At 40.5% G+C, this 1,098,563-nt stretch overlaps 6 protein-coding genes, 1 long non-coding RNA gene and 1 pseudogene across 10 annotated transcripts; 4 read left to right on the top strand and 4 right to left on the bottom strand.

Moving 5' to 3' along the window:
* Positions 1 to 337: 337 nt before the first annotated feature.
* Positions 338 to 214,542, top strand: ITPRID1 (ITPR interacting domain containing 1). Its single transcript, XM_032592501.1, is given in 17 exon segments — positions 338 to 522; positions 133,321 to 133,502; positions 135,094 to 135,142; positions 135,472 to 135,515; positions 144,636 to 144,713; positions 147,567 to 147,593; positions 147,596 to 147,630; positions 147,632 to 147,654; positions 149,682 to 149,821; positions 149,824 to 149,883; positions 152,998 to 153,572; positions 159,503 to 159,560; positions 205,588 to 205,670; positions 206,474 to 207,781; positions 212,154 to 212,281; positions 213,560 to 213,671; positions 214,144 to 214,542. Coding segments are annotated over 17 exon segments (3,393 nt in total). The 3' UTR covers positions 214,450 to 214,542.
* Positions 214,543 to 262,420: 47,878 nt separating this feature from the next.
* Positions 262,421 to 273,989, top strand: PPP1R17 (protein phosphatase 1 regulatory subunit 17). 2 transcript variants are annotated; one of them, XM_030295265.1, is made up of 4 exons: positions 262,421 to 262,502; positions 265,906 to 266,058; positions 267,435 to 267,587; positions 273,791 to 273,989. In XM_030295265.1, the coding sequence occupies exons 1-4, from the start codon at positions 262,421 to 262,423 to the stop codon at positions 273,868 to 273,870; spliced, it is 468 nt and encodes a 155-aa protein (XP_030151125.1). In that variant the 3' UTR covers positions 273,871 to 273,989. The 2 variants fall into 2 exon arrangements, with proteins under 2 accessions (XP_030151125.1, XP_030151134.1); XM_030295274.1 differs by lacking the exon at positions 265,906 to 266,058.
* Positions 273,990 to 307,281: 33,292 nt separating this feature from the next.
* Positions 307,282 to 816,739, bottom strand: PDE1C (phosphodiesterase 1C). Its single transcript, XM_030308191.1, is given in 21 exon segments — positions 307,282 to 309,733; positions 327,441 to 327,509; positions 358,405 to 358,482; positions 365,067 to 365,111; positions 365,114 to 365,296; positions 375,132 to 375,307; positions 376,938 to 377,058; positions 380,400 to 380,478; positions 388,678 to 388,755; positions 388,757 to 388,799; positions 389,346 to 389,447; positions 391,455 to 391,583; positions 394,066 to 394,166; positions 405,355 to 405,495; positions 407,665 to 407,781; positions 413,590 to 413,656; positions 414,644 to 414,826; positions 416,699 to 416,812; positions 694,322 to 694,493; positions 723,408 to 723,458; positions 816,655 to 816,739. Coding segments are annotated over 21 exon segments (2,304 nt in total). The 3' UTR covers positions 307,282 to 309,563.
* Positions 816,740 to 909,432: 92,693 nt separating this feature from the next.
* On the bottom strand, positions 909,433 to 944,673 carry LOC115501761 (annotated as a pseudogene).
* Positions 944,674 to 953,791: 9,118 nt separating this feature from the next.
* Positions 953,792 to 956,914, bottom strand: LSM5 (LSM5 homolog, U6 small nuclear RNA and mRNA degradation associated). The gene is made up of 5 exons (XM_030308194.1): positions 956,812 to 956,914; positions 955,568 to 955,663; positions 955,251 to 955,278; positions 954,459 to 954,531; positions 953,792 to 954,057 (listed from the first exon to the last, which is right to left on the bottom strand). The coding sequence occupies exons 1-5, from the start codon at positions 956,855 to 956,857 to the stop codon at positions 954,025 to 954,027; spliced, it is 276 nt and encodes a 91-aa protein (XP_030164054.1). The 5' UTR covers positions 956,858 to 956,914; the 3' UTR covers positions 953,792 to 954,024.
* Positions 956,915 to 963,629: 6,715 nt separating this feature from the next.
* AVL9 (AVL9 cell migration associated) lies at positions 963,630 to 1,034,253 on the top strand. 3 transcript variants are annotated; one of them, XR_003967210.1, is made up of 17 exons: positions 963,630 to 963,927; positions 985,714 to 985,803; positions 987,568 to 987,653; positions 990,095 to 990,166; positions 1,000,725 to 1,000,814; positions 1,001,564 to 1,001,630; positions 1,003,497 to 1,003,537; positions 1,004,534 to 1,004,572; positions 1,009,010 to 1,009,079; positions 1,009,844 to 1,010,382; positions 1,018,515 to 1,018,649; positions 1,020,438 to 1,020,657; positions 1,023,113 to 1,023,230; positions 1,026,108 to 1,026,161; positions 1,026,641 to 1,026,729; positions 1,029,687 to 1,030,011; positions 1,030,831 to 1,034,253. XR_003967210.1 is itself a non-coding variant. In XM_030308192.1 (16 exons), exons 1-16 carry the CDS (start codon positions 963,630 to 963,632, stop codon positions 1,029,800 to 1,029,802), a joined length of 2,124 nt encoding a protein of 707 aa, XP_030164052.1. In that variant the 3' UTR covers positions 1,029,803 to 1,034,253. The 3 variants fall into 3 exon arrangements, 2 of the variants coding, with proteins under 2 accessions (XP_030164052.1, XP_030164053.1); XM_030308192.1 differs by having other exon boundaries at positions 1,029,687 to 1,034,253; XM_030308193.1 differs by having other exon boundaries at positions 963,758 to 963,927; positions 985,683 to 985,803; positions 1,029,687 to 1,034,253.
* Positions 1,034,254 to 1,041,971: 7,718 nt separating this feature from the next.
* On the top strand, positions 1,041,972 to 1,058,843 carry LOC115509053. The gene is made up of 3 exons (XR_004343302.1): positions 1,041,972 to 1,043,268; positions 1,051,750 to 1,051,812; positions 1,058,037 to 1,058,843. It is a non-coding gene; the product is annotated as an uncharacterized LOC115509053 (long non-coding RNA).
* Positions 1,055,956 to 1,080,286, bottom strand: KBTBD2 (kelch repeat and BTB domain containing 2). Its single transcript, XM_030308195.1, has 4 exons — positions 1,080,014 to 1,080,286; positions 1,068,329 to 1,068,839; positions 1,061,066 to 1,061,231; positions 1,055,956 to 1,058,678 (listed from the first exon to the last, which is right to left on the bottom strand). Exons 2-4 carry the CDS (start codon positions 1,068,496 to 1,068,498, stop codon positions 1,057,143 to 1,057,145), a joined length of 1,872 nt encoding a protein of 623 aa, XP_030164055.1. The 5' UTR covers positions 1,068,499 to 1,068,839; positions 1,080,014 to 1,080,286; the 3' UTR covers positions 1,055,956 to 1,057,142.
* Between the last annotated feature and the right edge of the window lie 18,277 nt (positions 1,080,287 to 1,098,563).

A 1,098,563-nucleotide genomic window follows, 5' to 3' on the forward strand; every position in this document is an offset into this window, starting at 1 on the left:
CTTACTCAGAAAGGTCTGTACAGAGGCCCTCCCAGGAAGGAATTTATACCAAAGGAGAAGAGATATTTGGGGTCCGTTTGAGGTCCTTGTGTAGCAATATGGGGGATTCTGGTGGTATCCATCATGCAGACTGTCCTGTAGCCCCAGTCTCATGACTTCTGCCTAATCTCAGGAGGAGCAGTGTAATAAAGATCAAGCACAGAGAGGAATGAGGGCTTTAAAAAGCTGTGAGCGGAAGTCAGCACCACCATATGGTAGCACAGGTATCAGGCGTGGCACGTGGAGAGGTAGGCACTGTCCACATACAAGCTCAGTGTTGGCTGGAGTTGTGGGCATGATGACAGGCTGCGGGAGACGAGGGACCGCATCCTTCAGGAGCTCTGGGTCCCATCCTCAGAAGGTGTACCACAGCAACCGGAGCAGGAGGAAACACGTAGGACAGATGCATTTGCTGGAAGGACCCATCCCAGAAACCACTGTCCAGGTGCTTGAGGCCATGCTCAAATTTCCACCAAGCACTAGGTGAAGGTTGAGCCAGAGAAAAATGTGCTCTCAGCAGGCTGGTCTGGCTACGTGAACCTGGGCTACCTTCACGTCCTGAGTGATACCTCGTGGATCTCTCCATTCCACATTTCAGAGGAATGTTCTAGTTCCTCTCCAGAGGGCTTGCCATCTGTTTTTCCCTCTTTACGTGTGCCTGGCTATCATTTCTGTCTTCCTTAGAATATGATTAACCGCATGTCATGTATTTGGATTTGTTATTAGCTGGGTTTCGCTCAACCTTGGTAGGGTGTAGAATATGGAAGAGAGCTTTCACATTTTCTCACTTTTTGGTCAGTATCTTTTCCTCACCCCCCTCTTCTGACCTGTGCCCTAAATCTATCCAAATATTCTTGGTTTTCTCTACAATGCTTGCTTTTTCCTTTAACTGTACTTAACCACCTGCTATTTGCTATCGTAGTTATGGCTCTGCCAATAGAACAGCGTCAGTGCGAGCAGACTTGGGTATCCACCATTCACTTCTGTACCCTGTGGATGGAGGCTTAAAAGTCATCCCAGTTCATATTTTCTTTTTCATCCTGTTTCCCAAAGTGCTTTTTAAAATTTTTACTTTAAATTAAAGTTTTCTAAGTTAAAATGTTGAATATATTTATTTTTTAGAAAGACATCCTTGGTGTTTTCTAATGCCAAATGATGACTTTAGCAATGTCTTTACCAGGACGGTGAAATTTGGTGTAACTATAATGACAGTCAAAAGGAACATTAAAAAAAAACAAAACAAAACTGGGAGTTCTTGTATTCAAATCCATAGTGAGATTAGGTACATATTATATTTCTAAATTAGCATCTTTTTATTCATTGAAAATTAATATAAGGGGCCCCTGGGTGGTTCAGTCAGTTAAGCATCCAACTTCGGCTCAGGTTATGATCTCATGGTCTGTGAGTTCGAGCCCCAAGTCAGGCTGTGAGCTGACAGTTCAGAGCCTGGAGCCTGCTTCGAATTCTGTGTTTCCCTCTCCCTCTCTCTCTCTTTCTCTCTCTCTCTCTCTCTCTCTCTCTCAAAAATAAATAAACATTGAAAAATTAAATAAAAATTAATATAATAACACATGAATGAAGAATGAGAGAAAGAAAGTAACAAGAGGAAGGAAGGAAGAAAGGGAGAGAGGGAGGGACTCTCACATGTAAATAAATGCCTTCATTACAACATTTGAAGTCACATCAATTTCACAGTCTTCCTCAGAAGACATGATGGATACAAGTCATAGTGTAATGATGGGATGGAAACATTCTAAAGGTCATGCGGCATCTTTTGGAATATCCATTATTTAGACATTGGGCAACCATTCTTTGAGCAGTTATAATGAGCCAGGGTACTGTGTTTCACTCCAGAAGGTGAAACATTTGACCTTTTAAGTGTTTTCAAATGTAACTCTTAAACAATGCTTATGTTCCGTTCTGTTAAAACAGGATTGCTTTTCAAACAAAGTAACAACTGACACTGACTCAAGAGTTTGTTTCTGGTTATTTTTCTACACCATGGGAGGTTCTGTCACGCTTTCCTCTATTGTGGTATCTCATACTGCCCTCAAAGGAGATGGTTTGGACAAGAGAGTTTGTTATAGGGGTGAGGGGTGGCTGTTGGCTGTGAAGCAGAATGGAAACAATAAAGCAGAACACAGCAATACTAAATCAGTCTGGCCTGTATACATAGTTTGAGCTCATAACCTCATTTATTTTCCTATGTTCCGAAAATTCATGAAAAGCTTCATGAATGATTTCAGACTGTGTCAATCCTGTTGGATCAGTGCCCTCTCTGCTCTGTAGCACAGTAACATGAGGAACGAAATTGTGGGGCAGAGGGATACACGAATATATGTTCAAAGTGCAGAAGATGGGATCATTTTTAGTGATCTGGGACCCCTCCTCCTTGGAGTAGAACTGAAGTAAGAGAGAGGCTAAGCAGGATATTGAGACTGTGGGCGATCCAGAGAGGTGAATAGAGGCCCCCAGCAACGGTGATGCTAAAATAGAGGCCAAGAGAAGAATGTCTCCATCATGACAGATCTGGGCACTTTTCTTTGTCTCTGGCAGGTGGTAGTGATGCAGAGGCGGCCATCTTGGTGGGCAGTCCATGAGCTGCCAAAGCTCTGCCCTCACCTGCCCCTTCAACGGACCTAAAAAGGGATGCAAGACAAGCAGTCCTTTGAAGAAGAGGAATGGTAGATATAAGGGGTGGGCAGAAGAACAGAACCATTTCTTCCTCCTACTCTTCCAGACCGTGCATCTCTTTTCTTCCAAATCATTTATACCTTCCGAACTTTTCAGTTCAGGAGCACATTTAGCTCTTAACCACATTTTTCCATTAATACTGACCTTCATTTTGAGGGTCATACTGATTTCATATTTGGAATATATAGATGCTCACCATCTGTCTAATGTAGGATCTTTATTTTCTTTTCACAAACACTTGGAATTCTCATGGAACACCAACATGCCAGCTCAGTGCCTTGACTTTTTTTTTTTTTTTTATTGCTTCAGGGGATCCAAGTGATAAATAATGAGTAAGATACTTATTACCTTCTCTTTTGCCTAAATGCCTTACTAAATGCATTCCAAAGCTGCATCCTCCTGCCTACTTCAGGTCATGGAATCCAGCAGTAAAATATATATGTATGTGTAATTCACCTTATAAATATATATATATATTTGTCTAAAAGCTATTTGCTGCCTATAAGCTGTATAAGATGATTGTCTTTATTATCTTACCCTAAAGGATTCTCTCTGTTTTTGAGTTTCCAACTATGGAAGAATTGAAAACCTTGTTATTGTTTTAGAGGAGAATTATAAAATTTAACAACTTTCAGGGGAGCCCAGGTGGTTCAGCCGGTTAAGCATCCGACTTCAGCTCAGGTCATGATCTTGTGGTCAGTGAATTCGAGCCCCACATCGGTCTCAGAGCCTGGAGCCTGCTTCAGATTCTGTCTCTCTCCCTGTTTCTCTCTCTGTGTCTCAAAAATAAATAAGCATTAAAAATTTTTAAAAAACCTTCCAAATAAGACTTCTGAGGAAAAGTTAAAGAAATTTAGAGAGTTAAAGGAATTTAAGATTGGGGTGAAATCGGGTAACAGCGTTCTCATATTTGAGGTTCCACAGGACATTAATGCTTCTGCTCTGACCCTGGCTCCCTCACACAATGGCTGTAAATAGAGGTGAGGCCTGAAAGAAGAATAGAATGGGGGTTCACCTCTTTATCCTGAGTCCTGTGTAGCCTCTGGTGCCCCCTTAGCCTTTAACTTTTCCTCATCTGTGAAAGGAAGAAGCTCATGGCTACGTTCTAGAGCTGTTTTGAGAATGAAATGAGATCACCCACTTAAAACGAGCTGCTTACATTTGTGGGTGAGGCACTATTCTAAACTCTGTGTGTATTACCTTATTCATAATGACTATGTGTGAGACCTGCTACATCCGTCACTTGGCAGATGAGAACCAGAAGACACAGGGCTGAATTTTGGTTCCCAAGTCTGCATTCTTAACCACTCTTTACATTTAGAGCATCGACTCCAACACAATAAAGTATCACTTGAAGTGAGCTAGAAATATTATTATTCCTTAGCTTTACTTTATTCCAAGTCTTCTCAAGGGTGTCTTTGGAAATTCTTACAGAAACAGAATGAGTGGTGTTAAAAATCACCTTGTGCATGCAGTGAGTGTAGGAATGCATTTGAAAGTAAGTTATATAATAATTACTAAATGTGACACATCCAAAATGATTGTGAAAATCCTGCCTTGTGATTATGATGTAGTAATTTAGAGGTACTGATGAGGGAAAGACATTTATTTCATTCCTTTCTTCCTGAAACACTAAGGATATTTATTTATCTATTTATTTACTCCTTTATAGGCAGGCGGGGCATTATTGTTCAAATTCATAATACTTAATTTAGGAGTTGAAAGGCTGATGCCACTCATACAATGATCACAGCCTTTAAAAGTAAATTTCCCGTTGTCAGACACCCAAATTAACTGGCATAAATGTATGACACATTGTGAAACAGTTGATTAAACCAGTTGCCAAACAGAACTCCATTCAGATAATAACCCAGTGTTCAACACATTTTAGCACAGACTACATGAAAAGTCTTTAGCAAAATCAGAGAGGAAGATTGTTCTCCCACTTTGATTTTCAGAAAGATGATGTGATTATAAAAATAATAATGTGATGACCTTTGGCATGAGCAGCTTCTGGATTCAGTTCACTAGAAAGTGCATTTATTTTTGCCAGTGAAGGATGTGATTACATAGTGGAAAACATGGTGGGTTATCGAGTTTTTTTGTAAAGATTCCTTACTTTGTAGGTCATGACCAGGAAACTCAGCTGATATTCTCAGTTCTATATAGCAAAGGCAGTGCCAGAATCCAGGACTCCTGCCTTGCTGGGCTCTTGTTCTTCTTGTAACAATAAACTGCCTCTTTATTTTTTGGGTTCCTCATGCTTCTTAAGTCAGCATTTCTTTGGAAATATACTCCAGTAGAGATACTTTGGGGCCAGACTGGTGCTGAAGTAGAGAAAGGATAGGGTAGGCTCCCTCTTTTGTGTGTTATCTGTGGCCTGCTCCCTGCTGCTATGTGGCTGATTCACCACTCAGGTTCATTTTCATGACCTCCCCCTGCCATATGAACTGTGGTAATGCCAGTCTTCACTTAACATGATCCTGATGTAACTTAAGCGAAGGGGCGTCATTAGAAATAATGGTTAACGTTTTCCCCTTCTTTCCAACAACTGTTATATTGTATTTGCTAGAACTTTCAGAAAAGGTTAAACAATTACATGAGAATGAACATTCTACCCTTATTCTTGATTTCATGGAATTCGTGAAATATGTGCTGCCTCTCTCCTCAGCCCTGACTGATATGGGAGAAACTGGTACTCAGTCTCAGAACTCTTTCTGCAGAACATGGAGGCCGTTAACACATCACACCTCTACCCAGACAGCCACCCCACAGCTACTGCCAACTGGTAGGAGTGAGCAAAGGCGGAGAAAAACATTTGCCATTCATACTCTAGAGACTTGCCATGCACAGCAAGTGCTCTCCTTTATCCCATTTATGTATGGATTTCTTTTATTGTTATATGTTTTTCATTTTTGAAACAGAATTGTACGTATACATATATATAGCATTTTCCAAAATGATTATAGCCCCCACCCCTTTTGGGGGGGGGGGTTGGCTAGTATTACCATGGATTACATTAATTTCAAAATATTAAATCATTCTTCAGTTTCTGGATGAACTATTTCTCGGCCATGGTGTATATACTCTTATATTTGTTGTTTTAAAAAATTTTTTTTTCAACGTTTATTTATTTTTGGGACAGAGAGAGACAGAGCATGAACGGGGGAGGGGCAGAGAGAGAGGGAGACACAGAATCGGAAACAGGCTCCAGGCTCTGAGCCATCAGCCCAGAGCCTGACGCGGGGCTCGAACTCCCGGACCGCGAGATCGTGACCTGGCTGAAGTCGGACGCTTAACCGACTGCGCCACCCAGGCGCCCCTGTTGTTTTAATTAGGTTTTTTGGTTTCCATATTAGCAAGTGACATTTACCATCAGTGCTGTGTAACTTATTTTAAAACTATGTTTTAGTATCAAGGCTTTGCTATTTTACTAATATCATTTGTGGAATATTCATCTCTTGGTATCTATACAATTTATCTGTTTTTTAATAGGATCTACAGTGCCCCATAAAATCATTAGGACTAAGTGATTCTTGGAATATATGTTCAATTTTGTTTGTGATTATCAATATATTCAGATTTTTTTCTTTGGTTACATTTCAGTAATTTACATTTTCCTGGAAATTATTAATTTTATCTACATTTTCAGATTTAGTTTCAATGAGTTATAGCTGATATTCACTTACAGTTGTTACATTCTCTTGTCTATACTCTCTATTCTAATTGTGAATATTGAATATCTGTGTTTTTTAAATACTTTTTACCCATGTTAGAATTACCTGTTTCATTGGTCTTAGCATAGAAACACTATTTGCATTAATTTATTAATTATATGAACCTTATTATTTGTTTTATTTAGATGGAGGTTTTTAAAAAAAAATGCTACTCCTATTAAGTTTCTATAAGATATGTTTCCATTGATTTCAATTGTTTTCCATATTTCAATAATCATTTAGATTTTACTTTTACTCATTGTTTTATTACTACTATTTGTAACGTTGGTTCTTTATCAGTACTAGGGGCCTGTGTTCAAACTTTTTCTTTCGTTGTATCATATTAACATAGGAAGATGTTCTCTCTTTTTTTTTTTTTTATGTTTATTTAGTGCTGAGACAGAGAGAGACAGAGCATGAGTCGGGGAGGAGCAGAGAGAGGGGGAGACACAGAATCAGAAGCAGGCTCCAGGCTCTGAGCTGTCTGCACGGAGCCCGACACGGGGCTCGAACTCACAAACCGTGAGATCGTGACCTGAGCCGAATCGGTGGCTCAACTGACTGAGCCACCCAGGTGCCCCGGAACATGTTCTCTTTGTGTTAATGCTATTGCTTGTTCTCACACAATCCATTAATTTAAATCTTTTACTGTCATTTTACTTTATGTATATTGTAAATATCAGAAAAGAAAGCTTTTACCATAAGTCAGAAATCAAAACTAATCATAGCTTAAACAAATAAGTATAGCGTTTTTTTCTCTTCTATTTTGTTTTGTTTTGCATTTTAAGACCTGTAAGGTCATAGGTTCTTTTCAAAATGCCATCCATTTTCAGCACATAATTTTGTTGCCTCATGGTTGCAAGATGGCTACTGAAGCTCTAGACATCACAACAATTTCCAAGCCAAGACAAAGGATAAGAATGGTACCAGCTATGTTGGTTCCTTTCACCTGAAAAGCTAAAACTTTCCCAGACACCCCATACTTCCATATCATTGACTAGAACTGTATCACGTGACCACCCCCAGCTGCAAGGGAGGCTGGAAAGTACTTATCTATTCTAAAATCTATAGCAGAAGATGAAGAGGAAGAATGAGTTGGAAATATCTGGTTAATTAACCAACTAACTCTTGTCTGCTGTAATATGTCTATTGGAAATAAAAATTATGATTTTTTTTACCCAATCTGAAATGTAACTTTTAGATTTATTATTATAATTGATTTTAATCCTCTCATTACACGTCTACCCTTTTTTATCTTTTAGTATTATACAGAAGATAATTTCTTTACTTTTTCCTCTTCTAAAATTTCTGCTAGCAGTTAATGTTTGTTGAAAAAGGTTTTTAACCTATGTTTTTCTTATAAGATTAAAAAATTGAATTATATCTTCAATATCCTATTATTTGAAAGAAGTAATTATTAATTCCTAACTTTCCCTTTTGTTAGACTTTATCACACTCGTACTACCTGACCTATATGAATATTTGAGATTTAGATCCAGAACATAGTATTCTGTACTATTCAGTTTACTGGTTTTTAGCATATTCACAGAGCCGTGCACGTATCACCACAATCTATTTTAGAAAATGTTCATGGCTTTAAAAGGAAATACACAAAAATGAATTACATTGTTAGTTCTTCCTTTATATTTTTTCTCTTTGGAGGATAATATTTGATATTATCATTTCTTAGCTAGATTTTTAAATGTTCTTTAGGCTTAATTTCTAACTTAACTGGTTGCAAATATTTAAACTCACTCTTTCATAACCTTTGTTGGGTAGAGATTGAACTCAACAGTATGTAACAGAAAACTTAAATAATGGTTGCTTAACCAAGATGGCTATTGGTGTTCCTTTGTGTAACAAAAAGTCTAACGGTAGAGAAACCAGAATTGGTATAGCAGCATCACCCTGCCACTGGCTACTCAGGTTTTTTTATGCCATCCTTGGGATGTGGTCTTTTTTTCTCTTGCTAACAAGACGACTGCATTAGGTGCAGCAGATATGAGGGAATTGCCATAGGAAGAAAGAAAGACTGTCCACATGTCAGGAGAGCAATACCTTCAAAGAAGAATAATACCTTCAAAGAAACACCCAGAACACTCTATACATCTCATTGACCAGACCTATGCCTGCCCAGCCACCTCCCATATACACCTCACTCCCAGGGAGACTTGTGGCTTTTAGATGGACACATTGCCAACTTGAACACAGTTGGGGTTCTGCTAGTAAATTAGAAAGGGGAAATCAATATTGCATAGGCAGCAGTCTTGCACATTCCCCTTTTTCGACCTCTTCCTGGTTTAGTTGAAATGTGTCATCAATTAATATTTTTTAAACAGTACATTTTAAAATCTCGTATGTATCTGAAGCTATAGTTCTATGTTTTCACATGTAAAAACCCAGCTTTGCCTTGAATCATTAACTTTCCCACTTTAAACCTTATATTTATTTTTAAAGCTTTATCGAGACATAGCTTACATAGCATAAAATTCATGCATTTAAAGTGTATAGTGTAGTGATTTTTAGCATATTCATGCAACTGTGCATCCGTTGCTACCAGCTATTTTATTTTTTTATTTTTTTTTAAATTTTTTTTTTTTCAACGTTTATTTATTTTTGGGACAGAGAGAGACAGAGCATGAACGGGGGAGGGGCAGAGAGAGAGGGAGACACAGAATCGGAAACAGGCTCCAGGCTCTGAGCCATCAGCCCAGAGCCCGACGCGGGGCTCGAACTCACGGACCGCGAGATCGTGACCTGGCTGAAGTCGGACGCTTAACCGACTGCGCCACCCAGGCGCCCCGCTACCAGCTATTTTAGAACATGTCCATGACCTCAGAGGAAATGCCATTCACGTTAGCATCAGTCTTCGTTCCTCCCCTCTTCCCAAAACCTGGAAACCACTAATCTACCTTCTGTCTCTATGGATTTTCTGATTCTAGAAATTTCACGAGAAGGGAATTATACAATACATGGCTTTTTGTGACTGACTTCTTTCACTTAGCACAATATTTTCAAGTTTCATCCATGTTGTACCATGTATAAGTATTTCATTTTGTTGCTGAATAGTATCCCATTGTCTGGGTGTATGACATTTTATTTATCTGTTCTCTACAATTACCATACCATCGGTGGATTATTTGACTTGTGTTCCACTTTGAGGCTATTATGAACCTTCATGTGCAAGCTTTGTGTGAATATGTTTTCACTTCTATTAGGAATATACATAGCTAGGAGTGGAGTTACTGGGTATTAGAATAACTCTATGTTTAACTTTTTGAGAAAGAATCACACTGTTTTGCAGAGTGGCTGCACCAATTTCACATTCTCACTAGCTGAAGAAGAGAGTTCCAATTCCTCCACACTGTTGTCAAAACTCTTGCTATTGTCGGTCTTTTTTATTATAACCATCTTGGCAAGTATGAAGTGGTATCTCATTGTGGTTTTACATTGCATTTCCCTGATGACTAGCAATGTTGAGTATCTCTTTGTGTGTTTATTGGACATTTATCTCTCTTCTTTGGAGAAATGTCTATTCAGAGACTATCCATTTTTGATTTGGTTATTTGTCTTTTCATTGTTGAGTTGTAAGAGTTCTATATGGTACATATATTCTGGATACAAGTATCTTGTCAGATATATAATCAAAGATATTTTATCCCATTCTATGGGGTGTTTTTTCAGTTTGTTGCTGGTGGCATTTGATGCACAAAAATTCCTAGTTTTGATGAAGCCCACTTTGTCTTTTTTGCTTTGTCACTTAAGCATTTGGTGTTGAAACTAAGAAACCATCGACTAACCTAACGTGCCAATGATGTACTTTTATGTTTTCTCCTAAGAGTTTTATAGTTTTAGCCCTTACATTGTGGTTTATGACCCATTTGTTTTTTTAATATGAAATTTATTATCAAATTGGTTCCCATACAACACCCAGGTGCCCTCCTCAATGCCCATCACCCACCCTCTCCCTCCCTCCCAATCCCCATCAACCCTCAGTTTATTCTCAGTTTGTAAGAGTCTCTTATGGTTTGGCTCCCTCCCTCTCTAACTTTTTTTTCCCCTTCCCCACCCCCATGGTCTTCTGTTAAGTTTCTCAGCATCCACATAAGAGTGAAAACATATGGTATCTAGTAGGACTTATTTCACTTAGCATAACACTCTCCAGTTCCATCCACATTGCTACAAAAGGCCAGATTTCATTCTTTCTCATTGCCAAGTAGTCTTCCATTGTGTATAAAAGCCACAATTTCTTTATCCCTTCATCAGTTGATGGACATTTAGGCTCTTTCCATAATTTGGCTATTGTTGAAATTGCTGCTGTAAACATGGGGGTGCAAGTGCCCCTAGGCATCAGCACTCCTGTATCCCTTGGGTAAATTCCTAGCAGTGCTATTGCTGGGTCATTAGGGTAGATCTATTTTTAATTTTTTGAGGAACCTCCACCTGTTTTCCAGAGGGGTTGCACTAGTCTGCATTCCCATCAACAGTGCAAGAGGGTTCCCATTTCTCCACATCCTCTCTAGCATCTATAGTCTCCTGATTTGTTCATTTTAGCCACTCTGACTGGCATGAGGTGGTATGGTTTATGACCCATTTGAGTTCATTTTTGTGTATGGTATGGGGAAGGGGTCCAAATTCATTCCCTTGCATGTGGATATCCAATTGTTCCTGCACCACTTGCTGAAAGGACTAATCTTTCCTCATTAAATTGTCTTGTACCTTTGTTGAAAATAATTGACCATAAATGTGAGGGTTCCTTTCTGGATTCTCAATTTTATTCCATTATTATGGAACATGTCTATTGTTATTACATTACCATTCTGTCTTGATTTCTAGAGTTCTGTAATAGATTTTAAAACCAGTGAGTTTCTCAACTTGTATCTCTTTTTTCAAAAGTGGTATTTCTGGATTTCTTCTTGCTTGTGTCTCTGGCTAAAGTGTTTTGTTCTGAGAGACGTCTCTCAGAATGCACTGTGCCACCATCAGCCTTCCTCCAGCTCCTTTTTCTGTCTTGGTGTTTTCTGGAATTTTCATCCCCTGTCTGGATGTGGGAAGGCTGAGATAGGGAAGAGATCATAGGGTCATCCTCCAGCCTCTTTTCAGAGTATTTCAACAGCTCAGAAGAGGAGTGGATGCCTCAGTCTTTCACAGATGCAGTATTCATATCACCAGGACAGGGGATAGATTTGGAGAGACATGTGAGCATCTTTCTCCTTCCTCTTTGCTCATGGTCTCATATGGTTTCATAAAGTCTCCTTCACGAAGCCTGGGTAGATTCCTTTCAACCCCATTCCACCTTCTGTATAACTGAGGCTGAGGTTTAGTCAGTACCTTCCACAATGCCTATTAGAGTTTGTTCATGACCAGCCTCTGTCATGGTTGGTTTATGCTCATGCCTGGATGATAAATATTTTGAATAATACCCTGCTCCTTGCACATGTCGATTTCCCCTAGATACCAAGATGTGATTACCTTTCAGGCTAAGCTTTGCTGCTATTATGAGCTTTCATCTAAGCTGTGCTTAGAACTGTAAACCAGGTGCCACTTTGCTCTTTGCTTTGGAGGTCTCTGTTGTATGGGATATGAAAATTGTGGTGTAGCTGCATTGAGTTTCTGACTACATTGAGTAATTTCATTTAATAATCATTTTGATTTTCCCTCTGTGTAAATTTTCCCTGAGAGGAGGTTAGGCTCATTGGGAGCTGAATTCATTCTCCCAAGTCATTAAGGTTCCAGTTAGTGCTCTGCAGCTATAATTAATTAAACTACACTCAACTTCCCTAAAAATGAAATTCTCTATATCCCCAGTGAATTCAAGATTCCCACTATATAGACTGAGACATGTACACACCAAACCCTGGGTTTTTCTTGAGGCTCATCTTACCTAATTTTTTTTTTTTTTTTTTTTTTTTTGCCTCCCAGTCTGCCTTGATGAAGGTATCTAAATTTAAGTAGGAGCATGATGAAGGTGATGTTTCATTTCTACTTTTGTACTTTGCAGATTTTTTTTTGCTAACCTAAGTGTCTTATAGGGTAATAATATCTAAGAAGAGGGTGGTAGACAGTAAAAAGGAGGAAGTATTCTTTATTTTAATTAAAATGCTAACATAAGGCATGATCATTGAGTGATTGCATTACAAAGCAGCTACTTGTTCTGCCATAGTTAAGTGTGATTTGATGCGTCCATTATGAGCCTCTATTCTCAGGGGTTTATATCTTGGCCAAAATAGTCCCTCCAGGCTGAAACTTGGCAGACAACTCAGCCTAATTACAGTCATTTTCCTTTTTGGATTAAGAAAATGGAATTATTACAGTGTTTTAAGCCCACCCACCCCCATATTTTCAAAGGTCTATATTTATACCCACACAAATTGTGAGCTCTTGATACTTTCAAGTAAGATGGCAACTTAGGAAGAACCAAAAGGCTTCTTTAGTACCTGTGAGCAACCTGACCCAGGGATTCCAGAGGGAAGGACTCATCCTTCCTCAAGCAATTGCAGCAAGGAGTCTAGGAAATCACTACATTAGTAACAAGGTGTGTGGGGATGTCAAGAAACCCAGTACTGTGGGTTTGGTTAACTTCAGGAAACAGGTAAAGTGTATCTTCTCCAGTCATGGGGCCACAGCCCCATCACATTCCTCCTTTGACTTTCAGCTGGCCTAGAATTGTCCTACCACACATCAGACCTCCATTTTCATCATTCATATTTACCCATCAATAAGGATGGACAAAAATTGAGAGGATTAGTGGTGATTAGTGGGCTCTTAGGCATAATCATAGAAATCCTGGGTCAGCAAATCTCTGCAGGTGTCACTTATCTTGTGATCTTGGAGACTTCAGAGTCCAGTGACTTTGCCAGTCTCCAAAGAGCAGGTATGTGATATGTTTTGCTTCCCTGAGTTATCATTGTATTACTTTTGCCACAGTTATTTGACAGATCACTATGGATAGTATTAAAATTTTCATCATTTCTTAGGTGCAATAAGTGAAATTTGACTTAAAATTCTACATCTTATCTTTTATATCCCACTCGACTTTGTTTTTCTTTTATAACTTGAGGCACGTCATATCCTCTCTCAAGTGAAAGTATTGTAGATAGTAGATGGAATGCTTTTGCAGCTTTAAGACAGCTTCCCTGACAAGAACCACAACCTACAATTTGTAAACTTTTGTGAAGAAATCAGTGTGGTTGCTGCAATTTACAGCTTGGATTTCCCTGGGTTCCTGCTTGTAAATCCATCTAGATATATGCCATGAATATGTAACATGCAGACTGATGCTGAATGTAGCACTGCAATATAAATAGGATACTTGGGCTTTTCAGAAAAGCAACAGGAGTTAAAAAAATTCAATTCAGATTTCTACACTATGCAGCCCACTAAGGAGACCATGGAATCAAAATGCTGAAGATGTTAGACAGAAAATGTTGCTGAATCAGTTCCTTCTACGAGGCTGGCAGGAACGAGTCACGTGGTACAGAGGGAGAAGGAGCTGAGAACACCTGTAGCTGTCAAAAAATTCATTTGCTTGGAAGGTTTGGTATTTGTGTGAGTGCAGTGAGCAAATAAGCTATGTCAATGATACATAAAAACGAAGTTACAGCAATTAAATTAAAAACTAAAAAGGTTTTGAATGTTAAAACTGAAAACATTTTAATTGAACATAATTCTATGGAAGACTATTAAATTACCACCTTGGAACAGAAGCACAAACAATGTGATAATGAGCTATGGAACCAAAATTTAGAACAGATAAACTGAAAAAATTACAGGTACCCTGGTGTAGGGAATGCACAGTGCTGATGATATGAAAATATGAATTATTTATACCTTCTTTAAATGTAGAATGTAAATTTGCTTGGAATTAATTTCTGTTGGGAAATCACTACACAGTAAACATGGCTGTCTCTTAAGGTAATATTTTTCCTCCTAAATGTTATTATTATTATTTTATTATTGTTGTTGTTGTACTGGGAAGAAGAGAAGACGAAAAAATGCTCAAGATTGAAACTGCCAAGTTATGGTTACACTGGAAAATTAAATCCTTTATTTCTGGGCAACATGGAATATAGAGAGCTACAAAGTAAATTATCCTACACTTTTCAACAAAGGACAGCCAAACTGAGTGTTACAGACTGAATTGTTTCCCCCTCAAATTCAGACTGACGCCCTAACCCACAATGTGATCATAATTAGAGATGGGTCTTTGGAAGGTAATTAAAGGTAAATGAGGACGTAAAGGCAGGGTCCTAACCCACTGGGATTGCTGCCTCTACAAAAGAGGAAGATCTCTGTGTGTTTATGGGTGTGTGTATGTGTGTGTATTTGCACACGTGTGTGTGTGTGTGTGTGTGTGTGTGTACAGAAGAAAGGTCATGTGAAGATGTAGCAAGAACCTGGCCAACTGCAAACTAGAAAGCAAGCCCTTTCAGGAAGGGAATTGGTCAGCACCTTGATCTTGGACCTCCAGCTTCCAGAACTGTGAGAAACAAATTTCCATTGTTTAAGCCACCCAGTCTATGGAGCTTTGTTATGAGACCATGGGCAGACTAAGTAAGACACTAGGTCAGTAGAATGCACATTTATATTTAATTTGACGTCATTTTTATATGCTCACCCACTGAAGACCATAAAGGCTTTTATGTTTTCAACCCTCTAAACTGTGTGCGCATGAATACCTGTGTATACCGCCCTTCAGTGACTTCTGTTTATTGATTCATTGAGTGTGTATTGTTGTTTCTTCAGAACTGGAAAGTCTGAAATTGTTAAGATACTTTACCTTCTTTTTTCTTATTAAATCTTTAAACTCTGGTGTGTATTGACATTTTCAGGCCATATTTATTTACTTATTTATTTATTTAATATGAAATTTATTGTCAAATTGGTTTCCACACCCAGTGCTCCTTCCAACAGGTGCCCTCTTCAATGCCCATCACCCCCACTTTTCCCTCCCTCCCATCCCCCATCAACCCTCAGTTTATTCTCAGTTTTTAAGAGTCTCTTATGGTTTGGCTCCCTCCCTCTCTAACTTTTTTTTTTCCCCTTCCCCTCCCCCATGGTCTTCTGTTAAGTTTCTCAGGATCCACGTAAGAGGCCATCTTAATTTAAACTAAGCACATTTCAAGTGCTCATAGATGCATGTGGCTAGTGGCTATCATATTGGACAGTACAAGTTTAGATTGGTTCATATTAGTTAGTCTCATGCAAAAGTAACATGGAATAAGTCTATCATATCCATAAGAGCATTTTCAAATAATCAGCCAATAAATTTTTGAGTCTTCTTAAGTATGTACATTGAATCATCTCAACTATGGTCTATGACTAAAGGGAGAAAGAAAATATATGATTTGTGATTATCTAAAGGGCATAGACATGGGGCCACTGGTTAGTGGCCTTGGACTTCTGTCTTGACTAACATCTTTCTCCTTGACTAAACTTCCACAAAACCTCAGTAGCCGCTCACTCCGATGTACTTCACAGGTGGGGAATCTGAATCCAGAAAAGGAAAGCAATTGGTTTGACCAAATTATACAGTTAATTAGTAGCAGAACTAAGACTAAGATTCAGGTCTTCCAGCTCTCTACCCATTAATCTTTAATAAATGATGGCATTTATGAATTGATGCCAAAATGCCTCTGTAACTCTTATGAAAATAACTATACTACATCCCATATATAAATCATATAAATCACATGTGGAGGTGGTGAGAGGGAGAGGAGGGAAGGGATCTACACGAATGAATTGTATTTATTAGCCTAAATATGTACTAATTTATCTCAGCTGCTCAGAGTATTTTTATGCTTCTTTACCATTCATTTCTCTCTTCTATTCTGGCTAAGTGAAGGCCATGTTCTGGAGTCCTTTAGGCCAGATGGACTAGCTATGAGGTCTGGGCTTATAACTTCTCTGTGACTTAGTTTCCTCAACCTATACAACAAGAAAAAAAGAGTACTTCTTCCATAGTTTGGCTGGAGGGATTTAATAAAAAAAAGACATTAAAAAACACTTACAGTAGAATCTGGTACATGTTAAGCATTTAATATATGTCAGTTGTTCTGGATGGATAAAATTGCCACATAACTGAGTTTCAAATAATGATGTTCATTACTTCTTATGCTCTTCTAGTAAGGGATTTCTTCTGGCTGGAATGTGTCTCCACCTTTCCTTTGAGAGTTTTGGTGGGAGGCAAATATAATAGGGGTCAAGTTCGAGAGGCCAAAAGGCAATAGATGCTTTCTCTCATATTCTCACTCAAGACACTGAAAGCCCAACACTCCCTAAGATCAAGAGGAGAGTATGTGGGGGCCCTTGTCATTCATGAGGGGTTTATTGGTTACCAGGAGCCAGTCAGACTTATATGGTGTCTGACCCAGTCTCTCAGAGTCTCTCTGCTGCCCATCTCCCCCTACCCCCTCTTAACCTTACCTGGACCTTCTTCCCATGAACACCTCTTGTTTCTTCCACACTGAGTATCTCAAAGTTCTCCCAACTCATCAACCCCTTATCCATGCTGTGTCTTTGCACCTAACTTTCCCTCTGCCTAGAACATTCTTACCACTCCCCACTCCTCCTGCCCAACACCTCTCTTCACCTATTCTTGGCAACATACAATCTCCAGTGCCAGCTCTGCCTTGAATTCTGAATGCTCCTGGGCTCCTCCGACATTGTTCTACTTGTCATGTTACCATAACATGTGCGTTGTGTCTCTCCCCTGCCAACAGAGGGTTCCTCCTGGGCGGAGACCTGCCTTACTTACTTCCACATCCCTAGCTCCTAGCACATGGTCTGGCACATGGTAAGTGCCCATGCAGCCCGGTTAGATAAATGAGTTAAGGACCCTGCCCACAGCTGACCACCATTCGTACCACTGTAGCCCCAGAACTCTTTCCCTTCTGTGTTCAGAGTCTGGAGCTCAATTAGGCTTCCAAATGTAAATTCTGTCTTTTAATTACAAACCGTAGAAAAATACGTGTGAATGTGGGTATATTTTTAACCTTGGATGCCTGCATTCTTTTTACCTTTGCCTGGTTTGGAAATCCTTGCCTTCCCTGTGATCACGCCTCTCTCTCAGTAAATGGACATGAAAGTGAAGACGTGAATATTTTTATCTGACATTATTTTGGAGCACCGCTTTCCTGTTTGCTGCTGTTTCCTTTTCATGGACCATTAGCAGCTTCCAAAGGCAATATCCTTTCCCTGTCACACTATGCCATGGGGGGCCATTTCAACAACTTCAGACTAGGGCATTAAGTGCAATTCTGGATGAGAGTCAGCACATAACCAAATAAAAATAATAAAGGGAAAGCTTGTAGGAGCCATTTGGAACGCTGTCCCGCGCTGAATTCATTTGCAGCCTCACAGAAACCTACCCATCACCGGTGATCAGCCCCGAGCCCGACCGTACCTTATTTAATTGTAAAGTATTTCATATCCTCAGAAACAGCCCTGCTCATTTGCTTTTCCTTTTTTGGAGATTGTCTTAGTGTAATGCTGAGATTCTAATCAGTGGGAGAAGAAGAAAATGCAGGTTTTGATTTTAGCAAGCAAAATAAAAAAGAAAAGAAAAGGAAGGGGGGGGGGGAGGTACATTTCTTATTGCTTCTCTCCCTTCCTTAAAATGAGCATTTAGGAGGCCTGTTTGGAAATTCTTCTAAACTAGGTGCTTAGCACAGGGGAGGAAGAGACAGAAAAGCAAGGTGAGCAAGCTCACGTGCCTAATTCAGCATGAGCCACTGCTACCCCTGGTCTCCACACAGATGGTGGTTTCAGAAATGAACTGGGGAAAACTAAGCATGGGAACTGATTTCCAGACCAGTGTCCCTCATGGTCCACCCATTTGAGAGTGTTCTGAGCCTGCATCCAAGAAAGCCTCAGGTCTAGCCAAGCCAGGGAAGGTTAGCCTACAATAGTGTATCCCTAACTTTCCCGACATCAGGGCCCCTTGGGGAGGCAGGCTGTTAAAGGTACTGATTCCCAGAGACTTTTCACCTTGAAATTCTTACTTAGTAGGCCTGGGGTAGGTAATGAGAATCAGTATTTTAAGTGCCTCTGAATGAACCTTATGATCAGGCAAGTTAGACAGCATTCCCTTAATTTATTTACCCATTCTCTAAACAAACTTCTCTGATAACCAGTTTTGTACAAAGTGCTGTCCTAGAAACTATGGGGACAGAGCAGAAATAGAGGTGGAGCCTCCCCTCTCGGAGTCTACCATCTAGAAGAAGATTGTGGCACTTCCAGAAAGCTGCCAGTCCATGCTTTTATCTTCAGCTTTTCTACAACTCAGCGGTTCAGGTGAATAAACATTGGTGGTATATTCACTAATCAGCCAGTGAAGAAATGCTGGTAGAGTGTCTTTGCAAGATACCATTCCTAAGACCTGAAAGGGTTACACCTCAGAGCTGATCCTTCAGTTCAGAATATCAGGACAGGCTACATTAGAAGACCAGGGATGACTCATAAGTCTGTCCAAGAAAATAATTCTATTCTAAAAATCATAGCTTTTATCTATCACATGCTTAGTATATGCTGAGCTCTATGCCAGGCATTTTCCTCTATGCTCTTTAACAAGAGCGAAGGACTGTTTGTTTTGTTCATTGCTATATCCCCAGCTCCCAGGACAGAGCCTGGCACATAGTAACTGCTCAAGAAATATTTGTTAAATAAATAAGTAAATATGTTATTGGCTGATCTAATCTTCAAGAGAGTTCTCTGAGCTAAATACTAAATACCCCCAGATATTCTAAAACTCTGGGATGAAGCCTAGAGAATCTATCTGTATTTTTATCAAGGTCTTTGAAAGATTCTTCAGATTGGCCAGATTTGGGAAATAGGCAATCTGGACCAACACCCTAACAGACACGTAAATTCCCTGGGCTACGTTCTCCTTCAGTGCTTTTTGGCTTCTACCTGAACATTTCAAAAGCGAGAAATTCACCACTGATTATGTTAGCCCATACTGTAGCCCTTACCAAAGTCTAATCACTTTAATTGTAGAAATGGTCTTCTTATGATTACCTGAATCTTACCTTTTCTTCACTTCTACCGTCCTTATTCCCTCTCCAGGGAAAGGATCATGCTCACAACATTTAGCTCTTGATCACTGTGTATAATGAAGAATTAAGATCATTCCATCATACCAGGATCTAAGAGGCAAGGGAGATGCTGAATCCATGGCCAATCCCAGCTGAGAAGCTTAGACCCTAGACTCTTTAAAAATCACATGGTACCCTGAGTTTAAGAAGAACATAGACCATAAACTTAGGTTTGAAACTTGACTCTCTAACATATTAATTATGTGACCTTGTACAAATTAATTGTGCTCTGTGAACTTCGGTTTTCCCATGTGTGATGTGGGGAAAATAAAATATCTTACCATTGTGCATATAAAATATAATAGCTAACAAGAACAAAAACAAAAGCCAGATGTAAAAATAAAATAATACCCACAGCTCACATTTTTCATGTGCTTATTAGGTGCTGAGCACTGTGTTAGTGAATATTCCCCTCAGCTCATTTGGCCTGTTTTTTTGTTTTGTCTTGTTTTGTTTTGCTCATGGTCGTATCCCCAGCACCTAGAACAGTATCTGATGCACAGTAGCTACTCAATAAGTATTTGTCGAATAAGTGAGTTAACCCATTAGCTTATCTGCAAAACAGGTCTGTGAACTAAATGCCACTGGTAACCCCATTTACCTGTGAGAAAACAGAGGCTGATTACTTGTTCAACCAGCAGGTGATGGAACAGGAGTTTAAACCCGACACATTCCCGTGTTATCTACGGACTAGTTATCACAGGCCTTTGCCATTCATTGCTAATGTCAATAAATGTAACTTTAGATTTGTACCCTTATGCACTGTGACATCTGTTGCTGGAGAGAGTGCATGAATTTTGTTGTGCTACCGGACCTCAACCTGTCGTTAATCTATCCGGTGGATGAATGTGCATGTTCAGAAGCCGGCAGCACCAGAATAGGGTCAGTGTTCTTTTTTGTCCTGGTGGTCTCGCTGCCTGCTTTGTGAGACATCATGCTTTACCCAGAGCCTTCGGTTGTCTTTTCCTCCCACTGAATAGCCACTGGGAAAAGCAAGGACTCTAAAACTGCGGGACTGAAAATGAAATATGTGATGGCTTCGGGCTATGTGTTCCCTTTGCTGGGAAGCACTGCCATGGTAATTGTTTCTACAAAAAGAAACTACAACTCTGGCAAAAAAAAAAAAAAAAAATCAAACCCTCTGTTTGCTTGAACCTATCATAAAGCATTGCTGGTAATTATAGAAGCTGATTGTGCGACAGTTTAGTTTAACTTAATTGGCAATTTTTTTTTTTTTTTTAAGCCGCAACACAATAAAAATAGTAAAGAACGAGTCAGGTTCTAGAGATGGAACATTTAGCTTTGGTGAAATGTCAAAGATCTGTGCACACTGCCAAAGGTGTGGGAATGTAACTCTCTGCTGTCAGCTCTGTTATTTAAACTCTTGCTACTTGTGTTTTAAATTCTGTTTCTTGAGTGCACAGAGTCTGATGTGGGCTTTTATCGTATCCTAGCTAAGCAGGTCTTTAAACGGTTGTGGGAAGAAATGTGCCCCATAAACTAATTTAGAAACATGAGAGTCCTGTGTCCGGGAGAGGTGGTTTGTACAAGATGAACTAGCTGTGTCCCATTACAAATTAAGTATAATTGCCTCTTTGGGGGGTTCATTTTATTTGATTTAAAAAATGGATTAAATTTTTGCCTCTTTTTCCATCACCAGGGGCAATCTCATCCTGTTCCCCTCCCTCGGTCTCTTCCCTTAATATCTTCATCATCGTGTTCATCGTCTTCATCCCCAGCCTCATGACCGGAATATCCTAGTAATAATAGTGATATTAGCTCGCCCACTCATTATGATCACTGCTATCTGATCATGGCCAAATGCAAGGCCAAGGACTTTGGAGAGTCTTCAGGACAAATTAGAAGCCATTCATTAGAAAGTGGCAAAGCTTAGACTCACTCCTGTCTAGCACCAGGGCATATGATTTTATCCACAATGTTATTCTATGACGTTTAGAGTTTTGTCTACAACTTTGCACCCATCTCTGGAACAAAGCTTAGTGCTATTTCATAGCCAAGGCAGAAAATAGAGCAAAAATCTCAGGTCCACCATTCGGTGAGGCTTGAAATTGGTCTTGCTACCTGTAGAGCTGGTATCTGCTATGGTAGGGATGACCCTTGGGGGTTGTGCCCCTTCCAGGTGGCAGTCTTCCAAGTGCAATAACCTTTCCCCATGGGTCCTCCTCCAGGTGGGAGTTGTGCCTCTTTTCTGGGCCCACGTTGCCAGGTCCCCAGTAGGCTTGGAGCTCTTCCCTGAATGCCAGCCCACTACCTGGGGCCAGGAGAGACTCTTCTCTGTTCTTATCAGTTCCTTCCCCCCAGGGCTTGGAGTCCCAATCCTGTACCTACAAGTGTGCAGTGAAGACTAGATATTCCTTTTAAATGAAAATTTCCGTGATGGTGATGATTGTAGTGATCCATTCAGTGCTATTTGCCAGCACTATTCTTAGTGATTTTACTTGTACTAAATGCCCTCACAATAAGCCTAGGAGGTTGGTCTGTTGTCCCCCCGCCACCCCATTTCCAAAGGAGGAAATGAGATAGAAAAGGGTTAAGTGACTTACCTGAGGTCACACAGCTAAAAAGTGGCAAAGCCAGATGCATACCCAAAGTTGGTAAGCTTAATCATAATACTATGCTGTAATGTCAAAATAGCATGGCAAATGATTTAGGGAAGCACACTTTAAAAATGCTTCAGATGAACGCAACAGCCTCCAGGTCAATTGATTTAAAAGAAAACACTTCTCCTTCAAATCTACCATGTAACCTTGAAATGGTTGGGGTTCATGTAAAATTCAGATTCCAGTCTCCTGATTCTTCAGTGGTATTTTTTCCATTCAAATTATATTTTAGGATACCTGTCCATTGCTGGATGTACAATACTATGTAATGATTGGATTATAATCATAATCATATACCATATTCTTACATGTACAGATTTTTTAAATCAAATTACAAACAACCACATTACTACCTGTATCTGTATGTGACTCATTAACATTCAACCACATCACTGAAATTTATATATCTTGTTGATACTGATTAACCAGTTAACAAGGATGGCAGGCTTTTATGTGCTTGGCACTTGATATATATTCAGCAATATCAAGATGAGTAAGAAAATTGTTTTGATAAGAAACACATACATGATTATATGTACAAAGTCTTATTCTTTTGTATAATGGTGGAGAGGGGGTTCTTACTAATTACACCCTAGAGGTTAGCTGTGGGAAGTCATCCAAGGGAATCTGAGACAGGGAGGGAGGTAAGTCACGACTAGGGCTGGCTCCCTTTGCAAATGAACTGTGAATAAGAGGCAATCATCAAAAAAGAAAAGGGAATTCAGTAGGTGGCTCAGCCAAGGTCATAAGCTCTGAGACAGAAGAAATGAGAAGTCTTCTAGTCACACACAGGCCCGGACTGAGTCTCCATGAGGATCCGTGGTGTCCACTTAGAGACCACTTGGCAGCTAGCTAATGCAATCGTGAAACTATGGTGGGTATGTCTTGGGAAAAATAAACAGGAAAGAAAGGAACAGATTAGAGAAAAATGACAAACACATCACTGGACAGAAGCCCCAGAAACCTCCGTTTCATCACAACTGCATTGATCTTGGGATAGCACCAGGGGCTAAGAAGGGGCATGCTTGCTTCCCTGATTCAAGGGACTGAATCTGAGGGGAGAACCATCTGCATCAGTGTTGAGTGATGGGGGCAAAGACCAGAGAATGTACTTTCTGAGCATGTCACCGGGCTGTCTGGGGGTCAGTCCAGTTCCTTCCCTTAAGGTTCCAAAGACACTATAGCTTCTAGGTGAGAAAGGCCAAAGGGAGTAGAATAACTAGAACGAGGGGCCCCTGGAAAGGCCCTGTGGAGCTCACCAACGGCTGGTGAAACGGACTCTGTGTCTCTGTCTCTGTGCTTCCATGCATTCTCATATTTAAAAGTTTCTGTCTTCATAGGTAATGACCGCTTTCAGCATTATTAAGCAAATATACCTCCTTCTAGTGTGGGAGAACATTTAGATTTCTCATTTAGCACACCGTAACCTCCTGGGATTTTTCCTGGAGGAGATGTCACCTCTTATGGGACACAGAAAGGAAGCAAGGTCTTGAGATAGGGCTTGGGACACTTAGGAGCAGAGGCTTCCATTGTGTTGGAGTTATCTGGATAGACATGAAAGGATGGAAAGAAGAAAGGACAGAGATATGGGCCCATACTAAGACAGACAGATGAGAATACCTCACCCCCTCCCAGGACACATCTAGGGATATGTGGGCCTATGCTGGGGACAGGCTGTGCCTGTCCATGTGGACTGGCTGAGCTGTGCTCAGGAGCAGGGGAAACTTGAGCTATGGGGTCTGGCACTTGTTCTTTCTCTGCACCTTGGGGCCCATCACCCTCTGCACACACACCACTGGTGATGGGGTGGTGGACATGGCTATGGCGGGGCAGGTGGACTCCTGTGCTGAAGTCCCGCCTCGGGCTCTGAAGAGAACCACACAGAGTTGGCGCAATGGCTTTTCAGTGATACCATGTGGGTACAACTTTGTCAGCTTCTACATGGAGCTTCTCTAGCAAGGGACACGTTTGCCTGCTTCCTCTCCATGGGGGTATGTTATTCACATGGTCTTGGAAAGGAGTAAATCTCCAAAGTTTTGTGACTTATCAGGAATATGAGGCCCATTGAAGAGAACTTAAAAAAAAACAAAAACAAAAACTAAGAACCATTTCAAATACACCAAAGTATAGAGAACAAAATAATAAATAATCATATATAACACCCAATTTTAACAACCATTGAGAGTGTGTCATATTTGCTTCAGATTAAAAACAAAAAAATTACTCATACAGCTAATGTCCATTTTGATTCCATTTTTGTTCCCCTTCCGTTCTCTTTTTTTCTCTTCTACAAGTTGTATGAAACTTCTCATTAGTGCTTTCCTGTTACTATACATGTGTGTGCCCGTAAATGATATAAAGTAGTGCTGTGTTTAAAATTTATGTAAATGTTATCATATTCTATATATATATCCTCCTTCAATTTCAGCCAACATTAATTTTTTAAAGTTATCCATTTGATGCAGAACTAGATCTAGTTTATTTGTATTAACTTCTTTCTTCCTCTCTCTACATCTGTTATCTACCTATTTGTCTATTATCTATCAGTCTATCAATCAATCTATCTATCATCTCTCTAAAAAGACAGTTTGATTTATTTCTAATTTCTCCCTTTCTCACACTTAATTTTTCGATTCAATTAGAATGTATTTTTGCATGTATGATATAGAATTTCCACATGTCACAATGTCACTTATGGAATAGAACATCATTTCCTCTACTGCTTTATAATTCTCCCTGTTTTCTTTTTTTTTTTAATTTTAAAAATATTTTTATTTTGAAAAAGAGAGAGAGTACACATGAGTCAGGGACAGGGGTGGAGGGAGAGAGAGACAGCGAGAGAGAGAGAATCTTAAGCAGCTCCACACTCAATGCGGAACCTGACACGGGGCTTGATCCCAAGACCCTGGGATCATGATATGAGCTGAAATCAAGAGTCAGACACTCAACAGACTGAGCTACCCAGGCACCCCATGCTCCCTGTTTTCTATTTCAAGTGCTGATATAGCTATGGGTCTGCTTTTGGCCACTCTAATAATCCATTAATCTATGTCTCTGTCTCTGAACCAATATAATATTCTTCTAATGGTTATAGATTTCAACAAGATCTGATACCTGATAGGCTAAGACCCACACCCTTATTCTTCAAAATGAGGAAGCTCTGATTTGGAGAGTAATATTGGGCTTTGATTGACTCTATTGGAATAAAACAAAGTGTGAAACTCTGAGCCCAAGGAAGTGAGACATATTATACTGTCTGCAATTAGTTATCAAAACAATCTTGTAGAATTGAAAGTATTATTCTCATCTTGGAGATGATGAGACTAAGAGCTGGTGATGTTAGGTAACTTGTCTTGTGAAGACATTTGGAAAGTGGCCTGTGCCCAATGTCGTTGACTTCACATTGGTGCTTATTAAAGATACTTTCCACCGGATCACTTAGTACCCTTTGTGAAGCCCCATGAAAAATACTTTCTTCTCCCTCAGGTAATATGAACTATATATTTTCCTCTTTGGAGTGTAGGAAATTTGGATTCAAATCGTGCTTAACAATTTCACTCACAAGCTCCTCATGATTTAATTTCCTGTGTTCTATTTTTTGCTCCTTTTCTTAGTATCCTCTTCTAGTACATATTTTTTCCTCTCTTGATTTTTAAATATTTATTTCTAATATACTGTGTTGATGCATGTCAGTTTTATAGCTAACTGTAAATAATTTACAAAAAATTGATGAATACATGTTATTTTTTTAATGTTTATTTATTTTTGCGAGAGAGAGACAGAGCAAGTCAGGGAGGGGCAGAGAGAGAGGGAGACACAGAATCTGAAGCAGGCTCCAGGCTCTGAGCTGTCAGCATAGAGCCCAACTCAGGGCTCAAACCCACGCACCGTGAATGAGATCATGACCTGAACTGAAGTCAGATGCTAAACTGACTGAGCCACCTGGGTGCCCCAAATACATATTATTTCTACTACAGCACTGTTTTCAAACTTTAACATACATCTGAATCACCTGGGGTCTTGTTGAAATGCAGGTTCTCGGGCAATAGGTCTGGGTGTGGCCTAAGACTCAGCATCTCAAAACCAGCTCCCAGGTGATACCAGTGCTGCCGTTGACCCAAGGACCACTCTTTGAGACACAAGGCTCTGCACCCCAGATGAGAAGATTACACAGTCACATCTCCAGGGTTCCCTAGAGGAGACATAGATGGCCACACGGGGCTGAGAGTTACTGATGACGATTCACAGATTTTCCATATTTTCAGGTACCCCTGGGAACTAAAGGTGTGTTTGGGTGTGATTTCCTGTCAGCTACCTTCCACAGCCAGGGCACAGGCCTTTCTGGCTGAGGAGAGCCACACAGGTAGTGAGGGTGTTCTTGCCTTCTGAGAGCAGGTCTCATTCTGGCTGTACATTAGAGTCACCCGGGACGCTTCTTAAGAAACCCTATAGCCAAGCCACCTTCCAGCCCAATTCAATCAGGATTTCTTGGCGACAGGGCCTCAAGAGTTTTTTCAAGTCTCCCAGGTGGTTCCAAAGTGCAGGCAAGGTTGCAAACCACTGCTTTGCAAGGAGGGAGAGAAATGGTCCCATTTGCTGGTTTTGTGGAGAATCCTGCCTTCTGCTGCTCTGCCCGGACTGCCCTTCTGGGGTGGGGGAGGCCCTGCCGTCAGGCCAGTATCAAGCCAGAACTGTCAGGATTAATTTCTCAAAACTCTTTCCACTCCTAGCCCCTTGAAAGTCTCCCTGTTGGGATCCCTTAGCAGACTGGGTTCTTTCAGAATTGTCCTATTTTAAGATCCAAATACAAATTAGAGAGTGAACATTTTAAATAACATAGAATTTCTTTTTCGTACCCATAAAAGATTAATTACAGACTGAATCCATTGCTCCTCCTTCCCTACATGCCCCAATTTGCATCTTCCTTTCTCTCTGTCCTTGGTTTTCAGATCCAAGTTCCCTGTGTCGGAAGGCAAGTTTCAATTTTCTCTTTATGTGTTTTATTTCTATGAAATGGAAAACAGGGAATTTGAAATCCACATGACCCTGGAGTTGCATCATATCTCCCCTAAATGTTCATTGTGTGTTGAAGAGCAAGGTTTTTCTTCGTGTAAAAAAGCCAGGATAATACTGACTTCACATGTTTGTTCAATGAGTCGAGTTAAATTAATTAAATGATAATATGTGACAGAATTTCTTCCATTTCACAAAAACTCAAATCTTCGTTTCCTTCCTTCTATCCTTCCATTTCCATTTAGAAACAAGTTGCAGTATATCCTTTTGTATAATTGATACCCCTCCTTCTCCTAAAAGAGATTTGGGGAGACTAAAAGGCACAACAGAAAGCCAGTATACAGACAAATATTTAATGGAAAGCGTGTGCCTGAGTGAGATCATTCTTTTGGAGACATAACTATCACATGCCACCATTAAGCAGTAATGTGCTCTTCATAATCTTAATTCAAATGAAGAAGTTTTGGACAGAAGAATTGCTGCTAAAATTCCTAATGAAACACAGCAATTACTTTCTCATTTTTTCTTTCCTAAATTTTTTCTTTTAAACTTTAGTCTTGGATTGCAAAGAAATTAAATACAAGTATCTTTATCACCTATTTTTTTTTAAATTTCGGTGCTTTTTCCGATTTTGAAAATACCACTTTATTTTTATTTTTTTAAATACCACTTTAAATATAGGTGAATATGTAGATTTATTGTTGTAAAAAGAAACTCACTCCTATTCCATTAGATTATTTAAAGTAGTAGAATTTCTTTTCTGCATAAGAGTAAATAGATTCACATTTCTTATATTCTTGGAATTCAGATTATGAGTATTTTTGGGTCTATAGTTGTGAAATGATGACAGAAGATCGCCTATTCTCAAAAGGCCTTGGTTCTGAGCTATCACAGGAATGATCTTGAGTATTATTATTTGATTTCATGATATCCTTTGAAAATGTGTTGAACAACATATTTAATATTTAAGCTAATGAAATGTTTTGTTTTGAGGAATATTATGGCTCCCTTTGTACTAACTGGAGACAGGGCTGAAAGTCAGCGTCTCATACACAGACAGTATCCAAATGGACACTGAGGTGATTTAAAAAAAATAAAAGGGGCGCCTGGGTGGCGCAGTCGGTTAAGCGTCTGACTTCAGCCAGGTCACGATCTCGCGGCCCGTGAGTTCGAGCCCCGCGTCAGGCTCTGGGCTGATGGCTCAGAGCCTGGAGCCTGTTTCCGATTCTGTGTCTCCCTCTCTCTCTGCCCCTCCCCCGTTCATGCTCTGTCTCTCTCTGTCCCAAAAAAAATAAATAAACGTTGAAAAAAAAAAAAAAACAAGTGAAATAGCACTGCATTTGCTTCAGAACACAGAGAAAGAGTTTTCGCTTCCACAAAAAAAGTGATCCAAGCTTAGGTTTCTTTAAACATGTGGTCTTTTGTTTACCACTTTTGATAGAGAAGTAGATACAGGGAAATATCTCTGTATTCAAAAGAAAAAACATGGTACAAGCATCGTGATAAATGGCATATGTCACGTGACCTTTAGGTCATGGAGACAGTAGGGAATGGTGAGGAGTGTGGCGAACCACAGACTATGTCCAATTGTTGCCACATGGGAATGGAGCCCAGAGTTGCCGGATCTTTTGAGTTTGCAAGGGAGACAAACAGCCTGGATTTTTATGTTGAAAGTGTCCTAAGTTTTAAAATACATCTTTTAAAAAACAATTTATAGACTAAATAAAACATGACTGCCAACTAAATTCAGCCAGAGAGCCACAAGTTCATGATTACTGCTTTAAAAATACCACAAAAGATTCAAGGGGAAGAAATTTCAGTGAGGTGTTTGGTAAGAAGACTAGCTCCTTTCTAGAATGAATTGTTAGTTGTTTAGGAGAAATGTGAGGTTCTGTGTGTGTGGTGTAGACAGAAGGCTATTGGAAAAGTATTTGGTTGAATGGGACATGATACGAAGTACATCACCTTTTTGTGATGGAATGTTGAGGATCGAAGGCATGCACTTCAAGCACAGGGAGAAAGAATTGGCATACAGCCACCACACCAGATGGGGAAGGCCACTATGGTCCTGTCACTGAGGACCAAGTGAGGCTCCCAGAGGAATTGCCAGGACATAAGAGAGAATGACAGTCCAGGTGAAGAAGACAAGTCGCGGTGAGACAGCGACCTGTCAAAGATGAGCTATTCTTGGAGGCAATTTTTAAAAATATCAACAAATGATAGGCAGGGCATTTCCATTCAGGGTACAGTTGTGGGTGAAAGGACTCAACGTTTCCTCAGGGTTTTTTGTCTTGCATCCTCTTCTTAGCAGTTAGAGATTGCTGTTCTCACCCTCCCTGTCTGTCACGCTCCCCACTTTCCTCTACTTCTTCTCTTTTTCCCTAGAGAAGTATAGAGAAGCCTCCTTAGGCTCACCATGGCCCCGCATTCTGGATCCAATCACCTTCTCATACTTGTAAACTGAAAAGGAGCAAGCATCCTGCGCACATATTTAGTGAATTCTGGATATGTACTACATGCATTTGTTGTGTGTTTGGATTTTTTTTTTTTCAACAGGGACTTTCCCCATGTGAGGGAAAGAAAGAGGAATTTGTATTCACACTGCTTTGTAGAGTTCTAAAATGTGTTTTGGGGGGATACAATTCAAACACTAAAATAATCCATTTCATGCATATTAATTGATTTTTACATGAAAACAATTCCCATTTGCATGAGAGCTTTGGCAAGTTTTGAGTCTGGGGAAGATGTTATAAACAGTAGTGGGGGAAAAAATGAAACCAAAGATTGCACTATGTTGGCGAGAGCTTAGAGAGCCAAGTGCCCTCAGACTAGTTTTTCTTGCTGCCAATGGCAGAAGTCCGCTGGTCATCCTGGCCCATTGCTGGCCACTCTTCCCCTGTTGTCCTCCATCCAGAGTCTCAAGTTTCTAAATCCTTGGGTTTGAATCCTGAGCTTCTTCTCTTTTCTAGCAATTGTCTCTCCTTAGGTGAGCTCATTCTGTCCTATGGATTCAAAAACTGTCTTTGTGTTACTGTCTCCCAAATGAAAGTCTCTAAGCCCAGAAAACTGCCCTGGTTTCCATCTCATGGATGCTCCACTTTGAGGTCTTATCAACCCACAAAAAACTCATCTCCTAATGATTTAAACAAAAGGACATTTATTGGCTCACACATCACATATAAAGAAAAGTAGGTAGGCTTCAGGGTTGGCTTAATCCAGAGGCTTTGGCTCCATTTGTCTGTGCTTTTCTGCTCTCTCTCCTTTCCGCATCATGTGCTGGCTTTGTCTTCCAGCTGGTAGTGAGATAGGTCCGACAGTGCCAGACCTTGGGCCTTCTGTCCATCGTGTCCAGAGGAAGACAGAAGGATGCTTCCTAAATCCCCTCTCATAAGAATGAGGAAGATTCTTTCCCAAAAATCCCCAGAAAAGCTTTCTTTGAGTTTACTTGGTTTGAATTGAGACATGCCCATTCTGACCCTTCCTTCCAGGGCAAGTCCCATGCGGAGATTGGTTTAGCCTTCCATCTCTAAATTACGCACGTGGCAAACATAGTGGGTGACCGTGAAAAATCTGGACTGATATTCTCAGCTTTAGAAGATTTTGCACCCCTGTTTTTAATACTGAATTTTTGTATTGTTCCTTCATTATGGTGAAATAAAATCCATACAGAATTAAATATACCTGCAAACTTATTGATATAATGTCCCAATTACAATAACAAAGAGAAATGAAAGGTGCTAATAGTAAAAAAAAAATATGTACCTCAAAATGCAAGTGATGGGGCACAGTTACCTTGGAACCTCACCACTCAGATGTGGTCCATGGACCAACAGCATCAGTACCAGCTGAGAGTTTGTTTGAAAAGCAAAATCTCAGGTCCTAGCCCAGACTTACTGAGTGTGAATCCATTTGTAACACCATCCCCAGGAAACTCATGAGTTTGAGACACACTGTGCTAGAAGACATACTGCAGTCAGATGTTGTTTCTATTTGCAGAATCACAATGAATATGATAGCCATCAATGTGACTGATATAGATGTGTTGTGTTGGCAAGTCAGACATCCACTGGTGTGGATTTTTGGAAATGATGAACAACACTTGATACAAGAGCAAAACAAAGTACAACGTGGCCTCAGTTTGCCTAATAGTTGGATTCCTGGAAAATACGGAACATAATAAGTGATGCAAAAGTATCTTGTGTTTCCATGTAAAATGGAGTTGGGTTTCTAGGGTGCTATAATACTAAACACATCTTATACCTGATTCAGGTGTTTACTTTTGATTTTGAATATCAAATAAGATATTTGAAAGCAGCGCAGGATCATGGAACAGCTCTGCAGATTTTTCCTTATTTGCTGTCAAATCTTTTGTCCCCCATGTGGGCTAAAACTAAGTTGAGTTTGAGGTAGAAAACTCAGCTTCTCTAAACTGTCAGAACTCAGTTTATGTTCAGGTCAGATTCAGAAAGGATCTTTTGGAAATTTCCAGGTATTTCATACAGAGGACAAGCCGGGCTATGAATCACAGAGGACAACCATTCACAGGTGTAAATAGGTAGAATGTATTTAGATGCCATCTGTTAAAATTAGTTATGTCACTTGTTAAGATGAATGTGTGCAAGTGTGTCTGCTATATCGATAATTACAATGAGTCTGGGAACCTTATCATTTTGTGCAGTACAATATTCCTATTTCTTAGCCCCATGATTCTCAAATTGAGCAGACATCAGAATGACCTGGAGGGTTTGTTGAAACAAAAGTTGCTGGGCCCACCTCCAGAATCTCTGATTCAATAGGCCCAGCATGATTCTGAGAATCTGTATTTCTACCAGACTCCCACAAGGTGCTTCTTAAATTCTCCAAAGTCCAAGGATCATTCCATGAGAATCACTGACCCAATAAATATATGTGAATGAAGGAATTATGTTCAATGAGTCAACAAATACTTCAAGTATGTACTAGTGTTGAGTGCAGTTCACAAGTCTGACACCATCCTGGCCCACAGGAAGAAACATTCAGGTTGAGGAGAATAATCACATAACTGTGTGGATAGGTGTGCCAGTAGAAAACTGTGTACTCAATGTGGGAGACTGAGGAAAGATTAAGAAAGAGTATTTACAGGGGCACCTGGGTGCTTCAGTCAGGTGGGCCTCCGACTCTTGATTTTGGCTCAGGACATGATCCCTGGAACGTGGAATCGATCCCCGTGTTTGCTTCGTGGTAAGTGTGGAGCATACTTAAGATTCCCCCCCCCCCCCCCCACCGACCCTCTCCCTTGCTCGCACTCTCTCTAAAATATAATAAAAATAAAAATAAAAATAAAATGTAAAATAAAAAGACGATTTACAGAGGTGTGGGCAGGGTTCGTGGAAGCACAGGAATGTGAGGTGCCCAGTGATTAGCAGGAACAGGAAGTGACCCTCCCTGCCCTGACAAAGCAGGACTAGGAGCTGTTACAGGAACAGGGAGCACTGTAGCCCTGGAAGGTGGGCTGCCTGACAGGTCCTGAGGCTTCAGTTAGAGGACCCTAGAAACAACTCCACTGATGGAGGGGTGGGAGATAGAATCCCACCTTTCTCTGTCCTGCCCTCCAGTCTCCTCACTGACTCCCTTGTAGGGCTGCCAGATAAAATATAGGGTGCCCAGTTGAATTTGAATTTCAAAACTTTTTTAAGGCTTTTTTATTTTTGAGAGAGAGAGAGAGACAGAGCATGAGCGGGGGAGGGGCAGAGAGAGAGGGAGACACAGAATCCGAAGCAGGCTCCAGGCTCCGAGCTGTCAGCACAGAGCCCAACATGGGACTCGAACTCATGAACCCTGAGATCATGACCTGAGCCAAAGCCAAATGCTCAATCGACTGAGCCACCCAGGCGCCCTTAAATTTGAATTTCAGATAAGCAGTGAATTTTTTTTTTTTAGTGTAAGTGCAATACTTGGATATACTTCTACTAAAAAAATATTTCTTGTTTACCTAAAATTCTCAGTGTCCTGTATTTTATTGTTGATGCTAAATCTGGCAACACTATCCCCATGGGCAAACTTAACCAGAAGCCAGAAAGCATGGGGTAGTAAACGTTTCAGTACATTAAACTTTTTAGGGCATGGAGCCGGTAGAGACAGGGGATCTGCAGTTAAAGGAAGGATTTTGGAAATCGGAAAATAATTTCATGTTTGCCTGATCTGGTAGAGAGAGAGAAAGAGAATTGACGATTCAGGAGTGATTAAAGACATGTGTGAGAAGCTTTGGAGAGGAGCATTGACATGTTGCCCTCAGTGACCAGTGTAAAGGCAGCACATAAAGACCAGAATCTTCGCAATTGCTCGCAAGCTCACCAGGATCCCCTCCACCCCTCCCACAGCCATTTTCTCCTCATCTCTCCCTCACTTCCCTCTACCTCTCTCCCCCGCTTCTTGATCCAAAACCACTGGCCTCCTTGCTGTTCTTTGATATGATTTGATAACTAGGAGTTCACAAATGGCCCTAGATGCTTATTTGGGGTTACCTGGACAATGAGTTAATTGGGACCACCTTGGTTCCGGCAGGAGGGACTGTCCCAAAATTTAGCTCCATGTGGGGATAATGGCTTCCTTCCTGTGGCAAGAAGGGCTACAAATCGTCATGGACCCTAAGGTCCCCAAATAACTTCCATAAACACCTGGCACCTTAAACTCCACCTGCCTGACTCCAAGCAGTGTTTATTATCCACTGAGAAGGTCATTCTCACAGGGAGTTAGGTCCTTCCATAGGGGCATAAACCCACTATGTGTCCAAACCGAGCATGCTTTGCCATGGGATGAAGAGAGGATGAGGGGGGTGGCATGCCTCATCTAATCCTGTGAATCCCTCACTTGTAAGATTCCCCAATAAAGCCTATTTGTTACACATTCTGTGGGATGTTGTCGAATTTATCCTCGGCCAGGATGAACAATCCCATATCAACACAAAGATATTTAACATGCATGGCTCTTGAACATTCCAAATGTGTTCCTGCCTTTGCCCTTGGTATATACTCTGCCTGTAATATCATTGCCCGAGATGTGTTTATGGCACTTTCTCTCATTGCCCTCTGGTCTCTGCTAAAATGTCTCATTAGAAAGACTTTCCTTGACTACCCAAGATGAAAGGGTAATTTAGTCCACTCCCCAACTTTCCTTTCAAATTCTACGTTTTATTTGTTTCTTGTCTGTACTACCCAATTTGGATGTAAATTGCCTGAAGTTGACACTTTATTTTGTGTCATGTTATACCCCCAGTGCCTAGAAGAGTACCCAGGATGTAGCAGATGCCCAAGGATATTTGTTGAAAGAATGCATAAGTACAAAAAGATGGCTATTAAGTGGATAATGGACTGCAAGCATAGCGAGATTGAAAATGGAGGCTTCATTTAGAAAGTTAGACCTGCAAGGAGGCAAAAGACCATAGCAATTGAGATTAGGCTAGAGAAACAGGATCAGAGGGAATCAGATTAGGAATGGTTTGGGGGAGAATGTTGGTAGGACCTGCTGGCAGATTTGATTTGGTGGGTGCAGGAGATGAAAGAGTCAATGAAAAGCCCCACCATGAGCAATGGAATAGTTAGGATTTCCAGTCACTGAGGTGGGAAAGGCTTGTGACGAGCAGGGTGGAGTGGCTTGCGAGGAAAATCAAACGTTTTGGTGTGTCAGGGCGCCTGGGTGGCTCACTCAGTTGGGTCTCTGACTTTGGTTCACGTCATGATCTCACCGTTCATGAGTTTGAGCCTGGCATCCGGCTCTGTGCTGACAGCTCAGAGCCTGGAGCCTGCTTCGGATTTTGTGTCTCCCTCTCTCTCTGCCCCTCCCCCCTCACACTCTGTCTAGTTCTCTCAAAAATAAGTAAACATTTTTTAAAAAAAGAATTTGGGTGTGTCAACTTCAAGTTATCTATTAGACATCCAAAGTGCAAGCCTTATGTAAGCAATTCAAGTTTCAGGAAAAGGTGATTGGTAGACACATAAATTTGGGAGTTATATATGGTTTTCAAAACCAAGGGGATTGTTTTAGTTAATGCAGGGAAAATGTATTATTAGTAAAGAAAACGGAGAGTCAGAGGGAGTCCTGTTACCCTTGAACAGTTAGAGGCCAAAAAGGTAAGAAAAGGCAAGTAAAATGGATTGAGAAGTAATAATTCGAGAAGGAAGAAAATAAAAACAGAAGCATGTAGAGTCTTGAATAGCAAGAGAAGAAAAGTGAGGATGCAGAGGTTAATTAGTATAAATTTTATGGAGAGAAAATGGCAATATGTATCAATGTCTTAAAGATAATCACACTTTTTATTAAGTAATTCAACTCCTAAAAATCTAGCTATAAAATTCTAAAAACTATGCAACAAGATTTACGCATAAGAGATTTTCACTGAAGCATTATTTTATAATAGCCAAAAATTATGTACAACATAAATGTCCAAAAATAGGGCATTAGTTAAATAAATTGTGATGCAGCCATACAATTGAATATTATGCAGCCATTAAATTATGTTTATGAAGAGCTTTTAATGAGCTGAAAAATGCTGATAAGATGATATAATGTTAAGTGAAAAAAGAGCATGCAAAATTTTATGTACAGTATGATCTCAATTATTTAATCATATGTACTCATTGAAAAATACCAGGAAGAAATATCCTAAAATATTAATATAATTTCTAGCTTGTGGGATTATGAAGTTATTATTTTTCTTTGTTTTTTTTTAAATTTTCTTCAACTCATCATGTATTTCCTCTACAATCAGAAAACATTGAAAAAAAATTCTTCCTTAAGTTGAGTGGAAATCTGTCTCACTGGGCTTTGTTGTCCTTTTATAGAAATAGAAACGTGAGTAAATCTTACCTCTTTTTTCTAGGCAGCCTTCAAATATTTGAGGAGAGCTGCCAGCCAAGAGCTTTAGTTTTACCTATGAATCCATGTCCCTCTGTCTTTCAAGCTGCTGAGGGAAGAAATCATCTGATCCCTTTCATATCTCCTAACAGAGAATCTTCTACATCATTTACCACTTGCTCTGTGATTAATCTAAACTTCAGTTTCCTCACATGCAGATTGGGAATAAATTGTTGAAGGAGACTACCTTTAGTGGGATATTGTGTATAAATGACTTCACAATCCAGGCACTGTACACATTTGAAGGAATGGATGCTCACAGGAGGATTGCCAGAGAGTGGGAAGAGGGAAGAAGGGATGGAACCTGAGCATGTCCAGCTCTGTCACTTACCACAGCAGTGGTGCAGACCAGTCACAAAGACTCTCCTCCATCAAAGGGATTATTACCAGCTTCTTGTGCTGTCTCCCAGGGTTGAGTTCAGAAAGAAATGAGGTGAGAAACACAAACACTGTGGAAAAGTCAAAAAGTACTGTGTGTGTGTGTGTGTGTGTGTGTGTGTGTAAACATTATTTCCACATTGGGACCTTCTCCCTCACCCTACATCCCCTATCCCCTCGTGTGACAGGGACTTGTGATGCTTCCACCAGTGGATGTCTTGGCAAGGCAGATATGACCCTTCTCCAGTAAGGTCCAGTCTTTCTTATTTCTCTAAAATTTCAAAGCTTACCCACTCTAAATGATACTCAGCCCATGAATATTCACTTGAACCTCCTTGAAGTATTTCTTCCTCCATTGCACACTTACAGAAATTACTATTCCTACCCTTTGGAACTCACTAAGTTCCTTCTTTGCACTTTATATTTGCATCAGTATTTATTTATTTATTTATTTATTTATTTATTCATTCATTCATTCATTCATTTTATGTTTTTAAAAATTTTTTTAAGTTTGTTTATATTTGAGAGACAGAGACACAGCATGAGCAGGGGAGGAGCAGAGAAAGAAGGAGACACAGAATCCAAAGCAAGCTCCAGGCTCTGAGCTGTCAGCACAGAGCCCAACATGGGACTCGAACTCATGAACCACGAGATCATGACCTGAGTGGAAGTTGGAAGCTCAACTGACTGAGACACTCATTCATTTTAGAGAGATATTCATTCATTTGAGAGAGAGAGAGAGAGAGAGAGAGAGAGAGAGAGAGAGAGAGAGTTCAAGCAGGAGAGAGGGGCAGAGGAAGAGAGAGAGAGAGAGAAAGAAAGAAAGAAAGAAAGAAAGAAAGAAAGAAAGAAAGAAAGAAAGAAAGAAAGGGAGAATCTTAAGGAGGTTCCACACTCAACATGGAACCCAATGCAGGGCTCCACCCATGATCCTGGGATCTTGACCAGAGCAGAAATCAAGAGTTAGACGCTCAACTGACTGAGCCACCCAGGCACCCCTGGAATTTCTTTTTACTGACTAAAATTGAAATCCTTAAGAGCAGGAGTGACCTATAGCATAATGGATCTGTAAGGTCTTGTAATCTGTTCATATATTTTCATTTTAAATATGAAGAAATGGAAGACTGAGAGATGGGACCTGGTTTTCCAGCATTTTGTGTTTAATTGGAGGCAGAACCAGGACAGGGACTGAATTTCTGACTACTTTTTCCATTGGTTCATACCAATAGAAGTAGATGAATCACTGCGATCTGTTTCTCCGCAAACTCCCTGCCCAGGGCTTGCCTTCATCAGAAGTCAGTGGTATAGCAGTTAGGGACTTGAAATATGTGAGTGTTGAGTAGATATTGCTGCTGAGTTGTGGAATCTTTCTTAAGCCATTTCATTATTATGAACTAGTAAACTATTGTTCCTCTTCCACCCTATCCCCTCCCTATCAGTCTTTTACCCCTACTTTAGGAATGATTCAGCCATTTGAGAAAGGAGGTATAATACAGGGGCAAGGATTATACTACACTCCCACCCCAGGACTCGAGGACAGGAAAATTCTCAGATTTGGTTAAGTGAACCTCCAACTACTTTTGGTGGGAATCTAGGCATTAACCAAAAGTCTTTTCTTGACTTGGGTTATTCTGTTTTTCTCTTGGTGGTCAACTGATGCGTTTCCATGATTCTCTTTTTCCATAAAAGGTATTTCCCCCAAATCTGAAGCTGAAATGTCTTCTATACAATACTGGTCTATCAAACATCTTATGATTATTTTCAGGATAGGGTTCAAGTACTACTGCAATTTTGTTTTCAATCCAAGGTTTCTGCCCTCCTTAGAAGGGTTCTCTAATTAATTGGCATGTAAATGAGGCTTAGGAGCTGGGTTTATCAAGGGCTTCACATAGTTCTCAAAGACTTTCTCATCTCATTTTCAAGGCAATTTGCATACTTTCACTCAGTTCTCCTTACACATTTCTTTGAAGAAACCCCTTATGCCCTTGGGTGTTCTCTGTATACAACTCCCTTGACCTAACACTTGTGCTTTACTTTCCCCTGAGCAATGACATTGCCTTAGGCAAAAGTGACACATTTCCATCACTGATGAGCCTCCTGAAAGATTCAGAGAGTGTCTTGGGTACTGGCTTGAATGTATCTAGAGCTGAGGTTGTATATCCTGTCATCTTTAGAAATTCCACGCACAAATTAAAGAGAAAATGCACTCCTCCATGTAGAAAGGAATAATAATCCTTCACAAATAAATTTCCTTTCTTTTTGCTATGCTAATTAAATTTAGATGAGTTTGGTGAAGGGGGGCGGTTATTTTATTTTTTCTTCTGGATTCATCCTTTTCAAATGGCATTAAACAATGATGTCTTCATGAAGGATGAGTTATTCTGCCTCCTGACCTACATTTTGGCCACATTCCATCGCTATGGAAGAAGGGAGACATTCGTCTTTTTCTGAAATTGAATTTGGAAAGGTCACTTCTAGGAAAGCATAAGACATGTCACTTTGAATGCTTACATGTTCATAGTGTCATTCATCCATTCCTTTATTCAGAAAACAAATGCTAATTGAATGGTAGCACATATCAGACACTCTCTTCTGAGTAGCAGATAGAGTTTGCCTCTAAATGCTTGGTGGCTTAGCACTCTGATATATGGTAGGGGATGGAAGAGGCCAAGAACTAGGAAAGGTGGATCATGATCCCAGATTAGTCATATTTTGTGATCCTGGACATGTCATAAGTGAGGAAACATGGTTCAAAACTATGATAAACTACTCTTATCCAATTGGAATTTTTCTTTGATATACTGAAATAGCTCTTTTAGACCTATTTAAGCACAGATTTCTAAAATTGCGTACTGTGTGTGTGTGTGTGTGTGTGTGCACGCGCGCATCAAAGGAAAATTCAAGCAAAATAAAATAAAGCTTCTTGCGAGTTGAAGTCTTCTTAGTGACTTTTCAGCTCAGTGTTGCTGATGCTCAGGCTTTTGCCCATAATATGAGGAGTGCTGGTAATGTGCATCTATCTGAAGGATCACGCCATTCTGGGTTCTGGTCTTTTCTAACCTATTGATATCCATCTTGGAAGTTTTGATACCGCAAGTTTCTTGGTCTTAACAGAATGTGTCAAATGGTGTTTTTCAGGCAACTACTGGAACTCACAGTCCTCAACAAATACTTAGTTGACTGAAAGGCCCAAGAATTGAAGCTGTTTGATTATTCCACCAGTAATAACATGTTTTCTCACACACAGGCGATCACAATTTCAAGTCTACCACCTGGCTTACAGTAATTGGATGACATGGTTTGCAGAGATGTTCAAATGTATGTGTGTGCATGTATGTGTGAGTTCATATCATCAACAGTGGCATAAGAAACAACCTAATGAGAGACTCTAACCTACTAGTGCTAATTGGAACAGCAGTCATAAATGTGTCCTGGCAAACCCAGACTTCTCCCAAGCTTCCATCCCCAGGGAACATGAAGAAGCGGATTGGGCACAAGGCTCTGTAATGTTATTTTAAAAAGTTTTTTTTTAACATTTATTCATTTTTGAAAGACAAGGAGAGACAGAGCATGAGCAGGGGAAGGGCAGAGAGAGAGGGGGACACAGGCTCCAGACTCTGAGCTGTCAGCACAGAACCCGACACGGGGCTCGAACTCACAGACGGAGATATCATGACCTGAGCTGAAGTTGGACGCTTAACCGACTGAGCCACCCAGGCTCCCCACAGTGCTCTGTATTATTAAATTACTGGAGACATATTAGTCCTGTGAGAGAGAACTCAGAATAGGAAGGATGTCTGAATCTTCTTAGCATAATAAGACCAAGATATTAGTTCTTAAGAAAGAATCAAAGCTATGTTAATAGGGAGGGATTTGGATTTCTTGTGTATACAAGAAAAGAAGGCAGTGCTAGTAGGGGGTTAATGCTAGTGGTGGCCAAAAACGTTTGATATTGAGTATGCTCAGCCTTGTTTCTCAGAGCATGGTGCAAAGACCAGTGGCACAGACATCACCGGGGAGACTGATAGAAATGCAGAATCTCAGGTCCACTCTAGATGCACAAAATCAAACTCTGCAATATTACAACATCTCCATTAAAGTCTGAGTAGCAATGCCTAGGGGAGAGTTTTCTCCCTCCAGGCAAACACATGCACATACCATCAGGGACACCAGAGCTCATCAACCCTTGAGAAGCAGATATTCGCCACCTAAGGCTATTAAATATGTAATCTACTTGAAGATTTTAATGATTGCTGAGTTTTAAATCAGTTTTGTGGGTAGGAATGGTGAGTTCTGGTTGAACAAAATTGGAGACAGAACTGGACTGTATATAGAGTGGAATTTAAAGGAGAAGGCTTTGGGATGCGGGACAGAAAGTTTGGCAGTGAGAAAAATCCCAGGGTGACACCCTCTGAAAGCCTGTGAGAGGACATTTGAGAACTGTCTGCCCCAAAGACCTAAGGGGAAGATCTACTTTTGTGCAGGGAACATAAGAACCAGAGCAGGATAATGCCTAATTCCCCAACCCCAGTCTACTCTGTAAGGTTGGTAACAATCCTTGAACTCTCAAAAGCATTACCTAAAGTAGTGGCTTTCAAACTTTTCAAACATTTTTGACTTGCAACTCACCATAAATACATTTTACATTAGATATACCTGAAATAAGTATTTTGTAAAATTTCACTTATCCTGCCTAATGCATTCTGATATTTTAATCTATCATATTCCATTAAAAAAAATACCAGTATGACCTGATAAATGATTTCATGACCTACCAATATGGTGGCATGGTCTGCTTTCACTCGGAGGAAAGGGGATGAATGATATAAGGACAGGTTGAGAAGGAGAATCCATTCTTCCCTGGTCTTCTATGAGATCAGGACTATCTGTCCTCAGTGTAGACACCTGAATGGCCTGTAGGCAAAACCCACAGATAATACAGTGGTGCTGCTCTCCTCTCTCTAAGGAACATGGGGACTTATTCCATGGGAAAAAAAGGAAGAGAAGGAGCAACAGCAAAATTCACAAATTCCACAGGTTACGTCACTGATTCGGTTTAAAAGCAAACTATTTGTTTGTACAACAATCATGACAAAGTATTTTTATAGGCAGGACAAAAAATTAAAAATATTTACCACATTTTCTTTCACATGAAGAGATTTTGAGGAGATTTAAGGAAGGACCAGATTGCTTTCTTTAACAAAAAAGATGGTCACTGTCTTAGTCCATTTGGGCTGCTATAACAAAATACCACAGACAGGGTGGCTTATAAACAACAGAAATTTGTTTCTCACAGCTCTGGAGGCTGGAAGTCCGGATCACGGTGCCAGCATGACTGGGTGAGGGCTCTCTTCTGGGTTGCAGACTTCCCACGGTGTCCTCCTATGGCAGAAGGAGCTAGGGAGCTCTATAGATCTTTTTTCTTTTTTTTTTTTTAATAAGAGCACTAATCTCATTCATGAGGGCTTCACCCTCATGACTCAAGCACGCCCAAAGGTCCAAGCCCCCAACACCATCCCATTGGATATTAAGATTCCAATATGTGACTTGTGTGGAGACATAAATATTCAGGCCGTAACAGGCAGAGAGGGAAATGAACAGAAAGGAGGCCAGAAGACCAACATGGGAAAGAACAGAGGAGGAAGAGTGAATAGAGGGTGTCTGTGAAAGGAGACTGGGAAACTTGCTGTGTAGTGCAGGTTTTTAGAAAATTTAGATATATCAAATCTAGTAGAATTCCTTCCTTGACATACTGCCCAATTCTAAGAAAACCTTTAGAAAAAAGTTATATTATTCTTTAAAGCTTTTGTAGAAGTGTATGTGTATTTCGTGTATGATAAAATGAGCCTTAAGGCCACCGCCAAAGAGTCAGTTTCATTTGGATTACAGAAGTAAAGTAACAGTTTTAACTAATAAATTGACTTTTTCCTGATTGAATTGAGGAGGGGCCCAATAGGAAGAATGAGTGAGTTACCAGTGGGTTACAAAGATCTGCTTTGCACTTGTAAGTATTTGCATGCAAGACTGCAAACGTTTCCTTATTAACATTTTCTTGGCAAGATCCAAGTGGGCCTGGTGAATCATATGGTTTTCATCCATATGATTAAATGCCTTGTAAGTTTCTGGAGGCAAATCAATATTGGCTTGTGAGATCTATCAGTAGACTGCAGGATCTGATCTCACCTAGGTGTAAGTCTCGAGAAACAGGATTTTCTTCCTCTCCACAAAATTGAAAGAGATCAATAAGAGTATGTATAAATAGGAGGAGACTCCCCTCTCTATGAAATTAACTTCTCACAGGACCTCAGTTAATTTAAAAAAACTTTAGTATAAGAAGGAGGGCTGTAGCAACATTTCAATGAGACTTTTTGGGGAAATCCAACACCATGAAGTTGCATGAGCCTTCGTTTCTCTAAGATCAGAGCAAGACAGACTCAATGTGTTGAGATTACTGAGAACTGTCACATCATTGAAGCTCAAATCATCAAAAGAAAAAATATTTATTGAGCTTTCCTCGAACCTGAGGACTTGATGAAGTTGATGAGACCTATAACCCCTGCAGGTCTAAGGAGCAGATAAAATGATACTGGATGGAGTGGTGTGTGTGATATCAGTGTTTCTAGGGCAGCCTCCTTACAAGTGAGGTTTTATGAGTCATGGTGAGGAAGTAAGCAGATGATCCCCCACTGCCTTAAAGACAATAGATGAGCTGTCACCTGCTCCTGGATATTCTGAAGCTCTCAATGGCATCTGAGAGGTAGTAGTTTCACAGCCTTCTCTTACAATGTGCAGGTAAAAACCCACAAGGATCATTTCCTTCTTTTTATCTATTGTAGGAATATGTCAACTTGAGTGTGCATGCACACTTAGAGCCTTGCCATCTGAAATAATTTGTACTGGTAGCTAAGGAAAACAGTCAACAGGCAAATCAGGACTTAGAATTTAAAAAATGCTGCCAAAATTATTCTTTTCTGGTTACTGACAATCATCGGGAATTATATTTCTTTTTTTTAATTTTATTTTTTATTTTTTAAAATTTACATCCAAATTAGTTAGCATATAGTGCAACAGTGATTTCAGGAGTAGATTCCTTAGTGCCCCTTACCCATTTAGCCCATCCCCCATCCCACAACCCCTCCAATAACTCTCTGTTTTGTTCTCCATATTTATGAGTCTCTTACGTTTTGTCCCCTCCCTGTTTTTATATTTTTGTTTCCCTTCCCTTATGTTCATCTGTTGTGTCTCTTAAAGTCCTCATGTGAGTGAAATCATATGATTTTTGCCTTTCTCTGACTGATTAATTTCACTTAGCATAATACCCTCCAGTTCCATCCACGTCATTGCAAATGGCAAGATTTCATTCTTTTTGACTGCCGAGTAATACTCCATTGTATATATATTTCCACATCTTCTTTATCCATTCATCTATCGAGGGACATTTGGGCTCTTTCCATAACTTTGGCTATTATTGATAGTGCTGCTATAAATATGGGGGTGCATGTGTCCCTTTGAAACAGCACACCTGTATCCCATGGGTAAATGCCTAGTAGTGCAATTGCTGGGTCGTAGGGTAGTTCTATTTTTAGTTTTTTGAGGAACCTCCATACTGTTTTCCAGAGTGGCTGCACCAGCTTGCATTCCCACCAACAACGCAAAAGAGATCCTCTTTCTCCACATCCTCGCCAACATCTGTTGTTGCCTGAGTTGTTCATGTTAGCCATTCTGACAGGTGTAAGGTGATATCTCATGGTGGTTTTGATTTGTATTTCCCTGATGATGAGTGATGTTGAGCATGTTTTCACGTGTCGGTTGGCCATCTGGATGTCTTCTTTGGAGAAGTGTCTATTCATGTCCTTTGCCCATTTCTTCACTGGATTATTTGTTTTTTGGTTGAGTTTGATAAGTTCATTGTAGATTTTGGATACAAACCCTTTATATGATATGTCACTTGCAAATATCTTCTCCCATTCTGTCAGTTGCCTTTTAGTTTTGTTGATTGTTTCCTTCGCTGTGCAGAAGCTTTTTATTTTGATGAGGTCCCAGTAGTTCATTTTTGCTTTTGTTTCCCTTGCCTCCAGAGACGTGTTGAGTAGGAAGTTGCTGTGGCCAAGATCAGAAAGGTTTTTGCCTGCTTTCTCCTAGAGAATTATATTTCTCTCCTTGTAGATGTCATAATTTCCTTCCTCTTCAAATGGAGTGTTTTTACAGTACCACACTCTGTCCCTGTATGTAATGGCTAAGCCCATGACATTCTGTTCTTCCACCTCCAAACAAACCATCCTGCTACTTTCAAGAGCTCACCTTGCTCTGTGTCTTATTGCCACTCTTGGCTTCGTCTTTGTAAAATGAAGGACTGAGCTCCAGAGTTTTAAGGGTTTTCCCAACTTTACTTCTCCTTTGATTTTCAAGTGTCCATCCCTGCCATCTTCCAGTGGTGTCTCCCAGCTGACCCCAGCTCCCAGCAGTCCCCATTGGCCGCTCTTCCCAACTTTGCTCAGAGACATCAGATCCATAGCTTACTTACAATCAGCCGTGGCGGGCGCAGTCCTAACACAGAGACTGGCAAGCACAATAGATCAGACTGCTTTTGTTGCTGGAGAGCCAGCGGTTAAACACTTACCAGCACACCACCATGCCTCTCTCATGTCTGATGCTAACGAGCCTGACAGACACTGCTCTTTGAATTTGGCATGGTCATCTCAGACTCCAGGGCAGAAACTAATACTTGGGTCTCATATTTGTTCCCTTCCCCTTCCCCACTCCTTGTCTCTTTTGAGAAAGGAATTACATATTTTTCAGTCAGCTTTGCACAAAATCTTGGTATCATCTTTGTTTTATCTCTCTGCACCCACGGAGAATATGCAGAGTTTTAATGGTTATTCCTTTGAAGTTTCTCTTAAAACCATCCTTTTTCCTCATTCTCCTTGCCAACCTTCATCATTTCACACCTGAGTGTATTCAAGAGACTCCCAACTTTCTTTTTTGTTTTTACTTCTGTCTCTCCAATCCTATACATGGCAACAAAATTTTCTTAGTTCCCATCTTTACCCAGTAAAAACTTTCACGGCTCCAGCAGCTCTCTGATCATATTTCATGTCTAACATCCCCTGCCTAGTTTATAAGGCTCCTGTCAATCTGGCTCTATGTTAGCCATCTCACAGGTTTTTCCTACTCTGTCCCATCCCTGTTACGATGACTCTTCCTGTCATCTCACATAAGCCTCAACTCCCAAGCTGTTCTCTCAAGGACTCAGAACACCATTGCTGCAGCTGCAGAAGAGAACGAAGCGGCTGTAGCAGCTGCTGATGCAGCGGCAGATTAACCTCCCAGGCTTAACCTTCTGTTGGACCGCTCTGCATTCGCCCATGTCTAGCTCCCATGGGCCCCTCTTTCTCCATCCAGCTCATCTCCACAACTAGGCATCGCCTTCTCATTTTGAGTCTTATGGAAATCCTGACCAGACTCTGAACTGTCTTCAGTGATTCTACTGCTCTTGCTGAGAACACAGCCCTAGAGGATGCTGGTCCTAGGCTGCATCCTGCTATGCTGATAACCCCAAACGCTGTAAGTTCTGGGTGCTAAACCATGTGCTTGAGAGAACAGACATGCTTATTTATTCCTGTTGCCTGTGCCCTTTCCTCTCTTTATTCATTTATATGAATAAAGTTTATTGAGCATATACTGTGTCAGGCACCAGGATGGGCAGTAGAGAAGCAAAGCTGAAAAGACATGATCTCAGCCTTCTGGGACGGGGGTTGGCAACTACAACCCACGGGCCAGATTCAGCTCACTAGCTGTTTTTGTACAGCTCATGAGCTAAGAATTTTTTTCACATATTTAAGTAGTTGGAAAAAGTCAAGAGAATATACGGAACTCAAATTTCAGTGTTGATAAATAACGTTGTCTTGCAGCTCAGGCGGGCCCATTTGCTAAGGTGGCATCTATGGTTGCTTTTCTACTCTAACACCAGAGACCTTATGGCCCACGAAGCCGAAAATATTTACTATCTTGGCCTTTACAGAAAAAGTTTGTTGACCCTATTCCAAGATTTCAACATTTAGTGAGTGAGATAGACATGCGAAACAATTACAATATCCTGGGATGACTAATTTGATGGCAGTAAAAACAAGAGACAGGAGTAGGAGAGAATAAAGCTCCTACTAGAAAAAGTGTCTGGAGGCTAACATTTGAATTGTACGGAAGGTGAAAAGATGTTCAACATTTGGATCAGAGAGTGGGGGGAGGGGAAGGCACACAAACATTATGCCAAAGGCACGAGGGCAGGGGAGAGACAGGCATGATTTGGGGAAGAGAACATTTCCACGTACCTGTAGAGTTGACTCCATAGCTTTCAAAAACATAACATATTGAAGTTGGAGAATAATACTGTCTTTGTAAAGTTTAATGCAGAATAATAAGATATATCTCACGTGTGAATGATAAATACTCAAATCAAGTTATGGTGACTACGTTTGAGAAGGATGGGGAGTCAGATTGAGGAGAGCATCCGAGAGATTTCATCTGTACTGCAATGCTTTATACCTTTTAAAACATTTATCAGGCAAACATGGCAAAACTATTTAATGTGACAATTGCTAAAGCTAATTACTGAGTTCACAGATGCACATTACTTATTTCTTATTTTTTCTATATGTTTGAAATATTTTATAAGGAAAAACAGTGATTTCACCCTGTGCTTTAAAGATGCTCACAGTCCACAGTTTAGAGGTGGACGTGACTTGGCCTGTGACAAATTTGCGTTTGGAACTTTTACAGTGACTAGAACAGAGAGTCCTCCAATCTAGCTTCGAAATGGGTACATTTATCATAAAGTCACACAAAGGACACCTCCTGAAATCGAAGGACAGAAACAAAAGTACAGCCAGGACTCCTGGGGACTGGAGCTGGGAACTGGAAAGTGGCCAGGAACCTGGGTAACCTTTCACAGAAACTGCAAGGTTGTGCTTGTCCTCTCTCTCTCTCTCTCTCTCTCTCTCTCTCTCTCTCTGTGTCTCTGTCTCTGTCTCTGTCTCTGATTTTCTCTGGGCATCTGCTTCACTCTGCTGTCTGCTTCCTTGTAACGCCTCTGATTCATCTGTAAGATGGGAAATGGAGTTGCCCTTCTACCACTGATGACTTCCATTTGGCTCTGTTCCAATTTATAATGAAAATATATAACTCATGTATATCATCATTTTGAAGAAGGCCACACAGGTTTATGCCCGTGCCAAGTCCATGTATAGACCAGTGCCACTGCCTGATCTCTTGTTTACTCCTAGTGGCCATCCCAATACCAATAGCACCCAGGGCTGTTTCCCTGAGCAGAGGCTGTAGGAGGTACCACTTACTATTACTCCTTTTTCTTCTCTTCTGCTCCTCCTCCCATCTGCCTCCCCCTCCTTCTCCTCCTTCTACTACAGCTACTACTACTAATAATAAACACTTTCTTTAGATGCCTACTGTGTTCCAAAGACTACACCACATACTTTACAGACATCATCATATTTGCTTCATACCACATCCCTATGAGATAATACTATCATCCCCATTTTACAGATGGGGGGAAATGAGGCAGGGAGAAAGCTAGGTGACTTACCCAAGGTCATAGTGTGAACGGTAAAGCCAGGATTCTCAGGCAATCTAAGCATCGCTAGTAAATCGACTGGCATTTCTTGCTCTTTAATTCAGGCTGAGATTGTTGTTATTACAGAGATGCAGAATGCAGGGGGGAGGAGAGAAAGTCATTTAAACAGGGTGCTAAGGGGTAAATAGGACTTCTTACAACAAAGAAGAAGAGTGGATTTAAGAAACGAAACAAATGAACATAGTGGGGGAAAAAAGAGAGAGAAAAACCATAAAACAGACTCTTAACCTTTAGAGAACAAACTGAGGGTTGCTGGAGGGGATGTGGGTGGGGGATGGGTTAAATGGGTGATGGGTATTAAGGAGGGCACTTGTTGTGTTGAACACTGGGGGTTATATGTAAGTGGTGATTCACTGAATTCTACTCCTGAAACTAATATTATACTGTATGTTAACTAATTAGAACTGAAATAAAAAACTGAAACAAACGAAAGAACAGTGGACACAAAGGCAGGAGAAGAGCCAGGAATGCTCAGTAACCCAGATGGAACCCTGGGTTTGAGATAAGTGGGAGAAAACAGGGAAAACACAACAGCAATACCCTTCACTTAATGACCTGTAGGTGGAATTGGCCTCTGCCCAGCAACTATACGATAAGCCATCTAAAGTATAAGCTGTCTGGCTCTTGTAAGTTTACCGGATGGGAAAATACAAGGGGATAGGAATTTTTATTTTCAAGGGCCTTGAAGAAATAGGGTATTACAGACATAAAAAGATGAATGCCATGGTATTTTCTGTAATAGCAAACATGGTGGATATTATTAATATTATGGCTAATATTCACCGGATGTTTACTATGTACCAGGACCAGCTAAACTCTTTATACACGTGAGCATATCCATATACATTAGATCATTTAATTTCACAGGAACCTTATAGATACCATTATCATCCTCATTTGACAAAATCAAAAACTAAGGCTTAGAGTGACTTGTTTAAAGTCCAAAGACTTGACTTGGCAGAACCCATGTCTCTCTGACTCAAAAGCCAATTATGTTAGTCACTGCGTTATAATGCACAAAGGTACAGCAGCAAATGTGTGTCTAGATTGGTTATGAAACGCGCACATTGTGGACTATCATGCAGGCATTACATGATTCTGTAGTTCTTTATTTTCATGATGCATTGTTAGATGAGAATAAAGTTGCAGCATAGCATGTATGGCATAAATATATATATATATATACACACATTTTATTTATTAGAAATATGTACATATATTAGAAATACACAAGTTATGAAATACATTTTTATTACACACAGAAAAATCTAGAAGCATATACACCAAAATATTAACATGGATCTCCTTGTATTGAGATATGGGATCTTTTATGTTTTGCATGGGTTATTTGCATAATTTCTAGTGACCCTGCTGTATTGGTATACTGCTGGAACAAAGAGGCTCCAAAGTGCAGTAACTCTCTCCTGTGACTTGGCCACTCTCGACTCGCAACCTCCAAAGCTGCCTCCGGCATCCACTTGTTCCCAGTCAGCTGGGGAGGAAAAGAGGGATCCAGGACAAGCAGTTTGTCTTCAAAGCAATGACCCAGAAGTGACATGATCTCTTGCATGCACACCTCAGTGGCCTAATACGAGCAGGAGTGGCAGGGAAATGCAGCTGCTAGCTGGACGGCCGTACATCCCCTTCCTATCACTAAAAGCAGGAAGGGGCTAGTCAGCACTAGGGGACCCTTGTATACAGTTGGCTACTTAGGAAGCAAGATTTTCAGGCATTCCAGAAGAGAAGACTGTTCTATCTCTTCCCCTATATCTCCACCCTCCAAATGATGCTAGAAACCTCCTTCTCCCATAATCCTTTTCAGGGCCATTGCACAGATCTGCCCCACACAACTAGAGAGGACAACATTTGCCAATGCTGGGAGCTGAATGGCGTGCCAGACCAGGCCCAGGAGTGGCCGAGCTTCCTTTCTCTTTCAGCCTGCGCTCCTACTCAAGTGAGCAATCCTTAGCAACTTGCATAGCAGTGTGTGTGTTTCTGACCTGTCCTTGGGAGACTAGGTCTGTATTGGCTGGCCTTTAAGCAAGGATGTCTCCCATCATTACAGTGGAAACCAAACTGCTCTCCCATTGCATGTCTCACTGCTTCCTGCACCACACCCTCTCAGCCACATCTTCCAGCCCTGCACTTCTCAATATATATCCCACCTTGCTGGGGTACCAGTCCAGAGCTGTTGGGAAGGACTTGTTGTTGCTGTGATTAAAGCACTGAATATGTATACATACTGTATAATTCCCTTCACTATATTTTTTTGACTTGATGTCATGACGCCATTTCTCTGGCTAGCTTCTCTAGTGATAAAACTTCTGAAACAGAATAATACTTAGAATTCATGAATTCAAAATATCTAATTTGTCTTAAAATAGGAATGCCTACGCAGAGCAGGAAAAATCCAAGCAGGTCAAAAGGATATCGGTTTCTCCTGACTTCTGTCCTCAGTCCTCTGTTTTTCTATTAGGCAACCACGTAGCCAGTTTCTTGCATATTCTTCCAATGGACAGAGAAACCATGGTAGTTAATTGGACACACCATAGCCATTGCATGTTTTATTTATGCCACAATCAGAGTTGGGGTCAGAACCTGCAGGGAGTGGACTGAAGGCATTTTCTGAACTCACATCCTGCTCTTCCTACTGCTGTTCCATCCTTTCTCTGTTTCTCCCCAACCATGAGCTCCTTCGTATGCATGCAGGTCAGATGTACCCAGCTCCGTGATGACCTCTATTCCCACCCGGTCCCGCGTGCTGCTTTGATTCTCCAAGAAAAACACGTTTTCCCCTTTTGGTGCTCCCCGAGCACTTTTCTCCAGTTCTCTAGAGTTTCTCCAGTAGTCATCATTGTTAGAATGTTCACCTTTCTCTTTCCTTGCTCCCTGTAAGTTCCTTGATTGCATAAACCCTTCATTACAGATCTCTGTGGCTTTACAAAGAAGAGTGCTTATCACATAGTAGGGGCTCCGTAAATTTTTGGCAAATAAAAGAAGACACAGACAAACCCTTCCCATTGGTGAGTGGAATCTAATTGAGATGTGATTGAATCCCAGGAGCAAACCCTGGCCGGGCTCCTTCTCAAGAAACTGTGAATTTCTCACTGCAGCTCTCCAGAGGGGCCTGCTTATCGGGGCTCAGTGTGTGGTCTAGAATCATGTGCACCGACATATTGCAACGCGGTATTTTAATGATGCCTTAGGTAGGAGGCAGCGCTGTCACATATAAAATGGCTAGAGAATGAGACGGCTCTTCCTCTCCCCATTTTGAAACTTATCAGATATTTTGGAGGAAGATGCAAATATCAGATCCCTTCAGACACACAGATATGGGCAGAGACACATACACGCACGGAAATGCTGTGTCTTCGCTAAATATAACCCTTTGTAGCGACAGTATCTCAATAATTTTCAAGTGAAAAGATAAGGAAGGGGAGCCAAGTCTTTCATAATGAATGCAAGCCTATAGCTTTTAAGCAGGGCTAACATATGGGCCACTGATGTGAATGTGAATGCAAATTAGATATTTTTGATTGCTTGAAATAAAGTCAGCAGAATCAAAGCCTCACACAGCAAATGGTGCAGATTTAACTACGTCAGTGCCAGGTTGGGAACAAGAGCTCTTAACACATCCTCAGGAAAAAAAGGCTTTCAGGCTGGCATTTTGGATTGAGGCCTTGCTAGGTAGGGCAAAGATGTGGCTTTATTGCCATTCTGGCTCTTCTTTTAGAGGAGAGTCTTGTACCCACATAGATTAAAGATCTGCTTTGACCTCTGACCTTTCTGACTTATTACGTTGTCAAAAACCTTAAGGTGGTAAGGAGCTTATGGAGATCATTTTATCCAGTCTCCTGCTTTCAAGAAGGTAAAATCATACTCACTGGGGTAGGCACCATCCTGGGTGCTGGAGGCCCAGAAGGGAATAAAACAGTCACTTTGTTCAAGGAGGTTGTTCGTGTTTGGAGTTGTGAGACACAAACTCTCACTGCGGTGTTGCATGATTCTTCCTCTGGCGGAAGTGAGCCTAAAATACCAGAGGAGCACAGGTGTAGGTGTAGTTGAGAGAGAGGCTCATACAGTGAGGCACACGGTCCCTTGTGAGGGAGAGCATGGGAGGGTAGCGGGCAGGCAGACTGTGTAAGCGGAGGGGCTCTTGCTCCCAGTGTGCCCAGCCATCTCATGTGATGCCCAAGAGCTGGAGGTACACAGAGATAAGATCAAGCCTTTCATAATGTGAGGCTTTTGCCCCCTCAAAAGAATGAAGTGCCTGCCAGCTAGGCTCCACCATGCAGAAGGCGCCTGCCTGGACTCAGACAGGGAAAACATGAGAAGCAGAGGTGGTCTAGTGGCCCCTTACCCTATATTCCCAGGCTTGAATCCCAGCCACCATAGCCTATCACTTGCAGGGACTTCTACTGTCACATCAGCCCAACACATCTGTCCCCTTCTAGTAAATGGCAATCTTCTCTCCACTGCTTCCCTACTCTCTAGCTTAGGGTTTCTAAACCTCACTACCACTGACATTTTGGACTGGATGCTTCTTTGCTGGAGATGGGGGCTCTTCTCTACATTGTAGGATGTCTATCAGCGATGAGTTGTAACAATCAAAACTGTCTCCAGACATTTCCAAATGTCCTCTGGGGGAGGAGGTGGGGACCGAATTGTCCCCACTTGAGAGCCCTGGTTGTAACCTAAACACGCTGATACTCTCTCCCGGGAAATTCTCATTTCCCTGCTCCAGTGTTACAATGTGACCTTGGTGGGGGCTTCTGGCTCTCTTGTAACAGCCCCTCCCCTTGGCCAAAGTCTTACTGAGCCTGGTATGCCTGGTTTGAGCTGCTGCAACCATCATTTCCTCGGTGCTCCCATTGGACCCGGGAGGCTCTTACTTACTTCTAGTAGCACATGTGGACATGATGAGCATGGAGACTGTTGGTGGTCATATAACCAGTCATAGCCTTAGCTTCCCTAAAAGAGGTGGAGATGACATGAGCAAAATTCTGGTGGTCTATGAGTACCTGGGACTATACGCCCTAAGACCTGTGGTTTGCCTCCATGAGCATTGTACTCTCCTTTATACTGAGTTCATGTAGGTTGAGTTTCAGTCACTTACAAGCAAAGCAGACCTAAGGAACACACTGTCCCATGGTGAGGAAAGTACAGTCTGAGGAGAGGCAAACAAGTCAACAAGATGAGGTGAGAGTGAGGTTGTGATTACGCCAATGTCTGGAGCACAGTCAGTCTGGGCTGCCGATCCCAGGCTGGCTTAGGGCAGAGCTGCTTGCTGGGGGTCATCCTACCTCCAGAGAGCAAAGCAATGACAGGGAGACAAATGACCAGGATTGGGTTCTTGTGTGGGATCAGACCTCTATCTCTTTTGCTTATCCCAGTGAAAGTTTCTATCCCCAGAAATGTGCCCTAATAAAATGCCCTGGCTCCTAGTTCTACCTCAGTCTTCTAGTGATGGGTTGGCAGGGGCCAGAATGGAGCTGAGAGGAGCTTGACCCTATATAGAAGACTACATTTCTCCTCTTCTTGTTCTTTTCTCCTTTTAAAGGCCAATGACCAAGTAGAGATGCAGCTGTCCTCCCAAGGAGAGGAAATCTACTGAGGATCCTTAAAAAAATCCACTTCCCCTTGTCTGAATCCCCACCTTCATTCCTGTATCACCTGGGGCTTATGGGGTAGATGGCTCAACTCCTAAAGCCTTTATAAATGCTTCTTAAATGCTGTTTCCAGCATTAAATTGGATTGGTACTGGATATTAATAAAATTTATAGAACTTTTTTTAATGTCTATTTATTTTTGAGAGAGAAAGAGCACAAGAGGGGCAGAGAGAAAGAGCACAAGAGAGGCACAGAATCCAAAGTAGGCTTCAGGCTGTCAGCACAGAGCCTGATGTGGAGTTCAAACTCATGAGCCATAAGATCATGACCTGAGCTGAAGTCAGACACTCAACCAGCTGAGTCCCCCAGGTGCCCCAAATATGCAGAACTTTTAAGGAGAATTTAAAATTAACCAAATCTGAGACGTCAACCACATTTTTTTCTGATTATGAGTTATAATCAGTTATATTTTTCAACCAAATTCAACAGAAAATATATTTTGCATCAAAGAACAATATGGCCACTGTGGCGCCTGGGTGGCTCAGTTGGTTAAGCATCCAACTCCAGCTCAGGTCATGATCTCAGAGTTCATGGGTTCAAGCCCCATGTTGGACTCTGTGCTGACAGCCCAGAGCCTGGAGCCTACTTTGGATTCTGTGTCTCTGAGAGCTCTCTGCCCCTCCCTGGATTGTGCTCTATTACTCTTTCTCTCAAAAATAAATAAACATTTAAAAAATTTCTTTAATAAAAAAAAAAGTAATATGGCCCCAAAATGCAATTCTGATACTATTGAACCTCACCGTCTCTGTCCATGGCACAGCCTCTAATTCTAATGAAAAAAAGAACACAGAAGAGGAACAATAGTAAAAACAATAGTACAAAAAATAGTACAAAATAGTACAATAATGGTACAAAAATAGTACAAGTCTTTTGTTATCTGCCCTGGCCCCAAACATCTTCTATGATGTATTTAAGTTTCCTTGCCTTGGACAACCCTACTAATGTAATCACGACAGAAACATCCATGTTGTCATAGTACAGCATCCTTTAGTCATAGGCCTTGACTGTATGTCTTTAAAGGAGCATATCAGCCTCTTGACCATGGCTGAGAGATAGGAGAAAGAAAAAATAGATTACCTTAGCAAGCACCAGGTCACCCACCATAGCTGAGTCCTTCAATCTGAACGGCCCAAAGCTGCATGTCAGAGCTCTACTGGTTAGGAGAAGCTTCCCTGATCCTACAAACAACCCCTACACTAGCTGTGTTTCTTGCTGTGGGAAATTATACACTGAGAACACAACCGTGTAGCTGCTCAAGGTTCCTGGTCAAGCTGTTCTCATCCAAAAAAATTCCTTTCCCTGCTAATACCAGATCCTACTAACTAAACCTGGGTCATTGCTCATCAGGCCTGGAGCAGTATTTTGTGTTTTAAGGATCCCTGGGATTTGTTTGAATCAAGTAGAATAAGACATGCAGACACAGAAATGACTGTCAAGAAGCTAAAAATTTTATACAGTTCCCTGGAAATAGGAAGCTTAATATGCCATGCAGGACCATACAGAGAAGCACTGGGGTCAGGCAGGAGGCAGAGGAAGCGGGGTCAGGTGGCTGGGGTGGAGGGGTAGGTGTACGGAAATGTAGGCAAGAGCTTTTCTTGTGGTTTCTGTGGGAAGGAAGAAGCAAGGCACCATGAGCAGCTTTAGGATTGGTTAGTTTGAATAATTTCAGCTTGCTCTGGGGCATAGGGGCTGTACCTGATGGTCTGGAACCTGGCCCCGGAGTGATTAGGGCAGGGGAATTACTAGCTTGACATGTGAGACCCTAATAAATACTTTACTTGGGAGTATTGGTTTGCATATGAAAGGCATGCTGGCTGAGTTGTTTACTATCTCTAGGAATTGACTAACCCTGGATGACACAGTCCATCCAGGGCCAGTGAGGCCCCAGATGTCAAAGCAACAGAATATAGGAAATAAAAAGATATGATTAATACAGTTTGTCATTAGGGATATAAATTAAGGTGGTTCTCAGACCTTGTATGTGTCATGCTACAGAATTTTTTTTTTTTTTTTTGAGAGAGAGAGAGAAATTGAGAGCATGAGCAGGGGAGAGGAGCAGAGGGAAAGAGAGAAAGAATCCTAAGCAGGCTGCACACTCAGTGCAGAGCCTAACGTGGGGCTCGATCCCATGGCCCTGGGATCATGACCTGAGCCAAAATCAAGAGTCAGATGCTTAACCAACTGAGCCACTCAGGAGCCCCACTACAGAATTCTTTATGCAAATAAAATGTCACTCAGATGACTAATACATAAAGTAGTTAAAGGATAGCTGCTCTGGTTGACATAAGGATCACCGGCCCAGAGACTTGAATACACAGCCTTCTGTCTTTTTCGTGGGTGGTTCTTGAGGCAATACTAGAGATATATGGATGATGGCTCAGAAACAGGGCACTGGAGGCCTCTCCTAATACCGGTTGTACCTGCCACAATGTGGGAGTCAGTTGCTCACATTCTAGCCCTGTGTATACTGCTTGAGTTGGTTGGAGGTTCAAAGAAGGTTCTGGGGACCCACCATCCACATTTGTTCTGCCAGAACACTGCTCCCATGTACACTTGTCTGAAGACAAGGCCAGGAACGGGGACACCTCAAAACAAGCTGGCACTTGTATGGGGGGCTACATCATAGAGCAACTTGTCTGGGGCCCAGAAGATACCTCTCCGAGGACTTGGACGGGACCATGCACAAGGTGCTGGCCTAGGGTAAAAGGACTTGAGCAACATCTTCTGCCCCCTTCCTCCTGAGACTTTGAATCTCAAGTCCTCAGTATCTTCCTACTTCAATAGCTTGAAAATGAAGATGGTTCATCTGAAGATGAACCAGACAGCCAACGAAGAATAAGGGCAAGACTTTGTCTCAAGGTCTAGTCCAGAATAATCATGATGACCTGCCCCAGACCCTCTTTCTTAGGCCCGTTACAGTTCACTACATGCAAGGAGGCAATGCAAAGAAGAGAGTAAATCAACATTTCACTATCATTGGCATCATCATCACCGATACTGTTAATTTTATTGCAATTATCATTTTTTTCATGATATCCCTTTCTTGCTTCGAGGCAATTGTTATTAATGTAAGTTTAAGGTGCTTCATTGCCCTGAAATGGCTGGGAGAAGCTATAGCTCTCTGTCTTGTTAACCTGAATTTTCTGTCTGTGTTCTCTCAAGTGACTACAGCAGTGCTGTTGCTGTTATTTCTTGGTTGACTTATTACATCAAGTGCCTATAAGTATGCTGACAGCATGGGCTGGAGAGTCAGTCTCCTATTCCTGGGCTCACTCCAAGACCTCAGGAGAACCTCGTCTCCTCCTGTTCCCTGCTGCTCAGAGAGGATGACCATTTCTTGCCCTTGACTGTACCTCTGTACCCTGTTCCTCCCCATGGTCTTTTCTTATGGGAAAGCATCCCCTGGAAAGAAAGAGTGACCTTCCTGTTTGGAATCTGCGTTTGAAAATGAACCCCAGTTGTTTTGCACTGTGGAAACTTGTAAGTAACGTCTCCTTGGAAACAGTGGCACCTGATGACCCACTTAATCACTTATTGCTCAGGATCAAGTAATGGAATTTTCAGTTTATTTCTTCTTGATTTTGAACTCAGGGCTGTGTTCTGGAGAGTTAAATGAACTGGCAGGAAATCTGTCCTCTGAAAAATTGAACAACATCCTATTTTTACTTAAGGCTGCACTTTGAATCTCAGCACCTGAGCACAAAGGAGAAGTGCCTAAGTTGAGAGATGAGTATATACTATGTGGAATTAGGTTCCCATTCACCCCATCAGAAACCTGATATGGGAGATTCAAGGTGATATATGAGAACACTTGGCTAATGCTTAGAAAACTCTTTGTAGTACAGTCATGCCTCTATGTATTGGATGCATGATTTTAAACTCCTCTTTTCCTTTTGTTCAAACTGACCTGAAAGTTGCATGTTCAAGTGAGATTATTTATGATACAACGTTTGAACTTTATATAGAGTATGATCCATATATAGGTTGTTTTTGTATGTAGTTATCTAAAATGAAAGTACGTGTAATTCTCCACTTACTTTCTTGGCTTCTTAGGTAATATAGAAAATTAAAAGTTAACTGTAACTCATATGGACAGGTCGGTGAAGTAGAAAACAAGCTCATGTGGAGATGGTAAAGAACTGTCCTTGAGCAAATGAATAATGATAGAGGGAAGCAGTTGGTGATGGCTTGTGCTGTTCCCAGGCCTTCCTGATTCTGGCACAGTCACCTTGTACATTTCCAAAAATGTAGGGGCAAACATATATATATATCAACAAAAAAAGCAGAGAGGCATTTGAGGAATATGATAGTATATCTCCAGTGTTAATTTAACAAATTTATCTTTTTAATTTTTGTAGGATCTGTTTACTTATGATCAGCATACTAAGCTTTTGAAATATACTCAGAAATGTCTAAAACTCATTGATGTGGAAACCAGGCCAAACATTGTTCAAATATGTAAAGTGGAGATTCTGAGATGTTCTGTAATTCTACAGTCGTTGCTGTTGTTATTTTCGTTTTTGTCATTTTGAATTACTAAACGATAGATCCACCAGTGACATAGGAGATGAACTAGTCCAATTATCTCATGATTCACATGATCATCCCGATTTCCAGGATGATCGCTGACCTTCTCAAGGTCACATTCAAAATCCATACTGCCTTATGTGGTAGACATTGGTCACACACAGCTGTTGAACACTTGAAATGTGGCTGGAGAAACTAAAAAACCGAATTTTAAATGTTATTTTAATTAATTTAAATTTAAGGGGTGCCTCAATCGGTTAAGCGCCAGACTTCGGCTAATGTCATGATCTCACGGTTCATGGGTTCAAGCCCCAGGTCAGGCTCTGCACTGACTGCTCAGAGCCTGGAGCCTGCTTCAGATTCTGTGTCTCCTTCGCTCTCTGCCCCTTCCCTGCTCACTCTCTGTCTCTGAAAAATGAATAAACGTTAGAAAAATTACATTTAAAAACTGATATTTGGTTCAGTTACTGGAAAATTTTAAGTACATCTAGAGTAACTTGGCTATGTTAATCTACTTTTTCAACTATAAAGTTTATGAAATCTAAATACAGATCAATTACTTCTGAGGAGTCTTTGGCATCCAAAGTTAGATGTGCTGTAAGAGTAAAATACACATTAAATTTCAAAGACTTAATATGAAGAAGATACAAATATTTCATTAATAAGTTTTCTGTTGATTGTATGTTGAAATAATATTTAGGATATATTGAATTAAATAAAATTCATTAAAATAATTTTACCTCTTTCTTTGTACTTTGCTTTAATGTGGCTGCTAAAAATTTAATTACACATGTGGCTCACATTATATTTCTATTGCTAGTGCTGCTGTAGAGGATAAAACAATTAAGACTGCAAATACAGGTTTTTGATTCTTGGTCTCTTGATCTCTCCACTGAACCATGCTGCTTCTTTAGAACATCTTCTTATCTCCTCCATTATCTTTGCAAAAGCTGGTATGTGACCTTTCATCAAAAGTTAAAATGAAATTAAAAGCAAAAAAAAAAAAAAAACTGTTAGAGAAAGCATTCTGGGAATACGGTGGAGAAGGAAGCACTAGGAATCTGTGTCCCACCTAGACAACTATTGTACTAGCAGAGTCTGTCAGATATAGCTCTTCTGGGACTCCTGAGTCTACTGAAGGTCTGTAACTTCCAGGGGGAGCTTTGAAAGGTAATTTGCAGGGTGCTTGGGTGGCTCAGTTAAGCATCTGACTCTTGGTTTCACCTCAGGTTCTCCGGGTTTGTGGGTTTGGGTCCCACATTGGGCTCTAAGCTGACAGTGTAGAGCCTGCTTGGGGTCCTCTTTCTCCCTCTCTCTCTGCCTCTCCTCCCCTCAAAATGAGTAAACATTAAAAAAAAAAAAAAAAAGAAAGAAAGAAAGGTAATTTGCAGTAAATTTCAGTCAACATCAGCTCTTAGAACAGTAGCAGCTACTCATCTCCCACCCTCACCTCCATGGTAGGCAGCTGGGCATGTGCTCCTGGAACAGTCTATGCACAGCTTTCAGGAGCCAACATGAGCAAAAAGGACCCTGTGCTCTGATTGCTGATTGCTGCTTCTGGTCATACAGGTACAGGAAAAGAGATAGGTGGCCTGTGTTGTTGCAGGAACATGGCTCTTTCCATTGAGGTGAACCTCTCTCCCTCTGGTTGAAATGACTTGCAGGAGATTTAAAGAGCCAGCACCCATTCCCTCTTCTTTCATTTTTCTCCTTGCCTCCTTTATAAGCCAGACATTAAAGACTAGGACATTCAGAAACAAAGAATACAGTGCTACAGTAATAGTTGAAGACTGCAATACCCATTTTCAATAATGGATAGTACAACCAGACAGAAGATAAGTAAGGAAACAGAGGACTTACACAACACAATTAACCAATGAGATCTAGCATACATATACAGAACAGCAACGTCATATACATTCTTCTTAAGCGATGAAGCATTTTTTAGCATAGAATATACGTTAGACTACAGACTAAATATCAGCAATTTAAAATGATATGTATTATACAAAATATCTTCTCCAAGAACAACCAGATGAAATGAGAAATTGGTAACAGAAATAAAACTGGAAAAGTCACAGATTTGTGGAAACTAAATAACACAGTCTTCAACAATCAATGGATCGAAGAAGAAATCACAAGGGAAATTAGAAACAACTTTGAGATGAATAAAAATGTAAAGACAACATACCATAACTAATGGAATACAGCAAAAGCAATGTGAATGGGGAAATTTATAGCTATACATGCCTACATTAGTAAACAAGAAAGAGGAGCACCTGGGTGGCTCAGTTGGTTAAGTGTCTGACTTTTCATATTGGCTCGGGTTATGATCTTATGGTCGTGAGATCAAGCCCTACGTTGGGCTCTGTGCTGATAGTGCAGAGCCTGCTTGGGATTTTCTCTCTCCCTCTCTCACCGCCCCTCCCACTCTTGCATGTGTGCACTCTCTCTCTCAAAACAAATAAATAAACATTAAAAAAGAAAACAGGAAAGATCTCAAATCAACAACCTAACTTTACAATTTAAAGAACTAAAAAAACCCAACTAAACCCAAAGCTAACAAAAAGAAGGTAATAGGGGCGCCTGGGTGGCGCAGTCGGTTAAGCGTCCGACTTCAGCCAGGTCACGATCTCGCGGTCTGTGAGTTCGAGCCCGGCGTCGGGCTCTGGGCTGATGGCTCAGAGCCTGGAGCCTGTTTCCGATTCTGTGTCTCCCTCTCTCTCTGCCCCTCCCCCGTTCATGCTCTGTCTCTCTCTGTCCCAAAATAAATAAACGTTGAAAAAAAAAAAATTTAAAAAAAAAAAAAAAAAAAAAGAAGGTAATAAAAAAGATTACAGTAGAGATAAATGAAATAGAATATAGAAAAATAATAGAGAAAATCAATGAAACCAAAAGTTTTTTCTTTGAAGAGAAATCAAGAAAACTGACAAAGCTTTAGCTAGGTGAATTATGTAAAAAGAAAAAACAAACAAAAACAGGACTTAAATTACTAAAATCAAAGGTTAAAGTAGGTATTACTCCAAATTCTACATAAACAAAATTTATTATAAGACAGTACTATGAACAATTTTATGCCAACAAATTGGATAACCTGTATGAAATGAACAGATTTCTTGAAACACAAAACCTATCAACATTTAATTATGAAGAAGTAGAAAATCTGAATAGACATAACTAGTAAGGAAGATGATTGCTGTGAGGCATGGGTCTCCCAGTTTGGGGACCTCACAGTGTTAAGGGGGAAGTGTGTCCATTCATGCTACTTTTGGAAAATAACTTAAACACAAACCCCATTCCTTGTGCACTGCTGGTAGGAATGTAAAATGGTGCAGATGCTGTGGAAAACAGCAAGGGATTTCCTCAGAAAATGAAAAGTAGAATTACCACGTGATCCAGCCATTCCACTTCTGGATATATATCCCAAATAACTGAAAGTGAGAACTCGAGGGATATTTGTGCACCCATGGTCATAGCAAGATTGTTCACAGTAGCTAAAGCATGGAAGTAACCCAAGTACCCATCGATTGAATTGATAAGCAAAATGTGGTACAGACCTTCCTCGACTGATGATGGGGTAACATCCTGATAAACCCATTACAAGTTGAAAATATCGTAAATCTGTAATGCATTTACTACACCTAACCTAGTGAACATCACAGCTTACCGTAGCCTACCTTAAATGTGCTCAGAACACTTACGTTAACCTATAGTTGGGCAAAATCATCTAACACAAAGCCTACCTTATAATAAAGAGTCGAATATCTCATATAATTTATCGACTACTCTACTGAAAGTGGAAAGCAGAATGGTTGTAAGGGTACAGAACGGTTTTAAGTCTATCATTTGTTTACTCTTGGGGTCACATGGCTGACTGGGAATGACTGTCATTGCCCAGCAAGAGAGGGAATCATAGTGCACCTTGCTAGCCCAGGGAAAGATACAAAAGATTAAAAATCTGAAGTTATAGAGGTTCAGTTTTACAAGGTGAAGAGTTATGGAGACGGATGGTGGTGCTGGGGGTACGGTATCATGGATGTGGAATACCACTGAATGGTACACCTCAAATGACTAAGATGATAACATTTATGTTATGTGTACTTTACCACCATTTGAAAATAGAAAAAAGGAAAAAAAAGAAAAAACCTTTCTGGCTGGCCTGGACTCTCTGCTTGGTTATATTACCTATTCCCCATTGCTGGCCTTTTATTTTAAATCTTGGTATTGCTCTCAGTGTGGGCCTGATAATTGTCTCTATTTCTTTATATTATTATTAACCACATTCACCACCCCTCCCTGAAGGAGAACTGTATCGTCATCTCTTAAACTCAGGTGTGGCTGCGAGAGTTGTTTTGACCAGTGAAGCCTGAGGAAGGATGGGGTCTGTCACGTGGGGTTGCAAGCTCTAGAGCCGTGTGGACTTGACATTCTTTCTTTCCTTTCTGCCATGATAATAGGCCGAGGCTATGATGTCCCAGGTGGAGACTGTCCCTCATCTGGGACCTGGAGTGAAGGTGACTGGAGCAAGCTGTAGCTGTGGTGACAGCTCAGTAGTGTGAGTGAGAACAGATCTCTTGGGGCTGGACGCCACCAAGATTCAGGGGTCATTTTTTCTTGCAGCTTAATCTAGTCTCTGGTGTTAATGAATTCTGGGGAAGGTAGGTGGGAGGAAAGGGGAAGAAGAGGAAGCTGGGTTGGCCAGCCTAGAGGCGATTTCCATTCTTTTCCTTATAGAGGTTTATGTGCGCTTGGCAAAAAATAGCCCGTCTAAATGATTTTCACAGAGGTAGAGGGAGAGTAAAGACTTATCAGTGCTAAAGAGGCCTATTTAAGACAACAGTGGTTGGGGGGCACCTGGGTGACTTAGTGGGTTAAGTGTCTGACTCTTGATCTCAGCTCAGGTCTTGATCTCTGTCCTGAGTTCAAGCCCTGCATTGGGCACGAAGCTTACTTAAAATGAAATGGAATTTTGGGGCACCTGGGTGGTTCAGTTGGTTAAGCATCCGATTCTTGATCTCAGCTCAGGTCTTTATCTCAGGGTCGTGAGTTTGGGCCCTGCACTGGGCTCCATGCTGAGCGTGGCGACTACCTTAAAAAAAAGGGCTACGATGGTTGAGTTTATTTTCATTTCAGAAATAAAAAGACTAGTTATAAGGTTTTCAAAGGCAGACAGTGTAGTAAGTACAGGTCGTGTGGCTATAATGCAAATTTGACCCTGGCTGTTAGAACACAGGCTATGCCAGGCCCTCCTGATTGGAGATGTCACTACTTTTTGGATTTCTGAATGATTAACTACTTCTTTCTGCCTTTTCCAAAATGATATTAGAGGTAAAAGTGGAAAGGGAAAACAGAGTTAGTGACTCAGAGTTGCTTTTAATTGAGTATTTTTAATTATAAAAGAAGTAAACATTCATTTTCAGTTTAAATCATTCAAGAAGAAACAGAGCAAATAGTAGAAGTCTGCTCCTTCTCTGCCTAAAGTGCCGAATTCTATTCCCCAGAAGCTGTTATAATTTCTTCTGTCTTCCAGATGTTTTTTTTTTTAAGTTTATTTATTTATTTTGAGAGTGAGCACGTGAGCAGGGGAGGGGAAGAGAGAGGAGAAGGAGGGGAGAGAAAATCCCAAGCAGACTCACACTATCAGCACAGAGCCTGATGTGAGGCTTAAACCCACAAAGTTGTGAGATCACGACCTGAGCTGAAATCAAGAATCGGACGCAAAACTTACTGAGCCACCCGGGCACCCTTGTCTTCCAGATACCGTCAATGTCCGTATCAGCACAGAGATAGCTCTGGATATGTTTGCTGGAATGGTTGAATATTCTTTTTTTCAAAGCACCAATATGGTACCGTGCTCCACAAGCTATTCTGTATTTGCTTTGATCACTTCGCAATGATACCTTGGGTATCATGTCAACAAAAAAATTTGTACCATTCTTCCTGTTAGCTATGTAATATTCCTCTGCTTGTATGAACTATAATTTATTTAACTAATGTCCTTTTGACCAGTATCGTTGTTTCTAGGGGTTTTTTTTCCTATTGTAAAATACTGTAATGGACATCTTTCTCTCTCTTCAATCCATGTAACATTCTATATAGGTCTTTATGCATGCGTGTTAATATATCTGTGTGAGAAATCAAAAGAAGAAAGCATAATTAGATAGTCCTTTAAAAATGAATAAATACTGTCAAATTGCATCCCAAAATGTGAATGTGAGCAAATCACCCTTGACTATCTTGGGAATGATAGTTTCTTTTAAATTTTTGCTAATATGGTTCAACAGTAGTGATATCTCATTTGACATAATTTGCTTTTTACTAGGAATGCACTTGAACTTTGTATCCTACATTTATTGACCATCAAAAAGCAGAATGTGGCAACACTTCTGTGATCTCATGAAGGGACTTTAGCTCAAAGGCTGGTACCTGAAATCCTTTGGAGAATGAGTCTGGGCCCCTGGGGGTAAGATCCATGACCTATTTATTTCTGTATCACCAGTGCTCCAACATATCTCCTGAGATATGAAAGACATTCCTTCAGTGTTTGTTGGATGAATGAATAAAAGTGGGTACAATAATGTAGGAAAAGGCTGAAGAAGGTATAGAATTTTCAGAAGAACTGGAGACATGATGTTTGGAGTACAAGGAATTGAAAGAAAACTCCATAAAAGTTACAGGCACACTCTGCTCATGGATGTGTAACCTGTGCCCCGTGCTTGGAAGGGTCCTGAACTTAATTTAATGCATAGCTGGCACCATTTTGAAATTCTTAATAGTTTTTAATAAGGGGTCCTGCATTCCCATTTTGCAATAGACCTCGCAAATTATGTAGCTGGTCCTGAGTACAGAAGGTGAAAGTAAATGGGAAGATAAATATTTAAAAAGTGTTTGGAAAGATGAAGTTGCACTTGAGGGTTACATCTGGATGAAATTGCAAAGTGGGGCCTCTGGAACCCTTTTATCACATGCTCCTACTTAAACTAAAATAGATCAGCCTATGTAGTCTTTTCGAATCCTCATTTTTAGATTAGGAAATTGATGGATAGCTGACCTGTGGCAACAGTAAAATTATAGGTATGATCCCATCAAAAAACATCAGAGTAAGCAGCTGTCCACTGAGTGGGGAAACAAGAAATAGAAAAAGAAAACTCAACCAATTGTCTGCAATGGCAGATTACAATTTAGGATGTAATTACAATAATTACTATGGAAAGAATTACAGTGGGTACTGAGTTAAATATTTTACTTGTGCAGAATTTCACACCAAGTCCATTGTTTTGTAATAAGTGATTTGTATTTACCTCAGTACACAAATGAAAATGGTCATTAAGACTCTGAAATGCAGCGGGGTTCCTGGGTGGCTCAGTCGGTTAGGCGTCCGACTTCGGCTCAGGTCATGATCTCGCGGTCCGTGAGTTCGAGCCCAGCGTCGGGCTCTGTGGTGACAGCTTGGAGCCTGGAGCCTGTTTCAAATTCTGTGTCTCCCTCTCTCTCTGACCCTCCCCCATTCATGCTCTGTCTCTCTCTGTCTCAAAAATAAATAAACGTTAAAAAAAATAAAAAAAAAGACTCTGAAATGCAGCAAGTGATAAAATGGGATTCATTTCTATATATTTGACAATTGGTATATTAGGCATGTATATGTCATATAATACATATTAACACAGAAGAGGGAGAATCATATGCCAAGCATCTTGCAAGGGAGAAGGAACATGGTGAATTTCGGGCACTCACTGACAAAGGAAACACCAGAAAAAGACCAAGTTCACGGTGGGAAGATCATAAGTTTGATTTCAGAAGCATATGAAATGTTGACTCCAAAGCACCTCTGAGATATCTCAAAGGAGATGTAATAAGTAATCTTTTGTATTTAGAGAGCAAAAGAAATGTCTAGTTTGGAGTTGCCTGTGTATTGCTGATGACTGAAGGCTTGACCATGGACTAAGCCAAGAAAAATAGGAGAGGGAAGAAACCAGGGGCCAATCCCTGTAGAATGGATAGGCCTGTGTATGGGACTGAGAAGGGGGCCCCAGAAGTGGGAGGAAAACCTACCCTGTGTTGAGAACAGACACCAAGGGAAGAGATTATTTTAGGAAGAAGCAGTGGTCAGTGGTGCCAAAAACTACTAGCAGGTGCAATAAAATGATTCTTTTATTCATTACATTAAGTAACATAGAGGCCGCCACTATCACTAGAAGAGCTGTTCAGGGGCCAGAAGCCAGACCAGGATGGGTCAAGAAGTGGATGGGATAAGAATAGTGAAAATACACATTTGCTGTCACCCTTTCGCTCACTCTCTCCCTCCTTCTCTTGTCCAAAGATATAAAGAATCAAGCCATCTGATTCTCCTTTCTACTCACTCGCTTTTCTGAGAAAGCCTGAATTGTAGTGGAGGTGTCCAGGAAGAGCCCATTCTCTCCAGGAGTCGAGGACAAAGGCAGGGCAGTAAAGGTGACTTTCCTGGACCTCTAGCCCTGCTCCAAGTCTTAGTCTGGGGGTGATGTTTGAAGTTGGGGAAATCAGTGAGCAAGAGGCTCCATTCCTCCTTTCAGAGGACAAAGAGATTCGGGGAGTGTTCATCGCCTTCCAGAGGAGGACTAACCCTATATGTAAGCTGACACTCCACCAACAGGAAGCGTGTAGCCAGAGTGCACCGTCCATGAGGCCATGTGCCTGGTGAGCACTGTGCCAACTCCTGGCCTTAGTGCAAAGTGTCATCTCGATTACTGCAAATGCCCAGGGTCTCACATTCGCAAACATCTGAAATTTAGAAGTATGTCTCTGGCTAGAACTGAGACCACACACAGTCTCAGAAGTACCGTAACAGGATTGGAAAGAAGACAGCAAAACCTGTGAATCTGCCTCTACGCCCTTTCACCCCAGGCAACTATTGAACGTCCTGGTGCCCCAATTTCTTGAAATTTCTTGAAATATGGATTACAGAGTCTACTTCATAAGGTTGTTGGGGAGAAAAAATTAAATGATGTAAGATTATGAAGGACACATTGAGCAATGCATAGCATATAGTAAGCATTCAATAAATGTAAGCCATTATTATTTTTATCACTACCAGATGTTCATGAACAACATGATCACATAACATTGTATTTCTGGTATGAAACATAGTTTGTTAAATGTAAATATTTTTGAAATAGCATCATTTTTGTGACCTTGTTTTGACATTTCTTTATATTTTTAATATCCCAGAGCCTTAAAATAATCTAAGGGTTTCAAGCTCTTCTCCACTCTGGATGGACTGACAGTGGTCACTTGGCAGGACTTGCATATGGAAATGGAATGTGGGAGAAAGTGTCAGTGACAGGGGTTGGAGGTGGAGCTCTACCTCTGTCTTCACAATTGCAAGACATCTCCTGAATGCTCAACCTCCAATGTTTTTTTAAAAATTTTTTAAAATGTTTATCTATTTTTGAGATAGAAAAAGAGACAGTGTGAGTGGGGGAAGGGCAGAGAGATTGAGAGACAGACAGACAGACAGACAGACAGAATCTGAAACAAGCTCCAGGCTCTGAGCTGTCAGCATAGAGACCAACACGGGGCTCGAACTCTGGAGGGGCGAGATCATGACCTAGGTCAAAGTCAGACACTTAAGTGACTGAGCCACCCAGGTACCCCTTAACCTCCAATGTTCTTTACTGATATGGTGATAAGATGACTGTTGCTGCCAATTCTGTGGTCAATGTTGTTATTCAAATGGCCAGTTCTCCTTGGAAAACCGTCTTCTGGCACTTGGCCACATAGGCAAGGCCAGCTCTTAGCACGTCTGCAGGCAAACGGCATTACTAAAGGTTGCTTCGTGAATTGTTATATCAAAAATTAGCTTACGGACTGTAGCTCACAAGGGATATTAATGTTTGAGGTGCTTATCAAATAGATTTAGAGCTTTCTAGAGACTGGAGTCTCTGGGGGAAAGAGGAAGGAAAAAATAGCTTGTCTGATCTAGCTTGATGGTCAGGCAGAAGATTCTTACTTTTCATAGAAAAAGACGAGTTGCTAACAGAAAAGATTGATTACTGGACACAGTTACTCAAACTAGACAAATTAATCTTTGGAAATTCAGAGTTCATGGAATATATACTTTATGAGCAACAACAGGTATGTTACTTTCTACTATTGTCAAGGAAAGAAAATATTCACATTAAGCGATGGTGTTTCTGAAAACCAATTAATTTCTTCAGAAAGGCATTCTGAGTAACTGAGCTATGGCTGTCTTGGCCCCCACCTTGGACTAGCAAGGGAACATATACAGTACTTAGCAAAGCTAAATCTTCAGGCTGGGAGGAGGAGAGACTAGTTCACAGTGAGTTCTATGGAAAGACATCTAGACCCAGGTGCATTTAGAGGCCATGAAGGAAGGCAAGAATGGCTCCCATTCCCAGGTTCTGTGCTAGGCAGCTCCATTTTGGCAGAGAGCATCTTCGTAGGAGTAGTAATTACATTAACCTGGTCATCAAGTTGAGAAGATATGGGTAGAAGAGAGCAAACAGTAGCTCTCTTCTTGGTGCTCAGTCTGCTAGCATTCATTTTATATCATTTTTATTTACCTAGAGGATGGGTGTTCCACCCACATTTAACAAATGAGGAAACCGAGGCTCAGAGAGTGTATGTGACTCATCCCAGGTCACACGGCTGGCAATTTGGCAGGAGTGGGTGGGTGCTGGGGTCAAGCCCACGTCATCGCTCATGACGCATGATCTTTTCTGCTCCATCCAAACTGCCTCATGGCACAGTTGGGTTCCCCCAGTTTGGATATCTCTTCTTGATGACACTTGGAGGTGTTTTCTAACCAGTGAATTACACAGATTACACGAAAATGGCTCAATATGCGTCATGAGATGAGAACTATCTGCGGTTTACTCTTCCATTAGCCTAAATGCAATCGTTATATTCCTGCTGACATTGCTTGCCATGCCTCCTTCATTGTGATGAGTTAGTTAATCGACTAATATCTACCTTGATTATGAAAGGGCTCAAACAGTGTAACAAATAAAAATATCATACAGGGAAGTAGAAGGAGCTAAAGAAAGAACTAAGAAAATGTTACAGAAAGGACAGTAGTTCTCATTAGTACTTGGCTAAGGATGTGACTTTGCACTGCTCACTGCTGTGCCCTCTTTTTTCATTTCCTGGATCCTACCTAGCCTCTATCCGGGTCTTGTGAGGTTAGTGGGTGGTACAGGGCTGGTTGCCTCCTGCCTCCTTACACTGGAGACCCATAATCAATGACAGAGAATGGCCAGTATCAGCTGATAAAATACATCAAAGTTCAAAATTGCCCCCAAATGCCAAAATATTGGTCTATTTCCTTCTAGCACCTTTTTGTTTTTCGCATGTATATGTAAAAACATTTTTGCAGCGTTGAAATTCTACCACACACATCATTTTGTATTCTCTCTTTTCACCCAGCATTGTATTGTTACAGCATATAAAATTCTATGAAAACAATTTGGGAAACAAATTTAATTAGCTTTTTTTTTTTTTTTTTTTTGAGCTGCGAAACACATGTATTCATATGGTAGACACCTGGCAGGGTATACAGGATTGTGGTCTCTCCCTACCCACACCCAGCCCTGGCACATGGGGCGGAAATGCCCGCCAGACCTCTTGCTAGGGCTCTGACTCTGGGGCCATCCCTGCGGCTGGTGTAGCAGAGCTGAGTTGCAGAAATTAGAAGGGGTGTTTGCATATGGATTCTCTGGATCCCTAGCCAGGCACCTTTCTTCCTTGATAGTTTTTGTCTAACTCTATGGAATATTCCCTTCTGCCCTGGCTGCCAAAGGTCATTTCTACTGCTTGACCGTTTATAATGACCATAATACTGTGCTCTTGGAAGATCTGGTTGTATCTGCCAGTTTGTTCTGCCCTCAGGCCTCTGGGCAGGAAGCTTGTGGGTTTGTTGGGAAGAGGGGAGCTGCATGTGACCCACGTCCATGGAGGCAGATAAAAGCAAATTCAAAGCAACAAGCTACCCTAGACTGTGCCTAAACCCTCTGACCAGCTGTCCTTGCTCCTGGACTCATGGCTTCAGTTTCTGAACTCTGTATCCAACTTGGATTGCTGCCTCTGGTATCCTTGGCAACTTTCCTGCCTCTTTTTACTACCTGGTCTTTGGCTGGTTCATGTCCGTGGCTTTTGGTGCTCTCTGTTACCACGTGGGTTTGCTCCACCATAACCTCTTGGCTGTATAGAGTTTCAGCTTTGGCCATGGTAAGCCTATTCTCCATTTCCTTCTGTTGAAATGGGGCAGGTTCCAACATTTTGCCTATGAATGTTGTCGAACTGCTCACTACCTTAGGCAAAACATGAAGTCCCCCCCCCCACCCCCTCAACCTCCAGTCACCCTCTCACTGCCCCTACCTGGAGAATTCAGTGTGACAGGAAGAAAAGACAGTCATTATCATTGTCCCAGAGAAAGATGAGGATATAATGGGGTTGACACTCAATTTACATGAGCCACTGCTTGTACTCACCACCACCACCACCTTGCCCGTATTTCTCTTCTTGAGTAATACAGGGGTAGTTCCAGTACTTTTCTAGGTTCCCAAGCCCAAGAGGGAAAGGCAGAGAGGAGGAACAGGCTGATATCCAGACTGCTCTTCTAACAAGGCAGAATCGATGGCCCCTCTCTGAAGGCATTCTGCAGCCACAATTCTCTGCCTCCGGAGAACGTAGGGTTGGTTGGATAATATACCACCCAATCTGGCCAGACTTGCAGAGGGCAAATTGTCAGAAGACTTTTCTTTAGGGAGGTCCCTCTTGCCCTTTCATTCACCGGTGATGTGAGTGAAATGGGCAATGTTTCCAGAAAGCAAAAAGAACTATAAACTGTATTTACATATCCTTTGTCCCAGACATACTATTTCTAGGAATTTACACTTTAGGAAATTACTGGACAAACGTAAGAAGGTGCAACCTGGTTACTGCAACAAGGTGATGACAAAGTTGGCCATAAAAGCCAAAGATACTTAAAGAGGGAGGGAAGAAGGGTAGGAAGAAGGAAAGAGAGAAAGACAGAGACAAAGATACAGAGAGAGAAGCAGAGAGAGGGAGAGAGAGAGAGAGAGGGAGAGAGGGAGAGAGAGAGAGAACTTTAATGCTCCACAATATGGAATTGGTTAAATAAACTGAGGTCCGTCTATAAATGAAATACTATAATACAATATAACATTAAAATGATTTATATGGGGTTACTAGCCTAGAAAATGTTATATTGTTAAGTTACAAAAAGCAAGTTACCAAACAGTCTCTTTTTAAGGATATGTACTACATGTTAACAGTGGTTATCTGTGGCTGGTGTGATTTCAGGTGACTTTTAAAACTTATTTTTGTTTATGTGTTATTTTAAATAATCTACAAACTCGTGCATTACTTTGGTAATTAAAAATAGTCAAGGGGGAAAGTATTTAGCAAAGTAATTAAAACCCCCCACCCCAGCCATTCTGAACCCCTTGCTTTGTGTGAGAAGTGACCAGCACCTTGGGGACCCAGATACAACTTCCAGTCTTTGAAGCAACGCTGTCTCCTCAACTCAGGATGAGCAGAGAAATCTGGATGAGAACCTCATACTTGCCATACATTGCCTCATATAAATCCCGGGTGCTGGCAATCCTTAGCCCACAGCAGAATCCCCACCTGCCTGGGGGCCAGCCTGAGGAATATTTTCAAGAGCCCAGAGGACCACCTTCTGTTTCCCAGAAGCTTCTGCACAGCACCACCTGTAGGACAGTCAAGGAAATCTAATGGTTCCTTAGCTCTTTGGACCCTTTTCTGATCTCAGGAAAAGGCTGCAGTTGTCTTTCAGCGCACTAATGCCTGTCCCCACCCACCCTGACCAAACCCAAACCCGGCAGGCCCAGCAGCAAATGCATTAAACGTGCCCTTTTCAGGGGTCCCATCCCTGATGGGATCAGGATCTCTACAGGCAGTACTCAGAATTCTGTGTTTTTAACAAACCATTCTGTACAACTAAACGCTGGAAGACAGGTTGCCCACACAGCCCTACGGTCTCTGTGCCATTAGAAACTCATGTCCTGCTGGACTAATTTGTTCTTTCTCTCTATAGCAAGGTGGCAGGTGTGTGGGAATTCAGACGAGCTGAACCCTACCAACGACTTAATGAATTCCTTCCTTCCTTCATTCCCACTGCTGGATGCTGGTGGTGAAAGAGTAAGCCACGGCCACCGCTCTCCAGAATCTTGCAAGCAGAGGGAGTGCCGGCTTGTAAACACATGGCTATTATGCGGTGTAGTGGGCCAAGTAGCAGAGGTCAGGAGTAGAGAACCAAGTGTGGCATCATCCCAGGCCATGAGGGGGTGGAGTATACAGAACTGGTAAGAAAGCCCATGTGCCTGGAGCACAGGCTGTATGGGAAACAAAGGGCTGAGGAATCAGTGTGAGACAGGTTGAGCCCATTCTACAGCCGAGAAAGAGAGGAATTTGGGGCTCTAGTAATTTGCCTGCAGTAATAAAGGGCACTAGGATCAGAAATAACTCTTTTTGTCTCTCCACCCATAGGACATTGGCTGGGATTCCTACCTCCCACCCAGATTGCTATGTTTGGCCGCACAACCCCAGGGAAAGGGATATATTACTGCATTAGCTCTTAATCATTTCCATGTCCTCGATCCCTTTGAGAAACTGGTGGAATGTGCCTATGCACACACACTTTTGAAAAAATCGCGAGAGGTTTATTGACCCCCCCTGAAGCACTTCTACCGTTCACGAGATAAAAACTCTTAACCCACAACAAAGGACAGAGAGTGGTGGGGAAGGGTAAGAACACAAGAAACTGAAATCTAAGAAAAAGATGTTCATCGTTAACTGGGAGAAAATGCCTTCTGAAGGGCAGGAGGAAAACAACAAAATGAGTAGGCTGTGTGATGCGTTGCCAGCAAAACATCCAAAGTGATGACAGCTGACGTGCTAGCAGTATTTTAGGATCTCTCCGCCACTTGCACATTTGTTCCTTAGATACACTGACAAAAGCCCACGTTGGAGATTATTGATTCTCTTTCCATTGAGCCCTTTCTATCGAGGACTACAATAAGAAAGCTCCAGGCCTGGAAAAAACATCGAGCCGTTGGTGTGATGAAAACTATGCAATGTGTATTAATGAAGTCACTTGGTGCCTTTTCCACAGGATTCCAGAACATTCTCGCTTGGGGACACAGCTTCCCCTGTAGTGCCTCTCTCCCAGAAATTACCTGGGGTGGCAACGACCATCAGTGTTGGCCCAGCCCGACCTCTGCTGTTTAGAGCCTTGTTTTGTTAAAATAAATATGCTAAACTCACTCTCAGTAAGTTTGACGATGGCTGTTCATGAGGTCGTGAGTGGCTCTGTTCAGGTGGGAGCTTACCGGTTTCAGTGTCTCAGTTAACAGAAATGAGGAATGTAAGAACACAAAGGGTGAAGAGAATTGGGGTCCATGGCCCTAAGATTGCATAGTTTATCTCCGAACATTGCCAACCTTGACATCTAGTCTGAGGTCACGTTAAAAAAGACATAGACCAGCACTAGGAATGTTTGCTCAGTGAAATTTGTCCTTTTCAAACCTCTCACAGACAGGACCTTAACTGACAAGTCCCCCCCCCCCACCCCTGTTTTTAGGAGCCCCAGAGGAGACCTTTGGGGAATCTCTTCATCCACTTCCATTTCAAACCTTGCAAGGTATAGATTATTATTGTTCCTGCTTAATAGATGATGAAAGTGGGTCATCTGTAGTGAAAAGAACATGGGTTCTGACCCCATGGAGCTCTGGATTTGGTGGATCTGAACCTCAACATTCTTATCTATAAAATGGATGTAAACCCTATGCAATCGCACATTATTGTAGCAATGAATCAGATGCCTTAACTAAAGTCAAGCAGACAGTAGGTGTTCAAAATACAGTTTCTTCCCTTCAATAACTGCCCGAAGTTACTCTTCTGGAAAATGGCAGAACCAGGTGTTGTAACGGCAAGTCCAGGAATCATTCCATGTATTCTGCCCTGCCCTGCCTACATCTTCTGTCTTCTCAAAGCCACCGTGGAAAGAGCTTCAAATTCCCATATGGAGCCTTGGAGATTCACCTTTCATGACAAAGATTCTTGCAGAATTAATTCACAGCATCGCTAAGGTGGGGTGCTGGTGGATGTGAGTAATTTTTTTTATAGCGTTACAATAATTTATCATCCTCTCTCCAGCAGCCGTACTCTCGCTGGCAGCTCTAAAACCCTACAGTCCACGAGAGAGCAGTGAACAGAAATATTTTCAAGAGCAGATGTGACGTACCTTCAAAACGCAGGATTGTCCCACTGAAACTGGGACATCTGGCAACCCTAAAAAAGCCCAAACTAGATGAAATAAAAATTATGAGATGGAGAAGCAGAAAAATATGTCTTTGCATTGATTAGCAGGGAATGTAATTAATCTCCTTCAACTCCCTTTTCAGTCCTGTGGTGTAAAACAAGGAGAAATTGCAGTCCTGCTGCATTCCCCTGTGACAGCTCTTACGTGATCATTTCAAAGTAGTACGAGTTTTAAAACTTCGTAGTAATGCCTCCCCTTCTCTTGCTCAGAACTGTTCGGGGAGTGATAAAATTCATGCCCGAACGTCCTCAACACAATGCCTTCCTTAGTAGCCTGGCCAACAGCGGGGCGAGAACGTTCAGCTGACTAGAATCAGGCCAACTTTTTATTAGGGAATTCTATAAACAACTCTTTCTTTGCCTGTGAGATGGTTTTATTCCAATTTCCCTTTTTGTGGATGGGCAGAAACGAGAGAGGAGGGCAGACCAGCCCCAAGAAAAGGAGGGAAGATCTCCAGATTCTTCTCATCTGCTCCTCCATCCTTCTCTTTCTGTTTTGGCTCTTAGCATCCTATGTTAGGTTGGTCATTTTCTTCTTATCAAACCTGTGTTGTATTTAGCCTTAATACCATTAGACAAGACACCAGTGTCACTGTGTAGCTGTGTACCTTGGTCTGTGTTCCCTGCTCCGCTCGGTCCAGCACAGTGCCTGAAACTGTAGGTACTTAGCAGTAAAATGTTTGTGGACTTGAACAAGCCAGGCCCCTCACACAGACCGACGAGCCTGCATTTGGTCTGGAAGAGTCAGTATCTGAGCTCAGTTTGTAATCTGCTAGTGGACAGGCCACAGAGATAAAGAACAAAGATAAAATGTAAGAAACTAGTCTTTTTAAGCCAAATATCCACTCTCTATAAAGGTATATTAAAAATATATAGAATATTAATATATAAATATATTAAATGATTATATATTATATGTGGTATAATATATAAATATATGTGCTATAATAATTATATATAACAATATATAATACAAATATATATGCTACATTAATTTTATACACACACACACACACACCTATTGAATTACATTTTATTCTCCCAAATATTCTATTATTCCTGCTTCCTGGATCAGAGAAGCATTATGGACTGATTTGTATCCTCCCCCAAAATCCATACATTGAAGCCCTACCCCCCAGTGTGATGATGGTATTTGGAGAAGGAAACTTCTGGAGGAGGTCAAGGGTTAGATGAGCTCCCAAGAAATGAGATTTATGCCCTTATTAGAAGAAGAAGAAAAAAAAACCCTCTCTCTCCTTGTGCATAGTCAGAGGAAGTGCCATGAGAAGACACAGCAAGATGGCAGCCATCTGCATGCCAGCCAGAAAGAGTTCTCGTCCAGTTGACCCCTTGATCTAGGGCTTCTAGCCTCCAGAACGATGAGAAATGAGTTTCTGTTGCTTAATCTGTCCAGTCTACGGTATTCTATTAAGGCACTCAGAGCTGACTAACACAAGAAGTGATGCCTGAAGTGGTTAAACACCATACCCATGAGCACTTGGCCATGGAATTTTCGTAAAGGTGAGAAAAAAAACCTGTGTCTCTGATTCCAAGCTCAGGACAGTCTCCACTACACCATACAGACAGCTCCAAGTCCATGACCCATCGTGCATGACTATGTAAACTTGCATGGATACAAGCAACTTTTTCATCCCAGGGGTTGTTCCCTGGAACAAACCCATTGAGGCTGTGCAGGGAAGCTGGAAGACTTGGGTCTGCATCACCCTGTGCCAAGCACAAGCTGTGAAAGCACACCACCTGCTGCTCCCAGCCTCAGTTTCCTTATGTGAATAAGGGGGACTTGTTAAGAGCACTAACTTGAGAGACCCTTGGGAGCTAAGTGCCTTAAAACAACAGACAGCACATCAATTTCAGTCAGAAAGCTCCTCAGAGATGAGGCAATTTCTCACTTTGCAAATAAGGAGATTGATCATAAACAATGATCTTTGAGAACTAGCCCTGCCAGAGTCACCTTAAATTCATCCCTCAGAGAGAACATCCAAGGGCCTTGTTGATTCACACAATTAAGAGAGAGGTCAGGGCCACCTTATTCGTTAGGCACAGACAGTATGGAGTCTAGGGCCCAAAAGACTTTTGGGGCCCATTTTTAGCTTCTTTTAACATCAGAAGAAAAAACATGAACTTTTAGGTCAGAAAATTATGTTATTTTCACACCAAGGCAGTTATAGAATATAATTTTTAATACTGTTTATGAAGGAGGGGCCCCACAAAGACAAAAGTGCCTTAGGCCCATAAAAGTCAGACTGCAGGCCTGAGGAAAGCAGCAAGTAATGAAAATACTTTTACTTCCAAGGGAAACATTTCATTCACTTGGATTAAATACTGCTCTGTAGTTCTGCGGCAGCCACGTTCGACTCCCTCGTGTTCTCCTAAAAGTGCAGCAATCTGGCCAAAGTCTTGTCTGCTCGCGCTGTTCCCACTGTCTACATCATCTCTTTGCTCTATACCATCTTCTCCACTAGGCAAATATTCTAATGTACACTCACCTTTGTGCCTTTGCTAAAACGCATCGCAGCCCTTGGTCTCTGGGTTTTGACTACTCGCATCACCCTCATCACCCTGTGCTTTGTGTTTTAATCATTCAGTCAGTGAGCCAGCCATATCCAAGTTTACAGAGTGCCCTGTGCGATGTGGTAAAGCTTAGCGGTAAAGACCGGATTCTGGTCCTAAGTTCGAAACGCAGTTTTGCCTAGTCAGTAAACATACTTTCTTTCTTCCTCTGTAAAATGGGAAAAATGATAGCATTTACCTCACCAGATTCTTATGAAGATTATTTGAGAATACACACATGTGTGCACACACATTTGCATACCCAGACTCACTGCCGGGAACATAGTAAGTACTATGTAATGATAGATATTATCATTATTTATTGTTAATTAATAGTAATAGTACTATTATTATCAATTTCTAGGCCCTAAGCATACGAGGAGCCCCTTACGAGGGTCACAATCCGGTGGGAAAAGAGGCATATAAAGAAAAAACATTAAGATATATCTTTCTAAGTATTTTGAGAACCCAGACTCTCTCTAGCTGGGGGAAGCTGGGAAGGCCTTTTAATGGAGACTGCATGCAGGTGGATCTTGGTAGAGGGTGGGTTCCTCAGGCTAATGAGGGGACAGGGCGTCTAGGAAGGTTTGCAGACTTGACTAGCTCAAATGGCAAGCTATGTTTGGAGACTGGTGAGAAGTTTGGTTGGGCCAGAGCATAGGCCACTCCAGGGAGAGGAGCCGGAAGGGCAATAGGAGGGGCACAGCTTAGACACTCTTAGGAGTTTGGCCTTTTGCCTATAAGCTTTTGGAAACTGGAGAGTAATATGCTTAAATGTGTACTCTGGGGAGACCACCGGGTACGGATGAAGGGAGGCCTGGAGGGAAGGGTCATCGCAGGGGTAGCAGTCACCAAATTATTGTCAGCATGATCTCAGATCTTGGGACTGGATCTAAGGCAGATGGGGTGTGGAGAGAGAGAAGAAGAGGCCGGAAGTGCAAGACTTGGCAGGGCATGGTGACAGATTGGTTGTAGGAAGACGGGGTGAGGGAAAGATGGAGGCTGACTGATTCTTGGTTCTTAGCCCAGGTGGCAAGATCGATGGTGCCTGGGTAAGTGAAGACTGAAAATGGTGAAGAAGGAGGCATTTGCAGTGCTTCTGGAACACACGTGGAGACATCTGGGAAGCAACTGAAGGCATGAGTCTGTGCTCAGAAGGGAGACCTAGGCTGTGATAAAGGTTTAGAGGATTCAGCAAGCCCATAGGTGATAGTCAAAGCCACAAGAGTAGCTGAGAATACCCCGGTGAGGGTGTCAGCCATGGTTGGATGAGAGACACAGATAGCCTGCAGGGATTCAAACCTGAACAGTTTTGGTGAAGTTGGAAGGAGTCAACGACAGTATATTTTGTTAATTGTTCATTGTCCTCCTTATCCACAGGAATGTCAGTTTCATGACAATAGCATCTTTGTGTTCTGCAACAAAGGCATTCAGAGCCACTGTTATCATGTGATATAAACTGGAGCATATTGGGGAAATATTACAAGCAGAGGGGAGTTGAGCATACATGATCCTCCAAGGTTCATTATCTCAGAGAAGGGTGTCAAGGTCAGGTGCACCATACAGAGAAAGCTTCCACTATTTTGAAGTTCTACTTATTTATAACAGTGGGGAGGGTGTGACCACATAACAGTAGAGGCTTCCTGGTAGAGGAGTGTCCTCATAGAAAATCTGCGTTGGTCCCTGTCCCAGTGAGCTAACCTTCCTCACTGAGCCATTAAAGGGAGGAAGTGAGCCTCCAGGCCCATTGGATCTGTATCTCCCCACTCAGGTATCCCAAACACCTACAACATTGCTCAGCATATAGAAGTGGCCAAAAATAGTCATGGAATCAATAATCAAGGACTGTCTGGTACAGTCCTTGGTACATAGTGAGTGCTCAAGGAGTGAACTTTCCTTATGTCTTCCAGACGCTTACAGGACACATTTCTAAAAATTCTAATTTATTTATCTTAGTCCTCTTCCCTGTCACACATCCTAGTGGGGACTGATACACTTTAGGGCTTCTAAATACCCTGGGGTTCTTTTTCTGTTTTTCTTCCAATCACATTTGTTGTGCCCTCTGTCCCATCCCTCTATCCCTCCCCTTCCTATTAGATAATAACACTTTAGAACAAGTAGGGACAGCTGCCATCAGTTGTCAGCTAAGGAAACTGAGACTCCCAGGGTTTAATGTCTTGCCCAAGACCATAGGGGTGGTAATTTGCAGCGTGGGATAGCCTAAGCCTTCGGACTCCAAGTCTATGGCTCTGCTGCTGCCTGCTATGGGAAGTACTTGGAGTATGGTTCACAGTGGTCCTTGAGCAGATCTTTGGGAGATGATGCTGCATTTCCAGAAAAGCTACATAACCCAGGCTGCTTAGGGTGGAATGGTGGAAAGAATACCATTAGTCAGGAGAGCTGGGTTCCTGGGTCAGCTCGGACACATAGCGTATGTGTGACCTTGGGCAAATCTCAGCAGTGCCCTGGGCCTCAGTTTTCACTTCTGCAAAATGAGAATAATAATTCCTGCCCATTTTACACTATAGAATTTTTGAATCAACAATTGAAAAGTCCATATGCCTAAGAAATGCAAATGTACAAATAAATACATAACTGAGTGAAAAAGTTTAGAGGATTATAAAGTTGTCCATAGTATCAGGGGCCTCTTCTTTTTTTTTTTTTTTCATTATAAAAATGGTCAATAATGAAAAGAGGACCATTTAGGGTCTCTAAAGATTGAGTCACAGTAGCCATTTATGTATTATGTATTAATTTAGATTCTAAATTAATTTTTCCTAAAAGGCATCAGGCATGTTTGAAGTGTGCTTTATAAACTTTTTTTTTTTTATCAGACAGATGAAATTTCTGATAGTTCACTCTGGCAGAAATAACTCATTGTCATTGTCATCACTTTGATAAACAAAGCTTTCAGGTCTTAAAACACCCTGGAAGATAGAACTGATATTTGTCAAGGGATCCTTTGGTCCATGAATCTCACCAACTTGTTCCTTGTGCAGTTAGTTACACGAATGAGAAAAAGAGCCTGGCTCTTGGATCTGGGACATCTGAACTGACTCCTGCCAAGTGGCAGGGACAATTTTAGTGCTGCTGAGAATCTGACTGCTGTTTCCGCCTACTCCCGCCTTCCTCCTTCCTCCTGTCCTTGAGCACGCAGATGCTGCCTGCCTTCTGCTCTCTCCTTTACCAGTTTCTTGTATTTCCATGTCTCCTTGCACCCGTTTTCCTCACTCCATATTCTCACTGTTTGCCTCCTCACCCCTCCCCACCCCCTATGCACAACTATGTATTGCTTGGCTTCTCCAGTAGACCTATGCTATCTTTCCTTAACCCTGTGAGTACAGTGGGGCACAGCCTGGGGGTAGCAGGGTGACTTCATTTTCTCTTGACCCTCAAAACGCCACTGATAAGAACCCTCTCCAAATGTGAACACATCTCCACTCTCGTCTTTGTTCTGGGTTGCCGCATCCTTCCGCTAACCAGGCGTCTGTCTCCAGCTCTGCCCTCTCCAGTCTGCAGAATCACCCCCTTACACTCAGAGTGAACTTTCTAAATATTAAATCTGACCAGGTCAACTTCTAGAATGCTTCAGTAAACTCCAGATAAGATCCATTCTCCTCAACTTCATATTCAACTTCTCACCCGGCCCCTGCTCACTGCTTCTAACTTACTCATCTCTAGCTACACATGTAGCACAGACTTAATGTTGACCTCTGATGGCATTGCTAGTGAATGGATGAGTGAGGGAGTGAGTGAGTGAATGAATGAATGAATGAATGGCAATAGTAGGGTACAATGGGAAGAGCATGGACTTTAGGGTAGACCTGTGTGCAGGTGGCTACCACTTATTCACCTACTGAACAATTAGCCTCCTTCAACCCAACTTTTCTGTTTAAGTAATAGTAAGTCTTCTGCCCTCCCTCAGGGCTGGGACTAGGGGGAGGTGAATAAAGGCTTCATCTTGGACAAAAAATTCAGGGGGTCACCAAAACCTCAGTATTCAAGAAAACATTATTTGCACATAATATTTTTTAAAAATCAAAATTAATGTAAAAGAGCCCCATGATGAGCACATTTCAAAACTTAATAAAGACCATTTCTGACCTTGCTCTTACGGCTTGCTCTTCGTTCTGCCCTTCTCACAGGGTTACCGTGAGAACTCAGTGCAGGATGTGAACCACCACCTGGCCTGTACCTGGCCTTTCACTTGTTCTTAAGTCCTCTAATGCAGTGATGCCTGAGTGTGGCTCACAGACCCATATCTATCCATAAACCATTGTGGATCTGCAAGGAGTTCAAAGTGTTTTTATATTTTTATAGTAATTGGACAGAGTGATGTTATGTCTGCTCACTCTATTTACAAGTTTGGGCTTCTATTTTGTATGTCTTCTGTTTCTTTCTTTTCCTTTTTTAGCGATTCATTTTGATTATAGCTTATAAACGTTTTGGGGCATAATCATTTGGAAATCATTTTACAAAACTAGTCCTTCCTCACAGATGATTTAAACACTGAGCTCAAGTTTGAAACAATTCAAAAGGTCTGTGGCTTTCTAGAGTGGATTCACTTGTTACTAACATGGAGTGGACCAAACTGTGGGAGGAGGTGGTCTAGGCAATACTAACTGTAGGAGAGCCCCCAATATCTGTGCAGTCTATGCAAATGGCGCCCCCTGGTGTTGTGAGCAAGGCAGCCCAGTGTGCATTCTGCACAGTCCACCAGGAGCCTGTCTGAACCCCCTGCTTATGGTTCAGGCTGCATTTCATTTCCCCCTTTTATTCCTCTGCTTGCTGCTGCATTCTGCTAGACAATGTATCCATTCTCATCACTCACCTATTCAAGCAACGAATACTCATGAGCCCTTACTATGGGTGGGGACATTCGCAGATGCTGGGAACATAGTGATGAGAACACCAGACACGGTACGTACCCTTACTGAGCTTACAGTCTATCGGACAGGCCAGATGAACAATTACACAAGCGAATAATTATATCGACTACAACCTGGTGAAGTAGCATAAAAACTAAACACAGTTTATAATGTGATACATTATAGAGCAAGCCTTACTTAACCAGGGTGTTCAGTGAACCTTTCTCTGAGGACGGGAGCCCCGAAGTGTGACAAGGTCTTAACCGTACAGGCAGCAAGCAAGAAGCTTTTATAGGCAGAAGGAATAAAATGCCTCAAATCACAGGAGGGAAAGGGCCTGCTGTGCTCCAGGACCTGGAAGGAGAGCAGTGTGATTCTATAGAGACAACACCAGGTGAGGTTGAGAGGTAACGTACCACCTCCCGCGGCATCCGGAGGCTGTAGTGAGCTATTTGCACGCCACCCTAAATGCAACGAGAAGCCTGCCCCCAACTTTCAACTGTGTGTCCTGTCTTTGAAACGTGTATTATTTGGGATAATCAGTGTAGCTAACACAAGCCAGCCTAATCTGTCAAGCCTGCGTTAGCTGCTGTGGTGGACGTTGTGTTCAGCCGTGCAGGGCCCTGCCTTCACTCGCTTCCTTGACTGCTCCTCCCCTCACCGCTACTTGTTTCTGCACAGACTCTGACCCTGGGGAACCAGGCTGGGCAGGGACGATCTGCTTGGATTCAGCGACCGGTCAAGGGAGGAAAGCGTGACCCAAGCTGAACTCCTCAGGTTACTTCTCTGAGGGTTAGTCTGACTGGAACCAATAGGAAAGCCTTTTGTGATTGGATGCCAACCATGAGCACATTCTCTGCCTTAAGGAGAAAACTTGTACACACGTGGAATCAAAAACAGGCGGAGGTAAAGGAGGGATCGATAGGAAGTCGGGACTGTATACAGTTACAGGCCCCGGGCCCTGACCCTTCTGCACTGCTCTGGTTCCTTTATCAAAGAAACCTAACAAGTCCTTTGTACCTATCATTTTGTCCAGCCTTATGGGAGTGGTTTCTGTGACCTGTAACTACAGACGTCCCACCTGCAGCCTCCCCGGCTGCCCACCACCTGTAGGGCCTGTCCTTTCCCACATTCCCACATTGCCCGAGACTTCATCTGCCTCAACATATTTTATTTATTTTTTATTAAAAAAATTTTTTTTTAAATGTTAATTCCAGTAGAGGTAACGTACGGTGTTAAATTAGATTCAGGTGTACCATATAGTGATTCAACAATTCTCTATTTTAAATACAGTGAAGGAAAGTCCATGTTTCCTGAAGGGTTTCTGTCAGGAACTTTCTACCACTGGGAGACTGAGTTTGACTGTTTCTCAATGTTTTGAGGTGTGCTTTATCATAGGGGAAGTTCGCAAATTTAAAGACCATAAGTCAGTATTCTTCACAGATTCTATGGGGCTCCTAAGAGAGGACATATACATATCATCTCTTCACAGATGCACAAGTGCTCACACACGTAGGTACATACACGTGCAAACTCACACATGCCAGAGTGTGTTCTTAATGGATGTTCAGGTTAGTTTCAGTTGTTGCTTTTATGACCAAGTAAAAGGAATACCGTTTTCTTCAATGTTCCATAAATAAAAGGCCTTTTCTTGGGCTCTGGGTCAATTTCAAGTTCTTCAAAACCATCTGGAGCATGATTTCCTTTCTTCTTAACAATTTCTTTGTGCTATTTTTCTTTAAGCTCAACTGTAGTAGAGGGGAAAAAAAAAAAAAAAAAAACCCTCTAGAAACCAAGCCAAAAATCGGTGTGAATCTTGACAGCAGGCTCCAAAATGCCAAATGGGAAAGAAAGAAATGGAAACACTGACTTTTTCCAAAGCCATATAACAATTCATCCATATAACAATGCACCCATCTCAATGCGTGTAAACTTTCAGAGGCTGGCCTGGGCCAGGAGGAGCAGTTTGTCTTGGTGGTTACGCATTGTCATATGCCCATCTATCCATCCACTTCTACTACTCTGAATCTGGTGACCTTTAGGATTCGCTGCAAAATCCAGATGTTCAATCTGGCTTGGAAACCCCCAGAGGACTAACTATGGGTGTATTGCAGAGGTACGTGTAGATATTTTAAGCTGCGAATGATAAGTTAATGAGGTAGGTGGCTTGTTGAAGTCTTGGAAGCAATGATCTACTGCCGGAAACTGGATTTTTCTGTGGTTTTAGTCACTTTTAAGAATAACTTCTGTTAGTCCTAGATTTATACTAAATTGCTCATAAAGGCTGCATTATAGCTATGATGATGTGCCATTGAGGAGAACCATTTATACAAAATTTTCAACTTCAAAACATATTAAGTATTCACTAGTTATTTTCATATCAAAATAATTCTGTTAATACATTTTCCTACTAAACAATTCTAGTAAATATCCAGCTTCTCTGGTTTCTTTAAAAAAGATTCTTTGTGGGCACTTTTATGTCATTGGGAGAAAAAAAATATTTTGAGTAAGGTGGGGAATCCATATATTCTGGAACAGAGGTATCAACTTGTAAGTTTTAATTATGTGGCTATTGCTATGAGAAGGTATGGTGACTGCCTTTGTTACTTTTGATCTTAGGAAAAAATTTTGGAGTTCTGAAGTTTAAAGTGACTCTATGACTGAAATAAAGATTGTGGCTGGCAATCAGTTAAGTGTGACAGATTCTATGATCTGCTCTCAAAGCTGGTAAGCTGGTCCTTGAGAAATACCCCTGGATTCTCTTGATTGTCTGCCTGGTAAGGGACAGGTGAAGGGGCAAGAAGCCTGAACTGGGAACCAGAAATCTGCATTGGAGATTAGGATCTAGTATTGACCATGCAAGTCATCCTTTGGCAAGTCATTTATTTCTCAAAGTTCCAGGTTCCCTGTTTGTAAAATGGGAATAATACCTGCCCAAATTTTCTATGTTGTCATGGGATTTAAATGAGATTACACATGTGAAAATGCTTCTAATCTATTTTAAAAATCACATGAAGATTACTATCATCCTCTTCATTTTGTCCATAAAATAATGGTGTTCTCTGTGCCTGGAATGTTCTGTCCCTGCATCCTCTCAAGGTATATAGGTTTAGATTCCAGCAAAAGGCAGATTTCACCCCCAATTTGTTAATACAAAGACTATACTGAAGGAATAAATGTGTGGATACGTTTAAGGGATCAGCCAGGAAAGGTGAGAAACCTAGGGAGTGGCAAAAGTGAGAAGCCATTGCTACCTCTAAGGCCAGGGTGACTGTGGCTCGGGTGGGAGGCTCCCGGTTACAGAGCTGGAGCCATGGTTGGGCCACCTCATGGGAGCCGCGGTTGTGGAGGGCTACAGTCTCCCCAGGGTGCAAAGGCTCAGGTGCTAAGCAAGGAAAAATCAGAAGAAATGCCTCAACTCTCCCTCCTCCTGCCCCCTGGTGTCTCCCTTGGCCAAATTCCATTGTGAGCCAGTTGAGAAGGGAGTTGGATAGGGAAGAGCCCGTGTGGATGGGGGCAGGTGGAGAATCACCAGCTCACTGGCTAATTCCTTCCTGTTACTCAGTTCTCATCTCTTAAGAATGCCTTTTCTTACCACCTGATCTAAAGGACTTTTTGCCAATCCTTTTCAACTCCGTCACCTTGTTGTACTTTTTTGTAACACCTATTATGACTTGAAATCACTTCACCATTCATTTGCTTGGTTATTTATTGTTTGCCTCCCCCTACAAGAAGGTCCATTCCATGAGGGAGGGTCCTGGTGGGTTTTGTTCACTGCTCTAACTCTAGAGCCTGGAACATTATAGATGTTTCCTATATCAATATTACTGAAAAATCATCAATGAATAATGATGGGAGAGTAATGGAGGAAGATGATCCATTGGTCAGAGATGCCATCAAATGAATACATGAGCTGTGACTATATCAACAAAAATCATCTTTGCTCCTAACCCTGAAAGGAACTGCCAAATTTTCTAGAGAATTCAGACTGCCCACTCTTGCCAGAGGCTAAGGGATGTTTTTGAATGACTTGCTACAAAGACTAGTTGTTCCCTGATTGTTCTTTGCATGCCGCAACAAAAATAGTGTTTTCGTGACAAAGTGTCAGGAAGAACCAAGACCACTCATTTTCTATTTGCATCTGGAGGTGGAGACTCTACCATTTCCTCTACATATCCCTTATCATTCTGGAAAAAGGGGAGCACATGTTGTACAGAAGCCCTTGCCCCCAAAGACCTGGATGCATCTTGGCAATGACAACAATACTAGTAATCCCTTATACTTGTATAAAGTGCTTTAGGAATCAAAAAGTACTGTTATAGAGGCTCCTGGGTGACTCAGTTGGTTAAGTGTCCAACTCTTGATATCAGCTCAGGTCATGATCTCACGGTTTGTGTGCTGACAGCACAGAGTCTGCTTGGGGTTCTCTCTCTCTCTCTCTCTCTCTCTCTCTCTCTCTCTCTTAAAGTAAATAAATATTTAAAAAATAAAGTCTTTTTAAAACAGGACCATTATAGCCATCATCCATTCATCCTGACACTACCTATGGGAGAAGTATTATTTTCTTGTTTCTTAGATAAGAAAGTGGAGGCTCAAAGATGTTAGGTAAGTTGCCCTGTAGGAAAAATGGAGTTTGGTCTTGAACTCAGTCCCCTTGGGAGCTGTTTCCTATATCATTATCACTGAAAAGAACATAGATCTCTACTGGCAAAACCTGCCACTGACCAGGAAAATCCATGAATGGAAGACCTGGAAGGGTCTTATCTAGCAACTGGCATGAATTCATTCGCATCTGTTAGTTGATCAGAGAGCTTGGTCAAGTAACAAAGAATGGATTTTGGACTCGACTTAAGATCTCACTTTGGAACACATTTGCTTTTTGATTTTTAGGTAAGTCATTTCTCTCTGAGTCATAGTTTTCTCTTCTCTAAGTGGGTTATCAACACATGTCTTCCAGAGTCATTTGGGAATTAACTTGCCCCAAGTTACACCATTAGCAAAGGGCAAAACCAGAATTTGAATACAGTCATGAAAACTAATAATAACATTGAAATAATAGCATTGAAAATGAGACTGGACATTCCCCAGTCCTCCAATGTCTTATTTGCCCTCTCAGCCAACCCAGTGATTTGCCTACCCCATTGTTAGAAAAATGAGGGGGAGGGAAAGAGGGAAAAGAGATTTGATGTAATGAGTCCTTGCCCTCCAAGTGGGAGCTGAGTCTGAGCATAAGGAAAGCAAAAGATAGGAGCAGAGGCAGAGCGTTCACCCACATTCATCCTGGTAGAAAATTTAGTTTGAATAATCCAAGACTTGAGACTGTCCCTCCCAAATATAAAAGAATATTCCAAGATCGTTTACATGCCTATCCCATCCCTTTGACCTTTGTTTTTCAGTGGCCTCTCTGGGGGGGGGGGGAGGGGGAAGGATAGAAATCCTGTGGCTCCTTTTGATGCAGGCCGTGGGGCCCAGATGAAGGTAAGAACAGGCAGCTCTCTTCCTGCTGTTCCTACTGGACAGCAGTAAACAGCCAACTGTCCCCAAGGGATGCAGACCTCACCGCTGACGTGAGCATAAACTGCTAAGGCTGCACCCCGTGATGACAATGGAAGGGAGTCCTTGCAGCTCAGGAGGGCAAGTGGACTTTGCAGTTAATCAAGCAGCCGAATAGACATCGTAGTTAATCATGTCAGATATTGTGGCATCAGCTCTATTTGAAACAAAAGGAGGGTGGAGGTCACCACTGGTACCAGGTAAGAGGAATGGCAGTTAAAGAGGAATGTTTTATCTATGAATTACTCTTTTAAAAAGACGGGAAAGTATGAGGGCTGTGATGTTAATAGGGTCAAGGTTATTTGAAATGTGCATAGGAGTTATTTTTGTGAAGCACAGCTGGCAGTGTCAGTACCTATATTCACCCTAAGAGAGGTGATTCCACCATTATAGCCTCTGAAATTGGGATCAGCTGTCTTGGAAAGTGGAGCGCTCTTTATCTTCATTCACGCGTCCAGCGGAGCTGGGGGACGGTTAGGGGAATAGGTGGAGTGGATTCAATCACTGGATGGAAGAACATATATTAGAGTGGCCTCCACGGCTTGGGTAACCTAAACTGCCTGGGCTTCTCAGTGAGCATATCCATATAAGGAGAACAAGAACTCTAACCCCAGTGCCAGGCACAGAGTAATTGCTCACTTAATGTCTAATAATAACAATACATACAGACTTTTTAAATTAAGTACTTATAAAGCAGTAGGTGTTTTGCTGAGATATTCATACATCATTCAGTCCTCTCCCCAACCAGTGAGCTGTAGAGCAGGGATTCAAAACCTGTTCCCCTAATGTTGGCCTTCACACACAGTATCTCTTGGTCACTGCTCTCCTTTGAGGCCTCGCTGGCTAGGTGGTGTTAATCTGGGAAGCTGACTCACACAGTAGTACTAAGTGCTCTCATGGCTTCACAAGGGTCTGTGCATTTTATGGTGTTCTCAATGCTTTGATACAAATGTCCAATATGTGAAATGTTTGGGCACTTTGGCAACTTCATGGAGGTTTAGGGAAGCATGGAGGATTTTCTTCAGTAACTAGCCACTCGTTGGAGATCTGTGCCTTTTGGGTAGGGCCAACCAAGTTCATTATCATTTTTGAAAATGTTTTCATGAATCTTCAGGAGAAAGAAGACAGCGTCTTGTTAGGCACTGGAGTGGACCTCTCATTTAATCCTTACAATGACATAGAGAAACACATTGTTATTTAAATTCTTGTAGCAAAGGAAACTAAAGCTCAGAATGGTTTATGAACTTAACAGAGGCCACATAGGGACTAGCAGAATCTGGTTTTAAATACAAGCGTTCATGAGTCCAAAGCCCCCAAATCTAGAAGGTTTGGGGAAAAGTGGGGAAGGTGTTTAGTCCACTGCTTTTAAACTTGCTCTGGGTTCAGTTAGATGGGGAACACATCTTACTTTACCTTGGTTTTAGAGATTCTCAGTGCACATCAGCTCAGGAATGATGCTCAGAATTCCTACTACAAGGACCATTTGTGTATGGCCAGCACTTCTCAAGGGTATCTGACCACCCAGCCTTTCCCACCACCATTCACTGTTGTTGTTGCTGTGCAGGGACTGGTCTTTATTTCCATGTAATATAGATGAACATTCCATGAACCTTGGACTATAAGTTGCAAAATTCTGCTTTATTCTGCTCTTGCCACAGTAGGGACAGCCAATAATTAATACTCTCTTTGTATATGTGATGTGTGTGTGTGTGTGTGTGTGTGTGTGTGTGTGATGTGTCTGTGTGCATAAGAGCCTGAGAGTCTGAGTGCTACCACTGTGTCTAATTGGGAATAGGAAGAAGATGAATACAGATAAACAAATGTTTTTCCTACAAGTGGGCTCAACGACTGCCCCAACTTTTCTTCTTACCCTTTATTACATCAATATTGCAAATGGGAATGTAATGGGAAATAATGTTATCAGGGATTGACATGTGTTGCTGGGACTGCTGGGAATTGGGATGACGGTTGTGGAGGAAGGTAGAAACAGGAATCCACTTCCTGGTATGAACAAATGATGCTAAAGTCTGGGATGTGACAGCTTCTTTTAGGAAAGCTGGCAAAGTGATTAGTACCCAGCTTCTCTGAGGCATTGAATATACACCTCTGACCTACAACTAGGGGTAGAGACAAAGGCTGATAAGAAAATTTTAGGATCTCCTCCAATGGAATTGCAGATTTTGGAGAGTCTGCTGGGGCATAAGTTCTTCTACCTCAGTTCCATATCTCAGATAGATGAGACTGGACTGGATGGTATTTAAGGTTTCTCACAGATTAATGCCTGATGACTTCATGATTTTAACCATCTTTACCAAAGGGTTACTAAAAATTGATCATTACGGAATTGTTCAGACTATTTCTTGGTAAGTAGCCCCCAGTATGGTCTCTCCCAGCTTCTTACTAAAATAATCATGAAGAAGCAGATTTAGAGAAAACCCAAAGCATTAGAAACTGAGATTTATATACAACTTGTTATCCGGATTTTGAATGCCTTGTTACTAAGTAAAATACAAATGGAATAATTTCGGAAAAACAATATCAATTTGTGTCATGACCTGGTTTAATGTAATGAAACAGTATGATTAAAGAAATAATAGATGTTTTCTTTCTTCCATATCATCCCTTGCAGATTTAAGAACTAGAACCTGTACTCACAAGACTATCAGTGTGCATACTCCCCCATCCTTCACTTTTTAAACTCTTATGCAAAGACTATGTGTCTTAGAACTCAAGCAGGAGATGCAGAGGGCAGGGCTTTGGCAGAGTGCATTCTGGAAAGTTTCATTATACAAAGAAAATAGTGAAGCCCAAGTCTGAGGAAGGAAACTTACAGAGCACAGCAAGCTTGGAATGATCGATTTTCACATATTGTTTGGGCTCGTAGCCATGAGAGAACAAAGGCAGGAGAATAGCAGGAAGATTACACACTAGTTAAAAGTTTGGTAGAGGCTGGTCAAGGATCTGGAAGATGTGCTCATTGACTTGCCCTTGCACTTTAGGTTGGAGAAGGGAAATCAATAGTGGAAAATACAGGGAATGTATTCCCTGTCTGAAAATACAGGGAATGATTAGATCTCACCTTTCTAACAGCTATCTTATAAACATTCATTTCTTGAAAGATGGACACTAACAGTAAGAGAGCAGTATGGTGAGCAGTATGGGAAAGAAAATAGCATCCAAATGACACATTTGGCATATCATTGGAGAAAATAAGGAAAGGAAGATACTTCTACGAATCATCCATTCATGATCTCAAGGAAAATTTTGGGTAACAGGTTATATTGAGCACAGAATGAAAAAGACATGGTCTATGTAAAATATGAGCAGAGGGCCACCAAGAGAGAACAGGTTGAGGTTAAAAGATTGGAGTGGAGAATTAAAATAGACTTAAATAAGATAATATAGATTTTTAAAGACTTTTAAAGGACAGTAACAGATTAAATTTTACATTGGAGAAAAGTAGAACTGATGTGTAAAAAAATGTTTCAGTGATATGAATGACAAATTTGTAAATTTTTTCCAGAATGCAGAGGCAACATACAAAAAAGGCAGTGGGGGGCAGTGGGAAGACTATAAACACTAAAGACAAATATAGATGGCCAATTTCAAATTATTATTTTTTTCTGAATGAAACTCTGGAAAAAGTAGAGAGGACATACAGTTATAATAAAAAAGCATTTTCTGCATATTCCATGTGAAGTCAAAGAAATAACATACATCTAGACATTTGGAAAAAGACAAACAACTAGGATAAAGATAAAAATCAATTATGATCCAAATAAGAAAAACAGGTTTTCTGCAAAGAAACAAACATTAATTTAGCTCAGTTTCTCATTTGTAACCTTAAATGCCAGTAGAACATAAAGCAGTGTTTTTTCTCTGTCAATGAACAGTTTTTAGACCCAAGAATTTTAGACTCAATTTTGAGAGGGCAGTAGAAATATATCTTCTGATAAAAAAGAAGCTCATAAAATATGCTAATGACATATCTACCCTACTTGATAAAATTATTTGCAGACCTATTCCAATTAAACAAGAAGGCAAGAAAAATTAGGAGCTCAAGAGCTCAAGAATGAAGAAGTCACAGCATAAAAAGAGTGAGTCTGCATATAGTCTGGCCTATTTAACAATTCTTTGTCAGCATAAATGCACAATATCGGGTATATGTGTAAAGTTATAAGCAAGATTATAGGGGATATGAACAATATGACTAATAAAGATAATGTTAAAAATATATACCACATTTACATCCTTACAAACTGAGAATCTAAGATCCTCTGCCCATAAAACACAAGCACAAATCAATGACACGTAAAGTCATATAGACAGTATCAAAACTTTCAAAGAATCAATAGTATAAGCCTCAGTGTCCTGACCTCTGGCCATGCCATGCTTCTAGAATTTAATAACAAAAAGTTAATTTATGAAAGCACCAGTAAATGAAAAGCAAATTTCCAAACAAACCAGGCTGAGTTTTTCAATCTTGTTTTTCAGCTTAAAGTCTTTGGAAGACGACGCCTCTTGTCTCAGAGATGGATTGGTGTTGGAAAGCATGTCGCACCGCCAGCTGAAGGAAAGGTCAGTTGTGAAACTTAGAGAAGACTGTGCGTTTTCACCTAACAGCTCTGATTACCAAGCAGCGCCTCACCCTTCAGCTAAAATTGCTTTCTTTTAAGTTTATTCATTTATTTATTTTGAGAGAGAGAGAGAGAGAGAGAGAGAGAGAGAGAGAGTGTAGCTGAGTCAGGGAGGGGCAGAGAGAGAAGGGAACAGAGAATCCCAGCCAGGCTCTGCACTGTCAGCACACAGAGCCTGACCCAGGGCTCGACCCCATGAACCCTGAGATCATGACCTGGGCTGGAAATCAAGAGTCAGTCTTAACCGACTGAGCCACCCAGGTGCCCGAGCTCAAATTGCTTTTGTAAGAGATGTATAATATTGTATAAACCTGAGACCAATTCAACTTCAGATAAGCCAGAAGTGTCCTATGGAGAATGAAAGTAACAGGAAACACTTACCAAATTGCCAGCTATCTTATAAACATTCATTTCCTGCCCCCAAAGGGTAAGCCTTGAGTAATAAGGGAAATATGTGTCACCTCCCCTTGGCCTGCCTTCAGCAAACTTATCTGAAGTAGGTATTGTTCTTTGTTTAAGTTGAAAACCCAGTCCCCTGAAGACTGTAAGATCTTCCCAGAGGTTCATGCCATAACTGTGGCTCTTTTCCAAGTCTTACATGGTGGAGATACCCGCAGTGTGGGTCCCAGGCCTGTGGGACCTGACATACCACTGGGGCCCCTTGGCTGTGCCAGGTGGTTTGGGGTAACTTTGCTTCTTGTCAGTTCAGGTGTCCATCAGCTTTCCTTGGTGGTCTTGATGTGCTGCTCCATAGCTTACAAGCTTAAAGGGCGTAATTCACAGTTTTCAAAGCAGAAAAGTGGTTTGATTGTTAGGCGGCTCTTGAGTACAGTGTTGAAACATCCCGGCCACTGAAACTTCTAGAGATATTGCTCTGTTGAATCATAATGTGTAGTGATTCGTAGAGTGAAAAAGAATATTTTAAGTTGGGCTTGAATTGCAGTGCAGTTCCTGTTTGCTGGTCCCCTTTGCTAGGATTTGGGTGTTGGAACTCCTGAAGCAGGAAGTGAAAACCACAATTTTTGCCTATGACTGGCTCTAATTGCTCATGTTTTAAAATCATCTCCTAACAGAGACTAAGGAATACAGTAGACATTTAATAGATATTTACTGAAAACAATGGAGCCTAAGAGGAAGGTGTGTGGTGACCATACTTATTAAATTTTTCCAGAACCTTCTTCATTTTAAACATTCTGCCTCATTATACAGAGAGGCATAATTTTGTCTTGATTATCAAGTGAAGAAGTATGGTTTCTTTGGTGTGGGTTTCAGATAGCTAAAGGAAGAGATGCTTTGGACATGCTATCAACCTGTGTGAGCAGCACACATAAAACACTAGCACAGTGACATCATGGAAAGCCTCTCATCTTTGGAATCAGAAATTCCTCGGTTTACACCCCAACTGTACTAGGTATTATTTGCATGACTGTGGGCAAAATCTTTATAATTGTAGTGGGCAGAACTGATGTTCCGATGGCCATGATCATGGAAGACATCTGGGGAGGGGGAAGGGAGAAATATTATAGAGTCATATTTCCTGGGACTGAAAGTCCAAAAGCCCTTGTTCCCCTAATACTGCACACATTGTCTTCATGGTCAGCTCTGTGCCTCCAGCTGTACCTCCATGAGAAAAGCCAGGATGCCTACAGTGGGCTTCCTAAAACAACCGGAAGAGAGAATGGACATCGGTAATGTCTCAGTGCCTTTTCCTGGAAAATGTTTACTGCTACTCCTGCTCTTTCAACAAACCCAGGAGGATATTTGCAGAGCAGTGTATGATTCTGAAGTTGTAAGGAAATGTTTCACTCAGCATCATGACTCTGTGTCAAGGCTGTAGGTTCATTCCAGTTTGAACGGAGCAGGAAAGGAGAGAAGGAACAGTTGTTGCATATGGGAAAAGCTTTCATAGGTAAATTCTATGATAATGAAAGCCCAGGGATAGCCCCTGTATTTAAATAAACCAACATTTTTTTTTTCTTTTTCTGGTGGAAATATAATGCATTCTGTCATCAGGGCTGCTCCCTGCCTCACCAAGATGGAATAACAGCATCATAGCTGAATTCCACCTGTACCATTCTCTCACCACAATGTTTGGCCAGTGGCCTAAAATACTTGGCTGCAGATGAGGGAAATTAGAGTGTGAGTAACTGGTGTGATTAACTCACCTCTAAACTTAGGGTAAATGAAACTCCCTTTGGCAGGGGGGAAGGAGAAGGGGTTGTAATAGTTATAGCATGTGTTTTCAGCCCTGAAGAAGAAATTAGCAAATGAACTTGAGCCCAGTGATCAGGGATTCATCAGGAATTAAAAAGTACCAGATTCAATGATGCAGTCTGACCATGTTCAGTATTTAGAGATACCCTCCACTGGTCCATAGTGCACCATGGGTCTCTGTTCCACAGTAAAATCCCCTAATGCAGGTGCCAAGCTATCAGTACAATGCATTTGGACTGTTTTCAAAGCAAGTGAATTATCTACTGATTCTTTTGTACCTCAAAACCACCCTCCGAGTCAGGCAGGCATGACATTATTATCCCGATTTGGCAGATAAAGAAACTGAGGATCAAAAAAGATAGACCACCTTGCCAATGTCACAGAGCTAGTAAGTGATTGGTTCAGTTCTTAAATCCAGAACAATTTGATACAATCCAAATTTATGGAATCCCTACTATGTTCCAACTTTTTGTCTCTTCTTGTCTCTGTCTTCTTGCTCTTCCTAGCAAACCACAAAGTCATATCCTCAGGTCCAACATCAGTGTCACTCTGGGTGCCCATTGGGCTCTCTGGTCACAGTCTTGGCCCTGCATTTCCTCAAGACAGATGCTCATGACTGTCAGTTGCATCTCTGCCAAATCTAGTAAGAGATGTTGGCAAATTCACAAAGATCTTGGAAACCCTTTCCTTTCTGAGGCTTCATGGACCCTCTCTGTTCCAAGTGGGTAAGTGTTCCTCAGCTGTGCACATTGGAATATTCAGTAGTTTGTGTCATGGACCACAGAGCAAGGCCTATGTGGAACACATCTTGTATTTTCTCATCCAGAATGGAGTCTCAAGTGTAGAAGAGGCTTATTAGGTGTTGATGAGACTATTTATTATTAGGTAAAATTAAAAGGTTATTATTAATGATGATAATCATCATCATCATCTAATAATGCTAGTAGTGGATACCGTTTACTGGTGTCACACTGTTTTCCAGATGCTTTTATACAATGAGTTCACTCAATCCTCATAAAATCACTACACAAGATGGAAAACTAACATGGCCTGGGGCCTCCTTTCTGAGACTGAGCCCTGGACCTACCCCCAATGATAAAGAAAGACAAGGACAGCCCCATCCAACCTACATGAAACACGAGACATTCATGGACAACAGAGGGACCAGCACCACGGATGAGTGACTCAGTAGGAAGGGAGTTTCACACGTGCTCTTTTTTTTTCTCCAGACTACTTACTTCCCACTCCACCAATTCTGAAAGGCGAAATCAGCAGGCAGCCCAGAGAAGTTAGGGGACACCTGGTCAGGGTAGGGCTAGAGGCAGGCCACAGGGCCAATAGCAACAGATACATGACAACTGGACCAATCAGCAACTGAGCTTTTCCTCTTTAATCACCATCCTCTCTGAGCCCAAGGTGTTGGTTAAATGGTGACAAGTAAATGAGAGAGCCACTGTCCATTTAAACTCCTATGGACATAACGAACAATCCAGGCTTTTACTCTTTCCCATAAGTTCATATCGCCAGCTGAGATGTCCACTATATCCAGAGGAATATGAGCTCAGAGGGAAAAATAGCAAGATAGCCAAAGAGCAAACAACATTAAAAGGAAGACGGCAACTTGAACAGCTTATACTGAATAAAGGAATATTAATAGACCAGAGGAAAAAAAAATAAATGACTCCCTATGTGGAAAGACACTACCTTAAAATCATGAAAGTTGGCATCACCAGTAATGGAACAAATTGACTTCATATGACTCTTGATATGGTGCACTGAGAGGAACACAGAACACAGAATCACTTTATTGGTATTTCTGCAAAAATGCATAACCTGAATCTAATCATGGGGAAACATTGGATAACCCAAACTGAGGGACATTCTGTAAGTTTATGCTTCAAAATGTTGCTCCCATTATATTTAAAAGACTTAGGGATGTTCCAGATTAAAGGAGGATAAAGAGACATAACAACTGAATGCAACTCATTATCTAAAATGTTCTTTTGTTACAAAGGACATTTTGGGAACAACTGGTGAATTCTGAATAATGTCTGTAGATTATATAACAGTATTTTACAGTACTTTATCAAGATTAATTACCTGATTTTGATCACTATATGGTGTAAGTGATTGTTCTTGTTTTTAGACATTTAACACTGAAGTCTAGGGATAAAGAGGTACCATGTCCATAATTTACTCTCCAATGATTTAGACCTATATATTTATAAATCTATCTGTAGATTGATAAGTAAATAGATAACTATATATAAAATCAGAGAGAGAGAGGACAGAAAATGTGGTAAAATATTAATATGAAATTGGGGTGAATGGCATATATACATTCTTCGTGTTATTTGTATAAGTTTTCTCCAAGAATTAAATTATGTTAAAATATAAAGTTTAAAAATATGACTCCCACACACATTTCCTATCCCTTTCCTTGCTTTATATATCTTTTCTGTGCTTTTAACACCTGACATATATTCATTTGACTATTTGTTTATCTGTCTCCCTCCAGTATAATATAATTTCAATGAGACATGTTTTGTCCTAGCCATATTTCCAGCATGGAAAATAGTACCTGGCATGTAATAAGTGTCAATATAACAAATAAATGTGTAATAGCTATTCAATGAATATTCTCAAAGGAGGATATAGAAGGATATTGGAAAAATGAGGCTAGAACAAGAATTCATAAAGAAGAATTTTAGGAGGTAATGGGTATAAAATATGTTAGTTATAATGTAGTGAAATTTAAAAACATGAAAGAAAAGTGCAAGTTCTGAAAGCTTCTGAACAAAAAAAGATCACCTACAGAAAAATAATAATCTAAGAGAGAGAGCAGATTTCTCAAGAGCAACAATAGATGCAAGTACACAATGGAATGAAATTTCAAAAGATTTAAGGAAAAGCACATTGAATCTAAAATTTTATATCCAGCTAAATTCTCACTTAAACTTGAACATTAAAAAAAGCTATTCTCAGGAATGTAATGTATTCTCAGGAATGTCAGGACTAGCAGATATTCAAAGACCTTGCAAAATAGAAATTCATGTTATTTATGATAATACGTGGAAAACTGACAAAAATTCAAGTACTATCCATCAGTTAATTTCAGATCATCAGCATCATAGAAACTAAAAAATTTATAACTACTTAAAAGAAAGTTTATCATTCTAAATGTATGATCAATAAACAAGATAGGCTCAAAACAAGTGATCTAATATATAATTCAAGAATATAGATATAAAGCAAGAAAGTAAACCCTTAGAATGAGGAAAGAAGAAATAATAAGAATTAGAGCAGAAACTAAAGCATTATAGAATAAAAAAAGAAATACAGAAGATGAACAAAACTGAAATTTTGGTCTTTTCAAAAATTTACAAACTTTAGGCATTTGGCAAGACTAATGAAGACAATTAAAAATGTTTATCAGCATATTAATTATATCTGAATTTTAAATATATAACGTAATTTAAAAAATTATCTGCAAAATATTTCAGAAAGTTGAGAAATAACTATGGGCAAAATGGAAAGTGTTTACAGCTTAAAAGAATATCACGGACAACTACAGGCAACAATTTGGAAAGCTTGAGCCAAATGCATAAATTTCAAGAAACATTAAATACCAAAATTGACACAAGAATAAATAGAAAATATGAATAAATCCTATTATCAAAGAAACAGTTAAACACTTCCATTTCCACCTGCTTTTACCAGCAGAAAACCCCAGGCCCAGATGACTTTTAAAAAGAATTATATCCATTTTTAAATTAAAAAGAAAATTAAAAGAAAGAAAGGTAATTAACTTATTTCATAAGGCTAGTATATTTGCAATTTCAAAGCCAGATAACAAGAAATGGAAATTACATGGACATTTTGCCTAAAAACGTAGACAAAAAGTTCAAATTAGATATTAGCTAATGGAATACTTAATGTATTTTAAGGTAATACATGATAATCAATGAGAGTTTATCTTAGGAAAGTAGTGCCTAAAAGGAAAATTTAACTCAGAAAAAATATTAGAAAAGTAGAATTAGAAGATAGTCTCTTTAGCTTGATAAAGTCTACATATTAAAGATACCTAGGAAACATATGCATATAGACTTGATCCTTTTATTGTAGGAAATTACACAAGGATATACCCACTGTCACTCTACTGTGTTGTTTAAAATGGTGTTAGAAGTGTTGGCCAATGCAATGAGACAAAAATAAATAATTAAGGAGGAAGATGAAAGAAAGTTATGAAGATAGAAAGGAAAAGGACAATATATATATTACTGTGAATTACATGATCATCTACACAGAAAGAGTAATAGAATTTTCAAAATATGGTAACAATAGAGTTCCATAAGGTTGTCAGATACAGACTTTGCTGTGTGAATATCAATATCAATATCAGATACAGATTATGTAACAATATCATTGTTCTATATTAGTGTATTGGTCAGGGTTCTTTAGAGAAACAGAACCAATAGGGTGTGTGTGTGTGTGTGTGTGTGTGTGTGTGTGTGTGTGTGTGTTTATGAAAATATACATCTTTCTCTCTGTCTCTCTCTCTCACTGCATAGAAATTTATAGAGTGGGGCCTGGGTGGCTCAGTTGGTTGAGCATCTGACTTCTGCTCAGGTTGAGCATCCGACTTCCGTTCAGGTCATGATCTTCAGTTTGTGAGTTGGAACCCCGTGTCTGTGCTGACAGCTCAGAGCCTGCTTCCGATTCTGTGTCTCCCTCTCTCTACCCCTTCCCCACTCATGCTCTGTCTCTCTCCGTCTCTCAAAGATAAATAAACGTTAAAAAAAATTAAAAAAAAATTTATTGAGACAGAGATATGAGATATGTACATATATCTCGATATATGTATTGAGATAAATGGTATCTATCTATATAGACAGAGAGAGACAAAGAGAGGCAGAAAGATAAAGACACAGAGAGAGATTTGATAAAGAAACATCTCCACAAACAGGAGTAAGAGGAAGTGGATTGACTAAAGATTGTTCAGTAGATGATATTCAGAAAATTGGCTCGCCATATGCAAAAAAAAAAAGTTTGGATCCACACTTTATACTGTATATTTGAGGGACTCCAGAGGTATAAAAGACCTATATATTAGAGGTAAAGCTATAAAATGAATGGGGGGGAGGGACATGATAATTTATTTAATCATTAAGTGGCGAAGTACTTCTTAAATAAGAACCCCAGGGGCGCCTGGGTGGCGCAGTCGGTTAAGCGTCCGACTTCAGCCAGGTCACGATCTCGCGGTCCGTGAGTTCGAGCCCCACGTCGGGCTCTGGGCTGATGGCTCGGAGCCTGGAGCCTGTTTCCGATTCTGTGTCTCCCTCTCTCTCTGCCCCTCGCCCGTTCATGCTCTGTCTCTCTCTGTCCCAAAAATAAATAAACGTTGAAAAAAAAATTAAAAAAAAAAATAAGAACCCCAAAGCACAGGGGGGCCTGGGTGGCGCAGTTGGTTAAGTGTCCGACTTCAGCCAGGTCACGATCTCACAGTCCGTGAGTTCGAGCCCCGCGTCGGGCTCTGGGCTGATGGCTCAGAGCCTGGAGCATGTTTCCGATTCTGTGTCTCCCTCTCTCCTGCCCCTCCCCCGTTCATGCTCTGTCTCTCTCTGTCCCAAAAATAAATAAACGTTGAAAAAAAAATTAAAAAAAAAAGAACCCCAAAGCACAAACCAGAAGGCAAAAATTGGATTGACAACATCAAAATTAAAGACCTCTGTTCAATGAACCGCTGTATGATTATGTTAACATATGGGTGGCAGATTAGGAGAACATATTTGCAACTTCAAAAACCAACAAGGGATTAATCTAGAAAATACAAAGGACTCTTATGAATCAACCAGAAACAAAAATGAACACAGTAGAAAAATAGGCAAAGGTTATGACTCTACAATTCAAAAGAAACTGAAAGCATGGAAGGATAAAAGCATATTGATGAAATTCTCAACCTTGTTAGTGAAAGGTGCATGAGAGAATGAAATTAAAGTAATGCAGACATACCCTTTATGCCCATCTTAATGAAAAATCAGACACCACCCAGAGTTAGCAAATGCTTGTGAAATGGGATCTCTCTGAACCACTGGTGTGAGGCATGGACAAACAACACCCTTCTGGAGATCAGTGTGGCACAACTGGGTGAGGTAAGGGATACATGAACCCTCTAGAACAGGCGACGGCTCGTACCATACAGAGATGAATAGGAGTAATGAGTCCATAAGGAAAAACCAGACAGAAGAGCAACCAGATCATTCCATTATTCTATATAGCATAAAGTTCCCTTTGTGGTAATAAGGTGGACCATGGACGTTGATGTTACCCACACCCACCATACATTCCTACTCAAAACAACAAAGAGGATAGCCCAAGGACGCTAGGCCTCTCAGCTATGGGTATGTCCTTTACTCTTCAAGGGTAGCTGAGACCTCTAAACTTTGGAGGTGACATCCTGAGTTAAAAGAGACCCCAGGTAGCTGTAGTTATTCAAAACCACCATGGATCCTTGATATTAAGTACATCATTTACAACAAAAACAAAGTAAAATGTAAGCTAGATATATCTGAGTCATCATTCTTCCTGACCTTGATTCTAGACCAGCCTTTGGACTTGCCTAACTGACTCTGATCCTGAAATCTGACTACAAGTTATATATCCCCAGACAAACTCATACACAAGGTCATGAAAGTCTGGTCATGAGAGATATGAACAAGAATGCTTATAATGTCATTGTTGGTGATTGAGTAGCACTGGAGCCCAAGTTGAGGCTCTATCAATGGTGGAATGGATAAGTAAAATAAATGGACTGAGTTTGAATCTTATTTGACAATTAGGACTCTACAAGCAAAGAAGTAAGAGGAGGTTTTTTCCTGAAAGAGGAAAGAAGCAACATCTGTATGGGTGTGATGTGTGACAAAAACAAAAACAAAAATGAAAAACAAAATTATCTTTAGGTTCTTCCAAACAAGTACAATGGTGAGTAAGTAAGTGACATGATCAGATCACCACTAGCTATGAGGATAGATTGGAATGACAGGAAGTCAGGAGGCTGGAAGACCAGCAAGGTAGCCAATATAACCCAGAATTGTCTAGTCTTAAACAGGTGGTAGTGGTGGAGACATAATGGAAAGGATAAATTTGAGAGGAGTTAAGGAAGAAGAATTGACAGGGCTTGGTTGTGAAGGGAATGAGGAAGAAGGGATCAATCTAAAATAATCCCCACATTTCTGACTTGAAATTTGAGTGAATGTTTATGTCATTAACTGAGGTCAGAAACACGGGGGAATATTTTCTGGGCTTAACAAGTATAAGTCTATGAACAAAAACAATTAAGTGGTTGGCTCTGCTGTCTGGAATCTTTGAGTTCAGTGGGTAAGAAAACCACATAGACAAGTGATATTGTAGCAAAATTGCAAGGAACAGTAATGGCATTGGGGAAGGGAGATTAGCTGCCTTGGGGGGCATATCAGCAGTAGATAAGAGTACAGACTCTGAAGCCAACCATTGGTGTTTGAATCCTAATTCTTCCTCTGAGAGGTTGTGTTCCTAACCTTTCCATATCTTAGGATCTCATCTGCAAAACGGGAATGACAGTAGCACCTATCCTGCAGGTCTGGTGTGAGGTTTTCATTAGGACCAGTGGTTGGGAACATAGTGCTTTAACTCGTGAGTTAGGCATGTCCTCGAAGCAGTATGATAATGTGAAAAAGGGATTCAGACGTGGAGGTAGAAGCATACACTTGTTGTTCAGGTCATGTGACCTTGGACAAAGCAAGCCATCTTTCGGACTCTTAGCTTCTCACATGTTACATATAGAAGGGAAAAATAAAACAAACAAACAAACAAAAAAGAAACAAAAAATATCTTTCCTGGCCTGGGCATCCAACAGGTCTTAGAACAAAGTAAAATAATGGATGCATTTAATGAAGCTGTAAAGCCAATACTAAATGGAGCAAATTATAATCACTAATGTGATTTCACCGGGGGAAGAAATGCTAACAACAGAAACGTACTTGCTGTTTCAAGGGTTGTCAGTCTGTGGGAACAAGGAAATATCAAGGAACAGAGATCTGACCTAGGGATAGAATTACCCATGCATTCCACCTTCCTTTCAGGGTTCTATGACAATAACTTGCCAGTTTCAACCACAAGACCATATGTTTACTAGATCCGTGGGGAAATGTGGTTTGTTCTGATTATTTGTTTGCATTAACATTAGTGCAGTGCTTTCATTTATTATGTGGCCCAAATTTAATCTGTCAGGAGGCTTCACAGCACATAAAGTGTAAAAATATTCAAAATGCATAGTGATTTAAAATAGGAGAACCCTAAGCTCACCTCCTCCTAGCAGACCCTTGTTGGCAATCACCTTGGACGTCACAGAGAGTGGTACTCATGCTGATTACAGTCCCGACCCTTTCTAAAGATTTGAAGATCCTTCTGAAGTGCCAAAGGAATATTCACATGTACTAAAGACAGCTTTAATATTTAATAAAATTTAATTATTCTAATTATTTGGAAGTTGGTATTCAGTGACCTAATTCAAGGTAGGTCATTTGACCAACCAGACCACCCACTTTCTGAGCACTCAGAGTAACTAAATATACATCAACTCCTCCCTTCAATGTTTTCTTACAATTACAAATGGTATGCTAAATTCATACAGTAACTTGTAGGATCATTATAGTACCCAAATTCACAATTGTTATTTTCTAAGTCATAAATCATACCCCAAGGTGAGGCTCCACATAGACATACAGATGACTTTATAGCCATACATATGACTTTGCAGTTCCCCAAATGTATCATCCTGTTCAATAATTTTCTACCTTTGTTTGATGTTCTACTTTCAACATCTTTCCCACTACCCCAAGTCTAGCTCAAACCTCATCCATCAGGAAAACTCCTATTCATGCTTCAAAACTCCTTTCAGACACTACTCCTTGGTGAAGCCTTCCCAAATTCCTGGTTGATAATATGTCCTCTATCACTCTGGGTCCTCAACATTTCTCCATGGAAGTTACTAGTTGTGGCCCCCAAAAGGCTGTGAGATCCTTGGGGAGAGGAAAGTGATTTGTTCTTCACATCTCCTTTCCCCAGCCCTGGGTCTGGCACAAGGTAGACCTCCAAAAATCTTGTGGTGCCCATGCATACAGGAAGTCTCCTCTAATTTGGCTCATTTGTCTGAAGGAGCCCCACTATCTCAGATCCCTGTTTTGAATGTTTCCTGATACAAAAAGATCAGGAAAACAGGTTTTTCCCTGGGACAAATGGGCGTGGATTATGAAAATGTTATGCAAGATTAGTCAAATGCTACACTGTTTCCTTCAGGAACTGTCCAGGTACACAACTGCCAGAGAGTTCAGGAGTGGAGTTTGTGTTGCAGGTGGATGAGGGCCGGTGGAGGCTGTTGTGATGACCAGCTTCTTGAGGGGGTGGGCTTTGCTTGTCCCCTGACTTCTACTCCAACGGGCCAAGGTAAGACTGTTCATCAGTTTTGCCTTAGCAACCTGAATGTTCTTCTTGATCACTAAAAGAAGGGGTATAGAAAGTCTGTACCCTCTTTCCCTCTTCCTATTTATAAGTACTTTTTATTTATAAGTATTTCCAAGTATCTTTTGACTGTGACCAAGCTAACACGCTTGGGTTGAATGCAGGGGATGTTGATGAGACTGCAGCTGTTAGAAACCAGTAGAATAATGTGAAATGTTGTCGATCATGCAGAGGCTGAGGAGTGAGGAGGAGACAGAGGAAGGGGATTAAGTCTGAGTCTCTGTGGGTGGGGGCAGATCACAGATGATAATAATCTAGAGCTGTAGCTAAGAAAGGACAAATACATGGTGTGGTCATGAGACCTAGCTGAATGCAGAGGAGGGGAGAAAGGCGGGGGGGGGGGGGGGGAGAGAAAGAGAGAGGAGAGGAGAGTCCAGGAGGTAAGAACTACTTATAAGCATCATGCTCCATTTCTGGTTTCCAGATGGTGATATTTTTGTGTGAGGATGTCATTCAGAACAATGTTCAGAATGCCCTAATCAGAATGATATTTTGGTACTTTGTAGCCATACAAAGTATGGCTTTAACAGATATAAGTTGCTGATTAATGAAACATGCTAAAACTGATGAAATTGACTGTTCCAATGGGATAATAGAGCAGATTTATACATATATATTTCTATATCAACATATAGAAATATAATTGCTTTTATTTGATATATGTGTGTCTGTCTCATTATATAATAAAAGTAACTGTACTATCAGTAGATACTTTTCTAAAGTCACTGCAAGGGTCCCTCTCACTTCTCCTGGTTCCAAAATCACCATCAGGGGGGTACCGTCTGGAGAGCAGGACGGTCTCTAGTAATTGTTTATTCATATTTGACGATATGTTGCTAAATAATAACTTTCCTTGGCCACTCCCCCAACCCTTCCAAAACAGGAGATCAAGAAGTGAGGGAGTTTGAGGGAAAGGATTTTTCTTTTTTAGAAAATAGCTGTAGGGCTGCTTTTTAATTCCTTTTTGTACTTCTCTGTTGAAAAATACATAGAGGGATAAATGCAATGAGACAAACAATCTGCTTTCTGCAACAACAGTAAAGGGAAGTCTAGAGAGAAACCAATCATGATATGTTCATACAATGGACAACAATATGGCCACTAATTTTGCATACATTGTCTTCTTTAAAATGTTTGTGATGAGCCAAAGTGATACGTTTCTTATGTAAAGAACAAGTAATTGAAGGAGGGGAGTGTGAATGAGAGAATGAGAAAAGACAACGAAGAAATCAGGGCACAAATCCCAAGAATGTGATCAAGGTGTACTCTTTTGCAGAAGGGACTAATGATTTTCTATTTCATGTTATAAGGGGCCAAAGACATTGTGTTAGGAAAAGACATAGTCTAAATATGTATTAAATAATCCTTAATAAGTTATGTTGCTAATAATATACTGGGCTCCTAGTTCAACATTGAACTTTTAACCAATTTAATATAATATTAATAAATGGGGGCACTCAGGAAGGAAGGGGAGTACTTTGGAAGCTTAGTTTAATTGTCTTTTAAACCATGGGGTGCACAAAACAACTTGAACAAGTTGTAGAGAATCCCAGAGACACAGGGTTGGGCAAAGGAGAGGGGCCAGAGATTAATAGTAAACCCCATTTTATAAACATCATATTTTATAATATGCACAGTATTTCATCACCTTAGTGTCTTATTGGAACTTTAGGTCATTTTGCAAAGGTTTTTTGGTACATATTTATAGGTTCTAGAAAATAAGTATTGAAAATATTTTCAGGGGCACCTGGGTGGCTCAGTTGGTTAAGCGACCAACTTCAATTCAGCTCAGGTCATGATCTCGCAGTTTGTGAGTTTGAGCCCCACGTTGGGCTCTGTGCTGACAGCTCAGAGCCTGGAACCTACTTGAGATTCTGTGTCTCCCTCTCTCTCTGCCCCTCCCCTGCTCATGCTCTATTCTCTCTGTCTCTCAATCATAAATAAATGTTAAAGACAAAATTTTTTTTTAATATTTTCAAAGAAGAGATTCAATAAATCAAACTTTAGACTTCATGTAAAAAGCCCACCCAAATTATACAATCTTGTTTGTTTTCTTATTTATTTCTATTAAGTCTATGAAGTCCAATTATGCCTTTTACCCTATAATTTTAGACACCCTGGCTATCCTTCAAATCTCAATAGAGAAAACTCAGGGATAGTGGGGATATAGTATATAAAGATGGCAGGAATTGTGGTTGAGTCAGAGATAGCAAAGCTCAGGAAAAAGTAAGTCACCCATTCTGAGTGACAGAGATAGTGGAGGGTGGAGCCCAGATTTACATCTAAGTCCAAAGCTATACTCTTAAGAAAAAGATAAATTTTGCCTGATACAAAAGTGTTATATGCTCACATAGCTATAATTAGAGCCTCACATACCCTTTTACACTTTCTAAAAGGGCAATCTTTATAGAATTGTTAAAGCAGTGACTTCTCTGGGAGAAGATGTGACTGGCACCAAATGTTCCTGACTCAGAGGTTGCTGTGAAAATAGTGTTCCACACAAGAGGTATCCACTGCATTGGATAGTAAAAGAAAAATGGATATATGCTAGACGGAATAATGGCTCCCATAGCAAAGATGCAATATATTTCCTTGAATATCAAAAAGGACTTCAGGGCACCTGGGTGGCTCAGTCGGTTAAGCTTCCAACTTCTGCTCAGGTCATGATGTCACAGTTCTTGAGTTCGAGTCTTGCATTGGCCTATCTGCTATGAGCACACAGCCTGCTTCAGACCCTCTGTCTCCTTCTCTCTCTGCCCCTCCCCTGCTCACACTCTCTCTGTCTTTCAAAAATAAATAGACATTTTTAAGGACTTCATAGAGATGATTAAGTTAAGAGTCTTGTGATAGGAAGATTATCCTGAATTATCTGGGTACACCCACGGTGAGCACAGGGGTCCTTGTTGGAGAAAGGCAGGGGAGTGACTGAGAGAGGAGATGTGTTAACACAGGTAGAGGGTCCATCAGAGAGATCTGAAGATGCCACCCTGCTGGCTTTGAAGCTGGAGGAAGCAGCCATGAGCCAAGCAATGCGGGCGGCCTCTAGAAACTGGGAAAGTCAAGGAAATGGGTTCTCCCCCAGAGTTCCCAGAATGGAATGCAGTCTTCCTAACACCTTGATCTGAGCTCGGTGACGCCTATTTTTGACCTCTGACCTCCAGAACTATAGGATAATAAACGTGTGTTGTCTTGAAGCTAAGTTTGTAGTAATTGGTTACAGCTCATTCGGAAACTAATACCACTGTGATAGGTTTTTCTAGGTGAACTTGTTGTTTCAAGCAATCAGTGTCACTGAGGGGCAGGAGTGAGATTGTGGAGAATATTGCTGATTAACACAGAGCAGAATCTTTGATGTTGGAAGAGCCTCAGAGTGTGACTTGTAGATGTGTAGACAGTGAAGGGTGCTTCTCCATCATTCTTCTTTAATCTCAGGCCCAAGGAGAAAGCAGCATAATTAGAGTGGCATACATATAGCAATATGTTCACTTTATCACACAGGATATTTTCTGCAGATTGTAGAAAATAAAAAAAAATTAACTAAGATCTTACAAAATAATTATCCTTGTATTCAACCCTTTCATATTTTAACCATTTGTTAAATAATTAATAAATTATTTAAAACTTCCAGAAAAAGACTTTCTGAACCAATTCCCACAGAGCATACATTTCCTGAATCTCAACCTTCCATCACCTTCCAGAAGATCCAAAAGAAGAATTTGGGCAAGCCATATAATCTCCCTAGAGTTCTTATTTTGTGAAATTATACCCAATTCATTTAGATGGGAAAAGAATCTTGAATCTTAGATCTGGAAGTAGCCCCAGAGGTGGCAATGACCCAAATTTTTCATTTTGCATGTGAGGAAACTAGAGCGGTTACTTGTCCAAGATTTCACACTGCATTGCCCTCTGCCTGTGTCCCCAAAGGCACAATATTCCAGGATCTGTACGAGGTAGTAGGAATGCAGAATATTTTTTTTTTCCTTCAGAATTTTGTAATTTGAGAAGAAGACAGACAAAACAAACAGCATAAATGTATAAAATGGTTTCTTGTATGGGGTGCCTGGATGGCTCAGTCAATTAAACATCTGACTCTTGATGTTGGCTCAGGTCATGACCTCATGTTTTTGTGAGTTCAAGCCCCACATTGGGCTCCATGCTAACAGTGTGGAGCCTGTCTGGGATTCTCTCTCTCCTCTCTCTTTTACCCTCCCCCACTCACACTATCTCTCCCTCTCTCCACATAAATAAACATTAAAATTAATTTTTAAATGGTTTCTTGTAAATACAATGACAGAGGTAAGCACAGGGCACTGGTTGAGCTTAGAGGAGGGGCACACAGCCCAAAAAAAGCATCAACCATGGATATCTATTGATTTTAAAAATAAAACTTCTATTCACTTCTTTTTAGTTTATAAAAATAATTATGCCCTTGGTAAATTGTTTTTAAAATACTGTCTCTCTGAATATATATATAATTTAATACATATATTCCTATCTGTCACTTAGCACACTATCACAAAAAAATCTTAATTTTAAAGTCACTGAATCTCAGAGTTGGAGAGGATGTACTAAATGCCATCTAGGCCAATTTCTACATGAATAAAACTTTTTATTTTTTAATAGTGTTAGATTTATAGAAAAATTGCAAAGATAGTACAGAGAGTTTCTCATGTCCATTTGTCCCTATTATTAACATCTTACATTAGTGTGGTACATTTATTGTAATTAATGAACCAATACTGATACATCATTATTAACCAAAGTCCACACTTCATTTAAATTTCCTTAGTTTTTACCAAATGTTCTTTTTTCTGTTCTACAATCCCATGCAGGACACCACATTACATTTTGTTGTCACTTCTTCTTAAGCCCCTCTTGACTGACACAGTTTCTTAGATTTTCCTTGTTTTTGATGGCTTTGACATTTAAAAAAACAAAAACAAAAAACACTGATCAGGTATTTTGTAGACTGCCCCTCAGTCGGAATTTGTCTGGTGTTTGTCTTCATGATTAGAGCGAAGTTCTGAGTGTGTAGGAGGAAGATCACAGAAGTAAAGCACCATTCTCATCATACTGGATGAAGGGTATATGACTATCAACATGACATCGCCATTGATGCTCACCTTGATCACTTGGTTCAGGGACTGTCAGGTTTCTCTACTGTAAAGTTACTCCCCACCCCCCACCTTATACTGCACTCTCTGGAAGGAAAGTAACTACGCATCGTCCACATCCACGGAGTGGGAAGTTAGAAGGTGGTGTATCTACCTACATTATTTGGAATTTTTCTGCATGGGAGATTTGTCTGTTTCCCACGATCATTGAGGACTCATGGATATTTATTTTAAACTTTTAGTTATGATCTCATACTGTTTTATTTATTATATGCTCATATTGTACCAGCTTTGGCCATTAGGAACTTTTTCAGCAGGATTTTGTATCTTTGACATACCACATCAGTGTACGTGTATGTGTGTGTGTGTGTATGTGTGTGTACATGTATGTGTGTGTCCTTACTTTCTGGTGTTGTCAGGACCTATGAGTTCCTGTTTTATATTTCCTGCCCTAGACCTATAATCAGCCATCTCTCAAGGAGCATTGGTTCCTTATATTGGAGAAAGGTATTAGAAACCAAGGCACGCTTATTAATGGTGGGGTGTTTTGCTTCTAGGCCCTCTCAGCTGACAGAAGAAATATATATATATATGTATATATATGTATATATATACATATATATACATACACATATTTTATTCATGCATATGTACATATATACATATATATGTATTTCTTCTGTCAGCTGAGAGAGCCTAGAAGCATATACATACATACATATATATATATATATATATATATTATATATATATATAATGCTGACCCATGTATACAGACATACCTATAAATATGTCCATATATAACCCTCTGTACCTACACTAAGTTAATCATGAGTTAGTACTGATGTCCCCAAGTCTAATCCATTACCACCTAGATCGCTGTAGCCTCTTCCCTTTGCTTATTTATAAATTTCCACTCCAACTGTGAGAAATCTGGCTCCCACATTACGTTTGTGTCTTTGCCCTTTTATTCTCAGTTAGCCTGGCCAGAGATTTATCCCTTCTATTAATCTTTTAGAAAAACTGGCTTTAGTTGCATTCATTTTTCTCTAGTGCTTTCCTGTTTCAACGTCATTGATTTTCGCTCTCATTTTTAGTATTTTTCTTTTCTTCTACTTGCTTTAGGCTTATGTTGCTCTTCTTTCTCTAGTTTCCTAAGGTGGAAGCTTAGTTGATCAATTTTAGACTTTATTTTTCTTTCTAAAATATGTGCTATAAATTCCTTTCTGAACACTGCTTTTGTAATTTTGTGTTTTCATTTTCATTGAGTTCAAAATATTTAAAAATTATCTTGAGATTTCTTAGCTCACATTGTGTTGTATAGAATTGTGTTGTTTAATGCCATTTGGAAATTTCCCATGTTTCTTTCCATTACTTATTTCTATTTTGATTCCACTGTACATGAGAACATATTAAATCTTCACATTTGTCCAGTCTTGTAAATGTATTTTTTAGCCCAGAATGTGGTCAGTCTTGTTGAATGTCCCATGTTAGCTTGAGAAGAATGCACATTCTTCAGCAGGTTGATGCAGTTTTCTATAAATGTAATTTGGATCAAGCCAGTTAATAGTGTTGTTCAGGCTTACTGATTTTCTGCCTACTTTGTGTATCAGTTACTAAAAGAGGAGTGTTGAAGTCTCCAACTATAATAGTAAATTTGTCTATTTCTCTTTTAAGGTCTACCCGTTTTTACGTCATCTTTTGGATGTTTTTTTGTTGGGTGCATATACAAGACTGTTATGTCTTCTTATGTAATTATATTATGCCCATCTCTATCCCTGATAATCTACCTTGCTCTGAGGTCAGCTTTGTTTAAAGTGTATATAGCTAATTCAGCTTTCTTTTGATCAGTGTGGTATATCTTTGTCCATCCCTTTTATTTATCTGAGTTCTTATATTTAAGTGCCTTTCTTATAGACAGCATAAAATTAGGGCTGGTTTTTTTTTTTTTTTATACCCTCCTACAGTATTTGGTTTTTGACTGCTGTGTTTAGACCATTCACATTTTAAGTGATTATTGATGTAACTGGATTAGTATCTACTATGTTCGTAACTGTTTTCTCTTGGTTGCACTTGTTCTTTGTTGACTTTTTCCCCTCCCTTTCTGCTTTTAATGAGCATTTTATGTGATTCTGTACTTCCTGGCTTAGTTTGTCAATTATATTAATTTAAAAACATTTTTAGTGATCTCCCTAGAGTTTACAATGCACATTTTAAACTATTCTAAATTCACTTTTAAATAACGCTATACCACTTCAGGTGTAGTACAGATACCTTAAAATGGATACCCAATTTCTCCTTCCCATCCCTTGTGATATTACTGTTACCCATTTCACTGATCCATATGCTATAATCACTCAATACATTGTTATTATTGTTACTTCAAACAGTTATATTTGAGATCAATTAGGAATAAGAAAAACAAAATGTTTTACTTCACCTGTATTTATTTATTCTTCCATGATACTCTTTTCTTTTATCGATCCAAATTTTTTACCTGCATCATTTTCCTTCCGCATAAAGAAATTCTCTTAACATTTGTTGGCAGACAATTCCACTGATGATGAATTTTCTCAATTTTTGTGTTTCTGAAATGGCTTTAGTTTTCTTCACATTTGAAAAATAATTTCACTGGATCAAAAATTCTAATTTGGTGGAATTTTTTCATTCAATGCTCGAAATATTTCACTTCACTCTCATTTTGCTTGCTTGGCTTCTGGTGAGAAGTCTGCTGTAATTCTTATATTTGTTCCTTTGGAGGTACATTTCCCCTCCTCTGGTTCCTTTCAGAATTTTCTCTTTGTTTTTAGTTTTCTATGGTTTGAAAATAATATAACTAGGTATGATTTTCTCATATGTATACTATCTGGTGCTTTCAAATTTCCTAAATCTGTGGTTTGTAGTTGCCGTTAATTTTGGAAAGTTTCTGGCTATTATTTAAATATGCTTTTCTGCTCTGCTCTCTTTCTTGTGTTTCTGATATTAAAATTATATATGCTGCATCTTAAAATTGTCCCACAGTTCTTGGGTGTTCTGTTTTAGACTTCATTCTTTTTCCTCATTGAATTTTAGTTTGGGAAGTTTCTACTGGCCTATCTTTAAGTTCATCGATTCTTCCCATGGCTGTGTGAGTCTCCTAATGATTTCATCAAAAGTGTTCTTTGTTTTGTTGCAGTATTTTTTCATTTCTAGACTTTCCTTTCAATTTTTTCTTAAAGTTTCCCTCTCTCTGCTTACATTACCCTTCTTTTTCTCTTACATGCTGTCTACTTTTTCCATTATACCCTTAACACATTAATCACAGTTATTTTACATCCCTTATCTGATCATTCCAACATCTGTGTCATATCTGAGTTTGGTTCTAACAATTGTTTTGTCTCTTCAGACTATGTTTTTCTTGCCTTTGATATGTATTGTAAATTTTTGTTGAAAGTCACACGTGTTGTATCAGGTAATAGGAACTGAGGTAAATAGCCTTTAGTGTGAGAATTTATGTTAATCTGACTAGGTATGGGGCTATGTTTAATGTTTGCTATAGCTCTAGGTACCAGAGTTTCAAATTCCTCTAGTGTCCCTGTTTATAGCTCCTATCTTGACTTTGGTTTTCTTTAAGTAACTCCTCCGAGAAAAAGTGACACAGACAGAGACTTATAGCTCTTTCAGCTATAATCCCCTTTTATTATATTGAAACCCCATTGGCATGTTAGTTAAATGTTGGGGAGAGGAAGCATTCTACAATCTTCTGATTAGATCTCACTCTTTAATGGCCTATATGTTAGGGTTGTGACTTTCACAGTTCTGTTGTGAAAAGACTGTTTGGTTAGTGGGATAGCCTTCTTCTTCCTGCCCACATTGCCCCACCTGGTAGCACCATTCCCCTCTATATCCTTAAAGCCCGACCCTCGTTGACTACATTTTGTTTTGTTTTCTCCGTAGGTGACATAGGCTAAAATGGTCTAGTATAGGAGAAAAGCTCTTCTACAATTGGAGTAAGGGTCTGTCAAAGTCTTTTTCCTTTGGAAAGCTCCAAAGACTATGGAGAAGGATCTGAGCATATTTCATAATACTTTCAATGCTTTTCCTCTCCCTTTCCCAGAGCCATGAAGGGATCTTTCCTTCATCTTCTCTGTGAGGACCTGGTAGGTTTCCTGGAGGTAAACCCCACAAAAATGTAAGAGATTGTCCTGGATTGTATCCATGAGGGGTCGTAGATGCTCTCAAACTGTGTCAAATTCAATGTGTTTGTGTTGTGAAATAGTAACTCACATATCACCCCTCATTAGAATTGTATCAGGTTTCAATCTAGATTTAGAAAATGCTATTCTACATTACAAATAATACTACATTTTTTATTATAGTCTGTTCTCAAACTGATAATTTTAAATTTTGTTAACATTTACTTATTTTTAAGAGACAGAGAGACAGTTATTTATTTTTAAGAGACAGAGTGTGAGCAGGAAAGGGACAGAGAGAGGAGACACAGAATTTAAAGCAGGCTCCAGGCTCTGAGCTGTCAACACGGAGCCCGACACAGGGCTCAAACCCACAAACCGTGAGATCATGACCTGAGCCAAGGTCAGGCACTTAACTGACTGAGCCACCCAGGCACCCCTCAAACTGACACTTTATTTTCCAGTTGTAGTTGACGTTATTGCCCTACCTGTCTCCTTTAAGTCTTGAAGGATTTTTTCTAGTTTCTAAATTATTGGAGAGCAATGAGTCAAATTTTCATATGGAAAAGAACCTAAACTTTAAGGAAGCTGATTTCCATGTTATTTCTAACAAAAACCAATCTGTGAATCCCTCAGTGCCATGAAAATTTTTTTGTACATCTTACTTGTGAATGTGTATTTGAATTCATATTTTCAATATCACAAGGAAAATGACATTGTAAATTTTTAATCTGTTTCCTTTGAAACTTAATGAGTTTTCATTGTGTCATAAAATAAAATGCTTAAAAAAAAAAAAAAAAAGAGGGGCGCCTGGGTGGCTCAGTCGGTTGAGTGTCTGACTTCAGCTCAGGTCATGATCTCGCGGTTGGTGAGTTCAAGCCCCGTGTTGGGCTCTGTGCTGACAGCTCGGAGCCTGGAGCCTGCTTCGGATTCTGTGTCTCCCTCTCTCTCTGCCCCTCCCTTGCTCATGCTCTGTCTCTCTCTCTGTCTCAAACATAAATTTAAAAAAACATTAAGAAAAAGAAAAGAAAAGAAACCTGGGCTTTTTTCTTACTATGTGAAGTTTGTTGACAAAAATGATAGTTGTAAGGGTGATGGTTCTTCTTGAACCACTGAAGAACCAGCTAGACTAAAATGGCTTAGAACCACTATATTGAACAATACTGAAAACACTCATGGAAAGGAATGTGACAAGGCACATTGTAGGAAGCATAATATATCACTAATATAACAACTTTCCGATGATCCTGATACTTTTCCGTACTCAAGACAATGTGTAGGGCAGATGAGTCCATGTACCATTTTTTATGAAATGTCTCTGAATAATTGACACACTCCCTTCTGACTAAACATGCAGTGGCTTTAATAGAGAAAGGAACAAAATCAGTGCCATTGGTTCAGTTTATCAGACATTTACCGAACAGTTATTTATTTCCTATGAGCACAGTAAATGGGAATATGATCCAGCTGCCTGGAGTGTCCTAGAAAACTTTCCCCAAATACCATCCATTTGCATCCTGAAAGCATTTTATACCTCAATTACAGTGATAAGCAATTTGCAGCATATGCAGCTGTTTTGAGTCCTGGCTAGTGGTCCCATTTCAGGAGTAAAGATTAGAGAGCTGCCTCCATTGTGTTACTTTTCTACATGGTCAGATTTAACACATTCATTGTTAAAAAGCAATTTCGGTCTTCTTACCGACTTCCATTATTCTGCAGAGTGGGTAATCTAAGTCATAAGAATGTACATTTTCCCCCATGGGGATCAGTTAAGTGAGACATTAAAGAAAGGGTTTTGTTGTTGTTGTTGCCAGTAATAATGCAGCCCATAAACTTTTAAAATATATCTTGAATTGCTCTGCTTCTAAAAAAAAACTTCATTCACCTATCCTCTGTTATCTCAGATTATTTCACATAGTGTTACAACTTTTTGTTTATTACTCTATTTCCATCCTAAAAAGAGGGCTCCTTAATTCAGCGAGACTATCTTATTTTTACATCTGTAGTACCTAGAAGAGAGTTAGCCCAGAGCTATTGTTCAATAAATACTTGTTGAGATGAAATTAATAAGATTCTATTGAGATTTGAACCTAGCCTCTTTCATTACTGAGCTCTAAACCTAACCTATGTATCCAAGCTGCCTGCACAATTATTATTATTGTCATCATACATACAAATCACAATGCATCTAAGATGACTGTAGTAAGTTTAAAGACCATTCTTCATACATTAGTGCAGTGATCCCTACAATAATTCTGTGAAGGGAGCATCTGTAAAATAAATGTTTGCATTTTACTGGTGAGAATACTGAGATTCAAGAATTGAGACCTGCCCAATGTCTCACATGTAGTACACACTGCAGCCAGCTCTGGGTCCTAAGTTCTAAGCAATTTATGCTTTTCTTTTGTGCAGTATGGGGTTTTTCTATCTCAACACTCTTTTGGTATTTGGAACGGAAAAGTTCTTTGCTGCTGGGAGACGGTGCCTGCTCTGTGCATTATAGCTTGTTTAACATTATCCTTGGCCCCTGTCCATTAGATTCTAGGAGCGTCCCCCACCCCACTGTGACAACAAAAATGTCTCCAGGCATGGCCAAAGGTCCCATTGGCAAAATCAGTTCCAGTTGAGAGCCAATGGTCTAACAGTAGGAACAATGTGGCACAAAGTACTCTGGGACCAGCATAAATAAAATGAGGGTAAAATGGTATTTGCGGGGGGGGGGGGGTCTCCTTCACAGTGGAAACAGCATTTAATTTGAATTTTTACTGTAGAAAGATTGAATTGACCTAGCAGGATTTATGGTGATGAGAATGAATAACAAATATTTGTTGAGCATTCATGATGTGCCAAATTTAACTCTAAGGGCTAAAATATAATAAGCATTGTTAAATGTCTTCTTAAAATGAAACACCATCTTAACATCCATCTAGTGGAACATAGAGCTATTTGGGGTCACTTAATCTCATGATATGCATTTAACATCTAGATTTATCATATTATCTGCTAAAGATTACTTAGGAGAGAATTGCCTCCAATTTATTTTTGTAGCTTACTAACATAAATCAGTCCCAATCATCATTTAATTGTACTGTACATGGAGATTGTATTTTCTAGTAAGTTTCTGGCTCATTGGGAATGTTCAAAACTATTGAATTAAAGTGTCTTTGCAAAATGTGGAAGGAAGGAAAGCCTACCTTTAGCTCTTGTCCCTGTTAAGCCAGGGTTCTTGGAACTGCATAGAAACTCTCTCAACAAACATGACAGATTGATGAGCCCAGGCCTAAATCTACTTCCCATCTATTCAGAACCACTGGAAAACTGAAAAAGACTCTGACATCTCTGAAAATATATGCTTTCTTTCCCTGAATTAATCATTTGGAATATGTATAGGAGCTGTTTGCATACTCTTTGTGTTGATCTCTAGAAATATATATAATTATTAAGATTATGGATTTGGGGGACAGATAGACCTAGACTTGCCTACCTCCTACCTCTATCCATATGAACTATATGACTGAGGACAAGTTGTTTTAATATCTGTGAATCTCCGTTTCCTCATCCACAAGATGAGGATAAGAATGATTTCCACCTAGGGCACCTGAGTGGCTCAGTCGGTTGAGCATCCAACTTTGGCTCAGGTCATGATCTCATGGTTTGTGGGTTCAAGCCCCACATGAGGCTATGTGCTGACAGCTCAGAGCCTGCAGCCTGCTTCGGATTCTGTGTCTTCTCTCTATCCGCCCCTCCCTCCCCCAGTCATGCTCTGTCTCTCAAAAATAAATAAATGTTAAAAAAAAATTTTTTTAAAGAATGACTTCCACCTAAGTTTCTTGGGGGGATCAATTAATAAAGTGTTGTCACACTTTTCATGTGGGACTTGGCACAAGCCAATAATAAGTGGTGGCCATCATTACCATCATCTTATCATCTAATTTTTGTCACAATTACTAAATACAGAATTCCTATATGGGAGGACTCCCTTGAAATGAGAGTGGGTTTACCTTTAAAGGTATGTTGACATAATCTTTTCCCTAAAATAGGAAACACTTCATTGGGTCTTAGTAAACAATGAGGGTCTGAAGAAGATTCTAGGGAGGCTGAAGCTTCCTCTCCCTACTACAGGCTCAGTCTCTGATCATTAATCCATCACTACCATCATCATTCACATCTTCTTTGTAAGATAGGTTTTCTGAGGGTCTGAGTGGGAATTGGAGCACTCTTCCATCCTAATCAATATGTCTTTTTAAATATTTGATAATAGGAGGTGAGTGTGTGCATAGAAGAACAATGACAAGAAGCAAAATTGACCAGAGTTCAATCAGGAGAGAGGATGCACTAACCAGAAACAATGATTCTGAAGTACTGAGATTTGTTGGGATTTACTCCATCAGAGTTGTCTTGGAAAACTTGAGGGAAAAAATGTAGATTTTCTCATCCCACCCCAGACCTATTGACTGACTAAAAACATGCTCATTCAGGTTTGAGAACCCTTTAACCAAAAGTCTCAACTGTCTGTTGTCTCTCCCTATGATAACTTACTCCCAGTAGATATTTCAACAATGCATCGAACTCTGTTCCAGAATCCAAGCAACCTGATGATTAAAATTTGGCTTTTCATGCAGGCCAAAGGTTTCAGTTCTTTAGAGCTCACAAGTGTGCTTTAGCTTTTGGCATTCTTAACCCTTTTCCTCATCTTGCCCTCCTTCTGGGTCTAGATTCTCCTCTCACTCCAGACTCTCTCCTGGAGTGAATTCATCTGTCACCCTGGCTTCAATTAGGAGTTATTTTGTGGCTGCACATGTATGTTAGTCCAGACTTCACTACTGAACTCTAGACTCACTATCCAAATTGCATTGTGATACTTCCCCTCAGTGTTTCCAGGGGAACTTCAAACTACATTTGCAAAGCAAAACACACTGGATCCCTCCATAAACTTACTCCTCCTTCTATAATCCCTGCCCAATAAAGGAAATGGTATTGTCCACTTGCCCAAGTTGGTAACCTGAGAAAAATCTTTGACCACTGTCTCCCTCCACATTGAGGACAGTCAGTAAAACCTACTGATTTTTTTCTCCCACGTAGTCCTAAATTACTCACATTTTTCTCTCTAATCTTGGGGCCCCGGTTGTAGCCACCATTATATCTCAACTGGTTTTCAGCATCCTGCCTTCAGTTTTTGTTCTTTCCACTCATTCCACTCTCCATATTGAAGCAAGAGGAACTTTTTAGAATATAAATTTCATCATGTCACTTCCTGCTACCCTCAGAATAAAATGTAAACCTCTTTTTTTTTTTTAATTTTTTTTTTCAATGTTTATTTATTTTTGGGACAGAGAGAGACAGAGCATGAACGGGGGAGGGGCAGAGAGAGAGGGAAACACAGAATCGGAAACAGGCTCCAGGCTCTGAGCCATCAGCCCAGAGCCTGACGCGGGGCTCGAACTCGCGGAGCGCGAGATCGTGACCTGGCTGAAGTCCGAGGCTTAACCGACTGCGCCACCCAGGCGCCCCAAATGTAAACCTCTTAATAGCATATGACATCTTTCATGATCTGGTTACTCCTTCTCTCTCTGGCTGTATCATTTGACACTGACTCTTCATAAGTCATGCAGTAGCCGTACCTAGATTCTTGCAATTCTTCAAGTGGACCATTCTTTCTCTTGCCTGAAGACCTTTACACATGCTGTTCCCTCTGCCTAGATCACCCTCCTTCCTCCCACCCATGTAGAGCATAGGGGGGTTACCTTTACTTACTGGCACCTTAAGAAGGCTATCCCAGACAAAGGAGATTACAAGTGAAATCACTTGATCAGGAAGACATTAAAACTGTGCTTCTTTTAGCCTGTTTCCCAGGATAACCCATTAATGGTTGAAGCATTACATAGGGGATTCCTTTAGTTCTAGTGCTGAATATACCAAAATTTCATTTTGTGACACTGTGAAATCACTTAGCTTTTCTGGGTCTCACTTTTCTTATCCTTAACATTCTATTACAAGATTTCTGTGTTAACCCAAAGAGATCAAGACTATGAGAATGGCATACTTATTGCAAATATTCATGGCATCACTTTTCTAGTCTCACTTTTGCTCTACCCTCACCTTCCTTCTAGTTGGACAACCCCTACCTTTTAGTTTATTTCTCTTCTCCTTCACCTCTTCAACTAACTAAAATATCAAGTTTAAATTTGATATTTTCCAGGATGTTTTTTCCAAACCCTCAAAGCTGGGCCGATAACTCGACTTATGAGATCCCATAAAACTTTCTCTTTTTCCCCAGAAAAAACTTAGCAACTCTACTTGTCATTTTGATCTAGTTTATTACCTCCTCCCTTGGACGGTGAACTAGGTCACTTTACTTTAAGTACCGATTTGTGGCTAAGGTGTGTTCTTCTGTAAGCTGAGGGGCAGACCTACAAGGAAGTGTTCTATTTGGGAGACTGTTCTTGGAATATCAGTGCACTGGCTATCAACTGCACGTTGTTTACCAGGCTTTGATATATATTGTATCTTCTTTAATTTTCATGCAGAAAGCTTTTTTTTTTTTTGTATTTAGTGATGTACACATTACTTTTCTGAATTAACTATGCCTCTGAAGAGGAATTGATTTTCCCAAGACCATTCTAGTAGGAGCTATGTTTAGATACGTTCGTGTTCTCCCAATTCCTAATGCATATTTCAATGAATGTGCACTGCAATCTCTCACTAAATGAGCTACATTAATAAATAGATATGTAATTAATAGTCAAAATGTGAGTATTTGAGGGTTTTTTTGTAGATGTGATTGTATGGTCATTTTTATTTAAAAAAAATCACTTTAAAAAATCATCTGAGATAAAAACTGTTAAAATAAAGGACTTCATTTTCTAAGTCTAGTTCTGGACATGATATTTCGAGTAAAGTTTATTTTATCAATTAACCTTTGTCCAAGACCATCATATCCTAATGGGTGGTGCAGAGATCCTGGTCTTCTCAAGGGTAAGTGGGCAACGGATGCCACAGGAGGAGAAGGATGTGGTGTTACCCCTAGCCTTGAGACACACTTGGACTCCTGAGAGTAGAGATTTCAGACATTGGTGGTGAAGAAGTGAGAGAAATCCTAAGAAACAAGAGACATCTCCAGGGATAGGTTCAGGGCCAGTTTATATAGGGCTATTGAAATCTTGCTCACAGACTCTAGGGGGTTTGCAGAGGAACTCCTTAGGGGGGTGTGTGTGTGTGTGTGTGTGTGTGTGTGTGTGAGAGAGAGAGAGAGAGAGAGAGAGAGAGAGAGAGAGAGAGAGAGAGTCTCTCTAGAGAGAGAGACTAAGGCTAAAACAACCTTAGTCCTTCCCTTTTGTATACTGGGGTTCCTGTTTTTTTGAAGTTAAATGTCATTTGAAATGCACATGGTCTTTTCTATAATTCTGAACTCTGATAATGCAGTTTATCAAAATGAAGACAATTGTTGGCATGCATGACTCAAGAATAGAATAATTGTTAGGTTGTGTTTTAGCATTGTATCCTTTGTAAGGATCCGTAGTAAATGTGACCATGAAATTTAATTTTTTTAAATGAGGATGATAATGTGCTTATTTACCTTTCTGAAATGGAACTGTCTGATCTTTCAATGAAAATACTTCATAGATACTAAAATCCCTTGGAAAGTAGAACTATTAGCCCTGACAATTTGGGCCCCTTCTTTATGGGTTTGGGAATATGTGTGTATATGTTTTGTTTCCTCTGAACTTTCTAATAGAACTTCCTGGGAATTGAATCTCTCCACCTGGAATATCAAGTTCTACTGTCCTCATTTCCAGTGATGGTTTGCAATGCAAATTGTTGGGTTGGTAACACATAGCACCATAACCATGGTAACCAAATGAAGACAAGTTTGCTGTACTTCCTCAGCAAAGTACTTTCCAGCCCTGCATTCAGACCTGATGCTACTGCCAACAGTCAAGGGCATTAAAGGAACAGCCAGAGGGTTCATAGAAATAAAAACACAACTGGACCCATTGTATTCATTTCCCACACTCCTCCCCTTAGTCCAGAATTTGTTACTAAAAACTTCTGCCATTTCTAACTACTTTCTAACTGCTTTCTTGGAGGCAAGGGTAGAGAGAATCACCATGTATCTTTATCCCCAATTTGACTATAGATTTTGGCAAGCAGACTATCCTGGCTTTCTGTGTCTAACTTCGAAATAGGAGCAGATAGAAACCTGGTCACAGTTCTGTGGTCACAAGGACTTTTTTAGTGTTAGCAGCTGTGATGCTCAAGGAGACAGGAAGGTGTCCAAATAAAACCACTTTCTGAGAACAACTACAGCAAGCTACAAGGGCCACTTCTCTGCCGAAATTCCTTTCCTCTGGTATAGTAATTCTTATAATTTGTTAGTTTGTTTCTCGCCTGTGGGGGAAGGGTATTGGTCCTCTGTTCTCATTTTCTCTCCGTTGGAATGGAAGGGCAGCTGTGGCATGTTCTGAATCTTCTTTACCTGCAGCTATGTGACCGGGTGCTTCCCAGGAAGAAAGACTATTAGCAGTAAGGTAAGCAATCTAATTGTCATGGATCCTGGCCTAGATGATTTCAGCACTCCCATGACTGCCTGGGTGGCCTCCATTAACATGGAAAGGTCAAAAACACAAGGGATGGGAATGCTCTAGACTCAAGATTCTTGGTTTATTTCCCCTAAGTTTGAATACCATTTCAAGTAATGTTCCTGAGATGAGGTGCAGAGATTATATTTTCCTTCCTTTTGTAGCTATTGGGACTTGTGTGTCATTTTCACTGATTGTTTATTGCTGCAGTGTGGCTCAGTAGATGATTTTCTAACTCTGCCATTCCTTCTATCATTATTTGTTGGCATTCTACTCTAAAGAATACTTCTTCATCTCCCACATGTCTGCAGATTTTAGACATTGGTACATATTACCTAACTTCTCTCCAGGAGGTTTGACTATTTAATATTTCCACAGTGATGAGTGTCAATTTCCCACCTTCTGGATGTTCTCACACTAATGAATTTCTGAGAATCTAACATGGTAACCTATTGTCTTTTTAGCCTTCACTTCCTTGTACGTTACATTTACATTTTTTAGCCATTTCTAGATTTCCTATTTTTTAATTGCCCTATTACATTGCTGCTACTTCTATGTATCTTTTTTTATTGATTTATAATTGCATGTCATATAGTAAGTACATAAAAACCTTTAATTTCACATATTCCACCAAAATTTTTAGTTTTTTTTAACATTTTGACATTTTTATTATCTTTGCAATAGGAAATTTTAAATTCTTAACTGGTTAAATCCATCATGATTTCCCTTCTTCGCCTTTGGTGTCATTTCTCCACAGGTGTTTACCACCTCAAGATTAGAAAAATGTTTACCAATATTTTATTCTAGGACTATTTTTTTTAAGTTTATTTATTTATTTTGAGAGGGAGAAAGAGAGAGAGAGGGAGAGAGGGAGAAAGAATCCCAAGCAGGCTCTGTGCCATCAGCACAGAGCCCAGTGCAGAGCTTGATCTCATGAACCATGAGATCATGACCTGAGCTGAAATCAAGAACCTGATGCTTAACCAACTAAGCCACCCAGGCACCTCTAGGACTATTTTTGTTTCATTTTTCTCATATTAAATCCTTAACACTATTGAAATTTATTTTGATGAATTATTTAGGGCTCTCTTTTGTTTTGCTTTGTGGTTTTTTTCATTAAATTTTAAATTTAGAAAATTTAAATTTAGAAACACACATACAGTTCTAAGAAATAATACAAAGTCTACCTGCCTTAATGCAAAAATCTTTTCAACAGTACATGGATAACCTATTTCTGCCTATGTAGATTTTTATCTGGGACAGCCATCGACAGGTATAAAGTTGTGACATCAGGATAGTTTCTTACAATCACTTATAAGGAATACTATCTGTTTCTTTCTCCACATTCCCTGAGATTTTATGGTTATGATCATAGTGAGAAAGGAAGGATGATGATATCTTTGATGTCAGAGGAGTAAAGTACATGCTAGAATTTGCCTTTGTGAATAATCCAGGTAGGAAAGGAGATTTAGACCCAGGAGCTGGCTTAAAATTTGATCTCTTCTCCTCACTACCAGCTATTTCTGTGTGTTTTAGATGCAACACTTTCTTATTGTAGTTAAGAACTTAACCATTATGATGGTTTCCTATTGGACTGAAATATGATGCAATTTGTATTGTATAACAGTATGTTTTTAAACCTGAGGTGTGTGCATCTGAAAATCTTAAAGAAAATGGCTTGACCAGTCACTTTTTAAAGATATTAGGAGAGGTATGTAGAAGGAAGGTGTGATAGAGCCCAATGAAAAGTATTGTTAAGAAAAATAGTCATCTGCATTGGTCAAGGTTCTCCAGAGACATGAGATTGTGTGTGTGTGTGTGTGTGTGTGTGTGTATACATATATATACATACACATACATACATACATACATATGTGTATATGTATACATATATGTGTATATGTATACATATGTGTATATGTATATATGTGTATATGCATATGTGTGTGTGTATATACATATGTGTGTATATGTATATGTGTGTATGTATATATACATATATGTGTATATATATAATTATATAATACATAATATAATTACATACATTTAATTATAGATAGAGAAATCTATATCTATCTACCTATCTCTCTCTCACACAATTATGGAATCTTAGAGGTTCCATGATCTGCCATCTGCAAGCTGGAGACCCAGGAAAGCTGATGGTGTAGATACAGGCTGAGTCTGAAGCTTGAGAGCTGGGAGCATTCACTCGTGTAAATCCGAGTTCTAGAGCACGAGGAGACTGATGTTCCAGCTCAACAATCAGCCAGAGAAAAGGGGAATTTTATTTACACACTTTTGTTCTATTTAGGCCCTCAGCAGATTAAATAATTCCCGTCCACACTGGGGAAAACAGTCTGCTTTGCTTCAGGCTACCAGTTCAAGTGTTAATCTATTCTGGAAACACCCTCATAGACATCCCCAGAAATTAGGATTAGCCAGATATCTGGGCACCCCATGGCTGAGTCATGTAGACACATAAAATTAATCATCACACCATCAGGTAAGATGAGTTGTGATTTCAGTAAGCTAACATTGAAAAGCATGTGTTTAATTGTCACAAATCCACTGCTGAATAGCCCTTTGGTGAAATTTATGCCATTATTGCTCACATGCATTTTAATCCCCCTGTCTGGAATGTTTGCCTATCCATTAACCTTCTTCAAGAGCCAGAGCCAATACCTCCCTTTCCAAGAAACCTTTGTTATGCCCCTAAATGATCATTTTCTTCCTTCAATATTTGAGAACAGTTGTTTTATACTTCTCTTAAAATGTGTTTTATGTTCTACTTCACAGTATATAGTTAATAAGTACTATATTTTGTAATCAACTGTAAGCTCCTCAAAGGTTCTTTGTACACAATAGACAGTAAAATATTTCATTGAACTGAATTAGTAGATGATATTATTGCATTTATTTACTTAATAGTCCATGCGTACGACATGCTTTTATGAGGAATGACTAGTGCACAGTACTATCCCTGATGTGACAGAAACTATAAAGATGAGTAAGTCACACTTCCCACCTCCTGAGAGCAAAGACAGAGTCCAGCATGAGAGTAATCATTCATTCAGTTAACAGTCATGGCTGATCACCTATTATCATCCATGGCCATGGATATAAAAATAAATAAGTCATGGTCCTTGCCAAGGGATTGCCAAGGAGTCCACTTAGTTGAGTGGGAAAGGCAAAAGTGCAAATAAACTACTTGAGCATGAAAAGTGCCACTATAAGGAGTTGCAAAGGTTTCTGTGAATGCCAGGAGCAGGCTAGGACGGGAGTGGAGGGCGATAAGGGGAGAAAGTGCTATAAAGTGAGTTCTCTTGAGCTCAGTAAAATGATATCCAGGAAAGAGAAAGGCAGCACTAGCAGAGGGATCTGTAGCCAGTAGCATCAGAGAGGAGGGCATGTTGAACACAAGTAGTTCTGTGTATCCGGAATACAATGTACATGCAGGCACCTGGATTGGGATGCGTGGGAATGGGAGACACCCACACATCCTCTCATTCTCCCTTCCCAGGACGAGGCAAGGCAAATGTTGAGAAGACAAGAGTAGAAATAATGAGGAAAGAGAGAATCATTGAGAAAGAAAAATCTCTTTAAAGTTGGAGAAGGACTGGAACAGGGCTAGGAGTAGATGAGTCAGTTGATTCAATTTACCAGCACTTCAAGTTTCTAAGAAGCTGTATATGTGGTTATTGACCATAATCTTAGTACTCTTTTGCTTATTTCACCAGCAAAAGATGAAAACCCCAAGTCTAAGAGAACTGACTTTGGGTTCCAACTTGGGCACTACTGCCTTGTCTTTAAATCCAGCTTGCTCCTAAATATCAGGAGAGAGCACCCTTCACATATTTCATGGTGGGAGGAAGCCACCCACAGAATAAGTCATCACAGACTGCTTGTTCCTCCTAGCAGAGTATTGACAGAACACTCTATTCTCTAAGATCTGCCTTTACTTCACTGAATCACTTGGAAATCTTTACATGTATTTGTGGGACTTTGATACTTGGACAGTGAGGAAGAGCAGAAGGGCATTCCTGGCTTGGCTTTGTTGTTTGAGTTTTTGAGTGGTCTTCCAAGTAATAGCAATGGTGTTTTATTCTCAGCCCTTTTATAGTCTTGATGGACATAACTTTAAAATATGTTTTAAATGTGAGCTCCACTCATCAACCAATAGGCTACACGGAGGCCAGAAATAGAATAACCATCTTATGGAATCATCTCATCACATCCAATTCTCTCATATTATGCAAGAGGAAATTACATTCCAAGACAACTTGAAACCACATGCCCAATGTCATACAACCAATGAACTATTTGTTGATTAATTAAAATAAATTACTTTTTGTTTCCCTGGTGATGAGTTAAGATCTTTCCTCTGCTAACGCTGTTGGAAGGCACATAACAGAAGGTAACAGAAGGCATTTACTCAGATAGCTTTGGTTGAAATAGTGGAAGTGGACAGACATCAAGTGACTAGCCAGAAAATTTCGCTTCAAAATGAAGGTAGAATATATATTTATATAGTTGAATATATATTAACATATATAACCTGATCACTTTTCTAATTCAAATTGCATTGTTCCCTGGTATCGTATACCTGTTCCTGGCAAGTTGCACCTTCTCATAAATTGTTTAATTGTTGAATACCACACTTTTCTTCATGGTTTAATAACCAAATTTGCACCAGTATTTCTCAATTCCTTTTTGGCATTCATTTAAACAGTAATTTATTCAGCAAACATATATCAAGTACCTTTTTCATACAATTATGATATGAGAACTAAGAGCTCTGTCCTGAAGAAAATCCCACAGTGGGATAAGCAGAAGGAGTGTTGAAAGTTGGCAGATTATTGAACTGAATGGTCAGGTGTTGATGGGTCATCTAGATTGACAATGAAATCTTCGGGGAGGATGACAAAAAAAAGTCCCACTTTCAATCAACACACACTTATAAAATGTGAAAATACTTTAGTAGTGATTTACATTAAATTATTGGATTACAGGGAACAATTAAAGCCACACTCACATAGGGAAAGCATGTAGATAAAAAAAAAAGATAAGAGGGAGTTGAGTACTGAGGTATAGAACACTAAAAACTTAGAAAAACCAGCAAAAGATCTTGAGAAAAAAGCCTTGAGTGAGATAGGAAGAAATCTGAGAGAGCATATTATTAAAAAGCATTGTTTCCAACAGATTGTTTCCATTAAGAGGAAGTGCCCAACTACTGAAAATTCTAAAATGATAAGAACTGACAGTTAGTTGAGCATTAGCATGCTAATTTGGGTGGGTTATAAAGAGAGTGAGAGGTGTGGTTGGTGCTGTACATGGGAGCTTTTTGCTATGATCCAAATGAGACTACAAGTTCTGATTCACATAATAAGGTTGACAAAAGCAGAGGAGGTCAGTGTGAGATATCTTTTAAGGGCCCCTCTCTCACTCTCTTTTAAGTAACCTGTTGTGAGGTGTAAAAGGAATAAAGGAATTAAGGAAGACTCATTAAGTTCTTGGCCAGAGCAACTGCCTAAATAGTGGCACCATTTATTAATATTGGGGACACTGGAATAAAGCCAGGGATATAGGGGGTCAAGTAGAAGTCAAGGAAAGAATAAAGAATTCAGTGTGGCACATAGTAACTTAGAAATGTCAGTATCCAAGTGAAGATATCAAGTAATTGGGAATAGCCCATTTGGAAACTCAGGGGCCCTATTCTAAGGATCTGGACTAGATTTGGAAATGTGAATTTGGGAATCATCATCTAGAAAACTAGAGTAGGAGTTGGAGAGAGATTGAAAGGTCATTCAATGACCAATGAGTGGAGGATCATTTTAAGATAAGAGACATTATAGCATGTTGTAAACTAAAGGGAACAATTCAGTATGGAGGGAAAACAGTGTCCAAGCAACGTCTATGAGTAGAATAGAGGTGACAAGGGATGTTTGAAATTGGGAGTTTAAATTTTTTTTTTCAACGTTTATTTATTTTTGGGACAGAGAGAGACAGAGCATGAACGGGGGGGGGGGGAGAGAGAGAGGGAGACACAGAATCGGAAACAGGCTCCAGGCTCCGAGCCATCAGCCCAGAGCCTGACGCGGGGCTCGAACTCACGGACCGCGAGACCGTGACCTGGCTGAAGTCGGACGCTTAACCGACTGCGCCACCCAGGCGCCCTGAAATTGGGAGTTTAGAGGATGTTCACTTACAGTGATGAAGTATGACCCTGGGAATTGAATAGAGAAAGGAGTGTTGAAAGTCAGCAGAAAACTGAACTGAATAGTCAGATGTTGATGGGTCATCTAGATTGACAATGAAATCTTTCAGGAGGATGACACAAATACCATCCCATTTTCAGTAAGTGAGGCCATATGTCCTGGGTGTTAATGACAACTTAGTTTGGTAGCCTTGAAAGGACAGAGGAAATAAGATCTGAAAGTAACAATGAGGAACATGGAGGAAATTGGTATCACCTCTAAGGTTAGGGTCCTGATTCAATGGGTGAAAAAGAAAAAACTCAGCTCAGAGAGTGACAAAGTAAGCTGTGTTCAGGTTTCAATTAGAAAAAGGAGATGAAGGGACATTCGATGAAGAGCTTAGGATAAAGGGGATCTGGTGGTTGACAGTCTGTGAATACCAGAGGGCACAGGTGTTGGGAGCACCTGAGAAGAGTGAGAGATTGGGCCAGATGAGGCAATGTCCGCTGTCACATGAGCAAGGCTCTAAGGCATGATAAAATTAGTCCTATGATCTCTTAGAGTATGATGTTTGAATCAGTTCTCTTAAAGTGGCAGCCTCCCAGGACTGGTTTCTTAGTCTGTAGAGGGAAGGGAGTTGTATCAAGGCTCATGATAATTATTTTCTTGAGAGCATGAGGGGCTGTGAAGGCTTCTTTTTTAAACTTCTGTGTATGAAGTCATAGTTGAGAGAGGGGCAGGTCTTCCTGGAGCATACGGTTCTACGTAGACTTCTCCTAAATTTTTCTACTGGGGAAGTCGTTGTATATGGAAGGTGGAGGGGAGCCAGGCAAGCCTGGATATCATTGAGATCTCACGAAAGGCTTGAACAGAGGCTGTGGTGATGAGGATCCATAGTAGAGACATAGAGATGGTAAGATTCCTGTAGACTCCGAATTCCTGTGGAATTTTTTTCCTGTGTGACGTTTTCTTCTTGACCACAGGGCTCCTTCAGAAGTGGAGCCAAGGCTAGAACTATAGTCTGCAATTATAACCTTGAAATTAAGATCATAGTTGAAGGAATTTCCAAGCTCTGATATGTGTCTCTGTTCTCAAATAAACATGCATTCTCATGGTCACAGAAATATTTTATTCTCGTACTCTCCAAATGTATCTTCTTAATTATTCAAACTAAGTAATCTCAAAATGACACAGGTTATAGGCAAACTATGAGTGTCAAATTTATCTCCTATGGAAAAACAACTGAACTGTTACACTGATTGGTGATTCTTTTTTACTGGACAGTTCTCGACATGAAAATGACCTAGAGAGGCAACATAGAGAAGGAAAATGAAACAAACCAAAAAAACAAAAAACAAAACAAAACAAAAAACCTGACCAATGTGGGTATTGATTGTTTTATACACATTTTTCATTAATTTTTTCCAACAGCCGTATGAAGTGGTTATTTCATACTCATTACAGAGATGAAGAAATAGATTATCAGAGATGTTTGAAAATTTCCCTAAGGAGATGTCAGAAAAGCAACAGAGCTGAGATTAAAATCTGGAGTTATCTGACCTGAAAGGACTTATTCTTTTAACCACATAAGAACCAAGAATACTGGCTAAACCAGCTGGTGTTCCTTTCCCAAATAACCAAGCAATCAACTTGCAGTCACAGATTCTTTACCCTGGGCAGAGTTCTATGCTGGGATCTGTAGGGAACACAGAGATAAATAAAGCACAGTCCCTATTCTCCAGTATGAATAACCTGTTTGGCAAGATAACCTGTTTGCACAGAGGTGCAAAAAGTTAAATAACCCCAGAGGGCAAGAACGTAACCATTGTCACTGCTTTAAGTATGAGTATCAAATTCTATGATTTCACTGTGGGCTGAAGGCCTCACAGTGAAAAGGAGCAGGTATGGTTGCATTTGCTCAAGGAAGAAAATGTCATGGAAAATTAATGTAACAACACCATTTTTTTTTCATTTTGGCCTTTTTAAAAATTTTGAAAGCTTGATAATATTTTAGTACATTACTCTTTGTCTTTTCAATATACTTTGTTGTTGTTTGTTTTGTTTTTACAAAATTGAGTTTCCGGTGTATATATTATTTTGCACCATCTTTTTAAAATCAAACATGAGAAATTTCCCACATTAATGGAAGTTCTTTATACACATAAGGATTAATACCATAGTAATTGGAATAGAAAGGATCTGAAGACAGGAAAGGGACCCTCCGGCACAGGAAACAACATAATCTAGGATGAAGATTCATTTTGGGCCAAGCCAGCATCAGCAAGAATTTGGATCCAAATGGTCCTTGGGATAAAGAGTTAACCAGAGGAATCAGCAGAGACCACATCCTACAACTTCTGCTCTGTCAGTCCCCTGGGCAATTCAGGGCTACCACCCGAATCTGGTCCTTTGCCAAGGACCTCGCCCCCACCCACCCCACCCCTCCCATCTGTTGCTGCCTCAGGGTCAGTCCGTGGATGCCAAAGGAGGGTCATTCAAACATCAGAGAATGCAAAGCAGATTTGTTTACTGATCAGAAAGGCATCCACGAAAAACGGCTAAACAAAAGAGTTGTTCTTTACAGCCAGTCCCTGACCCCAGCCTTTAGCAAGGGTTCCCACTTTCCTTGGCAAGCTTTTTACTGCTCTCAAGCCAACGACAGCTGAGCTGGAAGGCAGCATACCCTCACTGGTTGTGCAAGCCTGGTGGCTGAGGTCAAACATGCCATTTTAGAGAGGAAGTCTGAGACATACCAATAAAGCAGCACTTCTACTGAAAATTTTGATGATTTTTACAGGGTTGTATTTGGGAAAGTGGTAGCTAGGTTAAAATTTGACACTGGAGCACAGGAGCCACAATTTGAGGACTGTGAGCTGCTTGACAGGCCCTGCTCCTACTACAGACCAGAGTCCTTTGTGCTAAATAGGACCTCACTGTCAGCTGAGGTGGGTGGACGAGCAAGACTATTTTGGGGTATCTTATTTTCCCATAATACACTATTCTTTTCTTCAAACCCTGAGCACGTACTGAGTCTGATATTTCACGAATCTTGTTGAGCATGATTTGGGAGATTTTCCCTCCTTGTGAAATTCTGCATTGTCAGAGTTGATGCTCTGATAATAATTCGCATGCCCAAGATGTACAGCATTGCCAAAGAGAACTTTTTTAATTCAAAAGTACCAAAGCTTGTGTAAAATTAATAACTAGAAATTAAATTCAATTCCTACAGTTTGTCTTGTGTTATAAATTCTAGTATACCAGATAACCCTATAAAGTTTAGAAATATATATCAGGGCGCCTGGGTGGCTCAATCAGTTGAGTGTCCAACTTCAGCTCAGGTCATGATCTCGCTGTCCGTGAATTGGAGCCCTACATCACGCTGTGTGCTGACAGCTCAGAGCCTGAAGCCTGCTTTGGATTCTGTGTCTCCCTCTCTCTCTCTGCCCTCCCTGCTCACGCTCTGTCTCTCTCCGTCTCTCAAAAATAAAATAAAACATTTAAAAACATTTTTAAAAAGAATATAATCTTATCTGTATTATTTTTGACTTGTGTTAGCATCAAAAGTTTTATTAACATTTATTTGCTCCCAGAGGATATCCTAAAGGTTAACTTTCTGAGGTTGGCTGACTAAAAGGCTCCCCATAAATATAAATTTTAACTGTCCACTCCTTGCTATAATTTTTAAATAATTGAAATTTCTTAGTAATTGTTTTTTTATGCATAAAATTAATAGTCATCACAATTGTCATTAATTTTTACAGTAATTTACTATTGCAACAATAAATGTATATTTATACTTCAACTGGATTCTAGAATTTTAAAGTACAAAGCATGCAAGGAAACTCTTACTGCCAGTTGCACCAACAATGTTCACCTATGTACTTAAATGAAAATATTCAAATGTTTTCAGGAAATTTGAATGACTTTGCCTTGATAAAACACTGATTAGAAACAATGGTTTATAGCATATGGTTGGTGATTATGCATGAGTTTAAGGATGCAAGGGGTGCTGCTGAAAGAGAAATTTGACTATTTGGTCATTTCTCTAAACTTGGCTAATACACTGTGCAAATTCAAGTAGATGTCATGGAAAGAAGTTAGTCAGAAAGTGCTTTGGAATTCTAGCTTTGCCACTTTAGTTTTATATGTATTTATTTAGCACCTACTATGTGCTGGGAATATAGTCAAATACTGTAGACATATCAACAAGTAAGAGGCAGGCCCTTGTTCTTAATGTGCTGATGATCTGGGGGTTTTAACAACTCACTCAGCTGCTATAAGCCTCTGTGTCCACCTCTTACTCTGCAACTCTCATAATGATGTTAATAAAGGTTAAGTGAGATAACAAAGATGATCAGTATTTCTTGTGCCATATACATAATATACTTACTAATATTCTAATTGTCCCAATCATCCTAGAGGGTAGATGGTATGGTTTAATAATTATGGGAATATGCTTGGAGTCTGGTGCCCGGGTTTGAGTGTTGGTTGTTGTGTGGCTTTAGGTGTGCAACTTTAGATACACGACACCTTTCTCTGCTCTTCAATCTGCTATAAAATTGTGACAATTAGATTGCCTCCTTGGTTGGCAATTTAATTAAATAATAGATGTATGGAAGGCAGCATAGAATCTAGCACATGATAAGTACTCCACTGAAGTCAACAGTTATTATAACTCAGTAGAATTTACACCCAATTAAAAAATAAGAGAATGTAGAAAGATTACATAATTTACCCAAGTCCACCCAATAAGTTGCAGACATGAGACTCATCCAGGTTGATCTGTTGCCAAAGCCCTTGTTTTTTACATTTTGAGTCTCTAAAAATATTTTTATAGATGTAACTGTTGGATAACTTGGAAGGGTATTTATTATGTAATCAATACTTTTAAACTTCCTTCCTGGCTGATGTGCCCTCCAGTCCACAGTTTCTTTGCATCCACATCGCAGTCTATCTGATTGGATCCACCCTCTGGTGGCCTGGTGACAGGTGACAGGTGAAGTCACATTAGTCCCAGCCTCCTGTGGCCTCTCCACTTAAGAGGCAACCACTTCTCTGCATTGGGACAGGGAACTCAGCTCTGGTGGGTGAACCAGGCTCTGGAAGATTGTAAGTGTTGGTGGTATGAGCACTCTGGCTTCTCCTTCTCACTGAACCAAGCCTGAAAGCTGACTCATTGCATCTGATTTGTTTGTCTGCATGTTTTAGTTTGCCGAATTACTCCCTTACAATGGCAGAGAGGTCACATGGATCCAGCAACTCCCCGGGAGGCCAAGAAAAGAGCAGGAGAGAGATCCTGAGGTCCACCAAGAGGGCATGGGCTCGCCTAGATCAGCAGCTGCCACCTGGCTCTGAGGAGGAAAGCCAGGGTCTCACCATCCCCCTGCTGGGTGAGAACAGGCCCTCAGGGCTATATGAAAACATCCTGCTGTGGGTGGTAAGGGATGTGGGGACTTGGCTGGGGGCAAATGATTTGGAACAAGTGCTTGGCTTTGAAGATACCAGTGTTCCTGGTGGGACGCCAGAAGCATCTATGACACGGGCACTTCTGACTTTCCCCACAGACATTCAAAACACACACCTTCTTGATGGAAATAGGCCAACTGTTCCCTTTCTACTCCGAGGTCTTCTCATCCCAAGTCCCCCATGGACTTGGAGTCCATGCCAGAGACATGAGGCTTCCTTCAGAACACCAAACATTTTATTGAAAGGCTCTTATATGCCGGGTCTTGCACGAAGCATCCCTAATAATTTTAATAGTTTAAAGAGTAATAAGTAGGAAAACACTTCTCCCTCCACAGTGATGTTGCTGTTTGATGGCTTTTCTTCCTTGCCCACCACTTCATTCATTCTACGTCTCTGGAATCCCTAAATTTACAAATAAGCATCTTCCATGCCCACCTGACACCTTGTGAGTGGGTAAGTCAGGTACTTCACAGTTTGGTGGGACAAAGTCAAAGAAAATCAGCCCAGAGTAGCCTGTAGCCAACCAGAAAGGAAAGAAATATTTACCGAGAAATGCTGCTTCTCTACCCTCTCCTTTTTGCCTGTTAACTATTTGTTAAGCCAGTGACAAAGATCCACCTTAAAAGGCCCGTGGCTTTTTAACACAGGGTGCCTTTGGCAATCCTGAGACTGTAGTGCACTATATCCCTGGAATGAATGCAAATTTGGTTTAGAACCTGGCAGAGAACTCCTTGCAAATCAACATCACTAGCTAGCCTCGTCAGGTAAATGTGATTCAATAAGGAGAGGGTCCATGGTGATCTATATCTGACAGGAGAAAGACAAAAGTCTGGTATGGTTAATCACCCTTCATGTTCACACCAGGTAATTTAAAAATTATTCTAACTTGGGGCGCCTGGGTGGCGCAGTCGGTTAGGCGTCCGACTTCAGCCAGGTCACGATCTCGCGGTCCGTGAGTTCGAGCCCCGCGTCGGGCTCTGGGCTGATGGCTCAGAGCCTGGAGCCTGTTTCCGGTTCTGTGTCTCCCTCTCTCTCTGCCCCCCCGTTCATGCTCTGTCTCTCTCTGTCCCAAGAAAATAAACGTTGAAAAAAAAAAAAAAAAAAAAAAAAAAGTAAATAAAAATTATTCTAACATCTCTTGCACTTTGGTGATTTGTTTTTCTTCCTTTTCACTTTTCCTTTCCTTTTCCTTCCTTCCTTCCTTCCTTCCTTCCTTCCTTCCTTCCTTCTTCCTTCCTTTCCTTTCCTTCCTTTCCTTTCCTTTCCTTTCCTTTCCTTCCTTCCTTCCTTTCTCTTATTTCTTCAAATCAGTCATTTGGCAAGTTTATATACTTTGTTCTCAGGAAAGGCTGATTATGGAAAGCAGGAAGTTTTGCCTTGGGAAAATGAATGAATATGCTTATAGAAACTTGTGATTGAATATGTAGGAAATAGAGCTATGGGTGGTGGCTGGGTAACAGGTAGCATTATTTTACCTGGTGTGCTTTGATTGCTCTGTTCCTTTCTCTTCTGTAGAAGATACCAAACAAGCAAGTATTCAGCAGTGGCTGGACTCTGGATTCTTGTAAGTGTTTCTTCGTGCCCTTACACATTTCTCTTCCAAAGATCCTTGCAAACAATGTGGATAGCTCTGCTGGGGCAAGGTGTGACAGGTAGGGATTTTCATTTTAACTGGGTGCATGAAGGATGGCTCCATTGTTACAAAAGTTATATATCAATTTTAAAGTACACAATAGAATACTGTTCCAGTTCCTGGCTGTTGATTGGTTTTAAAAAGCCCTCCCATAATAAAGCCTAGCTCTGCATTTACTCTCATCTGTTTAATTAAATTGCAATTTAGTATAATTGAGTTGTACACATAGTTTGACTTGCAATATTTTTGTTTCTTTATAGGGTCTCTGTAAATGAAAACTTTCAGCAAGACATCGACCACACTGGTAAGACAAGAGAACCAGAAGCAGTTAAGCTTTGTGGACCTGAGTAGATTTATTAAAATGTCTGTGTGAATAAATCTTCTTAAAATGAGATTATTGGAGCTTACTAGAAATGGAACAGATCTCAAAAACCACCCAGCTCAATTGCTTTGTTTGATATATAAATCTGAGGCTCAGAAAGGATAGGGGGTTACCCAGCAGCAGCAGGTTGGGGGCTGCAAACCAGGACTCTTGCCACATCATTAGCTCAGACTCTACCAGAATACTCACTGGGTCCTATGAAGACATTTTGTAAGGATATAATTATGGAAATGCAATTGCTTTAACTTTTCCTCATGCTGTATTGTACTTCTATGTTTAAATCTAGTTTCTTTCTCTTCTTCAGTCTCAAAGTTATATCCTCTCTTTCTAATGATGCACTTGTTCTCAAAAAGAACAATATTGAATTCTACAGCAAACAGTGCAAGTATGTATTTCTGATGCAGAACATATATCACACCTGTTACATTGACATGTGATAAGAACATTATAAAAAGAAAACAAAATTAATTGCAGATCTCACAGTTTCCATATTCTCTAAATGAAATAATGTATTTCATAGAAATACAATCATAAAATGCACTCACCGACTGACTTAGTCTGTGGAGCATGCGATGCTTGATCTCAGGGTTGGGAGTTTGAACTCCATGTTGGGTGTGGAGATTACTTAAAAATAAAATCTTAAAAAAATAAATAAAAGGCACTCACATTTTAAGTGCTGCTCAGATAGGAATATAAAACAAGTCCTGGCAATTATAAATGAAAGGCAACACTGACTACAAGATACTTTCTGATTTCATAGATGTTAAAATGTGAAAAAAAAAAAGTGTGTTTTAAAATTGGCAAAATGCCATAAATAATGTATGTAAAAAATGACATAAATTAGGAGTTTAATGATTAGAGGGGAAAACTATTAGTTTAATGGTTACTTGACTGGTTTTCATTATTTCACTTCTTCCACTGACATCTTCAATTAAGATTGACCATTGGTTACAAACCAGTTTAAATTTGGGACTTTTTTACTTAATAAAAACAAAATAATACAGTAACAACAGCTAGGTATATCATTGAAATTTCCTCCTTTTCCAAGCTGCTTTGGACTTGGAAGTTCCATGATCCCCAAATCTCTGAAGATGTTTGCCAATAAACCGAATTTAAGTATCTGTTTACAATAGTGCAGAATCAAGAAAAGGCAAGAACTTAAGAACTATAGCCAGCGTGAGATGTCAGATATCACTGATGTTTCATCTTGCCCGGGTCATGGTGGGAGGCCTGGAACCCACTCTGGAGCTGCCAGTAACTGTTTTATTAAAAGCTTCACTGGGGAGCCTGGGTGGCTCAGTCGGTTGAGTGTCCGACTTCGGCTCAGGTCATGATCTCACAGTCTGTGAGTTCGAGCCCCGCATCGGGCTCTGTGCTGATGGCTCGGAGCCTGGAGCCTGCTTCCGGTTCTGTGTCTCCCTCTCTCTCTGCCCCTTCCCTGCTCATGCTCTGTCTCTCTCTGTCTCAAAAATAAATAAAAACATTAAGGAAAAAAAAATTTTTTAAAAAAAGCTTCACTTCCTAGAAATTAAAGACAACCATGGTCCTTCCACCTCTGAATCAAGTCAATGAACTGTAAAGGCACATACAGGAGGTGCAGAGCTGGAGGAAAGAAGGGATAGCGATCAGAAACACACAGTTCCCATTTGCCAAGTCCTTTATCTTCAGTGAGGTTTTTAATAATAGTGGAAGGGCTTATTACAAGTTTAATTGAGCCTTCATTTTTACAAAGCCCTTTATGATCTATCATATTTTAAACTCAGTCACCTGTGTGGAAACAAGGCTGGTGTTCATCTGAGCTTTGCAGGTGAAGAGTTTGGGCCACAAGGTGATCACAGCTGGTTACAAGAGGGCAAAGGAGCATTAAGTCCAGCATTCTATCAGCCCTCCATGGGCTGGTTTAGCCATGATGAGACCAATAAACGTGGAGTTTAGGGAAGCCAAGAGTCATACTGAAAAATGTGGAAACTTGAACGGTATCAGAATCTGGTCATGTGAAGGTCGTGGTGAAGGTGGCAGGGAGAAAATCTGTGGCAAGGTGAAAAGAAACTGAAAGGGGAGAAGAGTAATCCCTACTAGAGGCAAAAATCCCATAAAAACTCATGCAATCCTATGGCACCTGGGCGACTCGGTGGGTTAAGTGTCTGACTTCTGCTCAGGTCATGGTCTCCTGGTTCGTGAATACAAGTCTCGCATTGAACTCTCTGCTGTCAGCGCAGAGCCTGCCTTGGATCTTCTGTCTCCCTCTCTCTCTGCCTCTCCCCTGCGCGCTCTCTCTCTCTCTCTCAAAAATAGATAAACCATTAAAAATAAATAAATAAAAAATAAATAGGTAGATAGATAGATGATAGATAGGTAGATTATAGATAGATAGATAGATAGATAGATAGATAGATAAGAAGCCCTCATGCAATCCTAGTATGATGCAGAGTGGTGCGTTAGTTCCTGGGGCATCTCTAACAAATTACCACACACCTGGCAGCCTCAAACAGAAATTTATTGTCTCAAAGTTCTAAAGGCTGAAGTCTGAAATCAAGGTGTGTCAGCCAAGGTCATTCTCTTTCTAAAGGTTCAAGAGAGGAATCCTCCCTTGCCCCTTCCTAACTTTAGGTGACTCTCAGAAATCCTTGACATTTCTTGGCTTGTGATGACATCCTTTCCATTCTCTGCCTCCATATCCACATGGCCACTTTTCCCTGTGGGTCTTCTTTTCTCTTTTTTTAAGGACATTAGTCATTGCACTTAGGACCCACCCTAATCCAGTATGGCCTCATCTTTACTAATTGTATCTACAAAAACCCTATTTCCAAATAAAGAACACATTCTAAAATGAGATATCAGATACGGAAATTAAATTCAACTCACTACAAGTAGAATTTATTTTAAGGCTGTTTCCTTCATTGGTCACCCCTGAGGCTTTTATACTTTGAAGTAGGAATAAGATTCAAGTGTCTGCTCATCTTATAGGTGACCCAGTAACTCCCAGAGAAGTCAGGTGGGCCTCTAGGTCTCAAACTGAGCCCCAAATAAAATGGGACAGGGGATGGCATAAGGCTTCAGTGGACCTATTGCTGAATTCCTTCTGAATTTTGAGATGACCAAGGTGGGGTGCTGTCCTCTTATGGTGACTCTTGGGCTTTCCTGCTGCTCTGTGTCTACCCAAAGTCTCATTTTTATTAAACTGGAATCTGACTGGCCCATTTCACATCGTGTTGAACACCATTACGCCAGGTAAAGCCATGAGCCCTTGGCACTTCCGTCTCTTTATCAGTAGAACCGGGAGGGGAAAGAAATGAAAACACGTGAAGGCCACACAGCTAGGTACTTTACATAAGCTATCTCATTTTCCCCAACCATCTTCTGAGGTAAATATTACCATTACTAACTTTTGCAAGGAAGAAAATGAGACTCAGAAAGGTTAAGTAACTTGCCCAAAGTAGCCCAGTCAGTAGACAGGAGGGTCAAGATTTGAATTTGGATCTGTCTGACTCTGTAGCCATGTTGCCTCTCCAGAGGACTGGTTCGATTTACTGTTACTATATGTGCTATGTATGGAAACCCCTGGGAGGAAAGCCCTGCATCAATGTCCTTGCCAGAAAAATCAAAGTGTGAGCATCATGGCTAATGTCACCAACATTTGCTTCTCTCTCCAGGTCTTCTGGCTCTTGTGCATCAGCCTTCAGAGCCACAACACAGTCCTCCAGAATTTAAAAGTCTTAGAGTAAAACTAATTTTTGAAGTCAAGCGAGTATCTACGGAAATGTAAAATAACCATATCTGTATCTTAAAGTAAAAAAGACACATCAAATAATTCCTCTGGAAAGCCACATGAAGATAGGCTGGCTGCTTGCCTCCCAAGTCTCATTAAAGTACTTCATGAAGAATGCTCTCTCACTGTCTGCCCTGTCTTCTGACAAATATTTGGGCATTTTAGCTAAGGGGTCTGGCAGTCTTCTTTTTAAGTATCTCCAGAGCATTGTCTGCTCAAGGCACATGGATAACTTACAGGGAACACCCTTATGGAAATCCCTCAATTTTTTTTGTCTTTTTTCTGTCTGAGAACCTCCACCGATGGTGAAGATCAACCCCTCTTCGTGGCCACCAACTGCGCACACAAACACAAGTTTGATTCTCAGTTTGCCCTCAGTGAGGATCCATGGGCCTGCCTTCTTATAGCCACAAACCCAATAGGACATTCAGAACCTCTTTGGGGTCAGTTGGGGTGTTAAAGAAACATGGTTATGAGTGTCAAGGTCTCTCTTCTCAGGTTTCTGACTCATTCTTAATCCCAGATTCCATATTAAAACTTTGTATAAGAAAGCCTGGGGAGAGGAGCTAGTTTCTGGTAAACCCATTCCCACCACTGAAGAACAAATTAGACATCAGCACCGTCGCCCTGTTAGAGTGCATTGGCGTTATCCTACACCAATGCGTGTAGACACCTACACCGGTGTGTGTGCCACATTATATAATGTACACTTGTTTACCAACACAGCCAAGAATAACTGTTAGGGAAAAAGAAAAAAAGAAAAAAACCCAGAACCAACTCCTACAGCAAAGAAACAGTTTTTGTCAAAGATCTGCTTGGAACCATTGATTACTTGATGGGTGGTTAATTCATTTGTCTTTTTAATATTTAGATACTTCTCCAATCCCCAGAGAAATCTTTGAAGCATAAACTTATACCTTTCTGGAAGGAACTCATTAAATAAGAACTTACAGAATCAAATTCTAAACCCTGTGGTCTATAAGATGAGGTCAATGTAAATCCAGTTAAACATAATAGATACTCCCTAATGCTTATCAAACAAAAGCACTTACAACAAAGAACTGAGCTAGGGGAGAATGCAAAGATGTAGAATGCATGGCTCCTGCTCTTATCTTATATCACTCTGACTTACCAGGACCATTGCAATCTGAATACAACCTGGGCCAGCTTTTCACAAGACCCTCTTGTCTCAGCCCCTCTCATTGCCATCCTAATTCTTGATCTTTCTTCATCTAATTCCTCCTGTCCTAAAATCTTTCCTGTTCTGTTCTCCTCTTGCCCTTCTTTTGAGGCCTGATTCAGGTCCCGTATTCTCTATAAGGCCCTTCCTGACATCTGCACTCAAAGACTCAATTTTTTGTCTGAACACCGGTCACATCCATGAAGGGTTCTGCCCATATGGCACTTGGTGCTGCCTCAAATTATTTGGGAGAGGACTCACTGACAAAATTGTAAATCCCACTGAGGTAGGAATTATCTCTAACACATCTGATTTCCCCAAAGCTAGTCAACAAAAGATCTTAGTAAAACTGGTCCATAATGAAGCTGATGTGAGTCATATTGGGAAATTTTCAAGGAAGAGAGACTTGGGCTAGTCAAAGAGTAATACATTTTAGAAGAAAACAAAGAGGCAAAGGAAGACAATGCCACTTGGTTCAAGGAGCTTGAACAAAGGCACAGAATGAAAAGAAAACCAAATGTGTGCAGGAAAACATAGAAAAGGTGGTCAGATTAGAGAAATGGTTTCATGCTGGGGAGCAAAGGTGGAAATTTTTTCTGGTAAAAAAGGTGTTGTCAGGTTATAAATGCCTTAAAATCCAGAAAGAAGGAATCACACTTGATGTGTTAAGATCATCTCAGGTTCCAAAGGAGAGGTAGTTGTAATTGGGGTCTGTATTGAGTAGGATTTGGGGACCGTATCTTTGGTCATGAATAGTTAGTGATGGCTGCCACAGGTGCAGTGCTGGGGAATTGAAGTCCATGTGTGACAAACGTGCTATCTCTACACTAGTGAGTTATGCATGATTTCTGAGAAGAGAAATGACAAATTCCAGTGTTTATCCTGCCCACTTTGAGAAGACGCCGTTGTGAACTCATGAACTCGGGGTGTCATGAGGGTGTGGGCTGTGTGTCAGCAGTGGAATGGAGACGGGGAGTCAACTGCATCCAGAGAAGAAGCAGATACGTGGGTGAGGAAGAACAAAGCATTACAGTTGGCTTTAAGGTTTTTGAGCATGAATGTCAGGGAGAAAGAAGAACCTTTTATTTTGTAAGCATATAGACTGCGATTATTTGCAAACTGAGACAACTCAACCCCGCTGACTGCCTCTACCAAGTGTCTTGGGCATGCAGGAGTTAAATACACAGAAAGCTGCAGAATGCTATTATTTTAGAGCCCTGTGAAAATGTAATTTGATTAGTCTATTGGACGATATTCCAAAGAACCAAATGTCTTCCATGAATCAGTCAGAAATGCTTAGGAAAACCAAAATAAAAAATGCTTTCTAAGCCAATAAAGGTGCTAATTAGTGCCTTCTGCATATCTCACTACATCTTCTCCAGTAATACATTTTGCAGGGTTAAGTGCATGTCTGCTGCTTCAGATGGCAGAAGTCCACCTAACAGTAGGGAGGGTGGCTGGAGACTCAAGTATCTAAAAGGGAATCAGAACCGGCGTTTAACCCATGCAATGGGATGTATTGAGTAGAGCAGAGAACTCTTTTTCTTGCTTTAATTCTCTTCCAAATCAACCCTTATAAAACCTAGGGAGAGTAGGACCTTACTTTTTCTTTCTTTCTTCATCCACTGTTGATTTTAAAGAGTAGAGTCTGGTTTTTAAAAAAACCTAATAAGGGTATCCTAGAAGGAAAAATAAATTGGAGAAAATATCAAGACCAAGCAACTGGAGAAGAAAGAAGGACTTAAGGAGATCGTAGCCAGTAGGGATTTACGTGGTAGATACAGACACATCTATAAGTGTTTCGTTTTCTGCTGGGGCAGCCTCAAGCGTGGTGCCTACAGAAGCTTGAGGAAATGCAGGGTAACAGGAATTTGTCCCATTATGGCATTCCCTAGGTGTCAAATTCTTGATGTGGTCCGAGGTAGCTGACTCCAGTGCTTCCGGGAGCTGGGCAGGTAACTGCTAATGAACCAAGCAAGCAGGGCAGAGAGAGACTGCGGAGAATCGCAGAACACGTGGGCTCCAACAGATCGCTCCCTGAAGAGATCTGGGATTGATACTGCTGTATCTTCTGAGTTTTAAGGAAATCCTAGGAATCTCGGTGCAGGGGAGAACTGGGCTACCAGCTTGTGCCTCTCGGTTCAGGTTCCTTATTGAATATAGGCAAAGGGAACAAGAACCCTGACAAGCCCAGGAAGTTTATCTTGCAAATTAGCAAACTGGAAAACAACAGCAACAACTATACTTGAACTAAAACCAAAAAGACCCTCCAAAAGGCAAGGAATAATAGTTTCTTACTGTCCCATTAGTCTCTCAACTGCCTGGTTCCAAATGCTTGAGAGGTATGGATAGATTTATATTGTTCATCCCATATGACTTGTGTGGCTGAGTTACATTTGTTTTGTAGGGCAGACATTCATTGCAGCCATACTCTCACTACCTTTCAAAATTGTAGTTGTGTATTCTGAGCTTAGTTAAGAACTCACTGTTTACTCACACCTCAGTGATATGCCTTGAGTCCTTATCCTTCCAAGACTATATGTTCCTTTTCCATCCAGCAGGGTCACTGAGCCCTTGTAACAACAGATGAAAACTATAAGTGTTATTTCCATATATCAAATTTGGCATTCAGAGGCAAGTTCGTGGATACCTTGAGAACTGTTTCTAGTCTCCTCCCCAGACAAGAACTCTGGCTCCACACTGAAGAGCCGTTTATTATTTTCAGGCTCTTTTTTCATATGTTTCAAGCATATAGGTTTGTTGTTGTTGTTTGTAATTTCTCCCACATGCATTGTATTTCTTATGGTGAAAAACTTCACTTTCTTATGGAAGTGCTGAGTGGCAACATTTCCTGTGTGATACGTGTCACATGTTCGTACTCGGGAAAGCACCCGGGAGAGCCACCGTGAGAGGAAATGAGAAGGTTGGTAAACTTCTGGAAGCACCAGCCCGAGTTCTGAATGTTGCCCGGGCAGCCAGCAGCCACAGCATTACATCATCACTCCTGCTTACCATAACCACAACGCATCCTAAACGGGCCTCCGCCTCCCAATATCAGCTCTTCTATTCTGCCCTCAGCACCACTAACAAGGCAAATGGACCTTCCTCATCCTCTCTCTCCCATTAATTTGTTTGCTCAAAAATCTTCCCTGGTTTTCCAGGTAAACTCCTCTTTCTGCTTTTCAAATAAGTTACAGGACATTCTGCTGGCAGTGTGGTGTTTTGAAAAGCAACAATAGCAACAAATAAAAATAAGCTGTGACATCCTGCTGGCCACGGAAAATTTATTTAATCTCTCTGAGCCTCAATTTGGCTCTCTATTAAGGAGAGATTCATAATACCTATTTCCTTGATATGTTGTAAGAATTCAGAGAGGTGCTGCATGCAACATGCTTAGCACACTGCCTCATTAATTTATTATTTAATGTTAAATAGTAACTGTTATTGCTATAATCAATAATAAAGGTAATGATAAATTCCTGGATCTGCTACTTTTGAACGTGTGATCACGGGCTCATTACTCAACTTCTGTGAGTCTGTTTCCTTATCTGAAAAATAAGGATAGGTCCTAAATTTTAAGAGTGTTGTGAGGATTAAGAGATACAAATGCATGGAAGATGGTCAACAAATGCTGGGTCCTTCATGTATTTTTTTTGCCTGTCCCCACCCTTGCTCCTTGACCTTGTGGGCCATGAGAGAGTATTCCAAAATGGCCTATGATCCCTTCTGAATAGCCCTATCGCTGTGCTTTGCATTTGCTACAGACCCTCTTGGTGCATGGCAACACCTCTTTCCATCCATCAAATTTTACCCATTCTTAAAAATCCAAGATAGTATCTCCATGAAACCTTGGCCAACCACTCCATTTGCCACTGACTTCCCTCTCGACCAAGCAAGTACATTTCTTCAAGTGGTCATCACACAATTTAGCCATTCATTACATTCTGTCTCGTTCACTACAGAGATGCTTTGTACCTCATGCACATACAATCTCGGATATGGAAATCGATCCCATGTTAATTCGTCTGAGGACTAGAAAATCTCCTATGGGACAAAAGGAGATTAAGCTCATGTCCCCTTTTGTTTGTTGCAGTTTCTGTGCGTGAACAAGGGATGGTGTGCATGACCGTGACGGACTACATGAGGTAGGTGTCAGTGTCACTCTGCTCCAGTATCTGACAGCCACAGTTTTCATAAATGAAAGGGAAGTGAGGAGCTTTCTTAACAATGCCATGGATCTTGGGATTTTGTCACTGGTTTAGCCACAGCACCTGGAACACTTTCACTAGCCTTGAGAGAAATAGAGGTTCTTTAAATGTCATGAAGCAGTGAGCACAATAAACGAACAAATGCTGGCTTGGAGGGAGGATTTAATTAAAATATATGCATAAAACACATTTGACTGTAATACGAGTGTTCAAAAGGACCTGTTCATGAAATAGTTGCATCCGTATTCTCACACTGTCAATGTTAGTCATCATCATGCTATTTGCTGGGCAATAATACAGTTGACCTTTGAACAACGCGGCTTTGAACTGTGTGGATCCACCTATATGCAGACTTTTTTTTTTAATTCAAGTATAATTAGCATACAGTGCTGGTTTCAGGTGTACAACATAAGGATTCAACAATTCCATACATTTCTCAGTGCTTGTCATGATAAGTGTACTGTTAATTCTATTTCCCCCATCCCAGCACCCACCTCCACTTTGGCAACCACCAATTTGTTCCCTGTATTAAAGAGTGTGTTGAGTTTTTTTTTTTTAATTTGTCTTCATTAAATTAAATTAAATTTCTTTTAATTTTTAGAATTTTTCTTTGTTTATTTGTTTTGTTTCTTAAATTACACACATGAATGAAATCATGTGGTATTTGTCTTTCTTTGGCTGATTTCACCATGCAGATTTTTTTAAAGTACAATACAGTACTGTAAATGTTTTTGCTTTTGATTTTTTTCCTGTAGGCTACTTTATTGTAAGAACACATAATTATATATAACATATAAAATATGTAATTGACTATTATCAGTAAGGCTTTCAGTGAACAGTAGGCTATAAGTAATTCTGTTTTAAGGGAGTTAAAAGTTATATGTGGAGAGGCACCTGGGTGGCTGGGTCAGTTAAGTGTCCGACTCCTGATATCAGCTCAGGTCGTGATCTTATTGACATGAGATCAAACCTGAGTGTGCTGAGCATGGAGCCTGTTCTGGATTCTTTTTCTCCCCCTCTCTCTGCCCTCCCCTATTCTCTCTCTCTCTCTCTCTCTCTCAAAAAAACAAGCAAAACCAAACAAAAACCAACAAACACAAAAACACAACAGAGAAATAAACGTTAGAAAAACACAAAAAGTTTATTGTGGATTTTTGATTGTGTGGGGGGTCAGCACCCTTAACCTCACGTGGTCAGGGGGTTAACTGTACATAAAATTTCCAATGTTAAGTAGAAAGCAGTCAGATTCTCTTACTATGAGAATAGAGACTAGGTCTCAAAGCAGTGCTCAACAGTGGCAGCAGCATGACCTCAGAAACTTAATAGAATTGCAATTTTCAAGCCCCATCCCAGACAACTCTGAATCAGAAAATCTCAAGGTGGGGTTCAGAATCTGTTTTTTGCAAGCCCTTCAGGGGATTCTGAGAAATACCCTCGTGTAGGTATCCTATGCCAGTGGTATAGAAGGTGAGCTTTTTGACTCTGAGAACTCGCTTCATGACTCAGCCACCCTTGCGTGTTTCAAGATAATTCCCAACTAGTTGAAACCCAAATACGCAATACTGTATCCCTCTGACTCCTAACCAATTCACAACTTTTCTAGTTGGTCGTAGTTTTTCCTTCTTAGCAGATTATTTTTGCTGCTTATAGAGTCATAGAGCCACAAAGGACCCCAGAAATCTCTCAGACACACTTTCTCATTTTGTTGAAGAGGAAAATGAAAGCCAAGGTCAGTGACTCACTCCAACCCCCTGCTCTCATGGCTTGATCAGAACTGTGACTATACATGGATTCTCCTGGATCCAAGGCCAGGGCAGTTTCTGGGTGGCTTTGCTGAGCATTATAAAGGAAAGTAATGCTTACAGACCCCCGAATGAAACAGAAATATGGCAGGCTTAATACAAACTGAGGTGAGGCAATAAAGAAAGGATATCTTTTGCCTCTCTCCAGGGCTCCCAGCAAGTTCAACCATCTGTTAAAATCAGGGTCTTTATTATCAGAACATACACGTTCTCAGCCCTATTGCTTCTCTTGCTCTCTTCTCAGAGAAGCAATTGAACAAAGAGGCAAAGGACAAAATCTGGGCAAGGACTAAGGAAATTCAGGATAACTTGGTCTTCTAGGGAAAGTGAGATCTACATTGTTCTTTGATAAATTCCCATTTTGTGCCAATTGGCTGTTACAACTGAGGCTCAATGAATCAGTGGTACATTCAGAACAATATAAAAACTGAACTATATTATAACAGGGGGCTCATTCTGTTTGGAAGTGCTTTCAAATGACTTGCAACGCAGGCCCACTTAGCTAGAATGGCATTGGTTTTTGTGGTGGGGGAGGAGCCAGTTACTGTTGCATATGGGTGGCCACAGGAGACAGCATTTAGAGATTGTTAACCATGCACTATGGATCCGTCCCGTTATGGGAATTAATAGGGAGTCACTTCAGTAACCGTTCGCCGTACCTCTTCATCACTAATTTTAACTTCTTTGGAAAGTTGGTGCCTAGCTAGTCTGTGTTGCCTGATAGGTTCCCCAATGTTTGCCATCTGTCAAAAGTGAGACATTCTGTCACCTTTATAATGAGCACTAGCGGGCACCTAACACTTAAATTCTCACACCTTCTGTAACACAACGCTCTTGGAAACAGGGAGCACCTTCTCCACGCATGCTCTCTCTTCTCCAAGGTGCAGCCATTAACGGATTATTAGAAATGAGGAGGAAATGCAAATGTTTGCTCTGGAAGGGAAAGATTCACAGTGATCTCCCAGGGGACTATCTAAATCAACACATCTCATCATTGGTATTTCCCCACTGTAGACTCTCTGCATCCGTTTTCAGAAACTCCACCCTTTCTAGAGGGACCAGTTTCAACTCTTGCCATTTCTACTGCAAGTATACCACAAAGGTATGTGATTTCCAGGCACTTTTCATCCAGAGAAATCATTCTGTACAACTGTGGATTCAGAAATTATAAATAGGCATTTGAGAAATAACCTGGTGAATGAATGGATGAGAGAATGAATAAGGATTTCAAACCTCTGATTCACAAGCACGGTGTAAAAGAGTCAGGGAGATCAAGCTAAGTATCTGCCAATGGGGAAATGGTCCAACAAACTAACGGCCCACCCATTTTATAGATTCTATACAGTGAATAAAGGAATAGGCAGAAAGAACTATATATACTAACTTAGAACGATCTTCAAGTCATATTTTTGAGGGGAAAAAGTAAGATGCAGAAAGATATGCAGTAGGGTAATGCTACTATTTATAGATCAAACAAGTGAAAACTATAAAGCATATATGTAATATAGAACAATATATGGAAGTGTACAGATAATTTAGTAGGAGGGGAGTCAGGATTGGTGGGATAATGGCCAGGGGAAAGAAACCTTTATGTGTAATATAATGTTTTGACAATGTGAATATATTTTATGTATTTCTTACATAATTAATGTAAACAAGAAGAGTTATGATATTAAAAATGTTTAGTGACAAATCAATCAATCAATACATTCTGAGACATGAGATTGTGAGCCTTTAGAAGGCAGAACTATGTCTTTGTTCCTTTTTGCACCTTGGGTGCCTAGCAGAGGGCCTAGAACATGACAAATGTCAATAAATATTGTGTAAATGGGCAGGATAAATATTTGTACTATGAGGACATATGATAACAGACTAAATCTTTCATACACGAGTTAGATTTCTCCCAAGACTTTGTTTTTTCTCCCTCAAAACATTTTTATTGGGGGTGTCAAGTGATTGGTATCCCCAGTTCTTCAGTTCTTTCCAATGATTAAGATATCTGAGCTGAACCATTTAAGCCCCACAGTAAGAGTTTTTGGCTTATCTTTTCTTCCTTGATCGAATCAGGAGGCAAAGCCCCAGATCTCTATGTCACATAAGAAGTGTAAACGTGATGTTGAGTAATGTGTGGTAAGTGGCCTGCCCAGCGAGACTACAGGTGGCTGTTGTTAAATGTGTGATGGCTAATACATGAATTGTAATTAACCCAATTTAAATGATGAAGTCATGAAAGTAAAATCATCCAGGACTATCTCAAATAAGCTCCTTGGTGTTGCATGTAAAGCAGAGGCAAACAGAAACCTGAAACAAAAGAACCAGGCAAACCTAGGAAAACCTCCTCTCATCTGCTTCCGATGTATCCATGACTTTTTAAAAAAGGTCAATAGCACAGTTACCAAGGAGAAGGTCAGTGATTGGGGAAGTGGTTAGTATACATAAATTAATTTCCAGAGAACTGAAGTTTATAATTTTAAGTGCTAAAGCTGAGTAAAATGATTTGAAGAAAGCACTTCTTATTTCTCACCCAAGTCCCACACACACACACACACACACACACACACACACGCAACACACACACAAATACAGAATATATTTTAATCCGCCTTAGGGACTACAAATTATTATTTGTAAAGATCAGTCCTTGGAGTCCTGCATTTAATGACACCCTCAGCAGACTTGTGTAGCTGAGGATGCCCTCAGACTGATTCTCGTTAAAAACATTCTTTTTTGAGTTCTGCTGTTCACAGTTTTGTTTTGTTTTTGTTTTTTTCTGTTTCACATCGCCATGAACTACCATTTCTTTGTGGTTATCAGTGCATCGCTTCTGGTTTCTGTCCCACAGTCTTCCTGCTGTCTCTAACTTAACATTTGCTTACTATGAAGTAGACAGATAAATAAACTCATTGGTCTTGCATAGAAAGTACAGCCAAGCAGTCCCTGAATGGGGTTGATGGACAATCCTTTAAGTAAGTATATGTGAGTTCTCGTAAATGCACCATCTATTTGCCTATTTAGATTCCTCTTCCATTCAATTTCTAGAAGATTGGGTGTGTGAGGTGACTAGAAAAAAAAAATGGGTCTTGTTAAATGAACTGTTACTGGATAAAGATATTCATATTTTTACCACAGCATTCCTGAATGGCTGGAATTTTGGGAAAAAGATCCAGTGGAGATTCTCTTGGATCTGGGGTTTGGTGCAGATGAGCCAGACATCTGCACTCAAATCCCAGCCAGATTTCTGGATTGTGGCTCAGCAGCCAGAGGAATCACAACCAGGTTTTTCTTGAAGCTCAGAAGCAGCGAATGGACATTGAGAACCCGGACTTGTGCGGTAAGTGGGGACTGCGTGGTTTCTGAATCTCAGCACTGGGGGTGGTGGCCAGGGAGCCACAGTATAGGAGAGACCATATGGGATTATATGTGTAGTGACAGTCACCCCTGTGTGCAGTGGCTTAGAGCAGAAACGTTTACATGTTGATCACTCTACGCTACGCGTCTGCTGTGGCTTCATGTGCATGTTTGGGGGGAAGATCTGTTGCATATTGTCTTCATATGTAGTCTTGGCCCCATCACCTGGAAGTCACTGGTTGCAATGACAGAGAAAAGGTGGAAATGGAGAATCACACTTGACTCTTACCTCTTTCTGCTCGGAATTTACTCATTGATTTCATTGTCCAAATCAGTTACATGGCCACACTTAACTCCAAAGGGGTGAGAATGTGCAGTCCTACCATATGTCCAGAAGAAAAATGCCATACCAGTGGAAAGCACTAATATATTGCCATAGCCACTTACCGGGGAGGCAGAGAGAACCACGAAGCTTATCACAAGTCGCAAGGTGAAACCTAATTTCCTCATCTATAAGGGCTTAGAATGTTACTTATTCTACCATGAGCCGTGAGTGGTAGGTATTAAGCTGTCAGATCTCCAGATTTGAGGATTAACTATACCTAAACCTCTTAGTTATCATACATGCTGCTATTTTTTCCCCAGCTGGTGGTCAATGGAATTTTCTCTAGAATGTTACTAGGACGCTCTTGGAATGTGTGCTCAAATAATTTGGGGGAAAGATGCCTTGCAGTTAAACCGGTTTATTTACCTCAGGATTTGTTTAGTATGGTGAAGTGCACTCTCAGTCTCCCAGAGAGATGCAGTGCAGATTTTTCAAAATCATTTAAATATCAAACCCCTCTTGGAGGAGCGTTGAAGAACATCTCCTCCATGGGATAGAGTTTGCAGAATTCTAGACTGGAGAAAATGCCAAAATGCTGTTTCTGAAATAAGTTCTTTAAATAAATTCATGAAAGTCAAGTGAGATAAAGTGGTTTTCCTCAAACAATATCTTAGATTTTTCATTTTAGTCTCTGTTTCCCCCATTTTCATGTGGGTAAAATGGGTCTCAAAATTTCAGCAATGCAGTTTTTTAAAAAGAGGATGTATCCCCGAAGATGTTGTTAGGAGATGTTTCTTTACATTTTGGAAGAAATTAGTATCATTCTTTGCTGTCTCCTTCTCCAAGCCGCAGGGAGATGCAAGTTCTTTGATCAATTCTTTATTTGGACACAATAACTCTTATCGGTATTTGAGGAGTGTTTGACTTGAGCTGTAAAGTAAACATTTTATAGATGAAATTGACACACAGATTATAGAAGACCCGGAAGCTGGCCCCTGCTCCTGTGACTGTGCCCACTCTTATTTCCACCACTCAAAACTGTGCTAATAACACACTGTAGCCATTCTCACTCAACACTTACCACTTTTGATTCAAGAAAGCCGAGAAGGTTGAATGTAAAATAAGCAATAATAAAATTAGTTGGTTGGTCCAAAAACAGAAGGGAAAAGTATGTCTTATTCAACATCAATTAAAAAAAGGCTCAAACGTGAAGGGATGAGAATCAATTGGTTCATCGTTCAATCTACCAAAGGCAAAACAAACAAACAAACAAACCACAAAACACCCACTCATCCAACACCGTAAGACTTTGTTCTCTGAATTGACTTACCCAGTTAAGTGGATAGATTCCTAGTCTAAGTATAAAAATCTGCTGTAGGATGGATGGATGGCAATCATAAAAATAGAATTATGATTCAGTCATACCCTTGGGCTCACAAAGAAAGATTTTGTTTCAGTTAAAGCTGAATTTAGAGGAAAAATGTAATCAGAATGCTTCTGAAAATATCCAGAACCCAAGATTCCTTTAGATCTTGAAAGAATATCATAATCCTCTATGAAAAGCCCGTCACATTTTTTAAAGTAGAAGGATCAGTAGTCAATGTCTTTGCCTTTCAAGTAGAGGGAGCAGGTAGATGCAAGGATGTGCTCACGGAAGAGTCGGTAGTCCTGAGGGTGCAAGCAACAGAACAGAGGAGAGTATCCTTACTCACCAACATGGCCTTTGACCTTTGCTGAGCTATGCAACCCTGCATGTTATCACTGGGGTTGAGAAAAGGTTGTGTAATAAAAACAAAATGTTCTGTTTCCATCTTTTTGGTTTTATGATCTGGAGATACCAAAACTATTCTTCACCATTTTCTTTCAAAGTGACAATGTGTCCCCAAATTGCCCTATCCGCACTAGGTCTCTTCCATATGCTAATTAAGTCAATAATTGCACATTGCCCTACATGCACCACCCAGAAGGACTTACAAGTTGAGGAGCTGTTTCATTTGAAAAGACAAATGGATTTTCACATTAATGACTATCTTCCCTCGGACAACTGAGGACGATATATTGCCTTCCAGAGTCTTACATATTTATAACTCTAACTACTGTATAGCATTGTGCTTGCACAATAGATGTGGGAGATACAAAAGATGGGTATTATTACGCTCATTCTCCTGATGAAGAAACTGTTTACTATGTGCTTGGCATGGACTAAGCACCATATTTCTATTAATTCATCTACTCTGACATCGCACACCCAATGATTGGTTGAACTGGGATTTGGATCCAGGCCTTCTGAGTCCATATTCCATGATCTTTGCACACTGTAGGTGACAGGACAGGTGGAGATGATGGAGGTGATGATTATGGTATCTGCCACCTAAAGCTACGGAAGAATACTCGAGTTCACCTCACATGAAAGAGCTAGCTTCACTCTTTAACCTTTAGTTTAATATACAATATTAAGATTGATCCTTGCCTATAGTTTTTATGGATTTACACATAAAAACTACAGGCATATATGAGTGTATATAGCTATGCATATTTAACTAAATATAAAAGCTATTAGCTTTCCCCAAGACACAGTGGCATCTTCTTATGTTGAGGTATCACCACCATAATAACCAGTGGCACATAGTGAGAAAAACTTAAGTTTCAAGAGTTTAAGTCCTTCCCATCTTGAAAATCACATGTGTTACCAACCTGTTTAGTTTTTACTACATTCATGCAGCTTCATTGAAACACCCAGTCTAAAAATTGTGTGTTTCTTGTATCGTTCAGGTCGTTTCCGACAACTAGACATCCTGGACCATGTAGCCAATGCCTTCTCATCTTTGCTGAATGATGTTAACATCCTGCAGAATAAAGCTGAAGAGAAATATGGAGGGGGAAATGTGCAAGGAACCTCAGTGAGTGAGGCCCAAGAACATCGAAGAAGAATGGGTGGACTTTTTAGGAGAGCTTCAAAGCAGAGTATTGCAAAGGACTGCAGCTCAGAAGTGTCAGAGTCATTGAAGATAAGGGGCAAATTTTCCATTGCCTCTGCAAAATCAGGAGAATATGGAGCAGAATTAGCAGCTGTGACAAACAACCATGACCAAAGTCATTTGTGTCCTTCAGCAGAACACTCGTCTCTCCAAGCCTGTGATGACTTGGTACCTTGTCATTCTCCCCAAGCTCTTCTGGGCAAGCAATGGCCTCACCCATCCACGCTGGCCAAGAGGGCTCCTCCTTCCTATATGTCTGAGCGGTCAGTCAAGGACAGAACTCAGAAGGTGAACTCGATCCAAGCTAACAAGCTCAAGAACTTCTCTCGTCTTGCAGGCAAAGTACCAGACTCCTTTGAAATGGAAGAGGTCAGTGTTGTACCTACACACTCAACTTCTAAGGGAAGTAACCATTCCCAAGGCATCTTCTGCTTTCTACCCTCAGTTAACCCCTTCACCTTTCAACCCCTCAGCTTTATATCTTATTGTTCCAAATTCCTGTTTTTAGTCTAAAACATTTAAGGTCATTCTAGCATGCTTCCATCCACTCTAACTTTCCTTGTTTCACCAATGGTCTTTGAGAGCCAGTTCAGCTACTTCCCACTCAGTGAAACTTGCCCACACGTCCACTCTGTATTCTCACAGCCTTGTCAGGGAGAGCTTGTATGGCAGAGACTGTACATGTGTTTCAATGACATCTCCCCTGCTAGTCTGTCAGCTCCTTGACCACCAGGTTTTGTCCACAAGGAGATGTATCTTGGAAATATGTCCCCCGTGACGCCTAATGCAAGGCCTTGGACAAAGAAGTAGGGACCCGGGTTTGGTTTTGATTTTGCAGGACTAGTATTTTATTTGTTTGTTTGCTTTGGAGTTTATCGATATTCACATAACTTGACCTCCATTTCATACATATTTATTCACAACTCTGTCTACCAAGAACTTTTAGCACCAACCTCGTTCCTATGCCACTACACCTTTCTGGGGCTGGCCCCCCTTCTTCTGGTGACCACGCAGCTGTCAGCATCAGTCTCAGTCTATGCCACCATGAGTCAACTCAGGAAAAGTATGAATGCATTGATAGTTATCTCTCTGTTGGATTCTCCCGGGACTGCACCGCAGCACAGAGCCTCTTGGCATGGGTCCTGTGGCTTGGCTGAAGTTCACACATCAGTGCCTGCTTGCTTTCATCCTTTTCACCACATCTTATGCAGGCTGATCACCCTATATTTTGTTCTTAAAACACAGGAGTGAAACATGTGATGGGGAAAAGATTATACTTTTACAGACTCTTTCCTCAGTTGTTGCTTCTTCACACTGCGTATTTGGTTTCCTCCCCACATCATTTATTTCCCATCTATCCAGGGTCAGAGCCCGGTAACTCCTCAAACTTCTCTTTCTTGAGTGGGAGAAGGGCTAAGGAATGTCAGTAAACAAAAGATTTTTTGTCCTATATGTGCATGTATGTATATCTTCACATATTTCACAGTCTGCTCCTTTATCTTCCCCTTCACTCACTCATGCTAATTTTCACCCTCATTTAGATGATACCCTTACATGCACTTCTCAGTCTTTTAAAAAAATATATACACGTTTTCACACATTTCTCTATTCTTTAATATTATGACAAAGGAAGAGCAAATTTTTTTCCCTTTCATCATGTAAATCATTCAGAAGTGGGGCAGAATATTTATATGCAAATCCCAAGGGGGGACCACCTTTCTTAGAAGCCCTCTACAAGCCAGGCGCTCTGATAGTCTCTGGGGTGCAGAACCTGCCAGCAAGGGAACCTCAGTGCAACGGCAGGGGTGGGCACAGTAACACGCAGGGAGAGTGACAGCTCTACCGGTAAACTTTCCTATCACTCTAGACATGTTTGGGACATCTAGGGAGCAGAAAGATAGGTTTTTTTTTTTTTTTTTTTTTTTTTAGTGTTCATTTATTTTTGAGAGAGAGACAGAGTGCGAGCGGGGGAGGGGCAGAGAGAGAGAGAGAGACACAGAATCCAAAGCAGGCTCCAGGCTCCGAGCTCTCAGCACAGAGCCCGACGCAGGGCTCAAACTCACAAACTGTGAGGTCATGACCTGAGCTGAAGTCGGATGCTTAACTGACTAAGCCATCCAGGCGCCCCAAGAAGATAGGTTCTTAAACAGCCAACGGGCTGAGAGGATCAAGAAACTTGCAGGAGGTAAGACTTACTCATAACCTTAAAAGAAGAAGAGAATTAGGTGAATATGCCTATTGGTAGCCCTCCCTATCCCACAAAGATATGAAAATTTGCCTCAAAATACGTAGCTGTTGATGATCCTAATATCTATGTATATATGTTTATGTGTATACATGTCTTATGTCAAAAATTATTTCAAGAACCTTAAAATATTAAAAATAAGAACCTTAAAATATTAGTCTGAATGTAAACCAATAGCCTGCAGATAAATAAAAATTATAAATGGAGAGGGGCGCCTGGGTGGCTCAGTCGCTTAAACGTCCAACTTCGGCTCAGGTCATGATCTCACGGTTTGTGAGTCCAAGCCCGCATCAGGCTCTGTTACTGACAGCTCAGAGCCTGGAGCCTGCTTCTGATTCTGTGTCTCCCTCTCTCTCTGCCCCTCCCCTGCTCATGCTCTGTCTCTCTGTTTCTCAATAATAAATAAATGTTAAAAAAAATTTTTTTAATTATAAATGGAGGAAAAAAGGAGACCTTTGATCTAGTGCCCTGATTTGAAGATAAACTGAGGTAGCACTAAGAAAAATTTTCTTTTATTTCAATCTTGCAAAGATTACTTAATCACCAGACTACTACTTACAGTAATATAAAGAATATCAAGAAAATCTGCAGTCCATTTGTCAGTCTGCAATATTACTTAGGATCCAAACAAGAAATTTCACCATCCCCAGCCTGTTGGGATGCCTCACAGACTCTACTGTCCCTTTACGAAATTTTTTTATGCTTCAAGCTTGATTGACTTAGAGGAAAATAAGGTCCATTGGACACCATCTATATGTGAGAGGACAGGGAGAGATAATATTACATTCAGGATAAAAAAGATTCAGAACAGAGTGTCAGTTCTTACATGGTACACTTTCAAATATTCTTCAATAGCAGTTATTCAAGGCAAAGCTCTCTGGTGGTATGTATGGAGGTGGGAAGACACTTAGGCCCCAAAATAAAATAATACAAGTTCATATGTTTTGTGTGTTTGTTTGTTTTTATTTTTTTAATGTTTATCTTTGAGAGAGAGAGAGAGAGAAAGAGAAAGAGACAGAGCATGAGTGGGGAGGGGCAGAGAGAGACAGACACAGGATCCGAAGCAGGCTCCAGGCTCTGAGCTGTCAGCAAAGAGCCTGAGGTGGGGCTTGAACTCATGAACCACGAGATCATGACTTGAGCTGACGTCGTTCCCTTAACCAACTGGGCCACCCAGGCACCCCTGTTTCTTTGTTTTTTAAATAAATTCATTTTTGTTTTATTTTTTTAAGGATGTTTATTTATTTTGAGAGAGACAGAGAACAAGTGTAAGTGGGAGAGGGGCAGAGAGAGAAGTAAGACAGAATCCCAATCAGGCTCCTCACTGTGAGTGTGAAAGGCCAATCCCATGAACCATGAGATCATAATCTGAGCTGAAAGCAAGAGTCAGACACGCAACCAACTGAGCCACCCAGGTACCCCAAGCTCATATGTTTTTAGGCACATACTAGGGACTCAATAAATATTTGTGAATGATTAAATTAACATCAAAAATATTTGATAATATTAATTTAGTCTGGGTGGCATCCATAGAAAAACAGAATACTCTCTTGAACTTTATAACCAACTTTGTCCCTGGTCTTTCTTTAATATTTGCCCAGGTTTGTGTGTGTGACAGGCTATATGTGTATCCAAGGCATAGAGCCCCCAAAATGATATAAAGGAAATTCACTACTTGAATTTTGTTTTTCTAAAACGTATACCTAAAATATTATGTCCTCATCACAGTCTGGGAGAAAAATATTTGTTTCACTCAATACCAATGGATGAGTAAATGAAGCTTGGGTACGTTGCATCTTAAACAGGAACTAATGCCAGATTTAATAGTCATTTTTTAATGGCAAATTTAAGAATCCAATTATAAGAAATGAAAAATATGTGTAAAATTGGCAGATTTTCATGGCATTTAAAACATGAGCCAATATACTTAAATATCTAGCTATCATAATTTCAACTGTGATTGGCCAAAATTACCTCCTGATCAATCTATGATGCTCCCCTAAAGTCCTACTTACAGGCTGAATTTGACAATATTTGGCTCACTTTTCTAAACTATGATTCCAAGAAAATTGTGCATCGATTTTTTTAGTGCAGAAATCAACATATTTTTTGTTTAATTTTACCTAGTAAAACTGAGTCTGTTCCTTTCTTTTTAAATTCCCAAACGTATTAAGAGAATTTAATCCTAATGAAGCATCTGCAATTGTAAAGTCAAGGTAGGATGCTTCTTTATAGCCACTATAAAACATGTTTAATCTTCCTCTCGCTTCCATAGAGGGATCCTGCTCCTAGAACTAAATGTAAGAAACATTGACCCTACTATTTAACAATGCCAATTGGCATCCTGAGTAGGTGGAAAATGTTTCCAAAGTTTATAACTGTTCCTTTATTTTTAATTAAAAAAAATTATTAGTAAGTTTGGCTCAGGGGAAACAACCCAGGAATACACCTGGTTTCCGTTCTAAATTGTTGAGATTTTGTTGTCTGGGGTTGTTTTTCCCTAGATGACCATGTACTTTACATCACACAAAGTGGACTTTCCTCCATGATAATAATCTCAGCAGAAGAGTTTTCTTATTATACTTGAAAATGTCCACAGTACATGTATACAGTACACAGACAAGGTGCACGCTGGTTTGAGTTACAAAACCAATAAAAGTAATGTTAAGAGATATGTCTAATGAACCATAAGTATAAAACAACTTTAAAGAAAACAGATGAAGGATTAAAAAGAGGGAATAAATAGTTCTTCTTACATTGCTAAGCTGTAACCTCATGGTCTTCTCTTTATTCCTGAGTTTATGGCCCTTTCTGGCCACTTGTGCTGCAATGTTTAAATGCCCTTTGATTCAGTTTTCACTATTCAGATATGAACCTAAATGGATAATATGACATGTAGAAGAAGATTTATATATAAGGATATTCATCTCACCATTACTTTTATTTGCAAAATTTAGAAAACATTCCAACATTAGGAGAACCATTAAGTAAATTAATGTACCTTCAAAATATGGCCTATTGTAGTCATGAAAAATGGTGTTTTCAAAGGAATTTCACAACGTGGGGAAAGAAGCTCTCCTTCTAAGTTTTGAGTGAAAATTTTTGATTACATAACGATGTCCAAAAACATCATATTAAAAGGGAAACCTGCAAAAATGAACTCTAAAATATCAACAGGACCTGTTTTATTACTTTCTTTAACTTTTTTTATTCATCAAGTTTCTGTAGTACTCTATCTTATTACTTTTCAAAAAAAAATTTTTTTTTTTTTGAGAGAGAGAAAGCGCACAGGAGCAGGGGGGAGCAGAGGCAGAGGGAGAGAGAGAATTTCAAGCAGGCTCCATGCCAAGCATGGAGCCCAGTTCAGGTGTCATCTCATAAAACCCTGAGATCATGACCTGAGCTGAAATCAAGAGCCAGATGTTTAATGGACTGAGTCACCCAGGCACCCTTAAAAGAAATATTTATTATTTTGTTTTACCCATAATTTTATTCTCAGTAGAGTAGTATTTATTAATTTCTGAAAATAACTTTAACGATAAATTCTGCTCTATCAATTTGGAAAACAAATTTTCTTTGAGCTATCTAAGCTCTGTATAGCAACTGAGTTGTGAATTTTCTGAATTGCTTTCCATAAATTTACCAAGTCATAAATAAATCCCTCAGAGAAATAAAATTAAATGTAGGAAATAACTCTCATTCTCCAAGTATATTTAAAGCTCTTTAGGAGCAAAAAAAAAAAAAAATCTAGAATAATATTATTATTATTTCAGTCTCGCTCAAATGTCGCATCTTCCAGACAGGGTCTCTATTCCTCCCACCTAGAAGTGATTCCCCCATTTCCCTCTCCTGATCTTTAGTTCTTTGAGTCTTTATCCCGAGTGCTTGTACCATGCCACCTGCCTGCCCCCCAGTGTAAGCTCTTTGAGTTTAGAAATCATGGTTAATCCTCTTAGCGGTAGCCAGTAGGCACTCATTATATGTTGATTAAATAAATAAAGTGAATTCGTTATGAAAACATTTCTAATGAGACTGATGCATTTTGCTGTCTCAGGTCCAGAGCTTTGAGGAAGAGACGGGTAATCCTCTTGACATGACTTCAGGAATTGCAGGTAAGAATTTCTCCAGGTGTCCAATTTCATCGATGGTCTTTCAGAGAGAAACTGTAAATAACTAGCACTCAACTTTCTCAATATGTAGCCACCTGCACTGCCATTTACTCCCATCACTATTTCCACCTACTATTATTAAAGGCATACTAGCGATGCCAATGTGCATGCAAATTTCAAAAGACTTACTGCAGAAACGTTCAACGTCCCTGGGGCTAATGCAACATGTGGTTTGTCCAATATTAACTCAGTGTGATTTAATCAGGAGAGTGGAATGGATTCCACAAAGGACGGGACTCACTGAATGAGTCATTTCTTACTCCTACTGACAACTGCTTGATGTTAAAAGTCACATCATTTTACTGGGCCTCGGACAAGTGGAGGTAATTTTTAAGTTCTCTGAGAGCACTTACAATCTAAATTAAGTGATTGTAGGACCTTCATATTAAACTCTCCATGGAAACAAGTTGCCTAGATGTAACGTTCCAAATAATCTCTCAGAATCATGTTACATAATCCTAGACAGCAGAGAAGGAGGGCTTTCTCTACACCTCATCCTTCTGCTCCCATTCAGCCATCATTGTGATTCAGCATTTCCATGATCCTATAACAGAGCTAAAAGTAGACAGGGATTAGTGAAGCAAAATAAAGCAGATGAAGCTAGTGCATTTCCTGGAAGAAAATATGCAAATTTTTAATTTAATTTAGTTTGGTGTCAAACACATCTTTTTCATTACAAAGTGTATGTATGGGCCTCATTTTGCTAAATGCTGTTTAGAAATTATGCATTAGTAATTATAGGGTCCTGCTGATTACATAAATTGTTTTCCTGCTCTTCGAAGTAATTACCACATAACCTGCATTGAGGTTTATAAGACAAAAATAAGCATCTGTTTTTCATCTAATTGAATGCTTCTCAGTGAAGCTGGAGGTCCCCGTGCCAATAGGAACTGCCTTCCTTGACATTCAATTAAGAGGTCTACTGATATCATGTAAGTCACCCCAATCATTCCAAAAAATGATTTAGGATGTTAGGCAAAAGTACCAATCTCCATTTCATTTCAAATTCAGAAAGCAAAGTAAGATGGGTGAAGGTTAGCCTAATGAAGAAAATCTGAATTAAAGTAAAGCAAATGTAATTTATTACTTTCAAAAACATTGTCATAAACCCAGGAAAAAATAGAACTGAGAAAAAAATAAGTAAAACTAGTTGTATTTCTATTAATAGGCAAAGGGGAACATTATTACTTTTATTTATATATGAATGACTGAATGAATTCATTTATGTATGAATTATATATATGGATGAATTTATATTTCTATATATATGAATATAAATGAATGAATTTTGACTCAAAGTTAAAAAGATGACTTCATTCAAAAATGAAGGTGTGTGGACTATTTTGACCAATAGGATATGGCAGAAATGATGCTTTACTACTTGAAGAGTGTTGCCTTTAACCCACCTGGCTGCTTCCTGGCTCTTGAGATATTTGTTCTTGGAACATTCCCTATGAGAACCCATCCCTCATGTTCTGAAAATCCCAAGCCACATGGGAGTGTCCACTCTGGTGGACAGACTTGAATGAGCCTCCATGTGAATAAGGCATCCAAGATGTCCAATCCAGTCAAACTTTCAGATGACTTCAGCTCAGATGTCATCTGACTGCCACCACATGAGAGAATCCAAGCGACAACCACATAGCCGAGCTGAGTCACCCCTCAGAACCATGACGGATAATAATCAACTGTGGTTCTAAGTCACAAATATTTAAAGGTTTAGTAATACCAAGTGACAGTAAAAATGTGAAACAAACACTTACCCACTGTTGGTTGTAAGTTAAAATCATAATAATTACCTGAAGTATAATCTGTCAATGTCACACAATTTTAAATGTATGCAAATATTCCAGTTCTGGGATTTGACCCATCAGTAGACTCCAGTGTACACACAAGGTTTTTGATTGCAAAAATACATTTATAATAATAAACAGCTAGAGGCACCCTAAGTGCCCCAAAGTATAAATTAGCTTTAAATAATTATGGTACATTTTTACATTAAAATCTATTCAGACAGTATTTTGGAAAATGAAGCAGATATTTTTGTGTTGATATGAAAAGGTCTCTGAGATATACAGTTGTTAAATTAGAAAAAAAATATGTACAAAGGTTTTATATAGACACCTCTTTTTATTAAAAGAGTTATCTATTTCTATGAAGGGGAGAAAGTATGCACAGAATGCTTCTGGAAGAATATCTCAGGAACTGCTAATGGAAGTACCTTAACAGAAGGGAAACTAACATGTTTTAAATTAATTGGCATCTTTTAATTTTCTTTTGTTACCATGTGCATATGTTATTTTCATAACACTACTTAGCAAAAAATTCTGGCAATACTATAGGCAATTGACACAATAAAATGCGGAATTTTGTTGTTAATTCTCTGCTCCCCATGACAACCAGTCCAAAACTTTTGTACACTTTGTATTTTGTATCTTTTAATTTTTAAATCAAAATTATATGTTTGAAGTATGAAACATGATGTATATGCACATACACACTGAAATGATTACAGTAGTCAAACGACTTAGCATATCATCTCTTCACAGTTTCCATTTTATAAGTGTGATAAGTGCACCTGAAATCTACTCTCTTAGCAAATTTTCAATATTCAATATAATATGATTGACTATAGTCACCATGGTTCTTAGATCTCTAGACTTATCCTTACTTAACTGTAGCTTTGTACCCTTTGAACAACATCTCTTCCAAAATTGGGAAACATTTTAATATTCCTCTCAGTCTTTTACTGATCAAGCATGACATAATAGAAGATGGTAGAAAATACATTAATATTATAATTGATAATAGCATAATAGAAAAATATTGAAATAAGTATTCTTTATCAGTGTTCTTGATATACTTTGTTAGAAGGGCTAATAATTTGTAAATGCAAAGATTATTTCATTGATTTGCTACACGTGCACACATTATGTAAGAGCTAACTTGCCATGGATAAATGCAGTAATATGTGAATTCAATAATAAAAATATAAGCAATACTTCCTCCTCCCAACAAACAAAACAAAATACTAAATCTAGGACTTGTGGACTGAGTTCTCCATCTTTAAAAAAGTGCAGAAAATGCTCATGTAAAACTATAATTTCAGATCATTTAAGTAATAATGAAGAATATTTCATATAAAATTGAAGAATTGGAACAGAAGCAGTAATCTGAGGCAAATTCATAGCTTTAATTGCTTTCATTATCAAATAAGTAACAACTAAAATGAATTATTTGCCTCAAGAAGCCATCATAAAAAAAAGATATTTGGAAGTTAGAGATTATTGAACTAGAAATTAATAGTGGAGAAAGCAGAAACAAGTTATTTGATAAGTAAAATCAAAGCATTAGCTTTTTTGTGGGCAAAGCTGTCAAGCAATAAAAAGAGAGAAATGCATACAAACAAAACCAGATAATCAAAATAAAATTAGAGAAAAGACAGAACCACTGATATAGAAGTTATACCATCTGAAAAACTGATGCTAAAATTATAAAGGAACACAAATACAAGTGGTATAATTAAAAACAGGGATAATTAACATGGATATTTCAGAAAATATATGTATAGTAAAACCTTGGTTTGCCAGCATAATTCATTCCAGAAACATGCTTGCTATTCAAAACACTTGTATATCAAAGCAAACTTCAAGAACCATTGGCTCAGTTGTGATCACGTGACATTCGATGTCATGTACTACTCCTATTGCAAGATGTTGCTCATTTATCAAGGTAAAATTTATTTGAAATGTTTGCTTGTCTTGCAGAACACTTGCAGAACAAGTTACTTGTAATCCAAGGTTTTACTGTATTTATATTTCCACATTTTATATAATTTTATATTTATGTTGCCATATATATATATACATATCTATTGTAAACCTAAAATATTAACAAAATAACATAGCAGAACTCCTAAGTAAACTAATACCAGAGAGGGATAAACAAACAAAAATTAAGTTTATCAAAAGCAACCTGTAAGAACAGCAATGCACAACAGCAAAACCAAACCAAAAGTGTTACATGAGTAGACTCTTCCAGTTTTTCAAGAGACAATTGCTCTTCTGTATAAATTTTCCGGGTAATGTAAACATTGGTAAATCTTTCCAATTCCTCTTAGATTAAAAAAATACAACACTTGGTTTCAAAATTGACTAAATTGGCTCATAAAATTGATGAATTTTACTTAGGAATACAGATGTAACAATTTTCTTTTTTTTTTTTAATGTTTCATTTATTTTTGAGAGAGACAGAGTGAGAGTGGGGGAAGGGCAGAGGAAGAGGGAGACAAAGAATCCGAAGCAGGCTTCAGGCTCTGAGCTGTCTGAACAGACCCTGACACAGGGCTTAAACTCACCAACTGTGAGATCATGACCTGAGCCAAAGTCAGATGCTTAACCAACTGAGCCCCCCAGGCACTCCTAAACATTTTCAATAAAGTAATGATGATTTAAATGTAGTAAAGCACCAGAAATATTCTAATCCTTCAAAACTAACTTTTATTCCAAGATTTCAATGTTTCAACAATTGAAAAACTAAAATAATTTATCAACTACTATGATAAATTATGAAAGGAAATAAAGGATATGATCAACTTGATGGACTATGAAAAAGATGTGTATGCTTATAAAATATTTCACTCTTCACCAACAGAACTTTCAGATGAATGAAATTTCAGATGGATAATTAAATATAAAAAAATGGCACCTAAATTATAAAAGGGATAATAGTATAAATGTAGATGAATTTTATATAAATTTGGAACAGAAACCTATTTTTAAAGCTTGATTAAAGTGCAATAGCTAATTGAATTAATCAATTTTTCATGACTTTTTTCAAGTTGATTTATTTTGAGAGAAACAAAGACAGCACAAATGGGGGAGAGGCAGAGAGAGAGGGAGAGAGAGAATCCCAAGCAGTCTCTGTGCTGTCAGCACAGAGCCCAATGGACAGTTTGAACTCACAAAACCGTGAGATCATGACCTGAGCCAAAACCAAGAGACGGACACTTAACTGAGCCATGCAGGTGCCCCCAGTTTTTCACTAAACATTGAATATACCTATGTATGTATGAAAAACAATCATAAAAAATTGAAATGTAAATGACAAGCTGAGAGTATATATTGTCATCATAAACAATAAATGATTATGATTTTTGCTATACAAAGATTTCTTCCATTACAAACATTTAACAACTTAACAGTAGTGCTTTTCCATAAATTTGAGGGTGGATCAATGTTGGTAGAGTCACTTCAAGCATATTCTATCAACAGTTCAAAAAATTTAGGAATCTCAAAAGATGCAGAAAAAAGAAGACAGCAAAATGTAAACATGATTCATGATTAAAAATCAAAACAGAGAAAAATTATTTGCAAGTAGAAACAGAAGGATATTTTCTTAATCTGAGAGGCATCTATCAAATCTTCATGCCAAATATCAATCCTAACAAGGAAACCTTCAAGGAAATCCCATTCAACAAGGAACAGAACTTGCTACACTCCGTTTATTCAGCATTGAACTCAAGGTCAAAGCAGAATGACAACACCATAAAGTAAGATGTATATAAACTTAAAAACTATTCACATTCGCAGGCAAAATAACTGTCTGCATAGAAATCCCAAGAGAACTAATAGGCATATTAATAGAATAATAAGGTTTAGCAACTTTGGTGAATGTAACACAAAATGCAAAAATCAGTATTATCTCCAGGCATCAGCAATAACCAATTAGGAAGACATTAAAGAAAAAAAAAAGATTTCTCTCACAATTCCAACAACAATAAACCTATAAGAGTACCTTTGAATATACCTAAATGAAGACTCAGGATATTTATTGGGAAAACTAAAATATTACCATGTCTCTTAGTGAGACCTAAATAAAAGCAAGACTATGTCATGCTCAAGAATGGGAAAGCTCAATATTATAAAGAAACCAAATATCCACCAATAATAAAATGTACAATACAATTTCAATAAAATCCTGATAGGGCTGTTATTTGCTTTGTTTTGTTTTGTTTTTGTGTGGAACCTGCAAGATGGTCCTGAAATTCCTATGTCCTCGTAAAGGACCAAGGAGAGCTAAGATAATAATGAAGATCATGGAGGAGAAGTTTGTGTTCCTAGAAATCAATACTTATATCATAATTGTAATTAAGGTGTTATACCACTGTTATTTTTTTTTTCTTTAAAAAGATGATGGATCAGTGAAATAGGGGTCAGAAACAGACCCTTACATGTATAGAAATGCTAAGTCAGAGAAAGCATTTCAAAACCAGTGGAGAAAGGATTAACACAATTGATACAATGAATTGGTTATCCATATGAAAAAGATAGAAAATTACACCCTTAGCTTGTCCCATTAACAAAGATAAATCCAAGTACAGCTAAGGTCTAACTGTGAAAAGCAAACCATTGCTACTTACAGAAGAAAATAAAGAAGGGTATACTTATGACCTCAGAGTAAGACACAATTTCTTAAACAGGACACCCAAAAGCACATTATAAAAAGAAATATGGATAATATGACTTCATTATAATTGTTAATATTGGTTCAACAAAGACAGCATAAACAATGTTCAAAGACCAGTCACAGGTCAACTATATTACAATTGAAAAATAAACGAAGTCACAAAGTAATAGATATCTACAACCTATGCACAGCAAAATGTTTGTTTCCAGAATTAATATATAATTTCTAAAAGTGAGCAAAAAAAAAAAAAAAAAGGCAAATGACTAAACCAAAAATGCACAGTAAATTAGTATACAATTCACAGAAAAATTAACCAATGAAGAAGAGGGGCTCCTGGGTGGCTCAGTCAGTTAACAGAGCTTGAAGCCTGCTTCTAAGTCTGTGTCTCCGTCTCTCTCTGCCCCTCCCCTGCTGTCTCTCTCTCTTTCTCTCTCTCTCTCTCTCTCACTCAAAAATAAATGAACATTAAATTTTTTTTAAAAGAAGAAAATATGCTTTACCCTATTATAATCAGGAACAGATAAATTTAAATTATTAGATACCACTTTAGACTGACAAAAATGTTTAAATTTAATTCTACCAAGTATTGGTGACAAAGAAGAAATCTTACACAGCTGATGAGATTATAAATTGGTACAACCATTTTGCAAAGCAGTTTGGCAAAATCCAGTAAAGTTTAAGAAGCACAGACCCTTTGACTCAGCCATTCCATTCATAGGATATGGCCCAGAGAAATCATTACATATATGCAGATGTGAATGAACGTATAAAAACATTTTTTGCAACACTGAAATAGTGAAAAACTTAAAACAACCTAAGGGCAATCAAATCAATAAGAATAAGGTTAATGCTATCATAACATAGTCATAGAGTAGAATAATATACCACAACGATAATAAACAAACAAGTTAACTTATCCACATGGAAAAATACCATGAGTACAAGGTGGAAGTAAGTAAATCAGTTAGATGCATACACTATATAAAATAAATTTACTTTAGCAATAGTTGGTATGTATTAATAATGCATATACAAAGTAAAAGCACAAAAATATACAAGGGAAATATAAACACCAAATTCGGGATCCTGGTTAACTCTGGGAGGTTAGGAGGGAGGAAATGAGTTCAGGAAGGGATAAACCCAGGTAAATGAGACTACTGTGTCTGTAATGGTTCCTTTTTAAAACAAATCTGAAGTAACTATGAAAAAATGTTAAATTTTAATACCACTGTAGGTGGTTACAAGGAATAGATATACATTATGCTACTTTCTATACTTTGTACATGTTTGAAATTTCCCAATGCAAGAAAATTGAACAAAAAATAAAGGTGTCAGTAGGAATTTTATTAACCAAGCTAATGCAAATGAAGTGATTTTCAACCTCAGTAGTAATCTGAGAAATATGAATTAAACTACACTAAAACAGGCAAATGAGTTATTAAATCAATGGAGGTTTAAGAAATCATATAATCTAATGTTGGCCAGAATACATATTGCTTTCTGGAAGGCAATATATAACAATATGTATCAGAAACTTTGCAACTGTGTTTATCTTCCTACCTGGATATACCCTCTAGGAAGTTATCCTAAGGCAATTATAAAAGAGGTGTGAAAAACTAGCTTAAATGTCCAATATAGAGGATTATTTGGAATGGAATAAAATTAAATGGAATATCATTTGGTCATCAAAAATGACAACTGGTATTTCTTGCCACAGTGGTTAAAGACTTACAATTAAAAGATAAAAGGGGGATTCTGGGAAGATGGCGGCGTAGGAGGACGCTGGGCTCACCGCGCGTCCTGCTGATCACTTAGATTCCACCTACACCTGCCTAAATAACCCAGAAAACCGCCAGAGGATTAGCAGAACAGAGTCACTGGACCCAAGTGCAGACGAGAGGCCCACGGAAGAGGGTAGGAAGGGCGGCGAGGCGGTGCGCGCTCCACGGACTGGCGGGAGGGAGCCGGGGCGGAGGGGCGGCTCGCCGGCCAAGCAGAGCCCCCGAGTCCGGCTTGCAAAAGCGGAGGGGCCTGACGGACTGTGTTCAGACAGCAAGCGCGACTTAGCAAGCGCGACTTAGCGTCTGGGAGGTCATAAGTTAACAGCTCTGCTCGGAAAGCGGGAAGGCTGGAGGACAAAGGGAGGGTGAGCTGCGGAGCCCCCGGACGACAGAGCTCAGTTTGGCGGGGAACAAAGGCGCTAGCCAGCGCCATCTCCCCCGCCCATCCCCCAGCCAAAATCCCAAAGGGAACCGGCTCCGGCCAGGGAAATTGCTCGCTCCGCGCGAACACCCAACTCTGTGCTTCTGCGGAGCCAAACCTCCGGCAGCGATTTGACTCCCTCCGGCTGCCACAGGGCCCCTCCTGAAGTGGATCACCTAAGGAGAAGCGAGCTAAGCCTGCCCCCCCCTCCCGCCGTGCACCTTGCCTTCCCACCCCAGCTAATACGCCAGATCCCCAGCATCACAAGCCTGGCAGTGTGCAAGTAGCCCAGACGGGCCACGCCACCCCACAGTGAATCCCGCCCCTAGGAGAGGGGAAGAGAAGGCACACACCAGTCTGACTGTGGCCCCAGCGGTGGGCTGGGGGCAGACATCAGGTCGGACTGCGGCCCCGCCCACCAACTCCAGTTATACACCACAGCACAGGGGAAGTGCCCTGCAGGCCCTCACCACACCAGGGACTATCCAAAATGACCAAGCGGAAGAATTCCCCTCAGAAGAATCTCCAGGAAATAACAACAGCTAATGAGCTGATCAAAAAGGATTTAAATAATATAACAGAAAGTGAATTTAGAATAATAGTCATAAAATTAATCGCTGGGCTGGAAAACAGCATACAGGACAGCAGAGAATCTCTTGCTACAGACATCAGGGGACTAAGGAACAGTCACGAGGAGCTGAAAAACGCTTTAAAGGAAATGGAAAACAAAATGCAAACCACCACGGCTCGGATGGAAGAGGCAGAGGAGAGAATAGGTGAACTAGAAGATAAAGTTATGGAAAAAGAGGAAGCTGAGAAAAAGAGAGATAAAAAAATCCAGGAGTATGAGGGGAAAATTAGAGAACTAAGTGATACACTAAAAAGAAATAATATACGCATAATTGGTATCCCAGAGGAGGAAGAGAGAGGGAAAGGTGCTGAAGGGGTACTTGAAGAAATAATAGCTGAGAACTTCCCTGAACTGGGGAAGGAAAAAGGCATTGAAATCCAAGAGGCACAGAGAACTCCCTTCAGACGTAACTTGAATCGATCTTCTGCACGACATATCATAGTGAAACTGGCAAAATACAAGGATAAAGAGAAAATTCTGAAAGCAGCAAGGGGTAAACGTGCCCTCACATATAAAGGGAGACCTATAAGACTCGTGACTGATCTCTCTTTTGAAACTTGGCAGGCCAGAAAGAATTGGCACGAGATTTTCAGGGTGCTAGACAGCAAAAATATGCAGCCGAGAATCCTTTATCCAGCAAGTCTGTCATTTAGAATAGAAGGAGAGATAAAGGTCTTCCCAAACAAACAAAAACTGAAGGAATTTGTCACCACTAAACCAGCCCTACAAGAGATCCTAAGGGGGACCCTGTGAGACAAAGTACCAGAGACATCACTACAAGCATAAAACATACAGACATCACAATGACTCTAAACCCGTATCTTTCTATAATAACACTGAATGTAAACGGATTAAATGCGCCAACCAAAAGACATAGGGTATCAGAATGGATAAAAAAACAAGACCCATCTATTTGCTGTCTACAAGAGACTCATTTTAGACCTGAGGACACCTTTAGATTCAGAGTGAGGGGATGGAGAACTATTTATCATGCTACTGGAAGCCAGAAGAAAGCTGGAGTAGCCATACTTATATCAGACAAACTAGACTTTAAATTAAAGGCTGTAACAAGAGATGAAGAAGGACATTATATAATAGTTACAGGGTCTATCCATCAGGAAGAGCTAACAATTATAAATGTCTATGCGCCGAATACCGGAGCCCCCAAATATATAAAACAATTACTCATAAACAGAAGCAACCTTATTGATAAGAATGTGGTAATTGCTGGGGACTTTAACACCCCACTTACAGAAATGGATAGATCATCTAGACACACAGTCAATAAAGAAACAAGGGCCCTGAATGAGACACTGGATCAGATGGACTTGACAGATATATTTAGAACTCTGCATCCCAAAGCAACAGAATATACTTTCTTCTCGAGTGCACATGGAACATTCTCCAAGATAGATCATATACTGGGTCACAAAACAGCCCTTCATAAGTTTACAAGAATTGAAATTATACCATGCATACTTTCAGACCACAATGCTATGAAGCTTGAAATCAACCACAGGAAAAAGTCTGGAAAACCTCCAAAAGCATGGAGGTTAAAGAACACCCTACTAACGAATGAGTGGGTCAACCAGGCAATTAGAGAAGAAATCAAAAAATATATGGAAACAAACGAAAATGAAAATACAACAATCCAAACGCTTTGGGACGCAGCGAAGGCAGTCCTGAGAGGAAAATACATTGCAATCCAGGCCTATCTCAAGAAACAAGAAAAATCCCAAATACAAAATCTAACAGCACACCTAAAGGAAATAGAAGCAGAACAGCAAAGGCAGCCTAAACCCAGCAGAAGAAGAGAAATAATAAAGATCAGAGCAGAAATAAACAATATAGAATCTAAAAAAACTGTAGAGCAGATCAACGAAACCAAGAGTTGGTTTTTTGAAAAAATAAACAAAATTGACAAACCTCTAGCCAGGCTTCTCAAAAAGAAAAGGGAGATGACCCAAATAGATAAAATCATGAATGAAAATGGAATTATTACAACCAATCCCTCAGAGATACAAACAATTATCAGGGAATACTATGAAAAATTATATGCCAACAAATTGGACAACCTGGAAGAAATGGACAAATTCCTAAACACCCACACTCTTCCAAAACTCAATCAGGAGGAAATAGAAAGCTTGAACAGACCCATAACCAGCGAAGAAATTGAATCGGTTATCAAAAATCTCCCAACAAATAAGAGTCCAGGACCAGATGGCTTCCCAGGGGAGTTCTACCAGACGTTTAAAGCAGAGATAATACCTATCCTTCTCAAGCTATTCTAAGAAATAGAAAGGGAAGGAAAACTTCCAGACTCATTCTATGAAGCCAGTATTACTTTGATTCCTAAACCAGACAGAGACCCAGTCAAAAAAGAGAACTACAGGCCAATATCCCTGATGAATATGGATGCAAAAATTCTCAATAAGATACTAGCAAATCGAATTCAACAGCATATAAAAAGAATTATTCACCATGATCAAGTGGGATTCATTCCTGGGATGCAGGGCTGGTTCAACATTCGCAAATCAATCAACGTGATACATCACATTAACAAAAAAAAAGAGAAGAACCATATGATCCTGTCAATCGATGCAGAAAAGGCCTTTGACAAAATCCAGCACCCTTTCTTAATAAAAACCCTTGAGAAAGTCGGGATAGAAGGAACATACTTAAAGATCATAAAAGCCATTTATGAAAAGCCCACAGCTAACATCATCCTCAACGGGGAAAAACTGAGAGCTTTTTCCCTGAGATCAGGAACACGACAGGGATGCCCACTCTCACCGTTGTTGTTTAACATAGTGCTGGAAGTTCTAGCATCAGCAATCAGACAACAAAAGGAAATCAAAGGCATCAAAATTGGCAAAGATGAAGTCAAGCTTTCGCTTTTTGCAGATGACATGATATTATACATGGAAAATCCGATAGACTCCACCAAAAGTCTGCTAGAACTGATACATGAATTCAGCAAAGTTGCAGGATACAAAATCAATGTCCAGAAATCAGTTGCATTCTTATACACTAACAATGAAGCAACAGAAAGACAAATAAAGAAACTGATCTCATTTACAATTGCACCAAGAAGCATAAAATACCTAGGAATAAATCTAACCAAAGATGTAAAGGATCTGTATGCTGAAAACTATAGAAAGCTTATGAAGGCAATTGAAGAAGATTTAAAGAAATGGAAAGACATTCCCTGCTCATGGATTGGAAAAATAAATATTGTCAAAATGTCAATACTACCCAAAGCTATCTACACATTCAATGCAATCCCAATCAAAATTGCACCAGCATTCTTCTCGAAACTAGAACAAGCAATCCTAAAATTCATATGGAACCACAAAAGGCCCCGAATAGCCAAAGGAATTTTGAAGAAGAAGACCAAAGCAGGAGGCATCACAATCCCAGACTTTAGCCTCTACTACAAAGCTGTCATCATCAAGACAGCATGGTATTGGCACAAAAACAGACACACAGACCAATGGAATAGAATAGAAACCCCAGAACTAGACCCACAAACATATGGCCAACTCATCTTTGACAAAGCAGGAAAGAACATCCAATGGAAAAAAGACAGCCTCTTTAACAAATGGTGCTGGGAGAACTGGACAGCAACATGCAGAAGGTTGAAACTAGACCACTTTCTCACACCATTTACAAAAATAAACTCAAAATGGATAAAGGACCTAAATGTGAGACAGGAAACCATCAGAACCTTAGAGGAGAAAGCAGGAAAAGACCTCTCTGACCTCAGCCGTAGCAATCTCTTACTCGACACATCCCCAAAGGCAAGGGAATTAAAAGCAAAAGTGAATTACTGGGACCTTATGAAGATAAAAAGCTTCTGCACAGCAAAGGAAACAACCAACAAAACTAAAAGGCAACCAACGGAATGGGAAAAGATATTTGCAAATGACATATCGGACAAAGGGCTAGTATCTAAAATCTATAAAGAGCTCACCAAACTCCACACACGAAAAACAAATAACCCAGTGAAGAAATGGGCAGAAAACATGAATAGACACTTCTCTAAAGAAGACATCCAGATGGCCAACAGGCACATGAAAAGATGTTCAGCGTCGCTCCTTATCAGGGAAATACAAATCAAAACCACACTCAGGTATCACCTCACGCCAGTCAGAGTGGCCAAAATGAACAAATCAGGAGACTATAGATGCTGGAGAGGATGTGGAGAAACGGGAACCCTCTTGCACTGTTGGTGGGAATGCAAATTGGTGCAGCCGCTCTGGAAAGCAGTGTGGAGGTTCCTCAGAAAATTAAAAATAGACCTACCCTATGACCCAGCAATAGCACTGCTAGGAATCTACCCAAGGGATACAGGAGTACTGATGCATAGGGGCACTTGTACCCCAATGTTCATAGCAGCACTCTCAACAATAGCCAAATTATGGAAAGAGCCTAAATGTCCATCAACTGATGAATGGATAAAGAAATTGTGGTTTATATACACAATGGAATACTACGTGGCAATGAGAAAAAATGAAATATGGCCTTTTGTAGCAACGTGGATGGAACTGGAGAGTGTGATGCTAAGTGAAATAAGCCATACAGAGAAAGACAGATACCATATGGTTTCACTCTTATGTGGATCCTGAGAAACTTAACAGGAACCCATGGGGGAGGGGAAGGAAAAAAAAAAAAAAAAAAAAAAAGGACGTTAGAGTGGGAGAGAGCCAAAGCATAAGAGACTGTTAAAAACTGAGAACAAACTGAGGGTTGATGGGGGGTGGGAGGGAGGGGCGGGTGGGTGATGGGTATTGAGGAGGGCACCTTTTGGGATGAGCACTGGGTGTTGTATGGAAACCAATTTGTCAATAAACTTCATATAAAAAAAAAAAAGATAAAAGCAAGTCATAAAATAAAATGTGTTTCTCAATTCACTTATATAAAATTACATATATAATCTATATAATACACTTAAAAATTAGTTAAGCTACACTTAATAGTTTGGTGACCATCTCAGGGTGATGGGTTTCAGGTAATATTTTTCCTTTCTTTGTATTTTATACAGTTCAAGTTAAAAATTTTAATACAAGTTTCTAACCCTCAACCCTCTCACAAAAAACCAAAATAGAGAAAGCGTGAGTGTATATGGTGTAGACAATGGCAAGGTAGATAATAAATGACGTCTGGTTTTTCCTTCTTGTGCTTCTCTGTGTTTGCTCATTTGTCCACAACAGAATAAATAATCATTCATCCAAGATAATGCTAAATGTACCTTTTTACAAATTGAAGTGTATTTGGGGATTTAGTGAGAGCTAAATTATTAAGGTTTTACTGATAGGATTTTTGCTCCACAGCGGATTGGAAAAGGTAACTTTGAAGAGATACCTTTTATATCCTGTCTCCTGGTTGGTCTTTTGGTCTTCTTCCTGATCAGTTACCACTAAACTAAACTAGATTCTGTTTAGTCTCTTTCGATTTCACAATGTCTCTCTCTTCTCATCTCTCTGTTATTTCAAAGGGGCTGGTGTACTGATTAAGAACACCAAAGACAGCCCATTCTCTCTCTTTTTAAAATTTTATCTATTTAAATTCAAGTTAGTTAACATACAGTATAGTATTGGTTTCAGGAGTAGAACCCAGGGATTCATCACTTACATAGAACCCCCAGTGCTGGGGCGCCTGGGTGGCGCAGTCGGTTAAGCGTCCGACTTCAGCCAGGTCACGATGTCGCGGTCCGCGAGTTCGAGCCCCGCGTCAGGCTCTGGGCTGACGGCTCGGAGCCTGGAGCCTGTTTCCGATTCTGTGTCTCCCTCTCTCTCTGCCCCTCCCCCGTTCATGCTCTGTCTCTCTCTGTCCCAAAAATAAATAAACGTTGAAAAAAAAAAATTTAAAAAAAAAAAAGAACCCCCAGTGCTTGTCCCAACAAGTGCCCATCCCCCATTTAGCCCATCCCCCCACCCCATTCTCTTCTTAGGCAGACAAATTCCACAGTCCATGTATTCTTCCTCCTTTCTTTTCTCTACCTGTAAACTCTCCCTTTATGCTATTGGTAGCCTTGATCAATGACACCTCTACAGGACTCATGTGGAAAAACACTAACCATTTGTTATGTCTCTCTCCCTTATGCTAAATTATGTTCTGCTTGAGATTAGGAATCTTGTCTAATCTATCCACCATCCCCAGACCTAGCACAGTGCCTGACCCATTAGGGAACCCCGTATATGGCAACATCTAAGCTTCTCTTACCTTCGCCAGAAGAGTTTACATTCTCATTCAACAGTGGTGATTTAATGTTGCAACAGTTCTGTGGGCAGAGTATAATGACTGTCTTAAAATATAACGCATGGTATTTTTAATGATTTTATTGGCATGGACTTCAGTATTTGTAAATTAGGACTGCATCCAATAGGTGTATTCCTCTCAGATCAGCGGATTGGTGCTTTCTTTTTGCATGTTGCATTTAGTCCTAAGTAATGTAGACTTACTTTATTTTAGGTTTGCACACATTCCAGCAACATCTCTCAGAAAGTTGTTTTACCTGAATATACATGGAATCTGTTGCTTAACTCTATATTCCAGTCAATTATTATTAGGAAGCAATTCATTGGGTTTGGGGGAGGGGGGGTTATTGGTTGCTTTTAAAGTTTATTTATTTATTTTGAGAGAGAGAGAGAAAGAGAGAGCAGGGGAGGGGCAGAGAGAGAGAGAGAGAGAGAGAGAGAGAGAATCCCAAGCAGGCTCTGCACTGTCAGCACAAAGCCTGATGTGGGGCTCGAACTTAGGAACTGTGAGATCATGACCTGAGCCAAAATCAAGAATCAGATGCTTAACCACCTGAGCCACCCAAGTGCCCCAGGAAGCAATTCATTGTTAAATTAACAGTCAACATTTGACACCCAGACTCGCAGTGTCCTGAGCAGTTTCAATTACATTATTTAATGTAATCACCATACTATTCTTTCCTCTTTAGAGATAAGACATCAACAAATTAAGCAACTTGCCTGAGTTTACATAGCTGGCAAAAGAAGGACCAAATTCAAGTCAGGATCTTTTGAATTTAAATCTAGTCCTCCTCCCATACTGAATTCATTCATTCAGTGAATATTTAATGAGTGCTTATACAAATAAGAACCTGGTCTAGGTGCTGGAGACACAAACGAAAGTAAAACAGAACTTAGTCTCGTAGAGCTCGTGAATAACCAGGCAAACCAAGTAATTACTGAATTACTACTATGGTAAATGTTATGAAGGAAAAGCAAAAGATAAATGGAAAGCTACTAACATCCAGGAAAGAGCCAAGTACACACTTGAGTGCCTTGCTAAAGCATCCCTTTAAATTCTTGGCAACATTTATTAAGTGCCAACTCCATGACAGGTGCCATTCCAAGCACTTTTCATGTATTAATTCATTGAATCCTTACTTGGGGGGGGGGGGATTCTACCATTACTATTCCCATTGCACAGATGAGGAAACTGAGGTAGAGAAATTGTGCAACTGCCCCCAGCCACACACCTTGGAGCCCCTGACTGCCTTTTGTTTCTGGTTGGCTTCTGAACTGATTTTGAGAGAATGCACCTGGTCACAAGCTCTTAGCACTTGCCTTAACTTCTAGTGCAGAACAGCTATTAATTAAAACAACAAAATTGCTCAAAGATAAACTTAGATCACGAGAGCCAGAAGATACTGATTTCTGTGGTTATTTACACATGAATCTACTTTGCCATCTACAGTTTCATACTTGAATTATCACCGCTGGCCTCCCTGATGATGGGGATTGCTAACTTGGAGGTAAGAAATGAACCCCACTGGCACTGAGCAGAGGGGCTGGAGTGCCCATCTCTTTTGTTGTTGGTTTGGTTTGGGTAGTGTTATTTGTTTTCAGGGAATTAGCACACAGGGAAGAGAGATAGGCGAAGTAAAGGGAACTGATCACCGGCGACTGCCTGTTCACAAAACAGACTAGGAGCAGGACACTGGCGAAGCCCAAGCCTCAGTGGCCCTGTCCCTTGGCTCCGTCCCCTGGCCTCAATTTGAGTCCAATTGTTTAATTTTCTACACACCCCACGAAAGGCAATTCCCAGGCTGCTCTGTATCTTCTTTATATTTCCCCGTAATGCCGTCTCTGGCTGTTTAACTGCAGCAGGCTTTATGATAAGAGTTGTTGTTTGTTTTTTCTTCCTTGGCAGTAGGCAAAGACTTAATTTTAAAAGACACACTCAGACTCAAACAGCCCTGAACGACTTACACAGAAAGCAGGGTGTTTTCTAGGCTTGTTTTTGAAATATTGCAATTTTTTTATTAGGCAATTTTATCATTGTTATAAATAAGTAATTGTACTGGGGAGAAGGGATAATCCTTATTTAATTAAATTCATCTATACTCCCAGGTTGGCAGCGAGAAGACATATGTGAGACTAATACCCACAGCCTGCCTCTTTGCATGTGCAATTAAAAATTCACTCTACAGTAGCTCTGGCAGTTTAGTGTTGCTTTTGGCATTTACAAATTCTTTTATTTTGTGACTTTTTTTTTTTACCATACACATATGCTGGAGCAGATGTTGCTTATTTGTTGTTTATTCAAATCTGTAGGCTCTGGCAGCTAACTCCATTGTTCTGTAATGAAGCTTTATTCGCTGTCCTGTATTAGGACCCAGCGCCTGCACGAGAGACTGCGTTAGTTCCCAGTAGGACGCCACGGTTATTGCCCTTGTAGTTGGCTGTTTAGAGTTGGAAGCTTGCGCTGGGGGAGAAAACCACCACAACAAAGAGCTGGGTGGTTACAGTTGGGGGGAGTGGGAGGGAACAGGCAGGAAGGTCACCCTGCAGTGCTCTGCTCTGTGTTTCTGCCCGGTGGCCTCGGCCTGGCATCCGGACTCTGTTGCTGTGGGGTTCTGGTGTCCAAAGCTGGGAAGCCTTTCCTTCTTGCTCATTCTCTTCCTTGACTTTCTTTTTCTCTTTCTAGTTATTTGATTCGTTCACAAGCAGGGTGCCTACTGCACCTCCCCACCCAGCCCCAGCCCCTTCTTTCCAGGGCACCCGTGGATTCCTTAACAGCCACATTTAGCCAGAGGAACTCTGTCCGGGGCAAAGCTGTTTCTTCCACATATCACCCCCTCGTCACATCTTTCCTCGTCCACATACTGTTCTGGCTGCCCGTGTCTTGGGGGTAGCCACACTTCATAAAGTCGAGAATGTCAGGTCCACGTTGACCGAAATAAAGACCCGCTGATCCCTAGAGCTCCAATGCCAAATTTTGCCTTCTGGAAAACCCCTGTCTTGGCCAGGAGGCAATCAATCAGAGATGTAACCACCTCCATCTGGCACATTATGACATGGAACCTCACTATTAACACATTTGTGATTCATCTTGTCCCAAGGAGCGGTGCCAGGGATCAAACCACATCCTCCCTCCCCGTGGCAGCTGGGAGCACTCTAGCTTCCCAGCATGCAGAGTTCGCACATTGGCTCCCGTGACATCGCAAGTAACAATTCTTTTAATTATCACACCTTCCCTCCCCCTCCCCACCCACTCCACAGACATTTTGGCACCATGGGGATATTTTGCAGCCGGCAATCAGTACTTTTCTTAATTGACTGAGTGTGTTCCAATAACGTGAAGCCTGGTATTATCCACTATGGAATGAAAGGGGCAGTTGCTTGATGCTGAGTTCTGTAGTTACAACGCCCGGCACGTGTTTGGTAGCTTTTACCTCCATAAGCATGCTGTAGTGTTTATTCATAATTTTTAAAAATTATTTCTCTTCATTGTCTATACATGTGAATGTGAATCTCCCTAGGATTGAACTCGAGGACGGTCTGATTATGGCCCCAGTCCATCCTGGCAGTCTCGCTTCATCTCCCATAGCCTACCCTGCATATATTGGGGTGCTCAGTGTCCTCCATCATTCCCCACTTTTCCGTCTCTGTAGTACCTTGCTTCTTTTTCATGGAATCCACTTCTGATCTCCTTTTCCACATGCCAAATCTCACCCATCCTTCAGTGTCTCAGTTCAGTTACTACTCTTCTATCACTTTTTCCAAGAACCCTGTTCCCTGGGGATACACCTTCAGTGCTCCCATAAATTTTGACATATGCCTTTACTATAGGCCTTAACACAGTTTGCCTTGAATTATCATTAGCTGGTGTAAGACATATGTCCCTAACTAGATTGTTACTTCTTTTAAGGATTTGTTCCATGCATCTTCTTAGCTAAAGGTTGGCGTCACATCTACAGAGGGGTTAGCGTGGGGAATGGGTTTAAGGAACCAGAATCAATCTTCATTGAGCATTCTGTGTGCCAGGGACTATACAAAGCATTTTACATTCTTCATTTATCCTCAAAACAATGATCCAAACAATCCAAAAGTGGATTTTACTCCCATTTCCTAGATGAGAAAACTGAGGCTCAGAGAGGATAGTAATTTGTATCAAACTAACTCAGCTAGTGAGTGGCTGAGCTAGAATTCACAGAATTTTAGAATTCTAGAATTCTGACCCCAAGCTTTTATTCTTGCTGAAACACTCCCCTATTTTCCTAGTAAAATTTGAATATTGTTATGTTAGAATAGCCAAGTTACTACCATAATATAAAAATGTAGGTAAAACTACAGTCATCGTTCAACAGAGAAAACACTGCTATATTTCTAAGGAAATCAAAGTATATTAATTAAATCAAAGTATATTAATATAGCTGAAGTCATCCACACCAAAAAAAAACAGGGAACGGGGCACCTGGGTGGCGCAGTCGGTTAAGCGTCCGACTTCAGCCAGGTCACGATCTCGCGGTCCGTGAGTTCGAGCCCCGCGTCAGGCTCTGGGCTGATGGCTCAGAGCCTGGAGCCTGTTTCCGATTCTGTGTCTCCCTCTCTCTCTGCCCCTCCCCCGTTCATGCTCTGTCTCTCTCTGTCCCAAAAAAATAAATAAACGTTGAAAAAAAACAAAACAAAACAAAACAAAAAAAAAAAACCAGGGACCAAACAGAAGTTTATGACTTAACCAGGAGTTGAATTTATTTAAATTCAGACTTGATACATAATAATTATTTTATTATGATATTAATATTATATTATTATTCAAATCCCCACAGAACTATGCTAGACATGAAAATAAATAGGACCTACCCTGCCATGTCCTTATACAATCTTTTTGTTTAATAAGAAAGAGATATGTTTCAGAGTTTTTTCAGAAGATAGTTCGTGTCAGATATGAAACCAAGATCCTTCATTTCATTTTAGCCTGAGAGATTGTGGGTAGGGGAGTAGAAAGTCAATCTCTCACTGATCTTTTTGATCCTGGATTGGAGAGTATGAAAGGAAGGGAGGATGTGGCCAAGGTCGTTGATGGAAGCCACCAAAGAGGAAGGAAGGGCAGTAAAGTCAACACATTTCAGATGCTCTTTATCTTGTGTTTTATCCCCTGTTCTTGCCCCAGCTCAGCCCTCCCACTCCCCCCACCCCACTGGTTTCTATGACCCTTTAATAACTAGCCAAATGCTAGTATAAAACCTTTCAAGGTGAAACAAGACTATTAATTAACAAGGCCATTAATCAAGAAACTAGGCCATTAATTTAAAAGGGTTTTTTTTGCCAAAAATCCCACATAATGTGAAGTAGTATGAAGATCAGTGGCTTGAGAAAGCACAAGGGGGAAATCTTCGCTTCCCAGCTCCTTTTTCAGTATCTGTCAGAAGGAAGTTCCCGGTTCTTGTCTGGTGTAGCCAACATCATCCTGTTATGAGAAGCACGAGGCTCTAGAAAAGGTTGGGCAAACAAGGTATCCCAATGGGAGGAAAACGGGTGCTAGTAAGAGGCTTTGAATATTAGGGTTTTTCCTTTCCTAACTGGATCTCATTCTGGTTGCCCTCCTCACCTTGGGAAGAAAGTTGGTATTTCCCCCTCCCAGCCTCAGCCTTCCCTGGGCAGGTTGAAGCCAGAGGTAAGGCTCATTCTTCTTCTTGGGAAGAGAGGTTAGAGAGAGGCACAGAGCCAGAGCAGCTGAGATTTTGATTGGTTTCTCCCACTGCCAGCTCTCGTCGGCTTCTGGTGCCCACACAGACGTCAACGATCATATCTGACATGGTCTATTTCCTGCAGCATGTGCAATTTGCCCACCTGCATGGCAATCACACAGGTTTAACCTTGATCAGGGTCTGACGCATTAACCAATAGGCTTTAAAATGTATTTTATAAAATAACAACATGGTACGAACTTATAGATACTCTATTTTCATTAAGTGACTTTCTTTGAAAAATGGGTCGAGTTGGTCTATGGAGACTTTCAAAGTTTGTTTTTTATCATTATTGTTCCTATTATATTGATAGATAATATTGATAGTATAAATTCTTAGAAATAAGACTATTTCAGACACCAGTATTTGCTCTTTGTTAAAACTGGAAAGTTTGTGAGGACAAATTATTACGTCCTCACAGTCCAAAGCCCCTGACACGCACACCCTGGTTACCCAGTGTCTAGTGTAGGACCTGACATCTATTAGAAGCTCAAAACTGTTCAATGGGTGAATGAGATCAACAAAGATTTCTCAGGAGCTGTAGTTCCGCCTATGATTCACAGACAATCAAGCTCCTCCCTAAAAGTCTGCAACACAGACAGAAAGTCAAGATGGCCAATCCCCTGAGGCTTAAGTGAAATCAAGGTCACATAGATAAAACCTTGCAAAGATAATATAATCCAGTATCCTAGATTTCTGTTGAACTGACTTGATATGGAAAAAGAGCTTTGAATTTAAAGAGGAAAAAAAGATTTTTTTGTGTCCATCAGACTATCATTTTCAAATATTTATATCAAATACTGTATTCACTGACGTGTTCATCAGGGAAATTGAAGAAACTGAAGGTTTATATGGAGATGCTGAATAAAAGATATGGACCAAGGTATTTTGGAAAAGCATTTTTTCTTTCTGTTTATTTTCCTTTGTGCATATTGCCAACTCTTTCTACATTTTCTAATACCTTCTCAGTATATATATACATATAATAATTGGATTATAATTGGATTGAATCTTTGTTGGAGTCCCTATTTTTGGAGTACTTCTCTCCTCTGTCTCATGGATGCCTTCACTTTGATGGAGGAATATCTCTAGTAGCTTCCCAAGAAGTATGCTGTTCTTAAAACCAGGTGATTTCATCTCCTTCTAGTTCTGCCCTCATGCATTTTTATTTATTCTTCCATTTCTTTTTTATAATAACTTTATTGAGATACAATTTATATACTATAAAATTCACTTTTATAATGTGTACCAATTCAGGGATTTTTAGTATATTCGCAGTTGTGTAACTATTATCGCTAATTTTAGAAGATTTCCATCACCCTAAAAATAAGCCCCATGCCATTATCACTCACTTCTTCATGTCTGTTGCCCTCTCTCTCCCTATGAAAATTGATAATCTACTTTTTGTTTCAATGTCTATTCTGGCCATTTCATGTCAATGGAATTGTACAATTTGTGGTCTCTTGTGACTGGCTTCTTTCACTTAGCATGACATTTTTTAAAAAAAAATTTTTTTTTTTAACGTTTATTTATTTTTGAGACAGAGAGAGACAGAGCATGAACAGGGGAGGGGCAGAGAGAGAGGGAGACACAGAATCGGAAGCAGGCTCCAGGCTCTGAGCCATCAGCCCAGAGCCTGATGCGGGGCTTGAACTCACGGACCGTGAGATCGTGACCTGAGCCGAAGTTGGACGCTTAACCCACTGAGCCACCCAGGCGCCCCAGCATGACATTTTTGAGATTCATCTATATTGTGGCCTGTATCCATACTTTATTCCTTTTTCTATTGATGAATAATATTCTATTTTATGGATATGACATAAATTCATTTATCCATTCATGAGTTGATAGACGTTTGGGTAGTTTCCACATTTTGGCTGTTATGAATAATGCTTCTTTGAACATTTATGTGTAAGTTTTTGTGTAGACATACGGTTTTATTCCACTTGGGTATATACTTAGGAGTGTGATTGCTGGGTCATATGGTAGCTCTGTGTTTAACATTTTGAACAATTGTCGAATTGTTTTCCAAAGCAGCTATGCCATTTTACACTCCTACCAGGGAGCTGTCACACAGGTCACAGAGTGACAATTCTCCAGGAATGGGGCTTTTCTGGGACTTCCATATCCTTTCTGCTTCCTCCAATAACTGCCAGAGCTGTTGGCTTTCACAGCTACCATTGTTCCAAGGTGCTGGGGCGACGATACGGGATTCAGGAAAGGTTCACTGTTCTTGTTTATACCCAGCTACTTTTTTCCTTTTAATTTTTTTAACATTTATTTATTTTTGAGAGACAAAGTATGAGTGGGGGAGGGAAGAGAGAGAGGGAGACACAGAATCCAAAGCAGGCTCCAGGCTCTGAGCTGTCACCACAGAGTCCAGTTCAGGGCTTGAACTCAAGAACCACGAGATCATGACCTGAGCCGAAGTCGGACGCTCAACTGACTGAGCCGCCCAGGTGCCCCCAGCTACTTTTTTCTTGAATATATGTTCCTTAGATTGTTACAGGACTTTGGTTAGTTCTAGAGTTATGAAAGAGTTAATTTTGACAGTTCTTGCCAGTGTTCCTGTTGTTTTTATGGAGTAGGAGGGTTTGGAGGTTATTTTTCCACTATTCTAGAAGTACCTCTCTCCCTTTATGTCTTTGTAATAAAAGACATTTCTTTCCTGGAGCTGTAGTAGGATATTTGCAAGAAAAAAAATGTGTGTTCCTTCTAGCATTTTGGTCCAGACCCTACATTTATGTTATTATTCAGGAACAATGGATTTTAAATTTTCCGCTAGCAGAATATCAGGTAGTAAGACACACCAGAAGGAAAGATATTCTTGGTTAAGGCCACCTTTCTTTTAAATTCCCATATGATCAGCAGTCTGTTTTATTTCAGTCTGAAGCCAGATCCAGTGGTTATGTTTATATTTATGTTGTATACCCAATAACACTCTGGACATTCCTGAATTTGAGAAATGGCTCCTCAGAAATGCAGATATCATTTTGAACTCTTTATTGTTCTCTGTACAGCATAAGGACATTAGGTTGCATTTGTGGCGTTCTTGTCATTAATAAGAGCTTCAATATTTTCTAGCTCATGTGTTTTTTTCCTCACAGTCACCTGTGCAACAGCTCAAGCCGTCAGCTTATTACCTTTTTTAGATGCTGGACGTTGGCTCGGAGGAGTTAAGTAACTTGCCAGAGAACAACCAGTTAATATGCACCAAGGTTAGGAGTTGAATCCAGGTCACCTACATTAAAGGTTAGAGACCTCTTCACTATACCATCCAGTGGCCTGGATCCCAGGTTTTTGATTGTTGTTTAATACAAACCATCTGATGCTTAAAATACCTATACAACATCCAGGATTTTCTCAAGCATCTAAAATAAGGGGGCTGGGGAGGTGAGTCCATGAATGTTTCCAATAAATTATGCTTTACAAGGGAAGGCTGGAGCTAAATACCTTTGCTTTTGGAGGGGCGGAGGATGTAGACGGGACTATGAGGCTTAACTTGAGCTCATCAGCTTATCTGAAAAATAATTCTGCATGCAGGTCTGCAGATTTGTACTTTTTCTAGTAACTTAACAAATATTTACTAAGCATCCATTATGTGTCCAGAGCTATAAATAATACCGACAAATCCTCTACAAAAAGAAGAGGTGACATACAAAGTAAAAGGTATATATGCCTCTTGACTATCGTGATTTTCTGTTTCATTCAATACTGTATGCCCATATCCTTAGGACATATGCATATCCTGTTACATAATGGGTGTTCAATAAATATTTATGGCATTAATTAACTCACAAGAAATTTCAGATATTTTTAAAGGTTATAAAAAGAGAAAATGGGGTAATGTAGTATACAGTGTCTGGGCACAGGGAGCTATATTATACCGCATAATTAAGGAAGGATTTCTGAGGAGAGTATCAGACACTCTTGTCATCTGACCTGAGAGTAAGTTATGGCTTATATTTTGAAACCTACTTCAGAAGCAACCACAGAGAAAACTCCTGACTTAGCAGCTATGTTTATGCTTTCAGATCACAAGGACTCCTGAAATGTCCTTTCTTGTTCCCTAGAGTAGAATGGCAGGGGTGGATGCCAGACCACACTGGGGTCCATTGCTAATATTTTCCATCGGCCAAGGGACTCAATGGATATTTCCTTTTAGCTATAAGCTGTAGGCTTGAGAGTGTAACTTACTTCAGGTTAACTTTATACTAATTTTTTAAAGGAGGATAAGATGGCTTCAGGACATATATATTGATTAGCAAAGTGGTACAAGTTACCATAATCCAGAATTCACCCTTAGAAAACAAAGTGACAAAGGTTCATTAAACACACACTGCCAATATATTCTCATTTGTTCTTCAGGCATGGATATAGGACTAACTGGAGAAAAGCCAAAGATTTGATACATGTAGGTTAATGGAAAAAGGTCCGATCACATGTAGTATTCGTGTGAACTGCAGTAAGTTATTTGAGGCCCACAAACCTCAATGTTTCCATTTTCACAATGGGCATGATAACATTTACCCAACTTGGGTGATGGGCATTGAGGAGGGCACCTGTTGGGATGAGCACTGGGTGTTGTATGGAAATCAATTTGACAATAAATTATATTTAATATAAAAAAAATTCACCCAACTTGGAGCTGTAAGCATGAGGGACATGTACGGAACATCACAAGCAATAATGGCAAGCAGTAAGTGGTAGCTGTTAGCCCTATCGTTACCAAGAAGGATTCATCTCACAGATCCTTTGCAAATCCTCTTCTGTTATTTCTACGGACAAAGATATAAAGACATGAGTGATTATCAGTGTATTGTCCTTAGTACTCTTTTAAGGAAAATGAAACATTAACTTTTAAAAAATGGAAATCCTTTCTCTGATTCTTAGGAGTAAAGTATGTGTAACTACATACACTTTAATTTTCAGGTATGATCAAGACTGTTACTAGTAACATACTAGGAATCAAAGTAAGGACCAATGCAAGTAGTATGGTAGAGGTTACTGGGATTTCTAATTCAGTCTTCTGTTAAGGGGCCTGGCTGCTAGACAATGCTTTGAAAGCATGACAAGATGCCTACTATCCACACAAACACGTAAATTATTGGAATTCTTGCCATTTTCAAGAATTGTGGTTTGTTATCAGTATATTAGTAACATCATCTTTAATTGACCGTGGCTTTCTATTGTGGCTTTTCTTGATTTTTTAAAAGGTGCATCAATGTTCATTTATATTTCTTTATTTATCATACTTATGGTTAGCCCTTCAGGGCCTAGAGATGACTGTTTATATATCTGGGCTTTTTGCTTTCAATAGTTAGATTTTTTAACATGTAGGTTCCAGAGTTCAGTTATGAATCATCGCTACCATTTGTCTTTGGCACTGACCTTGGGGAAAGGTTTGTGTTAGAGTGATTTATTAGGAAGTATTCCTAGAAAAACAAACAAACTAACTAACATAGGGGGACTGAGGAGTGGGACCGTGAAGAGAAGGAGGTAATATACTTTTTAATGCACCCTTCCACAGAGCAACAAAGGTCTAATTTTTTCATCATCTCATTGGTTCCACAGGCACTATCTGTTATTTTAGCCTTGAAAAGAGCTAGTAACTTAAATCACACAGTACGTTCCCCAGGTAACTGGAAGAATAGTTTTCAATGGCTTTTTTCTGATTTCCTCTGTGCCCAAAGCAAGAAACAGCATGAGGATTATGCACAAGTGAATGAGACAAAACACGCAAGACCAAAAAGGTTTCTAAAATGCATATGCTGGCAGCATGAAAGCATTAGCTTGTCTTTCAAACAATCATCAGACTCCCAAACCTCTCCTGCCTTCCTTTTGCCTCTCCAAACCTGAGCACTCCATTGATCAATGGAGTGATTTTAATCTTGATGGCTGGCATATATGGTGTGATTGCCCTGGTCGTATTCCAATCTAGATAATTATATCTCCTCTTCCTCAAGCCTCCTGTTGCTGATATTCTGAGTGGCATTCTTTCCTTTTTAACCAACTGCTCCGGGGCATCACTGTGAGGTGGTAAACAGTTGGAGGGAGCTGCCCCAGAAATGGTTGCACATCAGTGGTAGGTGTGCTGTCCTGGTACAATTTGTCTATCAGCTTTGTTCAATATTCAAACCTTGTGGCATCTTTCAGGAAGAAAAGCCTAGAGAAAAAGCCTAGATCTTACGATCATTCCTAAACCCTTAGAAGATTTGAAGCATTGCTCTCCTGAGGATGGAGATAACACCAACAAATAAAAAGTGATAGACCTTTCCAGAGAGGGTGATTAATGTAAAGGGGTTTCTCAATATGAAGTATTCATTGATAACCTATCATAAAATTAGCCTTCTGTTCAGGTTACCCACAGGTATCATACCTCCGTGCAGTATTAGGTATTTCTAAGTTAAGCAAGAGGGGCATTAAAATAGCCCCCAAGGGGTACCTGGGTGGCTCAGTTGGGTGAGCGTCTGACTTCAGCTCAGGTCGTGATCTCGTGGTTCATGGATTCGAGCCCCGCATTGGGCTCCATGCTGACAGCTCAGAGCCTGGAGCCTACTTCTGATTCTGTGTCTCCCTCTCTCTCTGCCCTTCCCCCGCTTGCATTCTGTCTATCTGTCTCTCTCTCTCAAAAATAAAAGAAACATTAAAAAAAATTTTAAATAGCAACCAAATATACCCAACAATTTACTTAAAAGAAGATGCGTTATCAGCATAACATCAAAACCATCATGCTTTATGTGAAGAAAACTTCATTGTGACTAGAGATAACAGAGTTCAGACAACATTATTTCAGAGAAAACACATTCCAATTGGTCACCTCCATTAACAGATATTCTCCAGACAAGTTCCTTATCTTCTAAATAAGCCAATGTCTCATTTTCTTAAGAAAAAAAAAGTCACCATACTCTCTTGTCATTTTTCTGGTTCATGGTTGTGTCCCTCCCTCCAGCTCTTAGGGGAGGGACACTACTTTACCTAAAATAATCAGTTAATTTGGTTTAGGGAACAGAGATAAAATATTTGAATTTCAGAAAACAAAAATTTGAGTTCTTCAGAAGAAATGTGCTTGCATTTACTTCTAACCCTACAAATCACTTCAGGAAAAGAAAATATAGTCCCTTTTCTATTTTAGCAAGGGAAATGGTGGGAAAAGAATTTCAGAAGCACACTTATATCTATTGCTGTTAAAGAAATTCTACACGCTCTTCAGACATTTCCTGATAGTTGTGGCCTCCCCACAATCCTAAGGAAGCTTGGAGAAGGCAGAAGCCCATCTTCCTGATAGACTTTTAGGAATTGCCTTCCTTCTTGATTCTATTAGTGTTACAGAAGCAAGGGCTATGATGTCCATATCCAGATCAAAAGTATAAATATTTCTCCAAACTTAAGAACTTTTCTGCTTTATATCTTTCTAGTCACTACCCAATTTGTCCCTCCTTCCCCACAACATGACCAATAGCCCATAACCAATAATTAAGGCTGCTCATGGGAAAATGCAAAGAGGGCAAGTTTACAAATTCTTTGGGAGTTCATCTCATGTCCTTTTCTTCTGATATACAACACTGCTGGAGGCATCTGGGTACCCAAGCTTCACAAAACTTTTGGTCAAGAACGGGAAGGCACAAAATGTTTCTTTGCTGATCCATAGCTCACTCCTAAGACAAAATGCCTCCAGTAGGCTCTTCTCCTTAGAGAAGGTAGAGAAGACATTAAAGAAGGTTTTGAGTCAAGGGGCACCTGGGTGGCTCAGCCGGTTAAGCCACCACCTCTTGATTTCAGCTCAGGTCATGATCTCATGGTTGGTGAGTTCGAGGGTTCTCTCTTTGCCCCCATCCCCCCACATGTGCTCTCTCTTTCTCTCTCTCTCAATCTCTCTATCTCTCAAAAAATAAATAAACTTTAAAAGAAAAATAAAAAGGCTTTGAGTCAAGATAGCCAAAGGGAGGGGTGCCTGGGTGGCTCAGTCGGCTGAGCATCCAACTTCAGCTCAGGTCGTGATCTCTAGGTTAATGAGTTTGAGCCCCGCATCAGGCTCTGTGCTGACAGCTCAGAGCCTGGAGCCTGCTCTGGATTCTGCGTGTCCTTCTCTCTTTGCCCCTCCCCAACTCACACTCTGTCTCTCTCTTTGTCAAAATAAATAAACATTAAAAACGAGAGAAGAGAAAGAGAGAGAGAGCCAAAGGGAGCCAAAGAAGGCCAGAAGCAGACTTTCAGAAACTTGCTTCCTTAATTGGGTTACAATGTAGAACATCATAATTATAGTTGAGGATTAAGACTCACCTACAATTATTCCTATTTTGTGAATGAGGAAATCAATACTCGTAAAGGTTAAGTAATTTGCTCAAGTTCACCCAGCTGGCAAATGTTGGCATCAGGACAAAGCCCAGAACTCTCTGACTCCAAATGGCATACTCTGCCCAGATCCCGTGCTCTAAATAACTTTATTATAAAATGCGCTTTGCTGATGCAGACTGCTTTCTATCAGAAGCCAGATGGATAAGATGGTTTGTCCCACATATCACAGGGGGTGGGCGACACACAGCATTTCAGGATTCACTCTGTACAACCTGACGGCCCATCGCCTTATATATAGCATGTCTGAGAGAGGAAATCCCTCCACTCCCTGTCTCCGTCTTTACCTTTGTCTTCTTCCAATTTCTAAAGTTCACTCATGCTGTCTTTAATTTGTATGTAGTAACCATAATATTCTATTCGTTGTTAAAAATAGATTTAGCCCCCTCTCCTTTTCTTCACCTGTAAATACACGTGAGGTATTCTTTCTCCATCTCCAGAGGCTTTAGTTCACTAAAGCTCTAACATGAGCCAATATGTATACTCATGTTAGATATTTAGGGGTGGGATTGGGGTTATGGTTATTTTCAGGCAATCACATTTTTGTCATTATAAAATAAAGGCTTATGACCACATCTCTAGGCCAACCCTCATACTTTACATATGAGGAAAGAAAGTCCCCTGAGGTAATTTGCTCCAAGTGCCAGTGATAATTAGTGCCAAATCCAGACCCAAGATTCCATTTTTAATCTTCAATTCTGATGATTTTTTGATTAACCAATTCTCTGTGTAACATGTTCCTAATTTACTCTTTGTTTACACCATATGTGTAAAGCTGAGTTCAAGCAGGTAAATCCACTATACCACAGCATTCTGATGTCAGGAATAATGTCCGATTTCTCTTCAATCCCTAGAATTTCCCTTAGTGACTGGCACATGGGAAACACTCAAAAATATGTATGTTGAAGAAACAGATGACCAAATAGGTTTTTAAATAAAGCATGTTCTTAAAAACAGCTAAAAAATTAGAGTAAGCTTTTCTTGTGATGTCTTTGTTTCTTGATGAAACCCAGCGTATTTTATTGATTTTTAATTTATCTATTTATTTTTAATTGAAATTCAAGCTAGTTAACATACAGTGTTGTCTTGGCTTCAGGAGTAGAACCCAGTGATTCATCTATTACATGTGACCCCCAGTGTCATCCCAAAAGTGCCCTCCTTAATGCCCATCACCCATTTAACCCATCAGCCCACTCATCCCCCACCCCCCGCCACCGCCAGCAACCCTCAGTTTGTTCTTTGTATTTAAGAGTCTCTTATGGTTTGCCTCCCTCTCTGTTTTAATCTTATTTTTCCTTCCCTTCCCCTCTGTTCATGGGTTGAGTTTCTCAAATTCCAAATAAGAGTGAAATCATATGATATCTTTTAAAAAATCTTTTCCTTTATAAAGTTATGTTATAAATGCTTCATCAAAATAAAATGATCTCACCCAAAATTGCAACACTATATTGCAGATTCAGCTACGTTAAATGTTAATAAGAAGGTTCTTTATTTACAGGTATTTAATGATGATTAAAAAAAAACCTTCAGCAAACTTTGCTAAGACTTCTTTATCTACGTATGGCTCAATCTGTGATTTTTCCAGTGTTAAAAGGAACCCAAGTTGATTCTAAAATCAAAGAACAGACAGAAGTTCAAGTGGGTTGTAATCTTGGCAAAAACATGTTCTGCCAAGAAAAAAAAAAAAAAGAATTCAGCCTCCAAATCTGTTACTGTGCATGCATCTTCTGGTTTTCCTTTTGTATGAGCAAAGTCCAGGAAAGAGAATCATAGCAACACATAAAGCAATGGAGTATATTTTGTGTGACTAAAAACATAAAAATTGCTCGTTTGAAATTAGACCAACTGTATAACTCCTTTTGAAAAGTCAATTTGTAGTTGGCCACCCTATCACCACAGTTATACTTCAAGTTTGGGTATATAACCTTATGTTCCCAGAACTGCCATGAATAACATTGTATTGTATTGTATTGTATTGTATTGTATTGTATTGTATTGTATTGTAAGTTTATGTATTTTGAGAGAGAGAAGGACAGCACAAGCCAGGGAGGGGCTGAGAGAGGGGGAGAGAGAGAATCCCAAGTAGGCTCCACACTGTCAGCACAGAGCCCAATGTGTGGCTCAAACCCACCAACTGTGAGATCATGACCTGAGCCAAAACCAAGAGTTGGATGCTTAACCGACTGAACCACCCAGGTGCCCCTGTCATGAAAGCATTTTAAATCACTGTAATTAGCCTAATTGCCTAAATAGCACCTAATCTGATGCTACTAGGTAGAAATAAGTTTTTCTAATATGTTTTTGCTTGTATTTCACTATTTACAGATCTGCAGTTGTCCTTTTCCTTTGTTATCATGTTTCCCTTTGCTATCATGAACATCCCAAAGGTGGATACAACAGCTTAATTTGAGTTCCCCCCTGTAGTAGTTATTCAAAATTTCTGTTCTGAATAGCTTTTAGCATTTAAATCCAACAGTTTTCACATGTCCATGAAACCATGCTCTATCAGAGAAAACAGTGCTGTTGGGGCCTCAGGTTAAAGGGACTTAGTTTTAAATGTGCCCCCAAACTCTTGTTATAAGACCATTTATTCTTTGTAAGGGCCACTGGCATCCTCAAAGTTCATTCTCAGAACATTAGACTGTGAACTTCTGGAAAGGAGAGGGATGATCCTATTCACCATGTATCCCCTGAATCTAACACATTGTCTAGCACACAGTAAGCACTCAATAGATAAATGTTTGTGGAATGAATGAATAAATATAGCAAACTTCTTCTAGAAGGTAGCTAATCATCAATTTTAAGATTATTTTATTGTTTAGGAGGCATACCTTGTGAATTGTGTGTTTCAAAGAAAACATATGTTGGGAAAGATGTCCCGGGATATTTTTCATTGCTATCAAAATAAATAGAAAAGCATTCTTAGTATTTTTCTTTAGCATCTATGCTATCCTTAATGTATGGCTTGTCCAGTAGACAAGCTCTTCAAAGCCTGGGCTGCATCTTTCAATTCTCCTCATTGTCCATCCAGTGCCTGGCACAGAGTAGCCAATCAGTAAGTGGTTGTTGTTATATGAATGGGAATATATATAAAATAATTTTACCAACATTTAAAAAGGCTTGGTAGCAGAACATTAGTAATGCAAAGAAGAAAAGAAAAGAAAAAGCTGACATGGAAGATATTCTCTAGAGAATCATCAGCATAAACAGGACAAAGAGAAGTAAGTGAGTAAATATTACAGATATGGAGGACAATGCCCAATCCTCTGTTCATCTTTTCTCCAAGCTTGAGTGAGTTGAGGTCCCTAAAAATCCAAACCTCTTTTTTATTAAAAAGCAGATTAATCAGAATTAACATGAAAGAATATAATGCTATGAGAAAATTAATCATGGCAAGGCATTTTTAGTTGTCAGGTTGATTGTATAGGGTATATCACTCAAACAGGAAAGAGAAAGTATATCAAAGTGTTTGACTAAAAAGAGTTTGAAAAGAAATTATTTACTATGGTGGGCTGGATTGAAGGAACCAGTAAGAGATTGGGAAGTACCCCCAAGACTAGCAAGAGTACAAGGCCATGTCTGAAAAGACAGACAGAATCATGCAACTGGAGCCAGATCCAAGTGGAAGCCTTAGAAGAGAACACCTCACCAAGACTCTTACTAAAAAAGGAATGCAGCCATTTTCAAAAAGCACCTTGAAGGAAGTGGGTGAATAAATACTCCATATTATTTCCCCTGCCCTTCAACCTCCTACTTCTATTTAGCACCTTCCATCAGTGGAACACAAATGCAAGCTTGGAGCACAGATGGGGCAGAGAATGACCTGAGCGAGGCAGTGAAGGTAAGGAAGGGTGAATGGAAAGCACCAGCACACAGCTGGCTTCCCTGAGAGCCCCCTTTGTCTCGGATGCAGCCATGAGTCTCACATCTGCCCCCTAGAATGCAGCTAGATGAAAATCATAAGCCTGATTCTTGAAGAATCTCTTAGTTCTCTAGCTTGGTGAATCTAAATGTTTGGTTTTTTCTTTTTTCCTTTTTGAACCCTGGATTATTACTTTTGATGAAGTAGACTGCCACATAAAAGGGATACTTCCTCCTATCTGAGGATTTGACATAATCATCTGCCAATCAACTGGTTAACTCAAGCAGGAATAACGTTTGCTCCCAGACTGGAGCAAACAAAAAACAAAAAACATTTGGACTGGTTGTCTCTACAACTGTGGCAGTCGAATCAGTACAGAAATTAAAAGCTACAAAAAAATCAGCATTACAAAATCTGCAATCCACCCATTGCCTAAGATGGTGATGGGGACATTGTTCATTTTACCCTGGGAACTTCTAATTTTCTATTTTCAAATATAGGATAAGCACTGGATCTAAATTTAAATGTGTCATTACATTCTTCCAGGATAATGAATGCAGGTTTGCTATTAAAAATTGGATCTGTGCCCCTTCTTTTTTGTCTCAGGAATATCTAATAAATAAGAATCTATGTAGACAAAGAGGATATGTAATTGAAACAATACAATCTTTATAGATTCTTAAAAATGTTCTGTTTTAGAAATATGTAATTGAATTAGAATTCTAACCTGTTTCATTCCAAAATTCTGCATGACCAAACCCCTAATTACTTTATTCCACTTAGCTCCAGGCACACTGGCTTCTTTTCTCCTGTGGGTGGAAACATAGCTTGTGAGGGGGGAGGGAGCAGAGAGAAACATCACAAGTCACTCCCTGTGAATATATTACTCCGTAGTGTCCTTTTCAACAATTGTCAAGGTAATTTGTTGATATGATGATTTTTAAGAAAATGGTATTGAAGAGATGCCAGAGGAAGCAGTGAGAATAATGCATTTAAAAATACAATGGTCAGGGGTGCCTGGGTGGCTCAGTCAGTTAAGCGCCCGACTTCAGCTCAGGTCACGATCTCACGGTCCGTGAGTTCAAGCCCCGCGTCGGGCTCTGGGCTGATGGCTCAGAGCCTGAAGCCTGCTTCCGATTCTGTGTCTCCCTCTCTCTCTGCCCCTCCCCCGTTCATGCTCTGTCTCTCTCTGTCTCAAAAATAAATAAACATTAAAAAAAATTTTTTTAAATACAATGGTCAGACCATGGGACCAATAGAGAGGGGTTTTCGTGCTCACTTAACCTCTCAACAAACATCCTCTTAATAGATGCCGGAAGATAGTGGAGGCACATTTTAAATTGGAATTTGTTGCTGAAGAATTCTATACCCTTTCAAATTGTCGTATATTTAGTAAAGCATCATTTCAGATAAACAAAGTCTCAGGAATTATAAATTACATAGGCATAATGCAAATGCCATGAAAATTCTTAGAAGAAACATGACAAAATAATTCAACAACAATATCCTGGATCTAAAACCCAAATCATATCATAGAAAGCTGAATGTAGAAGAAAATAAAATTTTCAGCAAATACAGATTAATTAGGGAGTCAATATGTACTGCTAATTCTTAATGTTGCTAATTGTAGTTTGAAATGTTTGCATATTTTAAGTTAGCACCAATTTAATTTAAAAACACTCTACATGCTTTGTGAATTACCAGAGGGGAAACAGCAATCATGAAAATATAGTATACTTGGCAAAAGAATAAACATTAAAATTTAATTATATTAATAATACTACCAAATATTAAGGCCAGGAACCAGGATAAGTGTTTTATATTATTGCCTTTAATCCTCACTGAAGTCTCTGAGATAGCTATTTATGGTGCATTTCAAAATCAGGTCTACTTAAATGTGATGTTTGGGGGTTATTAATATAACAGTAGGATAGCAAATCCACATTATAACTTGTATCCCAGTTTTCACTGATTTGTATCAGCTATTGGTAATGTCGAACTGTTAAATATTCTAAGGCTGAATTCCAGCTCAGCAGAAGAGATTGTCGTGAACTATAAGTGATGCCTATTTTCAGATTTTCATCAAGTATATCACATATTTGCTGAATGAATTCCAGTTATAAAAATAGAAAACATAAAATTACAAACATTGAGACCAAATGCATATCTTATGAAAGTAGTTATAGATGGAATAGTGCATCTAACAAAGGAAAAGACTCAAAAGTCATTTAAAAATCTATCCACATTTAAAATAAGGAATCACAGAAAACCTAAAAGAAAAATGAATGGGCAAAAATATACCACAACGTATGCCAATGCAAAAAAGAAAAAGAAAACAGGAATGACAGCATTACTATTAGATACTATGGAATTTTTTAAAAAAAGAGGGACCATATAAAAACTTATGAAATAAGTCCAAAGCTATCTTAAGAGGCATAGACATAGTCTTTTCTCTTTTTAGAGACATTAGAATGAAAATAAATTATCTGACTAATGACATTAGAAAATAAATTTTAAAAAATAAGAATTGGGGCTCCTGAGTGGCTCAGTCGGTTAGATGTCTGACTTCAGCTCAGGTCATGATCTCACGGTTCATGAGTTCAAGGCCCGCATTGGGCTCTGTGCTGACAGCTCAGATTCTGTCAGATTCAGAATCTGCTTCGGATTCTGTGTCTCCCTCTCTCTCTCTCTCTCTGCCCAACCCCTACTTGTGCTCTGTCTCTCTCTGTCTCTCAAAAATGAATAAATGTTAAAAAAAATTTTTTAATAAAAAATAAAAATAGAAAAGTAAGAATCACTATCAATCCAAGAGGTAGAAATCCTGAAATATTAGTAACTATTGCCAAAATTAAAAATTTTCCAAAAATTGTATCTTTTAAAATGTGCCATAGTCAGTGGTTTTATGGCTGAGCTCTTTTAAAAGTTTAAGGAAATAATACAATATCAGCTCTCCAAGCTGCTTGAGGGCATAGAAACAGACAGAAACCTACCCAGTTATTTGCCACACAAGTGGCACAATTCTTATACCACAGTCTGAAAAAGAAATGCATGTGTTCACAACCACACACATGTGCACACACACATTATAAGGAATTTTTGGAAAGAAAAAAGCTCACATCTATTATGTGAAAAGAAGCAGATTATAAATTGTGTCTGTTATGATTTTAATTTCACAAAATACACACAAAGACAGGTGCACAAAGAAGCTGTGATGGATTTAAAGACCTATAGACATATTATAGTAATTTTCCTGCATGGTTAGAGTATAGGTGATTTTTATTTTCTTATTGACGTTTTTTTATTTTCATAATTTTCTTCACCAGCATGTACTACTTCTGCAATGCAAAAAACAACTAATGGTATTAAGCCAAAAGAAGCAGCTTAGAGAAGCAGCTTCTCTCTCTGCGTCTCTGTCTCTGTCTCTCTCTCTCTTTTTTTTTTTTTTTTTGGTAATGATAAAGAAAGTTCATTCTCACTAAAGAACAGAGGAAAGACTGCTAAGCCTAGAGCCATAAATGAACAGAGACAGAGAGAAGGAAGAAAGGGAAAGAGAGAAAGAGAGAAAAGACAAAAAAAGAAAAAGAAAGGAAGGAAGAATTCCCAGGTAACAAGAGGTTGAAACAAAAATGTCGAGAAGGCACTCATGGAAGTTATAAAAACCTTATGTAGAAATCTTGATAGGATAGAAACTCCTCCGTCTAAGCCTGCTGGCATAGAAGGAAGAATCAAATTGCTTCAGGAATATTTGCCACAATCACGAATGTTCTCAGCCATTCTTCAGTTCTAGGATCACAGTCAAGATAAATATAAGCTCTGTGAAGGCAGGTACCTTTGTTGATGTTGTGCAGGAGTTTCTAGAACAGTGTAGGATCCCGCAGGGGCCCAGTGAACGTTTGTGAAATGAAAGAACGAGGGTTTGCAGTAGAGCACCCCCCGGCTCTGTGTCGTGGCCTCTTCTCTTCAGAGTATTCTCAGTGGCTTGGCCCACAGCAAGAATGGGTTTCAAAGCGAAAGGTAACACCAACAGATTTTAGAATGAAGATCAAAATCATCTTGACAGGATTAGCCAGACCAAATTTCACAAGAAAACAAAATAGAGACTGATCTCAGTATAACTCAACTGGGAACCCAACATCTGACTAGACTAACCCTTGGGCTGTGTGGATAGGAGTGAAATATTCAGAAGTAGGCAAAGGGGAATCCTCCTGTACTCCATGTTGGTCAGACCACATCGCACCTACTGAATCTAGTTCTGAGTCCTGGATCGTATAGCAAACATTACTGGGTAATGCTTATTCAAAAGTACAAGACAATGGCTTGAAAACTCTGCCCTGTGAGGGCTGATTTAAAGGATCTGGGGATATTTAAGCTGAGGAGGAAAGGCCTGGAGAGTACAAGAGAGCTGTCTTGAGGAAAAGGGGTTAAACATGTTCGGTATTACTCCCTGGAGCAAACTATGACCAAGAAATGGAAAATGCTAAAGCAGATTCAGCTCAATATAAGAAGCATTTTATAAAAGGTATGATATGCTCTGACTCGATAGAAGTAGGTCCCTGTCACCACAAACGTGTAAGCACTAGCTAGATGGCCATCTGTAAGGAATGTTCTGGAAGGGATTCCTGCATTGGATGATAGGTGACACCATTCTATCTTCCAACCTGGAGAACTGACTTTTGTTTGCTCTATAAAACATGTAAAATTCATTTTTCAAATGCCTTTGGGGGAACACAGCCTCTGGAGTCCAGACACTTCACACTGTCCCTATTGTCTTGCATTCTAGCGGCTTCACAAGCTTATGCCATGCCCAGCTCCTGAGGCATTTAAGTTTGCATAGTCTGTAATGTCCAGTCCAGTTCCAAGATAATTGGCCTCTGTGACTCAACCTCACCACAGAGCTGTCACAGAATTTTCTCCCACTAGGAGGCAGAAGGGAGGGGAACATGGCAAAGAAATCGGTGAAGTATAATAGATCCATGTAGACAGTGAGCCCCAATTTAAGGCTGAACTATTCTGCTCTATACAACTCCAGCACATGGTACACCCCCTAAAGACTCCTTTTCTTTTCCTCCCTCCCTCATTTATGTTTCAATTCCATAGACTTCCTTTCTCCTGAGCCTCTAGGAACTCAGACTACATTGAGAGTAAAACTCTCTACTTAGGATTCAGAAGTTATTATCAGCTCAGCTCCGAAAAGCAACCCTTTGAGTTGACTTTTCTGACTGCTTTTAGCCATTCCAGAGACTCGGGGCGGGGCCCTGGCTCCTCTGTTCTGTGGTTGGTGTAATGCTGCCACCTGCTGATTATTCAGGCAAAGTGCCTGAGGCATCTGTCTCCTGGCGGGCAGAAATGTTTCAAACTTATTAGGCAGTGAAGCAGTCTTACCCAGGCAGGGTCCACCCACCTGGAACGGTAAAATCTAACTCTGTGAAGACAGTCCTGTGCTGAAAAAAGTAATTTCTAACAAATATTAATATTAATAATGGTACATATTAATGATATTTATTAATATTATTAAGTTATTAATATAATTTATTAATGATATTAATAGTGACAGAATTCTAATTGGTAATGTTACTCTGTCACAAAAATTTATACATATATATATGTATATATAATCTTTTACATGTACAGAAAGTCTTCAAGTATTCGTGTATCCAACATGTATTATTAAATATTACCCTCATCACAACCCACAAGTAATCTATCATTACCACATTTATTCTTTTTCCCATGATGAAACATTCGGAGAGCATAAATGGCGTGCCCTAGATCACACAGCTAATAAATGAGAGAGTCAGAATCTGAATCTAGTAGATCTGGTTCCAGATTTTCTAAATGACTCAGTTATGGGACCTGTATGCATCTCAGTAACATATGATGTAGAGAAGTTAGCCCCCTTGAGCTGTAGGATTGGCAGAGTGGGGGACACAGCAGTCTAAAAGGGGCATGACAAACCCATTAGATGGCTGATGGTGGTTTGGAACAGGATCCCTCCCGTAGTGGAGGGTTTGAATAATAAGATCTAGCTAGGAGAAAAAGACTGGTAGGTAGAGGTAAGGTGGGAAGTCAAGGCCCCAACCTAGTGAATTAAGGAGGAACTGTAGTTCTTGGGCATATTAAGAGTCTGTGGAAAATTCCATTGTAGGTGATGAGGCTTCTAAAGTTCTCCCAAACCTGGCCTAGATGGCTTCAGCAACTGAGCTGGGTTGGCCTGGGGGTGCTGGTAGTACTTCCATCACTCCCACCAGAGGCCATACTGTCTTCCCATAAGTCTTGCTCTCCATATCACTTATTAGGTGTGAGGACATAGGAGTAACAAACAAACACGTTTGAATTTGTCTGTTTGTTTCATCATCTATTGATCTATTGTAGCCACCCTGGGTGGGGAAGTTTCTCACCTTTTGTATCATTTAATTGCTACAACCTTAAGGGAATGTTTAGAATTTTGCAAACCCAATTTCAAGATGTTTATTGTCTAGTTGCTGAAAAGGTGGTTTATAGGCAAGAAAGATTTTTAGTTTTCTGAAGAAACTAAACCATCTGTAAACTGGCCCACATTTTGCTTGGTGACTCTAAATGATTCAGATGCATGTATTTGACTCCTAAAATACAAGATAAACAAGCCTCTATTCCTGGGAGAACTATGCCCAATTCCACCATTTGATCTCACCATCAAAGAAAAACTCTCAAAATCTGGTTGTTTCACAAATACACTTAAATGAGTTTCGGAGGTTATTTTTGTTGTTTTTGTTGTGCTTTAGACTAGTGTAATTAACTGAAGGTAACGGTTATAATTTTTAAACATCCATCTTAGAGGAAATTACTCTTTTTACCTTTTAGAGGCCCTTTATGTTAGTGGTTGTTTATTTCCATTTGGACCAGATTGATATGGACCAACCAGCATATGGAGGAATGAACTCCAACATAGAATTTTGTTCTAGTACTTGAATGCACAATTTCATCTTAGACTTGTAAGAAGAGGAATAGCAACCATTTTATATGAAGCTTATACTCAATAATAGTAATTGGTTAGGGATTATCTAGTAAGTTCAAAGACTAATGAGGTACCTGGAGTCCTTCACAGCTTGCAGTGCAAATCTTGCACCAAAACATATAGAAAGAGGAAGAGGTTCCAAAGCTGTTTTGTCCGTCCTTCAGCAAGGTTCAACCCAGCTATCGAATATCTCTGGGCCCTTTAACATTTACATGGTATGAGGACGGAGAGTGAGCGGTAAAAATCAGTCCCTTCTTGCTTTCTCCTGTCCCATGCTCTGTCTACTGCAAAGTGGTTCTGGGGGCTAAGTAGAATGTGGGTCCCAAAGCACGTAAACTGGAACAGGAGTCTTGTGTAGAAAACTTTTGACGATCAGCCATCCACTCTGGAGGGCTAGTCAGTGGAGAGGCCCCAGCCAAAGTGATCAGGGCCCTTGGGTGGTACCAAAAAAGTATTTGACATTCTGCATTGAGAGTTTGAAAGGTTTCTGCCCTAATTTATTTCATACCCATAGTTGATATAAGGAGAAAAATAGGTGATTTGAAAGACAAAACTAAGAGCCTAGAAGACTAAAAAACTAAAACTCTAGAAGAGTTTTAATATTGGTTAATTATAACAAGAGCAGTGAAGTCTTAAATATTATACCATATTCTGTAAATATTACACAAGTAAATTTCCTATAATAAATATACAGCAGGTATACACTATTTCCTTTGTCAACAAGTAAACAAGTATTCTGTTACCCAGGCTAAGGTCTCTGTAAAGATTGTACCTCATAGTTAAAGGGAAACTTCACAGGGAGTTCCATATAAACTACTCAGTTTTATAACAGGTGATTGTTGGTTCGTTTGTTTTACTCTCCTAGGTCTTTGTTATAAACCTCACACTACACTGTTAGTGTTTTTTGTTTAAATTTTTTTTTAACGTTTATTTATTTTTGAGACAGAGAGAGACAGAGCATGAACGGGGGAGGGGCAGAGAGAGAGGGAGACACAGAATCGGAAGCAGGCTCCAGGCTCTGAGCCAATAGCCCAGAGCCCGACGCGGGGCTCGAACTCACGGACCGTGAGATCGTGACCTGAGCTGAAGTCGGAGGCCCAACCAACTGAGCCATCCAGGCGCCCCTTGTTTAAAGAGTTAGTTGTTATTTTAAAAGATTTAGAGAATTGAAAAAAAAATCTTTAAAACTTACCTGCACCTTTTTTTCTTACAACACTGCAATGATGTCACTCCACTGTCTTCTCACTTAGATCATTTCCAGGGAGAAACTCTCTGCCTTCCTTAACTTTGTTTCCTTTGTGTATAATGTGTCTTTTTGTTTCTGGCTGATTTTAAGACTTTTCTCTTCATCATTTGTGTTGGAAAATTTCACTTTGATGTACCTTGGTACAGTTTTCTTCTTGGTATATATTTCTTGTGCTTGGGGTTTGTTGAACATCTTGAAAGAAACTTTTTTTTGAAACATTTCTTCCAGTGCACCCCCTCCTCTTTGGGATATTCCAATGACCTACGTGTTCCATTACTTGGCTTGTTCCATGGCTCACAGATGCTCTTTTGATTTAAAGAAATTTTTCTTTAATCTCTGTTTTTTACACTTGACCTTAGCCAAAAGGCTGAAAGCTATAATGTCTGTTTTGTATTAGGGATACTTTCTACTGCTATGTCTTCAATTTCATGAATTTTTTCTCCTGCAATTTCTAAAATGCTGTTAATTCCACCCAATATGTATTTTACCTGAGACATTGTAGTTTTCATTTTTGGAATTTCTATTTGGGTATTTTTTAATATCTAGCAGTCTCCTCCTTATCATATTTAATCTTTCTTCTAGCTTCTTAAACATATGGACCATAGTCAGACCATTATCCTGGTAGGTAATTCTAACATCTGTGTCAGTTTCAGTTTATTGGGTTGTTTTCCTCACTATGGGTCATACTTTTCTGCTTCTTTACATGCCTGATATTTTTTGTTAGATGCCAGATATTGTAGATTTTACTTTGTGGGTGCTAGATATTACTCTATTTCCATAAATATGCTTGAGCTTAGGTCTGGGACACAGCTGAGTTACTGGGAAACAGTTTGATCCTTTCAACTCTCACTTTTAGGATTTGTGATGTGGGGGGAAATGCTCATTCTAGGCTTAATTAGTCCTCACTCCTGAAGTAAGACCTTCTGAGTACTCTGCCTCATCAGTGCTCTGAGAATTGTGAGGCTTGGGAATCTGGCTGATGGAAGCATTGCACTATTCCAGGCCTGCATGAGTGGTAGGCACTGTGTCTTCTAATCCTTTCCAGTGATTGTTTCCCTAGTCTTTGGTGTTTCCTCAGGAGCTGATCAGCCCTCTGGTAAATACTAAGGGGGGTTTCTGTGAGTTATCTCTTTGTGAAGATCTCTCCTCTCTTCCACTCTTCCCTGCAAACTCCAACTGGCTCAGTCATTCCAGACTCTTAGTTTTATCTTTTCAACTTAGGGAGTCTGCCAGGTTCTGCCTGGGTCTGCCCTCCCTCCCTACACCACAGCCTGTAAACCGTCTCAAGGCAGGAAGCTGAGTGATCATAGGGCCCACATTATTTGTTCCTGCCTTTCAGGGACAGCTACAGCCATTTTTAATTATCTGATGCCAGTACTCTTGAAACCATTTTTTCACATACCTTGTCCAGTTTTTTAGTTGTTTCAGGGGAGGGAAATATAGTTCTTATTACTCCAGCTTGCCAGAAGCAGAAGTCTTCTTTAAGTCTATAACCAGAAACCATTTTCCATGTTTTACCATTAACCATAGAATAAGAGGTAACAGCAAGGTCAAAGACATTGTTTTCTCAAATTTTCTCCCATCGCTCTAGGTTTCAGCTATTAAAAACTTACAGTCTCATATTAAAGGGCTAGTATCCAAAATCTATAAAGAACTCCCCAAACTCCACACCCAAAAAAACAAATAATCCAGTGAAGAAATGGGCAGAAAACATGAATAGACACTTCTCTAAAGAAGACATCCACATGGCCAATAAGCACATGAAAAGATGCTCAACATCACTCCTCAGCAGGGAAATACAAATCAAAACCACACTGAGATACCACCTCACGCTGGTCAGAGTGGCTAAAATGAACAAATCAGGAGACTATAGATGCTGGAGAGGATGTGGAGAAATGGGAACCCTCTTGCACTATTGGTGGGAATGCAAACTGGTGCAGCCCCTCTGGAAAACAGTGTGGAGGTTCCTCAAAAAATTAAAAATAGATCTACCCTATGACCCAGCAATAGCACTGCTAGGAATTTACCCAAGGGATACAGGAGTACTGATGCATAGGGGCACTTGTACCCCAATGTTCATAGCAGCACTCTCAACAATAGCCAAATTATGGAAAGAGCCTAAATGTCCATCAACTGATGAATGGATAAAGAAATTGTGTTTGTATGCACAATGGAATACTACTTGGCAATGAGAAAGAATGAAATCTGGCCTTTTGTAGCAACGTGGATGGAACTGGAGAGTGTTATGCTAAGTGAAATAAGTCATACAGAGACAGATAGATACCATATGTTTTCACTCTTATGTGGGTCCTGAGAAACTTAACAGAAGACCTTGGGGGAGGGGAAGAAAAAAAAAAGTTAGAGAGGGAGGGAGGCAAGCCATAAGAGACTCTTAAAAACTGAGAATAAACTAAGGGTTGATGGGGGGTGGGAGGGAGGGGAGGGTGGGTAATGGGCATTGAGGAGGGCACCTGTTAGGCTGAGCACTGGGTGTTGTATGGAAACCAACTTGACAATAAATTTCATATTAAAAAAAAAAACTTACAGTCTCTGATTTTTAGATTTTCACTTTAATGGAGGCTGAATTAAAGAATATGGAGTTTATAAACTTAGATTCTACAAAGCTAAGCTTCTTTCTCTTTACTCTGACCCCAGGATGGGATAGTTGGAATTTGGGTTGGGGCGACCACCTCTGGAACCACATCTCCACCAATTATCTCTGTTCAGACAGATGGGCAGTTAAGACTGGTGGGAGAGAGTCCTACAAGGAGATGAGGTGCTGCTACCCTTATTAGCAGGGCTTCCCTTGAGGGCTGGATCCAGAACACTTAAGCAGAGGTTGGACTGCTTGTTTGTGTGCTTTTTGCTTTTAACTCCTCTGCAGCAGCTAGTTCTTCAAGCAAAGGTAAATTCCCTGTTTCTCACTTAGATACCAAATAGCCAAGCATGACATCCATCAACAACCCCACTCCCCAGACCCACACCCAACCTTTCTCCTAGGACAAATGAGGCTCCTCGTTCTGCTTCTTGTAGAAGAAGGGCTATTCTCCAAATGCCCTCTGCCCAGGTGACTTCCTCTTCTAACCCCATAAAGCATTTCTTATTAAAGAGCAGCAAAAAAATCTTACAATTTAATCTTTAGCAAGTTGATCCTCTAGTAGCCACCCATATCCCCCACCCCCGCTAAAGTAACATATCTATGCAAAAAGTTCAAATAGATTTAGAATTTCCAGACGCTTATGTTTACAAAGTTGTTATCTGCCCTCACTTAACACTGTTCTTTCTCTGCCCCTTCCAGCCTATTGCAATGACGAGAGAAGCAGTCTAAAACATGAGCACAGACTTGTAGTCATATAGAGTCCAGATGGAGCTAGCTAGGTTCTTATCTAACATTTCGTTAAAAAAAATAAATAAATAAATAAATAAATAAATAAATAAATAAATAAATAAATAAATAAAGAAGATATACATGTCTTAGTCAGTTAGGGCTGCTATAACAGAATACCACACATTGAGTGGCTTATAAACAACAGAAATGTATTTCTCCCAGTTCTGGAGGCTAGAAGTTCAAGATCAAGGTGCTGGGCCATTTCAGTGCCTGGTGAAGAGCCACTTCCTGGTCCACAGATGGTCACCTTCTCACTGTGTTCCTGCATGGTGGATGGGACAAGGGGGCTCTCCTCTTTGGGGTCTTTTTTATAAGGTACTAACTCTATTAATGAGACCTCGGCTCTCATTTCCTGATCACTTCCTGATCTTAATACCTCTTAATACCATCACCGTGGGGGTTAGGATTTCAACATATGACTTTTGGGGGCCATAATATTCAGTTCATTGCAAAATATATACACACAGATATATACATTTTGTTTGTTATTGTTTTATCAGCGTGGTATTTAAGATATTCGCATTTCCTGCTGGATTTTCTTCCTCTTAGTCAAGACGGATCACAATCATTTGTTATTTAGTTTTAAGAGATGGTAGTTCTTTTTACTTTATTTCATGTTTTTACTCCTTGTATCAGGAAACCAGTGGCACAATTTTCCATGGGCCCTCTGATAATCGATAAAGTAAATCCTTGTAATTCCCTCCTTCATCTACATTTCTGCATTGGGCATTTATGAGGATCTACGGCATGTCAGGCACAGAGGGGGTTTGATCTCAGTCCTGTTGACAGCCTATTTCCCTTCACTTACTCCAGGCCTCTTTATTTCTTTCCACAGGTGCCACAGTGAACAGAGAAAACAGCTGCCAGTCTGACAGCAGCGGGTTCCTGGATGAACCACCAGAACCACTGCCCCTGCAGGTAGAAAGTCCCTGGAGGGCTGGAATAGGAGTAAAAAGAAAGATAAGTAGATAACACGCTGCCACATTTGGAAAAGAGCAACCAGCCCTTAGAAGATATGCACCCTAGGCACCCAAGGGACAGGGGACGATGAAGTCACAATAAACAAGGTGCCATAGGGACACCTGGGGGGCTCAGCCAGTTGAGCTCAGGTCATGATCTAGCAGTCCTTGAGTTCGAGCCCTGCCTCGGGCTCCTTGCTGACAGCTCCAAGCCTGCTTCAGATTCTGTGTCTCCCTCTCTCTCTACCCCTCCCCCACTCAACACTCTGTCTCTCTCAAAAATAAATAAACATTAAAAAAAAAAAAAAGCAAGGTGCCATAAAGCTTAGCATTCCTTTCCTTTTTTTTTTTCTTTTGACTTTGCTAAATAAGGAAGGTGAGCCTCCTAGAGAGAAGGTCCCAGTTAAAGTAGTAAACTAACATAAAACTGAATTTGTAACCCTGATCTCCTGACTCCTAAGTCAATGGTAATGATAAAGAAACGACACACATTTTTTTTTTCCGAGAGACAGAGAGCGCGCGTGTGTGAGCTGAGGAGGGGCAGAGAGAGAGAGAGAGAGAAAATCTAAAGCAGGGTCTGCAGCGCAGAGTCAGAGGTGGGGCTCAAACCCATGAACCGTGAGATCATGACCTGAGCCAAGATGAAGAGTCAGACGCTTAACAGACTGAGCCACCCAGGTGCCCCAGACGCACCCACTTCTTAAACCGAGTGCCTCCACCACCCTCCCGACCCATTTGCCTTTATCCTGGTTTCTCACACAGATGCCTTCCTTGCCAAGCAGCCAGAGTCCTGCTGAGGATGGATATAGACAGCCGAGGGATCAGAGCCAGCATGCAGTCTCACCCCAGGGCTGCCAACCAGAGTCAGATGAGTCTGATTACAAGGGTATGGTGAGCACATCCTTTCCATATCAAGGCTGGAGTCTCTTGGAAGAAAAGGCCTCGATACAAATGGCGGAGAAAGAGTCTCAGTTTGAGGATATGGAGGAGCCACCACAGCCACTGACTCCGGACAGTGCCCTTCACAGGACCACCAGAGGGGGAGAGCCCTTGGGGAAAGAGAGCCACGTGAGGCAGCCCCCACCCATGCCCCCAACTGAATGTGAGACTGTGGTGGGCACAGTCACCTCCACACGTGATTGTCCTCTGGGGTTTATGGCGACAAAAATGAAGGATGGGTTTTTCATCACAAAAATGAAGGATGGGTTGCTGAAGCCTGAGGGGCCTGGGGAAACACATGTGCAAAGCCACTGCTGCGAGTTCCAAAGATCACCTGGAATGGAACCTGCCCACAACAAGTTCCTCCATGTTGACTCTGAGGCCCCAACCGAAGAAGAAGGCAGTAAAACTTATTCTGACACCAACAGTATCTTACCGATGGGAGAAAGTCCACCACAGCACGTCCCCAAGCCCAGTAACATCGTGCCCTATACAGTTGACCTCATTCAAATATCCGAAAAGTCCATTCCCCACCTAGGCAAACTGGCTGGAGATACTCCCCAAGCAAAGCCAACATTTAGTGCTTTGGGTCAAATACCACCTAGGGCAGAATCTGAGATGGAAGACCTTCCTCCAAATGCTGACTCAAACACTGTTAGCTCCAAGGCTGTGACGGTCCAGATGTCCTCCAATCTGGCATCGGCTGCTCAGAATGCTGTGGCTCTGGGGACTGATTCTAAAGGAACAACTTTAGAATGCACTCTGTGTGACCCTGTCCCCACAACAGAACCAGGACTGGAGACAGAATCAAGACAGTGCAGTGATGTTTCCATTCAGACCTATATACGTGAGCCTAGGCCCTGGCATTGCTGTTCGGCCCCAAGTCTCACCAAATCTGCCTCTCTAGACACAGGCTTCCCTCGTATCTACCCAGCGGGCATCAGCCATGCCGTACCCGCTCACTGCTGTGTCTGCTGTCATCACTGTTCCTACTGCCACTCAGAGAGGCAGAGCCCCAACCCTGCGCCCTCAGCCTGTAGGCACTGCCCATGCTTCCATAATCATCTGGAGGCCCAGTTCATGAAGACTTTGAACGTCTTTCAGGACACTACAGTGAGGGAGTTGTGTTCTGTAAGTATTCATCTCTGCAAAGACGGGAAGACAGATGGAGCGATACCACGTTGGGGATAATGTTCAGGCCTCCTGAATGCAGGCACTGAGGGCATGCCTTTCTATCTCAGATCATGAGTAGTATCTGTAAAGTGTTTTATAGCTTACCATATATGCCCTCAAATTTCTTCTTATCTGATGCGTCCAATCAATCACCTTCTGAAGTAAGGAGGCAAATTTCATTATTAATCCCCATTTACAGAGGGATCTAGAACAATAAAGTCATGTGTAAGGTTATAAACAGTAACACATCTGTACCTCATCTCCAATTCAGTCTGACTGAACAGTTCTCTGTCCTAAATTCACTTAGCTGAATAATCTAGCACAAGGTACGAACGCTCTCTGAGCCTGTTTTGTAAAATAGGGAGACTATTCATGCCACCAACACAGGCTTGTTTTAGGTTAAGTGAGAGATTGCTTGTGAAGCACTCAGCACACTCAGGCACTCAAAACAGTGCCCAGCACACAGAAAGCCCTAGAAAATGCTAATTGTATGGCTGCTTCTGAGACATAGCATGGGGGGAAGCTCAGAGCCAGGTACAGGATAAGGGCTGGCTCTGGAAGCCAGGCAGGAAGACACTGATTAGAACGAGGACCACCGATTAAGCCTGGGCCACCTCCAGGGGTGAGTGACCCTCCATGCAGACAGAGCCCTCCTCATTTCTCTAGCTGGTGTTAACAGATGACCTTGGGCCCACGTAGCCCCAGCTGTGCGGAGAGATCTGGCAAGTGGAAATAGACCTTTCTCTTCACTTGACACTATGAGACATCAGCACTTCTGCAGAAAATACAGGGGTTTTGCATCTCATTATGCACAATGACCATCTTTAGACTTGTGTGTGGCTTTCAAATGAGTAGGCGTTTAAATGAGAGTGTCCATACAACCAGCTCATGTCTTCTAAAACCTTGTCTCACATTACCTTAGCCTGCTCTCCTCCTAGAATTCACAATTATCCAAAAAAAAATGAGGGGGCGCCTGGGTGCCTCAGTCAGTTAAGAGTCCAACTTCAGCTCAGGTGATGATCTCACGGGTTCAAGCCCCATGTCGGGCTCTGTGCTGACAGCTGGGAGCCTGGAGCCTGCTTCAGATTCTGTGTCTCCTGCTCTCTCTGTCCCTCTCCCGCTCACACTCTGTCTCTTTCTCCTTCAAAAATAAACATTAAAAAAAATTTTTTGATGATATTTTTACCACAACTTGATCTGACATTATACATCCTGAAATGCATAGCATGTCAGGTTTTATTAGATGACAGTGCATTTCTCCATATTTAGATTCAAGGAACCACAAACATACATTCAAAGAAAATAATCAACACACACACTTGCATTATTATACTTACGTGCAGGTATACACACATGCACACACACACACACTTGCAGAAAAGCAAGTAAAAATGGGGGAATGCATTCACCCATGAGAGGAGGCTACTTAAACTGAAGAACAAACTCAAGAATGAAGAGAAAAGCCATGTATGGTCAGTGAGTCTGGGTTTGTAAGGCCTGAAAAATATTCTGGAGAAAAATGTCTCTAAATCAGATGCTAAGTGCTAACTAGGACTACAAAAATTATTTATAAAAAAAAAATTATCTGGAAAATGGATCTTGAACCACATGAAGATTATAGGCAGGGATAGGTACTATCTCTTACCTGTCAATGGAAGTTCCAACTGCGCATTGAAAGTAAGTGCAATTTTAGATAAAAGACTCAGAAAAAAATCCCCATCTCATCCCCTTACAGAGAAATATGTAACTGTGCAGAGACTCATTTGACTAATGGGCAGATTCCATTTTTGTTGTCCTGTGGGTCATCTAAAATAATGGTTTGTAGGTATGATTAATTCTTATATATGTGTGTGAATTTTTCATAATAATTTATTAATTTAAAAAAACTCTCCAGGAAAGAAAATGATATTATCTGAAAAAGATTTTTAGATATTAGAAAATGCTTCTATAATGTTTATTATTTAGATTTAAATAAAAAGGAAGCATACACAGAACATAGAAAGTAATCGGAGCCAACTCAAAAGTGAAGTTTCAATGTTTTCTGGTGCTGTTGCTCTTACTATTGAAGTTAAAGTCTGTTTTAATGGGCTTGGGTCAGCAAAGTAGACCTTCAATTAACCTTGGGTTACAACCCAACACTTATATTGGAAAAAAGAGTTCAAAACAACTTCTTTTTTGTTTTCCTTGCCGAAATTTTTCCTTTTTTCTGAAACTACTTCTATACCTGTTCTAGAGCTGAAATGTAGCTTTAGTATTTCCAAATGACCAGAAGATGGCAGTGTTTCAGAATCTTCCACATCACTCCCTTCTCAGGGACCAAATGGCCATCAGTTATTCCTAAATCCCAGCCCTGCATGCCTTCCAATCACAAAGGGTTACCCTAAAATAACTAGATGAAGCGTAATATTTAATGTCTCTAATGCTCAGCCTACTTGAGCGCCATATTTCCATGCCCCTGGCCTCACCATCCCTAGAACTAGTCAATTAGGACCATTCAAACAACTCACTGTTAAGAAACGAATAACTTCTCCCTGTGTCCAGCTACACTGTAGTTAATAATCCCTGCTATAACTCAGTTAGATCTTGAGAAGAGAATAAATGAATCAGGATACCTGGGCTTGAAATCTGCCCTTTTTTGACCTTGGACAAGTCAGTTTGCCATTCCGTTTCAGAACACTTCTCATAATAAGAGCCCTCCGTGGCCTCTAAGATTTTTCTGGTTTCAAGAGCCCTACTGAGGTCACCTTTCAAGCATGCTTGTCAACATCAATAACAGTTCAAACACTCCTCTACCTGGTTCGAAAATACTCACACTGAAGCCAAAGTAATTTGAGAGTTTTGCCATGTAAAGTATGTTTTTCATATAAAAATATTAAAGGATGGAATCAAAACTGAACTCTCAAAGCAAAATGATGAGGAGTTTTCAGTAGAAAAACATCACTTGAAGGAAAGTATATCCATTGTGACAATTTTAGTAAAAATAACCATGAGGCTGCCAGGATTTGACCATGGCGTTTTGGGGACAAGAGTAAGAAATCTGGGACTTCCTAAAAACAGGGCTAAGAGGAATTAACACAGTTGTAAGACCAGTCTCTGTGGAAGGAATAAGAGGAAGTTGAAAGAGGGCTGCCATGAAAATCAGTTTCTTTTAAAGAGCTTTCCAGGGGTGCCTGGGTGGCTGAGTCAGTTCAGCATCCGACTTCGGCTCAGGTCATGATCTCACCATTCCTGAGTTCAAGCCCCATATGGGCTCTATACTGACAGCTCAGAGCCTGAAGCTTGCTTCAGATTCTGTATCTCCTCTCTCTGCCTGCCCCCCATCCTCATGCTCTGTCTCTCTTGGTATCTCAAAAATAAATAAACATTAAAAAAAAATTAAAGAGCTTTCCAGAAGCTCTACCAGGCCTGGGAGAGAGAGCATTACAGTCTAAAAAGCATTAATGTCACTTAAAGTCAGATGGATGGAGATGCTGGGGTTCTGGATCATGCATCTATTCAAAGCATGATCCAACCTGGGCTGGAAAACTAGGCGGGTAACTAGTAAAAATTCAGCAAATCGTGAGGTTCCTGACAAATGGACTGGGTTTAGGGGCTGCAGGAAGATACATAAATTAGGAAACCAAGGCAGAAGCACAGTCATGCAGAGAAAGTACGATTTAAAGAACGGTTCACATCAGGAGCAATAAGGAGCAGGATAGGGAGAATAGACAGAGTTCAATTCTAGATTCACTTCATGAAGAGAGTAGGATGCCTCATCTATATCTGCCTTACTCCAGATGAGCTTGTTAGCTACATGGAGCTGATCCTGCAGATTTCACCACCAGGGATTGTGGTTAAGCAGGGCTAAGACTAATAACAAAATATTCTAAGCAGACTTTCTCTAATCAAACACATACCATCCAGACAGATGTGTTCAATGTTATTGAGATTCAGAGTGAGGAAGTATTCAGCACCCAAATTAAACAAGATTTAACAAGACTCAACTTTTCTAAGCACAAGCCCTCGCTCTGGGCGTTTGTCTACTGCTCTCCCTTATCTACATCCTCGCACCCCCACATCACTTAGTCCTCCAGACAGCCTTTCTGTCTCTGGGACATGATGCCACCAAGGGCCATCCTATAACAGCTGCTCTTCTGTCCCAGACCAGTATTGCCTCCACTAGCCTGGAGAAGCCAAAGGCTGGCCTTTCCCTCTTTTCTCCCCCACACATTAGCAATAGGGCTCCACTGCAGACCAGGGAGCCCAAGTGGGAAGGCAGGCTCTGCCATGGTGAGCTCTTGCAGTGAATCAGGAAGGACTCCCTTCTCAGCTCTTTTCTAATTGTTCTCAGTGCACAGTCAAGGAGATGGAAGCCATGAAGACGGTGTGCCAGTGTTTCCGGGAGCATTTAGAGGAAATTGAACGGCACCTTACAAGACAGCAGGCACTCTTTTACAGGGACATGTCAGAGGAGGAAAGGTAATTATTGAAGAGAGTCATAAAAGTAAGTAGCAGCCCACACACCTAGAGCAAGGAAAGGTAATCAGGGCAGGACAGATGAGCACCAGGGAGCAGGATTAATGAGAAATGAGTCCTTTTCCTTTGCTTTCCTGTTCTTGTCTTTGCTTTCTCAGTGGGAGTCAGTGAGAGCTATTTGCTAGATAGCAACACTTACTCTTTAAGGCCAAGGCTATTTGAGGTCAGAGGATGGGCAGTCAGCTGGGAAGAGGGGGGTGGCCAGCAGGATATCTTCAATTGATGTCAATGGGACTTATGCAAATGTAAATGTTGAAAATCTGCATTATTTTCACATAGATTAAAAGCATATATCCCAAAAGTAGATTAGCCATTGCCTGGTCCTGAAGGGTGGGAATAGGGTTCAACTGTTAAGGGGCACAGCTTTTATGGGGCAGATGGAAGCATTCCTAAACTGCCTGGTGGTGAGAGATACCACTTGGCAACTTTACTAAAAAATCATTGTAGTATACTGTTAAAATAGGTAAATCATTGTAGTATACTGTTAAAATAGGTAAAATTTGTGGGAGGCAAATTATTCTGCAATAGAGTTGTTTAAAAAAGAAAGGAAACCTGGGGCGCCTGGGTGGCTCAGTCGGTTGAGCATCCGACTTCAGCTCAGGTCATGATCCCATGGTTTGCGGGTTCGAGCCCCGCATTGGGCTCTGCGCTGACAGCTCAGAGCCTGGAGCCTGCTTCTGATTCTGTGTCTCTCTCTTTCTCTGCCCCTCCCCTGCTCAAGCTCTGTCTCTCAAAAATAAATAAGTTTAAAAAAAAAAAACATTTTAAAAGAAAGAAAACCTGCCCTGGTAATATACCTATGTCTGCAACTGATACAAATAAAGAAGGTGACATTCCCTTTTAAGAAATGCCAGAGGAGTGAGGCACCTGGGTGACTAGTCGGTTAAGCTTCGGACTCTCGGTTTCAACTCAGATCATGATCTCATGGTTTGTGGGTTTGAGACCTGCATTGGGCTCCACGCTGACCTTGCAGAGCCTGTTTGGGATTCTTCTCTCTCTCTGTCTCTCTCAAAATAAATAAACTGAAAAGAAAAGAAAAGAGAAAAGAAAAGAAAAGAAAAGAAAAGAAAAGAAAAGAAAAGAAAAGAGAAAAGAAGAGATGAAAAAAGAAGAGACGAGAAAAGAAATGTCAGAGGAGTGACCTCCATCTTGAGCGGGACGATGGAGGACTGCGCTTGGAGGTGATGTGAAATTTGGTGATTTTCTATTCTTTCCGTGCAGGGAAGAGGCAGAGCAACTGCAGACTCTACGCCAGGCCCTGCGGCAGCAGGTGGAGGAGCTGGAGTTTCAGTTAGGAGACCGGGCTCGGCAAATCAAAGACGAGATTCTATTGGTACGAGGCAGTGGGGTGTGAAGATTGATCACATCCTGCCCACCGTAGGAGGGATGCGTTAAATCAAAACCTGATTGCACATTCATTTCAGATGCTAGGGTTATGTGCCAATGCCTCTGTTTTAAATATAAAGAAACTGAAGCCCAGAAAAGTGCATCACTTGGCTCAAGGCCACGTGGCTGCCTAGCTGATGGCAGTGCAGGATTAGAACTCAGGTCATCTAATTCCTACGCCAATCTTTCCTCCTGCCTTGTAAATAAGAGATAAATATTATTAGCCATTTCCCCAAAGAGAATAAGAAACACAACTTTTGAGCTAGTATGGCTTAGTCACTTCCAGAAGCTCCTGCTAGCTCACAGAGCCCACTCTAGAGAATTCTCTGCCCATGAGTACCTTTCCCACAAGTCTGGCTTAGTTATTTGGCACAAATATGGTAAGTTGTCCTCTCTTTCTTTCCTTATTTTCCTTGTAGCAGTTTGAGCTTCTCACAGAGGAACAATGGAAACACTATACAAATCTGCATCACTGTAACTGGACAGAAGAAAACGATGGCGAGACTTCGTGTGCTAAAATCCACTCAGCCATGGCCTCCCGGGTTGCCTTTCTTCTGGACGAATACCAGCAGGTTCCCGGCTCAAGCGTGACCCATACGGCTACCTGTTTTCCACCCACCTGGAAGAGCAACACCAGGATGTCTCCTCTAGCTCAGGCTGAGTCAGGTCCAGTCCCTTTGTCAAATTGTCCTATTGGAGGAAAGGATACAAATGACTTCCTCTAGATCAGAGCCGTTTTGATGACCTTCCTGCAAAACATAAGAGCACATTCTCACCAGACAAGGAAATCTAAATTTCCCCCCAAAAGGTGTCTATCAATTCTTCTTCAGCTATTTTTGAAAACATTCTACTCTGGGGGGCAGCTGGGGGGCTCAGTCGGTTAAGTGTCTGACTTTGGCTCAGGTCATGATCTTGGGGTTCATGAGTTTTAGCCCAGCGTCGGTCTCTGTGCCGACAGCTCAGAGCCTGGAGCCTCCTTTGGATTCTGTCTGTCTGTCTGTCTCTCTCTCTCTCTGCCCCTCCCCTGCTCATTCTGTCTTTCTCTCAAAAATGAATGAACATTAAAAAAAATTTTTTTTAAATATTCTACTCTGGGGATGACTGGGTAGCTCAGTCAGTTAGTCCTCTGACTCTTGATCTCAGCTCAGGTCTTGATCTCAGGGTCATGAGTTCAAGCCCCGTATTGGGGCATGAAGCCTACTTAAATATACATATATTCTACTGTTGTTGAACCCAGGAGAAACTCAATATTTCAATATTCATTCAATACAGAATAAATGAGCACCTACTGTGTTCCTGGCACAGGGAATACATGGTAGCCAAGATATATGTATCTTTGTAGCCAAGATGTTAGACAAAGAGAGAAAATAACAACAAACGAGTAAGATAATTTCAATATTGACAAATGCCATCAGAGAGGATAGTGTGGGAACAATGTAGGGGGTGGTGTGGAAGAAAAGCATATGGCATTCCTGAGGGTGACAAGGAAGACCTTGCTGACAGGAGGCTATTTGACTAAGACCCAAAGAGTGAGGAAGAGGAAGCCATGTGAAACTCTGGGGAAAGAACCTTCAAAGCAGAAGGAATGGGAACCTTAACGGCCCTGAGACAAAAACAGCCGGAGCCGCTGAGCACATGAGTGATGGGAGCACGGAGGGAGACGAAATCCACGGGACCCGTTGTGCACCAGAGTCTGAGAGCAGATCCTTCTTCCATGTGGAAGCCATTATAGGCTTTAAACAGGATTGTCATATAGTCAGGGTTACATCTAAAAATCACGAGGACTGCCTGTGAAGAACACACCGCCGGGGACTTGCAGCTAGGCAGCACTTCCGGTCATGACACCATTGGTATAATCCCTGAGGTGAGAAAGTGTCAACCTGCTTCCGTGCAGCTGGAGAGGTGTGTGAGGCCGCCATCCCAGGGAAATGCAGGATGCATTGGCAGGCTTGAAGTACTGAAGGAATGCTAAGGAACAGGGAATAATCGAGGAATGGAATGGTCAGAAAAACCTCATGGAAAAAGTAACCCCTTGAGAGAAGTTATAATTTGTACAAGACGGGCAAGTGGAGGCCACTTCCTAGCACAGAAACTAGGAGGCTAATTCTTTTGAGACCCCCCACTCCCAGAATGGGTCGCCTAGCCCTTCTCATGCTTCATCCTCCTTGCTTTTCAGAAACCTTTGGCTTCAGTAGACCTCTCCTACCCTCTGGACCATCCCACAGTCTCTTCTTTCTCTCTCTCCACACCCACTTCCCCAATATACACACTCAGTCTGCAAACATCTTTAGCTCCAGTTCCTGCCCTCTCTGGAATTCCTATCCAGCACTTTCTACTCTCTGTCAGATAGTTTCACCCGGAAGACCTGCCTGTATGTCTCACTCAGCATCTAACACTTATCCTGTTATTTCCCGAATCAGTTCATCTTCCTGATACTCTCTGTTGATGGCATCACTGTTCTCCTTGACATGCAGGCTCAGAACCACAAATTCACGTTGTCGCCTCATCCTCCTTCACTCTCTTTCCCCAGAATCAATGAACACATCACTGCTGAGTTTACTGCCATAATGCCATTCCCACAAGCCCCTTCAGAACCTGTTACCCGGTGAAGACCCAACAGAGGGGCCTCCTAACTGCCTCTAGCTTCCTTCCCTCTGAGCTATACTGGCCTCTGCCAAATTGGTCTCCCTCATGCATCACTTGGGTCAAATTACACTGGCCCAGCAAGAACTTTTAGGATATCCTAGAGACTTAGAGAGAAGTCACAAGATCATACTTCCCAGAGCAGTCTTGCACCAAAAAAACTCTGTGTCTCGCCATTATTATGCCCCTCTCCGTATCTCCCGTTGCCTCATTTCCCTTTAGTACATCCCTGTTTTGGCTCCTACATGATGGTTCAGCTTCCAGCCCCAACTTGGCTCCTGTTATATTGCATATATATCCCCTGAATTGTCTTTTTCTAAAATTGTTAAGCTTTTTCCTCTTTGTCTGGGTCAGACTCCAGGCTCCCTGGTTTATCTTTATTTCTCCAATGTAGACTTTGGAAAGTTTGCCGTGGTTTCTGCCTGGATAATCAGCCAGATGACTTCAGATGTGATGGAGGAGGAAAAGGAGACCTGTTGCCTTCAGATGAAGGGTAGCATATGGAAACCCCAAGGATCGCTAAACATCTCATGGCATTTCCTTACTTAGTCTCCTAACTTTCCAACAAAGAGCACAAATAGAGAACCAGGATGCGGAGAGGCTGCCCATCTCTCCAGAACCATGACTGTCTTCAGCCCCCGATGACCTGATTGCCAATGCTATATCTTCCATAGCTCATGCCCTTCCTCTCATAGACATGAGACCTCTGGAAACCCAGGCCACCTGGGGATCTGTGGATTACTGCTGGTGTCCACAGTGGTTCTCCATCTTGAATACCCTTTAAACTCACTGGGGAGCTTTAAAAAATACTGACATTGAAGCCCCACTCCAGATCAATTAAATAAGAATTCCCAGGGATGGGATCCAGGTATTTACAAATTTTTAAGGTTCTTCAGATGATTCTGATTTGCAGTTAAAACTGAGAATTGTTGTTCTAGACAGAGAGGCTACCTTACAATTCAATCTTTTCCTGCTGTTTTCTAAGGACTCTTTGATTTCCCCTTTTCCTTTCTATGCCACCCCTCTCAGCTAAAGAAGTCTTCCACAATCCATTTGGTTGCGACAGTCACTAAATAACAAAATTGGGAGAGAAAAGAAAGAAAAAATGACATGTGGACTTTATTTCTGTTTTTACAGCATTGACTTCTACCTTGCTCATCAGTTTCATCTTTATTTATAGAGAAGCAGTAAACAGATGACTTTGTTCTGTTTTCCTTCCTTTCCCAAAAGTCCTATTCCAAATGTGATGAAACAGATTAAATATACATATTTTATTAGGTAGGTCAGGGTAAGGATTGTTTATTTCCTCCATCGAACACCTTCATTCTCTTGCAGGAAACGTCTGTATAAAGTAGCCAATTACAAAAATTATGGAAATTTCTTTTCAATGTATACAGTTGTTCCACTCAGAGGATACAACGCAAACATTCTAGGAAGGTGAGCAATTAGGCAATTTTCCTTTACAATGTAAACATTAAAAGTAAATGCAAGGCTGGGTGTTTGAATATTATTTATAGCACCCGAAGATACGAAGCAAGTCTCTCAAGGATAGAATCCACAACAAGCGCTCAGGTAACTCAAAAACTCTGACCTTATGATGTCACCTGCCTTTCGTTCTTCCACCTTCTCCATAAATAAACTTCGAAAATTCATGTGTATAAGTACCGTGCGCTAACTGAATGCACCACTGGAGTGCTGGCTGTTGTATGGAAACCAATTTGACAATAAATTTCGTATTTAAAAAAATAAATAAACGTTAAAAACAACAAACAAATTCATGTGCATATCATGGTATTTATAGCTGCTACAGTGCTTCACTCTGGTATCAATTTGCTCGACTTAATACATCATAAAACATTGTGGGTATGGACAGGATGTCAAAGTGTTTTCTGGAGTTACCCGGCAAAGAAAATGCCTTCCACCTCGAATCTTCGGGCATACCTTGCTGGCCTATGTCTTTATTTCAGTGTGATACACAATGTCCCATGCCAAGCACTTACATTACAATCTCTTGTTCTCAAAAGTGGGTTCACAGCAAAACTGCTCATTAGGCTTGGAAAACATTTTTTTTTTCCTGAGAACCTAGCTTAAAGCTAAATAAGATTCCACTTTGGAGTCCAGATGTATTTTGACAAATTTCAGACATGCTTTTGTCTTGAGTTGATTCCACAGAAAACAGATGGAAATTAAGATTTGGTGGTTATTAGCTGATACGATCAAAGCGGATAAAATGGACTGACCATGCAGGATGCCATTTGTTTATACAAAACTAGGAGTCTTTTGCGTGTGACAAACTTGATCTCGTTTGAGTCTCACAGTGCTGAGGGGAGTATTCCCCATTTGAACAGTGAGGGAGTGAAGCTATGGAGAGATGGACCTACACACTGAGTCTTCTGCTTTATCATTAGTAGACAATGGCATGCTGGAGTTAGGGACTCAAGCTCTGGAGTTACATCCAGGGTTTGAAGCTTAAATCCGACTCGACTACTTAGCTCTGTGTTGGGTAAACTACTGTAACCCCCTAAGCCGCAGTGTCACCATCTATAAATTACCAGAATTAATGCATACATTAATGCCCTTTAGAACAAGCCTGGAACATGGTTCAGTATGATTCCATACTGAGTCTGGCTCGGTATGATTAGGATCCTGTTGATAATAATGAGAACAGAAGCAACTTTTTAATATCTACTCCATGCAAGGTACTGGGCTAGATGTTGTGTGTGTATTTTCACTCATCTTTACAACAATCCTGAAAGAGGAGAATGAACACAAGCTCACACACACACACACACACACACATATACTCAAGAAGGTTGTAAATTGTCTAAGTTCCGGCAACTGGTAAGAGATTGAGTTGACTCTCTGATTCCCTGCTTTGCCAGTGATTCCCCTTTGTGGCTTTGCCAAGGCTTGGGCTTATGTGGAGCTCACTGATGGATGCAAATCAGCCAGAGAGTAGCCCTGCTTTTGACTACATTTCATATTGGGCTTTAATAGAGATTTTCCTTTAAAAAAAAAAATCTCGTTACTACAGAAAAGTTTGAAAAGTACTGTACTATGCTAATCACACATGACTCATACGGTCAGATACAGGTTCTGAGTTGCTTTCATACAAGGGAATGACTGCCACCACACAGGAACCCTCAAGAACCTACCATCCAAAAACTCTTAGCTTACTGCCACTTGCCCCACTGCCAGGAATAAGGGCAAGAGGTCCTTTGCAGTCTCTGAATGATTTTCTGGGGAGTCTTTTTGTTCTGTCATCAAGTCCCGAGATCCTGAATTCTCTTTCTCTGAATGTTGACTGTATTCAAGTTGACTATATTCAGGAAAACCCAGATCACATATTTAAAAAACAGAGGAGATCATTGCAAAAATATTTATAGGAAGTTAAAAACATAGCAAACTCTTGCAGCACCTGGGTGACTCAGTTGGCTAAGTGTCCGACTTCGGCTCAGGTCATGATCTCAAGGTTCGTGGGTTCAAGCCCCACGTCAGGCTCTGTGCTGACAGCTCAGAGCCTGGACTCTGCTTCGGATTCTGTGTCTCCCTCTCTCTCTGCCCCTCCCCTGCTCGCTCTCTCTCTCTTTCTCAGAAATAAATAAACATTAAGAAAAAAATTTTAAGAAACATAGCACGCTTTTTAATTTTGAAACCCAAGTCAGGGTTGGAGTCATTTCATTTCATTTCATTGGCAAAAAAGGAAAAGGTAAAACCATACTACCAGATTATTTTCAAATTTAGAAATTGGCAAGAAAACAATTTAACCTCTTCTATATCAAAGGACAGGAGTTTCTTCCCTGTATTAACTTCATTCTATCCAGATTCTATTTCTGTATTCAAGGCCAAAGCTTTGAATAGAGAAGACTGGCTTGAGAAACAATATTGGTAACTCAAGTCGCATATTTTCCTTGGTTTTGTTATGCATGAGTGAAGACCCAGGTTGCAAGGTGGAGACAAAAAAGATAAAACCTTGAAGATTGCTTCAAACCACAGCATATGCATAGGCTATGTAGTTTTGTCTAGGAAAGTACTTTTTTTTTGGTCCACAGATAAACATTTCCCACAAAAGTATCCCATTAGATTTCATTTAACAGATTTTCCCTTATATGTGGATTTTTGTCCACAGGACCAGAGTTATTTTGTCTTCAAAAGGAATAATTCTGTTGAGAAAAAAAGAAGATAGAAGACTTTCTCATTCTGTGAAAACCTGGTCTATTTTCTTTGGGTTTTTTCTTTGTTGAGAAAGTAATCAGTTTCTGTGGCATAACACTAGTCAAATAAAATGGGACATTTGTGCAGAGGTTAAAGATTAAAAGTAGCTTCCCTTTGAGAAGAAAAGCTTCAGAGTGTTTTCTTGTGGGTTGGTGGGTTGCATATCTAATTTCAAATTATAATTAAAATAACAACAGCCATACTTTGCAGGGATTGTGGGTTATTAAAAATGACGTCAAACTACCTTTTTTGAAAATTGAGAGAATATGAACAGAAGCCAAAATACAGATGGCATCTTTCTCTAACCAAACTCAGTCTCTAATAGTCTAATTTTAAAACATTAGTTGGGGGGCGCCTGGGTGGCGCAGTCGGTTAAGCGTCCGACTTCAGCCAGGTCACGATCTCGCGGTCCGTGAGTTCGAGCCCCGCGTCGGGCTCTGGGCTGCCGGCTCGGAGCCTGGAGCCTGTTTCCGATTCTGTGTCTCCCTCTCTCTCTGCCCCTCCCCCGTTCATGCTCTGTCTCTCTCTTTCCCAAAAATAAATAAACGTTGAAAAAAAAAAAAAAAACAAAACATTAGTTGGCCAGAGGCTTAGTATGGGATGTGCCCTCTCTGAATCTGCCCTCAGTTAAGTAAAGGAAGAGCACTCTGCATCGAAGGTGGTTTCTTATTTGAATCCTTTTGAGGACTTTTCCCTTTGGGGGTACTTTAAGAGCTCAGGAAAATGGAAGGGAAAGACAACAATTCCCAAATTACACCTACATTTTCTTTATTCCCATTATCCTTCAATAATTGCTTATTTGTTGATGACAATGTACATGAGTCACAGGACATCTGTATTTTTCTTTTTTAAAATGGAAAGTATTGGGGGCTATTTTACAAGTGTGTAATTTAGAAGAATTAAGAAACATAATAGGTATCCACATAATCGGTACCCCACATGGACTCCATCCTTATCCAAAGTCTACATGGCACTTAATTGTTCACATTCCCACCTTTCCCTGGACTTCAGAGTAAGTTTCTTTAAAAAAAAAATTTTTTTAATGTTTATTTATTTTTAAGAGAGACAGAGTGCAAGCAGAGGAGGGACAGAGAGAGGGAGAAACACAGAATCTGAAGTAGGCTCCAGGCTCCAAGCTGTCATCACAGAGTCCAATGACAGACTCACAAACCACAATGATCATGACCTAAGCCGAAGTCAGACGCTTAACTGACTGAGCCACCCGGGCCACCACCGCCCCGCCCAGAGTAAGTTTCTTGAAGAGGGGGATTGAGTCCTTATTTTGTGAAATTGTTTGTACAGAGCACTATACCTGGAACATGATAGGGGCATTTGGTGAAAAAAATCCTGAGTGATATTTTCAGAGGGCTTGGAAATCAGCACTGACGGTATTTTTCTTATGACACTTTAAAATGTTATTCCACTGTTTTTTTGTTTTTGCTTTGCCTCCATGGTTTCTGACAAGAGAGTTTCCCTCGTTTGAATCACTGATTCCTTGTGTGTAATGTGTTGTTTTTATCTGGCCTTTTTAAGATTTTTGGCTTTGTTTTCTCTGTTCTTTGATTATGATGAGCCAGAGAACGGCTTTCTTCAAATTTTTCCTATGTGAGGTTTGCTGAACTTCTTTCATCTGCAAATACATGTCCTTTTTCAAATCTGGAAGTTTTTCAGCCATTATGTCATCAAATATATTTCTGCAGCATTTCTTTCTCCTCACCTTCCAGGATTGCAACAACATCAAAATAAGAAGCTTTGAAACTGTGGTTTATATGCACAATAGAATACTACGTGGCAATGAGAAAGAATGAAATCTGGCCTTTTGTAGCAACATGGATGGAACTGGAGAGTGTTATGCTAAGTGAAATAAGTCATACAGAGAAAGACAGATACCATATGTTTTCACTCTTATGTGGATCCTGAGAAACTTAACAGAAGACCATGGGGGAGGGGAAGGGGGAAAAAAAAAGTTAGAGAGGGAGGGAGCCAAACCATAAGAGACTCTTAAAAACTGAGAATAAACTGAGGTTTGATGGGGATTGGGAGGGAGGGGGAGGGTGGGTGATGGGCATTGAGGAGGGCACCTGTTGGGATGAGCACTGGGTGTTATATGGAAACCAATTTGACAATAAATTTCATATAAAAAAAAAGAAGCTTTGATACTGTCCCACAGCTCTTTGAGGCTCTGTGCATATTTTATCAAACTTTTTTTTTCTTCTGTGTTTTTCAGATTGGATAATTTTTATTGATCTACCATAAAGTTTATGGATTCTTTTTTTTAAGTATTTTTTAAGCTTATTTATTTATTTTGAGAGAGAGACAGAGCAGGAAAGGGACAGAGAGAAAGAGAGAGACAGAATCTCAAGCAGGCTCTGCACTGTCAGAGCAGAGCCCAATGCAGGGCTCAAACTTATGACCCATGAGATCATGACCTGAGCCGAAATTAAGAGTCAGATGGTTAACCAACTGAGCCACTCGGGTGTTCCATTATTGATTCTTTTCTTACTCATCTCCATCCTGCTTTTGTGGTGCTACAGTGGACTTTCTACTTCTGTTATAGTATCTTTCAGTTCAAAATTCCCATTTGGTTCCTGATACACCTTCTGTGTTTTGGCTGAGAATTTCTGTCTTTCCAGGAGTGTTCACCCTTACTTCATGCACATCATTGTAAGAGGTTCTTAAAGTCTGTGTCCGATTATTACTACATCTGGGTCATCTTGGACTTTGTGTTTGTTGAATATGTTTTCTCTTGAAGGTTGCTAACATTTCCCTGATTCTTTGTATGTCAAGTAATTCCGGAATGTATCCCAGGCATTTTCATATTATGTCTATGAAACTCTGGGTTCTGGGCTTAACTCTGGGTTAAAATTTTTCTGGGGAGTGTTGTTTTTTGTTTGTTTGTTTGTTTGTTTGTTTGCAACCTAGTTAAGTTCAGACCACAGTCCTGACCCACCCGCATGCTGTGGCTCCAATATCAATTTAGTATTGACAAACTTTCTGTATTATCTGGCCTCCCCTGTGCATGCACCATCCAGGGCTCAGTCTGAAACCTGGATGGCGGTCTACACTGTAGGTCAGTTCTCGGAGTGTTTGCTGTGTTGCTTATGGTCAAGTTCTATACGTGCATGGCTCGTGATGAGCCCAAGACTTTGCAGACTTAAAGGATCCCTTTCTCCAGCTACTTCTTTTCTGTGAATCCCCCACATTCTCTGACTCCTAGGAGCCCTTTTTCATGGAGAGCCATAGTTTTAGCATCCATGCACTACAATGAACTTCCTGAAACTAGGTCTACCTCAGAGCAAAGTAGCGAGAGGAAAGAGCCTTCGAACCACCTGTTACTGTGGCTGCTACCCCTATGCCGTCTCCACTGTTGCTGCTATTGCCACTGCCACAGATATGCCACTACATTACTCAGGCACACCCGAAGTAGGGATTGAGGAGGGAAACCTCTCTCTTTCCCAGGGACTCCTTTCCCAGCCTTCTGGCCCAAGAGAGAATCTTTCATGCAGCATCTTCTGCTAGCACTGACTGCACAGCTTCAAGATTCAGGCTGCTGTGGAATCTATGCCAGCAAATATGGGAGGAAAGAGGAAGCAGAGACTCTTCTCAAAAGGTGTGTCCTTTGAGTTTTTTATTCTCCTCCCCTGTTGGCTTGCTATTCTGTATTTTTCAGAGTCTTCGGATAGTTGTTTCATGTATTCTGTTCAGGACTTTGGGTTGTAATCAGGGGAAACGATAGGGTGGCATGCAGTTCCTTCATCTTAACCAGAACCGAAATTTGCCAGTCTAATTGTTTCTAATACCCTTTTGTCATGGTAAACAATGCTAACACTTGCTTACTATGTGGTGAATACTGTCTTGAACCTTTTACATGTAGGAAAACAACAAACGTTTGTCGCAAGCATCATTATCCCAAGTTTATAGAGGAGGAAACGGAGACTTACGGGGTTAGGTGAATCGCTCAATGTCACACAACTGGAAAACCAAGTGCGATTCCTGGCCGGTCTGACCCCAGAGCCAAACTCTGAGTCAGTCTGCAGTGTAGCCATGGCCAGCCCTGTCACGCAGCCTGAATGGGGCCAGAGCTGCCGACACTCTGATTACATGTGAGGATCAGGCAGCAGTCTTCTCTGGGACCCGTGTTTTCATAGCTTTCAGCATTGATTAGGTCAAGCTGAAAGATGTACTTATGCACAAGGCAGGTGGAGATTCACTATTGCTTTGTGTTGGTTACTGGGCAGGTGTTTGTTTAAAAGAAGTGGAAACAGGTGTGTGGGCTCTGATTCAATTACATGATGGAGAGGAACACACTGATCCATGGCCATTTTCAAGGAGAGATGCTGATTGTGCTAATTAATCATTTGTCTGTCAGAACAAAATAGAACATAATAGAAAATGATGTTCCAGTTACCACAGGTATGGGACACGGACTCTAGTGTCTGTCACTCCAGCAACCAGATGCAACTGTTCATGATGACAGCAATTAAGATGCGGTAGCTGAGTCCTCCTGGACTACCATGTCTGGGATGGTTTGAAGGAAAGGTGTTTTACAGACTCTTGCCAACAGCATGGGACGTCATCCAACAGGAATTGCGTCTCAAAGGAACTTTTCCCTTCAAAGAGATTAACTGAGTCCTTTCGGATCATGATGGTATCCCAGAGATATGGCTGAATGGAATGTTCTTCCATTCTGTGCTCTTGGAACACTCAGTCTACCTCACGTAACCATGACGTTTATGCCTATAACAGTGTCATAATAATATTCAATTCTTTCTTGAAGCTATCCACTTGCCACCCAACAGCCAGAGTGGTCTCTTAAAAACAAATCGGGTACGTTGCTCCTCTGCACAGGAGTCCCCAGTGGCTTTTCACTACATGTATAATTAAATCCCAACTCCTCACCCAGATCTACAAGGCTCTGCACGACCCAGCCCTGCATACTCCTATGCCTTCATTTCATGCCACTCTCTCCCTTTCTCTCTATGATCCAACTTCATGGACCTTCTTGCCAATTGCTGAACAAATTGAGGCCATTCTCACTTCGGAGGGATTTCCTTTGCTGTTTCCTTTTTGTATTTGCTATTCCACTTTCCCCAGACATTCACACAGGTGGTACTTTCTCATTCGGTTCTCCGTTCAAATACCACTTTTTCACAAAGGCTTCCCTTCGCAGCCCTACCCAAAATAGGGCTTATTCCTGCACATACCTCCATATATTCTCTATACATTTAGCCTACTTTGTTTTCTTCGTGCATTTATTATCTGGATTTTTATTGCTTCATTTATTTGCTCAGTGGCTGTCTCCCTTACTAGAATATAAGCTTCCTGGGGAAGAGACTTGTCTGTTGCCTTTCCGTATTTTATCTGCAGGCCTAAAACACTGCCTGACACATAATACGTTCGTAAAAGAATTTGATGAGTACATGGACAAGAAGATTAATTAACTAATAAATATTGGATATACACAAATAAGGCACAGTCTAATCCATCAAGGAATTTCTCGTTTGGGGAAGAAAACACATACAGCTAATAATCTGTCCGTGTCACTTCCTTGTTTATACCTTTCAAAAATTCCCCATCAACAGTGAGGTTTCTGAGCCTGGGATCATCATTTTCACCAGATAGTGGAGAAGTTTAGAAAAAAATATTAGGACACACGTTAAGTCTTTAATAAAGTGAATGCAACCCAAATTACAGTGTTCTAACTTTTGCTTCAGGGTTACATCTTCTTGTAAGTTGGAGGACTTTCCTCTTGGTTGCAATGTAACAAACCTAACTGCATATTATAGGCTCTACCTCAGAGATTTCTCCTCTGCTCCCTTACTTCTCCAGCACATGGAACTTGCTATCTGAGTTCCCATCATTGTAGGGGCACCTGGGTGGCTGAGTCAGTTAAGCATCAGACTTCAGCTCAGGTCATGATCTCGTGGTCTGTGGGTTCAAGCCCTCCCTGCGTGGAGCTCTGTGCTGACAGCTCAGAGCTTGGAGTCTGCTTTGGATTCTGTGTCTCCCTATCTCTCTCTGCCCTTCCCCTGCTCACGTGCACTCTCTCTCTCAAAAATGAGTAAACATTTTAAAAAATGTTTTTGTATCTCCATTACTGTAAAAGCACTTTCTTCCAAGGCCCTTGGAAGACTATAGTAGGGACAGGTTTCCTTTATCTTTAGGCCCTTGGAAGACTATAGTAGGGACAGGTTTCCTTTATCTTTAGGACCTCATGTCTATGTCGGTTTTTCAGATTATGGTAAAACATCTAGCTGGTGATTCTTGAATATGACTGCCCATTATAAAAGCTACTGTTGCCTAGAAAAAAACACCCAGAAATTTTCATATAATAAAAATCTAGTACGGGACCCAGGCAATTCCTTCCAAGAACACATAACCCCAGCCCAGTCATGAGGAAAACATCAGAAAAATGCATTTAGAGAAATTCTACAAAATATCTGACCAGTGTTTCTCAAAACTGTCAAGGACATCAAAACAAAGAAAGTCTGAGAAACTGTCACAGCCAAGAGGAGCTTATGGAAAGACGGAGACTACGGTAAGACGGAGCTTACGGAAAGACGGAGCTTATGGAAAGACTATAATGTGGTATACTGAAGGGGATGCTGGAAAGGACAAGGGAACAACAGGTGAACACTAAGCAAAAAAATATAGAGACTTCTTTTTTTGTTAATGTTTATTTAATCCTGAAAGAGAGAGAGAGGGCAGTCAGCACAGAGTCCGACACGGGACTCGAACTTACAGACGACAAGATCATGACCTGAGTCAAAGTCAGGAGCTTAACTGACTGAGCCACCCAGGTGCCCCTAAAATACAGACTTCTGAATAAAGTCTGGAATAAAGTATAGATTTCAGTTGGTAATAATGTATCAACATTGGTTTTTTCATTGTAAGAAATGCACTGTGCTAATAATGTAAGCTGTTAATAATAGAGGAAACTGGGTTCAAACACATAGGAAGGAACCTTCTGTACCATCTTCACAATTTTTCTGTAAATCGAAATGTTCCTAGAAATGAAAGTTGATTTTTATTTTTTTTAATTTTTTTAACGTTTTTATTTATTTTTGAGACAGAGACAGAGCATGGACGGGGGAGGGGCAGAGAGAGAGGGAGACACAGAATCCGAAACAGGCTCCAGGCTCTGAGCTGTCAGCACAGAGCCTGACGTGGGGCTCGAACTCACGGACCGCGAGATCCTGACCTGAGCCAAAGTCGGACGCTTAACCGACTGAGCCACCCAGGCGCCCCTGAAAGTTGATTTTTAAAAAGAGAGAGAGAATAATACCAATGTACAACTAAACCAAATTGAAAAAATATAAATAAATAAATTTTAAAAAGAAGAAAGAAAATGAAAAGATAAGCTGTAGATGAGGAGAAAATACTTAGAAAATACATATCAAATAAAGAACTGGCATTCAGAATATATAAAGCACTGCCATGACTCAATGATAAGAAAAGAGCCCAAATGGGGAAAAAAAAAAAAAACCCACATAAGATTCAGACAAATACTTCAAGTAAATAACATATAGATGGCAAATAAGCACATGACAAGAGACACAAATTATTAGCCACTTAAAAAGGCAAATTAAAACCACAATTAAAAAAATAACAAAAAACACAACAACATACCAGAACATATCTGTTAGAATGATATTAGGGGCACCTGGGTGGCTCAGTTAGTTAAGCATCTGACTCTTTTTTTTTTTTTAAGTTTATTTTATTTACTTTGTGAGAGGGAGAGAGCAAGCAAGCAAGCAGGGGAGGGGCAGAGAGGGAGGCAGAGAGAGAATCCCAAGAAATGCAAGGCTTCATCCCAAGAATCGTGAGATCATGACCTGAGCCAAAATCAAGAGTCAGAAGCTTAACCCGACTGAGTCACCCAGGCTCCCTAGGGTCCAACTCCTGATTCTGGCCCAGGTCATGATCTCATGGTTCATGGGATCCAACACCATGTCAGACTCTGCGGGAACAGCACAGAGCCTGCTTGGGAGTCTCTCTCTCCTTCTCTCTCTCTGCCCCTCCCCTGCTCACATGCACACAGTCTCTCTCTCAAAATAAGTAAATAAGCTTTAAAAAAAAAAAAAAGAATCATGCTAATAACCATAAAAATGATACTGATTATAAATTGCCAAGACCCAATGCTAGCAAGGATGTGGAGCAACTGGAAGTCTCCTACATTCCTGGTGGGAATGCAAACTGCTACAGCTGCTTTGAAAACAGTGTAGCAGTTTTTTATAACATTAAACGTACATTTATGAAACAACCCTTGTGAAATTCCACAAATTATGTCAAAGGCGGACTCTGTCCTGTCTCAATGTATATTGAAGGAATATAAAAGGAAATTCTTCCAAACTTGCTTTGATAATTATATGTTGCTTTACTAATTTAGATAGTTGGTTTATTCAATAAATAGCTATTTGGTGCATATTATATACCAGGCACCATAGTAGAGTCTCAAACATACAAAACAAGACAGACAAGATCTTTTCTTTTCTGTGGCTTACATTCTAATGGGTAAAGGCAGAGATAAATAAACAAGAGTCAAGTCAACAAAAACAATAAAATTTCCAATAATGGTAAGTGCTTTTATGTAATCCATAAATACAACAACATGATGGTGACTGTAGAGGTTACATTGTACTGGTCACCAAGATGGACCAGCTCTGTCATTGGGGTACAGACCAGAATAATGGAATAAAACAAATCAGATAACAAATGTTGGCAAGGTTGCACAGAAACTGGAGCTCTCTTACATTGCTTGTGGAAATGTAAAATGGCACAGCCACAATGGAGAACGATTGCTCAAAATGCTAAACAAAGAATTACCACTTGACCCAGCAATTCTACTTCTGTGTACCCAAGGAAATGAAACTGTATGTCCACACAAAAGCTTGGGCATGAATGTTCATAGAAGCACTGTTCATAAGAGCCAAAAAGTAAAAACAGCACAAACTTCTATCGACTGATGAACGGATAGACAAAATGTGGTACGTCCATACAAGGGGATAACTCTTCAGCAACAAAAAAGAATGAAGTACTAATAATGCATGCTGCAACATAGGTGAACCTCGAAAACATACTAAGTGAGAGAAGCCAGCCACAAGAGACCATATACTTTATGAATCCATTTATGTAAAATGTCCAGAATAATCAAATCTGCAGAGGCAGAACTTAGATTATTAGTTTTCTAGGGCTGGAGAATGAGGCAGGTAATGGAAGTGACTGTCAATGGGTACAAGGTTTCTTTTGGAGGCCATGAAAGTATTCTGAAATTAGATCATGGGTGATGGTTGCACAATTCTGTAAATATAATAAGAGCCATTATATTGTTCACTTGAGTGTAAACTATGTCTCAATGAAGTGTTAAAAAATAATAAGGCAATTATGCAAACACCTGAGGCAGAGTGTTTCCAGGGAGGGAACAGCGAGCATGGCCATGAGAGCTGGGAATAAATTTGGTCTATTTAAGGAACAGAAAGTAAGGCTAGAGCTAGTTGGGGAACGAGAAGCAAATAGAGACCAGGTCAGATAGAGTCTATTAAGCCATAATGGGAACCTCGGATTTTATTCTGAGTATGATAAGAAGCCATCGGAGGGTTTGAAGTAGGATAGTGACAGGAGGGGATGCATATTAAGATTAGTCGGGCTACTTTGTGGGTAAGTGACTCAAGGAATATAAAAGAAAGCAGGGAGGCCAGCCAAGACCTATTATGGCAGTTTGCGCAACACCCAGAAATGTAATAGATTTCTTTTTTTCTTTCCTTTCCCTTTCTTTTCCTTATCTTTTCTTTCCTGTGCTTCTCTTCTTTTCATCATAAACAAAAAAACAAGGTCACTTTATATTTAGCAGGACAGTTCTCATGAGTGATCCCAGAAAAAGACACTAGCCAAAATATTTGACCCTCTGTTAACCTTTAGTACCTCAAACAGGTTGTACGTCACCGTTCACAAGAGAACAATCTATTAATAATGAAAAAATTTAGACTCCTTTTATATAATTAGTCCTTATATAAAAAAAAAGGTAACATTCCAATTTAGTATCAAAACCTGCTTTTCACTCCAAACAGCACTGTCACGGTAAAACATAGGCCACTTCATGTGGCTATGACAACTCTTCCCACACCGATTTCCTACCTCACCGCAGCCAAATGATTTCCCTACATCACAAACAAACTACAGTCTTCGGGGTTATGTTTGGAAAAGGAACAATAAGGCATCTGTAGAAAACAACATTTGCATGAGATTCCTCTTCTTGCCTAAGGGGTTATTTGCAGTGTACAAGCTCAAGTGGGTGGCAAAGACTAGGCGGGCTTTGTGAGACCATTACTCATGTAATGAGATTTGAGGTCCGCTATTCAACACAATTTTCAGTGGGCACTCTCCCCATGGTTAAATTGCTGCCTACAGACATTTTGATTATCAAATGTAATTTAAAAATGAAAGAACACAAAATATCCCTTCTTTTCTCCAGCCCCACCTCCGCCTTTCAAGTTTTTCCATTTATCTCCTAAAGGAGGTTTGCTTAGCAGGATACTATGCTCAACCTTGGAATGTCTGACTCTCACCTGGGACTCCTCCAGCCCTCCTCCCATCCCGTGACAGGTCCCAAGGCATCTCTCCAGTTGACCCAGATATTTCTATGTCAAGAGCCAATCAACCTTGAAATTATGAGTGATTTGACACCTTGCGTTTCAGCCAGCTCCAAACATCCATATACCACATGCCCATTTCTCCATAAAATTAAGCTACACCCATACACTGGTGATTATAACCATTTTAGAGCCTGTTTATGAGTTCTAAACCTGCCCCTGATTTCAGTGCAATTTTCCTCCAGTTTCTCTCCTTTATGATACTGCACATCTCCCTGTGAACTTTGTTTTACCCTAATCTCTCTGATAACTTTTGTCTTATTATTACTTGGATTCTAGAGAGATGAAGCAATGTTTTAAAGTAGACTCGTGAGAAACTTTAGAAGTTTGAGCTCAGGCCCTGTGTATCAACTGCTGTGAGACTAGCTTAGCACCTCGGCCACAAGCCCAATTATGTTCACTGGTCACTCGATGCTTTGTGCCATGATGATAGCCTCACAGGTCCACTGGCTCTGAACCTGCTCTACACCACTTCCCTACTCTACACCATCACCACCTCATCACCAAACTGGGGCACACAGGAATGTCTGACTGTCTTCAGCATCATGCCTAGATGGAGGGAAATCATGGGACCCTGTCTTAGACCCTCTGTCCATCTCAGACTACCGTGCTGACATTTCTGTGGTGCCCACTCAATATAGTCATAGGATATATAAAACTATGGTCGTGAGTCAACCAGAAGCTCAAATGGGAAGCAAGCTGTAAGTCCCCTGAGCTCTGAGATTCCAAAACCTCTATCAGGGAATCCCAGAGATCTAACAGGGATCTAACCAGAAGTGGGGCACAAAACCACACTAAAACTAAATTATTTTTCTCCTCTTATTTCTTTCCTAGCTTCTTCCACCCCTAACCCCACGAGGAATTTTGTACATGTGTGATAGGAGTGTTCTTTGTATCATAACTCCCACTATTTCATGCTCCAAGGATTGATTCAATTTGTGAAAATCTAGTCTGGGAATTTTCTAGAAAATTAATATTTTTCTCTTCTTTCCTAAAGCCCTGTTTTTATAATTTTTATCTTGATGGGGACTTTAAAATGTTCAAAGATGAGCTATTACTTTTTGTTCTAGGCATTATCAGTTCCCTCTACTGGGGCAAAAATTCTGATTCATGGCCAAAGATTAATGTAAAAAAATGCTGGGTGGAAAGGAGGAGGGAGATATATTTTAACAAGATGAGAAAGTACATTGTGTGATCTTTCAAAACACAATTGCAAACATGAACATTGCAATTACAAATCATTTTCCAATACCGCTTATAGAGAACAAGATGGAGTCACTCATGTCAAGAAGGGGCCCGTGTCAAGCAATGATGCGAGCAGTTAAGGGTACTATGGCTACCAGATATCACTGAGCCTAGCACTAGTTGACGACACCCCAGAACTGATAACAAGCAGAAGCAGGGGAGGTCTGCAGGAGCCCAAAGGGCCAAATCCCTTTTTAAAAAAGGAAGGATTTTTGCAGCAAACTGTCAGACTCTTCAGACATAGTCCCCTCTATGTCTGACCACTTCAAAAAGGCAGCTGCCTGATGGATCTCTGAACAGAACTGAGGTCCTTGCCTGCTTGAACTTAATAAACAGCAAGTGCTGAGAGCTGACCCCGACCAGACTGAGGCTTTATCTCAACTGTGTGCCCACAGACTGACTTCAAGTTTGGTTCGTTAACTTCCTACCTTCTGTGTTAATCTTGTTTGTTATGTGACTTGTCTTGTGTTCTGTTTTGTGCGCTGTGTAAGAAGCCAAGTTAATCACATGGTGAAATGTCATTGAGTTTGGGATCCTGAACCTGCTTTATAATTATGTTAACCTTGCTTTATGGCTGAGTAAAGCTGACATTGTAGAAAGACAGAACTCATGTGTTTGCCTTCGTAGTGTGCTCATGACACTGCTAATGCCTTCCATTGATATACAGCTAGCTTCTCATATTTCCTTCTTATTAACAATGAAATAGATATCTTTTTACACAGAACAGTTTTGGTAGGTTAAATTAATAAGAGTGGAATTTCAGGGCCAAAATATTAACATTTTTAAAGCTTTAGATACATGTGGCCAAAGTATCCCTTTCTCTACATAGACCCCCCAACAATTACTCTTCCTCCATACTCTTTTCATAATAAGTCACTATCATTTATTCAACTCTGTCAACCGGGTATGTGAGTTTGGTTTGCATTTATCTGAATATTATGGAAATCAAACAGATTTGCATATACTTTTGACTCTTTTTTTCCTTTTCTTCTTTTCTCTGTTTTTTTCTTGTTTGGTTTTTAATAGCCTATTCATATTCTTTGTACATGTTTGAGAGTGTGGAAATAAATGAAGAGCTTTCAAATGAGAGCAAGCAAAGACTATTCATTTCAGAGCCTCCTATAACAAGGCAGTCGGCCACCATCACTTGTGTTTGGTAGTGATTCAAGGGCAGACGGGGAAGGGGGAAAGCTTTATTGTGAAATAAAGGGAAGTCTTCAACTATGCTCTGGGTGGGAGTTGTTGGCATGGTGAAGCTGGAAATGAATTAAGTGCAAGTGAGCCATCCATATGATTGGTTTGGGGAACATATTTGACCCTGAGTTGGAGCTGGGCAAAAATTAGGGAAAGTGACAGTAATTACCAAGTCACGGCCATTTGGGGCTGATTACTGCAAAGGTTATGGGTCAGAGTTCTTTTTTCTTATGTGACCTAGCCATTGTCCATTTGTATACCCAGATTTTCAAGAGGGGAAAGATGTCTTTTTCTCTTTGATATGTAAGAACTCTTTATAGATAAGGAGACTCATTCCTGGACACATGTGTTGCAAATTGATTTTGAAGTCTGAACTTGTTGAAGAGTGTTTATGTTATACCAGTTTTTAAATATTATATAAACTATTAATTTTCATAGCCTCTGCTTTAGTTCGCTTGGAAAGATTTTTCACATTCAAGTATTATAAAGTATTTACCTGTATTGTCTTTAATACTTATACTCTTGTTTTAATATATTTAGAATTTATGTTAGTGTAAGATGTGTGGTAAAGGCTAGTTTTCCTTTTATCCAGACTGATAGGCTTTTGCCTCAACAACATTTGTTAACAAATCCATCCATTGCCCATCAATGGATTCCCACAATAGTTTTGGTTTGACGAGATTATAATATCTGCATGTGAATTTGTAATTGAAGTCTAAGCTTATGAAGTATCTCACAGAGCTTTTAAGAGTCCAATGTGGGGCAAGGCGTAAACTTCAAAGAAAACCTGGAACTAATTGCTGAGGTAGGAGTGTGTATGCCATTGGTAAGAGTTTACTATGTGTTTACAGTTTGTGTCCTTTAAACGTATCTGAAATGCACAAATCTTAAATACATCATTCAATGACTTTTGACAAAAAGTGCAACTCAAACTATTATCAAGAAAATGTGGGGCGCCTGGGTGGCTCAGTCAGTTAAGCGTCCAACTTCGGCTCAGGTCACGATCTCGCGGTCCGTGAGTTTGAGCCCCGCGTTGGGCTCTGTGCTGACAGCTCAGAGCCTGGAGCCTGTTTCGGATTCTGTGTCTCCCTCTCTCTCTGACCCTCCCCTGTTCATGCTTTGTCTCTCTCTGTCTCAAAAATAAATAAACGTTAAAAAAAAATTAAAAAAAAAAAAAAGAAAATGAACACCATAATAATCTCAGAAGTTTCCTCCTGTTCTTTCCCAGTGAGCCCTTCCCCCTCCTACAGAGACAATCATTACTCTTAATTTTTTTCCCATCATACATTAGTTTTGCCTGTTATTGTCTATAACATACTTTGAAATGCAACAAAAATAGTATGTATTGGGGCACCTGGGTGGCTCAGTCAATTGAGCATATGACTTCAGCTCAGGTCATGATCTCATTGTTCATGAGTTCAAGCCCCACAATCAGGCTCACTCCTGTCAGTGTGGAACTCATTTCAGATCCTCTGTCCTGCTCTCTCTCTCTCTGTCTCTCAAAAATAAATAAAACATTTAAAAAAATACTATGTGTTGATCGAAGGAGAGAGGAATAAACAGATGGATATTTATATGATAAAGCAAGTATAATAAAATGTTAATGATAAAATCTGGAAAATAGGTATATGTATATTCCCTATAAAATGCTTTCAACTTTGTTTTTGTTTGGAAATGCACATAATAAAATGCTAAAAAAGAGAAAAGAAAAAATCAAAGAAGAGCTAAAACAGTTCTGAAAAAGACCAAGATTAGGGAAATATCGCTACATATCAAAAAATATATAAAGATATATTAATCAATATAGTGTGGTGCTGGTACAGAGATAGAAAAACTGACCAATAGAATAGAATAGAGAAACCAAAAATAAGCCACATGTATGCAGAAACGTCATTTACGATGGAAATAGCATTGCAGATCTATAGACGAAGAATAACTTTTTCAAGAAACAGTACTTGGACAATTGCTTACCCACATGGAAAAATAAGATTCCTTTCTGACGGTGTAATATCAGATGAATTAAATGGACTTAAATGGGAAGGCAAGATCGTGCAAGTTTTTGAAAATGTAGTTTATTGATGTTCAGAATCTATTTCCACTTTCCTCTGATGTGTATCCTTGTACTACAGAAATCTTACCAAAAAAAAAAAAAAAAAATTCTCCACTTCCCACTAAGGAACAGGATACAATTAGGTCTAATCAATTAGGCACACTCACATGAGATTTAGAAAGTGGCAATGAGGCCAAGGCCACCTACCTGCTGCTTTAGGTTGCTTTTGGCTTTAGGCAAGCCCAAGGAGAATCCAGCAGGCAGCCTCACTGGCGAAGGACAGTTGTGATGGCCTCAGTGGCTGGATTCTGTTCCAGGCTTCAGTTACCGGCTTCAGAGCTGTCAAGACATGGCTGACACGGTGGTTGTGACAGCTTTGTGAGTATGGATTTTTTCTTCCGGATCGTAGATTTTATTTAGATGCGAGATCCAGATTTCATCAGCATTAACTCCCTCTTTTAAACCGCTCAGGTTGAAATACCTTGGTTATAGTTCCTGCATTCAATCCTGACTGACAGAGCATGCAAGATTAGAAAATACCCTTAGGGCCTTTAGGAAAGTATTTCTTAAACAGGACACATTAAAAAAGTCATAAATCAAAGTAATTCACATTTGACTTCTGTTCAAAAAAAGACAATATAAATAGATAAAACCTCACAAAATAGTTGGCGATACTTGCTACATATATCCTTGGTATAGATTAGAATCCTAACTAGATTTTTAAAAAAAAACTAATACGAATCAATAATAAAAAAGGGAGAGAAAGTTAAAACTTGGCAAAATACATGAACAAGAGAAAGTGCAAATATCCTATCAGCATGTGAAATTATACTTAGCTTCACTGGGAAGCAACAAAATGCAAAATAAATCCACAATACAAAATTCGAATTCATCCGATTGGTAAACATTTAAACAGTGGATCATCCAGTGATACTTGGATATGGAAAAACCATAATTCTAAAACACCACTAATAAGAATGTGTTCTGCTACAGCCACTTTGAAAAAGAGTCTATAATTACTTGGAAGAGTCCAACAAGAGTCCTACCACACAGATATTTCATTGCCAGGAGTATATGTTTGAGAAACTCTTACACATATGAATCAGGAGGTATGAGTAAGAATTATTCTGGGAGCTTTGCTTCTATGGAAAAAAATCTGAAATAATCCAAATGTTCATCAGTAGTAGCACAGATGAATGAACCATAGAATATTCGTTCAGTTACTATGCAACAGTGAATTATAGCTACTTGTTGCCTGTTTACTCTCAGATCTATTCCTCGCCCTACTGCAAACTACACTTTCTGGGGTCCTTTGCCAACTGACTTCTGGTTAGGTGGGTATCCTGGCCAATCAGATGTACAAGATGGAGGCTGGGGAGTTGGAGGGAGCAGAAATCTAGGATATTTCTCCCTCTTTTTTCCTCTGTTGTAGTGGGTTTCCTCCAGCATAGGCCACATCTCTGCCATTTCCCACCAGACAACTCTTTTCTCTATGGATCTAGCTCTTGCTATGGTTCTAGGTCTCACCAGATGGCCTGGTTCTAAGGTCAGGACCTCTTAAGTTCTTCCAGCCCCAGTGGTGGCAGGGTCTTTGTGCTGATGCCAATAGCTGGCTTCCCTCACCATTCTCTACTTCTCAGGTCTTTGAACCTCCATGGAAACAATGCCTGTATTGCATTTCTTTTGTTTCATACCTAGAGTGGTATTTTTTTTTTTCTGATCCTTAACTGATACACACAACTGCATATATCACAAGTGGATCTGAAAAAGCTTTTAAAAAAAAAAAGAAAAAAAAACAAATTGCAGAAGAATACCGACAGTATAATTATAATTACATAGGTTTCATAAGTATGCAAAAGTAATATATTGGTTATGGATATAAACATATGCTAAATCTATAACGACAAACTATGGGGAAATTTCAGCAGGGGAGGTGTAGTTTCTGAATCTTGTAAATTACCCATTAAAAAAAGATAAAACCAGGGGCACCTGGGTGGCTCAGTTGGTTAAGCGTCTGACTTTGGATCAGGTCAAGATTTCATGGTTCGTGAGTTTGAGCCCCACGTTGGACTCTGCACTGACAGCTCAGAGCCTGGAGCCTGCTTCAGATTCTGTGTCTCCCTCTCTCTGCCCTCGCCTGCTTGTTCTCTCTCTCTCTCTCAAAAATAAATAAATATTAAAAAAAAAAAAAGACAAGACAAGGCAACAGAATAGCAAAGCCAAAATCCACTGACATCTACAAGAAAGCAAGTGACCAGGTATCCATCTGAGGAACTACATAGAATGAATGTATCTCAGAATCTACTGCCTAAGACATGGAAGAGAATATTTCACCACTGTCTCCCATCTTCCAGAGTTGCCCCAGGAAATATTAGTGCCTTGTTAATACCACAATGCTTTCAGGTTTGCACATGTGCCAGAATGGCTGAGCAGGCTTCTGCAGATGCTCAGATGGTAGAAAAGCCCAGGGCAAAAAGCAAGAGATACGCCAGTGCAGCTGAGCCAAGAGCTGTTAACAACGGTCAGAGCAAAATGGTGGGCGAGCCGGAGTCAAAGCCACATCCAAAGCAAACTCTGAAACCTGACAGTAAAAGAATACATTTGCTTTTCAAATGCATATATAACATTCAGGAAAATTGGTCATAGTTTAGGTCACAAAGAAAACCTCAATAAACTCCCAAGTATGGATATGGTACAAAGAGCATTCTTTGACTCCAATGAAATAAAACTAGAAATTAATTGCAAATGATAGTAATTTAAGAAATATAAACACACACACACATGTACATACACACTATTAACTTCTAAGTCATGGGGGAGATACAAAACAAAATTGCAGAAGTTCTTTAAAATAACAAAAATGAAAACATTACACATCAGAAGCTATGACATACAGTCAAAGCACTAATGAGAGAGAAAATTACATACATATATTGTATATAAGAAAGTATATATATGCAAATGTGCATACATATATAAGTACAATATATATGAATTAACTACCAATTCCAAAATCTAGAAGAAAAAAAAATAGTAAACCAAAATAAAGCCACAGGAAGGAACAAATAAGACAAAAACAAAACTTCATGAGTTAAAAAACAGGAAAATACTAGAATTATTAGGTAAATACAAAGTTTTTCTTTGAATAAAATAAATGAAATAGAAAAACCACTAGCCAACTAATTAAAGAAAAAAAGGCAAGATGGGGAAATGATGAAGACATAACGTCAGTCAGGAATTTTCTTAACGAATCATAAGAAATGACTGCAGAGGGTGACCATTGGTCCCACCTTCCCTAGGACAGATTATGTCTGTTGTCCTAGCATTGCTTCCAGTGATCACACACTTTAGATCTCAATTGGAAAATGATTTTTATGGTCACCTCAATTCTGCACAACTCTCTCTATAAATTTGGAAACCCAAATTGAAATGAATAATTTTGTAAAAGATGCAGCAGCAAAACTAACAGCAGAGACAGAAAGTATAAATATGATAATTACCAAGGAAGACAAAGAGAAAATAATTATATGGATTCCCCCCAAATAAGCACCAGGACCAGAAAGTTTTACAAGGAAATTTTACCAAAATTTTAAAGGTCAAATAATAGTAATGTGACTTAAACTATTCCAGAACACAGTAAAAGAAGAAAAACTTCCAAACACAGTTGTGAAGAAAGCAGATTGACACCAAAAATTGAAAAAGATAATACCAAAACAAAAACTAAATCACTCTCAGTTATGAATGTCAATGAAAACATCTTAAACTATTAGCCACATTAGCCAGTAAAATAAAAATATATATCCTAAGTGATCTCCCCTCCCACAAATGGAAAGCTTGTTAAATATTAGAATGCCTTTTAAAATAATTCAGCATACCAATAAAGCTAAGGAGAAAAATTATATTTTTATCTCCATAGGTGCAGAAAAAATATTTTATGAAATAAGTCAGTCAGAGAAAGACAAATACCATACGATTTCTCTCATAATGTAGAATTTAAGAAACAAAACAAATGAACATAATAGGGGAAAAGAGGCAAACCAAGAAACAAACTGTTAACTATAGAGAACAAACTGATGGTTACTGGAGAAGAGGTGGGCAGAGGGGTGAGTGAATTAGGTGATGGGGATTAAGGAGTGCACATTTTGTGATGAGTACTGGGTGTTGTATCTAAGTGATGAATCCTTAAATTCTGCACCTAGAATTAGTATTACACTTATGTTAACTAACTGGAGTTTAAATTAAAACACGGGGGGAGAAAGTGTAATATAGAACACAATGTCATATGTATTTTCCCTTTGATCCAATCATGTCACTTCTATGAATCTTTTCCAAAATGAGAGATAGAATATTTACATCACTCCCAGAATGTGTCCTATGTTCAGTTACCAGCCTTCCTACCATAAGGAATTTCCTGATTTTTTTTTCAGCATAAATTAGGTTTGCCTGTTTTTGAATTTCATGTAAAATATAATCATACACTATGTATCTGAATTCTCTGCTCAACAAAATGTTTTGAGATAATTTATAATTTTGGGTGTAGTTGTTTACTCCTTTTCACTGTAACATAGCATTCCACTGTGTAAGGACGCCATAATTTATCTATCCATTTTCCTATTGATAGAATTTGGGTTTTGTTTGTATATTTGTTTGTTTAAGTAGGCTTCGTGCCCAGTGCAGAGCCCATTGTGGGGCTTAAACTCATGACCTTGAGATCAAGACCTGAGCTGATATCAAGAGTCCGGATGTTTAACCAATGGAGCCACCCAGGTGCTCCTCGTTTGGGTTGTTTCTACTTTGGGTTTTTTATGAATGATGTCATTGAAAATTTGTTGAAAATACTTGTCTTATTGAACTACTTTGGCAGCCTTGTCAAAAATCAACTGGTGATATAAATGTGGGTCTTTCTGGTCGGTTTCATTGATCAATTTATCTCTTTCCACTATCTCTATGTCAGTGGTTCTCAACCCGAGTGATTTTGCCCCACCCCTGGAAGGACAGAGGGAGGGAGTCATTTGACAATGTGTGGATAAGTTTATTTGTAACAATTCAGAGAGGGGGCTGCTACTGGCATCTAGTGAATATTGGCCAGAGATGGTGTTTAGCATCCTACAGTACATGGGACAATACCCACAACAAAGAATTATCTAGCCCAAAACATAAAACAGTGCCAAGGTTGAGAAACACCAGTCTACATGAATAGAACACTGTCTTGATCATGATAGCTTTATAGTAAGTCTTAAAATCTAGTAGTGTAAGTCTTCCAACTTTGTTCTTCTATTTCAAAATTGTTTTGGTTATTCAAACTCTAGAATTTTGAATGAGAATTGCATTGAATCTTTAGATAAACAAGGGAAAACGAGCTTCTTAATGATACTAAGCCATCCAATCCATGAACATGCTCTTAGCTGCAATATTGGTTGATAGGTTTTTTTTTTTTTTTCTTATCATGTGCTTGCCCAGTTTTTGTATGAAAATTATGCTGGCCCTATAGAATGTTTGGGGAAGTGTTCCCTTCTTTCTATGTTGTGAAAGATTTTATGTAAACTCAGTATTATTTCCATCTTAAATGTTGGTAAATTTAGTAGTGAAGCCATCTGGACTGGAAGTTTTCTTTGTGCAAGAGTTTAATTATGAATTAAATTTCCTTATAATGAAGGGCTATTCAGATTTTCTTTTTTTTTTTCTTACATCCATTTTGGTAATTTGTGTTCCCTAAACATTGCTTTAATGACACTCTACAAATTTTTGATATGTTATATTTTTATCAGTCAGTTGAAAGTAGTTGTCTTTGATTTTTATTTCTTGACTAATGGATAATTTTGAAGCTTGTGTCTTAATCATCAAATATTTGAGCATTTTCCAAACACTTTGGGTTCTTTATTTCTAATTTCATTCCACTGTGGCCAGAAAATGTACTGTTTTATTTCAATCCTTAGAAATCAAGGGTGTGTGTGTGTGTGTGTGTGTGTGTTTATGGCCCAGCATATATTCTATACTGGTAATGTTCTATATGCCCTCGAAAAGAATGTGTTGTTGAGTGGAATGTTTTAAAATGTCAAATAACTTAATTTGGCTGATACTGTTCTTTAAATCTTTTGTATTGCTATTGATTGTTTTTCCACATGCACTATCAATTACTGAGAGAGATTTAAATCTCTAATTATGTTGTTAAAATCGCTATTATTGTGGATTTCTCTATCTGTATAGAGAAAATCTGTATATTTGCTAAGTAGCCCCTCTGTTCTTTGTTTCACTTTCCCTCAATTCCTGCTTTCTTTTGAATTAATTATTTCTTGAGATTCCATTTTATCAGTGCTCTTGATTTATCAGACACACCAGTTTGGTTTTTTTTAAGCTGTTGCTCCATGGTTTATAACATACAACTTTAATGTATTACACTCTACTTTCAAGTGATATTATGTCATTTTACACATAATGTAAAAACCTTACAAGAGTATTCTTCCCTTTACCTCCCTTCCAACCTTTGTTGTCATACGATCATACATTTTACTTCTACGTGATATAATCTCAATAAGAAATTGCTATTCTTTGTGCTTTCAGTATCCAACTATCACTTTAAAGATTAAGAGATGAAAAAAATAAAGGTATTTTATCTTTATTCACATGTTTACTATTTCCACGGGTTGTATTTTCTTGCTTCTTTACATGTCTCAAATTTTTTATTGTATGACAGACATCATGGGCAAAAAACAACAACAAAAAAAGCCCAGTAGAGACTGAGGCAAATAATATTTGCCCTGAGCAAAAGGCACACTTATTCTTCTGTCATACACTAGCATGGGGGCCTGAATAAATCGAATCTGAGATTAAGCTGGGTTGGGGCTTTGTTACAGCTTTCATTAGCTTCAATTCACCACTGACTCCAGGTATTTTCAGGGTGGTATAAGGACCTTCTCTTCACTAGGACTTGGGCTCAATGCATTAATGATTTCAAGATTTCTTTAAGATTCACTGTCCAGGAGCACCTGGGTGGCTCAGTCGGTTAAGCGTCCGACTTCAGCTCAGGTCATGATCTCACACTCCGTGAGTTCGAGCCCCGTGCACAAGCTCTGTGCTGACAGCTCAGAGCCTGGAGCCTGCTTCGCATTCTGTGTCTCCTTCTCTCTCTGCCCTTCCCCTGCTCATGCTCTGTCTTTCTCTGTCTCAAAAATAAATAAAAATATTAAAAAATATATTTTAAAAAAAAGATTCACTGTCCAGGTGCTCCCCTTCAGCACCCTAGGATAGCTCTCTCTACTCGTCAGCTTTCAGCTTTTTGAGTCATTGGGGGCTTCTCTTTGCCCTTCAGTCCTTCTTGTTTTGTGCATTTCTGTAAGATTTCTCTCCATCCTGCTGCCCCGATTCTACCGGTTCACAGTCTCTAAAGTGTACTTGGCGATGGCCTGAAGTGCACTGGCATGATTTCCCCTGATTTTCCTGCTCTGCTCCTTGCATTCTATGGGTTCCTGCCTTGCACTAAGTGATGGCCTGGGTGCCTCAAGGAAAATTTCTTTGCTCTCTTGCCCTGCACACAGCTTTCAGTGGAGTGGACCACTACATTTAACTTGGAGAAGGTGCTGTGAGTCTCAAGGAGAATATCTTTGTTTTCCTCCAGCCCTCCTGCCTTGCCCCAGCCCTCAGCACACTACCTACTCCCTTGCACTTAAGGCAAACCCTTGGGAAAGTGAGAGCAAGTAAATATAGTTCTCTCTGGCCAGGGCTTTTCAGGGTTCTAATGAGCCCTGCAGCTCATACCCAGCCATTAAGATTTCTCTTCATCTACAGTGAATTCTTCTTTTGCCTCTCCCTTCCCCAGTGATAAAGGCAATCATTCCTCTATTTTCTCCTAAGAAAAATTCATCACTTTCTCTAATTTTTAGCTCATTTAGCTTTCTTTGCACCTTCGACAATCTGATAGGTTTAAAAAAACTATAATATTTGTGGTTTATCTTGTTTGCTCTCATTGTTAAGACTTTGCAATTTCATATATGCTAACTGACAGCAAAAGTCTCTCTCCACCTTTGATTTTAATGAATGGACTTTGAATAGTCATGGAAATATAACCTCTTATAACATATTCTCACATATGATTTTCAAAGTTCTACTGAGCCTCCAAATATAGCTTTTGTCTAAGTTGATCCAGGAGATTCCTATTTGACAAATTAAACTGGATTTTATTATTAATGGCAATGTGAGAATAAAAAATGAAGCAAAGGGAAGAGGATGAGTATTTATTAGGTGTCTGCTATAAGCCGCACACTGTATCAGATACGTTTGTGGTACTCTCTCTCTTACCACTGATCACAACCCTGTTAGGCAGATATTACTGCCTCCATTTTCCAGGTGGGAGACTGAGGTCTCAGAAACTAAACTACCCGTGTTCACCCAAGTGTGACTAGACAGGATAGAATCTAAGCCCAGTTTTCTAGATTTCATATCCTGTGCTTTCTTTCCCAGTATATTAAATGCTCGACACAAGAATGTAGGGGGTAGGGAATGAAGAGGAAATCACGTTGGCAGTAGGGGCTGACCAGGTTGGAGAGGTAAGATCGATCAATGAACCTCGATTCTAGTTGAAGATGTTTGAAGTTGACCTCAAAGGCCATTGGTATCATTTCAATTTCCTGGATTGTGGTGGTAAGGTAAGAAAAGGTTTTCTGGAAACACTGGCAGAGACAAGAGCTGGTTGACTTAGTTTCCATACTGTGTACAGTACCAATCCAAACCCAAATGAACACACAGTCTAGTGATAACCACATGCTTGTTTGCAAAAGTGGCTTAGAAGCCAAGCCTCCAACCTTCCCTCCCACCAGGGTGCACCCTGGGGCCTCTGCTCTGCAAGCATTCTTGAGCTGCCACTACAGAGCCAGGCAGACTGGACAGACAAGAGGAGGGGCCAGAGTCCTTGCCAGAAAGCAGGTCACTGACCTTCTCACTGGTAAAAGGCTGGAGAGTTTCCCACTGGGCTTTATGTGGACAGTAATATGAGGCATATAATTTCCTTGAAATTAAGTGCAGAAGTTATAGCTGTTATTTGAAATACATGCTGGGCTTAAAATTTGCTTTCACATTTTCCTAAATGGTGTGTCATTTTTCATGCAGTTGAAACTAAAGAAGCAAAGTCCTGAAACTTAAAAAAAAAAAAATTGTACATCGTAAAAACCTTAGTCAACACTTTTCTTCATGCTCACAGAGTTAATGAACTTATTAATATTTTTGTAGCACAATTCAAACATGATAACCCTTCATTTAACTACTTCTCCCTGAGCAACAGAAGCTTTAAACTACATTGCACATACCTTAAAACTCTACGTGCCCTTTGGGAAAATACATGTGCTTGCTCCCTCTGTGTTTAGAAGCCCCCATAAGCAGTGTGTCGTATCTGCCACTATTACCATCTGGTAGCTGACATCAATTCCCTCGCTGGTTTCCTCCAACAGGGCAGCCTTATATGAACACTTGCAGTAACATTTGACAAGCTTTGGTGATGCAGTGGGGATTAGGCTCAGTTCCTTTATTGTGCTGCCTCTCTTGGTGGAGGTTTCTCAGAATTCGGGCAAGTCTCAGATTTGGGGAACTCATAACAGCTTAGCTTGAAAGAAGCGAGCATGGAAATGGCGATGAATTCATTCTCTGCAGGCCTATCCATTCTCACGTGCTATGAGAGGTAACCAGTGACCAGAGAGCACTCGGGTTCCCTTAATGACTTAGAGCTGCATTAGTCAGCATATTTGCAGCATGTTTTTCATCTTTAGTACACTTATTTAATCGAGCATCAGAGAAGCCATGATAGAATTAATATTCAAGCAAAGCTTTGGATTAGTCACCGAATAAAAGCCACATGGCTCCCTTGCTGTTCTGCTGAGTGGTGATCACCATTTTATACAGTAGCCAGATGTCCAGTTTTGAGAACATGTTACTCAAAAGGAATAAAATCAGCTTGATTTTCAGGAGGGAACAAATGATGGGTCTGATTTGTCTGTTTCATTGATGCAGGAGAATAGAAGAGTACGAAACATGGAAAGACCACCAATGCAGCTAGGGGAAGTGTCACACTCATTTAATGAGTGTCACACTCATTAAAGGTAGAGGGAAGGGCACTGACTCTGTAGAGGAAAAGACTGGGTTCAAATCACTGCTTTGCCCTTGAGTAGCTATTCAGCATTGACAAGTGATCTAGGTCCTGAAAATCAGCTTTTAAATCTGTAACATAAAATAACATATACCTGATACAGATGTGATGACAGTTAACCAGAATATAGTTAGGAGATTGAAGTAAGAACTTAATAAAAAGCTAGCTAGGTCAGAGTGACTATGCTGTTTAGATCAGAATAATGCTCAAGATCAGTCAGTGTGATTATGTCCCATTGGGTCAAAATGCTGCTCAAGGTCAATGAGACTATGGCCCTTTGGGTCAGAATAAGGCTCAAGGACCTCATAACTCTAAATCTCTATTGGATATGACAAATCAATATAAGCCAGGACCTGGAGACTAGATAGAAATGCAACTAAGTGGGGCAAGTCTTGGAACTGAATCAGCTTCAGGAAATGAGAGAAAATTAAAGCAAAGATAAAAAAAGAGATCAAAGATGGTGTATGTGTGGAAAATGGGGATGCAGCTTAGGTCAAATACCCAGTCAAGCATCAGAAGACTTCAGTGTCATGTCCTGATAGATGAGCGGCACATCATCAGAGACATTCAGGCAGCCAAAAGACATCAGAAAGTAGCGACCAACCCACCCCATTTAAAGACAATTCACCCGTATTCATGGGAAGGTATTATCATCATAGCCAAAATATCAGAAAATCCAAAGTTTTAGTTAAAATTTGATGGTTCTTGAAACCATATAACACTGTCCCTATAGAAAGATTGGAACTTTTTATTCTTTCTCAGAAGGATAGGTAAATAACTGCTATATTCCGTCAACTTTCAAAATTTGGCTATCCTTGACCATCATCCTCTGCCATATTTCATGCAAAGAACTTTGAGATTGTAATGAGACTGTATTTTATTTGCCACTGTATCTGCAGTACCTAACACACTGCCTGCACATAATTCCTCAAAGTTCAGTTGGATGGGTGGATAGATGGATGGGTAGTTGGATGCATGGATGGATGGATGGATTGTTTCTCTGTCTGGATTGACTTTATCTGCCTTTCATTCAAAATCAATCCTCCATTTCTTCAAAGACCTCAAATCCTCTTCCAAGAAACAGATCCTTGCTTCTTTTCTGACGATCCCACAGCTCTTGGCTCATATCTGCTAGATCACACAGTGTATCCATCATTCTTTCTGTGTCTACCTCCTTTCATTTCTACCACATTATGAGCTCCTAAATGGTAGGGTCCATATCTTATACGCGTTGAATTCCCTCACCAGGGGTTAACTTCATACCAGTCATGACACCAAGTTATAATTTGAAAACTAAAGGCATAGGAAAAATATTGACAGCAGCCAGAGACAAATGACAAATCACACATGGGGGAACACCAATTTAAATGACAGTGAATTCCTCATCTGAAACCAAAGATGCCAGAAGAAGTAGCATAATATTCTTCAAGTGCTGAAAGTAAAAACAGAAAACAAAAAACAAAAAACTATCAACATCAAAATCTATATCTAGTGATATTATCCCTCAGGAATTAAAGGGAAATAAACACATTCTCAGTAAATGGAAAACTAAAAGAATATGTTGCTAGAAAATATACTCTTTAAAATTTAACCAAAGGAATTTCTTCTAACAGAAAAGAAATGATATAAGAAAGAATCTCAGAGCATCAGGAAAGAAGAAAGAACAGTTGGAAGACTAGAAATATGTGCACTTATAAGAGCCTAGCTTTTTGCTTATGAGTTTTTAAAATAATATTTCATGATGAAAACAAAAATTAGAATACCACTTGATATTCAAGACAATGTTTAAAAGTAGGAAAGGTAAGGGACCTAAATGGAATTCAGGTTTCCACACTGCATGTGAAACACTAAAGTGTTGATACCAATAGACTGTTATATTCTGAATGTTTTTGGATGTTTTTATGAGTGTTTATGGATGAGATTAACATTTTAGGCGGTGGACTTTGACTAACCCAGACTACCTTCTGTAATGTGGATGGGCCATATCCAATCAGTTGATGGCCCAAATAGAACAAAAATTAACCTTCCCCAAGTGAAAGGAGATTATGCTGGCAGATCACCTTCAGACTTGAACTGCCTGAGTTTCTAGCCTGACAGCCCACCCTGAAGATTTTGGACATGCCAATCTTCATAACCACATGAACCAACTCCTTAAAATAAACCTCTTTCTATATGTGTGCACTTCCTATTGGTTCTGTTTCTCTGGAGAACCCTGACTACCACAGAGATACACTCAAACAGTCTCTAAATGAATGAAGGTAGAATCTTAAAAAATGCTCAATTTACTTGAAGGAAGGCAAGAAAAAAGAAAGAGAGAAAAAAGAATCAGAAGAAACAAAAAGGAAACAAATAATAAAATATCAGATTTAAATGCTAATATATCAATAATTGTCTTAAATGTAAATGGTCTAAATATATCAAATAACAGAGATCTAAAGAATGGACAAAAACCACTACTCAACTATATGCTGCTTACAAGAAACTCACTTCCAATTCAACAATACAGATAAGTTGAAAGAAAAAGGATGAAAGAAGATATGCATTGCAAACAATTTTTAAGAAGCAGGAGTGTCCATATTAATATAAGGCAACATAGAATTCACAACAACAAACTTACTAGTAACAAAGAAGAACATTACAAATAATAACAGGATTAATATACCAGGAAGACATAATGGTCAAAACTGCCTAAGCACCAAGTGACAATTTCAGACACAAAAAGCAAAAACTAATAGAATTGAGGATGCAAGTTTGGTTCAATATCTGCAAAACAACGTGATTCATCACATCAATAAAAGAAAGGACAAGAACCATATGATCCTCTCAACAGATGCAGAGAAAGCATTTGACAAAATACAGCATCGTTTCTTGATAAAAACCCTCAAGAAAGTAGGGATAGAAGAAACATACCTCAAGATCATAAAAGCCATAAATGAAAGACCAAACACTAATATCATCCTCATTGGGGGAAAACTGAGAGCTCTCCCCCTAAGGTCAGGAAAAAGACAGGGATGTCCACTCTTGCCACTGTTATTTAACACAGTATTGGAAGTCTTAGCCTCAGCAATCAGACAACACAAATAAATAAAAGGCATCCAAATCGGCCAGGAGGAGGTCAAACTTTCACTCTTCGCAGATGACATGATACTCTATATGGAAAACCCAAAAGAGTCCACAAAAAAAACTGCTAGGATTGATTCACGAATTCAACAAAGTTGCAGGATATAAAATCAATGCACAGAAATCGGTTGCATTCCTATACACCAACAATGAAGCGACAGAAAGAGAAATCAAGGAATCGATCCATTTACAGTTGCACAAAAAAGCCATAAAATACCTGGGAATAAATCTCACCAAAGAGGTGAAAAATCTACACACTGAAAACTATAGAAAGCTTATGAAAGAAATTGAAGAAGACACAAAAAAATGGAAAAAAGATTCCATGCTCCTGGATAGGAAGAACAAATATTGCTAAAATGTCGATACTACAGAAATCAAACTACATATTCAATGCAATCCCTATCAAAATAACACCAGCATTCTTCACAGAGCTAGAACAAATAATCCTAAAATTTGTATGGAATCAGAAAAGACCCCAAATAGCCAAAGCAATCTTGAAAAAGAAAACCAAAGCTGGAGGCATCACAATCCCAGACTTCAAGCTGTATTACAAAGCTGTAATCATCAAGACAGTATGGTACTGGCACAAGAACAGACACTCAGATCAATGGAACAGAATAGAGAACCCAGAAATGGACCCACAAACGTATGGCCAACTAATCTTTGACAAAGCAGGAAAGAATATCCAATGGAATAAAGACAGTCTCTTCAGCAAGTGGTGCTGGGAAAACTGGACAGCGACATGTAGAAGAATGAACCTGGACTACTGTCTTACACCATACACAAAAATAAACTCAAAATGGATGAAAGACCTAAATATAAGACAGGAATCCATCAAAATCCTCGAGGAGAAAGCAGGCAAAAAAAAACCCTCTTTGATCTAGGCCACAGCAACTTCTTACTCAACACGTCTCCGGAGGGAAGGGAAACAAAAACAAAAATGAACTACTGGGACCTCATCAAAATAAAAACCTTCTGCACAGCAAAGGAAACAATCAGCAAAACTAAAAGGCAACCAACAGAAGGGGAGAAGATATTTGCAAATGACCTATCAGATAAAGAGTTAGTATCCAAAATCTATAAAGAACTTATCAAAGTCAGCATCCAAAAAACAAATAACCCAGTGAAGAAATGGGCAAAAGACACGCATAGACACTTCTCCAAAGAAGACATCCAGATGGCCAACCGACACATGAAAAAGTGCTCCACATCACTCATCATCAGGGAAATACAAATAAAAACTACAATGAGATACCACCTGACACCTGTCAGAATGGCTAACATGAACAACTCAGGCAACAACAGATGTTGGAGAGGATGCGGAGAAAGAGGATCCCTCTTTTTGGTGGGAATGCAAGCTGGTGCAGCCACTCTGGAAAACAGTATGGAGGGGGGCGCCTGGGTGGCGCAGTCGGTTAAGCGTCCGACTTCAGCCAGGTCACGATCTCGCGGTCCGTGAGTTCGAGCCCCGCGTCAGGCTCTGGGCTGGTGGCTCAGAGCCTGGAGCCTGTTTCTGATTCTGTGTCTCCCTCTCTCTCTGCCCCTCCCCCGTTCATGCTCTGTCTCTCTCTGTCCCCAAAAAAATAAATAAACGTTGAAAAAAAAAATTAAAAAAAAAAAAAAAAAGAAAACAGTATGGAGGTTCCTCAAAAAACTAAAAATAGAATACCCTGTGACCCAGCAATTGCACTACTAGGCATTTATCCATGGGATAAAGGTGTGCTGTTTCAAAGGGACACATGCACCCCCATGTTTATAGCAGCACTATCAACAATAGCCAAAGTATGGAAAGAGCCCAAGTGTCCATCAATGGATGAATGAATAAAGAAAATATATATATATACATATATATATATATATATATACACACACAATGGAGTATTACTCGACAATCAAAAAGAATGAAATCTTGCCATTTACAACTACGTCGATGGAATTGGAAGGTATAATGCTAAGTGAAATTAGTCAGAGAAAGACAAAAATCACATGATTTCACTCATATGAGGACTTTAAGAGACAAAACAGATGAACATAAGGCAAGGGAAACAAAACTAATAAAAAAAACAGGGAGGGGGACAAAACATGAGGCTCATAAATATGGAGAACAAACTGAGGGTTACTCGAGGGGGTGTGGGAGGGGGGATGGGCTAAATGGGTAAGGGGCACTAAGGAATCTACTCCTGAAATCATTGTTGCACTATATGCTAACTAATTTGGAAGTAAATTTTAAAAAATAAAAAAATAAAATTAAAAATAAATAAAAAATAAAAAAACTAATAGAATTGAAAGGAGAAATAGACAAATCTATAATTAAAGTTGGGGACTTCAACACCCCAATCTCTGCAAATAGACAAGAACTTATCAAAGAAATTGACGATCTGAACAATTCGATCAATATCTAATTGAAAAATATAGAACACTCCATACACATTTTTTTCAAGAAATCATAGAACAGACACCAAGATAAACTATACTGTGGGCCATAAAACAACCCTCAACAAATTTAAAAGAATTGAAATTATGCAAAGTATACTGTCAAACCATAATAGGATCAAACTAGAAATCAATAAAAGAAAGACAATAGAAAAATCTGTAAACATGTGGAAATTAGATAACACACTTTTAAACAACCTATGAGTCAAAAAGGAAGCTTCAAAAAATTTTAAGTACCTACAATTAAATAAAAATAAAACCTGGCTGCCTCAGTCAGTTAAGTGTCTGACTCTTGACTTTATAGCACAGGTGATGATCTTACAGTCATGAGATTGGAGCCCCACATCCAGCTCCACGCTGAGTTTCTCCCTCTCTCTCTCTCTCTCCCTCTGCCTCTCCACTGCTCACACTTGTGTGTGTGCATCTCTGTGTGCACTCTTTCTCATATATGTGTGTGTGTGTGTGTGTATAATAAAACTACAACATATCAAAACATGTGGAATGCAGTTAAAACAGCACTAAAGGGAAATTTATATCATTAGTGCTTACATTCAAATAGAAGAAAGGTCTCAAATCAGTAACCTAAGTTCCTACCTCATGAAACTAGTAAAAGAAGGACAAGATAAATCCAAAGCAAGCAGAAAAGGGGAAGTAATACACATAAGAGCAGAAATCAATGAAATTGAAAAAAGGAATACTATAGAGAAAATCAATGAATCAATAAAATTGATAAGCCTTTAACAAGACTGACAAATGCAGAAGACACGAATCACCAATATCAAGAAAGAAATGGGGGGTATGTCTACATATCCTGCAGCCATTGAAAAGATAACAAGGGAACAACTTTATGCTCATACATTACAAACTTAGAAGAAATGGACCAGTCCTAGAAAACCACTAACTACCAAAATTTAACGAAGATGAGATAGCCCTAGAATCAGTAAAGAAGTTGAATTTTTGAAGGCTTGAAAGGCTTGAAGGCTTGAAGGCTCCCAAAAGAAATGTCTCGACCCAATGGTTTCAACATCTGAATAGAACACTAGTTTATCATAGCTTCTTCCAGCAAATGAAAGAAAAAGGAATAATTCCCAAATAATTATACAAGGTCAGTACTAATTAGATAGTAAAACCAACAAATGACAGCACAAAAGACAATATAGAAGGGATCTACCTCTTTGTATTATTTCGTGTGTATCTACAATTATCTCAAATGACACCACCTTTTATTTCAATAAGCACTTATTGAGTATTTGACAGTTCATTTCTGAAATGTTAAATTGTTTTATATCTTAATTTTAATTAAATGAGAATAAATGACATCAGAATTTATTAGTGGTTAATTCAAATAGTCCTCTGTTATGAAGAACTAAAAGGTGTTCAGAGCTTCCCAAAGCAAAACATAGACACTTATTTACCAGAAAATATTGATCTGAAACAGTTATTTCTCCTCTTTAAGGGCTGAAAGAGACAACCAAAGAGACCCAGCAAGATGTCTGGGATAAAAGCAGCCTACAGATAGTCAGTGCATTTGCTTATGCTCTTTCTCTCTCTTTCTCTCTCCCTTGATTGTGAAAGCCCCATCACCCCTCAATACAGAAACTGCCTTAGATTGATTCTGGAAAGCAAATATTTCAAGTACACACTCGATAGGCTATTGACTAAAATAAATTGTCTAGAAATGCTCATCACTGTGATCATTCTCATTCATAAAGATTGAATATTTGTGATTAAAATGAAAATATATTCATTTAAAGCTAGTTACCATTAGGCATCCATCAGGAATGAAGCCAGAAGCCAATTGAGCCACACGTCAGAAGGCTCTTGGACCAACAAATCATGTCATGGGCACAATGGCTCCTTGCACTTACGCTGGGAGCACTGTAGGCCAAGGGTGTATGACTTCAACACTGCACATATGTGACTGTTATTTAGAGCTCTCTGAGGTATAGATTTACATTACCATCTGCCATCTCAGTTGCTGTTTACATCTGCCTTAAAAGGGGGGGTTGGGCATAATCAATTAAAGTGTGCATAGAAAGCCCTGCGGAAAAAAAACAAAACAACACCACCACAACAACAACCTGAACTTGGCATAAGTACACATGTCCATCCAAAGGGGAAATAAGGAATTCATACTCTCTTCTTTCTTTGAAATATTCCCTTTGAATTGGGGAAATTCAGTGACAGAAGAGTGTTTTAAAATTCCTAACACCGTTTAGCTTCCCTGAAGAGCTTCAGAAATATTCTCAACTATATATGTTTTAAAGTTAATTTATTGATAAATGAGACCTGATATAAATTTAAAACTTTTGCTCCATGAAAGACTCTGGTAGGAGTTAGAAAAGACAAAGACAAGCCATAAACTGGGAGAAAACATTTGCAAAACCGTATTTCTTATAGAGGACTAGTATCTAAAATAAAAAGGAGTTTTCAACAACACTCAACAGTTAAAAAAAAATCCAATTAAGAAATGGGCAAAAGATATGAAGAGACATTTCACCGAAGAAACATACAAATGGCAAGTAAGCGCATGAAAAGATGTTTAACATCATTAGTCCACAGAGAAACATATTAAAATCACAATGAGATACCGCTGCACACCTATAAGAATGACTTTTAAAAAATTGCAACAAGGGGGTGCCTGAGTGTCTCAGTCGGTTAAGCATCTGACTTTGGCTCAGGTCATTATCTTGAAGTTTGTGAGTTCGAGCCCCACATTGGGCTCTGTGCTGACAGCTCAGAGCCTGGAGCCTGCTTCGGATTCTGTGTCTCCCTCTCTCTCTCTGCTATTCCCCTGCTCGCGCTCTCTCTTTTTCTCAAAAATAAATAAACATTAAAAAAACTTTTTTTGACTGCAACAACACTGAATGCTGGCAACTATGAAGAGAAACTGGATCACTCATAATGGCTGGTGGAAATGTAAAATGGTAGAGCCATTTTGGAAAACAGTTTGGCCGTTACTTATAAAATTAAATATGCAACTGCCATACAAGCCAGCAATTGCACTCCTGGGCATTTATCCCGGAGAAATGAATACTTATGTTCACACAAAATCCTGTACATGAATTTTTAGAACAGCTTTATTTGTAATAGCCAAACACTAGGAACAATTCAAATGCCCTACAACACATGTAAGGTTAAATGTTGGCATATACCATGGAATACTAGGCAGTGATTAAAAAGGAACAGATTATTGATGCATGGAACAACTTGGATGAATCATTGGGAATAATGCTGAGTTAAAAAAGAAAAAAGCCAAATCCATAAAGTTTCATACTGTATGATTCCATTTATATAGCATTTTTAAAAAATTTTTTAATGTTTATTTTTGAGAGAGAGAGAGAGAGAGAGAGGAGAAGTGAGAGAGAGAGGAGAAGGAGACACAGAATTTGAAGCAGGCTCCAGGCTCTGAGATGTCAGCACAGAGCCTGATGTGGGGCTTGAACCCATGGACAGCGAGATCATGACCTGAGTCAAAGTCAGACGCTTAACCGAGTGAGCCACCCAGGCACCCATATATAGCATTTTTTAAAGATTTTATTATTTTTTTAAGTAATCCCTACACCCACTGTGGAGCTCGAATTTACAACCCCAAGATCAAGAGTCGTATGCTCCACTGACTAGGCCAGCCTGGCTCCCCTATATAGCATTTTAAAAATAGCAACATTATAGAAATGGAGAACAGATTAGTGGTTGGAGGGACTGTTAAGCAGTGAGTAGGAGCAGGGAGAATGAGGAAAGAAAAGGGAGGGGGGATGGGTGTGACTAAGGACAACATGAGAGATTCTTGTGATGGAGCTGTTCTGTATCTTGACTGTATCAACACCAAATACCAGCTGAGATACTGTCCTATGTAGTTTTGCAAGATGGCACCACTGGAAGAAATTGCTTAAATGGTACAGGAGACTTGTCTGCATTCTTTCTTTCTTTTTTTTTTTTAATTTTTTTAACGTTTATTTATTTTTGATACAGACAGAGACAGAGCATGAACGGGGGAGGGTCAGAAAGAGAGGCAGACACAGAATCTGAAACAGGCTCCAGGCTCTGAGCTGTCAGCACAGAGCCCGATGCGGGGCTCAAACTCATGGAGTGCGAGATCATGACCTGAGCTGAAGTCGGATGCTCAACCGACTGAGCCACCCAGGCACCCCACATTATTTCTTACAACTATATGTGAATCCAAATTATCTCAGAAAATGTTTAATTTTTTAAAAGAATTGAAGAATTTAGGAAGAAAGCATATTTTTTCCCCTCAAGTTTGGAAATGAAGATGCTGCTAACCCATTGGCCAAAAAGGCTGTTGATAAGAAGATAAAGCAGGCAGTTTGGAACAGAGAGATGCTTCTAGGGACTTTCTCTTAATATCCAGAGCCTCCCTTCCTAGCCAGGAGCATTACCTTGTGGCAGCCTCCATTTCTTTCCAGTAGATTCCAATAAGGACTAAGACAAACCGGATCTAACAAGGAAGGCTGCTCCCTGCTGATTTGTTACCATGGCCTCTGAATAAACTAACCCTAGGAGTCAGGATGAATTTATTATGGTTCCAGCCCTATTATTTGGGATACTGGCAAATGGAAAGGGGGAATCAGTCAACTCAGTACTGAAGACTAACAGGTAGTTGAGGCCAATGAGGGGCTTCGAGGGATGCACACTGCTTGCAGCCTCTGGAAGGAGAGGAAACAACATGTGTGGATTGTATTCATACCTCTTGGGTGTCATTGGTGGGTGGCCTCTTGGCTGCCCTCCAGAGGTCTCAAGCTGGTCTCTGCCTGAACCCCCAGACTAACCTCCCTGCTCTTCATGCCCAGACCAGCGACTAGATACTGCTCCTCTGGTCAACACAGGACTTCCTCCAGTGACCTTACCCCCAACACAGACCCTTCCTCTCCATATGACAGCACATCACACCCAGCCTCATTTCAACACCATTTGCTCCCCCTGCCCTTTCCTGTAGTGCATGTGAATTCCTAATATTAGAACATTTGGTTTAGTTCCTTTGGAGGAGCAAATATTTCCTGGCCCCCACACCCCAACCTAGCTAAGGAGGGCTGCTTTCTTCGCTACGTGCTGTCCTCTCGGAATGATGAGCAGTATTGCAAACCGGTTAAGAGCATGGATTCCACATTTGATTGCCCAGTTCAAGCTCTAGCCTTACCACTTACGAGCAGTGAGATCTTGGGCAGATGATTTATCAGCTCAGTGCCCCAGCAGCGAGAGGGGGATGATGACAGCAGTTTATCTGGCAAGGCTGTACTGAAGATAAAATGAGTCAATATGGGTAAAGAAGAGTGCCTATCACCTGGGAAGCCTTATGGAAATGTCAGCCATTGCTACTATTCTTTTCACCCGGGGCCCCGGTGGTGAGTGAAAGTGCCTCGTGGTATTTAAACTCAAGTAGATTTGAGAATTAAAATTAGCTGTAGCACCTTTCGGGCAAGTCACCTAACCTGACTGTGCCTCAGCTACCGTATTTGCAAAGTCAGGCCAAAAAACCCTACCGCATCGGGTTGTTTCAGGGATTGGAGGGTCTAGCTGGCTTGTCTGGATTTCTCCAGCCTTGCACACTGGGAACTCAAAGTACCACTCTGTATTGTGTTTTGTAATGGACAATTATTGCAGTCGGAGCAGTGGCAGCGAGATTATCGTCTTCCCCTCTCCATCCCCCTTGCCCTGGCGCCTGGGAAACGGAGCATCCCCATGGCAACAGCGGCAGCTGGTCCCTTGATAAGAGGAGCTGGAGCCCAGCAGCAGCCACTGCTGCAGAGAAGCCAGCCCAGCTTGGGGAGGAGGCTTGCCCTCCCCTTCTCTCGCCTTCTCATCCCAGAGCCTGCACTGATTGGTAAGTGCTTCAGATTTTTACTCCAAGAACTTTTGCAGCAAGGAAAGCAAATTTTCAATAAGTTACTGCTTCTTTATGGTCGCTGGGACAAAGGAGGCGGCAGCTGGTGGTGAAGGGGCAGGGAAGGGGGCGGGGTGGGGGGGTATGCGCTCTGGAGCAAGACTAAGCTGGGGCTAGATGGGGAGCTGGAAAAGTCATCATTTTCAAGACATTTTTTCTAAAGGAGGTGGAGTTCTGAATTCTGTAGAGTCAGAATTCTCGCAAACTAAATTGCTAAGTTTCGAGATGAACACTGATATGTCCACATATTCGCACATTGTGGGAAGGCTCATCTTCTAAGGCTGGGGAGGCTGTGCTTGCCAAAAACACCTTTCCATGCCCTACTTCAAGTAAGACTCACTCCTTGAGGAATACTGCAAATTTAGTCTTTTAATGAACAAACCTGATTTTAAAACGTAGTACTTTTTGACCTGAATTAAATCCTCAGGCTAAAAAGAGATTTGACAAAGGATACGGATTTTATATAATCAGATACCACATTGGGCTGTGGACATAACCTTCTAACTTTTTATTCCATCAAATCAATCCAGGGATGATTACTTTGGGGGAAATTCTTCAGAATTCTTTAGAATTTCCTCAGTTAAGCTGCATCCGCTCACTTCTGAGAATCAGTAGTACCATATTCCCAAGACTTGGAAAGGGGTGTCTGTGTTGGTTTGTACCTTGGATTGTTCTAATCTCATGATTAGCTTCAAAGAAGGCCAAAGATGGGACAAGGAGACGTTTCCAACGGTTCAATTTAATAAGGATGAAGAGAACAAACAAGGCAACGCACACTTTTTAAAGTGTCAGCGTCCACTGAGATCTGGGCTAGAAGCTTTAGACACGCTGTGTGAATACCCTCAACCCTGGAGAAAGAGCCACCATCAACCCATTTTACAGATGCGGAAACTAAGTTTCCAGGAGGACATACAATTTCCCCAAGTGGACCCAGCTAGAGACCAGTACAAGTAACCAAACATTTGCTTCTACCCCGTATTGCCTCACAGGGCCAAATGCTTGATGTCAGTGACCTTGAGTTAAACTACATATTCTAACATCCAACCAAGAAACTTACTTACTCGGTGTTGAGAGAAAAGGCAAAATGCCCAGACCTGCTTCTGACCTCAAACTGAACTGACCAATCTTTTTAACATGAGGAAATAGCACTACTGTCCCCAAAGTAGGAACCGGCTCTGGGCTGGTGGAGCCCCCCCCCCACACACACACACACACAGCGTCCTCAGCTTCAGCAGCCCACTCTGGCTTGGCTGTCCTCCTGCAATTTGGTGGGCTTCCTTCTCCCCAGGTCCCTGATCTTCCGGTTCCTGTTCTCAAAAGAGGTGACTTTTATCATTAAATGCACTGGTGCCCTTGTGCATTATGTGATGTCAGTTAATATATCTCTTCTCTAGGTGGTGTTTGCATTTACAAGTGTCTCTCTGTGGGGGAAAAAAAGGCTTTTCAGGTGAGGGTGGGCAGCTTGATATTATCCAAATCAACACTGTGTGTGAGTGTTAAAATTCAGAGACACTGAACGTGCAATCAACAGCAAGAAGAATGTGAGACGGTGACAAATCTTTGTACTAGAGAACAGTTTATGTAATACCCCCAAGGCATCTCATGAGGCCCTAGTCCCTTGGTTTGAATCTGAACACCCAAGGGGCCAAGTATTTAGGTATGAAAGAAAGAGCCAGCACTTAGAACATTCCCAAATTACAGTGAGCTGCTGAGGGAGATGATACAACCTTCCAGGGCAGCATGACATGCGCAGGGTCCCTTCACTGGTGCTTGGGATGGGGAGGCTGAATTAAAGAACAGAAAGCATGAGCAGGGGCAGAAATCATTTCTTAGCTCATTCATTAGACTGGCTCGTGTCTTACAGTGGCTCAATCACACAGAGCACTCCTTATTCACCGGGAGGGAAATGATGAGTGAGTAGGGAGAGGGGGTCATCTTATACTAACATTCAACAGACAGGTAAAATGACAGTTACCAAGAAGGTGATGCTAAACCAAACTTTTCTCTCCTCGAGTACTTGTTCCTTTCTTTGTGTGAAGGTTTTCTGCCAAAAAGATCTTAATGACATCATCCGTGATAGCAGTATCCTCTAATCCCCTGGGCAAAACTCAACCCTGCCCAGCACAGGCTATTGTTGTGACATAAAACCCCAAATCTGAAAACCATCTTTCAGCCCCATAGCAAACAGAAGCTTGCCGGCCCGGCCCAGCACTGCATGCTTGCAATCACACTGGTTTAAAACAGTGTTTCTGGGGTGCCTGGGTGACTCAGTCGCTCATGCTGGGCATGGAGCCTGCTTGGGATTCTCTCTCTCTTTCTCTCTCCCTCTCTTTCTCTTTCTGCCCCTCCCTGCTATCACTCTCTCTCTCTCTCTCTCTCTCTGTAAAAAAAAAAAAAAAAAAAAAGTTTAAAGTTTAAAGTAAGTAAAAAATAAATAAATGAATAATAGTGTTGCAAATAAATAAATGAATAGTGTTGCTTCCCCTACAGACACGAGGTACTATCTTGGGGAAGAAGCAGGTGCCCTCACCTTGTCCAGGGACTTCCAACACTTGGACAATTCACCTGCTAAGGGAAGGCTTCTCTCTCACACATCCAGTACTGTGAAAGCTGTTTTGTTCAGATAGATGAAGGCTAGCCCGCCCATGGTTCAGCATCTAGATGAAAATGAAAGGTTTGATAATTTTTTAGCTAAACAAGCTGGTCTTCATTAGCTAGTCATCCGGTATGGTAGAGATGTTACATAATAATGACTACCATTCACTCAGTACCTGCGATGTGCAAAGCAGGGAGCTATTCCATTTAACCTTTATAGTAACTCTATGAGGTAGATACTATTTCCTCTATTTTACAGGTAAGAAAAGTGCACCATCCCTCAGTGCACCATCCCTCAGCGCACCACAAAGAGGCTAGCCTTTGCTAATTCTATCATAGCAGCTGTAGCTTGTAGAAAAAAGGGGAAAAAATGATGACATGGTTACTTGGGCTCCATTTACCCTCACTATCTCATTAAGATTTAGCCACTGAATCAAAGTCATACCTCTTTTTGAAGAGCTGAGATTCAACCTAGATCCATTTGAACTTGAAAGCTCAGATTCGAGTTAAATAACCAGCTATTGAGCACACAGGAGCAGTCATATGATTCAAGTACAAAGAAAAGAAAGCTTACTCTGGCTGGAGAGAAGGAGAGGGGGACCATTGCCAGATAATACCTAGAACAGAGAGTAGGAGCCTATGGTCAAATGACGGCTCTGACTCTAAGTGTGTAACTAATGATAGGTCCCTTCAACCTCTTCAAGCCTCAGTTCTCCTTCTAAATGAACACTGGACTAGATCCTCAATGGGGTGATTTTCAGCATCAAGTCAATGACAGGGCCTGTGACTTTCTGCCCAGAGTGAAGTAAGATTGGATTGGTTAAGGCACACAGGCCGTATTTGAGGCTGTAACTTTCCCTCGAGACCTCAGCACTGAGCCCACTCATCCCGACTGATGGTCCAATAGCTTTCCTCTCCACTTGAGCAGGTGGGCGGTAACCACCCAAGTTAACAGCATACTTCCTTATGGTCCCAGGGAGTTGGCAGTCTTTATACAAACATTAAAACAATGGTCTGAATTGATTTCTGCTAAAGTCACTCAGTACAGTCAGTCTGCTCAGAATGACACTAAAAGCCGGGTTCAAGTAATCCGTTAATAGCTCCATCTGCTATGCAATGATCTCAGCTTGTAGGGGGAGAGGCCCTCCAGCCTTCCCGGAGAAAACTGGCTTATTCCTCAGAAGACAACTGAGTTGAACTAATTCTATGAGCTTGAAATGTTAACACAACTGGTCTCTGTGTTCGTCTGCATGCCAGTGATCCAGGAATCTCAAGAACAGAGGATCAGTTTGGGCCATTTTAATCTTTTTTGTCTGTAAGTATTCTTGTTATGATAGAACGTGAGAAATAAATTTTCAGAAAGAAATAGAATCAAGGCAGATTCTATAAATCTCAAGTAATGCATTTCTCATTCAGACTTGACATATGTCCATTCTGGATTTCCACTCCTGGAGAATGACTACAACTAATAGCTCTGAAAGTTCAATGGATTTGTGGTCTAAGAAATGGGGTAGGGGGGTGGGGAAACAGACTTGCTTTAATGTCAGAAATCTCTAGGGAGAAAATAATAAAGATCCATTTCAAGACCTAGATTTTTTTCTTACCACCTTATAATATGGGCAGGGAAAAAATCTTATTACCTTATAATTACTTTATACTATACATTTATACATTACATGCTATACTTTGTAGTATGTCATGATAGAAAACCAGAAGGCTGATTCAATTTGGGTTCAAAGGAATCACTGTTTTAAGAGTCTTGGGTATCTAATGGAAATCTTCAGGACTGGGTTTGGACCCAGGCTATTTAATAATTGGATCTTGGCTATTTAATAATTGCACAACTAAAGAAATTATGTTTTCTGATTCTTGCTTTCTTCATCTATGAAGTAGACATAATCCTACTTTGCAGAACTCAACAGAATATATAGACAAGATTTAATCAAGGTTTCTGTAACTCTCAGCTAACTCATTTCTAATTCAGAATTGACAAGTATTCATTCAGAAACTCCCACAGTGCTTCTGAAAGAGGAATAAATATTGAACGTTTGATGAATGGCAGTTATATCCATGTATGTGTGTGTTTCATTTATTTTGACTTAAATCTTTTTTCATGTTTATTTATTTTGAGAGAAAGAGAGAAAGAGCGTACATTCACGCACATGCATACAAGCAGGGAAGGGGCAGAGAGAGAGAGAGTCCCAAGCAGGCTCTGCACTGTCAGCATGGAGCCTGATACAGGGCTCGATATCCGATTGAGAGATCATGACCTGAGCCAAAATCAAGAGTTGGATGCTTAACTGACTGAGGCTCCCAGGAGCCCCTATTTTGCCTTAAATCTTAAGTTAGAGCTTCTAGTAGTTAAGCATAAGAAACAGACTTGAAAAAATGGGATTGAATTGAGAACATAGTAAGTGCTCAATAAATACACTTATTTAATAAGTGAGCAAATAAACAGAAGACACACTTATGGTCTTGTTTCTTATACTTCTGCAGTGCTGGAGAAGATATACCTCCTTCGATGATGTCCACTGAGCAAATGCAGCCACTGGAGCTCTCAGAAGACAGGCTGGACAAGCTAGACCCTCATCGTGAGCACTTAGGTAAATGCTGCAGCGTGCATGTCAGTAGTGAGAGTCAGAAAGGAGGTGTCTCTGCCATCCTCTCGCCATTTGGTTTGCAGGCAAGTCAGCGGGAGGCCCCCTGAAACCTGATCCTTCGTACCTTCTGGTGACAGCCAACACCAGCTGGAAAGGCAAATAGCCATGGCTCTGTGGGGTCTGCCATGTAAATATTAGCTGAAGCACTGGAAAGAAGTTCATTAGAGTTACAGAAAGAGAGAAAAGGCATTGTCCTCTTTTCTGGGTCTGACAGAGTCCCAGACAGAGCATTTCTGAGGCAATAAATGGAATGTGGCAGGAGACCCGCTTTCCAGTATTTGCCGGCACACTTACACCCCATGTGCAGTGCAATAAAATATTTCAAATATCTCTCTTTGCCTATCAAGACAGAATTTTAAATAGCCTTTTTCGGCTTTATTGTCAATCTGTTTCCTTTCCAGAACTGACTTTTTGCATAACCTTTGTAATGAAAATACCAGAAACATTTCTGCCTCTACCCATTTCTAAAAATGAGACACTCAGACTTTTGATGGATGGGCCTTTTGCATATTCATAGCCTTTGTTTATGTCTCGCCTGGTTATGAGTCCCCCCTCCTCTCCCCTCTCCCCATTTGCCATCAAGATAGTTTATGTTCAGGATTTCTCCAAAAGTAGGAAAAAGTGCAATGGAAGTAAAAGTCCAAATTGAAGCAAATGTCTTGCTCTCTGTACTGTGCACTGAGTCGTATCCTGGGGTTGAATGGTGACCCATGACTGGTCGACATCCAGCCTGTACTTCCAGAGGCCCTACCACTGGGCAGCACCCATTCCGACCAACATTCATTCATTCAACAAATGCCTATGGTATGTATGATATGGGGGGGGGGGAGTTAACTGTACTATGTGGCAGCAAATTTTTAAAACGGTAATTTCAGTCCTTATGAAACGTAGTCCCAAGAACCTCGGCTTACTCTTGGTGCCATAACATGCCAGGAATGTAACCTTTAGTTTTTCATCTGGCCTTCCCAACTTCAGTAACCTTTAGTTTTTCATCTGGCCTTCCCAACTTCAGTTTCCTCGTCTGCAAATTGGAGATAATAGCACGCCTTCCTTGTGGGCTTGGTGTAAGGACTACATGAGAGAATGTGTTTGGGATACGATATGAATATTTAACAACCGGCAAGACACAGGCATTGATTAGTCAGAGAAGGTGTTGGTCATTCCCACACACTAGAAGGATGTGGAATTATCTCGTACATAAGCAGTACTCAGGAAAGTTCCCCACTCACCTCTTTTTTTTTTGTATATGTAAACCTAAAAGCAAATAGTGCAATACCTTACATATAATATGATCTCAATAAATATTTATTAAATTGAAATGATTGGATGGAATTATTCAAATCCTTTAGGTGAAAGGAAACATGTATTACTATTAAATACGGCTGAAGGGAATGACGCTATTTGATTTTTTGGTTATATACTGTGATCTTTGGATGATGCAGGCATAATAATGTATGGTTACTAACTATTTCTCCCGGTAGGTTTCTCGTGCATATTGAATTTTCTAAAACAAAGGACCCCATCCAGACATAAAGCCCAATAGATCACAGCAACTTGAAAACAAGGACCATTTCTTACTTGTCTTTTTAGCCCTAGAATCTTGCTCAAGACCTGACATAGAGTAGGAACTTGATCAACGTTTGTTGAATAAATGCATGAATGAATGACACAGGTTATATCTAGACCCACAAAACTGAAGTGAACAGGTTTGACACATTTAACCCCCAGTGTTTTGAAGACATTGACCTGAATATTTTCATAAAAGAGAAACAGAGAGAAAAAGAAGGGAGGAAGGAAAGAAGGAAGGAAGGAAGGAGAATAAAAGGAGGAGAGAAAAGAGGAAGGGGCTGAAAATATCCAATTAATACCTGAATTTCCCCAAATTCATTCACAGCCGTAGATGTAACCAGACTGTATCCAGGTCAGAGTGAATTTCTTCACTGTCTATGGCTTCTTTGAACCCTAACAGACTATCTCCTTATATATAACATGTTTGAGTTCATTCATTCAAACATACATCCAACAAATATTAATTGCTGTAAGGAGATAAAAACACAAGACACCTGTCATCAAAGACGGCAGAGAAGATATATGCAGAAAAGGTGTTACATGAGCAAAACTCCTGCAGCTACCCAGAAGCTGAGAAAGGATATCCAAGACTGGGAAAGACTTACAGAGATGGGGTGGGGAGGTGGGCTTTCTTTGGATCTTATAGAAGGTGTCAGGGGGTGAGCAATGGCCAGAGTCAATTTTTTTTTGAGGATTTAAGATATATCAAATGTAACAACTGCTTTACCAACATTAACAAATGTAGTCTTCTCTCTCTGTCACACACACACACACACACACACACACACTGATTTAATATTATCCCCATTTAAAAATTTGAGACAATATCAAAGTTCCTAGAAAGTGAGGGCCAAATTCTCAGAAGTAACAGGGGACAGAGTCAGCAATTGAACTGCAATCAGTCCAACATCACTTATCCATTCAACATGCATTTATTGGAGGGAGAGGCAACTAAGAATAAAATTATTAAAAGGACATTATCTTTAATTTCCATGAAGCCTCTTTCTAGAGCAGGAGAGAAACCATTATAGAATAAACAGGTGCTAGAACAATGACAGAGAAGCTCAGAGGAGTGCACCATCAACAAAAACATTGAGGAGTCAGATGGAGCAAAGAAAATAATGGGCGATGGATTAATTGTGTACCCTGGCATCTGATGGATGTGATGCAGAGCCTCACAAGCTCCGGGCACTGAGAAAGGTAAAAAGCTGAGTAAGAGGGCAGGAGGACCTGGGGTTGAGATCGGCAACTGGGAGAATTGCAATGCCAGTGTGCGGTGAACCAAGACACCAATGCTGAAGGCAAGTGTGAATCATCCGGGTGACCACCTGGCCACAGAAATGGAGGTGGGTGAGGAATTTGCAGAGAACTTTACTACAAGACTGAAGAGCATGCCTGGCTCCATCCTGGCCCGTGGAGTCTTCAAGAGAGCAAGCCTTGAGGAAAAGACATTAAGAAAGAACATTTCGCACAGAGAACCTGTCCTCCCATCAGAAATTTAACTCACACCCACTCTGTGGCTTGCCTAATTATATTTTAAAGTTCTCTTTTGCTTTGATTATCCATCCCCTTTGGCGTTTTGTAGAATATTCCAGTTTTCTGTTTTACTGTGTATTTGTGCAAGGCTCCTAAAGTTTGATGTAGACTGGGCCAAAATATATAAATAATTTTCCTTTTCAGACCAAATGGCTCCTGCAAGTGATTGGAAACCAACCAGTTTGTGAGCAACCCTTATTCACATCACATTCTTTTTTATTTTGCATCCCCTCAATATCAGATGACCTTTCAGACCAGTTCATTAAGGACTGTGATCTCAAAAAGAAGCCAAGAAAGGGAAAAAATGTGCAGGTTGCCCTGAATGTTGAGTCAGACCAAAAGAAACCAAGAAGAAAAGATACACCGGCATTGCACATCCCACCTTTCATACCAGGTAACGGACAACGAGTTCAGTTCGCACATCTGTAAAAGGGAACCGCTGCCGTAGATCACATTGGTCTTACGACGTTTCCTTAAATACTTGGGTGTTTTTAAATCACTGGTACTTTCCCTACATCTGTCTTCATGACAATATGGTCAGCTGCTATAACAAATGAATTACAAAATGTTAATGGCACAAGTTTTGGGTTTTTTTTTTTCTCACTCATCAATAGTGCAAGTTGCAAAAGCAGGTTCTGCTCCAAACAGTAATTTGAGGATTCTGGCCGGTGGCAGTTTGCACATCACCAGCACATGGCTTTCAAAGTCACCGTGAGCCTCAGCATCCAGCAGGCACAGGGATGAAGTGGGGAGGGGCGCAGAACAGAGGGCGAGATTGGCAGGCCCAAAAGGGGCACAGCTCGCGTCCTTCAGTCCCAAACTTCACCGGACTGCAAGGGAGGCTGAGAAGTGTAGACTCCCTGTGTGCCCAGGAAAAAGCAAAATGGTTTGACGAACACGTTGTCTAACGTGTCTCTCTAACAACCTTGTGTGTGAGGTGTGATACTGTTTCCCAACAGTTTTGTTTGGTCTTCTTTCCTTTTCTCCTTCCCTCTGGGTCATGTATTTAGTGTTCTTTCCACTCATGACCCACTTGGAGGGCTACAAAACAAATAGAAGCCAGAGCTTCCTGGGAAGGAACTTTCAGTTTTACAAGACAAAACAGAAGCACCTAAATAGCTGAAATATGCAGGAAGAAATAACAACTTTATGTAAAAGTTGTTTACTTATGTAAAAGTAAAATAATTGCTTTATGTAAGTAATGAGGTCCTTACATAAAGACTCCAGGAGCTCAGCCTGGGCAAGGGGTTGTGGAAAGTTCCCTAGAAGAGGCCGCTTTCAGAGAGCCTTTAAATGATGGAGAGAAATTTCACATGTGGGAGAGGTGAGAAGGCAGGCAAGACACTGAAGAGTGAAGCATGTGGCCTGCAGAACAACAAATGATGCATTGCTCTAGCCAGGATGGCCCTGGGAGGCAGGCAAACCTGGGCTCAATTCCTGGCCCTGACCCCTGGGAGCTGGGCTGCGGTGGGTCTATTTCGGTGCCTCGTTTTCCCCAGATGTGTGACGGTGATCGTAATATTAAATTCCTCAGTGTTTTCTGAGGCTAACATAAAATCAGGCGCGTAAAACCGTTTACTTAGAGGATGTTCGCTAGTGTTGCCTCAATAGAGACTAATTCTTAATATTGAAACAATTGTTTAAAATAAGTTTGAAAAGATATATTGACTACCATCACTAGGTATGTGTGCAAATATGAAGGCATAGTCCTTACGTAGTAGGATATATGTGTTTGACCCTGTTTCCCCATTTGTTCCCCAAACCATGCAGGTGTGCTTTCAGAACATTTCATTCAAAGATACGATGTTCAAGAGAGACATCCAAAGGGCAAAATGAGTCCAGCTGTTCATAACACTGACCTGGAACAGAAAAAACCAAGGAGAAAAGACACACCTGCCCTGCACGTGTCCCCCTTTGCAGCAGGTAAAAGAGCTGGTGCAAGGCATTTGCAGGGGGTGATGGGAACAGGTCAAGAGCCTTACCATCTGGAACTGCCACGGGCATGGCCTTTGTCCTGGCCCAGCAGTCTGTGTCACACAGAAGTGCTCTGGGGAAGAGGAGTGTGTATGGCTGCCTTTCACGTTTACCTTCCCCGGCAGCTCCCCCAGGGCTGAGTTGGAGCCGGGGGAGGTTCAGAGCATTACTCGTGCTTCAGCAGGGCTGGTCAAGTTCACTGAGCCAATGAAATAGAAATGTCAGTGGGTCCTTGAAAAGAGTTGAAATATCCCCCTCCCTAGTCTTCCATGAATCATGCATCCTATGACTGATAGCTGATTCTCCCAAGACGCCTGGATATACTGACCAAATCTTTAAAACAAGAGAAAGAGAGAGGGAGAGGGAGAGAAAGGGAGATTCAGAAATAACGATAGCCACCTTCATATGTGTCAAATCAAACCAAAAAGTCTTGCTGCACTATGTACACCACCCCAGGGTATATAAGGCAGCTAATGTATGAAGTGTAGTCTTGTCCCTGAGAATGTTAAGTTGCAGGTTGGGGAAAAAGACATATACATTCACGATTAGGTTATAAGACTGAGCGAGTCTTATACATGTGACTGAGTGAGTCACATGTGTGAGTGTGTGTTTTACATAGATATTTGGAGGGGGTGGCAGAGAAGAAAATGTACTAATGTTTATTGAGACTCTATTAAATGTTAGGTACTGAGTTCGGTATGTTTGTGGATTTTGTTTAAATCAGCTGAGTAACACAAGAAAGGACCTATTAGGTCCCTTCACATAAAAAAGCTGAAAGACAATGTATGTAACTTAAAGTCTTCTGTGGATGACATTGATGGAGAGGTAGCTGCTTGGTTGATTGGTTGGATTGAGATGGGATGATTAGGAGGACAGATAAATGGATCAAATTATGCTCAAGATCCAATGCAGTGACGCAGCAGAGCTGGGGCTCTAATCCAGGTCTGCCTTACGTCGTACTGGGGTGGATAGTTGGGACTTTCAGCTCTATGGCAATCCAGAAGGGACACTTAGGGAGGAGATGAGATTTTGTTGCTATAGGACTATGTTTCCCCATTATTTTATTTAATAAAAAATTGAAAGACACCTCAGAAGAAGACATCATAAATAGGCAGTCAGGGATACAGACAAGGCCACTGATCTCTGTGGAGCAGAGCCAGGCAAGGACGCATGGAGCATCGAGGAGGCATCTCTCTGAAGAAATGGACCAAGGACCAAGTGACAGGTTCCGAACTGCCTCAAACGTGTTCTCATATGCCTGCAATGAACCTCCAACCCATCACACATTTCCCCCCAGCTCTGCCTCTGTCCCAGTTCTAGTCACCTTTCAAGACTCAACCAAAGTCTCTGCTAACAGACCCCTCCAAGTCCAAAATGAATCTTTTCTATCTGTAACTAACTCTGTAGTAGATGGGCATGCAAACTGAGACTGTCATCTTTCAGTATAGTTTTCATCGTTCTTGCTGCTATTTTTGTAGCTCTTCTTTAAATTGACTTAAATTTGATGAATTCATGAGAACTGGCCTGTGATTGCTCTATGTTGCTGGTATTGACCTTGCTGTCTAGCCAAGTCCCTTCTATACAGCAGTGCTCAATAAGGATCTGTTGATTTGATATTCTATTTGCCAGTCACAATTCTGCAGTTCCAAGTTCTCTGTTAGGAGATTTTATTTCTTTACCCATTCCTGTATTTGTTTTTATTGAAGTTCTTCTAGGGGAAGACTTGATTGAGGAACAAAATATTTATGGGCATAGAGTCACCTTAGCAGAGGCATTGAACATGGGCTTTGCGATCAGAAAGGACTAAGTTTGATCTCTGGTTCTGCTCATCCTAGCTTTGTGAGCCTGGGCAACCAGCACAAACAAAAGAGCCTCCTTCATTTCATGCATTTCTGAATGAAGGACCATAAAAATCTGTTTCCCAGGATTGTTAACAAAATTAAAGTATATAAAGCACTTAGCACAGATCCTGGATTGTTGAAAGTCCTCAATAAATGTGAGTTCCCCTCCATTCTCTTCAATCTTATATTCCTTAAGATTATTCAAACCATTTCTAAAAGTGAGAATTTTCCTAGCTGCAAGTGTTTTTACCTCTCCATATAAATCTACTGATTCAAAGGACTTCCTAAAATGTTAAGCCCTGTTTATTTAAGCAATGGATGCTGCCTACATCCCAATATCTACATCTTAGGAGAGCAGCTTCCAAGCTGAATTTTTAAAAAGTGTTTATCAAACAGGGCAAAGTACACAGAGCTGGAAAGAGAGGCTGTATATCCACGGACTCTACACACATTATGGAATTCCTAGGATCAGCAAATCTCTGTGTTGTATTTGCAATTATAGTGTTCTATGATTCTAGCTTTTATTAGCATATTAGCTGAAGCACTTTATTTTTGAAGAGCCTTTTAGTATCTAAAGATTTGGCAGTAATCGAAATGCTAGTTAAGCTGATAAGGATAGAGCCTTCGGCAGATGTTCAGAGAGACTCATATTGGTTCTAATAAGGGTGTTGAGAGGAACTCACAGACAAATGCACTCTGGAGACATCTCCTCTCATTAGCCCTTGGCAAGTGAAGACTGGACAAGGATTATCTCTCTCTTCTAAATCTCTTGCTAACTGCCTTCATTCCCCTAGGTTAATGAGCTTATTTGATGGGTTCCAACTGCCAGACAACTCCTTAGTGAGGAGTCATCTCTGACTTCCTTGCCAACCCAGGTCTGTTCCCAACTTGGCCCACATTTGCCAGAGCCCCCCATCTTGGTGACTGCATGGCAGGGTGCATAGGACTGTGATTAGTAAGATCTTAATAGCTGAGACCTGCTTAAAAGAAAAAGAAGTCTTTAGCTAAGGTTTGTGGCAAAAGGAACCAGGAAAGTAAAGAATAACGAGGCTGGAAGCATTGAAGAGAAGTCGCTTGGAAAATTGGCCCACGAGCTGTAAATATTTGGAGATCAAAGCTCACTAATGTGCTTGTAGAAAGGAGACTGATATGTCCTTTGAAAGTGACACCTCTTCTGTTTTTCTGGGAATAGTGTTCTCTCTGGTGTGGTTTGCCAGGACAGGTGGCATCTCAGCCCTGGCTTCCTTGAATTAGAGGCATACATCTATAATGCAGGTGACCAGCTCTGAGTGGAATCATGGCCTAAAACAGCTTGTTGCAAGGCTAATTGGTTGGCCCTTAGAGACCTTGGACTGACAGCTTTGGCCTTAAAAACATACGAGTTTCTAACAAACAGGCAAGTTCCTTAAACTCTCCTACACAGAGAATGGAAAGGTAGGAACTGATATTTTCTAAGTCTCTACTGTATCCCAAGTCCCCTGATAGATGCTAGGATATCCTTTAAGAACCTCACAGTTCTTGGCCAGGCAGGCTCAGTTGGTTAAGCGTCTGACTCGATTTCAGCTCAGGTCACGATCTCATGGTTTGTGAGTCTGAGCCCTTCATCAGGCTCTGTGCTGACAGTGCAGAGTCTGCTCAGGATTCTCTCTCTTTCCCTCTATCTCCACCCCTCTCCACCCTCTCAAAATAAATAAATTAAACTTAAAGAAAAAAAAAAAGAACCCGAGAGTTCAGTAGGGGGTAGGGGTGATGGATGTATTGTCCAATGATTCCTACAATGTGAAAAGTGCTTTAATGGAGGTTCACGTAAAAGTGTGCTTGAAGCATAAAAGAATGTTGGTCTAAATCTACCTGGCAGTGTCACCCCCTGAGGGAGACATGATTTATTTTTTTCTCCAGTTTTGCAAATGAATAAACTGAGGCTCAGACAGGTTAAATGACTTGCTCAAAGTTCAATGACCACCAGGACAAAGCTTTCTGGCTCTAGAGTACATTTCTTCAATAACATACCTCTGTTTCCCATGGGAGAACATAGGCTCAGGACTGGGTTAAATCACAGACCAGTGTTTATCAAACCTCATTCATTATCAAATGAACAAAGCTGACAATATGAAACATCAAGCAGAATGCAGTGATGACATAAATGTTACTGATTTAAGGCTCATCCTAAACAATGATAGCCATGAAATCAAGATTTGGATGAGCTTCAATATGTATTTTTCATTGTAAGACATTATTTTAAGGCTTAACTATATTAATATAAATGCTAGTTCACTTTCCACTTGAAATTATCTCCTGTGTCCCTGTGGAAAGCCTAGCCTAGTTTGGGAAGGGCTGACCTTGATGGTTAAACAGGCTCCTCCTTTCCCTGGAATCCCAAGACTTTTTTTTCCTGCCCAGATGCTTGTACAACTAGGTTTCAAGGATACCCCAAATAATCAGAAAGTTGACTGGGATCTGGGAATTTAGACGCTCTTGTCCACTTTGAATCAACTCAAATTTGGCTTGATGTGAAAAGATATCAAGGAAATTAAGATGGAAAGTTTGGGGGATTAGCATAGTTAACTGTATGTTCTCCTACCATGATAGCCTTAATTCCAAGTAAAAATCCAAACCTCTTTGCAGCGGGTATAAGAGAAAATATCTCCCACTGTGTTTCCTAAGTGATTTATGCAAAATCCTCATTTTCAACCAGACTTCTGAAATTGTTTTTCTCCTCCAATAAATATCAGCTAATTGGTAAAGAACCCATATGAACAAACTAGGAACTGAATCAAATGAATAGTCATTAAGATCAACACATAGTTTTCATTAATTTGCCGCTGTTGAATGGAGTCCAGTGTTGTAGAAAGGCCTCTTGTGGTGCACAGCTTTCTACCGTCATGTTTAGATCTTTATGAAATGCTTAATGAACCGAAAGGATTCTAATTATGAGAAGGTGGGAGTGGGGCAAGGTACTGTGGTTGGCTGGGATGAGATGACAGAAATCACGGAGGACTGGCCTTGAATCATACCCTCCTTTGTGTTTTTATTAAAATGACCCTACCTCACAATTCACAGGATGAGCAGACCCACCCAGATCTCCTTGGATGGTCCTAACTGGTCTGATCAGTCCAGAAAATTGTGCTTAGGCTTCTGAATTTCAACGATCAGTAAACTCTTGAAAAAGAAAATATATTGGAGCCCAACATAGGGATACCAACTTTGGATTCTGCCTAGTAAGATGCTAAAAAACTAACCACCTGACATGCCTAAAATTTCATAAAAGAAAGGATATTTTAATACCCAAAAGGAGAAAAAGAGTCACCTCAAAATAAAGAACAATTTTTTTAAATGGTAGTCACAGAACTTTACAAAAACTCACTGCCCGTTCTTGAGTTTCTCATTTTGCTCTGAACCACATAAAGTTTAGCGCCTACCAGCACTGACACACAGAAATGGCATGTTCAGAGCCTCTGCTCAATATTTCCCCTAGAGGTTAAAATGTAGTTGATTTTGACTTTATGCTGCTGACCAGTTCTTTGCAAAGAAGTGAACTAGCAAGTGTAAAAGGAAGGGATGGGGCGCCTGGGTGGCTCAGCCGGTTACGTATCTGACTGTTGGTTCCGGCCCAAGTCATGATCTCACGGTTTGTGAGTTCAAGCCCCGCATCGGGCTGTGTGCCGACAGTGCGGAGCCTGCTTGGGATTCTCTCTCTCCTATTCTCTCTGCCCCTCCCCTGCTCATGCTCTTTCTCCCTCTCAAAATAAATAAACTTTACAAATGAAACAAAAAGGTATAAAATAAAAGGAAGGGAGAAGCGGACTCAGCTGCTCACAGGCATGGTGCTGTGCTCAGCACTGGACGAGCTTCTTGTTCAATGGGCACAATAGCCCTTCACATCAGTAACAGTGTCCTCATTTTACACCCAAGAAAATTCAGGTGTGAAAGTGTTCACGGGCCCAACACAGATCGAGTGAGTGACAGAATGAGAGGTCCGAAGCAGTTGGACTCCAAAACCTGTTTGCTTTTCATCCAACTGTGCTGTGAGCTTAAATGCAGAACACAGACACGGGGGTAAAAGTTGCCTCTGACTCCCAGGTCCGCGTCTCCTGGTAACCAGAGTGGTGTCCTGCGTGAGTCACAGCTCCTCTGGGAAGGCCAAATAAGGTCACCCGGCTCCCTCTTTCTGTTGGCACCTTTAACACTTAGCTCTGCAGATGCTAAAGGGCTTTTGGGTTGTCATGCTCCTGTGTGCTGTGTCTACGCTGTAAGGTTGTCTAATATTTTAATTAGAGGCACTTAATTGCAGATTGGTGCTTTGTTTTGCAGGTATGACACTGCTCAGGGACGAGAGACCCAAAGTGATCATGGAAGATGACGAAAAGGATGGTGACAAAATAGCTATTTAAACAGAGCTCCCCTGAGACCCTTGTAAATAGGTTAGATTGGTTCCCTGTGGCGACCTAGAAAAAAAATAGACTTGCTTCTGCTCTCATTTTGTCATAATCTGCCTTTAAGATCCAGACACCTTTCCCCCAGGAGGCATACTATATCAGATTGCCAGTCACCTCTTTGACTCTCTCTTCTTTCTTGAATCTGGTTTCTATTCCCGCCTCTTGAATTTTCATTTTCTAATGCAACGGAAAGGAAACAGATCATTCCAAAGTGGGAGGTAACAGGGAAAACTCTAGTGTTAGCTTCTGCATCTTCTGGATCAATTCATGGAGCAAAGAATATGAATAGCATGGAAGTGCTTTATTTCTTGGTCTACACTGGTGACCAGGACTTGACTTGACATTATCCAAATAGCAGCTCAAGGGGGGACTGACTCCCTGTTGCCAGTTAAGGAGGCGGGAAGGCTTGGTTCAGACTCACTGATTACTTTGGAGAACATGGTCTTTTGTGTCCTTTATCTTTCCTCAAGAGTCCAAGTGTCTCTGGTGACCTTTCTATGATCCTTGTAACGGATACCCTAAAGGCGAATGAGTTGGGCAAGTCAACCCAATTGACCATGCTGGTCTACTGAGAAGCTTAGCAATATTTCTTATTTATTTTTATTTTTTAAAACATCTCTTAACCATGTTATCCTGAAATTTGTGAGCTGTGTCCCAAGTGAACCATGATAGGTAGAATATTGTTCATGATGAATTTTCTCTTTAAAAAATTAATTAAGGTCGGTGGAAGGCGTTTGTATATTTTTAGCATTCTGACTTATTTAGACCCCAATATGCTTTCTTGAATGGGAAGGAAAAATGTGGTGTTAGCTACTGAGCAGGGATCTACACATAACCCCAGCCCCAGCCTGCTGGCTATGGGTGCCGTGGGAAACCTTTGCGTGAAGGCCTCATCCACCAGGTGATGGATGTGAGGAGATGCAAAAACTGTTGTGCAAAAAGTAGAAAGGTGGATATTCAAACAGATCCCGCCTGAAAGGGCTAATGTGGAGGCTCTGTATACACCCTGGCTCCAAAAGGCTGTCTTTCTCACAAACGTGGACAAGATATAGGACACTGCTGGTAATAAAAACGCTTCTAACCACATGTTTATGGCCCGGTGCATTTCTTCTAAAAATTATTTACTTACAAATACCAAGAGAAGAGGTTGCAGGAGAGAATTACAGGACTGATTCTGTTTGTTTTTTGACCCATGTAAGTTTTAAAATATTTGAATTGGCCATTAATATTTCACATTCCAATCAGGAGAATTAGCCTAAAATTCTAGATGTGCAGATTCTCTTAGAAAAACACCTCAAGATCTGATAATCTCGGGCCTGATCAGAAGCATGGCAACTGTCAGCTGATGCTGGGCACCGGATGCCCTTTTACAAACACACATTGTCCAGCTCGCCCTCTGCCCCGCATGGAGTATGTCGTCTGCTGACTTTACCCTCCAGCCTTCACATTTGGGTTTGGAGTCACTGGTGAAGACCCACACTTCGTGTTCCTAATGATCTCTTGCCAACTTGATCCCAGGACTCCCTTTTCACTTCTGATGGCCTCAATCCCAGGGGTCAGGGAGGAGGGGAATAGATGTGGCCAGGCTGCTGGTTTAGGCATAAGTGGTGCAACAGGGCCACCATAAATTCTTTAAGAAACTGAAGGCAACTACTGTACATAATAGGATTATATCACTTCCAGCAGCAATTTTTACCAAGGGGTTCTCCCTACAAAAACACAGATGCCGTCTTCTGCTATCAGATTTGCTGATAAGCATGGTGTGTTCCTGCAGCCATGCTTTCAGGGTCTACTCAATAAACTCACAGGCTGCTCAGGAAAAGCCCAACCCATTTCTGACTTCTAGATGGTGTGGAGAGTAGACGGGCTATTGTAGAGACAAAGGCCTTGGGTTCCAATCACAACTGTGCGACCCTGAGCAAGTCCCTGAAACTCTCTGTTTCTTTCTCTTAAAAATGAAAATAAGAATCCCTATTTGGCCTTCTTAATAGTTTGAGAATGAAATGAGATCATGTATGACAAAGAGCTTTGTGAATGAAAAAAACCACATCGATATGTGTAACACAGGATAATTTTAAAGACATTTTCGGAGCAAGGACTCTACCTCTTCTATTGCCAAGTCTCCATTGCCTGGATATTAAATGGGTAGCGATCATTCGGAATTCAATGACAGCACCTGACAAAGGACTTCCAATAAGGAGATCCCATCACTTGCGCAGCCTTAACTGAAAGAGTAGCCCTCTTCCTTCTGGGAATGGCCTTCGTCACAGTCTCCGCTGAAAAAGGAGCGTTCACAGAACGCAGAGGGGCAAAGCCAGTCAAACGTCCAACCAACGCTGGACACCGCTGGGGTGATTTGGACTGAAATCTAATCTCCCTTACTTCCCTTGACCCACGTGGCCCTTTTCTGGGCAGCTTAAGTAGAGGCTTCATAATGAGGATACATTCTGATTAACATAAACAGCTCTTAGTACGTTGTGAACAACTTCCCTCCAGCCGCATAATAGAATTAAGAAAATAAAAGCATTATATGGTAGCCTATTCAGAAAGAAGGCCCAAAGTAAAGGCATCCCAACAGAACTGGCAAACCAGTTGGCCATTTGTCCCTTCTGAAGACATCTACCAACCCCAAGCTACCTGGATGAGGAGGCACCAGATGTGAGACACCCCCACACAGGACTGCTGCCTTTCTTTAGATCCAGACCCTCTTTAAAAGCTGTTGCCTGAGATCACACAGCCAACTTCTCATGTTTAATTATCACTTGGGGAGGCAGAACCGAGCAGGTGCTGAAGGATAGGGATAGAATCATAAAGGACTCAAGCCGTGTTTCCTTTTCAATTCAGTTGAGTGCACTTTCCTTCCCAAGCCTGTGTTGTCCAGGTTGTTTCTTAAAACAAGGATAGATTGAGATAGCATGCGGTTGTGAAAACAAGCTAGTCAGGCAATTATTTTTCCTAGCTGAGAATAAGAGGCTAGTTCCATAATGGATTTTGTGGAGCCTCTGTCATCTTGTGGAACTAAAGCTCCCTTTCCACGTGTAATTTGTAAGTGTGAAAAGGTTACTCAAAAACTCCCCAAGGCAGGGAATGACTGTACAGGAAACCCATGAGCTGAGAATACCCCCCTCCCGTTCTCCTGGACACAAGATTGCTTTGAACTGGCTTTGAAGTATCATCTGTACAGAGGGTTCAGAACCCTAGGATGGCCATAATTCCTGACCCACAAAATCAGGGCAGGAGACTGCTCATAGATAAATGTGCAGGGAAAATAATGCACTATTCGAAAGGAGCTCTTGCCTCAAGAGCCCCTGATATCAGCTTACCTTTTGCAAGAAGAAAAGGGTAGGAATTTCCTAACCTACGGTAGCAGGTCCTTCCAGAAAAATAAGAGTCCTCGCTTTTCAGGGGACTCCCAGAGAAGAAATAGAAAATGGAATACCACTGTGCTCATCCTAACCAATGTCACTCTGCCTCCTGATGACAAATGTGAACGTCAAGGTTGACTAAGATAGCAAACTACAGATCCTCTTGTCCTTATAATTATGTGAGAGCTTCAGAAGAACAATATATAGGGGTGCCTGGGTGGCTCAGTTGGTGAAGCATCCAACTTTGGCTCAGGTCATGATCTCACGGTCTGTGGGTTCAAGCCCCGCATCGGGCTCTGGGCTGACAGCTCAAAGCCTGGAGCCTGCTTCAGATTCTGTGTCTCCCTCTCTCTCTCTGCCCCTCCCTGACTCATGCTCTGTCTCTCTCTGCCTCTCAAAAGTAAATAAAAACATTAAAAAAATTTTTACAAAAAAGAGCAGTATATACTTCAATATTTATCAACCAAATCATTTATAAACTATATTTAAAATTTATTAAATGCTACTTAAATAATGCCCTTCATGAAAGGAACAGCGTGCTCTGAGCCCTTGTGTTTGTTCAATCTTTTTCCTATATCATCTCACTGGATCCTCAGAAGCCATTGTAGGAACGTGTACTAGCCAGGGATATTGACTTGAAGGAGTGGCCAAGACCGGAATTCAGGTCTCTGAACTCCTAGCCCAGCACTCTTTGTGTTTTACAAAACTGTCCTGAAAATCCCCCTAAAAGCCAGTTCTGGAGGACAGAGAAGCTTAAAGAGGGAGGTTTTTCAGTGATCCAGAAAGGAGTGCAATATGTAAACGGTTCCCTTTCGTGACTTTTCCCCACCCTCTCTAAGGAGACTCATGTTTGCCTAAGTACATAAACATTTTCACCTTTCTGACACCCAGAATCTGATGGTGAGTAGCAGACCCTATGCTTGAAGGAGGTGAGCGGATTATCTTCATCTTCTCATTCCACCCCAGCCCCCATATTATCCATTCTGTTGTACTTCACGGCCAGACTGATCTTTTCCAAAACCCAAATCTGACCATGTCTGACCTCGCCTTAGTGTCTTCTCCTGGCTTAGAATAAAGGCAAACATCTAGAGCCTGGGACTACTCCCTTCACCTTCCTCTGTGCTCCAAGGGTGTTGGCCTCCTGATAACTCCTATCGTGTGCAACATTCCCTCTACTACAGCATCCTGCCGCTTCCAGGGATGCTCCTCTCCCCTCCCTCCCACCCACTCCCCCAACCGGGGCCACAGGACACTCGGCGAAGTCCACTCAGCCTTTAGAGCTCAGCAAAATGACACCTCCCCAAGGAACCTCTTCCTAGCCACTTTTTGTTTTAAACTTATTTATTTATTTGGGGGGGGGAGCAGAAGAGGGGCAGAGAGAGAGGGAGAGAGAAAGAATCCTAAGAAGGCTCCTCACCGCAGAGTGTGTGGAGCCCAATAAAGGGCTCGAACTCACGAACTGTGAGATCATGACCCGAGCCGAAATCAAGAGTCACACACTTAAACAACTGAGCCACCCAGGTGCCCCTTCCTCACCTCTTTGACCAGGTCGGGCTTCTCCATTACTCACGTGTTCTCCAACCACCAAGTTCTCTTCCTTCATGGTCCTTGTCTTTCATGATCGTCCATTTGCAAAACTGGTTAACCTTTGTCTCCTCGCCCATGAATAGAGGTCGCACCTGGTTCTGCACCACTAACACCCTACATCTGGCATAGAATTTAGCATGACATAAACGCTCTAGAAATGTCAGCGAGTGAGTGGGCGAAGGAATGAACTTTGTGAGACACCGAACCTGATAGTGCAAGGCTGCCATGCCATCTGCCAAACTGGAGGAACACAAGGTTACTAACTCTTGCAGTAGACCGGAGAGTCACTATAGCCACAGCAAGCTGGTCTGTGTTCTGGACCCCAGGTCCTCCCGTTGGTACCAGAGAGTTCTCTCAATTAGCAGCCCACCTTCCGGTGAGCAGGGTTTTCTGTTAGCAAGTCCTCTCCCCTCAGAATCAATGGTGGAGTCAGAGGGAGGGGCAGTTGCCCAGTAACCTGAGGGTGTGAGTGTCATGGCTTAAGGGTGCCATGGCCGGCCAAGGTGAAGACCTCACAGACGCTGGAGTTGGGGGGTTTCCAGCACAGCAGAGTTGCTGTGCTCTGGCACCTAACACTTCTGCTTTTTAAGCTGCTGTATTATCACCATATGTGTTCACCCTAGTGGTTACGTAGTACGTGGAGAAAATACCAATCTATTGACATTTGAGACAAATGACAAGGGAAAATCTAAGATGTTGGTTTGACCATATAATTTGTGGAAACAGTTTTTTTTTTCAGATGTATTATTATTATTATTGCAAGAGCAATTGAGCTTCTTTGTTCTTTTTTCTAATCACAGAAGGCATTCTCTGTACCTCCAGTCCATTTTCCAGTCTGTTGGCTTCCCAGCACAGTTTAGGCTAGGAGCTCTGAAGTGTTAGACATACCTTCCATCAGCCTTGACCCCCGGCCTGCAGAGTTGTGGTCCATCCCATTGTCTATAGCCCAAGGTCCTGTGCGTCATACTCCTGAGAACGTGAGAATTCTAGTGCGCCCAATGCCTCCACAGGCTGAGGTAAACAGGAGGAGTTCTGAGACCCATCGAGGCCCAAATCATCCCTGCTGTTCCAGGTGACTTCTAGGTGAGTCAGCTTGTCGTGTGGATTCAAAGACCCTGAGACCCCATGCCCGCCTGTGCCTGAGTCTTGGAAGAAATCACATTTGCCATGAACTTTCCCAGGACCTACTGTTACAAAAAAAAGTCCTAATCTTTTGACTTTTTTTAATGTTTGTTTATTTTTTTTTATTTTTTTTAATGTTCATTTATTTTTGAGACAGAGAGAGAGAGAGAGACTGAGCATGAGCGGGGGGGGGGGGAAGGGGGGAAGAGAGAGGGAGACACAGAATCCAAAGCAGCCTCCAGCCTCAAGCTGCCAGCACAGAGCCCAAAGCGGGGCCCAAACCCACAAACCGTGAGATCGTGACCTGAGCTGAAATTGGATGCGTAGCCGACTGAGCCACCCAGGCACCCCTCTTTTGACAGTTTTGTACAGCTAAGGACCAACTGCCACCTTGTGCTACGATCCTGGCAGCTGGGTGTAGAGGAATGACTGCTGCATACAACCTTCTGCAGCTAAAAGCTGCTGCCAGGCACCCAGGGTAGCTCCTACGGGCTTGTCATGGGTCCTGGGATCACCCTAGGGGAAAATGTGTGAAACACCCTCTAAGGGTAGTATAGTCAAGTTCAGGGCCCTCCTGTAGTTCTAGAACCAGCCTGAACACCAAACTGACCCTTGGTTACCAGCAGGGGGCCACGAATAGCAGCAGTGATGCAGGCAAAAGCAGGTTGAGAGACAGGAGTTTGAAAGAAATGTGTGAAACTAGGAGGGTGTCGACATGGGGAGAGTGGATCCCTGGGGTAAATCCAAGTTCTGGAATCTTGAATATCAGGGTCTTCTGCGGCTTCTTTCACAATTTACCAGAAATGTTTCCAGATGGCAGCCTGGCTTTCCCTCCTCCCTGAACACTCTATGGCTCCCAGCTACCCCCAGCATTCAAGAAGGCCCTGCAAGTAAAGGGCCGCAAAGCTTAAACTTCATTCGCTACTTAATCAGTCTGCCCTCGGTGGACCCAAGAGACAAACGCTGGCTGTGCTAAGGACAGGGGAGCTGCTATGAGCCTAGGCAAGTGCGGGCACCTGTTTCTTTCACCCTTTTTTGCAGTGGTACTCAAATATCATATGTTCTCCACACTTTCGCTGACCAGATCTTGTAGCAGCACGATTGATGAAATTAAAAGGCGAAGATTATTAAGACAAGACTACCTGCTTCAGGAAAGTTTGATAAGGCATCTTCCCCAGTTCTTACAGTGCCGACCAGGTTGTCCTTTAATGCTAAGTGACTGATACAGCTCCTTTTCTAAATGTTTATGTATTTATTTTTGATATAGAGAGAAAGAGAGCATGCATGCACAAGCCAGGGAAGAGCAGAGAGAGGGGGACACAGAGAATCCCAAGTAGACTCCACGCTGTTAGCACAGAGCACGATGCAGGGCTCCGAGTCACGGACCGTGAAATCACGACCTGAGCCGAGTTCAAGAGCTGGACGCTCAATTAACTGAGCCACCCAGGTGCCCCATGACTGATTCAACTCTTTATTGCTCTGGCCAATGCTAGCACAATTTCCTGATGTCAAGTTCTCATGTGTTCTTGGAAACAGCTCTTTCCTTGACGTGATCCCTTCGTTCTTTCGCAGTCACACGTTGCCCCCCACCATCCCATTGCATAACCACGTGGCTCTATGTTCCTTCTGACAGTGGTTGCGACAAAAATAAATTCCACACATTTGCTGAAATGAGCCAACATCTATGTGAAGGGCTTGAGGCATCCTGGTCCACACCCATTGCTCTAAGGCTTCTGTTCAGAAAGAAAACAAGCACTATGGCCAATCCTGCTCTTCCTTAAACCCCTTAATCCCACAGGAAAGCTTCTTGCTTCCATTGTCAAGTGTTTGAGGGATCCTTTCGAAAGGAAATGATACTGGGAAGGCTGATATGTAGAACACATAGAAGCAGAGGTGTTAAGAGAGAGCGTGGTGGGAAGTGCCCTGTTTCCCCCGCCGTCCCTCCTCCCTTCATCTTCCTCTGGCCTTTATGGAAACCCTGAGGACTTTGCTGAGCAGAGTTAGGAAGCACAGGAACTAGGTAATTAGGGAGGCCAAGCATTCCTTCAGCCGCTTCCAACGTGAGAGTCCTCGATTCACACTCAGCCCCAAGCCTCCCATGTTGAGTGGGATGCAGGTTTTCATCGTGTGGGTAATGTATGGGTTTTAATATACATGTTTGCAAGCTCCGTCTTTGATATACCCCGCGCATTTCTGAATAGGAACAATGTCCCTGGTGATTCCTCAGTCTGAGCAGCCGCCAAATCTGCAGCCGGTCTCCTATAGAGCAAAGCAAAAGCCAGCAATAAAAAAACTAAATAGCAAATCGACAGGGTGTAGTTCTTGAACAAATGCACATTCATAATTTGTAACTGTGTAGTTATAAATCCCCTCCTAGAGCTTTGCTCTAACGACCCAAAACAGAGAGGAAGCTTTTATTTTTTTTCTCCATTTGGGTATTTGGTGAAGGAGCGATGTACATTTGCCAACAGTACAAATATTTATACTTTTTAGTACTTTAAAGCGTTACTTCCGATGTAGTGGAGTTACAGAAAATCAAGGCCTGGTTTTACCAAGCCCTGCCTCTGCAACAAAATTCCTATCAGCCGCAGATATTAATTTTAGAGAAGAAGAGAGTATTCTGGATTTGTCACGAGAGGTTTAAAGACAGGCTCCACGACAAAACCCTCAACTGCATGCTTGTATGTGTGTGTGTGTGTGTGTGTGTGTGTGTGTGAACATACGCATATAAATCTCACCCCAAATCTTCTCTCAAACCAATGTCAAGCACACAATGCTTGGCAAAAGACAGAACATCCTGTGGCCCGTTTCACTGCAAGCTCAACCTTAATCTGCAGTAGTAAGACAAGAGGTCAACAGAAGGCGAATTCTAGAGCAGAGTTTATGTTTGCCATTCAGAGATGATTGGCTCTCAACAATCAGGGCTCCTTTATCACGGAGCTTAAATGAGGAGATGAACATCCATTTATTCGGAACAACGCTGACCGGCAGAACTCCCTGCAATGATGGAAATGCTGTAGGTGTGCGATGTCCAATATGGTGGGCAGTTGCCACCTTATGCCTCCTGAGCACTTGAAATGTCACCGGGGAGACTTGGGACTTCAATATTTAATTTTATCTAATTTTCATTCCTTTAAATATTAATAGTCACATGTGGGTAGTGCCTATTGTATTGGGCAGCAAACGTTTGGAATGTGAACAGATCTGATTTGGGATGCTGTGGTTGGAAATAGAATCAACCATCCAAGCAGTTGGGTTGGGTGTAGAGAAGCAAGTGACTTTAAGTTGAAAGAGATGTTAACATCCTCGTGTGGCAGAGACAGTAGGGTTTGGAAACTCCAAGTTAAATGTTCGATGTTAAATAACCCCAATAATGGAATTTGTTAGATTTCTGGGAATGCTTGGGAAAACTCTAGACAGGAAGCTCCAATCCACAGACACACACTCAGATGCTTTTGCTCTTGAGAGAGCCAGGCTAGATGTCCAACCACAGCCGTGGTTGCACAAAGAAGGCTCGGTTGAAAGGGGAGAGTGTGGAGAGAGATGAGACGGTCAGATAACTGCCCTGAGCAGGATGCTATCCCCAGTGGATTCTCATTTCAACCTCACAACAATCCCATTCACGGGCACTAGGAAGGGGAAAGAGTCCCAGAAAAGTAAGAGCCCAAGGCTCACATAATAAGTATAACCCCTGGGATTGGAACCCTGTCATATTTGCGCCAGAATCCCTCAGAAGGTGCTGTGTCTCTTTGCTGATAAAGACTTCCTCTAGCGGACTCCTTTTGCACCTGCCCCCCACCGTTGGATTTCCCATCCCCTCCCAGCGTGCTTTGGCCTCGCCCTCCAGGAGCCGAGCTACCCTCGGTTCCCCACCAGCCCTCCTGCAAACGCCAGATCCCACACCCTCAACTGCTCTGCAGGCACGCCGCTCTTGCTTCACTCCAACCTGTCTGTCCTGAGCCCAAGGTCTGTCAACCTGACTGCTCTTCTGGGCTTTGACGCAACGTTCTGTGTTCTTCTTTTGGTGTGAAATTTAATAGCCACATTCACTCAATAAACGCTTATTGAACACAGGACTGGACATACACCAGACACGGTGATGGGAAGGTAAACAAGGACCTTGCTCACTGGAAGCCTACAGTCCACCAGCAGGATAGTTTCAAACAGAAATAATTCAATTAAGTATTTATATTGACTAAATCAGGGTTATGGGAACTTATAACAAAGGAGCCTGGCCTCGTCTTGGAGGCAGAGGGGCAGTCAGAAAAGTCTTCCCTGGAGGAACAGCGTTTGTTTGCACTGAGATCTGGAGGATATATGTGTGTTAACCAGGTTCAGGTCTCCCCAGAAATCTGGGAGAACCTGGCTCTGGGTCTGATGGTGTCATTTTGGAAGTTATGTTAGAGTTCTTGTGGTCAGTTTTCTATTTGGAAGTTCTGGAAGTTATATTAATTTATCCTCCCATTCCTTGGGTATTTATGGATCATCCACTGTTTTCTGAGTACTGACAGTTCAGAGATAGCGGGGCACCTGGGTGACTGAGTCGGTTAAGCATCCAACTCTTGGTTTCAGTGCAGGTCATGATCTCATGGTTCGTGAGTTTGAGCCCCGCATCAGGCTCCATGCTGACAATGTGGAGCCTGCTTGGGATTCTCTGTCTCTGTCTCTCTCTCTCTCTCTGCTTTTCCCCTGCTCTCTTTCTCTCTCTCTCTCTCAAAAATATAAATAAATAAACTTAAAAAAAAAAAAGACATCATCCCAGCCTTTTCTGAGTTCACACCACCGTAGAAGAAGCCATCAGCAAATGCTGATGACTTACTACGTGCAGTGCTAGATAAATGTCAGTTCTGGAACCTGGAAGAGTTGGGGTCAGAGGTGAGGCTAAGTACCGCCAGGGAGGTCGTAAAAGAATTAACAGAGGGGGTGAAGTCTGAGCTTGCTTAGAGAAAAAGAGAATGAAACGTGAGAATTTCAGTTCTAAGGACTGAAGTGAAAGCAAAGAGGGGTGGACGCCGAAGAACATAGTCCACATTCTCTGGTGATAAATCTTTCCCGTCTGGAGACTGGGTTTTGTACGTTGTAATCAGGTAGACCGGGCTCAGTTTCAGACTCCAAACCACTGGCCTGGGATTTGACTCTAGGCCTATGTCTTGACCTCTTTGGAGTCATGCTTCCTCATCATAAATAAACAAACAAACAAACAAATCGGACTTTGCTATGCTTTTGTAAAGATTAGATGAAAAAAAATGTGAAAATTTCTAGCACCTGGTGTGTCATAAAGGAGGCATAAAACAAACGATAGAAGCTTTTTGGTAAACGTCGATTTTCTTCGCTCATTCCACTGAATAAGGGTAATCTTCCACTTGGGCCTTCCTCAGATATGGCTGCCCCTGCCCAGAGACCGTGGTTGTTGGGCTTGGTCTGGGATTAACCCGGGATGAATGAATTTCATTTGCTCTTTACCAGAGGCTTTGCTCTGGCACGAATGACAAATTTCATAAAACCTCAACTCCTAATACACCACAGAGCAGCCATTTGGTGAGGAGGCAGTAAGACAAAAAAGAGGTTTTGCATTCTTTAACATTTTTACCTCTTGCATGACCCTTTTAATTTTTTTTTGATGCCTATTTATTTTTGAGAGAGAGACAGAGCCTGAGCAGGGGAGGGGCAGAAAAGGAGACGCAGAATCTGAAGCAGGCTCCAGGCTCTGAGCTGTCAGTACAAGCCCGACATGGGGCTCGAACCCACAAACCGCGGGATCGTGATCCTGAGCGTGATCCTGAGTGTGACCTGAGCGAAGACAGACGCTTAACCAACTGAGCCACCCAGGCGCCCCTTGCATGGCCCTTTTAAAGTTTAATAGTAGCAGTAAATTTAACCTCAGTAAAACCCTCCGAATCTGAATCCATTGTACCCTGTAGTTGACTCTCCATTTTACATCAAGGAAAAGCTTCTCACACAAGGGATCTTGGAGAAGGGCAGGGCTATACCCCGAAGGACTCCTGTCAAGGAGATGGACTGAAGGCCAGCTCCAGATCGCAAGCTCAGTCCAGTAAAAAGAACAGTATCAGGTGAGAGATGCTTGGGCATGGGGAAAAAATACCAGGAGATTTCTCCCTTTAATCCAGGATCATAATTGCTACAAAACAAGTTTTTCTGATTGATGCCAGGAGAGGAAATGAAACAATTTAAACTTCTGTCAGGACCATGCTGTATAAAAAACATGCAAACCTAATTTGAGAGCACAAATATTCATCCAGGGAGGACATGTACCACATGGGGAGCTTTGGAACTACACCTGTGGGGTTTGACCCAGTATGACTGGCGGCTCGGTCATTTACCAGCTATGCCTTCGGTGGTGGGTTCCTTAGCCTCCCTTCGCTTCAGTGTCCTCATGTGTAAAAACAGTTTGCTTATTATACCTTCCTTACCATGTTGATGGGACAAGTAATTGAGATCCTGCACTTAAAGCCTCTGGTTTCTTTGGTTAACTCAGTCTTAGTTCAGCTCTCTTCCCCGCTTTCTCCTGTTTGTGACCTCACCGACAGATACTGTGCTGCACAAACTCACACGTGCCTGTGCATGCACAAGAGTACATACTCAAAACACACACACACACACACACACACACACACACACACAGAGATGCTTTCATCTCTGCAGAAAATATTTCAGGATCACTTTCCTCCAGTCTCACTTCTTGCATTCAATTTCTGCTCCCTCCACTAGACTTCCTCCTCACCCCCTTCACCAGGCTTCCAGCTCCCCCCACCCCAGCATCCCCCAGTCCTCCCCAGGGCCACGTCAGCCCCTTTCCCCTCTTACCACCACCCAACCACCCCTCCGCCTCTCTGACCTCTGAGCTGTCAACTGTCTACACACGGTTCATCTCAGTCTGTGAGCCCTTCCAAACTGGAATTACCCCCCTGCAGTGTGGGAAAGAAAACCTGGGCTTCCAGGTCAACCCAGTTAAATAAGCATTTGCTAAGGACCTCATTTTCAGTTTTTCGACTGAAGCGTGTGTGCATCCTCTGTGGCAAGCACTTTATTAGTTGCCGCAGGCAGAGGTTGAATCATTTCTGTCCTCAGTGAGGAAGGGAAAACACACATATGAATAAATAGATACAATTCACTGCAATACATGCAGATACCCATTCGCGGGGCAGAGGTCACACCTAATAGTGGGTTTACTTTGCTTGGAAGGAAATGAGTGGCCCAGAAAAAGCTTAAGGGTGAGAGGACTGATGAAAGCGGATAGGAAGGGTGGACAAAAGAGGAACTGACACAGCGGGGGAAGGAAGCGACAAATAAGACAGACCTAACGTAGCCTGGTGGGTCTGAACACCTAAAGACTAGATCAGAAAATGCAAGGAGTTTCGGGGTAATGAACTGGAAAGGTACAGGTAGGCAGATCAGGGAGGGCCTTGCAGGGCAGCAGGGGAAATCAGAGCTTCATCGTCCCATCCCGTTGCTGGGAAGCCTCTAGGTGACCTTACAGGGAGGAATGACACTGAACGGTCTGTGTCGCTGCATGGTGGGGAGTGCCTGAGGGAGGCGGCAGGAGCATCAGGCACCACAGCTCCCTCAAGCTCACAGGAACCTACAAGACCCTAAGGATGAAAAGGGAGCCTGAAGATCAATGGGTGGGACTAGCTTAGCTCTTCCCAGAAGCTCCCACCAATCAGTGGCTACAAATCACCTCTTCATACAACTAAGGACCACATGTTTGGGGGGAAATGGCATTTTCCCAGTAAACGCTAAGGCAAAATAGTTCCGGGCACACCTTTTTTCGCAATGCTCCAGGCACGATGCCAAACTTCCACAAAGTTTACCTCTTACCAGGGTTGATCTGGCCCCTATTCCGGCCCAGAGAGGAGAGAGGTGGGCATGGAGGGCATTCCTTCGCTTTGTTTATTTTCCCACAGCTCCATTCAATTCTGAATCTGAAAAAGCAGGGTGTTATTCCGAGGGGACTCGCCCTGGCGGAGGAGGAAATGTCGATGTAAAGGGTACTTCAACCCAGAGATTGATTGCCTTGTGGTGATCACGCACATGCAGATGTTCCCACACCCACTCAGATGTTCCCATTCACTGTGTGGGGCCAGGAAGCCCAGACATGGGGCGTTGGAGGAGGAACTTCAGTATTTCATTTTCTTAAGACATTTACCTGGAAAAGTTCCTCCACCCTGAATGTTTTCTCCCTCTAGGTTTTGTTCATCTCAAAGTGGTAGCAACTGAATTATGATAAATAGCTGATTTTAGGCTGTTTTTGAGGGACTCAGTCATTTTTGGACACCAACAGTGATGCTGAATTTTGTCCACCTGGGTAGCCTCTGGTGGCCAACTGTGTGGTCAAATACCAGGATACATGTTGCTGAGAAAGTATGATTACCATGTGATTCCCATTTAAGTCGGTAGAGCACAATGTAGGCGGGCCTCATGCAATCATTTGAAGCCCTTAAGAACAAAAACTGAAGTTTCCCAAAGAAGAAATTTGACCTCAAGACTGCAGAGTGGGGCACTTGGGTGGCTCAGCCGGTTAAGCGACTGACTTTGGCTGATCTCGCGGTCCGTGGGTTCGAGCCCCGCGTCAGGCTCTGTGCTGATAGCTCAGAGCCTGGAACCTGCTTCAGATTCTGTGTCTCCCTCTCTCTCTCCTCTCTGCCCTTCCCCGACTCATTCCCTCTCTTTCTCGGTCTGCCTCAAAAAATTAAACAAACATAAAAAAAAAAAAAAAGACTGCAACGTAGAAACCCTGCCTGTGTTTCCAGCTTGCTGGACTGCCCTGCAGATTTCAAACTTGCAAACCCCCAATCACATGAGCCAATGCCTCAGATTTTTCTCTCTCTGTGTTATTGGTTCTGTTTCTCTAAAGAACTCCAACTTACACACCCACATACTTAGAGCTCTTCATTCCCGCAACTTGTGTTAACAATATGACTAAAATTAATAACGGTAAACTGCAAACCAAGGAAGACCTGGAGGATTCATTGGTGGATGTTCTTTAATCTGATCCTCAAAAGACAGGTTTGGTAGAGCCCTGACGCCTCCTTATGATTAGGCGAGAGGATTGCTGAGTTAGGTGAGGGGCAACAGTGATTCATCCTGATATTGACGTGAGGTCGTTTTAGGGATGTGTGTCAGGCTCTGAGCTTGGAACTTCCATTTGAAATGGAAAGTCAGGGGCGCCTGGGTGGCGCAGTCGGTTAAGCGTCCGACTTCAGCCAGGTCACGATCTCGCGGTCTGTGAGTTCGAGCCCCGCGTCAGGTTCTGGGCTGATGGCTCAGAGCCTGGAGCCTGTTTCCGATTCTGTGTCTCCCTCTCTCTCTGCCCCTCCCCCATTCATGCTCTGTCTCTCTCTGTCCCAAAAATAAATAAACGTTGAAAAAAAAATAAAAAAAATGAAATGGAAAGTCATTTTATAGGGTTTCCACACGAAAAAAGAATAAGAATGGCTGGCATTCTGCTGATCTGTGTTTGTTATTCATTAAATAAATTGGCTTACAATGCCTAATTTTTTACCTCTCAAACAGATAGAGATTGTCTCCTTGTCCACTCCCAATGGTTTCTTTCAATTACCTGGATTATACCTGAGCCCTAGCATTAAAATAGGGCAGGGAGCTCCCTCCCAGTTATGGCTTTTGGGAGCTATGTCGTTTGCTGAATGTAGCACACAGTCATGTCACCCCTCTGCACAGGGGTTGGTGAGGGGACCATGGATGCCTAAGATTCTCAACCCACAAAGTGGTCCGCACAGAGCTGGACATGGGGCTAGAATTCATGAGCCGCGAGATCATCACCTGAGCTGAAGTCGGATGCTTAACCGACTGAGCCACCCAGCCACTCCCAGACTTTAGTTTTGAGTCCTTGTTCATTGTTTATTAATATCCCTGCCCTTCCGGGATTCCATGACACAAATGGCTTCACTATGCATCCTTTTAAAATTACTTGTAAAACACTGGCCCCTGAAAAGTTTCTTTCACACCTAAAAATGCTCTGGATATTTCAAAAGTAATAAAATCTCCACCCACCCCATTCCACCAGAAATTAAGATGTTTTTTTAAAAAGGTGCTCATTGCACAGCTCTTTATTGAGCAACTCCTATGAAGACGGTGCTGTGAGATTTGATGATAAGCCACGGCCCCAGAGACGTGTGTACCGACCATTAAAATCATAGATACTTTATCTGAAGGATCTTAAAAGTTAGTTCATGTGGTCCCCGCTCTGGTCAGAAAATGACCCCAAGACCTTGGCAACTTGCTGAGGTCACAAAGTAACTTAAAGAGTCCCTTGGCTCCTGGTCCAAAGCCCTGGCCAGGCTCCTTACTGCTGTTCTCTGACACAAATCGGTGTCTTAAAGCCATGCTTCCCAAACCGTGCACCGAGGAACCCTGGAGCGTTATGGATACTTTAAATTTTGAGGGAAATACATCAATACTTGATATCTGTCAGATTCTGTGTTCACTACTGATTCCAGGTAGTTCATATTTCAACATGTCCTATCTTTTCAAAGCTGAGTTTTCGACTGCTGCTGTGCTAAAGAGCAAGTGTGTCACACACACACACACACACACCAATAAAGAACAGTGAATGAGGGGGGCGCCTGGGTGGCTCAGTCGGTTGAGCATCCGACTTCAGCTCAGGTCATGATCTCGCGGCTCATGAATTCTAGGCCCGCATCTGGCTCTGTGCTGACAGCTCAGAGCCTGGAGCCTGCTTCAGATTCTGGGTCTCCCTCTCTCTGTGCCCCGTCCCCGCTCATGCTCTGTCTCTCCCTCAAGAATAAATAAAACATTAAAAAAAAATTTTTTTAAAAAAAAGAACAGTGAATGAGGGTGTTGCTGTCCACAGTGATTCCAAGGTTTGAGAAACTGTGCAGGCCTCGGGTGTGCATATATCTCATTGGTAAGTAATTGTGGTTGTTTAAGAATAAAATTAAAGTATCATAGTTTTCTTTCAATTTATGCATATAATTCTTTTCAAATGGCTGCTAAGTTGTTAGAACATAATGCCTAATAAGTTGTGTGAAGCTAACAACGTAAAAATTGGAAAAGGAAGTTCTTTTGGCTTAGAGTCCTGAGACAAAGCTGCTGAGATGCAGAAAGTTCTGGAATGTCTGCAGCTTAAAGCCTTGCTACTCCAAGTGTGGCCCAGCACCTTCCCTGACACCTGGGAGCTCATTAGAATTGCAGAATCCTCTACCAAATCCAGATGGGAAGTGGATTTCTCACCAGGTGAAAGGGCCTCGGGTGATCCTCATACCCTCCCCTCACCCTTACGCTCTGCCTTAAGAGAAGCAAAGCCTAGGCCTGCGGGCTCCTTATCAGACAGAGTATCCCCTGGAGTCAGAATTCAGACCCCACCCCTGACGCTTACTAGCTCTGGATCTTGGGGAATATTGTGAACTTTGAGCCTCTGTTTCTTTACCTGTCAAGTGAGAATAATGGCCTATCCTGGCTCTTTGAGGTGGTAATAAAAAACGAGAGAATATAAAGTAGACCGCCTGGCCTAGAGTAGTCAATAAACAATTGTTTCTTTTTGCTTCCTGGGTCTGTGGCTAGAGCCATAGGCAGGGGATTTATCTTTTTTTTGTATCTTTGAAAGGTCACAACTGCTACAATTGGCAAGCAATTAAAAACACACTCTCTTCCCAGGTCTTGTTTGCAGGCTCCCTGCCTGGACATGTGTGTAGGTTTGCTTAGGAATTTTATTGTGTCTCTATAATGAGGGCAAACACTACAAGGGGGCCCAGGGGCAGAGGACTTGTTATGGAGGGGTGTGTGTGTGTGTGTGTGTGTGTGGTAAAATACACATAAGTACCATCTTAACCATTTTTAAACGTGCAGTTCAGTGCATTACCTTGTGCAATCATCAGTGGGGTCCAGAACTCTTTTCGTCTTCTAAAACTAGAACTCTGTACCCATGAAGCGAGAACTCCCCACTTCCCCTTCCCCCAGCCTCTGGCAACAACCCTTCTACTTTCTGTCTCTATGAATTTGACCACTCTGAAGTACTTCATATAAATGCAATCTTACAGTATTCGCCTGTTTATGACTGGCTTATGTCACTCAGCATAATGTCTTCAAGGTTTATTCCTTGTAGCACGTGGCAGAACTTCCTTTCTTTTCAAGGCTGAATAATCACCGTTTTTGCGGATACACGACATTTTGCTTATTTGTTCATCTATGGACGCTTGGTTGCTTCCTGCTTTTGGTTGTTCTAAGGATATACCCAGAAGTGGAACTGGATCAGATAGTTATCTTTAATTGTTTGAAGAGTTGCTGTACTGTGTTCCACATCCGCTGTACCATTTTACATTCCTACCAGCAGTCCACAAGGTGTGGGATTTGTTTTTAAGGTTTTTCTCTAAAAGCAGAAGGAATGACCCTGCCTGATAGACAAGGACACATTGTCCCCTATGACTGTGAGGTCCCCAAGCTGGGTGACACTGCCTCACTCCTACTGGATCCGCTGCACATTTAGGGCGGTGCCCGGAGACTAGAGCGGCTCAATACAGGATTGCAGACTCAAATGCAATGTTCCCAGTCAGCGTCTATTCTGGTCTATCCTGGAGACCCTGGTCTCAGAGTGCAGCTTTTCTTCCTACACACCACCGCCACCTGCTGGAAAAAATTCACATTGCAGCGCTAAGGTAGTGCCTTTAATACCCTGCAAACATTCATTTAGAACCTGCATATTCAGGTTTTTGTGATCCTTTAGACAGGTTGAGGCTTAGTTTTGCTTTGTAATTTCTTTTATCAGAAATAAAAATGTCATAGAGTTAAAATAATGGGTGCACAAAAAATGAGTGTGTGTGTGAGAGAGAGAGAGAGAACCAGGATGACTGAGAATAACTTGTATGGAGGGAAGCTCTGTAAAGAAATGGAACATGGCAAAGTGTGTTAATGGTATGAAAAGACACAAGAGGAACAGGAGAGGGCCAGCCTTGAGGCACTTTAAAAGTGGCCATTTAGGGGCACCTGGCTGGCTGGCTCAGTCGGTAGAGTATGAGATGCTTGATTACAGGGTTGTGAGTTCAAGCCCCATGTTGGGTGTAGAGTTTACTTAAAAAAAAAAAAGTGGCCACTTAATGAAGTTGATGTTCCAATTACAACTCATTGTAACAGCTCATTGTAACAACTCCTCTGATTCTGTCCTTAGCTGCAGGAAAAACAATTAATGAACACACCCGCCATTAACCAAGCTTGGTCTCTTTGTATTCATATACAATAGAACTATAACTTTTGAAACCTAGAATCAAGAATTACAGCTTTTCAATAGTTCAAACTGACCTTCCCCAAATAATATTCAGAATTCATTCTCTCACATATGAAATATCGCCACTCCAAAGATGTCATAGTACAGAGAAGCTAAAGCCTGAATTTGTATCTGTTTCTTCTACAATAACCATCCCAAAACACTCTGACTTTGGTCATCATTAATAAGAAGAGAAATGAGCAGGAGCTTTTAAGCCTCGCTTGCCTGAGTGGACTATTACATAGGTTGAATAAGAGAATATAAAGCCTGAAAACATAGTAGGTGCTCAACTAACATTTGTTTGTTTTCTCATTGGGCTCAAGTTTCCCTCCCAAGTTCCCATCTGTGCCCCACACCACCCCCCCGTCTGTATCACTGAGGTCCTACAGATGCCCTGAGTGATGGGATGGGTCCTAGGGGGTTATCAGTTCACACCTCTTAGCGTTCAGCCGGGTGAGCCAGGAAGAGGGATTATGTGAGTTGAGAAGAGGTAAGGAGAAGCAGGGATGAACGCAATCTCATTTCAAAACAGGTGTTGCCTAAAAAGAAACAGCTAGGGGAGGAGGGGTTTCGGAGAGGCCACCCTAAGGGGCCTAGTTTCTATAGTACCGAGCACTTTAAAAGGGGCCTTCAGAGGTGTCAGGAGGGCAGCGGACCCATCGGTCCATTGGGGAGGTAGTTAGCTGCTAAAGAAGGCAGGGCTTTGGACTCAGGCAGACTGGGGTTCAAACCCAAGCTTTCCCAGTCACCTGCTGTGTGGCCCCATGCAGGACACTGAATGCTCTTAGCCTCCATTTTCTCTTGTTAGAACGGGAACGATAATTCTTGTGATGTGGTAAGGATATAAAGATCTAACATATGAAAGCCTGTCCCAGAGAGACCTTCTCATAGGACATGCTCAAAATGTGCTTGCCCCCTTTGGAGAACACTAGCCGCCCTTCCTCATCTCACCCCCCTAACTCCTCATCCACACCCCTATACATGCCCCCCTGCCAGCCCCCATCCTCAAACCTTTGGCCTCCAAACTCAGTGACAACCTTGTGTGCATGATGTACAATCATCCACTGAGATCTCTTGGGATTCTCAAAGATTTCCTGTTCACTAAGACACTATTGACTGATGTGAGCAATAATTTAGACACACACCACACACATACACAAACCAGGCTTTCTAGAAGGAATTTTAATAGTGATAGCACCTTTAAATGAATAGCATGAAGCCTCACTCAGGCATCAGCCAGCTCAGGGGAAAATTATGAAGAGGATAGGGAGCAAAAAGGCCTTCCCAGAGCCCCTAGAAATCTATGTAATGGGTGAGAGGTAATGGTCTTATTTTAAGAAGGCTCCTGGAAGCACTCATAGTCTTGATGGGAATATAAATAACTATTTATTGAGTACTGACCATGTTCCAGGCACTATGCCATGAGCTTTACATGCATTTTATAATGTCATTCCAGCCACTATTATGTTCACTTAATCAATAAGGAAAGGGTTGTTTGAAAGGTCATATAGCTAATAAACCATGGGGCTGTGAAGTAAGTCTGATGATGGGGGTGTGCTAGGGTGCCCAGGCACTCACGGGAGTCCTCCAGAAGTAAACCTAAAAGCCCACTCACGGTGCAGCGTGGCTTCTGAGCCCTCTGACCACCCTGCCTCATCTCCCTCGTTTCAGTGTGCGGCGTTGCTCTTGGGTTGTGATCTTGACTTACAGTGACCACAAGCCTCTGCTGATGTTGTGAGATCCCAACTAGCTCCGCCCACCCAGGACCATGACCCAGAAGCTGCCCCTACCTGCTGGGTTCCTGCCCCACCTTATCCCCGGTCTTGGCTACTAGCTGACCCAAACCAAGCAGAGGGAACAAGGCATGCAAATGCCGTGAACCCCAGGACTGTTGTTATTTCCAGCTGCTCATGGAGCATGTGTGGGAGGGGCAAAGAATGAAGGCAAGGCAAGAGGCAGGCAGGCACAGATCTCAGAAGGCACCTAAGGTCTTCTTAGGCACTCAGTGTTCTGAAAGCAATGAGAAGCTGGAGTCCTTAGGCAGGAGAAGTGACTTGATCACCTTGGTAACGAAAAGTATCTCTCTGGTAGTTTTAATGGCTATGACTTTGAATTTTATCCATCAATCCATATATTTATTCCTTAACCCGGTAGACTGTTTCTAGGTGTCTAACACAATCTGTAATAAAATACAAATAACATTCATCTTGGGAACTGGAACTCAATTTGTGAGTTGATTTAAAAATAAAACATTCTCCTCTTTGTTAAGAGTTGTGGGTTCTCCATCTGGGTTGTCATAGAATGGAAAGTAATAAGTTTAACTATAAATAAAAGAACAAAGTTATCTGAAATTAGGGAATTTTATAAATGGGAACAAACAGTAGAGATATTTTAAGTCCATGGTTCCCTGCATTATTATTTAAAAAGTTCCACTTTCATATAAGAAAACTTAGACTTTTGGAAAGCATTGTTTGAAAAAAGTGCATAACAAAAAGTCACCATGAATTCTACGATATTAAAGGCATATTTTACTATTTGCAATACCACCCACAAAGATTAAGAAGAAATGTGTATCTTCATGTGAATATAGATATGTGTGTATATGTGAGTGATATGCCTTCCTCTTGTAAAGTCTTTGTATATAAATCAAGTTTTATCCAGTTAATGATAGGGAGTAAAATAAAATATTAAAAACCATAAAATAACTCTAGACGTATTTTAGAAAGAAGCAGAGTCAGTCATCTAAAGACCAGCAGACTTGCCCCTTCCCTCACCCCAAAATACAAACCCTGGGGCGCCTGGGTGGCGCAGTCGGCTAAGCGTCCGACTTTAGCCAGGTCACGATCTCGCGGTCCGTGAGTTCGAGCCCCGCGTCGGGCTCTGGGCTGATGGCTCGGAGCCTGGAGCCTGTTTCCGATTCTGTGTCTCCCTCTCTCTCTGCCCCTCCCCCGTTCATGCTCTGTCTCTCTCTGTCCCAAAAATAAATAAAAAACGTTGAAAAAAAAAATTTTTCAAAATACAAACCCTAAGGCGCAAAGACTCTGATAATACATTTGGATCAATTTATCACCAACCAGAATCCACAAGATATAAAAGGAAGTAAAACTTTGCACATTTTTGATCCCACCGTTGGCAGAAATTTGAAAGTAAACATTGTTTGTTGAGGGGGGTGCTAGCTTCTGAAATAGACAGCCCCAAGTCTCAGTGGGTTATTACAGGAAAGGATTGTTTCCTGTGAAGCCACAGTGCCGTGTGGGTTGCTGGGGGAGGAGATTCCTACCTCCACTCAGTCATTCAGGCCCCTTCCATCTCATGGTTCCACCAATCCCTAGGGCTTCAGGCCCCTCCACTGCACCCACCGCATGCAGCAGCTGGTGAGGCCACAGAGAAATTGTTGAGAATTGTACAGAAGGTCTGGGGAAAGAGTTGGAGAAACATACATCACTTTCCCTGCATTCTATTGGCCAGAAATTGGTCATGTGACCGACTTGATTGCAAAGGATTCTGAGAAAGGAAGTCTAAGCATCTGGCCAGCAGAAAAGGAAACCAGTTTGGCAAACTGTCTGCTCTGGCCCTCCTCAGCTCCCCCCACTAAATATGTAAAATCCTAGAATTGATATTCTCATCCAAACAGGACCAAGCAGGCTCCAGCCAAGAATTTCAAATAGCAGTCCTCAAGATGAGACATGCCAACCATGTGTATCGCAAAGACTTTCCAAGAGGCACATGGACGCAGGACACTTTAAATGACTCATCTTCCCAGCTTAACTCTACTCTGTCCCCTAAAACTGAGCTGAGAACTGGTCTGCGTATTTACCTGAATTTCCATTTTCCACCTTACTCTGCAAAGGGAAGGCCCGCCATAAAACATGAGTCAACCGTGGAAGCCTCATTTAAGTGTGCATCAAGGCCTTCTGTCTTGAACATTTTGCTGTGACAGGTCAGAACGAGGCATGTGAACTCCCTTTGTGTTGCTTTCTTGGAACTCCCTTTCTTTAGGAGATGCAGGCAACGAAGTCACCCACCACCCCTCTCTCTAATGTGTCCCAAGAAAAGGATGATATCGACAAAGGCATGCTGTAATTGTTGTTTCTATTTTTCCAAGTGGTGAATGGCCAACATGTAGACTCATCATTGATGAGTCTAGGTGAAACTTCTTGGTGTACCTGAAAAAATTGAGCCAGTGAGTGACTCTAATGCCTGGCTTAGAGATCCTGTTCAACCCACATCATTTCCACTTTTTCACTGACAACAAAGTTGAAATAGGTCCTATTTAAACTGTCAGAATAACTATTTTGGGGCTAGATTACCAGTGTATATTTTTGGCACATTACCCACACGAGGTTCAAAGATTTAAGGAACATAACTATAATAAAACTTTGTCTATTTCCATATCCTTATTTCTGTGGACCAGTTTTCCTCAAACACTTGTTTCAATGCCCAAAATGAGAGTATATCATTCCAGCAATAAATAACATCCATCAATGGATCCATAATCTAATGAGGAAAAAGACCTCAACTGTCTCATTAGGAAACACATTTCCATCAAAATTATACATTTGATGGCTAATAAAGTGTTTACCAAAATTTATAATATAATTATGTTGTTTTGATCTATTTTGTTGTAATCATAAGTTCACATAATCCTCATCATTAAGCATAGTCCCTATGAGAATTTGTGATTAAATATCTTTTAATCTCAGATTTTGTGCTGCTGTGACTTTTTACCTTTTGGGTTTTTCTTTCTTTGTATTTTGTCTTTCCTAGATATCACTTATGAGAAATTTGAAGAGTTTACATGATATGGTGGTGACTATATTAAATGGTTTTGTCTTAATTTTACATCTCTTATGAGTTCCATAATATCTCTTACCTGATCATTTTTCAGTCCCTTACCATATTTTCACCCTCTATTTTTTTTTAAGTTTTAGTCTTTCCTGCTCTAAACCTAAATTCATCCAATTTTCTCACTATTACCATTTTTCTCATTTTTTAAATTAATAAGATCTGTTAAGCTCTTGTTTTGTTTTCCCTTCAATTTTATTCTACTCTATTTTTAACTACTTCTTATCTTATTTTTAATCTTCAGCTTCAGGTTTATCTTCAGTTATTTTCATCAGTTATTCGTTTTCATCTTTAAGATTCTTCTAGCCGGTGACTGGCTTTACAGGAGGCCACAACCAGCAACAGTTTCTCTTCCTTCTTGGCAGTCGTGCCTATATCCCCCCAGATGTGGCTCGTCAGAGGGACCAAGAAGCAATGAGCTGAGCCAGGGATGATGAGGGATTTGTTAAGAATTTGGTAGGACTAGAGAAAGGGATCTGGGGTGGGAAATGGCTGCAAGGGATACTGGAAAGGAAGGCGGGGCGGGGGGGCAGGTTATATATATATATATATATATCCCAATTCTGTGCCTAAAGCATTCCCCAGAGCTAACAACTCTTTCTATTCTGGAAACACTTTATTCACAGCTGGAGCACAGCCCTCACTTATCATAGTGAGCCACATTGTTTGGTAGTTACTTGGTCATAAAGCTACGTTCCCCACCGAATGAGAGCTCCTTGGGGACCAAGGACTATGACTCTGCCAGAGTTGCAAATTCCCAGAACACAGCACAGTGAAGGTATTCAATCAATATTGTCCAATAAAACAATGAAAGAATGGTACTCAAAGCCAGGAACAAGAGGCATGAATAAAGAAAATGGAAGTGGCATGGCGTGTGTATGTACATTCCAGGACAATGAGAGCATGTCCCATACATTCCACTAAGAAATCAATAAAGAACAAACATGGCACAGGACTTCTGTTTACACAGGAAAACCCTAAGTCCCTCTGCTCTGCGGCTATCAATCGGTTGTTAACATCAACTAAGAAGCCAACATCTTCCTAAGGTCTTACTTGATGATGGCTCTCTAGACACTACAGTTTCTGATCTTTTAATAACTACAAATGTCTTATGAATCGGGACTTTAGAGATTATATTTCAACTGAATTCAAGACATGCTTCCCAGTCTTCCTTCACTGAAACACTGCATTTTTTCCCACATTCTTTGCTTTCCACATTCTTGAAGCTTAATTTCACAGAACTCACCTATACCACCAAAAGTAATGCTAAGCACCATTGGGGGTAAGGGCAAGTAGATCATGAACATTTCAAAATTATGTAATGTGATCCTCCGGGAATGTCTAGCTCTAAGGCAAACTTTCTTCTGAGCTCCTGACCAGCAAATCAAACTGTTAATTGTGTGTCTTATAAACCACATGTGCAAAATGGAACAACCAGTTTCCATTCTGTCCCCAGATGCTTCCTCTTCACCTCTCCCGTCCATCCTGCCCTTGAACTCTCCACCTCAGCAACCATTGCCTTCATTGCCCTCACTCATGCAGATAGCCCTCCCTCAACACCCCATCCCTGTTCTGTTGATTCTACTTTTCAAGTCAGAATTAACCCTACCTACCTTGCTGTTTCCAATGTCACTCCTAGTCTGGCCTCAGTTCCCATCTCTACGGTCTCCTTATTAGCTTTCTGGTTTTTTCTGTTTACCCCAACTCATTCTCCATCCTCCAGCCACAGCAATCTTTATCAGATGGGAACTTTATCCTGCTGGAAACTTGGTAAAAAAAATTTTAAACCCTCCCTCCTTCCTCCACATCCTCAATCTGCCTCTGTGACCACTACATGAGTCAGGCCTTTCCTATTCATAGAGGTTCATCTCATGCCAGCCTCTCGACTGGTCACAGTGCTCCTATAATATGGGCTTTTTTGCATTTCACCAAGTGTATGCTTTCTGTTTATGCACTTTCCATTCTACCCACTCTTAAGTCTCTTATTTTCTTCAAAATTTTTGATGTTTTTATTTATTTTTGAGACACAGAGAAAGGATGAGCAGGGGAGAGGGAGCGAGAGAGAGGGAGACAGGAGCCGAAGCAGGCTCCATGCTGGCAGCGGAGAGCCAGATGTGGGACTCGAACTCACGGAGCCGTGAGATCATGACCTGAGCCAAAGTCAGACGCTCAGCTGACTGAGCCACCCAGGTGCCCCCCAACCCTGCTTCAGTTTCTTAATTCCTATCTATCTGTCAGGTGCCTGCAACTGCCCTCCTACAGCAAGTAAGACGAAGGGGGCAACAAGAGTGTAAGCAGAAATGTTTTCTTGTGTTTTTAATGGCGACAACAACTGAAGTGAAAAGATCATATTGGCTCTGGACAACTGCCTAGAGAATGCAGTGTGCGCACACACACACACACACACACACCATTCTGTCCTGCAAAAAAGTAAAACGAATATTTAAGCACCTTGGTGAAACTTTCGGGGAAGCAGCGTCTTTAATTTAGCTAGGAATAGGCTTCAGAAATAGCAAGAGAAATAGTAACTTCACAGTAATTCAGAGAAATAGTTTATTTTTCTCACAAAACAGTTAAGTTTCAAGAAATCAGGCCAAGGATGGTGTAGTGGTTCAATGATATCATCAGGAACAAGAGCCCTTTCTATCTTTCTGATTCCTTAGGGTTAGCAGGTCGGATTTTATTTCCATGCTCACCGTTGCCTCGCGGACCCAAAATGGCTGCTGTACCTCCCAGCTAAAGTCAGTATTCCAGGAAAGAAGAACTGGAAGAAGCAGCTTTATATTTCATCAGCAAAAACCGTGTCACCTGACTGCGCTTAAATTAAAGAAAACTGGGCAACTGAATGTTAACTTTCACAGCTTCTGTAGCAAAGATAGAGGGGAAAGGGCTTGGAAACGAAGGTTGTGCCAGCATGCTAGCATACTAGGGATAATAAACAGAAATTAATAGTGCTGTCATTAAATGGCAATGCAATGAAATGGCGCTATAAATAATAAATTGTTATTTATTTTCATATATAAATGTCATGGATATTGTCAACTTAGAGTTCTGTCTTTATTATTTTAATATTTATTTATTTTGGGAAGACAGCAAGCAGGGGAGGGGCAGAGGATCCATAACAGGCTCTGCGCTGACAGGCTGACCGCAGTGAGCCCAAGGCAGGGCTCGAACTCACAAACTGTGAGCTCATGACGTGAGCTCAAGTCAGACGCTCAACCGACCAAGTTCCCCAAGCTCTGTCTCTATTATATTTATCAGGATTTCTACAATTTGTCTCCCAATATTTCCTCCAACTACATTTTCTTCATATTTAAGGCTTTATATATATATATATATATAAATTATATATAATATATATAGTTCTAACAATAAAGCTATTCAAGAACCTAAGCCTTGTGTTTGATAATATAAACATATACAGAAATGTAGCAGCACGATCAGAACAAGAATGGTATTTGCTTCAGTTTGACCTTTTGAATCTAAGAATTCATCCCGCTAAAAACCATCCCCATTAAAGATGCCCTGGAACTCAGCAAACAGCTCATGCCTCTAAAAGACACCAGGTGGCAGTGCAGCATAAGAAGTGAGTAGAATCTAGTCTGGTAACCTGATTCCACAAAATTAATCGGTATCATTTTTGAATGTGTGCCTTACCTGGCTGCTTGGACTACCAGTTCGTCATGGCTTCAACTTCCTTTCCAGAAATGAGCGAGGCAGGATGCGCTTTTAGTGATACGGGTTTCTTCTGGTTATTAACATGCAAATTCTTTTTCAGCTGGAAGACTGTTGACTGAAAATACAACTGTGTTGTCTGATACCACATCACCCCTGGCATTCTTAGCCTGTTTTAGGAAATGATGAGATCACACTCTGATATTTGTTTCCAAAATTCTGGATCACGTGGGACCTCCACGGGCAGAGATGTTTGTGGAACAGATGGCCTACGTGAACTACCTACTTTTGAGGGTGAGACTCTAAGGCCTAGAGCTATATTCCATTATTCTCTAGGAATTTTGAGTCTGCAGATGAAACAGAGACACATATGAACAGCCAAGTAGGGTTTTTTTCTTTTTTAGAAAAGTACAATGATACTTCAATCTTTAAACGTACATTTCTTTTTCTGCATCAACTGAGATTTTGACATCTGAGAAGATATTGAATCAGCAGAGAATTAGAGTAAAGGCAAAACTAGGTTATTTCTTCATCCAGGAATGATACACTGATTTTAAAAGAATAGAAATGCCAGCGGATTTCAACCAATTGCATGGAGCTCTGTGTTGGGAAGGCTTTTCAGGCTGGGTCTGGCCTTGGTGAGAAGAGGTGCACTGACTGACTAGTAATGTCTGTCGTAAGTGAAAAGAGGAGATGTGGTAACATATTTGTCACATACTGACACATTTTCTATCTCTGTATTACTCTGGTTTGGTGGCATCTTTAGCCATTACATTTTTGAGGATCTATTTTATATGAACCACTGTGTTGGTTGCCATAGCAAACACAAATATGAAAAAGTGTGTGTGGGGGGGTGGTCTTTACTCTCCCCAAAATGATCATATGGTAAGAAATAATTAAGATCTATGTAATTTGAGGCAGAATCACTGAAGTGTCACGAGGAAGCAAAAATAGATCATTCTGAGGGTTAACCAGGGCAAAAGACCAATTCTAGTCAAAGAGATCACAGCACATGACCCAGAGAAGATGACATTTTCTGTTGGGTCTTGAATAACGAAGATTTTCATAAGGACAATAGGTGTAGAAGGAGTTACATAAAAAGAATGATGTGAACATACAGGAGAATAGGCCTGGTTCAGTCAGGAAACAGTTCCATGTGAAGGTGAGTGTAGGTGACAGATGTCACTTCATGAGGAGCTTGTCTTCTGGAAAAGCACAATTAATATATTCTCCACATATTCATTCATTGAACAGAATCACCACCCAGTGATATCTTTATGCCTTTATGGCTTAGAATGCTTGAATTCAAATGCTTTGGCATTCATCTGACCTCTGATTATGGCCGGGGAGAAGGAGGGAAAGGGAGAGCTTGTACAGGATACTAGAACAGCCAAACGTCTCTGAAAACTTGCCAGCCGTCACGGACAGGCGCTGAATCTCAGCCTGTAAGGAGCCCACTGGATGAGACAACAGTCAATTAAACTCCAACAGGGGAGTATGCTCATGGCAGACTTGCTCTTCATGTTTGTCTTGATAAAGCCTCTACCACTGGCCATTAGAAGTCAGTTTTTCTGGAGCTAGGAGGTGTCTGACATGCGAGGGAATATCATTTCCTGCTACCAAAAGCCATAATTATTAAGGAAGAAATCTGGAACTGGCTAGCAGAATTCCAGAGAAGTGTCAGTGAGAAGAGTGTGAAAACTGATTTGGAGAAATAAAAAAGACAAATGACTTTGAGAACGGGTGACTAAAAAAAAATGGGGGTCGTAGCAGTAACAGAAATATAGACATCAGGAAGATCACAGTTGCAAAAGAATCCGGGAGTGAGGCTTAGGGTACCTTCAAGACATTCGGATGGAGAAGCCCATCTCAGAGTTGGGAATGCTTGTGTAGGCTTGAGAAAGTGATAGGGACAGATTTGTGGAGTTAGAAATCAAGCTGATGGAGTTGGTGCTTAAAATCCTAAGAAAAGATACAGTTTATTGGAAGAAATCTGAGGAGAAGAAGGCTGATGGCTTGATTTGGGGAAAAGTCCCGTGAGGAGGAGGAGTAGCCAACTAGTCAGGCAGTTAAGTAAAGAGATAAAAGACAAATCAGGAGAATCAGGGCTCATAGGCAAATGGAGGAGAGTTTCTAGATGAAATGGTGTGGGCAACAATGTGAAAGCCTTCAAAAAATTCAAAGGGAACAAGCCTGTGGAAATGTCGTTGTGCTTAGGCAGGTTGGATATCTATCTATTTATTTGATTGTTGAATTTCATCCCTGATTTTCTATGAAAATCAAATGTAAGCACGTTTTGGCAGGAGAAAAAGGATACAGTTCCATTGGTTTTAAAGAGGAAGAGAAATTATATCTTCCTTTGAGATATCAGGGACGGATAAGAGGATGGCATAGAGTCAGATACCCACAAAGATCAGAAGCAAAATAATTAAGGAATGCTTTTCCTCCATCGACTGTATTTTCTTAATGCTGCAGTAGAGAGGACGGGGAAAAGGAAGCAGGAAGTTGAGGAAAGAGCCACCCATTTGGATTAACTGATGAGAGGTCAGGAAGATGCATTCAATGAGCAACGGTCCTTGAAAGACTGATCTGCAGGTGTGTGAGTGGTCACGTTAGCTCAGTTGTAGGGCTTACCAATGCTTCATGACATAGTTTCAATAAAGGACACAACACTGGCCCAAGATGGAGAGGGACACAACCAGTCGGTGTTGGGAACAATCATGCTATCGTTGTTGGTCCTAGATTCTGTATTGGAACCACATGAGAGCATCGTTGAAGGACAGAGGATGCATAATGCTGGCGAGCAGGCTCAACAAAGAGGTACAGCAAGTCTGCAAGCAGCATGGCATGTGGAAACAATATATAGTCCTGTAATCAAAGGACCACAACTAAATCTCCTCTCTACACTTTTCCACTAGCTCTGCAAATGTTCTGTAACAATTTAACCCTTTGAATCTCAATTTATTGATTAGCAATAAGGACAGTAAGTCTTTCCACACAGGTTTATTAAGAGTTAAATATATTACTAGTACATGTTAAAGTGCTTTAGACCTAGTGGGTACTTAAAAAATACTAACCAAACTTTACAATCTACTGTACTAGAGCAGTATAATGTAATTTCAGGTTTTAGCAGCCATAACTGGACATATTTGTCTCTGTTGTTACATTTACTTAATATCCTTTTACCATTGGGTCTTAAAGTTTGGAATCTTCTTATACCCAGTGAGTCATAAAAGATGAATTGTTTCTATAATGGCTGGTTTCTAGGCAAGGTGCTTCTATAAGCACTGGTCAGCTGAACCTCTTACTCAGGTGCACAAAATAAAGTATGCCATAGAAAGTTCACAGAGAATCCAGAGAACATTAAAATACACACTTGAATACAGTATTCTGTAGCTATTATCACTTGTCATTCCCCAAAAGCAGTTTTTCATTTTCTTTAAATATAACAAAAGTATAATGAATGCTCATAAATCTCCTAAATTAGTCTTTAAACAATTCCACCAGGAAAGGCCTACTATCTACATCTATGATACAGCAGAATCTTCCCTGGCCCCAACTGGCCTCGCTGTGGCACCCGAGGCTATGCCAGGGTCAAGCCTGGGGCCAAGTAACTAATCTTTCACCCACCCCCAACTCCCAGTCCTAACACATCCTCACATTTAACTTAATTTGACAGACTCCCAATGAATCAAGATGTCGACCCAACAGTTTTTTTTTAAATTAAAAATGGATCAAAGAGAGTGTAATTGATGAAGTGAAGTTGGCAGTCAATGGGAAAATGAATTTAAACTTTGCAGATAAATAGGTGGCCTTCCATCTGTCTTAGGACATGGATCTTTATGGAAATCCCATACTTGAAAAATAGTTGTTATCAACCATCTCCACTTTTCCTCTCTACCTCACAGGGATTAGAAATCATAACAGTAAGAGTGCTGGAGTGTCTTCCCTATTTCAAAAGCTCAATGGATAAGATCATGGTAAGGCTTAAGTGGCTTGTGGTAAAAAGAGGTAGGAAGAGAAGGAAATTAGCATTCTCTCAACCCCTATTAGTGACAGTCACTGCCCCCTACCCGTGTGAGGTTAGTATTATAACTAGATGGAAAAACAAAAACAGAGCAGAATACCTAGGGACTTATTCTGGCCAGAAGTGGGGTGGGAAGAGGGACAGGCAGATTTATACTGCTCTTTTCTTACAGGGACTGGTCCTGCCTAAGAATTAGATTATATTACAAAGAAAAAAAATACCATTCTGAAGCTTCTGTCAGTTCTTTGTGCTTATAGAAGCAGGACCCAGAATAAATGCGCTTTGTTTGGCAGAGTGAGTTCATAAGCTTTAAAAGTGCCTTGAACTTGTGTGGTGTAGGGAGTGAGAGATGGATTGCTCTGTACATTCATAGGAATTTAAAGTTCAAGAGCGGGGGGGGGGGAGGTCTTGGTAGAAGGAGAAATCCAAGAAGATGCAGGCAAATCTGTGTCTAAGGAAGAAACAGCCATGAAGAATCATCCACAAAGGGAGACTAGCTGATACTGCTATTGGATTTTTAATTTATATATTTCCTTCTGCTGTGCCATCATCCTAAACTTTCTGGTAAAGTCCGTTCTACACAGTAGGCTTGTATTGGTGGAACTTGGAAAAAACAAAGGGATGGGGTGTGGGAAAAGAGATGGGATGAACAGGAAGAGACGAAAGACAGAACTGTAGGAGTAAGAGGCCAGGGGTGAACAAGGGTTCAGCGAAGTGCAAGATGAGAGCAAGAGGCAGCCACGACAGATAAAAGACGGAAGCCCAAGAACTCCAAGGGTGCAGGAGACACAGGTGAAGGGAGCATGGGATGAGGGTGGGCTGTCGGGTTTCCAACTGAATGTTGAAATGCATATTAAAGATTGAGATGCAAAAAAAAAAAAAAAATTAAAGATTGAGATGCAGGGTGAGGCAGAAACTGGTACCTGGGAGAACAGCCAGGTGAGTAAACATCACTAGTTAAGTCATTAACATCTTTTTACTGAAGGTGGAGAATATGAACAACCTATCTGGTGTCATAAAACTAGTAAGGGACATTGCTCTCAAACTCAAAAGCCTAACTTCTTTTTACTATACTCCACTCTTTCTCCAAGAAATAATAGAGAATATTTATTGATATCGTTACCATATGCTTAGCCCTGGTACTGTGATAGGTGTTTCTACCCCCAAAGTGCCTGTTCTGAACTGCTAACTGGAATAATATAAACCAAGTTGATAACACAGGTGTTTACCTACAGACTAGCTGGTATTACGGGTTACTCATATTAACAAATTAATCGATTGGGTTTGTGGTATGGGAAGAAGGGGGTTTAAAAAAAACCCTACCACCTATACAATCAGGAAGCCAATTGAAAAGTTTAAATTGTGCTATTCGTCTTGACAAGATATTCAGGACTAAATAGTGTCAAGGATAGGGAAAATCTAATGCTTTTCAAATGAATCCCAGAATTCTGAAGATGAAAAAGGTGACTCGTACAAGAAAGTCTTTGAAAAGCATCTTTTTATTTGCTGTAAGAATATAATCTGGCATTTGTATACAATCCATCACGCCAAAACAAAAACAAAAACAAAACACATGGTAGGTATCTAACAAGCAATGAGGAATCTCAGTATCTGAATTCAATCAAAATATTAGCCAAAGCTGAAAAATAGCATCTTGGGATAAAACAATACGGAAAATTCTGCCCTAGGATCATGGCTTCTAACGTCAAGAAGCACAGTCAAGGAAGCACAGCCACGTTGCTATCTCAATGCCTAGGACTGAAAGTATTGAAGGACAGATGAGAAACATCACTGACGATCCACTGGGAGCAAGGAGGCCAGTACCCCATGGGCAGTTTCACTGTTTGCTTAATGGCTCTGTGAAGCAGGCACTAAGGCACCTGTATACAAACAGGGAGGAAGTACCTGTTGAGCTAACCTTCTTCAGGCAGAATAGACGCTGTGAGCCTGCAGAAGGATCCCTTCACTCAGGGACCAAGCAGGGAGTTAAGAATTACAATTGCTTTCCTAACAAAAAGTCACAGTGATTTTTCTTTTTGTATAGTAATTAAATTTCCCTGAAACACCATCGTAAACCATGTTATAAATAAATTACTCACTAGCGTGATGGGCACTAAACTCTGGAGCTGGCTCAACTTGCATAACTGTGGTTTACTAGAAGTGAACTGTGGTGAAAGAGAGAAGAGAACACTAAACCGTTTGCAGTCAGACTCCAGAGGCTATGGCCATCAGTACACAGCTTCTTCTTTGCAGGGGTGCCTGGGAGTTTGTTTTTTTTTTTCTTTTTCTTTTTCTTTTTCTTTTCTTTCTTTTTTTTTTTTTTTTTTTTTTTTTGGATGTGGAATGCTCGTAATTACATCTGTTCTGTTCCTATTACTCACTGAGTTCAGCAATAACAATCCACACCTACATTACTCTCAATGTTCACCACAAAAGGCAAAGTGGGTATTATGAGTCCCACTTTCTAGTTAAGTAAACTGAGGCTTTTAAAGATTATGCCGTTAGACCAAGGGCATGCAACTAGTTATAGACGGGACAGGACTGGAGATCAGAACCGCCTGACAACAAACCTAAAGTTTTCCACTGCACCAGACCATTTCTAAAGGGACCAAAAGCTATTTCTGGCCTTGAAAGATTCCTTCCCACTTTGTGTGATTTGAGTCCCAAAGTAAAAACTCTAGGAGAGATTCAGAAGAGCTAAAAATGCCGCAATGAAGAGAGGTGAGTTACTGACTTCCATTCCTCCAAGAGCTGTAAGAGCAACTGAGATCCCAAAGGGCTCAGCTATATGGTCTGCTGGGAAGATTATCTGAAATTGAACTTAAAGGTATCTCCAACTTTATGGAGAAAAATCTGCAAATTAGGGATTTAAATTAGGTTCAGCAATTTACATCCTCCTGCCCCAGGACCACAAGACTTCTCCTGGGGTAGATCTCAAACCTGGAGTCTCTGAGGCATGGGCATCTCATTGATTTCTAGAATTGTCAACTGTAAGTGAAAGTAACAAATTAGAAGTACAGCCAAAATATATCTCCTGCAAACTCTCAAATTTCAAAAGGTACGAAATGAGGCGATTGTGTGAGCATGCAACGAAAACCAAAGCATGTGTCTTTATTTTTAACTTGTATCTTCTCTGTGAAGCCTCTGTTCAGAATTACCTATGAACTCTATTCATCGGTCTTCTTTTCTGCCTGTGATTGTTACGTTCAGAAACACAACTTTTATCTTTAATGCATTTCCTTTGGAAGTTACATATTCACCTACATTTTAAATATTATAATAATCACCATATTTAAGAAATGCATATGCAAAAACACCTTTTTCTACTGTATTTAAAATTGGAAAAGATGTTTTAAGACTTACATTTCTTAAATACAATGATTATTAAACCAATATTCTTATTGGGGCAAGTCAACTTCTAGGGGTGAAAGAAGTGTCAGTGGGAGGGATTCCATGTTTTCTAAAGAGGTGGCATTATTTTAATTTGGGTTCTATTTAGACTTCAAAAGATCTATACAAATATAAGCCACATGAGACTAACCTCTTACTCCTGGAGTCTCCACTGACTCCCAAATCCAGTAACGGTTGGGTCCATAACAGAACAAAGGGGAAAATCACATACAGGCTTCACTTTGCCTTGGTGGAGTCAACCACGAAAGCACCAGCCCCCAAGTCTTCCAACGGTCTTGGAAGCACATCCCACTGTGGCCGGTGAGTGCTGACAGGCAGGGGAGTGGGTCTCTCCTTCACTCCCTCTCTTCCCCTTGACCTATTTCCTGTTCCAGTTATGTGAGATATTCTGAATCTTTTTCATTTTGATCCTCTGATCCAGCATCTTGTACCTCGCAGGATGCTCGTCAGTTTTCTTTGGGACCGACGGTGCGTAGGAGCTAGACGCATAAGCAGGGCGTTTAAAATGACGTAGAGGAGGCTTGATGACTGGAGGCCATGCAAAGGAAGACAGACAACCATTAGCCTCGCCAATGACACGGCACAACCTAACTACTGTGGGCAACTTGCTCTCCCCTAGACCTGTCTGTTCTCTTTAAAACCAGGAAACAAACAAGTTGGATCCTCACTGGGAATCTTACTGCAGGTAGATGAATAAATAACATTATCACCCTTGTCATTTACTTAAAATAAATAAAGAGATAGACAATGGGAGCAAGGAGGCCAGAGATAGACAATGTACACAACCTAGAGACAGACAATGAGGATCCCAGAATACAAAGCTTCTCTGACAGCGAACGAATGGAGTTCAGGAAGTGAGTGGGAGCAGTGGTATCACTTTGGGGAACAGCAAACTAAACACAGGTGAGCAGAGTCGTACCATGATTCAGCATTTAGCACTGTGTGTAAGCTTCCAGGCTTGCAAAGTGGCAAACAATCTCGAAGCGCTAATAAAAAGTACATCATGGGGAAAATATTTGTCAAACACACACACAGAAAGGTCTAGTGTCCAAAATGTTTTTTGACAACTCTTAAAATCCAGCAAAAGGAGGGGCGCCTGGGTGGCGCAGTCCGTTAAGCGTCCGACTTCAGCCAGGTCACGATCTCGCGGTCCGTGAGTTCGAGCCCCGCGTCAGGCTCTGGGCTGATGGCTCAGAGCCTGGAGCCTGTTTCCGATTCTGTGTCTCCCTCTCTCTCTGCCCCTCCCCCGTTCATGCTCTGTCTCTCTCTGTCCCAAAAATAATAAATAAAACGTTGAAGAAAAAAAAATGTTAAAAAAAAAAATCCAGCAAAAGGAAATAAACAACCCACTTCACCTCAGAGCAAAAGATCTGAACTGACTCCTCACCGAGGAAAATATGCATATAGCAAAGAAGGCACAGGAAAAGAGGCTCAACAATTTATGCCATTAGGGAATTGCACATTACAAGAGCAATGATATACACCACACACCTATTAGGATGGGCAAAATCCAAAACAAAACTGATGACACTGCTGGCGAGGATGCAAAGTGTCAGAGCCACTTCGGAAGACAGTTTGACAGCTTCTTACGAAGCTAGACATAGTTTTACCGCACGATCCAGACATTCTGCTCCTGGGTATTTACCCCACTGATTTGAAAACCGGTGTCCACATAAAAACCTGCATATGAATTTTATAGAAGTTTATTCATCATTGCCACAGACTGTAAGCCAAGAACTCCTTCAACTGGCTGTCCATGTTGTAGACCATCTACACGACGGGATATTATTCAGTGATGAAAAGAAATGAGCAGTCAAGACACATAAAGACATAAAGTACTAAAGTGATTCCTCCTCCTCTGCTCCCCTGTGCTCTGCCCCCCACCACCCACCCCACCTCTTCCCTGTCTCAGTCCCACTGGAGAGCACTCTGTGATACCATGTAAAAGTGAATAAAGGTAAAACAAGGTTAAATGATAATCACAAACAGATGAGATAGAACACTCAGGTAAAAGGTATGAAGGACAGAGCAGGTGCTGAGCCATTTCCTCAAACACTAGTTCTCAGTGAGGCGATTGTACTAACATGTAAAAGGCCAGCAAAGAAAGGTAATACACAGTTGTGTCAGCGTGGAGGGCTAAGATTAGGAGACAGATCTATCAAACAAGAGGTTACCTTTGTGAAAACCAGTTTCACATATCTCTTCCAATATGATCAAGCAAAAGATCAGAACTTAAACATACAACTTAAATATACAATCATAGGGGTTAGTGAAGTTCTGGTACATTCTTAAAATATACTACTGTGATACTATGGAAAAGGGATATAGATGTCTATTAATAAAAATAGAGGTTCATGTAATACTGTTAAATCAAAAAAGCAGTAAACAGAATCTAATCTCATCACTATAAAAACATATCAATATGCGCATAGGAAAATCCCAAAGAACATACATGTAAATCATAGCAGTGATTACCCCCGAGTAGTATAAACATGGCTGTTGTTTTTTGGATGTGTACATTTTCTAATTTTTCTATGATGACCAGGTTTTAGTGACGTAACTTTTGAAAAATAAACATGCTATTAAAAATTCCTTCCATAGAATCATACATCAGAGTTATTCTACAAAATCATATGTAATAAAAAGCCAGAAAAACGGGGGTGACTCTGGGCTTTAATATTATAGACATCTCAGAGAGCTCATAGCTGAGTATACTTTTCACAGTCTATAGACTAATATTCATTCACTGATGTCTTAGAGCACTTATGTGTTGCTGATAAAACGGTGAACAAAACAGAAATCCCTGCCCTCATGGGACTTCCATTCTAGTGATTTCTGCTGAAATTTGTGACTTCACTTACAGAAGAAAAACATATTCAGGCATAATAAGGGATGCTATTACTACCATAACACCCACACCAACTTTTCTTAAGATGTTTAGCAAATGGTCCTGTAGTGACAGAATAATACATGTGCAGAAGAATCGAGAATTTTTTCAGACTTCACAGTGCTTAATTCTGTTTCTTAGGGTAAACAAGGGATTGCAGCACAAAACACTCTAGGAACAAGTGTAAAAACGACCCTGTTACCCTGGAGAATGGTGTAGAAACAAGAGAGGTTTCAGATTAAAAGCTGATTGTTGCAAGCGTCTGGGCTAGCTGATTTACTGCTCTTCAAGTCACAATCCCTCTCCATATTCATTCTATTTTCGCTGCTCAGCATGAACCCAGCCAAAGTATTATTGAATTTCCCACTTCTCAGCAGGAAGAAACATTTACCGTTTGCTGGAATTCTTTTTGTCTGAACAAAAACTCCCCTTGCCACTGGAGTCGCTGCAAATAGAGTTGAACCCGCTGATAGAAATCGGCTCCCCACCAAGACTGTGGAAATACTTATATGCCTGCTGTCACCTTTACTCAAAATGTTGGAAAAAAGAAAAATTCATATAGTGCTGTTTTGTATGTATTGATTGCCTCTCCACTCTGCAGGGAAACATGATTTGATGACAGAGCAAAACAGCAGAGCTAGGGATAAGGGCACCATCTTGAATGTAATGGAGACTTTTGTTCTGGGATGCTCGCCTGGCCTCCAGGGCTCTTTCATTCGTCTCCTGGCTATTCTGGAGATACTGGAAGAGGATCTGATCCTTCCACTTTCAATGACTGCACACATCCCACAGCTGAACCCAATCAGTAGTGTTAAAATCCACCTCTCCTTCCACCAGGGTAGAGAAGAACCAAACTGGGAACAGAATCCCCTCCCCTCCATATGCTTGATTATCAGCAAATTGGACCTTTTTTCTCTTGGGGACATATTTACAAAGTCGGCTCTCATCTCTTAGAGCAATTTACTTGGAGGAAATGATCTAATTAGCTAATGAAGATTTGACAAAGTCACATTTCTGCACTGAGCCTGAACTTGGGAAAGTCATTATCTATATTACTTTCAAAGGTGCTTAGGAAAAGAAAAGTGCATGACAAAAGTTGATCCATCACCATCCTTTATTTCACAATTATGCACAATATTTGTTTTTCATGAAAGCAATGCTCTTTGAGGGGTTTTAATCCTCATCTGTTTACATCTTATCTTTCTCATCAACACCAGGGTTCTCCCGTTGTCTATGATCTTCTCCCCTTCCTCAGCCACCACCAACCTCTCCGTTACACCCTCTCTGTCTCTGTCCCTGTCTCTATCAAGACCATTTTGCTTGGTGGCTACTTTTCTTGTGGTGTGGGAGAAGAGTCTATAGAACTAGTTTTCAGAAAATAGATTCAGACTTAGTCCTACGTCAAAATCATGCAGTTGTTAGTTGGATTCAGGCATTGCAATGTGAAAGAGGGCTTTTAAAGCTCTTTAAGATCACAGAGCCTGGAGCCTGCTTCAGAGTCTGTCTCCCTCTCTCTCTGCCCCTCCCCTGCTCATGGTCTGTCTCTCTCTGTCTCTCAAAAATAAATAAATGTTAAAAAAAATTTTAAAGCTCTTTAAGGTCATATTAGACTACTGTTTCTCAAAGTATCCTTCAAGAAAGTTGCAAATGTAATAGATATTGTTAGGGGATGGGGAAGTTCCTTGTCAAATTTAACTGGGTTAAAGGTAAACCACCATCTTCATGGTACCCCATCTTCTCAGACACCTAAATAATAGGGCTATGTATTAATGAATCCTTAAAAGCAGCCAATAGCATGTAGTTTTCCTCTGTTTCTTTTTAGGCTAAGGAACTCCCTTTATAGGGTCCTCTCACAGAGTGTTTAGCAGAAAACACTTTCAGAAAAACTGGGCTAATTCATTACCTTAGGGCATCATATCATATACTATGATGAATCCCTACCTCAGGACACGTTGTTGTTCTGCACTGAGAGCAGGTCAGAGAGAACTGTCACTAGTCCTCACCTGGTGTTGGTCCTGCCTAATCTCAAGCTAAATAACAATTTGTGTGAGAATCCGTCTCTGTTCTTCTGATCCACTATGACTTGATTGTGATCTTCTGGAACAACTAACACTGAATCTCTGCTGCAGAGCACTACCTGTGATGGCAGCAACTTGGTCTATTCTTAGCTTCTGAATGAATTCTAATTATTAGCACCTTTTTATTTTATTTTTTGATGTTTATTTGAAAGAGAGAGAGAGAGAGAGAGCATGAGTCAGGGAGCGGCAGAGAGAGAGGGAGAGAGAGAGAATCCCAAGCAGGCTCCATGCCGCCAGCACAGAGCCTGACTCGGAGCTCAATCCCAGGAACCACGAGATCATGATCTGAGCCAAGACTAAGAGTTGGACGCCCAACCAACTGAGCCACCCAGGCACCCTAACATTAGCACCTTTTAAAAATAAGAAGTGTTATACATGTATTTTCCGCTCTTTCAAAGAGAATGCCACGATAAGACCTTTGGAAAAAAATATTTCCATTATACACCTTTTCTATCTGCATTCACACACACACACACACACACACACACATCCCACATACACTAAACTAACAAGATAAAAAAATCACTTGCTGCCTCTGGAATATTGGTTTACGTGAAGAATAAAAATCCCACTTCCATACATTCCATTTCTAAAATCAGTGTCTACTTGTGGTATCTGCCTGAAAGCTGATGGAAAGTCCTTATGAAAATTACAAAAATCCTTCACAAGTTTTGAATTGCAAGGGATTAGAATGCTAACATCAGCTCCACTGAAGACGGAATGATAAAAGAACCTGAGCTTGTGATTTTCATTTCAGGCTTCACCACGGTAAAATAGTTATAATATCTGACATATATTGTGTACTAGGCACGATGCTAAGAATTTAACGAGAATTAGCCTTTCATCTACTCTACAACCCTATGAAGCAAGCACTGTTACCACCCTCTTTTTGGGTGAGAAAACTGGAGCTTAGAGAACTTAAGCAACTTGCCAAAGCCTACACAACATGGCATGCAGGGAGCCTGGATTCTGGATTCACCTTCAAGCAGCTCAGCTTCAGAGCCTTAGTCCAATATTTAAGATAACCTTGGGGCAAAGTTCAGAGTAAGTTTTAGTAACTACCATAATAAGTTGAAAGAGTCAAAATTGTATCTCATTTACACTATCAATATTTGAGCATATAATCTGTATAATATATGGGATTCTTGAATACCTTGTTAGCAGCTATAGTTACACTTCCCCAAAAGCAAAAGCCAATCATCCCCCCCTTAATATAATTTGTGGTGATAACTTGGGAAGGAATTATATAAAGGTCTTAGCTAACAGATCTCTTAAATAACTGCTTTTGTCTCTTCCTTCACTTATGCCAGGTTGGAACGTTAACAGGAATTCCAAAAGTCTCACCCCTATCGATGAGCAATCAAGCTAGGTTGAGCTCCAGGTTGTTCTCACCCTGGCTGCATATGAGAACCACCATGGGAGATTTAAAACATCCAAATGCTCAGCTCATACCCCAGATCAATTAAAGTAGAATCTATGGGGGGTTAGTCTGAGACTTCAAGAGTTTTTAAAGCTCTTCAGATAATTCCACTGTGCCAGAGTTTGAGAACTACTGTTTTGGTCTCTCCAAATGTCTCCTTCCTTATCTTCACAAAAGAAACAATAGTAATAATATTTTGCACACTGGAAGTGTTCTGTAAACTGTAGAGAGCTAGCCAATGTTGCTGCTATATTTTGATCATAACATCCTGCCTTGCTAGGGAGGAGTCTTTTGTGCATCTATTAAGGTTGCTTGTGGCCTTCAGAATTATGCTTTGTCTCTCTCTCTCTCTCTCTCTCTCTCTCTCCTGTCCACTACGTTTTGTTCTTCTGTTGGGTCTACCATGAAGACAGAAGCTCTGAGAAATGAAAAGGTATTTTTGTTGTTGTCGGAGAAAGCAACTTTGTGATGCTATCATTTGAGAACTCTAAGAAGACCCACACCAAGAAGAACTAACCCTGAGATTAGCCATTATTTTCTAAATAAATCTAACACTTGGAAAAGCAAAGAATAAGAGCAGACAAAGAGGACATTCCTGATGTCTGACTGAAGGATAAGATAAGAGTGAGAGCTTGCCAGGCAGAGATTAATTTTAAAGCCTGCCTCTACCACTCCTGTTTTTTTCTTGGGCAAGTCACTTTTCCTGTAAACTCCAAGTAAGTTCCACATTTCTCCTCTCCAGCCCAAGCATAACAGTTGCCTACTTCACAGGGCTTCTGGGAGGACTCAGCCAGACTGGGCATATAAAGGACTTACTATGGCGTCTGCAATAAAAAATGCCTTCGGTTCTTTATTGTTATCATTGTAGTGATAGTGATCACGTCCAAGGGTAACTCCTGGTGGATAAAGTGGGACTAAAACCCTGAACAGACAGAATGCCAAGAAGACTTCCAGGGTGGGCACTGCCATTCCCTGTAGGACTGATCTTGGGCTGATAGTTATAGTGTTGCTTAGTTTGAGATAATCTGCCTGGCATTAGTTTATGCCTCTGGATTTGTATTCTCTCTGGACACTTTCTATCTTCTTTTCGGGGCATCTTTTCAGGTTATCTGGAATTCCAAACCTGGTTTATGTCTGATTCTGATCAAGTCAGCCATATCAGCTACTTTGGCATGACTCGGTTGCATTTTGAAGGTGAGCTCAGGAGAGCTCAGGAGAAAACATAAAATCAGCCAAAAGACTCTTCTCTATGTTAGCATCGGCTCCACGAAGGGCTGAATCAAGCAGGATTCTTCCTATTCCCAAGGCAGAAACACACCCTTTAAAACTCTAGCAGTTCGGCTGGACTGGCTTTCAAAGGTGGTCTTAAAGGGCAAGTGGATGATATTAACTGGCTTCAGCAGTAAAACAGGCTTGGTTCTTGTTCATTATCTAGGCTTCCCATGAGACGTTTTAAAAAGTGAAAGCTAAATAAAACAACCTTTTACAAACTCAAGGCTTGGCTGCTTATGGAGACCCAGTAGCATGGTCTCCGTCTTCTGTACTATTCGGTGTTTGCACACCCATTATCGCAGCTGCCCTCATCCTTGGAAGGGGCCAGATTCAGTTCTGTCTCTACCGCGTATGACTCGGGCACATGGCTTCAGGGCCCCACATTAGATGTAGTGTTGTCTAAGGTGATGATCTACTCTAAAACTCCTCAAGGTGTGTTTTATACTAAAACTAAGATAATGAAACCCATTACCTACATTTTAAGACTCTGGCTCTCCAAGGACTTTACCTCAAGAAACTGAGAATGCTAAATAATCCACTGGTTCCCTGTTTTCACCTCACAGAGTAAAGATCCCAGAAACAGGAAGCCTGCCTCTAAGAAGCTATCCAGAAGGAGCTGAGGTGACACTGCATGAGCCAAACCACTACCTAGCATCGAATGATGACCCAACCAGCATTTTCAGGTCCCCAGAGGAACGTATGTCCATAGAGAAAAGATAACCCGCCTGGTTTTGTTGCCCTTCATCCAACTTGAAGTTGTTTGCTTCCACCTGTGGTTCTCCACCTTGGCTGCACATCAGATTTCCTGGAGAGCTTTAAAATTTACTGATGCCCAAGCTCTACTCTCCAAAGTCTCTGAAACGATCTATTATTTTAAGTTGGAGCCCAAACATCAGGATGTTTGTCACGTCCAGTGATTCTAACATGTAGCCAGGTGGAGAAACACTGGCTTAGGTGCCAAGTTTGTTTCGAGAATAAGTCAGTTTATACTTAGGTATTAAGGAATATCTGGGGCAGCTGGCAGGATCTGGTCATTGCATGCAGGAGTTTCCAACCCTTGGCCATCTGCTAAAATCTGTGACAAGAATTGAACACTTGAAAACCTACTTTGGAGGGAGGTGGTGTGGTATTACAAGAGAAGCATGGGTTTGGGACAGCACCTAACTGGGTTAAGCTATTACTAGCTGTAAGATTCTAAGGACATGAACCATTCTGGGACTCAGGTATTTTTTTTGTTTTGTTTTCTGCTTTTCTGTAAAATGGGAAGAATAGTAACTACCTTGCATGGTGCCATAAGGATTTTAACGGGGATGTAAATGAGAACGTATATACAGTACTTTGTAAGCTTGAAGACTCCCAGTATGTTGTATATATTTGATATGTGGCTACCATTATTATTACAGAGCATAGGGGATGAATGGTCATCACTGAGGGCCTTTTCACGGCGCCCTCCCTGATGGATTTCTTATGATAGTGTAGAAAAGTCATATAATTCCCCACACAACTAGATGCTACTACATCAAAGACCTTACCAAACAATGAAGAGATTAATTTATTTACGAACATTTGGCAGAGAACACACCATTCTGATTCAAAAAAGACTATCTAAAAAGTGCATATATATATATATATATACACACATATATATGGAAATCTATATCAGCTACCTGAGGGAACCACTTTGCTGAAACTAAGTGCCATTCTAACCAAGGCAAAAGCATCTAGCCCACATTCTAAACTACTTATACAATGTACAGATATGGATGTTTGTGCAATCACTTTGGGCAACACCTAACCATGAGTGTGAAGGGGTGCTGGAAATCCTGGCTGGGATGGGAAGTGTGGTTTAGACAAACAACCATGATGGAAGAAGTTTCAGTCACTGATTTCTAATCTTGATGTAATTAGGAAAATCACAAGGGCACTTTTGATTCTTAAGACTCTGCATTTATTATGCTGAGGCATAATAATTCTTCAAGTCACCTTCATTGGAAGCCATTCTTAAACCACTGATGCCCTGGTCTTTTAGATGCTTCTTTATGCTTTATCCTGCAGATCATTAATCCTGGCTACAAACCTCATGGGGACAGGGACAAGGTGTTATGCACACTTGCGTCCCCAGAACCTAATCACAGAACTGGTAACAGTTGGTGCTAAGAAATATTTAACAAATGAGTAAGCTACTCTGCATCACACTCAGTAACTTTCATAAATCTCCCATTTACTAAAGAATAAATGAATCATTTAGAAAACACATCAGCTGGCAAAGATGATTGGAATCTACAGACCCTGATAGGTCCTCCTTGCTTCAGCAACGTCTTGATGTCTAGATTTGCTGCCCATATTTGTTCCAAGAAGGGTGTCAGCAAGTTCCCTCGTCCTGAAGTCTCAAGTCTGAAGCCCGAACACGTTTGCTTTACACAAATGCTACAACCTCAGCTCATTTCTACACTAGAGTATGGAGAGGCACTGAGGCATGGTTTTCAAACCCCTCTCCCTCTAACAAAGAGCTAAAAGAGGAGGAGCAGTTAAGTAAGGCCTGAAGACAAGCTCTCTTCTTATTCAAACAATGGCTGGTTATTAAATGCACTGCAACCTGAGGATTAAATGATTAATGATTTCATTTAATAAAATTATTATTTCAATTAATAATAAAAAATAAGGAAGTCCTCCCTCAAGGAGGGATCACCTTCAATTTAGTTATTTGTTTTCATTTTGTTGGCCCCAGCAGGCCCGATGTATGTGAGCCATGCTGTTTTAAAGGAGAAAAATATTTTGGAGAAAAGCCAAGTATTTTTCCTGAGTTTTTTTTTTCCCATCAATGTGTATCGTTTTCCACATGCACATATGAAATGGGAAGTGTAAGGCTCAGTCAGTAACTCTGCCCTTTGTTCATACCAACAAGGACCTATGCCTGGAGAAGACTGCAAAGCTAAATTTCACCAGGGGTCTGGAGCTCTGAAGTACTAAGTCAAAATATAACACGTGAGCTTTGATCTACACCATTGTAAGAATGACAACTTCCATCCCTCAAACTCAACATAAAAGAATTACAAAAGAGCACTCACTGGAATCTTCACTCAAAACACAGGGCAGGGTCCCTCCACACTCATAGCTGGGTAATTGACCTAATCCCCAGACAGAGCACAAGTGTGCAAGAAAGGCGGTTACAGTGTGGACTATTTGACGTCTGTCTTTACCCACTAGCAATGAAACTCAAGCAAAAAGCATAGGCTTGTCTTGCCTCGCTAACTTTGAGCAAGCTACTTATCCAATTATGCCTCAGTTTCCTGATTTGTGAAATGGAGATAATATTACCAGGATCAAGTGAGGTAATACATGTTAAGAATCTAACATTGTCCCTGATATTTAATAGATGTGCAATACATACCAAAGTATTTATTGTTAAAAACCTGTGTTAGGGAGATCAGAAGTTATTTTTTGAAGTTCATCACTCAAGAACTTATAATACACATAATGTTTCGTCCTGGTTAAAAAAAAAAAAAAAAAGCATAAACTTCCTAAAATGTCTTCAGACCTCAGAGCTGGTCAGGTCTCTTCTGAGGAATCCTCCGGATGGACGTTTTATCCGTAGTCCCCTAGAATAGGACACAGACAATGTCACTGCAAGCCAGCTGGCATCTCAACACACACGCTCTTTCTACGTCAGACACAGAGATTAGAAGCTGAGCTGCGTCTATTGCCAACACTACTGTGCATGCCAGCAGCTGCACACACAAAGAAGCAATCAGCTGTCTGCATCAGCAAATGGTGACAGGACTGTACCTTTCCATCTAGGGACCACTTCAGGAAAGTGATGGGACTGAGGCGCCCTGGGGAATCTGCTCAGAAGTAAGTCACTGACTAATCTCCATCATCAGCAGTCATGACTGTAAGTAGAGGTGAAGCTCCGGGCCACTCCTTCAGTGAGAGCCAACATCTCCTCAGCTCTCCATCGTTTACAGCCCACCATGGAGCTTGACTGGGTTCACAAACCCCATGGGGCACAGTGGAAGTTGGCTCTAGAAAAAAATCGGCTGCAGGTGCTATTACTTTATGGCACGGGAGTCACTTTGCGATAGATGTGCCAAGAATCAAGGTGATGTCCCCAGAAGAGTTTCTCGGTGCTGGAGTTTTAGGAGGACTCCTTTGATAACTTTGGAAACCACACAAGCAGTTCCTTAATGAGTTGTTCTCTGGTGGCTTCTGGATTGACGCATGGTACCAGCAGAACTTTCTTCATACCTGAATCCTCGTATCTCCCCCAGTATGTCAGAAAGAGAAAACATCAAATTTCTCTGCAATATATCTAAAATCAAGTTTTACTTGGATGAAACCAAACAAAACAGTCTTGGAAGACAACCACAGATTTTTCACTTAAATTCTTTAATATGTAATACTTTGAGCAGACAGAAAAGTATAGATAAAGGTATCAAATTCCCATGTATTCTCAATACAATTTAATCAAATGTTAACATTTTGCATATCAGTTCAAAAATGTATTTACTTTTTAAAGTTTATTTATTTTGAGAGAGAGAGAGAGAGAGAGAGAGAGAGAGAGAGCGATGGGCAGAAAGAGGGGGAGAGATAGCGATGGGCAGAAAGAGGGGGAGAGATAGAATCCCAAGCAGGCTCTGTTCTGCCAACACAGAGTCCAATGTGGGGCTTGATCTACCGAATGATGAGATCATGACCTGTGCCGAAATCAAGAGTCAGACACTTAACAGACTGAGCCACCCAGGCGCCTCGGTTCAAAAATTTATTTAAAGAGATTAAATATCACAAATAGGGTTGAAGTACCTAGTACATTGTTCCATGATACTTCTCTCCCCCAACCCCCCGCCACATGCAAAAAGCATCATATAGAATTGGGTATTCATTAGCCCTCTGCATATGTTCACTCAATTATTGAATTTGTGTGCATCTATTAAATATCTAATATTTTAGCTTGTTTTAAAAGATAATATAAATTGTATTAGATGGTATATATCTTGTTGCAACTTGCTTTTCTTGTTCAATATTATGTTAAGCATTGTTTGTAACAGCAAAAAATGGAAAAAACCCATCAATAGGAGAATAATTAAATATCTTGTGGCTCATTTATATAATGGACTACTATATGAATATTAAAATGGATAACTTTCTTTTGTCATATGTTATCAAACTTTCTGTGGGTCTTTTTAAAGGTGTGCACTTAAAAGCAGGATAGAGCTGGATTTTGTTTTCCTTATCTAATCAGATAATCTCTTAATCCATTTGCAATTATTGTTATTACTGATATTTTTGGATTTGATTCTACTACCTAATTTTGGTTTTGTTTTGAATTTGATTCTACTATCTAATTTTGTAATCATTCTTTATTCCTTGCTTCCTTTTCTTCTGCTTCCTATTAAGTTGATACATTTTTATATTCCCCTTTTTTGTTATTGTTCAGTTCCCAATTTAGATGTTACAGGCTATATCTCCACTATTTTACTAATGATACTTTGTGTTGAAAAGTTACAAAATTACAAAGTTCTGCCCAAAGACAAAATAGGTATTAGCAGTCCTTAGCTTTCTACTGAACAAACCTCCTTTCATCCATAGATTCTGTTTCTCATTTTAATACAAAAATTGGACATTATTTTTAGGGTCACTAGTTACTCAAATTTACCAATATGTTTTATTTACCTGTGCATACACCATTCTTGTATGCATACATATTCTTGTATCTCACACCTACTTTGGGTTTGTTTTTCTTCTTATTGAAGTATACCCCTTAATCATTCTTTTAATAAAGACTGTGACTGATAAATCATGTCACTGTATATCTGAAAATTTTTTTACTTTGCCTTCACTCATAACTAATAGTTGAGCTTTTTCAGCTATAGTATATTGGTTTATTTTCCCACAACACACGGTAGATACATTTTCATTGTCCTCTGACATCTACTATTATGAATGCAAATTTTGCTGCTAGTTGGTTGTCATTTTATTACAGGCAAAATGCTTGCAGCCTCCTTGAATATAACCAGCTTTTCATGGCATTTAAGATTTTCTATTCTTGAGGCAATTTTGGGCAATCTCACACAATATTTTTAGATATGCATTTGGTTTTATTTAGGTATGGCAACTGAGGTGCATTTTCCACCTACGTTGAATCTCTCAAACCATTTAACTATCTTCCATGCTCTTTCGTTTTTTATTGAGATATAATTCATATACCATAAAATTCATCATTCAAAGTGTATAGTTCAGTTAGCATATTCACAAGGCTGTGCAGTCATCATCAGTAGCTAATTCCAAAACATTTCCATCACTACTAAAAGAAATCCCATATTCATGAGAATTCACTCCCCATTTTTCTCTCTCCCCAAGTTTCTAGCAATCCCTAATCTCCTTTCTCTTTCTACAGATAAGCCTATTCTGGATACTTCACACAAACAGAATCATATAATGTGTAGCCTTTTGTCTTCTGGCATCTACGAGCAATTTCACTTCTTTCTTTCACTTAGCAAAATGTTTCTAAGGTTCATCCATGTTGTAGAATGTATCAATACTTCAATACTTTAGTATGGCCCAATAATAATCTATTATATGGATATAGCACATTTGTTTTTTTTAATTTTTTTAATGTTTATTTATTCTTGAGGGCAAGCAGGGGAGGGGCAGAAAGAGAGGGAGACACAGGATCCGAAGCAGGCTCCAGGCTCTGAGATGTCAGCACAGAGCCTGACACGGGGCTCAGACCCACGAACTGTGAGATCATGACCTGAGCCAAAGTTGGACGCTTAATCAACTGAGCCACCCAGGCGGCCCAACATTTGTTTTATGTACTCATCACTTGATGAACAGTTAGTTTCTCTCCACTTTTAGCTATTATAAATAATAATGCTATGAATATTTGTGAACAAGTTTTTGTGTACACATAGCTTTTCAGTTCTCTTGGGAATACACCTAGGCGTGGAATTGCTGTGTCATACGGTCACTGTATATTGAACTTTTTGAGAAACTACCAAGCCGTTTTCCAAAGTGGCTGCACCATTTTACATTCCCACCAGTGATGTAGAAGGCTGGTAATTTCTCCACATCGTCACCAACGCTTGGTATTATTGTCGCAATTTTTGTCCATGTAGAGTCGGATCTCACTGTGGTTTTGATCTGCATTTCTCTAATGACTCATGCTGGTGAGCGTCTTTTCATGTTCATCTGTATATCTTTTTTGAAAAAATGCTTCTTTAAATCCTCTGTCCTCTGATTAATTGGGTTATTTATCTTCTTATTGTTGAGTTGTAAAAATTCTTCATATATTCTGGATACCGGACCCTTATCAGATATATGATTTTCAAATATGTTCTTCCATTCTATGGATTTTCCTTTCCACTTTCTTAATAGTGTCCCTTGAAGCACAAAAGTCTTTGGTTGGAATGAAGCTATATTATCTATTTTTTTCTTTGGGTTTTAGGTGTCATATGTAAGAAACCACTGCCTAATCCAAGGTCATAAGGGTTTATCCCTATATCTCCTTCTAAAAGTCTTACAGTTCATGTTCTTTCACTTTTGATATGGTTCCCTCTCTAAACTGTGTTTGGTATCCGGTCCTAAGGACTGACTTCCAACATTAATTCTCTTTTCATCTGTGTTGCACATTGAGTTTTTCTTTCTCTTTTTAAATTCCAGTGGCTATAAATTTGTTGGCTTTTTAAAATTTCAGATTCTGAATTGCTTCTTTTGCATATCTCTGTTCTTATTTTTTTTTTCTGCACAATTTTATTTTATTGTTTTCAAGGATTATTATCCCTCTGGCTTTTTGAGTATCCTTAAACATGGTATTTTATTTTATTTTACTTTACTTTATTAGAGAAAAATGGGGGAGGGGCAGAGGGTGAGAGAGAGAGAGAGAGAGAGAGAGAGAGAGAGAGAGAGAGAGAATCTTAAGCAGGCTCCACGCTCAGTGCACAGCCTAACACACGGGGCTCAATCCCAGGACCCTGGGATCATGACCTGAGCCAAAATCAAGAGTCAGATGCTCAACCAACTCAGCCACCCAAGCACCCTTAAACATAATACCTTAAATTGCTTGACACCAAGAGTTTATGGTAGAGGCATTTGAGTCAAGGGAGGCAACGTGGTATTCCTGAAGTAGGACAGTCGTGGGCTGGCCATCGTAATGAGTGAGGTGAAGGGTGTCTGCTGCACGTTGCATGGTTAATTATGTCAAATGTTTTGAGAACTCCAGTTCTGACCACTTGGAATTGCCAGAACTCAGAGCCCCCAACGCACAATTTAGGACAGTTCAAACTGCCAAACTGAGGCCAAAGACAAGGTGTCTGCAAAGACAAGGTGAGTCATAAGACTTGGAAAACTAGCAGGCTAGCAATAGGCCCCCAGCACAGCAGGTGGGAACCAGGTCAGCTCTGCATATTATTGTGGATGTCCAGGATGAGGTCAGAGGTGCCATGTGACCCAGGAATGATATAACCTTACAGAGAAAAGCAAACACTATCACAGCACACTGGAGTTGCTTGATTTGGAGTCATTTCCCCCCTAATGCCTATAGTCCTAACACCACCAAAACTACAAGCAGGAACGAGATGAAAGAGGCTTCCAGAGACAACAGAGAAAGAAAGTTAGTAGAGTTAGTGTAAATCCAAATTTGAAAATGAGTCTTTTTCTGAAGGCAGTTTCTTTCTCTGCAGTCATAAATGAAACTGGACAGTTCTCACTCACACACCCAGTCTTACAGACATTAATGAGCACCCAGTGTGTGCTTGTCACCTTGAAAGGCACCGGGATAGAAAAAAAGACAGTCCCCACTCTTGGAAAGGCCGCTATCAATGAGTGAAGGCGTTTACAAGCAAATCATTGTAAGTCAGTATTAATTCTACCTAGATGATTTGGAAGGACCACCAAGAGAAATCATCCAGGAGGAGAAAAGGGTAAAGAGTGTTCTAGGCAGACTGATGCTGGCAGGAAGGTTTCAGAGCTATTCAGTGGACGCTGAGTCCCGTTTTTGGACTGGGGTAGGGAAGCTACAGAAGTTGAGGTTGAAAAAGCACATATGTATAGATTATATTTCATCTACTCTAAGGTGCCACTAGTTGTAAAGTGAACTATTATTTCATGTACAATCAAGAAAAAATCCTGCTCACTAAATTATAACACAGCATTGATTGCAAAACATTCCTATTGTAGAGGGGCTAAAATGGAAGGCAATGTCCTGCTCAGAGTGGATGAAATTTGGCAATTCCCAAAAGAAGAAATATAAAAGATAAATTAACGTTGGAAAACAGATTAAAAAAATAAATAAAACAAATACAAAGTAAATGTGAAAATAATTTTGTCTAATCAAATTGGTAAAGCATTAATGTTAGCATTAGCAAGGGCATGGTAAAAGGCAAACTCACCACTAAAACTATAAAATAATATTACCTTTATGGAAATCATTTTGACAATAATATATCAAGAACCTAAATATGTACATATTCTTTGAGCTAGTAATCCTACTAAAGAATCTATTCTAAATCCACACTTACAGACTCAGAAGATTTGGATACAAGACTGTGAGATTATTTATAATAACAAAAATAACATAAAAGCAAAAGTTATCCATGAATAGATACATAAATTGTGGTATAATATGAAATATAAGTCAGTCACTGAAATATTATTTAATATTTAATAATGGGGGAAATATAACAGTAAATTTTAAAAGGGAAGAAACAAAATTCTCTGTAGAATATAATTCAAATCTAGGGGGAAAAAGCATCTAATATAGACTGGAAGGAATGGCAATCTTGGTCACCTCTAAGTGCTAGCATTATTAACATTTTCCTTCTTAAACGTTTTATTATTTTCCAAATTTTCCAATGTCCATATTTACCTTTTATGACCTCTCCTTCCTCCCAAACAAGTTTTGCCAGATTTTACTTATAAAACTTAAATTGTGGTAGAGAATGTAAGCCTATGCATGGAGACAGAATGACCAATAGGTGTTCCTCATATTACATAGCAATTACACAGGATCATTGTGAATGCTTAAAATTTTCTGGCAAACATTAGATGGTATCCAATACAGACCGTACAGGACTTTCATATCTCTCAATAGTGGAGATTAGCTATGAGTCAGTTCTATGCTAAATTCTCAAGCATTATTTCTAATCCTTACCATCATGCAGACAGATGAGAAACAGAGTTCCAAGAAGCTGAATAAGTGTAGTGAGCTTGCACAATTTGAACAAGGCAAGGCTGGGATTTGAACCCAAGCCTCTCACAAAGACTCACACTCCCTTCCCTGTACCATTTGGCTCTCAAAGAAGTTCTTCCATAGCCTGCCCCAATGGACATCAAGGAAGAACACGATTCTACTCTTTCCATCAGTGAGCAGGAAAGATTGTGAACCAAATATGTGTACATAATGTGCATTCCAAACGTTACAAATGTTGACAACAGAGGCAAAGCTCTCTGATAATGTGGGGTGGACTAGATAGATAAGGGACCAGATTCCCATTTTATCAACCGTCAAAATCAACTCCTGAGAAACCAGCCCTTTCTGTTCCCTGTGATTGCTAAGGTCATGGTGCTGTGCCATCTACCTACCTGGCAAGGTAAGGCGACTCACAGAGCTAGTGCTTGGGGCTGGCGAGCCGTGGGAGCGCTTCTTGGTGCCTAGGAAGAGGAAAAAAAGGGGTAAGGAAAAGCAGGATTGTGGACAGACTTGTAGGACAGGTAAATGCTCATCTGAAACATTATCAAATAATCCAGATATTTGGGTCTTAAAACAACGTTTGGGAGAAGGTTGGGTGAGGTTGTGGGAGCAGCACGTATTCCATGGTCCAAAAGAACCAGGAGCATAGCCTTTACCTCTGTGCGTGTGATGGTTCTCAGTTTCCTGTCCCCAACACATCACAGAGCAGAACCACACTTTAGAACCACCAAGGAAGTTTTCTAAATACACAGTTGCCTGAGCGCCACCCCCAGAGATTCTGTTCTCACTGTACTAGGGTGGAACTCTGGCATCAGTATGTTTAAGTCCCCCAGATGATTTTATGTGCATCCAGGGTGGAAGACTGCTGCTGTGGAAGGGAAAGTTCTAGATTTAGAACCAAGGAAACAGGGGTTTGTCCCCAGAGACTTTACAGGCTATTGAACCTCAAACAATTAACTTGATTTTTCTGAAGCTCAGGTCTTCTGAAAAATAAGGGAAATAACAATGACATCAAAGTGTTCTGGCGAGTATGAAAGGGACCATGGTGTGTGTGCATGTGCAGGAGACCATACTAATGCTCGGTTAGTGGGGTCCATGGGCTCCCTGCAGCTGGCATCAAAACTCCCACCAGGATGGGGCACCTGGGTGGCTCAGTTAAGCATGAGACTCTTGATTTCAACTCAGGTCATGATCTCATGGATTGTGGGTTTGGGCCCTGCATCGGCCCCGAGTTGATAGTGCAGAGCTTGCTTGGGAATCTCTCTCCCTCTCTCTCTGTCCCTCCCCTGCTCCTATGCTCTCTCTCTCAAAATAAATAAATAACAACAACAACAACAAAAACATCCCACTAGGAAAGGGATTATCTATCTTCGTTCATATGAACAGTTTCGTGGGCCACGAGGGAATGACAAGGCAGACCCCAGAGTGAGGATCAGGAAGGAGAGAGAAAACAAAGGGAGGGCTGAGTGGTTGTGCAAAAGAACATTCACATAAACATATAAATATGTATGTGTGTGTGTGAGTGTATACACACACAAGTATATGTATTTTTTATTATATTTATGCATATGCACACAGACATGCATGGGTATACACATTCACATATATTGTGTATACAAATGTTATTTATCCACTCATTCATCTCTTTCTTTATTTTGTCATCCAGAGTGGGGCAAAAGAGGCCTGGACATCAGAATCCAGCAACACGGCAGACGCCTGGAGTCTGAGCTGGCAGATGTGCGGAGAGAATTCTTAAACAGAAGATATACATGATCCACTGTCATTTCTGTTACAAGTCCCCTGAACCTACTCCAACTTTCTGTAACATCTACGTTACACGCAGAGGCCTGATGTGTACGGAGGTTGTGTTCATTGAGAAATCGCTGTCTGACAGTCAACACAGTTGACTTCTCATCAGAGGAAGCGGGAACTTGGGGCTGGAAGTGAGCGGGGAAACTCCCCCCCCCCCCCACCGCCCGAATCGGGGATGGTGTCTGAGAAGTTTCATTTTAGTCTTACAGGCTAGGGTACCACCCTGATATTCTGTGTTATTGTTATTATTATTGCTGGCAGTGGTCAGGGCAGTAGTGTTAACAGGAGAAGAAGCAACAGGAAAAATAGAAAACACAAACGAATCCAAATACCTCAGGGCCACAGAAACGGTTAATTTGCAGGAGGTGAGAGAAGCTACATCGGGCAGAACTTTACGTCCCTGTGGTTCAGGTCTCATATGTGCCCTGAATATCAGAGTTGGCAGGGAATGCAGAGGGCCCAATCCTGGCTCTGAGGGTGATTCAGAATTCCCTGAGGTGATTTCTATAAATGTGGCATCCAGGGCCCTTTCCTGAGCCTACTAAAGTGAAATACCCAAGGAATGGAGCTAGATGTCTGCAAGTCAACAAGTTGCCCAGGTGGGTCTAATGACCACTGGTAGCATGAGGTGTCACAGACACCCCGAGGTGAAAAGCCCAAAGTGAAACTCTGGGTCAGGACCAGGGCTGCCTCATTGCACAACTCCAGGGGGTGCCCTTCACAATGCATCCTACGCAAAGAATGGTGGGCCTGTGCGTAGCAAGTCAGCTCTGATCAGGGGTACTACCAGGATGCAAATCCATGCCTCTAACCTTCTTGTCCAGAGCCACTTCTGGTCCACCAGAAATGCCTCTGTGTCCCACTGATCTGCATCTACACCAGGGCGCCAATGACTCAAAGCATGTATCCCTCCACTCACAAAACACCTTACTTGTCTCACTGTCCCCTCTACCATAGGGCTTACAACAGCGGCGCAACACCCAGGCTGCAGGAGCGGGCTGTCCTGTGCCTAGTAGGAGGTTTAGCAGCATCCCTGGCCTCTACCACTAGGTGTCAGTAGCACCTCCCTATCGAGATCTTCAAAAATGGCCTCCTGACAATGACAAATGTTCCCTAGGAGCAAAATTGCCCTCAGGTGAGAACCATTGCTTTAGGATGGAGACTGGGTTCAGGTTTTTTATTCAGAGTGGTAATTCACAATTTGACCGCTTGGTCATTAATAATAGTCACTGTTGCACATCAAGTGGTTACTATGTTCTAGGTACCATATTAGCTATAAATAATTAAATGTACATTAGTTATCTTTCCTGATAGTAACTCTCTGATGATAAAATAATTCCCGTTTTATGGAATTATGGAATTTGGAGACGAAAGCTTTTGCACAAAGCTACTGAGTGGGGCAATACTTAAGCCAAGATCCTTCAGAGTTCAAACCTAGAGACACTTTTCCCTGTGACTCTTGCTGTTTTTTGACTAACTCAATATCCAGGCTCCCTTCAAGTGCAGTCATACTAAATTTGCCTCAGGATAAGAAAAACCTAAACAATTATTTTAACAAAAAGGAAAAACAAAACGAGATTTTCAGGCCCAACCAAGCACTGGTGAGCCAGCATTTCCAGAAGGGCTTGGAAGTTTCACAACTGCCCCAGGTGATTCTGATCATCACGCAGGCTTGGAAAACTTTCTGCAATAGAAATTTCCTTGTTGTTGTCTCACTACTGGAAAATACGGCACTCTGCTTTCCATGGCTACTCTTGTGAACTTGAGAGATCAAACATAACGTTGCCTATGCGAGCCCTTGAAAACCTGCAAGGCACTGAATGACAAGCCTTCAGTGTTATTACCTGTAGAAACATTCGCTAGTACTAGGTGATTTCATACAAATGCTTGGTGCAATTAAAAGAAAAATGACTCACTGTGATTTTTTTGAAACCCTGCAGTTTGGTGGCTTTTCCTTGGGACAGGTTTTTATCCCCTTGGTATGGTCTTTGCAGACACTGAGTGACATGGGGACCTCTGGGAGCCTTGGGTCAGTGGAAAAGTGGAACCGCAAGCCCTCTAGACATGGAGTTATTTTTTCTGTGTGCTGGATGAAATGCCCAATGTACCAGGAAAAGGGAGCAATCATCCACATCTCTCCTAATCACAAGTCACAAACAGGTAGCATGTGGAGACACATAAAATAAACCTGTTTGTGATTTCTCCCACCCTTTAGATGGCATCATGGACTATTGTGGGTGGTTAAGTTCTGAGTCAACCTCCTACTGGCTCCCCGTAAACTGGGGTTGTATTCCTGAAATCATTTTCCATCCCACAGCCACCAAACTTACCTATCACTTTACTCACAGTGCCATTTGTGGGAATAATACTCAACTCATGTAAGTTTCATTTTCTAAAACCCCACCCCTCCTTTGCTCCAGTTGCCAGAGAAAACACCAGAAACTGAGCTGGAAGATCTAGGTCCGGATCAGCTTCCAAATTGTGCCCTACTGTTCCATGCCAGCAGAACACCTTGGGACACATATAACTCTAGGATTTATCGTAGAAATCTACTTGGGAATGACGCTCTGTGAGTGATTCAGAATTCACTCTGTCAGAGCTTTTCCATCCTGGCTACACATTAGGATCACCTGGGGAGTTGTAAAGAAAATATGCTAAAACCCAGGCACTTCCCCCTGAAATACTGTTCAGTCGGCCTGGGGTGGAGCCCAGGCCTGGGCAATTTTCAAGTTCCCAGCTGAGCCCGCTCTACAGCCGGGAATGAGAAGCACACACTCAGTGAATACCTATAGAAGATATTTCTTTCAGCCCTCAGGCGAAGCGTTCTTTCTTCTGAACAACTGGTGTGCTTTTCCTCAAGGATGACGGGAATCTTGTAAATGCCTTCTTTTCATTTTTATTTAGGTTTCCAGGAAACTCAGATCCAATTTATGAAATAATGCTGGGAACTGGGGAGGCCTCTTCAGCCTGCATGATTGCTTACTAACATTTGTCCTGGTTTGCTCCATCTACACTAGCTACTTTTTGCCTCTGGTTTTAGTTTGCTTTCTTAATGTCTTAAAAACAAATTGATTAATGATTTTAGAATTCCAAAATATTTTATAAATGAAGTAGGTAAAATGAAAACACGAATAATCAACCACATCAGGGCTGACATCGCCAAGCTTTATGTTCCTCATCTCTAAAAAACTTAAAACCATTGATTTCAAGATATAATTGTGGGGATCGAGTAACGGTGCACATGAGGAAGTACTTAGCAAACTGTGCAGTGTGATATAGTGTTTATTATTAGTTTATGCTCGAAAGAAAGGGGTGTGTGCTTGAGTGTGTGTAAAGTAGCTAATATGTCATCTTTGGAAGATAAGCATTTTAAGGTCACAGATTACACTGTCCTTGACCCACGGCATGTGAATGTTCAAAGAGTAAACAACCCAATCAGTCAGCTCGGGGCAGAAATGTCATCACTGCAGCTTGTGTGACTGGAAGGATCTTTTGACAAACGAATAGCTTTCAGATATTTCAAATTAATGTCCTTCGTTGGTTCAGCTAAAGGGCAACGAATCCAATTCATCAAGAGTCTGGAGAAGAAGACACTGATGGAAGTGACACCCAACCTTGGGGCAGATACACACACCTAAGACTCAGGACAAGAGGTTAGCAGTAAACCCCAGTGATAGGCAGCTTGATGTTGAACAAACAATTCCCCTTCTGCAAAATAGGGTGAGCACCGCCAAGCCCGCCGGGAAGGGGTGTTTTAAGAGCCCTTGAGATCAAGTGTCATCATTAGTAATGGTGCAACAAGAGCAATGTTGTTACAACACAAGCAGATGGATCCCACAGGCGGAGGTGGGTGCTGAAAACGGAAGTAGGAAAAGTGTCTATCAACCTACAGGGCATTTTCAATCCCTTTCTTTTAGCATTTTACAATATCTGCCTTTGTGATACACACAACCTCTGATCTCTATTGCTAAGCACATCCACCAACACCTTCTCTGTGTTTCACCCGGGGTGTGGCAGAGGGCAGCAAGCCGTTGCCTGATGCCTCAGAATAGATCACCATTTTTGCCTCTTCCCATCCTTGACAAAAGCATCAAGAGAAGCCCACGTTCTGCTCAGGGCTGTGGCATCACTGAAGGAGGCTGCATTGCTTCCAACCCACCCATACCTCCCAAAGAGTTGTCTTCCAACAGCGTATAAATTAGGGCTGCACAGTCACAGTTAAATAACCCTCTTCCTCCCCCCTACAACCACCATCAGTACAATGCCTTCTTTGTAACTTGATCTCTGTTTATCACAAAGAACAATGCCCCAAAACACAAGAGCTACTCAGACACGCAACACTGTATGCTATTTAAATACGGCTGTTTTAATATCTGAATGTGCCTTGGAATTGGGCCTGCAAATGACGAGTCAAACAAATGTTCATAACCCTTGACCCAGTAACTATACATCTAGGAGTTCATCCAATGGAGATATTCAAAAATGCTATAAAGCCTAGGAACAAAGAACTCCATTGCCACGTTGTTTACAATTGCCAAAAAAATAAAATAAAATAAAATAAAAACAGGTAACTTAATTGTCCCACAGCAGAGAGTTGGTTAAGTAAACTGGACTAAGCCATGAAATGAAATATTCTGTTGCCATTGAAATCACATTAACAAAGAGCGTTTTTTAAATGGGACAATGCTGATAATCCAATGTTATGTGAACAAGCCATAATACAAAAGTAAACATACTGCACTCCATGGCCTCGATTGGGTAAAACACAATAGCAAAAACCAGAAGGCATTGAGGAAGGAAGTGACAGTGAATAATTTTTGGATAGGGCATTACAAGTGAATTTCATTTCATTATACTTTTCTATATTTTTTAAAATGAGTAAAGTCTGCGTTTGCTTTCAGAAAAAAAAAATTTAAAAATACGTTTCAATGCACAGCAAACACAGCCACTTTGGATGAACATCACAGCCTCCTTTGTTAAAGTAATAATCCAGTGGAGTTACTATGCAGGAACAATACACAGAGGTGGCCCAGATAAGAGGGCGGGGTCTGTGTAATATCCTCGCCACCAGGAAAGTCCCTCTTAGTGGCTGGTTTGAAGGAGGTAGGCTCAGTGCCATCCTGTATGTAAACCACTAGTGGTTTACATTACATTACAAACAGGGGTAATGACTATTCCCTAGTCAGGCTCCTGATGTTCATTGCTGCAGAAAAAGAAAATATTGCCAGGTAGGCCTTTCAAGAGAAAAGAAAAGGAAAAAAAAAACGTCTGGAATTTGAAAACTGGCGTCACAGGATTGGAAAACCATGCCATCATATCCAGAAGAAAACTGAACATATGGAAGCCAGCTTAATTCCATGAATGCTGACATTTCTTATGCCCTGAGGAGCTTCTGATAACCATCCACCTCACCTCTCAAAAAAGATTATGAGATGTGATGCACTGTGTATATCTTCCAATGGGCAGGCAAAGGCACTTGGTACCTAGGTGTTATGTGGTGTTCAGAAGGATACAAAAGAGACAGATGGTTGAGTGAGTTTGGACAACCCCATATCTGGGACAGAACACAGACAACAGCAAGAAAATATTAAAAGAAAGAAAAAACAGCATTTCAGTTTTCAAATTCCAACTGAGAGATGAACTCATTGTTTTTATTTGGTAATCGGAAGAACATACAAGTACTTATTCATTACTAGATGATGGGGGAAATTATACATTGACAGACTGTTGGCCTCATCCATGAAATAAAGATTTACAATAAACACATCTTTAATTTATTGAGAGCAGTTTAGCATTTCTGTTTTACATGAATCTTTACGAATTATTTTTGCATTTGGAGATGTGATGCTATGGCATTTGAATAGTTTGTTTTAGTACAAACCAGCATCATAGGGAACAAAACACTCTTCTTTAGAATGGATGACCATTCTCTTGCCCTACGATATACAAATGCAAATCACAACCAGCATTTTATCTGCTAGAAACATATTTTACATTATGGAAGTACATTCTATCACTGCCATAAAATAAAGACAAGTCCATGTTACCATCTTCCCTTTTGAAAGAGCATTCTCAGGACATATCCAGAAATCTCTTCCTCAACCCTCCAAAGAACTACTTATTTGGCATGATTTGGATGGAGGTTTGGGGTTTTGGTTCTGCGTGCCTCCCTCTTTTGAGTCTTTTTAGACATTCTTGGTATTAATCTAGACATCTCCCACAAATCCAGCTGAACAGCAGCAAAATCTAAAGCTAAGGAGATGAGCTGAGTTATGCATTCACATATGGCCAGTGCCCATATCAAGAGAGGATCTACCCACAGTGAGGGCATGGCATCCTAAGGAGAAAAACCCTGTGAGGGCAAAGTGTGCTCTACACTGAGGGAAGGTAACAGCATTACATCAGTCTCAAAGTGGTTCACCTTGCTTTGGGTAACTGGTTTCCCATGAGAATTTCCTTTTTCCTCCTTCCTTTCCCCAGTCTATTCCCTACTCCCCACCTACCTACCCCACCCTTGGCTCCCAACATTTCCTCATGTTAATTACATTGGAACAAGATGGGTTTATTCCCTCCCCCCCCCCAACACACACACCATTATTTTGTGTTTCCTTGTGCTTAAAGATACTACAAGCAGAATGGCTTGCCTGGACAGAGGCAAAATAAGGAATTTATGAAAGGTAGAAAAATGAGGGAAGAAAAGAAGGGAAAGGTAACAGAAAGGTATGAAAAAGGGAGAAGACACTTAAATTAGGTAGGGGGAGGAATCTGGCTGTACAGTGGGCACCAGAGCTGATAAAAACCTAACTGAGCTCTACAAATGAAAATAGCAAATATTTTTAAAAATTTTGTACAGCATATAAAATTGTATAAAAATATCATCAAAGCAAGAAAAAAGAAAAATGTATATTCTACAGTTCTATCTCTAGAATCAGTTACTAGACAATACTTATGGCTGTATATTTTTACTATATATCTAAGTATATCAGTGTGTGACTATATCTCTGTACTATCGCACATATAGCCATTCAAAGACAAGGACATTAGTATACAGATACCTACCCCAAGATAGATCATGACAGAGAAGCGAAGACTATACAACAATGTGCCTCCAGGGCAATCTTTTTAAAAGCCAATCCATAGCTACTGGGTTTTAATGGGTTTTATTTTAAATGAATTATCCTGCACCATAACCTGACAGAGAAATGTTTCTGCAGGTTCAGAAGCCAGCTCCTATGAAGATACATGGGTGAAGTTCAGGGATCATGGCTGAAGCTGACCAACGCTGAGGGCCTCCATGATGGTACTGAATGGCCTGCTCCAGACAGCATTTACCTCCCAAGGGAGGGTGAGTAAGTGTGCCTTGAGTGAGCTGAAAGGGCCCACACACCACCCCCTGCTTCTTCTGGCTCAGTGGAAAGCAATGTGGGCTGGCACCAAGTTCATTTAGTGAAGCCAGCCTTTGCCAGCGTTGAGTCACTTCCACTTGGGAACAGAAACCAGAATAAAGGTAAATTCATCTCAAATACATCTGAAATATTTCAATGGAAAATGGGTGAGATGGTGGTGGGGATTAGTTAAGATAACCAGGAACTAAGAATGTTTAAACTGACGTTCATGAATTTTCCAGTCCAGACCTTCCACCGTGTACCCACTCTTGTTTAGTGTAAAAACAAGGTGTTCTTTCAATGAAACAATTCTTGATTATGCAGACTTTCCTGGGAAAGGACCTAGTCTTTTACAAATGTCTAATGAGAATACCCAGAGGACTACTTCCCATTTTTCTAACCTCTCTGAAGCCAAATTAACTTAACTCTGTCAAATGTCCTAGGTGGCTCTGTTACCATTCTAATTCTAGTGTCACCTCAATGCTCAGTGTCTTGACAAGAGGAAATCTTAAACAACTGAAATCTGGTCTTGGCAGGTAATGTGTCCCTGGTTCTCAGAGGGATGTTTCGTAGAAATATTGTGTTGTTCATTACATTTTTTTTCATTAAGTTCATTTTCTAAGTGATAATGAGGCCTTTAACGATGGAGCACTGCTGATGAATCACAAGTATTACTTTCCATTTATTCATACATAAGATCCAATATAACATCGTTGTCGCACCATCATGTTCCTTAATGTCCAACTTTATGTGGTTCAATGCTGTACCAACCGTAATATCGGCAGAGCAAAACTGGGCAAAGATTCCCCACCCTGCACATATAGAATCTCCTGTTTGCTCCCAGAGAGTCTATTTTGGATTTTAAATATTTCAACTTGGATTATAAATATAAATCCACTGGTATTTCATATAGATTGGTGTCATCATCCCTTTTAAAAGAACAATTTCAGAGAAATCCTGTTTTGTTTTATTTTTCTTAAATCCTAGAGCCATAGAGAAGTTTTTATTTTTTATTTTTTCACAAATTTGGCTCTGACAATTTCCCCCAAACTACTTGCAATTTCCTATCCCTTATGATAGGCTATTTGTGTCTCTAGGTTATGTTTGCATATACTTAGAAATTAAGCCTTTAGTGATATGCTTGGTATATAAGAGCTGCTGAATAAATGTTCAGGTAAATCTGAGCTTTGTTTGCACTCACAGGTGGAGGGTGGAATGCAGCGGGACAGTTGTGTATGCACTTCTTGAAAGCTGACTGTGTGCCGGGGCCCTGTGGGGAACCCCCTGCTGCTGCAACTCCTGATGGGATATGTGGGAATCTCAGAATCAGAACAAAGTTTCCAACTGGAAAAAAACAACGTTGCCTGGATTCTTTAAATCCCCTTTATTTGGGACATAATACTGCACACATAGGCTTTAATCTCAGAATCTTCTCTATCTCATTATGAGAAAAAGATTAAGTGTTTTTTTTTTTTTCTTGTTTTCCCCCATACTCCACGGGGGACCTTATGAAATCATTTCTAACATATAAGTCTCTGCCCAATGGTTAAGAATAGAAGAAAATATATATTCTATCTATCTATCTATCTATCTATCTATCATCTAAACAAAAGTGATCCATAACAGAAGTGATACTAAAAGACCAGTATTCTTACTCCCAAACTATGGATTATAAAATTGGTCTCCATCTTTTGTCTACATTCTGTCTCACGTCCTGTAATAATGTTGCTCTTTACTTTTCGCTTTTCAAATTTACTAAAGGCGTGGTTCCAAGTGGAAAATATAATACAATGGCTTTAATTCAGCAAATGAAATAAACAGGTACACTCCATTGTTCTTTGGCTCTTAGGTGTTTAGATACTATTTTACTGTTTATGTATATCAGGTCCTCAATGGGATCCTGTCAGATGTTTTCAATAGTTTTTAAAAGCTCCAAGAATGAAATGGATAATGGAAGAAAATCCATTTGAATTTAATGGGTTAGAAATGAGTCTCTTGCCTGCTGCCATAAGTTATTAGGGCTCATAACCTAAGAAAGGTTGGAGTGAATGAAAGATGGAACAAAGATCTCCCTATGGATGGATCATTATGCCATCAAAACATACCACATCATCAAAACCTGGATGTAGACAATTTGGTGACACAGGGACCCAAACGTTAGGGCCACCTGCACTGGAAAGCGTTCCGCCCAGGGATATGTAGAAATTGTGTTTTGTCCATGGTGGAAATGTCCCTACTGCTTTCTCCACACACTGGTCAATTCAGGTGTGTAAGCCCTTGCTTTCTATGTGACAGCCTAACACTAAGATGCCGTACTCCATGCAATGGAAGAATGTGTGTCCCTTATCACTGTTCTTTTGGAAGTTGTTTCAAGAGAACAAAAACACCACAGAGAATGAGCTAGAGCTTTGGAAATACTGACTTGTTTTATCAATGTTTTATCTACTCCAGTATCAATTTATACCACAATAATACATATATTTTTATTTTTAAAAAGTAGAATAATTTTGCATTTTTACTCAATGTCCCTTCAAAATACTTTTTCTGGATTTAAAAATGAGTTACATGGAGCTTTGTTTTTCCACACAGCAAATTCCAAGCAGAGTTCTCTACTGAAAGCAATTCTCTTCCCATTCTTTTTTAGCTAATTAATGACTCAAGGCAAATGAAAAACATTTCCATCTTTATAGGTGCTAGAAAAAATGGCTATATTCCTGTTTCTTTCTCAGATATTGTTTATTCTTACTTGTTAAGAGTATAAAAAGGAAATTGTAAGCTTTCTATTTTGACTGGCTGCAAAGCTCTACATACAAAAATGCAGAATAGAAATGAGGTAAAAGGCTCCAAGATGAAAGATTGGACATGCACTGGTTGGTTGTATTTCAGTCCTATACAAAACCATATCACCTCAAAGAGCATAGTTTGCAAACTGATGTCCCATGGACTGAATGCAGGTCACAGGCATGCTTTTTTGGACCCACATAGTCTTTGGAAATTTCTGAACTCATTGCCAATATTTGAAAATTTGGAGAAAGTTTACATAAAATCCAAAGTATCTAGGATCCCCATTCCTACGCAACACTAATCCTGTAGCTGACTAATAATTGCCCCCTTTCGACAGCACACACCTCAACATACAAATGACTCCAATTCCTCACAGTCCCTCCTGTCCTTTCTGCCTCGCTACTGCCAACTGCCATTGATCGCAAGAACATATTATATGGCTTGATTTACTCAATTACTTGACCTGTCAGGCCTCTGCTTTGGATTTGTGACCACATTATTTACTGTGGTCACTGTTAGGAAAGCAGAGGGAACTACAGAAAAATATGTGTTATCACAATGCAAAATGTAAAGCTGACCAAAGAACTCTGTTTAAATGTCAGTACACAACTGTCATTCTATTCAGATCGTTCTGTTGGGTAATATTTCAGAGAGGCAAGAGGCCCTGTAGACTACATACAGGGTCTCCTTTCTGTCTGAAGAAATAGCAACATTTTGCCTTAGGAATAGATTTTTAAAATGTTTTGGTGTTTTTAATGTAGAAATTAAATCTGCAATGGGGAATATGCCTAAGCCTACCATCTAGCTCTTTCTCTTCCTATTACTAATCCCACTCTATCACCAGTATGTTCATGGAGTTTCCCCTTGGGAAGGACTCAAAGATTCCTTTGTGAACCATAACCATTTTTAAGCATCAGTTTTATCCAAATCAAAGCATTTAGACCCACAACATTACACTTCACTTATACTCCACTGGATTCCATTTCGACCTGGATTCAGGAAGTGTATCTTTATCCTTTTTCCATGCTATCTATGTCCATGATTCTTACTTTTGATTTGTGCTAAATTGTCTCTTGTGTGATATTTTTAAAGACTCACTAAAATGAGAAGAATTATCTGACATATTTCCCTTATACTAATTCCCTTAGCACTTCCCTGAATAGAAAGAAGAGTGATCAAGTGAAACCATAAATATGCAAAAGAAGAGGGCCAGCCAGTGGTAAAAATTTCAGTAAGCAGTTAGTTATGGATGGTAACCAATGAAAGCAATGTGTTTCCAACCTAAACAGTATGGTCATTAGCTGAAACATTCAGGTTTATATTAATGAATGCAAAGATAAATAAAGTACTTACAAATAAAGAGTCCTATAGTATAATCTCTTTTAAAAAAAGAATCTCATATATAAATGGAAAGACGAGCATAAGAACAATTTTTAAGTATGAAAGAAAGTTGGAGAAAAAGAATGTTCCTGACTCAGGAAAGGAACAACCAGAGACTGGAATCATCATCTTAGCTGTGATGGAGGGCCAGCACGGCTGTCTCCACCATCAGCAGCCAGTACAAAAATAACAATTTAAAGTAACAGCATCGACAGTAATAAAATGGCGATTACTGTGCATGTGACTTTTTCAGACCTCCCTCAGCATATCCAGGATGTCCATCCAGGCCAGACAGGTGCCTTGAAAGCCAGGGCATTGGCAAAGAATTCTGAGGAAGTCCCTTCATGTTTTGTTTCTGTTTGTGCAAAAATCTCGAGTTGTTTTATTTGCCTGGGGGAGGATTTCCCCAGAGTTCTTAGACCTCACACCAGCTCCCAGAGAGCCATCTCTTGGAAGATGGCATGAGGCAAGGCCAAGTGTGGGGGACTTGTTTCTGAAAGTTGTACACCTTCCCCAGATATGGGTCTTTGTGAAGGAGAAGGAGAATGAAGAAGCTCAGCTAAAATGATGCAAGACATGGCAGCCTCTTTAATTGTATGTGAGGTGTGTTTTACTCTTCTGAATCTGAAAAAAAGAAAAAGAAAAAGAAAAGTGTCAATGCTGCCTTTCCCCCCTCCCCCACCTTCTCCACCCTCCAGGTCTGAGGAGAAGAAAAATCTAAGGAACAACAACAACAACAAAAAAAAAAAAAAAAAAAAAAAGAGAGAGAGAGAGAAGTATCAATTAAACATTTCCATACTAGTCATTGCTGTCTCCTTTGTAGTACAGTTTGTTCTGTTCATAAAGGGAAACTCTCAGTGGAGAATTTTAAACACTGGTTACATTCAAAATCTTACCAGTTACTTTAAACTTGACTATCAAACATTTGGTTCCCTCAATATGGATCTAAGATACTTTATTTTTGACCAAGATGACAGGGACTGCCTTGTTTGGCTAATATGCTTCAGGGGTCAGTGGGACTGAAAGGAATCAGATTCACTGAATCCCAGCCATTTCCATACCAAAAGCAATGTTCCCCTCTCAGAATTTTTGCCCTACCCTTAGAACCTTCCCAGAAAAGATTCAAAACAAGACGGGTCCCAGCTGAAATCATTGTGCAGATGGGCAAATCAACTGACTTCTCTACTGGGCCCAGAGTCAGGTGGTGGAGGAAGAAGACAAAGATGGAAACAGGACTAAATTAATGGAAACAGACAATGCTGGACTTTTTTTTTTTTTTTTTTCATTTGGCATACCCTACCCCTATGCAACCTCACTGGGCTTGAAAGGAAACTCTAAAAAGCAAGCAGACAAACCAAAACCATTATGTTATTGCTTCCCCTAAGTGGTGCATGGTCTGCCAGCCACCATGCCTTGTAGTTAGACAGGGTTCTCTCCTGTGCAGGACTCCAGGTGGGAGAGGAGTACAGTGGCTTAGGCTTTATGGATAACACCACCACCTACAGAAATGTCAGGAGTCAACAGTGGGTAAGGAACATTTCCTATTCAACTTTAAAGACTGAGATACTCTCCTAAATAAGACTTAGTTGAAATTAGACAGCAAACTAGTCGAGAAATAGGAGAGTCCTATCTGATCTATTGTAATTACTATCAACTCTCCATTTTCCAGGGGCCGTTGATCTAGCACTGCTGTTATTCCTCTTTCTTCATTCTGGTCCATTGTATGTTTACCTTCCATTAGCACCTTCACTTATTTGGGAGAAATACTTCTGGCCAATCAGTTTACTCTGATACTAGCTAGCACTGTCAGTGAGGGAAGTTGCCAGTTGCCTCTCTGCAACCTGCCAGAGGAAAGGGGTGAAAAAAAAAGCTGAAATAAGGACTGAAAATTTCCCCCTTGATTCTAATTATCTATGCACAATTTGTTCTGTGTGGAAGTTGCAAGACAGGACCCCTCCTTAGGGCTCTGGCCCTGCCATTATCAGTTTGGGGGTCATATGTAATGAGCCTCCTTTTAGACAGTCATCATAGCACTAACCATCTTAGGAGATGTCCCCAGGTCCTTAAATACAAAACCAAATTTTATAATGATGATATAAGTTTGAGTTTTTAATGAATGATCAATTGGTTGGAAGAATGCTAGGGACAGACAGCTGGGGACTAGGACACCTGTTATACCCAGTGAGCCTTAATTAACCAACAGGGAAGTGATGCACATCTTATTTCATGCAGCCTGGGTTAGCAGTGGCCAGATGTCCAGTCTGCTGGGTTCCAGAGATGGAAAGAAGTCCATCTAGGGTCTAAGTGGAACCCACAGGACTTTGACAGAAGACCTTTCTCCTTTTCTATTCATTGCTTATGAATGAGATGAGAAGTGGCTGGCTGTAAATCTCCATCCTCCCCTCCACAGTCTTTATTTACCCCTCCCCTCCACAGGGATGGAGGGGAGGGGTAAATAAAGGAAATGTGGTTTTAAGCTGCACCTGTGTTCATTAAGTACAGCCAACAGTAAAAGAAAAAGAGACATATGCTCTTTTTGGGTCTGTGACCTGAATGACTGTCATGGCCTTCCTGAACACATGCTCTCTCTAAAGTAGTTTCTGTTTATGAATCTTTTAGGGCACTTACTGTAAGGTCCTTCATATCATAGCTATCTGCAAGAAGATGTTCTACCCAGACGATAGACTCCTTGATGGCAGAGAATACATCATTTATCTTTGTAACTCTTTTTGCATATAGTACAATGCCTGACATATAGCACATGCTCAACCAATTATTGTGGTTTTTTCTTTTTTAAGTTTATTTATTTTGAGAGAGAGCATGATCAGGGGAGGGGGGAGGAGAGAGAGAAAAAGAATCCCAAGCAGGCCTGCACTATCAGTGCAGAGCCCAATGTGAAGCTCGAACTCACGAACTGTGAGATCACGACCTGAGCTGAAATCAAGAGCTGGACACTTAACCGACTGAGCCACCCAGGAACCCCAACAAATTATCATTTTTTAATTGAAAGTGAATTAAATAAGCATCAGGTGGATGGAATAGATGCAGAAGCATAGTGATGAGTAAGATTTTCCACCTTTTTGGAAATCTGGACTTTCATAGCATGAAGTAAAAACTAAAAAGAAAATCATAAATCCGGTTATTTTATATTTTATTCAATAGCAAGGTGTGATATGTCAAAAATGTATATTTCCTGGGGTGCCTGAGTGGCTCTGTCAGTTAAGCATCTGACTCTTGATTTTGGCTCAAGTCACGATCTCACGGTTCATGAGATTGAGCTCCACTTTGGGCTCTGCACTGACAGTGTGCGGCCTGCTTGGGATTCTGTTTCCCTTTCTCTCTACTCCTCCCCTGCTCTCTCTCTCTCTCTCAAAATAATAAACATTTTTTAAATATTTTAAAAAATATTTTAAAAAATATTTCCTTTGAAGAAATTGCCTCATTATGTAGACTCATCTCCCAGAGAAGGGACACCTGCTGTGTGGGCAGCTTTGACATGGTCTGGAAATCAGGCTTGCGCCTCACTCACTCCACACTTCCTCCCCTGAAATTTGAGTGCCTTATATTTGCTTTGTTGTGGTTTGGTTTTGTGTCTTTGTTTTCAATTTAAACTAAAATTGGATAAGCATTTTAAGCTAAAATTGGGTAAGACTACAGAGTATTATGAAAATAAGGTCCTGGAGACAAGATGTAAGTGACCACTCTGTATTTAACTGAGATAAAGGATTATTTTTTGTTACAGGGTCTTTGAATTCCATTGATTACAAATCTATGTTGGCTTTTTAGAGGCCATGAAGAGCAGTTAAACCCACCCACCTTTTAATGATTGATAAACTGAAATGGAAAATATCTTCACCTAACTTGGGATGATTCAAGAAAATATCTAAGTAAGTGCATCCGTCCACCCACCCCTTAACCAAAGACTTTTCTTATGTCTCACAAGAGTAGCCATGGAGGCTCTGAATCCTGAAGACATGCTGTATGAACTCATAGAAACATACTTACTCTACAGAAATTAATAACAAAGAATGTTTCAGCAACTTCATTTGGAGAAAAAGGAGCTGGAAATGTAAAACAGTGTGGTCCTGTTTATTCCACCCTTCCCACGCTACTCCTCCTACAGGTAAGTGGAGATGCTGTATGAAGCCACTTGTTTTAAAGATAATTGTTTTAAGAAGAGGCTTAAATTTCGATGTAACATGGTTCGACTCTAAAAATATGTTTATCTGTCATAATGTTTATTCCTAGATCATCTATGAGGCAGCCCTCACAGGAATCTGGCACCAGGCTTGAAAAACAACTGTAAACAGTTTTCTTTTTCATTTTTCTTGGGTTTGATTTTTTACAGCCTGATTCAACTATCATCCAAGCTTAATGAAATAAGCTGAGTTGGCTGAGAAGAGAGTTGGGATTCAAACCACATTTTCAGGTTCCAGAAACTCTACCATAGCTGCCTCCCTATGGAGTCGACTTTCTACAAAAATGACAAAATGATACAGTAAGCAACAGAAAGAACAAGTGTGGTAAAACGTAACCCAATTTTAAATGTCTAGTAGAATTTCTGTGGGGCTTATAAGTGGGTCCTGGTTTTGTTTTGTTTTTTAATAATGAAGAAATGCTAAAAACCAACCAACCAACCAAACAAACAAACAAACAAACAAACAAACATTATTTTAAATACAGCTGTTAGAATTTATCCAGGCACAGATTTCACTGTTTTAGGTCATAAGTGTTATTTTAAATGGTTATCACTAAATATCCAAAAGTATATATTACCTGCTTTCTCCTTGCCCCAAATGATAAGTGATAGGATTATAGTATGATTGTTCTAAGTTACTTTCACTGCATATAATACTAATGCTATAGCCCTGCTAAGACAGATGGGTAGATGGATGGACGACGGATGGATGGATGGATGGATGGATGGATGGAGAGATAAACAGACAAGAGTAAGTGTGTAAGTAAATTTATAGGACTATAACTTCCTGAAACCCTGCCTATACCTACATGATGATCTGTCAAAATTTACTCATTTGATCTAAATACACAGAATACGTACAAAAGATGGTGGTTCTTAGCTCTAACACTTGCCCATTTTTTTTTCTTTCTTTTTGATCCATGGCATCTGTGCTATAAACTGAGAACAATGATGGTATTAAACTTTTATTCTGTAACTTTTCTGCCTTCTTTCCCACTTCATACAGCATGGTCTTTCTTTCCAAACTTAAAATTTGTGAATAACTCGCTCTCTTCTGTACCACACTGCCCAAGGTATTTTACTGCAGTTACTCTCTGTATTAAGAACTTAGTAGTTTAACATCTAAGGAAACAATGAAAACATTCAATTCTCCAACCGCTACAGAGCCTGGCCCACTCTGAAGAGGTAAGTAAACGTCGGGCACCAGCAGCCCCGACCACTCTTTAGTGCAGGTGAGGGTAGAGTTGCCTGTACACAAGAGTTTTGTTTCTGATCAGTCTTTGAATCTGCTATTTTTGAAGCCAAAAGAGACCAGAGACTGACCACAGAGACCAAGAAAGTCCTTCACAGAAAGTTAAATGAGGCTGGAATTTTATACCTGAAACATTATGACTGTTTTATGTTTTTCTCAATTTTATTAGTTTAGGAAAAAGAATATAAGTTTCAAAATAAGTGAAAGAAAAGTATTTTTTCTCAAGCTTTCACTATGGTTCCAGAATATAAGATAAAAATAGCATGTATTATAAAGGGCTAATTCTTACGAAGATACAGATGTCATCACTTGAAGATTGGTGCCCTTCTGTGGAGAATGTTAAGAATAAATACAAAGAGGAAGCTTCAATACTTGGTTGATATTGCTTTTTTAATGGTTCTCCTAGAATGTGTGCGTCTAGAAAAGAAGTGGCATTAACAATGTAGACACTTGCTAGCTCCTGGCATTATTTCAAAGGAAGCTGTTATTTAAAGAATTTTTATAATGTTAATAGAGTTTCTTTAGACAAATGCATTGTTACTTGTGTTTGTCTAATCTGTGTAGAATCTGACAGAATCTAATTTTTCTAGGGGGAAAACAGATAAATATTTATTTCATGAGTACTATGAAGTTATTTTTAAATCCTAAACATCAGTATTAAGGGAAAAGATTACATTTTCCACAGTTCCAAAATTATAATCCTTTCTGTCAAAATGGATTCCTTTAAAAATACAATGGTACATTAAGAGTGTAACGAAATGTCTAGAAGATAGAGTGAAACGATGAAAGCTTATATACCAGTAGTTCCAAGGGGAAAGTTGTTTAAAAAGATTAATTTTGTCATTACCAAAGAGTACATAATATACTTTCATTTGACATTTCTAGTATGTGGCTATTTGGTAAGAAACTGGAATCTAAATGGCTATGTAAAAAAAAAAAAAAAAAAGCATGAATTGACTTCAGAAGTTTTCTTTAGGGGCGCCTGGGTGGCGCAGTCGGTTAAGCGTCCGACTTCAGCCAGGTCACGATCTCGCGGTCCGTGAGTTCGAGCCCCACGTCAGGCTCTGGGCTGATGGCTCGGAGCCTGGAGCCTGTTTCCGATTCTGTGTCTCCCTCTCTCTCTGCCCCTCCCCCGTTCATGCTCTGTCTCTCTCTGTCCCAAAAATAAATAAACGTTGAAAAAAAAAAAAAATTTAAAAAAAAAAAATAAAAAAAAGAAGTTTTCTTTAGTATAACACAACTTATTTTAAACCCACCAATTTTACATCACAATATTTAGATAATATCGCATATATACACAACATACATATACTATATATACATATATTTACAAAAGTTTATGTATCTTATATGTATATACATATATATATTTCACTTGCTGTTTTGATACTACAAATGTGAATTTTAAAAACACAAAAATGTATAGGAGTAGTAGCATGTCACCTGTTCTTTTATAATCTACCATGAGGATATCTATTATACACTGCTCCTTAAAAAGCATAAAGATATTCACTAAACCCAAAAGTATATAAAAATACATTGGTTTGAAATAGATGTGTGTAACCAAAAGAGCTAACTGTTCTGATTCACTGTGATTCATTGATCCTAGGACCATGTGTAAGTAAAAGGCTTTGTATTTCCATGTTCTCAAGAGTGTAAGTCTATAGCGAAAAGGAGCAGATACATTTTTGAAGCCCACCCCATTTGGCCACTTCCTACCCACATATCCTGGATTGGTTAATAATTTTCACCAAAATCCATCCAAAAAACAATTATTTTGGGTTTCAGCATTGCTTAACTCACGGTAACTCTTGTTGGGTCAACCTACAGCACAGCTTCTGAAATTAACATGAAAATAACACTTAAGCATATCAACCAAAATGTTTAAACAACAAGGGGTGCCTGGGTGGCTTAGTGGGTTAAGCACTGGACTTCAGCTCAGGTCATCATCTCATGGTTCGTGAGTTCAAGCCCTATATTGGGTGAGCCCCACCTCTCTCTCTCCTCTCTCTTTTCTTCTCTGCCCCTCATGTGATTCTCTCACTCTTCCTCTTTGCCCGTCACTCACTTGTGCCCTCTCTCTCAAAAAAAAATGTCTAATCAACAAAACCCTTTAAATCTAACTAGTGAGATTTTATCCAGATGTGTGAGAATAACAGGCATCTAAAAAATAATATTGCAATTCTCTCCTCCATTTACCAACTTTCTGTAGTTTTCCTTTGACAGGGACATTGGAGTGCAGCGTCTAGACACTTGGGTTATCACACTACTTGAGAAAATAAGAATGTAAAATGTTTTGAAAAACAAATATTTCACGGCCCTTCTTGCTAAACCATACCACTTACTTATTATTCATGCTCCACATGTTAATACATACACGTAAATTTGTTACGTAAATGGGTCACAGGAGTTTTCATGGACAAATGGCTAAGGGAAATGGGATATTAATCAGAACATGTGTTGTTATGATGACTTATCTTGACTGGGACCCAGGGCACTCCAGATGTTTGGTCCCTGTACACTTATGGAAAATAACTCACAAGGATGCTGTATTTTCACATTGAAGGAAATTTCTTTATTAAAGAAACAGGCCTACTTTTTGTCAATACATAAAAGGCTACAGTGCAGTCTCTTCCCAGAACTAAGAAAAAAAAATGTTATCCTCTGAGAAGGAAAAAAGTAAAAAAAAAAAAAAAAAAAACCCAAAGGATGGGATTAACTATTTGTAGAAACTACCTTAAGGCAGCAGCAGTTGACCTCAGTGGCATGATCAATAGCAAGATGTACTGCAAATCATTCATTCCTAAAAGCAGTTAAATACTGCAGTTCTACAGGTTTTGTTTTTAAAGCAAATTAGAAAGGATTCAAGTTTATGGTTTTGGTAGCACTATCTTGAACGTGAGAGAAAAGGACAGGGTAAGGTAATAGCTAATGTTACCGGAACTGTTCACCATCTTGGCCTTTTTTTATCCACCACAGTTCATGGTCTGAGCATAACTCTGAATATGTGTAAAGTTTATGAAAATGTGGTAGGCTATTGTGGGGAATAATAAACCATGAGAAAGAAAAAGAGACATCTGCCTTAAAAACAAAGAAGTTTCCTCAATATTAGACGAATGGAGAAAGAAAATGTGGCATATATATATATATATATATATATATATATATATTTTACACATATCAAGAGGTATGCTCAGATCATGAAGTACTCCTGTGCTTCTTGTGTTAAGCATCTGACTCTAAATTTCAACTCAGGTCATGATCTTGCAGTTCGTAAGTTCAAGCCCTACAATGGGCTCCACACTAGCAGTGTGGAGCCTGCTTGGGATTCTCTCTTACTCTCTCTCTGCCCCACTGCAGCTGACTCTTCTTTTTCTCTGTCAGCGTTAAATAAGAACTTCAAAAAAAAAAAAAAAAAAGATAGCTCTTACATAGAGAACAAAATTAATGAAAATCCAGAAAGCAGATTTCACTTCAAGAATTCTATGTCAAGAATTTTCAAGATTCCATAGTCTCTTCTATTACTCAATTGTCTTATTTGTAGCTTCTGCAATACAAATTGGGATAGAGAAGTTGAATTAAGATGGCCATTAAGACCACTGCCCTCCAAGAGTTGTGAACCCATTAGAATTCTGAATAAAATTATATTAACAAGCTGCTTAGAAACAAACCAATCTGTCAAAAATTGAGGGAAATATTAAATGAATACAAATGCTTGTAAAGTCCCCCATGGCTAGCATATATGGGATTGATTCAAATATGAGTGTACTGAAGATAAGTAAATGTGTTCAATTGTTTCTAAAGCTCTGCATGGGCCAAGGCACAGCCAGCATCAGCTACAAGTGATAATAAGATGCCCTGTGAGAAGAAAAGCATAGATGGGAACAATGAGGCAATAAAATGAGGCACTGACCACAAGCTACAGTTTCTTTATTCTGGGTTATAAAGACAACCTAACAACCACTGTCCTGAGTAGTGTGGGAAAAAATATTTGAACAAAGAATGAAGTGAGCATGATTCCCTGAGATGAGAATACTGAGGTCCAGGTATCTATGCAGATTCTAAAACTGGCCTCAACAAATGCATGCCTCCTGAATAATGATATATGTGCCAGTGCGTTTTTGCTTCTCAAATTTCTTAATATGAACTTAAGTCAAAAACTATCCCTGTTGTAAAGACAGACATGTGTCTCAGTTCTCCATGCACCCTGCTGTTTGTCTGTTTCCTCCCTAGATTTACAGAGAAGGGCACACCTCCAGGCCTGTACAGGCCCCATCTATCTCTCACTACCAACTCCACTGCAAAGCACATCCCATCCTTAAGGCAACTAACAAAAAAATTCCAATTTTAGCTAAAAGATAAGAACATCAAGTACAACTCAAGTGTATAGGTTCAGAGTCTAGCCTTCCTCTGATTTATTAATAATTTGGTGCCTCTATTATAATAGAACAAAACACAACTAACAAAGTCAAAGTCATGCGTTCCATTTATTTACCCACTTCCGAACTACTTTGATAGGATCAGCTAGATAGAAAACAGGAAAAACACATGCATTTCTTCAGTTGACTCTTGTGAGCCCAGCAGCAAGTCAAGGTCATGAGACACCAGACTTGTGAAGAATCAAATCACAGGCAAATTGCTTTAATGTACACAACAAACTTTTTAATCACAAGTAGTAGTTCTACAAAAACAAACAGGAATATTGGCTCTATTGCCTTCTATATTTTCTGCACTGAGATCATAAAGAGAATATGAACAACCTAAGAAATATGCAAAGAATATGGCTATAAGGCAATGAGCTGACAAAGTTGTGTCCTGACCGGCAAAGTGAAGTAGAGAGCTAAGAAATTATTAGGTGAATATAATATACAAGTGTAAAACCATCTCCCGACATACAAGTTTTGTTTGTTTCCTATCAATATGGTTTTTAATTTGGTTTTTAATTTACATTTCCTACTGGTGTCTATGATCTCCTAATGTACTTATTTGTTAGATGTACATCTCTTCTTGTGAAATGTTTAGATCTCTTGCATGTTTTTCATTAAGTTATTTATTTTCTTATTATTGAACTTTGAAGTTTCTTTATATATTTTGGTACAACTCCCTTTAACACATATAGGCTTTGCAAATATTCTCCCTCCGTCTGTGGGCCATCTTTTCATTCTCTTAACGGAGGCTTCTGAAGAGCAGAAGTTTTTAATTTTGATAAAGTATAATTTATCAATTTGTTCTTTTATGGTTTGTACTTTTGTTGTCAAACCAGGAAATCTTCGCCTAACCTGAGATCACAAAGAGTTTCTCCTGTTTTTTTAACCATAAGTTTTACAGTTTTATATTTTAAATTTGGGTTTATGATCTATTTTAAATTAATGTTTGCATATGATGTGAAATATAGGAGATAATTACTTTGCATATGAATATATAATTGTTCCATCACCATTTGTTAATGACTACCTTTCTCCATGGAGAAATAATAAGTTGTCCATATACATGTGGATCTATTTCCGGACTCTCTAGTCTATTCTATTCACGCATTTGTCTATCTTGATGCTAATACTATGCTACCTTAATTACTATAGCTTTATTGTAAGTCTTGAAACAAGGTCTACCTTTTTAGTCCTTCAACGTTTCCCTTCTTTTTCCAAGTTGCTTTGTCTACTTTGGCTGTTTTGCATTTTCCATGTAAATTTTAGAATTGGCTTGTCAATTTCTACCAAACAAACAAACAAACAAACAAACAAAAACCTGCTAGGACTTTAATTGGGATTGCATTAATCTGTAAACAATTTGGAGAGGACTTACATTTCCACTATCTCTAGAAAACCCCCCAGTATTTGGAACTAAAGAGTACACATCTAAATAGCTCTTAAATAAATGTAGAAATCAGAATGGAAATTATAAAGTATTTAGAACTAAATGTGAATACAAATGCAACATGTAAAACTTTTTGGCATAATACTAAAGTGATACTTGAAGAGAAATTTATAGCACTTAATGCCTACGTTACAGAAAAAAAAAGATCTCAAATCAGTGACATTAATTTCCAACTTAAGAAACTAGAAAATAAGGCAAACAACCCAAAAGTAAGCAGAAGAAAAAAATAATAAAGATAAGAAATCAATGAAATAAAAACAGAATAACAATGGGGAATTTTAATGACAATAATTAGTAAAACTTATCCTCTAGCCAGACTGGTCTGGGAAAAAAGAGAAAAATAAACAAATTACCAATATAAAAAAAATAGATTATGTCATTACATATTCCACAAATATTAAAAAAGATAATAAAATAACATAAATACACCTATTTAATTTCACTATGACCTGTAAACATACTTTGCATGACTTGGATCCTTTTCAATTCATTCGGACTTGTTTTATAACTCACAATCTGGTCTATATTGATAAATATTCTGTGTTCACTTGAAAAGAATGTGTATTCTCTATTGTTTGGTGTTCTATGGATGCCAATTAGGTAAAGTTGGTCGGTAGTGTTGCTCAAATCTCCCTTTCCTTGCTGATTCTATATCTATTTATTCTATCAATAATTGAGAGAGGAATAGTAATGTCTCTAAATAAAATTATAGATTAAAATTTTTTTGCAGTTCATTTTATGTATTTTAGTGCATAAGTATAAAGGATTATAATATCCTCTTGATAAATGGACAACCCACATCGGGCTTGCTTCTGTCAACATATCAGTGCAGAGCCTGCTTCAGATCTTCTGCTCCCCTCTCTCTGACCCTCTCCTGCTTGCACTCTCTTAAAAATAAATTTTTTAGGGGGTGCCTGGGTGGCTCAGTCAGTTAAGCATCTGACTTCAGCTCAGGTCATGATCTTATGGTTCAGGAGTTCAAGCCCCATATTGGGCTCTGTGCTGACAGCTCAGAGCCCGGAGCCTGCTTCAGATTCTGTGCCTCCCTGTCTCTCTGCTCCTTCCGCACTCATGCCCTGTCTCTCTCAAAAATAAATAAACATTAAAATTTTTTTAAATAATTTTTTTTTAAAAATCTGTTTTGTAAGATATTAATGCAGCCATTCTTTTTTTTTTTTTTTTTTTTTTTTTTTTTTTTTTTTTTTTTTTTTAGTGTTAGCTTGGTATACCAATTTCCATCCTTTTACCTTTGGGATATTTTGTCTTTTTTATATAAAGACAGAATATAATTGGGTCTTAGAATCTGAAAATCTCTGCCTTTTTACTGGGGTGAATGTCCATTCACATTTAATGTCATACCTGATATCAGCTTAGTTTTAAGTCTATGATCTTGCTATTTGTTTTCTATTCATTTCATATGTTCTTTGTTCCCTTCTTACAGTTTTTTTTTTTTTACCTTCTCCTGGATTAAATATTTTTATGATTCCATTTTATCTCTTTTGTTGGCTTACTATCTATATGTCTTTGTTTTGTTATTTTAACTGCTTTACAGTTTATAGTATATCTTTTAATTATCTCAATCTACCTTCAAATGATATTACATCACTTTATGTATATTAGAACTTCACAATAGTATACTTCCATTTCTCCCTTCCCAGCTTTTTATGCTATTGTTGTCATACATTTCATTTGTATATGTTATATATCAAAGGTGTTATTATTATTTTGATTATTTTGTTCAAATAGTCAACGATCTTTAAGAGCTTGAAATGATATGAAAAAATCTTGTATATTTATCCGTCTAGTTACCATTTTTTGTGTGCCTCATTCTTTTGTTCAGGCTCATATTTGTAACTGACATAGTTATCCTACTGCCTCTCATTAACATTTCTTATAGTGTGGGTCTACTGGTGAATTCTTTCAGCTTTTATACATGAAAGGTATTTTTGCTGGTTTTAGAATTCTTAGTTGAATTCTTTGTTTCTGTCAGCATGTTAAAGACATTGCTCCACTGTCTTCTCACTTGCATTGTTTCTGATAAGAAATCTATAGTTATTCTTACCGTTGTTCAATTGTACATGAGTTTTTTATTCCGCTACCTGTTTTTTTTTTTTTTTAATTTTCTCTTCATTACTGCTTTTGAATAATTTGATTATGACATGTTTTGGTGTAATTTTCTTCATATTTTTTTTTGTGCTTGGGCTTTACCAAGCTTCTTGAGTCTGTGGATTTATAGTTTCATCATTTGGCAAAATTTTGGCCATTACTTCACCAAATATTTTTCTTCCCTCCTTTCTCTATTCTTTATGTTAGGGACTCCAGTTACACATATATTAGGCTGTTGAAGATGTCCTACAATTCACTGATGCTCTTTACAATTTTTTTACTGTCTCATTTTGTATAGTTTTTCACTAGTCTTTTCTTCTGCAATGTCTAATCTCATGCATTGTGTTTATTACTAATCTCATCCAATGTTATTTGGCCAATACCATCCAGTGTGTTTTCCACATCATGCATTGTAGTGTTCATCTCTAGAAGTTTGATTTTGCCTTCTTTATATCTCCCATGTCTCTAGTCAACTTCCATACATATGGGCTATAGTTATAAGAACAGCTTTAATGTTCTTGTCTTCTATTGTAACTTGTTTCAGTTCTGGGTTGGTTCCAATTGTTTCTGTCTCTCTCATATTTTCTTGCTTCTTTGCATGTCTAATAATTTTTTATTGGATATTGGACATTGTGGATTTTACCTTTTGGGTACTATATATTTTTATATTCCTATATATATCCATAAACTTTACTCTGGGATGCAGTAATTTGAAAACACTTTGATTCTTTTATGTCTTATTTTCAAGGCTTGTTAGGTGAGACCAAATCATCATTTAGCCTACAGCTAATTACTCCCCTACTAATAAAACAAGACAATTAGGAGTATTCTACTCAAATCCCTTTAAATTATGAGATATTCAAGGCTGGCTAGTGGGAATGGGCACTTTTCCTGCATTATATGAAGTATGAACATCAGGACCATTCCCTTTAATCCTTAAGTTGAATGGTTCTTTCTTGATCTCAGGTACCTTCCTATCTTTATTGGTTAATCAGTACCTTGATGTATACTGTTTAGATCTCTGGAGCTCTATATCTCTACAGCTCTCTCCTCTCTGGTACTTTATCTTGTTAACTTTAGCCACCATGGCTCTCCCTGGATCCTTTATTCAACTCTTCAACTCAAGGAATCCATCACATCTGCCAGGGTTCCCCCTCCTTATTCTGCCTGGAAACCCTCTCAGGAGAAAGTTGGAACAATCATAGGTTTATTTCATTTGTTTCCTATTTCTTGGAGATCACTGTTCTTCATTTCTTGATGTCCAGTGTCTTGAAAACATATTCTTCCACAGAAGTTGTCTTTTATTATTATTATTATTATTATTATTATTATTATTATTATTTCAGGTGAAAGGGTAAATCTAATTCTTATTAGTCCTCTTTGGCAGAAGCAGAGGTCCATAGATAGTCTTTGTCCACACTTCTCACTCTACACAACTGATTTTTAAATTTCATGAACACCTTTAAACATTCCAATTTCTAGAACATTTAATGAAGGAGAAATTCCTGCTGAACTCCTTTTCTGGAATTTGGCAAATAACCCTGTAGGGCCCAATTATAATCAATCTTTTGAGAGACACAAATGGTAGCTATCTCTTATATCTCTGTTAATGTAATCAGACAAAGTTAAGGGCAAGTTCATATTTCTGGGCAACTATAAAAAATTATGGCAGGCCCAAGAGGCTATGCCGTTTCAAACATGACTAAAAACACACTGAAAATCATTCATTCATTTGCATCCTACTCTTCTAGTGACCCTGTAAAGTTTAGGCCCTGAGAGAATCTTGGCTCAGAGGCCCAGATCTTTTTATGTTAGCACATTTCTCCCTTAGGGTAAACAAGGTATTTTCAAAGAACATTCATTCTTTGAAGTCAGTTTGAAAATTAGTGCTGCAGGATTCTAAATAGTACCTCAGCAGCCTGACAGAGATAATGTACAACTGCAATGTGTTCACTGTGCCAGGATGTAATTTACTCTTTCAGCACACACCCCTTCCTTCTGTGTGTGCCTCAGCTCAAAGCGTTTGGGATTAACCAACTGTGGTCCAGTTTTCATCAGGTTTCTTTCTGAATGCGTACAATGTTGAAACTTCAAACCACAGTGGGTTTGATCATACTGGGCACTGAATTGTGCTTGGATACTTCTTCTCAACAATTAGAGCTGTCACCACCGGTTCCCAGGGGTTATATGAGGGGTAGGGGCATTAAAAATAGTTAAATTGACTCCCTCTGGTCATCAAATGTAATAGGATCTATTAAAAAGAAATGTTCAAAATGTACGCTAGTTTTTAAAAGCCAATGTACCCACTGATCTACCTATCATTTAAAAAAAATCTAAAGTAGAGAGTTTTGATGAGCAAAGAGGAAGAGATAATGAGACCAATCAATTTCTTTTCCACTCATGCCACCAAGAAGAGCTTTAGTCCTGGTAAAGATTTTTGGCTAAGATAGCACAAGTAACTGAAACCCAATGATCTATGTTCTTATGATACCAAAGCAGTGATAATGACTGATGTCATGCTAGCACATCAATGAAATTAAAATACAAAGTTGTTCACGTCCAAGTTTGTATACACACCTGACTCCATGTGAAGCAGTGGAAAGTTAAGAGTTATAGAGGGAAAAAGGGGTAGATATCAGAAAATGTCTCTTCTCTACTTACTTCACCCTATTCACTGAATTAGGGCTATGGGCTCAAGAATTCCATCCATTAAAAAATCAAGTTTTACATTTATTTGTTCAATAGAACATAGTGTCTATTCACTCCTTCCCATACCCTCCTTTTTCAAAAAAATTTTTTTAATGTTTATTTATTTTTGACAGAGGGAGAGACAGAGCATGAGTGGGGGAGAGACAGAGAGGGAGACCCAGAATCCGAAGCAGGCTCCAGGCTCTGAGCTGTCAGCACAGAGCCCGACGCAGGGCTCGAACTCACAGACCACGAGATCATGACCTGAGCTGAGGTCGGATGCTCAACTGACTGAGCCACCCAGGTGCCTCCCCCCATACCCTCCTTTTAAAAAAGCTGTTTAATTATTTTAAATACTTGGGGACAATTCAGTTATAAAGGACACAGGTAAAACAGAAGGGCTTATTGCAGGTAATAAAATTTAATTCACAATGCCCGCATGACAACGTCATAGCAGATATTTTAGCACAATATAAAAATGCAACAAGACCTGATGTGAAAGATTTGGGACTTAGTTTATTCTTCAGTTTTACGCTATAGGAGTTCATATGGGCTAGTCACTGGATGCAGGATGGGCCTGGTGTCCAGGTGCTGGCTTAATATCTAACACCATTCTCCACTGCACACTTTCTGGCTTGTGTTACCTTGACTTGGGTTTAACGATATGTGGCAACAAACTTTACCCATAACAGAGTCTGACTAAGAGACAGTCATTTTGAATTCTGTTTTGTCTCCGTGTAATTCATGTCTTAGTCACAATCTTCAAGGAGGGTATTTTTATTAGGTACATGGTTTCCATTTGCATAAACAATCTGGTGAAAAACTGCACATGGGTGTTCCCTAGGTATTATGTGATAAGACACCTGGAGTGAATTATTGAATGAACTTAAAAGAAAAGACTTGAGAACTGATTTCACACATATGAGTAAAGAAAGCCTGTCACAGTGATTTAGAGACAAAAGCTAGAGGTTGCTTCCTTTTTAATAGATATGTGAGGAGTTGTGTTCAAATTTCTTCTTATTTCTCAGTCTCAATACCCGTATTTGTTCTTCAATGACATTAGAACCAAGGTAGCATTTGGTGCAGGCAAGTGTGAATCAAAGAGAGTCTGGGACTCTAACAAACCATGTACATGTACGAAGGAGCCACGAGGAATAAGCCCATGTCACAACTGAAATAGTAGATTTCTATATAAGGCAAGAACAGTTTTCTCAGTAGGACAATACAAAGTCTGAAGGATAATATAATGTGAACTTCCAGGTTTTGGAAAGAGTAGAATGCTCTTTGTGAAAAGTAAGAGCAGCATCCATGGAGCATATCACAAGGTAGCTTCATTCTAATCTGTTTGGTTGAGATTGCCAACCTAAGCTTGCCTTTAAGACTTATTCTCGCTGACCAAACTGCTTTCTACACTCTGTATGTTCTCCAATAGGTGGGTTTCCCAACATAGTGATAACGCTGAACAGGTATCTGTTTTTACTGAAACTAGTAATTCCTCATTAAAAGAAAAAATATGAACACTGAAAACATGGAACATTTCCCATTTAGGCTGCACAATTCGCAAAGACTTGTATTCCATTCTAATCATCAAGTCCACAGTCAACTTTAAAGTTAAAATGAAAAAAATGGCAAGTGATAAAGCGAGAGTAGAGAATGTATTTATGATGAAGAAAGAATGGTGGGGAGGAAGAGATAAAACAATCATCTGTAAATTATCGAAAAAGGGATAGACTACTCGTTAATGTAGTGAAGTGGTTTTTTTAGGGTATAATATAAGAATATATTAACAACCATGATTTCAATTTTAGGTGTAATTCTAACAAATTGCATTAAATTGCACACTTTATGGAAAAGTATAATGGAAATTATGTTCTTACCATCTGTTTTCTTTGAATCATTTCCGACATTGGATTGATCCTTCCTGTCGGTCTTATTTTTACCATCTTTCAAGTCACCTGAAAGTAATAAACACGACAAACAGTATATAGCTAAAAGGGAAGTTATAAATATCCTTAAACTTGTCAAGGTAAGTAGAGGAAAAAGAAGTGCATAAGTTTAGTCACGAGGGGGTACACGCCTGAATGTAAATATCTTTTATAGCCATATATCAGGCCTCAAAAATTAGATTACAAAACAGAAACTAAGACAAAGCTCCTGTTAAACAATGTTGCTTAATCCAAGAATGTTTATTTTCCAAGAAAGGCAGTTCAGCTTTATTATTAGGCTGTGGAGTGAAGAAAAACTTAAGTCAAATGTAAGTTATACCAGGTAATAGCTATTTAACTTCTATATGCTTCAGTTTCCTCATCTGCAAAATGGGGATAATGATAACTACTTTATAGACATAATATAAGGACAAATGTATTTAAGGTATTGAATAAATCATCTAGCCCATCACTCAATGACAATTGTTACTGTAAACAGAGCTATAAATAGTATTCTAAGTAATGAGCTTGTTGAAACATGATTCGTAAATGTTAAAAAACACTACGCAAACAATGTACAATAAACACGTGTCAAAAACTTACTTAATTCATTTATGAAGGAACCAGAGAGACAGCGAGGATGGTATTCAAGGGCATTTAAGGAAATGGGTATTTATAGGCATTTTATAAAACTGTTAAAATAAGACGGTTGTGTTGGAAATAAAACTGGTTATGTCGTACAATAAAATCAAAACCTTCGGGGGGTTATCTCCTCTAACAGTCAAAAATCTGTAAGTTAGCATATAACTTCATAGCACCTAGGCTTGAGTCAAATAGTAAATGACGAAGTTAGACATAGTCATGTTCTCCCACAGCCAGGGTCATCAAACGATAGCTCATGGGCCAATCTGGAAAGAAAGGTTTTTTTGGAAACAGTCATTTATATATTGTCTGTGGCTGCTTTCATGCTATAGTGGTAGGAGCTGTATGGTTGCAAGAGAGACACGCAAAACCAGGAATAGTTACTGGCTGGGTCTACGCAAAAAAAATCTGCTGACCCCTGTCTAAGATAATTAATCCCTGGGCATGTGTGTTCAACAGTATGCCAGTGTGACATTGAAAGGACATGGCACCCTTTCCCCCAGCCTTATTCTCAAGTTTCGGAATTTTTTCTTACAGTCTTACTGATGGCATCTTTCTGTTGTAGCCTGCATAAAACCCAGAACAGATGACAACTAAAATACTGGTACTATTGAAGGGAAAAGACCCTAAGAATAATTACAACCAGGAAGAAGTGAGCAGGGTCCTATCTCTTTTTGCTTTCTTTGTGCCAGGCAGTGTGCTAAATGCTTTGCATGCATCATTTCATTAAATTCTTGTAACAACCCCATTATGAAGGTACTACTATTGAAAGTAGATAAATTCATCAAAGATTAATTCACTAAAGGATCAATCTGCAGAATAACAAACTCATCAAATGCTTGAAGAGGTTTTCCAAGTCTGAGTTTTCTTCTAACTTCCCTGCAGCCACTCTGTTCATATACTGGTTGGTCCAGCTTTGTTGAACACAGTGCACTGTGTATGCCCATAACCTTGCATATGTGTCTCCTTCTGGCAGCACGACTGCTCCTGTTGGCTACCGTGGCTCTGGTTTAAGCCATTCGACTAATAGTTTTTGCATAAATGGCCAATTGATCTTTCTACAAAGTGATTTTGTTTAAACCGACTTGTGAAGAATTGACATGAAACTCATATTGTCATCTCCATTTTATGGCTCTGGAACCTAAGGCACGGATAAAGTAATTTACTACAGTATACATAGATGGGTCTGATTCTAGAGGCTCAGCTCTCAACTACTGTATCTTGCAACTTACCTATGAAGCTTAACTTTCTGATTTCGGGCTTCTGTCACTGTTGCCATTTCTAAATGCCTTTGGTCTACAGATTTATAAAGAAATGATTATATAAGGAAAACTCAAGACCATTTTGGGTTGTGATACATTAACAATGTATTTTCAATGAAATTCGACAAATCCTAAGTTAAGTTGGGAGTCAGTAATTCTCCAAGTTTCCTCTTAATTCTGAATGGGATGAATTGGCTGAAGGGATTGAGGAAAAAGGTCAACTCTAGCCACAGTGTAAGCAGGAGGAGTTCAAGTGAAGGAATGGTCACCACCCTTTACCACCATTAATGGCCAAAGAGAGGATTCCTTTGGAGGTCCCATGAAACAGTTCAAATACTGGCTTCTTCCTGTTTAAGGATGCCACAGATAGATTCAAGGATCTTAAGCCCTGTGGTCAAATGAATTCCCTGCAGAAAAATGATCTTCCTTTCCCAAATGAGCCTTCACACCCCTAATGCACAATGCTTTATGCCTTCAGGGTTTCCCTGGACTGGAGATTTAGGTACAGCTGCAGCAAAAGACCAGGATGTCTTCCAGAAGTCAGCAGCAGGGGTTCAATTTGCTGGATTCTAGCCAGCAGCTTGTGGCAGCCTGCCTTCTCCTCAGTCAGGGTTGGGGAGGCTGATAGAGAAAGTACCTTGATGGAGACCAGAGCTTAGGGGATCTCATAGTTGCTGAAGAGGACCACACCTCCAGAACCCCACTTAACCAAAATCCTTCAGTTCTACCCTGGAAGTATCTTGGGCGACCACAAAGAAGGGTGCTGGGAAAGTGACACATGTTTGTTTGATGATGTTCCTTGAACATAACCCTTAGGTAATTTCCCATGGGTTGTATATGGAGTAATGGCTGATGTGAGCTGTTATTCAATAAACAGGGAAACAAAGAGCCTTTCTGCGCAGTTATAAATCATTTTAATTAGGCTCCTGTAACACAGTCTCAAACCACCATTAGCCTTTCTTATTATTGCTCAAAATTGACTTATTTTCCCATCTCTTATTTAATACTTAATTTTTAAGGGAAATGGTAGACTGTTGATTACTTTGGGAAATAAACACAGTTGTGAAACCAACCCAGCCTAGCTGAAAAACTTGGGTTCCTGTTTGTTCCTTTAAAGCTCTCCCTCTTACAGTCTTCAAAATAAATTACTGCCACCTTTGCCCTCTCTGGGTATTTGTTTGTACCCATTTCATAAAATTCATAACCATTTCTATGACTGGCATGTTTATGTTCATTGGTTTCTCTCCCTGACCAGACCGGGATTGGTAAACTATGGCCCATGGGCCAAACATGGCCCCAGTACCTGGTCTTACATGGCTCACAAACTAAGAATAGTTTTTACATTATTAAATGGTTGAAAAAAGGGAAGAATATTTAATGATGTTTGAAAATTGTATAGGATTGAAACTTGAATTTTCATAAATAAAGTTTTATTGGAATATGGCCATGCCTATTTGTTTATATGTTAGCTGTAGCTGCTTGCACTAAAACAGGAGTGTTAAGCAGTTGTAACAGGGACTGCATAGCTCCCAAAGCCTACACTATTCACTATCTGGTCTTTTACAGAAAAAGTGTGCGCCAATCCTGGGAATAAACAGATCATAAGCTTCTTGTGGACCTCCACCGAGCCTCGACATTTTTCTGATTTCCTGTTCTCCCCAGTAGTGCCAAAACTTGCAAATAGTAGGGACATGCTGATTATGAAATATAAAATTTGGACTCGGACCTGAATTTGACTTGAAATCTCTACTTAGTGGTTTCTTGACCTTAAGAAAGTGATTTAACCTCTCTGAGTTTCAGTTTCCTCATCTGTAGCTGATTATGAAATATAAAATTTTGGACTCAGACCTGAATGTGACTTGAAATCTCTACTTAGTGGTTTCTTGACCTTAAGAAAGTGATTTAACCTCTCTGAGTTTCAGTTTCCTCATCTGTAAAATGGGAACGAGGTATGTACCTCCAGAGTTGTTAGCATTTTAAATGTAGATAAAATCTCATGCCAATGTCTGGCAGATGTAAGCATTCATTAAATGTTAGAGATATTACAATGACTATGTTTATTAAGGCAAAGCCATTTTTTTTACCCACTTTCCTAAAAGACAAACAAATAGGGAAGAATAGATCTTGTCTCTCTCAGGAGCCCTTACATATTCCTCCTTTGGGAAGGAGAGACTCATCTAGAAGGAGGAGTTTGAGAATGCAAAGCTCAGCCCAGCCACCCATTTCTCTGGTTCCCAACTCCCTTTGAGATGTTGTTTTCCACAAAACATACACCTTTTCAGCCACTCCAGAAGCAGCCTGCTGGGGTGCTAGGATGCTGGGGTGGTGGCGGGAGGCAGGGGTGGTGGTCCTAGTCCCACCTGCACTGCCAGTGTCTGGTTGGCTAAGCTCAGCTCAGGGCAGATGCGTGAAGTAGCCCATGTGCTCAGCAGACCAAGGTCACATTTTCCAATTCAATTCTAGTTGCAGTAGAGCTAATATTTTGATCATGGGCTTTTTGATTCTGGTATCTCTCTCTTAGTTGGTTCTGACCTCAGGAGTGGATGAGATGGGTCTTTCGCACTGCCCTCTAAAACTCCAACAGGTATATCATAAATTCTTATAAAGCTGAACATATTTTCTGGACCATGATGCACCTGAATACAAAACAAATGAGCTATGAGCAGTCTCTAGAACCAGGCTGCTGAGGGTCTGGACAAGTGGATAAAGGCCTTCTCTACCTCCTATGGTGATCATGAGGTTACCTGAGGGAATTTATGTAAAATTCTTGAAACATGATATGAGCTATCATCATTATCATAGGTATTAAAATACTGTTTTCTGATTCTACATGTTATATATGTTCATTATAAAAATAACTGGAGAGTGTCGTGCTAAGCACCTTCTATATATTTCTCATTTACTCAGGCTAGGTAGCATACATAATAGCTGTAGTATGGCCCTAACGAAGCAGGTAAGAGAATACATACATAAAGAGGAGGACTTAAACACAGCATCTGATGTAGGCGCACTGGGTGGCTTAGGTCGGTGAAGTGTCTGACTTTGGCTCAGGTCATAATTCCGTGGTTTGTGGGTTCAAGCCCCGTGTTGGGTTCTGTGCTGACAGCTCAGAGCCTGAGGCCTTGCTTCAGATTCTATGTCTCTCTTTCTCTGCACCTCCCCTTCTCATGCACATGCATACTCTCTGTCTCTCTCTTTCTCTCTCTCAAAAATAATAAACATTAAAAAAAAAACAGCATTTGGTGTTATAGTCAATAAATCCTAGTTTGTTCTATTGCTGTAATGGTTTTTTTGCTATCATTATCATTACTGGAAGCTCACAAGTGGTCCTTGCTGTGAGCAGATATTATTACACACATTTTACAGAGACAGGAGAAGGTTAAGTAACCTGGCCATGGCCACTTAGAAGTGAGAGGCACAGCTGTAACTTGAATCCAGGTCTGTCTGACTGCAAAACTACCTTGCCACAACCTGGCATTTGACAGCTCCAGAGACTCTGAACTTCCTGCTCTTCCCTGAAGAGGTAACCAACACCATGCCCTTGTGCCTTAGCTCATCTTGCTCCCTCTGTCTAAGAAGTCCCAGTCTCCCATCTGACCAGCAAACTTCAGCATTTAAAGCAAAGCTCAGGCATCACCACCTCCTGAAGTTTTCTGTGACATTTCTCCATTCCACAATCCCCAGATGCAACAAAGCTAATGTCTCTTTTTTGACATGATCCTTGGGCATTTTATCAGCCATGCTACTACTGTTACTAGCTCGGAATCACTTCGGAGGATGTTCATACCCCTATGAGATTGGGGACTTCCTATGTCTTTTCCATTTCTAAATTCTCAGTGCCAAGCACAGTGCTTCGCACATAGTTATTAACCAATAAATATCTGTTGCCTTAAATATTAAGAAATCATCAACAGTAAGTACAATCATCCAGATCATCCTGGTACTTTTCTGGTCTTAAAACCTAAAGTTCTGGGGCACCTGGGTGGCCCAGTCTGTTGAGCATCTGACTTCAGCTCAGGTCATGATCTTGTGGTTCTCGAGTTCGAGCCCCATGTCAGGCTCTGTGCTGACAGCTCAGAGCCTGGAGCCTGCTTTGGATTCTGTGTCTCCCTCTCTCTGCCCCTCCCTGATTCATGCTCGCTGTCTCTCTCTCTCTCTCTCTCTCTCTCAAAAATAAGCACTAAAAAAAATTTTAAACCTAAAGCTCTGCATGCAGGAAGCCCCTCAGTCCCAGGCAAGGTGGTCACCCTAATGTATATACTTATTCACCTACAGATGGCCAGACACATACTATAGGAACAGACCCTAGATAGACCAGGGCCCCAGCCCTGCCTACTAAAGGGATAGTACATATGGAAGACTGATTTTCCAGTCCACCCATCTGGGCAATAAGCCCTCAGGAACGTGCTGGGATTGTTAACAGGTATTTCCCCAGTGGATAGGCAGGCACTGGCCAGAGTCTCCAGAACAGCTGGGAAAGGCCTGGAAGGTATAAATCGCCCCAGAGAGAATGGCTCAAGCAGGCTCTGGCTGCTTTTGATGGGATCCTAATGGGGTCCACAGCCCAGTGAGGTGTGATCAGCAGCAGCTGGAAGACCACAGAAGCCCTGTCCTGAGAGCCGTCCTCACGGGTGTGGTTGTTGGCCAGTTTCCATTCATCACGTCGTCAGCAGCCCGAAAAGAGCCTTTCACCGGTGAAACTGTACTCACCATTCTGTTGTTTTTCTCCTGAGGACTTCTCAGCTTTGGAATTTTCCCACGAGGGTTGTCGCTTTTGTTTGTGCGAGTTCCATTGACTTGATTCTTAGCTTCCCCAGATGTCTTTTTCTCATCTTTGCCAGCCGCGCCTTCTTCAGCCTGGCTTTTGGCTTCCATTTCCTTTGCTTCTTCCTCCGCGGCCAGGCGAGCTTTTTCCTCGGCTTCCTTCTTGGCCTTCTCCTCTGTACCCAGGGCAAGTTAGGAAAGGCACAGAAAAGATAAAAAGAGGTCACACTATTAGGGAAATTGCCTCTTTGAACAAAGCCAAGCCTTTGCACTGAGTGTTTTGGGGTATATTTTTGGTTAATTCACATCAGATTAGTGTGTATATTCAGGAAACCAATAAAATTGGTTCATGGTGATGTCATTTGTGAAATCAGTGGATTATAAGGGAGGGCAGGGAGAAAATAATAATAATAAGGATAATGATAATAATCAAGATTATAATTGGCATTTTCAATATTATCATCAGTGACTTCTCTTGAGTGTGTCCTCTATGCCAGGTATTATGCTAAGTGCTTTTCAAGGAATACTTCCTTACATTCTCAAATACCTTTAAGCAGTAGCTATTATTACTAAAACCATATTTTATGGAAGTGAAGTCAAGTCTCAGGTACATTACAAAACTCTCCTGTGCCACTGTAAAAATTGGAGTTTCATGTAGATCTGTTTAGGATCTGGAGTTTAATCATAAACAACTGATTACAAACAGAAAGACAGGAAAAATAATTGCCACTAGAACAGTACAGTTTCAGGTCACCGTGAATTTAAAAGTAGGATGAGGATGGGGCGCCTCGGTGGTTCAGTCGGTTGAGCGTCCGACTTAAGCTCAGGTTATGATCTCACAGCTCGTGAGTTCAAGCCCCACACCAGGCTCTGTGCTGTCAGCTCAGAGCCCGGAGCCTGCTTCGGATTCTGTGTCTCCCTCTCTCTCTGCCCCTAACCTACCCGCATTCTGTCTCTGTCTCTCTCAAAAATAAATAAACATTTAAAAAAATTTTTTAAAGTATGAAGAGGATAATTAGGCCTTACAAAACACAGGTCTTCAAACTGTCCACAAGATTAGAGGTGGCCTTTGGTTGGCCAGGTATCCTGGTCTGTATCTTCCCCTTAGTGACAGGATGTCAGCTGTATTTCCAATTCTGCTTACTATGAAAGGATCTGGCTCTGTGTTTCATCAAAAACATGGCATAATTACATATGGTCAAGTATTCATGAAAAGATAGATTGGCTCATTCAACTGATAGTTTATTGAATAGCTATAGTGTCAAGCACCATTTTAGGTGCTGGGAATGTAGCAGCACGTAGAATTATGAAATAGAAAAGATCATAATTAAGTAAACAAGTCACTAAGATAATTTCAGGTGGTGAAAGGGTTTTACAAAATGGTTAAGCAAAATAATATGATGGAACACAATAAACATAAAGGAGGGAGGTGGCATTGCATCAGGAGGTAAAGAAAGTGCTATTTGACCAGATTCTTTGTCATGAATTGCTGGCTGGTGCATAATAGGGGAAATGGCATATAAGATAGAGGAATTTAAAAATGTCAAGGCCATGAGGTAGGAATGAGTATAGAATGTTCAAGGGATATTGAGTTAGTCAGTATGGCTAACACAAGTTTAGAAGAGGTTAGTGACAGATGATGTGGTCAAATGGCCAAGGACATGCAGAATTGAGATCATGCGGGGGCCTTGGAGGCAATAAAGTGGCACTAGGTTGCAGAAAGTGACACACACCTAACAGAGACCAATCATCCCTGAGGGTAGAGGCTCACCCCATTTAGGCATTCAACTGACTCAAAAGGCTTTCCAGATTATGCCATCCATTATAGAAAACATTATTTCATTTTTTAATCTAGATGTGTTAAAAATATCCTACACCTCATTATTATCAGGGGTCCTCTTGATTTCCCTTGGTTAGTGTTGGTCCTGAAAAAGCTAGCTTTCACAGACGACAAGTTTGTTTTTAATCTAATGGTCACCAGAGTGGTTGTTTCCCCTGTTTTACCTGGTTAAGAGCACAAAGCCCAAATCTGATCCAGGTTCACATGTCATTGAACTGTATTGTATTTTGTGGATGTCGATGATCTCTGGCTTCATTAGGCTTCTCCCGCCCCTAGATTTGCCTGGCTTCAATGTCCTCCTTAATATATTATGAAGTTTTTATTACTCTTTTCATTGATTCATCTATCCACCTATCCAACTCAATGCCTTGGTGTCACCCCAGACAAATTAAATCGTATTCTGGAGGGAGAGGGGCAAGAATAGGATATTTTAAATGCTCTCCAGATGATTCTAACATGCAATCAGGATTGTATGAGCACTCATTTAATTTTAAAATGTTTGCCATTCACTATTTCCTGACATTCTACTTCCCAAGAGGATGCATTTATACTTTACAATGAAAAGGCGAGGAAAGATTTCTTTACAAAATAACTTAATTATGCACATATAGAGTATGATATCTCTTCTGACTTCTACAGAAAAGTCAACTAAAGAGTAAGAAGATGCCCCTGCAGAAAATAGTGAAATGGCATTCTCAGTGGACTACAGGGTTCACAGGAGGCCCCCTGGAATGTTCGCCCAGACTTCCTCTCACCCTCGCATAGTGCCCGAGAGACAGAAGTCAAATGTCACCTCCATCACTGAATTCCAGCGCCTGACACATAGAAGACGCTCATGGAGTATTCGTTAACTAAGTGAAAATGCACACATGGGTATGATTTGCCCAATCTGCCAATAAACCTTGACTTGTACATATTCCATCTGTAATCTAGACCTGTGTAAAAATACAGAAAGCATACAAACTCTAAAGTCCTATCTTGAAAGAGTTAGCCATTTGACAAATGTTGGTTTCCTTAACCACTACATACAGGTGAGTAAAAAGATGACTGTACTTACTATATAGAGAGGAAAAGTGAGGGGGAGGGGAATTCACTCACATTCAGGTAGCAGGTTAAATAATTTATGGTCCCCTCACAGAACCCCCACTGATCTGTGGCAAACTTTCAACATTCAAAATATCCACAAGTCAAAAGCAAACTGATAAAACTGAAGGTGTTAAATTCTGGTTTGCTACAGAAGAGCATAAAATATGTGAGCAAGAAAAATTTATTTGACAACTGAGTCAGAACAATTTTCTATGGAAATCTAGCAAGGAAAAATAAAACTGGGAGAAGGTACATTTCAGAAACAAATCCATTTTTGCTCAGCTACAGCTGACAGCGGTCAATTAATGTTTGAATTAATGAATGGCAGCTCTTATGACATTACAATCAGATCCCAGGCAGCCTGCCCTACTATATGACTCCTGTCCCTGTGGCAACTGTGTTCCAGCACGTGGCTTTGCCATGTTCTCCACTTCACTACTCTACTCCCATCTCTCCATAATTCTGTGAGAATAACTGAAATGAGTGTGATCAGCTATCAGCACCCAGTGATACTACTCAAAATAAGTAGACAAAAACAAGCAAACATATAACTAAGAAAAAAATCAGCAGAAGGTATGTTTGTGCCACTGTAAACAGATTCTCATATATTTTCAGACAGACAAGATACATAAACCTTTCCTACAAAGAGGAAAAAAGTAGACTAGCGCACAATTAATTTGTGCTATAAGGTTCCAACGATAATATATAAGATTTAACTTGTCAGGTCTTAGATTTAGCATCCATGGCACTCGTAGCTTCTAGACTAGTAGGAAGCAAATGCCATAGTTCAATTGCATTTCCTTTTGCTTCCCATTTCAGGATATCTGTGGTGATTTGACTCATTATGAAATGGCCCAAACCAGCAGCTAATGAGTAAGGTAGAGCAAAGCAGAGCAGGACCTCATGAGCCACAAATCTTGCTTCTCCTTAGAGCTGGTCCTATCCCACGCTGCATGCTATGCATTCCTGGGAGAACTACATTGATTTCATTTCATCTCCCTTTCTGAATATGGTTTGTAGTCTCTTGGTTAAAAATGGTATTGCACTAGTTATCCCTTGGTAAAATTTTCTGAATTGCCTTCTTAAACTACCTACAGAGAGAGAGAGAGAGAAAAGGAAACTGAAAAACAACCAAAATACTATATGAATTTTGAATAGTTAACTCTTAGTTGTACACAAAAACAACAGAAAAATCTCCAGCTATCTAAGGACCCAGAAGTGTTCACACAGGATCTTTCTAAAAACTGAAGCCAAATGCTCTGGTTTCTCTTCAGATTGCATAAATCTTTCACCTTTTAAAAACTGAAGCCGGGGCGCCTGGGTGGCGCAGTCGGTTAAGCGTCCGACTTCAGCCAGGTCACGATCTCGCGGTCCGGGAGTTCGAGCCCCGCGTCAGGCTCTGGGCTGACGGCTCGGAGCCTGGAGCCTGTTTCCGATTCTGTGTCTCCCTCTCTCTCTGCCCCTCCCCCGTTCATGCTCTGTCTCTCTCTGTCCCAAAAATAAATAAACGTTGAAAAAAAAAATTAAAAAAAACAAAAAACAAAACTGAAGCCAAAAAGTGCTTCAACTGATAGAAAAATTCAACTAATATTAGAAACTTAAGAATAAGGAAATATATTAATGATGTGCAATAAAACTAGTAAATCTTAGTGTTCAATGGAAATAATTGTTTAATACATATAAAACTTGATGCAAATATTACAAATAATATTAAAGGTTAAGTTAATTACAAAATAATAATCTACTTATAATCACCTAGATTAAAAATCTCATAGTATTTCAACAAAAACAGTGATTATGTAGGAAATAAATAAAAATTCCGTAAATCAGCATTTGCAAAGGAGTGTCATTATATACAATTTCTTAATTTAATTTTTAAAATGTTTTATTAATTTCTGAGAGAGAGAGAGAGACAGAGTGCAAGCAGGGGAGGGCAGAGAAAGAGGGAGACCCAGAATCTGAAGCAGGCTCCAGGCTCTGAGCTGTCAGCACAGATTCCGATGAGGAGCTTGAACCCACGAACCGTGAGATCATGACCTGAGCCGAAGTTGGATGCTTTAACAGAGTGAGCCACCCAAGCTCAGCCATACCATTTCATATTTACATTGATACACATAGGTCAATAAAATGTAAAGGAAATCTCTGGTAAAATAAAAATAGGATATATTTTAAAAGACCATTTATAAAGTTAGCTGCGGGGTAGGGAGATGGATTAAATAGATAAAGGGGATTAAAAGATACAAACTTCCAGTTACAAATAAATAAGTCATGGAGATAAAAGCTAGAGCACAGGAAATATAGTCCTACTGAAAATATTGTAGTAATGTTATATGTTGAGAGATCGTGACTATACTTCCCAGGGAAAAAAAGAACATAAAATTAAAAGGCATAGGACAAACTAGTGCAGGGCAGAAGTTGCAAGATATTTTGCCAACTGATGAATTACCATCCTTAACATATAAAGAGTTAATATGAATCAACAGTAAAATATAAACATTTTAATGGAAAAATGAAGGGGGGATATAGGGAAATATTTCCCACTTCTATTGGGAGATAATATTAGTTGAAAAAAATTGCCAGAGAGAAATTTGATAATATATATCAAGAGCCTTACAGTTTTTCATCTACTTTGACAGAGGAAATTTCACACCTAGAAATTTATCTTAGATAAATAATCATACGTAGGCTCAAAGACTTTTGAACTTGCATGTTTTTAACACTCTGATATGCAATAATGAAGAATTGGAAACCAAAATGTGCAGAAATGGAGGAATGATTAAACTATGGTATCACATACAATGCAGACATTTAAGTCATACTTTCCAAGAATACTAGTATGAAGATAAAGTGCTCAAATAGAAATAGTAAAATGAGGGGCACCTGGGTAGCTCACTGAGGTAAGCATCCGGCTCTTGGTTTTGGCTTAGGTCATGATCTCGCAGTTCCATGAATTTGAGCCCCACGTCAGGCTCTGCACTGGTAGCGTGGAGCCTGCTTGGGATTTTTCTCTCTCCCTCTCTTTCTCCCGCTCCCCCACTCACACTATCTCTGTCTCTCCCAAAATAAATAATAAACTTAAAAAAATGTTTAAAAATGAAATAGTTAAATGAAATACAGGACAATATTATACTATGATCGCAATGCATGGGAAAATTTTTACTTATATATATGCATGATAAATAAAATTAAAAAGAATTACATCGGGGGCACCTGGATGGTTCAGTTGGTTGAGGGTCCGACTTCAGCCCAGGTCATGATCTCACGGTTCATGAGATCGAGCCCCACGTAGAGGGCTCTGTGCTGACAGCTCAGAACCTGGAGCCTGCTTCTGATTCTGTGTCTTGCTCTCTCTGCCCCTGCCCTGCTTGCACTCACTCGCTCTCCCTCTCTCCTCTCTCTCTCTCTCTCTCTCTCTCTCTCAAAAATAAGAATAAGCATTAAAAAATAAAAATAAACCAGCAATAGCACGGCTAGGAATTTACCCAAGGGATACAGGAGTGCTGATGCATAGGGGCACTTGTACCCCAATGTTTATAGTAGCACTTTCAACAATAGCCAAATTATGGAAAGAACCTAAATGTCCATCAACTGATGAATGGATAAAGAAGTTGTGGTTTATACATACAATGGAATACTACTTGGCAATGAGAAAGAATGAAATCTGGCCTTTTGTAGCAACGTGGATGGAACTGGAGAGTGTTATTCTAAGTGAAATAAGTCCTACAGAGAAAGACAGATACCATATGTTTTCACTCTTATGCGGATCCTGAGAAACTTAAAAGAAGACCATGGAGGAGGGGAAGGAAAAAAAAAGTTAGAGAGGGAAAGAGCCAAGCAATAAGAGACCCTTAAAACTGAGAATAAACTGAGGGTTGATGGGGGGGGGGGGGAAGGGAGGGGGGTGGGTGATGGGCACTGAGGAGGGCACCTGTTGGGATGAACACTGGGTGTTGTATGGAAACCAATTTGACAATAAATTTCATATTAAAAAAAGAGAAGAGAAGAAAAAGAAAAGAAAAAAGAATACATCAGAATTTCACTAATAGCTATGTCTGGTTGGAGAGGTTTGGAGTGATTTTTATTTTCTTCTTTATATATCTTACTCATATGTCAGCACTGTAACCTAAACACAAATTATTCTTACACCAGAAAAAAATGTTTAAAAAGTATTAAACTAAACAAAAATTGATCAATATTGAGCCTGGGTGGCTCAGTCGGTTAAGCATCGACTTCGGCTGAGGTCAGGATCTCATGGTTTGTGAGTTCAAGCCCTGCGTCAGGCTCTGTGCTGACAGCTCAGAGCCTGGAGTCTACTTCAGATTCTGTGTCTCCCTCTCTCTCTGCCCTCCCCCACTTGCCCTCTGTCTCTCTCTCAAAAACAAACATTAAAAATTTTTTTTTAATTGATCAATATCGATCAGACTTGCAAATTGTTATAGCTACACATCTTTGTTTGGGAACAATAATTTTCAGCCCTGAGAGCTGTTAAGAAATATTGGTTTAATCTTTTCTAACAACTATGGGTTCTGGTCTAGCTCGCTTTGTAAATCAGGTTGGTCAGTAAAACCAAGACTTTAGATCCCGTTCTAATCCATTTAATAACCACATAGGTTCAAGTGCTCCATACAGGTCAGGCTTTCTTGAAATCACGGTTTTCTGATAGAAAAGAATAGGCAAAACAGCCTGGGATAATCTGGTACAAACTAATCACTGAGGGAAAAGAGATGCAAACTGAATTTCTTAACACCAGGGAACTAGTCAACAGCATTACCGGGAGGCTGAAAATGTAATAAAGTATTAGATATAGGTTAGTATTTTTACCACCGCCTTCATAACTCTGCATTCAAACCTCTAACTTTCTTTTCCAATTTTTTAAAGTAACAGCTATGAGTTATCAGGCACTAACCACACACAGGCTCTGTTCTCAGTGCTTTTCATATATTATTTCTGTTCTTTGCATCAGCTCTGTGATGTGTATTATCATCCCCAGAAGGTAATTTTCTCAAGAAATCTACATGAATCTGCCAAAGAGCACAGTGCAAATAGGGATTCAATTCTCCATTTCCCCACTAACTGAAATTTGCTTTGATATTCAAACTATTCTCCCACAAAACATACATAATCCAGCTTTGTGCCTGTGTCCACTCCCTCCTTGTTCCCCATTTTTAATATAGCACCTCCTTCAGGACTCAACCTCAAGCATCCTTGAAGTCCTGGCTACAGGATGCCTTCCCAAATACCCAAATAAGCAGGTTTAGGGAAACGTCCCTTTATGCTTCCAAAATAGCTTAACCATATCTCCATCAGTGTACCTAATATTTTGTAATTATCCGCTTTTATTTATCTGTCATTCTTAAAGGGCCAGTTTTCTCCTGGAAAAGAAACTAACGCTCCCCCAGGTCATTAGTTTCAGAAGGTAACTTAAGGAAGCCAGATAACTGCAAACAAATTATTCTGAAGTACCTCTTTAGACTGTGTGCTGTCAGGAATTGGATTTTCAAACGTAATGAGTGTAATTGATTACAAGAGAGTGCTTCTTTTGAGATGAGGTAGTAGCTGCCACTGCTGTTTGCAATGCCTGCCAACAGGGAGAATTTAAATGTTTAAAGCATCTGAATACACTGTGAGAGGCTACACTTAAAGTACGGAAGAGGAGTTGGCTCCGTAGCTCAGGGTGCAACATCTGTCCTGAAATGATAAGGGCCCAATTATGCCTTAACAGCACCATAAACATAAATATAAATATAAGCCCTCTGCCCCACATGAAATGAGCAGCCACTTGGACAGGATTCTGTGGACAAGCCACAGTGGCTGGCATCTGATTAACTCCAGCAGTGAGGTCTCTTCTCTCCCACACCGGAAGCACCCCCTGAAGTATGAGAGGCCAACAGGGCCGGAACATGTTGCGCCCAGCCACTCCCGCACTTCTTCCAACGTGTTGTGCGGGCACTGGTGGATGAAAGTGTCAGTGTTGTGTTTGAGGATAGAACTCTCTTTCCTTGTTATGAGGATCTGGGGACAGGGGCCAGTGAGTGCTGGTGACAAGTGCAAATCCTTGAGTGAACTTCCATTCTTTCTTTGAAAGAAACTCTGTGGTAATGCCTCCTGCCCTCAAGAGACTGTGAGCTTTGAGGATGAGGATGTCTGTTATTCACCTCTGCACTCTTGGCACAGAACACAGAGCCTGACACATAGTAGGGATTCATTCAGTAGATGTTAACAAGCACTGACTATTATTGAAAGCTCATCTCCACAAATCCTACTGGGATCAGCCCCCTCACCGAGCTCCTCGCTGAGCTCCCAAGAGCCAGCTATGTTTTCGTGCCTCCCTGGAATCAGGCACCACAGCATCATGCCGCTTATCTCAGTATGTGTTCCTCCCTAGACTACAAGATGAGCATGTATTATGTATGGACCATGTAGTATGTGTTCAATAAACACAAATACATGTATGAGCAAATGGGTTTCAGCTTTCAAGAAGCGCACAGATTTCAGTCTTTTTTATTTACAGTACCAAGAGTCATGATGTTTCTGATATGAATTTTGACGTTGGCCTCAATGAATTTTACCTACAAGTTACCTTCATCTCAGAAGATCAGTCTGAGTTATGACTGAAAGGAAGTTGAGAACATGAAAAAAAAAATGTATGCAAGGATATTAAAGCTCTCTCTGTCCTAACGTAATGGCAGGAGTGGCTATTGGCCAGGCTTTAGTTAGAGGAAGGAAAATTAAGGCCTCACAAGTGTGTCACATGACACGAAATGAGAATGAAAGTAGTCTAGCAAAAACCAAGAAATAACAACACCCATCCTCTGTAGAATCTTTATACCAAAAAGAGGAAGTTAGTCATACAGCACGAAGGTCATGCTGAAATGGGGACTCGGTGGGCTGTCTCATTCTGTCATGTACTGAGCATTACGTACAATGAACAGCAAAAGACAGAAGAGCCTAACATTCCACCATTTGGATAAACAGCCTGAGATTGTGCTTCATTTGCAATACCTAGAAATCAGGGTTGGCAATGCCTTGTTTTTTTTAAGTGGATTTGGACAGATCTCCAGGAAGGTTCCCCAGTAGCATGTTACCTTTGGGCACCTTGGCCCTCCATCTCTCCCGATTGATGTGCACCACCTCAGTCCACGTGGCTTTAAAACTCTTATAGTCAACAGGGATGACAGAACTGTTGACGGGCGCACTTCCTTCTGAGCCAGTGCTCTTGACACCCGATCGCTTCGCATCTGCCGAACTGATGCTGTTCAAACTGGAGATCAAAAAGTCATACCCAAGAGGACGGTTAGTGTTTGAAAAACATATCCCAGTGAGCAAGCCCAAGAAAGGAGTGAGCAGCGCTCCTCAAGTTATTGGGGTGCAATTCCTCTTTCCATATGTGAGAGATGGGAAATTCTCAGCAGGAGAAAAAGATCAAGATTTCAGCCTCATGAGTATCCATATCCCCTGTATTTCTTCTCTGTTGATTGGTATCTTCTTATTCAATATGACTAGAGTTCCCTCATATGAATCTTCTGGCTTCAACTCTCTGAAGTTAACTAATTTGAAACCAGGCTCCTACTTAGTTCCACAGTGCACCCACCTGCTTCTACACTGACCACTTTTCCAAGTTACCCAGTCACTTGTTCCTCTTTCTCTCCAGGTCCACCTCCCCCTGTACTTGAGTGCCTCTGACCCCAGGATCCCCAAGGCCAGAGTAAGATGATTTCCTTGTATCCTCTGGGGAAGCTGAAAAGGCACAGACACCTTAGAGATTGTGGGAAATGAGACATGCAAAAGACATTTTTTAAAATGAATATTACTTCAAGCTTGAAACATGGGCATTTTTGCAAACATAGAAAGTGTAGCCTCCTGGGAAACTTTAAGGTATTATACACTTCCAGGTGGCTTGCGCAGTGACTGACACAAATGCGCACCCGCTGACAACCTTGGCTGACTAGACCAGCAGGATACGTTTCAGCCCAGTCCCGTGGGGCAGGGGACCAGGGAGAAGGCTTCCACCCTCCTTGTTAGCAGCCGTCACTGGGTTCATTCACCTTGAGTGTTTGGGATCCCACTGTCCTAATATTCCTCTTACCTTCTCTCCTTCTTGCTCTTTTCTTATTTTTCCAATTAATTCCATTTCCCCCCTTTCTCATTTATGACAAAGCCCCAGGTTTACATGGACAAGCGGGGGAGGGGCAGGAATACTAGCCATGGTGCAAGCATTTCCTCTGTGCTTGATCCTGTTATAAGGGCTTTATGTAGACTGAATAACTCACTTCGTCTTTCCTCCAACCTAGGAGTATTACAACCTACATGGGAAATCAAGAAAACTCGCCTGAGATGACACAGCTACAACGTAATGGGATTGGGATGTTTAACCTGGAATCTGACTCCAGAACCTGCCACTAATCTATGCTCAATATAATGAAACCGTGTCAGAGGGTGACTTAAAACTTGCAGGTTTTTTTCCTTCCTCCACTTCATTCCCTTCCTGAACCTAGAAATGAAAGTGAGTTTCATTTCTTGGGATGACTCTGATCAGTGGGACTGTCTTCTTGGAGTATGGGAAGCAAGGACTGTCTGGGCTCAGGCAATCAAAGTGCCAGGGTGGATGTTGTCACGAGCAAAAGCACCGAAAGAGAGAGAATGTGGTAGGAAACCTGTACTGGGAATGCTCCGGTCATGGTGTGGACCTTGGTCATTCCCTTCCCGGCTAGCCTGGAGAGTACAGACAGTACAGCTTCAACTCCTCTGAGAAAAAGAAAGAGGCAGACATCTCTCTTACAAGAGAGGGAGGGCAAACATCATTATGAAAAACCCCCATCTCTCCCAAAGGAGTGACTCTGTCCTTGTGGAGAGGCCGACCTGACCCTCACCCTTCAAGCTTCTGCACTGACCTTGAACGCCTCTGTCCTGTCCCGCCAGTTTGGGAGGTTTCATCAATTAAAGGACTCACGATCTTTTCGGTCATGTCCGTGAGCACAGTAAAGGTGGGTTCCACGATGAAATCAATAAAACCTGAAGAGAGACAGCAACGCTTCAGAGGAACTACACATAAACTGGTCCCTTCCATATTTCCCTATGGAAACTGATGAACCTTCTCTTTTTTTTAAACTTCATCTGCAGAGGAGCTCCAGATCAGATCAGGAGAGAGAAGGTTGGTCTTATTCATTTAACATATTCCTGGAGTTGAATATCATGAGTGAGTTCCATCTCTCCTATGTAACTTCCTATGACTTTTTAGTAGATGGTGCAATAAAGTGCTTAAGAAACTCATATCCAACCTCCACTGTGTCATAGATCTGTGGTTGGTGCTGCATAAAAGATGAAGATGTAGAACACAACCTGCCTACCCTCAAGGAGTTTACAGGAGAGATGACCTGAGCACAAAAATGACCCTGAGGGGATATGGAAAGGGCCCAAGGGGAAGCCCAAATAAGGCCTCTGGGAAGGTAAGGAAGGAAGGATATTTTCCCTCTCACGAGAGGTCTGTGAATAGCTTTAGGGGAGTTGTGTGTTTGAGCTGAGACCTAAGGCTCTTCACTTTAGGTGGAAGGAGTGGAATAAGCAAAGTGACAAGGATAGGAAAAAGGTAGGATGTGTCTGAGGAATGACTGAGGCTTAAAGACTTTTTTGGAGTTGGAAAGGGGAATTTGGGGAAGGCAGGTAGTCACCTGCTTAGGGCAGGAGGCTCCTGAGGGTGGAGCTAAGGAGCTGAGACTTAGATGGGTACTCAACACTCCTTGACGTGTTTGGGTACCATCACAGTTAAGATTTTTTTAAATGTTCTTTGGGAAAGTTAATTTGGCAAGAGGGATGGGAAGGGAGAGAGCAGGAGGGGCTGAGGCTGAGAAAATCATTTTAGAAGCTGTTGAGATAGCCCAAAGGAAGGTAAGGGAGGGGAGACCCAGTGTCATTCATCATAAGGCAGATGTGTGATGGAGGCACAGGTCCACGTGCTGCAGTAGTGGTGCTGTCTCCAAGGAGATCCCCACAGCAGAGCAGAGAACACAGGGATGATGGCGGGGGGACAAAACGTGGCTGGGGAAAAAAATGATGGGCTCAGACTTAGATGTGCTGACTAATAGGTGCAGGGGACACATCCAGATGGCAGAGGGCAAACAGAATTGGGAGAAACAGGGCTGGAAACTGGGAGAGGGGTCAGATCTGGAACTGTACCTTAGAGATATGGCCATGTTGGAGAGACAGTTGATGTTAGGCTGGAGGCACTGTGTCAATGGCTCAAAAATACCCGAGTGTTCTGTGACACGTTAGGAGAAACTATATGACCTAAAACTATTGGTCGTCGTTCCTTAACGCAGCCATGTGAAAGTTAGAAGGAAATGAAATACCAATCCAAGGAAATACAGTGTTTGGTACAAATGCTTATTTGGTTTTCATAATGACTGAAGTGCAGGTGATCTTGGCATTTAATGTCCAGCAATGAAGGATGCTGAAAACCGTATAATGTAATTGACCAAACAAGGATTGCCCCAAATGCCCATAGTATCCTGATAAGGAAACACTGATGGCCAAATTTGTGTTATAGTTAATTGAGGTATACTTTTACAATTTTAGCTTAAGCTGAAACTTAAGTGTTTCATGATACTATTTCACCTTTTTGCTTTCTTACAAGTTAAACTCAGTATGTCCAAACCAGAACTAACTCATCAGCTTTCCCTCCAACCCTCATAAATGGGACCATGGTCCAACCACTTAATCTGGATCGCTGCCTTTACCTTAGGTTTGCATCCAGCTGAATCCTTAATATGTTATATGCCACCTTTCTCCTGGAGAGTCTATGTGCTTCCTCAATTCTCACACTCATCATCTCTTCCCTGTAAGCCTGCAGAAGGCACCCAGCTGATTTCCTCACCTCTAGTCTTACTCAAAACCTTCCAAGCTACTGATAGAGAAATCTTGCTATAACAGTGGTTGACAAGCTTTTTCTGTAAAGGACCAAATAGTAAATATTTTAGGTTCTACGGGCCAAATCTAGGACAGCTACGTAACTCTCACACTGTAGTGCAAAGGTAGCCATAGACAACACTCAAATATCGCACTTAGCTGTCTTATAATGGAATTATTTACAGGACCAAGTGGTAGGCCATGTATGGCCCACAGGCTACAGTTTGCTGACTCTCATTCTAAAGCATCCATTTATACATTTTTAAATCTTACTTAAAACTCTTTGGATACGCCCTGATTTTCTCTCCATACACGGCCCTTACTTCATCATACACTCTGCCCACTACTCCAACCATATGGAATTATTTGTAATTCCCTGACCGTACCAGGCTGTTTTAAATTTCCCTGCTTTGTATATGCTAATCCCTTGTTTGGAATGCCCTTCCATGTATGTGCCCGTTACACACCTCTCACCTACACCATTTGCCTACACTGCCTACTTCTTTCTTAATCCCCAACTCAAACATTACCCTTCAACAAATCTTTCTGAGTCTAACGGTCCACAGACACTATTCTGTGCCTGAATGTACCACATAGAAAACTCCATCTGAGCACTGTAACACTCAAACAGACACTGTTTTCCTAAAGTCTTGCGTACCACCCAATACTGGCTCAACATCTTTGGGAGCAGATAGCATTTATAATTTGTATTTGTTTTTTATACCATCTAGTACAGTGCCCAGCAGTGCCCCATGCCTAATAGAAAACAATTATGAAAAATAGTATTCAAAACACAAGTAGAAAAAAATCAGTAAATCCTTGTTGAATTTATTTTTTGAATAATTCCAGACTCTTCCAAGGTGGAGATCACTGATAATATTTGATTAATGTGTGATACTGGGACCCTCATATCTAAGGATTTTTGTAATTCATACATATTATGGTTATTAGCAGTACAAAAATTATCTTTATTTTAAAAAAAGGTGCTAAAAAGTTTTTGAAAAGAAGGAAACATTTAAAATGAGCCATTCCTGGAATTAAGGTCATCCAGGAAATAGGACTGTCCTGGAAACAGGGCCAAAGGAAGAAGCATCACTGGGGAGAAATGACAGGGAGACTTCCAGTGTTGCATGCAGAATGGAGAGGCTGAAATACAATGGGCTTCCTGTCACTGATTTTTACCATGTTGGAAAGTTGAGGCCCTCTCTGCTCTTAGTGGGGAATGATAGACACAGCAGAGCACCACTGTCTAATCTTCCTACGAACCAGCGACATTCCAGGGACAAGGATGGGGAGAGGGGCTCTAACAACCCAATCAGCCAAAGCCATAAGCATGGCACAGCAGAATGGAGCCAGGTTCCCAGCCAAAGTATCACTGGAAGCATCTGCGCTTACTTCTAGGCAACCCCAGTCCGTTTTTTCTTTCCATCCAAAAGGCTGTCAACACGTACCCACTTGCGACTGAGCAACCATCGTTGACTTTCTGTCGCACAGAGGAGAAAAGGCAGCCCCAGCTCTGCTTCTGTCACCCTGGAAAAATAGGAGGTCACAGTAAATTAAGATCAGTAGGTGGAGTTGCCCAGATTTTATTTAGCAACTTCAACTGCCACAAAGGCCACTGGTCTTTATTATAATTATTACAATTACATTATGTAATAAGTCCTTCTGGGGCCTGATCCTGTGCATAAAAGACACCAAGAGGCTGAAACCCTCTGGGGTCCAATCATTCCATCCAACTGCAAAGGCACATGCTGTTGTACAGAAAGCCTCATCGGGCAGCAATTGGTGCCCGAGGAAAGAAAAGCCAACGAGTTCTGTGGCCTAGAGCTAAAACTGCAGCCAGAATTCCTGTGTGTTCTCAAGTTTTCGTCGATCTGTGTGGCCTTTCTTGAGCCAGTGAACCTCTTCCTCCCACCCCTGCCAAGACACAAATTCAAACCAGACTGATCGGATTTATTCTGCTAGTGTTGCTACCTAAAGCCACACACCTGAGGTAAGTGCTCTGGGGTCTTAAGCACAGGGGTCCATAATGAGCAGTGGACCAAAAAATGAAACAGAGTAAATACTTGCTTGTGTTTACCAAGTTAGAAATAATAATTTTCTGACCAATATATTCTCAATCTCACTAAAAAACCATCACTATAATAAGCGAGTACTATGAAAAGTCTAAATAATGAGGGAGATGATTTTTTAAAACCTGAACCAGGGGCGCCTGGGTGGCTCAGTTGGTTAAGCGTCCAATTTTGGCTCAGGTCATGATCTCACAGCTCGTGGGTTCTGGCCCTGCATCGGGCTCTGTGCTGATAGTTCAGAGCCTGGAGCCTGCTTCGAATTCCCTGTCTCTATCTCTCTCTGCCCCTCCCCTGCTCACTCGCTCTCTCTCTCTCTCTCTCTCTCTCTCTCTCAAAAGCAAATAAACAATAATAAAAAAAATTAAAACCTGTGTGACTTTAGTCACACACCTAGAGGAAAGGAAAAATATGACAGCTTTCTTATAGTAGTGAAGGTGTGCTGATTCATTTTACAAGGCTAGAATTTGCTCAGGTTAATGGCTACTGATTTGGGCTTGAATCTGGCCTTTCTCCCTCTAGCTGTGTGATCACAGGAAGTTGACTTTCCTTCTCTACATTTCAGTCTTATGTTCTATAAAGTATGGATAATAATACTTATCTCATCAGGTTATGATGAGGATTAAATAATGAGAAAATATATGTAAATAAATAAAAAAACTATTATCATTTTGTAATAGATATCTCTAATATTTAAGTCAAGATTTGAGGAACATTTAGTGAATTTATTATCTCAAATACACTCTGATTATAATAAATACTACCAATAAATTAATAGTAAGTGAAAAGTAACAACGTCATTCAAAAACTAGGCCAAGTTCAAAAACTAAATATGTTTTCTTTCTAAGGCATGTTATCGAAGAGAAAGGATGCTGGTTCGCACACACAAAAGGAAAGGAAAAGGAATGGGCGTCTGAGGAAGCTGAATGGTGGGGTCACAATAGGTGCTGGGGACATCCAAGGGTCTCAGGAACAGTCCTGAAGTGGCTCAGTTCCTTCTGCACCCTTTCCTGGATAGACACCCCATGGGACACAATAGCTCTTCTGTTTCTGAGTATTCCTTGGCATGATAAAAATAATTTACCCCTGAGCTATTTCTTCTTGGGCAGTATAAAAAGAAGGAAGAGGATTTATGACATAAACTGTTGTGGTGTAGATGGTTCTGTGGGATATCTCAGCTTAAACAAGTAAAACCCACTCTTATTCCCTATGAAGCAGGGACACAAGTTGGTTTTTTGGTACATTTTAATGGGGGTGGTTTAGAAGAAGCGGTGGGAAACACTAACCACTTGACTATTAAGACGTAAGCATTACTTTGGATTTTATTACTGAAAAAGTACAAGCTATAAAACAACTTCTTATCCCATGGACTTGTCTGTACCCACATCTATACATCACATACATCTTTTGGATTTAATTGGGCTGAGCAGGCTCACCTATTAAAACACTATTTTAAAATAGTGGTCATTGAATTCCCTTTGGATGACAGGTACATTTATGAATTGGAAAAAAAGTAATTTGCAGAAAGTAATGTGGAAAGGTGTACTTCTGGTGAATTCAATTTGATTGAAACAATATTATATGGTTCTATAACTACTGGCCCATGTGGAATTATTCAAACACTTTCCTTTTTACTGAAGACATCAATATTTTTTAAGAAGGGCAAAAGCCTCAGTACAAAGGATAGTTTTGTAACTAACGGAAAAGAAAAACAGACCATTGCATAAAGGAAGGTTGCATACGAAGCTGCACAAACAAGAGTTTTTCTCGATGGAAACACAGTAAGGGGCATAGTGGTCAGGAGTGTAAAAAGCAGGCCACACAAATACCCCTGATCAAAGAGTTAATGAAGGTTTAAAAGAAAAGTGATAGACATGGAAGAGAAACAAAAGAGAGACAACATATGAATAACTGCTTTCCCTAAAAAAGAGAAATAAATAAATGGAAAAGGAAAGCATTCAAAGATTTAATCAATGTAACCTGAATCTATAGAGGAAAAGAACAGACCAGGTCCCAAGAAAAGCTATTACAGAACAATCATTATTGAAATATATCCCAGTTCTGTCAGTGGGCTTCAAAGGTAAAGAAATGATCCTTTAGGGCACATAAGCAAAAAGATACATCACCTAGACATGAAAATAATTACAGCAGGGCCTCCAACCCCTCCATAGCAATATGCACAGGTAGAACATATTTGAGTGAAATCTAAAAAAGTCTTCAGGGAAAGAAAGCTTGATTCCACCCCTGGCCCCACCACCCACCAAAAAAAAAAAAAAAAAAAAAAAAAGCAAGCAAACTATGGCCCAAATATAATAGCAGTAGAAAAACTGGCAAGTATATAAAAATGTGTTGCATTCGTTCTTCTAAAAGAAACCACTTGAAGAACAACTTTGGCCAACCGATGGAACATCAACCAGAGCTAAAGTACCAGCAGTGAGTAGAACCAAGACAAAAACAAACTAGAAAATTATGCTTTTGCCAGATATGTTTTCCACCTTTCCAAGTCGTATTGTTTAAGGTTTATCTTTTGTAAACAGCATGCCGTACATGCCAGAGAATGCTCATTTAAAAACTCAGGACAGGGGCACCTGGGTGGCGCAGTCGGTTAAGCGTCCGACTTCAGCCAGGTCACGATCTCGCAGTCCATGAGTTTGAGCCCCGCGTCGGGCTCTGGGCTGATGGCTCGGAGCCTGGAGCCTGTTTCCGATTCTGTGTCTCCCTCTCTCTCTGCCCCTCCCCCGTTCACGCTGTGTGTCTCTCTCTGTCCCAAAAAAAATAAATAAATGTTGAAAAAAAAAAATTAAAAAAAAAAAACAAAAAAAAAACTCAGGACAATTTAGAAATATGATAGCCAACAAATAGCAATAAGGAGTTAATTATGTTATGAAAAAAAATGGGGAATGGTATTGGAAGGTAATGAATAAACACTGGCTTTCTTATCTGTTGTAGATGGGGGTAAGAATATATCATTTAAACTTGATACATAAAAAAACATAACTAAATTTAAATAATAAAAGACAGACTACAATAATTAAACCAGTTAATAAAGCCAGCTAAAAACAGGTGCTGGGGAAGAGGTGAGAGGAAAAGAAGTTTACTAATTTTTATAACAAGGAAGCAATAGATACTATCGAAATAAATAGAGAATGTAAAATTTTTTATTATCAAGTTAGCCACTGGAAAAACTGAAAATATAAAACTTCCAAGTCATCAGAAGAAGTAAATACACAACAAAGCAGACAGCATAGCCAATACAGTGAACTATTTAAGAAGAAACCATAAAAACAGAAAGCATAATGTAAAATGTCATGGCACCTAAGATCAAGTATTTCTGTCATTTCAATGGATGTTAATATAGCTGATTTCAAATAATAAAAGAAAAGAATCTTAGATCGCCTCATAAAAAAACCTCAACTATGTACAGTGTTTATTTATTTTTAATGTTTTTTTCAGAGAGACAGAGAGAGAGATGGAGTGTGAGTAGGAGAGAAGCAGAGGGAGAGACACAAAATTTGAAGCAGGCTCCAGGCTCTAAGCTGTCGAACCCACAAACTGCGAGATCATGACCTGAACCGAAGTCGGACACTTAACCAACTGAGCCAACCCAGAAGCCCCTATATACAGTGTTTAAAAGGCACACCCAAACCAAAGTGTTTCTGAAAGGTGGAACATAAAAATCTATGCATAGACAGGGGTCATATTCTTAAAATGAGTCAAATTTGAATTCTAGGTAAAAGCATTAGATGAGATACAGAGGCAGGCTTTATAATGACAAGGGGTACAGTAAATTATGATGGTCTAATAGTTATTAATATCCAAGAACCAAGTAACATAGAATCAACCTTCATACTACATAGAAAAAAAAATAGAAACACTTGTCATCCTACAAAAGATCAAAAAAATTTTAATGATATATAAAATACCTAAATGACATAATTGATAAGGTAGGTGTGTACAGTATTCTTTGAATTTTATATCCTGCAAGAAGAAAATAAATATTTTTCAAGAGCAGTGAATACTCAACACTGATTATACAGTAGGTGACAAATGATTCACAATAAAATCCAAACAATGAAAAATTTCTGTGATTTAATTTCAATAACCCACAAATAATTACAAAACTAGAAAGCAAAAGACCCTACCACTGGAAATTATATAAACAAACACTTCTATCAGAAGCAACTCTTGGGTAAAAGAAAAATCTACACCGAAATTCCAGAATATTTAGAAAGGAGTGATTGTAAACATACTGCATATATGAATCCGTAAGATTCATAAGAAAAAGACAAACTCCTAGTCTTAGTAATGTTAAACAGGCGAATGTAAATAAGTGAATTAAGCATCTATCTCAGGAAGTTAACAAAAGAACAAAGTAAACTCAAGCAGAAGAAACGAATTAGTACAAATGAAAACCTCAATTAAGGTATTATAAAATAAAAAAGAAACAATAAAATAATCAAATGATTAGCTAATTTCATAGAGAAGGGCACAAACACTAATATATGAAATGAAAATTAAAAATGAGGAAATAGGGGCACTTAGTGGCTCAGTCAGTTATGGATCCCATTCTAGATTTTGGCTCAGGTCACTATCTCACAGTTTGCAAGTTTGAGTTCGAGCCCTACATAGGGCTCTGCACTGACAATGCAGAGGATGCTTGGGATTCTCTGTCTCCCTCTCTCTCTGCTCCTCCCCCACTCACACATGTGCACTCTCTCTCTCTCTCTCCCCCTCTCTCTCCCTCTCTCTCTCTCTCTCTCTCTCTCAGTAAAATAAACTTTAAAAATTAAAAAAATTAAAATGGGGAAATATGGTGGCTCAGTCAGCTAAGCATCCAACTCTTGACTTTGGCTCAGGTCATGATCTCATACTTCATAGGATTGAGCCCCACATTGATGGAGCCTCGCTATCAGTGCAGAGCCTGCTTGAGATTCTCTCTCTCCATCTCTGCCCCTCTCCCACTCACACTTTTTCCCTCTCTCTCTCAAAATAAATAAATAAGCATTTAATAATAATAATAATAACAGGGAAATAACCACAGACACAGAAGATATTAAAAGAATTGTAGAGAACATTTGCAAAATATAAAAATAAACAACAATATAAATGAAATGAACCTCAAGACTTTTATAGCATGTATTTACCAAAAAGGCAAACTTATACTTCTTTAAAGTCAATATTTCATTGAGAAGCACCCTGAAGCAGTAGCTTAGATTTTTGTAAAATATGGTTATAATACTTAAGATATAACTTACTCTTTTAGCAAAGCATGGAAGGTCCTGGTCTTCAGTACTGAGGCTATGCCCTTATTTTGAATTATAACCAACCTTCCAATGTAATACTTTCAAAGACTCTACAGTCCCTTGAGATTTCCCATTGAGACTGTCTGATTTAAAATCTATAGTTTAAGAACTGAGGCAACATTTCTCCTACATGTTACTTACAATGGCTTATGGCATCTGGTAAAATATTAATCAATAAAATATGTACTGAATCATAATTACTAAAAAGTAGTTCCAGTCCAGTGAGCTAACATTCCATTCCCATGGGGCAGAAATTCAATAAGGGTTATTTCACATTGCCTCTAGCACGTTTTCATTCAATTCAAAACATTGTGTATGCAAACAAGGTTTCTTTTATGGGAAAATGTGCACATGTTTAAGTATTCTCATATCCACTCACAATTAAAAGAAGGAATCATTTCATATACCTCAAACTTACATGAGTTACTATCACCCGGACCTTTGGCTACAAATTAAATACTCCTAGCCCATTAGGGTGTTATTACACAAGCAATATTAAAGAAAGCATATGATAATGGAGAGGGGGTATTTACAGAAAATCCTCTCACTAATATTAGGAAAAAGAGCTTCTGGAAAAATGGTTCAAAATTAGCCCTTGATTAGGATGAATTTGCAGAGTCATTCTTATTACATAAGGCCACACCTATACAGCTCTAGTTCCTCACATACCACTAGGTTCTCCATAAGAACTAGTCTGAGAGACCAACCAATGCCTTTGCAAAGGGAAACAGTCCAAATGCAGAACAGGGTACCTGCTGGTGTATTCACATAACACTGAGGGGTGCATGTGTATATGGCATATCCTGATGTGAACTCCTAGACAGTATGAAGGAAGTGTAGAACATGTAATGCCAGAAGGGACCCTAAGAAAACATCTGGTACAACCTTCCCCTAAATCCACTCCCCACTACCACGTCCTAAAACACAAATCTCAGATAAGTCCATTAGGAAACTAGAAGAGTGATTTGATTAGTACCACGAACCAGGTGGAATAGAAAAAAACAACGAAGAGTCATCTGGACGTCGTTGAATATGCTGTTAACTCTAGTCCCACCATCATCACTTGGATACTGTGTACGTTTTCAGAAGAAAACACACACACATATAGTGCATTCTACAATTCTCCCTTCAAACCAGAATCCCCGAATTCTGAGAGTAATCACAGGAGTAATCACAGGAGTAATTTGCTTCCAAAAATTAAGTAACCATGAAAAGTCCCATCTCTTGTCGTTCATGGGACAAGTTGAGACTGGCCTTCAGAAATTTCTGTGCAGTGTCAGAAGTCTCTGAGTCCATGACATGAACCACCCTTCAGAAGTAACAAGAACTGAATTAACTGTACTGATGTGAACTGACTGTATTCAGGCCCCACAGTCTGCATATGGCATCTTGCCTTCAACCTCAGGACCCTCGTATCTCAAGCAGATGTTTAATGGCAACTCTTCTAGAGAAGACATCAGTTTTTGGTACTAGTGCACTTATTCCCCTATTTCTCTACGTCTGTGTACCTTTTTTAAATTAATATTATTTAAAAAAATTTTTTAACATTTATTCATTTATGAGAGAGAGAAAGAATGAGCACAAGCAGGGGTAGGGCAGAGAAAGAAGGAGACACAGAATTGAGCAGGCTCCAGGCTCTGAGCTGTCAGCACAGAGCCCGATGCAGGGCTCGAACTCACAATCTGTGAGATCAGACCTGAGCTGAAGTCGGACCTTAACTGACTGAGCCACCCAGCACCCTTTTTTAAATTTAATTTTAAAGTACTGCCTACTCACTAAAGACTCTGGCTACCCTTGTAGAAAACACAACCCTGTGTCTTAGGATGTAGTAAGTTTAAATATAATTGAAGCAGCAGCATCTAGTGATTTCCTGACCACAAATTGCCACACACTCACTTTGGAATTGACAACATGGCCTTATCTGCTCAAAGAAACAACCCAACCAATATAACAGCTAAATTATTATGAGTTAAAGATTAACATGTTAATCCTACAGGACATGCAAAGTAACTACCATTTGGTCAAACCCATAAAATAAAGAGTAAAAGGAAAGTAACCAGTTGACATTTTGACAAAAGACTGCCAAAAACAAGTGCTTGTTTTTTTTTTTTCCAAACAGAAATGTATAGGACAGAAACACCATAATGTTCTGAGAATCAAAATTTAGGTAAGAGTCAGACATCACATGACCAAGAAACAAAAAAAACAAAACAAAACAAACAAAACAAACAAAAAGCTATGAAACCTTACTCCCCAAAGAAAATTACTGCAGTTCCCATAGTCTTATTATAGCATTGCTGAAATAGAAAATTCAGAAATAGCTACTGAGGACAGCCCTGAGGAGTAGCACAAGGTACCTGTCTGAAGAACTCCTCCAGGAGTGACATTGTCCAGCGATGATGGAGCTCCCATGCTTTTGCTGGATGGCTAATGTCCTGCTGTGTGCAACATCAGGATAATGCTTTCCGGCTTTTCAATTCTGTCAACCCAAAGACCCAAACACGTGAGGATCAAACTTCAGAGTTTTAAAAATCATTGCTTTGTTTTAATCCTCTTCTATTCTCCCATCTCAAACCCCACTTCAGCTGAACTGGGGAAAGCATCATTTCATCCTGCAACTGAGCTGTCATCACTTAGTCCCATGTTTATTATTGAGCTGCACACCTCACTATAGACTCAAAAGTATCTCTGGAATGACCGCATCATTCAAAAAGACAAGACCCAAGAGTCACTCACTGCCTTTTGTGGTCTCTCCGCTGAAGTGAATCTTTGATGATTTAGTTTCCCACGAAGAATTATTTTAAATTCTAACTGGAGCAAATGTTACTGGTCCTATTATTTACTTCAAACCTGATGAAATCTATCTGTGATATGTACAATTCTCATGCTCTTTCCTCCAAACATCCCCACTTATGAGACTATTCAGTAACGTTCTCTGAAGAAGGTGCTCTTCAAAGATGCTACAACGTGGACAAGCACCTCTTTGGACACCCATAAAAACACATGAGGTCACAGGGGCACTCACGCTTCTGGCTGCTGCAGAGCAGTCTTCATTGCTTTGATTTGTTGGAAGTGACAGGACATATCCGTGGCCATCACCATCTCAATTACCAAGGTCCGAAACTCCCTTTCAGGGACACCCCGTGGAGAGAGAAGCATAGAAGTAAAAAAATGGAAACCAAAAATTTGTTTATACTTTCTGCCGCTTCTAGGCAAAACCAGTTAATTAGTTGTGACATTTCTAATCCACTTGAGCCTTTTAGGTGGGCTTTTTTTCTTTTTTTAATGGGGAATAGTGAAGGGTAAGGATTAAGGAAATCATTTATTAGGGATATGACACATGGAATATACATATCATTCAGCATGGCTTATTTCACTGAACCTTTGCATAATGGCTAGCACAAAAATATTCGATAAACAGCTGACTGTTTAATTAAAATATAAGTACTATTTGCATCACCGTAGATTCAGAACTCTGTAAGGATTCAAATAGTTTTGCCTCTGGTGGCACCTGGGTGGCTCAGTTGGTTAAACATAGGACTTTTGATTTCGGCTCAGGTCATGATCTCACAGTTCGTGGGTTTGAGCTCTGTGTCCAGCTCTGTGCTGACAGTGCAGAGCCTGCTTGGGATTCTCTCTCTCTCTCTCTCTCTGCTCCTCCCCATTTGCTCTCTCTCTCAAAATAAATAACTTTAAATAAAATAAATGGTTTTGCCTCTAATCTTTGAAACACCTGACCTACATTTACATGACTTGCAGGGTTGCCATATACATCACAAAGTGTGCTAAGCATTTTAAATGGGTTATATCCTTTGTCATAACATTAACCAAAGCAAGAGATAAATTTATTATCTATTTTCTAGAAAATAAATTTTACAACAGTGTGAAGGGGTTAAGTAACTTCCTAAATGTCATATAGCTAGTAGCCATGTCCATATTCAAACTCAGGTGTGCCTAAATTCATTCAAAGACACATAATGTCATTTAGGCACTAGAATTAGTTATCCACGATTTTTTTTGAGCGTCAAAATAATTTCTTAGGAAGTTCTGAAAGTTTTAAAAAAAGTTCAAATCAAATAGAAGGTGAAAAACATATTTTAAATACAAAACTCAGATTTTAAGAAGCTAAGATTTATTCCTAGATATCTTAATTAGTTTTGGTGCAATTGTAAATGGGATCAATTCCTTGATTTTTTGTTCTGCTGCTTCATTATTGATATACAGAAATGCAACTGATTTCTATATATTGATTTTATATCCTGTGACTTTACTGAATTTGCTGAATTGCACTGCTAGGTATTTACCCAAAGGGTACAAAAATATAGATTTGTAGGGGTACAGGTACCCCAATGTTTATAGCCTCATTATCAATAATAGCCAAACTATGGAAAGAGTCCAAATGTCCACTGATTGATGAATGGATAAAGATGTGGTGTGTGTGTGTGGGTGTGTGTGTGTGTGTGTGTGTGTGTACTGATATCAATGTAGATAGATAGATATAGATATTACTCAGCCATCAAAAGGAATGAAGTCTTGCCATTTGCAGTGACGTGGATAGAGCTAGAGTGTATTATGCTAAGTGAAATAAGTCAGAAAAAGACAAATACCACATGATTTCACTCATATGTGGAATTTAAGAAACATATAGGAAGGGGGAAAAAGAGAGAGAACAAACCATAAGAGACTCTTTACAACAGAGAACAAACTGAGGGTTGATGGAGGGAGGTGGGTGGGGGATGGGCTAAATGGGTGATGGGTATTAAGGAGGGTACTTGTGTTGAGCACTGGGTGTTATATGCAAGTGATGAATCACTGAATTCTACTCCCGGGGTGGGGAGGGGGGGCAGGGGCAGAAGATAAAGGCAACACAAGTTTCCTAAGGTAACAAACAGCAAGTATTTCCAAAGTGCCTATAATATATTTGAATATTTGTGTTAAGCAAAAGACAGATGGGGGGGGGGAACAGAGAGAAAGAGAAGAGAGAGCAAAGGGAGGGAGGTGAGCAGTGGGGGGAAGCAGAAGAAAGGGTGCCATAAACATTTCAAGTGGTATTATTTCTCCAAAAGCAGCATATTTCATCTCTCCTCACGGTTCCTTTCTTGGCCTCCAAATCTCTCTCCTGCCTCATCCTTACCTCCAGTCGTCCTTTGAGAGATTGATCAAAATATTCATTTCCTCATCCTCTTGCAGAAGGCGGTAAGCTGCACTTAAATGGTGATTTTCTAATACGGACCTATCGTTGTACAGAATAGCAGGGTCAGACCTGAGCAGAAAGCCAAGAAAATAATTTAGGATGTTAAACGGTTTGAGATTTTTCAGGTAACTCTCTCAAGCTAGAATGCATCGTCTTTTTCCAAATGTAATAATTATCTTTGCCCCATGCCATTTATATCAACCAAAAAGCTAAAACCAAACACTACAAATTATCAATAGATATATGTAGGGTATTTTAATGTCAATATGTGAATGTGAAATATGTGATATCCAACCTGAGAATTCTCTGAAAATTATTCTATAACCAGATCTCAATTATCTCTACTAGTAGCAAAGGTGATTTCATAAAACATGGGTCAACTCAAACTTCCTTGTATCTTCTGGAATAACGTTAATTTTTAAAAATGTTATTCAATGAAAGAATTTGTTTATTATCATTATAATTCTCCTAACACATACCACTTGATAGGTACAGTGTGCCAAGTTCCTCTGGTAGTGCCTTGATCTTAAAATTTGCCGTGTTAAAGTCATACGTGTAAAATTGAGAGTAAAGATGATAAGAATTATATGACAGTTTTTAGTCACTTTCTTACAGACCATTGCACCAAACACAGAGCTGTGTGTTTACTATTTCAATATCTTCAGTTTAATGAAATCTTAGATTATTACAGGTTATTTGTTGCTCATCAAGGAAGCCAAGTCTCAGTGATCTAAAGTGACTTCACAGAACCCCATAGTACCTAAGTGTCAGGGTTGGGATAAAGGCAAGGTCTTCTGAAAAGTCAGCCACTGCTCCCCACAATAACTGCTGACTGTCATTGGCCACACTTTGGGATATATCTAGCATCCCTTTAAAGTGTTAGGCTTAATATACCATCAAAGGACAAAGAACCAGGTCACAGATTTAGTTTTCTGTGCAGGGATCACACAGGCTGAGATGCTTTGAACAAAGTTCTATTAAAGAAGCCAATGTTTAAATTCTATTCTAAACGAAGCATACCTGAACCCACTGGAATATCCCCACTCCTATGGAGATAACACAAAACATACAAATGTCGTGGTGAAAGGTCTGGTCTTATATCTTTTAAGTCAGGCTCTAACTGACGTATATTTTGTGACATTAAGCTCATGTCCAGCTGCTGTAATTAAGCCATTTCCTCTGAGTTGGGATTGGTTTTGACATTGGTCTCCAGCAAAGACCCATGTACAGTCCACCCACCTCTCTTCCTTCAGCAAGTGCTATTCACCACAGCCTCTGTCCTCAGAGCAAAGGCTCCACTCATAGACATCCGCTAAGCAGAGCTGCTCTGAGGAATTCCCTATATTTAAAGACCTTGCAAGTAAACCACAAAAGGCTGCTTCCCAGTAGCTGAGGCTCCTCTATGTGAAGAAGCAGGAGGTAGACAATGAAGCTAATGGCTTAAGTCCCTTTGTCTGCTGCTATCTGTTGTAATTCCCCTTCTGAACAGAGATCAGACAGTACTGTCTTCTGTTGTGTACCCCATAATTAAGTGTTGGGTTCATTAAATACATGTCAATTGATTTAATGAACACAATCCTATCTAGAGTGTGCACCTGCTTTTTCAAGTGAAACAGCAAGTATTTAGTTGGTTTAAATTCTCATCTCTCCCTGCTACGTTCTTCCTCTTAGCCATGCCATCTTTCCCCAAATTCTAGCTTCTTTTGATTACTATGCCAAGGCCCTATTAACCCTACTGTCAGAGTTCCATATAATTGTCTTAAGAGAAGGTAAGCTCTTGGGCCAGGACAGGACTGATAAGGTTTCATCCTAAATGGAAAAGACAATTGACTGAGACTGCTTGCCTGGAATTCTGTGCTGAGAGCAATATTAAGGAAAAATGTGAAACTTCGTTTTAAAAAAACAAGTTAGCAATATCTGTTATAGTAAAGAGGTTCAGAGTGGAGCACTTGGACCCATATTTAATACTCCCCACAGAGGTTCATTACAGTGGGTACATAGGTTGTCTATAGTAAGGAGGTCTACATGAGACAACCTAGCTCCCCAGGCCTTATGTTAGGGAGCAAGGCAAGCACTCAACAGAGCAGGGATAAAATCAAGAAGGATAAGAAGAGCCTCCCCAGAATCCCGTAGATCATAGGGCAAGAAGGCTCAGGTATTGTTCATGTCAACAGAAACACCCCAAGCCTGGCCCATGCTCGCTGATTTAGTCTACTTGGCATCTTCACCTTTATGTGAACTGTTCTACCGCCTAGTAGAAATAGTATGCATAGTCCCTGTATAAGTAAACAAATAGCTAGCATCAGAATAGAGAAGAAAAGGATATCCATATTTGATGTGAATAAAATATGAGAATTGGGAGCAGATGGCTTCTCAAATTCTAAATCTTGGTCAAAGTTGACCAGGCTGATATCTTGTTGAAAAGTTGATTTTTTTCAGAAACGCCAAGGTAGAGCAACCATGCAAAAGAAAGGTGACTAACACCTTTCTGACTTCTCAATCTCGGTCCCTGCCCCCTCCTGCCTCTTCTCCAAATACTCAACATCCTCACCGGGTCTGAATGTGGAAATTGTTGGTGGTTCCGGTGTGCTCATAGTCATGGATGGCAGCTGAGAAGATTATAGCAAAGATCTCCAGCTCCGTCAGCCAGTTCTGAAAGGGAGATTACAGGGCAATCAGATAATCTGTCTCTTTCTCAGACAGAGTCTTCAGCTTGCTGACAACACACCCACATCGCTGTCTTTCCGCCCTGCAGCTGGCAAGCTGTTGCCAAACACACGTTTTCTGACAGACAGAATTTTTTTTTCCTGCGAGGAGACTGGGGACATGTGATTTGAGAGCAGCATGCCCTGCAAGGTTAAAAAAAAGCCAACGAGTAGTTTTATTATTTTTTTTCCAGGAAGCAAAAAACAACAAACATGAAGACTTTAAAAGCCCTCATTGTATTCTTCCCCAAATTCCACATAAAGTTTCTGGGTAGACACAGAAAAAAATGTATTAAAAATTTCAATGCAATACCAAGAACACACAGAGAACACACAGAAAACCTGATGTCTCTCCACTAGAAAGTGGGTAGGTAGACAGATGGAAAGGTAACACCTGGCCTTCTACCTTATGCGTGCTGATCTTTGAGAAGACCTCTCCCCATCCACGCCACCAAAACTGGCTGTAATCCAAGGTTCTCAGAGCGTGTTCCCTGGACCATCAGAGGTAGCATCACCTGTCAGCTTGTTACAAATACAAATCTTACCCCCATCACCCCAAACCAGAAACTCTGGATTTTACCACCAATCTGTGTTTTACCATGCAATCCGGACAATTCTGATGTATACTAGAATTTGATAGCCACTGCATATTTGAAGCTCTCTTAACTGACTTCCATTTCAATAACTTGCGATTCACTGATGCTTCCCATCCCTTCTGTAAACCATACTGCCCAATGCCCACATGACAGAACATCCATGACTGCTAGCCCAACCTTTGGGACCCTCAGCTCACTTTTGTTACTAGTTGAATCAATACAAGTTTCAGTGTGGTTTATTCCAAGCCCTGTTTTGACAAGTGTCACTTGTTATTATGATTACATAATTAAATATGATATAAAACCAATAAAATAGGAACACAAAAATGTAACTGTTTACCTATTGTACCTAAATTCAATGATTTAGACAGTGTGGCAAGTGTGAGACAGAAGGAAACAACTATAAAAATTTAGAGGGATTCTGCCCTGAGTTTGTTCCATGAGTATCTTTAAGTTCCCATTTCCCTTTGAAGAAATGAAACTAGAAATTTTAGATAGGAGCAGGGTTAAAGCAAGACAAATATGAGTACCCACATCAGCAGAATTCAGAAAAGAGCCAGGAGTCAGAATTAAAGATTAGTGAACACAATATATTTACTTGATTTAAGTTAGTACAAAGTGATTAAAAATTAATACATACATTTTCATAATTCCCACCTCAACTTTTTCTTCCCAATTAACTACTAATTTTGATATTCATCTTGAAAACTTCTTGAGAATTATTACCTTCTTTGTGGATAACTGAGGGTAAAATAAATAAACTACAGACAACCTATGGGGGAAAAAAGACCTTACAGTTTGTAAAAGAATAAGTATAGAGATACTCAGGGGGAAAAAAAAAACCACTACACTTTTGCAAATGATTTCTAGCAGAATTCAGCATGAAATGTCAGGAAACTTTCTGGCATCTTTGATAGATTACACTTCAAAAATACAAGCTAGAGTGCCTGGGTGGCTCAGTCCATTGAGTCCATCTGACTCTTGATTTAGGCTCAGGTCATGATCTCATGGTTCATGAGTTTGAGCCCCACACTACCAGAGTTGAGCCTTCTTCGGGTTCTCTCTCCCTCCCTGTCTCTCTGCCCTGACCCTCCCCCATTTATGCTCTTGTACTTTCTCTCTCAAAATAAATAAAGTTCAAAAAAAAAAAAAACTGACCTACAGGGAACAGAAAGACATAAACACAGACTAAGATGAAAAACCAAGAAAATGAAATTAACATTTAAGATAAGTAAGAACTTCAAGTGAACTGAAGTTGCAGTGCCCTCCCTGAAAGCAATGGGGGGCGTTTTCATCGGGCCTAGTGCCTACAGGGGCTCACTTTACATCAGGCAGCATTCTAGGTGCTTCACATACAGAAACTCATGCCATACACACAACTCCGTAAGGTAGGTACTGTTGTTGCCTCCATTTTCTAGATGAGAAAACTGAAGCTGGGAGATGTTCAATGACTTACCCAAGGTCACACAGCTAGCCATGTGAAGACCCACATACTAGGTCTCCAGAATTCCCACTGAATCTCTGTCACATTTCCTTTGGGTCATTGTTCCTGTGTTTACTCAGTTTTACATAAAATTATATAGGTATAATTTTATATTACACATGCTCTTGCTACTTTCCATATATATATATATGTGTATATATATATATATATATATATATATATATATATTTATTTTGGCAATGTCTTTCTTTTCTTCACCAACACCCTGTCCCCACTCGATGGCCTTCACTGTCTCTACCCATCTCATCCCCCAGTGTATCTCTTTCTCCAAACTCATACAAAGTTAACATTTTATTTTAATTAAGTTTGTTTATTTATTTTGAGAGAGAAAGAGAGCATGTGAGCAGCATAGGAGCAGAGAGAGAGGGAGAGAGAGAATTCCAAGCAGGCTCCATGCTGTCGGTGCAAAGCCCAACATGGGGTTTGATCCTAATCATGACCTGAGCCAATACCAAGAGTTGCATACTTAACCAACTGAGCCAGCCAGGTGCCCCCCAAAAGTTAACATTTTAAAATAAGATTATGAGGCTGTCTTGGAGCCTGTCAAGCCCTGCTTGGAACAGAGCTTCTAAAATGACAAGTATGTCTGGAACACTGTAGTCCAAGGCTATTCCTATTGGCTATAAGCAGGGTCCCTGGAAGCACACAGCTCTTCTTAAAACAGAAAATATTTACACTAGAGGTGAAACTGAATTCTCTCTAGGCAGGAGAGTGTTCGTGTGTACAAAGAAAAGGTGACCCCTGATGGCACACCCAACAAAACCAGAGTATCTGAGGAAAGGTAATTCATGCTCATGGAAACAGTGGCATGATTCATGCCAAATTCCAAAGCAACCTTCCTGGTAGGGCCATTGGACACAAACCCATGTGATGTTTTGCCCCTCAAGGATTTAAACTCATGGGAAAACAAATATAAGTGTAGGGTTTTTTTCCTATTGTTAAATAAATAAATCAGTAAGTCAATCAATAAAAAGATTATGACTGGGAGACAGTATACCATCTAAACAAATCTGAATCACAGAGCATCAGCCCAGACAGTAGGCGTCTAAATAACTACATAATTATGGTTCTATTACAAATATCAGTGTAACTTCTCCCCTTTGCCCAAATACACTAACAAGATCCTATCTTACTTCTAATAAACCAAAACCAGCAAATGATTTAAATAAGCAAACAACAACAAAAAAAATAAGACCATACCCTTTAAAAGTCATTTTAATACCCTTGCTTTTCAAAACACCCTGTGGATGCTTAGAAATCAGTTCTGTTTCTTGAGGCTAAGAAGGACAGATGGTATCTGGCACAAAAGGAAGGAAGGGAGGATACAGGAAGAAAGGAACAGAGGAAGGGAGAGAAAAGAGAAAAAAAAGGAAAAGAGCAAGGGAAGGGGAGGGAAGGAAAGAGAGAAGAGAGAAGAGAAGAGAAAAAAAGAAAAGAAGGGAAAAGAAAAGAAAAAAGAAAAGAAAAGAAAAAAGAGTGAGAAACAGCTTCACAGATGGACCTTGAAGATTGGACAGAACAAGAAATGGAAGAGGGCATTTTCAGAAGAATGAAGAAATGAGCCAGTCCCAGCATCAAAAGCTGATTCATCATGAGTAAGGAAATGATTCCCTTTAGAGGAGTGGGAGTTCGGACTACTTAGAGCCCTGGCACTAGAAGCCAGAGTGAGGAACACAAACCAGATTCAACAGGCAATGAAGTTTACATGCAAGAGGGTAATGCAGTCAGCATGCCAGTGAGGGGGAGAAATAAGAACAGTACTTCTGCATGGCAAAGTCCTTACAGGATGCAGAGATAGTATGAAGGTAGAATTCATTGCTAACTCATAGCAGTCAACTGACTGCAAGTGGGCAGAAGAGGTTGTATTCAAGGATAAGAGTGAATTAAAGATGGTCCTAATATTACTAGCCTAAGTGACAAAAATACAAAACAAAACAAAACAAAATAATGGGTAGTATTAGATAGCATCATTAATAGAGACAAAGAAGGTGGAAGAAGTTATTTTGAGGGAAATTAGGCTTCATATTTTTTTTATGTTCACTTATTTATTTTGAGAGACAGAAGAGAGTACGAACACACAAGTGGGGAAGGGATAGAGAGAGAGGGAGAGAGAATTCCAAGCAGGCTCCATGGTGTCAGTGCAGAGCCCAATGCAGGGCTCGATCCAACGAACCGTGAGATCATAACCTGAGCCAAAATCAAGAGTCAGATGCTTGGCTGACTGAGCCACCCAGGAGCCCCTGGCCTCCGTATTTTAATATGGTCCAGATCTTCTTGCCTTTTCCAAGTTAATTAGTGTGAACCCAGAAGTTTTTATGACAACCCAAAAGTAAGAAATTTAAGTCCCACATGAATTGTATTCCAGAGTTATCAAACTGTGACAAGGGACAAGCCACAGATCCTATCAGCATCTCCCTATCTATAAAATATGAGTGTCACAACTAATTCAATAACAGGGATGCTGTGACAACTGGTAGCAGTGGACTTCGAATTCTGTAGTGCATGACTCAGGAAGCAAGCGCCATATGTGTGGGCATGTGGGCAGGTGGAGGGCAGTGGACACCTCAAGGAAAACGACATGGGCAAAACTGCTAGAGGGGACATTATTAGCAAGTTATGGCTTTGATATGGGAATGACAGTTTCTCTGTAATGTTTCCACCCCTATATTAGTTTTCTATTGCTACCTTAAATTACCACAAACTTAAGGCTCAAAGAACACCTCCCAGTTATTGGTCAACAGTTCTTCTGTAGGTCAGAAGCAGCATAGTGTGGCTGGATTTTCCAGTGAGAATCTCAAATGGCTGAAATCAAGGTGTTGGCAGGGCTGTGTACTTTTCTGGAAGCTCTGTGGAAAACTCTGTTTCCAGGTACATTCAGGGCATTGGCAGAATTCGTTTCCTTCTTGTGCTTTCCACTCAGCCCCCTCCATCTTCAAGCTAGCAACGGCTTGTGGAGTCCTCACACTTCCTCTGCCACCTCTTGACTTTCAAGGACCCACATGTACATTGGGCCCTCCTGGAGAATCCGGGCTCATCTCCCTACTTCATGGAACCCTGATGGAACCTTCACTGTATTCGTGTTCTGGCATCCAAGGTGCCATTAGTGTTGCAGCAGAGGGCAAATCATGGGGGCAAAAATTCTGTTGACCACAAAGACTAATAAAATCATTTAGCACTCTTTAACCATTTATATGTGCTTAGTGTTTCCTTTATATGATGACAAAATATATGATCAAAAGTACAAGATATACAGCTTCTCCCTTCTAAAAAAAAAATAAGCAAAAGGAAAATTAATGGCACTTGTCTGACAAAAGCAATGAAAGGGGCCAAGGGATGGCTTTGCAGTTTGGAATCTTTTCTTAAATCAAACCTAAATCAAACTTTGGAGCTCGGAGTCTAATTCATATTTATTCAATCAACAACTCTTCAGTCTACTTCTGTTCAAGGATTTTTCTCTTAAAAGTAGGCAAAATAATTCTGAAAGGATTCAAGCATCTCCTCAGAATCTAAGTTAAGCAATAATGAGTAATATAAACAGATTACAGTGAGTAATACTGTTGATGTTGAAGCCCAGACATCACTTTATCAATAGGATGTTTTGATTCCCTACGTGTCTTACAGTTTATAAAACTGAAATGATTTAAAGCGTTTTCCCCCTCTTGGTTTGTAATGAAAGGTTACAGTAACAATATGCTCTCCATTCATCAGAATGCTCCCCACTGTTTTTGTAAGCTTGCAATGAAAGAAATTTGTTTTGAGCTGCATTTCCAAGAGAGTGTGGGCGGGAAGTAGTTTCTATATTTAAGAATGATTCTGAATATGGCCTGAATTGATAATGAAAATTCAATGGCAAACGAGCTCATTTAAGAACAGTATGCAGCACATCATGATCATTGGCTGCTAGGATATAACATTCATGTTAATGATAACTTGCATTAGCATAAATACTTGGAGTTTTTCTCGAGGGCTAAAAAAGCTATGTATGATTCACCTTTATATCTCCATTGTACACAGTACACAGAAAGTACTGACTAAATATATGTTGAATAGATGTGTCCAAAGTACGTTTTTACATCCATTTTGATCCTCACCACAATATTTTCAGGGATCACATGAGGACACTGAGGTGTAAGAATATCAGGGGCTTATTTTTTTATGTTTCTATTTTGGCCACAGATATTATAAAAGTATAGCTAAATACATAAATGCATGGTGTTAGAAGTCAATCCTGGGACCAAATCATGGCTCTACTACTCTATTTGTTTGCTTGGGCTGCCATAACAAAATGGCCACTGACTAGGCAGCTTAAACAAGAGAAATGTATTTTTTCAGTTCTAGAGGCTAGAAGTCCAAGATCAAGGCATTGGCAGGGTTGGTTTGTGGTGAGAGCCCTCTTCTCAGGTTGCAGATGGCCACTTTTATGTTGTGATCTCACATGGCCTTTCCTATGCACACATGCATGTCTACAATCTTAATCTCCTCTTTGTACAAGGACAACAGTCATATTGGTCCACCTATGTGACCTAAATTATGTCTTTAAAGATCTTGTCTCCAAATATAGTCACATTCTGAAGCACTGGAGATTAGGACTTTCAACAATATAAACTGGGGAGTGGAGGGTGGGGGGAGACCAAAGTCTGCCTATGACAGAGACTTTATAACAGGGCAATCGTAACTCTGTGAATAGGTTTCCTCCTACTTTCTACTGAATTTGTGTCTTTTCTTGTTGATTCCTTTCTATAACCTGGATCTTAATCCTTGCTCTCTGTATATTTTCCTTACATCATTATGATGATTCTTTTTACCCTACAGGTTTTAATTTTAATACACTCAGCTTAATCAATATTTTTATATAACTTTTGTGTTTAAGAAAGAATTTCCTTTTTCAAGTACATAAACATATTCTCATAGTTTCTTCTAATATGATCGGATTTTTATTTTTGTATTCACATCTTTAATTCATTTGTCTGATATTTGGCAAATGATTTAAAGTAGAACAATAACATTCTTTTCCCCCCAAATGAACAACAGTCCTCAAAACACTTGTTGAACTGAATCATTTTCCCTATAATGTTGTCATCTATATACACATCCTTACCTTCTCACTTGCAATCTTTCTTCATTATCCTCTACTCAGTGTTCCATCCTCACCAAAGCACTGAGACCACTCAAGCCAAGGACACAAATGACTTCCATGTGCCAAAGGCAGTGGTTACTTGTCTATCCTCATACTACTGGACATTTTGGGATGTGTCACACAGTTCACTATTCTCTTTTGAAGCACTTTCCTTCCTTGGCTTCCATGACACTGCAATCTTTTGGTTTTTATTCCATGTCACTGACCACTCCTTTTTAGTTACCATTAGTGGCTCTAATTCTTTACCTTCATTTTAAACTCTAGACTCCTCCAGGACTCACTGTAGAGCCCCTTCTACTTCTCTATTCACACCCCCTCCTTAGATAATCTCATCTAATTCCATGTCTTTTGCATAACATTGATATGCTGTAGATTTCCTAACCTACATGAGAATCCCTGACCTCTTTCCAGAGGTCTAGACTCCATTCATTCTCTTTCCGCTGGACATTTCCACACTGATGTCTAATAAGGATCTGAAACTCAACATATCTAAATCAAAACTGTTGACTCCCCCTCTCCCAAAGCCTGTTTTGCCACCAGGCTCTCTCATCAACCCCATTTATCAAACCAAAGGTGTAAGATGTACTCTTTTAAATTTCTAAATTCTACTTACCACCCAGTCCTTTTAACTCTACCTCAAAGACAGATGTTTTTGTCTCTGTATCCCAGGATTGTGCTTCCGTGTTCAAACTACTCTTATCTCTCTGGTAGACTTCTACAGTACCTCTTCCACCAGGCTGCCTCAAAATCTATCCTCCACAGTAACACTTTTCTAATCTTTATCAGAGCACATCACTCCCCTGTCTGAAATCCTTTAGAGGCCTCACTCTGCACCTAGAAACTATACTTAAACTCGTTACTCAGGCCTATAAAGCCAAACTTGGTTTGATTCCTACCTTCTCCAAATTTGTCTTGTACCACTGTTCCCCTCATGTACTTTTATATTCTGCTCCTTGAATGCTGCAAAGCTGTTCTCTCGTGACGGGATATGTGCTAGTTCCACCTTAACTCTACCGGCACACTCTTCTTCAGTCCTTGGCATGGCTCAAGCTAAAACTCATGACCATCTCAGATTAATATTACCTCCAGAGAGAGGCCTTTCCTAACTGTCTAATGAAATTCCCAGTTTTGTCTGTGTGGGTGCCCTATTTTAATTCTTTACAGAACACTACAATATATTCTTTGTTTATTTTTTCATTGGTCTTCTATTTATAACCTCCCACTAGAACAGAAGTTCTGTAAGAGCAGCAATGTATCCTCATCCTGTAAAAATGTACCTAGTACATAATAAGTGCTCAATAAATAAATTTGGGTTTTGTTTTTGAAACTTTACTCAATTTCATTCATCTATTTGTCTATTTTTACACAAATACCATCCTGTCTTTATTTTATTTTATTGTATTTTATTTTACTTTATTTATTTTATTTTTGAGAGAGAGAGAGGAGAAGAGGGGCAGAGAGAGAGAGAGAGAGAGAGAGAGAGAATCTCAAACAGGCTCCATGCTGTCAGCATGGAGCTCCATCTCACAAACAGTGAGATCATGACCTGAGCCAAAATCAAGAGTTGGACACTTAACTCAGTTACCCAGGTGCCCTGACCACCCTGTCTTTATTACTATAGTTTCAGCATCTATTTTAATACCTAGTAGAATAAGGACTACCGCATCACATACATTTTTTTCAAAACTGTTTTTTCCACAGTTGTGAAATATCTATTTCACATATATTTCATACTCAGTTTATCATGTTTCATTACTTTTCATTGGTATTGCTTTGAATTTATAGATTAGTTTGAGGAAAACTGACATCTATATAACACTGAAGATTTACATTAAAAAATATAATGTATTTCTTTTTTTATTTAAACATTGTTTCTCTGCCCTTTAGTTTTACAGTTTCCTTTTTATCACTTCTAAAGTTATTCATTAGCAATTTATTGATTTTTTTAAAAAAATTCTCAGGAATGTGTGTTTTTCTATTACACTTGTTAATGTCCAGTCAAGAGGATAGCTACTTTATCTAGATCTTATTGAGGACTTTAATTTGATGTAATAATTTTTGGTTGATTTTCTTGATTTTTTAAATGAGATGGTAAAATTATTTTCACACGATACTTCTTCAACTTTTTTAGATATGATACTGCATTGGCTGAGACCTCCAGAAAAATGCTCAATATCAACATTAATGCGGGCATCCCTGTTTTGTTCCATGCCTTCATGGAACCACCATTAACTAAGCCTGATCTATGTTTCTGGCAAAAATCTTTTATCACATTAAACAGGTCCCCTTTATGCATGGGTGGCTCAGTCAGTTAAGTATCCAACTTCAGCTCAGGCCATGATCTCGCAGTCAGGTCCATGGGTTCAAGCCCCACACTGGGCTCTGTGCTGACAGCTCAGAGCCTGCTTCGGACTCTGTGTCTCCCTCTCTCTCTGCTCCTCCCCAACTCATGCTCTGTCTCTCTCAAAAAATAAATAAACGTGGGGCAACTGGGTGGCTCAGTTGGTTGAGCGCCCAACTATGGCTCAGGTCATGATCTCATGGTTTGTGGGTTTGAGCCCTGCATCAGGCTCTGTACTGATGGCTCAGAGCCTGGAGCCTGCTTCGGATTCTATGTCTCACTCTCTCTCTGCCCCTCTCCCATTCATGCTCTGTGTCTCAAAAATAAATAAACATTTTTTTTATCTCAATCAATCAATCAATCAATCAATAAATAAATAAATATTAAAGTTTTTTAAAAAATCAGTTTTACAACAAAAAAGAACTGAACATTGATACGAGGTTTTTGGGGGCAGTCCAGCAAAGCTTTACTAACAATTCCTAACTGTTGAGCTTCCTTTATGACACAGATAGAGCACTTCATCTTTTTCATAGTTTACTCCTAACCATCACAGTATTTCTACAAGATGGAATATTTTTTCACCATTTTAAGAATGAGGAAATCTTGACTCAGAGATTTATGCAATTTATCATAGGTCACAAAAATCTAATAAGTAATTACTCAAGGATTTATGTGCCACTATATCTTGCTTCAAAGCCCACACTCTTCCCACTGTGTTCCATTTTTAATTCAGTGAGACATTAGACCAAGTCTTTCAACATGCCCTAGAGGAAAAAATAACAAATGTGTTGAGCTTATGGGCTAATTAATAACCATAGCTGAAGAATGTCTACCTTGATGTCAACTCTGAAGAAGATTTCAAAGGAAAAAGTCACAAGAGAACCAACATAGAGAACTAGCTGTTTGTCACTAATAGCTATATCTTGTCAAATTAATGGCTCCCATCAAAGCAAAATGGGAAAAGGCATAGATAAGCAAGTTAAACAGGTCAGTTCATACAATGGATTATAGAACAGAGATTCAAAAACATCTAAAGAGTTGAAATGTTGGGCCAAAACGAGCAAGAAAAGTTTCACATGGTTAGAAGTAACATTGACCCTTAGGTCAAACAAATCAAATACACGTACATAGGATGAGAATAACCATAGTCCTTGTGAAAAAGGTCTAGTGGTTTAAACCAAAAGCTAACCGTGTGTTATGTGGGTGCCAGGCACATTGGTACAATTCCAGTATACATGGATAGCACTGTCATTGGCCATAGCAAGAGGTTAATAGTACTACTCTCCATATCTGGAAATACAGATTTCGTTCTAGAAATTATATTTAATTTGGCCATAGCCTAATAAAGATGCAAGTCACTATCTCATATTCACTTCATCAAGTCCAGGATGGAGAAAATATCAGAGGCAATGAAGAACCCCAAGACCTTCAGTGACTGGTTAGGTAATTTGGGGGGAGCAGGAAGTCCACGCACCAGTGCACTTCTTGTGCCTCCAATAAAAAAAAAATCATCATCCCATTTTTTCGTGTCATCTAAGAATTCCTGTCCGTACTTACCGCTACTCCTGTCTTATAAAGGAGGTAATGCACAGTCTGTGTAACGTCAGCAGCATGCATTAAATTGTGGTAAGGATTTTTATGCTTGCTGTATCCTACTTCCAGGGCCTCCACAAATGAGACAAGAGCAGAAATGGGGATCTGAAAGAGAGCAGGAAGGTGGTTTAGCTAGTGATTTGGTAGCCTGAAGTGAGGGAGCAGAAATCTAAGGCACTCTAGCTGCCTCTTTCTGGAGGCATAACATACCACGTGAAGAAACGTGAACTTTTCAAAATTAGTAAAAATCACTGAACAAATTATCAGCTGATTTGAAAAATCTCCCAGGAAGTCCCTGGTTTAAGAACAGTCTTGCCTGCAAATTGCTTTTTGTGCTCAGTTTTGAGCTCCAGGGGGAACGAAACAGGATCATCTCAAAGACATTTAGGGCAGAAAGGTAGGTGTTCATTTATATCTCAAGCAAAGGGTCAAGTCTTTTATTTCTTGAGAAATAAATGAATACAAGCTGTGTAGCATATATCATTTATTTGGGGGGGAAACACAAAGTACATAGAGATCTCAAGTTGTAAAATCATTGCAAAATAAACTTAGGCTGCCACCTCCTGAAAACTGTGCCCTTTAGAAGGAGTGATTGTATGCCCTGGACACATGGAAAAAACACAACAAAATATGTTCTATTACTTGGCAATTTATTATTGTTGCATTGCAATTTGGATTAATATTTCCAAATAACCTAATTCTTTTTTTGTCTCAAATATGTATAATATACATACCTGCTTTTTTTGTGTGTGGCAGAAAATAAAGACTAGTGCAAAATACTTCTACCAAAAAAAAGGGGCCCCTGAAAACATTCACTGTATTTCTGTTCTGGATAAATTCCTTGGTTAAGAGTAAATTATCAAATATAACACTGGGGAAAAAAGAGAGAGTGTGTATTCCAGTATTCCAGGAGACTAACCATCACGTTAGAAAGGAAAAAAAAAAAAAGGAAAATGTTTTACTATTACGCTTTGTGAGCATCCATTACATGTTCTTCCTTGGGCACATCCTTCAATATTTACCATTTGTGGGTTTTTAAAAATGTAAATGTTGCCTCTCATCTGTCAGAGACTAAGTCATTATCATTTTTAAGATGAAGATTCAATAAACCTAGGTTCTTTGGACTGTTCATGAGAGATGCATGAGTCACTGAAGTGTTAGGTTACAAGATGTGCATATGTGCACAAGAACTGAGTATCCATCAGGTTTTCAAGCAGATTTTTGATACAAAAGTAATTGAGGACCACTGCATTTATGGCTATGTAAGAAATACACCTCCACCTGTGTTAGGAAAGTGATAAAGAACTGTGCTGTCTAGAGAAATCAAGGCATTATATTAAAAAAACAAAAAACAAAAACCCTGCGATTTCCAGAGGTTCATCCATATGATGAGAGAAGTGCAAGGAACATGGTACGATAAAGGTCACTGGACAAATGCACAGATTCCCTGAGGAACCTGGCCCCACCTCTAGAGCCCGTGGTATTAGAAAGCACAGGGGTTTGAACACTGAAAACAATTCATGCTCTTTACTTAAAGTTAAAGAATTAATTTGAAGCATGAATGGCTGGGAAATACCGATGATCTGTCACAGATGATAAGTGAGAGCGTTTGTCTGAATCTGAGCCAAGTGGTGGGAAAAGAAGTTTGCAGAGACAGCAGATGCACACTCTGTCTCCATTACTGTCTCCATGCCAGGAGTGCTCGACAATACATGAAATCAGGCTGAAATGAGATCCGCAGGCCGAGTTGTAGGGGAGTTCTGCTAGTCCACGCTTCCGGTTGTACTTCTAGGAAGACTGGGATCAAACTGTGTGGCTCCGGCCTCTTGCCTGCCGTGAGCCCCACTGGACAAGGGCTTAGGGAAAAGTTCCCACTGCAGAATTCAGGGAAGCGTCTGTCTGGATGATGCTTCCCAAGTCACCCACAGCAGTTTTCAGTCCATATTAAAAGGATTCTCTTAGTCTTAGCCCAAAAGTCATGCAAGGGTGGACAAAGCATGCATATTTTAAAAGTAGGCAGTGGGGCTCCTGAGTGGCCCCTCAGGTGGTTGGGCGTCCGACTTCGGCTCAGGTCATGACCTCACAGCCTGTGAGTTCGAGCCCCACGCTGGGCTCTGTGCTGACACCTCAGAGCCTGGAGCCTGCTTCAGAGTCTGTGTCTCCCTCTCTCTCTGCCCTTCCTCTGCTCAAGCTCGTCTCTCTCTCTCTCAAGAATAAATAAACACTAAAAAAATTTAAAATAAATTAAATAAATAAATAAAAGTAGGCACTGACCTTGAAACGGCTGATCAGATCATAGCGTGTGAGTAATTCATAGAAAATGAATTTCAGTGCATGATCCCCGCTGGCCTCATTGAGGGAAAAGACATCAAAGGACCACTTGTCCACATCCTGTATGGCAGGGCAGGAGAAAGAATGCCTTAGTCCATAGCCACTTGCACAGCTACCAGTCTCCCCACTTGGGAGTTACCCCATAACCCTCACCCAGGATTTTCACAGCCCAAAACTCTAACACCCTTTCCGTCCTCAAACTTTTTCCAATTTGGCACACATAAGTAGCATGTACTGATAAAATAATTTTAAGTAGTCTTACTATTTGTAACAACAGCTCTAATTTATGGAGTGCCTACCACATGCTAGGCATTGTGATGGGTGATAAATACATGATTTGTCCTGAAAACAACCCTAAGTGGTAGGCAGTATTGGTCACATCTTACAGATGAGAAAACTGAGAAGTGCATTTCCCTCAGACGCACCACAAATGAAGTGTTATAGACACAAGTGGGGGCGAGGACACAAAAACAGTCAACAGATGCCTCAGCTCAGGCTCTTTCCATTAAGCCTGTCCACTACACCGCTGAACTTCTTTATTCACTTCACAACATCTTTATTCACTTCACAACAACCTAGGGTGCTTCCCTCCTCCAAACTTCTCCCCAGTCCCTTACTATTACCTATGGACTTCCTCTTAGTCCACAGTTGAGAACATTAACCCACTTAAAATCTTCAGAAAAATGCCTGATACAGAATACAAGTAATATGTCACTTCAGTTCAAACTGCTGAGCTAAAACCGTGGAGAAAGATTTCATTTCACAAAACAGAAAAATGCTACCACTTTTGGAGTCACTGATCTGAGAACCTAGCCCTCAAATCTGTAAGTCACTTTACTAAAAAAAAGTAAAACTAAGACCTAAGCTGAAGGCGCTCCTCACACACCATTCTTGAAGTTCAAAGGCTTATATGTCTATAAAGATATAGACTCCAAGATATATGTAAACTTGTCTGATGTGTCTTTGACTTATAGTCAGCCACTTGTGGATGTAGTAAACAAAAGTGCGTTTAAGCAATAGTTAAAGCAACAGTTATTTGGTTTCTTGTGTCAAGAGTTTCACTTTCAGGGGTGCCTGGGTGGCTCAGTTAGTTAAAGCTTCCAACCTTGGCTCAGGTCATGATCTCGTGGTTTGTGAGTTTGAACTCCACATCAGGCTCGGCACTGGTGGTACAGAGCCTGCTTGGGATTCTCTCTCCTTCCCTTTTTCTCTCTGCCCCTTCCCCACTTGTGCATTCTCTCTCTCTCTCTCTCTCTCTCTCTTTCTCATAAATAAATAAACTTAAAAAGGGGAAGGTTAACTTTCGGTAAAGACAGTGTCCTGCCATAAGCATGACAATAAGGACCCATGTGAGACCATGTTGAGTCAAGGTAAAGTGTCAGATGCTTCCCTGGAAGAGACTCTGATGGTCTGGAACTGTTAACATAAGTGGCTCTCACCTCAGCCCTCAGTGCATTCCAACATCAGCCAGCTATTCCAATCCTGTCCCGTCTCAAACATCCCAACCACCAAAGATCATCCTAAGGCCACTAGAGTCTCTCTCTTGGATGCCAGGGCACAGGAAAACTGAATCATATATAGGGAAAACAAAACTTTTCCAAAAGGGTTTCAGTGGATTGCTTCAACTGACACTTACTGGTAACCTCACCTCAGCCTTCTATAATTTCTCCTCCATTATAACAACTAAAGAAATAGCTCTAAGTACTGAGCATATTTTCTGTGCCAGGCTCAGTGAGAGAAGTGTTAATGTACATTTGCTAGCCCTCACAACTCTAGAAATAGGTGTTACTTTCCCCACTTTTACAGATGGCAACCTCTGAAAGACAAGAGGAATTGGCTAATGCCATTTGGTAGCAGATCCAGGTAACAGTCCCACTGATATCACTGCCAACAGATGGCATTGTAAACTCAGTGAATATATGCTGTGACTGAGGTCTCATGCCCTAAATGCCCAACAGGGCCCAGGCCATAGACAGCGGGGCCATTTAAGATAACCCACGACCTAAAGCTTCACCTTAGCTACCATAATTGCCATTGTCATGCCATCCATCATCTGACCATTAGTCCTCAGGAAAAATCCACAGACAACTCAGTAGGTGGGAAAACATTTTGTGATTTTTTTAATCCTATTCTCTCAAATGAATAGAAAAGAGAAAGGCTGTCACTGAAAATTGAGAAATCATCACAGTAAGAAGTCATTATTTATTCTGAATATTAGGAGTTAGGGAAACAGGAGGAAGAGTGTGAATAGTGAGATGGATGTTCTCTCCTGCCACTCATTTTTATTTTTTTAAATAAAGAATATGTTTATTATTTTTTTAATATGAAATTTATTGTCAAATTGGTTTCCATACAACATCCAGTGTGCCTCCCAACAGGTGACCTCCTCAATGCCCATCACCCACTTTCCCCTCCCTCACACTCCTCATCAACCCTCATTTTTTTCTCAGTTTTTAAGAGTCTCTTATGGTTTGCCTCCCTCCCTCTCCTTTTTTCCCCCTTCCCCTCCCCCATGGTCTTCTGTTAAGTTTCTCAGGATCCACTTAAGAGTGAAAACATATGGTATTTGTCTTTCTCTGTAGGACTTATTTCACTTAGCATAACACTCTCCAGTTCCATCCACGTTGCTACAAAAGGCCATATTTCATTTTTTCTCATTGCCACGTAGTATTCCATTGTGTATATAAACCACAATTTCTTTATCCATTCATCAGTTGATGGACATGTAGGCTCTGTCCATAATTTGGCTATTGTTGAAAGTGCTGCTATAAACATTGGGGTACAAGTGCCCCTATGCATCAGCACTCCTGTTCCCTTGGGTAAATTCCTAGCAGTGCTATTGCTGGGTCATAGGGTAGATCTATTTTTAATTTTTTGAGGAACCTCCACACTGTTTTCCAGACTCTGCCACGCATTTTTAAAAGGGCCGTAGTTGTGATTCTCCAATTTTAATGTTCTTCAGAACCACCCAAGGTGCTCAGGAAAAAATGCTGATTCTTGGGTGAGGGACTTGCAGAATCCTGCTGCAGGACGTGGAGTCTCCATTTTTAACAAGCACCTACTTTAACTGTCTTAAGCCATTCTTCCTGTCTTACCAAACTTGGCCCAAGGCCCATTCCCGAAGAAAAATTTCATGAACTTCCTATCAGTCTAACATAGCCTGAAACTCCTCATTTCCTCCCACTTTAAACCTGGAGTCTGCCCAGGGTGTCTCTTTCTAAGTTACACAACAGCTGCCTTCTAAACAATAACAACACTTCTATAATTTCAATAACCCCACCTCAAAAGATTAGAGAGAAAACTCCCCAAATGAGAAGCTAGCATATATTGGACGGAAAAAATTAAAAGAACAAAAATTTCAAATTTAGAGATTGGTGGTGGTTAATTATTCTCTTATTTAAGTGTGATTTTATGCCATGTTCTTACATTAATCACAAAGGTTAACACGTCAGTGGCATGATGGTTATTTTACTGAATTGTATTTTCTAAGTCTTTCAGGAAATTTTCTATAATAGAAGGAAACAATAGTGGTTCCATATAAACTGCTGGCAATGAAGGAGAAATAACCTTTCCTAACAAGCACCACCTAAAACAAAATAAAAAAGAAAAAGGAAAGAAAAAAAAAAGAATATCTGTGTGATCTTGCCAACTCCCCTTCAATCCACTGCAGATAAAACCAAAGTCTTGTGGGGTGGGAGGTGGGGTAGAAATATTACATTGTAAAAAGATCTTGAACTTCCCCAGTAAACAGCGGACAGGATCAAGACAAAGGGAAGCTTTAGCCTTATGCACATTATCAGCAATACTTGTAGAGAAGGGTAGTACTTTGGAGAGTTAGTACTTATTCTTGGGCTGTATCATCTAGGTTCCTTTCCCCTCAGAAAGACAACATGTGCTCATCTGAGAATTACTTTTCCCTAAGCTAAAAAATAACAATTCATGGATATCCCAGGTTGCTCCACATTTTCTTCAGTTATTTTGCATAGAAAAGACGCTCCAATTTAGAAGAAATATTTTCATAAATTTCTTAGCACAGGTATAACTACCTGTATTGATGTTCACAATAAAAGAAGAAATTATAAGATAAAGGCTTCTTTTAATGTCCCTAAGCTTTCATTGAATGTTTCAGGTTCCGTTAAGAAAATCAATGCAGCTTCATAATGGGTGTTATGAAACATCAGATCTCGTGAAGCGATTTCACTGATTAAATGAGAAATGTCGCTACGAATTTCACCAATGTATTGGGCACTGGTGGGGGGATTGAAAAGGAGTGACAGGAAACGTGTCTTCCTGCTGTAACCTTCTTGAGTATCTTTCCTGTTCTTAGGATGAGCTAAGAGGCAGAAAATGGAGAACTGAGAATCTGAATACAGGGTCTCACAAATTCAATTAGTGAATGTTCTTGCAGCAACAGAAAGAGACTATGAAATATATAATCAAAATGGCCCCAAAAGGCTCACTCTTGACATTGAATTAAGCATTCCCATCCCTGATTCCATAAATAGGTAACTTAAGTTATCTTCCAAAAATATCATCAGGTAATACATGTTTCAGGTTTCAGAGAAAGACAACAATACATTCAACAATAGTAATGATGCTAGGATGTCCCTGAGCAAATGGATGATTCCATGTACAGACATCATGCAATGTCAAGGAGCCAAGTGATCTGGCCCTTAGCACATCCCCACCCTCAAATCCAGAAGCCAGATCCGCCTTAGTACAGCCAGGATAACCTCAAACCAGTGGACCTGAACGGATGCACATCTAGAGGAATACATCCACTTTGAGGCTTTTAGAGATATTTTATACAATTCCAAGAGCTTGCCTGACAAAATAATTCTCCAGGACTTAGCACACTTAGACTCAAATGTCTATGTAACTTCTCATGGAACTTTTGGGCTCAGTGGGAGTCTTGGGTAAACAGTAGGATACATGGGTTCTGGGGACACACATTCATGCAGTAAAACGTTACTGAGAGCTTCCAATGTGATTGGAACTCTGGTATCAAACTTTAGCTCTGGCTCTAATTAACTGTATCTTTTTAAAAATCTCACTAAGTCTCAGTTTCTTCATCTACAAAATGGGCTTAGAGTAGATAATCAGATAATACCACTTTGATCAGCAAAGATCCTTCTGATGGTGATGTAGAAAAATATGAAACCCACACTGTGTGATTTAAAAAATTATCAGGGTGCCTGGGTGGCTCAGTTGGTTAAATATCTGACTCTTGATTTCAGTTCAGGTCATGATTTCACGGTCATGATCTCGCCACCATGAGATTGAGCCCCGTGTCAGGATCTTGCTGAGCATGGAGCCTACTTGGGATTCTCTCTCTCTTTTCTCCCCTTCTCTCTCTGGTCCTTCCCTACTCATTCTCTCTCTCCCCCTGTCTCTCTCTCTCTCTCAAAATAAATAAATAAGCATTTATAAATAAATAAACAAACAACAGAAAGAAAGAAAAAAATTAGCAAGACAAACGCAAAAAGATTGTGATACTGTAAGAACAGATAAGTGAAAAATAAGAAGTCAAGAATGACTGGGAAACCTGTACATGAAAGCCTCTCATTTTCTAACAACAAATGTAACTGCACTTTTAATTTTTTTTTTTCAACGTTTATTTATTTTTGGGACAGAGAGAGACAGAGCATGAATGGGGGAGGGGCAGAGAGAGAGGGAGACACAGAATCGGAAACAGGCTCCAGGCTCTGAGCCATCAGCCCAGAGCCCGACGCGGGGCTCGAACTCACGGACCGCGAGATGGTGACCTGGCTGAAGTCAGACGCTTAACCGACTGCGCCACCCAGGCGCCCCTAACTGCACTTTTTATAGGATACCATGTACACTGTAAGATCTTTTCATTGGTATTACCTTTAGTGCTTCAATAACAGCTGGTGGGTAGCTCAGTCCAACCATGTTTGATGTCCGTCTATACATTCTGGCAAAGTCAGAGGGGAAAAATGCAATGTCATATCTTACAAACAGGAATTAGCAGGACACACACTTATACTAAGTGCTGACAAATAATGAGAAGTCATGTCGTTGGGTGAACCAAGAAACGTAATGGTGTTTTACAACCTTTTTCACAGACATTCAAGTCGCCTAAGAAAGAGTTAAATTCAAGAGAAATTAAAGCAATCCCAAATACGTGAACCATTGGAAAGAAACAAAAAAAATTAATCTCTGTGCCCCAAATTGGAAAGTCAATTATTAAAATGGGTCACTTCTTCTGCCAGAAGTGAATTATAGTACAGCATAGACAGTATGCAAAGTAGCACTTTAACCTGAATGAGGAACTCCTATGGGCAACCCATTTGGAAGAGCTTGTTCTTTAGAACTGTCAGAAACAAAAAGAAAAATGTCCCAGGTGAACTGTGAACTGAATGTGGCATTTCTAAAACCTGTAACTGTGTAATGAGGGTCATAGGAAGAATAAATTGATTTGTGCAGTAAGGATTATAGCAAGAAGAAATCAATTACTGCAATCTATTTCTGGGGAAGGGGGCAATTTAACTTAAAGAGCAAAATGGCCAACAAAATTGGAAAGTGTCATGGGGAACTCAAAGCCTTTCAACAAACTGGTCCCTCTGGGTCAACAACCTCAAGGCATCTTTGCCCTGTTCCAAATGCAGGCACTATCCACATATGTCAAAGGATGATGGATTAGATGACGGCCTTTTTTAAAACTCAAACCAGATCTTTTCTAGTTAACAGAAAGCATTCTGAGCAAAGGCAAACGCTTGTCCTAATGATGCTACAGAGATTAAATAGACATGTTTTGGCAATCTCTCATTCAAGACTATCTGTTTCCACCAGAATTTTCTGGTTTATAAAGACACCAAAATGAAATCAAAGAAAAGCTTTCAGTTGTTGGAAACTGGTGTTCCTTTTGCTGCTTTGGTCACTGAATGACAGCTATCTTTACCTCTCCACAAATATCCCGGCCTGCACTGCATGGACAATGCTCTTGAACCGTGGCTTCTCCTCGCTCCTTCTGAGCATCATCCCCATCTGCCTCGTGAAGGTGGAGGCCAGCCAGTCTCGGACCTCAGAAGGCACTGCATCTGACTGAATGTCACTGAGTTCATCCTCTGTATCCAGGAGTCGCCTGAACGGAGGAAATACAACCAGGACACTGAGATTAAATCTGAAGTTAGAGCTCTCTGTTCAAAACAGCTGCTCCTTCTTTCTACCCCACCTGCATACATAGGTACAACGAAACCAGATAAAAATGGCCACAAAAAATACAGCATGTTTTTAGTAAGGCTTATAAAACCTCACCATTTATGTTTCAGGATGGTTCTGTCTACCAGACTGGACAAAGAAACACAGAACTCAGAGGAAGTCAAATATACTCCATCTCAGGCTGTAGGTCTCAGACCCAATGCACTAAGGAGCACCCAGTATCTGTATTCCTAGGTTTGTGGAATTTGAATGGGATATAAATCCTCCACTTAAACATGCATTCACAGGGAGGTTTATTTTAGAGATGGACCATGTGGCATTATTTTGGGTTTAAAAAAAGAATATTTAAAGACTGCTATAGACAATAATACTGTATCACAAACTCTGAAGTTGCTAAGAGACTAGATCTTAATTGTTCCCACCACAAAAAAATAATGATGATTATGTGACCTGATAGAGGTGTTAGCTAACGCTATGGTGGTAACATTATAATATATAACATATAATAAATCAACCCACTGTACAACTGAAAGTTACCCAATGTTATACATCAATTATAAATAAATTTTTAATAAAAATAAGTTTAAAATAAAATAAAATAAATATTTTTTTAAAAATTTAATTTAAAAGAGAAAAAGAACTACTTTGTAAAATATTATCCAAATCACATCAACCCAGTCCTCTGAAATAATAAACATCTGAAATGATGTCAACTGATATTCTTTCTAGTTTGATAGCACATTATAGAAATTCAAATTCTAAATTCAAGAAAAATTTCCAAAATAATTCAGTTCTTTATTTGAGCTCAGTTACGTAAGTCAGATGTGCTTACCTGACTTTTCAAACTTGTTCATAGGTCAGACCACCAGAAGAGAACATAAATAGTAATGAGTTATAATAAAATTATATTTTATATTTATATTAAGCCCTGCTAAAAATAAGCAGTATAAACAGGTGTTCATAAAAAGGGTTTTTTAAAAAAGGTTCTTTGTTCCCCCCCCCTTTAGACACATCAATTGGGGGGCAGGGGAGAAAATGAAACATTTGGGAAAAACTAAGATATCAAATTTCCTTAAATTAGGAACCAAGCATGTCACCAAACACTAAGCCACATACATAATTCTTAGATCAGGGGGAAATCCTTTCAGATTGGAATCTGGTACAGGAAAGTAAGACTGACAGAGGAGCCTGTCTGAATTAGGAAAAAGAAGATAAGATTTTCATATTTACCATGTCAACATTTTTCAAAAGAAAAGCTGTTTTGCTATTTTCAAATGCATTTGGTGACTGGAAGTGCTTTCATACTTTTGGGTAATTCAAGTGGGATGAGTCTATTAAGAAAATCAGTAACATGTAAGATTGAAGGAGGAATTCTCGGTGCTTAAGGGGATAAATGCTTCACTACCACTTCAGGAGTTTCCGCTTAGAGACAGATGTGAATTAAAACACGAACATAATTTTTAGGCTGAGGCTGACAATGTGCAATAATTACAGTGGAACTCTACACTTGATAAGAAATCTTACCATATTTTTAAAAATCATTTCTTCTCCTCTTACATTATCTCACTTCATTGTCATAAAGGCCATGTGAGAGAAGTTCAAGTAGCTTCTTTTCTAGATGAGGGGGTACAGAGGATGTGTGAGGGTAAAAATCTACCTGATTCCTTTGTGGAAACTAAAGTGCCATGACCAGTCATTTGACTGCTACCCCATACAGGCCATGGGGGACATTTCAGAAAACCACATGACAGAAAACTTCCCATCAGTGCACTAACTTCTGTCATTTCTAGCTTACCTGGTTTCATCAATGTACACGGATTCAAGTACCGTGGCTGCATATTCCAAATTCTTCTTAAGATCTACCACTGAAGCCTCTCCTCTCTCTAATTGTTTGACCAAAGACCGTAGCCTAGGGGGAAAAAAAGACATGACTAAACTAGAATAGAGGAAACAAAGAACAATCTTACAATTATAGTGACACATTTTACAGCCATTGAATATTTTTATTTACCCCAATATACCTGAAAGGAAAACACAAATCTAGTGATGGAGTAGACCAGTATTTCTCAAAAGAGCAAGTTATAAAACAAACACATACGTTTTTGCCAATGTGAAGCAAAAACAAAAAATGTTCTCATCCACCAGGCACTGACCACCCCCGAGACTTCTAGCTATCTTTTATCTAAGAGTTCCCTAAATTACCAATGATTTTGCTGCTTCTCTGATTTCAATTTTTTTGGTTCTAATTGGACGTATTAAAGCATGAGCAGCACCATTATTCACCAAATGCCACTGGAGATTCCACTGTGTTGAAGACTATGTTATGTTTGTTCAGCAGTGACCAGCTTCATGAGCCTGCATGGGTAACCTCATGGCCAACGGGTATTCCAGGATAGGTAAGGAGAGTCAGACCACCAAAACACCCATAGAGGGCTACATAAGGAATACATGAAGAGAAACTATTTTCCTGGACAGGAGGAATTCCTTGCAGATTAATACCCCAGCTCTAAGCGGGGGGTGGGGGGGGTGGGGGGGGGGGGGAAAGAGGCTGGATAATAAACCAAGGTAATGAAGACAAGACCTTCCCCACTGCTGGTCAAGTATTCCAGACAATGTAAAAGAAATGATAAAATATGCTCTCTTATTTATATCAACATTATCCCCACAGAGAAGGAGTTAGCATATATGAGAGCAATAAAATGACAGCAGAAGATCAAAGTCCAGTAACTGAGAACACTGTAAATACCAGAGATATGGAGGTTGAACAAACTCCTTGGGCTGTTTGACACTAGGTAAAGAAAAGAGCAGAAACTTTGAGGACAACCTTGGGTCTGAGCCCCATATCCCAACATATTAGCTATGCTATACCAGGCCAGTTATTTAACTTCTCTGAGTGTCAGCTAAAAAAAAAAAAAAAAAAAAATGGGAGATTCAACCACCAAATGTTCTAAGTTGATATAAAGATTAAATCAAATTGATATTAATATGTTCACATCAATCATGTGGATTTTTTCTAGCTTCAATATAATTAACACATCACATTGTATAAATTTAAGGTGTGCAACACAGTGATTTGACACATGTATATACTGCAAAAATGATTACCAGAATAGGATTAGTTAACACATTCATCATCTCAAATATTTACAACCTGTTTGTGTGTGTGTGTGTGTGTGTGTGGCAAAGACATTTAAGATTTACTCTGTTGGCAACTTTCAAGTATACAATACTTGAAACTAATACTTGCTAACTATAATCACGGTGCTATAATCACCAAAACACATTAGATCCCCAAAACTTATTCATCTTATAACTAAAAGTCTCTATTCTTTGACCAACATCTCCTCATTTCCTCTTTGTTTTTCTGAAGGCAATTGTTACTATTATTGTTGCTGTTATTCAGTGACCTTGATCATCAGAGGCAGCCAGACAGGAAACATTCTAGCAATATACCTAAGAGTATTATGAAGTCTCCATTTCCCAAGGCTATGCCCACGTTCCTGACTTCAAAATATCCTCAGATTTGCCATCATAAGAAATAATAGGTCACTTCTTGGCCAGGTGTAGACTACTCCCCTCCAGATCTACATGAAAATGATCACCTGTAAATACTGAGGAAAAGTTCTGGATTAACCTTAAACAGTAGGTCAGCCACACAAAAGAAATTCCCAGGAATTTCAGTGATATAAAATACAGAAGAAATTAGATTGAGGATGGTCACTACTGGACTTGTGAATCTCCAGCATGTAATGGGAAAACAGGCAAAGGAAACCAGCAGAGGCCTCTGTGGGCTTAGAGGTAAGGATCAGCCCTGTGGCTCCCATTAGCAGCACTAGGAAGTGTTCTGGATTTCAGGGGCAGCAGGACAGGGAGTTGGCATGGAAGGGCTTACCAGTCACTCACACACAGTGGACAGCCAGCCTGCCAAAGAATGGGGAGATTGTTGTAGCTGTGAGCCCTGAGAGCTATTCCAAATAAGGAATGGAAGTTCTTTAGCAAAACACATTCCTGGCTAAGTGTGCCTCTAATTTTGACTCTCACCTCCAGGGGCCCAACTACCCCCAAGATGTCTGGAATCTCAACCAGCAAAGTCAAATGAGGGTAAATTTTTAAAAATTTTTTTTTAATTTTCTCCCTTCATTTGGGGTTTAAAGATTCCACCAGGAATTGACATGAATTTCTAATAGGACCCATGTCAAATCTCAAAACCTAAGAGGAATGAACCAAAAGTAAAAAAAAAAAAAAAAAAAAAAATGGCTAGGCAAAACGTAAGACTAATAGAAGTAAGGACCAGATGATTCTGTCTACCTGCAATAGGGCTTCCATAAGAAATAAACAAACAGAAGCAGCTTTAGTCAAATAAGTTTTCCTAGACTGAAGAAAGCCTTTTGTAAGAGGATGAAAAGGAATCAGATAAAACCAGGAAAAAATAAATAAAAACATCCAACATTTGCTGTTGTAATTTTTCATTTCAAGGAATAGAGAAAAGAACTTGAAAACGTTTGAGAAAATAAAATATATGACTTACAAAGTAAATAGAAATGTAGCTGGCCATAGAATTCTACCATGCCAAATACCAGAGAGCAATTTAAAAGTAATACCATTTTTTAAAGAATAATGTGGTATAATTCAAGAGATCTATGTCTATATCTATACAGTAGAATTGCCTACAAATATATTCTCAGGTGTGGATAAGTTCAAAAATCCATCATTAATATGATTTTCCAAAAAAACAAAACAAAACAAAAAAACAATAAACTTGAAGGCATACTCTAGGACAGTGATCTTTCAAGGGTGGGAGTACATTCATGGTTCTCCCATTAAATGGATTGTGAATTCATGACCTAGATTTAACTAAGCCAGTTTTTACAAAATAGACAAGTAGTTTCAAAGATTTTAACAAATGGCAGATGAAACACAATCCTAATTATATAAGGCCAAGGAAATATAAAAATGACTGACAGGTCTTCTCCCAAGACAAGCTCCTGTTCCTAGTAGAAGGGCTTCCTATGTCACTTTTATGAACCAAAAAGCAATTATAATTGTCAAAAACAACTGAAATTATTAAGAACATTATATGGAATACTGCTTTGAATCCACTATTCTTAAAGATCCCTACTCCCAGGAAAGCACAATATCGGGGCAATACAAGTCTAGAAGAGTTGGGTATCATCTTGTGATCTCGCACCAGGGCCACAGGCCAGAACAGGAGTGGGGCTCCCAGGGAAAGCATCACCTGGAATCCCACTCCACAGTTCAGATTAGAGCGCTGAAAATCATCTCCCCTGGAAAGTCCCAGGCTTGGTACCACAAGTAGCAGAAAATCAACAGTGTGGGGCTCCATCCTGATGTAGTCACCAGTCGTGCCAGTCAGACATTGGGCACAGCCACATTTATGTATCCGCTGTGAAGGTCTGACATGACAGAAAGTTGTAAACACAAGCAAACCCATAACTGAGTGACTTCAACAAACCCAGAGAAGAAATAATACAGAATAAAGTACCTTTAGGATGCGTAAGAAGTACTAAAAATTCTTATCTGTTCCCATTTCCCTGGCTTACGAGATGAGCAAAAGATTCTACCTACACCCTGGTGGACACAAAGGAAACCTAGGACATACTCAGTGTGTTTATGGAGAGCACCTAGTTGACAGTCACCTCTCTTTGTTCAAGAACAACTAAACAGAAATATATATATATATATATATACATTATTATATATTATATATTACATATCATATATATACTTATGTATATACTTACAATATATACTTATATAATATATTATTATACATATAATATATATATAACATATCAATGAAAAGATTCAGTATTAAAGAAAGAGAATACAGCACTCAAAATGAAGAGCAAGGACTCACTTTCAAAAATAAAATTCACTAATGGCAACAGAAGTAAGTTTCAGGGAACATCTGCTTTGTGTTCAATAAAATTCAAGAAAACATGGATCTGTGAAACAAAGGTGAGAGCGGAAATCATAATGTAATAAAAAGCAAACATATTGAGACAGGAAAAGAAATTTAAAAGAAACAAAACACGACAATAGAAAGACTATATAAACTTTTTTTTTTAGAAAAAAAGAAGTAAACGGTGACCAACTTTTTAGACGCCCAGCTCCTATTTGGACTGGCACCCATCAAACACAAGCCATAGCTGTCCCTGTCCACATAGCTGCCAGCTTTATGCTTTATGCAGCCACCACACAAACCCTAGAAAATTCCAAATGTCCTTATTTTCAAATATTGTTGAGCTCTAAGACAGCATTCAGGTGGGTGTTTCTCCACTGGCCCCCTCTACACCCTCTCCTCCTTATCCTTCTTGGAATATGACGCCCTGTCCTTCCCTACCTACCACATGAAACTGTAGCTTCGTGAATGGAAGAGTTTCAAATTAGCTCTTTCACCACTGCCACCAAATCCCTAGATTTGAATCCATCTTAAGAAGAGTTGTCTAAAAATAGCCAAGATCTCTCATACCCACTTACAAAGTATTTTTGTTAACTTTGGAGAAGACTAGCTAAAGGAGGAAGGCTCGGATGCCCTCCTTTGTTTTCCTAGTGAAATTTGTCTGGGTATTTTTCCATGTGGATTCTTTTCACCTAAAAGCCAAGGTCCCAAAGGACCAATCCCAGGTGAGCTCTACTCTATATAACTAGCTATTTAATACTATTCATAAGAAATTTTGGTCCCGGCACCTAAAGGAAGGGAGAGAGGGAGAAAGCTGAGGGAGGGAAAAGGGAAATATACAACAATACCAATAATAAAGTTTCTCTTCTGCGTGAATGTTCATAGTTTCCAGCACTACATTTATTTCTGTCACCATGGCTGCCAGATAATGGTTCCAATATAGAAGTGCAACACCATTTTAGGACTAGCTTATGCTTTCAAACTTTGGCAATATGCCTTTCTGTTATGAAGGGTATAATTTTATTGTGGATGAACCACGGCATCTTTACCCCAGTCCTCCACTTCTCTACAGAAGCTGCTTTCCACAGGCTTCCCAGCTACAAGGCATATGATGAAATGCTGTGTTACTTAGTTTCCCGTGCCCTCAAGCCCAGAGCAAGTGCTGGATGCTGAGTTACCTTGAGACCATGCCATTATTTGAAACGCATATAAGCATCAGAAGAGAGGAACTAAGTGAGGAAAGGCCGAACACCATATTTTTGAATTTGAAAGGCTGTTGGAATGGATAATTTTCTAGAACCAATGGGGTTGATTTTATTAGGAAACAACTTTTTGACTCAACTTCATAACCCAGAAAATTGCCCTACAGTGGACTAAGTGCTACTCCCCACCCAAGTGACGTCCTAAAAACCCTCCTATACTATGCTTTGAAAGCACATATATTCGTTGAGCTTTAGACACTACTACAATGAAATCATCAGAAAAGCCTACCAAGCAAAAATAAACTGGAATAAAAAGCCAGGAAATACGTTTTCTTATTATCGGTCCTTTCTGCCCCAGGTTATTCCCTTTGAGAATGGATAAGCAGCAACAAAAATGCCACCGGGGCCAAGGATGGCTGTTATCTCAGACAGGCTTTGTTTAATTTGAAAGAATGTAAAAGGGAACTGGATCTTTTAAAACACTTCCCGTGCAGGTTCCAGGGAATCATGAGTCCTAAAAACTCTTTTGAATAAAACACTCAGTGTTTCAGTTCATCACATCCGTGTATTTGTAAGGCAAAAACATCTCTGTGTACTTTTCACACACCTGTTTCCTCCATGTCACTCCCATCCCCTGCCACTTACCTAAATGCCACAGAAAGTAAATTAGAACAATTCCTCCTAAAACAGCCCTAAAGTGGGATACTCTAAGTGACCCTCAGATTTATGTTTTAATGTCATCTGCCAATGCCATCTCAGTATTTTTCTGGTTTGTTTTTATAATTAATTAGGGTGCCTGCACTTGTAACACTCATTCAGCATGTGCTGGGTGCTTTCTGTATGCAGACACCGTGACAGGCTCTAACAATCCAAAGGAGAAAATGCACAACTTTTCCTTAATTAGGGAAGATGGATAGCTAATAGGCACCTGCCATGAAGCATGGCAAGCATGATCCCTGAGGTGACAAAGGTGCTAAGAAAGCAAAAAGGAGGGGAATGTACAAATAACAAGGCACTCACTTGAGGAGATGACATCAGAGCCACTGGAGGCCAGATAGGCATCAGCCAGGCAAGCGAGATAAACAAAACAAAACAAAAAACTGGCAAACTTTAGACTAAGGGAGCAGCCAGAAGACTGTGATCCATTCAGGAAATTCCCACAGGTAGCTGGAACTTAGGGGTGTGTGAAGAGATAAAACTTTAGAAGAAGGCAGAAAGAAGCCAGACCCTGGCGGGACTATTGTGCCAAGCTAAAGAAATTTAATTTTCTCCTGGAGATAATGTGGATTCCCCTGGACAACTTTTAAATGGGGTAGGGAGCGGCATGATAAGATTTTCATTTTTTTTAAATTTAAGTTTATTTATTATTGAGAGAGAGAGAGAGAGCGTGAGCAGGGGAGGTGCGGAAAGAGAGGGAGAGAGAGATCCCAAGCGGGCTCCACACTGTCAGTGTGAAGTCGGATGCAGGGCTCAAACTCATGAACCCGTGAGACCATGACCCTAACCGACACTTAAACAACTGAGACACCCAGGCGTCCTAAAGAGTAGCGTTTTAAAAGATCTAGCAGCAGAGCAAAGGAGTGCAGTTACTTAGTAAGTGGGAAAATTCTATACATTTTTGTTGTAATTAGGCTTGTCTAATAGCCTGAACAGTGCAGTAGGAATATAATCTCTCATGTGAGAGCGCAGTGATAAATAAGGTGTTGCATGAGTTTGGTGGTAGTATGGAGTGCTGTTTTTAATAATTTCTGGGAAAGGACTTGTTTGGAGCATGTGATATCCTGATATAGTGACCCCCAAAAGCACGAACACCAACAAAAATGATGACTGGCAAGAATAGCCTAGTTATGTAACTTTTACCTTTTGTTAATGCCCTAAATAAAAGAGAATTTTGCTTCTATGGCTCCCAACATGCTTAGGCACAGGTTCAAATAGATTTAAATAGATTATTGGGCTCGAATTATTCTTTCACTTAAAAAAAACACAACTGGGTGCCTAGGTGCATTTCTGTATTTTTACATACGCTATTGACTAGTAAAAACATAATGTTATACAAGACTTTAAATATCATTAACAAAATTGACCTAATTGAACATGTACTGAATGAACACTACAGTCAGTTGCAGAGTACGTTCTCTTCAAATGCACATGTAACAGTTATCAAAATTGACTATATGCTAGGTCATAGCAAAAATATCAACAAATTTCAAATAATTGAAATCAGATAATATTCTCTAATAACAGTGGAACTCAGGTTGAAGTCAATAACAAAAAAAATGAATAGAAATATTCTAAATGTTTCAAAATTTAGGAATATACTTCTAAATAACCGTGGGTCAAAGATTAAATGAGAAAATCATTCTAATGTCAATAAAAATATGATACATCAAACGTGTGGCATTCAGGTAAAGCAGTGCTGAGAGGGAAATATATAGTCTTTTATTTTTTAATTTTTTAACATTTATTCATTTTTGAGAGACAGACAGAGAACATGAGTGGGGGAAGGGCAGAGAGAGAGGGACACATAGAATTTGAGGCAGGCTCCAGGCTCTGAGCTGTCAGCACAGAGCCTGATGTGGGGCTTGAACTAATGGACCGAGAGACCATGACCTAAGCCGAAGTCAGATGCCTAACCCACTGGGTCACCCAGGTGCCCCTGGAAATATATAGTCTTAACTAACTAGATCAGAAAGGAAGAACATCTGAAAATAAGTGATCTCATTATCTATCTCAAGAAATTAGAAAAAGTAAGTTAACCCATCTCAAGAAAACAGAAAAAGAACAAGTTAATCCAGAAGAAGTTAAAGATAGCAAAAAAATAAATAAACACAATAAACAAAACTTAATTAAGTAGAAAACAAACGTTTACTTAGGAAAAATAAAGCCAAAATAATAACAAAAAATAATCACCAAAACCAAAAGCTAGGTAAATCAATAAAGCTTAATAATTGAATTTAATAATTCAAATAATTGAAAAGCTTAATGAAATGGTTAAGCCAAACAAGACTGATCAAGACCAAAAAAAAGGCACAAGTAACCAAATATCAAGAATAAAAGAGTGAATATTACTACAGATCCCAGAGACATTTTAAAAAATACTAAAAAATAACATAAATACTTTTCTGCAGATACATTTAAAAATTGAGATAAAATTTTTAAATTTCAGACAACTTAATTTATCAAAAAATTTTATAAGAAAAAAGATAAAATATAAATACTTCTGTATCCACTGAAGAAACTGAATCCATAGTTTAATATTTTACCACAAAGAAAATGACAGTGCTAAATCATTTTATCAATGAATTCATCCAAAGAGGACATAACACAATCTTCCAGAGAAAAGCAAAAGAAGAAACATTTTCCAATTCATTTTGTGAAGCCAGCATACTCTTGCATCCAAAACTAAACAAGACAATTATAATAACAGAATTACAGATCAGCCTCTCATAAACATAGATACAAAAATCCTAAACAGAATTTTAGCAAACTAAATCCAGAGATAAATAAAATGGAAAGCAAACACCAAGCAAACTTGCAAAATGCAAGGTTGCTTTAATATTTTAAAGCAATGAATAAATGGTATTATTTTAACAGAAATGAAAGAAAAAATCATACACTCTTCATAATAGGTTTAGAAAAAGCATTTGAGAAAACATCTATTCATGATAAAGAAGGAGTCGAAGTGAATTTCCTAAATCTGACACTGGGTCTTTAAAACAAAATACTACAGCAAACATCATCATACATAATACTGAAATATGGTGAGTTTTCCTGTTGAACTAGCTAATATGGGGACATGTATTACCACTAATTCCCTTCAAGCCTATATGGGAAGTTCTCACCAGCTCAAGAAAGAAAGGAGAAGAAATAAAAGGCATAAATACTGGAAAGGAAAAATAAAACTGTACTACAGATGAAATCCTACATAGACAGGATATCTAAAAGAATTTACAAGTATTATAATTAAAAGGTGAATTTAGCAAGGTCACTGGGTAAACAGCAATAAATAATTACAAAAGCATCAAAAAGGAAAGTATCCAGAAATAAACTTTATAAAAGACAAAACAGAACTCTATAAAAAACTGTAAGATATTATTAAGAGAAGTCTAAATGGCCTAAAGAATAATCCATGTACATAAATTTAAAACTCAGTATTTAAGAAATATGAATTCTGCCTAAATTCATCTATAGAGTCCATGTAATCCCAAACAAATTGTCCACAGGTCATTTGGTGGAAATTGACAGGCTGGTGCTAAAATTTATTTGGAAATGCGACCAAATATACCAAATATGGTTTTTGAACAAAAAAGAACAAAGCTGAAGAAATTATACTCCTAAATACCAAGACTTATTACAAAGCATTTAATTCTGGCCCTGTGTCCCTTAACCACGTCGCTATTTTAGCCTTCTCCTCTCAATATCCAGCTGGCATGTGTAAGGATGTGCACCTGTACTTTTATATTAATTTAAACACAACATAAGTAGGCAAGGGAATCTGCTACAAGCATAACTAAAACAGCTAAATATAAATTGCTTTTAAATGATCCTGGTCTACATGCGATTGTTCTATTCTGTCAGCATGGGCCCATTCTTTGGATGCCCACTTGAGGGTATCACTACATACTCTCTAGGTTGCTGTGGATTCTCTGATGCCTCTTGTTTTCATGAAGCTACACCATGAACATACCTGAATATTCAGTCTTCTCTTACTTTCTGTTCTACAGAGTAAATCTCCTTTCAGGATGCATGTTTGTGGGTAGAGAGTGAGAGGATGTGAGTGCACATGCATGCAAACTCACTATCAACACCAGGCAGAAAGCACTGTTTAGACCAGAAGCCTTGTATTTTTATGGTATTCCAGGAGGTATTATGACCTAGGGTTAAAGTATCAATTCATTTTGAGTTGATAATATTGACTTTGTTCCTATGGAGTTCTTATGATCATATAATGTATTGATTTAGAAAGGGGGTTCCCTCTAGTCATTCTTGGTCTTCTAGAGAAATAATTCTTTAATACTAGTTTATCCCTAACTTGTTTTCAGTGTCACTCAACTCACACATTCTAGGTTTTGTTTTGTTTTTTAAGTTTATTCATTTACTTTGAGTGGGGGAAGGGGCAGAGAGAAAGGGAGAGAGAGAATCCCAGGACGGAGCCGGCCTTGGGGCTCAGGGTCACGAACCACGAGAACATGAGCCAAGATCCAAGAGTCGGATGTCTAACCCACTGAGCTACCCAGACACCCCTCACATATTCTGTTAAAAAGAGATAATGCAAAAAAAAAAATAAAAAATAAGTGCAAGACACACAATTATGCTAGGAAAATCTTTACTCCTGAAGGAAGACATTGTCTCTCTAAAGTATGACTCTAGGTGGGCAGAGCTTATTAGAATAGAGTGCTAATGTGAGAACCCACTTTATTGGCCAGCTTTCTTCAGGAAAAAGAAATAAAAAGAATGAAAAGGAAAACTCAGAGCATCATTCAGAATCTACCACAGGCCATGCTGGGGGCTGTGGAGGGAGATGGAGACGAAATCCTGCCAGCCTACGAAGAGGTAAGTTCCAGAAGCCATTTTTCATTTGCAGCTATTCATGTGCAAAGAATCACCATCACTTTTCTCTGCTAATAAACATGCCACTTCAAAAACATCTGTTGGGACAGACCAAAGAAATGAGAAGGACTAAAAATGTCTTTGAATGGTGGTAATGAGAAAAGGAAGATGAGCGGAAATAGGAGGGAAATCTGCAGGAAGATTTAGGCAGGTTGAAACCACACATGGACAAATTTCTCTACATCTTAAAAATCAGCCCAGCCCCATGGCTCCCTCACTTTCCTTCCTGAATTCAGTTCCTTATTCAACCTGAATTGCACTGTGTTGGAATGATTATCCAGAGAAGCTAAGTAAAGTTCACTCGCCCAGCAAAATCACAGAAATTCTACCATACTAGAAACATAGTATATTTTAATAAGATAAATCCACTTTTGGGTTTTTTTTCTTTTATAACAGATACAAATAAAATTAATTCGTGGATAAAAACCTGCAAAGAATGGCTAACAAGATGAAGAATTAGCATAGTTCCCTTCCTTAAGATTAATTCCAGAAGAATTGTAGAAATAAAAACCAAAAAAAAACAAAGAAAACTGTAAGAGACTCCCAACATGACTCAAGGGTGCTTTGCATGTGTGAGGACAGAGCAGTGCGTGGACCAGAACAGGCAGCAGACCCACCAGGTCCCGGGAGGAAATGGTAGGAGAGGAAGTGTTACAGTCAGTAACTGTTCCCTCCCTTCTTCCACTGCCTCCAAATCCACAGTGGCCGCCCCCACACCTCTGGTGACTCAGAACTCTAAAGGTCAAGAGATTCGGGAAAGTTCGATCAGGGTTGTTCGTCTCACCTTGTGGCTCCACTAAGTTTGACATAGGTTCCAAGACAGCCACAGAAGGAAAGAGAATGTGGAAGGACACATGTGGGAGGGTTTTATGAACCAGGCTGCAATTGGAACTCATCACTTCTGGTCACTCCCCCTTGTTCAGAACCCAGTTCATGGCCACACCTTTCCAAGAGAGAAGCTGGAGGATGTAGTCTGGCTGTATGCCCTGGAGGACGAGGGAGCTGGTTTGCTGGAGAGCCAGCCAACCTCTGCCACAGCTAGGAAATGGAATCCTGTCATCTATACTTGTTTTTCCTTTTAACCCTTTTGTTTCTACCCTGTTGAGAAGATCAAATGGGATACTAACTGTATATTAAGGGGGCTTGTTAACTTGATAATCTTTTTAAACTGAGAATCATAATCATGCTGATTATGGGATAACTTCCCAAACTTTCTGACAAATATGACATCATTCTCGAGGAGACTATCCTGAGTGAAAAAAGGCAATCCCAAAGTTACGTATTATATGATTCCATTTATATCACATTCTTACAACGACAGGATTGTGATACGAAGGACAGATTATTGGCTGCCAGGAGAGGAAGGGGGAGGAGAGTGGGACAAAGATGGGAGCATAAAAGGGAGCTTGGGATGGTGGCACTATCCTGGATCCTGACCATGGGAACAATGCACAAACCAACATGCCTAATAAAGTTGCACAGGACTAAACATATGTGCACACACATGCACACATGAGTACAATAAAACTGGGGGAATCTGAGAAAGATAAGTGGATTGTGCTCATGTCAATATCCTGGTTGCACTATAGTTTTACAAGATGCTTCCATTGTGGGAACTGGGTAAAGAGTACGTGGGACTCTCTCCATATTACTTCTAACAATAATCTGAATCCATCTCGAAAGAAAAATTTTAATTTAGAAAAAAGGACATAGCCCTACAGCTCAATGGAATATTGATAACAGGTGGGCTTACGTTGTCCTCACCCTGACTGGTTTTACAGGGGCCTCTCTGTTCATGTGGCCTGTTTAGTATCTACCTCCCAGATCCTTCTGCTTGGTTTCAGCAGGGGAAGGGAGAAATGTTTATGGGTGAGCTGTTAACTGTATGATGGCCTTGGAGAGGATCCAACAAGGGCTTACAATCAGTGATGTTTGGAGCATGGTAAGAACCAAAGACTCAAGGCTATTTCAGGCTGGAGAGTCTCAGGATCAGCTGAAGAAACTGAGATGCTAGCAAATGGTTGACTTGCTAAGTGACTTTCCTTTGGCTTGCCGGGTGACTTTCCTAAGGGGTCCCTGATCCCACCTTTCCTGGCCACGACACCTGCGGAGCTCTAAGATATGAGGCACCTTCCCTCCTTGCATTTGTGCTCTCCCTTTCCAGTTCATCCTCAGAAGTCCGTTTCATTTCACGGGTAATTTCCCTGAGGCAGGCTGGCCACGAAGGGTCTGTGAAGAAGGAAATCCAGAGCTAGGCATGAGGCTGATGGGGTGACGACAGGGAGGCAAGGGTGTGAAAGAACCTGTCACGGTGATTGTGTTGTATTGTACAGTCCTTACCAATGAAACAGGAAACCAATTTGCATATTATTAACATTTGAAGTTTGTTTTCAACCTAATTACCTTTCAATTTCCTGCCAACTGTAAATCATTCTGTTAGAGCTTTGGGGTGGGGGGCAGGTAGAGATCTGGACCCATGGTGCATTACCATTCATTGTCTGGCTGCTCTAGCACAATCTAATAGTGGAATGTGTCAAAAGCCAAAAGATCCTCCATTCTTCTGCTATATTAATAGGAAAAAAAAAGAGTCAAGGGGACTTTTTATTCAGGCATTATCACCTCACTCACCACTTCTCTTTGTACTTGAGGGTTGGGATTTATTCCACTTTCTCTTCTATTAAAATAGTACCCCCCCCCCCACGGTTAGAAACACAAGCTTGCTGTAGCTCAGGTCACTAAACAAGGTAAATGCTAATACAGGACCCAACTCTCATAACTATTTAGGAACACAACCCATCCCCTGTTAGCTATTTTCTACCAGAATTTATAAGGAGAGTTGATTTACAAAGGAATTAGCAGTAATCGTAGCACATATTGATGAATCAATATGGATAAAGCCCTCTGCTTATGCCAAGTAAATTATTCCTCAGTGTTCAGGATGGTAATTTTTACGATTTAAAAAATACTGTCTGGTGCTTTGGAGTTCTCCCCTCACGAGCAGCGTGAGCCTCCGTGGCACCAGGACTTCCTCATTCAGCATTTTGAAAACCTCCTAAAACTCAGCACACAATCTGTAAGTTTTTTTTAACGACATTTGAACCTCTGTGGTGTTGTAATATGTTCTGTTATTGAATGTGAAAAGAAGAATTTTTTTCTGAAGAGCCTTATTGAGCTTCAGACTCTGGCTCAGGACTAGAAAGAGGAGGGAACAATTCCATTCAATGATTCTCTGTCAAAGAAAACAGAGACCCCAACGGAATCACAAAACGTCCCACACTTGGATACTGACTTCGGAAGAGTACATGAGATCTGTCAAATCTTGAGAAACAGTGGTGCCTTCACACCTACGCTATTGAGGGTTTCTGGAGAGGAATTTTCCTTTCTCCCAAAGGGACTGCAAACCCGCAAAACTGGGGCTCAGTGATTGATGCCATGACCTGGTCAAGCAGGAGAGGGGACACCTGCTCTGTCCACAGGGCCAAAGGCCAACCAGACCTGATTATAGGTCTCCCTGCAGAACCTGAGAAGTGGCTGAGCTCGGTCCAGTGCCAGCGTGAACTAAGAACATCATGAGCATCTCTACTAGAGTTGGAGACTGACTGGTCTTTAAAATTGATAATCACACATATGGCTCAGTGAACAGCCACTTCTGAGTGTGCTTTGGCTCTGGGCCATTTACTATCGCTTGCTGAGGACCAGGTGTGGATTCCTGCTTCACTTTTTCTCACAGCCCTTGCACTCGCACATTTGTCTCCACAAAGATGCCATCAAATCAAAAGTGAAAAGCTAAAAACCTGTGGCCCAGGTTACCTACTGCTTTAGACTTCCCTCACCTAAAACCTTAGTTTGTCCTCATGCAGTGAATTCCACTACCCGAATTCGCTGGTATGGAACAAAAGAGACTATGCTGTGTTTTCATCCCCCCCCCACCAAGCCCCCCGGCCAATAAACTCCACTGCTGCCAACAGCCTTTCTGACCATGACAAATCTCCAGGAAGTGGCAGAAAGAAGAGTATGGACATGGGTAGTGTCCTAGTCCAAAGTCCTGAGGTGGGAGGTTGTTGAATGGGTCAGGGGAACACAGAGAATTGAGTAACTCAGCCTTTCGTGAACTCAGCAAGGAGGACTCCCAGGCCATTTTCACACCAACCCAGCACAGCGACATCACAATACAAGCTGCTACTGTATGATAGTTAGACAGAGGGAGGGACAGTTCCCATCACTCAAGTCTCCCTTGGCTCCCGGGTGGGAAGGAGGAAGGTGTCACAGGTGCCCTGTGCCCTGCAGAAGGACATGGGATAGCTGATAGAGCTGACTGGCAGGATTACCATGAATGCTGCCGTGACTGAGGGCCACAGGGACATATTCCCAACCCAGGAGCCAAGTGGGAGTTACAGACAGACCTCAATGAGGGGACAGTGCGACGGGAGCTGAGAAGGGCCAAAACAGTGGGGAGAAATACAGACCTTAGCTAAAGCTGTCACTAAGACTTTCAGTGACCAAGGGGACAAGAGGGATAAGAGGTGTCAGAGAACAATAATGCAAGGCCCCATGCTGTCTTGGAGAGTAACAGGGAGAGAAATACAGAAATCTGAAAGTCTACGTACTTAAATATTTTTGTTTATTTATTTTTAATTATTTTTAATTTATTTATTCACTTAGAGAACAAGTGGGGGAGGAACAGAAGAAAAGAGAGAGAGAGAGAGAGAGAGAGAGAGAGAGAGAGAGAGAGAGAAGCAGGTTCTGCACTGTCAGCACTCCAATTCACGAACTGTGAGATCATGACCTGAGCTGAAATCAAGAGTTGGATGCTTAACTGACTGAGCCACCCAGGTGCCCCACTTAAATATATTTAAACATGAATTACCTAAGAAGACCATTTAAATTATTAGATCGGGTGGGGGTGCCTGGGTGGCTCATTCGGTTGAGTATCTGACTTCGGCCCAGGTCATGATCTCATAATTTGTGGGTTCAAGCCCGTGTCGGGCTTTGCACTGACAGTGTGGAACCTGCTTTGGATTCTCCATCTCCCTCTCTCTCTCTGCCCCTCCTCCACTCGTGCATGCTCTCACTCTCTTTCTCTCTCAAAAATAAATAAACATTAAAAAAATAAATATTTAAATTATTAGATTAGGCGGAGTTTCAAAAATTGGATTATAATTAGTTTCTTTCCACTTTCACGAATCTCTCTCTCTCTCTCTCTCTCTCTCTCTCACACACACACACACACACACACACACACACAACACCCCATTACAGACACAAAACACCCCATTACAGACACAGACCCAGCAGAGTAAGGCTTAAGAAGATCAGATCATGCACAGGAAGTAAAGGAGCCACAGTTCCTTTGCACATCTTCAGTATGCTGTGAAGAAACGACTGCCTTTCTACATTCAAAGCACTGAGCAACTCCTCAGAGGCAGGCAGCACACAAGAGAAATAGATGGATTTGGTGCCAAGCCTGTTCCCATGGCACTCACACCTGGCAGAGGAGGTAAATGCAAAACAACCATTATTTTCTATGGCAAATCCTGTGACAGCTATAACCAAATATTGTTCGAGTACACAGAAAAGGGAAATTACTCCTGATAGAGGTAGGACAAGGCTCACAGGTGTAGATATGCAAGTGAGGTTCAACAGTTCCATTTAACAAACATTTCATGCATCCTTATAATATGCTTGCTACTGTGCTGGGCCCATGCATCTTGAGGGTACAGTCTGGTAGGGGAGGCAGACGCAAAGAGATAAACTCCACAAAAGACATTAAGTCTTAAAATAGACTGCCTTGGGCATTATGGAAAAAGGATAAAGTTTGAATGTGTCAACTTCAATTTCCAAAGAACACCAAGAAACCCAAAGTTGAAAGCAATCAGTGGCAAAGTTCACTGAACCCTCTATCTCCTGTTTAGGATAAAAGAGTATAGGGGCGCCTGGGTGGCGCAGTCGGTTAAGCGTCCGACTTCAGCCAGGTCACGATCTCGCGGTCCGTGAGTTCGAGCCCCACGTCAGGCTCTGGGCTGATGGTTCGGAGCCTAGAGCCTGTTTCCGATTCTGTGTCTCCCTCTCTCTCTGCCCCTCCCCCATTCATGCTCTGTCTCTCTCTGTCCCAAAAATAAATAAAAAACGTTGAAAAAAAAATTTAGGATAAAAGAGTACTTTATTTATTTTTAATTTTTTTTAATGTTTTACTTTTTTTTTTTTTTTTTTTTTTGAGAGAGAGACAGAGAGTGAGTGGGGAGGAACAGAGTGAGAGGGAGACACAGAATCAGAAGCAGGCTCCAGGCTCTGAGTCACCAGCACAGAGCCTGATGCGGGACCCAAACTCATGGACTGTGAGATTGTGACTTGAGCCAAAGTTGTCCGCTCAATTGGCTGAGCCACCCAGATGCCCCAAAATAGTACTTTAAAATAGATATTGGGGTGCCTGGGTGGCTCAGTCAGTTGGGTCCAACTCTTGATTTCGACTCAGGTCATGATCCCAGGGTCATGGAATAGAGCCCCACTTCGGGCTCCGTGCTCTGCATGGAGTCTCCTTGGGACTGACTCTCTCTCCCTCTGCCCCTCTTCCTGGCTTGTGCTCTCTCTCTAAAAATAAAAAAAATAAAATAAAATAAAATAAAATAAAATAAAATAAAATAAAATAAGGCATTATGAGAAGAGGTGGGGGAGGAAAAGGGGAGGGGAGACATATGAGATGATTTTCAAGTCATTTCCTGAATTTCTTCCCTTCATATTTGGGAATATAATACCTTTGGTCCCACTTGAAAAGGCAGGAACTATGAGTCCAGTATACTGCTTGTGTCTCCCTAGGGCGTAAACAGTGTATCTGCCAGCCAATAGCCCTGTTCCCCTTCCAGAGAAGGCTGAAGAACAATACACATAGACTGAGAGGAAGGGAGGAGGCCTGCAAGGAGTGTGCTGCCCACTTAGGATGACGTCCTATGGGCGGCAGTGGACACTGTCTCAAACAGATAAAAACACAGGGGAAGAAAAAGTTAGGAAGTTTTTTTTCCCCTTAAGTTTCTTCTCCAAAATGTGGACTGTAAGAGGGAAAGGGATTCCAAAAGGACCGAACACAAGTAAATATGCCAGCTCTTGTGATTTTCATTTTTCTGTCCCACCTGAATCTCAAGAGTAGAGGCAGAGGTGGGACAGAAGGACTATCCCTGCTTTGGAAAGCGACTCTCTGTTGGTCATTTCAAACAGGGTATGAATCTACATATCCCTGGGGCAAAGCTGGGGGTCATTTCACAGGGATGAGTGCAAAGGCAGAAAGACATTAAATGTCTCATAGGGATTCCTTCCAAAGGGCTGTTTGGGTCCAGCCGAGATGTCCAGACACTAGATGAGCAGGAGTCTGGGCATCACTGCTATACTGAGGTTTCTGCGGGGAGGCGGGAGATGTCTGCTCCTGGACCACAGGGAGGATGGTGGGTGGGGTGCAAGCAGGACCTGCCAAGAGCAGAGAACGGACACAAATGGGGAAGGCAGGATAAGATGGATTGATCGCCCACCTACTCAATTTAATTGACTACCAGAAAGTTTCCTTATTCTTAGAGGCTTCTTACTAGCTCTTGTGATCCACTTGGTAAGAATTTGTTGCTATCACTGTTGTCTAGAAATGAAAGCAGCTAACTGGACCTTGAACTGGACAGTTGAACATACTGTCCAGAATGCTTTCCTTCATGTTTTTGTGGTATATTTGCTTCCATGGCAGCTAGTCAACAGGCAGTGACAAAGAGATAAGCAGGGGAAAAAGAGTTTTGAAGAGGTAATAGCAATAGCATTATCACAGTAATAGTAATATTGGTAATTGTATTGGCATTATTCTAAATTGATTCTAGTGCAATGATTTTCAAAGCCAACACTGAATTCTAATTTCCTGTGGGCTTTTAAAAATATAGGAATCCAGCCCAGATTTTAGGCCAAAGTATGAAATGACAAAATCATGCTGATGATTCTGACCTTGCAGAGTGGTGGTAACACTTTCAGACAAATAATCTGAATAATTAAATCTTGTGAAGTCTGAATAATCTTGACCAGTGCTTTCTGAGCTGTATTCCACAGAACACTTGGCCCACAGGATGTTAAGAGGCATTACCAATGAAAAGCCTTTCTGGACGGAAATGTTGTGGAAATCCAGGTTAAACAAAGTTAAGCAAACTTAGATATTTGTCTTCTCAGATCTCTTCCTGTTGATGTGACACTCACTCAGACTCTCTGAGGTAAGACTGTTGTATACAGCATTTCCCCACTAGACTTGACAAAAAAGATTAGTGTGTTTCTTTTAAATCCCTCAATGTTCAAAGGTGATAGTGTATGGGATTTGGGGAACACTTCTCTGAAGCCCCCCAGCTCTGCCTCCTTAGATGGGCAGGTACAGTCATTCCAGGCAAGGGATCTGGCACACTTGAGATGAAATAATTACAAAATAAGACAGTTTCCCTCCTTTTCATGCACTTAACAATTTTCGATTATATATTGAGCTAAAAAGATACGGAACAAAACACATGCAAGACTATATATTCACAGAAGCAAAGTAGTAAACCACAACATGTGACTGTCCCTGCAACCAATTTTCTATTTTAAGGATATTTCTTCCATTGTTTTTCAGTATTATGATATTTTTACATGATTCATCAATGATTTCTTAAGTTAAACGAGGGGTGGTCTCAGATATTTTGATGAAGTTCGTGTTTACCTCTGCGATGGAAGAATATTTTTAAAAATTCTTTCCCTTTGTCTCTTACGACTTTTCTCTAGTATTTTTTCTTTCTCTCTCTGGACACTCTCTGACAATCGGTGAACATAATTTACAAGGACAAATGGACATATCGTTATGATTACCAATTCTCAAGTGGACTGTACTGTTTCACATTTGGAATACTGTCCCTAAATAAACAGAACCACCACAACCTACCCATTCTCCCATATTCAGAAGCTTCTGGTTAGAAGAACTTCTGATCAAAACTACAAATAATCTGATATGTATTAATTTTTTGCTTCTTTCTTTTCCAGTAGTCAGAAAACCAATAATTAGTTGCCTACCCACCACAGACTATTTTCAACACAATGAAATTTTTTTGCAAGTAATTTTTTTTCAGGTCGTATTTAAATTTTTCTTAACATTCTTCTAACTAACTCAGGGTTTGTTTTGTTTTGTTTTGTTTTGTTTTGGACATACTATAACACACATACACATATGGGATAAAAATAAAGTTTTCTTTAGTTTGTATTCTTTAAAAGATATCATAGGAGATTCCAAATGAAGTATTTCACAAATGATAAACACACTTGTCATTGGCATTTCTGTGTAGAGTACCCCACTAGATTTTCTTAAATTTTACAAATCTTTGTTTATTTGTATTTCAGAAAGAATACATGGTCATTGCAGAAAATTTATAAAATATCTATTAGAAAATAAGAGAAAATAGGGGCGCCTGGGTGGCGCAGTCAGTTAAGCGTCCGACTTCAGCCAGGTCACGATCTCGCGGTCCGTGAGTTCGAGCCCCGCGTCAGGCTCTGGGCTGATGGCTCAGAGCCTGGAGCCTGTTTCTGATTCTGTGTCTCCCTCTCTCTCTGCCCCTCCCCCGTTCATGCTCTGTCTCTCTCTGTCCCAAAAATAAATAAACGTTGAAAAAAAAAATTAAAAAAAAAAAAAAGAAAATAAGAGAAAATAAAGATCACACCAAATTGTTTTAGAGAACAATATTTCATCATGTATCCATAAATAGATTTTTCAAGTGATGATTTATTGGCCTTCCCTACACAAATTATTTGGTAGAATGCTTTTTATAGCCTAATACACTATAAATTTCTTCCCATGTTATAAAATGTTTTTCTCCAATCTAATTTTAACAACATAGTTTGCCACTAAATATACACCATATCTTATACAATCAGTCCATTAATGTTGGATATTCAGGTTGTTTCTAGTTTTTGCTATTATGATATATATTTAAACAAAATTTTTATAGCTATATTTTTGTGCACTTATTTTTATTAGGATAAAATTTAGAAGTCCAATATCAGGATTAAAGGAAATGAGTATTTCTAAACTTTTTGATGCCTGTTGCTAAATTCCCTACTAAAAACTGTTTTGCTTTTTCACCCGCAGAACATGAGAATGCCCACTTCTCCAGATCTTCATAAATACTGGTAAGACTGTTTGAAAGGCAATGGAAATACATTTGCATAGCTACATGTTTTGTCTCTTTTTTTTTATTCCTTGGATTTCAATGGAAATTTTAGAAAAGGGGAAAATAAAGGGCTTGATATAAGATGATCACCTTTAACTGGAATGGCTCCCCTCCATTCCAACCAGATTTTAACTGAAGGAAGTTATTTATGTTTCCAATATAAAACAGTAAAGAAGGCCGGCTTCTCTGCCTAGCAACTCTGAAGCTTTCCATCATTCATGCAGTCTAGCCTCCTGCTAGAGTGCCCTTAGCATAGCTCTTGTCTTTACCAAGAGCACAGGTGTCCCATTTATATCAATCAGTCCTGACTGTAGATAATAAAGCATCAAGAAGTGGCAACCAACATTGCAAGTCCCAGAAGATCTCTAAATGCCCAATTACCAGAAGTATTAAAAAAAAAAAAAAGCATTACAGATGTTATGTCTTATGTGAGAAAGGTGTTGGGACAAAGAGAAGAAAAAGAGGCTGAAAGGGGAAAGTGAGGAAAGAAAGAGGGGGGTGGGTGGGCAAAGAAAGACGGATGCAGGGGAGGAAGGAGTGATGACAAAAATGTGTCAACCCTTAGAAATGAGCATTCTTGTATTTCCCTCAACAAGTGAAAGGAAGCAGGTTAATATATTTCATTTTGCCTGAAGGCTTCCATTAGATTAAACTGAGTCTTGAATGTGTTCATCATAACTGTCTCATCCTCAGGCAGTGATTCGCAAGCAGGGGCGATTTTGTCCCCCACAGGAAATTTAGCAATGTCTGGTGACGTGTTGCTTATAACAAGAGAGTGTTACTGGCATCTCATGTATTAGAGGTCAGGGATGCTGCTAACCATATAATGCACAGGACAGCCCCCACAACAAACTGTAATCTGACTGGAAATGTCAATAATGTTGAGAAACCTTGCTCCAAAGAAAACAAAAGTTTAGTTATCTGTTCTTATGGAGAAAAGGAATTCCACTGTCTGTTTCTTCAGTTAAAAAAAAAAAATGCTACAAAAAATAACAAAAAATCTCTAGCAGATCCTAGAAAATGTCTACTTAATTAATTGGTTTTCTTGTTTATTTTATTTGTAACAGCTTTATTAATGTATAACTGATTTGCAAAGAACTACACATATTTAATGTGTATAATCTGATGAGTTCGGACAAATGCAAACACCCATGATACTCTCACCACACCAAGGTAACAGATAGATTCAATATCTCGCAGTTTCATTGTGTCCCTTTGCTTTGTTTCTTTTTGATTTGTTGTAAGTGGTAGAGAATTTAACATGAAATCTATCCTCTTAACAAATTCTAAAATACACAATACCATATTAACAATAGGCACTGTATTGTAGAGCAGATCTCTAGAATTTATTCTTTTAGCATAACTGAAAATTTCCACCCACTGAATAATTGTTTTATTACATAAACTATATATAACAATAAAAATACATATACTTCTAATTTAATTTCATTTTCTTTCTCATAACACTATTTTATTAAACATCTGTTGAATTAATCACATATATTCAGCAAATTCTCTAATCAAATGTTTTTTCTTTCTTATCTGAAGTATATTGTTCTTAAAGTTACACCTTCTGGAAATCAAGAAAAAGGATTAGGTACTATTCATTAGCTTTCTCTTCCTGTTTTCTCTTTTACTATAATATACAATATTTTAATGGAAGTTGTGAAAGTGCCAACAAAGTTTAAGTTATAGAGACAGTTCATCTTTTTTTTATTCATACTAGGGTAAAATTTACTATATAAACATGACAACTATAAATAATAAATATGCAAATAAAACATCTGTAAGGAAAGTGCTATTGTCTGTCCAACATTCTATGTTTTATGTGAAAAAGACAAAAGCACAGTAACATAATATATACCTAAATGTATGTCAATATATATAGTATCATATATATATATCATATATGTATTAATATATTGCAGATATATCACAACAAAATACAAGTGTTGTCTATAGCACCCTATTGACACCCTGAGGGTTTTAGAATTTCCTATTTCAGAGTCTGACTTGCAGTTTTAAAAATCTAAAAGTGAAACTTTTTCACGGACTCCATTGTTCAGTAAGTTCTTAAAATTTCCATTACCAAAGATGGCTCAATATTTTAAAACCTGTTAATATAATGTACCAAATTAATAAGTCAGGAGAGAAAATCTATATGATCTTTTGATCAATGCTAAAAGGAAATTCAATACAGCAACTAAAAATCTGTAATATCTAGAAATAAATATAAGAAGAAATATCCTGGCTCCATGTGAAGAAAACCACAAAAATTCAACTGAGGCATATCAAATAAATATTAAATTGAAATCTGTATCATGTTAATCCCATGTTGATGGGAAAGCATATATTTTAAAGATATAAATTTCTTCTCAAATTACAATATAAACTATTAATTTGTTATATGGTTTCAGAGTTTATTCCACAATTAATCTAGAGGGTTAATTTTTTTTAAATAGCCAGAAATCTTCAAACAAAATGGAATTCAAAAGAAAACCAATTTTATATTTTGCCCTACCAGATATCAAAATGTAAAGTTTGAAAATAAAAACAATATGGCACTCTTGTTAATGTAGAAAAAACAATTTGATTTTTATCTTAGTTTAGAATAAAATTTCCAGGAAAAAATAGTAAGTCCTATAATAACAATATATAACAAATTTATTTTATAACAGTAGAAGTTAGGATTATTGAACAAATAGTATATAACAAATTTGTTAAGCGACTGTAAAAATTAAGATAGATGGTACCTTATACCAAAATGTTTCCTAAATTGACTGAAGATTTAAATGTAGAAAATGAACCCATGCATACACTCAAAAACTATGTAAGATATATATTAGTATAATTTGGGAGTGGGAATAGGCTTTTCTAAACATATCAATGTTTGCAAGCATAAAAGTAACAAACCAATAGACCAAACAACTACAAAAACGTTAAAGTATTATGAAATGAGAAAGTCTATTTATAACATATTATAACAAAGAATTGTTTCTAAAAGATTTTTTGAAATCAATAAAAAAACACAAACATGCATTTTAGGGAGAATATGCAAAGGAAATGAGCAAAAATAATTTACAAAAGATGAAATATACATGTCCAATAAGCTTAGAAAAATTGATGAGCCTCAGAAATGCAATTAAAATTTTACTGAGATTCCATTTATTTATTAAATTGGGCAGAATCAAAAACAATAATAAAAGTGCAGAGAAGCATAGGGGAAATGGTTGCTCTCATAGGTCACTGATAGGTCTATATATTATATGATCTTCTCAGTGGGCAATTGGGCAATGTTTGTCAGAAATTTGAAAAATGTGGGTATCCTTTGATTTAACAATTTATCTTCCATTTATTCATCATAGTAAAATAAATAAGGATATTCTGAAATATTCATTTACAAAGATGCTCATCAGTATGCTCCTTTATAATGGCAAAGAAATACAAAGTTTCGACCAATAGGGAATTGATTAATTACATTAATATAGTGCCATTAATTGGGATATCTTCAATTTTTATTATTATGTATTATAGTTATAAAACAAAATTTTAAATTATATACAGCATAATTACTTATACTATTTATAATTACTTATAATGTTTATAATTATTTATAAATTTTTAATAAATTTATTCATATATTTATAATGTTCATCATATATTAAGTGAAATGGGTAAGTATACATAGTTATCAGTTTCCTTATAGAATCCATATAAGAAGAGACTTTTCTTAGTCTTCCCAGACTAAATACCAAAAAATACCAAACAAGTATGTCTTAATTGTAAAATCAAAGTGCTACATTTTGATTTGTTACATATCGGAATATTCCATATTTCATTTGAACACATAAACTTCATGAACTAAAGTGTAATAAGGCCAAAGCTATACAACTAACCTTAAGGAAGTAACCATTAGCAAGGAATTAAAGGACTAATAAGGAACAGTGCTTTTTATGAAACCATTCCATATCTAACAAAAACATTTGAATTTTTTCAAGAAAAAAATAACTTTTTGACAGGAAAATAAAATTTGTGCAAATACTGGCATCATGGGATGCCACAAAGAAATTGTTTTAAAATACTAAAATAAATCTTTCCATAGAGCACAGAAAAATATCTGAAGATATATGTGATGAACTGAAACTTAATAAATTGTATTTTATTTTCTATAGGCATCAGAGGTGTCCTCTTTTTATAAATATGCCATAAAATACAAAGAAAAAATTTAAATCTTATGTACAACACTGATAAATTAATTTAGTCGGTAAGGAATTTGAGCAAACCAATTTTTCATACATCGGTACTCCAGTGAATTGTAAATGGCACTCAAATACCACAAGGCCAGATTCTTATCAATTCCTGCATTAATATTCATTGTAAAACCTGTCAATCTTTGAGCTCTAAATACTCTAGTGAGTCTATACATTATGTAATAATAGTAAGAATTCAAATATCAAGAGAGTCCATTCTTTTGCCAAAGTTTTCAAAATGAGAGCATGGAATGGGAAGACTGTTTCCTTAGGGGAGATTTCTCCAAAAATAGCAGCGTGAGTCAAACAGGAAAACAATTGGTCAAACTCATTTATTATTACAATCTAATCATGTTTTACAGCTGCCCATGGGACATCTAGGAAATTACATTTACAACTTTAATCAAAGGGCCAGCATTAATGCTTATGTAATAATCAGTTCTTCTTTGCTTATCTCTATAATTTAGAAAAACAAGATTAAGACAAGATAGTAAGTGGTCATTTCCCTCTTAAACTTATTCTGACCCTCAGCCTTGGTTTCCCTATTAATACTTAAACATGTAAGTAGAGCAGTGAACTTACACTCAAAAGAAAATTCAGACAGTGAGAAGGTTCTGAATTTCACGGCAACCTTCTCAGTGTACAGGAACACAGAGGGCTCTATGTGTAGTCTTTTGAGGAAAACTTGTCCTTTCAGCTCCACAACAACCCAGGAGGGAAGCAGAATTCAGCCTTTAGTGATGCAGGACTGGGCAAAGTAAATAAACCATCTCATTTCTTGGTTTTATAAGCACCAAAGAGAAGCACAGGACAAAATGAAAAAGCAAAGAGAAACAACTTTAAATTTTAATGAACTTATACCTCCAAGGAAACCTTGATGAAATCATGCATAGATGGTTTCTAGTTCAAATTATTTAAAAGACATTTAAGAGCAAAAATGGATTCAAATAGATCTCAATGGGAGATTATTTAGCATTTTTCTCATTAGGGGTAACAATGAATCTGGATTCAGAGACATTGTTTTTACAATATGAAATTTGCAAGCAAAATCACTGAAAGTAAAAACATCTGTATACAATTAAAGAAATTTCTCTTGAATTTAAGGGTCTTAAATTTAGGCTCCTACCACAGTTGTTAATTTTTCAGATTCTTCAGATTCTCCTAAATGAAGATATCACATCTCCACTCACTTTTTAAAAATATCTAAATTCAGTTTGTCCAAACACATAAATATGAAAAAAGCAGGTTTTATGTATAATTATTCTCCTACTGAAAACTGCTAAGTACTGCTTCAACTTATTATAGGAATGGATAAGAATGAAAATTTTTTCCAACATTCACTGAATTTCCATCATTCTTTTAAGAAAGAACCAACTCAATAAAGACCTCTCATCTCAACTGCAGTGAGTAAAGTTAATCTTTTTACAGTACATTATGCATCCCATTCTATATGGTTCATGTCTATAATTCACTTTAAAGAACTTATGGAAATGGTTTGGATGCTCTGTTAACTGAACATATTTGTTGATGAGATGATTTTTACCATCATAAACTAGGAGCATCTTAACCAGAATTGGAATGTGTTACCTTAATTATTATTCAGCTGAAAAACCTGCTGGGGTGTCTGGGTGGCTCAGTGGGTTAAGCGTCCAACTTCAGCTCAGGTCATGATCTCACGGTTTGTGAGTTCGAGCCCCGCATCAGACTCTGTGCTGGCAGCTCAGAGCCTGGAGCCTGCTTCGGATTCTGTGTCTCCCTCTCTCTCTGCCTCTGCCCCATTCATGCTCTGTCTCTTCCTCTCAAAAATAACATTTTAAAGAAAAAGAAAAAAAGAAAAACCTGGTAAAAACTATGCTAAGACTTTTTTTTTAATTTCATTCTTTTTTTTTTTTTTAAGTTTAACTTATTTTGAGAGAGAGTGAGCAGAGGAGGGGCAGAGAGAGAGGGAGAGGGAGAATCCAAAGCAGGCTCCATGCTGTCAGCGCAGAGCCTGACTCGGGGCTCAGTGTCACAAACTGTGAGATCATAACCTGAGCTGAAACCAAGAGTTGGACGCTTAACCGACTGAACACTGAGGCGCCCCTCCTTCTCTTATATACTGGATGAACATACTTCCTCTAGACTAGATACTATGTTAGACGCTGTGGAGAACAACAGAGGAATCTGACATGGACCTTGGTCCCATATTGCTCATAGCCTAACAGTGCAAGTTCACTACAAGATACCAAATGATTGCTTGCACTTAATTCAGTAAACATCTGAAGACTGCCAATGTGCTACACGTTATTCTGGACCCAAGGAAATGAAAGCAAATAGGTCACAAATTGACAGCATTTTATTTGGTTTCAGACATACAAATAAAGAACATCTCTAATAGATTAACTAAATGTTATCACTATATTATATAATCAGATATCAGTAGACCTGGACTTTTGTTATCTTCACTTCCTGAAAAAAACAACTGAATTAAGATAAAATGTTATGCCATCTGGTTTTAGAAAATTTTTAGAGATGAAAATGTCTATTTGAAAAAAAAAATACGTCTTTTATTGCAAAATCACCTTGAAATAAATTCCTTCTACATTTTAGAACCAGGAAATAATCTGTCACTTCACTTGGACTGTGGGGACTATATATAATTCAATGTGTGCAAACTTTGGTCTTCTTTTAAAGTCCTTATGGTTGAAGTTTCATTCGTAGTGCTAGGATCATAATGGACATTAAGTAAAGGTGTTGGATGGAAAATGAATGGCAAGCCAAATATTTTTACTTAAGTACATTTTCTCTTATGTGTAAATTGAATGGATCATGATTATGTGTCTCCCCAAATCTTCATAGGTTTGAAGTCATTATCTTATCATAACTTCTCCTCTTTATGTTAAATATTCCCAAGTCATTGCCTCACAAACACATTTAACGCCTTTAATCATCTCACTCATCCTTACACAACTCTTTCTCAGTTTTTCAGGTTCTCTTTAAAGTGTCAGTATCATGAGATTCTAATTAGTTATTATCTCTTAAATGTCAACTTTTCTTAATAATTCCCAAGCATGTGTTAACTTTTTATAGTACAGCGTAAGCTAATACAAGGATGATAGATCATTCTTTGAATCCATCTTTGCTTTGTTGTAAATAAATTAGTGGTACAGTGAAATACACTTTCCTTGGTTTGGTCTTGATATAGGAAGAGGTGTAGATCAGAAACCCCCACGCCTTTGGCCAAATCCACTGTGGAGTCAATAGCATTTGTTGTTGTGGAGTACAGATGCTGTTTGGGCTATTGAGAGAAAAGTTGCAAGAAACTTCCAGTTCAGGTGGGGCACAGGCATTCATTTGTGCAAAAATAAGTGAACAGACAAGGGATCTCCCAGCAGTCTAGCATGTGGCCATTGGAGTATAAAGCCTTCTGTTCCAAAGCCTAGCTTTTTCATTTACTAGTTGTATGACCTTGTACAAGTTTTTCCATTTCTCCTTTGGTAAGATGGGGATGATAAGAGTATTTACTTCACAGGTTTGGTGACAATTATGTAAAATAATATATGTAGAATGATTTTTAAAAAATGCCAGAAATTAACCAAAAAAGTTTTAAAAATAAAAAATTAAATAAAATAATGGATGTAGAGAAATTAACACAGTGCTTTTAAACCCTCAGCAGCTGCCATGTGTATGTATGCACATATGTGTGTACTTTGTGCCAGGTATTCGGCTAGGTATATAAATAACAATGATGCAAAACAATATTTAAAAGAGAGTTAGGGGCACTGGGGTAGCTCAGTTGATTAAGTGTCTGACTCTTGATTTTGGCTCAGGTCACGATCTGAGTTTGAGCCCCATGTGGGGCTCTGCACTGACAGTGTGGAGCCTGCTTGGGATTCTCCCTCTTCTTCTCTCTCTGCCCCTCCCCTGCTCTCTCTCTCTCTCTCAAAAATAAATAAATAAACTTAAACAATAAAAAATAAAAATAAAAAAGAGTTAAACTGACAAGCAAGAATAGATCTTGAGAATGAGCCAGCAACCTCCTAATATGTCTTGAGAATGTGCATGCCTGTGTGTGCATGTGTGTGTACATCGAGAGTCAGAACTAACCTCAGGGTAGGAAGTTCTGAGCCTACAGGTAGCAGCAAGATAAATATCCTTGTCCAAGGGAAGCAAAGAGTAAGAAGAATGGCATCCAAGTCCTATTAAATGTGTATTCAGCCTCACCTGCATTCCTGTGCACCATTCCTTCCCTCCCAAAGCATACAGGCCTCCATAGATGAGATCGACTGTGACTCGTAACTCATTCTATACAGAGACTATCACCAAGAAAAATCAGCAAGCATAAAAGGTATTTAATAAATTAGAACCTGTAAAACTTTATGGGAAGCAGGTGTTTGAGTCTCATTTTCTGGAACAGGAGCCTAACAAAAGGATTATATGAAGTATTGTGAGGTTGTTCTGCCTGTGAACAATGATGGGAAATGTAATCACATGCCCCACAAACTAGACTATGATAAGTCTCCCGTTGTTAGGATAATGCCATTTATACATCTATTTATAACTTTATATTCCTTCCTTTCATTTCATTCTTCATTGAAAGTTAATGTATTGCAACTCATTGGCAGGCAATTTATTTTAGGGTGAAAAGTAATCTAATAAAGAACAATAAAATCTGTGAATATGAAAAAATATCCCAAAGATATAAGCAGATTTATTATACAAAGATGGAAAATATATCTCTTATATGAAGGCATTCATAAAGTGAGTTAAGTTCTCTGTGCAGAAGTTCTTCGGAAATACATTTGGCAGAGTCATTTACTTTCAATGTCAGCAATCACCTGGGAACAGGTAAAAATTACTCCTACAAGTCAGGAAGTAGTTATACACAGCCAAATAACTAGAGCAGAATAAAACCTTATGGGAGAAATAGATGAGTGTATTGAAAAAAAGGAGGGCGGGTAAAAGAGAAAGACCTAAAATTTAATTTACATCTAATTTAAAGACAAAGTTAAAATGGGCCCACTAACCACACAATGATTTAATTATAGGATGCTGGTAATCTTGATTTCATTTGACAACTCTCAGTAAGTAAATCTCTAAGAAATTCATATTAAAGCATTTGTAGTATTGCTCTAGAACCTAGAAATTATCTTTAGGATCTTTAAATTTACTTCTTGGGGTCATGGACCTGACTTTCCATGAAAAATTTCAATATAATTTTCTCTCTTTAATTTCTGCTTCTTGATGGAACAGTTCCTCTTTCATGGTGTCATTAATCTCAATGCCCAGTTTTGATGGTGGTGCTTAGGTTCACTGTGTGAGGAGTGGATGGCCAAAACACCCCTCTACAGTGAGAATATGCAGGTATTCTCACTCCAGTGTGCTTCCGTCATGCTCTGGACATCTACCATTAATGGGCACATCATTACAACACTGTGTGTTGTTAATGGTCAGTGCGTAGGCCTCTGTCAGTCAGTCCCTGTGCTGTGTGCCCAGACACACAGAGACTCAAAATCAGGTCTACAACTTCAAGAAGTAAACACTCTGACTTTGCAGGACAATCTCATTTAGTCCTCAAAACAAATCTATGAGGTAGTCAATATTATTATTCCTATTTCACAATGGAAAAAAAATGGCTCAGTGTATATAACTTTTCTAGGGTCACACACCTAGAAAGTGATGGCATTTGACCCCAGAGCTTCTCTCTCTCTCTCTCTCTTTTTTGAAACATTATTTATTTTTGAGAGACAGAGAGAGACAGAGCATGAGCAGGGGAGGGGCAGAGAGAGAGGGAGACACAGAATCTGAGGCAGACTCCAGGCTCCGAGCTGTCAGCACAGGGCCTGATGCAGGGCTCGAACTCATGAATCGCGATATCATGACCTAGGCCGAAGTTGGATGCTCAACTGACTGAGCCACCCAGGCGCCCCCAGAGCCTCTCTTTTTAACTACTATGTAATTCAACAAGTAACATCGATTGGATGTTTATTGGATGACTAAACAAATGAATAAGACATATTAAAACAGTGGCACCTGGGTGGCTCAGTCAGTTAAGCATCCAACTCTTGATTTTGGCTCAGGTCATGATACCCATAAGTTGAAGCTCCACATTAGGCTCCACGCTGACAGTGCTGAGCCTGCTTTGGATTCTCTCTCCACTCTCACTCTGTCCCTCCTCCTTCTCTTTCTCTCTTTCAAAATAAATAAATAAGCATTTTTTAAAAAAGACATATTAAAACAATTTAAATATGTGATCATACTCCTATTCAGTCTGTCAACTTTCTTAGAACATTCTTTTTTTAATTAATTTATTTTTTGAGATAGAGAACACATGTGCAATCAAGGGAGGGGCAGAAGAAGAGACAGACAGACAAACAGACAGACAGGGAATCCTAAGCAGGTTCCATGGCCCAGTGTGGAGTCCAACATGGGGCTTAATCCCAGGACTCTGGGATCATGACCTGAGCTGAAATCAAGAGTCCAACACTCAACTAACTGAGGCACCAGGCACCCTGAGATAGAATATTCTTAAATTTGGGATTGTGTATTTCCCAAATTAAAATTAGATCACAAAGACCATGCCCAGTACTATGGACACTGGCATTTGATGAATAAGCTAAAGCAATGAAAAGAAATATTAGTAGTCAGAGATTGTGTCCTCAAAGGACTAACACAACTAATTACACATTCTAAATCTTAGTTTATAAATTAACCAAATTGATGCAAAATGCCTCGATTTTTTTTTCATTTCATTGATTCTATCAACTAATTGTGATGTTTTATAAATACATCCCACATACTGTAATAATGTCAAAGTACTATTAGAAAATTAATAGTGGACTGAATTAATCTGGCCATTACTTATCCATTAAAATATACAGTTTAGTACCTGGGTGGCTCAGTCAGTTAAGCATCTGACTTCGGATCAAATCATGATCTCACAGTTCATGAGTTCGAGCCTTGCATCTGGCTCTGTGCTGACAGCTCAGAGCCTGGAGTCTGCTTAGGATTCTGTGTCTCCCTCTCTCTCTGCCCCTACCTCACTAGAGTTTCTCTCTCTCTCTCTCTCTCTCTCTCTCTCTCTTTCTCTCTCTGTCAAAAATAGATAAGCATTTCAAAATATTTTAATAAAAATAAAATATGAAGTTTAAAACAAATTTCTTTCAAACATTCCTGGGATGGTCTTTTTGATGTGTCAATTTAGCTAAGCTAGTCCCCAGTTATTCAACGAACACTGATCTAGGTGTTACTATGAAGGCAGATGTGATTCAAGTTCATAATTAGTAGACTTCAAATCAAGGAGATTATACTAGACATTTTGAGTGACCCGTCAAAAGCCCTTAGAAGCAGAACTGAGGCTTCTCGGAAGAAGAAATCCTGCCTGTGGACAGCAGCTGTACTCATGCCCAAGAGTTCCAGGCTGCCGTGCCTGATGGCCATGCCTGCAGGTGTGGGCTTTACCTGGCAGTGCTGAGAACTAAGTAAGCCCATTCCTAGCAATCACTCTCTTCATGTATCTCTTCCATGGGGTCCACTTTTCCAGTTGAAGCCTGACTGACAGAATTACTCTTGCATTCTTACATGGCAAATAGTTGGAGTGATTCTAGTCAGTTTATCAGCCTCTACTCAACAAACACACAGGGTTTGGAAGCAGGACAATAGCAATAGCTGGAAGTTCTTATCACCATTTTAATAAAAAATAAATTTTAAAGAAGAGCAAAACAGAAGCATATGAATTTTTAATAAACACCCTGAATTTTTATTCATAACTCCAGTGGCTATTACATAGTGGGTGCTCCACACGTCTTGTAAGTGAATAAATGAGTGAGTGAGTGAATGAATGAACTGATTTAGCTGACAGTTTTCCTGTGCTCTCTCAGTCTTTACTTGCAATGGGTGGGCTATAAAGGACGTAAGACCCTAGCACAAAAACTATAGATCCAGATAAATAATTGCTTTCATTGTTCAGAAGTCCCACATGAATTTCCCATTTTTAAGACAGTACTTTGCACCCACAAAAGGTAAAGTCTCTCACCAATAATTCCACTGACTTAACCACTGAAATATGGAAACATGCTTATCATCACCAAGAAATAGGAAAATGAGCCAAAGATAAAAACTTCTAAAAACTGGGCCCTGAGTCCTCTTAGTTGGTTACCCAGATGTCAGTTTCTAATCATAACTAAGTAAGTATATGGTTTTGGCCATTATAGCTATTTCTACACACTGATGATCAGCGATTTAATTAAATCATCATCATAGAATACACAGATCTTTGAATATCTAGTATCAAAACATGCCACTGGAACTCTCTAAATAAGGCCTCATATGCTCTATCATGTGAGGAATGAGTCTGGCCACCTTTCCTATCACTCCCCTGACCATAAACTGCCTGGACTCTTTGGGCTTCGCATTTGGCTCCCTCATTTTGCTCCACTTGGAGCTGATAACCAAAATCCAGAATGTGTTCAGTTACAGATAAGGCCTCAGGGGTACTGGCTCTTTCAGGTTCATTAACACCAATGAGGAAAAGAGAGGGAAGGAAAAGGAAACCTCCCTTATTCGTTCTCCATTGTTCCTAAAGCTCATAGAGTATCTACCGTCTATGAGCTAAGAAATAACACCATCCATTTAATCTTTCTAAAACTCTATATTTTTATTTTTAGCAGAAGAAAATCAAACGGAAGTTTAATAACATGTGCCCGTGCAAGAGACCCGAGGAAACAAAACGGTTCTGGGAGGCAATGGGGGGAAAGGCAGTCCTAAAACCCTATTAAACAGAACATCCCATATATTATCAATTCTAAGACACATTTATTTCCACATTTTAATATATCTTAAACAGACATACATTGTATAATCTATAGAATGACTTATTTGGCATTGATTTATCTTCCATAAAATGAAGGTGTACCTTACATTGACAGCATCTTATTTTTTTTTAAGTTTATTTATTTTAGAGAGAGAGTAAGAGCGAGCGTGAGTTGGGGAGGGGCAGAGAGAGAAGGAGAGAAAGAGAATTCCAAGCAGGCTCCACACTGTCACTCAGGGCTTGAACTCACGAGCTATGAGATCATGACCTGAGCCGAAACCAAGAGCCAGATGCTTAACTGACTGAACCACCCAGGCACCTCTGACAGCATCTTATTTTAAATGAAATAGGGTCTTCAGTTAATTTTGCTGATGAAGAAACTGATGCACAGAGGCTAAGTACCTTTCCCAAGGTCACAGAAATAGGAAGGGGCGGAGCCAGAACTTGAACCCTGGCAGTCTGGCTCTAGAATCGAGTTTCTCAAAATCGGCACTATTAACATTTTGGGCTAGTTCTTTGTTGTTAAGGGCTGCCTTGCGCACTGTAGGATACTTAATAGTATCCCTGGCCTCTACCCACTCGATGACAGTAGCACCCAGCGCCAAGTTGTGACAACCAAAAATGTCTCCTGACATTGTCAATGTTGCCTGGTGGGCAAAATCACTCCTGACTGAAAATCATTGCTCTAGAGTATGTTTAATCACTGTGCAATATATATTCTTTCCTAAAAATGAAGACATATCTAGGGTGACTTTCCCTACAACCAGAAAAAGGTTGAGTCCTCTCCAAAAATCAAAAACACTACTTAGCTTAACTTCTCTCCCATACAATGGTCCTTTCTCCTGATTTCTTTTATTTTTGCTCTGCTCTTACTGCCCTCCCCCATTTTAATTCTGCACAATCCTTCAAGCAGTATTCTTTCCATCCTCTTGCCACGTCTTATTTCTGTTCGCTTAAGTTCTGACTTTCAGTTTAGATGGTGAACTGCAGCTTGGAAGCACCTCTGGAGGTGCTGAAGGCACTTGCTCCCCGCCCCCATCCCTTCACCAGCCTTTTGCAGGTGGAGAGTTCCCTGCTGCCTTTTACTGGCTCCACCTCATACCCTAGGGATAGGTAATGGGAACCACTTGCTTGCTCCAGCCTTGGCCAAATGAGGAAATCTAGCAGAGGCTTTCCAAAGGTTGGTAGCATCGTGCAATCCAGGCAATTAAAGAACACAATTTGATTATAATACGTTCTGATGAGAAGACCATTCTATTCTCAAAATCCTGTAAGTTGAGAGACCATATACGTGGTGGGTGAGTGCATGGCTTCTATATAGCTTAATGGCCTAGGTTTCAATCCCAGCTCTGCTGCTCAAAAACTGTGTGAGTTTGGGCTACTCCATCTTCCCCTACTTCAGTGTCTTCCTCTGTTCAGAGGGAAAATAGAGCCCCTACCTCATACAATTGTTGTAAAACACTTGGAAGAGTACAACACCTGGTCTATGCAAACAACAGATAAGTGTTTGCGATCATTAGTAACCCAATACTAAAAACAGCTGAAGTATGTTTTCAGCTTAGCTTGATAGGTTGGTTTCCAGCCTAGTTTTTAAACAGAATACTCACATCCAAATACTAAATGTAAAGCCAGAAAAAATATATAAGCAAATTGCTTACTTATATTCAGAGCAGGATGATGGACTTAGACTATCATTTTAGATTTGGTATATATATATATATATATATATATATATGTGTGTGTGTGTGTGTATATATACATATACACACACACATGTGTATACACATACACGCACACACATATACACACATATATATACATACACATACATGTGTATACACATACACGCACACACATATACACATGTATGTGTGTGTGTGTGTGTGTGTGTATATATATATATATATATATACACACACATACATCAAATCTAAAATGATAGTCTAAGTCCATCTTCCTGCTCTGAATATAAGTAAGCAATTTGCTTATATATTTTTCACTATGATCAGAAGGAGAAAAATCAATAAAACCTATTTATTCTGAAACAGCAAATGAGAAGAAAGAAACCTATCTCAAATCTAGTTAATCTTATAGTCCTATAGCCAGACAGTTATTACCATAAATATTCAGAATATTTTGACTTCACATACAGATGTCTTTCCATTTGGGTAAACATGTATTTCTAAATGAAATTTACTTTGGGGGAGGAACCACTATTTTTATATCATGGTGTATTAAAACATAGATAATAAAATTATTTTGGCCTTTGAGACAGGGTGTTCCCTGCAAAACAGCAGGATATGTTCAATAAAGTTGTTTTTTAAAAAGACAACAGAGATAGCTGGCTAGAAATTACATGGAAAAAATTCATTTCACACAAACATGTTTAACAGGTAATCACTGAGGATGCTTGTGTTTCACAGATTAGTACTCAAATGTTTGCCTTCATAGTTGGACTTGATTTCTATCTTCTTCACCCCAAGTGGTTGGCTAGACCAAGCGTTTCATATTTCAACCTGTAGTTTTGGTGATCAAAAGACATTAGCGGTGAGCATCTGAGATGTCTTCCCAGCCCTGTTGATTTACCATATAACAATAAGGATGCAAACATATGGACCTCAGCTTCCTCCCCTGAAGAGGGGAGGTGGTAAGGGTTCATTGTCATCACAGGGCATGCACACCTTTGAGGCTATCCAATGTCTGACACTATCTACAATTCAGAAGTCCTATTTTCAACTTTCACATTAGCTTTCTACGTGGTACACAGCCATTCACATGAATTTTCAATAAAAATTTTCAATGAAATTTTGAAACTGCTCAAAAGAAAAGGAATCCCCAGGGTACAAGCCAATGCTATACAACAGTTGTGTCCAGCTCCATTTTATTAGGGAGTGAACTGGGCAAATAAAACACCATAAATAATAAGTTGTGGTCAATTTGGGTCACGTAGGAGGAGGGAGGCTAATGGAAACAATCAACCCTGGGCCAGAATGACAAAGCCAAAACCTGGAATCAGAAGAGCAGAAGTTACCCAGCAGGTGTCAACTCAGAGATGTGACTATGGATGAACATGGGAATAGCAGACAAGATGCCGGAATCTGAACAGGGCAACGAATGAGCTGATTTGAGGTATAACGGTAATCCAAGTGATCAAACCAAGTCTGGGGTTTGTGACCTGGGACCAAGACAAGAACAGTCTAAAATAATTTGAGGAGATGGCACTGGTACCTCTTTTGAAGAACCAAGCACAAACTAGTAGTCGCCCTTACACACAGTTCTCCAATCCTCGCCTCATAAATCCAGTTTGGCTGCAGCTACTGAGCAGCATTTGTGGGCTGGTTTGCCATTTCTGTTCATGAGCACAAAGAGCAAAGTTTTTCAAAAAGAACCTGCACAGTCCACTTCATTAATCACCCTTCGGCTTGCTACCTTTTGCCTACATCTCAGGGTTGTATGTCATGTCAGTTAAATCCACAGCAGTTGTATTTTTAAACCAGCAATTATCCTCATTCCTCTCACCGACACCCCATACAGTTAGTCTGGTTTAGGTCCAAGGAAAAAACAAAAAGAAAATTATATACTGGCTAAAATAAATTCATATAAACATACCTCAAACTGGCTCAAAATCACTCACATAGTTTTTAAGCAGCTCCAATCTGATTTACAAGTCAGATTCAAAGTTGGTTCTATACCAAGTATGAATTAATTACACAAATATTACCAAAACAACTATAAAAAAAAAAAAGTCCAAGGCTTTGGCTAAGAAGGCTAAAAGGCTAAGACCTTAGTTAAAATATCGTTTAGAGAATATAGAGATATCACTGGAAAACCTTACCACATCAAGATAAATATAATAGTTTGGATTATATGTGTAAAAATAAGCATAGGTGGGAAAGAAAAGCTTGATGACAAGGAGTTCAGGGAAGAATTTAGCAATTCTACATCCAACCTGATCCATCTACACCCAAATGTCAACATATAACTTGCTTTTCCTATTGTTATGTTAAATAGGGATGCTTACACTGGCCCTGATGATAAGAGGAATCTAGGGAAGGCAAAGAGTAGACCTAACATAATAATACCTCTTAAACTACAGTCAACTAACTCTAAATACATGTTTTCAAGGCAAGGACATGTGGATTAAACAAATTAATTCCTTTCTCCCCATTATCAAGCTGTCTTCTTCAATCATTACCAAGGTTGAATACCAAGCTACCAAATACATAAAAAGAATTGCCTCAAGAACAACTTTGGTAAAAAATGCTCATGCCACATAAACATGGTTATGTCAAGGTTTTTCTTCTATTTTAAATGTTGCCTTTTAGCATCTGTAATAACAAAAACTGTGGTCTAGTTGAAAAGAGTTCAGAAGACAACACCCCATTTTAATCATTAAAGATAGTCACTATTCCTCTGAAGCTATGAGAGGATTTGCTCAAGAATAAATCCATTATGGCAGAAAAAAACCACTTATGTAACACTGATATGTCTGTCTGCCACTAAGTATCTCCAATTCATTTAGCTCTATTTGCTTAGTCTCACCAATATGATGTTCGTTCATTCATTCATTCATTCATTCAAATACTCACTTTTTGAAAAATCCAATCCATTTGCAACCCAAGGTGAGATTTAAGGTCCCCCAAGAATCTAATCAAAAGTCAGTCCTCTTGCTGTGTAGACTGATCTGTGGGTTTGGAACCTGTGTCCTTTATTAAGACCCTGCCTTTCCCAAAGAGAATTGTCCTTTCAGGTGCCAATCTCTGTCATAACAGCCCAACCTAGATGCTCCCCAGGAGCCCGTGACCCAGGCTTGGCCTTGCACTCCAGCATTATCAGTATTCAAGGTTCAGCTGCCACGTTACAGCCCTTCCACCTAGGTCTTGGCTAGATATTGTTACATCTTCCTAAAACCTCCTGCTTGCTCACTAGGCCTGTTGTCTGCTGCCAAGTTACTTCATCATGAAAATCTGCCTCCAGTTTTGATATTGACAAAATTGGCCTAGACTGATGCTACTTATGGATTTGGGGATTAATGATAACCACGTATCCTTCACATCTCATTGAATCTACAGGATTTTTGCCTGGGCATGCTTAGCTTTAAATGTCTACACTAACTTCTCTGTGTTCTGATTTCCTTCTCGGTAAAAGGGGGATAATGTTAGCATCTACCACAAAGGATACTATAAAGATTAAATTATATATGTATCTTATAAGTATATGAAACATTTATATAAGTATATAAAACTCAGAAATTTACAAGTGTCTGGCAGATAAAACATACTCTGTAAATTATTATTAGTATTGCTATTACTATTATTGTTGACTTCTTCCAGTAAGCTGCAGGATCCCTGAAGATGGAGACTGTGTCTATTCTATTCTTAAAACCCCTCAGACCTAAAGGGCGATTTGCATATCTTAGGCAATAAGTGGTTGTCCAATAAAATTGAATTACCAACTGCTTACCAAAGATATCTAGAAATATTATGTCAATCATATAGCTGTAGAAAGTAAGACCATAGAAATCAAACTGCCTACTTAAAGACATAAAGTCACTAAAAGAGCCAGAAATGCAAGACAGTCAAAAGCCCATACTGCTGGTTCCATGCACGGTCTTCATACCATACTGTTTTCCTGATATAAGAACCAATGTATTTACTCAGACCTTATGATTTAGATTTACCTCTCCTTGGGAAAGGGCATGGCATAGAGTACCTTGGCATGCTCATTCATTCATTCATTCATAGATTTATTAAGCCACCTCATGCCAGACTGTTTCGGGTGTAAGGAGACTGCTGTACATTGGACATAAAGCATTGCCTCATGGAGCTTACGTTTGGCAGGGGGGAAGTGAAGAGGGTTTAGAAAATAAAAACATTATTTTATATTAAATTGTGATTAAGTATGAAGCATAATATTGAGGGACTGTTCCCTTAAATCACCTACAGTGACACGATCAGCTCCTGTTCCATTTATTCTTATCCCTTTCCAGAGCCACTGGACCAGCTTTCTCCAACACCTGGTCAGTGAAGGGAAATGTATTGATTTGATGCTGAGAGGGGTGTAACATTGTTATTTTGCTGCCAATCCTCATGCCAAAAGTCTATACTTCACAGCTGACCTGAGGAAGAACCCCATTACCAGTTACAGGCAGAAACTTAAACAGCCCTAGGGAAGTCCAGCAGCTCACAGTGAGGAAGCTCTCTGGGATGGGAAAGGCATCACTTCTATTCAGCCACATGAAAAGAAGCAAATGGCCGCAATCCTGATCTGGTTTCCACCTCAAACACAACCACAAGATAAACAGAAAATTCGTTTGGTAGGAACAATTCTCTTTTTACAAATAGAAGATATGCTATATCACACTATGTGCTCTAAAACCCCAGGGATTATTTTTTAAAGAAAGAAAAGTTTTATAGTCATCAATTTCATTTTAAGAGTTTTGAGGCACCTTCAAGATTTTATGACCTTTTACCGATGCAACAATCCACAGATGGGTATTGCTCTTTGAAGCAAATTAATGTCAACCTAAGTATAAGTGAGTCAGACCTATGAGTTTCTAAGCATTATGGTTAATTATACTGCCAAAACCAAGCCTTTGTAGAGTAGTTTTAATTCACTGGCTTTCTGAATAAGCCTGCTGAAGAAATATTTTACTTAATGACATTAATTGTCTTGATATTGGGTTTGGATAAGTTGCTTTTTCATATAGCAACTGAATGGGGAAAAAACTGTAACAAACACATAAAAAAACATAGAAATCAATCAATAAAGTTCTTTTTTCCCAAATTACTACATTAAACCCTGCATTCAGGACCTGTCAAGCTATTGATCTACTCTTCATAATTCTCTGTTTCTCCCAAATAGCTATGCTCTTCAATCATGTTTGATAATTAAACATCGAAGCCTTGCCAAAGGGCCTGTTAAAAATATCTATACCTCTGCTCTGGGAAAGCCTCTGGTAGAAATGATATATCGAATAGTTTAGATTCAAATCACTGCCCTGATTTAAACCAGGTGGAAATAATACTATAAGTAATATAAATAATTGAGTGCTACCCACAACACCATATATCAAAGACCATCAAAGATATTTAATGTTGAAGCCCTTCCCAATACTAAGCCCCAGGAGATTTATAAGAGGTCAAGATGATTGGACCTCCTTAATTAGAATATAAATACATTTATTGATTTATTATATCAAACAGATCCATAAGTGGCTACTGATTTTTTTACATGGTCATTTTCTATTTCAATGACAGCCATCAATTAAATATTAATCAGAATCCCCCACCTCACCTGTAGTTTTAGTGTCCTGGACTCAAGCAAGATGGGGCATTTTGTGTCATAATTCCATGCCATTCTAGCTTCAGACTTTTGGAAATAGAATACCCGACACTAAACAAAACTTGTGTGAAACTGCCAACTCTGAGGCAACATATTATTCATTTGTGTATGTGTATATATCATGCATGTATGCCCAGGCCAGCTCTGCAGACCCATGAAAACCAAAATGACTTCTTCATCCCAGAGTAAAGAGGGAGAGGAAAGGGAGGGGAAGGGAGAGAGGAAAAGGGGGACAGAGGGAAAGAGGGAGAGGGGGAGAGAAGGGGAAGGAGGGGGAAGGGAAAGGGGGGAGAGAGGGAGGGAAAGGGAGAGGAAGAGGGGAGGGGGAGGAGAAGAAGAGGGAGAGGGAGAAAGGGAGAGGGGAAGAAGGAGAGGGAGATGCTTAGTTGTGAATGTTGCAGAGGGGACCTGGGGGTCTGACTGTTCCTGTGAAGAATGTGAACTAGTCGTTCAGAGCTTCTTCTGGCCCCCAGTTCCTGCATACAGTCTTTTTGTTGTTCTGCAGCTAATACGAACTTGCCTCTCTGTGCCTTCCCTCTCTGAAAGCTTTTCAGTTTTCAGAAATGGCAGTTAATGCAATTTCCAGCTTTTCTGTTGACATCTCTTTTCTTTGCTCATTTCCTCTCCCCTTCTGTTCTTGTACATTTATGCCTTCTCCATTGCTTCGCTGTCATAAGGAAGAGTTTTATGAAGGAGCAGAGGTAAACACGTGTGTTTAGTCTGCCCTATTTGGCCAGAAGTCTCCTCTATACCCTGGCATACTACTATAATCTAAATCTTTTTGACCCAAAATGGCTGATTTCTAAGGTGGGACTAACATTAAAAACAGTAAATGGCATTCCTTCTCTTATTTCTTGCTCCTCTGGCTCCAAGGAATCGGCTATACACAACTAATAATCATCGGCAGCACTACGGCAAGTAAGGCACATATTATGGTGGGGTTTACAGATAAATCTCAAAGTTCAACCCTGAATACCTAGCCAATGATTTACTCTTGTTAACATATTAAAAATAGGGAGTAACACTTAGGAAAACAGAAATAATTGAGTCATAGTGTCAGGGCACAACCCATACAATCCTGAATAGACAAGACAGTCATATGTGGAGTAAAAAGAGTACAGTTGATGGAGTAAAGATCACACGGAGAAAAGAATATCATGTCCTTCCCACCACTTGCTCTAGCCTGCTATTGAACCTCTTTACTCAGATTTTCAATTCAATTATTGTACTCTTCATCTTTTTTATTTCCGGTGCTTTTGGGTTTTTTTTTTTTATAGCACTCTTTTATATTTTCTATCTCTGTCACATTCTTATCTTTGTTCATGCATTGTGTTCTTGACTTTGGTAAGCACGTTTGTTACCATTATTTTGAATTCTCTATTCTGTAAATCACTTAGGTCTGCTTCATTAGGGTTTCTGGAGATTTATCTTGCTCTTTTGTTTGGAACATATTCCCGTTTCTTCCTTTTCCTTGACTCTCTGTGTTGTAAATTAGATAAAACAGTCATCTCTCGCAGTCTTGACAGATTGTGATCTCCTGTAGGAAATGAATCTTGTCACTCAGCCCAGCCTGAGTTCCTATTTGGCTCTCAAACTTTTGTGATTGCTCAAGCCACCATCTTTTTTCCCAGTGGCTCCCAGTACTTGAGTATATGCCAAGATTTGTCAGTGTCCCAAAGGGAAAAATCAAAGTGAGCACCTAGATACTGACTGACCAGAAGCCAGACCCTCAGGCAGCAGCTGAAACTATACAGTGAAACCTCTTCCAGGAAGAAACTGGGAGAAGAACATCTTTGCCTTCTCCCTCTGCACTGAGCCTAGGTGCATAGCCACAGCGGGTGCTCCTGCACCCAATTAAAAGCTGCTTCTTTGTTTGCTATGGTCCTGTGGGATTTATAAATGCAAGTGCCATTGGTTATCAGAGGTGGGTGAGCGGGGGCCCATTCCTTGAGTGGCAGCCATAAAAGTTGGGGGAATCCAGATGTGTGGACAAGCTCCTTCCAGAAAGATGCTGGCAACTTTGTTTTATTGTTGGACCAAGTGTGAAGGGAAGTGGCCACCAACTCTTTTGGGCTTGAGGAAGGATCTCAGTCAGTACCATGCTAATTATAAGCCAGACACTCAGGCAGCAGCTTGTAAAGTGTGCAATCAAACCCCTTCCAGAGAAAGACTAGGACACGGGCATTTTTATCTGTTCCCTCTGTGCTAAGCCCTGGGGGGATAGCCCACTGTGAATGCTTGCTCCCTGTTAACTGCAGCTTCTTTGTTTGCCATAGGTCCTATGGGATTCATCAATGCAAGTCCTGTTAGCTTTCAGAGCTTTCTGATTTGGGAGCCTGTCCCTTTCCAGTAGTGACCTTAAAAGCTGAAGTGCTAGATGTGTGGTCCCCACCCTTCGTGCCTCAGGGAGGGGCTGGGGGCTGGATGTTTCCTCTCTGTTACTGTATATTCTGTGTCAGTAGTAGGATTTATGACAAGAGTGTGTTTCAGCTTTTACTACCCAATTTGATGTAAGTATTTTTTCGGGTGCCTGATGTATAGGAGTCACTCAACCAGTTTCTAGACTTCTTTCAGAGGCAACTGCTCCATGTTTAGCTACATATTTGGTGCATGCGTGGGAGGAGGGAACTTCAGAAGCCTCTTCTGTCTCCATCTTGGTCCAGAGTCTGAGTTTTATTTGTTCTTGATGAAAGGTTATTCTTCATTCCTCAGTGGAATCAGGAGAACCAATCTGCTTCTATTATGAATAATTTTATTATTTAGCTATTTAAATAATACTATTTATTGAGCATTTATTTTCTATCAGGGAGTATGCCAAATGTATGACACACATTAACTCATTTAATCTTCACAACTATATGAGATAAGTATTATCAATACCCAATGAGGAAGTGAAAAAACTGGCAGTAAGAGAGGTTAAAATAATTTGCCAAAGTCACACAGCTGACAAGTGACAGAGCTACAGTCTGAATCTGGTCAGCCTCCAAAGTTCACCTATTTACTTCTTTATTATATTACCTTAATATGCCTGCGAAATTCCATGGCATGAAGAATGAAAAGACAGTCTACATTAATAACACTTAACTTTTCTTTTTTTTTTAACTGCAATCTTTTAATTTTTTTTTAAATGCTTATTCACTTTTGAGAGAGCTAGAGCGCGAGCAGGGGAGGGGCAGAGAGAGGGAGACACGGAATCCAAAGCAGGCTCCAGGCTCTGAGCTGTCACCACAGAGCCCTACATGGGGCTGGAACTCACGGACCAGGAGATCATGACCTGAGCCAAAGGTGGATGCTTACCCGACTGAGCCACCCGGGCACCTCTATTTAACTTTTCTTTAAATACTTTGTGTGATGTCCATGACCCGTCTTACAAATACTTCAGATTATTTTGGGTATACACTATATAACAATCTTAGGCAAACTAGTTCTGGTGCTCTGGAAACACCAAAAACATTGAGCTTTTTAAAATATAAAATCTCATTGCCCTAGGCAAGAATGCTCTATGAAATTAGAGACAGATTTTGCTTATAATTTAATAGTCTTTTTTTCTCCATCATTTGCATAGCGATACAGCTTTTATAGAGTTTTAATTCTGAATTTACATTCCAAAAATGTCAGTCTGGAGGCTGGAATCCTAATAACTTTGCTGTATGCCTATTTTACTGAATACGTATAAATGTTTATTTTCTTTAAGCAGCATATTTTGGAGGTAAAATGTATTCCAAAGGCTTTAATCTAAGCAGAGGCTGTCATAAAACTTCCCTGGAATATCTTTCTCTTACAGTTAACCAAATTACATTGGGTATTTGAAGCAAATGAGGATATAACAAAGCGATGTGGGTGGACAAAATGTATGAACTGCATCCTGTTTATGGGACATTTTTACAATTGTATAGGCTGACAGCTATGCTTAGAGAAACAGTTGAAGAAAATAAAATCATTCACTCAATGGTTTATAAGCAAAAGAGAAAAAAAGGATGTTAATCTTCAAGATAAAAGTGTGGAGTCAAGAATGAGTTTTATGTAAAAAAAAATCATTACAAAGGTCCTTGAAAGAATGTAAAAGACAATACAATTTATAATGACTATTCGAAAGTGGGTCCACCGATCCAGAATTGGAAGCTTCTGTCCTTCTTTCTGTGTGTGTGTCTCTCTCTAAAGACGTTTCTGTCGGCTCGGGTGCATTTTCATCAGATTTGGAGTGTACATTTGGGAAGCCATGACTAAACATAGACCAATGACATATGCTGAATCGACTTGGGCAGAGAGATGTGGGAGGGGTACTCAGAGCAGCTGACGCTGAAGACACAGCAGGGAGGTCCCCTGCAATACGCACTGTGGTTCTCTAAACAGAGAAAGCCTACAGAGACTTTAAACCTAAGTCCCCAAATCAATAATTGCAGTGGCAAATGCTCTGAATTGCCCTTCTGGTTTTGGCTTGAGCTGCTTCTCACTTGAGCCACACAGTTTGATTCATGCACAGTGGCTGCACATTATCATTTGGAGGACTTTTAAAGACTATGGGTACCCAGTTCCCAGCCAGACCAGTTAATTTGGAATCTATGGAAGGGGTGGGAGTAGGGGGTAGACGTGTAGCCCCAAGGCACCAGCATTTTCAAAAGCTCCTCCAGGAATTCTAAGGAGCAGCCAGAGTTGAGAACCCCTAATTCAGGGTGAGTAGCTGTCAGAATTTATTAAATGATGGTTGATAATTCTCTCTCTCCTAAGTAACATGGAAGAGACCAGCTAGTAGTATGTAAAATTAAAATATTTTGCTTATAAATAACTGAAAATATTTTATGTCAACTATATATGTTTGTGCTGCACAGTATACTAGCAAGAAGCTTCGACACGGAAAAGTTAGTGCCTTGCAGATCAGAAGTGGACTTGGTCTCAAGAAAGCCAAGGCGAGGTCACCCAAGTCCAGTGCTTTCAAAGTATTCTCTCAGTAGCCAGTGTAATGCGATGGTCCCAAATTCCTAAAGTGAACTTTTTCTATTAGAAAAAGAATCCCATTGGTATGTAGCTCTTACTGTAAGTCCACAGTAAGTCCACAACAGAAACCTGAGTTTTAAAATACAAATGTGAAGGTTCCTTTCATCTTGGGTAGCACTATTTGTTTTAGGTACTTTCAGTAGGAGGGTAATATAGGGTCTCTCCAAAACAAGAGACCCCCTTCAATGTACAGCAAAGCTCAATAGAAGATACGCTCTGAGCTGACAAGCATTTCTCATTCTTCCCATGTGATCACCTTTGGATTCCAACCTAGGAAACAGAAGGGACTGGCTTGTTGCCTGCAGGCACATGACTGGCACTGATAAATCCCTGCCTTGCAGCATTTCAGACAGCTTTGATCAACGATTCAACGGGAGCCACAGACACCTGGTCTCTGTAAAGAGCCTCTTCATTTCCTCCACTGATCCAGCAGCTGCTCCTTCCTTTTGGGGACCCCCGCGTTTATATATAGGCAGGGTTCAGAAGGAGGACACTGTGACATTGGTTGCTCTAATGCCTTCCTTATTCAAGGAGATGGGCAGCGGTTCTGTTACTGGAAGCAACTGGAAAGTCCAAAGCACTGTGCTTTCCCCAGGGGGACATGCTGGTGCCTTGGAGACCAGGTAGTATTGTTATCAAAATAATTTTAGGACCCAAAAGAGTGAAGTTCAAGCACAGGGCCATCAGCAAAGAATGAGAAGAGTCTTACGTTCCTATAACTATTTTCTTTGTCAGTAGTACTCATTTTGAAGTATAATTTATTCAATTACATTTGCCAAGTCAGTTGATACACACTACCCCAAGTGCCAAACATATTAAAGATGGGAGACTAATGAGTGAAGGTCATCAATCACAGATCTAAGTATAAACCACACCTCATGAGATGCAAAAAGAAGATGGGACCTCACTGTCCAATTAACCCCAGCCAAACTATAGTAATCAAAGAGCTTTTACTTCCGAGCAGAAAAAACAGTCCTTAATTCAGACAACAACGTAAAATTTCCAAATATATGGCTCAGTCAGATTTATAGAAAATATCTGGTCGAAAATGTGTTCCATATGCCTGAAGCCACTCTATAAGAATAGACATTTCTCTCCCTCTCTCCCTCTCTCTCTCTCTCCCTCTCTCTCTCTCTCTCTCTCCCCCCCCCCCTCGGTGTGTGTGAACATCATTTTGAAAGATGTTTGTGTTGTAGCTAACTGTTCAAGTCGAATGCTGACTGCATTTCTTAACCATCACAAAACCCTAAATTTGTGTAATTGGAGCTTCCTTTTGTTATCTGGAAATGGTAGGAAAACTCAGCTTTCTATATTGTTTTCTAAAGTATATTAAGATAAAAAAAGAAACTATTGCTACTATAAGAAAAGAGAGAGAGAGAGAGAGAGAGAGAGAGAGATTTCAGAGCTGAAGAATTTCTTTAGACAGAGTCCCACCACTAAGTGGACTCCAAGAGATAAGGGTCTGTAATGCTGAGATGAACTTCATTATTAGTTTTTTTTTTTTAATGTTTATTTATTTTTGAGAGAGAGAGAGAGAGAGAGAGACAGAGCACAAGCGGGGTAGGAGCAGAGAGAGAGGGAGACACAGAGTCTGAAACAGGCTCCAGGCTCTGAGCTGTCAGCACAGAGCCCGACGTGGGGTTCAAACCCACAAACCGTGAGATCATGACCTGAGCCGAAGTGGAACGCTTAACCGACTGAGCCACCCTGGCGCCCCCATTATTAGTTTTTTCCCCCCTTGAATATGTCTGTTATCATTCAGCTGCCCCTCTTCATCAGTGGGAGGAACAATTAAATAAATTATTTAAGTTATTAAGTCACTAAATGTTTATCAAGTGTCTGTCATGTGTGAGGTACTAGTTAAGACCTAAGGTCATCCATACAATAAAATTCCACACAGTCCAAAAAGAATGAGGAAAATCTATACAGGATGCTAGGGGAAAACCCAAGTGAAAAAAAAAAAAGAAATACGAAAGTATTTTAAAGTATTCCTCATTTGCACTTTTAAAAATGATTTATATTTGTATTTTTATATGCACATAATTACATGGAAAACTTTTGATACAATGCACCAGGAACTACTGACAATCTCTGGGGACTGGGGCGCCTTTGAGGTAGAAGGGAAATTCAGTTTTCATCACAGCGTTTGCATGTTTTTCACCATGTACATCTATATTTCACATTTCATAATATAAAAATGTTTAAGTTACAAGAACTATTTTCTAGAGTAGACCTCACTGTCACTAAGTGAGAAATGATTTGAAATGAAAGATGAAAAAAGTGATTTCAAAGAAACACAAATTTTCATAATTTTACCTAGTGTTCAAATGTATTTGAAACCCTAGGACTCAATTTTCAAGTAAAATTAGTATTCAATAAATGCTTAGAGATTTGGCAAACATGGAAAATCATACATAACCATACACCTGCACCCCAACCCTAATTTCCATGCGTGCATATACGTACATACATATAGGCATTTACATGTCTTAAATCTGTCTCTTCCTGCCCACCCTGGTGTAAGGCCGCCATTCGTCTCAAATAGCTATAATGTAAGACACAGGATACCTGTTACCACACATGGCAGTTTATAAACAGAATTCTGTGTTGTATACTCACGATGGGTGAATAGAATACATCATATTTTCCCTACACACAGGCCTGTGGGGGGGGGCATCATACACACATACACAGCCTGACATTTGTGTATTTGGCAAGTGGAGCTCCTCACATGCTTCTTCTTTTGCAGTGCATCATTCAGTGGTCTAGGATATAAAATGTTTTCCAATTCAGAGATTTATAATGCTCATGTTCAAGCCTACATATGGTATTGTCATGAGAATTAGCTAAATGAAACATAGGAGAGTCCCTAACTCAGAATCTTAGAACAAATCAGCAACTCAGCAAATGTTCGTGGACTATATGTTGAATACCTATGTTGAAAGTGAATGCAAACCTATGGGTGTTTTAGAACATAGCCTCTAAAAGAGCTATGACAGAAAACTAAAAATATGATAGGTTACTAGATGCTTTGCTCTTTCATCAGATAAAATAGTAAACAAATCAATATATCAAGACGGCATTTCCAATGTATTAAAACAAAACATGAGCAAGGGTAAACATCCCAGTACTTATTTCTGGAAGTGATGCTATAGTAAATGTTGACATTAAAGAACAGCTTCTTTTTTTTTTTTTTTTTAGTGTTAATTTATTTATTTTTGAGAGAGAGTGAGCGCATGCACATGGCACGTGTGTGCGTGTGCGTGGGGGAGAGGGGGAGAGAGACAGAATCCCAAGCAGGCTCTGTGCTGTCAGTGCAGAGCCCCTTGCAGGGCTTGAACTCTGGAACTAGGAGACCATGACCTAAGCTAAAATCAAGTGCTGGGCATTTAACCAACTGAGCCACCCAGGCGCCCCTAAAGATAGTTTCTACTTCATTTTCCAGCATTGAAGAGCCTTTTCCTTTTCCACACCAGTTAGCATTTTAAAAGAAACTTTCTGCTTAAATAACAGGTTTTTATGCCAAGCACAGCCAGTAGGCTCATTACATTAAATAAGAGTATAACAATTTTAGGATGGCACTTTAAAAAACCATACCCAAAGAATGAATTTTACTTTCTCAAGGCACTTGAACATGCACTGTTCCATTTATGCTTTTCCACAGTATGGTATAGAAAGAAATACGGAGTTGTCTCAAAAAGTTTAAGTGCTGGGGCTCCTGGGTGGCTCAGTGGGTTAGGCATCTGATCTCTCCATTGGTGAGTTCAAGCCCTGCATCAGGTTCTCAGCTGTCTGCTGAGAAGAGTCTGCTTAGGATCCTCTGTCTCCCTCTCTCTCTGCTTCTCCCCTGTTTACCTGTGTGCTCCCTCTCCCTCCCTCCCTCCCTCTCTCTCTCTCCTCCCCGGAAAAAAAGGGGGGGGGCCCTAAGTGCTACCTCCCAGGTCTCTACCACCAGGAGACTCCATATCTCCTGGTTACCACAATGCTACCACACCATGAAATCGCAGGACACCCCTGACATAAGAAGAGCTTTCCACAGCATGAAAAAGGATGCTATATTTGATGTACATCTCTGCTGTGAGAATTACACCAATTTCAAAAATGATTTCAGTTTTTAAATGCATCTGCTAGAATCAAATAGTTATGGTATACATCTCTGAGACTATTAGTCTTAGCTCATTAATAACATTTTTATTGGTAAGTATAAATCAGAAAATAACATAATAATTAACATAATTCCTGTCATTTATTCCACTGGTGCCCTTCTGTGTGTAACATGTTTCACACTGACACTAGTTTATGTTCACAGCGTAACTTCTTTGAGGTAGAAAATTTATGACGTAAAAATCTCCGGCAAACTCAGCACAGCCAGTAAAAAAAAAAAAAAAAAAAAAAAAAATTATGCTAGTTTATGTGAGTTGATGTCAGGTTTACATGGTAAAACTCTTTTGCCTCACAATCTAAAAGTTAATAGTAAAAGTACTGAAAATTTATCTAATTTGTAGTACTGACAAGGAAGAGTAATTTTTTTCTTATGGCACCATTCTCTTTAAAGCCTGTTTGTGATGAGAACTTTTACCAAAAGTCACTGTGGCACTTGTCTCTCTCATGGTGACTGGTGGTCAGGGTCGCCTTTCATTGTTTGTAGGATTGATGAGGTTTTGGGGTGATAGTAGGGTTAGTGGGGTCCAGAGTCGACACCCAAGAAAGAATTCTTGAAGACGTCTTTGGTGCAAAAAGGTGATTTTATTGAAGCACAGGGACAGGACCCGTGGGCACAAAGAGCTGCCCCGGGACCATGAGGTTATATACTAGAGTTGGGGGAGGTAAAGTCCAGGGGAAATTTCTAGTGAGATTTTCATTCCAGGATAGTGGGAGCCTAGCTATTGTCAAGCTAAGGTTGTTTTCCCTCTACAAAGCATTAGCATTAAGACAGTAGGGAGCTCCTAGAGAAACATTCTACTCTGTCAGCCTCAAGTATTTGTCAATGGGCTGCAGGGTATGAGGAAATTTAGTTCTATCTGCCATTTCCTTCTGCCTTTGTTTCCCCACAACACTGTGGAGGGTTATGGAGACTTGGGTCCTGCAGGACAATGGTCTCTATCAGTTAGCCATTTGTTTTTCCCCTTTCCTTTGTTCCTGGGCAGCCAGGAGTGCCAGAGGAATATCACACACACCCCACCTGGGCAGGTGTGGGGGCAGGTTGTGGCCTGTCAGCTTGCCTTATGCTCCTTCAACAGGATTACCATGGGCCAGAAAACTAGGAAGGTCTAGCTCTGTAAGAAATAAAGTCCTGGGGTACCTGGGTGGCTCAGTCAGTTGAGCGTCTGGCTTCGGCTCAGGTCATGATCTCACGGTTTGTGAGTTCGAGCCCCGCGTTGGGCTCTGTGCTGAAAGCTCAGAGCCTGTTTTGGATTCTGTGTCTCCCTCTCTCTCTGCTCCCCCCCCCCCCCCGCTCGTGCTCTGTTTCTCTCTCAAAAATAAATAAACATTAAAAAAAATTTTAAAAAAAAGAAAGTCCTCAAACACTAAATTCCCTTTTCGATAATACAAATACTTGATTTCAGGGGTGGGGGACAAAAAAGGAAGAAAGTAAGTGGTTGTGTACAATTTCATATTCAAAATGCAAAGATAATACTGCATTTTTAAACTAAAAATCTCATTTCTGGAGCACACATGTGAAGATAAAAATGTCACATGAATGGGTTCATTTTACCATATAACCTTCCTTTATGACAAAGGCAACAAAAGCTCAAATGCTTTCTTTAATAAGAGCCAATGGATAAAGATATCATTTTTATGTGGGTCTATAAATTTTAAAATGTCAAGTTGTTGAAATAGTGAAGAAAAGGCATCCTGGGTAGATGGAAAGGAATAAAAAGTCCATATACTGACACGAAACTCCTTTGTTTAATTGAAATCAATACTTTAAAAAAAAATGGCTGTCAGCCCTGGGCCCTGGGCATTCTCTATTTCCTTAACAAATCAAGTTAGGTATTTCAGCTCTGCCCCTCGCTCCAGGCCCATACTTCTCTCTCTTACAGAAGTTCCCTCTTACTGATTTAAGGGCACAAGTTCATTCTCCTCTGGCTTTTGCTTTTCACACTGAAGTTTCTATCTCTGAAAGGAAAACCTATAAATCAGTTCTCAGTACAAATGAAAAGTCAGCAATGCCAAGGATGAGAGAAAGGTACCAATGATATGAGGGCAAATTCATTCTTTTATTTATTTATTCACAAGCAACCACTCTGTGTCAGGCCTAGTTCTAGGCCTTGGAGACAGATGTAATGACAAATATTATTCAGTTTCTTGGCTCAAGGTGCTTAATATCTGGTCAGGGTGAATAAAATGAATTAAAGTTCAAGCACATGTGCTAATAAGAGCAGTATAAATAAAATGAGATGGTAGTCCCAAGAACAGTGTTCTGGGCTCCTTTGCACCAAAGTTTCACTGGCTCTAGGGCCTCTTATTTACCAAGTCAAAGCACCACCAAGGGGCAAATGGTAGAGAAGAAAGACAATTCTAACAGTGATAGCAGCTTCTGCAATGCCCAGTACACTGAGCATGGGTTGTGGAGAGGCGAAGACAACAAGGTCTATTAACCCCACTTCTCACACTTGATTAGAGGGGGGAAGGGGACTTCACTCCACTTGGCAGAGGGGAACTGAGGAGAGAGTAGCTTCCATGGGATATAGGCAGCAACCTCTGTCCAGGTTTCAATCACTTCTCATTATATACTTCTACAGTGATCATATTCTGCAAACCAAAAATATGAGACATGTGGTCTGTCAAAGCATAAGTTTTTTTTTTCAAATTCAAACTAGATATATTTATATAAACACTTTTAAAGGCCAAAGACTGAACCACATATGCTTGACAAACAGCCTTGATGAAGTAGGGAATGGTCCGTAAAGCTCATTGCATGTGCTGGTATAGAGAGTTACAAGTTTCACCAAGTTTCAGCATACCCAAGTTACATGGATGCTGATGCTACAAACAAACAAACAAACAAACAAAAAACAAGTAGAAGGTTGTTTTTTGTTGTTTTGTTCTTTTGTTTTGCCAGTTGCTAACAAAAATTTAAATTCTCTTTCCTGAAGATTTTAAATAAAAGTCTACAGGAAGGGAACTCAACAATATGCTCTAAAAAAACTATACCAATGGCACTCTAGTTCCATTCCTTCCAAGAGAGAAAAGTTACACCTCATTCATCCCAAACTTAACAGGCATCAGAAACACATACATGAGCAAGTACACAAATAGGAAAGGCCAAGAAAATTCCCCAGTAGGTTCGGGTACTAAACTTCATGAAGGTGATGATAACAAGCAAGACATTTAGAGCTTCACAGGCCCCATGAACTCATATTTTGCATACAAGTATAAAAACTTTGCTTCTCTGGTTTAACAGCTCATAGCAGGTTAGAGAAAAGAATATAGAAAGATGGTAGAAAAACTACTTAAGTTACGCATATTAACAGTGCTGGTACTATAAATATTTGTTCTGTGAATGAATGAATAAATGAATGACTAAACAAGTCACATCTAGTAGCCTTGCAATAGGCAATGTATTAAAAGCTGATCAAAAACATCCAAGACCCATAATAAGAGAAACTATTTATAAATCATATATCTGATAAGGGATTAATAACATACATATATATATATGTATGTGTATATATATATATATATATATATATGGACTTTGCATTTCTCTAAAGAAAATATAGAAATGGTCAACAAGCATATTAAAAGATGTTCAACATCACTAATTATTAAAGAAATGCAAACCAAAACCACAATGAGATACCCCATCTATTAGGATGGCTATCTAAAACAAAAACAGAAACTAAAAATAAGTGCTGGTAAGGATATGGTGAAACTCTACCTTTGTGCACTGTTGTTGGGAATTTGCACACCTATGTTCATAGCAGCATTATTTACAATAGCCAAGAGGTAGAAGCAACCCAGAGGATGATTGAAAATGATAAACAAGGCATGGTATTTATATACCGTAGAATTATTACTCAGCCTCTAAAAGACCAACATGAAAAGATGCTCAACATCACTAATCATTATGGAAATAAAAATTTACACCACAGTAAGATATCATCTCATGCTCATTAGAATTGCCATTACCAAAGCAATCTACATATTCAATACAATCCCTATCAAAATAACACCAGCATTCTTCACAGAGTTAGAACAAACAATCCTATAATTTGTATGGAACCAGAAAAGACCCCGAATAGCCAAAGCAATCTTGAAAAAGAAAACCAAAGCTGGAGGCATCACAATCCCGGACTTCAAGCTATACTACAAAGCTATAGTCATCAAGACAGTATGGTACTGGCACAAGAACAGACACTCAGATCAATGGAACAGCATAGAGAACCTAGAAATGGACCCACAAACGTATGGCCAACTAATCTTTGACAAAGCAGGAAAGAATATCCAATGGAATAAAGACAGTCTCTTCAGCAAGTGGTGCTGGGAAAACTGGACAGTGACATGCAGAAGAATGAACCTGGACCACTTTCTTACACCATACACAAAAATAAACTGAAAATGGATGAAAGACCTCAATGTAAGACAGGAAGCCATCAAAATCCTTGAGGAGAAAGGAGGCAAAAATCTTTCTGACCTTGGCCACAGCAACTTCTTACTCAACACGTCTCTGGAGGCAAGGGAAACAAAAGCAAAAACGAACTATTGGGACCTCATCAAAATAAAAAGCTTCTGCACAGCGAAGGAATCAGAAAAACTAAAAGGCAACTGACAGAATGGGAGAAGATATTTGCAAACGACATGTCAGATAAAGGGTTAGTATCCAAAATCTCTAAAGAACTTATCAAAGTCAACACCCAAAAAACAAATAACCCAGTGAAGAAATAGGCAAAAGACATGAATAGACACTTCTCCAAAGAAGACATCCAGATGGCCAACCGGCACATGAAAAAGTGCTCCACATCACTCATCATCAGGGAAATACAAATCAAAACCACAATGAGATACCACCTCCCACCTGTCAGAATGGCTAACATTAACAACTCAGGCAACAACAGATGTGGGCAAGGATGCGGAGAAAGAGGATCTCTTTTGCGCTACTGGTGGGAATGCAAACTAGTGCAGCTGCTCTGGAAAACAGTATGGAGGTTCCTCAAAAAATTAAAAATAGAACTACCCTATGACCCAGCAATTGCACTACTAGGTATTTATCCAAGGGATATAGGTATGCTGTTTCGAAGGGACACATGCACCCCAATGTTTACAGCAGCACTATTAACAATAGCCAAAGTATGGAAAGAGCCCAAATGTCCATCAATGGATGAATGGATAAAGAAGATGTGGTATGTGTGCATACACACACACACACACACACACACACACACACACACACACACACTGGAGTATTACTCGGCAATCAAAAAGAATGAAATCTTGCCATTTGCAACTACGTGGATGGAACTAGAGGGTATTATGCTAAGTAAAATTAGTCAGAGAAAGACAAATATCCAGGACTTCACTCGTGTGAGGACGTTAAGACACAGAACAGATGAACACAAGGGAAGGGAAGCAGAAAGAATATAAAAACAGGGAGGGGGACAAAATATAAGAAACTCTTAAATATGGAGAACAAACAGAGAGTTACTGGAGGGGTTGTGGGGGGGGGGTGGGCTAAGTGGGTAAGGGGCATTAAGGAATCTACTCCCCAAAATCATTATTGCACTATATGCTAACTTGGATGTAAATTAAAAAAAAAAAAAATCCTGCCATTTGTGACTACATAGATGGACCCTGAGCGCATTAAGCTCAGTGAAATAAGACAGAGGAAGACAAATACTGTTTGTTCTCACTAATATGTGGAACCTTAAAAAAATAAAATTAAAAGAAAAAAACCACCAAACTCCTAGAAAGAGAAATCAGCCCTGTACTCACCAGAGGTAGAGGTTTGGGGGAGGAGGAAGGTGGTCAAAAGGCACAAACTTCCAGTTACAAGACAAATAAGTAATAGGGACATAATGAGATGACTGTAGCTAACACTGCTATGTGGTATATGGGAAAGTGGTTAAGTGAATAAATCCTAAAAGTCTCATCAAAAGGACAATTTTTTTTTCTTCTTTCTTTTAGCAAAAAGAAAAAAGAAAAAGTTGTATCTATGCGAGATGACGGATGTTAGTTAAGCCTATTGTAGTAATCATTTCACAATATATATAAATCAAACCATCATGCTGTATGACTTAAACTCGTACAGTGATGTATGTCAAGTATTTCTCAATGAAACTGGAAAAAAAGAGGGAAATTCTGTCCCAGGTTATGACATAGATGAACACTGAGGACATCATGCTAAGTGAAATAAGCCAGTCACAAAAAGACACATACTCTCTGATTCCACTCATATGAGGTATCTGACTAACGTAGTCAAATTTCATAGAAACAGGAAGTAGAGTGGTGGTTGCCAGGGGCTAGGGAGAGGGAAAAATGAGAAGTTGTTGTTTAATGGGTATAGTTTCAGTTTTGCAAGATTAAAAGGCCCAGAGACTGGGTGCACAACAATGTCAATATACTTAACATGACTAAACTATACACATAATAATGGTTAAGGTGGTAAAATTTGTTATGTTTTTATAATTAAAACTCTTTAATAAGACATCCAGAACCATTTATTGCATTAATAAATATTTATACACATCAGTTATGCTCACTACCAATTATCAATGCTAATGATATTGACCATTAAAAAAGAATGGACACAATTGGACACAACAGTAGACACAATTACATACTTTCAAGATTGTCCAATACAAAATAGTTTTTAAAAGTGGCATTTGCAGTAGCAAATTGCAGCTGTTATAAAATTCATTAATAAGTGGCACTCCATTCCCAGACAGTGTAAGATTAAGAATTTCTCTATTTTGCCTCAAAAAAAACCCACCCTAATTAATAAATGTATTTTGTATTCATTTAAAATAAACTCCTTTGTGATGAAGAAAAAGCCCTTTTTTATCATCCTGAATCATGCAGACTAGAGATCTATATTGACTGAGCTCTCTGGCTAATTAGTCACCACACATTTCTTACTGTGTAGATACAGTCTAACACCTATTACATGACTTACAAGCAATTTTGGAATTCTTGCAGGAATGTCATTTTGGAAGATGGATCTATTTTTGATTCAACAATGGTTATTAATCTAGTATCCTGAAAAAAATCAGTAGGCATCCAACACATTTAAAAGTGGTTTGTAGGGGTGCCTTGGGTGGCTGAGTAGATTAAGCATTCAACTCTTTATTTTGACTCAGATCCTGATCTCATGGTCGTGGGATCGAGCCCTATGAAGGGCTCTGCACTGGGCATGGAGCCAGCTTGGGATTCTTTCTCTCCCTCTCCCTCTGCCCCTCCCCACTACACACGCATGCAACTGCGCGCTCTCTCTCTCTCTCTCTTTTTCTCTCTCTCTCTGTCTCTCTCTCTCTCTCTCTCAAAATAAATAAACAAAATAATAAAATAAAATAAAACAAAATAAAAGTGGTTCATGGAGGTCTAGAATTTGCAGTTTCCAAACTACTCACAAATTTTGGTAATCCTAAATAATTTCTGTGTAACTTTTATCTTGTAAGATATCTCAAAAAGGAGCAAGCCAGCTGGATAAATTGAGGGTCAACAACCAAACAGCTTAAAGCCAGAATTAATTTTACTGGTGGAAATCCTTTTATATTCAATGCAATAGTTACTTTTAGAATACTTTCATTTTAATCATGTGTTCAGTGCTATAATTATCTATCTCTACCTCACGAATGTGAAAAACATTGACAAAAGTTTAATGTAAAACCTTATAAAGATCTACTTTGAATTATCTTCATACATCATAATTAACTCCTAGTGCATACAAGTACTCAATAATTTCATTTTTTTTGCTGAATGAGTAACTGAATAAGTGGTTTATGTCATATTTCTAACCTTAATTATGGTTACAGCATCATCAAGGCCCCAGTAACACCACTACCACCAGCATCAAAGCACTTTTAGCTCCTAGAGCATGTTCAGGTGTTGCAACGAAAAATTTGGGCACATAATCCAAATCCTTTAAGAGAGTCCAAATTAAACAAGCCCAAGCACCAGCAAAACTTTTAATTTAAAATTATTACTCCTGGGATGCTTGAGTGGCTCAGTCGGCTGAGCGTCCGATTTTGGCTCAGGTCATGATCTTGGGGTCTGTGAGTTCAAGCCCCATGTCGGGCTCTGTGCTGACAGCTCAGAGACTGGAGCCTGTTTCAGATTCTGTGTCTCCCTCTCTCTCTGACCCTCCCCTGTTCATGCTCTGTCTCTCTCTGTCTCAAAAATAAATAAATGTTAAAATCATTACTCTAACAATGTGGTGACTAAACTACTGAGGTAGCTAGACTACTTTTTATTTTTTCAAGTCACACACACAGTCACTTTCTTTGTAAAGAAAGTAGCCAACTCACGTACATGGTTATTAAGTTTTCTGTAACTGACTTGGGTGGACAATGAATAGACAATTTCACTGAAGTTTCAAGGTCAATATCCATAAAGCTGACAACGTTTAACAAGAGTTAAAAGGAAAACAACTGTTAACAGTGAACCCTTGCTCTGTTTTTAATATTTAGTGGTATGATCTTTAATACTTAGTGATATTACCATAATGCCAGAGAATAGAAGAGACACTGACAAGCGTTTGCTTTGAGACAAATAAGAAATAAATCTGACAGTTGAGAAAAACAAAGGATTTTTAATGGGAAAGAACTGATTGGAGGGAGGTGATAAGGAATGTGAATAAAGATTTCAGAGAGCAGCCTCAGAACATGCAATAACAGTTCTCACTAAGCTTGACTCATTAGGCCGTGTTTAGGACAGAAAATAGTAATTACCTCTTCTTTACCAAATGGACTAGTGAACTATGACAGGAACTGATCAAAGTCATAGAAAAGAAGGAAGAGGGAAGACACAAGACACTATGTGACAAAGGTCAAGGCAGAATGAAGTGACACAGAGGGAAAAAAGGTATTGGCAACTCCCAACCAGTCCACTCAGGACCAAGTGGAAATCGTAGAGAAGAAACATGCTCGACTGTCCACAACCATCATCACAAAGATGTGCGATATAGAAACTGAGTCTGGGAGATTCCCCCCAAACTAAAGGCTATGAATGTCAGACCAACAGTGTCCAGCTCTGACTGCATATTAGCATCACATGGGGAACTTTAAAAATCCTGATGCCCAGGGGCGCCTGGGTGGCTCAGTCGGTTGAGCGTCCGACTTCAGCTCAGGTCATGATCTCACGGTTCGTGAGTTCGAGCCCTGAGTCAGGCTCTGTGCTGATGGCTCAGAGCCTGGAGCCTGCTTCAGATTCTGTGTCTCCCTCTCTCTCTGCCCCTCCCCCACTCATATTCTGTCTCTCTCTCTCTCTCAAAAATAAAAAATAAACATTAAAAAAAAGTTAAAACAAATCCTGATGCCCAGGCCCCTCTTAGAAAGACTGATTCATTTGATTCATATTGAATTTGTGTGTAGAAAGTATTCAAAAGCTGTCCAGGTGATTCTAATCCATAGTCAGAGCTGAGAACCATGATTTCCATTAACCATTTAACAGAGAAGAAACTATAGCCGAAGGGGAATTGTAATTCATCTTCTCCAATGATTTTTTGACTTTTTTCTCTTAATGATATCCTTGGCATGACATTGTCTGTCATGGAACAGGCAACAAACTGGAAAACCAGAGCCCTCAGTCTGAGTCTTGATTCATCTGCATCACCTCAAGTAAGGCTTTTCATTCCATAAATGTAAAGCGAAGGACCAGACAGTTACACAAACTCCTCTGAGTGAAGAGAGGCCATTTTCTTGCCAAAGGAGCTTCCTCCAAAGTGGCTTCTCATCTTCTTCACTGTTGCTATCACTGTTGTCTTTTTATTTACCAGCAGATTCACACTACTGTCATTTCTGCCCCATCATCAACTCCTACCCACACTTCTCCCTGAAAAGAGTTTATTTATGGGATATGAAGGATGCCTGTCCTCCATTTCAGAAACTTAAAACCAAGTATTTATGAGAGGGCTTCCTCTAACATCTAACAATTCTCCATCAGAAGATAGTATTTTCAGATATGACACAGGGCCCTATCTTGTTTAAGCTCTCCAGTAATGTTTGACTTAGAAAACAATTCAAGACAAACAAAAAGATAAGTCACATTTTTAATATGACGTTGATATTGAAATTCTATACATGGAGTACCTGATATATCAACTTTCTCATAAAATTCTGATCTGTAGAAATATTTTATATCCTAAATAATACTCTAGACCCCAAATTGAACCAGCAAGGTTGAACTAGAGCAGGGGGTCAGCAAATTATGGATAAGTCAGATCTGTCCACTGGATTATTTTTGTAAATGAAGTTTTATTTGAACACAGTAAAACTGACTTATTTGTATACTGTCTATGGCTCCTTTCACACTACAACAGCAGAGATGAGTAGCTGTGACAGAGATTATATGGCTCTTAAATCCTAAGATATTTACTATTTGGCCCTTTACAGAAAAGTTTGCTGACCCCTGCACTAGAGGATGAGACTGGGGAAAGGTTGTCCTCAGACACTTATCCTGCTACCTCAGAGGACCCAGCCCCTACCACAGCCTACCACAAAAAAAGTTTGTACTGTTATACTCTGATAAGCCTCTGGCTCCAAGGAGATTTCTCACAGATGTTACACTACATGATGTAACCAATCAAAAAAAAATTTTTTAAGTCTATTTCTTCATGCATTAAAACAAAAAAATGGCATGGGTGGGGAGGAAAGGAAAGTGATGACTGACTGACCACATAAATATTCCCTATCTCCCACCTAAAATCCCATGAAATAACTAAAAATGTATTTTGAAATGTGTAAAACATCCTTGTAAACTAAGAAAAGGTTCCATGGTTGCAAACTGGTGCAGCCGCTCTGGAAAGCAGTGTGGAGGTTCCTCAGAAAATTAAAAATAGACCTACCCTATGACCCAGCAATAGCACTGCTAGGAATTTATCCAAGGGATACAGGAGTACTGATGCATAGGAGCACTTGTACCCCAATGTTCATAGCAGCACTCTCAACAATAGCCAAATTATGGAAAGAGCCTAAATGTCCATCAACTGATGAATGGATAAAGAAATTGTGGTATATATACACAATGGAATACTACGTGGCAATGAGAAAAAATGAAATATGGCCTTTTGTAGCAACGTGGATGGAACTGGAGAGTGTAATGCTAAGTGAAATAAGCCATACAGAGAAAGACAGATACCATATGGTTTCACTCTTATGTGGATCCTGAGAAACTTAACAGGAACCCATGGGGGAGGGGAAGGAAAAAAAAAAAAAAAAAAAAAGAGGTTAGAGTGGGAGAGAGCCAAAGCATAAGAGACTGTTAAAAACTGAGAACAAACTGAGGGTTGATGGGGGGTGGGAGGGAGGGGAGGGTGGGTGATGGGTATTGAGGAGGGCACCTTTTGGGATGAGCACTGGGTGTTGTATGGAAACCAATTTGTCAATAAATTTCATATAAAAAAAATAAATAAAAGTAACTTGGAGATATTTAATATCTCCCCAGATTAAAAAAAAAAAAAAAGAAAAAAAAAAAAGAAAAGGTTCCATGGTGAAATAGAAAGTTTAAGGAAATACCACAGAGAAGATCAATTCAATTCAGAAGCAAAACCAGAACAAAACCACATCCCAAAACTCACAGAGACAAGAATTGCTTACAAAGTAGAAACATTTGGGGAAAGTCAACTCAAGGGAAACTGAGGCAGGATACCAGGAGAAGCCCCTGAAGCATTCATCAGAGACTAGGTTTGGCATTCCTAGCCATTTAAGCCTTCACCACTGTTAATCTTGTGCTTAGAAACAGGCATCAGGGACAGTGTCCACTGGCTAAAACAGTGAGTGTGGGGCTAGAGTAGGAGAGACAGAGGGGATCCCTGACACCCAGAAGACAAGTTACTAGCATTTTCAGGAGAATGTCCTGGTCCTCTCCATATTAACTGGAAATATAGTATGGTAGGCAAAACAAGGAGGAAAACAGGGATTTTCAAGTACAAAGATAAAAAGATAAACAAGAATCACCAAATGATTTAGAAAACCCAACACCAAACTCAATGGAAATAACACCCAAGGAAATGGAGCAAAGAGAAGATAAATTTAGAATAAATACATTGATATTTTCAAGACATGGGATTTGATATTTATGGGATCCATAAATATATTAGAGATCTTGTAAATTAATTTTGATCATCGGACAAAAAAAAACTGAATAGAGGGGCTAAATAGTAAATTGTATTCAACTGAATATGAACTTGAGAAACTGAAATAACAAGTCAAGGAACTCTCACAGAATGCATAACAAAAATATACTGGGGGGGAGGGTGCGTGCACGCGTGTGCGCACTATTACTCAGCCATAAAAAAAGAGTGAGATCTTGTCATTTGCAACGACATGGATGGACCTAGGAGCCATTATGCTAAGTGAAATATGTCAGACAGAGAAAGACAAATATTAGATGATTTCACTTATATGTATAATCTAAAAAAACAAAGCAAACAACAACAACAACAACAAAAACCAGAAACAGACTCATAAATACAAAGAACAAACCGGGGGTTGCCAAACAGAAGAAGGGTGAGAGAAGGGGCAAATAGGTGAAGGGGATTAAAAGGTACAGTCTTCTAGTTATAAAATAAATAAGTTCACAGAGACAAAAAGTACAGCATAGGAAATGTAGTCAATAATATCATAACATTGTATAATGACAAATGGTGGCTACACTTGTGGTGAGCACTGAGTATTGTATAGAATTGTTGAATCACTATGTTGTACAGCTGAAACTAATACAGCACTGTATGTCAAATGTACTTCAATGTTAAATATAAAAAAAAACAGACTTCCAAAATATGAAAAAAAAGTTAAGAGACAAGGAGGATGGATCAAGATATTTCAATATATGTCTAACAGGTGTTTGGAAGGAGAAAAAAAAAAAAAGCACAGAGAGACAAAAGTAAGTAAAGAAATCTTAGGGGAAAAAAATCCCAGAGCTAAAAACACAAGTCTCAAATTGAAAAGGGCCCAAGTGCCAAGCAAGATGAATTAAATTATATTTGCTATACTGTGGTGAAATTTTAGAACATCAAAGTTAGTGAGGAGTAAAATAGTACAGGCTTAAAAAGAGAAATAACAGATTACCTACAACGGTACATATTGATATCAGATTTCTCATTGGCAACACTGGAGTGCTAGGAGAGAAAGGACCACACTCTTTGAGTATGGACAGGATATTATTTTGAATTGGTTCCCATCAGTCTAGCAAAAATATATACACATTTTTCAAACTTTCTAGCTTTTAGAGAACTTACCTCCACAGACCATCAATGAAATAATTCCCAGGTTAGTAAAAGAAATTAATCTGAGAAAGAGGAAATTACAACAAGCAGAGCAGAGGAAGGTAAAACCTTGGACAAGGGATACCACCTCTTTCAAGTAGGAAAGAAGGTCAGACCCCTGACACATAATGGTGGCCCCGTGGGTGGGAAGCCCAATTTTTCAAACCAATGTCTTTTCTCTTGGGAAACGCTCATCCCAGAATGCAACAGGAAGACCCACTGTGAAAGGGCAAGATATAGCTGCTCTGAGGGGCACCTCTGCCTGGGAAACTGGATACTGGGTTCTAGGAAGAGAGCTTAGAAGTAAGAGTCAGCAAACCACTGTCCCTCTCCCAGGTCTGTATTTGTTCTTTCTGGGTCTTGAGTTCCTTATTTGTCAAGTGGTGAAAAATGTGCTTACCCTTTCTTAAAACACTGATCCCTCGCCACTTCAAGCATATGTTTTGTAAACCAACACTCTCTCTCTAATGACAGGCCTTTAAAGATGAGTATTACATTTCATCTCTTGGCTATTCACTGGTAGCTCCAATGTCAACAAACATTTATTGAGTTCCTGATCTCTCCAACTTCTTTGCTCAAACCTAGAGAAGTACAGAGGACTGAAACAAGATCCAGTCCATGAAGGGCTCCTACAATGGTGGCTAGCAACCATTTCCTATTCCTCCAATTTCACTACAGTCTCAGTCTAGGTCTCCAATACTGTCTGGGATATCTCCAGCTGTTGGCTGGGGAAATCCCTAGTCTGCATTTTTAAGCCCCAGAAGCAAGTAGTTGCGTTATGCACTGTTTCTGTAAGGCCCACATCCCATGCTCTTTGGTGGATCACTCAGGGCACTGAGCATTCTGGGTGACTTGGCCTGTGGTTTCATAACCCCTCTATATCTGATCAGAGACTGGGATGTGGTTCTGATTCTCAGTTTCAAAGCATAAATGGGATCAAATAGATCCAAGAGTTTGAAAGAACTCAGGCTTACAGGAGGGTGAGAGGTTACTACTAATCATGATCATCCTAGATACTTATCAAATACCGTGTCAGGGATTTTACACACTGTCACAACCACCTTCCAGGGAAGAATTACCACATGCACTTCACAAGGAGCAGGATGGGAATCAAGGAGGTGGGGTTATTTGCCCAAGGCTCCTGCTAGTAAATAACAGACAGGATTTGAAGTCACATCTATCTTACTTCAAATACCATGACCTTTCTATTGTGCCAAGCTGCCTCCTTCTATCCCTGACCAACCATGCTGTGGGTTGGAGATGGAGTTGTCTACGCTATATTTTCTCTTCTGACATACTCTCAGGCAGATGCAGACTTGTCCAAGATGAAAGCAGTAATTGGGAGAAGAGATGGGAGAGGCCTGCATCAGGCTTTCCCACTGATGACTTTCTAGTTCTTCTGTGCACAGAGTTGTTGACTCATCCTCTTCCAGACTAGGAAAACACGTTTGCAAAGGCTTCTGCTTGAGACAAAGAATGGAACCCTAGAGAACATTCAAATAGTACAGCATTGCTGGCCTGGAAAGCCTGAGGAGAGGGGAGGAGAGGGAAGGAGATGAGGGGCTAGGAGAAATAGCAGGGGCAGAGAAGTCTAAGGACCTCACAGAACCCATTGGAGACAGATGACTTGAGGCACTGAATAGGAATTATGAGTCAGAACTTCTCTGGAGGACGACAAGGACTGTGTCCAGTAACCTGAGCAGGAACCTGCTCCATAACGCTTATTTGGTCCCTTGCTGGTCCTCATTTACTAAGCACTAATTCTGGTATGGAATTGGGGATGCAAGGTGAATGAAAACCAGTCACTGTCTGTGGACCACCAGGTCATTTCCATGCTTCCCTCCTTTCCAGGTAAAATTGCCCTGACTATTATCACCCCTTACAAGAACAGAGCATGCATACACCTTCCATATTACACATCCACACACAAATTCTGGGTCAATTGCAAATATAAAATTAATTCCAGCTAAAGCCCCATTTCTACAATATGACAAAGAATAAGCAAAATACCCAATCTTCTGAATGGAAACACAGATATTTCAAAAACACTAAGCAGCCATTTACCTAAACTGTCCACCCAAGCACAGAGTAGCCTCCCAAGACACAAGGTTATCAGGACATTCCATAGCAGAGCAAAGGTGATCTGAACTCTGGCTATCCTGAGCCTTTGGAAAGAAACCGAGTCCTAAGATGGTACTCTAAATTCACTTAGTAGAACCCTAAAAAGTAGAGGTAATGGGCAAGCAAAGAGGGAGCCTCCTCTAGTGGGGGACAAGAAACTCACTGACTCTGAGCTGAAGGACACAGAAGACCTGCTTACCACCTTATCTCCATTCTAGAGTCAAGTTCATTACCTCTAGAATAAGCTAATCATCCTGCAGAAGATATTAGTACAAATTCCAATGATCCTAAACCCATTGTGCTGTGCTAGATGATGACAGAAAATCTTTTGCCAAAGGCATAGAAGTTTCTATGGAGAGCCCAGAAAGGGAACCTCTCTTTCCCTTGGAACCTTCTGCATTTCCCGTTATCAGTCATGCCACACTTCTTGCTCCTAGAATTGAACCAGATCTTGACATATCCAGGGAGGAGGTATAAGACAATGTCTGTCCTCTAAATTAATATGTAAATAACAAGGATTCTGTTACCTTTCCAACATCCCCCTCCTCTTAGTCATTCCTAATGGAAGACTTTTTGACATTTTGGGAAAAGAACACTGGACTAAAGTAGTCAGGGGATCTGGCTTCTAATTTTGTCTCTACCACTCTTTTAACCAGTAACCTGGGCACATCCCTTACCTTTTTACATCAAGAGTTTGTCATCTGTGATTTTATGATGATAATGTGAGCCTCTCAGGGTTCCTAAGTAGCTCAAATAAGACTATTATATGAAAGTGCTTTAAAAACTATTAATCACAATATAGTGGTATTTTGAATGATTTTGTTTGATAAAACCATGCAGTAAATACTGTTGATACTTGAAATAAAAAAGGAAAGATGCACAAAACAAGAAATAATATTTCCAGTAACACTGAGAGTCAGATATCTATCTATCTGTGAAACAGATATCTCTACTCATGCTAATACATGGTCAGGTAGTTAAACTTTTTGGGTTTTCCTTTTACATTTTAGAGGTAAATGTAAAAAAATAGCTAAACATCTTTCTAAGAATGGAGAAAAGAACAGCCCATTTTTCCCTTCCTGAGCAGTCTGAGGAAACCACAGTAATAAGAGCTGGATGCCTCACATTGGCTCCAGCTGAAGAGTGTGAATACCTCATTTCAAAGTTCAGAAGGGAAATCATAAGCTGTATCAAGCATCGTGTTTTGTGTCAACCTGCATCATGAACCTCTCCAAACTTCTCCAGGAACAGTATTAGTTTCAGGGTTGCTAGCTCCCAATTTATGCCCTTCGAATAGCTATTTATCATAACCCAATTCCCTCATGCTGCCCATAGTTGCCCAAGAAAAGGGTGCATTTTTAAAGTTATGTCCCTCAGTAATTTATGAACCTGGCAGAATGACGTCAAAGCCATTTGAATTCCCAGAAGAAATACACACTACAAATGACGTGAATTGAAATTGATCCAAGGGGTTATTAAAATGGATGTGTGCTGCCGCTTGTCTCGTAGGTAATAAACGATGCTGTTCAAGCAAGCAGTAATGCAAAATATTAGAAGGATCTGAGATAGTAACTTGAGATCATTCTTCTTGGAAGGCACTCATTTTGAGAGGCAAGTGATAGTTATTGTCTAGAGGCAGTAATAAGAAAGCATGGTATTGCCTGGATTACATCTATGGTATGGTCGATTGCCATCCTCAGGACATGCACAAATGTGAAGAGTAAACACAATCTGTATTGTCCTCGTTTAAATTTCAGCCAGTAGAGCTGATCTCGCATGTGATAACAAAAGATTTCTTCAAATGCCTAGGAAATTTTTTTCTGCTGATAAGTCTCACAATCTTGTTCTTGTCGCTAAGATGGTTTTTTAAAACAACCATTCACAGTTATTGTAACTGTTCTTATTGATATACAAAAACTGCACATGTTTAATGTATATAATTTGGTGAGTTAGGACATGTGCATCAACCCATGAAACCATTATCTCAATAAAGCTGTTACAAAAAATAAAAAATAAAATAAAAGCACATGTATTTTTTTAAGTACCACGTGGGCTATTACAGGAGCAAGATGTTAATAATACTAAAAGAAAAAAAAAATACAATTGGCCACGACTGGTAGAGAATATATAGCTGTAGCCACTGAGACGGGCCAAGGCCAGGCCCCCCGTATAAAGGAAATTTCTCATGCCCGAAAGCATGAAAAATCCCTATGTTATGTGTGCCCCTTGGTTAGGCTATTTTAAAAAAGACCCTGTCCTTCAGCAGTTTGGAAAGGTTTGAGCTTTGGGGTACAGGATCCATGTGGAAGAGCTCTAAATGCAGAACAAATGTTGCCGATTAGTTCCATGTAAGGTAACAGTTAAGAGCCATATGTCTATGATCTAGCTCCCGACGTCAAAAGGAAATCTAAAGTCTAGCCTGGAGCGGCTCAGAACACATATTTGACCTCTGCCCTGCAGAATTTGCTCACTAAACATCTAGAGGTCAGAAAGGCTATGGGAGCCACTTCAGGGAATTGGTTCCAAAGGAAGTCTTGTTCAACAAAAAGCTATATTGATTTTTCAGCCATATTGTATTAAGTAACAGATAAGTACTGATTTGTGTTACCCAGAGTAATACACATGGGGATATGAGGCTCCTCATTTTCTGCCAACCTAAAATTGGTACTCACATCTTAAGGTGAAAGCAAGTCCACCAATAATAGCACATAAACATCAAGGACCAGGAATATAAGCCCCTAAATAAATAACTAATTCTTCTAACATACTTCATTCATTCTCTCCAGAAATTTCTGTATACACAGGTGATCTTCTTTCCAAAGGCATGTGCATGAGGGCTTTCTCTCAAGGAAAGATAAACTGTACATTTCTTTAGAATAGGATCACACTTGGGGCATGAGGATGGCTCAGTGGGTAAAGTGTCCGACTCTTGATTTCGGCTCAGGTCATGATCTCATGGTTCACAACTCTGAGCCCCACGTTGGCCTCTGTACTGACAGTGCGGAGCCTGCTTAGGATTCTCCGTCTCTGTCTCTCTGCCCTCCCCTGCTCGTGCTCTATTTCTCTCTGTCTCAAAAGCAAATAAATAAACATTTTTTAAAAAGAAAAGAAAAGAATAGGATCACACTTTCAAATATTGGGATCAAAACTGATTAGAAGACTTTGTTGACTCCCTACCAGTGAAAAACAGTACGTTCAGAAAAACTATAGTGGAATCTCTAAAATACTATTTCTTAAAGATACGGATAGCTAGATAAAAAACAAAGAATCTCACCAAGAAACATCAAGTAGGACAAAACTCATATCTGTTAAGTCTCTTCTAGTCTTCACCAGTGACCCCAACCACAATATCCTGTGGTCAAGCAGAAGTCTCTGGCAGAAGCTGCCCACATTGCCTGCCACCCCCCTCCCCCCACAGCTCACTGTTTCCTGTCCCAATGGCTTCCACTCAATTCCTTACTTTGTATTTAAACAAACTCCTTGCTTTGTTTGTATTTAAATGTCACTTAGATGAAACCATGCTTTTCAAATCACCAGAACAAGACCCATTAAAAGGCATCCTTTTCCACTTTCAAGGTTTTTTAAAACTTCCTCATCTTACTCTGCCCTTGCCAGTTTTCTCTTGCTATCACTGTTAGGCTCAAGCATTCACCTACATTAAGGTCAACAAGTATGTGGCACATGATTAACAACATGGCTAGGAGTTGGCAGAGTAACTCTCCCTCCCAAAGATGTCCACTTGCTAATCCCCCAAATCCTTGAATATAACAAAGAGAATTTGCAAAGACATTAAGATTAGGAACTTTAGAATGGAGTAGCCTGGATTTTCCAGGTGGATCAAATCTATTCAAAGGAGTCTTTGGAAGCTGGGAACCCTTCCCTGTTGCACTCAGAAGATGAGGTGGCAGACAAGGTAGGACAAATCTGAAGCATGAGAGGGATTCAGCCCACCACTGCTGGCTCTGAGGACAGAGAAAGGGGATGGCAAACTAAGGAACATGGGCAGCTTCTAGAAGCTGAGAATCACCACCCCTGGCCAGCAGCCAGCAAGAAAATGACTGTGTTGTTTTAAGCTGTTAAATTTGTGGTAATTTAACAATACAAAATTAATACAGTGGCATTTGTTTATAACAGCTGTAATAAATTGCTTTTCTTTAATATTTACTACAGGCTTTTGCCTGGCTCTTTGTGAATTGTTTTCATAAACACTAGAATTTGACTAGCTTATTATTTTACCATTTTATTGCTTTTCATGTTTCACTATTATTTGATATTTTTAAATTAAGATTTATAATGTCTTCTATAACTGGGTTTAGAAATCTATCTTATCAACCGATCAGAAGAAGTTCTAAAATTATAGTCCTACAGCCCCGAATTATTTAAATAGGTACATTCTTCAGCTGTATAAATATAATGCTAAGTTCTAGGAAGGCCAAAAAGATTTGGTTGCTTAAATAAGGAAGAATCAAATTTCAGGATATGGAAGTTTTAAATTCTTTCAAGTAGGATAGCCCTAGGGGCCATATCAGCAATGTCTAGAGAGACTTGGTGCTAAGGAAATATGATAAAGAGTTTCATTCAGTCGCTAAATCTGTGTCAACAACATACATTCACACTCACTCTCACAAATGGAATTTGCTTCAAAATAAAATCTCTCAAATTGGATGACTAATCTTACCATTTTCCAAGGCCCAGATTATCCATAAATAATAATGTAATTTTTCTTGAAACATTCTTTGTTTATCAAAGTTTTGCTACTTTGATTTCTCTTTTGAACCAGTTGTAATATCTTACTAGTTCTCTCATTAACAAATGAGTTAAACAATATATTTGACATGTGTATTAGTTAGGGCTCCAGAGAAACAGAACCAATAGTGGATGGATAGGTAGATAGATAGATGGATAGACAGATGATAGAATATATTTGTTTTTTTTAATTTTGATTATATATATATCTCTATATATACTATATGTATGATAGAATATCATATATATATATGAAGAACACTTGTAAATATTTTATATATACATATAATAAATCTATGTCTATATAGAGATAGAAATAGAGAGAGGTGGACATAGAGATAGAGGTGGGGATAGAGAAAAGAAGAGAGATTGAGATAGAGATAGTAGATAAAGATGGACATAGAGAGGCACTGGCTCATGTGACTGTGGACTCTAACAAGTCCAAAATCTGCAGGGTGGGCCAGCAGGTGGAAGACCCAGGGAAGAGTTAATGCTGTAGCTAAAGGTCAAAGGCAGTCTGCTGGCAGAACTCCCTCTTCCTCCAAAGAAGTCAGTCTTTTTTCTATTAAGGTCTTCAACTGATCGGATCAATCCAATGGATGAAACCTACCCACTGTATGAAGAGTAATATGCTGCCCTCAAAGTCTACTGATTTAAATGTTGATCTCATCTAAAAAAATACTTTAAAGGAAACATCTAGAATAATGTTTGATCAAATATCTGGGTCCTGTGATTTAACCAAGTTGACACATAAATTCAACCATCACAACATGGGTCGACATTATATTTGAATGAAAGCCAAGATTTACCTCTATAAAAAAAAATAATAACAACCTTTAACAACTGGCAGGCCTTTGAGGCCAAGTTATGCTGGGTCTCTTTCACTTCCAAAAGCATCACTGCACCCCTCCAAAGTCAGCCAGGTCTTCATAGTACCCATTACCATGGGGAAGCCCCCAATCATTTACCGCTGCAAAGCAAAGAACTCCAAGTATCATTTTAGTGAGTCGTGTCAGTGATCTTCATATATGTAGGGTCACCTATGATAAATATTCTCATAGTACCTGTACTGAAATAGCTTTTAAAAATTAAGTCAGCATTCACTCAAAATACTGATTGAACATTTACTGCAATCATGTCATTGTAGAAGATATAAAGAAGCAAATACCTCAAGGAGCTTAAAATACAGTTGAGACAATATACAACACATCTGTTCAACATACATTCTTAAGAAGAGGTCAAGTTCAGACACTAGGTATGTTCACCTGAGAAGGTCCACTCTAGCTATGCTACTATTCTAAAGAAAATGCAACAAGATGCACATATGATGCTGTTAAAATGTGACGGACAATGTTATCTCTATTTTCAGGATCAGGTTAAAGATTGAGAGGCTAAACCCAACACTAACTAGCTCAGCCATGAGGTCATGCCTGTCCACTTGTACAGCACCTAAAACATTACCAGTCCTCATCCACAACTTCTCTCTGGGACTTTTTAACAACCCAGCTCACCAGAAAACAATCTGTCATCTTTTCAAACACCCACATAAGGATACATTCCAATTTCTCTAGAGATATCAGTGTCAGTAACTCATTTGAGAGGTCCTCCCTTATCAATACAGTTATGTGTACTTTGGACCTGACTAATAGGAACACTCTTATTCAGTAAACATAGATATCTTAGCTGATTGGCAACCAGGAAAAGGTGTTGTAAATGATAAACTATACACAGGTATAGTTCAGTTTCCTTTTAATACAGTAATTTAGGTATTGGCTGAAGAACATATCTAAAGTTTAAAAACAGTTAATTATTTAAAGTGATGGTTAAATTCTATTTTATTAATATCATTTGGAAATGATTCATTCCTTTACATTCACTTAGCTCCATAAAAGTTGTGAATCAATCACCACTCTTGTCATTTTAAGCATAAAACAAAATAAAGTGGTATTCAAAATTACCAGTTCTTGACATCTTCTCTAGACCTTTTCTTGCTCCCAACTTTCCTTCCTTACTTGTCCCTGTCCTTGATGTTTCAGTATTACTTATCCTTTTTTGGAGAAGGAGGATAGTTGTCTGGTGGAGATGGGAGGGGTAGTTTTTGTTTTTGCGTTTTGAGGGGTTTTGTTTCTGTTGCGTGTGTGTGTGTGTGTGTGTGTGTGTGTGTTTGTTTTAATTATCATCCTAACACCTAGTACTCTTTCTTGTTTTTTAAAGGATGAGGAAGGTGTTTTTTAAAACCTATACACTGCAATTTGATAGCAAATCTGGCTACCAAGATCCAAGACAAGCTCCAAACTGGGGCGCAGCAAAGAAGGAGCCCCACACAGTCAATACATTCAAATTTGTACAGTTTGCTGGAAAGCCCCTAATTTTACAAATAGTCCTAACTTTATGTAACAAACTGGCTTACCACTCAGGAGCATATTAGAAATTGCAAATATTAAGGGGTGGGCAAGGGCAACAGGCTGACATGCTGTTTCCAGCGGAGGTTGTACTGGAAACAAGAAAACCTACAATGAGCAAACGAATTGCTCAAACAGTAAAGTCTGGGATCTTTTAAACTGATGAACTATATATATATTCAATAACCCTACACAATTTGGTCTAAAAAAGCACATTACTACCATTTGCCCTCAATTTTTAGATATATGTTTTCACTTTTTAATGTTTCAGAAATTGAAATCAATATTAGAAGTGATGTGTTCCTTTAACATAGTAGTGTTTCTTTCTTTTAGTGAAACTCAGTAATCCTACAATGTAGAATTTAAAAATTTTTTTTTAACGTTTATTTATTTTTGGGACAGAGAGAGACAGAGCATGAACGGGGAGGGGCAGAGAGAGAGGGAGACACAGAATCGGAAACAGGCTCCAGGCTCTGAGCCATCAGCCCAGAGCCTGACGTGGGGCTCGAACTCACGGACCGCGAGATCGTGACCTGGCTGAAGTCGGACGCTTAACCGACTGCGCCACCCAGGCGCCCCCTACAATGTAGAATTTAAAAAACGAGGTGATGAATATGCATTAAAAAGTTGAATTGGGTTCACTGTCCTCTGGATTGAGAGCTTTCAACATTTTATAGAGATTTTCATCCCAAATCTGGCATTTTTATCTCTTAATTTGACTTAAAGGGGTAATCCAGAAAATTAAGTTATGTAGAACACTACATTCTCCATAGATGCCTGATAAATAAATGATACAACCTAAGCATATGGAGCTCCCCAAAAATGCAGCCAAGGGCTATCACAAACCATTGCTAGTTTACTTTCTTAGTAAGTTTTGTTTTTTCCTGATTAATGCTGTTTGACTTTCCTGCCTTTTTAAAGACCTACCCCAGGGGTGTCTGGCTCAGTAAGTCGGAAGAGCATGCAACTCTCAATCTCAGGGTTGTGAGTTTGAGCCCCATGTTGGGTGCAGAGATTACCTAAATAAATAAAACTTTTAAAAAGTAAATAAAGACCCACTTGAATGAAGTTTAGAGGCTTCATATGATTCAAAGTATAATTTGTCAGCTTCCACATTAAAAAAATGTACATATCTTTTCATTCTCACTCAATAAAGAAAAGCTATATGCTTGAGCAGACAGTGTTTCTTGGCTATTTGTCTTGCTTTATTTGGGTAACAGTTAACTAACCTAGTCCTCAAGCTATCCCTCAACACACTAAAAAACTAAACTGCCATTTGAATATTTATAAATCTTTCTATCTGACTGGCACTGTGATCAATCAATGTTGCACACAAAGGTAAAGGAAATGCAAATTCTGCTCCCAAGGGGCTCAAGACGCTGTTGACATAAAAACTGAGGTCTTATTAAGAGCTGACCATTAATCAATAAATTTCATATGCAATATACTCCCATAGCCCATCCCAATTTTGACAAACCAAAAGACACTTCTATAGGTCACCCCAATTTCAATAAACTCAAGTACACTCTCAAAGCTCACTCCAATTTCCACAGCTTAAAAATATGCAGAGTAGCAGAGAACTAATAAATAGCTATTGTCATAACTGCTAACTGCATATCAGAAAAGGACTCACTTTGGCAGAGATTTTTAGTGCGCCTAAGTGTAATTTAAGCAATCACACCCATATATGTGTGTTCTTGCTGTCATTCCACTCTCTTTCTCTCTTACTCCTGAAAAGTATATTTGAAGGAAAGTAAGAGTTATAGGAATAGCATTGAGTCTGCTCATTAAGTGAATCATTCAAAAAAATTTATGGTTTTATTATTAATAACAAATTACTTGTGACACCTCACAAGATCCATCCACAGTAGGCACTGCCAGAGAATCCAACCTAGTATAATTCTACATATGAAATCAGAATGATAAGATTTAAACTTGAAAAAGAGTTAGAGAAGTTAAAATTTTCACCAAGGTACAGGGTACCCTGACTGCATGGTAATCTCCACGAGTGTAGCTATTGTTCCTACAAAAATTAGATGCATCTGACCCAGAAATTATCCATGAATACATGAAAAGAAGAATAGATCCCAAACCTATCAAACCATGTGTGCCAGTTCAGCCACTGGCCCTTCTTTCAGCCTTTCAGGGAAGCTGTCTTCCCTTCCCCAAGTTTCCTGTATTTCTCACTACTATTTGCCATGCAGGTACTGGTAGCCAATAGGTCTGAGCAAAGAAGAAATGGTGAAACCAACAGTTACTTCAGTCGCTACTGTACAATTCTCAGGTTTTCTTCCCAACTGTGGGCATCACTCAGCAGGCTGAGATTGGCCCCTCATAACTAACCACAATTTGGCAGGGCCTTCCTTTATCCAACACTCCCTCATGGGTCTTCTCTGTGGTAAATAGTTTTTGTTTTACTTGAACCAACACCTGATCCCAAGGCAGCTAAGCCTAAACCCTGTGTGCGGGAGAGCTGGACTGTCCCCAGCCACTGGACACAGAATCTTGGCCTCTCTGTCTCTGTGCCTTCCATGGAAAGGCTGATACACCTTTCAGAGGTTTCACCTCTTACCCTCCCTTTATTCTCCCACAAGAGATACCAATTTACAATTCTCCTTGCCTCACCACTGCTATGAAATACATAAACAATTTGGTATATTAAAATTAAAATAACACACTTTCCTAATTTCAAGCTACACTATAAAGCTATAGAAATCAAAACAGTTTGGTACTATCATAAAAACAGACAAATTGATCAATGGAACAGAATGGAGGGCCCAGAAATAAACCTAAGTATATACAGTAAATTAATATTTAACAAGGGAGCCAAGAATGCTCAATGGAGAAAAGATAGTCTCTTCAATAAACAGTGATGAGAGAACTGGAAATTCATATGCAAAAGAATGAAACTAGATCCCTATCTTATACCACTCACTAATGTGAACTCAAAATGCATTAAAGATCTGAAATAAAAAAACTCCTAGAAGAAAACAGGAAGAAAGCTCCTTGACACAGGTCTTGGCAATGATTTTTGGATAGGACACCCAAAGCACAAGCAACAGCATTGAAAAGAAACAAGTGTAAAAGCATCAAACCAAAAAGCTTCTACACAGAAAAAAAAAATCCACAAAGTGAAAAAACAACCTATGGAATGAAAAAAAACTCTTGCAAACCATATATCTGATAAGGGGCTAATATCCAAAATATATAAAGAACTCATACAGCAGCTCAATAACAAAAAAATCCAATTAGTAAATAGGCAAAAGAGGGACGCCTGGGTGGCTCAGTCAGTGGGGCGTCTGACTTCAGCTCATGTCATGATCTCACAGTTCGTGGGTTCGGGCCCTGCGTTGGGCTTTACACTGACAGTGCAGAGCCTGGAGCCTGCTGTGGATTCTGTGTCTCACTCTCTCTCTGCCACTGCCCCACTCATGCTCTGTCTCTCTCTCTCAAATATAAGTAAACATTAAAAAATTTTTAATAAAAAAGATAAAATAGGCAAAAGACTTGAACATTTTTTCAAAAATGATTTATGAATGGCCAACAGGTACCTGAAAAGATGTTAACATCACTATTAATTAGGGAAATGCATATCAAAACCACAAAAAGATACCACCTCACACCTGTTAAAATGACTGTCATCAAAAAGACAAGTCATATAACAAATGCTGGCAGAGTTATGGAGAAAAGAAAACACTTCTGCACTGTTGATGGGAACTTAAACTGGTGTAGCCAATATGGAATATAGTATGGAGGGTCCTCCAACAATTAAATATAGAACTACCACGAGATCCAGCAATTCCACTTCTAGGAATATAGCCAAAGGAAACGAAAACACTAACTCAAAAAGGTACTTGTACCCCCATATTCATAGCAGCATTATTTACAATAGCAATGACATAGCAGTGATCTAAGTGTCCATCAATGGATAAATGGATAAAGAAGTTGTGGTATACATATAGAATGCAATATTATTCATCCATGAAAAAAGGAAACCTGCCATTTGCAACCACACGGATGGAACTTGAGGGAATTATGCTAAGTGAAATAAGTCAGAGGAAGACAAATACTGTATGATCTCACTTATGCATGGAACTCAACAAAACCAAACAGAACAAAACAAAACAATACAACCCAACTCCTAGGGAAAGGATTTACGGTTATCCAAAGCAGGGTGTAGGAGGAAGAGGAATTGGAGGAAGGTGGTCAAAACGCACAAACTTCAGATATAAGATCAATAAGTACTATAGATATAATGTACACCGTGAAAACTATAGTAAAACTGCTGTGTGATATATAAGAAAGTCATTAAGAGAATAAATCAGAAGAGTTCTCATCACAAGTAAAAAAGAGGTTTTTTTTTCTTTTGCTTTCATTGTATCTATATGAGACGATGGATGCTAACTAAACCTATTGAGGTAATAATTTCACAAACTATGTAAGTCAAACTATTATGTTGTACACCTTAAACTTATACAGTGATGCATATCAGTTATATCTCAATAAAATAATAAGAACTAGTCAGTGAGTGCTTACTGTGTACTAGGAACTGTGCTAATTGTTTCCCTTATATTGTTTTATAAATCTCAACAAATCCATGTATTTACAGAAGGGAGAACTGAGACTCAGAGAAGTTAAGTAACTCCCATGGGATCATACAATTAGTAAATGGCAGGGTTAATATTCTAATCTATCTCCAACACTCAGGTTTTATTTACGATCTTTTCCTCCTTACTCAAGCGTAAATTCCCTACCCAACTTAGGTATAAGAAAGCACCTCTATGAGGGAGCTATTTCTTTTTCACAGAAGGTTATCATACAGGGAGGTAGAGAGGTGTCATTGAAAAAGCACTACTTTTAGTCCTGGATCTCACACACTGTGAATCTCTGGCAGGGCTATGCCTCTCTGGGCTTCCAGTTCCACACCAGGAAAATGGACCTGGTAATGCCTGCTCCTCAGACTGCGGAGCTGAACAATTAAACATGAGAGGCTGTATGTGAATGAGTTTTGACAAAAATTAAACAGGCACTACAACTGGTATTATTAAAATATTTACATGCATCTACCTAGAAATGTGGATGAGTCACAAGTACTCAGTTTTGGAGATTATGTTCATTATTGTTAATATTTCCAATAGTGTGCCCTACATGCTTTTCTATATGGTAGATATTCAAAAACTATCATGTTGTTGGAATGATAATAAATATGTGTATCAACCATCACAGCCAGAAAGCTGGTATTAACTGGCAGCCATTTAAAACAAGAAATTAAATTTATTTCAAAATTAACTAAATGTTTGCTAAATTCTATCTTTGACCAATCTGCCTGAATCTGTTTGGGCAAACAAGAACACAAGTTTGCAGGTATGCTGATTTAATTAGTAGCCACGGCAGGTTCCATCCATAACTCAGCATAATGGACTCCACCATTTAACATCTTATTTCCATACTCCATTCTAAAGGCAGAGGGGAAACCTTGAGAAAGAGAGAGGTTTTGATGCTTTAGTCCTCAAGTAAATGCAAAACAATTTGTCCCACTGTGTATGTTTGATATGGACAGATCCTCAGCAAAATTACTGAAAGTTTAGGAGTCAAAACTAGAAACCCAAAACATAGGCTCCATACAAGAACACCTTCACTAGGGAGACTTAACTGGCTGGATTTCTTTTCTTTCTTCTTTTTTTTTTAGCTTATTTATTTATTTTGAGAGAGAGAGAGAGAGAGGGAGAGAGGGAGGGGGGATAGAGAGAGAGAAAGAGAGAGAGAGAGGGAGAGAGAGAGAATCCCAAGTAGGCTCTTCACTGTAGTTCAGAGCCCAACACAGGGCTCAATCCCACAAATCATGACATAATGACCTGAGCTGAAATCAAGAGTCAGACATTTTCTTTTTTTTTTTTTTTTAATTCTTTTAAGTTTTTTTTTTTTTTTTTAATGTTTATTTATTTTTGAGACAGAGCATGAATGGGGGAGGGTCAGAGAGAGAGGGAGACACAGAATCTGAAACAGGCTCCAGGCTCTGAGCTGTCAGCACAGAGCCTGACGCGGGGCTCGAACTCACAGACCACGATATCATGACCTGAGCCGAAGTCGGACGCCCAACCGACTGAGCCACCCAGGCGCCCCCAAGAGTCAGACATTTAATGGACTAAGCCACCCAGGTGCCTCTGGATTTCTTTTCTAAGCTCAGATTTTGGTTTTGTTTCAAACCAGTGTCTCCAGAGAAAATACTGATTCATCCTATCAGGTACTTTCACATCGGAGCTCCATGCTAAGACAATGTATTTGACACATCAGAATAGCAGTAGAAACTATTTCAGATGACACCATTGAAGAGACTCTTCGCACTTTTTGAGGGCTACGACGCAGAAACCATTTCATGGTATCTCACATGAAAAAGAAAGGAAAAAATAACTCAATAAATACTGTTCTTATGAGTTTGTAAAATATTAAGCAAAAAAAAAAATACACACACACACACAGCAACAACAAAATAGGAGAAGTAAAACTACAGAAATAGGGTATCTTAGTACCTTGGTGCACAATATTTTTATGGTAACATTTTAAACCGTGATGATTTGAAACTTTACCATTTGAAATTAAGCACCTTTCCTTGTTCTTTTCCCAAATATATTCTCCACTTCAATCCTCTGTGATACATAAGCAAAACTCATTAATGTGAAGCCTAGAGGACTAAAGAAGGTCCTATTTGTGTAGCCAGTGGCTGAAGATCTCCCAAAGACTCATGCTCCCTCATCCATGGTATAGGGTTGTTTCTGGGAAGAGTTGCACCATCAGGGGCTACCTGTCCCAATCTCCTCACCCCTCACTGAGGTAAGGCCATGGGACTAGTTCTTGAGTGGGAGGCATGTGTGTCACTTGAGGACCAAGAATCTTAAGGAGCAATTATCCCTTCTTCACTCCTTTTCTCCATTCTCTGACTGAATGGAAAGGTTTCAGAGGCTGTGCTACAAAACAGAAAGAGTATGGGTGCCCAAGTCACCACTTGGCAGGTTGGCTACCCACGTGACTAGGAACATGTAAAGAAGTAAATTTCAGTAATGCTAAGTCACTGAGAGTTTGGTGCTTGTTACAGCAGCTAGCATTACCCTAACTAGTCCAATTTGCTGCTTCAGTTTTCTTTCTATTATACAGTTTTTCTCTTAATAGGTCTATTCCTTTCTAACTAAAAATTTGACTCTCTGAACTATTCCTGGCTTTTGGGTACTATAAAGAATCTGTCTCTCTGATTTACTGAAATAGTTACCTAGACTTTTCTCCATTTATCTGTAGCCGCTTGGCTTATCATATTTAAATACTACTATTTGATGGAAGTGATTAGAACAGAACAGAGTTGTAGTGTGGGGCATAGATGTAAGGTTGAATGTTGATTATGGGTAACCCTGGACACATTATTTATTTTCACCAAGCCTCAGTTTCTTCCTTTATAAAAGGACAATAACACATTTTACCTCTGATTTGACATTTCATTCTCTCATCTCAAAATGTAAAGAGATAAATTTTCATTCAGTCTCAAACAGCTTCATACATCTCTTTCTGCACATTTTAAATCACTGCCCCAATAGGCTTGGCAATAGTTCTGGTACTAAGGAATCTTATTTTATGTAACAGATAAGAAGCACATCTGGAAGCAGCCACAATGTGAAATGATACAGGACAGCCTATCTGGACAATCCTCCCTGCCCCCAATTTGAATTATGTTACATATAATTTTATGTGGCTGTTCATTTGTCACATATGATTTATCAAACTGAATCCACTCTGTCCATTTCATTAAATCCTTCTCACTGCAACAGAACACCAATGGATACCACTGTGTTTTCCTCCTCCTTATTCTGGCATTAAGGAAATAGGACTAAAGTTTTACTCTCACTGGTAAAGCTATTCACCCTCAAATCAAAACAAATGCTAAAACATCAGTTAAATATTAGCTAGTTTAACAACAAAGTCAAGAAGTTTGGCCTTCAGGAGGCAATTTCCATAGAGTACATTCAACGATTAATTTTCTTGTGCCCCAAATCAGGCAGGACAGTATGAAGTATACTAGGTAATTGCCTGAAAACTGAAAAACTCCCCACCCCCGATATGTAACTGCAGTAGTCTAGATTGGACTTTTAACCTATGGAAGTACATACTGGGGTACTCTAAGAATGTTATCAGGTCCAGATAGCACCCTGTCCAACTGTCTTATTTCAAAAGTAAGGAAACTCAGGCCCCAGGAGATTCAGTGAATTGTCCACGGTCAGTGAAGGAATATGTTAATTTACCATGGGACGCCCAGAAGATGTCTGCTTGCCTGCCTTCATGTCACACTGATATCAGAGGCTCACTGCAGAATCCCCTTCTGTGTGCACTGCTTTCCTCTGGAGACAATACAGTCTAAGCCAAGAGCTTTAGGGACACACACACACACACAGCCTGATATGAACTAAGTAACCTTGACCCAGTCACTTAACCTCTCTGAAGTTCAATTTCCTCTCTAGTAACATGGAATTAATAACAGCGCCCACATCAAGGGTGGTGATGGAGACCCACAGAGCCTTCAGTCCTGACACTGAATGTGGCCTCAACTTTTTTTTTTTTTTTGACTGGATATGATCACTATTAAGAGGATTCCGGTGTAAAAACAAACAAACAAACACAAAAAACATGCTGCAGCTCAGATAAATATAAGTGCCCATGTGCAAATAAGCAGAAGAGAGAAGGAAGGAGAAAACTCTTCTTCCTACTTCTAGATATGAATTTGATTGCTTAAAGAACTGTTCCCAAGTGAATGAGTTTGATATTGCCTGTCTTTGCTTGTTTTGCCACATCAACAGTGAAGAAGATCAATTTGACTTCAAGAGCAAGTCATAAAAGATGAAAGATTTTTACACTTTCTAATATTTATACTTTTAATGTTTTCATACATAAAACAGAAAATTTAATGTATGCTCAGAATGTACCCATTAACGGATTTACAAATAAAATAAACTTCCACAGGTTACAGGAACTCTCTTTTCCAGGAGAATGGGCTACCTAAATCTCTCAGTAGGTTGAAACAAGTGAAGTGGAAATTTGTTGACTGGGGTTTGAATTGAAGTGATTTGTAATTAATAAGTTTTTCTCGCTCTTAACACAGAGTCACCTGATAAATCACCTCAGCTCACCCTTTGGGGATCCCTGTTCTGAAATTTGTTTCTGTGTAACCTACCAATCACCTACAACCACCAAGGAACAACAAAATTCAGAATGCGTTAGTCAAGCAAAAATTCAAACTAAAATCTAACTCACTTTGTTTTGTAACAAAGACTCAACAACCAAACCAAAATTTCTAACTTTTATCACAACTATAAGAGTCTTTCAAAAATACACACACACACACACACACACAAACGAACAGCAATAAGTCAAAATCATGGGAAGATTAACAATGAAACCAATTTATGTTTGCACAGGTCTCTGCTTCCCCTCTATAAACTGGCATGTCCAACTATTAGAAGATATTTTTCTCCTGGAGTAAAATATCCTTCCTAATAAGCCTACCTAATTTTTCTGCAGAGAGATCATAATCTAAACATATGCCAGCACCCAAGGTAAAATTGGCTAATATGCACACTAAGGAATAAAAATGGGAAAATTCATTAATGATCTTTTTACAGAGACAAAAAAAATTGCCACATACTAAAACCATAGTGCTATTAACATAGTGTTAACAGAAGTTTTAAACACATATGATTTTTGCCAGTCATACATTTCACACTAGACAGGCAATTCGGTTAACTGCCCTGATATAGACACAAAGATACGTCTATGTAAATATGCAACTCAATGTCTGGCATTTCAAGCAAAAGGGTAACATGTCAGTTTTCCATTTGTTCTTCTACTGGAGACATTAGCTAACTTGTGGCGATCAGGCACAAATACCAACCTTTTCTTATAAACCTGGCATCACCCGATTCTGTCATTCAAAAATGTCTTTCTACGTGATCCTTGAAAACAGCTGTAGAAACACAGCTCCCCTGTATGGACAGAACAAACCACCTAACCCCCACTGAACTGATGCACAGTCAAGATGCAGGGCAAGAGGATAAAAGGAAAGTGACTCAGCATTTGGGAACTGTGACATCACTGGCAAATTTAGTTTGGTTTTCTGTAAGATCTAACAAGAGAATTCTTCATTAGCACTGTCATTTTGAAAATATGGGGAACACTGGCCACATAAGCACAGTTTTCACACAGTATTACATACTGGTGTTCCCTTCCTGAGTAGCTCAGCCAAGATGCATTTTCTCAGCAGTTCACCTCCCAGCTGTGGCTTTGGTTACTGCTGGCAGTGGTGGGGGTGATGGCAGAACAGGTAAAAACATCATCCCCATCAAGCCACTGAACAGCCACCAGGACCTGATGTGCTTTGTATTTTTTTAAAGAGTTGCTCTCCAAATGATAGATAACTCTGAAAGCCAACTAGGTGTTATGAAAAGCACTGTTTCCCGCCATGGCACCACAGTTTGGCCCACTTGCAATGCTGGATATGCCAGTGAGTTGCCTTTTCATTCACTGAGGTGTTCTAAACCTTGAATATACTGCGGTGATTAAACGAAATGTCTTTTTTGGTTTACAAATTGTTTTAAAGCTGATGTTATACAAACAATGTTTGCTTATCCAAGTATCTGCAGGGCAAATTACCTTGCATTCATGCTAGAGCCAAGCTATGTTACACAGACAAGAGGGCTTGATCTCAGTGTCCCCATTCAGGCTCATGCATTTTTCTGCATCTCATCAACTTATCGTAATAAGCCTCCAATCAACATTAGTAATTGCTTCTCTTAAAAATTACAGTGATATTTAGACATGTTTTATCTTTTGTAAACACTTGCTGCTTCAGGTGAATCTGACATACAGCTCAGAGCCTGGAGCCTGCTTCAGATTCTGTCTCCCTCTGTCTCTGCCCCTTCCCCACTCATGCTCTGTCTCTCTCTCTCTCTCTCTCTCTCGCTCTCGCTCTCTGAAAAGTAAACATTCAAAAAATTTTTTTAAAAATATTCTGAAAGAACTATCTATAAACCGATTTTTTTACTGAGAAATTTATTTATTTATTTATTTATTTATTTATTTATTTATTTATTTTAAATAAACTTTTTTTTTTAATGTTTTATTTTTGAGAGAGAGAGAGAGAGAGAGAGAGAGAGAGAGAGAGGGAGTGCAAGTGGAAGAGGAGCAGAGAGAGAGAGAGAGACACAGAATTCGAGGCAGGCTCCAGGCTCCAAGCTCTGAGCTGTCAGCACAGAGCCCAACACAGGGCTCAAACTCACAAACCATGAGATCATGACCTTAGCCAAAGTCAGAATCTTAACCAGCTGAGCCACCCATGCACCCCTAATTCAGAAATTTAATTCACGCAATAGAGAATACTCATTACTTACAGAAAGTCTATGACTAATTCTTTTGCAGAGTTCCCTTTTGCAATGTTAACATCCAGCCCTGATTTATCTGTTTTGTAACTCCCAATCTTCATATATCAAGCATATCCAAAAAGTGCCTAGGACAGCGCATGGCAAACAGTGTTCATTCAATAAATGTTCTGGCTTAACGCAGCTTCAGAAAATCCACAAAATGATCTACTATAAATCAAAGTGCGCCCAGACACATTTTCTAACACTATGTACAAGTTTCTGACCTTGGAATAATTTGGATAGAGTCATTCCGTTTTAGATATTAGATGACTCCATGGAATTTTTGAGTTTTAGAGAAATCTTTGGATTGGATCAACTAGCAGAGAACTAGTCACTTGGGAAATCAATTTCCAGATCTTCTACGTGTAGTTTTTCCTAGAACTAATCTTCCTGCAGCTGAGGCTTCCTGCCAGTTCTCTTTCATACCACTCCTTTCCCCTTGTAAAAACCCAAGGAGCAACAAACAAAAACACAAGACAAAATAGGAGTCCTCAACGCCTTGTTTAATCAAGTCACCATGACCACCTTGGTCTAAATTATTGAGATATATTGCTAGCTTTGCTATTTACATGTAGCAATTATTTATTTTAAAAATTATAATTCTGTCACATAGTTTTCACCATTTTATATCAAGAATAATTCTAAAGATAAGCCAATCCAGGGGTACCTGAGTGGCTCAGTCAGATAAGCAACCGACTCTTGATTTCGGTTCAGGTCATGATCTCACAGTTCATGGGATCGAACCAGGGGTCAGGCTCTGCACTGACAGCACAGAGCCTGCTTGGAATTCTCTCTCTTCCTCTCTCTCTGTTCCTCCCCCACCACTTGTGTTCATTCTCTCTCTCAAAAGAAATAAATAAACTTAAAAAAAAATAAACATAACCCAATCCAGAGGGGGAAAAATTAACACTTAAAGACTTATGGTCACAAGACATTAAAAATAAATGCAGTTTTATTAATATTCATGTTTTTTCAAGACACCATGATAGGGTGATCAATAAGAAATGTTTAACACAGGATAATATTCTCTAGGAGATGGGGAATGAAAATAGAGTTTTTAAGAGGTAAAAACCTTTTTCCCATTTTTTTTAAAGATGATATTAGGTATCAAATTAAATCATTCTCTTCTATATACTTTAAGAAGTGATGTTAGAGTTTCATTTTATTTTTTTTTAAATGTCTATTTATTTGCGGGGGGGGGGGGGTGCAGAGAGAGAGAGAGAAGAGAGAGAGAGAATCCCAAGCAGGCTCTGCAATGTCAGCACAGAGTCCAATGCAGGGCTTAATCATAACCTGAGAGTCACTTAACCAACTGAGCCACCCAGGTACCTCGAGTTTCATTTTAAACTATCAATATTTACAATACACAAGAAATAACATAGTTTTCAACTTACTAAATTAAATGATAACTACAATGGAGGAATCTGAAGGACAGTATCTTAACCGAGTGACCAAAGATAACAGACCAACAATGGGACAACAGGTGTCCTCTGACTCCTAATGTGTCACAGTGATAAGGACACAATACCACTTCTGGCAAATTCCTGCAATAGATGGATTACCTGAATCTAATCATGGGGAAATTCCTGACAAACCCAAACTAAGGGAGATTCTACGAAATAACTAGTCTTGACTCTTCAAAATGTCAAGGTCATGAAAGCAAAGAAAGATGGAGGAACTGTTTTAGATTCTCACAATAGGTGATCCTGGACTCGGTGTAAATGCTATGCATAAAGACAAGCAGTAAAACTTGAATACAAAACTGTAAGTGAGATCATAGTATTTTATCAATTAAACTTCTTGACTTGGGTAACTGTACTGTGATTATGTTGGAAATTTCATTGTTCTTTGGAAATATCCACTGAAGTATATAAGAATAAGAGAGTACTTAACCTCAAATGGATCAAAGGAAAAACTAGATAGATAGATAGGCAATAAATAGATAGATAATGAATAAAGAAGCAAATCTGGCAAAATGTCAACAATATTAACAGTGAATTTGGTGAAAGGCATCTAAGTGTTCTTTGTACTACTCTTTAAATTCTCCATGAGTCTGTAATTGTTTCAAAATAAAAAGTAAATGAAATAAAATCTACATGTCAAATTAAAATATGGGAGTGCCTGGGGTGCCTGGATGGCTCAGTCACTTAAGTATCCAACTTCGGCCAGGTCATGATCTCGTGGTTTGTGAGTTCAAGCCCCACATCGGGCTCTGTGCTGACAGCTCAGAGCCTGGAGCCCACTTCAGATTCTGTGTCTCCCTCTCCTTCTGCCCCTCCCCAGCTCACACTCTGTCTCTCTTTCTCAAAAATAAATAAACATCAAAAAAATTTTTTTAATATGGGAGTGCCTACATCATTTTCCAGAATCTTACCAGGTACTATTGATCAAAATATTGCAAATGCTGCAAATTCTGGATTGCTTCTTTCTTTCTCTCAATAGGATCTCTCAATATATAACCTTAACATACATATATCATTTCACCCAAACTCAAGCATAAACCAACACCAATAAAAATACCTCCAGAAATCAGTGTATTTCCTCTTGCTCTTCTCAACAAAAGGAGTTAATGAATATGGGCATAAAAGAAAGTGGATATTTGCAAAAACAAATCCTGCCTCAGGTTGCTGAGATGATCCTTAATCCAGAGACAGTTCAAATTTCAAGACTCAGAGACAAAACTTATAGCCAGCAATCCCTGTAAAAATCTAACGTAAATGTCAAAAGAAAATTCTTGATATACTATCTTTCTGTCATGCCTGGAGTTTCATAATTAGAAATCAAATGCTGCCTTCTAAATGTTCAAAAGCTTTCCAACACCTTTTGAACAAAACAGCACAAAATAAAGAGGCACTTTGTTCCTACCGACCTCTTGGGCCTTTTACTGAAAGCAAACCAATTCTAACTAGAGGAGCCTAGATAATATTTCAAAAGTGTCATACTCCTACAATCTCCTTCCCTTGTAAACGCCTAAGTGCAACCATCTTTCAAAGCCAGTGCACCTTAGCTGGTAAGTGCCAACAACCCTCAAGAGGCTACACACAAAAACTGAGTCCTTTGGTGCTATTTGTAATAGTTGAAAACCCAAGATTTCCAGTTTGTGGCAGTTTTGTGGAGACAGAAAATAAATCCTGCGATGGATAGGCTTATGGGCCACATTTTCCACTCAGAGAGAAATGACTCACTTCTGCTTCAACTGTATTCCATACGGGCTACAGAGGGAGTGGGGCTAGGCTGGAAGGGGTCAGAGAAGGATGGAGGAGGCACAAAATTAGAACTAAAATAATGGGGCCTTAAAATCCTCTGGTCAGAGAATAGAGAAAAGGCTTCAGCAGGAGACAAAAGAAAGAAGAGATAACACGGTTAATTTTGATGGGCCCTATAGGAGAAGGTGGCAACAAATGGGAGGCCAGCAAACCAACATGAGGGTTCCAGAACTGCAAAGTGTCGCCCTAGGATTGGTCTTAGCTAAATGATTCAGCACTGACATCAGTGTACCATCTAACACCTCTCCATCTTCACTCCAGTTAAGACCCACACATAAAGTCAGGAGCTGGGTACATACAAGGTCAGCAGGAATAACATGAGAATGAAGACAGGCCACAAGTTGAGCATGAGCTCATCCAAGATCTTCTGAAAAGACAGGTCCACTTGCCCTGTGACCAGCACCCTTAGCCAGGTCAATTCCACCATTAAGTTTGCCCCCTTTAAAGAATATATTGCTTTTGGTGTCTTTGGGTTCTCCTTTTTCCTTCTTATTAAAAGCAACTTCTGTTAACTTCTTACTACAAAAGCAATGCATTAGAAAAATTAGAAAATACGAATAAGAAAAAACAAGCCAGCTGCTCACCATAGAGATAAACATTATTAACCATTTAGGTATATAAGTAAGAATGAAAACTGAGTAATAAGAATAACTGCCTATATTTATTGATCAATTACTACATGCTAGACACCCAAATAAGCACTTTATACATATTACTTAATCTCACTTAATTTTTTTTAAAAACAAGGTAAGAAAAAAGTGTTAAACAAATTTTATCAATATTTAAGACCAAATGCCATGCTGAATCACTAGGTAATATTATTCAGCATATATGTGTTTATTTGTTGTGCATAGATGCATTTATTTAGCAATGAAATAATTTCCATATTAAAATCTGCAGTCTTCCCATTCAGAAACATGAATATTTCCCAAATTATTAAGAGTTTCAGACAGTAAAGAACTAAAGTGTTCTTCATATAGGCTCTGCCCATACCCTGTTGAGTTTATTGTTTAGTTTCGATGCAGTTATAACTGGGATTCTTTTCTCCCAATTATATTATTGTTTGCATATTTATTCAGGATTCCCTGTAATTTTGAGAGTAATCTGTCATATTTGAGAAAAAAACCAAAATATATTTTCTAATAAGGATTAAAAACCATGGGGAAATAGGGATGCCCGGGTGGCTCAGTCAGTTAAGGGTCTGACTTCAGCTCAGGTCATGATCTCACCGCTAGTGGATTCAAGCCCTGCACCAGGCTCTGTACTGACAGCTCAGAGCCTGGAGTCTGCTTCAGATTCTGTGTCTCCCTCTCAAAAACAAACAAACATTAAAAAAAAAAAATTTTAACATACGGAAATGGAAGGGGGTGGTAACTAGAAGTTAATTTGAATTGTTTACCTTGCAAAAGACAGAACTTAAGTGCTGATAGGGTAATCAATGAGCACCTATTTATTGACTTGTTCTGGTGGTGAATTACACAGTAGGGGGTTATAAAATAATTCTATAACCACTGACCTTGACATAAGAGTTAACAAAATGGGTGGAAGATTGAAAGTTCATGTATGAAAATCTGTTAGCACCTATACAGATAGTAAATACTAAATTGTGTATCATGACTTCACCTGTGCTAGGTGTTAAGAAAGTGTCTAGAAAGCTGAGATGGTAAAAGAAATCCCACCAAAATAAAAAAGCTTATATTATCATTGAGTCAGTGGGCAGTTGGCAAATAAAAAGTCAGTATAAATATAGAGAATAACATCTTTATGGTGAGCTCCAAATAGCCACTAAATTCTTTCACTGTAGCTCCTCAAACAGTGAAATCAATAATAATCCTGCTGAAAAATCTTGGGGATAAGGAAGAAGGGGACAACAAATCCATGAAATTGCTTCTCATTGTTGAATCATGTTGCTAAAATGTGGGTTAGTCAAAAAGCATAGGGCTGCCTTCTTCCTTGAGTCTTAATTTATTCAATTGTTTTAGACACAAATCTCTTTTCTTTGGCTAAGAATTTATTGTAGTTTCACCCTTCCTAAGAAATGAAAATTGCATTGTTGAATAAACAACTTGTAAAGCTATCTATTTTCACTGACATTTATTAAGTACTTTGCTCCCTGCATTGGATTTCTATTTAGTCACTTCTATTTAGTCACATCACTAGATCTCAACCGATGTCTTGATTAGAATCCTTGAAGGAAGAAGGGAGAAAGACTGTTTAAAGCACTCTACCTCCACTGGGAAAATAGGCATCCTAGACACATGGTGCTGCAGACCACACTTTCTTTTTGCCCATTTTTATCTAGAAAGAAGATGCCTAAGGGGTGGGGGGATGGGAAGGGAATGAGTCAGTATTCAGCATTTCCTATATGCCTGGGACTGTGCTCACAACGTTACAGGGTCCCCCTCCTCAAAATGACCTTTGCAGGTAGGTATATCATCTCTATTTTACAACTTGAAAACTGAGGCTTAGTGTAGTTACAGCATAACTGGGGTTTATACACACAGGCTTGGATACTTAAGGGAAGGGTTCAAATACCAGCTCCACTGCTTACCAGCTGTATGACCTTTTTTTTTTTTTTTAATTCTTATTTATTTTTTAATTTACATCCAAGCTAGTTAGCATTTAGTGCAACAATGATTTCAGGAGTAGATTCCTTAATGCCCCTTACCCATTTAGCCCATCCCCCGCCCATACCCCCTCCAGTAACCCTCTGTTTGTTCTCCATATTTAGAAGTCTCTGATGTTTTGTCCCCCTCCCTGTTTTTTATTATTTTTGCTTCCCTTCCCTTATGTTCATCTGTTTTGTATCCTAAAGTCCTCATATGGGTGAAGTCATATATTTGTCTCTGACTGACTAATTTCACTTAATATAATACCCTCCAGTTCCCTCCATGTAGATGCAAATGGCAAGATTTCATTCTTTTTGACTGCCAACTAATACTCCATTGTATATATATACCACATCTTCTTTATCCATTCATCCATTGATGGACATTTGGGCTCTTTCCATACTTCGCCTATTGTCGATAGTGCTGCTATAAACATTGGGGTGTATGTGTCCCTTCGAAACAGCACACCTGTGTCCCTTGGATAAATACCCAGTAGTGCAATTGCTGGGCTGCAGGGTAGTTCTATTTTTAATTTCTTGAGGAACCTCCATACTGTTTTCCAGAGCAGCTGCACTAGTTTGCATTCCCACCAGCAACGAGCTGTATGATCTTGAGTGAGCTATTTGATCACTCTGAGACTCAGTTTCCTCATCAATAAATGGGGAGAAAACTCTTTTTTTGCAAGCACAGAGCTGGTGTTTGAACCCCACTTTGCATTCCCAAGCCTGTGTATATGTGCCTCAGTTATAACTATTCTAAACCTCAAAGTCCCTGTGAGAATTATGTATAGAGAGAACTATGAGGATTAGGTTTTTAGAGCACTTAACACAGTGCTTGTCATATAGCAAGAACCCAATAGGTGGAAGCTATTATTAGTAATAAATAGCAGCCATGATTATTAAGATTGGTTCTGAAGACTAATTCTTCTGTTTATTTCCCCATTAATTCTGGACTATGCTCCTGCCTTCTCTGCCCTGCTTTATGACCCAAGACTGCCTCCCAAAGATGCATTACCAGAGTTCCCTCACTGGTAGGCTTCTGGTTGGATAAGACCAATGAGAGCACTAACAAGAAGTCAGAGGTCAGAAGGAGAGAAGTTCAGGTATTTCCACTCTCTTCTTCCTCGGAGTTACATTTTCTGGTAATGATGGTGTCCCTCCACGACTCCAGCTCCTGTTAGGAGATCCTTCTTCCATAGTTCCTGTTCTTACTGGCTTCCTGCAATGCTGATTCCTCCCCTTGTGCCTTCAGAACTAAAGGGAATAAGAACTTCCCACTGTTACTAGTCTCTGGGTACCCAAACACCCATAGGCGATCCCCTTACTCCTGGGCCCATATTAGTAAGTAGTTCCTCCATTAAAATCTTTTGAACCATCTGAGTTGGAGTCTGCTCCCTGCCAAACCCTAACTGATATCCAAACTCAGAAACCATATATTAGTAAATGAGGGAGCAGCCACCACTATGATCCATTGCCAGTGCTTTACACAGCACTCACTTGCCAATGGTGATTTAAACTAAAGCAGAAGTTTACCACCAAATATTATTAAGTAGCCATTCTTAGAAGGAAGAGGAGCATTGTTAATGTATATCTGGCAATTACCAAAAAATACATTTGGTGCTTATTTTGACAGTAATTAAAAATGTTCTCTATCTCATCAAAAGTTCCACCCTAATTACACAGGTTGGTCCAAACCCAATCCTGAACATAATACCAACTACAATTCAACTTGCTTCTGAGAAACGTCAGTCTAGCTTTATTCTGAGAAAAAGAAGACCAACACTCTTCACAGAAACTTAGAGAAATATGCCCAAACTGTTGCCAGCACAGTTTTTCTCAGTCCTTCTGAAAATGTTTATCACAAACCTCAAACTCTGGAAACCACCATTATCAAAATACCACCAGAGCCATTTTACAAACCATCATTTCAACCATGTTCATTTAGGACTCGACAGAAGCCACTTTAGCAGGTCTCATTTTTTCCCTAGCAATTCCAAGTGTAATTGCTAATCAATCCACGGGGCATGAATAAGCATGTAATTACTCAGTTAAAGAGTAATTATATGGGCATTTATTTGTACCCTCCAAGCTCAAGGGATATTGGATGCAATACCCAAAAGAGGCGTACTGTATGTTTTCAAAGATTCAAATTTGTGTTTGCTTCAGTGTTTCCTTTTTGCTGTTTCTGCGGATCTTTTTATAGCTTTTGTTTTGGTGCACAATTTGCTGTGTGAAGCTTCGGCGCTTTAGATGAAATGTTTAAAGTAATGCGCCACAGTGTTTCACATGACTGTAATCAGTTTTGATGATTTGAAGCAATTTTATAAGTGACCCCACATTATTAGTGAATCATTGCGAATTTCCCATTTTGGAATGGAGCAATAAAACAGTAGTCGTGACAATTGCTGGTTATCAACAAGCTCCAAACTGGCAAGGCAAGCACAGAGTATAAGCTCTGAGAACCTGGCGACTCGCCACTTTCAATAATTATATTCTGCCAATCTCAACTCCCAGCTGCAATGTCAGCTGGATACAGAATTTTTACCCATTTCCTGTCCTGTACACTGCACCACACCGCCACACTACTGCTGGGTCTTGCCCCAGATGCTAGGCCATTTCACTGAGGATTAAGTGACAGCTTATGAAAGTTCTTCCTATTAGAGAGAAGTGCCATAAGAATATTTTGGAGTCCAGTGAATCCAGGAAAAAAGAGGCAGCCTCAGGTATGCTTCCTTGGCATCTGTTCCACTTTGCATGACACTGTATACATCCAGGCCTAGTTATCCCTCTTGTCACAAGGCTCTATATTTATACTTCGCTTCCCTGTTGCCAACCCCTACTTAGCTCTTAGGTTATTGCCTAGGACATGGGCAAAAAATAAATACTTGATAAATGGGTGAGTAAATGAATGGATGAATGAATGAATTAGTCCACCTGGATGCCCCAAAATAGTTCATTTTGCCATCTAATTAGTAACCACACCAAATGTCATGAGCATCCTGCGCCCATCAGACCCTACCTGATTTTGCATACACTTGGAGAAACCAGCCTATGGCTACACTTGGTATCCCTGTTGCCTCAACCACAGCAACAAGCTTGGGTCCTGCTTTGCTCTTACCCAGCTGCAACATCAGTTTTCTATTGACTTATTCAAAAAGGCACACCATGAGACTCCACCCTGTCTTCACGGAGCTCCCCTTCCTGCCTACCTTTGCATTATCCATGTCTGACCCATTGCAATCAGCCACCACAGAGGAACCGTACCTGGCATATAGAGTCATTGCTCAATAAATGTCCACTATTGTCAGTAGGAGCAATTTAACAAATGCTATATCTTTATCTGAGTGCTGTATTAGTGATTTAAAATGCATTTGTCAACTTTTTCCACAGAAGTCATTTACATTTTAGAAAGAACAGCAGATAAAGTTAAGCAATAGTACCAAGCCAAAACACAAGGAGAAAAACTGAAAATTTAGCATAGAGATGTTAATAAAATCAAGGAATTGTTTCCATTTGGAATAAAAGTATAGGGAATGGAGTTCATTCAGCCCCTACCTTTCCAAAGCTAAGAGATATTCAGGCCCACAGAGGTCACTGACCTTTTTGTTCACTAGAAAAAGGTACAGAGCTAATCAACCATACAATGAGCTTCTGGCTCCCTAGACTGGAAAAGGGGTAGGGAAGAAAGAACAGAGGACGAGCAAGACCAAAGTGAAGTTAGGTTGAATCATTTCATGGCAAAAGGAAGAATTAGAAAGTAACAAAACTTTTAAAACCAATATTCCCTCCTACCAGTTCTTTCTGCACAGCACCTGTTCACTGATGAGCACAATGGTGTCTACTTAGTAGATTCAAATTTGTCAAGGTGTGCCTCCTTGCCCCCTGCCCCCATCATGGGATTGTGTCCCTTCAAAATTCATATGTTGAAATCTAAACCTCCAGTACCTCAGAATGTGACTGTCTGGGGGAGATAAGCTCTTTAAAGAGGTGATTAAGTTAAAACAAGGCAGTAAACATGGGCCCTAATCCAAACTTACTTGTGTCCTTATAAGGAGATTAGAACATACAGAGAAACACCAGGGCCATGAGCACAGAGGGAAGACAAGGAAAAGAAACAACAAGAGGGTAGCCATCCACAAGCCAAGGAGAGAGGCCTCAGGAAACCAGCACTGCTGGCATCTTGATCTTGAACTTCTAGACTCCATATCTGTGAGAAAATAACTTTCTGTATATGAGCCACCCAGTCTGTGTGGTATTTTTTTATGGCAGCCTGAGCAGACTAACATACCCTCAGATCTTCCAATTCAAAAAGCTCCTATACTACAGAACTATGGAAATGAAGAAGGGGGCACTCCAAATGAACCCACTGGGCCAGAACCAGATTACAGTCAAAATCCTAGTTCAGTCCCCAGCCCTGCTGCCTGCTTCTGTAGGCTGTGTGATTAAACAAAAGTCCCTTCCCCTTTCTGGGTCTTGAGTCATCCTCTATGATGGGGTGGAGGAGAGACATGGTACACAGCTCCAGGTTTTGCTACTTCACAAACCTGTTTTGGGGACCAAATGAAATGACAGTATCAGGAAAGTGCTATAAACATGTAAGGTATTTGAATAATTCTTATTCTTAGTGTCATGTGCAAAAGAAGACCAATTCAATCCTAAGTCTATACAAAGCAACTGCCTGCTACAATAGAATCCAGAATCTCCTAACATAATATCCACATGTCCAGGATACAATTTTAAAAACCACAGACCATACCAAGAATCAGGAAAATCACAACTTGAATGAGAAAAGACAACCAATCCAGGACAACAGTGAGATGAATCTGATGTTTGAATTCTAATAAGGATTTTAAAGCAGTCATCATAGAAATGCTTCAGTTTCTAATTTAATAAAGAGATTACAAATGCTTTTGAAACAAGTAAAAAAATAGAAAATCTGACACACACAAAAATAAAAGATATTAAAGAACCCAGTGGAAATTACAGAACTTAAAATGAAATAACTGAAGTTTTTTTTTTAATTTTTTTTAACGTTTATTTATTTTTGAGACAGAGAGAGACAGAGCATGAACAGGGAGGGGCAGAGAGAGAGGGAGACACAGAATCTGAAACAGGCTCCAGGCTCTGAGCTGTCAGCACAGAGCCCAATGCGAGGCTCAAACTCACGGACCGCGAGATCATGACCTGAGCCAAAGTTGGACGCTTAACCGACCGAGCCACGCAGGCGCCCCTGAAATAACTAAAGTTTAAAAACTCACTGGATGTGCTCAATAGCATAATTAATAAGACAGAGAAAAAATAGGTGACCTTGAAGACAGAACAATAGAAAGAGACATTGGTGAGACAACAGCAAAACATCTAATAGTCATATCATTAGAGTTCCAGAAGAAGAAGAGATAGGGCCTGAAAGCATATTCAAACAAATAATTACTGAACACTCCCCAAATCTGATGAAAGACGAACCTACAGATTCAAGAAACCAAGAGAATACCAAACAGGAAAAATTCAAAGAAGTCCACACTAAGACACAGCATAATTAAACTTCTGAAAACTAATGACAAAAAGACATAATAGGATTAACATCTAGAAAATCAAAGTTTGTTGACAGTATACACCAAGAAGTCTTTGCATACTGAAAATGCAAATAAATTTCTGCCAAAGGGGTATATAGATATAGATAGATATTGATATAAATGTAATACAACGTAGCATTTACAATGTATCATGTACTCATGAGCCCTTTGACAAATACTAACTCATTCAGTTATCAGAACAATCCTATTAGGCAAGTATTATTATCCTCATCAACTTGCCCAGGGTCACAAAGCTAGGGAATGGCAGAGCTGAGGATTCAAAGTCAGGCAGTTTGAGAGTTTGTATTCTTTATCAATGTGCACAGAATTAGTAGTATAATCAATAACCAAAAAGTACAAGGTCTTTAAAAACTAGACAATGAGACAAGAAATAATGCAGAACTTTATTCCAGGTATTTGCTTTAAACATTTTCTTTAAATGTTTAAAATATATATAAATATAATAATTATTATATATTAGGGCTGGACATCATGGCTTACATAGGCCCAAATATTAATAACTTCCATTGTTCAGAACTGAGTCTAACCTGAAGCTGTAGTTGGTGAAAACAGTATTTTTTCAGCCAGAATCATACAGTAAAAGACCTGTTATCTTTTAAATCATACCAGTGTGCTCAATGATTTTTATTAAGACATATACACTCTAAAATATGGAGAGCAGATCTCTTCACAATTCTATTAATTAAAACAGAAAACACATACACAAAGAAATTAGACAGCTAAACAAATACAGGCACACCAAGCAATGAAAATCTTTTGCAAATTTGAAAATAGTATAGGTCTCAGGATAAAACTGTCCTTTATAGGAGTTCCAGGCTAACATTATCTTTTTGTTCTAATATGTAACCATTTTTAGAAATGTGGTTTCCTGTAAACCAAAAGGAAACTAAAGTGTTTTTGTTACACTTAGCTACACTAATGCTCTCTGTAGGCAACAGCACTGTTTATAAGTGACATTTACCTTGGAACTGGAGGGGGCCATTAGGATATACTGGAACATACTAAGTGTTCAATAAATGTAAGCTTGATGGATAAAAGGGAGAAAGAAAGGGAAGGAGAGAGATCCAGACTCTGGGCTTATCCCCCTCAAATTCCCACCTTGCTCCTGGAATTCTTGAATTAAATGCCAAACTAATGCCTTCATAAATCTGCAGTGTGAGAACTGACTGTATATGGGCATGAAAGGGGGTGATTTCTAAAACTGTTGTGGTGATGGTAAGCACAGCTCTATAAATTAACTAAAAATGACCAAATTGTATACTTAGATGAATTTTATGATATGTAAATTACACCTCAATAAATCTGTTCCACAAAAAATCTTCTCACTGCCCTTGGAATAAAGCCCAATTTCCTGAAAGCATTCCTTGATAAGGCTCCTGCTTATCTCACCTCTTATCTTTTTCACCCCAAGTTCCCTAGCCCTGTGACCCACAACCTCACTTCTGTCTACTGCACAACCTGCAGTTTCCAGCAAATCCGAGGTGGTTTTACAACCCCATGTATCTGCTCACTTCGCTCATTTGCCTTCTGCCTTCTGCCTTCCAGTCTTCTTCACTGCAGCTGCCTGAAAAACACCAAATGGTGTCAAAGACACAACTCAACCAAATTCCTATTCTAGGAAGCTTTCTTGACCCTTTTGGTAGAACTGGCCATTTCTTCTTGTGTAACCCCAAGACACCCAGTAGTTCAATGTCTATAAATATTTTTTTTTTCCTTTCAGGTGACAAAGACATCTGCAATTCTATCAAAATGTTGGTTAGCACCAATCCTTTCCTTCTCAGACCTATAAAGATAATGGGCAGATACATTGAGGCTAACAAGACAGTGATCCACTGTGAAAAGGAGCCAAAAGAATAAAGATTGCTGTACACAAGCCAAAGAACTATGTTAGCAGCAATGAAAAGAATGTATTCTCACACACACACACACACACACACACACACACACACACTCACTCACTCACATATAAAACAGCCATATATAAAAGGAAAGAACATAGGCTTTGGAGCCAAAGACCTAAGTTCAACCAAAAAAGCATCACAACTGAGACTGATGAACATTCAGTCTCATGTCCCATAGCATCTCATCTGCTTTTAAAACATGTCTGTAGAGATTATTCCAATAAATGATGTTTGTTTCAGGCCACGAGATATCAAGAAAATGCTAACTTCTGCTTAGAACATTGCATAAGAAGGCAGGGAAGTATCTATGGACTACAGTCAAGTTTCCTACAAAGGAATATTAACATTTTAGCACACAAAGGATTAGCATAAAACCTGGGAAATTAAGTAATACATAACTGCATCCTCCCTCAATGGAAGAATTATTATGGGGATCTGTGTTTGCAATCCAGAGTAGGAAGAGAAACTTAACCATTCAACAACCATTCAAGCATTTGCTGAACAAATGATGTATGAAATAATGAAAGAAGCAGTCTAGAAGATGGTACCCTGTGCTCTGTGGATGGAATGTATGCTACAAAGGAGCACATGTGAAATGCTATTGGGCCTTTAATTTCAGAAAGTTAACAAAAGATTCAAGGTCAGTGATAATTAAGTTCATAAGTGTAGGAAATGTTCTAAGTAAACATCTCTTAGCAGATACAGAATTTCCATTAAGTATTCAATATTAGTTAAGTCATCTTAACCAGTACTTTTTCCCTGTAGCCTTAACCAGACTATCAGCAAGCATGGAAATACATCTGCGAAATGCATGTTAAATCTGTGTACTTCACTGCCACCAATCTGGCCCATGCCACTGCAGTCCTAAATATGGACAATTCTGGTAGCCTCCTAACTGGCCTCACTTCAGCAGTCAGAGTAAATCTTTGAGAACATCTATCAAGTTAAATTATTAAACCTCTTTGGGGGAAGGGACCAATTAGCTGATTATCCTAACTGTAAATTTATAAGATCTACGTCAAATGTTTGAAAAGAAATGGGTCCAGAATGGGCCCAAAAGACCCAGAAAGCCACCCAGGATATCTGAGTATGGAACTGAATGGTGATTGGCACCTACCCTAGAAAAAAAAGTGAAGGCTGCAATGTTCCTTAAGATCCCCGCTGTGTTCCTGGGTGGCTCAGTTGGTTAAGCAGCCGACTTCACCTCAGGTCATGCATGACCTCATGGTTTGTGAGTTCAAGCCCTGCATCAGGCTCTGTGCTGACAGCTCAGAGCTTGGAGCCTGCTTCCCATTCTGTGTCTCCCCCTCTCTCTGCCCCTCCCCTGCTTGTGCTCTGTCTCTCTCTCAAAAATAAAAAATAAATAAACATTAAAAAATAAAAAAAAAAAACAAAAGATCCCCGCTGTGTTGCACCAGTGGCCAACAGGCAAGTCCAGCAGCAAGACAGCAGAGAAGATAGGAAGTAATAATAACAATAAAAAGAATAATCTGGTGCAAATGGACCCCAAGTGCAGTAGTCATCTCCGTGTAACAATCACCTTCTATTGCAATTTACTGATGGGGCTTTGTTTCAATACAGCATATACAGGGGTAATCTACAGAGTGTACTATTTAAAGCTATGTATTTTGAAGCAGCACATATCACCCTCATAGGCACTGCTAGGGGAGCCAAATCAGACTGCTCAAAAGTGAAATTACCTATAAAAAAAAAAAAAGAAAAAAAAAGAAAAAAAAAAGAAAGAAAAGAAAAGAAAAAAGAAAAGAAAAGAATAGAAAAAAGAAAAGGAAAAAAGGAAACAGGGAACTGCGTTTCCTTAGCAAATTTTAAAGGCATTTAAAATTAATCCGAATTAAAACATCCTCTGAAGAGATAGCAACTTGTGGCTTTGTTAAAAGGAAAAGATAAAGAATATGATGCTTCCTGTTTGAAAATATAAACTGGGTCTCTGTTTCCTATTCTTTCTTTCTCCATCAACTATGTAAAAACCACATCTGACCCCAGCTACTCTCTTATCATATGTCACTGTTCCCATTTTAACACTTAGCCCGAACTGATTTTACTTTGTTTATTTGATGTGTGTGTTGATTTTGTGTCTGTACACTAAAATATGAGCTCCCTAAGAGATGCTTAAGAGAAAGGATCTTGTCTGTCTTATTAACCACTGGGGCCCAATGCGTTGCAGACAATAGTTACTCACTAGCTACAAAATAAATTAATGAATAAACCCTGCATAACCCATTTAACATAAGCTTAGAATAATAATAGTGATAAAGACTCAATACTGATTAATAACAACAAGTATCCAAATTGCCTGCTTATTATGAGCCAGTCCCCCGGTTAAATCTTTTCTGGCATCTTCTTCCTTAATTCTCCCTAGAGCTCAAGGAGGTACAAATATCATTATCCCCACTTTAGAGATAAAGACACTGAGATGTAGAGAACTTACGTAAACTGCCTGAGACTATAGAGCCAGTATTTGCTGAACCAGGGCTCAAACCCAGGCTAACCCTAAAGTGAACACTCTACCTTTGCAGAACCTGCCTCAGGGATGCGCGACTCCACCTCTCTTCCTGGCTGGCTTCCTCACTGCCGCAAGGCTCAGGTGTGTGAGGGCTCTATTCTGCCTCTGCTGAAAAAGGTATCTGGACAGATTTTCAACATGGATTTCAGCAGTCTCCCTGCAGGGACACCTCAGTGAAAAAAATAGTCTTCCTAAGTCAAATCTCCTACATATGGAAGCTGGGCAGAGAGGTAGTCAATTCTGTCATCTGAGCCTCAAGAATTTATAATGTTAAGTGATGGATACTTAGAGAATGTACATTTCAGAAGACTCAAATTGAGTACAGATGTTTAGAAGATTAGTGTCAAATTAGAAAGCATTAAGCAGACATTAAGGCAGACCAAACTGGTCTTTTTCAGAAGGTGGGTCAGGATGGAAGAAATGTGTGTTTACTAAGTAGGCCAGGTTACTCAGAGGTGGTCCTCTAACTCTGAAATCATTCAAGAAGCCCAGCTTTGCCAGAGAACAAGACAAAGTAGGAGGCCTGGACTCTGGGGCTGAAGCACTGAGCTAAAAGCTTTCAGATGAGGTAGAAAGGGAATGGATTCTCCTGCCAAGACTTTTCAGCAGCTTATAGATGCAGCACTGGAATGCAGGACAACAGAGTGTTTTCTTTCCTTTGTTTCTATTGTGGTTAAATTATGTATTACATTACGTTGTTAATATGTATATATTATATGTAAACATGAGATTTATGCTTTTAACAAACTTTCAAGTGTGCAATATATTATCATTAACCATAACCACAATGTTGCATGGCCCGTCTCTAGAATTTTTTATCTTGCATGGCTGAAATTGGAAACCTTGTACATTGTTGGTGGAAATGTAGAAAGGTGTAGCCACTTGGGAAAACAGGACGCCGGTTCCTCAAAAACTTAAAATTAGACTACCATGTATTCTAGCAATCCCACTTATAGGTATATATCAAAAAGAACTGAAATCTAGATCTTGAAGGATACAAGCACTCCCATGTTGAAGGCATCACTACTCACAATACCCAAGATGTAGAAGCAACCCAAGTGTCCATCAATAGATAAAGAAAATATGGTATGCAAATAGCCATAGTGATCTTGAGAAAGATGAATAAAGCTGGACATATCACAATCCCAGATTTCAAGATATACTACAAAGCTGTAGTAATCCAAATAGTACAGTATTGGCACACAAACAGACATAGATAAATGGAACAGAATACAGAGCCCAAAAATAAACCCATGCATATATGGTTAATTAATCTACCACAAAGGAGGCAAAAATATACAATGTAGAAAAGACAGTCTCTTCAACAAAAGGTGTTGGGAAAACTGCACAGCTACATACAACAGAATGAAACTAGACCACTTTCTTACACCACACATAAAAATAAACTCAAAATAGTCTAAAGACTTAAATGTGAGACCTGAAACCATAAAACTCCTAGACAAAAACATAGACAGTAATTTCGTTGACACTGGCCATAGCAACATTTTTCTAGACATGTCTCCTTAAGCAAGAAAAACAAAAGCAAAACTAAGCTACTGGGAAGACACCAAATGAAAAAGTTTTTGCACGGTGAAGGACAACATCAACAAAACAAAAAGGCAATCTACTGACTGGGAGAAGATATTTGCAAATGGCATATCCAATAAGGGGTTAATATCTAAAATATATAAAGAACTTATACAACTCAAAACCAAAAAAAAAAAAAAAAAAAAAAACAAATAATCCAACTTAAAAATGGACAGAATACCTGAATAAACATTTTTCTAAAGAAGACATACAGGGCACCTGGGTGACTCAGCAGGTTAAGTGTCCGACTTCGGCTCAGGTCATGATCTCACCATTTGTGGGTTTGAGCCCCACGTCAGGCTCTATGCTGACAGCTCAGAGCCTGGAGCCTGCTTTGGATTCTGTGTCCCTCTCTCTCTCTGCCCCTCCCCCACTTGTGTTCTCTCTCTTTCTCAAAAAAAAAAAAAAAAAAAAAAAGAAATCAAAAACAAAACAAACAAAAAACATTAAAACTATTGTTTAAAAAAACAAAAGAAGACATACAGATGGCCCACAGATACATGAAAAGATGCTCAACATCACCCATCATCAGAGAAATGTAAATCAAAACCACAATGAGATATCACTTCATACCTATCAGAATACCTAAATTAAAAAACACAAGAAACAACAAGTGTTAGCAAGGATGTGGAGAAAAAAAGGATCCTTGTGTATGGTTGGTGGGAATGCAAATTGGTGCAGCCACAGTAAAAGAGAGTATGGAGATTCCTCAAAAAATTAAAAATAAAATTTTATGATCCTGTAGCTCCATTATTGAGAATTTACCCAAAGAAAATGAAAACACTAATTAAAAAGATATGTATGCTTCTGTTTATTACAGCATTATTTACAACAGCCATGATATGGTGGTGACTCAAGTATCCATCCATAAAGGAATTGATAAAGTGTGTGTGTGTATTCCAGCGTATAATGGAATAATACTCAGCCATAATAAAGAATGAGATCTTGGGGCACCTGGGTGGCGCAGTCGGTTAAGCGTCCGACTTCAGCCAGGTCACGATCTCGAGGTCTGTGAGTTCGAGCCCCGCGTCAGGCTCTGGGCTGATGGCTCAGAGCCTGGAGCCTGTTTCCGATTCTGTGTCTCCCTCTCTCTCTGCTCCTCCCCCGTTCATGCTCTGTCTCTCTCTGTCCCAAAAATAAATAAACGTTGAAAAAAAAAAAAAAATTTAAAAAAAAAAAAAAAAAAAAAAGAATGAGATCTTGCCATTTGTAATAACATGGATGGATCTACAGGGTATAATGATAAGTGAAATAAGTAAGTCAGAGAAAGATAAATACCACTTTTTCACTCATATGTGGAATTTAAGAAGCAAAACAAATGAACAAGGAAGAAAAAGAGACAAATAAATAAGCAAAAGACCACTCAAACACAGAGAACAAACTGGTGGTTGCCAGAGGGAAGGTGAGTAAAAGAGGGACAGAATAAAGGGGATTAAGAGTACACTTATCTTGAGGAACACTGAGTTCCATTTATAGAACTGTTAAGTAATTATATTGTACACCTGAAACTAATATAACACTGCATGTTAATTATACTTCAATTTAAAAAAATGTAGTATGTACATAAAATGGAATATTGTTCTGCCTTAAAAAAGGAAGAAAATCTGGAATGTTTTCTTAACCAACAATCTGATGCTGGGGATACTGAGACTGAGTCTTAAAACTCCATTTTTTCAACAGAAAGCACTGGGAGAAATGAATGAGATCCTACTCCTGAAGGGACACGCTAATATCATCCATCTATGGGTTTCTAGAGGAGGCAATGTCTCTGAGGTTCCTTAAACAAAACTGTTCCTTTATTTTCATTTAGTGGTTCCACTGCATTCAGAAAGATTAGGCATATTTCCATATTGTGAAATCTCATTCCCCAAATTGCTTTTGGAGTATATGTGCTGGTCTCTAAATGATGCTACACACCCAGTCATATGTGCTTATATGATTGGGTGGGAATAATGAATCTTCAGCTAAAGATATTTAATATTGTAGAGGAGAATATGCTGATCATTCGCCTTCATGACTTGAGGAGTCATGGCAGATATCGTTAATAAATCACAGCCTTAGAATCCTTAATCCATCAATCACAATAGTACTCAAGAAATGATGGGCCTTCCCTATCATGAGTAATTTATGGAAATAAAGTAGAAGAGGCAGCATAGATGGGCACTTAAGAGCACCACTCTGAAGTTCAAAAAAGTTTCATATCTTGGCTTCTTTCACTTACTGTGCGCAGGTTTCCACCACTAAAATGGAATAAAAATAGTCCCTAACTCATTATATGAAGGTTGTAGGGATTAAACAATTCAAGTAAGCAGATAGTCATTATTTTTTTTATTTTTTGAAGTGCTAGATACTACTCTAAGTGCTTTTCACATATTAATTTATGTAATCCTCAAATAATCATCTGAGAAAGAAACTATCCTTATCCCCCTCTTGGCAAATAGGCACACAGAGAAGTAAAGTAACTTGCTCAAGGTCACACAGCCAGTAAGTGGCAGAGCCATAATTCAAACCTAGGCAGTCTGGCTCCAGAGTATACACATATACGCCACATGTACTAAGAAGATAATTCCATGCTGATTAGCTTCCCGCTAAGGTTTTGTGACAGTGAGAACAAAATATGTGCTGCTTTGCTTTGAAATCTCCATATGAAAGCTACTAGAAAAAGACAAAGAATTATTTTACCACTCCAAACATCAGCCAAGAAGAAATACGAGCAACAGAACTGACTACACCCAAGTACCATATAATTATTTTGCCACAGGTCAGCAACTATAGCAGATGTTGGTCTCCATCTTCCTGACAGGTGACAGGTAGTACCAACCCTCTTTAAATAATAAGACCTCAAAGTACTCATCCAGATGGTAGTGGAGAAATAACATATAAATCACCATGGGGATATGGAGACCTAAGTAAATGTTCCAGGAAAGAGCTCCTTTAACAAAAAGTAGCCTTTTTCACGCGTGCTCAGATTTCACGAAGGAAGTAGCCCATAGTTGTCAGCTCTCCTCTGCTCTGCAGATGATGAGCTTTCCAGCCAGCCAGATGCTGGCTTCTAGAAATGCAATCTAGCATCCTCCTGGTACCCCAGCACAAAGCTAGGCAGATCTACTTCATCACAAAGTTTCAGGTGAGTCACAGACAAAAAGTGAGTCCTTAATTATCAGGGATTAAGATTTCAGGAAGTAATTATTTTTTAGAAATAATATTTGATTTTTAGAAGTATGGAAATTAAAGCTTTATCCTGTGCAGAATGATTTAAATTCTGGCTTAATTTCCACCTACTAATATAATTATGATGATTAGTCTTGATAAAAGTACTTTGAATTTGCCTAACACCTCCTAGGTGATGAATTCCAAGCCTTCGGCAAGTCCTGGGTAACAAGATTATTAGTTTTTTCTGTATTTCATAAGACCTTTGGATTGCTACTCTATGAAATGAGCCATGAGCAGGTTTTCACCTTACTGGCCAAAAAATATTTATACCTATGACCAGCTTGTTTCCTGACTATATGAGTTTCTTATTGCTGCTATAACAAATTACCACAAACTTAGTGGCCTGAAATAACACAAATTGCTTATCTTGCAATTCTGGAGTTCAGAAGTCTAACACAGGTTTCACTGACCTAAACTCAAGACATCAGCAGGGTTATACTCCTTCTGGTGGCTCTAGTGGAGAATCCATTTCCTCATCTCTTCCATCTTCCAGAGACTGCCTGCATTCCATGACCTATGGCCCCTTCCTCCATTCTAAAGCCAGCCAGCCATGTGGCATCTTCAAATCTCGCTTGCTCTCTGACACTGTCTCCCTCTTATGAGTACACTTGTGACTACATTTAGCCCACCGGATAATCCAAGATAATCGTCCCATCCCTAGATCCTTAACTTAACCACGTTGGGCAATACATTCACAGATCTCAGGATTAGGATGTGGACAATTGGGAGAAGGGCATTATTCTACCTACCATACTGATCCTTAATACTGTCATAAAGTCTTTTCTTCTACTCTTTGAGGCCATTAAATGTCAAAAGTAACCGAGTTTTAAGTCATTTTTGCAGCTATGCACCACCTTGTACATATCTAATATTTCAATGTTATAATAAGTTATGTCAAACTATAGCCAAGAATGATGCCATTATAATATCATCTATATAAACAGGGGGACAAAAATTATAGCAAAAAATGTTAAGTCTTAAGTTCTGCTTTTCTGCATTTATATGCCTATGGATTTATGGATAATTGAGATTTGATAGATAAGGTTATAAGTAAATTTTAACAATATAATGTCACTTATCTTTAATTGGTCCATTTCATATCCTTTAACTATAAAACTCTTTGCTGACAAAAATTCAAATTAATTTGCTTCATATTCAAATGTTTCAATAATGATGAGTATAAAGCAAGTCTTCTCTCTGGATTTTAATCAGTAATACTTTTACTCAAGAATAAAGATTTTTACAAACTATGATCTACAGTTTACCCCACTACCTCAAGTGATGACATTTTATTGCTGCTTCAGTTTTAAAACTATATCTGCCTACAAGCACTTTTTCTAGATAGTCATGCCTACTTTCTTAGCTTGAGTAGATGACACACACACATTACTATATATAGTTGTATGTGTCAATACACATATATATAAAAAAAAGAGATAACAGAGAAAGTGTTAGCTGCATATATTTTATCTTTTGGTGATGTCAAAGCAATTTAGAAAGTTTTATATCTGAGAATTAAAAATGAAACAGAAAAAAAAGAAAGTTTCAAATCTTACAGATGAAATTCATGTCTTGGAAGATGAGAATAGAACATTTTCTGAGCACATTTCACATTGGAGACTTGTTCTAGGTGCTCTACTCAAACAACCATTCTCAAATACATCATATTTTTTGTCAGTGTCTTAAAAACAGCCTATTGTATTGCCTTACGTAACCCCCTTCTAAGCTGTACAACACAATTCATTCACTGTTTTGCCTAATTTTCCACCTGAAGAACAGAGCAGAATATTATTCTTTCTATTTGAAAATATCCAATCAGATTTATGTGGAAGTCAAGTGTCTCCTCCAAGGAACTAAAGCAGCCCTGGAAATGGCTCTCAACTTGACCCCTGACATGGCAGCCATTCAGGCACGGTGCCCTGGAAAAGTGGCACTTCCAACAGAGGTCACGCCGAGGTTCCTGCTTTTCAGAGGTCTCTCTCTTTGCCAATGGGCGCATCAGTATAAACTCAAAAGAATGAAAAACAGTTCAGTACAACATTCATCTAACTGCTTTGTCCTGGGAGAGGTTAGGGTAAGTTACAAACCAGGATTTTAATGTCAAAACCCTGTGTTCAGTGAGGCATAATAGTCAACTCCCAGTAGCCTATACAAAGGAAGATGAAAGGATAATGATAAATAAAATTCACGGAAAATAGTAATACTTCAGTGGAACCAAGAGCTGTAACAAATTCCTGACTTTGAAGATACTACATATAGATGGCTCCATGTTTTTTGTTTTTTTTTTTTTCCCTCCCATACATACAGGCAGAAATCAATGGGTCCTTCTTAGTTTGGATAATTCTGAACACAAGCCAGAACCAACAGACTTTGAAATGGGCCTGAGAATAACACACATACAAAAATTGCCTAATTGAAGTCAAGAACCAACTCCAGGCTCTGGACAATTGTTGAATCTAGGTGGTAGGTATAAGGGTGTTCATTACACTGATCGTTTAACTTTATGTTTAAAGAAAATTTCAAAATCAATAGTTGGAAACAAAAAAGTGAAATAAAAAAGTAATTCATACGATATTTTTAAAATATTTAGAATTTGACAAATTTGTATAAATTTGGGGCATATTCACACAAATCAGTTTCATATATATACAGCCCTACCCAAAAAACATTTATATAAAATCTACCACCTGAGAAAATGGAAATCCACATTGTTTCATACCTCTTCAGAATGAACAAAATGTGGCTGGTGTAGAGTTCAATTCTTTGGAGAAATTTCCTTTTACAGATCATGTCATATTGACCCATACTAAAATAGCAACTAAATATTCTAAACCCATCCCCCTCTTGGTTTAACTGTCCTTGTCACACTGTCTTTAAGTCACAGTACAAACTGCCCCAGAGCTAAGCAATGACAGAAAAATCTCCCAAGTGCTCCTAGTTACACAGACTCAAAGACTGGGGTACAATGAACATTCTAATGCCTACACACTCTTTGGTGAATTTAAATTTCCCAAAATTATGAATAGTCAAAAAGAGTCTTATGGAAGCTTCTACACAAGAAAAAGGAAATGAGATCCAGGGTGGAGAGTGTCCAAGAGGAGGGAGATAGAAACCAATTTATGGATGACTCCCTAACACACCACAGAAGATAGTACAAAAGCAAATACACTGAAACATGAATTCCATTTACCATCACATTTGACAACCCAAATATTTTGTTGTTACTAGAAAGTGAAACTAACGCTCCTGAAAAAAAAAAAATGAAATGAGAATCAAAAGTGGTCATGATCACAGAACTAATGTCCCACAACATAGTACAAATGCCTCCTAGTTTTTCCACTACACATGAGAGTTAATTTAAACATTAGAAAGCCCTCTGATCTATAATTTCAACACCTTATTTATTTTGTTTGTAAAACCAACTAAGGAAAAAAAAAAGCAACTCTGAGCAGAGGTGCAAAGAACTTCTCTGAATTACTATGCGTGCCAAACTTCCTTCTCCACACATCTCCCTCTTCCTTTTCTTTCTCTCTCATCCCACCTCTCAGAAACACTGCCTTCTCTTGTGGCTGCTTCAACAATCCCCTATTCCGGGATATTTTTTTCCATTTTCATCTTTCTATTTTGCCTGCTCCTTTCTGGCAACCTTCAGACCCCAGTACATGGCCATCCCAGCTGGCTATATAGTTGGTTCTAAAGAAATAATACTGGCAGGAATTCATGACCAAATCATACAGAAAGTTGTTTTAGAAATTAGTGACCAAACTACATAGAATTAGTAATGAAACTACACAGAGAGTTGTAAAGAAAGAATAAGAGGCCTGCTTACTCTTGGCAAACAAATCTTCAACAAGCAGATGTATCTTCAGTGAGTAGTTAACCCAACAAAGCTTAGTTGAAGAAGGCATTCAGTGCATATACAAGGCTTTAAAAACTAAATTACCTGAAACCCTCTATAAAAACATTAATTGGTTGGGGGAGGCGCCTGTGTGGCTCAGTCGGTGGAGCGTCCGACTTCGGCTCAGGTCATGATCTCACGGTTTGTGGGTTCGAGCCCTGTGTCAGGCTCTATGCTGACAGCTCAGAGCCTGGAGCCTGCTTCAGATTCTGTCTCTCCCCCTCTCTCTGCCCCTGCCCCACTTGCTCGCTCTCTCAAAAATAAACATTTTAAAAAATTTTTAAAAACATTAATTGGAGATTATCAACTTGTTAATAACAGTATCTGTCACAGAAAGACCAGCAACTTGGGAATAGACTGATCTGGGCCACCACCCAGCCAGGAAACCTTGGGCAAGATATTAAACCTTTCTGAGCTTTGTTGTTTTGCCTATAGTGAGATAACACCTATCTACCAGGGCAAGAAGAAATGTGCGAGCATACATAAGAAAGTGTACATTCAGTAAAAGAATAACATGCAAGTGAATTATTGAATAGCAGACATTGTGAAGTGATTTGTACATGATGACTCATTAAATCTTTACAATAATGTGATCAGATGAAGTTTTAGCCCCTTCCTCCCTGAAGAGATCAGAGTCATTGTCAATACCATCGGTTCCCAAATTTGACTTCATATTTGAATCACCTGGAAGGTTTTTTGTTTGTTTTAATTTTTTTTTAATGTTTATTTATTTTTGAGAGAGAGAGAGAAACAGACAGAGAATGAGCGGGGAAGGGCAGAGAGAGAGAAAGAGACACAGAATCTGAAGAAGGTTCCAGTCTCTCAACTGTCAGTACAGAGCCTGATGTGGGGCTCAAACCCACAAACCACGAGATCATGACCTGAGCCGAAGTCAGATGCCTAACCAACTGAGTCATCCAGGCACCCCTGAATTACCTGGAAGGTTTTTAAAAATTGTGATGCATGAGATTTTTTTTAAAGTTCATTCATTCATTCATTCATTCATTCATTTTTATGAGAGAGAGAGAGAGAGAGCTCATGCACACACGAGTGGGGGAGGGGCAGAGAATGAGAGGGAGAGAGAGAAAATCCCAAGCAGGCTCCCCACTGTCAGGGCAGAGCCTGATGTGAGGCTTGAACTAACAGATTATGAGATTATGACCTGACCCAAAGTCAGACGTTTCACCTACTGAGCCACCCAGGCACCCCTAAAAATTGTGATACATGAGATTCCTATCTAAGAGTTTTGGGGTATAACCTGAGCGCTGGGATCCCTAAAAGCTCCCTAAGTTTTCCCAGTGTGCAGCCAAGGTTGAGAATCACTGTTCTAGAAACACCTTTCCCCTCCACATCTTCTGCCTTGCTTTTCTTTTTCACATTCTGGGGTTCCTTATCAATGAATGAATTCATCAATCGCTCATTCATACATGCATGCACTATAAATTTGGGGAGAAACAAGATATAGTCACCATTATAGGAAAAAACTCAAAGTCTAGAGTGTAAATATATGAGTAAGCCAACAATAATAATCTGAAGTGTTCTATCATGCACACTCAGATATTTAATTGAGTGCCTACTATGTACCCAGCACAATGTTGCTAGGCACTGGAAATAGAGCAAAGAAACACATGGACACATAGCCTTATCTGATGAAGTTTCCCATCAATCGATAAGGACTATAACCAAGGTAAGTTCTGGCTGCTATGGAAGAAAGATTCTGTTTTCCGGAATCATCCTTCCAGCCTGGAGAGGCAGTAAGCCTTATAATAGACAAGCAGTTAGAATGCAATACAGTATGAGGGTGAGAGGGTGGCGAAGGGAAGTCTAGCTAAGCAGAGGCATAATTGAAAGTCAAAGTGCAAACACTGAATGATCTGCATGCAATGCCTTGAAAGCAGCTTGCTCTCTCACACTCAACCCAGGAACTCAGGAAAGGTCTCCATGAGTTGAGGAACTCTGCACCTACTCTTCAAAGAAGAGAAAGAGATACTCAGGTTGGGAGATGGTGTGAGGATCCTCAAGAAAGAGAAAGCAAGGGCAACAACTTTGAGGCAACATCGGGGGCAAACTGCACCCAGACAATCTAGCCTATTCCCTCTCCTTCTCTCCCATACCATCTGACAGTTACTCTTCCTTCTTGTCTTTTGACTGTCTTACCCCACCCTTTAATTACCCCCTCTTTTTTTGGCCTTATACTTTGCTTGTTCCTTCTAGGCAGCTTTCAGCATCTTTGACCTCCCCTATCTCAACTGTATCTTCCACTCTACCTTGTCCACTTTATCCCGGATGATCGTCCTGGAAGCAGGGCAAGATTCATTAGCCTGTACTCAGAAGGGCCCCTGCACTTGATTTACTGCTCTGATGTCACTGTCTTGAAATTCTTAATAATTTTTGAACATTGGGCCCCTGTGTTTTTTTTTTTGCACCGGATCCTGCCTATTAATGTAGCTGGTCCTGCCTACAAGATTTAGGGATTCACCAGTCTTAGAGAGTTCTGGAAAATAATTTCTAAAGAGGGTCACCTCTGGTGCAATGATCTTTTAAAAATTGGTTCAGTTTGTGGATTGTCTACAACCTTGGTTTATAAAAACACCAAGTGCTAAATCAAATGTTGACATAAGTGGATCTTGTCATGGAGGAATACAAACTTTCTCTCTGAGAAATTCCAGTAAATCAACAAATTACAATATGGAAGCCTCAGACAAGAAATCCAGAAAGTTAACAAGACATAGTCCTTCAGAGCAGTTGTTCATTCAACACTCTCCCTCCAGGCCATTCCTTGGTTCCTCTGAAAGAAATATGGCCCTCAGTACAAAATAGTAGAGCAGAAAGGTAAGGAAATGACCAAAAATCAATGCTTAAAGAAAAAATCCTGGGATGTGGCGCCTGGGTGGCTCAGTCGGTTAAGCGTCTGACTTCAGCCCGGGTCACGATCTCACGGTCCGTGAGTTCGAGCCCCGCGTCAGGCTCTAGGCTGATGGCTCAGAGCCTGGAGCCTGCTTCCGATTCTGTGTCTCCCTCTCTCTCTGCCCCTCCCCTGTTCATGCTCTGTCTTTCTCTGTCTCAAAAATAAATAAACGTTAAAAAAAAAAAAAAGAAAAAATCCTGGGAGACTGCTGTTGAGATACCCACAAGCCATGAGTGCATAATTTCTCTTCTGAGGAAAGATTTATCAGCCGGGGACAAGTGCCAAGAGGAAGCAGACTGGTCAATCAGTACTACAGCGATCATAAAATGCCACATCTTCACAAGGAAGGGATGAGTTTTCTCATGATTCTCTTTTGCTCCACTGAAACACAAAGGGTCCTAGGTCACATTTTTTAAATAGTAGGGCTGTTTATACACCTGGGTAAATTAAATTTAGGATTGACCCCAAAGGAATGGTTTCTCAGAAACCTTGATAATTCTTATCTTCAAGAGAAAAGAATTTTGAACTTCAATTTACAACATAAAGTCAAATCTAGTCCCTACTCTCGACCCTCCCTTAGTACGTTGCTCCCCATTTATATAACAGGTAGAACGACACTGGCCAACACCCCTCACCATGAGGTTGTCTTAAGGGCCAAACAAGAAGCTCTTTTATACAGAAATTCTTTCTAAGCTAGGTGAACTAATCACTAATAAATGTTGCTATTATTACATTGGACATTCTTCACTTTAATTCAAGACGTTCTAAGACCTCCTTTTTCTCACTCAGACTAAGTCTGTCAGTCCCTGTCCGTTCTTGCTTGTCCAGCTATAGATGCTCCCCAGGATCTCCCTCTTCACCAGCAAGATGGCTTTTGAATTAGGGTACCTGCACTAAAGCCCTGCACTAAAATACCTGCACTAAAGGGTGTGACCCCAGCCAAGTCCCCACCTGTCCTCTACCAGTGGCTCTCTCTGAATCCCTACACTTCATACACTGCTCTGGCTTCCTGGTTTCTTTGAGCAGGATTCATTCTTCAGATCTGTTTAGATATTGATTACAGTGCAACTTCTTCCAAGAGTCTTCCCTAACATGTGTGTGTACATGCACACACATACACACCAACACTCCTTTTGTGATAACATTCCTGCATTCTTCCATGCCTCCTTGCATTCTACCCTATTATAGCACTTGGTCCACAACACTGTAATAGTTTCCTTTCCTTCAGATGACTTTCTTCTCCTCACTAGATTGTGATCCCCTCGAAGGCAGGGACTGTGTTTATTTTACTTTTTCAGGCACTTCACTTGGCACAGTGCCTGGCAAGAGTAAGCATTCAGTAAATGTTTAAAAAATGTTTTAAAAATGGCAAAGAAGAGGGGTAGGGGGAAGGGTGGGAGATAGTGGACTGAACAATGCTCCTCAAAATTCATGTCTAACTGGAAACCCAGAATGAGACTATTCGTTTTCTAAGACCATCATAACAAATTACCACAAACTCTGGTTTTAAAGACCAGACATTTATTCTATCACAGTTATGTAGCCCAGAAATCCTAAATCAAGATGTTGGCAGGACCATCCTCTCTCTGCAGATTCTTGAGAAGAATCCTTCCTTGTCTTCTCCTAGATTCTAGTGGCTCCCAACAATCCTCATGCTCCTTGGTTTGGGACTGCACTACTCCACTCTCTCTCTCCTACTTCACACGACTTCTTCTCTCAGGGTACCATCCCCTTCTTATAAAGACACCAGTCAATGGATTTAGGGCCCACATTAATCTAGTATGACCCCATGTTAATTTAACTAATCACATCTGCAAAGACTCTTATTTCCAAATAATGTCAAATCCTGAGTTTCTAGGTAGACATGAATTTGTGGGGGGGGGGGGGCAGACTGATTTAACCCACTACAGTGACCTACTTGGAAATACGATCTTTGCAGACATAATTAGCTAGGGATCTAGGTGAGATCATACCAGATTTGGGTGTGCCCTTAATCCAATGACTAGTATCCTTATAACAAGTGGGAAAGACACAGAGCGAAGGCTGATACTGAATTGGTGCCCTGCAGTCCCAAACCAAGGAACATGTGGAGCCACTAGAAGCTGGAAGAGTCCAGGAAAGATTCTTCCCTAAAGCCACCCGAGGGAGCATGGCCCACCAACATCTTGATTCCGGATTTCTGGGCAACATAACTGTGAGAGAAAACATTCCTATTGTTTTAAACCAGCAGCTTGTGGTAATTTGCTGGAGAAGCCCAGGAACTAATGGGGGAGAGGGATGGTGAAGCATTGATGAAGATGAATGATTGCGACACTTCTATGAGCTTCTATTCCCCGTCCCCCCACCCCAAAAAAAATGTTAAAAAGAAACTAAGGAGAAATGCATGTGTTTCAAGACAAACTTCAAACCTATGTAATTTAATGTTAATGCTGATTAAATCAAAGGAATATGAGTCACAACAGTTTAAATTTTATTGAATCTGTGACTTAAACAGGTATGTGGAAGAAAACATTCTCAGATGGACTGAGATGACGCTACTAGATGTTTGTTTATTTATTTATTTATCCATCCACCCATTCATTCATTCTTGTTTATTTATTTAGTACAGTTTTTTAAAAAAGAGAGACGTTTAGGGGCGCCTGGGTGGCGCAGTCGGTTAAGCGTCCGACTTCAGCCAGGTCACGATCTTGCGGTGCGTGAGTTCGAGCCCCGCGTCGGGCTCTGGGCTGATGGCTCAGAGCCTGGAGCCTGTTTCCGATTCTGTGTCTCCCTCTCTCTCTGCCCCTCCCCCATTCATGCTCTGTCTCTCTCTGTCCCAAAAATAAATAAACGTTAAAAAAAAATTTAAAAAAAAAAAAAAAAAAAAAAAGAGAGACGTTTAAATTATTTTTCTGGAAATCCCTGCTAAAAAAACAGCCTGTCCTTGGTATTTCTTGAGGGGATAATAAAAAGTATACAGGGCAATGCAAATAGAGTGTGCGATTCAAAGCATTTATTCCCAGTGGCATTTAGGAACCAGAATAGGGTGGGCCCATCCAGCTGAGCTCATCTTACCTCCCCCTCAGTCCCTTTTCGGGAGCAGTGGAAGGAAGATATTACAGAGCTCTGAAACTTTTTAAATTGCCTAAAGAGAAAACCACACCCAGGCCTAAAGGGAAAAGAATCAGATTGGAAACTAAGAAAATATCTCCGGCTAGGATCTCCTAGAAGGTCTTTGTTCTCTCTCTGCAAATACTCGGATGAAGGGACAGGGTCCTCGATAACAAAATATCCCCTTCTTTAATAAAAACTTATTGAAGCATCATTATATTTTTTTTTTTTCTAGAGAACCTGGTTACAGCTTCATTAGCATACAAACTGGACTGAAAAGAGCTTATTTCTGGTAACTTCAGTAATAAAATGACATTGAATTGGAGCTATCTTTTGCTGAATTTTCCTCTCATGTGAACAGTTCTATAATGAACTTTCAGTACAAAACTGGAATGAGCAGATATATTGGTTATCTGCCAGCTTAGATCCATTCTCCACCCTTCTCTGTGTGCCTCCCCTGGGAGAGTCACTGTGGCCTTCTGCTCCCCACTGGGTTTCTGTTGGAGGCACCAGCAGAAGATCAGAGAGTAGAAAGAGAAGGAAGTTGGGGTGGATGGGGTGCTTAGGACATGACCCACTCCGAGGTCACTATTGTTTTGACTTTGACAGGTAAGGCAATTCCTTTCAGACTCTTCTGAGCTATCTCCAGCCCCCAGTCATTTCACCCCTCCCCTGCCCCATCAGCCCCAGTTAGTGACAGCTTCCTGCCATTGCCAGTCCCTGACTGTCTCATCATTCCTTCTGGTTCTGTTAACTGTGCCCATTTGTCTATAAAAAGAACCTTCATTAAGTGGCCCTGAGTTGAACTCTTGGTTCCAACCAGAGCCATGACTGATAATAATGCCAACTTCTGTTAAGTCAATTTAAAATATGGCCATGTAATCCATATAAGTAATGACAGCAACTCAAAAAGATGACTTCGCCTTACCTGCCTTTTCTCCATTCCACCTTTACCTGTTGAAATTCTTCCCACCCTTCAAGAATTATCTTGAACATATTTCTAACTTCATCCAGTTTATTCCACATTTAGGCCTTTTTTCTTTTTTTCTTTTTTTTTTTTTTTTTTTTTTTTTAGTTTTACTATTTTGGACTTTACGTACGGGATTTTTCTCATTCTTCTTCATTTTCATTTGTGTTCAGGTCATATCCTCCTTCTCTGGCTAATAACTCCTTAAGATCAATGACAGAATGGTACCAATTCTTATGTCTCCTCCCAACCCAGTAACTAGTTCACTGCCAGTACACACATTCACTGTGTGCTGCTCCTGTAAACTCTAGCCAGGCAGGTATTTACAATTATTTCCCTACCATAAAACCAAGAAAATTTTCATAAATATGCATACCAGATATACGTATGTATATCTGATTTTCAGCTCAGGTCATGATCTCACAGTTTGTGGGGTCGAGCCCTGTGTCGGGCTCCAGGAGCCTGCTTGAGATTCTCTCTCTCTCTCTCTCTCTCTCTCTCTCTCTGCCCCTCCTCCACTCATGTACATGCTTTCTCTCTCTCTCTCTCAAAATAAATAAACTTAAAAAAAATTTTAAATATATCTACATGCATACCCTACAATGAAATTTTCTTGATAAGCCAACTCTTCGTCTTTTATTTTGATAGATATATAGACACAGACACAGACAGACATAGGTATAGGCACAGGTACAGGCATAGGGTGTAGGTATAGGTATAGCGTATAGGGTATGGGAGTATAGGTATAGGCACAGGCATAGGCATAGCCATAGCCATAGGTATAGATATAAAACAAGTCTTCACCTTTGTCAAGTAGTTTTTGAAACACTTTACACATTCTTACACTTCAGTGTCTCTGCTAACCCAGAGAAAATTTACTTTCTCCCTTGTTCCTTTTCCCTTTAATGATGCTGCCCATTGCAGCCGTTGTTGGCCCCTGACAGGTGAACTGTCCTTTGCTCTCTCCAACTATGGTAACCAGAGACCAGCTCTGTCTTTGTCTTCAGCACTTCTCGTGCTGTCTCCATCACTTATTACTTACATAATCATATTCAATTCCTGTTTCCTCAACTAGAAAAAAATGGGAAAAATTTGGTCATTCACTGATTGGATCCTTCAGTAACAACTTACTGAGGACTGGGCACAGGGAGGCAGGTGAATCTGAAGCAGCCCCTCCCACAAGGAGTTTGCGGTCGGGTGTGGGGGTGCAGAGGAACAGCAAGGCAAATATGGTGCATGAAGGAAGACTTCCCAGAAGAAGGATCACTAAACCAAGCCCCTAAGTCTAAGCTGGAGTTGGATAAAGAAACACCCTCGATAATTTGGGTGATTTTAGAATTATGGAAATAGTAACAGTCACAGTTGCAACAGCAGAGAGATCCTTTTCACAACTGAAATTAATATAGATTTACTTGAATTTTACTGGGTTTAAAGAGAAACTATCTCCTTTGTGAGTCTGACTACTGAACTTAATTCAGCTTCAATATTACATTACCGTTCTGCTGGAGAGTCACTTAGAGCAGCAAGATGCAGGGGGGAAAGTAATTTAAATTAAAATCATACTTAAAAATTCAGTGCATTATCGTGATCTCACTAGGATATTTATTTCATGTTGAAACCACTATAGTTTTCTCCTTCAACCAAGGAGCCTCTTACATGTTTTTTACCAGCAACTCTGAGCTGCCTCCAGATAGTAAATGAGGCTCCCAGGTCCCGTAGGCCTCTCACTTGACCAAGAAAGATGGTTGTGGACACTGATGAAAACATTTTTATATTTTAATAGATTTAACTCTGTTTATGCTACGAATACCCAACTTATACATTTCCAAAGTTTTTATTACATCTACATATATGTATTTAAATATGTATTACATAGTCAAAGTTTATTTGTGAGCTATTTAATTGGAATGTGACATGCATTTCCCTATAGAAATGCTATCTAATAGTGCCTAGCTTCCCAGGCTAGCTAGGCTGAGAAGTCTAGCTAGCTAGACTTCAAAAGTCTATTACACTACAGCATCTGGTCACTACATCAAACAACGTCTCCATGGAGAAAGTATGGATAAGAGTCAAATTCAGAGGCCTATAGTTCTGATTCTGATTAAGTAAATAAGGTTAGGACCTCTGAGGCAAAGATTAGAAACAGGTACGGTGGGTACAGAGTTAAGTGGGGTCTCTGAGGCCCTTGTGCTGTACAAAGGAGAGAGCTAAGGCTTTGAACTCAAACAGACCAAAGTCAAAATCTCAGGTGGATCAGTTACTAACTTTGTGGCCATCAACAAATTACATTCTCTGTGTCTTCATGTCCTTATCTACGAAATGGGAATGGTTGTGAGAATTAACTAAGGTAGCACATGCAGTGTACCTCCCGATGCCTGGCACAAAGCAGGCACTCAGTGAATACCAGTTCTTTTCCATTCTTCCCTCTGCTTTCTGAACCTGTTACCTGTACTGAACTATGAAGAAACTGACTTCCACTGTAGGGTTGAAAAAAAAAAGAGCTAAATGAAATGCATGAATGTGTGTGTGTGTGTGTGTGTGTGTGTGTGTGTTATGTGTATACATATATGTGTGCATAAAATCAGTAAATACTAAGTACATGGCCCAGCGAATAGTAAAAACTCTAAATAATGGTTCATTTTTCCACCAGCTCTAGGCAATATACTGAACAGCCTGCTTCCTTTCCCACTGACACAGCCTATAAATTCTTGCTCACCATTCTGTCCCTGGGCCACTGCAGTGTGAATCACAGTGTTTCTTCTACCAGTCACAAAGTCATCGTCTTTGTGACTGGTAATATATTATAGGGTTTCCAGTTGGTTCCAGACCTCTGGGTTTATCTGGAAAAGCCATAGGGGTGAAGACTAGAAACATCTATTTCCATGAATTGATCTGCATGGGCTGAGAAAGTCCCTGAGGTCAGGAGTGAGTACAAAGACAGAAAGAATACCTTTCCCCCCACCCCCGAGGGGTCCCAAAGGGCTGTGTTCACAGGCTACAAGAGTATTTTCACAGGGATACTTCTGTCACTTGTGAGCAAGTGGAGAAGAGAAACCCTTCTCATGTATGCACAGAACACATGTGGCTTCAGCTCAGTGACGTCCAAGGAACCACAACACCCACTGGGACTATCAGAGGGTTTGCACTTTTAGGAGAATCGGGAATCTACACCAGTTCAGGGAAGCCATTTTCCTAAAAAGGATCCCAGTCACAGGGCAAAGACGAATGAAGGACTAGTACCCAGTGTCTTCAAGCACTGAAGACATCAGGGAAGGAAGGTCTTCAGAGAGACAAACCATGAGAGAACTGCTTCGTCACATATGAGAAACCCCTAGGAGCTCCCAGTCAACAGAGGAAAGACTTTGCTGGGGGGCAGGGAGGTAGTCCTGAGACTTCAGTGGCAATGTAAGCCAGAAACATGTGAATTCCCTTAATGGAATTCATTCTGCATCCACAGGCTGGGAAGGTCTGAAGAGGGCACAGAGAGAAGGGTGCATCTGAGGAGGACGTCCAGCACCCTGAAGTGAGGCGTGTCTGCAGCAGTCCTCACAGTCATGGGGGGGGACTGGAGGGCTTAACAGCAGAACAGAATAAATGGTTACATTATTACCTGTGTAAATAATACCGTTTCTAAATATTATGGCACACTGGGGTGACTGGGTTGCTCAGTCAGTTAAGCATCCAACTCTTGATTGTGGCTCAGGTCACGATCTCACAGTTCATGAGATCGAGCCGCACACTGGGCTCTATGTTCACAACAGGGAACTTGCTTGTATTCTCTCTCCCTCTCTCTCTGACCCTCCCCCACATGTGGGTGCTCGTGTGCACTCTCTCTCTCGAAAATAAACTTAATAAATGAATAGATAATATGGCACCAATATTAATAACTGTGCCTCTTTTAAGCAAATGTGCTAAACCGTTATGGCTTGTTGCCACAGAGATAACAGATAAAGATGTCTTGCTAGCACTTGTCAGGATCTTGGGAGGAAGATGCTGTATAAATATCAATTATGATCGGTGGAGGTTTTATTGTGTTCCATTCTACAACTCACGCAAGTTCTGATCGCTAATCTTCAGACCATAAAATCAGCGCCTACTCAGTGTACTGCCTACAATAGTTCAACTGTAATTAGTTTATGCCAGTTGCTCTGGGAGCATCTCTGAGAGAAGCTTTTCTTATCCAATAATTATGCTTTGGTTGTCTTTCAATACAAGTCAATATATACTTGTTAATATTTAAGTGGCCTCACACTGAGATGCTAAAAACAATGTTGTGACTATGTCTCAGCTATGTCTGAGATAGAGAATGGCTGTGGCCTTACTATCTGTTGGAACTCTAACATAATCATTACTGATCATCCAGTATGAATGTTTAACCCAACAGATAATCGCTGCTTTCCAGGCTAACACTCAAGTTGGCTGATATAAAAGTCATTCCGGGATATGCAAAGGATCATAGTCTGCGCTAGCCTTGGGGGAAGAGAGCACACAAGTGTCCGGAGGGCCGAGTTGGCAGGTATTGGTAACAGTGATTTAGGAAAACCAAGAAAGGGAGACATAGGGCCTCAGGCATAGACGTTCACATGTCCTAAGTGATCAATGGGTGGTTACCCTCTAAAGTCTAATTTTTTTTCTCTATTATACAACATAATAGTTTATAGATATAAAAGCTTTGGGTATGGGAAATTAAAGGAAGAAATTTTGAAATGAGGAGTCTCATAAAATCTTACAAAACAGTAGGAAACATTAAAATAATAAATAATTGGAATGCCAATATGTGCAAAAGATGTAAGAGAGTAAAAAGTGACTAGAACAGAGAATTAGAAGGCCTAAGTTTTGACCCTAAAGTTTACACTTACTTATTTGTGACCATGACAAGTCTTTTCATCTCCATCTCTTTCCTCATCAGTAAAAAGAAAATCATAGACAAACCTGATCTCTTAAAAACAAACAAAAACCCTCTTATAACCGGCCTGAGTTTTCCCTTTTTGGACAGTGTTTATGCTGAAAAGCATACAACCAATTTATCAGTATGTTTTCCCAACGGCCCTGTGTAGAAGACAGAATAAATCATTAACCCCCCCAAGGAAGAGAAACCAGAAAGTGGAAAGTCCTTGATGTTGCTGAATCACTGTTGGTGTCTGATACCCAAGTCCCCTTTACTGCATATCTTCAATATCACAAGCAGTAGCAAGAGCTCCAATTCAGAGGAAGCAGCATACAAGGCAAACAGTAATTACTTTGTGTGGTAGAAGGGCCACAATTCTTTTTTAAGTTTATTTATTTACTTTGAGAGAGACAGAGAGCAGGAGACGGGCAGAGAGAGAATCCCAAGCAGGCTCTAGGCTGTCAACACAGAGACAGATGTCACCCACTTAACAGACTAAGATACTCAGGTGCCCCATCTCTTGATGTTCTACCTCTGATTTCACTTTATGGCCTAGAGCAAGCCCTCAAATTTCTTTATGCCTTAGTTTTCTCACCTAGTTATGTGTTAATATTATCTAAACAGCCTTATAATTTTTTTAAAAAAAGGAATACTTTAGACCTATTCATAGTCAAAGCATTTCCGAACAGAACATACTAGCTTTGAGAGCTAAGGAGCTTAATGTGCACTGAACTTGGAAATTAAAAAACTGATCTTGATAGCCTCATTACAATCAGAAGGAACCATTTTTCCACTCTCTTTCAGCCATTAAGTTTTACAGGTCCAACAATTAGGGATCAAGAAACTTCAGGATCCGGGAAGGTAAAAGAACATCTACAAAAGAAATGAATTCAACCTAAGCTTTATGCAAATCTGGGAATAGTAACTGACAGTTGTGAGAGCTTGCTTAAATACCATTCTTAACTGGTTTGTAAAACAACAGGAAAACAACCGTGTAAAAGCCATGGTGTTGGGGGCGCCTGACTGACTCAGTCTGTAAGACGGTCAACTTTGGCTTAGGTCACAATCTCCTGGCTCATGGGTTGGAGCCCCGCATTGGCTCTGTGCTGATAGCTCAGATTCTGCTTCAGATTCTGTGTCTCCGTTTCTCTGCCCCTTCCCCGCTCACACTCTGTTTCTCTGTCTCTCAAAAGTGAACATAAAAAAAAAAAAAAAAACAACATTTAAAAGCAACAGCTTTAGCAAGTACTTGTTTACAAAGGGCTCCGTATTACAGCAAAATCCTTGGTCCCATCAAAATGTAGCAAAAGCCAATATGTAATGATTTGGGTTTTCAACCCTGAAACAAAAACCCGCATTGGCAGGACTCCCTGGACCATGATAAAGCATCTAGAAATGTTTTTCCATCCTGTATCCTAAAAAAATTCCCCTGAGTATCCCCTTTAAGTTACAGGTATAACTACTGCCCAAGGGTTTCCTAAAATTATAGCAGGAAGGTAAGGAGAAGAAAGAGAGCCAGTGAGGCCCCTTTGGGTTGGAAGTCTATTTTGTAGAATGCTTAGCAGACAAGTAAATCCATTTTGCAATTTTTAAGGAGCCAAAATACAAACTTACATATCTACCTTCTAGTGACTCATTCTCTACCACAACTTCAATGCCCAGAAGCCTTGTTCTACAGTAGAGAATATTTCCCCAACAGTTTTACATTTTTCCAACTCTGCATTTAAATCCATTTAAGAATAAGCCATTTTAAAATTCTGTCTACTGGACCCTGGGTGGCTCAGTCGGTTAAGCACCTGACTTTGGTTCAGGCCATCATCTCGTGGTTCATGAGTTCAAGCCCCATGTTCTGCTTCAGATCCCGACTCCCTCTCTCTGCCCCATGTGCTCTCTCTCTCAAAAATAAATAAACGTTTAAAATAAATAAATACTAAAATAAAATTATGTTTAAAATTGTAACAAAATTATGTTACGTTCCTAATTATGCACCAAAGATCTGTTTTGGGGTTTTTGTTTGTTTGTTTTTCATATCATCTGGGTTTTGGCACTGAAAAAAAATGACTGGATCACCAGTTTCTTACAAACAAGAATAGATTTTTTTTTACCCAACTTTGTAATTCCCCAAAGAACTTCCTGGAGTTTTATATCTATACAGGGTACTGCTTACAACTGATAGGCCAACTGGTTTCCTAACAAAAAGCACCAAATCTTAGGACCAAAACAAACAAACAAAAAGCATCAATACTTAATTGTCACCAGCGTCTAGGCGAAGCAAATACTTTTGTATCTGTTCATAGTTTCTGGTTGGCCCATGCCCCGCCCCTCCTCCCCACCCATCTACTTGAGGTACAGGTTGCCTATTCAAAGGGTGAAAGAACCCTTGGCAATGGGTGTGGGTGCCAAAAATCATAGGTTTATTGGACAGCCAGCATTACCCCAAGAGGGACATCTGTTCAGCAGGAAGCTCCCACTCTATGCCAGCCTTCAGAACCATCTGCCTCCTTATGCCTCAGGACACACACACACACTCGTCCATGCACTGACTGGGTATGAAACCCTAGTTGGAGAGTGAAGCTGGCAACATAAAACGTCTACCTCACAGCAGAGGCTAAAGGAGCATATAGCGAAGAACCGTCATGATCACTATCTGGACGTGCCTCTGCATGAGAGAAAAAGAGTTACCCGCCCTGTCCATGCCCCCACCAGCCCCAGCCCTCATGCTAGAATAGTCATTTACAGACTGAAAGACTTAATAAAGATCATCTACAATGATGTCCAAAACTAAATTTCAAGGTCACAGATCCACTGTAAGGTCTTCAAACACTCAGAGAATGCCTTTTTAACAACAACTTTCACATGGGGGAGTTGGAGGGAGTAAGAGGGGGAATGTCCCTTGGATGGTTGATCTTTCATTACACTGTGTGGTTGGTCAGATCAGGTGATTAAAGAATAGAGTCAGTGAGCCTAATGTCACACAAGACAGACACATGCAGGTCATGGGCAGGAGACTCGCAGGCCATGCCCTCCTGATATATGTGTGTGCCTGTGCTTGCATACACTTCTATACACATGTGTGTGGAAGGACAAGACACAAACTGTACTGCTTAAATGGACCTAGTATCTCCCAACTGCTGAACATTATCAAGCGAACGTCCAAGACGAGTAAACGGTTTAAATGTTTTGATGATTTTATAAACTACGGGTGACTTTAAGAAATATTTTGGAAGTTTACAAGGCAGTTAAAATAAGAGAACAGAAAGCAGTAAAATTCTAGATAGAAAGGGGGAGATAATAGTACCAGAAATCAGAGAGGAGGATTATTGCAATTGAGCACCCACTCTGGCTCTCTAGTTAAGCAAAAAGAAAATCATGAGAAGTAAAATAAGGCACATGATGTAATAAAAGGGAGCTTTTAGAAAGATAGGTCTTCCTGGTACTGAATTTAGGAGTAATTCACTGCATGAAAATGTAAAGATGGATGGATTGACAAATATTAATAAAACACAAAATAACAAATAGTGCTTCATGAAGCAAATCAGCATAGAAGTTTGGAGTGTGGATTTTTCAACAGACAAATCTGAGTTCAAATTAATAATGAGGACGTTGGTCAAGTTACTGAAGCACACAAAGCTTCTGATTCCTCATCCCTATAATGGAGGTGAGGGTACCTACCTTGTAAGGTCGTCACGAGGGTTAAATGAGATAACACAGGTAAAGGATCTTGCACAGTACCTGACCAGTAGGTGCACAAGAAATGTTGGTTGCATTTACTATTTCTCATCCCCACTCACAGTACTTGGATTCAGGTCTTCATGTGGGTGGAACAAAAGTCAGAGACCTAATGCTCTTGAAGGCATTCTACTGACAGTGTGGATACTATGATGGTCAAATCGCTAGCCACATGCAACAATAAAACTTGAAGAAACTGAAGGAACGGTGGCTGGCCTCTTAGATTGACAGTGGTCTCAACCACAATTAGGGAGTTGCCGTAGGACTCATTGCCAAACAGTGGGATTAACAACTTTTTGACCATCTCACCCAGATAGTGGGCCATCCCACCTCCATATTGAGGACTGGCTATAGGCATGATTATAGACAAAGCCAATTCTTTGTCTCAAAGAAAACACACATTGTGAACCTGTCAAATGCTTAGACAAAATGAATTAGGATTCCAGAATTCTGTATCATAGAGCTCTGGCACAATAATTTAAACTTGACATATATAAGAATAAATGTCACCTACTTTAAAAAAAAAAAACAAAAGATAAAATACTTTTATATGGCTGCTAAAAAACATTTTTAATAGAATTATCACCAGATGGAATGTGGATGTACACGTATTAGATGGATGACTAAATACTTAGCAATACTTTACCATATGTCTGACTCTGTGCTAGTCCTTGCATGTATATTATTTCAATTAATTCCAGCAGCAGGAGAACAAAGGTAATACATCGGATTATTATCATCAATTATGCTTATACACATCTAGGTACAAGTATAAGTTTGTATTAATGATCCATAAAAGAACTGTTAAACTGAAGAATGCTAAAGGATCATGTATGTGGCCCACAATACAATTAAAGAGACTAAAGCAGAAAATGACCATTAGTAGCAAAATTATGGTAATTTAGCCGCCATATACATTGCTTTGTGCATAATTAACAATTTGGCCAACATATGCAAATTGTAATACTAGAAGTTCTTTTAGCTAAAGGAAGGATTATCCGAAATTCATTTCCACAGCCAAATTCCAGCCCCTGGCAAGTTCTCTAATATCTGCACATTTTCTCAAATGATGAAAGCAGGTCAACAGCACTAAGCCAAAGCAACAGTTTAATTTTAGCAACTCTCTGTGCAAAAGCTACTGCAACCAAGAAGGTCACAGCCAAGGTTACTATGCCACTTCCTAACGGCTGTGCTGTCAGAAACACCACGAATCATTTCCAAGTACTGAAACATGAAGGAAATGTTGCAGTCCAGTAACAGAGGAACCAATACACTTGGAGGGTTTTCAGAAACTTTCCTACCCAGAACCTTCTTACTCCCTAAAGGCAAAGCCATTCATTCACTCAATATTTATGGTTGTTCACTGTGTGCCTGGTACTGTGCAGGGGACAGTTACATCAAAACAGGCATGGCAAGAACTTACATTCTCAGACCTAAGCACAAACTTCAGAGGCTACTCTTAAGGAAATAAAAGGCTCAGAATCAAAATGCAGGAATATTAATATGCAAATATGCTCTTCAATAAGGGTGTATCATCTATTCAACATGCACTTGGGTAATGAACCAGAGTAACAGACACACTCTGCCACAACTCCATCCAAATGCCCATTCAGGGACCACACAGCCCCGCACAGGTCTGGCCAGGGGATCTGCATAAACCATACTCAGCTGAGCACAGCAGAGCCTGGAAGAAGCACCAGGATCGTGCAGTTCCAAAGCTCTGGGACCCTGCAGCCACTTCCCATGTGACACTGATAAATTACTGGGGGAGGGCAATCTACTGAGTCTACCAATTCAAACACTCACCTCACCTAGAAACACCCTACCCTCACAGACAAACCCAGAAACAATGTTTAATCTCACACCCCATGGCAGGTGAAGTTATCATATTAAATTAATCATCACACTAGTAAAGTTGCCTGAGAGGCACATGTGCATGGATTCCAAACAGGAAGAGAGTAACCTGTAGGGGAAGAAAATACCCCAGCATGATCCACAGAGAGCACTTTCAGGAGAGTCCTGCCAACCAGCATGGAAGCAGGAGCCCAGCGGTCCTGGGCAGCTGCAGCTGACGATAGTCACTAGGTAAATATAGGTTCTGCCACATGACCTTGGACAAGTTACTGTGAGCCTCAGTTTCCCCATCTGCAAATGAGAATGATCTGGGGACCTACCACATAGAGATTAAATGACATAAAAGGTATTAAGTAATTAGAACAGTTTCTGACTTAAAAAGCACTCAATGAACATTGGTTGTGTTTCTACTATTATTAGAATAGCCAGAGCATAAACACCACCCCCCACACACACTCTTCTCCACCCCAATAATTACTTACTGCACACTATGGTATTTTGCACAGACTTCCATCACACTACTTATCACAGATACTAAAATTAGTTGTGTGCAGATCTGTCTCCTTCTAGACTGTTTTCTGAAATCAAAACAGTTTGTATCTTACTCAATTTATACCCTCAATGCTTAATACTTGGAAAGTGCTCACACGTGTTTGTTAAAATGTCAAAGTGGAATGAAAAATTTTGAATCATTTAGATTCACAGAGTGATAACTGCAAGCAATATTCTGAAATTGAAACTCAGTTTCTTTTCATTTTGTGGATGTCTTTTCAGATAGTTCACCATAAAAGCAGTATCTATAAATAAAGCTAACTTGCACTCTGAGGTCCATTAATGTGCTAAACCATCAGCCCTCCAGCTTCTCTTCATGTTCATTCAACTTCATTCTGCGAAGTTTAAGCCAACACATTTGACCAAATGAACACAATTCATCAAAGAGTTCAGGCTGCCACAGACCTACACAGAGATCCAAACACAGGTTGTCTATGCAATGGGGACAGGCAGATCCCCTTTAACAGTGCCATCTCTTGAATCAGTTCTCTTTCTCACAGCTTGATGGAGAGGGGAGGGCCATGTGTGGAGGGTACTGGCAAAGGAAACTCTAACTCTTTTCCAGGCACTATGGCAGATGTTCTGTAAGTTGGGTAACTACTTAGATATCTCTGCCAAGCAGATTGTAGGACTGTGAGCTCCAAGAATGCCCCAATAAAAAAAAAAAAAACCTTATTCCATTCCTATATAGTGAAATCACATTTGTCCTCAGATGCAATTGTGCGGTTCAAGATAAAACACTACATGCTACAATGTTTACTGTCATTAACTGTTAAGTCCCATCTATCATGGAGGCCAGATTCATCCCCTGACTAAAGCCAGTAATATGTCTTGGGATAAAGCACAAATTTGAGGAGTTTAATAACTTCATTGCATTACATGACCCATGCATTATAACAACATAGCTATGGCTGGACTCAGCTACTATAGTTACTCAAGCCAACTTATGTTTACAAAGGACAGTTTGTTTCTAGAGAGGCAGAAGACTAGTCTTGGAGCCGTTCATTATTCCCTAGTAACTTGTTGTTGAGTGCCTACTTTGGGCCACACACTGTTCCAGGTACTATGGCTACCAAAAAAAAATAAAACAGACACAATTTTTTGCTCTTATGGAGTAATGTTAGTGAGTTAAATGTTAGTGAGAAAAGGGGTGCCTGGGTGGCTCAGTTGGTAAGCATCTGACTCTTGATTTCAGCTCAGGTCATGATATTGGTTATGGTATTGATTGCCATGTCAGGCTCTGAGCTGACAGCACAGAGCTTGCTTGGGATTCTCTCTGCCCTCCCTCACTCTCGGCCCCTCTCACTCACACAGGCTCTCTCTTTCTCTCAAAACAAATAATAATATTTTTTAAAAAGTTAGTGAGAAAGAGACAGACAAAAAATTAAAAGCTCATTTCACGTAATGATGTATTGTTAAGAAGAATCCGGAAGGCCTTTTCGATGAGGTGAAATATGGATGATGGGAAGGGACATCCATGCAAACATTTCCCTTTGCACAGAACTTAATCTGGCCATTCTGTTCATACTTCTGTGGAGCTCTGTGGAAGGACCACATGTGCAGTTTTTCCAGAAAGTCACAGCTAAGATGGATCGTGAAAACTTGAACTCATCTCATGCACCAAAATCTCTAGATTCCCTAGATCCCTAGAGAGATCTTGTCAGACCTCTGAGTATAATCTAGACACTTGGGGCAAGCCTCTGTTGTTCCAATGGCCCCCAACACACCTTCAAACAAATAGGACCTCAAATAACAAAATAGTTTATTTTGAATGTCATTAGGCCATACCGGTAATATCCTTCTCTAAACTTAATTGAGGAGGAGTGAGTTACAAAGACCTGGAGAGGGCAACCAAGAGGTCTACAGATGGAATGAATACTTACTATAAATTGATCACCTGATGTCCATGCCCCCTTCTTTCTCATCCCTACGTCAGTTCTCCTGCGTGAGAGGACCCCACTGCCAGCTCCAGGAAGGAATGTCTTACCCAGACCTGGCCAGCATGCACACTGATCCACTCCTTCTCCATAGGACTTGCTATAGAATGGGCATGTGGCCCTAGCTTCTCTAGTCCAAGTAAGCCCTGAGATCTGTGCAAAAATTAGCAAATATAATAGTTATTTTCTGCCAGAATGAACCCAGAGGTATGTGAGGCACAGCTGCAACAGCTAAGCCTGGTAGAGAACAGAGCCTCTGTGGAGCAGGAATGTGGGAAGGTGAAGTAAGACACTGTGCCTAGATGCATTCATTGAACACTGATCAAGCCACACCTAGAGCCAACATACTCTCAGGTTCTTAATTCATTGGTTCATAAATTATTTCTTTTTTTCTTGTATTAGTTTAAGATAGGTTTTCTATTCACATCCTACAGAAAAAGTACAAATACATACCACAGGTAAGTTTTCCTTATACTAAATTATTGAGAACTTAACACACTTCCCAATATAGCCAAAGAGCCATTTGTAAAGAATTCTAGATTGCCTAAAAGAGAAAATGAGGTCTCTTATGATTTCCATTAATCAATAATTCTTCATTTGGCACATATTATGTTTTCACATTGGTGCCAGCTTCCATAGAGGATGAAAATGTATAAAACGTTGCTTCCCTGGCCTCAAAGTATGTATCCTATAATCTATCACTGTTATAATGCTTTACTAATCCAATAGAGCTTTCTAGGATATAGACCATTTTAAAACACTGAACTTCAGGTGCAAGGAGAAAGACTAGATTCATCCAAATCCTTAGTTTATGAAACTCTCATCACTGCCCCATACGTGGTCTTTTTTTTTATTGAGTGCTCCAACCAACCTTACATCATTTCACTGCATCTTCACAACGGAACAAGGAGGCTGAGATTCTGAGAAATATCCAAACCTCCTAATTAGTGACTGCCTCTCCCCTTCACTGGCCTGTTCATAAAGTATAAAAGAAGGAGGTCCTCCAATCACACTAGCAAGAAGCTGCACCATACTGGCTGGTGTATTTGAAAGGTGTAGTTCAGAACAGCGTCTTACATTTGCCACTAAGCACAGAGTCAGAATTTCTGGGATTGCTTTCAGTCAACTGCTGATTTGGCATCTCTGAGTGCAGTCATTTTAAAGAATTTTGCACCAATTCAGTCGGTACCCCACAGACACACTGAAATAGTCAAGCCAGACTCAAATCAGAATTTTTCAGGATAACAATAAGCAGTAGCTTACAGTATTTGTGAGAACTTTTCTTCAAAAGTCACTTCTTTAAAATGTTGTTACTGGCTTTCTTTAGTGGCATTTTCTTTCGGCAGATCAATGATAGGTCTATTGTCCCTTTTTTTGGTTCCACTGGTTCTGACTGAAGCCAATCAGGTAAAAAAAAAACAAAAACAAAAACAAAAAAAACGCACAGGGGTTTCATTTATTTAATCTAGAAATTAAATCACCTAAAAAAAGAATTAAAAAATTTTTACAGACAATTGATTTCTACTCTGTGCCTGAAGTGACTCACCTCTATTCTTCTGGCACATTAAATTGATGAAGCCGTTTCACTTTTGGGGTACAATGATCTCAGAAGAATTAACATTCTCTACATTAATTAACTTAGAAAAAATCATCTCCCATGCGGGTGCTTAGGCGGCACAGTCGATTAAGCATCTGACTCTTGATCTCAGCTCAAGTCATGATCCCACAGTTTGTGAGTTCAAGCCCCGCATTGGTTTCTGCACTGATGGTGTATGCAGCCTGCTTGGGATTCTGTCTCTCCTCCTCTCTGCCACTCCCCCGCTTGTGCTCTCCCTCTCTCTCAAAAAAAAAAAAAAAAAAAAAAAAAAAAAATCCTCTCCCATGCTACACAATTCAAGGGGGTAAAGGATGTAAGAGTAAAGAAATGCTTCCATAGTAGTGGATATTTATAGGGGAAATAAACCATGGCTGGGTCCCAGATCTTTCAGACATCACCAGTAGATGGGTGTCCTGGATCAGAAGCCTGGTGTTCAAGGAGGGCTTCACGGCTAGTCCTGTCACCTACAGCCTGGGGCTGGCAGTACAAGATAGATTGATGCCATTTTCCATAGAAGGATAAGAGCTCAATATTGGAATGTTCTCTTTCTTTCACGTACATAGCAGGAAACAAAATACGATGAAATTCCATAAATGGGTAAGTTGGGTTGGGAAAGAGAAATATGGTTGATGCTGGCAATAAAGTGCACATATGGCCAACACACATGAGAAAAAGAAAGACACTGTAGCCCTTGGGGCGACCATATGCAGTCCAGGGTGGGGGGTTGGGGGGAAGGGCCATCATGATACAAAGTGTTCTATCCATGGCGTCAGCCTGGACAGGCCTAAATCCCAGCTCTGCTACTCTCCTGCTTTATTGCCATATGGCAGGACAAGAATAGGAGGAGTCCAGTGTTTGGCACATCAACATTTCAGTGGTAGTGGTCTTCCTTTCTCTTGTCCCCACTCACTATCTATGATAATCCTTGGGGCAATCAAAGCCTTATAGCTTCCAAAGTTTACCTTATTTTTACATGCATCATGACTAAAAATAGTGAGTATAGAATTTGGAATCCCTTAAGCAACCCTATTTTCCATTAAATTTGCCTAATTAACTCTATTAGGATCCAGAGAGGTTTTAAAAATAGAACTTACCTATCTCAGAGTTAATTGCATGCTGTTGTCTGTTCAATACTTCCGTCTGTACATAGGACTTGTGTCCTAAGAAACAACTTTACCCTCACATATGCCCCAATTAACTCTTTCCCCCCAAAAGAGCCCCTCAGCACACCTACCATATTGGCTTCCTAAATGTACTTTGTTTTCTAACATAGCTTCAGTCCACTGGGTTTTACAATATTGTAAATCAGATCGCCGTATTACTAATTCTCCTGGCCGGCACCAGGAATATGGGGAAAAGAGGCCACTGTAAAATGTCTGTAATTATTATTTTTCATGTATCATGAAGATTTATCCTAAGATAAATAATAAAAATAGCTAGTATTATAAATAATGATCACCTTCTTCAGGTTTTTGCCTCTCCTGTCCTCACTATTTTTACTTGCACACCAACACCACCATTACCAGTCTCGACTAGCCTTATTTTTCTCCATAGCACTGCTGGTTCCATAGTACGTTACTTATGTACTTTATTTTATGCTTCACTGGAATGGAGGCTCAAAGAAATCATCACTTGTTTTCACTTCTATACCTCAATATCTAAAACACTACCTGGCACAGGGCAGAAAGTCAAAAATATTTGAATATCTAACATTCAGTTTGGATCTAATATTTCTTTTTTTTTTAATTTCTTTTTTTTAATATGTGAAATTTATTGTCAAATTGGTTTCCATACAACACCCAGTGCTCATCCCAAAAGATGCCCTCTTCAATACCCATCACCTACCCTCCCCTCCCTCCCACCCCCCAACAACCCTCAGTTTGTTCTCAGTTTTTAAAAGTCTCTTATGCTTTGGCTCCCTCCCTCTCTAACATTTTTTTTCCTTCCCCTCCCCCATGGGTTTCTGTAAGTTTCTCAGGATCCACATAAGAGTGAAAACATATGGTATCTGTCTTTCTCTGTATGGCTTATTTCACTTAGCATCACACTCTCCAGTTCCATCCACGTTGCTACAAAAGGCCAGATTTCATTCTTTCTCATTGCCACATAGTACTCCATTGTGTATATAAACCACAGTTTCTTATCCATTCATCAGTTGATGGACATTTAGGCTCTTTCCACAATTTGGCTATTGTGGATCTAATATTTCTTTAAGACTCTCTCTCCCTATAAAGAAGTTCATGAGAAGTAAAAGCTAATATAATATGACAGTACTAAATAATACGTTTCAGAGAAACTTCCAAGGTAAATGGTAGAAACATGTTCTTTACAAACTAAATATTCTGATAGCAAATCCACTATGGCTTAATATTGCTTCTCAGAATCCTTTCAATAAATACTTAGTAAAAATAGCTCCTTTCCAGATGTCTGTCAAAACTCTAGGGCTATTTAGGCCTGACCTATCCATGTACAACCTGTCAGACATAAAAAAATGGCAACTATGAATAGTCTAGTGCCATTTGGATCAATAGCCCAGGCCCCTGCTCTACTGGCTAGCTCCCAACCAGCTGCTCTTTTACTCCATGGCTGTAGATTCCTACAAGTTGGATAATGATAAACAGACTCTTCACAAAGATGCAGTACAAGGTAAGGCTATGAGAAAAATATATGAGGAATTATGCTTCCAAACCAAGTTGAGTGTCAGTGATCAGATTTACCCTCCTGCGAAAAACAACCTAAAATGGGCAAAATATATAATTTAGTGGTTTTCAAGACATTGGACATCAACAAAGACTAGACAATGAAGAGTGGTATCTGAGGACATGGAAAACAAACAAGGGGAGCTCTAGGATCACAGCTTACAGTCTTAAGAAGTTTTCCGGGATTCAGTGGCAGGGAATGGGAACCCAGGTGGAGTCTGGCAGACTCCCTGAGGTAGAAGAGAAAGCTGAAATTCCAAGAGACAAAGGCAGCTAGAATGTGCAGGACAGGACTACCTGAGAAAGAAGAACTGCACAAAGAAAAAACATCAGAGATCTGCAGAGAATCCTACCTGAGTATACATACATGTAAGTAATGTTAGTGATATGTGTGGGGAAGATATGGCTGGCTTTTGTACTGCAACAGCATAGTCGAGGCAGTTACAACAGCATCCATATGGCCCTCAATAGCCAAAAATTTACTATTTGGCTATTTACAGAAAAAAAACTGCAACTCCTTACTAACATCATACTCAGTGGTAAAAGACAGAATCCTTTCCTTCTAAGATCAAGAAAAGACATTACTTCTATTCCACACTATTCTGGAGATTGTATCCAATATATTAAAGCAAGAGAAGAAAAAGATATACAGATAGGAAGGGGAGAAGTAAAACTGCCTTTATTTATAGGCACCATGATCTTTATGTGAAAACCAGATGAATCTACCTAAAAGCTACTAGAAAAAAATCAGTCTAGCAAACTTGCAGGATACAAGATCATTACACAACAACAATTGTACCTCTATATACTATAAATGAACAATGAGAAGTTTGAAATTTAAAAATAATGCCACTTAATATGAAAGAACTTCGGGGCGCCTGGGTGGCTCAGTCGGTTAAGCGTCCGACTTCGGCTCAGGTCACGATCTCGCGGTCTGTGAGTTCAAGCCCCGCGTCAGGCTCTGGGCTGATGGCTCAGAGCCTGGAGCCTGCTTCCGATTCTGTGTCTCCCCTCTCTCTCTGTCCCTCCCCGTTCATGCTCTGTCTCTCTCTGTCTCAAAAATAATAAATGTTAAAAAAAATTTTTTTAATAAAAAATAAAAAAAAGAAAGAACTTCAAGTACCACCTTCTTCATTAAGATAGAAGTGTTACCCTTGTGCTTCACTCATTAAAACTACACTGTGTATAAACCATCATCAAAATAATTTCTTACATCAATACATGAGTGCACACTTAGGAAAAAAATTTTTAATAAAAATAATATCAATTATAATACAAATATGAAATAATAATAAATATGGTAAGAGATTGTTAAGATCCTGAATACTAAAAACTACAAAATGTTGTGGAAAGAAATTAAAGGAACCTAAAATAATAGTGAGATATACTGTGTTTATGGGTCAGAAAACTCGATATTGTTAAGATGTCAAATCTCCCCCAAATTTATCTATAGATTCACACAATCCAAATCAAAGTTACAGAGGCATTTTTTTGTAGAAACTGGACAAACTGATCCTAAAATTCAAATGGAAATGTGAAAGTCCTAAAGTAGCAAAGCAAATCTTTGAAAAAGATTTTCAAAACTTTGAAAGTGCAACCTGATTTCTCATCTTATTATAAAGACACTTTGGCATTAGTATCAAGATAGAGCAATAGAACAGACTAAGAGTCTTCAAATAGACATACAAATATATAGAAAACTGATTCTCAACAAAGATGTAATAGCAATTCACTAGAGGAAGGCTGGTCTTTTCAACAAATGGGGCTGCAACTACTGGACGTTCATACACAAAATCTCAGCTTCAGCCCATCCTTATCACCACATATAAAAATCAACCCACAATGGACCATAGGCCTAAATACAAATCCTAAAACTTCTAAAAGAAAATCCTCGTGACACTGTATTAGTTTGCTATGGCAAAATCAATGCCATGAATTGGGGTAGCTTAATAGAAATTTACTGTATCACAGTTTTGGAGACTAGAAGTCTCAAGATCAAGGTGTTAGCAGGTTGGTTTCTTCTGAGGGCTGAGATCTGTCCAAGACCTCTCTCTCTGGCTGGTAGATGGCCATGTTTACCCTGTATCTCTATATATCCTCTTCCCTATATGTATACCTGTCTCTGTATCCAATGTCCCCATTTTATAAGGATACTGCCAGTCATATTGGATTACGGTCCACCCTAATGACTTCATCTTAATTTGATTACCTCTGTTAAGAACCTACAGGAATAAATAAGGTGAAATTCTGAGGTACAAAGAGTTAGTACTCTGACATATCTTTTGGGGGAGAACATAATTCAACCTATAACAGACACCAAAATCACATTCCATAAAAACAACAAATGATAAATTGAACTCCATCAAAATTAAGACCATCTACTCTTCAAAAGACAATGTTAAGAAAATCAAAAGCAAGCCACAGACTGCAAGAAAATATTTTCAAATCACATGTCTGATAAAGAATTTGTGTCTAAAATATACAAAGATCTTCAAAATACAATAATAAATTAACAATTTTACTTTATTTTTTTAATGTTTATTTATTTTGAGGGGACAAGGGGAGCAGAGAGAGAGGGATAGAGAGAACCCCAGCCAAGCCCCACGCTCAGCACAGAGCCCAACGTGGGGCTGTATCTCACAAACCATGAGATCATGACCTGAGCCAAAATCAACAGCCAGACACTTAACCAACTGAGCCATCCAGGTGCCTCAAATTAACAGTTTAAAATGAGAAACAGATTCAAACAGATATTTACCAAAGAAGATACACAGGTGGCAAATAAGTATATTAAAAAAATGTTCAACATCATTAGATGATACAGAAATACAAACTGAAATCCAATGAGACAAAACCGCAATGCTCATCTATTAGAACAGCTAAATTAAAAAGACTGACTACACCAAGTGCTTCAAGGATATGGAGCAACTGGAATTCTCATATTCTTCTGGTGGGAACATAAAATGGCACACATTTGAAAACAGGTAGTTTCTTAAAACTTTAAACATGTAGCTATGTGATCTAGCCATTCCACTTTTAGGTACTTAGTCTACAAAGTGAAAGTGATGTTCACACAAAAACTTGCCTATGAATATTCTTAGCACTTTATTTGTAATAGCCCCAGCTGAAAACAACTCAAGTGCCCATCCACAGTGAATGAAGAAAAATATTATGGCACTTAATCCGTAGAGTAGAATAATATTCCACAGTATAGGGAATGAACTCCTGAACACATGCAGCAACATGGATGACTCCAAAATCAGCTACACTAAATGAAAGAAGCCAAGTTCAAAAACAGTACACACTGTATGGATCCACATGTAAAATCTAGAAAATCCAAAATAATCTACAGTGCTAGAAAGCAGATAATTGGAAATTTGGATAGAAAAGGCTAAGGGAGAGCTGGGGGAGGCATTAAAAAGGGTGATAAGCAGAGTTTTGGAGGTGATGGATGTGCTCTTTATCTTGAATGTGGTAATGGGTTCATGGGTTATATGCATATGTTAAAACTTATACACTTTAAATAAGGGCAATTTATTGTATGTGAATTATACTGAATAAAGCTGATGTTAAAATACTCATTTCATATACAGATGGCCTCTATTTCAAGTTCTGGCTCTATCTCTTTTTAGCTTTGTTATCTTAGGCACGTTATCTCTGAGGCTCACATTCTCTGAGTGCAAAATGGTAATTCATAACACTTATTTCCCAGGATTATATTGTAAATACCAACTGATAACTCAGTGTCTGAAAATAAGAAATACTCAATATTGTAGCTATTATTAATAACAATAATGAGTTACTCATTTCTACTTTTTAAAAGACAAGACATACAATCCATATTTCAGAACCTAGAAAGCCGAGTGTTCTCCATTTTCTTATTAGTGTTTCAGACAGTGCTAACATAAATGAGTTTTGCTAAATCAAAAGGGAATTGGCAGAAAGTCAAAATGTGTTTTTCTGATCCTTTAAAATCATTTTCAAATATGAGTTGTGACCTAGCCTGCAATTAACACAATGGGTTTAGTTATACAGCCTGAGCAAAATAATGCTTTTTTATACATATGTAATCCTTCCTTTACTGCAGTGTTGTCAAAACTACATTTCAAATTTTACACACACACACACACACACACACACACCTCAAAATTTTCAACTTAAAAGTCTTTTTATATGTGTGCAGTTTAGACCCTCAAGAAAGAAAGCATGAATAATTCTTGTCTCTTTGCAGAGACCACATGGGTGGCCTATAGGATTATGCAAAGAGAGGAGACAGGTCTGGGTAGCGTCCTTATAATGTGTGAGTGGAAGACCAAGCCTGGAAAGATATCCTTAGCACTGCAAAAATTAGTAAAAGGCAAGATACACAAGTACGTTGCTGAGACTTTGGGAAAACGAAATAAGTAAAATTCACACGCAAAAGGCATTAAACGTCAAGTCAGTAAGAAGATAGTTTGAAAACATTTAAAACCTATACAGTCAATGACACAAAAAACTTCTGGTATAATCTGACTCAAAAAAGATCACACCCTCACAGCAATGGTTTGTGAAAAAGTGACATTGTTTTAATGCCTACAGATCTGGTTTATTTAGGAGCAAACACCTTCAAGAGCTTTTTACTTTACTGTATCTTTAAGAAATATATTAGGGGCGCCTGGGGTGGCGCAAGTCGGTTAAGCGTCCGACTTCAGCCAGGTCACGATCTCGCGGTCCGTGAGTTCCAGCCCCGCGTCGGGCTCTGGGCTGATGGCTCAGAGACTGGAGCCTGTTTCCGGTTCGTGTCTCCCTCTCTCTCTGCCCCTCCCCCATTCATGCTCTGTCTCTCTCTGTCCCAAAAATAAACGTTGAAAAAAAAAAAATTAAAAAAAAAAAAAAGAAATATATTAAAGTTTTTTAAAACAATTAGAAAGTACTCATTTATTTCCTAGCACATATTTTCCAAGTTCACAGAAAGAGACAGGGTCTACAGTCAGGCATAGAAATCTCAATTCCATGTATGCTACTGAAGCCCCGGCTTTCAAGGTGTGTATATTTAGAATGTGCAAAAGACAAAACAGACATCACTGAACAAATGACCAAAAATGAGGAATCAAATTCTTAACTGACAGTATAAATGGTGACCCTCTAGTTTGTAGATGTTTACAAATGTAGTAACACGTATAATATATGGTTTCCAATATGTACAGGTGCTGTGGTTTATCTCTATATATGTAAGGTTTCAACTAAAAGTCAATAAAGTTCTCTAACTCCTTTTCTCTCCTGAGCAATGTATTCTAGCACAACCCTATAGTCTGAGACCTGGGTTTGAATCTGCAGAACTATTTCCTAGCTCTTTCTTTGATCTTGGATAGCTTACTTAATCTCACTCAGTCTCAGTTTCCTCTTATGTAAAATATGCACAAAAATAGCATATTTTATTGTGAGGATTAAATGAGTTAAAGCTTATAAAGTGTTCAGCACAGTGTTTTGCAAAGAAAGTACTTAGTATTAGCTTCTAATTAAGGCAAACACATTTCTAGTCCTCTGTCTAAACCCTTTGAACAGAATAAATCTGAAATGGAGCTGGAGTCAAAATTAGAAATGTATTTCATACATATGGAAAAACCACATTAAAAATGAGAAAAAAAAATCCATTTTCTAATCAATTGTGTGAAATCAGTCTGTTGCCATCGTCATCTCAACAAATCAGACTAGAAGGCCAGAAATTGTTCCACGGCTTCAGGAATAACCACTTTGCTCAGGAAGAAAATCCCAAATCTCCATGTTGTATTGAGAGGCACTTGAACGAAGTTCATGATTGGATAGTATGTTATTTTCTAACCAATGTTTCTATGAAAGTCCATACTATTTCATATAAATTAGTTGTTTGAGATTTAAGATATTGTGTCTAAATGCGAGGAGCAAATTTAAATAAGAACACTGAGGGTTGATGGGGGGGTGGGAGGGAGGGGAAAGTGGGTGATGGGCATTGAGGAGGGCACCTGTTGGAATGAGCACTGGGTGTTGTATGGAAACCAATTTGACAATAAATTTCATATAAAAAATTTTAAATCAGAACAAACCATGGAGAGGAAGGTATTGCTAAAAACCATACCATTCACAGGACAACCCAGTTCTCCAACCCAGCCTGTCTCACCACTAACATTTTTAATGCCAAATGGTTAAATTGATGCTTTATTTCTCTGTAAGCTAAAGAAATACAGATAACTGATGTTTAAGATAAAACAAGCCAGGGAAACATACAGGAAAATTACTGTTATTTTTTATATCCTCCCTCAACTTATGGAAGCCAGGTACTGGCAACAATATTTTGACCTTTATTTTTAAATACAAAGATGCCATAAAGGAAAAGGCTGATATATGTTTTGCTAATATATTTTGCTACTGAAAAATGTAGTGTTCTATGCATCAAAGAAGTCATGAGAAAAAAATTTAAAAAGCAATGATAAACTAGAGGGAAAGCAAAAAAAGACACAGGATTTATACTTTTAGTTTATAAACAGTTCTTAGATGGAAATATAGACAAAATGTGAATAGGTAATTCACAAAAGAAAAATTATAATCATTGTTGATACATGTTCAATCTGATAATCAAGATGCACAGAGTCATCTATCAGATATAAAATATAAAATATCAATGGTGAGCATATAGGAATTTCTTAGAGAATAATTTTTCAATATGTATTAAAAGCTTTATAGATTTTTCCTTACCTAGGGAAAAAAGTGGAGAAGTACATAAAAGAATACATGCATCAGAACAGTGTTTATAGGGGTGCCTGGATTGCGTAGTCAGTTAAGTGTCTGACTTCGGCTCAGGTCATGATCTCGAAGTTTGTGTCTCCCTCGCTCTCTGTGTCCTTCTCCAACTTACACTCTCTCTCTCTCTCTCTCAATAACGAATAAACACTAAAAAAAAAAAAAAAAAAAAAAAAAAAAGCAAAAAAAAAAAAAACGAACAATGTTTACAAAATGAAAAATCAAAACAACTTAAATGTCCAACAATAATGGGTTGGTTAAATCAATAGCGGTGCAGACATATGGTAGATATTATGCAGGCATTAAGAATAATTCTTAGATGCAGATTTATGGACAAGAAAGTCATTAATATACCAATAAAGTAGATAAAGCCATTTCAAGAATGTATAGTCTAATACCATTGTTATAACATTCTTTTGCACTGAACAAAGTTTGGAAGACTGTGTATATGAAAATGTTGACAGTTCTCTGGAAAGTAGAATTTTGGCTGTTTTAAATTTTGTGTTTCCTGTGAACAAGACACAGACATAAATAATTGTTAAGAATAGGCTGTAGAGTCAGTCTGAATTCGAAGCCCAGCTCCAACACTTATCAGCTGTGTGTCCTTTTTCAAATTATTTAGCCTTTCCAGGCTTCTGCTTCCCTTCTATAAAATGAGGATGATAACAGTGCCCTATCTATAAGATAGGGAGTTACTGTGAGTACTAAAAGGTAGATCTCCTAAAACAGTGCCAACTCCTAGTAAAGACCCAATAATGCTAATTATTATTATTATTATCATTTTCTACTTGTGCTACTTATATGATAAATAAAAATAATAATATTGAAAACTGGGCACCCAGGTGGCTCAGTTGGCTGAGCATCCAACTCTTGATTTTGGCTCAGGTCATGATCTCAGGGTTGTGGGGTCAAGCCCTGCATCAGGTTCCACAGTGTGCTTAAGATACTCTCTCTCCCTCTGCCCACTCACATGCTTTCTCTCTCTCTCTCTCTCTAAAATAATAATAATAATAATAATAATAATAATAATAATACTGAAAACAATTAGGACAAAAACACCTTGACACTGAGAAAGGTGCCAAGAAAATTCAATGAAAAAGTAATAGTCTTTTCAACAAATGGTTCTGGGGCGCCTGGGTGGTGCAGTCGGTTAAGCGTCCGACTTCAGCCAGGTCACGATCTCGCGGTCCGTGAGTTCGAGCCCCGCGTCAGGCTCTGGGCTGATGGCTCGGAGCCTGGAGCCTGTTTCGGATTCTGTGTCTCCCTCTCTCTCTGCCCCTCCCCCGTTCATGCTCTGTCTCTCTCTGTCCCAAAAATAAATAAAAAACGTTGAAAAAAAAAATTAAAAAAAAAAAAAAAAAAAAACAAATGGTTCTGAGGCAACTAGATATCTGTACACAAAGAATGAAGTAGGAATACTTCCTTACATCATACACAAAAATTAACTCAAAAGGAATCATAGACCTAACTGTACGAGCTAAAACTATAAAACTCTTAGAAAAAAATATAAAGGTAAATCTTGTAAAGTTGTATTGGACAATGTTTTCTTAAATATGACACCAAAAATATAAATGACAAAAGAAAACAATGATAAACACGACTACATGAAATGAAAGCCTTTCTGCTTCAGAGAATACCATCAAAGAAGCAAAAAAAAAAAAAAAAAAAGCAAACATACAGATGGGAGAAAATATTTCCAAATCATATATTTGATAACAGACTAGTATCTAAAACATATCAAGAACTCCTAAAACTTAATAATCAAAAAGACAAATAACCCAATTAAAAATGACCAAAAGATCTGAATAGACATTTCTCCAATATACAATGGCCATAAGCACATGAAAAGATGCTCAGTATTATTATCCATTAAGGAAATCAAAACCACAAATGAGATATTATTTCACATCCACTAAGATGGCAATAATCCAAAAGACAGTTAATAACAAGTGTTGCTGACAATGTTGAGAAATGGAAACCTTCATTCAGTCCTGGTGAAAATTTAATACGGTACAGCTGCTTTGGAAAATTATTTGGCAATCCTCAAAATGTTAAACAGTTACCACATGGCTCAGCAATTCCACACTTAGGTATATACTCAACAGAAATGAAAACATTAAACATATGTCCATACAAAAACTTACATAAGAATGTTCATTAGCGGCATAATTCATAATAGCAAAAATGTGGAAATAACCCAAAGGTCAATAAACTGAGGAATGGATAGAGTCTAGTATATTCATACAATGAAATACTATTTCACAATTAAAAGGTATAAATACTGATACATGCTACAACATGGATGAATCTCAAAAAAATCATGCTAAGTGAAAGAAGTCAAACACAAAAGACCACATATTATATGATTCCATTTATATAAAATGTATGGAATAGGCAACATATAGAGGCAGAAAGTAGATTAGTGATTGCCTAGAGCTGAGAGAGAATGGCAGGTAAGAATGAGGGATAAATACAAATGGATATGTTTCCCTTTCAACTGATAAAAATGCTGTAAACAAATTTTGGTAATTGTCACACAATTCTGAATACATGAAATACACTGATTGTACACTTTATTTTTTAATGTTTCTTTATTTGAGAGAGAGAGAGAGCAGGCAGGGGAGGCACCAAAAGAGAGGAGAGAATCCCAAGCACTGATAGTGCAGAGCCCAACACAGGGCTTGATCCCATGAACTGTGAGATCATGATCTGAGCCAAAATCAAGAGTCAGATTGAGCCACCCAAGCATCCTTGATTGTACACTTTAAATGGGTGAATATTTTTGGTATTGAATTACATCTCAATATAAGTTTAATTTTTTTTTCTAATTCTCTGACAACTCTGAGCTTGACTTCCTAAGAATGTCCTTGGAAGAACCAAAAGTTTACATATATATACTTCCTAATGTTTTTTTTTGTTTTGGGGGGTTTTTTGTTTTGTTTTAAGAGAGAGAGACAGAATGCAAGCAGGGAATGGGCAGAGAGAGAGGGAGACACAGAATCCAAAGCAGTCTCCAGTCTCTGAGCTGTCAACACAGAGCCTGACATGGGGCTTGAACTCACAAACCATGAGATCATAACCTAAGCCAAAGTTGGATGCTTAACCAAATGAGCCCCCCAGGTGCTCCTCTGGCAGTTTATAAGGGAAGCAAAAGAACACAGTTAAAAAAGATCTCCTACCGGGGCACCTGAGTGGCTCAGTCAGTTGAGCATCCAACTTTTGATTTCGGCTCAGGTCATGATCTCACAGATCGTGAGTTCGAGCCCCGCATTGGGCTCTGCTCTGACACTGCAGAGCCTGCTTGGGATTCTTTCGCCCTCTCTCTCTGCCCTCCCTGGCTTGCTTCCATCTCTCTCTCAAAAATAAATAAAAATAAACCTTAAAAAAAAAAAACAGATCTCCTACTGAACTGTTAGGGCTTCAGGCACTTCCTTTTCATATTCACCCATGACCAACTCCTCCCCCCGTGACTCACTCCTTAACTCCTTTTTGAGCACCTGTGCTAAGCCAGGCATAGCACTAGGTAATGGGAAACAAAGGTGATCAAACCCTAATCAAGTTTACAATTGAGTGGAGGGGCACCACAAGTGACATTAACACAAGATGGTCAAAGTATAGGGTACTTGGCAGCATGTGGCAGGCTGGCAAAAGGAAGCATCATGGAAGCAGTGATGTCAACATTGAAAACTGGCGGATGAATTAGAGTTGGCAAGCAAAAGTGCTGGAGAAAGAAGGAATCAATCAGGGCAGAAGGAACTTGTGCAAGGGACTGGAGGCTCCCGTGTTGTCTGGGGAAAGTGAGGTACATACAATATGGTCAGAGAAGACAGTGTGAACCATGGGGGTAAAAAGCAAGTAGGGTTCTTCATGAAAGGCCAGGTGTACCATGTTAAGGAGTTCAGATATGAATTTGAAAACAATGCAAAACCATTAAATAGGAAACGTACACAAGAATACTAGTGGTTGGAGGTTTAGAAAGATTACTCTGGCTTACATGATCCAAAGGGAATAAGACAAGAAGCAAATACCTGAATTTGGAAACTACCAGGTAAGGAATGGCAGCCCACACTGTGCTATTGATGGTGTGGGAGAAGAAAGACAGCTGGATCCAAGAGGTATTTCACAAATTGATGGGACACAACTTTGTATGTGGGACAGAGAAGAGGAAGGACAACCCCCAGCTGTGGCTTTGGCAACTGGATGAATGATGCCATTTGCCAAAATAAGGAACATTCAAGAGCAGCAAATTTGGAATGGAAGATATTAAACATATTTCATTTGGACTTCCTAAATTAAGGTGCCTATAAGACTTCTTAGTGAAGACAAAGGTTAGATATATAGGTCTGAAGGTCAAGAAAGAGAGCTGGCTGGGGGAGTTGGATTAGGGAATCATGAGTGTGAAGAGACTAGATGAAGTTCTGGAAGAAGCTGAGTTGTCAGGGAAGAGCATGAAGAAGGCCTGGGGCAGACCCCAGAGAACACTGATTCCAGGGCGATGGGAGCTCCAGTCCATGCTCCTTCAGCCTCCAAGGGCCTCTCTTCTGCCCTCAGTGGTTAGCCCAGTCAGCACAGGTACTTAGGGTCTGATCACTGAAGAACTTGGTCTTCTTTCCTTAGCCCCTAGGCATCCTAGGCCCTTTGTGCACCTTCAATGAGCTTTTATCCCAAAAATGTCAAGGGAAGTCTACGTGCCAAGCACTGTCGTGGGTGCTGAGGTATAAAAATGCCAACAAATCCCCTGCCCTAACAAAGCCTAGTTGGGCAGGGTTCAAAAAGAATGCAGGTGACATCAGGACCCTGTGGCAAATGGCTCTAGTAAGGCCACGCCCACGGGGAAGAGCACAAATCTACTCAGGAAGTATTGGCAGGCCCCAGCAGAGAGCGCTTCCAGAATGGGAGTGTTAAAAAAAAAAAAAGAGGAGAAATCAAAAACACAGAAGTGAAACAGGCCCAGGGACATCTGGGGATGCAAGTACTTCAGAATGGCTGTGGCTCAATGTGCAGATGAAGAAATCCTTTTACCCCAAGACAGGGGACATCCCTGAAGTATGTGCAGTTACAGGTGATTTGATGAGGTCCGTGTTTTTTAAAAGCAGGCAGTAAAAAGAAAATTCTAATCCATGAGTCAGATCCCAGGTCCCACTTACCAGGGTGCTTTTCACAAGTGCAATACAAGTGTTAGTTTGTAATCACTTTGCTACCTGCTTATATGCTCATAGCAAATACTGGTAATGGGAAGAGCAGTTCTGCCCGCCAATGGGACCAAGCTACCAGGTAGTTTGCCTATCAACACACTTACAATCTTGGAATTTCTTCATTACATCTGAAATTTTAAAGGAAGGTAATTTTTTTTTCCCCTGAGAAAAGGGTATGTATATGGAGACTTCCTTAATGGCAGCAGATTGATTTGGACCCACTTCACTCCCAGATTCCCTGATTCTATGAATGTAAGAAAAACCGTGTTCCCAAATTTTGTTGACAGAGGGTAGTTTAATCTTATAAATTCTAAATTTGTTTTTCTGAAACAGCAAACACATAAAGTGATACAAGGGCTTCCAAAATACCACAATTTTAATAGGTCCCTTGCCCAAAATTGGGCACTTAAGTCAAATCCCATAGATCTGAAGCAGAGAAATTTAGAGATACTTTAAAATCAAGACAGAAAAAAAAAAAAACCCACAGATTCTTGGTTTTACAGAGTAAAGACATTTAGTGTGAAATTGCAGTTATATTTTCTGAAAAGCACACTAGAGCCTCAAATCCTGGCAATTTGTACAAGGATAAACTGTATTCAAACACGGCCCAAAAGAGTTCAGTCTGTATCAGACAAATTTCACACAAACCTAAAATTTTGCTCTGGGGAGCAAATCAAAATCTTCCTGACAAAGTACAGATCATATAGTGTTTGTTTTCATCAAGAACGCCAGGAACATAAACTTCAAAGCCATGTTTTGTATTGCAGTAATTTCTATACCCTCAGTCTGGTTAAACCGTTACGGCCATGATGCAGGTGGGGCAGCCATATTTCTCTGCTGTCAAATGCTCTGCTCTGGATAGAAATGCACTATGCACAGGAGAAAAATGCAAAACTAACATCCGAGGAGGATATATAGGTGAATTTTAGAAATGAGTCCTCAATACATCCTTCCATATGCTTTCCAAATTTGCACTTGGATCAATTTACTGGGTACCATCACTATTGATTTTATCCCAAATGAAGCCCATTATTAAAGGTTGTCCTGACTCTGTACTTTCTCAGCCCGTGTCCTTGATGTTCCCACATTCATACTTCTGTGGGCCTTCCTCGCACTGCATTGAAAGGAATGCTTCTCAGAGATTCTTTTGCTTGGAAATGGACCTTTTTTTCAAGCTCCTTACATTTTTCACTTAAAATCCAAGGCGCTGACCTTCTGACAGCTTCATAGACTTTGCCCTACAAATCCTTACTGCGCTGACTACTCTCTAAACAAATTAGGCTCAGTAGAAGTTCACAGCTTTAGTGTGTTCTTTCCACAATAATTATTTTGAGAAGGGAGAAAGGTAGACAAGAGTTAGAGGATGGCATAAGGAAGACACATCCTACCTTGTATAGACACAATTTATTCATTAAGCACCTCAGCCATGGGACAAGATACAAAATGAGATCCTGCATAGGTAAGTGATAAGCAAACCAAATACTTTTTCTCCACTTTCGCATGTCTTTTTATATTTTCAGAGCTTCCAGAGGCTTGGCTGAAGTATTTTGTGCACCAATAAAAGTTATTTTAACACCTAATTTGAATTCTAGTCATGCCTTATTTGACATTTTCAGTTTATATCATCAGCTGACATTCACTTGATGCCTATCAACAAAACTCAGGAACATAATAATTTTTCTTGAATTCACAGAATCCCAGATTTAGGAGTGAAATGGGTCCTATTCAATCTACTGCCATTAAGGAAGATTGTATTTACACAACTCTTAGGAAAAAAAATAGCTCACCTTCTTTTAAAATTTCTGAAGAGGAATATTAAATACGTTCTCTCTTAGGATGTCTCTGTATCTCAATCTAATAATCAGATATATTTTTTAATTCCTAATGTTTAACTTAAATATATAATCAAGCTACCCCAGGGACCTGTGTTTTTATACTCTCTATCCAAAGCCCCTAATACAGTGTCTGACACATAGCAGGTGGTCAGCAAATATTTAATAAAATACCTACAGGAGAGAAAGAAAGAGAGAAAGAAAGAAAGAAAGAAAGAAAAGAAAGAAAGAAAGAAGAAAGAAAGAAAGAAGAAAGAAAGAAAGAAAGAAAGAAGAAAAAAAAGAACAGCAGGAGAGAGGGAAAAGAAGGTAAAAGAAAGAGCCAGAGGGAGGGAGGAAGGAAGGAAGAAAGGAAAACGGGAGGAGGAAAAACCAAATAAATACCAAGAAGGATCAAATATTAACTCAGCACTCAAGAAATTAACAACAGAGTAACAAAGATGAAACATGTACATAACAACCATAATACAAAGTAGAAAATATTAAAGGGCCACAGATGAAATGTTGAGGAAAGTCAGAAGAGAGTTATATAATTTCTAGCTAGGAAAAGCCAGGAGCAAGTCACAGAGGAGATATTTGAAGTGGGCCTTGAAGAACTGGTAGAATTTAGTCAAGTGATTATAAGGGGCAAATGTAATTCCAAGAAATCATGAATGTGAGAAATCACGGGTTGATGGCAAATGAAGTGGTTTAAGGGGGGCATGCAAATGGGATGGGGCCCCTTCAGTACCCAGGCATATCATTATACAGCAGAAGTATTAGTAATGACTTAGGAGATCATTTAAGTAAATACATAAATGAATAAATGAACAAATGAATTAGCTTAGGCCTGGCACTTTAAAGATAAAAGAACATGAATACGGCTTCTACTATCAATCTGCTGATGTCAATTGCAAGTTACACCCTTTATCTCTTTATAAAGGATCTGTGGGAAAGTCTTCTTCCATTAAATTGATTCCACTTGAACAAAAAAAACGAAGGACAGAATTTTAAGTGTTTCATAGCGCTTGCATATAATTTTATTTTAATCCCAAGGATATGGGAAATCAATATGAAATAGATTCTAATTTTCCTATTACCAATACTATAATCTAGTGTGAGTTTGCATTTCTTGCCTTTCTTTTTACTTCTGATATTTTTTTAACATTTAAAAGTGAACCAAAAAGTGTTCCTACTCTTCCTCTTGCCTGTTTATTCCTCATCATTTAATACAGATACACCTTAAAGATGGGCCAACCAATTTGTCAATAAAGTACTCTCCTGCTGGCTTTTATGGCTGAATTATTTCTGTTAAAAAAAAAAACTAAAAAAAAAAAAAAAAATAGGACATACTGCCACACAACTAGTCCTAGCAGAAATGTTAACTCTAGAATAAGATGGATAAAGCAAAATCAGTATAAAAGCCAGTGGGATTAGTGAAAGCTTCAACATACGGCTTGCAATGGCTGAAATCTCTTCTGACCCATGATGTTTGTTAAAGATTAGATTTGCTGAAAAACAACCTCAACCCCTATTAGTAAGTTCTAATTGAGTTTTCTCTCTATAGCTGTCAAACTTCCTATACAATATGATGAGTTTTTTTTCATGCTTAAGCTCCAATGAATTTTTAAATATACATCAGAAGAACTTAACCTCTTTTTCATGGAGGAACTTGTAAATACATGTTCAAAGCAGCTTGATGTATAAGAGCCCCAAATTAGAAACTACCCAAATATCTTTCAATAAGTTAATGGTCAAACTGTGGTATATCCATACCATGGATTACTACTCAGCAATAAAAACGAATGAAGTATTGATAAGCACAACTTTGATGAACCTTGAGGAAATTATGCTGAGTGAAGAAACAGCCAGTCTTAAAAGGATATAAACTGTATGATTCCCCCTACATAACACCCACGAAATAACAAAATTACAAAGATGAAGAACAGATCAGGAGTTTGCTAGGGATTAGGGATGGAGCAGAGGGGATGGGTATGACTATAAAAGAAAAACTTGAAAGTGTCCCATGGTAATGGCAGAGTCTTTTGATTGTGGGGCTCATTAGACAAAGCTACACATGTGAAAATTGCACAGAGCGTCACCCACATGTAAGTGAGTATATACATAACTGATGAAATCTGAATAAATTCTATGGATTGTACTAATGTTAACTTCTTGGTCTTGAGATCATACTGAACTCATGTAAGATGTTACCACTAGGAGAGACTGGATGATGGATACACAGGACTTCCTTGTACATTTCTCCATAACCTCCTATGAATCTGCCATTACTTAAACATTAAAAGTTCTTAAAATATATGCTCAATGCATCTCAGGATGTGTCATGAGATTTATCTCTACTGAGATATCAATACTGAGTGCAGAATAAGCTATAAAATACATGCTTTTTTGAAGAAAATACTGGTGAGAAAGAAAAGGGAGGAAGATGTGCAACCATCTCTAGTTAAATCTAAAATTGATAAAAACTTGATGCTGGGAACAAGTCACAAAGTTGTCTTAAGCTTTCAATACACTTTCATACAATGGGGACATTTATACCAACTTAATAAAGTAGTTGTACAAAATAAAGAAACATATATGGTATTTAGTAAAAGCCCGGGACTCAAGAAGTACACTCAACCCTTGAACAACACGGGTTTGAATTGCTCAGGTTCACTTATACACAGATTTCTTTTTATAGATGCAGTACAATTCTGTAAATGCATTTCCTCTCCTTTATGATTTTCTTAATAGCATTTTCCTTTCTCTAGCTTACTTTATTGTAAGAATACAGTATATAATACATATAATATATAAAATATGTATTAATTGACTGCTTATGTTATCAGTAAAGCTTCTGGTCAACAGTAGGCTATTAGTAGTTAAGTTTTGGGGGGAGTCAAAAGTTATATGCAGATTTTCATCTGCACGGGATGGGTCAGTGTCCCTAACGTCCATATTGCTCAAGGGTCAACTATATTTTTTTTCAACGAGCAAAAAAAGAAAAAGAAAAAAATCTCTATCATTTTATTCTTCTCTCCTTATTGGAGACCTTACTTATTGCATGACCTTACTTCTTGAAAAAATTATTTTTTCCTCCTCCAACAACAACCGTCAGATACAGCAAAGATTAAGCATAAAATCAGAGCTTATTTCATCTAGGCGCGTCTGTTTTAAGTAGGCCTAAGTTTAATCACTTCAGCACTGAGGCACAGCTCTGTAAGCTCTCAGAAGCACAGAATCCCATACGCAGTGCAGCCACAGGGCTGAAATGTAGCACTTTAACAAGATCCCTGCTCTGAACACTTAACACTCAACCCTTCTACTGTGGTCTCCATCCCAAGGTAATTGCAAGTCTACTTCTCTCAGTGAATATAATCCCCCCCTTTCGTTCCTGTTAGTGAAATGTAATGACCTGGACAGATGGCAAACAGGCCACTAGAAAAGTGATGTCTTCAAGTACCAGCCCAATGAGGGAATCCATCCAGGAGGTTTAAATGGAACAGATGAGCAGGCCAAAAACCAATAAAGCAGGAAACTGTCCCAAAATCAGCTATTAGAAGAGGCAAGTATCCCAGAATGCAATGGGTCTTCACTGACCCCAAGGGTCAAAGCAGACAAGGCAAAAAATGGACAGCATGCTAAAAGTCATCTTCATATAAAGTTACCATTTTTTCAGAAAGCTTTTTCTCATCTCTAAATGTACCTATATTTACATTCATTTGTATGCCAGACGCCAAAAAGATAGTATATCAGAGAGGTCAGGCACAAGGACAGCCTGAAAGCCAAGGCCAGGGTCCAGGTGGGGGTGGATAGGAGGTGGAGGTAGGAAACAATGGGGTGGGGGAATGAGAGTCATCAGAAACCAATGGGCAATGGGGCATGAAGATGGTAATTAGAAGCATGTATGTATTCACGGCTTGAAGACATCACTGAAACAGCTGCCTGCTACCACTCAGAACATGAGGAGCTGATCCCAGCAGGGCTGGCTGAGGCTTCCAAGACAGGACAGACAACCAGAAGGCAGAAGGGCAGTGCCAGGAAGAGTGGGAATAGCAGCTCTAGGTGAGCCAATTCTAACAGCGTCAGAAATAAGGCAGAGCCATGAGACAGATCTGCATGGGTGGGATTTCACTCCAACAGGCAGAGGACAGTTAAGGTCAATTATGGGCTGACGCAGATTGGCTTGTCCACAATTACGTATTCGGCATCCATGCTGTAGGTGCAGTTCCCAATCTGTACTTACAGCTAAAGGTCACATAGTCAGGATACAGGCCCCCACTCCACTGCCCTGTTCGTGAGGGAGCACATTCTCTTTTTGATCTTAAGGAAGAAGATCAGAACACCTACCTAGCTGTGGCTTTTCAGGCCAACCAAGATCTGGCAGCTTCTGTTTCCTTGTAATACCTTCCCAGGAATTTGCTCTGCTAATGAGTCCCCTCCATCTGACAGCTGGTTACACAAGCTGCTCTCAGAAAACAAAAGCTACATGTTGAGGTAACCAATATTCCCCCACATGCACGCAAGTGCACATGCATGCGTGCACGCGCGCACACACACACACACACACACACACACGCTCCCCCCAATATAATTCAGAAACTATGGTTAGAATGAATCCGGCACCAAATGGAACAAAGGCTGCCTCCAGCTCAGATTGAGCGTTGCCACTTTTTTCCTTGCCAAGTGCATAGCCTGTGCTATACTTCTGTTCACCCACAGAGCAGAGCTGACCACAGCTTGCAGTGTTAGATGAATGTTGGTGCCCCATCTGGTCTGCCATCTCCTCTTATCCTTCAATAGCCACCACAGAAGAGACTCGCTGACCATCTCAGAACATCAAGAACCTACCTCAGTCCTCTAAGAACAGCATTCTGCTGGGATAAGAGAATTCCAACTGAACTACTCACTGATCTGGGCATGTTAAAGCAATCACCATCATGACACATCTATCGGAACAGACAAAATCCAGAATACTGACAATACCAAATGCTGGCAAGGATGAGGAGCAACAGGAACTCTCATGCATTGCTAATGATAATGCAAGATGGTGCAGCCACTTTGGAAGACAGTTTAGAAGTTTCTTACAAAACTAAAGATACTCCTTACCTTATAATTCAACAACCATACTCCTGGGTATTTATCCAAATGAACTGAAACTTATGTCCGCAGAAAAGCCTGCACACAGATGTTTATAGAAGCTTTATGCATAATGACCAAAATTTGGAAGCAACAAGAGGTCTTTCAGTAGGTAAATGGATAAACTGTGGTACATCCAGAGGATGGAATATTATTCAGTGTTAAAAGAAGTGAGCTGTCAAGCCATGTAAAGACATGCAGGGATCTTAAGCGCATCTTACTAAGTGGAAGAAGTCCATTTGAGAAGGCTACATACTTTATGATTCCAACCATATGACACTATGGCAAAGACAATACTATGGAAACAGTAAAAAGATCAGTGGCTGCCAGAGGTTGGGGGGAGAGAGGGATGAAAAGATGGAGCACAGAGGGTTTTTAGGGAAAGAAAACCACTCCATACAATACCATAATGACAGATACCTGTTATTATGCATTTGTCCAACCCATAGAAAGTACAATGCCAAATGTGAAACCTACCGTAAGCTATGAACTCTGCACCCGAATATAAATATCACCTACTTATATGTCAGTGTAGGTTCATCAAGTTGACAGTGGGGAAGGCTGTAGGTATATAGGGGCAGGAGTACATGGGAATTCTCTGCACTTTCCATTCAGTTTTCCAGTGAAGGTAAAGCAAAAAAATGAGTTACTGATTAGAAAAAAAAAATCTTCAGAACATGACAAAAGCCAAACCAAATATACTGACATGCAAAATGAGTGGTAGTGTGCCTGTGTGTGTGTGTATGTGTGTGTATGTGTGTGTGTGTGTGTGTGTTGAATAGACACCAACTCAGAACATTCCCAAAAAATGCTGTCTTTACCAATATGGGAAAAGATAAGACTCCAAAGATGCCACAAATGATGGTAACTGCCTCAATTTTCTTTGCAAGACAAAGAAGCCTATCAAAAATGGTAAAGAGTCTAAAGTAAGGAATTTTTATCAATCAAAAATCACAACGCGAATCGCTATCAAGACGAGTCTCACTGCTATGAACTTCATTACAATCTACTGCATAAGAACTTCAAAAAGAAATTATTTTTATCTGTTAGGCTAATGTGGTGATTACCATTTCCTCAAATTCTTCACTTCATGTTTTCAGGGCAGCAAAATTCTGATATAATAAATCTTACACTGAAACCGTATTCAATCTTCAAAAACCAATCAGAAAAAAAAGTACAAGCAAGTCCTCTTGGGATTTTGATTTAATCACCTTTAGAGACTAAAAGTAGGATCAGAACTTAAGTATGTTCTTACCAAAGAGGGGAATGCAAAAGCAAAGCTGGCTAGGGAGAGCCTTCCTCTGGTTCCTAGCTAGAGCAGTGCTGTCCAACAGAAATGTACTGCAAATCACATGGGCATTTAAAACTTCCTAGTAGCTACATTTTTAAAAAATAAACAGGTCAAATTAATATTAACAGTGTATTTTATTTACCTATTTATTTAAGGTATCTAAATGTTTACCATTTCAACATGAGGCAGTAGTAGCCACATTTCAAGGGCTCAACAGCCGCCTGAGGCTTGTGACTAGTGGTTACCATACCAGACAGCATAGATTTTTGACTTTGTGTAAATTAAAAGGTCCCAAACTCCCCTCTTTTCAAATATTTATTTATTCATTCAAATGCACTTATTAAATCTCTAATAAAATTGTTAATAATTATTAAATATTTATTATCTCTAAAAAAATATATTATTATTCTTGCCATTAGAAGTTCAGCTGAGTAAGCAGGAAGAGCACTCAGGTCACCCCTTCAATCCATGCAAATCAATAAAAGATTAAGATCTATGATAATGTGAAAACCAACCAATCTCAGTTTTGTTGTTCTTGCTGCTAATTTTATTTCCAGTTCATATCCTTCCCTTCCTTTTTGGAAAAGCAAAGAGTTTCTCATCCCAAGGTTATCTTCATGATTCAAAGTAATGTTGCACACAGTTCTGTTTTAACAATAATCTACAGATTTTATAGAAGAATATATCAAGAAATAATATGTGCAATGCTATTTGGGGCCTGAAAAAAAAAAGCAGAGGAAGATGTGGTGAGGAGTGGGAGGAGAGGAAAGAAGGAATGGAGAAGAGAAGGTGGTGAGGGGGATATCACAGCATTTCATAAAAATAAACTCAAGGAATCAAGAGTTTAAGAGCAAGATTTTCACATTTAATGACTTTCACCCAAATAGGTAATGGGACCTAGGTTTAAAAAATTGTGTAAATGTTTTTAATAGGGATTTTCAAAGCTATGAATGTTAATTACATGCACCAATACCTCTGAAAGACCAAGAAACACAGAATTTAGCCACTGCAACTGTGCATTTTAAAGATTGTCGCTTAATAAACACTATAATGGGCCTTCTTATTTCATTGCAGCAAACTCATCACAGCAAAGAACTGGAAACAACCAAGTGCCCATCATTAGGCAAGCAGTTCAATTAATTATGACTTAAGTCATATTATTAATTTTTTAAACAGATACATTTTTAGGAGCTGACACGTAAAAATTGCCAATTTATGCTCGCATGAAAAAGTAAGTTGCAGAAAAACACATATTATGCAAAATACACATACCCTACACTGATAATAGTTACAATATCTCAAGAGGAACCTGGGATCAGGATGGTTGAAGGGACAGAGGGGGAGCCAAAGAAGACTGGACCCTTCAGTCTTCTCAGTAATATTTCAATTTTTTATAGGGCTAATATATTCATATTTTACTTATATTAAAAAAAAGAATTTTAAAATAAGACACAACCCCAAATGTGTTTATCCCAAATCCAATCTTAACGTATTGGAAGCCATCACATTCACACTTAGGTGTTTGTGCTCACCTAAAAATGAAGCTTCTCCCATCATATTTATGTAGATATTTGAATGTGGGGATGTGTCCCTGAATACAAAAAAGTAGTTCCTTGGAATTGCTTATTTTTAAAAATTCACATCTCTGCAAATCTTCTCATGTAAAACTGAATACTTCAGTATGTTACTACTTACTTGTGTATGAACTGAGGTCTTGGAGATACTGTGAAATAAAAATAAAATGAATGGGGCGTCTGGGTGGCTCAGTCATTTTAAGCATCCAACAGTTAATTTTAGCTCAGGTCATGATCTCACGGTTCATGAGATTGAGCCCCAAGTCAGGGCTGTGCTGACAGTGTAGAAATTGCTTGGGATTCTCTCTCTCCCTCTCTACCCCTCCCCTGCTAGTGTATTTGCGCTTGCTCGCTCTCTCTCTCTCTCTCTCTCAAAATAAATAAAATAAACATTTTAAAAAATAATGAAATAAAATAAAATGGAGAAATAAACTGGATGCTGAGCTTGATGCAAAACTATAGCTGTGATTCATAGTTCTTCTTTGTCTTTGACTGACTTTATCATAAACCTGATTAAGAATTTATAAAACAAACAAACTGCAGTGGATACTACTGTCATTTGCTAATATGGACCTCTTCTCCCCCTACGGGAGGACTAAACTTCTCCATCCCACTGATGTTGGACTTGGCCATGAGACTGTTCTGCCCAAAGTCATGATTTACACTACAATGAAGTAAAAGCTTTAAAGGTGACCGAGTGGCTTCTCTCTCTTGCTTCTGTCCTCACCATGAAACCCACAACCCTTCCTTTGGGCCATTTCACAACTGTGTAAATTGTAACTAACCGATAATCATACAAAATAATTCTTGTCTATAGACATGCAAATACATTCTGCCTGGTGTGAGGCAGTCAACTTCCCTCCTCCACTGTGGAAAAAGTTCTGCCCTCCCCATTGGCACATTTCTAATGAATACATGTGCCTGTTCTTTGGATGGCCATTTGAACTATTTGTAACATCTTACCAGTTCCCTCATTAATAATGAATTAAATAAAATCCTTAACACATATTCATTTTATGTGTGAATGAATTATAATTTTACCTTTTTTTTTTAAAAAAAGTATCCTGACAGTGCTTAATATGTGCTAGATAATTTTACTATACATTTAATCCAACAATCCCACCTTTACTAATGAGAAAATGGAGCCCGAGAGAGATTAAAGAATGTACTTAAAGCCACACACTGATTAATAGCAGAGCTGAAAATCTAACTCAGGTCTAGCTAATACCCTCTCTACAGTGTCTTAAGTGCAACATTCTGAGAAAGGAGTAATTGGTGTGGAATTGGAATGTCAAAAAATGACAGAATATTAAGGTCCAGTTCCTTTGTCATATGAGGGAACTGAGGCACAAAGGCATAAAGATTTTCCCCATGTTGCATAGCTTATTTTGGGCAAGAACTAGAACCCAGCGCTCCTGACATCCAGGGTAGTGATCTTGGGTTCAAGAAAGAAGTTGAATATGACCAAAGCCTTGATGGATAAGTAGAATCAACAGAGTTGGCAGGACACAGGGAACAGAGGCAAGGACACAGTGTGGATATTTGGCGTGAAGAACAGGAGAAGGGTTGTATTCTGACCATAAGGGTCCATGAGCACACCCATAGGAGGTAGGGGTGGGAGCAGAAGGAAGCGGGGCAAGGAGACTCTATATCCAGACATTGCCACAGGGCACTGGAGAGGAGAAATCATAGGTTTGTAATCCAGGAGCATCAATGGTTGGTAGAAAAATATCAAGAGGTTTTGAAATAAGTTTTCTACTTTGCTAGAAGTCAAGATTAGATGGAGGCTGTCCGACCTTGGGCACAACCCTTTACTATATGAGCTTGCAGCTTCGCCTGAGGCTGAACAAGGTGATATCTAAGATTCCTTCTAGGGCCAAAGCTACAGCAATGTCAAAAGAGCAGATATTCTCCCTCTTAAGCTGATCGTGGTAGTATACTGAGTTCTAATCACATGTGTAACAGAAATCCACAATGCCACAACTAGTTAGGAGTTTTCCCAAAGAGGAAAACAAAGCTACATTTATTGTCAGTCCACTGTCAGGCTGTGTCCCAGATCAGCGGGAACTTCACAACAAGCCCCAGCTGCTTTTTTTCTAGTTAAATGCGTCACTATCAAGAATCTCTCACACTCTAAAGTTTTCCCATTTCTTTGCCACCTGGGCATACCCTGGTCCTCGCAAGTCCAAAGCAACAATCAAGGTCTCCATTCTCCATTCACTGCTGAGGGTGTGTGGAGACAGCCCCTTACAGGAAACAGGACCTTTATTCCCAAAAGGCACATGTAAAATAGAAGATGAATGCACAGAGAAGAGAGGTCAGACTGGATGGTACAGACCAACTCAACCTAGAAGGAACGAATGATTCCTGATTCTCTTATTATAGGATAATGTCCACCACCCCATAGTCACACACTGGGTATTAAGAACACAATAAATATCCACACACACAGTGTCCTCTCAGCCACCTACATACACATCACTCTATGGAGCCCCACTATTCAAAGGGCCAGGGACTAAAGGCATCAGAATCACCCAATAGAAACACAGAGTCTCGGGCCCCACTCCAGACCTACTGGATCAGAATTTGCATTTTAACAGCAACATGTTTAAGGTGATCACAGTAAAGTTCCCAAACGCTGTTTGCAGATTTCCCAGGAGTAACGCAGCAGCAATGCATGTGTATACAAAGAACTAACAAGTCAGCAGAGAGATGCAGACGGGAAGAGGCCAGTCCCTGAACTGGAAAATACAAGCTCTATCACCAACACAATTAATTCAGAAGGTGACTTCTCAAAACTCATCTTCAACTGAGATCAACTGACAATGCTAACATCTTCCCAAGGTGAAATGAGGAGTGAATCCACAGGCAGGGAGAGAGGCACGAGAGGAGGGGTGAACGGTCACTTGACTGCATTCCTACAGAATCGAATGTCAGTTCCCAAAGCTGTCCTCGGATGCAGGATGCTCTGTGGTGAATTTGCTGTCTCTCTGTGACTCAACCACAGATGAATGAGCTTAAAGAAAGGGAGAAGCAAACCATGAAATATAGTAAATTACAGCTTAATCTTCCTCACCCTGGAATTCATTCAATAGTTTTAATGAACTTACAGTCTGGAAGGCAGGGTGAAGAACGCATACAGAATACGGAATACATTAGCAGAAAGGATTTCATGCTGCCCTGTGCATCAGAGAAGCCCAATTCCCTTTGTTATTAAAGGGATAAATATCCTTCCTCCAGTCAGTACTTTGGAAGGGAAAAAACCAAAAACCTGCTTTCCATTATTCCTGTATCTACTATCAATTCCCAAAGAATGCAGATTCTCAAGGGCTTATTAGAGCAAGAAGTGATTCCCAAGACCCAGTCAGCTCCCACTACTTTGTGCTTTTACCCCGCACCACGTTGGCAGGCAAAGGCCAAGGGCCCTGGGCCATCACGGTGAAACTCTACCACATTATTTCTCTATGGGTCACTTCCTTTGATTGGATCCACAGACTTGAGAGAGGTTCAAACAACTTGCTTCTAATTTAGGTTAGAGGAAAACCCAAAGACTCCTGGAGGGGTGTTAAATTATCCAAAGGGGAGAAAAAATACAGCACCTGGATTTATTAATGCATTTAGGCTGGACCTGGACACTCAAATATATCCACAAGAGGATATAGTTTATGCCCTTATTTTCAGCACCCATTGATCACCACCAGTAATTTTCAAATTATGGTCTGCTATCCATCAGTGGATAATAAAATCAGTTTACTATGTTAATAAAATAGCATAGACTATGAAATATCAGATTTAATTACTCGTAGTAAGATAAACTCTTATTTCAGTTGTGCGTGTGTGTGTGTGTGTTCACACACACACACAGTCACCATGTACAATCATTTCTTATTGTGGGTCACAGTAAGCGGGAAACCACTTGCTGATTTAGAGCACCTGGAAATCAGCCTTTTGCTACAAAGAGAAAGGAGGAATCATGGAAAGAGAACTGGAAAAACCAGTTTCTAAATGAGCTTCTAAAGCAGACAGAGGGAAAAATCAAGTCTTCTTGTGGACCCACCAATGGGACTGGAACTTCTAGACACTCCCTTTCCTTGCTCACTCCCCCCACACCCCAATTATGGCTCCATCGCAAGCCACATCTCATCAGGGATCTCACAAAAATGAAGAACTGATTTGTGCCAACACAGATTTGTGCCTGGGACAGAGATGCCAGTCTGGCATGTGGACTCCCCTTAGCAGCACAAGAAAAGGCTGAGCAATCTGGAGATCCTTTCCTTTGGCAGTTTTCCTTGAGGTCTTCATTCTCTACAAAGATTATCTTCCTTTTCTCCCTTAGGTATGTTCACAGTAGCCCCCAGTCACGCTCAGTCTCTAACACACAGGAAAACAAAACAGAGGGATTACGCAAATGCCCAAATCACCTGCATCAGAATGACTGTAATCAACACTGATGATGAATTTTAATGCAAACACAGTTATTACCCCACTTTGTCACCATAGCCCAATATCCCCAGAGTCAAAGAGAGAGTCAGGATAGCAGAGGACTTAAGAGCCAAACCGGCTCAAGTGAAACAAAGCCCTACTATTTTCTGACCTGGGAAAGTTGTTCATGTTCTCTAATACTGTTTTCCTCGCCCATAAAATAGGAACAACAAAAGTACCTACATCAGAGGTTATGGTAAAAATTAAATAAGATAAATGTGGAAAGCACTTAGCCCGGCACCAGGAACACAATGACTACCATGTATTATCATCTATTATCATAGCTATCATTATTATTATTACCATCACATTTTTACCATCACATTATTACTAGCTTATTTGTTTGTTTTGAGATCTATACCTCTGGTATGGACTTAAAAGTATGAGCATAAACTAATGATATTTTGTTATAATTGTTATTGTAAATGGCTTGCATAATGATGGGCCTCCAAACTCAATCCTCCAGGGACTTTCCCATTTGCCCTGGGGAAACAAACACCATAATGCTTCCCCCTTCAAACAAGTTGTCAAAAGCCAGAAAATCTATGCATGTGAGAGTTTATATTTCTGAAGACCCAGCAGCTCAAAACTCCAACGGGATCAGTCCCTACATGTTCTAGTATATGAGTATGTTAGCAGGGGGCAGTTCTCGCCTCTGACAGCCACATACATCAGCTGCTGCTATGGAAATGGGAAAAGCCACCCCACGTTTCAGCTATAATGTACCTGGTCAATTGTGAAATCGACTTGAAGGGAGAGAAATCTCATCTTGACCCCATTTGGTAATGAGCACAAAAGGCAGCCTGGCCACCAAAGAAAACGCCAGAGAAGGGGCAACTCAGAGAAAATTCAACCAACTTAGGCAGTGGAATAATGTTCTGTGAGTGCCAAGCTGGCCTTACTGCCACCTATTACAACAGTTTTTCAAATCAAGGACTTCTCCGTTCCCACATAGTTTGCTTCAAAAATGACTTCTCCTTCCATAAATGATGTTCCTCTGTCTGAGAACCACATATGTAAGAAACAAGGACAAAGGAGGAGGCATCTAAGCTACCAGGTCAACCATATTCACTCATCCACCTGCTCCGACACAGTCATCCTGGGTTTATTAGGGAAACAAAAATGAGTAAGGGGGTCTTTCCTAAGAAGGAGCTTATGGGATGGTTAGGGAGACAAACAAACAAGAATCCAGTGTAACAACTAAAACACTGTAGGTACCAACGAGACACCACAGAGATACAGAGGAGGGATTGTATAGCCTACAGGGAACTGTATAGGTTAAATGTTTATATTAAAAAGACAAAAGGTTTAAAATCAATACTCTAAGTTTCATCTTAAGAAGTTAGAAAATTAAACCCAAATTAAGTAGAAAAAAGGAAATGATAAAAATAAGAGCAGAAAGCAATGAAGTGTTAATCAACAGAAAAAGTTACAGAAAAAAAGGTAGGTTTTAAAAAACATTAATAAAAGTAATAAGCAAGTAGCAAGACTGATCAAAAATGATGAGAGAAAGCACAAATTACCAATATCAGGAATAAAAGAAGGGATATCACTGCAGATTTCACAGACATTTGAAAGATGGTAAGCAACATCATGTCAGTGAATATAACAGATGAAATGAACAAATTTTGTGACAAACACAAATTACCAAGAATGACACAAGAAGAAACAGAAAATCAGAATAGTCCTATACCTAGCAAGGCAATGGTTATCCAAGTGTGGTTCCCCAGTCTAATAGCATCAGCAACACCTGAAATGTAAATCCTTCACCTTTCTGAAATGTAAATCCTCAGGCTCTACTCCAGATTTATGGAATCTGAATTCTGGGGATGAGTCTCAGCAAGCTGTGTTTTAACAGACCTTCCTAGTGTTTCTGATATCATTGGAGAACTGTTTTAATACGTTCTTCCCACAAGAAATCCAGACCCAGACAGCTTCACTGATGAATTCTATCAAACATATAAGAAATATAAGAACATTGATAACTGTGGTTACCTTTTGGGTACTGAATGGGATTAACCAATGATTAAAAGAGACTTTGGCTTTATACACAATCTTTTTTTTTTTTTTTACAATGAGAATGTATTCACAAATTATTTGTATAATCAAAACAAATAAAAATATTCAAAACAGGAAAAAAAAAGACCAGCCTTATAAAAACTGAGAAAATAGAGGACAGAACACTTCCTCATCATTACTTTTCATCTCTATTGTCTTATGGAAAGTGTAGCAGATTCTTTTTACCTGCCCTTTTAGTTTTTATTTTGAAGTGGTTGTTTCTTTGGGATGAGCCACTCTGACAGACAAGTGGTCCACAGGGTCTGGGTGGCCACAGTACACGCCTTCAAATTAAGAAAAGTCTTTATTAATTGTCTCCTTTCCTTTGCTTGCAGCCCTTAGAGAAGTGATTACCTACTTCTCTACGCAGCAGCTCTCTGCTCATGGCGCACCCGCTAGGAGACCCACAGCACAGTGATCCTGCCCTCCCCTTACATACCAAAACCCACTCAAGCCAGAGAGACTGGGACTCAGATAACAAAAGTGATTAAAATCAAGTATCCACTCATGTTGCTCCTTCTAAATAAATACCCATAAAAACTTTCCACATCTGGCTATTTTCTCTTATTTAAGTCTCAGCTCAAGAGTCACCTCCAGCAAGATTTTCAGAGCCCCTAGACTAAGCAGAGCACTCCCTCTGCTATGCCTCTGCACCTCTATCAAAAATCTTATATTCAAATAAGCTGTCTGGGTCCCTATCTGTCTCCCATTGTGTCATTAGCTCTTTGAGAAACCACACCTTACTCTTTCTTTTCATTTTTTAATATCTCACAGTGCATGACCATCACATAGCTGATTCCCAGTAAATATGCAGTGAAGTGAAGAGTCTGGGAATGAAGTCAGACAAGCTGAAATCTACACCTATAAATAAAACATGCTAACTTCATTTTACTCAATACTTTTGGCAGAACTCATTTTTAAAACTAAATACTTTTAACTTGCTCTTTGTTCAATCTCTCAGTGGTGTTATTGTTAGTGCAAACTATGTGGACTGGCTTTCACTTTGCAGCCTGATCTCCCCTTTTAAATCCTGGGTGGGTACAGTAGGTCCCTGCCACTGACCTGTGCATTGCAGGACATCTTGAAAGATAAATATAGGGACCAAGAGAATAGCAGTGAACAGATAATACCTAAAATCTTTGGCTAAAACAGTCAGATTCCTTCTTTTAGGCTCTTTCTAGAGACCTGTACTTTATCTCCACAACTTTATGAATCAGCCTGAAGCACAAGGCAGATTCTCCCACCTCTGCCCATAATTTGTTGGCACTGGTCCAACTACTCCTCTGACAAATGAGATCCTGAAGAATTAATCTCCTACACAAGCAGAGTAAGTCCTTGTGGGAGGCCAAGTATCGCAGAGAGTTTGCAAGGTCTCATTCTTTATTATGATGAAAATGGCATTCTATAGCCATTAATTTTTACTGGGAAGGAGAGCATTATATTAACAGCTAATATTTATTAATCACTTACCATATACCTAGGAACAGAGTCATATACATTTATATACATATACATACACACATTGTCTCATAAATATATTGTCATATATACATATACATATGTCATATCGTCATATATACATATACATATACATATACATATACATATACATATACGTATACGTATACGTATACGTATACGTATACGTATACGTATACATACATTGTCTCATTTAAACCTTATCAACAACCTTAAGAATTAGGAACTTTTAGTAGCCCATACCCTGAAAATATGCACACTTAACAGGCTGAAATATCACAAAATTAAGAAGGGGTGGAGATGAGATTTACATTTAGGCCCCTCAGACCCCAAAATCTATGCCCTGAGTCTCAATATTACATTGTCTTGTTAATAGACTTCTGGTATAATTATGCGCCTACAATATCCCACACAAACCAAAGGCAGAAGTCACTGATAATCAAGGAAGGGGAATTATCCACCCCACCAATCTGAAGATCTAAAGTACCCTTTAAACATGATTCATTAATAAGCAACTAATTAAAATTTTTTTCTTTCTATTCAAAATAATGATGTTAAATGGGAAACTAATATTTAAGCCATGTGATGGCTTCATCAGAACCTCATCTGTTAAATCATGCTAACAGAACACATTTCTGAATACAGAGAAGTCAGCAGGGGAAAAAAAACAGATGTAAAGCAAACAGGTGGAAGTATGAAGTCAGTGTGATCTAATGAGCATAAACCACAGTCTTAATCAATAGCTATCTGCATGGGCCACCAGGAACACCATCACTGTCACCATCACAGTCACCACCATCACCATCATCAGTATTGTTATTATTCAGTACCTTCATCCACCCACTACCCTCCCCCCCCCCCGCCAGGCCCAGCAATATGATCCCTGAAGAAATGAGGCTTCTGTTTACCTATCAAACAGGCACTGTTTGCATTACCAAAAGGGTTAATTTTCTAACCTTTTTCTCTTGATAATGGGTCATGAGTGAACAGTGGCAACTAGTAAATATTTTACAATTGTTACTATTACTAACAACACAGTACATTCAAATTAGTAAAAATTACTGCAAAATCATGGCAAAATTGCTTGGAGAGCAATAGAGAATGATCGTGTAACTCACAGTCCATATTGCACACATCAGGCTCATTTCTTAAGCTATTTAATTGTTGCACACATCAGGCTCATTTCTTAAGCTATTTAATTGTTGCGCCAGCTCTAAGAGACTCCTGATTATGATCTAAATGATAAAACGCAACTTAAAGATTAAGGAACTGATTGTAGGAAAGTCATCCCATAAATCCTCCATTTGTATTTACCCCAGGAGGCATCAGGACCACCGGGACACCCCAGCTCTGCTGGCAAAGCCCTGTGACGCACAAACGCAGCTGCTGAGAGGGGCTAGCCCTGTGACTCTACACAGAGCCATGTTTTCAGACCTGCGCGACTGGCGGAAGACTTGTATCAGCCTCAAGGGACATTTTTGTTGTCTGGCGGATAAGTAGGAATCCATTGCAATTTATACTGGGGCTTACTTTGTAGCTACTAGTTTTCACTGAAATTACTGATAATTCATGAAACAGATGGGACTTCATTTCTCAGTAAATTTGTTTTGCTTTATTGCCTCCTGTGTAACAATACGCAACAGTATCAGAGTGTTTCTTTTAAAATCTGTGATTTTATGTTTCTCAGGGTTAATAGAATATAATAGCATGTAGAACTTATGATTTCTGATTTGTTTCAGCCTATACTATATTTACATAAACCAAACAATATTATCTTTTCAAAACAATTTCAAAATCTCTTTCAATGCCTGATTTAAAGTACTTTAAAATTTTTTTCTTATAAAATTTAAATGCATCTAATACACTATAAAATTTTCCATGTCAACTAAATAAACTATGAAACAGAATTCATAAATCTGCTACATAAAGAGTGAATCATAGGTCAAAATAGTAACATTAATAATAATAGCTAAAATACTCTTTACACTTACAAAAAGCTGGAAAGCACACTTAATGTTTTCAATCTTTATCTTATTTAATCCTTACAACAACCCTATAGGTGAGAACTATTATTATTCCCTTTGTACAGACAAAGAAAGTGAGGCTCAGAGCAAGGTTTCTCAACATCAACACTACTCACGTAATGAATCAGATAATTCTTTGTTAAGGTGGAGATGTTCTGGGCACTATAGGAAGTTTAACAGCATCCTTGGCCTCTATCTACTAGATGCCAGTAGTATACCCCCCTCTCAGATGTGACAGCCAAAAATATCTCCAGACATTGCCAAATGTCCTCGGTGGTAGGAAGGACACTCCCCCTCCACTCAGTAGTGTGGAGTCACTACCACTTGAGAATCACTAGCTTAGAGAAATTAAGCAATTTACTAACTGTCATATATAGGAAATGGTAAAGCAGGGAAGCCAGGGAGGCTGATTCTAGAAAGCATGCTACCAACCAATAAAATACAGTGCTATTTACTCTGTCATAGTTTAAAGAACATAACTTTCCCCTCAAAATTGAAAACTAAATATGAGGATGAACCATGGGTGCCTTCCTATGGAAAGATCTTCCCTGACCACACCAGATTGAGCCACTTCACACTTATATTTCCTAATTAAGGACCATATTCCAATGGCTATTGACTTGGCATAGCTTGCACGCCTGCCCCATCTACCCCAACCTTCTTTCTGTTCTGTTACATGTGCCCCATCACTTGTTAATGCTGATTCCATCCTTCAGTAAATAAGACACAGTCTCTACCCTTCGCAGAGCCCCTAAAAAGCAGGGCCTATCTTCTTCCTACTTCCCGCTTCCTCAGGTGAGCCTGCACTCAAAGTGCAAGCCCTTGGCAAAGTGGCCACAGAATTCTGATTTTCCGAGAGATCTCCCAAGCACTCAGTGACTGAGCACATCATGTGCCAAAGACTTCCTATGTGTTTCATATATACTATTTCATTCTCAGCTCACAAGAATCCTAGAGGAAGCAAGTATTATTATTTCCATGTGTTATTGACCAAGAGGAAACTGAGGTTTGAGTAAGTAGGGGAACCTACCCAAACATTACACAGGATTCCTGCCAGGACTCAGATTTCATGGATAAGCGAAGACTACAGACACATGTCTTCCAAAGAATGTTCTCTGCTTAGTCTATTGCCTCCAACTTGCTTAAAATGTTCCTTCAGGTCCCATCTCCCGATATCCCAAAGTCATGGGAATAAACAAAACAGAGCGGAGGGTGAGTCCACTCATGCAGAGACAAAGGGAAAAATTCAGGCAGTGACCTCATGAACTCCGAAAAGGAATTATCTTATTAAATCAGAGGATAGAAAAATACAGAACAAGTTTTCTTTTATCTGATTCTCTTTTTGTTATTTACTTTTTATGCATAAAAAGTTATGTATTCATGTATGACTGATTATATCACTTCAAAGTACTTTAAGCTGTTGTACTAAAATAAATGATTTTGAAAAAAAGAACCTGGTGGTAGAGGTGAATTTTTCCCCCTTCAATCACATTATTTAAATATAGCTTGTTAGGTTTCTTTTTTTAAGGCTTCATTAAACTTTCTTGAGAGCTTCAACTGTGGGTTGAAGCCAAATATGAAATTTTTCAAATGTAAAATGTCCCAATGAAAAAAAGAACAATTGGTGGAGAGGGGAAATGAACTCCAAAAGACATTTCTTTCTGACTCTGATTATATTCAGCTTTAAGCTGCTTCCTTTGGGAGGTTGGAGGTCGGGGTGTGGGAGTTCCTGAGCTGTAAAAAATTATGAAACCGCTTGAACAGAAAGAACCCAAGAAGGTTTTGGCATCTCAAAGTCTTGCCTTTAAACCCTAGCCCAACCACTTTTCTACTTTGTGACCTCAGTCAAGTTACTCATTTTCTCTGAGTTACTCATCTGTCAAACAGGATCACCATGAAGATTAAACTAGATAATGAGTGTGAAACACCTAGTACAGAGTAGATACACAATAAATTTAACCAACAGGGTGCCTTTTAGACATACCTGTATTTTTGCCAAATTCTGCTTTGGAAATTGTCTTTCCATGCCTTTATCATGGTCAGTTCACATTATTTAGGTGAAATCAGAAATATCTAAACCTAGGGTGATCTGGCTGGTGGCCAAAGAGCCATCGGTATGGGGCCAGTCTATGCTACCAGCTTAGTGACCTCCATTCTCAGCCTCAATGCTGCTCCTCTCCCATGATGCAGTTATAAGTCCTCAAGTGCTTGTCATCACTGCAAAGATTGTGGTGGCCTGGGCTTTCTAGTGGAAGGGCCTCAGTAAATAGAATATGAGAATAGTCATTTTTGAGCCAAATGGAACCAGAGAAAGCCGTATATTCAACCTCAATCTCTTTACAGATAAGGACACTAGGACCACTAGGAGTAATTTGGCAAAGCTAAGCCAGCGACAGGATCCAAATCTGATTCTTAATTTTTCATCTACACCAGTGGTTCTCAACTAGAGGTGATTCTGGCCACCTCACCCCCCACCCAGGAGACATTTTTGGTCATCACGACCAAGGGATGGGGATTGCTACTGGCATTTAGTGAGTAGAGCCCAGAGATATTACTAAACATCCTACGATGCACAGGATATCCTCACATTGGAAACAGCAATAGTGCCAAAGCTAAGAAAGTCTGATCTACACTGTTGGATCCAGTGTCTCCAGAGACTCCAAGAGCTGCCTCTTAAGCTGCTGTTGTTGGGCATTGGACTTGGCCTCAATTTGGAATCAATCAAGTCAATTCTGACTCTTTAGTATTGAGGGCCAGTAGGATTAGGAGGGAGTAGAGACTTGTCTACCCAGGCAATTTAAAGTCTGGGCTTAACTTGTGAAGCATAGTGATACGTCCAGCATGAGTGCTACTGAAGTCTTAAAGACACACTTAAGTCTTACTGGGCAATCTAAGAAAATGATGCTCAAAACCACTTTGGCAAACACCACAGAACAGCCAAATGATGTACACCATACAGTTATCAAATATTTAGAATAATGAACTGCAAACAAATACATTGCCCTAAACATCTCTAGAATTAATGGTTTGAATCAAGAAAAGATAAAAGATTGAAGCCCTGGTAATAGAGCAAAAATACTCTCAGAGTTTCTACCCAAAGCTTAAGTTCCACATTGAAAGAACTTAAATAGACGAGAAAAGCAGAGTCAATGATCCAAACAATTACACACTTTCTGGTTCTTGACCATCTGGCTTGCTGACCTCGTAGGACTCTACCCTGACCAGTGGGAGGACCAAATGAGATGTGGGAGTATGTGGTGATCGGCAAAGCCATTTGTAAGTATGAGTCATTTATCAATCTGAGCTTGTTTACCCACAGTTCCACTTGGTAATTCTGACTTTGGTTCTGACCCAGGGTAAAAAAATATACGGAGGATCCCAATCTGATTCACTCATACATTCAACCCACATTTAACAAATACCAATCACATCCAATGCACCATGCTTTTGAGGAGCATATTTCCTACTCAACAAAATCACATTGATGCATAGAAGAATGACATGCACCCAATTATTTCTTGCACATGGAATTAGAGCAGCATAACTGGATAAGCAAGATCTCTTTTACGTGGAAAGATCTAAGAAGGCTTCACGGAAAGAAGCAATATTTGAATTGGATCTTCAAGATAACATGGGCTTTCAACAGGTAAAAATGAAAACATTCAAAATACTAGAAAGATTATGAATGAGGAATGGATAACAGAAAACACAAGGTAAATATGGCAATCAGTGAGGAGGAGAGCTTGACTGGAACTTAGGATGAATGGAAGGGGGTAACAGAGACAAAGCAGGAAAGTGAGATGGATGCAGATGAGAAACCCTTAAAATCCTACACAAGAAGACAGCCTTTATTAGCCAAAAGGAAGCCAAAGGAGGTTTGTTGTTGTTATTGACATGGCACAGTCAGAGACACTGTGGGAAAAGTGATCAGACATAGGTATGCAGAATGAGATGAAGAAACCAGAGTAAAGAGAGGGGTTAAGAAAACTCATTGGATACTCTAAGAAATGGGTAATGAGACTGGACCAAGATCATGAGAATGAAAATAGTGAGAAGTAAAAGCCCACAACCTATTAGAAACCTGTCTACCATGGGCAAAGGGGGAGAACAAAAAGTTAAAGTTGAAGAAACACACACAACAGACGATCATATGAAGTGACTCAAAAGTGTTGTTGATCCTGGGTGAGTAGGAAAATGGTAGTAATTATAATTATCATATACAAAGATGGAAGAGAAATGAAGACCGAATTGTGCCTAGATGATCTTTTTGACTCAGAAAATGGCAACCCACTGACAAGGTCATTACTGCTACTAGTATCTACATATACTACTCAGATTCAGTGCCTGAGCTACTTACAGTATCTCAGCACCCTCTCTTACCACACTCAGTTCCTAACTCCTGCTACACCACCTCTCTGGCTCTAGATCTCTGCACCTGTGCTCCTCAGACTCCTGCTGCTATATTAGGAGGGCAACTGAATGAGAAAGGAATGAATGAGTGGTAGTTGCCTGATACTCTGACCTCTGACCAAACTATCTATGTAGACCCTCCATCACCTTCCTTTCTTCACCTGAAATTAACTGCCTTGGGCATTATCCTTTGTGCATCTCCGTGTCCATCTGTGATCTGTGCTCTAACCAAACCATTTTGCTGTTCTTTCTGGTGTACCTTAACCTGCTACCATTCACTGTAAAGTCACTTGATTCAGTTGGCAATCTTGGAATGTAAATTAGACATATTCTCACAGCTGATACAGATGTCCTTACTACTCTGAGAATGTATTAGTCATCACAAATATTGGAAAATATTTTTCAAAGGACTTTATCTCTTAGAAGATCCTCATGTCCCTGATGTCACCAATATTTAGACTCTAAATATCAATACTACTAAGTAGTGGTATCCAAAATTATCCGTAAGTATGTGAAACTATGCGCATTGATTTATCCAATATCCCCTTCAACTTTCTCCAAAAGTTACTTGATTGTCATTTTTCACAGCAAAAGTAAGAACAACAGTCCACTAATTCTGTCTGTGATACTGAAAGAGCTTCAGAATTCACCAATGAGCCTTTATATGTCCCAGAATGAGAAAGGGGGCACAGCTCAGCAGAAGATGCACTTGCTCACACAAGGATACAAGTGCTTAGAAAGTAGCCTTCCCAAAGGGTGATATCCACTCATCTTCCCACCCCCCACACATGACAATCTGTTATTAACAGCAAAGGTGGCAGTTCTGCTGATGACTCATTAAGCATGCTGATTCGTGACAGCATAGGCAGACCTGACTACGGGAATCATTTGCTGTATTTAATCAATTATTGGGCTCATCAAATGTGATTACTAAGCCACATAAAACTCCAAGTGAAAGAAGGCATAAGACAGTTGGAGGAAAAAAAATAGTTCCTTGTTTTGCCTTGCAACAGATAGGCTCTATTATCTACATGTGAGATAGCCACTCTACTGATTATCTCCACACGTTTTTATCCTGGGCTCTCTTCCTTCTAATGTCCAGAATATTTTTGAGACAATTGCTTTTTTGAGAGAAAGCCTAAAGGATCAGTAAAACATCCACTTTTAAGATAACTGAACACATGAAGAAAACAGAGAAAAAATTCTCAATTATCCTGTTGGACTTTAATATGCCCATACTTCCAAACACCGTGAATAAGAAGCAATATTATTTGTGATCTAGTGAGAGACGAGTGTAATGTATAATGGAAATATCTTCCCAAATGACCGACTTATTCCCAATGACCTTCAATACTAAAAGCACTTACCATATTCTAATGATTTTGTTCACATGTGCCTTAACTACAAGCCTGCGTACCTCTTAACAGAGGCGATTTCTTACACTGTTGACCTAGAAAAACACAGGTTTGAACTGTGCATGTCCATACACACAAGATTTTATATATATATACACACACACACACACACACACACACACACACACATATACAGTACAGCACTTTAAATGTATTTTCCCTTCCTTACGATTTTCTTAACATTTTCTTCTAAGTTTATTTTAAGAATACAGTATATTATACATACACATAACTGTTTATGTTATTGGTAAGGCTTACAGTCAACAGTAAACCATATTAGTGATTAAATTTGGGGGGAGTCAAAACTTATACACAGATTTTCAACTGCACAGAGATTGGTGTCCCTACCCCCCATGCTGTTCAAGGGTCAACTGTATATGTTTTTATTTCCAGTACTTATTTAAGTGTATGGCAATCGTATTAAGTAAATGTGTTAAATTGAAAGATTTTTGTGAAGTACTTTGCATGTGACTATCAATCTAATTTGATGACCAAAAAGATGAGAGCGACCACCTTTGGCTAAAGTTATTTGGTCATAGAAATGTCTAGATTTATAAAGTGAGTAAATCAGATATAGTCAGAACCAGAACTTCCTACATTATCTAAACAGAGCTAAGATTTGATAATCAAACAACCAACCAACCAGGCAACCAAGCTACAATTAATAACAAATCAACAAAAACCTTTTTGCTAATGAAGTTTTCCCTATCTGATGTGGCTTGAAATTCTAACTCCTCAGCAGTCTGACCAAATTATTTCCACAGTCCAGACATGAAAACTGGACATGTGTCTGCAGAGGTCCCTGAGGTCTGTGGATAAGTCCTCATTTGTACCTTTGCCTCTGATTCTGCGGACCAATCACAGCATTTCCAGGCACACTAAAATAGGGGTGTGAGTACGTGCACACATGTGGGTGCATGTGTGCGTTAGAAGGACTTCTAACATGAATTCAGCTTATAACACCATCTCTGGTAGCAATTCCTTTCTTTAGTAGCAACCGAGAAATATTAGATTATTTCTAGGTATTTGTGATGATTGTATACATGATCTGGCATACTTTCTCAAAGATATAAACTTCTCAGAGCCAGACCTGATAACTTGAATCTGCAGCTGTATTAAAAACAACCTGATGAGAATTTTCGGGGTAAGCAGGTCTCTTGAGTAATCACTCTAGCTGTCAAATTACCATGTCACCACTTCAACGAATCCCTTGGAACAACTGGCCCTCGTGGACAAGACTCATTCATTCACAAGGCGAAAGGATGGTTCCCCTTAATTGTGTTGATTGAAGGCCTAATCCAATAAGGGTTTCTGTGCAGGGAGAAGCTTACCTACTAGTTACTGGTGTACTTGCTAAGCCAGTAAAGAGTTCCTATAACATCATTCCTTCGGTTGAAATTCTGGTCTTGGAAGAGACGAGTATATTTTCCTTAATATTAAAGTGAAATTCAGTAAAACCACTATCATAACATTCTTTGGGGCTACTAAGATCTGCCTGGTCCTTGATAAAATATTTTTAAAAAGATACCTACTTCAGTTAAGTTGTAGTAGGATGATGATGACTTTGAAAGCCAGAGGATTTTTTTAAATTCTTTTTAATGTTTATTTATTTATGAGAGACAGAGACAGGGCATGAGCGGGGGAGGGGCAGGGAGAGAGGGAGACACAGAATCGGAAGCAGGCTCCAGGCTCTGAGCTGTCAGCCCAGAGCCCGACACGGGGCTCCAACCCACCAACCTGAGATCATGACCTAAGCCAAAGTCGATGCTTAAAGGACTGAGCCACCCAGGTGCCCCATGATTTCTTTTTCTTTAACATGGCTTTGAAAGATAAATAAATACATAAGTGAAATGAAATGAAGCCTAGGACTCTCGTCCTAGTTTAAACACAGGTAGATTATTTTTGTATCCTGGGCTCCTAATGTCCAAAACAAACCTATGAGATCTAAAGCTTTTTAATATAACATTTATGTCATTTAGTTTTCCTACGTGAAGCCATCAGCTTTATCTGACTAATTATTAGTTGAGGCCAAACAACTACACTTAGCATGCAACTAACCAGCTGAGTCCGCACTAGGATGCTTGTCGCTAACATGAAAAAGGAATCACAGCTACAAATGAATCATCAAATAGACAAGCATACATTCAAACAGACCAGCATCTGAAAGAGGTATCAAGACATATTTAAAAGTGTCTCTCATTTATCAAATGAGGTATTCACTTAATCCAAATTTACAGATCCCTGGAAAAGTCCTCAAACAAGATCATTCTGAAAAAAGTTATAGGTTTGGTGTATGAAGAAGGTCTCAAATTCTTTAACAGCTTTCCATCAAGAGATGTAATCTATGTGCCCTTCTCTTGAATCTGGGTGGGTTCTGTGATATCTTGACCAATAAAATACAGAAGTGACACTGTACCAGTTTCTGGACCCAGGCTGTATAATTAAGACCAGCATTCTCTGCTTCTTGTCTGTTGAAACACATGACCTAGGAAGCCAGCAAAGAGCGCAACTACCATGAGACCACCATGCAGTGAGAAGCCCAAGTTCTATGCTGGAAGGTGAAAGCCATGTGCAAAGAGAGAAAGAAACAAGGAGCACCAAGTCTTCCCACATGTTAGTAAAGAAACAATCTTGAAAGTGACCCCTCCATCTCCAGTAGCCCCAGCTCACTCCAGCTGGGTCAGGTGCAAACCACTCAGCCAAGTCCTTCCTGAATTCCTGATTCATAACACTGTGAGCAGAATAAAATGGTTGTTTTAAGCCATAAGTTTAGGGATGGTTTGTTATCAATGACAGATTAGTAGACATGGATCTATTTCACATGAAAATATGTATATGATTAAAAATAGAAGAGCTCAAACCAACCCTCTATTAATTTGCACTTTACATGACTTCAATGAAGCTGGCACAAGACAGTCTATTTTTTTTATTACATCGACATAATAAGAAATGCAACAGCATTCATGTAAGATATGCAAAAATATGCTTTCAAAAATAATCTACATAGTAATTTGAAACTTGACAGGTTTGAGCCACTCTCTTGTAAAACTCCCTCCAACCTATTTATCCCTTCTTAAAATAAAATCGAAGCAACTTTGAAATATCTCATGCCCCAGGTTAACCACAAGTAAAAATGATAAATTACCTTTTACTACTGAAGACTATTATGCCCTCTAATCTGAGTGATTAATTTATATCCTGCTCAGTGGTTCACATGCAATTACTACCATGAACCCGATGAACTTGAACAAGACAGAATTATTTTGCCATCTGTATAAGCTCACTATATTTAGAAAAGTATAGCAACCTCCAAGAAGCCCGAAGGTTTTGTTCATCTTCTCTCAACGATGTGTGCACCTCTAAATCACATATCAAATTGTAACACCACTACTTTAGATTATCGACTTTATTTGGAAACCATAGGACAGCACTCTCTACCATGAGATGATGCTCATTAGAAAAGGTAAGAGTAAAGTAGTCATCCGAAAGTACCATTGTTAAAACCTACTGCATTGGTGATTTTTTTTTTATCTGAATGTAATCTGTTTAATGTTATAACACCAAAATCAAATCTAATCGATGAAAAGTAGACACTAGCCTTTTCGACTGAACTGCGGGCTTCTAATGCTTGGCAAACAAAAGGTCTGAGCAATGCTATTTCTTTGGAATGTGCTTTCCAAACTCTTCTCAATAAAACAAAGTAAGGGAGGATGATAAAAGATGATCTTCTACTTTAAATTATCTTTTCCATGGTTAAACCAAAAAGACCAATAATGCCCTTGAAGGAATTTGTACCTATTTTGAGCTCAACAGCATTTTGTCAGAGAATCAGGCAAATAGGAATTGCAGGCAAAGGAAAATTCAAACGCTAAAAGTATACTTAAAGATGCTTTTATACTCCCATCCACAAACCTTCAGCACCTCCCAGGCCAGCCCCTCTCCGGTCAAAGTTTTAGTAAAGTCACTAGGTGGATCGGCAGTTAACAGGCCTTTTCATCCATCAGATCCATTCTCACAGGAAGGTATATACTCACAGTGCCACCCTAAATGTCTGCAATCAATTTTTAATTCCAGCAGCAGTAGTGATCCAAAGATTAAGCGGGGACCTCACTGAGAAGGAACCAAGAGACTGTTCATTACACTGAACGTCCACCATGAGCCAGACTTGTGATGAGTTGCACCATTAATGACTCAACCAACCAGCTCCCCTTTCTCAGAAAGACACTCTTACCTCTGGGATGTTTTCTTATATTTCCTCCTGTAGGAAAAGAAGCATAAACACACATCAGAAAAGGGTTTGTGGCAGGCAGTGAATTAGAAAAGGTAACTTCAGCAGGGATGGGTATGAAGGGGAACTTCAGCAGGGATGGGCATGGAAGGTTCTTTCTGTGAGGCTTGTGAGTTTCCAATACCAGCTAAAAGTTTCAGATTATTGTGTCATATTGTGGTCAGATGCATACAAGCAGTCTTAACAGTTACAAATAGCCTCCCAGGAGCTCAGAGGCTCTGCCCTCCTATGTTCTTCCCCTTCCCCTTTGAAGGCAGTGTAGTATCTGGGGTGAGGTCAGGCTTTAAAGACCACAAGACCCAGATTCAAATATCAGCCTTTCTATTTGTTAGGTTCATGGGGTTGTTGAGGAGTAAATGGGCAGGGTCTTGTAAAGCATTTCTTTTGTCTGGCACATTTTAAACACCCAATAACTATTAGCTATTTGTATTGTAACTATTATTACTATTGCCTACACCACATAGCACTGGAGTCCCTTTAAGAATGTGCCTTTTACAATGAAAATGAGTCTTTCCGCTAAACCATAAGATCAGACATAAGCTCTTCCCAGAAGGAAGAAGGGAGGAAAGGGACAATGAGAAAGTCTAGAAGCAAAGGGGTAAGAGCAGCAGTAGGAACTTGCTAATGGCTCAGCTGTGGGCTAGTCTTCTAGAAGAACACTTCCGCCGGAGCATAAATGGCTGGAGTTCTAGTGCACCTCTGCTATTTAGCCTTGGGCAAATCTACTGGGCATAGAGCTTCTTAATCTATCAAATGGAGATAATATCTGCCCTGGCTATCTCACCCAGGTCATGGTGGCATCCAAGGGGAAAGTAGCCATCAAGTTTACTATCCCAATATCTCAATGGTTTTTATGTTCATGTCAGTTTTTGCAGATTCTAAAGTCTCTCAAAAGAGTCTGAATAGGATCTTAACTGGAGGGGATTCAAGGAAAGAAAGTGGTGGGAGAGGAAAATGTGTCTTCCTTGCTGCATCTCCAAGAAGTGCAATGCTTCCCAGTTGTAAGGAACTAAGGAGTTCCACACCTACGCTCCCATTACAGTCACTGCATCCAGGAAACCAAGCCACTGATTTGCTCATAGAGCTGTACGTCACACATTTTTTTTAAAAAGGGCACAGATGTTTCAAATTCAGAATCACTATGACCTGTTACATCTCTGTTCAGATGAAAAAATGAATGACGGTGTTAGGTGTAAATGAAGAAAGCAGCATGCAACGCAGAACCTACAGGATGATCTTGCCTAATGTACCAAATATCTACCTGAAAGGAAACACCAGAATGAAAACCATGACCACAGGGTAGTGGATTAATCGATCACTGCCTTTATATTTACTATTTTTACGATTATTCTATACCTGTATATAGTCACATATACAGATATACAGATATATAGGACTATATGAATATATAAAGATATTTACATGTTTGAATTTTATCATATATAAAGAGAGGAGGTCAACTAACAGAGCGGGTTAAGGCTTGAACTTTAGAACAAACTGTTCTGATCCTGGCTCTGGCACTTAGCTCTACAATATGTGGCCAGTTCTTCAACTCCTCTGAGCCTCAGTTTCTTCATTTATAATGTGGGAATAACCAGAGAACCTCTCCCAAGACCTTGTGATAAGAAATAAATGAGATCGCCCACATGAATGTCAGTTTCACAAACGCAGATTCTTTGTGTGGTTCCCCACAGTAACCTAGTGCCTAAAACAGCGCCTTGCACCCCCTCTAAAAGCTGTTCCTGGACCCCATCAGCAGTGACAGATCACTCTTCAGGCAGTAGCCAAGGGCAGAGGTTCCATCTACAGGCACAGAGCACAATGAGTTGTGGTGTGGCCCATGCCCTTGGCCCTTGTTAGGACTGTTGTCTACTAAACTGTGTTAAGAAATCTCTGGCAAGATAATAATAATAATAATCATCCATTGAGAGTGTGCAAGAACGAAAGACAATTGGGCAGGCAGGCCAGATGGATGCTCCTGGCTTCTACCCAGAAGCCCAACTAATTCTATCAGCAGAGGGTATCTTCAAAGGTCAGAAGAAGACAACCTTTGTTATTGGCTTCCACAGAATTCTCCTAGCATTTGCCAAGAAACATGCAAAGCAAATGCTGGGAGCGCTGAGACAAACAAAGATGAACAAAAATTAGAAGAGCTTCCATTTCCAGCATCCACTAGTAACAAGCACTCAAAACACATGGCTAATCCTCACAATACCACTGTTAAAATCCACTCTCTGAAAGAAATCTGGATTCTAAAAACAGAAATGAAGACATGTACGTTAAGTGTTATTTTATGATAACAACCAATACAAGGGGGGTGGCTCAGAAAGCTTCGTGAAGGAGGTAGTTTTGACTGATGGCTGGGATTTCAGCAAGGACAAATACGAAAGTATGACACAAACAGGTAAGGAGAGCATGTCTAGCGACCTCAAACCAGCCCAGCCCAGCCTAGCCAGATATGGGAGGAGATAGGCTAAAAAAGTGCTGAGGACAAAGTTAAGAAAAGTATTATAATTTATACCCTGTTTTAAAAGATGATACCTGGGAGAAGGGGTCACCTTTTGCATTGCCTTGTCTCATCTCCAAGTATGTGGAAAGACAATAAGGCTCTGGAATGTGACAGACTCAAAACCCAACCACTACCCCCACTCCCAGCCGTGAGACCTCAGGTATGCTCTATGCTAAATCAAGCTTTAGTGTCCACATCTGTAAAATAGAAGGAATGATCTCAGAGGGCATAGCCAGGTACATGTATGCCATATAGACATTCTAAAAATTTTGCATCTCCTTGCCCCTATTTTGAGCTTCTTGAGGTCAAGGATCCTATTATGTAGATCTGTGTATCTACTCCAAGGGCTTGCACATCAACTAGCACATGGGTGGCACACAACATGCTTGTTGGCAAAATAAATGAATCATTTGCAGCTGCCACTCACACTTACCAAAATACTGGTTGTGCTTTTGATAGACCCAAAGAAACAGAGACCAAAAATCTGATTTTCAGTATAATCCACTCCTGACACTCACTCCTCACCCTCATAGATGCATCCTTGGTTTCACAGACCTGAAGTTCTCTCTTCCCATCTTGTCCCAGACAGTTTCAGAACCAAGACAGATCCAATCCAAATAGTGTCATCTTATACTGGAGTTTAAAGGTCGGCACTTAACACACTGGAGAAAATGTACTTCCATGGAAATTACCCCACTCAAGATCCACTCACAGATCATTTGGACTGGGCAAGATCAGTGAGGCCTGAATGAGCCCTACTTATCCTTCAGCTCTCAGCTGAGACATCACTTCCTCCTGAAAACCTTCTAGGGTCTCCCAAACTGGACAGTGCTCCTTTTGTATGTCCCACGGTGTCCAGAGTTCACCCACATCATTGCACTTGTCATTCCAGATAGTTAGGATCTGTTATGCTGATGGCAATGATAGCTTGTCTGCTACCTGCTGGTGTTTCTCTCTTTCTTAACACAGTGACTGTCAAATGGCAGCTACTCAATATATTGCTGGGGAGTGAAGAAGTGAATTTATCAAGAAACTGATCAAAAACTTCTTTCTTTCTACTCATTTCCTTCTGTTCAGCAATGACTTACTATGAGCAGTGAGGACACCTACAACAGCCATCGTTTTCTACACACACGAGGAATGTAGTAAGAGAAGGCTGGGGGCCTCACAGTTGTGGAGCATCTCCTCTGTCCCATGTCCATTACACAAAGTAACTCACTTTGACATCTACAGACCCTGGGAGGGCTACCTCACTTTTCACTTGATGGAAGGGAGGTTCAGAGAGGTTAAGTAACTTAGCTAAGGATACAAAACCTTCAACTGGTTGAGAAAGAAAGCAAACTCTGAAGGCTTCAAAGAAAATTATGCAAATAAATCAAAGGGTGCCAAGAGGGAACTTAGACACTAGACAAAAATAAACAAAACCAACAACGATAAAACAAACTGGGTCCTTTCCTTCCAAACGTAGGAAATGAACTGGAAAAGAACCCAGTTTATTTTTGGCCTTTTGTTTTTAAGAACTTCATCAGAATTTATCCCTGATTCATAACCTGAAAGACAAAAGGAATATTTTTAAATGTTCTGTTTTGTTTTTTCAAACTTACTTCCAATTTACAATTTTTTGAAACCTGAAACAATACGCTGCAAATCTCAAAATTCACATAGCTAGACTGAGTCGATATAAAAAGTAGAGAATGACCAGGAGCTGCTGTGCTCTGAAATCTGGCAACCCTGGCAGCATGGGAGATGGAGATGGCGTGGCTTCATGCTCAGACAGAAGGCCGGTCATCTCCACAAGGCCAGGCCAAGGGAACTGTATCCACGAAGGTCTAGAACAGCGCTTTGCAAACTGTGCCCCAGAATGGGCTCTGCCCTCCTCACTCTGTGGACAGGCAATACAGCATTATGCTGATCGCTTGCCTGGACTCAAAGCTTCCTCCAGCTTGGAGTGTCCAATAAGCTACGTGACCTTAAGCAACTTCTATCACGTTCCCAACCACCAGTCTCCTCATCTGTAAAAGCCGGTTAACAATAACACCCACTGCACAAGATGATGTGAGAGTCAAGTGTAAGAATAATGTAAAGCCTTTAGCACAGTGCTGGGTATTCAGTAAGGGTTTGAGAGTCAGCTACTATATTAATAACAGTACTGAATAAATAATAATGGGATTTTAATTCAATAGGTTTCCAAATTTTGTTTGAAAAAAAAAAGGTTTTCATTGATTAAAGAAGCAAAGAAAAAAGGCTGCAGATTGTTTTCTAAAAGTTAAAAAAAAAATTGAATACTTGCAATTCTCCTTATCTTATAACACTTGAACCACGAAGAAAGCAGGTGCTAACCTCAGTGTTGCTAAGAGGAGAAGGAGCCGAAACCGTGTCCAGCTTACCCCCAAGCCCGAAGGACCCTGCAGGCTATATACCGTGCCACACACTCTGGCTGTGGTCCCAGTAAACCTAGCAGAAGTACACACGTCCTTCTAATATTGAAGTAGGACCATTGTTGAGAAGGCAGGAGAAAAAAAGTAAAAGTGAGTATTTATGAACTAGATGCCATAATAATCCTTAGAAATATCTCAAGTTACTTTGTTTTGAGAGGCAGAGAGAAAAAGAGAGAGTGTAGGGGATGGGCAGAGAGAGAAGGAGACAGAATCTTAAGCAGGCTCTACACCCAGCATGGAGCCTAACACAGGGCCCGATCTTTATGACCCTGAGATCATGACCTGAGCGAAAATCAAGAGTCAGCTGCTTAACTGACTGAGCCACCCAGGCGCCCCTTTAAAGTTGTCTTTTGATAAAGATTCTTTTTATCAAGCACTCCCTAAAAACTGAAGCCCATTGAGTTGCTAACACAGAATCCCTAAGCACCCACCAGAAGTTGTAACTCAATGCAGAGACATGATGTACTATAACCAGCATTGACTGACCTGTATCCACTTACCTCTTAGGCAAATTAAAAGCCTCCTGGTCTTCACTGAAAACCAATTATCTGTTTCATCTGGAATGTTTCTATGGAATTGTGGATTGACCAAAAACTATCATCGGTGTGTTTATGTGTATGTGTATGTGTACATGCACGTGTATAGAACAGGAAGTGAGGAGCTGGAAAATTTCCCCTCAAAGGCTTCCATCCGTTTATACCCAGCTGATCACATTCTGCAAAGTGAATACTGAGATGAGAACATCACCAAAGAGCAAAGGGCACTGACCCCCAATATTTTAAAAAGTTACCGAAAGCTCTCCACAGCTGTGTCATCTAGCAGAGGCTTCTAGACACTGAACTTCATTTTACCTCTCCTGGCCCCAGCCAGGGAGAAAAAGGATGAAATTAAGCAAGCAAAAAAGGGGTGATTCTGTCCATAGTAAACCTGGACCTACTTGGGGACAGAGCCCAAACAGCAAGGGAACAGCAAGAAACAACAAGGCAGGGGCGCCTGGGTGGCGCAGTCGGTTAAGCGTCCGACTTCAGCCAGGTCACGATCTCGCCGTCCGTGAGTTCGAGCCCCGCGTCAGGCTCTGGGCTGATGGCTCAGAGCCTGGAGCCTGTTTCCGATTCTGTGTCTCCCTCTCTCTCTGCCCCTCCCCCGTTCATGCTCTGTCTCTCTCTGTCCCAAAAATAAATAAATTAAAAAAAGAAAAAAAAAAAAAAAACAAGGCAGGAGCAAGGATGCTTCTGAGGGGCTTTATTTGCTTTTTGGGTGGCTTGGAGTTCCCAAAGTACCAGGCATGCCCACAATCAAATAAATGTAAGTTTCACATACTCCAAAGTCAAACAGATGATTTGGGAATCATTCCTGATAGCCCAGATAAGTGAGGGTTGAATAAGCACTGATGTTAAATTACGAAGCGGCTGGCAGTCTTTCGTTTTTTTTTAAGTGAGTATCTTTGAGTAAGAGCCATATGGGTGCTACAATAATGAGGTTTATAAATAGGCTTAATATTCAAACAAGATGGCTTAAAAAAAAAAAAAAACAAAACTTGTGTTCAGTTTCAAAGTTGACAGCAAGATACCTCCCAGTGGGGCACAAGAGGGTTTTCCGGTGTGGGAAGTTGAATGTGCAACAACTACGCATGCACAGTGAGAACTCTAGCTCTCGGCCTTCAGTGTTTGCCGGCACTTCCAGGCAATGGTGACTCATTCTGCTCCAGATCCCATCTCCATCCTTCCCTACCAAGGTCACTACTGCTGCTGATGCATAGACAGCTTTGGAAATCTTGGTTCTCGGCCCTCAGTTTCCTAAAGGGAGAGGAGATTGGGGGGCAAACTCAGAAAAAGTGCACAGAGTTAACTGAGTGGAGTTAACTACATGTTCTCAGGAGTTGAGCTCCCTTGTGGGAAAGTGGACTACAATAAAATGTCCCAAATACCCATGAAATGAGCAAGGACCTGAATGATCATCTGATCCTCCAGTTTTGTTTTTCATTGGCATATGGGTTACAGGCTGAAGAGAACCGGATATCTCTGGAAACTTCCGAATATGTCTTAAATCATTTGTATGAACTACTCTACATGTTGCTGAGAATGGAAGGTCCTTGTACATTTCTTCTTAATCTACCAGTGATTTCATTTCCATGATGCATACATTAAAACCTAGATTTGCAAAGCTTTGTGTATATTGACTGCTTGATGGCACTTCTCATATTTGGAACAAGTAAATGCCATTAAGAAAATGTATATAAATTGCAGTCTCCTGGCACCTTCTGGCAGAGTATTGGGGAGCGGGAGAAGATATTAGAGAATGTGAGAGATTCTCTTCCGTTACTAGCTCAAATATTTCTTAACTGATGAGCTACAGAATGAAAATCCATATGGGCAATGATTCTATTTTCTTTCATGGCCAAAGATCCAAAGCAATATAAAAAATGAAAAATAGTAAAATGATATAAGCTCACTTTCACCTGGAAGAACCCAATAATTACTAAAGGGTTGTTTTTCTTTAAATTTTCTAGAGAATTTTTCTGCTAGTTCTTTCTTTTTTGGGGGGTGGGGATTGTCCCACAGACTCACACTCTTCATTTAGCCTTGTTAGAAAAGGAAGATCATATTCAGAGTCAGCGACTCCCAAGGCACAAACCTGCAATATGTACTCATCACCCAAAGTGATGAGATCAAATTCAAATGAAGAAGTGAGGTTTGGGGACGAGGATGGTGAACCCGAAGAATAAGAGAATGCTAATCTGAAGCAGAGCTGTAAATAAGACCATCGATTTTTAACTCACTCCTAGAAGCAAATATGTTTGTATCTAGTGCTGGCTGGGCACTGGAAAGAGGAGAAATCTTTAAGAATTAATCCAAACTAAACAACCCCACAGGAAGCCCCACCTGGAACAGCACCAATTCACTCAGCCAATCCACACGGTGCCCCACGCTCCCATATTCCCGAAGGCCTGTTTCTTCATTGTTCTCCCTCCCCAGCCCCCCTGTCTGCCTGCAGACAGCTGGCCAGACATAGAAATCCAAATCTCTTGTTCATGCCTGCTTCTCTCCTGGGCCTGAGTTAAAAATTCCAGCACTCGAATTACTGTCCAACAGGCCCCCAAATGGGACTCCCCCCCAAAGAAAGCTGAAATCTTCTTCTGGAAAGCAAGGCTTTTTGAACAGACCAAGCACTATTTCCCTCCTGCTTAAAGCTAGGCAGTGAGCTAATCACTGGCACCAACAACAGAATATGGAAAGGTTTTTAGAGAAAGAAAATAGAAAGTAAATGTCATGCTTGTAGAAGTTCAGGTAGTACTTTTTTGCATAAATTATTTATCCCTCTATTCACATATTTACAACCACTTGCTGTGTTATAAGCACAGCAAAACTGTGTGGGTGGGAATGGAAGAGATTTCTGTGACCTCCTTCTTAGGAGCCTGGCTCCTGTTTAGATAAACATCAATGAGAAAGGCTGAAAACAAAAATATTTCTTAATATCCGTGCAACACTGCCAAAGTGGAGATAAATCCAAAGGATTAAGACAAAATCTTACTCTCCACAGATGTATCCCTGTAATTAGGGGAGGAGTAGAATTTTTTAAATTGAATTATTCAAAGAGTTGCTCCAGGTCTCTACTTTGCTCTTCCCCATGTGTATTTAGCCGGAACAAAAACTGTATCTTCTGCCAAGTTTAACTTCAGCGACCAGTCTAATCTTTCTAAGCCTTTCCTATCTACTCTAGGAGTATTCCTTCCCTCGTTCCTCTCTTCCACCCTCCTCCCAACTCTTATCCAAACCTACTCATGGCAGAAAGCAGCTACTGGCCATTTACAACTCCAGGTGACTTTAAGTCAACACACAGTTCCTGGGGACCAGAGATCCTTCCTATTTCCTCCAAAACCTTCTCTAACAGTAACATCATCCACAGAAGACTCTTCTCTGGACACAGGCTCTGTAAATTTTAACAATTTAAATATGGCAAAAATAATGGGAATATCAAAAAAACAGAAAAAAAAAGAGGGAAAAAATTAACTAGCAGATACACTCATAGGGACCATTCTGAGCTCTACTATCAATGGAAATCAGTTGAACATTTGAACCAAATTCTGTTTACCTATAGTTACCTTCACTGAAACTATCCAAAGACTCCCAGAAATGGGTGTTTTGAACAATTCCTTTATTTTTTTTAACAATGACTAATTTCAGTCCATAGTTTTGTAGAAAGAATGACAATTCTAAACAATATTTATGGAGCTTCGATTTATGGTAATTAATCCTTTTGTGTCACAAATGAGCAACACAGGACTCTATTCATGAAAGTATTTGTGGTCCCTCATAGTTAGCAGACTCGATTTCCAAATACAACCTCCTGGAATAGTATACTAGATATAAAATAGGTAATTTAAAGGCATTATAAGACCCATCACAGTCATCCTTAGACAAGAGTCAGAGAGATAGAGGAAAAAATGGGTCAGATATTAGTCTGAATTTGAACTATTCCTAAAACACACATGGAAGTAGATTTCAGAAACTAATGCTTCAGGGGGCACCTGGGTGGCTCAGTCAGTTAAGCACTGGCAGTGCCTGCTTTAGATTCTCTCTTTCTCTCTCTCTGCCTCTCCCCAGCTCATGTTCTCACACTCTCTCAAAATAAATGATAAATTAACTTAAAAGAAAACTAATCTTTCACTACTAGATTTACTCAGAGCGTCTCTAGAGTGCAGGAAAAGTCTTGGTTATTTCAGCATTTTGGTTGTCTGGAATCTGGATAAACAAAACTTAATGTTCTTTGGATGTCCAATAGTGACTTTCGGCCAAAATATTCAACGCATTCTTATGTTGATTATTTAAGGTTTCACTCTTCTGGTGGCCTTAAGGGAAAGGAAAGCTGTTTCAGCAGAATATTGAATAGTGCATCGCTGCAATAGACCTCTGGAAGAGAATGAAAGTGGAAGGAGGGAGAGCACTTTGGGGAAGGCCTTAAAGAGTAGGAAAAGGGCCATGAATGAGGAAACATGGTGTGGAAGGTGAGAACTACACCAGGACCTGTGCAGTGCCCCAAGAGACAGAGGCCTGGTGTGTCCATCATAGGGCACCTCAGGAGCAGCAGTGACCCCACGGAGCACCACTGGGCAAGCCTAGACAAAGGACAACCTCCTGCAGAATCTAGAAAGTCTACCCAGCCAACCTTCAAGAGGCCCTGCTGTGGTGCTTGGGCTCCACGCTTTGGGTCTCACTGCCTGGCTCATGCTCTGTAGTTCCCAGAAGGTCCATGGTGAGGGCCCAACTTCATTTGGCTTCTTGGGTCATAGTCTCTTTCTTCCCTTGGAATACTGGGAATGATCCTGCCTTCCCCACCCCCTCAGGTTTTTGTCTCTGTTCCAAATCCATGTTATGGTGAGCATGGCACCAAGTAGTCAATATAAAGGTTCCAAGCAAAGCTATGTACACATTATGAGCTGGCCTTTCCCATATGTTGGATAAGAAAATGTCAATGAGAAAATATATATAAACTTACAGTCTTCTGGCACCTTCTGTCAGACTATTTAGGGTGTCACACTAAACTGCATTCTCTGTGTGTGTCTGTGTATATACATACATATAATTTATTTTTCTTCTTACTTTGTTGGACTATACATTATACCTCCAAACCAGGCTTTTCCATTTATCTCCAGACTCATTTATCCAACTGCTCATGGCTTCACCACATCTATTCAAGGACATCTTATAGGCCCCTCATATTCAATATGTCCAAAACTGAACTCATTATCTCTACTCCCCATTCATTGTGCTCCCATGCACAACTAAACCTACAACATTAACCCCCACCCCACCTCAGTGGGCCTGATCTAAGTAAATAGCATCTAGGAATGAAGCTAAAAACCTAGGAGTTTTCCTAGATTCCACACTCTTCCCCATTTCCCACATCCAAATCCTGTTGAGTCTGCCTCCTGAAAATCTCTCAAATCCATCCCTATAGACCTACAATGGCTTCGCATTGGTAAAACCCCTGGTCTAAAGAAGAAGCCTCTCAGCCTTAGTGCCATCATCTGGGAGCCCTCCGTGCCATGAGAGCCAAGCAAGGGAAGCAGTGAAAGTGCAGGCTAAAGTGTAAAACAAGAAAGCTGAGGCAGAGGTCCAAGTAAACTGCTAACTTCTGCACCCATGGAAACCACAGGAGCAGAAACAGGAAAGCCAGAGGTCAGGGATGCTAGTACCAATTTGTTGGTACATGTCTACTTTCTAAAGCTTGATTCAATGGCTCTAGAAATCCATCACCATCTCATCACAATGACCACCTTTGAGACCCACCTTGCTCATATCAAAACAGTCCCTTTTGGTCCTTTGCCCTGGACCTGTGACTTTCAGGACTAATTCTGTTTTCATTTGTAGCTGAATGTGGCACATGTACAATAAATCATCTCTTCTGCTGTCTTAGCTGAAGAAATAAATAAAATAAATAAAATAAAATAAAATAAAATAAAATAAAATAAAATAAAATAAAATAAAATAAAATAAGAAGCAAGATCCAATCCCTCTCTAGCCACGTCTTGAGACTCCTGTCTCTATACAATCTTGACTCTAGCCACGTGGCCTTCCTGTTTTTTCAGAGGTGCCATGATCCTTTGGCTTTTTTGCACATGCTGTTTTCCCAGTCCCTGAATACCTTAGAATACTCTTCCTCAACTCTTTACATAACGAATACCTACTTGTTCTTCATAGCTCATTTTAAATCTCACTTCCTCGGAGAAGCCTTCCCTGATTTTTGCACCAGGTTTGGGCCCTCTATTATATTTTTCCGCAGCACTCGTCAATATAAATAATTACTTGTGGAATTACATATTCAATATTTGCTTCTACCAGTAGACTGAATGTTCCCTAAAGGAGGGAGCCTTTATCTTGCTTCTCACTGCCTGGTGCCTGGTGCATGGTAAGTGCCGGAGAAATGTTTGCCTAGTGAATGAGTGATGGATTACTTTCCTACATATAGTTGTATGTGTAGTCGTCCAGATATATCAATAAAATTCATTACTTATAATCATAAATTATGTCTTCTCAATTGAATTATTCTCTAAAACTTTTCATTATTTCACAACCTAGAAACATCTAGGCTTTTCTTATACTCATGAAGACTCATTTATTTTATTTAATAAGAGCTGTCAAAAGGTCTTTAATAAAGAGTACAGTTCAATAAGTCTGAAGAATACCAAAGTTGACATGGATTCGGTATACTTTCTCCAGAAACAGAGTGTTCCATTTGTTGGGGAATCCACTTTTTATTGCTGATGAGAAGTTGTGATGCTCATTCTCCAAGCTGTTAAAGACTACTTTATGGGCCTCAGACTCAACAATTATTTTTCTTAGTCTCTAATCAAAAAGCCATGACTTGGGTCATGTAAGTGCTTTCCCTCCATATGGAAAAACTGGAACCAAGCAGTTTCTATGAGCCAAAGAAAACTAAAGACAGAAAATTGAGCTAGAAATGTAGAAATACCCTCTACTCAGGGCTGCATCCCAACCAATAGAGGCTGTAAAGCTTGGTCAAAATAATAAATACTTAGCTTGATAAATAGTGAGTTGTAATTAGCTAATAAGTCAGCACAACCAAATTATGTTAAGCAAGTGATGATGTACTAATATACTGCATTAGTATTCAAGTAAAGAAAATTTCATTCTAAATGTAAAAACCCATTTACCCTTTATATATTTACCTCTTTCTCCCTCTTAATATATATTAAGAACCTATTCAGGTGAGACTTTATTGATCTTTATTAGGAAAAGAAAGACTCAAAAATAATCCCTCATATACAAATGTCTTCCTTCTCTGAATCCTAGGACATTGTGTCAACATCACTTATTTAGCAATTAATTATTGCACATACTTTTATTGTTGTTTTTTAACTTTTCATATGTATAAAGATTTATACTGTCTCCCTAACTAGACTCTAAATTTCCTGAGAACAGGGTTTTTCTATATCTCCTCTGAAGCTCCTGGTACCTGGTATAGAATAGGAGACCAACAAAAATATGCCAAGCCATTCCAATTACGTGACAGATTGGAAGGGCCAATTAATACCCTAAAATACGTAATCTGGAGGAAATAAGTAATTTTTTTAGATTATTCTTTTGGCATTGCTTTATTAGTGAGATTCACGTGAAGCTCCTCTTTCTTAGGTCATCTGTTTGCGAGGCTTTTCCTCAGAACCATGACTCTCAGACCCACTGCTCCAAGCCAAAGGTCCCTCCATAGTTCCAGACTATCACCAACACCTACATGGATCTTCCATTCCATTTCAACATATCTAAACCCAAGTTTATCACTCTGCTTTATCCCAGCCTGCTCTCCTCTCCATGGCCCCTAATAAGGCAAATGGCACCAAACTAAGACACCCAAGCCAAAACAAACTTGGAAGACAACTTCCCTTTCTCTCTCTGCTCCAAAACTAACTGGCACTACACTAAATTCAAGAATCTTCTCCAAACAGTCGCCAGGCCTCAAATTCCATCACCAGTCTGTCCTCTACACTTCTTCCAGAGTAGCCATCCTAAAATTCAAATCTCAATTTGTTACTCTCCAGCTTAAAGCCTTTTAACACTTCCTTATAAGTAAGAGATAAGATGAAAACTCCTTAAAATTACCTGTACAAAATAAAAAATATTCTCTGTAGGATGAATGGAGAGTGGAACACATTTGTGTGTGTGTGTGTGTGTGTGTGTGTGTGTGTGTGTGTGTAATATAGCAAAATGTGTTCAAACATTTGCCTCCTTAAACTATGAGCATGTACAGTTTTGAATAAAACAAAAAGCAAATCTCCTAAAATTCCATGTATTACTACCTGGCGCATGCCTTCCTTTCCAACATTCTCTCTCACTCCTCCTCAACGGGCCAACATCTCCCATGCCTCTGTACCTCTGCACACTCTGTTACCTCCATTCATCAGCTTTCATCTATCCCTCAATATTGCACTTGATAAGCTGCAAGAGGATATCACACAGCTACCTTTCAAGGAAAGTAACTAAGGCTCTTGGGAATTAATTGATTTATAGGGAAAGGTAACCCTGTGAGGTCCCTAAGGGACCAGGGACCAATTTAGGGGCCAAGTGCTTTTGTTTTTAATGTTAATTTATTTTTGACAGAGGGAGAGAGAGACAGAGTGCGAGCAGGAGAGGGGCAGAGAGACAGGAGACACAGAATCTGAAGCAGGCTCCAGGCTCCAAGCTGTCAGCACAGAGCCCCACAGGAGGCTCAAACTCATGAACTGCGAGATCATGACCTGAGCCGAAGTCGGACGCTTAACCAACTGGGTTACCCAGGCGCCCAGGGGCCAAGTGCTTTTGAGGTGACCTGGGAGATTTCTGTCCAGTAGTTCAACATTGGATGATAGCAAATTGACCCAACCACACCCTCTCCTTTTGGAGATTATCAATGAGAAGTGAGCATAGAGAAGGGCACTAGGATTCAGGCTTTATCCCTAGTAAGTAGAAGAGTTTTCCCAGTTGCCCATAAAACCAGCTCATAATTCTGGGCTGATTTATTCTGGGCTGACTAGAGGACTCTTTGCTTCCTCAAATCTTTGCAAAACACTTCTTTGCATCTTTGCACAAGGCTGACATGAATGAAAAGGATCTGCGCAAGTCTCTTCCTTGTAACTCTAAGGACTCCGCTAGAATAAATCTGCAGCTGACTGCCAGTCCGCAACACCTTCTCTGGCCAACCCAGATAGAGGTGGCTCTCTGTGTATCCCTCTGTAACCATAGTCAACACTTCCGGCTTTTCCTTTCAGTCTCTCCTGCCAGCTTTGGAAGTGCTGAAGGGCAGGTATTTTATCTACTCTCGCACACCCAGAGCTTATGAAAGTGCCTGGCATATAATAGACACTCAGTAAATGTTAACTGAGTAAACTAATGTTGTCTGAACATTGATGGCACTATTAAAACTTTCAGATGAGTACAGAGAAAATACAGCAGCAGAGGGCTTCATTAAATAAGAAATATGAAACCAGATATCCAAGCTTCTCTGTCTATGGCTTTCCCTCACATCTTTGCTGTGTAGTTTGGAAGAGTCACTTAAGGTCTCGGTACTTCAGTGGGATATTAGTGAAGACCCTTTGAGAGAAGTCAAACTCAAAGCAACCTTAGCAGAAACAGCCTGGCTGGTGGTAGAGCTGGCACAGTACAGAAACTGGGGCTTCTGGGAGCAGATCGGGGATTTCCACTCCATATTCTCCCCTCTGCTTCTCCCTAAGTGGTGGCTTCACTGTGTCCTATCACAGAAAGGTCTTCCCCATGAAGTGGGAAGTTGAGCCAGTGGCAGCCACCAGGAAAACCCAGAAGAAGGGAAAGTGGCACTCTCCAGCGGCCAAGAGAGCAATGCCAACAAAGGACTCTACCACTCGGTTCCGTGCCACACCTGAGACCTACCTACCACTCTTGCCACGAAGGTCAAATTCTAAGATTTGCCAGTCCTGGGTCTTGAGCTTATCCCTAATCAGGAGGGAGGCAGGGTCTATTACCACATTGGGGAATGGGAAAGCCCACTGAATAGACAATAGTCCCAGTCTGTTACCTTAATGGCTATTTACCTCCCTTTATATCATGATGTCATTTTAGATAATGCAAAAGAACACATCATCTTCATAGAAAGTGTTATATAAGCATAAAATTTATTATACTGACTACCTCATAGTAAGGAAAAATAAACACATTATAGCTTAATTACAATTTTGACAACAGAATAAGTGAAACCTGTTCACTTGCTCTCAACTGAAAAAAAAAAAGGTATAGAAACACTTTTTTGTCATCATAGAACAGTCTGGCAATAGAAAAACCCTTGGTCAGGACCCAAGGTACAAGTCATGACTCAAACCTATGCAGCCGTGAGGCTCCCCCACATCACCAGAGGAATAAAGTACAGCCGTTGTCGTATTTTCCCTGATTGGAAGATTCCCTAACAAAACAGCCATCGGGAGGGGCCCTTAAGAATTCCACCCTCTTTGCAGAGGAAAGAAGTATGACAACAGCACTGAGGGGAAACCGAGGTTTACAGAAACGAAAATGGGTTTAAAAAAAAAAGAGGCTCATCCCAGAAATGTAAGCAGATAGCATCCCTTTGACAGACATAATTAAAAAGCTCAGGTGTGCAGTATTGTTCCCTCCCAGCACAGAGGAACATGAACATGGGTCTGAGAGCTGCAGAGTGAGGATGAGGAACACCACAACCTTCAAATCACAGTTGGTCTCTATACATTGGTATTCAGCACCTCACACAAGGAAAAAGAGTCGTCATTATGGTAAATATCAACACTTGCAGGGTTTTGCCATCTCAGCTGGGGTACATAGTGTTTAAAATTCACATTTCCAGTATTCGATGTGCTATGAGCATGGCGATGATGCTACAAGGCTAGATTAAGAGTTTTTCCCAATTTTTTCCCCAGAGAAATATGTGAATGAGCTCTAGGTTTCAAATACGTATCGATAATTTACTACACACCAGGTAGTACTGTAGGTGCTGGGGACACACCGGTGATCAAAACAAACTGGAAAAACTATGTCCTCATGAAGTTTATATTTTAGTTAGAGAAGACAGACAATAAACGTAATAAAAAAAATACCTAGCATTCAGGTGGTGAGATGTGTAAGAGAAAAAAATAAAGCATGGAAGGGGGATGGGTAGAGGTTGTAATGTATACAGGATCATTCCCTATATTCTCCTATGCTGTAGATTCTTGGCAGATAATAATAGCAGGAGCAACAATCCTCTTACTGCTGGTAAAGACCACTCCAGGCCAGTGCACAGAAGGGAAGAGGATATGGGGAGGGAAAAAGAGAACTTAGATAAACAAGAGTGGGATTCAGCCCTGGGTTGTGGCTTTGCCACATCTGTTCCTACCTCAGTTTAGATCTCTGTGCCCAATCTGGGTAATGATATTAACAAAACCTGCCTCCCACCTCGTTCATGGAATACTGTGTTGATACGTCATATGGCCTATAAGCTGATCCAAATATATTTGGATATATACATTCATGTTGAATATTATAAAGTTCATATTTGGGTCTTTATGTTTCTTTAATCACCTACTTACTGAACACCTACTACATGCCAGACCCTGCTCTGTACACTGGAGGTACAGCAGTAAGCAAGACACACAAAGTGTCTGTCCTCAAGGAACTTATGCTCTAATACAGGAGATGAAAAATTCAATAGTAAATTGAATAGAAAAGATACTGACAAGAAGAAGACGCCACTGAACAGTCCAGGCATGAGATGATCAAGTCCTGAACTTAGATGGTTCCCAAACAAGCTGAACTAAATTCGTAACTATCTGTGATCACCTATAAAGCCCTTTCTATAAGGGAGTCATGGTAATAAATTTACTTGAAAATCCAATAGGACTATTGGGTATTTATAAAATGATGAAAGGGCTGCTTCCTTTCTCTTACTGACAGTCTGTTGTGTGGACAAATAGAAACATACCCTTCCACCTCCTAACGGTTTCTAGTTTGTGAACTGCGAAAGTGTTATTCCAAGTGGTATAAATAAGCATGCCTTTGGTTTCCAGAGTCTTTAGCAACTTATCACAGCACTACTGTTTTGGTTTTTTAAGTGGCAGTAAGAACCATTAACAGTAGTAAAAAACTATGCCATAATTACGGTAGGAACATGTCCTTTTCGAAACAGAAAATGAAGCAACAGATCTCCTAGGATTGCTGTTAGGCAGAGCGTTTCAGTAGAAGGGTAAAGAGACGAATTCAAAAACACACACTTGGAAAAGAATCAACCCACACCTTTCATGTTCAAAGGCACCGGATGCTGAATAGATATGAGAGACTAGAGAACGAAAATGTGGTTATATCACACCCCAACACCTTGGGGAGAGAAGCCTACAAGATATGAAGCAGAAAGCTACAAGACAGCGTGTTGTAAGCACTAAACACTTTTTTACACACATTCTCAGCCTGGCTGATTTGCCCAAACACTCCTCTCTAGCCTGAGTAGCTCCATGGAGTGGGCTGTAATTGTAAAGCAGCCAGAGAGCAGTCCTGAGTGTGTGCAGATGAGTCCCTCCAGCTGAGATGGCAAGGAGACCAGCCTGACTGCACTTTTACATTGCATACCTTGGACCCAGACTGTAGAGGCCAACAACTCTCTGTGTGCACCACAATATGATCAGATTGAATGCTCATTACCTATGACATGAGTTTATTGTAAACACTGCTCTGAAAGAGGCGCTGCCTTGCACGCGTCTCAACTGTCAGGACAGTCTGCCAACCAAAACGACAAAATTTCCACACAAGTTTACCACCTCTGCTTGCTTACAGCAGCCAGACAACTCAAAAATCATAGTATTTGGCATGGTTTCCCCTTTAGATCAATGGCAATGAAACTCACTTAGATTATTAATGGAAGGGCTTTTATAAATTACACTTCAGGGGACCCCTTAAAGAAACATACACTTTCGTTATTGCTTCCCTTTAGAAACTTTGAATACCCTGGTCAGGATGTGGTCTCCTCTAAGATGAAGCGAACTTAGATCAGTGCCTTTTTTATTTTGTTTTGGGATGTGATGTGTGTGTGTGTGTGTGTGTGTGCGCGTGTGTGTGTACACACACGCACACACACACATGCTTTCAAAAACAATAACTACAGCAAAACAAACAAACTGCCAAGGAAGGAGCTGGTATTCCCATCTTTGTCCTTCATAAGGAACAGAATGTCTGGATAATATATTTGGAGAAAAAAATTGTTTTTTTAACTGCACTAGATATTTGATGCCAAATGTCTAATGAAATGAGTATCGGGAGTTATGAAAGATGTCTTTGGGATCTGCCTGGTCAACTGAGGAGCAAGATGTAAATATACAGGTATCACTTGAGCTTCCTGAATGGGGTAACCAGCTCTTCATTATCTATAAAATCTTTTCACAGAAAATACCATGTATTTTCAGGTCACCTCTCCTCAGTACCCAAAACCAGACAGAACCTAATGAAGTGAATGAAATTCAGAGATCTCTGTCCATCAGTCCAACTAGAATTCTGGCCACTATATTGAAAGCAAATGCACGATTTCACTATTCAAATACTGCTAGGAAACTCCACTGTTGGTTCTGACCCCCACTTTCTCCAAAAATAGCCCCTTCCTTCTGGTGACTATTTTAAGATAGAAAGAACCCTAAGAAAATATCAGAAGTTGAACTAGGCTGGGGAGAAGGAGAGGAAAATTTAGCAGCCAGAATGCATGTAGAATTTGAACGGAAGGTAAGTTCTTGGACCACCTGCCAAGATGTTTGCAAGCACTTTGCAGAGAATAAGTCTTCCTTCGATTAACAGTCCCCAGACTTTTCTCCCTGGGCAAAAGGACCAGAAACATCTCCATGGGTACTGAGCTACTACAACTGAAATCTAAGGACGTTTCCTCTTTCCCCCAAAGAAAGTATGCTTTGGAAATAGCAAGGCATTCTAAAACACTCAGAAAAGTCTCTTTTGAAAAAAAAAAGGGGGGGGGGGGGAGGGAAGGTAGCAGTGACTGTAATTAACAGAGAAGCAGTTGTGGAACTTCTAGGGCTGTACTTAAAGAGCCATGCGGGAACAGGGTGAGCAGTCATGGCTGTAGCTGTGTAGTAAAATACTGACTGCAGAGAGAAACGGGGCAAGAGAAGTAAATGGATTTACTTACAGCCCTCGGAGTCGAAGCCAGATTTTCTCGATCTGTTCGGGTTGCAGGTATTTCAGAGAGTTGCTCTCAAATTCTTCAATCTCCTTGGTCGGCGACTCCATAGCTGCAGGTTATCAGTGGGAGTGAGGCTGGGAGAGTTTGGACTGGCCCTCCCCGCCTCCTCGCCGGCCCGGCCCTCGAGCCCCAGCCGTGCGCGCCTTTGCCTGTCACTTTCTGTGCGCGCTCCTCCTTCTGGGCCCCCCAAACCCGGACTTACAGGGGGCTCGCAGCGCCGGCAACCCCCGGCCCAGGTGCCTCCTGGAGGCGGCTGCGGGGACCAGCCATGGTCCCGAGCTGCTCAAGGAGAAAGCACCTGGACCTAGTGGGATTTTTTTTTTTTTTAACAAAGCCACAGAAGCGAACCGTGAGGCAGCTGAAGGACTGGGGGGAGCGAGGGAGGACCGAGTGTGGAGGGGAGACAGTGAGAAGGGGAGAGAGGGGAGGGGATGCGCCGAGAGGGAGCTGGGGCGGGCGGGGTGCTCCGACCCCGAGGCTGCGCACGGGGCTCCGCCCGCGCCCCCAGCCCGGGGCGCCCCGCGGCCTCCCCCCTCCCGTCCCGCCCCCTCTCCCCCCCCCCCCACTGCCTCGCAGCCTTCGCGCCCCGTCTCTGTTTTCTTTCACTTACCAGCAGCTCCGCTGACAAGCGAGAAAAGTGACAACTGAGAAAAGTCGTCTGTCAGCGCGCCGGGGCTGGCGTCTGGTGTGACACCCGCGGGCGCGCAGGGAGGGGCGCGCCGGGCAGCGCGGTCCGCGGGGCACAGGCTCGCCAGGCTCTGGCCTCGGACCCGGGGCCCCGCGCGCCACGCACGGCTCCGGCGCACACAAGACCAGGCCCGCGGCGCCACGCGCGAGCCCAGGGACCCCGGGCTTGCGGGTCCCCCGGGGGACTGCGGGGCAAACAGCGCGGCGAGCTTCAGCGGAGTTTATGGGGGGAGCCCTCAGGTATGGCTCACCTACTCGTCCTCCCTTGAGCCGCTTCCATTTTGAAATATTAAAGCAATTGGTAAGGACTAAAGTAACCACACATCACACTTAGAAGGTCCTGCTACGTTCCTGCTCTTGAGAGTCTTCGTTTCCCCCCCCCCCCCCGCCCCCCACCCATGGTGCGGAGAAAAGGAAAATAGAAACCAACAGTGAGGAGGTAGGAGTTTCCACCGATTCCACATACTCAAGAGGTCCCCGCGGGGCGACGGCTGAGCAGACGTTGGGACTGGCAAAGAGTTTCAGCTCCACAGAGTGGCAACGCACCGTCTGTTTCCCCCTAGGTCATTCACAGTGTCAATAACACCCTGTGTGCTCTGGAAGAATGGGACCAGCTATGAAGTTGGGAAGCGCGGTGGGATTAAGAGAGAGACCACAGACAGAACACTAGAAGATCCTGGCTCCGGGTGATTGCAGCCCTGACTGACATCACAGAACTGGTGGTCAAACTCCCATCTAGAAGAAGCCACCAACACTTCCCTGGGCCATTTCAAAGCTGGCACTCAGGGCTCCTGAGATTCTGGGTGCAGCCTGCCCTGTAACCATAGTTCCCTCACAAGCAGTTAGATTCTTTCAGTCACATTCCCAGCGTCCTTTGGCTACCCATCAGTTACATACCTGCTTCTCAAAAATGAGAGACTTAAAGAACTCATGTTTCTTCATTGCTCAAGTAAAGTTACATTCATTATGACCTTGACAAAGAAATAAAATGATAGTGTCAAAATGCTAAACGTTCACCCATTCGATGGTTGGCATTTACTTTCCAGAAATTAGAGGTTTCCATCCATCCAGTGGTGGGGATGGCATGGCTAGCCCCAATCATTCCAGTGGAAGAAGGTATCTTCCACAAGGTGAGATAACAGACCTATTTGATTCAAAAGGACTTACACACTCACCTGCCACACAATCTGAAGTCACCTCATTAAAGTCAGTCCTTACGGATTTTCTGGAACCACATACATTATCACTGAGTTAACACATTACTACCAGGAAAAGGTAGTATTAAGCAGCTACCATGTTAACATGAAATTGATATATCTGAAAAGAACCAATTACCTACCCAATGTCACCCAGCAGGGAGCAGTGACCTGCTAGAACTGGATGCTTAAAAAAAAAAAAAAAAAAAAAAAGACATTGTTTTAACCACTTGTTTTGGGGATGCAAGATGGGAGGCAGCATGGTCCCCAGAGAGGTTTCCATCTCTGTGAACTCTGGGCAGCCTGCTGTCAGAATAGGGAAGTGTAGCAATGATAACAGCAGCAAACAGGTATCTCAAACTGTCTCTAGTCTGAGCACTGCTCTAAGGTTCTATGCTCACATAACACTGGCAACAACTCTAGGACGCAAATACTATTACGATCATCCCCATTTTACAACAAGAGAGCTAAAGCACAAAGAGGTTATCCAAACCCACTGGAAAATGAACTGACCTGGAAAAGCGTTTGAGTTATGGCTCATTACCCTATCCAGTACAAATCTGTTCCCCTCACAGGGTCCCATTTTCCACCTGGCTAATGTAAAGAATTTAGGCATAAAGATTTTTTACATCTGTTCCACCTTCATGATTCTATGAGGTCATCTGGAGAGAATTGGGGAAAGGAATTGCTAAAAAGGGACATGCATATGGCTGAAAACATATTTTAATTATGGCATGGTTTCTCCAAGGACTGGCCTGGGATGAAAGGATACAAGAGAATAATAAAGCATATTCATCTTCCTGCCCTCCACCATATGTATGACCTTTTCCTTGTCTGAGTAGGATTTGGGTTAAGTCAGAGAAAAGTGAATTTTAGAAGAAAAAAGAAAGGAATAATTGTTCACTACAATTAAGCCCATCAGAAAGGGAAGACAAAAAAAATCCTTTAAAAAGTTTCTAAAAAGTAATTTTGTTTCATTTTTAAAAACTTTTTAAAATTGTACATTAGAAAATTAGTAAAGATCTATCACTTTTTTTTTTATTTTAGAGCCATATAGTTTTTGGAGTGGGAGGGACCTTAAAAATAATCTGGTTTAGTAGAAGTTTACAGATTTTTTAAGCAACAGAACATTTTATGTAGAATAACATTTTATAAGGGACTCCAGTGCACACCTCATATTTAAAGATTATAGAAAGTGGTGCTCTGGTTGAATGGGGAAGGGGAGTGGGGAGTGCTTAGTTCTCAGAGACAGAGTCCACCTCTTCCTTCTCTATATCCCATCCCTGTGTGGCAAATAGTCCCACTTCACAGATGAGAAAACTGAGGCTAAAGTACCATAGACTATCTTAGGATTTCTTGCTCCTAATCCAGGGTTGTTTCTAAAGCACATTATGAAAGGTTGTCTTCTCTCTGCCAACAAAGTATTACTACTTTTAGATGCACCATGTTATTATGTCACTCAGACTTTATTCTCTTTATGTATCACAGGCAGGATATGCTTGATAGTTGCAATAGCATTACAAGCCACAATTTCCACTGGCATTCCACCCAGAGACAAGCAATAAGTAGATGCAAACTCACCCAAAAACAAAAAATCTAAGAAAATGCAAAGCCACTCAAAACTTTGCTTTGGAGGTTCATTTCCATTGTAACTTCCTAACCTAACTTTCAGTAAAACGTTTTAGGAAATCTTATATGGTGAAACATCACTAAATACACACACACACACACACACACACACACAACACACACACATATACACACAGAGACATGCATACATGTGTAAATATGTAATGTACATAAACACACATACTTATATACATAAATATAACTGCCAAATTAGAGTATTTCCCCAAATAGGAGCACCTGGGTGGCTCAGTCGGTAAAGTGTCCGGCTCTTGGTTTCGGCTCAGGTCATAATCTCATGGTTCATGAGTTCCAGCCCCGCATCAGGGTCTGTGCTGATGGTGCACAGTCTGCTTGAGATTCTCTCTCTCCCCTCTCTCTCTGCCCCTACCTCGTTTGCACTCTCTCTCTCAAAATAAACTTAAAAAATTATTTTAAAAAATAATAAAATAAAATATTTCCCCAAATAGACATAGAGTAACTTAGCCTAAGTACTAGCAAGCCCCTCTGCATCATAAGATCAGAGAGAAAGTGAGCTCCCTGTCTGTGGCAGAGTTCAAGGAGAAGCCGGATGACTATCAGACAAGGGAGGAGGCATCAAGCTTTGTAGGCATAAGAATTACCCCTCAGGTCCCTTTCATCTCTAAGATTTCATAACCCAACAATAATCACAATAACCACAACCACTACCCTTACGAGTTATTGAGCACTACTAAATGCCAAGTGCCATGCTAAGCACATCACAGGTTGTTTCCTCCTCAAGAAAACACTTCAAAAGAGTTCATCATGCCCATTTACAAGCAAAGACAGAAAAGGCTCCCAAAGGTCAGCTTACTTTTGCAAAGACATGCAGTCAATAAGTGTCAGAGCCAGGCTTTAACCCCAGACCAAGTGCAAAGCTCCTGTTCTTTTCCCTTTGTTATACCACCTCCTTGCAGACACATAAAAAGACAAGTAAAAGGGTATATAGTAAAAAGGGTAGGGCTTCAAGATCACAGGTGAAGGGTCACTGATACTGTGGGGGAATTAGGAAGGCTACATAGCAGAGGTGACATTCAAACTGGATCAGGAAAATGGATCTGAAGAAGCTGTTTACGTGGAAGATGGGTGGAGGCAGATGACTCTGGAAAGAGCACACTGCTTGAAAAGAAACACAGAAGCATGAGAAGGTGTAGAGTGTATAGTTCTTCACAAACACTTTTATGTGGCTTGACTATAAGGGCATGACTAAGACAGGCAGGAGAAAATGCTGAAAGGGTCTGCCAGACTCTGTGGTCACAGAAGTAACTCAGTCTCTCTCCAGATGATGGAGAGCTGGGGGTGGCTCAAGGCAGAGGAAGGCATGGTCACATGTCAAGGGTACTCGCTGCCCTGAATATGCAGCACACACGGAGGTCAGCTCTCCAGGAACCTACCACGGGCGTGTGCAACAACCATGGGGCAAATAATAACCAGGGCTCCGTAAGAAGAATCTGACTATCAAATACAAACAAGCTCCTCAGCCTACGGAGAACGAAGAGCTGCACAAAGAAAAAAGATACAATCAGAAAAAGCACAGCACTGTCTCCCATGAACACCCGTCTTCCAGCTACAAGATTAGGACCGCTTGCTTTGACCTTCATGAAGCAAACCAGAGCCCTTGTTACAGTTTTCATGACTCAGGAGTGGCATCATCCAGAGAGTCTCTCAGTAGGGAGATGGGGGAGAATTCTAGAGAAGCATTGAGGATATCGGAAGTAGCACCACCAGGCACATCGGCCCCTCCTTCCCACTCAAGCCAGAACATAACACAACGTCAACAGAGACATTGACGTATCGTCAATGGAGACAATAGAGAAGACACATTGTCTTCTCTCCCACTGGCTTCCCTTTCTGGCAAGGGGCCTCTTTGGTGACAGTTACACTGTCTTTTCCCTTTGAAGTCCTCTCATTGTGGTTTTATAATTTGGGTCAGACTCTGTCCCAGGAACCACCTCCACCTGAAAAAAGAAAGTGCAAGAAGAGGCAGTGAACTGCTAAGCACAGAGGACCCCCGTTCTCAGGCCCATCTGAAATGGGGCTCTGAGTAGCCAAATCTCAACCGTCCAGAGTTTGGCCCAGAGAGGGGGGGAGAGGAGACAGGAGAAGAAAGAGGATGGAGTCCCAGGCCAGGAGTGGTCTCATGTAACCTGCGTGTGGCCCAGTGTCTGCCCCTTTCTGTGGCAGGATCCTTCAGTTGCTCTGACAGGACACGCTCATGTGATGCTTCCACCGGAGGTGGTACAGGCAAACTGAAGGGCTCAGTGTAGCACTGAATCACATGTGACCTAGGACACGAAACTTCTCTTCTCTGGCCATGGCTGGGTTGGACTCAGTGACCTCTGGATCCCTTCTTAGCTCTCACATACCCCCATCTGAAACCCAAGCCTGGCCTGGGACAACCATGCTTTTTTGGCCCTCCAAAAAAAGCTACAGGAAAACTGGAGTGCTACCACTGGCTAGATTTGACTATAATAAACATCACTTAGTTTGGCCAATCAAGGCCATCCACCCTGTATCTCTGAACAAAGTGACCAGTCTAAGGGAGCCACATAACGAAAGCAGATCTAATATTGGTTCCTTATGAGAGATTTGATGTGGCCATTGGGAAAGAGAGAGAGAGAGAGGGTCTGTCTTTTCTTTGAGATAGCATTATAAAGCTTGAGGTTATCTTGGCCTGGGTACATCGTTACCATGTAGAGAAAATATACCAGAAAAATGACACCAACACAGAGGAAAACAGAGAGAAAAGCTAACGACAAGAAACAAATGTTACAGGATCTTTTTGAGCCACTTGATCCTGCTATGGCTGAAGCCAGAGCTACCCATGGACTTTTAAGTTATATGAACCAAACAAATATCCCCTCCCCCCATACTTTCTCACTTGAGCTAACTTGAATCAGAGTTCTGTCACTGGCAACCATAAAAATCCTAACTAATAGAACTCCCATAGAGGATTTTTGTAAGGAGCTTAAAAAAAAAAAAAAAAAAAAAAGCATGGCCAGTACCTTAAAGACTGAAAGCTCTCATAGTATAGCTCCTCCACCATCTCATCCATCCAACGGGACATGAAGGGAAGGAAACTGGAAATGGTACAGTACCTTGGAGTGGGCAGGGCACCCAAGGTAAATACAAGGAGACTTATCATCTCAACAAATAGATACCTCAATAATTTCATTTCAATAACAGTTTAGTAACAACCTATCAAAGCACTGCCATTATCATGTACATTAGTTCTTCAAAACAATCCTGAAGTTAGTGAAACACATTATTTTTATCTCAAGTTTTGACATGAGGTGGATGAGGTCCAAAAGATCTGTTGACTTCCCTACCCTGGTCTAGCGTCCAGCTAGTGGCCAGGTAGCATGACAATACACGGCTTCCTGACTCCTGGCCCTGGTGGCCACTCTGCCTCTCAGAACACACTGCCAACCCAGCAGAATTAACTTGGCTGTTCTAATGAAATTGAAAATTTTGCTCATGTAAAACTGCTGATGCTACAGTCAGCCAAATTCCGACCCAAATGCACATAAATCAGCGGGTTGTTCTTCCTATCACTGTAAAGCAAATTTGAATGTGGAAAACCTCAGCGCTGAAAAGGATCTTAGCAATCCTCTTAGCCAAGTTGCTAATTACATTGACAGGAACAAGCAGCCCAAGCAGGTTAGATAACTGTCCACCAGACCCGGTGCTTGGCAGTGGCACAGCTGAGACCAGAAGCCATGTCCCGGTGCTCCACTAGCCCTGAGTTTCCTTCCTGAATCTCAAGAATGGCTCCTGCTCCTATCCGAGGACTTGGTTCAACAGTTTGTTCACAGATAAGGAGAAGGAATGACCACTAAAAGCATAAGCCATTGGCAAAGGCTTCCTGAAGGAAAAAGCTAGAGAAGAGAGACTCCAGGAACATGAAATTGCATGTGGTGGCCCTGATAACACAAGGAATCTGGTGTGACCAGTATAGGGGGTGCCAAGAAAGGGACAACAGGCAAAGGCTGGATATGCAGATTGAGGTGGGCCAGGGCTCCCATATGAAAGCTTAGTCCTTGTATGCTCTTGCCAGTAGGGAATCATTAAAATCTGTTGAGAAGGTGTATGGTAGATGCAAAGCAGAATTGTGATTTAACAAGGACAATTTATAAAGAATGATAAATTTTTTTCCTGGGGCGTTGCGTTGGCTCAGTCACTGAGTGTCAGACTCTTGATTTTGGCTCAGGTCATAGTCTCATTTTTGTGAGACCAAACCCTGCATGGGGCTCTGCACTGTCAGCACAGAGCCTGCTTGGGCTTCTCTCTCTCTCCCTCTCTCTCTCTGCCCATACCTCTCTCTCTCTCTCTCTTTCAAAAACAAATAAATAAACTTAAAAAAAAAAAAACTTTTTCTCAAAAATTGTTCTTGAACTGTCACCAGAGAAAAAGATTTGCAGATTCTCGTCTCTGTAGCAGGGCAGGGGAGGGGTGATAACACAGACACAATTTCACAAACAAACGCTAGGACTTTTAAAGTTCATTCACTCACTGAGTGCTTACTATGTGGTAGGCACTATGTGATAGTAAGTATGCAGTGGTCAATAAAAAATCCAGTCCCTGCAAATAGGGAAACAGATAACACAACATCATCATAAGTTGTGAAAAGTGCTAAAAAGAAAATAGAGTCCAGTACAGAAAACAATAGGGGTGGGGCCTATTTATAAATAGGTTGGTATCAGCCAACTACTGCTATATAATATACCACCCTCTAGGATTTAGTGGTTTAGAACAACAGCAACCATTTTTTGCCCCCTCGTGATTTTGGGGGTTGACCAGGCAGTTCTTCCACGGGTCTTGTTTGGGGTCTCTCATGCAATTGGAGCTATAATATCCAATATGGTTTCACTCACTTGCTTGTCAGAGGGAGGAGGTGAAGAAGCTGCCAGCCCTCGCAAAGGCTGGGCCCAGAACTGGCACAGCATCACTTCCGCTGCATTTGGTTGCCTAAAGCAATCATAGTGCTAGCTCTGATTCAAGGGCAGGAGGAGAAATAAACTCTACCTTCCAAGGTGGAGGGAGAGGGAAGAAAGTGACACAGATTTTAGAGCCATCTTTAATCCACCTAGGTGGTCAAGGATGGCCTCTGTAAAGCAGGTAACATCTGAGCCAAGACCTGAAGGAAGAAAAGAAATCATCCAGCTAACAGAAAGGAGGAAAACATTTCTGACAAGAGAGAACAACATATGCAAGGATTCTGAGGCAGGAAGAAGCTTGATGCAGTTAAGTTGTGGCTGAAGGATGTGACAAAGGGCAGAGTAGCCTGGGGTGAGAGGCGGAGGCAGCCAGGTGGGGCCAAAGCAGAGCCTTGAGGGCAGATTTAAAGGCTGGTTTTCACTTGAAGTACAAGGAGAAATCACTCAGGGATACCAAGAGATACATGTTTGTCAAGGGTCACTCTGGTTGCTACATGAAGAATGGCTGGAAAGGAATAAGAATGTCCCCTGGCTTAATCAGAGATGCTAACTAATCTCAAAAAGTGACCTGAACTGGGTGGCTCAGTTGGTTGGGTGTCCGACTTCGGCTCACGTCATGATCTCGCTGTTTGTGGGTTCAAGCCCCGCATTGGGCTCTGTGCTGACGGCTCAGAGCCTGGAGCCTGCTTCGGATTCTGTGTCTCCCTCTCTCTGCTCCTCCCCTGTTCATGATCTGTCTCTCTCTGTCCCTCAAAAATAAATAAACGTTTAAAAAAATTTTTTTTGAAAAAGTGACCTGAACTGAGGGGAGACTGTAATGAGCTCCGACATCCAAAACCCACAGTGACAACACTGAACTAATTCAATCAGTGATGATGAACTAACTTCCCTGTTGGTAGCATTACTACAGGATTTACTAGACTAGCATCCCAGAAGACAGAGATCACAAGTATCCTGTCCATCACTGTCCCCAAGGGCATAACAGGCCAACTGGCCCATGACCAACTTGAGCTTCTCAGAGAAGGACTGTGAAATTTATTTCATTTATGGTCCAAGATGATTACTGCCATATGAACTATAGTCAATGAGCACATCTGAGACATGCAAACAACTAGACCAGAAGCTAATTTGGGGTTGTTTGGGGAAAGGCCAATAAGGCACTGCCCAGCTTGCATTTTGGTTCATAAAGGGTTAACTTTCAGTTATCAGCAGCTGTACTTCCAAATAAATGAAATGTTACCTTTTGTGTGATTAAGGATACAAGCGGAATGAGGGGAAATACTCCTGACAGTATCTTCAAAATTGTTCTCTGGGATATCTAAATGGCCCATTCTAGTACTTCTGATTCCCAGAAGTAAAAGGATTTTTAAGACCCAGGAGAATAAAAGAATAATGTCTCCATGAATGCCTTCCACCCATATGCTTTTGACAGATTTGTGCTAATAAAAAAGACCCCGAAGGCACCTTGATTTGGCCCATAGTCCTTCATATGTACAAACTGACAGACTCATCAGAAGTTGGCATACACTTACCTTGCTACTTCTGAGAGAGTTACAGACTCCTATACGCAGGGAGTAGGACCTGATTTATGGAGAGGAATGGAAACTTATGGGCACAAATTAAAATTAATTAGCATGGAAGGCAAATCTTAGCCAGAGACTCTAAAAGCTGTGTGCCACCAGTACCCCCGTGGAACTGGGTGGACTCCCACAGGTATAGATAGTTCTATGGTTTCTCCACTGCTTGGGCTAAATGTCAATGAAGAAATGACAATTATTCTCCTCAGTGGGATTTCAGAAGCACTTGAGAATTTAAAACCAAAGCATTGAAAAGAAAGGGTGCTGAGTCCTTGAAAATAGCTCCAGTGTAGTCAGTGAAGATGCTGTTAGCAGCCATTCTGCTTTCACTGTGGGCAAACCAAGCACAGCCTTCCACATCAGTCTCTAGGTAACAAAGATTTCATTTCATACTTCCTGTCTCCATCTCGAGCACAAAGAGCATTTGTGAAAATCAGTCCCCACCTCACCTGTCCATACAACATAGCAGAAGTAGCCTCTGCATCCTGTGCAGAAATCAGTCTCATTTGCCGTGAAGGTTCCAATTTTAATGATCAGAGTAATAATTTCCCATATGCTCCTATTCTATATATGACTCAATCTATCAGAAACCATTCTGCCAGATCGAATTCCAAGCAATGCCTAAACATGCTACTATAGCCTGGGACTTGGGACCACATTTCATATTCATTTATTGCAGGATTGATCTGTCTCTAACTATGTGCTAGAACCAGCCGGTCAGAGAGGAAATTTTAATGCATGACCTTTTCAAAACCCCTCCATCTCTCATAGCAAAGTCAAACTTGGTTAAGGGTTTATTGACAGAGGGCTGGCCATTTACTACTGGTCACCTCGTTAGCTTTATTTGATAACTATGGCTCTTAGAAACAACATTCTCATCAAATGAAAATGTGCTTGTGTCAGAATATTGGCAGGGAGACTTACATCATTCAATCTGATTATAAATTTGATTAAAATTGCAATGATAGCCTACCTCCCACGGTTACTATCCAGCCCCGGAAACCACGACTAATAAATGCATCATCATAAACCACTTAAAACATAAAGGAAAGGAGGTGGGGGGGAGGGAGGAAGGAAAGAAAACCACTCCTTAAAAAAGCTACGGAATTCAACGGTAAAAAAAAAAAAAAAAATCTGAAAATGTAGTGATGGGGCTTTTCTTTCTGTTTCTCTCTCTTTTTTAAACCCAATTAAGCAGGGGCTTACATTTGAGAGCTTATCAGAGTTTGCTCTCCAAAAGTACATGTGAACGCATTATTCTGGGCATTTTGGCAGCAGCCTGGCGCCGCGTCATTTCGTGCTATGGCTGAGCCCATCTCCCTGGCATTTGCAAACATTGGGGACACGCTTTTCTCGTCGGCCAGGTCCGCCAAGGCGGCCAGAACCCCGCAGCGGCGAGGAGGCTCCATTTGTCCCAGCTGCTGCTAACCATCGCGCCAAATCAATATCCCGTCAGAAGGCGCTTTCACCGCAGCAATTGATAGCGCCCCCGAGGCTCCGTGACGTCGCCCGGTGTTTGCTAAGCGAAGGAAAATCCCTCTTTGCACCCTGGGCTCTGACCTCACTCCCAGCGGAGCGCGCCTGCCTGTCCTTAATCACCCGTGAAATGGTGCAGGGGGGGAAACGGTGCGGAGGAGGGGCGGCGCGGAAATAACCCAGGGGACGACCAGATGTGACTCATGCTTTTCACCTTTGAAGGGAAGTCACATTTTGGAGCAGGATTCCACTCTGGCCTGCTTCCAAGGGACACAAGAGAGAGAATACCCTTCCTGTTCTCCGCTGACAAGGACCGTGCAATGCAGCTGGAAGAAAAGGGCCAACATCAATAATGCATCGGGACCATGGCTGACATAGTTTTCGGCTATCTGGGTAATTGAGCAGTTGTCAAAATATAGCTCTAAAAGGCCATGTGTGGACAGAGCCAGCACGGTTACTGAAAGGGCAGACTTAACCCTGCATAGTATCCAGAGGACATATCCAATCTCTCCTCCTCCCCAAAATAAATATTTGCTGCCAATGTGAGTCAGTAACAGTACTAGTAGCAGTATAGTAATAACAACAGCGACTGTTTATTGTATATAGTATGTACCACCCTCTTTGCAAGCATGATAACCCCTGAAACCCCCACAGGGAAACTTAACTTGCCCGACGTCATATCGTAAGTGGCAGAACTGGATTTGAGCTGAAGCCTGTCACTGGCCTACCCCACCACTATGGTGTCTCTCAGAAGTAGGTGTTTTTGCGTAAAGTGGAAGGCTGATTCCATGTGTCTGATCAACAAATAGTTCTCTGACCCAGAACCCTCTGATGATGGTACTATGGCTTTGCAATTGCAGAACACTGCAAGCCAACTTTAAGCAGCTTTATAGTCAAGAATGAGGAGAGTGGGGAAGTGACCACTAACCCAAGACCGCACTTGCAAACAGTGGCAATATGCTGAAATGAAAAGGACCCTGCAGTGAGAAATTTAGCAGCTAGTCTCTTAGCAAATGTCAAGTATACAAGACAGTATTATTAACTAGAGCCACCGTGCTGCACATTAGATCCCCAGAAAGCATTCATCCTGTGTACCCAAAACTGTGTACCCTTTGACCAACATCTCCCCATTTCCCTGCCCCCCACACCATCCCTGGCAGTCACAATTCTACTCTCCACTTTTATGAGTTCAGCTGCTAAGGGGGTAAATCTTAAGCGTTCTCACCACGACCACCAAAAAAAAGGTAACTATGTGAAGTGATAGGTATGTGAATTAGCTTTATTGTAGTAATAATCTCACAATATGTACGTGTGTGTGTGTGTGTGTGTGTGTAAAACCATCACATTGTGCACTTTAAATATATACAATTTTTATTTGTCAATTATACTGCAGTAAAGCTGGGGGGGGGGGGGGGGAGAGTCTACAATTGTCATCATGGGAGCTGTTTCACTCATTCATTTGAGGATCTACAAATAGACCCTTACCTTTAGAAAGCCACAGCACAGCCGTGCCATGTGCCAAACAGGTTTCTGGGAAAGCATGCTCTCTTCCCAAGGGTTTCCAATGACCAAAAGGGAACACACAGTTTGCGACTCCAGAAAGAAACCCCACATATCACATACCCAGGAAACCCTCTTATCACCCACTCCATTGTCTCGTTTTTGCCTCGGGAGCATTTTTCCTTCTCTCCAGAGGAGAGACCCCAGTAAAAATTTTGCTTGCTTGCTTCATTAAGGCAGGACAAAATACTTCCTTGGTACTATTTTCTTGCCTTTTAAGCCTCTCTCATTCCTTTCATCTAATTTTTCTGTTGCAAAAATGAAAAGAAAACGTCTTCCTGGAATGATACATGCAAATGAAGAGGCACTGGTGGGAGCTGAGATGAAATGCTACAGAGCTGAAAATAATGCACCGAGCTAAGCAAGCCAGCGGGCTCCTCATTGATAACACAAATAATAATGGTGGTAATCATAATAATAACAGCAATGTATTAATAATAACAGCAGCAACGCTTCTGCATTTATCTCCCTTTGGGACAGTCCTTTTCTTGCCTTTTCTCAGGTTTCCCAAATCCGAACACGGAATTAGGCGGAGGGCCTGAAGGGAGAGACTCTGCCCTCTGTGATCTGTACTCAGATTAATGAAGCATTCATAACACCTGTGCTTACACTTCTCACACTGTCATCTCAGCCATCTCGGGGCTGGTTTCATCTGCGTCTGAGCAAGCCTTTAAATTCCAGCAGCACCAGGGATTCAAAAGGCAATGACCTTGACACACACACACACACACACACACACACACACACACACACAGGCTTTCCTCTCACCACCCAGGAAGCTGGGGGCTCAGCACCAATACCAGACAAAAGCCACCTTCCACCCTGGAATTAATCATCATTTCAGAGTTTCCATTACAAATCTCTGTTTAGAGAGCCCAGAATAGCAGACCAATCATGGGGTTTTAGAGTGGTTTTAAACTTTTATGGATCAAGGACACTCTTTGAGAATCTGATAAAAGCTACAGATTTTCACTCTATTTAAATAAAATGTGTACACTACGATTTGCATATACAAGGAGACTCTTGGACTCTCCTGGAGCTCATCCAGCCTCCTTTCCCAAAAATCCTACTGTGGTTCAAAGATGTGTGTGCATGTGTGTGTGTGTGAATCTAGTTTGTTCTTCTTAGCACTAAAAGAAAATGCTATGAACTAAAAGGAGAAGATAACTAATAAAAAATATAATTCAAGTTCTTCAAAAAGGGAACTGTGTTTAATGAGCACGAAATACATGCCAAATTCTCTACCAGGTATATGATACGCGTATGTGCATTTAATCCTCTTTATAATCATGCAACAAGGGCTGTGTCTTTCATATTCACCTCTCCATCCCTAATGCCTTTCCCACTTCTGGTCCTCCTCAATTACTTGCTGGATGAATTAATTATTACTCTTTTGCAGATGAGGAAACTGAGCCCCTGAGAGGTTAAGTAACTTAAATCAGACAGGGAATAAATGCTAACAGAGGCAGGGCTGAACTCCTATCTGCCTGTCCCCTTTCTCTTGTGCCTTGATGAGCATTTGGTATAAGGGACTAAAGCAAAGACCCAGACATAGTATACAAATGATATGCTCTGTTGGTGGCAAGAGTTGTGGGAAAGAGGAAGAGCAGAGTAGGTGGGCTGGGAGTATGTGGAGGGGCTGGGGCAGGTCGCAATATGGATCAGGGTGCTCAGTGGTGGCCTCTGTGAAAGACGACATTTGAGCAGAGCCTGGGAGGAAATGAAAGGATGCGCCAAGTGGAGGAGTATGCCAGGGAGGGGAACGGCCTGGGCCGGTAGTATGCCTGGTAGCTCAAGGAACAAGTCAGGAGACCAGGGGGAGACTCATAGAAGGTGGGGTTGGAGAGGCGATGGGGGTGCTGTGGAAAGACCATGTGTCAGTCATTGCAAGGACTCTGGCTTTTACTCAAGGTGAATGGGAACTCACTGCAAGATCTGGAGTGGGGCAGAGGCATGATCTGACCTCATCTTACAAAGACCACTTTGGCTGTTGACGTGAAGACGGAGGGTGGTGGGGAAAAGGTAGGGGTGGGGAGACCAGGTATGAGGCCACATCCAGTTTTCAGGCAAAAGATGATGGTGGCTTGGCCAGGATGGCAGCAATGAAATAGAGAGAAGTATATCCTGGACATGTGAGAGAAGAGAGGAGGAGTTAAGATGACCCAAGAAACAAAACTGACATCTGTTCAGGCTCATCCCTGCCTTCTAGGTAGGCAAGCCTTGAAAGCCTGCTCTTATTTTCAAGGTCTCAAAACCAACCTGAGAGAAATAATATGTTTACAGTCTTCAAATAGGTTTCTTTTTTTTCCATGAAAGAGATATTCTTGCGTATAGCCTTGTGAGAAAAGAGGAAGGAAGGACTTCCTTAAAAATTGCATGTTTTTCACTTCCGAGTTCTCGAAAGCAAGCTTTGGAAAAGTGTTTCCTTTGTCTTACTCCCTACCTTCATATCTAAGGCTGCATGGCCTTCCCTCCTGCTCTGCTGCACACCAGGTCAGTACTGGAATGTGCTCCCACTGTCCACTAAACACCAGTGCTTCCAAAGAGCTTTCTGAAATGGGGAGCTCTAGGCAGATGCTGACTTCCAGGTGACCCGAATCTGACACCAGGAGTGAGAAGCCAGGGCTGTCCCCTCTGCTCCCATGAAAAACACAGACATTCCTGGCTAGCCTAGGCTGCCAGGCAAATGTTGAGCCATCAGCTCTGGACACAATCAAAAGTAAATGTGGAGCTCGCTTCCGGATCCCACTGCGCAGCCAAGAAGACAGTCCACGGGAGGTTAAAGCAAAAGTGCTGAAGGATTTGCAGAGGGTAAGTCTCCCACTTACTTCCATCGAGGGTTTGCTTTTGAAAAAATGCTATGGTGGAAAAGCCAGGATGATAAGAAAACCACATTTTTGTAAGGAAAAATGTATTACACATCTACTATGTACGTGCATGGCACTACCATCTTGCTGAATTCCACACAACATCCTGGGAAGCCAGCATCATTTTCTCCATTGTTCAGAGAAGGAAAGGTTAAAGAGGTTAAGCAACTGGCCCAAAGGGATCCAGCGAGTCAGTACAGATGTCTGACTACAAATAACAGCTTCCACCATAGCTGCCTGTAGGCTGACTGACTGTCCTCCGTGTGCCTGGGACCGAGAGGGCTCTCAGGATGCAGGATTTTCAGTTTGAAGTGCAGGAAAGCTCTCAGGCAAACCAGGACGAGAGAGTCACTCTAGCTGCCTCTTGAAATGAAAATATGCCCATATAAAATGCAACCATTTCATGAATATCTAGAAAATTCAGTAGAATAATTTAAGTCTTTAAAAAACGTCATTGAGAAAATTAAAAGTGCACACTCTTATTTAAGGTAAATATGGGCTCCAAAGGGGCTCACCTTTAAGAAAGGCAGGTTTCTTTTCTTTTCTTTTCTTAATAGCCAATCTTCTGCGATCACAAGAGTGAGTCCTTGGTGAGAATTTGCTGCAGAACATTAATCCCCAATTTCCCACACATTCAACTCCACACTAGAATCGGTCCTCCAGCTGACTCCCAAAGCACACTTGCCAGTTGTGAGTGTTCCCAAATCCAGTTGCCTTTTGCATCTGCTTGCTGCAAAATGTCAACCGCATCTCTTGCTCGGGTCATTATGATGTATACCCCTGACCAATTTACCCAAGGACTCTGGCCCGATGTCTTGCTAAGGGGACATCAGTGAACTCAGCTACCTGAGATAAGATTCAGCTGCTTAGAAAGCTGGTGTTATTTCTCCAGAGCCCAGGTTACCGCATTTGCTAGTACTGCTCCCTCACTCATTTCACAGACATTTATGCTAATTTTGTGCCAGGCTTAGTGCTGTCATCTTCCAGCAACTCATCAATTGGCAAAGGATTCCCTTTTCAAGGAGTCTCATTGGCATGGTGTCCTGACAGATGACACAGAAGACACTATCCTCTTTTTTATCATCCAGTGACTTGATCAAAGAAACTGAGGCATCAAAATAAGCCAGAATAGTTGAACTGTCACACTTGGCCCCGTGAGCTTTGAGCAGCCAGCCCGGAGGTGCCAGAAGCCCTCGACATGAGCTTGTGGGTTTCGGACACCACTAGCAGGGGGGACCCCCGGGGCAGAAGAGCCCTTCCTTACACCTTTCTCCACAGGCTGGGAGCACAGCAAGGCACAATCTCTGGCTCACCTCTGAATCTCAGGGCTAATGCCCAAAAGGCAAAGAAGGCTGAATGTGTCACTCTGACCCAGAAATAGATGGACAGGGACTCCTCCTTCTCTAGCAGGGGTCTCTTCTCCCTGCTTATCTCTGCTCTTGCTTATGCAGGTCTCCCCCATTGCAATGGTGTGCCCATATATGTTTAACCTGGTACAGGGGGAGCCCTTCTTTGTAGCATTTGCTGATTTCTGCAGCGTAAATACTCCCACCATGGCTGATGTCTGTGGTGTAAATACTCCCACCATGCCAATTTGAAGCTACCAACATGATGTCACTGAACACAGAGCTGGGAAGAAATGCTCACAGCCGCCTCCAGCACACCACCACTCAAATCCTCACACCAAGAACTCAACGCCTTATCTTCCTTCGGTTCCAGTCTTCCAATTCTTGAATGATGGGTGAAAGCAACTGTGCTGTTGTAACAAGGGCCAAAAACAGAGGCGGACGGGGGAAGTGCATGACACTTTGCTTGACTACAGTGGAGGGTGTGTGGATTTTTACGGCTTCAAGTAATTTCTTTCCCGAGTGCTAAACAACTTCACATGCTTTATTTCAGTGCAACTTAAAAAGCTGCCATCAAAGAGAGAAAGTAGTTCTCATTAAACAGATAAGGAGACCACCTCCAAGTGGGTAAGACCGTCAACCAAACAACTACATCTGAGTCCCAAGCCCTATTTATTATTTATTCTTCTGTTTGTATCTCCCCATAGAGGAGTCCAAGGGTTCTGTCTACAGTGTAGTATGATGATGGGGGTCCCCCATTTTAATTCTTTCAGTGGCTCCCTATCAATCACAGGATGAAGTCCCAGATATGTGTGTAGCATGGCATAGAGGCCATCTGGCTCTGATCCCACCTCTCCTCACTAGCCCTGCAACCTTGTCTAAACTCCAGCCATAATACTCGAGATTTCCGTAAAATGACCGGCTCTTTCCCAACTCTGGCCTCAAGTCGTACCTTCCACCTGTCCACTATTGGGGACACACCTCCTTTCCGGCCATCCACCATCTCCAGCTAACATCTGCATAACTTTCTACTAACTTATTGTCCTTATTTCTTTGAAAGACACTCTGCTCCCTCTAAACTAAATAAACTCTTTGAGAGCAAGGACTGGGCTAGTTCATCCTCCAGAACATATAGGCAATTTTTAATAAATGCCTGCTGAAATCATCTTGTTCTTTCATTAAGAAAACTAGTCCTGCTGCTCAAAAAGACTTCTGCATGCTCAGATTGCCTGAAGACTGACAATCTCCTTGGGAAAGAAAGCCGACAGTGGTGGCATTTCTGATGAGGCTGAAGTCAGACAACAATCAAAAACTGTGTTCCCAGGACACACAGATCTGGCATCCTGTGTGGGCGTACAACAAGTCCCACCTTCACTGACAGTTTCTTCCTTCTAGCCAGTGGCATCGGAGCTGTGTCACTCCCAGCAGGACAGGTGTGCCCTTTGCGGCTGTGTCACAGTGTGCACCTGCAGAGGTTATGTGGCTTGGCCAGAATCACACTGGGTGGGGGAATACCAAACAAGACACAAGCATTTATTATCATAGTTCTACAGCTACAAACGAGGCTATAAGTAAAGTGCCTACAGAATAGCACAACACAAGGTCCTTCACACCTGGCCCCTCTCCAGCCTCAACAGGTACCAAATGCAAACATCTATCCCATGCTTAGGCCAATATTTCCCATAATATTATGTTGCACGGAATTCTAAACTGACATCATAAAACCAGCCTTTGGTTAAATAAGTTATAGAAATGCTAGGTTACCAAATATGAAGAGGGTATCTTTACTGGAGGGCATCTGAGAACTTTAATATGCTAAGGTGTATCATGAACCTCCAAACTGAGGTATAGTATGTAGAGATCCCCAGACTTAATGGACCATGGAAACTCTCACTCACTTCCTTCTTTGGTGGATCACCTTTAGTCACTGATACTCTCCCAATGTAACTTTGAGAATCCAGTTCTAGCCTCATGAATTCATTCAATCACTGAGCAGGTGAGGCATTTCAATCAAAGCCAAGGAAAGAAGCATTAATGGTTTTGGAAGATTTTTTTTCAAGCCCCCATCAGAGGGAAATACAGGGTGAAGTCAGACAACAGAATGTTAAACAGAAAATGTTAAAATATCTCCAAAACAAAAATTTTTAATCCCAAGCCATAATGCCATACAGAGCATCAAATCCTGCCAAGAGAATAAACTATTTATTCCCCTTGACATCTTAGGATTCTCTTCATGGTAGAAAGAGCACAGACTTGGGAATTAGATCCACCTGCATGCAAATCTTGGCTCTGCTCCTATTCACTGGCTCTAGACTGCCTTGTAGAGCTGTGGTGAGAATTGCAGAAGACAATGAATACCCACACATAACAAAAAGCAATTAATTCACACCTTAACATTATTATTTTTCTATGATATGGAAAAGATCCCAATATGTCCTGTGCAAATAGCCTATGCTCTTTCTTTATAGAAGTGATGGTTCTATTCCAAGCTCTGCTTTATGGCCTGGCACAGGATGAATCTGTATTCATAAAGACTCTCCAGAGAAACAGAACCAATAGGATAAAGGATCATATATCTATGCATATACAGTTGGCCCTGAACAACACAGGTTTGAACTGCATGGGTCCACTTATACATGATCTTTTCAATACAGTACGGTACTGTAAATGTATTTTTCTCTTCCTTATGATTTTCTTAACATTTTATCTAGTTTGCTTTATTGTAACAATACAGCATACAACACATACAACATATAAAATGTGTGTTAATTGATTATGTTATTAGTAAGTCTCCCAGTCAATTAGCTATTAGTAGTTAAGTTTGGGGAGTCTAAAGTTATATGTAGATTTTCTATGATGCAAGGGGTCAGTGCCCCAAACCTCACATTCATTGTTCAAGGATCAACTGTATATGTATACACGTACAGATATGATTGTGTGTGTGTGTGTGTGTATATATATATATATATATATATACACACACTATGTATGTGTGTACTTATTTTTTTAATGTTTACTTATTTATTTTGAGAGAGAGACAGAGAGAGAATGCTGGGGAATGGGAGAGAGAGAGAGAGAGAAAGAGAGAGAGAGAGAGAGAGAGAGAGAGAGAGAGAGAGAGAGAGAGAGAGAATCCTAAGCAGGCTCCACTCTGTCAGCACAGAGCCAACACAGGGCTTGATCTCATGAACCATGAGATCATGACTTCAGCTGAAATCAAAAGTTGGACACTTAACCAACTGAGCCACCCAGGCACCCCTGTGTGTATTATAAGGCATTAGCTCACAAGATTATGGAGACTGAGAAATCCCTAGATATGTAGTTGTTAAGTTGGAGACCCAGTCTGAAAGCCAGCAGGCTTGAGAACCAAAAACAGATATTTCAACCCAAGTCCAAAGGCCAGAAAAGACCATGTCCCAGCTCCCAGGCACAGGAGGCATAAGAAGTTCCCTCTTACTCAGCCTTTTTGCTCTATTCAGGTCTTGAACTGATTGGATGAAGACCACCACATTATGGAGGGCAATCAACTTTCAGTCTACTGATTCAAATACTAATCTCATCCAGAAACAACTTCACAGGCAAACTCCGAATAATATTGGGCCAAATGTCTGGCCACCTCACAGTCCAATCAAGTTGAAACATAAAATTAACCATCACAACATCTAAATATAGCTACTGAATTAACTGAGTAAATGTGGGATTTGGGGCTGTCAGAGACCAATATGCCAAGAAGCAAACTGAAATGCCAAATGACAATCAAACTCTAGTGCCAAGATACCTAAATAACTGAAGGAATTATTTAATAATCTAGCTACAATGAGCTATTCAACAATCGTGTCTGCTGCCCACTGACTGACTCCCAAAGATTAGCTGATCGTGCCTCCAACTTCAATACCAACATTTGGGGTCATGTAAATGAAAGAGAAAATGCTCTTAGCCATCAAACAAAGCATCCCATGCCAACAGGAATGTTTTGTTGGTTTGTTTTTTAATCATATAACTCTACCCTGTTGGTGTATATTAAAAAAAAAAAAAAAAAGAAAAAACAATGAAGCACCCCAGCAAACTTCTGCCCACACTGAAAAAATGAACAATTAAAGAATACACTGAGACTTACACTGGGAAATATGTGGATAAATAGAAAAACAGTTGCCACAGGCACTAAATGCAACTAAAACCTCCATTCTGCTGGACTCTTCACACTCCATGTTTAACAGGAACATAAGTCGCAAAGTAACAAGGCATGAAAGGGGAGAGAGACTAACAACTGCTGAGCATTGTTGTGCCAGGCAGTGTGCCAAGCCCTTTAAAGACAATGACCCACAATCCTGATACAGATATGCATTTACTTTCCCATTTCATAGATGAGAGAACTGGAGTTCACACAAGCCAACTGACTTGACCTTGGAGAGTCTTTCTTCTCATGGACAATGAGAATTATATAGATGATTGTATTTGCCCCTTTGTTAAAGATGCCAGGAAACTCAAGTTCAAATGATCTTAACATAATCCTTGCTTACAGATTTTATTTAATGTCTGGTTTTTTTCTTGCACCCTTGTAAGCCACACCAAATCCTGTATGAATCAAAGAAGAAGAAGGATGGGTAGAAAGATGGACACACAGGACATCTGGAAGGATGATCCAGATTTCTCTGATTCCAAAGCTTTTACTCCTTTTACTTCATTAAGTTGGGAATATTTGGTTGAATTAGGTTTTTGTTCTGCTGTTTTGCTCTGTTTAAGCATCCTTCAGGATTTTCTAGGACGAGTCTAGATCTATATACCTTGGGCCTGTTATAAACCTTTGAGTAATTTCCTACAGGATCATTCCCATTTTATCTCCCCTATTGCATGGGCCCACAGTTCTTTTTCTAAATCACTAAACTATCTGAAGAAGTTGGTTCCTGGTACTGAAATTTAAAACTTCTACTTATGGCCATAAATGAATATTGAACTCTCTGTAAGAGATGCATGCCGCAGTATTTAGGGGGAAATATACGAATGTCTGCAACGTACTTTGAAATGCATCAAAAAAACATAGGGGAAGAATAATATGGACTGATGGATGATAGAAAAATAGACGGACAGATCTGTGGAAATGCAAATATAGCAATTGTTAGTTACAGCGTCAAAATGGTGCATATATGATGTTCTCTGTACAATTCTATCACCTTAACTATCTATTCAAAATTTTTCATTAAAAAATATTGGGGATTCATAGAGACAGTGTAATGCCAGGGGCTGGGAGAGGGGGACAGTTTCAGGGGTGCCTGGCTGGCTCAGATGGTTGAGCACCGACTCTTGATTTCAGCTCAGGTCATGATCCGAGGGTCATGGGATCAAGCCCCATGTCACGCTAAACGTGAAGCCTGCTTAGGATTCTCTCTCTCTCTCCCTCTGCCCCTCTCCCCAGCTCACACACTCTCTCTCTAAAAAGTAAAATAAAATAAAATGCCTTTTTAAAAAGATGATAAAAAAATCAGATCCAAATTAAAATCTATATGGAGAGGGTAGTAGTGGCAGTTCAACAACGATGTGAATGTAGTTAATACCACCAAATTTGACACTCTGAAAGAGTTAAAATGATAAAACTTATGTATGTTTTATACATAGAATTAGAGAGAGGGAGGAGAGAGAGAGAGAAGAAGGAAGGAAGGAAGGAAGGAAGGAAGGAAGGAAGGAAGGAAGGAAGGAAGGGAGGGAGGAAGGAAGGGGAGAAGGAAGGGAGGAAGATTGAATTATTCTGCTATATATTGCTATAGCAGCAATAATTGCTCTTGCAAATACACAGAAGGAACAGAACAAAAAAATAGATTCTCAAATATTTTTACATATATACAAAAAAAGTGAAGTAAAATATATTATATGCACCAGACCAAAAAAAAAAAAAAAGATTTAAGTCTTAAAAAAAAAAAAAAAGTTATACACAGATTCCTTGGTTTCAGTAGAAGAAAAGTACCTGAAGGGAGGAAATGTCATCTGTGGCCTTATAAAGAACCCTGGACTACATCTGACTTTGCTTCTAAAAATTTCCCCTAAATCACTGTGTGCAGTTCATACGTGTTTCACCTCCACTGTGTTAATGTTGTCATCTGGAAGAAAAATGTGGAAAAGTGATACCTTGGGTCCTTTTCAACTCTAACATTTTATAAATTGTGGATTCTTCTGCATGTTTTTTTTTTAAGTTTTTTTTTTTTTTTACCGTTTAGTTATTTTTGAGACAGAGAGAGACAGAGCATGAACGGGGGAGGGGCAGAGAGAGAGGGGGACACAGAATCTGAAACAGGCTCCAGGCTCTGAGCCATCAGCCCAGAGCCCGACGCGGGGCTCGAACTCACGGACGGTGAGATCGTGACCTGAGCCGAAGTCGGCCGCTTAACCGACGGAGCCACCCAGGCGCCCCTCTTCTGCATGTTTTATAGGAGTCCTTGTACATTATTATTAGATAGATAGATACTACATTGACTAATTAAAAAGACAAAAACCACAAAACCTCTTCTGGATCCCTCTTGTCGGCAAAATCCCGTCTAAGTCCTGAACACGCATACAAGGCCCTGCGAGCCTGCTGCTCCAGCCACCACCTCTTCCGTTTCTCCCACCTTTGACGGGCTACAGTCATCCCCCCCTTCTCAACTGTAGCGTCCACCGTGCCTCTGAGTACGTTCTCTCCCCTGGCCAGAGGTCCCTGCTCTGCCTCCCCTCCCCTCGCACCTATCTTCGACCTGGGGACACTCTCCCCTGGTTCACTCTGAGCCTTCCTTTGATCCAGCTCACTAGAACCCCCCCAGGGAGCCCCTCTTGGCACTTCACCTTCTTATGCCCACACCCTTCATCATCATCACCGCCAACATCAAAGCAGTTATGCTACTTCCTGCATCTTTCATTTTGTTTGTTTGTCTGGGGTTTTTTGTTGTTGTTGTTCCTTTCTTTCTTCATTTTGCTTTGTTTTATAATTGAGATAGAATTGACATATAACATTATATTTATTTTAGGTGTACAACACAGTGATTTGACATTTGTAGGTGGTATGAGAGAGGACCACTGTAAGTTTGGTTAACGGCATGCATCCCCACTCTCCACCTCCTACTACCAGTTGTACTCACAATGCACCTTTTTGAATATGCCTGTCTCCTTGGTGAATGAGTCTGTGCCAGCAGCCCCTCAGACTCCATTCCACTCCCAGGCACCTAGCACAGCAGGTGGTACATGGCCATTTCTCAGCTAATGTGGACAGAACAAAAGGAAAGAAGAAGGGGAAGGAGGGAGGAAGGGAGGAAAGCAACATTTCTGTATGTCTCATCAAACTTTAGGCTGGTTTAATATGGCATTCCTAAAGAAGAAATTCTTGTTTGAGGAAATAGGTGGTATAAATTCTGTTGTGCTTTGGTAGGAAAATAAATGCATAGTTCTGGCTGCTCCCATTAGTCATCCAATGCCATAAATTAAATTCCTGCCCGGTGGCATATTAATCTACTATGCCCTAAATTACACACTCATGCACAAATGCCAATATCTACTAAATTAAGGAAGAAGTAAAGATGATGTTTTATTTTAATTTTTCAGAAAGCCATGTAAATACTTCAGTCCTGGCTAAGGCAGTACATAATGCCTTACAGAGTCAGACATTGACCTTCCCTTTTAATCTAGATGGATCCATCCATGACCCACCTACTTGCCAGAATAAGAAAGGTGAGCCCAAAACACCAGAGTATCTAAGGTAATGCCCAACATGATCACACATGCATGCACGAATATGTGCATGCGCACGTGCACGTGCACACACACACGTTATCCTGATCCTGACCTCTTTGCTGAACAACTTAGTCCCAACCCACAACCCTTCCTGAGGACAGACCTCAGGTGTTCCTATGTTCTCTCCAATACTTGAATAAATGTTCTGGAGAAAAGGAAAAAATAAGACAAACTGATTCAAACCCTTCAGAACTGGTTGATATGATTCAACATCACCTTGCTCTAAGTAATATAACGCCCACATGGCACAATATAGAGGATCAACTGAATATCTTGATGTCACACTTGATGTTACTCCTCACACTGGAATCCCTGGCTAAACATGAAACCATAGTGCTATAAACTAAGAGATCCACATCCAAATTCTCTTGCCCCTGAACATAAGTTGTTTGTTCCTTGTTACTTTTTAAAATGTCTTTTCAAAAACTGTCACAAAAGGAGATCAACCAGCTTCTTAAGCATATGGATGTGATATCAACCAACAAAGTTATTCTTACAATGGATTCCCCACAGAGGGAATTACTGGAAAGTAATGATAAAACTTTGGTTTGGGTATTCTCAGGTACCCAAGATATATTTCCTGGTCAAAGACAACTGAAAGTTGGTTGGATATCTAAATTTCTGGATTCTTCTAAACGATGATCTATAATACCAGATATTCTTAAAGTTATTAAATAATTAGAAAAGGAGAACTCTTCCACTGCATTTGTTCACTCAGACTACATTTACTGAGCACATCCTGGGTGTGTACCTAACATAGAGCATGATTCCTTTGGGGTTTCCTGAAAACAGAGGCCCCCTTTGTCATCCTTTTCCACAGTAGTCTACTGATGCTCTACTAGTTTTTGAGCCTGACAAACTTGGGTTTGAATACCCATTCTGCCACTTAGCCACCATGGCCTTGGGCAAGCTATTTAACCTCCCTGAATCTCAGCTTCCTCCTCTACAAAATGAGGGTAATAATACTATTCTCAAAGGGTTGTTACAAGAATGAGGTTAGCAAGCCTATATAAAGCACCTGGCATGTTGCCTACCTCAATGTCAACTCCTTTCCCTCCTTCCTTTTCTATCTGGCAGGAGGCAACAATTCAGGAAAAACTGTATTCAGGCCTGAGAGGTCTATAGTGACAACTGCTCCCACAGCATGGCATGCTACCAAAAGGGAGACAGAGTGGCAAAGAGTGACTTTTGAGGTGACTGCTATTTAGCCATTATGTTTCTGGTGTGGTCTCCTGGAGACTGCTGCCAAAGGCAGGCCATGGAAAAGCTGGTTCATTATGGACATTTTTCACTTTGCACATGCATCCATGGAGACCTTTCAGCCCTCCCTTGGGTATGGTGGGATTGCTTCACATAGAGAAATCAGAACTGAAGGGTTTCCTCAGGTGACTGAGGAGCATGTGACAACCCACATAAAACCATATCCTATTCAATAAGGAGAGAAGTTCCTGCCTAGGCCTGTTGAAACTCAGTTGCCACTTACAAGTATAGAGAATTACTTAGGCTAAAAGTACAGGTCCAGGGGATGCTGGTTAAATATAGTCAATTATGTTCAGGGTTGTATCATCCTACCTCTCCCATGTAATACTCCACCCATAAGCACAAAAATGGACAAAAGGAATGTGGGGGAGACATGGTAAAAGATTCCAACAGATATCTAAAAGCAAGAAAGAACAAAGAGTACAGTCTGACTGTGCTACCAAAGGAGAGAATACTACAATCACTCCTCTACAAGAGGAATGAGTCAATTCATCCTGCAGAATCCCAAAACCCAAAACCTGAGGAGTCAAGGTCAATGGAAGGTACAGATGAATATGGAGCTGAGGACAGGGGTCTTAGCCTGCCTCTTATCCCCATAGTGCTGGCCACCAGACAGATATCTCCCACCCACTCCTGCCCAGCAGGAGGTTAGAAGATTCTTGAGAAACTGAAGAGCTCCAGAGAAAATATCACTAGATACCAACATGGGATTCCCCAAAGAGACCAGCCAAAAAGCTGCCCAATTACCCTGCAGTAAAGCCCAATAGATTAAAAAGCCCAATCACATAGAAAGGGCTTGCTATTAGGGGCGTCTGGGTGGCTCAATTGGCTGAGCGTCCAACTTCGGCTCAGGTCATGATCTCACAGTTCCTGGGTTCGAGCCCCGCTTCGGGCTCTGTGCTCACAGCTTGGAGCCTGGAGCCTGCTTCGGATTCTGTGTCTCCCTCTTTCTCTGCCCCATCCCCACTCATGCTCTGTCTCTCTCTGTCTTAAAAGTAATTAAAAACATTAAAAAGAAAGAAAGAAAGAAAGAAAGAAAGAAAGAAAGAAAGAAAGAGAAAGAAAGGGCTTGCTATTAGCTTTCAGTGGTCTTAAATATGAATGGACAATGGTTGCCATGTATTTAAGAAAATCTTTTAACATGGTAAGAGTCAAAAAATAAATATTAAATATAACATATATATATATATATATATATATATATTTGAAAAAATAAAAAGAATCAACCCAAAGGATTAGAAGATTGGAAAAATCTAATATAAAGTAAAAAAGAGAAAGAAATGGAAAAGCATAGACAAGATCCTTAAAAATAAGAGCACAATCTAGAATATCCAACATCTGACTGAGCAGACTTCCAGATAGAGGAAAGAGGAAAATGGAAAGACGACATTACCAGAGGAATAATAGAGTAACATTTCCCAGAACTGGACACAAGTTCCCAGATAGATTCAAAGGGTGCTCAAAGTGCCCAGCATAATGAGAAATAGGACATACAGCAAGGTATATCATCATAAAATTTCAGAACAGCAGGGCTAAAGAACATATATTAAAAACTTCAGGGAGGAGGATAAGCTCACAGTTCACATAAAAAGAACTGGAATCAAGGAGCATCATAGTTTTCAATTATAACCCAAGAACCTAAAGGCAATAAAACAATGACAACTGTTTTGGAAAAAAATATCTTCCTCAACCTAAAACTAAGCATAGCTAAAATTTCAAACAAGTATAAGAATAGAATAAAGACATTTTCAGACATGCGAGGTTTAAAAAAATGTATTCTTTTTCTCAGGCAGCTATACAGGATATGATACCCCCACGGCTCAACTTGACTTCTTTCCTAAGTTGGATTTCCTTTTCTTGGGTCCCATATCAAGATAAAATAAAGACGCTTAATACTAGTGATGGAGCCAAAAGAAACAGTACACTGACAGGAGGGAGGAAGGAAAAATGGGAATGTGGTCTAAGAAAACTGAGAAATTTTAACAATACTTTTATTTATTGCACATTATATTCAGTGAATATGACAGAATTTACATAACCATTTTTAAACATTAGGAGTTGAATTATTTCCAATATTTATTATTGCTGCTCAGTAACACACAATTATCTTTTTTTCTTTTTACCTTTTAAGCCTCTTCACCCATTTCTCCTACCCCCATCTCCTGCCTCTGGCAACCACCAATCTGTTTTCTGTATCTATGAGCTTGTTTGGTTTTTTGGGGGTTTTTTTTTTTTTTGCTTTTTTTTAGGATATAAGAGAGAACATATAGTATTTGTCTTTATCTGCCTTACTTATTTCACTTAACATAATGCCATTGAGGTCCATCTGTGTTGTCACAAATGATAAGATTTCATTCCTTTTTTATGGCTGAATAATACTCAATTGTATGTATCTATCACAATTTCTTTATTCATTCATCCATCAATGGACACTTCGGTTGTTTCCATATCTTGAACGTTGTAAACAATGCTACAATGAATATGGGGTTGGGGGTGGTGCATTTATCTTTTAATTTTCTTCAGATCCTCCACACTGTTTTCTATAGTGGCTGTACCAATTTATACTCTAAGAACATGCCAAAGTCCTCCCATTCAGATTGCTATTGAAAGCCCCACTGTTCCCAAGCTGGTGCAAATAAGAGTCACACTGCAAAGGAAGATCTAAGCATGACTGTTCAAAAGTCCCCATGATTGCCATGACCAATGAGATGACAGGAAATAGAGAAGGAAGGTATGCTTCTAGTTTAAGGTGATAGACAAAACATACACACTTATTCCCTCTCTCTCCCAAATTTCTACTAAAAGAGACATGAGGGTTTTTTAAGGTATGAGGATACAAAGATAAAGCAAATGAGAGAAAATAGAAGAGCAAAAATATTTTGAAAACTGGAGAGCAATAAGATGAGTAGTAACCACCTCAGGAGACCCAAGAAAGGCTTAGTAATTGGCAGTATTCCTCTGGTACAAAAAAGGAATAAAATAAGCTAATTGGTTGAAAAGCTGGTTAAGAATCACATCTCAAGATTTCCTGCTATGCTCCATATATAATACAATTCCTTCATCCCCAAAAGTCTGAAAGATTTAGTCTTTGGGGAGGGTAAATCAGAACATTTCTGGAGACAGAGAGGATACCCAGCCCTCTTCCTCTTTAGCTCATGGCATTTTGGCAGATGAGCATTTAACTTCTAGACAAGATATTGGAAGATTCTCTTCTGAGGAATCTGAACCGGCCAAAGAAGAAAAGAAAAGAAAAGAAGAGAAGAGAAGAGAAGAGAAGAGAAGAGAAGAGAAGAGAAGAGAAGAGAAGAGAAAAAAGAAAAAAGAAGAGAAGAAAAGAGAAGAGGAAAAGAACAAGATATTGATATCAGAGATCCCACCCCCAAACAATTCAACCAATCATGGTAAAGTCTACAATCTAGAAGCACCACCTCACCACTCAGTCCCCACCCAAATATCGACGTGGCATTTAGTGCCCTTTTCTTAAATATGAACAACCAATACAGGGTATCAGACATCTGAAGGACATCTCTAACATAAAAGATTGGGAATAACAGCAGAGAGACTGAGAGGAAAAAGAGAATTTGTAAGGAGATTAAAATTTAAAATAAAAATAAAAAAAACTATCACCCTTCACACATACCTTCCACCACATCAATAGGGTTCCTATATAATGAAAGGGGATTACAGCTAAAAGAACTGCAAGCCTCAGATTCCATTTAAGGAACCATCAGAACAACCCAAAGACAAGAGACAAAAACAAAGACACTAGAGGAAATGTTCACCTCTGACATGACAGCTATGGTAAACATGATCTACTTCCTAAAGAATTAGCTTTGGGGTGCGTGGGTGGCTCAGTCAGTTGAGCATCCTCGGCTCAGGTTATGATCTTACAATTCTTAGGGGTTCATGAGATGGAACCCCCCCACCGCTCTACTGGGCTCTGCGCTGACATTGGGGAGCCTGCTGGGAACTCTCTCTCCCTGTCTCTCTTCCCCTCCCCCTCCCCCATGCACGCACTTGCTCTCTCTCTCTCTCTCTCTCTCTCAAAATAAATAAATATTTTTTTAAAAAAAAAAGGAATTAGACTTATCTACCTCCATTCCCTTTACCTGATACATAATATGTGGCTTTTAACAAAATTTGTAAGTCATGCTAAAAGCAAAAAACATAGTCTGAAGAGACAAAATAAGCATTAGAACCAAATTCACATTTTGGAATTCTCAGGGAATTTAAAGAAACTATAATAAGGTGCCGGTTGGCTCAGTCAGTAGGGCCTGTGACTCTTGCTCTTGGGATGGTGAGTTCAAGCCCCATGTGTGGTATAGTGTTTACTTAAAATGACAAAAGTTAAAATAACTGTAATAAATATACTAAGGGCTCTAATGGAAAAAGTGGACAACATGCAAGAACAGATGGATAATGTAACCTTAGAGACAGAAACTCTAGCAAAGATGAAAAGAAAATGCCCCAAACTAAAATCACTGTAACATGAATAAAGAATGCCTTTAATGAGCTTATCAGTAAATTGTACATGGCTAGGAGGAAAATCAATGATCTTGAATATATGTCTGTCAAGAGATACTTCCAAAACTTAAATGCACACAGAAAAAAGAAAGAAAGACAACAGAATATCCAAGAGCTGTGGGACAAGTACAGAAAGTCTAATATATACATAATAGAAATATCAGAAAGAAGAAAAAGAGAAGGGCAAAAATGTTTTAAGTAATAATGCCTGAGAATTTCCCAAAAATAATGACAAACAGCAAACCACAGATCCAGGATGCTCAAAGAACACCAAGTAGTCTAAATACCCCAAATCCACATTTACACTTATCATATTCAAATTGAATAAAATCAGAGACAAAGGGGAAATTTTGAAAGAAACAAAGCAGGGGGTATCCCACCTACCTACACAGAAACAACTATAAGAATTACACTGGACTTCTCTTCAGAAACCATGCAACAAGTAGAAAGTAGAGTGAAATACCTAAGGGGCCAAATGGACAAACAAAAACTAAAATACCAACCTAGAATTCTGGGTCCAGCAACATTATCCTTCAAAAGTGAAGGCGAAACAGACTTTATGAGACAAGCAATAACTGAAAGAATTTGTCACCTAGACCTGCCTTGCAAGAAATGTTAAAAGACATTCTTTAGAGAGAAGAAAAATGACACAGGTCAGAAACCTGGATATACATAAAATCAAACACACACACACACACACACACACGAGGAGAAATAAATAGAAATAAAATAAAATCATTTTTCCTTTTTTCCTTTTCTTTTTAACTTTATTTTAGAGGGGTGGTGGGGGGAGGGGGGCAGATGGAGAGAGAATTCCAAGCAAGCTCCACGTGGAGCCCGATGTGGGGTCCAATCCCGTGACCCCAGGACCATGCCCTGAGCCAGAATCAAGAGTCAGATGCTCAACTGACTGAGCCACTCAGGTGCCCCTAAAGTCTTTTTTCTTGTTTTTAATTGATCTAACAATTTGTACAAAATAATAATAGTAATCATGTACTTGATAATTATAGCTTACGGGTAAGTAAAATAAATGATAGTGATGTCATAAAGAATGGGAGGGTAGAATTGGGAATTCTTTGTTACAAGGTGCCTGCACTACCTGTGATCTAGTATACAATTACTTAAAAGTGGACTTGAATTGATTATAAACGTATATTGCAAACTCTAGAGCAGCCACTAAGAAAATTTTTGAAAGAAATATAGTTGATATACAAAGACAAGAGAAAATGCAATCATATAAAATGCCCAGTTGAAACTGGATGAAGGTAGAAAAATTAGGAGACAATAAAAAGAAACTAAAAATAAGGACAATGAAGAGAAAACAGTAGTAAGTATAATAGATATTAATCCAACTAATACTAATTAGTATTAGTAATTAGTAATCCAGTAATTACTCTAAATGTGAATGGGTAAGTATACCAATTCAAAGACAGAGACTATCATAATGACTAAAAAAAAAAAACAAAAACAAAAACAAAAACCCAGCTATACACTGTCTACACAAAACTGAACTCTTATATTTACCTTCAGTGAGACAGGAAATAAGAAATAACTCTTAGAAATTAAAGATATGATAAAAAGCATTAAAAACTCAATGTGTCATAATATAGGTTCTAAAGGACTCTTCCACAGAGTAAAAAGGAAAATAAAAACACATAAAAATAGAAAAGATAAGAAAATTAGAGGATCAATCCAGGAGATAGTGAAGGCTCAAAGGGTTTGCTCAGGTCATGATTTCAGAATAAAATTATAGAGAGGCAAGATCCTCAGACTCAATCCTTCCCTAAGCATTTATTGTGCACTGATGATGTTCTAGTACCATGACAAACATCAACATTTGGCTCTACAACTGTATCAAATTGCTCCCTCCTTGTTCTAATAAGCATATAGGATGCATAGCATAAATGTTCGTAAGTTAGAAAATCTGGCCATGGTTTCTTGCTGTATCCCACAATGTCAGATATCAACCCAGGTCTCTTCTGGCCTGGGCCATGCCCACAGAACCAGGCTGGTGGGTTGGGCCAGAGCATGGAGATTTTTAAATGGAATGAGTCACTCATTCAGTACACTGGCTACCATATGCTTCTGTTCCAATGTTTGTGCCTTTTCAGTTCAGCCTTACCCCTGGCACACATATATTCTATCTGGTCCACATTCCAGGACTTGAGGTAAAATAAGGCTCCTTGGCCAAGAGAGCATGCAGGGAACTGGCCACAAATACTGTAGGAGCACAGGAGTGAGAGAGACACGGAAGTTCAGGCTTGGGGTACATTTATCAAGTGCCCTCCCTATCCTGGGCACAATGTGTCACTGGGGTATAAAAATTACCAAATGCATAAATACTGATGTACAAGAATTCTCTTCATACCGTTGTTTACAATCACAAAAGTAAAAACAAAAAAAATAGCAAATAACCTAAATATCTGAAAATAAGGAAGAGGTTTTAAAAATCCTAATACATCCATATGAAGGAAGGGATCACACAGGCTTCAATAACAACAGAAGTTTAAATACATGGATAGATGGATAGATGTTTGTTGCTCTGCCAGGGAAAATATTACAAAATAGTATATACCTGTGGTTCCATTTTTGTTTTTTAATAAAAGTAAGTTATAAAACAAATGAATAAACAAACAGAAAGCAAAATTGTACCTATAAATACAGAGAACAAATGGATGGTTGCCAGAGGGACGGGGGGTGGGGAATGGGCCAAATCAGTGAAGGGGAGTGAGAGATACAGGCTTCCAGTTATGGAATGCATAGTCATGGGAATAAAAGGCACAGCATAGGGAATATAGTCAATGGTATTGTAATAGTGTTGTATGCTGACAGATGGTAGCTATACTTGTGAGCCTAGCATAATGTACAGAGATGTTGAATCACTGTGTTGTACAGCTAAAACTAATGTTATATGTCAACTACATGGAAACTTTTTTTAAAACAGCATGTCTAATGGATCTAAATAAAGCTTTCTCAACCTCAGTACTATTGACATTTTGGACCAGATCACTGTTGTGGGGCTGGTCTGTGCATTGTAGAATGTTCAGCGGCATCTCTGGCTTCTACCCACTAGGTGCCAATAGCTACCCCCCACCTGTAACTACTCAAAATGTCTCCAGACATTGCCAATGTTCTAGGGGGTGGGGGTGATCAAAACTGTTCCCAGTTAAGAACCACTGCCCTGATGAAGAAGTCTGGAAGGGTACACAGTATAGATTTTGGTATTTACTATTCAATAAATCTTAACCATGGCTGTCTCCACTTGGTGACATAACAAGTGATTTCTTTTTTCTTCTTAGAAGGAAGGAGACTTCTGAGGTATCTTCCAATTTTTATAACATTAACATGTATTTCATAAGAAATTATTAATATTTTTAAAATACTGCATAGTCAAGTTGAAACAAAGAGCTCTCCCGGGTCAGTGGAGTTTGTTAATAACCCCAAAATGAAATGTACAATTTCTGTGCTCGGATCTTGAATGTCTATACTTAGATACACACATAATACAGATGATTTTTTAAATTTAGGCATTAACAATTCTAGAGATGAGAGGGACCTCTGGTGACCCTTTAGTCCAGGGATAAGCAAACTACAGCCATTGGCTAAAACCAGTCCATTACCTGTTTTTAGAATTAAAGTTTTTGGGGAACCCAACCACCGGTACTATTTATGACAGCTTTCACGCTACATTGGCAGAACTGAGTAGTTGCCACGGAGACCATATGGCCCACAAAGCCTAAAACATCTGACCCTTTACAGAAGGAGTTTACTAACCCCTCCTCCCATGCATGGGCATCTCCTCTAGGACAACCGGCCCCAGCTGGGACTCACCTAGGCACCAAGGCTTCACCAATGCAAGGGCAACGCATTTCTTCACTGGACAGCTTTGAGTGACAGTTTTGAGTTGTTGTTTCTTTAACTCTTGACCGAAACCAGCTCCTCTATGACATTCTTTGTCCCTACTTCTGCCTTCTAGAGCAACAGGCAACATTTCTACCTACCCTTCCCCACTTTGACATCCTCGCTTTCTCTCACTGCACATCCACAGATCTCTACCTTGAAAATATATCCAGAACTTGACCACATCTCCCACGTGTACTGCTTCTATTACACCATCTCTTACCCTGACTCTAGCTATAGTTCCTAACTAGTCTCCCTGCTTCTGCTTTCACCCCTCCTCAATCTCTTCTCAGGTGTCAAAGTGATCCTTTCAAAATACAAGTTGAATCATGTCCCTCCCCTGCTCAAAATTATCAAGTGGCCCCCATCTCTCACTGAGTAAAAGGCGAAATCTTACAAGGGCATACAAAGACCCCACATGACCTGACTCCATGGTCTATCCTCCCGCCCCTCCCCCATCCCGCCTTTCCCACTCTGCTCCGGCCCACCATCCTTTTTGACATTTCTTAACCAAGTTACTCCTCCAGGCCTTTGCACTTGACCTTCCCTTGGCCTGAAATTCCCTCTCACATGTCTGCAGGTCTCACTTCCTCACCTTTTCAGTACTCTGCCCAGAGTCGCCCTCTCAGAGAGGCCTTAATTGAAATTATAACCCCTCAACTCACTCCAGCACTCTACGCATTCCTTTTCCCTATGTGACTCTTCTATAGCTCATCTCCTAGTGACACGCTCTATGTGTAACTTATTTACTCCTTGCTATATATAGCACATGAGCTAAATATGAGCAAGGGACTTTTGTCTGTTTTGTTCGCTGCTATTTGCCTACCTAAAACAATGCCTGGCACATGTAACATTCTAAATAAATACCTGAATATCCAGCATGCAAATTCACCACCATGGGTACACATGTTCCTCTCAATATACGCATATATATGAATTGATTTTTTTTATTGTACTGAAATTTTTTTGAAGTATAGTTGACATGCAATGTTATAGTAGTTTCTGGTGTACAACACAGTGATTTGACAATTCTGTAAGTTTTGCAATGCTCACCACAATTCTTGAGGCAACTGACAGAGAGCCAGTTCTGACTGGGAAAGTATGCATGCATTCTCACTATCTCCATTAGGAAATTGAGATAGTTGTCAAAGCTGTCTTAACTCTCCCTGGCCATAGGCTGACCCTGCAGAGAAGAAGTGGCATTGCCCTCTACAAGGGTTTGCATTTCAAGATAGACATGTAGATGTGCACAGGATTAGGGGCAGCCAAACAGAGCCATTAAACCAAGGAGAGTAATATGTTTAGATCATGTGTAAAGAAGGGGAAGTATAATTTACAGGGGCATGAAAAGGCCATGTCCAGGGTTGAGATGAGGTATACCAAACCCATGTCAAGAGAAATCAATGAAGGATCATGAAAGAAAATTGTCATGAGGGGCATGTCATGGGCCATTATTATAGCAGGTTCTTTTACTGCCCTTCAGGGTCAGATTATATGTGAAGAAACTGAGGTTTAGAGAAGTCACTCACCCAGGACTACAACACACAAGTATAAATACAGGTGTGTGTCTTCAAAGCCCATGAACTTTCTACTATATGATATCTATTATCAAGAGCTTAGGACAATGCTTAGCACACAGAAAGATATTCATATCAGCACTGTTTTCATTACCAAATCCTACTGCCTTGCATGAAGAAACCATGACACCTGAGCAAGAGTGGGTCTTTCCCTTGACTAACCAAAAGAAGACTACAGCTACGCATTTGGCCCACAAGCCCCACTCTGCTGGCCCTTTTGGTCATCACCTCTTACCCTTCCCACCCTTTCCCTCTCTCTCTGCCCAATTTAAAGTGAGAGATGAACCTCAGTCTCTACACCACTGGAACGACGAAGCTGATGAATCATCGTCCCTCAAGATGGTGCTGCTTCCACCAACCCAGCAGCCTTTCAGAGACTGCCATCTGATTAAACCCCATAGATGGGTGGTATTTTCCAAACTACTGCATTTAAGATCTCAGAAACAGGTGTGGAAAACAACAACTGAGCTTATTAGAAGATGACTTTAACTGCCTGAGAGGAAACTAAAAATCTCTTCAAACTCCCCAGAGAAATTTCAAAAACTCCAGAGCGGCTTGAAGCACAACTACACATTTGCTAGAAATAAAACATCTCACGTCGAACGTACTCTCATTAAGCAAACAAAGCTGGAGGGTGCTGTTGGGAGGCAGTGGACTGACACAAATTACACTCGTAGTGAGGCCTTGCACACACACCACAGCGGGAAACAGGGTTTGTAACCAGATGGTAGAACAAGACTTCTGAGAGTAAGGGGTTCTTCTCATCCCTTCTCTGTCCCACAGCAAACTCAAGAGCACTCTGAATCAGACTCAAAAGGATGAAATATTTTAAAAGTCTCAAAAATGTAAGCAAATGAAACCAGAAAGTACTAAAATTACATATCATATCAAAGTCCTTAGATTTTTAAGCTTGGAGCAGAGGGGCAGGTGTGAAGTGACAATAAGGATGTTTCGGAGACACCAAAGATAATAAGTTTGATTATAGATCTTGAAATCTTCTAAAAACTATCAGCACCTTCATAGCATTTTAAAGACACAAAGTTGTGAGTGTAAGGTACTGATTATATTAAATTTGTCAGAACCTCACCCCCGTTGTACAAAACAGTGCAGGGAGCAGAGATGGAGTGAGGTGGCAAGAAAGGATGGCTTGGTCACAACCAATTAGCCTGAGATTATGGAACCATGGTTGGCAACTGGGTATTTCTGGAACCATAGAAGTGCTGGGAACCATGAGCTCATGAAGTCAAAGTCTGTTGGGGAAACTTATGTTCAGACCAGGAGACCTCTGGACTATATTCAGGCAGTAGCCAGAACTACAAGAAAAGGAGTGCAGAGCTAAGAAGACAAGATAAGAATAAGAACAGCTTGGGAATGGGGGAGGTGCACCCCCACTCTGTAGGGGCTGGTCAGCATAGAATGGCACAATGTCAGAAGAAAGGTAGACAAAACAAGATTCAGCAATAGACCCCTATAAGTTACTTGCCTGCCCACTTAACAGGAAAACCCCACAAAAAAATGAATAAAATTGGTTTTCCTTGATGTTCTCCCAACCTCATTTTGGTATCTTCACCCAGTACTGCTTGCACTCATTCATGGTTACAATATTATCTTTCAACCAAAAAAACCCCATAATTCTCTGTTGCCAAAAGATGACTCATCAGAACCTAAACTTTCTAAACACCTTGGGAATCATAAAGGAATCTCTGTATCCTCTCATAGGTTTTCCCCCAATTCTAGATACTAGAGCCCCCCACTCAGCGTTCCACCTCCAAAATGATGTTTTCTCCTACTTTCTTATATTATTTTCCTCCTCTTCCTCCTTCTCATGCTTCTTCAACTTCTCTCCTCTTCCTCTTCTTTTCACATATTCTCTTCCTTCTAAAGCTTATTGAATGAATGACAGAAGTGATCCAGCTTCATTCTTAACAAATGTTTCACCAGGGGTCCCAACTCATTTTGTTGAATCAGCCATCCTTTACCCACAAATTAAAAAGCCTTCTTTATTACGTATAAAACTTATATACTTGGGTCCATTTATGGACTTTTTACTCTATTTTCTTCATTTATGTTTACCTATGGTTGAATCTGTACACAGTGTTTTAATCATTATAGCTTCATAAATCCATTGTTCCAATAGTGAACACCCTCCCTTCTAAAAATAATTTGTTCTTCTATTTCTACTTTTGTAAGAGATTTACTCAGAAACGGACATTGCTAACATTACACTTAAAAATCCGCTAAGAAGGTAGCTCTCATGTTAAGTGTTCTTACACAATAAAATAAAATAACTTAGGAGGAGAAAAAGAAATAGATGTTGCCTTTTGAAATCAGTTTATCTGGCTTAGACTTTACTTGATCATGATATTGTAAGATGCAATTTGATAACGTTTGTAGACTTTTATGTCTATATTCAGAAAACAGACTGGCCACTAGTTGTCTTTGAAGTGTAATTTCTACCAAAAATCATAACCAAAATTTGCAAGGTTGAGCTCACTATATCTTCTAATTTCTAAACTCTGTGGAGCTAAATATTCCTAATAAGGAAAGATAATCCAAAAAAAAAAAAAAAAAAACTAGTCTAGGCAATGTGCCAAATGGTCAGTCAACAACAGTGTGATAATTTAATCATTACAGGATACACTTATAAATGTAGAATGAGTGAATGAATGAATGAATGAATGAAGAATAAAATGGAATTTCTCCAATTCCTTTGCCCCCTCAGATTCTTCCTTGTCCCCAGCTCTCTGAGGTGAAAAGATGAAAGTTGCATTGGCAACTTCTGAAGAGAATAGCCATCAGAGGAAAGAACTATACCTCCCAGAAGGCTTTGCATAGTGGAAAGATGTGACTTGTGAGAAGCTCATCTTGCAAAGCTGCACGTAACTATGGAACCAAATTGCAGGGACAAAACGGCATGGATGAGATAGGTCTGCTCAAGTAAAAGTGCAAGAAAATCCCAAGAGATTTGGAGCATTAAAATGAAAGAAGGAGGGATTTTTTAAAAGATTCTTAGCCCAAGCCCTTAAAGTTCCTAAAATATCAGAGGTGTGAGTCAAGAAAGTTTTGTCCTTAAATGTGACATTTCTCTGGGGAGTAACTGAAGGGTGTTTTGAAACTTGAGGCGATGTTTTGATAGCATTACTGTAGTCAATCCATTCCCCCTTTTATTGCTGTACCTAGGTTTACTATGGGGTGCTCATACACTACTCAGTTTGTAGATGATCTGATGTACTTCTCTTTCTCCTAGTACACAGCTATACCTACCACATTGCCAGAGGACACTCCTAATGTGCCCAGCAAACCCCGTAAGATAATACACCTGCTATTCTCAAGGGATGGGAGTAGAGTGTCCTTGCTGCTTCTGATTAAAGCTGATGCATCATAATAACCAAGACACAGGCAGAGTTTGTCAGATTTGTTCCAAGTAAACACCTTAATGACCTCCCCAAATGGCAGGGGGGCTGCTCATAATAGACACATACATATGTAAAACAGCAAAAGAGAAGGTGCCAGAGTTTTTCTGCCACCTGTACTTTCCTCTCCAGATCCCACCACCTGGGGTGAGAGTGATGATGAGCTGTGGGAAACACAGAAGGCGCAGTAACCTTGGAAAGCTGGGAGCTGAGGGAGCAGTGAGCTAGAGAATGAGAGGAAACCAGAACAAGAGAGGTTGGTCTGAAAGCCCTTTCAGTCCACAGTCCCCATGAGGTGATTTGTGTCCTCTTTTGCTATTGCTTTGGACTACAAAACTATAGAATTACAAAACTCATGCTCCTTACAACCCTATAGTTACTTCTTCCCAGAACTTCAGTCACATCTCTGGACAAGTTCATCAACAGCACCCTATCACCCATTCCATGGCAATAAGATAAGCATTTGAAGGGAGTGCTTAACACTCCTCATCTCACTGTGACTTCTTCAACCATATGGCAAAAAGCATTTTTATTTGCAAGTTATTACTCAACTATGCAAGTGAAAAGCTCTGCTTCTCTGCTCCTGGGATCACGCAGATGCAGGATATAGAAATCAAAACCCTTGCTCGGTATGCATCTGGAAGCCCCTCAGAGGGAAATCATCCTTGAAATTTCTACCTCTCTTGACATGATCATTCTTCTTCCTGTCCAACCCTTCAGACAGATTTTGTTCTAAAGGTCAAGAAAAAAATATTAATCTCAAGCAGTTTGGCTGGCTAGGCTTTCCAAACTATTTGACCAGAGCTATTTGACCCAACTTCGCTAATAATAATAATTATAGGAAAACTATCTCATGTGTAAATGGGACTTTATAACTTGTATGGGATTCTGTGTAGATGATCCCTTTGGGCCTTAGGGTCTAAGGTACAGGTTGATTTCCTCTTTTATAAACAATAAAGCTGAGACCCACTGCAGTTGAGAGATGTGCTCAAAATTATTACCAGAGCTGTAAGTAGAACCTAAGCCTTCGACTCCAGTATAATACTCCTTCACCTCTTAGTGTCTTCAAGTGTTTCAAACTTATAACAACTGGTCAGTTTACCACATATGTGGGTACATACATGGGCACATATACATATGTATGTTCCCAGATCCATAGTGATGTCCCCTCCTCCATTCCTTTATATTGCTCATTTGTCTTCTCTCTTATTTTCTTGATCAGTGTGGCAAGAGGTATATTTCTTATGGTAGGTTGTAGTCAAGTGTTCAAAATCCGCTGCTTACCTTTTTCTCCTAAATGACGATAGAAATTCTGGAATAGAATAAATTATTGAGAAATTAAATTGGTACCATGCTTTTAATTTGGGGGCAGGACGTTGGGAACTCAATAGCCAAAAGAATTAAGTCTTAAGGGGAGAATCCCCTTCCCCTCCCAAGAGGGAGCTGGTCTCTATGTCTTTGAAGGCTGGTTTCTGTTACTCTCAGGGAAGAGTGAAAAGGACAATACTTTAGGATAAATTTCCAAGGAGAGGACAGATGCAACAACAGGAAGAGAGACCTGCCCTTTCCCTAAGGGTTAGAGTTCTAGAACCTGGGAAGTCATGTGAGTATGTTTGGGTCATCACCATGGTCAAGCCTGCAAGGAGGGACCTTAGCGGCATCATCACAGACAAGCATAAAAGCAAAGTCCGACAGACATAAAGAACCAGGTCTGAACTGGAGCATCTAGGAACAAAAGGAAAGATACCAATGATGGTACCACAACAGAATTAAGGTCAGGTCCTTTCTTCATTTCCCAAGACGCACACAATTACTGATATCTTTGCAAGATTCCATAGAGAAGAGAACCCCCATAAAAATGAACATTAGAATTCTTTACCAACTATAGCTAGTATAGTTTAAAGCCAGGTTTGATTTCATTTAGAAAAATAAAAAAAAAAAAACCATGACATATCTTGTATCATTTTGTGGTTGCTGTATGCTATTTGTGATACTAGGATGATACGACTGACTTTGGATCCTACCCAGAACTGCTTCTAGAAGGACTCCTCCACGATGGAGAGTAGTACCAAATGCCAAGTCAGATAATATATGAGAGGGTATCCAGGGCATGGAGACCAGGGAGCTAAAAGGTGCCAGATTTAATGGCAAGCTGAAAACGAGTTTTTATTTTCTCCTCTGTCCCTCTCTCACTGAATCCCTGCTTTCCACACTGATTCATGGATATACTTGGACATACTCTGTTTATACCAAAATTCCAAGTCTATGAAAAGCTCAAGAGGTTCTCAGGGAACTGGAAGAAATAAAGGGAGACTGCAAACACTCAAGCTACTAAGCCAAAACTGTCATCTAGAAACATACAGAATGACAGTGAAAAACCCCAGGTTAAGCCAAAGTCTTAAACATACCTCCAGATTAAGGTTCCTACTGGGAGCTGCTAGAGGGGGTCTCAGAAAAGCAACAGTGTTAATGGGAAATGCTCCAGTTTCCATAACAGCCTAAAATTGACTGTCCCATGAGTAAGAGGGAATTCCTTCCGCCTGACTGGCTTCAGCTGGGACATCAGTTCTTCTCTGCCTTCATACTCAAACTGTTCTTTCTGGGTCTCAAGCCTGCTGGCATTTCAACTGGAACTACACCATCAACTCTCTGGGGTCACCAACTTGCCAACTACGGATCTTAGGACTTATCAGCCTCCATAATCACATGAGCCAATTCCTCATAAAAAATCTCTAACTCTTAAATACAAAGAACAAACTGAGGGTGGCTGGAGGGGTTGTGGGGGGCAGGGGGGATAGGCTAAATGGGCAAAGAGTTGCTTTAAGGAAGACACTTGCTGTTGGGATGAGCACTAGGTATTATATGTAGGGGATGAATCACTGGATTCTACTCCTGAAATCATTATTGCACTATATGCTAACTAACTTGGATGTGTATTTTTTAAAAATTTTAAAAAAAAACATTCTGATCACAAACTATCAAACTATATATTTATTATATCTATAATATATATATAATAAAAGAAGACCTTCTACCTTAAAAAAAAAATCTCTATCTATACATACATTCTATTTGTTCTGTATGTCCGGATAACCCTGATACAGGGATTAATGTGGAAAATCAACTTAAGAGCTCCTCAGCATGCAAAGAAAAACACTGAGGAAAGTGCTTTAATATAACAGGAGCTCCTAAAGAAAGAGCAGAACCAATGAAACAAGAGTAATAATCAAAGGCATAATAGAAGAAAAATTTTCTGGCTTGATCTGCAAATGCTATCTATGACTGTCTACCAGAAAAGCTCAAAAGAGAACAAATAAGAACTCAGAAAGAAAAGTAACAAAATACATTACAAAAACTAGTAATTTTCCTATACATCAAGAACAGTTAAGATAATACAATGCGGAAGGAAGGTAGGGGGTTTCTAACAACAACAATAAATATAAAATACCTAGAAATAAGCATAACAAAGAACCATATAAAAATTGATAGGGTGTCTGGGTGGCTCAGTCAGTTAAGTGCCTGTCTTCATCTCAGGTCATGATCTCCGGTTTGTGGGTTTGAGCCCCATGTCGGTCTCTGTGCTGACAGCTCAGAGCTTGGAGCCTGCTTCAGATTCTCTCCTTCTCTCTCTCTGCCCCTCCCCTACTCACGCTCTCTCTCTCTCTCTCAAAAACAAATAAACGTTTTAAAAATTTTTGATAAAATGTTCTTGAAGAATACAAAAGAGGACTAGAATAAGTAGAGAGTACTTCCTGAACTAAAAGATTCAATATTGTAAAGATGTAAATGATCCCTAAAGTAATCTATACATTTAATGCCATTTCAATAAGATTGGGGGATGCATGTCAGAGACTCTAAATTTTTCCTGAAAGATTAAATGTACACATTGATTAAGATGTTTCTGGGAAAAAGAACTGGTACTAAAAGGAAACTTACCCAACCAGATCCTAACAGATATTTTATAAAGCTACAGTAAATAGAACAATGTTAATGCTAAAGCAAAAAGAAAAAAAAAAGGGGGCAGATTATTGGATTCAAATTGGAAAGTTAAAAAAAAAACTGAAGTAGACTTCAGATGGCATTTAACACTGGTAGAAATAAAATTTTATTGGCGGGGGCGGGGGGAGTTTTGCATTGACCTTATTCATTTTGCTCTTTTTGTTGACACCTACCCCTCACAGCCCTCAGAATTGGTTAGTTCAGTGTAACACAAGAGCAATAGAAGGTTTGTGCAGGACTATGAGAGTAGTGGCTGCTGATCTGTTCCTATTTCTGCAGTTCTGTGTGATAGATTTGTCTGATCTGGGTCAATCGGGCTCCATAACCTGAGTGTTCAATACCTCCAGAGGCCGCCCTGCTGCTGCCGCAGATCCCCAACCTTTCTCAGGACCTGAAACCCCTTCTGCCAAAAGCATATTGTCCAGTCTCATTAGCTGGGCATCGGGAGGATCCTCCTTCTGCGCCCCTCTGACACTAAGACCTGTTTTCCCCTTGATCTCAACACAGGACACTGAAGAGTGCAGGTTCCATTCTGTGACTTGTCAGGGCATGTTTCTTTGCTTGTGCCACATCCAAGCTCTGGTTGGTGATGGTCATCATGTGATAGAGGATGTCACCCATGTCCTGCTTCCCGCCATTGCCATCCGCCCCTTTATGGCCATGTTGGGGAAGGTGACAAGGCAATGCCCCCCTGCACTGAGTGGACGGCTAGGTTCACCCTGGCCAGAGGCTGTAGCATCCTGCATCAATCGTCCATCCCATAGCATGTGAGAGCGTGAGCAGGGCTCTTTCTTTCTTTCTTTTTGAGAGGATACAATTTTAAGAGTTTGTATTCTGTTAGCTATATAGCAATTTAGGTAAAAAAAAAAAAAATTAATTTAGTGCCTATCTTATGCAAGACACCAAAATAAACATGAGTGTATTAAAGATACAAATTTTAAAAATGGAGCCACATGAATGCTAAATTACAGCCTAAAGAACTACTTATAAAATATGAAAATGGAAATTTTATTTAGAAAATTTATTTTTATAAGCATGAAAAATAAAGAAAAGATTCGAGAAATCTGACTTTATAAGAATCCCTATGTGTCAACACATGACATTAAATTAAACCTACACAACATATGAGGGAGAAACTATAACATGCATGAGATAAAAATAGAGTAATGTCATAATTCTTATTAATTCAATAAGATATACAGATATAGATATATAGATATAGATATAGATATCAAGAGACAGACACAAAGAGAAGGAATTCAAATGGTCTGTAGAAGATTACAAAAATCTTCAACTTCATTATTTTTTTAAAATGTAAATGAAACAATGATAATGTTTCTCTACCATCAAACTGACATTGATTTCTTTAAATGATCTTGGCCTAAATTGTAGAACATGGACAATCTCTTCAACTGTTATAACAGTAATACCAACGTGTATGACACTTCAGGGGAAAATACGGCAATGGCTTAAAGTCAATGTATAACTAGTGCAGGAAAAGCTCTTTAGTAAAGCCACTCTACATTTAGAAATTTATTGTTAGGAAATAATCAGATAAACATTTAAAAACTGTTTTTCACAATATTAAACATTGTGGTTAAAAATGAGCAACACGCTAAATGTCCAACAACTGGGGATTTGTTTTTAAAACACTAGAATTTACAAAATCATTAAAAGTAATGTTGTAGATTAGTATTTGGCACATGAATTTTTTTTATCTATAACTGACCATCTTTGCTCCCTCCTGTGCATCCTATTTTCTCACTCCTTAAAAAAAAAAAAAAGGTCAACACTGAATATCACTGTCAAGACTGTGCTTAATCACTCAATTGTGCTGGAGTTAAAAAAAAAAAAAATGGTTGAGACCAATGTACTGAAGATACACATTTACTGACATGGAAAGATGTTCCTGATAACAGTGTTCATGCAGGAAGCAAATTATAATTTGTTTTATAATTGTCACTTCAATTAAATAAATTTATAATTATAATTAATTTAATTATAGTTTAAATTATAATTTAAAATTATAAAATTGTTTTTGAGAAACACATACACCAACAGTAAAAAGATATAAAAGATATTGCAATGGTTATATCTGGGTATTGGAATTACATTTTTAAATTTTTCTTCTTTTTGATTATTTTTCCATTAATTTCAATATATTAATATATACTTATTTGCTTACCAAATTCAGTATATTATTTTTAAGTTTATTTCTTTTTTTTTTAATAATCTCTACATCCAACATGGGGCTTGAACTCATGACCCCAAGATCGAGTCATATGCTCTTTCAACTGAGCCAGCCAGGAGCCCCCAAATTCAGTATATTAATAAACGTTAATAAAACAGTATATTATATTAAGTATATATATTCAGTATATTAATAAACAAACATTAATAACACTTTTATAACAGGAAAAAAATTATTTTTACTTTGTTAAAATACAATTGAAAATTGCTCTCAAATTTCTCTTTATCAAGATGTTACATTGGTAGTGATTGATCAAAAGGAAAAAAAAAATGACACTAATGAATCACTCTTGCTTTTTCAATTGCCTTGCAGTTAATTAATTTTCCTCAGATTCAAAACTTTTTGCATTTACTCTCTTCAAGCCACTCCACATTAATGTGAAATAACACAAAAATAATCTTGTAATAGTATAACTTCTTTACTGCTTTCATTCAAAGACTATAAATTGTTTTAATGGGCTTATAGATTTCTTCTTCTGAGTTAAGACAGAAATAATCCTCCCAATGACTGTTATCTCAGTTCAGGATTAAAATAGAGCACACGTTGTTCCGGTATAATTAGGCCTGAAGTTCTTTTATATGGTACCTTACAAAGTTAGAGAATTATAAAATTGTGATTCCGAACTTCCAAGATTTTCCTCTTCTGTTACCTAGAAACAACATACCTCACGCAATAATAATGGAAGCATGGTTCCAATACAAAAGCCCAAAAATCAATCTAACTGCTTATTTATACTAATTTTTTTAATAGTATAGATTTTCTGGTTGTTGTTGTTGTTACAGAAAATAGTGCCAAATGTGCAAATAGGAAAGGCAAAGCCAACAAGAATGATGTCTCTTTCACATTTGAAACAACTGTCTTTCTGTCTTTCACTGCAGAAGCTATCTATCCACCTTTATAGGGAAAAACATTATAGATTTTTTCCTGGAAGAAATGGGAACTAATATTTCTCCATTACAAAATATAGAAAGTAAGTAAAGAAGACATTACAAAAATTCATTACAAATTTGGTCAAGATACGAATACCATGCAGGTACAGGAAATTATGAAGTACTTAAGGAGCATCACCATGTTCATTATATCAAGGAAAATGAGAGGAGCAAAGACCTTGACAAATTATAGCCTCTCTCGCCTTACTACCTTCCAAGTGAGCGAGCGATAACAAGAAGTACAAAAGCTTCTCCTGAGTTCATGCTCTGCCCAGTCGCCAGCAATGGGCAATGATGATTGAGTACATTACTATTGCTAACTTTTATTGGGCATTTTGTGTTCTAAGCCCTGTTTCAGGTTTAGTCTCTTGAAGTTGAGGAGGTCAAGATAAATCTATGTGGATCAAGGTTGCTGCATTACATCATAGGGTGCTGGAACTTTCCCACAGTTTATGAACCTCTAACTAATTTCCCCACATGGATCTGCACATAAGCCTTCCCCTTGGTGTCTGAAAGGCTTTCACCAGTCCTTCAACCATCACAACTCAAGCATCTCCTTTCAAAATGTTCCCTGAATCTTTTACACTCATTCTCAAAGTGAGAGCCCCAGCACATCCCTTATTAGAGTTTTATTGTGCTGAATGCCACTGACCGAATGTCTGACTCCACTAGTCTCACAACATAAGGTATATATGTAATCACCTCTGTATCTCTAGGGTCTGGCCCTCAACCCAATTCTCAGTAAGGATAATAATTTGTTCCTTGATTGATTGATTCATTGGATGGATGAAATGAAAATTTTAAATCCTTAATGTTTAGAAGTAAATGTTTGGTCACTTGTACATCAGAGATGACCCTTGAGCTCCCATTAATGTATTAGTGACCTAAATTTAGGTAGCCCTGGTAAAGCTATCTACTAGAGTCAATGAGTCCTATTAGTTCTAACTCATTCACTCTCTGCCTCAAGATAACTTACTTATATTTAATTTCAAAATGATCTGATAATATGATTCATGATAACGTACCCTCCTGGGTATGTCTTCTCTACCTCCTAATTGCCATTGCCCAAGTTTAGCTTCTCCTAGTCTCTAAACCACAGACATTACTTTCCAAATGACTGCACACTCTTTCTTTTATTCATTGAATAATTCTTTATTTAGTACTTTCAGGTACTATTGTAGACAGCGGAGACAGCAGTGAACAAGACAGACATGGACCCTAACTTCATAGAGTTTAGAGTAGGGTTAGACAAAGAAAATTCAGGGAATCTGAAGATAGATATCATAGAAATCAATGTAATGTAAAGAACAGAGAAAAAAAATATTGAAAAAAACTAAAAGAGCCTTAAGACTTGTAGGAAATTTCAAAAGGTCTCCCATAAAGGTAGTTGGGTCCCAGAAGGAAAAGAGAAAGAAATTTGGCCAGAAGAAAATAATAGAAAAAGTGGCCAAAATTCCCCAAATTTAGTAAAAGACAAAAAATTACAGATTAAGGAGCTGCCATGGCATAATCAGTTAGCACGCAGTACTTACACTATAGTGCAAGCAGAAAAATTTATAGATTCGGGAAGAACACATTCAAGAAAACTAGATCTAGGTACATCATAGTCTAAGTGTTAAAACAAAAGATAAAGACCTGGGACAGATAAAAACACTTAACGTAAGAACAAAGAAGAAGATGAAGACTAAGCCACAGGATTCTCTAAAACGGAGATGTCAAGTAGAGGGTGAAGAGCCAGTAGATGAGACTGAGAAAAAAATAGGGAATGTGGTGATCACATGACCCAGGAGAAAAGGTGTTTTGAGAAGGAAATGGTTAACTGTGCAGCATGCAGTAGCATGGGCTGAGTGAGATGAAGGCAAAGAAGTAGCAATTACATTTGGCAACACAAGAATCAGTGAAAACCTAGACAAGAGCAGTTCCAATGAAGAGGTTAGAGAAAAAAGTTCAGGAGCCTAAAGAGGTTAAGGAACGAAAGGAAGGCAAAGAAGAAAGGCAAGGACTTCATTCTTCACTCTGATGAGAGAGAACTTCTAAATTGCCAAATTCATTACGCCTTACTCCTAAGAAAAACTATTCTAATAGAGAAACCTAAAGTCCTGAAAAGAAGAAGAAGAAAAAGGAGAAGAAGGAAGAGGAGGAAGGGGGGTGGGTTGGAGAAGGAGAAAGGGGAGAAGGAGGAAGAGAAGGAGGAGTTCACAGCAAATTAAGGGGATTGAGTGTTGCTTCCCAACCTGCCAGTCTAGAAGGAACACGAAAACATCAAGGAAAATATAATGCAATGCAGAAAAATGTGTTCTCCAAACTCCTCTCATAGCCAGTCCTGTAGGTTGTTGGAAAGAAAACTTTGAAAAACTTTTTGGAGTCGTGGTGGTGAGAAGTGAGATATCTCATGGGAAGTTTTGAAGAAGGCACAACCCTCTATGGTCAACACCAATAACTTTAATTCATGCATCCATTTTTGCTTCCTCTGTTCCCAGAAGTGTCCAGCATATAGTAAATGCCCAAAAATATTTGTTGAAAGAGTGAATTGGTTCAAAATAACTCAATTTTACTTCTCCCTTGGATTTTATATCTCATCAGAAGGCTCTTTCTGATAAAAATGCATATTTGGTTACAAAGAGAGAGGGGCCAAAACAAGCACATAGCAATAACAGCAAGGTCAAAGTTGCTGAAATGTCGACCCAAGTTGAGATAGCCTTAGCTCTCAGTTCCTCGCACCCAGGATAAATCTATACTGTGTCACTCACAATATGCATATACAGGGGCGCCTGGGTGGCGCAGTCGGTTAAGCGTCCGACTTCAGCCAGGTCACGATCTCGCGGTCCGGGAGTTCGAGCCCCGCGTCAGGCTCTGGGCTGATGGCTCAGAGCCTGGAGCCTGTTTCCGATTCTGTGTCTCCCTCTCTCTGCCCCTCCCCCGTTCATGCTCTGTCTCTCTCTGTCCGAAAAATAAATAAACGTTGAAAAAAAAAAAAAAATTTACAATATGCATATACAAATATTTAGTCATTATTTTGTACACCTGAAACTAATGTAAAGTCTCTACTGAATCATATTTAAACAGAAGTGTCTGGGCCTAACAGAATCTAGTCTGTGCCTCTTTTTCCAAAAAGTTGCCTTTATATGAAAAAGACATGAAGATTTCACTTGTTTAATTGAAAGTAGTTTGGTGTTGTTTATTTAGCAGTCCTTAATAGAAAAGAAGGAAGCAATTACACCAAGAACACTTTCCTTTTAAACCCCGCATTTATAAAGCACTGTATTTTCTTAATGTAGTTCACCTTTACAGTGTCGTGTATTCATTCATTGATTGATTCATTCATTTATTTTATTCCTGTATATAGTAATCCAGGATGGGGCATAAGAATATCATGCTGTTTTTATAAATTAAGGGGTCTGGTTCAATAAAGACCCTACAAAACACTAAACATAGTATGTATTGTGAAGGGAAGTGTGCTTCCAGAAACCAGCTTTCATGCTGCAAGCAAAGATGCATAGCAAGCAATCCAAAGCAATCTAAAAATAGACCAGGGTCCACCTCCAGCCCCAGCACTTTCCATCTTCACTCTCCATCAAAAAAAAGTCAGCATCACCTGGTTCTTTAAGGGCTGTGCAATTGCAGCACCCTTTGAGCCCATGCTCCACTTTCTGGACAACACAATCAAATTAATTCCTGTCATATGCTTTGCTTGGGTGTCACCATTATTAAAAAGCAATGTGAAGACTGCCTGGAAAAAAGCTGATTAGCAGCCACAGTTAAATAAAGGCTCTAAAATTGAATAATCAACTAGATGAAGGATGGATTCATTGCCAGCTGTTGTATCTCCTCTGTCCCCTGGAGAAGAAGCAGATGAAGAGGCGACCAAGGCTGTTCATCATCAGATTAAATGATGAAAAGAGCCAATAATCATTTCTACTTCAATATTTGTTACTCAATTCACTCAACCTATTATTCAAGTTTTGTCTACATCAGTTGAAAGAGTGTTTCCTCTCTGGAAACAACATTAATAGGGAATACATTAGGGCAAAGTGTCTGTCCATTCAACTCACAATCTCCTACTCCGACTCTCCACTCTCTTTGACATCATCCCAACACTTACATGGCAATGGTTACTTACAGTAAATAAGAGGCATATATCAATCCATAAGTGTTTATATCTCTGATTGATCAAGGAAATTCCATTATAATTTATATAACTCTATATAATTATAATTTAGCACATCTTTCATGTTGAGATTCCCCAAGCTCTTCAGTGATTACTGAAGAATTGAGTCCATTTATTTTGTATATCACAACTTCCTATGAGAGTTTAGCATGGTCATTTGTTAAATATCTCTGACAAAGGGAAAAGATACTAAGATATAATAGAGAACAACAACAACAAAAAGGTAACTGAGGATAATACAAATAGCAATGAATTTTGAATCAGGAGTTCTGGGTTCAAACCCTAGTTTTAAAATCTTTTGAAATACACATTGTGGATGTTCAAGTGAGAGTTTTATTGAGCCAAATACTTATTTTATTAAAAAGTGTTAACCTTCAACTAATGTACCACACTACACAGTAGTAATCTATTGTCTAAATATGAGGATATTACAGTAACTTCTAGATTTGTCATGAAAATTAAATGGAATAACAAATATGAAAGGGATACTCCAATATAAGGTACTATTATTAATATCAGTATTTTTAGAAAAAATTTTTAATGTTTATTTAGTTTTGAGAGAGAGAGAGAAAGAGAGACAAAGCATGAGCGGAGGAGGGCAGCAAAACAGGGAGATACAGAATCCGAAGCAGGCTCCAGGCTCTGAGCTGTCCACATAGAGCCTGACGTGGGGCTCAAACCCATAAACCATGAGATCATGACCTGAGCCGAAGTCACATGCTTAACCAACTGAGCCACCCAGGTACCCCAATACCAGTATATAATTAAATCAACAGATGGTCCAAACTCATTTGGACCAATGTTCTCCCACCAAACCTTTACCCAAGACACAAGCTATAATCTTCCAATATTTGAATTTAATGCACTCTCCTTTTCCAAACTTCTGATTGATGAAGGTGTTAATTGCTAGGAAATGCAGAGTCCTGGGCAGACCAAGCCAAGAAAAAAATACTAAGGTTGGAGATTATCATTCCAGAATATCCAAGAGTTGAGGTTTGTGAGCATAAATGAATAGATAAAAGATACGTTAAGTACTAATTAATTAAAACTCATATTGACAATGTAGGCACATTGAGAATCATTAATTCCAGTTTATATAGATCAACTGACAACTTATGGTAAGAATTTCTAAATGTTGACCCATAAATCATTTTGATGTGTTCTATTCTTCAACCAATCAATTTACCCATCAAATTATGAAATCTATACATAGACATTAGTAGTCCTGAGTCTCTAACTAAGAATTTAAAACTGGAAAAATGTGGGGTGATGGGTATTGAGGAGGACACCTTTTGGGATGAGCACTGGGTGTTGTATGGAACCATTTTGACAATAAATTTCATATATTGAAAAAAAAAAAAGAAAATGAAAATCTTTAAAGAACCATTAAAAAAAATGGAAAAATGTGGAAAATAATCAAAGGCACTGGTATCCACTAGGACTTTCTACAGTGATGGCAATGTTATATAATTTGTGCTGTCCAATATAATACCTAGTAGCCACATGTGGCTATTAAACATTTATAATGTGCCTAGTGCAACTAAGGAGCTAAATTTGTAATTTTACTTAATTTCAATTAATTTTGGTATAAATAACCACTTTAATATATAACCTCAGGATTGGTCCTCCAGAAGCCATTCAGCCATGCTTCAGGGAGAGACTCAAGACTTCAAGAAGAGGGAATAACGATTCTTTAGGTGTATTTTTGAGAGATTTCTTTATTTTTTCTTTATTTTTATTTTTATTTAAATTCTGGTTATTTAACATACAATGCAATATTGGTTTCAGGAGTAGAATTCAGCAATTCATCACTTACATACAACACCCATTGCTCATCACAAGTGCCCTCCTTAGTACCCATCACCTATCTAGCCCATCCCCCACCCACCTCCCTCCATCAACCCTCAGTTTGTTCTCTATCATTAAGACTCTCTCATAGTTTATTTCCCTCTCTCTTTTTTTCTTTCCCCTTCCCATATGTTCATCTGTTTTGTTTCTTAAATTACACACATGAGTGAAATCATATGGTATTTGTCTTTCTCTAACTGACTTACTTCACTTAGCAGAATACACTCTAGCTGTACCCACATCATTGCAAATGGCAAGATTTCATCCTTTTTGATGGCTGAGTTATATTTCATTTGTTCATAAAAAATGAACAAAATGACCAATTTAAAGAGAAGGAAGAGATATCTACATTTTAATCAATCAGGCCAATGACCAGCCTCATGAAATATCTCAGTAACCTTGTTTGCTGAATCTGCAAAAGTTTTGATAGATTCATATGTTCCTCCTTCTCAACAGAATCCAGACCTTTTTTTTTTTTTCTTTTTTTTTCAGGTAATAAAAGTGTGGCTATTGATTTAGGCAGGCTGAACCAGCCTTTGCCTCAAGAGTGGATCCTAACTGGCCTAAACCAATTACACTGGCCCCAAAGTGAATTATGGCAACCCACAATTTAGACACAAATCTGTGATATAATTCTAATTAACCCAGTTGACAGGAAGAATAGTCAACTGGGAAAAGAAGGGTGGAAAGGGATGGGGTTGCTTTTGAAAATGGTTTCCTTGGGGCATCTGGGTGGCTTAGTTACTTAAGCAGTTGACTCTTGATTTTGGCTCAGGTCATGACCTCACAGTTTGTGAGTCCGAGTCCCGTGTCAGGCTCTGCACTAACAGTGCAGAACCTGCTTGGGATTCTCTCTCTCCCTCTCTCTGTGGCCCTCCCCTACTTGCACTTTCTCTTTCTCTCTCAAAATAAATAAACTTTTAAAAAGAAAGAGAAGAGGGCGCCTGGGTGGCGCAGTCGGTTAAGTGTCCGACTTCAGCCAGGTCACGATCTCGCCGTCCGTGAGTTCGAGCCCCGCGTCGGGCTCTGGGCTGATGGCTCAGAGCCTGGAGCCTGCTTCCGATTCTGTGTCTCCCTCTCTCTCTGCCCCTCCCCCGTTCCTGCTCTGTCTCTCTCTGTCCCAAAAATAAATAAAAACGTTAAAAAAAAAAAAAAAAGAAAGAGAAGAGAGAGAAGAGAAGAGGAGAGGAGAGGAGAGGAGAGGAGAGGAGAGGAGAGGAGAGGAGAGGAGAGGAGAGAAGGAAAGGAAAGGAAAGGAAAGGAAAGGAAAGGAAAGGAAAGGAAAGGAAAGGAAAGGAAATGGTTTCCTTGGCCTTGCCTTTCTCTTTCCACCATCTTGGAACCTGTGGAGGCCTGCTGGGAACAGGACTCATGAAACAACAAATATGTCTGAAAGGTTGTGGTCCAAAGTCATTTCTGCTGGCTATAAGCAGGGGTCTCCAGAAGCAGAAGGAACACACAGTTCTTCTTAAAATTGAAGGTGTTTATACTCGAGATGAAACTGAATTCTATTTAGGCAAGAGATGTGCTTATGTGTACAAAGCAAAGAACAACACAGTGATCCCTGGTGGCAAACCAAATAAAATCAGAGTAACTGGGGAAAAGTAACTCATGCTCATGGAAACAGCGGCATGGTTCGTGCCAAATTCCGAAGCCACCTTCCTGCTAAAGCCACTGGCCACAGGATCCGTGTGATGCTGTACCCCTCAAGGATTTAAACTAACTGAAAAGTAAATAAATAAAGGTGTAGATTTGAAGAAAGAAAGAAGAAAGAAAGAAAGAAAGAAAGAAAGAAAGAAAGAAAAAAGGAAAAAGAAAAGAAAAGGAAAGGAAAGGAAAGGAAAGGAAAGGAAAGGAAAGGAAAGGAAAGGAAAGAAAAGAAAAGAAAAGAAAAGAAAAGAAAAGAAAAGAAAAGAAAAGAAAAGAAAAGAAAAAATGTTTTCCTCACTCTTAAGAAAGATACTGGAAGAGGTACCTCATGTTCCCCTGAAGATTGTCATCTATTAATGTGATGCCTGGAACTTCAGCAGCAATATCATGACTGTGAGGGGAGCTACTCTGACTACTAACACATCCTGCTGAGCATGACAGAGCAGAAAGACGGAAAGAACCTGGACTTTTAATGACAATCCTGAGCATCTGAACCAACAAATCCTGAAGTAATCCTACTACTACTCTTCTATTTATGTGAAATATTTTTTGATTCTTTGACCACTTTGGGTTGGATTTTCTGTTACTTGCACCATTCTGAAGCAACCTCCATCTGTTAAGTACCAGGTAGGTATTTAACAGCCATTAATTATCTCATTTAATCCCTGCAACAACCATCCAAAGAAAATTTCACTAAGTCCATTTTGCAGCTGAGAAATGTGAGATTCAAACGAGATGACATTGAAAAGGTCACTTGACTAATAAATGGCAGTGTCCAGATCAAAGCTCAGGGGTGCCTGAGGCCAAAACCCACATTCTTCCCTACCAGCTCCTATCTCTCAAAACTGTATGTCTCAGTGAGGATGTGAGTTAGCAGGTAAGTCTTAACGAGGCCTTGCTCTTGCAACTGAGATGTATTACTTTTCACATCATCTGTAGATTCTCACATGTAGAATAAAGTGATCCACCTAAATGATCTCACCCAACTATGCTTATAAATGGAAAACAATTAGAGCAATGATTCATTTCAATTTTAATTTCAAAAGCATTCCCTTCGTACTTTTCCTGACAGCTGAGAAAGCAGGCTTTGAAGTGAGAAACTCAACCTCCCATCAGACATTCTGCAGGTTCCTCTCTAACATTCTTGATGCTGTTAGCTGCTTAGGTGGGGCATGACTGTGGCTGTTACAACAGCAAAATCCACCCTCTTGCCCTCTTCCCTGACCAACTAACAGAGTATCTCAACACCTTGGCCTGTCACAAAGGTTGGGATTAATTCTGAAACGCTGCCAAGGTGCCTCACCATTTTACCCAAGAGTGAGGATGTGCATTCATGAATAATGAAGGCAGTGAGTGAGTCAAGCAGCATTATTCAGTTATTAGCCAACTGTAAGGTGTGCTACTTCACAGAATGATTATATGCTAATAGGTTCATTTGCTTGCTTTGTTTTGATTCCTCAGGACGGACCTCACTCTTACCTGTGGAATAAAAATTTGCAAGGCTCTTCATTTAGTTTTCAAGGAGACAGCTTTTGGGGCCATGATTTATGTTTGCCATTGAGACTCAAATCTATTTAGGGACTTTGAAAGCATTTAAGTGAGGAAGCATAAGAATAGGATGCTCCAAATAATATTAAGTAGATACTCTCCCTTTCAGGAAGTGGAGCTTAGTCCCATCCCCCTTGAGTATGGGATGGACTTAGTGACTGGTATCCAATGAATAACAGTATGGAAAGGAGAAAATAGTATCTTGACAGTGAGGAAATCTGGCAAATACTACCTTAAACAAGTATTGGATTTATCATAATAAGTGATACCACGTATCCCCCGATATGATGTGAAGAGAGAAGTTCACCTCTGTGGTTTTTCCTCCAAAAACCCAGAATCCAGAGTAATCATAAGAAAAGCATCAAACAAACCCAAACTGAGAGACATTCTACATAATATCTGACCAATATTCTTCAAAACTGTCAAATCATCCAAAACAAAGAAAGACAAAAATTGCTACAGACCAGAAAAAACTTAAGGAACCATGAAAACCAACGCAATGTGGTGCCCTGGATGGGATTCTGGAACAGAAAAAGGACATTGGTAGAAAAATTGGCAAAATACAAATAAAGTTTGGAGTTCAGTTAAAAGAAATATACTTAGTTTCTTAGTTTTGACAAGAGTACCACAGAAATGTAAGATTAGGGGAAACCAAGTGAGTGGTATATGGAGATACTCCGTATCATATCTGTAACTTTTCTCTAAATTCAAAATTATTCCCATATAAAAAGTTTATGTAACACCTCTCCCACCCACCCCCCAAAAAGAGTAAAAGGAACTGGAATGGGCTCCTTCTTTGTCCACTGTCCCAGAAAATACATGATCCATCCCTGACTCTGTGTGCACATCAGCCTTTTGCACATGGCTTTTGAATGAGAATGAAAAGTTAAGAGAAGGCAAAGAAAACAGGAAAGATTTAGATAAGCAGGGAAAAATTAGAGAGAAGAAAAATGTATCAACTATACTTCCTTTGTTTTTCTTTAATAAGGAAGATAAGTAGAAGAGAAGGTGAAAAAAGGGAAGGCACTCAAGGTTTTGTCCCTGCTCAGGAGCAAGGAAGTAAATTACAACAGCAAAAGATAGTGCCAAACACACAGGTCCTCAGGATGTCAATTTCACCGATGCCTGATGTGTTTAGGATACTTTGTTCGGAAATGCCAGAGTGTTAATATGATGAGACAAACTTCTCCAGTAGGGAGGTGGCAGTGACCGGCCAGAGGCTCACCAATCTCATTTCTTCTTCCAGGGCCCACAGAGAAAAACTACATTTCCCAGCCATCCCTGCTTTTAGACAGGTGCCATATGACTCAGATCTGGTCAGTGATTCATACGTAGAACAACATGCACCACTTCCCAGTCTAGCCTCTAGAACAATTCACACGAGTCACCATACTCTCTCTTTCTCTCTTGCTCTCTAGACAGACAGGTGGAAACTAAAGCCTCTGAGGTGGTAAAGCTACATGATGGAAGATGCCCAGATTCCTGAGTCTCTGACTGGAGGTGGCCAGACAAAAGATGCTTAAACTCATAGGAGGTGGCAAGTGAGAAACAGAGTTTTATTGTGTTAAGTTGCTGAAATTTGAGGTCTGTTTGTTATATAGCAGCTAGACTATCCTAATACAGGGAAAAAAAAAATACACACACACACACACACACACACACACACACACACACACACCCCAAAACCTTATAGAGCAGTTCAGAATGTAGAAAGGGGAAGAGCTGGCATTGGTCTGTGGCCTCAAAGGATGGCTGCTTTTGGGGCTGCAGAGTTGGGAACTGAATATTCCAGGTGGAGAGATCTCCCTAAGAGAACTATCAAATCAGAAAATGACATGGGGCACCTGGGTGGCTCAGTTGGTTGAGTGTCCGACTTCAGCTCAGGTCATGATCGTGCAGTCTGTGAGTTTGAGCCCTGCGTCAGGCTCTGTGCTGACAGCCTGGAGCCTGCTTGGGATTCTGTGTCTCCCTCTCTCTCTGCCCCCTCCCCTGCTCATGCTCTGTCTCTCTCTCTCTCTGTCAAAAATAAATCAATATTTTAAAAAAAATTTTTTTAATTAAAAAAAAAAAACAAAACAACAGGGTATAGTCAACAGCAGACTGGCATACACTTCACTTTAGCTGAAACACTACAGGGAAGGATGGAAGAGCTAGGAAATGAGTCGGTGAAACAAAGTTCAGGCCATCCCATAGCAAGGCTCTAAGTGATGTTTTAAATTTTTTTTATTATTTTTTACTTTTTTTTTGAGAGACAGAGAGAGACAGAATACAAGTAGGGGAGAGGCAGTGAGAGAGGGAGACACAGAATCCAGAGCAGGCTCCAGGCTCCAGCTGTCAGCACAGAGCCCAGCGCGGGGCTCGAACCCACAAACCGCGAGATCATGACCTGAGCCGGAGTCGGACGCCTAACTGACTGAGCCACCCAGGCGCCCCCTCTAAGTGATGTTTTAAAGAGCTGTCTTAGGTACTTAAGGTTTTTAAGTGAGGCTGTGATAGGAGCAGATCTACAGGGTCACTCTGACCTAAAATACAGAATGAACTATGTGTGAAAACAGGGAGCCCTTGGAGAATGCTACTGGAGTAGCTGGTGAGGACAGCCTGAACTAGGGAACAGTGAGAAGGGAAGAGTCCTTAGAGACCTTCCAGGAGCTAGCATCCCATCAGCTGGTAGGACTTTGCAGCTGTGCAGGACACAGTATCACTGACCATGATTTTATGTAACTTAGAAAGAATCACTTCATCTCTCCTTGCCATCCTCTTGTGCTATGCTAAATCCCTCCCATCGAGGGCTACCATATATTTTGCAGCTGTCAACTATAAACAGTTCCCAGAAAGAGAGATTAAATAGCTTTAACTTGTTATTCAACAACTCGTTCCCATATTCCTTTACCCACAGTCCAAGTCCAAGACTTACATTGTAAAGGGGAAAATGCGCTTTTTTTTTCTCTCTCTTTCTTTATTTCTTCCTTTCAGTATTTCTCTTTTAATGCTAAATTCAAGTCAACAAATATTTGTAGTCTACTGAAAAAAAAGCTGAACAAAGTGCCAGGAATATAAATTTAGATAAGAAAATGTCTGAAAATAAGTATCTTACAGTAAGGGGTCAGAAATTCCAATGCACATGTGGCTAAGTGTAAGACAAAGTGCAATGACATGTGTGACCTTGAACTACAGGAACGCAAGGAGGAGACTCATCCTGCCCAGGTAGGATGGAAAGGCAGTGAGGATATCTGACTGGGGACTAGACATATACAAAGAATACTGCTGGGTTGAGAGATGGGGTTGGGGGGGGGGGGGCACTTCAGACCATGAACAAAAACACACCATGGTAAAGGGCTTGCCAAGTTTGGAATCGTTAAGGAGTCCAGTATATTGGTCAGGACTCGTGGTTTAAGGTGACAGAAACTGAATTCAAACTGATTTAATCAAGACAGACTGACAGACACTGTAGTGGCTCATAAAAGCAAGCTTTATCTAGCTTCAAGTGAATCCAGGGGCTCAAATGATACTACTAAGACTTTGTGTCTACCTATCTCTCAGTGCTCCTCTCTTCTGTATCAGCTTCATACCCTGGGGTAGGCTTTTCCCATGGAGACTACATGGCCCCTGGGAAGACCAGCACACATCCGACCAGCCTGGCACCAGCTTCCCAATAATCCCTGCAAAACCAAAGGTTCGTTCTGATTGACACGGCTAGAGGCACCTCCCCATCTCCAACCCTGTACTTCCACCAACCAGACCTGGGATACAAGACCCAACCTGGGACGTTGAAGGCGGGGTCAGCCCCACCCCAGCCATGTGGGCTCTAAGTAGAAAAACACAGTTTCCCCACCCTGCAAGAGGAAAGAATACATGCTGGGTAGGAAACAAATGTCACTACAACTGAAGTGGCTGGGGAACAGCACAGAGGGTAAGGAAGGCAGAAGTGGGTTAGGTGATGGGAGGGGAGAATCAAAACAAAATAAGGACCACATCATGGATTCCTTTTATGATATGCAAAGGAATGTGGATTTTATTCTTCAGACTACTGGTTCTCAACTATTTTCTCCCACAACATAAATGATGAATGACACCATCTGCAGGCATATCCGGGGGTTATTTGTGATTTTTTCCATGCATTAGCTCTAATTCTACCCTCATTCTCTCACACTAGACAGCAATGATACAGTGAACCTTGCTCTAATTGGTTTTTAAAGAGTAAAACAAAAAGAGAATAAATTATTCACAGACTTCTGCTCTCTAATTATTAGTAGTAACAAATTACTTTGATTCAACAATGACTCCCAGTGCCTCAGTTGAGCACAGATGTTGTAGGCAATGAGGAGCCACTGAAGGTTTTTAAGTATAGGATGGATTAGATAAGGAGATTCCAGTTGGGAGGCTATTATATGATAGAAAGGTGAGAGGTGCCAAGGACTTGAGCCAAACTGATAGCTGAAGAGAATGAAAAAGGAGAAACTAATTGCAGAGGTATTGCACAGGATGTCACTGCTTACTGAACAGAGAACAGCATGATGCTTCATGTTTGACTGACAGCTCCCAAATCATGCATTTTCATCCCCTCCTCCCATTAACTCTTTTATTCCTGGGCCTGCTAACATTTACACACTGAAGAAAGTACATGACTGGTGGGGGTCGCAGATGTCAGAACTCCCGTCTAAGCAAAGTTCTTACTCTCGGGTTTAAAGGAGCGTTTTTTTCGGGCACCTTGGTGGCTCAGTCAGTTGAGCATCCAACTTCAGCTCAGGTCATGATCTCGCGGTTTATGAGTCAAGCCCCATACTGGCTCCTGCTGTCAGCACAGAGCCCGCTTTGGATCCTCTGTCCCCCTCTCTCTCTGCCCACCCCTGCTCATGCTCCCTATCTCTATCTCTCTCAAGAAATAAATAAAAAACATGTCTTTTAAATTTTTTTTAACATTTATTTATTTTTGAGACAGAGAGAGACAGAGCATGAGTGGGGGGAGGTCAGAGAGAGAGAGGGAGACACAGAATCTGAAGCAGGCTCCAGGCTCCGAGCCGTCAGCACAGAGCGTGATGTGGGGCTCGAACTCATGGACCGTGAGATTATGACCTGAGCCGAAGTTGAACACTTAACCGACTGAGCCACCCAGGCGCCCCATAAAAAACATTTTCAATAAAGAGTGTTTTTTTCATAATTTCTTATTGATTGTAATTTAAAATATAATAAAATAATTCATAATAAAAATTGTTGGTGATTTTTAGGTGGTTATGAATGATTGTGTGGGCATTAATTATACCCATAACTGCAGTTGGTTTTTTGTTTGCTTGTTTGTTTGTTTGTTTGTTTGTTTTTAGAAAGAGAGCTTGTACAAGCAGGAGAGCAGCAGGGAGAGAATCTCATGCAGGCTCTTTGTTCAGCATGGAGCCTGACGTGGGGCTTGATCCCACAACCCTGGGATCATAACCTGAGCCAAAACCAAGTCAGGCACTCAACTGACTGAGCCACCCAGGCGCCCCGCAATTGTTAATTACCATAAAAATATTGTTACTAATAACTGTTCAAAATAGTGAACATTTTATAGTGCTATACCACTTTACAGATTTATTTACTCCATTTATTTTATTTTCACAATAGTTCTGAAACAGGTGTTGATCCCCTTTCACAATGCTATCAGACTTAGTGACATACCCCAAATCATACAACAAATAAATGGCAGAGGAAAGGTTAAAACTCCAGGTTTCTGACCTAGGACCATGATTTTTCCACTTCATTTTGGTACTCATTATTTTCAGTAAAAATGAATGAATAAAAACTGTATTCCCAATCTGAGACTGGATTATCATCTAGCTTTTAGATTTTTAGTTACTCAGCTGTTCTTAAGGAGAAAATTTAAGTAGAGAGAAATGAAAAGGTGTAAGTAGTTTGGAGGTAGTAGAAACAAAGCAATTCCCAAAAGCAATTCCATCGGTTATCTCAGGAGTTCTCAATGGCGTTGTTATGGGCATTTGGGGAGAAACAATTCCTCTTTGTGTTGGACTGCCTTTTGTATTTTAGGATCTTAAAATCTTCCCTTACCCCCACCTCCAGGCATTATGACAACCGAAATTCCTACATGTGTTTTCTATTGCCCTCTGGGGGATCAGGATGATACTGCAGGATACCTGGGCCTAGCCTGGGCACGAAAAGACTTTGAACCTCCTCTGAGGCTTCAGGTAAGGCAGAGCTAAAACTAATGGTCGTTAAAAAAAAAATAATAAAAAGTAAAAAAAATTAAACCATTTATTTCCTAATACCGTCCCTAAACTCTCTGACCACAATGCTTTTGTGAAAGCTACTTCCTCTCACTGGCACTTACTATCCCCTTACAGAAACTAACCAGAAACCTTATCTCTCCAGGCACCTGGGTGGCTCAGTGAGCTAAGTGTCTGACTCTTGGTTTCAGCTCAGGTCATGATCTCACGGTTCGAGAGTTCGAGCCCCACTGACAGTACAGAACCTACTTGAGATTCTCTCTCTCTCCCTCTTCTCTGCCCCTCCCCTGCTTGGGCTCTCTTTCCCTTAATTAATTAACTAATTAATTAATTTTAAAAATTTATCCATCATTTTCAACGTATTCAATGCTCAGTCAAACAAGATGGTTCCAAGAAGCGCTGCTGAACCCCATGCTGGTGGAATGATTCATTCTCTCCCAACACCAGAATTCCCAGAGCATTTGTCCCTCAGTTCAGTCTGCACTAAATTTCACGTTGTGATCATGTATCTCTATACTGACTTCAGCACTGTCAGTAGAAGTATGGTACAAGCTACATATCTAATTTTTCTAGTAGCCACATTTAAGAAGGTAAATTTAGCAAATTAATAATACATCTTAACCTAAAATATCCAAAATATTATTTTAACATGTAATCAATATTAAAATTGTTAATATTTTATTTTTTGTATCTAGAAACCAGTTGTAATTTACTCTTATAGCACATCTTAATATGGAAGCTAAATTTTCATTGGAAATATTTGCTAGTGTTTAGATTTCATTAAGTGTACAGTTGAGAGTATAGATTCACACACTCAAGTTGTTCCAGACATAACTCTCAATGGAAACTCTTAAGACATAACTCTTTTTTTTTTTTTTTATGTTTATTTTTGAGAGAGAGAGGGAGACAGAGCACGAGCAGGGGAGGGCAGAGACAGAGAGGGAGACACAGAATCCAAAGCAGGCTCCAGGCTCTGAGCCATCAGCACAGAGCCCAACACAGGGCTCAAACCCATGAACCGTGAGATCATGACCTGAGCCGAAGTTGGATGCTTAACTGACTGAGCCACTCAGGCGCCCCCAGACATAACTCTTAACAGTAGGTGTTTTCCAATAACTGAATTGTTCTCAGTGTTAAAGCTTATATTTAAATTCATTAAAAGTAAATAAAATTTGAAAATCTGTTGCTTGGTGGCACTAGTCACATGTAGCAAACAGCTACCATATTGGACAGCCCAACAGTCTACACTACTAGATTTAAAATTCTTCAAGGGCTTACAGGGCCTTATTTAGCCACTGTACGCCCAGCACCCAGGTCATTACCTTGTGCACAGTAGCGACTCAATAAATGTTTGTTGAACAAATAAATGAATAAGTGGCTCATCTTAGTGTTACCATAAGTATCCAACAGAACAGTTCGTATATATGGCAATAATTGTGCCCCTCATTTACATAACACTAAATAGTTTACTAAGCTCATCATCTATTCATCTTCACAAATACCCACTGAGAAAGATATTATTTCCACTTTTCAGGTGGAAAACAAAATGACAAGATTCAGAAAGCTGTGTGGAAGGTCATTAGTAAAGGACAGAGCCAGACTTTGAAGCTAGATTTTCTGAATCCCAGTTAAAGTTCCTTCAACTGACTCACAGCTGCTCTTCAGTGATCAACAAATGTATGTGGAATTGAATTAAACACTGCAGAGTACAACACAAAATATGCTGAGTACAACTTAGAAAGGATTCTCTGAAATGTCCTATATCAATATACAACATGAATATCAAAATTACATAGACCCTATGCATCAGTCAAAGGAAGAGTCCAGGCAAAACATTCTAAGACTAAAGAGATTACAATTAATACCTGTTTGATAAGAAAATACCAACTGAGGGAGGGTTGGAACAGTGTCCAAAGAAGGACAACAAAGTCACTATTAGCCAGAGCATCTCTGATCATAGACACACTGCTTATCTGGGGAGTTCCACAAATTCTGCCTGGGATACAAGAATCTAACCCAAGTAAATTATCCTAGATCTATAAAAATCTATTTACACAAAAATGTCTGCCACAGAGTTGCTTATATTACATTTGCAAAAACACTGGGAAAACTTCAGCATCCAAATATGAACAAAGGTTGAGTGAATTATGGTGTATCCACTAAGTGACATTTAAAGTTTTTTGATGCTCATGAAAGTTTAAATGTGAGGAAATTGTTGGGTGGGCTTATAATATTAAATTTTAGAATATGATACTGTGTGATTAAAGAGAAGCCAAGCATATCCATAGAGGAAATCGATCAAGTTTTAACAATAGGAAAAGAAAGAACAACGGGTGATATTTTTCCTCTTCCCTTTTCTATGAGCATGCATCACTTTTAAATAGAAATATATGCATTTAAAACTTCCTTGAAACAAGTAACAGGCAAACACAGCTCATGTCTCCCCTACCCACCCCCCACCATGGGTAATGAAGCCCAAGTAAGGGAAAAGCTTCTCTTACTTCCTGTCTAGAAAATGAGCTTCCACTCAGAATCAAGGAGATAATCCTTTTCTCTGAGTTGTTGATCTAAGCTACTGGGTGGGTCAAGAACTATCATCACCCTTTGGAAGGATATAGCAACTGCTCAGCAACAGTCTAGCTCAATGCCCAAGGTCACACAGCTTTGTAGAACTGAGTCCGGGCAACATAGTCAACTCAACTGTCACAGTAAAGCTGCTCATATTCTCTAAAGTGCCCTGGCTGCCTTCCAGTAGACCCACTTCACACTGGGCCCCATCAGCATGGGGTCACCTTACACACTTGGATAATTGCCACCCAGTTCTGGGAGATGTTGTTCACACTATTCTAAGAGTCAGCCACATTAAGTCCTCAGTGATAAAGAGCCTGGAATAGGAAATGTCCTTGCAGCAAGCCAGGGCCTGGCAAATATAGCTCCCGAACTCTCCCAGGCTCCCCTCCTGCCTTGCCCATGAAATCGACCACCTTTGTTCTAAAGTCAGTAGGATTTCCCAAGGATAAGCAAAGGCTAAAATACAGAAGGATGCTTACCTTCAAAAATCCTTTCCTAACAAAATCTCACACCTTACTGATGGGCATCCAGAGGGGCAGGTGGAACCATTCAAACTCAACTGGCTTCCACACTGAGATGCCATCTCACAGCAGTCAGAGTGGCTAAAATGAACAAATCAAGAAACTAGAGATGCTGGAGAGGATGTGGAGAAACGGGAACTGTCTTGCACTGTAGGTGGGAATGCAAATTGGTGCAACCACTCTGGAAAACAGTGTGGAGGTTCCTCACAAAATTAAAAATAGATCTACCCTACAACCCAGCAATAGCACTGCTAGGAATTCACCCAAGGGATACAGGAGTGCTGCTGCATAGGGGCACATGTACCACAATGTTTATAGCAGTGCTTTCAACAATAGCCAAATTATGGAAAGAGTCTAAATGTCCATCAACTGATGAATGGATAAAGAAGATGTGGTCTATATATATAATGGAATACTACTGGGCAATGAGAAAGAATGAAATCATGTCATTTGCAGCAACATGGTTGGAACTGAAAGGTATTATGCTAAGTGAAATAAGTCAGTCAGAGGAAGACAGATATCCTATGTTTTCACTCATATGTGGATCTTGAAAAACATAACAGAAGACCATAGGGGAAGGGAAGGGGAAAAAAAGAGTTACAGAGAGTGAGGGAGGCAAACCATAAGAGACTCTTAAATACAGAGAACAAACTGAGGGTTGATGGGGAGTTGACGGAAAAATGAGTGATGGGCACTGAGGAGGGCGCTTGTTGGGATGAGCACTGGGTGTTGTATGTAAGCCAATTTGACAATAAATTATATTAAAAAAAACAACTGGCTTCACAGATGTATACAAATGTCAAACTCATCCATTTGAATATTTAAACATGTGCAGTTTTTTTCTATACCAATTATATCTTAATAAAGCTGTTGGTAAAAATACAGTAACCATTGATTTACCTTTATATTTCTTCCACTAAACTCTAAGGTCCTTGAAGACAGGAACCTTCATGAGGTCTTTCCTGGGCATATGTTACCTCTTCTCCTTTGCCCCCAACTCCTTGCCCAAGAACAATTTATGACTCCGTTCTCTGTGCTCCTGCTTCTAGCTTGGGAGTCAAGTGACTGGAAGGCACAAACGCTCTGGGGCCAAAACATTACAGGTTTAACTCTTGGCTATGCTCTTTCTCAGCTGTGTGCCCATAGGCAAATCATTCACTTTTTCTGAACATTACTTTGCTAATATGTAAAAGAGGGATGATACCTACTAGGAGCAAAACAAAAAATGACTATATTACTCCCCTGAGCAGTATGCTAGCAAAAGACACAGAAACCGTCAGCATAGGCACCATATGGCTTTAATGAAAGGGCAGGCTACCTTGAAAATAATAATAATACTCAATTCCAAGTTGGGAGAAATAAGCACTGTCACACTCAATCTAAGGGGTTCAGTGCTGATTGGAATTGCTGGAAGAAGCCCCAGCGGAAGAGATTACTTAGGGCTCTTCTGTGATGTGGTTTTTTGAATCAAGATGCCCTTTGAATCAGTGTTTCCACTGCTAGTTATCTACCCTTAGGATACAGCTTAATATACAGCAATATCTAGATGCACAAAGATTTTTATCATAACATTCCTTTCATGAGTGAAAAATTGCGGGGGGGAGTGGGGGAGGGTGGAACCTGGACCACTCAGTTGGTTAAGCATCCAACTTCAGCACAGGTCATGACCTCAAGGTTCGAGGGTTCAAGCACTGCATCAAGCTCTCTGCTGTCAACATGGAGCCCACTTCGGATCCTCTGTCCCCCTCTCTCTCTGCCCCTCCTCCGCTCATTCTCTGTCTCTTTCTTTCTCCCTCTCTCTCCCTCCCTCCCTCCCTCCCTCTCTCAAAAATAAACATTTAAAAAAAAAAGTGAAAAACTGGGAACAACCTAAATGTCCAACACACATTCACATACACACATTATGTGGCAACACAGAAAAATGCTTAAGATAAAATGTTCAGTGGAAAAAAATATCAGGATACAAAATTGTATCCACACCATAACTGCAACTATAAGAATAAGGCATAGATAGACTTCAGGAAGGATGCCAAAATGATAGCACAAATTATATTCAGGAGGGGTTTTTTTTTTCTTCTTTTACCATTTATCAAATGTTCTACAAGGTAAGTACATTATTTTTATGACACAATTTCCTTTTGGAAAGATGAAGAAAGGAGGGCTGGTGACTAAGAAACTGAGGCAATGTCTCAAAGTCAGTTTATCCCGAAGGTGGTGAAAACATGTCAGCCACTGAAATAGTAAGTAAAAATAGTCAGTGCCTAGCAGGCTTCTGAAAACTTCCACGTATCACATTCCCAAAAGAAAACATGCACTTCGCCTGCATTCTGTTGAATTGGCTTTTGGAGAAAGACAACACAAGGAACATTTGGTGACACTTCAGTTATCGAAAATGGCATGGACATATGGCATCTCGAAGGGTGGGAGAGCTCATTCTGTGATCATTCCAAAACTCAAGACGCCCGTTCCAGATACATACTGTAAGAAAGGAGCAAAGTCTATCTGGTAGCTGTGGTCAGGAAAGGCCTTCATGGTCATTGGAAAAATGGTGCCCTGTGGAATATTTTAAAATACTAAGGTACTGTGACTGTGGGAGGACATAGAGGAGGAAGGGAAGACCAGGGAGCCTGTGGTGTAGGCAGAGCAGTGGTTCTCAGGCCTGCTGAACTCATCTTAACCAGAGAGGCTTTTAAAACCTACAGCTGCCAGGGCCCCACGCCAGGGATGCCGGTTTAATCACTTGTGAGTATACTGTGCAGCCTGGATTAAGACCCACTGAAATAGAAGGTAGATAATAAATCTGAAGAGAATAGAGACCGCTGAGTGTGGTAAAAGGCAAGGTTTTCAACTGGGAGAAGATGAAATTACATCACAGAGGGAATTCACTTGTGGTTACTGGTGACGCCATTGATTTTGTTCATTAAGTTAGAAAAGAGATAGAATCTTATAATTCATTTGCTCTACTTTCTCTTAGGTAGACTCTCTCTCTCTCTCTCTCTCTCTCACACACACACACACACACATACACACACACACACACACACACACACACACACACACACCTCAATAAGTTGAGTTAGTGCCAAATATCAGAATTCCTGGTGACATTTTGTAAGCTTTAAAACTACAATTAATAGGGTGCCTGGGTGGCTTAGTTGGTTAAGCATCTGACTTTGGCTCAGGTCATGATCTCACAGTCCGTGAGTTCGAGCCCCACCTTGGGCTCTGTGCTAACAGCTCAGAGCCTAGAGCCTGCTTCGGATTCTGTATCTCCCGCTCTCTCTCTGCCCCTACCCCATGTGCGCTCACTCTTCTCTCTCTCAAAAATAAAAAAACATTTGGGGCGCCTGGGTGGCGCAGTCGGTTAAGTGTCCGACTTCAGCCAGGTCACGATCTCGCGGTCCGTGAGTTCGAGCCCCGCGTCGGGCTCTGGGCTGATGGCTCAGAGCCTGGAGCCTGTTTCCGATTCTGTGTCTCCCTCTCTCTCTGCCCCTCCCCCGTTCATGCTCTGTCTCTCTCTGTCCCAAAAATAAATAAACGTTGAAAAAAAAAATAAATAAAAAAAATAATAAATAAAAATAAAAATAAAAAAACATTAAAAAAAATTTTTTAACTACAATTAATAGATATTAGGGACTACACTAAGTCTATTTAACCTGTTTAAAAAATGATTGCAGATACAAAACAAGTTGCAAAAATGGTACAGAGAATTCCTACGTACCAATCATCTAGTTTCCACAAATGACAACATCACACACAACAACAACACATGATCAAAACCAGGAGGTTGACATTGACACAGTACAATTCCCTGGACTCCAACCACACTCAGATTTCAGGAGTGTGTTTTTGTGCTAGCTGTTTTTACATATACTTTCTCATTCCACCCTTCCATCATTACTACTTCCATTTTGCAGAAAAGAAAACTGAGGCCAAGAGTAACTTTCCCGAGGTGGTGAGTGACATCGTTGGGACAGAAATAAGGCTTTGTCTGATTCCAAGCCCCAGTTCTACGTTACCTTCCTCTACCAGGTCTGTGAACTACACAGAGCACACCACCGTGGTTCACAGCCCCTAGAGAGAAAGGACTCTAGCAAGACCCCAGGGAGATGCTGGTGATAGCCCACGGGCCTCGCAAGTATGTAGGCTCGGGCCAGGAGAGCAGGAAGTCTTAAGAAGAGCTTTCTGGGTCTCCAGATGAGCAACTAAAGCTGCATTCACAGGCAGCTTTTGAATAAAGTAAGGCAGGAGGAAGGGGCAGGCAGGCACCCACGGCAGCAGGCCAGTTGGTGATGTGAGAGTCCACACTCAGCACCAAGAAATGGCAGGAAATGAAGTAAGCAGACTGATGTTGGCACCTAGCATTGGATCAGGGTGACAGGGAGGCAGGCAGCAGGAGCCTAACTAGAAAATAGGTCCACACTAGCAACAAAACCGGAAGACACAGACACAATACTCAGTGCTAGACTAAGAAAGCAATGTGGCCTAGTGACTAAAATGTGGGTTCTAAAGCCAGACTGTCTGGCTTTAAACCCCAGACCTACTGACTAGTGGTATGAGCTGGGATCAGTTAACTGCTTTATGCCTCCATTTCTCCATCTGTAGCTATTATTATTATTATGCACAATTTGACTACGCAGGGATTAAAATGAAAATGTTAGAAACAAAAGAGAGGCAGGGGGTACCTCAAAGATCCTAGATGTCAGAACAGCAACTCAGTGCTAAAGGACACGTGAACATGGCTACTAAAGTCAGATAAAGTTAATTCCTTTATACAACACAGGGCCTAGAGCAAAGTATACATATTCCAAGAGCATTAAACAGGATGTTAATGCTGAATCAAATTACCCACTCATTATCAAGCACCTGCTGATGCGAGACACTGTGCTCATTGCTCAACATGTATAACCTTCCTTGGCTCCCCATGGGTATCTCATGAGGAAAAGAATATATAATCCCATTAAAGAGATGAAAAAACTGAGCCTCAATTTAGACTGCATGTTCAAGGTCACACAGCAGGCAAGGAGTGAAGCTGAGTTAAAACCAGAGCTCAAACATTCTCACTATACCTCACTGATAAGATACAGGCAACTCTTTGGACCGGTGGTTGTCACGGTCATCAGACACCGGCCAGCAGGAGCAGGAAGCAGAGAGTAGTGTGTTATGGCAGGAAGAGATAAGGAGAAGAGAATTGGAGACCCTGCTTAAAGTCCAGATAATATGGAACTCCTTTCTCTGGCTAAGTAATACCTTTCCAACCTACTGCACATGACTCTCTCCACTCTGCAATTCCCCATAATTCTTGTGGCACCAACAGGTTCAGGTAAAGAAAGACATTGCCTGCCACCATATCATAGGACCCCAAAGAGGCTCTACTAATGGGGTAGGGGTTTAGACTCTGGATTTTCTGATACACATCTTCATATTCCAGGTGAAGCTAATTTCTGCCCATTAGAGTCAACGCATTTGAGACTGCAAGACCACTCATACCACCTCTCTGCTTAGCCTTTGTGGTTTTCCTCTCATAGTTAAATCCCGGACTCCAGGTGTGATGAAGACACAATGGCTTATAAAACATTGAGTGAAAGAAGAATCCAGAGTCTGTATTGATACTAAAATCTAGACAGAGATGGAGAAAGGGAAGGGAAGGGAAGGGAGAGCTCTTGTCCATAGTCAAAGGTCATTCCATCGGTGGAGCAGGGATGACAGAGTTGGAAATCACCATTAACTCAGGCAAGAATCACAAAGTGGCGCTAAAACCACTGCATAAATGTTTGTTAGCAAAAAGGCTACACTACATAGTCTCAAAGTATCTTCCCACAGATAACCTATTACTTACACAAAGGGAAAGGTAACTTTACAGTGGAGAAATGGGGGAACAACCTCAGCCAAATGCTCAAGATTAACATCACCAGTAACGGAAGCAATAGGCAATCTTTTCCCCTACTGCTGCCCTGAGAAGGACACAGTATCACTTATGTAGTATTCTTGTCAACGCGAATAAACTGAAGCAAACCACAAGGCAATGATCAGGCAATCCCTAACTGAGGAACATTCTACAAAACAAAACACATGACCTGTTTGCTTCAAAATGTTAATGTCATGAAAGACAAAGAAAGGCTGAGAAACTGCTTCAAATTAAAGGAGATAAGTGAGACATGACACAAACGTGTGCTTCAGGAATGGGTCCTGGGCCAGAAGGAAAGATTGCCATAAAAGACATTATGGGAACATTTGGCGAAATTAGAATATCGGCTGTATATAGTAGTATATAGTAATCATATTATATTAATATTAAGCTTCCTGAGTTTGAGAATTCTACTGTGGCCATGTAAGAAAAAGGTTTCTTCCAAAGAAACTCAAACTGAAACTGAAAGGTCATGATGTCCACAACTTAGGGTCAAGAAATTCAGAAAAAAAGATAGATTCTGATATGAAATGGGATGGGATGGGATGGGATGGGATGGGATGGGATGGGATGGCATGGGATGGCATGGGATGGCATGGGATGGCATGGGATGGCATGGGATGGCATGGGATGGCGTGGGATGGCGTGGGATGGCATGGGATGGGGTGGGATGAGATGAGATGAGATGAGATGAGATGAGATGAGATGAGATGAGATGAGATAAACATTTGATAGCAAGTAAGCAAATGTGACTCCAGGTAGAGGTTTGACAGTTGTTCATTTTACTAGTCTTACAAATTTCTTGGAAGTATAAAATTTGTCAAAATCACCTTTTTTAAAACAAATGCAAAGACATTTCTTAAATACAGGGACCTGTAAGTTGACTTAGAGTTAGACAAGATAAACTTGGTCAGTGCTACCCTTGGAAACTTAACCATGGAAACTCAACCCTGACATAGCCAGTCAGTCAAGGATAGAATAAGTGGCCCAACATTGAAGAAACACATAATTTAACAAGTATAATCCAACCCCCCTTCATACATCTTTCTCTAATTCTAAATCTGGACCATTTTCCAAGAATGAAAATGATGAACAGATCAAAGTTTGGGATCCATAATCCAAGACTGTTATTTGATTCACATCTTCCTGCTTTTGACTTTGCAGACAGGGTTCAAGTCATGCTCTTGGACAGTTTGCAATGTGCCTGCCTCCAAGTACTTGAGCCCCATCACCATAGCCAGAATTAGCACCTCTTCCAAATGAGGACAAGCGTGTCTGCAGCTCATGTTCAAATAACAATCCTTCCCCCAGCTAAGCTAACCCCCAGGGTCTGGAGGTAATTTATTGTAGCAAATTCACTTCTGGCTGCACTTAACACTAATCAATAAATGGGGAGCAGCTAGGTTATAGATATGGGGCTGTCTATTCAATAACCATTAGCTACTACTGCATTTAGAAGTAATAAATTAAAAAAAAAAAAAAAGGTCTCTGTTCCAAAGCATGTGGAAAAACATATTTTCACAGGTTTCTTCCCCAAATTGCCCATGTACCTCCTCCAGGCACCATAGGTGCTCAGACCCCATGCTACTCTCTATCTCCATTATTGCGCCTCTGCTGAAGGCCAGAAACCTTCGTTTTGATGCTCTGTGTATAGGGGACTGAGGCATGGAAATATAATTCCTAGTTTTGTAACTTAATGAAAAATGTAGTCTCTTTCTGCGTCTCCAGAGATTTTACAAGATCCAAAGATCTTTGCCTATGGAATAAAACTGAACCTTACTCCCTCAGTAACAAGGCCCTACCATATTTGGTCCCAGCTTTACCTTTCCAACACTGCCTCCCTTTCACAAGCCTCAGACACAAATCCAGCAGCTCCTCCAACACTAGCCATGTCTTCCTGCCTCCCGACCTTGGCTCGCACTGTTCTTTTTGCTTCCCTTTTATGTCCACCATAAATGGGTGGTCCAGGGTGGCCCATATCATGGTTACACCAAGCGCTATTCATCATATTCATCAATCCATGTGGATTCCAGGAGGGCGGAGCATGCACTGGTCTAGTTCACTCCATGTGACTCCAGTGCATGGCACAGGATGTGACTGAAGGGTGGGCACTTGAATGGGAAAAGACAGCATCCGGCATTACAGAGATTCTAATAAGAAAGAAACTGCCCTAATTAGCAAAGTCAAAAACCCTGCCCTAATGCTGGGAACAAAATGGGAACAAAATTTTCTATAGAGTAAAACACAGGGTCACAATTATCGTGAGGTTGATAACGTAACCAGGAACCCCGCACTGCAAAGGGCAGGGACCAATAACCAATCAAAGGATATCAGTTTGCATCATCACTGGACACAGTTTTAAAGGGCTTTTCTTTATTTTTCTTCAGGTACTTTAATCTGACTGTAAAAAAACAAATGCAGTAAAGTCATTCATCACTGAAAGTTTATAAGGAACAACATATGGTGCTTTTGAGAAATTTCCCAGTGCAGGGTCCCATATCAGTTAGCCAATCTATCTCTTTACCTCACCTACTATTAAGACTTAGCCCAAAGCCTGGAACTGGGGAGATGAAGGATATAATGCAGGAGAAGTGGAAAGCCAGGGTCCAGCTTTTCTGGCTCAGAGAATTATAGGGAGAAGGGAAACTGGGGCAGAAGAGGCACAGGGGTGAGATCTGTATGTCTTTTTCTCTCTCTAGAAGGACATCTACCCACAAACCAGAGGGTCCACATCCAAGTACACTCAGTGGCCAGTAATGCTAGGTAGTGGGAGGCTAGGTTTATCTTTCCCAAGTTGTCTATCAGGTTCTGAGAGGTTTGACCAGGCCCCAGATGCTCCCACGAGCTCCTGGGGCCAGACCTCAGAAATGACCTGAGACTGTGATGAAGAGTTGGCCAGTGAGGCCGACACGGAGACAAAGTAGCCAAGGGCGGAAGGCTGGACCAACTGATTCAGAACCATATTAAATTTTTTAAATATTTTTTAATGTTTATTTAATTTTAAGAGAGAGAGACAGACAGACAGACAGACAGACCACAAGCAGGGGAGGGGCAGAGAAAGAGGGAGACACAGAATCTGAAGCAGGCTCCAGGCTCTGAGCTGTTAGCACAGGGCCCAACGCGGGGCTCAAACTCACAAACCATTAGATCATGACCTGAGCCAAAGTCAGACACTTAACCAGTTGAGGCACCCAAGCGCCCCCAGAACCATAACAGAATCACAACCAGACCTCAATAGATCCAAAGCTCTGCCAGGGGAGGGGTGGGGGTGGGGAGGCCTTCCTTCACTTAAGATAAAACATCAGGGATTCCCTGCATACTTGAGGTCTCTGTGTGGCCTAGGGCAGAAGTTCCTGTTGCTAGTCAGGAGGCACAAAAGGTTGATCCACACATCACACTGGCAGGGAAATTTAGATAGAGGTTCCAAGAGTGTCCCAGCCCTCCTCCCCCACATGACAGTACTGAAGCTACTTGACCCTCCCTGTAGGGTTATTCTAGGATGAATCACTTACACTCTGCGTACAATGTTCTTCTGGGAGTTATTCTGAGGGATGTACACTGAGGTGCTGAGGATACCTCAGATAAGGTCCATTCCTGTGGCTGGAAAGATGGATTCTCCAAAAGCCCAGTAAGAACATGTCAGGTCTGAAGAAGGATGCACTCTCTAGGGAAACTCAGCCCTAGGGACAAGTCCACTGGCTGGAAACTGGAGTGTGTCCATAAGCAAATCATCTGTACAATGTTCAACATTTTTGAACAGCTGTATTTTGGATATGATTTAAAATTCTCCCCTCTTACATTGTAGTTTCTGTAGTGGATCCAAATGTTTCAGCAAAGTCTCTTATAGGCAATGAAAGTACAAGATACTAAAGGAAATTGTGGCCTGTCCCATATTTACCCCAGCGCTAGCGCCCACGGGGAAGGTACAACATCAACTACAAAATGTAAAATCAAATAGAGAGAGACTGGCCCAGGCTTTCTAGGCCAGTAGCCTTGGAGCTGTGCCCACAGCACAGAGCCAGCAGTGATCAGCCCGCAGAGGATCACAGTGAGATGGGAGACTGTGTTAGCCCAGGTCTTCTCTGAGAGGCAGTTACCAAGACATGCAAGAAATCTATCAGCGGGAACATCTGTAAGAGAAAATGGGGAAGAAACCAGAGAGGCTGGGAGAGTAGGGATACAGGTCTGACAACCAGTGAAGGAGAGAAGGAAGGAATATTGAGTGGAAGTATCTTAGACCACAGTGCAGTTCCAAAGAAAGTTCAGCAAAGCCATCATGGAGTCTTCAAGCCAATGTCAGCATTAGAGAAGTCCCATGTCTTCCAGGAATGGCCAGTCTTAGCATCTCTGATGCTCTCAGTCACTGGCTGAGAGAACACATGGTAAACACAGCATCAGCCATCACCAAAACAAATTTCTCACACAGAACATGGAGCCTTGGGTCAAGTATACTTCCTGTGGTTGGAGATGTGAAAGGTGCATGGCTGCCATAAGGATAAATCTCCTCTTCTCCAAAATACCAGGGAAGGACCAAGAATAATGCAAGAAAAATAGTGTCTGTATGATACATGCTTTGTCAATTTCTAACACTAAAAACTCTGTCCATAAAAACTTACTTACAAAAAGAAGCCTAAATATTTCCCTTATGGGAAGCCAACTTTGCAATACAAACTCCTCTGAGTTTTAAAAAAAAAAAAACAAAAAAAAAAAAAAAAAAAACTCAGAATTAATTCTTTCATTTTCCCCTTAGCAAACTTGAGGAAGACTCTACAATTTGGATTAGCAAAGACCAGAAGGGGAAAATGTCAACTCCAGGGAGGCAGCACTAAGTCAGGGAAGTAGGTGTCCCCAAAAGTCCCAGTGGGTGACCAACATACGGTGATAGAGAAAGATGTGTGACCAGACTTCTCACAAGCTAATTGGGAATTTTAACCCATGACTCATCCCGGGGTGGGGTCCGAAGCGGCAGGGGCCGCCACCCCACACCATGCCCTATCATCAGCCAGATTGCACATTTCCTGAAAGTAATCAAGTCAGAAACTGGCTTCTTGGCAGTAGCCCCTGGTGGAAAAATGACTGCCAAAAACAAAAATGAGGATGAGTTCAACGATTTAATTCTGCATGGAAAACACAATCCGTTAAATGGGATCTGACAAGGCCTTAATCTCATCCATAGCTGAGGGCGTTGGCTCAATGCAGTTCTGCTCTCTGCAACATATTCTTAGTAAGCTATGTATAGAATCATGAACACTTTTGCCAAAGCCCAAATAAGTCCATTCTAAGTGGGAAGAGAGGCGTATCAAGCCCCCAATGATTCTCTGGGGATTTAGCATGCTATTCTTCCAAATGCAAAATTATCAAAGCTTGGTAACTCAACCCATGTTGAAAGTCACACAGTTCAAGGTAAGTAACAAAAATGGCCAATGCACTGGATGGCTTCAGAATCTCTGCTAGTGTCTAAGGAGGTCAGGTCAGGACAGCCTTACTCATAAGGCACCCATGGGGCTCCTATTCCCACCCTGGGGTTCATTGCACAACCCAGTCACATAAGAAGGGGTCAAGGTGTGGAGGATCAATCCACTCCTAAACAGGTTTTTGGAAACTGGAAGAGAAGGAATTAAGGGCTGTCACATTCATTAGCTCTCTTAATCCTAGCAACAGTCCTATGTTGTTATTTTGGTTTCCATTTGTAAAATGAGGAAACTGAGATGCAAAACCATGACTCAAACCACATAGGTTAGAAGAGCATTTGCAAACTCATACCTGTAGTATTCCAAAGCCTATGGCTTTCTACTCAGAGGGTGGTCCTCAGACCATGACATCTCTTGAGAGTTTGTTTGAAATGCAGATTCCCAGGTTGCAACACAGACTTACTGAATCTGGATCTGAATTTAATAGGATCCCCAAAAGAATTCATTCATAAAGTATGAGAAACACTGCCTTTAAAGCGGTCCTATCCAAAAGCATGGGTGGATTAAAAACATAAATTTGAACGAGAAAAAGGATTTAGTACAAAAGAACAGGGTAGGTCTCACAGGAGAAGCATCAAACTATATATCCAAATTGCCACATCCAAATTAGCAGAGCCAATGATGCTATCTTATTCACCAACAACAAACCCAGAAGCCAAGGTGATGTGGCAGTAGTAGGACGTGGTGGAGAGGTCATAGCTTTGGAGTCAGGTGGACTGAGCTGAAATTTCTAGCTCTGCCACCTGCTGAGTGACTTTGGGTAAGCTGTTTGATCTCTCTGAACCTGTTTCCTGACCTGTACCACTGGGATTACAATACTCACTTGTAACCTTGGGAGATTAAATGAGCAAATGAATGTACAGTTCCTGGCCATAGCAGATGCTCAATAAACATCAGTTTCTTTGCCTCCCAGTGCAATCTGGACTGGGCCTCACCTTTGCAAATGTGCACACTAGAGGCTGGGGACAGAAAAGGCTCCCAGCAGCCAGTTCTTTCCTGTTCTCTGGGTCCTCAGGTGGCAGGTACTGAGTCCTATCACTAATCAGACTAGCTGGGCTTGTCCGTCTTCCTCAAGCGCCAGATTCAGCTTTCTCTCTCACCTCTTTTAAGAAAAACCTGAGCAGAACAGGCTCAAAGAGACAGGTCATGAAGAAGAAGGAAACCAGGCATCTCTGTATAATTCCCAGGAGTATCTATTTTCCAGACACTGAAGCTTTTTTTCCTTAGTTATGTTCCCACATTTTTCTTTTCAAAAGTCTCTGGTCTTGAAAGCAGAATTTTCATGCCAGAGGCTTAGCAAATTTTCAGAACCCACGGGGTCTGCACCTGGAGCCACAACACCCAACCTGATCCTATTTACTCTGTGTGTTTATGCTCAAATGCACGTAAGGTTTCCAGTGAGAGCTGAGTAGGAATAGGAGATTAGCACTTCCAGAGCACATTCTGGGTGCCAGATACTGGGCTTGTCTCTCTCATTTATATTAGCTCCTTTAAACCCTCCCTCCAACCCCAGGAAGTAGGCATCTTTATCCTTATTTCAAAGATGAAGAAACTGAGACCAGATTAGATAAATGACCTGCTCAAATTAACACAGCAAAATATTTCTGAGCTCCAGGGATTATTCAATATCATATGGTCCAGTGATTCTCTAACTGTGGTCCCTGGACCAGCAGCATTGGCACCACCTTGTTAGAAAGGTATATCCTAGGACCCCACCCAGACCTGGGGATGAGCCCAACAATCTGTTTCCATAACCCTCTAAGTAACTGTAATGCATACCCATGTTTGAGATCCACTGTTCTTGTCTACCCTCAGATGTGACAGTTAAGAGAACAGACACCCAAAGAGATGATGCAATTTGCCTTGGTAACAGAATCCAGACTAAAGCCCAGGACAGTCACTTTCAGAAGTCGAATTTTCCTAACTGGGTACCTTACAATGTCCTTTCCATGAGGAGTAAAGACTAAAGTCCATAGTAAAACAGCACAAAACTATGCTATCTTCCGGCGATATTGGCTGGAATTTGAAAGTGCACAAAAATGAGGAGACCCTTCCCTCCATGCACTGCTATCTTTCCCTCGAGACTCTGCTGAACCACATGCTCTGAGACATGGAACATCCCACGTCATCACCGCTGCCCAGCCAAGAGGAGGACTAGAGGGGAGAGTGTCATGGAACGTATTCAGGATGGAGACGGCATTTACACACACCTCAGCCATCAACTCATAAGCCTTGGAGGAAGGAGACCATGCCTCTCATTTTCTAGAATCCTTATTTCTAAATCTGTGTGCAAATTCTCACTTTCTGCTACACCCTCTCACATTATTGCTAACTGACATAAACAGACAGTGTTGACCACCAGTGGAAGTCATTTGGAAGGGGAGCTATTCTGAAGCCCCATTTGCATCACAGGCATGCTTTTTTATGTGCGTTTATACGTGATATATTTACTTGGGGTGGGATTCCAGGGGCTGATAAAGACTAGGTAGGATCTAAAGTCTACCCAAGCTACCCCTTGTTTCTGCCATTGGTGACCACCAATTGACAAGCAATTGTCCTTATGAGTTTGTATTTGAATTTAATCAGAACTATGGGCACTACCTCTCTGGGCCAGTTTCGCTATTTCTAAAATGGGCATCATCTTTGGGTGGTTAGGCCCATGCCTGGCAACATAATCCTATTGTTATTGTTGTTGTAACAGGGAGCCTAGGGGGAGTTTTAAACATACAAATTTCTGCAACTTTTTTGAAAAACACCTACCTTGGGGCGCCTGGGTGGCGCAGTCGGTTAAGCGTCCGACTTCAGCCAGGTCACGACCTCGCGGTCCGTGGGTTCGAGCCCCGCGTCGGGCTCTGGGCTGATGGCTCGGAGCCTGGAGCCTGCTTCCGATTCTGTGTCTCCCTCTCTCTCTGCCCCTCCCCCGTTCATGCTCTGTCTCTCTCTGTCCCAAAAATAAATAAACGTTGGAAAAAAAAAAAAAAGAAAAACACCTACCATTCATAAACGTATGAACACTTCCTACCTTATTTCTTTGGAAATAGAGACTGAAATTTACCTTTAGGGCAGACTGTCCCTTTAATCTAAAAGGAATTACGTGAATGGAAATATCATGCAAATACAAAACAAGCATACACTCTTTGTCCTGGGAGTGGCTTGTATGCAATCATCTCCACATACTTGCAAAGAACTAGAAACGATTTCTAGGGAAAGTGATATGAAGCATCTATCTGGTCCCTCCCTTTTGAGGATCCACATCATTAGAATAAGTCTGAGACATTGTGGTAGTGCTGAAGCCGGGTGTCAGGAAAGAACAAAAGAAGCCAGCCAGAGGAGGTATCACAAGAAAGAGGAGATCTGGACTGGACACCAACTTAGAACTTCACTGGGATCAAAGAGTCCACACTTAGTGTGAGACCCCATTGCCCTGGCAGGTGGCAGGAGGTAGAGCAGGCAAAGGGCTAAGTCTTTAAGCCTGTCCCTAAGCCTGGAGTCCCTGGGGACAGTCAGGGAACTGAGCCCCAAGACTAGACTTCCTAATAATTAGGCACATTGGGTTTACTGTCATTGCAGTATGGATCTTATTTGATAATAAAAGCTGATGACCATATTTCATGGCCCAGGATTCCTAATGCCCTCCAACTGTGAACAAGGAGAAAGAGAAGGGAGTAACCAAAATTGCCAAATCTTCCCAGATTTCCCAGAGTTACTAATACTGGGAAGTCAGCAATTCTCAGGGTTTTTCACTCTAGTGAAATGGCCGGTGAGGGGGAGAACACATAAGTGATATATTCCTATTGACATTATTTAAAATCCAGCTACAACTCATCTCTTTCTTTGCAATCCAAAAAGCATATAGAAAACAAGTGGCATTATTACAAGGGTAACCTTGATTCTGCTCTAATTTATATCTTGATAAATAAACTGTTTCCACATGTTAATACTTGGCTTGTGATCACTTGTGTACAAAGAATCTCACAATGATGTGACTACCACAGCTAAGAACAATTGCATTAGAGAATATTTACCCTCTAACATTCCCACTGAAATCACTTTTCTTCTTCAGAAGAAAGGATGGTGCCAGAATAACACACGGTTGTATTAAGGAGACAAATAAATGAATAACCAATGCCAATGGATTTCTAGCTTCAATTGCTGAAGGGTTGGCATATTTACACCTGCTGTGTTTTTCTTACTGCACCAAGTGTTACAAGGAACTAAAAATAAAGCCCGACCTTAACAAACATAATTGAATTTTTTTTCTGAAACCCAGACATTGATGCATAATACAACTAGCAGATCAAATGAAGTTCATGGTCATCAATACATTTTCTCTATTGAGGAGCATTGAATGCAAAGAGAAGAGATGACGGTAATAGAGTTGGCAAGCAAATGAGATGTTCTTTTCATGAGAGTGCCTCTTTAGCTGTTCCCTAAAGAGGACAATGAACCTGATCTCGGCTAGAAGGAGTAGCTACAAGAAGACTGCCTGTGAGGAGTGACTCCACCAGAGACGCTCCAAAATGAGAACACACAGCCCAAGAAAGCCATTTGCCCTCCCCTCCCCCACCAGTCATGTGCAGAGAATTGCAGGTTCATGGAAGTTATTTCTCTCTACCTGAGTGGGTTTTATTTTATGTAAAACCTCACAATGCAGTCACCAAACCCTTAGTAGGAATAAGAAAAGCATTTGCTTTGCAATTCTTGTCCCGCCACTGCATCAGTCACACTACATAAAGAAATCCAAACCCCTATTCATCACTGCTTTTCAGAGCTCATCTATAATTCAGTCGACACTAAGAACCTTCACACAATGAAACGGCTTTTACTGAGCGATTACACACATCACCTGGATGCAAAAAAGAGTACGTTTTTCATGGATGCCAAGAGTTGTCTAAGTGGTTTATGGGAGAAGAAAAGCAAGGTTTGTATGTCCTACTGGCCATGTGGAGAGCAGGAAAGCCTTATATAACGGAAAGAAAAGTGAAAGAAGTAAAATTAGGGTAACAGGGAGAAAGGAGGGGAGGAAGGCAGGATGGCAAAAAAAAAAAATTAAACCTTAATTTCTGAAAACAGCACTGCTGTATATTTCAAAAGTGAGTTTGAAAGACCCATTCGGGGGGAGGAAATCACTTTTATACACCATGTCCCGTACTCAGATTGATTTTTATGTGATACAGAGGAAAGGTAAGTGCTAGAGTCGTGACGAAGTGGAGCCCAAGACAAGAAGAAAACACGAGAGGCCTCTGCAGAAGACTCGAGACCAAATGATGAACAAGAACAGAGTCAGCAGCCACCTGGGAAAACACACAAGGAAGATCTTTGCTTCCTTTCAGGAGGCAGCAGCTCTCACATCTCTTATCACTTAGAAACCCTCCCCCAGCCAGAGACTCTAAAGACACGGGGCTGAATTCATTCCCACCACATGCTTTTTCTCTGTGCACTTATCTCCATGCGTCATCCTCTTTTGAAGCAAAAGACTCATTAATCCAATTCAAATTGCCAACATCAGTAAATCCTTTGCCTCAGCATTTAAATGCCAATACCAATTAAATACCAACAGCAACTTAACTACTGATGGGATCTGCGCTACATTCAGGAAATCCAGCCAGAAGTCCAGCTAGCATTAATTCCAACACTCCTTCATCAATTCTAATTTACTCAGTGCAAAAAAATGAGGTAATTTTCTGGCCACGCCGACGATGCATCCAACTGGATTGAAATAACTCGGCAGCAAATAAGAAGGAACAGATTGATTGCAATCCACCAAACCTGAAGGATGTCTTCACCAAGGCTTCTGGGCTGTCGAGCTGAGGCAATTCATCAGCTAAGATTTCTTCTGGTGGTCGGGGGTCATGGACGATGGTTGGCCGTGGCTTTTCCTTGGCATTCCCCGTGAGCCCGTCAATGAGGGAGTTCCACAGACAGTTCTGCGACTTAGACCCTGAGGTGTGAGGGGGAAAAAGTGTGCAGTCAATTACAAACCAACAGCGTGCCCTGCCTTACCCAACTCAGGATTTTCAGAAGCAAAGCAGGGAAACTTCCCTATTTCTCATGATCTCCTACATTCAGAGGGTTCCAAGAGATATTGGTCAGGCAACTTAGGGAGTAACCAGGACTTTTTAAATTTATATGCAGAAAATAGGCTAATACCCTGAATATTTTGACCCACAGCTAAATATTAAGGATATATATCTTGTCTCATTTCAGTGGTGATCAACTCCAACTCCTAATAGAGCTATAGGTATTTACTTATATATTTATTCAGCAATTGGAAGTATACAAAGGACTACCATTCTAGAGAAGAGTAGGATGTTAAGACACAAGTCTCCCTTATGAACTCAGCTTGCCTAAAGCCCAAGTTTCAAGACTCCATTCTGTGGAGACATCCACCCCACATAGGACCCCACCTTTAGAAACCAGAACTCTAGGCAGGTTGATCTTCTAGAAGATCAAGACCCAAGAAAAACTATACTGCATGTTTACTGATACTCTACCCAACAAACACTTCAGTCATATGAGATGAATGTTAAAGGCAAACATGAAGTGGAAAGAAGTGTCACAAAATAGGGCAACCAAGGTCAGTATCAACAGAGATAAATTACATTGATATTACGTACAATTGATATGATGTGATGAAAATGGCACTTTAACTCTGTGGTCTTCTTTCCCAAAACACATAGCCCCAGTGTATTAAGCATGTTTCTAGCTTCTATAAACTTGATGCTTTAACATCTGCCCTACATCCATACATTCTTTGTTCAGGACAACTCAGTAATGTATCTGAGTCACCTTGTCTTGGCTTCCTGCCTCCTCAGCTCCCACCTCCTCCCTCCTCTCAACTCTTCAGAAGGAGTCCTTCTTCCAGGGGCATGCTTTTCAAATACAAACCAAACAAATCAGAGCCCATACCCCCAACACCTCCCCCACTGAGCTTTTGCACTCTAGACCACTATTCACTTGCCCAACTCACCCCAGCCCAGGTACCAGAAAACTAGGGACAGCCCCTATGCCCCAGAGCCCACTGAAACTATTCAAACTAGCCAATCCTAGGCCTGCTTACCCTGCCTTGCCCATGACTCCCTACAGAAACCACAATAAAGACTCTTGCTCACATTTTCCTCCACCCTAGCTCTGCCTTATAACTGGCCCCAATGCTTCTCAGCATGGCCTCCATGGTGCGACATGGACCCCCTCTTCAGAGACCTGCAGGTATTAAAAAACTATCTTTTCAATGGCAATCATCATCAGATTTGCTGGCCCTACCATGCCTAAATAACAATAAAAACCTATCCAAGTACCCAGTCTAGTCATGGGGAAAACATCAGACAAATCCCAACTGAAGGACATTCTGCAAACACCTGACCAATACTCCTCTAAACTATCGAGGTTATCAAAGAACAATGAAAGTCTGAGAAATCATCACAGTCAGGAGGAGACTAAGAAGACATGATGACTAAACACAATGTGGTGTCCTGATGGGATCATGAAACTTAAAAGGACATTAGGTAAAAACTAAGGAAATCTGAATGAAGTATGTACTTTGGTCAATAATAATTCATCACTATTATTTCATTAATTGTGACAAATGTACAATATTAATGTGAGATTAATAATAGGAGAAGACTGGCATGGGGTATACAGGAACTCCTAGTACTATCTTTGCAAATTTTCTATAAACCTAAAGCTGTTCTAAAATAAAGTTATTATAAAAATACAAATAAAATACTATAAATAAATAGCTATTATAAAAGAAGTCTATGAGCAAAAATAATTTTTTAAGCGGAGCCCGATGGTATTACCATTACTATTACCCAATTACCACTGGCTTATGCCAGTTATGCTCTTCCCAAAGGAAAGAAAGTTTTTATCTTTGCACAAAGATACTACTGGGTTTCCAAGTCATGCACCCATAGAGCTGTGTCCATCCAGAAGGGGTTGGCTTTTTCTACCCAATCCATGCAGATGGAGTATCTTTATCTAATTCACACAAAGACTCTTTATGGGGCCTAAGGGGGTGTGCGTGGAGAGGTAAAAAGCACTGCCAGCTAATGCACATTCATGTGATAGGTGGGCAGAGAGTAAGTCTGTATGCACATGGGGATGTCTCCCCAAGACTCTAACCAGCTACCTGAAGCCCACAACAGAAGAAATCACCTGAAGGACAGCTTTGCCACTAAGACCAAAAGAACTTCACACAAAGGAGAGCATCTCAACAAAGATCCCTGAACCTTTACCAAGGACACAAATGGGTCAGCACAGAACTCTTCCAACAACCACAGCTATGACTGACCCCCTTAGGATGTCCCACATCCAAATTACTTTTGTATGAATCAAGAGAAAACTAAAGCACACTAGTGCCAAGAAACATATGCCTCCAACTCTCGAAATGCAGGACAGCTTTTCTGAAGTCCTAACCAAATACCTTAACAAGATCCAGTCCTATTAATGAAGGTCTGGTTCTATGTTAATAAAGGTCTGTTCTATGTTAACTAAGGTCTGGTTCTAAGAGGAAGAACAACAGCAACAGCCTGTTTTCTTAAATTTGATCTAAATGAAGGCTTTACAATAAACTCCTAGCCCATTTCCCTTCAATCTTTTATTTATTCATTCAGTATACACATGTTTAATTCCTCACTATGTCAGGTTCCATTCTGGGCCCTAGAAATAGAAAGATGAACCCAGAAGCAATCACAATAAATGGGCAATGCACCATAACTAAGGGCAGATGAGTACTCTAGGAGGCAGAGAAGGGCTCACCCACTCTGCTTCAGGGCCCTGGGGAAATCTACACAGAGAACATCACATCTGATATGGTTCTAAAGCAGGAACAGACCTTCAGCAGATGAGAAACAGAGAAAAGAACATTCAGGGCAAGCAGTATGTGCAGAGGTTCAGAAGATAACAAGGTAGCTTGTGAACGCTGGAGCAAAGTGAGAGGCGATAAGGTCAAAGGCTGGTTGGACAAGTTGTAAAGTGCCTTGAATAAAATGCTAGTCATTTAGAATGTCTTTTTTTTTAATTGCCTATAATTTTATTAGCCAAAGAAAATCACAGATGACATTTAATAGAATGTCTTCTTTAGACCAAAACACAAACAAAAAAACAAAAACAAAAACAAAAACAAAAACAAAAACAAACAAAAAAAAAAACTAAGGCCATATCTTTGTTTGAGAAAGGAGACCGGCACACTATGGAGTGGTGAACTTGTGAAGAATAGCATGGCCACGTGAAAAGGTCGGTGAATCCATATCATCCGTAGATGAAATAAAGTCTTACATGGACTTATGACTAATTCTTAAGTAGATAGAGATGAGATTAATAAATTACAAACTCATGTAAAGCACTAATGAATTCATAATAGGGTTTTCACCATTTTCTCAGTGAATGAATCAGAAGGGTCAGGTGACCTAAGCTCTCTCTCCATTAGGGGAGACTGTTATTGATCTCCGCTTTAATTCCACTGTGGTCTGAGAGCAGACATTGCATGATTTCTAGTCTTTTTAATTTTTGTTAAGATGTGTTTTATGGTCCAGAATGTAGTCTAATTTGGTGAATGCTCTGTGTGAGTTTGAGAAAAATGTGTATTCTGATATTGTTGGATGAAGCAATCTACAGATGTTGATTACATCCAGTTGATTGATGGTAAAGTCTTTTTTCCTTTTCAAATAAATTTTATTTCATTCATTAAAACAACATCTATATACATAAAGAGTATTATATGCATACAAGAGTTAGTATATGTTCAGGATACAGATCATTCCCAGGCCCCTTGCAATAACTTTATGGTGCATTCCCTCTCACTACCCAATCCCAGAGATGAGGAAATCCTTCTAAAGATTTATGATGATACTTTGGAAAAAATATTTCCAGATATTTTTCCACATTAGCACCTAAACAACTATCCATTCATAAGGATCATTACTATTAAAATTGATTTGTGATAAAAACTTTAGAGAGTAAAAAAAAAAACCTTATAGCAACTTTTTGATTAAAAAAACTTTGTGTTTATTTCTGAGGGGAGGTTTCAGATTTTTATTAGATCTTCACCGGGTCCATAATGCAATACAAAAAGATATATACCGGGGCACCTGGGTGGCTCACTCGGTTAAGCGGCCGACCTCAGCTCAGGTCATGATCTCGCAGTCTGTGAGTTCGAGCCCCACGTCAGGCTCTGTGCTGACAGCTCAGAGCCTGGAGCCTGTTTCAGATACTGTGTCTCCCTCTCTCTCTGACCCTCCCCCTGTTCATGGTCTGTCTCTCTCTGTCTCAAAAATAAATAAATGTTTAAAAAAAATTTTTTTAAACAAAAAGATATATACCTCTGATTCAGAGACAGATTTTCCATTCCACTAGATTGATGCTGTAGTGAATTCAACTATGTTCTTGCTGATTTTCTGCCTGCTAAATCCATCCATTTATGAGAAGGGTGTTAGAGTCTCAACCTGTGATAGTGAATTCATTCTATTTCTTTTTGAAGTTCTATTAGTTTTTGCCTCACATAGTTTGACACTCTGTCATGTTAGGCACATACACATTAAGGACTGTTAGGTCTTCTTGGAGAATTGACCCCTATTTCATTATGCAATTCCCTCTTATCCCTGATAATTTTCCTTGTTAGAAGTCTGCTCTGTTTGATGTTAATGTAACTATTCCTACCTGCTATGGATTAGTACTAGTATGGTGCATTCTTCTCCATCAATTTACTTTTAATCTATATGAGTTTTTATATTTAAAATGGGTTTCTTGTAGGCAATTATAGTTGGGTCTTGTTTTCTAATCCACTCTGACAATCTCTCCTTTAATTGGTGCATTTAGACCCTTGATATTCAAATGATTATTGACACAACTGGATTAATATCTACCACATTCATCACTGTTTTCTATTTTTGCTTTTGTTTTTTGTTCCTATATCTGTCTTCCCTTGTTTTTCTGCCTTGTGTCATTTGAACTGGGTATCTTACACGATTCTATTTTCTCTCTTTCTTAGCATATTGGTTTTAGTTCTTTTTTTTAATTTTTTAATAAAGTCACCCTAGAGTTCACAACATACATTTACAGCTAATTCAAGTCCACTTTCATATACCACTTCAAGTCCAGGGTGAGTACCTTATAATAACAAAATAATCCTAATTCCTCCCTCCTGTCCCTTGTATAATTGCTGTCAGAGATCTTCAGAGGAGCTGTGTGTGATACTCAGAATTATCCTCCTGAGGAATGGAAGAAGGGAATATTTATATGCAAGTTCTCATCCCGGGGACGAGAACCCCACAGGGTATTATAATTATAACCCCATAGGGTATTAATTCTCTAGGCTTTTTGGGTCCACTATGCATGACTGTGGGACATCATCAGAGAATCCCGACATAAATCCAGAGAATCAATTAGGCTAGAGCTTAGAAAGTGGGCCAAGAGGATGTGAAGCTGGGCTCAAGAGGTACTTAATACACAGAGTTCCCACACAGTTTTAGTATCCTAGAAAATACAGCCTGAATCCCCATCTGCTACTCATTCCTGCCTTAGAAGGGTCACAACGGCCCTTTACCATGGCTCTTCCCAAGGCAATGTGATATGGGCCTTTTGGAGTTGAACTCTGAGAGCAGGAAAGAACACTTCCTCTGATTCTCCACAAACGTGGGCAGAGCACTCTCCAGGGATACTGGAAGGGTCTGTTCTGACAAAATGAAAAATAAAAATTCCCCTGCTCTGATTTATTTTAAGCTGATTTTGAAAGCATGAAATGTTTCTGACTAAATACAGGCAAAAATATGGAAACAGATAGAGTCACACAGGTCTCTCTCAATAATATCAAAAACCCCATGAGGGAAATCAGAGATAAACTAAGCCTTCAGGATACCAAAAATAACGTGGCTCAGGTGCAGGAGATGAGCAACTCCACTCAGCCCACTCAGTGTCATCTGCTTCTGCCCACTCCCCTCCCCTCCCCACCCCTGCTTTCCTGTCTCCTTTGACTTGTTTCTGACTCTCATTTGAAGCTTATTACATTCTCCTTTTCTGTTATTTCCCCTCTGTCCCTGTGATAAATCCTCTCCCTTCTCCTCACAAAGACAACTTCTCACATACCCCATGAACCCTCCAGATTGATTATAAATCTTCCAGACTCATAAACTCTGGTAGCAGCATCTGTACCACTGAGTTTATCAAGACAACAAGTCCTCAGATTCAGATGTAACAAACATTTGTTCGGTGGTTGCTATGTGCTGGATGTTATTAAGATGTTATTAACCGTCAAATCAACCCTTCAAACTAAATACTATTAAAATACTATCGAATGCTCGGGCATTAAGACTCCAAGAGATCAAATAACCTAGATCACAGAGTTAGAAAACAACAGACTGCTTTGACCCAAAATTCTCACTCCCCTAATCCAGGCCTCCAGGTGATATATCACACTGTTTATATTTTATTTATGAGTAAATAAACATACACATAATGTAGCTCAAGCAGAATGCTCCACGCTTGTTATTATGAAACATTCTTTTACATAAGAAATAAGATACACCGTATCTGCAACTGGGGAGAGCCTTGATCTTGTTAAGTCTCTTGCAGGAAGCAGTTTGCAGCTTCCTTTAAAGAAGGAAGTTCAGGGGGTGCCTGGGTGGCTCAGTCAGTTCAGCATCCGACTTCGGCACAGGTCATGATCTCGCGGTTCATGGGTTGGGCTCTGTGCTGACAGCTCGGAGCCTAGAGCCTGGAGCCTGGAGCCTGCTTCGGATTCTGTGTCTCCCTCTCTCTCTGCCCCTCCCCTGCTCACGCTCTGTCTCTCTCTGTCTCTCAAAAATAAATAAATGTAAAAAAAAATTTTAAATTAAAAAAAAGAAGAAGAAAGTTCGGGCTGCATGGGGAGATGAATAATGCAAGGTAAGTGTAATGAGTTGAGAAAAGACTTCTTAAGAAAGAAAATGAGATGAGAAGGTTCTAAATCAGAAATAGCTACAGATTCATTCTTAAGTGTGTCTAATGGTGCCAGTCTGATAAACTGCTAGCAGGAAGAATCCAAGGTGATGTGGTGATCCTATTTAAATCTGACAAGTGACTTATCAACTGGGTTCCTGATAAAAAAAAAAAAAAATTGCACAAAGATTACACTGGCAAAAGGCTGAGAAATCAGAGTCTTGCAAAACCACAGAGGAAAGAGGAAATTTAAATCTCCAAAAAGGTAAAAAAAAAAAAAAATTCTTAGAAAACATCAATGATTCTCAAAATATCTGTGACATGGGTTTGTAGGTATCTCCCCCTTCTGGGGAAGATAAGGGTCCTGAAGTTCCTATAGGGTAGGAAAAATGCGGCTGCAGCACAGAGGTCAGAAATGAACCTAATAAAACCCAGATGAAAAGTTGTGTGCTCACTAAAAACAATAATGGTAACAATAATAATGGAAAAATAAGTATCAATGCTTTGAATATCTTTAAATCAGTCACATAGGCACTATTCTTTTACTTTGAATATACTAACCCTTGATTTTGGAAACTTTTCAGAAATTTTGTCTCCTGGCAATTTCAAAAAGATTTTAAAATTGAGGCACCTGGGTGGCTCAGTCAGTTGGGCATCCGACTTCAGTTCAGGTCATGATCTCACAGCTCATGAGTTTGAGCCCCGCATCGGGCTCTATGCTGACAGCTCAGAGCCTGGAGCCTGTTTCAGATTCTGTGTCTCCCTCTCTCTCTGCCCCTAACCCACTCGCATCCTGTCTCTGTCTCTCTCAAAAATGAATAAACACTAAAAAAAATTTTTTTAAAGATTTTAAAATTGAGCTCTATTTCTAATATCATACACATGAAGGTAAAAGGGTCTCCTCTATCAAAATGTAAGAATACAACTGGATTTGTAATAACATATTCTAAATTCTCAAAAATGTTAGGGCTTATTTCTGAGTTATCCCTTTAGTTTAACTTGGCTTTTTTAATGACTGTATCACATTATTTTACTTAGTATAACTTCATAGTATCTATTAATTATCTGACAGGGCAAGACCGCCTCTTTTCTCTTTTCGGCTATTCCTACTTGCTTCAGTCTCTAGGAAAACTTCAGTTAAATCTGTTTGTCAGGGCGCCTGGGTGGTTCAGCAGCCGACTCTTGATTTTGGCTCAGGCTGTGATCCCAGGGTCGTGGGATCAAGCGCTACATCAGGCTCCATGCTGATCACGGAGACTGCTTAGGATTCTCTGTCCCTCTCCCCTGCTCTCTGTCTCTCTCAAATAAAAAAAAATGTTTTTAAATCACTGTCAATTTCTAAAGAGAACTCTTCTTTTTGAATGTATATTGAGATGGTACTTGAGAAAACTATAACTAATTACCTAAGGAGAAGAATTATCATCTTAACAGTATATCATGTTCTCATCCAGGTAGATGACTGGTCCTTTCTGTATGGAACACTTGTTGTATTGACTTTCTCAAGCACCTTTTCCTCCCTAGTTATAACAGCACCTCTCACTTGATTTTGAGAACATCTCCTCTCATGTTACCCATTCCATGTGAATCTTATAGGCTCTCAGCTATGTTCTCTACTGCTCTGGCTTCAGCAATAAGTCAAGGTACTGGGTATACAACCCGAACTTGGATAATCACAGATCTTCCCTGGTATTTTCCATACCGAAACTAAAAGAAAGAGCCTTTTCTTTCTTAGTAGGTTGCTAGTGCAAGCTGCCATATCCCAATACCTGAATAAGCCTAAGAAAATGAAGCTGGTACCCTAAGGAAATCACACAAAACGAATCCTGAGAGTGGCATGTCCCTGGTCGTTAATCCCTCATATCCCCAGACCTACAGCTCTTCCATAGGTCTGTGAACTACTATGGTATCCTTGCAGCAAATCCCATTCTGAGCTTAAAATAGCTTGTACTGAGTTTCTGTCACCTGCCAACAAAAACGTCCTCCCATGTATTCAAGACTTTTATTTCCTTTAGTAAAGTTTAGTTTTCTTCGGTCCTGGCAATTCGTAGTAGGTTTTTTTCTGGGCAGTGTGTATGTTGGTCCACTCTTGTTCACAGAGTACATTTTTAGATTATATTTTCTAAATCATTTTTACTGGGATATAAAATAGATATTTAATGTATTTGCTTAACGGTCTGTCTCCTTACTAAACTCTTAACTCTTTTAAAGGATTTCCTTGTTTCTTTGTTTTAGTCTTTCTAAGCACATATGCCATCTACAATAATTTTCCCTTCTCATTTCTAATTGTTATGCCTCCTATTTCTGTTTGGTCTTACTGCATCAGCTAAAACTTTCAGAAGAATTTTAAACCATGCTGGCAATAGCAAGCAATTTTATCATTTTGCTAGCTTCACTTAATTTTCTATTTATGAAATGTCTATAAAATTTTCTGTTGTAGCCTTAATATAAATTTCCCTCTTATAACTGAGTTTGTGATTATCCCAAAAAACACACAATTCAGTAATAATGGCTTTATCATATATTGAGATGATCATGTATTGTTCCCCCCACCCTCTCTCTTTCTCTCTCTCTCCCTCTCCTTTTGACCTATTGACATGTTATATTAATAACAAAATGGAAAAGAAAAAAAACTTACTTTCCAGATAGAATCAAATTTCCTCAGAGGAACTTTGTTGGAAAAATACTTTCATAAAACAAGGGATGGGGGGGGGGGAGGTGAAAGCCCTAAAGGCATAGATTGAAAAAAGACAACAAAGAAAGAGTTACAGGGGTATCTGGGTGGCTCAGTCGATTAAGCATCTGACTTCAGCTCAGGTCATGATCTCGTGGTTCGTGGGTTCGAGCACCGCATCAGGCTCTGTGTGATGGCTCAGAGCCTGGAGTCTGCTTCAGATCTGTGTCCCCCTCTCTCTCTGTCCCTCCCCCATTCACACTCTGCCTCTCTCTCTCTCTCTCAAAAATAAACATTAAAATATTTTAAAAAAAAGAAAAAGTTATGCTATTCTGCACATAAAATGAAAATAATTTAGAGGTGGGCAAGAACAGAAAAGAGGGGAAAGAAGTGGGGGAGAGAGAGTCTTCAGGACAGCTGCAAGATGCAACCATAATTGACAGCAGTAACTGAAGAACTTTCCAAAAACATATAAACCTGATATCCATGTTTGTCACATGCCAGGTAGAACTGCAATGTAATCACCTCTCCAGAACAGTATGGTAGTTCTACTTTTTTTTATGTTTATTTTTGAGAGGGAGAGAGAGAGAGAGAGAGAGCAGAGAAGGGGCAGAGAGAGAGGGGACAGAGGATCCAAAGCAGGCTCTATGCTGGCAGCAGAGAGCCTGATGTGGGGCTTGAACTCACGAACTATGAAATCATGACCCGAGCCAAAGTCAGAGGCTTAACTGAAAAACCATCCAGGCGCCCCTGTGGTAGTTCTATTTTTAATTTTTGGAGGAACTTCCATGATGTTTTCAAAGAGGCTGCACCAATTTACATTTCCACAGTGTACAAGGGTTCTCTTTTCTCCATATCTTTGCCAACACTTGTTATTTCTTGTCTTTTTGATAGTGACAGGTGTGATGTGGTATCTCATTGTGGTTTTCATTTGCATTTCTCAGATAATTAGTGATGTTGACCATCTTTACATGTACCTGTTGACCATTTGCATGTCTTTTTTTTTTTAAGTAGGCTCCACACCGAGTGCAGAGCCCAACTTGGGGCTTGAACTCACAACCCTGAGATCAAGACCTGAGCTAAGATCAAAAGTTGGATACTCAACCAACTGAGCCACCTAGGCACCCCTTACATGTCTTCTTTTTGATTAATTTTAAATTGTTAAATAGACGAATGGCTACTATATTGGATAGCCTAGCTCTAGGAAGTAATCAGAAAAGAAAATAAACATTCAAAACTATTAATATATAGATGAAGATTAGAATAGACAATGCATAGAATGGTAATGAATTTGAATATCTCTATAAAAAGGCAATTTTTAGGGGAGTCTGGGTGGCTCAGTCAGTTAAGCGAATGACTTCAGCTCAGGTCATGATCTCACAGTTCATGGGTTTGAGCCCCACATCGGGTTCTGTGCTGACAGCTCAGAGCCTGGAGCCTGCTTCGGATCCTGTGTCTCCCTCTCTGCCCCTGGCTTCCTCATGCTCTCTCTCTCTCCCAAAAATAAATAAATAAAATTAAAAAATAATAATAATAAAATGGAAATTTTTAAAGGAAAATACAACAAAAGAGATACCTGTAATTCAGCAATAGCATATGATGACATCGAAACAATTGTGAAATAATTACTTTGCTAAAAATACTTTGGATCTCAAGAGTCTTATAGGCAATTATATTAAAATATCAGGGAATAGGTTATTCTTATGATGACAACTATATAGAAGAAGAAAGTAAAGGCTAATCTTTATGAATATAATTGCAAAAGCTTTTAATAGAATTCTAGCAAAGCAAATGTATAAATATACAACAATAACAATACAACATGACCAGATAGAATTTATTTCAGTAATTCAAGGTGACTTCACTATTATGAAGTGTTTTAATGGATACTCCAGATGTCATATGCACATGCCTTTTAAGGCCTGCATGAGACTGTCTCAAAGCTCCATCCCACACTATTTTTTTAAGTTTGTTTGTTTGTTTGTTTGTTTGTTTATTTATTTTGAGAGAGAGAGAGAGAGAGAGAGAGAGAAGCAGGGTAGGGGCAGAGAGAGAAAGAGGGAGAGAGAGAATCCCAAGCAGGCTCCTCAGTGTCAGCACAAAGCCCAACACAAGGCTCAATCCTACAAACTGCAAAAGCATGACCTGAGCCGAAACCAAGTCAGATGCTTAACTGACTGAGCCACCGAGGCATTCCCCACCTCCAAATTACTAAAATTACTTTTAATTACTAAAATTCGATCCTCTCTCTCTGTCCCTCTTGCATGCATGTTCTCTCTCTCTCAAAATAAGTAAATAAACTTAAGAAAAAGAAAATGAAAACAATAATTTGAAAAGATACATGCATCCCATGTTTTTTAAATCAATAAATCCAAAATATTATCATTTTAACATGTAATCAATATAAAAACGTTAATGAGATTTTGTATTCTTGTTTTTGAAAATCCAGCAAATAATTTACACTTACAACACATCTCAGCACTGGTCACATGTCAAGTGCTCAGGAGTCACGTTTTATGGGACAGTACAGTTCTACAAAATTTATTTTGATACATGTTTCAATTGGCTGAAGTATATATACCCTTGAATAATTCTTTCCAGGAATGACAAGGTTAATGAGTTACACATGAACAACAACTTCAGTAGAGATTTTTTACATTTACATTAAACTCAACATATTTCTTAATTCTCTTGTTATTTACATGCTATAGAAAAGAATTAGGAGCCAAGTCTGATAGGTTTTCTTTCTTTTGTAGGCAAACATTTTTCTTTATCTTTGTATTTCAAACATTTTGCTAGCATATATGTAATTGTGAGTTATTTTTGCTGATTCTTAAATTTATTTTTCTGGAACACCATGAGCCCTTTCAATGTGGAAGGAAACTCAAGCCCTACTTTCTTCCACTCAGGCAAACTGCCTTCAACTTTATCTTTTATTATTGCTTCTGTGCCAATTATTTTGTTTGGCTTTAGTCTCAGAACATCTATGATTCATTTACATGCGTTGGTTCTTTCTCTGACCTCCTATTATCTTTTCTCATCATTTTCAGTTTGTCTTCCAATCATTGATTATATTTTTCAGGGTCAATTCTATATTTCAACATGAATTTTCATTCCTATGTCCCATATTTACTTTCTTTTCATTGTTTCTCTATGCATCTTAGATCAAAATCAACCTGCTTCTTTTCTTATGGCTTCCTGGTCCTATCTTAGAAGCGCTGTATCTTCCTCCTTCTTATACAGAATGCAAAAGAGTATTTACATGTGTTCTTTTGGCTTCTACATTAAATCAGTTTTCAGAAGGCTACCGCTTCCCTATGTTTTTATTATGGCATTTCACTTCCTTAGTTTTTCCTATGTTGTTTAGAGTTTTATTTTGGACGTAACCATAGGTAAGTCATTCTGGAATGCAAAAAGATTCATACAGAGATTATTGTTTTCCAAAAGGCAAGGTATGTAGGTCACTGTAGGTTTCACTCATTGTCTACTTGGGCTGCCAGATAAATTCAGCAGAAAGAACCAAGAGTCAGATTGACATTTATATCCAAACAGTTACCATAATAAGCAATGCATAACCCAAGCCTAAAGAGTAAGCACAAAAACATGGTGCCCAACCTGCTTCAGATAAAGCCTTGCATCTGTCTTTACCCGATTGATGGGCACAGCTCCCACATAATTTTCAAAGTCTATTTAGAAATTCGTATGGTACAGTAGATCACTATATAGTGAGACCATCAATCCCAAGAGGAAAGGTCTCGATTACTCCTTGCCATACATCAGAAGAATGAGTCTGTTCAGCAGAGTAATGATGTAGACAAGATTAAAGGGAGGCTGTTTTCAAGAACTTTGACAGCATTCATTTAGTATACTAATTAAAAGAGAAGTTTATCTGTTGAGAATGAAATCTACTTGACAAACACTTTGTTAATGGTCAGTGTAAGTTGGGAACTTGAGAGTAAAAAGATAGCATTCTTTTAAGTTTTTCGTAATTTAGACTTTTCACTAATTCAGACACCACCACCCCCATAATTAAGTGAAAATTTTTCAATGCATAACTACCTTGAAATATGCTAATGTCTGCAAAGCATGCAAAAATCCAAGTTTTACCATCTGCTGAATGATTCATTTGTAAATCTGCCTAGTATTCCTTTGGGAAGTTCCAGCACGGATTTTTAACCTCATTATAAAAACTTGGTAGGAATGAATTCAGTATGTATGAAAGTGCTCTGAGCACTTGGAAGAATGTGCCACATTCATCCTAGACATGTTGAAATGGTATGTGTACTGTGATCAAAAATAAAAGTGTTTGAAATGAATTGCTTGGAGATTTGGTGTTTTAATCAAGAGTTCCAGAAAAACAGAGACTTTGAGGTAACGTATTAGTCACAGAGAAGAGCTCTTTCAAATTCTGGCCCAAACTAGCCGTTGCTGGTAATAGAATAAAAACGATGGACTGTTTGTTGGTAGTAAGCTCCTTTAGGAAAAGAACTGTGGCTTACTCATTTTTATATTCCTGCACCCAAAATGTCCTTTCAAAGTTATTCACATGTGTCGAAGATACCTGCTTCTGAGGCTGTAGAAATCACACTAAGGAACTTCAATAAACTTCTCAGTCTTTTCTTCCTTCCATGTGCTTCAATTGTATCATGCATGGGTTTTCTTCAGTTTCTTAGCAAATGGCTTCACACCTTGACCTCTCTTCCTATCTTGCCCTATTGGACTAGGGAACCTGGCTTCATAAAGTTTACTGACCTGGAAACGAGGCAATTCTTTCACAGGTTCCCAGAAGTGCAGCTCTGAACATGATAATTTCTCCCATGATTTCATAACTACAGGGGAGTTGTTCATAGTTTAATCTGCAGGCTGATGAACACTGAAGGTGCACATATTACAGCCTACAAAACCAGATGTGTCCAGCCTGGGTTTCAACCCAAGGCTCAGCCAAGACCTAATCCACACCATGGCAGGAACCACTACACCTCCTTAGTCTACCTGCCTGTCAGTTGGGGGAAGGCAGAGGGATGGAACGTAGTGTGTGGCACACAATAGGCACTCCATAAATATTTGTTGAAAAGAAGGTATCATGGGAAGTTGTGACTGGTAAGTCAGGGGAGTCTCCTAAGATAAAATACATCTGAATTCTTTCAAGCAAGTTAATTGAGTATGAATCTCTAAGAATTGTCCAAGTGGTAAGTGACTTTATCACCTTGTTTGGAATTGTTACAGATCTGAAACATTTCTATTCACTCTGCTTTCAGCCCAATTGAACAAACATTTACTGAACATTTACTATGCACTGACGAGCAAGGCACAGTTTCTGTTTTCAAGGAACTCAAAAATCTAGTAGGGAGATAGTCGTGAAAGAGATATTTATAATACAGTATGATGCAAGTAATAATACAACTATGTAGAAATATACTGATACCAAACAAAGGAAGTGATAATTTTGTCCCAGGGGTCAGGCTAGGCTTTACAGAAAAGGTGGCCTATGACCAGAGTTTTGAGAGATGAATGGGTTGGCTTGGTGATAAGAGGGATAGAACATTTCAGGCAGAACCACATGTACAAAGGCATGGAAGAGTAAAACAGCATGGGAGGGCAACTAATTTCATTTTTCTGAGGCTGAAATAATGAATTAGGTCATTAGAGGAGAAGTCATCTTAGGCCAGAATTTGAAGGGCCTTATGTCATATGCCAAGGATTCTGACTTATAGGCTATGGAAAATCATCTTCTGGTGTGTGGTTTTTTTTTTTAACATTTTACTCTGAGAAAATTATAAATTCACATGCACTTGTAAGAGATAATACAAAGATCCCATGTACCCAGTTTCCCCCAATAGTAACATTTTGTAACACTATAGTACAACATCATAACCAGGATGTGGACAGTGAGGCAGAACATTGCCATGGCAAAGGTCCTTCAGGTTATCCATCTATAGCCACACCACTTTCCTCCCAGCCCACTCCCTCCTAACTTCTGACAACCACTGATCTGTTCTCCATTTCTAGAATTTTTTCATTTAGATAATGTTGTGTACATGGAATCATACAGTATATGTATAACCTTTTGGGATTGGCTTTTTCATGCAGCATAATTCTGTGGAGATTCATGTGTGTTGTTGCATCAGTAGCTTGTTCTTTTTATTGCTGAGCAGTATTCCATGGTACGAACACCCTATAGTTTGTTTAACCACACACTGGATAAATAAATCTAGGTTGTTTCTAATCTGTGGCTATTATGAATTAAACTTCTATAACTATTCGCATCAGGTGTTTTTTTTTAATTGTAGTGAAATATACATAATATGAAATTTACCATCTTAACCATTTTTATGTGTAACTAAGTTCAGTGGCACTAAATACCTTCAAGTTTTTGTGCAACCGCCATCCCCCTTCATCCCCAAAACTCTTCTCATCTTGTATAACTGAGCTGTGTCCCCATGAAACTAACTGTCCCCTCCTCTCAGCCCCTGGTAAGCATGATGCTACTTTCTGTCTCTGTAAATTTGGCTACTCTTAAGTACCTCAAGTAAGTAGAATCATACAGTACTTATATTTTTGTGACTGGCTTATTGCACTTAGCATAATGGCTCAAGATGCATCCATGTTGTAGCTTGTGCCAGAATTTCCTTCCTTTTTAAGGCTGAATAACATTCTACTGTATGTACGTTTTCTTCTGTAGATATTTGGTTCATCCATTCATCCACCTGGGCTGATTCCACCTCTGCGGTACTGTGAATAACACCCCAGTTCTTTACCCAGTTCTTTGGGGTACACACCCAGAAGCAGAATTGCTGGATCAAACGGTAATTCTTTTTTTTTTTAATTTTTTTTTTCAACGTTTATTTATTTTTGGGACAGAGAGAGACAGAGCATGAACGGGGGAGGGGCAGAGAGAGAGGGAGACACAGAATCGGAAACAGGCTCCAGGCTCTGAGCGGTCAGCACAGAGCCCAACGCGGGGCTCGAACTCACAGACCGCGAGATTGTGACCTGGCTGAAGTCGGACGCTTAACCGACTGCGCCACCCAGGCGCCCCTCAAACGGTAATTCTATTTTTGAGTTTTTGAGGAACTACCAAACTGTTTTCCATAGCGGCTACACGACTTCACATTCCCACCGGGTTCCAATCTCTCCATATCCTTGCCAATATTTTTGGGTTTTCTTTTATTTTTTTTTCTTTTACACTAGCCATCCTAACAGGTGTGAGGTGTCACATGTACAGGTTTTTGTGTCTTTGTGTCTCTGGAATAAATGCCCAGAAGTGCAATTCCTGGGTCATGTGGTAGTTGCATTGTTTACTTTTTAAGAAAAAACAGCCAAACTTTTTAAAAGTGGCTTGCCACCAGCAATGTATGAATGATGCTGGTTCTCTGCATCCTTGCAGGATTTGATGTGGTCACTATTTTTTTATTCTGGTAGTTGTGTCTCACTGTGGTTTTAATTTGCATTTCCCTAATGGCCAATCAAGTTGCACATCTTTTCAAGTACTTACTTATCATCTATGTATCTGCTTTGGTAAAATGTCTCTTTCTGTCTTTTGGCCATACTCTGAATGGCTTGTTTTCTTTTTTACTTTTGAGTTTTGAGAATTCTTTATATAATACTAGAACTCTGTTAGATAGCATAATTATTTGCAAATATTTTCTCCCACTTTCTAGCCTGTCTTTTCAACATCTTAACAGGGTCTTTTGCAGAACAAAGGTTTCTAGTGTTAGTGAAGTCCAATTTATCAATGTTTTCCTTTTATGAATCATACTCTTAGTTCCAAGTCTTTCTTGCCAACCCTTATAATCCTGTGACTTTTTTCTGTTTCTTTTTTTTTTTCTAAAAGTTTCATAGCATAAGGTTTTATCTTTAAGTCCATAACCCACTTTGAGTGAATTTTTGTATAAAGTTTGAGACTTAGGTTGAGGTTTGTATTTTTGCCTATGAATGTCCAAATACACTGGCACCATTTGTTGAAAAGGCTATCTTAGCTCTATTAAATTGCTTTTATGCCTTTGTCAAAAATCAGTTGGGCATATTTGTGTGAATCTATTTCTGGCTTCTCTATTCTGTTCCATTGACCTATGAATCTATCCTTTTACCAGTACCACCTAGTCTTTAGTACTGTAAGTATACTTTAAGTTTGAAATTGAATAGACTGATTCCTTACACCTCATTCTTCTTTTCCAAAATTGTTTTAGCTACTCTAGTTCCTTTGAGATTTCCATATAAATTGTAAAACGAACTTGTCTATATCTACAGAAACTCTCCTTGGGATTTTCATAGGAATCGTGTTAAATTTGTATATCAATTTAGGGAGGATTGGCATCTTCACTATGTTGACTCTTCCAATCCATGAATACAGTCTATCTTTCCATTTATTTAGATTTTCTTTGACACTTCATCACCATTGTAGTTTTCCACGTGTAAGTCTCATATACATGTTTTGTTAGATTTATACCTATACATTTCACTTTTATTGAGCAATTGAAAATACTACTTTATTTTTAATTTTGATTATTTTATGTTTATCTCATATCTTATAAGCTTGCTGAATTCACTTATTAGTTCTAGAAGGCTTTTAATAGATTCTTGACAATTTTCTAGATAAACAATCATGCCTTCTGCAAACAGAGACAATTTGATTTCTTCTTTTCTAAACTGTATGCATTTTATTTCATTTTCTTCCCTTATTGCACTGGCTACAACTTTCAACGCAATGTTGATAAAAGGATGTGAGTAGATATCCTTATCTTGTTCCCAATTTTAGGGGGAAAGTATCAGTCTTAGAATAATGTTAGCTGTAGGTTTGTATTAGATGCTCTTTATCAAATTGAGGACATTCCCGTATATTCCTCTTTCCCTAAGAGCTTTTATCATGACTGTTTAACGTCATCAAATGCTTTTTTGACATCAATTGATATGATCATGTGATTTTTTTCTCTTTAGCCTGTTAGTATGGTGAATTACATTTATTTTCAATGATGAAAGAGAATCAACCCCACTAGGCATGATGTACAATTCTTTTTATATTGTTGAATCATTTTGTTAATATTTTGTTTAAACTTTTATATCTACATTCATAAGGATATTGATCTATAGTCTTTCTCTGGTTTTGGTATCAGAGTAATACTAACTTCATAAAATGAATTGGGAAATATTTCCTCCTCCCTATTTTCTGGAAGGGAATATGTAGAATTGCTGTTAATTTTTCTTTAAAAATTTGGTAGAACTTTCCAGTTAAACTAACTGGGTGTGGAGGTTTCTTTGGGGGAATTTTTAATTACTAATTCAATTTTCTTAATAGTTATAAAGCTGTTGGCTATTTCACAACTGGCGAATTGTAGTGGCTTGTGTTTCTCAAGGAAATGATCCATTTCATCTAAGTTTTAAGAGCCCAAGGTCAGGCAAAAGTCTCAGATCCAACTCCCCACTCTGCCCAAGGCATGAAATCCTTACCCCGTGTGGATGTCAACATATACACTACTAGATCCCATGGGCTTGGCAACATCACTGCCACACAGCATAGCTGCAGAATCAGCAGGCATGTATACAGCTTGCTGTACTAATATTAAATTCCTCCTTCATTTACACCTGCAGAGTTCCCTTTCTTTATTACAAGTTTAACTATGCACTTTAAAGTATTTTTAAAAATATTTTACTCAGCATCTCCACATGCTTATAAAAATGGAGGGGTTTCAGGCTACCCTAGTCCACCTTTCGCTGAAACCAGAAACTTCACCCTAACTTTATTCAAAGGAGCATACATTGAGAGCGGAAAGGAGGAGGTGCTTGGCATGCAATAGCCAACCCATGTCTTCCTTGCCCTCCCTGAGGTTGCATTGCACACAAAAAATTTCTAATAAGATTTTTAAATTGTGTAAACCTGTACACATGTAGTAAGAAGTAAATATTTGCTATTATCTCAATAAGCTGGATTACAATTCTCCCTAGGGAAAAAGAAATTAGTCTGCATGAAGGGAAAAAAAAAGTCAAAAGGAGTAGAGATGAAATGCTGAAGGCAAAAGTGTCAGCAGATACCAATGCAATTAATGTGATGATCAAGCTACTCTGTGTGAGAAACTGGGAGGAGGGCCTTTCAATTCCTAAGAGAGAAATGGAAATACGGGCAAAGAAAGGAGGAGGGTAGGGAGAAGGACTAAGGGGTGGAAGGCCAGGAGCTACATGGGCAAAGTGGTCTTTAAAAAAAATCATCGGTGGTGGAATGGATGAAAGGGCTGTTGAGAACAGGACTGTGAATTATAATTGTCTGCATGCAATGGCATATTGTAATCTCTCTCGTGGATCTCTCATCTTCAGTCAAGTTCTGCTTTGACCAACAGCCTTTGGTTACTCCAAAAGAAGAGAAGGGGCTTTGTTCCACATCTGAGTCTATGTCAGAGCAGATAAGACAGCCAGAGCATATAGAAGGAAACAATCAACAGAGGTAGGAAATCAGGTCAAGGAGAATAGTAGGTCATCCCAGGTATTCACAGAAACATGAAGGAGCACTCTGAACTTCCAAAGGGCACACAATAGCAATTTGGGCCTATTTACCTAGATCTCAATGGGCCAGGAGCCTCCAGCTGACATGTGGGCTACATATCATCCACAAGCTCCTGGAAGCTATTTATAGCATCATCAGAGAGTCCACTGGTGAACCAATGGCTAACATATTGGGGGCCAAGTGATACAGTGGATATATTCAAAGACCTAATCATACACATTCAAAAAGAGAAAATCAAAGTGAGTCTCAGTTCCCCAAACACAATTATACTCCAAGCCTTCACTATGACCATAACCATCAACCTTTCCAGGACAAGCTGAGTTTTCCCCATTAGACCAGTTCTTGCAGACAGCTCATGACACCCTGACAGGGATGCCATAAAGAAGATTTGGATTTTACATGAGGTGGTGAGGTGGACTAGATCATTTTTAAGTTCTAGTCTAACTTGAAATTGTTCAAATGTAAGATAATGGGTTGATATATCTGTTTACTGAACCAAACAGGTTTGCTTGGCTGATAATAACTATATCTGATTAAAGAGATGGAGAAAAGGAGTAAGATACAATCTGGAACCCCTTGTGGTCAGGCAGACGGATCTTGGGTGAACAAACATTGGGGAGTAACTGTCTATGGTTCTGAAACACAAATATGTCATGACAAAAACTGCAGTTTCAGGATGACGGTACACGTGACTGGGAGGTGCAAGCAAGAGGCCAGTGGACCAGCAAATAAAGGGCTTATGATGACCTTATTGTGAAGGGGGAAAGGACAGGAGTTGGCAGGAGATGGCTTTAGAAAGAGAAAGAGAATTTGATTCAAGAGATGATGCAGAGCAGTGCCAGTTGCAAGGGTTGAGTAGGGGTACCTTTAGACTCTCTTCCCCGTACTCACCTTCAGCCATTAAATTTTAATTTATTAAAATTTAATAAAATTTTATTAAAATTTTATTTTAATAAAAATAAAAGTATTTTTATTTTAAAATAACAACAGACTATTCTTTGAGAAGGGCAGTTAACATTTGCTCTGTTGTATGTATATCTAATTACAAGTGGCTATAGAGAAATACTAATAATAATACTAATAATACTAATTGTATGATTCCACCTCTACCTTCACCACCACCATCACAACTAAAGCAGTGGTTCTGAAAGTGGCATACATCAGAATCACCACTAGCATCTGCTGGGACCCACCCCAAGAGTTTCCAATTCAGCAAATCTGGTAAGGGGTCCAAGTATTTGTACTTCTAACAAGTTTCAGGGACCCCACTTTGAGGACCACTGAGCTAGATCACTACCCTTCATGTATAGAAATTTTAGAACTGGCATTGTTGAAGCTATAATTCCAGTTTCTGCTGAAACAAGTGGGAAATGAAGAGATTCAGTCCTTAAATACTGTTAAGGTGAGACCTAGAGCTCTATAGAAGATCTGAACTTTTTAGAAATAGACTTGTTTAAGACAAATCAGAAAATCTCCAGATCCAGGTCCTGCCCTGTCCTGGGCCCTTTATACGGCTCTAGCTCATCCACAGTACATGCTCCTGAAAACACTGAACACCCAGCCACCAGCCACAGCCCACTGCTCACGGCATCTCCCGGCCCTTCTTCCCACCCATTTTATCTCCTCCTTCTTCTCATTATTATAGTTCCATAACCCATCCAACTCCAACTCAAGCTCCTAATGCTTGCAACAGACCTCCCTGGCTGTGGCCAGCAATTTCAAAAAGTTCTCTGGCTGGACTCTAGCACTCTGTCAGACAGGATTTTCAGTGTGCCCTGGGGTTCCACAATGGGCACCACCATGTAATAGGTGCAAGCTCACCCTCTATCCCAACCCCAGACAGGACTCACCCTCACTGTACACCCCTATCTGCCCCTGCCCATTCTCTGCCCAAGGAAGGGGATCATTCACCCACCCACATTATATACCCAATACAAATATAGCAAGTGACCCTCCCTTTGCTTTAACATCCATCCACCCAAATTACTCCAGCTCTTCAATAGGATAATCTGTTTTCAACACTATCTGGATTTTTACCTCCAAAAGCAAAAGAGGTCAAATAAGACTCCATTTCCTTACTGCTTTTATCCCACTATTTTCTTTCCAACCATTGCTCATCTCAGGGGAGAAATTATTCTCTCCTCAATTAGAGAAGTAATAAAAACTCTAGAATGGAGTTTCCCGGCTACACAAGTTTTGGGGCCAACACCTCCCTCTGCACAGACTCTTCCAATGTCCTGGGTAGTCCACAAAAGTCCACTGCACTGAATGCCTGCCTCTTTTAAGTCTCCTAGAGTAGAGATGCACACCAAATTCTGGGCTTCTGCTGCCACACTGTGGCCATATCTGAACACTGCATGCAGCCCTGAAAAGTACTGGGTTTTTTTGTTGTTTTTTTAAGATATTGGGGCGCCTGGGTGGCGCAGTTGGTTAAGCGTCCGACTTCAGCCAGGTCGCTATCTCGCGGTCCGGGAGTTCGAGCCCCGCGTCAGGCTCTGGGCTGATGGCTCAGAGCCTGGAGCCTGTTTCCGATTCTGTGTCTCCCTCTCTCTCTGCCCCTCCCCCGTTCATGCTCTGTCTCTCTCTGTCCCAAAAATAAACGTTGAAAAAAAAATTAAAAAAAAAAAAAGATATAATTGACATATAACATCTTAGTTTCAGGTGAACAACATGATTTATTTGTATACATTGTGAACTTATCACCACAAAAAGTCTAATTAACATCTGTCACCATACATAGTTACAAATTTTTTTTCTTGTGATAAGAACTTTTAAGATCTATTCTCTTAGCAACTTTCAAATACACTATACAGTACTATTAACTATCATCACCACGCTATACATTACATCCCCAGGACTTATTTATAACTGGAAATTTGTACCTTTTGACCACCTTCTCCCATTTCACCCATCCCCACATCCCCTCCCCTATCGACCTCTGGCAACCACCAATCTGTTCTCTGTCTCCAAGTTCAGCTTTTTTGGTGGTGGGGCAGGGGTGGGTATTATTTTACATGTAAGTGAGACCATACGTATTTGTCTTTCTCTGTATGACTTGTTTCACTTAGTATAATGACCATGGATGGACCTTGTCTACCTGTTAACCTCCACCCACTCCCCAAACCTCAGCTAATGCTTATCTCCTCCAGGAGGACTCCCTTGAATCTACTCCCATCCCAGGTCAGATGAGTTCTCTCCATCTGGTTCATGAAGTTCCTTGTACAATCTCTAGCATTTCCTTCTACACACTACACTGGAGCCACTGACTTCTGCATTGTCTGATCAGATTGTGAGCTCTCTGAAAACAAACTTACTCTCGTGTGTGCCTCTAGGGCCCGGCACAGAAGTCTTCAATAAACATATGTGAAAAGAAGGAAGGAAGAAAGGAAGGAAGGAAGGAAGGAAGGAAGGAAGGAAGGAAGGAAGGGAGGGAGGGGGGAGGGAGGGAGGGAGGGGGGGAGGGAGGGAGGAGGAAGGAAGGAAGGAAGGAAGGAAGGAAGGAAGGAGAGAATGAAGGGGGGTGAGGAGGGAGAGAGAGCAAATGACCAATATTTGTTCTAACAGATCGGGGACCATGTCACATGTTTTTAAGTATTTTATCACTCACCCTGGCATGTGATCAACCACAACCACTCTGGAAATAAGTTATAATATCGTCCTGGAATCCAAATGCATAAAGTGTGACTTAGAGGGGTAAGTTTCCTGCCCAAATTCACACAATTCAGAATTCCGGGACAGAGAACCCAAGCCCAGGCCTAACACCAGAGCCTGAGCCCTTAATAGCTTCTGAACACCTTGACATTCGTGTTTGGGAGACCCTTGAGGACACGCTCTGGAGTGGTTTCAGGAGTGTGTGTACCGGCAGTGGGATAACATTCCCCTGCTTATGAGGTGAGGATGAGGAAGAGAAGTGGGGAACAGAGCTGGAGGGTCCTAGTTTACTTTGTCTTCACTCAACAAGCAGTTATTCCTACACCAGGCAAGGTTAGTACACAGCTCAACCAGGTGGGGCCCTTGGCCTCCAGGAGCCTACTGTCTACTGGAAAGGCTGACATACACATAAGACAGACATCTCCAGGGAAAAGCTCTCCAGGATGGCACTGGAGGGTAGCCATGCCAGCATCTCAGATGTCTGGGCCAGCAGGGGACCCAGCCCCACAACCAGCTGACTTCATCCCAGAAGTCCAGGAGCCCCAGCCTAAGGGGAGGCCCAGGAGCTCCTCACCCGAAGGTCCAGCTCTTCACAGCACAGCCATGGTCCCCAGAGGTCACCTCCATCTCCAACAGAAGGCTGAGTTGCCAGCCAAGTGTGAAAACCTTTCAAAGGCTTCCCCATAATCAGGGTCCACTCTTTAGGCTAGTACAAAGACCCCTCTTGGCTTGACCCCAGATTGCCTCTCTTTTGTTCCCTCTGTTTACACACTGAGAATATTTTTTCAGGTGTCTGGGGGAAAAAGTTAAAAAGTCTGATATCAATCATTTTCACCATAATAAGAATGAACCCTGTGTCCTCACTCTGGAGAGAATTTGCATTTCAAGTCTTCAAGTGATTCCCTTATTTGAGGGAATTCCTGATATCAGTGAGCTGGTGGAAGCGATGTTTGAGGAAAAGGTCTTCCCAACCCAGATGGAACGAACTGTAGTGACGGCCACTATAGTGTGGGTCTAGGATGCCTGTCCTGAGCTAAAGTTTGAGCATCTCCACTACCAAGATAGCAGACCCCCTAGTCTCTGAGCTACAGAGCTGGCAAACCCAGCCCTTAGACCAAGAAGTAATGTGCACTGGGAACAGCCAGGATTTGGAGTTAGGAGACCTAGAATTCCATCAGTGAGAAATTCTCAGTGTTTTCTCCCAACTTTGTCGTCCTCATTTGTAAAATGGAGACACTGGTTGTCAGAGAGTTTTGCATGCAGGACCAAGGTAAGGTGCTCTACAGGCTCATGCCCCCACCCCCACCCTGGCTCTGATGCATGGGAAGGAAGTCCCCACACACAGGACCCCCAGCCCCAGGACAGCTAGCCTCATAATGGGTGCCATTCTAAACCATCTGTTGGTCCAAAGCCAACATGCCTTGGACTCATACAGTACCTTACAGTCAGGGTCACTCTCAGTTCCTCATTCTCTTGGACACTGTCATTTTTCTGTAGGTTTTGGAGGGAAAGATAATATTCTCCACTGCTTTGGAATCTCATCCCCCTCCCCGTCTCCTTCCTTCTCCTTCCTCACCTCCATTCCTAGAAGAATGACTTTCTGGTTACTCTCCATGCCTGTGGCTGTTAGTCAAATGCTCTGATTAAGGTCAAAAGCCACTGTTAAGCATAAAATGATGGGGACGGGGTGATAAAGCGGCCATGATAGGATCCAGAGACTCACAGAGTCCACAACCACAGCACTGCTATTTCATGGCATATTAAGTGTCTCCAGTCTAAAGGTGACAGGAACTGAGCTTGACCCATGGGCTTTGGCATCAACTTCTTTGAGGAAGGTTCAGTGGTTCTGGGTGGTGGTGTCAGCCTCTAAGAGGCAGAGGTTCCAAGAAGAAAGCTGGGGATGGGTTGTATTGCAGAAGTGACCAGAATAAGGCCTGCAAGGCTGGCAAACCAACTGGTCAAGCATGATCAGAAACCAGCCCTTGGAAAAGCTAGATGTTTTCATGAGTTCTACACTCTACTTCCCTCTGCTTCTCTTTTGGGATCTCTTAATATAATCAACACAGTTCACCTCTGTTGCAATATGGGGAAGCCAAGAAAAGTATATTGATTCAAGCATGGGCAAAATCTCTGGAGAAATGAGCAGCATATTCCAGAAGAATAAGGAATCAGAATGTGAGACCCCACAAAGGGAATGAAACCCCTGGGATGACTTGGGAGGCCAGTGGACCCGCTCCCCTCCTTCCCACCCTGAGCTCTTTCTGCTGACCACCCCACCTCTTGAGTCCAGCTTTCAGAGCATCTCCAACCTATGTTCTCATTGCCCACTCCCATCTAGCCTAAATCCATGCTGGGTGGTGCACACTGTCAGGGCTTTCTGTGTGTCTCAGTGGGGGCAAAAATTAGAGTGTCACAGTATTTCATCTTCTGGCCTCCAAAGAAAAGTCTGTCAACCAAATCCTTCCACTCTTCCCAAAGTGAACATTCCATTCACACCATATCACACCTTCAAGGTCATTTTCAATTTGGTAAGTAAAGTCTCAATTAGACAATGCTACATTAAGAATTATCTTTTTCTTGGGGCACCTGGGTGGCTCAGTCGGTTAAGTGTCCAACTTCGGCTCAGGTCATGATCTTGCGGTTTGTGAGTTCAAGCCCCATGTCAGGCTCTGTGCTGACAGCTCAGAGCCTGGAGCCTGCTTCGGATTCTGTGTCTCCCTCTCTGTGCCCCTCCCCTGCTCATGCTCTGTGTCTCTCTGTCTCTCAATAATAAATGTTTAAAAAAAATTTTTTTTAAGAAATTTTTTCTTCATTATGCCCTGTTCAATCCCCAGAGCCTCCGCCAAAAACTATATATATGGGGTGCCTGGGTGGCTCAGGCAGTTAAGCACCCAACCCTTGATTTCAGCTCATGATTTCGCAGGTTTTGGGATCAAGCCCCATGTCACGCTCTGTGCTGACAACTTGGAGCCTGCTTGGGATTCTCTCTCTCCCTCTCTCTCTCTGCCCTTCCCCCACTCATGCTGTCTCTCTCTCTCTCTCTCTCTCTCTCTCTCTCTCTCTCTCAAAAATAAAGAAATAAACTTTAAAAATATTTTTTTCTTCCTAAAATCCACCTCATATTTTCCATCTAGTATTTGCTACAAAAAAATTTAGTAGCTAATGTGCCATCTAATTTTTTTTTTCCAGGACAATGCACTGGCAGGAAATTTTTTTCCTTTTTTTTTTTGGTTCAGAATCACAGAATCAGCCCAACTTAATTGGTTTGTCACTAATTACTTTTTTTCCTAAAAGGATATTTTTTCTTTCATCTCTTCACTTATCTCCTACGAATAAGCTTTCAAGTGACATATCCTCTTTTCAACCCAGACACACAACTCAGAAGTTGTGGAAGCCATTTACAAGTGAAGTCACCCTCTTCTATCTGGGAAGGGACCGGCTGCTCCAGGTTTCATTCTGGCTTCACGGTGAAAGGCCCCCATCCCGTCCCCTTCCTACATCTCCTGATGAGCATCAAAACTTCGGGGACTCCCGAGGAGATGCACGCAGCACAGTGTGCCCGGCGTGGTTGGGTTACCATTTCAGCTTATTAACTTGCCTGACTACTGCTTGGGAGATCAAGAAACAAAGGGACTAAAGGCATATTCATCATCCTCATTGAGCCGTGGGATGAAATGCTTATTTTGGGAAGTAATGGTTCCAGGTAGGAGGGAAGTGAGAAAGGAGTGTTTTATTACACACCTTCTAAAATGTGAGCACTTAATGCTCTCACATTATCATCTATTATTACAGTTCTATAAAAGCCATTTCTAGGAACCAATCCCAAAGTTTGAAGCCTTCCCAAAAGAACTGGAAGGCAGAATTTAGAAGAAGGCCCTCTAAATAGAAAAATTATACTTTTGATTCTACACATTAAGGCTTACTATGGCGGTATCCACACCCAAAACTCGATCCACCTTAGGAAATAAGGCCATGACAGGGAATTTGTGTGCCATGACTTCCAAAGAAGGTAACTTTTTTATAAAGGAGAGAAGATGGGTACGGATTCCCTATTTTTCAGAGGGAGAAAACTGAGGCCCAGAAAGTTTTAGTGAAATTACTCTAAGTGAAAGCGAGCAAGTCGTGCTGGTGCTGGAAAGAAAAATCCTCCTGTTTTGATTTCCTGCTCCACCATTTCTCCACTCCATGCCTGTCTGGTTCGGGGAGCATCTCCACCCAGCCCCGCTCAACCTCTGGTATTTCTGCTCCCTTGTTGCAATCTGGGTTTTCATTCCAGAGAGAGCATTCACTTGCCGCATAGTTTGCTGATCACCCTGGCACAGAAAACACTGAGAGGCTTTTGACTCCCGTTCTCCCACTAATGATCAAGACCTACAGACAAAAGAGCCAAGTGAAATTGATGGGGAGCTCCAAGGCCCTTACAGGGATCCCTGTGCCCAAGGAAAAGCATTCAACCTATCTTCACAATGTTCACACAAGCTTCAAAATGTCACCTAAGTGAGGTAAATTTCACACAAGCTTCAAAATGTCACCTAAGTGAGGTAAATTTCACACAAGCTTCGAAATGTCACCTAAATAAGGTAAAGCCAGTGGAGCTAGCCCAGAAATCCACTGTGGGTGGTGACGATGCTTTCACACATGTGTGGACCTTGGCAACTACAAGCATTTTACATACTCTTCCTCATGCTGTCGTCATAAAAAGCCCGCCCCTGAGTGCAGAACTCTCTGAGAGGACTCCCAGGGCAACAGTTCTCAAATTCAAATGTGCACAGAAATCACCTAGGGATTTGTTAAATTCAGATACTGATTCAGTGGGTCTGGGGCTCTGCATTTCTCAAAGTCCCCAGGCAATGCCAATCCTCCTGCTCCCAGGACCCCACTTTGAAGAGCAAAACCCTAAAGCACAGTTTGATAAACTACAGCTCTAAGGGTTGAAAGGGCAATAGCAATGAATAGCTCACCCACGATGGGGCTCAAATGAAATATTAACCCATTAAAGACACTTCCTATATTACTCTATTATCGACAGTGTTTTACTGACAGCTGGCAGGATTACAAGTGTGGACTGCGCAGGCAATAAAGCCTCTGAAGGAGCCCAGGAAAGGAGTGAAACAAGATCTACTCACGAGAGAAGCGGGCAAGTGGTCTGGCAGGCTTGTCCCCAGCTTCATTTGCGACTGAAAAAGAAAAGCAGACAATGCAATAAAAGCAAGGCACATATGTCCACAGAATATGCCCAACCTACAGCTAATCCTCTGGGGGATTTCACATTAAACTATGTTTGAGGATCTTTGTAAGAAAATAAAAGCAACTTCACTCTGTCTATATTCACTCTGCCTATATTCTCTGTCTATATTTCCATTGCTGCTCTCAATGTCTAAATGAGGACAGATGTCTTCATCATTTTGATTAAGTGCATTTGAATAAAGCTGGAGAGGACCTAAGCAATTTGTAATTTCCTATGCCTCAAGGTGGAAAGTGGCTTGCACCCACACATTAAGAGGCATGAATGTCTGACTTCCAAACCTGTGTACGTCCTTCTGGTTCAAGCTTCCACTTATCAGGCTGTCTTAAAACACATAAATGCACCCCAACCACTTAACATAAAACCACTATGCTCAGATGGATAGGGCCAACGCCAAGACAGGATTTCAGAAGGTAACAACAGGGTTAGTTTTTATTAAGAAAGATATTTAACTTTAGACACTAACAAACAAGGGAGTTCAAAAGAGGGGATCAAGAAAATTCTTCAGAGAACTGCTCTAGAAAACCCTACCCTTAAAGCTTCTCAGCAGGGCACTTTACCCTCCTCTGATAAGCGTCTAAATAATTTGTCATGTGGACAGAGTCATAATTAATATCCCCTATATTTATGAACACCACCTTTGTGAAGAAAAATGAGATCAATCATTAAGTGGAAACACAAGTTTCATTCACTTTAAATATCACTTTTAATGCCCATAAGGATTATAGCTTGCTTGTTTTATATATTCATAGTAAACAGGCACGATAGTTGTGGTCAACTTGAACAGAACATCCAAAGCAATCAACTGGAAAAACCTGTTCATTTCAGCTTAGAAAAAAACACTCACTAGACAGGCAGAATAAAAGGGGTGCTAAAGTAATCATTAATGTATGCAAAGTTGCAGCAGCGGGACAAAAGAAATAACTACTTCATAAACATTACATCAATTTTGCAAAGCATGGAAGGAGTGAAAAAATTCTTTTCACCCTCTCACAAAGGTAAAGATTTCACAATTCACTACATGTGGACAGATTTTTAAAGTTCATGGATCCAAACTCAGTCTACTTTCCTGTCATTTGCATGGCCCATTGTCTTCACTCTCTTTGTGGATGACAAACAAGATGTTATTAAAAAAACAACGGGGGTAGGGGCGCCTGGGTGGCGCAGTCGGTTAAGCGTCCGACTTCAGCTAGGTCACGATCTCGCGGTCCATGAGTTCGAGCCCCGCGTCGGGCTCTGGGCTGATGGCTCAGAGCCTGGAGCCTGTTTCCGATTCTGTGTCTCCCTCTCTCTCTGCCCCTCCCCCGTTCATGCTCTGTCTCTCTCTGTCCCAAAAATAAATAAACGTTGAAAAAAAAAAAAAAAAAAAAAAAAACAACGGGGGAAGGGGGGTGTGACATTACCTGCCTCCGTTACCTCCCACACCCCAGCATTTCCAAAAGGAAGAGGGTAAGAGAGGCAGAGAGGAGCAAGCCCTCCTTAGGTACTGACATGAGTTTCCCTGGCCTTGAGTTCAAACTGTTTCCTCTCCAGAGATCCTTCTTTAAAGAAACAGAGCAAGGGTTTCTTCCCCAAAAATATTTGCTGCAGAAACTGAAGGGCTACTTTTTTTTTTTTTAATTTTTTTTTTCAACGTTTATTTATTTTTGGGACAGAGAGAGACAGAGTATGAACGGGGGAGGGGCAGAGAGAGAGGGAGACACAGAATCAGAAACAGGCTCTGAGCCATCAGCCCAGAGCCCGACGCGGGGCTCGAACTCACGGAGTGCGAGATCGTGACCTGGCTGAAGTCGGACGCTTAACCGACTGCGCCACCCAGGCGCCCCTGATGGGCTACTTTTAAAGTAGAAAAACAAAAACCACTTCCATTGCTGTGAACACCAGCAGCCACGAAATTGTTCAGCTTGGAGAGTGAGCATCTTCCCTGTGGGAAGGAAGAGGAGCAGTGACAATACTGTCACCATTTTACACTGCAGCGATGGCTGTTTCCTCACTCCAGGGCTTTTACCTCCTCTCCCCACCACCCTTTCCAAGGATGGGAATTGCTGACCCAGATCCAAGTCAGACCAGGAGAGGCAGGAATCGAGATCTAGGCCAGTGGAGTACCAAGAGACTTGTTTCTACCCAGAAGGAATCTGAACCATGCCAGCAGGATTATTTTCCTAAACATAGACCCAGTACCACCCTCCCCTACTTAAAGGTCTCCAGCGATGTCCCAACACTTACAAGACACAATCCAGCTAACCTGACCTGGTCATCGAACACCTGGCCTCACCTATTCTTCTCAGCTCACTCTATTTGCCAGAGCATCCTTCAGTCACATACTCTGAAAATTCCTAAACACGCCCTACACACACCCTCCCTCCCCAGGACACCCCTCCCCACTGCCTCACCTGCCAAGTCACACTCATCCTGCAAGATTCAGGTGGAGACATTCATTTCTGAAAAGCTTCCCTGACGCTCATCACAGCTTCTCCATCCCATTGATCTCTGCATACACCCAACTCCCTTCCCAGACAGTAGTTAGCAAACTTTAGCAGGCATCAGAACAAGCAGGAAGGTTGGTTAGAATAGACTGCAGGGTTTGTTAAAATAAAAATTCTGACTCAGTGAGAATCTGCATTTCTAACAAGTTCCCAGGTGATACTGAGGAGCTGGCCTGGGGACCAAATTTTGAGAAAAGCTCCTCTCAACTACAACCTACCCCACCCAAGACAAGGATCATAACTTAGCACCTTTGTATTTTCAGTCTTCTGAACACAGAGTGAGCGCCACACAGAATAACACATAGGGTCAGTGTTTTCAGAACTAAATCAAGTAGGGGCACCTGGGTGGCTCAGTCAGTTAAGTGTCAGACTTCAGCTCAGGTCATGATCTCATCATTTGTGAATTCGAGCCCCACGTCAGGCTCTGCACTGACAGCTCAGAGCCTGGAGCCTGCTTCAGATTCTGTTGTGTCCTTCTCTCTCTGCCCCTCCCCTGCTCACACACACACACTCTCTCTCTCTCTGTCTCTCTCTCTCAAAAATAAATAAACATTAAAAAAAAAAAAAACTAAATCAAGTAGACCGAATCCATACCACTGCCGCAGATGGCTTAGTAGACCAGAAACCTAAGACTGGCTTCCAGAGGATAATAAAAAGGCCCAGGTGTGTTGTTTGGCCCCACAATGTTTTAAATTTTTAAACAATCATCTACATTTAAAAATCAAGAGATTTCAAATACAAAATTTAGATTGTAGGCTTCTCTGACTAACTGAGCGGCTGTCCAGTCCACCGGCCAGTAATGGCTCACCACTGGGACGCCCGCTATGGGTGGTTCTGTCTCCTGCATGCTCAAGAGGCAGCTCTTTGCTGGTCTGCATTGGGCTTTCTATATTCTCTGCATGGTCCACAAGGCAAATGAAAATAAAAGTTGTTTTGAATGAAACTAAAACTCAACAGAGACCAGCACTACAAAAAGTGGTTGTGGCCAAGCTCACTGAGCCCTTTGTCCCCAGCCCACAAACTTCCCAGGCAGCCTCCACAGACTGTTGGGACACACCTGGGCTTCTTGGCCAGTGGAAGAGTCCTCTGCTGTTTGCCTTTTATTTTTTAAAAAATATACAGCAAGCTTTAACAACAGAGTAGATGTTCCATTTATCAGATGCAATTAGAGCTTGAATTTGGCAAAATCTCATAAAAATAATTATGTAGATTTAAGGAAACTTATCCATATCATACTGTTGGGCAAAACATACAGACCAGTACATATGATGTTGACTTGTATATCTAGGCTACGTGTCTATATGGGTACAGAGAAAGGAGTGGAAAGATGTGCGCTAGATATATTAACAGTTATTTCTTCTGCATCCTAGCATTTGGGATGACTTTTAATCTATTTTATACTTTTCTGCATAAACCTAACAGTTTATGATAATCATGGACCATGTTTATAATCAGGAAAACTGTTCTTATTAAAGGGGTAGGAAAAAGTTGTCTATTATTTGATACACATTAAAATTTTAGATATTGTGTGTGTATGTCTATTTATCTATTTATATAAATTACATTTTTAGATTCAGATTCCAGAGGAGTTTGGGATCACAGAATCCAGGGGACTTTCCATCTCTAGTCCCAGACGATTCCCTATAAAGAGTCCAGAAACGAATCTCCCATCTGCTCTCCAAGGAGTTCCACACTTTCTAAATCAGGGATTTGCAACCCTTGTCGCACATTAGAATTGCCCAGGGAATTTGGGGGTGGGGGGAGGGCACCTGAGTGGCTCAGTCAGTTAGGCATCTGGCTCTTGGTTTTGGCTCAGATCGTGATTTCACAGTTTCAGGGTTCGAGTCCCACTTTGAGCTCCACACTGGCAGCACAGAGCCTGCTTGGGATTCTCTCTCTCCTTCTCTCTCTCTCTATACCACCCCGCCATGCTGTCTCTGTCTCTGTCAAAATAAATAAGCTAAAAAATGAAAATTAAAAAAAAGAACTACCTAGGGAACTTTTAAAAATCCTGATGTCTAGGCCATACCCCAGACCAATTAAACAGAGCCTTGGGGATGGGACCCAAGCATGGATACCTGTTAAGCTCCCAGATGATTCCACTGAGCAACTGAGAAGTACTAATAAATGGTGTAACTTCATACACCTTTACCAAAGCAACCTTTAGGGAGGAAGATGTGTCTCAAATTCCTTCAAAAAGTAATTACTGCTTTTCAGTTCTTCTTTTCAGGATGCTTTTGTTTTGTCATTAAAATCCTCAACAGAGACATACCTCTGCTTTAAGAAAAAAAGCAACTGTTAAGATTGCAAACATAACTATGGGGACCAATTAGTGAGCAACTCTTCGCATTGCGAAGGTTTCTTATAGAAGGATTGCCTCCAACCTTCAACACATGCATACTGTGCACCAACCGTGAGCTTGGCCCTGGGCTAGAGTCTGAGTGGACTGTAACAAGAGATTTCACTCTCAGCCTTCACATACAAATAAATTAGGGAAGCAAACTATGCCTTTCAATCTGGGTTTATCCCAGCCTGATGAGCTAAGGAATGGACTTTAAAATCGTGATGATAATGATGACGACGATGATCCAGATTCCTTAGCCCCATCCCAGAAACACTGAATCAGAACCCCTGCAAGTGGGAACAGGAGTATGGATTTTAATCAATTGCCTCAAAAGCTATGTCTGTGGTATGTCTGTTGTGTGTCTGTTGTATATCCCCCTGCCTCCCTGCAAAAAATGGCCAGAAGCAAATCTTAAAGGAAGGGTTTGCCACGGAGACAAGAGAGAGGGAGGCAAGTGAGACAGGAAGTTAACTCAGGACAATGAGTACCCCAACCCCAGGCAGTGAAGGTGGCACTGATGTCCCAGCTAAGCTACAAACAATCCAGCCCATGAGAACAGGAAGGGAGGGTGGTCCAAGCAGTTGTGGTGGTGGCCTGGGCAGGTGCACACTGCTTTGTAACCAAAACTAGCACCAAAAATACTACCACCCTTGTTTTGAAAGCTCTGGCACCTGGGGGTGTATAAACGCAGCTGGGGTGCTGGGTACCCGGGTGAAAACACAGTGAGCAAACAAGCCGGGAACAGAGCCTGGCTTCCTGAAAGGAAACCTGCCCGATGCATTGGCTATCTGCTGTTTTGCCACAATCTCTGAGGCCGGTCCATGGACCCTCTCAAGGTGAATTCCTTTGGGAAGCCTAGGGGCTAGAAAGCCAGGCACAAGGAACTCCCAGAAAAGAGAGGCTTGGAATGAGGTTCTCAAGTTACTGTAAAAGGTGAAGCTCAGAACTGCTCACAGATGTTTGCTCACCTCACATTGCCGTCAACTCGCAAAGACCCAAGCAACAGCAAAGGAAACTGGATGGAATGCTGGGGAGAAAGACTTGGTCCAAGATCACCATTATCACCTTCTAAGTAAGACCCTCCATGACTACATTACCAAGGCCACACCTCCTGACTCCCCGCTCTTCCTCTGCCCCCATTCCCCTTCCCTGCTCTGGTCCTCCCCACAGCACTGTCACCTTCTCATATGCTCTGCACTTTACTCACTGGGCTTATTGCCTTTCTCCTTCCACTACAAGGGATTCTCTGAACAAGCACCAGGAAAGAAGGTCATGATCATGATCACATGATCATGGTGACATGACCCAAACTCAGAGCATGATTCTCTGCCGGTGGAAGAACTACTACATCCCCCGTGCCTAAACACCTGGCACACAATTTTTATCGTATGAATCAATGACTAACCTTCTAACAACCTACCACGCAGAGTGCAATGGGGCCAAGAACTGGAAGGAGAAGTGGAGGGGGAAGGCACAAGGACATTAGCACACAGTAAGCCCTGTAAGTATCAATTCAGCACGTAGAAATCTTTATCAAGCACTGACTAAACTGTAGATATCAGGTAGTAAAGCTGTGAACAACCAGACATGGCCCCTGCCCTTCATACTGAGTAAGACTGACATTCCCATTTGATAAATATTCAGGCCACTGGAATTCAGAACTGTCAGGTAACTTTTCTAAGACCACACCATTGTGTGGCAGAACTCCCATCCAAATCTAGGTGTCCCTGGCTCTGAAGCCCATGTTCATTCCATCTTTCCCATTTCCTCTTTGCCTTCCAAGAAGGGTAGAAAGATAGAAGCCATGCTCCAGAGAAGGCTACACCTAGAAAGTAAGTCTTACTAAGGCCTGCCCCTCTCCCTCATGCCTCTAGCCCTGGTGAGAGCCACACACTGGCCTGCAGAGAGTGGAAGAAGTCACCTGCCTGGGACCTCATACCTGACACAAGCCCAGGAGATTCTCAGTAGAGAGGAATCCTTTTGTGAGTGGGTGCGGGAGTGAGGACTCACAGCAATGGCCTCCAGAAGGGGGAGACACTAGGTACAAAGGAAGGAGCTTCATGCCATGTTCCTGCCAGAGCCCCAGCTACCAGCCCACTCCCTAGCCCTCTTAAACCCTCTCTAGGTAGAAAGTAGTAACAAGGGAATAGAAACAATCGAATTCATGTTAGCATGAGAAGCACTACAACTTAGAAAAACAGCCTCAGGAGACACGACCTATTCTCTTCAACAGGTAAGGAAACTGATACTCCGAGAGATCAAGCAACTTGTCCAAAATCAGTCCAAAGCCAAGTAACAGAGTCAGAAACATCATCTGTTTCTCCAGCTCCAAGCCCAGCATTCTCAGAAAAAGGGATGAAGTCAATCTCTTCAACTCTCACACAGTGATGGGTCCTGAGTGAAGTAAAGAGTCTGGCTTCTTTTTCCCCCACTGGGTTTGATAAATATCAATGCCTGACAACTCCAGGATCCATTTTAAGCATAAAAATGTTTAACTCTAATTGAGGATGGCTGACTCAAGTGCTTGTTGAGAAGGCTTCTGGTGTCTGACGTATCCTCAAAGCCTGTCACGGGGGTGGGGGCGGAGGAGGCTGGGGGAGGAGGGATGGGGATGGGTAGATGGGTAAATGGGAAAATCCCTACCAGATTAGATGACACATAAAAGAATAGGGCCACAAAATGTATAATTCACAAATAGAGTTAATTACTTACATAAAATACATAATTACAGTTGCTAAAAATGAGAAATGCTAGCTATATAATACCGTATAATTCCGCATAAATACCGAATTTTATCTTCACAGCAACTCTCTTAGGATAGTGCTATCATTTTCCCATTTTCCAGATGTGGAAACTGAGTGTTTGAGAACTTAAGTAAATTGCCTGAGATGAAACGACTAGCGAGCGGCAGGTCTGGAAATTGAATCCAGTGCTGCCTTACTCCAGAGCCAGCGCTTTTAACCCCTGTGCTACCCATCACACTTCCCCAAATGTTAATACTATTTCCTGAGCCCTACTACCAAGAAACCCAGACCCGGCGGGAGAGCCCCTTGTCTCCCCCCTACGTAGCCTCAAGTTAAAAGCTCACAAAGGAAGGCACCCTGCTCTCCTGTTCCTTAGGTGGAACAGAGCTCTGTAATCCAGGTGGAATTTGTGCCCCAATGACATAAAAGATATCACCACACCGCAGCCTGGTTCCTGTCTCCCCTTCTGTATTCAGAGATGCTCAGCATTGCCTCATTATACCTTCCAGGCCAATTTGGCTGTCAAATCAACTCTGAATCAAGCTCTTGCACAAAAGAAAATAAAACCAATTTGTAGTGATGACTCATCAGGGCTGATAACTTGAAAGTGGCAGGGATAGCACACCTTCCAGACCCTCCTTTCCTAGGGTAATGGGCAAACCCTTACAGAGGGCAAGGCTTGCCTGCCAGAGGGCAGAATGGCTCACCCGCTCACTCAGACCAGGGCGCAAAAAAACACAGAGAGAAAAATCAAAGAAACCTTTGCCAACCTGAGAAGATTGCTTGGAAAACATATTGTCTTTATTATTATTTTTTTTAATTTGAAGGAACTTGGGTCATATGGGAAGACTCATGAAATGTATTTCTTTCTTCTCTGGTCCTGATTTTATACATTTGTTTATTTATCTATATCCTCCCTCATCCCACAAATTATATATTGCTTTCTATTTTGCTATATGCACCAATCCTTTATGGAAAAGAGTGGGATATTAATAAAAAAGTGAAATTTACTTATTTCAATCACTTCCTTGCTTCCTTTCCCTGATCCCTCTTTCCAAGTTGTCAGGTTTCAAACTGACTTTCCATAGCTTCCCGTGACGTAGATCAAACAATTTATTAACCTCTATTGAGTCCCCCTTGAGCGCCCTCTTCCCCATTGCTGTGGATGCAGGGATGGACATTACTGGCCCTTGGGTGGCTAGGAGTCCAGCTGAGACCCAGTGGTCAGGCACTGAGCTTTCTGACACAGATTATTGGAGTTGTTGCAATAAGGATGTATCATGGTGCGTGGTATTTCTGCGGAAACCACCTGGCCAGGGTACCAGGCCCTGACCTCACAGAGCCTGAGGCCAAGTTGGGGAAACATAATATTAATATGTGACATGATCCAAACTCTGTTGAATGCTAAATGAAAGTCCTTGCTCACAGAAGAACAAGAATCAGAACTTTATGAGATTAAAATCCAATATCAAGCTGGCTGCTCAAACTGTTAACTAATTACAGTCCACCCCAGACAGGGCAAAGAAAAGTATACAGAAGAAGAGGAGGGACACAAAAATGCATTACACCCGTATGTCACGTTAGGCCCTGATGGGAACTTTACATCCATAATTGTCATTTAATTTTCACACCATCCCACAAGGCAAGTATTATCATCCCTATCTTCAGATGAGGGAACTGAGGCTTTAGAAAAGTGAAGTAACTTGCCCAAATCAGGGCCAGTAAATGGGAAAGCTGGGCTCGAAACTCAGTTATATGAGTCCTTCTCTCTTCTGCGGTTCACACGGCTGGAACGCGCATTAAAAGATGTCTGATCCTTGGGGCACCTGGGTGGCTCCATTGGCTAAGCATTCGAATTGAGCTCAGGTTATGATCTCACGGTTCATGAGTTCTTGCCCCATGTTGGGCTCTCTGCTGTCAGTGCAGAGCCCATTTCGGATCCTCTGTCCCTGTCTCTCTCCCTGCCCCTCCCCTGTTCGTGCTCTTTCTCTCTCAAAAATAAAATTTTAAAAATTTAAAAAAAAATAATAATTTTTTTTAAAAAAGAGGTCTGATCCAACCCCATATGCCCTGCTTGGATCCCCTGCAACACCCCAACTGCCCCTCTGGAGACGGGCCCCTTCACCTTTAACCTGTTCCACAACCTTAGAAGGTTCTTCTTCATGATGATGAAATCTGAGGGCTCATTCAACATTTGATGACAACTGTCATACCCTTGAGCCCCCTCGACCCCGACTGACACTCCCTGTTCCCTCCTCCTTTGACAAAAATAACCAGAGGTCTTCACTCACAAAAGTCAAGTCATTTAAATCACTGCCAAAAGAAGAGAATACATGTGTCATTTTAAATAAGCCTCAGCAACCCACTGCTTAACAACATTCACCTCCACGATGATCTCCAGGCTAAGCCAAATCCCCACCTTCCCAGGAGACAAAGGGCACCTGGGAACCATTTTCTGTACTGTATAATCAGGAATCATCCAAACGGACTGAGTGTTTTCCAGAAGACTGCTGTCTGAAGTACCACACCTCAGACTTTTCTGTGCATAAAAATCACTTGAGGATCTTGTTCCAGTGCAGGAGTGGGGCCTGAAACTTTGCATTTCAGACAAGCTCCCAGGTGATGTCGTTGGTGCTGGCCCACAAACCCCACTCTGAATAAAGAAGTGTTAAAGGACATAACCCACTTTGAAAAGAAATAGCCAAGCACACTTTCTGAGAGCCCCTTGGAAAGCCCCAGTGTGGTTTTGAAAATGTACACGATGGAATTTAACGTCCAATTCCCTGGTTGTTTTTTTTCCCCCCAGCAATTTTGTGAGAAAGAACTGTTCACAGCAGGACCTTGAAACGTACTTAAGGACAGATTCTGAGAGTGTGTGCATGTGAGAAGGAGGGTCCAAGCAGAGAGGGAGAGGGAAACTCATCTGCCTCAGTGGGCGTGAAAAAGAACAGAGCTGAACTAGAAAATCACTCCCCACCCGGAGCGTGCCACCAGCAGGGTGCAAAGACCAAAATGAGCAAAGAGCTGCTCAGATCCGAGGTAAGAAGTGAACCTCCCAGCCAGGACGAACTAGAGTCACTCCGTCTTCACGCACGCTCTTTGCAGGACCTTGAGCTCAAGACAGCTAGTGCGCATGCCTGGCTCCTCCCAAACGTGGCTCAGGTGTGCGCCGCAGGCACTATGCTGTCCAGCAACGTAGATCATCACGTCTTTACTGACCGGCTGCAGGCTGAGCAGATCAAATGCATCAAACAAATAAAACTAGACACAGAAAAAACTGTACCCTTGGGCAAGGAACTCACATGCCCACTGGACTCAGCTCCCCACAGCAGAGCCGACATCTTCCCGTGGGATTTCCCTCCGGCCTGCATACTCGGCTGCTGAGTGAAGGACTGGAGAAGGAGTGGAGGCAGCCAGGTCCAGTCGTGAAGCCACAGAGGGCCTGGGACAGAGACCCCCCTGCCGCTAGGAGCCGTCCCCTGCAGGAGCCAAAGATCCCTGCTACCAACCAGTTAAAGGCGTGCTCTCAGCTTGGCAATCGATCTTCTCAGCTGGATGGAAGTTTGGGAACCATTTGGGGGGGGGTCACAAATTGGAGGCAGGTGTATTGAGCTTGGCGAGCACAGTGTTTAAATGATCCGAATCCCCTTGGGAACAGTTCACAGTTGCACAGATCCCTGCTGCTCACACCAGACGGCCCTGGTCCCAGGTGCCTACCTGAGACACATGCATTAGGACTCTCAAGCCGTACAAGCAGAATTGTGTTTCTGCCAGAAATCTGCTCTCCCCCAGGCTTGCCCATCTCAGCAAATGCTATCACCCTTCCCTACCCTCCCTTCTGCACCACAGTAGATCAGGACACAATAGTAATGTATAAACCCTATAGGCCTTACCTCTAAAACATACCCTAACTCCCACCACTCCTTCTAGCTCCTCTCACCTAAAACTCCGGCCCAAGCATCCAGGGCCCTCTGTTTAGATGACCCCAACATCATCCCAGAGTCTCCCACTCCACTCGTGCCCCTTCTCCGTGCACCACCAGCCCATCAGACTGCATGACTTCCCCACTTAAAACCCACCAGCACTTCTCGTGGTGTTCAAATCGCTGCCGACACATCCCTCCCTGATCTGACCTCACCTTCTCTTCGCATCTGCTAATTGGCTAAGATCTAGCTACACCAGCCTCCGTCCTCCCTCCCAAAGGGTATTCCCATGTCACTTGCTTCCCCTGCTTGGAATGCTGTGCTACAACTGGTAACAAGGATTCCAACAGCAGTGGCTCCCCTTCCAGGCCCTTCCATGTCCAGGTGCCAGTCTAAACATTTTACATGTGATAACTCATGCAGTCCTCTTAATGACCCTAACGGGTAGTGCTATTGTTATCCCCACTTCATAGATAAGGTATCTGAGGCACAGAGAGGTTAGGTGACATTCCCAAGGCCACACAGCTGGCAAATGGCAGAGCCAGAGTCCTCACTGGGCAGTCTAGTTCCAGCGTCTTGCCCTGAACCACCACATACCCTGCCTCTTACAGATCTCATCCCTGGAACAGCAGCCCCCTCACCTGTCAGGTCTCAACCCAAATGGCATGGCCCCAGAGTCTACCCTGACCATCATCCTCTCTCAAGCACCTGTCACTATCTGGAGTTGACACACTTCTCCATCACAAACACAGACACAAGAGGGTATAAGCTCCCTGAAGGCAGCTTCCAGCAGCCTTATTCTCAGAAGGCTAGAGAACTCAGAATAGTGCCTGGCACAAAGCACCCTCAGCAAGTACGAACCAGCCTACGGCCTGGTTTATGCTACTGCCTGGCCTCTGAAGGCGTCTGAGTTTTCAGTCTTCCATCTTGTCCTATCTTGTAGTCTTATCTGTAGTCTCCCCATGGCCTGCTCCACAGCACAGAGTCTATGCCCAGATGCCAGGGCCCTGCACAATGTGGCCCCAGCCACCCTTCTGGCCTTTGACTCCCACCCATCCCCCACAGCCCTGCATACCAAGCATCCTGAACTCTCTACCTGTGGGTCCCACTCTGGACACTTTCCCACCCCAAGCCTTTATTCACGCCCTCCTTTGACCTTCATGGCCTTCTCCACTTTTCCCAACCAATGAATGCTCATTCACACATCAGGGACCAAACGTACCTACCCCCAAAGAACAAGTCCCTCTGTGATCCTACTCCTGTCCTCTTGACACCAGTTTTCTGTCATGGCAGGCGGAAAGAGCACAGGCTTTCGAGTCAGACAGACCTCATCTGGAGTCCTGGCTCCTCTGCTGTGTTACCAAACCTTTCCAAGTCATTTTCGTCACGTGCACATTTAAGTCACAATACTTACCTCTCAAGGGTGTCAGGGCGGGTGATGAAATGTGGGAAATACTCAGCACCATCTTAGCACACAGCCATGATGAGATGCTCGACAAAAGGTAGATGATGGTGTTAGTGTTATTTCTTTAGGGTCTACTTTCCCATCAATATGTGTGTTCCATGAGAGTAGGGAGACCCTCTTAATCCCCTTTTTGTCTTAACTGCTCCGTGCATGCATGACACATGAATGTCAGTAACCATCTACTGCAGAAATGCATGAATGGCATCTTTGGATTCTGCTTCCAGAAAACCCTGGGATCACAGGAGGTCAAAGCCTTGCTCTTGCTCTGGTCCTTTTCATCTTACTACTCATAAGGGGGAAACTGAGAGACAGACAAAAACTGTGCATTCAGGACTTTTGATCTTAAGTTAAGAAAAGCTGACTTAGAAAAGGGGGCAAGGAAGACCCAGCTGTGGTTTCGGGGAGGAGGTGGAAGAGGACAACCTGGAGAAAAAGAACACTCCCAGAGGGCTGGCCATGGGTGGCCAGCTTTGTTAAGTAGGAAAAAAACTAGGGGCGCCTGGGTGGCTCAGTCGGTTAAGCGTCTGACTTTGGCTCAGGTCATGACCTCGCAGTTCATGAGTTCAAGCCCCACGTCAGGCTCTGTGCTGATCGCTCAGAGCCTGGAGCCTGCTTCCAATTCTGTGTCTCCCTGTGTCTCTGCCCTCCTCTGCTCGTACTCTCTTTCTCTCTCTCAAAACTAAACATTTAAAAATTGTTTTAGGGGCACCTGGGTGGCTCAGTCAGTTAAGCATCCGATTTCAGCTCAGGTCATGATCTCACACTTCGTGAGTTCGAGCCCCACATCAGGCTCTGTGCTGACAGCCCGGAGCCTGGAGCCTGCTTCAGATTCTGTGTCTCCCCCTCTCTCTGCCCCTCCCCTGCTCATGCTCTGTCTATCTGTGTCTCAAAAATAAATAAAAACATTAAAAAAATTTTTTTAATTGTTTTAAAAACCAGTAAAATATACCAGAGTCTACTGGGGAACCAGCAAGAAAGGAAGCAGTAGGGACCAAGTGATCATTATCCATTCTCAGAGAGGGTGATCGCTCATCACGTCCCGGCCACCTGGCTGGATGAGTTACACTCCTACAGCAGCCCCACAAAGAGGACATCATGCAGCTCAGTCGTGTTAAGGGGAGGAAAGGCAGCCTCCATGCTTCTGGAATGCGCATCCTAAACCTTCATGGGACACGCCTGCCACGTGTTCCTCTGTATTTCCCTTTGCAGTTTCTACACAAGCCCTTCTCTTTCTCCCAAGCGCACACACGACCTCACATCCCCCCACTGCCTGCAGGACGATGGCAGTTTTCGTTTTCTCTCTCTGAAGGTTTTTCTGCTAATGAGCTTAGGGTCTAACAGCTAAGGATTGCAATGATTGCTACAACAGAACAAGTCCAGGGTGCTCTCAGAAAGAGGAAGGTGGTAAGGGGGGGGTGCATATTTTAGATCGGGGAGCAGAGTAGGCCCCTCTGAGGAAATTAAACTTAGGCTCATGGTGAGATTTGAAAACCTACACTGCCTTTGCGTCTCCACCATTCCCTCAGGACACCTCTGCGCAGCCCTGCAAAAGGGAACTTGAAAGAAAGGCAAAAGACAAACATCCGATGGGAACAGTTGTTTCTACTCACTTTGGGCAGGGTGTTAACAAAGCTGGGTTAGGAGAGGTATTTTCACGTGATTGCAGACCTTGATGTCCACTGAAGTCTGTCACTTATAATGCAACACAGGGGCACCTGGGTGGCTCAGTCAGTTAAGCCTCTGACTCTCGATTTCAGCTCAGGTCATGATCTCACGGTTTGTGGGTTTGAGCCCCATATCGGGCTCTGCACTGATAGCACGGAGCCTGCTTAGAATTCTATGTCTCCCTCTCTCTCTGTTTCTCTCTCTCAAAAATAAATAAATGAACTTAACACACACACACACACACACACACACACACACACACAGGGTTTAGGATTCCAGGGCTTGCTGTAAATGACAGCCTCTCTGCCTGGCCCTGACTCCCTCATTCAGCCTCTCCGGGCCTGAGCTGCTTCTAGAAAACAGCATTAAAGGCAGGGGGCGCCTGGGTGGCGCAGGGTGCCTGGGTGGCACAGTCGGTTAAGCGTCTGACTTCAGCCAGGTCACGATCTCGCGGTCCGTGAGTTCGAGCCCCGCGTCAGGCTCTGGGCTGATGGCTTGGAGCCTGGAGCCTGTTTCCGATTCTGTGTCTCCCTCTCTCTCTGCCCCTCCCCCGTTCATGCTTTGTCTCTCTCTGTCCCAAAAATAAATAAACGTTGAAAAAAAATTTTTTTTTAAAAAAGGCAGGATACCTGTCCTGTCTTCCTCACAGTGTTGTTCTAAGGAAGGGCTAAATGAGCTACCTCATAAGCACTCTGTAAATTATAAGGAGATAAGGGTTATCAACAGCACTTCTGCTCACACGGTGCAATTTTATATCTCAACGAATACAGAGAATTTTTATGTTTTACTCCTCTGGACAAACACGGCGATCCCTTTATTCATCTCTTGGAGCCATGAACTGAATGTTTGTGTCTCCCCAAAATTCATACATTGAAGCCCTAATGTGGTGGTACTTGGAGGTGGGGCTTTCGGGAGGTGACTGGGTCATGGGAGTGGAGCCCCCATGATAGGATTAGAGCCCTTATAAGAAGAGGAAGACACATAGCCCCCTCTCTTTCTCGGCCACGTGAGGATACAAGAAGGCAACAGCCTACTAGCCAGGAACTGGGCCCTCACCAAGAGGGTGGTGCCTTGCTCTTGAACTTCCCAGCCTCCAGAACTGTGAGAAATAAGTGTTTGTTGTTTAAACACCCCGGTCTATGGTATTTTTGTTATAGAAACTGGAGGTAAGATACCAGAGCTCATATTTAAAACAACATAAGAGTAGATACGATCAGTACAATAAAGATTAGAATTAGAAGGGCAACCAAGTGAGAAGACGAAAAGGGCCTGGGGTGCACCTTGAGACAGGATGGTCAGGTAGGACTTCTGATGAGATCTGAGCAGGCCCCCACAGGAAGTGGAGATGTCCAGAGAGGCAGGCTGGGGGGGGGGGGGGGGGGCAGCAAATGCAAAGGCCCTGAGGTGGAACATGATGGTGAGAATGCACATTACCGTGCCCAGCACATAATAAGCACACAATAAGCAGGAGCTACGTGATAATGACTGTCATTCTCACTGCTGCCAAAACAGCTAGTTTCTACTGGTGGATGGGCCGAAGCCAAGGAAACCCAACGCACTGCAACAGTTAGGGCCCTGTCAGAATTCAGCTCTGGGGGCTCTTTTCATGCCGCTACAGAAAACAGCCACATGGGGGCAGAGGCCGTTAAGAAGTAGTACTTACACAGGAGGGTGGCAAATTCACTCTGTTTTATCCTCCGCTGGATCCTACGTCTTCCACATTTGCCCTCCTCGTCTCCCCCAAACCCAGCCTCTGAGGGGAAGAGGTCTCTGCAGGCACATCATGCAGTCACTCAGCTCACATGTGCTGGGCCCCTCGTGTGCGCTCAGCTCTGGGCCAGGCACTGGGGACACGGAGCTGCATCAAGGTGAGATCTTTGCTCCTGAGGAGCTCACTATTGGGTGAGGAGTTAGGAGTGGAGAAAAAACTGGTCAAAATAACAATAGCCCAGATGAAGAAGCAGCAGGGTGGACCTCAGTAACAAGTGCCCTGGAGGCAGAGCGGAGAGAACATTCTCAGGGAAACCCACCTTCCATCCCCAACCCAGACCACATGAAGTCCCTCATCGTAAGTTCACATTGAACCTCCTCCCTTCATGAAGTTTTCCATTTATGAAAACTGTAATGGAATAACAATTTGGGGATTAATATCTATCTCTTCTGCTAGACTGTGGGCCTCATGAGGCAGGGACTCTGTCTGTCTTGTTCACACCCACATTCCCAGCACCTAACACACGGCTGGCATGTGGCAGGGGTACAGAAAGACGCCGTAAATAAATAAATGCTGCTTAACACCAGAACACTTAATTCTGTTGTGGAAACGTGATATCAGCCTCCAAGACGGCTCCCATGAGCCTTGCCTCCTAGGGCTCACACCCTTGTGTGCTCCCTTCCCACAATAAGTCAGGACTGACTACACGATGAACAGATCACTGTAAATGGCTGGTACGACTTTCAAGTCCTGCTCATAAAGCATTGCTACTCACACCTTGCTTTCTTGTGGATCCCTTGCTCTGGGGGAACCAGGAAGTCAAGCTGTGCAGATTCTCAAGTGGCCCTATGGAGAGGTTCAGATGGCGAAGAACTGAGGCCTTCTGCCAAAAGCGAACATCAACTGGCCAGTCAGTCATGTAAGCCACACTGAAGCTGGTCCCCCAGCCACAGTCAAGGCTTCAGATGACTATAGGCCCGGCTGACGTCTTGAATGTGACCTCATAAGAGACGGTGGCCCAAAACCCACCTAGCTAAGCTGCTCTCTTCCTCTTCTTATAGGGACACTAACCCAATCATGAGGGCTACACCCCCATGACCTGATTACCTCCCACCTCCAAATACCATCACATTAGGGCCTGTGCGTAGGAATTTGGGGGGAACAAAAGCGGCAGTCCCAAAATTCAAGTGCAGGAGGAATTAACACCAGAGCTGTTAGAAGAGCTCCATGACTCCTCAACCAGGGATCGCAGCAGCCTCCATCCCAGCTCCCCTGACTCAGTGGGTGACCCAGTGCTTCTGCTCTGCCTGCCAGGTAGAATAGGGCTAGGCACAAACAGTCTGTGTCCCTCTCTCTCCAGGACCACCTTCTGCCAGGAAAAATTCCTCACATTCTATGCCACTCTTCCTTTCTGGCCTTGGCTCCCTTGAGCCTCCCCACTGCCTTGCAACGGTGACGCTACTCTGTGCCCCAGGTGATCACCCTGCCACTGGGGGCTCCCCCTTCCCTCCTGCAGGGCAAACAGAGGCAGCATCCCAAGGCATCTTGGAATGATTTCCCAAGACAGCAGCAGAATCTGAGGCAAACTGACAGAATGTGATCCCAAGCTCAAAACCCACCTTGGAAACACTAGGTCACCACGATGCTGCTCTTTGGAAGGGGGAGGTGCCTTAGGCCCTGAAGACCACATCTCAAGAAGACTGGAAAATTAAAGGAAAATTTATATTTCCAGGGAAACTACTCTGTACAAGCTCTGGGTTTTTTACACACATCTCTGTCCTCACTGTTACCCTGTGAGATAGGCATCACTATCCTCTTTTTCTAGATAAGTAAACAGAGGCCAAACAGGTTGAATCAATTACCCAAGGATACAGACAACAGTTGTGTATAGCTGGGCAGGTTGTGCACTGCACAATTCTAGGGAGCAGAAAAAAGTGATTTCAGAAGGGGTATGGTTTTCTAATTTGTACAAAGTCACATATGGTTCTACTGGATAACCACCAACCTGCTGGTCAGTAGCAGTTTGATCAAAAAAAGATGAGGTCTGACTCCCAAGCCCTTGCTCTTTCCACCAGACCTCTACACCTTCCCTGGGATAGCTTCAAGCATTTCCATATCAAGTTCTTCACAGTTCAACTGGCAAAGATGGAGCCACAGACCTCTAGAACATTCCAGCTGGAAAAGATGTTGGCAATCAATAATCTACCTCAAAACCTTCCCTCTGTATTAGAAGAATACAAGGCCCAGAGAGGGGAAGTGAGCTGCCCAAGATACACAGCTGGGTAGGGCACAGCTAGGACTTGCATCCTGTGCAGATGAAGGTAGGTCTGGCTCTGAGACGGTCAGAGCTACATTATCTAAGCTAGTAGTCTCAACTCTTTTTTGCATCAAAACCAGATATAAGTGGAGGCAGTGAGGGAAGGGTCTCAAGGAAGTGTCCCTCACCAGACAACTTTCTGAAATCTAAGCTTCAAAGAAGGTTGGAAGGAAGGAGGAGCTAAAAAGGCCATAGCTCAGAAGTTTCTCCAGAATAGGCAAGAAGTGCATTCCTCTGCAGGCCTGTCAGGTCCTGGGAGGGAAACTGTTGCTAAGTGAAGCTTCTAGGCCGTCCCAGGTGGCCTTCCTGGCAGTTGGCATCCACCTTGAAGGGAGAACTCAGATTCTGTACAGGCCTCCCTGGGAGCCCCTGAACACCATGGTGATGGCCCCCAGGCAGCCGTTCAGTTCTGCCTGGGCTCCAGCCAGGGTGACGAGAGCCCAGGGAGAAAGAACACAGGGAGGAAATCCGAGCACTCAATTTACCGTTCTGTGGAAGATGCCAATTAAAATGTTTCACCCTTCTGAGGCTGCTGTTCAGCCTTGTTCCTGTTGGGCTGCCTCATCAACAGCCCTTCCTGACCGCCCCACACTCCAAGGCCCACCCAGCAATAGAGCACAACAGACTCAAAGCTATGATGGCCTTTAAGGACCTCTAGAGCCACAGAGACCCCCACCTTGACACTGAAGTGCAGGGAGACAGGGTGACTGCCCAAAATCACTTGGCTGGTCCATCCTGGCCCAAAAGCATTCATGAGATGACATTTTAAATATCACTGAGAATCACTGAAAATATCACCTGGTCCACCCTTTTTTTCTGCATGAGTCCTTGCCACTGCCAATGCACACAGCTGGTTAGGACCCATGCAGGAAGAAGATCCAAGACTCCAGACTCCCAGGTTCCAAACACTGCATGGCCCAGGAAAAAACACACCACAGAATTACCTGCAAACCGGTGCTGGAAGAAGCTGTCACACAACATCTGGAAAAGGGATCTGGCGACCACTATCAGATCTCTGTGCACAGCTATCTTCTGGTTTAGCCTCTTCCATCATACTTAGAGCCCAATTTTTATAAAGTAAAGACTAACTTACAACTTCACAGGAGCTAAGCAAATCTCTTTTTTTTTAATCTTTTATTTATTTTTGAGAGAGAGAGAGAGAAGTAGAGAGAGCAGGGAAAGATCAGAGAGAGAGGGAGACACCCAGAATCCGAAGCAGGCTCCAGGCTCTAAGCTGTCAGCACAGAGCCCGACGCAGGGCTCAAACCCACGAACCATGAGATCATGACCTGAGCCAAAGTTGGATGCTTAACAGACTGAGCCATCCAGGCGCCCCTGGAGCTAAGTAAATCTTACTTACTTACTCCACATGTAGGAGTGGGAATAATTATGTGGGAATAACTATTTAAAAGAGAAAGAGAGTATGGGAAAATTACATACTTATACAATGTCACTAACATGAACATGAACACAGGTGAAATAATAGTAAATTAAACACCAGACCCAACACCAGTTAGCAAACTGAAAGTAAAAAGGTATTTTTGATTATAAAGCTTAAACAAATTATGCTTATAACAGAAGTGTAAGAATAATATTAGAGAATCTATTAATCTCATAATATAATTTAGAATACTAAGAGATTATATAAGAAAATAAAAATATCATTTCAATAGAGGTAGGAAATGCCTTTGAAAAAAACTCAAGGCTTATTTGTGGTTAAAAGAAAACAAATGAAAACAAAACAAAAAGGATGAGATCTCTTTCCAGATGAGACAGAATCAGCACACTCCACCTTATGTCTCCCACTGAACGCAGCTACAAAACCTGGATAGAATGCGTGGAGCACCTACTGGAGGTTGCTGAAAGTAAACAGTAGCAGGTAGATTAAAAGAAAAGACAAGAATTCAAAGTACCACCAAACCAGTAGTAAGTTTTCTGGTTTTTCTTCAACTGTCCTCTGTCTTTGCCTCAAGGCAGTCGAAGATAGCAGCATGAATAAAGAGCAGACATCACCATGAAAAAAGAGAGCTCCAGGTGAATACTTCCAGGTCTGGAACAAGAGTGGGAAAGGAGTCTTCTAATAGTTTGAGTAGGGGATATCCATGTATTTTTTTTTCCTCATTTTGTGTATTCTCTTGTGTGTCAGTCCCTAGACACCCACAAGCCCTTATGACTAAAGGAGGAGTATCTTCTTCTCTATGGTCCCAAGAGAGTGGAGTGAACCTCCACTGCATTCTTTTTCTCTCTCCATCTTCCTGCCCCTTGGCCTGGGATTCAGGTACAATCATGGGAAGTAAATACGAGAGAAACTTAAATAAAGTCCCAGCTTTCTAGCCAGAGACCTAAAAGGGGAGCATTAGAGAACCATAAAGTATGAGGGGGATTGTGGAGAAGAAAGGTTCAGGAACACAAACCTCTAAAAGGTATATGATCTTCTAGGCTCACTTCTGAGCAGTACATGTGTGACTTTGACTCTAAACAGAATAGCATAGACCTTAAAAGCTGAACTAAAAAGTAAATTAGTATGGGGGTTCCTCAAAAAGCTAAAAACAGACTACCCTACCACCCAGCAATTGCACTACTCTTTACCCAAAGGATATAAAAATACAGATTCAGAGGGGTACATGCACCCTGATGTTTATAGCAATATTATCAACAATAGCCAAACTACGGAGAGAACCCAAATGTCCATTGACTAACGAATAGATAAGGAAGATGTGGCATATATATGCATATGATGTAGGACAGATAGATAGATAGATAGATAGACAAACAGATATTATTACTCAGCCATGAAAAAAAGTGAAATATTGCCATTTACGACATACATGGATAGAGCTAGAGTATACTATGCTAAGCAAAATAAGTCAGTCAGAGAAAGACAAATACCATATCATTTCACTCACATGTGGAATTTAAGAAACAAAACAGATGAACCCCAGGGGGAGAGGAAAAAAAAGGGAGAGAGAGGAAGGCATACTGTAAGTGACACTTAACTATAGACAACAAACTGAGGGTTGCTGGAGTGGAGGTGGGGGGATGGGCTAGATGGGAGATGGGTATTCAGGAGGGCACTTGTTATGATGAGCACCGGGTGTTACATGTAAGTGATGAATCACTAAATTCTACTCTTGAAACCAATATTACACTATATGTTAAATAACCAGAATTTAAATAAAAAATTGAAGAAAAAAATTATTAAAACAATAAATCTTATGGCATATAAACTTTACCACAATTTTAAAAACTCGATATTAAGAAAAGGAACAACACAATAAAAAACTGGGCAAAAGACTTGGACATTTCACAAAAAAAAGATATATAGCAAGCTTACAAAGCACACACAAAAAAAAGACGGTCGACATCATTAGGCATTAGGCAAATGCGAATTAAAACTACTATGAAAAATACCACCACACCCCTCTTAGGATGAGGGGGATGACTAAAATAAAAAATTTTGACAATACCAAATGCTAGTGAGGACACGGAACACTGAAACTCTCAAACATTGCTGGTGAGAATGCAAAACGGGACAGCTACTCTGGAGAACATTTTGGCAGTTTCTTACAAAGTTACGCATATGCTTACTACAGGAATTTATCCTAAAGGAATAAAAATTTACATCACACAAAAACCTGTACACAAATGCTTATGGCAACTCTATTCATAATCACCCAGAACCAGAAACCACCCAAATGCCCCTCAGTGAGTAAAGGGATAAGCAGACTGTAATGACTGTACCACAGAACTGCTCAGCCATCCAAGGCAGCAAGCTTCTGATACATGCAACTTGGATGCATCTCACAGACATTATGGGGAGTGAAAAAAGCCAGGCTCGAGAGGCTATATACTATATGCTTCCATTCATGTAGCATTCTCAGAAAGACTTAAATTATGTGACAGAGAAGAGATCAGTGGTGCCAGTGGAAGTCCAAGAGAATTCACACACACATAATTAGAACTAGTAAGAGAGATAAGCAACTTTCTGGATTTAAAGTTAACAATAAAAATCTATACTGGATCCCTTTACACCAATATTGTACAATTAAGAAGTGTAATTTTTCAGGGGCGCCTGGGTGGCTCAGTCGGTTAAGTGTCTGACTTCAGCTCAGGTCACGATCTTGCGGTCCGTAAGTTCAAGCTCCGCATCAGGCTCTGGGCTGATGGCTCAGAGCCTGGAGCCTGCTTCCAATTCTGTGTCTCCCTCTCTCTCTGCCCCTCCCCCATTCATGCTCTGTCTCTTTCTGTCTCAAAAATAAATAAACGTTAAAAAAATTAAAAAAAAAAAAAAAAGAAGTGTAGTTTTTCAAATGATCTCTTCTACAACAGCACTGAAAATTTGCAAGGTGCCAAGGACTAAATCTAGCTGAAACATCAAGACCATTATAAAGAAGATTATAAAACTGTATTAAAAGATATTTAAGAAGGCCAGATTTGATATGTTCATGAATGGGAAAACTCAACAGCATAAACTCTCTCCAAATAAAAGCATACATTTTAACTGAGTATTTGCAAAGCATTTAGAACAGTGCCTGGCACATAGGTGATACATAATTGTTGTTGAACACATAAATCAAAATTCCAACAAGGTTTTTCATAAAACTTGACAAGCTTGTTCTAAAATTTTTAAAACAGAACAAAGGTCCAAAAATAGCCAAAGCAATCTTGAAGAACAGAAGTGGGAGGAAAGATAATTTTCATTCCACCAGATATTAGCACTTAATTATGAAACCATTAAGAATGTTTTATTGGCCCAGAATGAGACACAAAGGATAGAATAGAAAAAACAGTCCTGAAATATTCGCTGTATGGACACTTAATACATGACAGAAAAGGTATTATCAATCAGTGGATGCTGGAACTGTTTATGACCCACACTGGAGAAAAATAAAGTCTTAATTCACACCATCTACAACTCTCAACTCCAAGTAAAATAAGGCCCTAAACATGAAAAGCAAAACTTTCAAAAGAAAATGTTTGTTCCTCAGAGCAAGAAAGGATTTCTCAACCAAAAAGCAAAAAGTACAAACCATAAAAAAAAAAAAGATTTTTAAAAAACAATTTTTAACTTCTGTATGTTAAAGATTCTATAAACAAAGTGCAATACAAACCATCAAGCAAAAGAATATAATTCATATAACCAACAAAGAGCTAGTATCCAACCTAGACAAAGAACTCCAATAAATCAATACAAAAGCAACAAGTAATGTAATAATTTTTCAAATTAAAAAAATCATGTAAACAGGTAACTCACAAAAGAGGAAACCAAAATGGTTAATAAACACAAAAAGATGCTCAATCTCATAATAATCAGAGAAATCAAAATTAACACCACAATGAAATCTCACCAAATTAAGTAATGTTTTCTAGAGACAGGGAAAGAAATGGGACCAGGAAGTGGTTCACAAAGAGCTTTAACCAAATATGTAACTGTGAAGGTCACTAGACCTACTCACAAATATTTCAGCTCCCCTCTCCTAATGCATTCCCTGCACCTCCAGCCTCCTTGCCTCCTCCTGGCTTTAAGCTAGGCAAGTATGTGTGATTTGCTTTTGTCAAGCAAATGCATGTAGAAGTGTCACTTGTGGGTGGAAACCTTTGAATAAATATGCAATTCGTCATCTTTCTTTCCCTTTGCCTGCAGCCTGGATCCTGGAGTGGGCCTCTGCCACCCATGTATGGACATAAAGCATGAGTTGAGAGGTAAAACCGTTTGTTTCTTTGTTTGTTTCTTTGTTTCTTTGTTTTACACCACTTAGATTTGAGATGTGTTTGTTACAGAAGCATAAACTAGCCCATCCTGAGACAGTAGCATCTTATTCCTTTAATTGGGTGGATGCTCATTATACACTATATCTTATGGACCTAAAATATTTCATAATTTTTACAGCATACTTTATGGTAATGAATCATTATCTAAGTATAGAATATGTATGCATTCATTCTATAAATATTAATTGAGGGCTTACTATATACCAGATACTATTCTAGGTGCTCAGGATTCAATAGTGTACAAAAAAAGTCAAAGTTTTTGTGGAGCTTAAGAGAGGGGAAGCAGAAAACAAACTAATACATATTTAATAAATCAAATGTCATTATTTACTATAATGAAAAATAAAGCAGAGTTAAAGTGATAGAGAGTAATACAGTACTATTTTAAATAGCATGATCAGGAAAGTCTCTAATAAAGAGATCTCTCAGCAGAGACCAGAATACAGAGACTTGCAGAAGGTGGGTACAGGGATGGAAGAGAGGGGAAAGGAGAGGGGGGAAAACAGCAAGAAAGTCCTGTGTCTGGAGCCGAATGAGAGATCTGGGAACAAGACTACATTGGGCCCTCTAGACCATGGATGGCCATCAGACAGCCTTGAGTAAAAGAAGGTTATGATCTGAGATATACCTCAAAAGGATTATCTCGCTGCTGTGTGAAGAACCTTTAAGAGTTTGTTAGGTGGAAGCAGGGAGACCAGTTAGGGAGCTACTGCAATGGTTCAGTCAAGAAGAAATGGTAACATGGGGCACCTGGGTGGCTCAGTCGGTTAAGCATCTGAGTTTGGCTCAGGTCATGATCTCACAGTTCGTGAGTTCAAGCCCCGCGTCAGGCTCTGTGCTGACAGCTCAGAGCCTGGAGCCTGCTTCACATTCTGTGTCTTTCTCTCTGCCCCTTCCCTGTTCATGCTGTGTCTCTCTCTGTCTCAAAAGTAAATAAACATTAAAAAAAAAGTTTTTTTTAAAAAAGAAGAAATGGTAACCTGGTCAAAGGGAAGAGACGGAGGTAGGGAGAAATAAATTCAGGATTAGAGGTAGATACGACAGCATTTGCTGATGGGATGGATATGTAATATAAGGGAGGCAGGTAAAGGATGACTAGAAAGCATTTGGCCCAAGCAACTGCAAGGAATGGAGATGCCATAAACTGAGTAGAAAAGACTAGAGGAAGATCAGACTAAGGGATGAAGACCAGATCAGAAGTTTGGTTTGGGCCATGTTCTGCCTGTTAAAAATCCAAGTGGTTGTATCAAACAGGCAATTAGATATATGAGTCTGGAATTCAGGGGGAGAAGCTCAGACTACAGTAAGCAATACATCACTGGTATTGAAAGCCATGGACTGATATGCTCATCCACAAAGTAAATGTAGATAGAGAAGAGACCTAAAGACTAAACCCTGAGGCAGCACAGCAAACACAGAAGAAGGCTCCACTGAAGAACAGAGGTTCGTATCTCAAAGCCAAGTGAAAGAAAGTTTTAAGAAAGAGGGAGTGGGCAACTGTGTCAAATGCTGCTAAGGATTAAATATAATGGCTGCTGGATTTGGCCAATGTGGAGGTCAATGTGGAAGTGTTGATCTTGACAAAAGCAATGCCACCGTAGTTGTGGCAGCGTGTGGGTTTGACACAGATTGAAGAGAAAAAACTAAGCCCTCATGTGTAAAAATTATGTTGAGAAATTTTCCTACCAAGGAAATCCAAGAAATGGGGCAATCACTGGAGGAGAATGTTGTGTCCATACAGAATTGTTTTTTTAGAGATAGAAGCTATTAGAGCATGGTTGCATGCTAGTGTAAATAATCCAAAAGAAAAATTGATGGTGTAGTAGAGGAGGGATAATTGCAAGCAAAGTTCTTAAGAAGGTGAGAGAATATAGGGTCCATTGCACTGTAGAGATGTTGGCCTCAGACACAGTCTATCTACTGTACCAGGACAGAAGATGTAGGGAGAAACAGCAAGTGTAAAGTATGAATGCAGGGTATGTGAGTACAGATGCAGGAAAGGTAGAAGATGTGGCAATGGGACCACATGGACGTTCTCTTCTGATTGCCTCTATTTTCTCAGGGAAATAAGAAACAAGGTCATCCACAGAGAATGAGGAGGTGTAAGATTTGTAAAAATTCTGAAGAGACAAGAGAGGATATAAAATAGTTGTCTCTCAAAGGGAAGGAAGGTACTGATTAAGATTTGCCAGGTAGTACAAGGGTCTAGTATGAAATTCATGGTTATGAATTTTTAAATAAGATAGTCAGCATGTCTATACGTTTTTCTCAGCCACATTCAGCTGCCAGGGAGTAGACAGAGTTGGTGGTTTTCCAGGCTATGTGCTGTTGCCAAACAAGTAGAATGGAGGGTGAGTACAAAAAGTATTCAAAGGAGTGATTATAATGGTGGCCCATGGAAACAAGATGAGTAAGGAGGGAACAGAGGACTTGAGGGGGTGCTGGCCAGTGAAAAGAAGGTAGGGTCAACAGGTTGGAGTTCCCAAGGGGTTGAATAATTGTTGAAGGTAAGCTTGCTCCTAGGAGTGGTCTGGAAAGAAAGAAAGGATTAGTCAGGAAGTAGAATATTATTAACGGGGATTTGGTGAGAGGGGTGATATACAGTGATTAGCAATGACAAAGCCTAGGGTATCCTCATGAGTGTGAGTGGCCAAGAGAGGACAAGGTCATTGAAGATGAGGAAATAAATTAATAAAAAGAGCAAGATATTAGGAGGATCATCCACTTGTACATCAAAGCCACCAAAAATTGTGACAAGAGTAGTAGACCAGATACAAAAGTCTTCAAGAAAATTTAAAAAATAAATTTATATTTTAAAAAAAGAAAATAGTAATAGAGAATTTGTAGATCCAACACTCATAGAAGATTATTCTTTAATTTTTTTAACATTTTATTTTATTTTTTGAGAGACAGAGCACAAGCAGGAGAGGAGCAGGCAGAGAGAGAGGGGGATACAGAATCCAAAGCAGGCTCCAGGCTCTGAGCTGTCAGCACAGAGCCTGATGCAGAGCTCGAACCCATGAACACGAACAAGATCATGACCTGAGCTGAAGTGAGATGCTCAACTGACTGAGCCACCCAGGCGCCCCTCACAGAAGAATAGTCTTGCGTTATATTTGTAAAAAAAAAAAAAAAAAAAAAAAAAAAAAAAATGAAGACATTTTGGGATTGTGTTGGAATTGGGGTTAACAAATAGCTTGTCAGATTATCAGAAATAACATGATGCCATGTGAATAAACAGTAACTGAAGTAATGACATGGCAATTAAGGCAGATATAACCTTTGATGTTTAAAAATCTCTTCCTTGATAAGATTTTCTAAATTAGTTCATATACCTTTCCCCACTCCCCCTCTATCCCAGCTTTCATCCACAATGAACCCAACAGAAGTGCAGAAGGAAGAGAAGCAAGTATTTATTTCAAGGACTCTGGGTTTCACTTACATTTAGTAGTGAGGGAACATGGATAAATAGAAAGATCAGGCATTCAACCCATAGGAAGATCCCCCTGGTTCTCATAAGGCCTACTCGCTCTTCAAATAGAAGACTTGAATTCAAAGTTCCATTATTTGACTTACCATTTCTGTAACCTGATACATTTTCTCTCAGTATCTTTGTTTTTAAATCAGTAAAGTAGGGGTGTCCCCACCTACATGGCTCTGATGAAGATTGAGACATGCTATGAAGGTTTTATTAGCTATGAAATGCAAAATAAATGAATATTCAACTATTCCCTTAAAAAAAAGTCTTCAAAGAAAGACTGGAGATGGTTTCCACATGGTTATAACAAGGAGTCGCAGGTAGTACAGATTGAGGCCAGAGCTTCCAAAGACCAAGGGACTTCTCAGAAGGAGGCAAGAACAGTGGCCTGAAGCAGCGATGAGAAAGAAAAAGTTGATATACGCACCTCTGGGCCTGGTGGGACAAGGGAGAAGAAAACATCCAGTGGAAGTAGTGTTCACCAAAGATAGCCCAGTTCTAGATGGAGCAAAAGGGAAAAGTGGCCACTAGGAGAAAAAAGTGAGGACACAGGGGTTTTACAAATAGGAGAATGAGGGTTCCATTGGGCCCTGTGGATGGTTTAAGGAACCGGGCAGAAGAGAGGCCCTGAGTACAATTTAAGGATAAAAGAGCTATACGGAGATGAGTATCTAGAAGACGGTGACGGATGACTCAGGGTCTTGGCTTCCCGGAATACCTGACACAAATGAGTTACTCTTGGTGGATCACTGTGGAGAGACCACCTTTTAGGCAATTGAGGTGGGAAGGAGGAATGTTAGGAGGAGGAAGAATGAGGTTTACCTGGATCACACAAGCATTACACACTTGCACAATGAACATATGCATGATGTATTTCTTTTTTTTATCTATTTAAGTTTATTTATTTTTGAGAGAGAGACAGAGAATGAGCAGGGGAGGGGCAGAGAGAGTGGGAGAGAGAGAATCCCAAGCAGGCTCCGCATTGGCAGCACAGAGCCAGATGTGAGGGTCAAACTCGCAAACCACAAGATCGTGACCTGAGCTGAAACCACGAGTTGGACACACTTAACCGGCTGAGCCACCCAAGTACCCTTTCGTGATGTATTTCTTAGGGAAATGGCTCTGAGACAAAGAGATTTCTACAAACGAACACTGTTAAGAGGTGGCTCCACACACTGGCAGTACCTGCCTTCCTAGGCTGATATGCACACACTGTTTACACGGCAGGAAGCATGGGGAATACCCAGATTAGTCCTTTGAGCTCTCCTAGTTCAGCAGTTTGGGGTGACGTTTTTGAGCAGGGGGCAGCCGGTGACACGAGTTTAAAATGGGATACGGAGGGGCGCCTGGGTGGTGCAGTCGGTTAAGCGTCCGACTTCAGCCAGGTCACGATCTCGCGGTCTGTGAGTTCGAGCCCCGCGTCGGGGTCTGGGCTGATGGCTCAGGGCCTGGAGCCTGTTTCTGATTCTGTGTCTCCCTCTCTCTGCCCCTCCCCCATTCATGCTCTGTCTCTCTCTGTCCCAAAAATAAATAAACGTTGAAAAAAAAAAATTTTTTTAATGGGATATGGAAATTATCTGTGGTTGTTAATGATCTACACCTTCACGGTCCCACATGTCATGAGAAATGGCTCTGGTGGACTTAAAATGGTTTAAACTGCACACCAGAAATACCAAAATAGAGTCCTTCACCCATCACACAGATCTGAAGGGAAGTTAGGTCTTTCAGAACATCGTGGTTGGGGTAGGTGATAGTGGGGCCTGGAAGAGTCCTTCTAATGGATCAAACAGTTGGAGGTGAGATGCGGCAGGTTCAAATCCTGACTCTTTCCTGGGGGGTAGTCATCTATCCAATTTTAGTTCTTCTGCATGTAAATGTAGGGGATAATGATGCCAGCATCTGAGAGCAGTTGTAAAGAACAAAGTCCATGGAGCTTTTAGTACTAAATCAGTGCTAGTTTTCTTTCTCACCTCTTTTGCAGAAAGAAGCCATGAATTCTGGGATATACAGATTTGAATAAGAAGACAAGAAAGTACTGGTATTCCTGGTCTGGAAGAATACTTAAAGATACAAGAGTTTCTTTCTGAAGTGGCTATAGAATGAAGCATGTCTCAAAAGCCTTTCAAGATGAGGATTTATGTGTCAGTGTGTTTCCAAGGAGACTGATTTCACAAAACCTACTATGATACACACTCCCTTTACAAAAACAAGATAACATCACGCTCCTACTCTCAGCGAGTTCCTTCTGCCTTCTGACAAATGATGGCAAGGTGGGAGGAAGGGCCTAAAAGCAGGATAGGAAGGCAGAACCCCCACACTCAATTTGTGGAATGAATGAATGTTGTGTTTTTCCTTCATGCAGCGATGAGGAAAGAGAAAGGACAATGACATAAAAAGTGGCCACATGGGGACCCAGGAGGGAGCACAGAGACAGTTGGGGACCCAACCACTGGGCCTGGGACAAGTAGTAGAGCTAGATAACAAGAAACAAGGCAGGAGGCCAGGCTGGTTCTTAAACCCAAAGGCCATGCAGCCAAACTCACACATGAAAACTGGCCTCCAGAGCGCTCTCAGTATTCCAGAACCAACTGTCCTGACCTGGCTGGTCTTGCACTGAAGCAGCATTTGGAGAACAGATGTTCGTGAGTCCTGATATTGAATGTGGAAAATGGAATCCACTTTAGTTCCTTTTTCCTTTGTGGGTATTTGGTATTTTCACCTAATCACCAGCTCCCTCAGGCTGAGGCATTGTTTTCCAAAGAGTGTTCTATGAAATACCAGCAAGATATCCCATACAGGAAAGTGCTTTGTCAGAAAATGCTGGCCTAAGCCTCCAAACAACCTCCCCATCCTACAGACACGCAGGGCACATTGGCATATTAAAGGCTCACGATATTCTGCTGTAAAGAAACCCGATTTTAAGATGTATATGACTAGAAAACTCTTTTCCCATCTATACATGAAACACACACCCAGAAGTTGTGTCCTCCTGGGGATCCTCAAAGATGGGGCTCACATGGTTTCATTGCCCAGTCACCCACTACACAGACCTAAGTTAAAGACCTGGACGCTTCAAAAGTAAAGAGTTGCATCCTTTCATTCCACAAATACACATGGAGAATGTAATAATTGTTTAAAGATGTTGGCATCATGAAAGAGGTACAAACAAGATGCTGTAGGACTTCAGAAGAGAGGAAGCTTGGCAATATTGCTAAACTGAGAATTTTAGAAGATATCATGAATATCACCTCAATTTTAAGGTTCCTCTCTGATTGTCACATAATCGTCTAAAACTATTAACCAACTTCTGGAGGCTATTTTAGACCTCACTGTGAGTATAAGTATTTTATACCTAGTTCCTCCAAAGCTAACATGTGTTTCTATAAATCCATAGATTAAGAAACATCACATCAATAAGAAGACTGTGGATTGAAATGGAAATGGAAATGGGCAAATATTTCTCAGTGTATCGTCATCCCACCTCCTGCAATGGAATCACCCAAGAAGCTTACACATTCACAGATATACCCAGACCTTCTGATGGAATTTGTGGGGAGTGGGGTCCCAAGAATCTGCATTTTAAATGGGGCCCCCTGAGTGTCTGGGTGGCTCAGTCAGTTAAGCATCCAACTTCGGTTCATATCATGATCTCATGGTTCGTGGGTTCGAGCCCCATGTCAGGCTCTGTGCTGACAGCTAACAGCCTGGAATCTGCTTCAGATCTGTGTCTCCTTCTCTTTCTGCCCCTTTTCTGTTCATGTTCTCTCTCTTTCTCTCTCTCTCTCTCTCTCTAATAAATACTTAAATTTTTTTTAATTTAAGTGGCCCCACCCCAATATGATTCTGATCCATGCTTAATGCCTAAAAACCACTGAATCCAAGATTTTCAAAGTTATTAAGAGTTCACATAGGATTTTTGGGAAAGATATTACTTGAAGAAACCAAGAATTGAAATTGATGGCACTGAGCTCACGGTGACTATCAAAAAAGAAAGCCCAGGAAAAGGAACATGTCCATTAAATGGTAGTAACGCAGACTTCCGGGGAAGCGTAACAGCAGGAATAGAGAATAAGAAATGGATTTCACAGGAATTTCCTAAGTTGTATTGATTCAATTCAATAACTGAATATATTATGTGGGCACAGGCTGTTAGTTTAAGTAAGATATGTTGCCACTCAGAACAGGCTTGGTTGGCCCAAGTGAGGGTGTGAAAGGTAGTTAGTTAATACTGTGCATGTTGTGTTTGAGGCTCCTATGGGGTGTATAAACAGAGAGAGATCCACTTGGCAAAGGGACATATGAGACTGGAGTTTGATAGAGACAGTGAAGGACTCCATACAGAAACTACTACTCAGAAACTAATGGCTGAGGTCCACAAGGGAGAGAATTTGGTATTGAAGGGAAGACCAAATCCTCTTCAAATCAGTATCATAGTCATTGAACACCAAGGATGTGAAAAATCACTGGACTAGAAAACTTAAAATGCACAAGCCAGAGTCCTGACCTTAAATGAGCTTAAAACGTAGCAGAAGAGTTGAGAAATAAACATATGGAGAATGAAAACATGTAAAATTGAAACAACAGCTTGGTTCAGCCCCAGAAAGGATTTTTCAGAACCTGGAAGAAAGTGTATCCAGTGAATTACATAGATAAAAAGCCTAAGGACACAATAGACTGACAGAAGACCTCCTGAGAAGGTAAGCTCTACCGAGACCTAGAAGGACAGGTAAGATTTACAAGAGGAAAAATACAACCCTTGCAAACAGCCTGTACTAGCCTCTCATCAAACAGATGAACCAGGACCGTCTGCTGCAGCAAACACTCTCTGACCCAGATGTTGCACCATAATTAACTTCTAATGACACTGATGGGCAGAACGGCACCAACATTTGGAAAACAGAATGTTTGGAGAGAAAAGTCTTTGTGAACAGCTTCCCTTTGTTTTTTGTGCATTGTACATAAATGCTACTGCATATGTGAAGAACAGGCATGAGACATGTTAGGTGAGAGTATCAGCAAAGTTGTTTCTGGTAAGGAAGAAGGGCGTCCATAGTCTTCAAATATATGCAGCTGTCATACAGAAGAGGGATTGTATATATGTTCTAAGGTGCTAATGGATGAAAGGTCTTGGGAGTCAAATATTTTGTAAAACACTATAAAAAAAAAAAAGGGCGTCCAATATTCAAAGATATCCAGAAGGAAGTGGTTGCCATGGGGGATAACAAGTTCCCCTTCATCCCTGGAATTGTCTAAGCGGGGTCTAGACAAACTCCTCACAGGGATGCTATGGAACAGGTCAAATATGGTATAGAAAACCCTAGTTTCTTAGAGTTGCTCTTAAAGGGCCATGCCACCACATTGGTGACTACTTTTATCAATTTTCCTTTGGACTAATTTAAAGCTTTTTCTTTTTAAGAACTAAGTGCCTTTCACAACTGCTTTCTCATGTATCCACTCAACAATCCGTGAGATGATTTCCATTTTGCATATAAAAAGATTCAAAGGCACAAAGATAAGTCAATCACTGTGTCTTAAGTATAGTGGAGTGAGGTTCTAACGTTAGCTCAGAAAGCAAAATTTACACGTGCTCAAGGATTACCTTTGAAAATCCCTTATGTCAGCTGTAAAGTATAGTCAGTCTCTGTGGTCGCCTGTATACAATCCTAAACAGTACACGAGATAAGTGCATGCAGTAAGACAGAGCGTTGAATAAAGAACACATATGCAAAATATAAACTTGGAGAGTTTTAAATTCTATAAAAGGGAGAAAAGTGAGGGTGCACAGGTAAGTTTTTGAGGGTCAAATGAACATTTGCTACCACTCCATACACACAGCTTATTCGACTCTGTAGCACTGAATTAGGACAGATGAACTGCTAGCCTGGCAGAAAATGAATAATGACACAACAGCTCCCATTTACTGGCACTTACCTGCCAAGTTCTGTGTTCAGCACTTCTTTGAATCCTTTCAACCTCCTATCTATGGGATAGACACTGCTACTATCCCCATTTTATAGAGGAAGGCTATAAAAGTGGTACCCCTGGGTCACATACACAGCCACTATGTAGCAGAGCGGAAGCCAGGGTTTCTCTGACTCAAAAACATGGGCTTTTTGGAGTGATTCTCCAATTACCCATGTGTCACAATCACCTGGGGAGAAAGCCTGTTAAAAATAGAGTTTCTTGGGATGCCTCGGTGGCTCAGTTGGTTAAGTGTCCAACTTCAGCTCAAGTCATGATCTCACAGCTCGCGAGCTTGAACCCTGCATGGGGCTCTGTGCTGATGGCTCAGAGCCTGCAGCCTGCTTCAGATTCTATGTCTCGCTCTCTCTCTGCCCCTCCTCTACTCTCTGTCTCTCTCTGCCCCTCCTCTACTGTCTCTCTCTGTCTCTCTCAAAAATAGATAAACATTAAAAAATTTTTTTTCTTAAGTAGAGTTTCCTAGGTCCATCTCAGACCAACTGACTCAGAGTCCCAGCTCCCTTCCCAGTGGATCCTGATGCAGATGGTCCACAGACCACAGTTGGAGAAACCCTGCTATAGGCTCTAACTCCCCTGCTTCATGCACTTTCCACTAAACCATGTGAGTGCTCCCTGTCCAGTGCCGTGAGGGCTATTAACAAAATGCTCGACGAGGATGAATATGACTGATAATGCTATAGCCACATCCGCTTACCATTCATCTCTGAAGCAACATGCCCCAAGTCCCTCCATAAGCACACCTGGCTGCCTGGGGTTTGTTTCAATGATTCACGCAGACTAAAGCCCCTGAAACTGTGGGACCTTTTCCTGATGAAATCTCTTTCGTGGTTAATCCAAATAAGCTTTTTACTTAAAAAAATACCTCAAAGGCTGATTACAAGTTCTTGGCTATAATGCACCATGGAGGCATCCAGTCATGGACTTGCACTTCTGAATAGAATCATTCCGCTCCTTTTGATTGAAAAGGCACATGATCTAGTGCCAGATGGTGACATTTGTACAAGTCAAGCTGGATTAAGTCAAGTGCTTTAGTGAAGCATGATGCAGATAAAGAAAATGACGGATTATCAGCACACACACACGCACACAAACACACACGGCTAATGCTAAATTCTTTAAATTGTGGTAGCAGATTCCCCACCAGCCCACTTCTGTTCCCCGGCCTCTGCAGTTCCTAGCCTCAAACAGCTAGATGTACTTGGCATTCACCCACCTACAGCTGGCATGTCACAGTCCAGGCAGACCTAGGGCTAAGTCAGGCAGCACAGGACTAAGCTCCTTAGGCCCTCTTCCAGCCCACCTTTGCCTTCACATTTGAATCTGGGTTGGCCCCATCTAAACATAACAAAAGCAGCCTGAAGCTTCAGCTCAGGGAAAGGTGGACTCATCTAGCCAGTTTTCCAGACAGGGCACCTGGGCATTCATCATCCTTCCTTCCTTTTCCCTCTCCTTCCACATCAAATCCATCGCCAACTGCTGTCAGTTCTACCTCTCATCTGCCTGCCTCTTTCCAGCCCACCACTGCCAGGATGCTCCTGGTTTCCTGTTCTGGCACAATGCTTCCTCTTGGGATCACTGTAGCAGGTTCCTAACTGCTCTCTAGCCTCAAGACTCTTACACTCAATGGATTGCTCTCTTCTCAGCACCTGCACAGAGGAGTTGCCTGGCTCAGAGGAGGGTAGTATACACACTAAACCATCAACCCATGAATAATAAAGGCATAATTAAAATATTTATAACCTCTTGCCCTTTCTCCATGCTCCATTCTCTACCACACACCCCTTAAAATTTTGCAGCTCCCCCTTGCTATTAAAATAAAGTCCAAACTCCTTGTGACTGTTTACAAAGGTTGGCCATAGTCATCTCTCCAGGTATGTCATCTGCTACTTCCCTCATCCTTCTCTGCACTCAGGTCAAGATGAAGTTCTTTTAGTTGCGAATTCATCTGATTGACTGTATCAATCGGATCTCAGCCCCAGGGTTGAAGAGATAACCCAACTGATGGCTAATATCTACAGGGAGGATTCCATTTTGTATTTCCCTATAAAGTGAATACTTAGGGATCATGAATCTTTTAGGCAAATGCCAATTATACAGGGCATCTAATAATGTGTTATACAGGAGGTCCCCTCCTCTCTGACTTGCCTACTCTTAGGCAACCGCTCTCTTGTTTTAAAATTATAGCTAATACAAACACATAAACAATGTACCAAGCACATTTTCCAATTGATTCTTCATTCATTCAGTAACTGTTTACTGCGTGTCTACTCTATGCCTAGCACCGTGCAATGTCTCACACTAAAAGGGCACAAATCACAAAGCAGGCACAGCCCCTTCCCTCATAGAGCATATTCCAGTGGAAAAATAGACTTTAGACAACAAATTACACCATCAATTATTTGATGATGGTCTTATAAAGTACTAAGAAGAACCAGGAAAAAGAATGCATATACCCAGTTAGTCTGGAGGGAAAAAGAAAAAAGACTTCTTTGGGAAATGGATGTGTGAGCTGAGCTCTGAAGGACAAGCAGAAATTAAATCCATAGTGAGGACAGGCAGGGAAGAGGCATTTCAGGCAGCAGGAACAGCATTCGCAAAGCTGCACTGGAAGGAAAATGAATGTGGGAAGGCCAAAGCAGGATGTGAGATGACCAAAAACCAAATCTAGAGAGACAGGCAGGGCCAGAGGCTTCAGGTCTTAGAGGCCAGTGCTGCTCGAACTATTTATTTCCAACGTGTCATGGACGGATACTTTTGCAAAATACAATAAAAATGTATTGCTAGAAAATTAAAAATAAAGGACATACAAAACACAAGCCCCATTTTTTTTCACTACTACACAAACATAAAATTATTCTGCCAGTTAGTATAAAATTTTTAAATGCTTGCTCTCAATTTGTGTCCTTTGTCATGGCTTATTGGTAACAAACGGGCACCTATCCACAGACTACATTTCTAGTGATGAAGCCATCAAAGGACTTTAAGAATGGGTAAAGCAGGGGCGCCTGTGGGGCTCAGTCAGTTAAGCATCCAACTTTGGCTCAGGTCATGATCTCATGGTTTGTCGGCCTATGCTGACAGCTCAGAGCCTGGAGCCTGCGTCAGATTGTGTGTGTGTGTGTGTGTGTGTGTGTGTGTGTGTGTGTGTGTGTGTCTGCCTCTCTCTCTCTGTCTCTCTCTCTCTCTCTCAATTTTAAAAAAAGTTAAAAAAAAGAATGGGTAAGGTAAATTCAAAATAGAGTTTTTCAAAGATCACTCTGGCTATTGTATGGGGAACAGGTTTGGGGTGGGAAGGGCAACTGGGACCACTGCAGGCATCTTTGTGAGAAACAATATACCTTAAAGGGAATGATATTTAACATTTGCAACAACCTATGAACAGGTTGTTAAGTGAGATTTAAGGTCATCTCCGGAAGTAGAACACACATTTCCAAAAACCTAGTAAATCCAGACTCTATAAAATCTTATTTAAATACAATCCTTAGGGCCATCTTACTGGTGACTTTTTAACCTTTTACTCTTTCTGTAAATAGCCTTTCTATGCCATCCACAGCCAAAGTGGGCTTTACTGAAACCCCATGATGACCCATCAGCATTACCCAGCCCTCCAGAGAACACAGCCGCCATTCTTCATGCAAATGCCCTGCAAAGAATGAAACCCCAGATGTAGAATGAGAATCTGCTCATAATGGGCTGTTCTTTTTACTATTTTCCCATGGATGTTCTTTTTACTATTTTCTCATCTCTCTTAAACTGATGGATTTCCAATGAGTCCTGATGACTTTTAAAAGACAACTGAGTTTATGCAGCTGGGGGAGGAAAGGGTTCAGGGAAGGCCAGGAGGCAGCACAGCTCAGCAGCAAGAGCAGAGCCCTTTGCTGGCAGGCAGAAAGTGCCTGTGACACCCCTCTATCACACACGCATTGGGCTCTAAGACCCAGTGTTTATTGTGCAGTCTCTCTAAACCTTAGTTTCCACATCTACAAAATGGAGCCAATAATTTCTGCTCTGGCTCACTTGCAGGACTGAGGTAAAGGTGGTGTCCGTGTCATTCAAACATTTCTGGCATAAGCAATGTGCCAGGCATTGAACTGGACACTGAGGTCACAGACCTGGGAGATGAAGTGTAAGGAATTAAAGGCAATGCTGCACAGTAAACACAATGCTGCACAGACACATACACAGGAGCACCCAGAAGAGGCAGTGTCCACTCTCAGGGAAGGGGGTCAGCGGGTCAGGGAAGGACTCCTGGATGAGGTGGTGGCTGATCTTTTAAAGCAGACAAAAAAATTTCCCCAAGCATATAAGCCTAAGAACACCATCCAAGGGAGAGGGATCAGCACGATGCATTTGGAAACCACAGGTAGCTCACTGCTTAGAAAATACATGGGAATAAGGGAAAGGGTATAAGGCAGGACAGGGAACCACAGAGGGCCTTGTGCACCAGTGAAACAAGGAAATGAGATCATAGAGAGCATATCTGAGGTTCTGGGCTGGACTAGACTCGTGGGTCACTATTGTCATTACCACTGTGGAAAGAAAATAAAAAAGTGGTTGTGTGCATCTGACCTTCTTTCGAGGATACCTCCAGAAACAACAGTAAGACACTGAGGAGGCTAGAAGTCCTATGCTATGCAGGTGGGGACAAAAGTCAGTCACATTTGCTACTGTGACCTCACTTGTACTGACAGGTTCAGGAAATGAGTCCTCTGCATGTTCACAAGAAGACACAAACCTTTGGGTGTTGGTCCAAGATGCAAAATAACAACTGTTCTCTACCAGACCTCTTGAGAGACCAGGGAAAAACTCCACTCCCTTCCTGCCAACTTTAAAATAAAACCAGAAAGCCAATGGCTTCCTTCACTAGTGTCGCCATATTCTAAAAGCAGTAAATAAATGCTATTTTCTAGGCAGATGACAAAGAGAGAAAAATCCTGACTTTTGCTCTACTATTCATCAGAGACAGCACCAACTTAGGGCAATCCATGCAGAACGGGTGAATGTGGTGTGTGAGTATGTTGCATGCATGTCTGCGTGTGTGCACATGTGAACATGCATGTATATGCACATGTGTGTATGCATATGCACAGGTAGGTGAGAAGAAGGCAGAAGAGACCTCAGAGATCTCTGCTAGAAGGAGCTGTCTACTTCCAAGAAGGGCTGCCCTAGAGAGGGCCTTAGGACCCTACAATCAACTCTATGCTTCCAACAAGGCCTTTCCTGCTAAGGAAATTCTCTCAGGAGATAATGGCTTCCCTAGAAAGTCAAAGACACAGCCCGAAATCTGGCTAGGAAGAAATGCCAAAAAAAAAAAAACAACTTCCAGGGGCGCCTGGGTGGCGCAGTCGGTTAAGCGTCCGACTTCAGCCAGGTCACGATCTCGCGGTCCGGGAGTTCGAGCCCCGCGTCAGGCTCTGGGCTGATGGCTCAGAGCCTGGAGCCTGTTTCCGATTCTGTGTCTCCCTCTCTCTCTGCCCCTCCCCCGTTCATGCTCTGTCTCTCTCTGTCCCAAAAATAAATAAACGTTGAAAAAAAAATTTAAAAAAAAAAACAAAAAACAACTTCCATTTCTTTTCAGGAGTCTATTGAAAGCAGCCAGTCTAAAGTGGCTGATACACTGAATCTTCCCCATTGCCAACTGATTCCCAGAAGAGCTATGAATCCCAAGACTCTCTGCTTTGGAAATCATCCACATTGATAACAAGAGGTCCCAAAGGCTGGCAAGAGCCCAGAGCATGACCCCAAGGTGGCTGACATCACCTTGCAAAGCTGTTAAGAGCATTAATGAGTTCATGGAACTCAAGGCCACTCAGATGGAAGACACCAAAATAACTGCCCAGATTTATTTCTGTGCCCAGGTATCTTGCCCCACATCCTTCCCTCTTCTCACTAAGGAAAGAGGAGAATGAGCGTGAGCCTTGGAGATGCATGGAGCTCAGTTTGAGAACACCATACTCAAAGTTCTTAAACTTGAGCGTGCATCATAACCACCTGGAGAGCTTATTAAAACACGTCCAGAGTTTCCGATTCAGTGAGGCTGATGCAGACCTGATAAATCTGCATTTTGCCTAAGCTACCAGGGGAGGCCAATGAAGCCAGCCTATAACTATATTTTGGGCAGCCCAGAGCTACCCCATACTACCTCCGTGACCTTTGCCAAGTTACCTAACTTCCCTGGGCCTCAGTTGCCTCATCTTTTCAATGAGCATAGCAAAACCTGTCTCCTAGAGTCACCTAGAGTCACCCTGGGCAGTGTGCTTGAGAGAACCTGTTTTACAGCCTGGCATAAGAAGCATTTGATAAATGGCATCTGGAGTTTTGCACTAAAAGAGCCACGAGCTCCCAAGACAGTAATACAAGTAGAATCTTGGGGGCCCAAAACCCAAATTTCAGAAACATTTGCACGTGCACACACACATACCCATACCATTTCCTACTCAAAATATTATCAGTTCTCTGGGTTCCTGGAGGTTCAGTTGCTCTTGAGAAGAAGGAAAGAGAATGTGGCTAAGGGGAATGCCCTGTCACAGCTGGCTTCACTACCATCAGTCATGAACGTTCAGCAGATGGAGCCACAGTTTGTGCTGGCTGGAGACTGAGCTGAACGGGCCCCCTCTCCTGCCCCTGAAAAAATCGGGGGAGCCAGACACAAACAAATGGCTAAAATGCATTGTTTTACCTATAACATTGGAGATACTGTGAATGCTATGGGAACGTAAGAGGAAAGGATATTTGCCCTGCCTGTAAGGAAGGGTTTGAAAAGCTTCAACAATGGTGCATTTGCAGTGAGCCCTGAAGGATACAGTAGAAGAGGACAAAGAACACCTCAGCAGAAAAAAGAGCACGGACACAGGACAATGGACGGCAAGCTGGGGAGTGAAGCAGCCTGCACTGCTGTGGGCTTGGAGTTAAGTATGCGTGGACAGGAGAGGCAGAGGCCAGATCACATGCACGAGGGGCCCAGCAGACTATGCTGAGCAGTCCCCCATGAGGGAAATAAGGACACATAAAATGTTGAGGCAGAGACACGACACAACCATCCCTGTGCTTTGGATAGAGCACTGTGGCAGTTGTGGAGGAGGACTGGAGGATCAAGCTTAGAAGAAGGGAAACCAGGGGCGCCTGGGTGGCTCGGTCAGTTGAGCTTCTGATTCTTTATTTTGGCTCAGGTCAGGATCCCAGGAACTCCGTGCTGAGCATGGAGCCTACTTAGGATTCTCTCTCTCCCTCTCTCTCTGCCTCTCCACTACTCAATCTCTCTCTCTCAAAGAAAAGAAAAGAAAAGAAAAGAAAAGAAAAGAAAAGAAAAGAAAAGAAAAGAAAAGAAAAGAAAAAAGAAAAAAGGAGCAGGAAGAAGGAGGAGGAGGCAGAAGGAAGGAGAAGGAGGAGAAGGAGAAGGAGAAAAGCCATTCAGGAGGCAAAAAGTGGCAAAAGTCTCACCCAGAGTGATTCACAGGGAAGAAGATGAGGGAAAGAAATCAAAAGACTTTTCACAAGAATTGCCCAAGTGAGTTCCAATGTGTTTTGCCACTGCATGTAAGGTAGGGTTCACATCAAGAATCCAGCTCAGAGACCTGAGTATCTGAACTTGAACAGACAGTCTCAGTTTTCAGTCAAGTGGTTATAAGGTATAAGCAGCTTATTTAACAGAGTTTTCCAAAAGCTTGGTGTAGACATCCTGTTTGGAGTTACAGAGAAGGGGCTCCCACTGTAGGCTTGGTTGAATGACTGTCATGCCAGGTGACTGGAGTGGAAGATCCCAGGAGGGACTGCAGAGCCAGTTTTCTGGAGGCAAAACTCTGGGCCTCCACCTCCTAGCTTCCCTTTCTCCAGTGTGTGAGCACCAGGGCCTAATGGCATCCAAGTCATCAGGGGCTGTATTTCTCCCACAAGCAGCCAGTTCCCTCTGCTAATATCTCTTCCAGCCTAACCAAGGAATTCCTGTCACCCACTCAGGCTCAGCTGGCCCCAGGGGCTGCTTAGCCACTCACCGGGCTCCCCTGCCCTCCTCTGGGTCAGTCCCATGGAGTATTGGAAGGACCACTGAACACACAGTGATGTTACCATGGGCAAGTCACTTCACCTCCCGGCCTCAGTTTCCTCATCTGTAAAATGGAAGTAATAGCATCTGCTCTACCTCTAACATGTGCTATTGGGAGGATTAAATATATAAATGTGTATAAAAATGATTTATGAACTGCAAGTCAGTAAGTGCTGCCATTCTTTCTACTTCCAACCCAGTCTCTAGCTTCAGTTTCTTGCTTTTCTCTACATTCTTTTAGGCAGTCCCCATCCCCTTGCTCACCCAGGGAAGGTCATTTTGAAGTTTATCACTGGGTAGCAGGGCTGAAATTTAACAGTCCACCTGTCCATCCATCCATCTTTCCATTCTACAAACACATATTGAGCATATTTTTTATACATATTTATTTATTTTTGAGAGAGCGCAAGCGAGGGAGGGGCAGAGAGAAGGGGATAGAGGATCCGAAGTAGGCTCTGTGCTGACAGGAGCAAACCCGATGTGGGGCTCCAACTCACAAACTGTGAGATCATGACCTGAGCTGAAGTCGGACACTCAACCAATGGAGCCACCCAGGTGCCCCACATGTCAACCATATTTTATGCATCAGGCTTTGTGCAGCTGCTGGGATTATCGGGCACACAGTTCCTGACTTCCAGGAGCTCACAGATAAGCTACCCAACCAAAGTTTGACAGCCAGCTACCATGTGCCATTGCAGAAGTGAGGAAAGAGTGAGGATGAAGAAAAAGTACATGTAAGAATTTAGAGAAGTTAGAGAAAAGACAGGCCAAGGAGGAAAACAAATGAGGAAGAGGAACGGCAACTTTTTTGGGCGTCAGCACTATCACCACCTGTTTTGGCTGTCTGTTTCCACTTCACCTCTATTCCAGGCCTGGACAGGTGCCTGAGAGAGAGTAGGGGCTCAATGAAGACTTATGCACACCTGAGTCAGGTGCCAGAAACCAACTCCCTAAACTCAAATCCCAGCTCTCTCATTTACTGTGTGATCACAGGCAAATTATGCAACTTCTCTGTGCCTTGGTACTCTCATCTATAAAAAAAAAATCCTGATTGCACCTGCTTTAGAGTGTTGTTGTAAAGATTAAAATGAGTTAATATTTGTAAAACGCTTAGAACAATGCTGGCACCCTGTAATCATTCTATGAGTGCTATTATTATTATTATTATCATTGCTGATTAATATTATTACTACTGTTATTATCAATTTGTAAATACTCATGAAACAGAAGAGGTGGTGGCTCTCTCCTGGGCACCAGGACAGACAACACTACACAAGTTCACATGCCACTCAATTGCCCAAGCCCAGGATACGCTCCTGATGAGGCTGGGGCCCCAGTGCAGCGGCTGCTCTCAAGCAACCAGACACCAGCAAAGCTTGGCATGGCCACATTCTGTGTCTGGGAACAGAACAAAATATCCTCACTGCATCCTGGCAATGCCTCTGTGAGAGGCAGGCAGACGCCAGTTCTCACAGGGGGCTGTTCCGCAGCCGTGAGGATGGATACAGAAGGTTACAGGCTGCCCATTCCATCTACCTGCTCGGGCAGGTGGACAATCTCCAAGGAGCCATACGGGCAAATTCAAAGACTTCAGGCCCCTGAGCAGAGTTTCCAGACAGAGCAGATGAACTTACAAGTGCACCAAAGGTACAGGACAAATGCCTTTCAATTCAAATTTGCTCTCTGCCACCCACCAGCTGGGGGACTTCAGGAAAGTTCCTGAACCACTTAAATCTATGTGTCCTCATCTATAAAGGGAATAATAAAACCTACTTCTCAGAATTAACTCATATGCCAGCACAAAGGCCAGCCCACCATAGGTGTTCCAAACTGTGAAGGGAAATGGAGCCTCTATTGAATCGGGTATCAATATCAGCCCTTGTCTGGTAACCTGCCCCTTCCAAACACAAAGCCTGACAATGTTTCTCATAGCAATACATTTTCCATGTGCTTCCCTTCTCACCCATGAGAGCTGGGCCCCTGCATATGGCCTGACCTGGAGATGGCTGGTGTGCAGACAGACAAGGGCAAGGGCACGTCCCTGGTGCATTCTCAATTAACAAGCTGTACGCATGCCCAGTCAAGGTAATCCAAGACTCTGGGGTCCCTGAGGAACCATCATGTTAAAAAACAAAAAGAAAAGAAAAGAAAAAAAAAGTAGCCAGGCCAACAAGTGTAAGTGCCTCAATCTTGGGACTGGCTCATAAAGCTCCAGGAAACCCAGTGGGCAAGGCAGTCAACTTCCTGAAACTTTCTTTTGGACAAGTTCACAACCCTCTGTGTTTTGTTTTTTTTTACTCAAGCCAAAGAACAGCTGTCCTCATACTCTCAAGAATCCTTCAAAAGGTTCAGCTCCTTCCAAAAAGCAGCTCTTGCTCTTACTTTTTGAAAAGCCTACTAAGTTCAAGTCAGTTCCCTGCTCTGAGCCCCAGTCTACTCATCTGTGAATTGGAAACCACAGGATCTACCTCTTGGCACCACTCTGAGGACTAGAGGTAACACCTGCCACACCACCAGCACAGGGCAGTTTCTCTGCAGGTTCCCCATCTCACTCCACAGTTTGGACCTCAGTGGATCACTGCCCATGGTAGGCAGTCAGTAAGAGTTTATTGAAAGGAAAATACTTCCAAAGTCTGATTTTTTAATATTTCATATGGTGTGTGTTTCCCAACTCCCCAGACCCAGAGTTGCTATCAGCATTTTTCTACCAAACGGAAGTTTTGATAAACTGCTTTCCCATACTCTAAGTGGGGAGAAAGGGAGGGCCAAGGCTGGCAAGGAGCAGCACTGAGACCCTGACTCACTTCTTTCATCAGTGTTTCATCAAATTCTACCTGAGTGCTAGCATACGTGGGCATGGCTGGACAACTGTCCAGAAGGCACAGGACCAATGTCTCATGTGCTTGGGGCCTAGGACAAGTCTCTGCTCTAGACAGGACACTGCCTTGGAGTCAGGACAAGTGGATTCAACTTGAACTCTGCCTCTCAACAGCTGGGGAACCTTGGGCAAGCTCCCAAACCTCTATGTGTCCTCATAGGGATGATGAGGCATTCCTGGACTCAAATCTGGATCTGACTTAAAGTCTCATGGTTTTCTACTACACTGGGATGAAATTCTAAAAAGCAAAACAAACAAACAAGCAAAACACTGCTCTTAAGGAAGAATTTTATTTGTTCTCTCATCCACCCCAAGGGAAATTCCTTAAGCAAACATCACCACATTTCCACCCTATGATCTTGCTACAGTAGCCGAAGTGGACCAAATTAATCTAGAGAAAGAGAACACTGTTAACAGAGGGCACTTGTCACCCCAACAGGCTCCTCCAGCCTCCATGAAGAGGATGAGTCGGTTTATTCTGCATGCTCACTTTTCAACAACTTTCATTACACACATCTGTCAGTGTCACTGCATAAACACACAACACAGACCCACAGCACAGCCTATCTTTCACCCAGCCAGAAATTCTTTGTTCCACCTAAACACTGGGCTATTCCCCAAAAAAGTGTCATCAGACCCTGAGGACTGGGCCTAACCAGTCTTCAGAGAGCTACTATGTGGCTCTTTCTGTTTCCAGGCCCACTGAGGAGGGCTGTCTCACCAGAAAAGACTTCAGTGGTTAGGACTTTGGTTTCAAGTCTGACTCAAAGCCGGAAGCCTGTGAAAATCAGAGTCAAGGTCAGGGAGGGAGGCAATGAAGAGAAGAGTGACCGAACAAAGCAATCAGCAGTAGGAAGGACAGAAGGCCTGGCTCCACCCCTCACTGGCTACATAATCTTGGGCAAGTTATGTAGTTTTTCTGGACCTCAGTTTTCCCATTTGCAAAATGAAGATGGATGATTAACTATGCTTTTCTTTTTTTTTTTTTTTTAACATTTATTTATTTTTGAGACAGAGAGAGACAGAGCATGAGCAGGGGAGGGTCAGAGAGAGAGGGATACACAGAATCTGAAACAGGCTCCAGGCTCTGAGCTGTCAGCCCAGAGCCCGACGCGGGGCTTGAACCCACAGACCGCGAGATCATGACCTGAGCCGAAGTCGGACGCTCAACCGACTGAGCCACCCAGGCGCCCCTAACTATGCTTTTCAAGACCACCGCAAGCATTATGGGATGATATGCGGACAAAACAACTGGTGCAGAAAAGGTCCCAATGAAACAAGTCACTTTTTCCTCAGTTCTTTGTTTTGTGAACAGAGTGGTCAGTCCACAGAGGCAGCCTACTGTGGGTCTTCTCTGTCAAGAGATCTCATCTTGTTCAGCCCTGAGAGGCTGAGAGAAGGCAGAGAGAGTTCCCACCCTGCTGTATGAATTCACTGTTGGCTTCCTGACTCAACAGCCAAGAATTCGTCAATTAATTGATTGATTTTCACAGTGAACCTGCCCATAAGTGTCTACTAATGTAACAGCTAAACCATCAGAATCAGAAAAGCTCAACAGACATTTTAGTGGGTGTAAGTCATTCACTATTTTGAAATCGTGTATTCCCTCAGCATCAGATCAACATCTCCACCTTGCAGACTTTTCTTTTAGCATGCTACCAGTTTTAAAGTAATGTTCATAAGCAGAAAAAAACACAGGTGGACAAAATTATCCTGAGCCTTCCATTCTGAACACCAAAATATATTTTTTTGATTGTGTGCTGAGCCTGAGATAGGCGGCTCACACCTGGGGCCACTCTGGGAGTTTTAGATGTGACATCTAATGATTTTGGGTGTGAGAAAACAGCTGCCAACGACCAGCTAGAACTTCCCCTGGTTTGCCTATATTGATGAGGATATTTTTTAATTTTTTAAGTTCTAAATTGGACTATACATAGGAGATAAAAAGTTATGTCAGGATAATTTTTGACATTCATTTATAAATTTGTATGTTAATTTGTATTTTCTATGGTCCCCACCTCCACCTCACATCCAATTCCAAATAAGCAACCAGGAAACTAAGTCTGTGGCCCCTTCTTATCTTTGCAAAATCCTAAATTCACTGGAAAAAAGTTATGCTGGTGGGGCGGGGTGGGGGGGGGGGAGGCAGATGGTCTGGGAGGATGGCACATAGGCTAAGTGACTTTGAAGGTCCTAAAGAAGGCAAAGGAGAGACAGTCCCCCAGATAGGAGATCAGACTGTGGATGGGATCCCACGAGTGGCAGTGGTTCACACCCCACTATGTGGCACTGCACCAGGGTGGTAGTGATTATAAGAGGTCCCCAGCATGGCAGCTCCCCTGGCACACAGGTTTCCAAACTGACCAAAGACCTCCTGTGTACTGAACAGGGTGGAGAATCAGCAAAGCCACCAACCAGACCTGCAGCAAACCAGGCTGGGACTAGGCAGCTCTGTGGTCCCCGGTGGTGACTGGTGATGCTCTTACTCCTAAAATCTGGAGAGGGAGAGCCCCAGTAATGACTCTGAACTTCCTGCCTATCAGTTGGAACGGAAGCTTGAAATAAAGTTTAAATAGATTTTAAGAAAGATAATATGTCTTGCACAACTAGGTGTGTGTGTGTGTGTGTGTGTGTGTGTGTGTGTGTGACAGAGAGAGAGAGAGAGAGAGAGAAAATTTCCACATAAAGGCTTTCCTTGACCCATTAGGTCTTAGGTCTCTCTTGCCCTCCTGGATCCTTTAGTCCTTAGTCACAAATATCATTTCATTCAAGACTCTGCAAAATGATGATTCTTGGTTTTACCCCCTTTGAGTTGTAATTAAAGAATTAAGATGTCAAATATGATTCCTACCACAGAATCCAGCTACCTCCTTTCAATAAGGCATTGTTGGGAAAGTATCAGAATCACCTTGAAAATTTTTTCACTACACATCTATTCATTACTACCACTACAACATCCCTAGTAACCCAGATCTTCGGGGGCAGGGAAGGTGAGAAGGGTATGATGTACTGTTTTTAACATTTTATGAACAACTTCAAGTTTATAAAAAGTTGCAAAAATGGTACAAAAACACCCATAAATACTTTACCCAGATTCATCTACTATTAACACTTTACCCCATTGGCTTTATTCTCTCCTCTCTCTCTTCCTCCTCCCTCCCCACTCCATGTGTGTGTGTTCACGTATACATACTATCAGTTTGGTGGGGGTATAGCTGTGAATGTTATGTATAGACTTGTTTTTCTGAACCATTTGGAGAAAGTTACATACATTATGGCATCTTACCCTAAATACTTAAGGGTGTATTTCCTAATATGGATAATCACAATATAGTTATCAACTTTATAAATTTACACTGACAGCACTTTTATGTATTCCACCGTCCATATTCAAATTTTGTCAGTTGATCTCATAACACCCTTTATGTCATTTTGCCCTTCCAGAACAGGACAGAACAAGATCCATTTGGGGGTCAGGCATTGCATTTAATTGTAATGCCTTGTTAACCTTCTTTAATCTGGTACATTCCCAATAGCCTTTCCTTATCGTTTATGATGTTGGCATTTTTGAAGAATACAGCCCTGTGCTTCCCACACTTTTTCTTAATGTATGAGGGAATGTTTCTCATTTTTTGTGTATGTCTGATGTTTCCTGTGATTAGATTGAGGGTTTGTATTCTCAGCCAGACCACTGCATAGATGATGTTTCTTTTTTTTTTTAATATATGAAATTTATTGTCAAATTGGTTTCCATACAACACCCAGTGCTCATCCCAACATGATGTTTCTTTCTCACAGTCTCACATGTGCAGGCACACAATGTCCATCTGTCTCTCACAAGTCATTTTATTTTTGGTCACCTGATCAAAGGTTATGTCATATTTTTCTCAATATCCCTACTGTTTTATTTCTTCCCTTGCAAGATGCTTTAGGACCATGCAAATACCTTGCTCTTCCTCAAAATTCGGCCCACTCTCTTGATTTAGTATCCACCGATAATTCTTGCCTGATCCAAACTTTACTGTTTGTAAAGTGATGATTGCAATTGTTCCACAGATTGTTAGCGTACCTCTGTACTCCAAACAGTTGAGAACCACTAGATAGAGAACCCCCAAAACACTGGCAGGTGTTGAAGATCTAATGTGCAAAGAACAAGGGTCATAAAAGATGTTGTTCACGTTTATCAAGGAAGGAAAAGAAGCCAACATTTATCAAGCTCTATCTTCAAGCACTTTACATACATGATCTCAATGAGCCTTCATGACCACCCTTTGAATTAGGTATTTTTATTCTTTCACAGATTAATACACTAAGCCTCCAAGGATTTAGTTAACACACCCAGAGTCAAACAGTTACTAAATGACTACACTGAGTTGAATGTAGGTCCATCTGACTCAAAAGCCCATGCCTTTTATACCCTGCCACTTTCATAGCTAGTTTCTGATTCCCTCCAAAATGGATCCAAGCCTTTAGGTTTCTCATCACACTGACCCACTGGGGAGGGAGATCTCATTCAGAAAATACCCCACGCCATCCAGGACTTTGGTTGGGTGTAATCCACTGTAGTGTTCAAGGAATGGCTGATGAAGGCCACCAGTAATTATTCAAATACATCCACTGGATTCAGTGCCTATAATGATCCTATCCTTCTTCCAGCTGTCCTCAGGTTGATAAAGCAGAGTTGCCCAAGCTCCCATTCTCTGGGCCTATCATGGAACTAGAAAAAAAAAAAAAAAAACCCACCACCATACAGCACTAACAAAAGTTCTGCCTAGAGGCCTTTTGCACTTCTCCCTTCCTTTTCAAGTAGGCTTTTCCAAAATGCCCAAACAGATGCTTTCTTGTTCTGCCAGTTCACACTACAATATCCCCTATTGTTTTTTAATCCACATTACATTTTCCTTTGGAATCTGGGTTGATTTTGCCAAGAAGCAAGGGCAATAGTCCAGTCCGTGATGAATTCATTCAGATATACAAAATTAAGAGTAGTATGGATGTTGTACACCCAAAACTAATATAATGTTATGTCAATTATATCTCAATAAAAAAAATAATTTAAAAAAATTTTAAGAGTAATAATGGATTTAAGCAGTTAACAAAACAGAATAGATGAACATTCCAGAGAAGGCAAGATTAGCAAGGAAGAAACAAGTGAGAAGGGAATTCATTTCATGAGCACCTTTGTTCTGTCTCACTGTCCGTTAGCCCAGATAATTACATTGCTGCTAATGGTTAATGAACAAGTCACCAAACTCGTCTCTGTTGCGGAAGTTTGAATGAAGTTGGCCTCATACTTCAGCTTGAGCGGTGGAGATATGATTTAAGGCTGGCCAACCAGGGCATCCAAATGTCTCCAGACATAGTGATTCATTCAGAGATGGGAACATGACCCAATCCAGGCCAAGAAGACTTATGCTGGAATAAGAGGGAAAGAGAAGAATGTTCTTTCTCTCTTGTTTTAAGGATAACACACCTGAAAGCCACCATCAGGGCAGAGTTAGTCTGAGGGTAAAGCCAACACACAGAAAAGTAAAGTCAAGACATAAAAAGAGACAGAGACAGAGACCAAGCCTGAGGACATAATTTGAGCCACTGAATCCAACTATGCCTAAATCTAGGTTACTCTTTGGTATTTTCTGTTTTGTGAGTCAATATGTAAAGTGTTTCACTCAAGTCAGTTTAACGTTGACACTTTACAACCCAAGAAATCCTGACTAATAGAGATAAATATATCCAAATAACTGAAAAATAGGTCAGAATGGTACTGTCAGAAATAAAGAACAGAAATTAAGAACGGTATTATATGTGTTCACAGAAAAAAGGCATCGCTTCTCATGGAACAATCAGGAGAGGCTGCATGAAAGAGGTGGTATTTGAGCAAGCTCCTAATGGATACATAGGAACACCTGAAGAACCTCCCCTCCAAAGGGAGGAGGGAAATGGCAAGAGAGAAGGGAAACATTACCCAGCCAGAAGAAGAAAGAGAAACAAAGGCATGCATTATTTTGAAGAAAATTGCAGACATCCTTTCACCAATAAAATCTTCAAAACCTATATGTAACAGAAAAGAACTTTTTTTAAACATGACTACCACAGCATTGTTACACACAACAAAATTAACAATTCCTTAATAATATCTAACACCCGGACTGTGTGCTCAATTTCTCAGTTACATCCAAAGTGTCTTTTTTTTTTACCTGGAAAGAATCAGCATTTATTGTATAAAAACTAAATAAATATATTAAGAAGTACGAAGTTCCGGGGCGCCTGGGTGGTGCAGTCAGTTAAGCGTCCGACTTCAGCCAGGTCACGATCTCGCGGTCTGTGAGTTTGAGCCCCGCGTCAGGCTCTGGGCTGATGGCTCAGAGCCTGGAGCCTGTTTCCGATTCTGTGTCTCCCTCTCTCTCTGCCCCTCCCCCGTTCATGCTCTGTCTCTCTCTGTCCCAAAAATAAATAAACGTTGAAAAAAAAAATTTTTTTTAATTTAAAAAAATTAAAAAAATTAAAAAAAAAAAAAAGAAGTACAAAGTTCCAGTTGTAAAATAAGTCACAGGTACGAAAAGCACAGCATCAGGAATACAGCTGATAACGTTGCAATAAGTTTGCATGATGACAGACAGCAAGCACACCCGTTACAGCAAGCATTGCACAACATGCAAAACTCTCAAATCACTATGTTGCACACCTGACACCAATACAACACTGTATGTCAACTACACCCAAACAAAAAAACCTAAATAAATACAAAATGAAGGGTTGTAAATGAAAACAGCTCAACCATTGAGTGCACTATCGTTTTTTCAATATCCAAATGTTGCATGTAGGTAAAAATTTTATATACTTTTATATACGTGGCCCCAAATGTCTAAGACAATACCATGCACACTGTGGCAATCAAAACATTGCTATAGCTGATAACTGCGTTTTATGAACTTGACATAAAATAAGGCATTAAGAGAGATAATTTATTAAGGAGAATGTACTATATTTTTCAACAAAACTTAGAAACAACCCCAACGTGTCTTTTTACATTTGTTTTTGTTCAAATCAATATCCAATCCAGCCACCAGAGGGTTTGAAGGTGGTATTTACATTTTCAAAGGATCACTCTCAAAAGTGTGTAAGAGACAGATCTGTCAATGCAGACAAGTAAAGGAGGCTACAGCCATGATCCTGGTGAGAAACACAGACTGAAAAGGGCTGTAGAAATGGAGATGGATGGATTGGAAAATATGAAAGACAGAAAATCTCCAGAAGAGGAATCAAGTTTCTGATAAGGTGAAGAGTAGGATGAGCAAGTGACACCATCAGCAGAAGCAGAAAAGACATGGAGAACAAATCAAGAAATCATTTTTGAGAACCTGCCATATGCCAAGGCACTGTTCCCTGCACTGGAACAAGAGAGACAAAACCCCTGTCCTTTTTACAGCTTACATTCTAATTGATGGCTGAGAGAAAGCGGTAAGCAACAAAATACAAGTATAACAAATACAAAGAATTCTGACGGCTATGGAGGAATTAAAATCTGTGAAGTGACAGATAAGTTCCGGGGCCATGGATGATCAGCGGACTTCTTTGGACAGAATGGTCAGGGCAGGCTCCTCTGGGGATACAGCATTTGAGCAGAGTCCTGAATGACGACATGGGGCTGGCCTTGAGGATGAACATTCAAGGCAGAGGGTACTACAAGGGCAAAGACCCTGAGGAGAGAATGAGCTCGAAAAAGTGTGTTAGCCTGGGTCCTCAGTGCAAGAAATTAAATGGACAAGAATGTCACAAGTTGGGATGCTTGTGAGTAAATGGGGTAGAGTGCTGGAAAAACTGAAAGAGCCATCTGACCACAACCCTAGTGGAGGAGGGAGGAAGAGAAGGCGGGGTGAAAGCACCCTGGAGCACCAAGGAATCTAAAGGAGATGTGGCAGGGCAGTACTGAGCCTAAGACAGCAGCCAGAGGAGCCCCAGGTCTCCAGCCCTGCCCTGGGAGGCGCAGCTGAGCAGTCCTGGTCAATTACCCTCTGTAGTTACAGATCCAAGGGCTTTCCCACCAAAATCGTGTGAGCGAGGCCCAGTGAGGAGATGAGGTCAGAAAGGGATGCATAGGCCAGATCACAGGCTGCAGTTCATTCATCTAAGGACAAAGGGGGGAATTGAGGGTCCATTCAGTTTGGGGCAAACTCAGCTGGAAACGTCTAGGGGACACTAGGATGGAGATGTCAAGTGGGCAGTGGAGAGCACTGCTTTGGAGGGCTCTCAAGAGTGATCTCAGGGCTCAGGAGAAAACTCTGGGAATGTCTGGCACGCAGGTAGCAGCAAACACTTTGGAGTGGACAGAACACTCAGAGCAAGTACAGTGAAAAGAGAGGGCTGGCTGACATCCAAACCTGGGGGCATTTCCACGTAAGAATAGGTGGAGAAAAGAGTCAGGTAGAAGGGGGGTGGGAAGGATCCATCAAGCACTGGAGTCAGGGATGGCTTGGGGGAGAAGGGGGGGAAACCAAAGGGCCTTTTCCCCTCAAACTGCAGAAAAATACCCCTGCTCTCCCTCTCTATTTCTCTCTCACTCTCTAACATTCCTGCCAATGACCCCCAACCACCTGAAGTGGGGTCTCATCTCACACCCCTAAAGAGGGATATAATGTCACAGTGGGAGGAAATTCCTTCCAACATTGCTTCTTTTTCTCCTGATCACAGCTTCATTTCTCTACCCTACAGGGGCTGTCCACAAACAGCAATTATGATGCCTCCAATTTATGGAACTCTCAGGCACTTTACATTCATCCCTAGGAATTAAAGATTATTCTCCCCATTTTACAGAAATGGAAGCAGAGGCTCAGAAAGGCTTAGTGAGGACAACTGTCCTAAAGGCAAGCCAGTGTGCCTGTCGGTAAAAGAAGTCAAGCTAGCACGCTCTCAGGACAAGCACACCAGACATGGTGGCCCAGGGAGATTGGAAAAGGAGCACACTCTCCCAGGGCTGCCAGCCTGGGTGTGCAGGCCTCCCCAGGTCAGGAGCCCAAGCTGTGCAGACCCACTCCTAGACCCAGCACTGAGGTACTTAAGGTAAGACCTGATGCAGAGAATTTTAAGTTCAGCCCAGTCTTGATGTCTCCAAACGGTTCATCCCTACATTTTTCCCAAAGGCTTAGAAGGGTACCTTGCTCAGTATGGCCTGGTGATGGAGTAAGAAGTGGAATTTGGATAGACCTGGGTTTAAGCCCTGGCCCCACCACATGCTGACCCCATGGCTATGGGCAAATCACCTACCTCTCCATCTCAGTTCCTTTACTGGAAAATGAGACTAATGATACCTCTCTTTCTGGAGTGATAAAAGGATTGAATAACATATATAAAGCACAGCATATAAAAGGTACAAAAATATACTACCGTGAAATTTTTTTTAAAGGTAGGGGCTTTACATTTCTTTATTTCTTTCTACCTTGACTTGTTCCAAAAGACAGTTAAGGCAGCTGGTACACAATAAATATTTGTTGACTGGGTACATGTAAAATAAATACTAATGAGCTTGATCTCCCACAGAGAGGCTGGAGAAAAAAACTGAGAAAAACTTGCCTACAGTGTAATTTATTAGATTGTTTTTAATATTAACGATTTGAATTCCAGCCTTTCACTGCAAGGGAGAAAAATGAATCTAGTATTTAAATGCGCTTAGGATAATAGGTAATATTTCAAATAACGCAGCCTTTCACTAATTAATAGCATTGAACTAGACCTCTCCCCCCTCCTTCTCCTCCTCCCCCTCCCCCTCCTCCTCCGTATCCTCAACACATGCATATGAAGGGATCCCTGAGTGATGGTCAGGGAAGGAGCAAGAGAGGCAGCAGTACCAGCTAGCACCCCTGATAACAAACTGTTAGTAATTCTGACTTGAAGAGAACCTCTCATGTCTTGTGAATTCTTCCCCATGAACTCTGAAAGAGGCAATGAACTATAAAACACTAATAACCCAACCTGGCTGGACTCAGGTTGTCACCACAGCTGTGACAGTAGCAATATATAAAGACCTCCTTAAAAGTGCCTGTTAAATGTTCATCGTGTTGTTGTTTATAGTTAAAATGTTGAAAGCAACCTAAATGCATAACAGTGATGACTTTGTTAAACCAGCACTTCACATGGTTTAATGTGAGCTTTAATGTGACTCAAATCCCTGGGGGGGGGGGGGGGGTTAAACTGCAGATTCTGAGCCAGGAGGTTTGGCTAGGGGCAAAATTCTGCATTACTAACAAGCCTCCTGATGTGGCCCACAAACCACACTTTGAGTAGCTAGGCCTTGGTTAAGCTATAATAAATGCATATTAGAATAATGTGCACTTGTTAAAAATGATGTGGATCTATACACACTCATACGGAAGGGAGTTTAGGATATACTGTTAAGCAATAAAAGCAGGCTATCCAATTAAAAAGATTAAAAATCAGAGCACAAAACTATATATATAACAATTCTATTTTAGATGCAAATTTTGCATGTAAAAAAGTCTAAAATAATACACTACAAAATCTAAAAGTACTTATCTCCAGGTGGTGAGATTTAGAGTGATTTTAATTAATTTTTCTTTTTGTGCAACTGTATTTTCTAATTTTTTTTCTTTTTACAGTAATCAAGTAGCATTTGAGCAATAAAAAAAAAGAAAGAAAGAAAGGAAAAATCTGCAAGAGGTTGTGAGGCCCAGGAAAATGCTTTCTCACAAGCATATTAAGCAAGAATATATATAAAGTCATGCTAATTTCAAATGTGACAATGCTACCCATCAAGGTGCCCCAAAGACCTTTAGAAAAGGAGATTGGTTTCCGATGGCTTGACCTAAGGAAAAAATGTTATGAAATGACAAGCTGAAATTCCATATATAAGGAGCTGGTTAGGAATAGTGACCAAGATGCCATCTGGCTTTAAGACTTGAGGTGCCCCCAGGCTGGATGCCACGATCCTAGAAATCCTGTTCAACAATCTTATGGTACTTGGGGATGGATACACAGTGCAGAGGGCACAGGCTTTGGAGTGGATGAAATCAAGATTTAAATTCCAGCTTTTCCATTTAGCAGGAGGCCCTTAACTTCTCTGTATCAGTTTCCTCCCATGCAACATAGAGGTGCAAACAGGACTTGGATGAATTGGTAAAGGAGATGAACTCTGAGAAGTCCCTTCCACAGTGCCAGCCTACCAAGTGGTAAGCCTGATGGACAATCTAATCAACTTGTCAGGGCTAGTGCCTAGGGAAGGAATTTTTTGTTTTTAACCTTAGTACATATTGTCGTGCTAAACTGGGTACACATTCCTTCCTCTGAGTGAGTTTGTATGAGGATAGAATGCTATGATATTCCAGAAGAGATCAATAATAAGAGGTACCAGTTTTTGAAGAAACATTTATGAAAGAAAAAGTTGAAAAATATTTTATCTAGGAACAGAATCATTTCTCAAATAGGAATGGTGCTGCAAAATAGGTAATTCCCATCAGAAGGAAACCCATTATAGTGGAGGAAGTTATAGTATCAGATTAGTTGAACTTAAATAAATTACTTGTGATGATTTTTAAAAATTAACAATCCCACAGAACCTTGCTGACAAACAGGCAAAACAGAAAGAAGTTGGCACACCTGTCGTAGGTTTTACACCATCCTTCCCTGACTTAGCAATAGGCCTCCACCTGTAGGATAACAGTAAATGGAATAATGCTTACAAATGAAATGAACACCAGAGGTACAGCCTCTTGTAGTCTTTCTAGCTCCACCTTGAAGAACAACGGGGAAAGCACCTAGGGTGACTTTCTGTTGCAAATAAAGGACAGTGCAATGAAGGGAAGAATTAGACAGTGTAAACCAGGCCTTCTTGCTGGAGAACGTCTGGATGCTGAGGACCTGTCGTTTCTTCCACTGGTTTAGCTGCAACAAGTGCCAATAAACTGCCTTACCTATTCACCCTGGCTGCATCTCAGCCTGGGAGGGACCTTGCCTGAGAAATGAAGACGCTCACTTGCTTGGGTAAGCAGATTGGGGAATGGAACAATGCACACTGACACTTGGATAGCTCTCTTTGCCCCTTGTGATTAGCCAGGAGAATGGAGGCGAGCCAGACAGGTTAGAAAGAACAGCAGGACCAGCCGTGAATAAGAGGCACATCTAAGCCCCAGAATCTTTGGGAGACCTCATAACCCAGCTTAACTGACCTGCGCTGGGGATGCGGCTGGATCAGGAAATGATTACATTCTCACACATTCAGGACAAACATTCCAAACATTCCACCAGACCAGATCATATACATAGACAGCTACCTGTTTCACAAGGAAAGTTCATAAGTTACTTCACATTTAACTAATGAAGATGAAATTCTCCCATTTAAGTAAATTCTGAAAATTCTAAACACTTATTTGCACAAATTAAGAGTCTCTAAACCCAAAGTTCATGGCCTTCAGTAAGATTTATTACACAGGAAAATATCTTAACTTTCAATTAGCAAAATATTCAGTTAGGTTGCCTGTGTGGGACACTTTTGACTCTCTAACCAACAGCCATTCTCCCTTCAAAGCCTAGCAAAGAGAATCCTGATTATGTTTGGGTGCTTTGGACTCAGTCCAAGGACTGACTCATGACTGGTCTAAGTCAATAATGACAATGCCCTTCTAAGAAGCCAATGATTGGTCTATGAGTATGCATGTGACCCAGTTCTAGCCAATGATATTTTAGGAAGTAACTAACTGCTGATGCACCCATATGGCCACATTAAGTAATGAGCTGGAGAACAAAAACAGAAATGCAAAGCTATTTTCATTGGGCATACATGTCAAATGTGACAGCATAAAAGAATACACTGGGCAAAAGTGGGCAGCTCCATGATATAATTTCAACAAGTATTTATTAAGCATCTACCATATGCTTAGCTAACCCTATATTATTAGGTATGGAATACTTCATCAGTAACCTCTGTAGCATCTGCTTCAAGATGGAGGTTTGGTTGGGGTATTTTAGGTTATTAAACAGGAACTGCCCTAACACCTGGCAATGACGAAATCTACCTTAGCTTGGAGCATACCCGGGAAGTGACTCTTCCAGCACAGCACTCAAATAACATTAGTTGCAAAAAAGAACAATAGCTGCAGTAGCAGCAATAATAGACATGGGGCAAAGGGTGCCCACTCCGAGGTTGATGGTGCACAGCCTGTCACAGAGAGTCCCATAAACCAGGGAAGTCAGCAATCAGCATTTTGCAAAACATATTAAAGGCAAGTAAAACTGTCCATAAAAATTAATTGATAAAGTCTTGGTCCTGTGCTTTTAGCCAATGTATAAACATAAACCAAGAACTTCCTGTAATTATAGTACTTCTGAAAGTATGTTAGGGTGATACCAGAGGTCATCCTACAACAATTTCCTTAGCCACAGTAGACACAGAGTTATCAGAGTGAGAACTGGAACTTGATTTCAGAACCCAGTAGAGCTCTTTTGCAGGTCATTGTGTTTGTTTATTACTAAGATGGAATTCACCTCAAGGCTCAGTCAGCAGAACAGATGGGCATGGTGATTGATAGAGAAGGATATCCTTGAGAGCCAGGGGATTCAAACGTTGCCTTCGAAGACAAGTACAACCAATTTGTGGGGGCACTGAAGCTATAGCCATGTCTCTAGTCAGCATGAAGCCAATCAACTCATTAACAAAATCAGCTGCTTCAACACTGTAATTGTGGTGGCAGCCTAGATCACAGAAGTCATATGTGAAAGTGTCCCAAATCTAAAGACACTGATTCCTAGTATCACTGCTTTGTTGAGTTCTTGAGGAGAATAATATACTTAGAATATCAACTCATGCTACTGTTTTCTTTTCTAGATATCTCAAAACATGGTCTGAGTACTATTCTCATTACAGAAGAGGGTTATGGAGGATTGTGTACTTAAGGAACACACACCAAAGGACAACAGCAAGGCTTATAGTAAAGTTAAATCTTAAGAGGGTTTTGGAATAGGACACTTAGAAACATCTAGTACAATGTCTCAAACATTTTTAGCAGTAAACCTTTTATTCAAATGGAATTTCATACAGAACCCCAATATGGATATAAAGGTATTTAATTATCATAATTTTATTTAAAAGGGAAAACTCTTGTATTTATTATAAAGTGGGTCAAGATCAATTAGACACTGTTTTGCTGGATGTGAAAATTTCAAATTGGGGATTAAGAATGATTGTAGATTATTATCACCTTCAGCATCTAGTATATTTCTCTGTCATATACTGTTTTAGTTACACAAGATTAAAAAAAATCAGACTGGTACTTATAAGCAGGGACAAACTTCTTTTCTCCTCACCCTGTAATCTCAGGATAATTTTCAAATAAATTGAAATAACAGAAGAAGCTTTATTCCAAGTTCCACTAGAAAAGTAGCTAATCTTACAACATAAATGAACATGTTTACAATTGCTGATGTGTTCAAGAAAATTGGTATATTTGATAGAACGTATGTAAAGTGAACATATGTAAATTTTTTTTAAGTTAAAAATGTATTTTACAACTGATACTTAAATCAAACATTTGCTTGATTCCTACAGCACCTTTCCTAGGCCCCAGGATTCTACCAAACTGCTTGAAAACTACTGATCAAATTAAATTCCTTGATTTCATAGATGAAGAATTTAAGGCCAGGTTGGGAAGATTGTTGCTCAAAGTCATGCAGTTAGAAGAGCATCTCTAGGACTAAAATCCAGAATGTTCTACCCCAAGTTCCAACACGCTTCCACTAAGCATGCTATAGTTCTAAGAAAAGTTGTTCCTCTTCCACATCAGATACACTTTTTACTTCTAGCAAAGAAAGCAAGCTCGCATATTTCATCAGATAGGACCTTGAACACCTCGACATGTATTTCAGAGTTTAAAATGAGAAGAAAAAAAAAAAACACTTGTAAATAAAAACTTCTCTGCAGGATGCCCACGCCCAGCTTCCAGTGACGTCAGTGGGGTTCACGCAAGTTCCTCTTATAGGTACATAATCTGCACGCTCATACTGAGCCTCTTTCTCCATGGCTCAGACTTTGTGCTTCCTCCATGAATCTCGCTGAACCAAAGGTGAGAAAGCCAGTAAACTTGAAAATATGTTTCAGGGTAAGAGTTTAGCATCAAACAAATACCAGCAGCAGGCAAACAGCTGGATTTGACAATAGCCATCTCTCATATGAGAATTCCCCAAACCCCCTCTCTGTATCCTGGCCTCTAGCCTAAGACATCCCCACTGCAAGTTGGCAGGAATTTCAGGGAAAATAAAACAAAAGCCACAAGCCTTCCTGGATTGCCCCTGAAAACAGCTCCTGGAATGGACAATGCAATTAAGTGCAGAGCTCCCTTTGTGGTTCACTTACACACCCATTCTCAAACCTCACGACCACAGAGAGCTAGTAAATCATTTGTTCATGAGTGTTGCTGAAAGTCTAAGACAAGAAGTCATTTGCCATGAGTGAAAGCATCCAGCAAATTCACTGACATAATGACATGATTCCTAACCATGGTCATTTAATAAGTCCCTATCACCATCGATGACTGCTCACTGAGTTAGCAAAACCTTATTCATAAATGGCAAGATGGCCAATTTGTGAAAATGCAAACATATTTTCATTTACTTGGAATATAAACGGTCATGATGAAAACAGAAAATTTTATTGCAGTAAGACTAATAATGTCAACAATAGCTAAATTTGTTTGTCACTTATCATGTACCAAGCACTTGTATAAGTACTCTACATTCATGAACTCTTTCATTTTCACTGTAACCCTAAGAAATAGGTACTATTATCAGCCCCGCTTTATAGAAAGTAAACTGAGGCAGAGACAAGAAAGAAGTTATCAGAATGGACAGAACAAGAACAAACAGGACTTAAATAAGCATTTGTCTTTTCCTATCTAGATATTAATTGGTATCTAAACATGACTCATAAAACAAGTAAGAGAAAAAGCTTAGACATCCCAAACATCATCTTCAGGTCTTCTGTTAACACAGATGAGAGGCATTTTAACACAAGAGCAAGCAGACATTAAATCCCAGAGTTACGGGTTAAATGGAACCTTGGGATCTAGGAGGAGGTGGGTAACTACATGAAACACAGCTATTTTGAGAGATAGTATTTTGAGAGATAGTATTTTGATGTGACAGTTACGAATTGGGGCTCCACAGCAAGACAGGCTACATTCCAACTCTAGCTCCGCCCCTTGTTAGTTCTAGGATCTTAAGCAAATCACTTAACCTTTCTGCGGAAATAATAATAATATCTCACAGTGTTGTTGTGAAGATTAAATGAGCTACTACACATGAAGCCTTAAGATAGAACCTGGTCCACAAGAACCACTTAACAAACATCAGTTACTTTTTTTTTTTTTTTAATTTTTTTTTTCAACGTTTATTTATTTTTGGGACAGAGAGAGACAGAGCATAAACGGGGGAGGGGCAGAGAGAGAGGGAAACACAGAATCGGAAACAGGCTCCAGGCTCTGAGCCATCAGCCCAGAGCCCGACGCGGGGCTCGAACTCACGGACCGCGAGATCGTGACCTGGCTGAAGTCGGACGCTTAACCGACTGCGCCACCCAGGCGCCCCAAACATCAGTTACTTTTATTGTAACCACTGCTACCACCACTGGAGACAGTAAAAACTGGGAAGTGAAACTTTGATTAGCATAGAAAGAACAAAATCCTGGCTTTTATAAAACAGTTTGTTCACTATTCTGCTCCTGGAACTCATTCTTAAAGGAAATAAAAAGTCCCTAGACCCCACACTGCTTACAAACTGCATACATGCCCAGTTTTCCCACAAATAGCAACATATGAGACTACTCAAAAATGAATAGTTGCCCTCAATATTTCAAAAAAAAATGAATAGTTATCTTTTTAATCCTCTGTAAACCTCACTTTTATAAAATCTTCACAAATTGCCAATAGGCATTTAAAATGTTTTGCAGAGTCTTAGAAAATTAGCTATGCTAATACTAATGCTTCTGGCCCCAAATGGTAGAAAGTCACAATCCAAATACTCCTGAGTTCTCATTAATAGCAAAGAAGAGGGGCGCCTGGGTGGCTCAGTCAGTTAAGCGTCTTAGTTTCAGCTCAGGTCATGATCTCACGGTTCATGAGATTGAGCCCCAATCGGGCGCCGTGCTCACAGTGTGGAGCCTGCTTGGAATTCTCTCTCTGCCCCTCCCCAGCTCTCTTTCTCTCTCTCTCTCTCTCAAAAAATAAACTTAGAAAAAAAATTTTTAGGGACACCTGGGTGACTCAGTCAGTTAAGCGTCCAACTGCAGTTCAGGTCATGAACTCCTGGTTCATGGGTTCGAGCCCAGCATCAGGCTCTGGGCTGACAGGCTGGAGCCTGGAGCCTGCTTCAGATTCTGCGTCTCCCTCTCTCTCTGCCCTCTCCCCAGCTTGCACTCTGTCTCTCTGTCTCTCTCTCTCTCTCTTTCAAAAATAAATAAAAATTTTTAAAAATTAAAAAAAATTTTAATAGCAAAGAAGACACAGAAAAAGATTTAAAAAGTCATAACAAAACTAAAACTGACCACAGCCCAATACCAGAACCTGGGAGCAACGGAAGAGGATTATAAAATAGATGGCACTGGATTAAAACAACAGCTGCCGAGGCTCTTGACACAGCCTGGCTTTGATGAATGAAACAGACCACAAGACCAAAGACAGAGAGAGATTGACAGAAATACAGATGCTTCAAACTTCCCCTTTCATCTCTCAGCCTTAGGTTCTGTTCCCTCATCATCATCCCCACCTCCACCCATTCCTTACCTCTTAAATCTAACCAGAAACCACAAATTCTAGAAAATACAACACTGATGCAGGTGGGAAGCCACCTGGTAGCGGCACAGTATTCTCCTCTTAGATACAGGCAATACACCATCAGGATGAGCCCTGATGACAATGCACACCGATAGCTGTGGCTGTTCGCATTCAGAGTGCCAGAGAATCAGGCAATGGGAGGAGACGGAAAAATGCCACTTCACTGGAGCAGGACTCATCAAGTCTAACGGAAATAAACTGGGCTGGGAGTGATGACACTAACATGATAAGGGGTTTGGACTACGTGGCAAAAAAAAAAAAAAAAAGTATAAACATGGGCAGATGGAAATTAAAATGCGATTAAAGTTGCAAAGAAAACAAATGCAGAAGAGAAAGAAGGATTCCGAGAAAATAAAAATGTGATTCTTGTTGTGGAAAACAGAGAATGGAAGTCAGTATAGGGATAATGGGTGTTCCTGAAAGAAACTTCAGAACAAATGGAAAAGAATAATCAAAGACAGAATAAATCATTCCTAACCTGAAGAAAAACTGCACAAGCATATAAAATGGCCCTTTGACTCTAAAGTCAATTAAGAGAGACCCACATCTACCCCTCTGCTTACAAAACTATTTAGCTACAAGGATAAATTTAAAAACAAACAAACAAACAAACAGAACTACAAGCACCCAGGAAGATTAACCAGGTTGCCTATAAAATATGAAAACTCAGTCAGGCTTCAGATTTCTCCAATGCTAGGCTAAATCCAAAGAGATACTGAATCAATGCCTATAGAATTTTGAAGAAGAAAATAGTTACCACCAGCAATTTTGTGCCACCAATTTATCTGCCATGTTAGAAAAGTATTTTGAGATACATGAGCTCTTAAGATACACAGGAGCTTCTAGAAAGTTTCCTGAATTTGCAGCAATAATCTGAAGATTAAGACAAGACTTTCAGAAAAGCACACAAGTGGCTTGCAGGGAGAAATAAAATTAGTTGGGGTGCCTGCCTGAGTGGCTCAGTTGGTTAAGCATCTGACTCACGCTTGGCTCAGGCCATGATCTCAAGGTTTGGGAGTCCAAGCCCCCACATCGGTTCTGTGATGACAGCGCAGAGCCTGCTTGGGATTTTGTCTCCCTCTCTCTCTGCCCCTCCTCTGCTTTCTCTCTCTCTCAGAAATAAATAAACATTTTTTTTTAAAAAGACAAAGTTTGGGGCACCTGGGTGGCTCAGTCGGTTGAGCATCCGACTTTAGCTCAGGTCATAATCTCACGGTCCGTGAGTTCAAGCCCCGCGTTGGGCTCTGTGCTGACAGCTCAGAGTCTAGAGCCTGTTTCAGATTCTGTGTCTCCCTCTCTCTGACCTTCCCCCGTACATGCTCTGTCTCTCTCTGTCTCAAAAATAAATAAACGTTGTTAAAAAAAAAGAAAAAAAAAGAAAAAGTTAAAAGAGAAAAACAAGTGGCCGAAAACTGGCTATAAACTGGATTCAGGGACTGTCAAAGGATATAAGGGTTCTTTCTGGGGTAATGGAAATGTTCAAAAATTGCATGGTGATGACAGTGGCACAATTCTGTAAAAATGATTTTATTGTTTACTTAAGCAGGTTATTGTATGGTATATTACATCTCAATAAAACTGTTTGTATTAGTTAGAGTTCTCCAGAGATTCAGAACCAACCAGATATATAGAGAGACACATGTAAGAGGAGATTTCTTATAGGAATAGGCCAGCACAACAAAGGAGGTGAGAAGTTCTCTTATCTGCAACAAATTAGATGATGCCCACCAGCCCTAGGGAGGGCGATCTATGCTCCGCCTGAATTCAAATGCTAATCTCTTATAAACACCCTCACAGACACACCCAGAAATAATGTTTACCAGCTATCTGAGCATCTTCAGCCTAGTCAAGTTGACATATAAAATTAACCATCACATTCTTTAAAAAAATAAAATCAAATATAAAACTTACCCAAAGAGAAAAATCTATAATGCTAAAAAGAATCATGTAGGGGGCGCCTGGGTGGCTCAGTTGGTTAGGCGTCCGACTTCGGCTCAGGTCATGATCTCACAGTTTGTGAGTTCGAGCCCCGTGTCGGGCTTTGTGCTGACAGCTCAGAGCCTGGAGCCTGTTTTGGATTCTCTGTCTCCTTCTCTCTCTGCCCCTCCCCCACTTGTGCTCCGTCTCTCTCTCTCTCTCTCTGTGTCTCTCAAAAATAAATAAATGTAAAAAAAATTTTTTTTTAATCATGTAAAAACTATCTGGATTTTTAAGCCCAAGGTTATATCAACATAGCCTAAGAAGTGGGCAAAATGAGTAAAAGTGTGATAAATACCTTATCACCAAAGGCGCCATGCCACACCTAACTCCAACAACCTGAAAAAATTGATTAAAGAAGCTTCTGAAAAATGAAAACTCCAACAATCTGAGTTGATTAAAAAAGCTTCTGAAAAATTATTAAAGAAGTCTTCTGAAAAGAAGACTAACACAACATATGTCTTCCAAACACCAGAAATAACAAAAGGTAAAGAAAATACAGTCCATATGCCAAAAAAGAAACATGGCATTTTTTTAAGTAGAAAACATTGTTAATATGTCAGAAAGAGCAAATATAGCAATTATAATGATAATTATATTAATCTCCCCAATCTAAAAAGTTAAAACTAATTGGAAAAAAAAACCCAAAATATTGTGCACAGTAAAACAAACAGGATAAGGACAAAAAAATGAGAAGCCTAATTTCTTGATTGATGAAAAATACAGACATTTCAAACCAAGAAGAACTTCACTTAAAAATGGTTATTTTGGGGTTCCTGGGTGGCTCAGTTGGTTAAACGCTGACTTCGGCTCAGGTCATGATCTCAGGTTCATGAGTTCAAGCCCCATGCTGGGCTCTGTGCTGAGAGCTCAGAGCCTGGAGCCTGCTTCCACTCTCTGCCCCTTCCTCTCTCTCTCTCTCTCTCTCTCTCTCTCTCTCTCTCTCTCTCTCTCTCAAAAATGAAATAAACATTTTTTAAAAATGTTTAATGGTTATTTTTTATGTTTATTGCAACCAAGGAAAACGTATTTTTTAGTGGGAAAAAAATGTAGTTTACAACCAGCAAGTACAGAATGATCACATGGCACATTATGAATATGTGTGTTCATGTGCACCAATAGAGTAAAGGGTGTTCACCAAGATGTTAGATGTAGGTTTAGGGAGAATTTAATGCTTTTGGAAAGCAAATGGGAGAGGCCTGGATAACTTGAGTTTTTAATGGTGAGAATATAATAGTCACATACACACATACATACAAAAGATATTGTAAATTTGAAGAAAGAAAATGGTAAAACCACTTAGTGGTATATATCCAGAGAATCATTATACTGAAAAAGAGAAAAACTGACAGTGAATATGTAATTCTCATTAATCTACAAAACAAATTACAGTGTACCTAAATATATACAAAGCTAAAAACAAAGAGAAATTTATAAGAACAAGATATAATAACGAGAAGGCTTTACTAAACAAGTAGTCTTCATCAGATCAAGCTGCCAAAAAAATAGATAAAGATCTGAATAATGGTCCTAATATAATTACTAACCTGGATAATTAGTCGGGATTATACAATTATAATTAAATTAATTTATTAAATATATTTAGTGATATACATGAAAACAGAAAATATCCTCTGTTTCTCAATGCCCATGGAATATTTTTTAAAGTTTATTCAGAATTAGACCACTTAGGGGGGCGCCTGGGTGGCTCAGTTGGTTAAGCGTCTGACTTCGGCTCAGGTCATGATCTTGCAATCCGTGGGTTCAAGCCCTGCATCGGGCTCTGTGCTGACAGCTCAGAGTCTGGAGCCTGCTTCAGATTCTGTGTCTCCCTCTTTCTCTGGCCCTTCCCCTCTCGAGCTCTGTCTCTCTCTCTCTCTCTCTCTCTCTCTCTGTCTCTCTCTCTCAAAAATAAACATTACAAAAAAAAATTAAAAAGAATTAGACCACCTAGGAAGTTGTTAAGTCATGCTCTTACCTACCTATTAAAAATCTTGAGGACTTTTAAATGGACTTATAAACTAAACATTTAAAGTTCATCAAGAAGAAAAATGAGCAAGAATAGCAAAGAACATTTTGAAAAAGATGAATGAGTGTAGCTTTGTCATATTGGATATTAAGATACATCACAGAATTAAAAATAATAATCACAATAATTAAAAAACATCACACTAGTACAGGAAAAGACTAAAAGAAGAACGAAACAGAAATTCCAAAAGGAGACTCAAATGTGTGTAACTATGTATGTGTTAAATAATTATATTACGAAATTAATGTTTTAAATCAGTGCAGAAAAAATTGATAATTTTTTATGGAGGGGAAACAAAATTAAATGTCTGCCTTATTACAAAATAAGTTTTAGATGAATTCAGAGATTTCAACTAAAGATTTTATAAAAATAAAACTATATAGTCTTCGAAGAAATAAGGAATGCAAATTTTCATAATCTCTTTATTGTAGAAGGTTTTTCTAAACATAAACTATAAATGAAGAAATTGTTTCATTTTAAAATGTAGTGTCTGCACATCAAAGTTAAAAGGCATATGTACAAGTGGTGAAAATTACTTATAGCAAATATCACCAAAGTTTAATAGCCTTAATATAAAAAAAACTTTATTTTAGAACACACGCCAAAAGAAAAATGAATATGCTATTTATAAATGAAATATAGATGCTATTTATAAAAGAAATAACATGAGAAAGAAAGGCTCAAACCCACAAATAATCAAATAAATTAACAGAAGAGTTATATGCCATTCTTTGACGTATCAAAGTATACCTTTTTTTAAAGGTTGAGATCCAACCTTTAAGTAAAGGTCAACAGGCAAACTCATACTTTATGTGTGGATTTGTAAACTGGTTCAACATTGGGGGAGGGAGTTAGACTATATATTTCAAAAGCTTCAAACATAGTTCTACTCAACAGCTTTACTTTGAAGAATGTATCCTAAGGCAGAATAGATTTACAAAGATGCAAAAATGATGATAGTCACTGAATGGTATTTGTGGCAGCAAGAAAGCAGAAAGCACATAATATCCAACAGCAGAGACCAGCTAAATAAACCATGGTACCTTAGAAATTCTGTTGAAGAAGACTTTGATATGAAATGATATTAATTATACACTGTCAGGTGGGGGGGAAGTAAACAACAATACAGTAATGGTCTCGTATTTAAAAAATAACAATGAATGTCCATCTGTGTTAAAACTCAAGCAGAGGGGCACCTGGGCGGCTCAGTTGGTTAAGTATATGACTCTTGATGTTGGCTCAGGTCATGATCTTACAGTTTATGGGATGGGAGCCTCCAACAGGCTCTGTGCTGTGCTTGGGATTCTCTCACTCCCTCTCTCTCTGCCTCTCTCCCACTCATTCTTTCTTTCTTTCTCTCTCTCTCTCTCCCTCCCTCCCTCTCTCAAAATAAGTAAATATTTTTTTTTAAAAAACTGAAACAGGGCACCTGGGTGGCATAGTCGGTAAAGCGTCTTGATCTCAGCTCAGGTCATGATCTCACAGTTTGTGAGTTCAAGCCCCGCATTGTGCTCTGCATTGACGTTGGAGAGCCTGCTTGGGATTCTGTCTCTACTTCTCTCTGACCCTCCCCCGCTTGTGCTCTCTCTCTCTCTCAAAATAAATCAACTTTAAAAAAAATTTTAAAAAGCTCAAACGGAAAAAAAAAAATATTTACCAAAATGTAAACAGTGATTGTCTGCAAACATTGCTATTATAAGTAGGATTTTGTGTTCTCTTGGCCAATCTTTATTTTATAAATCTCTCTACAATCAACATGTACAACTTGAATAATAATTGTTAAAATAATAACAATAGCAGGTAAATCATGCTGAAAATTGTTAAGCTTTTTCTCCTTTCGAAAAGCATGAACATACTAGTTCTTTTTCTCCTGAGCATGGAAGAAAGCACCATGAATTCCCATTAATGGGAAAAGATGTGGTTTGCCCTCACCCTGAGGGACACTTTCAGTGGGATGATTACAGCTGCTATGACAACAAGGAGAGGATGTGATGTCACATAATGATCCAGTGACTGTGATGTTCCTGTCCCAATGCGGCGCTCTCACTGCCAGCTGGAAATCCAGCAGAGACCTCATTAAGGGCATCTGTTCAGTAATTACTACAAGTTTCCCCTCGTCATGCCTCCAACTCTGCAAACAGCCCTACCACAGAACTCCAACTCCTGATTCACAAAGGGCCCTAATCTCCCACTTCTGCAGAGCTCAGACCGACAGCCACCAGAGATCCAGGGTCAAGTGTCGGCCCAGTCAGTAAATGTAACTTCCATCAACAGGGACCAGGAGGGAAGAAGCAGCCAGAGGACTTGCAGCAAAGCAGATATAAACTGAAGCTTCAAGGCATTTTACTAAGAGATCAATTGCATCTCCCTAAAATGTTTATTGCCATTCCCCTCAGAGAAAACCTAATACACCTCCAACCTACAGAAAAGAAGAGCAAATAGCTGTGGTTGCACAGCAAGCCAGAGAATCAATTGCAATATCAGAATACAAAATGAATTCTCCTACAATGAGTATGAAATCCCAAGACACTGTTCGCACAGTGCTCTGCAAAGAGTAGGGGCAAAGTGCTATCATGGAAAGAGCCAGACCAACCTGGTTTCAAGTGCCAGCTCTATTCCCTACTTAATCTCCTGGGCCTGAGTTTCTTCACCTGTAAACTGAGAATGACAATGAGTAAAAAAGGGTTGTTGAAAATTAAACATAAAGCTCTGAGCCTAGTACCTATACCTGTGAAAGGAAGGAAGGAAGGAAGGAAGGAAGGAAGGAAGGAAGGAAGGAAGGAAGGAAGGAAGGAAGGAAGGAAGGAAGGAAGGAAGAAAAGAAAAGAAAGAAGCGAGGGAGGATGGACGGACCTCCCCTAAATTTTTTTTTTTTTCACATCAAACTAGATGGATAGGTCAATGAATTAATTGGTCCCTCCCCTTAGGTCTTGACTGGACCAATGCAACAGTCTCCTAACTGACCTCTCTCTCTCTGGCCACTCCTACTGCTAACCATTAAATGACTTATTATGATGGTTTTTTGCATGCCATTTTTTTCTGCCTAGAAAGTTCCCTAAATCTCTCCCTTGCCCATCCCATCCTCAACTCCATCCAATTCAATGATTCCCAAACAAAATTACACATCAGAGTTACTCAGAAAGCTTTCTAAAATGCACATGCCTGGGCCCCTCTACATAACTATAGAATCAGAATCTCCAAATCCTGGGTACCAGAAATCTTTAACAAGCTCCCCATTTGGTTCTTATGCAGCCAGCCCTTCCCCTGCAGTATTTGAAAAACACTGATCTGGCTAATTCCTACTCCTTTAAAACTCAGTTTAAGGACTCGAATATTGCTGGTAGGATTGTAAAATGGTACAGCCACTTTGGAAAACAGTCTTTAAAAGTTAAACATTAATTTACCATACAACCCAGCAATTCCACTTCTAGGAATCTACCCAAGAGAATGAAAACATATGTCCACACAAAGATCTGTATATGAATGTTTATAGCAACATTATTCATAATGGCCAAAAAACAGAAATAACCTGTGTCCATCAACTGAAGAATAGATACACAAATGTATATATCAATATAATGAGCACTATTCAAAATAAAACAATGGAGTAGTTATACATGGGAATGACTGCACAACTCTGTAAATTTACTAAAACTCGTGAATTGTACTTTTAAATTGGGTAAATTTTATGGTATGTAAATTACACCTCAATAAAACTGAATGAAGGACGGGAAGAAAAGATAAGACGAGACAGTGACTGGGTGGCTCAGTCAGTTTAACATCTAACTCTTGATTTTGGCTCAGGTCCTGATCTCAGTTTGTGGGTTCAAGCCCCACATTAGTGGGGCCTGGTTGGGATTCTCTCTCTCACTCTCTCTCTCTGCCCCTCCCCAGCTCATGTGCATGCACACATGCTCTTTCTCTCTCTCTCTCTCAAAAATAAACATTAAAAAAAAGATAAGACAAGATAAGGAAAAACTGAGTCGAACCCTTTGCTGACTCGTGCAAGCAACGAGACCTTCCTACCCCTGTGTTACCTCCATTCTTTCTAAATCCCTCAAATAATACTTGGTCCAGAAATGTTATTTTTTAATATCAGTCTATAAGCCCATGTACTTTTCAAGAATGAGAAAACTGTCTAATGTCTCCTTATGTGTTGCAGTCAATGGACACCTAGCAAATGTTTGTAAAAGAATCAATGAAGGAATGAGTGACCCAATGAGCTTTCCGTTGAAATAAACTATTAAGAAACATTCTGGTCCTAAGCTTAATACCCAGTTTACCTTCCTCATACAAGGTCATAAACCCTCTCATTGGGATAAGAAGAAAGTTGGATGTCCCAAAATTGCTTTGAATTTTTACCAAAGGTATGTCCCACAAGAGTAGGAAGAGCCCCTTCCTCTGACATCCCCCACACATAGTCAGGCTCACACATAACCACTGTAGCTTCAAATACCCTGGACTCAAGTCCTGGTCTCTCCACTTCCCCAGGCAAATGCCTTGGCTTCCTTTCCTCATCAGAAAATGGGGAATGAAATGAGCCGATACTTTCAAGGCCCTTAGAATCATGCCTAGCAAACAGCAAATGCTCAATTATATACAGAGAGAATAAATATACATGGAGTGTGTGTGTGTGTGTGTGTGTGTGTGTGTGTGTGTGTGAATAGTGAAACATTACTACCCAAATAGGTCATGCTGTGAAATGCTCAGGTAAGTCTCACCTGGCTTGTGGGGTACCACAAAGTGGGGGATTAGGGAAACTGAGATAAGCACAAAACCGGGCATAGGTACTAAGAGAGAGTAAGTTGAGTAATTTTAAATGTCCTTACATACAATTAGGTCTTAAAAAACAAGTAATAGAACAACATGTATGATCCCATTTAAATATAGAACTACAATAGAGTATTAAGTGAACATAGGGTAAAGAAAAATATGGAGAGGCACCTGGGTGGCTCTATGGGTTAAGTGTCTGACTTCAGCTCAGGTCATGATCTCTTGCAGTTCACAGATTTGAGCCCCTCATCAAAGTCCATGCTGACAGTGTGGAGCTTGTTTGGATTCTCTCTATCTCTATCTCTCTCTACCCTCCCCCACTTGCACTCTTTCTCTCTCAAAATAAATAAACTTTTTTAAAAAAGAGAGAAATATGGAAGCAGATTCACCTAAATATTATCAAAGGTCATCTCTGGATAATAAGATTTTCTTTCCGGGGTGCCTGGGCAGCTAAATCAGTTAAGCATCTGATTTTGGCTCAGGTCATGATCTCACAGTTTAAGCCCCAGTCAGGCTCTGAGCTGAGCCTGCTTCGGATTCTGTCTCCCTCTCTCTCTCTGCTCCTCTCCTGCGCTCTCTTGCTCTCTCTCTCTCTCTCTCTCTCTCTCTCTCTCTCAAAAATAAACTTTAAAAAAAAAAAAAATAAGGCTTTCTTTCCTGAGTTCCTAAAATGAATCTTAACTATTTTTACAGGGAAATAAAATTAATAATCCTATCTTCATTTTGTTAAAAGCTAAATTAAGTAATTAGGAAAATAAAGACAGCCTCCAGCCCCCATGGACCACCTGCCTCTCTGGCAGCCTAAAAGTTTACCTGTTTTGTTCTGAAGAGAGAATGAATACTCAGAAGGAGACAGGAAGGCCCAGATACAGAGGAGGAAGAATGCCCACACACGGTATTAACTAGGAACAACAAAATAGCAGGACCAGTCAACACTCAACAAACAGATTCACCACACTAGAGGCAGTGTGTTTTTGAGAACACAAATCTGATCATGTCATTTCTGCTTAAAGCCACCAGTTGCCCCCTAATGCTCTTGAGGAAAAAGACCAAAATCCAAGAACCTCTGCCCACCTTTCCAGCCTCTTCTCAGCCATGTTCCTCCTCTACCCACCCCCCAGCCACAGGGCCTCTGCACTGGCCATCCGCTCCACTTGGATGCTCTCCCATCGCCACCTGACCTTCATCAGGGAAGCCCACACCAATATCCCAGACTAGGTTCTATCCCACTGATGGGCAGTCATAGCTCCCTGGCCATTTCATCAGAAGATGGAGCCCAGTTATACCACCAACATCTATGGGCCCTACCAGGCTGTTGGTTTTACTCACATTATACCCCTAGTGCCTAACACAATAGCTGTTGTGTGGTGGGCACTCCATAAAGAAAGCCTAAGTGAATGATTACAATCCATGGCCAGGTGGGGACACTGCAAAATATGAGCCTAAACAAAAGCAAAGATTAGATCGTGGAAGGTCTATGAGTCCTCTTGGGAATGTGGGCTTGATCCTGCAAGCAATGAGAAGCTACTGACAGTTTTTTTTTTTAACTCCTTTACTCATTTTATTTATTTGTTTTTATTTAAATTCCAGTATAGTTAACACACAGGGTCATATTAGTTTCATGTGTACAATACAGTGATTCAACAATTCTATACATTACTCAGTGCTCATCACATCACGATAACTGTACTCTTAATCGCCTTTACCTGTTTCACCCATCCCCCCCACCCACCTCCCCTCTGGTAACCATCAGTTTGTTCTCTATAGTTAAGGGTCTGTTTTTGTTTGTTTCTTTTTTTCCTTGTTTATTTGTTTTGTTTCTTAAATTTCACATATGAGTGAAATCACATGGTATTTGTCTTTCTCTGACTGACTTATTTCACTTAGCATTATACTCTCTAGATCCATCCATGTTGTTAAAATGGCAAGAGTCCATTCTTTTTTATGACTAAGTAATATTACATTATATATGTGAGAGATATATATATATATATGTATATATATATATATATATATATATATATATATATCCCACATCCTCTTTATCCATTCATCAATCAATGGACACTTGGCCTGCTTCCATAATTTGACTATTATAAATAATGCTGAAATAAACATAGAGGTGTATATATCTTTTTGAATTAGTGTTTTTGTATTCTTTGGGTAAGCAACCAGTAGTGGAAGAATTACTGAATCATATGGTAATTCTATTTTTAATTTTTTGAAGAACCTCTACACTGCACAAGTTTGCATTCCCACCAACAGTGCGCAAGGATTTCTTTCTCTCCACATCCTCGCCAACATTTGTTGTTTCCTATGTGTTTGATTTTAGCCATTCTGACAGATGTGAGGTAATATCTCATTGTGGTTTTGATTTGTATTTCCCTGATGATTAGTGATGTTGAGCATCTTTTCATGTATTTGTTGGCCAGCTATTTGTCTTCTGTGGAGAAATATCTGTTCATGTCTTCTACCTGTTTTTAATTGGATTATTTGGGGGGTGGGGGATGGTGTTGACTTGTATAGGTTCTTTATATAGCATGAATATTAACCCTTTGTTGTATATGTCATTTGCAAATATCTTCTCCCTTTCAATAGGTTGTCTTTTAGTTTTCTTGATATTTCCTTTGCTGTGCAGAAGCTTTTTATTTTGATGTAGTCCCTACAGTTTATTTTTGCTTTTGTTTCCCTAGCCTCAAGAGACATATCTAGAAAAATTTGCTGCAGCTTATCTCAGAGAAATTATTTCCTGTGCTCTCTTCTAGGATTTTTACGATTTCAAATTGCACATTTAGGTCCTTAATCCATTCTTAGTCTATTTTTGTGTATGGTGTAAGAAAGGGGTCCAATATCATTCTTTTGCATGTAGCTGTTCAGTTTTTTATTGAAGAGACTGTCTTTTTCCCATTGCATATTCTTGTCTCCTTTGTGGAAGATTAATTGATCATATAACCATGGGTTTATTTCTGGGTTCTCTATTCTGTTCTATTGATCCATGTGTCTATTTTTGTGCCAGTACCATACTGTTTTGATTACCACAGCTTTGTAGCATATCTTGAAATCTGTGATTGTGATGTCTCCAGTTTTGTTCTTCTTTTTCAGGAGTGTTTTGGATAGTCAGGGTCTTTTGTAGTTCCATATAAATTTTAGGATTGTTTGTTCTACTTTTGTGAAAAATGTTATTGGTATTTTGATAGGATTACATTAAATCTGCAGATTGCTTTGGGTAGTATGAACATTTTAATAATATTTGTTCTTTCCATCCATAAGCATGGAATATCTTTCCATTTGTGTCACCTTCAATTTCTTTCATCAGTGTTTTATAGTTTTCAGAGTATGGGTCTTTCACCTCTTTGGTTAAATTTATTCCTAGGTATTTTATTAATTTAGGTACAATTGTAAATGGGATTGTTTTCTTAATTTCTTGTTCTGCTTCTTCACTATTAGTGTATAGAAATGCAATGGATTCCTGCATATGGACTGTGTATCCTATGACCTTACTGAATTCATTTATCAGTTCTGGGAGGTTTTGGTGGAGTCTTTAGGGTCTTTTACATATAATGTCATGTCACCCGCAATTGTGAAAGTTTTACTTTTTCCTTACCAATGTGGATGCTTTTATATATTTTTTCTTATCTGATTGCTGTGGCTAGGACCTCCAGTACTATGTTAACTAATGGTCATGAGAGTGGACATCCTTATCTTGTTCCTGATCTTATACGAAAAGCTCTCAGTTTTTCACCATTCAGTATGATGCTACCTATGGGTTTTTCACATATGGCCTTTATAATGTTGAGGTATGACCGACCCCTCTAAACTTACTTTGTTGAGGGCTTTCATCATGAATGGATGTTGTACTTAGCCAAATGCTTTTTCCACACCTACTGAAATGATCCTATGTTTTTAACCTTTCTCTTATTGCTGTGATGTAGCACCTTGATGGATTTGCAAATACTGAACCACCCTTGCATGTCAGGAATAAATCTCAAGTGATCATGGTGAATGATTTTTTTTATGTATTGTTGGATTCAGTTTACAAATACTTTGTTGGGAATTTTTTTGCATCTATGTACATCAGACATATTGCCCTGTGGGTCTCTCTCTCTCTCTCTCTCTCTCTTTTTTTTTTTTTTTTTTTTTTTTTGGTAGTGTCTTTATCTCATTTTGGTATGAGGGCAATTATGGCTTCATAGAATAAATTTGGAAGCTCTCCTTCCTCTTCTATTTTTTTGAAATAGTTTGAAAAGAATAGGTACTAACTCTTCTTTAAATGTTTGGTAGAATTCACCTGTGAAGCTATCTGGTCCTGGGCTTTTGTTTGTTGGGAATTTTTGATTACTGATCCATTTCATTGATGATAATCAGTCTGTTTAATTTTTTTTATTTCTTTCTGATTCAGCTTTGGAGGGTTATGTTTCTAGGAGTTTATCTATTTCTTCTAGGTTGTCCAATTTGTTGGCATATAATTTTTCATAACATTCTCTTATAATCTTTTGTATTTCTGTGGTGTCATTCATTTCTGATTTTGTTTGAGTTATCTCTCTCTCTGTCTCTGTTTATCAATTTTATTTATCTTTTCAAAGAACCAGCTCCTGGTTTCATTGATCTATTCTATTAGTTTTGTCTTAGTTTCTAGTTCATTTATTTCTGCTCTAACTTTATTATTTCCTTCCTTCTGCTGGTTTGGAGTTTTGCTGGTTCTTCTTTTTCTAGCTCCTTTAAGTGTAAGGTTAGATTGCTTATTTGAGGGGTTTTTTTGTTTGTTTTGTTTTGTTTTTTGCTTCTTGAGGTAGACCTGTATCACTATAAATTTCCCTCTTAGAACAGCTTTTGCTGCATCCCAAAGATTTTTTTACTGTTGTATTTTCATTTTCATTTGTCTCCATGTACTTTTTATTTCCTCTTTGATTTCTTGATTGACACATTCATTGTTTAGTAGCGTGTTATTTAACGTCCACATATTTGTGTTCTTTCCATATTTTTTCTTGTGATTGATTTCTAGTTTCATAGTGTCATCAGAATATGCATGGTATGAATTCAATCTTTTTAAATTTGTTGAGACTTGTTTTGTGGCCTAACATGTAATCTAATCTGGAGAATGTTCCATGTGCACTTGAAAAGACTGTGTATTCTGCAGTTTCAGGATCAAATGTTCTGAATATATCTGTTAGATCCATTTGGTCCAATGTGTCATTCAAAGCCACTGTTTTCTTGTTGGTTTTCTGTTTGGATCACCTATCCATTGATAGATGGAGCTGTAAAGTCTCCTATTATTATTGTATTGCTATCTGTTACTTCCTTGATGTTCGTTAACAGCTGCATTATGTATTTGGGTGCTCCCATAGTTCAGTGCATAAATATCTACAATTGTTACATCTCCTTGTCAGATTGTTCCTTTTATGAATATATAGGGCCCTTCTTAATCTCTTGTTTCAGTTTTTATCTTGAATTCTATTTTGCCTGATATAAATATTGCTACCCTGGCTTTTTTTTTCACTTCCATTTGCATGAATAAATGCTTTACTACCCCTTCACTTTCAATCTGCATGTGCCTTTAGGTCTGAAATGACTCTCTAGTAGGCAGCATATAATTGGGTCTTGTTTTTTGGGTTTTTTTTTTTTCTCCATCCCCTCACTCTATGTCCGTTTCTTTTTTTTAATGAACTTTTGTTAATTTAAATTTTAGTTAGTTAATCTCAGCTGGAGCAACTTCTTACTAAACACATTGCCAAAGGCAAGGGAAACAAAAGCAAACATGAACTATTGGGACTTCATCAAGATAAAAAGCTTCTGTACAGCAAAGGAAACAGTCCACAAATCGATGTCTTTTGATTGGACCATTTAGTCCATTTACATTCAAAGTAATTATTGATAGGTATGTTTTTATTGCCATTTTGTTACCTGTTTTATGGTGGATTTTGTAGTTCTCTGTTACTTCCTTCTCTTGCTCTATCTCTCATGGTTTGTTGGCTTTCTTCAGTGATACACTTAGCTTCTTTTCTTTTTTTATTTTTGCCTATCTATTACTAGTTTTTGATTTGCAATTACCATTCAGTTTATTTATAACATCTTATGATTTTAGCAGTCTATATTAAGTTGATGGCCTGCTTAAATTTGAACACATTCTTCGTTTTAATGTTCATTTATTAATTTTTGAGAGAGAGAGAGCAGGGGAGGTGCACAGAGAGAGGGAGACAGAGAATCCCAAGCAGGTTCTGACAGCAAAGAGCCTGATATGGGGCTTGAACTCACAAACTGTGAGATCATAGCCTGAGCCAAAATCAAGAGTCAGACACTTAACCAACTGACCTACCCAAGCACCCTTGAACCCATTCTTTTATTTTTAAAAAAAAGTTGATTTACTTATTTTGAGAGAGACAGAGACAACATGAGTAGGGGACAGGCAGAGAGAGAGGGAGAGACAGAGAATCCCAAGAAGGCTCCACACTGCCAGCTCAGAGACCAAAGCAGGATTCAAACCCACAAAGCCGTGAGATCATGACCTGAGCTGAAACCAAGAGCTGGATCCTTAACCAACTGAGCCACCCAGGCATCCCTCTGAACCCATTCTTTCTCTTCTTCTCCCCCTGCCCAGTTTTAAATATATGGTGTCATACTTTATATCCTTGTATTTTGTGAATCCCTGGACTGATATTTATAGATATACTTGATTTTACTGCTTTTGAGCTTCCTACTTTTCTTACTCCTACTTATGGTCTTTACACTCAAAAAGTCCTTTTTAACATTTCTTATAGGGTTGGTTTAGTGGTCATAAGTCCCTTTAACTTTTGTTTGTCTAGGAAAGTCTTTATCTCTCATTCTATTCTGAATGATAGCCTTGCTGGATAGAGTATTCTTGGCTGCAGGTTTTTTCTTTCAGCATTTTAAATATATCATGCTGCTCCCTTCTGGTGTGCAGTGTTTCTACTGAAAAATCCCCTGATAGCCTTATGAGGTTTCCCTTGTAAGTAACTATTGTCTTTTCTCTTTCTGCTTTTAAATTTTTCTGTCACTACTTTTTGTCTTGGTGTGAACCTCCTTGGGTTGATTTTGCTGGGGGCTCTCTGTGCCTCCTGGATCTGGATTTCTGGTTTTTCCCCCAGACTCAGGAAGTTTTCAGCTATTATTTATTCAAATATATTTTCTGCCCCCTTTTCTCTTTCTTCTCCTTCTAGGATACCCATAATGTGAATCTTATTACACTTGATGGTGTCACTAAGTTCCTTAAGTCTATTTTAAGTTTTTATTATTATTTTCTCTCTCTCCTGTTCAGCTTGATTGTTTTTCCATTATTCTGTCCTCCAGGTCCCTGTTCCATTCTTCTGCTTCCTCTACTCTACTGCTTATTCCATGTGGTGTATTTTTAATTTCAGTTATTGAGTTCTTCATCTCGGGTTCTTTTTTATGTTTTCTATCTCTTGTCAAGGGTCTCACTGAAGCCCCCTACTCTTCTCAAGTCCGATGAGTATCTTTATGACCATTACTTTAAATTCACTATCAGGCATGTTACTTATCTCCATTCCGTTTAGCTCTCTTGCTGTGATTGTGTCCTGTTCTTTCCTTTGGGACACATTCCTCTGTCTCTTCATTTTGTTTAACTCTCTGTGTCTGTTTCTGTTAGGAAAGTTAGCTACCTCTCCTGCTCTTAAAGTAGTGGCCTTATGAAAAAGAGGTTTTGTAGTGCCTTGCAGTGTAACATCCCCTGTTCACCAGAACCTGGTGCTTCAGGGATGTCTCTTACGTGTATTGTGTGCTCCCTACTGCTGTGGCTGAGTTGCATTTGCTTTTAGTCCAGTTGATTGCAATGGCCTTCTGCCTATTGTGGACAGGGTTTGGTCCCTGTGTTGCTAATGGGCCAGTCTGGGGCTGCCTTGGGCTTGACTTGAGGCAGACCAGGCATTTGTCAGTAGCACTGAACTACAAGACATGTAGTTTTCCATGTAGGCTTTCCATGTTATCTCTTGAGAAGTCTTCATTTTGGGGTGGTGCCTGCAATCAGATCAGATGTCTTCCTCCAGCCCACTGATAAGGCTGAAATTGAGCTGGTGTGTGTGGTTACCTCCTCAGGGCAGGAGTCACTTTGGAGTGGTACCAGGCCCTGTCAGAACTGCTTACACACTGCTAGGCTTGTGGCACCACTTTGGATGGGCTCCAGTCAAGAGCATATTGGAGGGGGAAGGACAGCAGGAGAACACAGGGGCAGGGCACACAGTGTTAGTTAGGTCTGCACAGGTCTATTGTTGGAGGAGACCTGGAGCTGTTTCAGAAAACTCCTGCCACAGGGCTGAAGGGAATCAGTCCTCAGGAGAGGATGGAGGCAAGGTGCACGTGCCAGAAAGGCCCAGAAGGTAGGCAGTTGGAGGAGGTAGATCCACGGAAGCACACAGGGGCACAGCAAGCAGTATTAGCAAGTTAGGTAGTGAGTTTTGGCATCATGCTGGTTCCCACAGGTGTCTATGTGTCTATGCTGGAGGGCAAAAAAGCAAAACGGTGCCCACCAGGTGCTTTGTTCCTGGAGGAGTCTCCAAATTATCCCTGTCCCTCCAACACATGCTCTGAGATTAGGAAACAAATCACCCTCCCATATACCCCAGGTGCTTTTCAACCTGGGGCTTCTATGATGTATCTCCACAGGACTGTTGTGCTGTCTCTTTAAGGGCAGGGACTCAGTTGTCCATCCCCCTCCCAGCTCTCCAAGAGCCAAGCCCACTGATTTTTAAAGTTCTAGGTTTTAAGCCCAGTTGATTATAGGAATTCACAAAATTTGGCCCTTCTGGTTTTCAAAGTTAAATGTGATGAAGAGATTCATCTTCCCCATGCTAGTTCCCCATGTCCAGGGTGCCTGATGTGAGGGTCTGTTTCCCTCCTCTCTTTGCATCTACAGCACCTCTCCCTCCTATGGACGCTCTCCATGGGTCCATTCACCTCCTAACTGGGTACGCTTTGATGTGGCTTTTCTCTACATTTAGCTGTGGAGAGTCTTCTCTGTCAGTCTTTGGGTCATTTTCTGGCTTATTTACATTGATGTGGGTGTTTTCTAATTGTATCCATGGGACAAGTGAGGTTGGGATCTTCCTACTCTGTCATCCTCCCCAGAAGTCCTGCCATCTTCCCCAGAAGTCTGCTACTGGACAGTTTTAAACTAGAGGGCAGAGAGATCAGTTGTATGTTCCAAAAGAATATTCTATTTGCTGTATTGAGAAGAGTGTGGAGGGAGGCCAGTTGGGAGGCAGGGAGACCACTTGGAAATATTGCAATGACTCATTGAGAGAAGAAGAGGGTATGAACTACTGCAGGGGAGGTGGGGGTGGGGAAAATGAATAGGAAAATTTTAGAGAAGAAAATCAACAGGAGTTGATGGCTACTTAGATGAGATGGAGAATGGGGACACAGGAAAAGTGGTTCTCAAATTACTGCTTCAGGTGCCTGAGCTTTCTGAAATGAAGAAACTGGATTTGAATCACTTGTTCTGAAACAAGTCATTCTGACTTCTTGAAGCCCCAGTTTCTCCACCTGCAAAATGGAGCTGCTCATAGTTTTCCTGCAGGGTTACTGGTAAATCAAATGAGTTGATACTTGGGAAAGTATTTCACAAATAGTAAAACCTTGTTTTTATCATCATCAACACAGGGGCAATAACTTGCACAATAACTGTATAATCACCCCCCAAAAAACAGCCTCCTTGAAATCATCACTAAGACTAGGCTGAGAGTCTTACAAAACTGGCCTAAATTCTACATCTTTTAAACTTTTTTTCACTGTCTTAAATAGTTGGCCTCATGAATGACCCAGATGAGAAAGGAAGAAAAGGCATCTTGGAAGGTTGGGTTTCCCTGGGGCCCAGCAAATGTTGGGGACCTGCTTCAGCACAAAGTCCTGCTGGCTCCCTCTTTAAGAGATGTTGGATTCCCCTTCAATGCTTACTAACTTATCAAAATTTGAAAATGTAAAGTAACTTCCAACTGTTTAAGAAAGATGAGTCCCTAGACACAATGCGCCATACTTTATGACTATAGGGTCAGCATCTAAGTCAGCCAAAATACCTTCAGGTTTGGCATGAACTAAGGAAGAAGAAAAGGGAAGGCAAAGTAACTAAGATTTATAAACACTTGGGATGGTATCATTACTGGGCCAACATTTTATAAATGTCATATTTATACACAGATATTATTATTCTTACTTTACAAGGTTCAGAAAGGTAAAGAGAGTAGTCAGACACCTCATAAATAGTGAATGAACATCAGAGCTCATCAATTCAACTTCTGATTTGTCCAAAAGAAGGGATATTCTTCCTACCTTATACACTACAATGAGTCTTTGAGATTATCATCTCCAATAGTCAAAATGTCTGATGAATAAAATATATAATTCAGCAGGTCCAACATAGCATTCCAACCCAAAAAATAACAAAACAGGAAAAAAGCGCTGGACCTGGACTCTGAAGACCTGCACTGAAACCCTCACTCATCAGGAACTGCTCCTTTTGCAACCCCACTTATAAAAGCCAGATGAGACCACCTTAAAGGTCCTTTATTAAATGCTAGACAAATGGTGGTAGTTACTAGTGACACAAGTCTAGGATAGCTGATCCTTCTCTTGTTTTCTTCTCGAAGCTCATGGAATCACACCTGAGATACTCTATGCCATCACCAAGAAGAGAGAAAGCACGCTGTCTGAAGAAGCAGAAAGATAAAGCAAATCAATTAATATGACTTCCTCCCAGAGAAACAAACCTCCGCAGGAGCCAGTAAGGATTGATACTCCTAGATGGAATTTTGAGTGGTTTGGACCTTTGTCCAGCAGATACTGCGCTCCCATAAATATAAACCAACTTCCAGTAACTCTGCTTCCAAGCCCCCCTTTCCCAGGGCTCCTTGGGGAAGGCCTGGTTCTCAGGCCAAGCTCCCACCACACTCCAGAGCCTGCCTGCCAAACAGCACAGGAAGTGCCAACCAGCTCTCCCCAGAGCAGCTGGCACCAATTACCCAGACCCTGCTGGAAGAACTCGGCTGGGGTAAGGCAGGCACTCCAGATACCGGCCTGGTTGGAAATCCTATACTAAAACAAAGACAGCCTTGCAGCCCTGCCAGCACTCAACATAAGTGGCTGGTGGGGGTCTGTGGGAGGCAGCCAGGGGGCAGGCTGGTGAGCCCCATCCAGGGAAGCAGCTGTGGGCCTGGGAGACTTGCCCACTCCCTGATTGCAGGGCCTCTCCATCATCACAACCAACAGCTACCAATTATTGGGCACCTAGAGTGAGCTAGTTTCTTACATTCCTCATCCTATTGAACTCTCCCAACACAACAAAGAAGAAATTGTTATCCCATGTACAAATAAGGAACATGAGGTTCAAACAGATTCTTTTCCACAGTCACAGGGACAGGACAGGCTGGCACTGGGCCTAGTGCCCACGTCTCCTGCATCACTTTCCTTTCCACCTACCATCCTGGCCTGGGAGAGCTAACCACCTAAAAAGGGCCTGGACATTAGGGACTCACTTTGCAAAGCCATCATAAGTGACACATTAAATCCTAAAGATGATAGACTAGTTGAAAAGATGGGAACATTTGTAGGTCCTCCATGGATTCATCGCAAATAACTCTACAGCATCAGGACACCAATGCCCAAGGACACAAAAGTGAATGTCTTTTGCAGGAAATGCCAATTTTGAACAACAGAAAGTGGAAGACTAAGGTCATAATTACAGCTTTTCAAAGAACAGTATATACAAGTATTTGATCAAGCAGGACTCAGAGTTGCTTATTACTATTATCTTCATGATAACAATGTTATTTTAGAAATATGTCACCATTATGGATATATTATGGATATATATATATATATATATATATATATGGATATATATAATAATAACACAAAAATACTATTATAACAAACATTCACACAGAACTTACTATGTACCACATGCTGTTCAGAGTGCTTGATGTACATTAACTCTTTTAATCCTCCAACAACCCAAGAGACAGGTAATATGATGATCTCCATTTAACAGATGAGCCCATTGAGATACAGAAAGGATAGTAACTTGTCCAAGATCACACAGCTAATAAACTGTGAAGTCAAAATTCAAACCAAGGTAGTCAAGTTCCAGAATCTATGTTCTTAACCTCTATATAGACTGCCTCTCAAATTCAGCAAGCATTTATTAGGCAGAACCCATGCGAGGTGCCCCCATAAATATTATCTATTACACATTTATTGTTCATAACAAGCAAATCTAGGAACATGAATTGAAACCATAAAGACTTCCTATACCACCAGAATGGACCCAACCCTGCTGACAAACACCTGGAAATCTCCACCCATGTCCCACTAGGATTTGATCTCATAAAGGAGAAATGGCTGGAAGGTCCAGTCAGCTACACAGCCACTTGCCTTTGGTTCCTTCCTTCCTTGAGTCTAGCTCAGTGATTATCAAACTCACTATGAGTGAGAATTATCATATACAATTATATACACACAATCCAGGCTACTTACTCCAAGAATAGTTTCAACTCTTCACTAGTCCTACATCCAACTTACCTCTGCTTTGCTCTGAACTCTGCAAGGCATCCTTCACCAGAAATCCCAGCGCATCTCATTTAGCCATTCCCCTGTGCCTTCCCACTCTGCGAAAGCTATGGTGGCCTTTAGGACTCAAAGCTCACCTCCTTCCCAAGAGGCAGGAACTACAGAGATATCCTTAACCAACCAGTTCATTTGCAAATGGAGAAACTGTGATGTCTATGTTAAGTGACTTGATGAGCATTAAAGAGCAAGTTAGTAAGAAATGAACCCCAACCCTCAATTCTGAGTCCACTATGTGTTTTCCAACATACTGTGCATTTCTCCCCCTGCCCACCATGGTTCCCCTGCCTTTCCACAGTGCCTAGTTCAGAGCTATAGTCAGCAAATGTTTATTAACTTCCAATGATTGTGGTGCTATAGACTAAATGTTTGTCTCCCCAAAATTCATACGTTGAGCCCTAATCCCCAATGTGATGATATTAGGAGGTGGGGCCTTTGGGAGGTAACTAGGCCATGAGGATGGAGCCCTCATAAATAGGATTAGCACCGTTTTAAAAGAGACCCTAGAGAGGTCCCTCAATATTTCTGCCACACGAGGAAACAGTGAGAAAATGGCCATCTATGAAGCAGGAAGCAGGCCCTCACCAGACACCAAATCTGCTAGAGCCTTCCCAGCCTTCAGAACCGTGAAAAATAAGTTCCTCTTGTTTAAGCCACCTGGTCTGTGGTATTCTGTTACAGCACCCCGAACGGACTGAGGCAATGCCTAGGAACTCCACTTGCATCTTATCTCATTTAACTTCCCAACTCAGCAAGGTAGATACTACTTATTATGTCCACTTATAGCTTAGCCATGTGATGTCACCTCTCCAAAATTACAACAAAAGGAAGATGGGGTTTGGAAAATGAACCCCAAGTGTCTCACTCCAGAGCTTGTTATATTCTAAACTCTACTGAGTCCAATTTAACCATCCCGATCCCCTTTTTCTCCCTATGTCCCAGGACGGACTCGTAAGCCTGGCTCAGAAGGTCATTCCTGTAATTCTGGAACTACTCCAACTTCTCCATAGCCCCACGTGGATTCTGCCAGGTCAGTGGAGGTTGGGTAGACATTCCAAGTACACTGTGTGGCCCAGGGAGGGACATCAGTCCATAGATGGCAGAAGAGTGCCCAGTGCACACTTTGCTCTTGTTCCTATCTGGTGTCAGGGGCCAGCACAGTTGTACAGGGCTTCCTGGGGGCCACCACCCCACACCGGCACAGGCCAACAGTGATCCACCTCTGAGCCTGCTCCAGAGCATACCCACAAACCCTCAGGATCACGCCACCAACCCTCACCCACTCCCAGCCACAGCCAGCTCTAGTCACGGCATGATTTCAGGTGAAGGGAAGGCACTCCGAGCAAAAGAGGCACAGTGTGACAGCCAGGTGCTATGCGTGGCACTTCACTCCTCAGGCTGTGGCTTACCCACAAGGAAGGTGGTATTACCCCCTTTGTCCTGAGAAGGAAATCGAAGCTCAGAGAGGCTAGCCGACTTGCCTGGCCAGCACAATAAGCCCTTGCGTGACTCCAAAGCCCAGGGTTTCTTACCACAAATGCAATCTCTTTGCTGACACATATCCCTAAAACTGTGCTCCAGTAGCCGGCTGACAATCAGAACCCCACTGGGAGAGCCTCATTCCTCAAGCTAAAGATACAGCTTCCCTTTGTTGAAGTGCAAGTGCTGTGAAGAGGGGGCATAAGTTTTAACCAGTATGAAGTCTTCCCTAATAATAAGAAGCATTTTAACGGCATTTTAGAGTTAAAGCAATTTTTTCATGCATAACTTCACCTGATCCTCACCACAGCTGCATAAATAAGACTCATACTCCCCATTTCACATATGAGGAAACTGAGGCTCAGAAAGTGATTTTCCCAAAATGCAGAATGGGGTCGGGGAGATGGGTACCGGAGCAGAGATAGCAAGCCCTGGGTGGCGTGACCCCCTCGTTCCACACACTGCTTCACCTCACTCTGTCCAGTCTTCTCAGAGATGGGAGGAGGAGGGAATTAGGTCCATGGGTACTGGGAGGTGGCTGCAGAATATTTTGCCTTGGGTCCTTATTCAGTTCTTTGCTCCCTAACATCACTCCCAACCAAGTAGGCAATGTCCAAAGGTCTTGCCTTCACCCAGACAGACAAGCAGGCTGACAGAAGGCAGACAGGACACTCAGCCAAGAGAGCACTGAGGCCAGACTGGACTGAGAAAGTTCTGAGCCATATGCACCAAGGGGCTTCTATACCTGGGCTGGAGAGTGGACCCCACCCCCGGTGCCTGCAGCCAAGTTATCCTGGCCTAGTTTACCACTGAGCCCTGCTCTGTGACAGGAGCATCCACCAGCAGACCTCCTCTACTTAGCTTGGGTTCCCAGCTCCTGCAATCCAAGGGTATGGCAGGGAACCCTCACTCCCAGCCCCCTGGGCCTCTACTGTCTAGGGGCCCCTTGCGTTTCCTCCTCTGGGACAACCCCGCAGAGAGAAACATAGGGTGAAGGAGATAGTGGCAGTTGCTACAGGAAACGCATCCCTCTGTTAGCAACACCGCTTCTGTACAGGCCTAGAATTTTCCACACTACCACTTTCATTTTTGAAGGAAGCAGCTTCTTTGCCATGCACCCCACCATTTCACATCCTCCCAGTCCATGGCTTCACCCATTTCCTTCTGACACCCTAGAGGTCATCACTGAAGGGAGAAAGGAAGTGAGAGCCCTCCTGGAGCCCCATTTTCTCATCTGTAGAATGAGTAGTGAGGAGTACCAAAAGAGATCAAGTGAGGCCCACTCAGGTGGTTTGAAAAAAAAAAAAGGTGTTTTTCTTTTTTGCAAACATATTTCATTTGGGGGGTAAGGTTGTGTATTTATATTTCAGGCAGCCTTGTGGAGAAAGTAAAAATCTGTGAATGCACTTAATACAAACCCAAATAGATATCCAAGCCCCAGAAGACAAGGAAAGTTCTGGAAAACAAGAATACTGCAACTCCCTCCAAATCTATTTGTTCCATATTCAAATGCTAGTTCACAAGTACCTGACCAGAGTCCAATTACACTTGAACTTCAACATATGGCCTTCAGTTAATACTAATCATTATAATGACCTGCTACAACTGAAAATTCAATGGTTTCCTAGGGATGGAACACTCAAATCACAAATGCTGGATGACAGTCAGTGCTTTCTGATAGGGCACATGTTCACCTTCATCGTCTTATTTCCAAGACCTCTTGACCACATACCTGACTTCATGACCTGAGAAAATTATGTAAAGAGGACACAAAATCATTTGCCTTGGGATATGGAGAATGATCAGACTGATGAGGCAGCCCTGGTGGGAAGCAGACTAACGGACCTTGTTTCTTCAAACCTGATATTCCTCCCAGGAGCAGTCCAGTCTCACCTGTGACAATGCTCCAACGCTTTGTGGTTCTGCCCCAGCCTGTGCTGGCCCAACAGACCTGGCAAACTCCCTGGCCTCTCTTCATCGGGATGACGATGGGTTCTCAGGCTCAGGCAGAAATAAAGTACACAGTGGGAGGCAGCATGGTGTGAGGCAAACCCTGGGCTTACGGGTCAGAGCAGATGTGGTTTGAACCCCACTCTACTATTTCCTGGCTTGTGACTTCCAGCAAATCATTCCCTTTCAGAGTCTTAGGAGTTTCTTCTCCTAAAGTCGGGGTCATAACAGATAACTTTCAGAATTGGAAAGGTGATCAAATGAGCTGAGTAAAGCACCTAGTTCAGAGCCCAGTCCAAACCGCACAGCTACACGTGACATGTGGCGGCACTGGTTCTCAGTCAGCCTTCACCATCCATATCCCAAAGTCCCTGAAGCCAGGGCATAGGCTCCTTTAGGAGCCTCAGGCTTCCATGGAAGAGGGAACCCTCACAGTTTTTCTCCATAGGGATGTTACTGGTGTTTAGGAAAATTCCTCATTGTGCAGGACTGTACCTTACTTACTCTGCAGAAAATTTAATTCTTCTGGGCTTTGCTCACTGTCTTAGAACCTGTCCACAGCCCCCTACCATGCAACTACCAAAAGTGCACCATGTATGTCCAAACAGCCTCTGGGGTGTATCACCCCTGTGGAAAAGCATTGCTGAAGCCTTCTCCCTGCCAATCTGAACCAGAAGTGGATGTCTCTCCTTAGTTCAGAAATGTCCATTCAACAGAGAGTTTTTTCAGGAGCCCTCCAAACAAACTTTATTCTTGACCTTGACGCAGGGTGGGTCACATATCCCCTCCTGCAGAACTCCCAAGACCAAGACCTCCATGACCTCATCCACTTCCCCTATTAAGAATGTCTTCGGGTGCCTGGGTGGGTCAGTCAGTTAAGCGTCTGACTCTTGATTTCAGCTCAGGTCATGATCTCAAGGCCATGAGTATGAGCGTCAGGCTCCATAGTGAGCATGGAGCCTGCTTGGGATTCTCTCAATCTCCCTCTCTCTCTGCCCCACCCCTGCTCACACACGCTTTCTCTCTCTCTCTCTCTCTCTCTCTCTCTCTCTCTCTCTCAAAAATAAATATTAAAAAAAATCTCTTGAATCACCAGTACCATAACATGAATTCCTTTAGTAAAGTCCTTTGACCTAGAAATTTTGCATTTGTTAATCTAGACTACAACAGGAGGTAGTTCCTATTGACAATGTCAGTCACTTGAGAAAAGGAGCAATCTGGGAGGGACCAGGATCTCATGAGGATTCTTCTCTCACATGGTAAGAGAGGGACTGTCTACCTACTCTGCCCTGCAGAAACCATGTAAGTAGCTGGTGTAGGGGTTAAGGGCACGTTGCCCCAAAATGTGTTACTTTGGCATGCAGATTATTTTGAGCTGAAAACAATCAAGGCCCAAAGACTTAGAAACTTTGACCTTCCCCCTAACTGCCTAAAAGTTAGAGGACCTGCTCCAGGAAGAGAGCCATCAACAGAGATAACTACACTATGATATGAACTAGGGGTGGTAGACAGAAGCCTAACAAAGTCTGTTTGTTAAAATTGCTCTCTATGCTTCATTGATTCTGAATGGCCCAGCAAACATTTGTTTACTAAACATTTACTCTTTTTCATCTTCCTGTCAATTGCTTTCCTTCCCTTTGAAGGAAAGGACCCCTATGTCCTTCTCCTTAGTTCAGGATGGCATATATACCTCGTTTTGTCTGTCTGTCTTTGGAATCTCATGTCTGTGTGGATTCCCAGTATGTACATAATTAAGTTTAATTTTCTCCTCATCTGTCTCATGTCAGTTTCATTCTTAGTTCAATTAGAAGAGCCTTCAAAGATAGAGAAAATTTTTTCTCCCTAACATTGGTAACAATGGGTGAGGACTACAAGATGTCTCTATGTTTCAAAGTAAGTCTTAACCGCCACATACTGATGTTGTAGGAAAATGAGTCCTCCTACTTGGAAGAAATATTGTTAATATACATGACAGTCAGCACTTGCAAACTACATATATATATAGAGAGAGAGAGAGACAGAAGGACAGAGAGAGAGAGACAGAAAGACAGCAAGAGAGAGGTGCCCTTGAATATATGGGGGTTAGGGGCACCTAGGCCTCACACAACTGAAAATCCACATATAACTTAGATTCCCTAAAAACTTAACTACTAATAGCCTGCTGTTGACTGGAAGCTATATTGATAATATAAATGTTGATTAACACATATTTTGTATGTTATATGTGCAATATACTATATTCTTACAATAAAGTAAGCTAGAGAAAAGAAATGTTATTAGGAAAATCATAAAAAAAGGAAAAATGCATTTAACAGTATTGTACTGTATTTACTGGAAAAAATCTGCATATAAGTGGACCAATGCAGTTCAAACCTGCATTGTTCAAGGTCACCTGGATATGTATATAGCTGTATATATAAACACACACAGGACATATATGTTCATGTGCATATATAATATATATTACCAATATATATTAATTATATAATTATGTGATTAATATCAAGTAATTGTAAGTTACATAATTAACATACTGTGTTACAATCATATATTATTTATAATTAATATATTAATTTATGTATATTAATAATATTATTATGTATAATAATATTATGTAATTAATAATAATATAATTAATATATTAGTTATATGTATAATTAACATGTATTATATACTGTACCTTAAGAGTAACTGCAAATTAAAATAATAAAATCACCCAGAGAAAAAACATATAGGCCAAGGACATAAAAAGACAATTTTACAAAAGAAGTAAAATAACACGTGGAATTGAGATACTTCTGTCCACTTCTCAAACCAACAACTTTTTTTAAAATTACAGTGTCTGGATTCATGGGAGAATACGAGCAGCTTGACCAACTGCTGGTGGGAACATAAGCTGGTATTTCCAGAGGTGAGTTGAACAATCAGTGTGTTTTAAAATCTTTAGAAATATATATAGAATTGGACCAAGCAGCTATACTTCTAGAAATGTATCTTCACAAGTATTTATGGATGTCCTCAGGGGCTCCTGGGTGGCTCAGTCGGTTAAGCATCCAACTCTTGGTTTCAGCTCAGATCATGATCTCATGACTTTGTAGCCTGAGCCTCACATGGGCTCTGCACTGACAGTGCAGAGACTGCTTGGGATTCTCTCTCTCTCCCCATCCCTGCCCCTCCCTCGCTCATGCTGTCTCTGTCTCTCTCAAAATAAATAAGCTTTAAAAATTATATTTAAAAAATTTTAAGTCTTTATGGATATTCTCAAAGATTGTCTTTCTTCATTATTGTGGCAAAAATTAAAAGACACTAAATAGCCAACAATTACAAGTGATTCTCTTCCTTTTTGATTATCTGTATTTTCTAAAATGTCTATATTGGCCTAAAATGCCTAAAATGTCTCTTAAGGTACTAACTAGTTTCCACTTAGTACATATATGTCACATATATGGACATATGACATCACCTTAAGAATACAAATTCCTTGAATACCAGATTCTAAGTCTGATTTATCTTCATACACTACCCTGTGATATTAGCGTAGGGCCTTGAAAAATTACAACAATTGTCATTTATTGAATGTGCACCATATGGCAGGCATTGTGTTAAATTGTCTCTTTTAATGTAGTAAAATTCAATAAGCAGTTGTTGAAGGAAGGAGGGAAGAAGAAGGACAGATGGAAAGGAATGACTGAATAAATGTCCAGAGATCTGAAATAAGCTAGCAGCTCTCTCACCAGCTCACTTTTGAGGTCCCTCCTAACTAGCAGACCATAGTGCCAAATCATTTCTTCCTGTGAGAACAGGAGCAAAAGGACAGAAGGAGTTAGGTGGGGCAGGACGACACTATAAACCTGGGTTTTAGAAGCCACACTTTTTAGAAGGTCTCACAGAGGACTACCAGGTAAAACTTTAAAAATCACTTTTAGACGTATTCTTACCAGATTCAAGAAAACTAATATTAACATGACAATGGTCTTTTAATGAATCACTTTTGACCTCAGCAGCATTTAATTCATTTCTACAAAAACTCCCAAACAGCCACCACCACCATTAGAGGGTGAAAGATATATCAATTAGACATAGTTTCATAGGTCCAAAATGAGTGATTCAGGGCAGGGTGTGAGCTCTCACAAAGGACTAGGAGGCTAAGGGAGTGCAGAGGGAGAACTTCTTTCTGATGGGGAAGGAGAGCACAGGAGGTGGCAAGTGAGAGGCAGGAGAGACAAGATTTCTCAATGCAGATTTAGGGAAACAGCATTCCTGCCTGAGGAAATAGCCAGAGCAAAGGCTCAGAGGGCTGGGGCATGGGCAAGGGCAAACAATAAGCATGTAGGAGATACAGATTTGAAGTGACAGTTGGACAGTAAAGGAGAGCCTTGGGAAGCAGGCTAAGGAGTTGAGACTTAATTCTGGAAGCAACGTGTTCAGTCCATGCCCCAGAAATCTTGGGCTACTTCATTAGAAGGAACAAAAGTGGTCTAAAGATGAATTCCTCTCCACTGGTTTCTTGCCCCAGGCAACTTCCTGCTCCTGGGGCAAGCCGGTGCAGCCCAACAAAAAGCAAATTAACACATCCCTCGTATTCAAAGGTTTGGGGGTTAAGTTCAGATTTAAAGCCACAGTGACCTGAGCATACACAGAAATAGAGCACCTTGGCACCTGGCTTTGCCCCGTTGTTTTCCAAACTCTGACCTTCCAGAAAGGAAGCCTCCCTGGCTTTGCCCACCTCCTGGGAAGATTAAGAGGCAATCTCTGACCAATTGTTTCAAAACAGTGCACTGTACGGAACCAGTAGTGAGAGCATCAAGAACTGATCTCTTCAAATGCAGCTTCCAAAGGGTTAGCCCTGTGGTCCTGCTACCTCTAATAATCCCTCTGGTACCCCACTTGGTAAAAGGTTTGAGGGGGAAAGGAAACAGGAGGTCCGGAGGACGGGGGACAGCTTTTTTTCAAACATTTCAGTAACATGATACATTTCTCCCTGTCTGCATTCCATGCCTGGCAGTCTCTAGGTTTCTTGGATTGACACTCTCGCTCTCTCGCTCGCTCTCTCTCTCTCTCCATCTCCCTACTTCCCTCACCTGCCTTTCTCTCTGTGTCCCTTTCTCCTTGTTTCGACTTTTGTAAAAACTATCGTTCAATCTGCCTCTGACTCTATCTCTGTGTCTGTCTCTCTCAACTTCGGCATCTCGTTTCTGTCACTATCTCCACCACTCTGTCATTCTCTCTGTTAGTCTCTGTCTTGGCACCTCTGTCTCTGTGTTTCTGACCTGATGTCTAGGTGTTTCCAATGAATGTCTCTGTGTATCTCTCTCAGTTCTCCCATGTCTCTTTCTGACTTCCCTCTCTCAGCATTTCCAGCTCCACCTCTCCATCTCTTTGCCTCCATCCCCGTCTCTATCCCTCCTCTCCAGTTTGCGTTACTAAAATCTCAGCGAGGAAATAGCAGTTCAGAAAGGTGTAACCCTGAAAGCCGCTTTCAGCGGGCTGCCGGGTCAGAGCGGCGGGAGGGGTGCCGCGGGGACAGCCCCGCGTTGGGCCACTGTCACCGCTCCCCCCCCCTCCCCCGGGCTCCCCTCGCGAGCGCCCCGCGGCCCAGCCCCGACCCCTGACCGCCTCCCACCCCCGGTTAGAAAGGACCCTCCCCGCCACCGGCCAGGGTGTCGGGGTCGGACGGAGGACAGAAAGTTCTCACCGATGGTGAAGCTGTAGCCATCGATGCTGAAAGTGGCGCTCCGGCATTTTTTGAAGCCCTCTTTCCTGTTGCTGGCGTCCGTCATGGCTCGGCCGGCGGCGTCCCGGGGTTCCCCGCGGCGGAGCGCGCAGCCCCGCGCTCGGCCCCGTCCCCTCCCCCAGCCGCGCGGCGCGCTCTCCCGCAGCCCCGCCGCCTGCCCGCCGCGAGCCCGGTGCGCCCCGTGCGCCGGCTGCGGGTTCGGGGGGCCGCCAGGCAGCCGAGGCGCTAGGCGCGCGGCGCGGTCAGTGCGCGGCGCCACTGCCCCATCCCCGGTGCCAAGTTCCAGGTAGGACGCGAGGAGCGCTCCGACAGGGAGGCGACGCGCGCCCGCCCGGGCGTGTATACCCGTGTATACCGGAGCTCAGGGGGATGCCGAAATCCCTATCCCTTCCACCCTACTCTCCTCGAGCGCTGAAGCCAGCGCGCACGCCTGGTTTCTAGCTCAACTTCGCCTTCCCCCCTCTGGGGGCTGGTGGGGTTTGGGGACTCAAGGGAATGGCTAAGATCTGGCGTCGTGCTTCTTCTAGATGTTTTCTCTGGCAGGCAGGAGAGCTCCCAAAAAGCACATCAACAGATGGAAGCAAACATGTAAGCCGGTCAGATGCTGCCAAAGTTTACTCCAAACAAGGAAGTCGGGGGAAATCGCCACGCCCACTTCCTCCCAGCAGCTGTCCCCTCGACTAGCCTGGATCCCTGAGAAGGTTACTTCTCAACAGTCCCTCGCCAGAGATAATTATCAAAGCAACCCACGCGTGTGATTTCACACAGAGGTTGGAAGGTGTGCAACTCCCAACCACGTTCTAGCCCATTCCTAATGGCTGGTCCCAGCTCTCTCCAACATGGTTTTGCCAAACGTTAGACTCCTGGAGTTTGAGGAGGTAAGAGAGATCTTACCAATCCGACAGCCAACCCTCTTGTTATAGATGAGGAAACTGAGGCCGACAGAGGCTTAAATAAGAGATAGATGGAAAGCAGCAGCGTTTAGACATAGTAATTTCACTTCATGACACCAACTCAATCATTGGTTCTTCCATTACCTAAAATGACTGGTGGGCAAAATTTACACGGGGAGAAATCATTCCCTCCGACCAGCTAGCAGTTGCTGAGGATTTACAGTTGCATTGTTCTGTGTCAGGGACTCCGGAGAATGTGAATAGACCAAAGCTGAGTCCCTTGGTGGAGTCTACCCAGTGCCACATGTGGAATGACAGTGCTATGCTCAGGCTATTAGTGGGCTGCCATTAACTTAACCTCATCTGAAACAATTAATATACACTTGTCAGAGAGTCAATCAAGTGTATTTAGAGAATCAATCAGGTATATTCCTAATTGGTTCCAGTTGAGTTTAGGGGGTTTAAGGAGAGTGACAGGTCTTCAGAACCTAATTAAAATTAGAGACCCTCTCCAAAAAAAGGCACATACACACATGTACAGTATTCTACATACAACTCAGAGGACCCGTAACACCCTCAAGCTCCCTGGGATGCAGGTTAATGGATGTCTCAGGATTGAGTCTCTTTCAAATCACCATATATTTTTAGAGACATGGGTATTTCTTTTTTTTATGTCAGATGTAGTTGGAACTTCAGTTATAAATTCCCTCAGGAAAGACCTAGAATCACACTCATGTTGATAGCATGCTTAGGTCAATAGCAAGATTAATTGATCCACTGGGCAATAGGTGACAAGGGCCTCATGTCACACAGAATGGTATGTCTCAGCTTGGAAGCCTGGGGATGCTTCAGACCCTGAGGTACTCCTTGAGACTGAAAATGGTTACAACGGGAAAGCGTAAAAAGTGCTCTGTCGACAGACGTGGGTCTGAAATCTGGTTCCACAACTTACCAGCTATGTGACCTTGAGCAAGATGCTAGAATTCCCTGAGTCTTGCTTTCCTCATCTTACAATAAGGGTCAAGTGAGACAAAATGGAGCAAACCTAGGCATACAGTGGGCATTCACTGATTGCAATCACCAGGTGGTTCCCAATTTTCATTATGTAGACACTGGAAAATTCTTCTCCATGACAACAATATATTTTAGTTATTGTTATCGCCACTAATTCTATAAATAATGAAAATTTTAGGGGCACCTGGTGGCTCAGTCAGCTAAGCGTCTGACTCTTGATTTCAGCTCAGGTCATGATCTCACAGTTTGTGAGATCGAGACCCACGTCAGGCTCTAGCGCAGAGCCTGCTTGGGATTCTCTCTCTCCCTCTGTCTCTCTGCCCCTCCCCTACTCGTATATGCTCTCTCTCCCTCTCAAAATAAATAAACATTTTTTAAAAAGAAAATGTTATATGTAAAATTTTTATGTATATATTTTTAAATATAGTAACAAACAAAAGTTTCCAATAATTCCCATTCCCCTGTATGTCTCCCACTTTCCTAAACCTTTAGCAGACACACATACCTTCTTTTGTGTCACAGTAAATCCTGGAATGAGGAGCCTGAAAGCCCTGAGTGATAGTCTCCTATAGTAAATTATCAAGAAACAAATATCCTGATGCAATGGAAATTTTTCCTTGAGCGAGTGAAATTAAAACTTGGTACTTAATCACTCTTAGCAGAAAAGCTTTCTGAAATACAATCTATAAAAATAATAACAATGTGATCATTTATCTGTCCCCTAAAGACTGGTAAAAATAACTTGGCTGAACAATTAGAACTGTTTTTAAACTGCTTCTCCCCAGAATCATTACCTCTCTCCCTGGTTTTAGAGTTTGCACACCTACAGAACCACTAACTGCATTGCTTCAAGTGCAGAGTCTTAAAGCAGCCTTCTCAGTGTGGAGCTCTCACACCAAACCAAGTGAGGCTGAATGCTAACATTACATAAGCCAAGAAGGAATGAGCTCAAGACTAAGATCAAAAGAAGCATTGCTTTTGCTTGCTCTTTCAGAAATGCCCGGTCAAGAATGCCTGTGAAGTAAGAAAACTAAAGCAAAACGGCTAAGCAGATCTTGGTGTCAGAGCAAGGGTCAACAAACCAATGCCTGCAGGCCACATCCAACCTGTCACCTGTTTTTGTAGTTTTCACACCTAGAATGGCTTTCACTTTTTAAGTGATTGAAAAAAATTCAAAAGAAGACCATGTCTTATGACATGTTAAAAATATACAGAATTCAAATTTCAGTATCTGCAAATATTGGAACATAGACACACTCATTTATGTACGTATCGTCTATGGCTACTTTTAAATCAGAAGGCAGAGCTGAGCGCTTATGCCCAAGACCGTATGACCGGCAAAACCAAAAATATTTACTATCTGATCTTTACAGAAAATATTTGCTCCTCGATTAGAGTAAAAACCTTACACCTGTCTGGACTTGGGTAGCTTTTAGTTTTATTATATTTTAAAATAAGTTTGGGAAGGAATCATTCTTCTTTTCACTGTTAGAGTAGTTTCTAACAAGGAATATACAGCAACAAATGTTTGATAAAGGAAGGAAGAAACAATATACATATTAATAGTTTGATCCAGTCATTAGCCAATATTAATTAAGGATCAGGGGCGCCTGGGTGGCTCAGTCGGCTAAGTGTCCAACTTTGGCTCAGGTCATGATCTTGCAGTCTGTGAGTTCGAGCCCCGCATCAGGCTCTGTGCTGACAGCTCGGAGCCTGGAGCCTGCTTCAGATTCTGTGTCTCCCTCTCTCTCTGCCCCTCCCTTACTCATGCTCTCGCTCTCTCGCTCTCTCTCTCTCTCTCTCTCTCTGTCTCAAAAATAAACACGTAAATTTTTTTTAAAAAAAAAAGATTAATTTCTTCCAAGAGTTAATACATGACCCTACTTCATTCTAAGGAAGTAGAGTAGGAACTGAACTCGGTACCTAAATCAGTTCATAGCTCATGGATGAAATAATGCCCTTCAAAATATAACAACTACATATGAAAAAGTAAAAATCTGGCAAGATACTCCCCTGACTCAGATGCTACTGCCATATCCTTTGATATTCCCTGTGAAGGGGGTGATACCCATTTCTATATAAGAGAAAGAGTGTCAATGGCATCTATCTATTTCTCACTGGTTTTTAAACTTCTAGAAAAAGATGAGACACTATATGTAGTATATGTTATCAAAAAGTCAGCTTTCTAAGAAAATAACTTTTTATTTGACGTACCAAAGAAAAATAGCTCTTCAGCATTTCATTAATGCATTTCAACCATTCTCAGGTAGGAAGCTGTCTACCATTTTGGAATTCTCCCAATAGCCAACAATCTAAGAATTGTAAACCCAAGTTGCCCCAATGAGAGCATTGTTCATACCCCTCATGGACACCCTCTGGGCTCTGACAACCACTTCAAATTCTGGGAAGGGCCCCCTCACAGTCACATGATCAGAGAAATGACTGCAGGCAATGAAGTTTCTGAACTGCAACCCCGATCTTCTGGCTGCAATTGGTAAGGTCTAGATGGGGCCAATGAGTATCTTTGCTGAGAACAGGTATTATGAGCGGTGAAAAGAAAATTCCAGTACGTTCCAGACCCGTTCCAGCCAGTATCTGAAAATTGGATCCTCCTAAATTCCATAAGATGCCCTTGTGCCTTATACAATATTCACTCTTTGTGAATGACCCAGCATAAGGGAGGTTCTCTTGCTTTGCAACCAGGAGTCCTAACTAGTCCACCAAAGATATTCCCTTCAAGGGGGGACACAGGAAGAAAAAATGAACAGAGAAAGGGAGGAATCAAACTAACATTACTGAATGCCAACTAAGTGTTAGGCGTTGTGCTAACCATGAAACAGTCCCTGCTTTTGAAGACTTTACATGAAGAGTAAGTCCCAGACAATCTCTGGAATAGAGCATTCAGATGAGAGAGCAGTCTTAGAGAGTCTGTACTTCAGGAGGCGACTCCTCTTCAGCTGTCACTAACACCCCTCTCTGTTTCATTTTGCTTCTACGTTATTGCTTCCCTAGAGCCCATTCTTTACTTCTCATATTAATTAGGCCCAGGGATGATACAGACCATGTAAATAAACAGGGAGAATAAAACCAAAGTGCCTACACCCTTGAGGGTCCAAGAGAGATACCAGAAAGATGCCTACAAGGACCTGATGGAGATTACAGAATTCTATTTGCACAGTGAGGCAATTTTTCTTTGTGATAGGGATGGCCTCCCATCTACTCAACTTTTTTCTAAGCTGACATGTTAATAGTGCATTTGTGAAAGTGACTATTTTTCAGTACCTACCTTCAATATCTCAAAAAATTCTTCTTCAGTGTCTCCTTTTCCAAAGAAGACATCCAGATGGCTAACAGACACATGAAAAGATGCTCAACATCACTCATCATCAGGGAAACACAAATCTAAACCACATTGAGAGACTACCTCACACCGCTCAGAGTGGCTAAAATTAACAGCTCAGGAAACAACAGATGTTGGTGAGGATGTGGAGAAAGGACAACCCTCTTGCACTGTTGGTGGGAATGCAATCTGGTGCAGCCACTCTGGAAAACAGTGTGAAGGTTCCTCAAAAAATTAAAAATAGAACTACCCAGGATATAGGAGTGCTGATTCAAAAGGGCACATGCACCCCAATGTTTATAGCAGCGCTTTCAACAATAGCCAAATTATGGAAAGAGCCCAAATGTCCATCAACTGATGAAAGGATAAAGAAGATGTGATACATGATAGATAGATAGATAGATAGATAGATAGATAGATAGATAGATACACAATGGAATACTACCCAACGATGAAAAAGAATGAAATCTTGCCATTTGCAACAACATGGATAGAACTGGAGGGTATTATGCTAAGTGAAATAAGTCAGTCAGATAAAGACAGTATCATATGTTTTCACTCATATGTCGAATTTGAGAAACTTAACAGAAGGCCACAGGGGAAGGCAAGGAAAAATAAGTTACAAACAGAGAGGGAGGCAAACCATAAGAGCCTCTTAAATACAAAGAACAAACTGAGGGTTGATGGGGGTGGGGGGTCGGGGGGCAGGGAAATGGGTGATAGGCATTGAGGAGGGCACTTGTTGGGATGAGCACTGGGTGTTGTATATAAGTAACGAATCACAGGAATCTACTCCTGAAGCCAAGACTCTACACTGCATACAGTGTATGTTAGCTAACTTGATAATAAATCATTAAGAAATAATTCTTCAGGGTCTCAAAAAATATTACCTGAGCGATTCCCAGACCAATGCTTTCCCCATAACATGAAGTAGCAAATTAGAGTAAGTTAAATTTCTGTTTTTTTGCACTGAGAATTTGGGGAAACTTTCCCAATAGCCTTTGGAGTGAGGAGATTTTGAGAACTGGACACACTCTGCAGTAGAGACAAGATGACTATCTTGAATTTATTTACATAATCCAGAATACAAGCCTCGCATATTCTTCCCCCTTAGGCCACCTGGTTTGCCTAGAGACCTCCTCCTCAACCTTCAAGTCTCCACTGATGTCCCAGGTCTTCCAGAAAGCATTTCCTGCCTGACCTTCCTAGAGGGAGGAAGCCACTCCACTAAGCCCCTTCTGCATCTCCATCCTAGAACCATCATGTGCACTCATTCTGCTTGTTTGCACACTGGTCACCCCATGACGATATGAGCAGCTGGCAGCAGGGATGGGTCTTCCATCCCAGCCCCAGCACGGTGCCTGGCACAGAGCAGGCCCTCACTGCAACATCTAATGAACTGAAGAGTGAACACAGATGTAACATGCAATGCTGCATGCCAAGAGGTGACGTGATGGGAGCAAGACAGTCATTCTCAGGCATCCCTCCCTCCCTTCATCCTCCATCTTCCCCTATGATGAGCTGTGTACCCAGTTCAAAGCACAGATCCATAGTAAACAGGTTAACCGCATTTAAAATTAATAAAATAAAACAAAAAGCCCCTCTACTTGCTAGCTGTGTGACCTTGAGCAAGCTGTGTGGCCTCTCTGAGTCTGTGTTTTCTTCTGTAAAATGGAGATGTGATATCTATCTCATAGGGACTAGGTGAGTTACAATGCGATAATTCATGTTAAAGACTTACCCTGAACCTGACCCATGGTAAACTTTCAATAAAACTTTTTTAACATCATCATCACTAGAACACTAGGTCCATTTTGTGCTTGTTTTCTACATACAGTGCTTGAGATAATCCATACTCAGAGGTAAGAGGAGCAAGGCTTAGGGCTCACTCACCCATGGGTCCAAACCCCAGAGTATCAATCACCCCATGAGCAATGGAGCCAGAGATTCTAGGCCTCCATCACTCAGGTGAGCTGTGGACACTCACAGGCTTCCACAGAGCTAGAGTCCAGACTTTGGACAGGCTGTGGCTCAGACAGCACCCTCAGGAATTGCTCAGTTACTCTCCTCCCTCCACCAGCATCCAGTGCCCTCCCCATTCCACGATATTTCTGTCATCTGGGCATCACCACATTAGGCAGACATGTCGTAGCTCCCATCTTCTAGATTTAACTCTGAGGACTATGGCTGCATCACTTAGGATGCCTTTTTGCTCCTGGGCATCCAGGACACAGCTTGCTCCTGGTTTGCCTCCTAGCTTTCTTGCTAATTCCTTTACTGTCGTGTAACCAGGGAATCTCTCATCCTGGAAGTTCTTATCTTCTCACTCCATCCCCTCTCCAAAGACCAATCCTCTTCATTCTTGATAACTCCATTAATGACTCTCCAGTATCTATTTCCAGTTCAGATCACTTTCCTGAGCAATAGGGTATCTCTCTGGCAGGCCAACCTTCTGAAGAAAAAGAAGAAAAAGGAGATACCCTACAACCTCAACTCGTCCAAGTCTGAACTCCTCATCTTCCTGCTTTGCCCCCAGAGTTGCCTTGCGGTGTTACAAGCAAAAATGCATTCAAAAAGATCTTTGAAGGTAGAGACCATGTCTTACGCACTTGTTTGGCAACTTACATGATGCCTGGCATGTAAATCCCCATTAGGAGTTGTTGAATGAATGAAATGAATGACTAGTATACAACGTTCACAGTACCAAGTGGACTTCCAACGGTACAAAGTGTTTTCCAAAGAAGAAAAGTCAAATGAGAGTTGGCGATTCCTCTGCCTATAGCACAGCCTTTCAACCTTCCTCACTAGACTAATACTCTTGACAATTTTAATAAGGTGGCACTAAATTCAATAAGGTTTCCCAAAATTATAGCAGGTATCTAAGTTCAGTTTAAATCTGACTTCCATCCAACTTGCCCACACCCTTAAAAGCATAATATTTATTAGCAGTCACTATAATTATGCCCCATTGTCCACAGTGGCTACTAACTCCCTGCTGTTTTGTCTCTACACAAAGCCAGCCTCACAGACATGAAGCTCCATCCTTTCCCAAGAGAGCATGAACATGGCTCATGACAGCTACGGAAGGGCAATAAAAGTCAGGTCCCCTGACCACAGCACCCAGATCCAACAGGACTCAAAGGCACCATGGTAATCCCATGGGCTGACCTTCTATATCTCTGCAGGAAAAACAGTCACAGATGTCTTGGGCAACGGTGTGTTGGAGCCCTAGTTTCTTCTGGCTGCAACTATTTCTGACCTTCATTTAGTGTGCCACAAGACTACTCAGTACCTGTGGGCCACCCAAGTATGCTTGGGTACCCACTACGCAGTAAAGGCAAGGCACAGATGCTTCACCACTTAACCACAGTGGTTCTCAACACCAACAGCACACTGAAATCACCTACAGAACTAGTAAATCATATAGACACTAGGGCTCACCAAAACAGATTCTGATTCTGTTCAGATTCACTGGGCTTGACTGGGAATGGGGGGGTCTAAGCACGGCTATTTTTTTTTAAAGGTCACCAAATGATTCTAGTGAGACACCAGGAATGAGAACCACTAATGGTTTGCAGTATTCATTCCAAACACTCCTGGTCTATTTCCAACCTGTTTCCATCATGATGTTTCCATCTGGCTCCTGACTGAAGCCATGTCTTCTGTCGCAAACCCCACCATGTGCCAATGGCAATGTATTTGACTTCCCTCTTGATTCCTGACTTTCTCTCAAAGGCTTCACTTAGATACACCCTATCAACTCTTCTCATTTCAGACTTCCTTGAGAGGGTTCTGACATTCTGTGCTTCCTTGGAGCCAACAGAAAGTGTGTGTGTGTGTGTGTGTGTGTGTGTGTGTGTGTGTGTGTGTGTGTAGCTATGATGTGCTAAATCCTGAATTAGTTTGCATAGGTAACATCTATAACAAATATCTAAAGTCTTGGTGCCCTGACATCACAATAAAGATTAATTTCTTGCTCATTACAAAGCCCAGTAGGGGGTGGGGAAATGAGTGACTGGGGAGTTATTCAGAGACCCAGACCCTTGCACCTGGTCACTCCACTGACCCCTAGTTGCCTAGAGTCCTCCACTGGATACTCTACATCTAGCTGGAAGATGAAGGAAGAAAAAAAAAAGGTTAAAGAACCATGAAGAAAAATTTTAGGGACTAGGCCTGGAAGAAACACATATCCCTTCTTCCCGCATTCCATTAGCCAGAAATTAGTAATATGGCCCCACCAAACTGTAAGAGGGGGCCTGGGAAATGAAATTAAGAAAGAAAGAGGTTTGGTAAACATAAATCCTTTGAAACCCTATCCTTACCACTGTTTTGACCAAATCTGACATCTAATTCACCAGGTGTAGACATAGCTTACACCTGTGTGCTAGGGCTGAGGAAAAAATCTGCCCTCAAATCAGACTTATAACCTTTCGGTCTTAAATCCAGGCTCACTTGATCAAAGCACCAAGCCCACCACCATGGTATAAATTAAAGCTTTGCCCCACAAATAACACCTCTTTTTCATGTGGTCTGTTGTTGGTGTTATCTCTTACAGAAGATTTAAGAGTATAAATAATTTTAATATTACATTATAGCTCTGACTTTAGAAAGTAAGCCAAAAGTATAATTCATTTAGGAGTTGAAAACTGCATCACTCTTCTGACAGATGACTTTTTTTTTCTTTCTGTAACTAGAAAACATAAATATATAGAAATACAAAAATGCCAGTATGTTAAGAGGCAAAAGGAATAGCAGAGAGAAGTTTGGTGAACGATCTTTAGTAGGCCAGAAAATTTGCCACATCATAGATGCTTGATGAGGCTCTGGGGAATAGGGGATTAGAATAAATACAAAGCATCCAAGGTAACAACTTGCATAGCAATAGGTCCCAAATGGACAACCCTTTAGAGGGAGAATTAGCTCACACCTGCACGTGGATGTAGGTAAGGGAGCATTGTTTCTTAGGGGTCTAACATGGGTCAGGCCACCATATGGCAGGTTCTGTTCTAAGTATATCACACATACATTTCATTTCAAGCCTTCCAATAACAAGAATACATTATGGAGCTAGAGTTTCTCACTGCGGTTCTAAAGTCCCTGGAGAAGGTAACTCCTCTCAGGGGCAACCTTGACAACAGAATTATCAAGAGCACCAAGAATGCTGGAACCAAAGAAAACAGACAGGCAGCCCAAAAAAGGATTTCTGACACCAAAGTGGATCCACCTATTCGAATCCAAAATGACTTGTAACGCATTCTCCTCCATCTGTTGTTCACTGGCAGCTAAATTCATCTCATACTTTCTTCCAGCTTAGTGATTCACCTCAAATCAGATAGCAAACATGTTCCTTGTCACCAGCAAACACACACCCACACAGATACACACAGCTAGCTACACACACACACACACACACACACACACACACAATGCATACACACACACTCCACTTTTGTGTCCTGGATGTGGCCTCCGCTGGTGATGATAATGGTAACAATGCTGAGGTTTTGGAGAAAATATGACAAAATAACACAGTGAGGGTAAAGATAAACTACATTTAAGAAAAAAGAGCAAACTACAAAGTAGGATTGGGTACAATGGCAATCATGTGAAAACACACCTTAGAAAGACAGGAAGGAGGGGCACCTGGGTGGCTCAGCTAGTTGAGCAGCTGACTTCAGCTCAGGTTGCGATCTGACAGTTCATGAGTTCGAGTCCTGCATCAGGATGGAGCCACTTCCAAGCCTGTGTCCTCCTCTCTCTCTGCCCCTGCCCCACTCATGCTTGCTCGCTCTCTCTCTCTCAAAAACTAAATAAAACATTAAGAAAGAAAGAAAGACAGACAGACAGCAAGGAAACACACCAAAATGGTAATGGTGATTATATTCCGGTGCTGGGGTTATAAGTAACTTGGTTTCCCCCAGCCAGCGAGTTCAGGCTTGTCCTGGTTCATATGGACATAGGCTAGCTGCATCTCTGGTGGCCTCCTACCCAGGAATGTGAGTGAAATTTAGTTTCTTATTTTGTGTGCCCTCCAAATTTTTTACTATGCCCATAATTACAAAAGAAGGAAAAATAAACATTTTAGAAGTCATGTCAATACAGACATGGATACCTATGTTAATTCCTATATTTTCATGTTTCAAACATTTTATAATTTAAAATGTCTATTAAACTAAATTATCCTGGGCCAGATCAATGACCCATCCCTAGACTGTAAGCTTCACGTGGGCAATGTCTGTTTCGTTCACTACTGTATTCTAAACACCCAGAACAACACTTAGCACCTAGCAAGCAGTTAAGACTTGCTGAATGAACACATGAATATTCAGGTTCTGACAATAGCTTCAAGAAGAAATATGGAAATTGACATGTCAGCCTTTTAAGTCAGAGATGTGCTCTCCCCATCCTCCATGAATCAGGATAAGATGGCCCACATTTACCACAGATTGAATAAACAAGAATTCCTGCTCATTGCCCCAAAATCCCTGGCTCCTCTTCTTAGAAGGGATTTCATTCTTCCATCATTGCAGGACCTAATGGTAAAATCCTGCTACCACGTCATCAGGAATACCACACCTTATATAGTGGTACTTTATAAAATATTAGGCATGTTCACTACAGAAGGCAAGCTGATGCCAAAAGAAATAGATCACACACTTGGGTGGCTGAAATTCCAAATCATGATCATGAAGTTAAAATAAATCTTCATGGGTCAGAAAAGCACAAAGTCTCAACGTTGACAAGCTGACTGAAATCTCAGAATCACAAGCGAATTTTTCCAGCTGTTGATTACATTGCTGCCCCCAAAACTCTACCAGAGAGTCAGTCTATATTATCATGATAAAAGAGAACAGTTATAGTTGGCAGCAGGTGGGAGTATTAATGATTTAATGCGGAGATGCTTTTGTCAGCTATTTAAGTTACCAAAAGGTATTTTTTTTCATTGTGATAAATTCTTGCACATATATTTGGCAATCAGATTTTTAACAAAATGCCTCTCTAGACAGCCAAGGGCATTTGAAAGAATGGAGGTGATTTGGTTTCCTCTTTTCACATGACTTGCCTCTTGGCTTGATTAATTCTCTCTCTGATTTTGAAGATATCCTGCAAACCACAAAGCATCGCCATTGACACGTAGCCTACACTCAGCACATGGCTGTGGGGTCCACTAAAAATGGGTGGCGACTGAAGAACATCACAAGGAAAAACAGAGAGTGCTAGAAATTCAAGACCACATGTTGGAAACACTAAGCAGTGGGAAAGGGTAAAAATAACATGTTAAAATTCAGTGATTGAACTGAAAGGAGTAAGAGAAAAGTCAATGGGTCCTTCTAGAACTTGTCTTCATTTCAACTCATGTTTATGGAAGCCACTGCACTAGACCCTTTCACAGACAGAATTGGATTTAGCCCTTACAATATTTCCTATTTCATACATGAAGAAACTGAGGCCAGCGACAGCAAGGTGGATGAGAGATCTAAATCGGGACCAATGTGACTCCTCTCCAAGCCTCCATCCATCATGCTGGGTCACCTCTCTTCATGTTCTGAGAAGTGTAAGGTGCTAGACACTCCCATCTGATGGCCCCTGTACTCACTGTTACTTTTTCAACCTCCTCCTTTTTAAAGAAAGTCTAAAGAAATAACTAAGCAGGGAAGAGACTGGTGCCAGTTAGAGCCTTATTCCTTTCCCATCCCCATGCCTGGAATATAGAACTGTGCCCCCAAGATTCACTGCCCTTGAACTGCCCTTGAGGTTTCTGTTCCTGGGGGAGGGAGACTTTAGCCACCTCTCAAGCCTCTCCCTACCCCCCCAATTCCAAGTATCTTAGGTGGGCTTGGTTCCCATCCACAACACTGGCACGGACACCCAGCACTGAGTACCTGCAGCTTCCTGCTACACCAAAAGAAAGGAGAAAACTCCAGATGCAGTGAAGATGACTTGCCTTGAAACCAGAAACCCCCCTCAAAGGACTACAGACCTGCTTTCCTGATACCCAGATGGACCCTTGAAACCTCTCAACAGAGACTCTTCTGGGGAGATGGGAAGGACATCCAGCTATCTCAAGGAGTGGGAAGGAAGAGGGAAAGTGTAGAAAATTTACAAGAGTGCCCAGAGGCCCAGTGTCGACCTGCCTTGGTCCCTGCCTTCAGGCAGCTCACAGTTTAGTTGGGCTGACCCTTGAGTGAATTGAAGATGCTAAGACAGGGAATATGGGGGAGGGGGTGCAGCATACAGACTATTAGCCCAGCCCAGGAATTTCTGAAGGAGATAACATTAACACCAGTCCCTTTTTTTGAAATAAGAGTGATTAAAAGGCAGGAGCAGGGGCGCCTGGGTGGCTCAGTCGGTTAAGCGTCCGACTTCGGCTCAGGTCACGATCTCGCGGTCTGTGAGTTCGAGCCCCGCATCAGGCTCTGGGCTGATGGCTCAGAGCCTGGAGCCTGCTTCTGATTCTGTGTCTCCCTCTCTCTCTGCCCCTCCCCCATTCATGCTCTGTCTCTCTCTGTCCCCAAAATAAATAAACATTAAAAAAATTTTTTTAAATAAAATAAAATTTAAAAAAAAAGGCAGGAGCAAAAGTGATAGGGTTTTTTTAGATTATTAGTGTCACTTTCACCCTAACCATTTTCACATGCGTCCTACCCACACGCACAGTAATTCAGAAAACCATCACAGAGAACAGCACAAGCTTTACAGCCAGAGTGAAACCCTGGAGCTGCTCTCATTGGCTATATGACCCTGGGTTCTGCCTCAGTTTCCTCATGGCTGATCACAGCACCTCCTGTGGCTGTGGTGAGAGTTACATGACTTAATACACGAGCAGGGCTCAGAGCAGTGTCTGGAATGTAGTAACACTCAATAAATAGGAGCTGCTGCTACTGCTGTCATTGCGTCTTTGTTTTCAAGCCTTATGCATTTCACTGCACTTTTGCCCAACGTCTCTTTGACACAGGAAGCTGTGAAGAGTGGGAAGTCACAGGTAAAGGGACAGGGTCAGAGAGGGGCATAGACTGCCCAAACAACTAATTAGTGTGGTTCTCACGCCAGGACTTGCGATTGCCCACGTTATTCCCAACACTTCACGCTTCATAAGTTGTTCACAAACCCTGAACTCTTGAAGAAATTTCCTTTAAAAGCTTTAATGACTCCAGCGCCTCTTTCACATAAACAAAGAGGGAAATGGCACTAGGAGACCACGTGACTGGCAACGTTACCACCTCGGAGGACCTCGCATCTGCAGTTTACTTGGGGATTTTTGGAATCTGAGCTGAGTCTCCTAATTCTGATGAGATCCCTCCACACTCCAAGGTTTCACAGGGTTCCTGTGTTCAACACTCCCCAAACCACCACCACCCGCAGCATCAGGAAACACAGGTTCCTGGCTTTAGAAAACACAGGTTCTTAGGAATGCAAGCTGGTGCAGCCACTCTGGAAAATGGTAGGGAGGTTCCTCATAAAACTAAAAATAGAACTACCCTACGACACAGCAATTGCACTACTAGGCATTTACCCACGGGATACAGGGGTGCTGTTTCGAAGGAACACATGCACCCCCATGTTTATAGTAGCACTATCAACAATAGCCAAAGTATGGAAAGAGCCCAAATGTCCCTCGACGGATGAATGGATAAAGAAGATGTGGTATCTGGGGCGCCTGGGTGGCGCAGTCGGTTAAGCGTCCGACTTCAGCCAGGTCACGATCTCGCGGTCCGGGAGTTCGAGCCCCGCGTCGGGCTCTGGGCTGATGGCTCGGAGCCTGGAGCCTGTTTCCGATTCTGTGTCTCCCTCTCTCTCTGCCCCTCGCCCATTCATGCTCTGTCTCTCTCTGTCCCAAAAATAAATAAACGTTGAAAAAAAAAAAATTTAAAAAAAAAAAAAAAAAAAAAAAAAAGAAGATGTGGTATGTATATACAATGGAGTATTACTTGGCAATCAAAAAGAATGAAATCTTGCATTTGCAACTACGTGGATGGAACTGGAGGGTATTATGCTAAGTGAAATTAGAGAAAGACAAATATCATATGACTTCACTCATATGAGGACTTTAAAAGACAAGACAGACAAACATAAGGTAAGGGAAACAAAAATAATATAAAAAAGGGAGGGGAACAAAACAGAAGAGACTCATAAATATGGAGGACAAACTGAGGGTTACTGGAGGGGTTGTGGGAGGGGGGATGTGCTAAATGGGTAAGGGGCACTAAGGAATCTACTACTGAAATCATTGTTGCACTATATGCTAACTAATTTGGATATAAATTTTAAAAAATTAAAAATAAAATTTAAAAAAAAAGAAACTCCAACTCTACAAGCAGCATAATGGCAATAAATTCATATCTTTCAGTACTCACTCTAAATTTCAAAGGACTAGATGCTCCCATCAAAAGACTTAGGGTAATGGATAAGAAAACAAAATCCATCAATATGCTCTTTACAAGAGACCCATTTTAGACCTAAAGACACGTTCAGATTGAAAATAAGGGGATGGAGGGGCGCCTGGGTGGCGCAGTCGGTTAAGCGTCCGACTTCAGCCAGGTCACGATCTCGCAGTCCGTGAGTTCGAGCCCCGCGTCAGGCTCTGGGCTGATGGCTCAGAGCCTGGAGCCTGTTTCCGATTCTGTGTCTCCCTCTCTCTCTGCCCCTCCCCCGTTCATGCTCTGTCTCTCTCTGTCCCACAAATAAATAAACGTTGAAAAAAAAAATTTTCAAAGAAAATAAGGGGATGGAGATCCATCTATCATGCTAATGGTCACCAAAAGAAAGCTGGGGTAGCCATACTTATATCAGACAATATACATTTTAAAATAAAGACTGTAACAAGAGATAAAGAACAGTATTCTATCATAATTAAGGGGCTATCCACCAAGAAGATCTCACAATTGTAAACATTTATGCTCTAAACGTGAGAGCACCCAAATATATAAATCAATTAATCACAAATATAAAGAAACTCATTGATAATAGTACCATAATAGTAGGGGTCTTCAACACCCCACTTATAGGAGTGGACAGATTATCTGAACAGAAGATCAACAAGTGAACAATGGCTTTGAATGACACACTGGACCAGATGGACTTAACGGAAAAAGAAAAAAGAAAACACAGGTTCTTCCTTCCCATGCCCACGCACCCCCCGCACCCTCCCCCCACCGCCAGGGCACTAGCCACACAAGCGTGTTTGCCGCTATCACCGCTGGGGGGCGTCTGAGTGTTGGCAAGACTCCACCCCGCACGACTCAGGACCCTCGTCACTTAACAGAAAGGCAGCAGGAACAGAAAGTGGGGGAAAGCCAAGGACCCAGAACACGTGAAACGATGTGAAAGCATTGGTCTTCCCTTTTCTCCAAGGTGAACGTACCTTCTTAGGCTGCCCAGGGGTCTCTTCTCACCTGGACAGAAGGACCCCCCCTCCCCCACTTACCTGGCAGAGATGACCACGTTGAAGGGCAGAAGTAAAGGTGAGAAACCAATAAACGACTGACTATGAGAACGTTAAAATGGACCACATTTGCCTGGATATTTTCCCACAAAAAGAGCACAGGGTCCTGCAGGCAGGTCTTCAGTGTGGCCGAGATACCTGCCAGAAGTGCTGCCTTGCTCCTTGGGAACGCTTAGGAGGCTCCAGAAGGACATGCCTGTGCGGTCAAAATGCTCAGGACTAAGGTACAGAACACCTAGATTCAAATCCCAGCTCCACCATGGCTAAAAAAGGCATTCGCATCTGAGTCTCGGTTTACCCATCATTTCAATGGAACTGATAGTACTTTTCGTGCTCCCTCAAGCTGTTTCTAGAGCAGAAGAAGAGGGTCTGGAGGATTTGGGATGAAGCTGTGCACAGTGGGGCTTACCTTGCTCTCCTGAGTCCTTGAGTTTGTCCACGGTTTCCTTCGGGCCATGGCACTCCCCTGCAGCCGCTGCCCTCCTGGCTTCTGTCAGCACAGAAAAGAAACAGGCCCTGTCAGGCACCTGAACCAGAGGACCACATCCTGGGTGCTCTGTCCGGGGTGCCTGATGCTGTTGACTAGTTTCTCTGCCTGGCCTTTGACTTTGGTTTTTCCTGCACTGCCATCCCTGTTCCCTCCTAGCTGGCCCTCTAACCTCTCTCTGCCCCTCAAACATTGGTGCTCCCAAGGGTTACTCTCCGTCCCCTTGGGTGCTGTTGACTTCTATCTCTTCAGCCAGCACATGAAGGGACTGAACCATCTGGACAGTGGGCAAGCCATCACTGGAAAAGAGACCAGCTGGGAAAGAGATGGGAGCTTCCTCCAGACCCCTGGAGTGGGAAATATTCCTGCATCCTGAGAGCACTGGTCCAGAGGAGGCAGAAACAGAAAAGCAGGCCAAACTCTGCTGTAGAATGTCATTTGCCACAACCTTGTGAGTAGTTCTAATGACTCCCATTTTTCAAATGGAAAAACAAACCCAGAGTGGTTAAATAAAAGGCCCAAGGTCGCAGAGCTCATAAGTGACAAGGTCAGGATTTGAACACAAGTCTTCAACAGGTCTGGTGTACTTTCTTCCTCCCCTACAGCCATCCCTGTGGGTTCAAAGTCTGAAAAGGCAAGAAGTCAATTCTAAAGTGAAAATATTCCTACAGAAATGTTTCTTTTTTTTTTTTAATTTTTTTTTCCAACGTTTATTTATTTTTGGGACAGAGAGAGACAGAGCATGAACGGGGGAGGGGCAGAGAGAGAGGGAGACACAGAATCGGAAACAGGCTCCAGGCTCCGAGCCATCAGCCCAGAGCCTGACGCGGGGCTCGAACTCACGGACCGCGAGATCGTGACCTGGCTGAAGTCGGACGCTTAACCGACTGCGCCACCCAGGCGCCCCAAACTACAGAAATGTTTCTTGAGGTGGTGTTTCATTGCACATATTTTAAGGTGCCTCGTTAGTGCAGTAGGTAGGGCGTCAGTCTCATAATCGCACATATTTTGCAATGACTAAAAGTGTTTTCTCTCAGTTTTGTATAGTTTTTATACCTCCTGAGCATAGATAAATAAAACACAATTATACATCTTATTAGCCCCAAATCCAAAATGAACAGGGTACATAAAAGACCCCCCAGAATGCCATAGCCTGAGACACAGAGCAAAGCTTCTCTGCATACAACCCAGCCAAGTCGGGGTGGAGGGGAGCAGGCAAGGTGATTTAAGGTCAATTCAGTGAATGCCAATTTGCCAAACAGAACCTTCAACCTACTAACTGATGGATTATTGACTCACTACACCTTGTTTGTAGTAACACTTTTTTTATGTTTATTTATTCTGAGAGAGAGAGAGAGAGAGAGAGAGAGAGCACTCCCATGTGACTGGCAAAGGGCAGAGAGAGAGGGAGTGCGAGAGAATCTCAAGGAGGCTCCACGTTGCGAGGGCAGAGCCTGACACGCAGGGCTCCATCGCTTGAATCGTGAGATCATAACCTGGGCCGAAATCAAGAGTTGGATGCTTAACCAACTGAGGCACCGCCCCTCTGTGTCAATTTAAATATGTTCACATAACACACTTTCTGGGAGAAAGAGATTATTAAAAAAATAAATAAAGTAGTAAATTAACTTTAAAAAAAAATAAGAAAGATGGGAATGCAAGCTCCACTCTGGAAACCAGCATGGAGGTTCCTCAAAAAAGTAAAAATAGAACTACCCTACGACACAGCAATTGCACTACTAGGCATTTACCCATGGGATACAGGGGTGCTGTTTCGAAGGGACACATGCACCCCCATGTTTATAGCAGCACTATCGACAGTAGCCAAAGTATGGAAAGAGCCCAAATGTCCATCGATGGATGAATGGATAAAGAAGATGTGGGGGCGCCTGGGTGGCTCAGTCGGTTAAGCGTCCAACTTCAGCTCAGGTCATGATCTCGCGGTCCGTGGGTTCGAGCCCTGTGTCAGGCTCTGTGCTGACAGCTCAGAGCCTGGAGCCTGTGTCTCCCTCTTTCTCTGACCCTCCCCTGCTCATGATCTCTCTCTGTCTCAAAAATAAATAAATGTTAAAAAAATTTAAAAAAAAAAAGAAGATGTGGTCTATATATACAATAAAGTATTACTCGGCAATCAAAAGGAATGAAATCTTGCATTTGCAACTACGTGGATGGAACTGGGGGGTATTATGCTAAGTGAAATTAGTCAGTCAGAGAAAGACAAATATCATATGACTCCACACACATGAGCACTTTAAGAGACAAAACAGATGCACATAAGGGAAGGGAAACAAAAATAATATAAAAAAAGGGAGGGGGACAAAACAGAAGAGACTCATAAATATGGAGAACAAACTGAAGGTTACTGGAGGGGTTGTGGGAGGGGGGATGGGCTAAATGGGTAAGGGGCATTAAGGAATCTACTCCTGAAATCATTGTTCCACTATATGCTAACTAATTTGGAAGTAAATTTTTAAAAAATAAAAAATAAAATTTAAAAAAAAAGAAGAAGAAAGAAAGAAAAGTGAGAGCAAGGAAGGAAGCATTTCTTAAGCACCTACCGTGTGCCTCCTGGGCTCTGCCTCATACTGTCACCACAGTGCCCAGTCTCACTGAAACCCACACCCGCTACTAGGTAGGTGTCATAATCCCGGTCTACAGAAGAGGAAAGTGAGGCTCAAAGTCAAAGGTGCACCACTACCAAGTGACAGACTCCTGATTCAAACTCAATTCCGTCTTGCCCCAGAGTGGGGAGCACGAAGGGTAAATTTTACAACAGTCCTGATCCCTTTTATAGGCGGTCCTCATCTACTCTTAGCTGAAGAAACAATTGCTCAATGACAAAAGGATAAGAACCTCAAAGAGAATTACGTCAACCACAATCGGTACCCACATCCTAAAAAAGACAAGTTAATATCTCTTCTTTTGTGTAGCAGCCTTTCTTTTAACACAATCACAGAGCAGAACCACGCATTGTTAGCTTGGCTTTGGTTCGCCAGGAGACAGCATAGGTGAGTTCCAGAAGGAAAAACAATTCACAAAAGGCAAAGTGACAATGGATGTGGGAGAAGGAAAGCAATCTCTAAATCACCGTAAAATTACTTTTGGGTGGCTGTGGAAACTTTACCATATTATGTTAATTTCTCCAGCATGCGTAAAGTAAATGCCCCAGAGTTACAGAATGTTCCTGACTTCTTTCTGCTTTCTCAAGTGCATCATTCAATAATTAAAATCTATTATATTCCTAGAGCAAAACACTTAGTAACACCTCAGCAGACACTGGGGAGGAGAGAAATGGAATTTTGATAGCAGGTCTGCTAACTTGAGATGAAATCAACTTAATGCTAATTATTTTTCACATTCAGTTTCTATATTTACCAAATGGCCTAACTGTGGGAGAACAGGGTTCTTTCTATGAATGCCTGCTGAATTAATTAACCTTCCCTATCTATGCACATTACCGACACTTCAGGCCCCATTTCAAACTCCATCGGTTGTTCAAATCCCTTTACCCCAGCTCACAGGGATTATTCTCTTCTCTACCTCCATTTGCACTTTTGCTCATATAATTAGCACTTCACATACATATTAAATGTATCAACGATGTACTGTATATGACATGTGCCAGACATCTGATGGGATTTGAAGACAACATGATTACTAACAACAGCTGATTTCACTGAATCCTTACTAAGAGCAGATGTTATTCTAGGTGCTTTCGTGTATATTAAATTATTGAGTCCTTGCTGTCTATGAAGAATGTCCTACTGTTACCCCAATTCTATAGATAAAGTCAACTGAGTTACTTAGTAACTTGCTTAGCATTACTCGGATCATCAATGATGGAACCAGAATTTGGACCCAGACAGCCTGGCTCTAGGACCCTGGCAATTAGTCACTACACTATAGCTGCTTCTCCAAGCCCACATTCCAGAAGCTCATAAAATAAAATAAATGAATAAAAGACAGATATGGAATCAGAAGAGGACACAAAAGTGTGATATGACTGAGCACACTGAGGGAGGGTGACCAACAGACTAGGAGAGGCTAGTAGGAGTTTGTCAGGAACCGCATCCCAAAATCTGGACTTCTTTCAGCAATTACAGATTCATTTTATCTATTTTAAAATGTATGTAAATGGAATCGTACAGTGTAGCTTCTTTGGCATCCGGTTTCTTCCACTCAAAATTCTATTCGTGAGATTCATTCATGTTGTTTGCATGTAGAGATAGTTCATTCTTTCTCTTTGCTGAATTGTATACCTTTGGAAGAATACACCACAAATTATTTACCCATTCTACTGCTAATGAATATTTAGATTGTTTCCAACTTGAGGCTATTAGAAATAGTGTGCCATGAACATTTCTTTCACATCTCTTGGTGCACATATGCAGGCATTTACATTCAGCACATCCTCAGGAAGTGGAATTGTGGGGTCATAAGTGATGTGCACGTTCAGCTTCAGTAGACACTGCCAAAGAGCTTTCCAAGATGGTGCTATCACTCTACACTCTCATCACAGTAAAGAAGAGTTCCCTTGCTCACATCCTTGCCGACTCTTGATATTGTGCTCTTTTTGCCATTTTAGCCATTCTAGTGGCATGTGGTGCCACCTCATTGAGGTTCCTGTTAAATAGCCTTTTAATCTCCCTGCTTCCTCTTTTGCCTCCCTCTGATCCACTCTCCAAATAAAACCCAGAGAAATCCTTTCCAAACACAAATCGGAACGCACCATTCCCCTTCCTAAAACATCCCAGTGGCTCCCTCTGCACTCAGAATGAACCCAAAATCGTAAGCACTGCCTGCAAGTCCCTGCGTGATTTGGCTTCTGTCCACCTGTCCAGCTTCATCTCATGCCAACCACACTCCCTGTCTTCCATGGGGCTCCCGGCACTCCAGCTTCCTTTCTCTCCCGTGAACCAGCCAAGCCCTCTCCCACTTGAGGATCTCTGTGTCGTTCTCTCTGCTGGAACGCAGCCCTCGTCCCTATCCTCCACCCCAACTGCCTACATGCCAAACTGAGATTAATTCTTCAGGTCTCAACTTACAAATCACCTCCTTAGATGAGAACTCTTGTCAGACTTCCCTATCAACAGTTCATTTCCTCTGCAGCACCTACACACCTCCACATCTTACTTCTTTATTTACCTGTTCACATCCTATTTTCTCCACTAGTGTATGAGGTCCACGAGGGCAAAAACATGACTCTTTTGGTCACTACAGCACACCCACCACCTGGCACATAATAGGAGCTCAATAAATTTTTATCAGCTGATGGATTTAATAAATGTATCCTGCTTGGGAGGATCTAAGCCCTTCCTTGCTGAGGAAAATAGATGAAGCAAAATGTTCTGAGATGTTCAGAAGAGAAGCATCATTCATCAGCCTAGCCCTTATTTACTGAGCACCTACTATGAATATGATAAGCCCCATGTATTTTGCAACAAAAACCACATCAGCACTCCCTCTCAATTGTCAACAAACTTTTAATCCAGTATGGATGACCCTAAGGTGCCCTGAGCACCTGCTTCCTACTTCTGACCACTTTATGTAGATTCACCCATACTTCAGAGGTGCAGTAACATTTAAATTTAAATTTAAATTACTTTACCCAGTGTTTTAATTCAGAAAATTTATGTGTAAGGAGGGAGGGGTTCAAATAGTAATGCTAATAAATTATCACCTACAAAATGTGGGCAATTGATAAGAGAAAAATAATAACCATCTATCCTCCTACTACCCAGGAAAAAAATTAGCAAATCTCCTCCAAGTCTTTGCTCTTTCTTTTTTCCTTTACTGTCAGTGTTGTTCAAAAGGCTCAGGTAAGAATATGTCTGGAACTGCTGTATAAAGTAGCGCATTTGGGGGATTCTAATTATTCAGGCTTGCACTATGGGTAGGAGGGAATTAAAGCCCTCTATGCCCACACTGGCAGAAATGAATTGGGAATAAACTGGAGATAGATTATTAAAAGCCAGTGTGGACCTGTTTCCAGCTCACTTGCTGAAATCACCTTCCAAACCTTGCCTTTGTCTCCCCATCAGGGATGCTGGAGAGCCTCGTAGTCCCAACAGCAATTCAGCAAACACTTTTCTGGAATCAAGAGTAAATATAGTATCTCCTATATAGATATATGAACCTAATAGATTCAGAAGCCATATTTGGCCATCATTCCTAGAAGATGGAAGATTGGGAAAAGAACCACCCTGTTACAGGACACCTATTCTTGCTATCTACAATGTTGGACACCTTCTGTAACTTACTTAATCTTCACAATGGCCCTAGAGATAAGCATTATCTCCATTTTGGATGAGGATGTTGAGGCACCATGAAATAAGTGACTTGTCCAGGGCCCCACTTAATAAGTGGCTGGATTTAGCTTGAACCCAGATCTCTCTGGCTCCAAGACCGTATTCAATGACACTGAGAGCTTGCACCTTGGACTTAAACTGTGGGAATACAAGGAGGAAGAACAGAAGAGGACTTTTCCTGTGCTGGATTTCAAATTGCTCGTGAACCCACAGTGCTGAGTGCAGACTATCTAAAGGGGACTGGGGAAAACATCAAATTAATTGAGATCATCACAGAGTTAGATTACTACTTAATAGACTAGCTAAACACTGGGGACGCGGCCTCAATACAGTCAGAATTGCTAACTGCAGTCTTGTCTGTTTCCAGTGATGCATTTGGATATCTAGCTCCCTGCCAGCACCTTTGATGAGAGTGTGTTAAATACATACTTGGGTAAGGAGCTGAGCCACTGGGAGATGGGTGAAGCCCATTCCAGAGCCCCAGACCACGATGTATTCCACTCTAGACCTCAGTCCCACAGCAAGAGGTCAGAGGCAGGGCATGGGAACAGGATCGACCCCCAAGCTTATTTTGTCCCCAGAGCAGAAGTGCACCAAGTTCCCTAGAAACGCTATGGGTGGGAGGGAAGTTAGGGCCAAAGAGCCAGGAATTGCATCTGCTAACAGAGGGGAATTTTCCAACTAAAACAATTAAGCATGGACATTGGTGCCTTGGGAAGATTTATCCTGTTTTCAATCTTGCTGAGACCTGGGCCTTCCTTCAACTTACACACGTTGCCTCCTCTCTGAATGCTGAAGTTGGGTGTATTGCTTTGCTTTCAAGTATAGGATAGGTGGCCTCAGGAGTAGTGAGAGCTCCATCCCTTGAAGGGGCCAGAAGAGGCTAGATGACCACTTGAAGGGAACACGGGGGGCCTGATTCAAATTTGACATGAGACATTAATTCAATCACTCATGTTCAAATTCAACAACTATTTACTGATATACAAAGTAGGCCTCATCCCTTAATGGAATTGGCAGGTCAGTGGAAAAGACATGAAAACAAAGGCAGAAGGAAACATGTAATTGCCAATCATGGTAAGTATATGAAGGAAAGAGAGGCATTGTGAGGAATAATAACAGGGAGAATAAGAACTAGTAAGTAGAGGGACAAACTATGTTTTCAAACAACTCGCTGTAGCAGTTGGAAGTCCATTTGGAAGCCATCTCGTTGGCCTAGGAGAGAAATGATGTGCCTTGAGCCAGGTGCCTTGAGCCAGGGGTAGAAGTAGGGCGAAGTGATCCAGTCGGATGCGTATTTTGGACATACAATCAACAGGACGTGGTGGGACTGGAGAGATGAGGGCTTGGAGGAGAGGTGAGGAAAAGGAGATGACTCCCAAGTTTGGGACTGGACAAGATCATCTGAAATTGTGAGTTTATAGTACCAAATAGATTCCAGAATATGAGACTTCAAAACCCAGATTCATAGGCCAAGAGGTAAGCCAGCCTACCTCTCAGTTAAGCACAGGGCCACCAGAGGCACTAAAGGAATTGCTACCTAAAATACCTTTCTCCTGTAGGGGCTGAAAGGAAAAGAAAGTGAGGTTTTATTCTGGTGCCACAACCTCCCTCTCTGTTCTTCCCCTCCGGCCCCCATACCACACCTTTTGGAAACCCAGGACTCCCATGCTGCGTCCAGCCACTACATTATCTGGGGCATGTATTAATAAAGAATTCCTATAATCATAAGAAAAGCATAGACAGTACTATACACATAGGTGATATAGTAGATAATATTGTAATAATTTTGTATGGTGACAGATGGTAACTAGACCTATCATGGTGCTGATTTTGTAATGTTATAGAAATATCAAATCACTATGTTGTACACCTGAAACTAATATAATATTAGTTTGGATTTTCATGAAATGGGGACCTGCCTGTGTAGCTGGCACCCAGATTAAGAAACAGGAGGGGCACCTGGGTGGTTCAGTTGGTTAACACACAATATTGTATGTCAATTATGATTCAATAAATAGATAAATAACAAAACATAAATAACCCAATAGAAAATGAGCAAAAGATCTGAAAAGACATTTCACAAAAAAGGATATCCAAATTGCCAATAAACACATGAAAAGGTGCGCGACCTCATTAGTCATTAGAGAAACACAAAAGAAAGCCATATTGAGACGCCACGGCATGCCCACCCAATGGCTAAAATGAAAAAGAGTAACAATACCAAGTGGTGGCAGATTCAGAGCAACTAAATTACTCACATATTATTTGTAGGAATTTAAATTGGTATGACTTTGGGGCAAACCACCCCTAGGCACTAATCCAGCAGAAATATGGACATATTTGTGCCAGAAAACATGTATGAGAATATTTTCAGGGGCACTATTCATCACAATCAAACAACGGGGAAAACTCAAATGTCTATCCATAAGAGAATGGATAAAATAAATTGTGACATATTCATATGAATGAATGCTATCTAGAAATGAAAGTGAGGAAACTGGATTTCACGAACATCATGTTGAAAAATGAAACCAAATGCAAAATAGTATTCTCTATGACTCAGTTTATGTGACTTTCAAAAACAGGCAAAACTAATCTCTGGTGATAAAAAGTCAGGACAGTGGAAACCATTGGGGGCAGGGCAATCGAGACTAAAACTGGGTGTAAGGTTTCTCTGATGTTAGTGACATCTGTTTTGTTTTTTTAATGTTTATTTATTGTTGAAAGAGCGAGAGAGAGAGAGAGAGAGAGAGAGCAGGGGGAGGGCAGAGAGAGACACACACACAGAATCCTAAGCAGTGTCCAGGCTCTGAGCTGTCAGCACAGAGCCCAATGTGGGACTCCAACCCACAAACTGTGAGATCATGACCCGAGCCAAAGTCAGACACTTAACCAACGGAGCCACCCAGGTGCCCCTCCTGTTTCTTAATCTGGGTGCCAGCTACACAGGCAGGTCCCCATTTCATGAAAATCCCTCAGCCTGTACCTTGTGATTTGTCTACATTTAAATATATTTGTTTTATACGTCAACAAAAATGTACTTTAAAAACATCTGGCAGTCAAAGATGATACGGCTACAACAAATAACCAAATGCATAGTCAAGGTAAACCAAGGTCACAGCCAGTCAGTGCCATGCACCAAGTCCAAAGAGAATGGATAAAAAAATAATAATAAATAGCAAAATCACTGTAGCCTCAAATATTAATTTCCTGAGCATTTTTAAGGCCTTGATATATTATTATTATAGCATTTGGCTGCCAACTTTTGTTCTGGCTATAGGATTTGGCTGTGTTTTAAAGGTTTGCAAAGGCATCACTGTATCCCTTTCAGGGTAGTCTTTTGTACGTGCATAAATGCTATACATGCACATACCCATCTACTCACAAGGATATGTATGCACACAATAGACATGTGTGACTACAAAACAATGAGAACGATTCCCATAACCACCCACAAAATGAGCCTGAGTATATTATCATCACAACTGGTCTGGGTGTGCATGCTTCTTGCCACCGAATGCTCATTAAAGAAGTCCAAAAACTATTTGAGGAGCTGTTCTGGTCACCAAAACAATTTGTGCTGTATAATGGAAAAAAATACATGCTTTGGAGCCCACCACTTAGCATCTATGTGTCCCCGGACGAGTGATTCAACCTCTTTGACTCAGTTTTCTGCCCAGAGAAAATGGAGGATATACGGCCTAAATTGTCGGACCACGGGGAGCAGTGAACAAAATCATTGACAGGAAAATGCCTGTCATGTACGAAGTCAGCGCTTAACAGATACTAGACAGTTGTAGCAATGCAGCAGACTTTTTTATCTTGCGATTCTATTCATTTTAAAGTAAACACATTAACTTTCTCTATTTCCTCCATAATTTAATGAGAACAAAAGGTCAGGCCTTTTGAACTTGCTTCATAGACTGGACATTTTCAAAAAAAAATGTTTAAAAATATGACAGGCGCTGTCATTTCAGAAAGAAAAGCAAAGATAAGGAAGGGAGGGCATTGGAACCTTACATTTGAATTCATGGAACAGACACCTTTTCAGGTACACACATTAAAAGTAAAAATAAAATGAACCACCAATAAATGAATCAATGAAAAAAAAACGTAAAAACATTAAAAGTCATAAAATGCATTTCATTTCACTTCATATTTTAATCAAATTTCTTTCAGTAAAACTAAATGACCTCCAGTGACAACACATAATTACTGAGAAAGAATAACTTCAGTTGCAATCGTCTAAATAAAGATCCTTAATTTCTGGGTAACTGAACATGTAATATGTCTTTTAAAAAATGTTTTTTCAACATAATCCCACTAACATTTTGTCCACAGTTCATATTAGAAAATGAACCTAGGGATGCCTAGGTGGTTCAGTCGGCTAAGCATCCAACTTTGGCTCAGGTCATGATCTCATGGCTTGTGGGTTTGAGCCCCATGTCAGGCTCTGAGCTGACAGCTCAGGTCCTGGAGCCTGCTTCGAATGCTGGGTCTCCCTCTTTCTCTATCCCTCCCCCACTTATGCTCTCTCTCTCTCTCTCTCTCAAAAATAAACATTAAAAAAAAAGAAAAGAAAATTAACTCATTTTATCTGAATATTCATAGATTAAATAAAGCATGGCACTTTTATATAATGGATATTAAAATGTAAGCATAAAATCAGTATTTTCAAAGAATATTTGATGATTTGGGAAAATGTTCATGAAATATTTCCAAATGGCAAAAAGAGGGGCTATGAAATAGTATTAAGTACAGTGTATAACATCACTTTTTTTGATATATACATATGTTTACACAGCCTTAGAACTTGATTTTGAAAAGACAGCTACTCAAATGTTCAGAAGAAGTATCTTTGAATGGCAGGATTGCAGGAGATACATGTTTATTTCTTTAAACTTTTGCCTTTCAAATTTTACACCATAAATATCTATTACTTTTATAATGAGACAAGAAAATAATCTTCTCTTTAAAAATGATCTGTAACTGACTTTTACTTTTTTGATGTTTTTTACATCTTGGCAGAAATCCAAGGGTAGATTTATAAATGCTTCCTTCCCCTATCACTGCTTCTCCCTTATACCTTCTTTCATTTTGACCATTTTGGGGAAACATTTATGAACATTATCATGTAATGTAAAAAAATAATAATAAGCACCTGTTCATAAGTGGTTGCACAGACATATTCAAGATTTTAAGCCTTGAATAGTCTATCTTCAAATATACCAAAAAATGGATATGTCCAAATCTCTTATGGAGACTATGTGTTGAACAGTGAACTCAAGTCTACAGTCTGGCCTACACTTGGGTGTGTGACCCTGGACAAGTCATCCAGCTGCTCACAACCTCTGTCCCTCACTTGAGCCCTCCAGGGACTGCCTTTCCACTTCTCCTGTTCTCCTTGCAAGAAACCCTGTAACACTCAGAGAGTGGCCAAGAAGCCCCAGCAAGGCTGGTGGCATTTGGTCAAAGAGTTCTGTGTTCATTTGTGAGGGCCACCATAACAACGTACCACAGACTGGGTGGCTTAAACAACAGAAATTTATTTTCAAACCATTCCGGAGGCTAGAAGTCCTAGGTCAAGGTGTTGGCAGGGATGGTTTCTTCTGGGGCCCCTCTCCTTGGCTTGTAGATGGCGGTCTCCTCTCTGTCTCCATGCAGACCTCCCTTTGTGCAAGTCTGTGTCCTCATCTCCTGTTCTTATAAGTCATATTGGATTGGGGTCCATCCATATGACCATATTTTCCCTTAATTACTTCTTTAAAGGCCATATCTCCAAATACAGTCACATTCTGAGGCAGTAGGGGTTAGGATTTCAACACATGAATTTGCGGCGGATGGGGACACAGTTCAGTTCCCAACAAGGAATGGGTCTGGTAGAGGCAAGAGTCCAATTAAAGATACGGTATGGAACTACCTACAGATTTCCCAAAAGATAGGTAGAGTTCTAGTTTCTTCACACCCTTTTGCAGCAGGGCACTGCTTAGCAAAGTTGCCCTCCAAGTGGGGAATCTTTTGTATATTATCCAACAAGCAACCCCGTTCAAGCTGTCATGCCAGCTGCCAGCTCATAGTTCAATTTTAGCAGCACCCCCACTTGTATCCATTAAAGAGAGATTGTTTATGCACTTATTTGAATATTTTACTGCATTTTGCCCTTATTATGTCAAATAAATGTGTAGAAAGTGGGAAAATGACAGGCTGGAACTAGTGATTAGAAACAGAAGTCTCATCACTTACTACAGTTGACGCAAAAATGGGAATTATAGTGTGGGCTTGAATCAGGGACTCTCTCAACTGGGAGTTCACTGAGCTTAAGCTGCTACATATACATCTGTGAAGGAAAAAGAAGAAAAGCTAAAGAACATAGATTAAGTTCCAAAACCAAATGATCAAAGACTGGACCTAAAAGATGAAACGTAACTTGGGATTGGAAAGTGCATTTTAGCTCTCAGAGAATGGAGCTGCCCTTGCAACATCTAAATATCTTGTGCAACCTTCATACATTTGACGTTTGTACCCTTTTCCAGGAACTTCCTATACGAAACTTTCCACAGAAATGAAGACAATTCTGTAGTGGAACTCAGGAACAAACAATTCAGTGAGCATGATTTAAAAGTCCCTAAGAGAGCCAAAGCATAAGAGACTCTTAAAAACTGAGAACAAACTGAGGGTTGATGGGGGGTGGGAGGGAGGGAAGGGTGGGTAATGGGTATTGAGGAGGGCACCTTTTGGGATGAGCACTGGGTGTTGCATGGAAACCAATTTGACAACAGACTTCATTAAATAAATAAATAAATAAATATCCCTAGACACACCATGGAAGCCTACTTTCTGTACAAGTCCTGAGTCATAGTCCCTCCTAACCCCATCCCCAGACATTCATATTCCATAGATTCAGTTTTCATGTTTCTTAAATATATTTCTTCCTTTCCACCCCTACTTTCCTAGCTCTTCCTTAGCGAGCTCCTGAATGGGCTCCCTGACTCTAGTCTTCTAACCTTTATACCCCCATTCTCCACCATCAAATAATTCATTTGTTCAATTAATATGTATTTTTTGAGTCCCTATTGCACTCGAGATTCAACCTCAAACAAAGCAGGCACACACCCCGGAGGTAATAGTTTAGTTGCACAGATAGCCAATTGCTAGAAACAAATAACTACAATAAACTAGCACTATGAGTGCTTGATAGTAAAGAACATGTGCTATAAGAGCAGGCAGCTGGGTGACCCAAACTAGTGCAAGGAAAATGGGAAAAAAATGGTATTAAAAAACATTTACTGCATACATATTCTTTCTTGGGGGAGGACCAGTGAAGAAGAAGGGGGTAAAACATAGGAATGAGCAGATTCTATGAGGTAATGAATAGATGTGAGGCTAAGATGTCTATTAGACATCTGAATAAAGATATCAAAAAAGCATGTGGATGTGTTAGTCCAGAGTCCAGGATCTAGGATGGAGATAAAGAATATGGTGGGGGGGGGGGGGTTCACTATTTAAAGTCATGGTATTAGATGAGATCACCTAAGGAGGGGAGAGGTGAGCAGAGGGAAAAGACAAGTACTAAGCCTATGTATATCAATTTTTTAGAGGTCACAAAGAAGAGGAACAGCAAAATGGATGAAGAAGAAACAGTCAATGAGTTAAGAAACAGAGCAAGCGTAGGAGAAATCACAGAGCAGTGGAAAAGAGGAGACTTCAAAAATGAGGGAGTGAATGAAGCCTTTTCAACAAACAGTGCCGGGAAAACTGAATATCCATGCACAAAAAACATGAGCTCAATATCCACACACAAAAAACAATTAAGTCAAAGTGCATCAAAGACATAACAGCTAAAACTACAAAAACTCTCAGAAGAAAACATAGGGGAAAAGCTTCATGACATTGGACTTGGCAATGATGTCTTGGATACGACACCAAAAGCACAGGCAACAAAAGCAAAAATAGAAAAATTGGACTATATCAACATTTTTTAATGTTTTCTTTTTTGTTGCCAGATTTCCTCTAGTTTTATTTATTTTTTCATTATTTTATGTTTATTTATTTTTGGAGAGAGAGAGCAAGCCAGGGAACGGCAGAGAGAGAGAGAGGGGAGGAGAAAGAATCCCAAGCAGGCTCTATGCTGTCAGCACAGAGCCTGAACCAGGCTTGAACCCATGAACTGTGAGATCATGACCTGAGCTGAAACCAAGAGTCAGACACTTAACCAACTGAGCCACCAGGAGCCCCTGCACTATATCAACATGTTAAACTTCTGTGCATCAAAGGACACAATGAATTGAGTGAAAAGGCAACCTAAAGAATGTAAAAAAATATTTGCAAATCACACATCTGATAAGAAGTTAATGTCCATAATATATAGAAGGGGCAAAATAAATCCAGAATATATAAAGAAGTCATACAACTCAACAACAACGGGTACAGAGTTTCAGTTTTGCAAAATGAAAAGGTTTCTGGAGATGGGTTGCACAATGTGAATGTACTTAACACTACTGAGCTGTGCATTTTTAAATGGTTAAGGGATGCCTGGGTGGCTCATTCGATTAAGTGCCCAACTCTTGATTTTGGGGACTGGGCCCCATGTCAGTCTCAGCGCTGAGCATAGAACCTGCTTGAGATTCATTCTCTCTCTCTCCCCATTCCCCCTCCCCCCGCATGTGGACTCTCTCTCTAAAATAAAAAAAGATGATAAATTGTGTATTATGTGTATTTCAACAAAACCTTAAACACTTTTGAGAAATAAAAAAGTTAAAAATATTTTTCTAATTTTTATTTTTTTTAAACATTTATTTATTTTTGAGACAGAGAGAGAGCATTAACGGGGGAGGGTCAGAGAGAGGGAGACACAGAATCTGAAACAGGCTCCAGGCTCTGAGCTGTCAGCACAGAGCCCGACACAGGGCTCGAACTCACGGACCACGAGATCATGACTTGAGCCGAAGTCGGCCGCCCAACCGACTGAGCCACCCAGGCGCCCCTTAATTTTTTTTTAAGTAGTACATTTTGCTGACAGGTTAAATAACTGTGTGTAATAAGATATGGCACTGGAGACTTGTTAAAGCCATTTCAGTAGAATGAGCTATACACGCCTGATGGAAATGAAGGTAGGAGAGAGACTGGGAGTGAGGAAATAGCACCAGTGAAGATACATAACGTTTTCAAACTTTTTAGCTTTGAACAAGAGCATAGAGATGAGGCCACAGGTGGGGGAGGATGTGGGGTCAAGGTTGGCAGGGTTAAGATGAGCAATGTTAAAGAATGTTCGCAGGGAATCATGGGACTGTCTAGGGGTGTAGGGTAGCCATTTGGGATCTGCCGTCTTTTAGGTGAAATGAGCCCCACTGGCATGGTGGTGGCCCTTACTCCAGCAGCAATACAGCCGCTTGGGAGGCAGGTGCAGAGTTAGTGACTTTAACCTAGCTTTAACCGGGTTGTGGGGTTTTTCTAGGCAATTTTGCTAGAACATAAAACTACTTGAAAAACTAAAGTCTTTTTTTTTTTTTTTTTTTAATCACTCTGAAATGCTGTGTGGAGCATGAATGGGACAGGGGCAACCCTGGAGAAAGAAAGTCCAGTCAAGAGCCCGCTGTTGCCACTTGCCGAGACACAGAGCACAGAACAGGAGGGAATTTGGGGATTTGGAGAAGTCCACAGCGAGTTCAGTTTGGGGGTGGGAGGTCGGGGCAGGGGGGAGGATGCGAAGTCTGAGTTTCCCGAGCTGAAGGGAGTCCATGCCCAATACTTTTTCCGTAAGAGACTAAGCACAGAAAAAGCCCCCTCAGTGTGAACCCCTATAGCTCTGTAAACACACTCATCATGGCCAAGGCCAGCACAAGCCTGTTTGCATGAGCCATGTAGCATGATGGTTGAGTTCACGGACTCCAGAGCCAAACTTTCTAGTTTGAGTCTTAGCTCTGCTACTTATCAGCTGGAACAAGTTATTTAACCTTTCTGCTTCACTTTCTTTATCTGTAAAATGATGAGTACAATAGTACCTACCTCACAGGTTGCTACAGATAAGGCAAGTCACTATATATAAGGTAGTTAGGAAAGTAATAAATCATAAACACTATAGGACTACTTGCTATCAATATTATGAATAACTCACGACCTTGAAGAAAATTTAGCAGATATATTTATTCATCCACTCCGTTGTTCATTCATTCAATAAATGTTGAGATTCTCCAGTACTAGCAGTCAGAGATAAATCATACCCTAATTCTGCTCTCAAGAAGCTTAAACTAACACAGATTAAGACGTGCAGAATTTTACATTTTCAACCCCAATCTGAAGAGCAACTTCAATTAACTGATAACAAATATTACTGGGATATATGCATCACCAGAAAAAAAAAACATTCAAATACTTTTCTTCTAAAGTCAAAGTCATGCGTTTATCTTGCTTCATATATATAATTCTTCCTTTTATATGTCTATCTTTAGGTGATATATTTTACTTCAATGTTTTATATATGAGTGTACATACATATATATGTATATACACAAATACATCATCTTGTTTTGCTTTCGAAAAGCAAAACACCCAGGTGCCTGAGTGGCTCAGTCAGTTAAGCACCTGACTCTTGATTTTCGCTCAGGTCATGATCTCATGGTTCATGAGTTCAAGCCCCGCATCGGGCTCTCTGCTGTCAGCACAGAGCCCGCTTCAGATCCTCTGTCTCCCTCGCTCTCTGCCCCTCCCCACTCTCTCTCTGTCTCTCAAAAATAAGTAATAAACATTTTTTTAAATAAAAATAAAAAGCAAAAGTATTTGAAGAGCAATGGTCAATTCTAGAGAACGAGGCATCACATAAAACCAGTTGTATGCTCGGCCACAAAAGCAATGGTGTGGGGAGGTGTGGTGGTTCGGAGCACAGAGTCTGGAACAGACTTCCTGAGTTTAAATCCCAGCTCTCCTATTCACTAGTTGTGGGACCTTATGCAAATGAGTCCTCTTTGTGCCTCAGCTTCTCTTTTGTAAAATGGGAATATAATAGTACCTTATAGAGTTGTGTGGCTTAAATGAGTTAATAAACATGAAGCACTTGGAATAGTTAGAAGCTGTAGTGTTAGCTATTATTATCATAGAGAAATGTTCCACCAAAATTTTTGTACTTACTTATTTTGCGCTTATTTATTTTTAAGCCCAATTTAGCATTCAAGTGATTTTACAAACTCTGTAATATGCACCCTCAGCAAAGGACAATCTAGATTTTACATGAGATAAGTTTCTCATTAAATAAGGGCTGTTAGGAATTGTTAATTCGGTCACTAGTCTGAAGCTTGAACCTGCCACCAGAGGGCGCCAACAATGCGTTTCTGACAAAGCTGTGCAAAGGTGACCGTCAGGCAATACAGAAACAGATCAATATCCACCAGAATTACTTCTGGGTCTACTCCAGCCGGGCTAAAACAAGATTTTCTTTACATTTAATCATTCATTCATTCATTCATTCATTCATTTTTGAGAGAGAGAGAGACAGAGTGCAAGCAGGGAAGGGGCAGAGAGGGAGACAGAATCTGAAGCAGGCGGCAGGTTCTGAGCTATCAGCACAAAGCCCCACCCAGGGGGCGGGGCTCGAACCCATGAACCATGAGATCATGACCTGAGCAGAAGTGGGATCCTTAACCAATTGAGCCACTCAGGTGCCCCATGTTTTTTTTCTTTACATTTAAAGATCCAATTTTGGCAATTTAGGAACCCCTGGTTTAAAGAACTTTCTGATTTAAATGATTGGTAATATTTGAGTTTTAAGCCACATACCCCACACCAAGCTTGTTCCAAGTCTCTTTTCCTTCCTCATAGACGGTGAGCTGGGTTCACAAGCCACCAAGAGTGGGCCCTACCAACTCTGTAAGGAAAGTTAGTGCGTTCATGCTGTACCTCTTTTCCCCCAGTGCACGAGAGGATATTGTGTTTGAATTACCATCCACATCACTCCATATTACTCAGGTATATGTAAAAATATCTTCAAGTGTACATTTTACTTGTACCTAATAATTGCATACTCTGCTGAGTTGCTCTTTAAATCTGTCTCCACTGTAACACTGTGGTTCCCCATTTACAGCCTGCTTTGCAATACATTATCTTTTGTAATTTCCCAAAGTCTCTGGCTTTTTTTTTTTAATGTTTTATTTATTTTGGGGAGAGAGAGTGAGCAGGGGAGGGGCAGAGACAGAGGGGGACAGAGGATCCTAAGTGGGCTCTGAGCTGACAACAGTAGCCTGATGTGGGGCTTCAACTCACGAACCATGAGATCATGACCTGAGCTGGAAATGGGACACAAGGGACTGAGCCACCCAGGTGCCCCCAAAGTCTCTGGTTTTAATTAATCCACTTAAAACCCATTTCAAAGAAAATCGATGCATTTTTGTCTTTAAATTTTATTCATTTGTACATAGGCCAGTATTTTCATCTTTTTGGCAACTCTGTAATAACATTTTATTTATTTTTTTAAATATTTTTAACGTTTATTTACTTTTGAGACAGAGAGAGACAGAGCATGAACGGGGGAGGGTCAGAGGGAGAGAGGGAGACACAGAATCTGAAACAGGCTCCAGGCTCTGAGCTGTCAGCACAGAGCCCAACGCGGGGCTCGAACTCACGAACCACGAGATCATGACCTGAGCCGAAGTCAGACACTTAGCCAACTGAGCCACCCAGGCGCCCCTGTAATAACATTTTAGATCCACGTTGTATGTCATTATCCACACAGTATCATTTGGCCTTTTAAAAAGTCAACTATTCCTCAATGATATTGAATTTTTTTGTATTGTTCGGGAAATCATTTGAAGAAAATGTAACTATTATACACCTGGATGGAATAGAAATTTAGATACTATAGTTGCACAAAATTTGTTCTAGTTCACTCTCTGTCAGAGCTCAAGTCTTAACAGTGTATGAGACCTACACATCTGGCTCCGTTTCCTCTCTGGCTTGTCTCCTGCTTCACTGTCCCCTGTCTTCTTGGCTCATTCTATTCTGACCTCCGCACCAGCCCTTGAACATGCCAGGCACACCACCGTCTTGAGGCTTCTACAGTGCCTGGTCTCTTCCTTTTTTGCTCTTTCCCCCAGACATCACTTCCTACCTCAAATACTACCCCTTCAGTGTGTTCTTCCCCGACCACCCTGTATGAAATCAAATACCTCCAGCATCCGTGATTCTCCATCCCCTGCTATCTTTTCCCACAACATTTATCACCTCGACCACATTGTGTCACTTTCTTTACTTTTTATGTATTGTCTGTCTCCCCCTCCTGGAATATAAGCTCCACAAGAGCAAAGACTTTTGCCTGCTTTGTCCTATTAGGCATCCATGGGACCTAGAACAGTGCCTGGTCTGTATGATGTTCAATAAGTGTTTCTTAAACTAACAGAAAGGTATTCAAAATATTAAAATGTCCCGAGTCACATCTCTCCATCATTTAAAATTGTGAGGATTGCAGGTGCCTGGGTGGCTCAGTCGGTTAAGCTTCCAACTTAGCTCAGGTCATCATCTCACGGTTCATGAGTTCGAGCCCTGCATCAGGCTGTGTGCTGGCAGCTCGGAGCCAGGAGCCTGTTTTGGATTCTGTGTCTCCGCCCGCCCCCCCTCTCTGCCTCTCCCTGGCTCTCACTGTCTCTCTCTCAAAAATAAATAAACATTAAAAAGAAAATTTTAAAAACAAATAAAATTGTGAGGATTGCATCTATTGCCCATTTGCATTTTTAGCTACAACAGAGGTTGCGCTTAGTCATCAGCCTTAAATGGTGCTTAGTTTTGTTTATTTATTCATTTTGAGAGGGAGAGAGAACACACACAAGCTGGGGAGGGGCAGAGAGAGAATCCCAAGCAGGATCTGCACTGCCCATGGGCCTCAATCTGACGAACGCCATGAAATCATGACCTGGAGCAGAAAACCAAGAGTCGAATCCACTGAGCCACCCAGGTTTCCCAAATGGTGCTTAGATTTTGAAACAGAGAATAACTAGAGCTTCAGCCTCATATCATTCCCCTTCTAACATGATCATACAGCCATATCTTCTGGAAAAAAATCCCTCACCCAGAGCCTGAGGATCCCCCGATCCCTGAAATTCCCACATAATGTTTTCCCTTCTCATGTATAGAGTGGATCTGTGACTCTTCTCCAACGTCCCTAAGCCTGCCACTGAGCCTCTCCCAAGATAACATGCATGTCCACAATGAAAAGGAGGAGTGGAGAGGCCACAAAGCCCCTATGAATCTAAAAACCACTTTCATTTTTCTCTATGTGTTTCTATAATACACTCAAGAGAAATCTGTCTCTTAATGCCCCAAATGAAGTAAAAGAGTTGTGACTGTCTGTCACCATGGCCCCCAATTTTTTCCCCGAGGAGAGTAATAAAAAATAACCAGATGACATCGAAAACACCAACCATAAAAGAAAAAGCTGACAACTTAGACTTCACTAAAATTAAAAACTTTTGCTCTTCAAAAGATACCATTAAGTAAATAAAGACAAGTCACAGACCAGGAGAAAATATTTGCAAATCATAAAACTGAAATGATTTGTATCCAGAGTATATATTTTTTAAAGTCTTACAACTCAGTGAGATGACAAACAACCCCATTTAAAAACAAATGGGCAGGGCACCTGGGTGGCTCACGGCTGAGCATACAGCTCAGGTTGTATGATCTCACAGTTGGTGAGTTCAAGCCTCACATCAGGCTCACTGCTGTCAGCAGGGAGCCCACTTCTGATCCTCTGTCCCCCTCTCTCTGCACCTCCCCCGGTCATGCTCTCACTTTCTCTCTCTCTCTCAAAAATAAACATTTTAAAAAATAATAAAATTAAAAAATTAAAACAAGTGGGCAAAGATGTAAATAGATATTTCACCAAAGAAAATATATGGATAGCAAATAAACACATGAAAAGATATTCAGTGTCACTGGTCATTAAGAAAATGCAAATCAAAACCATAACGAGATACCACCACACCCCCTAGCATAAAGGCTATAATTTAAAAAAGGTAGATAGTATATGTTGGTGAGGATGTGAAGAAATGGAAATGTAAAACGGTACAGCCACTTTGGAAAACAATTTGACAGTTTCTCAAAAAGTTAAACACGTACTTAGCAAATGACCCAGCAATTACACTCCCAGGTATCCACCCAAAAGAAAGGAAAACATATGTCCACACAAAGACTCTCATAAGCAAAATGTTGATAAAACCAAAAACTAGAAACTTAAATGTCCATCAGCTGGCAAATGGATAAGCAAAACGATACATCACAGAGTGGAATCAGGGCCAGCTTCATGAGAATGTAGCCTCCTGCCAAGCTAATACCTGGGTAGCACATGGTATTAAATTTTTTTGAGCAATTGAAGAAGAGTGGAACTCTATAGGCCAGTCTCTGTCTTAATGGATCTGGCAGTTTTTGTGATATTGGAATAAGAAAGAATCAAGAACAATTTCATTGTGGTAGGCAGAATTCTAAGATGGCCCTCAGGAATCCCTGCTCCTTCATGGTCATGCCCTATATAATCTCCTTCCCTTGAGTGTAAGTAGGATCCGTGACTTTCTTCTAGCCAACAGAATATGACAAGGATGAAGATATTTTACAGATGTAATTAGCATTCCATATCAATTTGTTTTGAGCTAATTAATCAAAAGGGAGGTTATTAGGGGTGGGTCTGACTTAATCAGGTGACACCCCTCCCTGAGGTCAAGGATCCTCCTTGCTGGCTTGATTAAGTAAGCTGCCATGTTGAGGAAATCTACATATCAAAGAACTGTGAGTGGCCTCTAAGACCTGAGGGCAGCCTTTGGCTGAAAGGCAGCAAAATGCTAGAGTCCTCAGAAAGCTGGAAGAAAATTAATTTTGCCAGTAACATAGATGAGCTTAGAAGCAGACACTTCAGGTGAGAATGCAGTCCAGCCAACATCTTGACCGCAGCCTCGTGAGATCCTCAGCAGAGGATGCAGCTAAGCTGTGCCAACCTCCCGACTCACTGAAACTGGGAAATACTAAATGTGTGCTGTTTATGGTGATTCATTACACAAGAGAAAACTATACTCTGGACTATACACTTGAACACTATACACTTTGTGTGATGCCACACAACAGAGGCATCCCTAACTTTGTCCAGAGCTAAGATAGATTATTACATCTAATAAAACCACCTGAGCTGCTGTGCTCCTGGTGTAGACTGTAAGTGTGGCAACTGTGTTTACTGAGCTAAAAATCAGCATCCATAATCTGATGACTGCACATGACTTTACAGGAAAATGGGACTGGGTCTGAGCTCAGTTTTATCACATGAAGAACAGAATCGGTGGTTAAACAGAGTGGCTAAGATTAACAACTCAGGACGGGGCGCCTGGGTGGCGCAGTCGGTTAAGCGTCCGACTTCAGCCAGGTCACGATCTCGCGGTCCGTGAGTTCGAGCCCCGCGTCGGGCTCTGGGCTGATGGCTCAGAGCCTGGAGCCTGCTTCCGATTCTGTGTCTCCCTCTCTCTCTGCCCCTCCCCCGTTCATGCTCTGTCTCTCTCTGTCCCAAAAATAAATAAACGTTGAAAAAAAAAAAAAAATTTAAAAAAAAAAAAAAAAAGATTAACAACTCAGGAAACAACATGCTGGCGAGGACGTGGAGAACGGGGAACCCTCTTGCACTGTTGGTGGGGATGCAAACTGGTGCAACCTCTCTGGAAAACAGTATGGAGGTTCCTCAAAATGTTAAAAATAGAACTAACCTACAACCCAGGAATAGCAATACTAGGAATTTATCCAAAGGATACAGGAGTGCTGATTCACAGGGGCACATGTACTCCAATGTTTATAGTAGCACTTTGAACAATAGCCAAATTATGGAAAAGCCCAAAGGTCTATCAACTGATGAACAGATAAGGAATATGTGGTTTATATATACAATGGAATATTACTTGCCAATGAGAAAGAATGAAATCCTGCCTTTGCAACAACACGGATGGAACTGGAGGGTATTATGCTAAGCAAAATAAGTCAGTCAGAGAAAGACAGATATCATGTTTTCACTCAAATGTGGACCTTGAGAAATTTAACAGAAGACCATAGGGGAAGGGAAGGGGGAAAAATAGTTGCAAACAGAGAGGGAGGCAAACCATAAGAGATTCTTAAATACAGAGAACAAACTGAGGGTTGGAGTGGCAGGGAGAGGGGGAAATGGGTGATGGGCATTGAGGAGGGCACTTGTTGGGATGAGCACTGAGTGTTATATGTAGTGATGAATCATGGGAATCTACCCCCAAAACCAAGAGCATACTGTATACACTATATGTTAGCCAACTTGACAATAAATTATATTTTTTAAAAAAAGGATAGGCATTAATAAAGGGACACAAATACAGCAAAGAAAAAGGAGGAGGAGGAGGGGAGGGGGAGATGGTGGTGGCTAAAGATGAGATCTGTGAAAGGGCCTTGAACAGTATCTGGCACACAATAGGTGCTCAACAAATGTTACTTTATTCTCTACCCATATGAAGACTCCTCCTCTGCCTAATCCAAAATGTGAGTATGCATTTTAGCACTGGCATTCCACAGACAATAGATCCATTTTCATTTTCATATCTGGGGTAGGAGGGCTCCCTAGGAGGCCAGGTACCATAAGCCGGTGACTCCCTGAAGCTCTTATTACACCACCAAATGGGCCCTGTCATATGCAGGTGGGCTCATTTGTACTGTCCACTCCTATATTAAACAGCAATAAGTGACCAAGAGCTACCAGTTGCAGCTCAAACTTATGACAAAGAATTCTAAATCCTTTTCTCCCACACAACCAAAGCTTGTAAGACATCTCCTTGTAGAAGCTATTCTAACAGAACCACCAGGGGGCGTCATGAGATCAAAGAAACAACCAGTAAACCCTCTCCTCAGAGGGGATTACTTGAAATTTATTTTCAAGTGTCAAGGACAGTTCCCAAGACCCTCAACAAAGGTAGCCCTTAAGGTGACCTGTGGCCTCCTGGGGGAATCTCTAGATACGGCAGAAAGTTCAGGGACTGAACCAAAAAAATTGCACTTGCAGTTAATAAGGCAAGCTCTGAACTTTTGACTAAATAGAGTCTAGGGAAGGCAAGATGGCTGGGGTCTTCTCAGTCTTGCAACAAGCTAAGCCTCTCTTACTCCTCACCACAGATTCACAGTAACTGCAGCACCTCAAAAGGTGAAAAGATTTCTGCTGAAAACAAAGAGAAGGCATCTCAGCATTCAGTATCACAATACTGTTCTCTTTCCTACTCTGCCTTCCCAACCCCTGTCCCAATTCTCTTCCTCTGTTCCTGCTTCTTCACCAGATCTGGTCAGCGCCTCCCCACATGTCAAGATCCAGCAAGTTCCAGCATAAATAGCACTACTTCTCTTAGCCTTCCCAGACTCTCCACACCTGGATGAATGAATGCTCCTTCATCAGAATTTCCTTCCCTCTTTGTTCCTCTAAGACATCTCCTAATGTGCTGTATTACAGTTATTTGTTTATTCATCTACGTTCCAAGCAGATGCAAGGGGAGGGACCATGATTTATCTATCTTAGCAGCCTCCTGGTTGATCCCAGGGTCTGGCAAAAACAAACATCACCTGAATGAAAACGAAACTTAATTACACCCATTCTCATCACTGCAAATTTATGAAATAAATACTTCCTAAAGGAGCTTCAAGGTTTTACAAATAGTAGAGCTGGTTTTTCTCAAAGGTCCAATCTAAGCTAAGATGCAAATTTATTTCCGAAGTCCCCCCATGATACTCTTGAGTGTAAAGTATAATCTACTGTATATGGCCATTTTTTATTTCACAGGGATGCGTTCCTCATTGAGAGGAATTTCATCAATAATATCTTGAAAGATGATTGTATGACAAGATCTGTAACCCATGCACAGAATGGACAAAGGGGGGAACCAAGATCAGATGGGGAAAAAATGATGTGTTCCATCACAGAGTGGATGGATGGTCTGTCAGGGACATTGTGGAGGACAGGGATGGGACACTGGAGCAGATGATCACCAAGGCTTCACCCAACCCTCAGACTTTAGAACTCCAGGAAATCAGGAGTATTCTCATCCAAGACACTGGTGAGCTGCCAAAGACCCCAGAATGTCTCCCTGGGAAACTTTGTGTTTCCCATGCACTGGGAGAGCAAAGAATAAAAATGTTCTGTCCCTTGTTAATTACAACGATCTTGCCTTGATGACATTAAGAGATAAGTGGTGCTTAATGAAATAAAACCTTGCTAACTAGGGAGCTGTTAAAAGTGGACACAAGCCAGAGGACATGGGCCCTGGGGGAAATGAAGTCATTTGTGCTTAAGTGTTTTAAATTATCCAGAATCTTGTTTGGATGAGCACAATCTAGGAGTATACTCACAAAGCATCATGGAAATTGTAAAAATGTAAAAGAAATCCACAACGGACGTACCATGTACACTTTGTTGAGAATCCTCACCCTGTGAATTAGCTAATGGCTTGTTAATTACTTTATTTAATGTGCCATGGTTCCCTAATCATCTACTTCTGCTATTCTAGCCTTGCTTTTCCAGATTTATATTGAATTCATTACACCTGCTACTTCACATAAAAAACGTATTGACTTTACAAACAAATGATGAATAAGTGTATTCTAGGCTCATTTTTTTATGATGAGGATTTTTCCTTAATTTTTTTAACTCACATGTGCAGATTAAAACGGTGCTTTATTGATTTTGACAATGAAAATAGTAAGAGCAAATCTTGAGGAGCACTTATTGTGTGTTTATATAGGTTACCTTATTTAATAGTCTCAACAAGCATACAAGGTAGGTAAAGTTATTATCCCTATTTTATAGATGAGGAGACTGAGGCAGAGAAAGAGAATTTTGAGAGACTTTAATAAACTGCTTGATAAACCATCAGATAGGTTGGGACCAGAATCATTAACACAGCTTCGCCTTCTACCTGTCTGACCTTTGATGAATATTAGCCAAGACACTAGATGTGCTGTAAGCCCTGCATTTCTGTAGTCTCAGTATAGCTGTGCCAATCAGCTGTCTCCTGTTCTATGGGGAGAATACTGGCAAAAGCCCTGAGAACTTGTTTGACCAAATATCTAGGCTCCTTTTCATACCTAATCCTCCCTGGATTAGACAAGGGAGAGTACAGGACTCACAGAATGGAGAGTCCTAGAGGGGACATGCTCTCCTTTCTACACACACCTTAATCTGAAAATCTACACACACACCTTAATCTGAAAAAGGCCTGTCTCCACTTTTGAGCATATCATTTGTGTAGAAAAACCTTAGGAGACTGTGATGTAGTTTAACAGTATATAATCCAGAGAAAATGTAAAATAAAACATATGCTTGAATTTAAATTTGAGCCATCTTTTAAAATATGCATTATCATCTTTCTGTTGTTGACTCTGGAGACTGGCTTCAGTATAGAAACATTTCAAGAGAAAACAACATAGTGGACTCTGGGGAATTAAAGTGTGGGGAAACGCTTGAACAGAAAGGGCGTGTTCTAACAGAATTAGGTGGACCATCCTGGGTGCCCAGCTTAGGGGGGGGAAGTTCTGAGATCTGCAGATACTTGCTTCAAATTCACTTTAACCAGCTCCTACTTCCCTTTTGCTTGCCCGGACGGAACGTCAAGGCTCTAACACCAGTATTTCTTTATCTATAGTGCCATCTGGGGATTACATGCCTTCGCTGTCATAATATAGATCACCGGAGTCTGGACTTCCACTGCTCCTCTCCATGCAATGTGCGATTGATGTGATGTTGGCATTTGTCTGCAGAGGCTCTTCATCCTGCTCGTGGGAGAAGATACACATCTAGAGCCCAAGCTGTCAGAGGTGTCCAGCTCCCTCTGGGACCTCCAGTGATTATGGGTTTGTTCTCTACCTCTAATTAGCAATTCTAAAGTTTTCAAATTTGTGCCAAAGCACTTATATGGAACAGGCGGTGGCCCCAGGAGGAGTCAGCTGGCTTTATGCCCTTGACCAGAGCCCTCCTGCATCCCTAGGAGAAGCTGCCTGACACAACTCCCGTCTTATTTTATGTCCAACTATGTTCTGTTTTCTTTCTTCCTCCTTCACATCCCACTCAGTGTCTGTCCACCACCAAAGTACGTGTCTTTCAGATGTCCCCAAACCAAATCAAGGGACTGCCAACACCCTCCAGAACAAGCTAACCAAATACAGCAGCATCTTTTCTTCTACGTTCCCAGCAGGCATTTCTGTCTTTTGAAATTTAATGTTGACTTCCAAGGCCAGAGAAAGTGGACATTGGAAAGGAACAATTCTGGCATGCTGAGTAGCAGCCCAATGTCATCACATGATAGAACTGGCTGCAAATCGTAGCCCCTATCGCTGACCAGCTAGTGCTCTAGCGCGTGCTTACTCTTCAGGTTGCAGTGCCTTCATTAGCTAGGGGAGCTAATAGTACAGACTACTCTTCCTTCACAGGGGGGTGGGGAGGATCAAATCAGGAAGTGCTGGGGCGCCTGGGTGGCTCAGTCGGTTGAGCGTCCGACTTCGGCTCAGGTCATGATCTCGTGGTCCGTGAGTTTGAGCCCCGCATCGGGCTCTGTGCTGACAGCTCAGAGCCTGGAGCCTGTTTCAGATTCTGTGTCTCCCTCTCTCTGACCCTCCCCCGTTCATGCTCTGTCTCTGTCTCAAAAATAAATAAACGTTAAAAAAAATTAAAAAAAAATTTAAAAAAAAAATCAGGAAGTGCTAGGCTCTGTAAAAAGACTAGACTTGGGGATTCCATGGGGACAGAGACTGGCTTGGGTCCTTGTAGACGACCTCTGCACCCTCAGAGCCGAAGAAGAGAGCTAGACACATAGCACAGTCAACATTCATAGAGCATTAGCAGGTGCAGGGCTCTGTGCTAACACATTAACTCATGTAATCTTCACCACAGTATGAGCAAGAACTATTACTACTCCCATTTTACAGGTGATGAAACTGAGTATTGGAAAGTTAAGTAATTTGCTCAAGATCATGCAGTTGGTAAGTAGCAAAGGAGGGATTTAGATTCAGCACACTAGATCCCTCTCTCTTGCTTTACTTTTCTCCATAGCATATGTCATCATCCAATATTACACGTAGGTTTGTGCACAAGTGTATGCATACATGTATGTATATTATATATATTACATACCTATTTATTTACCATCTATCTCTCTCACTAGGATTTAAATTCCATAAAGACAGGAACTTTCGCCTGTTTTGTTGCATTTTTATTTCCAATGCCTATAACAGGAAGCATGTAATAAATAAGTGCTCAGGTAATAGTTAATGAATTAATGAAAGAATCTAGCCCGAAGCTTACACTCTTAACCACTGTTATACTACCTCTCTATGAATAGCTGTTCTTTCTATGCTATTTAAATGTAAACTCTGCGAATGTAAGGGATTGTTATTAAATGTTTTTTGACCCAAACCATTGTGTTCCATTCTGTTCCACTCAGTTCCATTTCCTCACTGTCCCCAGTAAAACCGTGTCTTTCCCATTGCAGAGCCTTTGCTCATGGCCAATGCCTTCTTGAAATGCCTTCTTTCCTGCCTGGCACCCAGCCAAATCCTACAATCCTACCCACCCAGACTTCAAAGTCAATTCAAACCCCATGTGCACCAGTAAGTCTTCTCCAATCCTCCAGCCCACACATGTCCATCTCTCCTCTGAATTGTCCTATAATTACAGATGAACTTAATTTGGTATTTTATATATATATATATATATATATATATATATATATATATTTTTTTTTTTTTTTTTTTTTTTTTTTTTTTTTGAGAAGGAGAGAGCATGAGCAGGGTAGGGGCATAGAGAGAGAGGGACAGAGGATCCACAGAGGATTCCGCACTGACAGCAGCAAGCCCTATGTGGGGCTCGAATTCACAAACTGCGAGATCATGACCTGAGCCAAAATTGAACACTCAACCAACTGAGCCACCCAGGTGCCCCTAATTAGGTATTTAATTTCTTTAATCAAGTAGAGTCTCCTTACTTGATGGCAGATTCTTGGTGGGGACAAGGACAATGTCTTTCCTGACTCTGAACCCCCACACAGAACGTAGCAAGGACCAGGCACACGCTAGGTGTTCGGTGACCATCACTTACAGGGAAAAGACCAACTGCTCAGCTCACCTTCCTGGCCTGGCAGTGCTAGAACGTGGGGACTGACCTATCTGGAATGAAGAGAAGCAATTAATGGGCCCTCTATGTTTTCCACTAAATGTGAATTTTATTTGTGATCTATAAGGTGTCTGGGCACAGAATATGATCAGTAAGATGAGAGGCCCAAAACAAACTGTCCACCCCTATTTGTTGCTATGGTGTTACCAAAGGCAGTAACAACACATATCCAATGGATTCTGAGAGGACGAAACACAACACTGAACTCACTGAACTCAATAGCAGTTTCCCCCCCTCTTCCTCAAACATGCAGTTCTCATTTTGAAAACCAGCGTAATCTGACTTGACTTCAACAGGAAGCAGCGGGAGAAAATTCAGCACTATTCTGACTCTTGTGCATTCAAATGCGATGAAGTTAAGAGCTTTGTAGAAGGAGAAACCCAGGGCCAGCTTCCTGGGTGTGCAGCATGTGCAATCACACAGGGCTCTGCCCTCAGAAGGGGACGCACTTCAATTAATGCTGTACTGTCCTCCTCTTGATATGCTTACTAATTTTCAAACAAAGGACCCTGCATTTTCATTTTGCATTGGGTTCTGTAGCTTATGAAGCCGGTCCTGAGGAAACCCCTGGGGACATAGAGAGAAAGGCACATTGGCTTCTGTTCTCTGAAGGTATAAAATCCCATTTCTGAGGGGCGCCTGGGTGGTTCAATCAGCTAAGCACCCGACTTCAGCTCAGATCATGATCTCACAGTTCGTGGGTTCAAGCCCCACGTCGGGCTCTGTGCTGACAGCTCAGAGCCTGGAGTCTGCTTCAGATTCAGTGTCTCCTTCTCTCTCTGCCCCTCCCCTGCTTGTGTTCTATCTCTCGTTCAAAAATAGATAACACTTAAAAAATTTTTAATCCTGTTTCTGAACTCAGAGCTCAGGAGTGGAAAATGTGAAGACAGAAGGCAATAGGAAACCCACAAAGTGATCTATAATAACAGCAGCAGCAACAAACACTATCAGAGCTTTATGAGTATTAACTCAAATAAGTGTATTTGAGGCTTTTCTTCCAACAAATGGATCAACATGATGCATAAATGGCCTATCAATTTTATTTAAGTGAACACTTCTAAAGTGCTTAAAATGTTGGGGCAGGGCAAAAAATAAAAATAAAAAATAAAGTGCTTAAAAATGTTTCATTAAGGAACTAAAACATCGTGCAAACACACACTTGTATGTTCACTGTTGGCTAATGCTGTTCACACCTAGCTGCTGCCTAAAAGTTGCTAAAACAAGATCAGCATTTCCCTGCTAAAAACCTATTTCTCTTAAAATTAACAGTCCCTGCAATAACAGACACCACGTACTGAGTCCTTACTGTGTCCCAGGATTTGCTCTATGTGTTTTACATGTACTAACCCAGTTATTCCTCATAACAACCCTACTGGCTCCATGCTAGTATCATTCCCATTTTTATAAATAAGGAAACTGAGGCATGGACAAGGTTAGCAACTTGCTCAAGGTTGTACAGCTTATAAGTGACATCTGGGACTTGGCGTCCGAACTCTTAAACCTATGCTCGCTTTAACTTGGCTCCCGAGGCATCGTGAGGCACTGCCCGCCACTCGTCTCACATCACACACACTGCCCCCAATTTCTACATTCCACCCACGTGGACTTTACATCACATCACACTCACTCTGCTCCTTGAAGTCTCTCATTCTTTATTTACACTGCTTCCTCTATCTTGAACACTAACCTCTACCCTATCTCCCTCCTCCCAAAAATATCCCTTGCTTTTGTCTACCCAAATCCTGTGCCTCCCTCCAAACTCCACTCGAATATCACTTCCTCTGGGAAGTCTTCCCAGATACCCCCAAGCCAGCTTGAACCTCCCTCTTATACATCCTGAAAGAAACCAAGAGTTTCCTTCATAGCACTTCTCAGTTGGTGAATAACCATGATTTAAGTCACTATTTGACTAATGTCTGTTCTCCCCCCTGGTTTGTATATCCAGGAAGTCAGGTACTGTGCCTGTTTCTGCTGCCCTTTGTATTCCCAGTACTTGGTGGAGTATCTGACTATGGTACACACACAGCCAACACTCACTGAACAAATGGCATGGATGGATGCTGCTATGGATGAAGCTCTGTGTCCCCCCAAAATTTGTATGTTGAAAGTCTAACTCTCCATGTGATAGTAGCAGGAGATGGGGCCTTTGGGAAGCGATCAAGCATGAAGGCAGAACCCCCATGAATGGGATTAATGCTTTTATGAAAGAGACCCCAGAGCGTTCCCTTGTTCCTTTTGTCCTATGAGGACACAGCAAGAAACTGGCCATCTATGAACCAGAAAGCAGACCCTCACCGGCACCAAATGGATAAATAAAATGAAGTCTATCCATACAACGGAATGTTATTCAGCCATAAAAAGGAATGAAGCACTGATACGTGCTACAGCATAGAAGAGCCCTGAAAACATTGTGCTATGAAAGAAGTCAGTCACAGAGGGCCACATATATGATTCCATTTACATGAGATGCCCAAACCAGACAACTCTATAAAGACAGAAAGTAAATTAGTGGCTCTTTAGGGCAAGGAGAGAGAGGACTGGGATGAAATGGGGAGTGACTGCTAATGGATAAGGGATTTCTTTTTGAGGTAATGAAAACAGTCTAACGTTGACTGTGGTGGTGACTGCACAACTCCTGAATACACTAAAACCCCCTGAATTGAACATTTTAAGCGAGTGAATTATTCAGTGTGTGAATTGTATCTCAGATAATGGCCACAAAACTCTTTGACACTCCTTGTGCGGAAAAGAAGAATGTTCTCTCCTTTTGAATTTGGGTGGACTTGTGATTCCTTTGGCTAATAGGGTGTGACAGGAGTGACATTATGTGACTTCCAGTGCAAGATAGTTTGCGGGAGCACACTTGGTGTCCTGAGTCACTGTGTAAGAGCTCAGCCGCATTGAGGCTACCATGCTGGAGCCCAAACCATGTGGAGAGGCCGTCTGTCTTCCAGTCATTCCAGGCATCAGACCTGTGAGTGAATGAGCCTCAAGAAGACTCCAGCCCCGGCCAAGAGTCACCCTGCCTTCATGTGTTCCCTGCTGAGGCAGCCCTTGGACACCATGGGACAGAGACAGACTATGCCCACTGTGTCTGCCCTAATTCCTGATCCACTGAATCATAAAATGGCTGTCATTTTAAACTCCTAAGTTTGTGGGGCACCTGGGTGGCTCAGTCGGTTAAGCGTCCGACTTCAGCTCAGGTCATGATCTCAGGGTCCGTGGGTTCAAGCCCTGCGTCGGGCTCTGTGCTGACAGCTCAGAGCCTGGAGCCTGCTTCGGATTCTGTGTCTCCCTCTCTCTCTGACCCTCCCCCGTTCATGCTCTGTCTCTCTTTGTCTCAAAAATAAATAAGCATTAAAAAAAAAATTTTTTTTAAATAATAAACTACTAAGTTTGGGAGTGCTTTGTTATGCAGCAATTAGTCCCCAGAACAGATGCCAAAAGGTAAACTTTATTGATCTAAGGTTTTGAGCAAAATAGAAAACATCCTGAATCCCTGACATCCCGTGAATTCAATTTTTTTTTGTAAACCAAGTCTTTGTTTTTTATCTTATTTTCATTTTAATTCCAGTATAGTTAATGTACAGTGTTATATTAGTTTCAGGTATACAATATAGTGATTCAACAATTCTATACGTTACTCAGTGCTCATCATGATAACTATACTCTTAATCCCCTTTACCCATTTCACCCATCTCCCTACCCATTTCCTCTCTGGTAACCATCAGTTTGTTCTGTACAGTTTAGAGTCTGTTTTTTGGTTTGTCTTTTTTCTTTGTTCATTTGTTTTGCTTCTTAAATTTCACAGATGACTGAAATCAGATGGTATTTCTCTTTCACTGACTGATTTACCTCAGCATTATGCCCTCCTAGATCCATCCATGTTGTTGCAAATAGCCTGATTTTATTCTTTTTTATGGCTAATATCGCAGTGTGTGTGTGTGTGTGTGTATGTGTGTGTGTGTATATATGTATGTATGTATACACACACACACACACACACACACACACACACACATACTCACATCTTCACATCAACTCAGTTTTACCCTAGCTCTCAGCTGATTTCACGTCCGTGGTGCCACTCAGGCCAAGGCAAAACTGTGAGTCATACATCATCCTTGATACTAGACAAGCATCACTGAGTTCCCAGGAACTAGGTTACCAGATTCCTTGTGTCTCCTGAGTCTCGTCAGGAAATAGATAATAAAAAGGATAATTTGAGGAGGGCTCAAAGGGAATGGAGGGGGCGGTGGAAGGTGGGGAGAGAGTCTGTGTTCTACAAGCATCTAGTGGATACAAGCCAGAAATGCTGCTAAACATCCTGTAATGCCCAGGACAGATCCCACATCAAAGAATCCAGCCCAAAACATCAAGAGTGCCCAAGCTGAGGACCCTTGCTATAGGATGTCCTCAGAAAAGCCCTGGCATTGGGGTCATGCAACCTGACTTCCAGCCCCTGCTGTGCTGCCAGAAGTTTTGTGTCTTGGACCAGTGACACAACCTCCCTGAGCCTCTTTCACATCTGTCAGATTAGGATCTTGATAACATAGGACCGTGCTTGTTTGTGCAAAGGACGTGTTCTTGAAGACTTGATATAATTTAAACCTTGAATAATTCAAAACCAATCCTTACAAACAGTGGCAGACAGTTCTGTTTACCAGCTGAACCCATGCAGCCATGGGGCATTAGCATAAACACCACTGGTAATTTCATCTGCCAGCCAGCTTCGAAATTACGTGACTCCTGATAGATTTTTACACTTGAGAGAATCACATTAATTTCATGAATAAAGTAAGATTTTGTTAATATTTTATATCATGCTTTTCACATTCTCATCAAATACAATGCCTCTGCATCTACTCTCCCCTGCCCGCTGAGGCTGTTGGGAGGGTCAGGCGAGCCCCGTACCCATAGAAGGGTTGCTGCTCTCGGTAGACCCCCCATGCCAGGGAATTCTCTGCCCTTTCTCTCTCCCTAATTTTCAAGCCATCTCTTTCCATGGGGCATCCCCCATGGCAGTTAATCTAATGAACTAAATCAGCATTTGCTTGAGCTTCCTGAGCCCATGCCTCTTTGTATGAACATAAAAATATGACGACTTCCCCTTTCCAAAGATCCTATAAGCATTTGTCTAGTTTGGGCACCCCTTCATGGGCCCAGATACAAATTACTGGGCTCTTTGATGCAGCCATCTCTCCCCCTACCTTTCCACTTCCCAATCTAGAGAATGAAATGGAAAGGATTAGATAATGACCCCAGGACATTCAATAGCTGAGTAAAATAGGAGCTGCCCAGAGGTGGGCCATCTAGTCACAAGTGTGCAAGGCCGATCACCAGAAAGGAGTGTGGGAGCCTGATTAACCTCCTTCCCTGCTCCCATCCCTCCCACCAAAGCACATTGTTCCTACCACCATTATAAGCACAGTGCACTGCAATATCATGGTTAGCTGGTGATACTTGCCTTAGACTAATGTGCACTTTCTATTAGCTATTTTTAAATAGTCTGTGGGTGGGCAGGGGGCGGTTTGCCTGGGTGGCTCAGTCGGCTAAGTGTCGGACTTCAGCTAAGGTCATGATCTCATAGTTCATGCTGACAGCTCAGAACCTGGAGCCTGCTACGGATTCTGTATCTCTCTCTCTCTCTCTGTCCCTCCCTCTCTCTCTGTCCCTCCCCTGCTTGCACTCTGTCTCTCTCTCTCAAAAATAAATATTAAAAAAATAAATAATAAATAATAAATAATAAATAATAAAATAGTCTTTGGGCCCTGCCATTACCTCTTTGGTACCCCAGTTGGGAAGGACAATTTTAGAGGGTCTCTTTATAGTAGTTTTGACATTGAGGAGCATTTCATGCTTGCCCTCCCATCCTCAAATGTTCCAAGTCACCACTAACAATAGCTAAGAGATATTAAATCCTACCTTGCCAAGCTCTATTCTATTTTACAGGTACTATTTCATTTACTCTTCACAGTAACATCATAAAATAGGTTGCTATTATTATCTTTTTTTTAGAGATGGGGAAACTGAAGCATAGGGAGGTTAAGTAACTGACCCAGAATCACTAATCGCTACCCAGGTAGTCTAGGTACAAAATTTATGCTCTCCAATGCTATAATCTACTGCCACTTACCAAGGAAAACAGCATGTGGGTTTCATCTTCCGATCCGTCTCAACGGCCCACAAAAGGGGCTGTGATTTCCGGTGCACAAGAGTCCACCAGATAATCCCTTCCCCCAATCTCTACGAAGAGAATATTTCTGGGAGGAAGAAGCAGCATTTAAAGTCATACCACTACTCAGCCCATATGTTTGGGAGAGTAAGGGGTTTGTATGGGGGCTGAAATGAATCAGATTTGTGCAAGTTACCTCAGGGGCATCGTGTTCTAAAGCCGAGGTGGGGATCCTGCCAGTTGAGTGTAATTACATTCTTTGATGTCAGCCCCCACATCCCCTCTGCTACCTCCCTGGTTCAGGCAGAGGCAAGGATGAACAAAGGCTGCTCACCAGTCTTCCTGCTCCATCCAGTCCATAGCCCTGGAGGCAGCAAAAGCCAGAGAGATTCTTGCATGCAAATCTCAGATACAAATCTGACATGTCACTTGCCTTCTTAAAACTTAAAACTTAAAACTGAGGGCTCTCTACTGCCCTCAGCGAGAGGTCCAGACTTTGGCCTGACTACCTCCCCAGCTTCAGCTCCATCACTCTTCAGCCCCAGCCCCACCACAGGACTTGCAGATTCCTGAAAAGGATCTTGCCCTCTGACTCCTCCCTGTGGCTGGTCTCCCCGCTGTCCTGTGAGCCCCCTGAGGGAATGTCCCAGTCATCTTTGGGTCCCTCTGTCAAGCAGTGTAGAGTCTCAATACAGATGTGAGGCTGGTCCAGACAGTCAGGTGGATCTCCTCAGGGTGCAGGTAGGGCTTGGAGCACCATCCCGTTGCCAATCAGATCATAGGACTTGCAGCCAGAAACTCAGCAGCCATACTGAGAAACAGTGAGCCAAGGACAGACAGAGGCCCAAGTCCAGAGGATAGGACACAGCTGAGAACATGACAGGTAGAGATCCCTTGAGTCAAGGACCCAAGGATCAGAGGCACCAACCAAGGCAATCCCTTGGGCTGCGAGCCAAAAGGACAAAGAGGGAAGATTGGGCTTTCAATGAGAAAGAAAAAACAATGTCAGAAACATAGAGAAACTCTCACCCACAGCAAAATCTCCAAACATCCTGTTTGAAGGCAATACCACAAGCAATCTCAGCTGGACTGAGAGGTTACAAACCATAATTAGGGCTGGCAAACAGAGACTTCCTACAACTCAAGATTCCTGAAAAAAAATAAATAAATAAACTGCCTTCAAATAAAAAGTAGGATCTTTGTCCATGAGCTTCAGGAAGTTGTCTGTTATTTGAAGGGCCACCCTCTCAGACTGTCAGTTCCCAGGAACGATGAAATAAAGCAGCCTGAGATTCCACCCCTACAAGAGTTGCCTAGAATAACTAAAACTCAGCCCCGTGGTGGACTTTCATCTCATTCATTTTCGTGAGGGTTTCTCCCTCTTTTTAATGCTAACACAGTTGACAAACCACTGCTTCCTGTGAGCATTAATTGAGCTGTTGATGGACAACTGCATAATTTGAGAGCCAAGAATTTTCTGCAGCTGCTATTAGTGGCTGCCTTGTCTGGTTTCTGGTAATAAGTTCATCAAATTCACTGTATGTCTAAAACCAGAAATCTGAAGCTATAAAAAGAATTTAGCGTTGGAATGAGTCTTTCAACGTTCTCTGCAGGACTCACTGTGCCACGGCTGTCTCTCCTGGCCCAGGAAACACCCAGCCAGCGCCAGGGACTCCGCTGGGGGCATGAGCTGGTGTCCACCCCCAGCGCCTCCCCAGGGCACGCAGGCCCACCCCTGTTGCCTACTCAAGGACTTGGCCCCTGCCAATTGCCCTCTCTCTCCTGCATTATCGGCATCCCCTTTCCTGGATCATTCTTATCAGCACACAAATTTGTTATTTGTTCCATCATAAAAGAAAACATTCTCTTGATTGATTGCATACTCTTCCCGATATTACTCCAATTATCTGCTCCCTTTCATAATAAAACCCCTTGAAAGATGAATCTATAATTATTGCCTCCTCTCCTCTCCTCCCATCCTCCCTTGAACCTGCCCCGATTGGGCTCTCATCCCCCCTGCTCCACTGGCACTGCCCTTATCAAGTTCAACAATGACTCTGTTCCCAAATCAATGGCCAACCTCAGTCCTCATTTCACTGAGCCTCCGGCAGCCTATGACACATTCGATCACTACCCCCTTCTGGAAACATGCACTCCACTGCCTTCCAGACACCATGCCCCTGCTTTTCCTCTCTGTCCATTCCTTCCCAGCCTCCTTTGAGGATTGTCCTCATCTTTCTGACCTCCCACTTTTGGGTGCCCCTGGGCTGAGTCCCTGGAAATCTCTTCTCTCTCTATTCTCTCTGCCCAGGTGACCTTGCCCACATACATGTTGACATGCCCTGTTTTACATCTCCAGTTCCAGACTCTTTCCTAAATGAGCTTCCTGGAAAAACTCAATTAGATGTCTCATAGGCATCTCAAACATAGCACATTCGAAGCAGAAGGACTGCTTTCCCCTCAACACCTTCTGTTGCCCCTGCTCCATCTTCTTCAAATCCAAGGGGATATGGCAACTCCATTTTTCTTTTCGCTCAGACCATAGGTGTTGGAGTCATCCTTGACTCCGTTCTCTTTCTCCACATCCACTCTACCTTCAAAATACACGTAGAATATGATTACTGCTCACCACCAACCACTCTTTTCTCATCCAAGCCACCACTCTTTCTGCCTGTTCTGTTGCAATAGCATCAAAGGTTGCCCCACTTCCCCACCCCACCAGTCTCCTGTCCACTCAGCACCAGAGAGATGGCTTATCAATGCACCCCGCATGAAATTGCACTGCTCTGCTCAACTGCCTGCCCTCCCATGGCATTCCATCTCCCTTATAATAAGTCCAATATCCTCAATGGGGCTCACCCTGAGTCTATGCACACTCGCCCCAACTACTTCTCCAACCTCACTCCCCGCCATCTTGCTGGCTCCTTCCACTCCTGCTACACTAGCCTCCTTACAGTTATCTGGATGCCTAAGCATGCTCCCAACTCAGGGCTGCCCTGGTTACTCTTTCTTCAGCCTGGTTACTCTTTCTTCAGAATATTAGTGTTATAACACTAATATTCATGTGATTCTCTCCATCATCAATGCCTCTTTTCAAATCTTCTAGCCAGAGAGGCTTTTCCTGACCACTTTATCCAAAATATCTCCCCTCTTCAACCCTTTTGCCTTGCCTACCCACCCTGCAGATTATCCCTTAACAGCATAAATTTACTTGTGTATTTATTATCTGTCTGACCCCTCCTACCACCACCACCACCACTGGAAGAAGAGACTTGGTTTGGTTCCTGGAGGCTGGAACAGTGCCTGGCACACAGGAGACCCTCTAAATCTTTACTGAGCACTGCCATATGCCAAGCACTGATTTGAGTGCTTTACATAAATGAACTCATTTAATCCTCCAAAGAGACCACAAGATAAGTAATATGACTATCACTCCCATTTCACAGAAGAAAGTGAAGTACAGAGAAGTGGCATATCTTGCCCAAAATCACACAGCTAGTAGAAGGCAGAACCAGGATTTGAATGAAGGCAGTCTGGCCCCAGCACCTGCTTTCTAACACCACAATGCACCTCCCTTAAAGAGCTCAGAGTCCAATCTGGAGGAACTTTTTTTTTTTTAACATTTATTTATTTTTGAGAGAGAGAGACAGAGCACGAATAGGGGAGGGGCAGAGAGAGGGAGACACAGAATCCGAAGCAGCCTCTAGGCTCTGAGCTGTCAGCACAGAGCCCAATGTGGGGCTCGAACCCAAGAACCATGGGATCATGACCTGAGGTGAAGTTGGATGCTTAACTGACTGAGCTATCCAGACACCCCTAATCTGGAGGAATTTTTAAGGCTTCATCCTGCCTGGACTTACCATTCAGCACCTTACCTCTGACCTTGGCCCCAGTTCTGCTTACAGAGCTCTGCTCTGCTGAGAGCTGGGCCTTAATCCTGGTTCATCTCTGCTTCATCTCTGTTTTACTCTTTGGTAAGGGTCCTAAGTCTCTGACTTGGCCTGCCTGTCCACAATCCTTTTCCCCAGAAGTGGGTCCTGCCAGACCCCTCCCCAGAGACAAGTAGGCTTATAGGTGTCACAGATGGAGAAGCCTTCAGGAGCTCTCTAGACTATCTGGACAGAGCCCAGCCCAGGCGTGTCAGGAACATGGCTGGCAGTCCAATAACTGCCTCTAAAACTGCTTTGGGAAGAAGCCTGTCTGCAAGCCCCTACCAGGTAACCTTACTAGTTACTAGTACACCGTTCATTAACCATTCCTAAGTCACTTAGAATTTGCCAGACCCTGTGTATAGCACTTCCCACACATTACCTTATATAATCCTGTGAGATAGGTATTCTAAGACCCACTTTACAAATTTTAAAAGTTTAGAGATTTGCCCAAGGTCAGGGTAGGATCATGATCCAGCCCATCTGACACCAGTGCCTGTGTTCTCCCTACTCTTCCTCGTTATTACCAGGCGGACCTTTCCCAGTCTGCAGACATGTCTGCTCGTTCCTCATACATCTCAAAGACAACAGGGGGTAGAGAATTCTGAAACACATTCCCCTGGCTGTCTAATTGTTACATTCAAACACACACACACACACACACACACACACACACACACACGCACGGAGTCATGAGGCAAGGCCTCAGCCAGCTGATGTCTCCACTCAAAATTAATAGACAGCTGCATTGGGGCATCTCAGGACTAACCACATTTATATTTAATAATAACTATCAAGTTATTATCTTTGACATTAATGGCAGGAATTTGAACAGATAATTACAGCTCAAGACATGAACTTCTCTTTTGCTTACTAAAAATCATAGGGGACTTGCCTATGACTGAGGCCTGAGTCATTACATACACTGCAAGAGCTGCCAGCAGTGAGCAACAATCACAAGACTATCAAGCATTGTGACACAAACATTTTTTTGATACCTACTGCACACCAAGTAGCAAAGTCCAGTGGCTAGAGCTCTGAATTGACTACTCAAAGGTCCGGGTTTGAACCCCAGTTCTGCTACCTATCTGCTGTGTGATCTTGGGTAAGTTACTCTGTGTCTCTGAGCCTTGGTGAAAAGAGAGAATGGAACCAACTGGACTTTCTAGAGGTCTCCTCTAGATTTGGCATTCTACGGAGAGACAAAGAGGCTTCAGATCCCACACAGTAGGGGCCAAAAGAAAGTCTCTTAGGGGAGTCGGCTGTCCATGGGAAAGACCAGGAAGGACACTTCTATGTTAGAAATGGTTGGCCTTTGAATGTAAAATACCTGATTTAGTGAAAATAATTATCAGAATGATGAATGCCTGCGTGCATGCATTTATTCATTCATTCATTCATTCATTCATTCAGGACAGAAATGCCCAACCCAACCTTTACTCAAGTCCTGACTCTGTAAAGAGTCACAAGCTTTGGAGTCAGCCACTCTTGGGTTGGAGTCCCAGCTCCAACTCTTACAACCATTGGCAGGTTGTTTAACCTCCCGAACCTCAGTTTCTGCATCTTTAAAATGAGATAATAGTTTTTACTACCTCTATTTCCCCCGTTTGCCAAAGACTAAGAACACACCCACTTGACCACACTCAGATCAAAGGAAGCTTGTACACATCTGAGATGCTTGTACAGATGTACACATCTGAGAAGCTTGTACACCCACAGGACTGCTAGAAAGTCAAAATTAGCTTCTTAACTCACAAAATAGGTCTTTCATATCCCATACTCATCATCAGTATAGTTGGAGCTCCCCATTCATTTAACAAGCTTCTATGGAGCTTCCTGTTGTGTTAGGTCTAAGTATTCACAAGTGAATAAACATGGTTTCCATCCATACCAAGCCCAAAGTCTAGAGGGGAAGAAGTACATAAAAACAGCATCTACAATTCAAGGTATTCTCAGCAGTTCGCATCCCAGCACAATGCAGACAGGCGCTGTACAAATATTATTTGAAAAGAAAAAAAATTAATAGCAAGATAAGGGAAATCCAGAGTACCACAGGACCACATAATAGGGAAACCAAATTAGACATGGAAGGTTACAAGAGCTTCCTTGAGGAAGAAATATTTCAGAGAAGGAATATTCCAAAGGAAAAATCACATGCAAATCTAGAGGGAAAGCACAAATTTCAGTCTATCAGAGAACTGAGAGCAGTTCAGTGACTATTGCTCAGAGGTCATAAGCAGTGAGAGACAAATCTGCACAGGTACACGTGGAGTAACTCTTAAAGGGCATTGTAAGATCATGTAAGGAGGCATGATTTTCCAGAGAGCAGTAGGGGGCCTTTAAGGGCTTTTAAAAGGCAGACACATCATTAGATATTTATTTTAGAGCTATGGTTCTTAAATCTTAATGTACTTAGGTATTACCTCAGGGTTTTGTTAAATGCAGATTCTGATTCAGTAGATCTGGGGTGGGACCTAGGATTTTAGGAGTCTAGAATCATGCATTTCTAATGAATTCCCAGATGATGTCATTGCACGTGATGTCCATGGACCACGATTTGAGCACCAAGATGTTAGAGTGGTCACTCTGACCAGTTTTGGAAAACAGATGAGGATATAGCAGGACCAAGGAGGCAGATACACCAATTAAATGAGCAATAGTGAGGAAGTGGGCTGAGGAAGTGGCAAAGGGAACAGAAATAGGTGAGCAGAGATGGAATATTACAGGATTTGTTGGGGGAGAAGGCAAGGTTGGTGCTCTGGTCCATGGCTTAGGCATCTGAGTGAATCAAGGTGGCATTCACCAACACTGGAACCCAGAAGGAGAAACCAAATTTGGGTAAGAAGATGAATTCATCTTTTTTTTTTAAGTTTGTTTGTTTGTTTGTTTGTTTGTTTATGAGAGAGAGAGAGAGCGCGCACAAGCAGGGAAGGGGCAGAGAGAGAGGGAGAGAGAGAATCCCAAGCAGGCTTTGAGTTGTTAGCAAAATACAAAGACCAAGTGAGTAGTTCTATACAGACCTGTAGTTCAGAAGACAATTCTAGACTGAAGACATATATCTGGGAGCCATCAGTAGGTAGATTTTTAGTTTTGCTTCTCTATAATGCCAAAGAAGCTAGGGCTACAATTTCCTTTCTTCTTTTTCTTTTTTAATATTTTTTTTTAATTTTTTTTTTCAACGTTTATTTATTTTTGGGACAGAGAGAGACAGAGCATGAACAGGCGAGGGGCAGAGAGAGAGGGAGACACAGAATCGGAAACAGGCTCCAGGCTCTGAGCCATCAGCCCAGAGCCCGACGCGGGGCTCGAACTCAGGGACCGCGAGATCGTGACCTGGCTGAAGTCGGACGCTTAACCGACTGCGCCACCCAGGCGCCCCTTTTTTTAATATTTTTTAACATTTATTTATTGTTGAGAGACAGAGCACAAGCAGGGGAGGGGCAGAAAGAGAGGGAGACCCAGAATCTGAAGCAGACTCCAGGCTCCGAGCTGTCAGCACAGTACCCGATGCAGGGCTTGAATTCACACACCATGAGATCATGACCTGAGCTGAAGTCAGACACTCAACTGACTGAGCCACCCAGGGGCCCCATACAATTTCCTTTCTTCTGACAGCCTTTGAAGTACTTCCAATGCAAGGGGCAGGGAGCAGGAAGCAGGCAGCTCCATGGCACTCCCCTTCTTGAGCCTATCCATTGCTCTCCCACAATCCCCCACAAGCAAACATGAATGGGGTGTGCAGGAAGAAGAGTGCTCCCTCACAGAGTCCTGGTGGGAAGCTCATCTTGGGACTCTGCTTCTCCCCACTGAAATCCAAACTCAATCTCCCTCACAGAGTATTTGAGAAAATGAAATGAAAGATTACAAAGGATATCTGGCACAATGCCTGGAAGAGAGTGGAAAGAGGGAACTAGGTTATAGTCACATGCAGTATCATGCCCGGGGGCCAGCACGAACTTGGCAGGACTTAAATCCCAGTAGGTCTGATAAGCTCCAGACAGGAACAAGCATGGGAAACAAGAAATACAGGAGGAACTCCTGCATCTATGGTCAAATAACATTTGGCAAAAGAGCCAAAAATATTCAATAAGGAAAGAATAGTCTCTTCAACAAACGGTGTTTCAAATACTGGATAACCACATGCAGAAAAATGAAGTTGGGCCCTTATCTTACATGACTCACAAAAATTAATGTGAAATGGATTAAAGACTTAAACATTAGATCTGATCATAAAAATTCCTAAAAGAAAACATAGGGAAGAAGCTCCTTGACATTGGTCTTGGCAATGATTTTTTTAATAAAACACCTAAAGCACAGCAACAAAAGCAAAAATCAACAAATAGGACTATATCAAACTAAAAAGCTTCTGCACAGCAAAAGAAACGATCAACAAAATGAAAAGGCAGCCTACCGAATGGGGGAAAATTCCTGTAAACCATATATCAGATAAGGAGTTAATATCAATATATATAAAGAACTTCTACAACTCAAAACAACAGTAAGCAGAAAAACTCAATCTGTTTAAAAAATGGGTAGGGGAATTAAATAGACATTTTTCCAAAGAAGACATCCAAATGGCCAACAGGTACATGAAAAGATGCTCAACATTACTAATCACTAGCAAAATACAAATCAAAAGCACAACGACACATCACCTTACACCAGTTAGAATGCTATCATCAAGGAGACAAGAGATAACAAGTGTTGGCAAGGATGTGGAGAAAAGGGAACCCTTGTGCACTACTGGTAGCAATGTAAATTGGTTCAACCACTATGGAAAACAGTATGGAGTTTTCTGAAAAACTTAAAAATAGAACTACCATATGATTCAGCAATCCCACTTCTGGCTATATAGCCAAAGGAAATGAAAACAGGGTATCAAAAAGATATCAACACTCCCATGTTTATTGCAGCATTATTCACAATAGCCAAGTGTCCATCAAAGGATGAATGGATAAAGAAGATGTGGTTATACAATGTAATATCATTCAGCCACGACAAAGAAGGAAATCCTGCCATTTGCACAACATGGATGGACTTTGAGGGTATTATGCTAAGAAAGGTAAGTCAGACAGATAAAGACAAGTACTGTATGATATCACCTATATGTGGAATCTTATAAAACTAAACTTGTAAAAACAGTGAGTAGAACGGTGGTTACCAGGGGCTGGGTAATAAGGAAATTGGGGAGAGGTTGCTTAAGGGTGCAGACAGAGAACTAGCAGATAAATAAGTCAAGAATATCTAGTGATTATAGTAAACAATACTGTATAATGAACTTCAAAGTAGTTAGGAGGCTAGATCTTAACTGTTCTCATCACACACACATACACAAAATTATATGGCATACCGGAGGCGTTAGCTAATGCTACAATGGTAATCATTTGCAATATAATCAAATCAATACCTTACATACCTTAAACTTACACAACGTTATATGTCAATTATAGCTAATTTTTTTAAATAAAATAATATAAAAAATATTCCCAGTTCCCAGGAGATAACTGGCCTTGTGCATCAGACTAATTATGGAAATCATAGCACAAAGTTGTGGAACCAGGTGTGAGGTTGCTGCTTTGTTGACACACCAAGCTACTGGCCTGGAGCCCCTTAACACCCCAAAATCAGGCCTGAGACCTGTTCCAGAGACTAGAATGGCCAAGTAGCTCTGGTTCTGGAATTGTAAAGATGCTATTTCACACATCCATACCTTTACTGACACAGCTCCCTCCATTCTTTCCTTTGTCTCTCTACCCTTTCCTTACAAAATCTAGCTCAGGTCAGCTTTTGCCAGAAGGCGCCCCTGGACCCTCCACTCCTGCCTTGGTGTCCCCATTTACTCGATATAGAAGACCATCATATCCTCGACATCAATTTATTGTGTATATATACTGTGCCTCCTTCAATGGATTGTGAGCTCCAGATGGCTACTGCACTGGAATGATAGCAAGGTAACATCTAAATGTAATGGCCGGAGTCTGCTGAATGAATAGACTGACTTTCATTTTCATCACTATGACTGACTTGGTTCTCAAGGAAAAAACACTCCTGGCACAGCACACCTAAATGCTGGTAAAACATTTTTTAATCCACCTACATGGCTGAACTGGCAGAAAAGTAAAAGACATGCTCAGAAGTTAGAAACAATGAGAAACCATAAATCCAGAGAGATAAGCAAGTACTAAAACTGACATTCTCCCTGGAGGCATCTGCCCATCCCCAGTGGTTAGGGACTGATTTTAATGGGCCTCATGAGCATAAGAGGACAGGAAATAAAGCATGGAATCAGAATGAGGTAGAAGGCTGAAATAGAGATCTCACCAAAAACTAGGATCTCCAAAAAAAAAAGCGCCATCCTCAACTATATGAACTAGATCTTTAAAAAAAACCTTCCCTATGGGGCACCTGGGTGGCTCAGTCGGTTAAGCATCTCACTTTGGCTCAGGTCATGATCTCACAGTTTGTGAGTTCAAGCCCCACATCAGGCTCTGTGCTGACAGCTCAAAGTCTGGAGCCTGCTTTGGATTCTGTATCTCCCTCTCTCTCTGCCCCTCCCTAGTTCACACTCTGTCTCTCTGTCTCTCAAAAGTAAATAAACATTAAAAAAAATTTTTTTAATAAAAAAATTTTAAAAACTTTCCCCATGGCATGGGCAAACAGCAGAGATATTAAATGTTTTGACCTTGACTCTGAGTAGAATATGAAAAAAATGGGGAGGGTGGGGAAAAATGGGGAGGGTGGGGGGGGAGGGAATCTCCCTAGAGAATTCTTTTTTTTTTTTTTACACTTATTTATTATTGAGAGGAAGAGACAGATAGAGCATGAGCATGGGATGGGCAGAGAGAGGGGGAGACACAGAATCCAAAGCACGCTCCAGGCTCTGAGCTGTCAGCACAGAGCCCGATGCAGGGTTCGAACTCACAAACCATGAGATCATGACCTGAGTGGAAGTCAGATGCTTTACTGACTGAGCCCCCCAGAGAATTCTTAATCACAAGGCTTCACTCACATGGATTCAGAACTGGAATCTATACTACATGTAGGGACAGAAAAACCCAAAGTCAAAAATCTAGTTTAAAGTGGTTCCAGGTTGACCAGTAAATCCTATGCAGAGTGAACAAAAGGAAAATCATACCAAATGCATGGTATTCAAACTGTAAAACACTAAAAGAGAAAAAAATCTTGAAAAGTAAATTTAATTCTTAGTACAGCCAGAAGAACCTCAGATGGAATAAAATTTCTTCCTCCCCTTCAACACAAATAAGTTGAAAGTAAGAAAAAAAAAACAAAAAAGGAAAAGGAATTACCTTGCAAACAGTAGTCATAAAAAAAGCTGAGGACTCCTGGGTGGCTCAGTTGGCTAAGCTTCCAACTCTTGATTTCAGCTCAGTCTTGATCTCACAGTTTGTAGGATTGAGCCCCACATCAGGCTCTGCCCGGACAACATGCGGCCTGCTTAGGATTCTCTCTCTCCCTCTCTCTCTCTGCCCTTCCATGCTCATGCTCTCTGTCTCCCTCTCTCTCAAAAATAAACATTTATAGGGGCGCCTGGGTGGCTCAGTCGGTTAAGCGGCCGACTTTGGCTCAGGTCATGATCTCGCGGTCCGTGAGTTCAAGCCCCACGTCGGGCTCTGTGCTGACAGCTCAGAGTCTGGAGCCTGTTTCAGATTCTGTGTCGCCCTCTCTCTGACCCTCCTCTGTTCATGCTCTGTCTCTCCCTGTCTCAAAAATAAATAACACGTTAAAAAAAATAAAAAATAAATAAATAAATAAATAAACATATATATATATATAAATAATATAAATATATAAATAATATAAAATAAATATATGGTATAATATATAAATATAAATATATATTTATATATGTTATTTCTATATAAATACAAAATATAAATATATATAAATATAAATATATAATATATAATTTATAAATAATATAAATATATAAATAATATAAAATAAACATTTAAATATATATATTAACGTAGCCAAAAAAGAATATTTTATAATGATAAAAAGATCAATTCATCAAGAAGATATCTTCATTATAAACATATACACACCATACACACCTAAGAACAAAGCCTTAAAATACATGAAGCAAAAATTGACAGAACTGAAGGAGGAAACCAACAATTCAACAATAGTAGAAGAATTCAATACCACTCTCAATAATGGTTAGAACATCTAGACATAAAATCTAAAAACATAACCTTATGCTACTTGAATTATTTGAAGACCTCTTCAGATTCCCTGCCAATTTTGCCTGAATCTGTGCCAACACTCGAATCATTTATTTTGTCTTACTGTTGCCAGGAGATCATGAACACTCACCCCATTTTATGTCTTCCCTTAACCAATGTTTTATGAGATATTTTCTCAATGCCACAAACAATTCAATATTTATGGGAAATGTATAACTTATGATTTGCTTAATAATAATAAAAGGAAAAATGCAGGTTACTAATGACTCAGAAATGACGCGGTGTAGAGCTGTCGTTATACAAGGCTATTTGTGGAAATTTTAATTGTTGAGAAATAAGTACACAAAAAGCTTCGTTGGAACCCCTGGGTTTTGGTAATTAAGGTGTATTGTCTGCTAGTGATGCAAAGGTTGTGGAAAACTATGAAATGTCTCTCTGGTTAATGCTTTTTTCAAACAGTAAGAGATTATCCAGAAAGTACATCAGAGGAGAAACTGTTAGGAAAAAAAAAAGCTACGAAAAAGAGGCTGAAGGAGAGGCAGGATAGAGGTTTCCAACTATATGAAGGGCAGCTATATGGAAAAGGTGATAAACCTGGCCTATAACTACTCAGTTATTCAACAAACATTTGAGTATATAATTTGTGCCAGGAATTGTATTAGATGCTAGTAATACAAGAACAGGGAGAAACCAGCATCAAGGAGGAAAAGACATGTACAGCATATCACCTCACAATGTAATAAGTGCAGCAATCGAAACAGGTACAGGGAAGAGTGTGCTGTAAGAGTAAATACACTATGGGAAGTCAGGGTAGCCTTCTTAGAGGAGGTGGCTGTTCAGCTGAGAAAGAAATCAAAGTTTACCAGAAAGATGAAGAGGAAAAAGACTACAGAAAGAGGCATGAGCAAGAGGTACAAAGGCATGAAAAGGGATGGGATGTATGAGGAAATAAGTGATTCCATATTGAGGGTACAGAGTAAGGGTAGGAGGCAGTCAAACAGGAGGTGAACAGGTGCACAGAGGCCAATTAGGATGGGCTTAAACTCTTATTGGCAAGCAGAGAAGGGAAATTATAGTTCTTATATGCTATTTCAGTGGAGCTAAAGTAAAACCTGGGGTGAAGTTACAAATTATAGGGAAAAAATATTGGGTCAATATAAGAAAAAACATTTTAATTAGCTAGAACTGCAAAACCAGGAAGTTGTTTTGCAGAATACTGATCAACACCAGTAGCAGCCAGAGATGTGTGTTACAGAGACAATAAAATTTGTTAGAGAGATAATAAAAAGGATTCCCAGGAAAATCTATATGAGGAAAACTTTAAAACACTCCTAACTTGAACAACTGGAAAAGCACCCTTTGTCCTCGGATAAAACAACACAACATCATTTAACAGTGCCCTCTCCCCAGACATTTAGTTTGTATCCAATTCTTGACTATTATAAACAGTGAACACCTTTGTTCAGTGGCATGCTGGCAAATGTTTAACAACTGGGGGAGGAGGCCTTGATTTCTAGTGTTTTCCCTGGTATAAATACTCTGTCATGGGTGCTTTCAAGCTACTTTCATAAAGCCACTGAATGGGGGATTGGGATTTTAGTTTTCACAAGCCAACAAGCCGTCCCCAACACACCGCTGCTTCTCCTTAAAGCCTTGTCTCCATATTGCATTATATTCTTAAACTCATTGGTGTGGAATGATTGGAATACTAAACACAAGTACTTTGGTGGAATCCTTATACATACTGAACAAGATACTCTTTTTTAAAGTCCTGGAAAAGTCTGATATCATACATAGAGCTCTAAACCTGGAGAGTTCGCTGTTCCCGTCTCTGAGGAACACAGCATGCTGTGTATGTCTCTAAACTGACACCGTTTTATAATTGTCTTTCCAACAAGAGTATGAGACCTCAAGAGAAAAGGACTCTGCCTTACTCGCATTCATACCACGGTAACTGACATGGAAGTATCTATCACAGAAAATGGTTTTTGGATTGCATGAATGAACAAATGAAGAAACCTGAGTTCTAACCCCAAATCTGCCTCTCACTCAAGGCTTGACCTTTGCCAAAGCAGTCTCCTTCTCTAAATCTGAATGTCCTCCTTCATTTTTCCCCAATATGTCCCACAGACATGCTCTATACAGAAAAGGCGGGGGGGGGGGGTCGTGATTAAGACAGTTGGAAAATATTGAAAAAATCAGGTTGGACTCTGCTCTTAGAGTCACAGAGCACATTTCTAGAACAAAGCGTCTGAGAAGCCCAGCAGTGAGTAAAGCAGTTTAACTTTGTCTTACCACATGCATTTGTCCATGGAAACCTTCCTGTTCTCAGTATTGGATACTGAGCTAGAAAGGTGTTCAAGGCTCTTTCGTGCTCTGATGTTTTATGATTTGGTCACAGAATAGCTCCAACTGAATTTGAAACTCAAGCTAGACGTTGAAAATTAAATCACAGGGGCGCCTGGGTGGCTCAGTCGGTTAAGCGTCCGACTTCGGCTCAGGTCACGATCTCGCGGTCCGTGAGTTCAAGCCCCGCGACAGGCTCTGTGCTGACTGCTCAGAGCCCGGAGCCTATTTCAGATTCTGCGTCTCCCTCTCTCTCTGACCCTCCCCCATTCATGCTCTGTCTCTCCCTGTCTCAAAAATAAATAAACGTTAAAAAAAATTCTTTAAAAAAAAAGAAAGAAAATTAAATCACAAATGTTAAGAGAGTGAGGTCATGAATGTGCTATTAGTTGGCATTTGTATTTGTAGTGTCATAATACAGAAGGTCCCCTTCCCCCTTACACATCCCTGACAGGGTCACTCCTGAGCAAGTTCCCACCCTAACATGTACCTTGCAAGCCAGAGTCACCTAGATGTCCTGTGCTCTTCACTGTGATTCAGAACCCACCTTCACTTTGCCTGAGTGGTTCCTGGGTAAAATGTATCACTTTTTCCATCTGAGGTCCCAGTATACACAGACTTCCCATTTTCTCACCTTTTGTAAATTGCCATAGACTTGACCTAATTGATGGTCATAACCTTGCTTGCACCATTATCTAAACTAGTAGCCTCCAAAGTGTTTTGATTGTACATATCAACCTGGGAAAATATTTTGGTGTGCACTCCCAATTTATCGTATTCATTTATTTGTAAATTATGGGCATGCTCTGTTGTCCTGATATAATATGGCTTTTATTAATTTTTTTATGTTTATTTATTTTTGAAGGAAAGAGAGGCAGAGCATGAGTGGGGGAAGTGCAGAGAGAGGGAGACACAGAATCTGAAGCAGGCTTCAGGCCCTGAGCTGTCAGCACAGAGCCCGACGTGGGGCTCAAACCCACGAACTGTGAGATCATGACCCGAGCCAAAGCCGGATGCTTAACCGACTGAGCCACCCAGGCGCCCCTCTAATATGACTTTTATTAAACTCAGAAGAATATAAACATAAATCAAGTGAGGAAACAAAATAAACAGAAGTAGAAGTTCTAATGTTTTCGTACAACCCCCAGCAGGTTAACTTGGGCTCCCCCGGTGTGCATGTCCCTTGCTTTGGAGACCAGCCCTTAGGTTACAAGGAAAAGTAGAGGTTACATCAGGCTCCCAAGCTGAGCGGACGAGCTCTACTAACATGACCATTCCTGCTTCCAAGAGGGGTGACTAGCCTTCGTTGGAGAACCTGTAGCAGTTAAGCATTTCAACAGAGTGGACTTTAACTTGAAGTGGACCTCGTTTCAAATTCTGGTTTTATCAGCTTGCTGGTATGTGACTTTGAGCACATACTATTTAGTACTAATAGTATCTCTCTTTTTTTTTAGGGACTTACTAGGTGTCAGGCAGTCTGCTAAGTATTTTGATACACAGAACCTATTTATCCTTATATCTGTCATGCAATGAAGATATTATTATCCCCACTTAATAACTTGGGAAAATAAGACCCTAAAACGCTATGGAATTTGCCTAAAATGAAACCTCTATCTGTCTCACTCCAAATTCCTGACTCCTGAGCACCACACCCTACTGCCTCCCATGCTCACCCTCTCTGAGCCTCTGGTGTTTTATCTACGAAGAGGAGATAAATAGTATTTATATAATGTGAGCACAGCACCTAGGCTCAACAAATGTTAGCAGTAATTGTTAGACTCCCACCCCCCCCCCCCAGGTAAGTCCCCAAAAAGGTGCCAAAGGTAAGTCATCAGAATAAGAATATGTAGAAAGTTAATCACATTGAGCCCTGACAAAAGAAGGTGCTAGGAGAAGGGAGCCACAGGTAGCCCAGTAGAGGGCCAGAATGTGTGGGTATGTGCCCTGCCCTGCCTATTCCTGTGGCCTTGAAGGCAGGGGTTTCAGAGCTGCCTGCCAGACCCACCTGAAGTGCAGGTGGGAGCCTAGGACCTTCCCAGCTACCTGATTCCAGATTAACATCATCAGCTACTTCTTCTCTGACTCCATGGTCATACGCAAATTTCTGAAAGCATTTCAGCTCTCCATGGAGGAGAGAATTCACTGACCATTAATGTTCTATAACAGGGCAACTAAATTAATAAATTGACACTTTTGAAACTCCAAGACATGGAAGAAAGATCACAAGCCTAAGGACCTGGCTCCCACGCTGCCTGGACAGCTGTGTGATTTCAAGGCATCATCTATTTCCCTATTTCTCTACCATAGACTTCCACTTCCCCAAATTGCTAAGGTCCCTTTTTCCTCTTCTAAGTTCTAAAGCTGAGGCACTTAAATCCCGTTCCACAGCTTTCCCTCTTATGAAACAATCAACGTTGCTCCCCAGCAGTGAGAGCCAGCAGGGTTTATTTTAAGGCTTGAAGATACTCAGGAGGAAGAAGCCGTATCATAAATATAAACTAGCACTAAAATCACTCATTACTTTAATCATTAAAAGCATCCTGAGGTATGGAAACATAAAGGTTGCAACAATCACACTCTTTATTTTTAAGTTTATTTATTTAGAGAGAGTGGGGGGGAGGGGCAGAAAGAGAGGGAGGGAGAGAGAATCCCAGGCAGGCTCCACACTGTCAGCACAGAGGCCCACTTGGGGCTTGATCTCAAGAACCATGAGATCATGAGCTGAGCCAAAATCAAGAGGCTGGTGCTTAACCAACTGAGCCACCCAGGCACCCCCAAACCCCTGTCCTCTCTAAATTTGTAGGATTATTGGGTTGGTTTGCCCTTCACTGTTTGCTGTTGATTTGATTTGCAGTCAACAGGAAACCACTCCATGATTCAGTTTGATTCCATTCAATAAACACTTCTTCTACTCCTCCGCTTTGGCAGGGAGCTCCCTAAATCACATTTTACATCGACAGGTTCAACAATGCTCGCAGTACTCTTACTCAGTACCAGTCACAGCGTTGGGGACTGGGGATGGGGAGAGGGCTGTAAAAGATGACAGATGCCCTTTTTCCATTTCTTTTTTTTTTTATTTTTTATTTTTAAGGGTAGCAAGGTTAAGAAAAATTAAATTACAACAATAATTCAAAACCTACCCACATTACCATTACCACCCTCAACATAAAAATTGTCACTATTGCATCCATCCCTCCGTGTGCATCCTTAATTATTAGCCCAGTGACCAAGCACCTGCACTGAGGAGTGAACTGTGGGGGGGGGCTGAATCCCGACCCCACCCCCTGCCAGTCAGGGAGGTGGGCCAGAGACCTCGGACAAGTTCTCTGGACTCTGTGCACTTCTCTTTTCTTGTGGATCAAATGGGAACAAGGGTGGTCCTTATGTTATGAGGGCTGAAGGAATTATACATGTAAAGGATTTAGAAAGTGCCTACCACATAGCAAGCGGCCAATAAACGGGTGCTGTTAATTACGGCATCCACACTAGTGTTTAACTTCATTTCCAATAGCTGTTATTTATTTGTTCGCTGGCATTGATGACTCTACATACTCATCGTGCCCATTTGCTCCATATGCGAGGGGCTAGGGGTGCTCCTTGGAGTTGTCTCATTTTTCTTGGCTGTGACAAGGAAGTAGGGAGACCCTCCAGTCAAAACCCTGCATAGTGCGGTATGACTTGAGCGAAAGAAAGAAGCAAAGAGCCGGGATTGGGCAGACCTCTTTTCCATCTTTGCTTGCCGCTTGCCCCTCTTCCCGTTATATACCCCCTCCAGATCACCCTTGCTGACAACTGATATGTATCCTTTACTTTGTTAATGTCCATCTAACCATATGTAAACTTGCAGGGAGTGGGTGTATGTGAGTGTACACTTGACAAGAGTGTTTGCTTTCTTAAAAATGGGATCATGTGATAATATATTTCTATCCATCTTGCTTTTCTCACTTGAAGTATCTCAGCTGAAGATGGGTTTCTTCATAAGCATGGACTTACAATTTTAAATGGAGCATTTACTTCAGCAAGACTTTATCTATGGGAGCCCTGTGGGGCCTGGGTTGAGGATAGCTCTCTCCAGCAAGCGTTTACATTTCCTTTGCCTGGAACCCAGGGCAACTACCAACCTAAGTCAACTTTATTTTGTACACTATTGTATATTAGAAAAATGTGCCTATTTATATATTATGTTGACTACCATAAGCTCACTTTATAGTGTCCCAGAGCAGACGGTAATGTGAACTGGGAACTCAAACACCAGCAATACCAGACCTTCAGAAATAAAGGCTTAAAACACATTTCTGTTTTTCTCTGCCCGAACCCAGGACAAAACCAGTAACATTTTGTTTTGTTTTTTCTCCTTGCTGGTAGACAAAATTTCCTTTGGCACATTCATTCACAAAGGTCCTGGCTTTGTGCAGGGGTTTCAGTTCCAATTCCCTAGTTAACCCAAGTCTGAGGCCTGGTCTCCTGCCACCTCCCCCCGCCACAGTGTTTAAAACCCAGTTACTGAGGGGCGCCTGGGTGGCTCAGTTGGTTGAGCATCCTACTTCGGCTCAGTTCATGATCTCTCCATTCACGAGTTCAAGCCCCATGTCGGGCTCTGTGCTGACATGACAGCTCAGAGCCTGGAGCCTGCTTTGGATTCTGTGTCTCCCTCTCTCTCTGCCCCTCCCCAACTCGTACTTTGTCTCTGCCTCTGTCTGTCTCTCTCTCTCTCTCAAAAATAAATGAAACATTAAAAAAATATGTAAAAATAAATAAATAAGTAAAACCTGGTTACTGAGATCAGCAGCCCCACTGCACTTCTTCGGCCCCCTAAGAGGTTCTCTTAATTTCCTGCAATAACAGCTCTGCATTTAAAGAGCTGTTTGCTGTGCTTTATCAATTATTCTAGGAATTTATAAGATGAGTTTTTCAGGATACCTACTCCACCCCTGGAGATCAGACGGAAGTCAGAAGCCTATTAGCATAGTTGTGTCCATTTGATGCACATCCATCTTCCATGCATTGGATGATTAAGTCATCATGCTTATGCAGCTCGGGATACTTTCCAAAGTGCCTTTCAGGTCCATTATATTCTTCGGTAAACTCAACAAGTCCATAAGGTAGATACTACAATATCATTATTTTCATTTTATAGAAAAGGAATAGATGCTGAGAGAAGCTAAGTGTCTTACCTTACAGGAGCCAAAAAGCAAAGTGGAGGCAAACTGGGAGTAGCATCCTGGCTTCACCCACTGCCTTTCCCCTGCACCACCAGCCTGCTATCACAGCCACAGACTGATCCCCTGGCCTCTCATGAATTCTTCCACCCCACTTCTTGAGCTCCTACTGTGAGCCAGACCCAGAGTCAGGCACTGGGATCGAAAAACTGAAGAAAAGAAAGCCCTTCTTAGGGGCTCCTAGGTTGGCAGGGGAAAATAAAGTAAAACCCTCAAGTACAACACACTCAGGTACAAACTGTAGAGAGAACAATAATGAGAGCACAAATTTGCCCAGATGCCATCGATGACTTCTATTTCTAGTATACGAAGGCGAAAAAAAAAAAAAAAATGCTATTCGAAGCTGGTGCAGACTTCCTCTTGTTCAGCAAAACATATTGATGTTTGCAGTAAAACCCCTCCATAATGCAAAAAATGAAATCCAGAAAATTCAATTGCATGGAATGCTGAAGTTGCATTATTGCAAGGTTAATGAAAAGCAATACTTTTCAGAAGAATTTCCAGTTACTGTACAAGGCGCATGCATGCGGGACTGTGGAAGCACTCTTCAGAGCTGTTTGGTTTTCTTGACTGAGACAGGGAGGCCTGGAAACACACCCTCCAGTCAAAGCTCTGTGTAGGATGCCTGTGAGCTGATTGGGAAGAGATGGAAGGGCCAGACTCTAACTGACCAACTAGTGTAGCCAGGGTCGTGGCGTGGCCTCCTTCCTCTGGAAGACAGGCAGTGTCCTGATGGGAGTCAGGAATGCTTTAAACTGATCACAGGGGCGCCTGGGTGGCGCAGTCGGTTAAGCGTCCGACTTCAGCCAGGTCACGATCTCGCGGTCCGTGAGTTCGAGCCCCGCGTCGGGCTCTGGGCTGATGGCTCAGAGCCTGGAGCCTGTTTCCGATTCTGTGTCTCCCTCTCTCTCTGCCCCTCCCCCGTTCATGCTCTGTCTCTCTCTGTCCCAAAAATAAATAAACGTTGAAAAAAAAATAAATAAATAAATAAATAAATAAATAAACTGATCACAAAGGAGTCACTCCCTCACTCCATCACATTCCTCCACCACATTCCCCCCACCCCCACAAGTGATAGGATTTAAAAACCAGCTGGGCAGGTGTGCCAGGGTGGCTTAGTCAGTTAAGTGTCCCAGCTTGGCTCAGATCACAATCTCATGCTTTGTGAGTTCAAGCCCCATGTCGGGCTCTGTGCTGACAGCTCAGAGCCTGGAACCTGCTTTAGATTCTGTGTCTCCCTCTCTCTGTTCCTCTCCTGCTTGCTCTCTCTCTCTCAAAGATAAATAAACATTAAAAAAAAATTTTTTTAAATAAAATCCAGCTGGGCAGAGGGAGGGAAAAATGGTCACTTTGTGCTGCATCTGAATTTCATCATCCCAGGGCACCATTATCACCAGGTTCTATTGTATTTAACTGTGAAAAGGTAAGCTGCAGCACATCAGCGGGAGGGGAAGTGGGACTGAGGGAACTAGAAACTTTCCATAAAAAGTAAGAAAACTTTTGAGGGGCAGGGAAGGTGATACTAGGTCAGAAAGAGAAAAGAGCAAAGCAACAAGAGGTAGGCCAAGAGACAATGTGAAGAAAACAACCGAGGAGTTTAATGTACGATTTTCAGTTGTTTGCTGTGCTGAGCTCAATGTTGCCCACCTCCTCTGCCCATAAACTGCTTCACCCACAATCTTGGGTCAGTGGTACTCTGGGAAACCATGGAATCAGAGCTGTGTTCAGTGGGGATGCCGTGGGGTGATGTGCAGGCAACAGCAGGCAGAGGGAAGAAACGGAGAGACAGCACCACAGAATCTGGACACTGGAAACTTGGGGTGGTGGGGAGGACTGTGCATGGCCCACTAGTTAACCTGGTAGGGGGACTCGAGCCCATCCTGCTTAAGCGTTCAGTAAAATTCAGAGAGACATAAGAGAACACTCAAGCCTAAATAAATACATTATAAAATCTGAATGAAAGAGAGAATTTACTAGGAAGATATAATTTGCCTAAAGATTCCTCAGAAGAAACCAAAAATCTTGAGCGGTATCCAGTTTCTAGAGAAGAAAGAGAACAAGTTGTCAAAAATTTGCCCCCCTACACACCTCAAAAACAGCAGGCCCAAGGTTTCAAAGGGCAGGTAATTTCAATGGTATTTAAACTGGTCTAGAGTATAGAAAGAAAATCTTCTTTTTGTAAAGAAAGTATTACATTGGTATCAAAACCTGGTAAATGTTTCACACATGGTAAAAACTAAAGACAAATCTCACTTCCTATCTATGCAAAAATCCTAAATAAAATATTAACCAACAGAAAGCAACAGCACATCAAAACAATAATATGTCTTATCTAAGTAAAGTTGATTCTAGGAAGGCAGAGATGGTTTCATATTAGGAAATCTATTGATTATTCATATTTATTGATCTAAGGAGAAAAGTCATAATGACTCCTTAGAGGATGCAATGGCATCTGATAAGCTTCTACCCCTAGTCTTGATTAAAAAAAAAAAAAAAGGCCAAATACCCTACGAGCCAGCAGTTGCATTACTAGGTATTTACTCAAAGAAAACAAAAATACTGATTCAAAGAGACACACACACCCTAATGTTTACAGCAGCAGCATCAACAATAGTCAAATTATGGAAAGAGCCCAAATGTCCACTGACTGATAAATGGATAAAGAAGATGTGGTTATATATAAATATATACAAACACACATACAATGGAATATTATTCAACCATCAAAATGAATGAAATCTTGCCATTTGCAATGACACAGATGAAGCTATAGAGTACTATGCCAAGTGAAATAAGTTAGAGAAAGAAAAATACCATATGATTTCACTCATATGTGGGATTTAAGAAACAAAACAAATGAACATAGGGAGAAAAAAGAAGCAAAAGAGATTCTTAACGAGAGTGAACAAACTGATGGTTACTAGAGGGGAGGTGGGCAGAAGGATGGCTTAAATGGGTGATGGGTATTAAGGAGGGCACTTGTGATGAACACTGGGTATTGTATGTAAGTAATGAGTCACTGAATTCTACACCAGAAACCAATATTACACTGCATGTTAACTAGGTTGGATTTAAATTAAAATTCGGAGAAAAAAACATAAATAGATGACAGCCAAATAACATAGGTAGCTTTGACTAATTCTGTGGGTATGTGTACATATATGTATATAGGTAACATATATACATACATATACACATATACATATATCCTTGATATATATTCCTTAATATGTTATTTCTCATATGTATGTATATATCATATACATATATATGATATGTACACATACATACACTTATTCTGAAGACAGCAATCTAATAAAGTCAGAAACAAGAGGCTCACTCTATTACAACTTAACCTGGTCCCAGGAGTAATATGAATATAATTATAAACCTAACTACACAAGAGAAAGAAATGAGAAGTATAAAAACTGGAAATAGCAACATAAAACTACTACTGTGATGTGATATATCTGGAAACCATAAGAGAATCGACAAAAAAAAAAAAAAACTGCTATGAGCAACAGGAAAATTCAGTAAGACACATGATTGATAACAAAGAAAACTGGAAGGAGCCCCAAAATCCATCAGTAGGAGAGTGAGAGGTAAATTACAGTATGTACACAGAAGAACACCCATTAAAAATAATGATGCATAACTATATTGATATAAAAAATGCTCACAAAATATTGAGTGGAAAAAATTACATTAAAAAATAGTAGGTGTAATATAGTCCCATTTATATAATATGTATATATGTTTGCATGTGTGTGTTTTTGTGTGTGTGTATGCCTAAAGAGATATTTGGAAGGATGTGTACCAAAATGTAAACAGTAGTTATCTTTGGCTAGTAGTTTGTTGATGATTTAGTCTTTGTATTGTTCTACATTATTTGACATTTTTGCCAAAAGATTGCATTATTTTTATAAAAATAATAAAGCCATTTTCAAATCATACTGAGACGTTAGAAGAAATTAATAGCCACTATCAGACGATGTTTTTGGTCCCTTGCAGCTATAGAGACTCATTAATGCTGTGTATGCCCTTATATCACACAAGGGTTTTGTTTGGGTGTTTGTGTATGTACAAAATTAGCCCTCAAAAAAGACAGACTTACTTACACTTGAATTCTCCAATCTCTCCTTTCCAGTGGATTAGAACTCAGACTTCACAAGAAGAGGAGGAGAGACAAATCTGAATGGCTAAAACCTAAACCTCAGTCAATGCCTTCCTTGTAAAATTTCCAGTGGCCGCACTATTCACAGTTTCAAAGAGTTCTGTTGTACAAACTTAGACATGAGGAAGATAATGTGCTGTGGAAAATGTCAGATGACCCCAAAATGGCTTTAGTGAAGACAATGATACTAGTGATAAAAATGCATGTAAAAAGATTAAATAAAATTGTTTTATGAGGGGTGCCTGGATAGCTCAGTAGTTAAGCCTCCAACTCTTGATTTCCGCTCAGGTCATGAGTGCAGGGTTGGTGAGATCAAACCCCTGGTTGGGCTCTGTGCTGACAGCAGGGAGCCTGCCTGGGATTCTCTCTCCCTCTCCCTCTTTCTCTGCCCCTCCTCCCCTCTCAAAATAAATAAATGAACATTAAAAATTTGCTTTAGGAAATGTAAGAGTGTAAAATGTAATATTCTAAATTAATGATTTTCTGCTACTTGAGATTTTTTAAGGCTTTTTTTTTTTTTGGTTGTGGGTTTGGTTTTTTGTTTTGGTTTGGTTTGTTTGTTTGTTTTGAGAGAGAGAGAGAGAGAACACAAGCAGGGGAGGAGCAGAGAAAGAGAGAATCCCAAGCAGGCTCTGCACTATCAGAGCAGAGCCCCACACAGCTGGAACTCAGGAACCATGAGATCATGACCTGAGTCAGATGCTTAAGGGACTGAGCTACCCAGGTGCCCCAACTTGGTATTTAATAGGTGTAACAAAAGTAACAAAAAATATGTATTAAAAGTAGACATGTGGCTTTTTTTTCCTACTCCCTTGAAAGTGTGTGTGTTCAAAGGAGGCCACTTAAAAAAAGATCTTTTTTCACATTTTCTCCAAAAAAAGAGTACTCGCCTTGTCATTTCATTACAGGACAGCTTGAGAAGCAGTATGGGGTCTGCAGGCAGAGGTCTAGAGCTCCTACTTAACTGGTACTCCTACCTTCTTTTTCCGGGCCCAGTGAAGCCCGAATCCAAGGACTGATGATAACAAAGCGAAAGGCTGGAGGCCGGGGCAGGGCAGGGGAACCGAGGACGCGCCTCCTTTCCTTTTCCCCCGGGGAACCCACAATTAGTGTGGCTGTGGAAAAAGTGACAGAGCGGAAAAGCAAAAAGTCTTGGTGGCTGATTTACAGGCTAGTCATCTCCAAGGCCACGTGGTGGGTGAAAACCCACCGCAGAGCAGCATTCCCCTGAGTTGGGCAGGGGCTGCCCTTAAGGAAGCGACTGGAGACTTAGATGGTGGTGGGGAGAAGGGGGCGGGGGGCCAGAGAGCGGAGCTGGCCCCACCCATCCCCGCCCCACCCACGGCAGCGCCCAGGGCCCGGATGCGGCGTCTGCCCGCCCACTCCACTCCAGGAGCCTTGTGAGGCGACCTGCCTTGCCAGTGATTGAGGCCTGGAGTCCTTCAGGGCGCGTGCAGATACTCACACTGACGGACGATGACATGTACAAGGAGCCCTGGGCAGTGATGGCAAGACACACTGAGCATCTTTGGTCTGAGATCAGAAGATCCTCCCAGAACCCTCCTCCCTTCCAGCTGTCCTTTCTCCCTCCTTCTCCAATGCAGAGAGGCTCAGGGTGTGCTTGGGAGTGACTTGGACATTCCTATTCCGGGGTAGCGGTGAGAAGAGCCTCTGAGCACTCCCTAGAAGTAGAGAGAGATGGTCTGGAAGGGAGAGAGATATGGAGACATCCTTGCCCTGCTCCTCCAGGAAACTCAAAATGTAACCAGAAAAGGGATATGGCCAAGTGGTTACTGCCTGCTAAGAAACCAGCTGACACTTTGCTGGACATTTTGATGCGGCTATATTGATGTGGCCCGGTGTTTTTGGAAACTTGGGGTTACTAAGAAATATGAACAATTTAATCAGCTAGCCTCATCCCTTGCCCGAACCCCACCCCATTCCTGACCCTCACTCAGCCTGTATTTTCTTCTAAGTGTAAGGGAAAGTGGGCATGGGATGACAGGCTGAAGCTCAGGGAGGCAGCCAGGGATGAGCAAGCATCAGGATCAAGGTGAGAGATGGGGTGAGGCTCAGGCTTGGGGTGGGGGTCTGCGCGCATTCTTTGGTAAAACTGGTTTTGGGTGACAGGCTCAGAACTCCTCTAAATCATAACAGGTTTAGTGGGGGGTAAGTGAGAAAGAACTGCCAACAATGAGGAGCTGTGCTGAGAGTGACCCGGGGAGGGGGAGGGGAAACCACTGGCTTTGTGTGAGTCTACAGAGACCCAGAGAAGAACCACAGAGGGGAGCTAGCCTGAAACACCCACCCCATCCGTGCCTTCCGCTCCCACTCCCAGCTGACAGACTTTGCCCCAGGTCAGGAGGACAAGGACGTTTGAAGATGTTGCTGCCCCCGCCTCAGGGCAGACTTGGCCTGAAAGCTGCAAAAGACCTAGCCTCTAAAGAGCAGCAAGCACTTTAGGAGTAAAGCCTGACACCCACCCATCAGGGCCTTTTATTGCTCCACTCAGTCTCAAAGCTTTCTGGGTGAGCTGAGTGGCTCCCAACCGGAATAACCACTTCTGTGGCACAGGCACCAACAGCAAGAAGAGAAGCTCGGAGGCACCCAGCAAAGCTGGTACAGAGCAGGAGTTAATCCTACTTCTGACTGGTTTCCTTTAGAAAATGATACTTTTTTAAGCACTGACAACTGCTTAGTACTGGTTGTAAGGAAGTCATACTAGGGGTGCCTGGGTGGCTCAGTCGATCAACTTCAGCTCAGGTTAAGATCTCACAGTCCGTGGGTTCAAGTCCCACGTTGGGCTCTGTGCTGACAGCTCAGAGCCTGGAACTGCTTCGGATTCTGTGTCTCCCTCTCTCTCTGCCCCTCCCCTGCTCATGCTCTGTCTGTCTGTGTCTCTCAAAAATAAATAAAACGTTTAAAAAAATTTTTTTTAATAAATAAACACTAAAAAAAAAGAAGGCTTAAAAAAAAAGGAAGTTATACTAAAAATGCATTACTTAGTAGTAATTTTATTAGTAGTCCAATAAAATCACACCCTGACGAAGACCCTCTCCTTCACCAAACTTTGGTTAGGCTCCTCTCAGTCTCTCAACTAGGCCTCAACTTTGGCCTTGCCCGTTCCTCTTGTCCTTGCCAGACACAGCCCAGTTGTAGCAAGAATCCTCCCACCCTGAATATCTGATCTCTCTTGATATCTGATCAAGTTCTTCTTGATATCTAGGTCCTTCTCCTGCCTTCAGCAAGAATCCTGTTAGGTCACTTTAACAAAACTCCTCTTACCCTTTTAGTAATTTAGTAAAATTTACTCATTTCTAGTCATTGATCCCCTGACTCTGCTAGTTAGTTATAAATCCCCATTTATCTTTGCTGTATTCAGAACTGAGCCTGAACTCTCTCCCCTATTGTGATATTCCTTTTTTTTTTTTTTATGTTTGTTTATTTTTGGAAAGACAGAGCACAAGCTGGGGAGGGGCAGAGAGAGGGGGAGACACAGAATCTGAAGCAGGCTCCGAGCTGTCAGCACAGAGCTCAATGCGGGGCTCAAACCCACTACCTGTGAGATCATGAACCGAGCCGAAGTCGGACTCAACCAACTGAGCCACCCAGGCGCCCACCCCCGATTGTAATATTCCTATTGCAGTAGTCCTGAGTAAAGTCTCCCTTACTATTTTAGTAAGTATCAGAATAATTTTTAACAACATGTAATAATAAAAATAATAGCTAATGCCTACTGAGCACAGACTCTCTGCCTGACACCGTGCTAGGAGCTTTGCTTTAAGTCCTTACACCCACAAAACAACCCAGTAAAGCCAGTTGTTTGCATCCCCATTTTACAGATGAGGAGTCTGAGTTTCAAAGAGTTTAAGTAACTTGCCCAAGACTACACAGTTAATAATGGGTGGGACCAGGATTTTAACTCCATCTGTCTCACCCCAGGGCCTGGGCTTTTAGCTACTAAATAACATTGACTCTCAGAGAAAAATTTTTAAAATACTATAATCCCAACTGGGTAAAAATTATATTATGCACATAAACAAAAAAAAATGGGAAGGTATACACAGATGCCAAAACAGCTGTTTCATTAAGGAGATGATATTTTAGGAGTCTTGTTGTTTTATCTCAACTTTTTCTAGATATTGTAATTTTATTATACTGCAACCAAAAATATATATCTATAAGATATATAGATATATATTCCTATTTCAACTTTAACCAGAGATAATCTGATTCAGAAATAATAATTCTATAGTCAACTTCTCAATATATTTACCATTATATTTCAACCACAACTTGACAATAATGAAAGATAATGATAAATGTTCTTCTGAAAACTTTTACGGCATTATTGCCTTCCTCACATACTATTTGTCCCCACAAATAGTTGCTGTTGTTGGGCAGCAACAAATTGCCCAAATTTTTTCATCAGCGTCAAACTGCTGGTGCCATGGGCAGTTTAGCACAGTGCTTAAGACCTTGGTTCAAATCCCATCCCCAGCACTGACTACATGTATGAACTCACCAGATGTATGAACTCATTAAATACGCGACCTTGGGGGGCGCCTGGGTGGCGCAGTCGGTTAAGCGTCCGACTTCAGCCAGGTCACGATCTCGCGGTCCGTGAGTTCGAGCCCCGCGTCAGGCTCTGGGCTGATGACTCAGAGCCTGGAGCCTGTTTCCGATTCTGTGTCTCCCTCTCTCTCTGCCCCTCCCCCGTTCATGCTCTGTCTCTCTCTGTCCCAAAAAAAATAAATAAACGTTGAAAAAAAAATTTAAAAAAAATAATAAATACGCGACCTTGGATAATTCTCCTAGCCTCAGTGCGTCATCTGTAAAAAAGGAGATAACACAGTACTTACCTCGTGGTATAATGCTGGTACACAAAGAATGCATGGAATAGTTACTTAGCACACAGTAAATGATCAATAAATGTTAGTTCTATTGTTCCTATATAATATAATGATTTAATTTTATCTCCACACTTTTATGATCACTAACAACAACAACAACAACAACAACCAGCTCACTGCTTACTTTCCGAGCAGCACCATTACATAACAAGATTCAGACATGGGAAGATACAGCAACATATACATTTTAAGACTGTGCTTCAGGGAGTTTCTCGGTGGCTCAGTCGATTGAGCGTCTGACTTTGGCTCAGGTCATGATCTCGTGGTTACTGGGCTCAAGCCACAAATTGGGCTCTGTGCTGACAGCTCAGAGCCTGGAGCCTGTTTGGGATTCTGTGTCTCCCTCTCTCTGCCCCTCCCCTGCTCACACTGTGTCTCTCTCTTTCTCTCAAAAGTAAGTAAACATTTAAAAAATTTTTAATTAAAGACTATGCTTCAGTTTTTCCTTCAGAATAGAGGCTTTATTCTGGAAGGGGCACTCTCAGATTAGTAACATTTCTTCCCTCCGGGACTGAAAGAAAATGCTCATTGTTAGGGTGTCAAAGTCCAAAAGTCCAGAAACTAATTCAACATAAATAGCCAGACAGGGCTTGAGAAGTAAAAAAAAAAAAAAAAACCTTTTCCAAACAGCCCTGCCACGTAATCTTCAAACAGCATGGAAATGAGGTCCACCCAACTCTTGGAGCATTTGAGCTATTGGCAAATCTCACCGTTATACAAAGAAGGTTAAGTGAATACGTTGGGCACATACTGATTTAATGGTTCCTTTCTTCCCATCGTGTCTTAGTTTTATTGAGGTCTGTTAGGAAGATGTGATATCAGTAACGAGCCCAGCACTCTAACTGGCAGGGAAAAAATGGCAACATGATGGAATCCTCCTGAAATCTATAAGCTAGGGAGTGGAGAGTGCTGGGGAGCAGAACTTGGAGGAAAGAGTCTGTCACTGAATTTGGATTTCTAATTTAATTCATATATAGTTCAAATTAACAATTTTCTAGTATCCTCCAAATGTTTAGTAAGATATATCTTGTTAAAAGGATACTCAAAAAATAGTAGATATGGAGAGAAAACATGACAGAGAGCAAGTGAGCAAAAGACCAGCCCCTTTAAGGGTTCCCTTCCTACTCAGGAACGATCTTCTGGAGGTTAGCTTCCATTCCTTCAGAGGTACAATCTTGATTAAAAACAAAACAAAACAGGGTGTTTGGATGGTTCAGTTAGCTGAGCATCTGACTTTGGCTCAGGTCATGATCTCATCGTTTGTGGGTTTGAGGTTTGAGCCCTGCATCTGGCCAGGCACTGACAGTGTGAAGCCTGCTTGGGATTCGCTCTCTTCCTCTCTCTCTGCCCCTCCTTAACTTGTGCTTTCTCTCTCTCTCTCAAAAGAAACAAATAAACTTAAAAAAAAAAAAACCTTTATAAACTAAAACCGCTAACTGGTTAAGGATGATTTTATTTCTTTTATTCAGGTTCAGGGATTTTGAAGTGGACGTGACATCAGAGAAGGGCAAGTCTGAACAAAGCACACATCAGTTTCCTGTGATATTTGCTCATTAGATCCAATTGCTGCCAATTGTGGCCCAAAATGCACATCCATTTTCCCAGTCTCAGCCATTCCATGAAAATCAAATCAAAGTCTGACATATGCATATTCTGTCATAAGCCCTTGAACAGCCAAGATCTCATTGGGTCCCAGTTAGGCCCCCCTCTATCTATGAGCAAGTCACCTAGACTCCCAAAAGAATGCCAAGAACACCACAGGGAAGCAATTTTCAAAGTTAGTATAAGTAAGATCCTCCAGGTATGTGTGTAAAAATGCAGACTTCTGGGCCCCACTGTCAGATTCTGATTCAGTAGGCCTAGGAAGGGGCCCAGGAGAATGCATTTTAACAAGAAACCCAAGTAATTCTGAGTCAGGAGTTTTCCAAATGTACTTCCAAATGGTATGCTATGTTGCATACCATGTAATTTAATCAGCTAGAATCGATTTTGCACTGTTCACCTTTTGTTTATTTTTTTAACATTTATTTATTTTTGAGAGACAGAGAGAGGCAGGGGAGGGGGAGCATGAGCAGGGGAGGGGGAGAGAGAGAGAGAGATACAGAATCTGAAGCAGGCTCCAGGCTCTGAGCTGTTAGCACAGAGCCGGACGCGGGGCTCAAACTCACGAACTGTGAGACCATGACCTGAGCTGAAGTCAGATGCTCAACCGACTGAGCCACCCAGGCGCCCCTGTTCACCTTTGTTTAAACTAGATTTATCAGGGGCGCCTGGGTGGCGCAGTCGGTTAAGCGTCCGACTTCAGCCAGGTCACGATCTCGCGGTCCGTGAGTTCCAGCCCCGCGTCAGGCTCCGGGCTGATGGCTCGGAGCCTGGAGCCTGTTTCCGATTCTGTGTCTCCCTCTCTCTCTGCCCCTCCCCCGTTCATGCTCTGTCTCTCTCTGTCCCAAAAATAAATAAACATTGAAAAAAAAAAATTTAAACTAGATTTATCATCTCTGCAACTCAATTTCAAGTTTAAATCCTAACTTTGCTATTGACTAGCTCTGAGATCTTCGGCAAGTCATTTGACCTTCATGAGCCTGTTTCCTCAGCTGTAAAACAAAGGAAATCAACTCTAAATGTGCTAATGTTGCTAGTGCTCACAATATTTCCAGTTCTGCTCCTCTTCCTAGACATGCAGAAAACTACATATCCAGCCCCTTGCACATAGATGGAGCCATCTATCAGGAGGACCAGATAGCAATCCAAGCAGGAACAAACCCCAAATCTTCCGCTAAGAGGTGAAGTACAGAACCAAATCAGAAATCTAGGAGTAGGGTGCTACTTGAGCTGGTATACATCTCTGGACTCTCCAGGTTCATATGCCTCCTTCATGAGAGGGCAGAAGTGCCTGACAATATTTCTTACCAATGAATATTTTTTGACCAGTGAGAAATTATTTCTAATTACCTTTATGTTGTTTAAAATCCTTAATGCAACTAGATACAACATAGTTGGAGCAGTTAGAGGAATCATTGAAGAATGTAGGAATATACTTCTTATTGAGTATTTCTGATCAGGGTGCTAATGTTAACTGCTCACCCCTAGAAGGCAGATTAAAACTCTCTCTCTCTGGGGCGCCTGGGTGGCGCAGTCGGTTAAGCGTCCGACTTCAGCCAGGTCACGATCTCGCGGTCCGTGAGTTCGAGCCCCGTGTCAGGCTCTGGGCTGATGGCTCAGAGCCTGGAGCCTGTTTCCGATTCTGTGTCTCCCTCTCTCTCTGCCCCCCCCCCCCCGTTCATGCTCTGTCTCTCTCTGTCCCAAAAATAAATAAACGTTGAAAAAAAAATTAAAAAAAAAAAAAAACTCTCTCTCTCTCTCACACACACACACACACACACACCACTATCTTAGGTTGAACAGTGAGTAAATTACAGACCATATAACACCAAGGATAACATAAATATATGTGATCTATGTCCTTATCCCAGAAATGAGTGAGCTAGGGCTCCAATCCTCTAACATCGAATGAATTGCTTTGTGTTTTCTTGCTTGCTTCCCCTCTGCCTTCAATCCTTCTCTGGTTCTACACCCTTCTCTTCCCTACCTTCCTCACTACACTTAATTGTTTTATTTCCACAGAAGAATCAACATGGCACTGTGGAAAGAGAACTGGACTCGAAATTAAAAGGTCTCTACACTAGCTCTGCCAGTCCATTGACTTTGGGACTCCAGGAAAGATACCTACATCTCTGATCTGTTTATAAAGATAACCAATATTTACTAAATGATTATCATGTCCCAAGGCATGTGCTAAGTGCCTTACATAAATTACCTTATAGAGATGTGGTTAATACCATTTCTATTTCCATTTCTACATAAGGAAGTGGGCTCTGAGAATGTTCAGTTCAGGTAGCCAGAAAGTACGAGAGTCAAGGATTAAGATTCCAGAGGCTCTTTCCCTGGCACCATGCTTCCTGGACAAAATAATGGACTACCTAAAAATCTAACTAACTGCAAGTGATCTAGGATAAAGCATATCATCAGTAATAAATTAAAAAGTTGATTCATTTCAATTCCCTTTCTTTATTATAGGGGAACAATAAGGCCATCTGTTCCATCTATCTCAAAAAACTGTCCTGAAGACCAAATGATAAAGACACTCTCTCAGGGTTTTCTAAGTTGTAAAGTGCTGTACAGACATAAGGCATCCTTCCCCAAGTCTTCTACCCAGCAAGAGCAAATACTGGTGGCTCAGGGATAAAGAGGTCTCAATTCTGCCCTAAGGTGAGACCATCTTTGGAAGCAATGCCTCTTGTAACTATCAGTAAAGAAAATGAAAGGAAAGTGGTTTGGAGACTTCTCAGCCTTGATACAATACTGGGACTCCAGTTTGCCTCTCTAAGAGAAAGACAGTTTGGCACAAAAGGAGAGTTCCTGGAGGTAATGCCAAATCCACAGTGGCCCAGTACTTGCCCAGCGCACCGCCATTCCCTGTCTTTAACCTAAGCTTTTAAAAGGCTGCTTGTGTCTGTTTAAATTAATTTGGAACAGGGACATATCCTAAGAGATGCTGTGAGTGTTGAAGATTAAGACACTAATGGCATCACCACTTCATCCATTCACCCTCTGATCTTTAAGATGATGAGAGTTTTGTTTTGTTTTTGGATTAATCAGTATGTAGGGGAGCAAAATTTGACACCCCCAAAATGTGTGTTTTTGGCATGAGGATTAATTTAGGCCTATTAGTTTTTAGAAACAGAAGACTCAAGACGTTTTTCTTTTTTGCCTCCCTGCTACTTTCTAAAAGAATTTAGACAGAGGACCTGCTCCAGGAATGGAGCCATCACCATTCCTATGTCCCATTGTTTCTAGATGGCCCAGTAAACATTTGTTTATACCAAACATTTACTCTTTTCATTTTTCCTGTGAATTGCCTTCCTTTCCTTTGTAGCCCCAAATCCTTACCCCTTTCTCTCCTTAGTCATATATATATATATATATATATATATATATATACACACACACACACACACACACACATATACATATACATAAACATATACATATACATATACATAAATATATATACATATATATATACCACATTTTGCCCCACTGTCTTTGGAAACTTTCATGTTGATGTGGCTTCCCTGTACATACATAATTAAATTTGATTTTCTCCTGTTAATCTGTCTCATGTCAATCTAATTTTCAGACTAGCCAGAAGAATCTTGAAGGTAAAGGAAAAAATTTAATTCAGTCCTTTTAATTCAGCTAAAATTTTCAAAAAAAAAAAATCCCAAATTAGAAGCATCACTGTTGGGGTGCCTGGGTGGCTCAGTCGGTTAAGTGTCCAACTTCAGCTCAGGTCATGATCTCATGGTTTGTGGGTTCAAGCCCCTCATCCAGCTCTATGCTGACAGCTCAGAGACTGGAGCCTGCTTTGGATTCTGTGTCTCCCTCTCTTTTTTGTCCCTCCCCAACTTGCACTCTGTCTTTCTCTCTCAAAAATAAATAAACATTAAAAATTTGGGGGGAAAAAAAGCATCACTGTTAAAGAATTATAATTATCTTGATACTTTAGAAATTGACTGTAAGAAAGTGGCCCTACGGAGTTAAGCAGATGAAGCAGAAAGATTAGGTAAATAAAAGCTACCTTGCATCCAGAGTCTCTCTCCTCTATAGCATCTGCCAAGATCTAAAATCAAGAACTCAATAATGGCTAATAAAATACACCTAAGAATAGTGTCCTTTCTAGGTGGCTTCTATGCATTGACCAGTGGTTTTCAAAGTATGATCCCTTGACCAGCAGCATTAGCAGCATCTGGGAACTTGCTAGAAACGGAAATTCTCATACTGTTTGCCAGACTGATTCGCTAATCAGAAACTCTGGAGATGGAACCCAGGATTCTTTTTTTTTTTTTTTTAATATTTTTAACTTATTTTTGAGAGAGAGAGAGAAAGAGAGAGTGTGTATGTGCAAGTGGGGGAAGGGCAGAGAGAAGGAAAAGGAGGATCTGAAGCAGGCTCTGTGCTGCTGACGTGGGGCTCAAACTCACGAACCATGAGATCATGACCTGAGTCAAAGTCAGACGCTTAACCTGATCCACCCAGGCACCTCCGGCACAGGATTCTGTGTTTTACAAGCCTCCAGGTGAGTGTGATACACGTTTTGGTGGTAACAGAATCACCTGGGAAATTTGGCTAAAGAAAGTACTAAGACCCCTGGCCTTATCCCATACCCATGAACCTGGGCTTCTGGAATTTGCTCTCCAGGTGATTATGATAAACACCAAAATTTGAAAATCACTGGTGCTAACATATAAGAGGACTGAGTCATAGGCAAATAATACTGAAGAGATTATTAGCCCACCAAAGTTATACAAAATTTGCTTTAAACTAAAAATATCTGATTGGCAGCAATAGAAAGAAACATTACCTAAACTTAAGCAAAGCCTCCCAAAAGTTCAGCTGCAGATGACCCTGCTCCTTTGAGGGAGTTTCCAGAGTGAGAAAAGACTGATCCTAGCACTGGGAATTGTGAAAATTCAGCTGCCTATTAGCACCCAGAAAGCACAATAGAACCTTCTATACTTGGCCACTGCAGCCCTGAACTACCCCTCTTTGTTGTTGTTGTTGTTGTTGTTGTTGTTGTTGTTGTTAAGTTGGTGTATAAACCTTTACCTCTGGCTATTCAACAAGTTACTCATTACTAAATATTCCCTTATGCAAATGTAAATAAACCTTTTCTTTTCTCCTTAATCTATTGTCAGTTAATTTGCTGGACCCTTATCTTGAATCTAAGTGGGTAGAGGAAAAATTTTCCTCCCAAAAGTGATATCCTTATCAAGAATCACAGAGGACTTAGATGGAAACCAAGAACAATGAAATTCAGGAAGACAATGTTCCAAGACCACCATCTGACAAATATTGGTTGCACTTTGAAACTAGCTCTTGCAGGACACACATTTTCCAAATGTTAAAACAGCAAGACAAAAGAAAAAAAGGACAGTATCTGAAAATTGAAAGAGCCCCAATAATTTTAATACACAGATCATTAACCAAAAAAATCACTTTACTCAATGATATCAAAGTTTCTCCCCATCCAGAGGAATTTCTATTTGTTTATTTATTTATTTATTTATTTATTGAGAGAGAGAGAGAGAGAGAGAGAGAGAGTGTGTGTGTGTGTGTGTGTGTGTGTGTGTGTGTGTGTGTGTGAGTGGGGAGGGGCAGAGAGAAAGGGAGAGAAAGAATCCTAGGCAGGTCAGAGGCTGATGCGTGGCTCGATCTTACGAACAGGAGATCATGACCTGAACTGAAACCAAGAGTCAATGCTTAACCGACGGAGCCACTCAGGCACCCAAGAGGAATTTCTAACAAAAGCTAGAAGCTTCAGATAATCTACTGCAGATTATTACACAATAGACAGATTGCTGTGGAAGGTTTTTTGTTTATTTGATTATTCATTTATTCTAGGTACCCTTTTACTGAAAATGGACCAAGCTGTTCCTTCCTTTCTAGCAATGAGTGGGTTCCCAAAACTTTGAAAAGAAACAAACATACAAAATATCCATTCATAGGGGCACCTGGGTGGCTCAGTGGGTTAAGCCTCTGACTTTGGTTCAGGTCTTGATCTCATGGTCTGTGAGTTTGAGCCCCACGTTGGGCTCCGTGCTGACAGCCCAGAGCCTGGAGCCTGCTTTGGATCCTGTGTCTCCCTATCTCTCTGCCCGTCCCCTGCTTGCTTTCTCTCTCTCTCTCTCTCTCTCTCTCTCTCTCTCTCTCTCAACAATAAACAAATTTTTTTTTAAATTTTTAAAAATACCCATGCATAACATATGCCAGGTCTCCACTTGGGTTTTGACACCATATCTCATTTAATCCTCACAACGGTATGATGAGAGTAGTAGGGAACCATCAACATCTATAAGAAAACAAGTCTCAGAGGCCTAAAGCATTTAATATTGGATGAGGAGAAACAGCTGGCCTTACTGCTCTAACTCTACACCCTGAATCTCATTTTCCCCATAAAGTTCTCTGACTTTAACTACAATATTCAAGATGACTATTTCTTCCTTAATACTCTGACACCTTTCACCCAGGACTAGTGCAATTTCTCTTGGTTCCACTGACCATAGTTGGGACAAAATAAAACTTTCAAAGGACATTACTAAATAATAAACTAAGGACTAACAAATGGGAAATAAACATACAGCACTTAGAACAAGTAGCATAGAGAAGTGGATAAGAACATAGTTCTAGAGCTAAACTACCTGGCTTTAAATTCTGGCTGTCATTTACTAGCTGTGTGACTAGTTTCTTAATCCCTCTGTGTCTTAATATCTTCATCTGTAAAACAATAATAAAAGTATCCATCTACCATCTTATAAAATAGCATCTGGCACATAGCACTTATTTATACACACACACACACACACACACACAATCAGTTTGGCTTGTAAAGTTCAAGTTTTAGTGTGCATCACAGTTACTTTGCTCGCAGATTCACCAGTTTTGTTCTGTTCTACCCAATATTTGGAGAAATCCAATCGAATCCAACAAAGAGCCACCCAGCTTCACAGGTAAAGGAAACTAACCTCATTTTTAAAGATGATAAAACTGAGACCGATCTGCAATTCCACGTATCTAAACTCATCAGACTTTAAAGGTTTAAGCTCAAATACCACTTTTTTAAAGAGCAAAATATAGAAATCAAATAACTTTGCATATGTATCCTAGGTGATATAAAACTCAGAATGTCGTTTTCAGTTGGTGATTTTCTTTATGAAATAAAATGGAAGGAATGGAAAAATGAATTCTTATACATTCAAAAAGTTAAAGTTAATAGTATTTAGAAGAGTGTCCATCAAATCCAGAACAGAAATTAACTGAATGCAAATTCCTAGGAATTGGTCTCCAGGCATTGTATATGTGTGAATTAATCACAACATCCAAATCTTCTGCCCACATCATCAAAAGTGTGAGAAAAAAAATATGGTAATATTCTTTCATGGAGATAGATACCTACATACATACATAGGTAGATATATAGATTTCTATTTCAACTAATATCACACACATACATACACACACACAAATTAATATTAAAGAGTTTCGCAAAGGAAGTCCACATTCCATCCACTGTAACTATGATAGATCATAAGATTATATAAAAACTAAATTTGTATCCTATACATTAGAAAATATTAAGCTTCCAGATACTTTGATAATACCTTACCCTTGTAGAGTACTTACAGTTTACAAATCACTTTTATCACCATAACTTCCTTTGAGTTTCATGGAATAGGAGATGTTACAACTCTATTTGGACTCATTTTTAAAAAGCAAATAGTACAGGCTTAGAAAATATAGGTCTTCTGCCCTAGGATGTAGAGCTTAGCAGAACCCAGGTTCCCTGACTCCAAATCTCATTCTCTTTCCATTAATACCCCAAAGACAGGTCCTACGAATGGAAAAAAAAACTAATATATTTTACAGTGATAAATCCCCTCTTGCAAGAGCAATGTATATGTATCTTCTTTTAATTTTTGTTTAGGAAGGTTGTTTGGATAACACAAGAACAAATAAAAGCTAACGGATAAACTCACAATATTTTTTAGAAAAAAATTCTCCAGGGAATAGGAATACATGTATAATTACCTCTCATGAGTCAAAGTGTAAGCCAATCTCCCTCTCCACTAACCTCGTCCTTTTCTGTTTAGGGGAACCAACATTGTGCACTGGATCCAGCGAGTCCTTTTTGAAAACTCAACAGACAATAGCAGTGACCATCACAACCTTGCCTGGGATAAAGTGGGGATTCATGTGAAACCAAAAGGCCAGCTGATGTATTTAGTAACTTCTAGTGTGAGAGATTTTTCTTCTAATTACATGTACCAACTGAAGGACTTTTCTTCCCATTTACACAAAGTAGGACCTGCCCTATGAAATGGAGCCTTTGAATATTTCAAACTAAAAATTGAAAAGTTTCACTATTCCCTTCAGTTTTAGCTGAAGAGGTTCAGAGATCAGGTTCAGGCATAATACTGAATATCTGCACAGCACTTTAGAGTTTCAAAGCTCCATGCTCCATATGCTCAAAGCTCCATATGCACCGTGTCTGGTTAGATTTTTCCAGCTACCTAGTGAGATTCAAGTTATTATCATCCCTATGTCACAGATTGATAAAATTGAGGCACAAAGACAGCATCCTGCCCAAAATCACAATGAAAACAGCAGGTGGAGACTTAGGTCCACCTAAGTCCTGAATCCTGTGTGCTCTTTTCACTTCTCCCTTGCTGCCTCCCTTAACAATGTCTTCTCCCAAACACACACCCCAAGCCCCTTCAGAAGAGACTAGTTCAAATACTGGTTTCCTTCTTCACACATGGAACTAAGGTCTTAGACAAGCAGGAATCTCCTGCCCTTTTCCCATTTCCCCTGGGAGGAGATAGGAAGATGCACCTCATTTATCCTTATCCTTCCAAGCCAACAAGGGAGACCTCGCTGCCTGGTGCCAGCGCCAGTACAAAGCTGGGGGAAAGGATCCGTATGGCGGAAACTGCGTTGCTTGCTACTGTTTAAACCCCTGTGAAAGACGGTCCTTCTGAAATAACTCTCTATTGACAGAAATGAATCTTAACTTGTAAAAGTTATGGGCAAGAAAACAAGGAAATTGAAATCCTGTTGAGAAACAGAGCCTTCATTTCTTCCCCTGCTGGTAAGAAGCCCCCCACAGGTCTCCAGGCAGCAGCTCCCTGCGATTCCTACATCCCTGTGCGAGATAAGACTCACCCGTGGCGCTACCGCTCCGGGGCAAGTAGGGCTGGGACGTACTCTCTGCACGCTTCAGCACCGCGGACAGCTCCAGACTCTCTAACTTCCCGCGCTCTTCCGGGCTCGCCGCGGCGGACTGAGCCTCCCAGGCTGCCGACGGGTCTGGCGTCTCCGCCCGCTCGGGTCCTAGTCTCCGGGACTTGGGGAAGGCGAACGGGTCTCTTCGAGCAGCGGGAGCAGCCGGTGGCTCCTCGAGCTGCGGTGAAGACGAGCCCAACTGCACCACAGCGCTGCGGGACCGCGCCAGCGCGGAGGAGAAGGAGCCCATCTCAGCGGGCCGAGCTGGGCTCAGGTGAGCGGCCACGTCTCCCCGGGAGACCCACACTCCTTGCCTGCCAAACACTTACTCCCTCTTCTCGCCGGAGCGCCCCCAGCCTCTGCTCCGCCTCTGACCCCGCGGGTTGCAGCCCCTCCTGGTGGAGGAAGAGGAGGAAGCTGAAGAGAGGGCTGCGCGCCCACCTCAAGTGGACCAACGACAACCCGGGCCGTCTCCGCGCCTGTCCGACAGTCCTGGGTGGATGGAGACACTTGGAGGGAGGGGGACGTACAGAGGTTGTTTGGCGACTACTGGAGAGTTGGGGGAAGGAAGACGTGTGGCATTAAGTTAGGGATACTTTTTTTCTCTACTTTCTGCCCTTGGTTCGCCTGGGGCCAAGAGTCTGGCACGTACTTCCTCCTCCTCTCCACACTCCTAGTTCTCCTTTGTCCCGCGAGAGAATGGAGGATTTAGCGAGGGCGGAAGAGAAGCCTACATTTGTTTCCTTCTCAATTACTCTTCTTAGAGCCAATATCACTACCCTTTTAGGTTGTGTTTTCCCTAGGAGTAGGGCTCGAAGCTGTCCCTGAAGAAGACTTGTAAATCCCCCTCCCCAGCGTGCCTCCGCCCTTGCCCCGCACCCAGGGCGCCTCCCCCTATGGGAGCCACTACCGCCCACCCTTCCTGTGGGGGTGGGGAGGAGGGTTAGGCCTTAGGTGGCGGTGGAGGTGCAAGGGGAGACCACTCTGCTAATTCCCTGCAGGGATGCTCGGAGGCAGGCGCCAGCGGGCTCTGGAGGCTCTCCTGACGGGAAGCCAGAGCAGCCAGGGGCCCTATTAATAGGCCTACCCTGCCGGCCCCATCCTTTCTCTGACTGCAAAGCGAGGGTGGTGAGGACTAATACGTCGCTGGAAGCAGGAAGGGCAGCCTGGTATTATGTTTCAGCTAAAATTCTGTTGCCCAGATAGGTTTTAGGCCTTGCCCAAGGTTACACAGCCAGTTAAGTGGTCGGTTTGGGTCTTGTGTGGGGGGCTCTTTTTTCTGGATGCAGCCTCCTACCACACTGCTCCCCATTGCAAAGGTTTTCAGGCAGTGAATTGTGAAGTGAAAACAACTGTGTGATACACAGCATATCTAAGGTTGGAGTTTGTGAAGAAAGAGTGACTTTATCAGTGATTCCTCAGCTGTCCTGGGACCCAAACTACCTTCCTCCTCATTCAATGCCCTTTCTATGACAGCATGACACTGGACATTGTCATCTGTAAAGGGGCATACAAATAAGTATATGTAAAGTAGTATTATCATGGAAGTGGCTTCCAGATCAACAAGCCCCAAGATGAAAAGAGAAAAAAAAAAAAAAAGTTCTTAAAATCCTCAAAGGGTAATTAGAGAAGACAAGTCAGAATTAACTTGGGTGGGACAGCTGCAGGTCCAACACATCCCTCTGTCCTTGGCATTATTTCCTGTGAGGCGGGCAGAAGCAGAAATCATAGGTCCTGAGCTAACATTACACCGCCCTCTGCCATTTAAGGGAACACACACCACACACACTTGTGATCCACTTACCATATAAGGATGATGCCGTGTCCTCTCACCTCAGCCAACATCTCTGAGAGAGAGCCCATCCTCTCAGAGCAGGCAAAAGGAATGCAACAGGGTCCACCTATCCAGGTATCTGTATGGCTATATTAATTGCTTAATAATTTTAATCACTTTGGGGCGCCTGGGTGGCTCAGTGGGTTGAGCATCCAACTTCGGCCCAGGTCATGATCTCACGGTCCGTGAGTTCGAGCCCCGCGTCGGGCTCTGTGCTGCCAGCTCGGAGCTTGGAGCCTGCTTCGGATTCTGTGTCTCCCTCTCTCTCTGCCCCTAACCCACTCTCATTCAAAATATATAAATAATTATATATTTATAATATATAAATATTAAAATAAATAAACAAACATAAAATAAATAAACATTTATAAAATGTTTATTCAAAAATAAATAAACATTAAAAAAATTTTTTTAATAAATAAATAATTTTAATCACTTTTCATTATTTCCTTGCTCACCTGATGAATTAATAGAGCCTGGTATAAATGCTCACTCTGGGCAAAGGACTTTTTAGAAAGGGAGCTCCCCAGGTAGACATTTCCTATTCTTGCACCTTGACTTGATTTCTTTGCAAACCTGACATAGTCATCATTAGGAATAATATAAAGATGGGCACAGAAAGAGGTAAGATGTTCTGGACTTAGACTGTGTGACATATTCCACTTGGCTCTACCTATTGTGAAAGTACATAAACATAATATTTCTGAATGGGATGATAAAGAGCTGCTACCCTAAGCCCCCAGAGTCCCCTGTTCCATACTAGCCAATCCAGGCCTTGCCCCAGGACACACACACACACACACGCACACACACACATGCACATGCAAACCCTTTTCTTGGAGCGTGTTGAGATCAACTGGGCTTGGTTGTTGACATTTCTGCTGATAGCCAGAATCTCCCAGTTCTCTTGTCAGTGGGAAGAAATGAGCTTGGAAAACTGAAATAATCCTCACTTTTCCACTTGCATTTCAAAAAATGCGGCTGTGTACGGTCAGCTAGAGTTTAGAGGAAAATGTTAGAGAATGTGCTAGCTATTGGTGACATTCTCATGGCCCTTGCCTTTCTTCTTCCAGGCCTCTGACCTCATCCATCAAGGACAGGAGAGCTCCCTCCAGATTTCCACCAGTGGGTGCTCAGCAAAGTGTTCACTGAGGGGCATTGGAAAGACCTTCTGACTTACCCGTCAACATCCTGCAAAGATGTCACCAACTGGGTGCCTTTGGATCCTGAAGGTTTTACCACTGACAACGTTGAATATTACCTGAGCCCTGTACTCCTGGAAAGTCGTGAAGGTTGAGAAGTCCCCTGCCCTATGATGTTCTGGAAAACAGCTTACTACAAAAACCACCCTTCATCAAATGACTTAGGTAAGACTCAAGGATGCTCCTTTGTTTATCTATGACAAAGCTAGGACACTGACCCTCCCTCCAAACTTCCATTCTTTGCCTCATAAATGATTAGCTGAACTATTTCATCCCCATTGATCAACTGGATATAATGATTGTTAACCAAACTTTAGTTAAGCTTATCTCCTTCCTCCAGGCCCCTGAACTTTGGCCAACCTCAGCCTGAGCCAGCACAAAGCCCCCCTGAGAACAGGATGGCCTCAGGGTAAAATATTCCCTGATCTGCTATCTGATCCTGTAACCCCTTCATCCCACTTCATCACATGCAGTTTTTTTTGGCTTTGTTTACTCCTTTCTATGAAAGGAGACCCCTTTTTGCCTAACTCTTTAGACACTTGCAGATCTCATGGTCAGGGCATTCTCCCAATTAAAATAGTCTCTCCCCCTTGCAACAATCCTTCAAATAAAGCCTCTCCTTACTAAGTTCAGATTTGTTTTCGTTGACACCATCTTTAAGAATCCCTTGTAGAATAGAAGTATCCCAGGGCGCCTGGGTGGCGCAGTCGGTTAAGCGTCCGACTTCAGCCAGGTCACGATCTCGCCGTCCGGGAGTTTGAGCCCCGCGTCGGGCTCTGGGCTGATGGCTCAGAGCCTGGAGCCTGTTTCCGATTCTGTGTCTCCCTCTCTCTCTGCCCCTTGCCCGTTCATGCTCTGTCTCTCTCTCTGTCCCAAAAATAAATAAACATTGAAAAAAAAATTAAAAAAAAAAAAAAAAAGAATAGAAGTATCCCTATTAGAGAGTACTCCAAGCCTTAGTTAGCTAAAGGGTTTTTTTGAGATTCATTTACCCCTGTTTGAGTAAAGGAAGAGGACAGGCAAGAATATTTTGAGAACCCACAGGGCACTAGACACAGCCCTAGATAATATATATGGTTTGTCTCATTTAATCTTTTTTTTTTTAATTTTTTTAAATGTTTTATTTATTTTTGAGACAGAGAGAGACAGAGCACGAGCAGGGGAGGGTCAGAGAGAGGGAGACACAGAATCCGAAGCAGGCTCCAGATTCCGAGCTGTCAGCACAGAGCCTGGCGTGGGGCTTGAACTCACGAACTGTGAGATCATGACCTGAGCTGAAGTCAGGCGCTTAATCAACTGAGCTACCCAGGTGCCTGTCTCATTTAATCTTTACCACAATCTTACAAGTATTATTATCCTCATCTTACAGATGAGAACACTGAGGCTCAGAAATGTAAAATGATTTCCTGAATACCCTGCAGAGGCCAGACTGGAACCTAGATCATTAAATTGGAATTAGCAGCTCTACACAGACAACAGCCCCCAAGGAACCTTAAAGATCCCCGAGTCTAGCCTCCTTCTTGGTCATGTTGGGGAAACTAGAGCTGGCGGCTTGTTAGTGGCAGCAGAGCCCAAATCTTCCACCCCAACCACTGTCTCATCCCAACACAACGCAGTTAACATTTTCACCAGCTTCACAGAAGTCTTGTCGTCTACCTTATTTTAACTGCTCTCTGCTGAAGAGGTCTAAACAATTCTCAAGGAACTTCAGAGGGCTCCAGAAAAGACCCCAACTCATGAGACTGAATGATTTCAGGTCAAGTCAGAATACACAGGAGCAAAGAAGCGATTCAGTCAGGCTCCTTTAACATCGATTGGGTACCAACAGCTTGTTATGGTCAGCCAAACAGGATTAAACATGGCTTCTGCCCAGGGCTGGGGACTATGGGAATATAATACAATGCTGGAAACCTGAGCTGTACCACAGGCATTGGCAAGTAAAAGGAAAAACTCCTATAACTCAACCTTGAAAACACAGAGGATGACCTGCTCCAGGGAAATCTGAGAGCCAGAGAAGGGTTGGGATGTGGAGCCCTGGCGCTGTGACGGCATTGCTAAGCCTCTGGGTACAACACAGGAATAAACATGGCAAGTATTGTTCTTAAAAACAATGACACACAGGATGTTTTCCCACTAATTCCACTGTTTCATTTGCCTTTGTCGTATCCTGGGAAATTAGAAAGGTTAAATATATTATCCACCCTATTCTATATCCAAACAAAATAAAAATTTAAAAGCTGAAATGGATGGCCCAAACCTAAGTGGGGGTAAGAATAGACACAAGTCCAGTTCTGGGTTTCATGTCTTCTGACTCCAACAAATGTTCTGTCTACTGTAAAAATCAAAAAGAAAATTTAAGTTGGATCTTTGGGCCATCTATCTTTTCCAACTTACCATCCAGTGTAGGAGTTCCTTCCATAGGGCTCTGCAAAAAAAAAAAAAAAAGTAAAAGTAAAACTTATGGCACCTAATTAATATCTCAGTAATAGAGAGTTCATTTCTTTTTATAATATATTCTTTCAGTGATTATTAAAATGATACATTTTCATGGGATAAAATTTGGAAACTACAAAAAAGCATAAAAAATAAAATTTAAACCACTCATAACCCCACCACACTTTATCTTCCTTTTGGTATTAAAACACAAGTGAAGTTTATGTTGATTATTTTAGTGGTATTACATAGGATGATACCTAAGACATAATCTATATTATTTTTGGAATAGTGTCTCCCAATCATAAAAACCCATCTAATCATAAATACCCAGTCCATTATATCCATGTTTTACAAAATTAGGATCATATATTATATACTACCCTGGGACCAGATTTTCTCCCTTAATACATCATCGTCTTATTTAATTTACAGTTGTCATAAAATGTGACTTGGGGCGCCTGGGTGGCGCAGTCGGTTAAGCGTCCGACTTCAGCCAGGTCACGATCTCGCGGTCCGTGAGTTCGAGCCCCGCGTCAGGCTCTGGGCTGATGGCTCGGAGCCTGGAGTCTGTTTCCGATTCTGTGTCTCCCTCTCTCTCTGCCCCTCCCCCGTTCATGCTCTGTCTCTCTCTGTCCCAAAAATAAATAAAAACGTTGAAAAAAAAAATTAAAAAAAATAAAATAAAATAAAATGTGACTTGAAATGTCTGCAATATATTTGTTCATTCCTTGACATCACTATAACTTATTTAGCCTCTACTCTAATGTTGGTCATTTACATTGTTTCCATTTTTCACTTTCATAAAAATAACATGGAATAAGTATTAATCTACTAGCCTGCTCATGTAAATAGTTTATTCACTGCAACTTTGTAGTAAGTTTTAATAACACTTTCTAAAATCTCCTTGGATTTTCTTATACAAATTTTTTTCTAGATTTACCTTTTCAGCATCTCCTATAAAGATGAGATGTTGTTTGAAATACAGTCAATGTTACAGATTAGCCAAAGGAGAATTGATAAATTTGCTCTTATTATTGCTTTCTGAGACAGTCTACTTACCAATTAAGCAGCACAAATGTTTTAAAAAGCTGTTCTTCCTGGGGTGTCTGGGCAGCTCAGTCAGTTAAGCCTCCGACTCTTGGTTTCGGCTCAGGTCCTGATCTCACGGTTTCATGAGTTCAAGCCCCGCACTGGGCTCCTCACTGAAAGTATAGAGCTTGCTTGGGATTCTCCGTCTCCCTCTCTCTGCCCCTCCTCCACTCACACTGTCTCTGTCTCTCGCAAAGTAAACCTTAAAAAAGGTAAATAAACCTTAAAAAAAAAAAGTTGTTCTTATCAATATTTCTAGGCAATAATCTTTAATGGCCCCTAATATCACAAGAAAGACAAGACCAACAAATAGTCAATGCCTCCTGGTGTAAGTTCACAGCACCACCTAGAAGTTGTCTTGCCAAAAAATCAAACCTGAATCTGACCAGATCTCTAGATCTACTACCAATTTATTGGAAATACAAGGGATAGAGGATCATGGTAAATGACAACATAGAATTACAATCAGCAAAGTCCAGACTCTGAAATTTTACAGGACAAACAACTAATTTCTTCAACCAGTACATTGGAAGTAGAGGTGGAGGAGAATCTTATACATAAAAGCTATTTGAAAAGCATATCAAACAATTGTAATGTATGAACTTTATTTGGATCTTGATTCAAGCAAACTGTTACCAAAAAACTTCATGTGACAACCAGGAAAATATGAAAACTATCTGGATATTTGATGGTGTTTAGGAACTACTATCAGTTTAAAAAATTTTTTGTTTTATGTTTATTTATTTTTGAGAGACAGAAAGAGCACAAGTAGGGGAGGAGCAGAGAGTGAATGAGACAGAATCCCAAGCAGGCTCCAGGCTCTGAGCTCTCAGCACAGATCCTGATGCGGGGCTCAAATTCACAAACCGTGAGATCATGACCTGAGCCAAAGTCGGACGCTTAACCAACTGACCCACCCAGATGCCCCTATTAGTTTTTTAGATTAAATAAATTTTATGCTTAAGTTTTTATGAGCAGTCCTTCTCTTTTAAGGACACCTTCTGAAATATTCACAGATGAAACGATAGGTCTGGGATTTGCTTCAGAACAACCCAGGTGAAGGCATGGAGGGAATAGAGATGAAACAAAACTGGCCATGAGTGAGTAATTATTGAAGCATGGTAATAGGTCCATGGGAGTTATTTATCCCATTCTCTCTATTTTTTATGTTTTAAATTTTCTATAACAAAAAGGTTTTTTTTTAAGCTGGTCTTAACACTTTGCTGAAATCAGTCTCACTTCATTTTGTGCTTAATTCTGTTGTCTAGAGCAGAACTGTTCAAGCTGTGGTTGTAATCCTCCACTGGGTCATGAAATGAATTCATATGGAATGGAATGGAATGGAATGGAATAGAATAGAATAGAATAGAATAGAATAGAATAGAATTAGAGGGCATCACAATAAGTAAAGTCAAGAACTGTTTCATGAATCTTTTCATTCATTCTGTGTGTATGAATGGTATTTGTCCATTTCCCAGATCACGACATAAGTTATATTTCATACTCCAGATTATAGTGCAAATTTTTTGGAAAACATTTCTCTAGAGCAGAGGTCTGCAAACTTTTCTATAAGGAGCCAAATAGTAAATATTTTTGGCTTTGTAAGCCATAGAGTTGCTGTCACACTATTCAGCTCTGCAGTTGGATCATAAAAGCAACCATACACAAGACAGAAGTGTATATGCACGACTATGTCCCAACAAAACCTTATTTATGGATACTAGAATTTGAGTTTCATATAATTTTCACTTGTCACAAAATATTCTTCTTCTGATTTTTTTCCCCTAACCATTGAAAAATGTAAAAATCATTCTTAGCTCTAGGACTATACAAAAGCAGGGGGCAGGCTAGATATGGCCTGTCCTTTGCTCTAGATTTTCTAATGGAAAGGTTTATTGTGGGAAGGAGGAAGGTCACCCTGCTGAGGTTTTAGGAGTCTGTGTGATCGGTAAAAACACATTAAAATTTACCATTGCTTAGATTTGTTTGGGGACTAGATATTCAATTTATTTTGAATAGCATTTCAGTTCAGGTTGTGATCCCGTAGCCGGTAGTGAGACTGGGTCCCTTGTTGGGCTCTGGGCTGAGCATTGAGTCTGCTTGGGATTCTCTCTCTCCCTCTTTCTCTGCCTCTCCCCCCGTTCTCTCTCTCTCTCTCTCTCTCAATAAATAAACATTAAAAACAAAAACAAATAAAACTAACAGAAAATAACAAGTACTGATAAAGATGTGAAAAAATTGGAACCCTGTACGCTGTTGGTAGGAAGTAAAATGGTATAGCTGCTCTAAAAAACAGTATGGCAGCTCCTCAGACAGTTAAACATAGGATTACATTTGATCCAGCAATCCCACTTCTGAGTATATGCGCAAAAAAAATTGAAAGCAGGGACTCAAAGAGATATTTGTACACCCGTGTTCATAGCATTAATCACAAGAGCCAAAAGGTGGAAGCAACCTAACCATTAACAGATGAATAGATTAAAACATATGTGGTATGTATAGGCAATGGAATATTACTTAGCCTTGAAAAAGAAGGAAATTCTTACATTTGCTATAACATGGGTGAACCTTGAGGACACTATGCTAAAGGAAACAAGTCAGTTACAAAAAAACAAATACTGTATAAGTTCACTTGTATGAGGAACCTAGAATAGTCAGACTCATAGAACAGAAAGTAGAATGGTAGTTGCCAAGGCCCGGGAGGAAGGAGACATGGGGAGTTGTTTCAGTTTGGCCAGATAAAAAAGTTCTGGAGATTGGGTGCACAACCACGTGAATGTATTTAATACCATTGAATTGTATACTTCTAATGGACTAAGATGGTAAATTTGATGCATATTTTACCACAGTTTTTATTAAATTCAGTTATTGAGAAGAAAGAAACAAAGACTTTCAGAGCAATACCAAATCTGTGCCTTCTTCTAGGTGATAAAATTGTAAATATAGAAGACAGCCATTGTGCTCCATCAGACTTCTCTTACTCAAGCCAACTGTTTTCCACTTCACCAGCTCTTCCCCATATGACAGGCTGTTCAGGCCCTTTGCTTTCCTCCATTGTGCTCCTTCTAATACCTTCTAGTTGTTGTGGGGTTTATTTTGTTTAATGTTTTTCTTAAAATTGAATTCCCAGGCTGAAGACCATGATCCAGATGTGGTCTCCTCGAGATAGAACACTTTGGAATTGTCCCTTCCTATGATGTGGCAGACCCTGGACCTTCCACAACGTGCTCTGAGAATGTTATGTCTCGTACCTCAGGCCTGTTTTGTGGAATCTGCTTCCCCCACTTGGTACATGGGCCTTTGAACCTAAATGCAGAATGTTTAATCTACTCCTATTTAATTTCATGTTTTGCCCCAGTTGTGTTAAATTAAATTGAAAGGAACTACTTCCAAGAATTTAAAAAAAAAAAAAAAAAAAAAAAAAAAAAACCTACAGGGGCACCTGGGTGGTTTAGTCAATTAAGTGTCCAACTTGGGCTCAGGTCATGATCTCATGGTTTGTGAGTGTGAGCCCCGCATCAGTCTCTGTGCTCACAGCTCAGAGCCTAGAGCCTGCTTCTGACTCTGTGTCTCCCTCTCTCTCTGCCCCTTCCCTGCTTGTGCTGTGTGTGTGTGTGTGTGTCTCTCTCTCAAAAGTAAATAATAAAACATTAAAAAAAAAAAAAACCTACAAAACACAAACAAAAGAACACACTAGATTTCATGATCTGAATATAAAAGACCAAATCTGTAAAGTGACAAGAGTCTTCCTTCCCAGCTTCTTCCTTCCCAGCGTCTTCCCCTATTCTTCACACGATAAACTGTAACAACTGAGCTTTTGTTAGATCAAGATTGAGACAAAAATAGGGGCGCCTGGGTGGCTCAGTCGGCTAAGTGTCCGACTTCAGCTCAGGTCATGCTCTTGTGGTTCACGGGTCCTAGCCCTGTGTGGGGCTCTGTGCTGACAGCTCAGAGCCTGGAGCCTGCTTCGGATTCTGTGTGTGTCTCTCTCTCTGCCCCTCCCCTGCTCAAGCTCTATCTTTCTCTCTCTCTCAAAAATAAGTAATCATTAAAAAAAAAATTTAAGATTGAGACAAAAATAAAGCAGACACGGCAAAACAGTTTCATTTAGTATGCCTGCATTTGACTGATGGTGGCTGCCTGCAGCACTGTGTTTAGCAGGAATATGGAGCCATATCCATGCGGAGCAAGAAAGAGTGCAGTAAAAGATTAAAGGTGTCTGTCAAAGACAGAGGTAAAGAGAGAGAGGCTAGGAATGCAAGCTGGTGCAGCCACTCTGGAAAACAGTATGGAGGTTCTTCAAAAAACTAAAAATAGAACTACCCTACGATTCAGCAATTGCACTCCTAGGTATTTATCCAAGGGATACAGGGATGCTGTTTCGAAGGGGCACGTGCACCCCAATGTTTATAGCAACACTAACAACAATAGCCAAAGTATGGAAAAAGCCTAAATGTCCATCCATGGATGAATGGATAAAAAAGATGTGGTATACACACACACACACACACACACACACAATGGAGTATTACTCGGCAATCAAAAAGAATGAAATCTTGTCATTTGCAACGACGTGGATGGAACTGGAGGGTATTATGCTAAGTGAAATTAGTCAGTCAGAGAAGACAAAAATCATATGACTTCACTCATATGAGGACTTTAAGAGACAAGGCAGACGAACATAAGAGAAGGGAAACAAAAATAATATAAAAACAAGGAGGGGGACAAAATAGAAGAGACTCATAAATATGGAGAACAAACTGAGGGTTACTGGAGGGGTTGTGGGAGGGGGGATGGGCTAAATGGGTAAGGGGCACTAAGGAATCTACTCCTGAAATCATTGTGGCACTATATGCGAATTTGGATGTAAATTTTAAAAAAGAAAAAAAAATTTAAAAAAAAATTAAGAAAGTGAGCTCTTAAAAAACATTAAAAGAGAGAGAGAGAGAGAAAGAGGCAAGTATGCCACCAATTTGAAAAAAAAAAAAAAAAAAAAAAACCCATGGGTTTTTCTGTGGTTGCATTTTTGCCAAAGGCCATATAACCAAAATCTAAAGGCTATTAGCAAGAGTGTTTCAATTGCTCTTATTTGTCGCTACCCTATAGTAGGAAATAAAGCTAGAAAAGGAAACCTAATGTCTGTAATTCCCTCAGACTTCAAAGGACATCTGCATGTGCTGGGCTGATAATTCTGTTTTATCCCCACCCAACTTTGAGCCAGAGTCTAAATAAGAAACAGGAAACACAATTCTAAAGGAAACCAAAGGATAGAGGAAAACATTATGATGATATTTTTAATTATACTTAATATTACATGAAACATATGTATGTGAAAATAATTTTTAATTTTATATGAAATGTGTGTATGTATATAAATCAATCCATACTAAGAGAGACAGATACCTTATAACATATACCATATATAAAGACATATAAAATCATAGTAGGAATACATGGGGAAATGAATGATTAATCTTAATATCTTCTGTATCCTATTAAGTTAAAAGAAATTCAGTGTATCTTTATGATATAAGGCAAATGATGGCCCAGACCCAAATCTGGCCTGTCATCTGTTTTTATGTGGCCTGTGAGCTAAGAATGTTTTTTATATTTTTTAAATGGTTGGGAAAAAATTAAAAGAAGAAGGATATTTCAGTCAGTTAAGTGTCCAACTTCAGCTAAGGTCATGATCTCAGTTTGTGAGATCAAGCCCCACATTGGGCTCTGTGCTGACAATGCAGAGCCTGCTAGGGATTCTCTCTCTCCTTCTCTCTCTGCCCCTCCCCTGCTCGCTCTGTCTCTCAAAATAAATAAATGAATTTTAAAAATAAAAATATGAGGGGCACCTAAATGGCTCAGTCCATTAGATATCCAACTTCGGCTCAGATCACAATCTTGCGGTTTGTTGAGTTCAAGCCCCGCATTGGGCCCTGTGCTCACAGCTCAGAGCCTGGAGCCTGCTTCAGATTCTGTGTCTCCCTCTCTCTCTCTGCCCCTCTTCCCCTCACACTCTGTCTCTCTCTCTCTTCCTCAAAAATAAATATTGAAAAAAATAAAATTAAAAAATATAAAAAGTACATGAAATTCAAATTTCAGAGTCCACAAATAAAGTTTTATCAGAATAGAACAATACTCATTTACATATTATCTATATTTGCTTTTGCATTCAACAGCAGAGTTGAGTCTTTTGACAGAGACTATATGGCCCACAAAGCCAAAAATATTCACTATCTAGCCATTTATGGAAAAAGTTTACTAAAGGGTAGTGGTCATCATGTCCAGGATATAGTTTCTTTCACAGATTTAGCATTGCAACTTGTATTTTGGACCCAAAAGCAAGTAAGATTTCAAGTGATTTGGGGTTTGTTCCTACCCATGTATTTCTATTATAGTAGATCTTAATATAAAATAACTTAATACACCTTTTGGGATGAGCACTGGGTGTTGTATGGAAACCAATTTGTCAATAAATTTCATATATATATATATAAAAAAAATAAAAATGAAAATAAAAATGGCATAAAAAAATAAAATAAAATAAAATAACTTAATAAATGATAAATCAGTCTAAATTTTTCACAAAGTCACAAAAAAACATTGATTATTGTACTAAAATTGTTAACTATTTCTTAACTTTTAATTATGATTTTTAATTTTCTAAATTTTAGAAATTATTAAATAAAAATTATTATAATAACCATTTTCTTTTTACATAGGAAACACCTAGCACCTGGCATATACTAGGCATGCAATAAATTTTTGTTGCATTTAGCTAAAATAGTTTAACTCTTCCTATTTCAATTCATTAAATGAAGCAGTTGCTCCAAATGTGTGAAAATAAACGAAGAGCACCCAAATGAGAAAAAACAAAGGCAATTAATTCAGGGCTTGCTATAGCAAAGGCATCTCTACCATGACTTCCACTTGGAGAGACGAAAGGCAGGCAGAGGAGTGGTAAAGCTTTATAGTGGAAAAAGGGGAAGGTTGTGGCCGTGCCTTGACTGGAGGCTGTTGGCATGCACAAGCTGTAAGCAGACTAACAAGAAACGGGGTATCCCACGTGATTGGCTAGGGCAGCATATTTGGCTTTCTCCAGTTGGTCCCAAGTTAGAAGTGGGGACAAAAAGTAAGGAAGCTGTCAGCTATTAATCAAGTCCGGGTAATTTGGGGCCAATTGCTACAAGAGTTATCGTTTGGCTTCCTGGACTGGTTGCTGCAGACAACTGGTCCAAGTTGTATTTTTATATATGGTCTCATCGTTGTTTGTATATTAGTCTCTCAAATGCAAAAGGCTAAAGTTCTCTTCAATGCCACAAACATTGCACAACCACGAGCTATATGCCAGGAACCACATCAGATGCCAGGAATAAAAGATAAAGATGACATTGTCACTGCCCTACATTGTGGGAAAGGAGGCACATACAAAATCTATAAGGAAGGCAGTCTATCCCTTATGTCTTGTAGAGATGGAATTAAAACTTGTCTACAAAGAGCTGTTGACACATAACCTTCCCAAAGAGACTCCACCACCTTCAAAGGCAGTGCCAGGCTCTTAGATTTAGGAAATTGTTTTTAGATATGTCCTGCTGACATTTAAGACAATGTTCTCAAAGCCTACCCAGCAAAAAGATAAATTCATGGAATTTCTTAATGTGTTTTAAAATTTTTTTTTACATTTATTTATTTTCGAGAGACAGAGAGAGACAGAGTACAGGTGGAGGAGGGGCAGAGCGAGAAGGAGACACAGAATCCAAAGCAGGCTCCAGGCTCGGAGCTGTCAGCACAGAGCCCGATGCGGGGCTCAAACTCACATACCATAAGATCATGACCTGAGCCAAAGTCGGACACCTAACCAACTAAGCCACCCAGGCCCCCCTGTTAATGTGTTTTTAAATTTAAATCCTCACAATAGGATTTCTTTGATTCACTGTTACTTATACTCTTACAAACCAGAAGAATGAAAACTCTATAAAAAATAGATTAAACTAAGATGCAACATCTTCCCACAACCAGTTTGTTGATTTTTTTAGAAACATATTCTTGAATATTGAATGGCACCAGTCAAGTAGCAATTATTATACCCCAATTATTATATCCCTCTTTCCCAATCCGATTAGGCAGAACTCCCAATTTTCCACCTGTAGCCTGGTTCTCCCTCCCTGTTGTACTTCAGGTTCCTCCACTCATCTGTCTTTCTTGGATCTTACAAGTCCTGCTGTGCTCACAGAGTTTTATCAATGGTATCCATCACTTCTGACTCATTCTATTGGCCAGAGCAAGTCAGATGGCCAAATCCAAGTCAAGAAGGCAGGGAAGTAGGCCCCCAGCACAGGGAGGAGAAAGAATCAGGGCCAATGATATAGTGTACCTCACAGCACCTGTCTCTGCCTCTGCATACTCGTGTAAAAGCATAAACAATAAAGTTCATGTAACTCGTCCCACAGCTCCAGCTTGTGAGTCTCCTCAAGCTCATTAATAAAGCACAGCATAGTAGTAAGCTGAGCTTTGGAATAGACAGATGTTGGTTTGTTCCCTAGTTCTCATCGTGTACACCAATGAAACCCTGGGAAAATTACATAACGTTTCTCTGACCTTCATTATTTTCATCTGCAAAATAGAGATAATAACATTACATGTCTTTCATCAGTTGGGGTAAAGCAGGAAGCAGATGGCACTCTCAAACTGGACAACGTAACAAGAGTTAAATAAAAGGTCTCATCTATAAAGGTGTCAATAATCCTATTGTACCCTTTTCCTCTCCTCAATGTAGGTTCTGGGCTTCTCAGGCCAGCCCTTATGTCTCTCAGTACCAACTAATGAAAAATACCAGGCACGGCTGTGAAAACCAAATGCCCTCCCAGCAGCTGATGAAAGAAATCTCCACGAGATAGGCCACCCCTCCAGCTTCAGAAAAGCAACGAAGAGCCTATGTCACAAAATTGCCCTTGCAAATGGCTTTTCTGACAAAGGAGTCTTCTAAGACAGCTAGACTGTGAAAGTAAGCTTTCACTTCTTGAAGTCTATAATTTCACTTGGTCTTTCCTAATAATGTATTGCCTTGGTGATGATACCTAAATTGATAGCTTTGTTTTCTGGGAAGTATAAATATTTGTAAATTTTCTTTAAGCCAGGAGAAAAAGTTAATGGCACTTTCATTTTCTTCCACATGCACAAGCTATTTAAAACCTATGACTCTAGCTAGATTTTTTTAATTTTAAACAAAGAGTTTGAAGATCTATATTAAGATTAGAATTAATAATAGTATCTATCTCATTGTGCAAATTAAATGGGCTACTGCCTGGGAAGTAGTTAACAATTACACGTAATAAACTCGCTTATTAGAGACTGGCTCTCAAAACTGCAAACTAAGATTCATGCACATGTGCATTAGAACAGAAACTCAAAAGTGGGACAAACGAAACCAGGTGGGGTGTTACATGCAGCCCGTAGGAGCCAGGCCCTGTGACCAGCCCTGGGAGAGAGCAGCCAGGGAGAGGAGCCCATCACCCAGGGCCTGTCTAGAAGCCTCCATCATGGGCATGAGTGGGGCCCGGCAGGAAGGCAAAAACAGTGACACGGTGACACGGTAATAGGGAGACTATGAAAAAGTGGTATACACAACAACAAGCAGGCAGGCCACATCTGACCATAGGAGGTGGGACTCTCCCCAATATGTCTAAAATAATTTACAGATGATTACAAATTACATTTTTTAATTTTTTTGTGTTTATTTGTTTTTGAGAGAAAGAGAGAGAGAGAGCACAAGCAGGGAAGGGGCAGAGAGAGAAGGGGACGCAGAACCCAAGGCAGGCTCCAGTCTCTGAGCTGTCAACACAGAGCCCGACGCGCTGCTTGAACTCACAGCCACCGTGAGATCATGACCTGAGCCGAAGTCATCCAGATGCTTAACCGTCTGAGCCACCCAGGCGCCCCACAAATTACATTTTAAACTAAAACTAAGGTTTAACACTTAGTTTTAACACTCTTCAGTGCTCTTGCAGCTTGCATTATTCTTACTTTTACCAACTTTGGAGCATTTTAAGGAATTTTAAACAAATTCATCTAATGATACTTCAGACTTAATATGCATTTATAAACAATAATAATCAAAGGTATTCTTTCTTCAGCTCTTCCTATGTGCTGGGTGATGTTGATGAGGCACTTCACTTACGGTTTACAGCAGAACCTCTGGTGACAGAGATCTTAGGTTCAAAGCCCAGTGCCGTGATTCACCGGCTGAACGATGCTGGGGGATTATCTCACCTATACTACGCTTTAAGTTCTTCATTTGTACGATGCTGGCTGTGCATAAAGTGCGTGCCCACAGCAAATATTAACACATTAGCACACGTCATCTCACGTCATCACTACGACACAGCAAGGTCAGCATAGTATTAATCCCATTTTATGGTCAAGGAACAAGTTCAGCGAGGTTCAGCTACCTGTCCAAGTTTATGCAAGTTCAAATCTAGGTCTTTCTGACTCAGACCCACGCATGTTCTTACCCACTGTGCTATGCCAAACTCCCACCATTTATCAAATCTGCAGCATTTTGAAAATGACAGAATTGTTTTGGATCTGTGTGCATTTATTCTATTTTTTAACTTTTAGAGAACTTTTTTGCCAGTTTATCTAAAGAGCCATTCATTCAGAATAGAACTAGGATCTCAACAAACTATCCAGCCATGGCCTGAAAAACAGGGGATGAGTCACAGGTCAGGGGTATGAGGAGGGGGCTGGGTCCCAGCAGGGAGTCCAGTGGCAACCTAACCTGTACAGGGGGTCAAAATAGGAGAAGCAGCAATGCCCGGCTGAGAACAGGACATTTCCACCTCCCCTGGTCTCCACAATAACAATTAAATATAGGTATAATTATCTGGCAATGTGGAAACTGCGACATAAATAGGTTAAATGACTTCCCCTTTAAGTAAGGCTGTAGCTAGAACTTGTACTGGAGCTTAAGTACCGTCATGGAGTGGAAGAAGGGGCCAGATGACACAACAATGGAACATTCCTCTGAAGTGACCCAAGGCAGTTGCCTGTGGTGTACCGCATCTATGCCCATGAGCTACGGGGACATTGTGGGGCCTTGTCTAGGTTGAAAGGATCCCAGACACAAAGTGGGACACACCCAAGTCTCACCGGAGCATGAGCTGCTTCAGGGTTCTCTCTCTAGGCTAGGAGCTGCTGCCCCCACAGGCAGATGCAGTTCTTACAGAAAGAAAGGAAGGGTGTAGATGAAGGTAAAGGAAGCCCAGAGAGAGAGAGAAGAAGCAAGCAAGTGCCAAAGTGAACATTGGCACCAGCTCTGTAGAGACCTGACCCCAGTATGCTGCCTAGCAAGGAGAGCAAACCCTTCCCAACCCCAGGGCACTACCTCAATTCCGCAGCTGCCTCTGGTTGCAACTTGGAAGCTCCAAGATGAGGACACCAAAGCATCCAATTTCATCTAGTCCATGACAAAAGTCGGGGGGAATACTTGGGTTCTGTATCCAATGCACATAATGGAAAACTTGATCAACAGTAGCTTAACCACAAGCATATTTATTCATCTTACCTAACAAAATGTCTGGAGATTGGTGGTTCCAAGGTTTCTCAGCCTCTCTGCCATTGTATTGACCTTCTTCTTGGCGTCACAAGATGGCTGCCAAAACTCCAAGTATTGCAACCTCACACGATAGCAATCCAAGCAGAAAGGAAGAGGACCAGTGGGAAAGGGCCCTCTCTGTACAGATCTCTCTTTTATTAGGGAGGAAAACTGTACCCTAGAACTCAGCCCCCTTTACATCTCACTGGCCAGAACCAGGTCCTATGCCCAGTTCTCTAAACTGCATCACTAGCAAAAAAGAGAGAGAGAGAGAGAGATTCCATGATTAGCTTAAACCAAACTTGGGGCTTCTGGTTGCCTCCAAAAAGTCAGCTTTCTTTTAAAGATTACACAAGCAACATGGGGCGCCTGGGTGGCTCAGTCAGTTGGGTGTCTGACTTTGGCTCAGGTCATGATCTCCCCAGTTCATGGGTTCGAACCCTGCATCAGGCTCTGTGCTGACATCTCAGAGCCTGGAGCCTGCTTCGGGTTCTGTGTCTTCCTCTCTCTGCCCCTCCCCTGCTCGTGCTCTGTCTCTCAAAAATAAATGTTAAAAAAATTTTTTTAAATAAAGATTACACAAGCAACAGTGGCTCCATCTCCTATTCCCAACCTACCCATTATCCCTCCCTCTCCCATTATTCTCCACTCTCCAAGAACCTGGTCCTTGATGAATCCAATCCCTTCGGCCTGCTCACAGAAGAAGAGAGGAGCGCTGTGGAGGCACACTGTGTGAGCACCAATTTCTACTAATTATACCGCTGGAGTTCTTACCACAAACGTTACCCGTGGCACCCAGATAATGTGGATCTCCCAGGGCAGTTTCTGCTATACCCTACACTCAGGGCCTCAGCACTTTGGAACACTCCAAAACAGGCTGATTTCATGACAAATTTGCTAGTCATGGGTATTTTAGTGAAGATTCCATGGAAATGGAAACAGAGGAGTGGAGAGGCTCAGCACAGAGTCATCACCCCAACAAGTCTCCCTTGAATAACACTTTCAGACCTACTTTGGAAGCTCCTCACTTTCCCTCTTTGCCCTTACTTCACACATCCTCTACAAAAACTGCCCTAAGTAGTCTGCTCTTGCCTCAGCCTGCTTTTTCCACTCGGCCAAAGGCTCAACGGCCGTTCATGGATCTGCAACCAAATATTATTCTTCAAGCAAAGCGACTAAAATTATCACTCACTATTATAGATGTTGATAAGTAGAGTGAGTAGGAGAGCAAGGAATAAAGCATAGGAATGAAAGTGAGTAATTTCTAATAGGGAATGTTGGAAGCAGGGTGTTGATTGTTTTATCTTGGGACAGGTATTCACATTTTAGGTCACCCAAGAGTGGCTAGCTTACAATTCAAATTCCTGTCTCTGTGAGATGAAATACATACCCAAAGCAAGAACAAGACAAATGACTTTAAGCTGCCATACCTCATTCTCATTAGTTCTAATTTTATGTTCAAACTGTGTGTGCATGTGAGAGAGAGAGAGAGAGAGAAAGAAAGATCAAGAATAATTAGCCAAATGGACTCAATTCCCCAAACCCCTTGAGAGCTTGCTGTGGTGAAACCAACTTTACAGGCGTCTGTCTGACATAGACAGCCAATTATTGGGATCCCTCTAGAATCCGCTGGACCTAAGGGCTTGCCATGTTACCTTTCCCTCCAGTGAGATGTAGGCCAAACAGACTGGGGATCAAGTAAGTGAGGTGTTCAAAGACCCACTGACCTTAACCAGCTGAGAACTGAAGCTGAAATAGCTCACAAAGGGGGTACACTTGTTACCTTACTGGAGATAGGAACAGTGGTTAAACAGAATCACTGAGACCACTGATTGAGACTTTTTCAAACAGTAAACTTCACTCAGAAGTACTCTTTCTGGTTGCACTCCAGGCAAACTTCTCTCACCCTGTTTCAGTTTTCTATTGCTGGATGAAACACACACACACACACACACACACACACACACACACACCAAAACACAGTGAGTTAAAACTATAACAATGTATCATTTCTCCTAAGCCTGTGGGAGACTAGTTGGGGTCACTCCTGCAGCTTTTAGCGGGAAGCTCAGTTAGGGATCCTGTTTCTCCTTCGTATGGTCTTTCTTTCTATGTGACATCTCCAACTCTAGCATCTCCCCTTGTGGCTTGCCTCTAACAGGGTAGTCCTGACTTTATCACAGCATGGTATTTGGGTTGCAAGGATGGTCCAGAGGACAAGCCCCAGTGTACAACTGTGTATCTAGCCTCTGCCTATCTTAAGCTCACTAATGTCACATTGGCAAAAAAAAAAAAAACCCACAGGGCCAATGTGGGAGGAGACTCCACAAGTGGCTCACTGGGTTCACTGTCTACCACAGCCTCAAAGTGCCAGTTTCTCTATTTACCCCTCTGGGGAACATAATACTCTTCAGGGAGGACAACTGTGAGACCCTATGGGCTGAAGACTCTAAGTCACCAGAAACAATTCAATAACAGTGAATATAGAATTGAGTTAAAGAGGATTTCAGAATATGTCTTAGGAAGATTTGTTATTTGGTGTTACCTTAAAAAAATCATATTAGAAAGGGTCGGTGAAAACATAAACCCCCCAAATTTAATCAGATGGTTTAAATTATTGAGTCTGGAAGGTAATGAGTGTGCCTAATTGAAATTTGTCTTCAGATATGCTTCCCTGATCTGCCTCTTTTCTAAAGTTAGTACTTAATTCATCCATTTCTTTATTCCTTCAGTAGGTGTTCATGAAGTATCAGGCATGACTCTACACGCTAGGAATTTGTGCTCAGCCCTAGTCCATCTCTCACTGTCTCTACCTGGATTCTAGCAATGGCCCAATACCTGGTCTCTCCATCCCAACTCCATGTGCTCCCAAGTCCAAAAACACAAAACTAAACCCATTTTGTTTCAGCTTCAAAAGCTTCTGGCAGTGTATAAAATCTAAACCTTCCAGAGTGGCTTTCAAGACCCCTCAGAACCTAACGCCCATCTACTTTCTGCTAAAAAGTACTTTTTTATGAAGAGTAAAATCATGACTCTCATACAGATATGAAGTGAACACCTGTCTCATACAGATATGAAGTGAACATTTTATTTGGCCCACTGATTAGTAAGGACCTGGTAAGGTGTTATTAAGATCAAGTTCAAAGGAGTATCTTCTACAGAGCAGACACGTGTACAGACACTCAGGAATACTGAAATGAATTTATTTTTTTAATGTTTATTTATTTATTTTGAGAGGGGGGCAGAGAAAGAGAGGGAGAAAGGATCCCAAGCAGGCTCTGTGCTGTCAGCATGAAGCCTGACTCAGGGCTCAATCTCACAAACTGCTGGATCATGTCCTGAGCTGAGACTAACAGTCGGATGCTTAACCAACTGAGCCACCCATGTGCCCCTGAAATTAATTTCTTAACAGAAGCAAAACAGAATGCTTCCTTCCACCTGTATGGCTTGGGGTTGGTGGAGGTGGGGAATCAACTATACCTCCACCTGACAAAATTGATTTTCGTTTCTCTAGACAAGAATCACTTGCCTTACTCTTAGAGTTGTATAACTTACAGGGTTGTAAATAACTCAGACAGTGAGAGGCACAGATCACTATAGAACCACATAATATGGAAGAGTGCACTGGACAATGCCCAGCATTCTGTAAGATACCCAGTAATCTTTTCTTTTTCCTTTTTTTCCATTTCAAAGTCTGATCATTTTTTTATACCTTCCAGCCTCATCATCAACTGTTTCCTCAGCCCTTCACCCTATGTTATTGCCACACTATGCTCCTCATAGCTGCCTAGGAAAGCCCCATGTGCTTCTGTTCACAATTCTTGTGCACTTTCTGTACCCTCTGCATGGAATGGACCCACTCTCTATTTGGAAATATACCCATCTTTCTATTTATTCAGCATATACTTCCTTCTACATCAATAATAGGCCAAGAAGTAATGATTCAGAGGTGAAGAAGAAAGGCAAGGTCTCAGCCTAGCCTGGGAGTTATACTATACGTGTGCTATCTACCTTGAATCATCGAGACTTTAGAAAATGCACAGATGTCCAGCCATTGTGTAACTATGAGTGTCAGTGGGACTTCCCTTGGAGTGCCAGGACATTTCCACTGGTGATCATTCTGAATGAAAGAGGAGCCCTCAAAGGAGACTGAGAAGGAACATTCGGCAGAGGCAAAAGGACCAGAAGAGACCAAGACAAGACAATCAGAGCAGGAGGAAGGACTGGCCACCAATGCAACCACCATGGAGAGGTCCAGCAAGAATATGAATTAAATACGCCCGTATGTTTTGGAAACCACATTTTGCAGAGTGTTTCCATGGAAAGACAGAAGCAGAAGTTATTTTACTCTGGGCTATAAAATGACATAAGGGGTAGAGAATTGTAGAGACTGGATGTGGTTTTTTTCTTTTCAAAGAGTAGAAATTCAATTTAGAACTAGAAAGGGGAGAAGGATGGAAAGAGAAAGTGTAAGTATATCTGCTAAGTCATTTCCCAAAGCAAAGCCAGCTATATTATCATGCAGAAAGAGCACTGGATTTGGACTACAAGCAAAACAAAACAAACAAAAAACACACAAACCTTGCATTCAGATCCTCCTTACGAGATTTGGGGTTTGCTATGCAATCTCTTTGGGCTTTAGTTTTCTTTTTTTAAAAAATTTTTTTTCCAACGTTTATTTATTTTTAAGACAGAGAGAGACAGAGCATGAACGGGGGAGGGGCAGAGAGAGAGGGAGACACAGAATCGGAAACAGGCTCCAGGCTCTGAGCCATCAGCCCAGAGCCTGACGCGGGGCTCGAACTCCCGGACCGCGAGATCGTGACCTGGCTGAAGTCGGATGCTTAACCGACTGCGCCACCCAGGCGCCCCTGGGCTTTAGTTTTCTTATCTGTACGGTGGGTATGGTAATGCCTCAAAATATCATTCAATGACATAATCTTTATAAAAGAACATAATATAAAGTCTAGGACACATCATTTGTTCAATATGTATTATTTTAAGCCTCAGAGAGACATTCACTGAGGTTTGGTTTGTTTTTTACATCCCATCTGGCTGGGGTTCCAGAAGTGAAGAGTAAAAGTACCCACTGTCCAAGGGCTTTGAATTCTTGGTAGTAAGAATTTGCATTTCAGGATCCGTTCCTAAGTAAGAACCTGGGAGATGATCTTGCTTTGCTTTGCTTTACTGAAGGGCAAGGCCCCCAAAGGTGATCGCAGAACAGACCCGAGAAACCAGGTCTCTTGAGAATGGTACCCTGCCTTTTCCTCCTTACTAATTAGACCCCAGAAAGACTCTAAGATGGAACAAGTGGGAAATGTGAACAGCTCCTTTTTATCGCTGAGGAGACTGAAGCAGCTCAAAGTAGAACTGATGCAAACCCTAGGCCTCCTATGACTAATCTACCACCAATCACCCTCAAGCCCCCAAACCTTCCACTCCCACCCCCGAGGAAGAATTAACTACTTGAACAGATGACTTTAGGTTTCCCTTCTGTCTTCAAGAGGGGAAAACTTCACTTTCTTTTCTCTAGACAGCATCCTAATTTGTTTCCACTTAGCCACATAGCTCAGGACAAGAGCTTTTAAAATTAATGATGCTTTTCTAAGAGCAACTGCTTCTGCTCTAATCACATGCTATTTCTTGCTACCCACGGAGCCCAACATTAAGACTGCCTAAAGAAATCATCAAATTGCCCAAAATGCACTGCTCTCAAGCCTCCAGGTTGCTTAATAAATGATGATGAGTCACCCTTAGCTAGGTAGTCACCTCACATCCCTTACAATGTGAGCTTTCATGTCAATATGCTCCCTAGGAGGCAAATGTGGGCTGGGAAAGGTCAAGGCTCAGGGTTTTCGAAAACCTTCCCAGCCGTGTTTGTTTGGTTTTTTTTTATTTTTTTTTTTATTGAGGTAAATCACATAACATACAATTAGCTATTTTATTTTTTTATCTATTTTTTAAAATTTATTTATTTTGAAAGAGAGAAGAGATCAGGGGAGGAGCAGAGAGAGAGAGGGAGAGAGAATCCCAAGGAGGCTCTGCGCTTTCAGCAGCTAGATGCTTACTGACGGAGACACCCAGATTTAGCTATTTTAAAGTGGACAATCAGTTGTATTCAGTATTTCCACACAGTTTTGTGCAACCATGAGCTCTCTATGGTTTCAAAACTTGCTCATCACCCCATTAAAACGCCTTGCACCCATTTAAGAAGTCATTCTTCACTCGCCCTTACCCACATCCCCTGGTACCACTAATCTGCTTTCTGTCTCAGTGGATTTGCACATTCTGGATACATCATATGAAAGGAATCATACGTGACCTTTTGTGCCTGGATTCTTTCACCTAGTGTAATGTTTTCAAGGTTTATCCATGTTGTAGCATGTATCAGCACTTCATTCCTTTTTATGGCTGAATAGTATTCCGTTGTGTGTATATACCACAATTTGTCTATCCACTCATCTGTTGGTGGACACCTGGCTTGTTTTCACTTTTGGATTATGATGAGTAATGCTGCTATGAACATTCTTGTACAGATTTCTGTGTGGATCCCAGTGTGTTTGATATGCCTCTTCACTCCTTCAGCTCATGAAGAACGCTTGACTGGAACAACTTCCATGAAACCTTCAGCAAGAAGGAACAAGATATTCTTAAGGACAAAGGGATGTTCTTTTTTGTCATTTTTAGTTCACTGCATGATTTTATTGAAAATGTTTAGCATAGTATTGAGAAACATCGTGTTCCCTACAGACGCCAGAGTGTCACTATTCCTGGATATTGCCATCATACAGTATGGTCTAATATGAATGTCTGTAAATGTTTTTATATAATTTAAGTTTGGGATTCAATGACTTTTGCATGTTCTTATTTCCCTGACTCCTTTATTTGACGACATAGAGGCTGAGCCTCTCCTGATTCAACAGAGTTAGACATGATCAGAAAATGTGGTTGGTGTTTAGGACCAATGAGGAGCAAGAGCTGGGGAAGGCCTGGGATCAACTGATTACAGAGGATCTTTATCAACTTGGTTGGGTAGCAATCTGAAAATCTTAAAATTTGGCCCCTGAATATGGCCAAATTCATACCAATTAAGTCACAAATGTATATAAAATACTTTAAAATACAGAAGTGATGTTAAGTAATGGTAGAACAATACACTCTCAAGCCAGGGATAGACAGTGCAAACTTCTAACTCATGTTTTCTTTCTGAGGATCATGATTGTAAAACTAGTTCAATATATTCTTAGACTCCAAATATCTCAAAGTCAAATGTTTATCTCGAAATCAACTGGTTTTAGCCATGTCAACATGTCTGTATTGAGAACAAACTGAGGGTGGATAGGGGCGTGGGGGAGAGGGGAAAATGAGTGATGGACATTGAGAGGGCACTTGTTGGGATGAGCACTGGGTGTTGTATGTAAGTCAATTTGACAATAATTTTTTTTAATTTTTTTTTTAATTTTTTTTTTCAACGTTTTAATTTATTTTTGGGACAGAGAGAGACAGAGCATGAACGGGGGAGGGGCAGAGAGAGAGGGAGACACAGAATCGGAAACAGGCTCTAGGCTCTGAGCCATCAGCCCAGAGCCCAACGCGGGGCTCGAACTCACGGACTGCGAGATCGTGACCTGGCTGAAGTCGGACGCTTAACCGACTGCGCCACCCAGGCGCCCCTTAATTTTTTTTTTAAATTTATATCCAAGTTAGTTAGCATATAGTGCAACAATGATTTCAGGAGTAGATTCCTCAATTCCCCTCACCCATTTAGCCCATCCCCCCTCCCACAACCCCTCCAGTAGCCCTCTGTTTGATCTCCATATTTAAGAGTCTCTTATGTTTTGTCCCCCTCCCTGCTTTTGTATTATTTTTGCTTCCCTTCCCTTATGTTCATCTTTTCTGTATCTTAAAGTCCTCATATGAGTGAAGTCATATGATATTTGTCTTTCTCTGACTAATTTCGCTTAGCATAATACCCTCCAGTTCTATCCACGTAGTTGCAAATGACAAGATTTCATTCTTTTTGATTGCTGAGTAATACTTCATTGTATATATATACCACTTCTTTATCCATTCATCCATCGATGGACATTTGGGCTCTTTCCATACTTTGGCTATTGTTGATAGTGCTGCTATAAACATTGGGGTGCATGTGCCCCTTCGAAACAGCATCCCTGTATCCCTTGGATCAATACCTAGTAGTGCAATTGTTGGGTCATAGGGTAGTTCTATTTTCAATTTTTTTAGGAACCTCCATACCGTTTTCCAGAGTGGCTGCACCAGCTTGCATTCCCACCAGCAATGCAAAAGAGATCCTCTTTCTCCACATCCTCGCCAACATCTGTTGTTTCCTGAGTTATTAATGTTAGCCATTCTGACAGGGGTGAGGTGGTATCTCATTGTGGTTTTGATTTGTATTTCCCTGATGATGAGTGATGTTGAGCATCACTTACTCAAGTGATGTCGCTTGGCCATCTGGATGTCTTCTTTGGAGAAGTGTCTATTCATGTCTTTTGCCCATTTCTTCACTGGATTATTTGTTTTTTGGGTGTTGAGTTGGATAAGTTCTTTATAGATTTTGGATACTAACACTTTATCTGATATGTCATTTGCAAACATCTTCTCCCATTCTGCCAGTTGCCTTTTATTTTGCTGATTGTTTCCTTCGCTGTACAGAAGTTTTTATTTTGATGAGGACCCAGTTGTTCATTTTGCTTTTATTTCCCTTGCCTCTGGAGACGTGTTGAGTAAGAAGTTACTGCGGCCAAGATCAAAGAGGTTTTTGCCTGCTTTTTTCTCGAGGATTTGATGGCTTCCTGTCTTACATTGAGGTCTTTCACCCATTTTGAGTTTATTTTTGTGTATGGTGTAAGAAAGTGGTCCAGGTTCATTCTTCTGCATGTCTCTGTACAGTTTTCCCAGCACCACTTGCTGAAGAGACTGTCTTTATTCCATTGGATATTCTTTCCTTCTTTGTCAAAGATGAGTTGGCCATATGTTTGTGGGTCCAATTCTGGGTTCTCTATTCTATTCCACTGATCTGAGTGTCTGTTCTTGTGCCAGTACCATACTGTCTTCATGATTACAGCTTTGTAGTATAGCTTGAAGTCTGGGATTGTGATGCCTCCTGCTTTGGTTTTCTTTTTCAAGATTGCTTTGGCTATTCGGGGTCTTTTCTGGTTCCATACAAATTGTAGGATTATTTGTTCTAACTCAGTAAAGAATGCTGGTGTTCCTTTGATAGGGATCGCGTTGAATACGTAGATTGCTTTGGGTAGTATCAACATTTTAACAATATTTGTTCTTCCTATCCAGGAGCATGGAATCTTTTTCCATTTCTTTGTGTCTTCTTCAATTTCTTTCATCAGCTTTCTACAGTTTTCAGTGTATAGATTTTTCACCTCTTTGGTTAGATTTATTCCTAGGTATTTTATGGGTTTTGGTGCAACTGTAAATGGGATCAATTCCTTGATTTCTCTTTCTGTCGCTTCATTGTTGGTGCATAGGAATGCAACCGATTTCCGTGCATTGATTTTATATCCTGCAACTTTGCTGAATTCATGAATCAGTTCTAGCAGGTTTTTTTTGGTGGAATCTTTTGGGTTTTCCATATAGAGTATCATGTCAGCTGCGAAGAGTGAAAGTTTGACCTCCTCCTGGCCGATTTGGATGCCTTTTATTTCTTTGTGTTGTCTGATTGCAGAGGCTAGGACTTGTAATACTATGTTGAATAACAGTGGTGAGATTGGACATCCCTGTCTTGTTCCTGACCTTAGGGGGAAAACTCTCAGTTTTTCCCATTGAGGATGATGTTAGCATTGGGTCCTTCATATATGGATTTTATGATCTTGAGGTATGCTCCTTCTATCCCTACTTTCTTGAGGGTTTTTACCAAGAAAGGATGTTGTATTTTGTCAGATGCTTTCTCTGCATCTACTGAGAGGATCATATGGTTCTTGTCCTTTCTTTTATTGATGTGATGAATCACATTGATTGTTTTATGGATATTGAACCAGCCCTGAGTCCCAGGTATAAATCCAACTTGGTCGTGGTGAATAATTTTTTTAATATATTGTTGGATCCTGTCGACTAATATCTTGTGGAGGATTTTTGCATCCATGTTCATCAGGGAAATTGGTCTGTAGTTCTCCTTTTTAGTGGGGTCTTTGTCTGGTTTTGGAATCAAGGTAATGCTGGCTTCATAGAGTTTGGAAGTTTTCCTTCCATTTCTATTTTTTGGAACAGCTTCAAGAGAATAGGTGTTGCCACTTCCTTAAATGTTTGGTATAATTCCCCTGGAAAACCATCTGGCTCTGGACTCTTGTTTGGGGGGAGATTTTTGATTGCTAATTTGATTTCTTTACTAGTTATGGGTCTGTTCAAATTTTCTATTTCTTCCTGTTTCAGTTTTAGTCATGTATATGTGTCTAGGGATTTGTCCATTTCTTCCAGATTGCCCATTTTATTGGCATATAATTGCACATAATATTCTCTTCTTATTGTTTTTATTTCTGCTGTGTTGGTTGTGATCTCTCCTCTTTCATTCTTGATTTTATTTATTTGGGTCCTTTCCTTTTTCTTTTTGATCAAACTGGCTAGTGGTTTATCAATTTTGTTAATTCCTTCAAAGAACCAGCTTCTGTTTTCATTGATCTGTTCTACTGTTTTTTGGTTTCGATAGCATTAATTTCTGCTCTAATCTTTATTATTTCCTGTCTTTTGCTGGTTTTGGGTTTAATTTGCTGTTCTTTTTCCAGCTCTTTAAGGTGTAAGTTTAGGTTGGGCATCTGAGATCTTTCTTCCTTCTTTAGGAAGGCCTGGATTGCTATATACTTTCCTCTTATGACCGCCTTTCCTGCATCCCAGAGGTTTTAGGTTGTGGTGTTATCATTTTCATTGGCTTCTATGAACTTTTTAATTTCCTCTTTAACTTGTTGGTTAGCCCATTCATTCTTTAGGAGGATGTTCTTTAGTCTCCAAGTATTTGTTACCTTTCCAAATTTTTTCTTGTGGTTGATTTCGAGTTTCATAGTGTTGTGATCTGAAAATATGCACAATATGATCTCGATCTTTTTTGTACTTGTTGAGGGCTGATTTGTGTTCTAGCATGTGGTCCATTCTTGAGAACATTCCATGTGCACTGAAGAAGAATGTATATTCTGCTGCTTTAGGATGAAATATTCTGAATATATCTGTTAAGTCCATCTGGTCCAGTGTGTCATTCGAAGCCATTGTTTCCTTGTTGATTTTTTAATTAGATGATCTGTCCATTGCTGTGACTGGGGTGTTGAAATCCCCTACTATTATGGTATTACTATCAATGAGTTTCTTTATGTTTGTGATTGATTTATATATTTGGGTGCTTTCACATTTAGTGCATAAATGTTTACAATTGTTAGGTCTTCTTGGTGGATAGACACCTTAATTATGATATAATGTCCTTCTTCATCTCTTGATACAGTCTTTATTTTAGAGTCTAGATCGTCTGATATAAGTATGTTTACTCCAGCTTTCTTTTGTTGACCATTAGCATGATAGATGGTTCTCCATCCTCTTACTTTCAATCTGAAGGTGTCTTTAGGTCTAAAGTGAGTCTCTTGTAAACAGCATATAGATGGATCTTGTTTTCTTATCCATTCAGTTACCCTATGTCTTTTGATTGGAGCATTTAGTCCATTGACATATAGAGTGAGTACTGAAAGATATAAATTTATTGCCATTATGTTGCTTGTAGAGTTGGAGTTTCTGCTGGTGTTCTCTGGTCATTTCTAGTCTTTGTTGTTGCTTTGGGTCTTTATTTATTTGTTGTTGTTGTTTTTTTTTTTTCATCTTTTCTCCCCTCAGAGAGTTCCCCTTAAAATTTCTTGCAGGGCTGGTCTAGTGGTCACAAACTGCTTTCATTTTTGTTTGTCTGGAAAACTTTTTATCTCTCCTTCTATTTTGAATGACAGCCTTGCTGTGTAAAGAACTCTTAGCTGCATAATTTTCTGATTCAGCACATTGAATATATCCTGCCACTCCTTTCTGGCCTGCCAGGTTTCTGTGGATAGATCTGCTGCAAACCTGATCTGTCTTCCCTTGTAGGTTAAGGATTTTTTTTCCCTTGCTGCTTTCATGATTCTCTCCTTGCCTCAGTATTTTGTGAATTTGACTATGATATGCCTTGTTGATGGTCCGTTTTTGTTGACTCTAATGGGAGTCCTCTCTGCTTCCTGGATTTTGATGTCTGTGTCTTTCCCCAGGTTAGGAAAGTTTTCTGCTATGATTTGCTCACATAAACCTTCTACCCCTATTTCTCTCTCTTCCTCTTCTGGAACCTCTATGATTCTGATGTTCCTTTTTAATGAGTCACTGATTTCTCTAATTCTTAAATTGTGCTCTTTTGCCTTAATCTCCCTCTTTTTTTCTGCTTCATTATTCTCCATAAGTTTGTCCTCTATATCACTGATTCTCTGTTCTGCCTCATCCATCCTTGCCGCCGTGGCCTCCATTTGAGATTGCAGCTCAGTTATAGCATTTTTTATTTCATCCTGACTAGCTTTTACTTCTTTTATCCCTACAGAAAGGGATTCTAATCTATTTCCAACTCCATCTAGTATTCTTATCATCATGATTCTAAATTCTGGTTCAGACATCTTGCTTGTATCTGTGTTGGTTAAGTCCTGGCTGTTGTTTCTTCCTGCTCTTTCTTTTGGGGTGAATTCCTTCATTTCACCATTTTGAAGGGAGAAATGGAATTAATGAGGTAAAAAATTAAAATTAAAAAAAATAAAATTTAAAAATATTAAAATTTAAAAAATATTAAAATTAAAAAATTAAAAACAAACACATACACACAAAATCGAATAAATGATGCTAGATCCTAGGTGTGTTTTGGTCTGGGTGTTGAAAGGGGCTTGATAGACTAGAAAAAAAAAGAGGAAAGAAAAAAGAAATAATGAGAAATAAATCATTTGAAAATTTGAAAAAATGAATACACTGAAGTAGACTAAAATGAAATGATGGAAGTAAAATAGAATTTGAAAAAATTTACACAAAAGTAAAAAATATAGTAGAAAAAAATTAAAGAAAAATATTTTTAATAAAAATTGAAAATAAAAATTAATTTTTTCTCTTTCCATATTCAAGAAAAAAGAAAATAAATGAAAAGGAAAAAAGAAAAAAGAAATAAAATTGAAAAGATGGACCAGCGAACAGACTGAAATATGACTGAAATTACTTCATTTTCCCCTAGAAGTCAGACTATGAAGTATTATATAGTCTATAAACAAAGGAGGCAGGAGAGACTTGGGGTCCTGAAAAGTGAGGTTGGCCCACTTGGGTGGGGCTTAGTGTAACAGCTCTGTTCTCCACTAGATGGCGCTGCTTAGCTTACTGGGGCGGCTTGTTGTGATGCTTGTAGGTGCGTATACGCATGCGCGTGAGCGGTGAAAATGGCATCACCCAGCAACCCAGTCTCTAGTGTTGGAACTCTGTTCTCACCGATCCGCAATCACGCACCCATCCTTTGTCTCTGGCTTCATCCGCTCCCCGCTTTTACACAGTCTGTGACAAAGTCCCAGGCAGCACCTCCCTCCTGCGTTTTGTCTCCAATGTGACTGTTTTTCCCGACCCCTTACTTCTGAGGGACTATGGCTTTGACCTGTTATGCTCCTCTACAGAGGGTCTCACCGAGCAATGGCCGGGTGCCGGGTGCACCCAGAAACGTTTGCAGGTCCGTGCTGTTACCGATGTCCAGAGACTGTGGCCAGGTGCCAGCCCGCCCCAGAAAAAGTTTGCGAGACAGTGTAGCAGCAGCGTTTCGGGGATTATGGAAAATCACAACACACATTTGGCATCAGGCTTCACCCACAACGACCTTGTTCCAGCACCAGCGAATGTGGCTGTTCTCCTGGGTCCATTGGGGCCTTGCCTTTGGGGGACCCACACAGCCGCTACCAGGTGTCCTCCCAGCAGGGGAACTGCCTCTCCCCGTGTGGCCTGAAGAACCCCGGACCCCACTCTGCTCCTGGGGATTCGCCCTTCCCACCAGAGCACCGCCAGGTATGGAGCTGCGGCGTTTCAGACTCTGCCCTCCCCTGTTTACAGTCTTAATGGAATTTAAACCCTCTCCTTTCTCCTTTCTCCCTTTTTAGTTCAGTCCCTGCGGCTGTTTCCACTTTTCCACTTTCTCTCCAGCTGCTTTTTTGGCGGCATGCTTTTCCTGTATCCCCCCCACCCCCATCTCCGTCCCCTCTCCGCACACAAAATTGGCTCCCTGCCCTCTGTGGCTTCTCTCTCCCTCAGTTTACCTCTCTGCGCCTTGTATGTGCTGAATTCTGTGGTTCAGGTTGTGTAGACTGTTGTGTGAATCCTCAGATCAGTTTTCTAGGTGTGCAGGATGGTTTAGTGTTGGTCTGGCTGTATTTCATGCACACAAAAAACTTCCATGCTGTTCTGCCATCTTGACTCCTCCTTGACAATAAATCATATTTTTTAAAAAACATGCCTGTATTGGCATGTCAGATGTCTTCATAAACAGGTCAAAAACTACATTTCCATTTCTCCAAGGAAAGATATTCAAATGCAGAATTCATGTATTTCTCAAAAATAATAAATACTACATGGCTTCAAAACATGGCCCTTTCATCATGCTAAACCAATTCTTTCCAGATATACATTGTTACATTGTAATGCTTGTCAGATTTAAATAAAGTTCTCACTTGAAAGCTCCACACCTTGTCTTCCATAACAACTAAATGCTCCTTGCTAGCTTTAATTTTGACCTCTTACTATATCAGAGTTTAAAACTGCAAATGGTGGGGCGCCTGGGTGGCTCAGTTGGTTGAGCATTCAACTTCAGCTCGGGTCATGATCTCACGGTTCATGACTTCGAGCCCCGTGTCGGGCTCGGTGATGAAAGCTCAGAGCCTAGAGCCTGCTTCGGATTCTGTGTCTCCTTCTCTCTCTGCCCCTCCCTCCACTTGCACTCTGTTTCTCTGTCTCTCAAAAATAAATAAACATTGAAAATAAAAATAAATAAATAAATCTGCAAATGGTATTCAAATCTCCTTGCTAACTAGCTTGGATTTTCAATTCAGAACTTAGATCAGAGATATACTGTCTCCCTTATGAAATTAGAGCAGAAGGGAGGTTCCCAGGCTTTGTCTAGCCAGGCAAATCCCCACCTTTCTTTTTGATCTGAATTATTCAGGTTGCATATTCCAGCCAATATTTATCTAAAGTTCAACTTTTCTCTGTGGCAGTAGAGCATCTCACTTAGGGAACTGTTGTATATTATCAGCCTGTGGGTCACATAATCCTCAGTGAGATTTTCTCCATCCTCTCTTTTGGCAATTTTTGAACATTATCCCAATGGAACAATTAAGGTTTACTTATTAACACTTTTTCTTCACTTTCTCTTACCTATATCTTTCAGACAAAATCTGCAGTTAAAATCATTTGCTTAATAGACTTGCTGCTTCAGAATACAAAAAAGCAAATAGGTATTTAATATGAATGAAATAAATACAGAAAGGGGATAGTGTTTAAATATGCCTTTAGAAGCACTCATAACAAATTTATCTACTTCTTATATCAAAAACCAAAATAAAAGATCAGACTGAATAAGTGTTAATGGATTTAAGGTAGTCTTTATTTTGAGGAAAATCCACAACATAAAACGATTGAGGAAAAAATGATGCATATATTAGAGCACACCTCAAAAAACTAAGAAATACTGGACAGCTTCCAGCTTCAATTTGCAACCCACTAAGGCAGTCAGAAATTGCTCATCAATTTGATGATAAGTTTGAAGAGAGTAGCTCTATTGCTGGACAGAACTTTGGGATTTTAAGACTTAGAAGTTGAAGTAAGTGTGGGTACTTACCACGTGTTTTTAGAAGTGGTAGTTTTAAAAATTGTGGTGATGTCCCGGTTGGATTAGAGGTAATTCATAAAACTGCATTTATTTATGATTACATTGCCTGATTTGTTTAACTCCTATGAGAAAATAAATGATTCACTGGCATTTTTAGCTAAATGAAATTTGGTTTAAATTAAGCAAAATAGCTAACTGGCTTATTTGAACCCTGAAAGTTAACATTCGGGGTATTTCATGATTTTCTAATGTACACTTGAAAGGAGAGAGCTAATTTGGGCTTTACTTGAATGTTCATAATATATTATTACATGTAAACTAGTACACAAAATGTTTTCATAGGAAGCTATCTTTGACAACCTCAGAAGTATGTAAAATATGAATTTCCTCAAGGGGATTATATTGTATAAGAAAATTGTGCAATTATATGATTGTGGTCTAAGACTATCATAAGAACAAAGGTAAAAGTTCCCCGTCACAACAAGACAAAATGGCACCAACACTTCTTTTTTTGTTGTTTTAATGTTTATTTTTTTATTTTGTGAAAGAGAGCATGCATGCAAGGGACGGGCAGAGAGAGAGAGAGAGAGTCCCAAGCAGGCTCCGCTCAATCAGTGCTCAGCCCAATGTGGGGCTCAATCTCACGACTGTGAGATCATGACCTAAGCTGAAATCAAGAGTTGGATGTTTAACCAACTGAGCCACTCAGGCGCTCTGACACTGACATTTCTCATTCAAGTTCAGTTAAAAACCAAACGAGCATTCCTGTATCCCTAGCCACTGTTTCCTAAAACCACAAAGATACGTTCCAAGGCTTAAAACAGAGATCTGATGCTTTAATAGTCATCATTCTATATTTTACTGAATTCTGAAGTGAAAAAAAATTTAATTCAAGATATCACGTGTGAAATCATAATATCGTGGAGATATGAAGGGCCATGGCTAAACAAGTGGGAGACACGCACCATTGTCTGCCCTTCTGATTGCCTCAGCCAAAATCATTGAAACACCCGTAACTTGCATCTTAGAGCAATGTTTTGTTTTGTCCTCTTGTAGAATGGTCTCTGTGATGTTGATAGCTACAGAGGCAGCATTATTAATTCTGGAAATAGCTGGCCCAGAGAAGATCCCATGAGTAAAGATGGCATAAACTTTAGTGGCTTTGGTGTAGCGTGGCTTGACTGCAGTATATAGCATATGTTGTCCACAAGGATGGCTACCTGATCTTTAATTAAGCACCAGTCCGAATCATGCTACCCACCTCCATGGCTCTCCTTCTTTCTCTGTGTGCCAAGGCCAACACCACATGCAGTCTGTCCGTGAATGATGCAGCCTCCTGCTTTGGGAGAAATGACAACACACATCCTCTGGTCGGCAATATTCTCTTGTTTCTCCATGTGAGTCACTCACAGAGATGGCAAAGAAGTCCTGGATGAGCAGCATGTAGGCCCACGGTAGTGATGTGATCTGCCCCAGCTACTGGAAGCACAGAATTATTTGGGAACATAGTACTTCTGGAGGTCATCCCAGGAAGCAAGTGGGGGAGCAGAGAAGTATGTGATGGGATGTGTTAATGCTGCTATGACAGCTAGGGCTCCACCCCATTGAGATCCCTCCAGGAGACTGAGTAGAACACACCTGAGAATTACCCCTACCTAGAAGCAAGAGAGCTGGAATTTTTATCCATCAACTCCTGTCCCCGTTAGTCAAGAGTCACTCTTGGGGGCAGTAAATTCCAGGCATAGCATGCGCATGAGGCCAGAGAAAACCTTCAAACAGAATCATGTGCTTGAGTAGGTAATTGATGTGACACAGAAGCTGACCACCCAAGTTAAAAGTGACCTCCATGGTGGTCCAAGGGGCTATTGCAGGGGGCACTGACAGCATCTTTTACAGTTCCCAGAACCCACTCTACAGGCCGACCCCTCAACTTCCACAACTCAACCACAATCTCCTCTCTCAGATGTTCTTGTTGTCTATTTTAACTAGATTTTATCTGGATTGAAACAGTGATGGGGTGGGGAGTGGTTTCCCTGTAGTGTGCATTGGGCTAGCCCCCAACTGTAGTTCAGGAAAGGACAAGACCTAACATGTGTTAAATACCCACTATAGGCCAGATTCTATACATACAAAGACTCAGGGTGATGCTCAAAACAGCCCTATGACATACATAATATCCTCCCAATTCTATATATGTATACATATCCATACACATACACATATACATATGAAAACTGAGACCTGGAGAGACAAGTAACTTACTCCATCTCGAATGGCTAGAAAGTGACAATGCCAACAAGCAAACCAAGTGTGCTTAACTCCAAAACCTCCTGCCTTTTCCTCCTAACACATAAAGAGAAACCAGAGTCTCTTCACCTCTCAGGAAAAACATTTCCCCTAGATCAAGAGACCCCGCTTAAATAATTCCTGAAAACTTCAGAAAGTTCCAGTTCTCCCAGAGCTTAGCGTGAAATAAACCTGATTGCCCAGCAAAATATCTTTTACTAATACTGAAATTGTACCTGACCCCTGAACTACATAAACCACTCCTTAATACACATCCACTCAACACAAAGACCTTTACATATCAGGCTATTTTTGCTGCTTTGAGTTTATATGAGGAGGAACTGCTGTGGAACAGGCCACAGGACAGAAACCTACATGACCTTCCTCTAGGGGGAACATTTCCAAGAAATTCAGCACCTATTAAGTGGAAAGAATCTGGGTGACGTGTGTGTGGCAGTATTTTCACGGGTCCATCATGCAACTTTTAAAACACTATGCCCAACACCTTGGTGGCATTTTAGAAAGCTTCAGGGCCTTGGCATAGTCTGTCCCCACTACCTGGAATGCTTTTCCCCTTCCTGGGCAAACAACCACTGAAACTCAGCTCAATGATTACCTTTTCTGGAAAGCCTTTCCTGACCCCCTCCTAATGGAGGTGATCACTCTCCCCTTCTCTTTGTGCACCTACAGTCCCCTCTTTCCATTCCACCTCTAGCTGTCCATAGGGGCTCATTTGTGGTCCCCATCGCTATGGAAAATCCCTTAAGATTCTGCAATCTCCACCTGTAGTAATGTGAGCACCCAATCTGGATCTAGAAGAAAACCTGGGCCAAACTGTCCCACTGAGCATATCACTTCTTTCCTGTCCTTTTCTCACCCCTTTGCTGGCACAGGTTGCCTCTTGCCTGACTTAATTTTCTCCACTAATTAAATGTCACACTTCCAGCAGCAATCACCAAGAGATGCTCTCCAGGCAATTCAGTAGGGGCAAAAATAAGGTCCTTCCCATTTCTTACTACCCTCTTGAGATGTTGATGGTGAGGCTGACTATAACTAATGACAAATAATAGGGTTGCCATGAGGAAGTATTAATGTGGCCCATGGCTTAAGGAGCAGTAATTAGGAGAAAAAATGCCTTCCTTGCTTCCCACTCCCACCCCCACCCCCCCCCACCGTCCACATGTTCCAAAAGCTAATGTATTCATCACACTGTATCACACTTAGGAGATCCCTCCTATCTTTCTGGCCAAGCAGGGAGCTTCTGAAAGGCAGACACAAAGTAAGTGCTCGACAAATGTTAGCTTTATTAATGAATTAATGATAACTATGAACAAAATTTGAAATCTCCCTGCTTCTTTCATTCCAAACTTAAAACGAATTGCTTTGTAAGTTCAGCCATTTTCTGATTAATAAAGGCCACTTTCTCAGTCTCATCCTAAAAATAAAAAAGATTCCTACTCTGTTGTCACCACTTAATTCAACAAATATCTTTCGAGTCCCTTTGCCCAAGCACTGTGCTTTGTGATAGAAAATTCAAAGATAATAAGAGCTCAATTCTCAGAGGAAATGTTGTGGACTAAGTGGCAGGTAGCTTAAATTGTTGAAATGGAATTGCTGTGATGGAAAAATGATAAAAAAAATAAGTTGATCCAGAGTCTCTTTAAATAGTAGTGGTAACTACTGCCATTTATTGAGCACTTACTATATGATTGAAACTATACTGGATGCTTTACATATATTATCTTTGTTAATTTTTACAATTCTAAGAGGTGGTTATTCTTCCCAAATTACAAATGAGCGAATTGAGGCCAAAGACAGTAAGTAGCCACATAAATTCACACAACTAATAAAGGATTGATTGGGATTAGAGCCCAGGTAAATCTGATTCTGGAGCCCTTGTTTTTATCTACATTGTACTTAAGTTTTTTACAGTAAAAAAAGGGCACCTCAAGTAGAAAATGTGAATGAAAACAGATTCCTCTTTGTCAAAAATCAGTGTAAAATAATAACAATTCAACCCTTTACCTACCCTTGTGGTGTGATTCAACAGTAAGTACAGCAGAGTGGAAGCCTAGAAACCTCACTTTGAAGCTGGATTTGGGAAAAACACAAAAGCCTGGACTTTAGCAACAAACTGCCTGTTCCACAATGCACTCTGGTGGCCAGTTGGTGTCATTCATGGTTATTTTTAAATTTAAGAATGAGATTGTCAACCAAAGATTCAGTCAGGTTCAACCTTGGATAAAGTAGATTAAATCTGGGGTGCCTGGGTGTCTCAGTAGGTTAAGCATCTGACTTTGGCTCAGGTCATGATCTCATGGTCCGTGAGTTTGAGCCCCGCGTTGGGCTCTGTGCTGACAGTTCAGAGCCTGGAGCCTGCTTCAGATTCTGTGTCTCCCTCTCTCTGTTCCTCCTCCACTCGCACTCTGTCTCTCTCTCTCTCAAAAATAAATAAAGATTTAAAAAAAAAAAGTAGATTAAATCTGTCAAAATGTTTCAATATTTAGCCCTTATTCTGTTTTTGATACTTGGAAACAACCACCTTCAAATAGTTTCCTCTGTCTTATTCCCATTAGTCTGACTGCCAGTCTAACACAGGACTTACTTATTAAGTAGTAATCAATTACTAGTTAATTAATTTCAGTAAGAAACATTGAGGAATACAAAAACTTGTGGGTTAAAGTGGAAGGATGAACAGGATATTTGCAACAGGTCTTGGATAGTCACCACATAAAATATTTAGTAAAAACGGAGGAAAATGTAACTTTACAACGGAAAAAGCTGGCAAATATCAAAGCTCAAGATTAACAACATTAGAAATGGAACTAGTCTGGGGCACCTGGGTGGCTCAGTCGGTTAAGCGGCCGACTTTGTCTCAGGTCATGATCTCGCGGTCTGTGGGTTCGAGCCCCGCGTCGGGCTCTGTGCTGACAGTTCAGAGCCTGGAGCCTGTTTCAGATTCTGTGTCTCCCTCTCTCTGACCCTCCCCCATTCATGCTCTGTCTCTCCCTGTCTCAAAAATAAATAAAACATTAAAAAAAAAAAGAAATGGAACTAGTCGACGTAATGTGCAATGAGATGCACTCGGAAGGATAGGATTCCTCCTGTGACACACTTCAGAAATGCACACCCTGAGCTTACTCATGAGGAGACAACAAACAAATCCAATTTGAGGAATCTTTTACAATGGCTAGTCTGCAACCTTCAGAAATGTCGGAGTCATAAAAGTTAAGGAAAGACTGAAGAACTGTTAAATTGAAGGAGATTGGAGAAACCTGGCAACTGAATACAGCACATGATCCAGGCCTAGATCCTTTTGCCATGAACACTGTTACGGCAACTGATGAAAGCTGAGTCGGGTCTGAGTGTTTCTGATTCCTGCAACTTTTCTTCAGTGAGTCTGAATATATATATTTTATAAAATACGATTTTATTTTACAAAATACAGTTTTGTAAAGTGTATATTTACAATATATATTTTACAAAATATAATTTGAAAAATAAAAAGCCCCCTGCATAGGCATCCCTCTTTTGACTTATAATAATTTCACTAACATTCTTCTCACGTTCAATCCTAGAAGATCTCATATTTCCTTTACAATAAGGGCCCCCCTTTTTTTCAACTGATAGAAATCTACCACACCTCTGTGGGTGAAGCTGCAGTTTTGTACCCTGAAATCTAAAGATATGATTAGAACTTGTGTAATCAACACATCAACGCTCAAGAATGAAATTGAGACCACCTGGATGGGAAGTGACCCCCAAACCTATGGACAAATTCCTCCTTGGTCCAAAGTCCAACATTTGAGGCAGCAGATGAATCATTGCCTACCAAGGCTTGGCACTAACAATGTAAACTAGAACTCCACCAGTACTCCATAGCACACAGGGAACTTAGCTGCCTTGCAGTTTAAATGCAGCAAAAACTGTTCTCTCCACTAACACAACCACTAACATATACAGATTCTCTATCATCAGATCCTTGCTTTAGTCACACCTGCTTTAAAAGCTGTCTCTGCACCAATCTACACTCTAAGGTGTGGGGATAAGCTTAGGAACCCCCCAGGTTTACACCAATGGGTTGACAAGGCATAAAGAAATACAAATTCATGAAACGCTCACACCTGAGTTTGGGTAAACCAGATTGGCACCCCAAGGATAGGCGGTGCAAAGGCACCCCAAAATAGTGAGGGGGTGCAGAGCCCCCAGAATTGAGAGAGGCAAAGACCTAAAATAGGAACAGGCGCAAAGGTGCCCAATACATAGGTGTATGAAATAAACAAGATTAGATGTTCAGGGTGGAAGCACCCCCAATTTAGTACTGTAGCAGAAAAGCTGTTTTCACAGGATAGGGCCAGGTTAGGTAAATTGGTGAATTGGACTATGTACCGCTGTGCTGCAGGCAAAGCAGCCCAGAGCAGAGATGGTTAACCAAAGAAAAGGTGCCTTATTCACCCTGAGGTTATTTCCCCTGTCTCATCCCCCTAGGCTAGCTAAGATAAACAGAGGTGCTGCCTCATATCTGCTGTAAACAACCTTCAACCCAACTGCCCGGTGCCTGGATTTTGTTTTGTATTAACCCAAACCCCTAACCCCAAATATCTTCAAGACCCCCTTTCCCTCACGTTCACAAGTTAATGTTCACAGATTCATTGTCTCTTTGTGCACGTCCATCGCCATATTTGTAAGCCTTCTGATCCTAATAAAAATGGGGGAAGGACCCTTATTCAGGGCTCTTGTCTGTTCCCAGACATTAGCCATCTCTCGCTTTTCATCTTGCATTTTGCTCTCTTGCTAGACAAGAGAGAACTTTAGAGTCTACGACACTAAGGCTGTGGGTCTCAAGCTTTGATGAGGATTAGAATTAGCTGGGGAATTGGGGAACTCCATAAAAATACACAGGCCCAAGGCCCTATCCCACTTCAATAAGCCTGGACCTCTGTGTTCTTTACTGGCTCTCCAAGTGATTCTGATAGCAGTTTTCAAACCAAAATTGGAGAAAAACTTACACAAGTCACCAATGCCAGCATAGCCTCTGCCTTTGCTGCCCTCATTTTTGCTGAGGCCTCACCATCACTTTAGGGCCCAGCACATGCAGCCCTGCCTCCAGAGAGGAAACAACACCTGTGTAAAAACAGCCACTCACCAGCAACCTGCCAAAGTGAAAATCCTATATGGCCAACACCTAACACGAGAACATTTCAGCTTCAAACTAACCATTCTACTCTACTGGAATACTCACAGTATTTTCTTCCCCAATTTTATTGTCTAGACACAGTGCTCCTCACCCATGCATCAAACATGAGGGAATTTTAAAGGGCCCAGTAAATAGTATCTCTATTGTAGAACAGTGGTTCTTAACTATGGGTGATTATTTTGCTCTCAGATGACAATTGGCACCATCTGGAGCCATTTTTGTCACAACTGGGGAAAGGGAAGAAGAGGAAGGATGCTACTGGGATCTAGTGAATAGAGCCAGGGATGCTGCTAAAGATCCTACAATACACAGGACAGCCCCTACAACTAAGAGTTACCCAAAAATGTCGAGACCCTTATTTAGGGTAGTACCCATTCTAAACGAATTGCAGCATTAAGACAAAAACAGCAGCAGATGGGAGGCCTACCATCATCTTTATTACTGTTAAGACTAGATTAAGAGGTATCATTTACCCGTAGGCTAGTGAACTTCCTGTCACTGAACCCCAGAAATAGACTCATCTACCTTGCCGACTAAGTAATTGTATGCCTCTCTAAGTGAGGTCAGGCTTCTCTAAAACTCCTAGCATGTTGGAACTAAGAACATGTGCTCCTTGAAGGCTAATTCTTAGGGGGGGAAAAATGAAGAGTATGACCACCCATTTCCCATAGGATAGTGAATAAAAGGGTGAAAAGGGGGCACTAATACATTTGACCTCCCTCCAAAGAGAAAAAATAACAGGAGAAAAGCATTCCCCAACAAGGGTCAGAAGTGGCGAGGTGGGGCAACAGACTCCTAGTAGCTCCTGAGAACCAACTGCTAAATCAAGTTTGCAAGCTTGTGGTTAAACCCTTGGCAGCTTGAAATCAGCCACAGTAGGAGTACTTATACCGGATGAGGGTGGGGGAAGCACAAAGCAGTGCTTTGTTTTGGAAAATAAATTTGGATTGAAAAATAAAGAGGGGCACCTGCCTGGTTCAGTCAGTGGAGAATGCAACTCTTGATCTCGAGGTTGTGAGTTCGAGCCCCACTTTGGGTGTAAGGATTACTTAAAAATAAAATGTTAAAAAGAAATTTTTTAAGAAAAAAGAAAGGTGGATCCTTTTTTGTTGTGGAATCACTAAAATTGAAGATGGGATGCAAGATTCAAATGAAACAAAAATAACAAAACTATATCTAATCATAGCAAAGAGGGTCTTTCTAATCCATGTGTACCGATGATAAAAATCATAAAGGATGAGATCAACACATGACTACCTAAAAACACATTTACGCCAAAAAAAAAAAAAGTACCAAAAATAGACAAATTATAAACCGGGGAAATTACCTGCAAAATACATGACTAAGAGTAAACTCTTGGGGCGCCTGGGTGGCGCAGTTGGTTAAGCGTCCGACTTCAGCCAGGTCACGATCTCGCGGTCCGTGAGTTCAAGCCCCGCGTCGGGCTCTGTGCTGACTGCTCAGAGCCTGGAGCCTGTTTCCGATTCTGTGTCTCCCTCTCTCTCTGCCCCTCCCCCGTTCATGCTCTGTCTCTCTCTGTCCCAAAAAAATAATAAACGTTGAAAAAAAAATTTAAGAGTAAACTCTTTAACAATTCTTACAAATTAGTAAGAAAAAGACAAGCATCCCAATGGCAAAAGCCTCAGAAGTAATTCACAAAATACAAAGGAGTTCAAAATAATGAAAACTTTAAACATACTAGGTTTTGCCTATCACAGTGGCAAAGCGAGATGGTAGAGCATAGCCAACATCGGTAAGTATGTAGAGTACTATGGAAAAAAATACCATGAAAAACTGCTGGCAAAGTGTAGGATGGTACAAACTTTTTGTTGGCAACACTATAACCTTTGACATCACATTATGAATTTCTTCTAAGAAAAATAAAAATGTAGGGGCACCTGGGTGGCTCAGTCAGTTGAGCCTCCGACTTCGGCTCGGGTCATGATCTCAAAGCTCATGATTTTGAGCCCTGCTTCAGGCTCTATGCTGACGGCTTGGAGCCTGGAGCCTGCTGTGTCTCCCTCTCTCTCTGCCCCTCCCCCACTCACTGTCTCTCTCTCTCTCTCTCTCTCTCTCTCTCTCTCTCTCTCAAAAACAAACACTGAAATTTTTTTTAAAAAAATAGAAAAGAAAAATATATATAGACTACTATGGCCAATAATAAAAATCAGCTAAATTATGGTAAATCATTTAATGAAATACAATGCAAACATTAATGTTACTGAAACGACATGGAAAGATGTGCACCACTTAAATTTTTTTAAAAAGTCTTAAATGGGGCTACAGAATGGTGTATTCAGGATGAGCACGTTTTTGTAAAAATAATGTGTATGAGAGTGTACTGAGAAAGTCTAAGAAGGTATACAGCAAAGTGTAATGAATATTTTCCTTTTTACTTATCTCCATTTCTACAATGTGCATGTTACCTGTATATTTTGTTTTTTATTATTGAAGTATAGTTGACACACAATAGTTATACTAGTTTCAGGTGTACAACATAACGGTTCAACAATTCTAAACATTACACTATGCTCACCACTATAAGTGACTACACCATCTGTCATCATGTTATTATAATATTATTGACAATATTCCCCATGCTGTTACTTTCCACCTCCGTAACTTACTTATTTTATAACTAGAAGTTTGCTTGTTTTTGGGGGGTGTGGGGGGTTGTTTTTTGTTTTTTTGAGAGTGAGCGCATGCATGAAGGGCAGAGAGAGGGAGCAAGAGAGAGAATCCCAAACAGGCTCCACCCTATCAGAGCAGAGCCCAACGCAGGGCTCAAACTCAGGAACTATGAGATCATGACTTGAGCTGAAATCAAGAGTCAGACCCTTAACCGACTGAGCCACCCAGGTGCCTGCCCCAGTTTGCTTGTTTTTAACAGGAGTTAATGGAACTTAAGTTCGATAGAACAATCATTTCAAAGCATCAAGAGTTTAAATGGAATTCTGTAAGTAATCATTTCAGGTTTTTCAAACACAACTGTTCAAAATCAAAGTGTGTCATTTTGTTCGGAACAATTTTTGAGAATCAAATGGTCATGTACCTAAGAAAATGGACATAAAATGACAGGAAAGCAAGTGACAAAATAACTACAATACTTGTTACACTGGCTATTGCAGCACAAAAAATAAAATGACAATTAACCAAAAACATTTTTATTTTTGTCTTCAAAGAACAAACTGTTATTCTTTTTCCAAGATAATAATGATTAACTTACAAAAATGGGCATTTACAATGCATCTTCAAAACATTTCCCTTCAACGGGAAACTTAGATTTACAGAATCTAAACATTAAAAGGTTAAAAAAAAAAAATTCTATTTTGTTGTCATTATAAAACTAAACAGAGTTAAGTCAAGGAAATCCATTCATACTTCAGGTCCTTCTCCTCCAGGAACCAGCTGCATAGAAGGAAAAAGAGTTTATTAATAACACCACCACCCACACCATCTAAAAACCCTTCCTCATCAATCCAAGCCACTTGCGCCTCTCTGCACCTCCCTCACATTCCCATTTTCTCCGGGTCATCACTTCTGTTTACAGTTCCCAACATCATCAATTAATACTCAGAGTCTAAACAATGATTCTTGGCAAACTAAAAGATTAAATAGCCCAAGCAAACTAACTTTTAAGCCTAAAGTCATCTCCAGCAGCTCAGCTTTAGAGCCTTGATCACGAGAGCATCTCCTTCCCAACTTAAGCGCCACTGAGACATGAACATCTCATCAAGCAAGGTAATCTGTAATCCTTGCCCCACAAAAATGCGCTAACATCTAAATAAAACAGCTTTACTGTGTCTTACCATTGTTATATTATTTCCATTTAACAAAATCTGATCTAATTTAGTGATCCTTCTTCCTTCTGGTGTGATTTCACTAAATGAAGAGATAAAATAGAGTCAGGATAAACAATGATAATCAAAGCCAACATTTTGACCCCTAAAAAGGTTTTTCCTGTATATAAATGAATGTGAGGTCAAGCAATTACATCAGTAGTTTTAAGAGGCAATGGTTATTGACTGAATGATGTACATTCTTCCCCAAAGGCAACCCAGTGAACTGACTGGCTTAAGATCCACACTCACTGGGACTGACCTTCATAAAAGCTGAAACTTGCCAAAGAGATCAAATATGAAATGAAATATTTACTAGCCTCCCTTTTTTACTATTACTTACCACTAATCCCTATCTGTTAAACAAATCTTTAATCAATTCCATTTTGAAAGCAGTTACTAGTCATGATCTTTGTAACTAATATAATGGAACAAGCATTTACATTTTATGCTATACATAGCTAAATGCTCTTATTATCAGTACCTTGATTTGCTTCAGCCCAAAGATCCCTGGCAGTTTTGAATATTTTTTACTTTAAAGCTCTGTCTCCATTAACTTCTTAACAATTCATTAATAATTACATCATGGTTATAACTGTGTTCCAATTTTACTAGCATCCAATTTTATCAGTAGATAAAATTTCTACCTTCAAGGTATTTCTAACAGGCAATGTTTTCCCACAAATCATTTTCAACTCATTAACACTAAAATTACTTTAAAGAAAGATTTCCCCCAATTCTTTAATTTTTAACACTACTCACAACTCAGTGACATCCTCCAGTACCATATCTGAAATTTGGTGTTAAGAAAATAAATAGACCAGGTTGAATTTACTCTGGCTTCTGCCTTTATTCAGTTTTAGTTACAATGTTTAACATAATAGCTCAAATGCAAAATACATGTCAGTGGTAGGAACTTTATCTTCTTTCAGTATATGCACCTCTTAAAACACTATCACAAGTTCCCTGAGAATAAATTTTTATTATAATAATCAGTAAGAATTGACTGTTGATATTCTTACTTCTGTCCTTAAATACTGAAGAAAAACCCACACCACCACCACCTTTTAAAAGGATACTGACAAAGTCATCAAATCCCAAAAGTGTGCCAACAATCTCTTTATCACTCTTCATCACAATGTGAATTCTTGATCCTATACATTTGTCCACAAGTTCTATATTAAAAAAAAGAAAGAAAGAAAGAAAGAAAGAAAGAAAGAAGAAAGAAAAAAAGAGGGGGTAGAGAAAAAAAGATTATTTTACCATTACTTCAACAAATATTTAACTGTCTACTGGCACTTGTTCCTTGCATGCGGTGAAAGATAAACCGGGAAAAGTATTCATTCAAAAATTGTACATCTTATACTACATAGCTCTGTTGCATAATCAACAGAAAAATTTTCTGTATTCACTACTTACCTCTCCTTTGTTGAAATTTATCACAGTCGTGGTTTTATGTTATTGTAGGTTGTTTGATTAACCTATGAACCTCCTCCCCCTCAGAGCCTAAACCCCGTTTTGGCATGTCTATTTCCCCAATGGGCAATGCCTGACATATACTAAGTATTCAAAAAGAGTCTGTCGAATGAAGAAATGAAAACTTTTAAATCATGGACACCTCCGATAACTCAAATGAACCCTTTAGCTACAAAATACTGGAAGAGAGAGGCACAACCGTCTTTACCAGAGATTTCTTCCTGTCATTATTTCTGTGCTCTGAACGCAGTTGAGTTTAGCTGACTTAGCATTACTTGGCATGATGTTTATTTATTTGTCCAGTGTTCTATCTCTTCCAATGCTATGTGCTATCTGAAACCAATGGATGTGATTTAAATTTGCCGAATAGTGCCCAGCCATTGCGTCTAGTGCACACAGGCTCAGTGACAAAACTAGTTTCCAGATCTCCCTTTTAGGCTCATTCCAGACGCCAGTGCTTCTCTCAAGAACTAGCCAGACTAACTGCAGGGTCTAATCCGGAGCCTAAATACCAAGTTGAGGAGTGGGTAGGATACCCATGACTGTAGAGGCGAGCCCACAACAAAGAAGGCCGAGGACACATTCACTAACTGTGGACCTTTTTGGGTGACGGTTTGGTTGGGGAGTCACAAGTTCCCGCCTCAAGAACTCCTACCACGCTTAAAAGGCATGAGCAGTTGGGGAAAGCAGAGACTTGGGAGCTTAGAAACCAGCCCCGGAAAAGTAAAGCAGTTGTTCCGACACAATTCCCTAACACTCGGCTAAGGGCTACTTCGGCTGCAGACCCTCGGCCCCCAATGCTTAGCTTGAGCTCTCCGGGTCCCCCTCCATACAGGACAACGATTACCTAGAGGAAGCAGCTGCGACGGGTTAGTAGTAGCGTTCGCCGCCATGGCTACGCCGGAAGTGGCCTGCGTGCATCGACGTTAGGACGGCGAGTTTGAAAGAGCGCGCTTCCGCTCTCACCCCCAACCCGCGCAGTCCGGGTAGGCTCTACCAATCTGAGGCCGAACATGCGATCCAGCCAGTCCACGCGAGTCGAGCCCAGTCAGTTCTTTCCGCGGTCCTGAGAGCTCGGGAAGTATTTCTGTCCAAGGGAAGTGGTGCGGCCTCAGCAGATATCTGCATTCCCCAGGCAGTTTCCGACAGACTTTAAAGGTACTGCCTTGTGAATAAATTCTTCCTGAACCTGAAAGGTTTTGCAAATTAGGAAAACCTTTGAGTCGTCTTATTTTATCCTATAAAGTTGCATCTCATCTCAAGTCAGGATCTTTTGTCGGACCAAATCAATTCGTTTTTCCCGCCACCAATTCACTGTTACAATTTTTGTAAAAACTGTTTTCTAAAGAATCAACCGCTTTTAAAAGTCCAGTGAATTGAAAACCCACAACCAGCATTTATTTTTAACTTTTCTAGGGTGGAAATTTAAAATACCTTTTCTTTTTCTTTCTGCTACTTTATTTAATTTATAGGAGTCTAATTTATTTTAGACTTTGTATTCACTTTCAACAGATACTTACTGTTTTGTCTAACAAGCAACCACCAGATGTCACTCTTTGTTAAGGCCATCACACCTAGAAAACCTTAATGCTTTTTAACTTGTTTTGAAAGAAAATTTTTTTTACATTTATTTATTTTTGAGAGAGCGCAAGCGGAGGAGGGGCAGAGAGAGAAGGAGACAAAGAGTCTAAAGCAGGCTACAGGCTCTGAGCAAGCATTCAGCACAGAGCGGGATGCGGGGCTCGAACTCACTAATGGTGAGATCATGACCTGAACCTAAGTCAGACACTTAACCCCCTAAGTCACCCAGGCACCCCTGCACTTGTTTTGAAAAGAATAGAAAGCAGACAAATTCTCTGCCTTAAGTCTGTTTTGTTTGTGTCCCAGGAACTTAAAGCCGAGGAGTCTAAACAGGAGAGAGCAGAAAGAACATCACTCATTCATACAACAGATAGTTGTGATGCAGCCATCATTAATAGTGTGCATTAGTTACACACTAGTTGGCATTTCGCTGAGTATAAAATTTACAAAACAGAATTACAAGGTCTTCCCTTGTAGGAGCTTAAGGATGAATGGGGGAGGAAGATTACTAACAAACATTATGTACAAGAAACAAGAAATTTAATACAAATTAAATTATAGCAATATAATATAAAAAATATATAAAGCAAATCCTAGAGAACTAGAGATCGTTGGTATGGTTTAAGGCAAATATCAACAAGAAGGCTTCAGAAGTAGATGGGTCCTTCAGTTCAAAGCTTCCTAGGGTTCAGCCTTCTAAATAACAAGCCAGTTCTGGCTTTTTTGCATTTCATAAATACTGAGCACTTACTATGTGCCAGAAAACTTTCAAATACACTTAATCCTAATTTTTATGACTATCCTGTAAGACAAGTGTTCAAATGGAGTTCCTCATACTCACAGAGGTTAAATAACTTGCCCACTGGTCACATAGTTTGGGAAGTTTCACAAAGGAATTGACAGAAGGTTAGTCTTAGGAGATAAGTAAGAATTGGGTAGGCAGAAAAGGGGTAGAAGCAGCATTCCAAACAGAGGGAACACTGTGTGCAATTGGCATATGTCCACCACCAAAACTCTTGCTTCACTTTTATGTAAATCTTAACATACTTCCTCTAAGTTTGAGGTAAAACTCTTACCTTCCCAAATGTTTTCCCTATTACTTCATTTTATTTTATTGGACTTAACGATGTTCTGCTACCAAATTATGGTAAAATGCTGCTCATCCTTCAAAACCCCGCTCAAAGGTACCTGGGTGGTTCAGTCGGTTAAGCATCTGACTCTTCATTTCAGTTCAGGTCATGATCTCATGGTTCATGATTTTGAGCCCCGTGTTGGGCTCTGTGCTGACAGCATGGAGCCTGCTTGGGATTCTCCCCGCCCCCTTCTCTGCCCTTCCCCAGCTCATGCTCTCTCTCTCTCAAAATAAATAAACATTAAAAAAAAAAAAAAAAAAGACCCTGCTCAAATGTGACCGCCTCTGTGAAGCTTTTCTGACTTGCAGACTTGATAGGCTCTTTCATTGTCCCATGACAACTTCAATAGTTCTCAGAAGGCTCTCAACATATTCTCCTATAATTATCTTTGCAGAGGGTTACCTCCCTCCCCAAAGACTCTGGAGTTCCTCTATGTCAAGAATTTTGGGAAGCTATAGAGTACAGTAATTAAATTCATTGGTTCTGAGGGGTGCCTGGGTGGCAAGGTTCATTGAGTGTCTGACTCCTGATTTTGGCTCAGGTCATAATTTCAGAGTCATGGGATGTAGACCCAAGTTGGGTTCCTTGTGGAGCCTGCTTGGGATTCTCTCTCTCTCTCTTTCTCTCTTTCCCTCTGCCTCACTCCCCTGCTCTCTCTCTGTCTCTCAAATAAATAAAATGCAAAAAAATGTATATATATTTTTAATTCATTGGTTCTGAAATTACATGACTGTGGTTCAAATCCTTTCCCTACCACAATTCCTTCTAGTTAATTTGACCTTCAGCAAGTTATTTAACATAAGTGTCAATTTACCCACTGGAAACAAATGAGGATGATAGTATCTACTTTAGGATTGTTGTGAAGATTAAATGAAATGATCCATGAAAAGTGACCAGCTGAGGACACAGTGCTTATTCATTAAATGTGAGCTATTATTGCTTATCTTTATTTCCTAATACTTATTAACATGATGGGTGGCTTCGAGTGAGTGCTACAAACGCTAGCATTGCTGGCTGGCTTCACATATATCTTGTTTTTATAACCAGACATAGACAATGGGGGGGGGGGGGGCAGAGGAAGAGGGATAGAGAATCTCAAGCAGGCTCTATGCTGTCAGCACAGCCGCACTTGGGGCTCGATCCCACAAACCATGAGATCATGACCCGAGCTGAAATCTAGAGTTCAACACTTAACGGACAAACCACCCAGGTGCCCCTTAAATTTCTTTTTAAATTTCTTTTGATGCACTGTGCCTATCACAGTTCCAGGTACACTGTAGGGTCTAATGAATGTTCTTTAAATTGATTCCATTTATTCATCCCCATCAATATCCTCCTTAACCTTCATAGGATTCTAAAGACAAAGTAATGCCAAATTTGTTTGTGACACCCTTTCCTTCCCTGGTTTTCTTTTCTATTTCTATCCTTGTTTTGTTTTCACGATACCATAATGAGAATAGGGACCAAATTCAAGACATTGTCCCTATGTGATAAAGTTTACAATTCAGGAAAAATTTGCTTTGAGAAAGTCAATACTTTAAGTTTTCCATTAGCAATTTTCAATACTATTGATAAAGAATAAAGAAAGTCTCTTTATACTCTGAAAAAGGAAATATGGTTCATTTACACAGTAGAGTTAACGGGGATTGCTTTAGAGTGGTTTTATTTTATCATGTTCTCTCTTGAGGCAAGAGGCAAAAACAAACAACAGTCCAATTCCAGATGGAGAGTTCATTTTTAATGAACTTAAAAACATGTCATAGCTCTGTGTCTCCAGGGTTTTTCCCCCCTTAGCCCTTACTTACAGAGCTAACATAAAATAGAATCTATAATTCATCATAAAATATATATAACCAAAAGAGGCTCTTCAACTTACTACGTGTTCAGAAAAACTTTTCTAATTTTTCTCCTCTAGATAAATGTTATCATAAAAATACAAACAAAAGTTTCCTTTCAGAATAATGTTCAGAAAGTATTGTTATCTCAAATTACTCACAATCTTGATAATATTCTTCCAAAATTTTAAAATAAGAGAAATTTCTGGGTTTTTTTTCTCAATAGATATTTGTCCTTAAAAACAGTATCTTGTTAGTGAATTCATTCTATATTAATACAACTTATTCAAAAACCAATATAAGGGGCCCCTGGGTGGCTCAGTTGGTTAAGCATTCGACTCTTGATTTCAGCTCAGGACATGATCTTAAGGTCATGATCTCATGGTTGTGAGACCAAGCCCCACATCTGGCTCTGTGATGGAAGTGGAACCTGCTTAAGATTCTCTCACTCCCTCTCCTTCTGCCCCTCCCCTGTTTGTGTGAGCTACTGCTCTCTCATTCTTAAAAAAAAAAAAAAAACAAAACAAAAAAAAAAAAAAAAACCCACACACAATGTAAAAGCTATTCTAAAATTTTTTGATGTTTTTGTTTTGTTTTGTTGGGGAGAGAGACAGTGCAAGCAGGGGAGGGGCAAAGAGAGAGGGAGATACAGAATCCGAAGCAGGCTCCAGGCTCGGAGCTATCAACACAGAACCTGATGTGGGGCTCAAACTCTGGAACTGTGAAATCATGACCTGATCCGAAGTTGACGCTCAACTAACTGAGCACCTAGGCACCCCTAAAAATTATTATTCTAGATGGACCAGTCTGTATATTTAGAGTTGGAAAAAAATTCTGCAAATTCCCTTGCTCATTTTCTCTCCCGAATTTCCCAGTAACATACTTTTTAAACATTTAAGCAACCAAATAGTTCTGAATAAATGATGTAGTCTTAGTTGGATTGTCTAGGATGCAAAGTGATATTTATAAAGCTGTTACTGGGTCTCCTGCACAATGAATTAAACAATTGGTGTTCACTGCAGGTGTAAAGTTTTTTTGTTTTGTTTTTAAATATTTATTTATTTTTGAGACAGAGAGAGACAGAGCATGAACAGGGGAGGGGCAGAGAGAGAGACACACAGAACCGGAAGCAGGCTCCAGGCTCTGAGCTGTCAGCACAGAGCCCAACGCAGGGCTCGAACTCACAGACAGTGAGATCATGACTGAGCTGAAGTCGGATGCTTAACTGAGCCACCAAGGCGCCCCAGGTGTAAAGTTTTAAGATGCCCTGCCCTTAAATCTTTTTAAAAAGTTTGTTCAATTGGGGACACCTGGGTGGTTCAGTCGGTTAAGTGTCTGACTTGGGCTAAGGTCATGATCTCAAAGTTGGCTACAGCTCAGAGCCTGGGGCCTGCTTTAGATTGTTTCTCTCTCTCTCTCTCTCTCTCTCTCTCTCTCTCTCTCTCTCTCTCTCTCTCTCTCTCTCTCTCTCTCTCTCTCTCTCTCTTACCCTGCCCCTCCCCCACTCATGCTCTGTCTCTCTCAAAAATAAATAAATGTTTAAAAAAAATAAAAAAGATTGTTCTAGTTTAATTTTGGCTATGCCAATTGTGGAAAATATTGAGACAGATGAAAGAAAACAGTAATATATTCTGCATACAAGGAATAATATAGTTTTACACATAGTTCTGAACCAACACCAAGAATATTGCAATATAATAAAGAAATGAAAACTTTCTATGGTATTTTTTTTAAATGTTTATTTATTTATTTCTGAGAGACAGAGACTGAGCACCAACAGGGGAGGAGCAGAGAGAGAGGAAGACGCAGAATCCGAAACAGGCTCCAGGCTCCGAGCTGTCAGCACAGAGCCCGATGCGGCCCGAACCCACAGACCGTGAGATCATGACCTGAGCCGAAGCCGGACGCTCAACAGACTGAGCCACCCAGGCGCCCCTCTATAGTATTTTTATTAGCATTAAAACACTCGTACTGAGGGGCGCCTGGGTGGCTCAGTCGGTTAAGCGGCCGACTTCGGCTCAGGTCAAGATCTCGCGGTCCGTGAGTTCGAGCCCCGCGTCAGGCTCTGGGCTGATGGCTCAGAGCCTGGAGCCTGCTTCCGGTTCTGCGTCTCCCTCTCTCTCTGCCCCTCCCCCGTTCATGCTCTGTCTCTCTCTGTCTCAAAAATAAATAAAAAACATTAAAAAATTTTTTTAAAAATAAAACACTTGTACTGAATCATAGAAAAATAACTTAATTACAGGAAGCCTACTGTTTTTCTCAGTTTTACTTCAATTAGAATGCAAGTTCTTAAATTACAAGGCCAGGAGTGTAAAATATCAACTGCCAACGTCTAAACTAAGGGATATGCACGAATAATGATAAACTTCACAGCCAATTATTGCAGTAATCTCAAATTCTATTTGAAGTAGTCCCCTACCTATCCTTTAGTTTTTAAAAATAAAATTGAAGTAGTACAATACAGTCAGTAAGGAAATTAAGAATCCTGGTGACGATAGATGATATGTATTTTGTACTGACCAGAGTACTAAACCCAGAAAAAGAATGAAAATAATATGTATTTTTTAAAAGATCGGTACTGGAATAATCATTTACAGGTCTCCCTATAAACTTCCTTTATTGTCGAGGATCTCTTACTTCAGGCTTTAAAAGGCTTCCAAACTCCCATACATAATAAAGAGGAAAAAAATATATAACGAAACAAAAGAAAAACCCTGGGTGAGCAAGTAATTTAAAGGTAAAATGCACAGGTATAGAGTCCCACTAATATGCCTCCCTGTTATCCCAGAGAGGGGAAGGAAATGAACGAAGGAATTGGATAATGGAAAGAAAACAAAAAAAGATAGTAAAAAAGGAGGAAAGCCAAGGAAAGAGGGAAAGGGCGGAGACTTTAAGGAGAAGAAGAGAGGGCAAAGGAGGAGAAAGTGCGTTAAGATCAAACGCAAGCAGTAGGGGATAGAAGAGCCGGATAACCCCGCAAGCCCCGCCCCCAACCTCGGGCCCCCCCCACCCCGCACCAGGCCCCTCCCCGTCAGGTTCCCTCAGGGTCCTGCCCCGCCCTGCCTCGCCGGCGGCGGCGGCCGCGTCAGGTGACAGCCCGGAAGCAGCGGAAGCGGATGAGGGAAGCGCGGCCCCGGCCCTGGGGGCGGCGCGCAGCTGCAGGAGCTTCGGCCTCCTCCGGGCCACTGTGCGGCCCTCATGCGGCGCCCCTGCTGACACCTGAAGTCCGCCGCTCGCCGTCCTCCTCGGGACCGCGGGGTCGCCTGGCCCGCCGCCCTTGGCGGTTGAAGTCGTCGTCTTGCGGGCCCGCGGCGGCCGCCCATGGAGAAGTCCGGGCGGGGAGGCGATGGCGCCCCCCGGGGGCCTGTACTGCACATCGTGGTGGTTGGCTTTCATCACAAGAAAGGCTGCCAGGTGAGGAAGGGGCCTGAATCCGCTGAATCCCTGAATCCCTGAATCCCCCCCTGCGGTTCGTGCGGTCGCGCTCAGCCGGCGCCCACTTCCCTCAGCCCGCCTCCGTGCTGCCTTAAGCGCCCTCGGCCCATCTGATCTTGATACCATTCCTGCTCTAGCACTTGTCCCACGTGAAGCCCATCCCCCACAGTCCCTATTTCTCCTGCCCTGAAAATTGTGTTTTGAGCAGTCGAGGAGCTACGTGTTGGTATGTTGGGGTGGTAGGTGTTTAGGTTCTTTGGTGGAGTGGGAGGAAGGAATCGAAGGTCAACCCCACTCAGTTCCTCATTCATTTCTGCCTCCATTGACTTTCTGGATGTACACCCATTATGGGAGGCTTTAGAAAAATTCAGCACTTGGACTGCGTCTTCAAGGTAATGAACTCGGTGGGCTTCCACGCAAATGCCTCGGGTTGTTTGAAGCAGGCGGCGGCGTGGGAAAATCCACTTCTTTGTTTATCTGTGGAAGCCCTAGAATCCGTCGTGTTTGGGTGGTGTATTGACTCCTCCCCCGCTTCCCATTGGGCCTTGCTTTTGCTATTTGATCTTGTCCAAATCTTGCCTTTTGGTGAGAGATTGACGTTCAGTTGCAGTAAGAGAAAGTGTATTTATCTAGCAAAGAAATGTGCAAATATAAAATTATTTTTAGCTTCTTCACTGAAATAGTGAATAGGAACAATGGAACGTTTGCAGTATATGCTTTGGAGTCAAGGGAACAAAATAGAAGCAGAATTATTTAATGAGCCCAAATACTGGAAGGCAATGATGTCATAATGTGCTAGTGAACAGGAAATTGAAATGCTTGAAGTATTAAACCTACTGACTGCTACGCCTAGGTAATGTAGCATTTCGTTTCTTGGGTTTCACAGAAAATGTAACATTTTGAAAGACTTACTGGCAAAATTTAAATTTGTTAGAGGATGATGAAATTGGAGTGAAAAATGGTTGTGTTTGTATGTGTTCTAACGACTGCTTGACTTTAAGGTATTCTTTATCTCTCAGGGAAAAGCATAGAAAGATACCAACGAGGATGTGGCCTTATTTAGTGTGGTGTTAAAAAAATTCCAGGCAGCAGCAGAAATTTGTTGTTTTTTTTTTTTTTAATGTGGCTGTGTATTTACAAGTAAATGGATGGATATTTGAGATTGTGCCATGGCATGCAAACAGTGTTCATTGGACTTTTAATGCTTTTTCAAATTTTAATTCCAGTTTGACATAGTGTTATATTAGTTTCAGATGTACAATACAATGATTCAACAATTCTCTACTCAGTGCTCATCACTATAGGTATAATCTTAATCCCCTTCACCTGTTTCACCCGTCCCCTCCCACCTACCTCTGGTAACCACCAGTTCCCTATAGTTAAGAGAGTGTTTTTTTTAAAAGGTTTGTGTCTTTTATACCTTGCTCATTTGTTTCTTAAAGATTTTTTTATTTTTATTTATTTAAAAAAATTGTTTTTAACGTTTATTATTGAGAGACAGGGCATGAGCATGGGAGGGGCAGAGAGAGGTGGCGACACAGAATCCAAAGCAGGTTCCAGGCTCTGAGCTGTCAGCACAGAGCCCGATGCGGGGCTCAAACTCACAAACTGTGAGATCATGACCTGAGCTCAAGTTGGATGCTTAACCGACTGAGGCACCCAGGCACCCCAAGCCAGACTGAATGGGACTTTTAAAAATTAAAAGGAAATATTGGTAGGAGAAAGAATAGAATCTTTTAATTTTTTGCTGTCCTATAAATTCAAGATTAATTATGTTTTATACCAGTTTTATTGTCAAAAGTAATATCAGTTGTACTCCCAGAAAGGAAAAATGATTTATTTTAGGAAACAAATGTAATGCTGTTTAGAAATTGAAGGAAACTGGACAACAGATTATGACATGAAGGAGGCACTTTGGGCTGAAGTGGCACACTAGGTGCCTTGGCATTTCACTGGATTCGTTAGGCTTTTGGTTGTAGCATTAAGGTAGTGGCAGCTGGTTTTGTTAAATGAACACTGTGCTGGAAATCAGGAGACCTGGATGACATCCTGGCCTCACAGCTTCATGACCTCCAGCAATTCCAAATCACTTAATTTTTCTGTAACATTTTTTCCTCTACCAGATTTCTTCATGAGAATTTTAGACCTGGCAAGGGTCCCTGGAGATCATTCTACTCCCATCTCCCTTAAGTTTACTGAAACCTGGAAAGGTTAAGCAACTTAAGAATACTTAGCAGGGCACCTGGGTGGTTCAGTTTGTTAAGCATCGGGCTTCAGCTCAGGTCATGATTTCACGGTTTATGAGTTTGAGCCCCGAGTTAGTCTGGCTCTCTCTCGTTAGCACAGAGCCTGCTTGGGATCCTCTGTCCCCCTCTCTCTCTCTGCCCCTCCCCACTCATGTGCTGGCGTGTTCGTTTTCTCTCTCTCTCTCTCTCAAAAATAAACACTTAAAAAAAATTTAGTATGATATCAGAAAACCCAGAGCTGGACAATAGTTAATGCAATAAAAACATTCAGAAAAACTATTGCAATAGAGGAAAACAGACCTCGGTATAGAACTGGACTCAAGTCTGAATACATCAAGGAAAAGCAGACGTTTATAGCCAGGGAGCAGAGTGGGGGCGGGGGAGTCAATGGATGGAAAATTACTACATCAAGAGTAAAGGGGGGGGGGGGTTTCTGGCTTAACCCAGCTGACAGGATTCTTGCTAAAATTAGACAATGCAGAGAAGAACAAGGAAGCCCAAAAGTCAGGCCCTAGTTGAAAAGAGAGTTCTGAGGAGACTAACGAAATTTTGATTGAGAGACTGTTAGCACTAACATTGAAACCCAGATGTCCCTAGTCTTTGTTATCAACCATATATTTTTTTTAATGTTTATTTTATTTTTTAATTTTTTTAAAATCTTTTTATTTATTTTTGAAGGAGAGAGAGACCGAGCATGATCAGGGGAGGAGCAGAGAGAGAGAGGGAGACACAGAATTTGAAGCAGGCTCCAGGCTCTGAGCTGTGAGCAGAGAACCCGATGTGGGGCTCGAACCCACGAACCATGAGATCATGACCTGAGCCGAAGTCGGACGCTTAACCGACTGAGCCACCCAGCGCCCCATTTTAATGTTTATTTTTGAGAGAGAGTGTGTGCAAGCTGGGGAGGGGCAGAGAGAGAGGGAGAGAGAGTCCAGAGCAGGCTCTGAACTGTTGGTGTGGAGCCCAACTTGGGGCCCCAACCAAAGAATGGTAAAATCATGACCCAAGCTTACCAACTCAGCCACCCAGCAGCCCCAGTCATATCTCTTTTTTAAGAGCACTTTTAGGTTGTCGGCTCTTAGTAGCAAGGGAAACTACACACCTTGTTTTTAATTTATTTTTTAATCTACATGATGTTTCACAGAGACCAGGGCAATTTTTTTTCTTTTCTTTTTTTTTTTTTTTTTTTTTTTTTTTTTTAAGAGAAAAAGTGCGAGCTGGGGAGGGGAACAGAGGGGAGAGTGAGAATCCCAAGCAGGCAAGCTCCGCACTGTCAGCGCAGAGCCCAGTTTGGGGCTTGACCCACAAATTACTAGATCATGACCTGAGCTGAAGTCCCACGCTTAACCAACTGAGCCACCCAGGTGCCCCAGACTAGGGCAATTATTTTCAAATAAATGTACTTGTTTAGTAGTGTCTGTTGTCTGGGTTGCTGATAGAATGGAAGAAAATGCAAAGGATTCTGCCACAGTGCATTCAAAGATGAGAAAACTAGTATAGGTTCTTTTCTATTTTTTCTTAAGTTTTTTATTTTAATTCCAATGTAATTAACATACAATACAATATTCAATACAGTCAAATATAGCACGATATAGTGAAATCCCATCACCTATTTCACCCCCCCCCATCCACCTCTGCTCTAGTAAGCATCAGTTCCCTATAGTTAAGAGTCTGTTTCTTGGTTTGTCTCTTTTTTCCCTTTTGTTTTGATTCTTAAATTCCATATGAGTGAAATCATATGGTATTTGTCTTTCTCAATCTGACTTATTTCTCCTAGCATTATACTCTCTAGCTCCATCTATGTTTGCAAATGGCAAGATTTCGTTCGTTTTTATGGCTGAATAATAACTATATACATACCACATATTCTTTATTCATTCATCTATCCATGCTACTTACATAATTTGACTATTGTAAATAATGTTGCAGTAAACATAGGTGTGCATATATCCTTTCAAATTAGTGTTTTTGTATTTTTGGAGTAAATACCCAGTAATGTGATTACTGGATTGTGTGGTAGTTCTATTTTTAATTTTTTGAGGAAGTTCCATACTGTTTTCCCCATAGTGTTTTCCACAGTGGCTGAACCAGTTTGCATTCCCAATGGATTATTTTCTTACTGCCGACTAAAAGCAGCTTTTAAAAATTACACTTACCTCTCATAGCAGAAAATGAAGACCTTGTTTGGTTTTGCAAATCAAACAAGAATTTGCTATTTTTAAAGGTGCCTCCGTTGCTTAAGTGTTGACTCTTGATTTCAGCTCAGGTCATGATCTCACTGTTGGTGAGTTTGAGCCCTACATTGGGCTCTCCACTGTGAGTGCAGAGGGATGCTTTCTCTCTCTCAAAATAAACAAACGTTTTTTTTTTAAAAAAATGCTATATTTAGTCAAAATCAAAATGCACAGTGAGCAAAATGATTTTTAGATTTATGTAGAGTATTTTCTAACTCTTGCAAGAGTCAAACATTTAATTTTAGTAGTAGAACTTTTACTATTTCTCAGAAAAATTTTGGCTTACTGTTAATCTTTTGTTAATTTTCTGTTATTTTTCTGATGAAGGTTGGTTGGATAGATGACACTATGATTTCTGGACTCGAGAGAGTTATGGTTAGATAAGTGGATAATCCCAAAAACCTTCATTGGAAACCCTCTGTGGTGTTAGCCAGGTTGGATGTAGGGCATGCTAACACAGCCAGTGCACTCACACAACAGCACAAATGAATGAAAAATTTTCTCCCACTAAGTTGGTTGATAAAATTGACAGGTTAATTCTGTCAAAAACAATGAAACTTGTCAGAGATGTAATTTGCCTAATGGATGTGTAATAGTATTGGAAAAGATAGGAAAATAGTTTGTTCAACTATATTTTTTTTTTCATTTTTGGCTGCCCTATTTTTTTTGTCTTAGTTTTTATAAAATTTCAAGAAGAATGTTGGTTTTGCCAAATTCTTGAGAGGAATATTATAAAAAAGTGTACTAAAATTTCCAATATGTTATATTAGTTCTTAAGGGTGTTTCTCACTTCCACAAATCAGTGTCTTTTTATTTATTTTTTTTATCTTTTTTACATGTCCAATTCTTTTTTTATTTTGTTTTTTAAGTTTATTTTTTTTGGTAATCTCTACACCCAATGTGGGGCTCAAACTCACGAACCTGGGATCAAGAGTCGCATGCTCTTCTGACTAAGTCAGCCAGGTGCTTCTCAGTGTCTTTTTAGATGTCTTACAACTCTGCTTTCTTAAGCAGAGTTTAAAAATCCAATTGTTTTGGAAAGTGAGTTTGTTACATGCATTGATTCTTAAGAATGTTTTAGAGACTGCTGTTTCTTTAATCAGCATATTGAGTGTTTCAGAGACTGTAATTATGTAAGATTTCCCCCAGGATGGATTAATCAGCCACTGTATTCCAGGTGTAAAGGATTAAAAGTGCATGGCTCATTGAATTGTGATTCTGACTTCAGATTATTTTAGGCTGTGTGAGGGTATTTTGTTAAACTGCTCTTCCAAGTATTCAAAATTCTGCTGGTCTTGTTGATTACTTCTTTCTGTTATGCATAGTGAAAATTCCCATGTTTGGTTGTCCTTTGTAATTTGTATTTTACTTATTTATTTTTTAAGTTTATTTATTTTGAAGAGAGAGAGAGAGAGCGCGCGCGCGCGAGAGAGAGCAGGCTCTGCACCTCCAGCACGGAGTCCAACTCCGGGCTTGAACTCAGGAACCTCGAGGTTATAACCTGAGGACTTAATCAACTAATCCACCCAGGCGCCCCATGTAGTTTGTAATTTTTAGATTGCAGTGAGTTAAAGTAAAACTTTGTGTAAAAGTAACGCCTTTCAGCAGTCATCTGGGTTAATTAGCATGATGACTTTACGTGGGAGGATATACTAAATCTTTGTAAACTCTTCTGTTACAAAGGTGTTCTGTAGTGCTATGATAGAGGAATCAGGTAGTTTCACATGAACCACCAGGTTAAAGCCATCTTTTATTTTTTTAATTTCTTTTATTTTTTTTAATTTACATCCAAGTTAGTTAGCATATAGTGCCACAATGATTTCAGGAGTAGATTCCTTAATGCCCCTTACCCATTTAGCCCATCCCTCCCTCCCACAACCCCTCCAGTAGCCCTCTGTTCTCCATATTTAAGAGTCTCTTAGGTTTTGCCTCCCTCCCTGTTTTTATATCATTTTTGCTTCCCTTCCTTGTGTTCATCTGTTCTGTCTTAAAGTCCTCATATGAATGCAGTCATATGATATTTAGTCTTTCTCTGACTAACTCCGCTTAGCATAATACCCTCTAGTTCTATCCATGTAGTTGCAAATGGCAAGGTTTCATTCTTTATGATTGCCGAGTAATACCCGTGTGTGTGTGTGTGTGTGTGTGTGTGTATGTGTGTATGCATACCACATCTTCTTTATTCATCCATCGATGCACATTTGGGCTTTTTCCATACTTTGGCTATTGTTGATAGGGCTACTATAAACATTGGGGTGCATGTGTCCCTTCGAAACAGCATACCTGTATCCTTTGGATAAATACCTAATAGTGCAGTTGCTGGATCATAGGGTAGTTCTATTTTTAATTTTTTGAGGAACCTCCATACAGTTCTCCAGAGTGGCTGCACCAGCTTGCATGCCCGCCAGCAGTGCAAAAGAGATCCTCTTTCTCTGCAAACTCGCCAACATCTGTTGTTGCCTGAGTTGTTAATGTTAGTCATTCTGACAGGGGTGAGGTGGTATCTCATTGTGGTTTTGATTTGTATTTCCCTGGTGATGTTGAGCATTTTTTCATGTGTCGGTTGGCCCTCTGGATGTCGTCTTTGGAGAAGTGCCTATTCATGTCTCTTGCGCATTTCTTCACTGGATTATTTGTTTTTGGGGTATTGAGTTTAATAAGTTCTTTATAGATTTTGGATACTAACACTTTATCTGATATGTCATTTGCAAACATCTCCCATCCTGTCGGTTGCCTTTTAGTTTTGCTGATTGTTTCCTTCGCTGTGCAGAAGCTTTTTATTTTGATGAGGTCTCAATAGTTCATTTTTGCTTTTGTTTCCCTTGCCTCTGGAGACGTGTTGAGTAAGAAGTTACTGCGGCCAAGATCAAAGAGGTTTTTGCCTGCTTTCTTCTCGAGGGTTTTGATGGCTTCCTGTCTTACATTTATGTCTTTCATCCATTTTGAGTTTATTTTTGCATATGGTGTAAGAAAGTAGTCCAGATTCATTCTTCTGCATGTCGCTGCCCAGTTTTCCCAGCACCACTTGCTGAAGAGACTGTTTTTATTCCATTGAATATTCTTTCCTGCTTTGTCAAAGATGAGTTGGCCATATGTTTGTGGGTCCATTTCTGGGTTCTCTATTCTGTTCCATTGATCTGAGTGTCTGTTTTTGTGCCATAAAGCCATCTTCTAACACAGCTGTGTTGAGGATCCGCAAACTAGACATAGAAGATGGTCATTCATCTTGTTTCCTACATTTTTGCACCTTTGAAGCCTTCAGATGTATCTTAAATGAAAAACTCCTTCATTTAAATTAAAATGAAACTTTAATTTTATCACTTGATCATTTTTTTCACTTTGATTTGTGTAATGAATTCTGTAGGTTAACAGGTTAGTTTCTAGTGATGGATTATTCTAGTTTATTGATATAGTTAACATTTAGGTCACATTAAGTGAAAGTACTACCATGACATTTAAAGTAGTTTTGAAATATTTATCCATGTCAACTCTTTTCCTGAAAAATTTTTTAAAGTTTATTTATTTATTTTGAGGCAGACAGTGAGAGTGTGAGCACCCTGCCAGAGGGCAGAGAGAGGGAGAGAAAGAGAGAAAATCCCAAGCAGGCTCTGCAGCACTGTCAGCTCGAGGCCTGAATTCACCAACCATGAGATCATGACCTGAGCCGAAATCAAGAGTTGGACACCTAACTGACTGAGCCATCCAGGTGCACCCTGAAATTTTTTTAAATTTCGCATTTAGCAAAAGACTCTTCTTCCTTAAAACCTCACGTGCAATACCTGGGGGAAATTATAAGAGGACAAAAACTCTTTGTGATGTAATTTATGGACACCTGGTTTACTTATTATAGATTATGTGTTCTCTAGACTTTTGTCCTTATTTGTGGCTGTAAATACGTAAACTGTCAGATAAGCATGGTTTTTAGTGAAACAAGTGAATATCAAACTTTTTGGTTCTTTCATAAATAGACTAGACTTTTTTTTTTAACACTGAAAGTAATAAAGAATCATTATTTTCCAAGGTGACCTCATAAAAAGCTGCAATTATTACTTGATTTTTTACTACTGCTTTAATAGAATTTATAGTTTTGTATACATAGCTAACAGTTTTAAGTTCTTGAATAAACTGGTTTCACCAGGCTATACTACTTTAAAAAGTAGAATTATGAAAGAACTAGAACCCATGTTTACACTAGTTCCAAGGTAAATAAAGTAAATGAAGCACTGAATAGAAAAAGGATATTTTCCTCTTGATCCATGTGGGCTGATCATGGGGAAATCTCCAGTAGTAGCAGAATGTTGCATTGCAAAATCAGGGCTGGGCTGAGGAAATAGGTGAGGTTGGTTTATGTTAGGGTGGTAGTGTTAAGCCCTGACCCATTCAGGTTTTGGTGACAGACACATGGCTGCCTGACAAGCATGTAGTTTTGGCACCTGCTATTGATGCGATCATGTGGTGACTATGGAGTATTGTTTGTGATTCTTGTCGGAATAGAAGTCTTTTGGAACAGAAAGAACAATGTTTTGGGGAGTTAGAGGTTAGGGAAGAATAATGTCTAAAGATTCTTTTTAGCTACTCAGAGAAACTGTCCTGAAACAAGATTATATTTTCTAGCCCTCTACTGGCACTTTCATTTGGTGGAGGTTTTTTCCTAATGTTAGCCATGCTTTTTATATACTGAAATGATGAAAATCTCTGGCTGTGTAAGGCTGGAACCTTAACAGAGCAGTGGGATAGTTTTCTTTTAGGCCTTGGCATCACAGCCAAGCAAGATGGGTGTCAACCTGTATAAGGGAAGTTTAGAAATAACTAGAAGATTCTTTTGTCCTCCTATAATTCCCCCCAGGTACCTAATTGTGCCTATTTCTTTGGCTTAAGTCTTTGATTCCCTAGTAAAATGCTTATGTTTCGTAACCTTCTCCTTCATGATATAATATAATTCAGATCCTTTGCAGATCATGGATTTTTCTAGATAAGGGAAAACTGCAGAAGAACTCTGGTCTACTGGGGATGGGCACTACAAGAAGAAGATAAACACATAGAGGGAGAGGAGTTTTTACCTACTTAATAATTTTGAGAAAGACTGACCCTATTATATTCTTTTTTTTTTTTTTTTTGAGAGAGAGAGAGAGAGAGAGAGAGAGAGAGACAGACAGACAGACAGAATATCCCAAGGAGGCTCTGTGCTGTCAGAACTGTGAGATCATGACCTGAGCCAAAATCAAGAGTCGGATGTTTAAGTGTCTGAGCCCAGCACCCCTGGCCCTGTTATATTCTTTGGTTGAGATGCCATCAGATTAAAACCTTAGTTTGTGTCTAGGATATTTTTAGAGGATGTTATTTAAATTGGTACTTAGGGCAATTTTTAAATCATTCCAGTTGTTTTATTTTTTAATTTTATTAAGTTTATTTTTTGAGAAAGAAGGAGAGTGTGAGTGGGAGAGGGGCAGAGAGAGAGAGAGAGAATCCGAAGCAGGCTCTTTCCCAGAGCCTGACACAGGGCTGGATCTCACAAACCGTGAGATCATGACCTGAGCCAAAATCAAGAGCCAGATGCTCAATGGACTGAGCCACCCAGACACTCCCTAGTTGTTTTAAAAAATAACATTTCTTAATGATCAGGATAATATGTATTCACTAGTAAAAAGCAGAAAATACAGAAAAAAACTATCACTTAAAATCCTATATCCTAAAGAAATCTGCTCTTAAGACCTTGATGAATATCTCTCCAGTTCTCCAGTTACTTTTTTTTTTTTTTTTTACAAATATGGATACCTTTTCCCAAAAACATATTATACTGTAATCAAGTTTTATGGCCTACCTTTTTGTCTATGCCATTAATATCTTTCCACATTAATAAATATTGAATTATAACATTTTAAAATGGCTGAACAGTAGTTTGTGGAAATATTTAACTCTGCTTTTTAAAAATGTTGGTACTCCCAATTTTTTGCTATTTTGAATAGTGATACAGATAACATCCTTGCAGTGAAATCTTTGCACCTCTTTGCCTATGTATGGAGACTTCATTTAAGCCATCTTTTTTCTTCACAGAGGTCTTGTTAAAATGGATTTTGAAGCAGAATGTGCTGAACACAATTTAAGTTAGCCTGGATGATTCTGCCTTCATAGGAACTGTCACTTGTACAGTGGCATTCTCAATTTATTTTAACATAGATTATTTCTCACATACCTTTCTGACAGTTGTTGGGCTTTTGATAGCCAGTCGGAAAGAGAGATGACAGAGCAATTAGCAGGTACTTCTTGGTGTTGACCCAAACACAGCATTGTAGTTTTTGGCTTCTCCTCCCTGCTTTCTTACTTACTTTTTCTTCCATAGACTGGGAGACCACATCTTATAAATATATTAGAACTGTGTTTGAAATAAAATGACTTAGAGGTTTTAAAAGAAAACCTAAAGCCTTCTCCTTGGAATATTATCAGGGGCTTTATGACAGGTGGCTAGGCTGAAAGATGCTTTTCTTGCTTATTTCTGGTTTTTGGCAGTGGTCTAGGTAATTGTCAGAAGTCTGATCTCTGAATAAACTATGTTTGGGTTCGATTTCATATATGACCTCTGCACTTAATTTTCTTCACCCAGCTGATGCTCATTGTCACAGTGTGTATTGAGTATATGAAGAAATGACAAACAGGGCTGTTAATGAAATCTGTTCCTGCCCCCATGGCTTTCACTGGTGATGTTAGCAACTTGTTAGACTCTGATGGAGATAGTGCATTACCAGAAATTGGAATCTTTTTTAAAATATTAAAAATCAAAAAATAAAAATGTTAAAAACAAATTTAAATATAAAAGATTGCTAAGGTAGAGTTCATTAAAATAGATTTCAATCTTTTGCTAGGAAATAATTAATTAATTTTTTTCCTGCAAGAAAATAGTTTTTGAAATTTTGATATCATCTTTGTATATATTTTCAATAACCTAGAGATAAACAGTGTTCTAATTGTACCATTTCATCCAAAAGACCAGTCTCCGTCATTCTACCATGTTTTATACAAATTCTTGTCCTATCTCTTCCATTGTAGAGGAACTTTGTATACAATATTCCTAATATTCCTTTGTACTTGGAGCTCTGATAGATTCTCTTTTACCACTGTCTGCTTGAATAATAGCAAAGGGTATCTGGTAATCAAGATATCTGAGTTTTAGCTTGACCCTAATGGTTATTAGATGTGTAACCTGGGGCAAATTGCCTAATGTTTATGAACTTCGGTTTCTTCGTCTGTAAAATGAGGGTTTTAAAATAGGTGATTACTAAGATCACCCTTCACTTGCATGATTATAAGATGAAATCAACACACATTTGCTAAATACCCATCCTCAGAGCCAACATTCAGATACATACCCTTTAATTCAACAGGCAGAACATAGTGTTTGTTGTAGCAGTCTGAACAGAGAAACTTTCTAGGATGATGATAATTCTGTCTTAATAGAATGGTTGCCCACAGCTGTATATAAATCATTAAAACCTATGAACTCTGTACATTTAAGATCTTTGCATTTCATACCTTGTAATAACACCCCAAGTCTAAATAATTTAAAAGTGCTTTTTTAGGGGCACCTGGCTGGCTTCAGTCTGTAGAGCATGCAACTCTTGATCTTGAGGTTTTGCGTTGGAATCCCATGTTGGGTATAGAGATTACTCAAAAATAAAAAAATCTCAGGGCACCTGGGTGGCTTAGTTGGTTAAGTGCCCAGTTTCAGCTCAGGTCATGATCTCATGGTTTGCGACTTCAAGCCCACATCAGGCTTCCTGCTGATGGTACGGAGCCTGCTTGGGATTCTCTCTCTCCCTCTCTCTCATTTTCAAACTAACTAACTAAATAAATAAATAAAATCCTAGGGTTTTTTTTTAAACCTTTCTCCTTGTAACAAATCACAAAATTCTTTATCCTTCAATACTTTTGAAAGGGCTGTTTCAAAAACTATTATTCATATGATTTTCTTTGTTTAAACTCCTGCTTGTGCATAGCTAGGGCTTAGCAACAGTTCTCCATCTGTATTCTTTAAATTTTGAGCCTTAGAAGGATTTAATTGACAAAAGTAACTCAAAGAAACAATGGCTCATTTTTTATGTTTTGTCTTTATGTGTTGTATTAAATAAGCATGGTATCTTTGGAGACATAGAAGCTATAGTTTAATACAAGAACCCAGGCATCTCTTGGATGCTAATATAACTTATGTGCTGAAAGCATAAATTTCCATTAAGTACAGTGATTTGTCTCTACACTTTGTAAACAAGTTACAGCAAATATTCTAAACTCCATGAAGTATGCCCTAAATATTTATATTCATATAATTTATATTTATGTGGTACTAATATAAGGTTTAGTTACCATGCAATTTATCATTGCTATTCTATGAAGATATTATTAGCATTAATAGTAGTTGCCCTTTATTAAATGTTTTCTATATACTGAGCACTGTTAGATGTGTGTTTATCTCATTCCTATGAACATGCTGAGGTTTTATTAGCCCTCTTTTTTTTTTTTTTTTTTAATTTTTTTTTTTCAACATTTATTTTATTTTTGGGACAGAGAGAGACAGAGCATGAACGGGGGAGGGGCAGAGAGAGAGGGAGACACAGAATCGGAAACAGGCTCCAGGCTCTGAGCCATCAGCCCAGAGCCTGACACGGGGCTCGAACTCAGGGACCGCGAGATCGTGACCTGGCTGAAGTCGGACGCTTAACCGACTGCGCCACCCAGGCGCCCCTAGCCCTCTTTTATAGATAAGGAAATTGAGGTGTAGAAGTATTTTATTAAGTTAAGGTATAATTTATCACCAATAAAGTACACACAACTTAAGGGAGAGACTTAATTTTTACGTACACATACATCCCTGTAACCACCATCCTGATACAGAATTATCAGGAGATCCATGCAGGCGCCCCTCCTGGTCATTACTTGCCTGAAGGTTACCACTGTTCCGACCTACGCCACCATATATTTGTGTCTCTTGTGTCTGACTTGTTTCACTCAGTGTTATGTCTGAGATTGATCCATGTTGTTGATTATATTATAGTTTCTGTATTATAATTGTATGCCATCATTGACCCATTCTTCTGGTAAGAGACATATGAGTAGTTCCTAGTTTTGGGTTATTACAAATATAACAAAAAGCATTTTACTTTGAAATTTAAGTGGTTTTTTAAAATTAAGTTTATGAAAGTTGGATTTTCCCCCATGTACTTATACATATTTGTGCTATGTGACCAAAGTGTTTATTTTACTTGGGACCTAAAATAATATAGGAGTTTTAGTTTTTTTAATATTAAAGATCCTAGAAAGTCCAATACATTTAAGATCCTTCAAAACTATTTTTTGCTTTTAAGTAACGCTCGTAATTAATAAATGCATTTGAAATTATCTTTTCCCAGCTTTACATAAAGTAGTGCTACAAAACAAATCTGATATTACTGGAAATAAATGGCATTTTCTTATTTATATGAAACACAAATCAAACTGCATTGACTCCATAGCTGATGGCATTTCTGATTTGTGAGCTGTAGATCTGCAAATACTGTCTTAATGAATGCCAAATCCTTATAGGACTATTTATTCTCAGATATCTTTGAGATGTATAGAGATGACTACTTGTAGAGTTTCTCAATTTCACTATTCGTATGTAGTAATAAAGATTTATCCTTCTTGGAAGAAACAATTTTAAAAAGAGCATGGCTTGGGGCGCCTGGGTGGCGCAGTCGGTTAAGCGTCCGACTTCAGCCAGGTCACGATCTCGCGGTCTGTGAGTTCGAGCCCCGCGTCAGGCTCTGGGCTGATGGCTCGGAGCCTGGAGCCTGTTTCCGATTCTGTGTCTCCCTCTCTCTCTGCCCCTCCCCCGTTCATGCTCTGTCTCTCTCTGTCCCAAAAATAAATAAATGTTGAAAAAAAAAAAATTAAAAAAATAAAAAGAGCATGGCTCTATAAAATCTCTTATAGACTTTTAATTAGCTGTGTGTATACAGTTGCGTGTTAATGAACATGTATGTTTATGCAGAATTTCGGTGGTTTTAAAGTAGAAAAACATGGGGCACCTGGATGGCTAAGTCAGTTAAGTGTCCGACTTCGGCTCAGGTCATGATCTTACAGCTTGTGAGTTTGAGCCCTGTGTTGGGCTCTGTGCTGACAGCTCAGACCCTGGAGCCTGCTTTGGATTCTCTGTCTTCCTCTCTCCGTGTCTCTCCCTTGCTTGCACTCTGTCTCTCTCTCCCTCTCTCTCAAAAATAAGATTAAAAACAAAAAAATTAAAGTAGAAAAACAGGATAATGAAGTTTTTTTTTTAATTTTTTAAAGTTTATTTATTTTGAGAGAGAGAGCTAGTGTGGAGGAAGGGCAGAGAGGGGGGGAAAGAGAGAATGCCAAGCAGGCTCTGTGCTGTCAGCGCAAGCCTGACCAAGGGACTCAAACTCACAAACCATGAGATGATGCATGACCTGAGCTGATTTAATTTTTTAAAATTCAACCCAGCATGGGTTTCACCACCCTGAGATCAAGAGTTGCATATTTTTCTGAATGAGCCAGCCAGGAATCCCTAAAAATTCTGTATTTAAATTAAAATATACGTCATCTGTTTTGTTGTTCATAATGTGAGTACCTCATCTGTTTTTTGTTTTGTTTACAGTCTTGAGGTCTTTTTTTTTTTTTTTTTTTTTTTACACTTACCGTGCTATGAATTCATAGAGAATGGGTTCCAGCAGTTTCAGGTTCCTTTCCATTGGTTCTCACAAAATGTGCCCGAGTGGAACAGGCTGACACTTCAGAAAGTACCTTTCTCGTTGGCTTTCTTCTTTTTCTGATCATTTTCCTTCACACGCTTTAGCAAGCTATTTTGACTCTTGGAGTGCTTAATATGCTCAATACTTAAATGAACTGTCTTGCAAGAATCTTGCCCTTAACTTATTTGTTTACAACAATGCCAACAGCATCCTGGGTAACACTGTAGACTCTTCCAGTTTTGCCATGGGACCACATTTGGGCATTCTGTTCTGAACAATGCCCATTCCTTTGATGGCCTGCAATATCACCTTTCTTGTAGATTTGCATGTATGTGGCCAAAGGACAAACTCCATGTTTTCTAAGAGGTCTAGAGAATATAGGGGGTGCCTCTTCTCTTTTCCTTTGTGTTGATCATTTTGATGAATTACTGGAAGATGGTGGTTCCAGCCAAAAGGCCCAGTACCTCATCTTAAATAAAAGGAATGTGGAATAGTAAAATGGTTATTTAATTCTAGAAAAAAAAGAACTGGCGGTCTTTATTCAATTAAATATATAAAAGCACATGTTTTAAACTAAGATACTACTTTTGTTTAATTTTTGTTTTCTTTGTTTGCATTTATTAAAAACAGTAAAACTTGGTTTTAACTGGTAAGTCTCAATAGTACCATTGCACCTTTACAGTACACACTTTATTTTTCTGGGCATCCAGTGCACTCATGAAACTATAAAATAATGTATGGTGCTGAGATAGAGGAGAACTGGGGCGCCTGGGTGGCGCAGTCGGTTAAGCGTCCGATTTCAGCCAGGTCACGATCTCGCGGTCCGTGAGTTCGAGCCCCGCGTCGGGCTCTGGGCTGATGGCTCAGAGCCTGGAGCCTGTTTCCGATTCTGTGTGTCTCTCTCTCTCTGCCCCTCCCCCGTTCATGCTCTGTCTCTCTCTGTCCCAAAAATAAATAAACGTTGAGATAGAGGAGAATTAAGCACGATCTATTACAGAAATAAACAGCTGATGAATATAGTCATTTGTTGCCAACTTTTTAAGAGACTAAAGAGAGTGTCAGTACTCTTGTAGTGTTGACTAGAGATTTGGCCGAGTAAACATAACTTTGAGAAGACCTGTCTTCTATATCCAGGGTTTTCTTCAAAGAGAAAAACATCATGACAGAGCCTTGACTTTGGTCCCTAAAATGCTTTGACTATTAAGAAAACAAGCACCCATGCTTCTGAGTGAAGGGTCAGGGGAATCCCTGAGGGGCCTAGAAAGGGAGCAGAGAGAGTAGCTGACTCACCTTCTCTAGGAGGCATACCTCTTATGCCATCAGTGTCTGTGAGCACTGTGTTAGTGTTTAATTTATGTGCTGTTTGGCATGGTGGCTTTTATTGTTCTCTGACAGTGGAATGGATGTTTCATTGTTAGAAAGTGAACAAAGGCTACTTTTGAACAGCACTCAGAGTTTACACCAGGGTACTGTGTTATTATTTTGTGTTTTTTCAACTTTTTGTTTCTGAGGACCACGTAAATGCAGTCTGACTGGGGGGGACACTTTTGTTTTTGTTTTGTTTTGTTTTAGAAAGTAGGCTCCAGGCTCAATGTGGGGCTCGAACTAATGACATAGAAATTAAGAGTCACATGCTCTGGGGACTGAACCAGCCAGGCACCTCTAGAGGGCGCCTATAGAGCACATCTTTGCAATTTGATTTATAAACTCTGAAAATGAGTGGTAATTTTTACCATTCGTGGTGAACAAACATATGTCACCATTTCATACATAGTTCACTTAGCCTTTAGAAAAGTTGCCTTTTATTTCCTTATAATTAGACCATCTTTATTCTTTCACATTTTAGAAATCAGCCATTGTTTTTCCCTCTGCGTCTGTTGTAATCATTTAAGTATGTATGGGGCACCTGAGTGGCTCATTTGGTTGAGCACTTGACACTTGATTTAGCCTCAGGTCTCAATCCCAAGGTCGTGAATCGAGCCCCCACATGAGACTCTGCGCTGAGTGTGGAGCCTGCTTGGGATGCGCTCTCTCTCCCTCTGCCCCTTTCCCCTGCTTGCATGTTCTCTCTCTCTCTCAAATAAAAATTAAAAAATAAGTATGTAAATTACTACTACTAATTGGGATCAAGATAGATTCAGTCGCATGAATATGAGTTGACAAAAAAATTTGAAATCTGCAGGATTTAATAATATTACCCTTTGGGGAGACATTTGGTATATCTGTTGTACATTGTATGTACTGATGTCCTACCAGACACTTTATTTGATCCCCAAATTTAAGTTAGAGTTTGGGCTGTGAACTTCCATTATTTTATTTCTTTTTTTTTTTCTTTCTTTCTTTGTTTTTATTTATTTATTTTTTAACGTTTATTTATTTTTGAGAGAGAGACAGAGTACGAGCTGGGGAGGGACAGAGAGAGAGGGAGACCCAGAATCCAAAGCAGGCTGAGCTGTCAGCACAGAACCTAACGCAGGGCTCGAACCCACAAACTGTGAGATCATGACCTGAGCTGAAGTTGGTCGCTTAACTGACTGAGCCACCCAGGTGCCCGTAGGAACTTTCATTCTTTAGTAGTAACCCTACTGGATGATAATCATTCTAAGTGTTTCTTTTCTTTTTAGTCTTTGGAGATTGACTTTGGTTTTTGCCTATGATTTTTCACATATACTTAGGGTTGCCATGTACAGCTCTACAGACTTTGCACAGTGTAGCTGCAGGAAGAGCCCTTCATGTAAACTGCAGTGATGGTGGTTCTGCTGGAGTTGTGCAGTGGGGCAGCCAGCTGTCCCTACCTTTACTTTCTGTGGTACTGCTTAGTTTAATTGGCATTCTTGTCCAAATTGCCTTTTGATTCAATTGAGTAGTATTTGAGAAACTCTGGTAACTTCCATGAGAATTCCTTTTAAGCCTCTGTACCATGGAATTGTGTCTGTCTGGATTGTTTTGGACTTATCCTAAGGGGAGTATATAGAGTAGTCAGTATTCAAAATTTGAAGAATATACGACTTAAGGTTTTAAAATCCCATTGATTGGGAAATAACACAGTCTTGTTAGTTTTGTTTTGTTTTTGTTTTTTTTTTTGTCCCAGACACCAACCTGGGTATCCTGTATGTCAATCCTATTCTGCACTAACTACCCAAAGTTAGTGTCAAACTCCACACGTTTAAGGGCTTGGTCCCACAAGACACCTTCACTGTAGATGCCAGTACTGGGTCCCCAGGCTACCTGCACTTCTGTCCAATTTAGCCACAAATTTGGGGGTTCTCACACCCCTGTCTCAGGTTCTGTAATTTGCTAGAATGACTAGAACTCTGGAAAATGAAAGAGATGCGTAGGACCAGATGTGGTGAAGGGGCACAGAGCTTCCATGTCCTCAGTGGACATGCTGCCCTCCTGGCACCTCATTGTCTTCAGTAACCTAGAATTACCCTGAACCCTATCATTTAGGGGATTTCATGGAACTTTCATTACATGGGCATGATGGATTAAGTCATTAGTTATTGGTGATTACACTCAATCTCCAGTCCCTCTCCCTTCCTGGGAGGTCAACCTTTCTGGTGACCAGGCCCCATCCAAACGCTATTTAGTAGCCCCACCACTACCAAGTCCCCTTGTTAAATAAACTCAGGTACAGTTGAAATTGTCTTATAAATAACAAAAGGTACTCCCCTCACTCAGGAATTTCCAGGGCTTTAGGAGCTCTAGGCCAGGACCAAGAACAAAGACCAAATATATTTTTTATTATACCATACTTGAATAGTACTGAATAGTTTGTAAAGATGTTAGAAAAAAAAAAAGCGCTCAACAATAGAAGATTGATTAAATAATGAAACAATACCAAATCACTGTTAAAACTGTTGTGTGTATGTAGACACAGAAAGGAATTTGTGTAAACTGTTTTGAACTTGGTTAACATCTTCAGTTTCCAAATGCAAGAATTTGTTGGTAGCAAATAACACCAACATAAAAAAGAATTCTAGAGAGCTGCCAACATAGCACAGGCAGTGTATAATTTATGAAAAAGTTGTGTTCCAAAAGTTAGCTGCTTGAAATTTTGAATATATTCTCCCTGTTAAGGAACAAAAATTCAACTGAATAAATGTGAAGGTCTAATTGGCTTTATTAAGTGATTTGTTGAATCAGGTGGCATCCCATCTAGCAAGTAGTGGGGAGCTCTGAGGAGTTGTACAAAAATTTGGAAGGGTTTTATAGGAAGAGGGTGGGGCGAGGAAGTTATTAGCAAAAGAAAAGGAAGGATTGTTCCAGGCACTGTCCCTTTTTCTCCTTTTTCTTCCGTGATGAGAAGGGCAAGGGGGTTCATGGGTTACCTCATCTTCCTTTGTGGGATGGAGAGGGCCATATGACAGATTACCTCATCTGGTGCCAATCAGAAAGTTCCTGACTGACCAGTTAAGAGTTATTTCCTAGGGGGGTTGAAACTCTGGTTAGGTTAGGTATTAAGCCCTGTTTGGTGACTTAGCTTAAGTGGCTCCATTTTGGGCCTGTGGGTTTCCTTATAACACCTCAAAGAAACAATATTGTAAGTACTCTGGGCCCTGCTCAGCCTAAAGCCAACTTAATTTTATCCTTGGAATTCTTGGATTATATGCAGCATCTACACTTAAAACAATTTTATGAATTGACTTCATTTTAAGTTCCAACTAGAGTCCAAAACAGATCTTCATTCAGTAGAATGAGGAGTTGGGAGAATAGATTGAACATAGCAAAGCATCAGATATTAAAGTCTGACTATTGGTAATTTGTTAACTAAATCTTCAGAGAAGGAGATAGATTTCTACATCTCTCTTTGTGTCCAAGAGGATAGAATGGAAATAAGATTTCCTTCGAAAGCCAGTCACTATTCGTGGTTATCTTTTGCCCCCCTCCATTTTTTACTCTAAAAGTAATGCATATCCATTTAGAAATACCCATTTACTTAAAAGTCAACGATAATCTCAGTTTATTGTCAAGTAATGCAGAAAAAGTGCGTGCTAATATACATGCAATACAGATAAAGCACATGGGACCAAAATATTAGTAGTTTGTGAATATAGATGGTTATAAGGTTATGTTCTTTCAACTTTTCTGTAAGTTTAATTTTTTCCCAAAAGAAGATGGGGATAAAAAAAACTTAACAGGAATATTCCTTTATCTCCAGTCCCCAGCCCTATTCACCTCTACAGAGGTAAACTGTTAGCTTGTATCTTTTCAAGCAATGAATTAAAAAATTAATTTACAAAGGTATAGAAGTACAATTTTTTGCATAAATGTAATCATAGTATAAGTAGAATTATACTACATTTACTGATATTCTGCTTGTTTCTTATATTTAACAGGATGTATTACTTTTCTACTGCATCATAAATTACCACAAACTTAATGATTTAATACATAGAAAGTCCCGGAGGTCAGAAATGGGTTTCACTGGGCTAAAATCAAGGAGTGCTGTGTTTCTTCAGGACACTTAGGGAAAATCGATTTTCTGGCATTCTGCAGCTTTTAGAGGTCACCTGCAGTCTTTGCCTCTTGGCCTGTTCCTCAACCTTCAAAGCATGTTGAACCTTAGCATCTTCAGATATCTTTGACTCTCTCTCTCTCTCTTTTTTCTTTTCTTTCTTTTTTTTTTTTTTTTTGAGGGAGAGAGAGGGTGCAAATGAATGAGGGGAGGGACAGAGTGAGAGAGAGAGAGAGAAGCGGGACTCACCCATAGCACGGCTCGTGTTTTACCTGAAGTGGGGCTCCAGCTCACCTGATGTGAGACTTGAACTCACAAACTGTGAGATCATGACCTGAACCAAAGTCCAATATTTAACCAACTGAGCCACCCAAGTGCCCCCCAGGTCTCATGCATTTAATTCTTCCTTCTTCTCCACAAGTCTCGTTGAAATAACAAAAAGAAATAGAGAAAATGCTGATAAACTTGGAGAATACCAGAAACCGAGGGTGTTTACTAGAAACTTTTTACTAGAAACTTTACTAGAAACTTTCACTGACCAATTCTCAGTCTTAAAAGAAAATAACCTGAAATGTTGATTAATGCCCACTCCTCCTCCTACCAACCCCGCAGCAAAAACAAAGCTCAAAGCTACACATAATTGTGAGCAAGGGAGTCAGTTGAATGGAAGCAAGCCTAGATCTTGGCTTATACTTCTCGGCTTCTTTGTTGGACCTCTTCTGCTCAATTCAGTAGGATGTTGGTTTTTCTCAGGGCTTCATGGCTTTAGTTACCATCTCCTGATGACAGTTTCCAAATGTAAATCCAGTTACCACCACTACTATCTCCTATCCTCCTATGCACATTAAAATCCAAAAACCTTTAAGTCAGAAAGGGGAAAGGTCTTAAAAATCTTTCCTCCTTTTACTCCTTTTTTCTTTTTCCTCTTGTGTACCATAAGTTTGCTGATAATGCCAAATGGCATCAACAAGTATGTAGAGTTTAAAACTATTTTTGGCTATCAGGATAAAATGCTCCCTTTGATTAACAACCTTTTGGCTACCATTGCTTACTATTTTAGGTTGAATTCTCTTACCCACCCCTGATTCCAGGAGATGGACATGACAGCCACACTTTACCTGAAGAATGGAAGTATTTGCCCTTCCTTGCCTTACCAGATGGCGCACACAACTACCAGGAAGGTATGTAAACAATGGAGCAATTACTAGGTGCCCCCCCTTTTTTTTCTTTTTAATTTACCAAGACATCTTAGATTCTAAATATTTTGGTAAATGAAAGGCCTTTGGCTTCTTGTAACTATTTATAAAACACGTAAGTGTTTGTTTGGAGATGACTAGTCAGGCACTGGAAGATTTCCAGAGGAGTGCTGGGCTTTATGTTGGTAATGTTGTTGAACATTGGCCACTCTTTTGCCAGGAGCACTGGCTAAATTAAGTATTTGGCCAGATTAGGACATCTGTTACTGGTAGCACTTTTCTGCATTTATTCTTGAGACTCCTCTTGGAGGGAAGCTACAGGGCTTACCTATACTAGCTACTGTTTGGGGCTCTAGCTGCAAACTTAACTAGCTTAGTACACCTGTGCCCACCTGGGATTGCTTCTCCACCCCTAGAGCCACTGCTATTGCAGTGCTCTGCTTAAAGTTGCGTGTAAGGGGCGCCTGTCTGGCTCATTTGGTAGAGCTTGCGACTCAATCTTGGGGTTGTAAATCTGAGCCCCATGTCGGGTGTAGAGATTACCTAAAAGTAAAATCTTAAAAAAATATAAAAGTTTATGTGTCAGAGAAGCATGTTAACATCCTCAGAGAAAGCAACACTGTGAGGTTAGTACTGAGTCTCCTACCTATAAATGCATGTTTTGACTGGCTTAACAAAGGACTAAGTTTTATCATGGCATTAGGGGCTCTACCAAAACACCAGATTAAACTTGGTTTAATTACTTATTTTGCTAATATTTAATAATTTTCATATGAAATGAAACAAAATGTTACTATGCAGTTTAACATAAAATCTAAATACATTATTTTTAATCTTACAAATATTTTGGTGTATTTTTTATCATGAAAGTTTTTAAATAGAAAAAAAGTTTGAAAAAATAGTATAGCAAATATTCCACAAGTTTTCTTTATGTGTGTGTACAGTTTTGCCCTACTATCTGAAAGTCTAACACCATGTTGCAGACATCACGACACTTTACTTCTAAATACTTCAGTATGCACTCCTAAGAATAAGATCATTCCTCAGGATAACTTCCAGTACCATTATCATAGCTAAGAGATTTAACAGTAATTTGAGAATATCATCTAAGATCTAATCCATGTTCAAATTTCCCCAGTTATTCCAAGAATTTCTTGGATCCATCCAAGATTCATGAGTGGCCTTTCATTTTTATGATTCTCTACTTTCTTTTTTTTATTTTTTTTATTTTTTTTTTTTAATTTTTTTTTTCAACGTTTATTTATTTTTGGGACAGAGAGAGACAGAGCATGAACGGGGGAGGGTCAGAGAGAGAGGGAGACACAGAATCGGAAACAGGCTCCAGGCTCTGAGCCATCAGCCCAGAGCCCAACGCGGGGCTCGAACTCACGGACCGCGAGATCGTGACCTGGCTGAAGTCGGACGCTTAACCGACTGCGCCACCCAGGCGCCCCAGCTTTCTTTTAATCTGGAATAAAGTATTTTCTGGGATAAGTGACTGTAGTTTCAACTTAATCTATTATTCAGCCTCCTGGTCCTTTGAGAATGCCTGAATGAATGTACACAGTAAGGCAGTGAGAGGGATGCTAAGAAACCAGTGGTTGCAATGCTAGGTGTTAAGTATGACATGGGTTCCTTGTTACATCATCATTTTTGTTTTAATTACCTGCATATAGTAACTTCAATTTACATTATTTATTAATAAGGGTAATTCACTTTGGTATTTACATTTTTCTGTGTGTCTCTTAGATACTGTATTTTTTCACTTGCCACCCAGAAATGGAAATGGAGCTACAGTATATGGTATCTCCTGCTATCGGCAAATTGAAGCCAAGGTATGGTAGTACAGTGAACAACAACAAAAACACTGAGAGTGTTTTTAAAATTTTTATAAACAATTTGAAGTTGTTTTCCCAGTAGTACCAGTTTATTCACATGAATGTTTTTGTAAGTTGACATGGTAAGTATAATTGCCATAAAATAGTTTGTCCATTTTTTTTTTTAATGTTTATTTTTGAGAGAGAGCGCATGAGCGGAGGAGGAGCAGAGAGAGAGAGAGAGGGACAGAGGATCCATAGTGGGCTCTGTGCTCACAGTGGAGAGCCCAATGCAGGGCTGGAACTCACAAACCATGAGACCATGATCTGAGCCCAAGTCAGGTGCTTAACCGACTGAGCCACCCAGGCATCCATTGTCTCTAGATAGTTGTACCTAAATTATCCATGTCTTCAGAATGCTGTATTTAAATTTTACAGTGTCCTTGAATTTTCTTTTACTAACGTTTGGTATGTAATTTAGAAAAATTAAGTGATAATGTGTGTTGTATTTTAAGCAGCTGTTTAGAATTAGTGGAAAGTACTTGTAGTAGCTTTGAAATACTTGCATGTTATCTTAATTATGTACAACTCAGATTTTGTTAATTCTTAAATTACCTGCCAGCTTAATGTCTGAATTACTATAATAGCTCTAATTAATACAAATAAGCCAAGATGGGTAGCTTCCCCTTTCATGGTTTGATTCTGAGCAGCACTTTTTTGTGTCTCACCAGTTTTTTGTGGTGAGGACACTCTGTGAGTAAAAATCTCTTGCCTTTCGTTAGATCATTAATACTCTAGTGTTTCTCAACTTTGGCTGCACATTGGAGTCACCTGGGGACCTCTAAATACTAGAGATGACTGGGTCCCAACCCCAGAGATTCTGGTTTAATGTTCTGGTTATCAGGTGATTGCAAACCACCGCAGTGTTTTTTAACTGGAGTTACCTGGAGACTCTTTTTTTTTTTTTTTTTTTTTAAATACACAGCTGGCCTTTCCTTCTACTAAATTAGAATCTCTGAGAATAAGCCTAGGTAACTCTAAGTTTTAAAAGGCTTCCTCAGGGAATAATTAAGTTAGTAAATCTTCTAAAATTTTCTTTAGCTTTTTATAATGACCATTTCAAAGATGCAGATAAACGAAAAGAATTGTACAATGAACACCTGTATACCCACCATCTAGAGTCAACAGTAGTCAGCATTCTACCACATTTGCTTAGTGTGTGTCTGCTTTTTTCCCTGAACCATTTAGAAATAAATTGCAGGTGTAAATTCCACCATACCCAAAGTTGTTAACTACTATGAAATAGTCCTTCATGTACAGGGCCTGAAATATAGGACACACCCAGTAAATACCTATGGAATGAATAACTGAATTTAAAGGTAAACCTGAGGGTAAGAGTTAGCTTGGTAGTTTTGTGCATTTGATTGCCTCATATACTATTACCCTTAATCTATGTTTACATGAGATGAACTGAATTGCTCCCCTTTCTTGGAGACTGTTCCTTTTACTCTAGTCCCCTATAGATTGCGCAGACACAAGTAAGATTATTTCCTCAAACTGTCGACATTAACAACAGTTCTCATGCTTCACATAGCCTTTAAATGGCATTTCATACCATCCGTCTCCCTTACCCATTGGGTCTGATCCACTCCACAGTATATTGGCATTGCCCACTTCTCTTAATATTTCTATCCTCACCTGATAACAGATAGCAGAAGGACCTAGAGCCTAGGAGAAAAACTGATTCCCTTTGACTGAGGGTGAGACCTGAAAGATGAATCCAGTCAAGGCAGAGAGGTAGAAAACAGATTGAGGGAAGACTGTATTCTCTACTTAATGACTAGTCGTCAGTCATGAGTCACTTGAAGACACTGAGGCCCATTGGTCCTCAGGACAGGTGCCAGGAGATGTTAGGCTATATACCACAAAGGGGAAGAGTAGTTCTTAGTTCACTCACAGAGTTACCTAGAGTTACCTGATGATTAAATCAAGGCTTGTTCTTTACTAGCAGAGAATGTAGACCTCTTACGTGGTTGTTCTCACAGTGATCAAGGCATGAGTTATGGCTCAGGGCTGGGTTATAATACCAGTTTTCCAGTATAATCTAGGCCCTTCTCACCAGAAACAGTAGTCTCAGAGTGCCCATTTTCAAACCAGAACCAAGGACATTTGATTTGAATTATGGGTGTGGCAACTTACACAAAAAGTATTCTCAGACGGTAAGTTCCTTGAGGGTAGGGATTGTCTCTCACTGTTACATTCTCAGTGCCTACCAGATTCTGGCACATAGTTTCCTGGCTGACTCATTCAATAGATATTTTCAGAGATTCTCAATACATTTGGAATTTAACTAAATGTTAGAATTTTTTTCTATCTCACTGCTATTTTTACATTGAAAGAGAATGATTTTTAAATATTTCTATGAAATATTATTAATAATGACTCTTTGTTTATAATAGGCGTTGAAAGTGCGGCAAGCAGATATCACCAGAGAGACGGTTCAGAAAAGTGTCTGTGTTCTAAGCAAGTTGGTAAGAGACCAAATAACTCGTTAATGTGTTCGTTAACCATGGCAGATTTTTAGTTGAGAATAAGGCATTATTAGAATAAGGAGAGATTTATGGACAGTAATAGATTAAAATTCATGAGGGGCCCATTTTTTATTCTTGTGCATCAGCTTTTTCTCTTTGCCTTTCAGCAGTTTTACTCTCATTTGCACCATTACCCACAACTAGATAAGTGGAAGGAAATCTTCTAGATAGGTTTTTGGGAAAGAGGTTGACACTTGCCCAAAATGAAGTAGCTGATATATTTCATTTATCCTTTTTTATTTTGTTTTTAAGACTTTGGATAATATTTTACTAAAACTTAGAATATCATAATCATTCAGATTGTACTGATATAAAAGTATATGACTCTTGCTATGAAAAATTGTAGCCTTAACTTGCTTTTTAAATTTTTTTTTTTTTTTAACGTTTATTTATTTTTGAGAGACAGAGCATGAACAGGGGAGGGGCAGAGATAGGGGGAGACATAGAATCTGAAACAGGCTCCAGGCTCTGAGCTGTCAGCACAGAGCCCGACGCGGGGCTCGAACTCACGGACTGTGAGATCATGACCTGAGCCGAAGTCGGAGGCTCAACCGACTGAGCCACCCAGGCGCCCCTTAACTTGCTCTTTAAAACTTAAGATTTTTGAGGAATGGAAATGACATAATTGTACAATAGCAATGCTTTACAGTTGTTTCATCCATGTACAAGTTGATCAGATGCAGGTGTATAATTATTTTAACTTTTTATTTTTAGTAGGAAATGTGTAACATTTCTTATTTTCCATAGTTCCCTATTAAATCGTTTGTAATATTCCATTTTTATTACTAATAGGATATTAACACCTTTACTGGTAACATCAAACGACTAATTCTACATATAAAATATTATCCCCCAAGTCCCTTTTGTGGGGAGAAATTCAGATCTCTATCATGTTAATTATCTTACAGCTATGTGATTATTGAATACAATCATTTCTGCATTTAACCTCAATCAAAATGGAGAATATTTCATTTGCCTAGTCACCAAATGTATGTAGGTTTTGTTTCATTATGTCTTCTACATTGTCCAGTTTCTTACATCCACCAACAATTTGAATGTAGTTTGCTTAATATAAGTTGAGATTTGTAAAATAGGATTTATTTTGACTTTTTAGTACTAAGCTTTAAAAAAAAATCCTGGATAATAATAATAATATACTGTGAGCCTTAATAATAAGATTTTGAGGATCAGCTATTTCTTCCAAGATCTTAGTTTTAAATAGAGGGCAAGAATAGACTCCTTAAAAAAAAAAAAAAAAAAAAAAGGAATGGATGTAAAAGACCCTGATGTCAGAAAATTAATAGATTGGAGACAGTTTCTAAAATGGTAGCCTGCTGGGGCGCCTGGGTGGCGCAGTCGGTTAAGCGTCCGACTTCAGCCAGGTCACGATCTCACGGTCCGTGAGTTCGAGCCCCGCGTCGGGCTCTGGGCTGATGGCTCAGAGCCTGGAGCCTGTTTCCGATTCTGTGTCTCCCTCTCTCTCTGACCCTCCCCCGTTCATGCTCTGTCTCTCTCTGTCCCAAAAATAAATAAACGTTGAAAAAAAAAAATTTATAAAATGGTAGCCTGAAAAATAGAATTCAATGAATTACTTTTTTTTTTTTTAATCGATGAATTACTCTTATACTGGGCCAGATAACCAAAGCATAGGAGTACCAGATGTTAAAGCAAACACATGTTGAAAGGCTTCCTGAGTAATCTTTCTTCAAAGAACAATTATAATAACAATAAATGTCATTTATCAGATGACTATATGTCAGGTATTCAATACCAGACACTTTTTAGATATAATTGTGATTTGAATCCTTATGTAAAAACAGATCTAAGTATTTGTTGCTTTCATTTTACAAAGAAACATGTAGAATAGGGAAAAAAATGTCTAACTCTCATAGACCATGTAACTACTAAGTGATAAAATTGGGGTGAAGATCCGGGTTTTATCTGTCTTTAAATAAGCATAGGGAATAGGGAGAGCTAGCTTATGCAGAAAGGTTTGATGGTTCATAGTGCATTGTAATCTCTATATAAAAATATAATGACTCTATACTTAGATATTCTGGATGGTAATAATGATATAGTAACAGGGATATTGGTGGTGGGAGGGGACTCTTCCAGTGTTACTTGTATTAACTAATTGTATAATAATTATATACAGCATTGGTCTCTGCATTCTTTTTTTTTTTTTTTTTTTTCCAACGTTTATTTATTTTTGGGACAGAGAGAGACAGAGCATGAACGGGGGAGGGGCAGAGAGAGAGGGAGACACAGAATCGGAAACAGGCTCCAGGCTCTGAGCCATCAGCCCAGAGCCTGATGCGGGGCTCGAACTCACGGACCGCGAGATCGTGACCTGGCTGAAGTCGGATGCTTAACCGACTGCGCCACCCAGGCGCCCCTGGTCTCTGCATTCTAAGAAGGACATAGAAATCAGAAAACATCTAGAAAATAACATTGAAAATAAAAAGGATGGAAATGGTATAAGAGGGTCTTAAATAGAAGTAAGAATTAAGGAATAATTTTGTTGAAGCATACAAAGGAATATTTTGATAAAGGACACAGACCAGTTGTTCTAAGCCTCCAAAGAAGACAAAAAAGGGAAATGAACTTAAATTTAATCATGAATGTTCAATTAGATATAAGAACCGGCTATTATAAGGATGATTAAATGTCACCACAAACCAGTGTAACTGTAGAATTAAAATGTCAGAAATTTTATAATGACTATTTGCAACAACATGGATGGAACTCTATAGAGTATATTATGCTAAGCTAAATTAGAGAAAGACAAATATATGACTTCACTCCTGCAGAATTTAAGATGCAAAACAGATGAACATAAGGGAAGGGAAGCAAAAATAACGTAAAAAGAGGGAGACAAACCATAAGAGACTTAAATACAGAGAACAAACTGAGGGTTGCTGGTGGAGTCTTGGGGGATAGGCTAAATGGGCAAGGGGCATTAAGGAAGACACTTGTTGGGATGAAGACTGGTTATATGTGGGGGAGAGTCACTGCCCTTGAAATTATTATTGCACTATATGCTAACTTGGATATAAAATTAAAAAAATAAATAAAAATAAAAGGGAAATTTTTATAATGACTAATGTTTAAGTGCCTTTCTTTTTAAGATTTTTTTTAATGTTTATTGATTTTTTTAATATAATTTATTGTCAGATTGGTTAACATACAGTGTGTAAAGTGTGCTCTTAGTTTTGAGGGTAGGTTCCTGTGGTTCATCGCTTACATACAACACCCAGTGCTCATCCCAACAAGTGCCCTCCTCAATGCCCATCACCCATTTTCTCCTCTCCCCCACTCCCCCCATCAGCCCTCAGTTTGTTCTCTGTGTTTAAGAGTCTCTTATGGTTTGCCTCCCTCCCTCTCTGTAACTATTTTTTTCCCCTTCCCTTCCCTCATGGTCTTCTGTTAAGTTTTTCCAAGATCCACATATGAGTGAAAACATGCTGTCTTTCTCTGACTTATTTCATTTAGCATAATACCTTCCAGTCCATCCATATTGCTGCAAATGGCATGATTTCATTCTTTATCATTGCCAAGTAGTATTTCATTGTATATATAAACCACATCTTTATCCATTCGTCAGTTGACGCACATTTAGGCTCTTTCCATAACTTGGCTTTTGTCAAAAGTGCTGGTATAAACATTGGAGTACGTGTGCCCCTATGAATCAGCACTCCAGTATCCTTTGGGTAAATTCCTAGTATTGCTATTTCTGGGTCATGGGGTAGTTCTATTTTTAATTTTTGAGGAACCTCCACTCTGTTTTCCAGAGCAGCTGTACCAGTTTGTATTCCCACCAACAGTGCAAGAGGGTTCCCATTTCTCCACATCCTCACCAGCATCTGTTGTTTCCTAAGTTGTTAATTTTAGCCACTGTGACCCATGTGAGGTGGTATCTCACTGTAGTTTTGATTTGTATTTTCCTGATGATGAGTGATGTTGAGCATTGTTTCATGTGTCTGTTAGCCATCTGGATGTCTTCTTTGGAAAAGTGTCTATTCATGTCTTTTGCCCATTTCTTCACTGGATTATTTGTTTTTTGTGTGTTGAGTTTGGTAAGTTCTTTATAGATTTTGGATACTAATCCTTTATCCGATATGTCATTTGCAAATATCTTTTCCCATTCCGTCGGTTGCCTTTTAGTTTTGTTGATTGTTTCCTTTGCAGTCCAGAAGCTTTTTATCTTGATGAGGTCCCAATGGTTCATTTTTGCTTTTAATTCCCTTGCCTTTAGAGATGTGTCAAGCAAGAAATTGCTGCGGCTGAGGTCAGAGAGGTTTTTTCCTGCTTTCTCCTGTAGGGTTTCGATGGCTGTCTCACATTTAGGTCTTTCATCCATTTTGAGTTTATTTTTGTGAATGGTATAAGAAAGTGGTCTAGTTTCATTCTTCTGCATGTTGCTATCTAGTTGTCCCAGCACCATTTGCTAAATAGACTGTCTTTTTTCCATTGGATATTCTTTCCTGCTTTGTTAAACATTAGTTGGCCATACTTTTGTGGGTCCAATTCTGGGTTCTCTATTCCATTGGTCTGTGTGTCTGTTTTTGTGCCAATACCATACTGTCTTGATGATTACACCTTTGTAGCAGAAGCTAAAGTCTGGGATTGTGATGCTTCCCTCTTTGGTTTTCTTTTTCAATATTACTTTGGCTATTTGGGGTCTTCTGTGGTTCCATACAAATTTTAGGATTGTTTGTTCCAGCTTTGAGAAGAATGCTGGTGCAATTTTGATTGAGATTGCTTTGGGTAGTATTGACATTTTAACAATATTTATTCTTCCAGTCCATGAGCATGGAATGTTTTTCCATTTGTTTGTGTCTTCTTCAATTTTCTTCATAAGTTTTCTGTAGTTTTCAGCATATAGATCTTTTACATCTTTGGTTAGGTTTATTCCTAGGTATTTTATGGGTCTTGGTGCAATTGTGAATGGGATCAATTTCTTGAATTCTCTTTCTGTTGCTTCATTATTGGTGTATAGAAATGCAACTGATTTCTGTACATTGATTTTATACCCTGCGACTTCGCTGAATTTATGTATCAGTTCTAGCAGCCTTTTGGTGGCGTCTTTTGGGTTTTCCATGTAGAGTATCATGTCATCTGCAAAAAGTGAAAGTTTGACTTCTTCTTTGCCAATTTTGATACCTTTTATTTCATTTTGTTGTCTGCTCATACTAGGACTTCCAACACTATGTTAAACAATAGTGGTGAAAGTGGATATCCCTGTCGTGTTCCTTATCTCATGGGGAAGGCTCTCAGTTTTTTCCCCACTGAGGATATTAGCTTTGGGCTTTTCGTATATGGTTTTTATGATGTTTAGGTATGTTCCTTCTGTTCTGACTTTCTTGAGGGTTTTTATTAACAGAGGGTGCTGTATTTTGTCAAGTGCTTTTTCTGCATCTATTGACAGGATTATATGGTTCTTATCCTTTCTTCTATTAATGTGATGTATTTGCGAATACATTGATTGATTTGAGAATATTGAACCAGCCCTGCAGCCCAGGAATGAATCCCACTTGATCATGGTGAATAATTCTTTTTATATGCTGTTGAATTCGATTTGCTAGTATCTTGTTGAGAATTTTTGCATCCATGTTCGTCAGGGATATTGGCCTGTAATTCTCCTTCTTTGTGGGGTCTCTGGTTTGAGAATCAAGGTAACGCTGGCTTCATAGAATGAGTCCAGAAACTTTCCTTCCATTTCTGTTTTTTGGAACAGCTTGAGAAGGATAGGTATTAACTCTTCTTTAAATGTCTGGTAGAATTCCCCTGGGAAGCCATCTGGCGCAGGACTCTTCTTGGGAGATTTTTGATAACTGATTCAGTTTCTTCACTAGTTAAGGATCTGTTTAAATTTTTTATTTCTTCCCGTTTGAGTTTTGGTATTGTGTGGGTACCTAGGAATTTGTCCATTTCTTCCAGGTTGTCCGATTTGTTGGCATGTGATTTTTCATAATATTCTCTGATAATTGTGTTTCTGAGGGATTGGTTTTGATAAGTCCATTTTCATTCATGATCTTATCAGTTTGAGTCCTCTCTTTTTTTGAGAAGTCTGGCTAGGGGTTTATTAATTTTATTTTTTCAAAAAACCAGCTTAGTTTCATTGATCTGTTCTGGGTTTTGTTTTGTTTTGTTTTTATTCTGTATTGTTGATTTCTGCTCTGATCTTTATTATTTCTCTTCTTCTGCTGGCCTTGGGGTTTCTTTGCTGTTCTGCTTCTAGTTCCTTTAGGAGTGCTCTTAGATTTTGCATTTGGGATTTGTTTCTTGAGATAGGCCTGGATTGCAATGTCCTCTCCTCTTAGGACTGCGTTTGCTGCATCCCAAAAGGGTTTGGACTGTTGTGTTTTCATTTTCATTTCTTTGCATATTTTTTTAAATTTCTTCTTTAATTGCCTGGTTGACCCATTCTTTCTTTAGTAGGATGTTCTTTAACCTCCATGCATTTGGAGATTTTCCTACCTTTTTCCTGTGGTTGATTTCAAGTTTCATAGCATGGTGATCTGAAAATGTGCATGATATAATCTCAGTTCTTTTATATTTATTGAGGGCTGTTTCATGATCCACTGTGTGATCTGTCTTGGAGAATGTTCCATGTGCACTCAATATAAGGTGTATTCTGCTTTAGGATGAAAAGTTCTGAATATATCTGTCAAGTCCATCTGGTCCAGTGTATGATTCAGGGCCATTGTTTCTGTATTGATGTTCTGCATAGATGATGTGTCCATTGTTGTAAGTGGTATATTAAAGTCCCCTGCAATTACCACATTCTTCCCAGTAAGATTGTTTATATTTGTGATTGTTTTATATATTTGGATGCTACTGAATTGGATGCATAAACGTTTATAATTGTTAACACTTCTTGATGGATAGACCCCATAATTGTGGTATAATGCCCTTTTTCATCTCTTGTTACAGCCTTTAAACTCCAGTTTGTCTGATAGCATGATAAGTGGTTCTCCATCCCCTCACTTTCAGTCTGAAGGTGTCCTCAGGTCTAAAATGGGTCTCTTGTAGACAGCAAATAGATGGGTCTTGGGTTTGTTTTGTTTTTTTGTGTTGTTGGTTTTTTTTTAATCCATTCTGATACCCTATGTCTTTTGATTGGAGCATTTAGTCCATTTACATTCAGTGTTATTGAAAGATATGGATTTAGAGTCATTGTGTTATCTGTAGGTTTCATGCTTGTAGCGATGTCTCTGGTCCTTTGTGGTCTTTGCAACATTCCATTCAGAGTCCCCCTTAGGAGCTCTTGTAGGGCTGGTTTAGTGGCGATGAACTCCTTCAGTTTTTGTTTGTCTTGGAAAACCTTTATCCCTCCTATTCTGAATGACAAGCTTGCTGGATAAAGGATTCTTGGCTGCATATTTTTCCTATTCAGTACACTGGAGTTTTTCCTGCCACTCCCTTCTGGCCTGCCAAGCTTCAGTAGATAGGTCTGCTATTACCCTTATGTGTCTGCCCTTGTAGAGGCTCATCTGTCCCTAGCTGCTTTCAGAATTCTCTCTTCATCTTTGTATTTTGCCAGTTTCACTATGTTATGTCAATGCAGAAGATCAATTCCTATTACGTCTGAAGGGAATTCTCTGGATTTCAGTGTCTGTTTCCTTCTCCAGATTGGGGAAGTTCTCAGCTATGATTTGTTCAAGGACACTTTTCACCCCTTTCTCTCTGTTCTTTCTCTTTTCTATCAACACCTGTGATACAGATATTAATATGTTTCATTGAATCACTTAGTTCTCTAATTCTCCCCTCGTGGTCTAGAATTTTTTTTATCTCTCTTTTTCTCAGCTTCATCTTTTTCCATAATTTTATCTTCTATTTCACTTATTCTCCCCTCTGCCTCTTCAGTCCTCGCTATCACAGCCCCTCGTTTATTTTTACCTCATTTACAGTATTTTTTTAATTCATCATGACTATTTTTTAGTTCCTTGATCTCTGCAGCAATAGATTCTCTGCTGCCTTCTATGCTTTTTTCAAGCCTAGCGATTAATATTATGACTATTATTCTAAATTCTTGTTCGGGGGCACCTGGGTGGCTCAGTTGGTTAAGCGTCCGACTTAGGCTCAGGAGTTAGTCTCACAGCTCGTGAGTTTGAGCCCTGCATCGGACTCTGCTCGGAGCCTGAAGCCTGCTTCAGATTCTGTGTCTCCCTCTCTGCCCCTAACCCACTTGCATATTCTCTCTCTCTCTCTCTCTCTCTCTCTCTCTCTCTCTCTCTCTCAAAAATAAACACCTTAAAAAATTTAATTCTTGTTCAGTTGTATTATTTATATATGTTTTGATCAATTCTTTAGCTATCATTTCTTCCTGGAATTTCTTTAGACTTTCTTCTGTTTCATCATTTTGGCTAGTTTTCTGTCCCTTATGTGTTTTAAAAAGCTTGTTGTGTGTCCTGTACCTGCGAGCACTACTGTATTACAGAGGGGTCATACACTGCCCAGTGCCTGGCCTTCAGGAGGTGTTTTTTGGAGTGTATTACTTGCTCTCTGTTGCGACTGGTTGCTTCATCTCCCTGTTCATAATGATGTTTTGGACCCTCCACCAGGTGTGCTTTGATTTTTTTCATTGAAGTAGCCCTGGAAGAGAAAACAAACAAAAAACAAAGACCAAAAAAACAAAACAAAAATAAACACCAGCAACAGCAAAACATCGGGGTGGGGGCAGTGTTGATGTGAGAGGCCTTATCCCATACAAAGAAAGAAAGAAATGACAGGGGCGGGGGAAAAATAAAATAAAATAGACCAGCCAGAGAAACTATACAGCTTAATCCAGAGAGAGAAAGAGGAAAATAAAGGAGATACAGAACAGGTATAAAGAGAATAGATTAGATATGTCTGCTTAAACAAACCAACAACCAAAATAATCAGACTAGAGGAGAGAAGAAATAAAAAGCAGAAAAGGAAGAAAAAATATATATATATATATATACATACACATATATACTAAGAGTTGTCCAAGAATTAAATCAGAAAATGCAAAACCACTGGGTGCCTTGGAACCTGTGGCAGCATTGGTCTGGAGGAGGGGCTGCCTAGTTCATCAGGATCAATTCCCGCTCCCGTAGATACAGTTACCAGGTGTGGAGGGGCGTGGTTTGGTGTAGGTGGGTCCCACCTCCACTGTGGGCCCACTCTCTGTTCCCTGAGGCCCTACCTTGCTGGTGATGGGGAGAAAAATGGTGACAACCCAGTCTCTCTTCCCTGCACTGGGTGTCCCAGACCAGTCTATTCAGGCCATCCTCACAGTGGCACAGGCATGAATACGGCAGTTTGTCCCTCTCTGCCAACTCCCATGCCTCCCTGAGGCTGGACTTGGATTTAAACCCTGATGTCTTAAATATGCCCCAGTTCTGGGGAAGTGCCTCTCCGCACCACCGATATATGGCCTCTGACTAGCGGGCACAGGCAGTCTTTGTCCTTTGAATGGTTATGTACCTTCTTCCCACTGCACTCCAGGGAGGGATTGCTTTCTCCCACTGCAGACTGCACCTCTGAACTACTTACTGAGCCTGGGGCTGGCTCCCCTCATCCCCAGGTGCCCGAACAGGGCAGCCGGCCCCAGTCTGGGGAAAGCTCAGCAGTTAGCGGTTGTATCTATGTCCATCTCAGTCCGTGGTTTTTCTCTTGTCCAGATATGCTTCCCCAGCCTTTCTCTTCCCTTTGTCTCTCCGCGGAAGGGGATCCCACCCATCCCTGCCTACACTGCCCATTTTATCTCTCCCAGTTCACAGTCACGCACCTATGGGCCTCCAGGTTATCCCTGTGGGCCCTTGGAGAAGGCTCTGTCACTCTGCAGCCTGGACTCTTGGAATTCAAAGTCCTTTGGCCTCAACGCTGCTGTGTTTGAGGGACAAGGGAACTTTGGGTTCCCCTACCTCTCCACCATGTTGGATCTCTCCAGTGTTTATTTTTGAGAGAGAAAGCGCGCGCCCATGTGTGCACATGAGTGGGGGAGGGGCAGAGAGAGAGAGGGAGACACAGCATCCGAAGCAGGCTCCAGGCTCTGAGCTGTCAACACAGAGCCTGATGCTGGGCTTGAATCCACGAACCACAAGATCATGACCTGGGCCCAAGTCAGATGCTTAACTGAGCCACCCAGGTGCCCCCATTTAAATGCTTTTACCCTGTGTTATATTAATTCTGGAAACAACCTCATAAGATGTACTGTCTTTTCATATGCTGGTGTTCATATCAGCAAGCAGGTGTGGGGAAATTTGGTGCCCAGGGTCATGTAGCTGAGTGATGCAATAGACCCAAGACGTCTGCCCACACACGCTCAACCACTGTACTCCAAGGGTCAGGTGCTTTTCAACAGCAGCCATAGAGCTAGAACAGATTATTTAACAGCTTTCAGCTGTGAATAGTAAGATACTAAAGTTGAAGTTACTTTTTCTCCCTGTTCTCTTTCAATTACAAGTTTGTAAGGTGTTTGATTTTTTCCTATTACCAAACTAATAGTAATTTTTTCTTCTTTAAGCCTCTCTATGGCTTGCTTCAAGCAAAACTTCAGCTCATTACACATGCATATTTTGAAGAGAAGGATTTTTCCCAAATTTCCATTCTAAAGGTAACTATATCCCTTTATAGCTGTATTTGGCTGAAGACTGTTTCATGAATCAAGTAAATCTTGTCAACAATATTGTAAAGATAATCTTTTGTTAGCTTAAGAAAGACATTCTTCTTAAGAATGGCAAGGGATTTGCCCAAAATGTACAGATCATATTTATTAAATTTAATCATACTGCCTTTTATTAAATAATGGCTACAAAGAAGTGCAGTTAAGTGCCTCTGTTAATGGATAGTAGCTCGTTTGCTATGGCATTGCTTTTCTAAATTTGCTTATTTTACTTATTTACTGCACAGTGTGTTTATATATTAGTCTTCTGGTTTCTATCTCCCAAAGCAATAAATAAATAAATAAATAAATAAATAAATAAATAAATAAAGACTACGTGACTATTTTACTAAAGATGGATAACATGTTTTTCTCAGGGCTGCCATGAATGTGTAGAACATGGATCTCTCCTGGATCCTAGTGAGTGTAGGACAATTAGGTGTTTACCAAAGAAGTAGAGGGAACTTAGCCTACAATCCATACCACCATGTGAATGAACTAAGCTCTTAAATGAAGAGGAAGAGAAGGAGGGAATGCTGGAAACTGGTAAGGTTTCAGAGAGACCTTGATTATTTCTAAATTTAGGGTATGGCAGAACAAACTGTCTAGGTTAAAGAACCAAGTTTTTCCTGGTCATCATACCTCTAATTTAGTGTCTGAAATGATTGTAAAATGTTCTCAATTGAGTCTATATTTTATAGGAGCTTTATGAACATATGAATAGTTCCTTGGGAGGAACTTCATTAGAAGGATCCCAAGTATATCTTGGTAAGTAGCTTTTCTACAGATCAGAAGAAATGCCCTCATTTCGTTTGGTAAACCAAGTTGCATGTAAAACTGCATAATCAAAATTAATTTTCTATAAGTGATCTAAACTTAAATTCTTCAGTGTTTGATGTTTCCTTAAATATCTTCACTAGTATTTGTATTGAAAAGAGTTACAATGTAATTGTAGCGATATTTGGAACTATTACTGTATAAATCACATTTCTGCTTTTCAGAATAGTAGTAGAAGTGTTTTCTTTTCCTTATGGTAACGCTGGCCAAGTCAATTCCCTTTCATGACAGGGAGAGCAAGAGAGAGAGAGAGATCTGCTCAGTTCTTTTTTATCCTAAGATTTTTCAAGTAGGGGGTTTTGTTTAATTTATACTGTTCTGACAGTCCAGGATATTCATTGGTGTCCACGTTGCTCAATAGGCACTCAATAAATATCCTTTTTATGATTAGAAAAAAAATTTGCATCACAGTGATTTATGCTCACTGACTCGGTTCCTATTTTAGCATGAAGTAGCTAAACTGTAGTAGTTCCCTTTTATAATCCTGTGTATAATGTAAGCTGGTCACAAAACTCCTAAGAATATATGTTTCTCTGAATTATTTTCTCTAGTCCTATGACAGATGTTCAGAGAAGACTATGATGCAGAAATAATAGCCATGGAGTGTGGCGAACAAAAACCATATTTAAATGATTGCCACTATAGTATAAGCTTTGTAATATCTAAACTTGTATGATTTGTAAGATACTTGTAGAATGGGGAGATACTTGTAGAGCTGCATTGCCCAGAGCAGTAGCCATTAGCCTCATGTGACTATTTACATTTAGATTAGAATTAGTAAAAGTTAAAGTTAAAAAGTCAGTCTGTCAGTACACTTGATACATTTCTTTTTTTTTTTTTTTTAATTTATTTTTAGAGCACCTGTGTGCAAGTAGGGGAGGGGCAGAGAGAGGGAGAGAGAATCCCAGGCAAGCTCTGCAATGACAGTGCCAGGCTCGCACTCATGAACCTGAAGATCATGACCTGAGCCGAAACCAAAAGTTGGACACTTAACTGATGGAGCCACCCAGACACCCCAACTTGGCTACATTTCAAATGTTCATTGGCCACATGTGGCTACTGTATTGAACAGCACAGATGTAGAACATTTCCGTCATTGTAAAAAGTTCCATTCGACCATGCTGTGTTTGACTGTTAATAGTTATTTGAGAAATTCTTTGTTTTTTGGTTTTGGGGTTTTTTTTTTTTTTGTTTTGTTTTGTTTAATTTTTTTTTTTTCCACGTTTATTTATTTTTGGGACAGAGAGAGACAGAGCATGAACGGGGGAGGGGCAGAGAGAGAGGGAGACACAGAATCTGAAACAGGCTCCAGGCTCTGAGCCATCAGCCCAGAGCCCGACGCGGGGCTCGAACTCACGGACCGTGAGATCGTGACCTGGCCGAAGTCGGACGCTTAACCGACTGCGCCACCCAGGCGCCCCTGGTTTTGGGGTTTTTTATTTTGAGGTGGGGGAGAGTGCACACACATGAGCATGTGTGTTGGGGAAGGACAGAGAGGGAGAGTGGGAATTCCAGTGCAGAACCTGACATGGGGCTCAGCCTCATGAACCATGAGATCATAACCTGAGCTGAAATCAAGAGTCCAACATTTAACTGACTGAGCCACCCAGGTGCCCCAGTTGTTTGATTAAATCCTGAGTATATGTGTACATAATGGAATATTACATAAGTATTTTAATATTTGCATATTCTTACCATTCCTGTTTTTTACCCGCTTTTCTTTTGATGGGGAAAAATCTTTCTTTAACAAAACCCATATGTTGTCATCACAGATTAGCTTTCTTGTTAACATTGTAGGTCTGTCTCCTCGAGATCTTGTGCTTCATTTTCGACATAAGGTATGATACCTTATTTAACTTATGATGTGTTAAAGTTGTATTCATTTAACTTAGTAAATTCCATGTGCTACAAGGTCAAATGGAGATTGTGGCATACTAGGTTTTAGTTCTTCTAAGACAGTACTCATAAGGATAAAAGTTGAAAGTGTTGGTAGTGTTAGTGCTTATCTGATAGAAAGTTTTTAAAGTACTGTATAGGAATACTGTCTATTTCTGTGCAGGAGAGGATACTTTTTTCTGTTGCCTTTGTAATTTCAGATATCATGAAGTTAGAGCAGAAAGAAACCTGTTTTAATCTTGCAGAACACTTTAAATTTTTTTTTTTTTTAACGTTTATTTATTTTTGAGACAGGGAGAGACAGAGCATGAATGGGGGAGGGTCAGAGAGAGAGGGAGACACAGAATCTGAAACAGGCTCCAGGCTCTGAGCGGTCAACACAGAGCCCGACGTGGGGCTCAAACTCACGGACCGCAAGATCATGACCTGAGCCGAAGTCGGCCGCTTAACCGACTGAGCCACCCAGGCGCACCGAATCTTACAGAACACTTTATATGTTGCTCATAGTGAAACATTTTCCCTTAAAATATCTATACTTATCTGATCTTTATTATTAAAGTATATGCTGACTGGGACATATACACATTGATTATTCATTTAACAAACACTTATTGAGTATCTGCTATGTGAATGCCCTGGACATCCAGAAATAAATGAATAGTCCCTGCCCTTTAAGGAGCTTGCAAATATTTCAAGCAGAAATGCATAACTTTCCAAAAAGCACAATTTGTTAGAAATTTGTTAGAGATTTAAGGGGTTCTCACATTTTTTAGAAGACACATAATTTTTTATTTTTCAGCATAAGTTAATAATTTCCAGTGTATTTTTAAGCATTATAGTTAATATTATTGATTAAGTGATCTATGGTTATGTTTGAGGAAGGGAAAGGGAAATAAAAAGCATGAGTTTATTTTAATATAGTATTTTTTTTTCTTTAGGTCTTAATCCTGTTTAAACTAATTCTTCTTGAAAAAAAGGTGAGATTTGAAGGAATGAAATATTTAACATGACATTATTGACATTTCTTAAATACTATATAAACTTAAAACCTAATTGTAAATTATAAATTAAGACTTTTTTTGTCTATCAAATTGTGGTATACTGAAGCACCTATTGTTGTTCACTACCATAGAAGTATAAATTTGTGTAGTCTTTTCTGGGGACAATTTGACAGTATCCAGTTATCAGAATAGTTTTGACTACAGGGAACATAAAAGTCCAATTTAGGGGTTCCTGGTTGGCTCAGTCGGTTGAGTGTCTGACTTCGGCTCAGGTTATGATCTCACCGTTTATGAGTTTGAGCCCCACGTCGGGCTCTGTGCTGACAGCCTGGAGCCAGCTTCCAATCCTGTGTCTCCCTCCCTCTCTGCCTCTCCCCAACTCTCAACTTTGTCTCACTCTGTCTCTCAAAAATAAATAAATGTAAAAAAATAAATAAATAAAAAACAATTTAAACTGACTTAGGGGCACCTGGGTGGCTCAGTCAGTTAAGCATCTTGACTTCGGCTCAGGTCATGATCTTGAGGTTTGTGAGATCAAGCCCTGCGTCGGGCTCTGCTGACAGCTCAGAGCCTGGAGCCTGCTTTGGATTCTGTGTCTCCCTCTCTCTCTGCCCCTCCCCCACTAATGCTATGTCTCTCTGTCAAAAATAAATAAACATTAAAAATTTTTTTTTTAAACTGACAAATAATACGGATATGTATTGGCTTACGGCAGACTTCAGGACTGGTTGATTAAATGGTTGTACGGTATAATTAAGTACCTAGATTTTTTTCCATCTCTTTGCTGTACAGTCTGCAGTGCTAGCTTTATCCTGAGCCTGGTTTCCCTTGTAGTGTAGGTTAACTGCCAGTTAATTGGCAGATAACTGGTCTATACATATTCCCAAACCATTAAAAAGAATCTTCCTTTCAGTTCATTTAGACCCATGAGGCCATGTGCCTAGAATGAATAAAAAACTGTTGCCAAAGAAGTACATATACTGATTGGTTTTAACTTGGGGTCCACACCACTCTCTAGTACAAAGAGATGGGATTGCTATGATTTTAGACCAAGGTTCTACAAACCAAGGTTCTACCAAATCTGGCCCACCCCTGTTTTTATAAATAAAGTTTTATTGGAACACAGTTATACTCATTCATCTACTTATCACTAAGGGTATTTTTGCACTACAGTGGCAGAGTTGAATTGTTGTGACAGAGACTATATATATTGCCTACAAAGGAAGAATTCTTACTATTTATAACCCTTTATAGAAAACGTTGGCTTCGGGGCGCCTGGGTGGCTCAGTAGGTTGAGCTTCCGACTTTGGCTCAGGTCAAGATCTCACGGTCTGTGAGTTCCAGCCCCGCGTTGGGCTCTGTGCTGGCAGCGTGGAGCCTGGAACCTGCTTCAGATTCTGTGTCTCCCTCTCTCTCTGCCCCTCCCCCACTCGTGCTCTGTCTCTCTCTCTCTGTGTCAAAAATAAACATTAAAAAAAAAAAAAAGCGTTGGCTTCACCTCTGGTTGAGACTAATCAGGAGCCACCCTTGGATCTGGGGCCAGTTTTTTGTTATTGTGTTGAGTTTACTTATTTTGAGAGAGGCAAGCACACACAACCCTGAGTGCGGGTGGGGCAGAGAGAGAGGGAGAGAGAATCCCAAGCAGACTCCTCGCTGTCAGTGCAGAGCCCCACATGGGGCTAGATCTCACAAACAGGGAGATCATTACCTGAGCCGAAATCAATAGTTGGATGCTTAACCAGCTAAGCCACTCAGGACCTCTGGGGCCAGTTTTATACACCATATTACTGTGCTAAGCGGAGTAGGGGTGGAACAGTTGTTGAAAGTCAGCCATTTATGGCTGGTATGGTTTAGTCTAGTATGGTTTGTTACCTTAGAAGTATTTATTCCTGGAGAGCCTGGGTGGCTCATTTGGTACCCCAACAATGTTTTTAACTTCTTAACCAAATTTTTAATTGTTGTAAAAAATACATGTAACATATAATTTACCATCTTAACCAATTGTAAGTGTATAGTTGAGTGGCATTACATACCTTCACATTGTTGTGCTATCATCATCATCCACTCACAAACTCTTTATTGTGCAAAACTAGAACTGTATCCCTTAAATAACTTCCCATTTTCTTATTCCCACTGACCCTGACCCTTCTACTTACAGTTTCTATGAATTTGGCTACACTAAGTTCTTATATAAGTGAAATCATTCAGTATGTCTTTTTGCGACTGGCTTATTTTACTAAGCATAATGTCCTCAAGGCTGATCCATGTGTCAGAATTTCCTTCCTTTTTAAGGCTGAATAATATCTGTTGTACATACCACATTTTGTTTGTGCCTTCGTCTTTTGATGGACATTTGGGTTGCTTCCACCTTCTGACTCTCATGAATGGTATGTGTACATCTCTTCAACACCTTGCTTCCAGTTCTTTTGTGTGTATACCCAGAAGTGGTATTGCTGGACCAGACGGTATTCTACTTTTAATTCTTTTGATGAACCACCATACTGTTTTCCATAGTGGCTGCACCATTTTACATTCCTGCCAGTAATGCACAGGGGTTCCAGTGTCTCTACATCTTTACCAACATTTGCTATTTTTTAGTTTTTTGATAGTAGCCATTCTAATAGGTATGAGGTAGTATCTCCTGGGTTTAATTTTCATTCCCTAATGGTTAGTAATGTTGAGCACCCTTTCATGTGCTTATTGGTCATTTGTATGACTTCCTTGAAGTCTGTTTAAGTCCTTTGCCCATTTTTTGATCAGGTTGTGGGTTTTTTGTTGAGTTGTAGATTTCAAACTTTGGTATTCATAATAAAAAATGCTTTACGTTGCAACCCAGAGCACATATAGACATACGTATCTGAAACAACAGTTTTGCAAAATAGAACTTAAACTAGTTACATGCAGTGGCATTTATGATCATATATCTTTATGTAATGTGGCAAATCACAGGTACACTCTTTTCATATTGATTTGATGAAATAAGGCTGCCCTTTAATGCAACATTTGGTTTCTCCATACTTGCAAAGCACTCAAGATTACTCTGTAAGGAAAACATAGACAATTGTGGGTACTGTGCTCTGTCAGATAGCACTTGAGTGTCACTAAATAATTTGTTTATAATGGGAAAAAAAACTCACCTAAGCAAATCTTTGCTTGTTTTTTTCCCAACCAATTTAATGATGACCATTGTTACATTTCATGCAATATCTAATCCTGTTCGTGATTTTTTTTCTGTTTTTATTCTGAAAAATGTCAAACCTGCAGAAAAGTTGATAGAATCCTATAATGAACTTTTATACCCTTGATCTGCATTTACCATTTGTTAACATTTTGCCACTTTTGCATTATATTGCTTTATATATGTTCATTTTTTTCCCCCTGAATACTAATTTTAAGATCATGGTACTTTACCCCTAAATACGTTAGGATATATTTCTTTCTTAAGACTAAGTGTATTCCCATATGAGATACCATTTTCAGGTTCAAGAAATTGTAACATTGATGCAATAAATGACATCTAATCAGTCCATTTTCAAATTCTTGAGTTGTTGTAATAATGTCCTATAAACTAGTTGCTGTTTCCACTTTGGGGACTAAGAATCATGTACTGCATGGTAGTCCTCTTTAATCTCAAACAGCTGTACCACCTTGCTGTTGTTTTTGTTTTTCATATCATTGGCTTTTTTTTTTTTTCCTCAAAGAATCCAGACTAAGGGCACCTGGGTGGCTCAGTTGGTTAAGTATCAGACTCTTGATTTAGGCTCAGGTCATTGATCTCACGGTTCATGAGGTCAAACCCTGCGTCCGGCTCTGCACTGACAGCACATAGTGTGCTTGGGATTCTCTCCCTCTCTGTTTGCCCCTCCCCTGCTTGCACTCTCTCTCTCAAAAATAAACAAACATTTAAATCCAGGCTAAAGTTTAAGATTATATTTGCCTGATTATTTTCTTGTGGCTAGTTGCAGCTTAAACTTTTTTGGGCGAGAATACTATACAAGTGGTGGTGTGTCCTCCACAGAGTTATCACACCAGGAGGCTCATAATTGTTGGTACTATCGCTGGTGATGTGAAATTTAATCATTTGATTAAGGTGGTAGTTGCCAGATTTCTTCATAGTGAGGTACATGTGTTTCTATTTACAGCTAATAGCTAATCTGTGGGATGATAAATTTGAAGTTATGTGAAGAGCCCCTTGCCCAACAACCTTTCACAATAGTTTTAACTCCCACTGGTAATTTTTAACTGAATCATGATGGATGCTTGGTGATTTTTTTTATTCTTTCATTAATGTTTTATTTATTAGGTGTTACTCTTCTGTAAAGAATCTTCCCTTCTGTACTCCCATCTACCTTTTTTGTTTTGATATTGTAGACCCAGGATTTTCTAATTTAATTTTGATTGAATCCATTTCAGGTTCTCTTTTATATTTCTCCAGTGAATAAATTGGTGGGTGCCCTGATGACTGTGTTATCCCTTTTTCCAGGTAAGAGGATACAGTATCTACTCTTTATTTAACTTGTACTGGAACTTTCAATGATAAAAATTTTTCAAGGATAAACTTGTTAGGGAAAATATTTCTATTTTAACATGATTTTCTTTTGGCAGTGGGTTTCTCTCTTTTGTTTTTTTGTTTTTTAAGTTTATTTTTAAAAGAGAGAGGGAGCACAAGCAGGGGAGGGGCAGAGAGAGGAGACACATCCCATGCAGGATCTACAGTCCTGTCAGCACAGAACCCAGTGTGGGGCTCAGACTCACGAACTACGAGATCATTACCTGAGCTAAAATAAAAAGTCGGCCATCCAACCAACTGAGCCACCCGGGCACCCCTGAGTTTCTCTCTTTTGTACGAGATTTTTCTTGTCTTTTTTTTTCCTTTAATTAAAATATGTGCAAGCATAACTTATTAAAATTTTTATAGGAGAGTTCTAGTTCTAATTAAAATGGAATATGAGGGGCGCCTGGGTGGCGCAGTCGGTTAAGCGTCCGACTTCAGCCAGGTCACGATCTCGCGGTCCGTGAGTTTGAGCCCCGCGTCGGGCTCTGGGCTGATGGCTCGGAGCCTGGAGCCAGTTTCCGATTCTGTGTCTCCCTCTCTCTCTGCCCCTCCCCCGTTCATGCTCTGTCTCTCTCTGTCCCAAAAATAAATAAACGTTGAAAAAAAAAAAAAATTTAAAATGGAATATGCAACTCTTATTTTTCTCCCACCTTATTGTAAGCCTAGATGTTCTCCGATATTGTGTGTTGTAGGCATGATTGAACATGGTCTCAGTGACTGTTCTCAGTACAGACCCCGAAAGAGTATGTCTGAAGATGCTGGGCTTCATGAAAGTAATCCACCTGCAGATGATTTGGTTTCTATGTCCGCTCCTGAAATTTTAAATACCAACTCAGGAACTGTTAAGAAAATCATGACAGGGAACCATGGAGGAGATGCTGGCATCAAGACTGAAGAACCTTTGCTCCAAGCGGAAGAGGACAGCAGCAAAGGACAGGAACCCAATGATACCAGTCAATATTTGAAACCTCCTTCTCGCCCATCTCCAGAATCTTCAGAAAGTGACTGGGAGACCTTGGATCCTAGTGTCTTGGAGGACCCCACCTTGAAAGAAAAGGAACAGGCAGGGTCAGAACAGACAAACTCATTTCCAAAGGAGTCTGTGCCCTCAGACAGTCCTCCAATTACTGTACAACCTCAAGCTAATACAGGCCAGGTGGTCCTGATACCAGGGCTAATTTCTGGTTTGGAAGAGGACCAGTATGGCATGCCCCTGGCCATCTTCACAAAGGTAAAGCTTGTGTTCCTTATTGAGGCCCTTAAAGAAACTGACAACCTTTTGGAATTTAACTTACAGTATTGAACATATTTTCAGGTCTGAAAACTTTCCTTGAAAACCATAAGATACATATGTATAGTGCTGTGGTTGTCTCTGACCATAGTGTCACATATGCCAGGTACCATACTAGGTTCTAAGTTCTTCTATCCATGTGTCTTGCAAGATACACCTTTCTAGTAACTACAGCAAATTTTATGATTTTCTCCAAATAGCATCCTTTATGCATGAAGTAAAACTTTATGTGGAAAAGGAAGATGGGTAGCATTGATTTGAACATGTATTTCTTCCTCTAGGATGAATTCTTCCTGGGTTTCTCCAACTTTACAAATAAGTATTTGCCCTGCGTCAGTAATGCTGCATAGATAATGGGAAATGCTTTGTTCATTTTGTGGCCTGCTAGGGGATTCTGAAGTTACCTTAATTGATTTTATGATCAAACTAATGCACAGTTTCTTAAAGCTGGGATTTAGGAACCTGGGGAGAAAACTCAGGGTTCTCACTCTACTAGGTATAGGTCAGTAGCCACCAGTTGTGGGTTTTCTGAACTCACATGTGGGTGTGAGAACTGCCTATATTTTTGAAGCCTTCACGTGGCTGCGTTACCCACTGACCCTCCAATTTTTATCATTGTGGAGATGTCAAGAGGGTGATTAACTGGGGAGGGATTTTGTTTTTGTCCATGAGGTTGCTGAATTAAAGCAAAATAAACATATATTTTATGGGCTGTCAATAAACCATGTTTGGCAGAATATTCTGTTGGTGTACATTATACCAATACTGAATGTATGATGGGCTTACTGCTATCATGCTGGTAAATCATTTTTCTTTTTGGTTTTATGTTTTATTATGCATTTATTAATTTGTCATTTAATCACAATTGTAAATGCAAATGCTGATTTCTTTCATGTCAGTAACTTTGGAGTGTGAAATATTCTTTTTTTTAGTTGAAGTATAGTTGACACAAAATATTCTTAAAAGTGAATTGTGTTTAGGCTTTTTTTTTTTTCTCTTGAAGATTATGAAAGATTTATTATACAGAAGGAATTAGGTTAGCCAAAGTTCTTAAAAGTGATTTTAAAAATAGCCAGAGAGAAGCTTGCAGAATATTCCTGAAGGTAGGATATTGAGCCTTTTTTTTTTTTTTTAATGTTTATTTATTTTTGAGACAGAGAGAGACAGAGCATGAACGGGGGAGGGTCAGAGAGCGGGAGACACAGAATCTGAAACAGGCTTCAGGCTCTGAGCTGTCAGCACAGAGCCCGACGTGGGGCTTGAACTCACGGACTGCGAGATCATGACCTGAGCCGAAGTCGGCAGTTTAACCGACTGAGCCACCTAGGCACCCCAGGATATTGAGCCTTGAAGAGAATAATAAGCTGACTAGTCCCCTGACTCAGTTAGCATATGAATAAATAGAAACAAATTTCTACATAATAAAACATTTATGTCTGGAAGAGAGTCCTCAGCTCTCCAGCTTTCTAGTCTTCTCTCTGGTACTTGAAATTGCTGGAGAATGATGCCTTTCATGTCACTCTCAGAAATGACGCTTACTGAATCACTGCCATCTATCCCAGATGCTAAAATAAGCTTGAACCTGTCCGGAGAGTTGATTTCTGAAGTGTAGAGAAGAAACCTGGGTGCTGAGGGAGAGAAGATGGGATTAGAGGCAGTGTTTGGGTACAGTACCCATACGGTGAAGGGAAAGAATGAGGGGAACCAAAGAAGGAGGAGGAAAATTAGAGCATTCTCTATATCATATATACACTCTGCTGGACTAGACCACTTTAGAACCAGAGAAAAGTTGAAGGAGAATGAGAGAAATGGAAAAAAGCTAAAGAAGTTGGGGTAGTATTTTCAGATGTGGAAGACCATCCTGAGGGTTTTTATGTCTTTCCCTGATTTTAAATCTTCCTACCTTACTATTCAAAGAGTACTAGAATTGTCTACATACTGGAACAAAGCAGTTAGGGTTAGGGGCAGCCCGAAGGCCTGGGGCCCTGGGAGTTAGGGTTCCCACTTGTTTTAGTGTCATGAGTCCACTTCTGCCTCCTCTTTTCCAGGTATGAGGTAATATTTATTATTTGGTAAAAATTAGGTCTTTCCATAAATGGAACTCTGATGAAAAGTCCCCTCAATTGAGGCAACTCTAATTGAATAAAAGGGATTTTTATTTTTAGTATCTAAGAGATAGGGAAGATAATTTTAGGCAGCCACTAAATTCTTTTTGAGACTTTTGTGCCTTTTTTAAGAGATCAGTTACTTAGGTTTTTAAATTATATCTATTTGGTACCCTTGGTTTTTAAAATATTGCCTCCATCAGAAGATCACTTGATTTTGAATTCCTAATTTATTTTAACTTTTTTAGTAAAACGATAAACTTATGAAAAAGTTAAAAACATACGTAGTTGGAAACTAGATTTTTTTTTTTTTTTTTTTTTGCTACATGTATTAACCTCCTTTAGTTATTGCTTCTGAGCTTATATTTGGTTTGCTTGCTTGCAGCTTGTCATTTTCTTTTCTTTCTCTTTCTTTCTTTTCTTCTTTCATTATTCATCCATACATTCATTCATTCATTTTAGAGAGCATGTGTGAGCAGAGCAGAGGGGCAGAGGGAAGGAGAGGGAGAAAGAGAAAGACTCTTAAGCAGGCTCCACGCTCGCTGCAGAGCCCGACATGGGGCTCAATCCCACGACTCTGGGATCTTGACCTGAGCTGAAGTTAAGAGTCGGACACTCAACTGACTGAGCCACCCAGGCACCCTGCTTGTCATTTTCAAATTTAGGGAATCTACAAATACCTTGATGAGCTAGCCAAAAAGTCCTGGATGCATGTTTATGAATTTTTATTTAAGTAAGTGGAACCATACTTTTTTTTTTCCTCTTGACCTTGTTTTTAGTTTCATCCGTGTTTTTGCCTGACATTGCATGTTGTTATTTCTATGTAGTTTTCCATTTTCAGCTATTCTGCAACTAATCAGATGTGTGGATGGACATCTGCATTGTTGCCAGTTTCTGGTTACTATAAGTAATGCTGCTATGAAAATCTTACTCAGGAGTCTTGCTAGACACATGCCAGAATTTCTGTAGCATTCAGTACTTAAAAGCAAGAATATTGGATTATGTGGAATGGGTGCCCTCAGCTTTACTAGAAGAATTCCAAATTGTTTGCTAAAGTGGTTGTGGCAATGTCCTCCATTCCCAAGGCAGGGTGTGAGTTCCCATTGCTCTGCATTCTCACCAACACTTGGTATTGCCAGCCTTTTTAATATTTAGTCTAACACTTAGCCAACCTGATAGTATCTTGTGTCTCTTGGTTTGCATTTTTTTCAGTAATTACTTTTGAGGCTGAGCATCTTTCCATATCCTTTGTGGTATGTGTTCAAAACTTGTCCTTGGGGCACCTGAGTGGCTCAGTTAGTTAAGCGTCCAACTTTGGCTTAGGTCGTGATCTCGAGGTTCATGGGTTCAAGCCCCGCATCGGGCTCTGTGCTGACAGCTCAGAGCCTGCAGCCTGCTTCAGATCTGTGTCCCCCTTTCTCTTTGCTCCTCCCACCTTCATGCTCATGCTCTGTCTCAAAAATAAATAAAAACATTTTTAAAAAACTAAAAACTTTTCCTTGTCACTGATTTGTGGGACTTAATATATTCTAAATACCTTTTCTGTTCATCATTTTTTTTACTTTGTGGTTAGTGCCTTGGGAATCTTATTTAAGCATCCCCCCCCCACCCCCACCTCGAGGTCATGAAGACAGTTTCCTGGGTTATCTTTCAAAGCTCTGTAGTTTTGGGGCACCTGGGTGGCTCAGTGAATTGAGCGTCTGACTTCGGCTCAGGTCATGATCTCACACTCGTGAGTTCGAGCCCGGTGTCGGGTTCAGCACTGATAGGTCAGAGCCTGGAGCCTGCTTCAGATTCTGTGTCTCCCTCTCTCTCTCTGTCCCTCCCCAACTCACGCTCGCTCTCTCTCTCTCTCAAAATAAATAAACATAATAAAAAAAATTTTAGGCTGTATAGTTTTGCCTTGCACAATTTGGTTATTATTAACTGGAATTAGTTTGTGTATGTTTGAGGAAGGAGTCTTTCTGGACTCTTATTCTTCCATTGGTATATTTATCCCCGGGGTGGTCCCACACTGTACGTATATCCTATCAGGCAGAGAAAAGGCTCTCCCCCTCTTATTATTGTTTTTCAAGCGTTTCTTAGTCCTTTGTATTTCCACATCAATTTTAGGATTATCTTCAAACTCTAGATAAATTGTGGAGAGAATGGACATCCCTATACCAGGGAGGCTTCCAATTCATGAACATGTTTATCATCCCTGACCAAAGGAGAGGTGAGAAGATGGCATACAGTCTTGATCATACTGTAGCACTAAGTCACAAGAGAGAAGACACACTGCTTTTTCAGCTCAGATTATTAGCTAATGGATTATTAGCTCATCACAGTTCTGCTAGATTTACCAAGCAGAGATGTAGGGGTTTTGTCTGGTTCTTAATTGTGTTAAAATATATAATACATACATATACATATATATATGTGTGTATATGTATATACGTATATGTATTTATCTGTTTTTTTAAGCATTTTTAAGCATACAGTTTAGTAATGTTAAGTTACATTCACATCCTTGTGCTATTGATCTCCAGAACTTTCTCATCTTGAAGTGAAACTCTATACCCATTAAACCATAACCTCCCATTACCCCTACCCCTACCCCTGGCCCTGGGCAACCACCCTTTCTGTTCCTATGATTTTAACTACTCTAAATTTTTTTTTTTTTAACGTTTATTTATTTTTGAGACAGAGAGAGACAGAGCATGAACAGGGGAGGGTCAGAGAGAGGGAGACACAGAATCTGAAACAGGCTCCAGGCTCTGAGCTGTCAGCACAGAGCCCGACGCGGGGCTCAAACTCATGGACTGCGAGATCATGACCTGAGCCGAAGTCGGCGGCTCAACCGACTGAACCACCCAGGCGCCCCTGATTTTAACTACTCTAAATGAATCATACATTATTTATCTTTTTGTGACTGGCCTGTTTGACTTAATATTCTCAAGGTTCATCCATGCTGTAACATACGTCACAATTTCTGTCCTTTCAGGCTGAATAATACTCCATTGTATGCATATATCATACTTTATCTGTTCATCTGTCAATGGACATTTGAGTTGCTCCCATGCTTTGGCTATTGTGAATAATGCTGCTATGAACATGGGTGTGCAAATACTGTTTGAATTTTTTTTTTAATGTTTATTTTTGAGAGAGAGCATGAGTGGGGGAGGGGCAGAGAGAGAGGTAGACAGAATATGAAGCAGGCTTCAGGCTCTGAGCTGTTGGGATCATGACCTGAGCTAAAGTCCAGCGCTTAACCGGCTGAGCCACCCAGGTGCCCCTGGATTTTTGTTTTTACTATTCTATAGCTCCAAATATGGAAATTAAAGTACCCTAGAAAAGTGAAAAGCCAGGAGAGGGCTTGGGTATGGAGGCTGCTTTATGTGAAAGGATTTGTGCTCTTGTTATCACCGTACAATGAGCTCTAAAAGATTTAGGGAAAAAGAGATCATTTATTAAAAGTAACTGTGACACAATTTTAAGACTATTTTGAACTATTTTAATTAATTTTATAAATATGTAATACTTTCACATGGTTCAGTATTCAGAAGATTCCAAAGCATGGTTACAGTGGTAACCAGCATTATTAGTCTTCTGTTTTCTCTGGGGGTATATTATATATACATAAGTGTGTAGATATTTTCCCCTCCTTTTTTACACAAATGGTACCAGACGATACCCCCCCCTTTTTTTTTAATTTGAGAGAGAGAGAGAATCTCAGGCCACACATTCAGCTCAGAGCCCTGACACAGGGCTTAATTTCACAACCCTGGGATCATTACCTGAGTCGGATGCTCAACCACCTGAGCCACCCATGCGCCTCGATACCCCATTTTTATATTTTTTCACCAACTATTCCTTGGAAGTGACTTGCATCCTTTATCAATGCAGGATGTTCCATTGTATAGACAAATGGTTTATTCAGTTCCCTGCCCATGAATGGTTAGGATTCGAATCTTTTGCTGCTATAAAAAACAAGGCTGCAATAAATAACTCTTTACAAATCTCACATATGAGCAGGTGTATCTGTAGGATAATATAAATTTTTTTTTATTTTAAATTTTTTTTTCAACGTTTTTATTTATTTTTGGGACAGAGAGAGACAGAGCATGAACGGGGGAGGGGCAGAGAGAGAGGGAGACACAGAATCGGAAACAGGCTCCAGGCTCCGAGCCATCAGCCCAGAGCCTGACGCGGGGCTCGAACCCACGGACCGCGAGATCATGACCTGGCTGAAGTCGGACGCTTAACCGACTGCCCCACCCAGGCGCCCCTATAGGATAATATAAGAAGTAGAATGCTGGTCAAAGAAGCATACATGTAGTTTTTTAAGGAATGTAATTTTTTAATATTTCTAAAAAGCTTTGAACTCTTGATTTTTAAAAATATTTTTTTAATGTTTATTTTATTTTTGAGACAGAGACACAACATGAGTGGGAGAGGGCAGAGGGAGGGAAACACAGAATCAAAGCAGGCTCCAGGCTCTGAGCTGTCAGCACAGAGCCCGATGCGGGGCTCGAACTCGTCAGCTGCGAGATCGTGACCTGAGCCGAAGTTGGATACTCAACCAACTTAGCCACCCAGGCGCCCCTGAACTATTGATTTTTTAAAACCTACTTCTTTGTTTTCATGCTGGTGTAATACATAGGGAGCGTTCAATATTGTAATGTTTATGTTTAGAAACAGGTACTTGGGATCAGGGGGAGTCTGTTTTTAAATACAGAGCTCACAAAGTAAAGCATGAACCCTGAGCCTTACCAGCTGAGTGATTCTGAATGAGGAACAGGGGTCTTTCCAGCCTTTAGTCCCAAGAGGGGCATGGGTTGAGAAGTGCTGTACTGAGTATCTCTAATGCATAAATGGGTTATTTCTGCTGTTTCTATTGGTCAGCATTTTATTAAATGGAGGAAGATACTGTGAAGAAAAAGAATAAAAGTAGGTTACTGGACCCATATTCCAACTTTTGGAAGTCTTCTCTCCCACATTAAGATATTTAACAACAACCTGTTAGGTACAAAGCACATCGCAGGACACAGTGAAGAACATGAAGTAGCAAAAGAGATGTCTCCTGCCCTCAAAAATAAGACATCATCCAGAGAATGCTCTCTAGTTCCGTGTTTGTATAAAAAAAAAAAAAAGTAAAACTGTCACAGGACTTGAGATTCAAAACAAGTTCAAGGGTTCAACAATTCTGCCCTCCTGGCTTCATTACACAAATTGTGCCACTTGTTGGATATCTATTTTGATTGATAGTCTTCCAACAGAAATGCCATATCCTCCTTCATTGCATCATTGCAGTGTTAACAGCTTTATTTCTCAGGAAATATGCTGCCTTTTGTACACTTAACGGCCTGCTGTGGTTTGCAATTCGACTGTAATTTTCGGGGCATTATTTTCAAATACCAGTTCAAACAGAAGTTAAATATATAACTACTGCAAGTGTCTTTTTTTTTCTTTGCTTTAAACATGTAGCAAATATTTTGAAATATTTTTGCATAATTTTTAACAATAGGGCAAGTAAACAAATGCCATATGCAGTGCTTTGCTGTTCTCATAACAGTATGTCACTGGTTATGTGTTTTCAAATTTTCCTGGAAGAACTAACAGCTTTCTACTAAACAACGTACTTTTTTAATGGGTTTAATATTTCATTTCCTAACTGAAAAAGTCCAGTTCGTTAGTTACCGTGAAATCTTTTAAGTTGAACCGAGAACAAAGTGATCAAGTAAGACAATTTTCATGTTAGACCAGCACACATGGAAGAGGTTAGTGACTAACTGGACTCCGTGCAGTCAAGACCCAAGGGTTCCCTGGAATAAGTACTGTAGTGAGTAGGAGGTCAACTGTGCTAGGGATGGTATGGCAGTAGGACAAGTTTGGGAGTTTCCTTTCCTGCTGTTGGCTGTCTCAGCTTGAAAACAGGTGGCTGCCCCATTATTTTCTGATGTTGTCTATTATTCTTGTAACTCGTAGGGATATCTGTGTCTGCCATATATGGCATTGCAGCAGCACCACCTTCTCTCTGACGTCACCGTTCGCGGATTTGTTGCCGGGGCTACTAACATCCTCTTCCGACAACAGAAGCACCTCAGTGATGCCATTGTGGAGGTGGGTTTGCATATGAGTACATGTCCCTGACGCTGCTGGTCCTGTTTCTTTGTTAACTGGAATTCTAACAGCACGGGAATAACACTGATAAAGGTAAAAATTGCTGTCCCATGCATTCTACACACCTTAGGGTGTATTAAGTGATCTAAGTCTCGTAACAATCTGTGAGATATATAAGATGCTGTCCAGATCTTAACACGTTTGGGAAATAAGGAGCAGGGAAATTAAATGGCTGGTAAGTGGGAGTGACCCAGGATTGCAAGCCAGGCAGTCTGGTCCCACTACAATATCAAAATTAAAATGTGTTTATTGTTTAAATAATTTAAATACTTCTAACCTGTTTAATTTGCTCCTGATATGAAGAGGAAGTAGCTACAGATAAATATTTGACATCAACATATGAGAAATTTAAATCACGTGTTCACTTTTTAAATTGAAGTAATTTTTTAAAATTTCACCCAGCCTGGATTTTTATACTTTGTTTTGTTTTGTTTTTTAATAAAACTTTTTTTGGGGGGGGTGCCTGGGTGACTCAGTTGGTTGGATGTCCAACTCCTGATCTCATCTCAGGTCGTGATCTCATGGTTCGTGAGTTTGCGCCCCCACATTGGGCTCTATGCTGGCAGTACAGAGCCTGCTTGGGATTCTCTTCCTCTGCCCCTCCCCCATCCTCCCTCCCTCCCTTTCTCTCTCTCAAAAGTAAACATAAAATCTTTAAAAATTGTTTTAAAAATAAAACTTAAAAAAATTTTTTAATGTTTATTTTTGAGAGAGGGAGAGACAGAGCATGAGCGAGGGGAACACAGACTCAAAGCAGGCTCCAGGCTCTGAGCTGTCAGCACAGAGCCCGACATGGGGCTCGAACTTACGAACCGAACCGTGATATCATGACGTGAGCCAAAGCCAGATGCTCAACCGACTGAGCCACCTAGGCATCCCAAAAATAAAACTTTTTTTAAATATTTGTTTATTTTGTGTCTGAGAGAAAGTAGGAGTGGGGTGGGGCAGAGAGTGGGAGAGCAGGCTTTATGCCCAGTACAGAGCCCGACCCAGGGCTGGATCTCACGACTATGAGATTATGACTTGAGCTGAAATCAAGTCAGACACTTAACTGACTGAGCCACCCAGGTGCCCCATATAATATCTAATACAAAGTACCAAAACGTGCTTCATGAGAAAATGTTTATAGTATGATAAATGAAAATTTGGGGGTCCCAGTTTTGAGGGGAAAAAAAAATAGGTCCATGCCTCCCCAGGCAGAGGGTAAAGATGGAAGGACAGAGTTGCTTCAATTATTACTGGTTACGTTCTGGTTCTGAAGTTGGTTGGTGGGTTCATAGTTATGTGATTTATTGTTATATTTCAAAAGTAGCCTGTAAGTTATATATATCTCTTTGTATCTCAAATATTACATTATAAGAATATTCCAAAGTATCTGTATACTCAATGAAGGATTTTTAGCAACTGTACTTACAAATTGTAATTATTTCCGGTTGTGTGACAAAGGTGATTTTTACTACACATTTCCATTTTCTAATATATTTAGAATCAACATGTGTTACTTTTGTAACTCAGAATCAAATATTAATGTATCTGTTTTCTAAAACCATAAAATGAGGATTTTCGAAGTAAAGAAAAAACTTCAGTGTAAAAACCTCTTAGCCTCACTTTTTGAGAATGCTGTTATTCATATTTTCTTATTTCCCAGTCCCAGTAGTGACTCTTTAAAGTGTTACATGGATATCTGTGTGAATGGCCAGACTCTGACTTGTACCCGGTACCCTCTAGGTGGAAGAAGCTCTGATCCAGATCCACGATCCAGAACTCAGGAAGCTGCTTAACCCAACCACCGCAGACCTCAGGTTCGCAGATTACCTAGTGAGGCACGTGACGGAGAACCGAGATGACGTCTTCCTGGATGGCACAGGCTGGGAGGGAGGTGATGAATGGATCCGAGCCCAGTTTGCAGTCTACATCCACGCGCTGCTGGCTGCCACGCTGCAGTTAGGTAAGGAGCACATAGCCAGTTTTTCCTTTTGTAATCTTTGTGAGGTTTTGAATTGCATAAGAAATACATTTTCATTTTGAAACCTTATCTGTTACTCCCTCATACAGAGATAACTTCTCTTAGCATTTTGAGTACTTTATATCCTCCCAGACCTTTTTCTGTTTATATGTTTTGGGTTTTAGCTTTGTGGTATTTGTGGTGATCCTTTTACAAAAGTGGATCACGTTTCAAATAGTTTTTGAAACTTAGCTTTTCTTTATTTAAAAAAAAAACAAAACTTTCCAAGACGGTAAATCCAGGTCTTCATCACTTTTACGTGGCTGCTTTGTGCTCTGCCATATGGAAGGAAGGACATGTCAGGATCTGGGGGCTATTTATAAATACTGCTTACATGTTTTTAAGATCTGTGAAGGAAGAAAAGAGAAATATAAAAGGTAGAAATCACTGGAAATCACATTCCCAATGATTAAGCCTTCCAATTTCACATTCTCAGAACTATTCCTACTAAATGGTTAGGGTGGAGCAGGTAAAAGACTCACTCCTGTGTTAAAACCATCTCATTCCCCATAGAGAAGAAAATCTATAAAAAGCAAATGAAGCTCCACAACGAGCTTTTGCAACATGGTCACCTACCACCATGGATATGTAGCAAAGATTTGGTAGATTTTTGTTGTTGTTAAAAGAGTGTTGAGCTTTTGTTTTTCCTTTTTTTCCAATTACCTCTACCTCTGTTTGGGGGAAGTTTTTAAAAATGTGGTGCAACACACATAACCTAAAATTTACCATCTTTGCCATGTATAAGTACGTAGTTCCATGGTAACATTAAGTACATTCACATTGTCCTGTCAGTAGATGTTGTAATCAACCCACCACTGTCACCTCTCAGGTTAGTTGTTCATGAAGTGTGTGTGACATTTGGAACCCAGGCTCCAGGTGTGTGCTTCATTTATAAAGGAACACTCTGTCCTTATTTGAGATATTTTTAGATATCTGCCTCTTCTACAGATTTAGCGGCTGAGACACCCAAGACTAAATGCTCAAGTTCAGAATCATTCAATAATCTAGTAAGAAAACCCCAGTCTCCACCAGTCATGTTACCTTCATGAGTAGTTTACTTTTTAAACATATTTGCCCCGATAGCTGTAAGTGCTGAATAATAGTAGTAACTGGCCTTTTTTTTCTTTTTCTTTTGGAACATTTCATACGTGCAGGGACCTGTTTTGTTTTGAGCACCTTGTGTCTACTAACTAATTTCAACCTCACAACAGTCCTGGAGGTACATACCCTGTCATCTTTTTACAGGGAGGCAGTGAGACACAGAAAGGTTAAATAGGTTGCTCATCCATCTGGTAAAGACTGAGCTGTGATTTAAACTCAAATAATCTGACTCAGGCCCATGCTGCTGTTAGAGGAGATTCAGCCTAGTGAACTGTTTGAGGAATACGTTCTTAACAAAAGTTCCGTATATTTTGCATTTAGAGCCATGTGTATCCTCTTCCTTTTTCCCAGCCACAAAAGTCATGTTTCACCTTCAAAGCAAGCAACTTATAATTAGTATGTGAAGAAAAAGCCATTCGAATCCATTCTCCAAACGTTTTCTGTTCTTCCAAGCAGAACAAATGCTCTCTTAAAGCTTCCTCATGATAATGAAAAAGCCGTGGGGCTCCTGGGATGGCTCCATCAGTTAAGATTAAGTGTCCAACTTTGGCTCAGGTCATGGTTTCGCAAACTGAGTTTGAGCCCTGCGTTGGGCTCTGTGCTGACAGTTTAGAGCCTGGAGCCTGCTTCAGATTCTGGGTCGGGGTCTGTCTGTCTGTCTGTCTGTCTCTCTCAAAAATAAACATTAAAAATTTTTTTTTGAACTGAAAAGTTTTCAACATTAAATATGAAAATTCCTTTGTTATTTTAAGTAAAATAACAGTGAAATGCTTGGAAATTAAAGAATGAGTTTCACCAAATAGTGTGATAAAGTCCAAAGAAGAAAAAAGTGACTAAAAAACCAATTCATGTATTCATTCTTATTTTTTAATAGAAAAATAACAATTTGAAAAGACAGAAAGATGCTCTGATTGCCTACTCCATATGTATACATCAGTACAGTTACTGTCCAGCCTACAGTTTTTGTTAAATAACACTATGCCTCCTAACCTTGGTAAGGAGAACGTGGAAATATTTTGGAATTATAAGGAACCTTAGAATATATCTGGCTCAACCCTCTTATTTTCCGGTTAGGAGAATGAAGTTCTGAGTGATTAAGTGACTTGCCAAAGGCCACATAGCTTCTTAACAGGATTTCTGGAACTAGACCCAAGTTTCCTGATATCTGGTAGGCTATCTCCCCTATAAAGCAGGGGGGTGGAGGGGACAAAGCCATTCCTTCACCCTTTTTGGTTGTTAATTTTCACATCCCTGACTGGCTACAGTCCAGCTCAACTTTCAAATATTTGCTTGACAGATAATGAAAAGATACTATCGGACTATGGGACAACCTTTGTTACAGCATGGAAGAATACTCACAACTACAGGGTGTGGAACAGCAACAAGCATCCGGCACTTGCAGAAATAAATCCAAAGTAAGCACGTCCTCTGAAGGTTGATAGTATGTAACATGGTGGATTTACTAAGTATGCCCTAATGTAAAGAAGGATTGTATTTTAACTTTGATGACATTGTGAATATCTCCAAAAATCTCCTGAAGTAAATTATAAAATCCCAGATACAGAGAAGCAGCTGAAAACTGCTTCCCTATTCTTCTTACACAAAATGCTCCAGACATTTTTGGAAGGATTTGCATTTCTCCCAGATCTTGGCATAATTCAGAAGAGGAAATCTTGGCACGTGGTGATACTCGATACATGATAGTTCTTCTCTCCCTTTCCCTGGATCTGTACTTTAGCTGAATGGTCAAACCAGGTAGAAACCTCGAAAGAAATACCACTGAGAGGTTATTTTAAAACATGAAGTGAGGGGCGCCTGGGTGGCGCAGTCGGTTAAGCGTCCGACTTCAGCCAGGTCACGATCTCGCGGTCCACGAGTTCGAGCCCCGCGTCAGGCTCTGGGCTGATGGCTCAGAGCCTGGAGCCTGTTTCCGATTCTGTGTCTCCCTCTCTCTCTGCCCCTCCCCTGTTCATGCTCTGTCTCTCTCTGTCCCAAAAATAAATAAATGTTGAAAAAAAAAAAAAATTTAAAACATGAAGTGTGAAAAAGCTGAAGTTGATTTTTGAACTCCTAGGTGTGTGGTCAAGCCTGGCTTCCACCGCAGGTTCTAAAATCCTACAAAATTTAATACCTGTCGCAGTATTGAATGTTGACAGACTTTATCCACGTAGGCATAAAAGACATTTAAATATGCTGTGGCGTGGGCCATTATGACATGAGGTTATCTTTGAATGGAACAGAGGAGTGTGAGGAGACCCATTGATAGAACATGTGCGGTAGTACCCCCTTATCCGTGGCTTCACTTTCCAGTTTCAGTTACTCCGGGTCACCCGCAGTCTGGAAGCAAATGATCTTTTTTGTGATGTATCGTCAGGTCAGTAGCAGTCTAACGCTACATCACAGTACTTAACATCCTTCACCTCACTTCTCATCGCGTAGGCATTTTATCCTCTCCCATCACCAGAGGAGGAAGGGTGAGTGTAGTGCCAGAAGAGATTTTCAGAGGAAAAGAGAAAGACCACATTCACATAACTTTGATTGCAGTGTAGTGTTATAATTGTTTTATCATTAATTTTTGTTGATCTCGCTGTGCCTAATTTATAAATTAAACTTTATCGCAGGTATGTATGTACAGGAAAAAACATAATGCAAATAGGATTCAGTACTGTCTGTGGTTTCAGGCATCCACTGGGGATCTCGGAGTGTATCCTCCACAGATAAGGGGGAACTACTGTACATCCTGAGAACTTCTTTTCTAAATTAAACTATTAAAATGTTTTTGTAATGATGAACAGAATGTTTATCAGGTGTACACTGAACATTTGTTTTTATTTGTATTTTAAACTTCTCAGTAAGAGTCAGACAAAAATCAGCTTTGTACTGACTACTGTATTATTTGGGAGCCAGAGTTAACTAGACTGGGAATGTGATATAAGTGGTGCTATGAAGAATATTCCCTCTCCCTCCCCCCAAAATCCAGATATTTATGTCATAGTAACTTGGGGAAGCATCTGCAAGGATGAAGTATAGCAGGGTTGTAAAGAACATGTCTGTTAGCCTTTATATCATCTATCAAGAAAAATGACTAGGTTCAGCAACGATTTTGGTGGATTTAATCATCACGCTGGGCTGTAGCAGAAACCTATGTTGCCATTTGAATGTGGTAAAAACAGAATTAAAAGGCAAAAACAGCTTAATAGTATTAAATGAAAGAGCTGAGAGTTCAAAGTATTCTCCCTCACTAACCACAAGGCCTGTAGTTTAAAGAGTGATGAAGGGAAACAGATGTGAGTTTATTTGCCTGGTGGCCCTCACTGTGGTGGTGCTGGGGTGGGGGGTTTGGGGGGTCCACTGCAACCATCCGCAGTGTGTCATGCAGGGCCATCTGGTCTCCTCCCCTGCTGGTCAGATCTCTATCTAGTCTCTGCATTTGCTGTGGTGCCTCAAATTTGAACCAACTCTACAGATTTTTTTTTTAACGTTTATTTTTTCAGAGACATAGACAGGGCACAAGTTGGGGAGGGGCAAAGAGAGAAGGAGACACAGATTCTGAAGCAGGCTCCAGGCTCCGAGCTGTCAGCACAGAGCCCCACATGGGGCTCGAACTCACATACTGTGAGATCATGACCTGAGCCGAAGTCAGATGCTTAACCACTGAGCCACCCAGGTGCCCTGAACCAACTCTACAGATTTTAATGCAGGTTCATAAGAGGCTTAGCTGGAATGGGCTTTAAAAGATTCTAAGACAGTGGTTTTAAAAATGTGCAAATCAGGGCGAGCGCCTGGGTGGCTCAGTTGGTTAAGTGTCTGACTCTTGGTTTCAGCTCAGGGCGTGATCTCACAGTTTGTGAGTTCGAGTCCCACATCACGCTCTGCGCTGACTGCATGGAGCCTGCTTGGGATTGTCTTTCCCTCTCTCTGCCTCTCCCCCAATCATGCTGTCTCTGTCTCTCTCAAAACTAAACTTAAAAAAATAAAATAAACATTGATGCTTAGCCCAACCCCAGACCAAATAAATCAGAACATTAGTGTAACATTAACACAAACCACCCACCGCACTCCAAGGAAAAAACAAAACAAAACACCTTTTTACAAGTGACGAATTAAGCTCAGAGAGGCTCCCGAGACTGTAAGTAGAGAGCTGTGATCAAAGACCTGTTGTCACATGCAGAGCACCACCACCCAGCTGAGTCATCCCTGCAAGGTTTACTGATACTTTTTGTGACAGCTTTGTTTTGCAGCTTTATTGGTCAAATACTTAGAATCTAATAGACTCAAACTTTGTTTTACAGTCATCCTTTTCAAGGCCAGTACTCAGTGTCAGACATGAAGTTAAGATTCTCACAGTGAGTATTTAGAGAAAAAAACTAGGAAAATTTTTATGTCTGAGTTTATGCCATGTGTTTCATTGCTAATTAGGAATTGTTTTTCTCCACTTGATAGACTTGTGCTTCAAATAGTAACCAAATATGTGCATAACATTCTTCAGCTCAGCAGTGTGTATGTTTCAGAGTGAAAACACTGCTGTCTCATAGAGAATGGTGTGAACTAATAACAGAGTTGCCATTTTTATTCTGGTGGAGTAACTTTAGCCAATCATAACTGTAGGGAGAATTAACCATGCATCCTTATGTCCTTTTTTTTTGGTTCATCTGCATGTTATTTTAGTATTTTCTGAAAATGTACATGCTTAAAAGTTTACTAAATTAATTGATGCACAACAAATAATTTAGCTCCTTTTCTCAATTCTAATTTGGGGGATGGTTATAGAAGGTGCTGTGTGTGAATTTTTGTAATGTACTTAAAACTTCTTTGCTTTCCTCAGTTCTGTTCAAAACAGTGAACGTGGCAAAAAAATTGGAAACGTCATGGTCACAACCAGCCGAAATGTTGTACAAACAGGAAAAGCTGTTGGTAAGACATGCCCTTAGCCAGAAACAGATTAGAATCATAACACATCTCTTCTCTGTACTCAGTGTGTCATTGATAAAATCATAAAGTTGTAGAAATCTGTGTATCCTATAATACAAGATTGTTGAATACAAAAGTTGTTTTTGTGAAAATATTCACAAAATGTTAAAATTCTTGTGACATCAGGTAATGTCAAAGTTCAGCAAATTTTGCCACACTTGATGGAAAGAAACCAATTTTCTGATGAATTCACTGTTCTCTTACAAGGATTCAAATTTCACTGGAGTTTTGTCCCCATTTCCTGTGCTGCCTGCATTTTTGTATAAGTAGTAGAACACCATAATAAAGCAGACATTAAGAGTGCTGTCTTCTAAGGTATTAACATACAGTAAAAAAAATCACTGAAATGAACAGGCGATTTTTAAAAGATCAACAATATCAATAAAACCTTCATAGGCTAATAAGAGAAAAAATACAAGTTACCAGTATTGGGAATGAAAGAGGGGACATCACTATAGATCTTACAGAAATGAAAAAGATTATAAGGGAATATTGTGAATAACTTTATGCCAGTTTTTTGACAATTTAGATGAAATATGCAGAATATTTGAAAGACTCAAATTGCCACGGTGCCTGGGTGGCTCAGTCACTTAAATGTCTGACTTCAGCTCAGGTCATGATCTCATGGTTCATGAGTTCAGGCCCCGCATCAGGCTCTCTGCTGTCAGCTCAGAGCCTGCTTCAGATCTTCTATTCCCCTCTCTCTGCCCCTCCACCTCAAAAATAAACAGTAAAAAAAAAAACCTCAAATTGCCAAAATTGATGCAGTAAGTAGTCAGGAATTTGAATAGCCCTGTATCTAGTAAATAAATTGAATTAAAAATAAAAACCATGCCATAAGGTTTTTTATTTAATCCAGGTAAAGATGGCTTCACTTAGGAATTTTATCAAATGTTTAAGAAATAATACTGAATTTTTTTTTTTAAGTTTTATCTATTTTTGACAGAGAGACAGCGTGAGTAGGGGAGGGGCAGAGAGAGAGAGCTTGAGAGAGAGAATTCCAAGCACAGAGCCCTATGCGGGACTCAAACTCATGAAACCATGAGATCATGACCTGAGTCAAAACCAAGAGTTGGACGCTCTACTGACTGAGCCAGCCACACACCCCAGGAATAATACTAATTTTATACAAACTCTTTCAGAATGTAGTAGATGGGATATGATCCTCCCCAGTTCATCTAATGAGGCCAGTGTTACCCTGAGAACTGAAGCCTGTCAAATGGTAGCATGGTGTCGTTTACATTCTTGTGCAGAGTGTTCTTCACTTAAAATACTTTGCAGTTTGTTCCATATCCATTCTAAAAAAAAAGTCTCGTTCCTTTTTTATATTTTTAACCTTTTTTTATATAATTTCAGACTTGAATGGTGCAACAGTGTACATGCTCCCAATTATCCCAGGTTCACCAGTTATTTACATTTTGCCATATTTGATTTGTCACATCAATATGTAAAAATAGGTGCCATCTCCTTCCTTAGCTTCCTTGAGAGGTTGACTAACCCTTCCTGTACACAGTTTAAAAGCCTTGGAATTAGGTGATTTCTGTGCAGGCCTGAGTTCTAACATTCTGTGTACCTAGAGTCAGGGTGAGTGAGCTACATACGTACTGTGTGGACCCTTTAAAAGACAGACATAGAGCACAAAGCCCATCAGTGGGTCTGTCTCATGGCAAGGAATGGAATTTAAGATGTGAGCATTTATTTCCATACAATATTACGCGTTTAACTTATTTTGAATTCTTTTTAACAGAAAAATCCTACTTCATATAGGTATATGATGTCGATTGTTACTTCATTATTAGTGATGCTGCTGCTAAGGCCAGCTCTCTTCCCCACTCCCCTGTCTAAGAATAGTGGGAGTATATGATTTAACTGCAGTAATTTCACTTGTACATCAGCTTTGGAGATAAGTTTCTTTAAAACAAAACAGACAGACCTGAGGCAGATGGAGCAGTCGGCATCTTCATTTATGGCAGCAGCGTTTCAATTTTTTTTTTTTTTAAGTGTTTGTTTATTTTTGAGAGAGACAGAGACAGAATATGAGTGGGTTTGGGACAGAGAGAGATGGAGACACAGAATCCAAAGCAGGCTCCAGGCTCTGAGCTGTCAGCACAGAGCCCGACACAGGGCTCGAACTCAAAAACTGTGAGATCATGACCTGAGCCGAAGTCGGACACCCAACCAACTGAGCCACCCAGGCGCCCCTGGCAGCAGTGTCTCAGATGACAAAAGCACATTTCCTGAGAGCAGCCTAACCACTCTTGCCAGGGGAGGTGGTTATCAGTTATCAACTTGGATGTGAGCCACCGAGAGAGCACATAGTTTGTTTTTTGTTTTGTTTTTTTTTTCAGCTCTCCCAGGTGATTCTGATGCACAGCCAGTGCTGAGAGCCGCTGGCCTAGCATGCTGGGTATAAAGGAAAGAACTGGCTGACCACCTTCAGAACGAACGCTTAGGAGAGTAGGCTCTTAACCCAGAAGTTACCCAGTTTCCTACTAAATATGCCCATGGAAAGGGATTGTTTTGAACCTAGAAACTTAAACGGTATTTTAGTGGGGCGCCTGGGTGGCTCAGTCAGTTAAGCGTCCGACTTCAGCTCAGGTCATGGTCTCGCAGTTCGGGAGTTAGAGCCCTGCATCAGGCTCTTTGCTGACCACTCAGAGCCTGGACCCTACTTCGGATTCTGTGTCTCCCTCTCTCTGCCCCTCCCCTGCTCACCCTCTGTGTCTCTCTCTGTCTCTTTCAAAAATAAGCGTTAAAAAAATTTTTTTAATGCTGTTTTAGTGACTATTAACATACTGATGTGTAACAGTAAATAAACATTTATTAGCATTGGTCTTTCGGTATCTCCTAACAAAAGTGAAGACATGTTTCCTTTTGTTTTTCCTCTCCTCTCCCTCCAGGCCAATCAGTTGGAGGAGCTTTTTCCAGTGCAAAGACAGCTATGTCTTCCTGGCTTTCCACTTTCGCCAGTCCCGCCCCCCAGAGTCTCACTGAGCCGCCCGACGGGAAGCCCTGACAAGGTGTCCAGAGGCCGTGGTTGCTTCCTTAAGTTTAAGTGTTCCCTGTCTGTCTGCTGCTCCCAGACTGTTCCTCTTCATCGGCCACAGGTCCACGGCAGGGGACCAGTACGTCGAACTGTTTACATGGATGGTTGCCCTCTGTCTAAATGAATTCACAGGATGCTGGAGAGATGAAATCGCAGCCATAGAGGGGATGGCTCTCCAGGTTGGGGTTTAAATTGACTACTTTTATTTCAGTCTGAGCCTGATTAAAACAGACAGTGAACCTTCTAATGAATTTTCAGTCCTGATAGTCTACATTTGTTTACTTTAGAAAAGTTTTTACTTATGTAAATTTTGTTCTCTTTTGCTGTTTGAATATCCAGGTGGCCATTGTAATTTATATGTGGTAAAATTAAGTTATCTTACTATTTTAATTTCAAGTTGGCCCTAAAATGTGCTTATAAAGTTAAGGGGCCATACAGTCCAGCCCTTTGTTGTTATTTTGCTGATTATGTGATGGTTTTTTGTTTGTTGGTTCTCTACCCACAAAACACACTTATCAATTCACTGACTCCCAGAAACGTGAAAGCCAGAGGCAGTAGTTCTGAGGATGAAGTGTTTTGTTTTATGTTTATAGTTTATTCTTTCCCAGTCCTAAGCACTTGCTCTGAGGCATCAAGAATGTCACAGTGGTGTTGGAGTGGTGTAACCAGAATGTGTATTTAGGGCAAGGCTTTAGAAGCCCTAGGTGTGAGTTCTGTCAACTCTAGTTATCTTGCAGTCTTCTACAAGCATTTTTTAACCCGCAGTTTGTGCCTTCTATTTCTTCTTTTAAACCGTTTCCCATTGGCTGTTTACAGACATAACAGGTTTTTTCTTAGTCTTATTCTTCATACAGCTTTTCAAGGCACTTGGCCTTTCTACTTCCCTGATGGAAAATCCTTCGGTAATCAATCCCTACCCCATTATAAAAGTATTTATAAAAGAAAAACGAGATGATCCATAAATATTAAATAGAAATCTCATCTTCACTCACATTTAGAAAAGCAAGAGGCAAGAGGAGAAAACTACAGCTGTGACATCAGTCTTGTTTCACAAAGGACCTCTGGTTTCACCTTAGACGCATGCACATGTGTGCTACGTACTGAAGATTTTTATACAACTGGACCTCACGTATCTGCCATGCACAGCTCTCATTTGCTTTTCAAGGGGACTCTGGATGGGTGTTCTCAGGGAGTACTTACAGGGGACAGACTTTTTTCAGTAACAAAGGACACTTGGCAAATATGTTGTGAGTATGATCTACATATGATAGGGTGTTGGGAAAATAAGGGATCTAATTAAGGAGAACATGTGATTATATTTGATTTATCCCTTACAAAATGTTGATGTAAGAAGTAAATTCTTCTAGGGCATGTGAAATGGACATAGGGATATAATCTAAATGTCTCTAAAATCTCCTATTTGTGTTTTAACACAAGTCTGACAAACGTAAAAGCGTACTTCCTTTTGAGCACAATAACTCAAGAATTCAGTGATGATCAATGAAAGGGCTTATTGTGAGAACTCTATTAACTCCACTTCTGCTGGGGAAGTTAGCCTTCTCAGGAAATACTATTTGAAGAGAAGAAGGTAATAACCAAACAACACCTTAAAAGGTAACTTTGATTAGTGTTGCACTGAGACTGTAAAGAATTCATTCTAACATCCTGTTTCATGAGGCCGCGTCATTAGTCGGGGTGTCTAGTGTTGGTGTGCAGTTGTTAGCTCTCTGCTGCCCAAGCTTCACAGCGCCAAGAGCAGCTGCGAGGCCAGCCGGCACGCCGCTGGTCCATCCTCCAGTTTGTTTGGGTTGCAGGTTTGGGGTAAATTCTCATCTCTCACTGTTCAGAAGCAGGCCAATCTACACGTTGCTATCCCACTGAAATAAAAATGGTTACGTGAAATTTAACTTTGTTTTAAGATCACTTTTTCCCCATTTTAACATATACCTTTACATGAACTTGCTATTAATTTTTCTAGTTCAGAGTTCAGCTCTTAAGCTGGTCATTTAACTGACTTTCAGCATAAAGTGAGTATCTCAAAAGATAGAACTTTTGTCAGAGAAGTAGTCAAAAGACTGTAACTATATTTCCTTCAGGTTCTGGGAGGCATTGGAGTTTTCAGAGAGCATAAGCTAATATGTTGTTGGCAGGCGCCTCAGGGCGGCCAGCACAGTTGAAGGCAGGAAGCTTGGCCCCTTGTCCTGGGAGCCCGCGTGCTTGTGACTTGGATTCCAGGCTTCAGCTGAGTGGCCAGCCCCAGAAGCTGTAGCCTTCCTGGTTCTGTGAGCCACGGGAGCCAACATGGGGCCATCTTTAGACATAGCACCCGTAAAGGTGGATGTTCTGCTTTGGCCACACTTGCTCCAGTCCCTTTGTGTCCAAGAACTGAGTATTGGTAAGTAGGCCTGAGGGAGCTAGGGTCAGCCAGGCCTTTCCAGGGTGTGCCAGCCACACAGACTGCATCTATAGCTTGGTGGTGGCCTCACTGCTATCTAGGTAACTTAAAAGTAGTGCTGGGGAAAAGTCCCTGGCATTTAGTTCCTACTAAGGCATTGTAATGACAATTGACATAGGGAAGGAAAAGAGTTAAGGCTACCAACCACCCGACCTGCGTTAAGAGAAAAAGTTGCATGTCAAGAGTGAGGCTCAGAGTTCTCTCGCGTATGCATTTGACTCACATAACCAGGATGAATAGTCTATCTCCAGATCCCCTAGTGATTTACTAGTTAGTGCCCAAGCTCTAAAACAATCCTTATCTACTTTTTGCTTTAAGAAACAGCAGAAATATCCTCAGGCAGCAAACCAGAGCATATGACGTGATTTCCTCAATCTTATCTTGCTTTCTCAGTTCTATATTAAGCATTGGATTTTTTTTTATGATAATTTACTTTAGAAACGTAAGAAGAAAGCAAATTTGGAAGGGAGAGAAGTTAGAAGTCACAAAATTGAGGAACAAGGTACTTACAATCTGAATGAAGGTATTCTGAGGACACAGTATTTAATGTGCTGAAAGTTATAAGAATTCTTTTACAGAGAAGTTAGGATTTTAATCTACTGGTTACAAGTTTGAAAATGAAGCTATAATATTATCTCCCCGGCAGGCAGGTTTTGTTCTTACTTTGTTTTGTGGAAGTTACAGCCCGTGTTTCCCTCTGGGCCTGGTGACGAGCTGGGGAGTGTTCAGCTCTGGGAGGGGCAGTGGACTGATCTTGAACCGCATGAACTTTTATCCTTGTCAGCGGTTGGGGCGAGTAGCCTGTTGGGACGGTAGCTGCTACATATTGTCCATTATTTTATCAGGGAGCTGGTTGGGACTCGAGATGGCATCAACATTTGCATGCCACCAGAGGTGGCCCAGCATTCGTGGCCTTTCCACCCAGGTCGGTGGGCAGCCATTAAAGCTGACAGGGAGTGCAGCCCTGGTTTCTAGAAGAGGATTGTCATTCTGTGCAACGCAGTGTGCCACTGGGAGTATTTCATTCCAGGTCTTTGGACTTCGTGACATTGGAATTGTTTTTTCATAATTTCCAACATTCCATAAATATTTGTCAAGGACAAAGAAGAGGAATGTGGATCTTTATTGTTTTCATATAAATAACTTTGTACGTGTGACTTCCTGCTTTCGTATGAAGGGGAAGAAATTAGCTCCTCCCTTGTATGGTAACTCCAGAATTAAAAAGATTGTGCACGTATAGGGGTTGAGTATATTTTGTAAAACTCTAATGATTTGTATTTCTGTGCTGTTCTAAAGTTTACCTTTTTACTTCTATTAAAGATATAGAAACTATATATTTAAATCATGTAAATGGGACACAATTTAGGGTTTTTTCCCCAGTCTTCTTTTTCATCAGCTTCTCACACACACACACAGTATGCTGCTCAGATTTTTTTGTGTGCAATATAAACATTTGAACATTTCAGTCAGGTACTGAGCCAGAAATGGTAATTGAAGTTTTTTAGAAAGCTTCTGTGCTTAGAAAATACTTTGTTTTCTTGAAATATTAATAATTTATAGCTGGAAAAATAGGATCAAGACTTAACGTGTTTCAGACCACTTGGTCATTGCTTCCTAAATGTAGGAAGCGTTTGATTAACAAGTTGGTGAAGGCATTTAGTGGTCACAAAAATAGTTTAAATATTTGAGATTAAAGGCTTCCCACAAACCCTCTGAGAAAGTTTAGCTAAGAAATCTTAGAAAGTTTTCTGAGGAGGTTTGGCTGTGGCACATGTTTTGATCAGAAAGATAGTTTCTCTTTGCTCCAGTAGGTTTATAATTTGTACTAGTTCTTTCTCTCCGTTGTCATTTGTTAAAAAAAAAAAATGTTAAAATTATAAATCATGTCTAATCATAGTGAATTGTAAAAGTTCTGTATTTTTATTTTAAGGAAACATAAGAATAAAATTATCCTGTTTGTCCTGCACACAGTTGTACTTGGCCTGTCTTTCTAGAAATACCCTTCATGTTGTCGGTGTGGTCTCTGGCCCGCTCCACAGTTGGACAGCAGTGCCAACTTCGTGTAAGAAACCAGCACACAGACCCAACTAAAGGACTCGTTACTCCTTTAAACTCTCGTGTTGATGTTGTTTATGGTGGTGCCTCTATTTTTAAGGTGGTGGCTTCTGCAGGAAGAGCCTCTTAGCTTCTGTGGAAGGCTAAGTGCACAAAGTATAACCAAGCAGAGATTGGTCGTGCAGTCATATCACACGCTCACTGACAGAAACCCCCAGGGGAATAGAACATTGTCGCAAGCAGCCCATTTTCCCATCTGGACCGGTAAGCTTCGGACTAGCCCTTGGCATTTCCACTGAGGGCTCCTGGCGTATTTTCATATATATTTCCATGTACGGTGATTTTCTTACAGCTGTTCTACAAAAGATGAGCTTTGTGATGTGCTTCATAGAAGCAGACAGATTTCTTTGCCCCATGGGAACGTGCGCTGACTTGAGTGCAGGGTTAATTTAAGGTACCAGTGTTCTCTGACGTGCACCGTTAACACCCCGGAGCTGATGAGGTACTTGGCCACAGTAGAGCTCGGCGCCACCGGCCTCTCCCCTTTTCCAAGGACCTCTGCCAACTGGGCGTCAGGCTCTGCTGTGGTGGGGTGATGGTTCCCCCTCCTCTCCAAGGTCAGAACTGCCTGTTTTTTACTCCGATAAGATGGGAGTTGCAATTATTGAATCTGGTAACATCTAGAAGGAGTATGATTATGGGGCCAGTTTTTTTCCAAGGAATAGCCTTTCATGAAGGTCTTCTCTGCCTGGACTTAATCTCCCCACACTAAGCACACTTTGTATGATCATGGAGTCAGAAGCCAGGGAGCAGCCTGGGGCAGGAGATCAGAATGTTTATGCTCTTTGCATAACCTGTGAACACCTGTATTTGGAACTGCTGACATCCCAATAGGACAAGAACCAAGATTCAAACCATTTAAATGTATGGGTTTTACCTTTCACTGGATCCGGCTACATTCCTGCAGCACATGAATGTGGACTAGAGCTGTGGGAAAATGACGAAAGCCACATGATGAAATATGGATCGTTGTTGAAGCCAGGTGAGGAGGATGTTGGGGTTCATTAGACTCCTCGTTCTGGTTTGGGCTTATGACCACCATCCTTTACTTTTCCTGCTTATTCCCGCCCAGGCAATTTCTCCTCAAAAGTTGTAGGGAATTTTAAAGATTCAGGTCAGGCCCTCAGCATCAAGTCAGTGCGTCTGCCAGTCCTGTTCTGACCATGTGTGGTTCCAGCCACCTGTCCTTGTAAAACAGAATTTCTGTTAGTTCCTCTTTATGCCCCTAGAGCTAGCTTTACAGTGGAAGGGCTGGAAAAGACAGCTCATCAGTTTTTGGAAAATGTGTTCCTCTGTCACGAAGTTCTCACTGTTGTTCCTCAGTAATGTGTCTCCATTCCATCTCTTTCTAGCTCTGCTTCCACATTCCCAGTGCGTCTGACCCTTAACTGGTTTCCGTTTCTAGCCCTACCCCCCACACCCAGATACATCTTCCCAAAACATTATGGCATTTTTGTTACGTGGTAACCCTCCATATCTACTTACTGTCTATAGAATTAAGTCCAGTTTCCTAAGTCAGGCACCCAAGGTCCACCACACGGGAGCTCATGCCCCATTAGCTTCTCCACTGCTGCCCTAGCCTCCACAAGCCCCGGGGCCGACTGCAGCCTTTGCTGTGCCTCACTTTCCCACCCCCTGATTGTTCAGAGAAGCATTCCTGAGAGAACCCACAATCGAAGACCCAGCGCCAGCCTCTCTCCTTTCTTAAAATGCCCCCCGCCTTGGAGCTACTTTGAGTCCTTTCTAAAACAATTGGACTCAGGGTTTAGTGAGAACCACGTAAATAGGGGCTTCCTAGGCTTGGAGATTTGCAGTTGGTAAAACATTTTTTTTTTTTTAATTTTTTTTTTTTTTCAACGTTTATTTATTTTTGGGACAGAGAGAGACAGAGCATGAACGGGGGAGGGGCAGAGAGAGAGGGAGACACAGAATGGGAAACAGGCTCCAGGCTCTGAGCCATCAGCCCAGAGCCTGACGCGGGGCTCGAACTCACGGACCGCGAGATCGTGACCTGGCTGAAGTCGGACGCTTAACCGACTGCGCCACCCAGGCGCCCCGGTAAAACATTTTTTTAAGAAGATGTGTGGGGCAGCGCTTGGGTGTCTCAGTCAGTGGTTTTGGCTCAGGTCATGATCTCACAGTTCTTGGGATCCAGCCCAGAGTCAGGCTCCACTCTGAGCTTGGAACCTGCTTGAGATTCTCTCTCTCTCTCTCTCTCTCTCTCTCTCTCTCTCTCTCTCTCTCTCTCTGCCCCTCCCTTGCTTATGCTTTCTCTTGCTCTCTAAAATAAAAAAAGATGGGCAACTTAAGTGAAATATACCTACAGAAAAGAGCAAGGAATATACGTTAAAATAAATCTAAAGCAACCATTCATGTAACCACGCCAGCACCTAAAAACCCTACTCCGTGTATCTCTCCATGGTCCTAATTCTTCCTCCTCCAGAAGTATTTTATACTCATTTTTGAGGTAATTATTTCTTTATAATTTTACCTCCTTCTTCCTACATTTGTATCCCAAATTGCATAGTTTATTTTGTGTCTATTTTTGAACTTGAATAAGTGGAATCACCATTTGTATTTTTCTGCTTAATTCTTGTTTTTAGGAGATTATTCTCCTTCATTGTTTTATTAATACAATGCCGTTCTACAGCTATCCCACAGTTTATCCAGTCTGCCAAAGGTGGACTTAGCCGGTTCCCGTTCAGGGCTGACATGAATGGCGGTGCTGCTCTGACCATTCCAGTGCACCTGCATGTGTTTCTCCAGGGTGTAGATGCCAGAGTGAAACTGTGGATGTTTTTCCACATTGTCTCCAATGCTTTGGTATCACAAGGAATTTAATTTTTGCCAATCTGGTGGGTGTGAAATGGCATCCGATTGTGGCTTTTGATTTGCATTTCCCTGAATACTAATAAGGTTGAGTGCCTTTTCATTTATTTATTAGCCATTGAGGGAGAGCACAGGAAGGAGAGGCAGAGACACAGAATCTGAATCAGGCTCCAGGCTGTGAGCTGTCAGCACAGAGCCCGATGGCAGGGCTCGAACCCCTGTGAACCGCGAGATCATGACCTGAGCTGAAGTCAGACACTTAACTGACTGAGCCACCCAGGCGCCCCTAGATTTCTACTTTTATAAAATGCCTGTTCCAAGTCTTTCACTCATTTGTCTATTAGGTTGTCTGTTTCTTATTTGCTTGAGCGTTTTATGAGTTTTTATATGCATGTATATGTTTGTATTCTAGATACTATTTGTCATTTATGTGTGTTGTAAATATCTCATTCTGTGACTTATCTTCATTCTTTATGATCTGTTTTAATGATTAGAATTCTTAATGTAGTTAAATATGTCTTTCCTCTTAGGGTTAGAGGAAATCCTATCTTTCTGTGTCTTATTTGTAAATAAGACTACCTCAAGGTCATGAGATTCTCTATGATCTTCTAGGAGTTTCTAAAGCTTTGCCTTTCATATTTATTCACCTGGACACCTGGAACTTCTTTTTAGGGTGATCTAGAGTAGAGAGGTCAAATTCCTCCCACTACCCCAGCCCCCGGACATGGCTAGAAAGTTTTAACATTTCTTCTTTTGCCATGTAAGGACTACTATAAACTACTTCATCTTCTCACTCTCACTTCATACAAAGACATCTTAATATGCAAACATGAGAAGAGCATAGGGTCAGAGTAAAGGAGAATCCTTTAAACCAAATAATTGAGTTGCACTGATTAATTTGTCTATATTTTTCTCATTTTGTTACAGGTTCTGTGCACTGGTTTATGGAGATGGATGAAGGAACCTTATTTTTTTGAATCTGAAGGGCTGACATTCCCCAAGTCTAAAAATCACATAAGTGTCCAGTGTTTTCCAGAACTGTCCCAGGCAGCCACAAACTCTCAGGACTTTTAACACATCAGAGACACTGGCCTCCAGAGACCCAAGATTTGTGCCTCTTTAGCTACTCGCACTGGGAAGCCCCTCTTAAGATTAACCCAAGTCCCTCGTACTGCATTTTAAATGCCAGCTGCTCCCCATCAAATATTTAAGGGCCTACTATGTACACACGTGGTGCCTGGCCTTTTGGAGCCCGCTGTTCAGCAGGGACAGGTGAGCAGTTATCACAGAGGGCAAAAAGGGCCAGGTCAAAGGCCAGGATGCGTTTAAGCCCATCAAGGTGGCCAGCTGCTTTCTGAACAGGGACGAGTCAAAGTCTCTTCCCCTGGGAGCCTAAGTTGAGACCTGAAGGCTAAGTGAGAGTCGTTGGGGGTGAGGTGGGAGTCCGGTGCAGTGATGGGAGAGGCTGTAGAGGACTCCAGGGCTGGGAGATCAGCACAGGCAGACTTGGAAGCAGTGAATGTTCTTCGGTGTGGCTGGGCCCTCCACAGCTAGGTCGGGATGAGAGCCCTATCAGCCGGCAGAAGGGGGATAGACTCGGAGAAGGCAGGGGAAAACCTGGAAGGGCTTGGCTGCGGGCACGAGGCAAGCCGGGTGCTGCGGATTAGAAAGTTGGTTGAGAAGGACACACACCCTCTTTCGCCCTGCCCTTGGCCACACATTCAGTGATGTTTATCGGAACCCAGCAGCCACCCTGCCCTTTCCTCAGCAGTCCAATCTCCCAGCTTTCCGCCGACTTTAAATCACATTCGCCCCAAACAATAGGCCCAAGAACAAAACTCCTGTGACTGCCACTCTCCGTCAAAAAGCGGTCACTGTGAGAACGTGTCTTCCGTGGATTTTGCCAGAGTTTAGCGGCGCTTGTCAGTGAAAAGCAAGTCTGAGAGATTGGGGAGAGCATGGGGGCCACTCCAGCATCTCAGTTACTCTTCTGGCCGAGTGAAGACCCAGGAGACCTGCCCCACCAGCACGGTGTAGAAAACTCACTTTTTCTTCATACACTTGACAGGCAGGGAGTACTTTGTATGCTCAGAAAGTCCATCTGCAGTCATCATCTGGATTTTCGTTTCTATTTGATCCAGTCCATGGATTTTTGTTTTTTTGTTTTTTTGTTTTTACCCCCAATCAACTTTCCCAGAAGGCAGTGCTTTGCTCTGGGGAATGGTTAGGTCAAAGTCGGATAGCAGAGGATTTGAAAAGTAGCCTCTCCACGTGCCCCTCCTGGCTGTGCCCTAGATGATGGTCCCTCAGCAGCGCTTCCTAGAAACCACTGAGACTGAAGTTAAACTACACCGTCCTCAGCTGCAGTGACCCTGAACTGGCCCTTTGTGCAAGGTAATCCATGAGACACCAATGCCTCCGTGCCCTCAATAGGTCATTCACTCCCACTAAATGCTTTTACAGTGGAAATTCCCAGGTTAAGTTTCACAGGTAAAGAATATTTTGTGTGTGTCACCCATTGTATGGTTGTTCAAAATCACAGGGCCAGCAGGACTGGAATTTTTTCATCTTACATATTTTCCCACCTTTGAAGTATTAGTGATAGCTCCCTCGTTTTGAGACTCAAGGTTTAAAACATTTTTATTCTGTGTGCCATGAATTCCACTCCTTTGAGCATCTGGGCTTAATGAATCCTTAGCATTTTTCTTTGGAGGCTTTGTTGGAAATGAAGGATACTCTCCACTACTTCTCTGGTTGGAAGATATGTGTTTTATTCCCTTCTAAGTTATCAGGCTAAATCCTGTGACCTTTCTCCCTTGAAAAGCAGGCAGTGTTTCCAAAATTTCTAACACAATTCCTCGGGAATGTGGAATGGGTTTCCTTGTGGACAGTGTTGTTTATGGGGTCTCTGTCTCCATTCATAGAAACCTGCATGTCAGAGAGACAGCGTATATATGAAAACATAGGATAAAGGTGCTAGAGAACCGAAATGCTCTGGGTAGCAGCCCCCCAAACCTGACGGCTAAAAACAGCTCCCCTCGGCTGCAGCCCCAGCAGCAGCAAGTAAAGATGCACTCAGTCACAAACCGACTTACTAGGGTCCTGTCTGGAGTCCAGAAGACAAGAAGAGACCTCTAAAATTTGATATAAAGTGATGAGTGTCTTGAGAGGGCCACTAAAGTGCCATGGCAGTCCTTTCTGCTGGGACAATCAGAGAAGGCTTCCTGGAGGTGTTATGGAACCGGGCTGGAACGATGGCGGAAGAAGCAAGCGGCACTCGGTGATCTTGGTGGATTGGAGATTTATTTTACACCGGCGGGCTCAGAGGAGACTGTTTCTCCAAAGGTCTGAGCCCGGAATGCAAGTCGGGAGGGTAATTTATAGCCGACAACGTCCATATCTGTGGGGGGTTTTGCCCACACAGCAAACAAAGGAAGAAGAACCCAGAGGAGGGGTCTCTAAGCTGGAGACCAGAGTTTGTTTTAGCCCCGTCGGCCATCTTTGGCATACTTGACTTCTCCAACAGAGGAAGTGGCATTTGCTCTGTTTCTTGAGTGAAGAAGGTAAGATTCTGAATAGAGACAGTAAAGGTGAGAGCAGATTTTTAGCCCACCCTCAGGGGGTCCCATCGCCTGTGATGCAGAAAAGGAGAAGCTCAGAGTGAGTAAAGCTCTAGGAAGGGATGAGTGATGATGGAAGAGAACGAAGAACCTCTGGAGATGCTAAAGCCAGAAGGAGCCTGAGATGCATAGCAACCACCCCGAGTTACTCTTGGTGAGAATACAAGGCTTAAGGAAAAGAGAGTGAAAACCCCAAGCGGCAGATACAGGAAGGAAAAGAAGTACAGTTGACCCTTGAACAACGGGATTAAGGGCACCCTTGCAGTCAAAAATTTATGTGTAACTTTGGACTCCCCCAGAACTTTAATAGCCTACTGTTGACCACTGGCCTTACTGATAACATAAACAGTCGGTTGATGTATATTTTGTGTGTTATATGGATTCAATATGATATTCTTACAATAAAGTAAGCTAGGGAGAAGAAGATGATGTTATTAAGAAAATCATAAGGAAGAGAAAATATATATTACAGTTCTATATCAAAAAACCCCACATATAAGTGGACCTGACAGGGGCCAACTTCCTCTCTGAGGTGGGAAACTGCTCAAAGTCTCAGATGAATGATGAGTAAGGCCACTCTGACAGAAGTGGACACCCTCCTCCAGCACTTGACCATTTATTCCTTCCTTAGTTGGTTATCCATGCTTCCCGTGGTCTAGCAAGCTCACCCATTCCAACGGTTTTTTCGAGTGTGTTTGAACGTTAAGCTAATACTTGTTTCATTGCTTTAAAAGGTGCCCTTTTAAAAAGCAGGATCCCAGTCACTAACACAGGAATGAACATTTTTATGGACCTGTACCTTAATTAGGGGAGAGCATCGAAGTCATTTTAAATGGACTTAATCTCATCCTAAGCCTGGCCAACATTCCATTCCTAAGGGTTTACATCAAGGAAGTCATCCAAAAGGGGGAAAAAGGTATGTGTATAGAGTTTTATGTCACTGTAAAGGATAATGAAAAATTGGGAACAACAGAAGGATTGCTATGACGCTTAAGAGTAATACTAACAATGCGCACCTGGTGGCTTAGTAAAGTGTCCGACTCTTGGTTTCAGCTCAGGTCACATTCTCACGGTTTGTGAGATCAAGACCTGCAATGGGCTCTGCACTTGTAGCATGGAAATTGTTTGGGATTCTCTCTCTCCCTCTCTCTGCTCCTCTCCCCCTCAAAATACATAAAATAAACATTTAGAAAAACTAATACTAATAAATATGCTCACTTGTAATGTTAGCTATTAATCACTGAAAAGTGAGGTAATGTAGAGAGGAGGAAAATACAGAAAAAAGATTATACGAATACAGGCGGTTCACGGGAGGGCAGGAATCCCAACTTGTTTCCCTCTGCACTTCTTCTTCCTTTGTCTTTTCCCAGTTTTTCCCATGCTGGTTTGAGAACATGGAAAAATGAGTTGATTTTGGAGATCAATGACACTTTGGTGATTTTCTTCTGCTAATGAATGGTAATGTGTTGGAGGGGACAATCCAAGCAGTGATCAGGGTAGAGAAGACATTACACATAAGTAAAAGCCTCTCGCTTTGCCTGTGTCTTTCTTTTTTTCCCATTAGGCCCTGAACACATCTCCATCACCACTCTTAATGTTCTGGGGGTAATAACTATCTAGTATTATAATGGATGGTGCGGGGGAGGGGCTGGCACATAGTAGGCACTTGATGAATATTGTGACATCCCTTCCAGTGCAAGGCTCTCTGGTTACAGTTTACCAACCCCAGGGTAACTGATGTACGTACTGAAACAGCAAAAGGAGCTAAGGAAGCAAAATAAAGCAGCACTTTCAACTATTTCTATTTTACAAAGTGCTTGGTGAAACTGTAAAAGGATATTTAGTACCACAAAAAGTAGGCCAAGGGTAAGAAAAACTCCATACCCAGGAGAATTCAGCTGACCAAATTAAGTCTGATCCAGAATAAACAGTTCTCATCTGGAAATCTAGCAGTTCCAGAAAGTACTGTCCAAGTGGAAAAAGGCCCACGATGCTGGTCTGCATAATTATGTAACCCTTTAGGAAAGGGGAAGGAAGTGCCACCATCCTGGGGTACATGGGGGAAAGCAACCATGAGAAAATAATAGTACTCAGGCCTCAAAGAAGGGGATTGTGCTACTAGAGAAACCAGGCCCACAAGCCCTTTCTCATGAACTTGACCAACTTTGGTCATTTTTCCCTGTGCCTACCCGGTGTCCAAAACCTAAAACAAGGTTCCTATTATCCAATCCGTCCAACAGAAATAACTGTCAAATAGGCACGTGAATAGCACTGCACATGAAGGAACCCGTTTGAAATGAGACACGAGCTCAGCTGCAACGGTCAAAACCAGTCACGTCTGTGCTTTCTCTGGAAAAGCGTGATCATCGCCCCTTTGAAGATCACTTAAAAACATCAAACAAACTAGATCCCAGATGGTAAGAGGAATTTAAAATATAACTCTCTTTCCCTAACAAATTGTAAAAATCCAGGCTTGAAATTAAAAGCAGGGATTCAACGAGCTCATGTACACCATGGTCACAGCAGCATTTTTCACAGTAGTCGGGGTGGAAACAACCAAAGTGTCCACAAACAGAGGCACAGACAAACAGAATGTGCCGTGTACAGACAATGGAGTATCATTCAGCCTTTAAAAGGAAGGAAGTTCTGGCACCTGCTACAGCACGGATGAACCGTGAAGTCACTGTTAAGTGAAATGAGCCAGGCCCAAAAGGACAAATACTGTGTGACTCCACTTGTATAAGGGACCTGGAGTAGTCCTAGTCATAGAGACAGAAAGTAGAGGGGTGGTTGCCAGAGGCTGGAAGGAGGGCGAGTGGGGAGAGGAGATAGTGTTTACTGGGCACAGAGTTTCAGTTTTGCAAGATAAAAAGTTCTGGAGATGGATGGTGGTGATGGTTATGTAACATTGGGAATGCACTAAAGAAAAAAGAAATTTTTTTAACACATTTTTAAGAGAGAGAGCATAAGTAGGGGAGGGGCAGAGAGAGGGAGACCAAGGATCCGAAGCAGGCTCCACGCTGTCAGCACAGAGCCTCACGTGGGGCTCGTACTCATGAACCATGAGATCATGACCTGAGCCAAAATCAAGAGTTGGCCGCTTAACCACCTGGGCCACCCAGGCGCCCCCTTAAAAATAATTTTTTTAATGCATTTAAAAAGACCATAGAACTAGGCACTGGAAGAGACACTTGGGATCTTTAACTTTAGTTCTCTTACACTTCACCGCCGTTTATTATGGAATATTTCAAATATATACGAAAGTAGAAGAGTTTAGCAAACCTCCTTTTACAATATACCATTCAGCTTCAATAATTGTCAGCTTACAGCCAATTTTATTTCATTTTTACCGTTACTTTTTCCCCTCAATCCCACAGAATTTTTATCTTTTAAATTTTTATTTGGAAATAATTTCAAGCATACATGTAAGGGACAAAAAATGAAAATAGTAAGACAAAATCAAATACCTATCACCCTTTACCCAGATTCATCCCTTCATCTCTCTCGCTTTCACGCACACACACACAACCCTCCCCCAAACACTTTTTTTCCACCTATTGAGGGCAAGTTATGTATATCATAGCCCTTTACCCTTAAATACTTCATTATGTATTTCTTTAAAATGAGAATATTCTCAGGGCGGGCGCCTGGGTGGCTCAGTCGGTTGAGCGTCCGACTTCAGCTCAGGTCACGATCTCACAGTCTGTGGGTTCGAGCCCCGCGTCGGGCTCTGGGCTGATGGCTCAGAGCCTGGAGCACACTTCCGATTCTGTGTCTCCCTCTCTCTCTGCCCCTCCCCCGTTCATGCTCTGTCTCTCTCTGTCTCAAAAATAAATAAACGTTAAAAAAAATTTAAAAAAAAATAAAATGAGGATATTCTCTTACATATAGTACAGTCACCAACTTCAGTAAATTTAACACTGACTCAATTATATCTCTGTTCCACCTTTCGTATTCCAATTTTGTTGATTATGTTCTTTATAGCATTTTTTTCCCTTCCAGTTCAGGGCTAGGTGTTGTATTCAGTTGCCAGCCTCCATTTCCAGAGACTTTCTCTTTTATAGCATTGACATTTTGGCAAAATAAATAACCTCTTCCTTTTTTTTTTTTAATAAGATGGTCCTCACTGGGGATTTGTCTACCATTTTCTTATGATTAGATTCCAAATACACATTCTTGCCCAGAATACTGCCTAGTTTATGTTGTGTTCCTCTCAGGATATCACATGTGGAGGCGTATGTCTATCTGCCCCTTATTGGTGATGTTGATCTTGATCACTGGTCAAGGTTGTTGCCCAATTGCATCACTCTACAGTTACTGCCTCCCCCCTTGCAAATAAGAAACAGTCTGTGCGGAGATGCTTTAAGATCATGCAAATAATCTGCTTATCAGCAACATTTCCCTTAGATTCAGCATCTGTATTTACCTGTTGCTGCATAATACATATGTCAAAACTTAGTTGTTTAAAACAGTATTTATGATCTCAGTTTCTGTGGGTCAGGAAATTGGTAGTGGTTAGCTTGATGTTTCTGCCTCAGGATCTCTGGTGAGATTACATTTCAGTGTTGGCCAGAAGTTGCCATCATCTGAAGGCTTGCCTGGAGCTGGAGAATCCATTGCCAAGACAGTTCATTCATATACCTGGCAAGTTGTGCTGAAACTGTCAGTTCCTTGCTTCACAAACTTCTCTCTAGAGTTGCTTCTGTGTCCTCGTGGCATGGACTGGTTTCCTCTAGAGCAAGTGATCCCTGAGAGAGCAATGCCTTTTGTGACCTACTCTTGGGACTCATACACTGTCACTTCCACTACAGTGGACTCATTAGGAGTTACTAAGTCCAGGGGCGCCTGGGTGGCTCAGTCGGTTAAGCGTCAGACTCTTGGTTTCAGCTCACATCATAATCTCGCAGTTTGTGGGTTCGAGCCCTACATCACATTCTGTGTTGACAGCATGGAGCCTGCTTGGGATTCTCTGTCTCCCTCTCTCCCCCCCTTTCTCTAAATAAATAAACAAACATTTTTTTTTTTAAGTGACTAAGTCCAACCCACATTACAAGAAACAATAAGCTCTAAACTTTTTTTTTTTTTCCCAAGCTCCAATTCTTGAAGGGAGACTATCAAAGAATTTGTGGACATATTTTAGGATCATCACAGCATCTACTGATAATTCTTGCCTGATACAGTTCTTTCTCTGATACCTGGAAAATAACGGTTTTCCAGCTATATCCTATACTGTTTTTGAAGCAAACCCCAGTAGTATATTTCATCTGTAAATATTTAAGATGTATCTCTAAAACAAAGATGTTGTAATGTTATAAGCTGATAACTTAGTATTATCAAGTAACAAATCAGTATTTAAATTTCCATTTGTCTCATGAATGCCATATTTTTTGACATACAATTCACATCCCATAAAATTTATCCATTTAAAGTGTATAATTCAGTGGTTTATAGCGTTTTCACAAAGGTGTACAGTCATGATCACTATCTTAATTCCATCATCCCAAATAGAAAACCCTGTATCCAATAGCAGTCACTTACCATTTCCCACTCATCCCTTGGCAACCACTAATACACATTCTATGGATTTGCCTATTTTGTACATTTCATATAAATGGAATAATACCATATGTGGTGTTTTCTGTCTGACTTCTTTCACGTAGCATAAAGTTTTCAAGATTGATCTATAGTGCAGCATGGATCTTTTTTTACTGCTGAATTCCATTGTACGGGTATACGACATTTTTATTTATCCACTTTTTGGCTATTATAAATAATGTTGCTATGAACATTTGTGTACAAGTTTCTGTGTGAAGCCATGTTAATTTTTGGTTGAATCAGGACCAAAGTAAAGTCTACATAATGCTATGAGTGGATAAATCTTTTAAGTCTCTATTATAGGTTCCTCCTTCTACAACTTTATTTTTTTAATTTGTTAAAGAAATGGAGTCATTTGTCCTGTGCGGTTTTCCAAAATCTGGAGTTTGTTGATTGCATAATTTAACGCGTTCTTCTAACTTCTATAGTTTCATAAATTGGTACTTGGGTATAGAGACTTGATCAGGTTTCCTTGATGGAGAGAAGAGGCAAGATGATTATAGGTAGGCTGTCATCCTACCAACCTAATTCTCTCTCTCTTTTTGTTGTTGTTTTCCTGATATTTTGATATTAATGATTATTGCCTAGGTCCATTTTGGAATAAGAAGTAGTGGTATCTCGGGGCGCCTGGGTGGCTCAGTCGGTTGAGTGTCTGACTTTGGCTCAGGTCATGATCTCGCGATTTGTGAGTTTGGGCCCCGCGTCGGGCTCGTGCTGACAGCTCGGAGCCTGGAGCCTGCTTCCGATTCTGTGTCTCCCTCTCTCTCTGCCCCTCCCCTGCTCATGCTCTGCCTCTCTCTGTCTCTCAAAAAGAAATAAATGTTAAAAAAAAAAATTAAAAAAAAAAGTAGTGATATCTCATTCTGTCATTCCTTCTTTATCTGTTAGCTAGAATATGTATAAAGAAAAAATTTGCCCCTAACTCTTTTATTATCACATGATTCAGTTTGCATATAAAAGGAAGGATAAAATGCTTGATTCTTTCCCTTTATTTTATCCTCTAATAATGATCAACTATTTGTAGGTTTTAAAAATGAACTTGTGGGGGCGCCTGGGTGGCTCAGTCGGTTAAGCATCCGACTTCGGCTCAGGTCATGATCTCACGGGGTTCGTGGGTTCGAGCCCCGCGTCGGGCTCTGTGCTGACAGCTCAGAGCCTGGAGCCTGCTTCCGATTCTGTGTCTGCCTCTCTCTGGCCCTCCCCCCGCTCATGCTCTGTCTCACTCTCTCTCTTAAAAATAAACAAACATTTAAAAATTTTTAAAAAAATAGTAAGTTTCCATATTTTGGCAGGAACAAATGAGTAGATATTTTGACATTCATTATGTTAGATGATTAATGACATTTCTTTTGACATAAAGTCCTCTTATTTAGGGTTTAATAAATCAAATATTCTAATGGGTACACTTTTTCCACATAAAAGTAAGAGAGTTTTTGAAAATTTTCATGCTAATGTTTTTATTTTTGAAGAAGATAAAAAGGTTAAATATTTAATAGACCATTTCCAGGGGAAAAAAAAAGGCATTGACCTGTTTTATGTGGTATCCACTAGGAGGTTCAGTAGATTAAGGGTAAAATTAAGGTCCCTTTATGTACCATTAAACAGCTGGCACCCTCATAGAGAGGAATATTTTCAGCATAGAAGATATGTGACACAACATGTGGTTCGTATTGGAAAAAGATCTACTTTCAAATACATATATTAATATTTGCATTTTACTGCCCCACCCCCATCCCCCGCCCAAAATACTGCTTCTGGCACAGTGATGAAAGGCAGCGAAAAGTAACCACAATAAGTGAAGGGGAGATGTGTTATGATTCAGAAGCTTTAATTCGCGAAAAATTATTAACGTGTGTATCTTCTTCTTGGAGTTATTCTTACTGTTGCTCACATTGTCCTCTCTTTGCAATGGTTCTTTTCTTTTTTATTTTATTCTATTTATTTATTTTTTTAGAGAGAATTCCAAGCAGGCTCTGCGCTGAGCAGAGCTCAGTCCCACAACCCTGGGATCGTGACCTGAGCCAGAAGCAAGAGTCAGAAACTCAACTGACTGAACCACCCAGGTGCCCTTTTTCTCTTTTTAAAAGAATTCTGTGCATGCTGTCAGTCCCTACAAAGCCAGACTGGGGACTGATCCCAGGGAGCCTGGATGCTGAGTCATCCATCTCTCACAAGTGCAATTTGCTCCCCGCACCTTCCCTCAAGCATTGGGCCATCCTGGCCTGTTGGATGGGGTCTACCCTCACCCACCAGGTCATATTCCTGTGGCCAGCAGTTCCATAGCATTAAGCCATTGAGGTAAAGGTTTGCATGGTGATTACTGTCACACCCCATATGCCTCTGCTTCCCTTATGGGCCCTCGGGCCTTTCCAGCAATCTTGAATCTTAGATGTTTCCCATCCTATGGAGCCCTGGTCAGGCCTGGCCAATGGTTCATGTTGGCTAGTTGGTTCCGAAGTCTTTTGACGTGACTGTAACAGCCTTCGATAGTTTCCTTGGTAGCTGGTATAAGGTGTTTCTAGCCTCCTTTGTACATTTCTTGCCTCATATCTAGAATCAACCTTTTCTTCCAGAATCTTTGGTTTTATTAGGAAATATTATCTCCAAAACTACAGTCCAGGGGCTAGGATGCTCCCTGCCATGATTGGTAATTGTTTCCAGGCCTTTTCAGTAGAAAGGAGGAAAATATGTTTTGTTCAAGATGTATGGTGAGTATCTACAGATATTTGCACTGCAAACTCAGGACCACAGGGATTTTTTACTTGCCCTCCTCTGTTTTACGTCTGGTTCTCCTTTCCTCCACGCAGAGAATCCCAGTTCTAAAGAGATTCTCGTAATAACAGATTAGATTATTATTCATTTGCTTGAACACACAGTATGTCTCGGGTTACGGATACCAACACTACCACTAACAATGTGACTGACAACACTGAAAGATTTTTTTTCCTTACGGTTTGTTCCATTAGGGATGCACAAATTACTGTGTGTAATTTTTTGTGTGGTTATGCCACCCACTGGATACTAATTTAGATTCATTAGCTTCATCCTAAATTTTTAAAATTTAATTTTGCCTCATAATTATGTAAAAGTTTACCTAGTTCTAGTCAGATTTACCAAACAAGATATATTCAAAGTCGAAGAAGACTTTTATTTTTGGCCCTCATTCTGTTCCTTCCCTCTCCCTCTAATTAACCATTTAAAAATGTTTGTAATTTCTTTTTCTACTTTAAACACATAAGCAAATGTTATAGATAAAATAATATATATTTTAACACACACACACACACACACACACACACACACACACACTTTCTACCTTGCTCATTAATTTGGAGATCTCTGTGGATTTGACATTATTTAACCAATCCTCTCCTGATGGACATTTGGGTTGTTTCTGGGTTGGGTTTTTTGTTGTTGTTGTTGTTGTTGTTTCTTTTTTTTCTTTCTTCCTTTTTTTTTCTTTTTCTTTTTTTTTTTTTTTTTTTTTTGCTATCGCAATTAATGTTCTAAGGGTAACAGCCTTGTGCATATTTACAGTTAAAAATATTTTTTTTGCCAGGTGGAAAAATACATTTTGTCATTTTGTTTTGGGGAGAGATCACTAGATATGAGACTGCTGGTTGAAAGGATTGGTAATTTTATCGGTATGGCCAAATCCCCAACAACTATGATAATAATTTGCAGGACCATTACGAACGTGCCTGTTTCTCCACTAACAGTATGTCAATCTTTTAGATTTTTGCCAATTTAATATATAAGAAATAGTATCTCAGTGTTGGTTTTGTGTGTGTGTTTCACTTAATATGAATGAGGTGAGCATGTTTCAGTTAGCCATTTCTTTTCCTGTTCATTGTTTATCTCACAGAACCGATTTCCTGTAGAGTCCTTGGTCTTTTTATTTTTAAAAGCTCTTTAAAAATATCAGAGATAGTAACAATTTTAAATATTCTCAGATACCAGCAGGTGTCACAATATCACATAGAGGAACTCATCCATGTTTCTTTTAGTAATTCTATGAATATTCATATGTATAAAAACATGAACACATTTTTCAGGCAGCATTTGTTGAAAAAACTGTCTTTCCCTATTGAATTACCTTGGCACTTTGGTCAAAAAATTGATCATAAACACATGAAAATATGTCTCTGGATTCTACTGTATTGTGCCTATCTACATCATCATGTAGTACCACACTGTCTTCATTATAGTATAATTTTGAGATTTAAAAAATTGTTTAATGTTTATTTTTGAGAGAGAGAAAGATCGTGAGCGGGGGAGGGGTAGAGTGAGGGAGACACAGAATCCAAAGTAGGATCTAGGCTCTGAGCTGTCAGCATAGAGCCCCACATGGGACTCAAACTCAAAGGCTGGGAGATCATGACCTGATCCCAAATCAGATGCTTAACCAACTGAGCCACACAGGTGCCCCAAAAGATTTTAACTAATCTCTACACCCAACATGGGGCTCAAACCTACAACCCTGAGACAAAGAGTCACGTGCCTTACCGACTGAAGCCAGCCAGGCACCCCTGAAATTTTTTGTGTAAGGGCTCTAAATTTGTTCTTTTTGTAAAAATGGTTTTGGCTATTGCAGATCCTTTGCTTTTCTGTAAACATGTTAAAATCAGCTCTTCAATTCTGAGAAAAAAAGTGTACTGGCATTTTGATAGGGATTGCATTAAATGTGTAGAACAACTCAGAATTGCTATCGTAACAATATTGATTCTTTCAATCCATGAACATGCTCTATCTGCACTTCTTTAGGTCTTTAATCTGTCTCAGCAATGTTGTATAGTTATCAGTGTACAGGCCTCATACATCTTTTGCTAAATTTATTCCTAATTTTGTTATGTCATTGTTAATGATTTTTTATGATAGTATATAAAATACAACTGATTTTTGTTAATATGTATTGTTCTTGTATCCTTGCCTAAGGATACTTGCTAAGTTTATTCATTCTAGTTGCCTGTTTTTTCCCCCTTTAATTCTAAGCTGTATGACTTTTCCTTTTCTTGCCTTATTGCCATGGCTAGTACAATTCCACATAGAAGTGATGAAAGCAGACATCCTTGTCTAGTTCCTGATCTTAGGGGGAAAGTTTTCAGTCTTTCACTATTAAGCATGACATTAGCTGTATGTTTTTCATAGACGTTCAGTATCAGATTGAGCAAATTTCCTTCCCTAATTTGCTGTTTTTATCATAAAAGGATATCAGATTTTGTCAAATATTTTTTCTATGCCTACTGAGATCATATGATTTTTCTCCATTATTCTGCTAATGTGGTGTATTATGTGATTTTCAGATGTTATACCAACCTTTCATTCCTGGGATAAAATCTCCTTGGCCAAATCCTTTTTATATGTTGGTGAGTTATTTTTTTTTCTTTTTTAAATGCCAGTTCATTTGATGTTAATTTATTTGATAAATCCTTTCTCCATAGTGTCAGATACTCCACGACTAATTACTACAATTCCAAACTAGTGGTCTGAATTCAAATTCCCTTTGTGACCTCTGCACTCCTTTGTATAGATTTTTATTTTGTGTCTACTACGTGCTAGGCATTTAGATGTTGAGGATACAGATATAGAGGGTAAATAGCAAACCCTTGCCCTCACAGCAGTGGTGAAGACAGTCAAAACAAATTATAAGATAGCTTGATGAGTGCTGTACAATATTGGGTACAATTGAGATTTAAATAAAAGGAACCCAAGGTAGAATTTTTTTAAGCCACCTAAAGGAAATTACTTGACATGTGAATTGAATTTAACCAGGATCACCATAGCATTTACCATCCAAACAGGAATTTTTAAAAGTCAAAGGGAGAACAAGTATAAACGAGGATGTATGGTTATCTTTGATCTAACCAAAGGGGAAGAGTGTTTGAGGGAGAAAAAATTGTATGTGAAAGAGGACAAGGCCTATTAAAATAACTAAAAAAATCTCAATTTAGTGAGTTTATAAACCGTAAGGAAGAAAATTAGGCTAGGAAAGCAAAGAGATCAGATTCTAAAGTCCTTGTAAATCAGAAAGGAACCTGCAGCACTGTATTCCAAAGACAGTTAAAAGTTCAAAGCAAAGGCATGACATAATTGTTGGAAAAAGATAAGTTGATTGTGGTGTGGAAAAAGTGTGAACAAAGAAGGGGATCAGCAGCAATCATTTGGGGAGAAATGGAGAGTATGTATGGGTTTTTGGAGTCATGAAATGTTTTATAATTGTGTTGTTTGCTATTTGAATTACAGCTCAATAAAGCGGTTTTGTTTTTTAAAAGATTTAGGAAATTAAGTTCTCAAGGTGAAATGATAGGGTAAGCTTTAGATTGATGTGTTAGGAATGAAGATGAGCTCAGGAGATACTTAAGAGAAACTAGAAGGCCCTGTGACTCACAGGATATGGAGATGAGGGAGAGAGGAAAGTCAAATTAACTCCCAAGATTCTGGCCTAAACAGCAGGATGGATGATGGTGCTGTTTACTGAAAGAACCTGAACCAGATGCATGTGTGAGGTGTGAGTGGGGGGGTAGATCTTAAGACATGTTGGGTGTGAGATAACTGAGATAAGCTAGAGATTTGTTTTGGACTGTTTGTGTCCCTCCAAAATTCATTTGCTGAAACTCTAATCTCAGTGTGATGGCATTGGGAAGTAATTAGGTTACGGGTGTGGAGCCTTCGTGACTCTCATTAGTACCCTTATAAGAGGCCAGAGGGCTTGCTCCATCTTTTTTTTGCCACGTGAGGATACAAGAAGTCAGCAGTCTATATTAGCCCAGAAAAGGGTCCTCATCAGAATCTGACCATGATCTGACTCTGACCTCAGACTTCCAGACTCCAGAACTGCGAGAAACAAATTCCTAAGCCACCTAGTCTATGGCACTTGGTTATAGCAGCCCAAGCTAAGACAATATCCAAGTCAGGCTCTCAGATGAAGGTCTAGGCCGAAGGAAATCAACAGAAGTCACTGAAGTAAACAGTACTGGTTAAGGCATGTGTGAATATACAAAATCAAGATGTAAAAGAGGTGAAGTCAGCTTCTGAGGAAAGGCCCCAGAGGTAGGAAGAAAACCAGGCGAGTGTAATGTCACAAGTCCAGTTTAGAGTCTTTCAAATAAAGTGTTCAACAGTGTAAAGTGCTATTATGTGTCAAAGCAAACCAGCAGAGTCCAGTCTGGACTTACAAAAAAAAAAAGGAAAAGAAAAGAAAGAAAAAGAGGGGCGCCTGGGTGGCTCAGGCAGTTAACTATCCAACCCTCGATTTCAGCTCAGGTCATGATCTCACAGTTCTTGAGTTCAAGCCCCGTGTTGGGTTCTGACAGCATGGAGCCTGCTTGGGATGCTCTCTCCCTTTCCTTCTGCCTCTCTCCCGCTCACTTGCATGCTCGTGCTCTCTGAAAATAAACTTAAACAAAACAAAGTTCAAGTTTCAGTAGAGTGATAGTGGCAGAAACCAGGCTCACATGGTTCAGTGGTAAATGGTGAGATACGGTTTGTCAAAGGCAATTCCAGGAAGGAATTAGGTTTTGAAGGGGGAAAGAAGGAAGGGGGTGAGGAGGAAAAGACTGTTTTACAAAAAGGTTTGGTCATGTTTAAAGAGAAAGGAAAAGAGCCAACTAGGGAAGTTGAAGGCAGTGAAGGGATGAGAAGGCAGCTTCAGAATCAGGGAGGATTGCTTCAAGCTTAAGGTTTGGGTAGAGTCCGGGAATCTGTATTTAATCCTGACAAGATTCTGGTGCACAAGCAAGTTTGGAAGCCAGAGTAATCATAGAGCAGACTTTGCAAGAAGCTTGGAAAAGATGGTATCTTTAATACAGATCCTTGACTCTTTTCTCTCTGAATAGAAGAGGAAGAACTTGTAGTGGAGGAAGGTACAGATTTAGTGATGCAGTTCAGAGTTTGCGCTCTATCATTTTCCTGTGAAATAGTAATCTGCTCACAGAGTTGGGGAAGGTGAAGATTTCCTAAGACTGGAGGTTTCAAATTGCTTCGAATACTGAAGGGTAGCTTGCTACTATTGAGGATCTAGTGGTTGTGGATGGTGACCGCAGATGATACAGTGGCACCAATCTGTGCCATCATGTGGTTTCCTGTGGCAGTGCTCAGCAGCCCAACAGTAATCAGGCAGAGAGCTGAACTCATCGACGATTCAGGTTTTGCCCCACAGTGACAAAATAATGACAGTAAAACAAAGGAGTTTAGGATATTGCCAAGAGAGTGGCCGGAGCATTAAGATGACAGACCTAAACTGGATGGAGAGCTAAGTGAAGAAAAGAGATGACTACTAGTGGAACTCCTAATGAGAATAATTTGGGTTTGACTATTTCAAACTCCAGGCCCTTTACATGTATCAGCTTTTGTTCAACATTTTTATCACCAACTATGCTACACTGCAAGGGGACGCAGCTGTACATAAGAAAACCCCTCCCCTCAAAAACATCGTTTTGTAGCAGAGTGCCAGTAAGAGCACTCAACAGAATGGTACAATTAACAGGTCAAGGTACAAGGTACTGAGGACGTGTGAGAAGGGACTCTTTCCAGCCCAGGGGAAAGAGGTGGTTAGCAGGGAAGCATTCATTTAAAAACTGCCCCCAAGCCAAATAAGATAAAAACGGAGAGGGGGCAAACCATAAGAGACTCTTGAATACAGAGAACAAACAGGGTTGCTGGAGGGGTGTTGGGTGGGGGGATGGGCTAAAATGAGTGATGGGCATTAAGGAGGGCACTTGAGATGAGCATTGGGTGTCATAAATGATGAATCACTGAATTCTCCTGAAACCAATACTACACTACATGTTAACTAACTTGAATTAAAAAAAAAACCCACAAAACAATACCCTGCCCCAAGTAGATCTTAAATACAGAAAGACAGCTACAGGCAGAATAGAGACAAAAAGACCACTGTGAGTAGAGCAAGTAGCATAAGCAAAGGCAGGAAAGAATAGCAAAAGCCCGATTAGGAGTTAAAGTATAGGGGAAAACAATGTTAAGATAAGGCTGTAAAAGTAATTTAAAGTCAAATTACAGAGAGCCTTAAAAGTGCTAAAGAATTTGAGACTTTATTCAGTAGGCAGTGAGAGGCAGTTAAAGTTCGTAAACATGATTGGCAATGTGCTGTAGGAAGACTGGCAATCCAGAATGAGATCCTTATTTAAGGCCTAAACCAAGGGTTCTTTTTCAATGTGACTGCCCGAAAGAATCACCTGTAGTGCTTTGAAAGACACTGTTGCTTGGGTCCTTGAGTCCACCCACCAGAAATTGTGGTTTGTTTTGTTTGGGATGAGGCTCAGCAATTTAAAAGTACTCCAGATGATCCTAATCTGGGACCAGGGTTAAAGCCTTGTCTCTGTGTCTCTAAAGTTGATGTTGATACAGTAAGGTTCAAATCAGACAATAAAGGAAAGCCAAATGTGTGTGTGTGTGTGTATGTCAGAATGCTGGAAAAAAACAAAAAACCACTTGTAACAAGTTAAACTGCCCCAGTAAAATTAAAAGCACACCGTTGCCATCACAAGAGATATCGTATATATACAATTTATTTAATAAATTAATGTCATTCAAAATACAGTGCCAGAACATGATGCAGTTGAACATGCTAGTGATGTCGTCATGAAGCACCTGTGCTCATGTTAGGTTGGCGGCGCCCCCGCTACTGCTAGTGGTTCCTGGGATTAATGCCAGAGCAGCACTAGTTATCTGCTCTTCTGCACAGCTAGTGCAGAGAATTCCTGAACAGTTCACCTTTCTAATCCTACCCCACCCCCCCCACACACATGACAGGTTAAAAAAAAAACACACCCTGACAGCTAATGGATATCTATACACAATCACTCTACAGTAATGCTTGTTATTAAATTAAGATGTAATGACCTGGTTAACCCACTCTAAATCTTTAAGATGGAGAAATACAACAGCAGCAGGTAGTTATACGCATGAGCCAATGTTAATGTAATACAGAGAGTGGAGGCATTTATTGATTAAAAGCTCCACACAGACCCGCACAACAAGGGACTAGCAATTCTTATTGCAAGCCCAGCAACTTAAGTCCACACCTGGTAAATGACCAGCTGATTGGAAGACCTGTATTCTAGATAGACAAGTATAAGTTAGTGAAAAGAGAGTACATGCACCTAATAGTATAGTTAGACTGATCCTGCAGTCATAGCTCTCCCTGTGCAATACCATGAAATGGAAGATCTTCCTCAACTATAGTATAGGATTTAGACAACACTTCTATACCAACATGGACACTAGTGTTAAGTGCAGCTGAATCAATTACACTGAAAAAACAGCTGTATTTCAGGACTTCAGAATAGAAGCACGGGAATGAAATACATATACTAAAAATAACCTCAGCACAATCTGTGATATACCACACTAGGAACAGGAAACTAGTAAGTGAACTTTTTGAACTGTACATAACACAGGGCTAACGATGTTAGATAATCCAGATTCTTATGCTCTCATGATACATGTAAAAGTTTCTCAGTTATTGGATAATCTATTTCATATTATGGAAGCATATCTTTCTGTAAGACTCACTGATATATATTATACTGATGCAAATATTAAGTAGGGCATAAAAATAAAATTTATCAAAGATAGATTTTTATGTACTCATATTTAGTCCTTTCATAGCCTCTCTTGTTTAGCAAAGAAAACGACAAAGCACATAAATCAGGCGTGCACTCCCTAAACTCCCCAACTATACAGGTGGTAGTGCAACCATCTCTCCATCCAGTTCAAACTCCTCTGTCCCATCCGGTGAAAAAAGGTAAGTTGGTGGTTTCCATGGAGATTCTTCAAGGCAGGATGGATAAAGTTTCCCCACAGTGCACCGGAAATCTCTCCCTAAGTCCCACAGTACCCGTTCAGATATATGCTGCCGCAGAGACCACCGGTCAAGTTCCAGATCATACTGGTAGGTGACGTACTTAGCTCTCTCATTTAAGTGGGTTTCTCGCATGAACACACAAAGAGAATTTGAGATCACAACAGCTCTAACGCAGGGGTCTGAGTACCTCTTAGCAGGGATGTTGGCTGCCATTTTCCACTCGTTTTTATTCACATCGTAAATTTCCACAGTTACTGAAGACCCATCGACAGTGCCAGAGGGGAGTCTTATGCCAGAATTGGTAGCAATGTGCAACCCTCCAATATAGAAAATTTTATCACCAAAAGCTGCAGCTGAAGCAAAAGACCTGGTAGTCTGTCTCATGGCCATTTCCACCCATGAATCAGACCTTGGAAAATAACAGTACATGAGGTTCAGTGTCATCACATAAATGCAGTCATGAACCACAACTGCTGCGCTCCACTGCCAAGCACAAGGCAAAGGGCTTACCATTGTCCACTCATCCTTCTCAGTATCATATCGTTCCACGGTCCTCCGATTAAGTTCTCCACCTACACTGTCTCCTCCAATTGCATAGATATAGCCTTCACAGCAAACCAAAGATGGCTTTATGCGGACAAAAAGCATTGGGGTCTTTGGAAACCAGGTATTTTGCTGTGCATCAAACCAATAAAAGCAATTCACAGTTCTGAAGGCAGTCTGAAGTTTGCTTGTTTTACTGTGATTTGTTTTTGTGTTTTTCAGAGGAACTTGACCACCTGCTATATAGATGTCATTATCAGGAGTTACAACAGTCCCAACCTTCTGCAAATCAGCTGGTGGGCTGCACAGCTTGTAAACTTTTTCTGCTTGGGGGCTGTAACAGACAGAAGAGTAAAGACTACAAGGATTTTCTGAAGATGCCTCAATGAAAATCATCATCTCCTCTTTAGTCATTCCAAGTCTTGGTTTGAAAAACTTGGGCATAGACTTATACAGACCTTGAACCACTACAGACTTGTCATTGGGTGGGAGGCCTTGGAACCAAGCTCTCTGCGTTACTTCTGAAAGTGCATCAATTCTGATTTGGCTAAGAACTGAAGACAAATACTGGGATCGTGATTCTGTGTTGTACTCTAGCCACAGCATAGCAGCTTCTCGAACTGTCTCCTCCTTTTCAACATTTAAATTGTCACTACTGAGGATGTCTATCAGTAGGTCATGTGACAGCTGCATGAACGCTTCCTGGTGATACACAGCAGTGAACTTGTGCTCTACCATTCTTTTAGCACTTTGCTTTAATTCTTCACAACTGAACAGATCAGCAAAACTCAACAATCGCACACAATTCTCTGCATTGATTTTCTTAATTAAGTATTCTCGACAACGCTGTAATACATCTTCTACCTAAAATGGGAGGAAACAAAAGGTTGATAAAGACAGGACAAATTTTACTTTTACTGTAAAACACAAGTATATTAATCAGCTCCCTATACTACGGTTTGTTTTTAGATATGTATGTTTGGGCTAAGAGATAATGCCTTCCAGTAATAATAAAATTATAAGATTATGCATAGTTTTGTATTTCTTCTTGTCCAGTGGCCTACTTAAGTGCCCTATTTAAGAGCTAATAATGTAACATTAAAAAGGCTCTTAAAAATAGCCTTACAGGAAAAGAAAATTTCTGCATAATTTTTTAGGCTTTAAAAAATATACGATTGAGAAAACCAAAGGGAAAACAATGTAAATATATCATAGTACATAAATGATTATCATTTATCATCATAAATGGTTACTGAGGAACCAGAATCTGGTTTTCTCAACATGGACAAGATAGTCATTTATAAAACAAGAAAATCATGCACAATGACTAAGTACCTATTTGCCTTTCTTATCTAGAGAGGTAACAATAAACACATTCATGTGCCGTTGTAAATTACCTACATTTAAATGACCCACCATAGCCATTCTGTTTCCCAGATTTGTTTTTTCTTAAGGAGGAGAAGTAGATCTTGGCTGAATCAGAACTGCTACCTACTATACTTATTCACACAGCACACTAACTAGAAGCAGCTTAGACTGAGAAGTCAGGTTGCTAAGATTGGATGGTCAGTACTTGTATAGTATTAGGGAGCTTTATTTCTCCAAGCTTCAGCTTTCTCTTGTATACAATGGGGAGATCCTTACCAACGGTCACAGTAAGGATTAGATGATATCTATATGTCATCTATATAGATAAAGCAGGATATATATCTAAAACATTATACATAACCTAGATAAAACAGTATGTGGCATATAAAAACACTACCACTCCCTGCGTCTAATAATGAAGATCATGTTGGTGTCACAAAACGCCCCATCCCAGGCCTGTCAGGGCAACCCAGTAAAAGAGACAAGAGTCCTGTTTTTCATTTCGTGAGCGTATGCATATGAGTTCACTAACATGTTAGGGAAAAAGTTAAGAACAGTGTTCCTACCTCCAGTAATAAAGTATTCTGAAATTCGTATTTTTTAAATTCCTGGCTTTAAAAAAGGTATTGAAAACTTACAAACTACAGAAAGACAGTGCACATATTGTAGCATTTCCCCCTTTCATGTTTGGATCTAGGTTATGAATGCCCTTGATTCTAAAGCACCAGTGGGCGCCCTGGGTGGCTTAGTCAGTTGAGTGTCCGACTTTGGCTCAGGTCATGATCTCACGATTCATGGGTTCAAGCCCCACATCAGGCTCCACACTGTTGGTGCAGAGCCCACTTGGGATTCTTGCTCTTTCCTCTCTCTCTCTCTCTCTGACCCTCCCTTGCTAACACTTTCTCCCTCTTTCAAAAGAAATAAACTTAAAAAAAAAAAAAAAAAAAAAAGGCACCACGAAGCTACTATGGCTTCAGTTTCCCCAGAGATGTAGGTACAGTGGGACAATGCACAATTTTCTAAGGAAAAAAAAGAGTACAGAATAAAAAAAGGAAGAAAGCTACATAAGACATGGACTATACTCTGGTTCCCAGAATTTCACCCATGTTGATGTTCAGTGTCACTCATACTCATTCAGCACATATGTATGAAGTACCTACTTTCCTAAGGCTTTACAAAAATAAAAAAAGGGCACTTAAATTTAATAAACACTTTTAAAAATTACTTCTACTTAAAATCTAGATTCTCAGGTAAACCAGGCAAAATATGAAACCAGTATGAAATTTTCACCCATCTTTTTAAGTTCCCATCATAAAACTAAAGAAGTTTATTGGCTAATCAAATCCTATTATTTTTCCCATATGCATTTTTTTTCCCTTACACATTTTTTAAAAGTTTTATTTAAGTAATCTCTACACCCAACATGGGGCCCAAACTCAGAATCCCAGGATCAAGAGCCATCTGCACTTCCTACTGAGCCAGCCAGGCGGAGCTCCCTTATATGCTTTAAAAAGAGAAAATTTGGGGCGCCTGGGTGGCTCGGTCGGTTGAGCATCCGACTTCGGCTTGGGTCATGATCTCACGGTCGGTGAGTTTGAGCCCCGCGTCAGGCTCTGTGCTGACAGCTCAGAGCCTGGAGCCTGCTTCCGATTCTGTGTCTCCCTCTCTCTCTGACCCTCCCCCATTCATGCTCTGACTCTCTCTGTCTCAAAAATAAACATTAAAAAAAAAATTTTTTTTTAATAAATAAAAATAAAAAGAGAAAACTTACCTTCTAAAATCTGCAATAAGAAAATTACATCAATGGAAGACATTACTGATGAAACAATGTTTCTTGACAAAATAAACCAGTTTATGTATATAACAGAGGAAAAACCGCTTACCTGCAGGAAGCAAGCGGTTTCATAAAGCTGTTCGACAGTGCTGTCATTTATTGCCAAGTTACCCGTGTATGCGTATGCTATTATTATCTGTAAGGTGGCTGCATCCACATTCCTCAGGTGCACGTGTGTCTGTTTGCTTTCACTGAGTCCACTCATGAACATGGCCCTACATCAGAATGAGAAACAAAGCTGATGGGTTTAGTGTAAAACCAGCGTAGTGTAAAACAAAGCTGATGGGTTTAGTGTAAAACCAGTTGTCCTAAGAAGGACAACTAGATAACATGGGATGTTTATTTAGGGTATTTGCCTATGGACACATTATAAGGAAAGCTTTTGAGGGACACAAGAGAAAAGCATAATAATTCAGTGCCAAAGATATAACTATTCCACCATCTGAGTGGAAACATCAAACTCCTTTATATTCATACAATGGAATACTACTCAGCAATAAAAAGGGAGTACTGATATGTATTATAACACAGATGAACCTCAAATACGTGCTCAATGAAAGAAGCCAGATACAAAAGACCATATATTGTATGATTCCATTTATATGAAATATCCCTCCCCCAAATAAATGCAGAGACAAAAGGGAATTAGTAGTTACCTAGGGCTATGGGTAAGAATGGTGAGTCATTGTAAATGGGCACAAGGTGAGTGCAATGTTTCAAGTTAGATTGTAGAAATGGTTGTGCATCTCTATAAATACACTAAAATGCATTTAATTATACCCTTAAGATAGGTGGATTTTATGGTATGTAAATTATATCTCAATAAAGCTGTTAAAATTGTGATTTACTCAAATTGATTTCCTAAAACTATATGGGACAATTTCCTAAAAACCTATTATATACAATACATACAATGAAGTATAACTCGGCAATCAAAAAGAATGAAATCTTGCCATTTGCAACTACATGGATAGAACTAGAGAGTATTATGCTAAGTGAAATCAGGGAAAGACAAGTATCATATAACTTCACTCATATGAGGACTTTAAGAAAGAAAACAGATGAAGATAAGGGAAAGAAAGCAAAAATAATATAAAAACAGGGAGGGAGACAAAACATAAGAGACCCTTTATATTTTTTTTTTTAATTTTTTTTTTTTCAACGTTTATTTATTTTTGGGACAGAGAGAGACAGAGCATGAACAGGGGAGGGGCAGAGAGAGAGGGAGACACAGAATCGGAAACAGACTCCAGGCTCTGAGCCATCAGCCCAGAGCCTGACGCGGGGCTCGAACTCACGGACCGCGAGATCGTGACCTGGCTGAAGTCGGACGCTTAACCGACTGCGCCACCCAGGCGCCCCGAGACCCTTTATATTTAAGAGAGCAAACAGAGGGTTGCTAGAGGGGTTGTGGGAGGGGGGATGGGCTAAATGGGTAAGGGGCTTAAGGATTCTACTCCTGAAATCATTGTTGCACCATGTGCTAACTAACTTGGATGTAAATTATAAACAATAAATAAATTATAGAGAAAAAAAAAGAAAAAAAAATCTATTATATACAGGAAACAATGCCAAAAGGCAATTAGTGTTGTAGAGAATACAAAACATAACACCCAAACGTAGGTGAGAGATGAAAAAACAATGCAAAGAGTATTACCGTATGCATAAAAGAGAAAAGTCTGTGGTGATCAAAAGTGGGTATGACAACAGCACTAGCTTGGGCCCCTGAAGGACAAGATGAGGAAGGCCTTCACCAATGGATAAAACAGTGAGGGCAGAACATAACTGTTTTTTTCAGGGGCATGGCTGAACATAAGGGTTCATGCAGGAGACTGGAAAGCAAACTGGAAAAATGAGCGGCAGTCAGATCACAGAGGGCTTTTAGAGGCCTAGGAGGGGCGTGCCTGGGTGGCTCAATAGGTTGAGATTCCTGACTCTTGATTTCAGCTCAGACATGATCCTAGGGTCGTGGGATCTAGGACTGCATCAGACTCTGTGCTGAGCGTGAAACCTACTTAAGATTCTCTCTCTCCTACCCCTCTCCCTGGCTCACACTCTTTCTCCAAAATAAAAAATGGAGACATAGGAGTCTGAGATTTTTCTTATAGTGAGAACACTGAAGGGTTTTGTGCATGAATTTATCAGCATAATAAAATGTATTGTAGAATGAATACTCTAGTGACAGACCTCAAGTGGCCAAAGGGTAGAGACAGGCAAATGGGCTATGAGTCTACTGCAATAATCTAGATGAGGAGTAAGAAGAACCTGACCCAGGGTGGCAGAAAAGGATACAAAAGCTATCACAATGAATCAAGATCTGGTGATTTTCTGAACATAGGGAAAGGAATAGAGTAGGAAGCAGATAGGGAAATAAAGCTACTTATTTTCAAATCATTGCCTAAAAAAATAACTGCTAGCCACGGAGAGAAAAATTTTAAGATCACACAACTGTAAGTCAACTTAATCCTGGGAAAAGGAGGAGTTAAATTTTGGATTTAAGGTAAGGGCACTTGAGTCAAATGGAAATAATACAATAATCGGTTAAGTATTTATATTAATGAAACTCTGGGGAAGATTAGGAATTAATACAGTAAGCAGTGGGGGTGCATAGTGGTTCAGTCGGTTAAGCGTCCAACTCTTGATTTCAGCTCAGGTCATGATCTCAAAGTCGTGAGACTGAGCCCCACGTTGGGCTCTACACGGAGCATGGAGCCTGCTTAAGACTCTCTCTCTCTCTCTCTCTCTCTCTCTCTCTCTCTCTCTCTCTCTGTCTCTGCCCCTCTCCCCTGCTTGTGCAAGCTCTCTCTCTAAAAATGCACACAAAAAAATTGGTGGGCTGTGAATTCTCTACAAAGTGACATGTGTTAAAGATGAATATCTGAGGGTGACTAAAAACCTCAAAAGAAAAATGCATCCAGAATCCCAATGACCAACCTGAGGTAAAGTTCAATTAGGATAAAAAAAAAGAATGACAGAAGGTCAAGAAAAGATTCATCAGAGAAATAAGCAGTCCAGTACCATGCTACTTAGGACAAGAGAGGTGGGGTGTCAAAAACTAGAATCAAGGACCGCAAAGTCACTGGTGACTACCTAATTGCTTTCATGGTATAGCTCAGAATGAGGAGGAAGGACAGCAGCTAAACTTCAGGCAGTGAAGGAGAGGAAGAGTGGCACAAACAAAATCAATCATGGTAGCTAATGACATCCTCCTCAAAAATACAGGATGACCATAAATAAGCCTGAGTACTGGAGAAGAGGAAGTGTTCTTAGAAAATATCCAAGACATGACGACAAACTCTTTAAAAACACACACACACACACACACATATTTAATGTTTACTTATTTTGAGAGAGAGAGAGAGAAAGGCAGAGAGAGGGAGAGAATTACAAGCAGGCTCTACACTGCTGGTGCAGAGCCCAACATGTGGCTCAATCCCATGATCCATGAGGATCACAGCCTGAGCCACAGTCAAGAGTGGTATGTTCAATTGACTCAGCCACCCAGGCGCCCCTAAAAACACCTATAACTAACTGGCTTCACCTGTTTGACATGAGAATGGGAGATAACCAAAAAAAGCCTGAAAAAGAACTGTAAGAGCTCTGAGTAAAAATGGAAGACTAGGGATCAGGTGGTTTATATGTCTATTCCAGCAGAAGGCAGTAATTTTGGAAAAGAGAAAGGGCAAGAGAACAGCTGACTATACAGACAACATTGAGACTGGCTATTTCTACATCATGGTTTTATAACACCAGAAATATGGACATCTGTGAAGGAGCTGAGCTTGCTGAAGACCAAAGATAGAAGCCTAGCCAACTGATTATAAAAATTTTCTTTTTTAAAGTTTGTTTGTTTATTGATTGATTGATTGATTGATTGAGAGACAGCACTCAAGCAGGGGTGAAGCAAGGAGAGAGAATCTCAAGCAGTCTCAGGCTATCAATGCAGAGCCAGACATGGGGCTCAATCTCACAAACAGTGAGATCATGACCAGAACTGAAACCAAGAGTAAGCTTAACCGACTGAGTTACCCAGGCGCCACATGAAAATTTTAAACGTTTTAAAGAAAGAGTAAATACTGAATTACATATTATATATGAAATATGGAAAAGTACCACAGTGGAAGAGGTGCTGAGTAATTCTCAAGTTAATCTCTCATTTGGGGTCTAAAATGAACTGTAAATGTTACTAAGACGTACTGTTTCAGAGATTCTACTGATTCTTGGTGGGATGTAACTGGTAACTTAAACTACAAGGAAAGATGTATGTAACCCAAAAGGAAGAATTTCCAATAGTAAATTTCTACGGACTAGTATTATACATAAAGATATACTAAAATCAACGAACCTGAAAGAATCCAACTGAAGAACACTTGGGAAAAGATCAAATTATTATTGTGGAAATACAGGATAATCTACCCACTCCAGAGGAAAGGTATATATGGGAGGAAGAAATATAAAGGACTGTTTTCATCTTGGGGATTATAAAAGCAGCCCAGACACAGGATTTTAAAGATGTGTGGCTTTAATCACAAATATGTATCAGACTATTCCTCCTACTTATAATTACTTCTACTTAATTCTACTTCTTATTATCTGATTTGCTTTAGAGAGAATATATTTTCTCACAAGACCAAGGATGCTAAAAAAGGGAACTAGCCATTGAAAAGGGAATAACAGTAGCCTTAAGAAGACTGTGTTGTCTTTAAGACTGTAACGTTATTGAGGGGCACCTGGGTGGCTCAGTCGGTTGAGTGTCCGACCTCAGTTCAGGTCATTATCTCATGGTCTGTGAATTTGAGCCCCTCGTCGGGCTCTGTGCTGACAGCTCAGAACCTGGAGCCTGCTTCGGATTCTGGGTCTCCCTCTCTCTCTGCCCCCCCCCCCCGTCTCAAAAATAAATAAAAACATATTAAAAAAAAATTAAAGACTAACATTATTGAAAGATTTAAGTCTCCTGGTCTTCAGGAAAATCAATTCTAACCCACTTAGTTAAAGATAAACAGCCTCATGACTAGAGAATTTAAAGAACAGTGTGTTACCTATCACAAATAAACTTAATGAGAAAGGAAAAAAAAAAAGGGAAGACATCTACAAAAACGCAAGTTTACTTCCTGATCAAGATGATGACCATACAGAGAATATTATAGATGGAATTTCTGCACAGATTTAAAAATCAGACTAGATGACTGCTAAGGTCATTACCTTTACAAAAGATTCTGTTCTATGATTAAAAATATCAATCTGAAAATCCACAACTAAGGCATAAAACTCTTTCTAATAATGGGTAATCAATTTATAATTAATGGCCATTAAAAAGGGACAGCTAATAACTCTTGGTATTGACTGAATCTGTAACTTCAAATTTCTAACACCATCTACTAAGCCAACAGATCTGAAAAAAAAACACTGACCATCACAATCATTTGGTAAGTTTTTAAATATATAAAAATTCTTGAACTCTAACCCTGACTCACTGAATCAGAATGTCTAGGTTTGAAATCCAAGAACCTCTATTTGTAGAAGCACTTGAGGATTCTGATGATCAACCAAGTTTTAGAATCACTGTTTGCAAATATGCTAAGCTTTCTAAGAAAATCAATGTCTGAAATTACATGAAAAATCCACAGCTTAACCTGAAACAATCGCAGGCACAGGAAAGATAAATAGCATTGGGCTTTAACTTCGGGAATCATCAGGAGATGTGCCACATTAAGAAATGTAAAGTTCTGAGGCGCCTGGGTGGCTATCGGTGAAGTCTAACTCTTGATTTCAGCTCAGGTCATGATCTCACAATTCGTGAGATCAAACCTTGCATTGGGCTTTGCACTGGCAGTGTGGAGCCTGCTTGGTATTTTCCCTCTCTCTCAAAATAAATAAACATTAAAAAAATGTGAAGTTTCTACACCTTCAAGTATGTTAACCTTATAAAGTCAACATTAAACCTGCCCTGTCTATAGCTGACACTAAAGAACAGCAGAAATTAACTTTCACAGCTGATCCCCACTTATGACTACTAATATTTGTGGTAGTATTATACTGGTCCACATTTAACTCATCTTTATTGACCCTGTCCCTTTCAAATATTAAGTAAAAATTCAACCTAAGGGCAAAACACAAATAAAAGAATTTCTATGACTTTGCTTCCATTCTTCTCACAAAACACACAATAAAGAGAAACCTACTAAAAAGGTTAAAAGTTGCAGAAGATCATAAAAATGAAAAGTTAAGCTTTATTTACTTGCTATTACAAATAAATCAGCTTCTAAATTTTGATGCATAGAGAACAATAGTATTAATTACTAAATATTTAAATCTGGCAAGGAGTCTGGTAAGGCTAAAAGGATATCATAAATGATAATAGTAAACTAAGAGTGAGAAAAAGAAACACATTTTTGCAAAGGAAATAAAGTCCTTAACACGCCTAAACAGCAACAATTATCCTCGAAAAGTTATCGTTCAGCCTACTACAACTCTTACATCAATGACTATTCTTTTCTTTTTTTTTTTTAATTTTTTTTTTTTAACATTTATTCATTTTTGAGAGTGAGAGAGACAGAGCATGAGCAGAGGGCAGAGAGAGAGGGAGACACAGAATCCGAAGCAGTCCCCAGGCTCTGAGCTGTAGCACAGAGCCCGACGTGGGGCCTGAACTCAGAGTGTGAGATCGTGACCTGAGCTGAAGTCAGACCCTTAACTGACTGAGCCACCCAGGTGCCCCTGACTACTCTTTTCTGAATGTAATATTTTAAAATCTCAACAGCAAATAAAAATTATTCATTTCTTAAAAAAATTTTTTTTTAACGTTTATTCATTTTTTGATAGAGACAGAGCGTGAGTGGGGGAGGGCTAGAGAGAGACACAGAATCTGAAGCAAGCTCCAGGCCCCGAACTGACGGCACAGAGCCCGATCCGGGGCTCGAACTCACAGACTGTTGAGATCATGACCTGAGCTAAAGTAGGACGCTTAACTGACTGAGCCACCCAAGCGCCCCTCATTTTTCTTTATCTTTTAATGGCAAAACAGCATTCTGAATCTTTTTGCCTCCCCACAATGAAAACTTTACCGGAGTTAATTTCAACAAATTTCTTGTATTTAAACCTTTGCAAAAACTTCTTTTTCCTGTCCTTTACTTAAACATGCAAGGAAGTGATTTGGCAAGCACCATGCCATTGGAATAGAAAGTTTAAGCAAAACATTAAGATGTCGTTTTTTTTTTTAACTGAAACGTTTAAAAGAATTCCCATTAAAACATTAAAATAAGCTAACATTCTACATTTGAAATTACAAGCCAAGCAAGATTTAAGTACTTACCTAAAATAAGAGCTACATGTTGCAAGAACCATCTTATGACAAGGGAATTCAGTGCCCTCAACAATTAACACTATGTCAGTAAACAACTGCTGTTCATAAAACAGTTTTAACTGTTCCAACAAGGACACAGCATATTCAGTATTGATCTGCCTCTCGTCTTGAGTGGACATGACTGTATTCCATTAATATCTCCCGGAACAGATTGGAAAAGTCAGTCTTACTGATGGAAGGTCAAGTGAATGCTTCAGAAATAAAGAAAGGAGAAACTCTGCTTGCTGTTATCTGTAGCATTCAGAATCAAGACTGACACATTCACTAATGAATAGTTTCTTGTTATAGGCTTAGAATCACTCCTAGGTCATCCTGTGTTAATTAGGTTCTTCAGTTTTCCAACAGTCTGCAGACGTCTTGCTCAAATTTACAATTGTTGTGCAGCTCATGAGTTAAAGAGAGTAACACACGAGGTAGATTTTGTGGTGACATCCTATGTTTTGTGGATCCTCTGGAGAAACTAAAAAAAAAAAAAAAAAAGTTCAGTTAGAGTATGTAGGCCAGTACATTTTTAGAATACAATGCTTAAAATAGCAGATTTAAATATAAATCATATTTATTCAAAATTCAACTTCAAACATTACCATAAAAACGAAACATGACAAAAGGTACATTTCTTGATTTTTTTTTTTTTTTCCGAGAGAGAGACTGCACACAGAAGCACAAGCAGGGAGGGGGCAGAGAGAAAGCAAAAAAGAGAAAGAGGGAGAGCGAAAGAGAGAGAAAGAGGGATAAAGAGGGAGAGAATGAATTTCAAGCAGGTTCCATCCTCAGTGCGACACCCAACACAGGGCTTGATCCCATGACCCTGGGATTACGACCTGAGCTAAAATCAAGAGTTGGATGCTCAACCAACTGAGCCACCCAGGGCCCCCTTGAGAAAAGGGATATTTAAAGTCTATTATATTTAAAATTAAAAAGACTGGGAAAAAATAATATTTATAGTCTTAAATTAACTTTTTGTCTTCTCTACAAAATACAAACATCCTAGAAAGTAAGCAGCATATCAATAAGCATATATTTTAAAGTTACTTAAAAATAAAGAATTACCAACAAAGCCAAATACACTAGTTATTTGTTTAGTGGCAATACATGACCATAATTTAAGAGAAAAAGAAAACAAAACAAAACCCTTTCTCTTGAGTGGAGAATCTCATTTTGGGAAATATATTCTAAATATACTTACAAACGCTTTATATTTAATATAAATTAACTATATGGTAAACATTCCATTTGTTAATTTCCAAACTATATATATATACATATATATACGTGTGTGTGTATTTTAAGTTATTATTTATTTATTTTGAGAGAGACAGCATGAGCAGGGGAGAGGCAGAGAGAGAGAGAGAGAGAGAGAGAGAGAGAGAGAGAGAGAATCCCAAGCAGGCTCCAAGCTGCCTGTTATGGGACTCAACCTCACAAAAGTGTGAGATCATAATCTGAGCCAAAACCAAGAGTCTGACACTTGACTGAGCCACCCAGGCACCCCAAAACTATATACTTTTTAAATCTGTAGTTCAGTTCAGTAAGGGTAGCATAGGGAGTATATCTCTTTGTCCAGTGGTGGTTCCTTCCTAGAAATCTTTTTAAGAGTATAGAATTTTCCAGGGGGGGGGGGGGGGTACAAAAAACCCTTTTTGAAACCAAACATGATAAAGAGACATGTGTTCCTACATGGAGGGACATGTGTTCCTACATATTATACGAATATGAATGTTCTCCAAAATGTATAAATTTAATACAAATCCAACCTAAATCCTATTTGCAGAAAATTCATCTGGAAGAATGCACAGCAGTTGCCAAGATATTTGAGGGGAACGGAAGGCAAGTTTTTCTTTGTGACTCTTGTCGATAGTAAAATGTATTAAAAATCTACAATAAACCCAAGTAAATATAAGAAATTAGATATGTTAAACACTGGCATTTTAAAATAGGAAAACTGGCTTATTTCAACAAATAATGTTGGAACAACTGGCTAACCACTTGAAAGAGGGGGAAAAAAAACCTCTACATTTTAGTCCTATTGCATACCATTCATCAAAAGAAATTCCAACTGAATTAAAATTTAACTTTGGCAAAGGAATTACAAATCAGGAAAAGAAGAGATAAAACCCACACAGAATTACTAAATAGCTAAAACTATCACTTCTTTTCTAATTAGATGACTCTTAGTTCCCATAATGAGAAAAATCAAGTACTATTGACATGAAACCTATAAATAATACCGTGATTGGAACCACTAACACTTTTTCTCACAAAGTATCTCCCATATGTCAAAGAGAAGATCACATTGTACTTCCTGCCAAACTATACTATTACACGAACTGCTAACTTGATATACACTGTCAAATTTCCAGCCAACTTAACTCTGAACGTAACTAAAACAGGTGCAAAGGCAGAGAGAGACTTTGGGTCATTTAAGGTAACGACTTTGCTCTTCCAGATTTGAAAGTTACACTATAAATCTAAGTTCTACTACTATAACCTCTAAAGCTAGTAATACCTAAAATCACTGGCTATTTTCACATATCAATAATGCAAGGCCCAGTGAGGGTATGGAGAAAATGAGCATTCTTACACAGAAGTGTAGGTCAAGTCATACCTACAAGCTCTTATTCAAAACTCTTAGGGCTAGAGAGGCACCTGGGTGGCTCAGTCGGTTAAGCATCTGTCTTCAGCTCAGGTCATGATCTCGCGGTTCTTGGGTTCAAGCCCTGCACTGGGCTCTACACTGACAGCTCAGAGCCTGGAGCCTGCTGTGGATTCTGTGTCTCCCTCTCTGCCCCTCTCCTGCACGCATTCTCTTGCTCTCAAAAATAAATAAACATTAAAAAAAATTAAAAAAAAAAAACTCTTAGGGCTAGATATGTTCTGGAATTTAGAATTTTTCAGGTTTTATAGAGATAACGTGGTACATGTATCATGTATTACAAGACTCTTTCAAAGAGTCTGGCACAACACTCCATAATTGAACATACTACTATCTTTACTGTGGGAAATATGAACAGTGTGAAAATAATACTATAAATAGCCTCGTGTTACTTCAGGTTGAGTTCTGCTAGTTTTTCTTAAAACTTGATTTTAAGAGTTTTCTGAATTTCAGAACTGCAAGTGAACTATTACAGAAAGCATAGTATTTGGCATTGTAAATGCTGACTATCCCAATCTATTAATTCTACCTCTAGAAATTTATCTTACAGAAATGCATGCATTGATAAACTGAAAGTCCTAACCATAGCTGCAAGATCCAAAATCATCCTCATCCATATTTAAATCAGGTGACAAGAACTGGCAGTCTGGGCCAGGATGGATTTGGATCCCACTGCTAGACCCCAGAATTCCTTGCAGGCTAGCTGTACAGACTAGACTCACTCTGGTTATTTCTTTAACTTCATATTATGACTTGATTTTTTTGTAGTGACTTGATTTTTTGAAAGGACTTTTTTAGGCCTGTTTTGTTAAGTCTCTTACTAGATTTATTTTTTTTTTTAATCATACACATGATGCCACAGTAAAACAACTGAAGATGCTTTTAGAAAATTACACCATGAGCCAGCTTTATGTAATCCTCAGTATGGCTGCATTATACACCCCTAGTCCCCACACCTTACTTTGTAATCTGGAGTACATTTTCTTCCTGATAGGGCATTTTTTATTTAGGATATCTTAATATTAAAATAGGCAGAAAAAAGAGGTACCTAGGTGACTCAATCAGTTAAGTACCTAACTCTTGATGTAGCGCAGATCATGATCTCACGGTTTTGTGAGTTTGGGTCCTAAGCTGGGCTCTGCACTGGCAGCACGGAGCCTGCTTGGGATTTTCTGCCTCCCACTCTCTGCCCCTCACCTGCTCGCTTGTGCTCTCTCTAAACAAATAAATAAATAAATAAATAAATAAATAAATAAATGTTTTAAAAAATAAAGTAGGCAGAAAAAGTTATTTAGATATATTAAATAAGTGTAATAATTTGAACACCTGTATCTAGTACAATTCAAAATAAAACTTCTCTGAGACCAGAGACTTTAAATATGTGAAAATATGTAAAAAAGTGAAAAGTTGCAAAGTTTAAGATGACCAACCAACAACCTTCAAACGCCCGTAACATGAATATTTACAGAATCCTTTTCTCCTAGAAACAATACTTGAAATCAATATCCTAAAAATATTTCACAAAGCCTGTATTGTATTACTTAACTTCACCAGTGATTTAACATATTTTATGAATTTTCTTTTTAATAAATATATTGTGTCATGTATCACTCTATGTCATACCTAAAATTAGCTTCAAAGTAAGTCACACATCTTGTTATCTGCAGAAGTTAGCAGTTAGTTACCCACAGACTAATTCCCAGGTATCAGGGAATTATTTTTCTATCACAAATCAATGGCTACTTAAATTTAACTCAACAAATGTTTACTGAGTATTTACTAAGTGCTGGTCATTGTACTAGAAGTACTCAGACTGAGGGCTGCCAACCACTAGAGCTCCAAAATACCATATGCGTTTATTCTTACTATAGATTACAGCCAAAACCATGATTATCATTTAAAAAAATGGTGTTTTAAAGACCAGTTATTGTAGACAAAAGCTAAAAAGGTGCAAATGGGTTAAGTGAGCCGCGTATAAGAAACGCTTTTCTTAAAATCCACCTGTCTTGAGCTTTCATTTCAAAACTTCTGATAATACAAGAAATTTTATTCTTTACCATAAGAAAAACTGTAATACAAGTAAAATGAGCAAAGGAGGTAGTTGGCATTTGATTCCACTAACAGTGGTTCATGTTGCAGAAAGAGGAAAAAACTTAGTGAAGACTTTTTTCAATCCTTCTGTTTATTAACATATGCAATGATTATCTAATTTGAAAAAAAAAAAAACTTTTAAAGGGTATACTACTTTCTCTTATCACGAAGACAAAATATTTCAGAGGCTTTGTAAGTTATAAAGCCTCTGTCCCAAATGCTTAACTCTGTTTTTGTAGTGTCAAAGTGGCAAAAGGCAGCATGTAAACAAATGGGCATAAAACTCATTTCCAAAAACAGGCTGCAGACCACATGTACCTATCTCTGCTTCAGACTGCTTCTTGATCAAATATTAAGAATCAGTGATTAAAATACATAACTCAGGTTGTTATCTCCTAGAAGGTCTTCCCTTTAGATCACAATAACAGGGGGAAAACATACACCTTAAATGCTTAAAAGTTTAATTAAATGTAATTCTTAATCTAACCTGTATATGTTCCACTTTCTCTTCAATAAAAATATTTTAACATCTGTTCCCTAACACACACCTGCTTTCCCCGCCTGCTTTTCCCCAGGTTCAGTGGATTTCTGAAACACTTTCTCTTTTATGCAGTGTGACTACTCTTTATTAAGGTTAAAAACAAACAAGGGGCACCTGAGTGGCTCAGTTGGTTAAGCAAGAGACTTCAGCTCAGGTCACGATCTCATGGTTCCAGATTCCAGCCCTGCATAAGGCGTGCTCCTGTCAGCATAGAGCCCTCTTTGGATACTGTGTACCCCTCTCTCCCCTGCTCATTCCCTTGCTCTCTCTCTCTCTCAAAAATAAATACTTAAAAAAATAAAAATAAATAAAAATAAAGTACATTCGTCTACAAGATAATCTGCTAGGAAAAAAACAGTGAGAACTATATAGTCAAAATCACTTATTTTCTATTTTATCAACTACAATAACTACACGCAGTTGAGAAATAGAATATGTATACAAGATAAATTTTGTGTAAAGAGATATTTTTTAAAGTCCTATATTTGAGGGGCGCCTGGGTGGCTCAGTCGGTTGAGCGTCTGACTTTGGCTCAGGTCATGATCTCGCGGTCCGTTGAGTTCGAGCCCCGCATCAGGCTCTGTGCTGACAGCTCAGAGCCTGGAGCCTGCTTCGGATTCTGTGTCTCCTTCTCTTTGCCCCTCCCCCACTTGTGCTCTGTCTCCCTCTGTCTCTCAAAAATAAATAAATGTAAAAAAACAAAAATTTTAAGTCCTATATTTGAAAGCTGGTCATAAGAAATATTCCACGGCGAAAAATGACGAGAGTAAGAAATGGGAGTTGTACAAACACGATATAAAAAAATTCAGAATGTACTAAAGTGCACTGTAGTTTGACATAAAAACTATGGATATTCTAACATTTTCTTTAAATGTCTATTTTTTAAAAAAAATTTTTTTTAACGTTTATTTTTGAGACAGAGAGAGACAGAGCATGAACGGGGGAGGGGCAGAGAGAGAGGGAGACACAGAACCGGAAGCAGGCTCCAGGCTCTGAGCCATCAGCCCAGAGCCCGACGCGGGGCTCGAACTCACGGACTGCGAGATCGTGACCTGAGCTCAAGTCGGATGCTTAACCGACTGAGCCACCCAGGTGCCCCTAAATGTCTATTTTTGAGAGAGACAGACACAGAGGGCAATCAGGGGAAGGGCACACACACGCACACACACGCACACACACACACACACACACACACACACAGAATCTGAAGAGGCTCCAGGCTCCAAGCTGTCAGCACAGAACCCGATGCAGGGCTCGAACTCACGAACTGCAAGATCATGACCTGAGCCAAAGTCAGACGCTTAACCGAATGAACCACCCAGGCACCCCTCTAAATTCTTTTCCTAACTTATGGGTTCATTTCAACGTTTTTCAGTGATCTACCTGACAGCAGAGAACAACAACAATGAATAATGTTAGAATGCCACGTACAGGAGATCTTTTCTTCTACTCTCTACCCATGGACTTTCTGCAAAAAATCAGGGGACAAAGTCCAACTTATTCTTAAACCTAAGGACTTCCTATAAAAGTAGAAAATTTATATTATGACTGAGAGAGAAAAAGGAAAGCAAAAGTTTTGGTTCTAATACATTTTTTCTCTAGGCTACCCAAGCTTCCAAGGTACTTTGAGTGGATTCCACCACACAAAATAGTTTCAAAAGGAACAAGCACTGCTATTACATGATCATCAGAATTAAATCAGTCAGCAATCCATATTAATATGCACAATTCTATTTAAAAATGTGAAACACCTCATGAGAAATTATTTCAACAGATTTTCCTCAAATAATCAACATGACTATAAAATAAACCTTCATAGAGCCAACCTGTTTTATACTTTCATCATTAAATCAGAAATATAGAAAATCCAACTTTAAAATTACTCGTACTCCAGAAGTTTAATCTAGTTGTCTGAAATCCTCACTTCATTTTCCTAAAAAAATAACAGTATTACAAAAAAGGTGGTTAAGTCATGAGGCTCCAAAAGCCAACATATGCCCCAAAATGTTATCTATAAAGAAAATCTACACAAAGTACACGCTGTAATAATGACAATTAAAGAGATAACAGTAACAATAGGGGCGCCTGGGTGGCTCAGTACTTCTGCTCAAGTCATGATCTCACAGTGAGTGAGTTTGAGCCACACATCCTCCAATATGTGCTGTCAGCACAAAGCCCACTTTGGATCCTCTGTGCCCCCCACCCCGCCGTCTGCCCCTCCCCTGCTTGTCTGCTCCTCCCCTGCTTACGCTCTCAAAATAAATAAACTGGAAAGAAATAGTAGCAATTTATACTGTATAGATTCTGAACATTGACTTTAAAGGAACAGAAACCAAGATTAATTGGAGAAAGGCTTGAAATATTGAAATTTTAAAAGTTAACTCCAACACTCAAAAGATTTCAGAGGTTGATGGCAAAGGGTTCTATTAGGGGGAGAGGAGCTTTCAAATTTCACTCTGAAACCTAGTTTTCAACCCCACAGGTATGTCATTTGCAGTACCCTTCCACTGAGTAGCTAAGAAACACAAATAGAACATTTTCCAACGCTAACCAGGCAAAACCGAGAAGATAAAGGAAAGAATAAAGGATTAAATACCTGCTGCAGGTGAAAATGAGATTGATTAGCAATTAAGTGAGTTGTGTATGTTAAATGAAATTAAAAGATGGAAGGAGGTTGCCAACAAGGACTACACAGAAAATACATAAAGGATGAAAGAGGAAGGGCAGTGAACTATAGATCATGTATGAAGCACTTTCCAGTTTTATATTTTTAACTTAGATGGTGCTGCATCTTCCAATGCCACAAATGCCAATACAAAAGATTGAAGACTTCTTGGAAAGGATCCAAGGCATTCTGAACGCCAAGTATTGCCAAAAAATTAAGAGCATGAACTGTGGAGCTGTGAAAGCCCAATTCTTCAACTAGTTGTGTGACCTTTTGTAAGTTATTTACTTTCTGTGCCACAATATGCTAATTGGTAAAATGGAAGATAAAAACAAATCTCTTCTCAGTGAGCTGAATAAATTAATTTCATAAAGATCTTCGGATGATGCTTGACACAGAACCCTACCACATAAACCTGCAGTTATATTATTAATGCAGTCACTGGCCAGGCTTTTTGTGGCACTTTCCCAACTCCTGAATCTCCACACCTATACAGGTCCAGGCGTCCCAATTACAAAGTCTCAGTACTCAAACACGGTTCTCTTTTTACCAGGGGTGAAAGGGATCTTAAAAAACATTCATTCAAAGATTTAGGGAGTGTTTTGATGGTACAAATCACAGAACAAACTGGCTCAACAAAGACTAATCTTGAAAGGGCCGATGCCAGTGCAAAAAAACTAAAGGAGAACCAGGAAGCACCAGTCACAAAACAAAACTTTGTTCGTATCAATGAGGCAATAGATTTCTCCTCAGGGAGGACAAAAAAGATTGGTGCCAAGAAGCTTGCTTTCAAGTTAACAAAACCATCCTGACAGTTGAGAATATTTGGAAGACCGCTTGGTCTTTAGACTGATTGTCAACCACTACACAAACAGTATTTTTTGGAGGCGTGACAAACATCAATTAAAAAAAAAATACCTTGCCTTTTAAAGACTTTATAAAGTTTGATAAATTTCAGTATAGCTTCCCCTATTCTAACCAAATTAAGAGCTCAGGTCTATTCCTTTCCAACCACAATGAAAAGACTACAGGACTCCACCAAGTCAATTATGCTCAGCACCCTAAGTAAATTCAGATCACAAGTATAAGCTCCTATATACTACATTACGATTAGTAAGTTACTTCACTTTTTAAAAATTAAACAAGAACAACAAAATATTAAATGAGAACATAAAGGAGATGCTACCTGTGATAGAATAATCATATGAGTATAGTATGTCCTTGTATTTTGGATATCATTTTTCGATTTTTCCTCTCAGCTCTACATAGTGACTTAAGAAAGCTGGAGAAATACAGGCTAAAGAAAAACTGACCTTAACTTTTTCACTAGGATTTCACTTTCCATCAAGTCAAAAATATTTTCAATCACAACAGAAGAAAATATTTCCCAGACATTCAAACATACTCATAAGGTCATTAAGGGCACAGCCAATTTATGATTATGACTACTGAAGTTTCTCAGTTTATATCCCAAAAAATAAACTGAGGAATACTTAGAATCCTCTGCCTACCATGGAAGCCACCGCCATGTCACCATTTGTCAGAGGTGTGGAAGTAGAGCAAAGAAAGTGAAGAATTTTAAAAGCTTCTCTCATTAAATTATATTTTCTCCAAATCTTCTACAACAATCCCTTCTCCTCCCACACTGAGAAAATCTAGGTCCTGCAAATTCTGGGCAAAGAAACCAGGAGTAATCTTCAAATATTTAAAAAATTATTTGCAATCAACCTGTCATTTTTTATACTGAGTTAAATGTTACTTGCTGTATTCAAACTGCACAAAAGTGAAAACAATAAAGCTGATATATAATGAAGAACTCTGGTATTTTCATTCATATGTTTTATGACAGTAAGACAAATCCTTTTTCCTGGCTTTAGGAAAGTGGGCAATGAGAAAAACAACTCTTGTCTAAATAAATGTGTAAAATCTCTTGGCTTTTCAGACTGCATTCAAATTTCTAGGAATTCAATGTTCAATGTTTAAAATTTACGAAATAGTTCATCATTTCCATTAACCAGGAGAAAGAGAATCTATAGAATTGTGTGGACTTAAGCACTATGACCCGCTATTCCAACCCACCTCCTTAGAGCCCCATGAATAACTAAAGCTAACAGATCTTATTTATGGTAACGCTTCCTATGAGAGCAAACAAAAAGGGGAGAAGTTACTGTACTTAAAACTCCTTCCTACAAAACTCCGTGTAGAGAAATTAGCACTAGGTGTCAGGGTGTGAAGATAAAGCATGCACAACAGAAATGCTACAGTCCTGTATAGCTGATCAACAGACAACTTCTTGAGAATTTCAGGGCCCAATGTAAAGGGTTTTCAACAAGCAGCAGAACAACAAAAGATCAAAGTGTGAAGAATACGCTTAACGTTAGTTACCAACCAGATGAGAAGAATACCAAATATCACACGGCCAAAACTAGAAAATAACGGCCTAGTTTGATTCTTCAATTTATTTCAGGTCAGAAAAAAAAAGTCCTCTTGAAAAAACGTTACCAAAGGTTAACTAAGTCACTCACAACCGCAAGAGATTTGAATACTCAAATTCAGGCAAAAATTCACAACTCAGAGGGAAGGAAAAAACAAAAAGAGAAGAAACAAACCACCCCGGTAATTAGTTGCTTCAATAAAAGAAAATATAATTTTGGTCAGACCACATTACTGATAGGGTTTTGTTTCTGAATGCCTAAATGTTCAGTGAGCCAGACGTACAGATTCATGTATAAACAACACGTGACCAGTCCTGTACCCTACATTTTTACAAGGCTAAGTGATCTAGAAGATAAATACTGCATACAAACGTGCCCTTTTAAAGTTAATTTTACATTTGGGTTCTTTTCCTATTTTCACTTGAAAGGACCACAGTGGTAGCGGACAATTCTAGGGATCTGTAGCCCATGGAGTATGTACTCCTCTCCCTTTAAGGTCGCTGTAAAAGGAGATCTTAGATTGCTAAACTAGAATACAAAAGACGTTAACTCCGGAATAACTGCTCCAAATCAAATCAAAGGATATTCTTCTACTTCACGGTTTGTCAATTCATAGGGAGAGGGAGGTGGTCGAGTTCAAATAAGTTAACGATTTCACAGTCTAAAGTAAACACGTACACAATTTTGTTTCAAAGGGCAGCTTCTGCTTTCTTTTTAAAATCGTTAGATCATAATGGGACCTCTGCTAATTTACACATCTCCTGCTTACTTCAGATATACTGGGAAGAAACAAAATGCAAGGAAGGGCTTGCCCTTCTCCGGCCCACCACCTCGCGAACACGTCGCGAGGCATTAAGGGAAACGGTTTTATTTTGGCAAAGGCGGGCGCCAGCCGGGGCCAGGGAGCCGCCTGGGAGCCCCGCGGCGCCCCGAGGCCGGGGCCGGAAACGGCCCCGCGAGCGGCGCACCCGGACCCCCCAGCCCCACACACCGGCCCGGCTGCGGAGGGGCCGCCGCGGGGTGCGGAGGGCGGCGCCGGCTGCCCGCGCCCCTCCCCCTACCGCGGCGGAAGCGTCTCGGGTTTGAAAGATGCCGCCGCCGCCGCCCCCCGCACCCCCCCCGCCGGCAGAGCCACAAAGGGCCGAGCCCCCTCCCACTGCTGCCCTCCTTCCCCAATTCCTCCACAGGTCTTGGCGGGCTCCCCCCGCCCGCCCCTATCTCCCGCCCGGCGTTGAAGACGCCTGCTCACCCGTGTCCCCAGGTTCCAGGGATCGGGATCCGGTGCGGCCGGCGGCCCCGAAAACACTGGGCCCCTCGGGCGCGGCGGCGGGGGCGTGGCCCTCCCGCCGCGGCCAGGGCCGGGGTATCGCCTCCGCCTCCCCCGAGGAAGGCTGGCGCCGTCGCCTCGTCTTCCTTCCGGCTTTCCCTCGCGCCCTCCCTCGGTCGGTCCGTCCTGCGCGGAAAGCAGCGTCCTCTGCGGGCGCCGCCGCACGCTCCTTAGGGCCCGACCACCGCCAGACTCCTCCCCCGGGAGCCGCGCCGCCGGGCCGCGAGACGCCCGGCTCGCCGCTCCCGCCCCGCCCCTGCGGCGCGCGCTCGCCCCCTTCGCGGGCCCCTTCCGCGGCCCGGGAACGCGCGGACAGCGGACGGCGGGCCAGCCTTCGCCAGGTTTTAACTCCCGCCGCTTGCGCCCGCCTAGCGGCACAAGCGGCAGTTTTGCAGTTTCCCGGGTTCTTGAGACCCCCACCCCTTTCCCGCGCCCTTCCCCTAGCTTCCCCCGCCCTTTTCCTTTGCTGAATCCCACCGGAAAGCCAAAACAATTGGGTCCGCGCAGGCGCAAAAAAGGAAGCGGAAAGAGGAGGAAGGGAGGGGGCGGTGCGAGGTGACGGGGAGGTGCTTTTGGAGGGGTTTCCCGGAGAAGGTCAGCGGATAGCCCGCGGAGGGCGCGTGCGCGACCAGGCGGTGGTCGCTTCCTAGAAGCGCGGGCTTGGGGCTCAGGCTTAGCCTCTCGAAAGGAGAGGCCCGAGAAATTAAATGCTAGGAAATCCAGACCCCAAAGCACCAAGTTTTATGCCGGAGGCTGTTTTTCCCCCCTTGAAACACAGAAATTTGTAGGCTGGATCGGGAATTGGGAATGAGGAGGGCTAGACATCAGACCATAGGAAGAAGGGGAGACGTTGGGGGACTGGCTGAGTGGGCTTTGTCTCAGACCCTGCTCTCCAAACGCGCCTTCCACTTTCAGAGCTTGTTCGGTTTTCCCGATCTCATCAAGAGAGGCTTCGTGTCCGTCTTTCAAGGCCAAGGAAAACCTAAAAGCAACACCTGAAAGGGCCCACAGTTCTGGGGAGGAAGCAGTTTACAGGGTGCGGGGTTGGGGAGGCAGCCGCATACGAAGACTTCAGATAGGTTTGTGCTGCAATGCGGCGGCTACCTGCTACCCCGCCCCCCGCAAGTTCCAAAGGAGCGCCTTCTAGCCTCACAAGCGAAGCTTTTGTAGCAGCAGATGGCTGTGGCCCACGCTGGTTTGGTTAACTTGGTACATACAGCTTGCTAGCAAGCAGAAAGTTGTAGATTTGCTCTCTCATTTGATAGAAGTTATTCATGGATGCAAAATTGTCAGGAATGCCCACACAGACTTCACCTACCTTCGTAATTTACACTCTCGGCACAAACCCAATCTGGAAAATGTACATGACTAATTATAAACTAAAAGCATGTAAGTTACCAAAGAGTTTCTTCCTGTAGGCTAGGTTAGATCAACTGAATGCACGCCAAGATGTGTGTATTTGGGAATACTGGTAAAGGATTTTACAGTAGAATTTAGAAAATAGATTCATTCAACAAATCTTTATTGAGTGCCACGTATGCTGTTTTGATATTAACAAAAAAAAGCTATAACAAAGATTCAGTCACTTTGCAAGCTTGAGCACCTACTCAGTGCCAGACAAGAAAGCACAAACAATACTTAGAGTTTGTGTTTCATCCTGCAGACAACAGAGTCATTTAAGATATTTAAGAAGAATATCTTGATAAGATTTTAGAAAAATAATTCTGAAGGATGGTGGATAATCAGACTGGAAAGTGGGGAAACTAGTTAGAAGGCTGTTAAAATAATCCAGGTAGGAGATGGGGAGAGTGTACAAACTAATTTAATGGCAGTGAGAATAGTGAAGCAGAGATAGATTTGAAACCAGCTAGATAGAGTCAATAACACTTGTTTACTAAGAGGATGAGGGAAAATAAGAAGTGAGAGAGGGCTGAGTTTTCTAGTCTGGGTGATTAGAGAGCAATATCAGTAACTATAGGAAGAGTAGCTAATTGTGAGGATGAAAAAGAGGACTAAAAATTTGTCGTTTTAATAACTGTACAGTTAGGAATACATTTGGCTGCAAGTAAAAAAAGTATTCCATTGCAATGGCTTAAGTAAGGGTCTATTTGGTCACCTAAGTCTGTAGGTCGTCAGTTACCCTGATTTCAACAGCTCAGAAACAGCAGAGCCATAATTTCTGTGATTCTCTTGACATTTCTGGTTGCAGGATTGGCTGTAGCAGTTGTAAGCTTCACACCTTTGTTGAAGGCAGGAAGATGGGGAAAGGAGTGGCCTCAACCATCTATGTTTATTTCTTTTCTTTTCTTTTCTTTTCTTTTCTTTTCTTTTCTTTTCTTTTCTTTTCTTTTCTAAGTAGAAGCCTTCTCAAGATAAATACCTCATACCCCCAACTCAGCAGACTTCACATGCATTGCATTTTCCAGAACTATAATTTGGCCAACGGCAGCTGTGAAGACTTAGTTTTTCCAGGCTCTAATACGAGGCTACAAGGCAGACAAGCATTGGGAATGGATGTTGGGTCAAATAGCAGTCTGCTAGTTTGTTACTACTTAAAGCATCAGTTTTAACATTTAACCAGAGATAGCAGGCTGGATTGATGTTTCTAGAGTTTCAAAAAAAAGTCCAATCTTTTTGGTGTTTTAGCTAGGAAAAGAACAGGTTGAACATTTATCCTCAAATTATTTCTACTTGTTTGCCATTTTTTTTCCCTCAAGGCTGCCATCCCTTTAAGTCTCAGAGGGGATTAGAACAAGAAGAGACTTGCTGCAGTCAGAGAAGGCTGACTTCTTGTTTAGCTTTCCGTCTACAGCTGCTATTATACAACTGTAGGATACTTGACATTATTAGTATCAACACCACCTTCATTTTTTTACACATCCTGCCCCTCAGCTTGGAAAGTGAACAATCACAGCTAGTTACAGTGTCTAGTTTAAGGAGATAATAAATCAGCATTTCTAGCAATTACGCTAACTTTTTTGGAATGTATAGCAGGTCCCATGTGATCTATATCCAAAAGTAGGCACATGACATTGTTTTAAGCTCTCCTTTTTAGTTAAGAAGGCATTTTCTTCTAACTAAATGCCAAAAACCATTAAACAGTATCCTTTTAAGACTGCATGTGAAACATGATTCTAGAAAACAAATAATGGAAAACCATTATTATAACAACCATTTCTGGATGTTATAAATCATAATAAGTTAAGATGGTAAGGTAATCTAAAATATTATTAATGTTAATTTTAACATTTTAACCTATTTAAAAATCTTGGATTTGGAGAGGAAGTTACCAGGGCCATCTCTGAAGGGGACAGTGCATTCCGGAGCTAATATACAATATATCCTCTCCATCTTGCTTCTCTGTAATAATAGAGAGAAAATCTAGTTAAAATGGACATCATTATTACAGGGGAGTACAAAGGAGTTCTTTGTGGTAACAGAACAGTTCTGTATCTTGATTGTGGTATAATCACGAATCTATCTATATGATAACATTTATTAGAACTATATATAAAACAGCTATTAAGGTGATAAAATCTGAGTAAAGTCTGTAGTCTAGTTAATTTCATTGTGCCAATGTCAATCTCCTATTTTTTATAATGTCCTATAGTTATCTAAGATGTTACCACTGGGGGAAGCTGGGTGATTAGTACACAAGGAATTCTATTATTTCTACAACTTCTTCTGAGTATATAATTATTTCAAGATAAAAAGTTTTAAAAAGTGGATACCATTTGTTCAACAAAGATTTATTTTAGTATCCTGGGGTACAGAGATAAAACATTCATAGAGGAAGAGGAATGTTGTACGAAAAGACCCAAGCAAACCAAGAGTGGAATAAATTCTGTGAAAGCAATATGCTTTCAGTATCTGAGAGCAATATGTATTAGGAAAGTCTATCAGAAGAACAAGCAGGTCAAGAAAGGCTTCTCAGAAAAAGTAGAGCAGGGTAGGTGGAAAAAGAAGGGATCCACAAAGGAACACAGCATGGGTCAAGGCATAGAGGTTTAAATGAGCTCTGGTAGGTTTCAGTATTATATGTTTTCATTTCACAGAGCACTTTTAATCTCATAGCCCTTATAATGATTATAATTAAATGTTTTGTAATGAAAGCTCCGTGAAGGCAGAAACTACTTCTATATCTTTTTTTTTTTTAATTTTATGTATTTATTTTGAGAGAGAGAGAGAGAGAGGTGCTAGTGTGAGCGGGGGTGGGGAGTGGGGGGCCGGGGAAGAGAAGCCTAAGCAGGCATCGCACTGTCAGCACAGAGACTGACGCAGGGCTCAAACCCACAAACCATGAGATCATGACCTGAGCCGAAATCAAAAGTCGGATGCGTAACCAACTGAGCCACTCAGGCGTCCCTACTTTTATATCTTGTTGACTCTTCAGTGCTTTACATAGTTCCTGTCTAGGCACTCATAACTATTTGTTGAATGAATGAGATCATTGGCCATGGGAGTAAATATGGGGGAATGACAGGATAGCTAGAGAGGAAATCAAGAGATAGATACAGATCATGAAGGGTCTTATGTATTGTTTGGACTCTATCCTAAAGGTAATGGAAAACTATCAGCAGAAGATGATTTCTTTTGGGTTATAGAAAGATAATACAAAGGATAGTATAAACAATACAAAATGTAGCAATGTTCCGAAGAGGCAAAATGCAATGTGAGTAGTTTGTATGTTACCAGAGGAAAACAAGATAGGCTGTTAATAATTGCAGATCCCACTCTAGGGATTATATGTCTACCAGCCTCTGGGTGTCCAAGGATTTTGTTTTGCCCCAATAACAACAACAACAACAGCAGCAACAACAACAACGACAAAACAATAGCTAACACTTGGTGGGTGAGTACTTACTTTGTGCCAGACACTGTATATATATTAACTCATTTAGTCCTCACAACAACTATATGAATTTGCTGTTATTGTCTCTACAGTTGAAGTGACTGAGGTGCAAAGAGATTAATTAACTCACTCTAGATTATACTAGTAATAAATTGACAGAGTTAGGATTAAAATCTAGGCTGTCTGGCTCCAGAGTCTATGCTACTCTGTTTTCTTTCCTCCTAGCCAATCGCTTCCTTGATCACTTCAAATATTAGGAACTACCAGTATGTCAGCAACATGGTTTAAGTAGTATGAACAGGAAATAAAAGAAGGTGATATTTCTTTTCCCTTCTCTTGGGTTATCAATAAAAATATTTCCCAAAATGTTCAGCAAAGTTCCTCTTACATCTTCTTGGCAGGAAAATCAGATTGCCATAATTGGTTTCCAGTCATGGGTTGAAGCAGAAGGGGCAAAATTCCACCTTCTCTGAGTACATTGCTTTTCTTTATCTGGACCAAATGATGGTTCTCTTAGCAAGGAATAAGTGGATGAGCCCATTGGTAAGACCACCAACAATGTCTGCCACAAACATAATCAAACCATGAGACCAATGCAGTCAATGAGAGTGTACTTCAGGAAGAGCACTGGACTGGATTCTATTCTCAATCTGCCGTTCAGTAGCTACATGATCTCGGCAACTTATTTAGCCTCTCTGAACCTATTTCTTCATATAAAACTTGTGCATACTATGCCTTAAGATTGTATAAGAATTTAAGACAATACAAAGTGCCTAGCACACTGTCATTTAATAAGTTACAGTTGTTAAAGTTATGTTACTTTCCACATGTTAAATATAAAATTACCATACGATTACATCAATTCCATTCCCAGGTATATACCCAAAAGAACTGAAAGCAGGGACTCAAGCAGATGTTTGTACACTCATGTACATACATAACAGAATTATTCACAAGAGCCAAGAGGTAGAAACAAATGTCCATCGATGGATGAATGAAATGTCATGTGTACATTAGAATATTATTCATACATATACCACTGGAATATTATTGCAATAGAATAGAATATTATTCAGCCTGGAAAAAGAAACTCTGACACATGCTACAATATGGGAGAAGCTTGACGACATCATGCTCAGTGAAATAATAGACACAAAAGGGCAAACATTATATAACCCCACTTACATGAGCTACATGGAGCAGTCAAATTCTTAGAGACACAAAAGCAGAATGGTGGTTGTCAAGCGCTCGGGGGAGGAAAGAGTGAGGTTCTTACTTAATGGACACAGAGATTCTGATCTGATTAATAAAAGTTCTGGATATGGAGAGTGGCAGTGGATGTGCCACATTGTGAATGTACCTCATGCTACTGGATTGTATGCTTCACGTGGTTCAAATGACAAATTTCATGTTATGTATTTTTACCCCAAAAAAGTTAAAAACAAAACAAAAAGAAAACATTGAAAAAAGGCCTTTGTCACTTACTAGATCTGTGACCTGAGGCAAATTATATAACCTACTCAAGCCTCAGTTTCCTCATCTATAGAATGGGAAAAATAATAGTACCTACTTCCTAGGTTTATCACGCAATTAAAATGAGATGACTTGGTAAAGTACTACTTTGTCTTAAGTTTAATTCTTCCTAGCTTCAAAGGAATATTCTAATATTCTATTCTAATTCTAATTCTAGAATATTCTAATTCTAAAACTTGTGGAAGTCCTTAGTACTTTACTTAGCAAAATTGTTACTATGGCAGAGAGAAAATGTGCATTTAAAATTTTTTTTAATATTTATTTATTTTGTGAGAGAAAAGAGAGAGAGAGCATGAGCAGATGAGGGGCAGAGAGAGAAGTAGACACAGAATCCGAAGCAGGCTCCAGGCTCTGAGCTGTCAGCAGAGCCCAACGTGGGGCTTGAACTCACGGACTGTGAGATCATGACCTGAGCTGAAGTCGGATGCTTAATCAACTGAGCCACCCAGGCCCAAAATGTGCATTTTTAATTTGACTGGATCGTATGCTAGGAGTATGTTTAGTTTTATAAGAAATTGCCACAGTTTCTTCCAAAGCAGGCATACCATTTTGCATTCCCAGCAGGAATGAGTGAGAGTTTCTGTTACTCCACATCCTCTCCAAGCTTTGGTGTTGTCAGTGTTCAGGCTTTTAGCCATTCTAATAAGTATATAGTGGTATCTCGTTCTTTTAATTTGCAATTCCCTAATGACATAATGATGTATAGCATATTTTTACATTTATTTGCCTTCTGTATATCTTCTTTGGTGGGGTATTTGTTAAAGTCTATAGACTATTTTTTTTTTTTTAGTTTATTTATTGAGAGAGAGAGAGACAGCACAAGCAGGGGAGAAGTAGAGAGAGAGGAGAGAGAGAATCCCAAGCAGGATCTGCACTGTCGGCGAGGAGCCTGATGCGGGGCTTGAGCCGGCAAACTTTGAGATCATGGCCTGAGTCGAAACCAAGAGTCAGACACTTAACCAACTGAGCCACCCAGGCACCCCTGTAAACTATTTTTTAATTGGGGTGTTTGTTTTTTAGTATTAAGAGTTCTTTGTATCTTTTGGTAACAGTCTGTTACCAGATATATCTTTTGCAAATGTTTCCCCCAGTCTGTGGTTGTCTTTTCATTCATTTGATTGTGTCTTTCACAGAGTTTTTAATTTGAATGAAGTCAAGCTTATCAATTCTTTCTTACATGGATTGTGTCATTGGTGTGGCATCTAAAAAGTCTTCACCATACCGTCTTGTGTTATCTTCTAGGAGGTTTTTTAGGCGCCCCTTGTTTATTTATTTTGAGAGAGAGAGAGTAAGCCTGTGTGGGAGGGGCAGAGAGAGGGAAAGAGAATCCCAAGCAGGCTCTTCCACGTCAGCACAGAGGCTGACTCAGGGCTCGAAACCAAAAACTGTGAGATCATGACCTGAGCCACAAATCAAGAGTCAGACACTTAAACCAACTGAGCTTCCCAGGAGCCCTGATCTTCTAGGAGTTTTGTAGTGTTTGCATTTTACATTCAGGTCTGAGATTGATTTTAACTTAATGTTTGTGAAGGGTCTGAAGTCTGTGTCTAGATTCATTTTTTTTTTTTTTGCATGTAGATGTCCAGTTGTTCCAGGACCATATCTTTGCCTCACTTTATTGTCTTTGCTCCTTTGTCAAACATCAGTTAACTATATTTGTGTAGGTATATTTGTGGAATCTCTGTTCCATTGTTCTTTTTGTTTATTCATTTGTCAATACCACAGTGTCTTGGTTGCTGTAGCTTTATAGTAAATCTTGGAGTAAGTCAATGTCACTTCTCTAACTTTGTTGTTCTCCTTCAACATTGGTTGACTATTCTGGGTCTTTGCCTCTCCATATAAACTTAAGAACCAGTTTGTAGATACAATAATTTGCTGGGATTTTGACTGGCTTTGCACTGGTTCTATACATAAAGTTTGAGAGAAAAAATTGACATCTTGACAGTATTGAGTCTTCTTATCCATAAACACAGAACATCTCTCCATTAATTTAGTTCTTTGATGCTTTTCATTAGAGTTTTACAGTTTTGTACATAATTTGTCAGATTTATACCTAAGTATTTCATTTTGGGAAGATGTTCATATAAATAGTAATGTGTGTTTAATTTCAAAGTGAACTTTTATTTTATTTTAAATGTTTTATTTGTTTTTGAGACAGAGAGAGAGCAGGGGAGGGGCAGAGAGAGACACACACACAGAATCTGATGCAGGCTCCAGGCTCCGAGCTGTCATCACAAAGCCCGACACGGGGCTCGAATTCATAGACTGCAAGATCATGACCTGAACCAAAGTCAGACATCCAACTGACTGAGCTCCCAGGTGCCCCAAAGTGAACTTTTAAATTGCCGGTAAATGTGAAAGTGATTGACTCTTACAGAATAACCTTGTATCCTGTAACCTTGCTATAATCACTTACTAGTTCCAGGAGTTTTCTTGTCCATTCTTTCATATCTTCTACACGGCAGATCACGTCATCTGCAAAGACAGTTGTGTTTCTTCTTTCTAATTTAGTATACTTTTAATTTCCTTTATTCATTTTATTGCTTAGCGAGGACTTCCAATATGACATTGAAAAGTGGTGGTGAGAGGGGATATCCTTGCTTTGTAGCAGATATTAGTGGGAAAGCTTCATGTTTCTCACCACTATCTATATAATGTTCCATGTGAGCTTGGAAAGGCTGTGTATTCTGCTGTTGTTGAATAAAGTAGTATATAGTTAAACATTTTATTCAGGGATTGAGAATGTTGTTATCTATGTCGTTATGATTTTCTCCCTGCTATATTTAGAGGGGTATTGAAGTCTTCAATTATAATAGCGGATTCATCTATTTCTCCTCACAGTTCTATTAGTTTTTGCCTTACACGGTTTGACACTTTGCTGTTACACACATATATGTTAAGGATTGTTTGTTTTCTATCGTTATGTAATGCCCCTCTTTATCCCTGATCATTTTTTCTTGCTCTGAAGTCTGCTCTATCTGAAATAAATATGGCTACTCCTGCTTTCTTTTGATTCGTGTTAGCACAGTACATCTTTCTCCATCCATTTACTTTTTTTTTAATTTTTTAAATGTTTATCTATTTTAGAGAGAGAAAGACAGAACACAAGCAGGGGAGGGGCAGAGAGAGAGGAAGACACAGAATCTGAAGCAGCTCCAGGCTCTGAGCTGTCAGCACAGAGCCCAATATGGGGCTCGAACTCATGGACCATGAGATCATGACCTGAGCCGAAGTTGGATGCTTAACCAACTGAGCCACCCAGGCACCCCTTCATTCTTTCTTCTCTTTGCTTCTCACTTTTTGAAATCTCTATTGTTACATCCTCAAGCTCAGAGATTCTTTCCTCAGCTCCGTCCAGTCTACCAATGAGTTCATCAAAGGCATTCTTCATTTTTTAATTTTTTTTTATCTCTAGCATTTCTGTCTTAAGAATTTCCATCTCTCTACTTATGTTACCCATCTGTTCTTGCATGCTGTCTACTTTATCTATTAGAGTCCTTAGAATATTAATCATAGTTGTTTTAAACTCCCAGTTTGGCAATTCCAAGATCTCTGCTATATAGGATTCAGATTTTCATTCTTGTTCTGTCTCTTCAAACTGTTTTATGTCTTTTAGTGTGTCTTATAATTTTTTCTTGATAGTTGGACAAAATGTACTGGGTAAAGTACATCATGGGTACTGGGTGAAGAACTGCTATAAATAGGCCACTAGCAATGCAGTAGTAAAATGTGAGGGTAGGGTAAGAATTCTATTGTCCTATGATTAGGTCTAAGTCTTCTAGTGAGGCTGTAACACTGGTGAACTTCACACATGCTTCTTTGTCTTACACATACCTCCCCACCCCCAACCTTTAGGTGGTATAGGACAGCTAGCACATGCTGGAGTTGGGAATTTTCCTTCCCAAGGATACTATAAGCTCTGATACAACTCCAGCAGATTAGGCACTGGTTAGATAGTTTCTCCTGAAGGAAGACATTGTCTAAACAAACAAACAAACAAAAACCCCAAAATGAGCAGGTATACTTAAAAATGGTTCCTTTTTTATACAAAAATACAAATTCAAAGGGGCACATGCATCCCAGTGTTTACAGAAAAATTATCAACAATAGCCAAATTATGGAAAGAAATCAAATGCCCATCAACTGATGAATGAATAAAGATATGGTGAGTGTGTGTGATGAAATATTACTCAACCATCAAAAAGAATAAAAGCTTGTTATTTGCAATGACATGGATGAAGCTAGAGTTTATTATGCTAAGCAAAATAAGTCAGTCAGAGAAAGACAAATACCATATGGTTTCACTCATACGTGGAATTTAAGAAACAAAACAGATGAACATAGGGGAAGGGAAAATAAAAGAGAGGGAAACAAACCATAAGAGACTCTTAACTGTAGAGAACAAACTGAGGGTTGATGGAGGGGAAGTGGGAGGGAGACGGGCTAAATGGGTGCTGGGTATTAAGGCGCACACTTGTTGTGTTGAGGACTCAGTATCATATGTAAGTGATGAATCACTAAATTCTACTCCTGAAACCAATATTACACTATATGTTAACTAACTAGAATTTAAATAACATTTTTAAAAATAAAAAAAATAAAAAATAAAATAAAAATCATTCCTTTTCCCTTGCAGAAAGCACCTAGGAATTATTCTCTAATGTATACTTATTGGAAGCTGGTAGACCTGCAGAAGGTAAAACTGCCTAAAGGTTGGGGGCCCTGCCAATGACTGGGTCTCCCTGGAGTTCTTGGTTCTCAGATGTGTCAACCCTGAGCCTCCAGCAATTTGTCAGTTACAATTCAGATTTCCTTACTTGGTCCTGGTTTCCACAAAGGTTGCTACTCTTGAGTTTCTACTCCTGTAAATTATACTTCTCTGGATTAGCCTGTCCTAGAATCAACCATTTCTCCAAGTTCTGATTCCTTTTAGTGGAGAATGATATTTGGAAAGAAGATCTGAGGGCTGTGCTCCTTGGTCCTGAGGTATTGTTGCTTTAGTCTCTCTCAGAAAACATATGTAATTATATCCACACACACACACACACATGTATACATGAACATACATTATAGCTGTCCATGTACATATATGTGAAAAACATGAGTTCACACTAATATCTCTAACTCAAATCTCCCATCCAAGTACTAACAAGGCCCGACCCTGCTTAGCTTCCAAGATCAGACGAGGTCAGGTGCATTCAGGGTGGTATGGCTGTAGACTCTCTAACTCAAATCTAACACCACTGGGTTCAATCCCCCTTTCCATATTTGTAACTCACTCCCCTGCTAGTGAGAAGTCTGTCTCATAATGGGAGATTTCAAACACATGTCACTCAGTTAATTAAGTAGACCAAAAATTAATAAGGGTATAGAGAATTTGAACAGAACAAAATTTGATCTAAAGGGTATTTATAAATAAAGAACATCTAAAGTAATTAGCAAATAAATTTGTCAAATGTGGAGCACCTGGGTGGCTCAGTCAGTTAAGTGTCCAACCCTTGATTTTGGCTCAGGTCATGATCTCAGGGTCGTGAGATCAAGGCCACCATCTGGCTCTGGGCTGAGCATGTAGCCTGCTTAAGATTCTTTCTCTCTCTACAGTTCATGCTCTCTCTCTTAAAAAAAAAAAAAAAAAAAAGGAAGAACTTGTGAAATACAACTATAGTATTTAAAAGGACATTTATAGCTTTAACATATATATGGGGGGCTCCTCGGGGTCTCAGTCAGTTAAACATCCAACTCTTTTTTTTTTTTTAATTTTTTTTTTTAATGTTTATTTATCTTTGAGACAGAGACAGACAGACCATGAACGGGGGAGGGTCAGAGAGAGAGGGAGACACAGAATCGGAAGCAGGCCCCAGGCTCTGAGCTGTCAGCACAGAGCCCGATGCGGAGCTCAAACTCACTAACCATGAGATCATGACCTGAGCCGAAGTCGGAGGCTCAACCGACTGAGCCACCCAGATGCCCCTAAACATCCAACTCTTGATTTTGGCTCAGGTCATGATCTTGCCATTTGTGGATTCGAACCCCCCATCAGGCTCCACGATGACAGGCGAGATGTGCTTGAGATTCTCTCTCTCTCTTTCTCTCTGCCTCCCTTTCTCTCTGCCCCTCCCCACTCATGTGTGTGTTCTCTCTCTCAAATAAAAATAAAACAAAAATAAACATATATGTGGATATGGATATGGAAAATTAATTAGTTAAATGTACAACTCAAGAAGTTAGAAAAGCAAACAACAGAGAAGTACAAAAATATTTAAGGACGGGAATAAAAGAATAGCAATTTATTACACAGAAAATAGAGGAACAACAAAAGACTGATTCTTTGAAAGACTAATTAAACAGATATATTTTTGAGCACAATGATCAAGAAAAAATACAGAAGAGGAGAAATATTAAGTATCAAAATGAGGGGTGCCTGGCTGGCTCAGTTGATGGAGCATATGGCTCTTGATCTAGGGTTGTGGGTTTAAGCCCCATGTTGGGTATAAAGATTACTTAGATAGATAGATAGATAGATAAAAACTTAAAAAAAAAAAAAAGAATCAAAATGATGAGCCACCTGGCTGGCTCATTTGGTAGAACATGCCACTCTCAGTCTTGGGGTTGTGAGTTTGAGTTCCACATTGTGAGTAGAAGATACTTAAAAAAAAAAAAAAGATCAAAATGAGGACATATTTACAGATATCACAAGCATTTTTAAAAATCAAAAATTATGAAAAATTTTATACCTAAGAATTGGGTAACATGAACAAAAAGGACAATTTCCTTGAAAAAATCAAGCTATCAAAACTAAATCAAGAAATGGAAAAAAAACAAACAAACTTATGAACATTGGATAAACTGCATCAGTAGTCAAGTGTACCTACAAAACAAAATACACAACACACTCTTTCAGAGAAGTTCTACCTAACTTTCAAGGAATAGGTAAATAATACTTCTCTTACACGAACTGTTCTAGAAAACAACAACAAAAAAAAGATAAGTTATCTAACTTATTTTGTGAGGCTGGGATATCTTGAAACCAATAAAAGACAATATAAGAATTGAAAATTGTAAAACAATTCCATTTACAATCTTAGATTAAAAATTCTAAGTAAAATACCAGCAAATGGAATCCTACAATGTATATTTAAATATCAAGCCTAAGTTGGGTGTATCCCAGCAATACAAAGATTGTTTAATGAAAGAAAAACCTATTAAGGAATCTACTTTGTTAGAAAGGGGAAGGAGAAAAAATATGATTATTTCAATAGATTCAGGAAAACCCATTTGCTAAAACTCAACATTCATTCAAAATTTTAAAACTTAAAAATTTTCAGCCAATTTGGAATAAAAGAGACTCTCCTAACTTGATAAAGGGTATCTAGAAAATAACCTACAATAATTCTTTATGGCAAATCATTAGAAATGAAGAAGTGTCTGCTATCAGTCTTTTTTTTTTTTGCCTTTGAATATTTTTAAATTTAATCATTTATGTTTTCTTTGAGATAGAGAAAGAGAGAGAGAGAAGGGCAGAGAGACAGAGAGAGAGACAGAGACAGAGACAGAGAGACAGAGACAGAGACAGAGTATCCCAAGTAGGCTCCTCACTGTCAGCATAGAGCCTGACTGGGGGATTGAACTCATGAACTGTAAGATCATGGCTTGAGCCAAGATCAAGAGTCAGACGCTTAACTTACTGAGCTACCTAAGTGCCCCTGTTATCAGTTTTTAAAATTGAATATTGTGCTGAAGTTCTTAGAAGATTAAGACAAATGTGAGAATACATTCATTGAAAAGGAAGAAGTAAAACTGCCATTATTTGTAGATGATTCAAGTGTCCACATAAAAAATCTGGTCAAATCTACCAAAAATCTATCTGAATGGTAGATTCAGAGTAATCTACCATTACTCTGAAACTAATGAGAGTTCAGCAAAGTTGCTGGAATAAAAATATCAGTAGATGGGCTTAGCGGGTATTATGTTAAGTGACTAAGTCAGACTGAGAAAGAAATACCATTGATTCCATTAATAAATGGAATGTTAAGGAAAAGAAAGAATAAACAAAGAGCAGAATCAGAACTATAAACACAAACTGATGGTTGCCAGAGAGGAAGGGGCAGGAGGTTGGGCAAAATGGGTGAAGGGGAGAGGGAAATACAGCCCTTCAGTTATGGAATGAGTAAATCACGGGAATAAAAACAGAGCATAAGGAATACAATGGTATTGTACAGCAATATAATGGGACAGATGGTAGTTACACTTGTGGTGAACTTGTGGTGAACGTATAAGCTTGTCAAGGGACACCTGGGTGTATCAGTCAGTTAAGCATCTGACTCTTGATTTCAGCTCAGATTGAGCCCCATGTCGGGCTTGTTGCTGTCAGTGCAGAGCCTACTTGGGATTCTTCCTCTCACTCTTTCTCTCTGCCCCTCCCACACTCTCTTTCTCTCTCAAAAATAAACATTAAAAAAAAATACCAATTTGTCAAATCACTAGGTTTTACACCTGAAACTAACACTGTGTGTCAACTATACTCAATTAAAAAAAAAAAAGTCAATAGTATTCCTATATACCACCAATACAGTTAAAAAATGTAATTTAAATGAAAGAACTAACTTTCAATAGCAAGGAAATTTATAACTCTAAAAGATATTTATAAAGGAAATTATAAATTAGAAACTTGTACTTAAGGTTTATCCATGGATGAGTGCCTGGGTGGTTCAGTCAGTTAAGCGTCTGACTCTTGGTTTGGGCTCAGGTCATGATCTCATGAGTTCAAGCCCAGAGTCAGGCTTTGTGCTGACAGTGCGGAGCCTGCTTGGGTCTCTCTCTCTCTCTCTCTCTCTCTCTCTCTCCCCCCTTCCCTGCTCATGCTGTCTCTGTCTCTCTCAAAATAAATAAACTTAAAAAAAAAAAAAAAAGAGATTTATCCATGGAGACAGATGTGATCCTAGTTCATTTATTTAACTCCTGTGTACTACACCATAATTTATGTATTCTCGTTTCATGGACATTTGGGTGGTTTTCAATTCTTTTATGTTACAAGCAATGCTACTGCAACAAGATTTTTTTTAATATTTATTTTGAGAGAGAGAGAGAGAGAGAGAGAGAGAGAGAGCACGCGCATGAGTGGGAGGAGGGGCAGAGAGAGAGGGAGACCCAGAATCTGAAGCAGGTCCAGGCTCTGAACTGTCAGCACAGAGCCCAACTGCAGGGCTTGAACTCATAAACTGTGAGATCATGACCTCAGTCCAACACTTAACTGACTGAGCACCCAGGCACTCTTGCAACAAACAGTTTTAATAGATGGCTCCTTGGGATCATATGCAGAATTTTTTTCTAGAATATTTCTAGATGTACAATTGCTAGTTTATGGAGTATGACCCTTTTTCAACTTAAGAAAAAGTTGTTGTTTTTTTTTTTTACATTTTATTTATTTTTGAGAGAGAGACAGACAGAGCACAAGTGGGGGAGGGGCAGAGAGAGAGTGGGAGACACAGAATCCGAAGCAGACTCCAGGCTCCAAGCTCCAAGCTGTCAGCACAGAGCCCGATGCAGGGCTTGAACCCACAAACCATGAGATCATGACCCAAGCTGAAGGTGGACGCCTAACCAACTGAGCCACCCAGACACCCCAACCATTGTTCAACTTTTTGATATTGTCAGCTTGCTCTCCAAAGTGATTTGAAGAATCACCAGCAGCAGTCTATACATGTTCCTACCACTTCACTTCTTCCTCCTTAACTCTCGTGTTGTCAAACTGGTTACATTTTCCCCCCCAGTCTGATAGTTATAAATGGCATCTCACTGCAAATCCCAAAAGAATGTAGACTCCCTAGGAATTATAATTTTTTCTTCCCTGCTGTTTCCTTAGGGTTACAGTTGTGCTGGTCCCTTTGTAAATATTTGTGGAGGAAATGAGTGAATGAAGGTTCACTAGTAAGGCTGAGCATCCATGATGTGTTTATAGCACCAATATGTTAAAGAGGAAGCTCAAGGTATGGAAAACAAGACTATTATTATTATTACCCTTGGTGTTTAAATTTTCAATATAAAATCCAGTGTGTCAACTGAGGGGAAAGTATAAATCAGGCTGCTTTAATGAGACAGAGACTGTCAGACTGTCAAAAGGAGAGTAACAGGGACCGCCCAAGCAACAGAAAAGGCACTGGGCCTGGGAATCCAAAGACCTTAGCCCAATCTCCTTCCAATTTAGGATTGAAACTTCATATATATGGTTAGATTACTTAACCTCCCTGAATCTCAGGTGTCGTCATCTTAAAATAGAGACAATGATAATAATACCCGTTTGGAATCCTGAGCAGAGAACACAGAGTTCACTAACTGGACCTTAACATAAAAATAGCAACCACCACCTAACCTCAGACACCCCACCCCACACAAAATGCCTCAGTTGGCACAAAAACATTTTTATATTAGAGGTCTAGTGGAATCTATGAGCCAGATAGTACCACTACAGACCAAGTAGTACAAAACTGGGTAGTTTCATCTGTGACATCTTCCAGCACAGCCTCAAATCCAAAGCTTCCAATTAGCTGGCATTTCTGGAACACTCTCATTCCAATCCTGCTCCCTGCTGATCTACCTACGAACCCTCTCGATTATGTAACTTGGAAGCCCTGTTTGGCTGAACACAACCCACTATATCCCTCAACCTACTTCTGAATAGTTGCTGAACTTTGTTTCCTCCCAAGGACACTCCTGTTCTGAGCTGCCCTCATAAGGAGGTTCTTCTTTCTTTCACTGTTCATGCACCCCAGCACTGAGATATGGCCACTAGCTTGTGGAAAATCCCAGTTTTCTGGGGACTGACTATTATAAATTTTGGGGGGTTATCTTCAAGAAAAATATTATAAAATTATAAATACAAACATCTTCTGATACTTCTGTCTTTCACCTTGTGGGTCACTGTGCCACATTCATTGAGGACATAGGAAACCTCTACATGACCACGATATGAAGGAGGGGGTGAATCATCCAAAACTCCAGCTTCCAAGATCTTTTCCTTCCTCAGTGCCAATGACTCTCACCACACAGCATCTGAGCAAAGCACTACTTGATCACCCGCTGGACCTTGTTATAATTAGCAACAGTTCCAACTCTGAAATCCTAAATTTAAACTGTCCATCCTCTGACTACAACTCCCTGTCATGTAAAAGATTTCCATTAATTTTTTCTCCATTTGATCAGCTCCCCTCTGACATTACTTCCTTTCTCTTCCTGACTATATACTAGGCCACTAAGTAGGGTGGGGTGAGGCACCTAGGGTAAAACTTTAAGGAGGCACTCATGTTCACGGTCATGCAAGTACAGGGTATACATTATGTGTCATGATGTATTAACTTCTCACCATGACACTGAACTTTCTTGAACCCTTGCTCTTCTGTCCACAAGCTCTGTAAAACCACAGTCCTTGGTTTGGATTCATGCAATCATTCAAGGTCTCTCCCAAGCAACTGAATATGACTGAGCAAGTGATACACCACTACACATGAGGGAAAATACAAAGTACTGATCCTCATTCCAGGTCAGCCCTCAACTCTACCAGCAATCCTTTTGCATGTTTGTAGAAGACTGTTTTTTCCCTTCCCTGCAGCAGTATGGCAGACATTGTTAGTTGTCAGCTCAATTAATACCCATTCTCTTCCTTAGTCATAGCATCTCAATTTATTGCAAGTGGCAATACGCCTAGCTAAAAGACAACTTCATTTCAGCCATGGGAAGCCATTGTGGTATAAGCTGAAGTTGGGTAGGTCTTCTAGTAAAGCTCCTTAAAAGCAATACTGATGACAGAAGAGAAGCTGCTGTGTACCTGTTGTGCTCTTTTTTACCCTTTCCCTTCTCAACCCCCTGCTTTCTGCCTGGAACAAGCATCTTGGAACATGTGGCATTTTGAAGATGGAAGCCATTGTAAGGATGGCAGAACAAAACGAAAGGAGACTGGGTTCTTTGTGACAGCAAGGAGCTTCCAGACCTGCCCTGGAATATCTCCATCTCTATGTGAAAAAAAAAAACTTTATCCAGTTTCAGGCACCAGTATTTCTGCTCAAACACAACTTGACCTGGTAATGCAGAGAG

This window comes from Lynx canadensis, chromosome A2 (assembly GCF_007474595.2).
Source record: "Lynx canadensis isolate LIC74 chromosome A2, mLynCan4.pri.v2, whole genome shotgun sequence".
Lineage (NCBI taxonomy): Eukaryota > Metazoa > Chordata > Mammalia > Carnivora > Felidae > Lynx > Lynx canadensis.

What these genes read in the sequence shown, in the direction of transcription:
- KBTBD2 (XM_030308195.1), bottom strand. Translation starts at nt 1,068,498, where the DNA reads ATGTCCACTCAAGACGAGAGGCAGATCAATACTGAATATGCTGTGTCC. An exon ending in ACATGTAGCTCTTATTTTAG is followed by an intron (nt 1,061,232 to 1,068,328) that starts GTAAGTACTTAA and finishes ATTCTGATGTAG; the next exon opens with GGCCATGTTCATGAGTGGAC. An exon ending in AAACCGCTTGCTTCCTGCAG is followed by an intron (nt 1,058,679 to 1,061,065) that starts GTAAGCGGTTTT and finishes CTCCCATTTTAG; the next exon opens with GTAGAAGATGTATTACAGCG.
- PPP1R17 (XM_030295265.1), top strand. Translation starts at nt 262,421, where the DNA reads ATGATGTCCACTGAGCAAATGCAGCCACTGGAGCTCTCAGAAGACAGG. An exon ending in CCCTCATCGTGAGCACTTAG is followed by an intron (nt 262,503 to 265,905) that starts GTAAATGCTGCA and finishes CCTCAATATCAG; the next exon opens with ATGACCTTTCAGACCAGTTC. An exon ending in CATCCCACCTTTCATACCAG is followed by an intron (nt 266,059 to 267,434) that starts GTAACGGACAAC and finishes CAAACCATGCAG; the next exon opens with GTGTGCTTTCAGAACATTTC.
- LSM5 (XM_030308194.1), bottom strand. Translation starts at nt 956,857, where the DNA reads ATGGCGGCGAACGCTACTACTAACCCGTCGCAGCTGCTTCCTCTAG. An exon ending in GTCGCAGCTGCTTCCTCTAG is followed by an intron (nt 955,664 to 956,811) that starts GTAATCGTTGTC and finishes TTTTTAATATAG; the next exon opens with AACTTGTGGACAAATGTATA. An exon ending in CTGGAGGATGTCACTGAGTT is followed by an intron (nt 954,532 to 955,250) that starts GTGAGTAGTGTT and finishes CTCTTCATTTAG; the next exon opens with TGAAATCACACCAGAAGGAA.
- AVL9 (XM_030308192.1), top strand. Translation starts at nt 963,630, where the DNA reads ATGAGGGAAGCGCGGCCCCGGCCCTGGGGGCGGCGCGCAGCTGCAGGA. An exon ending in TCTGTGTTCTAAGCAAGTTG is followed by an intron (nt 990,167 to 1,000,724) that starts GTAAGAGACCAA and finishes TTCTTCTTTAAG; the next exon opens with CCTCTCTATGGCTTGCTTCA. An exon ending in CCCAAATTTCCATTCTAAAG is followed by an intron (nt 1,000,815 to 1,001,563) that starts GTAACTATATCC and finishes TATATTTTATAG; the next exon opens with GAGCTTTATGAACATATGAA.